We start from the raw sequence: 1,153,433 nt of genomic DNA on the forward strand, positions 1-1,153,433 counted from the left end.
TCGAAGGACAAAGAAAAAATTGAAACTAAGCTTAGATCAAAATCTAAGAGTTTTGGTGGCCACTTCTGGCGTGGGGTGCTAGCACAACTTGCATCAGAGCAACTAGGGAGGAAAGGAAGAAACATAAAAACAATGACGAAGAACAAGGGGTTCTCTTCCTGGGCTAAACCTCCTCTCCTGGATACTCTGCTTAGCATCTGCTTAAACTCCAGTTATTTAATTAGAGATAAGATAAACGGATCCCCAAGGCCTACATCAATTAAATTAAAACCTAGAATTTCAAGGACAAAAATCCCCAAGTCAAAAGATTCAGAATACGGAATATTTACAGAAAAACTAGAAAATCTGTCTTCCAAAGATGAATTTCATAAAATAAAGCCACCTCACATGTGCCAGATTTAATTGATGATCATAAATAAAGCTATAAAGTATGTTATTATTAAATCTCTTCTCCCTTTAAAGAGGCTGGACAGAAACAATAAAAAAATAATAACTAACAAGTCATTTTCAAAGCTAAGATGTAAATATCATAATTAGTTTTGCTCTGGGCCATTTTATTTTCCATGAAATCTTTTCTAGTGATAGAGAAATAATTTATGAAAACAAAAGGAATATTTATTGCACTCTGCCTCATGATCATTATTGATCATTTAATTTATAGCCTGAATAGTTTATTTCCACCTTTAAGGGCATTTTAAGATCTGTTTTTAAATCTCATTACTACATCTTAGTTCATATTATCTAAATATATAATCCAAAAAAAGGCTTAACTTATTCTCATCACTTTAGGGGGAAAAAGTAATATGTTTCTTGATCAGACCTTAATGCTAGAGATTAACATATTTTTCCTCCGATTATTGTTTCACTGATTTAAAAATAAATGTGTGGCCAGGTGCCATGGCTAGCACCTGTAATCCCAGCACTTTAGGACGCTGAGACAGGTGGATCACTTGAGGTCAGCCTGGCCAACGTAGTGAAGCCCCATCTCTAATAAAAATACAAAAATTAGCCGGGGTGGTGGCACGTGCCTGTAGTCCCAGCTACTCAGGAGGCTGAGGCAGGAGAATCACTTGAACCCAGGAGACAGAGGTTATAGTGAGTCGAGATCATGCCACTGCACTCCAGCCTGGGCAACAGAGCAAGACTTTGTCTTAAAATAGATAAATAAATATAAATGAATAAATAAATAAATAAATAAATAAATAAATAAATAAATAAATAAAATATGTGTTTCCAAGTACTGCAACAAAGAATAAGGTATGTATCTCCTCCTTTCCCATTACTGCTATCTCAACTCAAGAAAACCTCTGTTTACACAATATAGGAAATTATTTCAGCTCTTTTAATGATTAAAAATAACAATCAAATAATAAAAACTAAACATGCAAAATGTGCTATTTTGTAATTATAGATAGTTAATGCTTAAAAATATGTAACAGAACATAAAACCAAATTTACATTTATAAAGAAAAAATTCTTTTAAAGTTTCAAAAACAGTATTTCTGTCTTTTATTTGTATGCTATAAACCCACAAAAGACAATAGCTAACCATGTCTTTTACCCCATTTTCCCTCCCAACACTGTTGTCTAGTACAATTTTTAGAAGATAAAATTTTCAAAGCCAATATTCACTGTTATTTTATAATGAAAAACTGCAAACTGGAAGGGAAATGAATTGCCCGGGTTAATTCTGTTGTAGTGGTCAATCCTCAGCTAGAGTTCAAGACTCTACCAGGACTGCTATACAGGTTGCGGATGGTACAACTCCAGGGTATACCATTTGTGTGGAATACAATGCTAAATGGCAGTCCTTGGCATTGGGCAGTGCACCACATAACCAACTGTATGTGGTGGCCCTGTTTTAGTGCTGTATTTTAAATCTTTTCAAGTCTATTCTGCCCAAGGGGTTCACAGTTAGCAAATAAATGGCCTCAGTGTTTGCTTTTCCCTTATGCTACATAAATAAGCTCTTTTTCTGGATGAGCAGTAATTTCCCTGGGTGGAATAACATATTCAACCTTACTTCTGAGGCATGCAAAATCTCTGCCTCACCTACAGGAAGAGAGTTGTGAATGATGAAGAAGGTGAGGGATCAGGCAGTTTCATACACATGTGTTTTTCCTATAAAGCAGCATATGTTTTTCAGATTGATGTTGGCCAGATTAAATTGATCAGGTCTTTGCTGACTTGGAGTAAAAGAAATTTCTGGACTATCTCAAGTGGAGTGGCAATCAGACAGGCAATAGCCCTGCACTGGAAGAATACCAACCGTGTTGATATTTCTAGATGGATGAGGGGGTGTGGGTTATTTTTTCTCCTAGGAATATGACAAAGAAGATTGCTGGATATGCATGATCATTTTGTATCCAGAAATGAGATACTAGCACTATTCAAATAGGGATGGGAAATCTATCACCTCTGAGACAACCCCTTGAATGATTGCAGCCCTTTATTCTGAAATGAAGTATCAGGTACAATCATCCAGGCCTCCTCTCTCTGATTCCTGATGATCAGAAAGAAAGTTAACTCTGGAGCTAAAGGCCATGCAGGTGAGGTCAAATTTGGTGCTTCAATGCAGTTGCCTCAACTAAACATTGTGCGCTTTTCCTATGGGAGGCCTCACCTCAAACAAACTGAGCCACTCCCCTCAAACACTGATTACATTTCCTCACCTGCTTACCATCTCCCCATCTCTGCCTCAGTACCCTGGTAAAACCCTACCACCTCTCAAGGCTCAGCTTAAATGCTACTGTCTCCATGAAATCTCCATGCCTCCCTTGCCAAAAGCAGTGTTTTCTTACCCTGAACTTCCAGAGTACATTGTTTCTCAATACTACACTAGGCAGAATATGCTTCCACACATTCTGGTTTCTAGATATATTTTATCCCTTCCCTAACCTGAAAGGACTTGAGGTTAGGCACTGTCTTACTTATCCCTTGTCTTTACTTATCCCATGTAAGAGTGAATGAAATGTTTTCTCTTAATTTTCTCTCTCAAATGATCAAAACTACGATCAATTCAAACCATATAGGATTTGGGGATGGCTACATTGTGCAACCCCAGGGGACCTCATTCTCATTGCTAACTGTGAATGGTGCCCTGAAGTCATGTAATGCAGTTGCCTCAGAGCATTAGTCCTTCCACATGCACAATGCTTCAAAAATTTAGAATTCAGGTTGGGCACAATGGCTCAATCCTGCAATCCCAGAACTTTAGGAAGCTAAGACTGAGAATCTCTTGAGCCCAGGAGTTTGAGACCAGCCTGGGCAACATAAAGAGACCTTGTCTCTAAAAAATAAACGGTTGCTAGGCACTTTCTGACTCTTCATTTGCAAGTAGAAGCATTGATATTGCTTTATATTTTTTCATGTTGCTATTAAATGTGCTAGTATTAAGGTTGTTTTGGGGGAGTGATACTTAGGAGCTAACAGATGATAGAACAAAACAAGGCAAGAAACAAACAAAAAGGGCACATTTTTGGCAGGCCCATCAGAGAGTTGTACCAGAAGGTGTCAACCTCCTTTTCTGTGGAGCGCAGGCCTTTAGGCTACACTGAGGGGAGCGGCTTTCACTCTGAAAAAGAATCTTTATTGGCCGTAGTTGTACCTCATCCATAATATATGAGCCTGAAGAGGAAGCAATCACCTCCCAGCTCCAACACTTGGGGATTACAATTCGAAATGAGATTTGGGTGAGGACACAGATCCAAACCATATCATTCTGTCCATGGACCCTCCAAAATTTCATGTCCTTCTCACATTGCAAAATATAATTATGCCTTCTCAACAGTTCCCCAAAGTTTTAACTCATTCCAGCATTAACTCAAAAGTCCAAAGTCTCATCTGAGACAAGCCTAGTCTCTTGCATCTATGAGCCTGTAAAATCAAAAACAAGCTAGTTATTTCCAAGATACAATGAAGGTACAAGCATTGGGTAAATATATCCATTCCAAAATGGAGAAATTAGCCAAAAGAAAGGGGCTACAGGCCCCATGAAATTCTGAAACCCAGCAGGGCAGTCATTATATCTTGAAGCTCCAAAATAATATATTTTGATCCCATGTCTCGCATTCAGGGCACATTTTTGCAAGAGTTGGTCTCCCAAGGCCTTGGGGACCTCTACCCTTGAGGCTTTGCAGGGTACAGCCCTCACAGCTGCTTTTATAGGCTGGCATTTAGTGCCTGTGGCTTTTCCAAGTGCATGGTGCAAGCTGTCAGTGAATCTACCATTCTGGGGTCTGGAGCATGGTGCCCCTCTTCTCACAGCTCCACTGGGCAGTGCCCCAGTGGGGACTCTGTATGGGGGCTCTAACCCCACATTTCCCCTCTGAACTGCCCTAGTAGAGGTTCCAGATAAGGGCTCTGCCACTATAGCAGGCTTCTGCCTGGACATCTAGGTGTTTCCATACTTCCTCTGAATTCTAGGTAGAGGCTTCTAAGCCTCAACCCTTGCACTCTGTGCACCTGCAGGCTTAACACCACATGGAAGCCACCAAGGGTTACAGTTTGCATCTTCTAAAGCAGCCACCTGAGCTGTACTTTGGCCCATTTTAGCCCCAGCTGGAGCTGGAGTGGCCAGGATTCAGGGAACAGTGTCTTGGAGTTGTGAAGGACAGTGGATCCCTGGGCTTGGCCCACAAAACCATTCAGTCCTCCTAGAACTTCAGGCCTGTGACAGGATCTTTGAGATCTTTTCCCCCATTGTCTTGATTATCAGCATTTGGCTCCTCTTTACTTATGCCAATTTCTGTAGTCAGCTTGAATTCCTCCCCTGAAAACGGCCTTTTCTTTTCTACCACATGGCCAGGCAAATTTTCTAAACTTTTACATTCTGCTTCCTTTTTAAATATAAGTTCCACTTTTAGGTCATTTCTTTGCTCACACATATGAGCATATGCTGTTAGAAGCAGCCAGGCCAAATTCTTGAATGCTTTGCTGCTAAGAAATTTCTCCCACCAGATAACCTGAATCATCACTCTCAAGCTCAAAGTTCCACAAACCCCTAGAGCAGGGGCACAATGCCACCAGTCTCTTTGCTAAAGTATAGCAAAAGTGACCTTTATTCCAGTTCCCAATAAGTTCCTCATTTCCATCTGAGACCTCTTCAGCCTGGACTTCACTGTTTATATCACTATCAACATTTTGGTCACAACTATTTAACAAGTCTCTAGGAAGTTCCAAACTTTCCCTCATCTTCCTGTCTTCTTCTGGGCCCCCCAAAACTATTCCAACCTCTTCTCATTACCCATTTCCAAAGTCACTTCCACATTTTCAGGTAACTTTATAGCAGTACCACATTTTTGGTGCCAATTTTCTGTATTAGTCCATTCTCACACTGCTATAAAGAAATACCTGAGACTAGGTAATTTATAAAGAAAAGAGGTTTAATTGGCATGCAGGTCTACAGGCTTTACAAGAAGCATGGCTGAGGAGGCCTCAAAAAATCTACAATCATGGCAGAAGTCTAAGGGAAAGCAGGCATATCTTACATGGCCAGAGCAGAAGAAAGACAGCAGGGAAGGTGCTACACACTTTTAAACAACCAGATCTCATGAGAACTCTATCACAAGAACAGCACCAAAGCAGGAAATCTGCCCCCATGGTCCAATCACCTTTGAATTATAATTGGAGATTATAATTCAACATGAGATTTGGGTGGAGACACAGATTCGAACCATATCAACCACTTTGTTAATCACTGTCCCTTCACCCCGAGGGCCCAGCACAGTAACTGACACTGCTTAGTCACTGTCTGTTGAATAAATGAATTAATATAAAAGACTCCATAGAGGAGGTAGCATTTGAACTAAGACCCTGAAGGATGGGTTTGAACTTGTCAAGAAAAGAAGAGTGTGGGAGTGAGAAACAGGACCTATGTCCAAGGAATGCAAAGCTCTTGCATGCTACTAACAGCATAAGAAGTTTGTGTACATATACACCCAGGATGGGCTAAGGAAAGGTGAAAGGCGATCACACAGAGATGTAGGTTGGAATAAGCATGTAAAAAAATCTTGCATGCCAGAACTTTACCCTAGAGGCAACAGAGAATCACTGATTTCTGTAAATAAGACATAACAAAGTTAGCCGGTTTCATTTTTTTCCAAATGGTAACCAACAGCAGGGTGGAAAGTGAATTGAAGGCTTCCTGGGCCTGGGCCAAGCACTCCCAAGGCCTTCTCCCCCGGCCTTCTCCCCCTGCTTTAAATCCAACCCTTTCTCTCTCTTTAATGCCCCTCAGGGACCATCTTACATTTTCTGGCAAATTTGCTATTATTTTAGTTACTATGAAATGAGTTTTCATGTCATGATCTCCCTCTGACATCTGAGGGTGTATTACTCTGCTTCCTATATTCTTTCTATCTCCCATAATGAATATTCTAAGCAAGGAATGTGACTTGGGCACAGCCTCTTGGTTGGCAGGGGTTTTATCATCCTTCACACAGCAAGACCTTGTGAAGATGCCGTCATATCAATTAGCACAGCAGAATCGAGGCAGGCACGTTTCTACTGGCATGAGCACAACTACCTGGACAAACACCAACACTCCATGCACACCACAATGCCAGGCCTGCGCATTTCCCACAGAACTGCAGACAGCCCCTTCCACAGAAGTCATTCCAGCTCCAACAGTATCTCCATGGGTGAGCTGGTCTCCTGCCATCCTTCAGGGCTCCTCAGTGTTTGGGAGGTCGTTGTTATTGGGGCCCCTGCTCCAGCATATTTGGTATAAACAGCCAATCCATTTACATCGACACCTTCTTCAAATCCTTCCTGCAAGGAGCCTGCAGCCTCTGCCTGCTGTTCTGTTTGAATGCATGCTTTGGAGAAGAATAGTGACAACATCCCCCTGAAAGAGAAACCAGAAAGAGAGTCCAGAACAGCAAGCAAAAAGAGAAAGGTGAGCTGGCCAAGATTTTAAAGGAGTCGCAGCTCTGAGAATAACCCTATAGGCTTCAAGATAAAAACCATTTTTGTCTAATAAAGGGATTATTATGTAGTATTTATGTGTGGATTTATGGTTAAAAGGCAGGAAACCTCCTTTCACTCAGTAGGAACTAAAAATACAGTCGTCTTTGCAAACAAACAGGAGCAACGCTGATTCTAAAGAAGTCAGAGTGGAATTCAGGGCTCTGCATCCAAATATAAGCCCTCAGCCGTGGAGTTGGCACTGTGCAACCCAGATCCTGGACCCCAGCACAAACCCCCACCATTCCTCTGCTCCTTTCCAGCCCACCTTCCTCTTGTCCTGAATGCTGCCCTTAACCTCCTTGAGCTTTACCTGCTTTTACACTTGGCAAATGCCCTCTGTGCCCCAGGCATCCCACCTGTCCTCTCATTTTTTAAAAAATTGTCTTTCTCCTTTTTGCTTTGTTGAGAAAACTCTTAGCCTTAGTACCTCAAAAATAAGAGAACAGGAGTCCAGAAATAATTTACAGGCCACTGGAACTAAAAGGATTTTGTGGCAGCCTTAATCCAAATCAAACCAGTGGCAGGCAACGTAAATATCTTTTCAGTTCTTTGCAAATAAAAAAATCAGCAACACTTCACATACTCACAGGGTACACAATAAAGAGAACTCATTTTTTTCTACAGCTTTATTTGGCTTTTTTTGTACTAATGAAAATCAGACATTGGAAGTAATGCTGCTTTATGTTTATAATAAAACCTCATTAACTCAGATGCAACTAATTTATAACTTGTGATAATTTTACCACGACAGGGCTGAATTTGCCTATGTGCAATATATGATTTTTACTAAGCAAATTAATAGTCTAAATCAAATTTTAAAAAGATTATTTAACTTATCCAAACAAAGTACCTTTTAGGACATTATTAGTAGGTATTTGCATGCAGAAAAAATAAAATTAAGACTCATTTCTGGCTACAGCTCCACAGTCCCTTTCCTAAAACCCTTGAATACAAATGGGTTTTAGAATTCAGAATTTTTCAAGGTTTAGGAAGTTAATAAATTTCACATATGCATTATATTATATTGTGAGTTGTGTCTGAGGCAGTACCCAGCATTCACACTGTGCGAATATTTACACTAAATGAGATAAAAGCTATACATAGTCTTATATCACTTTAGGTCAGATTGTTCTATTAAATAAGTTTAGGTAGGGTCATGTTTTGCCAACAAGTAAATCATGGAAATAACTTCTACTTTCCAGAGCTCTGGGGTGTCAGATGTGGATATGGGTTGAGGACCTGTGCTGAATTATCCCTTCATGAAATAAGAAGTCCTTCAGTTAATGAATATGGGGTAGTTGTTCAAAGGACAAGTTTGATATTGATAAAATTGTATGATTCCAGTAACTGAAATTTTCTTTCTCTCAAACCAGTCTTCCATCAGATGTACATCCTCAGTGGTCATTTACACTGCACGTAACAACTTGGATCAAAAGAAACATCCTTTGTGATCTTTCAAAGTAGATGAGGAATTAAGAATTGCGTTCAGACATTTAATTGCTTCCAGAGATGACCAAAACTATGCTGAAAAAGCAAGGTCCCAGTGCCCAAAATAGGTCTTACATTCCACAAACATTTGTCACAAGTGGATAACCCCAAGCCATCTTCATTCGTCTAACCATGGGCTACATGTGCCTGAAGAACTGCTGCAGATTTCAGTCTCTCCACATGCCTGACCAAATCTCACATCATTAATTGTAATGAATATTCAAACAAAAATCAAATTAAATCATCCCACACCTCCCCTAAAATGCCTATTTTAATAATGATAGCCATCAGAATTAAGTCAGGAGAGAAGCTACTCTTGGTCCAACCAGAAAATTTTGCTGGGAATTCACACTGCTCACTGTGGAGAATGAACCGAGGGCCTCCTAAAATTTTGGTGTCTTTTCATTTACACTATATTTCCTATTGATCAATCTATTCAGTGAACTTCCCAGAGCAGAAAATAATTAAGCTAAATATAAAGTTATGACAAATAGCTAATATTTCTCCTGAACAGTTTCCTACTGATTCTCTGAAAAAGAGGCATGTAGAAATTAGTGTATATTATCTTTTTATCCATTCCTTTATGTTTACCCAGAACATAAAATTAGGTTTCCAGTAAGACAACCCAAGTTATGTCATTTCATGTCAGTTTTTGATCTGGTTTTTCTTTAAAACATTGTGCAGAGATTTTTCAATAACCTGTTCTTGCTAAGTGAGTTTCCCCCTTTCAAGTATGTCCTCGTCAAAGACCATTCTTTTAAAAACCTTTGGAAAATATTTACTATTTTACTTTTTTCTTACTTACAATACAGTTGTAACCTTAAAATAGTTTGTTTGATGTCAGTTTTTAAAGGATCACAGATTATACTAGAGATTTTCATAAATGCAGGAATTTGGAGAGTATTTCTCCATTATTGTCCATGTGTATATATCAACCCTAATTCACCAGTGGAACTGGAGGTCATTATTTCTGAATTTGCACATTAAAAATAACATCCACCCATAAGGGAATATCTTTAAACCACAAATGCCAGAAATAACAATTGTATTAAACTGCATTTCATGAATACATAATAAAGTTCAATTTACCACTATTTATCATGTTACTTAAATTAAATCTATAATGGAAAAGAGATTTAGTTATGTTTTTAAAACAACAAAGTCCTTTATGCCAATTGCACAGGATCTATACTAGCTCCAATGCATCCATGTCAATTTATTTATTTTTTGCTTAATTACTATCGCTTTCTATTGTTGAGATCCTAGGAGACAATTAACATCCTTTCATGTATTTTTGAAAGCTTAAAGAGACATATACACATATAATTATATTTAAAATTACTATAATTTTAGTTATATTGATTTATAAAATCTGAGACTTTTAAAAAGTGGTATTTTAACTCATACATATATTCTCACCCCCTCATAAATCCTCCAATTTATATTTGTATACTTCACTGGAGTTTTGACAGTTACCTGAAGTTGCTAGAAAAAGTCACTGTGGAGGCAGACAGAGGTATTTTCAGAAGTAATATTTGTGTTGTACCCACACACATTCATACGTAGAGAATTAAGGAAATCAGCCAAAAATCCCAGATTAACAGATACCCATTTTCAACAACCTGCACATCTTGGCAGAAGGAGAAGGCAAAAGAATGCTGGACGGCCTTGAATAATCAAGATATTAGATATTGCTGAAGAAAAAAAGAATTCACTGCTAATCCTACATTGAATTCATTAATACCCTTTATGTGGGTTTGTCCAATAGTTTTAACATGGGCAAACCTGTCTCATTATGTCTCCAACTTAGTAAATGGCTCCATTATCTAACCACCAGGACCAGAAATCTGGGAATGTTCTAGATGACTTCCAGTTTCTCTCCTCCTACAATCAGTCACCAGGACAAGACCCCTGCATTCTATTCCACAGCATTTCTTCAATCCATCCTCTCCCTGGCTAAGCTCACTCTGCAACTGCCTAAATTCCAGCTCTCTTGGTATCTCTCCTGGGCTACCTCATTGGTTTCCTAGCTTATTTTCCAAGTGCCAAGCTGGCTCCTTTCTAACTCTTTCTCCATTTTGCTGCCTGAATGCTCATTCTTAAATATATCTGATATTGCTACTCTCTAGCTTAAAACTCATCACTGACTAGAAAAAGGACAAACATTTTATTATAGCTTACAAGGTCCTCTATGATCTTGCTCTTGCCTTGTCACCAGCTTTATCTCCAACCAAATTTTCCTCCAAACAACCCCAGGCCTTGACAAAGATTGGTCACATCTACCAAACTCTAGACGGCCTCTTCTGAATCCTCTTCCCAACCAGGCCCTGACTTTTGGGCTCTGTGTTTTTCTCTGCCTTGTCCAATTATAGCAAGAACCCTGCTAAGTCAGTAAGCAGAGGCCCCCATCCTCAATAGCTGATCACCCCATCCCCCAGGTGATGTCTGATTACCATGGCCATCTTCAGCAAGAATCTTGTTAGGTTGATTTAGCCAGAATCCTTCTTACCCCTGATGTTTCTTGTTAGTCATTTTCCATCCACTGATCTCTCTCCCCTGCTCCTTTGCTATAAATTCCCACTCTTCCTTGTTGTATTCAGAGTTGAGCCCAATATCTCTCCCCTGCTGCCATATCACACTACAGTGGTCCCTACACCTATCACAACTGTCCTAAATAAAATCTGCCTTACCATCTTTAACAAGTGTCATGAATTTTTTCATTAACAGCCTCACCAACCTATGAGCCACTGGCCCTAGTGCAGTCCTTCCCAAATGTTCTCCCTCTATGTGCCCACACTTTGCATTTATGAGGACTCAGCTTAAGTCTGACACCGCCCAAAATCTTTCCTAGTTCCCCTCTTGCCCAAAGTAAAACAGAACCCTCTTCATTCCACTGACTTTCCATGCATATTTCTAACCTAATATCTGGTAAAATATAATGTGCTCATTTGCTTTACATGTCTTTTCCTTCTTGTGTGGAATTCTTTGCGGATTGGGGTTGTATTTTATTTATCATTCTATCCTCTACACCTGGCATATTTCATGGCATACAGTAAAGGTTTAATCAACAATTGTTTTACAAATTCAAGGGAACCTAGGATATATGTTTATTCATGACTTCAAGGACCCCTCATGCTAAGGCAGAAATCTTTTCTGGTAGTAACAGGCTAACTTTTGTGGAATACCCTCCAGCACCCCTAAAGTACATTTTCTAATGAAGATCATATCTAAAACCCCAACGCAAATGCATTTCCTTTGGTGGCATTTAATGACCACCTTTTTGCTGTTGCATATCTTGAAAATGTACAGTTACTACTCAGTACTTATCAGGTGGTAGGTTTATCACCAGAGCTGTGCTCAAAAAATTCTTGAAGAAATAGCTTCCCAGCAGCTAACTTCTCCAAAGTCTCCTTTAAATATCAAATGAAGCTGGCTGACGGCGGCACTTCCACTGACACTCGCTGCTTCAAATGGACGCTGCAGCTGACAGTCATCGCTACTGACAGGAGTCTGGAACTGTCCATAGAAGACACCGATGGTTTACATAAGGCCAGAGAGAACTTTCCCTTTCACAACAGCTGTGTGACACATCAGAAGTCCCCTTAACAGATTAGAAAGCTTAGGCACAGTGCACAGAGAAAACTCACTCACCGAAGCTCTGCCATGATCAGATTAAGACAGGGAAGGCAAGCTTAGAATACAGCACCCATAGTTTTTAAATCCACAAACAAAATATCTGTTATATGAATAGAAGTGTACATTGGAAGATAATCAAGCCAAATATTTCAATCTGGAAATATGAACATCATAACCATGGTGGTACAAAGCTTAGAAATAAATAAAATTAAAATTGCCCTTGGAAAGAATGGTTCTCATCACATGCCCAAGAGAAAGAAGAATAAGCAAAGATAATAGTAGAGAAACTATATTTGGATTACACTGTACTCCGAGCCAAACAGAGAAGGAAAATCCTAAACTAAGTATTTCTCATCTCAGAGTCCACATTTTACCAAAATATAAAGCAAGAAATTACTACATAATGTATGCTTGGTCAGACTAGTTTTTAAATCAGCATAACTTAGACTTTTCTTCTAAATGGAACAAGCAGAAAGCCAGACTTTCTTGAGAACAGGAAAATGTATTCAAATCTAAAAAATATAATCTAAAAGAGAAAACACTGAGATAAACTATCCTCTTACAGTTCAGAATATGCACATGAATTTGGTATAGAGTTGAACACATTAGCTGTAAACGCTACCCAGTTTATATTAAGCAGTGTATCTTCTTCCTCAAAATAAGTACTCAGCAGGCTACTTTCTCACCTCAAAGGTGAAACTCAATGGCAGGCTTCCAGATAGCTTTGACATGAACGTGTATATCAGAAAAGTAGAGAAATACCACTATAATCATGTTTAATCTTTTAAAGCTGTGATTGAGAAGTGGCATTTGGGCAGGATTTAAACTTGGCTTTGTCTGTGGCAAATATTAAGCCCACTCCAGTTCTCTCCTAGCCTTATTTTTTTCTCATTAGTTAGATGTCACATAGGAAATGAAATTATTATAAACATATTTAACTTGTTTAAATAACTTTAAAAACATAACTTATAATCGGTGGGTTTCAAAATTCAATAAATCCTCTCACTTATTAGTTACAGAATATAGTTGCATTTAACCTAATAAACTTAAAGACATGGCTTTAAGGAATATTCTTTCTTGGCAAGAATTAAATTGGCTTGGCTAATTTACATTGTTTTAAATTTAGAGAGAATTGTGTACTGACTCATGATTACAATACATAAAACATTTCCATGAAATGGTCTGAATTAACCTCCTCGCTATTTATATAAACAGCACATAACATTGCATGCACTGCAGTCTACTAGATGGGAATTTTTTAAATCAGTAAATTATACTTGTAATATAATCTCTAGCAAAATATGAGAATAAGAAAAGCTTAGTATTGCATTATGTTTTAAGTGATAGAAACTCATTGTCTCTGTGTGTTTAAATATACCAAAAGTAGTTGTGTCTAAAGTTAATGCAAAATGATATGGTATTTGAGTGTATATTTATAAAGCTTATATAATAAAATCAAAGGCTGCCAAAGTATAGATAAAGTGATGACTGCCAAATCAGTTCATAGATAATTAATGTATGAGTTGGGCCCCAAATCTTCCTGAGCTTATTGCTTAAAAGGGTATCTAATGATAACATTCATGCTAAAGACCATTATGAAGACTTAGGACAAGTATATAATTTTCACCTGTCAATTAGGAACTACATTCTAACACTGTTGCTAGTCATTTTCTATGTAATCATGAAGAAACTACATCAACTCAAAATAAGACAAAAACATTGAAGATTAAATTTGTCAAAATCACAACAAAAAAGTTTTGAAGAAAACAGGTATATAAAAGTGGCCAAGGAAAAACACTAAAAGGATCAATTACTATGATTCTTTAAGCAAACTATTGGTAGTAAAATGACAATTTGACTTTAAAATCTATTTATAGCCACAGGAAAAGCATCAAAGGGAGCTTTTAAGCTAACTATGTGTTTTGTTTTACAAATCTATATTGTATCTTAAAGTGGAATTTTTAATACCTAGGTTATTTGATGATTTATGTACTCTACACCCCAAATCCCCTTTTCTACTGCAGATAGCTTCAACAAAAACATTATTTTCAGTCACTGAAATGTTTGGCTCATAGCGTTCCAAAAATAACTGGATCAAAACAAAGCATTTAGTTTTACTTTCAAATTTATTTCTCCTTAATCTTCCCCCATCTAAGGAAATGGTATCACCACCCACCCATCTTATAAGCCAAACATTTAGGAATCACACTTGGGTCAGTTTTCCCTCACTTCCCAAATTCCAATCCATTGCCAAGCCCCACCTCCAAGATGTACCCTGGATATCACTGCGCGGGCCTCTAGCCCCAGCCCCCATCGCCGCTGCCTGGAGCACTGCAGTGGTGTCCTCTTTGTTCTCCTTTCTTGCTCCATTGCCCCATTGCTGTCCATTCTCCAAACGGCAAAGTGAACTTGGCTAAAAGTACGTTGAACATGGTTCCTCTGCTTAAAATCTTCCAGTGACAGCCAGGCACAGTGGCTCACGCCTGTAATCCCAGCACTTTGGGAGGCCAGGCAGGCAGATCACGAGGTCAAGAAGTAGAGATGATCCTAGCCAACATGATGAAACCCTGTCTCTACTAAAAATACAAAAATTAGGCTGGGCGCGGTGGCTCTCGCCTGTAATCCCAGCACTTTGGGAGGCCAAGGCGGGTGGATCAAGAGGTGAGGAGATCGAGACTATCCTGGCTAACATGGTGAAACCCTGTCTCTACTAAAAACATACAAAAAAAAAAATTAGCCAGACCTGGTGGTGGGCGCCTGTAGTCCCAGCTACTTGGGAGGCTGAGGCAGGAGAATGGCGTGAACCCGGGAGGCGGAGCTTGCAGTGAGCCGAGATCACGCCACTGCACTCCAGCCTGGGCGACAGAGCGAGACTCTGTCTCAAAAAAAAAAGAAAAAAAAAAATTCAAAAATTATCTGGGAGTGGTGGCAGGCGCCTGTAGTCCCAGCTACTCTGGAGGCAGAGGCAGGAGAATCACTTGAACCTGGGAGGTGGAGGTTGCAGTTGCCAAGATCGCGCCACTGCACTCCAACCTTGGTGACAGAGCGAGACTCCATCACAAAAAAAAAAAAAAAAAAAAAAATTGATGAGTTCATGTCCTTTGTAGGGACATGGATGAAATTGGAAATCATCATTCTCAGTAAACTATCGCAAGAACAAAAAACCAAACACCGCATATTCTCGCTCATAGGTGGGAATTGAACAATGAGAACACATGGACACAGGAAGGGGAACATCACACACCGGGGACTGTTGTGGGGCGGGGGCAGGGGGGAGGGATAGCTTTAGGAGATATACCTAATGCTAAATGACGAGTTAATGGGTGCAGCACACCAGCATGGCACATGTATACATGTGTAACTAACCTGCACATTGTGCACATGTACCCTAAAACTTAAAGTATAATAATAATAAAAAAAAGAGAAAAAAAATCACAAATAATTGGGAAAAAAATCCTCCAGTGACTTTATATTTCACTAAAAATCTAAACTCTTACCGTGGTCCACCTATCCTGACATTCCAGCCACACTGGCTTCTTTCATTTCCTCCAATAGTCCATGTTCATTCCCACTTCATGGCACGTTCTTGAATGTGATCTGTTCTCAGCTTGTCCCCTCAGCCCCAGGTCTTCAATGGCTGGCTCCTTTCTAACATCTCCTCTACTGCCCTACCCTAAGGAATGCCCAACCACCTGCCCCATCACTCGCCATCACATCACCATCTTTGACATTCTTCCTTGCACATTTCCCCCCTTTAGAATGCCAGAGACAAGGCTGGGTGCAGTGGCTCACGCCTATAATCCCAGCACTTTGGGAGGCCGAGGCCGACAGATCACAAGGTCAGGAGTTTGAGACCAGCCTGGCCAACATGGTGAAACCCCATCTTTACTAAAAATACAAAAATTAGCCAGGCATGGTGGCGCACGACTGTAATCCCAGCTACTTGGGAGGCTGAGGCAGAAGAATTGCTTGAGCCCAGGAGGTGGAGGTTGCAGTGAGCTGAGATCACACACTGCACTCCAGCCTGGGCAACAGAACAAGACTCTGTTTAAAAAAAAAAAAAAACAGAATGTCAAAGGCAAGAGGGGACTGTCCTTGCTTGCCCTGTTCATGTCTGAACCCCCAGAGCTAGACAGTGCCTAGGACAGGGTAGGTACTTAAAAAAATACTTGTCAAATGAACAATTGCTATGGAGTTTTATAATTCACCATTTTAGGTGATATTAGTCCGGACCAGATCCAGTTACTTTAGAAGCAGAAATATCAGTAGAACAAGAACAAGATGCCTGATACCATTAAACACATCTCAAGTTTTGCCTAATTATGGACATCCACAGGGTCGAATTTGCTGTAGGTTTAAGTGATGTGTCAGCTTTTTCTGGTTTGTTCTCCTATTTTCTAATTCTTTTCTCACTAAAACAAAAACAATACTTCTTTGGCAGTATTCTTCCATAGGAAGTAAAAAAAATGTAAAATAACAATATGTTCCAGATATCTCCATGGTTTCACTTTTCATTGCAAACAAAAATAAAAATAATTGTACCATAACTACTTAGAAGATAAAATAATCTAAAATTTCTTTAATTAAGTAATTAAAAAGAAACCTAAACAAACTAACTTTAACAATGATATTTTAATGTGCTCACACTTCCAAAGAATATTGACTGAAAATAGTAATAACTGTAATAGCTAACATTTATTAAGCTTTTCTCTGTGCCAGGTACTATCGTAAGCATATTTCTTGTTTTAAATCATTTAGTTATCACAAAAACTCTCTATGATTAATACTATTTTCATTTTATATATAAGAAAACTGAAGCACATAGAGTTTTAAGTAACTTGCTCAAAGCCACACGGTTAATAAATGTGACAAGAATCCAAATCCAGGGATCCAGATGCCAGAGTTTACGCTCTTACACTGCACACTATACAGCTTCATTAGGTTAGAGATACCACATTATATTAGAGATAACATGTATAAAATTTCTATTACAAAGTCTAGAACCTAACAGATACTTGATGCCTGGTAGATGGTATTCTTAGCAATAATTTCCATAGCATCTGAGATGAAATTCAGGGGACACTAGCTCCTATCAGGGTACAGCCTCAGGTCTTTGATGCTAAGCTTGTTAAGAAAAACTTATCAGAGCTGAAGTCAGGCTGTTGGCCTGGGCTCAAGAACTCAGAGGTCAAGATTTAGGAAGAAATCGAGGCAGCAAACAAGAATGTAAATGAGAAAGGTAATTGATGAGAATCACATTGTCAAATCAACATCAGGTACACTATGGAATGAGGCTTGATAGAAAAAGTCAAGCTCAGGCACAATATAAATCAGAGTGTAGGTGACAAAGAAAACAGCAGGCTGAAACCAATGATATCAGAGATGCAGAATAAGACCAGAGAAAGTAGAACCATGGGCCGTTATGCCTATTGGCCACTGAGGGAATCCTTCCACACCTCACTCTGGTTCACACACTAACCTCATCTTCTCAGAACTCTCTACCTCCCGCCAGGTTCTGACAACTCTATTTTATAAGTAGAAGAAACTCATTTATGTACGTAGATAATGTCCTAACTTTCCAGAGGCCTCACTTATAATCAGTGATAGAAATCGAATGTATTCTTTGCTGCTTTTCTAAAATCAAAGATGAAACTATCCCAATACTAAGAGAAATCATATCTTCTGTTCTTGCTTCCTTATCTTCCTTTCTTATTGGAAGATAAGCTTTAGGAAAAGAATGGAAGGGGAAAAGCCAGGAACAGGATGGATATTTTTCAGTGTTGTCTCAATCTTGATGATTGGTTGCTGAGGGGACTTTTTCCTCTCATCAGCCATGTCTCCACTATGTCTGGATAGTCCCAAGCAGAGAAAGTGACTTTTACTAATGCTTTGGAAGAGCCAGGAACATTCCATGAGCTTCCAGGTATATTTTTAGTCAGGAGTCAGAAGTACGACCCAGAAAATAAGTCTTTACTAAGTACAATCTGACTTTATGTCAAAAGCATAAAATATATATGTAATTTTAGTATAAAAAATGAAAAACAGTTTTCACCTAAATAGTGCCATTTTAAACATTGTCCAAAAGCCATTCCCTGGGTGAAGAATTGTAAAAAGATTTACTGGAAGCAACAAATGTCTTCTAGCCTTTAAAAAAAAATTTATTGCTATATCATGGTTTTACATATTTTGGGAGTATGTGTGATATTTTAATACATATATACAATGCATAATGATCAAATCAGAGTAATTGGGATATCCACTACCTCAAATATTTATGTTTTCTTTGTGTTGGGAACATTACAATTCTCTCTTGATTTACTTCTTATATTCCATTATTTACAAAGTCTCTGTGAAACTAAGAACATGAAATCATTTCTAGGTTAGATCTGAAGAGAAGAAGACATAGAAAGCTCTTCCTTTTAAACTGGGGTGGGGGCAAGAAGGGAGTCAAAGATGTTACTGAAGTAATAATGCATCTGAGCAATATAGGGATTTTCTGAGTGATGAGTCTAATGTTGTATTTTTTCTTAACTTCTTCTGGAATAAGTTTCCAATTTATTAGAGTCCCATCTGTAAAGTAATAGAAATTATCTACTTATAGGCACCAAGAGAAGGAACTTTCCTGGTATGGCAATCTGGTACCTCATTATTTGGTGAAAAATGTCTACACATTCAGAATTATGAATGTCACCAATACGTCTAGAATAAGCATTTGTCACTCATTAATATTCATATTGCTGAAACAAAACAGTTCATACCGTAGCTGCTCATAAATCTGGCAGAAATAGGGGAAAAGAAAAGGGAATGGGAAGAGATAAAGAAAGAAAGAGCTCAGGGATAGATTGAACACAAGAGGGGACTCCATTCATTCAGTCTAACATCTGCTCAGCCTGAAGTGGAACCACCTGTTAGTTTATTAAATTGTAGGATTAATTTATGTGGAAATAAGAGAGGAGGGAGAAAGGAGTCTTTAATTCATACTCCCTCCAAAAAAAATCTTCTATTTATTCCCATCTTTTAAAAGAGCCTTTTATGAACAGTAATTGGTGCCATGAATACCTAGCCCCATTATATAATTAATTTAAGAAATGAAATGTGTTTCATAACTGTTATGTAGGCACATTGCCTATAATGTTTTTGTTGGCCATTTCTTCTGTCATCCTTAAAGAAAAGACCACTGGTACCTCCCTTAGCAATTCCACAACAATAGTAGCAGCAGCAGCAAAATGAGCAAGGCTAAAAATCTATACGGATGTGAGCAACACCAAGGAAGATCTTACCTTCCATGTATTCCCGTTTGTGGGGGATATTTTAATGTCTCCTCAGCAGAACAGATGAGAATAATACAGCTGTAGCTACAGGGTCATAAGAAACCCAGCTCTGAGTAATGCAGAAGTCCCCATTAACCTCTCTGCCTCCTTTAATGAAAGACATGCTGCATTGCTTCCTCCAATATTCTCAAATCTCAGGATCTCAAATTTGCTGAATTAAAGTGGTGGATATTATATCTACGGTTGATTTCCCCCTAAGTTTGCCAAGAATGTCAGATGATCATCAAGAAGCATAAATATGAAAGGAGATTAGAAAAACTATACAAACTTTTATATGAATGTAGATAGATATTTCCTGGTATCTCTCATATGTCAACGTGTCATCTTTTTATAACTTGTGGACTGGTTGTCTAAGTTGATCACAATTACCTAGGGCACTGTATATGACAGCCTCTCCCAAGATTTGATTACCAGCCACAATCATCTAAAATTTTCTCTTAAGAGGTGGGGGCAGGAAGGATTTCTTAAGGAGCTGTATTTTACTGTTTATTCAAACAACTAATGCTGTCCTTTTCTAAAGATTATTTCTTTCATGTAGCCTAGACCTTATGAGATAACTTCTTTAAGCAGTTCTTTTTGTATGATTAAGGTTCATAAACTTCCTTGGGTAAAAATGAGAAGAGATTATTTTAAGTCTCATCCTTTTTGTCTCTTGAAAAAGTCACCTAAAAAATTGAGGCCAACTTTCCATAAAGCTGTTATAAAAGGCAGTGGAGAAGCCAGCTTTCTCTAGGGACTTATCCAATTACACGAACTGCGTGGTCTTACCCTAAGAGACAGGAGAATTCAAAATTGTGTTTCTCTGATTGTGGCAGAGAGTGTAAAGGGAGAAATCTAAGAAATTCAATTATCTCCCTAGGTGTCACTCAGCTTTGGGACTAATATAATTGGCTATAAATAATATGAGCACATATCAGGCAGAACCTCTGCGGGTTTCATTACAAATACCCTTGTCACTGAGTTGCTAACAACTGGGCTTGCCATGTGGGTGAGTGGGGGTTGCAACTGCAAAGAGATTACTTTGCCAACCACTGGTTTTCCTCATTTTCATGGTCTTCTTTACATATTTTAATTAATGTCCCAAATGTAACATTTTAAGTATGTATTGCCTTTTCAGCACACACCAAAATGACCTTTTAAAGTAACTGTTTAAAATCCAAGGCAATGTTTGATTACCAACTCAGTACTCCATAGCATAACGTTTCTCTTTTTCATGCTCCTGAAATTTAATGGAGTTGTGCAATAGCAGGGGATATGAGTATGAATGGTTAATGTAACAGAATTCTCATTTTCAAAGCATTGTGCTAGAGGCCCATTCTGACTGTCTGTGTGGGGATTTCCCTTGACCACATTCCAGTAAAGACTTCCTAGCTGTGAAAAGGGGAAAACTTTGGCTCTCTACTTTATTGATAGCACACAGTAGGCAATTAATACAATTTGCTATTTTTATCCTAATTAAGCCTGTGAAAACCAAAACATGTTGATAGAATGTTTGAACAGTGCCACGAAGGATGAGGGTTTTGTAACCATGCCCACATGGATGGGCAAGCCCATATGTATTTTGAAGTCACCAGTGTTCCAAAGGGTTTTTCAAATGTTTTGAGTTTAACCAAACCCTAAACACATTGTGCCAAGTACTATTTTCCTTTAAATTTCAAACCCATGTGAATTTTAAGGGAAATTAAATCCACATGTTTCTGATTCGTTTTTACTTAAATCATTAAAATGCTGTTTTGGACGAGCCATTTGATTTCCAAGAAGCTTTCCTTCACAAACTCCTTTATGCCTTTTTGGTGTGGGGTCAAAAACAGGAAGTCATACTTTGACAATGATAAATTAATTGTGACATCAAACAGTGCAAATCCAAACCCTAGCACTCTAACAATATTCAGCAGTTGACAGATTCATTTTCCTAATTTTATGTCAGGAAATGCTTGCATTTTTCCTTATTTTCCCAGCATAATTTAAGAAGCAAACTATCTCACCTACAACCACTAGGCTACAGAGAATCCATATCTGGAGTTTTACTGATTTTGCAAAATGAGGCAGCAGCATTATTTTGCAGCTCCATTCAATGTAGACAGTCTTATCCAAGGAAAAGTTAGAAAATACACACAAATTCATCTTCCTTCATCCAGGTTTAACTATCCTGAGTAAGCTGTCTTATAAACGTCATGCAAAACCTTAGAGGAAGTTACCTAGGATATGGCAAGGAAAATAGTCATCATATCGTGAGTCTCATCTCAATCTGACTCTTGATTTCATATTTCCCATTAAGCCCCCTCTCCCCGAGTATTCCCTCTTAAATACCTTTTATTCCTTCCCATCACCTCTAACTATTTATTTATTTATTTATTTATTTATTTATTTATTTTGAGATGGAGTTTCGCTCTTGTTGTCCAGGCTGGAGTGCAATAGCGTGATCTCGGCTCACTGCAAACTCTGCCTCCCAGGTTCAAGTGATTCTCCTGCCTCACCCTCCCAAGTAGCTAGGATTACAGGTGCCCGCCACAACCAGCTAATTTTTTTGTATTTAGTAGAGATGAGGTTTCACCATGTTGGTCAGGCTAGTCTCGAACTCCTGACCTCAGATGATCCACCCGCCTCAGCCTCCCAAAGTGCTGGGATTACAAGCATGAGCCACTGCGTCCGGCACCCTCACCTCTAACTTTAAACTTCACATGCCTTCCCCATCCTTTGGAAAAAAAGAAAAAGAAGAGAAACACTTGGCCTAGTAGCCTCCTCTAGCCATCTTCATGCATCATTCTTTTCTTCTACTCCCAAACTTATAAAACTTAATCTCACTGATCAGCTCTCCTTTCCACCACTGTCTTCTTAACATCTTACTGATAATGTCCAAATCTATGTTTTTAGTGTCAATCTTGAATAGTTACCAAACAATCCCACTTGAATATTTTGCCAAACTTTACTTGATGAAAATTTATACAAAACTTATCCCCTACTGATGAATTCCCCATTTCTATGAGTGTTACTGAGCTTGAAGCTACTTTGTCACATGTCTAGCCAGTAACCATTTGTTGGTAATTTGGTGCAATAATGCAACTTCATTCTCCCCATCCTTTTCATCTCCACCACTCAGCCCTTCACCACCTCTTAATTGTGCCTACTGAATGATCTGTTTGTCTCTAGTTTCCCTTCTGATTCCAGGCTATACTGGCCAACAGATTAATCTTTCTGAAATGCTTGTTGCTGATTTAACTCCCCTATTTGAGAAGGTCATGGTTCCCTGCTGCCAACAGAACAAAGTTTAAATGTCTTAACCTTGCATACTTAAAGTGGTTAAACACTCTGTATAATCTGATTATAACCTAAAGGTTTATGAATTCTCTCTTTAGGGTTAACTGATCAACTAATTGTTCCCTGAACATAATTTGTCCTGTCTGCCACCTTCTGCCTTCCCTCCATTCTGCCCCTAAATCTTACCTATTCAATAAGATCCATTCATCCTCATCCATGAGGCTTTCCCAGATTAGGCTTTCCCAGGAAAAATATTCTCCCCTCCTTTATATTCATAGTCCTATTTTCTCTATTATAATAATTTACCTGCCCATACTTTTCATAGTATTCTGAATTTGTTGTTCTTTTCACACAGTTATGTCTTATGTTCATAACTACACTTTAAATTTCTTGAAGACAGGGTCCATGTATTCCTGAGATGTTTCAATAACTGCTTTATTGAGTAGTCAGACTATTGACAGCAAAAAAATAGGCATCATCTTTAAAATTAAATAGTTACTTAGTTTCCAGTCTTTTAAGTATGCTAAGATGCTTTAGTGTTTGCCTTATATATACCTAAGTACCATAAACCTTTAACATCATATTTTAATACCATGATGTAATAAACTGATGAGAAAGAAAACTACTTCAATCACACCATAATGTGAAATGTTAATTACTAACAGGTGATTTCACTACATCTGAGAAGCACAGGCACACAGAAACATCTAAAGATGGAGGGAATTTATGTGATAAAACGGGACTATACAGGTCAGTGGCAGTCGTCCATATCTAACAATTTAATAGTTATCAATAACAGGGAATGGGAATGTATTCCAGGTTCTGTGCTAAGCTTTTTATATGTATTATCTGATTTGATCTTCACAATAACCCTGTAATGTAGGTATTATCCCATTTTACCAGTGAAGAATGTCAAAGTCTCATAGAAGGTATAGAACTTGCTCAAATACACAGAATCTGTGGAATAGTTAGGCTGAAAGCCCAGCATTAGTGAGATCCAAAGCCAATGATTGTAACTCTCACATGATCCATATCACTCAACTGCATTTGTTTGGAGTATACACTATGCATGGCTAGCCACCAAAAGTTAAGCTTTTCACTTTAAATTTTATTTCATAATACCCTCCTGCCTCGGAAAAATAGATCTGTATATAAAATAACATAAATTTTTATACTTTGGGAGGCCAAAGTGGGAGGATTGCCTGAGACCAGAAGTTCAAGACCAGCCTGGGCAATACAGCGAGACACCCCTCACATCTCTACAAAAAAATGAAAACATTAGCCAGTTGTGGTGGTACATACCTGTAGTTCCAGCTACTCTGGAGGCTGAAGTGGGAGGATCCAAGGGTGCAGTGAGCTATGATCATGTCAATGTGCTCCAGTCTAGGTAACAGAGCAAAACTTGCCTCTATAAAAAATAAAAATATTGGGAGGCCGAGGCAGGTGGATCACTTGAGGTCAGGAGTTCAAGACCAGCCTGGGCAACATGGTGAAACCCCCTCTCTACTAAAAATACAAAAACTAGCTGGGATTACAGGGGGCGATTGTAATCCAAGCTACTCGGGAGGCTGAGGCAGGAGAATCGCTTAAACCCAGGAGGCAGCCTGGGTGAGAGAGTGAGACTCCATCTAAAATAAATAGGCCGGGTGCAGTGTCTTACGCCTGTAATCCCAGCACTTTGGGAAGCTGAGGTGGGTGGATGACCTGAGGTGAGTAGTTTGAGACCCGCCTGGCCAACACGGTGAAACCCCGTCTCTACTAAAAATACAAAAATTATCTGGGCATGGTGGGATAATTATCTGGGCATGGGATTATAGGCCTCTGTAATCCCAGCTACTTGGGAGGCTGAGGCAGGAGAATTGCTTGAAGCCAGGAGGCGGAGGTTGCAGTGAGCCAAGATGGCGCCACTGCACTCCAGCCTGGGGGACAAGAATGAACCTTCGTCTTAAAAATAAATAAATAAATAAATAATAATAATAATACATTTTTATACAATGACTTAAAATTAAGCTTAATTTTAGAAATCCTGAAAATCCAACAACATTTTATAATATCCTAAAACTGAGGTCAAAAGAATTACTGATCTGAATAAAATATAGCACTGCTTTGAATATCATTTGAGGGAGAGTAAATTATATGTGGTCTCATGAAAAATGTCCTAGATGAAGGGTATGGAGAGATTTAATTTCACATCATGGCATTTACACAGATTACTCACTTGGCCAAAGCAGATGGCCTCTGTGGGCCTCTCTTTCCTCATCTTTAGAATAAACTAGGTGATCCTTTTCAGATTTAAAATTCTGTGATCCAACCAACATTCACAAGTCTGAAGTGATGAAGGATATTAAACATTTTCTGGATCTATTCCAAACCCTCAATATAGCATTATATCTAAAATTCAAGCCCTGAGTTGAATTCCCATTTCCAGTGTAATCATGTATTATTAGTCTGTTCTCACGTTGCTGTAAAGAACTACCTGAGACTGGGTAATTTAGAAGAAAAGAGGTTTAATCGACTCACAGTTCTGCATGGCTGGGGAGGCCTCAGGAAATTTACTATCATGGTGGAAGTCAAAGGGGAAGCAAGGCAGGCCTTCTCATGGCCAGAAAATTGGGAAAAGAGGGAGAGCAAAGTGGGAAGTGCTACACACTTTTAAACAACCAGATCTCATGAGAAGTCACTCACTATCATGATAACAGCAAGGAGGAAATCCACCCCCATGATCCAAAGACCTCCCAGCAGGTCCTCCCCCCAACATTAGGAATTACAATTTGACATAAGATTGGGTGGGGACACAGAGCCAAACCATATCATCATGCTTTTAATCATGGTTCACACACAGGAAATCTAGGCCGTAATCATCCATGTATTTGTGGAACTTCCTAATAAACCATAAGCTTTTTGAAGAAAGGGACTGAGTGTTGTTTCACTACAGATCCTCTGTGCCTGATGTACAACACAAGCCTCATACATAACTGGCTGAATGAATAAGTAGGATTTGGGAATCTATAGGTAATTCAGGTAACTACAATAACCTGTGCTAATTCAGGAAAGGAAGAGCTTCAATAAATAATGCCAAAAGGAAATATTTTACCAGAGCAAATAGTAATTGCAAACTGACACAGATTATGCCTCTTCTTATTTAGTAATTCTCAAATGTAGGTTGCAGATGATTAGTAATATGTGGGGGTGCTCCACATCCAATCAAGAATTCCAGACACAGGCAGCATCTACTACAAATGTAGCACTCCTCTTTGACAAACCAGCAGTTAGGGGAGCAACTGTTGCTCTTAATTAAGATCTATTTTTCTTTAAAAAAAAATTTTTTTTTGAGACAGGGTTTCGCTCTGTCACCCAGGCTAGAGTGCAGTGGCGCGATCTCGGCTCACTGCAAGCTCCGCTTCCCGGGTTCACGCCATTCTCCTGCCTCAGCCTCCCAGTGGCTGGGACTACAGGCGCCCACCACCACGCACGGCTAATTTTTTATATTTTTTAGTAGAGACGGGGCTTCACCGTTTTAGCCAGGATGGTCTCTATCTCCTGACCTCGTGATCCACCCGCCTCGGCCTCGCAAAGTGCTGGGATTACAGGTGTGAGCCACCGCGCCTGGCCTTTCAAAATATTTTAATCAAATGTTCATGTATTAGACTTATCAAAAATATGGAATTGGTTGGTCCTACAAAAGATAACAGAAAGTATATATTTCAGAGAATCAACTATAAGTTATTATTATTAGCAAGAAAGGTAATTAAGGTGACCAGACACAAGATCAACATATAGAAATAATTACATGGCAGTTAAATATACTTAGAAAATTTAGTGAAGATAGGATACCTTTATCAATAGAGAGCAGTTGTATGCCATAAAGTACCCTGGCATAAAATGTCCATGCAATGAATAAGAACTATATGGAGAAAATTTTAAAACTTTATGAAGAAACATAAGAGAATATTTTATTAATTGAAGAAGTATACCTAGTTTCTAAATAAAATGACCCAGTATCTTAAAAGTATAAATCCCTTCCCCAAATAAATCTATACACTTAATGCAATCCCAATCAAAATCCTAACAGTAAAATTTTATGAAACTTGACAAGCTGATTCTAAATTTATGTAAAAGAGAAAATGCCAAGAATGTTTGAAAATGAACAATGTGATAGCACTTGCTTTACCAGATATCAAAATATATTTAGAGGTTATCATAACTAAAATAGTATTATATTGATGCAGAAATAGACAAATAGTTCAGTGGAATAGAATAAGGAGTTTTAAAACAGATCTATGTGTTCATAAGAATGTGTTTTATTATATAGAGAGTGTTACAAATGCAAAAGGGAGTGTGGAGACCAAGGTATATACTATGTAATAGTTACTACTTTCTATCGATAAGGGTATCCTATTTTCTACTTTCTATTAATAAAGGTATCCTATCTTCACTAAATTTTCTAAGTATATTTAAATTTTCTAAGTATATTTAAATTTTCTAAGTATATTTAACTGCCATGTAGTTATTTCTGTATGTTGATCTTGTGTCTGGTCACCTTAATTAACTTTCTTGCTAATAATAATAACTTATAGTTGATTCTCTGAAATACATATTTTTTGATATCTTTTGTAGCACCAACCAATTTCATATTTTTGATAAGTCTAATACAAGAATTAAAAGGCGAGGCATGGTGGCTCACGCCTGTAATCTCAGCACTTTGGGAGGCCGAGGTGGGTGGATCATGAGGTCAGGAGATCGAGACCATCCTGGCTAACACGGTGAAACCCCGTCTCTACTAAAAATACAAAAAATTAGCCGGGCCTGGTGGTGGGCGCCTGTAGTCCCAACTACTTGGGAGGCTGAGGCAGGAGCATGGGGGTTAACCCAGGAGGCGGAGCTTGCAGTGAGCCGAGATTGCACCACTGCACTCCAAGCCTGGGCGACAGAGCAAGACACTGTCTCAAAAAAAAAGAGAATTAAAAGTATGAAAAATGAGGTTTTAAATCTTGAGGCAGAAAAAGGCCATTCTAAGCAATATACAAAATTTACAAACCACAAAAAAAATCAGTTTTGAGTACCTCGAAAATTTAAATTTCTATACAAAGAAAGATGCCATAGACAGAATTAGAAGATAATCAACATTCATCAAAAGACACCATTAGGCAAGAGGCAAGCCACAAAGTAAAAGACTATGTAAATAATCCCTACAGATCAATTTTTAAAGCAGATAATCAAACAAAAAATGGTTAAGGTATTTAGATCATATGCCTCATGTGAGACATTTCACATGAGTAAATATTCAAATAATCAATAAACATATAAAAGTATTCAATCTCATTGGTCATCAGGGTAAGGTAACCTCAGTAAGAATACCCATCAGAATGTCTGAAATGAAAAAGACCAACAGTTTTATGTATTGGTAAAGAAGGGTATGGAGCAAGTGAAAGTCTTGAACACTCCTGGTGAAAATGTAAATTAGTACAATCTCTTTGACAAACTGTTATCTACTAAAATCAAACATACATACTGTCCCTGGTGTATTCCCAACAAAAATGCAATTCACCAGAAACTACGCATAAGCAAAGCATTTATCATATTATCTCAAAACTGGAAATAATCCAAAAGTCCATCAACAGTAGAATGAATAAATTGTTTCATATTCACACAATGGAATATTATACAGCAATAAGAATTTTTAATTAATTCATTTATTTTTGGTATATAAGTTCCTCTACTCACTTGTTCACTTTTAAAATCAGCCCCAAGCCATACTCTGGCATCTAACCCGTTATCTAATTATGTGACTAGAGACAATGTATGGAGAAGGGAATGATGAGTACCTGCATTCTTTTACAAGGTACTTCTCTCAGGTGGAAATGTGATAATAGCCTCATCTGACATGGAGGAGAAGCTGCTCAATCTGGAGAACAAGGGAACTTTACATGGAATTCGGGCTCAGCATAATCCAGTCATCTGAAATCTCTTGTATATCTCTATTCCAGTTCTCTTTCATTCTTTTACTGAATAATTACTTTCACGTAAAGGATCCAACTAAGCTATGAATTCAACTGATGGCACACGTTTGGCATCTCAAAGGATTAAATCTTTATTTGATATTGAGTAACATTAGTCCTTGGGTTTCAAGAAATAAAAGACACTTTTAGCTTCATCTAAAAGTCTTCTAGTCTTGGAAAGTCTTCATGAAATTATTGGAAGTCGTCATGAAAATCTTCTAGTTTCACCCCAATGCCTTGAGTCAAAACTTAAGAGACTTGACTTATTTATTTTATTTAAGATGCCCAGGGCCCTGGAGCACCTATCCTACTCATAGTCTTGAATTTCTCATGTCTCCTCATACTACCTTGTGACAATAACAAAATTTTTATCCACAGTCTTATCCTCAATAGACACTTCATTCTAGATCACCACAAGCAATAATTCAAATAATTTTACATCATAATAGTTGTTTCACCACCCCTTGCCACGGTCTGCCAAATTCAAATCTTTGAATACCAGTAGGATTCCCATTGCCTTCATCCCCCTTCAGGCTATGTAACCAATTCCAGCTCTTCCTCAGTTCCTTGAGGGTCTTTTGACTATGATCTACTCTCTTGTTAATTACTATAACTTTTGGAGTTTTTATTGCAATCAATAGAAATGATCTCTGGCTAACATAAGCAAAAAGAATTTTTAGAAGGCCATCAGGTAGCTCACCACATCAATGGAAAGCTTGGAACTTGAGCAAGAACAAAGGGAGATTAGACAGCCAGAAACAGTCTAGTAAAGACACAGCCTATGGCACTATCAGAGCCACTACAGAATATTAATCAACTATCCCTGTGGCTTTGCATCATTTCCTCAAGCTTCAGTGACTTAGGCAAGAGTAGCAAATTAACCAGGCCAGGATGCTAGGATGTTTCAATAAAAAACAAAACAAAAAAGACAAATGTCTATTAAGTAACTCAATGGAAAAATAAGCAAGTATTTTAATGGTTGCTATGTAAGAAGATAGATTAATAAATGACCAATAAACATATAAAAATATTTTACCTCACTATAAAAATGCAACTTGTAAGAAAAGTTATAATTTCTCATCCAAAAAACTGACTGAAAAATTAGAAGACTAATAATATCCTATGTTTGTGAATATGGAAGAAAAAATGCATATTTTACAATATACACATTCTATGGTAACATAGATTGGTACCGTCTTTTGGAGAGGCAAATTTTTATTATCTATCAAAATCTACATGTACATCTTTTGCCCCAGAAATTTGACTTCTAGTAATACAACCTAGAGAAATATTCACATGTTCATAAAGATAGATCTACACAGATGTTCACTGTAGCATTGACTGTTACTGTACAATTGGAAACAACCTAAATGCCCCAAAATAAGAGTCAGTTTAAATAAATTATTACACATTCCTACACTGGAAGTCTATAAATAAACAGACAGATCTCTATATACTGCTTGGAAATCTCTCTTAGGTATACTCTTAAGGAAATGAGACAAGTTGCAGAATAAAACTTATAATCCCATTATATGTAAAATAAAAAATAATGTGTTTGCATCTATGTAAACAAAAAGAAGGCTGTAAAAAAGGCACACCAGACTCTTAACAGTTGCTACATCTAAAGACCTAAAGGCCTTCCACATTCTATTCTATGAACTTAGGTATTTTGTGAATGTTTTTATTTTTTATTTTATTTATTTTTTAAATTATTTTATTTTATTTTATTTTTGAGACAGAGTCTGCTCTGTCACCCAGGCTGGAGTGCGGTGGCATGATCTTGGCTCATTGCAACCTCTGCCTCCTGGGTTCAAGTGATTCTCGTGCCTCAGCCTCCCAAGTAGGTGGGATTGCAGGTGAGCACCACCATGCCCAGCTAATTCTTGTATTTTTAGTAGAGACGGGGTTTTGCCATGTTGGCCAGGCTGGTCTCGAAATCCTGACCTCAAGTGATCCACCCGCCTCAGCCTCCCAAAGTGCTAGGAATACAGGTGTGAGCCACTGCACCAGGCAGAATTTTTACAAGAAGAATGTACTCATCTTTCATTTCTATAGTAAGAAATGTAGAATGCATGAGGCTAGTAGATAAAGCTGAAAAAGGGGACTAGGTTCAAGCAGCAGAGATGCAGGCCTGGAATTATAGTCTTTCCTGGAACTATATGGATCAAAAAGAAGCAGAGTTCATAGTTAGCTGTGGCACATGTTTGAATCTTTACTCCACAACTTCTCAGTTGTGTGTTAGCAGGAAAATTACTTAACCTCTCTGAGCTTCAGCTTCTCCCATCTGTTTATAAAATAAGAATAATCATAGTATCTATCACAGAGTGGTTGTGAGGACTAAATGAAATAATTAAAATGCTCAGTACTGTGCCTAACCCATTGTAAGAAAGTCATGAATGGTGGCATGCTCTCACTCACTCTCTCCCTTGCCTCCCTTTAACAAAGTAAGGGGAGTATAAAGCATTACCCTTTATTTTGACAACATCTTCTATTCAAGTACTCCCACTATATAAGAAATCATTTCTATAGAAGATTTTTGTTGTTGTTATTGTTATCTCCTCAGTTTTCAACTCATTTTGACTTAGGCAGGATCATATTAATGATCCCCACTTTCTCAGATGAAGGAACTAAGTTCCCGAAAGGCCCGATGCCTGGCATAGGTCATAGGCTTCACCACTGAAGAGTAGACTCACCACTCCTGCAGAAGCTCCCAGGCACCCAAGGCCACCCTTTTTCTAATCAAACCTTAATAGGTGCTGCTTCAGGGCATGTAGCAGAAGACCTTTAGTGGAAGAAAAACATAAGCAATTTGTTAAAAATATTTTTGCACAGCAAACCATGCATAGCTTTGGGTTTTACCCTTAAAAGCCTCTTGTTTTAAAAAAGAAAAAAATAATCCAAAATCTGATCAATAGCAGAGAAGCTGTAATACTGATCTCTTTCACCAGAGATATTTACAACCGAATAGGGCTTTGGAGCCAAGATTCTAACAGCAATGAAAATGATGTGGCCAGAGAAAGGGGTAAAGAAAGATGTCGGCGATAACATCCTTGGGATAACTCTAAGCTCCATTACACTATCCAAAAGAAATATAATAGGATTTGAGGCCCAATTATTACTTCCTCCATCTAACCCCCTTCATTTAACATATCATTAGTATTTTTAGACGAGTCCCTCAGGGCTCTCACACTTTCGTAGGTGAGTCAGACAGCAAGAGCAGTGGCAGCTATCCAAGGAAACTGATCCTTCCTTTAATGCTCCCTTCTGGTTACCTGCTATAATGCAATTATCATGTACTGAAGCAATTTTCGGGAAAATGACTTGACAAGAAGAACTCTGTCATTTTATAAACAAGAACAAACGTTGTAATTGGATCTTAATTACACAATGTTCTGAGAGGTTATTTTTATTTCTTTGTTTGTAATGCAATTATTTAGCTTCCCTATTTTAGCCTTGACCTTGCAGGGAGAGGGTATTTTCCAGTCAGCATAATGCTTTATCTTTGAAAGCTGCAATCAATAAGGATAATTAATGATGCCGGCTGCAATGATAGCCTCAGCAATCATTATCCCACATTAATCCCTGCAGTCAGGCTGGGGTCAAGGCCATCTAAATCATTCACCCAGGGGTGGAGAAATTCAAATAATTTACCAATTTAAATCCTTGCAAACAAATCCCACTTTATTTTCAAAGCAGTTTGAATGCTGGCTGGGTTTGTTTTGTGTATTTTCACTGGGTGCTTTTTTTTTTAAATGACAGAGTATATACTTTATATTAGCATTGCGGTTTTGCTATGTTTGTGTTTTGATAAATTAATGTAAAAACATGCAGCACATGAATGCTACTGAGCCTGGAGGTACATGGCACATCTAGCATTTCAAACATTGTCCCTAGCTTTAAAAGAAGAAGGGGGAGAAAGAGAAATGTGAGAAATAGGGGAGGGGAAAGAAAGGAAAGGGAATGGAGGGCAGAATGAGATCCAGTGGCTCAGGCTAGCAGAGACCCTGGGAAGAAGGTTGAAAAATTACAAGTTGGAAAATCTTTGAGGTGAAACTGCAGGCTTATTCAGTATTGTGGAGAAAGAGGACTGTTGGATGTGAAACTTCATGGTGGATCTTGCAGAACAACCTCTGTTAAGGTCTATTTCTTCCTAATTTTTGCCTTTTGTACCCTGCCTTTCCCAAACAGGCAAATTGGATGACTTGATGTATGCTTCTAATTGTCTGCAATAGATCACACCCTGTTATGAAGAATTCCACTGTGCTCCCTGATATTTTTCAATGATTTAATTTTAATTAATGTTTTGCTATAAATCATACGCCTAGTCGGAATACACTGAAGATGATACCAAATTGATGCCTCATCTATGTGTGTGCCTGTGTGTGTGTGTGTGTGTGTGTGTGTGTGTGTTTCCAGAACTGAAGTAGCAAGTGAAGAGTTATTTTATTCCATTGGGTCTCAATAAATATTTGATGATATGATTTGGCCTAGTTTACCTCAGTCCCCTTTTATAAAGTCATGTAACATATAGGAAGAAATCGTAGCAGCTGAAGTGAACTTTCCTGGCACAGTAATTAGGGACTGGATGTTTGTGGGGGTTGGAGATGGAGGACAGCCGAGAGATAACTGCTGCAAGCAGAGTAAAAGATCTGGAAAGCACTCAGCCAGAGTCCCTCTCTCCCCTCACCCGTGGGAAGTTCTCTGCAAAGACTGTGTTGAAAGCTGCTGAGAATTTATCACCCGTTGCTTTTTCATTATGAACAATGCCTGCTAAAGAGAAAGCACTTAACATGTCTGAGCACCATTATTATATTCACGATAAGGAATTCTTTCTAATGAGATTTTATCACTTTATTGCCCATCTTCCAAATGCAGATCCTTGTTTCATCCTGGCAAAGGAAAAAACAGAAGATATTTTAGGGGTCTTGGGATAATGTGAGTGGAAGGAAGAAGTGAGTAAAACTGAACTAAGAAGAGGAAAGTGAATATGTATTTGAACATGGAAAAGCACATGTCATTCTAGATTGGACTATAAAATAGCATGTTCCCTTCCAGCTCTCCAGCAGTCTACTCACTTGCCATCTGCCTTTCTAGGCTTGTGATTTTTGAAAAAGAACCCAATCCTCTTCTATCTTCACTCTACCTTCTCTGGCCTCTTCACCTTGCATTTCTTCAATAAGCATTTGTTGTTGTTGTTGTTGAGCACCTACAAGCAGAGCTGGCTATGTAATTTGCAGACCCACTGCAAAATGAAAATTAGAGGCCTCACCCAGGACAGTGAAGTCAATCTCCATTGCCCATGAGCCAGCCACCCCAATCCATAACAGACAGGCATCCCCATCAAGGGACTGCAACCTTTGCACTAGAGGCACTGGCACCTGAATCTAGTAGTGGAAGAGAGGCCCCTACAGAGTCATACACCAAATTCACCATGGAGCTTCCAGCCTGGGAAAGGTACAGCCACTGCCTTGCCCTATCTAAGACACCATGAGGCACACATTCAACTGTAAACCTTCTCTACCCATGCCCAGGCCCTGCTGAGGGCTCAGAGTAACAGTAGAATGTGAGTGTCTTCCTACCTCAGCAGTGTGACCTGGTTAGTACCTCAAGCAGAAGGCAGCAGCAGTATTAGGACAAGTAGGGAAGTGGAGGATAGGCAGGGCCAGAGCACCAAGAGGCATGAAGCAGGCAGTCTAGAGCCCATCCTGGAGAAGTGGCAAGGCAGTGTGAGCCCAGGCATTGAGCCCCCTGACACACACCTCACTGTCCCATTGGACTTCACTTACACTAACCCAGACAAATACAAATGTAAAGATAAAATTATTAAGAACTTCAAGACAGCAACTGTAGTGCAGTTAACCCCAAACACAGGACCTTTCTGAGAACAGAGCCCTTGTCAATTGCACTGACCACTCACCCATGTGGCTGTTCTTCCTACTATGTACCAGGGGGAAGACCCATAGAAGGAAAAGACTCAAATGCCTGATCTCTAGAAGCTTATAATCTAGTAGGAGACACAGGCATTTAAAAAAAAAAAAAAGCTACATCACAATGAGGGTGTAAGTCATTGACCACCAACTGTGTCCCCAGGCACTGTACCGAGCACCTTACATGGATCATCAACATAATTCTCACAATGACCTCATGAGGCAGCATTATTATTATTACCCCTATTTTCTAAATTAAAAAAAAAACAAGGTTTAAGAAGTTAAGTAACTTCCTCAAGGTCATATAACTGGAAAGAGGCAGCCCCAGGATTTGAATGCAAAATAGATGCTCCTAAGCCTACTACCCTGCTGCTTCCCTTATCAGAGAGATTTGTGCAAAGTACTCTACAGAGAACCCAGATGTCACTAGCACTGCCCTGCAGGAGTTGAGAGAGGCACTAGAAAAGTGACACATTTGAGCTAGATTCTGAAAAATGAGCTGGAATTTACCCATCAGAGAAGAAGGAATGATGGGCATATAGACATAGGAGGGCATAGAAAAATCAGGAAATTCTTATGGATGAAGCAAGGGATACATGGCAGAAAGCATAGGGGAATAAACCTGGGGAGCAGAGTGAGCCCATACAAGAAGCACGTCCTGTTAAGGCCTTGGGCAGTGGGGAACAGTGACAGTAAGATGGGTGGTAGGTAACATGATCAGATTGCTAATCTCTCAAGCAGCCCGGCCAAATTTATATGGAACACAAAGAAGAAAACACAAAAATGATTATCTTTTTTTTTTGGAAATCATTCTCAACTTATGCCAAGGATTTTGCAGAGGCCCTGCAAGAGCAAAGTCATTCTTCCAGAACAGCTGCCAACTCAGAGAAGAAAAGGCTGAAGAATGAGTGAAGACATACAAGTCATTGGGAAAAACCCCTAAAGAGAAGGAAAACCTAGGGTGGTCAGAAATGTGAGCTCATTCCCATGACAGCAGAAGAGAGGGGCCGTGGAATAAGGCCTCTTCTGGTAGCTATTGTACTGAGATATTGTTACTGGCCAGACCAGTGTTTGAAATGAACTAATATAATGGAGCCAACTATGGCATCCCAAAGAGTTACTTACAGCCAATCAGTGACCCCAAACTGGATTGGAGTCAAATAATGTCAAGTTTAATGCTGGCTTTGCCTCTAATAAGCTCTGCAATCTTGGGCCTGGACAGCTACTTATCCCAAAACATTTTCCCAGGAGACAGGTGGCTGAGACAAGGTGAAGATACACATTAGAATCAGACAGATCTGATTTCAAATCCCAGCTCTGTCACTGGCCAGTTGCATGACTTTGGGCAAGTTATTTACCCTCTAGAAGACCTGGTCTCCTGATCTGTAATGAGGATAAAAATTTTAACCATAAAAACATATTAGAAGTATGAAATTATATAACAAAGTAATGCGTGCCTGGAATACTACACAGCATGGTGCCAAAAACTCTCAGTTGCCCTTATCTTTTCTAGTCTTCGTTGTTCTCATCTGTGGTGAGAGGGAGCACTAGACAAACTCCAAGTAGCCCCCTAGCTCTACCATTCCTTGACTCTAAAACCTTCCTCCGTTTCCATCTTTGAGCACACTTTTCACACCACGCTGTGTCCTAGAGACAGAATGACTAGTACTGTCTCTGCCCCTGTGGAGTTTAATATTCTGGCAAAGAAGCATTTTTTAAACCAATTATTTGTGAGTGATAGCAAGGAGAATGAGTTGCCCAACAGTAGTTTTTATAAGCTGGGCGGGGGGGGGGGGGGCGGGGCTCCCTCTCTCAAAATGTCTTTCCTCATACCTGAAAAGTTTCCTTTTGAGAGTCAATCCTTGGAAGTTTGAATTATTGAATGGGAGATAAAACACCTTAAGCTATTCTTGGCTAATGGTTTAGAGTGATTGGTTAACAGTGAGGTAAGAGCTGGAAGGGAATAGGGATAGCAGGATAGAGGCCTAGAGCAAGGGCAGGGGTAGGAAGGCATCAGAGAGAAGATGAGTGCCCCACGCAGAAGACTGAGCATCTGTGGCGTTTGTGCTAAGTGGCTGAACTCCCCTCTCCCCGGCTCACCTAAGGACCAACCTCTGTGGCCAAGTTTGAGAATCCAGCTATGAATTCCAATTTTTTTACTGAACAAGCTCCACAACCTAAGCATTTTAGTTCCCAGCTTTATCTGGGCTTATATTAACTCCATTCAATACAAAATAAAACCGAGAGGCTGAGCACGTACTTAATTTTCTTCACTCTTTTATGTTTTAAGATCTTAATTTGTCTAAAGGCTTTAGATTTTTTTCCTTAAAATTTTACCCTCTCTTCATACTTAGATTCATTAGTTTGGAATGTGATAATAGTTGTGGTGAAAGCTGGAAACTGTTGGGATTTTCTTGTCTTTAAAAGTTCAAAGGAGATGCTCAGAAATGAGTCTCCTGTATCAAAAAGTGAACAGTGATAACCAAATTAAATTAGTCCAGGAGCTACATCTAAATCCACATGTCCATTCCTTTGCAATGTTTGCTACTTGAGGAATACAATGTCTTCACATTTCTCTGTGAGAAATAAAAAGACCCCCCTCACACTGTTCAGTCCTAAACATAAGATCTGGGATTTTGCCAGCCTCTCAATCACTTCCTGATGGCTCTCAATGCTGAATTGGCATTTCTTTGGCCTTGGGAAGAAATCAGAGGGTGTACTGGCTGCTTTCCAAACGAGACATAGAAGCAGAAGAAGGGTGGAAGGGGAAATGCTTCCCATAGCATTGAATTTTTAAAACAGTGAATCTTGCCGCTAAAACATTTTAGGCTCCTCCTCCTAATTCTTTCAGAAGCATGGTCTGGTCAATAAATGGTAGCTGTGCCCCTAATATTACACACATGGTCACTTAACTTGAGCAAATTCAGCCACACACCAGAGACAGAAAAGAACATTCTGTTGTGAAGGCCACACCAATTGCCATTCCACTCAATGCACATGGGCCCAAAGGACGACATATGAGGGTTGCATCTGCTGCCATTCCCTTCGCTGGTCTCAGGTCTTATAACCTTTCTCATTATGTGTCTTCTCCTGCTGAATGGATCTCTGGTGCTTTAAGTTTTATTTTGTTTGTTTTTTATGTCTCCTAAATGTGAGCCAATCTCAGTTCTTCACCTGATGTACAAGCAAAGGAAAAGTCTACGTAAGACACTTTTGCAGGGCAATTTTGACCATACTCAATCCTCGCCTTATCTATTGCCTTTGAAACAAAAATCCTCCATGAGTGGTGCCTCTATTTTCCTTCCCAACTCAGGTTCTGGGCATCCACAGTGCACCAAGGAACAGAATGTAGCACCAATTCTTAAAATATCCTAGTCGGAAAGAAATTTAGAAGGCATGAAGTCTAAAAGACGCCAGCATCATGGAAGTGTCTTGCACAAGGTCCCACCTGCAGAGAACAGAGATAGAATTCTGGCCTCTGGTGCTTATGCTGCATTTGAGAGAAGCACTTTGTGTTTTATTTATACAAGGCTGTTATTCAACTCAGCCTGTGGTGTCTGTAGTAGATTACAAACAATTATCAAATTTGGAGTGATCATCATCAATTGCAAACAACAAATAGAAAATCAATCAAGCTTCTATTAGAGGTGCCATGTGATGCATTCTTTTCCTGCTAATGATAAGTCTCTGAAAATGCAGTGCTATACTCTAGAGAGTACACTCAAAATCAATCAATCAATCAATCAATATGTAATGCAGATCTTTTATATCTTTTACTATACACAAAACATGACGCTGACTGATGTGGTAAAAACATAACAATATAAAACAAAGTTTCTGTTTTTGTAGGGCAAAAACTGGGTAAAATACATATACATCTATGTATGTGTATATACTTATATATGAAGTAGCAATGAATTATAAAAAGCTGCCTGTAATAAGTGCCACAGGAGATTGAGGGACAAAGATGTCATTGTAAGTTGTGACAGGCTTTTCTGGAGGAAGGAGAATTTTGGATCTGTGGATAGAATGGGATGGGATGGGATAGGATAGAATAGGATAGGATAGGATCAGGTGGTAAGAGATGAGAGAGTGGCATGAGCAAAGGTGAAGAAATGTGAATGTATATGACAGGTTCAAGAATAGTGTACTATGTGGCTGAAGTGGAGGGTCTTGTGAGAATTCGAAATACTTGCTGAAGGAATTGAGACATACCCTATAAATAATGGTGATTCATCTAGGGTTTATCTAACCAGGTGAATGAATTTTTGCAACTGTGTTTTAAGAAGATACACATGGCTTTGGAATATGCAGTGGGCTGCAGGTAGACGAGAAAAGAGAAAGAATTATTAGGAAGCTATTGCGATAGTGTAGCATGAAAGGATGGGGGGCTGAAGGAGGGTGTAGAGTGTTGAATAAAAAGAATAGGATGGATATGAGTGCCATCAAATGTGAAAAACTGAAAAATCTAGGTTCTGGTTGGTATATGAGTGACAAGGGAAAGCCAAAAATGTAACCTCCCTGATGATAGAAATGGAGCCATCCAGTGAGGGAGCTGGTTTGGGAGAAAGAGAGAAAAGTCTGTTTTAAGTATATTAAAGCATTTAATTTAGGTGATGCTGGGACATTCTAATGAAAATGGTCTACAGAAAGTGAGATAGCTGAGATTGGAGTTCAGACATTGGGTTAGGACTAAAAGATACTGATGTTGTGGGTTACCTACAGAGAGTGGGTCTAAAGTGGGATGGTTTGCTAAGGGTAAGAATGAACAGAGAGAGAGGAGCAGATGTGACTCTCACCCTAATAGAGGTGTCTGCTGTAGTTGTTCCCTACTTATGACCATCCTCCATAGGAGTCTTAGCCCTGACCACTTAATTTCTGCCCCTAAACTAAGTATGATAATAACATTAGAATCATCTGGGGACTTTATGAAAATACAAGTATATAGCTTCCCACTCCCAGATATTCTGACTTAATTGGTCTGGGGTCCAGGCATTTGAGATACTTCTAAAGCTCCCTGTGTGGTGATAGTATGATGGTTTTGTTTAAAAATGAAGTCATCATTTTTAGAGATACAAAATGAAATATTTGGAGATGAAATGATATTATGTCTGGGATATACTTCAAAATAATGAGGCAGGTGTGGGAAATGGATAAAGTATAGAAAAAAGATTGGCCATGAGTTGACAACAGTTGAAGCTGAGTGATGAATATGTAAGGATTCATTATATTTTCTTGCTACTTTCACATACATTTGAAATTTTGCCTGACAAAAAGTTTAAAAATAAATCAATAAAAGCTTCCCAAGCAACTCCAAGGTGGACCCAGTGTTGAGGACCCCCCCGGGATATAAGTGGAGTTTTTTTCCTGGATCCTTTAACTCCATCAGCTATCACTGTCAAACTTCCATGAAAATCCCCTACCAGACTGAGAGCAAAGCTTTCTTGCTTCTTCTATTTTTTTTCTTATCTAGAGCTGAGGACAATATAGCAATCTGAACTCCCATTTCAAATTCCCTACAACAAAACTGACAGTACTGGGAGAATTGCTTGTGGAGATGGAAGAATTACCCCCAGCTGCATTTTAAAATCCCTGATTACAGATAGCAGAGACAACATACCTGATACATTTGTTCTAAATCCTGTGATTGAAAAATAAGCACTTCTTAAAATTGTTCTACTGTACACACATGCTTCCAAAAGAGATGAATTATAATTCTCCTTCCCAATTCATCCATACATACTAGGTAAAGAAAAGGAGACAACTCACAAACAACTAAAATTCAGATAAAACCCTGCTTACTGTTATAAATAAGGCCCCACTCAGTTTAGTTCCACTTTTCCCGTGTATATTTCCTTAGAACAGCATTTTAAAACAGCAAATTGAGCTCCTTCAATCAATTGGGACCAGTTGGTGAATCAGGAGCACTGACTTTTTAAAAAACACGAAATAAAAGAGAATAGAAAAACATCACATGTGCTAGCGTATAAGTAATTATATGTATATGTGTGTGTGTGTGTGTGTGTGTGTGTGTGTGTTCACTTGGCCTTAATGTAAAATAGTCAAAATAGTTTTAAATCCACTGCTTTGAATTTCATTTCTTATGTTCAATTTCACAGTAAACCCTCTTTCTTTTCATTTGAGGAGGAAGCAGGGAGGTCTGGAGTTGGGACAGACCAGGGTAATGGAAGACATCAAGAATCTGAAAGATGAATGAGATCAAGACTTAGAAACAGGCAGTCAAGGGAGGAAAAACAAGTAGCAAAGCTGGATCTGGCAAGTACAGTAGGTCAAATACGACACTGAAGATGCCAGGCAAGTCCAGTTGAAGGACTAGGTTCCATGTCTCTGGAATTTCTATATTAGAGGGAGCTCAGAAGTGGCAATCTCATTGGAAGGGGTGTTGGTGGCTTAAAGCTGTATGTGCATAGTAAACTTGGATTGTATCTTCTCAGGGTGGGTCTATTAAGTTGTGATGAAAATTATGAGGAAACTAAAGCACCCCCAACCCACGCCACCAAGTCATCCCCTTGGTACCACCTCTAGACCAAAGGAAACAGATGTCAAAGTCTAAATGAATTCTGAGGCCCAGGCCCCAGATGAAATTCTTACCCTGGCCCTGCTGCTTCTCCAGCTGCCTTCAGGAATGCCCTCCCCCACCAGCAGGGGGCGTGGCAGCCTCGGAGGAGGCCCACTCACTGGCCACCCCACAGGGAGTTCTGCGTGAGACCTAACAACTACCTGAAATAGGCCACTAACAAAGCCGACAGGGAGTAGAAATTGATGTAAGAGATATTACCGAGGTGGAACTGACAGCTCTTAAATTTGCTGGAAGTAGGGGGTTGGGTAGTAAGATAGACAGAGCACTCTGAGATGGCTAAGCAATGTGGAGTCTGAGTTACTGGGTGGTCTTCCCTTTGGACAGGCTGCGTCCCAAGGTCACAGGGCTACAGTGAGTTACTCACCGGGGACAGCCTGAGTGAGTCTATTAGAAACAACTCAGGAAGACATAATGGGATTGAAGATCTCCACTGTGAGGGTCAAAGAACTGGAGCAGAAAATTTGCTTTACAATAATCAAAGACTATTAGGACCGTCATGCTGCATCATAATAATATATCCAAATCCTGCATGTGGCCACATGAGACAAGGTCTGTAAATCCACTCAGCCCAGTACACGGCTCCTAATAGAGGGTCAGTCTATGCTAGTTTCATTCCAGTGTATCATGTCCAGTCACCAAAACATGGACATCATACCATTTGAGTCTCAAAACAACCATGTAAGAGAAATAAAAGAATAACGTTAACTCCATTTTAGAGTATAAAACTAAGGCCTCCCTCATTTAAGTGATGTTTCACAAACCCAATAAGGAGGGTTTTGACTTTTAACTTAAGTTTTCTACTGCCTCACTTTGTGGAAAACCAGCATAGGGAGTTTACTCCAACATTCAGGACCAAGGAAACATGGATCAGTTCCTGAGAAATAAGAAATCATTGGTATCAGACAAATTCAAGTAAGCAGCTCCATGTATGTGGCTAAGTAAGTAGTGGATTATTTAAACTCTTGCAGAGATATTGCTTATCAGCTGACAACAAACCTGAGGGTGCAAAACAAAGCCTCAGAAGCAAACAATCGAAGAGGAAAACAATCTGGCAAATATCATTAAACTATTTTTAAAATAGTGTATCTTTTAAACTAAGGGATGTTGTACAAATACTTTTATATTTTATTCACATATTTGTTATTGCATTTTTCCTATTCTATATTTGATTTGTTCATTATAAATTGAAGTTAAATATGCAAATACAGAAGCCCCTGCCTCCTGGTACCTGAAAAGGTTTTAAGTCCCCTTAAAATATCGACGTATCGACATTATAAGTAGTGAAGGATAAAAGTTTCTTTTTTTTTTTTTTTTTGGAGATGGAGTCTCACTCTATTCCACCACGCCCAGCTAATTTTTGTATTTTTAGTAGAGACAAGGTTTCACCATGTTGGCCAGGCTGGTCTGGAACTCCTGACCTCAGGTGATCTGCCCACCTCGGCCCTCCAAATTACTGGGATTACAGGCGTGAGCCACTGCTCTTGGCCTGATAAAAGTTTCTATTATCACTTCAACACCAAAAAGAAATGAAACTAAAATGAGAAAAAGAAAACAAGTCTGATCCTATATATAACAAAGTATAGATGACAATTGCAACTAGTTGCCAATTCTTGGAAGGAACAAAAAAATGTATCAGGTGTTGATTGGTTTCTCTGGATTTAATACAGCTTTCATTCAAACCAATAGCAAAATAACAGCATTCTTCACTTTATCCATGCCCAGAAGATCCCAGGAAAGGTCAGAAATTTTCACAAATATACCCAAGAACTTCAGCAATTTTTCCAGGAAAATAAAATGAGGCTTCAATGATTTTCTTTTGAATGTCCATGGTGAAGTCATCCCTGTTGACTTTCTCATTGCTAACCCTGACAGATCCTCATTTGTCAATGATTTTACATGTGATTCAAATAGTCTTCAAACATCACTTTTCTCAACTTCATGAAATCTTGCACATTTTGCAAAATTTCCCATTTCCCTCTGCCGTCAATTTCCCTTGTGTTTTCACATTATTGTCAAGGGTTTGTCACATCAGGAAACCAGCAGGAGCCAACAGACAAGGATGCTGATGCCATGAGCAGAGATAGACACTAATGTTGAATGGGAGCTAATAGGAGGTCATTTATTAATGTTTTATGTTACAATAACTTTTACTCAAGACTAAAGAAGCTTAGATATTGGATACTCAGATGATGTTCTCTCGTAATTACTTTGTCTTGCATCCATGTGGTAAGTGTGGAATGAGATAGCCCATGCCTGCAGAATCTGAGGAACTCATGTCCAAAGCCTGTCCCTTTCCACCGCCACACACCGTCTCCATCACAAGTCATACTCATCACCTGGCACCACAGAGAAAGGTGTGAGGGTATATTCAATAGCCCCAGTAGGAAATCATTGTACTCACACCCCAAATCATATGAGAAACATCTAGTCATAACGCTGACCTGACCTGCTCACAAGGGCTCCATCCTATGGACACCAGCACTGTTGCCCAGGCCTGCTCTGGGTCCCAGTCTTCCTAGTGCTGTCCTTTGGAGACACATAACTTGGCTTCTCTCTTACCAGCTGGGCAAAGAGTGAAGATGGTAGCTCATAGGAATTAGTAGATGTGAGGAAAAGGAATCACTAGTCCTATCTGCTATGATCCATGAATAGGGACAGTTTTACATGTGTGTCTAAGGAAGGCAGTTTAGAAGAAAGGAAGATAAGGCCAATCACATGAGCATTTCAGCTCATATTCTTGAGAACCAGAGACATCAATAGAATTAGAACTCTAGGCCTGGGAGTCAGGAAGCAATTACTTGAATAACAGTCTTTCTTTTGGCTACCACATCAGCAACAGTCTCTCTTGTGACTTTTTAACTTAAGAACAGATTCTGGTTGAATGAGTCATCTTCTTTTTAGGCCAAGAAATAGAATTGCTGAAATCCTTAGGGTAACACTTTGGAGAAGTGGTCCAAAACTAAAAACTTGTAATTCTAGCCAATCACATTCTCTGCAAAGCTCACTGAGACAAAGTTTCCCAGTTGACAAATATGGTGAGGGCTTAAAATAGACAGTGCTCTGGAGGTAATGAAATCTCTCACTTTCGTATTTAGCATTTCTAGTTGATTCCAAGGATGGCAAAGCCATAAAACAAAGAAGCCTGTTTCAAGGATGGGTAGATTTGGGGAGAAGCGTGTCCAGTGTTGAATATATGTTAACTAAATTTTGGTCCCTAAGTGCTTGATAACATTATCACAAGAAAAACAACATAGCATCTATTGGTAGTGAATAGGAGTGATATAAGTTCCAAGCAGGACATTTATTGGAAGGCAGAGACAGAAAATGTAGTCTGAAATAAATGTACTGCAAATAAATGAAAATTATGTGAAAAGACTGAAGATGGCTACCTGCATAATGGGCCACTTCCACTAATTAATCACATACCTGCCTAGTCTAATTGCAGTGAGACTGGGAAATTTGAGTGAGTACATGGAATATTTGATCATCATTTACTATATCTGCCATGGCCCACCCTTTTCATCACCAAATATTTCTTTGTTTCTTTCTTCCAACACAGAATAGCCCTAATTCCTCCACAGGGGAGACCGGCCAAAGTTCCATCCATCCACCATTGCATCCAGTTCAAAGTTTAATCCTTCTGGATGATGTCCAATTTGTTTCTCCATCAGAGCCAGATGATGTAACTTTTCTTGGTTCTGAGGTCCTGATCCAAAAAAGACAAGTTATCTACTTCCTGTCCACATATATGCATGTGCATACATAACCACCCAGTAAGGTATATGTAAACATTTCCATTTGAAAAGAAACTAATGGAAGACACACAGCAGCCTCTGACCCGCAGCAATTCAGGAATCCAGCTGGGCAGACCTCCTACCCTCAGGATGGAGGCCCCTTGGTTAAGCCACGATTCTGCTCTCTGAGGAGACTTTCCTTTTTCATCGTTTTCCTTGGCTCTTTGACTCATCCTGGAGGAGATTCTTCTTTTTCTTTATTCTGTTTAGCCACATTTAAAGTGAGCTTTAGGGAATTTGAACTCCTTAGGGGCATCCCAGGTTTCTCAAATTGCTTCCGATTAGGGACCCCAGGGTTGTTTTAAGTTCTGAATATTCAGATACCTTTACATGGTTGCTTTAGTTATGTAGTTCCCTAAAAACTCTCTTTGCTTTTCACTTCACTGGACAATAAGCACATCCATGGCTGGGTGCGGTGGCTGATGCCTGTAATCCCAGCACATTGGGAGGCCGAGGCAGGTGGATTGCCTGAGGTCAGGAGTTTGAGACCAGCCTGGTCAACATGGTGAAACCCCATCTCTACTAAAAATAGAAAAAAAAATTAGCTGGGCATGGTGGCTGGCACCTGTAATCCCAGCTACTCTGGAGGCTGAGGCAGGAGAACTTCTTGAACCTAGGAAGCAGAGGTTGCAGTGAGCCGATGAGGTCGTGCCATTGCACTCCAGCCTGGGCAACAAAAGTGAAACTCTGTCTCAAAAAATAAATAAATAAATAAATAATAAGCACACCCAAAGAACTTTACAGCTTGTAGGTTCTTAGATCTGTTTTATTTCTTTGCTTCTTCACCTTCATGCCTCTTTTTCTGAACTCCATTGTGAATACCGATATTAGGCTATTAGGTTTGAATGAGAGGGTCACAGCTTGAGCAATATTTGCCTTGAGGCTTATTAACTAAGTGAGAAACCTTTTCCCCTTCAAAGTCTTTTTAAATACGACCTCTTATTGTTTGGGTTCTAGAAGCAGTCAACTCTTCCAAATTTTAAGGCCCTGAATTTCAAACTCTCTCTGTACCTTTTCTTTTCTGCTTTATAAACTGACCACTTCTCTTCTGAGCTCATCTTTCTTGTAATATCTTGTCAAGCATAGCCAATAATATCACACACTACTAAAGTCCTGTTTTTCATTATCTTCTCATAGCACTGCAAATTAATTAGGTAAGTAGTTGTCCTGCCTAGTTATTAGAAGCAATAGTTTACCTGAACATTTTGCCACAAAACCATAGGGATCATCATCTTTTCGCTTCCAATATTAGTTTCCTCACAACCCACCCCGATGGCTAGGGCAATGTTATGTATTTTAGGTTCTTCTAATGATAGTACCTCACCTCAAGACAAATTTTATATTGACACAAGTTGTCACAACAAACCAGCTCTGAAATCTTAGTGGCTAAGCTCAACAAGAACCCATCACTCACTCACACAAAGTCTCATACACATCAGCAGGAGCTTCCTTGCTTTTGCTGACTAAGGAGCCCATTTTCATCTGTGACCTAGAGCCTGATCAACAATGGATCAGCTTCTAAAATCTCAGTAATGCACTTGCAAAGCTGAGGGCCAGCCCCCAGCACATGCTGACAATCAAGGGGCAGAGGCCCACCCTCGATGGACATCAGTACCTTCTGCCTCTTCATGCCACCTTTATGATGGCAGCATGTGCTTTTGTGCACACATCTTTTAAAAATGCTGGTTTGTAAGCTTTTATGGGTCATACTTAGAATGATCAACTATCCTGGTTCACTCAAGTCTGAGAGGGTTTCCAGGATGCAGGACTTTCAGTGCTAAAACTAGGAGAGTCCCAGACAAACTGGGACAAGTTGGTCACCCTAGTCATTGTCCTCATAGGAAAAACAGATAAAAACAAAAAGATGCCCACCTTTTTGGAAGTCATACAGAGCATCATCTTCATCTTCCTTCCACTGTGAACTGACATGGCCTACTTTCCAAAAGAAGATACAAGCTTCTGGATGAACAGCCTGGCCTACATTTGTGTGTGACTCTGATTAAGTAAGAAAGCTTTGTCGCGCTCCTTTAAAATTTAAAATATGTGTAGACCCCGTCCCCCAATACAAAGCATGTAGATGAAGTAATAACCGGATTCAAAGGGGGAAATATGAAATAGGACATACATTGTCAAGAATTCTCTCCCCCTGCAAGAGAGCAGGGTCATGATCTCTGCATTGCGCAAGAGTTTATTGTGAGCCTAAAGAAAGACCTCCTTAGGGCCCTGGAGTTATGATGGAGGAGGTCAATTTTCAAAATAAACGTTCATTATATTTTTTGCTTTGAAGAAGAATGCTGCTTGGCCTGAAACAAATTAAGAGTGCTCAGGCTTTTTATTTGGGGCATTTTTTAGTTGAATATTATTAAAAATAATTACCGGCTGTGGATTTAATCTAAAACACAATCAGCACCCCCAAAGTCCCCTACAGTGAGTTAAAGCATCCTCCTTCTCAAAATTCAAAATTAAGTGGAAATTCAGATTAGTTTTGATTTATAACCACATTATGAACTATTTAATATTTTCAAGAAGTCATTCCCTGTGCCCATATTAAATTAATTTACAACAGAATATTATATAATTTATATATGCACACATATAATAAATTATAGCCCAACTATATAATTCTACATGTATAATTAATTACATTAACCATCTACATTTTAAGCCTACAATTAGATAACCCTAAAAGACAACCCCTTTAGCATTTTTTAATAAATACTTGTGTTTGGAGCTGTTTAACAGAGCACCTGATAGCTGATAGAGCAGTGTTAACATCTGTTCCATTATTTCCAGAGGACGTTGGTTGAACGCAATACTATTCACATAAAATATGCATTTGTTCTTGACTGTCAAGTACCTCTATTATTTTATTAAAAAGTCAAAAAAGAATATAATCAGACTTCATAATTTATGGGTGACATTTTCATTACAGAAAACTTTATGCAAAATTGAATTCTAAAATTTAATTTCCTGTGATGTTTAAATTACTTACTATCTGGCTCCTCTCCAAACATCGTGATCATTGAGGGCCCCATATGAATTCTATTAAGGATACATTTTGCTGCTGCCAGAATATACAGGGTATTTTTCTAAGTAACTCTAAGAATATGCTTCTTAAATATATTTTGTGCCAGTTTAAATAGTTTTTCTCACACAGGAAAGAAAAGCAGGAACTTTTCTTTCTTCCCTTTTTTTAAAAAACCACAGACAGATTTTCTCTGCTTCTCTCCTTGCCACCTTGCCTGTGACCTCTTATTCCTGACACTTTAACCCAAAAGAAGCCAGGCAGGTCCAGCCTTGTCAGTTAGAGCTCACAACATCACAGGACGATAACCAGGTTCCTTTTGGCTTTCTTTTTCTTCCAGGAAGAGCCAAAAAAGAAGCTGTAGCCAGGGTAGAGCCCATACACATGGGGAAGTGTGACCCTCTCTCTCTCTGCCACCCACTTCATGCAATGTCAGTAGACTCCTTCCACTATTCCCTGTGGCCGCCGCGTCAAGGGGAGAAACCTGACTTAGCCTGATCATTCCCAGGGTGCTTTGAGAAACCTGGAAATGTCATCTCACCTCACAGCTGCCAGGGAAAATAGGGCTGCTAATAATGAGCAATAATTTAAATAACGAGCCTTTGAGGGAACGAGGGTACCACAAGCAGAGTCACCTTAATGCATTCTCTGGGGCAGAACCATTTCCCAAAATGCCATTTTAAATGGGGAAAGCATGGAACCATCAGCTGTGAGGGGGAAGGAAAAGTACAAGCAGTTGTCAGTCAGCCAAGATGTGGCAGGATTCCCTGCCCAAGGCTGCCCCACACAGCCAGCCAGCAATGCTGGGATTCATCCAGCAGTCCACACCACCAAAGGGAGCTTCCATGGCCACGTGCCATAGGATGGGCTTGGATTACAAAGAGGAACAACATAAGATTCCTGCCTTAAAGTGTTTGTAGTCCAGTAGAAGGGTGACTCCTGGCATTCATGTAAAACTCCACATTTTATGAAGTTATTTGACATGTTTCATTTCATGGTCATTTCCCTGTAAGGCAAGTGATCCAGCATATCTCCAGCTAACAAATAAACGAGAAAACTAAGCCCCACTCAAGTGATTTTCCAGAGATCACACCACGAGTAATTGGCCAGGCCTCCTAGAGCCCAGGCAATTGTCTTACTCAGATTCTAAGCTGGACTCCAACGGAGAAAGCCAGGAAGCCATGATCTGCTTACATCCTGAGGATGTAAGCACAGAGGAGGCCCAACTCACATTATCACTCCAGCACTTTTCCACGGCCTTCTGTGATGTGACAGCAATAACCCCAACCAAGATATTCATCCTTACAGCTTTCCTCATCCATCTGCTACTGCAAAGTGGATATTTATCTGGTCTGACTTGGGGATTCTTCAGGAGGTGACCCTGCCGATCGTATTCCATTGGGGTATTACCCCTCTGCCTGAAATCCCACCACTATGAGTTCTTCTTTTTTGTCTCCCTCCTGGAGGAGAGCTAAAACAGTTAAGCCATAACGAGTTAGTGAGGATCTACTGGGGATGGATTCATCAGATGCTTTTCTCTCAACCTACCCAACTCACCCTTGCAACCATAAGTTGGGAGATGCAAACACCAGGATTTGCACAGTGCTTCCAGGATAGTTGCTGCTTCCCCACAGGCTTCCTTTTCCCACTTGCAGTCCTGCTTCCTGCCTTGTAGACTTCACTTTCTCCCCAGTCTCTCCCAATCATTGCCTTCAACTTCCCAGCGTAAGTTCTGCTCAGACCTGCATTTGCCACAACCAATCCACCTGGTTGCAAGTATATCTGGTAAACCACTGCTCTTCAGGCCCCAACCTACCACCCAGCTCCTTGAGGCACCAAGGGAGGGAGACTTGGTGTCAGTCAGGTGAAAGAGAGACTTTGGGATTAAGTGATGTGGTGCCTAATGAAGACTGAACTTGGGGGACCTCTGCAAATGGTCCATGCTTCAAGTGGGAAAGGAAGAGTAGAAGGAGTAGAAGGAAGAGAGTAAAGGGATGTTTCCAGACTTAGCCTCCCTGCAAGGTCAACTCACCCATTCTCCTCTCTTAGCAACATAGGAATGAAGAAAGGCCCTTAAAAAAGGCAGTGAAGGAAAATGTGCCTGGAAGATAACTGATACTTATGGAAGCTCAATAAATATAATCTATAGTATAAATAGTATCAATAGTATAACTGGTAATAACATGTGAATATCTTCAGGTCAATTTCTAGAGAGTTTGACAAGAACTTCCATTTGTGTTCACCAGGTAAATGAATGAGGATGGGAAGGTAAGGAGGAGGTGAGTAGTCCAGAGAGAGAGCCCCACTGGGTAAAGACATGAGGCCTCACTTGGAATAGTGATGGTAGGCAGGGAACCACAAATAGCTCCCGTTTGCCATATCGCAAGTGTAAAGTAATAGTGTCAAGGGGAGAGTCTGGGGAGGCTTGCAGGGGCTGCTTTTTTGGTTGAGGGTAAACTTCAGCTTTTAGCAGCATGGAGAAAAAGGGAGATAACACTATGAACAATGAACAATGCTTTACCAACTGCTAGTGGCCAAAACCCCCCAAAAGGCAAAATTAAGTGGATGTGGTCACTCAACAGGACTTGTGCCCTTCTTAAACACTAGTCATTCCTCTTCGCTTAGCGTAGGCATCACCTCCTCTGGGATGCTTTCCCTGGCTCATTTGGATGGATTCAGTTAGTGGCCCCAACTGTGGCTGGCTGTGCTGGACTCTTTGTCCTGCTCTTTTCATAGCACATACTCTCTGACTCATCATTGCTGATGGTGTTTGGCCACTCTCCTACCCCACCCCACCAACTGTGGGTACCATGAGAGTAGAACTTGTGATTGGCCTGCAGTAGTTCCTCAACATTTGTTGGAAAAAACTTTTCTTTGGCCTCATAAACCTTTCACCTATTACCCAATGTGTCTCCTTTGTTTTACAGCAAAACTTCTTGAAGGAGTTGTCCATACTCACTGCCTCCACTTCTCATCCACTTTCCTCTCATTCTGTCTTGAAACCACTTCAGTAAGCTTCCTCCTCTCCTCTCCAGTGAAACTACATTTGTTAGGGTCATCTATGACCTCCACATTATCAGATTCAATGGGGATTTATCACTGTTCCTATTACCCCCCAGAAACACTTGGCACTTTGGACCACTTTCTCCTCCTTGAACACTCTTCTTTTAGCTTCTGGGATGCCTTTCCCTATTGGTTCTCCTACCATGCTCAGCAGCTCTTATCTGGTGCCTATACTGATTCCTTCTCATCTCCTCAACCTATAAATTTCAGAGGGCCCCACAGCAAAAGCCTTGGACTTCTTTATCCTCATTCCTGGGTGATCTTTTCTAGTCTTATGACTTTAAATATCCGCCTTTATGCTGATATGCCCCCAAATGGATAACTCTAGCCCCAAACTCACCCTTGAATTCAAGACTCCTTTTCCAACTTCTTTTTCAACATCTTTACTTGGAAGTCTGTTAGGCATCTCAAATTTAACATGTCTAAAACCAGACAACACACACACACAAATGTTTCTCTTCTTCATCTTCCCCATCTGAAAAAAATTGCACTTACATTTGGCCAGGTGCTCAGGCTAAATACATAGTAACATCCTTGCCTTTTTTCTTTCTCACACACCCATATCTAATCATCAAGAAACCCTGTCAGCTCTGCTTTTGAAATACATCCAGAATCCAACCGTTCATTACCACCTCTGCCAAATCACAGAATCCAAGCCATTATCATCTCTCACCTAGATTATTGCAATAGCCTCCTATTTAGTTCCACTTGCAATCCCACACAACAGCCAGACGGAAGTTTTAAAACATAAGATCATGTCACTCGCATGCTCAAAATCTCCCAAAGGTGCATTCTAACCATACCTTCTACTACTCTTCCTCCTCTGCCCACTCCAGTCCAGCTACTCTGGCCTCCTCGCTGTTCCTCAGTAGACCTCAGATCCTTTTACCTTACTATTTCTGCTGCCCAGAAAGCCTTTTCTTGAAACATCTACAGGATTCACTCCCTTACTTCCTTCAGGCCTCTGCTTAAGTGTACCTCTTCAGAGATGCCTTCCCTGTCCTTTAAAAAATAGCTTCCCCATTGTTTCTATCTCCCTTACTTTGCACTGTTCTTTATAATGCTTATAACAATGTATTTGTTTCTTTTTAAAAAATTGTCTTTCTCTCTCCGTGACAGCAACAATTTTGCTGTTTTGTTCACTACTGAATGCCCAGCATCTGAAAAAATAGGCACTCAATAAATGAATCAATGAAAGAATGAGTGTGGGAAAAAGTTGGTATCTTCAAACAAAGTAGAAAGACATTAACACAAGCGCTTCATCTCCTGAAATATGAAAGGCAGTCCCTTAATCAACCTGAGTGAGTTTTTGTTGTGGTGGTGGCAGTGGTTTCTTTTTGTTTTTAATCTGTGTATTAAATTCAGAACTACTCACTATTTAACCTTGCCAGCAAATGTGAGTTTTCCCCTGCTGGTGCTGTGATCATTGTGGTAGCATCAGCCAGGAAATGAAATCTTAATCATAGCATCTGCCATACACCCTTCACTTACAAGCCCACAAATGAAACTCCAGCAAGGCAATCTTATTTCACTAAAATGTGATTGGACCCAATAACTGGAGGCCGGTGCTCACAGCACATCTTTCTGCCCAATGCTGCTTAATCTTGACAAGCTTCGAGGTTTATAGCACCCTAACCTTTAACTTAAACAGAAAAGTATGTGCTGGGCTACTTACTTAACAAACCACAAGTAAGACTTGTGTTATATGTCTACCTGGGGGCTTTTCAGTGTTACTACCTCAGCTTCTTGCCAGGCTAAAGGAGAGAAAGTTTTAAAATCTTTTGGAACCTATGGTTACCACTGTCATTACCAGTTTACAACCTAATGGCACTTGATGTTGATAGAGTGGAGAAAAACCCAAACAAACATGTCATGTTGCATCCAGCTTGATCTACACAGGAACACGAGGACAGAGGTATCAGAGAAAAGCAGGGCAATCTTCTTCATTTCCCAGAGGACTAGGAAGGCGGGACCACAGAACCTTGGGGACTTGGAGGAAACAGGACTAAATCAGATTGCCATATGTCAACAATAGCCCAAAAGCATCTCAGAGCTCCTGGCTTGCTTCCTGTTCCAATCTGAGGGGGCTGCAGTGTGATTTCCAGGTATCTGACTGGGGCCAGGCGATCCAAATATTGAGCCCTGTGAAAAGAGATTAACATTCCAGGGCAAATGTGTTACCCACAAGACTGGCCACTTCCAGGAGCACCTGGCCTCTGAGCCAGGTGCAGGTTGGTCCCCGTGACCTCAGGGAGTCACTTGCAGATCAGATGTCATCAGGTGAGAGCAGCAGTCACTGGGGCAGACAATTTTATTGATGGAATTGGGTTTACAAATTACCCTCAAGACATGCTAAAGTGAAATATTGAATTCCCCATTCCCCAGCACCTGGATTTGAAGGAAGGAGAGGCAAAACACCATCTTTCCTAATAGCCTACTACAATATAACCCTACTACAGTTATGCCTATTCAGAAGTAGACCAAGGGTTCTCAGGATTGACTATTGTATAGATTTGCTGGATAGATGAAATCCAGGAATTACATGGTGCTGTAGTTTGATCAAATAAAACCAAGAACAGTGATGACTACAAGCAGGAAGACTCCACAAGGCATATATAGGCTGGTTCCTAGTGTGCTGGAAACTTCAAGACTCTCCAGAAGCCCTAGATCTCTGAATGCTGAGCTCTGAGCTATTGGTGAGAAACTGAGGGGCACTCCAATGGGATATCCAGGTTCCTGCATTTTCCTACTAGAGCAAGACTCAGAAGAGGGGAAGGGGGTGGTGCCCCTGCTTGCTACTTGTGCACAGATGTGCCCAGCTAGGAGAGGAGGGGACATCATGGGAAATGGTGGTCCGTGAGCTGAAGACTACATGAAAGAGATGAACTGTAGAAAGAATCAGAATGATCAAGGCAATTTAAAGTACTCTGATTAATCTTTTTATTCTTAAAATAATCTTTCAACATATATATGCTAAATCTACATATACTGTAAACTAAGTTATGGAAAAAATTCATATTATGAGTTTATTGGGTAAGAACCTGAGACCAAGACTCTGTCCTAAATATCCACTATTTCAGACTGACCATCTTCTGAAGCAGCTAAAAAGTGTTTTTGTTTTTTCCAGATCCATTTATTCTATTTTTGATGGGGGAAAAAAGTTACCAAGCATAATAATAACCAGGACATATTAAATCTATAGATTGCCCGTGAAGCTTAGAATATTGTCACAAAGCCCCTGAGAAGTCCATGAAAAGCTGACACTTTTAAAAGGAAGTCCAGATACTTCCCATCCACCATATGAAGGCAGACACAGATGCTGACCTGGCTCCTAAGAGTGATGAGAGGAGCATAATGTCAGTGCAGGGCAGACTCTGATGAGCTGAAAAAGCCCAGACAGTACAAAGCCATCCTACCAGCACTTCATGGGATTGCTCTGGGTAAGAGCTAGTATCATGCTAAGTTTGTTTTTTCCCTGAATGGTCCCATGTTATCTTTAGGGATATTAATATGTGAAACTCACAAAGAATGTAGCACCTGGAGGTTTGTTTTTTTTTAATTATGCCCACGTGGCCAGGTGCAGTGGCTCACGCCTGTAATCCCAACACTTTGGGAGGCCAAGGCAAGTGGATCACGAGGTCAGGAGATCTGGCTAACACAGTGAAACCCCATCTCTACTAAAAATACAAAAAATTAGCTGGGCGTGGTGGCACGTACCTGTAGTCCCAGCTACTCAGGAAGATGAGGCAGGAGAATCCCTTGAACCTGGGAGGCGGAGGTTGAGCTGAGATCACACCACTGCACTCCAGTCTGGGCGACAGAGTGAGACTCCATCTCAAAAAAAAAATTATGCCCATTTGCAAAATGCATGAAGTAATAATTGTGCTAAGACACTAGGAAGACTTCACTTCACTGTTGTAATTCTGTTCTTTCCTTAGCTTCCATCTTGCACATAGGTTGCGGTGTTCAAGAGGGGACAAGATGGAGCCAAGATGGCCAAATAGGAACAGCTCCGGTCTACAGCTCCCAGCCTGAGTGACGAAGAAGACGGGTGATTTCTGCATTTCCATCTGAGGTACCAGGTTCATCTCACTAGGGAGTGCCAGACAGTGGGCGCAGGACAGTGGGTGCAGTGCACTGTGCGCTAGCCAAAGCAGGGTGAGGCATTGCCTCACTCGGGAAGTGCAAGGGGTCAGGGAGTTCCCTTTCCTAGTCAAAGAAAGGGGTGACAGACGGTACCTGGAAAATCGGGTCACTCCCACCCTAATACTGTGCTTTTCCAATGGGCTTAAAAAACGGCACACCAGGAGATTATATCCCGCGCATGGCTCAGACGGTCCTGCACCCATGTAGTCTCACTGATTGCTAGCACAGCAGTCTGAGATCAAACTGCAAGGCGGCAGCAAGGCTAGGGGAGGGGCGCCTGCCATTGCCCAGGCTTGCTTAGGTAAACAAAGCAGCCGGGAAGCTCAAACTGGGTGGAGCCCACCACAGGCCATCAAGGAGGCCTGCCTGCCTCTGTAGGCTCCACCTCTGGGGGCAGGGCACAGACAAACAAAAAGGCAGCAGTAACCTCTGCAGACTTAAATGTCCCTGTCTGACAGCTTTGAAGAGAGTAGTGGTTCTCCCAGCATGCAGCTGGAGATCTGAGAACGGGCAGACTGCCTCCTCAAGTGGGTCCCTGACCCCCGAGCAGCCTAACTGGGAGGCATCCCCGAGTAGGGGCAGACTGACACCTCATACGGCCGCAGACTGACACCTCATACTGACACCTCATACTCCTCTGAGACAAAACTTCCAGAGGAACGATCACACAGCAGCACTTGTGGTTCATGAAAATCCGCTGTTCTACAGCCACTGCTGCTGATACCTAGGCAAACAGTGTCTGGAGTGGACCTCTAGCAAACTCTAACAGACCTGCAGCTGAGGGTCCTGTCTGTCAGAAGGAAAACTAACAAACAGAAAGGACATCCCCACCAAAACCCCATCTGTACGTCACCATCATCAAAGACCAAAAGTAGATAAAACCACAAAGATGGGGAAAAACAGAGCAGAAAAACCAGAAACTCTAAAGATCAGAGTGCCTCTCCTCCTCCAAAGGAACGCAGCTCCTCACCAGCAATGGAACAAAGCTGAACAGAGAATGACTTTGACGAGTTGAGAGAAGAAGGCTTCAGATGATCAAACTCCTCCGAGCTACAGGAGGAAATTCAAATCAATGGCAAAGAAGTTAAAAACTATGAAAAAAAATTAGACGAATGTATAACTAGAATAACCAATGCAGAGAAGTGCTTAAAGGAGCTGATGGAGCTGAAAGCCAAGGCTCGAGAACTACCTGAAGAATGCAGAAGCCTCAGGAGCTGATGCGATCAACTGGGAGAAAGGGTATCAGTGATGGAAGATGAAATGAATGAAATGAAGCAAGAAGGGAAGGTTAGAGAAAAAAGAATAAAAAGAAATGAACAAAGTTCCAAGAAATATGGGACTACGTGAAAAGACCAAATTTACATCTGATTGGTGTACCTGAAAGTGACAGGGAGAATGGAACCAAGCTGGAAAACACTCTGCAAGATATTATCCAGGAGAACTTCCCCAATCTAGCAAGGCAGGCCAACATTCAGATTCAGGAAATACAGAGAATGCCACAAAGATACTCCTTGAGAAGAGCAACTCCAAGAGGAATAATTGGCAGATTCACCAAAGTTGAAATGAAGGAAAAAATGTTAAGGGCAGCCAGAGAGAAAGGTCGGGTTACCCACAAAGGGAAGCCCATCAGACTAACAGCTGATCTCTTGGCAGAAACTCTACAAGCCAGAAGAGAGTGGGGGCCAATATTCAACATTCTTAAAGAACAGGATTTTCAACCCAGAATTTCATATCCAGCCAAACTAAGCTTCATCAGTGAAGGAGAAATAAAATCCTTTACAGACAAGCAAATGCTGAGAGATTTTGTCACCACCAGACCCGCCCTAAAAGAGCTCCTGAAGGAAGCACTAAACATGGAAAGGAACAGCCAGTACGAGCTACTACAAAAACATGACAAATTGTAAAGACCATGAAGGCTAGGAAGAAACTGCATCAACTAATGAGCAAAATAACCAGCTAACATCATAATGACAGGATCAAATTCACACATAACAATATTAACTTTAAATGTAAATGGGCTAAATGCTCCAATTAAAAGACACAGACTGGCAAATTGGATAAAGAGTCAAGACCCATCAGTGTGCTGTGTTCAGGAAACCCATCTCAAGTGCAGAGACACACATAGGCTCAAAATAAAGGGATGGAGGAAGATCTACCAAGCAAATGGAAAACAAAAAAAGGTAGGGGTTGCAATCCTAGTCTCTGATAAAACAGACTTTAAAACAACAAAGATCAAAAGAGACAAGGAAGGCCATTACATAATGGTAAAGGGATCAATTCAACAAGAAGAGCTAACTATCCTAAATATATATGCACCCAATACAGGAGCACCCAGATTCATAAAGCAAGTCCTGAGTGACCTACAAAGAGACTTAGACTCCCACACAATAATAGTGGGAGACTTTAACACCTCACTGTCAACATTAGACAGATCAACGAGACAGAAAGTTAACAAGGATACCCAGGAATTGAACTCAGCTGTGCACCAAGTGGACCTAATAGACATCTACAGAACTCTCCACCCCAAATCAACAGAATATACATTTCTTTCAGCACCACACCACACATATTCCAAAACTGACCACATAGTTGGAAGTAAAGCACTCCTCAGCAAATGTAAAGGAACAGAAATTATAACAAACTGTCTCTCAGACCACAATGCAATCAAACTAGAACTCAGGATTAAGAAACTCACTCAAAACCGCTCAAATACATGGAAACTGAACAACCTGCTCCTGAATGACTACTGGGTACATAACGAAATGAAGGCAGAAATAAAGATGTTCTTTGAAACCAACGAGAACAAAGACACAACATACCAGAATCTCTGGGATGCATTCAAAGCAGTGTGTAGAGGGAAATTCATAGCACTAAATGCCCACAAGAGAAATCAGGAAAGATCCAAAATTGACACCCTAACATCACAATTAAAAGAACTAGAAAAGCAAGAGCAAACACATTCAAAAGCTAGCAGAAGGCAAGAAATAACTAAAATCAGAGCAGAACTGAAGGAAATAGAGACACAAAAAACCCTTCAAAAAATTAATGAATCCAGGAGCTGTTTTTTTGAAAAGATCAACAAAATTGATAGACCACTAGCAAGACTAATAAAGAAGAAAAGAGAGAAGAATCAAATAGATGCAGTAAAAAATAATAAAGGGGTATCACCACTGATCCCACAGAAATACAAACTACCATCAGAGAACACTATAAACACCTCTATGCAAATAAACTAGAAAATCTAGAAGAAATGGATAAATTCCTCGACACATACACCCTCCCAAGACTAAACCAGGAAGAAGTTGAATCTGTGAATAGACCAATAACAGGCTCTGAAATTGAGGCAATAATCAATAGCTAGCCAAAAAAAGAGTCCAGGACCAGATGGATTCACAGCCGAATTCTACCAGAGGTACAAGGAGGAGCTGGTACCATTCCTTCTGAAACTATTCCAATCAATAGAAAAAGAAGGAATCCTCCCTAACTCATTTTATGAGGCCAGCATCATCCTGATACCAAAGCCTGGCAGAGACACAACAAAAAAAGAATTTTAGATGAATATCCTTGATGAACATTGATGCAAAAATCCTCAATAAAATACTGGCAAACCGAATCCAGCAACACATCAAAAAGCTTATCCACCATGATCAAGTGGGCTTCATCCCTGGGATGCAAGGCTGGTTCAATATACGCAAATCAATAAACGTAATTCAGCATATAAACAGAACCAAAGACAAAAAACACATGATTATCTCAATAGATGCAGAAAAGGCCTTTGACAAAATTCAACAACCCTTCACGCTAAAAACTCTCAATAAATTAGGTATTGATGGGATGTATCTCAAAATAATAAGAGCTATCTATGACAAACCCACAGCCAATATCATACTGAATGGGCAAAAACTGGAAGCATTCCCTTTGAAAACTGGCACAAGACAGGGATGCCCTCTCTCACCGCTCCTATTCAACATAGTGTTGGAAGTTCTGGCCAGGGCAATCAGGCAGGAGAAGGAAATAAAGGGTATTCAATTAGGAAAAGAGGAAGTCAAATTGTCCCTGTTTGCAGATGACATGATTGTTTATCTAGAAAACCCCATCGTCTCAGCCCAAAATCTCCTTAAGCTGATAAGCAACTTCAGCAAAGTCTCAGAATACAAAATCAATGTACAAAAATCACAAGCATTCTTATACACCAACAACAGACAAACAGAGAGCCAAATCATGAGTGAACTCCCATTCACAATTGCTTCAAAGAGAATAAAATACCTAGGAATCCAACTTACAAGGGACATGAAGGACCTCTTCAAGGAGAACTACAAACCACTGCTCAATGAAATAAAAGAGGATACAAACAAATGGAAGAACATTCCATGCTCATGGGTTGGAAGAATCAATATCATGAAAATGGCCATACTGCCCAAAGTAATTTACAGATTCAATGCCATCCCCAACAAGCTACCAATGACTTTCTTCACAGAATTGGAAAAAACTACTTTAAAGTTCATATGGAACCAAAAAAGAGCCCGCATCTCCAAGTCAATCCTAAGCCAAAAGAACAAAGCTGGAGGCATCAGGCTACCTGACTTCAAACTATACTACAAGGCTACAGTAACCAAAACAGCATGGTACTGGTACCAAAACAGAGATACAGATCAATGGAACAGAACAGAGCCCTCAGAAATAATGCCACATATCTACAACTATCTGATCTTTGACAAACCTGACAGAAACAAGCAATGGGGAAAGGATTCCCTATTTAATAAATGGTTCTGGGAAAACTGGCTAGCCATATGTAGAAAGCTGAAACTGGATCCCTTCCTTACACCTTATACAAAAATTAATTCAAGATGGATTAAAGACTTACATGTTAGACCTAAAGCCATAAAAACCCTAGAAGAAAACCTAGGCAATACCATTCAGGACATAGGCATGGGCAAGGACTTCATGTCTAAAACACCAAAAGCAATGGCAACAAAAGCCAAAATTGACAAATGGGATCTAATTAAACTGAAGAGCTTCTGCACAGCAAAAGAAACTACCATCAGAGTGAACAGGTAACCTACAAAATGGGAGAAAATTTTCACAACCTACTCATCTGACAAAGGGCTAATATCCAGAATCTACAATGAACTCCAACAAATTTACAAGAAAAAAAAACAACCCCATCAAAAAGTGGGCAAAGGACACGAACAGACACTTCTCAAAAGAAGACATTTATGCAGCCAAAAAACACATGAAAAAATGCTCATCATCACTGGCCATCAGAGAAATGCAAATCAATACCTCAATGAGATACCATCTCACACCAGTTAGAATGGCAATCATTAAAAAGTCAGGAAACAACAGGTGCTGGAGAGGATGTGGAGAAATAGGAACACTTTTACACTGTTGGTGGGACTGTAAACTAGTTCAACCATTGTGGAAGTCAGTGTGGCGATTCCTCAAGGATCTAGAACTGGAAATACCATTTGACCCAGCCATCCCATTACTGGGTATATACCCAAAGGACTATAAATCATGCTGCTATAAAGACACATGCACAGGTATGTTTATTGCGGCACTATTCACAATATCAAAGACTTGGAACCAACCCAAATGTCCAACAATGATAGACTGGATTAAGAAAATGTGGCACATATACACCATGGAATACTATGCAGCCATAAAAAATGATGAGTTCATGTCCTTTGTAGGGACATGGATGAAGCTGGAAATCATCATTCTCAGCAAACTATTGCAAGGACAAAAAACCAAACACCGCATGTTCTCACTCATAGGTGGGAATTAAACAATGAGAACACATGGACACAGGAAGGGGAACATCACACTCCGGGGACTGTTGTTGGGTGGGGGCAGGGGGGAGGGATAGCATTAGGTGATATACCTAAAGCTAAATGACAAGTTAATGGGTGCAGCACACCAACATGGGACATGTATATATATGTAACAAACCTGCACATTGTGCACATGTACCCTAAAACTTAAAGTATAATAATAATAAAATTTAAAAAAAAGAACAGAGAGCAATTGATAAGAAAAATTGATAAGAAAGTTTGGCAAATTCAGGTGATTGCAGCACATATGTGTTAAACATTCACTCTTAGCTCATTACTATAAGCAGCAGAAGCAGGAAGAAACAGCAAAGAAATGAAATTAAGAGAAGCATAGACTAAAAAACAAACAAAAAAAAGCTTTATATAAAAGATTGGGTGACCACCTACTTTGATTTAATAAATTCTGTACAAGTTCTCCCTTAACCAAAAATTCTCTTCACAGTAATGCCTTAATTATCAGTTTGCTTAGTACCTTGGATTAAAGCTGAAAAAAAACAAAAAACAAAAAAAAACCCTCTAGTTAAATATAAACGTCATCCTCACCTCGGCTTTTTCAGCCATCAAATAAGTTAAGCAGCTCAGATAAGTTTATCAGACTGACTTTTAACAGAATAAATTGTTTGTTCTTGGAATTAAAAAATAAAGAGGGGACAAAAGAGTAGGAGTAGAGCAAAGTAGCCTTCCATCACTGGGAAGGTAACAGGGCTCATGCCCAGCCAATGGCAATTCAGGCCACTGGTTTTGTAGCTGCAGTCTGGAATCTCTAATTCATGATCCAGATACTACCCTTGGTTTTATTTCATTTGGTTGTTAGGTAAAATAGCAACTTAAAATACATGGTCATATTATTTTCTTGCTCATTAATCCCATTGCCTAAGGGAGAGCTTCAGCTCTTCCGCCTGGAATGCAAGGCCCTGGCTTCATACCTCATGTTCTCTCTGCTTCAGTTAGCTTTCCCATCTTTTTTTCCCTTGGTGACCTCTTACTCTTCCTTCAAGATCCATTGAATGCCATTTTCAATGTGGCCCCTTCTTCCCACTTAAATGGGTTTCTTTCTATGGGACTCATGAGAGGCAACGTGACAGGGAAGATAGAGAAAAGAATCACAATGTTTAGAGACACAGATATTAGCTCTGCAATTTACCTTGAGCAGATTATTAACCTTTTTAAGAATTAGTTCACTGTAATTTAGTGATGTTAAAAAAAAAAGTATAATATAATCTATGAAAAGGTATAATGATTTTTACCTGGGAAGATCATTGTGATGGTTAAATGAGATGAACTAGCATAATCTCTGGTAGATATTAAGGTATTAATAAATGTTTAGTTTATTATGCCTGGCATAAAACAAATATTCAATAAGTTTTTAGAATGAAGACATTCCATTTGTGTCCAAACACAACTCTGAAGTTTTTAAGTCATATTTCAAATGGATGTGAAAGATCAATATACTCCTGATTATCTACCAGTCTCCCTCTTCCTCTACATTTCTATCTCTCTCTCTTTATCCTTATTCTCCCTCAGGACTATGTCATCACAGGAACTAAAGTAGAATATGAATGGCACATGTATTCTCTATCTGGCTTAGACCAGAAGGTGGTTCTCAATAGGTCAGAACACAGTAGGTCAGAATCTACTTTGCAAATTCATGCAGGTCTTAGTGAGCACTTCCTGTTCTCTAAGTGTTAGCAAACTATGCATTTAGTAATCTACCTTGACTAACATCAGATTTGATAGTCCAGAGATTATAGACTCCTCCCCTTCTCCTTGATTTCCCAAAATTTCAGGGCCACTTGAGACAAAGAATGCAACTTAAATCCTACCTTTAACCCATATGAATCAGATGGTTAGACTATAGAAAATCTTGTATATATGAAAGATCTTATAGAAGCCCAAACATATATCATATAAATCATTGGTTATGCATCCAAATCTATTTGCAGTTTAAAGCCCTAGAAAAACACATGTTGTCTAAGAAGATTAATGTACTTTTCTCTCTGAGACTCCACATATCCAAGGATGCCCAGAGAGGAGGCCTGCAGAATTCTGACAAACTTAATATTTGTACTGAAATATGAGTCTCACCTTTGAAACCAGGGTTTGCTTTATACTAATGAAGAAGAGTTATAGAGCAGTAAAAGCAGCACCGCATGGCTGCGTGGATCTTCTAATGTGGTGGAAATTTGACATGCATTTGCGTTGTCCAGCACCCTTTCCAGCTGGGGAATTTCCAACCTCGGGAGGCCCACCTTGCCAAGGCAGAAGACATAAACCTATTTTCTTGGCCCCCTTGGTGCTAGGTCTAGGCCCACAGCCTAGGCTTGGGCCATTAGATCCGTTTGTCCAATGACATATATTTCAAGTGAGAAGACAGAGATAAGCAGAAGGAAGTCGCCATGTGGAATCCATCCTGACAGGGGATGGAAGCATGGCAGAAAGTCTTCTAGCTCCCAGAGATAGCAATAGGACAGGCCCAGCACTAGCATCCTGTGTGCTGATCTGGAATGCCTGTGGCCAATGGCAGCAGCAGCTGGCTCTTCAGTAGAGCTCTCCACAACTGTTACTTGGGAATGGCTTCTGATTGTGCAGACTCCAACCCTGAGTCTCCAGTCCTTCTGGAGGTGCTCTCTGCTGCTTAATGCTATTTAGAAAATTCCTTTTCTACTTACACTACATAATGATGATTCTGCTATCTGCAGCTAGGTAATCTAACTGATTTACAGATATAACCAACTAGTGATTTGGCCTTGGTCAAGTCATCCACTTCCATGACCCTGAATTTCCTCAGCTGAAAATGAGGGCTTTCAGCTAAACCACCTCTGAAGTGCTTCCTTGTCCCAAAAAATATGTACTTACTTAATACTGCAAGCTAATTTTTCACAGTGACTTTCAGGGCAATTCACAGACTAGCCTGCAGAGGTCCTGCAATTTGGAAAAGAAAAAAAGCACACGCCATGTTTCCAAGTTCAATTTCACCTCCCAGAAATAATCATGTTTCTGTGACATCACCATTATCCCTCTTACTCAACAGGCAGCATGAACAATGCATTGGGCCAACATTGTCCCTATCAAGGAGGGGTACCATATCACTATGGCAGACAAATGAGGTGGGAGAAATTAATATATCTGAATGTCCCTTAAATAAGCATTGTGTTAGGCACTGCCATGTATATAAATTATCTCATTTTAATCTTCAGAATAACCCAGAGGTAAAAATTATTATTTTCATTGTACAGATGAGAAAACTGAGACGCAAAGCCATTCTGGTATCTGTTTAAGTTCATGCAGCAAGTGAATGATAGAGCAAAGATTCAATCTGGGTCTTCTCTCTGCAAGGTCAGGGTCCTGCCTAACACACAGGGTAAAATTTATCATACGAAGAGTCTGTCTCCACCCTCATTATCAAGTTTGCTCTGTCTAAGTGGGCTTGAGAGTTGGAATAATTGTCTGATTTAAAATTAAGCACAAATTGGCTTTGCCCAAATAACTTAGTAAATTCCTAATCAGGCCCATGATAAGTTTCCCAAGAGAATGTAATCTTAGGATTTCAAAGATGGGAAGAAAGACAATCAGATGCATATCAAGAATGAAAAGACTCAATGAGAAAAATATACATTCTTGTTTCCTTATACCCTTCCTCCTTTTTAATAATCTTTCCTATTAACCCAATTCACTTACTAAAAACAGCAAACAGAATGAAAGCTCAGTATACTGATGTGTGTGATGCTCTTGCAGGAAACTACTAAAGTTTATTAAGGCCATACCATACATGAAAGTGTAGAGGAAAAGCATGAAGCCTGTTTCACATATTGTTACAAATATGTAATGTTAGAATAAAGGGAAAACTGATTCCTACCAATTATGAAAATGTACAGGATTAAATCAATTGCTCTGCCAGATCTGACCCGCATCTGGTCTGCAGCAAGGGCCAAATAGATCTCATTTGGGATATTTATGAAAAGTAACTTCTAAAACATAAATCAGGACTATAAAATCATCATCTGATTATCAAAAACTTTTAAAGCAGAGAAGAAAGTGTATTCAAGTGTAAAATATAGTTTTGAAGAAGGGAGGTGGCAGGCGGCTTTAGCACAGAACAAGAAGCAAAAATCAAACGGCAAGAAGAGGGAGGGATGAACATCTAAGACAGAAAATGTAGGTGACATTTTCTTGGACACAGAGTGTGATAAGGAGTCAAAACAAGCAGCCATATCATTCCAGCCCTTCTTCAACCCAACACTTTCATTTCAACTGATGGTTTACGTCAGCCAAAAAGAGAGTTGGAGTCTTGCTTATCCAAATGATCATTTTCATTTGTTTTTGTTTTTGTTTTCTATCTAGATATGGCTTTAAACCCAAGAAAGGCTAAAGGAGGATTTATGAACCCAAGTATTAGAGGAGGAAAATGTTGGTATATTTAGAAGTAAATAAGAAAGACAGAAATAGGGTTTGATTTACACATAGCTGTAATTTGTAACACAAAGATCAACTAAAAGCTCTGGACTACTGAAACCATCCTGGGGACCCACATCAGAGTGGTAACATAAGTTCATTGAGCCTTCATGCTCCTCATCCTCTGTCCCATAATAGACAAGTGCAAGTTGTAACAAGATTCCATTTTCTCAGTCTCAAGGAATGCTTTTTTTTTTTTTTTTCCGGAGTCTCACTCTGTTACCCAGGCTAGAGTGCAATGGCGTGGTCTTGGCTCACTGCAACCTCCGCCTCCTGGGTTCAAGTGATTCTCCCACCTAGCCTCCCGAGTAGCTGGGACTACAGGAGCATGGCACCACACCCGGCTAATTTTTGTATTTTTAGTAGAGACAGGGTTCCACTATGTTGGCCAGGCTGGTATCAAAATCCTGACCTCATGATCCACCCACCAAAGTGCTGGGATTACAGGCATGAGCCACCGCGTCTGGCCGGAATGCCCAATTTTAAACTCAACTAGATCAATTTCTATGGTTGTATGATTTTTTTTTAATCAGATAATTTCAAAGGTCTGTACTTCCATGTCTCCCAACTCATGAAGAGGCTTATAACAGTCTTTTCTTTAGCAGAACAGTGAGAAGAGGAAGGACTCTTCTGAAGAGGAAAAAAAAATCATCAAAAACAACTGCCTTTGCACAAATCTTTTCTCTAGCTGAGCATATGAGGACCTCATAACCAGCATTCAAAAACAGAGATTTTTCTAATTTCAATATATAAAATTAAATGAAAAAATCAATTAATTTGAGAAACATTTTTAATACTTACTGTATGTGGTGTACTATATTAGAAATGAAGGGCATAGGTTGAGTAGATAATGTTACTCCCTTGAGGGAATACATAGTATAGACAGGAGGATAAAGAAGGTAAAGAGATCATTTCAATGTATGGTGGTAATGCATATAGGAGGCATGCTCAAAGAGATGTGGGGGCACAGAGAAGTGGGAAATCAAGAGCAACTTCTTGGGAGAAGTGAAGCCTAGTCCAAATTCTGAAGAGTAACCTGGAGCAAGCTGGGGAAGAAGGGGCATATGGTGGGAAAATGGCCCTCCAGGCAGGGGAAACAGCCTGAGCAAAGGCATGGAGGTGACCAACCCTGTGGTAGATGCAGAGAGAAAACCAGGTTGGTTCAGTATTTCTGGAGTGTAAACTGAGCAGTGAGAAAGGGCGGACAATGAGTCCAGAAGGCCCAAATCAGAGAGGGCCATGTTAAGGAGGAAACAGGGCTTCCCTGAGAGAGAAGTTTATTGACCACGTAAAGGGCCAAAGGCCACTATGATTTGGGAAGTCTGTAAGATGCTGGAAGATTCCATTTCCACCAGCAAAAATAGCAAAGGAGGGACAATACTGGTCATATTTACCCACTTAGATGCAGCTACAGCCCCAAGTGCTTACAAAGCAACCAGAGTCTAAAAGTGCCTAAGACACCAGATGAAGCCAAAAGGGAAGATGGAAACGGGGCAATTAAATTTGGTCTAGGTAGTGAAAAATGGTGATGTAGACTAGCCGGAGTCAGAAGAGGCAACCCCTTAAGATCAGCTTCTTTCCTCTGTAGGGAGTTACTAATAATTGTTGGCTTGTTTTTTGTTTGTTTTGAATTAACATAAGAAAAAGGATCATTCTGAAATTTCTAATTAGCCAGTGCTTACCTACCTTAACAAATCAATATTTGTAACTTAATCCCTTCCAATTATGTAGCAATTTGTTCTTCTCGAACTTTCATGGACTCTCTCATCTGTTCTGGCAATGGAGATAGACAGGATTGTTTGCCCCATTATCATGTAACAACACATCCCTTCCTTGCTGTAGGTCATCCAGCCAATCAGTAGTAGACTCCTACCTTTCAACCCCAGATCTAGGGGCTTCTCAGCAACAGTGCCTGAAATAATAAATGACTTATGAAAAGAAAGACTGTACAGTGTTGGCTCAATTATTCTATCTGGCTTCAGGAACATAGAGTCCACACATAAAACAGTGTTTTGGAGATTCCAGAGCAACATGAGGGGAATAGAGGAAAGTCACAAAGACCAGAACTTAAAAATCAGTTACTTACTAGCTGCATGACTTTGGGCAAGTCACCTAGTGCTTTTAAGTCTCAGTTTTCTCATGGGCAAATTGGGAGTAACAAAATATTCTCCACAAAGAATTAAAAGTAATAGAAGGAAAGCATTTCAGCAGAGTATCTGGTAGTCAGTATGTAGAAAACCAATAGTTGCTATCACCAATATGACCATTATTCTGTACCAATTTACACCCTTTGTTCCAAAGGATAAGACTGAAACTCTTTCAGCAAATCTATGGAAAGATTTGCCCTATATACACTTTAAAAGGTTTCAAAATATCAGAAGCTCACTTTGGGCTGCACAGTGATGCATCTGTGCCCTACGAGCACCCAGTAACTAGTTGGAATAATGTCCTATGGCCTCCATGAACTATTTTATTAATTTCCTTCTGTTTATCAAGACAGAAAGGATACAAATCATTGATCACCAGCAATTGTTTTCCCATGCTTGGGATATGATTCAATGGTCTGCAATGTTGAAAAAGGGATAATAAAAGGGAGAAAAGTGATAAAACAGATGTTGAATAAAAAATACAATTTCCCATTGAATAAAGTAGAGGTTGTGCCCAAGAGAATTAACTATACAATACATTCTTCCCTCAAGGGCTAGAGAGGCATTCTGTTCCTGCTCATTTGCCCTCTGGAAAAAAAAATCCCCTTAGGGAGTCATGAATTATTCTGTTTATTACCCTAGTCTGTAATGTACTCTATATCTTTTCTCAAGTATGTAGACTTTAAGGTTAAAATCCAGTGCATTTCTTAATGCATACTTCCATGAAAGCATCTAACAAGCAGCACCATGCCTTTCATGAACTTTGACGACAACTTTAGCAAGCTGCCTTGCCTTTGCATTCAAAGAACCAAGAGTGAACTGTAATATCATCATGCAAATCTTTCTGTTGCTGTTGTTTCAAAGAAAGGTACCAAGTGCTCTTTTCATGTGACTTTTTGCTAGAGACCTTCTAATCTAGAAACCAGAAGAGCAACACAGGATTTGTCAATATTTTCCTCCCTGGAGGTAAAAAATAAATAAAATTAAAGAGGAGTGGAGGGATGAGTGGGTAAACCAAAGACCCAAAACAGCACTGTGTTGTTCAAATGATCTGAAACATTCTAAATTAAAAACGAAGAAGTGTAAATGCCACCCATGTGACCCAGAACCTAAAGAAGGAACAGAACAATTTATTAGGTTGGTGCAGTATCTGTCATTACTTTTACTTTTTTTTTACTTTTGCACCAACCTAATATTTACCATTGGATTTCTGCTTAATATTTATAAGAAGATTTTAAACAGTTCCCTCATTACTCATCTATCCCCCAAAATACAAAGATGCTCCACCACCTAAGGTTATTGGGTTTTATTTTTAGGATTCTGCAGCAAAGGGTGTTAGGATATTGTTGGTAGAAAAGAGAAGTATAAATGATTATTAGGAGAGAGAAGAAGAACCTTCACAAAACATTTTGTAAGAAGAACACAGTGCTATTTTGGGACTTTGATTTTATTTTTACCCACTCATCCTTCCATTCCCCTATCTACCTAGTACAATTCTAAGTTAAGCTCCTTGCTGCCAGGCGTTAACATTCTAAACTGCTTAGATTTCAATCAGGAATTTTAAAAGTAATTTAAATTAAGCTATAGTTATCATCTATTTGTCAAATATTTTGAGCTAACATCTGAGCACATGGTAGGATTTTACTTCCTGGCCCCCTTGTGTTGGTTGGAGCTAGTGACTAGTTCTGACCAACAACTTCTAAGCAGAAGTGACGTATATCACTTCTGAGTTGTACATTTAATTAATGGAGTCAGGTGGTCCAGAGATTTTATTTTCCTTCTGCTATGATAACTGGCAATACCCCAGATGATTGCTCTGTCATCCTGGATCCAGAAATGAGGACAACAATGACAAGGAGCATCTTGCTAACTAGTGATGAGCATGTGGCATATGAGAGAAATAAACCTTTGTTGGTTTAGGCCACTGAGGTTTGGAGTTTTTGTTACAGCAGCATAGCCTAACCCAACCTGGTTAATACACTGCTTTTTGTAACTATACAAGCTCTAACTCACTAAGGTAACTTTCCTCGTTCATGAGCTGTTCACTCTTACACTCTCTCTCTTCCCTACTATTAATTCAGCCCTGGTATTAATTCAATTTAAAAGTTTTCCCTCCTGTACTGTGGTTAACAAATTTGTTGTTGACAGAACACAATAATTTATGGCTAGTATCTTAATTTATTTATTGAGCATTTACTAACCTATACTCTTTGCAGCCTGTGCATTTTTAATGGGTTTAGAGTAGGATTATTCATTTATCCATGTGTGTGAAATGGGGCCTTCATAATTCACCTGTGGCATTACCAGACATTAATTAACAGGATCAAGGTCTCACTAATTGTGAGACCACTAATTGTGAAAATAAAATACATTCTCTTGTACCTCTCAAAATCCCTTGCCATTTCTAATAGCAGTGGTAGCACATTTTATGAAATTTAGATTACTGAGTTTGAATCTAATTTAGATCACTAATTCGGCTAATATTTTACTGGTATTATAAGCACGGTATAGGAAAGAGAAATGTGATTATGGATAAAGAAATATTTTATTCCTCCCATCAATGAAATAATTTAGAGATGTATTTTTCTAGAATACTCAATGTTCTAGAAAATTCTTTTAATGCCTATTTAAAGCTATTCCCAGATTATGTATGTATCAGAGTTCCTTGATTAGAAACAACAGAGTCCAGGTCTGGATAACAAGCAAAAATGGATGCTATTGTAATGACATGAAAAACTCACAGGATCTAAAAGAACGCTGAGTAACACAGCTAAAAACATACAGAAATCAAGCAGTTCTAGAGGGTCTTGGCAAAAAAAAAAAAAAAAGGCTAGGCAGCCTTAGGAGGCACTTCTGCTGAAATGAAGGCATTTCCAGGATGAATTGGGCATTTAGTTATTCTCTTTAAGTTTTAAAGTCCAAAGAGAAAATCTGGTTGCTAAGCTTAAGTCACATGTTCATACCAAGTTCATACCAGGTAGTAGAAGGAAGGATCTGAGGGAAGGAAACTCCAGAGTTTCCTTCAGCCTGCTGAGTGAAAGAGCAGGACCATCAATTTAGTAGCCTAACAAAACCATGCTCAACAGAAGAAAATTTATTCCCCAAAAGAAAATTAAACACTTTTAACAGGGAAAGTGACCACTGTGTAGCTAGCTAATAAAGAAACACCGAATATCTACTATAATCTACATAAAAACTAAAGGCGTCCATTAATTAACATTTGCTCCAAGGATTTTGTAGTCTATTTCATTTTGTAATGTATCATTCTAAATCCAGTCAGTAAAAAGTCATTCTGGGTGTTTCAAGCAGAAACGAATTTAATTCTGAGAAATAAAGGCTTTGATGAAATTGGAAATCATCATTCTCAGTAAACTATCGCAAGAACAAAAAACCAAACACTGCATATTCTCACTCACAGGTGGGAATTGAACAATGAGATCACATGGACACAGGAAGGGGAATATCACACTCTGGGGACTGTTGTGGGGTGGGGGGAGGGGGGAGGGATAGCATCGGGAGATATACCTAATGCTAGATGACGAGTTAGTGGGTGCAGCGCACCAGCATGGCACATGTATACATATGTAACTAACCTGCACAATGTGCACATGTACCCTAAAACTTTAAGTATAATTAAAAAAAAAGAAAAGAAAATCAGGACTGAAGATGCAGGAAACTGCCAGTACAAATATCAGCAGCTTACAACACCAAAGTGGATAATTTACAGGAGGACATCTGGAAGCCAGTGGCAAAACCTCATGTCTGTCATCCCCCAAGGCCTGAAACCTACCTACTTCTGTCACAGGTGCAGTGGTGGTTTCTGCATTTCTTCTGCCTTCCAAATTTCATACCTCCATTGATGAACTCTAACGATGATTCTGAGGAAAGTAGTTTCCAGGCTCTCATCCCCTGCAATTTAAAAAAGTGCACTAAATCAGGAAGGCAAAGCTGAGTTTCCACAGACAATCCAGCAAACTTAACAAATAATTATTTGATTTTTTTTTTCTTTCAGGAGCTGTCACATGCTGCAAAATAAACGTGAAATTAGGGATGTATCATTATTAATCTCACTCTTACTCTTCTAAGTAAGGCTACATAACTCAAGATTATTTTCTTCCATCTGTTTTTTTCTCTCATTCATTTAATAAATATTAGATATCTACCATGTGCCAGTCATTGAATTAATATAGGCATTGGTGATATAAGTCAAAAGGCATGGCTCCTTTTTTCACTATCCTTACAGCATAGACAAATGACAGAAGCAAATACAAATGTGTGTACAAGGTGCAATGAAAATATAGAAAAAGAAGGGAGACTTTTCAGGGAAAATAAACTTTGAGCCAAAACTCAAAGGATGATTAGCCTATCTTTAGGCAGATAGCAGTGGAAAAGGAATTCCAGGCATTTCTCTTCTATACAGGAGTTCTGACATCAGTATCTCACTGTTTTGACTATTGTTATTTATATTTTAATATCTAATAGACAAGTTTTCCTTGGTACTCTTCTTTTTCAAATGTTTCCTTATTTTTCCACATTCATTTTTGTAATACAAACACTGTAATTATTTCTATGACTTCCAAGAGGAATTTGATTAGGATTTGCTAATGTATTTCATTAGACAGCAATTTACTCTCCAGGAACTCAAAAATTAAGCTATGAATTTAGCAGAACTATTAGATATCATCTAGCCAGCACTTATTAAATGTATTTTGTATATTTCATTTTTGTTTCTTAAGCTTCACTCTTCATATGATTCTTTATTCCTAAATTGTGGTAAATTCACTATAATTTATTGGTTTGAAATATTCTGTATTGATTGTTTCTGGTACATACTGTGCTCTTTGATATACTGACTTAAGTCTTCCTTTAGTTAAAGAAAGTTTTCCATCAGAGGAGCCAAGATGGCCGAATAGGAACAGCTCCGGTCTACAGCTCCCAGCGTGACCGACGCAGAAGACGGGTGATTTCTGCATTTCCATCTGAGGTACCGGGTTCATCTCACTAGGGAGTGCCAGACAGTGGGCGCAGGTCAGTGGGTGCGCGCACCGTGCGTGAGCCGAAGCAGGGTGAGGCATTACCTCACTCGGGAAGCACAAGGGGTCAGGGATTTCCCTTTCCTAGTCAAAGAAAGGGGTGATGGATGGCACCTGGAAAATCGGGTCACTCCCACCCTAATACTGTGCTTTTCCGACGGGCTAAAAAAACGGCGCACCACGAGATTATATCCTGCACATGGCTCGGAGGGTCCTATGCCCACAGAGTCTCGCTGATTGCTAGCACAGTAGTCTGAGATCAAACTGCAAGGCGGCAGCGAGGCTGGGGGAGGGATGCCCACCATTGCCCAGGCTTGCTTAGGTAAACAAAGCAGCCAGGAAGCTCGAACTGGGTGGAGCCCACCACAGCTCAAGGAGGCCTGCCTGCCTCTGTAGGCTCCACCTCTGGGGGCAGGGCACAGACAAAAAGACAGCAGTAACCTCTGCAGACTTAAATGTCCCTGTCTGACAGCTTTGAGGAGAGCAGTGGTTCTCCCAGTACGCAGCTGGAGATCTGAGAACGGGCAGACTGCCTCCTCAAGTGGGTCCCTGACCCCTGACCCCTGAGCAGCCTAACTGGGAGGCACCCCCCAGCAGGGGCACACTGACACCTCACACGGCAGGGTATTCCAACAGACCTGCAGCTGAGGGTCCTGTCTGTTAGAAGGAAAACTAACAAACAGAAAGGACATCCACACCAAAAACCCATCTGTACATCACCATCATCAAAGGCCAAAAGTAGATAAAACCACAAAGATGGGAAAAAACAGAACAGAAAAAGGGGAAACTCTAAAAAGCAGAGCACCTCTCCTCCTCCAAAGGAACGCAGTTCCTCACCAGCAACGGAACAAAGCTGGATGGAGAATGACTTTGACGAGCTGAGAGAAGAAGGCTTCAGACGATCAAATTACTCTGAGCTACGGGAGGACATCCAAACCAAAGGCAAAGAAGTTGAAAACTTTGAAAAAAATTTAGAAGAATGTATAACTAGAATAACCAATACAGAGAAGTGCTTAAAGGAGCTGATGCAGCTGAAAACCAAGGCTCAAGAACTACGTGAAGAATGCAGAAGCCTCAGGAGCCGATGCAATCAACTGCAAGAAAGGGTATCAGCAATGGAAGATGAAATGAATCAAATGAAACAAGAAGGGAAGTTTAGAGAAAAAAGAATAAAAAGAAATGAGCAAAGCGTCCAAGAAATATGGGACTATGTGAAAAGACCAAATCTACGTCTGATTGGTGCACCTGAAAGTGACGGGGAGAATGGAACCAAGTTGGAAAACATTCTGCAAGATATTATCCAGGAGAACTTCCCCAATCTAGAAACGCAGGCCGATGTTCAGATTCAGGAAATACAGAGAACGCCACAAAGATACTCCTCGAGAAGAGCAACTCCAAGACATATAATTGTCAGATTCACCAAAGTTGAAATGAAGGAAAAAATGTTAAGGGCAGCCAGAGAGAAAGGTCAGGTTACCCTCAAAGGGAAGCCCATCAGACTAACAGTGGATCTCTCGGCAGAAACCCTAGAAGCCAGAAGAGAGTGGGGGCCAATATTCAACATTCTTAAAGACAAGAATTTTCAACCCAGAATTTCATATCCAGCCAAACTAAGCTTCATCAGTGAAGGAGAAATAAAATCCTTTACAGACAAGCAAATGCTGAGAGATTTTGTCACCACCAGGCCTGCCCTAAAAGAGCTCCTGAAGGAAGCACTAAACATGGAAAGGAACAACCGATACCAGCCACTGCAAAATCATGCCAAAATGTAAAGACCATCAAGACTAGGAAGAAACTGCATCAACTAACGAGCAAAATAACCAGCTAACATCATAATGACAGGATCAAATTCACACATAACAATATTAACTTTAAATGTAAATAGACTAAATGCTCCAATTAAAAGACACAGACTGGCAAATGGGATAAAGAGTCAAGACCCATCAGTGTGCTGTATTCAGGAAACCCATCTCACGTGCAGAGACACACATAGGCTCAAAATAAAAGGATGGAGGAAGATCTACCAAGCAAATGGAAAACAAAAAAAGGTAGGGGTTGCAATCCTAGTCTCTGATAAAACAGACTTTAAACGAACAAAGATCAAAAGAGACAAGGAAGGCCATTACATAATGGTAAAGGGATCAATTCAACAAGAAGAGCTAACTATCCTAAATATATATGCACCCAATACAGGAGCACCCAGATTCATAAAGCAAGTCCTGAGTGACCTACAAAGAGACTTGGACTCCCACACAATAATAGTGGGAGACTTTAACACCCCACTGTCAACATTAGACAGATCAATGAGACAGAAAGTTAACAAGGATACCCAGGAATTGAACTCAGCTGTGCACCAAGTGGACCTAATAGACATCTACAGAACTCTCCACCCCAAATCAACAGAATATACATTTTTTTCAGCACCACACCACACCTATTCCAAAATTGACCACATACTTGGAAGTAAAGCTCTCCTCAGCAAATGTAAAAGAACAGAAATTATAACAAACTATCTCTCAGACCACAGTGCAAGCAAACTAGAACTCAGGATTAAGAATCTCACTCAAAACCGCTCAAATACATGGAAACTGAACAACCTGCTCCTGAATGACTACTGGGTACATAACGAAATGAAGGCAGAAATAAAGATGTTCTTTTAAACCAACGAGAACAAAGACACAACATACCAGAATCTCTGGGACATATTCAAAGCAGTGTGTAGAGGGAAATTTATAGCACTAAATGCCCACAAGAGAAAGCAGGAAAGATCCAAAATTGACACCCTAATATCACCATTAAAAGAACTAGAAAAGCAAGAGCAAACACATTCAAAAGCTAGCAGAAGGCAAGAAATAACTAAAATCAGAGCAGAACTGAAGGAAATAGAGACACAAAAAACCCTTCAAAAAATTAATGAATCCAGGAGATGGTTTTTTGAAAGGATCAACAAAATAGATAGACTGCTAGCAAGACTAATAAAGAAGAAAAGAGAGAAGAATCAAATAGACACAATAAAAAATGATAGAGGGGATATCACCACTGATCCCACAGAAATACAAACTACCATCAGAGAATACTACAAACACCTCTATGCAAATAAACTAGAAAATCTAGAAGAAATGGATAAATTCCTCAACACATACACTCTCCCAAGACTAAACCAGGAAGAAGTTGAATCTCTGAATAGACCAATAACAGGATCTGAAACTGTGGCAATAATCAATAGCTTACCAACCAAAAAGAGTCCAGGACCAGATGGATTCACAGCCGAATTCTACCAGAGGTACAAGGAGGAGCTGGTACCATTCCTTTTGAAACTATTCCAATCAATAGAAAAAGAGGGAATCCTCCCTAACTCATTTTATGAGGCCAGCATCATTCTGATACCAAAGCCTGGCAGAGACAAAACCAAAAAAGAGAATTTTAGACCAATATCCTTGATGAACATTGATGCAAAAATCCTCAGTAAAATACTGGCAAAACGAATCCAGCAGCACATCAAAAAGCTTATCCACCATGATCAAGTGGGCTTGATCCCTGGGATGCAAGGCTGGTTCAATATATGCAAATCAATAAATGTAATCCAGCATATAAACACAGCCAAAGACAAAAACCACTTGATTATCTCAATACATGCAGAAAAGGCCTTTGACAAAATTCAACAACCCTTCATGCTAAAAAAAACTCTCAATAAATTAGGTATTGATGGGACGTATTTCAAAATAATAAGAGCTTTCTATGACAAACCCACAGCCAATAACATACTGAATGGACAAAAACTGGAAGCATCCCCTTTGAAAACTGGCACTAGACAGGGATGCCCTCTCTCACCACTCCTATTCTACATAGTGTTGGAAGTGCTGGCCAGGGCAATTAGGCAGGAGAAGGAAATAAAGGGTATTCAATTAGGAAAAGAGGAAGTCAAATTGTCCCTGTTTGCAGATGACATGATTGTATATCTAGAAAAACCCCATTGTCTCAGCCCAAAATCTCCTTAAGCTGATAAGCAACTTCAGCAAAGTCTCAGAATACAAAATCAATGTACAAAAATCACAAGCATTCTTGTACACCAATAACAGACAAACAGAGAGCCAAATCATGAGTGAACTCCCATTCACAATTGCTTCAAAGAGAATAAAATACCTAGGAATCCAACTTACAAGGGATGTGAAGGACCTCTTCATGGAGAACTACAAACCACTGCTCAATGAAATAAAAGAGGATACAAACAAATGGAAGAACATTCCATGCTCACGGGTAGGAAGAATCAATATCGTGAAAATGGCCATACTGCCCAAGGTAATTTACAGATTCAATGCCATCCCCATCAAGCTACCAATGCCTTTCTTCACAGAATTGGAAAAAACTACTTTAAAGTTCATATGGAACCAAAAAAGAGCCCGCATTGCCAAGTAAATCCTAAGCCAAAAGAACAAAGCTGGAGGCATCCCACTACCTGACTTCAAACTATACTACAAGGCTACAGTAACCAAAACAGCATGGTACTGGTACCAAAACAGAGATATAGATCAATGGAACAGAACAGAGCCCTCAGAAATAACGCCACCTATCTACAACTATCTGCTCTTTGACAAACCTGAGAAAAACAAGCAATGGGGAAAGGATTCCCTATTTAATAAATGGTGCTGGGAAAACTGGCTAGCCATATGTAGAAAGCTGAAACTGGATCCCTTCCTTACACCTTATACAAAAATCAATTCAAGATGGATTAAAGACTTAAACGTTAGACCTAAAACCATAAAAACCCTAGAAGAAAACCTAGGCAATACCATTCAGGACATAGGCATGGGCAAGGACTTCATGTCTAAAACACCAAAAGCAATGGCAACAAAAGCCAAAATTGACAAATGGGATCTAATTAAACTAAAGAGCTTCTGCACAGCAAAAGAAACTACCATCAGAGTGAACAGGCAACCTACAAAATGGGAGAAAATTTTCGCAACCTACTCATCTGACAAAGGGCTAATATCCAGAATCTACAATGAACTCAAACAAATTTACAAGAAAAAAACAACCCCTTCAAAAAGTGGGCAAAGGACATGAACAGACACTTCTCAAAAGAAGACATTTATGCAGCCAAAAAACACATGAAAAAATGCTCACCATCACTGGCCATCAGAGAAATGCAAATCAAAACCACAATGAGATACCATCTCACACCAGTTAGAATGGCAATCATTAAAAAGTCAGGAAACAACAGGTGCTGGAGAGGATGTGGAGAAATAGGAACACTTTTACACTGTTGGTGGGACTGTAAACTAGTTCAACCATTGTGGAAGTCAGTGTGGCGATTCCTCGGGGATCTAGAACTAGAGATACCATTTGACCCAGCCATCCCATTACTGGGTATATACCTAAAGGACTATAAATCATGCTGCTATAAAGACACATGCACAGGTATGTTTATTGCGGCACTATTCACAATAGCAAAGACTTGGAACCAACCCAAATGTCCAACAATGATAGACTGGATTAAGAAAATGTGGCACATATACACCATGGAATACTATGGAGCCATAAAAAATGATGAGTTCATGTCCTTTGTAGGGACATGGATGAAATTGGAAATCATCATTCTCAGTAAACTATCGCAAGAACAAAAAACCAAACACCGTATGTTCTCACTCATAGGTGGGAATTGAACAATGAGATCACATGGACACAGGAAGGGGAACATCACACTCTGGGGACTGTTGTGGGGTAGGGGGAGGGGGGAGGGATAGCTTTGGGAGATATACCTAATGCTAGATGACGAGTTGGTGGGTGCAGCGCACCAGCATGGCACATATATACATATGTAACTAACCTGCACAATGTGCACATGTACCCTAAAACTTAAGGTATAATAATAAAAGAAAAAGAAAAAGAAAGTTTTCTTCTACAATATCTTTAAATGTGTTTTCTGTACCATTTTTTCTGTCTCTTTAGGAATATCGAATATGTATATATTGACTTTCCATTTATCATTTTCTCTGTAATTAATTTTCTACTTATTTCCTTTATCATTAATTTTCTCAAGCCTATACATATTTTTACTCAGTTTTTGGTCAGTTTTGTTCTACTTTATGTGGCATGTATTGTGATTTTCATCTCGTAATTTTTTTTATTTTTCTTTATGTTCTAGTTTTCTTATTTAGTTGTTTTTCTTTTTATCTCCTGTTGAAATGGCCCATGATCTTTTCTTGTAATCATTGTATCACTTCTCACAATTTACTTTTATAAATAGATTATATTGTATATAGTTTCTTTGAAATATGGAGACCTATTTCAAATCTTTCTTTATTTTCTGTGAATGAATACTTATGTTGATATACACTCTTCATCTTCCTTTTGTGTTCCTTTTCTCATTTGCTTTTGCAAATTTTCATACATAGTTTCTATCTTTCTGCTTATTTTTGAAGAGTCATTACCTGCTTGAGAGTATCACAGGATTGAATTGTTGGAAGACAGAGGACAAAACTAGAGAGTTCAGAATCCTCACTTAATGTTATGGTTGTATTACTGAGCTGTTGCAGCATTAAAGCTGCTAAACAAGCTAACCCAAAACTCGATAAGTTCAGTAAGCGTCTTGCCAAACACTTCTTCATTAGTTTGTGGGTTGGCTAGGATAGCTCTGCTTTTACTAGACTTGGATTCATGGTTCCCATAAGGCTAATGTCTTCTCCATCTCACTCTGGGGTCAGTTGAAAAGGAAGGAGATACCTGGGGCGTGCTCTTCTCATGCCAATCACAGGAACACAAAAGGGCTAGCCAAACTATGCAAGCATATCTCAAGATTGTCTGCATACCTGCTAACATCCCATTGGCCAAAGCAAGTCACAAAACCAAACCCAAAGTCAAGGAATGGGAAGTAAACTCTGTCACCATTGATATGGTTCAGATGTTTTGTCTTCTCCAAATCTCATGTGAAATGTGATCTCCAATGTTGAAGGTGGGGCTTGTGGGAGGTATTTGGGTCATGGGGGCAGATCCTTCTTGAACAGCTTGGCACCATACCCATGGAAATGAGTGAGTTCTCACTCTGTGAGTTCATGTGAGATCTGGTTTAAAAGGGCCTGGCACCTCCCTTCCCTCTGTCTTGCTCCCTCTCTTGCCATGTGATATGCCTGCTTCCTCTTCACCTTCCACCATGATTGTAAGCTTCCTAAGGACTCACTAGAAGGAGATACCAGCACCATGCTTCCTGTACAGCCTGCAGAACCCTGAGCCAAAATAAACCTCTTTTCTTTATAAATTACCAGCCACTGATATTTCTTTATAGCAATGCAAACGGACTAACACAACCATTAAGCATGAGTGTATAATTCCATTAAAGGTGAAAGTACAAGCCAGGTGTAGTGGCTCATGCCTGTAATCCCAGCACTTTGGGAGGCCAAGGCAGGCAGATTGCCTGAGGTCAGGAGTTGACCAGCCTGGCCAACATGATGAAACCCCATCTCTAGTAAAAATACAAAAATTATCTGGGTGTGGTGGCACATGCCTGTAGTCCCAACTACTTGAGAGGCTGAGGTAGGAGAATCACATGAACCTGGGAGGTGGAGGGTACAGTGAGCCAAGATCACACCACTGCACTCCAGCCTGAGTGACAGAACGAGACTCCATCTCAAAAATTTAAAAAATGAAAATAAAACAATGAAGGTGAAAGTACAAAATACCCATAGTTGCCTTTAACTAACCTGTTGCAAACTCTGTTGAAGAAATGTGTTATTTCTGCTATCTTGGGGCCATTTCATTTCACTGTTTTGAGCTTCATAGTAAAACCATTAGATGACAATGTCCCTCGGTGCTGACCTGGCAATTACTGTTTTCTTCTCTTATCTTCTCTTTTTACCCTTCACCATTCACATCTAACATTCTCTCTCTCTCAATAAACTGCATCATGGTAGACGGTAGAAAGAGCCTGGTTTCCACTTCAAATCTACTTTCTGCACCTTTTAGTGATGTGAAATGAAGTCTTCCTAGGGACCTTTTCAACCTTTCCTTTGACCTTCAACCTTTCCTTTGGCACCTCCAGCAGTGCCATTCTTTCTATCCATCAGGCTTATGGGAATGAATCCTAACTATAGATCTATATTTCCATGACCAGCAGGCTCCCATGTCTCACATTTACCATGTGTACTTCTTGATTTTTCACTTGGACTGTATCATTTTTCTGGTTTCATTGAATAAAGAGGTTTTTGCTGTATCTTTTCTCTTTTTACAAAAAAAGTTTTGTGGATTTTGAGGGTTAAAATGTTTTATGTTGCCATTTTAAATGAAAACCACAAGATTATATACTGAATGTACAATCAAATTAGAAACCCCGGGTTTTTCTTTTTTCCTATGTCATGTCATCCGATACTATAGTTATACAGTTTTACTTCTAGACTTAAGAGCGTAAGTCTAAATTTATCCCTGTTAAATAACGTCTTGTTAAATTCAGCCCTGTCTGAGATTTTGAAAGATGTTTTCCTGGCATCCAGTATATTTATCCAGCCCTTTCATCTTCACATCATTCATAAATTCAATCAGCTTACTGTTAATGTGCTCACCCAATCACTGCTAAAATTGTTGAATGGGGTGGTGCTAAAGGCAGTCATTCCTTCCTCCCTCACAGTCTGTCACTCATTATGGTCCACTTAACCTACATTTATCTATCTGTTTCCAATGGAATTATACACTCATATACAAAAATACACATATTGTGTCCAAGATGGATAAATGTGGTAAATTTTGTCAAATGGTTACTGAAATTCAGATGCTTTATGTCTGCAGCATTCTTTGATCATCTAGGGTAGGGAGCTAATAGTTTTAGAAGATAATGAAGATGAAGATAAGGAAGAAGAAGAGGAAGAGAAGAAGAAGGACAAGGGGAGCAGGAAGAAGAAAGGAGGATAACATAGAAATTTGAATAAAGACTAAATAAGAAAAATAGAGAATGGAGAAACTGATAAAATAATACAGCCATAGAACTAAAGAGAACTGCAAAATATGTGTTAATCCCATTTCCTACAATCAGAAAAGTAAATATCTAAACCAGAGTTACCAAAACTATGTTCTATAGATCAGAATGTTTAGAAGTGTCACACTATAGAATAGGTGCTTTAACTGCAGGACTTCTCAGAGCCTTTAACATGCTAATGTATATTGTTAATTCCCAAAATGGATATGGTATTCTGAATTGAACAGATGTATTTGATAAGTAACCCTTTTTACACAACCATCTCTCAGGATCAGGGTTAAGGGCACTTCTGTGAAATGCTGGCATAAGCCATCCATTTTATTGTTTGACCCACTATAGAGCACATGGAAATGATTGCCGAATTTAACTTGACTTTACAAACAGGAATTGCTTTCGTTTGACTTTTGTCGTTGGAAAAGAGGAAGGTAAAGTGCTCCTTTGTAATATTTAGCTCCAGAGACCAGAGTCAAAATGAAATTCAAATAAGAAACCAGACCTGAGTTAGAGAAAGTCAGTAGGGGAAAGAGGAAAAAGAATTAAAGGCATGTCAATGCTCTGCTACTTACTGACCATAGAACATTGTTCAAAGAATCTACCTCTTTGTGTTTCAATTTTCTCTCCTGTAAAATGGGGATAATACTTATCCTTTCTAGAACACAGGGATGTTGTAGGTATCGAATGAGATAATGTCTATAAAAATATCTTGTAAATGTAAAGCACTTTACAGTTATAAATATGGATTAGTCATGAATGCTAACAACTATAAGAAAATCTCAGTGGCCCAATTTATCAAACATCTACTTCATGCTTAAGTCACAGTGCATTGCAGCAGGTCACTGAGGTGTGTGGTTGTATTGGTGTGCTGCACTTAGTCATTCAGTGTGCTTCTTCCATCCAGTGTGCTACTGTCTCCATCTGGTGACCTTCAATAGACTGTGAAACTGGAGAAGAGAATGGAGGAGTGCACAGACATTTTTTCATGAATCATCTCATTAGCCAGAACCCAATACCTGGGCCCAAAATACCCACTGGGGCTAGCAAAGTAGGCAAGTTCCCAGGAAGAGAAGAGAAGCACATATATTGGCATTCTCTGACACAAGATATTGTTGGCAGTTGACTAAAAGTAGAAAGAAGGTTCTGCAGTATGCCTTGAACCCTGGCAGCCCAAGGACTATTCTCTCTGAACCCATCTATGTCTATGATTCAACTTAACTAAGACCAACTCAGAAGGAGGATTTTACATTTCAAATTGACAAAGTGTAATTTAAATCTATTCCCTCTAAATAAAAAGAATAAAAAGAATTTAAATACTGGAAACTAGGCAAATGAAATGATCCTCATTAGAACTTTCTAATAATTAAGTAAAAGCTAATGCTCTCAGGAAAAAATCCCCCACCTTCCTCACAGCATGAGGTGAAGCATCCCTTAAGGTACTATTCCGTTTATAGAGAAGCTAAATAAGAAGCCTATTAACTGTTTTAGTAATATTTTATCTTGTTATAGCATTAATAAATGTTCATTGTAGAAATGTTTAATATAGGTAAGCAGCCATTACTCAACATTTTCCCTTAACTATTTCATATTACATGAAAGTTAAATCAAGACTGCTTCTCCATTAAGAAAAACATGAATACAAGGCACCTTTTCCTATCATTTACCTCTGCATAGCTTAAATGTTTTCTCACTCTCTGGCAATTGTGAAGAAAGCCTATACTCTACACGGCTCACTTCTACAGCAGTAATTCCACCTGGTCTATTGGTAATATGTCACTGCATAAAAAACCATCTTAAAGATGAGTATCTTCAAGCAACAACAACAATTTCTTATTACTCACAATTGTGTGGATTGGGCAATTCTTCTGTTCCAGGTGATGTGGGCTGTGGCTACAGTTTTACAGATTCAGGTGATTTGGATGGAGCATCCAGGTCCAAATAGGTCCAAATAGGTGCCAGCTGAACTCATCCAGGTCCAAATAGGTGCCAGCTGAACTCACATGCTGGCACCTATTGTTGGACATCAGCTAGAAGCTCAGTTTGGGCTGTTAATGGAGCCTCTTGATTTTCTTCCACAGAGGCCTCTCCACATGGTTTGAGCCTCTCACAGCTCAGAGGCTGAGCTCCAAGAGGGAGCGCTTTAAAGAGGTGCAGGTGTGAGCTGTAGATTTCTTAAGACCCACACTCAGAAGTTAGTATCACTTTTGCCACATTCTTCTGATCAAAATAGATCATGGGTCAGCCTAGACTCAAGGGAAGGAAAAATAGACAATGGACAATGTCACATCACCAAAGAACACAGATGGGAAGATATTGCTGTAGTCATCTTTGTAAATGCACTTCACCATCTCTGCTTAGCAGGTGTATCCTATAGCCAGTGCTTTTAAGGACTCCCTCCCCACTTAGGCCTATGGCTATAAGCAGCTATCAAAAATTACAGCTACCATAGCTTGTGCCAGAGACTTTCTGCAAGCCCTACATCCTACCTCCTATTTCAAGTCATCTCTCTCTTCAGCAAGACTTTCCAGGCTCATACCTAGATACTTTTTCTCTTCCAAGTCCCTGTAATTAATTACTCATTACAGGAGCAGAGGCCACTCTAGCATATCTCCTCAAGAGGAGCTTGGAGACTGTAAACAGAGTTGCAAGGGAAAGCCAAAGGTGTGTTGTTTGTACATGGGCTGTAAGCTTCTCTGGGTAATGGTAGGAATGATACAGGTCATGAAGGAGTTAAAGTCACCCATGGTGCTGCCACTGTAGAACAATGTGTCAGGAAAAATTGGAGGTGGAGGGAGGAAGCTTTTTCTCAAGATACTGTATCTCCAAAATGTGCAGACCTATACATATTCATATATATATACTCACAGAACCACACATTCACACTCATATGCACGTAACACTCACACTAACATAAATAAACATTCACACATTCACATAAACACACTCATTCACACACATTCACATAAACACACACTCATTCACACACAAACACAGACCCACACATCCACACACTCACACTAACTCATACCAGAAGCCCAATCTCCTAGTCCCTCTGCAAATCTAGAAGGGAGAAAGGAGGTCAGTGATTTTGCTTGCACCCATTCTCCAAAAGTGGTATCTTTTCAACAATTTTCAGGCAATATGTGGCCATGGTGCTTACTGACTGTGATCCCGAGATGAAACAGTATGAAAGAAACACGGTGAAGAGAATGTAGTCAGAGAAGGGCACTTTCTTTGTGCTTACTTCCACACCACCAAATAGGCACCCCCACCACATCACCCCAGTCCCACCTTCCTGCCGTCAGAATCTGGCTATGCTGCTGCTCAAAGCCCCACTTGTCTGGGGATGGGTAGAGGCAGACCAGGGTTCCTGGAGACCATAAACGGTGGCAGCTTTCCCCATAGAGACGTTGATCAATGATTACATCAAGCCCCACATGAGCTCCTGGGGACTGGATTCCAAGAAAAGATGCTGTAGCAGAGGGTTTTCCATTGTGTAGATGTCTATTGTGGGCTTCAGAAAATGGAAGGAAGCCAATTCTGGGAAGTGTTTGCAGAGGTGAGAGGAAGAGGAGGTCAAGGTTACACCAGGGCAACAGGATGGAAAGGGAATGGGAACTGATACCTTTTCTAAAAATTCGCCAGCCCCTACCATTTTTAATATTTCTTTAGTATTGTGAAAAATAAAAGGGTCAAAGGGAGATAAAGGTGAGCTTTTATCCAATTGAGGATACATACTGTTTTTGTGCCTTTGCACATTCATTTCATTTTAGTGTCAAAGAGAAACCAGCAAGTCGAAATCCCATGAACACAGTTCATTTGTTTTATTGGGAAGGTTGAAGCAAAATCATTTGAAAAGACTACTACTTTATATCATGATGCATACGTCAACCTTTCAACTTCAAAAGTAGCCTCCAAAAAAAAATCAAAGTTGATTTTTTTTTCTTTTTTGGCTAAGTGTACAATGACAAATGTACCAATTTTAGGCTCCAAAAGAAAACCTCAACCTCACACTGACATCTCATCATTGAAAGCTGGTAAATCAGAGACAAGGAAACTATGGGCAAAGAAAAGAAAGACAAGGAAACTGCACTGTCAAAAGTCTGTTCAACCCAACAAATATTTACTGAGTGTCTGTTATGCATCAGGCACTATGCTGGATGCTGCAGATAATAAGGTGAATAGAAAAAGATCCCTGTCGTGACATGGTTTACAGCCTGGTAAGGCTGGCAGACAGGGAAAGATGATATTATTTTTAAATTGTCCAGGCATGCACAAGGTGCTATGAAACCTAGAGAAGGAACACTGAGCCCCACCCAGAGGAGATGGCATGACAGCTGAGAGCTGCAGAATAAATAAAAAATACTCAGGCAAATAAAGCAGCTGACAAGGGGACAATCCAGTGTCAGAATAGGCCAAGAGGCATGAAATAAGCAAAGTATGCACAGAACACAAACTCTAAATGATTCAAACACTCCAGGACATTAAGTGTTAGTCAAGGAGCAGCAGGAGATGAAACTGGGGAGGTAGACAGGGCAGGAAAGACCTTGTATGCTTGTAAGGAGCTTACACTTACCCGGAGGTGACAGAGAGAGGGGACTCATGAGGCAAGATTTGCATTTTAAATAGGGTCCCTTGGTAGCAGCACAGAGGACAGAGAGGAGGAGGGTAAGACCTGAGGCAGGGGACCAGGTGGTAGGCTAGTGTGATGGTACCAGCAAGAGATGACAAGGCCCAAGCAAGGGCATGTTTGCAGGGGTAGAGAAGAGGAAATGGATTCACAAAATATTTAGGGTGAAAAATTGGCAGGATGTTTTTAATTAGGTGTGGGATGGGAAAAGAAAGAAAATAGTATCTCAGGAGGTTGTTGGAATTAATTTAGACAGGGCCATAGAAGGAGGAGCAAGACTTGGGGAAATTTGAAGAAGTTGGTTTGGGAAATATTGATGATAAGAAATCTGGGAGTTGCCAAGCAGACAAGCCCAAAGCTCAAAGCTCAAAGCTGTGGAGTGAGGTCAGGAGGAAATAAAGGGTCTTAGGAATTAGAATTCAGGATGAACAAAAATCTCCCATGGTATAGGGTGAGAAAATCAGTGGGTGAGGCAGAAAACAATATTTAAACCAGGAGCTTTGTTCAAGTAACACGGGTTACAATTGTGTGGTTGTTTTAGGATGTTGTCTGTATTTAAAAGCCTGGTACTGAACAGCTTGTGCTATTTATCGGGTAAAAGGAGAAAATTACATTCTAACCAGAGAGATTTTGGTGTCTCAGGTCACGTGGCAAATTCAATCTTACCACACCTTTTCCTCCCAGTTGCCCTTCTCCTAATCTCTGATCACCCTACAGATGATACAACAATGGCAGCTGAATTTTTTCATTCTTTATGAAGCAATTACCATTGCCAGGCACTGGGGTGGTCTCTAAAGTTATCATATGAACAAAGGAAGATCCCTGTCTAGGAGAACGCTATGGTGTGGCCAAGCTTTCTCTGGCTGACTGTTGCTGTTCTGTCCCCTTGCTTACATATTCCCTACAGCCGGGCTAGACCTAAGTCCTTTATTTTCTTAACCCCTACAAACAAGTCATAATTTTGCCCAGCCTGCAGAATCAAGATGCCCTCTCATTTGGCTTCTTTATCCCAAATGTCTTGTGCTTTATATCTGTGGCCTGGAAGTTTCTATAGGATGTACAGAAGGGCCCTTTGAGAAGACTGTGGGGAGGTGAGACAGTGAGCTACAAGGCATTTTCTACTTAATGGCAGACCAAAGAGATATTCTTAGCCTTCTCTTTAGCCTCTCTGTCTCCCTGACTCAAAGCTGAGTTTTTATGGCTTCTTCTTCTCCTTTCTGCTCCCTCACCCTGCAAGTTACCCCTACCACCCCTTAAATGCAAAGGAGCTATAAGATGTCTATTTACATCCTATCTTGGACATCATTAGAGAGCATGGTAGCCCCCAAACTAGAAAGCTCTGTTCACCTTTATTCAGTCATTCAGCTAACACATATTGAAAGTCCACTAGGCACCAGCATCTAGTTATAGTGCAGGGGATATGGCAGTGAACAAGGCAAATGGAAATTCCTGCCTTCATGGAGTTTATATTGTGGCAAACTCTAGGGCCAGCGTAGTAGAGTGGCACTAATATAGGCACATACACTGGGACCCGATAGGACTCCAAGATCCACCTGCAACATTCACTTACTATCTACTCTGAGTGTGGTGACCTGCTGGCCATCATCCTGGCCCTCCCCGTTCTTTCGAACACAAAACCTGACCTACAACCAGAGATAAGATCAGCCAAATGACCCACTGACCCATGAACAAAAAAGAAAAATATTTGTTGTTTAAACCACTGCGATTTCACGGTTGTTTTTAATACAGCATCACTGTAGCACGAGAAAACTGATAAACAGTGTGAAAACACTTCATCACCAAAGGATTCTGGGGAGTATCCCATGAATATCAGTTTCCAGCATACGTTCAAAGACAAAAGGCATCCACATTCTTGTTGACTTGTGTGAGGCCCCCATGAGGGACATGCCAGAGCCTAGGGTCCTCCAGCTCTCTCACCCCATCACAGCTTTCATTCAGGTTTAATGAACTGCTCTTCTATTTGTCTAATGTCACTGTTTTCTCCAACTCGGCTGTACAGTACCAGGACTGTCTAGAAAAACCCATTACCTCTATTATTCTGCCAATAGCAAATCAGTAGAATTGCTTGTTCCTTAATTGATAGAATATACTCTCCTCCTCCTGATAGATTACCCTGGTCTAACAGCTCCAAGACCGATTCCCCAGTGTCTGACTACCATCCAATCCAGAGCTATTGGTTTATACTTTCAGTAATAAATCCTAACCTATCAATATATAATAGCTCTTCATAATCAACATCCACAGATTCTGTCTGGGCTCAGAAGCAACCACCAGCCATTTTTCACATGCCTATAATTAGCAGTGGCCAGATGATGTTTGTATATCTTAGCACAATACTCCTTCCCCATCCAGTAATGATAACACATTTTATATAAATTCAAGCTGATTTAATTCTCTTGTCAGAGTATGGGGATATAAATATATTTAGGCATGTGTAATAGTCTGTAAATCAAAATAGTTCAGCTGACCTGAGTACTGTGGTAAGAGAATCCTGTTCTACCTCTCCAGGAGGCTGACTATGGGCTGGTGCAAAAGAACTGTCTCAAACAGATCAGCAAAGAGAGTTAGCTAGAAGAGGTAATGCACATAATTTATTAGAAGTTCGTCGATCTAAGTACATTTCGCAAGGTTATGATGATCTCATCTTGATCTAAGAGCAACCAGTCTTAGGCCAAAATGTACAGTCTCAATGTTATCATTAGTTAGGAAGAATAAGTTCTGGTGTTCTATTGCACCAGGGTGACTATAGTTAACAATAACAGACTGCATATTTCAAATAGCTGGAAGAGAGGATTTTAAGTTCTCAACACAAAGAAATGATAAATAGTTAAGGTGGTGGGTGTGCTAGTTACCCTGATTTGATCATTACATGATATATGCATGTATGGAAATACTACGTTTTACCCCATAAATACATAAACTATTTGTCAATCAAAGATAAAATAAAACTTTTAAAAAGGTACAGACTACTGGTGTTTAACACCAAAGGGTACTCATGTACAGATAAACTTTGGAAGAGAGAATTTACATTAAGGGTGAATGGTGGGGAGGAGGAATGAGCACAACCAAGTTCACATTGCTTAAATGCCTCTAGCAGGCAAGTTCACCAGCCATGAGGAAAAGAGGACAAGAATGTCCCCTTGCTTCTTATAAATTAAACATCACAAAAGAAAGCCGGTGAGAAGAAGGGAAGAAAAAGTGCCCTAAACAAGGTAATAAAACTATAAACTTAATGAGGGCCAGTTTACAGCTTTGCAGTCTCTCTACTTTATAACATGCCCTTATGAGCCAGCCTGTCAGGATAATGTAATTGAGAACTTGCTATAAAACATATGTTTAATGGAGCCAGGGGCCAAAGAAAACACTGTGTCATTATAATAAGCAGGCTGGTAAGTAAAATGATATCTTTTAAAGGTTAAAATAGAGTTGCTTTCAGAACTGGGCCAGTCTTCTTCTTCAAATATTGCTTCACTAATGATTTCTTCACTTCACTTACAAAATGCATCTCTGAGGAGATTTGTTACAAATGTGATCCCTGCCTGGGAAGTAAACTGCTCACCATACAGAAGGCTCTGGCATTTATTCTCCAGTTTTATATAACTTGGAGAATGATGTTAAAATTGGCAAATGCATCTGAGGCACACCAGGCAACAGGATTTTTTTTTTAATCCACTCATTGTCCGATGCAGTTCAACTTGAAAGAGATACAACAGAGAAAAGATTGATCCTTTGTGGCCTATTCTCTTTCCAGAAGGTAAAAGCAATTCTCATCAACAGAGCCCAGTGCTCCGTGGGGTCATCTCCATTCTGCTCTGGGGAATTCGTTGCTCATAAGGGCATGAATATTTTTTAAAAATAAGAAAGAAAAGGAGAAAAATGAAAACTGATTCTGGGATCTGGAAGGCCCCACCTGTTCAAGGCCCGTCCCTGGTCTAAACCTAATACTTGCTGACTGACCTCTAAGATCCTTCTTTGGGGGAACTAATAGATGAGCTTCCTCAATAATAACCTTTGAGACTGGTGCTTCTTAGGCTTTGAGGTTGGCATTTTAAACAATGCTCAAATCCACCCATTCTGCCCAATTCTACTTGCTCTTGTTTGTTGTCGTATGTGGAGGTGGGGGTCTGGTAAACTGCACAACTGGTTAAAGGAGCAGCCCAACCCCTCCTGAGAAGACTCTGGGAGGCAAAATGGCTCCCCTTAGAGCAGCTGGTGCTCTCTGCGTGATGCTGGGTGTCTCACATCACCTCTCTGGACCTCAGTTAAAGCACCTGTGAGAAACGGGGCTTGTAAAAATGGTACCACAGGAGGGGGTTGACCCTCCAGATCTCTGAGTCACTTCCAGTTTTAATAAACTATGGCTAAATAGAATGACAAGATTATATGCCAACTAAACCACTAAATGGCAGTATCTGCCCTCCCTTTTCTTTCATACTAGTAAAAACTCCTGAGTTTTGGCTGAACACATAGCTGACCAGAACAAAGACTACATTTCCCAGTCTTTCTTGCAGTTAAGTGAGGACATGTGACCAAGTGCTGACCAATGAGATAGATGCAGATGTATCATATGTCAAATTCCCCAGGAACCTTCCTTAAAAGGCAATTCACACATAATCTTTCCCACTTGATCTATCATGCTGCCTGAAAGATAGATGCAATAGCTAGAGCTCTTGCTACTGTTTTGGACCATAAGGATGAGAGCTACACCTAGGGATAGTGGACCAAGGAGCTGAAAGAATTCCTGTACCCTGAGTTCTTCATCTAGCTGAACCTCTGTATCAGTCCTGGATTGCCCACCTACACTACTTTGAATAAGATAGTTTAGAAGTGAACTATCTTATTTAAGTCATGTTATTTGGCCCTCTGTTACTTGGAGATTATCTATGCATTATATGCAACATATAAATATAACTAAATTATTCATTCCACAAATATTGACAATGCATAGGTATAGTTGTCATTCAATGAAGTGATCTTTTGAAAACACAAAGCACATTATATCACTTCATGCTTAAAGGCCTTCAGCAGCTCCCATTACCTATTAGGGATAAAATCCAAATACCTTCTATGCCCTCAAGGCTCTCCTTCACCAGCCCTCTGACCACATCTCACACCTTTCTTCATCATGACCAGTGTTGCCCAAAGCAGACATGTCTTCTTTCCACTTCTGTAAACTGTCAAGCTCATTCTGGCTTTGGGGCTTTTGTAGTTGCTATTTGCTCTTCCTGAAAGACTCTTGTCCACTTCTTTGCATGGCTGATTTGTTCTAATCATTACTGCCTAAAGTCACCCCTCAAAGAAGTCTTTCTTAACCAGCTTGTCTAAAGTAACTACAAAACAGACAGACAGACAGACACACACACACACACACACACACACACACACACACACACCATACAAACTAATTTCCCATCAGTTTATCTTCTTCAAAACACTGAGATGATCTTATTCCTTTACCTAGTGTCTTCTCCCAGTATAGTATGAAGCCCATGAAAACAAAGACCACACTTTTCTTCACTGTTTCTGAGAGGCTAGAATGGTATCTGACCAACAAGTGAGCATTCAGTAAATATTGATTAAATGAATGAGTGGTTCAAAGCACTGTGCTTCAAATTGGGGAGGCAAGGATGGATAAGAAAGAAGTAAAATTGTCCTTCTGGTCCAAACAAGAACACAGATATGGTTATACAGGTCCACAAACTCTTGGACACAGATTGCTTTGGAATTTAGAATTTTTCAAATTTTAGAAAGATAAATTAGTGCCTATACCATATATCATATAGTACCTTAAGTAGGGTTTGAGACAGTACCCTACAAGAAAACATGTTAATATTTTTCCATAAAACATGAAATATTCACACTAAAGACTGAAAATAGCCTTTTGCTAGTTCATGACAGGTTTAGCTGTCAAATGCAGGTCATAGCTTGCAGCCAACGAGTATAGAGAAAAAAATTAATTTTCAGAGCTTTTTGAATTTCAGAATTGCAAATAAGGAACTTTGGACCTGTACTTAAAACATCACCGGAGAGGTCATCTAGAAAACCTTGATACATCACCAGCGATGCCTGAATAACTCATTGAACATAAATATTATAAATGCATAGCAATCTTTCATTTCTCTTACTTAATCCAACCTAATGATTACTTTCTCTGCAAATAATACATTTTAATATTCCTCCAATCCAAACATATTTAGAAAAGAAAACATTTGTGTAACTGGTGACTTGGTGGTCATGGAACCACCCAAAGTGCTTTGGGGATGAGGATAAACAAGTGACTAAGATAGTAGTACCTCACATTTATTGAATATTTACGATATGCCAGCCCTGTTCTAAGCATTGCTCGTGTGTTTACTCACTCAATCTGCATATCAATGCTATGAGTAGGCACTATTATTATTTTCGCTTTACAAATGAGGACACTGAGGCCAGGTAGATTAAATAGATCATCCAAGGTTACAGAGATAATAAGAGGCAGGGTTAGAACACAAACCAGAGAAATCTGGCACCAGAAACCTGTGGCCTGATTACCTCCCCAAACAGTTTTATTGGCAAGTGAGTTTGTTCAGGAAACATGAATTAAACACAAAAGTGAGTGCACAATTAGTTACTTGTCCTTCTGCAGCCCTGCTGTATCTATCCCTTTGCACCTTAAATCCTACCCAAACATGCAACAGAAATGGACAACACTGGGCATCATCCGTTTGGAGATGGCTACATAGAAAATGAAGGGACGAGTAATCAGACCCTGGGGAGATGCAAACAAAGAAACAGGGCAGGGTAAAAAGCGAATCATAATCCAAAAGGAAAACAGAAGGATCCCAGAGGCAAAAGAAGTAGAGCCAAGAAAAATGAGACCAAAATTTGGAGGGGCAGCCAGGAAGAGCAAAGGTAGGGCTTCCAGAAGCCATTTTCTGGCAGTCTGGGAGGCCGGCAGCCCTTCTGGCATACTGGCCTGGGCTGCCATGATCTTGCTGGTTTTTTATTGTTACCAGCTTAGCTGACAGACCCACTGTCTTCTGTCACCTAATTGTATGATTCTTTCCCTATATGAGGGGAGCAACTGCTCAGCCTCACAATCTGTGTGCAACATTGAACCATTGTTTATTAACTATCTGCTGAGTTGTGCTGGCACTAAAGATACAAAAATGAAGCAAGACAGTTCTCACCCTACAAGATCTAACAGTCTCCCATGGAGAACAGACCTGTACATACATAAAACAATAATTTAACAACAAAAATATTTATTGAGTGAATGTTATCTTCCATACACTCAACAAATATTTGTTGACCATCTACTCTCTGTCAGACATTAGGCACAGAGCAGAACCAGGAGTAGAAAAGTCACATGAGGACAGAAGCCAAGCAGAAATGAGCTCACCTGCCCAAAGGACCAGGTATGTTCATTGAAGGAATTGGGTTGGAGAGAGTGGCACTGTGACAACCTGGAAAGGCATAGTCTTGTAAAGGGGCCGATGCTACTCAGGTCCTTCCAATGGCTTTATCTGGAAATGCAGGCCCAACCCCACCAGATCATCTGAGTTTGCAGAGGTATCCAAATACCAGAAATTTTCTGTGAAATCTTCCAATGTTTAAATGTTGGCACAAATTCAAAACACTTTTAACATCATACAGCCTAATGAAGCAGGTCTACTGGCCACCTTGTTGTAACCTTCTGAAAATATTCATAACACAGAACCCCACTAAGGGCAGCTGACGCTCTCACTCATTGCAACATCCCCTCAACCCATAGGAAAATCCACCTCTTCCTTCACTTTCCACTCTCAGCCCTTTCTCCCTCCCCTGCCCCTCCCCAGCAGTTTTTCCCAGTCCAGTGATCTCTTTCTCCCGACCACCTACACACTCCTCCCTCTTTCACTCCTCATCCTTTACTCCTAGCCAGCCTGTCTGTTTCCTTCCAAAGAGCATGGTCCAAAGGCCTTAACCATGGCCCCTTGTAAATCCTTCCTGCATTTCATCATGCCAGCCATTTTCATAACTGTTTTTTCACTCAGATGAGGGAAGTAAAAAACTAATTTTGCACAACTCACACCAGCTGGTTAGGAAGAAACAAAACCACGTAATCCATAGACTAGTCCTTCGTAAGATGGGGTCTGTGGCTTTTGGTATGTGTTCATCTCTTCCCCTAGCAACTCTATTGCCCCATGGAGTCAGATCTATTCTTCTCACAAAAATGTATAGATATTTTGAGTTTTTAACTGTTTTCTTCCATACATCTAATCCCTTATTCCTTTGAAGTTAGGAGACTGAACCAGACTTCTTTCTAAGACTGGGATACATTACAAGCTAAAAGGTTAGTGATCACTTGTAAGCAATAAGAAAATGTATATTATAAATTCTATATACATATATATATGTATATATTTTCTAAGTGTTACTTCTAAAAAAGATCTGTTGGGAAGAATAACTTCCATAGGTTTGTGATCAAAATCTCAAAAGATGTTTTCATTTTTAAAAAAATCTTAAGCTTTTGTTGCAAAGATATGAAACATCATAAAAATGATTGCAGGTGACTAGCCAGTCTTTTGTTATATCTCTAAACATAAGACAAACAATAAAGTGGGGTTTTTTCTTAAAAGAAAAAAAAACCTCAATATTAGTCACAGTAAGCCTCAACATATGGGAATAGGTGCAGGGCGGGTAAGGGGGAGGGGAACCCACTCAGTTTTTCAAACCTTTAAAACTGAAAAAATATGTATCCCTGCTTTCTGTATATGCACATAATGTAAAATTTCATCAACCACAATATTTTAAAAGACAGAAATCATGAGATATATCACATCTAAATGGAAATATCATCTAAGGAAGCACCATTTATCAACATCACTTTGAAATGCAGTGGAGGATGTGATGGCATTATGTAGATCTCAAATATCTATGGGTGAATGAAATTGGGTAACCTTAGCAACCCCAGGTACATCCATGCAGCTATAAATCAAATGTCAGCACTCTGAGCTATGCACAAAATAAAGAAATAATTCTTTGAAATATTCATAACACTATGCAGTGTATTATTTTGTAAGTCTGTCCCCATTATGCATTTTTGAATCTAGCTAAAAAAAATACACATAACATTTGCATAATGCATCACTCCCATTCACCCACCCACCCACCAACCAACATCCTTACGAGCTTCTGGAAACAGGCAGACCTGCACTATATCCACTGCAGAACTCTGGTTCTTATGTTTGAGAAGGAGAGGGAATTTTATAAACAGGCAGCTAGTCTGACAGCCACCGAAATGGTTTCATATTGACTACTCCATTAAAAAAATAACAACTAAATAAGATATGAGAATTTTGGAAAAAGTGTCATGATATAGGTACATTTTTGTATTTGTGAAAGTAATATATTCAATATTCCAATCTCTGAAACTGGAAGAGATTTTTTTAAAAAATAAATTCTTGCTGGCAAGAAAATATACTAGTCTTCTAATCGGGAGTATCTTGTCAATATAGAGTTGTAGCATGTAACTCAAAATAAAGACTTTTATTTCATTTATACTTCAGATTTTTTTCTTTGATAATTTAGCTTATTTGGAGGGTATTTTATAAAAATACATTTATTAGCACATTTTAAAAATTCTGTCCCTACACCCATTCCTGGAACTGACAGTGCAGGTGTCTGAATATCCTAATGCCTGTGATGGATTCCAAATTCCGTGAAATGATAAGAGCTCTGAGATAGGGCTCAGTACAATTCTAAATCACACACACACACACACACACACACACACACACACACACACAGAGGTATATATGCTGAGACTACATAAAGAAGACCAAAATACCCATAGGTTGATAATTGCTTTGCTGTTAAAGTTTTATAAGCACGTTCAGGTTAAAATATCCAACACAGCTAACCAATTGAGTCATCTTGATACATTTAAGTGGCTGCTGTAGGAAATAGTGCTGCTTTTCGTGTACAATTAGTATAAGTGTCACTTTAAACACTTGGAAAGTGGTACCAAACAGACAAGGGGTTTAAGCCAGGAATTAAACAAGCCTTTCTAAGGGAAATCATCCCGTTTATCCTCAATCTATTTTTTTTTTCTGAGTTACCATCCTCTTCAAACTGTATTAATTGTTCTGGACCTATAGCACATGCTTCAATGAAAATAAATTACTTTATTTCTATTACACCACTAATGGCTGTGTGACTTAATTTCATTAGCTCGAACCTGTTGAGAGTATTCAGATTTCCATAGCAGGACGCACTTAAAATGAAAAGATTCTTTCGATTCTCAATTAACGGAATCGTTCTCTTTCAACTGAAATGAATGTTATTGAAACCAATTAGCATAGACTGGAAAATCTCTCACTAATGAGGGGAGTGTGGGTGAGTAAACAGCAATGAAAAGATGAAATTAGAGGAGAGCCTCTTCTCGTTGGCCTGAATAATTACATGCTTAGTTGCCTAATTGTCTGGTGAAAAGCGCCGCGGTGATAGTAACAGATTGCCATGTTCATTAGGCGGCAAAAGGCCACCTGCTGCTAAGCTTCATTTTCCTGCAGTCGATATACACGTGTTTATCCCTGGGGATTGATATTTGGACACAACAGTAGCTGGGAAAAGCAAATGAGCTTGCCAATATGCTGCAATATTGTGTCCTTTATGCCAAGATACAGAAGCTTAATATGTCAAATAGAATGAATAAAACCAAGAGTGATAACGAAGTTTATGAGGAACCTGACCTTAGAACAGGCTTGGTGTAGAACTCTAAACTGTGCCGAGTTCAACCTTTCAGTACAGATGTTCCTTTCTGGCCTGAACCGCTCCAAATTATACAGTACAAAAGATAAATTACAACGGTTAGGGCCTCAGCGATATTTTAGACAATGGTGTAATGAAAGCATGTAATGTAACTGTTAAAATTGAAAACAAATGTTCAGTCCTAAAGGCAGAAATGCGTATGAGAGAAACAGCATTGTTCTGATTGCCTGGCTTCAGACAGAAGATCAAAGAGAAGCCCTTTTGTTCACCAGTGAGCCTCCTTCGAATCCCCTTCATTTCTTCAGATTGCACGTCTCCAGTTGTTTTCATGTGTCCTCCAGCCAGCCGATATTATCTATTACACACTTCCCACTTTCCCTTAACTGTCATACCAGCTCAGATAGGCTATGTGTCTAAGAACATAAGAGAGCACAGACTGGTTTTCTAATGTCAAGCTGCTTTTGTAGGCATTATCATTTTCATCCTTGAAAGAAGCTTCGATGTCCTAAATCTTGCTTTTGCTAAAATTCGCATTTTCCTAAAAATGAATTCAGGGAAATTGATCAGGAGCCTCTCCATGCTCACATAGCAGCAACCCCTGTCCAATGAGTAGAATAATTGAGCACTAAGACACCTGGACTGCCTGAAGTCCGGAAATGCAAACCTCCAGCCCTCACACTGGATGGGGCTTGCAGACATGTTTACTTTCTACTGTTTTGAACATCTGTTTATGCTACTTGCCAACATTTAAAAATCAGGAGACTTAAACAGCTACGTATCTGGCTTTTCTTAACCTTCTTGAGGACATGAAAACACTGACCTCCATTCCAATGTGGTAATAATCAACAGGACAGAACTGGTAATGAGCTTTCAATTTGCCACAGTCCCCACCATGCCCTATGTACCCAATACTGAGGCAGACTGCTAGTTGCCATTTACTATTTTTCCTGCATTATTTTTTTCTTATAAAAATACTCATTCTTAATACTCATATCTTCCTAAAATGAGGGGAAAATTGGTCAGGAAGACCATAAATCTTCTGAGAAAAATTCATCGTATAGCTGGCCTGCTTTACTCATTGATATTACCTACCTTGCTTCTGCAGCCTTTCAGTTTGTGATTCTGAATTCATCCTACTCATTTTTCAAAAAAAAAAAAAAAAAAAGAATGAATGACATTGAGGCCCAGAGAGGGAAGGTGAGCGAGGACTAGAATTCAGGGCATCCAACAATGATTGTCCCTCTATACAGGGTTACCTCTGTCATACAAGAATACAGAATCCTGAGAAGTAAAAGATGTGACTCCTACCCTCTAACAGGGTCACATATTGAAAAATACAAAAGAAACACAAGACAACCCAAGGTATGCATATACCTTTGATAGATAGGTTGTTGTAATTATATATACACTATAGGCATCAAGAGAGGTGTGAAAGCCAGCAAGAGAGAGAAGGGAGACAGAGAGCTAAGAGAGTTCAGAGTGAAACTGGGGGTTTTCCCTTACCCTTTTGATTTGAGAGCGAAAGGAAAATTAAAACTTTGGTATTGGCTGAAATGCCAATCATTTTGACAGAAGTAAGAGCTTCTCAGTGGCCACTTGCAGAGACCAAACACACCATGCATCTCAGGAAAAGATAACACTAGGGACCCAGGCCTAAAGAGATATTCTTGTGATAAAAGCATCATGGCCCAAGTCCTGGATGAAGCTCAGCTTCTCCATGGAAAGACACAGAAACCCTTGCAAAGACAAAATCCTGTGCTATATAGTCCCCAGGAACCTAGATTTTTAAAACCCATCAGATGCATCAATCGACACTTGCTTTGCAATTCCAAATGTTGATACATGTGAGCCTGTGTTGGCGAAAGCAAACCAAGGTAATGAGCTACAAACAAAATTCACATTTTCATCAGCAACAGGAATGCCCAGGCTCAGTAACTTCTTCACTCTGTGTTGTCACAACTTATGTCAAGGAGTACTGAGAAATCTTCATGATTAATTTTCCCTTCTAAAAACCATTTAAGACAACATTTTGCATTTTTGTTCCAGATTTTTATTTATATGTAGGGCTTGCTTGTGGGTTTTTCTTTCTGACAAAGGTAAATCAAATTATACAAAATTTTAAAAGTTGCCTGACTGATCCTGCCAGTAGCATAAAATTTTTTAAGCTTTATTTAATAATTTTATTATTCATTACACAAGTAATACATGTATACTTTTGAAAATTAGTACAGATAAACAAAGGAAAAACTTATAAGTCATTTGTTATCACTATCCAAAAGTAAACGCTATTAAGATTTTGATGTATAATGTTCCAGACTTTTCATCTGTGTGTGTGCGTGTATTCAAACATAGATTTTACTTACTTCCTTTTCAATATTATTTCTTAATATAAGATGTAATGATTTTTGAGTACATGGGTTGTATAAAATAGAGAAAGAATTTTAAAATCATTTGTAATCCTACTACCTTACTATAACGACTTTTATTATTTTGGAATGTTTCTTCTTTTTATAACTTTTACTTTAAATTCAGGTCTACTTATGCAGGTTTGTTATATAGGTAAACTTGTGTCACGGGGGTTTGTTGTACAGATTATTTTGTTGCCCAGTTATTAAGTCCACTACTCATTAATTATCTAATCTTCTCCCTCCTTCTACTGTCTACCCTCTGGTAGGCCCCAGTTTGTGTTGTTCCCTTCTATGTGTCCATGTGCTCTCATTATTTAGTTCCCAATTATAAGTGAGAACATGTGATATTTGGTTTTCTGTTCCTGCATTAGTTTACTAAGGATAATGAACTCCAGCTCCATCCATGTTCCTGCAAAGGACATGATCTCATTCTTTTTTATAACTACATAGTATTCCATGGTGTAGATGTATTGATAGCATATTTTCTTCATATAGTCCACCATTGATGGGCATTTAAGCTAATTCCATGTCTTTGCTATTGTGAATAATGCTGCAATGAACATATGCATGCATGTATCTTTATGATAGAATGATTTATCTTCCTTTGAGTATATACCCAGTAAAGGGATTGCTGGGTTTGAATGGTAGTTCTGTTTTTAGGTCTTTTAGAAATTACCACATTGCTTTCTACAATGGTTGTACTAATTTGCACTCCCATCAACAGTATATAAGCATTCCTTTTTCTCTGCAATGTCTCCAGCAACCATTATTTTTTGACTTTTTCATAATAGCCATTCAGACTGGTGTGAGATGATATCTCATTTTGGTTTTGATTTGCATTTCTGTAATGATTAGTCATGTTCAGTTTTTTCATATGCTTGTTTGCTGCATGTACGTCTTCTCTAGAAAAATGTCTGTTCATGTCCTTTGCGCACTTTTTAATGAGGTTGCTTTTGTCTTATAAATTTGTTCAAGTTCCTTATGGATGCTGGATATTAGACCTTTCTCAGATGCATAGTTTCTATACATTCTCTCTCATTCTGTAGGTTGTCTGTTTATTCTGTTGATAGATTCTTTTGCTATGCAGAAGCTCTTTAGTTTGATTAGATCCCATTTGTCAATTTTTGCTTTTGTTGCAGTTGCTTTTGGCATCTTCGTCATGAAATCTTATCCTGTTTCTATGTCCAGAATGGTATTGCCTAGGTTGTGTCCCAGGGTTTTTACAGTTTTGGGTCTTACATTTAAGTCTTTGATCCATCATGAGTTGATTTTTGTATAAGGTGTAAAGAAAGGGTCCAATTTCAATCTTTCAATAGATTGCATATGGCTAGCCAGTTATCCCAAGACTCTTTACTAAATAGAAAGTCCTTTTCCCAATGCTTGTTTTTGTCAGCTTTGTTGAAGATCAGATGGTCATACGTGTGTGACCTTATTCCTAGGCTCTCTATCCTGTTCCATTGATCTATCTGTCTGTTTCTGTACCAGTACCATGCTGTTTTGGTTCCTGTAGCCCCGTAGTGTAGCCTGAAGTGTGGTAACGTGATGTCTCTGGCTTTGTTCTTTGTGCTTAGGATTGCCTTGGCTATTTGGGCTCTTTTTTGGTTCCATGTAAATTTTAAAACAGTTTTTCTCTAGTTCTGTGAAGACTATCTTTGGTAGTTTGATAAGAATAGCATTGAAATTGTACATTGCTTTGGGCAGTATGGCCATTTAATGATATTGATTCTTCCTATCCATGAGCATGGAATGTTTTTCCATTTGTTTGTGTCATCTCTGATTTCTTTGAGCAGTGTTTTGTAGTTCTCATTGTAGAGACCTTTCACCTTCCTGGTTAGCTGTATTCCTGGGTATTTTATTCATTTTGTCAGAACTGTGAATGGGAGTGCATTCCTGACTTGGCCTCAGCTTGATGGTTGTTGGGTATAAGAATGCTAGTGATGACTGTGAGTCATCCAGGTTCTTGGTGTGTTGAACAAAAAATTGGACAAAATGTATGAACAAAGCAATTGAAGATGAAAGCATAGATGTATTGAAGCAAAAATACACTACACAGGGTGGGAGTGGCCTTGAGGAAGTAGCTCAAGAGCCCTGGTTGCAAATCTTCTGGGGTTTAAGTACTGTTTAGAGGTTTCCCATTGGTTATACCCTGCGTAAATGAAGACTTGGCTCACGACAAATCGGAAGTTGAAATGAAGGCTTAGCCTGTGACCAATAAGAGGCTGAAGCTGCACCCTATGCAAATGAAGACTTGGCTCATGACCGATCAGAAGCTGAAGTCTCCCTATCTCCAGATCCTATTCTCCTGCCTCAATTTTTGTATGGTGATTTTGTATCCTGAGACTTCACTGAAGTTGTTTATCAGCTTATGGAGATTTTGGGCTGCAACTATGGGATTTTCTAGGTATAGGATCATGTCATCTGCAAACAGGGATAGTTTGACTTCCTGTCTTCCTATTTGGATGCCCTTTTTTGTCTCTGGCCTGATTGCTCCAGCCAGGACTTCCAATACTATGTTGAAAAGGAGTGATGTGAGAGCATCTTTGTCTTGTACCAGCTTTCAAGGGGAATGCTTCTAGGTTTTGCCTGTTCAGCATGATGTTGGCTGTAGGTTTGTCACAGACTGTTACTTCCAACTTACTAAGTTTACTATTATAATTTTTTAATTTTTTAAAATAAATTTCATTGTCTATATTTGTGTTACGGAGTTCATACAAATAGTAAAATGGTTACAATAGTGAAGCAAATTAACAAAGCCATTATCTCATATAGTTACCCCTTTTGTGAGTGTGTGGCAAAAGCAGCTAAAATCTACTCATTTAGCAGGAATCCCAAATACAGTACAACTCTATTAACTATATTCCTCAAGTTCTACATTGGATCTCTAGACTTGTTCATCCTATAAAACTGCTGCTTTGTATCCTCTGACCCACATCTTCCCATTTTCTACCACAATGATATCCACCCACCATATCACCCCTGGTAACCACTGTTTTATTCTCTATATATTTGACCCTTTTTTAAGATTTTACATACAGATGAAATTATGCAATATTTTTCCTTTGGTGTCTAGCTTATTTCACTTAGCATAATGTCCTCCACGATCATATATGGTATAGAAAATGGAACAATCTCTTTTTTTAAGGTGAAATAATATTCTGTCGTATACACACAAACACCATTTATCCACTTACCCCTGAACAGATACTGAAGTTATTATCATGTCTTGGCTATCGGAACATGGACGTACAGATACCTTTACGAGGTGGTGATTTCATTTCCTTTGGGTATATGCAGAGCAAAGGGATTGCTGAGTCATATAGTAATTCTAATTTTAATTTCCTTAGAAACCTCCAGACTGTTTTCCATAATTGCTGCACCAATCTGCATTCCCACTAACTGTAAACAAGAGTTCCCTTTGTGTACAGAATTGGTTCGTCCGGTGGGTTCTTGGTATTGCTGACTTCAAGAACGAAACCGTGGACCCTCACAGTGAGTGTTACAGCTCTTAAAGATGGTGTGTCTGGACTTCGTTCCTTCAGAGGTTCAGATGTGTCCAGAGTTTCTTCTTTCCCATGGGTTCGTGGTCTCACTGACTTCAGGAGTGAAGCCACAGACCTTCGCAGTGAGTGTTACAGCTCTTAAAGCTGGCACATCCGGAGTTGCTTGTTCCTCCCCGTGGGTTAGTGGGCTTGCTGACTTCAGGAATAAAGCCGCAGACCCCCGCAGTGAGTGTTACAGCTCACAAATGTAGTGTGGACCCAAAGAGTGAGCAGCAACAAGATTTATTGTGAAGAGCGAAAGAACAAAGCCTCCAGAGCACGGAAGGGGACCGACTGGGTTGCACTGCTGGCTTAGGTGGCCAGCTTTTATTCCCTTACTTGGCCCTGCCCATGTCCTGCTGATTGGTCCATTTTACGGAGTGCTGATTGGTCCATTTTACAGAGTGCTGATTGGTCCATTTTTACAGAGTGCTGATTGGTGCATTTACAAAGCTTTGGCTAGACCCAGAGCGCAGATTGGTGTGTTTACAATCCTTTAGCTAGAAGGAAAAGTTCTCCAAGTCCCTACCAGACCCAGAAGCCCAGCCAGCTTCACTTCTCACCTTTTTTCCATACCCTTACCAACATTTGTTATCTTTTGACTTTTTGGTAATAGCAAGACTTTTATTTTTATTTTAAAATGCTGAAAACTCAGAAAAGTCAAAATTATCCCTAATCTAATTTCACCCCCAGGAGTAATCCCTATTCATAATTAGATTCTTATTCTTCCCAACTTCTTTCCAAGTTTATAAAAATATATTTTTACAAAAAATCATGGGATCATACTTTATATGTTATGTAACATTTGCTTATATTTTGCTCAATAATAATATCTCGATTCAATAAATATATAGCCACATTAACATTCTTAAATGTTTGCAGAGTATTCCATTGTAAGACTGCAGCAATCCCCTAACCCCTTGTATTGCCAAGCATTTAAGCTGTTTTCAATTGATCACTACGATTTTTTTTAAATCCAAAATAAACATGTCTATACATACACTGCACACATATCCAATTGTTTTCTTTAGGGTACATTTCTAAAAAATAGATCTACCAAACAAAAGGTATGGCCTCCAATAATTTGGGTCTGATAATGCCTTTTTCCCTATTCCTTTGTTATACTGGCCATTGTCAATTCCACAGTAGAATATGGTTTGTTTTGTTTTTAATTTGTATTACTTTCTTTAGAAGTAATAATGAAGCATTTTAAAATTATTTATTGGCCATTTTATTGCTTTATTGTATTTCCTGCCCTAGCAAATTTTTCTGTAGGACAGATACTCATTCTATTATTTACTTGAAAGAGCTTTTCTCTTTACATTTTGTCATATGTAGCAACACTTGTCCCAGCTTATTGTGTTTTACCTTGGTTTATACTCTATTTTTCCATGCCTCAGTTTTAAATGTACCAATATCCATCTTTCCCTTCATGGTTTCTGCTTTCAGTCATGCTTCAAAAGTTCTTCTTCACCCTGAGATTTCATGATTTTCACCTATAATTTCCTCTAAATGTTTCGATCATTTTATCTTTTATTTTTAAGTCTTTAATGCACATGGAATTTATTTCTATATAAAATATGAGTTAGAAATATAACTTTATGTTTTCCAAAAAGAATAAGTCGATTTTCCCAACAGATTTATTTAGTAATATATTCTCCCACTGACTTCAGACAATATCCATTATGTCATATTATTAGACATATTTGAGTCTGTTTTTAAACTTTCTAATCTATCCCATTGTCTGTTTACTATTATGCCAAGACCCTTAAGTTTTGTTTTTTTGTTGTTGTTTTGTTTTTGTTTTTGTTTTTGTTTTGAGACGGAGTCTCGCTCTGTCGCCCAGGCTGGAGTGCAGTGGCGTGGTGTCGGCTCACTGCAAGCTCCACCTCCCGGGTTCACGCCATTCTCCTGCCTCAGCCTCTGGAGTACCTGGTACTACAGGTGCCCGCCACCACGCCCGGCTGATTTTTTGTATTTTTAGTAGAGACTAGACACGGGGTTTCACCGTGTTAGCCAGGATGGTCGCGACCTCCTAACCTTGTGATCCACCCTCATCGGCCTCCCAAAGTGCTGGGTTTACAGGCGTGAACCACTGCGCCCAGCCGACCCTTCAGTTTTAATTTACTGAGATATTATAATTCATAGTGATTCCAGATTAGTACCCTGTTCTTTTCTTAAACAATTTTTCCTGGCTGTTTTGGGTTTTTTTTTTTTCTCAGAAGAAACTCAGAATGATTTTTCAATACCGTGCTTTTTTAAAAAGCCCCATTTAGGTTTTGACATAAATTACAGTAAATGGATAAATTAATTTAGGAATACAAACTCATTTTTAAAATTAAAATGCATCCCAGCAAAACTTCTAGAAGAAATTGAGATGTTAAAGGAAAAACAAAAGAACTGTGCATTTTATCAGAGATTTCAAGAATTTGAAGGCTTGTGTTATTAGTTTAGTCAAGTATGATATGGTTGAGAAAACTTAAGACACAATGGTATTGTTATGATTCTACTATTACAGGTGAGGAAACTGACTCCAAATAAAGCAGCAACCACCACCACCACAAGAGCAACTAACAGCTGAGGAGCATTCATCATATTGCAGGCCCTGAGTGTTTTACACACGTTGTCTCGTTTTTTCCTTTTATTTGAAGAGAGGAAGACTTGATTCCCTTTACCTTCAGAATTGCTGAAAGTAATTTATGGGACAGCAGATAGGTACCAGCTTTATTGAGGGGTTCTTGCCAGATCAAAACCAATAGCAATTTAGGCCCATTTCAAATTTTAAATCAAACTTTTTTTTTTAAGAGGAAATGCATTCTTTATCTCTGTTGGCTTAAGATTATGTAAACAGAATTTATGTGCTCAGTGACCCCACTTCATTGATTTGACAGGGGTAATTCCTATGTAAGAATGAGCTATTTCTCTAATGTATTGAGTAAATGCTTCCATGACAGCATATTTTCTCCATTCCTTTAATTAAATGGGCAATGAATTGAAATGCAAAGGACTTTCTTTGAAATAGATGATCCATCCTCAACTCTCCATGTATTTTATTTGAAAAAAAAAAAAAAAAGAAAGAGAGAGACCAACAGTGGAGGAGCAAGCTAAAAGTATCAATCCCAAAACTCCCCTAAAAGTTTGCCTGAGTGATATTGGAGGAGAGATAGGTGACCCGCAGAGAGAGACCCAGTAAGCACCTTCCCACAGTGTTCATGTCAACACTTTGGGAGGCATTGCAGGGTCACAGAAAAGCCCCATCTTGAAGCCTCACTGAGCAGTGTTCACATTGCCTGGACCTACAGAGGATGAATGCTCCTTTAACGGGGTTATGTCATTCCTGTTGTCTGAGCCTGAGACTTGAAGGCTGACGTGGACAGAGGTGAGGGAGAAAGAAGACACCGGGCCACCACATCAGTCTAATGGGCTCTGGCAATCAATGGGGTGGCAGGGTCATAGCCAGGTCACCCTCACATTCAACTCCCTAGGCAAGTCCCTCCTTGACTCAAAGGTTAGCCCCATGCTTACTTAATTGATGAGAAGCCAGAGAAGGCAGTGGAAGTACAGGGAATCAGCCAGCCAACCTGAGGCCTAGCTACCCTACTTAACTTCTCCAAGCTTCTATTTATTCATCAGTGCAGCAAAAATAATAACCTTCCCTCACAGGGCTATTGAAAGATTCAGTGAAAAACAACATTTATGCTAAATGCCTGGCACATAATAAGTACTCAATAAATGGTAGCTATTATTGTGTTTCTCAAGTAAGATTTGTCTTAATCATTTTCATGAAAAAGTAAATCTCTATTGCTCTTAAGTCTGTTTCTAAAGGAATGATAGGATCTCAGAATTGAAAGGGCCTTGAGAATTATTTAGTCTTTCTTTTATGCTATGTCCTCAAAACTTTAAGGTAGAACTATAGTTTTCACAGACAACAAGCAAACAGCCCTGATACAGGGAGCTCAAGAGAGCCCTCATTTTATGTTGCACAAAAATCACAAGCTTAATCACTTTGTGTTTAAGCTCTATGTCAACTCTAACCAGTTCTAACAAAATGTTCAGGTTTAATACCAGTTAACTTTTTGTGAATTTTTTTATCTTTATATTACTGCCTTCAGTATGTAAGCCCCACCACATACAATATTGGAAAAAAAGGAAGTCCACTTTCAGAAGACACATCTGCCAAAGAAAAAGAGAGAAAGAAAATCTCACACCACACCCAAACAGTGGTTAAATTGTTTATGTAAAGGTACATGTGAGCGGAGGCACTGTGGATGCACTCAAGAGCAGCTATATAATTTTGAGGGTACAGTGCAAAATGAAAATGCAGGGCTCCTTGTTCAAAAATTATTACAAATTTCAAAACAACAAAAGACCATTACGCCAAACTCAGAGGCTTGTGCAACTGTATAGGCCACACGTCCTTGAAACCAGCCCTGGATGCACATTCACACGTAGCCCTGAGCCTCAGGGTGGGCCTGCACATCGAAAGACCGACCGTTCATGCTGCAGACCAGTAGGAAGATGCAGCAAGTGGAACACTTCCTCCTATTGTCAACTGCTAAGGCACTAACAATAAACTAGAAACATTGCCTTTGGCCAAATTGAAACTGGCTTTAGTTCAGAATTAAATCAAGCTAAGATTAACTGAAGTTGTCTCATCCTAATTTCTACCTAGACACGAATTCTAATGCTTTCAGTCTCAGAATAAAATGATATACGAATATAGTAAATATCATTCTACCTATTTAGGAAAACACTATAAAACTGACAAAAAAAAGTCACTAACCTCCGAAGGAATTTTATGACTTTAGCCAAAATGAATAACCAAAATACCTGTAAGATTGAAGCTAAGGCCTAAGTGATTTAAGGCCCAATTAGTAAAGTGACTACATCAGTTATCAAGATTTTATTATAATTAGTGAGTAGGTGATTAGGTATACAGTATTCCTAATAGTCTAATCTAACTTATGGGAGATGTGACTATTAATGTTTGCTTTGAGAAGAGATATGCAAAATTCACATTCAGTGAAATTCCCCAGTCAACATACAGGAAGATGCTGAAAAATTCAGTAAAAGTGAGCTGAATTTAAATCTTAAATAAAGTTATTCTGAGTCATGAAAACAAGTGATATATACAAATGACAAAAACATGCATTATATTAAATCTAAACTGATTCAAGGGCAAATATCTTTACCTGATTTGTTTGAAGAAGTTTTATTTCCAATATGGTTATTCTGAAAATGGAGATGTTCTACTAAATTAAGGAGAGGTAAATTACATAAGTTCAGTATAATAAAGTAAAGGAATAGGAAATAATACTTTCTATGTAAGTTCAATTTGATGTTTGTACAACAAGCCAAGAATAATAATTTATCATGTGTTTAACTCCTAATGCCTTCAGACTAGGAAATGCTGATACCCTTGGCCAAGGCTGCTTCATGAAGTCCTTGTATAAGGGTACTTAAAACCAATCTCAAAGAGTTTTCTCTCTCCGGCTGCAATTCCTCAAAGTTTAGACTTTAAATGCAGAACCTACCACTTGTTTTATCCTAAGACCATGGCACCTGGTCTTTTTCTGAAAGTTCTGAGATCTAAACTGAGTCCCTGAATTTTGAGATGAAGTTTTAAACCACGCTTGATTTTGGCAGGTGATGGGAAGCCCAAGATTAAATCCAAACCTAGAGACACTCCCCAGTTGGACGGACATTATGAGCCCTAAAAAGACACTTGTGCATCTCCTTTAAATACCCCCTGTCTGGAGCAAACAGCTTGCTTGTGTAGCCAGGGTGTGCCTATCATTCAATGGACAAGACCATGAGGGCAGGGTCTTTGTCTTGTTCAGCTGTGAAAGAAAATAGTTGAATGAAAGCATTAACAAAGACAAAGCATTTGTTGGGTCCCTGCTCTAGGTCAAATCTATTCTATGCACTTTTCAGATACCTGCTTACATTTAATGCTTACTACCCTCCTGCAGAATAGATTTGAGATATTTTGGATGATTAAGGGAAGCATGGCTAAGGAATTTGTCCAAGGACACAATTGGTGATCAAGCTGGGACTGGAGCCAAAGTCTTCTGTCCCCAAGACCATGCTCTTTTGATGATGCCACAGAAGAAAATTCTGAACTGGTTTTGTCTTTCGACGTATTAGAACATCTCATCCAACTTCTGAGTTTTTGAAGTGCAATCTCTCCAATAATACTGGTAATATAAAACATATACTATCAATTATGAAATCTGTTGGGATGGGTTTCCAACCCTTATTTTCCTACCGTATTTAGCAAATAACAGTCAAAGATCAAGGTGAAAAAAAAAAATGAGACCAAAGTTTTTTGACAGCTTCCTTCTACTGAGGAGTATAACTAGTTGAATGATCAATAAACAATTAAAATAAGGCAAGCTAAGTGAGATTCCTCCCACTGCCCCACCAAAAAAAGATTGAGGACTTCAAATTTGGAAGTCTAATTTTATAGTTTTAATAACAAACTATAAAACCACACGTGTAACACCTGTCCAAAGCCAAGTGTTCAAGAAACACTTATGTGAAAAGAAGTTACATTCTGATTTTCCAGAAAGGGAAAAATTGTCACCCCTTAAACAGCTATCCAATCATTTAGCCGAAGATAGTCCCAAAACCAATGGCAAGGTGAGTGCCTACCTATGCCTACATTTTCACACAAGTACACTCAGCCAATAAGAATCAGAGAAAAGATAATTACAATCTTTCTTCACATTCTTCTTGTTTCTTACATAATATTTTCCTTTTAAGAGTGATAAATCACTCTCTTCTGATAAATGGGCTGTTAATTTGAGTAGGCTGCATTTCCTTCTCCCTGCTTCACTGTGTGTGTGTGTGTGTGTGTGTGTGTGTGTATACACATACGTACATAAAGATATATACACATATTCTTTCTAAATCATTTGAGAGTAAGTTGTATACATAATTGTTCTTTACTTGTTAAAATTTCAGTGTGTATTTTACACAAACAAGAATGTTATCATACATAACCACAGTAAAATTTTCAAAATTGGAAAATTGAACACTGATACAATACTATTGTCGTCATGCCATATTCCAGTTTCACCAATTGTCTGAAAAATGTCTTTTATAGTAATTTTCCCCTTTTGTTCAGGATCCAAACCAGGATCACACATTGCATTTAGTTGTCATGTATCTTTTGTCTCATTTAATCCAAATCGGTTACTCGGCCTTTCTTTGTCTTTCCCTGATCTTTACAGTTTTACAAAATAACAGGCCAGTTATGTTGTAGGATACCCCTCAACTTGGATTTGTCTGATGTTTTATAGTAAGTAGATTAAATTCAGGTTATGCATGTTCTTAGCAGGAATGGCATAAAAATGATACTGTGTCCTTCCCATGAGATCATATCAGGAGGCTCATAATGTTGGTTTATCCCATGAATGGTGATGCTCACTTTGATCATTTGGTGAAGGTGGCATCTTGCCAGGTGTTTCAGTGTAATATTATCATTTTTCTTTAAGTAATTGATGAATAATTTGGGGAGATATTTTGAAACTATCCTTTGAAATTTTGAAACTCTTCCTTATCAAATTTTTACCCACACTTTTAGCATCTATTAATGATCCTTTCCTGGTGCTTACAAAATGGTGGGTTTTTTTTAACTTCATCAATCTTCATTTTGTCTACATTTATTAGTTTGAGTTCTGCTGTAAGAAAGAGCTTTCTCCTCCCACTCCCTCATTTATTTATTTATTATTAGTATAGACTGATGAATTTTTGTTTTGTTCAATGTGTTATTATCCATTCATGTCTTATTTTTTGATGATCAAATCCACAAATACTTTAAATATGATGGTAGAAACAAGGACCATTTCTCAAATGTGAAAAAACTTTGACAGCTTTGAATGCAAAATAAATTGCCAAGAAATCAAACAAATTTGTTTTTTATTTCCTGCTTTTCCAAAAGAGTCAGATGTTAAAAAATAAAGTTTAGTGGAAATGTTAAAAAATAAGAAAATAAAAATTCATCAAAATTGAATATTGATATGAAAGAGGCAAGCCTTGAAATTATAGTCAAGTGGCCATTATTGCCTTCATAAAAACTTTCACATCTTTTGCCTTTCGTCTTTCTGGACCTTGTTTCATGGAGGCTTAGGGTGTAAATACAGACTTTTTATCAGATCAATCACTTTCCCACAGACCAGGTGCTATATACATTTACTGAATTGCTGTTTGAGATCATGATCACGTAGTTATAATCACTGTTGGTTAGTTTAATTTAATACAGAAAGACATTTTAGATGATCAGAAGCCTTCCCTTCATGAACAAAAACCATCAAATGTAGTCTTTTTTAAATTACTTCCTTTTAATGAACACAGTATAGCTTAGGGTTCTATCCCTTACTTCTAGATCAGATATTCTTTATTTTATGAATTTGCAGCCCTCTGATTTCATTTCATTGTTATTGTATGTTAAGTGCTTGAACTTAACATGGGGATATTGCTATTGTTATTTCTCAAAAGTAGCACCAAAATGCTTACCACTATGAACAAAAGAGCTAGCATTTACTGAGCACTTACTATTTCCCAGCCACACTGCAAAGCATTTGCATTCATTATTTCACTTAGTTCTTAAAACTGCACAAGGAAATAAATTCAGATGAGGATGCTGAGGCTGTAAAGGGCTGAGGCACCTGTCCAGTGTCTGACAGCTTATTATATGTTTTGGACAGGTAATTGTGAGAAAGCTCCAGCCAGTCTCTCCAGAGTCTCGAATGTGCTGTAATGCCCCTGCCAGAGGTGAAGGAGGAGGGGTTCTTCTTCTGATAACAAAACCAGAATCCTTAATCCCAGCCCGCCACATGATGTTATACCTCTTGAGCCATACTAAAGAAAACTCACTCCCCAGGATGGGAATCTAAGCTGGACTGCCTGAACTGCTCAGGCTCCCAACCTCAATTTTATCTTGGACTCCTCTTTCTCCCTCTCTTTCCCTTCCTCCTCACCATATCCAATTAGGCGTCAAATCCTAGCAAGTCTGCCTCCAAACTGTCAGATCCATTCTCTCCTTTCCACTGACTCTCTGCTAGTTACCCCACTTACTATTCACCTCCCTGCTGGGTTGTCTATTTCCTCTTTGGTCCTCCCTTTCAATCTTCATACCTGCAACAGCAAAGTTGTCTCAAACAGCCTGGATCATGACATTCACCTGTTCAGAAACACTCAAAGACTTCCCATTGCTTGCAACATGAATTCTTGTCAGTTTGGCGTTCAGAGATGCCTGCCATTTGGTCCTTACCTGCCTCACCAGTTTACTAATCCCCACTCCAGTCTCTCCACCTTCACTCCACATGCACTGCCATATCTGCAATTTCCTAAGCCATCCCTCCACATTCCAGCTGTCCCTCTACCTAGAACATCCTTCCTCTTCCACTCTTCCCTCAGTCCCCAATCCTCACTCCTGCTGTTGGTCTCATTTCTTCCTGTCAAAGACCTACATGTATAGTGAGGGCAAGGCCAGGCTTAAAAGAGTCAAAACCAGGCTATAAATTATCTATTAGGTAAGAAATACTTCAAAACTCTTTGTTCAAAAAGGGACTGCCTTAGTCAGGTTTAATCTCTCCTTCCTAGATAAGCCTGTTTCATTCTCTTTATGATTCTGTTGCTGTACTTATCAAATTCTGCTGCACGTGAAAGCTAATTGTGCACACCTCCAGCTCTCCCACCAGATTGTGAATGCCTGAGAAGTGAAAGCCATCTTAAACATCTTTGTTTCCTTACAGGCAGATGTTGAACCAAATCTCCAGTTATTGGTAGGAAAATTTGTGGTTATAGGGAGATGATTTTTTATTTGTCTGTAATAGGTAACAGTTATGAGATAGACAGATATACATCTCAATTACATATATTTGCTGTAAATACATATATACACACAGTTATACATAGTTACATATGTATATATAACTATGACTAATAGTAAAAACAAATAAATATTTATCAATTAAAATAAACTAAAGTTGTTGAGCGTAAATAGCTAATTATAAAATTTTATAAACCACATTTTCATTACTTGAGATTTGGCATCCACGCATCATTGTGTAATGAGATAGATATAGAACTTACATGGTTCTCTTCAATTACAAAATGAATAGATTTAAAGTGCAAAATGAAGTGGATATCTTTTAATATATAAAAAGCTCTTACAAATAGGAAGGAAAGCGCTAATTGCACAAAACAATAAAACAGGCAAACGGCACTAACAGCCACTTTTCAAAAAATAAATAAAATGGCTAATAAACATTGAAATTGCTTACTAGTAATCAGAAACTGCAAGTTAATATAATGGTGCATCTTTTTTAAATCCATCAACTTGGCTAAATTTTTCAAAGCTCATGACCATTCTCTCTGTTGGTAGGCTTCTAAATTGTTATAAACTCTCTGGAATGTATTTTGGTGATATGTATCAAGAGATTTAAAATATTCTTACTATTTGGCCCAATAACTGCCCTCCTGGAAATCTATCAAGAGAAAATAATCAGAAATGTAGGTAAAGATTTCTGTTAAAGAATTATCATCACAGAGTTACTCATAACAATAAAAAATTGGAAAAATCTAAATTATTAAATAATAAGAAATTCTATAACATCTATACAGTGGAATATTTTGCAATCATTAAAAATAACATTTTCAAAACCTATTTAATAATGTGCAAAATGACCAAAAGTAACAGGATAAAATAACTACACATTATGATCCTATTTTTGTTAAAATGTATTGGTGAGATAACAGGTAATTTTTTTATTTATACACATCTACTTTTCCCAAGTTTTTACACAGACAACATAGTTTTTATTCTTTAAAACCCAAAATGAAAATAAAAAGCGATACTTAATTGTCTTATTCCCAGTAGGAACCAAAACTCGAAGACCAAACAAGTCCGTTTTTTATTTCCTCAGCGAGTGAAAACGACCGACTTCAAGAAACTGCCAGAATGCTGCTCTAAGCTCCCATTTCAAAGAAATGGTGTGGTGTTTGTAATGGATAAATTTGAAGAGACAGCCAGTATTATTCTCATCTGTGATATATCATTTCTGCCTCTGATATAATCTTTAAAAAGAAAAAAAATCCACTTCCACTTCCCTTTAAGTCCCTACAACTGTACAGACACCACTTGGTAATAAAAACAGCCTTAAAACCATGTGCCTCATTATTTCACAGCTACTAACCATAAATAACAGTCTCATACTTTGGGGATTATAAATTATTCACATGAAAGTAACGCCAAATTATTAAAAGCCATTTGGATGAATCTGTGACCTCCTTTGGCAGCCACTGGTTTGAGTGACAGCCTGCAAGTCAGTGTGGTCAAAGCTTATATGGACTAGCCAAGACAAGCTCTTCCTCTTACTCACCAAGTTGCTTTGGTTTGAAGCCAGATGAACTACAATTCTGAGAAGAGAAAAAGTATTTTTCCATTCTGGAGCTCTGTTTGGGGTGATAAGTGTACCTTGGGAAATAGGAATACTCTTAATCCTTAATAGTTAACAAATCACTTTCACATGTATTAAACCTAATCACTTGCCATTTTTTTAAGAATTGCTGAGATATCTGGATTTTCTTGGAGATACAAAATAACTTCTGGTATAAATGCAAGAATGAAGAACATTTATTTACAATGTAGTATGAGAAAGATCTATTCATTTTGTCATACTTTTGTAGTGAATAACATTTTGCTAAATGATACATATAGCAGAGCATAAAACCAAAAACACATACTTTTTTTTTTTTCTTGAGATAGAGTCTCGCTCTGTCCCCCAGGCTGGAGTCCAGTAGTGCAATCTCGGCTCACTGCAACCTCGGTTCACTGCAACCTCTGCCTCCTGGATTCAAGTGATTCTCCTGCCTCAGCCTCCCAAGTAGCTGGGACTACAGGCACATGCCACCACGCCCGGCTAATTTTTTGTATTTTTAGTGGAGATGGGATTTCACTGTGTTAGCCAGGATGGTCTCAATCTCCTGACCTCTTGATCTGCCCACCTTGGCCTCCCAAATGCTGAGATTACAGGCATGAGCCACAGCGCCTGGCCATAATCAAAACTTGACTATCACAAGATCACTTCCGTGTAGTAACAGGTGACTGAGCTCAGAATTCTGTAAGTACACCCTACCTGCATTGCCTTCCCTTTGGAAAGCCATATCTCTGCTCAGCTTGTAGTAAAAGATGCTAATTTGATCACACTGATTCCTTTCAGTGCAAAGACTGAATTGTTTTTAGACCACTGGTGATTAATGTGGGTATTGATTAGCTGATCAATAAGGCCACAGTGTCTAATTATTGATAATCCCTCTCCAAATGAAAGATCGAGTGTAAGGAGTCCCAGTTACAGAGTTCAAAATACAAAGTGATTCAGTGTGATGCTTGGTAATTGAAAGTCAAACTAATCCCATAAATTAAATCACAACAATCCATAACATTTACCTGATAAATCCTCTGGAAGCTGTATTTAATTTTTACTATCCTGGACTTGTTTCCCCCTCTGAATGTCTTAAAGCACACAACTTGTGGAGGGAGGTAAAAATCATTCTAAAGCGATTTGTCTTTATGAAGTAAGAGATCTAATGGCACCATCACTGATAGTTACATATTTTAAATAATGGTTTCAACTCCATATCACATTATAGGATGAAGAATAAAGAAAACTTACCATGAATGCTCAAGAGAATGAAGACTGTCCCTAATACTTGGACTCACAGAGCTGAAGATTATGAGATTATGAACTCTCCCTCTTGCTCTCCTATGGTTTAAAAGACTTATGATTGTCATACAGCTAGCCAGAGGGCAAGACAGGCTTGGGGATCTAGGTCTGTTACAACTGCTGCCCTTTCTTGTCATATAAAGAGTAGGTAAGCATTATTTTGAACTAGGGTCAAAAACGTACTCATATAGTCAATGGCCATGACATGCAATAAAAATAAAATTTCTTTTATATTCTTAGACAGATCTCAATTTGCTCCAACACCCCTGCAATTTCCACTGGCAATGTGGGGGCAAGGTGAGGAGACCCTGCCGATGAAAGATCAATCTCCATTTGAGGTTACCTCAGTCTCTTTTAGATACAGGCTTGATTTGGAAAATCATTTCTTCCTCCTCCCTTGCTCCTCCTCAAGATTGCATCCAAGTCTATGAGGGCTTATGTGATCCCATGGGAGTGAGAGAGGAGAGATTTGGATCTGTATGGGCTTTTGCCTGTCTACTGGAATTCACTAAAATCTGCCAGGGGGTGGCGGATCTGATTCCTTGGAGCTCTGTACTGGTCACTACTAAGGCACAGCTCCTCCTGCCTAGTATTTTTTCTTCTGTTTTTTCTTTTGCAATTTTACTTTGACACATTTGATATCTGCAAAATAATCAGCATAATATATATATGAGTTAGAGAGTATAATAATAAACACTCATGAATCCACCACCAACATAAGAAATAATCAATGCCACTGAAATCTCCTATCAGTCTCTTCCCAGTACCCCCAACCCAGGTGTAACCACTCTTCTTAAGTTTTCTGTTTATCATTCCTTTCCCTTATCTCTAAGAATTTACAATATGGACTTATGTGCTCAAAAAGTATAGCTTTTTGTTTTGCTTGTCTTTGAATATCATATCATGGTTCATAGTGTATGCATGCTTTATGGCTTACTTTCTTTTACTCAAGATTCTAAGATTCATCTATTCTTATCTCTGTGAATTCTTAAGCCAAAGTCCAAGTTGGTGAGAACAGAGTCTCCGAGGAACCCAGACTGCATTTTCATCTTGCCTTTGCTCCTCAAAAACATTCCCCTTCCTCCCACTGTGCTGAGGTTTCTACATCCTCCCCCTATCTGGTGAGAACATCTCTTTCATCATATTGTCCTCTCTGAACAATTATTTGGAGTAAAACTCTATTATACATACATTAATCAAACCAGGCTGTTTATATGTAAATGGAAGCTTTATAAAATTTAGGAAATCTCACTCTTTTCCAAGAAAGCCTAGCTTTTGGACTTCTGTTTCCAGATAAGGCAATGTACCTTGCATCAATCCAACCCTCACATAAAAACATCTTAAAAACTTTATATAGTGCTTTGTTTTTGTTGTTAAGCAGGTACTTGAAGCCATCAAAGAGCAACCAAAGCATCCCAGACTTCAGGAGCCCAGATCTCAGAGAAAAGCAAAAGATATTGAAAGTGAGCTTGACTTTCTCTACCTTCTCTCCTCATAAAGCATTTGCCAATTTGTAAGAGGTTCAGATAAGAGGCTTTAAAGAAAGTGGCAGCTCAGCACTCGTGTCAATAAATATAGAGGGGTGAATTAAGTATCTATATGTAGAAAAAATTAATCTTGACCTTCTACCTTGTACAAATACACAGAAATTATCTCCAGGTAGATTTTAGACATGTATGGGAAAAGTAAAACATCAAAGCTTTTAGGGGATGACATAGGAGAATGTCCTCATGACCTATAGGTGGGCAAGGATTTCTCAGACAAAATACAAAAGCTTTAAAAATCAATCATAAAGGAAAATATTGATAAATAAGACCACTTTAAAATTAAGATGCTTTTTAGGAAAAGACACTTTTAAAAGCATAAAAAGGTAAGCCAATAGGAAGAAGGTATATTTCTGACAAAAATTTTATTTACAAAGGTATAGAGATCTATAAATCAACAAGAAAACCTGCCAAAACAATTTTAATGAGAAAAATAAACAAACAAAAAAGACAACTTGAATAAGCATGTTACAAAAGAAGATAAATAAATGGCCAGTAAAATATGAGAAGGTGGTCAACATCATTAGCCACTAGGGAAATGCAGTTTAAAACTACATGGGATCCTACCATATACACACAAAATAGCTAAAATAGGACAGACGAGTCACAGTAGGAAGTATTGGCACCTGGAATTTCCACTTACTGTACTGAAAAATAAATTGTAGTACGGTCATAACATGAAATGCTATACATCTGTGAAATTGAAGAAACTAATCTGCACACAACAGCATGGCTAAATCTCACAAACCTAATTTTGAGAGAAAGAATTCAGATAAAAATTACCAAATACTGGATGATTCATTTTACATACAGTTCAAATATAGGCAAAACAAATCTATGGTGATAGAAGTTAGACCAGTGGTTACTTCGCTGGGGTATAATGAGAGGGAGGGAGCAGAGAAACTTCTGGGCCACTGGTAAAACTCTTTATCTTGATGTGGATAGTGGCTACCCAAGTGCATACACTTTGCAGAAATTCATCAAGCTGGACACTCATGATTTGTGCACTTTTTGTCAGTATGTTCTAGTCAATTGAAAAGTTTACTTTAAAAAAACAACAGCCTATCTTTTGAGACAATTATCTTAGTGCAGATCAGAAGTCCTATTTCATCATTGAATCTTTCTCTCTTTTTATTCTGCCTCTGGCTGGATAGAAGAATCATGTAAAAGGAAGTACAAAAAGGAAAAGAATGTTAATATAATTCAAAAATATTATCCCTGTTACACTTTTGATAAAACCTAGAATCAAAAGAACAGAAATAGGTGTCAATTAAAACTGTAATGTATTTCTTCAGATAATGGCAAAAATATCTTTGAGAGGATATGCTTTGTGGTAATGAGGATGTTTGAATATAGACATTCTATATAGTATTGGTGCATGCATTCTGGAGGAAAATTTGGAAAAAAAAAACTTTAAAATGCATACCATTTGACCTAACAATGGCCTTCCCAGGAATCTGACTTAAAGGAAAGAAGATCTGTGCACGGATTTACCCACAAAGCTTTCTTTGCAATATTCTTTAAAATATAAAGAAATGTAGAAAAAAAATCTGTTCAAGAGTAGAAAAATTATTCCGCATTTATATATAAAATTGTAGAAAATATCTATTGAGAAAGCGTGATGCTCATATGTATTTTTCATTATTTTTACTTGACAAATAGTTTTTTATATTAATGGAGTATTATGTGATATCTCGATATATGTAGACATTGTGGAATGGTTATATTAAGCCAATTAACATATCTATCACCTCACATGCCATTTTTTAGTAAGAACATTTAAAATCTATTTTAAAAACAATTTTGAAGTGTACCATATATTATTATTAACTATGGTCACCTTGCTGTGCAATAAATCTTCAAAATATATTCCTCCTGTGTAACTGGAACTTTGTACTCTTTGGTCAACTTCTTCTCACTGCCCATCTCCCCACTCCCAGCCTCTGGTAACCATCATTCTACTCTCTACTTTTCTAAATTCAACTTTTTATAGATTCCATATATAAGTGAAATCACATGGTATTTTTCTTTCTGTGCCTAGCTTATTTCACTTAGCATAATGCCCTCCAAGTTTGTTCATGTTGTCACAAATGGAAATTTCCTCCTTTTTTAACACTGAGTGGTATTCCATTGTGTATATATACCACATATTCTTTATCCATTCATTCACTGATGGACACTTTAGGTTGATTCTATATCTTGGATACGGTGAATAAAGCTACAATATTCACACTTTGTTATACATGAGAGAAAGCAAGTCATTAAATATAAGCAGACAAGACAGGATTTCACTTTGCTGATATGCATTGAAGAAAAGTCCAGAAGAGCACACTTTAAAGAGGAAGAATTGCCTGTGAATGGTGGAGTCATTTGCTCATTAATTAACTCAACATTTACTCTATACACCAGGCCCAATGTTTGAAAACACATGTATTAAGATAGACACATACTCTGCCAATACGGAGGTTAAAGCCTGGAAGAAGTCAGAAAACACCACCCATCAGCTGGGCATGGTGGCTCAACCTGTAATCCCAGCACTTTGGGAGGCCAAGGTGGGAGGATCACTTGAAGCCAGGAGTTCAATACCAGCTTGGGCAACATAGTGAGACCACCCCCCTGATCCCCCACCCTGATCCCTACACAATTTTTTTTTAATTAGCCAGGCATGGTGGTGCACACATGTAATCTTAGCCACCTGGGAGGCTAAGGCAGGAGGATCTCTTGAGTCCAAGAATTCAAGGCTGCAACGAGCTATGATCAGGCCACTGCACTCCAGCCTGGGCAACAAGACTAGACCTTGTATCTTTAAAAAAAAAACAAAAAAAAAACAAAAAAACCCCACCCATCTGACCCCATTAGAAACCTCCTGAACAAAGGCACCTAAACCATTGCAGGCATTAGAGTTGTTCAAAGCATTCATAGGCAAGAAATGAAGGCTTTTTAACCTGAAGTTTCCCAGCTACAATTTAAGGACATTTCCTCTGGCTGTTTACTCAGCAAAGGGGAGAAAGAGCTGGTCACCTCCTGTCTCCAGTTGCTCCACACTAGAAATGGAAATCAATTTAAAATTATTAAATCATTTCTAAGAGCCAAGAGGGTCATGGTGTCATTTTTGTTTGAGTTCGAGTTTGTCTTAAATGCTAAGGCCAGCCTCAAAATATAAAAAGAGCAGAGCAGAGGCATAATTAAAATGAGTGAGATTCATATTTTCTCATTTTATTTATTCTTGATCTGGGCACCCATGGAATAATAGTTCTATACCTTTAGTCACACAATAATTGTAACCTAGTGGTTGAAAGCAGAGATATTGGAGCCAGGCTTCCTGGATTCAAATCCTATGTCTGACATTTCTGAGTTTTGTGAACAAGGACAAGTTACTTAAGGTCTCTGAGGCTTAGTTTCCTTATCCGTAAATGCAGGTAACAATAGTAAATACAGTATGCTGTTGTGAGGATTAAATGTGATGATATAAAGTTCTTGTGACAGAGCCTGCCTGGTGAAAAGTAAGTTCTCAAAATTAGTTTATTATTATTGCATTCTCAATATAAAGTGACTCCCCTCTTTAATGGAAACATAAAGGATTTCTGCACATACTTGAGTTGCAACATACCCAAATCAAGAATTCACACAGAAGAGGCCGGGTGCACTGGCTTACACCTGTAATCACAGCACTTTGGGAGGCTGAGGCGGGTGGATCACTTGAGGTCAGGAGTTTGAAACCAGCCTGCTCAACATGGCAAAACCCCGTCCCTACTAAAAATGCAAAAATTAGCCGGGTGTGATGGCACACGCCTATAGTCCCAGTAACTTGGGAAGCTGAGGCAGGATAATTACTTGAACCAGGGAGTTGGAGGTTGCAGTGAGCCAAGATCATGCCACTGCACTCCAGCCTGGGCAACAGAGAAAGATTCTGTCAAAAAAAAAAAAGAAAGAAAAAAAAGAAAAAAAAGAAAAAGAAAGAAAGGAAGGAAGGAAGGAAGGAAGAGTTCACATGGAAGAAAAAGAGCCACCTCTCAGCACAATCTATCAGATTATATTTGAAATTTGAAAATTGAGTAATTAATTATCTGGCTAATTTGTTCAATTTAGATAACCAATAAGAATTGTTAAATCATTTTTTTACAAACAAATCTTTGTTTTTATTTTAAAATTTGTCCTCTGTTCTTCACTTCGTATTTGCCACTAGAATGTCAATTTCCTGTATTCCATGCTGCTCAGCACCCACCTAAGCCCATACTCTCCTGGAACCTCCTTGTCTCATTGTGGCTTCAGAGGAGCAGGATGGTGCAAAGCCTGCTTGGAAGTGATGTAGACACCGAAGAGGTCATGTTTGACAATTATTTTTGCCCTGCCAGTCCCCAAGCTCATGGATTATTTACATAGTGCTTTACAATTGCTGGATCAGATCATATAATTCTCTCTCTAGGTGTCATGGTTGGTTAGATAACTCTAGTTATAGCCTCATTCACTTAAGTCATAATAATTTCATATGTACAACAAGCATGGAGCCATGTGAGGCTGGGGAGATTTAGGGATTGCTCTGCCTGAAATCCATAATCATTGCATTCAGCGTAATCAAGATCCCATCCTCTCTTTCTTACAGTATCAGAAGAGGGGGAGGGAGGGAGGCAAAAAGGGGAGAAGAGAGGGAGAGAGGAAGGAATCTCATGATCCCATATCCCCCTCTCTAGTTCTTCATTTCATTGTTTTCCTTTTATAGGAAACTAAGAAATGGAGGAAATTCCTCCATATGGGTTACTCCATGGCGTTTCTTCCCATTCCCTCTTAAACTGTCTCCAGAGTTTCACATCTACCACACTACCAAAGCTTCTCCCTCCATACTGTTAAAAGCTATAATCAATTCCCATCTACTCTAACCTCTCTGTTACACCACCACCTCTTTCTCTTGTCCTTCCTCAAGATTTCTGTCCCTCTCCCTCTAGTTGCCTAACATTATTGGCTCAATATTGGTAAAATTTCCACTCACCTGGAACAGTGGATGACTTCTGGACCTTCTGCTCCTCCTGAACCACAAAAAAAGTGAATCTGAAACCTTGAGAAAAAGAATCATCCTATATATAAACCCATTTTTCAATCAGTGGTAAATCAGCACCTCCTTGATCCTTTATCTTCCACAAACATAAAAAGTCTGGTTTGAAAGCAATCAAGAAGTAAAAAATTTCTAAGAAATCAGTGCTGAGAAAGTTCACCTTCTATTGCCTCAATCACCAGTTGTGGGTAACTCTAGGTGATCTTTACTAAATTGAGGTGAGAATCTGAATGATTAGCAAAGATTGTTGAGAGTGATGAGAGACAGAAGTCTGCTGTTCACATAGTTCCTCCTCTCTTCCCTCCTCCTCTCACCAATGATTATGGGATAAATATGTCAGGAGGAAAAGCTAGATTGAAAAAAGAAGGAAATTATTTATTGCAATTCCTCTGAATATGTTCCATTTTCTCTTTCTTCCTCATTTCAACATAGCATGCACTAGTAAAATTGTTAAATTTCCAGATGAAAAGAAGGATGTAACATCTTATAAAAATAACTAACTTTCCCAACAAATCCCCCCACTTGTGATCATGTACATTAATGATTTTATGTAAATGTGTATGTATTCGTTTGTACTCAGTAGATGTTCAATAAATATATAAATGGGTGCATAAAAATTAGTGAGGTTGACAGAAGCTCTTCTGTCAAAGTGGAATAACAAAATCAGATCTTAGAGAACATCTTTGCAATGTGAAGAATTTTTAATAAACTCACTGAACCAATCGAAAGCCAGCAGTCATTGACCAGCGTCTCTTTTAAATGGTTAATTTGATTCAACAACATTTTATTGTAGTCTACTGTGCAATAACTGTATTAGTCACATTTTAAGCACTAGAACCAGATACTTTTATTTTTATTTTATGTATGTATGTATTTATTTATTTATTTTAGAAGCAGAGTTTCACCATATTGCCCATGCTGGCCTCAAACTCCTAGGCTCAAGAGATCCTCCTACCTTGGTCTCCCACAGTTCTGGGGTTACAGGCATGAGCTACCATGCCTGGCCATGAAAAACTTTTAAAGACAAAAAAATGAGAGACACGAAGATGTAGCTTCTACTAAGGCCCAACAGTTGTAAAACCCCAAAGCTGCATCTGAAGCAGTCAACATCAATCTAAGCCATAAGCTATATATGAGCTTAAATTCCAAACTTGTACCTTCATTACCATATTTCAACTCATTTTACTTTAGAACGGAAACCCTTCTTCTGGTGGTTACTCACTGACAAATTATTAGAAATAACTGAAGTCAGAAGTTTCAGGACAGGCCATGCATGGCGGCTTATGCCTGTAATCCCAGCACTTTTGGAGACAAAGACAGGAGAATCATTAAGCCCAGGAGTTTGAGACCAGCCTGGGCAACAAAGCGAGACCCTGTCTCTACAAAAATTTTGAAAATAAAAATAAAATGAAAAAAAGAAGTTTCAGGACAAATTTTAAAGAGGGTTGCTTTATATTCTTATAGAAAAACTCATAGAACTTGCCATACCTGCAGAAAGTATCATATGAAAATATTAGGTTGAACAGGGATTTTGATTTTAGATTGGGAGATAAATCCCTAAACTTTTGAAGCTAATGTCATAGAGGTTTCTATTAAACAACTCTTCATGTCATAAAGTCCTAAACTAAGTTTGAATCCAGGAAAAAAATTTTTTTTAATTATATTTCATGAAAAAAATTGCATCTTTAATAAGGATCCCAAAACATCTCCTCTAATGGAACTGAGTAAATTTAAAGTTGCTACATAACATTTTCTTCCTTCATTTCACAAACATTTATTATATTCTTCTTCTGTGTCAGGTAGCATGCTCAGCTTTGTATAAGGTTTCATAATGCATACAAATGCATCATCTCCCTTGATCCTCCTAACAGCCCTTTGGGACTACTGTTATTATTTCCACTTTACAGTCAAATAAATGGAGGTTTACAGAATTTAAGTGCCTGAGATCAGTAAATAAAAAATGGAGCTCATTCTTATCCCACAATTTTCCCATGGAATTGGATATCTTGCTTAAAACTATGTTAACTACTATGTCCCAAAATAAAATCTTCACCAGATTTTAAGTCACAATAATTTAGATTTTCCATGTTTCTTTCAACCAATCAAAGCCTGAAAGGTTCCATAACAAAACCACAACCCTTTACAGCATGGTTTTGTAAGTTGTCCCTCTCTAAGTGAGACATGTTATTTTGGGCAGTCTCATGTGATGAAAGAGATAATGGGCTCTTTGGGCAGTAATAAAAACAAAATTACTGCTCTAACAGTAAGTAAAACAGAAATCGAAACTTAAAAAAATAGGATTTTCTGATTTCACAGATAAGCCATCAAGAAGCTTTGGGTTTTACATCTCAGTGTTATTTTTCCTGTCACTTAAAATAGTAACATGCCAGTATATGTTTTCTGGGCTCATTTTAACATGTAAACGAACAATTCATATTTTTTCTTGAAAACATAGGCTTTCACATACAGGATGAACAATAGGGAAATATGGGAAGGAGGTGCACCTGAGGGCTATGCTGTCCAGGCCTCCCTGCAGCCCTCCCTGCTCTGCAGCACAAGGAAGCACAGGACAGCAGGTCAGGGAGGGACGAAGGGAGATCTAGCCAGCATTGCCCTCAGGATCCCCCAGGGGAGCTGGGGCTTCATGGTCACATACAGTCAGGAAAGCCTGGGTGTTTGAGGCAGAACGTCCCTGAGATAGTACATTTTTGTTCTTTTGTGTTTTTTGTTTTTTTATTTTGAGGGCGAAGACCCAGGTGGCATTTAACCAACCAACAAAGCCCAAAAGTGAAAATATGAGGAAGACGAGGTCACACCCAGTAGTTCATTCAGTCAGAAAAGTCTGTTTTGGCAAATGTAGCAAACGAATGAGGAGTAAAATGAAACAGACAGCACAGGGAAACCACTAGCAATTCTTGAGCAGAAGGAATTTAAAACTGTGAAAGAGTGCAGATTTTATCCTATTTTCAAGCTAGGAAATTAGTCTGCCGCAGCTTTATGGATGCTGGCAGAAGACACAAGACTCCTAGGTCAGAAACAGAAGACTTTATATCCAGAGTACAGCAAGCAGCATTCACATCAGAATATTTACATCAATTTCCCTTGCTCCCAAGTTCCCAGGGGCAATGTAGATAGACCCTCAGAGGTGTCTGCACATGCATGGGTTACATTATGGGAAGGGAAATCTGAGCTTAGGGAACATGAATCTCTTATAATGGGCAGTAAGCTTGCTGGCTTTTTGCTCTGGAGGAAGGCACTATCCCTGTCTTCCAAGGATGTTCACCATACAAATATATTGAAAAGATAGGAACAAAAGGCAATCAGTGTCTTTCTTGCAAGATATATACAAATGCAAGAGACTCAGGAAGAATTGTGTCTGCCAACAAAGGGCTGCCTCCTGTGTGGTTCTACAACCAGTTCTTCAGCTGTGGTCACTTAAAAGAACAACTGTGACCCAATCATACTGTACTTTCTGAAAAGCTAGGCAAGAAGGAAAGACTCTGTCTTACATTGGGCTCCCTAAAAACAGACATTAAAATGAAGATTCACATGCAAATAATAACTTATTAATGAAATTATCTCAGGACAATCCTGAAAGAAACTGCTATAAGTGAGTCCCTAAAGCTGAGCTATAAACTCATAGACACTTCCAGTCTTTTGAGCTGGCAAACAAAATGACTCCAGTAGTTGAGGGGCAGACTTTCAATGAGCCACAGGTTCAAGTCATCAGATGCAAAAGCATATTGAAGTCAGGGAGAAATACAAGGAAATAATAAAAGAGAGCTAAGGGGGTCTGGGCCAGAGGCCAACAGTGTTTGCTATGAAACAAGAAAGCTCCAGGCAAGTTATTGCTTCAAAAAGCTTACAATTTTCTATATTTTGTTCATTCAGTAATGAGTCCCTACTATGTGCCAACCACAGCACTAGGTGTTAATGGCACAGAGATAAATAACACACAGTCCATTTGCCTAAAGCATTCACAATTCAGTGCGAGAGACAGACAAGTAAACCAACACGTGATATTTTGTTGAGAAAGACAAAAGGGAAGCAAAGAGTGACTGAGAGTCAAAGAAGGCATCACAGAGGGGTTGGCTTCTTAACTAGGTCTGAAAGATGAGTAATAGAACAATGGAACAGAACAAAGCTCTCAGAAATAATACCACACATCTACAACCATCTGATCTTTGACAAACCTGACAAAAACAAGAAATGGGGAAAGGATTCCCTATTTAATAAATGGTGCTGGGAAAACTGGCTAGCCATATGTAGAAAGCTGAAACTGGATCCCTTCCTTACACCTTATACAAAAATTAATTCAAGATGGATAAAAGACTTAAATGTTAGACCTAAACCCATAAAAACCCTAGAAGAAAACCTAGGCAGTACCATTCAGGACATAGGCATGGGCAAGGACTTCATGTCTAAAACACCAAAAGCAATGACAACAAAAGCCAAAATTGACAAATGGGATCTAATAAAACTCAAGAGCATCTGCACAGCAAAAGAAACTACCATCAGAGTGAACTGGCAGCCCACAGAATGGAAGACAATTTTTGCAACCTATTCATCTGACAAAGGGTTAATATCCAGAATCTACAAAGAACTCAAACAAATTTACAAGAAAAAAAAACAACCCCATCAAAAAGTGGGCAAAGGATATGAACAGACACTTCCAAAAAGAAGACATTTATGCAGCCAACAGACAAATGAAAAAATGCTCATCATCGCTGGCCATCAGAGAAATGCAAATCAAAACCACAATGAGATACCATCTCACACCAGTTACAATGGCGATCATTAAAAAGTCAGGAAACAACAGGTGCCAGAGAGGATGTGGAGAAATAGGAACACTTTTACACTGTTGGTGGGATTGTAAACTAGTTCAACCATGGTGGAAGAGTGTGATGATTCCTCAAGGATCTAGAACTAGAAATACCATTTGACCCAGCAATCCCATTACTGGGTATATGCCCAAAGGATTATAAATCATACTGCTATAAAAACACATGCACACGTACGTTTATTGTGGCACTATTCACAATAGCAAAGACTTGGAACCAACCCAAACGTCCATCAATGATAGATTGGATTAAGAAAATGTGGCACATATACACCATGGAATACTATGCAGCCATAAAAAATGATGAGTTCATGTCCTTTGTAGGGACATGGATGAAGCTGGAAACCACCATTCTCAGCAAACTACCGCAAGGACAAAAAACCAAACACCTCATGTTCTCACTCGTAGGTGGGAATTGAACAATGAGAACACTTGGACACAGGAAGGGGAACATCACACACTGGGGCCTGTCATGGGGTGGAGGGAGTGGGGAGGGATAGCATTAGGAGATATACCTAATGTAAATGATGAGTTAATGGGTGCAGCACACCAGCATGGCACATGTATACATATGTAACAAACCTGTACATTGTGCACATGTACTCTAAAACTTAAAGTATAATAATAAAAATAAAAGAGTCCAAGAGCCAGATTATTCTCTCCAGGAGCAGATAAGAGAGGGAATGAAATGCCATCCAAATCCATCTAAAATCCAAAGCACACACATGGCCCCTTTTGGAAGCATGGACAGATAGGTGTGCAGTATAATAGTTAATACTGTGACATACCCTCAACTTCTAATGGGAACACAGGTCTCAGTTCATCCTCAGTTCTGCCATGCAAAAGAGAAAGGCGGCATGAGTTAAGGTCAAGGGTACTTTGGGGCCCTGATAGTAGGGGACAAAGCACTCAATGGAATGTGTGAAGAGGTTAAAAGCTGTTATTGCATTTAATTCTGTTTAAAATGGTAATAATAATGCCATTGTGGGAATCTGTGTCTTGGACATTTCCTTTCCTAAAGTTCTTCCCTGTATTATATTGTTTTTCTCTCCTTCCTTCTTTCTCTTCTTCCTTGAGCTCTGATGGTAACATAGAGACCTCCAAACCTTAAGGTAAAGTGGGAATCAGGAGAACCACGAAAAGGAAACCCCAATACTTCTCTATTGCCCTCAAAGAGGAAAGCTAGACTGGACCATATGGAAATTGCAAAGATTCTTTCTCCTGCTCTGGTTCATGGTTTAAACTAAAATCAGTCTCCTTTGAGTTCTTTCTTTAACTATAAGCTTGAACTCACACTAATCTTAGTTTATTAGTTCACATCCTATGTCAGCCAGGATTCCAGCTGAAAGCAGACAGCACACAGATATGGTAAGTCTTCAGAGATTTGGGGGCAAACAAGGCCACTGTGCCTTTACCCATAATAGATACCAAATTCCAAACAACGCATTATTCAGGCTGTCCCTCAACAAGTATAAAAGTCACAAAGAAAAAATGTCAGAGCCAAAAACCACACACTGCCTAGACCCCAAAGGCCCCACCACATGGCAAATTTTCAGAAGTGCAGAGAAAACACCTTCTCTGACCACAAACTGTACCCTGAATTTCACAATTCCTCCATCCACTGATGTACAACGTGAAGTGTACACCTCAACACAAAGGGTCTTATTAAATATGAATGAACAGATGTTTACAGTCAACATTTTCAACAAACATTTATTGATAACCTAGTATTTTCTCTGTGCTAATTATTTAATATTTAGTGGTCAACAAAAGAGGCATATTACCTGCCCTCAAAGACTTTAGACAAGAGACAAAAAAAGACAAATATATAAATAAAGATATGATAAATTATGATTCGTGTTATGTAGAAAAAGTACAGAATGTTATGAGTGATATTAATCATGGTTGAAAGAAAGTAGTCTACTTCAGATTTAGTGGTCAGGGAAGGCCTTCCTAGCCAAGTCCTGACAGGTCAGTAGGAGCCTACCAGACATTAAGCTAGGAGAAGAACTTGATGCAGAATGAATAGCGTATGCAAAGCATAAAGAAGAAAGAGCTTAGGGTGTAATAGGAATGAATAAAGACCAAGGCATTGTGACAAAAAAAAAAAAAAAAAGACAGCCTAGGTCATATCAGCTGTGATAAAGAGTCAGGGTTCATTCTGATGCAATGTTTTAAGAGAATGGTGATAATTTAATTTGGGTGTGTTTTTTAAAATATATTTCTGGTTTTGGGGCAGAGAATATATTTGAAAGGTGGGAAGAGTAGTATCTTAGTCCATTTTGTATTGCTATAAAGGGATACCTGAGGCTGGGTAATTTATAAAGAAAAGAGGTTTATTTGGCTCGTGGTTCTGCAGGCTGTAGAAGCAGCATGGCATCAGCATTTTTTTCTAGTAAGGGTGTCAGACTCATGGTGAAGTGAGAGGGAGCAGGCACATACAGAGATCACATAGAGAGAGAAGCAAGAAACAGGGAAGAGGTGCCAGACTTTTTAACCACCAGCTCTTGAGGAAACTAATCGAGTAAGAACTCATGCACTCCCCACCAGGGAAAGTATTAATCTGTTCACGAGGGGAACCACCCCCATGACCCAAACATCTCCCATTAGGCCCCACCTCCAACACTGGGAATCAAATTTCAACATCAGATTTTGGAGGGACAAACATCCAAACTGTAGCAAGTAGGCATGAGAGAAGTGGGCTTGAGGGGAAGATAGCTCCACCGTACCCACCGCCCCCCCCCGCCCCCCCCCTCCACACACACACACTGCACTACCATCCAAGTCTAGAGCCATCGAAGACAATTTATCCCTGCTTCATTCACTTGCCTGAGGTTGGTCACACTTGAAGGACTGTAAGACCAGAGGTAGCCCCTTTATTTGTTGTCATTTTCAAGGGTACACTTGGAATCAAACTTGGAGTTAAACACAGAATGCAATGCCAAAGCCACCCATTTAGAAACGAATGAATGAGAGCTGACCAAACAGACACTCCTTTATTATCCGCAAATTAATCTCTGAATATATTTGTGTTGGCTGTTGGTGGGAGGGGAAGTGCTATAAATGCAGACAGAATTAGGGAATGGTTTTGACTTTAGCAATTGCCCCATACTTGGTACAACATAAATCATCAATAAAGTGTTTTTCTACTGGGAGATTGTGTTTTACATATACAAAACTCATAATTTGTGTTTATTGAAAACATTTAGACACTGGAATGTTATTTATGTTTTTAATTTGTCTACATCAGTAAATAACATCCCACTTAGCAAGCAGTAACTGGGCAGAGCATTTACTTCTGAAATACAGGGTCCCCACCTGTTCTGGCCACCTCCATGCTTGGTGCTGCTGATCCATAAGACCATAATCAATGGGTTCAATAAATATTTGTAGACTCCACGGGTGAATGAGTAAATCCTTATAATCTTTCTATTTACCAGAAGAATCAACCCAATACAGAACTTGTTTCGCTGTCTGTTATGCTATTTAATTAACAACATTGGTACCCCTTTGTATTTCATGACTTTTATTTCATGGTAACTATGCAGCAATTTGTCATCTTTACTATCATTGTACATTCAATATGGCATTTTTCATATTACAATTTTTAATTTATAAATTGTACTTTATTATACATCAGCATTCACTTAGGAAGCCCCTTGGAAAACCAGCTTACACCAATCTCATTTCAAAACCTTTACTTGTGCAGAGGCTGAAAGTGTGCAAAACACATTCAAAGTCCTGAGGATAGCTCTAAGAATGAACAAGATTGGAGACCTATTTTCAAAGGCCTTCAAACTGGGAGACAACCCAGTTGGTAACTAAAGCCTATTGAATCTATCCATTAGTATTTCTCCAAACAACCTCCATAGCTACTGACCCAGTTCAGACCCTCACCATTACTTAACTGGACTATTGCAATAGTCTCCTAACTGTCACTTTAAAAAGAAAGCTCTCTTTTCTTTCCTCTTGCCTTCACTTAAGACTAAAATATATTTTGAGAAAAGACAATATCATCAATCCAGGGCATAGAGATTTTAATAAATGGGCTTTTGACATGTTACATCATAAATGAACCTTCCAACTTTGTAAGTGGTCCTTTGACAGGATGCATCATGTCAATCTATAGCTCAGAACCTTTACTGATTTAATCCATAATTCATATAGTAATGGATCCTGAAAATTCCATTGCTTCCTCTCCTCTATCAAGGGCAGCTCTGCTAGTACAATTTGAGATTGATCAGTTGGTGCTATGTGGCTCAAACTGCGTGGTATCCTCTGAATGGACAGATCAGTGGGTCCTCACCCAGTGTTTCTCTAACTTAGGTCATTATTGGACCACTTTACTACCTTGGCTATATCCACTTACCTTTTGTACTATTTTCTTCTTAATTTAAAAAAAAACAGAAAATTTCTTAGCTTACTTGTAAAGGTAATTTTATACTACGAGCGCAAACAGAAAACCAATTTCAATTGTCCTTTAAAGAAGCTTCCACAATACCATAAAGAACAGAGCTGATTCATGTATCAACAGCAGAAAGTCTTTCTCACAATTTGAGAAAGACTGAACTAGAAACTCCAACACCTACACCAATCAGGAAAGGAGCTGGGGAATAATAATACGACATTATAGTTAATTCAACATTGGTTTGACTTAGCATAAATAAAATTAAAATGGGCATGTGACCCGTATATCATGAGGGTCTTCCATGAGTCCCGTGGTAGCTATGCCAGCCAGATCTCCCAGCCGAAGATAGGCTTGGAAGCATTTGTTTCATTGTCTGCTTTTTAATAGAATCAGATGGCTTTCTTGAAAAATTGAAATCCTAAGAGGATCAGGGGATGAATAAGAAGAGAAAAAATGATTTTTGGTGAATAATATTAAAGACACGGAAAAAGAAGGAAAACACGAAGACATGGCAAGGAATCACATAAGCAGAGCATACACAGCCCGAAGACAACTTGGTAGCTCTCCCAGAACAATTTTGGCTTATTGCACATACATTAACCTGAAAATATTAATACTGTTTGTACAGAATAAAGAATATAAAAATCTTCTGAAATGTTAAGTGTTCTTTAACTACGTACATCTAAATAAGAACAGAAAAGCACTTTTTTAAACAGATAGATATTCTTTTGCTTGGAATGTCTGGGCAGAATCAGATTAAATTTCAGATGCTATGAATTTTGTTTACTTTTGGTGCTACTGAATTATGTTAAAAGAGGATGTCAATGGTGATAGTAACAAAGATAGTAACAATTTCTGGCAGTATATAACTTTGCATAACTCCAATTCCTTTTATTGATATACATTAGACCACTCAACAGAATCTCTAATTTAACCCGTATCTCCTCAGCTAGAATAATTTCATTCATGTTTCCTTGTTTTTTTCATTCATTCTTCCACCCATTATATGTTTGTCCCCTCAACTCTATTTCCTGTTGGGAATATAGCAGACAAATGCATTCACACACTTCACCTACCACTCTTCCTGCCAAATGACCTGGAACACTAATGCCTGAAGCCAGGGTCTTCCTCCAGACACCCACGCTTCCTTCAGACAAATCCAAGCTCAACTCAAATATTCCCTTCACTGTGAAGTCTTCTTTGCTGCTTGAGCGCCACCTACTAACACACTATCTGCTGTGACCTCACATTCAGTCACACAAATACACTCCATGGCCTCTTCCTTAGGGCTCAGTATAGTATTTTACACATTTTACACCGCAACACTTACCATACCGTATTACCCAGTTAGCTGCTTACTTTCTTCTTCCCTCACTTAACTGTGAGTTCCTTACAGATTAAGACAATTTATCCTTGATCCTGCCTTAATATAAACAAGACATATAGTATGTACGCAACACATACAGGAAGAACGGAAGATGCAATGGGAAGAAAAGAAGGAGAAAATGAAAATGAAGGAAGAATAACTTTCCTATTGAATTTAACATATTATTAAAAATTCCAAAATTATTATTGAAGCACAACTTTTAAAGAACATATCTGTTGTTCAAAGGAATGTACAAGTGTATGAATATTCTTTGTTAATATGCAAGAAATGTATTGTCAATGATTATGCACAAGTCAGGGATTCTCCACTGAGAAATGAGTCTAAATCAGGAGCTCTGCTGTAGATAGAATGTGGAAGGAAAGAGGAAAGTTTCTCTTCCACATGAATTTGGGGAACACATGCACATCCCAACACACGAAAGAATTGATAAGTCTCTTGAACAAATTCAAATAAAATTTATATTTATTTGTTTAGCAAAATAATTATAACAAATTGTTAAAATTCAGAAACTTTATTTTAAATCATTAGATAGCTGCTTCTGTGATCAACACTGTTTTTAACCTATTTCTGATTTTGTTTTTCCCAGCTAGCTATGATCTACTATTATCAAGACAAGGACATAAAAGAAAAGTAGGTCAGACACGGTGGCTCATGTCTATAATTCCAACACTTTGGGAGGCTGAGGTGGGCAGATTGCTTCCAGCCACGAGTTCAAGACCAGCCTGGGCAACAAAGCGAGACTCGGTCTCTACAAAAAAAAATTAAAATTAGCCAAGCACAGTGGTATGTGCCCACAGTCCCAGCTACTCAGGAGGCTGAGGTGGGAGGATCACTTGATAGCCCAGGAGTTCAAGGCTGCAGTGAGCTATGATACTCCACTGCACACCAATCTGGGCAACAGAGCAGGACCCTATCTCTAAACAAATTAAAATTTTAGAAAAAGAAAGAAAACCACAGAAAATGCAGTATAAAATAACTGGCAAAATTTAATTTTTTTTACCAACTAAATCTTGGGCAGTGTTATAGAAGATAACATAGGGTACACTTCATGAATATAACTACAAAAATAATAATTTCATTTTTTATGTGGAACAATCAGAAGATGTAAATGATAAGGTAAAAAACGAAGTTACCTAGTGAGGGTGGAGTTCAGGGGGTCTTATTAATGGCTCCGTATTACAATCTAGAAACGTCTTTTTGTAGACTAATCATATTGCAGGTCCACGGGAGATTTACAATCTGATTTGCCACAGAGAAGTCCATGTAATCTTCGTTGAGGACTGACACCATTTTATCTTTGCACAATTCCCTGTTTCTCACACAAGTAATTCCGTCCTTTCTACACTGTCAGCTCTGACAGGCTGATTTAATCTGCAGGATTCTGAATGCCTCTGACCACTGCAGCGAGTCATTAACCTTGACTCGCATAATTGAATTCAAGGTTGATTGCCTGTGACCCTCTGCGCTGAGGTCTTCTAAATGTACATATTCATTACTGGCAGCCTCGCTAAACGGATTGCACAAGGAAAGCTGTAGCAGTCGGCCTGTTTGGTATGCAGGGGGCGAAGAGGGCACTAATTGCATGTTAGAGCTGAGGATTAGATTATGAAACGAGTGAGAAAATGAAGATAGATCCTCTGACACTGTCAGATTAGGGGCAGCAACGTGAGGGAATATGACATTGAAATTTACAGTGACATTAACAGAAGGAAAATTAGAAACAAATAGACATTGGACATTTTTTGAAAATCTTCATATTTTCTACCATCACCTAATATGAGATATGGGAGCTAATGCTTGTATCTGTTTTCATTTGCATAATCACAGCAGAACAATGGAAATTTTTAAGTAGCTTTTTTGAAGACTAGGAAATCACATTATGGTCACCATAACACCACACATTATGCAATATCTAGGCCATGTTTAAATAATTGGCTTTACACCCCAGATGCCATTTTCAGTTGCCAAGAAAAGATATTCATACAACTTCAGTAAGCCCTAAGAATATACAAATATTTGTGTTCAAAATTATTGCAAACAATTCTGCCAACCAATACTACAGGATGCAATTTTGGTGAACCAGCTTATAAAATTATCAGCTTTTCTACTTTTTGATTGATTTTCGTGTCAGTTCATTGTTAAAACAAGTGCTTACTTGTTCACATCAAACAAGTATTCCAGCACAAGCAGATGCTCAAGTTAATAGCAAACAGTTCTACTACAAATCACTTCCATTTTCTAAAAGGAAATGTCCACACTATTACAAATGCAACAACAAATAACTTGACCAGAGGTGAGGCTGTGTATAAATTTCAGAGACCTCTTTCTTTCCCATTTAGGAGTGGGATACTACTTGAGAAACCTTTTCTTGTACTTTTGCCAATTGTGTTATGATTTATTTTAAAGGAAAATGACAGCCTGTCTTTCTGACAACAAAAAACATACAAAACTTAATGGCATAGGATGTTTAAAAACTAAACACAAAAGCCCCTGGTGTTCAGTGACAGCTAGAAATGAGTGTTACATTGGTTAAAAGTTACACTGTATCTCTAGAGAACGCAAGTTCAGTTTTACTTTGTTTTGCTTTTGCTTGGTTTTTAAAACAAGCCCATGGAATGGTTCCTATGGTACCACAAGATAACACTCCAGAAATGTTCCACGGCATTTTTATAATAAATGGTTAACTTGGTTTGCATTGATCTTTAAGAATGAAATTTATTTTTGCTACTTTAAAAACCTCTAAATGGAAGAAGTAACTTCCTAATAATTATGCCTTGCTGAGAAATCTCCTACTCTGTTTAAGAAATAAGCTCATGAATCAAGATTTACAGCAAAAAGAATTGCGGATGACTTCAGTGCCTGGGGACATTCATGCTTTTGAGAGATTGCATAGATGGTCTCCAATTCACCTTCCTGAGACATTTAAATGATTACCGATAGTTGTATTTATACCTGTCATCCAAATCTATTATGTACATAATTAAGTTAACTTTTAAATGAACCAACATTATCTTTTCCTTTAATCAGAGGAAATAAGGAGCACTGGAGTTCATGCTAGACAAGTGTCAAGATCTAAGTTCCAATACCAACTCTGTTATTTTTTGGCTGTGTAGCACTGGGCCAATCACTTGCCATTTCAGACTGGCTTCCCTACAAGTTTTTTGTGAAAATAGCTGCAAAATATTACATAATTTGGTACTACTGGGATTACCAAAACTGCTTCAGGTATCTCTTGTTGCCTAACAAGCAACCCCAAAATGCAGTGGCTTAACACCACAATGATTTGTCAGTGTTCAGGATTCTGCGAGGTGACAGTTTGAGCATTTCTCCTGCTGATCTTGCCTGGGATCATTCCTGAGCCTGCTATCATCTCTCTGATGGCTTGACTGAGGTAGAGGGTCCAAGATGGCCCTATTTACATGTCTGGCAGTTGGTGCCAGCTGTTAACAAGGACTCCAGTCTATTCCTCAGTTTTTCTGACAACAAAAAACATACAAAACTTAATGGCATCAGATGATTAAAAACAAAAACACAAAGGCCCTTGGTGTTCAATGATATCTATTCTACAGTCTCTCATCCTCTAATAAGCCAAAATGGACTTCTTTGCAGCGTGATGGTCTCAGGGTTTCAAGATGGTAAGAGCAGATACCAAAACTCTCCTCATGGCCTGGACTCTGGAGCACACAACATACATCACTTACACCATACTCTATTGGTCAAAGAAAAGCCCAAAGCCAGCCCAGATTCAAAGGAGTAGAGAAATAGATTCCATGTCATGGTGAAAGAAGTGACAAAGTTCCATAGGAAAGGGACAAAGACCCAGGAAGGCTTGATTCATTGAGAATTATCATTATAACAATCTATCCACTAAAACATGTATAGCAAGAATTAATGTAAAAGAAAACACACTAATTCATTGATATTTAATTTGTGCTTTCTGGTACTGCCAAAATGGAAATTCCTTGCCATCTTCCTCTTCCTCTGATGGCTCATTTAGTGTGTGAATGGTTGGCCTGAAGTTGTGACCCACAGGGTTTGATCCTAGTTCTGATTCTGACAGGTGTCTATGGAAGCAAATATAAATGCTCCTCCACCAGATTTGCCACCGGCATTTGGCACTACACAGTGGCACAATAATTGAGCATGCTAAGCTCTATTTAAGTCTCAAAGCATGGATTTAAATCCCAACTCTATCAATTACTAGCTAGATAGCTTTGAGTAAGTTACTTACTCTCTCTAACCTCAGTATCCCCATTTGTAAAAGGGAGCCAATGATAATAACTACTTCATAGAGTTGTGGTACAGATTAAATTAAGATAATTCTTGTGAAGCACTTAGTGCCATGCCCAACACACTACATGCTAAGCATGATAGCTGTTATTTGCAGTATTTATCTGTATCTGGACTCAGGATGGAGCATCATGCTGGAGAACCAGTCTTGTCAGTTCATTATCCAAGGATCTGAGATACAACCTGAGTTGTTTATGTCATAATTAAAAATATTTTTTACCTGCCTCTTAATACTAATCAGTTAATAACAATGATATAAAAAATAGAGCTCTCTCATCTCTGAGTCTGCCCTAAAGCCAAAGGTGTTGAAAAACGGCTGACCCCCCATTTTTGTTTCTAACCACATCAGACATCTGTTTCTGACCACATCAGACGCAGTGGGCAGCTTTTGTTCTCCTTTCTTTCAATTAGGAAATGTGCATGTGTCCTAATGGAAAAATAATATTAGCTCTGTACTTGTCCAACTAACAGTTTAGATCATCCACATTCTCTTCTGTCCTGCTTGGAGAGTTGGATCTTCACCATATTGATCACCCATCATGATTGTTTGCTATTCAACTTCCTGCCAAGGCAGAATAAAAAATGAGAAAGTGTTTTACTAACTCTAAAGCACTGTATACACATAAGGCATATTACTATTATTATTATTACTATCTATTATTTAAGACAGCCTCATCTTCTTAAACAGGGCAAAGCCCTGGGTTACCATTTTACCTGCATGGCCACAATATCCACCACACTATGTTTCGAAAAATAAGTCATCCTTAATGCCAGTGTCAACAAGTCTCATGAAAACAAAGGAACCAGAAAAATACTTATGAAAAGCAATTTGGAAGATTTTTAAGTTCTAAAGTTAATTGAAGTGACAATATATGGTCCATATGTTAGTTTTCCCTTAACAGCCATAGTACAGCTACTGAGATTCAATAAATGTTAATGGCATTTAAGACAGCAAACAAAGAAGCTCTGATGTCTATCTGGATTAAATAATGCCAAATAATGACTTATCCAGCACCTACTCTGAACTCAAAGAAGCCCAGAGCACCTTATAATATGTGTTCAGGACCGGGTCGCCCACCACTAGCCTCAACCACTAGCCTGGGATGCATTGGAGAGTAAAATGTTTATGTGCACTCTCTCTCCAAAGACATCCTCTCTTTTCTTCTGTAGGCTACCCACAACCGTACCTCCACACCAATCCTTGTTGCCTGAAAAAAAGTCAACTTGAGGCAGCTCCCTCTACAGCACTGACAAATATTCTGGCTGTTACAGTTGTTGTTGTTCCTATGTGATTTTTCTTTATTTATTTACATTGCTTAGGGGACAAGAAGGGTGAGACAGAAGCCAGAAGTTAAATAAGTAATGGCCAAGTATATGGAGGGTTAAATTCAACAAAAAAGAAAAACAACTAGTTTTTATGCCTTTGATCATAAATGACTTCTCCCCTCTGTATCTCTTCCAAGGAAGTTTGCATTTGGGAAAATTAAGGGAAAACAGGATTTTTCTCAGAATCATTGCATTACCATGTCAGCCAGTGAGTGATAAGTTATGAGCTAGAGTACAAGGTCCCTGCCCCTCAGTAATTTACATTCTTTCAGAAAAGCAGGACATCAAGGATTAAACAGCCCCTAGGGTGGCATGTGATGAGGGCCAGTGGGTGGGACAGACAGCAAATGCTACAGGCAATCGATGGAAGGATAGCAGCATTATCTAGGAAGTGGTGGGAAAACTAAGTAGATGGGTCTTGAACCAGGCTTTGAAACAAGGGCAGGACATGGGTGACCCCAGAGGAGAAGTGGGCCTCCCACATACACAAACATAAACTGCATATGTTTATATTTGCGTAACTGTGAGGTTAGTTGCCCTAGAACAGAATTTTTAGGGAATAATAATAGGATGTGAAATATTTGTTAGTTGTATTGAGGTATAATTGATACATTTTTAAATTTCAAACATTTGGTGTATACATCTTGATGAGTTAGAGCATACTCATATGCCTGTGATACCACCACAACAACCAAGGTACTAAACATGAGATGTCATTTTTAAAAAGCATCTTACATTTGTGCTTTACTAAGGTGTTTAAATCATATTATCTTATTTGATCCTCATGACCCTTTGCAGCAGATAAAAGATACACTAAGAGAACAGATGAAGTGTGCAGTTACCAGCTCGCAAAAAGCAGAGACAGAACAAGAATCCAGGTTTTTGGCTCCCTTGGTCATAAGGATGATGTGAGGACTAAATGGGATAATATTTAAGGTGCTAAGAACAGTTCCTGGCACATAGTAAAACCTCAATGAATGTTAGCTATTATTACTACTTTTATCATCATCATCATTATTATTACAGTGAAGAGTTTAGACTCTGCCCTCTAAGCCCATGTTTCCTAAACTTCATTGTGTCTTGCCTTCACTTCGTCATTCTGCCCTGTTAGGATGCTTTCAGCTGCAAGTAGCAGAAAAAAAAAAAGGGGGGCGGGTATTTGTTGGCTCAAGTATCTGAAAATTCCAAAGCTATGGTTTGAGCTGGCCTCTGACTCCCTTTGTCTGCTGTTCTCCAGGTTCTGACCTCCTTTGTATGTCTACTTCATCCTGAGGACAGCTTTTCTGTTTTGTGGGGGGGTTGGGGGGGAAGAGCTCCCTCTCTCCAAAGACCTCCTATCCACACACAAGACTGTCCAGAAGGAATGAGAGGGTTGCTTCCTTCTATCATTGAGTAAAGTCCAGAGTTTTACTCTGATTGGACCACCTTAAGTTCTGTGCCCATACCTGGACCAATCATTGTGGGAAGGGGTTGGCATCCCACTAATGGGCTTGGGTCATTCAGGGTCCTTTTCTGGCCTGCCTCATCAGCATGGCTGCTGCAGGGTGAGAGAGGTGGAAGAGTGCTAGGGATACACAGCAAAGTCCTCCAGACCATGGAACCACCTATGATATCACTTAATTAATTTTTTTCTTTAAAAGAACTCCCTTTTTAAAATTATTCCCTCATTCTAAGCCTCAATATCTGTCAAATCACAGGTGTGTGTAACAGCTGTTTTTTATTTAAAATAAATGCATAAGTATAAAAATTTAAAAATTGTTGATCCACTGCAAATATCATCCCACTTTTATCACTGCTGAAGGCTTCTATTCTGAGTTCAGTATTTTTATTTCCATTCCAGAACTCTCTAATCTTTAGGCCATATTAATATCCATAGCCAGTTTTTTTTCCATTCTTTTCAAGTAACATTTTCTATGCTCTGTCTGACTGCAATGGAAAAAATTAAAACCCCATCACACGGCAAAGCCAGCATAACTGTTGCCTGGTTGACTTTGCAAAACAAAGGGGAACAAAACAAAACAAAACACCCATTACATCATGAAGCCAACGTAACTGTTGCCTGGTTGACTTTGCATCCAGAGAGGCCTATGGCTGTAAAGGGCTGGAGTCACTGGCAGAACCTCAAACCTCAGCCTGCAAACACCATGTCCTGTAAAAAGGCAGTCTTGGCTGGTGTTGGCTTATGGTTCCAGTCTTCTAATGCAGGCATTTCATTGGAAATGACTGCTGGTGAAGATGACTTCAGGAAAGACAGGGAGAAAAATTGAGATATCTGGGCCTGAGGAAATTCTAAATCCAGTACACCCATGTCATAAACTCTCCTAGCAAAAAGCGTAACTTCATAAATAAGCATAGGAGCCCAAGATAAGAATAAGGAGAAAGAGCCCAGGAATTAAATTTACATCATTCATCTGGGTAATGGAATCTCCAGTTAGCCCCTTCTTTCTCTTCGTAGCTGTCAGTTGCAATTGGCATGAGTTTTCTAGACCAAGCAGGCAGCCACAGCCCCAAACAGAGAGTCCTAAGAAAATGCTTTCTTGCTAAGGATACAAGCTGTTAAATCTATATCAAAGGGATAAGATTGTCAAACCCAGCCCTTACACCCCAGGAAAGGGCAGATATGCCAGCCTTACCTTAGAGGAAAAGCTTGCTTGGTTTTCTTGGTAAACCAAACTCTAGACTTAGAATCAGGAAAGAGTATCCTGGCTCTGCTGCTTAAGGGTCATTGGTATTTCAGCTTGCCTATGGGAGGTTCACAGGTTCTGTTTGTCAAACAGGATTTGGTATCTTCTCAGTGAATACAGTTTAAATTGAGCTAAGCTATCAATGAAAAATCTTAAATATATGATGAGGCAGGTTCATTTTATTGTTGAAGACTAAAACCAAAAGTTTTTGCAGAAATGTGTGAAAAGAGTTCTTAAACAAAACATTCCAAAAGTTGGCAATTTGAAAAGATGGCAATATATCAAACCACCTCCCTGTTGTGTGCACATACATGTGCCAGTTGCCAATTCCTCTCTCATAACCACCCACATATCCCGGTCAGGAATGAACCTCACCAACATCCCCCTGGGATAGCAGTAAGAGCATCTTCCTTGTCTCCCAACCTCTGGTTCCACTCCACCCCATGCCAGCCTCCCTATTTCTTTCAATGGAATCTTTCTAAAGTGTAAATATGATATAGTCCCTACCCTGCTTAAAACCCTAAGTGAGTCCAATAGCTTCCAGAGAATGTCCAAATTTCTTTGCCTGACACCAACCCTTTTGTGATGTCACTTGCTGGTCACTACTTATCTCCCACCACTTACCTGCCCCTGACTCAAGCATGCTTCCTTTTTGCCATAAGAACTGCATAAAGGTATATCATATTTTTAGGTGTACATCCTCTGCACCTGCTATCCTCTGCCAACTAATTCCTACTTGTGTTTTAAAACTTAACTTCAAGAAACCATCACATGCACACACACACAAGTCTGGTTTGGATTCCTCTTCTTAGTGACCCCTCACACCTTCTGCACATTTGATCTTGGTGCCTACCATAATGTCCCATAATTGTTGACATATTCTCCTTCTGTTTTGTTAAACTGCAAGCTTTTTGAAGGAAGAGATTTTGTTCCATTTGACTTAGAAGCTTAGTTTCTGGCCTACCTCACCAGTATCTCACATCTAGGTATTCAATAGATGTGATTCCTGATTTAACTGGTATTTTATAGAGTGCTGGTTCAAGGAACTTGATTGTTGCTTTAAATACATTATTTGGTAAGAGTTTGCTACCGCTTCCTAAATATGAGGTGCCATTTTTATCAACCATTCTTCACTTTTTAAAAAGTGGAAACATTTATTCCATGTTGAAAGACAAAAATCTGATTGTAACATTCACATATAGCGGAGTCTTACCCTTAATAGAAACCTAAAACATGCCTAAGAAGGGCATAAATATTTACCTCTAAACCTGAAGACTTATAAAGTGATAGTTAATGTCACATAAATTAGAAGAAGACATTTTAGTGACTTCTTAGAGCTCACAACTAGGACAAAATCTGGATCATAAAATATAACTCGCAGTCCTTGAAACTGCTCAGATTAGTCTCTTCAGACCCAAAGCTTTTTGTTTAAAAAAATGCTAGGACAAAGCACTTTGAGCTCTTAGGATGTAAAGAACTTTAGAACTGCAAAGCATTGTTTGGAGTCTCCTGCAGCCTTGTTATGCTATTGCTGCCATATGATTCCACTTTGGACTAGTATCTGTCCCATCTTTCATGAATCTCGCATTGCTCCTTTTCTAGCCTCCAGTCCTTCTAGAGGCTCTGAGGTCTCCCCAGCGGGCCTCCTTCTGGAGCCACCTGATGCTCCAAGCCAAGATGGTTCCAGTATCAGCCTTGATGTGCAGCCCTACATCTGTAAGACATCTGTAGCATCTGTAGACAATGTTCTTTACTCTTCATCATCATTTTATTTTGTCTACAGAAAAGAGTAAGTGCAATGAGTGGTTTTGGGTTTTTTTTTAATTTAAAAAAATTTTAAATCTTTTCTGTGGTAGAAATTACTGTTCACATTTTTTATCTCTTTGTGATTCTCCCAAATCTAAGCCATCAAGTCTCCTTTGGAAAACAGCTGCTCTTAATACCTACAGGATTTTCTTTAGTGGGAGTTAAGGTCAAAATCTGAATTCTAAATGCAGAAAATCACCAGGTCAATGAATTCTCAATGATATGTGGCATTTTCAGTCTCTGTTTCATCTGATCCCATTCACACAACTTATTCACATATTCATTCACTTAACAAAGATTTATTGGGCAGAAGTGTTGAGGAATAGTGTGTTGTGAGTTGTTGATACCCAGAGGAATGGCACCCTTCCTGACCTGAATCAGCTTAAGGCTTATTGTATAAACAGACATGCACACAATTACAACATAACATTCTCCTTGATAACAGAGGGGGCAGTTGGTATCATTGGAGCCGAAATAGAGGCCTGAACTTTTGAGACAGGCAATAGATTTCTAGAGGAAAGGAATCAGCTCAATGTTTTGGGGGGGAAATAATGATGATTAAAGGGCAAACAAGAAGCTGGGCATGAGAAGAAGGGTAGAAAGGGCAAACTAAATGGAAAAAAAGAGCACATTGCAAAGGTTCAGGGGTGGAAGGTTTCAAGTAGTTCTGCATTGTTAAGACAGCATGGCAGTAACGATGCTGGCAGTTATGGGTCAGGGCAAAAAGTGTTTGATAGGCCATACTAAGGAGCTCCAATTCTTTCTGGGAGGCAATAGAAAACACTGGAGAATTTTGAGCTTGAAAAGTACCCGAGGAGATCTTTATGATAGAAACATCACTCCGATGGCTAAGTGGTAGGTGAATCAGAAGTAGGTAAATTAAAGGCACAAAGTCAGGGAGGGAGCTATAGCAATAGCCCATGAAACAGGAGACAAGAGCTGGAACCAAGGCAGCCACCATGGGATTAGAAAAGAGAGGCAGGAATAGAGAGAGATCTGGGATGTAAAAAGGGCAGGATCTGGCTGGGCACGGTGGCTCATGCCTATAATCCCAGCACTTTGGGAGGCCGAGGCAAGTGGATCACCTGAGGTCAGGAGTTTGAGACCAGCATGGCCAATATGGTGAAACCCCATCTTTACTAAAAACACCAAACTTAGCCAGGCATGGTGGCGGGCACCTGTAATCTCAGCTACTTGGGAGGCTGAGGCAAGAGAATTGCTGGAACCCGGCAGGCAGAGGTTGCCGAGATCACACCATTGCATTCTAGCCTGGGTGACAACAGCGAGACTCTGTCTCAAAAAAAAAAAAAAAAAAAAAGTGCAGGGGCTCTATCTTGTGGTGGAATAGGTGTGGGAACTCAGAAGAGAATGAATAAGAAGACTGCAAAGTGGAAACATTGCAGTTTTTACATGACTGCAAAGACAAAAAGCAGCCATGCAAGGGTGTTGGCTAACATCACCTATTCCTGGCAAACTCTGGGAGAAGAAATTTGGGAGGAGAAACTGGGTCTCAGCCTTCCTCTTCTTTGCAGGAGATGTCATTTGTTGAATCCTTTCCCAGTTTCACAAATATCAGGATTCAGCACCTGCACTTACCACAACCCAGATCAACACATTATCTATGAATCCATCATCTATTATTTTACTAACAAATGATGAAGAATTTTTTTGTCAGTAGTTTCATGCTCTGCAATGTCAACTCAGTTTGATTGAATTTCTTTTACCTCCCAGTTCTCCTCTTTATTACAAGATACTGTTAATAATTAGGTACCCATAGAAATGTTTTCAATTGTCTAAAGATGGCCATCTTGTCATTGTTTTTAAAAATACACATCAGGCCAGGCACGGTGGTTCACGCCTGTAATCCCAGCACTTTGGGAGGCCGAGGCGGGCAGATCACCAGGTCGGAAGATCGAGACCATCCTGGCTAACATGGTGAAACCTCGTCTCTACTAAAACACAAAAATTTAGCTGGGCGCGGTGGCGGGCACCTGTAGTCCCAGCTACTCTGGAGGCTGAGGCAGGAGAATGGTGTGAACCCGGGAGGCGGAGCTTGCAGTGAGCCGAGATCGCGCCACTGCACTCCAGCCTGGGCGACAGAGCGAGACTCCGTCTCAAAAAAAAAAAAAAAAAAAAATACACATCATTTTTTTGTCCTCATTAATCAGCATAAGTTAACTTCGTTTTACACCAACCTATATACAGAGATGGGCAAATCTTACAAAGTTTTTGTGCTGTTAAATCCTTGACATACTTTCGAAAAATTGTTTTTTTCCAGTGTAATGACTTTTAAAATTGTGATAGCATAGTTAGGAATGTTATTTGTCCTTTGCACTCTTTTGTAACACTTTTTATACAGAGAAATCAAAGCTATTTGATGCCAGGATTTCTCTGTTTCCTTGATCTCCCTAAAAGAGATCATCGTGCTAATAAAGATTTTTTCTTTTTTAGTATAATTTAAAAATTTTTTATTCATAAATGATGGCAAACTATATGCATTAAATAAAGCTGATGACACACTAATTTTAAACCTACTGAGAGTAGAAACAAGGTACAAATATTGTAAGTAATGTGTTTATGGACAAGCCTAGAATCATGGCAGCATATTGAATTAGGTATAGAAACCCTAGAGCTTAAAGCATTGTACCAATTCAGCTAGCACCCATCAAAATTCCTTTTTATCCTCTAGTAGAGTGGTAATTGCAAGGAAAATGCATAAATTTAGGAAGAGATGCCCAATTTTAATCCAGATGAAAAATATTTTTATTGAAATTGGGCCTATAAGAATATTTTAAAATTTTACTTTGCTTTAAGCCAACTAAAACACATGCTAACTTTAATTTGTGTTTTTATACAAATAGTTTTGGGCACATAAATAGCATAATTTTACATTGGCAAATCTTCTCTGTATTCTTTAATAATTTATTATCTTGAAGGTATTTTTCAGCTCTTACAGTTTAAAATTTTTTTAAGGGTAATTCTACCTTCCATGCAAAAGAGAGGCTTTCCATTTATAAGCCTGTTACCTAGAGGCACAATTAAAATGGAAACATTAAATAGAAATAAAACATAATTCTTCAGTTATTTTCATCCACCAGCTGGCTCATTTCATAGACTCCCTCTTCGGTGAGTTCCAAATACATTAGTAGTTAGTTGATTACCTATTTGCATATCCTTCAAATTATAAAATTTAACTGTCTAAGTTCTAATTCAGGTAATCCTAAATGTTTGCATATTACAGACAAAGCTTTTTTGTGTCAACGAGCTGGAACTTTGGACCAAGTTCCTTCATCAATGTTTTCTTCAGATACATCTTTACATTCCTCAAGCTTTAAGAATTTCTTCACCAAGCCCTCCTGTTCTCTCTCTGGAGTGAGCCTACATTAAAAATACACCAGTCACTAAAAGTTTCCTTGTTAGGATCTCAAAGTTGCCTTTGAATTGTTAGGAGCAAACTTAAAATTAAAATTTCCCTTTTTTTGAGTAAGGAAGACTAATACTGATTACTTTCATTTATTTTTATTCTTAAGCACCTTGAGGTACCTCTGAGTGAAGCTGCACTGAATTGATTCAAATATGTAGTGTTGTGATAGCTGGTTATGATTTTCTGGTGTTTTTCTGCAACTCTAACCATATGTAATTTTGAATTAAATGAAAGTTAAGTACTAAAACGTTTTGCCCAAAGGGAATTCGGATTCTCAATGTGCTTTTAATAACTGTTTGTAAAACATTTAAGAAAATCTATGACAACATATTTAGGAAAAAAATCAAATTACTATTGCCTTAAGATGTTATTCCAGTTTCTCAACTTTATGAAACATCCTGTGTGGCCCAATTGTTGAACTAATCCAGTCAGTAATACTTTAGAACGTATTGTACATGTAGGATCTGAATTTAATTTGTATATTTTTAATAATAAATCTTTAAAATACTTTAAAACTCAATGAAATTATTGTGGACAGTGCAAAAGAAGTCTCGTCAAATGTTTCTGAAAAATTGCAAATACAGTCTAATTAGAAAGCATTAAAATTAATTCATGGAATCAGACTTAAAACTATTATACCACTGCTTCTTTTAAAAACAAAAGTATTAGAAGTCCTCAAGAGTTCTGCAAAATCTAAAATAAAAGGTCATGGTGTACCCAAGACATAAGATAAACAAATACAACCTTCAGTGGAAATGGAAACAGTGGGAGAGGGATTTCCAGAAGGCTAGTTGGTTGTGTAGACTTTTCTTCTTATGGTACAATTTGAAAAATGAACTCAAGTTGGAATGTGACCTGAATTTCCATTTTCTCTGACACACAGAAATGGCTATGTACCTAATTTGAGAAAAATTCAAACCATAACCTTCAATGTACATCTCAGAATCTGTGCTAAATGCGAATACTGGAATCACCTTTCATCCAGAAAGATGGTGTCCTTGAATCTAACCAGGCGATAATGAGCTTTCTTTTTCTCACATTTGTAATCCCTCACCCAAAGCATCATTAGAATACAACCATCCCATAGTACAGTCGAAGTCATTTCTTTTACTGTTTGTTCATGTTTTTATTTCCCTCTGTGGCCATGAAAACAATTACAGAAACTTGTAAAATTTGTAATCCATTTCCATCAAGAAACAAGTGAATTACAATGATCTAAAACAGAATGGCAGATAAAGGCTTTACTCTGAAAAGATCAGATTTTCTAAGTAACTGGTATGTCAGAAGCATCTCCAGCGAAAATATGACCAGAATTTTTATCCATCACTCATTAAATTACAGCATTGTGTGACTTTATAAGCCCTGACTTCACTGCATCCTTATTTAAGGTATTATTAATAAATGATTGAAAATATGGGTATTCTCTTTGCACTTCACACATTTCTGTATTATTTGGATTTTTTTAACAACAAGAATAGATTAAATCAATTTGATTGGAGTTTCTTTACCTGCTGGTTACATAACACTTTCAAGGGTTGTTGTGACTAAGCATCAATGATTGTTGTTGAAGATGGGTTGATGGATACATGCAGGTTCACTGTACTATTCCCTCTGATTTTATGGATTATGGATTATTTGACAATACCCAAAACAAAAAGTTTTTCAAAGAATGTATCATTTTAGTAATTTACAATATGAAGTTCTGGGGAAATAGGTTTTCTGTGATCTGCACAAGCTTGTAATTTGGTAGTATAGAAGTTGTCAATCTCAATTCCTTGCTTTATTTTAGAACTTGAAACTTGTATAAAAAGCTTCCTTCACATACTCTGCATAGAAGAAAAAATCAATAATGCAATAATAAAAAAACAAACTCCAAATAAAGTTATTTACAAATATGGACTTTTAATTGACCTGAAGCAGGAGTCCAGATGATATATGCTGAGGTTGAATTAAACTACTACCCAAGATTTTTTAAAAACTACTATTTCTTAAAATGGGCCACTTGGGGTGCAACGGTCCTTTCAACCATAAAATGCCGGATGTCCTTGGATTTTTTAAGTATTTACCACATTTAATAATAAAAAAGAAAAACTAACATTTCCTGAGTGCCCAATATCTAAGGGGTGTGCTACGTGCTTTACAAGCATTATCTCTTTTTAATTGTCATAAAACCTTGGGGTAGGTACTTGTGCTCATTTTACAGAGAAGAAAACTAAAGTTAAAGGAGGATTACAACAGAAGATCCCCCAGTGGACTCGTGACAGGGTTGGGATTTGCTGCTAAGCAGTCTGGCACCAGAACCTATGCTCTTGGCCCAATCTCTGATCAACAGAGGAAATATGAGATTAAAATATACCCAAATTGTGTGTGGTAAAGTAAGGCCACACAACTTTAAAAAAATTGCTGAAAACAAATAATTAATAGATATGAAAGGGCTCTGAAATGTATCATTTTAAAGTACTTCTCGGTGAATTATCCCACCGATCCTGATAACATAAGTTTGAGCCTCCATATTAAAGCCAAAGAGGCCCAAGCTGAGAGCAGACTGGTTTATGAATATTCATTAAGAACAGAGCCTGAGCCAGGCACAGTGGCTTACGCCTGTAATCCCAGCACTTTGGGAGGCCGAGGTAGTTGGATCACTTGAGGCCAGGAGTTCGAGACCAGCCTGGCCAACATGATGAAACCCCATCTCTACTAAAAATACAAATAGCCGGGCGTGGTGGCGGGCACCTGTAATCCCAGTTACTCAGGAGGCTGAGGCAGGAGAATCACTTGAACCCAGGAGGTGGAGGTTGCAGTGAGGTGAGAGGCAAGATCACGCCACTGCCTCCAGCCTGGGCGACAGAGAGAGACTCTGTCTCAAAAACACAAAACAAAACAAAAAAAAGAACAGAGCCTGAATCTTCACCCCAATCTGAGTTCAAATCAATGTCTAATTCTACAACTTCCCAGCTACCTCTACAGCATGACCTTCAGGGTGCACTTTTTAAAATTTTGTATTATAATTATTTGGGCCTGCTTTTCCCATATTTTTATAACCCCAAATGCTGAAATTTGAAAAATCTATTTTGGGGACAGGAAAGAAAGCCTTTAACCATTTATGCAATTCCAAGGTCATTTGACGTTCTGGTTTAAATGACCTCCAGGGAACTGGGACTAGGGTATCACTTTAAAGCTCAGTAAGTGCTTCTAATGGGCATCAGGGGTGGAGAACCCCTTTCCCTAGAGGATTGCTGGAACATAGCCTGCAAAGCTGAATCAAGTTAAGTTCAGCCACCATGTAGAACACTGAGAAAGTCAGCTTTACAGGCACATGCCTCAGGCTGAGAGGAAAAAGCAGTCAGGGAAGAAAAACAAAGGAGCATGACACTAGCAAAGGTAAATCTGCCCTTACAACTAAGAGAATGCAGAAAATCCTCCAATTCCTTCACTCTGTGGAGGATGTGAAGGAGAGGGTGAATATTTCTAGGTGCTTGGGGGAAAATGCTTACAGGTGTGACTGTAATTTTATTTAACCCTCACTATTGAGCCATTTCTGAACAGGTATACTTCCTGGCCCTAAAAGCTGCTTGTTCTACTCTGCTATTAGTGCAACTAGAGCATCTGTAAGAAAAAATAAGAGCATTTTTAGGAAAATCCAATTGAATGGATTGCCAAAGGGGATTACTGTTTGAATCCATACCAGCATCATCTCTTGATTTGTCTACTAAGAATTTGTCAACAATGAGATTTTATATAAATGAATATAACTATAGTACTAGCCATCAGCTAAAGGTACAAGTTGGGAAGAAAAGAATAAGGTAAAAAGGAAAAAGAGGGGCCTTGAAAAGGAGAGGAAAGTGTACCTCACACCCACTAAGATGACAAATAATCAAAAAGATGGACACACCAAGTGCTGATGAGGATATGAAGAAACTGGAACCTTCATACATTGCTGGTGGGAATAGAAAAAGGTACAGCCATTTTAGAAAACAGTTGACGGTTTTTTTTAAGTTAAAAATATACTTGCCATGTGATCCAACAATTCCACTCCTCAGAATATACCCAAAAGACATGACACACACAGCCTCATAAGTGAATTTTCATAGCAGAATTATTTATAAATGCAAAAAAGTGGAAATGACTCAATGTCTATCACCTGGTAAACGATAAAGTGTGCTGCATTGATACAATGGGTTACTACTAAGTAATATAAAGGAGTGAACAAGCATGGATGAAGCTCAAAAACATTATATCAAGAAGTGAGACATAAAAGGTGACTTACTGCTTGATTTCATTCACCTGAAATTCCTAGAAAAGGCAAAACTGTAAAGACAGAAGGCAGATCAACAGTTGCCTGTGCAGAAATGTTGGAGCAAAAATTGACTACAGATGAACTATGGAATTTTTGGAGTGATAGACAATGTTCTACACTTGGATTGTGGTGATGGTTGTGCAAATGTATAAATTTACTAAAAATTATTGAACTGTATATTTACAATAAGTGAATTATACAGTATGTAAGTTAAACCTCAATAGAGCTGTTAAAATATTGTTTTAAAATACGTGAAGACAATAGCAAAGACTTGGAACGAACCCAGATGTCCAACAATGATAGACTGGATTAAGAAAATGTGGCACATATACACCATGGAATACTATGCAGCCATAAAAAATGATGAGTTCATGTCCTTTGTAGGGACATGGATGAAATTGGAAATTATCATTCTCAGTAAACTATCACAAGAACAAAAAACCAAACACCGCATATTCTCACTCATAGATGGGAATTGAACAATGAGAACACATGGACACAGGAAGGGGAACATCACACTCTGGGGACTGTTGTGGGGTGGGGGGAGGGGGGAGGGATAGCTTTAGGAAATATACCTAATGCTAAATGACGAGTTAATGGGTGCAGCACACCAGCATGGCACACGTATACATATGTAACTAACCTGCACATTGTGCACATGTACCCTAAAACTTAAAGTATAATAATAATAAAATAAAAAAGAGCAAAGAACATGAAATAAATAAATAAATAAATAAAAATAAAATACATGAAGAATAAGAGATATGGAAACGATAAGAACATTCATGGAATAGGGGAAAAGAAAGACAGGTACAAACTCACTAACAAGCCATATCCACTTGGATTGTGGAAGCAGGCACAGTGCTTTCTTGTTACCTGTGTTTTGATTTTTCTTTTTTGAGACAGAGTCTCTCTGCAATGCCCAGACTGGAGTGCAATGGTGTGATCTCAGCTCACTGCAACCTCCATCTCCCGGTTTCAAGCGATTCTGCAGCCTCAGAGGCCTCCTAAGTAGCTGGGATTACAGGCACCTGCCATCATGCATGGTTAATTTTTGTATTTTTGTAGAGATAGGGTTTCACCATGTTGGCCAGGCTGGTCTTGAACTCCTGACCTCAGGTGATCCACCTGCCTCGACCTCCCAAAGTGCTGGGATTACAATCGTGAGCCAGTGCGCCTGGGCTTTTTTCTTTCTTTTTGAGATGGAGGCTCACTCTGTCTCCCAGGCTGGAGTGCAGTGGTGTGATCTCAGCTCACTGCAACCTCCACCTCCCGGGTTCAAGCAGTTCTCCTGCCTCAGCCTCCTGAGTAGCTGGGACTACAGGCACATGCCACCACACCCGGCTAATTTTTGTATTTTTAGTAGAGATGGGGTTTCAACACGTTGGCCAGGCTGGTCTCAAACTCAGGTGATCTGCCCACCTCAGCCTCCCAAAGTGCTGGGATTACAGGTGTGAGCCACTACATCTAGCCTGTGTTTTGTTCTTTAAGTGTTTATGTGGTAGAGTCAAATTGTGCACTTAAAGAGTTTACATAATTTTAAGAATATTTAGTGTGAACAGAATAATTTCAAATGCTCTAGCAGCTAAGAAAAATTGATGAAGTAGAACAACACATATATATTTGCCATTGCTTCTTTGTACGTTGCATTTCCCTGAGCATTTGGTTTCTTGATTTAAGTTGCATATACTATTGCCTTCGCACCAAGTAGATTATACCAGTTTATACCAGTTCCACACCATTTTCAGTAGCTTGCAGTACCGTGAAGTTAAGTGGAATTGCTGCTTCTTGACATTGCCAGGCACCATTTCTTATGACTTGAAGAAAATATTTCCATTTCCTGCCACTCTCTGTGTTCATTTTTCCTGGTGTCCAAATCATCTTACTCTCCTTTCCTATGTCAATGCAGAGTTTTTTTTAGAAAAGTGAGAGGAATGTATATAATATTTATACCCTGTGTTCACAAACAAATCTTTTCCTTCATTAAATAAAAGGTCTTCCTCCCACAAGAAGGACTCTTTCTCTCCCTCACTTGACTCCTTTCCCCATCTCTTCCCTCTTCCTTTGGCACTGGAGCTTACCCTCCATACTCCTGCCTGGCAGGCCAGCCCATAATTTCTCTCCCCCCAGTATTCTATGCTTGTATTTCTTGCAATGTACACATGGTGTTGTTGCACAGAAAACATGATGTTTTAGATTTTTTTATTCAAAGCCTCACATGATTCTCCCTCTACTTAAAAAAATACATCTAAGCTAGACTGAAAAGTATTTTGGTGACTGATCTTCGAGACCAGTCATATTGGAAAATATATTAGTCAATTGCTGAAAGTGTAACACAATTTTCTACATGCCACTGACCCAAGGACTTCCAGAGAGAAATAAACTGGAAATGTATGTTTTTTTAAAAAGGAGAGTAAGGAAATAAACAGTTGTCACAGAAGTCTTTTCAATGACAGGGTTAGGAGGTCTTTGCAATGTTTGGCTCCATTCCAGTGCATACCCCATTTTACATTCTGCAGGGATTCAGGCAGCTGAAAGTTGTACCATCCGTTATGTGTGTGTCTGCTCATTCGGCAAGCACTTGATGACAGTAGGACAGTTTCTCAATCTCAGCACTACTGACATTTGGGGTCAGATTATTCTTCGTTGTGTAGGGTACTTAGCAGCATCCCTGGTCATCACCCAGTAAATGTCAGCAGTCACTCCCACCCTCCCAGCTGTGAGTTGTGACCATCAAAATTGTCCACACACATTGCCAAATGTTCCGTGGGGAACAAAGTCACCTCCAGTTGAGAAACTGCTGTTGGCTATCCCCAGTCTTAACCTGCAGACCCCAAAACACTGGGATCATAGCTAAACTGTGGGTGAACAGGACTCTACCATTTTAGGGCTCTACAGAAAGGTGTGAGCCCAGGTCCTAAACTTCTACTATAATCTAAAAAAGCATTTAAACACCCCAGGGGATGGGGTTATCATATCCTGCAGTAATTGCCCAATGATCATACCTTGCTTATGAGCACTTCTGAACTACCGGAATTCAGGCTCTTGGGTCTCTAAATTTCCCATGAACTCTCAAGTGACAAAGATACAGATATCCATGGTAGTAACATGAAAAATGAAATGTGTCACATTTTAGCAACTGACAGATAAATGTCCCAACCTACATTAAATATCTTTCACTAGAATATTATTCAATCTAGATGAGATTTTTTTTTGTTACAGAAATCTAATAAAGAGGCACAAATGGTTAAAAAAAAAAAAAGTAAAGGATTTGACAAAAGAAACGTGAAACTGAGCAGTGTAGCAGACAAATGAAAGCCTCTCCCTCACAGGAGAATAGATTTTGTTTTACTTACCCAAGCTTAACATCCAGGCATTTAAGAAAACCTGTCCCCAAATGGCCATTTCTTTTTTTATGACAAAAGGATCCTAAATATTTCTTGTTTGTGGGGAAGGAAAAAATAACTCTACTAATAAAAAACAGTTGTAGACATTTTGTAATTCTTTTTAGAAAAAAATAACTGAAGACGCATAGTCTAATTCACTGCAGCTGAAATTTCATTCACTAACTAACCACACTAATGAGCTGCTGCCCAGGGACTTCTAATTAGATTCACTGTATTTCTGTCACTGACATTAATTTCTTTACTTCAACTTCTAGAACAAGTTTAATATTTTCCGGATTTTTAAACAGGAAAAATTTAAAGATTTCAACAGTTTTTAACCAATTCTAATTTTCATAACTGCTACAGTTTTATGGCATAACATAGTATTGAATTGGAAAAACACAATGTTGGCATTCACATACATGTCAATACTCATTTTATCAAGATGCCTGGTAAGTCCATATTTGAAACTGTTGTTAATTATACTCTTTTGTTCTTTATATGTACTCTGGGCCAACAAGTCATATCCTCCAAATAAACTTACATTTAAAAAATTTGCAAAAGATTGGCTTCCAATTAGTCTTTACTTGCTAATTCCATGATTTAAAGCAAAATATTGTTTTGCTACTATTTTATTATAACTGCATTACACTGAACTTCCTGCATTATTCTCAGCATGAAAATGGAAGGCATACTTTTCAAAATAATCTTATGTGCATCTTCTATTACATGATTGAATAAATAAACACAATACAAGCATCACCCATTTTACAAATGCCAGACTTGCAAAGAACCATACATATAAATGGCCGCACCTGCTCTACCCACACCCAGGCCATGTGCTTTCCCTACCATGGAAGCCCATGGAAAAGCTCAGAACTTTTAGAAAGAATGTGGAATCCTAAATATCTGGGAGTTTTGCAGAGAGGTGACCCAGCAGAGAGCCTACAGAATGTCAGCTTCTTACTCAAAAGTATCTTCCACTATACATTGCCAGAAGTTTTGTATATCTCTTTATCACAGTCCAATATTCTTCAAATTACAAATCTCTTTTAATTAACAAGCTTCTTTAAAATGCAAATCTCTCCCAGAGAGGTAATTATTTTCTTTAATTAAGTCAGATGGCATTGCTCTTAATACCTAACTAATGTCGTCCGGAATGAAAGATTACCAAGTAGTAGAAGCAGCTGAACAGCCATAGTAGTCATGATAGTTGTGGTAGTAGTAGAAGCAAATATTTACTACATACCAGGTGCTGTGATAGGAACTCTATGTCAATTGCCTCCTTTAACCCTCTCAAACACTATGGAAAAGAAGTTCAGGGAGACAAAGTAGTGGCTCTCAAAGTGTGCTCTCTGGACCAGCAGCATCAGTATAACCTAGTAATACAAATGCAAGTTCTCAGGCCCCACCACAGATCTACTGGAATGGAAATTCTGAGCGCAGAGCTGAGAAACCTGTTTTAACAAGCTCTTCAGATGATTCTGATGCTTGCTAAAGTTGAGAACCACTGGGCTACAGATTTGCAGAAAAAGACCACATGCAGCATACATACATACACACGCTAAGTTAGGAAAAGTTCCCAACCTACTTATAAAAGAATAATGAATGTGAGCATTAGATTCTCCCACAGAGCAGATGTGGCAGAGGTGGATTGCACATGCTGGAGTCATTTGCAAGGCCCCAGAACCCCCAATAGCAGCTACTAATGCCTGTGTAAGTCATATCCAAAGAGTTAACTTTATGCTGCACCACAGTCCATTCTTTCAAAGAAACTCAATCTCTTCATTAAACATTCTCATTTAAGGGAAATGGGGGCTTATATTTGACTTTTCCTAGTTCTTGGAATAAACTGAAGACCACATTCTCAGACCCAAGAGGAAAAGCTAAGTTAGCTCTCAAGCTTCTCAAGTGGTTTCTCTGCATTCAGCTAGCTGGAGTCCCAAAAGCCTATTACCCGACAGGTAATGCTAACAGTATCCTTATTTCACAAGTTCATACACTGAAGCTCAGAGAAGTTAACTAAGTACCCAACAGCACAGGTAAGAAATCGCAAAGCCTAAACTAGAGAAACTCAAGACCAACTCCAAAATCCTATCAGCAACCCACTTATGATAAAGGAGAAAAGATAACTGGGTAATTTGTGAGCATTGTGTATTTCATAGGGAGAGCAGTTTGTTGTCATGGCAGCTGTTTTTTGGTGAGTTACCACCAAACAACCAAAAAACAAAGCTTTGGACACAGCCCATTCCTAGAGTAAGGTCTGCATATTTCATTGTTTGTCTATTTCATTCTACATTTATGTATTATTTATATTGGCATTTCTCATAATCCCGCACTATTTTTTTTTTCTATATTGACCTTCCAGAAAGACTCTCCACACAGCTCTGGGCTCCAGGTGACTGACCTCCCTGCTTTAGCTGGGCTCCCTGGCCCTCTAGTTTCTGATTGGGCTCAGCAAATGGAAAGCAGCTCCAGATCACAGAATGGGACAGGTCTGAGTGTTTATTCCCTCTATCCCTCTCTGCTATGTCAGTTTGGTAATAGCTGTGTTACCTACAGCCACAGCTCCTGGAAGACAACCCCTCTCCCAAGGGTATTGTGCTCATGGAAGCCTGGTAATAGCTTCCTTCCCTTTTACCTTCTAGCTGTTAACAGCTTTCCCTTGTCCCAGTCCCTGGGCACTTCACCATATCCTGGTGACCCCCTACATTCTGCCTACACCTTTGTAAACATTCTCATCATTGAACTGTCCTTAGAGTGGGTCATCTGCTTCCTGCTGAGATCTGGAGTGTTGCAGATCACAACTATGGACTTACAGGCACAATGCTTTTTCTATCAGATCACTATTAGCTTTATTTTTTTAATGAATCTTTCAATGTGCCAGTTTGCATCATATTGCCAGTTTCAAAAGTCATGTTACTCCATAAAGACTCTGTATTTCACAAAAAAAGCATGACTTTGTATAGTAAGTGCTCAAAATTGTATAGTAAGTGCTCAAAATGGCAAATGATATTATCACTATCATTGTTGTTATTGGTAAATTAGGAGAACTAAAAGCAATGGACATAATTTAGAGAAGGGCGGATTTGGAATTAACATAGATAAACTTTTTAACAACTATAGATTAATAAAATAGTCTTATAAATAAAATTTATAAAGCACTTTTTTGTTGGTGGTCTCATATTATTTTCACAACAATCATATGAGGTAAGTATGTCATTAGTCTCTTGTGGAGGTGTGGAAATGAAGACTTAGAGGGCGTGTAAGGGTTTACCCAAAAGCAGAGCTATTGAATGTTGGAGCTAGCAATGAAATCTTACTCTAGGGCCAGGTTCTGCCCTCACCACCCATCTGTAAGTCACAACAGGCAGCTAATAAAGGTGTGGGGAGAGAAATAGGTTGTCCAGTCCACCATGCTTGAATGGCACTCCCTTTTTTGCCTACCCTGACCTGCCCACATGAGTCACAGTTATCTGTGACTCTGGTTTGTTGTATCGTAAGATCTTGCTCTGACAAGAAAAGATAAAATAAAATGGAGGTAAGTTAGTGCTACATTACATAATCAAGCATGTGATGACTCGGGCTGGGAAGGAGTGAAGCACTGAAGGGGAAGTATATGTTGGAGTCATGATGATATAAATGCTTCTTAAATATTTGACCACTACTGAAAGCCACCTGGGAGAGAGTGAGTAATCCATAACAAACAACCGAGCACAGTGGATAGTGAGGGAGTGCATAAAACAACAGTAAGCTATGGCCTCTTTTCATCTTGAATCTTTCTAAACAACAGTGGAAAAGAGCTTCATGGGTAATGATGCAAAATTGATTGAGTGGGTTTTTCTTTATATTGGTTGATTCTCTGTGTCTACATTTCCAAACTGTAACAAGAGTCTCAGAAATTGTGGTACGTACTATGAAATTTGTGTTTGACAAATAATGATTGGAAAGGGTAATAGCCTTAGTAAACACATGGTATTAGGAGGAAAAAAACTTGGTGCTCAGCCTAACATTTGATTTTGTTAATATCAATAATGTATTAACAAGTGAATAACCTGGATTTTATCCAAACCACTCTACTATAAGTGCTTTGCTAAAACTCACCAATGGTATTTGCTTCTATAAATAACAGCCATAATTGGAATAGTTTTCTAGATACATCAGTTTATATCTTATGACAAATATTCTTTTAAAGATCTTTATCATTGCAAGCCTTTTAGAGGAACCTTTAAATTAGACGGTGAAAGTGGTGTCTGACCACCCCTGCTGTGGTACAAAAGAAAGCTCTATAGAGCTCAGAGTTCAGACCTGATCTGAGTCTCAAAGAACATATAGGTTTGGAGCTAATCAAATAAAGGGGAAGAAGACCCTCAAGATTAGGTGTGGTGAAATGCTGGTGATGGAAACTGAGGAAGACTGGAATCTATAAGAGGCTGCTGAACCTCTTAATCTACCTATAACTGCCATACTCCATCCAATCATGAGAAGGCTGGATAAAGATTTAAATTGAGGCAATGTGGAGTACCAGAAAGAGCACAGCATCCAAAGTAAAAAACACCTAGTTTCAAGTTCTGGCACCTCCAACTAGTAGTTAAATGCCGTTGCGAGTTTCTTAATCTTTGTAGGTCTGTTTCCTCATCTGCAAATAGCAGTAAAAATATCTTCCTCATGAGACTCTTGATGATTAAATGAGGGAATGCGTGTGAAGAGCCCAATATAGTGTGGGACAAGAAGTATGTCTTTAGCATATTGTGGGTGTGGTTATTGCTGTTATGTTCTAAGTACGGATTGTCCCCAGATTTGGCCAGTGACAAAATGCAAGTTTCCTGGGAGACTTGTTTCTTCTGTGGATTGTCCATCTGATGCACTGTTTTCTGCACTATTGAACATTATATGGATTTGGAAAGTCAAATGAATACAGTCTTTGCCTTTGTAGGTCTTCTAGTTGAAATGACACCAACACACATATTTGCTGATAGATGCTCACAAACATAGCCAACAACTCCAGTTAGATGGAGATGAAAGCCACCTGGGAGAGTCTCCACCTAGTAGTTAAATGCCCTGGAGTAAGTTTCCTAGCCTTATAGGTCTGTTTTCTCATCTGCAAAGTGGCAGTACAAACGTTTTCCTCGTGAGACTCCTGAGGATTAAGATGAGGGAATATGTGTGGCAACCAATAAATGCCAGATTCTTAGAATTCTTCCTGTCCATGTCCCAGTTGATGTTTTCTACAATATTGAACTTTATATTGAGTTAAAAGGATGTGATCAATTCGAGTCAGTCATCCTTGGGCTCAAATCGTAGCTCAAAACTTTATATGTATGTCTTTGGGAAAATCAGATGACTGCTCTGAGTTTGTTTCTTCTGGAAAATGGGAATAGAAAGTACATTTGTAGTGCTGTAATAAAAATTTGGAAAATTGTATATAGGGTGAATAGCATATACTAAGGACTTAATAAATAATAGTGATTACCATTGTTATTTGCCCTGCAGAGCTCTTGGCTACAATAATCAATAATCATTCTTTTCTCTTGTTCATCTCAACTTCAAGATACTCCCTGAGTGATTTTCTCAGTATTAAAAGAAACTTTCCCAATGAATAGAATGCCCCTTTTCACCCCCCTGGAATAAAAACTAAGATTCACATAATGTTTTAACCTTCACAAAGCGTACTCGAATATATTACTGCATGTAACCCTCACAACAACCCTGTGAGGCAGAAGTAGTGCCATTTTACAGGTGTGGGTGTCCATTTGGAACAAGGCTAAGTAGATTGTCCGTGATAACTCAGTCAGAAAGTGGCAGGAAGCTGAAACACCAGCCCAGTGCTTCTGTCAACAAAGCTCACATCCTTTCAGCTCTCCAGAGTCTCTCTCCTCTGTATTTTGCTGCCTTCACCAATCAGAGGAAGTGAAAATATTCTTTGGCATATGCGCGATCACTAGAAATGAATTCACCATGGGAAGAAGAAAAGGTTAGAATTTCTCACCTTGTAAGTCCATTGACCAGTGAGGAGCCCGGCTTTCTCTCTAGATAGATAGATAGATAGATAGATAGATAGATAGATAGATAGATAGATGGATGGATGGATGGATGGATGGATGGATGGATGGATAGATAGATAGATAGATAGATAGATAGATAGATAGATAGATAGATAGACACGTGTGTGTATATATATAGATATGTGTGTACATATGTATACATGTGTATACATTACACACATGTATACATATGTGCGTATATATGTGTATATAATGTATATATGTGCAATAGTGCATGTCGTGCATATATGTGTATATATGTATATAAAAATGTGTATTTTTATATATATATACACACATACACAGCATTTTGTTTATTCATTCATGTATAATTGACACTTGGGTTGTTCCCACCTTTGGCTATTATGAATAATACTGCAACATACGTTGGAATGCAGGTATATGTTTGAGCCCCTGTTTTCAATTCTTTGGAGTGAAAATATATACATGGGGTGGAATTTTATGTTCAAATATTGAGAAACTTCCAAACTGTTTTCTAAAACAGCTATACCCTTTTATATTCTCCCCACATTACAAAAGGTTTCCAGTTTCTTTACATCCTCATCAACACTTATTTTTCATTTTTAAAATTAAAACCCATCTAGAAGGTGTGACGTAGTATCTCACTGTGATTTTGCTTTCTCTTTTTCTAAAGACTAATAAATGATCATTTATTGTATTTATTGCCCATATGTACATGTTCTTTGGAGAAATCTCTATTCAATCCTTTGACCATTTTTAATTGAATTTTTGTCTCATTGTTGAATTGTAGTTCTTTACATATTTTGTAGATATTAAATCCTTATTGGATATATAACTTACAAATATTTTTCTTCCATCCTGTGAGTTTTGTATTCATTCTCTTGATACTGTCCTTTGATGTAGACAAATGTTTTTAATTTTGATGAAGTGTGATCTGCTCATTTTATTTCATTGCATATGCTTTTGGTGTGATATTTATGAACTGAGTGCCAAATACAAGGTCATGAAAATTTTTCACTGTTTTTTTTCTAAGAGTTTTACTGCTTTAGCTCTTATAGCTAGGTTAATTTTTATATATGGCATGAGACTGGGGAGAATACCAGCTTTCGACCACCATTTCTACATCAAATAAGAATACTCAAGTAAAGACAACAGTTTCCTAAAATGTAGGCATTTATGGGTTTCTTAGTATCTACTCTTAAGTCATCCATCTAGCTGGAGTTGTTGGCTACATTTGTGAGCATCTATCAGCAAATATATGTGTTGGTGTCACTTGAACTAGAAGACCTACAAAGGCAAAGACTGTATCCACTTGATGTAACAAATCCATACAATGTTCAATAGTGAGGAAAGCAGTGCATCAGATGGACAATCCACAGAAGAAACAAGTCTCCCAGGAAACTTGCATTTTGTCACTGACCAAATCTGGGGACAATCCGTACTTAGAACATAACAGCAATAACCACACCCACAATATACTAAGGACATACTTCTTGTCCCACACTATATTGGGCTCTTCACACACATTCCCTCATTTAATCATCAAGAGTCTCATGAGGAAGATGTTTTTACTGCTATTTGCAGATGTGGAAAAAACCTGCAAAGGTTAAGAAACTTGCAAGGGCATTTAACTACTAAGCAGAGGTGCCAGAACTTGAAGCCAGGTGTTTCTAATTCTGGACGCTGTGCTCTTTTTACTATCCCACATTGCCTCCATTTAACCCTTTACCTGTCTTTTTATGTTTGCATAGATGAGTGAAAGTTATAGGTGTATTAAGAGGTCCAGCAGATTCGTCCAGAATTCAGACTGCCCTAGCCCCATCAGTATTTCTCCTTCTGCAATTACCAGCATTTCTAACCTGGAAAGGTTTCTCCCTCTCCATTCCACCTATCCAACTCCTACATATCCTTCAAGAACTAGTACAGATCTTGCCTCCCCAGAATGCCTACTTTACTCACTTTCAGCCAAATTAATATCCTTTATCCTTGACCTACTAAACCACTCTTAGCTGGATTCATGTATTTTAACACTTAACCACATCCTGTGATATAGTCCTTTTATTTATTTATTTATTTATTTATTTATTTTCAAATACTTTGCAGATATTATTGCTAATTCTAACAATGACCCTTTGGCACCTCTCCCACTTTGTAGACAAAAAACCAATTCAAAATAGTTCTGTGACTTTCTGAAAGCCACAAAATGAATAACAAAGCTGGGATTTGAACCCAACTCAATATGGTCTCCTTCCACTACATCACACTGTCTTTCTAGGGCCAATGTATAGATGGCCTTGAATGCCAAACAGCTTTCTATCTCTGGAAACATAACTTTTGTGAGACTCTCATATTATTTTTTAAAGAGTTAGGTAAGCTAGCTCAGCTGTTTTAAAATTAGGCTGGCATAAATCTTACCTGTGGACTTCATTAAAAACAAAGATTTCCAAATGCAGTATGCCTACAACCTTTTTCACCTATTACATGATGAAGTAACATGGTATAGTTGGATTCTGGCCTTGATTGGCCACTAACTAGCATTGTGACTTTGAGTAAGTCACTTGACCTCTCTGAGCCTCATTTTTCTCATCTTCAAATAGATATTCTCCAAAGTTATCTCTAGTTTTAAAAATATTGTTTCCATGGCTATAAGTCTTGACTCCTTGAGAAGAATGCAAGTTTTTCAAAAGCTTATATTTTGTTTTTCTCTGTAACATCAGACCAAGAGAAAGCACTGAATAAATACTTGTCAGTAGTTTGACTGATGGACTAAGATATGGGTTGAAAATGATAAGCAAAAAAAAATAACATGAAGAATGGGATGTGAAAGAGACCTAATGTAACTATTAAAGTTCTAGGTGAGTAATCAGCAACATAGACTAAAAGTGGGTTCATCTGCAATAAAAAATAAACTGGAAATAATTCGTTCATTTTAAATAAAGCCCTAAAAATCAACCATTTTCAATGGATAAGGCAAAAATGTGCCACTGCCATAGACTTTACAGCAAACAGATAAGCATATATTTGGGTCATAACTCATACAGATGAGAACCCACCTTTGTTGTTTGTAAAGGAAGAAAACAAAATTGTTCAAAATATGCCAGTGGTTTGCCACATTTTAACAAATACTGAAGCAATACACTGACATATAAAGTGTCCTTTTCTAGCTAGCTTCTATGTCAATGTGTTCAGAGTAAAAGGCAATTAAAATTGTGTGAAAAAGAGTGACAATGTATAGGGGATCATCAAAATAATAAGAACCATATATGACAAATCCACAGCCAACATCATCCTGAATGGGCAAAAGCTGGAAGCATTCCCCTTGAAAACCAGTACAAGACAAGGATGCGCTCTCTCTCCATTCCTATTCCACATAGTATTGGAAGTTCTGGCCAGAGCAATCAGGCAAGAGAAAGAAACAAAGGGCGTCCAAATAGGAAGAGAGGAAGTCAAACAATCCCTGTTTCAAGATGACATGATCCTATATTTAAAAAAAAAAAAAATCCCATAGTGTTAGTCCAAAAGCTCCATAAGCTGATAAAAAGAATTCAGCTACTTGGAACCAACCCAAATGTCCATCAATGATAGACTGGATTAAGAAAATGTGGCACATACACACCATGGAATACTATGCAGCCATAAAAAAGGATGAGTTCATGTCCTTTGTAGGGACATGGATGAAGCTGGAAACCATCATTCTCAGCAAACTATCGCAAAGACAAAAAACCAAACACCGCATGTTCTCACTCATAGGTGGGAATTGAACAATGAGAACACATGGACACAGGAAGGTGAACATCACACACTGGGGCCTGTCATGGGGTGGGTGGAGGGGGGAGGGATAGCGTTAGGAGATACATCTAATGTAAATGACGAGTTAATGAGTGCAGCACACCAACATGGCACATGTATACATATGTAACAAACCTGCACGTTGTGCACATGTAACCTAAAACTTAAAGTATAATAATAAAAAAAAAGAAATGCATGATGGGGCTCAACTGTACAGATGCCAGTGTGAGGTGTCCTAAAGACTCACTCCCTAGTAAATCTGGTGAAAATTATTATTGTAAAAAAAAAATCAACAAAGTCTCAGGGTAAAAAATCAATGTGCAAAAATCACTAGCATTTTTACACACCAATCACAGGCAAGCCAAGAGCAAAATTAGGAATGCAATCCCTTTCACAATTGCCACAAAAGAAAAAAATACCTAGGAATACAGCTAACTAGGGAGGTGAAAGATCTCTGCAAGGAGACCACAAACCACTGCTCAAAAGAATCAGAGATAACACAAATGAAAAAAATATTTCATGCTCATGGAAAGGAAGAATCAATATCATGAAAATGGCCATACTGCCCAAAGCGTTTTATAGATTCAATGCCATTTCTATTAAACTACCATTGACATTCTTCACAGAACTAGAAAAAACTACTGTAAAATTCATATGTAACCAAAGAAGACCCTGAATAGCCAAGGAAATCCTAAGCAAAAAAGAACAAAGCTGGAGGCATGAGGCTACCTGACTTCAAACTATGCTACAGGGCTACAGTAACCAAAACAGCATGGAACTGGTACAAAAACAGACACATAGACCAATGAAACAGAATAGAGAATCCAGAAGTAAGATTGCACACCTGTAACTACCTTATCTTCAACAAACCTGACAAAAACAAGCAACAGGGAAATGATTCCTATTCAATAAATGGTTCTGGGATAACTGGATTGCCATGTACAGAAGATTAAAATTGGACTTTTTCCTTATACCATGTATTAATCCATTTTCTTATTGCTATGAAGAAATATCCAAGACTGGGTAATCTATAAAGAAAAATAGGTTTAATGGACTCACACTTCCACATGGCTTGGGAGGCCTCACAATCATAGCAGAAGGTAAAGGAGGAGCAAAAGCACATCTTACATGGCAGCACGCAAGACAGCGTGTGCAGAACTGCCATTTATAAAACCAACAGATCTCATGAGACTTATTATCACAGAACAGCACAAGAAAAGCCCACCCCCATGATTCAATTACCTCCCACCTGGTCCCTCCCATGGAACATGGGGATTATAGGAGCTACAATTCAAGATGAGATATGGGTGGGGACTTAGCCAAACCATATCATACCATATACAAAAATTAACTCAGGATGGATTAAAAACTTAAATATAAAACCCAAACTATGAAAACCCTGGAAGACAACATAGACAATAACATTCAGCACATAGTCACGGGCAAAGGTTTCATGACAAAGACACCAAAAGCAGTTGCAACAAAAGCAAAACTTTACAAATGGGACCTAATTAAACTAAAGAGCTTCTACACAGTAAAAGAAACTGTCAACAGAGTAAACAGACAACCTACAGAACAGGAGAAAATTTTTGCAAACTACACAAGTGACAAATGTCTAATATGCAGCATATGTAAGAAACTTAAACAAATTCACAAGAAAAAAACTAACAACCTCAAAAAAGTGGTCAAAGAACACGAATATACACCTGTCAAAAGAAGACGTACATGCAGCCAAAAAGTATATGAAAAAAAGCTCAACATCACTGATCATTAGAGAAATGCAAATCAAAACCACAAAGAGATACCATCTCACACCAGTCAGAATGGCTATTATTAAAAAGTCAAAAAGTAACAGATGCTGGTGAGGTTGTAAAGAAAATGAAATGCATATACACCATTGTTTGGAGTGTAAATTAGTTTAACCATTGTAGAAGACAGTGTGGTGATTCCTCAAAGACCTAAAAACAGAAATACCATTCAAAACAGCAATCCCATTCGACGCAAGAATCCCTTTATATGGTGATATGGTTTGGCTGTGTTCCCACCCAAATCTTCTCTTGAATTGTAGCATTCATAATTCCCACATGTTATGGGAGGGGTCTGGTGGGAGGTAATTGAATCATGGGATTGGGTCTTTCCCATGCTGTTCTCGTGATAGTGAATAAGTCTCATAAAATCTGATCGTTTTATAAAGGGGAGTTTCCCTGAACATACTTTCTCTTGCCTGCCACCATGTAAGACATGACTTTTCTCCTCCTTTGCCTTCTGCCATGATTGTGAGGCCTCCTCAGCCATATGGAACTATGATCTCCTATTTTGTTCTTTTGGGTCAGTTACTTCCAATCTAAATCACACATGATAAGTGCCATCAAATAATAAGTGATGGCAGACACAATTATACTAAGAAGGAGGTTGAGAAATTAAAATTCTGGGGTACTCAGGTGAAACCGGTACATTATAGCTACCTGAAAATTATGTTTTTTTAATTTGCCTTTGTAATATAGAATGTATGCAGAAAAGTAGGAAATGAAGGATAGGAGCAGTAACTGCTTAGAAATGCATCTACTTTTATTTATATCTCAAAAATTTTTTCAAAGCAAATATGGCTAAGTTTGGTAGTGAAAAGAATAAAATATTTCCTAAAGTATTCTTTGCAGAGTTTAATATCTTTATTTGTAAACTTTGGTAAATTAAAAATTAATAATAATAATTCTTAAATATTTTAAGTCTGCCTCAACAGATCTTTAATCATTACCCTTTATAAAGATATATTTATAAAAATATTGTGAAAGCATTCTTTGAATTATCTCTTTTTATTGAAATATAACTTGCAAATCATGAAATTCATGGTTTTGAAGTGTACAATTCAGTGGCTTTAGTACATTCACAAAGTTGTTCAACTCTGTAGTGGGTTGAATGGTGGCCTCTCAAAAGATACATTTACCCAGATCCTGTGAATATGACTTTATTTTTTAAAAGATGTAATTAAGTTAAGCTTCACAAAATGAATTCAGCTAGGATTATTCAATGGGTCTTCAATCCAATGGAAAGTATTCGGATCAAAAGAAGAAAAGACACAAAGGAGGAGAAACACAGAGGAGAAGATGATGTGGAGATGGAGGCAAAGATTGGACCAATGTGTCTGCAAACCAAGGAATGCCAAGAATTGCCAGCAGCCCACCAGAAGGTAGGAGAAAAGCAGTTAATGACTTCTTTCTCAGAGCCTCCACAAATGAACTAACCCTGCCAACATATTGGTTTTGGACTTCTGGCCTCTAGAATAATGAGATAATAAATTTCTGTTGTTTTAAGCAACCAAGTTTGTAGTAATCTGTTACGGCAGCCCTAAGAAACTAATACAAATCCTTATCACTATCTAATTTCAGAAAATTTTCATTATTGCCAAAAATAAACCCATTAGCAGTCCTCCCCATCTATCACCCCCAGCAATAACTACTCTACTTTCTGTCTCTATGAATTTGCCAATTCTGGGCATGTTATATAAATAGAATCAGACAACATGTGGCCTTTTGTGTCTGGCTTCTTTTACTTAGCATAATGATTTCAAGGTTCATTCATGTGGTTGCATATAGTATTATTCCATTCCTTTTTTTGGCTGAGTAATATTTTATTGTGTGGATATACTATATTTTGTGTATCCTTTCATTAACTGATGCACGTTCGTATTCTTATTATGGTTCTCATTTTTTTTGGCTACTATGAACAATACTACAATGATCATACATGTACATGGTTTTGTGAGGGTATGTTTTCAATTCTCTTGAGCATATAAATATACCCAGTTCTCTTGGTTATATAGATATCCATTTGATTTTGGTTACCTTATTTGTTGGTATATAATTATTCATATTATTCACTTATAATCCTTTTATTTCTGTAAGGTATCCCTTTTTTCATCCTTGATTTTAGTCATCAGAGCCTTCTTTTTTTTTTTTTCAGTCAGCCTAGCTTAATGTTTGTCAATTTTGTTGCTCTTTTTAAAGAACCAACTTCTGGCCTTGTTGATTTCCTCTATTATTTATCTATTCTGTATCTCATTTATTTCCAGTCTAATCTTTAGTATTTCCTTTCTTAAGTTTGCATTGGATTTTGTTTGCTTTTATTTTTCGGGTTTCTTAAAACTGTAAGTTACACCGGGCACAGTGGCTCATGACTGTAATCCCAGCACTTAGGGAGGCTGAGGCAGTCAGATTACGAGGTAAGGATATCGAGACCATCCAGGCCAACAAGGTGAAACCCCGTCTCTACTAAAAATACAAAAAGTAGCTGGGCATGGCGGTGCGTGTCTGCAATCCATCTACTCAGGAGGCTGAGGGAGGAGAATCACTTGAACCAGGGAGTGGGAGGTTGCAGTGAGCCGAGATCATGCCACTGCACTCCAGCCTGGTGACACAGCAAGACTCCAAAAAAAAAAAAAAAAAAAAGCTGCAAGCTAAGCTACTGATTTAAGATCTTTCTTCTTGAAGAGACAGAAGAATCAAATAGATGCAATAAAAAATGATAAAGGGGATATCACCACTGAGCCCACAAAAATACAAACTACCATCAGAGAATAATATAAACACATCTACACAAATAAACTAAAAAATCTAGAAGAAATGGATAAATTCCTGGACACATACACCTCCCCAAGACTAAACCAGGAAGTTGAATCTCTGAATAGACCAATAACAGATTCTGAAATTGAGGCAGTAATTAATAGTCTACCAACCAAAAAAGTCCAGGACCAGATGGATTCACAGCCGAATTCTACCCGAGGTACAAAGAGGAGCTGGTAACATTCCTTCTGAAACTATTCCAATCAATGGAAAAAGAGGGCATTCTCCCTACCTCATTTTATGAGGCAACCATCATCTTGATACCAGTCTGGCAGAGACACAACAAAAAAAAGAGATTGTTAGACCCCTGATGAACATTGATGCAAAAATCCTCAATAAAATACTGGCAAACTGAATCCAGCAGCACATCAAAAAGCTTATCCACCATGATCAAGTCGGCTTCATCAATGGGATGCAAGGCTGGTTCAACATACATACAGCAATACATGTAATCCATCACATAAACAGAACCAATGACAAAAACCACATGATTATCTCAATAGATGCAGAAAAGGCCTTAGACAAAATTCAACAGCCCTTCATGTTAAAAACACTCAATAAACTAGGTATTGATGGAACGTATTTCAAAATAAGAAGAGCTATTTATGTCAAACCCACAACCGATATCATACTGAATGGGCAAAAACTGGAAGCATTCCCTTTGAAAACCAGCACAAGCACAAGACAAGCCTGCCCTCTCTCACCGCTCCTATTCAACATAGTGTGGGAAGTTCTGGCAAGGACAATCAGGCAAGAGAAAAAAAATAAAGGGTATTCAATTAGGAAAAGAGGAAGTCAAATTGTCCCTGTTTGCAGATGACATGATTGTATATTTAGAAAACCCCATCATCTCAGCCCAAAATCTCCTTAAGCTGATGAGCAAATTCAACAAAGTCTCAGGATACAAAATCAATGCATTCCTATGCACAAACAACAGACAGAGAGCCAAATCATGAGTGAACTCCCATTCACAATAGCTATAAAGAGAATAAAATACCTAGGAATCCAACTTGTAAGGGATGTGAAGGACCTCTTCGAGGAGAACCACAAACCACTGCTCAATGAAATAAAAGAGGACACAAACAAATGGAAGAACATTCCATGCTCATGGATAGGAAGAATCAATATTGTGAAAATGGCCATACTGCCCAAAGTAATTTATAGATTCAATGCCATCTCCATCAAGCTACCAATGACTTTCTTCACAGAATTAGAAAAAACTACTTTAAAGTTCATATGGAACCACAAAAAAGCCTGCATAGCCAAGACAATCCTAAGCAAAAAGAACAAAGCTGGAAGCATCACGCTACCTGACTTCAAACTATACTACAAGGCTACAGTAACCAAAGCAGAAGGATACTCATACCAGAACAGATATATACACAAATGGAACAGAACAGAGGCCTCAGAAATAATACCACACATCTACAACCATCTGATCTTTGACAAACCTGACAAATACAAGCAATGAGGAAAGGATTCCCTATTTAATAAATGGTGCTGGGAAAACTGGCTAGCCATATGTAGAAAGCTAAAACTGGATCCCTTCCTTACACCTTATAAAAAAATTAACTCAAGATGGATTTAAAGACTTAAATGTAAGACCTAAAACCATAAAAACCCTAGAAGAAAACCTAAGCAATACCAGTCAGTACATAGGCATGGGCAAAGACTTCATGACTAAAACACCAAAAGCAATGGCAACAAAAGCCAAAATAGACAAATGGGATCTAATTAAACTAAAGAGCTTCTGCACAGCAAAAGAAATTATCATCAGAGTGAACAGGAAACCTACAGAATGGGAAAAAATTTTTGCAATCTACCCATCTGACAAAGGGCTAATATCCAGAATCTACAAAGAACTCAAACAAATGTACAAGAAAAAAACAACCCCATCAAAAAGTGGGCAAAGAATATGAGCAGACACTTCTCAAAAGAAGACATTTATGTAGCCAACAGACACATGAAAAAAGCTTATCATCACTGGTCATCAGAGAAATGCGAATCAAAACCACAGTGAGATACCATCTCACACCAGTTAGAATGGTGATCATTAAAAAGTCAGGAAACAACAGGTGCTGGAGAGGATGTGGAGAAATAGGAATGCTTTTACACTGTTGGTGGGAGTGTAAATTAGTTCAACCATTGTGGAAGACAGTGTAGTGTTTCCTCGATGATGAAGAACTAGAAATACCATTTGACCCAGCAATCCCATTACTGAGTATAAACCCAAAGGATTATAAATCATGCTACTATAAAGACACATGTATGTTTATTGCAGCACTATTCACAATAGCAAAGACTTGGTTGGCATCAACCCAAATGTCCATCAGTGATAGACTGGATTAAGAAAATGTGGCACATATACACCATGGAATACTATGCAGCCATAAAAAATGATGAGTTCATGTCCTTTGAAGGGACATGGATGAAGCTGGAAACCATCATTTTCAGCAAACTGTCACAAGGACAGAAAACCAAACACTGCACGTTCTCACTCTTAGGTGGGAGCTGAACAATGAGAACACGTGGACATAGGGCGGGGAACATCACACAACGGGGCCTGTCAGGGGGTAGGGGGCTGGGGGAGGGATAACATTAGGAGAAATACCTAATGTAAATGACAAGTTGATGAGTGCAACAAACCAACAGGGCACATGTATACCTATGTAACAAACCTGCATGTTGTGCACATGTACCCTAGAACTTAAAGTATAGTTTAAAAAAAAGAAAAAAGATATTTCTTCTTTGTTAATATGTGCATTTACAGTTACAAATTTCCTTCTAAGCACTGATTTATCTGAATCCCATCAGTCTTATTATGTTGTGCTTTATTTCATTCATCTCAAAGTATTTTCTAATTTCCCTTGTAATTTCTTTTTTCATCCATTGATTATTTAAGAGTCTGTTGTTTGATTTCCACATATTTGTAAATTTCTCAAACTTCCTTTTGTTATTTATTCTTCAGTTCATTGCATTGTAGTCAGAGAACATACCTTATATTATTTCAGTCCTTTTAAATGTATTGATACTTGATTTATGGCCTAACATATGGCCTATCCTAAATAATACTCCATATGCATTCTAGAAGAATGTATATTCTGCTGTTGTTAAATTGTTTATTTCTCTTTTCAAGTCTACCACTTTTTTCTTCATGTAATTTGGAGCTCTACTGTTATATGCATATACATCTATATTTTTATGTTTGTTTTCTTGACATGTTGATCCTTTTACCATTATAAAGAGTTTTTTCTTTGTCTCTAGTAACAATTTTTTAAAAATCTAGTAACAATTTTTATAGCCACTCCAGCTCTCTTTTGGTTACTGTTTGCATGGTATGTCTTTTTCTGTCTTTTATTTTCAACTTGTGTTTTTGAATCTAAAGAGTATCTCTTTTAGACAATATGTAGTTGGATTATGTCTTTTTATTCATTTTGCCACTCTCTGCCTTTTGATTGAAATGTTTACTCATTTACATTTAATGTAATTACTGATAAAAGTAGGATTTATGTCTACCATTTTGCTTTTTGTTTTCTATGTGTTTTGTGTCTTCTTTGTTTCTCTATTCATTTATTTGCAACTTCTTTGTCTAGTTTGAAGTTGCAATTATGCTACAAACTTTAAAATAGGGACATTATCCTAGATAGAGCAGCTCTAAAAAGTGGAAGCAGAAGGCAGAAGGGTAAATCAGTGACATCTGAGGAGGAAGAAGCAGCAGAAGGGATTTGAAGTACTGACAAACCAGGAACTTGGTAGCTCACAACAACACAAAGTTATGCCCTTACAGTTGTGTCAGAAGTCTGACATGGGCCTCACCAGACTAATATAAAGGTGTTTGCAGAGCTGCATTCCTTTCTGGAGTCTTGAAAATGGTTTGGATGTCGACCCCTCTAAGTCCCATATTGAAATGTAATCCCCAGTGTTGGAGGTGGAGCCTGGTGTGAGGAGTTGGGGTCATGGGGGCAGATCCCAACAGTGAGTGAGTTCTCACGAGTTCTGGTTGTTTAAGGATGTGTGGCACTTCCCTCTACACACACACACACACACACACACACTCTCTCTCTCTCTCTCTTGCTCTTGTTCTCACCATGTGAGATGCCTGCTTCCCCTTTGCCTTCACTATGATTGAAAGTTTCCTGAGGGCTCTCCAGAAGCCAAGTGTATGCCAGTGCCCTGCTTGTATAGCCTGCAGAACCATGAGCCAATCAAACCTCTTTTCTTTACAAACTACTTTAATTACCCCATCTTAAGTATTTCTTTATAGCAATGCAAAAAGCTAATACAAGTCTCTAGGAAAAAAATATATTTCCTTGCCCATTCAGGTTGGTCACAGAATTCAGTGCCATGTAGTGGTAGAACTGAGTTCCCTGTTTTCTTGCTGGCTGTCAACTAAGAACCATTCCCAGCTTCTCTATGTTGCCTACTTTTTTTTTTTTTTTTTTTTTTTTTTGGCTTGTAGCCTCCTTCCTCCATCTTCAAAGCCAGCAATGGTGGGTCAAGTTCCTCTCACACTTCAAATCCCTTCTGCCTCTTCTTCCTCCTCAGATGTCACTGATCTACCCTTCTGCCTTCTGCTTCTACTTTTAAGAGCTGCTTAATCCAGACTAATGTCTCTATTTTAAAATTTGTAACATAATTGCAACTTCAAATTTCCTTTTCCCACATAACATACTATATCACATATTCCAGGGATTACGGCACGAATATCTTGGATGGGACGTGGAAGAGGGACATGATTCTGCTTACCCCACTAGAGATCAGATAACTTATGTGACAAAGCTAGCAAGAGGAAGAACTGGAAGTACAATGCAGTCCTTGTTCAGTACTCATTTCACTACATTTGATGCACAGTAGTGTAATAATGTAAACACCAAACTGCCTATATGATCCCTTCAGAGACATTTTGGCCAATCTGCTACTTTTGAGACTAGAATCATAGGCTGTTACAGCTGAAGGCACATCAGTCCAGCCCCATTATTTCACAGGGGAGGAAAACAAGGCCCAGGGAAGTTAAGATCCCAACCTCAGTTCCCAGAAAACTCAGAACCACAACTCAGCCTCTCCAGACTTCCAGTTCATGTGATTTTTTTATAATTTTTTTAGTTAAACATGAATTCTCACAAGATACATCATCCACTTAAATTAACCTTATACTACTTAACTATTATCAGCCATGCAAAACTTGGCCAGTTGGCCGGGCACGGTGGCTCACGCCTATAATCCCAGCACTTTGGGAGGCCGAGGCTGGCAGATCACGAGGTCAGGAGATCAAGACCATCCTGGCTAACACAGTGAAACCCCGTCTCTACTAAAAATACAAAAAATTAGCTGGGCGTGGTAGCGGGCTCCTGTAGTCCCAGCTACTTGGGAGGCTGAGGCAGTAGAATGGCGTGAACCCGGGAGGCGGAGCTTGCAGTGAGCCGAGATCGCGACACTGCACCCCAGCCTGGGCGACAGAGGAAGACTCCGTCTCAAAAAAATAAAAAAAACAAACTTGGCAGGTAAACTTACATTATTCCTGTACTGTTAACCACTTCCATCTACCCATGACTTTCTAACTTCATCCCAATTATATTTTATGACATATTTTTCTCACAACTGCTTGAGCCTCTATATAAACACAGATTTTTATATAGATTCCACTTCACAAAATGATCAAAGCAGAAAGACTATATGTATTTCATTTCTTTTCTGTGTGCTGATTATTATTAAGTCCCACCCAGAAAAACATTCTCTTATGATTTCTCTAAACTGTACTTCAGGTTACTTATAACAAGCCAGAGAAATAGAAAGAGAAAGAGGCTGCTCACATCATTACTCCACACTCCACCCTGAGTCAATCCTATAAATTCTATTGGCTCTGAGATTGAAAATAGTAGGAGGGCCACTTTATTGAAGCTACTACATTTAGACCTTTCCTGACTAGATCATGTTAGACGTATATTACAGTCCATTTTCAGTCACTTGCACTTACAGAACACAGGCATATGGAACTCAAATGCCATTTCTATTGGACTTTACGTTTTATGATTTTTTATACCATACTAACATTTATGTGTTTTTCTCTCGGCTAGAAATAAAATCAATATTTATGGAGCAGGAGACACTGGTGGCAACCTAGTTTCCCATCCCTAACCTGCTAAGTCCCAGCCCCACCCATGACACACCTGTCTGTCCCTCTAAAATCAGCTAAGGCTCATTTATGATTAGTTGTCCTCCTCAGCACTTGTTGATCCCCTTGCTTATTATACACCATAAAAATTAGTTAAATCTTGGACAATCCCCTCACATTCCAGTAGATTTCTCTAAAACCAGGATCAACAAACTTGAGACCCAATATCTTTCCTGCAGGACACTTTAAAATGTCTCTGTACCTTTACTCGGTCTCATTTTCTTCTCTTCCTCCTCAAAAGAATGGACATCTCTCTTCCTGTTCAATGCTAACACTTTGACTAGTATATTCACTTCATTCTCATCCATTTCCTTTTTATTGTGAGACAGAATCTGGCTCTGTGCCCAGGCTCAAGTGCAGTAGCGTGATCTCGACTCACTGCAACCTCCACCTCCCAGGTTCTAGTGATTCTCGTGCCTCTAGCCATTCTCATGCTATACTCTATAATTATGATACTTTAATTGTCATGTAACCCTGTAAAGCACCGTTATTAGAAGACGTCATCATAATACTCATCTTGTAATCATATCTATCTTTAAAAAATGTTTGCAAACCTGCTTAATAAAAATCTATGGAATTTAAACAAATAAAAATTATTCCCTAAAAGCCACAATTTGGAGGCATCATGCTACCCAACTTCAAACTATACAACAGGGCTACAGGCTACAGTAACCAAAACATCATGGTACTGAAACAAAAAAAATAGACACATAGACCAATGGAATAGAATAGAGAGCTTAGAAATAAGGCTGCACACCTAAAACCATCTGATCTTTGACAAAGCTGACAAAAACAAGCAATGGGGAAAGTCCTCCCTATTCATTAAATGGTGCTGGGATAACTGGATAGCCATATGCAGAAGATTGCAACTGGACCCCTTCTTTATACCATAAACAAAAATGAACTCAAGATGGATCAAAGACAAAGATAAAACCCAACACTATAAAAACCCTGAAAGACAACCTAGGCTATACCATTTGCAAACTATACATGTGGCAAAGGCCTAATATCCAGCATCTATAAGGAACTTAAACAAACTTTCAAGAAAAAAAACTAACAACCTCATTAAAAAGTCGGCAAAGGACATGAACAGACACTTTTCAAAAGAAGACGTACATTCAACTAACAAACATATGAAAAAAAGGCCAACATCACTGATCACTAGAGAAATGCAAATCAAAACCACAATGAGATACCATCCCACACCAGTCAGAATGGCTATTACTAAAAAGTCAAAAAATAACAGGTGCTGTCAAGATTGTAAGGAAAAAGGAACGCTTATACACTGTTGGGGGCGGTGGGGGTTGTAAATTGGTTCAATCATTGTGGAAAACAGTGTGACAATTCCTCAAAGACCTAAAAACATAACTGCTATTTGAACTCAACACCCCCATTACTGGGTATATACACAAAGGGATATAAACCATTCTACCATAAAGACATTATGCACAGGTAGGTTCATCGCAGCTCTATTCACAACAGCAAAGACCTGGAATCAACCTAAATGCCCATCAGTGATAGACTGAATAAAGAAAAGATGGTGCATTTACACCATGGAACACTATGCAGCCATAAAAAAAGAATGAGATCATGTCTTTTGCAGGAACAGGAATGGAGCTGTAGTCCATTGTCCTTAGCAAAATAATGCAGGAAGAGAAAACCAAATACTGCATGTGCTCACTTGTAAGTGGGAGATAAATGATGGGAACACATGGACACATAGAGGGGGAAAAACACACATTGGGGCCTACCGGAGGGTGTAAGGTGGGAGGAGGGAAAGGGTCAGGAAAATAACTAAGGTACTAGGCTTGATACCTGGGTGATGAAATAAATGTGTACAACAAACCCTCATGACACAGGTGTACCTGTATAACAAACGTGCGCATGCACACCTGAACTTAAAATAAAAGTTAAAGTCACAATTAGAGTTACTCACTTTTTAACACCAAAACCCTTAGACTTAAGAAAAATCAGAGGAGACTTAGAAAAATTAATATTATGGAGTGGAACTAAAGGAAAGTAAATGTATGGTGCTCCTCCCCGTCCCTGTTTCTAAGGATATTTGGGCAATCAGCTTACAATACTAATTATATCTGAGTTTTGTCAATTCGGATCATGGAACAAAAAGGAAAAAAACCTTTTTCTAGAAAATGAAAGAGAATTGAAAAATGGCATAAGTATTGATAACTTCTAAAAATGGAGTATGTTTGAACAGGATAGCATTGAATCTATAAATTACTTTGGGCACTATGGCCATTTTCACAGCATTGATTCTTCCTATCCATGAGCATGGAACGTTTTTCCATTTGTTTGTGTCCTCTCTTATTTTGCTAAGCAGTGGCTTGTAGTTCTCCTTGAAGAGGTCCTTCACATCCCTTGTAAGTTGGATTCTTAGGTATTTTATTCTCTTTGTAGCAATTGTGAATGGGAGTTCACTCATGATTTGGCTCTCTGTTTGCCTGTTATTGGTGTATAGGAATGCTTGTGATTTTTGCACATTGATTTTGTATCCTGAGACTTTGCTGAAGTTGCTTGTCACCTTAAGGAGATTTTGGGCTGAGACAATAGGGTTTTCTAAATATGCAATCATATCATCTGCAAACAGAGACAATTTGACTTCCTCTCTTCCTATTTGAATACTCTTTATTTCTTTCTCTTTCCTGATTGCCCTGGCCAGAACTTCCAACGCTATGTTGAATAGGAGTGGTGAGAGAGGGCATCCTTGTCTTGTGCCAGTTTTCAAAGGAAATGCTTCCAGCTTTTGCCCATTCAGTATGATATTGGCTATGAGTTTGACATAAATAGCTCTTATTATTTTGAAATACGTTCCATCAATACCTAGTTTATTGAGTGTTTTTAGCATGAAGGGGTGTTGAATTTTATCAAAGGCCTTTTCTGCATCTATTGAGATAATCATGTGGTTTTTGTCACTGGTTCTGTTTATGTGATGGATTACATTTATTGATTTACGTATGTTGAACCAGCCTTGCATCCCATTGATGAAGCCGACTTGATCGTGGTGGATAAGCTTTTTGACGTGCTGCTGGATTCAGTTTGCCAGTATTTTATTGAGGATTTTTGCATTGATGTTCATCAGGGATATTGGCCTATAATTTTCTTTTTTTATTGTATCCCTGCCAGATTTTGGTATTAGGATGATGCTGGCCTCATAAAATGAGTTAGGGAGGAGTCTCTCTTTTTCTATTGTTTGGAATAGTTTCAGAAGGAATGTTACCAGCTCCTCTTTGTGCCTCGGGTAGAATTCAGCTGTGAATCCATCTGGTCCTGGGCTTTTATTTGTTGGTGGGCTATTAATTACTGCCTCAGTTTCAGAACCTGTTATTGGTCTATTCAGGGATTAGACTTCTTCCTGGTTTAGTCTTGGGAGAGTGTATGTGTTCAGGAATTTACCAATTTCTTCTAGATTTTCTGTTTATTTGCATAGAGGTGTTTATAGTATTCTCTGATGGTAGTTTGCATTTCTGTGGGATCAGTAGTGATATCCCTTTTTCATTTTGTATTATGTCTATTTGATTCTTCTCTCTTTTCCTCTTTATTACTCTGGCTATCAGTCTATCTATTTTGTTAATCTTTTCAAAAAAAACCAGCTCCTGGATTCTTTGATTTTTTTTGAAGTGCTTTTCGTGTCTCTATCTCCTTCAGTTCTGCTCTGATCTTAGTTATTTCTTGTCTTCTGCTAGCTTTTGAATTTGTTTGCTCTTGCTTCTCTACTTCCTTTCATTGTAATGTTAGGGTGTCGATTTTAATCTTTCCCACTTTCTCCTATGGGCATTTAGTGTTATAAATTTCCCTCTAAACACTGCTTGAGCTGTGTCCCAGAGATTCTGGTACGTTGTGTCTTTGTTCTCATTGGTTTCAAAGAATTTATTTATTTCTGCCTTAATTTCGTTATTTACCCATAGTCATTCAGGAGCAGGTTGCTCAGTTTCCATGCAGTTGTGCAGTTTTGAGTGAGTTTCTTAATCCTGAGTTCTAATTTGATTGCACTATGGTCTGAGAGACTGTTTATTATGATGTCTGTTCTTTTGCATTTGCTGAGGAGTGTTTTACTTCCAATTATGTGGTCGATTTTAGAATAAGTGCTATGTGGTGCTGAGAAGAATGTGTATTCTGTTGATTTGTGGTGGAGAATTCTGTAGATGTCTATTAGGTCCACTTGTTCCAGAGCTGAGTTCAAGTCCTGAATATCCTTGTTAATTTTCTGTCTCATTGATCTATCTAATATTGACAGGTGGATGTTAAAGTCTCCCACTATTATTGTGGGGGGGGTCTAAGTCTCTTTGTATGTCTCTAATAACTTGCTTTATGACTCTTGGTACTCCTATATTGGGTGGATATATATAGAGAATAGTTAGCTCTTCTTGATGCATTGTTCCCTTTACCATTATGTAATGCCCTTCTTTGCATTTCTTCACAGAATTAGATAAAAACTACTTTAAATTTCACGTGGAACCAAAAAAGAGTCCATATAGCCAAGACAATCCTAAGCAAAAAGAACAAACCTGGAGGCACCACACTACCTGACTCAAACTATACTACAAGTCTATAGTAACCAAAACTGCGTGCTACTGGTACAAAAACAGATATATAGCCCAATGGAACAGAACAGAGGCCTTAGAAATAGCACCACACGTCAACAACCATCTGATCTTTGACAAACCTGACAAAAACAAGCAATGGAGAAAGGATTCCCTATTTAATAAGTGGTGTTGGGAAAATTGGCTAGCCATATGCAGAAAACTGAAACTGGATCCCTTCCTTACACCTTATACAAAAATCAATTCAAGATGGATTAAAGACTTAAATGTTAGACCTAAAACCATAAAAACCCTAGAAGAAAACCTAGGCAATACCATTCAGGGTACAGGCATGGGCAACGACTTCATGACTGAAACACTAAAAGCAATGGCAACCAAAGCCAAAATTGACAAATGTTATCTAATTAAACTAAACTTCTGCACAGCAAAAGAAACTATCATCAGAGTAAACAGGCAACCTACAGAATGGGAAAAAATTTTTGCAATCTATCTGTCTGACAAAGGACTAATATCCAGAATCTACAAAGAACTTCAACAAATATACAAGGAAAAAAAACATCAAAAAGTAGGCGAAGGATATGAACAGACACTTCTCAAAAAAAAGGCATCTATGTAGCCAGCAGACACATGAAAAAAAGCTCATCATCACTGATCATTAGAGAAATGCAAATCAAAAGCACAATGAGATATCATCTCATGCCAGTTAGAATGGCAATCATTAAAAAGTTAGGAAACAACAGATGCTGGAGGGGATGTGGAGAAATAGGAACACTTTTACAATGTTGGTGGCAGTGTAAATTAATTCACCCATTGTGGAAGACAGTGTGGCAACTCCTCAAGAATCTAGAACCAGAAATATTTGACCCAGCAATCCCATTATTGGGTATGTACCCAAAGGATTATAAATCATTCTACTATAAAGACACATGCACACATATGTTTATTGCAGCACTGTTCACAATAGCAAAGACTTGGTTGGATCCAACCCAAATGCCCATCAATGAAGGACTAGATAAAGAAAATGTGGCACATATACACCATGGAATACTATGCAGTGATAAAAAAGGATGAGTGCATGTCCTTTGCAGGGACATGGATGAAGCTGGAAACCATCATTCTCAGCAAACTAACACAGGAACAGAAAACCAAACTCCATATGTTCCCACTCATAAGTGGGAGTTGAACAATGAGAACACATGGACACAGGGAGGGGAACATCACACACCGGGGCCTGTTAGTGGGTAGGCGGGTAGGGGAGGGATAGCATTAGGAGAAATACCTAATGTAGATGACAGGTTGATGGGTGCAACAAACCACCATGGCATGTGTATACCTATTTAGCAAACCTGCACGTTCTGCACATGTATCCCAGAACTTAAAGTATAATAAAATAAATAAATAAATAAATAAATAAAATTTCTTAATTAAGAAAAAAATGGAGTATGTACAGACAAATGTGGGTAATTCAAGTTGACAAAAATGTATAAGTTTCAGGGCTGAGCGCCAGGTCTCAAGTCATTAGTGTCACCCTCTATGAAGGTCATTCATGAGCTATAGTATTCCAATGCCTCCTCAACCACATATACACAGTATTACGGAGTCAGCTGGTATATGAAAGGAATATAGGCTTTAGAGTCAGACAGTATGGGTTCAAGTCTTGGCTCTGTAACTTACTTGGCACCTGATATGTGACCTTGAGCAGAGCTCAGGCTCTTCACCTGCATAAAGGAGTTAATATCAACTTCAGAATATGGTTGTTAGAATTAAATGAGATAATGTATGAGGCACCTAACATGATTTCCTTCTCCTCTTTAAAAGGACAGCCTGGGAAATGACAGTTCCTCGCATTAGAGGGTTAATAAGGAGAAGTTATTCTAAGCTACTAGTTTGGGTACAGGCATCCTGTCCCAGACAGCCCATCAGCCCCACTAATGGGATTTAAAACAGTTACTGCCTTTTCCTCAGTCATGTAATGATTTCTGGACAGCCTGAGAGGTCCATTATCTGCAGTCCATACTTCTGCTCTGTCTGGCGATAATGACTTCTTAGCACAACAGCAGGGTCGCGGTCTTCCACTTCCTGCTGTGCAAAGGACCCTTGTTGAAGTCAAAGACAAATTGTCCATCCCACCACAGAGACCAGTGGTCTGTGAAATGCTGCCCACGGACTGCCACAATAGCTCGTGGAAAGTCATCCTCTAAGGCAAGGGTGCCCTCTAAAGTGTTTCCGGGGGGAATATGAATATGATAGATGAGTGCTTTCCGTGAGAAAGTGAGATCCCAGCATCCCTAGAGGGCATCTGAGGTTGATATCGGGGTGCCAGGAACCTCCCCAGCCTCTGAGGTGCTGTCTCATCCCACTCGGTTCTTACAAGCTGCCTGCAGAGCCCAAGGGCAAGAAAAACTAATGCATTTTAAAAGACCTCACAAAACTCTGATTTAAAAATCAATGCTCAGATGTGATAATTAACTTAGGTTGCCATTAAGATTTTTTCTTTCTGTATTCTCTGTATTCTTATCTTACTGTTTTTATCATATTATATACAAGTTGCCTCAAATCCTGTTTAGAAGTAGACAAGATATAAATCCTAAATAAGCAAAACAAATGTGATAATAAATTAAAGGACTTATACCAGGCTTGAGCAGATCCCAAAAGAATTGTTGGCATTAACAAGGAGGGAACCTCTTACTTAAATTAAGAAAGATATAACGTTCATTCTGCATTGTGATTTGTCAAATGAATGCTAATGTAAGACTCAGGATGAAAGGAAAAGAATGCACTTGGTTGTAGAAATAAAATGGATGTAAGTAAATTTTTAAACTTATTTGAAGATACAAGAAAAGCTTTCTACTATGATTAGACAGCTACGTAGAAAATATTCTCAACTGACTGTTTAATTCAAGGTAAATATCAAATTTATTAAATATTATCTTATTTTGATTTAGCAAACAAACTGTAAAGTTTTAAAACATTTACCTGCTGAAGTTGTATCAAATGCTGATTCAGTTTAAATATACATCGTTACAACCATTTTGGACAGCAATCTGGCCTTATGTTGTAAGTGCCTGAAAATGTTCATTCCATTTCTGGGAATCTATCCTAAAAAATAAATCCCAAATTCAGGAAGAAATTATGCAGAATGACACAATAGCAAAAAAATGGAAACACGCTAAAAATGTCCTATTATAGGTAAATAGTTACATAATTATGTCATGCCTATATGATGAAATAGCATTAATCCTTAAAAGTTTTTAGTGATACAGGAAAAAACTGAAAATAGAATTTAAAATGTATGTACACTATAAGATAAACTATGTAAAACAGAGAGAAGTACAAAAAAATTAGTAGTAGCTGGAGGTATGGGAAGCTTAAGTTAATGTATTTCTAACATTTTCAAGTTGTCTCTATGAGGACATAGTATATTTATAATCTGGAAAAATAATATTTTATTTATGAAAAATAAATAAATGGGATTAGTTTGCCAAAGGAAAAAAAAATTACTTTTCACTGATGGACATAACCAGTGCAGCCTTGGTCACCAGGCAACCTGGATTCAGAAAAGGAGTCACCAAGCCGAGGAAAAGGAAACAAGCCAGGATTGTGAGGGACCTGGTTGGAAGGACCACCTAGCTGCAGGGCTTGCCCCAAAACAGATGATCAGTTCCAAATCACTGAGTCCCACGGGGCAGGGTGAACTGACATCCGAGCCAGAGTCTGATCTGGTCAGTAGAGCAGTAGCATTGCTCAGAGAACAACTATGACCAGAAAAAAAGAATCAAACAATTGAAACTGACCAGAAATGACACAGATGATACAATTAGTAGGCAAATATATTAAAAGTTGTTATCACTATAGTACCTCCGTTCAAGAAGCTAGAAGAAAGACTGAACATACTAAAGTGAAATGTGGAAGATTTTTAAAGGCCCAAGTCAAAATTCTAGAGATCAACACTACAAGGTCTGAAAAGAAAAATGCTGGAATGGATTAATAGTATATTAGACATTGCAGAAAAAAAGATTAGTGAACTTGAAGGCACAGTAGTAGAAACTTTGCAATATAAAATTCAGACAGAAAATCAAGGCTGCAAAACATAAAAATAAAAAAGAACAGAACCTCACTGAGCTGCAGTGCAACTTTAAGTGGCCAATACACATGCAGTTGAAGTCACCAAAAACAAGAAAGAGAGTGAGACAGAAAAATATCTAAAAAAGTAATGACCAAAATTTTTTCAAATCTCATGAAATCCATAAACCTTCCAAATACAGATGCTCCTCAATTTACAATGGGATTATGTCATGGTAAACCCATCATAAGCCAAAAATATTCTAAGTTGAAAATCCACTTAATACCTGGACAAACCCATTGTAAAGTAAAAAAATTACAAGTCAAACCATTGTTAAGTCAGGAACCATCTGTAATTCGAAAGCAGCTCAACAAACCATAAGCACAAGAAAATTGAAAGTGATTATACTAAGGCACATTATAATTAAATTACTTTAAATCACTGTTAAAGAATAAACATTATAAAGCAGTCAGAAAAAGAAAAAACATGTACACACGAACAAAGATAAGGAAGACAGCAAATTTCGTGTTGGAAGCAACACAAGCCAAAGACAATGAAAGTAATAATATCTTCAATGTACTTTTTAAATATCGGTCTAGAATTCTATACACAGTAAAAATAACTCTTAAAAAACAAATAAAGATTTTTTCAGACATACAAAACTTATACCAGGATAATTGTACCAGATGGAAATATAGATCTACACAAAGGAAAGAGAGCACCAGACATATAGAGGTTAACATAAAAGAACTTTTTCTTATTTCTAAGCTTCTTTAAAGATAATTGACTGCTTAAAGCAAAAAATGAAACTGATGTATTATTAGGTTTATAATGTATGTAGAAATAAAATGTAAGACATAAATAGCACAAAGTCTAGGAATGAAGAAGTGGAAGTATACTGTTATAAGGTTTTTATACTATAAGTAAGGTCTGACATTCATTATGAGAGGTGTGGCATCTCTAATTTATCTCTATAAACCCTAAATCAATCACTAAATTAACAAAGAGTTATAGCTAAAAGAATAACAAAGGAAATAAAATGGAGTTATAATATTCAATCCAAATGGAGGTAAATAAAGACAATAAAGGAGAAGAAAGAAAAGATGAGGAAATAGAAAAAAGACAAGGTGGTAAGTTTAAAGCCAGCTAGAGTAATAATCACACTAAACATAAACGGCCTAAATGCTCCAATTAAGAGGCAGCAATTGTCAGACTGGTTTAAAAATCAGGAGTCAAATATAAAGTCACAAACAGGTTAAAACTAAAAGAATTGGGGATATAGTGTGCTAACATTGATTAAAAGAAAATTGAAGTGGCTATATTAATACCAGGCATAGTAAATATTCTTGCTTTTTAGGGCAAATACTAACAGTAATAAGCAGGGTCATTTTCTACTGATAAGAGGGTCAATTCAGTAAGTGGACATAACACTTATAAATGTGTATGCACCTAATGACAAACTCCAAAATGTATGAAACAAAAACTGATAAAACCACAAGGAGAACTAGACAAATCACAATCCACATAGGCAGAGATTTCAACCTTCTCGCTCAATAACTGATAGAATACATGGACAGAAAATTAGTAAGGACATTAAAGGCTTGACACAGACTATCAACCAATTGACATAATTGAAAATTACAGACTATCCACTAATTGACATAATTGAAAATTACAGACCAACACCAACAGAATTACTTTCAAGTTCACACAAATCATTTACAAAATGAGCCCATAATCTCTGGGACATAAATCAAGTCTCAATAAAATTAAAAAGTTGTATTAGTTTGTTCTCATGCTGCTAATAAAGGCATACCCAAGGCTGAGTAATTTATAAAGGAAAGAGGTTTAATTACACACAGTTCAGCATGACTAAGGAAGCCTCAGGAAATTTATAATCATGGCAGAAGGTGAAGGGGAAGCAAAGCACCTTCTTCACAAGATAGCAGGAAGGAGAAGTACTCAGCGAAGGGGGGAAGAGCCCCTTATAAAAGCATCCGATCTTGTGAGAACTCACTCACTTTCATGAGAACAGCATGGAATAAACTGCCTCTATGATTCAATTACCTCACCTTGTCTCTCCCTTGACATGTGGGGATTATATTTCAAGATGAGATTTGGGTGGGGACACAAAGCCTAACCATATCATTCTGCCCTGGCCCTTCCCAAATCTCATGTCCCTTTCACATTTCAAAACAAATCATGCCTTCCCAACACTCCCCCAAAGTCTTAATTCAAATTAATTCTAGCACTAACCCAGAAGTCCAAATCCAAAGTCTCATCTGAGACAAGGCAAGTCTCTTCCACCTATGAGCCTACAAAATCAAAAGCAAGTTAGTTACTTCCTAGATACAATAGGGGCACAGGTATTGGGTAAATACACCCATTACAAATGGAAGATACTGGCCAAAATAAATGAGCTACAGGCCCCATGCAAGTCTGAAATCCAGCCAGGCAGTCGAATCTTAAAGCTCCAAAATGATCTCCTTTGACTCCATGTCTCACATCCAGATTACACTGATGCAAAAGGTGGGTTCCCATGGCCTTGGGCAGCTCTGCCTCTGTGGCTTTGTAGGGTACAGTACAGCCCTCCTCCTGGCTGCTTTCACGAGCTGGATTTGAGTGTCTGTGGCTTTTCCAGGTGCACAGCTCAAGCTGTCAGTGGATGTACCACTCTGCGGTCTGGAGCATGGTGGTCCTCTTCTCACAGCTCCACTAGGCAGTGTCCCAGTGGGGACTCTGTGTGGGGGCTCCCACCCCACATTTCCCTTCTCCACTGCTTTAGCAGAGGTTCTCCATGATGGCTCCACCACTGCAGCAAACTTCTGCCTGGACATCTGGGCATTTCCATACATCCTCTGAAATCTAGACAGGGGTTCCTAAAGCTCTCTTCTTGATGTCTGTGTACCCCACAAGCCCAATACCACATGTAAGCTGCCAAGGCTTGGGGTTTGCACCCTCCGAAGCAATGGCCCTAGCTGTACCATGGCTCCTTTTTGGAATGGCTAGGATGCAGGGCACCAAGTCCTGAGACTGCTCTTGAATGGAGCAGTTGGACTCTGGGCCCAGCCCAAAAAACCGTTTTTTTCTCCTAGGCCTCTGAGAGGGACTGCTGTGAAGATCTCTGACACACCCTGGAAACATTTTCCTCATTGTCTTGGTGATTAACATTTGGCTCCTTGTTACTTATGCAAATTTCTGCAGCAGGCTTGAATTTCTCAGAAAATGGGTTTTTCTTTTCTGTCACATTGTCAGGCTGCAAATATTCTAAGTTTTTCTGTTCTGCTTCCCTTTTAAACATAAGTTCCAATTCCAGATCAACTGTTTGTGAATACATAAAACTGAATGCTTTTAAGAGCACCCAAGTTACATCTTGAACACTATGCTGCTTAGAAATTTCTCCCACTGGATACCCTAAATCATCTCTCTCAAGTTCAAAGTTCCACAGATCTCTAAGGCAGGGGCAAAATGCCACCAGTCTCTTTGTTAAAGCATAGCAAGAGTCACCTTTGCTCCACTTCCCAACAAGTTCCTCATCTCCATCTGAGACCACCTCAGCCTGGATTTCATTGTCCATATCGCTATCAGCATTTTGGTCAAAACCATTCAGCAAGTCTCTAGGATGCTCCAAACTTTCCCACATCTTCCTGTTTTCTTCTGACCCCTCCAAACTGTTCCAACCTCTGCCTGTTACCCAGTTCCAAAGTCACTTCCACATTTTCGGGTATCTTTATAGCAGCACCCCACTCTTTGTGGTACCATTTTACTATATTAGTCTTTTTCATGCTGCTATAAAGACCTGCCTGAAACTAGGTGATTCATAGAGGAAAGAGGTTTAATTGACTCACAGTTCAGCATTGCTGGAGAGGCCTCAGGAAACTGACAATCATGGCAGAAGACAAAGAGGACACAAGGCACCTTCTTGACAAGGCAGGAAGAAGGAGAAGTGCTGAGCAAAGTGGTCGAGAGCCCCTTATAAAACTGTCAGATCTCGTGAGAACTCACTATCACAAGAACAGCATGGGGGAAACCGTCGACATGATTCAATTACATCCACCTGGTCTCTCCCTTGACACATGGGGATTCTGGGGATTACAATTCAAGATGAGATTTGGGTGGGGACACAAAGCTAACCATATGAAAACCTAAAAATGTCATAAAACGAGTAGAAAAATCATAGAGAATGCCTATGAAGCAGAATCCCTGCAGACAGATTTTACCTACTTAATTTTGTCTGGGCAGCAGAGTATACCATCAGCAGATGAATGACAATGCCAAGTTCAATTAAATGTTATACTTAGATATAGGCATTTTTTTAGGACTGGTTGAATTTCTTTCAGCCTCTAAAGCCATGCTGATTTACCTGACTGTTAAATCACATAGAAACCCCAGAATAATGACACTGACCAACAGGAAGAACTTACAACTGCACCATATGAAAACTTGGTTATATGTTTGCCTACTTAGGTTCCAAAAGAGCAAGTGGCAACTGGATTTTCCCAATAGTTTTTCAAAAGTATAAAATTTTTATACTCATATAAATATGGAAGAAAGAAGACACAAGAGCACATGATGAAAACAACTGGAAAGTTGATTTTATTTTATAACAGGAGGAATAGAAATCATGTGCTATCTAAAACATAAACATAACATTTAAACTTTCAACTATGTCTGAATTCTATAAAGCTGCAATCAGATCTACCATTGGCAAGCCACAAGTACTTTATGTGACACAGGGACAGAGGCACAACAATCCTTCAAATTTGGAATAGTAGGCCTGGCTGCTGATGTAATGGGGAACAATGATTAAACTATCAATCAAACAGATTTTTTAAATATGTTGCATGTCATAGCCAGAGATTTCAAACCCAGGACAAAAATCTGGTGTTAGTTACAACAGAGATAAATTGGGTGGTCTCTTGGTACACAGATGATCACAAAATCAGCATAATGTGGAAATCAATTCAAGGACTATTTTCTTCATCTCTGCTCATGAAGATTCCAAATTAATCAAAGTGTTGTTACAGATTTATAACCCATGGTTCTGCAAAGTGTTTAATGCTATTCTCTAGGTTATTTACCATGTTACCATGTTTCAAAGCAAAATCATTTAAGTGAGCCCCATTCTTTATCTGTACCTAAGTATCTTTACTTTTTAAACAATTGAATTCCTGGTTATTTTTTCCAGATGTACAGCACTTCCAAAATTTAAGAACAACAACAACAACAACAATGAGGTAAATTTCATCCCTGAACCATCTGGAAAGCCAGAAGAAATGGGGTTGGTCTCAGTGCCAAATTCTCTCTAGAGCCTATTTTATGCTCACTCACATCTAATTGAACATCCTTCCCTATATATGAAAGTTCAATTGAAATATTGCAAGGTCCCAGGTGATCACTTCCTCCTCAAGTTTGTTTCCAGAGAAAACTCTTTCTCTGTACTTAAATGTTGTAGACTGCATATCAAAAAAGGAAAGCACATATGATTCTCTTTATGTTACAGCTGCCAGAAACCAAATCCAAATTGTCTTCCCTGAATATTATAATCTGTTTGGCCTTGGTGCCTAAAAGGAGGGGAATTTTATCTTTCTGAAATATGACCTGTTTCTTAAAGCAGGTATTCTATTTCAATGTGCAAGCCACTATAAGAACTTTTAGAAGTGGATAAAATGTAAAACTAAAGTAAATGTAATAAAACACAAATATTAAATGCTATTTTGGCCAGGCACAGTGGCTCACGCCTGTAATCCCAACCGTTTGGGAGGCTGAGGCAGGCAGATTGTTTGAGGTCAGGAGTTCGAGACCAACCTGGCCAACATGGTGAAATCCCATCTCTACTAAAAATACAAAAAATAAGCCGGGCATGGTGGCATGCACCTGTAGTCCCAGCTACTTGGGAGGCTGAGGCAGGAGAATTGCTTAAACCCCAGAGGCAGAGGTTGCAGTGAGCCAACATTTTGCCAGTGCACTCCAGCCTCTGCGACAGAGCACAAGAAAATAAAACGTTATTTCATGTTTATAACTATACAGAAACTTTCATTCATGCCACAAATATTTCACATTTGTTATTATGTGACAGGTACTGTGTTAAGTGCTCATATATGGAAATAAACAAAACCTGGTTCCTACCTTAAGAGACTCATAGACTAGTGGAGGACTCAGACAAGAAAAGTGAAATTTCTATGGATGGTCGTAGAGCTCCCACAAAAAGAAAACTGCTTTAGGGATTCAAATATCTCATTTCATCTAAAGCCACAACACCCATAGAAAGGCAGTTATTGCAAGTAATAGCAGCTTTCTGCTTTGTTCTCCAGTTATTTATCCAACTTTAACACTCCCTTCTAGTCAACATCTATTAACCTCTCTTCATATGTGGACCAATAGCCCAATTTCAAATATTCTGATGCAATCCTCATATCTTATACCAGATCACATGCCCCATGTTTCAGAGATGTAATCACTAGATGCATTCATTTCTACTTCCACACCAGCTTAGGCTGGTTTCCCACCCAAAAACCATTCCAGCCTCTTCATCATCATCTCCTCATCCGTACAAATCTTAAATAATCCTCAAGGCACAGAGTAAACTCCACTTTGTCCTTGCCATACCTTCTGTTACTACAATGCCCTACCCTCTCTGCTCTCTGAACTCCTGGAGTACTTGTGGTAAATTAGACCCACTTTTATCTCCAGTTGTTTCCTATATATTAGTTTTACCTCTCCAAGTAAACTCAAATTCCTTCAGGAACCACGTGCTCCAATAATGCTCAGAATACAAAAATGCTGCCAAAAAAATAGGTTAATCCTAATGTAGGTGGAAAATGAGGTCAAATGAGACTATAATTTTTCTAAGGTAACAGGGCTAAATAATAAATACCATTAATAGCTACCATTTATCAAGTACCAATCTCACAAGTTCTATGTCATTCAAAATTAAAACAAAAATAGATTCTGGATTCTCTAGCTTTTGAGCAAGCATTTATATCACATGTTATACTTAACTCTACCATATTATTATGATAATAAGTTTTATTTATTATCTACTTTGTGCCAAGAACTGTATATCTACGATTTCACTTTATCTTCATACAACTATATGTAGTAAATATAATTACCATCCCTCAAAAAGGTTAAAGCATTTGCCCATGTGCTCATTGCATGAGTTTGAGGCAAGATTCTAAACTAGGTCTGTCTGACTAAAAATCTTTTGTTCTTTACCACTCTGTACTACCTCTGAATTACAAAAAAAAGAACTCCATTCTTGCATCAATTCATCCATGTTTAAAAAGTGTAGGACACATGTTTATCCAATTCAGACTATATACCCAGCTCATACCTAGGTCCACATTATGTAGCACAAACTGGAAAGTTTACAATTTTCCATAAAACTTTAGTTCTGAGAGATGTAAATCTCCCAGTTACGTGGCACTTTTAAAAATTGTAAAATCAGTCTTTTGGGTGGTCCAGGCTCACTGGACAACTAAGAAAGATACTTTGCATTGTACAGTTCCTAATCCCACACCTGGCAATTCCAGACTAAATTATTTTACTATAGCATTGTTTGCTGTGTGTGTTTTGTTAGTTAATTTGTTTAGATAAGCTGATAGCAGATTATTTTAATTTCAGCCTGAAAAGCTCATACCTTGGTCTTTTTCCTCTGGCCAAATCATTGCATCTATTTAATTGTGCATGTTTGGAGGTGGGTTATTTTTCCCCCACTCATTGGCTAATTAAACAAGTAGTACAATAATTACCATCAAAACGTGGAAATTTCTATAGAATGCATTTCTTCCACATATGCACACATTTTGTTAATGCAAGTGGTAATTATTTACTTATTTATCATCAATAGTGCCTGAAAGTCGGTTGGTCCTTAATTACTTCCTAATTATCCAGACCCCTATTTCTTTATAAAGACTGACTTGAAAACAGCAGTTCAATAGCTCAGACATTTTACAACTAACATTGATTTCTCCTCCCTCCTCATTTATTGACGGGCCATTCTCCCACTTGTATTTATTTTTCCATGATAAAATTATAAATGAGCATGCTTATTCATTTTAATTCCTTCAGTTAGCATTAGCTCAGCTAGCCTCTTCATTTTCTTTGCCTCTTTTGGCTGTAATAGTTCTATTGAGATTCTCTTGTTTGAATCCTTCCCTGTGATCCATTTCAAGAATATGCTCCTTTCAGTTTTGAGCTTCGTCTTGCAAGTCCTATATACGTCATGCCCCCTTTCACAAAATTATGCTGCCAAATAATCATTTTAGCACATAAACTTCCTCAGCCCATGCCAACTTACACACTATCATCTTTTTAAGTTGTCCCTTTGTTCTCTTTGTAGCTTTAATATATGCAAAATTTGCAGATACTCTATCACATATATTTTGACAGAAAAATAAAACATATTCGTCAATGAATAGCATATGTATTTACCTCCAGTAGCCTGGGGAAAACAGAAACAATCAGAATAGTTCTATAAATAGAAGCTTCATCAGTTTAATCTCTTCAAACTTTCCACAAACACAACCATTCTGCCCAAGGTAAGATTCTCTTCCATGATTTGCTTTGTCCATAGCACAAGACCCTTATTTATCCTTCATTCTTCTTCCAAGCTCCAACATGTGCTTCAAAATGTATAATAATCTCTGCCTGATGAAATGGAAAGAAGTGGAAGAATTCTCACTTAAATAGCAGAGAATATTCCTTTAGTGACATTGACACCTTGGATGGGAATTTTTTTGATGTACTCCTTTCTGAAAGTGATCTTTATCCCACTTCCACGTATCCTAAAATAATAAAACACAAATAAAAAAACTATACTTTTAAACTTAACCCATGGTATGAAACATGACAAAGTAAGACATTGTATTAGTTTCCTGTTGCTGCTATAACAAATTACCAAAAACGTGGTGGCTTAAAACAACACAGATTCATTATTTAACAGTTCTAGAAATCAGAAGTCTGAAATGGATCTCATTGAGCTAAAGTCAAGGTGGCAGCAGGGCTGTGTTCTTTCTAGAGGCTCTAGAGGTTCTTTCTAGAGGAAAATCTGTTTCCTTACCTTTCTAGCTTCTGGAGGCTGCCCACAAATTTAGCTCCCGGCCCCCTCTCATCTTTAAAGCCAGCAATGGGTGGATAAACTTCACACACTGCACCACTCTGACACTGACTCTCCTTCCATCTTTAACCTATAAGGAGCCTACGATTACGTTAAGCCCACCTAGATAATCCAGGATAATCTACCCGTCTCAAAGTCAGCTGATTAGCAACTTTAATTCCTCCTTGCCATGTAATTTAACAGTTCACGGGTTCTGGGAATTAAGATGTGAACATCTTTGGGGAGCCATTTTTCTATTACAGTATTATGAATGAATTTGTTATGAACAAACAAACAAACAGAACCTACCTTTTCAAATGAATGTTATCTCCTTCACAGTAGTCCCGCTTGGGTAGACTGCATTCTTTCTAATCATGCTGAAATTATTAAAGAGGTTCTATTTTTTGGTGGTGTCTGCAAGTTCAATGGAACATTCTTGGCATATCCATACTTGTATCAAATGTTTATGCTTTTAAATATGAATTTGCATTTGAACAGAGCCAAAAATCATATGAAAGCAAATGTATTGACTATCATAAATAATCAAATAAAAAAGTGTCACTGAGTCAAAAACAAGACAAAACCAATGAAATAATGAGATTGATTTTTTTCAGTAGACTGATTTTTCTTGTAAATGATAATGTTATAATAATCATAATAATAATAAATAGCTAACCAAGCACTCATTAGGTATCCAGGACTATTCTAGGACTTTTACTTGAATTATCTTATACCTATGAGGTAGGAACTATTATGAACTCCATTTTACATGAGTTTAATAAGTAGGGAGTTTAACTTATTTAAGGTTACCAGCTAGAAAGTGGAAGAGCAGGGATTCCAGCCCAAGGGATCTCTCCTAATCCTGTTACCAGCAACATTTCTACACAATTCTCCCCATTTTCTTTTCACCTAACTTCCCACCCACAACCCTCATTTCGCTTTCACAAATATTTGTTCTATAATTTCATTATTTAGTTTAAAGGCAAAAAAGCTCCCTGTTGCCAAACAGATTTTTTATGTAAGCTAACATACATCTGGTCATTTATCTAATCAATTCCATCCTTTCTCATTTCATTTCAAGACAAAATATTCTGCTATAAAGCAGGAAAAAATATTTAAGTATAATAATAATAGCAAAAAAGTCAGGTGACATATTTATTTGGCTTGTGCTTTGTGACATTTAAGAATTGCATTATAACCAAAAACAAACCAAAAAAAAGAATAAACATGAGATAAAGACCAAGAGATGACTCCAAGTGGATAGCAATTATTCAGCTTTATCGTGGTGTGGAACAGGTATATTTTCAGTATGCTCCTCAATGTACAGGTATATGGAGCTATGTCATACAATGGTGCTGTGTCCAAATAAACCCATCATAAGTTGAAAATACTGTAAGTCAAAAACACACATTCAACTTACAATATTTTCTCTTTTTAAAAAAACAACAGAAATTTATTTTCTCAGTTCTGGAGGCTGGAATTCTAAAATTCTAAAATTAGGGCGTTGGCAGCTTTGGATCCTCTTAAGACCTCTCTCCTTCGCTTGCAGATGGCCACCTTCTCCCTGTGTCTTCACGTCCTTTTTTTTTCTGTGTGTGGAAGTCTCTGGTATCTTTCTGTCTGCCCATATTTCCTTTTCTTATGAGGACACCAGTCACATTGGATTAGAGCTTAAGCATATGAATTTTGGAAGACACAATTCAGTCCATAACAGTATGGTGCTCCACCTGAACCAGTGCACCACCCAGGTGAATCTGGAAGCTGCCACCACTGTCTCAGTGTCAGGGCCCACATCCCTCCCCTATTGCTGAGCATCAAGCCCTGTATGATGAGGGCTTTGCCTTCGTTCTCCCTTTTAAAACTTATAATGACCTTATGAGGTGGACTTGGCTATCCATGTCTTTCAGCTGAATGTTAGAAGCTTTAAGAGGTGAAATAACTTGCCCAAGTTTGCCAACCAGAGTATAGCCTTGTCTAGTGTGTCTCAATTTTCAGTATTTTCCACTTAGGATGGGTTTATCAGAAAGTGACCCCACCATAAGTAAAGGAGCATCTGCAGAAAATATCTAGTGGCTCAGATTTTCTTCCCAGCAATTCTGGGTGCAGACGTTAAGTATGTAACATTTCTAAATGTTACTCTGCCGTAAAAAGATCATCTCTAACTACCATCTTTACTGACAAATCAGTGGGAGAAGGAGACTTTCCGTCCTGAGGATAAGTCAGAAGGACACAGGCACACACAGTGTGATAATTCAGAGTCTGTGAAAAGGCTGAGAAAAGCCAAACCAGCCTGGCTGGCAAATTAACTCCTCTGAGGCTCCTTTCTGGGCAGCAGCATCAGGAAGCCATTGAGAGCAGCTTAGCCGTAGAGAGGACTGGAAGGGGCTCTTTGGGCATATAATACAAAAAGCAGCAGACATACTTAGGCAACTCTTATCCCTACAAAAGTAAGAATGTAAAGACGACTCTATCCCTATAAAAATTCAGCCTGTCACTTCGGCCCTGAAAATCACAGTAAGAAGCTGAAGTCCACATCAAGTGACTTGCAGGAAGTTCATGCCATCCCCTGGATTTCTGCAGATTCCCAGAATTATATTATCATGAACACCTCTCCCTCCCAGCTCCAGTCTCTGCTCAGTTAGTTCAGTCTAAGGATCATTTTTCCTTCCTAAGCCTAAGTTATCCTCCACACTACATCAACCTCCATAATTTACAAACACACAAATTAAAACACTCACCCCTGGTGGCATGACATTGGTGTCTGAGTGTCTGGGAATACTGAATATGTATATGTTGTAAATTGAGACAGACTATATATATATATATGTGTGTATATATATATATACACATATATATATATAACAGCATTACACAAAAACTCACATGTAATATATGACATCTCCATTCATTAAAGTTTTTGGGGGGGGAGGAGCCAAGATGGCCGAATAGGAACAGCTCCGGTCTACAGCTCCCAGCCTGAGCGACGCAGAAGACGGGTGATTTCTGCATTTCCATCTGAGGTACCGGGTTCATCTCACTTGGGAGTGCCAGACAGTGGGCGCAGGCCAGTGTGTGTGCGCACCGTGCGCGAGCCGAAGCAGGGCGAGGCATTGCCTCACCTGGGAAGCGCAAGGGGTCAGGGAGTTCCCTTTCCGAGTCAAAGAAAGGGGTGACGGACGCACCTGGAAAATCGGGTCACTCCCACCCGAATATTGCGCTTTTCAGACCGGCTTAAGAAACGGCGCACCACGAGACTATATCCCACACCTGGCTCAGAGGGTCGTACGCCCACGGAATCTCGCTGATCACTAGCACAGCAGTCTGAGATCAAACTGCAAGGCGGCAACCAGGATGGGGGAGGGGCGCCCGCCATTGCCCAGGCTTGCTCAGGTAAACAAAGCAGCCAGGAAGCTCGAACTGGGTGGAGCCCACCACAGCTCAAGGAGGCCTGCCTGCCTCTGTAGGCTCCACCTCTGGGGGCAGGGCACAGACAAACAAAAAGACAGCAGTAACCTCTGCAGACTTAAGTGTCCCTGTCTGACAGCTTTGAAGAGAGCAGTGGTTCTCCCAGCACGCAGCTGGAGATGTGAGAACCGGCAGACTGCCTCCTCAAGTGGGTCCCTGACCCCTGACCCCCGAGCAGCCTAACTGGGAGGCACCCCCCAGCAGGGGCACACTGACACCTCACACGGCAGGGTATTCCAACAGACCTGCAGCTGAGGGTTCTGTCTGTTAGAAGGAAAACTAACAACCAGAAAGGACATCTACACCGAAAACCCATCTGTACATCACCATCATCAAAGACCAAAAGTAGATAAAAGCACAAAGATGGGGAAAAAACAGAACAGAAAAACTGGAAACTCTAAAACGCAGAGCGCCTCTCCTCCTCCAAAGGAACGCAGTTCCTCACCAGCAACAGAACAAAGCTGGATGGAGAATGATTTTGACGAGCTGAGAGAAGAAGGCTTCAGACGATCAAATTACTCTGAGCTACGGGAGGACATTCAAACCAAAGGCAAAGAAGTTGAAAACTTTGAAAAAAATTTAGAAGAATGTATAACTAGAATAACCAATACAGAGAAGTGCTTAAAGGAGCTGATGGAGCTGAAAACCAAGGCTCGAGAACTACGTGAAGAATGCAGAAGCCTCAGGAGCCAATGCGATCAACTGGAAGAAAGGGTATCAGCAATGGAAGATGAAATGAATGAAATGAAGCGAGAAGGGAAGATTAGAGAAAAAAGAATAAAAAGAAATGAGCAAAGCCTACAAGAAATATGGGACTATGTGAAAAGACCAAATCTACGTCTGATTGGTGTACCTGAAAGTGATGTGGAGAATGGAACCAAGTTGGAAAACACTCTGCAGGATATTATCCAGGAGAACTTCCCCAATCTAGCAAGGCAGGCCAACGTTCAGATTCAGGAAATACAGAGAACACCACAAAGATACTCCTCGAGAAGAGCAACTCCAAGACACATAATTGTCAGATTCACCAAAGTTGAAATGAAGGAAAAAATGTTAAGGGCAGCCAGAGAGAAAGGTCGGGTTACCCTCAAAGGAAAGCCCATCAGACTAACAGCGGATCTCTCGGCAGAAACCCTACAAGCCAGAAGAGAGTGGGGGCCAATATTCAACATTCTTAAAGAAAAGAATTTTCAACCCAGAATTTCATATCCAGCCAAATTAAGCTTCATAAGTGAAGGAGAAATAAAATACTTTATAGACAAGCAAATGCTGAGAGATTTTGTCACCACCAGGCCTGCCCTAAAAGAGCTCCTGAAGGAAGCGCTAAACATGGAAAGGAACAACCGGTACCAGCCGCTGCAAAATCATGCCAAAATGTAAAGACCATCGAGACTAGGAAGAAACTGCATCAACTAATGAGCAAAATCACCAGCTAACATCATAATGACAGGATCAAATTCACACATAACAATATTAACTTTAAATATAAATGGACTAAATTCTGCAATTAAAAGACACAGACTGGCAAGTTGGATAAACAGTCAAGACCCATCAGTGTGCTGTATTCAGGAAACCCATCTCACGTGCAGAGACACACATAGGCTCAAAATAAAAGGATGGAGGAAGATCTACCAAGCCAATGGAAAACAAAAAAAGGCAGGGGTTGCAATCCTAGTCTCTGATAAAACAGACTTTAAAACAACAAAGATCAAAAGAGACAAAGAAGGCCATTACATAATGGTAAAGGGATCAATTCAACAAGAGGAGCTAACTATCCTAAATATTTATGCACCCAATACAGGAGCACCCAGATTCATAAAGCAAGTCCTGAGTGACCTACAAAGAGACTTAGACTCCCACACATTAATAATGGGAGACTTTAACACCCCACTGTCAACATTAGACAGATCAACGAGACAGAAAGTCAACAAGGATACCCAGGAATTGAACTCAGCTCTGCACCAAGCAGACCTAATAGACATCTACAGAACTCTCCACCCCAAATCAACAGAATATACATTTTTTTCAGCACCACACCACACCTATTCCAAAATTGACCACATAGTTGGAAGTAAAGCTCTCCTCAGCAAATGTAAAAGAACAGAAATTATAACAAACTATCTCTCAGACCGCAGTGCAATCAAACTAGAACTCAGGATTAAGAATCTCACTCAAAGCCGCTCAACTACATGGAAACTGAACAACCTGCTCCTGAATGACTACTGGGTACATAACGAAATGAAGGCAGAAATAAAGATGTTCTTTGAAACCAACGAGAACAAAGACACCACATACCAGAATCTCTGGGACGCATTCAAAGCAGTGTGTAGAGGGAAATTTATAGTACTAAATGCCTACAAGAGAAAGCAGGAAAGATCCAAAATTGACACCCTAACATCACAATTAAAAGAACTAGAAAAGCAAGAGCAAACACATTCAAAAGCTAGCAGAAGGCAAGAAATAACTAAAATCAGAGCAGAACTGAAGGAAATAGAGACACAAAAAACCCTTCAAAAAATCAATGAATCCAGGAGCTGGTTTTTTGAAAGGATCGACAAAATTGATAGACCGCTAGCAAGACTAATAAAGAAAAAAAGAGAGAAGAATCAAATAGACACAATAAAAAATGATAAAGGGGATATCACCACTGATCCCACAGAAATACAAACTACCATCAGAGAATACTACAAACACCTCTACGCAAATAAACTAGAAAATCTAGAAGAAATGGATACATTCCTCGACACATACACTCTCCCAAGACTAAACCAGGAAGAAGTTGAATCTCTGAATAGACCAATAACAGGCTCTGAAATTGTGGCAATAATCAATAGTTTACCAACCAAAAAGAGTCCAGGACCAGATGGATTCACAGCTGAATTCTATCAGAGGTACAAGGAGGAACTGGTACCATTCCTTCTGAAACTATTCCAATCAATAGAAAAAAAGGGAATCCTCCCTAACTCATTTTATGAGGCCAGCATCATTCTGATACCAAAGCCGGGCAGAGACACAACCAAAAAAGAGAATTTTAGACCAATATCCTTGATGAACATTGATGCAAAAATCCTCAATAAAATACTGGCAAACTGAATCCAGCAGCACATCAAAAAGCTTATCCACCATGATCAAGTGGGCTTCATCCCTGGGATGCAAGGCTGGTTCAATATACGCAAATCAATAAATGTAATCCAGCATATAAACAGAGCCAAAGACAAAAACCACATGATTATCTCAATAGATGCAGAAAAAGCCTTTGACAAAATTCAACAACCCTTCATGCTAAAAACTCTCAATACATTAGGTATTGATGGGACGTATTTCAAAATAATAAGAGCTATCTATGACAAACCCACAGCCAATATCATACTGAATGGGCAAAAACTGGAAGCATTCCCTTTGAAAACTGGCACAAGACAGGGATGCCCTCTCTCACCGCTCCTATTCAACATAGTGTTGGAAGTTCTGGCCAGGGCAATCAGGCAGGAGAAGGAAATAAAGGGTATTCAATTAGGAAAAGAGGAAGTCAAATTGTCCCTGTTTGCAGATGACATGATTGTTTATCTAGAAAACCCCATTGTCTCAGCCCAAAATCTCCTTAAGCTGATAAGCAACTTCAGCAAAGTCTCAGGATACAAAATCAATGTACAAAAATCACAAGCATTCTTATACACCAACAACAGACAAACAGAGAGCCAAATCATGAGTGAACTCCCATTCACAATTGCTTCAAAGAGAATAAAATACCTAGGAATCCAACTTACAAGGGATGTGAAGGACCTCTTCAAGGAGAACTACAAACCACTGCTCAAGGAAATAAAAGAGGACACAAACAAATGGAAGAACATTCCATGCTCATGGGTAGGAAGAATCAATATCGTGAAAATGGCCATACTGCCCAAGGTAATTTACAGATTCAATGCCATCCCCATCAAGCTACCAATGACTTTCTTCACAGAATTGGAAAAAACTACTTTAAAGTTCATATGGAACCAAAAAAGAGCCCGCATCTCCAAGTCAATCCTAAGCCAAAAGAACAAAGCTGGAGGCATCACACTACCTGACTTCAAACTATACTACAAGGCTACAGTAACCAAAACAGCATGGTACTGGTACCAAAACAGAGATATAGATCAATGGAACAGAACAGAGCCCTCAGAAATAATGCCGCATATCTACAACTATCTGATCTTTGACAAACCTGAGAAAAACAAGCAATGGGGAAAGGATTCCCTATTTAATAAATGGTGCTGGGAAAACTGGCTAGCCATATGTAGAAAGCTGAAACTGGATCCCTTCCTTACACCTTATACAAAAATCAATTCAAGATGGATTAAAGATTTAAACGTTAGACCTAAAACCAAAAAAAACCTAGAAGAAAACCTAGGCATTACCATTCAGGACATAGGCGTGGGCAAGGACTTCATGTCCAAAACACCAAAAGCAATGGCAACCAAAGCCAAAATTGACAAATGGGATCTAATTAAACTAAAGAGCTTCTGCACAGCAAAAGAAACTACCATCAGAGTGAACAGGCAACCTACAACATGGGAGAAAATTTTCGCAACCTACTCATCTGACGAAGGGCTAATATCCAGAATCTACAATGAACTCAAACAAATTTACAAGAAAAAAACAAACAACCCCATCAAAAAGTGGGCGAAGGACATGAACAGACACTTCTCAAAAGAAGACATTTATGCAGCCAAAAAACACATGAAGAAATGCTCATCATCACTGGCCATCAGAGAAATGCAAATCAAAACCACTATGAGATATCATCTCACACCAGTTAGAATGGCAATCATTAAAAAGTCAGGACACAACAGGTTCTGGAGAGGATGTGGAGAAATAGGAACACTTTTACACTCTTGGTGGGACTGTAAACTAGTTCAACCATTGTGGAAGTCAGTGTGGCGATTCCTCAGGGATCTAGAACTAGAAATACCATTTGACCCAGCCATCCCATTGCTGGGTATATACCCAAAGGACTATAAATCATGCTGCTATAAAGACACATGCACACGTATGTTTATTGCGGCACTATTCACAATAGCAAAGACTTGGAACCAACCCAAATGTCCAACAATGACAGACTGGATTAAGAAAATGTGGCACATATACACCATGGAATACTATGCAGCCATAAAAAATGATGAGTTCATGTCCTTTGTAGGGACATGGATGAAATTGGAAACCATCATTCTCAGTAAACTATCGCAAGAACAAAAAACCAAACACCGCATATTCTCACTCATAGGTGGGAATTGAACAATGACATCACATGGACACAGGAAGGGGAATATCACACTCTGGGGACTGTGGTGGGGTGGGGGGAGGGGGGAGGGATAGCATTGGGAGATATACCTAATGCTAGATGACACGTTAGTGGGTGCAGCGCACCAGCATGGCACATGTATACATATGTAACTAACTTGCACAATGTGCACATGTACCCTAAAACTTAGAGTATAATAAAAAAAAATAATAATTAAAAAAAAAAAAAAAAGCTTTTGGCTATTCTCTGTCTCCTCTGCCCTTCTCACACCCCCCTCCTAAAACAACTTAATCAGGAGCAAAATATATATTTTAATAAATACATACACATATATGTAATTTGCTCATGCAGAGTAATTTGTCTCCCTCCAGTCCCTCAATAACAAAGTTCCTTTGGAGCAACCAAAATCTGGAACTTTGATATCATCATTGTAGAATCCCTGATGAAGTTGTTAAACAAAGTGTGTCTCTTCCTCCATTTCTGGCATGAATGTTGTGTGGTGAAATGGGAGGTTCTATTTATATAATAGGTACCCAGATAAGGTAATAACTTAAGGTATTATTATCAACTACTCTATTTGAGTTCTCACCTTGAGTCTATTACCAAACTGTATCATTCCTGCATACAAACTACCTCTCAGAATTACACTCTTGCTTTCCAATTCCCTGGACATTTCCTGGAACTATGTCGGCAGTACCTGGATTATCAACACCCTTCATAGATGCCATTGTCTCCCTACCCAAACCAGAAACTGCTGCTGAAATAACTTTGACAAATATTTGTTTTATAATCTCATTCTTTAGTTTAAAGATACAAAAGCTCCCTATTGCCAAAGAGATTTTTTAAATGTAAGCTAACATACATCTGGCCATTTATGTAATCAACTCCATCCTTTCTTGCTTTCCTGTACAAATCTACCTCTGGCCAAGTAAATCTATTTCCAAACTCCAATCAGCATGATTTATGTAGCCTCACAAGCATTTCTGTTTTTAGCTGCATGCCAGCTCCACTGCCTGAAATATTCCTTCTCCTTTCTTCATCAATGAATATTCACTGGCACTTCAAAAACAAGGTCAAATTTTCTCTTCTCTTCTACAGGATGTGCTCCTTGACCTATGCCTCCTGACTGACACCACTGCTCTACCCTCAGCCGCTTTATCAATTAAGGGCTCTGTTATCCATGAGCTTACATCTAGCCAAAATAACTTACATTAGCTGAGCACTTACTGTGTACTAAGCACTTTGCATGAGCGTTAGCTCATTTAATCCTCACCAAAAAAAAAAAAATTAACATGTGTACTCTTTTCCCCATTAAACAGATGAGAAAATTGATGCTTAAAGAGCTTAAACACTTGTCCAGAACCACATAGCTACAGCATGGCAGAACAAGATTTTGAACCTGGACTGTCTGGGTTCATCACTTGTACTCTAACGACTATAACATAAAACTGGTACAACAATTGTGTTATTCAATACATAGAGTCATTTATGTTTTTCTAGTCTGTTAATCCATCCAGACCAGGAACTTCTGAAAGTAATGGATGGCTCCTTCTACCATAATTATTTATAATCCTTGTCTCTTTTTCTTTGGATATTTTAATTTAAAATGGGGGAGGGCAATCATAATGGAATGACATAATGATATCTGTTCCTCTCATAAGTGAAACTTGTTTGCCTCCACAGTCCCTCAATCAGTACCAGTTATCCTCTAGGTAAGCTGATTTTAAGAGTTATCAGTTATCACTTAAGAGTAATAGATGTAGGCCTAAAATTGCTACAAGGGGGATCATTATACTCCTGAAGCCCTCATCTGGCAGAATTGTTTAAAATTCTGGAAAATCAAATTCTTTCCAGACCACATAGGAATATGATCTGCTCTTTTTTCTTACTCTCAAGGAATCTAAAAAAAATAAGAAATGTAGCATTTCTGTGAAATCTGTTTTTCTTCCAGAAAAACAAACCAAAGAAAATATATATTTCTAAACTAGACTATGTAAAAATCCGTGTTTGTTTGCAGAAGTCCCAAGAGGAAATAATTTATCCTTTTGCAGACTAACTTAAGTGTACCTAATAACCTTCTTTTAAAAAAAAATAATTTTATTGTGTATATTTTAGATTTACAACATGATGTTATGGGATACATATAGATAGTAAAATGGTTATTATGGTGAGGCAGTTTAACATATCTATCATTTCACACAGTTACTTTTTTGTGACAAGAGCACTTAAAATATACTTATTTAACAAAAATCCTTAATACACTACAATTTGTTAACTTTATTCATGTTGTGCATTAGATCTCTAACCATGTTCATCCTACATGTCTGTTATTTTGTGTCCTTGACCTACATCTCACCATTTCCTCCCCCTACCCTCAGCTCATGTTAACCACTATTTCATTCTCTATCTCTATGTACTGGAGATCTTTTTGTTCCCACATATAAGTGAGATCATGCAATATTTCTCTTTCTGTTTCTGGTTTATTTCACCTAATATAATGTCCTCCAGACCCATCCATGTTGTAGCAAAAGGCAAGTTAGCAATACCTCTTCTGGGTCTATACCCAAAGGAGATGAAATCACCTTATTAAGATACCTGCATTCCCATGTTCATTGCAACATTATTCACAATGGCCAAGATATAGAAACAAACTAAATGTCCATTGACAGACAAATGGATAAAGAAAATGCATTGTATATGCAGTGGAATATTATTCAGCCTTAAAAAAAGAAGTGATCATAATAATCTTCCTGATGACATATCTGAGTAAGCATTACCAGTATTTACTATGTAGTCAAATATTCCATTTCTTGCAACCGTTAGTCTTAGTATGCTTTTACATGATGAATAGCCTCCCAATAAGAAAATTAATCAAAGAAAACAAAATCATATTTCTTCCTCAAAATTGTAATAGAATAAAATGTATAAAAGGGATGGAATAAGCAAGTAATACGTGATTTATTTTATAATCTCTTATGCACCAAGAGCCTATTTCCACTAAAGCAAATCTTAAAGCTCTCTCTATAAATAGGTATTTGATAGATGTTGACTTTTATTCTACCGGTTCTCATTAGTTTCATAATGGTAACTCTATGTAATTTTCAACTACCAGCTAGCAGACCTGGGTTTGGGAATTTGCAATGGTGAATTTATAATGCCCCCATCTTGCAGCTAGTCTACTTACGAAACGCAAAATAATTTTTACATCGCTCTTTTTAAAACAACATGAAGAAATAAACAAATCCACTGGCAGGAAAAACAATTATGTAATTCATTCTAAGTCATTCTGTGTATAATTTTCAAAATATGTATTACTTCAAGTTATCAAGTTTTCAGCTCCTTATGAGCAAAAACCTGGGAATTGGTGGATCTGGAGATGCATTTCTTTAAAAAAATTGGGCATAATAAAATGAACTGAAATACTTTCATAAGAATTACACATTTATTTTAAATTAATTCATAGATGCTGACTTATTCATTTAAAATTGTAAAAACGTTTTTACTATTAGACCATCTTGACTAATTTAATTAGTTAAAGACTTCATGCCAGTTTAATGTGCCTGGAGGTTTTTGCATACTTCATTATAAAAATAGAGTTTAAAGATAAAGACCATTCCTTGATAATGTTAATAAAAATCATGTAAATGGATAGAACAGTCAATAGGGCTTTGTGATTACATTACACCTATATCAGAAAAAAGAATGCTATTAATCCTCAAAATATTCATACCTTAAAAGCTATTTAACATTATGTAAATGTGATAAGGACTCTCCAATTTATTTCACAGTGATTTGGGCAGGAGGCAGCCAGCAGGCAAGAAAGAACAAGACCATATTGATGCGAACAGTCATTTGATAATATAGAAAAAGGAGTGGAAGGAGAGAAGAAAAAGTACAAGGAGAAGCTGGGAAGGAAGAGGGAGGGAGGAGAAGGAAAACTAATGCTTCTCGAGCACATCTAATTTGGCAGACATTCTTTTAAATATCTTGATATGAATTACTATATTGAAGCTTCATGAGCTCCATGAAGCAGGTGCTGGCATTATCTCCATTGCACAGAGGAGGAAGCAAAATAGAGGCCAAAATTCTTTTAAGCAAGTAGTTTGATTAGGGGAAGAAGAAGAAGAAGAAGAAGGAGAAGGAGAAGGAGAAGGAGAAGGAGAAGGAGGAATAGCCAGATGGGCAAAATGATAGATAGTTCCCTTCTGGGAGGGAAAAAATGTATTTACTATACATGTTATCTACTTGGGTTCTCTACTTGTTTTCTATTCAGGGACTCTTACACTGAGATCAGTGAGAAAAATTTTCCTTTTCTAGAGAACAGGAATTTTTGACCACCACCAGGCAGGTAGCAGTCTACCAAACTGAGCCTCTGTGTGAAGTAGGAATAAGTGTCTCCTCCTGGAGAAAGAATCACAAAAAATGGCAACTCAGTGGATGAATTAGGAAAAGCACCTGCTCCAGTTGAATGACACAAACAAGTTTATACTTCCTCTGGGCTAAAGTCACCCAAGGCCAGGGCCTACCACCTAGCAAGTGGGAGTTTAGCCTCCACTGGCCCGGTGCTGCTGTGCAGAAAATAGCCTGCTCAAGTGGTCACATACTGAATCCTAGGACGAGATGGGCATATTGATTTTGTTAAAAGGCTTCAAACCTAACTCTAACACCTTGGGAGACTCACTTTCCATCTTTCTCAGCACTTCCTTGAACCTGAGATTCAGAAACACCTTTCAGGTCTCAACATATTCTGTTACTTGGCGCAGAATATCTTCCCTCACCTTGTAGGCCCTTGCCTACCTGGATAATCACTATTCAACTCAATTCAAATGCCACTTCTTCTGGGAAGCTGTCCCTAAAGTCAAAGTTAAGAAATAAAACAGACCAGACAGGAGACTACCATTGCCTAAAGGAAAAATCCAATAGCCAAAAATAGACAAATTTTAGTCTGAGAGTCAGACTGAAAACAAGAAATATTTTGGGTTTAATTCCTATTCTTTCCTCAATTGACTACAATTAAATGGTGAGGAAACCAGTGCTCATGTGCTCACACCGCAAATGTTCTTGCAATCCCTACTATTTCCAAATTAAAAGAGCTTTAAAGCCCAATCTAAGTGACCCTCAGTAAACTCCTTGAAGCCTCTGTTTCCTCAGTTTTAAAATGGGCATAATAATACCTACCTTAGCAAAGTGTTATGTAGCAAATGCTCTCTAAATGTTAGCCCCTTCCCTTCCCTTAGACTGTGAAAGATATGCTTACGTTTCCCCAACCCCACTAATCTATAAACTTCTAAAGCCAAAACCATGTCTTATTTACATAGATTCTCTTTGTATCTTTCTTCTCACTCCACCTCTACCTCATCACAATATCTAACACATAAACATTTGCTCAATAAATATTTGATAAATGCACACAAAGATGGCTTACAGTACCTGCCTGTAAGGACTTTAATAATTTATAGGAGAGATGCCAAAATTTCCCAAAGAAGCTGTGGTATGCAACAAAGGAAGAACTGATGCTTATCAGTTTTCTTTTCCTCATCTCTGATGTTTACTAATTTATTCATGTAACAAACGTTTTTAAAGTGTCTGTTTTTTTAAAGTGCATATGTCATGTGGAAAGCACTGTAGTTGGAGTTATGGGGAGAGGAGGGAAAAGTGCAGGGGACCCTTTCCCTTGAAGTCTAAATGAAGAAAAAAGAAATTTATCTGAATAATTAGAAGAGACCATTGACTATGATGATCACAATATAGAGAATCAACCCAAAATGCCAGAGCCATTCAAAAAGGAGAGTGATGATCTGTAAGGCAGCAGTGTGAGAGAACAAGCCTGTGGTTTTCCATGTCCTCATGGAAACCTGATAAGGCAAAAGAAAGCTCTAAATACTTTGTCAAGCATAAAGACAGGGAAGTAGGTGCCAAAGATGTTGGCTTTATTACTTTTATGGTTAGTACATATTGTACCATGATGCAAAGAAGATTAGAAGACATACACCACAATGCCAATAGGTATTAACTCAATGTGATCAGATTATAATTTTTTTCTAGCCGTGTATCTTTTTTTTGTCTTTTTAACATTTGTTCATTTACCATAGGTTAACCATTGGTTCTATAATTACAAGATAAAACCATTAGCCCTTCTTATTTATCTAATGTTCTTACATGCTACCAAATAATAATATAAATGAATATGGCATCTTTAATGCACTTTCCCTGTGCTTTTAAACATAAAGTTTCCCATAATTAAGTGGCATCCATTTCTTATTTCTCTTTGAATCATTTAAATTATGTATTTTTCATGAGAAAAGCATCCCTTATTCAATAAAGAGTGCTGAGAACACTGGCTAACCATATGCAGAAGACCGAAATTATCCCTACCTATCATACAGGTCTTTCTGCTGTTGGGAAGTTTCTTTCAGCAGAGGCACAGTTGCAGTGCTGGACTCAGCAGGAAAAGTCTGCAGCTCTACCCCAACAATCAGACAATTCTGGTGCTTGTGAAAGATCTTGGAAAATAGCACTTCTTTTGCCTTCGTCTACCACTGCAGACACAACTGGGGCTTCTCCCACAGGAGCTTGGCATGGGTACACCTATAGACAGCATTTCTGGAACACTTCAGGGTGACTGCATCCTCACAGAAAGAGCACCCTCCAGGTTCAGGCTTACATGAGAGATAGAGTTACAGTTCCTTTCTACTTGGAACATCAACATTCCTGCAGAGGAAAAGAGGTGGCTTTCTGATCTGAATAGCCAGCACACTGGGTCAGGATTATGTCTGGGAGGTGGATCACTTTCCTGCTTGCCTGGCAGGGGAGCTGAGGTGACTTCCACTCTTCCCCTGATAAGATCTCAGTGTGTTTTACTGAGAGGTCTCCCAGTCACCTCTGTCAAGGCTGGAACTTCTGCCTACCATCAGGTATTGCATTTATCTACCTGCTTCAGCCACAACTGGTTTCCACACAGCTACACCCCTATTGACCCAGAGTCAGAAATATTCAACTTAGTAAATAAAATACTGAGGGGGAAATAAATAAATAAGTGCATACCACAGGGGAATTAGATAAGTTTCAAGACACCTCTACCATACCAACCTTATAGGAGAAAGTGGACTTGCTCACATACCAAGCACATTGCTATTACAGCCAGCATCTGAGAAAGCCTCATAAAAAGACTGCCTATAACCAAGAACTCATACAGAGTCTTCACCCATGAAAGCACCAAGAACTGAATTAGGCTACAATAAACCATAAACATGAAAGTAATATCTTTAAAGGGGAAAAAAAGAAATTAAAAAAACAGTCAAATCAAAAATGAATTCAAGAATAATTATAAGAAATAGTCTACACAAATAAAAAGAAACCAGAAAAATAATTCTGATAATATGACAAAACAGGATTCTATAGTACCCCTAAAAAAACACAGTAGGTTTCCAGCAATGGATCCTAACCAAGATGAAATCTTTCAAATACCAGATAAATAATTCAAAAGTTTGACCAGGTGCAGTGGCTCACTCCTGTAATCTTAGCACTTTGGGAGGCTGAGATGGGAGGATCACTTGAGCTCAGGAGTTTAAGATTATCCTGGGCAACATAGTGAGAACTCATCTCTACATGAAGAAGAAGAAGAAAAAGAAGGGTGGGGGAGGAGGATGAAGGGGAGGGGGAGGTAGAGTAGGAAGTAGGAGGGGCAGGAGAAGAAGGAGGATGAGGAGAAAAGAAGGAGAAGGAGGAGGAGGGAAAGGAAGGAAGGAAAGAAAGAAAGAAAGAAAGAAAGAAAGAAAGAAAGAAAGAAAGAAAAGACATTGATTATTAAGCTCCACAAGGAGATACCAGAGAAAGGTGAAAACCAACAGAGAAATTTTAAAAACAATTCAGGATATGAATGAAAATTTTTCTAAAGAAATAGACATCTTAAAGGAAAATCAATCAAAACCTCTGGAAATAAAAAATACATTTAGGAAATTACAAAATGCCGTGGAAAATGTTAACAAAAAACTAGAACAGGTAGAAGAAAGAATCTCGGAGCTCAAAGACAACACAAGAAAAATTAACCCAATCAGACAAAAATAAAGAAAAAAGAATCAAAAAGAAATGAACAACATCTCTAAGAAATATGGGAATTCATAAAATGGCCAAACCTAAGAATAACTGGTGTTCCTGAGAGAGAAGAGAAAGCAAAAACTTTGGAAAACTCATTTGAGGGAATAATTGAGGAAAACTTCCCTGGCCTTGCTAGAGATCTAGATATCCAAATACAAAAAGTTCAAAGGAATCGTGGAAGAGTCATGGCAAAGAGGACGTCACCAAGGCATTTAGTCATCAGGCTATTCCTTTCTACTTGGAACATCAACATTCCTGCAGATGAAAAGAGGTGACTTTTCAGAAAAAAATTCTAAAAGCAGTGAGACAAAAGTATCAGGTAACCTATAAAGGAAAACCTAACATCAGACCTCTCAGCAGAAACCTTACAAGCTAGAAAGGATTGGGCTTCTATCTTTAGCCTCATTAAACAGAATAACTGTCATCCAATAATTTTGTTTCCAGCAAAACTAATTTCATAAATGAAGGAGTAATAAAGTCATTTTCAGGCAAATAAATGCTAAGGAAATTTGTCACTGCCACTCCAGCCCTACAAGAAATGCTAAAATGGGGGTTTTCTCCAAGATGGCCGAAAAGGAACAGCTACAGTCTACAGCTCCCAGTGTGAGCAATGCAGAAGACAGGTGATTTCTGCATTTCCAACTGAGGTACCAGGTTCATCTCACTGGGGCTTGTCAGACAGTGGGTGCAGAACTGTGGGTGCAGTGCACCGAGCATGAGCCAAAGCAGTGCGAGGCATCACCTCACCCAGGAAGTGCAAGGGATCAGGGAATTCTCTTTCATAGCCAAGTAAAGCTGTGACAGACGGCACCTGGAAAATCGAGTCACTCCCACCCTAATACTGCACTTTTCCAATGGTCTAAGCAAACGGCACACCAGGAGATTATATCCCGCGCATGGCTCAGAGGGTCCAACGCCCACGGAGCCTCGCTCATTGCTAGCACAACACTCTGAGATTGAACTGCAAGGCGGCATCAAGGCTAGGGGATGGGCCCCTGCCATTGCTGAGGCTTGAGTAGGTAAACAAAGCAGCCAGGAAGCTCAAACTGGGTGGAGCCCACTGCAGCTCAAGGAGGCCTGCCTGCCTCTATAGACTCCATATCTGCGGGAAGGGCATAGCCAAACAAAAGGCAGCAGAAACCTCTGCAGACTTAAATGTCCCTGTCTGACAGCTTTGAAGAGAGTAGTGGATCTCCCAGCATGGAGTCTGAGATCTGAGAATGGTCAGACTGCCTCCTCAAGTGGGTCCCTGACCCCCGAGTAGCCTATCTGGGAGGCATCGCCCAATAGGGGCAGACTGATACCTCACACAGGCAGGTACCCCTCTGAGATGAAACCTCCAGAGGAACAATCAGACAGCAACATTTGCTGTTCAGCAATATTCACTGTTCTGCAGTCTCTGCTGCTGATACCGAGGCAAACAGGGTCTGGAGTGGACTTCCAGCAAACTCCAACAGATCTGCAGCTGAGGGTCCTGACTGTTAAAAGGAAAACTAGCAAACAGAAAGGACATCCACACCAAAACCCCATCTGTATGTCACCATCATCAAAGACCAAAGGTAGATAAAACCACAAAGATGGGGAAAAAACAGAACAGAAAAAACTGAAAATTCTAAAAATCAGAGCTCCTCTCCTCCTCCAAAGGAACACAGCTCCTCACCAGCAATGGAACAAAGCTGGACAGAGAATGACTTTGACGAGTTGAGAGAAGAAGGCTTCAGACAATCAAACTTCTCTGAGCTAAAGGAGGAAGTTTGAACCCATGGCAAAGAAGTTAAAAACCTTGAAAAAAGATTAGATGAATGGCTAACTAGAATAAGCAATGCCAAGAAGTCCTTAAAGGACCTAATGGAGCTGAAAACCACAGAACGAGAACTACATGACGAATGCACAAGCTTCAGTAGCCGATTCGATCAACTGGAAGAAAGGGTGTCAGTGATTGAAGATCAAATGAATGAAATGAAGTGAGAAGTTTAGAGAAAAAAGAGTAAAAAGAAACAAAACAAAGCCTCCACGAAATATGGGACTATGTGAAAAGACCAAATCTACGTCTGATTGGTGTACCTGAAAGTGACGGGGAGAATGGAACCAAGTTGGAAAATACTCTGCAGGATATTTTCCAGGAGAACTTCCCCAACCTAGCAAGTCAGGCCAACATTTAAATTCAGGAAATACAAAGAACACCACAAAGATACTCCTCGAGAAGAGCAACTCCAAGACACATAATTGTCAGATTCAGCAAAGTTGAAATGAAGGAAAAAATGTTAGGGGCAGCCAGAGAGAAGGGTCCGGTTACCCACAAAGGGAAGCCCATCAGACTAACAGCTGATCTCTTGGCAGAAACTCTACAAGCCAGAAGAGAGTGGGGGCCAATATTCAACATTCTTAAAGAAAAGAATTTTCAACCCAGAATTTCATATCCAGCCAAATTAAGCTTCATAAGTGAAGGAGAAATAAAATACTTTAAAGACAAGCAAATGCTGAGAGATTTTGTCACCAACAGGCCTGCCCTACAAGAGCTCCCAAAGGAAGCACTAAACATGGAAAGGAACAATCAGTACCAGCCACTGCAAAAACATGCCAAATTGTAAAGACCATCGAGGCTAGGAAGAAACTGCATCAACTAAAGAGCAAAATAACCAGCTAACATCATAATGACAGGATCAAATTCACACATAACAATATTAACCTTAAATGTAAATGGGCTAAATGCTCCAATTAAAAGACACAGACTGGCAAATTGGATAAAGAGTCAAAACCCATCAGTGTGCTGTATTCAGGAAACCCATCTCACGTGCAGAGACACACATAGGCTCAAAATAAAGGGATGTAGGAAGATCTATCAAGCAAATGGAAAACAGAAAAAGGCAGGGATTGCAATCCTTGTCTCTGATAAAACCAGACTTTAAATAAACAAAGATCAAAAGAGACAAAGAAGGCCATTACATAATAGTAAAGGGATTAATTCAACAAGAAGAGCTAACTATCCTAAATATGTATGCACCCAATACAGGAGCACCCAGATTCATAAAACAAGTCCTTACAGACCTACAAAGAGACTTAGACTCCCACACAATAATAATGGGAGACTTCAACACCCCACTGTCAACAATAGCCAGATCAACGAGACAGAAAGTTAACAAGGATATCTAGGAATTGAATTCAGCTCTGCACCAAGCCGACCTAATAGACATCTACAGAACTCTCCACCCCAAATCAACAGAATATACATTCTTCTCAGTACCACATCACACTTATTCCAAAATTGACCACATAGTTGGAAGTAAAGCACTCCTCAGCAAATGTAAAAGAACAGAAATTATAACAAACTGTCTCTCAGACCACATTGCAATCAAACTAGAACTCAGGATTAAGAAACTCACTCAAAACTGCTCAACTACATGGAAACTGAACAACCTGCTCCTGAATGACTACTGGGTCCATAACGAAATGAAGGCAGAAATAAAGATGTTCTTTGAAACCAATGAGAACAAAGACACAACATACCAGAATCTCTGGGGCACATTTGAAGCAGTGTGTAGAGGGAAATTTATAGCACTAAATGCCCACAAGAGAAAGCAGGAAAGAACTAAAATTGACACCCTAACATCACAATTAAAAGAACTAGAGAAGCAAGAGCAAACACATTCAAAAGATAGCAGAAGGCAAGAAATAACTAAGATCAGAGCAGAACTGAAGGAGACAGAGACACAAAAAACCCTTCAAAAAAATCAATGAATCCAGGAGCTGGTTTTTGAAATGATCAATGAAATTGATAGACCACTAGCAAGACTAATAGAGAAGAAAAGAGAGAAGAATCAAATAGACGCAACAAAAAATGATAAAGGGGATATCACCACCAATCCCACAGAAATACAAACTACCAACAGAGAATACTATAAACACCTCTATGCAAATAAACTAGAAAATCTAGAAGAAATGAATAAATTCCTGGACACATACACCATCCCAAGACTAAACCAGGAAGAAGTTGAATCTCTGAATAGACCAGTAACAGGCTCTGAAATTGAGGCAATAATTAATAGCCTACCAACCAAAAAAAGTATAGGACCAGATAGATTCACAGCCGAATTCTACCAGAGGTTCAAGGAGGAGCTGGTACCATTCCTTCTGAAACTATTCCAATAAATAGAAAAAGAGGGAATCCTCCCTAACTCATCTTATGAGGCCAGTATCATCCTGATACCAAAGCCTGGCAGAGACATAACAAAAAAAGAGAATTTTAGACCAATATCCCTGATGAACATTGATGCAAAAATCCTCAATAAAATACTGGCAAACTGAATCCAGCGGCACATCAAAAAGCTTATCCACCATGATCAAGTGAGCTTAATCCCTGGGATGCAAGTCTGGTTCAACATATGCAAATCAATAAACGTAATCCAGCATATAAACAGAACCAATGACAAAAACCACATGATTATCTCAATAGATGCAGAAAAGGCCTTTGACAAAATTCAACAACGCTTCATGCTAAAAACTCTCAATAAATTAGATATTGATAGGACGTATCTCAAAATAATAAGAGCTATTTATGACAAACCCACAGCCAATATCATACTGAATGGGCAAAAACTGGAAGCATTCCCTTTGAAAACCTGCACAAGACAGGGATGCCCTCTCTCACCATTCCTATTCAACATAGTGTTGGAAGTTCTGGCCAGGGCAATCAGGCAGGAGAAAGAAATAAAGGGTATTCAGTTAGGAAAAGAGGAAGTCAAATTCTCCCTGTTTGCAGATTACATGATTGTATATCTAGAAAACCCCATCATCTCAGCCCAAAATCTCCTTAGGCTGATAAGCAACTTCAGCAAAGTCTCAGGATATAAAATCAATGTACAAAAGTCACAAGCATTCTTATACACCAATAACAGACAAACAGAGAGCCAAATCAGGAGTGAACTCCCATTCACAATTGCTATAAAGAGAATAAAATACCTAGGAATCCAACTTACAAGGGATGTGAAGGACCTCTTCAAGGACAGCTACAAACCACTGCTCAATGAAATGAAAGTGGACACAAACAAATGGAAGAACATTCCATGCTCATGGATAGGAAGAATCAATTTCATGAAAATGGCCATACTGCTCAAGGTAATTTATAGATTCAATGCCATCTCCATTAAGCTACCAATGACTTTCTTCACAGAATTGGAAAAAACTACTTTAAAGTTCATATGGAACCAAAAAAGAGCCCGCATCGCCAAGTCAATCCTAAGCCAAAAGAACAAAGCTGGAGGCATCCGGCTACCTGACTTCAAACTATTCTACAAGGCTACAGTAACCAACACAGCATGGTACTGGTACCAAAACAGAGATATAGACCGATGGAACAGAACAGAGCCCTCAGAAATAATACCACACATCTACAACTATCTGATCTTTGACAAATCTGATAAATACAAGAAATGGGAAAAGGATTCCCCATTTAATAAATGGCGCTGGAAAAACTGGCTAGCCATATGTAGAAAGCTGAAACTGGATCCCTTCCTTACACCTTATACAAAAATTAATTCAAGATTGATAAAAGACTTAAATGTTAGACCTAAAGCCAGAAAAACACTAGAAGAAAACCTAGGCAATACCATACAGGACATAGGCATGGGCAAGGACTTCATGTCTAAAATACCAAGAGCAATGGCAACAAAAGACAAAATTGCCAAATGGGATCTAATTAAACTCAAGAGCTTCTGCACAGCAAAAGAAACTACCATCAGAGTGAACAGGCAATCTACAGAATGGGAGAAAATTTTTGCAATCTACTCCTTTGACAAAGGGCTAATATCCAAAATCTACAAAGAACTCAACCAAATTTACAAGAAAAAACAAACAACCCCATCAACAAGTGGGCAAAGGATATGAACAGACACTTCTCAAAAGAAGACATTTATGCAGCCAACAGACACATGAAAAAATGCTCATCATCACTGGCCATCAGAGAAATGCAAATCAAAACCACAATGAGATATCATCTCACACCAGTTAGAATGGCGATCATTAAAAAGTCAGGAAACGGCCGGGCGCGGTGGCTCACGCCTGTAATCCCAGCACTTTGGGAGGCCGAGGCGGGTGGATCATGATGTCAGGAGATCGAGACCATCCTGGCTAACAAGGTGAAACCCCGTCTCTACTAAAAATACAAAAAATTAGCCGGGCGCGGTGGCGGGCGCCTGTAGTCCCAGCTACTCGGGAGGCTGAGGCAGGAGAATGGCGTGAACCCGGGGAAGCGGAGCTTGCAGTGAGCCGAGATTGCGCCACTGCAGTCCGCAGTCTGGCCTGGGCAACAGAGCGAGACTCCGTCTCAAAAAAAAAAAAAAAAAGTCAGGAAACAACAGGTGCTGGAGAGGATGTGGAGAAATGGGAACACTTTTACACTGTTGGTGGGACTGTAAACTAGTTCAACCATTGTGGAAGACTGTGTGACTATTCCTCAGGGATCTAGAACTAGAAATACCATTTGACCCAGCCATCCCATTACTGGGTGTATACCCAAAGGAATATAAATCATGCTGCTATAAAGACACATGCACACATATGTTTATTATGGCACTATTCACAATAACAAAGACTTGGAACCAACCCAAATGTCCAACAATGATAGACTGGATTAAGAAAATGAGGCACATATACACCATGGAATACTATGCAGCCATAAAAAATGATGAGTTCATGTCCTTTGTAGGGACATGGATGAAGCTGGAAACCATCATTCTCAGCAAACTATCGCAAGGACAAAAAAACCAAACACCACATGTTCTCACTCATAAGTGGGAATTGAACAATGAGAACACTTGAACACAGGAAGGGGAACATCACACACTGGGGCCTGTTGTGGGGTGGGGGGAGTGGGGAGGGATAGCATTAGGAGATATACCTAATGTAAATGATGAGTTAATGGGTGCAGCACACTAACATGGCACATGTATATATATGTAACAAACCTGCATGTTGTGCACATGTACCCTAGAACTTAAAGTATAATAAAAAATATATATATATAATAGAAATGCTAAAATGAGTTCTAAATCTTAAAATGAAATCTCAGTGTACACGAGAATACAACTACTTGAAAGCGTAAAATTCACAGGGCCTATGAAACAATAACACAATGAAGAAAAAAAGTATCTAGTTAACAATTAGCATGATGAATTGAACAATACCTCACATCTCAATATTAACATTGAACATAAATAGCTTAAATGCTCCTCTTAAAAAATACAGATTGGCAGAATGTATTTTAAAAAATCACAAACTAAATATCTGCTGTCTTCAAGAGACCTACCTAACATGTGAGAATTCATATACATTCAAGGCAAAAGGCTGTAAAAAAGATATTCCATGCAAACGTAAATTGAAAGCAAGCAAGAGTAGCTATTCTTATATCAGATAAAACAGACTTTAAAGCAACGACAGTGAAAAAAGAAAAAGAAATTCCCTATATAATGATAAAAGGATCAACCCAACAAGAAGATATTACAATCCTAAATTTATATGCACCTATCACTGGAGATCCCAGATTTATAAAACAATTCCTTAAACCTGGGAAACGAGATACACAGCAACACAATATTAATGGGCTACTTGAACATTCTGCTGACTGCACTAGACAAATCATTGAGACATAAAGTCAACAAAAAAAATGGACTTAAACTATAATCTAGAACAAGTGGCTCTAACACATATTTACAGTATATTCTACCCAAGAACTATAGAACATACATTCTTTTCGTCAGCACATGGAACATTCTCGAAGACAGACCGTGTGATAGGCCACAAAACAAGTCTAAATAAATTTTTAAAAATCAAAATTATATCAGGTATCTTCTCAGACCACTGCAGAATAAAACTAAAAATCAACTGCCAAAGGAACCCTCAAAACTATACAAATACATGGAAATTAAACAATCTGCTCCTGAATGATTTTTGGGATTAACAATGAAATCAAGAAGGAAATTTAAAAATTCTTTGAAATGAATTATAATAGTGACACAAGTTATTAAAACCTCTGGGATAAAACAAAAGCAGTGCTAAGAGGAAAGTTTATAGCAGTAAATGTCTACATCAAAAAGTCTCAAAGATCATAAATTGGCAACCTAATGTTACATCTCAAGGAACTAGAGAAACAGGAACAAACTAAACCCAAAGCTAGCAGCAGAAAAAAAAAATAACAACGATCAGAGCAGAACTAAATAAAATTGAAACAAAAAATCAAAAGATCAATGAAACTAATATCTGACTCTTTAAAACGATAAACAAAGTTGATAACCATTAGATAGATTAACCAACTAAAGAAAAGAGAAGATTCGAATAAGCTCAATTTGAAATTAAACTGGAGACGTTACAACCAATACCACAGAAATACAAAAGATCATTCAAGATTACTATGAACAACTTTATGCACGCAAACTAGATAATCTAGAGGAAAATGATAAATTCCTGGAAATATACAATCCTCCTAGATTAAATCAGGAAGAAATAAGAACCCTGAACAGATCAATAACAAGCATCGAGATTAAATCAATAATAATAATAATAATAAAAAGCCCAGGGCCAGATAGATTCACAACTGAATTCTCTTTTTGTTTTGTTTTGTTTTGTTTTGTTTGTTTGTTTGTCTTCAGACAGAGTCTAACTCTGTCGCCCAGGCTGGAGTGCAGTGGCATAATCTCGGCTCACTGCAACCTCTGCCTTCCTGGTTCAAGCAATTCGTCTGCCTCAGCCTCTCAAGAATCTGGGACTACAGGCATGTGCCACCACACTCAGCTAATTTTTGTATTTTTAGTACAGATGAGGTTTCACCATGTTGGCCAGGACAGTCTTGAACTCCTGGCCTTAAGCAATTCACCTGCCTTGGCCTCCCAAAGTGCTGGAATTACAGGCAAGAGCACCTGGCCAGATTCACAGCTGAATGCTACCAGACATTCAAAGAAGAATTAATACCAATCCTACTGAAACTATTCCAAAAGATCAAGAAGAAAGAATCCTCCATAACTCGTTCTATGAAGCCAGTATCATCCTCATAACAAAACCAGGAAATGACATAACAACAACAACAACAAAAAAACTAACAATCAATATCCTTGATGAACATAGATGCAAAAATCTTCAACAAAATACTAGCTAACTGAATCCAACACCACATCAAAAAGATAATACACTATGATCAAGTGGGCTTCATCCAAAGGATGTACAGATGGTTTAGCATACTCAAGTCAATAAATGTGACACATCACATAAACAGAATTAAAGACAAAAGTCATATAATAATTTCAGTAGATGCAGAAAAAGCATTTGATAAAATACAGCATTGCTTTATCATAAAACCTCTCAACAAACTATCCATAGAGGGAACTCACCTCAAAATAATAAAAGTCATATATTAAAAAAACTCACAGCAAACATCATACTGAATGGGGAAAATTTGAAAGCATTAGCCCTGGGACCTGGAACAAGACATGGAGGCCCACTTTCACCACTTCAATTTGACATAGTACTGGAAGTCCTAGCCAGAGCAATCAGGCAAGAGAAAGAAATAGAGGGCATCAAATTGGAAAAGAGAAAATCAAACTATCACTGTTGGCTGATAATACGATGATATACCTAGAAAACCCTAAAGATTCATCCAAAAGACTCCTAGATTTGATAAATGAATTCAGTAGTCTCAGGTTACAAAATGAGTGTATACAAATCAGTAGCACCACTATATATCAACAACAGCCAAGCTGAGAATCAAGTCAAGAGCTCAATCCCTTCTACAAGAGCTGCAGAAAATAAAATAAAATACCTAGGAATATACTTAACCAAGGAGGTGAAAAATCTCTGCAAGGAGAACTACAAAACACTGCTGAAAGATATCATAGATGAAACAAACAAATGAAAGCATATCCAATGCTCATAAATTGGAAGAAACAATATCTTTAAAATGACCATACTGCCCAAACCAATCTACAGGTCCAATGTAATTCCTATTCAAAGTTCCAATATCATTTTTCACAAAATTAGAAAAAAAAATCCTAAAATTCATATGGAACCAAAAAGGAGCCCAAATAGTCAAAGCAATCCTAAGGGAAAAAACAAATCTGGAGGCATCACATTAACCAGCCTTCAAATTATACTACAAGTCTATAGTTACCAAAACAGTATGGTACTGGCTTAAAAGTAGGCACATAGACTAATGGAACAGAATAGAGAACCCAGAAATAAAGCCAAATACTTACAACCAACTGATCTTTGACAAAGCATACAAAAACATAAATTGGGGGAAAGGACACTGTGTTTAATAAATGGTGCTGAGAAAACTGGCTAGCCACAGATAGAAGAGTAAAACTGGATCCATATCTTTCACCTTATACAAAAATCATCTCAAGATGGATCAAAGACTTAAATCTAAGACGTGAAACCATAAAACATCTAGAAGATAACATTGGAAAAACTCTTCTGGACATTAGCCTAGGCAAAGGATTCATGAGTAAGACCCCCAAAGCAAGTGCAACAAAACAAAAATATATAAATGGAACCTAATCAAACTAAAAATCTTTTGTACAGCAAAAGAAATAATCATCAGAGTAAACAGACAACCCATATAATGGGAGCAAATATTTGCAAACTATGCATCTGACAATGGACTAATATCCAGAATCTACAAGGAACTCAAACAAATCATCTAGAAAAAAACAAATGAGCCCATCAAAAGAAAAGTGGACACATGACATGAATAGACATTTCTCAAAAGAAAATATACAAATGGCCAGTAAACATATGAAAAAATGCTCAACATCACTAATCATCAGGGAAATGAAAATTTAAACCACAAGCAAGATACCGCCTTACTCCTGCAAGAGTAGCCATAATTAAAAAGTCAGAAAACAATAGATGTTGGTGTGGACATGGTGAAAAGGGAGCACTTTTACACTGCTGGTGAGAATGTAAATTAGTACAACCACTATGGAAAACAGTATGGAGATTCCTTAAAGAACCAAAAGTAGAACTACCATTTGATCCAATCTATCAAGATTGAATCATGAGGAAATAGAAAATCTGAAGATATCAATAATGCATAAGAAGATTGAATAAGTAATCAAAAACCTCCCAACAAAGAAAAGCCTAAGACCTGATGGCTTCACTGGTGAATTCTACCAAACCTTTAAAGAGAACTTACACCAACCTTTCTCAAATTCTTTCAGAAAATGGAAAAGGTAAGTGGCTTAGTCTGTTTTGAATTGCTATAAAGGAACAACTGAGGCTGGATAATTTATGAAGAAAAGAGGTTTATTTTGCTCATGGTTCATCAGACAGTACATGAAGCATGGCAGCAGCATCTGCTTCTGGTGAGAACTTCAGGCTTCTTCCACTCATGGCAGAAGGTAAAGGAGAGCCACATGTGCAAATCGCATGGCAAGAGGAAGAAAGACAGAGGGAGTGGAGGAAGTGCCATGTTCTTTTCAACAACTAGTTCTCACAGGAACTAAGACTGGGAACTCACTCACTCCCACAAGAAGGGCACAAAGTCACTCAGAAGGGATCTGTCCCTCATGACCTAAACACTTCCCACCAGTTCCCACCTCCAATAATGGAGATCATATTTCAACAAGCGACATGGTGGGACCAAACACACCATATCTAAACCATAGCACAGGACAAATATCCCAATGAACACAGATGCAAAAATCCTCAACAAAATACTAGTGAACAAAATTAAACTACAATGTAAGAGGATCATATACCATGACCAAGCAAGATTTATTACTGGGATACAAGAATGGTTCAACATATGCAAATCAATACATGTTATACACCACGTTAACAGAATATAAAGTAAAAATCATATGATCCTCTCAATAAATGCAGAAAAAGCATTTGACAACATTCAGCATCCTTTCATGAAAAAAAAACCTCTCAAAATATCAGATATAGAAGGAATGTGCCTCAATATAATAGAAGCCATAGATAACAAGCCCAAAGCTAACGTCATACCCAACAGTGGAAAGCTGAATACTTTTTCTCTAAGATTAGGGACAATACAAGGATGCCCAATTTCACCATTTCTTTTCAACGTAGTACTGAAAGTTCTAGCCAGAGCAATTAGGCAATAAAAAAGAAACAAAAGGCATTCAAAGAAGAAAGAAAGAAGTTATACTGTCTCTGTTTGCAGATTACATACATGATCTCATATGCAGAAAATCCTAAAGACACCACCAAAACCTGTTAAAATGACTAAATGAATTCAGTAAAGCTTCAGGATAAAAAAAATCAGCATACAAAAACGAGTTGTGTTTCTATACATTAACAACAAGCTATCAGAAAAGAAATGAAGAAATAGTTTCATTTGTCATAGCATCAAAAATAAAATACTTAGGAATAAATTTAATTAAGAAGATGAAAAATCTATACACCGAAAACCATAAAACATTGATAAAAGGAATTGAAGAAGACACAGATAAATGCAAAGATATCTATATCTCATATTCATGAATGAGGAGAATTAATACTGTTAAAATGTTCATACCACTCAAAGCAATCTATAGATGCAATGCGATCCCTATCAAAATTCCCATGTCATTTTTCAGAGAAATAGAAAAAAAATCCTAAAATTTATATGGAATCACAAAAGACTCTGAATACCCAAAGCAATATTGAGCAAGAAGAACAAAGCTGGCATCACACTACTTGATTTCAAAATATACTACAAAGGTATAGGAATCAAAACAGTATGGTACTGGCATAAAAGCAGACATATAGATCAATGAAACAGAATAGAGAGCCCAGAAATAAATCCGCATGTTTATAGCCAATTGGTTTTTGACAAGGTTCCAAAAACAAACAATGAGGAAAAAACAGTCTCTTCAATAAATGATATTGGAAGAACTGTATATTCACATGCAGAAGAGTGAAATTGGACCCTTAACTCACACCTTATCAAAAAAAATTAACTCAGGCCAGGCACACTGGCTCATGCCTATAATACCAGCACTTTGGGAGGCCAAGGAGAAAGGATTGCTTGAGCTCAAGAGTTTGAGACCAGCCTGGTCAACATAGACCCAATATCTACAATCAATCAGTCAATCAATCAATCAATAAGCTAGGCATGTTATCATGTGCCTATAGTCCCAGCTACTCAAGAGGCCAAGATGGGAGGATCCCGTCAGCCCAAGAAGTTGAGGCTGCGGTGAGCCATGATCACACTACTGTACTCTAGCCTCAGTGACACAGTAAAAGCCCACCTCCAAAAAATAAAAAGTAAATCAACAGAGAATTGATTAAAGATTTAAATGTAAGACCTGAGACTATAAAACTACTAGAAGAAAACATAGGGGAAAAGCTTCTTGATATTGATCTGAGCAATGAATTTTTAGATATGACCCCAGAAGCACAGGCAACAATGCAAAAATAGACAAATGGAATGCATGCTTCTGCACAGCAAAGGAAACAATCAACAAAGTGAAGAGACAATACAGAATGGGAGAAAATACTGCAAACCCTACATCTGATAAGCAGTTAATATCCAAAAGATACAAGGAAATTAAATAACTCAATAGTAAGAAAACAAACAATCTAATTTTTTAATGGGCAAATTACCTAAATGGATATTTCTCAAAAGACGTGGCCAACAACAGGTATATGAAAAAATGTTCAAATAATTAATTACCAGGGAAATTCAAATCAAAACTACAATGAGATATTACCTCACACATCTTAGAAGAGCTATCATCAAAAGACAAAAAATAATAAGAATATAGAGAAAAAGGGATAAAAGTAGTAGAACTTTCTCAAAAAATTAAATATAGAACTACTATATGATCCAACAATCCCACTTCTTTGTGTATACCAATAGGAAATGAAATCAGTATTCTGAAGAAATACATCTACTCCCATGTTCATGGCAGCATTATAACAATAGCAAAGATGTGGAATCAGTGTAGGTGTCCATCAACACACAAATAGATAAAGAAAATGTGATGTATAGATATGCAATGGAATATTATTCAGCCTTAAAAAAAGAAGAAAGTATTGTCACTTGTGACAACATGGATGGACCTGAAGGACATTATGTTAAGTGAAATAAGCCAGATGCAGAGAGACAAAAACTGCATGCTCTCACTTATATGTGGGATCTAAAAATGATGAATTAGAAACAGATTAGTAGGGCAGTGGTTGCCAGGAACTAGAGAGTGGGGGAAATGGGGAGATCTTGGTTAAAGGGTACAAAGTTGCTAGGCAGGATGAATAAGTTCTGGAGATCTAATGATAGCAAGGTGACTATAGTTAGTATACTGCAATATATACTGGAAATTTGCTAAAAGAGTAGATCTTAAATGTTCTCACCACATACTCACACACAAAATGGTAACTAGGTGAGTTGATGGATATGTTTGTTAGCTTGATTATGGTAATTATTCCATAATGTAAACATATATAAAAATTATGTTGTATACCTTAAATATATACAAGTTTTGTCAGTTATACCTAAATAAGGTTGGAAAATAAATAAATAATAAAGTTTGGGTAACATTCTTATTAAAAAATGGAGCTTAAATATAAAAGTTAAAACAATAAAACTTCTAGGAGATAACATAATAAAATATCATAATTACTCTGCAGTGGGCAATGGTTTCTTAAACAGGACCCACAAGCGCTAATCATAAGACTATAAATTGGACTTTATTATAATAATGACTTCTGTTCATCAAAAGACATGATTAAGAGAGTAAAAGCGTAAATCACAGACTGGGAAAATATATTCCCAGTATATATGTCTGACAGAGAATAAGTATCTCAAAAATATATTTTTAAATACTACAAGCCAATAAGAAAAAGACAACTCAATTTTTTAGATGTGGAAAGGTTTGAATAAGCACTTCATAAAAGGGAATATCGTAATTGTTAATGAGCATATTAGAGCTGTTCAACATTATCAGTCATTGTTAATCATTAGGGAAATGCAGATTAAAATCATAATGAGATATGATTACAACTTCACTAGAACGACTGAAACTAAAAAGGACTGATAATTTCAAGTAAAATCTTATGAGGTGAGGATGTGGAGCAACTGTATACACTCTCACACACTAGTGTGACTGTAAATTGGTAGAACTATTTTAGAAAACCGTATACACTATGACTCAGCAGTTCCATTTATGGATATATACCTGAAAGAAATGAGTGCTTATAAAGCATATCTACAAGAATATTCATAGCTGCTTTTGGGCTAGGAGCAGTGACTCATGCCTATAACCCCAACATTTTGGGAGGCCGAGGTGAGTAGATCACTTGAGGTCAGGAGTTCAAGACCAGCCTGGCCAACATGGCAAAACCCCATCTTTACCAAAAATGCAAAAATTAGCCAGGCTGTGGTGGCACGTGCCTGTAATCCCAGCTACTTGGGAGGCTGAGGTGGGAGAATCGCTTGAAGCCAGGAGGCGGAGGTAGCAGTGAGCTGAGATCGTGGCACTGCACTCCAGCCTGGGCAACAGAGTAAAACCCTGTCTAAAAAATAAATAAATAAATAAATAAATAAATAAATAATAAATAAAATTAAAAACAGAAAAAAGAAAAAAAGGAAAAAAAGAAGAACACAAATACTCATAGCTGCTTTGTTCATAAGAGCCAAAAACTGAAAATACCCAAATGCTTATCAGAGTCAATAAATAGTTGTATCATTATATAACACAGTACTACACAGCAATGAAAAAAATGACAGCTATATGCAACAACATGCATAATCTCACAGACATGTTGAGCAAACGAAGCCAGATACAAAAGAATTCTGTATGGCTCCATTTGTATTAACTGGGAGATGGTAAAGGGAACCTGCTGGGTGTTGAAACTGTTCTATATATCGATATATACATATGTAAAAGTTCATCAAGCTGTACACTCAAGGTTGGGCACTTCACTGCATGTTCTACTTCAATAAGAAAGTAAAAAATAAAATAAAACCCTTATTTAGGATTTTCACATCTATGCTTATAAGTGAAAGTGGCTATAATTTTCTTTTCCTGTATTATCTTGCCTTGTTTTGGCATCAAGATTATACAAATCTCAGCAAGCTTGACAGCTTTTACACTTTTAAGAATTTTTTGAATGGTGGAAGAGGCTCACAGAGTCACTGTAAAGAGCAATTACATAATATGTGAGTGTGTGTTGAATAACACAATGCTCTGAAACATATAAGCAATTATTCTGTTATCATCACCATTGCATTTCAGTTCTGCTCTTACGTATGTCCATAACCATCTGAACTGTTCACATTGGAAATAATTTCAGTTTGGCTTCAACAAAGACAACTCTGAAGATTCTGAATCAGTTTGGTTTGGAAAAAAGTGAGAGAGAGAAAGCTTTATGGATGTAAATATCAAGTACAGATAACAGAAACTTAAAAAGAGATATAGTTCAAGTTCCAAATGTGATTTGGACAAAATTAAGTAAAAGGTCACTTGTACTTGACTCTTAACCTAAAAAGGAATATTAAATAAGTTATGTTCCATTGCAATTCTCTTTGTGGCATATTTGCTGCTCTCCAAATCACCTTTAATATAAAAGATAAAATAATCTCAAAACACTGGTATTAAATACTGAAATGGTAATATAGATGCCTTGCTTTAATAATTCTGGTATAGTTTTCTAAGTCCTTAAAAAAATCTGTTGTTTACATATAATTAGAATGAATGAACAAATAACCATGTTTTTATCAATTTCAACTACTCTCAGCCATGAGACTTGAAAGTGGCGAACTTCCAGGGAAAGGGTTAGAAGAACTGGCAAGGCGAGCTAGGGTAGTGCCAGGGGCTTTCACGTTACATTTAATCACAAGAACACTGCAATGAGGAAAATATTATCCCCATTTAATTACAAAGAAACTTGAGTCAAAGGTTAAGTAACATGTACACAATCATATGGCCAGGAGACTCTCATACCAGAACTTGAATCAAAGTCTCTCCTCCTCCAAGGCCCACCCTCTTTCTACTTATACCAGTGAAAGTCGGCAGAGGTTCCCACTCTATTTGAAAATGAACTGGGGTAAAAACTGAGAAATGACTCAGAGTAATCACAGACGTAGAACATTTGCTGCAAGAGACACATTTGAATGTTATCTGAACATCCTGTGGTTTTGAAGAATTATCCCTTTTCCCAGGACAAGCAAAGTCCAGGCCCATCACAAGCCATACATCTTTTCAGAAGACATAAACATTTTCCCTTGTTTCTTCATCTCTCTGACTTGACAGACATAATGAAAACAGAACAGTCTACCAATAAGCATAGATTTATCTTTTTCAATACAATCTATTAAAGCTTAATTGACAACCATAACTATTAAAAATTGAAGAATGATAAAAGTTAAAAGTTTTCAATACATTCAGAAAAACCACAGGTAAATCAGAAAGATAGGCAGGAAAAGGGCCAGATGCTTAATGGAAACTCCCACCCAACAGTAAATCATCAAATGAAGTTGCAGAGACTCAGACTCCCTAACAAGGTAGCTCCATCAGGTCACTTCAGGTGTGTTCACACCAACAGCATTGCATGGAAGTGGTCGGTCCAGAGCAAGCAGAGCTCACAGCTGGAGAATCATGTAAGTGTGGTCATGATATGGCCCTAGGAAAATCACAGAGGGGGAACTGAGGAGGGCAACATGGGAACTCAGCCCTGGGAACTCCTAGCCTGATGGGCACACTCATCATTTAGCAATCATTATCATAATTACCACGAAATTATTGTTGTCCTTGGGGGTGGGGAGAAGGCCTATTTTTGCACTCTGGTTTCACCAAAGGTTCCAAGATGACTACTTCAATTTTCAGAATAAATAATTTCTTTTCCCAAGATTGTCTCAGAGAAGCCAAGCCTTACCTCATGACTTTTAATTCTAGTTCTCTAATATGAATTTTTCAGTGGCCTTGGGCAAGGTGTTGGAGTGCTCAATGCCTTAATTCCTCTAGTTGCTAAATAGCAATAATGATACCTGCTGTCTTCAGGCTGTAAGACTAATTGCTTAAAAATTGCTAAGTGTTTTGAAAAAAAATAGCTTGTGGGGGAAGAACATCATTTTTGGGAGACAGTGCAACGTAAATAGCATCTTTGAGTCTTTGATTTGCGTCTTTCAGCATACTCCAAATTTCGCTCACATCTTCAAACTCACTTAATTCCTTCCCACCTCAGCACCTGCCCACATTCAGATCCCTGTGTAAGATGTTCTCATCCTGTCCCTGCTCTGCCATCACCTGATCAATGCCTACATATCCTCATTTCTCAGCTTAAGTGTCCCTTCCTCAGAGAAGCTTCATGAGGGCAGGAAGGGCAAGGACAGTGCCTGTCTTGGTCACCACTGAATCCCCAGTGCCTAGCACAGCATCTGACATATGGAAAAGGCTCAATAAATATCTATTTCATTTATTTATTTAATGAACATACGTGGAATCTTGGGCAATTCATTTAATAACCGTGAGCCTTTGTTATCTCATCTGCAAAATAGATAGCTAAAATAAATCATCTCCAGTGTCCCTTCAGCACTAACATTCTGGGACTGTGACTTGGGGATCAGCATCCTCCTGTTGACCTTAAGCCACTTTTTCATTTTATTCTACCTAACGGTTTCTACGTAACTACCAAGATTACCATGATGGTTAATTTTATGTGTCAACTTGGCTGGGCCACAGGGTATCCAGATATTTGGTCAAACATTATTCTGGGTGTCTCCATGAGAGTGTTTTGGATGAGATTAACATGTAAATTAACATGCTGTTGATTCTGAGTAAAGCAGATTGCCCTTCGTAATGTAGGCTGGCCTCATTCAGTCAGTTGGCAGCCTGGATAGAACAAAAAGACCAGCCTCCCACAATCAAGAAAGAATTCTCCAGCAGACTGCCTTCAAACTTTATCTGCACATCAGCTCTTCTTGGTTTTACAGCAGACTGCCATTAAACTCTACCTGAAACATTGGCTATCTTGGTTTTCCAGGGAGTTGGCCCACTCTGCAGATTCTGGATTTGCCAGCCTCCATAATCACATCAGCCAATTCCTTAATATATATTTTTTTAAAATTAATGAATATGTATATATTCATTGCTTGCATCACATGTTGGTTTTCCTTTGTGGTATAACATAGTTGTATTCAATATTAATGCATATTTTTTCTGTTCGGGATATTTTTATGCAAACTTTACCTAACATGGGAGGCACCACCATTTTGCCTGAAGACCCTAATTCTCAAATTAGAATAGAGCCATAACAGTTTCTGCTTATTCAGTAGCTTGTCAATTGGTATATACATTTAAGGATGGCCTTGCTAGAAAGTTGGGTATTTCATGAAGGGAGTTGTAGTGAAATTTCCACTCCATTCTGGCTCATCCCCCAAAATTTTGGAGTCATAGGCCAGAAGTAGTCCCATAGGAAAGTCTAACATTTTCTCTGACTGAAAGAAAATCACGTTTCCCATGTGTGAAAAATATCCTAAATAAACACAATCAACTCAAACTCCAGGTAACCAGTTGAGTGTTGTTTTATAAATACACTATCAAATAAGTTTAGTCTATATGGCTTCTCACTATAATGAGCAAGAATTTTTCTGTTTCCTTCTTGTCTCTTTCTTCTTCTTTTCAGCCTGCAAGTACTGTCAAAATAACAGCCAGACAGTAAGAGAGAAGTCAGAGCAGCCCATCAAAAATAAGAGTCACATGACAATTATTTCATGATGGAAACTTTCAGCAAAGTGCGACTAGGATAAAAGTAGGATCACTTGTGACTTTGTTATGTCACACCATTTGAAAGGGGAGGACCTAATTTTATGTTACACTTAAATCTATTAAATTAAAATCCAAAGAAAAAATAATTTTTACTCAAAAGTTATTCAATGATTTCAATAATATGAAAATATATATGGATAAGGTTATTCACCTATGTCCACTGTTTGTAATTGTAAAATATTAGAAACAACCTAAACATTCATACATAGGAAAATGATTGAATAAACTATGGTACATCCATACAATGGAGTACTACACAGCTTGAAAAAAAAGAGCACAGCTAAAGAACAAAGAAAATCTCTATAAACTGGTGTGGTGGAATTTTTAGGACATTTAGTGAAAAAAGCAAAATGCAATACAGTACCTTTATATGCTACCTTTTCATAAAAAAAGAAGAGAAAGAGAAGAAAATGTACATGTATCTGTACATTCATTCAAAAAGAAACACAAGAAGGATAAACCAAAGGCTGTAGAGATTGCTGAGACTGGTTAACCACAGCGGGAGGAGATAATAAGGGGATATAATAGAAGGATTTGGCAAAGGGAGGTGAAAATGTTACTTCCTAAGAATGTCTTTTTGCACAGTTCTGACTTTTGGAACCACATTAATGGTTCACATGCTGAAAAAAAGTGAGTAAAATTAACAAATAGAAGGAGAAACTACATAATTTATTCCATGATTTCTTTTTAATTTTGGCCATGAATAAGGTTCAGGACACAGCTTTACTTGGTGGTTTTGGAAATGTTTTATTTAGGCTTTATACTCTTTTATTTATCTCTACCACCATGGAAACACAAATTAGTAATAGTTCAGCTTCCAAAATCTTATTGGAATAAAAATTTTCAAAAAATATTACTTTTGTTCTTTTTATTGTATTCAGTAAGGTGATACTTACATCGCACAGGATCTAATTTCTTAAAGGTGCATATAAATGTGTACTCCATTAAGCAACATTTGAAAACACATTGTATTTTTCATCCTTGGGCAGACCTAAATTTGCAGATTCAAGCAATAGCATGCTTTCGCCCACTTATTGCACTCCTTCCCTCATGCTTTATCTGGTGTGGAGTCCTTGACAGCCCTCATGATTGTCTCTCAGCTTACCCCGGGGAAATGAGAAAGAGTCAGAAGGTACCTTTTCAACATCACAGGTAACATTTAGGGTAAACTTCTTACATGAGATGACACTGGCCTGTTTTTCTGCTAATAAATCACTGCTCATTTTTCCTCCTGTCACTCTGTTGCCTATGTACATAATAATAATCCCTTTTTAATTTCTTATTTTACAAGAGGCTTCATTCAGCTTAAATTTCAAAGACCCAATTTTTAGCCTAGATGATGAATTTTCCCATTTAAATCACATTTTTCCTAAATAGACACACACAGTACATAGGCTTAAATTACAAAATTATATAGAGCACAAACTAGAATTGAACACTGACATATAAAGGGTCACTTTGAGACAATTTGATCCTTAGTGGATGATTCTCTTTTCCTAGCAATACATTATCACTGATATTGCTATAGCCATGGCAAAACAAAATCACATCATCCTTAAATGTAACTGTCTGTGGTAAAATAAGAAGATGATCATCTATTATGATATCAAAAATTGGCTTCCAGATTTGTGGAACAGTTTGGACAAGATAAACCTCTAAAATCCATTTTAACTCTAAAATGTGCAGTTTATGAGCTATATCGATCATAAATCAGGAACAAAAGCAACTTATTGATTCCTTTTTTTGAAATCATGAACTAAGCTAAGAATTTACACAGAACAAACATGCAAGCAATTTTTGCAGTGTACAAGCCCTCTATATATACAGGCAGTCAAGTCTATTTCAAAGGATAAAGTAATAATCATGACTCATTGGAAAGCAAGTAGTAAAATGGGCCTGGGAGCTTGACCTGAGAGGGAACCATTCATGGTGCACAGCTCAGGGCCTTCTCACTGGAACCATGTCTTTCTCAATGTCACTCCCATTAGTAAAAGGGAAATGACCAACTCTGCTTCAAAAAGAAGAGCCATTGTCTGGGCACAGTGACTCACACCTGTAATCCCAGCACTTTGGGAGGCCAAGGTGAGCGGATCACTGGAGGCCAGGAGTTTGAGACCTGCCTGGCCAACATGGCGAAACCCTGTCTCTACTAAAAATACAAAAATTAGCTGGGTATGGTGGCAGTGCGCCTGTAATCCCAGCATCTTGGAAGACTGAGGCAGGAGAATGGCTTGAGCCTGGAGGCGGAGGTGGCAGTGAGCCAAGATCGGGCCACTGCACTCCAGCCTGGGTGACAGAGTGAGACTCTGTCTCAAAAAAAAACCAAAAAAAAAAAAAAGGGCCATAGATTTTCCTGCTGGCATTATAGCAATGGGTAACACAGCCTCATCTCTTCACTCCCTTGAATTTTATCTTTGCAGTGGGTATATTGTTCATGCATTCTTTGTCAGAATCTCACATTCTGTACATATTTGTGCTTGGAAAAACACTGTGTATATATCTTCATTGCTACAAATGAGTAGTCTTTTCTTCTCTTCCTGCTTTTACTGATTCTGAGGTTGAGAGTATTAACGTGAATGAGACCATTTTAAACAAGAGTGTCATTTTGAAATTTAAACCAGGAAACAAAAATCACTAGCATGAAAACTGAATCACTAGCAGGAAAACTTATAATCTAAAATATACTACCCTTATCAACAAAGTTATAATTATTATCCAACCCAAGACCTAACTCTGTTACTGATCAAGATACATATGCACACACATATATACACACAGCTTGCATTTAGTGCAATACATGCTGCTTAGCATTTATAAATCTACAGCAAAACTAACTTCATCAAACGAATCGTATTTCCTTGATGATTTACTTAAAGATAAAAACTTGTCAGTGAATGTCAGGAAATCATAACTGGAGATTTAGTAAATTATTTTTATCACACTAATGGAAAACAATGCTTTTAGAAAGTAATAACAGTAAAATATTCTAACTGTATAAATATTATTATGTTAGAATGATTCCTTTAAAAATGATTGAGAATGAAATAATTGTATCAAAAGCTTAAATGGCATGACTGGCATTCTTACCCATTTGCTTTTGCTATTTAGTTGCAGAAATTTCTAAACTTTTTAGTACTTTAGGGAAACGTGCCACTAACTCTAACTTTACATCCCATCAAACAAAATTTCAGTATTTTTTAACTTTGTACCTGCACCAATCAATCCATTTCCAAAGTTAATATGATTTTGTAACTGAGGGTAGCATCATCACTGGTGGAGGCTGTTAATACATCAACATGATGTTTTTGTGTTTGGCAAAATGACAATTGTCAGGCCTTAGGATAAGCAGGAACTCCAGCTAGCAATGGCAGAGGATGTACTATGTGAAATGTAATATGCTGCAGGATGGGAAACAATCATCTCACAGAAACTCAGTTAACTGAATTCCAAAATTTAGAAAACTGAGCTTTTTCATGGCTTTACTATAGGAAATGGAACCCCCAGATTTAGACACTCACAGGTTAAAGGGAGAGTTACGATAGTTCCACTGAACTAATAAGATGGAGGCCAACTTAACCTTCAATTCGGAGAAGACTAATTTGATTTTTAGGTGGTTTATTTGGAAGCTGTCTTTACTGCATTAGTATTACATGTTAGAAATGTTGACTCTTTCATCAAAGAAAAGAAACTCAAGGTGGTAGACTTTTAAGGAGAGGATAAGTATATGTATGAAGCAGTTACTTCATCATTAAGCTTGGTGTGCTAGGATCCTTCATAATGAATATCACCTAAAAAATTCTTTCATCTTAGTCTAGATATCTAAAAGTCTAAGAAAAGTAATTTGGATTGTTCTATGCTAAAAATTCCATTTCTGGCTCCCTAGTCACAAAAGATACACATTAGACTCAAACATTCAACCACAAGAACGGGAACTAAAAATGATACTTGTACCAGTAAAAATATCAGAGGCAGTAAAAATAACAGACATCATTCTCCTTCCCAGTATATTATTTAGGTCTGGTAGAGAGACACAGTATTTTACCATCATACCAACCAATTATTTGTACTATTGACAGCAAAAAAAAAAAAAAAAAAACAACTCAAAGCTCAAAATTTCCTCATGAAAAGACAATGAAAATGAATTTTTAAAAAACATACAAAGAAGCAATTTACAAAATCATATTTATAGCTCCAAAGTTAAGAATAAATGAAGAAAACATAAGCCAAGCAATATGTGTGTCTGCCATTCCACTCAGCAGAAAATGCGCTGCCCTGCATCAATTCCCCATGGTGGAAGACTGTACTTTTTTATTGATCAGGATGAACAGAATAGTTCTCTGATCGTATTAGCTACTAATATTAACAAAGATGTTAGACTCAAAGAGCAGACTTACAATTAGATGCAGAAAAGGAGCTGGACATGCTCTTTTGTTCTGCAAACCAAATAGCTTTAAATTTCTGTTGTGCCAATGACTGTTCCATCAAAGTATATTTTGGCTAAAAAAAATGCCTGCCCAAACCACACATTACTCATTGCTCATGCAATCTGACACTCAAACACAGCTTTTTTTTTAAATCCTACAATTGAAAGACTACAGAAATTGTACATCCCTTCTACCATGAAATATGTCATTCAAGTAACATGAAATAGTACAATAATACTCTCAAACTGTGAATAACTCCTCCCTAATACAATAAGTGCTTGAATGCTGATGGAGATTTAATTTGCACAGTAGAAAACATAAACCCATCCAGACACCCAAATAATTACATCATTACCTAGTCAGGTGTGGGGAGAAGTAGGTAGAAAAACAACCAATACACTTCATGACCTGTTAGCTTCTTTAAAAAAAAAAATCATAACAACAAACTTGTACATGTGCCTACAAATATTCATGCAGACTTTCTGAAACGAAAGCTTATAGCATTATGGCATTCACACAATAATTCAATCTAATTGTGTAGGCAGGCTGTAAAACGGCTGTTTCTCAGATGGTTTCCTGACAAAAAAATAATGTTAAACCTTCTTCTCTGACATCTAATGTTTCAGGTTTTTAAAAATACTATATAAAGACTGAGATTTATTTCCTAAGATGTTTCATTAATGGTTGTGGCAGGCAGCTGGCCTGAGGTTTGACACACAATAAAATCCATGTCAAGAATATTAAAGATAGTGCAAAAGATAACTATGAATTTACATTCAAACAGGCTTTTGACAAAGCCATTGCAACAGGCTCCTAATCAGGTCTTGAGACCTAGCCTGCCCTCTCTTTAAACCCGTGATCCTGAAAAGGAGCTTTAAATTGGAAATTATTACACATTAAAACCTCAACATGGGCCAGATCGAAGTGGATCGATATCTTGCCGAGCACAATAAATCAGCCTTCTGCTCTGCGGTTACTGTTTGCTGAACATATTTAAATTTTCTTGTAACAAATTAATTCCAACATTTTCTCTTGATTGAATTAGAGCAAGTGTTGGAGCTGTCACAAGTATTTCGCTGCTTCAGGGAGACAAATTGCTCGTCTGGACATGGGTAACAAGCCAAAGTGTTGAGTCCCTGATAATCTTTCCACTAATTCTCCATTACAGCAAAATGAAGCCATAAATCACCATGACAGCTGATCGATGTAAACATTGTTTCCGCCATGATTGCCGGAGCTCCCTGTGGAGTTACTGTCCGCTTACAATTCGCTGAAATTACTCCCCGTGCAGCCTCCCTGGAAACTACGGGAGCCTTGGAACCAAAGTCACTCCTGCCTGAAAAGTAACCATCTCATTTCAGACCTCAACCCACTTTCAAAATAGCAAATATTAATCAAAATGCCCTATTTAGCTACAGGCTAGGTAATCTTTTAAAGCTAAGAAGTATTCCTTAGGCAATCACTCTTTCTGCAAAAAAATGAAATTTTAAACTGCTATTTTATAAAATATATTTGTGGAAATGTAACAATGTCAGCCTCAAGTACTGTCATTTTCTCTTAACTAACTAGTGGCAAGTTGGATGAAATTACTTGACCCTTTATCGAGTTCTACTAATGTGTTCTAAAAAAGAAATTAAACCACCTTGTGGCTTGCCCTATGGCAGACTTCCATGCACATTTAATTCCAGAAAAGATGCATTAAGTAGTTCTGGTAGAACTAATTCACAGACTGAGCCTCCCGTGTTGGTAATCTGTCTGCATAATGCTCTACTACTATTCAAGGTTCTTACAAAACATTGCAGTTAGTTACAGGACAAAGCAAGAGTGGTGGTTACATTCACCTTTGAATCGGGGCAGTAATTTTTCATTCCGGTAGTATTCCAAGTTTTCATTCTTGTATAATAGGATTAGGAATTGCCAGTAAAAATGCATAGCCCTATCAATATTCTGAAAATAATTGAATAATTTTAATGATACATTTTTAATGCAACAGGTTACTTACATGATGGATGGATTTAAGTAATAACTGAGTTCTAAAAAGATATGCCAAATTTTTAAAATTCAGGTATTTCCAAGCTAAAAATAAGACAAAGCAAGAAACGTGTTGATACAACAGGATACACACACACACACATTATGTATATACATATATACACATACATTATATATACACACATACATTTTATATAGATATACACATATATATATACACAATTTTTTTAAAGAGATGGAATTTTGCTATGTTGCCCAAGCAATACTCTCACCTCTCCCTCCTGAGTAGCTGACTAGCACCAACACACCCATTTTATAGCTTATATTTTTATGTGAAAAGACACAATCTCAAATAATTGCATGCACAGGTAGATTCATACTGTCTATCTACTACCAAAACGTTTTTTCTTTTATAATTTAATAACAGTCAATTTGAAGCACACATTTATCATTAATAAATATTCAGAATATATGTTAATATAATGTTGATTACCTTATTTTCTTCTAGAAGAGAATATAAATGGTAAAACTTTAAGATCTTGGTCTATTATAATTTGTCCTCACTATAAAAAGCATACTGCTTTGTGATATTTTCTTTTAAGTATGAAAAGCTTAATAGTGAAACACAATTATAATGTAAAGATAATTAAAATGAAAATAAAGTAAACTAAAATGTAACCTATAAAAAGTCAATAAGGGCCAGGCGCGGTGGCTCATGTGTGTAATCTCAGCACTTTGGGAGGCCAAGGCGGGTGGATCACCTGAGGTCAGGAGTTCAAGACCAGCCTGGCCAAAATGGCAAAACCCCATCTCTACTAAAAATACAAATATTAGCTGGGCATGGTAGTCCATGTCTGTGGTCCCAGCTACTCAGGAGGCTGAGGCAGGAGACTCGCTTGAACCCGGGAGCCAGAGGTTTCAGTGAGCCGAGATCGTACCACTGCACTCCGGCCTGGGTGACAGAGCGAGACTCTGTCTCAAAATATAAATAAATAAATAAATAAACGTTTTTCTCCAACTTGCCAAACCCTAAAGTTTTGGAGAAATAAAATAATTATGTACAATTTCCTTGCATATCATGCCTAGCACTCTTGTCTATTAAAATTAAATAACCTTAGATCTCTGAGTATTTTTTTTCATCTACATAAAAGTGTATGCACTTACACAAACAAAATTCATTAGAAGACTCATAATTTAGTATTTGGCCCACACGTTACCAAAGATGTAGAAGCGTGATTCCATAGGGCATATAAATATCACACTGTCTCCAGAATTATAGTTTATATAATGCTAAGGGTTCTCAAAATTCCTTCAAAGAAGAGCTTTTCTCTCATAAACTGAACCTCACTGGGAAATGGAGAGGCACTTTCCTAATCCTTTTTGTTAGTTCCATGGTTTTAGGAAAAACCTAGATTCACAACACATGTCCCTGAGTTCATCACTTTACTGGATGTGTAAAGTAAGATGGGTAAGATTCATTCATCAGTGTCTACCTCAAATCATTGTCCAACCAATCACAAGTTTAGATCAATGAGTAGTAATTAGAGAGAAGTGGAAGATGATGTTATAGTGACCACAGAAAGGCAAAGAAGTCAGAAACCAGTATGTAATGACAGGCCAGATTTTTTTAATCATTATTTGAATTACTCTATAAATTACTAACTCTGTTGAGTATTCACTCAAATCACTAACTCCATTGAGTGAGACATAGGTATAAATTGTCATTATTTTTTAAAAACAACAAACGTAGATTTTATTTTTTTTGTTTAGTTATACAATAAATGTTAAATTTGAACACCATATTTAGGAGAAAATCAATTCCACTAAATTAATTTTTCATCTTCAATGCAATCTATTTTTGGATTGAAAAGAGGGATAAATCTTTGTGTGTATTTCCAAGTAAATGTGCTTTAAATGTTTTGATGCTGAATTCACTGTATTTACTCTGATATTCAACTCACAGTTCTGATTAATGGGATTTAAACAGGCAAGAAAACCCCCAAAACATCGCTGATTATTTTAACAACTAGTTAATGGCTTAAAATAACTGATGTGTGGCTGAAGTTTATGTAATTTATAATCAAAACAAAATTTCACTTCAAAATGTCTTAGAGTTGTTCAATTGTATGTTAAAATTGAAACAACTATAAAAACTTCAATAAATATATTTTCTTCCAAGAAATGACACACTGTGACTTTTTTGTTATTGTTGAGTTTGATGTTTTTGCCTCTAAGGAGGTCAGCAATATGGAAACATAAAGGCCAATTTAATTTGTGCATCTGCGGCTGCCAAGTATTTTAATTCAGACAGCTGTGACTGAAGAGTTAATATTTTACTTGTCAAAATCCAAAAGAAGGCCAGTGAATCACTCTAATTCTCATTAAGAGGCTTTCCCCCAGTAGCACCCTAATTCAAAATAATGAAAGTAGAGACTGAGTGCGATTCTAATACCAGTTGAGACCTATCTTTTAATATTTCTCCAGTGATGGATTAGGGATCGGGGAAATTCATCTCACATCATAGAGCCTAATTTAATAAGGGATCATTCCAAGAGTATTGCATTTTATAATAATGTCATTTAATGTGTCGTCTTCCATTTTTACTGTCCCATATGTATGCTTACACGATGGTGCCATAGGAATAAACTTTTAAAGAACCAGAATCATTTTTAGTTTTCATTTTCCTTAAGTAGGGGCCCATCAATGAAAGCATCCATTAGTACGTTTATTATCACAAAATAAGGAAGTGAGGGAAATATCCGATTTGGAGGAAAAGTTAATAGAACTGTAAGTAAATATTCAACTTTTTACAGATTCTTGAGCATTGGAGAACGTGAAAATGTTTAAGAGAAGGTTTAAATAAATCAAATTTTATTATCTGATATATTACAATAATACAAAAACCTGGTGACCTAGTACCTTAAAACGCACAATAAAATAGCATTCTAAAAATCTAATCTTGCTTTCTCCTATTGCTCCTCATTTTCAACTGATTTACAATGCGAGTGAAGATTTAATAACTGCTTAGTAAAGACTAATTATTCATGGTGACTAACTTTAGGGAAATAATATGAAGGGCTATTTTTCCATAAATTGCATTCACTTACTCAATGAGGAAAACAAATTGTCAGGAACAACATTATATGAAGTACTTAACTTTATTATTTTATATTAACATCTAACTGTATTTAATCAACTTTGCTATTTTTATCTTGGCATTACAGTGAATGTGAAACACTTGGCAATTACTAGGGCACTAGTTACGCAAGTTCAGGTCAGAGCATCACAACCATATAAATGTCAATACATTATTATTGGCTATAACTCCTACACCAGCAGCAGGAGTGCTGCTTAATCACAATTATGTTCTATAAAGCCTTTAGGACAGCTGGTGTTGTAGCGTAATAAGAGAGTTTCCCTTCAAATATATTCTCTAGATTGGGTCTTTACCTTTAGATAATATCTTTAATAATGTCCTTTTTCATTCTGATGGCATTAGTTTAAACACATAAACTCTATGACTGCAAATTATACTATAGAAACATTACTTTGTGGTAATTGTTAATCTGAATGTAGCCATTTTTCAAAAATAGAAATAATCTGAGTGGAAATGTAATACACTTTAAAATTCTTTTTAATGTTTTTGCCTCTGTGAATATTTTCCTATATGTTTTGTAGTTCAGTTATTCTCAATGTATTACAAATGTTTCAACTCTTTACTTGGATTTTAAAATAAATCTTGTTTTCTCATAGCCTTTGACTTTTTATTCCTGCCTTGCCTAAATATACATTCTTGCTATTTTTTCCCACCTATCTTCAGGACTTTCATCCCTGTTTTTCTTTTTTTACTGTATTACATTGTCTATTGTACCCTAAAATAATCCCCTAGGACCTGTTTCTTTTTCCTTTACCACATTTTTTCTTTAACTGTCTTTATTTCTGCCCATTCAGTTTATGTTCTGTTATCCATTTCAGGTTATCTTTTCATCTTTTACTATTTCTTTTAAAAAATCATGAGTTCTCCTGTTGATAAGAATAATATAACATATATACAGATTGATTCCTAGAATCTCTTTAAGGAAGTAATTTACAGGAAAAATACCATGATATTCAAAACCATGTCAATAAATTAAAAAAAGGAAAAAAAGCACTGAATGTTATCAAGAATAATTAGAAGTGATTATTTGAGTCATACACGGAATGGTAGGAGTAAGGGTAAAAACATAGAAATAAAACCTAAAACAAACGTATAAAACTAAGTACATATTATTAAAAATCACTAAAAGTGATTTGGGGGCAATAATCAAAGACAATTCTGCCACTTGCTTTTTGAAAATCTGATCATCCCATTTTATTTTAAAAACCAAATGTGACATAAAAATTATAATTAAAATATTCTTGTTTTACCTGTTTTATTGTGAAATTATGGTTACATAAGCATTTCATGAAACCCGCTGGTTATTATGTGAAAATATTAATAATACAACATTCCCAGTATTTACTATGGACAGATTAACATACTAAATCCACTTGGAAACTAGAAAACCTTTCTATGTGAACACAAAAAGATCTTTCCATATACCATGATTAGGACTTTAGAAAATTAATGGTTTTTTTCTTTACACCCAAAACACATGTGTTAAATAAATAAAGAAGATAATTAAAAAGACAGTTTACATCTGAATCTGCTTCAAAAGTGAGGAGGGGGGCCAGGATTTTCACATGAAATTGAACAAATTGATATTTATATACAAACGTTCACAACAAAATTCATATAGGATTAATCAAGGTGGCATGAGAAGGTAGCAACTTGTCACAATAGGAAAGACAGGACCAAAAGTGTAAAATACAGATATTTTAAACAAAGACATTCAGCACAGAACCAGACTGAATTCAAAGAACTGTGCTCTTCATTCCAACTGAAAGAACCATATATATTCTATTCAATGCTTTTGTAAAAATCCACTATATGTCATCATAGCCATTTTTGGCAGCTGTCTTATTAGCTCAATTAAATTGAAAAAAAAAGTTTTATTTTCTTTTTTTCACTTAATTTACCAGGTTTTTCTTTTGATTCAATAAAACATACTATAAATGCCAAATTTTTCTTTTCAGCACCTTTGAAGCCAAGATCTGAAAAGTTTTTCTTACGAGAAAGTAAGGTCAAGTGGCAATGACACTGAAATCTACAAAAGAAAGGTCTAGTGAACAGAGCAACTGATGGTTATTGTTCTCAGAGACTAACGTCACCAAGCAAAAAATTATTCTAGAGAATTAATAGAATGCATTTAATGCAAAATTGCCTCCAGAAAGTTAATTGAGTTTTTAAAATATGATGGTAAATTACAAATTAGCATCTCCATTAAACCAAACTACTGATAAGCAATAGTCTCTCATGACTATTAAGTTTCCCCCATACTCTATTCCATGGTGAAATAACTTTCCAATGCTAAGCCTACTTGGAAACTGTTAAATTTCAGAAGACTGTGAAATAAGTTACTGATTTACAGGATTTTAGTTTGGCTCAGCTAAAGGAGAGAATTAAACTATTTTAGCATTACAGGATTTTACTAAGTATTTGTATAGTATATTCACATTTGTTAACTCCTTCGAGCCTCACAATAACCCAGTAAGGTAGATACTATTATACCTACTCATAAACGCAGTTTTATAAATTCGCCAAAGATCACACATTTAGTAAGTGGCAGTGTGAGTACTTCATAAGTCATCTTTTGACACTACTTGGTGCACTATTCTACTTCACATGATACAAAACTGAACTAAAAATTGGAGATATATAGTTTGTTCCCCCAAAAGAAATGTTTGTCTATTACAGTGTTACCTTCAAGAATGGACCCACCAAAGAAGCTAAGAACCTTGGTTAAAGGTTAGAGGAATTGCTAACTAGAATAACCAGTTTAGAGAAGAACATAAATGACCTGATGGAGCTGAAAAACACAGCACGAGAACTTCGTGAAACATACACAAGTATCAACAGGTGAATCTATCAAGTGGAAGAAAGGATATCAGAGATTGAAGAGCAACTTAATGAAATAAAGTGTGAAGACAAGATTAGAGAAAAAAGAATGAAAAGGAACAAACAAAGCCTCCAAGAAATATGGGACTATGTGAAAAGACCAAACCTACATTTGATTGGTGTACCTGAAAGTGATGGGGAAAATGGAACCAAGTTGGAAAACACTCTTCAGGATATTATCTAGGAGAACTTCTCCAACCTAGCAAGGACAGGCCAACATTCAAATTCAGGAAATAAAGAGAACACCACAAAGATACTCCTCGAGAAGAACAACCCCAAGACACATAATCGCCAGATACACCAAGGTTGAAATGAAGGAAAAAATGTTAAGGGCAGCCACTGCAAAACAAACCAAAATGTAAAGACCATCAACACTATGAAGAAACTGCATCAACTAAGGGGCAAAATAACCAGCTAGCATCATAATGACAGGATCAAATTCACACATAACAATATTAACCTTAAATGTAAATAGGCTAAATGCCCCAATTAAAGGGCACAGACTGGCAAATTGGATAAACAGTCAAAATCCATTGGTGTGCTATATTCAGGAGACCTCTCTCATGTGCAAAGAAACACATAGGCTCAAAATAAAGGGATGGAGGAAGATTTGCCAAGCAAACGGAAAGGAAAAAAAAGCAGGGGTTGCAATCCTAGTCTCTGATAAAACAGACTTTAAACCAACAAAGATCAAAAAAGACAAAGAAGGGCATTACATAATGGTAAAGGGATCAATGCAACAAGAAGAGCTAACTATCCTAAATATATATGCACCTAATACAGGAGCACCCAGATTCATAAAGCAAGCCCTGAGTGACCGACAAAGAGACTTAGACTCCCACACAATAATAGTGGGAGACTTTAACACCCCACTGTCAATATTAGATAGATCAACGAGACAAAATTAACAAGGATATTCAGGACTTGAACTCAGCTCTGGATCAAGTGGACCTAATAGACATCTACGAACTCTCTACCCAAAATCAGAAGAATATGCATTCTTCTCAGCACCACATAGCACTTATTATAAAATCAACCACATAATTGGAAGTAAAACACTCCTCAGCAAATGCAAAAGAAAGGAAATCATAACAGTCTCTCAGACAACAGGTAATCAAATTAGAACTCAGGATTAAGAAACTCACTCAAAACCACACAACTACATGGAAACTAAATAACCTGCTCCTGAATGACTACTGAGTAAATAATGAAATTAAGGCAGAAATAACGAAGTTCTTTAAAACCAATGAGAACAAAGACACAATGTACCAGAATCTCTGGGACACAGCTAAAGCAGTGCTTACAGGGAAATTTATAGCACTAAATGCCCACAGGAGAAAGCGGGAAAGATCTAAAATTGACACGCTAACATCACAATTAAAAGAACTAGAGAAGCAAAAGCAAACAAATTCAAAAGCTAGCAGTAGGCAAGAAACAACTAAGATCAGAGCAGAACTGAAGGAGACAGACACATGAAAAACCCTTCAAAAAAATCAATGAATCCAGCAGCTGGTTTTTTGAAAACACTGACAAAATAGATAGGCAACTAGCCAGACTAATAAAGAAGAAAAGAGAGAAGAATCAAACAGACACAATAAAAATAATAAAGGGGAGATCACCACTGATCCCACGGAAATACAAACTACCATCAGAGAATACTATAAACACCTCTACACAAATAAACTAGAAAATCTAGAAGAAATGGATAAATTCCTGGACACATACACCCTCCCAAGATTAAACCAGGAAGAAGTCAAATCCCTGAATAGACCAATAACAAGTTCTGAAATTGAGGCAGTAATTAACAGCCTACCAACCAATAAAAGCCCAGGACCAGATGGATTCACAGCCGAATTCTACCAGAGGTACAAAGAGGAGCTGGTACCATTCCTTCTGAAACTATTCCAAACAATAGAAAAAGAGAGACTCCTCCCTAACTCATTTTATGAGGTCAGCATCACCCTGATACCAAAACCTGTCAGAGACACAACAAGAAAAGAAAATTTCAGGCCAATATCCCTGATGAACATAAATGCGAAAATCCTGAATAAAATACTGGCAAACTGAATCCAGCAGCACATTAAAAAGCTTATCCACCAGCCTGGCCAATATGGTGAAACCCCATGTCTACTTAAAATACAAAAAATTAGCCGGGCGTGGTGGTACACACCTGTAATCCCAGCTACTCGGGAGGCTGAGGCAGGAGAATCACTTGAACCTGGGAGAGGGAGGTTGCAGTGAGCCGAGATCGTGCCATTGCACTCCACCCTGGGGGACAAGAGCGAGACTTTTTCTCAAAAAAATAAAAATAAAAATAAATAAAAATAAAAAAGCTTATCCACCATAATCAAGTCCCCTTCATCCCTAGGATGCAAGGCTGGTTCAACATATGCAAATCAATAAACATAATCCATCACACAAAGAGAACCAATGACAAAAACCATATGATTATCTCAATAGATGCAGAAAAGCCCTTCAATAAAATTTACACCCTTCTTGCTAAAAACACTCAATAAACTAGGTATTGATGGAACATATCTCAAAATAATAAGAGCTATTAATGACAAACCCATAGCCAATATCATACTGAATGGGCAAAAGTTGGAAGCATTCCCTTTGAAAACTGGCACAAGACAAGGATGCCCTCTCTCACCAGTCCTATTCAACACAGTATTGGAAGTTCTGGCCAGGGCAATCAGGCAAGAGAAAGAAATAAAGGGTGTTCAAACAGGAAGAGAGGAAGTCAAATTATCTCTGTTTGAACATGACATGATTGTATATTTAGAAAACCCCATTGTCTCAGCCCAAAATCCCCTTAAGCTGACAAGCAACTTCAGCAAAGTCTCAGGAGACATAATCAATGTGCAAACATCACAAGCATGCTATACACCAATAATAGACAAACAGAGAGCCAAAATACGAGCAAACTCCCATTCACAATTGCTACAAAGAAAATAAAATACCTAGGAATACAACTTACAAAGGATGTGAAGGACCTCTTCAAGGAGAACTACAAACCACTGCTCAAGGAAATAAAAGAGGACACAAACAAATGGAAAAACATTCCGTGCTCATCAATGGGAAGAATCAATATTGTAAAAATGGCCATACTGCCCAAAGTAATTTATAGATTCAATGCTATTCCCATCAAGCTGCCATTGACTTTCTTCACAGAATTGTTCTCACTCATAGGTGGGAATTGAACGATGAGAACACACGGACACAGGAAGGGGAACATCACACTCTGGGGACTGTTGTGGGGTCGGGGGATAGCATTAGGAAATATACCTAATGCTAAATGACGAGTCAATGGGTGCAGCACACCAGCATGGCACATGTATACATATGTAACTAACCTGCACATTGTGCACATATACCCTAAAACTTAAAGTATAATAATAATAAAAAAAGAAAAAGAAATATTCCCAAGGGGCATAAAAAAAAACTACTTTAAATTTCATATGGAACCAAAAAAGAGTCCGCATAGCCAAGACAATCCTAAGCAAAAAGAACAAAGCTGGAGGCATCATGTTACCTGACTTCAAACTATACTACAAGGCTACAGTAACCAAATAGCATGGAACTGGTATCATTCAACCTAAATCATTTCATCACATTTCACTGATCCAACAGTATCCTCTTTTGGGCCCTCATGGTGTTGTAACTTTGAAATATATTCCATTTAGAACCTTTTGTATGTGTATATAATTTCTTTTCCTCTTTTTTCTGGTTAGGTTATGTATGATTGGTTATTTTCATCAAATTTTCAGGCTATTTATATACAATAAGCTTTGTTTTTCTATAAATCTCCCCATTTTCCAAGCCAGCTCTCTCTAACTTCCAAATGATGACAGAATAAATGGTTACTGACACTGCTACGCAGGTTTTACAGAGAGAACCACATTGACTGCAAGCCCATTTTCTGAAGTCTGCTATGGAAACAGTTACCAAATACTTCTAAATAACGTCTTGATTTTTTTCAAGGGCATCTAAAGCATTTTGGCCTTGATTCATTTTTATTTGTTTCAGCAATATTGTTTTCTAGGCTACTTCTTATCAGTTATCTGTGAGAGAAAGTTCCATTTTATTTTCTTGGGTAAATTTTTCCCATAATTAGATTCTTATCAAACCATATGGAGAATTCCCTCAGAATTATATGCATAATGATTGCAAATTATTTTTACTGCATTTCATTTTAAATGTCATTTTCACATTTTCCTGGTATTTCTAAGTATATTACCATAGACACACTTTAAGGGCTTTTTAAGCTTACATAATGTTTTGGGGTTTGTTTTGTTTTGTTTTGTTTTTTGAGACAGAGTCTCACTCTGTTGCCCAGGGTGGATGGAGTGCAGTGGCGTGATCTCGGCTCACTGCAACCTCTGCTGCTTGGTTCAAGCAATTCTCCTGTCTCAGCCTCCCGAGTAGCTGGGATTACAGGCACCTGCCACTGCGTCTGGCTAATTTGTGAAGTTTTAGTAGAGACGGGGTTTCACCACCTTGGCCTGGTTGGTCTTGAACTCCTGACCTCGTGATCCACCTGCCTCGGCCTCCCAAAGTGCTGGGATTACAGGTGTGAGCCACCCTGCTGGGCCTAAGCTTACACAATCTCACAAGGAAAATATTTTCTAAATCTTCTCTGGACGTCTCTTTATTCTCCGCTATAACTCACTGGGCACCAGTTCCTTGTTTATTCCATAATGTCTCATTTCAGATCCAGAATTCATTTCACTAGAAGGCAACGTAGAAAACAGTCTATTTTTAAAGACACTGGGATAGTGCTCCTTATTTAAAAAGAACAAAACAAACAAAAAAACAAGTGATGTTCAAAATTAAGCAGGAACAAAAATCCAATTTTCCAATGAGAGAGAAAGTAAATATACATGTAAATATTCCAAGAAGAAGCCATACATGGAATTATGATATATTCCTATCAAAATGTCCCGTGGAGAGTGGAGAAGGAAAGATGGAGAATTCCAGGGAGCAAAAGTAGGCTGGAAACACAAAAGCAAAAGGCAAGAAGAGAGTAAAAGATGTAGAACTAAGGTAGGACTGGCTCTCTGCTTAGGGCAACCACTATTTGTTACTGTCCCCTGTGGAAACTTCCTCAGCTATTCATAGATTGGAGCAAACTCTAATCTACATGTTGCAACAACCTGGCTTTGTATATTTACACTGAATTTTGTTAGTCTAGTTGTTAATGATAATTTGTAAGAACCAAATCATAATGATATCAAAGTGTGCTCTCTTTCAATTCTTTTTGTTTTCTAATGAAATGTTTTTTCTGTCCATTGTAACTTCCTTTTGATCATCTAATGCCAGACAGGCTAACCAGCAATTTCCTTAGCAATTATGATTAGCATATTATTAAGAATAAATATCATGCTCCTGCAATAAATAAGCAATCATGAAGATAAACTTGGGAGCAGAGAGGTTGTTGACAGTTCGTCAAACCTTCAACTGATTATAAATTCTGCTGTAACCAGCATTGCAGATTAAAGAGTGAGTATGGTCAGACGCTTCTTTCTTGCTGTGTTGTGCCTGGCTGTCATAAGAAATCTTGGAGCTAAATTTGTCCTTCTCTACGGCTGCACCTAAATATAATAGAAAAGTTAGTGCACCTAAATATAATAGAAAAGTTAGCAGTGCCATTTACTTTTAATTTCTTTCCTCTTTAAAATGTTATCATCGTTTATGGATTCTTGCAGTTAAACAAAACCCTCAAATTTTAAATATGAAGGTTAAATTCTTAAATTATAGTCCCAATTTAACAATGCTGCAATTATAGCTGAGATCATATTCTTTTTTTTTTTTTTTTTTTTTGAGATGGAGTCTCGCTCTGTAGCCCAGACTGGAGGGCAGTGGCGCGATCTCGGCTCACTGCAAGCTCCGCCTCCCGGGTTCACGCCATTCTCCTGCCTCAGCTTCCCGAGTAGCTGGGACTACAGGCGCCCGCCACCGCGCCCGGCTAATTTTTTGTATTTTTAGTAGAGACGGGGTTTCACCGTGTTAGCCAGGATGGTCTCGATCTCCCGACCTTGTGATCCGCCCGCCTCGGCCTCCCAAAGTGCTGGGATTACAGGCATGAGCCACCGCACCCGGCCGCTGAGATCATATTCTATCTTCTGTCACTCAAAACTTTAGCAAACTTTGTATCTTTTTACCTTCAATTGTATCCAATTCATAAGATGAAAAATGTTAAATTAAGAATAAGAACAGAACAGTTTGTTTTCATTATTTCTCCAGAGAGTTGGCTGATTTGATTACTTGATTGTAGGAGGCATCAGTGGAGTTAAAATTATTCCACGTGAGGCCACTAAAGAAAAGGAAAAAAAAGTCAGTTGAGACTAAGTCAAGTCTTTAAGAATAACTTGAGGTGGAAAGATAGAATAATTATAATTATAGCAGTTACCACTCTAGTCCTAAGTTCATTACATGCACTGTTACAGTCCTCATTTTCTAGATGATACAGAAGCCTAGTGACATGAGGGCAGTAGTCCCAGATCTATTAGGCTCTGGCAAAATCAGGAGAGATGAGAGTTACTTATAATCTGGAAAACAGTTTAATTTCGAATGAAAGTGTCCAGATTCCAGTTTCCCAAGAAGGTTATGCACTGGGTTTTCAAAAAAACTACTTTAAAGTCAAAATTTTAGACCCAAGATTGGAAACCACTGGCAATGTTTTTTTAAAACAACTTTATGGAGGTGTAATTGATGCACAATATACTGCACATATCAAGCTATAAAAAAAAAGAATAACTCAAAGCATCATTTTAACCTAATCTTTATAAGGATAAAAGAATTGTTTAAGAAGTAACCAATGCTATGAAATGAAACACATTCAACTTTCTCAAAGTTAATTTCTAAACAATTAATTACATATATAAGTATGTATATTATATCATACTATATATTATATGTAAATATATTTAATATATAATTTAATTATGATATAATTTTATATATTACATCATATATTTAATTACATGTAATTAAATTATATACATATGCAAAAGTGGAAAATAATTCTTTCTTAACTACAGTGTAGTTCTGGTCTTAACCCTAATTCACTAGGGCATTGATGGAACCTAATTCAGGAGAGACTACAGAAAAAGATTCTGCCCCATCCTACCATGTTTTCTTCTTCTATTTCCTCTCATCTGTACAAGTTTATGCCATATCATCACTTCTTGAGTCAAGGCTGAGGCAGTAATTTCAGAGAATTTTCACCCTTTCAAGGTTTATACCATAGTTACTTATTCAGCAAACATTTTTTGAGAATCCAGTGCATGCCTGGCAGTAATGAAGCCAAATATGGCCTCTGTTCCCAGGGAGCATACAGTCTCACTAGGAAGACAGATACTAACCAAGTACAAGTATGATGCATATTACACAGGAAAAGTCCAGAGTACAGTCTGTGGAGTCATGGAAGGCATTTCTAAGAAAAAGATATGTAAGGTGAAGCCTAAATGATATAAGATGAAAGGTGGAAAGAAAGAGCATTCCCGCCAGGAGAATTGCTTGTGCAAAGGCCTGAGAGAGGAACTGACAGAAAATCAGCATGGCTGAATTAAGGGAGTAAATGAGACATAAAGAGGCTGGAAAGACAGGCAGAGCCCTGTAGGCAATGTGAGAGATCATGAGTTTGACTCATAGGTATGGACAAGGGGAAGTCACTGACAGATTTTAAGCTGTGCATTGTGAAAAGATTACTCTGAGTGCAGCGTGGAGACTATGGGAAGAGAGAGCAAAGGCCGGGCACAGTAGCTGGGAGAGGCCAGTTTAGGAGGCTATAGCAATAGTCTTGGTCAATTTGATATCTTAGAATAGGGCGACGGTAATAATGTTACAGAGAAGTGGATGGGTGCCACGGTATATTTAGAAAAATTGGTAAAACTTGTGGACTGAACAGATGTGAGCAGTAAAGACTCCAGGAGAACAGACACTTGAGAGTTGGGGATACCAGGTAATTAAGGAGTAAAGATCTGAATTCCTGCAGAAGTTACAGAGGAGAGACAGCCCAGGGTTGGTGAAATGTGCCTCCCTCCCCCACACACAGTAGGTGTACCTGGTGTTCTTTCAATAGGTTTACTTGGTGCTCTTTACTGTCACCATCTCTTGTTCCTGACCTGAAAAAATGAGGATTATATACCTATGAGGAGATGGGTAATAAATACAGCAATAAATAAATATATGTCAGATCATGATTGCTAAAAAGAAAAAGAGGGGTGAGGTGAAAGATAACTGAAAGATTTTGGTTCTGGCCTGAGAAGCTAGAATTGCTATGAACTGAAATGGAGAAGAATGTGGGAGGATCAGGTATGGAGGGAACACCCAGAGGTTCAGCTTTGGATATCAAGAGGAGTTTGGTTTTATCCATGATACAGGATTCTATGCGGCTGTTAATAAGAATGAGGTAGTTCCAAATAGCTCCAATATTTCTTAAGAAAGAAAAGCCAATCATAGAAGAATTTGTATCCTAAAATCTCAGTTTTGTTAAAATATATACATATATGCATCTTTCATATAGACATTCATATGCATGAAAATACATAGAATAATATCTGCGAAAAAGTGTTAATGGTGTTATTTATAGGAAGTGGAAGGGATGAAGAGAAAAAAATGAGGTGTTTTACATCTTATGCTCTGATCTTATGTATTTTAATTTTCTCCAATAAAAAATGCACTCACATAATTTTTTTAATTTCATAAAACAAACTAAAAAGATAGAATTCACTAAGAAAATGAATAGCATAAGAACTACTAAAGTTACAGCATCAGACTGAAAGGCAGTGACCCATTACAGACTCAGAGAATTCGGTTCCCCTTACTGAGCTAGAAGAAAGATTAGACATCAAATTCTAAATTTTAGTAAGAAGAAAAACTGTTTCAAGGAACCTTGAGAAATCTAAATCAGATATGAGTGTCAGAAATTCAGCCCTCAGAAATGAAAAGGATATCCCTGAGGCAAAACCACAGGAAACACAGACAGGGTCACAAAAGGATGTGGAACTTTTAGACCATGTCAGGGATTCTATTTAGGGCAAAACAGGCAACCAATCTTGGAAGTCCATGCCCAAAGGTCAGCTTTCCTAAGATGGTTATGCTGTCAATGGTTCCTTTCCATACCTATCATATGCTACTTGTAATTCTGAATCATACATCAGATTTCCTTACATCAATTGGTTATAAAACTGCTATTGCCTATATTTTACTTTGGGGGAAAAGGATAAGAAAAATAAGATACAGTAGGTGCCTCTGATATATTAGCCACTGGGCTAGAATATTACGTAGTCAATTTAGTTAAGCAACTAGCAGACTCAGGAAATGTGTTTGTAAAACTCTTACATGAAAACATATTTTAAGTGCAGAACAAAGAGCTCCAGGGCAAAGACTATGGCTCATTTTTCTTTGTTTCCTTGGTTCCTAGCAAAGGACTAAGCACCAGATGACTAGTGTTAGATAAATGTTTATGGGTTGATTGGACAAGCAAGAAGAGATCATTCAGGGGAGCCCTGTAAATAAATCTTGTAGATCCTATAAATCAAGAATAAGTAAAAGGATTCCTCTGAGCACACAATATATGCCATGCACGAATCTAGATCTTTTATATATATCACTTTACTTAATCCTCACAGCAACACAATTCAGGTAGATTTTATTAGCTTAAAGATGAGAAAACTGAAGCCCAGTGATGTAGTTTGGATGGGTGTCCCTGCTCAAGTCTCATGTTGAAGTATAATCCCCAGTGTTGGAGGTGGGGCCTGGTGGGAGGTGATTTGATTATGGGCGCAGATTTCTAATGAATGATTTAGCACCCTCTGCTTTGGTACTGTTCTGGTGATAGTATGTTCTTGTGAGGTCTCATAGTTTAAAAGTGTACAGCACCTCCCCCCTTGCTCTCTTGCTCTTGCTTCTGCCATGTAAAGTGCCTGCTCCGGCTTTGCCTTCTGCCATAAGTAAAAGTTCCCTGAGGCCTCCCCGAAGCAGGTGCCAGCATACTTCCTCTGTAGCCTGTAGAACCATGAGCCAATTAAACCTCTTTTCTTATAAATTGTCCAGTCTCAGGTATTTATTTACAGAAATGCAAGATTGGCCTAATACACCCAGTGATAGTGACTTTCCAGTGACCATTTTGGTCATCAGTAATGCTAGATTAAGCCAAAACTCCCTGACTCCAAACTCCATGGTCTTTTCCCTCTAGCCCAGCACCTGTCCCAAAAAATCATTTGGTAATAGTATAGAGGAAAAAACTCTAATATATTTGCTTTGTATATTTGAATTGTATATGTCTCATATGCTTAAGGAGTATATGGTTATATCCATATTTTTCTTTTAGTGGACATTGACTTTCAGTTTACACCATGGTACAGGAGAACCAGTCTACCCTTCAAAAGTTTTGTTTTGTGTTGTTTTTCATGTGACTATTCAAAGTTTACACTAGAGGTGGTCTATAAACTGTTTATAGATAGCTCTACCCGGATTTTACCTAAAATAATTCAAAGTACGCTACCCAAACCTCAGGATTTTGCCTCTCATATAAGGAAGTGCAAGGCTCTCTAGTGACTGCTGAGTTTCCAGTCAGCTCTCTCTCCAGCACCCCACAACTATGCAAGCCTTCTTCTGCTTCTCAGATGGCTCACCCAGCACCATTAGCTCTTAGCAGCTCACCTCACCCCAACTTCCAGCAGGTGGAAGTTACCTGAACATCTTGTCATCACATCCACAAGCCCACTTGTATCTGCACCCACCCCTCTCCTGTTTCATACCTCTTACTAGTGGCCAAGCATCCCTCTCTCTGTGCTTCAGGTCTCACCCCCACCCTCCCTAGCCTTCTCAGGAATCTTGACAAAAATGGTTAATGGCTAAACCCCTCTCCTATATCTCCAACCTAGCTAGGTATCGGGAGCCCTATTAACTAAGACAGAAAACCTAGAAGCTATAAAATTAAGATAGACCTTGTACATATATTTGTTTTTAATTAAACATTTGTATATAGTAAAAGATATCATAAATAAAAAATAATAATGTTGATGCCAGGCATGGTGGCTCATGCCTGTAATCCCAGCACTTTGGGAGGCCAAGGCGGGCAGATCACTTGAGCTCAGGAGTTCAAGACCAGCCTGGGCAATGTGGCAAAACCCCATCCCTACTAAAAAATAGAAAAATTAGCCAGGCATGGTGGTGCACATCTGCAGTCCCAGCTACTCAGCAGGCTGAGGCAGGAGAATCGCTTGAACCTGGGAGGTGAAAGTTGTAGTGAGCTGAGATCACACCACTGCAGTCCAGTCTGGGCCACAGAGTGAGACTCTGTCTCAAAAAAAAAAAAAAAAAAAAAAAAAATGCCGGGCGCGGTGGTTCAAGCCTGTAATCCCAACATTTTGGGAGGCCAAGGCGGGCAAATCACTTGAAGCCAGGAGTTCGAGACTAGCCTGGCCAACATGGTGAAACCCTGTCTCTACTAAAAGTACAAAAATCAGCTGGGTGTGGTGGCGTGTGCCTGTAATCCCAGCTACTCAGGAGGCTGAGGCAGGGGAATTGCTTGAAACCGGGAGGTGGAGTTCGCAGTCAGCCAAGATCGCGCCATTGCACTCCAGTCTGAGCAACAGAGTGAGACTCCATCTAAAAAAAAAAAAAAGAAAGAAAGAAAGAAAAGAAAAAAAGAGAAATAATAGAGTTGCAAAACTATCTGCAAAGCAGCTGACAGATAAAGGGTGTAGGAAATTCACAGGAAAGTAAATCCGAATGTTCAACAAGCATTAAAAGCTGCTCCAAATCATTACTAGACAAAGAAATGGAAATTAAAGAATAATGTAGTTCCAACTTATGTCCAAAAACTGAAAACTATATGAAAGCTATAAGATTGTAAGTGAATTATAAAGCTACCACAATGTTTAAAGCATGGAACTAGTAGAAGAATAAACAGAAAGATAAATAGAACAGAACATCTAGAAATATGTTCAGATAGCTGAAAGAGTATGAAATAAAGTTAACATTTAAATTTAAAATTAGTGGTGCTTCCTTTAGAAGTCCAGGAGAGTCAGGGGGAAAGGGGCAGAATTTTGGAGGATTACACAATTAAGATTATCACATGAGACCAATAATGTCCATGAGCAAAGTAAACTTTCTCTGTATGCCACCAACAGAATATAGCTCAGGTCCTCTTGGCTAAAGATGGGTCATGTCCTCGCCAATGCCAGTCAGCCAGAGAGGAGAGACTAAAGACCCCCAATGAATTCAGGTGTCTCATGAGTCTCTCCTGCGGCTGGAGAGTACAAAGTCCTGCCTTCCCTGAGAATGTTGGGGTGACTAAGCTGGTAGACTTAAGATGGCTTCAGCCACAGGCATTGACAGTAACATAACTCTGACAAAGAACCTGAGCAGGTCAGAAAGTGCAACATAGTCCCTGGAAGCTTCCTCTATACCTGACACTAAAAGGTATCTCTCCCTTGTGCAGGCTCAGATATATGAGGTTCAACAACTGGTTGGTGAGTCTCAATGTATTAAAAGCACTACTAAAAATACAAAATAAAAAGTCAGTTGCAAAATATGAATTATTTGATAAATTATATTGGTATAAGAACATTTAGGGAAAAATGGTGTTAGATCTTTATTTCACATAATACATCAAAATTATTTTTAGATAAACTCATGATTTCAATATTAAAAATGGAAACATAAATATACCATAAAATATATAGACGTGTGTGTGTGTGTGTGTGTGTGCGTATGTGTGTAGTCTTAAACATATACTCTTGGGGTAGAAAGCCTTTATAATCTATAGCACTAATGATGAAAACCATTTGGCCAGGCATGGTGGCTCACATCTGTAATTCCAGAAGTTTGAGAGGCTGATGTGGGTGGATCACTTGAGGTCAGAATTTCAAGATCAGCCTGGCCAACATGGTGAAATGCTGTCTGTACTTAAAAAAAAAAAAAAAATACAAAAATTAGCCAGGCATGTTGCCGCACACCTGTAATCCCAGCTATTCAGGAGGCGGAGGTACAAGAATCGCTTGAATCCTGGGGCAGAGGTTGTAGTGAGCTAAGATCACCACCCTGCACTCCAGCCTGAGCAACAGAGCGAGACTCCATTTCAAAAAACAAAACAAAACAAAACAAAAAAACCACACACACATACACAAAGAAAAAAATCATAATTTTAACTACACAAAAACAAAAATCAAAAGTTTTATGTATGAAAGGTATCTATGACAAGTCAATATAGTAAGAGTTGTTGAAAAAAACTAAGTTGAATTTTAGCTCACTTTTTACAGGAAAATGAAATCTAGATATATTAAATAAATGAGAAAAGCACTAGGAGAAAATATAAATGAATACATGGTATTTCTGTAAGAAAGGATTTTCTAAGAATGATTTTTAAAACAATAATTATAAAGTAAAATATTGATATAATTGACTACTTACAACTTCAAAACTTCTCTATTCACACGAAAAGAATGTGTACAAAACAATGTGTGCTAAATGTGTACAAAACTTAAAAGTAAAATGAAAATTACTAAAGAAGATGCCACATATAGGACAAAAATGTATTAATACATTTAATACATAATAGTGAATATCTGAATTTTAAAATCAGCAATGACACTAACAGGCAATTCACAACAGAAAAATAAGAAATGGTCAATACATAGTTGGAACGTGTTTGCTCTTGCTAGAAAGTAAATGCAAAATAAAACAGTAATGGTGCATATATTACTTTATAACATTCAAATGTTGGTAAGATTTATAGGGAAATAGACTCTTATGCAGTAGAAGTGTAAACACATACAGCTTTTCACCCAGCAACGCTATTTCTAGGGATCTGATATAAGAAACTAATCAAGGATATAAACAAAAAGTTAGCTATAAAAAGCTTATTATAGCACTAAATATAGGAGAAAATTTGGTAATAATATAAATATTAACAATACAAATTTTTAATCTATCAAGGTATATCTGTATAATAAAATATGATATAGTCAGCAAAATTGTCACATTGACCTGTTTATTGACATGGAAGTTAATCTACATGTTACTGAGTAAAAAAGCATATTACCAAACATCAATATATATGTAAATCTTTATGAGTATATATACATTGATGAATATCTAGAACTGTGTTATTAATATTATTAACTAGTCATTTTTTAGCATACCTCATGACTGTCTTAATATTTTGGCCAGTGATTATCTCTGGACAGTGAGAATTAAAGTGATAGTTTTACTTTCTTCTTTTTACTTTTCTGTACTGTTGGAATATTTTACAACGCCCCTGTTTCATCTTTAGAAAACTACTAACTGTATTGAAAAACAGTAAAGACTACATGGTTCCAATATCATAAAAATGCATGCATATAGGTATAGAAAAAAGAGACAAGAAAAATATATATTAAAATGTTAAAAGTGGTTTCTCCAGATAATAGGATTCTAACGGGGGAGTTTTTAAAATCAGTACTTCCTAAATTTTTTACAATGAACATGTATTGCTTTTATAATGAAAAAATTATTCTTATTATTATTATTAGAAACAAAAATCATTCTTGAACGCATTCAGCTTCTCTTGATTTAGGAAAATCTGCCTGGACAAGCTTCATTCCTTGCACAATGGAAGATATTGGACTAGATGACTGCTAAGTTTCCTTCCAGTTCTTACATTTAAGTATTCTGAATAAAGTCATGCTGTACACTTTTAGATTGGAGTCTTATTGGAAAATTAAAAATAATCTTTACCAAGTTTCAAAAGAAGAACATTGGGCCAGGTGTGGCGGCTCACATCTATAATCCCAGCACTTTGGGAGGCCAAGGCAGGAGGACTACTTGAGGCCAGGAGTTTGAGACCAGCCTGGGCGACATAGTGAGACTCCATCTCTATGAAAAATTTTTTTCAAAAAGTAGCTGAGTGTGGTGGTACAGGCCTGTAGTCTTGGCTACTCAGGAGACTGAGGCAGAAAGATTGAACCTGGGAGGTCGAGGTTGCAGTGAGCCATGATTGTGCCACTTGCTGCATTCTAGCTTGGGTGACAGAGCAAGATCCTGTCTCAAAAAAAGAAAGAAGAAGAGGAAGAAGAAGAAGGAGGAGGAGGAGGAGGGGGAGGGGGAGGAGAGGAAGAAGAAGAAAATGTTGGTACTCTTCACCTATTATTTTATCCAAAATTATGCCACAGAAATAAAAATTCTTTTAAAATAGCTATGAATAAAATATATAAGGGGGTAAAGATGAAGTGAGGATGAGGAGAAGGGAAGGAGGGAAAGGGAAAGAAAGGAAGAGAAAGAAAGAGAAAAGTAATGACCGGGTTTCAGAGAAGCCTAAGCAATGTTCCCTTCTCTCAGGAGTTTTATAAGTGGTCACCAAAATCTAAATAGCTGGTATTCAGAACACCTCAGAAAAGGATGTCACATAGCACTACCTGTAGAAGTGAGAGTGCTTCAGACATGCCATGCACAGTACTGTTAGTTATGTCTCACTGCACGCTTGTGGATAAATGAATATTCTAAGCTCAAGTTTCAAGACAAGAATAAGAGCAAAGTGATTTGGTTAAAACACCGGATAGCAGTCTGAGCTCGAGGTGGGGTCATTCCCACCAAGCTGCAGAATCTTCCAAAATGACTGGAAGGCCTCCTCTCTCTGCATAAAACTACAACTCTGTGGCATTCCCTATTTCGGCAGATTAATAATAGAGCTTGCTCTGCACTTTGTTGTGGAAACCTTACTAATTCTGCTGGTAAATGCCTGAGCATGACATAGTGAGGAGCAGGGTCAATAACTGAACTGTCTACTTTTGATTGATTTGAATTTCATCTTTTCTTTTATGCTTGATATGCACCTGTACAGATACATGCACATATATAACGCTCTGTATCATTGCATATGTTTTGAATGTTGATGATTTAGTGAATGAAATGTAATTTAATTATAAATGGAAATAGGTTTAACGTTGCTGACTAGAGAGATCCTTACAACTTTACAACTAAAAAAGTGTATTATTATGAACTACACATTTCAAAAAACTACTTTTAAAATAACCCCAAGCCTAGTTATCTTATTTGCATTTAAATAAAGACAATATCTATAAAATATCTTAGGAAAACTAATTTAATTTATATACATATATTTTGAGACAGAGTCTCACTCTGTAGCATAGGCTGGAGTGCAATGGCACTATCTTGGCTCACTGCAACCTCTGCCTCCTGGGTTCAAGTGATTCTCCTGCCTCAGCCTCCCACATAGCTGGCATTATAGGCATGAGCCACCATGCCCAGCTAATTTTTGTATTTTTAGTAGAGACAGGGTTTTGTCATGTTGGCCAGGCTGGTCTCGAACTCCTGACCTAAGGTGATCCACCTGCCTCGGCCTCCCAAAGTGCTAGGATTACAGGCATGAATCACTGTGCCTGGCCAATTTCAATATTTGTAAAATTTTTAATCTGAATATTGATTAGATTGTTTTGTTTTTTTGTGTTGTTGTTGTTGTTTTCCAGATGGAGTCTCACTCTGTCACCCAGGCTGGAGTGCAGTGGTGCGATCTCAGCTCACTGCAACCTCTGCCTCCCGGGTTCAAGCAATTCTCCTGCTTCAGTGTCCCAAGTAGCTGGGACTACAGATGCATGCCACCACGCCCAGCTAATTTTTGTATTTTTAGTAGAGACACGGTTTCACCATGTTGGCCACGATGGTCTTGATCTCTTGACCTTGTGATCCACCTGCCTTGGCCTCCTAAAGTGCTGGGATTACAGGTGTGAGCCACTGCGCCTGGCCTGATCAGATTGTTTTTTAAATCTATGAAAGAATTTCGTGCCTTTTTCATAGTCTTACATTGTAACAAAACTTTAAAAATTAAAAAAAATTAATATAATTATAAACATAACAAAGGAAATTAAAACTATAGGAAAAGAACTGAAATTTTGTTTCCCTTTATTTCAACCAGTTCAATTCAGATACTGTCTTTACCTAGAACAGAAAGAATAATTATTCTCAAAGTGACCAGCTTAAAACCAAATAATTAGGAATTTTGCAATATGTAAAAACAATACATTAAAAAATCAATTATATGAAGATTGGTATGACAATCTGTAAACAATACCCACATAATGTGGGTCCATTTTAAAAGGGTACAAGGTAGCCTAAAATTTACTGTCATTTTTATTTTGCATATTCTATTTGAAAATATTTTTCTTAGATTTGATCAACACTTGGGTCTTCTAACATACAGATATCACCTAACCTTTTGTAGCAACATACAGCTTACAAAACGTCTAGAAAAAATAAAGTTTTAATAATTTACAAACTGCTTTCTTCAGTGTTGTGATTGGAGCTGGCATTTTGACAAAACTTATATTTTGAAAAGCATGAAGGCAAAAAGTCCCAAATTACTCAGCTCAAAACACAAAAATGCCATCCCCGTTTCACACCATGGTCCCACCCCAACCCTACCTCCTGCCACCACCATAGATAAATAAAAGCAATAAAAACAGAAGTTAACAAATCTCTCACATTGTATGAGGATATTAAAATAAACAGCAATCGGCTAACATCAAATAGAGGATATAATTTGTCTGGATCCTAGACAAACATTCTGATGAAGAATAATCCAGCAGTGGGTGAATTTGCCTGTTGAAGTCATTAGAACAGAGTCCTTGCTCATCCAGGGTTTAGAAAGAATCCTCCAATGTTTTAAAAATGCATGAAGGATGGAGGGAAAAAATGCATGAAATTAGATATTATTTTATCTTGAGATTGTCCTTTTTTATTATAAAGATGCAAATTTTTTGTGACACCGATTTTCACTTATTTTTTTACTTAAAAACCTGAAAGCTCTTACTCCATATTCAACCTTCTCATTTGACCACATCTGTTCACAATGCTTCTACAATGCATCTTTTAATGTACTTTACCTCATAATTAATGAGGAAAAAATTCTGAAGTCTCAGAAATACAAAAGTCACATGTTAGAAGGGAATATATTATTTTAATATTTGCATGTTTATATGAATGATTCATGAATTTAGCAGAAAGAAAATTTTAAACAACACATATGATATCTGTAAATGACAACATAGCAACCAAAATGTATCGATATAAATTGAGAAACTTGGAACTACAGAGAATATTGACCTTTTAAAAAAACTTTCATGTGTATGATTGGCATGTTGAGAAACAGAATTGCCATATTTTTATAAAAAGAAAACTGCAGACTTCTGATTTTCCTCATGCAAAAAGAATAATGCACTCTTCTTCATTTAATATATATTGATGCATCATTTTAAATATTTATACAAAGCAAGCAAAACCTAAACATGTTTACTCCGTGAGTATCTCTGTTTCACCTCTGACAGAATACCATTTCTTGACTTAGAATCATTGATTCCAAAGACACATACATTCATTTATAAGGTATATTCTACTAAGTTTGAATCATTTATCCTTAGGAACAGCTTTCTAGATTCAGACTTACCTTTTAAGTGAAATTAAAATTTAAGCTTAAAAATGCATATGCCATATATAAATGTGAATTTCTTCCATTCACATTTAAAATGCTGGAAGTTTCTTTTATATATAGAAATAGAAGTGCTATTGTAATTCGTGAGTAGTTATAATTAAAGAACAGAACATTTATAATATTTACAAACATAACATTGATAACAGAAAAAAAAAAACCTAATCTTGATTTTAGAAAAAACACTACTTTGAACATATCTCCAAAATTTATATTCTAAATTATGGATCTAATAGAAAGAATGTAAAGTTGCCATTTAGCAGTTAAAAACAAAACATCATAGCTTTTATTCAGCTGATAAATCCCCAACTCTAAAATTTCAGATTATAAATAGGCAGTATTGGGAATACGGCATATTACACTGAGCCACAAAAGAGTGGCAAATATTCAAAATTAAATGTTTTTCATCCTTTGGAAACAATATGCATATTACTGATGCCTGACATAAATGGCCTTTGCTCCATTTGACATTTAATCAAGTAGTTGGTATTAAAACTGGAGACAGAAAAGATGTGTTGAAAGCAGTTACTTGTATAGTGAGATTTGCAGAAAAACTACATGTGGTTTCCATTGTCCCATAGCCAACATTTTGGAATTCTTACAGAATGATATATTTACATTTCTCAAAACTGAAAATGTCTGCCTTCTTATTGAAGTTTACCATATGTCAAAACACATCAAAAGCTAAATATTTTATATAAAGAGGGAGAAACTGACTAATCTATAATATATATAAGATTAACCAAAGGAAATTTAAGAATGTCAAAAGCAGTGTTCTAGCTGTCGGGTAATTAATACTTGGGTAATCCTTGATAAATCATAACCAATGTTTTAATTTACATGACTCTACCAAATATGTCAATTATATTCTTAGACAGCTTGTTAACTGAGTAACTGATGTGTAAAAATTAATAAAATATCACTACATTTAATCAATGCAAAGGTACTCAATGTAAGATCTTCATATTTATTCAATTAAGTAAACTCCATTAGTAAACACAATGACCTCAGGGCCTAAATCATTTTTTAAAAATGCATCGTTTTCATGGAAGCTTTTTGAATTTGCCTCAAAAATTAATTATGAAGAAAACTTTTCTCAGTTTCTGTGCACAGAAATTACCTCCCCAAACCCTTGAAAGCAAATATTAGTAAGCACAGCTCATCTATATCAGTGAGATGACAGAAGCATCAAAAGCTTAAGCTGTATCCAAAGATTACATGAGTCAACTTACTGTACATGCACAGACATTTTACTGTTCTGTAGGCATGCTGTTGCAAGCATAATATCCATTTAACATATGGTAAAGATAGGGAACTGTGAAATGCACCTAGAGAAAAAAACAGCTAATGACAAAGAGCAGGTAAGTGAACACTTCAAACCTCAAAACATATACCAATCAGCAAGTCAGAATAACATCTCTCCCAGGATATGAACAAAAATGACTAACACAGATTTTATTGCTTACATCTTTTAAATCATAATAACTGAAAAGGTTATATATAGATCTAATCCAAGTGAACCTAGAGTCACAAAGTGTTACCACTAGAAGAATAATTGTATCAGATGCCTAACTAATAAGTATTTTATCAAGACCTGGCAAATAAAGTTGAGAGGGGAAATTCTAAAAGGTGACAGAATCATGGGCAATAATAATGGAGGCTTATAAAACACATTCCATGGTTGATAAAGTGGTTGACTTCTTGAGAGAGCTGTAAAATTATCAGGGAAAGGAGAGCAGATGTTACACATTTGGACTTGGTAAAGCATTCGATGCACTGCCTCATGAAAAGTGACTTGAAAAATTAGTCCAAATTGGCTTGGATCTGATCAGTGTCACACAGATTGAAAACTGCCTGAAAATCAGTAAACAAAAGATCTTAACAAATGGCTATATATCCACTTGGGGTAGAGATCAGCCACTGGAATTGGTGTTAAATCTGGTTTTAGTTAATGGTCTTATGAATAGCTTCTTAAAATAAACAATTTTAATAGAATTTTGAAATGCTGCTGCATTGGGAGACAATGCTTACAAAGGAGAGAATTGAAAATGATAGTGTTAGAGAGAAGAGTTAAATGCACAGGAAATAAAGTGAAATTTAGCTTGTAAAAATTCACTACAGAAAATAAGATGTGACAATAAAATAATGATTCTTATTTTTTTTAACATAGATACCAGAACTTACAGATACAAATAAACCTTGTTTTTCAAAGTAGTCACCCTGAGAAACCAAACACAGTCCAGCAATACTGTCACAGTTTAAAATGTTTCTGGGGAATTCATCTTTGAAATTGCCTCAAGCAAGTAAGTGCCAGTAAACTTTAGAAACCTTTATGAGCCATATAAGAAAATGTGTCTTATCACAAAACAACCATGCTTAATTTTTGTCCCACACTTCGTTTGTAATAATAATAATAATAATAAAATTATACTCCCTAGCTTCTTCATCAGACTTAAGGCCAACAGCCTTTGGCTAGTTCCAACACTAAATCCACCCTCAGAGAGCTAAGATTTCTCTCTACTAAAATTATCTTTAAAAAATACTAGACATATCCATTTCAGTCTTATTCATTCCACTAACATTTATGACAACCTATTATATATCTATCCCTACTACAGGCATAGTTAAAGATATTGTGTGTTCAGTTCCAGATGACCACAATAAAGTATCATGATACATGAGTCATATGAATTGCTTTATTTCCTAGTGCATATAAAGTTATGTTTACACTATACTGTAATCTAAGACTACAATTGCATTATGTCTAAAACAAGGATGTACATACCTTAATCAAAAAATACCTTTTTTGCTAAAAATGCTAATGATCATCTGAGCCTTTAGTGAGTCATAACCATTTTGCCGACGAAGGGCCTTGCCTGTATATTGATGGCTGCTGACTGATAAAGGTGGTGGTTACTGAAGGTGGTTGAGGTTGCTGTGGCAATTTCTTAAAATAAGACAACAATGAAGTTTTCCACATCAGGTGACCCTTCCTTTCACAAAAAATTTCTCTGTAGCACATGATGCTGTTGGATAGCATTCTAAATCCCTTATTGTCACTTCAAGAATGTTCATAGTATCTTCAACAGGAATAAATTCCATCTCAAGAAATTATTTCTTTTGGTCATCCATAAGAAACAACTCCTTATCCATCAAATTAATTATGAGATTGCATACATTCAGTCATATCTTGAGGCTCCACTTCTAATTCTAGTTATCTTACTATTTCTAGCACATCTGCAGTGACTTCCTCCACTGAAGTCTTCAGCCCCTCACAGTCATCCATGAGGGTTAGAATCAACTTCTTCCAAACTCCTGTTAGTGTTGATATTTTGACCTGTCATGAATCAGGAATGTTCTTAATGGCATCTAGAATGGTAAATCCTTTCCACAAGGTTTTCAGTTAACTTTGCCCAGATCCATCAGAGGAATCATTGTCTATCATAGCTATAGCCTTACAAAATGTATTTCTTAAATAATAAAACTTAAAAGCAAAAAATATTCCTTAATCCATGGACTGCAGAATAAATGTGGTGTTAACAGGCATGAAAACAACATTAATCTCTTTGTACATCTCCATCAGAGCTCTTGGGTGACCAAGTGCTTTGTCAATGATCAGTACTCTTTTGAAAGATACCTTGTACTCGGCCATGAGAAATTAATATCTTCTGTGAAGAAGGCAGAAGCATTCCAAATCATTCTGAGGATTATTCTTTACTAATGTAGCTTTTGCAGCTTTTAATATTTAGATAACACAGGGTCTGGTGAGTAGGAGTCTCCAAAGTTTAGCCTACCTGATTGTCTTCTTTTCTTTATTCTTTCTACACTTCCAACTTCCTCTGCCTTCCAACCCCATCCCATGCCAACCATGTCCTTCCCTGCCTTTCAGCTACCACTGCCTCCAACAATGACAGACCTCAAGGGAAGTCAGAAAAGGATAGTCTGACAGTTAAAGCAGAAGAAGGAAAAGAGTCTAAGCACCCAGTAGGTATTTAATAAATATCTGTTTCATAAATAAATAAATGAGTTATGTGCAGCTAGGCATCTAGAATGAGTAACTTGGGAGAGAGAAGGAAGACAGAAGGATGATCTGGGAGAAATGGGAAGTGGCTCAAGACAAAAATACAAAAAATTAGCCAGGCGAGGTGGCTGGCGCCCATAGTCCCAGCTACGCGGGAGGCTGAGGCAGGAGAATGGCGTGAACCCCAGGAGGAGGAGCCTGCAGTGAGCCGAGATCACGCCACTGCACTCCAGCCTGGGCGACAGCGAGATTCTGTCTCAAAAAAAAAAAAAAAAAGAGAGCTTTCCATGGGGTGGGTAGAAAAAGAAAACTTCTCCTTTAAGTAGTGAAGAGCTATGAAGGAGAGGGTCATAGAAATTGACACTATTTGGGAGACTTTCCTTCCCTCTCTGGTTGGACCATATTTCAGTCAAAGAGCATAGTCATGCCTTTTTATATATTCAGTCCACAAACCTACTTACTGTTTTTCTCATTCTGTACCCAATTAGGTAGGAAGAGAAGCATGGGATGATGGGATGGCTGGGGTAGTGTGGGGCTAGAGGATGGGATTAGGGAGTGAGACAAGGCTAAACCCATCTCACTGTGCCACTAATCTCAGGAGTTATCATGTTATCCAGAAATTCCTAACCCCACTTGATTCTATGAGCAGCTCTCTGGTGAACAGAGTTCATGGTATGAAAGAGATAATCAACTCAGTGTGCAGATCCATTGTTTTGTCACTGATACAATGGCAGACATTCCAAAAATGAATCTTCACCTTGCCTGTCAAAGCCTATCTATTCTAATTCCCCACCCTGATCTTGGAAAACTACAAAAAGGACCAATTACCCTCTGAGTTAGTCAGAGCCTTATTTGTACTCAATGAGGAATCACATACAGGTACACAACCCTTCCAACAGCATAACTGGTACTGACTATTAACCTAGATCAATAGTCTCAACAGAAAAGGTCAAAGGTCCAATGGGCTCTGGGAACCCCAGACCACATTACTCTCCACCTTGACCAACTTGACAGACAAGCTCAATTGCCCAGGCTGTTCCCTTTCAGTCAGTGCATTAGCAAAGAACTTCAGAGCTTGAAACTAACAGTCCTTTTCTTTATATTAAATACCAAAAAAGGTAAATAATAATAAGCAGAAGATGACAAAGAAGGAATAAGAACAAAGAGAATAAAACAAGACAAAGATTTCCATTGCCGACTCACTTTTTATAAAAGAATATACATAATTTTGCAGATTTCCTCTATAGGAGGCTTCATTTTATAATGAGAGATTTGTGGGAATTCTGCTATATGGCATGTAGAAATCTGTATGGCTGAGTAACAGCGTACTCGAGGGTATGGCTAAATATCTTGGCCCTGAGTTTTGAGGGGACTCTTGCTACTGAACACTTAGAAGGTCCCCTGGCATTAAAAAATGACAAGAAGCTCTTACACATATAAACAATTCAGAAACTGCCTACATTTGTTTTCTATTGCTGCTACCACACATTATCATAAATTTAGTGTCTTAAAACAATACAACTTGATTATTTTGCAGTTCTGTAGCCTAGAATTCCTACACAAGTTTCACTGTACTAAAATCACGGTATAGAAAGGGCTGCATTCCTTCTGCACACTCTGGGTGAATTTCTTGCCTTACCTTTTTCATCTTCTAGAGGCCACTTGCACTCCCTGCCTCCTCCAGCTTCAAAGCCAGAAACTTTGCATCTCTCTGAACATTCTTCCTTAGTCACATCTCTCTGAGACTTTCCTCTTTGGCCTCCCTCTTTTAAGTACCCACGTAATTACAGGGGATGCACCCAAATAATCCAGGATACATTCCCTATTTTAAGGTCAACTGACTTGCAAACTTAATCCCCCTTTGTCATGTAAGCCAACATATTTACAGGTTACAGGGATCAGGATGTGGATATCTTTGGAGGGGGCATTATTTTGTCTAACACACTTCTCTGTTACTACCAAGGCAAATCAGAGGACCTGCCTTTTTCTTTCCAAAGCTTCCTTTGATGGCTATTCTTACCTAATCTCACCTGTCTAAAAAGTTTTTAAAGGAAGTCTAGAACTGAAACTCACCCAGGGAGAATCCTGGGCCCTTTTAGGCAAGCACTGGGCAAGACTAATTTTAATGGAAATTATGTAAGCCTTAAAAGAAACACAACTGCTGACAAGTGAGAATTTCAGTAAATAAATATATTGCACACAAGACAGATAATTACATTTTAAGCCAGTAATGCCAGTAAACATAATACAAAACAATGTAGCACAAGTACTGAAAATTTGGATAGACTAATAGACTTTTTTGAAGTCATTTTTAAGGGTAGTTTATTTTATTCTTCCTTTCCACGGAAGCATAGAAATGTATTCAATAAATATGCAACAGAAGGACAATCAATCTAATATCAAAGTGACTAGAGAGTTAATGCCAGGGCTCCATGGGTATGCTGACATTCCAGAATAGAGAGGACTGAAGGTCAGAGACTCTGGGTAACCTGCACATTAAGAACGTCCTCAAGTTATCGGGGGGAAAGATAGAGTCCTTTCTGTTCTACACAAAGGGGCAGATCTAAAATCACAGTCCCTCAAAATCTCTAAAAATTTTTGCAAGATTTGAAGAGAGCTTTGTTCCAAACTCCAGTGCACACAATATAAACACACATTATCAATACTTACAATAAGAGATTGGAATTAAAGTGCACACCACCTCCCAAAGTTTTTCAAAACTGCTTCTAATCACAAAAAGGTAAATTAAAAATCCTCTCTATGTTACAGTAGTTTAAAAGGTAAATAATGGAAGTAGAAAGGAGATGTACATTTGTTGAAACCTGTTATGTACCAGGCACCTTACATAACTTATTTTTATTTGATCCTCACAATAATTGGCAAGGTGTGTGCTGCAGGACACTAAGAGGTCATAGATTTTAGGAGGCTAAGAAATGACCTAAAACTTTACATCTAATAGTTGGTATAGCAAAGATTTGAAGTCAAGAATATCTGCCTCTAAAAATTAGCCGTATACTATGACAACACATCCCAAATAAAGATGTATAAAAAGTACTTGGCTCTTCATAGATATTATATAAAATATGGGACAATATTAGTGATATACCTAAATTTAGACATTAGAAAGAAGTCCTTCTTAATTTACTCTGTAATTGTAACTCAGTTGTTCATCTTACAGGTCCCTATAGTAATAATTAAACATTCCTTTCTTTGTTTTATATGTGTTTTCAAACTGCTATTAAAGATCCTTGGTCAGCAGCCTTTATATCTTTTGGCGTTTTGCTGCTAATGCTCGGTAAACATGGGCAGCCAAGGAAAATGCAGATGGTGCTATGGAACACAAACCACGACAACATATGGTATACATTTAGTCCTAACAAAGTGCGCTTCTTAACCTCTGGGTGTCGCTTCACCATTCCTTTATAAGACTACTCATTTCCAGGGAAGGTTTAGTTTCCAAAACCAGGGCAACAGGCCCACATGTGTTATATGGCCATTCAGATGCACAGATTATGTGTCCTAATACCTTTAAGCAAGTGCATTTAGCACATGCTTCCTAGCACTATCATGTGTATTTATGAACTGTTTTGCCCAGATGGTAAGCTCCTCGAGGACAAGTGCCATGCCTGAAATCTCACCTTATTAACTGTGCATGGCAGAGTAACAATGTTATCTATCTTGCATATAGAGACACACAACCTATAAATTGCTCTTCTAGGTAAACCTCCTAACTACACTGCTACATTGTGACAATTGTCACATCTTCTAGATGAGGCTCACACAGGCTAAGCAATTAGCCAGAATCACAAACTAACAGGCAATGTTTTCTTCTTGCCCACAAGAGAAAGCTTTTCTTGTCTTGCAACACTTTATTGTTTTTTTCTTTTAAGGTTTTTATTACAAAGGTCAATGTCTATTGGCCTTTTAATAAAAGTAATTATTATTTAGTACTTAGTATACATATGCAAGGCATTGTTCTAAGGGTTTTACAAATATTAACTCATTTAATCCTCCTAACCATTCCATGAGATAGACACTATTTTTATCCACATTTTACAGATAAGGAAACTGAGGGACAGAGAGATTAACTTGTCCAAAATCAGAGGACTGGTAAACAGTAGCAGTGAAATTTGAATCCAGCAGTGAAGCATAGCTCCACAGTGTGTGCTCTTAAACATACACTATTCTGCTTGAATAAGAGTCTACAAAGATCCTTACTCAGGACATATGAGGAGTTGTTCAGCAAGAAAAGAAGCATGTTTACTCCTCCCTATTTGATGTATTTGATTATATTCTAAAACCTTTCCTCATGCCAATAGAACTCCGCGTATTATACTAAACTTTCCTGCACCGAAGGCATATGTAATGGTTACCTTGACTGACATGTAAAATACCCAAAACAAAATACCCCGAGACTCGAGGATTTTTTGTTTCATGAATTAGACACCAAAAAAAAAATTGTCTAGGCATCAGAAGTGTTATACACTCACATCTGTAAGTCTTTCTTGGGATTTTCAGATTTCTTATACAAGATTTTTTTTTGTCTGAAATATTTCAGTGCTCACTCAATGCCTGAGCTTGAAAATTATCTAATCCTTTTTAATTTTTTCATTTTCAGCTACTTTGCCTTCAGGCATAGGGCAGGGCAAGCACTTGCTTTCAATATGATGTTTAACACTTTTTATGTTTTTATTTTCGTCATCTTGAAAACATGCTAGTAAACATCCAAACATACTGTAAAGATTTAAAATTTGGGGTGTGTATACGTATATCAACAGGAGTTATGAATTATGTATATTGCAGGCCTATATAAATTAGATTTTGAAGAACAAGCATCACAGTAATCAAGCGGGTCATAATAAGACATTCCATGTGAAATGTAAAAACTACCTTGAATAAATTATCTGTAAGTTAACATTCTCATTAGAATGACATATTTATTATTTCTGGGTTTGTGATATTGCTTTAATGTATTTTGGCTAACTGTTTTAATGGCATATTAAGAAACCATTTCAGGCCTTTTTTCCCCGTTGGAATTTGCAGACTTTTATTTCCGTTTGAACTAAAATAATATAATATTAAAAACAATCCCCCACTTCCCAATGTACAATACCATTTTCTTCTGCCCAGAAATATTTAATTAAAGCAGGATATAACCTCAGTAATTATTTTTACACAGAATGACTCTTAAATTAATAGTCAGTTGTATGACTAAAAATTGGGAGACTGACAATCAAAACAATCTTAAATGCTTTGTTTATGTGATGAAAATGAGTGATCCTTTAATTCCCTCACACACATTAAACTGATTTCACAGATTTTCTGTACTGGTGTTTAACATAGTCAAGTGCTTGAGGTTATGTAAAATAAACAATCTTGAGATCTTATTGCAAATGTTTGCAATTTATGATGTAAACTGATTTGTGAAGAAAAAACAGGATCCTATGTCGCTGAAGCCAAAGAGGCATTTTTCAGAAATCAAAATAGTTCCGAAATTTGAGCATTGCATTATACTAAAGTATTACCATCTGAGGACCCAAAAAAGTTATAAATCTGGGGAAAAACTCAAAATAGATGTACATCAGTTCAGCTCCAAGCAAAGGCACCGATCTTACTATCTTACTGTGTCTCTTGTATCATAGGGTCCTTAACACTAATGATGTCTTAAACAATCTCTTTTAACTCAGTTTTTCCCAGTCATTGATTTTGCAACTCGGGAAGGTTTTGCATGCCCAAAAGATTTGGGGAGCAGAGGATGGGGGTGTCCTTTATTAATTATATTAGGATTATTGAGTTTCGACCCAAACTACAAGCATGTTGGGCCTTATTTAAATTTAAAGTGAATTCCTCAGACCCCTTCTTGGGATGGTTCGGGGAACTACGAGTTTGGAACTCTTGTTCACACACCGAGGCGCCTGCCCCAGAGTTTGGACACTGGCATTCCGGGAGAGCAGGCCTTGCGGGAGTCTGGACCCGAAGGGCGAGACTCCACAGGGCCAAGGAAAGCGGCCTCTGTCCTCCGTTAGTCTTGGGGGAGCAGACGCAAGAGGAGGCAAGGGCGCCGCGAGCTCCCCGGATGCACTGGTCCCACAGGCCGTGCCCGAGTGGAGCACTGCGAATGGGGCCAAGAAATTTTGGCCTTTCTCGCCGGACCTGGCTGCCTCCGCGGGCCTCTCCGCCTACCGCGCTCCCGCCGCGGCCCGACTCCCGCGGGTCTCCGCGCCGAACCCACCTGGCTCCTATCGCACGGGACATTCCCGACCCACCCACGCCGCGTCACTGAGCCTCTGTACCGATACCCGGCGCCTCCGCCAGCAGGGCCTGGACGCACCGCCTCCTTTGACCTCGGGCTTCCCCCGCGCTCCGCTGCTTGGGGCAGACTGGCCCCGAGAGGGAGCCACCATCTCCCCTGCTCCAGGGTCTCCAGGGTCCGAACCCGTGTTGGGATCTGGGTTAGGATTAGGGTTTGGAGCTTGGAGCCTGCCTGTTAGGACCCCCGGCCCCGGCGCCGACTGGAGCTCGCTGGAGGCCACAGGACCACGGCGGATGGCCTGGCTGCTTCAGGGCGTACCATGCCCGCAGGCAGATGTTTATTATTAAAAACTACCGACGTTCATCAACCAGGAGACCCGCAAGGCCTGCGCACTGAATACGGCCCAAATCCTGTTCAGTGGTCTTTGAAAGTTAAAAGAAAGAAACCTATCGCCCACGTCTATGCTGAGGAACAGCTTTGAATACGAGCTAAGACCTGGGAGAGGGCCAAGTGGGGGTGGTGGGGAACACTGCTGGAGGATGTGGGGCTTTGGCAGGGGTTTTACGCACCCTCCAGCACGAGGGTGGGGGGTCCCAGGGGACGCTCAGGACTCTTTCAGTCTTTGCGGAAGGTCCCGTCATCACAAGAGCCCGCGCGGGAAGGAAAGTTCCTGCCTTGGACATGGTCAGGGCCGAGTCTTCAAAGTCTCCAACTATCCCCACACAGGCAGCACCTTTGGGCTTTACTAGTGGGATTTCTTCCAGAAGGGGGCCACGACATGGGGAGAGAGAGCTCCTCATTATTTTCAAGGCCAGGCTTTTCCTAAACCCGATTCTGGCTTCCACCTTCTAAATTTAACCAATGAAGAAGCTGCTTCAGCCAACCCTAAACAGGAGTGTCAGATGGGGAATCCTCCCTCCACAGTGCCCTGGCCTGCCCGCCTTTGCGGCTCTTTTCCCGCTCCGAAGTCAGCACCTGCCCCGCTCCAGAGAGGGTCAACGAACTGGGACTGATTGTCGATTATGCCATACCAAACCCAGGTTGATTTCGCTCCGCAGGATCCCTCCTTCCTTCCTCCCAAAAGTGTCCCCAGATAAAGACTGGAATTATAGCAAAACGAATAACGAGAGTCCATCTTGGGGAAGGAAGTTACTCTATCCTATGTTATTTTACTTCTTATCTGTTCTTTCATTAATTTGGTATAACCCTGTTTCTATGCTGGGTGGATAAAATGGAGGGGGCCGGCGGAAATGCGCTCAGCGCTAACGACAGCCACAGAGCCACCCTTCTTACTGCCCCTTGACTGCGGCACGTAAGAGCAGAGGCAAGCGCTTTTCCAAGTTGGTATATTCGAGAGAGTGATACGCATTAATCAAAAGGGAAAGACTATCCCGGATATTTTAATAGTAACAGGAACAAAGATGACTCGAACCCCATCAAATGAAACGATATTTTCATTCAATTGATCGCAAAGTGTCTTCAATTAATAACTTGGCACTTATTTAAAAGGTTTAACAGAATTGGAGGCGACACATTTTGTACTGACAACACGTCATGAGATAACATCTTTTGTTTAAAATAACTTAATACACTAGAAAAAAATATGTCAAATATAAATAATTTTGTTTTCATGGAGAACAAATAGTTACAAAGCTCAACCGCATACCAAAGTTCAGTTAGAAGAGCTTTTCCTCTTTCTTGTAAATTAGAAGGTAAAACAAAAACAAAAACAAAACCCCACAAACTTAGGCTTGCTAGCGAATTGGGATACAGACTGGCTTAGTCCAAGGTATCCCAGTTTAAATAGCTACATGAATTGAAACAAACAACCAAAAGAAAAAAAAAAACAAAAAAGAAACAAACAAACAAAAAAAAAAGGTTACTTGAATAGATACACCTTTGTGAGATAAAATGCAAATGTTGAAAGTCAGTCCACACATTATAGTCAAAATAAACTTTGTTCGTGTGTATCAACATATCTTACACAAACCTAGTGCCTGTATCTAGCTGGGTGTTATTTAAGGTGAATTTGACGGGATAGAGAGGGGGAAATAAACCACTGTCTTCAAATAGGACTTCAGGAAACCAACAAGAAGGAACACAAGAAAAGGGGAATGGTGGGAACTAATACTGATTGAGCGCCTACTGTGTCTGGCACAGCGAGGCGCTGTACCTTCATTATTTCATTTGGTGGTCTTGTTTTCTTTTTCCTTTCCCCACATATTCTGCCCACCTCTGTCTTCTTAGGACAATGAGTGTAATTTTTTCCCTTTCTGACTTTTTTCTTTTGTTCCCCAGGATCAAAGACAGGGCAAATATATATATATATATATATATATATATATATATATATATATGGCAAATATATGATATATATATATGGATATATATATATCAATTTCCAGATACTTTTGGTATTGTTTTTCATAGTGAAGATGAAAATGGAGTGAGTGCATGGGAGATAAGGGGGTGGGAGGAGACACACCATCAATGGAATACAAGTAACATGCAAACCGGAATTTACTGTCAGCAGTCCAGACAGTTTTGCCATAATAATTTCTCAGAGAAATCATTGTCTGTGGCATTTTTTTGTGTTAATATTATTTTTCTCTCTCCTCGTTTTAATATTTTCTCTTTTCTTGCTCTTCCATACATGGTGGGTTTAAACTCAAAGCATCTGATTCAACGTAAAAGGAGGCCCGCCTCTCTCATCAAATTTCTCGTGTTAACGTGAACTTCGCAGAAAAAGGTCAGTTTCAAAACCTGTGAACTTCCCAGCTGCGCACTTTTTTCATCTTAGTTTTTTAAATAAGTATACCTCTTCTTTCTGCTTTGCCTTCTTAGCGCATTTTTAAAAACACACATTTAAGTTGGTAACTCCCCCCAGTCTCTCGAGAATCGTCTGGGTTGTTTTTCCATATTTTTAAATGTATAAAATACTTTAATTTTAAAATTTGTTTTTGCTCCTTGGTTCTCCAATTTCAGCTTCTGCCAAATAGCAGTTAAGAAATAAGTTCCCTTCCTCTTTTTCTCTCCCGTTTGTCTTTCGATTTTTTTGTTTGCTCATTTTTTCATTGTTAACAAGATTTTTTTTTCTATGCAAGAGTCCATCGTTGCAGCTTTGCGGTGAGCCAAACTCCGCGGTTCCAGCACTCCCCTGTCCAGTCTCTCTCCAGACTCCCCCAAACCCGCTCCTACAAAACCCAATTCTAGGCCCTCGAGTAGGAAAACGGGCAGGAGCCACGGAGCCTGCGTGCCTCGTGAGATCCCTGGTCCTGCGTGGAGTCTGGCTTTCCGAGTCCAAGATGCGATAGGGGACGAGGGATGGTCAGTGAGGCGGGAAGAGGGCCGGCTCCCGAGGTCTCAAAGGGGTAACGGAGAAGCAGCGGGGCGCGGAGGGCGTGCAGGCTGAGTGCCGCGGGACAGGCGCGACATTGGTGCTGGCGTTGGCGTCACAGACCCAGGGCTGCGGCGTGCTTTTTGGCTTTCAGTCTGAGATCGGCGATGCTGGAGTTCTTGCTGGTGGTCTTGGCGGCTGCTGCGGCCGCCACTACCGAGGCGGCGGAAGCCGAATCCGCGGCCAGCGTGGCGAGCGGCAGTCCGAAGGGCGGTGCTGGGAACATCATGTAGGGCGCGTGCGCGGCCAGGTGCGGATGCAGGTGGTGGTGCGCGTGCGCCACAGCGCTGTCCAGCTGCAGCTGCGCCTGAACCTGAAAGGACAAGGGCGTCACGTTGCAATGACTATCCTAGGGTGACAACAGAATAGAAACAGAGCATTAACGGCGTCCAGCTTGGCCAGAGAGAGAGTTGGGTTGTGTTTGGGCACGGGGAGAGGGCATTTGGCTGTGCATCTTGTTCCGACAGTGACCTTCTCAGCCTGTTGCTGAATCTGGGGTTCCACATGGATACTCCAGTGTCCCCTGGGTCTCCGAAACTCGCTTAGGGTAGGCTTATTTCCCCGGACCCCGGGAACCCCCTTCTGCAGGAATGTGGCCGTCTCCCCTGGGAACTGGGCTGAAATGGTATATTGGAAAGACTGCGGGTGAGGACCCTTACCCTCTTCTCTTGATGCTGCCATGCATCTCTTACCCCACTACCAAAACAACGGAGTATCAACAAGCAAACTACGCAACTTTTTAATGTCATTCAGGGAAGTTACTCCATCTTCACCACAATAGGCACAATTGTGAGTCGGTACTTCTAACCTTTATTGCCATAACAATTACCCAGGGATCTCGTTAAAATTCAGATTCTGATTCGCAAGGTCTAGGTTGGGGCCTGAGATTCTGAATTTCTAACAATCTCCCAGACGGTGTTGTTGCTGCTGGCCCAAAGATTACCTTTTGAGTAGTAAAGGTCTCCTTTTAAAGTCACCCCTCCCTCTTTCTTCAGTCATTCTCTCTTGTTTCCAAAGCCAAGCATCAGGATGCCAGAGTCCTGTGGCACCAAGAGAGCTAAGATCTCCCTAACACCGACTCTCAATTCATGGTCACACCTATCTGTCTCCCCGGTCCAAGTCACTGGAGACTGAGAGCTAATTCATGACATCACAGGCATGCCAAGCAGGGGTCCTGGCTGAGGATAGGGAAGGTCAGACACTGGTTGGGAAAGGATTTCGCCCTCAGGCTTGGAAAGTGGGGAGTTCAGAGCACTGGGATTTCCCAGGATTAAATCATTGCTGCAGGCTGTCCTTTTAAAATGTACTCTTAAAGGTTTCTTTATGGCTAAGGGATTGCAAAGGCAGGGCAGCCCTGGGAAGACCAAGACTTCTCTCTTTACCAGAGATGAAGCTTTGTTTGCAGAAACAGATTTAAAAACAAAAGAACGAAAAAACAAAAGTATGAGCTGGGAGTACTTGTGTTTATTTTTCTTCTGTCAGAGTTATTTAATGTGACTAAGAGGTAGAAAATACCTAGAAAAGTATCTAGAGGGTTGCCTTAGAAATACCTTAGGACTAACCTCTGTATTGGATTTGACAAAATCTTAATCAAAAGGCTTTTCCTTCCTCTCTCTCTAAGGGCAATCTTTAGTGTATTTTTAAAGGACCAGTTACTGCCCCCAGGCCCCTTCAGGGATTCCCATGAGGACAGAAGGGACTAGGCATTCAGGCCTTTAATACCGTATAGGTTTTTAAAGGGTAGTGGGTCCACTATATCATCTCAAAATGATTCTCCAACTATGCAGACATTGACATCTGGGCTCAGAGACAGGTGATGTTCAACAGTTCAAGCAAACATTCAGGTATTTTCATATTTAAAAACAGCTTGAAACTAGGCTGTACTTGCCTGCTGAAATGGCATCCTTAAAGCACCTACGTTGACATAAGGTGCGACTCTACAAGCTTCAAACTGGCTGGCGGCCCCTATGAGAACACCTGTAAAAAGTACAAGAGAAAAATAATGTGAGGTTAACGTTTGTAGCATTTTTCAGGGTTCCAAAGGGTACAAGACAGAACGAATTCCTTTGAAAATGGACTATTATCTTTCTAAACTGCATCCAAAATTTAAATAAATGTAACTTACTCCCAAACTTTAGGACTCCATTAACAGCCTTTGAAGATTATTAAGTCAAGAACTATTGTCATTTTTGAGGTTCCTTTTTTTCTGTCATTGTAATAGTAATATTCACTACTTCTCTCTTTGCTCAGACTATCAAATGTTCCTTGTATAAGAAGCATACCTTTATGGAGTTGATTTTCTTGTTTTCTACATTTAGCTCTTCGATTTTGAAACCAAACCTATAGGTTGGAGGGGGAAAAAAAATAAAACCTAGATGTTATGACTAAAAATTTTTTTAAATTACAAAAGTACAAAGAGAAAAGAGTCGTGGTTTAGACAAGAATTGGGAGATACAGCAAGCAATCTTTGAATTGTATAAAACAGCCTCAAATTCCAAAGTTAAACATGTAAATTAACTACAGAAATAGAAAGATAGATTTTATAGACTTTCACAAGATAGATTACTATTAGTCCTGATTTCATCTTTTCACATAACAGAGTCCCCATGGCCTAAAACTCTGCTTGGTACCTGATACCAACATGATAATGGTTTAGATATTTGCCCAGTTAAGACCTGAGAAGAATGTGTTCATTAATAGCCTGTAATGTTAATTAGCTTCATCTTAAAGAAAAACCAAACACCAGAGCAAATAATGACTCCTTTGCGGAGAAGGAGTTGTAAGGGTTGGGGAGAGGTAATTAGTGTCATAAAAGCCTCACTACAAAGAAGTTTAGAATTTCTCTGTTCTGCTGTGCAGCAGAGTGAAACACAGTAGCAGAATAATTGTGCACCATTATCATGATAATCTAATTTGCTTCTTTAGAAAAAGCCACTGTTTGCAGTTAGGATAGTAGGAAAACATCTAGAAAATAACTAAAATGTAAATAAAAGTATGAAACAACAATAAAGTTCACTTCTTAAGAGAAAAAAAGAAGAGCACTCAGCGAAAGGAGAATGAAGTATATATAAAGCAAGTAACTCTTAGGTACTTTGTTCTCCTGGATGTTACCTGCTTAAACTTGACAACTTTTACAGGCAGTATGACAGATTTTTTAAAATTCAAATAAAGCTTGCTTTTGTATTCCACTTTCAATAATAAAGCATATTGATTGACTCACAAATTAAAGTTTTTAAAACCCCATTAAAGTAAAAATACTGCTTCAGAGCTTTCATTGGTATGTTTTTGAAAGCAAGTGTCATAGTCAATGTAAATCTTCAAAAATTTCTCTGCTATTTAGTACAACAGAGGGTGGATTTTGTGCCAGGGTGGCATCCTTTGTGTAATTCACATGGCCTGAGGCTTCTTGCCTTTTTTTCCCCTAGAAGAGTTGGAATTAAGATACTAATAATCATAACTGTAATAATTATCATCATGTTTTTAAGGGGTTGCTGAGCCTCTGGAGATCTCAGTGCACAGAGCGAAGCAGGAGAGGCTTAAAAAGGAAGGCTCTGCTGCTGATGCTGTGATGACCAAGGCAGCCTATTATTACTTTTCCTCTTCAACGTGACTGCTCTGTTTTTTTTTTTCCTGATCCTGTTACAAGATGTGGGGAAGCCCCTTAAGAATTGTGCATAGTTCGCTACAGATGGTGGTCTCTGTGCCCAGAGACCGAAAGAGTATCTGTTACAGCGATACTTTGTAACAGCTGCAGATGTGCGGGCCTAAAACTGCTCCATGTGTTCAAACCAATAATAACTATCATTTTATTCTATTTTATTATCTGAGCGGAAATACAATCTGAAACATTTAAATTTGTTCCCCCTAAAGCTAGAAGGATATGTGTATGTGAATGTACACAATTTGCTCCTTTAAATGCCCCCAAAGCCTATTTTTGCTATTACATTTGCCTCCACAACCAATAAAGAAAATCTGTTTCAGTCCTAACTTCATTGGGTATGGCACGTGCTGGAGGGCAGGCTTTGGAAATATAAATACTAATATATGTGGTTTGTTTTAAAATCTAATGTATTTAGGGTCAGTTTCGTTGCCTTGGTTAAATGAATGAACAAAGAGTGACCAAAATGCGTTTATTTCTCCGCTATTTCACACACAGTTTGAGATCGACCGCTAACAGCAGACTGTAAATTTCTGCACTTAACAGTTACTAATTTTCTTTATAGTCTGCACATCTATAAACCTAATTGGGATATCCGCTTGACAAACCTAGACCCTGCAGAGCAGACTTTCAAGGAAATCCAACTCCAGAGAACAAAATACTCTTTGGAACTTTTAAGGCATCCAGAGATAAAACGTTTTCTGTGGGATTTTTTTTTAAGCCTTATAAAAGTAGGCCCATTAGGATTAAACCACATTAAAGCCAGTGCGAGGCAAGGGGGGTGTGGTTTATAGAAACTCTGGGAGAAAGCCCAGCACAGCTTTCTTCTTCTGGGAACATATGTTAGGATGGAAAAAAAAAAAAGGAGGGGAGTGCTATAGGACTAAGATCTACTTTGGAAAATAAGACCTCTAGTAAAGATATCTCTTTCCTTCTCATCTTACACCAGACACTAGAAGCACCACCTCCCGAGTGTGTCCCCCAAGCCTCTTTCCAACCCCAGGCTCTCTCTGCTCCCTGGGCCCTCGACCTCCTGGCAGCTGGGTACCTGCACTCGGGCCTCCGACAGGCCCAGTCGCTGGCTCAGTTCCTCTCGCATGAAGGCGTCGGGATAGTGGGTCTCGTCAAAAAGCCTCTCCAGCTCATTGAGTTGTTCCAGGGTGAAATTGGTCCGACTTCGCCTCTGCTTGATTTTGGTCTGGCCTTCGTCCTCCATCCCTTTCGCATCCTCTTTGCGATCTTTCAGCTCCGGGGACACTGGAGGGGGCACCCCAGCGGGGCCACACGTGCATCCACACGAACACACACACACACGCACACACACACGGACGAAAACAGCACAGCAAATCCTGTTACCAGATTTGTCGCAAAAAAGAATAGAGAATCCTTCCCCCTCGTGGAATCCTGGTCCGGCTTCTCAACCCACCCGGAGGAAGAATATCCCGGAGAAGCGCAAAGGTCAAGTCTGAGCGGCCGCCTGGGGCAAGGTGGGCAGTCATCCACCACCTCCTTCACAAACGTACCTCGACTCACCGCCTCACTATTCACCCCCCAGTCACCGGCCTTCCCCAGCAAACACCAAATGGTTTCCACTCACTTTCGCACTCACTTGCTCCGCAGCACTCACAGAAATCAAAGGCGCAGCGCCAGGCCTCTCACAGAGCAAAGTCTGGACATAAGGGCGCGGCAAGGCCACCCACTGGCCTCTCACACCGGCCATTCCCAGAAGGCTGGCTCGTTCTCAGGCCAGCTCTCACCACCGCTGGCTCTCTGCCTACCGCAAACTTGCTGGTCTAATTTAGGAACAATTGGGCCGAAAGGTATCAGCGAGAGCAACAGACCCCGGTGTTGTGCCGCACAGGGAGCCGCATCCGCAGACGCCCCTCGCTGCCCCTGGGCTCGGGCCAAACCCTGCATAAGGTCCCCTGGACAGCCAGGTAATCTCCGTCCCGCCTGCCCGACCGGGGTCGCACGAGCACAGGCGCCCACGCCATGTTGGCTGCCCAAAGGGCTCGCCGCCCAAGCCGGGCCAGAAGGCAGGAGGCGGAAAACCAGCCTCCGGTGGCGGGCGAAAGCAACCGCTCTTTCTGTTCTCTCTTCGCCCTCCCTCGTGGAAACGCAGACTCGACCCTAAACGCTTAACCCACAGAGATCAACAGGTTCAAGCGGAATATTCGCGATCCTCGGTTTCTATTGGTTGCTCAAAGCCTTTTCATGCAACCAGCAGCTCGGATGTTTAATAAAATATGAATTTTTCTGCTCTGGGTTTGCACACATCCGTTGCCACTTTCCTGTCCTTCTCCTCCCTTTAAAAACAGGAGCTCTTCTAGTGTGAGCATATACAGCCACCATATATATATCCCCCTGGAACCTTTATCCTCTGCGCCCGAATCAGAGACTCCGGGTTTTAAGAAGTCAAAGCTGAGTTTAGATAGTCGAGGCTGTTTGCAGTTCTTCCCAGCGCAGGATCCAGGCCAGCATGGGTGTTAAAAATCATTTCCGGAAGAGCCGGTCTGCAGAGAAATTAATACTTGCCCTGAGCTTGGAAATCAACAATCCCAGGAACTGCGCCCGCCGGGGGTTCAGACCTGAACCTCGCCGTCAGGCGCGCTGGCGAACCTGTAGTTCGGGCCTGTAGTTGTGGACTCATGGCCGGGAGGCTGCACTGGGCACCTTGACGGTAACTCCACCACTTTACAAATTTAGGAAGACCTGGTGCTGGTTTGGAGGAAGAAGAGTCGCTAGATCTCGGCCCTGCCGGGCATTCTAGCTACGGTGATCTTAAATATTGCCGTATTTTCTAGTTCTCAGAGTTAGTTTTGTGGACATTTGTCCTTTCTTTAGGAAGGAACATTATAGTAAACATTATGGGCCAATTTAATAGCAAAGTATTTTTACTGATATTGTATTGAAATTTAAATATGAAAACACACCCTTCAAATTCTGCCAATGAGGTGGGAAGGCTTTGTCTATTACATGTCATCTACACAGTGGATGCCACTCAAAGTTTTGGGGCTTCGAGGAGATGTCCAAATTTCAAGTTGATCCATAGACTTAATAAAATCTCTATTTTTGTCCCCAAATTTCCAATTACTGATCTAAACAGGAACAGACCGTGTCATAAACAACTTAATTGCTTGCTTAAATATGTGATTCCACGCATGCCACATATTTTCTTAATTGGAAAAATATGGCAGTACACCAGTTACTGCAGGCACCAAGTGCCAAATCAATTTTATTGTTGAACTCCTTTGAATTGGTATAGAACGCTCTGCCATTGAGATAAAGACGTTTCCTAACACTGAGCTAGCACCAAAGGATTTTTGCTCTAAGAGAACCGAGTACTGGGTGATTGAAAACACTAAAGGAATTGTGTAAATATAGATCCCCACCTCCCCCGCCGCCCCCCCCCCCCGCCCCCAACACACCAAGAAACCGAAACGCCTCGCCCGGGAGAAGCAGCGTAGCCTGGACCTCAGCTTTCGTTGGCTTCCTTCTACCTTGAAAGAGAATGGGAAGTTTTGGCCCCTAAGATCCAAAGATTCAGGGGCTCTGCGGAGTTCGAGGGGTCTTGGCGGCCCCAAACACCTAGGCGACCGGAGGGTTAAGCTTTCCACCTCTGCCCCTTCTCCCTCCCGGCAAACTCTGCGCTAGAGGCTAGCTTTAGTCCCGCCGTCTGGTTCAGCACCCCCTCCTGCAGCCCGGCCCCGCGAACTTCCACGTCCGCCTGCGGGCCATCCGGGCTGCGGGCCCATCCTCCCGCTGGTGAAAAATGCATTTCGGTGGAATGGGAACATCTGGGAAGGGCGCGCACAAACCCCACACGCTTCCCCCCACGCCACCCCCACAACACACTAGGACCCCACCCATGACCGAGCATACCACCGGACCCCCACCCTTCCACTATCACTCTAGCTGACAAAGCTGGGGTCCAGGGCCCTCTCCGTGTCCCTCTCCCCTCCCCGCTGGGCCTCGGAGTCCTCTCCCGCCCGAGAGGAGTCCGGAAGGCGGGAAGGGGAACCGCTGCCGGGGGTCAGTCAGGTCGTTACCCTCCGTCAGTCGCGGGCTGCCCGGCTCCCTGCTTCTCTCGGCGGCGCCCATGTCCAGCTCCCGGACGGGAGAGCGCCCTCCTCCAGCTCCTCCGCCTGCTCCTCCTCCTCCTACACCTCCTCCGCCTCCTCCGCCGCCGCCTCCGCCTCCTCCGCCGCCGCCTCCGCCGGCCGCCCGGACTGCCGGGCTGCTGCGGTCGTCGCGGCCCGCCTCGGTGCAGCCGGTCGGCTCCTTGGCCCCGCGCAGCGGCCCGCTCTCCAGCACCTCCCGGTACGTGATCGCCTCCTTCTTCTCCTTCACTTTCTGGTCAAAAGACTTGGAGACGAACGCCGTAAGTTCTTCCATCGCCGCCGCACGTCAGCCCGGCGCTCAACCTCTGCCAGCAGAGCCCCGCTCTTTTTTTCCTTCTTCTTTTTTTACTGCTCCAGCCCCCCCAATAATAACACATCAATGGGACAGGAGGTGGGGGAGGAGAGGGAGGAGGAGAAAGAAGAAGAAAAAGAGGAGAAGAAAGAAGAAAGAGGAGGAGAAGTAGAAGGAGAAAAAGAAGTAAGAAGAGGAGGAGGAGGAAGAAGAGGAAGAGGGGGAGAAGGGTGAAGAGGAGAGGGAGGAGGAGGAGGAGAAGAGAAGGGGCGGGGGCTGCCGGAGGGAAATGGGAACTGATGCTTCCCTGCCGGAGCGCGCTTGTTCAATGTTAAGATCTTTGACAATTCTTCCTGCGGAGAGTTCAGATCTGATAGCGACGCTGCGCTTGAAGTCCCACTATTTATACTTCCTAACGGCGGCCTCTTGTTTTGAGTAAATTACCTCCCCTCGCAACTCGGAGTGAGCCCCCTTCCCGGGTAGCAGTCGCGCCTCTACCGGGGGTTGGGGAGGGGAAAAGGAGAGAAACAGAGAGAGAGAGAGAGAGAGAGAGAGAGAGAGAGAGAGAGAGAGAGAGAAGAGGAGAGAGAGAGATTGGAGTTCGGGCGGGCTGGGGCTGGAGTGGTAGGGCAGCACAGGGGGACCGGAGGGGGCGGGGAGAGAAGGCCGGTCCCCGGCCGCTCAGGTTTTCAGATAGCCCCTGCCGCCTGTGCTCTTGGCCATTAATCCAGGATTGACAAGAATCCCTAATTAATTTAATTAGGCGTGGATTTTGCGTTGGTGTCACGACTTAGTTAAACACTGGGGAGCTGGATAGACCCCGCGGGGTGGGGCCAAGAGGAAACTGACAAGTGCGCAGCTCTTAGAGTCAGTCAGGTATCCCGACACTGCATCCTTCCCTACAGCCTTGCTTCGAGTCAGGGTGCCTCGCAATGCTCAGCTTCGCATTGCTTTTCCTCGTCCCTGCCCTGCATCAACCGCCCAGCAGTTTACAGGCCCCGCATCCCATTCCCGCATCCTGACCCCGCATCCCAATTCTGCATCCCCGCCTCTCCCTCACAATCCCACCCCTGCCGGCCGTAGCTCCACCGCCCAGCATCATCCTGCCCAGAGACAGGGTTGCCTGCACCTTCTCCGACCCGCGCAGCTTCTCTTAGGAGCTTCCCGGCTCGCAGGCAGGCTGAGTCCGGGTCTTCTCCAAGCTCCTCGCCCCTCGGTCCGTGTTATTCGCTCTATTATTCGTGTCCTGGAGCCCAGCTGACTCCTCTATGGACAGACCCCGCTAAAAGGGACCAGTCGATTTAACAAGTTTCCCCAGCAGCTGTTAGCTGACAGATCTCATTTTAAAGTGTTTCCTTAGCGCCCGGTCAAGGACAGCTCGACTTCGTTCGTTTCCTCTCTGAGGTCTCAGAACTCCCACCCTTCTCCCTTACTCTCTGCACTCGGACCCCTCTATGGTGAATTACAGGACTTCTTCTTTAGCATCTTGGGAAACATCCGAGTTTATTTACTAATTTGAAAAACAAGAGATTATCCCTCTTCGAGTCTGAAAAAAAAATCGACGTTAAGTTTGTACCCCCTCTAATTTCATTTATTACGGAGAGCTAAAAAAGAGACGCTCGCCAGGAGTAAAGGTCTCTCTGCCTACCCCCCCCACCACCCCGCTTACGATTTAAAATTCTATTTCTGGGCTATTTTCATCGGAACGGTTTGTTACGTTAGAGGAACATCTATATTCCTGAGTCATTTGTCTGTATTGTGCCGGACAGGGCTTGCTGTGAGAAGTGTGGCTATGCAAATACATACTCACAAAAGAATATTTACATATGATGTTATATTTAAGTGTGTAAACAAATATACCTCTAAGTGTGGCTTAGGGGACATTTTCAAGTACTCTGAATATTAATGCAGACTTTCTGGAAGTTAAAGGTAACTTGATCATTATTTTGGATCTAATACTCTTAGTAAAAATAAGAGGAATTACAGAACATTAATATGTATATCTTCCGTATATTGGTTAAGGCATCAAAACAAATTAGCAGATAATTTAAGAAGTTCCGTCAAAACAACCTGAAACACTTGCAAAAAGAGAACACAATTATAACTTAATATATTAGTGTTTCTCAAATAGATGTAGATAGAAGCTGGATATAACCTTATGTTATACTACAATACTCACATTAAAATGTTCATGTTTGGTGAGTTTAAGGATTATGTATATCATGCTTTTTAGAAACGTTGTTTTCCCTTTTTAAAACATTTCATTTTTTGCCACTTTTAGGAGAGCTAATGTCTATAATTTTTCCGCAGCTATAGCTTTTAGGTATGAATACATTGTTATCAGTACTTGCTTTTGTTTTGTTACACCACAAAAGGGACAAAGTTTCAAAGTTATACGAATTTAGAAACAATTTCACATTGAGTCTTGGGTTACTCTTTGTAACTACTTTCTGATATTATCAGAGGAAAATAATCATACAACTTTAGTCCTTTATGAAAATCTGTTTTTAAGATTATTTAGCAGAAGGGCCAGTAATAGGGAGAGCTAAGAGGATACGGTGCTCAAGGTGCTCTCAAACTGAGGTGTTAAATACATATTCACAAATAACTCAAAAATAACCACTGTTAGAAGTCGGTTAAGGAATCAGGAGACCCACCAGCTACTTGTTTGCCTTTTTAAGTACATGACTTTTAGGTTTGAAGTCATATTTCATCTACTGAGCTTGAGGGAAAGATGACCACTTTGAAGGTAATCAGGGAAGTCACAGACACAACTATTGTGTAATTCAAACCAATAAATTTTCCCATGATCTCAGCTTTTTGGCTCATTGCATATTTAGGAATAGTAGTGTTGATAACAGATGGAGCCATGAGAAATCTTTAGTGTCTGACCACAGATTTCCACTGGCCTAAGGGAAGTTACTTTAAAAAATATTTCAAGGTTTTAAATTCATACATTAATAAATGCTCACAAAGTTCCAATGATGTTGTTTCATTAAACAGCAAATATCTTCCAGAAACAGGGCATTTCAAAATACAGTTTTTGTTTAAAAAAAAAAAAAAGCATTTATGGTAAAGCTCAGCTGACAGTCTGTGGACAGATGCACAGGTTCCAATAAAATTCAGGACCCCAAGGGTTTCCCCAGCTCTTGAATTATTTAAAATATACACGTAGTGTTGTAGTAGTTAAGTTTTAAAACGGTGCCTCAAAACTGGCTAGTTAAGGTACATTATTTACGAAAAATATATTGTGGAGGTGATTTTTCACCATCTCAAATGTCTGCGGAAAACTGTAGCTTGGTTATCTAGCAGTGGTGAATGAGTTGATTCTCATAGTCGACCAAAACCCAGGCCAACAATTTATTTATCTTTTTAGCTTTGCTTAAGAGTAAATGAGGAAAAAATTTCCATGTAAGGAAAAATAAGTAATGTAGTATGAATTACAGAAAATGCTGAGTCTCTTTAATTTCTATTGGTTTAAATAAAAAAACTCCACACACCTATAAATTTGAGTTCTCTTTCAGAAGAAACCGCTCCCCGCCTCGCCTCAGGCAGCTCTCTCCTATTCCTCTACTAACCAGTTACTTTAATCTGAGAAACTAATTTGCACTCAACTTGTGAGTGCCTTCACCTTCAGGGCAGAAGAAACACCGACTTTTAATGCATTTTTGCAAATAAATCATTACAATTTAATCACACACGACTCTATACAGACACACTCCCATGATTTATTATCGTTGGGCGAGTTTCCCCCTCCCCCAGCGTGAGATAACCAATTTTGTTTCGGGTAGGTGTCATAAACAAAACTTCCTACGATGCAGATTTGTTTACTGATTACCCATGACGATAACGACGACTACTAAGACAATAACACTCTCCAGTCCCACCTTTATTGCTTTTGGTAACAATAAAATCAAAATAAACAGGCACGCAAAACAAACGCCAAACAAAAAATCGGCCGCGTTACAATCTACTCCCTCGGCATTCCCAGCGCCTGGCAGCGTCCATCGATGCACTCGATATCTCGGCTGAAGCTGCCTGGCGCTAGAACCAGGAAGGCGCTGAGCTTAAACTGAAGCAAGTTCGGTGGACGCCGGCGGCGCCCTGATCTAAAGAAACGACTCAGGGACTGCGGCGCTTGCACGTCAACGGGAGGTGTGAGCCCAAAGGTCTGGACCCAGGTGATGCCCACGACCAGGGCCTGGGGAGCGGCAGCCGTGGCTGCGGAGCTCCGAGGCCCTGATCCGGCGAGAGGCGACGCGGGGCCTGGCGCAGTTTGCGGCTCAGTGTCTGTGGAGGGTGGGCTGCGGCCTCGGGGCGTGCGCAGTGTCACCGTGCGCATGCGTCCCGCACCTGGGAGGCTCCGGACTCCTTGGGTCAAGGCTGGTGGCTGTAGGGTGGGTGGGTGGCCGCAGGCCTCAAGCTTGGCCTTCTGTCTTGAGGACATGTCGGAGAGTTCGCCGACTCCTCCCCTCGCCCCACGTTCCTGGTTCTTCATAGCTGCTTTTGGGTTTCCTGGCTCATCTTGCAATATAAGCCTGGCGCTTCCTCACTAGCTCTAGGTAGGGTGGAGCAAGAGGGAGGCTGGATTCTGGTGCCCTCTATCCCATCCACTCCACTGTCCCTGCCTTAGATCCAGCTCTCTTTCTGATTCCGCCCTACCCTTTCTGGCTCACACTGGCTTGCTGAGAGAAGTGGTGCAGGGTGAAATAGATGTTCCTCTCTTGAAATATAAATATGCTCGCCTTAAACACACTATATATTCCTTTGACTTCTGTACTGGTGGCATGTGACCAAGAGCATATGGCTCTGTTTACTTTTGCAAGATGTTACAATGCACCGTAAGGCATGTTGCCTGCTCTTGATTTTAGGTTAACCTTGACGTAATTTCTCTCTCAGAGGTTGTGTATCTTTAAATGCACACTGGAAACCTAAACAAAAAAATATTTTTTTACACTTTCAGAATTAGCAGTAACCCAATTGTGTTCCAGCTAACTAGGTAGTAGATAAATAAATTCAAATGTCTTATGTTGTCACAAGAAAGCATTCGAGTTGTCATCTTTGAACTTAGATGTATTATAAAAGTTCTAAGTGAAGGAGGTAAGCAGAGTTCCCAGGTTTAAGATTTGGAGCAGGTGTGACAGTTGCAACCTTGGGGGAAACTAGGTATCCTTTAAGAGCCTCTCTAGTCTTAGAGTTTATAAATATTCACTTTCTTTGCAGGCAAAGATTTCATGCTAAGTGATATAACACTTTATGTTTTTCAATAAGAGGGCTAAAAATGTCAGAATCTGAAACGACAAAAACAGCTGGCACCTTCTGTTAATTGGCCTTGCCAACTCAACCAGTCTCACAAAGAGGGGTGTTATGAATTGGAAAAGTTCTGAAAGCGGGTTGTTTATAGTAGATCTATAGTTGTATTTCCTGCTTTCATGTTCAAACCATTGGGGATAAATTCCTATGATTGATCATGCTTTTTTAAAAAGAGAGATGCTTGCAAGTTTTTAATTGTGATGGGAGAAGTGTTTTGACAGAATTCTTTATCTCTTTTGAGATAAAGAGTTGTGTACTTGTTTATGGATTTCTTAATATGTTAGTTTTCACCCCAGTTTTACTTTTCTTCTTTGAGGTGGATTTCCCATTGAAATAACCATTGTTTTCACTTTTTCTGGCCATGTGTCCAGAATCAAGAAAATTATAGTTTGATATACTGAGTGAGTAGTGGAGAAGTAATTATAAGCTATCATGTCCTTTGGAAATCTTTGTTCTTCAAACTGATTGCCTGTTTTCTGAAAGAGATAACTGCTTCTTGTACCCTTATCAATAACTGGACAAAGGAACTACTTGTGTAGTCCTTTGAGTTCTCTTTTCTTGAATGACCACATGTTGGCTTTACCTCTTCAATCAGGCACGTGAACTTTACATTAAGATATTTCTGTAAATTGATCTCCTCCTGTAGTCATTACATGCCATGGCTTCAGTTCTGTAGTGGGAGTTGTTGGGTGAGTTTTGCAACCACGAGGCTACAACCAGGAAGAACTAGAGTGAGAACAGGAAACCAAGAGCTATAGGAGCTCTGTCCCATGTTGTCTCTTTCACCTACAGATAGATTGAAAATTGTCAGCTTGTAGGACTCTAAAAGCCTGTGCTCCATTCATCATTCATTGCCCTTATCAGAAAGAACTATCAATGTGTCTTTCCATTCATTGCACCTTACTGGTGGAGTTAAGTATAAAGAATTCTTCCTTACTAGGACTATGTAATATAAATTGATTACCATGTCTTGAATTGGCAAGTATATTTAATTACATGCTGATGATATTATGGAAATCCAGGGGTAAGTTTATGTCTGTGGTGGTGAGTAGGACTTCAGTACCTGTCATTTATAGAGAAGACAATTTTGGGATCTACTTTGTGATTTGCTGTTAGTATTCACTCCCTTTTGTGAATAAATGTTTGAAGTTAACTATAACAAAGAAATATGGTGACCTTTTGCTTTCTTTTATTGGGATTAATTATATTTCAGTGTAATTTTTCTGAAATGTAAATGTGTCACTTGAAATATTTATAGTTTTGTCACACTGGTTTTTCAAACTTTTCTTGGTTTCTCTAAGGAAGGATTTATTTTAAGTTCTGGGGTACATGTGCAGGATGTGGAGGTTTATTACATAAGTAAACATGTGCCATGGTGGTTTACTGCACCTAAATATTAAGCCCAGCATGCGTTATCTATTTTTCCTGATGCTCTCCCTTCCCCCATGCCCCCACCTCAGGCCCCATTGTGTGTTGTTCCCCTCCCAGGTCCATGTGTTCTCAATATTCAGCTCCCACTTATGAGTGAGAATATGCGGTGTTTGGTTTTCTCTTCCTGCGTTAGTTTGATGAGTATAATGGCTTCCAGCTCCATCCATGTCCGTGCAAATGATGATCTCATTCTTTTTTTGTGGCTCCATAATATTCTGTGATGTATATGTACCACATTTTCTTTATTCAGTCTATCATTGATGGGCATTTAGTTTGATTTTGTGTCTTTGCTATTGTGAATAATGCTGCAGTGAACATAAACGTGCATGTGTCTTTATAACAGAATGATTTCTATTCCTTTGGATATATACCCAGTAATGGGATTGCTGGGTCAAATGGTATTTCTGGTTCTAGGTCTTTGGGGAATCACCACACTGCTGATTCCTCAAAGTATCACCCGTTCTGGACAATGCCTGTGACATCATCTTCCACAATGGTTGAACTAATTTACATTCTCACCAACAGTTTATTAATAAAAGTGTTCCTGTCTCTCCACAGCCTTGCCAGCATCTGTTGTTTTTTGACTTTTTTTTTTTTTTTGAGACGGGAGTCTCACTCTGTCACCAGGCTGGAGTGCAGTGGTGCGATCTCGGCTTACTGCAACCTCTGACTCCCTGGTTCAAGCAACTCTCCTGCCTCAGCCTCCTGAGTAGCTGGGATTACAGGCACGCTTCACCACGCCCAGCTAATTTTTGTATTTTTAATAGAAACAGGGTTTCACCATGCTGGCCAGGATGGTCTCCATCTCCTGACCTCGTGATCCACCCCCCTCAGCCTCCCAAAGTACTAGGATTACAGGTGTGAGCCACTGTGCCAGGCCATTTCTTGACTTCTTAATAATTGCATTCTGACTGGCATGAGATGATATCTCATTGTAGTTTTGATTTGCATTTCTCTAATGATCAGTGATGTTGAGTTTTTTCTCATATGTTTGTTGGCTGCATAAATGACTTCTTTTGAGAAGTGTCTGTTCATGTTCTTTGCCCATTTTTTAATGGGATTCCTTTTTTTTTCTTGCAAATTTGTTTAACTTCCTTATAGACTCTGGATATTAGACCTTTGTCAGTTGTATAGGTTGCAAAAATTTTCCTCTATAGATTGTCTGTTCGTTCTGATGATAATTTCTTTTGCTGTGCAGAAACTCTTTAGTTTAATTAGATCCCATTTGTAATTTTTGTTTTTGTTGCAATTGCTTTTGACGTTTTTGCCATGAAATCTTTGCCCGTGCCTTTGTCCTGTATGGTATTGCCTAGATTTTCTTCTAAGGTTTTTATAGTTTTGGGTTTTACATTTAAGTCTTTAATCTATCTTGAGTTAATTTTTTGTGTAAGATATAAGGAAGGGGTCCACTTTCAATTTTCTACATATGGCTAGCCAGTTCTCCCAGTACCATTTATTAAATAGGGAGTCCTTTCCTCATTGCTTGTTTTTGTCAGGTTTGTCAAAGAACAGATGGTTGTAGATGTGCGGTCTTATTTCTGAGTTGTCTATTCTGTTCCATTGGTCTATGTGTCTGTCTTTATACTAGTACCATGCTGTTTTGGCTACTGTAGCCTGGTAGTATAGTTTGAAGTCAGGTAGCATGATGCCTCCAGCTTTGTTCTTTTTGCTAAGGATTGTCTTGGCTATATGGGCTCTTTTTTGGTTCCATATGAATTTTGAAATAGTTTTTTTTTCTGATTCTGTGAAGAATGTTAATGGTAGTTTGATGGGAATAGCATTGAATCTTTAGGTCACTTTGGGTGGTATTGCCATTTTCACGATATTGATTCTTCCTATCTGTGAGCATGGAACGTTTTTCCACTTGTTTGTGTCCTCTCTGATTTCCTTGAGCAGTGGTTTGTAGTTCTCCTTGAAGAGGTCCTTCACTTCCCTTGTTAGCTGTATTCCTAGGTATTTTATTCTTTTTATAGCAGTTGTAAATGGGAGTTCATTCATGATTTGGCTCTCTGCTTGTCTGTTGTTAGTGTATAGGAATGCTAGTGATTTTTGCACATTGATTTTGTATCCTGAAACATTACTGAAGTTGCTTGTCAGCTTAATAAGCTTTTGAGCTGAGATGATTAGGTTTTCTAGATATAGGATTATGTCATCTGCAAAGACGATTTGACTTCCTGTCTTCCTATTCGAATACCCTTTGTTTTTTTTCTCTTGCCTGATTGCTGTGGCCAGAGTTTTCAATACTATGTTGAATAGGAGTGGTGAGAGAGGACATCCTTGTCTTGTGCTGGTTTTCAAGAGGAATTCTTCCAGCTTTTTCTCATTCCGTATGATATTGGCTGTGGGTTTGTTGTAAATGGCTCTTGTTATTTTGAGGTATGTTCCAAGGAAGGACTTTTGTTATCTTTCATTAACCTGTGTTAAATGTAATCAACCAGCCTTCTATTATGGATAAATTATGTTGTTTGTAATTAGAACAAATAAAAAATTTATACTCGCCTTCTCCTGTTCTCTCTTTTTGGTCACCCCCAAGACAGATAGATCTGTGTCCCTTCCTTTTTTTCTGCTTGTTTGTGCCTTACTCAGAGATGTAGTATAAAGGACAGAAATAGAGAATGGGAATGACTGTAGGTATCTTAGAGCAGAGGTTCTCAAACATTTTAGTCTTAGGGTCTCTTTACACTCTGAAACATTGTTGAGGACTCCAATAACATTTATTTGGATTATATCTATGAATATTTACCTTATTAATTAAAACGAAATTTTGAAATCTTCATGAATTCATTTAATAACAATAAACCCAAAATATGGTAACATAAATAGTATCTTTGATATGAAAAATAACTGTGTTTTCCAAAACAAACTTAGTGAGAAAAGTGGCCTATTTTCCTTTTTTGCAAATCTCTAATGTCTGGTTTAATAGAAGATGGCTGGATTCTCATATCTGCTTCTTCATTCAATCCACTGAGATAAATTGTTTTGATTGAAGTTTGTGAAGCAAATCTGGCTTTACTCAGATAAGTGTTTTAGTAACCCTTTTCAGGTAATTATGTCTTTCGTATTACACCAAAAATTGATTGTGTTAATTTCTTGAAGTTCTGTTTTAATATGGTTTTTGAAACCATATGGATAACCTTTGGTACTCCATTATGTTAAAATCTATTGGTCTGACTTACACTCTGAGTGGATCTTTACCCACGCATGGTTTTGTGACATTTTGCATTGGCCATTTGGAAAATATTGGCTCACTGAGTTAGGCATATCTTTCTAATGTTAACACCCTTCATTATATATCAAAAATTCATGTTTGTTAATGTCACCGATGATCTCGGAAGTTTTTAAGTATTCAGAAGCTATCATTCTCATGGTGGCAATACAAATTATCTAAAATTCAAATTTTTGCTTGCAAGCTTGAATTTTATCATCAGCAATGAATACTCTTTTCCTTGAAATGGAAGGATCCCTTCATTTTCAAGAAAAGGTTTTCCAGATACTCAAGTCTGCATAATTATAGTGAGTTTTTAAAATAAAATAATGTTTCATAATAAAAGCAGCTAATTCAAGTTGCAATTCAGTTACACAAATGCTTGTTCTTGAAATAACCAGCGTTCTTCAATATATGGCAGAAGTTATGTGTATCTCTCATTTCATAAGAATATTAAAAAGATGTGTATGTACTCGAGTGGAAATTTAGTAAAATTTATGATTTTTACTGCTTTATTGAGGACATTCTTAATTGAAATTGCTTTTTTTTTTAAACTGTGACTGTATGGCAGTGAGGGATACAGTGACTACTAAGTATAATTTGGTGCCTCTGCCTTGATTTGTGCTAAGGTGCCAGCAGTTTTGTCCACTATTACTTTTGCACCATCAGTGCAAAAGTCAGCACAATGAAAAAGGTAAATAATGTTTTAGTGTTACAGTGAATATAGTTTTGACTTCTTGAGTCCCCTGAAAAGTGTTGTAGAGATCCCCAAGGGTCTACAGGCCTCATTTTGAAAATCGCTGGTACTAGAATGTAAGCTTCTATAGGGAAAGGATTTTTTTTTTCTTGTTTATTGATGTATTGCTTATATGCTATCAGTCTGGGATGTCTTTCGTATCTTCAGTATAAGATTACTTATATTTTGAATCTGGGTTGTCTGTTGTGATACTCTTCTTTTCATGGAGCACACTGTCGAGTAACTTCATGAAAAGGGGAGAGTGTGGGGTATAATTTTGAGACCTTACATGTCTGAAAATGTCTTTATTCTAATCTCGTAGCAGAACAGTGATTTGGCTGGATAGAGATTCTAGGTTGAGATTCATTTTCTCAGCATTTTAAAGGCTAGTCTCCGTTGTTTTCTGTGTTGTGAAAACCCATATGCCTTTTATTGTGCTACCCATATTTTTTTATCTTTAGAAATTTCTAGGCTCTTCTGTATATTCCTGGTGTCTAAAGTTTTTATGAGATATACTGGGTATGTCTTTTTAGAAAAATCATTGTCCCAGGGACTTAGGGCAATTCATCTTTCAATTCTGGAACTTTGAAACAAGGACTTATTCTGTCACCCAGACTAGAGTGCAGTAGGGTGATTGCAGCTCACTGCAGCCTGGACCTTCTGGGCTCAGGTGATCCTGCTGCCTCAGCCCCCTCAAGTAGCTGGGACTACAGGTGTGCACCACCATGCTCAGCTGATTTTTTGTAGAGACAGGGGTTTCACCATGTTGCCCAGGCTGGTCTCAAACTCCCTGGGTTCAAGCAATCCACCCACTTCGGCCTGCCAAAGTGCTGATATTACAAATGTGAGCCACCATGCCTGGCCTGGAAATTTAATTTTTGGGTAATTTTTTTTTGTCCCTTTTCTCCTGTTTTTAAAGACAGGATCTCACCCTATCACCCAGGCTGGGGGTGCAGTGGTGGGATTATACCTCACTAGAGCTTTGAACTCCTGGGGTCAAGGTGTCCTCCCATTTCAGCGTTCAGAGTAACTGGGACTACCGGCTTATGCCATTATGCTGAGCTTTTCTATTCTTTTTTTTTTATAGAATGCGTATCTGGTGCATTTTGGACTTCCAGATTGATCCTCTTCTGTTTGTAAAATGTCTGTCTCTTTTTCTTTCTTTCTTTCTTTCTTTCTTTCTTTTTTTGAGTCCTTTAACCTCTTTTCCAACCTTATTGTTTTTGTTGTCTGTTTTTTTGAGGCTGGGTCTCGCTCTGTCTCCCAGGCTGGAATGCAGTGGCACAATGTTGGCTCACTGTAGCCTCGCCCACTTGGGCTCCGGTGATCCTCCTGCCTCAGTCTCCTGAGTAGCTGGTACTACAAGTATGCATCACCACGTCCAGCTAATTTTTGTATTTTTTGTGGAGACCAGTTTTCACCATGTTGGCGGGGCTGGTCTCAAACTCCTGGACTCAAGTGATCTGTTTGCCTTGGCTGCCCAAAGTGCTGGGATTACAGGCGTGAGCCACCGTGCCTGGCCTTAATTTTAAATTTTTTTAGAGACAACATCTTGCTCTGTCACTCAGGCGGGAGTGCAGCGGTGCAGTCATATCTTTTGGACTCAAGGGATCCTCCCACCTCAGCTTCCTGAATAGCTAGTACTAGAGGCATGTGCCACCATGCCTAGCTAAGTACCTGGCCTTCTGTGTGTGTGTGTGTGTGTGTGTGTGTGTGTGTGTGTGTGTGTGTGTGTGCGCGTGCGCGTGGTTTTTTTAAATTGTCCTTTGTTAAAATTTTAAGCTATCTGTCCTATTCTCCAAATGTTCCTCCTAGTCTTGTTTGCTGGATCATCCTGTCATATGCATCTGAGGATATTAGCTGTTATTTTTGTTCTTGAAGTTTTCTTCTGTATGTTCTGGTTTACTATCATTTGCTTTTTTTCTTTCTGTTTTAGTTTCTGTCTTTTATGGTGAAGGCTTTCATCATGTTTGCTTATATTTTGTTGTATATTCAGCAAAAAGTTAACAGAAAAAATGTTTACAGAAAAATGTTATAAATACAGTTGTAACCTGTATTTAAGGTTTGGACTTGTCAACTAGTAGGCTTCATTATAGGGTGATTGGGTGGGGGCCTGCCCTTTTTGGGGGGAACCCTCAAATGCTTATATATCTTTTCTTAGGTGTTGTTCAGTTTTTGCAGATATTCAAGAATCCTCTTGAGGATAGCACACAGAGGGCTATGACTTTTCTATTTGATTATAGACTTTAACTTAACTTAATCTCTTTAACTTTTAGTTTGGCATCTCTGTCTTTTTTTACTGTGTCCTTGGACCTGGTGCTTCTTTGATTCATTTTTCTCCCCAAAATAAACGTTCTCTCCTCTGAGGATTGGGGAAGAGTATCACCTGGCTGGGTAGAATGGAGGGACTCAGGGACACTATTACATAAATTCAATCAATTTTTTTTTTGTTTTTAGCCTCATGGCCTCATTGTGCCTGCTCTGGTATCTGGTGTCTTAAATTCCTGATCCTTTCTGATTTTTGCTATGTGAATTTGCTTTTCTCTTGTTGGAATTCTCTACAGTTGCCTGATAATAAGTTTTCTTAGCTCTAAATTCTCCATGTGTTTTTCACTTGCCAAAAGTTTGTTGACATATCTCATGTTCCTGTTGTTTTCTAGTCTCTATCCTTTCAAATTTATACTTTTTAATTTCTTTAATCTTATTTTGGTATTTTTTAAAACAAGATAGCAAGATAGTAAAAGCTCATCTTAATTTAAATGGTTATTTGTTTGTGAGGAACATTCTTAAATGATTAAAGGTAAAAACAAGAAAGGAATTAAAAGCCAAGAAATGAAATTATTATCATTCAATTGTGTACATATTTCTTAACATGGATATAAGTATATGTGTGTGTGTATAATATACACACATACATATGTGGGTATCTATTTGATATATATAATGGATATATGTATATATTTTATGTATAAATGGATATGGACACATGTGAATTTATATGTATGTACAGATATACCTTATATACATCTGAATTATGTTTGTATTTAAATGTATGTTTGTATTTACATATATATACATGTTGTATATATTTATAATTTCATAGTCTTTTTTTTTTTTTTTTGAGATAGAGTCTCGCTCTGTCACCCAGGCTGGAGTGCAATGGCACTATCTCGGCTCACTGCAACCTCCGCCTCCCAGGTTCAAGCGATTCTCCTGTCTCAGACTACTGAGTAGCTGAGACTACAGGCGCATGCCACCACGCCCAGCTACTTTTTGTGTTTTTAGTAGAGATGGGGTTTCACCATGTTGATCAGGCTGGTCTCGAACTCCTGACCTCAGGATCCGCCCGCCTCGGCCTCCCAAAGTGCTGGGATTACAGGCGTGAGCCACTGCACCTGGCCACTTTCATAGTCATTTTAAAGCTGGAAAGTGTCGTGGTAATCTTTTACCTATTGTAGTTTCATTTTTTAAATGAGGAAACTGGCTTAGATATGTAAGTGATTTACTGAAATCTTCAAAACCAAGTCTTCCCAGTGTTTTGTTAAACTAAAATCTTAGACATGTGAGCAACTTGGACGTTCAGAGCTACATTTAAAATCCTTAATTCTGGCTCTAGGTAAATAGCTTAAAGTTTTGATTTGAGTCCTAAGAGATTTTTTCAACTGGTATTGTATTGGAATCAGGGAGGGGCTGGCTCACCTGATGCTTCTGAAAGCAAAGCAGTAATTTAACATATTATAAGTTGGCACAAAAGTAATTGTGGTTTTTGCCATTACTTTTAATGGAATGTATTAATTATTAAATATATAAATAATATAGAATTAATATATTAATATTAATATATTAAATATACAGTTAATATTAAGTATTATATAGTTAATATTTAATATATAATATATTTAATGTTAAACATACTATACATAATATATATTTAATATATTAAATAGATAATATATATTTTATATATATATAAATATATTCCATTAAAAGTCATGGTAAAAACTGCAATTACTTTTGCACCAACATAATACTTTGTTTATAGTGACGGTATTTAACTTATTTTGAATAAATATTAAAGATGATGTGAGCTTTTATTTATCCTAAGTGATTACAACGAATGGATCTTGTTTTTATATGACTTTGAAAGATAACTAATAACTATTTTAATAAAAAATAGTATTGCATATGAGAATCTAAATTAAAGTAAGACAACTAAGCTTCTTGTCAGCAAAGTTAATTCCTAAATATGAAAGCCTTAGGTTCTATTTGTTTTTTCTGTTGTATACTAAATGTCCGTGTTACCATAACTATATAGAAATAGTTTGAAAAACTATATTTTATATTATGAAAATTATATTGCATCATTTAAATACTAATTTTCATATGTACATATTTTCTTAAATTATCTCAATGGATACCACTATAATAATGCTGTGATGAATATTTTCATGAATATATCCTTTAGAAAAATTTTTTCAGATGTATTTGTAGAAGTAGGATTTCTCTGTCAAAAAAGCATCAACATTTTTAGATTATTATTACTCAATTGTGTACATATTTCTTAATGTGGATATAAATATATATGTTTGTGTGTAATATACACATACAAATGTGGATGTCTGTTATAGATATAATATCTATTATATCTGCTTAATTTATTGTTTTATTGCTTTCTAAAAAGATTATTCTACCACCTTATAGAGATACTAGCAGTGTGTGAAGAGCTGACTGATTTCTCAATAACCTCATCAACTTTAGTACTTTAGTTAATATTGTCTCCCCTGAGTTTCACAAGTGAAATGATGATTATAGTTCATTGTTTCAGTTTGTACTTTGTTGATGACTAATGAGGTTTTAGCTATTTAAAGATGTAGAATTTTCTGTTAGAAAAAAAATTCAACTCTAAGATAGTAAAATATATTTTGTCATTAGGGAATGTGAGAATAAAGGAATAGTTGGTTGATTACTAAAGAAAATGTCATATAATTAATGAGAAATATAACTTAAAATATCAGATAATTGATATAAAGAACTGCTCTCAGTCTTGTCAAGAAGCCAGGCACATAAACAATTTTACTTTGAATAAGACTTTTAAAAATTTTACAAAGTTTTATAAAAAGTAGTACATTGAGGCCAGAAATGGTGGCTCATGCCTGTAGTCCCAGCACTTTGGAAGGCTTGGGGGAAGGATCGCTGGAGCCCAGGACTTCCAGGTTGCAGTGAGCAATGATTGTACCACTACACTCCAGCCTGGGATACAGAGGGAGACCCCATCTCTAAAATAAATAAATAAATGAAATAAAAAATTAATATATTGCATTTCATCCATTGTGCCACCATGTTAGAAATAATATTCTTCAAATTTATGCTTATAGAAATGGGACGTCGGTCATCAGATACTGAAGAAGAAAGCAGAAGCAAGAGAAAAAAGAAACACCGTAGACGGTCCTCCTCGAGCAGTTCTTCAGATAGTAGAACATACAGCCGAAAGAAAGGAGGAAGGAAATCAAGATCAAAGTCAAGATCTTGGTCCAGAGATCTTCAGCCTCGTTCACATTCTTATGATAGAAGGTGATTTTTGTAATTTTTATTTATATAGTAATGAGGATAACATTCTTTAAAATTCATGTTTTTGTATTTTTAATTTTGCTAGATAAAACATTTTTCTTTTACTAGCTATATATTTATGAAAGTCCCAACCCAGAGTTTTTTTGTTCCACCAGGTCCAGTCCGTGGGTCTAGTGTCCTCAACCTTTGTCTGTTCTTAGTAGGCAAATAGATAGAAAGTGGTGTAGTTTCCTTTTTTAATTTAATTTAATTTTTTTTCTAGTGCATTTATTTATTTATTTTTCTAATGAATTATTTTTTATTTTATTATACTTTAAGTTCTAGTACACAACATGCAGGTTTGTTACATATGTATACATGTGCCATGTTGGTGTGCTGCATCTGTTAACTCGTCATTTACATTAGGTGTATCTCCTAATGCTATCCCTCCCCTAGCCCCCCACCCCATGACAGGCCCCAGTGTGTGATGTTCCCCTTCCTGTGTCCAAGAGTTCTCATTGTTCAATTCCCACCTATGAATGAGAACATGCGGTGTTTGGTTTTTTGTCCTTGCGATAGTTTGCTGAGAATGATGGTTTCCAGCTTCATCTATGTGCCTACAAAGGATGTGAACTCATCCTTTTTTATGGCTGCGTAGTATTCCATGGTGTATATGTGCCACATTTTCTTAATCCAGTCTGTCATTGATGGACATTTGAGTTGGTTCCAAGCCTTTGCTATTGTGAACAGTGCTGCAACGGAGTTTTGCTCTTGTTGTCCAGGCTGGAGTACAATGGCGTGATCTCAGCTCACTGCAGCCTCTGCCTCCCAGGTTCAAGCAGTTCTTCTCAGCCTTCCAAGTAGCCGGGATTCCAGGCATGCACCACTATGCCCAGCTAGTTTTGTATTTTTAGTAGAGACAGGGTTTCACCATGTTGGTCAGGCTGGTCTTGAACTCCTGACCTCAGGTGATCTGCCCTCCTCAGCCTCCCAAAATGTTGGGATTACAGGCGTGAGCCACCGTGCCTGGCCTTAATTTTAAATTTTTTTAGAGACAAGATCTTGCTCTGTCACTCAGGCGGGAGTGCAGCGGTGCAGTCATATCTTTTGGACTCAAGGGATCCTCCCACCTCAGCTTCCTGAATAGCTAGTACTAGAGGCATGTGCCACCATGCCTAGCTAAGTTTTTTTATTTTTATTTTTTGTGGAGACTTGGCCTTGCTGTGTTGCCCAAGCTGGTATCGAATTCTTGGCCTCAAGCGATCCTCCTGCCTCGGCCTCCCAACATGTTGGGATTACAGGCATGAGCTACTGAGCCTGGCCTTGGTTTAGTTTTCATACCATATAATCTGATGATATTTGGAAAGATTCTAAGACCCTTAATACCTTAATTAGTACTGATCCAATCACTAAGTTATGAACCAGTCATATGACTGTTCAAGAGAAATAACATTTTAATTTATCTCTGTTTGCTTCCAGGAAACAGTGAGACAGTAAAAATCAGATGATTCTTTAGAATCTAGAAGGTTTTTCCTTAATGCTCATAATAAAAATTTTTATAGCAGTGATCTTTGATTATATTTTATTTCAGACGCAGGCATCGATCAAGCAGTAGCTCTTCTTATGGCTCCAGAAGGAAACGAAGTCGAAGTCGTTCAAGGGGTCGAGGGAAATCCTATAGAGTTCAGAGGTCTAGGTCAAAAAGCAGAACAAGAAGGTATGCCTTATTAAGTATTTATTGCTTTGTAACAAATTATTCCCAAATTCAGCGATGTAAAGCAACAATCATTTATTTTCTTATAATTATATAATTTTGATTGAGCTTAGCTGGCACTTATTTTTTTCTCACCTGGGGTCATTCATGCAGTTAGTCATCTGATAGCTTGATTGGAACTGGATGGTCTAATGTGGCCTCACTCATATATCTTGCATTTGGTTCTGGCTATTGGCCGGGGTGTACGTGGCTTCTCATTGTCCAGTAGGCTAGATTGGGTTTCTTTTTTTCAGCCCGGTGGTGGTAGCACGTGCGTTCCCCAGACATGAGTTTACTAGTATTTTGTTAAGGATTTTTGCGTCAGTATTCATCAGGGACTTATGGCTTGCAGTTTTCTTGTAATATATTTGTCTGGCATTGGTATCAGAGTAATGCTGGCCTGATAAAATGAGTTTGGAAGTACTCCCTCCTTTTCAGTTTTTTTGGAAGATTTTGAAAAGGATTGACATTAATTTCTTTTTAAATGTTTGGTGGAATTCTGCAGTGAAGCTATCTGCTCCTGGGCTTTTCTTTGTTAGAAGGTTTTTGCTTACTGATTCAATCTCCTTGTTAGTTATACGTCTGTTAAGATTTTCTCTTCCTTCATGATTCAGTCTTGGTAGGTGGTATGTTTCTAGGAATTTATCCACTTTTTCTAGGTTATCCAGTTTATTAGCATTCTTAGTAGTCTTTTATAATCCTTTCAATGTTTGTGGCATCAACTGTAATGTCTGCTGTTTCATTTCTGATTTTAGTTATTACGCTTCTGGTATTTTTTCTTTTTCTTTCTTTCTTTTTTTTTTTTTTTGGAGGTGAGGTGTTGCTCTGTCACCTAGGCTTGGGTGTATTGGTGCAGTCAGCTCACTGCAGCCTCAAACTCCTGGGCTCAATGATCTTCTCACCTCAGTCTCCTAAGTGGCTAGAAATACAAGCATACACCACCAGGCCTGGCTGACTTTTTAAAATATGTTTTGTAGAAATCAGTCTTACCATATTGCCCAGGCTAGTCTCCAACTCCTGGTGTCAACTGGTCCTCCCACCTTATCCTTCCAAAGTGCTGGCATTATAGGTATGATCTACCTTGCCCGGCCTCATTTTTTCTTAATCTAACTAAGTACTTGTTAATTTTGTTGTTGTTTTTCAAAAAACTCTTAGTTTTGTTGATTTTTTTCTAAAGTCTTTCTGTTCTCTATTTTATTTATTTTTTTCTCTAATCATTTTTATTTTCTTTCTTTGGATAATTTTTGGTTTAATTTGTTCTTTATTTAGTTCCTTGAAGTATTAAGTATGATATGAGACTTTTCTTTTTTTCTTAAATGTAGGTGTTCATGCTAAAACTTTCCTTTCAGTATTGCTTTTGCTGTTTCTCTTAAGTTTTACTATGTGTGTTTGTGTTTTCATTTGTTTAAAGGTATTTTCTAATTTCTCTTATGATTTCTTCTTTGGTGTATTTGGTTGTTCAAGAGTGTGTAGTTTAATTTCTACATATTTGTGGATTTTCTGATTTTTCTACTGCTATTGATGTCTAGTTTCATTTCTTTGTGTTTCGAAAAGATACTTGCTATGATTTCGGTCTTATTAAATTTGTTAAGACTTGTTTTGTGGCCTAACATGAAATCTGTCGTGGAGAATGTTCCATGTACACTTGAGAAGAATGCATATTTTGCTGCTGTTGTGTGGAGTGTTCTGTGTATTTATGTTAGGTCTAATTCATCTGTAGTGTTGTTCAGGTCCTCTTATGTCTTATTTTTCTGTCCATTATTGAAAGTGGATTATTGAAATACCCTACTATTACTATGTTACTAAATACTTCTCCCTTCCATTCTGGCAATGTTTACTTTATATATTTGAGTGCTCTGGTGTTAGGTGCATATATATATAATTGTTATATATTCCAGAATAATGACCCATTTATCATTATATAATTTTCTTTTTTTCTTGTGACAGTCTTTGACTTAAAGTCTATTTTGTCTTGTGTAAGTATGGCCACTTCTGCTCTTTTTTTGTACCATTTGTATGGATTATCTTTTTCATCTTTTTCAGTATATGTGTGTCTTTACATCTAAGGCACATCTTTTGTAAACAGCATATACTGTAATTGTATTTTGTGTGTATGAGTGTGTGTTTTGAAAAATTCATTCAGCTACTTTTGTGTGTTTTGTTTGGGGAGTTTAATCCAGTTACATTTACAATAATTACTGATGGGGAAGGACTTACTGTTGCCATTTTGTTGATTGTTTTCTGCCTTATAGCTATTTTGTCTCTCATGTCTCCTGCTGCCTTCCTTTTTGTTTTGTTGATTTTTGTATTGACATGCTATGATTTTTTTTCTGATTTTATTTTGTATATGTTCTATAGGTATTTTCTTTGTGGTTGCCATGAGGCTTACACAAAACATTGTCTTTTAAGTTGGTAATAACCTTTGACTTTATACAAAAATACTGCTCTTGTATGTTTCTCCACTTCTATTTTATGTTATTGATATCACAGTTTACATCTTATTGTATCCATTAATATAGCTTATAGTTAGTTATTTTTTATACTGTCATCTTTTCAATTCTATATCTGAATTAAAAATGTTTTACATACCACCATTACAGTGTTAGTGTACTCTGTACTTGTGTATATATTTACCTTTACCAGTGAGCTTTATGTTTTCATGTACTTTTGTGTTGCTGTCTAGTGTCATTTCATTTCCACTTGCAGGACTCCTCTTAGTATTTCTTGTAAGGCAGGTCTGGTAGTGAAGAACTCCCTTAGCTTTTGTTTATCTGGGAAAGATTTGATTTGTCTTTTGTTCTTGTAGAACAATTTTGCTTGATATAGTGTTCTTGATTGACAGGGTTTTTTTTGTTTTTGTTTTTGTTTTTGTTTTTGTTTTTGTTTTTGTTTTTTGCTTTCAGCACTTTGAATATATCACCTGATTCCTTTCTGGCTTGTAATGTTTCCTCTGCAAAATTGCTGAAATCTTATGAAAGCTCCCTTGTGTATGACGATTTACTTTTCTCTTGCTGCTTTCAAGATTCTCTCTTTGCCTTTAACTTTTGTTAATTAGATTATAATGTGTCTATGTGGGCCTCTTTTACTTCACTCTTGAAGTGAAAGGATGAAGTCTTTTGAACTTCTTAAATTTGGGTGCCTATTTGTTTTCTCAGATTTGGGAATTTTTTAGCCATTATGTCTTCAAATAAGCTCTCTGTTCATTTCTGTTTCTTCTTCTTAACTCCACAGTAAACTCTCTGTTTCTTTCTCTATCTTCTTCTATAACTCCATAATACGTATATTGGTCTGTTTAATGATGTCTTATAGTCCCTTAGGCTTCCTTCACTTTTCTTTATTCTTTTTCTTGTTTGCTTCCCTGACTCAATAATTTTGAATTGACCTTTCTTTGTGTTTTCTGATTTTATTCTTCTGCTTGACTGCGTTTGCTACTGAACCTCTCTAGTGAATTTTTCAATTCAGCTATTGTATTCTTTGGCATTAGCATTTTTGCTTTTTTTTTATGTAATTTCTCTTTGTTGATAGTCTTGATTTTGTTTATACTTTGTTCTCTTGACTTCATTTAGTTGTGCATCTGTGTTCTTTTTTGGATCATTGAGCTTTAAGACAACTGTTTTTATTTCTTTGTCAGGTAATTTACAGATCTCAGTTTCTTTGAGGTGGTTTCTGGCAATTTATTTGGTTCCTTTGATTGGGCTAGGTTTCCTTCTTTCTTTGACTGCTTTGTGGTTTTTTTTTTTTTTTTTTTTGGCTGAGTTTTTATGCAATTTTAAAAAACAGCTGCCTTTCCTAGTCTTTATGGACTGGCTTCTTATGGGGAAAGTCCTTCACCAACCAGCTTTTTTCAATATATGCCAGCTTCCTCATCAGCACCATTTAGCAGGTGAGAGATATCATTCCCTCTGGCACCTCTCCAAAATGCTGGAATATTTGAAGCATGTACTTCACTCTTCTCTCTCACTTCTGACGAAGAAACAAGTTGGATGTCTTTTCTCAATGGTGCTGAGTCATCCCAGTCTCTGTCTTTGGTACTGCTGGCCCTCTGGTGCCATAGCAATCTGTTTCTGTTCTCTTTTGCTTTTGTTGGCACCCAGAAATCTAACCTGTGCTGTTTCCATTAGTGCTCCAGGCAAGACAGAAACCCATCCCTTGGGTGGCCCTCAGAAAAGTCAGAATGTTGGACTTACATTCCATGCTTCTCTTTTCCCCAGTCCGTTACCCTAAAAGCCATGAGCTGAATGGAGATTTGCTGGCCTTAGGGACAGGTAAAGTAAAATGGTTCTTAATTATTTCAGTGAGGTTGTACTTGGCTTTGCGCTTGCCCGGAGTACTGCAACTTCTTAACTGTTTTTTGAAGTTCCATATAGGTATTTTGGTTTGTATATTGTTTTATCAGTGTCTTTCTTGGGGGAATGAGGGCTGGGATTTCCTATACTGCCATCTTGCCATCATCATTCTCAAGTTAACTTTTTTTGTTTCTTACAGGCTCTTTCTAACCTTTATTTTAAACTAATTTTAGACTAACAGAAAAGCTGTAAAAAATAATACAGAATTTCCTTATACCCCTCATATCACCTCACCTGGTACAGTAATCGAAAGCAGGACATTAACATTGATACAGTTCTAGTAACTAGATTATAAATCTTATCAGTTTTCTCATAACGTTCTTTTTCTGCTCCAGGATCCAATCCAGGATTCTATATTGCATTTAGTTGTTAATCTCTTCTTAGTCTCCTCCAGTCTACGAGAGTTCCTCATCCAAAGATGAGTCTGTGCTTGTCTTTCATGACTTTGGCACTTTTGAGGAATAATGGTGTTTATTTTGTAGATTGCCCCTCAGCCTGAGTTTGTGTGATGTTTTCTCGTGATTAGAGTGAGCTATGCATTTTTGGCAAGAATACGAGAGAAATGACATTGTGTACTTTTTATTGCATCATATCAAGGGGTCTGTGATACTGCTATGTCATAGTGGTGTTAACCTTGATCGTGTAGTTAAGGTGCCAGGTTTCGCCTGTGAAGTTACTATCTTTCCTTTTGTAGTTGATAGATATCTTGGGAGAGATATTTTCTAACTATAAGTATTCTGCGCATCTCCTCAACCTTTCACTTACTAACTTTAGCATCTCTCAGTGGTTTTTTTCTGTAGCAGTTACTTTGGGGTTTGCCTGATGATTCAAATTAATTTTTGTGTATCATATGAGATAGGGGGTTAGGTTCAATTATTTTCTTCATACGGAGATCTAGGAACATTTCTTTCTTTCTTTTTTTTTTTTTTTTTTTTTTTGAGACTGAGTCTCTATTGCCGAGACTAGAGTATAGTGACGCAATTCTCATCTCACTGCAACCTCTGCCTCCTGGGTTCAAGTGATTCTCGTGCCTCAGCCTCCCGGGTAGCTGGGATTACAGGTGCCCACCACCACGTCCAGCTAATTTTTGTAATTTTTGGAGAGATGGGGTTTCACCATGTTGGCCAGGCTGGTCTTGAACTCCTGACCTCAAGTGATCCGCCCGCCTTGGCCTCCCAGAGTGCTGGGATTACAAGCATAAGCCACCGCGCCTGGCCAGTCTAGCCCTATTTTCTTACTGAGTAGTCTTGGTACCTCTGTCGAAAACCAGCTAACTATACGAATGTGACTCTATTTCTGGATTGTTTATTTGGTTCCATTCCTTTGTCTGTTTTTATACTAGTCTTAGACAATTTTGATTACTTTGGTTCTATAGTAAGTCTTAAAGTTAGGTGTTATTGTTTACATTTTCATATAAATTTTAGAATCAACTTGACAATTTTGTCAAAAGCTTGCTGGGACTTTGATTGGATGTTTATTGAATCAGTAGAATAGGAGTATTGACATCATAGAATGTTTTATTTTATGAACATGTTGTATCTCTCCATTTATTTTGCTTTTCTTTAGTTTCTCCAAACAATGTTATGTAGTTTTCATTATAGTGGTTTTACACAGTTAGGGCAGCTGTGACAAGATACTGTGTGACTTAAACAACATAAATACATTTCTTACAGTTCTGGTGCCTGGGAGGTTAGAGATCAGGGTGACAGCATGGTCTAGTTCTGGTGAGGGCCCTCTTTTAGGTTGACAGATGGCTGTCTTCTTCTTGTGTCCCATGTTACATTTTGGAGATCATAGAGAGGAAGCAAATTCTCTCTTGTCTCTTCTTAGAAGGCCATGAATCCTGTCATGAGGGCTCCACTCTCATGACCTAATTACCTCCCACCAGACCCATCTTCAGATACTATCACATTGGTCATTAGGGTTTCAGCATATGAATTTTTGAGGACACAAACATTCAGTCTATAGCATACATATTTTGTTAAATTTATTTCCACACTTTTTGACACTATTGAAAATGGAATTATTTTAACATTTTATTTTCCATTTATTTGTTGAGTACAGGTTGAATATTCCTTATCTGAAATACTTGGGACCTAAAGTGTTTTGGATTTTGGATTTTTTCAGATTTTGTAATATTTACATATACATAATGAGATATCTTGGGGATAACACCCAAGTCTAAACACAAAATTTATGTTTCATGTATACCTTATACATGTAGCCTGAATAATTTTAAGTAGTATTTTAAATTATTTTGTGTATGAAACAAAGTTTGTGTATATTAAACCATCAGAAAGCAAAGGTCTCAGATATGGGATTTTCCACTTGTGGCATCATTCTGGCACTCAGAAAGTTTCAGAGTTTGGAGTATTTTGGATTTTTGGATTAGTGTATGTAGAAATATAAGTAATTTTGTACATGTTGTATATGTTTTGTACCTTTTATATTTTACATATTTTTGTATGTTTAGTTTGTATCCTGTAACCTTTCCACTCTTATTAGCTCTAGCAGATATTCTGAAGATAGCTTAAGATTTTCCATGAAAACAATTAATTACCTGAAAACTGAGTTTTACATCTTTTTAGAATTGTTTGCTATTTCTGTAGTTTTCTCGGCTCATTGCAGTGTCTAGGATCTACTTCTATGCTGAAGAAAAGTGATGAACGTGGGCAAACTTGCCTTTTTTCCTATCTTAGGAGGAAAGTATTCAGTCTTTGGCGTTAATTTTTTAAATTTTTTTATTTTTGTCTTTAATAATTTTTTGTTTATATATATATTTTTATTATACTTTAAGTTCTAGGGTACATGTGCTTTTAAATATATATTAACTAAGTTTCTTGTGGTTGCCTTTTATAAGACTGAAGAAGAACACCACCATATTTCTTATTTGCTGGGAATTTGTTAGTACCAATCACTGCTGGTTTTTGTTAAAAGCTTTTTCTTTATCTAGTGGGATGATTATGGTTTATTTTTGAATACATTTTCGTCTTTTTTTGGTTGTCACTTATCTCTTGATTTTTTTGTCTGACTTTGTTAGTCATTTCTATGTACTGAAGACCCCATGGTCAGCGTGATTTTTGTTTTATTGCCTAATGTGGAATTGAAATAATGTGGATATGTTCATTTTGTACCATACCCAAAACACCCATTGTGTGTGGGTAGCATTGAGGGATTTGAAGTGACAGATGTACTCATGAACTTGGTACTCCCAAAATATTTCCTGTTGCTGTTCACTCTCCGGGTTCTTTTGCATGAATATTTTTTCTTTCATAGTGGTATACTTTGCTTTTGATTCAAGATGTCAAATTGAAGACATTTTGTGAATGTGACATGAGGTAATTGTTGCCTCATGATTTCTTGAAACTGTACACCTGTAGACTACAAGTGTAAAGGGTGTTAGGGAAGAGATCAATTATTGTATATTAGAGAAAATTAGGAAAATTTTTGTTAATAATGTATTAGAACAAGTAACAAATATTTATTAATTTGAAAAAGTAATATAATTTTAGAAAATGCATTTATCTAGTAAAATAATATACTGAACGTACGTTGCACACTGTAAAGGCCAGCATAAATGCTATTGTTTTCTTTAGAAGTCATTTTATTATATTTTATTTATTCATTTGAGACAGAGTGTTGCTCTGTCACCTGGGCTGGAGTGCAGTGGTGCAATCTTGGCTCACTGTAGCCTTTACCTCCTTCACTCAAGGTATCCTCCTACCTCAACCTCCTGGGTAGCTGGGACTACAGGTACACACCGCCACACCCAACTATGATTTTTGTATTTTTGGCGGAGATGGGGTTTCACCATGTTGCCCAGGCTGGTCTCAAATTCCTGAGCTCAAGCGATCCCCCTGCCTTGGCCTCACTAAGTGCAGGGATTACAGGTATGTGCCACCCTACCCAGATCATTTAAATTATTATTTCTTTGTATTACATACTAGAACATACTTGTGAATTTACTTCTAATTTATCATATTTTAGTAGTTTAACAGACTTTTAAAAAAGGCTTAATTATCATTTCTCCATGCTTTTATCTGAGGAACAAAGGACAGCGTGTCTGATGATATTTTTCTGGTACCCTTTTCTCGATTATTGGGTAGAAAGATTGGACTACATTTTAACATTGTAGTACTCTTTATGTTATTTCTTCAACTTGAAAAATGCTGAGTTTTTTGAACTTAAAAATTAGGTTAGTCTCTTTAAAATTGCAAGATTGCTATTCCATTCATGTGACAGTGACCACATGATCCCTATTCACATAACATCTAAGTAGTAAATGTCTGAGAATCACAATTAATTTTATACTGGATGAGCTATCCTTTCCTTGTTTTTGTAGTTTTTCCTTTTCTCAAATATTACCCTCATTGTATTGCACTATTAAATTTTACAGCTGTTTTCTAATCAATGAACAAAGTCAGATCCCCTTCAGAATTCATTTATTTGTAATCCTTCAATTTGTCCATGAACAGGAATAAATCTTTGGCAACTCTATTAGAAAATGATTAAGTATGCCCAGTACGTTGGGATCAGCCTAGAAATAGACTTAAATGTAGTTTTGTTCTTGGAAATCCTCTAGTTTTGAGATGAGTGTAGAGTTCGACTTCTGGAATAAACGGATATCTGGAAACTAGAAGATGAAGTAAGAAGAGAATTTCTTTAAGGAAAATATGAATGTTACATTTATTCTAACTCATTTTATTTTTATTGTGAATGTATTGAATGTCCCTTTCATATCCAAATGTAATATGAAAAACTAATTTATTGTTTAAAGTTTAAACTATGCATGAAACAGTTATTGAATTTTAAATTGGGGATCACTTTAATGAAAACATTTTAATATCTAATTATGAAAATTATAGAAATGATCCAGTTGATTTTCTATTTTTATTTTATTCTTTTATTAACCTATTGATCTTTATTTTGTCTTGTATCTGAAAATGAGAACAAAATATGTGCTTAGAGAGCAATTATTTATTTTATTGAGGACATATCTTAAAAGTCAAGAAGTGAAGCTGCTTGGTAATGCTATAAATTTAAAACTGTCCTACAGCAAGACAGTACGATGCAAATATGACTAAATAAGATCACAAACTGAATTTCAGTGAAACAACCAAGATTTACATTAAATTAGGAATTTTAAAACCAATTTAGTTTGTTTTACTGAGCATTTGCTTAATAACATTTTGCCTTCTTGCAATCTTTTTAAAGACAATAATTCGTCTGTGAAATGCAGGCATATCTTCAGTAGAAAAATTGAAAGCAACAGCTCACTTTCTGAAACCACACATATGGCGATATAAAGAAATATTTCAGCTCTACAAAATTTAATAAATCATCCCATTTCCTAATTTGATCATATTAGATGCTGATGTGGAAGAAGCATTTCAAATACCATCTTCTCATTAATATACATCAGTCTGGGGAATAGAATGGAATACTTATGCAGAGATGTCACAGTTACTGTTTCTTAGTTTACTAAGTGGAACAGGTTGAAGTGATTCTGGGTGCTATTTGTCAATGTCTTGTTAAAATGGTTTGGGTCGAGTTATGGAGTCCAGAAAGACGGCGGCTGATAAATCAAAAGTGGATTGAGTGGACAGGAGGCAGTGATTGATACTGTGACAGGATATGAAGAAAGGAACCTTGATACAAGCATGCATGATATTGAATATGAGAAAGAAAATGGCCCTGGAGTATGGATATTATTCAAGGAAATGAGAATAATAATATCAGCCTGAAAATATTGCTGAGTGAAGATTAGGATAGTTCTTATTAGAGCATAATACTTTACTAGGATGGTAGGGATGAAATTATGTAAATATTTGTGTGAGAAGAATATTTTAACCTATGACTGAAGACTCTTTAATGATTATTTATTCTTTACAGTAGTTTTAGCTTCATTTTTTCCTAGCTAATTATTATACCGTGTATTTATAAGCATCCTAACTAGTAAATTAAAAATTTTTTTCTTTTAGATTATTTCAAAGATCATCTACCTTTACAACATGCTTTTATAGAATAATAGTATTCAGAGATTAAACTTGTTGTGTAAATAGTATTTTACTATCAGTTGGTTTTGACTTAGAAAATTGCATTGTTAACTTGAAGTGAAAATCTGCATTGCATAGTTTGCAGCATCCTTTAGATTAGTCATTTTGAATAGCAAATGAAAGATGCCTGACAGATGAGCCATTTCACAAAGATCAAGGCTGTTATATACTGAATATTCTTTTGCGGAATTATCAGTGAAATGTTAGTTGATGTCACGGAGTTCTTGGTGGGAATCTTTTGATTAGTCTGACTTTTGTCCTTGGCAATGTGTAACTAGGAAGAACTTTCTTTTGCTTTCACTCTAAGAGTTCTATATCTAACACTGGCAGAAAAAGAGGTTCTTTGGAAAGGTATTCAATTAACTTTTAATTATATAGTCTATGAGAGACAAAGAGATGTGGAGTTGTCACGTTAATTGTAACCATAATATTTGATTTTTATGTACTGTCTTGTCATCTTAAGTACTTAACACTATAGCACAATTTTTGTTAAGTGTGTAAAACATTTGAAATGAGGCACTGTGAAATATTTACCCAGGTGACTTACATCAGTGGTGATTAATTTATTGATAATTTTTTTCTAGCTTTTTATAAAGATTCTGGTAAATGTGCATAATACCCCTAAATTCCTTAAAACTAATTTAATTACATAAAAGTTGTTATTTTTGGCTTATCATCTCAATATTTGATGAACCAAAATACCGTACCAGCTAATAACATAATATTTGAACTTAGTGTAAGTTCTTAACTGTGCTGTTTACTGCCACATGTTGTTTTGTGAGGCTCAGAATGTGTTTTGGATATTAGCAGAAGAGAAGTAGTCATTTCCAAATTATAGTGTAATTTTTTTTTTTTTTTGAGACAGAATCTCGCTCTGTCACCTAGGCTAGAGTGCAGTGGCGCAACCTCGGCTCACTACAACCTTCATCTCCTGGGTTCAAGTGATTCTCCTGCCTCAGCCTCCCGAGTAGCTGGGATTACAGGCATGCACCACCACACCCAGCTATTTTTTTTTTTTTTTTGAATTTTTAGTAGAGACAGGGTTTTACCATGTTGGCCAGGCTGGTCTCAAACTCCTGACCTCAAGTGATCTACACGCCTAGGCCTCCCAAAGTGCTGGGATTATAGGCATGAGCCACTGCGCCCGGCCTATAGTGTAAATTTTTAATGTTTTTTTTTTCTGGAGTTTTCCCTCCAATTTTTTTCTTCACATGGTAGCCAAAATGCAATGCAAAATGCAAATCTGATAGGACCTCCTTTATTTCAGTGGTTTAGAATAAAACCCAAAATGTTGACAAGGCTTTAAGTCCCTTTGTGATCTGACTCCTTCCTGCCTTTTCAATCACATCTTTCCAATGCTAGTCATACTTGTAGTGTTTAAACAGTTTTCTTTTCCTGTCTAAGGACCCTTGAACATGTGGTGGTTGCCTCTGCTCAAAATGTACTTTTCTCCCACCCATGATCTGTAATTAATCTTTTAGGTCTTTACTTAAAGACATTTCCTTAGGCTGGGATTTCCTTAGGCAGAATTTTAGCAAGCATGGTAAAGCAGAGCCCACTTTGTCAAGGAAACATGGATATGCATGCAGTCTTACTCATTTTCAACGTATAGATTGAGCTGTAAGCTTGATCATAATCACTCCTTACTTAATTTGCATTTCTACCATGTAGAAACTAATTTGAAATTATAGAAGGTGGCATTACAGACAAGAGATAGCATGGAAAGAGCTCTGAATCAGCCTGAGTCTCAGTATCTTCATGTATAAAGTATTATGCTCATTCTAGTTCTAATTTGATTCGAAATTACATGAAAATAAGTTTCATAATGTATATTATTTAAATTATTTTAAAATATCATTTTTAAGTTTTTTAAAAAACTAATTAGATGTACCTATTATTTTGCCATGTTACCATGCTCTAAAATAGTTATAATTAAATCCGCTAAAAGGAACTGAACAATTACATTGATGCTATTGCTTGCTTGGTAAACTTCTACTTGCTCCCCTACAGAGCTCTAGTTTGCACTGAGCTAAATTCTTATTCTGTTGTATATTTGTAATGAAAATGCTTTTTGTATGTGAGTTTTTGTTTATCTGATTAATAGCTTTCAGAGGTGGCTGTGAGGTCTTATAGAGGTACAGAATTTTTAGGGCTAAAAGGTTATTTTATACTATTTCTTTTAGGTGAGGGAGCTAAGACTAGGGAAGATAAGGTAAGCAAGTAATGGTGGCAGAAATGGTTCTGTTCAGTGTGTGGTGACTTTATGGTTTTCTTTTTGCAGAGTGTTTTTTCTTTTTTTTCCTTTCCCCCTCCAGTTTTTCAATGGGTGTGGAGATCATGCAGGAGCAATAGAGAAAACGAGAAAATTGTGGACGAGCAAAACTGGGCAACATTGTTCTTGGACAGATAGTCTGAAAGTGAGCCGTTTGCTTGAGGATAATAAGTTGAGTGTAAGATGGGTCACACATATAAGTACAAGAGGTTATCAATTCAAGTTCTAAAAATCTGCTCTGTTCTTGTAAGGACACTGTTAAATAAATGTGTGTTTCTATCGTTCTTTCATTTACCTGAGGTAGTCCATTTTAATAAAATTTATCCAAAATAAAGAAGCCCAGACCATGAGTCTAACCATGTATGCAGTTAATTTTTATTCAGGTCACTATTTATTTTCATTATTTCCTCAACTGGAATGAGCAGCACTTTTACACTGACATGCAAAACAGATGGATTTTTGATTATTAAACCTATTGAATTAATAAGCTCATTTAAAAAATTGGGTATTCTCCCCTCACCTCACTTTCTATTTCTCAGTCAAGTTGCTTTAATTAGGATTTTAATGTAATGTGTAATCTGAATATGGCAAAAAGTGAACTGTTAAGTATTATTTAGAAATCACTAAATTTTTGAATAAAAGATTCAGTGATTAATATTGAATAAAAGGTTTTATGGAGATATATAATACTGACCCAATTAAATATATATATATATATAATAACACTATTATTTTGCTATTTTGCTTTAAGATGATGCCCTTGCAGTTTTTAGGTATTTTAAATCAGTTTTAAGGCTTTAAAGTCAAAATTCATTGTTTAGATCTAAAAGGAATATTGTAAAAATTAATTAGTTGACCTTATTTCCAAAAATTAGTAGATTCAGAATACTGAAGTTCTTAGTTGGCAGAAGAACTCTATTGTCTAGTGACAAAATAGGTGACTTTTTCTTTTTCTTTTTTTTTTTTTTTGAGATGGAGTCTTGCACCTGTCGCCCAGGCTGGAGTGCAGTGGCACCATCTCAGCTCACTGCGACCTCCGCCTCCTGGGTTGAAGCGATTCTCCTGCCTCAGCCTCCCGAGTAGCTGGGATTACAGGCGCCCACCACCATGCCTGGCTAATTTTCGTATTTTTAGTAGAGACAGGGTTTCGCCATGTTGGCCAGACTGGTCTCGAATTCCTGACCTCCTGATCTGACCTCGTGATCTGCCCGCCTCAGCCTCCCAAAATGCTGATTACAGGCTTGAGCCACTGTGCCCAGCCCTAGATGATTTTTTCATAGACGTTTTTTCTCAGGTTTTTAACTGCAGTGCCATTTTAGTGTTTCACATCTTGACTCACATTGGAGCCCTTTGTTGCCCAGATACAATTAGGGACCAGATTTCCACCTGGGATGGCAACCACATTGTGGGGACCTCTAGTTGGGGGCTCCTGAATTGACTGAATGTACCCTTTGTTGCTTAGCTAAGTTAGAGCTACTTTTCTGTTTTTCAGCTAAGTTTCCATGTTGTGCAGAGAGGGGCTATGACCTCAAATCAGCTGAGTGGATGATCTGTCCATGTTCAATTTCCATGGCTCCTCTTCACTGGTATAGATAACCAGACAGTGACTGCACTTCTTTATGCAATATTTAGCACAGTATCAAGTTGGAGACTTTCATATGTGCTTTTGGTTGAGGTGATTTTGTTTTGGCAGTACCAAATTTCTTGCTATTTCTTGTGCCTCATTTATGCAGCGTGACGGAAAGATTGAGAGAATTCTATGTGGGGTGTGCTTTGTTTCCTGGGCAGGGCCCAGCCCAGAGTTTACCAAGGTGGCTTGACATAAGCACTACTATTAGATTTAACTAACTACTAAGCAGTTTTATTGGGTGGCTCCTTGAATGTGGCAAACACTTAAATGCAGTCCCTGCTTTAAATGAACTTATTGTCATAAGATTTCCTTTTTATTTTTTCTCTATATCTTTGTTTACTTATTCTTTTCCATCATTGTGTTATAACAAACTATAGAAAATAATGTTTCCTATATTCCATGATGTATTCAGGAGGAAAAGGATAATTCATTAAGTTAAAATTATTTTCCCCAAGTCATTCCTGTGAAATTGCAGAATTGTAGAATCTTGCCAAAAAATTAATAATGATTACTTAAAATATTTAAGTAGTTTAAAAGTAGGTAAACTGTTGTGTGTTTTATGGTGGGGTTGATTTTAAGTAAATAATTCCTTAATTATTCTCTTTACTTTCATTTTGTTTAGTCTATGTTTCACTCATTGTTTGGTGAGGAAGGGTCTAGAGTATTTATAAATCTGTTTCTTAAAAGATCATCATATTTGTTCTGTTTTCTAAAAACACTGCTTAATATTTGATGACATTTTCTTCTAGTACTTACTATAATTTTTTGAGAATGAATATTTTATTTTGGCCGGACACGGTAGCTCACACCTGTAATCCCAGCACTTTGGGAGGCTCAGGCAGGTGGATCATCTGATGTCAGGAGTTCGAGACCAGCCTGGCCAACATGGTGAAACCCTGTCTCTACTAAAAATACAAAAATTAGCTGGGCCTGGTGACGGGTGCCTGTAATCCCAGCTACTCAGGAGGCTAAGGCAGGGCAGGAGAATCACTTGAACCTGGGCGGTGGAGGTTGCAGTGAGCTGAGATCGCGCCACTGCACTCCAGTCCGGGCAACAGAGCAAGACTTAGTCTGGAAAAAAAAAAATTTTATTTTAATAAGCATGTTTATCTTGTGGGTGCTGCAAGCCTACAACTACATCAGGAAGTGCAGATAGTACCATACGAAACTGCATATTAAATTGTATGTTCCTGATGGTGGTGAACTTCAGTAACTTCTTGTGTGTGTTTAATACTTAGAATAAACTGCATTCACAGAGACGTGAAATTAATAGCTAATGATGCTTTTTACTGAATCCCATTAGTCTTTTTTTTTTTTTTTGAGATGGAGCCTCGCTCTTTCGCCCAGGCTGGAGTGCAGTAGCATGATCTCGGCTTACTGCAACCTCCGCCTCCCAGGCTCAAGTGATTCTCTTTCCTCAGCCTCCCGAGTAGCTGAGATGACAGGCGTGTGCCACCACGCCCAGCTAATTTCTGTATTTTTAGTAGAGATGATGGTTTCCCCATGTTGGCCAGGCTGGTCTTGAACTGGTCTCAAGTAATCTGCCCGCCTTGGCCTCCCAAAGTGCTTGGATTTACAGGCTTGAGCCACCATGCTGGGCCTGAATATCCAATTAGTATTTTTTTTCTTTTTAAAATAAATATGGGAAGGACATTTTGCATTCTAATCTTTCTTCCAAAGATTTGTGTTGAAATACATGGTAAATTTTTTCCTCACAGGATTATTGTGAGAAGAAGTTACGAAATAACCTATTAGCATCCTCTACTCTATAAATTAATTTCTTCTCCAAACTTGAGATTTTGGGGTTTTCACTGGTTCTGTTATTTGTGAAATAATTTGTGTTCACCCTCTGTCACTACCTCTTGCCTTTGGAATCTGTGCATTTTGAGTCAGTTACCTTTCAGCATTATTTTCAGGCTGTAGATTTAAAAGTTTTATAGTTCACTTTCATACGGGAGGCCCCCAGCCCTTACCTTCCTAAAAATTTTATTTTCCTTACATGGATTGTCAGGCTCTTGTTAAGAAATGGTTTTATATAAAATAGACTTAGGTAGTATTTTGTTTTCTGTTTCCGATATGCACTCTGCTAATGGCCACTATTACCATTGGCCTTTCTGACTGTAACAGCACATTGGACATGTTACTGTTCAGGAAACAGTATATAATGACTCCCAGATCTCTTTCCAGAGCTCTCTTATTTTATGAGTGTAATAATCCCTTCTCATTTATGAGTTTGCCTTATTTGGAATTCAGATCTAATGTAAATTTACTTCTGTACTGTATATGTTTTTCAGAACCTCTGCTGGACATCTGAGTCACTTGTTTCTACTTTTGTTCTTCTGCCAATTTCCTCTTAGGTGATTGGTCACATATATACTAAGTATCATGAAAATGTATTATATTTTATCATTGTGCTACGTGTACTACCATGTGGTATTTGTAGCCTTTGTGATATTGGGCAAGAAAAGATTAAAAAGAAACATTGTTTATGCTGTTAGAGATATTACTGCCCAGGTAAATGTCTAGTAGTGTTATATAAAGGAAAAGACTCTTCCTGCTAGAGAGGATTTAAAATGACTCTCCTGTAATCAAGCTTGAGGAATATTGACTATGGAAGCAAAGCTCTCAGGCACCAGAGAGCTGTAGTATCACGGAGCATTTTTATTAATTTATAAAACTGGTAACTAACATTTTGCCTCAAATGCTTTTTAAAAATCAAAGCTTTTTATAGGAATTAATAGGTATGGATGTTTTTAAAGTCCCTATTTTGAGAAAATGTCTAAGCAAAGTCTAAGAATGGACCTTCAGATGAGGTGTGAATGAATTATAGCCAATAATGAAGTGTAAAGAGACTTTCAAAAGAAGTCCACAGCTTCTATTCCATGCTTTATCCAAAGGATGGAGAAAATTCCAGTTTTTTTGGATCATGGCAGGAAAATCTGGTTGCTGGTTGATTCTTAACCTTTCTTGGGTCACATCAGGTATAGTGTGATGTCAAAGGGTGAATCTGATGAGAAGTATGGATCATCTTTACGTAAAATTTCATATATTTACATGCATAATTTTGCATGTTCTTTAACAGGATTCACAGAAGTCCTAAAACTCCATGGACCTCCTGGTTAAGGACACATTTATGCTAATGTCAGAAATATTCAAGCAGCTTTTAGAATTAAACTTAAATGACTATGCAAGTGTAAATATCTATGAGCTAAGGTAGGAGGCAGGTCCTTCCCAGTAACTAACTACATCCTTTCCTTCTTATTTTAGCCCCATGTATTTACCTATTTCATCTTAAGTTCTAATACTACTTAAGAGTGTAGCTTATTACCAGTTTAGGGTAGAGAAATACCATTGGTAGCTATTCAGTGTCTTCTTTGTTCCCCGCATTTCATTTTAGGGAATATAAAGCATTTGTGAACCATTATAGATTGTTTTGCAATCTCATTAAAAGATTAGGTTATGAGTTCTTTATCTAAGATTTCTCGGCCAGGCGTGGTGGCTCATGCCTGTAATCCCAGCACTTTGGGAGGCCGATATGGGCGGATCACTTGAGCTCAGGAGTTCGAGACCAGCCTGGCCAATATGGTGAAACCCCGTCTCTACTAAAAATACAATAATTAGCCGGGCGTGGTGGTGCACGCCTGTAGTCCCAGCTACTCTGGAGGCTGAGGCAGGAGAATCGCTTGAACCGAGGAGGCAGAGGTTGCAGTGAGCCAAGAGTGTGCCACTGCACTCCAGCCTGGGCAACAGAGCGAGACTCCGTCTCAAAAAAGAAAGAAAGAAAGAAAGAAAGATTTCTCCTACCATGAGGATTTTTAAGAACTTAATCATCATGATTTGAAAGTTTTATTATCCATTAAATCTATTATATTATGCTTACCTTCATTGTAGATTTTTGTTTCTTTATATATATCTCCCTAGTTTTTCTAATTGTTGATCTTTGTTAGTATTGACATTTCTCATCATCTTCATATTAGAAGATTTCAGTATTGTTTCTTGTTCTAGATAACTTATAAAAATATTAAGTGGGTTGATCCTGTAGCCATCTTGGAATGGTTCATTGTGGAGTACTTTTGGAGTAGTTTATTTTTCGTACCAACGGTTAGTCCATTCTTGCATCACTTAAAAAGGAATACCTGAGACTGAGTAGTATAGAGAAAAGAGGTTTAGTTTAGTTGGCTCACAGTTCTGCAGGGTAGATATGATGCATAGTGCCAACACCTGCTTCTAGTGAGGGCCTCAGGAAGTTTATAAACGTGGTGAAAGGTGAAGGGGGAGCCAGCACATCACATGGTGAGAGTGGGAGCAAGAGAGAGTAGGAAAAGTGTCACACCCTTTTAAACAAACCAGATCTCCGTAGAACTCACTATCTTGAGGACAGCACCATGCCGTTCATGCCGTTCATGAGAGATCCACCCTGATGACCCATACACCTCCCACCAGGGTCCACCTCCAACACTGGGGATTATATTTCAACATGAGATTTGGAGGGATGAAGAAAATGCCAGTTTTTTCAAGTGCCTCTCTCTCCCTCACTTGTGTCGTAGGCTTCCCTTAAGACAGCGATCAAGTCTTACTAATTTTGTATCATCAGTTCCTAGCATGGTGGTACCTAACATTGTATTTCAGCATCCTAATAGTAGATTCAGTAGATTGAATGAATGATTGACTTCTACATTTCCAATACAGGTATTTAAAAAAGTAATCTACTTGAGGCCTTTGTTAAGGAGGCTTTTTGAAAGTCTAACCTTTGTTTGATTATCTCTACCTCCAGAAGAAGAGTTGTGTGCATCGTCAGGTATATGCTAGACCAGTTCAAGTCTAACACTTATTCCCAGGATGTTAGTTTCTAAAATCCTGGTTGATTGTTTGAAATCTTGGAGGGAACCTTCAGAAAAATATTAATAATATACTTTTAGGTTTTGAGATAAAATCTTTGAAAGGGATTCAGGCAGGCTTTAAAATTACTGATCAGAGATGGCCTTTCCACTTTTAAAGAAAAGATTGAAGGGAATGGTACTATCTGAAAGAGTAATGCATTGAATATCTGACCTTAAGTATTTGTTTTCCCCTAGGAGATAGCATGATGTGGTTCTTTTAATGCCACTTCAAGAATATGTATATCAAAGTTAAATAGTAGGGACATTACTTATTTTTTTAAATGAAAAGTATTTTGGAATTCACTTTTTACTCAATTGTTTAAATTCTTAGAAATCAAGGATTGTATATGACTAGGTTCATGTCTATCAATAAAACAATAGCTTATAAAATTTTTTTAGGCAATAGTGATTGTTATGTTACTAACATAGTATTCTCCAAATTTTTTAGCAGTCATGATTTCTGAACTTTGAGTGGAAATGAAAAACAAAAACAAAAAACAAACCTTGAATTAGGGGTAATAAAGCAGGAAGGAAGCTGGTAGAAAAGCCTTCTGTATCTTCAAGCAATATCCCACCAAGAGGATATTACCAAGCTATAATTGACAACTTTGGGGAATTAAACTTCATATGGCAATGCCAAAGGCTCTAGTAATCATTAATGGTAAATGTCTGCTACTATGTTGGCTTTTATTATTACTAGCTGTAGAAAAAGCTAAAAATATGACTGAATTGGTGTTGTTACACTTTGAACATCCTCTATATTATTTCCTGGTATTGTTTTTAAAAGTACTTTTTAGTGTTTCCCTTTACTGATGCTTTGTAAAGTCCATCAAAGGACATTAAATACATAGATTTTATTTTTAAATTGTAAGGGATTGTAAGTAGAATAAACACCTTCATTTCTTTCAGAAATAGAAATTTTTTTTAAATTATTTTATTATACTTTAAGTTTTAGGGTACATGTGCACAACGTGCAGGTTTGTTACATATGTATACTTGTGCCATGTTGGTGTGCTGCACCCATTAACTCGTCATTTACATTAGCTGTATCTCCTAATGCTATCCCTCCCCCCTCCTCCCACCCCTCAACAGTCCCCGGTGTGTGATGTTCCCCTTCCTGTGTCCAAGTGTTCTCATTGTTCAATTCCCACCTGTGAGTGAGAACATGCAGTGTTTGGTTTTTTGTCCTTGCGATAGTTTGCTGAGAATGATGGTTTCCAGCTTCATCCATGTCCCTACAAAGGACATGAACTCATCATTTTTTACGGCTGCATAGTATTCCATGGTGTATATGTGCCACGTTTTCTTAATCCAGTCTATCACTGATGGACATTTGGGTTGGTTCCAAGTCTTTGCTATTGTGAATAGTGCCGCAGTAAACATACATGTGCATGTGTCTTTATAGCAGCATGATTTATAATCCTTTGGATATATACCCAGTAATGGGATTGCTGGGTCAAATGGTATTTCTAGTTCTAGATCCCTGAAGAATCGCCACACTGACTTCCACAATGGTTGAACTAGTTTACAGTCCCCCCAACAGTGTAAAAGTGTTCCTATTTCTCCACATCCTCTCCGGCACCTGTTGTTTCCTGACTTTCTAATGATCGCCATTCTTACTGGTGTGAGATGGTATCTCATTGAGGTTTTGATTTGCCTTTCTCTGATGGCCAGTGATGATGAGCATTTTTTCTTGTGTCTGTTGGCTGAATAAATGTCTTCTTTTGAGAAGTGTCTGTTCATATCCTTTGCCCACTTGTTGATGGGGTTGTTTTTTTCTTGTAAATTTGTTTGAGTTCTTTGTAGATTCTGGATATTAGCCCTTTGTCAGATGAGTAGATTGCAAACATTTTCTCCCATTCTGTAGGTTGCCTGTTCACTCTGATGGTAGTTTCTTTTGCTGTGCAGAAGCTCTTGAGTTTAATTAGATCCCATTTGTCAATTTTGGCTTTTGTTGCCATTGCTTTTGGTGTTTTAGACATGAAGTCCTTGCCCATGCCTAAGTCCTGAATGGTATTGCCTAGGTTTTCTTCTAGGGTTTTTCTGGTTTTAGATCTAAGGTTTAAGTCTTTAATCCATCTTGAATTAATTTTTGTATAAGGTGTAAGGAAGGGATCCAGTTTCAGCTTTCTACATATGGCTAGCCAGTTTTCCCAGCACCATTTGTTATATAGGGAATCCTTTCCCCATTTCTTGTTTTTGTCAGGTTTGTCAAAGATCAGATAGTTGTAGATATGTGGTATTATTTCTGAGGGCTCTGTTCTGTTCCATTGGGCTATATCTCTGTTTTGGTAGCAGTACCATGCTGTTTTGGTTACTGTAACCTTGTAGTATAGTTTGAAGTCAGGTAGCATGATGCCTCCAGCTTTATTCTTTTGGCTTAGGATTGACTTGGCAATGCGGGCTCTTTTTTGGTTCCATATGAACTTTAAAGTAGTTTTTTTCAATTCTGTGAAGAAAGTCATTGGCAGCTTGATGGGGATGGCATTGAATCTATAAATTACCTTGGGCAGTATGGCCATTTTCACGATATTGCTTCTTCCTATCCATGAACATGGAATGTTCTTCCATTTGTTTGTATCCTCTTTTATTTCGTTGAGCAGTGATTTGTAGCTCTCCTTGAAGAGGTCCTTCACATCCCTTGTAAGTTGGATTCCTAGGTATTTTATTCTCTTTGAAGCAATTGTGAATGGGAGTTCACTCATGTGGCTCTCTGTTTGTCTGTTATTGGTGTATAAGAATGCTTGTGATGTTTGCACATTGATTTTGTATCCTGAGACTTTGCTGAAGTTGCTTATCAGCTTAAGGAGATTTTGGGCTGAGATGATGGGGTTTTCTGGATATACAATCATGTCATCTGCAAACAGGGAGAATTTGACTTCTCTTTTCCTAATTGAATACCCTTTATTCCTTTCTCCTGCCTGATTGCCCTGGTCAGAACTTCCAACACTATGTTGAATAGGAGTGGTGAGAGAGGGCCTCCCTGTCTTGTGCCAGTTTTCAAAGGGAATGCTTCCAGTTCTTGCCCATTCAGTATGATATTGGCTGTGGGTTTGTCATTAATAGCTCTTATTATTTTGAGATACGTCCCATCAATATCTAATTTATTGAGAGTTTTTAGCATGAAGGGCTGTTGAATTTTGTCGAAGGCCTTTTCTGCATCTATTGAGATAATCATGTGGTTTTTGTCATTGGTTCTGTTTATATGCTGGATTACGTTTATTGATTTGCGTATGTTGAACCAGCCTTGCATCCCAGGGATGAAGCCTACTTGATCATGGTGGATAAGCTTTTTGATGTGCTGCTGGGTTCGGTTTGCCAGTATTTTATTGAGGATTTTTGTGTCAATGTACATCAGGGATATAGGTCTAAAATTCTCTTTTTTTGTTGTGTCTCTGCCAGGCTTTGGTATCAGGATGATGCTGGCCTCATAAAATGAGTTAGGCAGGATTCCCTCTTTTTCTATTGATTGGAATAGTTTCAGAAGGAATGGTACCAGCTCCTCCTTGTACCTCTGGTAGAATTCAGCTGTGAATCCATCTGGTCCTGGACTGTTTTTGGTTGGTAAGCTATTAATTATTGCCTCAATTTCAGAGCCTGTTATTGGTCTATTCAGAGATTTAGCTTCTTCCTGGTTTAGTCTTGGGAGGGTGTATGTGTCGAGGAATTTATCCACAGAAATAGAAATATTTCTAGCTAAGATTGGCTTTTTTATTAAGAAAATTTCAAACATACTCAAGAGAAGAAATACAATATATACACAGTACCTAGATTGAACAGTTACCAAGATTTTCCCCATGGCTGCTTGTGCTGCTGCTGTTGCTGGTGGTAGTGCTGCTGCCTCCCCCTCCCTCTCCATCTTCTTCCTTTTCTTTCTTCTGCTTTTCTGCCTTTTTTTTTTTTTTTTTTTTTTTTTTTGCTGATGTATTTCAAAGCAAAATGGGACACTGTGTTATTTTACAAATGTGTACTTCACTTTAAATCTCTACCCGCTAAAAGGAAATTTTCTTATATCACATAATGCCATTATTATTTTTTTCCATGTGTGAGACAGCATCTTGCTCTGTCACCCAGGTTTGAATGCAGTGGTGCAGTCACAGCTCACTGCAACCTTGACCACCTGGGCTCAATTGATCCTCTCATCTCAACCTCCTGAGTAGCTGGGACTACAATTCCATCATTATTTTGATGTTTTGGTACTCATCTTCTGGCCATCAACTCATGTTTTTGTATTTACCTATCTCCACATTTAAGCCATTGTCATACTTCAGGAAATCTATGTTCCATATCTTTAATAAATTTTCTTTTTTTTTTATTTTTCAAAAAACCTAACTTTAAATTTATCTTTGACCTCAAAGTAGCAGTTTTCATTTTTTTGTAACCTAGAAGAAAACAGAAAATAGATTATTTTTTCATGTGGTTAAGTCATGTACAATAATCAGCCTCCAAAAACAAATTTAAAAAGTATTTCCTGAATGGTATCCCAGTTTCCTACTACATTATTGGTTTGTTCAAATTTTTTTCCAAATTCAAAAGTGTACGTTTTAGAAGTATACATTTAGTTGAACAATAGGAGAAATTCTCATATTATAATCTGGCTGTGTAGGGAATCATACTAATTCTGTTTATGTAGTCTAGCAGTGCTTCTCAAATTATCTGTGGTAAAGGACTTTTTTTAAACTCTATATTTTCAATCCATTGCAGACTAATATTTTTAAAAATGCAATAAAAATGTTATAGTTGTGTCCAATAACTATAAAATTTTCTAAACTCTTATTCTTAATTTCTTTATCCCATCGTGAACTGTACTAGTTTGTGGACTAGCACTGGTCCGTGGAACAACTTGAATAGCTTTGAGATATTGTTACTATTAAACGTGGTACAGGTAATTGATGTATACTTACCTATTATCTGGGATTATAAACCCCAGGAACTTTTTTAAAAAGAGTAAATGATATGCTTCCTATGTATTTCCCTTTATCTGTCCCCTTTGTAGCTCTTCTTGTTTGGTGCATGTAAGACTATTGGTAAACATGTATCAATAATTGTATGGGGTCATTGGAATGTTCAGTTGGGTTGGAGAAGCAATTTGATCATTCTCCTCATAAAATGTGCAAGATCCAAATTTGTTCTTAAAAGGTGTGTGTGTGTGTGCGTGTGTGTGTGTGTGTGTATGCGGCACATGAGGTGTAACTGGAAGCCTTAGACATGACTCAGAGAAACAGTACAGTAAGATATCAATAGTGTTAGATTAGGAGTCACAGGACCTGGATTTCAATCCCTTTTTCATGACTTAGAACCATGTATTTTGACTTCTCTCTGGGCTTGTTTATTCATCTGTAAATTGGGGTTACTAACTACTTTGCCAAGTTTTGAATGTCATAAACTCATCTTTTAATCAGTTGTTTATTCTCTAGGAGCCCTTAGCAACAAGGTGTTTGTGAGTTGATTCTGCTGAGGGAAGAGTTAAGAAAGAAAAGCAAAAAATAAAAAATAAAAAAAGACGGTATTTCATTCTAGTTCTGCAGAACTGGATTGCCTCAGCTACTTTATACATTTGTATACGAATATATACTTTTTTTTTTTTTTGAGATGGAGTTTCACTCTTATTGCCCAGGCTAGAGTGCAATGGCGCGATCTCGGCTCACTGCAGCCTCCACCTCCCAGGTTCAAGTGAGTCTCCTACCTCAGCCTCCCGAGTAGCTGAGATTACAGGCACATGCCGCCACGCCTGGCTAATTTTTGTACTTTTAATAGAGACGGGGTTTCACCATGTTGGTCAGGCTGGTCTCGAACTCCTGACCTCAGGTGATCCACCCACCTCAGCCTTCCAAAGTGCTGGGATTACAGGCGTGAGCCACTGCGCCCAGTCACAAATGTATGCTTTTATGTATTTGCTGTACTTTCGGTTTACTACTTTATAGCTTCTTTACCTACTACTGAGTACAGTTTATCTTTTCTTTATAGTTTCTTTTTACTCTTAAGTGTTTATAGTTGAGCATACTGAATGATCATCAAAGCTCCTTTGATATTTCTATTTTAGCTTTAGTTCTTTCTTCTAACTGCATCATTTTCTCAGTATATCCCACTTTACATTCCTGAGTGAGGGAATCTGATTGACTCAACTAATAATTCTTATATGGGATGAGCTATATCAAGGGTTGCTGGCCAGCTGTGGACTGCCTGCCTTAAGATCAGGTATTCCCATCTGGTTTGGTCACGCGTGACTAGGCTATATCTTGGTTGTAGAGCTTGATAGGGGATGTGGGAATGGCATGCTTGTTGCAGATGCGATGGTCTAAGTGAACAGACTATAAAAGGAAATGAAATTCTTAAAGGTGAATACATGCACATTCACTTATTCGTATTTGAGGGTAAAATATATTTGGAGGGAAGAGGGTAAATTATTTGAGAAAATTAGGTATAGGTTCAACATAGTGAACATGATGCTATAGGTATTCAGATTTCCTTAAACATTATACCTATTCCAACTCTGGTTGAAACCAACCTTTCTTAGATTGTAAAACCCATCAGGATCAAAGACCAAGGGGGCATGGCTATCAAGTAACTACCATGTCTATTTATTCCTAATACAGCACTTTGAAAAATCATGTTCCTATTGTTCTGGCAACCTCAAGGGAACTCTGAAAGCACTCAACTGAGTGACAGCATAACCCTGTAACACAATTTTGTTTTTCAAGTTCAGTAACTTTTAGGAAATGTTTTATTCTCATTAAAATGCACTGAAGATAAAGAGGATTTCTGTGGTGTTTATCTTTAATATTCTACATCTCTGTTAACATTTTATTTTCAAATTAAAAGCCTGTTTTAAGGGTCTTCTCTTATGTAAACTTTTTTGTTCCAAAAGGTTTTTGGTTAATTTTATCATTCATTGTAGAAAAAGCAGGGAAAAGTTGTAAAGGACCAAGTTGTAATGCTGAATTGCTCTTGCCAACTGCTAGTGCTGTTTAAAGGATATGATAGATTAAAGGCTGAAAGTTTTTAATTGAATCATAACTGTTAGACTTGCCAGTTATTTTAGACATCCTTTTAATTAAGGTGGGTCCATTTATTGCACCAGTATAAGATTATGTTTGTTATTTGCCTTTGTCCCCATAGCATAAAACCAAAGAAAAGGGTTGGATTTACTTTGTATTTGGGGGAAATCACAAAGCTGAGTATTTCTGACTTGAACACAGTTTCTAAAAATGGTGAACATTATTTGGAACAGCAAAGACTATAAGAAATTGAAATGTTCTAAATATAGTAATATTATTTGCTAATTGAAATGAAGATCTTCATTTAATAAGCTGTCTGGTTGTGTTTTTTTCCATTTCACACAATATTTATTGAGCTTATATTAATATTATGTGTTAGGGACAGTAGTAGGTCTTGATATCAATTAGGATGATATGTAAGAGACTATAAGAGAGGGTTGTTCCTTGGCTTAGCTTGGTAGTTGGAGTGGGAAAGCATTTTGGGAAGTATTTTGGAGCTAGAATTGATCTTTAATCTGTGGAGTTTTGGAAATCTGTGGAGGTGCTTCCGGGACTGCCATGAGTTTTTCTTTTGTTTGGGAGCGAGGGGTGCTTTAACTGGAACAGATCTATATCTAATTTTCTTGTATGTTAGGGTTCTGTGTAAGATATTATTTGGGCATAGGATTCTTTGTAAGGAATTCATCTTCTTTCTCTTTTAAATTCCTGGTAACTTCATAACCTATACCAGTCAGATTTGCCATTACTTCAGTGAGGTTATTTATGTACATCTCTAACTAAATTATATATTCCCTATGAGTATTTTACTTGATATTGCCCATATACCTTATATTTATCCTTTGAATGTGTAGGGGAGAAAAAATATCTTTTTCTCACGCATTGCCAGGTGCATGGCGGAGGCCCCTGCAACAAAAGACAGATTAACAAGAGAGAAGCATACAGATTTATTTACTATAATAAATAAAGTGACACAGGAGCCTTCATAAGGAAATGAAGACATGAAGAAAGGGGTAAATCTGTGTATATTTTATGCTGGGCTTGATGAGGAAGTGGATAATCGTGAAGCATGATTGGATAAAAAAGTGTGATCTAATGTTAGTCAGCTGGGGGGAATTTAGCAAGGCCTGTTTGTTCAGATTCTACTCTGTGACTTTGTGTCTTCAAAGATTAGGATGTTTCTTTCTTTTGGGGATATGGAGGGCACCTCTTCAGTGAGGATCTTGCGACTTGCTTCCTGACTAGGTCAGAAAGCTTTTGTAGTGTTCATGACCTACTTCAGGGGAGAAGGGGAAGAGGGAGAACAGAGGCTGCCTTTCCAGCTTCTTTGTTTTTCCCAGATATGTTCAGCTTAAAATGTTTTGGGGGAGTGTGTCCTGCCCAAGTACATATGTCCTGAATGCCATCAAATAAATGCCAACTAGGTGGTAGGTCCTGTGCTGCGCGGTGTGAATGCAGAACCAGTATTCTTAAAATCTAGTGAGAAAACATATATGAACATGATTATGCTTCTGATATGTAAATGCTACCCTTTTAGGCATGCAAAAAGTTCTGGGAGGACACAGTGTCATTATATGTAGTCAGTAAATACTGTACAGTAAATACTGTACAAGTATTGCTCAATGAATGAATGTTAATTAAAATATACTAGGGTAGTATAAGAAACCTCACAAAAGTCCTTGGCATTATGATTTAACTATGTAACATATATTTAATATTGTAGAGTAAAATGAAACTTGTTAGGTTCTTTTTAAGTGTGATAGATAAGTTAGAGCCTTTGATTATGGCTTGAGGTATTAAATCTCTGTCTAGTGTATTTGTATATTTAATTTTCTGTACTTATAAAAATTAAAAATCATATCTTATGGGCAAAATGTTTTTTTTTTTCAGATATTGAATAATATAGGAGACGAGTATAAAGTAGGAGTTGGAAGACCTGGTTTCTCTGGACTCTGTTTCTCTTATTAGCTGTTTGACCTTAGGCAAATAATTGAACTTAGCTGAACTTCAGTTTTAGGGAATCATAATATTAAATAGTGAGCTCCTTGAGGACAGTGTCTGTGCCGTATTGATTTTTGCTAGGGTGACCAACCATCTTGGCTTGCCGGGGACTTTGTTTTAGCACTGAAAGTTCCATGTCCCAAGAAACTCTTCAGTCCTGGGCCAAGCAGGATGTTAGTCATTCCAGTAGTATCACTAGTGGCTAGCTCTTGGCTGGCACTTAGTAACTGTTCAGTAAGTGACTGGAATTAAATGTCTCCTCTGTCTTTTTCACAGAATTGATGTAAAGATCATATTATATTTTGTGAAAGTATTTTGAAAATAATAAAAGCTGTACCAATAAAGTTGATATTGTTCTTCCCATCAGTATTCTCTTGGAATGAATTCATCTCAGAATTTGTGTAGGAGTTAATTTGGTATATAAATGTTTGATTACTCAATGTTTCCAGTTCGTGTCTGTTGCCTAAAGTGAGATACATGTGAGTACATATTATCTTCTAAATTTATTTCTTCTTCCCAGAAGTAAATGAGATGTGAATTAAAAATTGATCCTGTAGTCTTGTAGTTTCACGTTTAATAATATGACTTTTAGTTTTAACTGAGGAGCTGATTTCACATTTGAATGAGTATTTGGCTTCTGTTGTATTTGATTATTGTACATGTTTTATCTTAGGCTTAAAAGCCATTTTATAGGACATCTTTTAATTATGATCTTAGTAGATCTAATAACCCTAACACTTGGAAAGTTTAGAATAATAAATGTAAAGATGCCTAAGTGGGCACTATATGTATCTAGGAACTAAATGCTCTGTAAATTTCTCAGGTATAGTAAAGTCCTGAGGAAAGCAGGTGGAGTTTTCCAGACAACCTACCTCTGGGCAACCCTTTCTGTCCTTTTTAAAGCAACTTTCTCCCTATACCTTCTGTATTTGTATTGACTGAGCAAATTCTCAGTCACATTTGCTTATTTGCTACTAACTATGTAGCTTAAATCTTGTGTCAGTTACTTAAGTGCCTCTTCTAGAGATTCTCTTAACCATCAAAGTGATCTGCAACTCTTTCTCTTTGGAGACACTTGAGGATGGGTATGGAACTCTCTTCTTGTAGAGTTGCCAGTAGAGGCAATTCCCACCCCCCTATTTATTGGTTATTTTCTGCTTCTTTTCTTGAACTATTTTAAAATTTTTCATTCTTAAATAAAACATCAGGGAAACTCCACAGTCTCTTGCTAGCCACAATGTTTCTGCTGTAACTAAAGAATGACAATGTGGCATGGTATTGTGTTGCAGGGTAATGCTGTAACTTAATAAGTGATTTTAAGAGTTTCCTTGAGGTTGCCATAAAGCTAGAAGACATGATTTCAGAAAGCACTGTATTAAGGATAAATAGATGGTGGAGTTACTTGGTAGTCATGCCCCGTTGGTCTTTGATCTTGTTGGATCTTACAATCTAAGAAAGGTTGAGTTTGACCAGCATCTGAATAGGTGTGATGTTTAAGGAAAGCCGAATACCTCTAGCATAATTATGTTCACTGTGTCGAACCTATACTGTAAAGTTTGTGAACCAAGATTGTCTTTTTGGATTGAGGAGCTTGTTTTTGAGAGTCTTGATTGTTATTGGTATATAAAACTTCTCTTTGTCTGTTGCTCATGTGGTATGTGATCTTAGGTAGAGTAAATTTATATGATGAGAAATCCCAGGATAATTATGAGACTGGGATACATGTATGCAAAATGTGAAAATATAGCTTTCCATTCTTCTTTAGATATTTCCCCAATAAAACTCCAAATTTAAAACAACCTGAATCCTTGACTGGACAGCTATACCTCAGAGATATTGCAGGTTTGTATCCACACCACCACAAGAAGGTGAATATTGCAATAAAGCAAGTCATATGAATTTTTTTGTTTCCCAGTGCATATAGAAGTTATGTTTACTCTATACCATAGTCTGTTAAGTATGTAATAGCATTGTGTTTAAAAAACAATGTACATACCTTAATTTAAAAATACCTTATTGCTTAAAAATGCTAATGATCATTTGAGCCTTCGGTGAGTCATAATCTTTTTGCTGGTGAGGGTCTTGCCTTGATGTTGATGGCTGCCCACTGATCATGGTGGCGGTTGCTGAAGGTTGGGGTGGCGGTGGCAATTTAAAATAAGACAACAATAAAGTTTGCTACATTGATTGACCCTTTTTTAAATGAAAGATTTCTCTGTAGCAATTGATGCTGTTGTCTAGTATTTTACCGATCATAGAACTTTTTTTTTTTTTTGAGAGGGAGTCTCACTCTGTCACCTAGTCTGGAGTGCAGTGGTGTGATCTCGGCTCACTGCAACCTCTGCCTCCCGGGTTCAAGCAATTCTCCTGTCTCAGCCTCCTGAGTAGCTGGGACTACAGGCTCATGCCACCATGCCCAGCTAATTTTTGTATTTTTAGTAGAGACAGGTTTTCACCATGTTGGCCAGGATGGTCTCGATCTCTTGACCTCATGATCCGCCCACCTCTGCCTTCCAAAGTGCTCGATTACAGGCGTGAGCCACTGCGCCCGGCCAGAACTTCTTTCAAAATTAGAGTCAGTCTTCTCAAACCCTGCTGCTGCTTTATCAACTAAGTTTATGTAACATTTAAATCCTTTGCCGTGATTTCAGCAGTATTTACAGCATCTTCACCAGCAGTGGATTCTATCTCAAGAAACCACTTTTTTGCTCATCCATAAGAAGCAACTCTTCATTTGTTCACATTTGATCATGAAATTGAATCCATTCAGTCACATCTTCAGGCTCCACTTCTAATTCTGTTTTTTGTTTTGTTTTGTTTTGTTATTGCCACCACACCTGCAATGACTTCCTCCACTGAAGTCTTCTTCCTCACAGTCACACATAAGGGTCTTGGAGTCAACTTCTTCCATACTCCTGTTAATTTTGCTATTTTGACTTCCTCCTGTGAATCAGAAATGTTCTTAATGGCATCTAGAATGGTGAATTTTTTCCAGAAGGTTTTCGATTTACTTTGCCCAGATTCATCAGAGAAGTCACTATCTATGGCAGCTATAGCCTTACAAAATGTATTTCTTAAATAGTAACACTTGAAAGTCAAAATTACTCCTTGATTCAGGGACTACAGAATGAATGTGGTGTTAGCAGACATGGAAACAATATTAATCTCCTTGTACATCTCCATCAGAGCTCTTGGGTGACTAGATACATTGTCAGTGAACTATATTTTATTTTATTTTATATTTTTAGACAGGGTCTCACTTTGTCACCCAGGCTCTAGGGCAGTGGCATGATCTCGGCTCCCTGCAGCCTCTACCTCTCAGGCTGAAGTGATCCCACCTCACCCTCTCAAGTAGGTGGGACTACAGGAATGCACCACCAAGCCTAGCTACTTTTTTTTTTTTTTTTGTATTTTTTGTAGAGATTGGGTTTCACCATGTTGCCCAAGCTGATCTCAAACTACTGAGCTCAAGCAGTCTGCCCACCTTGACCTCCCAAAGTGCTAGGATTACAGGCATGAGCCACCACACCCAGCCATTATTTTTAAAGGAATTATTTTTTCTGAGCAGTAGGTCTCAACAGTGAGCTTAAAACATTCAGCAAACCATGTTGTAAACTTACATGCTATCATCCAGGCTTTGTTGTTTTATTTATAGAGCACAGGCAGAGTAGATTTAGCATAATTCTTAAGAGCCCTAGGATTTTCAAAATGGGAAATGAGCATTGGCTTCCTTTTAAAGTCGCCAGGTGGGTTAACTCCTAATAAAAGAGTCTGCCTGTCCTTTGAAGCTTTGTAGCCAGGCATTGACTTCTCCTCTCTACCTATAAGACCCAGATGACACCTTCTTCCTATGGAGGCTGTTTTGTCTGCATTGAAAATCTGTTGTTTAGCATAGCCACCTTCATCAGTTATCTTAGCTGTATCTTCTGGATTACTTGCTGCAGGTCCTCTATCAGCACGTACTGCTTCACCTTGTACTTTAATGTTATGGAGATGAGTTCTTTTCTTAAACCTCATGAACTAACCTCTGCTAGCTTCAAACTTTTCTTTTGTAGCTTTCTCACCTCTTTTAGCTTTTATAGAATTGAAGAGAATTAGGGTCTTGCTCTGGATTAGGCTTTCGCTCAAGGGAATGTTATGGCTGGTTTGATCTTCTATTCAGCCCACTCAGATTTTCTTGCTGTCAGTAATAAGGCTATTTCATTTTCTTATCATTTATGTGTTCACTGGAATAGTACTTTTAATATTTTTTGAGAACTTTTCCTTCGCATTAACAAGTTAGCTAACTTTTCAGTGCAAGAGGCCTAGCTCTTGGTCTTTTTTGGCTTTTGATATGCCTTCCTTGCAAAGCTTAATCATTTCTAGCTTTTGATTTAAAGTGAGAGATGTATGACTGTTCTTTTCACTTGAATACTTAGAGGCCATTGAAGGGTTATTAACTGGCCTAAATTTCAATATCGTTGTATTCCAGAGAATAGGGAGGCCCATAGGAGAGAAACAGAGATGGGAACAGTTGGTTGGGGGAGCACTCAGAACACACACATCTATTTAAGTTCACTGTCTTATATGGATGCAGTTCTTGGCAGCTGAAAATAATTAGAGTAGTAACACTGGGAATCACTGATCACAGATCACTATAACAGATACAATAATAATGAAAAAGTTTGAAGTATTGTGAGACTAACCAAAATGTAACACAGAGACACTAAGTGAGCACATGCTGTTGGAAAAGTGGCACTAATACACTTGTTTGACTCAGAGTTGCCACAAACCTTCAATTTGTAAAAGTCACAATATCTGCAAAGGGCAATAAAGCAGAGTAAAGTAAAAAGAGATATGCCTGTACGTTATTTAGCAAACAGCACTTTTAAAAAGGGTTAGATGTCTCTAGCTTTTCTCTGTTATTGTTGCAGCTTTATGAGGGATCCAGCAGAGTTGTAAAAGTGAAGAAATACTGGATAAACTGAAACTTTGTTAACATTGAATTAAAATAATAATAGTAACAATACATGCCAATGATTAATCTAGTACATACTAAGGGCCAGACATTAATAGAGAATGTTTAACATGTATTCTTTTTATTTAATCCTTACAGCAATTCAGTGGGATAGGTTTAGAATCATTATTTCCTGATGAGGAAACTGAGTCTTACAACTGTATCGAGGACTCACAGCAAACAGAGTGGAACTAGGATTTTTGAAGAGAAACGTAGGAATATCTGGCTCGAGCCCTCTTCTGAGATCATGATTCAGAGTTTGGGATTATGACAGTTAAATGTCTTTGGTGTTGGTAGAGTAATCCCTGCCTTTTCTGATCAGTCTTATCAGAGGGAGAACTGGATTGGATCAGAATAGATCTTTCTATTCAGAGACCCCGAGGTTCTGGCAAGGTCATAACTGCTCTGTAGATTGTCTTTCCCACTACTTGAGGAACAATGAAGAGCAAGTGCTGTAATCCCAGCACTTTGGGAGGCCAAGGCAGGCGGATCACCTGAGGTCGGGAGTTTGAGACCAGCCTGACCAACATGGAGAAACCCCATGTCTACTAAAAATACAAAATTAGCCGGGCATGGTGGCACATGCCTGTAATCCCAGCTACTCGGGAGGCTGAGGCAGGAGAATAGCTTGAACCCCGGAGGTGGAGGTTGTGATGATCTGAGATCACACCATTGCACCCCACCCTGGGCAACAATAGCAAAACTCTGTCTAAAAAAAAAAGAGCAAGTGACAGTCCCTTTTGGATTACTGTCGCTTTGGTTTTACTGATTTTTTTTAACTGTTACTATTTACACAAAAATAAGGCAAAAGCTTATCTTCTGACAGGCTCAAGCAAGCTTCCAGAAATATTAATTTGTAGAATATTTATGAATAGTATGTTCAATTAATGAGTTTTGAAATATGTACAAACCTTGATAAAGTGCTATATGTAATCTTACTTTTGCTTTCCATGTAGCAGTTAACTAATACTTGGTGCATAAATCTACAGCTGTGCCTTCAAACACAGTTGACTCTTGAACAACATGGGTTTGAGCTATGTGAGTTCACTTACAACAGTTTTTTTTCAAACATGGATGGAAAACACAGTATATGGAGGGCTGACTTCGTATATGTAGATGTGTCAGGGCTGACTGTGGGACTTGAGTATGTGCGGATTTGGTCATGCACTGGCGGTTGTGGAACTATTACTGTGTGTATACTGAGGGATATTATAATTATATATTTTTAAAAATCATATTCTATTTTAAACATTTCTAACAAGTTTATCTAAGACAGCGAACTATCTGCATTTCTTCTGCCACAATTTTTTTCTCTCTTGGAGTAGTCCACATGAAATTGTCTTTTCCCCCACCTTCACTATGGGGTAGCAAAACTCTGGAAATGAGAAACAAACATGGATGAGAATTTCTCAGAGCCTTAGAGTGTTTTTTGTCTCTTTAGAAATAGGAGTGTTGGCTGGGCATAGTGGCTCATGCCTGTAATCCCAGCACTTTGGGAGGCTGAGGCAGGTGGATCACTTGAGGTCAGGAGTTTGAGACTAGCCTGGCCAACATGGTGAAACCCCATCTCCACTAAAAATACAAAAATTGCCAGGCCTGGTGGCCTGTGCCTGTAATCTCAGCTACTCGGGAGGCTGAGGCAAGAGAATTACTTGAACCTGGGAGGTAGAGGTTGCAGTAAGCCGTGATCGTACCACTGCACTCCAGCCTTGGCAACAGAGTGAGACTCTGTCTCAAAAAAAAAAAAAAAAAGAAATAGTGTTTTTCCTCACAAAAAATAGCCTCAAAAGCCTTTCAAGTGATGCTGTCTTTTCTACTTTTTGTTCTTATTTCCCAACCAAGAATGTTGAGTATAGAGGAGTAACTGCCCAGAGACCCTCTCTTGTCCAGTAAGGAACAGTGTAGTTTGGCTGGCCTGGCCTGAGATTCTAGGATGTGAAGCTAGTGTTCAGAGACTGACTGTCTTAAGTTAGAGTGATACAAAGGAAGGATTCATGTGGGGTAAAAGTTCACAACCAGTCACCAGTTCTAGATTAGTGGTTGAGATGTGCTGCAAAACTATGAAAGTAAGGAGTAGCCACTGAGGCAAATTGGAAGTGTCCTAGAGAATTCCAGAACAGAATGTGATGGCCATTCACCAAAGGGACTTTTGAAATAAGAGTCATCAGAAGAATATGAAAACCAAAAAGATGATTATAGGAATATTATTAGTATAGCCCTTTATACTTTACAAAATATGCTTTCACATGCATTTTTTGTTTGCTCCTTTGTTTGCATAACTTTGTGGGAGTTATGATTTATCCCCATTTCATAGATAAAGAAGACAAATGACAGTATCACATTCAAGCCCTGAAAACCCAATTAGGTTGCATTTTGGGTGTTTTGCAGGGAGATGAGTAGTAGAACTCAAATGAAAATAACATTTTGTAGATAGAAGGGAGTAGAAATAGAGCCACTGCATTTGAGAGTGTTTTGAATAGAAAAGCTTACATAGAGCTCACTAAATGATTATTTCATCACTCCATAGTTCTTTAACTTTTTTTGATGAGGGCTTTAAAAATTTTGAGCCTCACCTCAGTCTATTAAAAAAAATTACTGATGAGATCATTATTTGACTTACGAGCTACTAGTCATTTTTCAGTCATGATTTTGTTTGTGCCCAAGCATTTAAAAGTAATATCACATAGCTTCAGTTATCTTTGCTTAATGCCATGTATGTGGGTGTGTGCGTGTGTGTGAGTGTTTGATCGCTTCAGTCCTATGAAGCTTTTATCTCTCTATTGCAAACTGTGGTAATGAATGCACTGATAAAAACAACTGGTGTTTAAATGTATCTACTCACACTACATTTGATGGGGTCTCCATTTTGTTTATTTGTGAGTATGAATGAGAAGGCAAAATCTGCCTTGGGAATTTTATAATGAATATGAGAGAGATCCTGCCACAGGTAGTTATTAAAACATCCCCTGAAGTCTTTTAAGATGAATGATTGTGTCTGTGTCTCTGACCTTTCCTGAAGGCGCTGTTTTTTAAAGAAATCTTCAATGCCCCAAGCCATTCACTTATTAAAAATTTTAAAATAAATTTCTACTACTAAGTTTTAATTTGTATAGTACATCTTCTGAATAACTCAAATGATTTTATAAGTATTATTTGATGAATCTACCCCTTTCTTCCAAAATGGAGAAAATGTATATTGATGTCTTAGCTATTTGCTACCTTTTTTGAGGAAGGGGTGGAATACATATAGAGAAATGTGGGAAGGAAAAGATAGGGGAATTGTGCCTATTAAACAAGCAGAATTCTGTTTTTCCTGTAGAAAAATAAATTGTCATGAAAATTCAAGATTTATACCAGGAAGGAGAAAAGTGATTAGTAAGATCCGAGAGAAAGGGAAGGGCTCTTTTCTGATATAAAAATAACTACTCTAAAACTACTTTAATGGGTGTTTACTTTGAAGTTTAGTTTAAAAAAGTGGGATTACTTATTTGCATGTAGTAAACATTTTGTGATGGTGTGTTGGAAATTTTCTTAAATAGCTTGACTTCAAGAAGAAAAATAAAATTGAAGTTAAAGTTTTTTTTAGCATCTACTCTATGCTAGGAATTGTGGAATTATGTTATCATCCTAGGTTACTTTATTTGATTGTCAGCATCACCTTAACTTTCTAAGTCTGTATATTACCTTCATTTAACAGATGAAGAAACAGACTTACAGAGGTCAAATAATTTGCTCTTACTTATATGGCTAGAGCTGGGAATTCACACTACTTCTGCTTTCAAACAGTTGTTCTTGTGCTTATTCACTGTTGTTCACTAGGTTTACTCTTTTTTTCCCCCTTGGCAGAGCAGGAAGACTAACTAGTTCCAGAGCCTGAATACCCTCTAGTGCTAATGTCTTTATATTAGTCAGCTATTGACACAATAATGCTGCATAGTAAACCATTTCAAAACTCAGTGGCACACACAAAAAGTATTTATTGCTCACAGAGACATCTGTGAGTCAGCTGGGCCTCTTCTGATCTATGCTGGGCTCCTTGGGTTTGTCTCCAAGTTGGGTGTTGAGATCAGCTCTGTTCCTGTCTCTTTCATCCTCCTTGGATCAGCCCCTACTCAAAACAGGTTTTTCTTAGACAAAAGGAAAACAAGCCCAACTTCCTAAGCAAATGTAAGTCCTCTGCTAAATGTCACTTCTGCCAACATTTCATTGGCCAAAGCAAATCATGGGTCTAAGCTCAAAGTCAAGGGCAAGGAAGAATACTAATTTTAAATGTGTGGGGCAGGTGCTGTGGCTCACGCCTGTAATCCCAGCACTTTGGGAGGCTGAGGCAGGTGGATCGTTTGAGGTCAGGAGTTTGAGACCAGCCTGGCCAACATGGTGAAACTCCATCTCTACTAAAAATGAAAAAATTAGCTGGCAGTAACGGCACAAGCCTGTAATCCCAGGTACTTGGGAGGCTGAGGCAGGAGAATCGCTTGAACCTGGGAGGCAGAGGTTATGGTGAACTGAGATCACGCCACTGCACTCCAGTCTGGGTGACAAAGTGAGACCATGTCTCAAAAATACATACATACATACATAAAATAAAATGTGTGGCTACAAACAGAAACATGCCTGAAAGATGATTAATTCATGAATCAAAGATCTCATCAATTAAAAGGCAAGGGGGGGCTCAAAATTTTTAAAAGCTCTTATCAAAAGTGGTTTAAGAAAACAGAAGTGAAGCAAATCGTATCACTGCACTCCAGCTTGGGTGACGGAGTGAGACCCCATCTCAACAAAGAAAAGAAAAATATAATGTAATGTATTTGTGTGTTTAGCTACGTGGTAGGGAGTAATGAAATAACCATTTACTGAGCTCTGCCTATGGTGGGAGTGGGAGAAATGACTTTATCTGAATAATAGAAACTGCCAAAATCTTGATGGATCTTATAAAGAAAATACAACTGATAAACAGCTTTCTTTTTTGTTTAATGTTTTGGGTGGCTTCTCAAAATACTCTAAGTAAATCATGTCTGTGAAAGATACTGTTTAGATTTTTATATCTTAAATACCTGGAGACTAAATGACATCAACTGACGCTGTACTGAGCTCTGGAAGTCTTTTCAAAGAATATACTTTTTTAGTCGGGCCTACTGGTATATACTTTCCATCTTTTTCAATAACTGGGGGAGGAAAGAGCATGTTAATGGTATCTAATGGTTTCCTTTTTTTTGGTCATTAGTATCTGTAATGATAAAGAATTAATATAACATTCAATGGAGTAGTTAGGATAATCACCATTTTTACTTAGACCTCAATTTAAATCCTAATCAAATTGGGAGGGGTGTTAACTCTGTAAATTCATTAACTTGGTTTATTAAAATCTAAGCCTTTGCATTGCTTACTTTTTTCAGATATTATTACCTGTAAGGAACCATTGCTTCTAGCTCATTTATATGGATAAGAATATTGATACAGGGCCTGGAGGAAATTTGTTTTGACCAAAAAGAGAACATATTCTGAGGGGCTGATATCAGCGTTATTGTTTTGCTATTAGTCAGGTAATTATAGAAAGCTTTGTTGTATTACTGAAGATGTTCATTGACTTTGTTTCTTTAGATTGGATTGTGGGGAGGAGTAGGGCAGTAAAAAGGAAGAGAGTGGAAAAGTTAAGTATTCTAAAATTTGAACTCTTCAGGAGAAACAGAAATGATATTCGTTAACTCTTCCAGGTAAAAAGGAAGAATAATTTCTAATCTTTTGGATATTGTGTTATTTTGTTATCACTTGCTCTCCTTTCCCTTTCCTCTTGAAATAATTTTTTGTTTCTTTTTTGAGATGGAATCTCATCCTGCACCCCTAGGCTGGAGTACAGTGGCGTGATCTCAGGTCACTGTAACCTTCATCTCATGGGTTCGAGTGATTCTCATGCCTCAGCCTCCCTAGTAGCTGGGATTACAGGCACCGCCAGCATAGCTGGCTAATTTTTATATTTTTAGTAGAGATGGGGTTTCACCATGTTGGCCAGGCTGGTCTCAAACTCCTGGCTTCAAGTGATCCTCCTGCCTCCTCTGCCTCCCAAAATGCTGGCATTACTGGGGTGAGCCACCTCATGTGGCCTGAAATAATATTTTTAAAGACTGATAGTGAGTTAATGTTTTGTGGTGAGAATTTAATGATTCCCATTTTGAAGTTGCTGTAGACATTTTAGGGTGTTACAAAGCCAAGACTTGAAGATTACTGCTCTGGGCTACTAAGTCAGGTGTCATTGAAGAGGTTGAAATTTAGAAGATAGGTACAGCAAAACTACTGTTCTCATAGATCTATTTATATTCATGTCTCTCTGAATTACGTACTTTTTTTGTTATAACAGTACAGCTTGGTACCTGTGTTGTGTTTGGTTCAGCATTCCAAAGATGGATGGGTGAAGATGTTTTCTTTCAAGGATCTTTTGGATATAGTAGGACATTTACACTCTGAGTGTCAAGGAGTACATCATACACATCCATATTATAATAATTGATAATTATGGCCAAAATCAATCTGTTTCTACCTTTGCTACCCTTTATAGCAATTTTTTTTTTTTTAATGTTAGCAAGAGTGTTGTACTTTAAAAGGATTAGACTCAACTTCATTATGTCAGAGCTGGTGCTTGTCTTACTCAGCACTGTATTCCCAGCACCGTGAAAAGTAAATAGAACGTAGAAGAATAAATGAATGAATGAATGAATGTTGCTATAAAAGATATGAGATCTTCCCTTACTATAAGTCTTCATCTGTACTTCTAACAAATTTTATTGAATCTGTCTCTATAATCAGAAATTTAAATGTGGGAACACAAGCCACAGTGTTTTCTGTAAAGTATATTTTAAAAGTCTAGTCTAGAAAAATTTATCCTCAAAATTTTACTTATAAATTCTCTGTGAAGAAACTTTCTTCTCTGAATTTTGCCTGTTGAATGCACATATATTTGTTTTAATTCATAAATGAAACTTCTATAGGCTTATCTTACATGGAAAAAGACAAGGAGGGAAGATTAATGAGCAAACGCAAATTACAGAGAAGCAGGAGACATCTATCATATGTCGAACTATAGCTTTATTATTAACTGCCAGGATTATTACACTGATAACTGTTCTTTTTTTTTTAAAACAAGATTTTACTTGATTTTCCAAATAAATTGTTTTTGTTATTCATATAAAATTAAATTTGATTTTTTAAATATTAAGAATACTTTTTGTGCTTCCAAACTATGTATACACTTATTTAAACATCTACAAAATTATAAAAATATTTATGATTACAAAAAGAATGATTTTATATTGTATTTTAGCTTTTAAATTATAGCCAGTGTTTTTTTTCTTTGTTTAAGTGCTGTATACTTTGTGGCGCAGAATTATATTTCTGTTTTTAAAAAGCATGTAGGTAGCTATGCTTATAAAATGATGTGAAATATTGGTGATCCCAGGATATGTGTAAGTTTTCTCTTTGATGGCTGACAATTTACATTGAGAAATTGTTTTATAGTGGCAGTTTAGCTAGGTAACTGAATATAAATTTAAATGCATTTGTTTTAATAGCATATTTTATCTTGTCTTGTTTTCTAATTGAAGAGAAGGGGCCAAAGCTAAGTTTGTATAGAATTTAAATTCACTTGGATATAGTACTTAAGCATATTAGTCAATATTTATAAAAAAAGATAGATGCACTAAAGTTCTCCTATTAAGGTTTTAAGATTATTGATTGGAAAAGAGTTGGAAAATATCTTTTTGTCCCTGTTTCTCCCTATATAGCCTTCTTGAAGTTTCTCCAAATTAGATTTTAAATGCCAATTAGGAGGTTGAGTATACTAAAATAAAAGCAAATGCAACCAAAATGGCCTCACCTTATGGCTAGTTAGGGTTTTGAGAGAATAAGCGGAACCTTTGCTCTGAGCATGGCTTTGAGAAAGATATTCATCTTAATGAACACATTAATTAGAACCATAACTATTTATAAGATAATTAGAAATGAAGCTTGGTAAACTGAGCTTTTCCTGCAATTAATGGAGGATTAATTACTGGAGGTAATGAAGTGGATTTTTAAATGCATTAAGGTGAAGTACAGAGATGAGCAAGGCTTTGTGATAGTTGCATAATTATTTCAGGCTGTTTGAGCATAGCTCATATGAGATCGTTAATAAGCATCATTGCATCGTTATGTATGCACTTAAAAAGACTTACCACCAAAATGACTGCCTAATTATTTCTAATTGGCAGGACTCTGTGTAGTCATTGAGCTGTTTGTAGCCATTTTAAGGTTCATTTAACTATCCTTGGGGCCATGTGATAGATGGAAAAAGCTTCAACTACATGCTGGCCTTGGCTGGCGCCGTTAATCAATTTTGGTGGGCTTCAGCTTAAATGCATTTTCTTGTGCAGAGGTCAAAACCTGAAGTAGTCCAAGCGAAGTTTTGCTTTTTGAAGCCACTTGACTGTATTCATTAGCAATTAGTAAAATAATTGTGTCTGTCACTATATTTGGATTTCCATATGACTTGGTATTCTTTTATCACTGTCTCTTCTTATTCCATATTTGCTCCACTGGAAACAAAATATTCTTCCAACAAACCCTTTTAGCAACTTCAGTGTAGTGGCATATGTTTCCATATACTACCTTTCTTCATTCATTTATTAGCTTAAACAGTGTAGTACATTTCAACACAATCATCTAATTTGCTCCTGATTGATTGCTGGTGAAAGTTTCTACTCAAGGACAACATTTTAGGGCTTTTAAGGACATCTCTAAGGAATTAGTCATTAAGCATTAAGAGAGGAAGTAAGAAGTAGTCAAATCCAATTCTGACATTTACCAGAGTTTTGTAGTTAGAAGCATCTATATCTAAGATGTTGAAAGCTATACATATTTTTTGCACCTATCCCCACAAGGACACATGATAACAGGCAAATTGTGTGACGGGGATAAGCTGGGTAATGTCTACATTTACTTTTAAAAGTTTCTTAAATAAGTATATTAGTAATGTAGTGCTTTTATCGAAATAATTTAGAAATCTTTGAATGTCAATTTTAAATAGTGTGTCATTCTTTATAATATAATTGATATAAAGTTTTTTAATCATATGATATCAGATTTAATGTGACATCCCATTAGCTAAGCATCTGTAAAGGTTTTCAATGAGCTTGTTGTCTTGTTACACGTAATCATAACCATGTGTGGGAGGTTGTCAAGATATATATGCCATTAGAAAGGTTTAAGAAAACAGAGGTGAAGCAAATTGTAGGCTAATAAAATAACGGTCAATTATGCCCTTTTGTTATGAAAAATGTGGTTCTAATCATTTCCTTAATGTTAATGCTTAAGGTTAAAATTATTTATGCAGAATATTTTAAGGTATTGCCAACTTTATTGAAACTAGATGTGTGTATTTAGTTCCCTTAACAAGTTCATTATTCAAGAATTTGGAGGCTTAAATGTGAATCAGGCAATGCATATTTCTTAGGAACTGACTTAATTACTGTGGACTTTAGTCTATTGTTTCAGTATTTAGAAACAAATGGATTGAACTGTTTAATCTCTCAAATCAATCAACTTGTTCTCTGCTAGAATTATGAACTTCCTTTTGCTTTTTGTTAATACCTTTTGAATATTTTGAACACATATTTTAAGAGAAAGAGGAAACGTGAAACTAATACATAGATTGCTTGTTTACAATAAGTACCCGAACTTCTACAAACTTAGATTGTATCTTAATAGAATTTTTTTTGTCTTTGGCTATTGGGAAATGCTCATCTTGTTTTTATAGCTTAGAATAAAAGAAAAATAACAACTTAGTGGTTAGGATAGAATTCCCTTTTTTTTGTAGTCAGAATTATACATTCTGTACATCTATCAAGTTGTCACAATTGTTTTATCCTTTGAGGCTGTAAATTGGATTTTAAATTTTAGATTTTGGATTAGGGTCTGTTTTATTTTTGTGGTGGTATATTTTCTTCTCTCTCTCTTTTTTTCTTTTCTTTTTTGAAGTGGGGTCTCACTCTGTCACCCAAGGTGCAGTGCAGTAGTACGATCTCGGCTCACTGCAACCTCTGCCTCTCAGGCTCTAGGGATTCTCCCACCTCAGCTTCCTGAGTAGCTGGGACCACAGGCACATGCACACCACCACACAGAGCTAATTTTTGTGTATTTTGTAGAAACAGAGTTTCACCATGTTGCCTAGGCTGGTCTCAAACTCCTGGGCTCAAGTGATCCACCCGCCTTGGCCTTCCAAAGGGCTGGGATTACAGGCGTGAACCACTGTGCCCAGGTATGTTTTCTAAATCTAGCTTTAGGTGGTTATTTTAGGGAATTGCAGTTGTGAGGCACTTATTGCTAAACTTAAATGGGCAAAATGTTAATATTTCACTCAAGTAAATCCTTTTTATGTTTCATAAGTTTGTGCAGAAAGTATGAAAATGTTGTTAGAAAATGGGACAGTGTTCTAGAAAAATGGGGCAGTATTTTAATGTTATTTTGTTGGCTTTCATCTGTATATTTAACTACACTGGTAAATAATTAGATATATTAATATGTGCTAGTTATAACTAGAAGGAAAATGTTACTCTAGGATTCCTGTGTACTTCAGTTTCTTCAAGCATATGGACATAACCAAGACAGCCATGCACATTGGGGCTTGGCTTCACTTGCTGTTTTTTGGATCTGTGGTACAACTACGTCAGGAACCTCTGGTTAGCCTCTTTGAAGGTAAGAAACTAGGGAGCAAAGGCGAGACATTCTAGCCAAGTTCCCTAAAAGCTGTCAGTCTACCTACCATCAGACTTGTGAGTGAGGGAGGGTATCGTAGACCTGGGTTTAGCAAAGTCAGATTAACTGTTTTATGCCTGTTTTTGTAAATAAAATTTTATTGAAACACAGCTACACTAATTTGTTTATTGTCTGTGGCTTCCCTCTACAATAGCAGCGTTGGATAGTTGCTACAGAGACCTCATCCCCCGCTCTCCACTGCAAGCCTAACATTTTTATTATCTAGCCCTTTAAGGAAGAATTTGTGGACTATTATTGCCCTTGATCATTTAGCTTCTACCACCATCAAATGACTCAGCTGATCCAGCTAACCACAAGAATTAGTCATACCCACTGAGCCTGGATGAACCTCCAGTTGATCTAGAGAATTGTGTGAAATAATAAATGTTTGTTGTTTTAAGCTTTAAAGTTTTGAGACAGTTTATTATGCAATAAAAAATTAACTGATGTCACATTGAAGCATACGTACCAATAGGAGAACAAGAGTGGTTTTTCCATGTGATTTGTTTAGTCACTCTCATTTTGACATATTAAAACATCTCAGTGATTTTCATTCTTTTTATTTATAGATTTTTTAAAAAACACTTTGGTAAAGTTTTTGTTATAAATTCTATTTTATTAAGATGGTGGACATAGTTGAGAAGGGTTTATTTTGTTACTATTCGTTAAGATTATAATTGTTGCAATTTTGGTTATAATTTTTGGTACAAGTGCCTCAGGGATTATCTAGATAATAATGATACTTGGTTTCTTGGCTGTAGAACTAGTAACTAGTTTATTAGTTAATGTTGGAGGATATAACAAATAGTTAACATTGCTTAAAACCATTTTGGGGTACTGTATTGGATTTCTTGTATAGCTAAGGTTGCTTTTGGTTTGAGAAATTAAAATGAAATTTTAAGCTCCCCAAACAACTGAACAGACCCCCTTTTGGCCAAGGGGACCCCAGAGAAGCTTTGAAAAGTGAGTCGCCAGCCTTCACAAGATCGGATGGGAGGTTGAACCCACCTCGTTGTTCCCGCTCCCTATAATAACAGCCATTAGACTTCCTTCCCTAAGAGTTAAATAGAAACCAGCCCTTTGGAAAGACTCCCTTCACCCCTAATATCAGCGTGATGCTGCCTTTCCCTTTTGTGGTTTTCACAAAACAACCAACTAGTATTTCTTTCAGTAAGAGACCACCAACCACAAAGTATGTACAGTGAGAGTTTTTGTGTCCTCTGCTTCACCTTTTGACATCAGAGGGATGAAAACTCAAAGGATTATGCTAACCCTTCCGTTTTTGAGCATGAGTCCCAGGGATGGGCATGAAACTGAATTGTGCATATGCATGTTTCTCCTTTCACAAATATTAATGACTCCTGCTATAGTTTACTGATTATGTGTATTTGGCCACCTCATTCAGCATAAATCCCTATCTTATTCTTCCCACCCTGGAAGTGTTTGCTTCTGGCTTCTGGCCAGAAGCTATATCTCCTAGCCTGTTGGAATGCTGCAAACCCTTTATGAGAAATAAAGCTCTTTCTACTTTCCAAATTTATGAACCTCATTCTTCAGTTGACAGATTATATTCTCTTTAAACTTCTCCTAGAGTACAATTATTGCTGCCTTATTTTTTGTTTTGATTGCCTGTTTTTCTCTGTGAGAAGATTCAGAATTGCATTCTGAAAGAAATCTTGGCCCTAACCCCATCTGCTTCTCTTGGCTCACCTAATGAATGGGATAGGTTACTCATTCTGTTCAGACTGTGGTCTTTTTTATTAAGATCCTCAGTTTCTATAAGAGGGTACTTCTAACCCTCTCTGGGTTGACTGTTACGATATATGTCTCTGTACTACAGTGGCTACATAAAATAGTTGCTCACCAGGTACTTGTCAGAGAATATAATCTTACTATTATGTAGAACCTTTCAAAACTTTGCCAAGAAGAATATTTATGCTGTAATGCTTAAGGATATATAGTATACGTATTTCTTTTTTAGTTTAAAATCAACCCCTTATTTAAGCCCAAGTCTTATATCTGGGCTTACTATATTGATCTTCTTTAGAATTGATTTTATGGAATTGTCTCTTGGCATTTAGGGAAATTATTGGAAATTACCCTGTGAAATTTATTGGAGAGTTTAATAATAAAATAAAATCTCAAGATTAGGCTTAGTTGTACCTAATTTGTTCACCTGGCTTATTTTTATTCTATGAACATTATGACCTTGCTTCTTTTGAGGCAGCTGTTGCAAAACTTGAAGCCAGATTTTTTGTTTAATTCTAGCAAATATAAGGGCCTTATGTCTTCTTTTATATGTTAACCTCTTTCTGGTCTGCCTTTTTTTTTTTTCTGTTTGCTTTTGCTCTTCCTTGTTCTCCCTTTTACCATTTTTATTGTATAGTATATATGTTTCTGGAATAATGTGAGGGTTTAAACAAGAAAGCATACCTGTGAAGTCCTTTAGACTTTTGGTGCTTGAAAAGATCGAATAAATCCACTCAGCCCATTTTCCCCACTAATTACAACTAAAAATGCTGGACCGAATACTAGCAGCAACTACTTTACAGTTTGGAAACAATAGCAAGTAGACTGGGGAGGATACTCAAAACTTAAAGAAGTGTCTCATATGCACTGAGTTGCTCATTTTTATTTCCTCTTTGCTGTCCTGGATTTGACTCAGAGTAGTCCCAGTTGTAGAATTGCACAGTGGGCAAGGGAAGCAAAGACCCTCAGAGAAAACCCTCATATTTCTAACTAGACTATGGGGAAAGGAGATCCTGTAAGCCAGAGTGTTTAGGGGCAATTATTGTTTTTTTAAATTTTTTCTTCATTTTTCCCATCTTTTCTCCCCAGCCCTCCTTTGAAGGCAGCCCCAAATATGGAATGTAGAGCTCTTATTCATTTTTCCTCTCTCTTTTCTTTCTCTGCTTTGCCCCAAGAACCACCCCAGTCATGTGGAACTGCATGATGGCAGCACAGGTAGCTCAGACTCCAAGAAAAAACCATCCTTTTTTGCCAGTGATCTGGGAAAAGTTGCTCCTGGGAGCCAGAATTTAGGAGTAACCCCAGAAAAGAGAGAACCAGAGAAAGAGATCCTCTTATTCTGTGTATGACTGGCACAAGACCTGGACTCACCCTTACACTGCATGTGAGTGGAGAGATTCAAAGGAGCATAACAAAAGCTTTGGAAACTGAACTGACATTGGAACTACAACCCACAGAATGTGAGGTAGAACTTTTGATCTAAACCAAACTGGACTGATTGCTTGCTAAAATAAACAACAAAATCAACATTCTACAGAGCATTTTGCTAGTATACACAGTCTTACAACATGATAAACAAAAGGTCCACTATATAATCCAAAGGTACTTAGCATACAAATAAGCAGGAAAATGTGACTAATATTTAAGGGAAAAGACAATCAACAGATGGCAACTCCAAGATGAACTGGATATTGGAACTATTAGATGATGACTTTAAAGTAGCTATTACAAGTGTGTCCTCCAGAGTAAAGGTAAGCCCTTCTGAAATGAATAGAAAGATAGAACTTTTTAGTAGAGAAATATAACCTGTAAAAAAGAACCAAGTAGAAATTTTGGCACTGAAAAATACAATATCTAAACAAAAATACAAAGAATGGGCTCAGTATCACACTGGAGATGACAAAGGAAGGAGTAAACCTGAAGATAGATAAATGGCCTGGTGTGGTGGCTCACATCTGTAATCCTAGCACTTTGGGAGGCTCAGGCAGGAGGATTGCTTGAGGCCAGCAGTTCAAGACAAGGCTGAACCAAATAGACAGATCCTGTATCTACCAAAAATAAAAAAATTCAGCCAGGCGTCATTGTGCATGCCTGTAGTCCTAGCTACCCAAGAGGCTGAGGTGGGAGGATGACATGAATCCTGGAAGGTCAAGGCATGAGCAAACCATGATCATCCCACTGCACTCCAGCCTGGGTAACAGAGCAAGGCTGTGTCGCTTCAACAACAACAACAACAACAACAACAAAAACCATACATAAATGAAATAATTCAATCTGAAGAACAATGAAAAAAAGAATTTAAAAACAGTGAAGGAAAACTCGGTAACATGTGAGACAATAATAAAATATCTTCTTATATGTGTGTAATTAGAGTTTCAGAACAAGAAAAGAGAGAGAATTTTGTAGAAAACATTTGAAGAAGTAATGGCTAAAAATTTTCTAAATTTGATAAAGTTATACATTTTTAGATTTAAGAAACTCAGTGAATCCCAAACAGGATAAACTGAAAGGAAACCATGCCCAGACATATTATAATCAAACTGCTAAAAAACGTAAAGGAGAATTATTTTAACTGTTCACAATTTTACCATTAAATGAAATATTTATCTTTTTGGCATTTATGTATTCTGCTTTGCTACTCAGATATGCATTAATATACTTCCTCTTGTGCATAACTGGGAACAGTTAGGAATAAGGAAAACAGTGTTTCATTTTTGTGCAATTATGAAGATACTTTTTTAAAGAACAACTTTAACATACTGTGTTGAAACATTAAAAGGAAGAAATATGTTAGTAGCACATCTCTCCTCCAAACTTATGCAGTTATCCTGACAATTGATTTAGTTGACCCTTCTAGGTTAAAAAGGTTAGCTAGCGTGTGTTTCTTCACATTTTCACCAGGGAATGTGAACCCATTTTTGGCCCTTTGAAAATTTCCTAAAATTAAACATGGCTATTCACATGTCATCATCTTTTAGGATGTTTACTTAATCTATTTTTTAATATTAGAAGCGGCTAGTAGTCTTTATTTAAAAATTCATTGTTAATTGTTTTAACTCTGTGAGGTTAAAACAATTTAAATAAGTTTAGGCTCTGCCTAATTTAGTAATGAAATAAATGTTGCATAAGTAATTGGTTGTGAAAACTTTTCATCTGAATTTGTGCTAATCATTTGCTTAGCATAGAAACTAGACTTCTTTTTTATCCCCTTTGTAAGAAACTTGATGTTGACTTAGGATATGTGGTTTTTTAAAAGATAACCTTGTTTCAGTTTTTACAGTCGATATGTATCTATCTAATTTATCTATGATAGTTACTGATTTGTATAATTAAATTTTTGCCCACTGATTTATATCTGTGATTATTTACATATACACATATCAAATATAAATCATAGGCTTTATAGAGAATATAAGACGAGTTTAACCTTGTTTATAATTATATAAATATACTTTATATGCATTTAAACATAGACTGGATTATTTATATATTTATAAAACAATCATCTATTGGTGGGGCTGGAGCAGGCAGACCATTTGCTCATAACTCAATTTTTCAGTGTCTATTGACTTTTCGTAACTCTATAGAATCTGATATTTTTAACTAAGTCAGTAGGTGCATGCTTTGCATTTAACACTAATTTGAAATATATTTATTTTTAATAAAAGCACAGTTCGTTGTTATTAAGATCTAAATCTTACTGTTATGTTAACTTCAAGTCTTCTATTGTCTATAAAACCTTCCCCAATTTTTTGCTTTCTACTCAGATTTTACATATTTATGTATGTATATATCACTAAATATACATTAAGAATTGACCAAGAAAGTCAAACAAAAATTTACTGTATGAACTAGCAATTCCACTCTTAGCCATCTACCCAAGAGAAATGTATGAAAACATTTATCCACACAAAGACTTGCACATGAATGTTCTCAGCAGCATTATTTATAATAGCCTAAAGGTGGAAACAAATGCTCATCAACTGATGAACGAATAAACAAAATGTGGTATATCTCTACCATGTAATATTATTCAACATTAAAAGGAACCAACCACTGATGAATGCTATGACATGAATGGACTTGAAAAATTATGAGAAGTGAAAGAAGCCAAGTTCAAGAAATCACATACTGTACCATTCTATTTATATAAAATATTCAGGAAAAAACAGTCTATAAAGACAAAATAGATTAGTGATTGCCTAGGGTTGGGGTGGGGGGTGGAATTAATAGTATATGAATATGAGAGATTTTCTCTGGGTGAAGAAAATGCTCGCAAGTTGATTTATTGTGGTCGTACAACTTGGTAAATTTACTAAAAAGTCATTGAGTTTTACATATAAAATGGATGAATTTTATGGTATGTAAAATATATCTCAACAAAGTTATTTTTAAAAAAAGATTCAAGATAATATATTTTCTCTCAACGTTGGGGTTGTAGCCACTCGAAGCCCTGCCTTAATGCTTGGCATTTGATAAGTGTGCTTAATGAATGGTTGATTTATTTTTTTAATGAGTTGAGCTTTCAAAATTAAATGGAGTCTAATACCTAGGAAAGTTTTCTAGAGAGACAAATCCCAAACCAATAAGTAAGCTAAATGAAGTTTATTTGTTTATTTAAAACTTTTTATTCAAGTAACCAATAATGGATAAAAATGTAGAAGTGATAAATGTTCAGCTCAATGAATTACTGTATTATAGAATTAACACTGTTGTGTAAATACTACTGAGGTCAAGAATTAGAATGTTAAGAATACCCTTGAACCCCTGCTCATACCCCTCACAATCATTATTATTTCCCAGTTCACCAAAGATAACATTATACTGACTTCTAAATCCATTTAGAAGTTTTGGCGTTTTTGAACTTTACATAAATGCACTCATTACATTAGTGTGTAATCCTTTATGTCTGGCTTATTTTGCTCAACTTTCTTCATGAGATTTATTAATGTTGTTTCATGTAGCTCTCATTCATCATTGTACAATATTCCATAATATAAACATGCCACAATTTATCTTTTAACAATGGATATCTAGATTGTATCCATTTTGGTATTACAAAGAATGGTACTAAAACCTTTTTGCTACATGTCTCCTTTGCCTGTGCATTCATTTCTTTTGTGTATATACTTTGGAATGAAATTGCTAGATTATAGAATATGTGTATGTCCAACTTGTTTATACTCATTTAAATCCCTACCATTGGTATATGAGAGTTCTCTGTGCTCTACATCCCTGCCAACATTTGCTATTGTCAATTAATTAGGCTTTAGCTATTCTGGTGGGCATATAGTACTATCCCTTTGGGTTTTAATTTTATTCCCCTGGTGATTAATGAAGTTGAGCACATTTTCATGTTTTAGTTGGCCATGTGGATAATCTCTTTTATGAAATGCTTGTTTAGTCTCATCTATTTTTATATTAGGCAATTGGTTACTTAATGATTTGTGGCAGTTTTTAAGGGTTTTTTTTCATATATTCTGGTTATAAACCCTTTGTTGATATTATTTCAAATATCTTCTTCCATTCTGTGGCTTACCTTTTTACTCTAATGATGGTGTCATTTAATGCATAAGACTTCTTAATTTTAATGTAGCAGCCTTTCCTTTGTGGTTAGTACTTTTTGTGTTTGTTAAAATCAATTGCAGTCTCTTCCAAGATCTTGAAGAAAATCTCTTAGAAACTCTATCATTGTATCTTTAATACTTAAATCTGGTATTTATTTTCATGTGTGGTGTGTATGGTATGATTTTTTTTTGATGTTCATCCAGTTGACCCATTACTACTTATTGAAAAGACCTTCCTTTTTTTCACTGTTCTCTAGGGCTATCATTGTCCTAAATCAAGTGCCCATATATGGTTGGTTCATATGGATTCTCTATTGTCTTTCATTGATGTGTTTATCCTTACACCAATTCCACGTTGCCCTACTTAATTAGTGTTGCTTAAATTAAGTCTCATATAAGGGAAATTCTTCTATCCAGTTCTTTTTTGTAAGAATATGTTGGCAAACCAATCAAACGTAGATTTGGTCTTTTTACATAGTGCCATATTTTTTTGGAGGCTTTGTTCATTTCTTTTCACTCTTTTTTCTCTAAACTTGTCTTCTCGCCTTATTTCATTAATTTGATCTTCAGTCACTGATACCCTTCACTGATACCCTTTCTTCCACTTTATTGAATCAGCTATTGAAGCTTGTGCATGCATCATGAGGTTCTCGTGCCATGGTTCTGAGCTTGATCAGGTCATTTAAGCTCTTCTCTACACCGATAACAGACAAACAGAGAGCCAAATCATGAGTGAACGTCCATTCACTATTGCTACAAAGAGAATAAAATACCTAGGAATCCAACTTACAAGGGATGTGAAGGACCTCTTCAAGGAGAACTACAAACCACTGCTCAATGAAATAAAAGAGGACACAAATAAATGGAAGAACATTCCATGCTAATGGATAGGAGGAATCAATATCGTGAAAATGGCCATACTGCCCAAGGTAATTTATAGATTCAGTGCCATCCCCATCAAGTTACCAATGATTTTCTTCACAGAATTGGAAAAAACTACTTTAAAGTCCATATGGAACTACAGAAGAATCCACATTGCCAAGACTATCATAAGCAAAAAGAATAAAGCTGGAGGCATCACGCTACCTGACTTCAAACTATACTACAAGGCTACAGTAACCAAAAAGCATGGTACTGGTACCAAAACAGAGATATAGATCAATGGAACAGAACAGAGGCCTCAGAAATAACACCACACATCTACAACCATCTGATCGTTGACAAGCCTGACAAATACAAGGGGAAAGGATTCCCTATTTAATAAATGGTGCTGGGAAAACTGGCTAGCCATATGTAGAAAGCTGAAACTGGATCCCTTCCTTACACCTTATACAAAAATTAATTCAAGATGGATTAAAGACTTAAATCTTAGACCTAAAACCATAAAAACCCTAGAAGAAAACCTAGGCAATACCATTCAGGATATAGGCATGGGCAAAGACTTCATGACTAAAACACCAAACGCAATGGCAACAAAACCAAAATTGACAAACGGGATCTAATTAAACTCAAGAGCTTCTGCACGGCAAAAGAAACTACCATTAGAGTGAACAGGCAACCTACAGAATGGGAGAAAATTTTTGCAATCTACCCATCTGACAAAGGGCTAATATCCAGAATCTACAAAGAACTTAAACAAATTTACAAGAAAAAAACAACCCCATCCAAAAGTGGGCAAATGATATGAACAGACACTTCTCAAAAGAAGACATTTATGCAGCCAACAGACACATGAAAAAATGCTCATCATTACTGGTCATCAGAGAAATACAAAGCAAAACCACAATGAGATGCCATCTCACACCAGTTAGAATGTCCATCATTAAAAAGTCAGGAAACAACAAATGCTGGAGAGGATGTGGAGAAATAGGAACACTTTTACATTGTTGGTGGGAGTGCAAATTAGTTCAACCATTGTGGAAGACGGTGTGGTGATTCATCGAGGATCTAGAACTAGAAATACCATTTGACCCAGCAATCCCATTTCTGCATATATACCCAAAGGATTATAAATCATGCTGCTATAAAAACACATGCACACATATGTTTATTCTGGCACTATTCACAATAGCAAAGACTTGGAACCAACCCAAATGCCCATCAGTGATAGACTGGATTAAGAAAATGTGGCACATATACACCATTGAATACTATGCAGCCGTAAAAAATGGTGAGTTCATGTCCTTTGCAGGGACATGGATGAAGCTGGAAACCATCATTCTTAGCAAACTATCACAAGGACAGAAAACCAAACACCGTATATTCTCACTCATAGTTGGAATTGAACAATGAGAACACTTGGACACGGGGGCGGGGGAACATCACACACCAGGGCCTGTCAGAGTGTGGGGGGCTGGGAGAGGGATAGCATTAGGAGAAATACGTAATGTAAATGACGAGTTGATGGGTGCAGAAAACCAACATGGCACATGTATGCCTGTGTAACAAACCTGCACTCTGCACATGTACCCTAGAACTTAAAGTTTAAAAACAAATATGTTGGCAAACATTGGCCATTTGCAATATAACTTTATATCAATATTTAATATCAATATACTTTTTAGAATCATCTTGACTGTTTCTAAAAGCAAAAAATGTGATTTCGTTGGGATTTCATTGACTCTACAGATTAGTATGGAGAGAATTGACACAAAATTTTCTATTTTTATGTGTGTCCGATAGGAGTTTGTCAATTCACTTTTTCAAATTTATTAGCAGGATATTGTTTTTAGCACCTTCTTTTTGTTATCTGTAGACTGTTGTCTTTTAATAATTATTTGAATCTTCTGTTTTCATTCCTGTTGTTGTTTTGTTTTTTTGTTTGTTTGTTTTTTGTTTTAAGACAAGCTCTCACTCTGTTGCCCAGACTGGAGTGCTGTGGCAGGATATCATGATCTCATGATCTCAGCTCACTGCAACTTGCACCTCCCAGGTTCAAGCTATTGTCCCACCTCCACCTCCCGAGTAGCTGGGACTACAGGTGCATGCCACCACGCCCAGCAAATTTTTGTATTTTTTGGTACAGATGGGGTTTCACCATGTTGGCCAGACTGGTCTCAATCTCTGGCCTCAAGTGATCTGCCATCTTCAGCCTCCCAGAGTGCTGGGATTACAGGCATGAGCCACTGCTCCTGGCCCCAGTTAAAGCTATTTTAGTCTCCTATTTTTCCTGATTAATCTCATCAGGGATTTATCAATTTTTAAATTCTTTTCGATATACCAACTTTTGGGCTTATTGACCAAAAAACTGTTTATTTTCTCTTGTTAATTTTCTAATCATTAATTTTTGCTCTTGAGAATTCTTTGCTTTCCACTGTTTTTCTGGCTATTCTTGGATGTTTATTTTTCTATATGAATTCTAAGTTGAACTTTTCTAGCTCTGTAGACATGATCATTGGAATTTTTTGGGGATTACATTAAATTTGTGAATTGAAACCTGGTACCTTGATGAAGTTGAGAACGGCTAGCCAATGAGAAGGAGTGTCTTTCTGTTTGTTCCAGTTTGCTTCTGTTTGTTTCAGGGATGTTTTACAGTATTTCTATAAAATTAGGTTTTGACCTTTTTTTTGTTTATTCCTAAATGTTTTATTTTTAAATTGTCGTTGCAAATGGGATTTTGTCATTTGTTATATTTACTTACTGGTTATTTGTGCAGATAGATGCTATTGATTTTTATATATTAATTTTATATTTTGCTAAGCTTGCTGAATTCTTTTATGGTTTGGGTCAATGTTATCAATTTTTCCCCCTCTGGGATTTTCTAAGTGTACTATCTGCAAATAAAAATTGTTTTATTTCCATTTCTTATGCATCTTATTGTTTTATCTTGTCTAGTTGAATTGGCTAGTACCTTGAGAATAATGTATTTGGATATTTTTAACTTTATTTTGAGATAGTTGTGGATTCACATGCAGGTAGATGAAATAATACGGAGAGATCCTATACACTCTTTGTCCTGTTTCCCTGATGATAATATTTTGCAAAACTGTAGTATGGTATCACAACCAGAATGTAGACATTGATACAGCTAAGATAGAGAGTATTACCCCAGGAATCCCTCATAGTGCCCTCTTTTGGCAAACTCACTTTTCTTTTGCTTTTAGACCCCCTTTGAAAGAAAAGATTAGGCAACCAGTAATCTGTTCTTTTTCATAATTTTTGTCATTTAAGAACGTTTTTTAAATGGAATTGTATAGTATGTAACCTTTGAGATTGGCTTTTTTCACTCACCATAACCCCCTGGAGATTTATCTATGTTGTTGTGTATATCAGTAACTTGTTCTTCTTATTGCTAAGTAGTATCTCACGGTATGGTTGTACCTCAGTTTGTTTAACTATTATCCATTGAAAGTTTTTTTTCAGTTTTGGCTGTTATAAGAAAAGTTACTATGATAATGCATGTATAGGTTTTTGTGTGAACATATTATTTTCATTTCTCTGGAATAAATACCCAAGTGTACTCTTGCTAAGTCATAGTAGTTACATGTTTCATTTTGTAATAAAGTGCCAAACTATTTTCCAGATTTGCTGTATTGTTTTAAATTCCCAGTAGCACTATATGAGCTATCCAGTTTCTCTGTGTCCACCAATATTTGACATTGCTGTTTTAATGTTATCTGATCTGATAGTTGAATAATGATATCTCATTGTAATTTTAATTTGCATTTCTCTAATGGTTAATGATGCTGAACAACTTTTCATGTACTTATTTGCTATCTGTATATCCTCTTTGGTGAAATATGTTAACTTGTTTTGTCCTTTTTTTCTAATTGAATAGTTTTTTTGTTGTTGTTGTTTTTTACTATTGAGTTTTGAGAGTTCTTTACTTAAAACATATTTTCTCCTAGTCTTTAGCTTGTCTTTTCATCCTCTTCACAGAGTCTTACAGAGCAAAAGTTTTAAATTTTGGTGAAGTCTAGTTTTATCAGTTCTTCCTTTTATGGTATCAGATCTATGCTTTTGGTGTCAAATCCAAGAATTGTTTCTCATATGTTTTCTTTCTAGAACTTTTATGGTTTTTTATTTTATCTTGAAGTGTGTGATTCATTTTTATTTAATTATCGTATAAAGTATGAGGTTTAGGTCGAGGTTCTTTTTTTTTTTTTTTTTTTTTTTGCCGTGTGTGTGTGTGTGTGTGTGTGTGTGTGTTTATGTGTCTGTGTGTGTGTAATTTTTTGTTTCTTTGAGGCACGGTCTCATTCTGTCACCCAGGCTAAGAGTCACAATCATGGCTCACTGTAGCCTCTTTCTCCCCAGGCTCAGGTGATCCTCCAGCCTCACTCTCCCGAGTAGCTGGGGCTACAGATGTGCCTCTAGACCACGTCCAGCTAATTTTTGCATTTTTCAAAAGAGGTGGGGTTTCGCCATGTCGTCCAGGCTGGTCTCTCAACTCCTGGACTCAAGTGATTCGCCTGCCTCGGCCTCCCAAAGTGCTGGGATTACAGGTGTGAGCCACTGTGCTTAAAGAGTCCACAAAGAGTCATAATTTGAAGGGATTATATGCTTTTTTTTTTTTTTTTTTGAGATGGAGTCTCGCGCTGTCACCCGGGCTGGAGTGCAATGGCGCAATCTCGGCTTACTGCAACCTCCGCCTCCCAGGTTCAAGCAATTCTCCTGCTTTAGTCTCCCGAGTAGCTGGGATTTCAGGCGCCCACCACCACGCCCGGCTAATTTTTTGTATTTTTAGTAGAGACGGAGTTTCACTGTGTTGGCCAGGCTGATCTCAAACTACTGACCTTGTGATCCGCCCACCTTGGCCTCCCAAAGTGCTGGGATTACAGGCGTGAGCCACCGCCCCTGGCCCTATGTACGTTTTTAAAAGCTCCCCAGGTAACTGATACATGGCTAGGGATGAGAATCATTGAACTAGATGATCAGCAAAACTATTTCTGTTCCTGAAAATTTATGAAATCCTTTTCTTGAACTGTGCTAGCAACTAGATGTTAATTAGGGCTCTGAGGACAAGGGAACAGAATGAATTAGGCAAATGTGGCATGCTAAGGATCCTTTTTGGATGTTCATAATATAGACTTGGCTTAGATGTGGAGTTCTGGACACATAAGAGAAATATCTGTCACCTGGGAAAGTGTCTGTATTTGGGAGGGTGTGATGGCATTTATCCCAGAGTTAAGAAAATCCTTCAAATTATGACCCTTTGTGGACTAGATTACTTTCTCATTCCCTTTGCATAAAATTCAGAATATGTGTATGCTTTTTGTTGGAAAATTAGTGATAAAAATAGTTCATTTTATACAAATTTCCTTTATGAGATTTCTTAGATGTTATCATCATAGTTTGAGAAATACAAAGCAATGTAAATTTTAACAAAAATACCTTATAGTGTTATTGTAACTTATCTGTTAGTTGTAGGTATTCTATTTTGTTGGGAAGAGGAGAAAATGACATTAGTTTCTAATATTGGGATAATTTAGGTACATGTAAAACAAATCAGATAAATATTTAAGTGAGTTTATTAAGAAAAATATTAAATAATTATGTAGATTTTAGAAGACAGGACACAAATTGAGAAAGTAGTACATGAATTTGTTTGTTTATTCATTCTTAACAAATATTTGAGTGCATTTTTTTGTGAAGGCACTATTCTAGGCACCTGGAATATTATTAGTAAAAGAAACTGCCCTTGCAGAGCTTACATTCTAACAAGGAGGATAGTCAATGAACAACAAATATAATAAATAAATTTTATAGTATGTTGGGTCTAGTACAATGGGAAAAAGAAATATAGAACAAGTTATGGAGCATTGGGAGTTCGGGAGGTTGGGAGAGAGGGCAGGTTTCAGTGTTTAACAGGATAGAACAGTTCATTAAGTTCATAATGAAAAGAAGACATTTAGCAAAGATATGAAGGAGGTGAGGGAATCTTAGATGTCTGGGGAAGTGTGTTAAGATGATAGGAAGAGCCCATGCAAAGGCCAAACGTCAGGAAGATGTCTGATGTGTTTCTGTCTTCTAAATTTTTCAAGTTAATTACAAATCATTTATTAAATTCATAATGTGAAACATGTAAGTGACATTTAATGAACAAGCTGATTTTACAAATACTTTTTCTTAGGTGATAGAGAAACTCCCTAATTGGCTTATGAGTGGGCCCCAGATTATAAATTTTACTTTAAATCCCTTCGTAATTCACTGGACTGGTAGAACTTTCAAGGATTTCAAGATATCCTACGTCTTAGGAATTTTTTTAGTTCTTGGTGTTCTGGGCTCTTTGTCTTACTCAGGCCCAAACATAGTACTTATTGCAGCCTTAGGTTTCCTTAAACTCTCAGAGTTAATGCTGTAGGCCAAATGTTACTGGAAAATACTTTGAGAGTTTGTGTTGAAATCTTTTTTCTTTTAAGCCTTTTTTGCCCAGACTGAGTGCTCTGTGTTTACGGAAAGAAGGAAAGAATGGTTCAAATAAAATAATTAGTATTCCTTTGTTCTGATACGTTTTAAATACTATTCTTCTCTCAAGGGTAGATTCCAACTTTTATTTCTCATGTGTAGCAGTTTTTTTAAAAGGAAGTTTAATTCCAGTTGTATTGTTTTTGCTAATTACTTGGGACCTTTATGAATATAATTATGATATGGTACTGAGCTGTATAGTAATGCTGTAAAGCACTATCTGGCCCCAAACTATTCTGATTTGATAATTTCTAAGGTCTAATTTTATTTTATTTTTTCCAATAGATAATTTTAAATTTTATTCTGTATTTTCCTTCTGTATGAATTTGCCAATTGTCACTCCTTCCAATATTTCCCTTCCCCTTTCTAATTCTTTACACAAATCTGTAAGTAATGCAGATAAAGATAAATAAGTTATTAATGTTATTGGTCCAGATAAAGGTAAGAAAATAAACTTACCTTCTATTTAAATTATCCATAAGGAAAACTCCAGGTGATAGTTTGAGGATTTTAAAATACTTTTCAATAAAATAAAATGGTTTTTATTATTTTTAAGATAATAGATTGAATTTTAATTTAATTATTTTTTCAATGCTAAGTTCAACTAAAATGACACTTTAAAGTTTTTTTAAAATAACCTCTTTTTCCTTTAGTCAGTAGTAAAAATGGAAATGAGTGATTGTTTAAAAAAAGAAATGCCTTTGTATTGTTTGTGTAGATTGATCTTCTAGTGAATTTATAGGTTATTCATTGTAAAATTGATTTAGTTAAGATTTTTTGCTTAAAAAGTAAAATATCAGGTGGAAATAGACATGATTATATATTGAAACCATTTTTTAGAAAGGACCACTAAAAAAAGGAGTTATAAAAATAAAAAGTAAAACAATAATTTGTAAGTTTGAATATGAGCCTAAAGATTCCTTTTCAGCTGGGTTCGGTGGCTCATGCCTGTAATCCCAGCACTTTGGGAGGCTGAGGAAGGAGAAATGCTTGAGACCAGGAGTTCAAGACTAACATAGGCAGCATAGTGAGACCCCATCTCTCCAAAAATAAAAAAATTAGTTGGGCATGGTGGCATGCACCTGTAGTCCTAGCTACTCGGGGGGCTGATGGGGGAGGATTGCTTGAGCCCTGTAGTTTGAAGCTGCAGTGATCATGGCACTGCATTTCAGATTGGGTGTCAAAGTGATACCATCTCTAAAAAGATAAAAAAGATTGCTGTTTGGTCTTATTGTTGATAAAAATCCATACATGCTAGGTGCTACTGGGGTGGGGTTTCGCTTTTAAGTTTACTTTCTTCTTTGTGTTGTTTCCAATAGTATAAAATCAATTATTTATACTGAATCTTGAACTTGAATTTAGGAATATGTTTATTAAATCATGCTGGAAACATGCAGGATAAAGATCCATGGAGAAAACTAAGAAAAAGTATAATTTTTGATTTTTCAGTTAACTAAGATGCTCTTATTCATTACTAGGTTGCCTTTGTTTCTTCTTGCCTCATGGAACAAAACCTTAAAGACATAGACTCTGTCTCTTTAAAATCTCTTCTGCTTCCTATTATATGGTTTATGAAAAAAAAAAAACAAAACCTAGAATTATTTTTAAAGCACTCACACCAAATCAAGAAATATACTAACATATGCTTCGATTTCAAGTTTTCTTTCCTCTTGTCCCTGAGCATATAACACAGTGCAGTACAATACACAATAATACAGGGTGTACCTGAGTTCTGTTTCTCATTTATAAAATATGGTGACCATTGAGATGTTTCATGCCTGAGGCATCTTGCTTTTTCAAATTCTTTCATTACCATTAAAGCCTTTTTTGGCAATTAAAATAATGACATAAACAATTTAGAACTTGTTCACAGATTCGGAAGAAAAGTATAAAACAAGAGAGTTGGAAGTCTTATTTAAAGGCAAGTGGATAGCAATCTTAACTGGTAAACTATTAGGTCTGTCCATTTAAGTTATGTTTTACATAGTTGTATGAAATCATTCAGCAAGTTCCCTGGAGCTTTATAATGTTTAAGGATACTTCTTAGTAAATAAAGCTGTCAAGTATCTTAAGTTTTTCTTTTAGCTTTAGAATAATAAAATTTGCTATAATTAAGAGATATTAATATTTTGTCCCAATAAGTTTCTATTTCATATGAATAAACTGTAAAGGCAAATTTTATATGAAAAACTTTTAATTATTTTGAGGGAGAGTGGTCTATATTTTTGTTTTATTTTTTAATGTGAAGTATTTATTAATGTTGATTACAAAGCACATAGTTTTCGGAGTTTGATTTTACAATCATATTTGTTGTTTTAAATCTTTTTTTTGATGCGTGGATTCCATAAATACTTAAAAATGTTCATGTACAGATTTAGATTTTGCACATTAGAAAACATGTTGATACTTTTTAAATTCCAAAAATAAGCTACCAGAATCAAAATTAATGTTTAATAATTTAAATTTGTGCATATGGATTTTACTATTTAAGGAAATTTTGAAATGCAGTGTCTTTGATACCTAAGTGGGAGGCTTCACACTATTTATTTGGCTAGGTGAGAAAACAGTTAACTTTTAAGATACTGGTTTACTTACTTGATAAGGACTTCTCTCTAACTCTCCACTGCAGAGATGGGCGATGCAGGAATTTGCTTCATTATCCAGTTTTATTTTGGAAAATTGTCATTTTCTTTTACAAAAAATATTATTGCTCTTTTACTTAGAGTCCTTAAAGCATTTTGCCCTCAAAAAGTCCTATTGTTTTTTACGCATTTAAAAACTAATAATAATAAATATAGCCAACTAATGAAATTATTGGTGCTGTAAACATCATTTTGCTTTTAAAAATTATTCATTCTACTCCTATATTTAAAGTAATGATTTCAGTGTTAATAAGAACTAACAAATGTGTACTCAGACTTATGAGTGTCCATGAAAAACCTCATCCAAAGCCATAAAGTTTTAAATATAATATTAGTAGCTACCAGCTGCTAAAAAAATTTCATTTGCTGATTTTATTCTTTTACCCCTTTGTAATTTAAATGCCTTTATTTAAAAGTTTAACTTAAGGATAATGTAAAGTATATAGCATTTTAAGATTAGATGGTGTCCAGAACATACAATCCAGTGAGTTAGCCCAATGTAATTGGAGGAATTATTAAATGACACTGACCTCATTTCCTTTAGAACAATGAAAATTAATAGTTTCACATTTTATTAGGCTGATATTCCAGATGTAGTGTACATTTAATTAAGTGTAGTTCCTTTTAGTTATGGTATGTGTATCTGTTTTTTGTCGAGAATTCTTTCTAGTTTTACAGTTTTCCACATGTTTTCTTTCACCATTTATGATTTTTTTCAAAGCAGAGCTATAAGGACTTAAATCACTTTAGCATGCAGCAAAACAGTTCCCATTCAAACAATAAACGCCGTTTTAAAAAGCCTTTAGATCTTCTGTCACTTCATAAATATAAATGTATAAAAATGTTATGCAGTTGTAGTGCCCACCTGCTAATTAAATGCAGATTTTCTCAAACTTGTTTAAAATCTGTCTATTTGTTTCAACTCTGTCTCTGTTCAGAATACATATGGCCCTTGTGAAACTAATTATGCTTATGGAGCAGCTGTTAAATTTAGTGCAACTACTTTTATCCAATATTTTACATTTTAATTGATTACCTGTGAAGAAATTAGCAAATTAACACTTATTGTACAGTAACTGAATGGTCTTTTATGGTTACTTTCAGATTTAACAAGGGAACCAGGCACTGATGGAATAAAGACATTTCTAGGATTTTTAGATAGGAAAGTTATTGGTGGACCTTGATTATCTGGTGTGAAAATTTAGGAAGACTGATGAGTGATGCCAAGCATCTGTGTGTTCTGTATCTTAAACATGAGAAACAGATTGGAAAGTAATAGCTTTTTCACAGAATTTTGGTAACATATGGGCTTATCTGGATCTAAGAAGTCTTTGAAGATCTTTGAACTTGACTAAATGACTTAACCTTTGGCATAGTGGGTGGGTTATATGCTTTTTTAGAGGGGAGGCACTGACTTTCTGCATTTCTCTTTTGCTTTTTTTCCCCTTCTTCCCAATTCTACCTTTAATATCTTTTCTTAAAAATGGGGAGACCAGAGATGATGATTGGGAATTTGTAAGGTTGATATGATGAGAATTCCAAAATATTTAGTTAAATGGATCTACTTGTAACAAGATAGGGTTAAATCTTTTGATAATATTTTAGAAATGAGTCTGTGTAAATCTTTATTTTCTGTTTTATAGATTTTATTTGAAAATGATACGGCCATCAGATCTCATTGGCAGTATGTCGTAGTTGAAAGGATGTGGACAAACCTGAGATTAGATTTCAGTTTTATCACTCATTGGCTCTGCGACCTCTGAACTTTTAAGAATCCAGTTTTCTCAAAGTAAAAACAAAACAAAACAGCTGTCCCCCAACAGGAGAAAAATATCCAAAACACCAAAGGAGATGATTACAACAGCTATTTGTTTGAAACTGGAGAATTGAGTGAGATAAAGTACATGAATATAGCTTGCATGCTTCTTAGCACATAGAAGATCCTTGGTAATAATAGGGGAAAGTGTTATGCCCTATCACATTGCTAAATGAGACATATACTAAACAAGCATATTATTATACATATTTTAGAGCATTAACTATTATAGTAAAGGGGAGATTGGTTTTGATTTTTATTTACTAGCTTTGCATTCTCATAGCTCAATAGTAAAACTTGATATGAGTTATAGGTCCAAATAAATGTTTCTGGCATTTTGATAAGATATATTATTCAATTGAGCAATATAACTAGAATTACATATTAGGAATATACAAGCAACCCCTCTTTACAAACACTTGATCTGCAGCAAGTAGAGGCTTGAGCCTCTGCCTCTGGTAAGGACAGTCGATCCTGGTTTTACAGTTTAGAGCATTTGACACCTATGCTGATCTGAACAGATTTCTCTAAGACAGATGAGGGTCAGTAAATAATAAAAGATGAAAAATATTTGTTTGCTTAACTTGTCTTAGTTAAAATTCAGAATGTTTATATTTTCCCCCCAAAAATAGTGTTGTTGCTGGTGGATATATTTGTATAAGGTTTCAGGTAATTTCGTGTAGGCTTATATGGATTAGACTGAAAAACTGGCCACTATGATTTTTATGGTGAGTTTCAAATAACAGATATATAAATGAAGGTTCAAATAATTTTTTTAACCTTTGAATGGAAAAATTTAAGCATTAATTGAAGTAGAGAATAGTATAATAAACTCTCATGCAGCCGTGAGATAACCTCATCACGTAGCTATACTTTACCAATATCAAGGCTTATTTTTAGGCTTTGTTAGGATGGGTCTAGGATACATTTTTTCTGGCTAATTTTGTTCCAGTGCTAATACTTGACTCTATGCAATGCCTTTGGTGTGAGGTGTCTCCACTCTGGCTAGTGGGAACTCTTTCTCCCCCTGTGTGATATTTAGGAATTTTTCTGTTTTCCAGTATATATTTCCCTGGTTCCATGGAATTTCACCTTACATTTATAGATTAGAACCTCTATTTTTCACCTCTGATTTGTAGATTAGAACTCATCAGAACATCAAGGGGATCCTACTTCAGATTTCTGTATTCCTCTTTCCATCCAACTTCCTTCTCTTTGATACAGTGCTTTGCAAATCCTAGCCACCTTGATCTACCTGAAGGTCTGTCTCTGTCTCCTTAGCTCAACACATCCACCAGGCTTTTGTTTACATTCCCTCTTCCTGCTCTATCATCTGGAAAGTTTCTAAAGGCAGTAAACTGAGGCACACCTAAGGTTCCTTTATTTCCTTTTTTGGGAATCATAATCCTAGGCTGCCTATTGCATAGTATCTGAATCAGTTGTTTCATACATTTTATCTGCTTTTCTGGTTGTTTATGGTAGAAAGATTATTTTCATAGCTTTTAACCCATATGAGCAAAAGGTGATTTAACTCTAATACTGATTATTTTATTTGTGATTTCTCTTTTAAAAAAATCATTTCCATGAAGAGTTTATCAACCTTATTAATCTTTCAAAGAATCAACTTTGGTCTTTCTTGATCTTTTGTTTCATTATTTTTTGCTTCTTTTCTCTTTATTTCTTTCCTTTAACCTTTTGAGTTTACTCTTCTGCTCTTTTTCTCTTTGAGATGGATGCTTAGATCATTTATTTTTAGCTTTTATTCTTTTCTTATATGTACACTTATGGCCCTATAAATTTTCCTCTGAGCTGTGCTTTAGCTATATTCTACAAATTTTTGATGTGTCATATTTTAGCTTTCATTTGATTCACATATTTTAAAGATTCTCATTGTGATTTCTTCTTTCCCATGGGATATATAAACATATATTACTTAATTTCCAAACATTTAGGGATTCTTCTAGTTGTCTTCTGTTTATTATTTTCTTCCTTAATTGCACTATAGTTAGAAAACATAATCTGAATGCTTTCTAACTTTGAAATGTGTTGAGGCTACCTTCGTGGCCCGCCATATACTTTATTTTAGAAAATATTATAGGTACATTTGATAAGAATGAGTATTAAGAAATTTTGAGGTATAGTTAATAGGTAAATTTAACCATGTGTTCAAATCTTCTGTGTCTTTACTTTCTAAATTTACGTTACAAATCCACAATCAAGATTCTGCCTTTAAGTTTTGTCAACTTCTGCTTTACATATTTTGAGGCTCTTTTATTACATATTTATAAATTCAGGATTGTTAGATTAATACACACGTTTGGGATTACCCTTGTCATCATGAACTGTCTCCAATAGTAGTCTTTATTTTGAAGTCTACTTTATCTGACATTGGTATGGTTTCACCATGTTTCTTTTTGTTAGTGCATGCATGATCTTTTTTTCTCTGCCTTTACTTTGAACACTTCTTTAGTTTAATACTTAAGATGTTCATTTTGAAAGCTGCTTGTAGATTGTTGCCTTCAGTTGGACAATCTTTCAATTGTATTATTTAGTCCATTTATATTTATTAATTACTGATATATTTGGATTTAATTCTACCATCTTATTCTTTGTTTTCTATTTGTCCAATCCATTTTTTCGTTTTTTCTGCTTTCTTACCTTCTTTGGACTAATTTTATTTCATTTTCTTCTCTATTAGGTGACTAGTTTATATTATTTTAATTACACCTTCAGTGACTTACCTAGAATTTGTTGCATGGTCTTGACTTACATATAAGTCTAACATAAATTACTACTTTTATTACATTTTTTTTTTCCCGTAGCTTTGATTCTTGAAGGATAGCTTGGCTGGAGTACATGGCCAATGGGATGTAACATGGCCAACACACTTTTTTCCCTCTTGAACTTCTCAAAAAAAATTAAAGCCATTGTTTTGCTGTGTATCATGCAGTTGAGAAGACTGATATCAACTTGTCTTTCTTTGTTAGTGACTTAATCAGAATATTCTTTTTCCTTTATTTTTAATGAGCAGTAACTTAATCAGGATATATCTCAGGGTTAATTATGGGTAGTTTATTTCCCCATGGTGGACCCTTTCTACATGTGGATGGCTTTAGTTACAGGACTGTTCTTGCATTATGATTGTAATAATCTGTTACCTTGTGTTTTCTTTTGGAACCTCAACTAGTTGGATGTTCATTGTGTGCCTCTTCTTTCTATAACTTTTTTCTGAAATTTTCTACTACTTTTGTTTTCTTTCTTTTGGCCCTTTTCATCATTAACATCTATGTCTCTTATTATATGAGCACCTTATAATTTAATATTCATTTCTGAGATGACTTATTTTATTTTAATTTATTTACTTATTTTATTTTTAATTTAAATAAATTGGTTTTTTTTCCCAAAATCAGATAATAGTCATTTCATATCTCCCTGTTATTTGTCCATTTTTTTCCTGGAATTTTTTTTTTTTGCTTGTTTCTTTATATTTGATTCATTTTCAAGTGTTATGTTACAGTCTTCTCTATTTCATGGTTTTTAGTGAGATATATTTACATTTTTTGAAAAATTTTGATTATTTCTGTTGCTTATAGTTGCTTTGTATGGATGTTGGATTCTCTTTTTATGTCGTTCTTGATAATTTTCTTGGATCAGCAGTAATAGACAATACTGTGGATGGACTGAAGATTTCGTATGGCTTTAACCCTTCTTGAATGACACTGTATTGTTTAGCATCGTGAGGTGGAGTTTCTTTCTTTTATTTTATTAGAAATAGGGTCTTGCTCTGTCATGCAGGCTGGAGTACAGTGGCTCACTCCAATCTTAGCTTACTGCAGCCTTCTAACTCCTGGAGTCAAGTGATTCTCCTGCCTCAGACTCTCAAGTAGCTGAGACTACAGGCATCATTTATGATCTTGTTTTTGTAGATCCCTGAACTTCAGCACCTTGTTTCCAGTTTTCCTTTATCACCAAGCCACCGGTGGACACCTCCCTTTCCAAAGCGCATCACTCCTAGAGTGTAGGTCATTAAAAAAAATTCCTTTTATTGTTATCGTTTTAGTTGGAATTTAGTAGGGAGTGAAATTAGGTGTCCATGTTCAAAATGTCATCCTGACATGGAATCCATGTTATTTTTGTTCAATGTGTAATTATTTAATTTTAATTACAGTTTTATTTTATGGTAAATGTAATCTTTATTTATAGATAGGACTTAACTGAATAGACTACTTGAAGTATTGTAGTTTTCTTTTGAACGACAAAATATTAGGGTATTTGTTTTGATTACATGTGTTTAGAACTTATTAGCCAATTAAGAAACTTGACAAATTGTTTTTTTAAGTCAGTAATTCATTTTATGTAGAGATGTTGCAGGGACTTTTCTTATTCTGTAGATATTGAAAGCATTTATCTGGTATAATAGGACATCTTGCTATCCATTTATTGCTTATATATTGGGTGTTCTAGAGTGCCACATTTTTTATCAAATGTTTCTTTGCTTATAATAGATCTCCATATTGGCTTTGGTACTCTAGAGACTTCTAGAGTGATTTATCAGAAATATACTTATTTAAGGAATGAGGGACAAATAACATCTTAAATTTTAATATAGTTTCTTTGGCTTTTTGTTTGTTTGGTCTGGGTAGGAAATCTCTTTACTCTGAACTTGTACTTTCTTCTTGAGGACCATTCAAATTTGTAAGTAAAGTTAGTTAATAAAGTAAATGGAGTTGTTCATATGTCCAGGATGTGAGTTTTATTCAAAATTGTGTAAAATCAATTCTTATGACAACTAAGAAGTTAGCAGCTTAGTTTATTTCAATCTGTGCTTGGTTTCATGGTTGTTTTTAACAGCCTTTAATAATTTTTTTCCTCTCTTTGTTTTTGCATTTACTATTTTTTTCACACGTATTTTCTTCAGAGTCACTTTTTGCTACTTGCAATCTATAAGCATGATTAAGAGGCATACAGTGTGAGGATTAAAACAATGAACATTAAGACATAGAGGGCAGGGGGAAGGTCCAATAGCTTATTCTGTGCATACTGTGCATACTGTGATGTTTTAAAACTTACTGCTTTCTTTGAATTTGACATCATGTGACTTGACTTATAGATCTGTTATTGCTATCATAGTTTATTGAACCACACCAGCAACATTTATAGAATATACCAGAATTTTCAAGAGATGAATTGCTCGTATGAAGATGTAGGGTGAATAATGAGCACAATTAGTTTGGAAAATGGCAGGCATATGTTTTCTATAGTAGAGTCCTTGTGTTAGGGAAAACTGTGAGATGGGTTTGGAGATAACTGAGCTTGCTTAATTAATTGGTAAGGTGGGAGAAGTAGAAGATTGGGAAATAAGGTGCTAGGGAGGATTGGGTAGATAGTACTTGATAGAAGACCTCACTGCTAATTGCAGTATCCCGTTTTTCTATAATGGTGATAAAAATGTGATCAGACTCTGCTTCCTCTGGGACAGTGCCAATTAAGCCCTGCTATCTTCATGTTATAGTACCTCCTTCAAGACCTGCATATGTCCCCCAAATATTTCCTTTTATCCTCCAAAGGCTTCAGGACTTGGATGATAGGTGATATGGTCTTCCTGTTAATAGCAAACCACTGAAGATCGTGTATTTGGCTGCCGAGGGTTATCTGTGAAGACAAGGATATTAGTACTTCAGATTATTATTATTCACCTTCCTATATAAAAGATATACATTGAACCTTGAGCGATTGTTATGCCAGCCTTGAGATTTTAAAGGTCTGTCAAAATCAGAATGCTGCTTTTTCATTAGCTATGGTATGAGGGAAACATATTTCATATGCTTCTGATTCAGATTTTACAAATTCACTCAAATTAGTACTTCCCTCAGTTAACTTCTTTCCTAGTGCCTGCTTCCTTCTCCCAAATAACTTGTGTTGTTTCACAACTCAGTTAGGTAATATTATTTCATTCTCATGGTAAGGTAAATATTATTGTCATTTTGCAGATAAGGAAAGAGATGCTCAGAGAGGAAATAGCTTGTTCAGGGGCACTATTATTTGAGGATTTCTTTATCTTCTAAATCTGAATACGTATGTAACTTTGAGCATATTAGTAACAGATACATTTAGTTTTAAGGGTACAATAAAAACATGATTTTACCAAAATCCACCTCATCTGGAACCACAAATGGTAGTATATTTTGTCCAACAGTATATTTTTTTAATAAAAAGGGGCAAATGAGTAAGAAATGAGCTTTTATTAGAGATTTAGTTTAAAAATAAGCTCTTAGAATTTTATTAATGTTTAAACTAACTCACCTGTCTTTTGTTACTCTGTATTTTCACAGCTAATTGCCAGAATCATATTTTGGTCCTAAATAATGTGGAACCAAATAATGAAAATAACCCGTATGTCTATATGCATATAACGTATTTATATTGGCTGAGGTTATCACAAAAAAGGCTGCCTTCCATTTATATTGTTATTGCTTTTTTATCAGAAAACTTTAGAATTTAACTGATTATTGCTCAAAGATTTTAGTAATCTGTTAAAATTTCCACGTATTTACACGTAATAGAAAATTTAATCAGAAAAGAATCAGGTAACATCTGTGGGGACAGTAAGTTGTGATGATAAAATTTTGATATAGAAAGATGCTCATGTCAAAATTAAGGAATAGTCAAGGAAGCTTATAAAGCAAATGGTAGAAATTTCGTATGTGTAAATTAGGACAATAAAATAATTAAACCTATGTTAACATTAGCAGTAATAAATATTGTGAGTTCAGGTCGACATACTAGTTCATGACTATAATCCCAGAACTTGGGGAGTCTGACACAGGAGGATCACTTGAAGCTAGGAGTTTAAGACCAGTCTGGGCAAAATAGTGAGACCCCGTCTATACACACACACACACACACACACACACACACACACACACACACACACACAGAAAAGAAATTAGCTGAGCATGGTGGCACAGCTGTAGTCCCACATCTGTAGTCCCAGCTACTTGGGAAGCTGATGCGGGAGGATCACTTGAGTCAAGGAATTTGAGGTTGCAGTAAGATACGATCATCCTGCTGCACTCCAGCCTGGCTGACAGAGTTAGACCCTATCTCAAATAAATAAATAAAGGAATGAAGAAATGTAGGAAGGAAAGGAAAGAAGAAAAGAAAAGAAAAAGGAAAGGAAAGGAGGAAGGAAGGAAGAAATTTCTTTTTTTTAAATATACACTGAATAATTATTTGCTTTTATTATATTTATAAACAGTGTTGTCATGAACACCCATGACATTCTTCTTTTGTGCTGGACGAGGAGCTTCAGCACTTTGAGATTCTTTTTTTTTTTTTTTTTAATTATACATTAAGTTTTAGGGTATATGTGCACAACGTGCAGGTTTGTTACATATGTATACATGTGCCATGTTGGTGTGCTGCACCCATTAACTCGTCGTTTAACATTTGGTATATATCCTAATGCTATCCCTCCCCCTCCCCCCACCCCACAACAGGCCCCGGTGTGTGATGTTCCCCTTCCTGTGTCCGTGTGTTCTCATTGTTCAATTCCCACCTATGAGTAAGAACATGTGCTGTTTGGTTTTTTGTCCTTGCGATAATTTGCTGAGAATGATGGTTTCCAGCTTCATCCATGTCCCTACAAAGGACATGAACTCATCATTTTTTATGGCTGCATAGCATTCCATGGTGTATATGTGCCACATTTTCTTAATCCAGTCTATCATTGTTGGACATTTAGGATAGGTTCCAAGTCTTTGCTATTGTGCATAGTGCCACAATAAACATACATGTGCATGTGTCTTTATAGCAGCATGATTTATAATCCTTTGGGTATATACCCAGTAATGGGATGGCTGGGTCATATGGTATTTCTAGTTCTAGATCCCTGAGGAATAGCCACACTGTCTTCCACCATGGTTGAACTAGTTTACAGTCCCACCAACAGTGTAAAAGTGTTGCTGTTTCTCCACATCCTCTCCAGCATCTGTTGTTTCCTGACTTTTTAATGATCGCCATTCTAATGGGTGTGAGATGATATCTCATTGTGGTTTTGATTTGCATTTCTCTGATGGCCAGTGATGATGAGCATTTTTTCATGTGTCTGTTGGCTGCATAAATGTCTTCTTTTGAGAAGTGTCTGTTCATATCCTTTGCCCACTTGTTGATGGGGTTGTTTTTTTTTTTCTTGTAAATTTGTTTGAGTTCATTGTAGATTCTGGATATTAGCCCTTTGTCAGATGGGTAGATTGCAAACATTTTCTCCCATTCTGTAGGTTGCCTGTTCACTCTGATGGTAGTTTCTTTTGCTGTGCAGAAGCTCTTTAGTTTAATTAGATCCTGTTTGTCAGTTTTGGCTTTTGTTGCCATTGCTTTTGGTGTTTTAGACATGAAGTCCTTGCCCATGCCTATGTCCTGAATGGTATTGCCTAGGTTTTTTCTAGGGTTTTTATGGTTTTAGGTCTAAGATTTAAGTCTATAATCCATGTTGAATTAATTTTTGTATAAGGTGTAAGGAAGGGATCCAGTTTCAGCTTTCTACATATGGCTAGCCAGTTTTTCCAGCACCATTTATTAAATAGGGAATCCTTTCCCCATTTCTTGTTTTTGTCAGTTTGGTCAAACATCAGATAGTTGTAGATATGTGGCATTATTTCTGAGGGCTCTGTTCTGTTCCATTGATCTATATCTCTGTTTTGGTAGCAGTACCATGCTGTTCTGGTTACTGTAGCCTTGTAGTATAGTTTGAAGTCAGGTAGCGTGATGCCTCCAGCTTTGTTCTTTTGGCTTAGGATTGACTTGGCGATGCGGGCTCTTTTTTGGTTCCATATGAGCTTTAAAGTAGTTTTTTTCAATTCTGTGAAGAAAGTCATTGGTAACTTGATGGGGATGGCATTGAATCTATAAATTACCTTGGTCAGTATGGCCATTTTCACGATATTGATTCTTCCTACTCACGAGCATGGAATGTTCTTCCATTTGTTTGTATTCTCTTTTATTTCGTTGAGCAGTGTGGTTTGTAGTTCTCCTTGAAGAGGTCCTTCACATCCCTTGTAAGTTGGATTCCTAGGTATTTTATTCTCTTTGAAGCAATTGTGAATGGGAGTTCACTCATGATTTGGCTCTCTGTTTGTCTGTTATTGGTGTATAAGAATGCTTGTGATGTTTGCACACTGATTTTGTATCCTGAGACTTTGCTGAAGTTGCTTATCAGCTTAAGGAGATTTGGGGCTGAGACAGTGGGATTTTCTAGATATACAATCACGTCATCTGCAAACAGGGACAGTTTGACTTCCTCTTTTCCTAATTGAATACCCTTTATTTCCTTCTCCTGCCTGATTGCCCTGGCCAGAACTTCTAACACTATGTTGAATAGGAGTGGTGAGAGAGGGCATCCCTGTCTTGTGCCAGTTTTCAAAGGGAATGCTTCCAGTTTTTGCCCATTCAGTATGATATTGGCTGTGGGTTTGTGATAGATAGCTCTTATTATTTTGAGATATGTCTCATCAATACCTAATTTATTGAGAGTTTCTAGCATGAAGCGTTGTTGAATTTTGTCGAAGGCCTTTTCTGTGTGTATTGAGATAATCATGTGGTTTTTGTCATTGGTTCTGTTAATATGCTGGATTATGCTTATTGATTTGTGTATGTTGAACCAGACTTGCATCCCAGGGATGAAGCCCACTTGATCATGGTGAATAAGCTTTTTGATGCACTGCTGGATTCGGTTTGCCAGTATTTTATTGAGGATTTTTGCATCGATGTTCATCAGGGATATTGGTCTAAAATTCTCTTTTTTTGTTGTGTCTCTGCCAGGCTTTGGTATCAGAATGATGCCGGCCTCATAAAACGAGTTAGGGATGATTCCCTCTTTTTCTATTGATTGGAATAGTTTCAGAAGGAATGGTATCAGCTCCTCCTTGTACCTCTGGTAGAATTTGGCTGTGAATCCATCTGGTCCTGGACTGTTTTTGGTTGGTAAGCTATTAATTGTTGCCTCAATTTCAGAGCCTGTTATTGGTCTATTCAGGGATTCAACTTCTTCCTGGTTTAGTCTTGGGAGGGTGTATGTGTCGAGGAATTTATCCATTTCTTCTAGATTTTCTAGTTTATTTGCATAGAGGTGTTTATAGTATTCTCTGATGGTAGTTTGTATTTCTGTGGGATTGGTGGTGATATCCCCTTTTTCATTTTTTATTGCGTCTATTGGATTCTTCTCTCTTTTCTTCTTTATTAGTCTTGGTAGCGGCCTATCAATTTTGTTGATCTTTTCACAAAAGCAGCTCCTGATTTCATTGATTTTTTGAAGGGATTTTTTGTCTCTATCTCCTTCAGTTCTGCTCTGATGTTAGTTATTTCTTGCCTTCTGCTAGCTTTTGAATGTGTTTGCTCTTGTTTCTCTAGTTGTGATGTTAGGATGTCAATTTTAGATCTTTCCTGCTTTCTCTTGTGGGCATTTAGTACTATAAATTTCCCTCTACACACTGCTTTGAATGTGTCCCAGAGATTCTGGTATATTATGTCTTTGTTCTCGTTGGTTTCAAAGAACATCTTTATTTCTGTCTTCATTTCGTTATGTACCCAGTAGTCATTCAGGAGCAGGTTGTTCAGTTTCCATGTAGTTGAGCGGTTTTGAGTGAGTTTCTTAATCGTCAGTTCTCGTTTGATTGCACTGTGGTCTGAGAGACAGTTTGTTATAATTTCTGTTCCTTTACATTTGCTGAGGAGAGCTTTATTCCCACTATGTGGTCAGTTTTGGAGTAGGAGTGGTGTGGTGCTAAAAAGAATGTATATTCTGTTGATTTGGGGTGGAGAGTTCTGTAGATGTCTATTAGGTCGGCTTGGTGCAGAGCTGAGTTCAATTCCTGGATATGCTTGTTAACTTTCTGTCTCGTTGATCTATCTAATGTTGACAGTGGGGTGTTAAAGTCTCCCATTATTAATGTGTGGGAGTCTAAGTCTCTTTGTAAGTCTCTGAGGACTTGCTTTATGAATCTGGGTGCTCCTGTATTGGGTGCATATATATTTAGGATAGTTAGCTCTTCTTGTTGAATTGATCCCTTTACCATTATGTAATGGCCTTCTTGGTCTCTTTTGATTTGTGTTGGTTTAAAGTCTGTTTTATCAGAGACTAGGATTGCAACCCCTGCCTTTTTTTGTTTCCCATTTGCTTGGTAGATCTTCCTCCATCCCTTTATTTTGAGCTTATGTGTATCTCTGCATGTGAGATGGATTTCCTGAATACAGCACCCTGATGGGTCTGGACTCTACCCACCTTGCCAGTCTGTGTCTTTTAATTGGAGCATTTAGCCCATTTATATTTAAGGTTAATATTGTTATGTGTGAATTTGATCCTGTCATTATGATGTTAGCTGGTTATTTTGCTCGTTAGTTGATGCATTTTCTTCCTAGCCTCGACGGTCTTTACAATTTGGCATGTTGTTGCAGTGGCTGGTACCGGTTGTTCCTTTCCATGTTTAGTGCTTCCTTCACCCACTGTCGTGCACCCACTGTCCGACACTCCCCAGTGAGATGAACTTGGTACCTCAGTTGGAAATGCAGAAATCACCCATCTTCTGCGTCACTCATGCTGGGAGATGTAGACTGGAGCTGTTCGTATTCGGCCATCTTGGCTCCACCCCCCGCAAGAAATTTCTTAATATCACATTGAGAAAGTTTGTGGGTTTATGATCCAATATTCTTCTTTATTAAGTGAACCCATTAGAGATGGACAAGGACAAATATTACTGCTGCTGAAAGCCATGTAATTCTCTTAAAGACTTACATATATCCTGATGTGGTTTGGCTCTGTGTCCCCACCCAAATCTCATCTTGTAGCTCCCATAATTTCCACGTGTGGTGGGAGGGACCCCATGGGAGATGATTGAATCATCAGGGAGGGTCTTTCTCACGCTATTCTCATGATAGTGATTGGGTCTCATGAGATCTGAAGGTAAAAACGGGAGTTTCTCTGCACAAGCTCTTTCTTTGCCTGCTGCTATCCGCGTAAGATGTGACTTGCTACTCCTTGCCTTCCACCATGATTGTGAGGCCTCCCCAGCCATGTGGAAATGTAGGTCTAATAAACCTCTTTCTTTTGTAAATTTCCCAGTCTCAGGTATGTCTTTATCAGCAGCGTGAAAATGGACTAATATATATCCTGAGTATCTAGGATGAGTTCATGTGATGTCTCCATCATCCACATTCTTTATTCTTTGGTAATTTGTATTGGTTATTTGTATTTGCTCTTTTTCTTTCATTTGATGAGTTTCGCTGAGACATTAATTTTATTGATATTCTCAGGGTACTAGATTTTGACTTTGTTAGTTTTCTCTTCCATTGATTTTTCTCTTTAATGTTTCCTTTCTTCCAACTACTTTGGATTTATAGTGCTTTGCTCTTCATTTTGTAGCTTCTTCAAGTGAAACCTTAGGTAATTGATTTTAGATATTTCTTCTTTTCTAGTATAAACATTTAAAACTATAAATTTCTCCCTAAACGTTGCTTTATCTGCATCCCACAAATTCTCATATGTTGTATTTTTCATTTTCATTCAGTTCAAAATATTTTTAAATTTCCTTTGTGCTTTCTTACTTTACTCATGGATTATTTAAAAGTGGATTATTTGGTTTCCATATATCTGGAGGTTTTCTGTATGTCTTATTGTTAAATTCTAATTTAATTCTGTTTTGGTCAGAGAAACATGTTCTGCATGATTTCTGCCTATGAATTGACCCTTTTGATCATCATGAAGTATCCATTTTTATTTTGGGTGACACTCTTAGTTTCTGAAGTATAGTTTATGTGACATTAATATATTAACTTTAGCTTTCCTGTACTTGCTGTTTATATGATGTATATATTTTTATCCATTTACTTTTTTTTTGAGACGGAGTCTTGTTCTGTCACCCAGGCTGGAGTGCAGTGGCGCTATCTTGGCTCACTGCAAGCTCCGTCTCCCAGGTTCACTCCATTCTTCTGCCTCAGCCTCCCAAGTAGCTGGGACTACAGGCATCCGCCACCATGCCCAGCTAATTTTTTGTATTTTTTAGTAGAGACAGGGTTTCACCATGTTAGCCCGGATGGTCTCGATCTCCTGACCTCGTGATCCCCTCACCTCAGCCTCCCAAAGTGCTGGGATTAGAGGCGTGAGCTACCACGCCCGGCCTGGCCATTTACTTTTAACCTATCTGTGTCTGCTTATTTAAAGTACATATTTTGTAGATAGCATGTAGTTGTTGTTTTAGATGGCATACAGTATTGCTTTTTATTAATTTGACAAACTGCCTTTTTACAATATTTTGTTTATTAATATCTAATGTACTTATTGATATAATTAGATTTAAGTCTATCATTTTATGATTATTTTATGTCTTTCCCTTCTTTTTTCTTTTTGCTTCCTTTCCAGCTTCCTTTTGGATTAATGAGTATTTTTAATAATTCCTTTAAAAGCAATCTATTGACTTTTTAGCTATACTTATTTTCTTCTTTTTTTAGTAGTTGCTCTAAGGATTACAGTATATGCTCTTAACATTTCAGTGTACTTAAAGTTATTATTTCACCATTTAATGTGAAATATAGGAACCTTTTAACAGTATAGGTTCATTTACCTGCCCCATGCTTTATTCTATAGAGGTTATTTGTATTATGTCTACTTTCAGTATAAACCTTAGAGTAAAATGCTATTATTTTTACTTTGAGCACTTATATGTGTTTTAAATAAATTAAGGGAAATAAGCAGTTTTTGATACTTACCCATTTATTTACTTTCTATTAGTCTTCATTTCCTCCTAAAGAGCCATGCTTTCATCTGTTGTCATTCCTTTTCAGCCTGAAGAACTTTCTTTAGTATTTATTGTAATGCAAGTCTTCTGTTGATATTTGTTTACTTTTCCTTTGTCTCAAAAATGTCCTTATTTTACTTTCATTTTTGAGGGATGTTTTTGCTGGGTATAAAATTCTAGGTTGACCTTTTGTTTTCTTTCACCATGTTAAGAATTTCATTCCACTGTCTTCTGATTTCCATTATTTTTGATAAGAGGTCAGTAGCAATAATTTGTATCATTGTTCCCCTGTATGTAATGTGTTGTTTTTTCCTCTGAATACTTTCAAGATTTCTCTTTACCTTTAGTTTTTATCAATTTGACTGTAGTATTTCTAATCATGGTCTTCTTAATATTTATCTTACTTGGTTTGTTGAACTTCTAATATAGAATCTGTAAATTTGTCTTTTATTAAATTTGGAAAATTTTCACTCACCACTGAAAAAATGTTTTCTGCTTCATCCTCTGTTTTCTCTATTTCTGGGTTTAAATAAACATGTTAGGCATTTGAATCTTGTCACACAGATCCCTGAGGGGCTTTCTTATTACAGTCTTTTTTCCTCTTAATTCTTCATATTGGGTAATTTTGATTGATTTATTTGCATGTATACAGATTCTTTCCTCTGTTATTACCAGTGTGCTTTTAATCTCATCCAGCATAATTTTAATTTCAGAGATTGTGTTTTTCAATTACAGAATTTTTTTTCGTATTCTGGTATTTCTATTGAGATTGCTTAACTTTATCTTCATTATAAGCCTAGTTACACTTAATGCTTTAAAATCCTTATCTGCTAATTTTAACATCTAGTTTAGTCTCAGGGTTGCTCTTCATATGCTGTCTTTTCTTTTAAGAATAGAACACATTTTTTGTGTTTCTTCATATATCTAGGAATTTTGAGTTTTTATCCTGGACAAAGTGAATATCATATTATGAATACTCTGTTATTTTCCTCGAAAAATGTACCTTTGTTTATTTTTTTGTTTAGGAGGGAAATCACATGGTTGGATTAAAATGGCAACAATTCTGTTTTGTTTGTTTTGAGATGGAGTCTTTCTCTGTCACCCAGGCTGGAGTGCAGTGGTGCAATCTGGGCTCACTGCAACCTCCACCTCCGAGGTTCAAGTGATTCTCCTGTTTCAGCTTCTTGAGTAGCTGGGATTACAGGCATGTGCCACCACGCCCAGCTAATTTTTATATTTTTAGTAGAGATGGAGTTTCACCATGTTGGCCAGGCTGGTCTCGGACCCCTGACCTCAAGTGATCTGCCCGCCTTGGCCTCCCAAAGTGCTGGGATTACAGGCGTCAGCTGCTGCACCCAGCATGAATATAAAATATATTTAATATTCACTAAGTGGAAGTGGGTCATCATAAAGGTTGTCATCCTCATCTTCATGTTGAATAGGCTCAGAAGGAAGAGGCAGAGGTGGGGTTTGCCTTGCTGTCTCAGTGGTGGCAGAGATGGAAGAAAATCCACATGTAAGTGGATCCATGCGGTTGAAACCCATGTTGTTCAAGGGTCAACCTGAGTTGTTTTTAAAAATTATCTGTAGGGTTGTCAGTCTGGTAGATTATATATATATATATATATGTTTTATCAATATTGTAACCAGAACCTGAAATAATTACTTCTTAGTATTTTACTGTAATGCATTTAATACAAAGAATAGCTGGATTGGAGTGGATCAGTATTTATATTGGAACAATTAGAAATAAGAAATAAGGTTGAATAGATAATGGAAGCAAAGATTGTAGAGAAAAGGAAAGCCTTATTCTTGTAGATTAAATTAGATACATTATTTGAGGAGATGTGAATAATTAAGACTAGATTTGAACCTTTAAGGCAAACACTTTTTAACTGCATCATAATTTCCTATAAAGTTAGCATATATATTTCCCTCATATTAAGTGAGAGCATTTACTTATAAAGAATCATATTCAGGTGCTTGCTTCACGTGGTTATTTATTTCTGAGTCCACAACTAAAACTAAGTAGTTTTTTTCAGATAATTTAAAAGAGTATTTACTTTTCACGATACAAATTATACACTAAGTTTATTTAACAAAATCTGCTTACTGTAGGTCCAGGTCAAGACCTCGTCTCCGTTCTCATAGTCGTAGCAGTGAAAGGTCCAGTCACAGAAGAACGCGTAGTCGGTCTCGGGATAGAGAACGACGTAAGGGCAGAGATAAAGAGAAAAGAGAAAAGGAGAAGGATAAAGGGAAGGACAAGGAATTACATAACATCAAACGTGGGTAAGTTGGAGCAAATCTTATCTGGTAAGGACTTGGTGATTCCATGGCGATGTTCAAACTAAATTTTTGTTCTCTGAGGTTTTTCTTGTGGCTTATTTGCTATAAGAGTAGAAGAAAATGGAATAAAAAGAGAGAATACAGTAGAGAAGGAAGAAAGGATAAATCAAAATAGTTACCTCAGATTTTTACTGTGGTACATTTTCATTTCTATTTTTATTTAATAATAATATAACAATATTGGAATCAATATAAACAGCAATATCAAAGTTTAGTATGTAAGTAGAGGAAAATTTGCCTAATTCTGTAGGAAAGTTTCATACTCTGTTTCCTTTGTTATGAGTATGAACTTAAAATTTGTAGACTACTTAGTGATTAAAAATGTCTATTACCATATTGTAAAGCTGTTAGCGGAAAAGTATAAAGTTGAAACAGAAGGAGGGGACCATGTGATTTACTATTGTTTAAGCCTTTTTTAGTATAGAATGGGAGCTTGGGCAATATTAGGGTATGTGTGTGTTTGTAAGAGTGAGTGTATCTGCTTATGAGGTCCAGATTTTATTTTTCATAGAATTGATATTATTAAAACAATGAGATTCTAGTTTTGTCCATTTAGAGACAGAACTTGAAATCCACTCATAAGTGTTTGTCAAATTAGAAAACATTAAAATGAAACAATCTTTTTTAACAGAGTAAATTTACAGCATCTTGTTTGTTTTATTCAAAATTGTAATTGGGGTCTTTTATTCTAGGAAGTAGAATCTAATCTTGGAATTTATCCTCTTTTGTCAGTCTTTCAGTGTCTTGTGTGAATATATTTATTGTAATACTTCAATATAAATGTGTTTATATTTAATGTATTAGTTTTCCATGTTGAAGAGTTTACTAGGATTGCACATATAGTATCCTGAGATCTTGATTCTATAAAGAATTATTAAGTTTATTAAAAGATACAGAACTCTTTCCTCATTCCTTTCTTTTTCACAGTTGTTTGTGTGTTTATTTTTTATTTCCAAATTTATAGTGATGTTATATAAATCTGCCTAGATTGTTGGCTTTTAAGTATTCTTTAAATGTTAAATTTGTGGTGGAGTTTGGAAGAGGATAACATATTATTATGTGACTTTTGTTCACCTGATCATCCCACAACCATTAATGTACAGTAATCAGTTATGTTCCTGTAAAATTCTGAGTTCTATCCTCTTCTAGTTTTAAGGATTGTGAAATGTTACAGGAGAGGAGTTAGAAGTTAGATACCTGTCTGTAAAGGTGGGGAGGCTGAGTTAGCCAGCACTGGTAAAATGGAATGAAGGCAGAAAGCATATTGGGAAAATCTCTTGGTAACGGGAGAAAGTCAGTAGGATGATAAATTCGAAGGGAGGATTTACATACAGTAGAGTTCTGAGTCTGGAAAATATGCTTAATGAATAAAACTTGTCAATCAAGGAACTGCCTTGCTTCTGGTTCCTTTTAAAATTTTTTCTTCTTTTGGTTTTGTTTTTAAAAATTACATGGCTGTGGAAGAAAGCTATGATTTTTACTGGTCATTAAATTTTTGCCTTCCACCTCACCAAAGTTTACTTTTTTAGAATAATACTTGTGTAATTGCATAAAATTTATATTATATAAAACATTATATGGGGAATTTTAAAGGTAAGAAATATGAGAGAGTGAATAAAACAGAAAGGTTAGATTGTGTTAAAAAGGGTTCTCATATGGTAACATTAATCTTGAATGTCTCAGCCAGCTTTACAGGTTAGACTCATCTCTCACTCATAGTTGATTGTGTTCAAGTGGACCAATTTCTGGATGGCAAGTTTACAAGATAATAGTGTTGTATTTGTCGTTATTTCTTAACATTAATTTCAACAAAGGCAATGAACAAAGTCAAAATAAGAGGTGCAAAATAAAAGGGCACTGGGGACTGATGCCAAAAAACTGTGGGTAGTCTGCATTATGGTTTTAGTGGGCCGTAGTAGAGGATAGTGTTGTGTTAGGGTGCCCTTTCCCTTGCTTAGTGCTGAGGTGCACACAGATTCTTATATTTCCTAAGCCTGATTTTCAAGCCATTCTGGACTTAGAATCTTTTGTATCACTCAGAGCACCTAATGTACATGTTAATTTTTGTTAAATATTTAATATTTAAATATTGATTATCAAATATGCACATTCATTCATCTGTTTAATTGTTCAGTCAACAGTATTTAAATGCCTTCTACTTGTCAGGTACTGTGTTAAGTAATAAGGATATAAATGTTAGTGCCAGTACTGCTTGGAGCTTTCACACAGGTGGGAATATAAACATGTGTAGAAGGGAAGATATGCAAGTGATTATAGTAAAGTCGGATGAATTTTTCCAGTAGGAAAAGTAAAAAGAGCTGTGGAAACACTGTACCAGTTAGGATGCTTTGGCTGTAACGAAACCTAACTAAGAGTAGCTTAAATTAAACCAAGGGTCAGCAAACTTTTGTAAAGGGCTAGATTAGGGGTATCCAATCTTCTGGCTTCCCTGGGCCACACTGGAAGAAGAAGAATTGTTTTGGGCCACATATGAAATACTCTAACGATAGCTGATGAGCTAAAAAAAAATCACAAAAATCTCATAATGTTTTAAGAAAGTTTACGAATTTGTGTTGGGCCACATTCGAAGCTGTCCTGGGCTGCATGTGGCCCACGGGCTGCAAGTTGGAGAAGATTGGGCTAGATAGTAAATAATTTAGGCTTTCTGGATCATTTGGTCTCTGTTGCAGCTACTGAACTTTACAACTATAGGTAATAGTAAACTAACAGGAAGGCCGTATTTCAGTAAAACTATTTATAAAAATGGGTGTCTGGCTGGATTTGGCTCAAGAGTTGTTATTTGTCATTTCTGGCTTAAACTATGAGTGCACTTACCGCTAATAATGAGCAGTTAAAAGATAAGCAGTCTGAGGCTGTTTTTATACTTCTCACAGGCTAGTCTAAGCATGTTGGCTTTCATTTTCAGTCTTGACACCTTCTGGTTGAGAGATATTTCCCTCCATAAACTTCAAGCTGGTTGATCTTAACTAGTCTCTGTGTCAGGGAAGGGCTCTCAGATGAAGTGATTTTACATATTGAAGTAAGAGATGGGGAGGAATGATCATGCAAAATGAATTTCATATGGAAAGGCTTGGAGGCATCAGGATGTGTGTGGTACAATTTGAGGGACTGAAGTCTAGTGGGGCTTGGTTTAGAGTAGAAGATAAATAATGATGAGAGATGATTATGAGAGGGCTTTGAGTATGCAGTTAATTCTGGAGGCAGTGGGATGCCAATGTAGAGTTTCAAGTAGAGAAATGATGTGATTGGGTCTACATGGGGTATGAACAAAATGCTTTACTCACAGTGGACGTAAAAAGATAAGCATCGGCCAGGCATGGTGGCTCACGCCTGTAATCTCAGCACTTTGGGAGGCCGAGGCGGGTGGATCACCTGAGGTCAGGAGTTTGAGTCCAGCCTGACCAACATGGTGAAACCCTGTCTCTACTAAAAATACAAAAATTAGCTGGGCATAGTGGTGCGTGCCTGTAATCCCAGCTACTTGGGAGGCTGAGGCAAGAGAATTGCTTGAACCCAGGAGGTGGAGGTTGCAGTGAGCTGAGATCGTGCCATTGCACTCTAGCCTGGGCGACAAAGTGAGACTCCGTTTAAAAAAACAAAAGATAAGCATCTAACATTTTAAATGTATTTTTTCAGTATCAGGAATTTTGCTAAGCATTTGACATATATTATCTCATTTAATAACCTGATGAAATAGGTGCTTTTATTATCCTATTAATATAGATGAAGGTGCTTAGGCTTGTGGTCATAGAGCTAATAAACGGCAGAGTTAGGCTTCTAATTCAAATGGACTGACTGTCACCTGCCTCTTAACGACACACTATCCTCATTTCTTTAGTAATCCATAATTATTAATGATGAACAAGAGAGTTTGAGATCAAGTGATATACTGTTGTTTAAACGTTCCTAGAAAATAGAACTGAAAGAATTTTCTGTACACTGTTTTTCCCTGATCAGCCCAGAAATCTCATTAGTAAAAGATTGATCCCTTCTTTTCTCCCTCTCTCTTCGTTCTTACTTTCCCACCTCAGCATTTCATCTATTTAGAATTATATTTAATTATCTTCACAGACAATTCCTAGGCCTTAATTAAGTTTATTTTAGTGATGGTTTCATTAGCTGTCTTTTTTCCAGGTGGCTTTAAAAAATTTGTGGAGAGAGAGAGAGGAAAAAGGATTCACAAACATTTAAATTAGGACTTATGTATTAGTTCATTGTGATTGTGCAGTGCATGACAAGTGTTTTAGCTTGTGCTAAGTAACCTAAGTGCTTCTTCACATGGGAAAACAACCTATGTGCAAAAGTAACAGTATTTAGATAGATAGATAGATAGATAGATAGACAGAGAGACAGACAGACAGACAGGACACAAAGTATATATTTATAAAGCACAAAAAGCAAGGACAGTAAGTACAGTAATGGTAAAGCAAGGTAAAGGTTGTTTATAAATTGGGAAAAACAAAACAGGAAAGAAAGGAATGCTCAAGCAGGAATTAATGAGCTTAATAATGAGGGAGAGCTTTTTTATACTTTTGAGAAAAAAATGCGAGATCAGATAATTCTGAAAAACCCTTTTTAAATAACAGCTAATTATAGTTCTGGAAATACCTAGAACATTAAAATTGTAGAATTCGTCTTATAATGTCATAAATTGGCCTGCTAATTTTATTTATCTACAGATTTAGGAAGACCTAATATAAACTGGAAAGGTCTCAGGAGTTTCTAGGGACTAAAAGATGCCTTTCCTTATAACACTGTGTGAATGATTAATATAAGAAAGACATCGAGTCCTGTCTGAAATTTTATCAAGAATGTTTAATGACTTTTAATGTTTTATATTTATAAAATTTAGTTTCTAAGAATATTTTCTCCTTTAAACACTGATACAGATTTTTCTTTTTTGTTTTCCCCCCAAATTTTAAAAATAAATATTTCTTATCTTTAGAAAATTTCATTTTTTAAAAGTGAAAGCAATTTATTAAGAAAGTAAAGGAGTAAAGAATGGCTACTCCGTAGTCAGAGCAACTGTATTTCTTTTTTTCTAATTTGTAATTTTTAGAGACAGGGTCTCATTTTGTTGCTCAGGCTGGAGTGCAGGGATGTGATCATAGCTCACTGCAACCTTGAACTCCTGGACTCCAGTGATCCTCCCACCTTAGCCTCTTAAGTAGCTAGTACTGCAAGTGTTCACCACGAAACTTGGCTAATTTTTTTATTCTTTATTTTTTCTTGAGATAAAGTCTCACTATGTTGACCAGGCTGGCCTCAAACTCCTGGTCTCAAGCAATCCTCTGGCTTTGGCCTTCCAAAGCACTAGGATTACAGGAGTGAGCCACTGTGCCAGGCCCTAGATCATTACAATTTTTATAAGGGATAATGTCTTTGCATTATGAAAACAGATTTTTCTTAATAGCAGAGTTGTTAAGTTGAAATTGGATACAACATTATTTTGTTAAACTGTTATTGAGAGTCAACAATCAGAAATAGGAAACTTGTCATGGCATCTCATAATTGCAATTTGATTTGATGATGGTGAATGTTATACATCCTATCTAAGTCTTCTGTGGATTAACATATTATTGGACCTTCTTTACCTACATCTTGATCCAAACTGCCTAACATATAGTTGACTGGTATAAAACCTCTTTAAATATGTCTTTGAAAAATTAGTTGTGAACAAATATGTAAGTAGCCACTAGTGATGTTCTACTACTCATTCTTAAATCACAGTGCCATCCTTAAAAGGGGAATTTGGATGGGATTGATTTAAATCACCAGCTAGGAAAATTTGGTTTCAGGCAGTTGTTGCCTACTGCTGTGGTTTGAATATGTCTCCCAAAGTTTTTGTGTTGGAAACTTGATCCAAATTGCGGCAGTGTTGGGAGGTGGGACCTTTATGGAAGGTGGGTCTTCCCTCATGAATGGATTAATGCAGTTATCAAGGGAGTGGGTATGCTATCATGGGAGTAGGTTTCTTATAAGGCTTCCCCCTCCTACGTGCTCTTTGCCTTTCTTCTTTGGAATGATGCAGCAAGAAGTTCATCATCAGATGCTGGCCTCTCAATCTTGGACTTCCCAGCATCCAGAACTGTGAGGCAATAAATTTTTATTCATTATAAACTAATGACCCAAACCATTGCATTCTGTTATAGCAGCACAGAATGCACCAAGACACCTACTAAAATGCTTTCTTCGTAATTTGAATAACTTTAGAATTCATTAGGAACCTAATTTTGTATTTCTAAGTGTGCCTTTCTTCATGACCTGCTACCATGAAAAGTTTTCACCGTTATTATTTCCTCATTGGATTTTCAGTAGATGGATGCTGTTCTGAGAAATGTACCCAACAAGACTTTTGGGATATTTTACTGAAATACTTGTATTTATACATTCTTCCATTTTTCTTTGTATAATTTTCAGAAGCTTTATACTTTTTGAGAGAGGTAAGAATTTGCCTCTGGATATATAATTTATTTTTCTATAATATGGGGATGGTGGTACTTAAAAAGCTGTAAGTATTATAAGCAGTGTGAATAAGAAAACTAGTACCATGTAGTAATCATACTTTATAGATATATGTTAGTTATGGCTTTAACCTTGGCAAAATTCCAGTGTCTTCAGTTTTAGAGTTTCATGTAATAAATTCCTGTCAATAAGGGGTTTTGTTTTTTATTCCCTCTACCTAGTGATTGGTAGAAGATGTTGGGAGTGATTTGGGAAAGCTGGACTCTGAGTTTTGACAGCAGTTACATACTTATAGAGTCTGTCATATTTTTCCTAACCTGTTATTTATACAGCAGGAAGTAATTTATGCTAATTTACCCCTATTTGCATATAGGTTATAGAGTTCTGTGGTGCAGAGCATGCTTAGAACTCCTTTTAAGTGTCTGTTTGGATCAAAGCAGGGCTGTGTGATAGCTGTTGTCTGACACCAAGCTGTGTGGTGTTGTTTTCATTAAACATTTATCACACTTCCAATGTGACAGCAGGCAACTTTGTGCCAGGATAACATGTCTTCATGCAAAATTTATTGAAAAAGACGAAGACTTTGTAAAGAGATCTTGTTGCCTTTCACCAGTGGCGAAGGGTAAATGTTTGGTTCGAAAGCAGTATATCGAAAGTATACCTTTAACACATGTCATTATAGCATGCAAAAAAAAAAAAAAAAGCTTCATACCGTCAATTTTGTTAAGCAGGTAAACAAATACATCTTTATATACATGTGTGCACTGGAATCTTTTTAAATTAAAGTTTTTACAGTTTCCTCATAAACCAAATGAATATTATAACATAGTGGCCCATTGTGTTGTTGGCCATTTTATATTACAGCAAAATTTACCACCCAATTTCTATTCTGTGGGTTTGAATATTTGGTATTAGTTCTGATTTAACCAAAATAATCTAATTTTTTAGAAAAGATGAGGTCAAGAAAGGGAACATAATATAACAAAAAACATTCAGCAAAAGCAGGAGACAAGGATTTCCTCAGTACTCCAAGGTAACCACCTTTCTTTTATACATTATATCAGTACATTTAAATTATCACACAGTGTGCCCAATGGGATTTGACTTGAATTATGCCTGATAACGTCTTAAATGGCATGAATTGTAGGTTCATTCTCTTTTTTGGTGATTGCTCGACTGTGAAAGCTTTAGAATGAGAGAAGGTACTTTAAATTTCCTTTTTCATTCCACAGGAGGCTGAGGAATTAGGGATATGTGAAGAAGTTAGAGGATGGGAGTAGCCTCATGCTGGACTTTTTAGTAAGTTTCATTACATGGTCTATAAAAAATTTAGTGGACCCTTTGCAAGAGGTATTACAAAAATTATGTTAGCATTAACATTCAGGAATAAAAGGGAAAGAGTACTGAGTTGTAGTGTAATGGAAGACCCTTGTCTTTGGACCGGTATGGAATGCACAGAAACCTTCAAATTCTGACTCATTATGCTTTGGAGCTACTGAGGGATGATTGTTTTTAAAACGGCAAAACCATGCCTCATACAAATATACATGAACACTTGCCAAAGATATTACTTACCTAATTAATGAGAAAATAAGTGAGACGTTACAAGTAGCTCAAAGGATCAGGAGTAGACACAAACGTAGGCTACCAAAAATCTAGCCATGAATAACGTAATAGATTCAAAACTAGCTTCTTCCACATAGGGGAAGGAAATCAATTACACCTCCACTGGACAAAATTCATTTGCCTGTTTATAGAAAAGAATTATTTGCATTGCTATCAATTATCTATAATCTATGGAGTCTAAAAATACCTCAGATAAGGAAAGGTGCCCTAGACAATATACCCGGTAGTCTTTTTTGATCATCTCAAGTCATTTACAGTTTTTTTCCTGTGAGAAGGCAAGTAACTTTTTTGAACTTTAAATTTATTATTCCATAAGATGGAGATAATGGTAATAGAGAAGATGTTAACTATTAGAAGCAGTGTGTGTCAGAAGACTAGTACTATGTAGTAGCAGCTCAATAAATGGTCATCATTTTATTTTTTATTGATAAAACAGTTTTAACTATTGGTTTTGTGATTACCAGTTTCTCAACTATCATTCTTTTTTCTCACTTTTGTGTCTTTTTAAAGGTTGTTCCTTCAGTCTGAAATACTTTCTTCTCTACTTTTCTTGCCAGTTGCTATTCATCTTTTTGGGTTCATTTTAAATTTCATTTATTTTGTAAAGTATTCCTAACTCCTCAAGAGTGTGCTGAGTACCCTTGCAGTTAATTCCCATTGTATTTGTACCTAATCTGAACAGAGTTTTGTAATGTTACGATTACAAATTACCTTGTCTGTCTTAGTTAACATTGTATTTACTTGGATTATAGTAAGTACTCAAATATTTGTAGAATGAATAATACATGTTTATTTTGAAGTTGATTTTAGGTAATTAAATCCAGCTTAGAAACATGTAAAAGTGATAACATTGCATTTTTTTTAAGCAACTTTTTTGTACTACCCCATTTCTGGTTCAAGTGTGCGTGTGCATTCACATACATACACTACTTCCATCCAAGTCTCCAGACTGCATTAAAAAAAAATCCTATGTAACTTTCACTTTTTTCTGTATTTTAAATGTTATCAATCATGCTACAGTTAGTATCATTTAGCATCAGTTGTTTAAAAAATTGAATGTCACTGCTAGGATTCATATTTTAAATACCAATTAAAATTCCAGTCCTGATTGATCACTTTTCATGCCTAGTCTAATTTATTTCAGGAACTTAATTGATATCACCTATTCTGTTGATTTTGTATATGGTTACAGGGCAGACTACCAGACTTAAACACACTATTTCATTGAGATCTTTAACTGAAGGCCTTAGTGTTTGCCTTTAGTAAGGTTATGAATGGCTTTGTAAGCTAGAGAGTCTGCACTACTGTTAGAGGAACGTAAAGGGAATAAACTTGGAGTGCCAGTCAAGTCTTTTCTTCCTAAGTAAACAAGTAGGTCCCCTAAATGCTAAGCTGTTGCTTATAATCACTCATTACAGTTCTAATTTATATCTCATTGTAAAGCATCTTGAGTATCCCTGATATGAATGATGCTAAACCAAATAGAAGCAGTCTGCTGTGTATTTTTTTAAAATTCGAGTTTATTCTGTTCTCACAGGCTTTCTCCCCAGTCTAGTGATCATTGGAGTGGCATCTCCAAAATGGAACAGATTGGAATAAACCATAATGCTTGATTGACATGTTAGATAAATCTTGGTCAGCACAAGTATAGAATCAGAAATTTATCCTCCTTTGATTAAATGGCAAAGATTGAAGAAACAGATATCTCTATGTTGGTTTATTTTTATATCCTAATGTGATATTATAGGACAGTTTTAAAGTGCCTGGTTTAAATATTCTTAATATCCTAGTATAAAATGAGTATAGCCAGATGATAGGAATAACATATGTCTCTTTGGATAGATGTAGTTATGGGGTGTACTTTTCTACTAAAGCAGAGTAAGTTGTAATGCATTCCATTTGTGTAAATGTCGTCAACATATCTTAGATTTCAAGGCAATGAAAGTATATAATAAAAGAAAATCTCCAAATGGTATCATTGGGGTTAATGCTTTTCATTTAGTGATAAAGATATGATCCTTGGGTTCCGAGATTGCATATAACTACAGGAAGATAAGGATAAATCTCAGAGAATGAACCTTGTGGGTATAAACCCAAAGCACTTTTTAATGCTATTACATATGTGATGATCACTAACATAGCAAGTGCAGTTAGGGAAATACAACAATGAGTACTGCTGTTTTAATTCTCTCTGAACTCCTGCAGGAGGTTTTGAAATTGCAGTCTTTGGCCCCTGTGGATATGCCAGCCTGTGACAGGCCACCTGGAAATAGATCATGAAAATCAATTTGGTTGTCATGTTGCAGCCTTAGCTTCTTTTTCTTGAGAAAGATAAAGGAGGGCATTCTACATTAGAAAAAGAAATGGGTAGATATCAGATTTTGAAAAATAATGTGTATTTGGAATAAGCCAGATGTGAAATTCATAACTACTTAGAAATTAAGTACACTTAAAAATTGTAAAAGGCAGTAGTAGAAGAAAAATGTTTTCATTATTCAAAGCTCTCTAGGCAAAGACAGCTTTAGTGTAGTCAGCCTTCCATACCCGCAGGTTCCACATCCATGGATTCAACCAACCACAGATCAGAAATGTTTGTGGGAAAAAACAATAAAAATAACAATACAACAATAAAAAATTATACAAAAAGTACAGTATAACTATTTACATAGCATTTACATTATATTAGGTATAATTAATCTAGAGATGATCTAAAGTATACAGGAGGATGTGTTACTGTGCTATTTTGTGTAAGGGACTTGAGCATCCTTGGATTTTGGTATTCATATTGGGTGAGTTTTAGTAGTTTTCGGTTATCAAAGAATTGGCTTATTCCATCTTAGTTGTTGAGTTTATATTCATAGAGTTGTTCATAGTATTCCCTTAGTATCTTTTTAAAATTTTTGTGTGACCTGTAGTGATAACTTCCTTTCATATCCTGATTTTTTGAGTAAGTATTGCTAGAGGATTTTTTGGGGTTCATTGATATCTTTTGTCAATGTTTTTCTTTGTTCAATTTTATTGATTTCTGTTCTTTATTATTTTTTTTCTCCTTCTTTGAGTTTATTTGTACATGTTTTTCTAGTTCCTTAAGGTAGGACCTTAGATTATTGATTTGTGATCTTTTTTCTTTTCTAATACAAGTGTTTAGTGATATAAATGTCTTTCTAAGCACTGCTTGAGCTACATCCCACAAATTCTCATATGTTGTGTTTTTATATCTTCTCAGTTCTCAATATTTTCTAATTTTCCTTGTGATTTCCTCTTTGATTCATGGATTATTTAGATATGAAATATATGATTTCAAGTGTTTGGAGATTTCCCTATATCTTTCTTTTACTGATTCTAGCTTCATTTCATTATGACCAAAAAACATACTTTGTATGATTGTAGCTCTTATAAATTAGTTAAGGTTATTTTTATGAATTAGGATATGGTCTGTCTTGGTGAATGTTCCATGTGTATTTTGCTGTTGTTAGGTCATCTGTTGTATAAATAGCAATTAAATCCAGTTGGTTGATGGGAATTTTCTATCTCTTGGCTTATTTCCATCTACTAGTTGTTGATTACTAAAGAGAAGTGTTGAAGTCTCTAACTATAATTCTGTATTTTGTTACGTCAGATTTTGCTTTGTGTATTTTTTAGCGCTTTTGTTTGGTTTTATTTGGTGTATGTTTAAGATTGTTGTCTTCTTGGTGATTTGGTGCTTTCATCTTTGTTCTTCATAGTTTTATTGCTACAAAATACACATTGTATGATATTAATATAGCTATTCTTGATGTCTTTTGATTGGTGTTGGCCTGGTATATCTTTTTCCATCTTCCATCATTTACTTTTTAACATGCTTACATCATTATATTTGAGATGAGTTTCTTGCATATAGATAGTTTTTTTTTTTTTTTTTGGGTAAATGTAGAGACAGGTTTTGCTGTGTTGCCCAGGCTGGTCTCAAAATCCTGGCCTCTAGAAGTCCTCCTGCCTTGGCCTCCCAAAGCATCTGGCCTTGTATTCATTTTAAAAATCCATTCTGAGAGTTAGTCTTTTAATTGGTGTGTTTACATGACTCACTTTAATATAATTATGGATATGTTTGGATTTAGGTCTTCCCTTCTGTCATTAATTTTCTGTTTATTTCCTCTGTTTTATTTCTGATTTCCCTTTCCTATATTTTTATGGGTTGTTTGGACATTTTTTATTACCTCATTTTAATTTCTCTGTTGTATTTTTGAGTACATTTCTGTATATAGATTTTTTTAGTGGTTGCCCTAGGAATTATAATACACGTACTTAATTCTTCACAGTCTACTTAGAATCTGTGTTTTATTGCTTCAGTTGGAATGTGGAAATGTAACTAGCCTTTAATCCTTAATTCTGAAAACCTCATGAGGCAAAGTTTATAGTTTTTGCTTTAAACTGGCAAAGATATTTTAGGATGAGGAGATTATGTTTTACTTTTACTCAGATATTTTACCATTCTCTTGTGTTGTAGGGTTAATTTTAAGTTTTGCAAATGCTTACCATTTTTGTTACTTTTAATTATTTTTCATCTTTGAGCTTCTGCTTGAGATAATTTTTCTTTATCCTGAAGAGCATCCCTTATTATTTTTGTAAATTCTCAGGTTTTAAAATTTTGTGTGAAAATATCTGTATTTCTCCTTTATTAGAAATTCAGTGAGCAATGAATTATAAGTAGACATATATTTTATTAGGTTGGTGCAGAAGTAATTGCGATTTTGCCATCACTTTTAATAGTTCCATAATATAAAGGCATAATTTTATTTTCCCCTGACTTTCTCAATTTTGTTTTAGAAGTTCTGGGTTTCTGGTTTTTAGCAGTTTTACTATGATGTGGCAGTTTTTGTTTTTTTATGATTAGCTTAAGTTCACTTTCTCTTTTTTTAAAAAAAATCTATTATGTCTAATCTGCTAAGTGTATCTGTTGAGTTCTTAATTTTCTGTAATATATTTTATATTTTCCTTATTATATTTTTGAAGTTCTAATTTTTTGTATTCTTTTTATGGTTTCCTCTTCACCAGTTCTCAATTTTATGTTTATCTTCTTTCAGCTACTAGGTTTAGTTATTTTGTAGTCTATGACTTTGATGTGTAGTCTCAATGGATTCATTTCTGTTGCCTCTGAGAGTAATCCGGGATAATATTAATCTAGTTTCAGCAGTTAAATTGCTAACTCTTACAGGCCATCAAACAAACAAAAAATTGTTTAAAAAAATTTCCAGCCATTGTAATAGTTCTTTAGAAAAAGGGTTGATTCAAATTATCGAATCTACCATTACTAGAATGGGAATTTCCATCCTATTTTATTATCTCCCACATACCTGAGCGTCCAGAGGTGAATTTGTTATCCTTCTTACTTTCCCTTCTTCCTTCCAAACCGTTGTTCGTCTGCTCTTTATTTTGAACTAAGTAAATTAAAACCTGTTCCTCTGATGCTCATGCTATTCACCATGAAACTATCTTTCCCTTCATTTTGCTGTCATAATATGTGTTAGGCAGTGCTCCTTTTTCACTAAAGACTAGCATCTGGCTTACAGTCTTCCTGTCCTTGAATCCATTTTCCAAGTCTTAAGTAGGCCAGAACTATTCTTAGAACTTCAGCTATATCTATACAGTTGCCTGTTGGACATGTCTAGAATCTGAAGTTCAATATATTCAAAACTAATCTCATGAGTGCTCCCCACCAAGAGGAGAATTAAAAGATGTGATCAAAGTTGTATGTACCTTCAGGGTTGCTAGAATATAAATTAGTAACGAGTACTGCTCTTCTCCAAAGAGTCCATGATATGACTCTTTGAGAATATGAGAATCCTCTTCTCCAAAGAGTCCGTGATATGTTACTGTAGTAGATGTAGTAGAAACAACATTAGACTGGTATGTGTGGGTTCTAGCGTTGGCTCTTCTGCTCACTTGCATGTGACTGGGCTGGTCACTTAACATCTCTGAGTTTTATATTCTTTATAAAATGTGAGGCATGGAGTAAACGGTCTCTCAAGTCCTTTTTTGTGGTAGAAAATTTGCTCACCAGTCTTCATTGAGGAGGAGTACAATATTCTGGGATTGAAGAGGAAAGCATTTTAGTATAATTCTAAATTATGATGTTAGGTTCCTCACATTAAATTAATTATCCTGAGGATTCTCTACCTTTCCCACATGCAGGAACAGTGATAACTGATGATAGCCTAGGTATTACCACCTAGCTGATGCCCTCCCTCCATTTTGTCATTTATTCATCAAATGCCAGGCACTGGGTTGTGTCTTGGAGATTCATTCCATGGTGATGGATAATAGTTATAGTGCCTAACATTATGGAAATTATGGTCCAGTGTGTGTGTGTGTGGGGGGGGAATTGTAAATATGAAATCACATAAATATCATTTTTAGTAGTAATAAAAAGCCAAGCATAAGACATGTGTAGTGCTTTGAGCAGAATATAATGGTGGGGACGGAGATGTATTTGACCTAGAATAGTTGGGGCAAACTTTCCTGAAGAAATAGGATGAGTAGGAGTTAGTGAGGGAAGGAGCAGGGAGAAGAAAATTACAGAGAGAGGAAACATCATCAACAAAGGCCTCTAGAATGGAGGGACACTGATACGAACAGGGACTGAAAGATGATCACAGAAGCTAGAATGGAGAGGAGGGGAAGCACTGTCTGAGATGGGGCCGGAGAAACAGATAGGGGCTAGACTATGCAGGGCCTTGTAAACCTGGTTAAGGATTTTGGTCTCTATCTTAAGGGTAGCAGGATGCCTTTGAAGTGGTTTAATCTGATGGGTGACATGATCAGATTAGTGTTTTGAAAAGATCACTCCAGCTGCAGTGTGGAAAACAGATTGCAGAGGGATAAGTAAGAGTGGATGCGGAGAAACCAGATAAGTAGCACAGTAATCTAGGAGAGATGTAATAGTAGCTTGGGCCAGGGATTTGGCATTGGAGATGGAAAGAAGTTGCTGAATTTGAGACATATTTATGTATTTAATGATAGGTTTGATTTGGTAAATGAGATGCAGATGTTAAGGATAACCATTAGTTTTCTGATTTATATCATTGGAACAATGGTGAGACTTTTTACTGAGCAAGGATTACATTGGAAGATGGCAGGGTATCATACATTTGCTTTGGACATACTGAGTTTGAGGATCTTTTGGGACTTTCAAGAGGAGAATGAAAGTAGTCAGGAGGATATATTGTAGGTGCAGAACTCAGGAGAGTTTTAACATGGTCTCAGGTTTTCAATTCCGTTTTATTCTTAACTCTTTAGGTATTTTACTTGGACCTTGATGACTACAGAAACCTATAAAGGGGAGGCTGCAGTAACCCAAGCAATATCTTCCATATGGCAAGATTAAATCACAGTGACTGCTGGATGTGACCCATGGGCCACAACAAAGATAAATGCATTGTGCCATGGATTACTTTGGATGCTGTTAAAATGTGTCTGGCACTATTGTAGTTACTGGAGATTGCAAAGATGAATAAGACACGGTCTTTGATCTCAAGAAACTTCCATGTAGTTTGGAAGCCAGACACACAAATAATGATAACAATGTAGTAAGAGTGCTGTGACAGAAGATGCCCACTATACTAGGGGAGCATATTGAAAGGACACTTAATCCAAAATTAGCCAGTCAAGGAAGATTTTCTGGAGGTGTTGACACTTAAACCATCTGGAAGAATATGGAAGAGGAAGTGAGAAGGAAAGGGAAAAACAGAAGGATTAAAAGGAGAGGGATTATTATATGTTTAGGAAACCATTTTTATTCCTCTTTTTTGGGGAGTAATTACCTTTTTATTGTTAGACACAGAAAATACCTTCTGGAAACAAGGTGACATCAAGCATTGTTGGTTCTTCCTTTTTTTCTTTTGTTTTCTTTCTTTCATTCTCCTCCTCTTTTTCCTTCCTCCTTTTCTGAATAGATGATATATTTCAGAATGGAACATTATATAAGGGCTTACATACAGTACAGAGTCTTATTTACATCTTTTCCCCCATCCACTCAATTCCTATTCTTTCCCTAAAAATCCATGTAATTACATTTATTAGTTTTTTAGTTATCCTTCTAGGGTTTCTTTATATAAAATTATAGGCAAATACAAATATACATTTGAAAAATTCCCTTTCCTTTTGGGATCTTTAGTTCATTCTGGCTAAAAGAAATATAAATAAATAAGAAAGGGATATAAGAGGAGGTGCCACAGGATTTTTGACTTGAAGGATTTTAACTTAGAGAAGCAACACTAAGGAGAATGGATTGAAGGCTGAGAGAGACCATTTAGGAGTCTTATGGTAAGTAATGTGCGGGAGTAATGATGAAGCCTTAATAAAGGTAGTGGCAGCTGAGAAGGAAGGAATGTTACCTAAGTGGATCTTGATCTGACTTGAGTTCAGAAACTTACCAGTTATTTAATACTGAATGATAATGTGGAGACACTAAGGATAGAATTTGGATGAATTGTTTGAATAGTCAATGGAAGAGAATGAAAATCAATGGGGTTTCCTCATGAAATGAGGAAAAGAAGCTAATGGAGAAATGGGTATAGCACAGTGGTTAATAACTTATACACTAAAGTCTTGTAGACCTGCCTTTAAGTCCAACTCTTTCATTTACTAGCTGTGTGATCCTAGTCAAGTCACTTAATCTCTCCAAGTCTTGGTTTATCTCTAAAATGGCCATGATAAACATTACTACTTCATATGTTTGCATGAAGATTAAAACAGATAATGTATTAAGGAAGGGTTTGTATCCGTGGCTCACTGGAAGGGCTAATCGTAGATAGGGAAGTCATATGATCCTTTGAAGTCAGTGAAGGTGGGAATGAGAAGGTAGTTAAGTGAAAGTAGAAAGGAACTTGAAATACTCATACATAGTTACTTTGATAGTCTGCCAATAGTTGACTTGGGAATGCCACTTGAGTCCTTTGGGCCTCAGTCCATCTGTCTGTACTCTGAAGGTTAGATGAAATGATGGCCAACGTCTTTCCAAATTTGTTCTTCTGACGCCGTACCGAAAGCCAACTTGAAAGCCTAAAACCATATATTCTATGAAGTAGGTTTCAGAATAAAAACTGTAATTCTTTCGGGTGCTATTAGTTTATTGAGTTAGATTGATTATATGCCAACACCCAGGGTATTACCTCTATCATATGTTTAAGTTTATTTTTATGTGATTGCTTCCTTGAATAATTTTGTTGCTGTTTTGACTATGAAGGATACTTTTTCTTCCTTCCTTTCTTTCTTTCTTTTAATAACCACCTTGTATTTTAAAAAGACTATTGTTTGCCTTGGTCCTTTTAATCTGCCCATGAGGAATTCAAGCTGAATGATAGGGAGCTGTGAAAATCCAGTTAGTGTGAGCTGTAATCTTTTTACTGGCTTTAAATAGTTAGAATACCATGCAGACACCCTGCAGATAACTGAATCAAAACATACAGTAATCACCTAAACATGGATTCTGCCTTTGCTGTTAGGGAACCATAGTAAAAATCACTAATAACCATTTACTTTGCAGAAAAGATATTTGGTCATGATATCAAATAAAATCAGGGTTTGATATTAAAAGCCATATTTCACAGGTAGGCAACCCAGTATTGGTGAAAAGTATTGATTTCTGAAAATTTGATATTATTCAGTATTTGTAATATCCTCTGACTATAATAGAGTCAGGAAAACATCTTTATAAAAAGAGAATATTTATAATTCTTTAATCTTTAGTCGGTTTCTACTTCAGATCTTGCTAAAGGAAAACAAAACACTAGTAAGATAATCAGGCTTTGGAACTATAATAAATAGCAAGAAGAAAGTGTGCTGCTCTTTTCTTATAAAAGAAACTGGTTCCACTAATGCAGTTTATTGAATTTAGATAGCAAAATATTCCCTAATAACTTTGTCAAATGGTGGTCTATTTTTCTAGCTTTATAGGCTGCTTTTTTTTTAAGTTGAAAGATGGATTTCTCATCCATTAGATTCTGCATTAGAGTGATGAGAAACATGGTATGCAGTATGCCGATGCTGCTTCCTAATTTCATTAGCTTTCCATTTTCTAATACTGCTGTTGATAATATTCTAGTGAAGTTTATAAAATAAAATAGTCTACTTGTTGAAACCAATATTCTAGTGTTGCTGGTATGATTCATGCTACATTAGGAGTTCGTAAGTCATTAATAATCTTTTATGTTTAGTGTATTCTTCTGAACAGTAAACTTGAACTCCTTTGTTTTGCAAGATTTGTAGGGCCTACTCCAGGACAAAGATTTCATAAAGTAGATGCCTTTCCTATGCTTATTGCTTTGCCTCAAGCAGTTTTACAGAGCTCAACCTGCCAGTTCTTCAAAATAGGGAAGCCTACTTTTCATCAAAAATATAGATTCTGAGGACTGTGTTTGCCAGTCCAGAGTCTTCATACTTAATTTTTTTAAAAGAGGTATTTATTATAGAAATATTGAAACATAAAAATGTGGAGAGATTCGTATAATGAAGCTGATTTATCTATACTTCCAACATTTTCAGTATTTGGCTGTTATAGATATGCTTGTGTACAAATGTTTTGGAAAACTGATGACAGTATTATTATATTACCTAATGTATCCATGAAAGTTCTAAAAGCCATTGCCATTTTTAGGGGATTGATAAGTTTTGGTGTGCATTTAGATTAATTGTAAATAATAGTAAGAGGGGCAGTTTACGATCAGTTATAATGTTATTTACATATAGAGCACTATGGACATTGTGCAAAACATTCTGAGGAGCACATAATTGTGGGGGACTATGCTGATACTTGCTAGTAATATTACTTATCAGTCACATAGCCTCCATTTTTTTCACATGTAACCATCTTTGCCTGTATCCTTTCTAAGGATCTGCTCCTATAGTCACATCTTAAAAAGGTAACAAGCCAAGCAACATATTGTATAACATGGTGACTATAGTTAATAGCAATGTATTATACACTTGAGAATTGCTGAGAGTAGATATTAGGTGTTTTTACCACAAAAATAAGTATATGAGGTAGTGTGTATATTAGCCCAGTTTAGTCATTCCCCCAGTATTTACATATTTCACAACATCTTGTTTGTACACTATAAATATATATAATTTTTGTCAATTAAACAAGTTAACAAGCTTGTCATTATTATTAGCTTTATGCCCCAATCAAATCTTGATGGCATATATTCATTCTCCGTCCCCCACCCCTTATATTTCCAAACCAGTAACTCTAGTATCACTTCTTAAATTGTTTGACCATTAAATATACCACTTTTTATTATCCATCACCACTTTGCTGTATTTACTTCTTTTCTGACCCAAATTAGCATCATTCTTTTCTGTGTCAATGGAAGAAATGTCTTTGTTTTTATCATTTTGCTCTGAATCCCGTTACCTTTTCTAACTGTGCTCTGTTCAACATCAGTTCCTTCCTCTCCTGGATAATTCCTACCAGCATCTTAAAAACAAAGCAAAACACAACCCTTAACTTTCACTTGACCTCTCATCTCCTCCAGCACTATTCCATTTCTCTGCTCCTCATTTCAGTAGTAATTTCGTTTATTTTCTTTATTCCACTTCTTACCTATTCACTCTTCAGCACATTTGAGTTTCTGTTCTTACCACTCCGCTGAAACCTCCATTGTCAAGTGACTTCTATTCTGCCACATCCAGTAGACACTTCTCTCTTATCTTGTAGGTTTTCTGAACAATGTTCAGCACAGTCCATTACTCATCTTTGATCTTCCTCGTATGCCCTTCGTCTTCCTCTTTCTTGAAATACCTTCCTCTCTTGATCATCTGCAATACCATCTCAGTGGCCACTCCTCTGATGTCTTTTGCCTCTGCAAATGTTGAAGCATCTCTAGACTTGGTAAGGGGGTTCCATCATTTTTCAGACTCTGTAGGTTAGGTTCAGGAAACTTTTTCTGTAAAGGGCCAGATTGTAAATATTTTAGGCTTTTCAGGCTGAGAGGCAAAATCAAAGATATTATGTAGGTACTTACAGAAGAAAAGAAAACAAATTTCCATACGTGTCAAACAAATGATTAAATTCAAACTCTAATAATTATTATTTATCTTCTTTGTCTCCACTGGTATCTTGAGTGGAGTGATATCTCCACTGATACAGACCAAGCCCGTCATCATTTTGCCACCTGATCTATAGTTTAGCTTCCTGATTTTTTTTTTTGCTTTCAATCTTGTCCTCCCCATAATCCATTATCCACACAATGTGCAGAAGGATTTCTTAAAAATGTAAGTCATGTTATGTCACTCCTCTGCTTAAATCCTTTAGTGACTTCTTTTTGAAGTTTTTATTTTGGACATTAAAGTACCACAGGCTCATGCACTCCAGTTTATCTCACGCCACTCAAGATGCTGTAGCCACACTGTTCTTTCCATTCTCTAGACCTTTGCAATTGTTGTTGCCTCTGTTTGGAATGCCTCCTCCAGGGTCTTTGTATATGGTTCTCATTCTCATTATTTAGTTTTTACTTCAAGTGTAATCTTTTTAAAGAGACCTTTCCTGAACACTGATTGTAAATTAGCTGTCCCTACCCCATTACTCTATATTCTGTTTCTGTCCTTCAGAGTACTTATCACAGTGTGTAATCATCTTGTTAGTACTCCCACCAGAATATAAACTTCAGAAGGGAAGGGTCCTTGTTCACTGCTATATCTGCAGAACATATAAATAATGCTTGATGCATAAATGGTACTGAAGTAAGATTTATACATAAATGAATTTAATGACTAAATATGTCACTTGGATTTAAATCTCAGGTTTCTTCATCACCTTTATCTGTAACTTTCATTTCTTAAGATAAAATTTTGATTTTTAAAAATTATCGTCAGCATACGCTTTAAAATTTAATGTAGAATATTTTAAGTTAAATTTTTTTCCACTCTGCTCCACATTTCCCCCATCCTGTTCCTCAGAATTAGGAATTAGAATTTACATGCATGATTTTGTGCTTCTCTGCTTTCATCTGTATGTTTATAATAGTGTTCAATATATTATATAAATGGGATTATGCTATGTAGATTTCTGCAACTTGATTTTTGTACTAACGGTAGCACTTGAGTACTAAGGCTTATTTTTAATTTTGAAATCACAGAATTTCTTTTGTGAAAAGAGTGGATGGTTAAATCCATATTCCAGGAATTAAAGGCTTTCTCATTTCCTCTGTATAAATGTCAAGGTTAAGTAGCAGTGCAGGTGGGGTATAAAGCAAAGAATCAGAATTGGAGTCTTTTCCTCCCCTCCCCTCCACTTTACATTGGATTAACTCTAATTGTTCACAACATTTGAAAGATATTTTCAATGGTAAATGATCTCATCTATTGTATTAACCTTCAACTAGTATTTTAGATATAATTATTTTTATGAACAAGCTATGAAATGTATGGTCTACTGTATAGCAGGTGATAAATTTATTTTGAGAGAAGAATATTAAAACTGTTTTAACAACTGAAAAAGAACAAAGGATATTTTCTATTTTGAAGAGAATTTAAGAAGTATCCTTTCTGGCTAAGTAAATGCCTATAAATATTGTGATAGTAGAAATACGGTATATTCAAATCTCTTTCAAATGAGGTTTTTGAAGTACCAATCTTGATAATTTTCATCTTCCTTTTAGAAAACTAGTCTTTTTGTCTGTCTTGACAATGATACTGAGTTTCCTCTGCCTCAGTACAAAAAATATTTTTTACAGATCATCATGGTAGATGTATAGCAAGAGAGACCTAGTCTAGCCTGTTTCCCTGCAGATGAGTAGAGTGTGACCACCAGAGGTTAAGTGATACATTTTTCCAAGATAGCTAGCAGGGTGAGATTTTGATATTTTAAGTTACGTAGTTGTCTAAGTAACTCTTATCTTATTGAAGACAGGTATGGGTTTTGTATTTAGAGATTTTGTATCTCCCTACTATGATTAACACCAGTATATATTAAATACATATGTATTAATCAGTAAATACAAGGAATTTTCCCAGGATTTTAAGTTTCAACCAATTGCTCTATGCCCTGTTGAACTTGCTCCCCCTTAATGACTGATTAAAGTACTCTCCCACTTTTCATTGCCTCCTGTTCAGTTACTGCTGCCCAGAGCCAGAGAGTTTGTTTGTCTTGTTAAAAAGTAAGATTTACACCCCTTTTGGTTTGGAGGCAATTAAAAGTTATAAAGACGGATTAAAGTAGAAGCATCATAGGTATATTAATGAGTTATTTGGGACTTTCTCACAGATTTCACCAAAAGAATTGTGAGAGGAAAAAGAAACTTACATCTAACAGGAAGAGAAAAGTTTTAGGAAGACCAAATTGTGAGTAAACCTATACAAGCCCTTAGAAACATTTTTACATTCAGTAGAACATTAATTACCTTTAAAATAAGGACTACTTGATAGCATTATATCAGTCAGAGTCCAACCTGGAAGGTGGAAAACACACTAGAGAATGGTACAAAAGAAAACATTGAGATAACAGATATTAAGTAATAGAAATTAGGTACCCATTCTAGGGAAATGAGAAGAGGTTAGTATTATCAGCACATAGTAACTTAGGGAATGGCAGAACTGAGACCCAGGCCTCTAATGAAGCAAAGGTGTTACTTCACTAGTGTTGGTACCTCAAGGGCTTGTGGGAGGGTCCCCATTGCGCTAGGCCCTAGACTTTTTTGAGGAATGGATACTGTTTGGCTGCTGCTGGTTCCTCTGAGGGAATGGAATGGGTCTGGATCTGAAAGGACAGGTGAAAAAAACTCTTAGAAATTAGAACTAATATTAAAGAGTTATTTCCTTCAAAGAGTTGTTGGTGGGGCAACTCTGACAGGATCAGCAAGTAAAACAGGGAAGCCCTTTTCACTTTCTCCTACTATTCATTCTTCCTCTAACAACCTCTATTAGCAGAACCTAATAGGGAGCTAGCTAGCTGGCAGAAGGGAAACATCATTTGAAAGTCCCGGCCACAGTAGGTGTATGGCTAAGGCAATAGCTTAGTAATCAGCATAATAAATTGCCATTTTTATCCCTTTACATTAGAGTCTTTCCATCTTTCTTTTCTGAATATGTAACTGTTGCTTATATCCATTGGTTCCCACCTTGGTTCAAGAGATAACAGGTGGATGTTTGACATTGCTGAGTAGGTCTTTCTCAATCTGTGTGCCCTGTGTCTAGTGTAATATAATGTTATTTGCACTTTTGTCCACAGTGACTCCATGGTAAAGTACATGACTCAGCATCCCCTTTCTTACAAATGTTAGGGGTGTGCAGTTCTGAGTCCCAGGCTTATTTTCCTCTACAAGTTTTTATTGCAAAAACCTCTACTCCTTCTTGCCCTTTTACCTTCCCTCCCTTTTCTGTATCCACCCAGAGTTTCATCTTTTTAGACTGTCCATAACAGGATTGATTTGTAGTTTGTGCATACTGGAACCCAAAATGATGTTGAAATGTATATGTTAGTAAATAAAAGACTTGTAGAATTTTGTGTAAAGGGAACTTAAGGTTGAGAAATATTTTCATGTATTAGCGTTTTTGGCCTTTTTTCTGTACTGCCCCACAAGGAGAAAAAATTAAGTTAAATGTAAATTAATTTAATATTATTTATAATTAAATGAAAGAGAAAGTAAGAAAATTAAATACTAAGATATAAGATTTTGTTGGGTTGGTTTAGCTTTGGAGGACAAAAACCATGGTAATATCTAAGGTTTCCTTTATCCCTCCTCCTTTAACCAATTTTCAACTGCTTGGGGATGTTATTGCCCCTATTCAGAATACATGCTGTATACTATATAAACACACTGTGTGTTAAGAGACTTGTGTCCTAGTCCAAGCTCCAGTGCTGAATACAAACTCAGTTACTAAATATGGACCTCCTTGTCCTGCCCTCTTCCCTCTGCCCCCAAGATTAGACGAGTGGTTTTCAAGCTTTTAAAAATTGCTTCTTTCCGCCGATTTTCTTCCTTTGCTTTCTACCGTTCCTTCCCTTTCTCTCTTCCCTACTCCTTTTCTCTTCCCTCCCTTCATCTCTCTTTTCCTCCATCTTTGTCTTCCTCCCTTGATTTTTGTTATTGACTATATAAACCTTTGTGCAAAGGAAATCTTATTGAGGATCACATGATATAAAATGAATAAAAGAAGAGCCTTGGTGGTGGTAGGTAGATACACTGATACTCTTTTACTGTCCTGCCAAACAGGCAAAGGTAGTTTGAAAACCACTAGTCTAGAAGAATCATATGTTACGATTCAGTAAGTTGAAAGGCTATTTGGAAAGCATTGGAGAGAAATGTGAATTAATTTTCTAGACCAGGGATCAGAAACTTTGTTCTGTAAAAGTCCAGATAGTAAATATTTTCAGCTTTGTGGGCATACAATCTCTGTTACCACTACTTAACTCTGTTCCTGTGGTTTGAAAGAAACCATAGACAATAGATGAATAGGCATGTCTGTGTTGCTGGAAACATTATTTACAAAAATAGGCAGTGGGACCACTTTGGCCTGAGGGCTATAGTTTGTCACCTCCTGGTCTAGACTGCCAAACCCTGTTGTATAGAATAGTGCTCTCCAAAATGAGGTGCAAACCATTGCTGATTGCACCCACCTAAGTTAAATAGATTTTTTTATCATACTTCCCCAACATATGTGTTGGGGAACTAGTTTATTCAAAAATTAAATTCATCGATTTGAATCAAGGAAGTAATTAGAATTATAAAAATTACAGTAAGATGCTTCTTATTTTAGTGGATAAGAAAATTTACTTTGTCATATCTGAACATAATAAAATCTCCATAGGGAACTTTAATGATGGTATTCTTTAACTATTAGGAAAGGGATGGATGCTGACAGACCTGGTAAAAGAATGACAGAATACTCAGGGAATAAGTAATCTGGTGCTTCAGTGAAGCAATTTCAGGCCCTCTTTTTCTTGCATTTTAACAAAGAATAGGCAGGTCCTTAGATATTTGTTAATTGAGCAGTTATCCCAAGAGGGTAGTATTACCTTTATAATTTTGTTTATATAAGGTAGTAAACCATTGAGAACTACATAGAGTTTGAATCTGGATAACTTTAGATTCTTATATTCTGAAACTAATGGGGGGAAACCCTCTTTTTAGATCCCATATCATAACTTTTCCATTATAATACCTGAATTCGACTATCATTATTGATAAAATTCCTTAAAAAAAATTGAGGCTATTGTGATTTATCAAACTATCATTAGATGAAAGCAGTTTAAGACTGAAAATACATCTACCAGGCTTTAAACTTATTTTTGTGCTGATAACGATTTTATAAATTCCAGGTTTCTAAATGAAGTAGATAGTGTTCTAGGGCTGTTGTTTATATATGTGTGTGTGTATATATATATGTGTGTGTGTATATATATGTGTGTATATATGTCTATGATCATAGACACACGTGTGTATATATGTATATAAACACACATACGTGTATATATGTATATAAACACATACGTGTAATGTGTATATAAACACACATACGTGTATATGTGTGTATAAACACACATACGTGTATATGTGTGTATAAACACACATACGTGTATATGTGTGTATAAACACACATACGTGTATATGTGTGTATAAACACACATACGTGTATATGTGTGTATAAACACACATACGTGTATATGTGTGTATAAACACGTGTATATGTGTGTATAAACACACATACGTGTATATGTGTATATAAACATACGTGTATATGTGTATATAAACATACATACGTGTATATATGTATATAAACATATGTGTATGTGTAAACATACATATATGTGTATATATGTATACACACATACACGTATATGTGTATGTATGTATATAAACATACATGTATATGTGTATGTATGTATATAAACATACACACACGTATATGTGTATGTATGTATATAAACATACACAGGTATATGTGTATGTATGTATATATATACACATATACACACGTATATGTGTATGTATGTGTATATATATACACATACACACGTATATGTGTATGTATGTATGTATATACACATATACACACGTATATGTGTATGTATATACATAATTATATTCACAAACACACATTTTTTAGAGTAACCTTTCCTTGCCTTTTAATTGTGTGTGTGTGTGTTTTTTGTTTTTTTTTTTTAGAGCTGTCAAATTTTAAGGAGGTAAGTTTCTGGTTGTGATTGAAAGCACTGTGTGGGAGTTAATATGCCTAGTCAAAATATTTTTGAAACTCTTTATTTGATACAATTTCACATTAACAAAGAAGTTGCAAGAAGAGCATAAAGAACTTGTATATGCCCTTTATCCAGACTCATCAATTGTTTACATTTTGCCCCATTTGCTTTATCAAATTCTCTTTGTTTCTCTTGACTACACACATGTATATTTGTCTGAACCAGTGAAGAGTAAGTTGCAGGCACCAGTCTCTTTAGCCCTAATATTTCTGTGTAAGAATTTTTTACATAGCTAAAGTACAATAATCAAAATTAAGAAATTTAACATTTGTACAATATGATTTTCTAAGCCGGAGTTCATAGTCCAGCAGTCCATGGTCCCAGTTAATGTCATATTCCTATTGATGCATCAATCACAGCTCCCCTTCACCTAGGATGCGATCTAGGATCATATACTGCAGTTAGTTGTCATGTCTTTTTAAGTTTCCTTTAATATAGAGCAGTATCTCAGTTTTTATTTGTCTTTCATTACCTTGATATTTTTTAAGGTATAGCCTGGTTGTTTTATACTGTGTGCCTCAATTTGGGTTTGTCTAATGTTTCTTCATGATTGGAATCAGGTTGTGTATTTCTTTCTTTCTTTTTTGCCAGGAATACCAAAAAAGTGGTATCATGTCCTGTTTAGTACATCATATCAGAAATCACAGGATGTTGGTTTGCCCCATTAATGGCAATGTTAACTTTGATCATTTCATGAAGGTCCAATTAAAATCTGATTTGGCAGTCTAAGCAAAGATAATTTTTATAGTGGTAATATTTCTAAAGCCCACGTTTCTTCCTCAATAAATTACGTGCTTTATTTTCTCCATATATGTTCCTTCTTCCTCATTTGGGAAACAAAACAAAACAACAGGGTCTTGTTTAATATGGTGAAGCAACAGAGTGAAGTTAAGTGAATAAATGAAATAAAACATATCATTCTGCTACAGCAATTTTAGGAAGTTTATTATTCATAGTCTGTATACATACTGTCTTATTAGAAGATGCTATATTTTAAAACTTACCTAAAGAGTTGTTATGATACAGAATTATAATATTTTTGTTTTCTTAAGAGTTTTCATATTTTATTCCTTTTCTCTTGCAGTACTGCACCCTATTCATATGATTACTCTCATTGTTTTTATTACCGCTCTTCCATATCAAATCTGGAATACTTCATTATTTGTATACTCCTCTTAGATAAATTGTAAATTATGAAACATAAATACAAAAAGCATGACATGATATTAGATAAATACATGGATTCAAGGTGAGTTGTATTTTAAGATGAGAAGGACTGTCACACGTCCTTTCTCCTGCCTTCAAAGAAAGTTTTCCTGAAGGATTAGAATGTATACTTTTAAAGTCCTTGACACAAGAAAATTCCAGTCTCCTTTAGAAGCCTATTCTCGTGTTTAGCACACTATAGAAATGCTTTCCTGTAGTTAGCCTAAATCTGTTGTCCTATTTCTTGGCTGTAGTAGAGATGAAGAATAACTAGTCGTTAGCTTTTTTTTTTTTTTTTTTTTTTTTTGAGACAGTCTTCACTCTGTCACCCAGTCTGGAATGCAGTCGTGCAATCTCAGCTCACTACAGCCCCAACTTCAAGCCATCCTTCCGCCTCAGCCTCCTAGGTAGCTGGGATTACAGGTGCGTGCCACCACACCCGTCTAATTTTTGTATTTTTAATAGAGATGGGGTTTCACCATGTTGCCAAGGCTGGTCTCAAACTCCTGCACTCAAGCGATCATCCCACCTCTGCCTCCCATATCGCTGGGACTACAGGTGTGAGCTACCATGCCCGACCAAGTTATTTTATGTAGTTATTTCTACATAAAATGGCTTCAAAATTACTAAGGCCCACATCCTGAATAAATGACTTTTATTTGAAGTTAGCATTTTCTAATTCTCTGGTCACGTGTGTAACTCGCTTGTGGCCATGATGCTGCTCTTTAGAAATCCAGGATTGGACAAGGTCTAATATGGTCCTTTTATTTTTGGGTCTCAACTTTTATGTTTTTAAAATTATAGTATGCTGCATTGCCTTTGATCAAAGCAACAAGCAGTAATATATTATTTCTTTTGAGTCAGAGTATTATTGAGACATGCTGACTATATTGAAGTTTTTTAGAAAATTGGGCTGGAGGGAAAGTGAAAATCTGTAGTTTTACATGTCTATTTAATTTTCACTTTGTTATTTCCCAAATCATTCAAGAGTCTATTACTTTACCGTACTTTTAATACAGAATTACTACTAACTCTTCAAGCACAATATAAAATTCTGAATGAAAGAACAAAGAAAAGTGAAAAATAGTAAAACAGCATGAAAAATAGAGACTTATTAAAATAAGACAGTAGGAGTGAGATTATTCTTTTACCCATAGGCTAAAATGTCACTTGTTGTTACTTTTTTTCTGTTTTAATGTTTTGAATTTCAGCACTGATGATTTATCTCTATATTAATAGAAAGCTAATTGAAAACAGCTTGCTATATGTTTTTGTTTAGTACTTTGGCTTTATGTAATTTTACCAGCATATGTTTTGCTAAATTCTTAAAATAGTAGTCTAAAATCTACAGTGCATTTTTGTGATTTATATTTACTTTAAAAAGATATATATTTAAAACCATAAATGGCTTAGAGAAATAAAATTATAACTGATCAAATCTTAACATTTAGTTTAAGTAAACTTAATACATTTTATCGTATCTAACAAAAAGTAGTCCCATATTTTTGACAATTCTTTTTTCTTATCAGTTCCTTTTCACAAAAGTAAATATATGGGAAATTATAAGAAAAGCATGTTACTTGACAGGTGGGGATAGTCACCACCATACTCACAAGAACATCTGTGAACACGTTGCTTGAAATTAGATGTTTACATTGAAATTGTTGACTATACGCTTTCTATAAACAAGTATATAGAACCTTGGGTTTCAGTGTCCAAGGACAGTGCTCTAGAGATACGTAGAAGTGAACTATGGCTTGTATTATAACACCTGCTCAATATCTTAAGTTAGTATTGAACTTTAAGAATGAAGTCATGTTTTAGCCTATGTCTGGGGAGCACGGCATAATTTTAGATAATCTTGCCCTCCTCAGAGAGAATGGTAGTCACTGAATCTAACCAGATAATGCTTGGCAAAATGATCTACTCATAACCAAGTAATCACAGCACTTCAGGTGAGAAGCTGGGCTCAGTAACTCATGCCTCTTTACAAAAATCAGATTTATACTTATATGACATGTTTTTACTACCCATGAAGATATTTTAAATGTTTTGGTTGTCCTTGGAGTGGTGTTGCATGAAGCTTTGAGCTTCGTCCTCAGTGTTAGAAAAAGAATGTTTCTAATTGACTAAAGGAAACAATGTTGATTGAGTTACTGAATGAATAATTAAAAAACAGAAATGGAATCCAGTAAATTGTGACCCTCTCATTCTTTTCCTTTCAGCAATGTGATTGTGACCTTAAAAAAAGACACAAACTGACTGTTGCAAGTGAGAAGGGAAAGACATAAATTCCTTTCCAACATTTTCCTATTACTTCTTTGACACTATCATCTTCAGAGTAGACTCAGATATTCCCACCACCAGTGGTTTTTTATTTGTTTATTTGTTTTTATATCAGTGGGCCAAAGCCGTCTATATTTTCCTGAAATTATTATAGCATAGTTAAACTTAGTAGGAAGCTATCAGTTTGGTGTCTTTGTGGTTACTCTTAGATATTTTCTAGTGATTGCAATTGTCTTGTTAACAGCAGGTCTGAAGTGATGATCAAAACTGGAGAAACTGATTGTTATGAGAGTTAAGAAAAACATTAGGAATCTGAGTTAATGAAATAACTCATGATTATCTAAGTTTAATACAAGCACTTGTGTAGTATCAAAGTGAAAAGAAGTTTCCTGTTTTGTATTTAGAGTGTTTTAATTCGATCTTAAAGCATTTAAGCTTCTGCAAAGCATTAATTTTGGCATTCTTTTCATGATAAATGCTATGTGTTTTAGAGAAATCAATATTCAAATTTGCTTCAAAGAATTCATGAAGAGAAACATAATGAAATCTTGATATATTATATACAAAAGACAACCCCTGATCATTTCTTTTTATGCAAATGAGTTTGATTTAGACATAATTCCCCAACATCACCATGAATTTCCATCTGTGTAACCCTGATGTTCTTAAGCAGTCTGCAGTTACCTCATGCTCTGGGCTATATTCATTCTCCATGTATGGAAACTGTGACTATCTTAACACTTTAGATGATGATATGAATAACAATTGTTTGTTGATCTTATTCTCTATCTCCCTGGATAACCTGCTGTCTGCAAAGGCTGAATAAGTGGCAGATAGCTTTTGTCATCCCTTATCCAAGCTGTACACTTGTAAGGAAGAGCAGGGATAATCGCCTCAATCTAATTAGGGGTTAAAAGAGGCCATGACTGTGATGTGACAGTGAGACACCTTACTGTAGCAATCCTGTTTGCATTAGAAAAATAAGGTTGTCATATTGATTATTCAAATTGGTTTGTATCAGCCAAGTCTCAATGGCTTGTATTGCAGCTGAAGCAGTTGAAGATCCCAGCTATTCACAAGAAGACCTGTGCTATAGCATATATTATATTGTGGCTTGTTTGATAATTTGGGGTTTTAGTAATGAAGACAGAGTTTAATCGGGAGATTTAAAGGTTAAACTGATAATCAGAAACTGAAGTTTAGCTTCCACCTTGTGATAGCAATGATTATGTAAATTTTGTAGTGATATTTTAGGTCTCTAACTGAAGATATATAAAAAACATTATTTAGAACTTCTTTAGTCATTTGATGATTCATGTTTTGATGGTTAGATGTTACAAAAAAGGTAATTGATATTAGTGATGGTTTAATGATATCATTGAAATGAATGAGACTTTATTGGAACTTATATAGGAAATTATTGGTCTTAGTATAGTTTTTGTTGTTCTTCCTCATATTTTTTTTAAAAAGGATATATAACTTATAGGCAGAGGCTGACATTTGTCTCTTCTGTCTTTCTGTTGCCCTCCCCAATCCTCTTCTCCCTGTTCCTCTTTTCTTCACTTAAATATTTTGGTCTTTGTATATATTCTTCGAACTGAAATAATCATGGTGACAAATAGAAACAAACGAAGATTTTTTATTGTACAAATCTTTAATCACTCTTTCTTAAATGTCCTAGTTAGTCGTGAGTCCATTTAACTGTAAGTTCCTATGCATGGATGGCCTATATTTTGATATGTATATTCAGTCTCTGTAGACATTGAATACTTTTTAATGAAACCTCTGTTATAGAACCAATATAGCCAATCACAGTTTCCATACATGCAAGGTGAATATAGCCCAGAGCATGAGGTAACTGCCGACTGCTTAAGAACAGCAGGGTTACACAGATGGAAATTCATGGTGATGTTGGGGGAATTATGTTTAAATCAAACATAATATAATAGCCACCACCCAGTAGTAGTGAGCGATTTTTCTTTTGAGTTTTGTTTTTTCCATTCTGAGTGTCACTATGATGCATAGAGTTGTTTTTATTTAGTTTTTAAACTAATGAACTCATTAGTTTAAAAATGATTTTTTACATTCTGTCCCAGTCTCAGGTTGAACATTGTTTGTCCTAGAGTCTGGAATCAGCCACTTATGCAAATAACCCTGATTACTTTTGGTCAGAAATGATATTTAGAGATCAGAATATGATGCCAGTAGTACAAGGGATGCCGTTGCTTTAGTTCAGTGGACATTAGTAGAAAAATATTATTTCACTGAATCTAAGATGTGGTCAATTATAGTTATATGTGTTACTAGGAAAGAAAAAAACAGTGCCAATTAATTTTAAGACCCCAGCTAATGCAAGATGCATCTTTATTTCAGATATGTTAGGATACAAATAGAATACAAAATGTGCATATGCTATGGCATATGTCATACAAAATGATGAGTTCATATATATTTTAAACTGAAACTTAACACTACAGAATTTTTACTTAAGATTAAATGTTTACATATAATTTTTCTCCTTCAGTGAATGTCTGTATTTCTTCTAATAACAAACATTAACATAGTTATATATTTGCTTTGTTGCATGGTATGTATAAAATGGTTTTTAAAATAATGTTTTTCAGTTTATAAACAAGATGCAAAAAGTATAAATAGAACTTTAGCAAATAATCCAGCAATTAGAAAAATAAACCAGGCCAGGGGCGGTGGCTCATGCCTATCATCCCAGCACTTTGGGAGGCCAAGGTAGGTGGATCTTGAGGTCAGGAGTTTGAGACCAGCCTGGCCAACATGGTGAAACCCTGCATCTACTAAAAATATAAAAATTAGCCGGGTATGGTGGTGTATGTCTATAATCCCAGCTACTCAGGAGGCTGAGGCATGAGAACTCCATGAACTCAGGAGGCGGAGGTTGCAGTGAGCTGAGATTGTGCCCTTGCACTCCAGCCTGGGTGACAGAGTGACAGTCTTGTCTCAAAAAAAAAAAAGGAAGAAGAAAAATAAACCCAGAGTTATCTGTGATGTATTGGAGGAATACAAAGGTAATTCAATATTGTGAAATTTGTTAATATAATTAATTGTAGTAATAGTTCAAGAGAGTTTGTCTACCCTTCTCATTTGTTATTTTTGATTATATAATTTAGAGTTAAAATCCAGTTTAGTGCTATTATGTGATTTTTAAAATAAAGGTACGTCTTTATTGAGGTGTAATTTACTTGTGGTGAAATGCACAGATCTTACATATAGAATTCAGTCAGTTTTAACATTCATTCGTGTAACCCACACCTTATCTCTTTTAAAAGTTTGTTTGTGCTTTTCTTTGCAGTCAGTCCTGGCCCCCAGCATCCAGAAGCAACAACTGCTCTGATTTCACTTACAATAGATTAGTTCTAGAACTTCATATAAATGGAATCATAGAGTATATATGCTTTTCCATCTGGCTTTTTTTGCTCAGCATAATGTTTGAGATTTATCCATGTTGCATGCTGTTGCATGTATTGGTAGTTTATTCCTTTTATTGATGAGTAGTATTCCATTGAATGAATGAACCACAATTTATTCTCCTATTGAAGATGGGAAAAGTCAAATAAAATATGTAGAGATGTTGTATTTGGGAAAGAAAGAATTGCTATCCCTGCAGACTGGGTGGTCTTGCATATGTCCAAACAACAAAGAGGAGGTTGGGGGTTTTATAAAAAGAAGAGATGTTATGTATTGTTTCTCCAGAAAGTTCATTGGCAGTAGTAAAGTTACGGGGAGCTGCCAGTCTCTGATTGGTGAATGATGGTAGTGGATAAAACTAGTCTTAGAATTGCAGCAGGTTTCAGAAGCCATTAGATAAAACTGGTTTTAGGTTACAGGAGGCAGTTTCAACACTCAGGCTTACCAAGAATTATATTCTTGAAACAACATTATGTGTCAAGCGCTTTATCCCTCTGGCTTCTTGACTCTCTTTCAGTTATGTATGACAAGAATGACCTAAATCTTATGATCAGCTTTGACAAAGGATATTTCAATTATTTTTACTTTGAGGCTATTATGACAAATGCTACCATGGACTGTCTTATACAAGTCTTTGCGGAGAGATGTGTTTAATATCTCATGAGTAAACACCTAACAGTCAGTTTTTGGCTAATGAGAATAAAGCAGCTTTGAACACTTACATACATGTCTCTGGAAGGACATATGTTTTCATTATTTTTGAGTAAATACCTAGCAGTGGAATGGGTGGGTTTGATAGTAAAGGTATGTTTCATTGCTAAATGTTTTTCTACAGTTGTTGTAGTTTATATTCCCATAAGCAATGCATGTTCCAGCAAAAAGTTTCAGGTGTTGCACATCTTCACCAACATTTGGTGTTGTCAGTCCTTTGAATTCCAACTATTCTAATGGATTTGAAGTGGTATTTTGATGTTTAGTTTGCACTTTTCTGACAACTAATGATGTTAAATAGTTTTCAATGTGCTCATTGGCCATTTATATATTTTCCCTTGTATAATAATTGTTCAAGCCTTTTGTCCACTTAAAAAAATGGTTCACCATATCAGCTTAAGGAGATTTTGGGCTGAGTCAATGGGGTTTTCTAAATATACAGTCATGTCATCTGCAGACAGGGACAATTTGACTTCCCCTTTTCCTAATTGAATACCCTTTATTTCTTTCTCTTGCCTGATTGCCCTGGCCAGAACTTCCAACACTATGTTGAATAGGAGTCGTGAGAGAGGGCATTGCTGTCTTGTGCCAGTTTTCAAAGGCTTCCAGTTTTTGCTCATTCAGTATGATATTGGCTGTGGGTTTGTCATAAATAGCTCCTATTATTTTGAGATACGTTTCATCAGCCTAAAATCTCCTTAAGCTGATAAGTAACTTCAGCAAAGTCTCAGGATACAAAATCAATGTGCAAAAATCACAAGCATTCCTATACACCAATAACAGACAAACAGAGAGCAAAATCATGAGTGAACTCCCATTCACAATTGCTGCAAAGAGAGTAAAATACCCAGGAATCCAACTTACAAGGGATGTGAAGGACCTCTTCAAGGAGAACTACAAACCACTGCTCAACGAAATAAAAGAGGACACAAACAAATGAAAGAACATTCCATGCTCATGGATAGAAGAATCAATATCGTGAAAATGGCCACACTGCCCAAGGTAATTTATAGATTCTGTGCCATCCCCATCAAGCTACCAATGACTTTCTTCACAGAATTGGAAAAAACTACTTTAAAGTTCATATGGAACCAAAAAAGAACCCGCATCTCCAAGTCAATCCTAAGCCAAAAGAACAAAGCTGGAGGCATCATGCTACCTGACTTCAAACTATACTACAAGGCTACAGTAACCAAAACAGCATGGTACTGGTACCAAAACAGAGATATAGACCAATGGAGCAGAACAGAGGCCACAGAAATAACACCACATATTTACAACGATCTGATCTTTGACAAACCTGACAAAAACAAGAAATGGGGAAAGGATTCCCTGTTTAATAAATGGTGCTTGGAAAACTGGCTAGCCATATGTAGAAAGCTGAAACTGGTTCCCTTCCTTACACCTTATACAAAAATTAATTCAAGATGGATTGAAGCCTTAAATGTTAGACCTGAAACTATGAAAACCCTAGAAAAAAACAGAGGGAATACCATCCAGGACATAGGCATGGGCAAGGACTTCATGACTAAAACACCAAAAGCAGTGGCAACAAAAGCGGAAATAGACAAATGGGGTCTAATTAAACTAAAGAACTTCTGCACAGCAAAAGAAACTACCATCAGAGTCTACAGGCAACCTACAGAATGGGAGAAATTTTTTGCAATCTACTCGTCTGACAAAAGGCTAATATCCAGAATCTACAAAGCACATAAACAAATTTACAAGAAAAAAAAACCATCAAAAAGTGGGCAAAGGATATGAACAGACACTTCTCAAAATAAGACATTTATACAGCCAACAGACACATGAAAAAATGCTCATCATCACTGGTCATCAGAGAAATGCAAATCAAAACCGCAATGAGATACCATCTTACCCCAGTTAGAATGGCAATCATTAAAAAGTCAGGAAACAACAGGTGCTAGAGAGGATGTGGAGAAATAGAATGCTTTTACACTGTAGGTGGGAGTGTAAATTAGTTCAACCATTGTGTAAGACAGTGTGTCAATTACTCAAGGATCTAGAACTAGAAATGCCATTTGACACCGCAATTCCATTACTGGGTGTATACCCAAAGGATTATAAATCATGCTACTATAAAGACCCATGCACACGTTTATTGCAGCACTATTCACAATAGCAAAGACTTGGAACCAACCCAAATGTCCATCAGAAATAGACTGGATTAAGAAAATGTGGCACATATACACCATGGAATACTGTGCAATGAGAACACTTGGACACAGAGTGGGGAACATCACACACCGGGGCCTGTCATGGGGTGGGGGGCTGGGGGAGGGATAGCATTAGGAGAAATACCCATTGTAAATGATGAGTTAATGGGTACAGCAAACCAACATGGCACATGTATGCCTGTGTAACAAACCTGCATATTGTGCACATGTACCCTAGAACTTAAAGTATTAAAAAAAAATGGTTCACCTTTTCATTATAGGGTACTGGAATTTCTTCTATATTCTGGGTTTAATTCTTTGGTCAGATATGTGTTGTGAATGTTTTCTCCCAGTTTGTGGCTTGCCTATTTATTTTCTTAACAATAAAAGAAAGAATAATAGAAATTTTTAGATGAATAGAAGTTTTACCATTTGAATGTTTAGTGCTTGTGCTTTTTTCTAAAAAGCTTGAATTAGCTTTTCAAGTTCCAAAAAAACAACTTGTTTGTACTTTGATTGGAATTACATCGTATCTGTAGATTTGTTTGGTGGGAACTGATTCCTGTAATATATTTGTCTTTACCATCCATAGGCATACTATAGTCTTCATTTATTTATGAGTTTTAAAATATCTTTATAAAAACCAACTTTTTTCTATAAATATCTTGAATGTATTTTGTTGAATTGTTGCCTGTCTGCCTATTACAGTTATTATTTTTTATCACTCATATCTTTGTCATGTTTTGGATTTGAATGGGAATTCTGCTAATATTTTATCATTGAATATAATTTTGTTCTTGGTTTTTGGTAGTTAACCTTTCCTACTAATAAAGTTTTCTTCAATTCTTAGTTGGGGAAGGATTTTTTAGAAAATTTACATATTTCATATTTATCAAAGATTTTTTTCTATATCAATTGAAATTTTTGTAGTTTTTAAACCCAGGAATGGGGTAAATAATATTAATAGATTTTCTGTTATTAATCTGTCCTGACATTATTGAGATAAACCTGGCTTATTCATGATGTATAATCTTTTTGAATACATTGCTGGATTTGGTTTATTTACTTAATGATTTTTAACAATCTTCCTGGGTGAGATTTACGCGTAATTTTTCTTTCCTGTTCTCTCTTTCCCCAGATTTAGTATAGTAGTCTTCTCCTTATCTGTGGTTTTGCTTTCCAGGATTTCAGTTACCCATGGTCAACAGTGGTCTGAAAATATTAAGTGAAAATTTTCAGTAAATAACAAGTTATAAATTTTAAGTGGCATGCTGTTCTGAGAATTTTGATGAAAATCTTCACTGTCTCACTTTCATTCTCTGTGAATCAACATATTCATGCTGTATGTGCTACCAGCCTGTTAGTTAGTAGCAATCTTACTTATCAGATTGACAGATCACAAGAAGGGTGAATACAATATACAATACAATAAAATAAAATATTTTGAGAGTGAGAAAAATCACATTTTTATAACTTTTATTACAGCATATTATTATAATTGTTCTATTTTCTTATTAGTTATTGTCATTAATCTCTTATGCTACCTAATGTATAAACTAAACTTTATCATAAAGTATGTATATGTATGTATGTATAGGAAAAGACATAGTAATATGTAGGGTTTGATACTATCCATGGTATAGAACACCCTATTTATTACAACAAAGAAATTCTGCCATTAAAAATGCCAGCAGTGGCTGGGCACGGTGGCTCACGCCGGTAATCCCAGCACTTTGGGAAGCCAAGGTGGGTGGATCACTTGAGACCAGGAGTTCGCGACCAGCCTGGCCAATGTGGCAAAACCCCAGCTCTACTAAAAATACAAAAAAAAAGCTGGACATGGTAGCGCGCACCTGTAGTTCCAGCTACTCAGGAGGCTGAGGGATGAGAATTGCTTGAACCCAGGAGGCAGAAGCTGCAGTGAGCTGAGATTATGCTACTGCACTCCAGTAGCACTCTGGCTGGGGACAGAGCAAGACTGTCTCAAAAATATATATATATATTATAAAAATATTTTTTTTAAAAAAGTGTCCATAGTGCCTTATTGAGAAACACCAAGTGTAGACTATTTTTTTTTTCTAAAATCCTGCAGAGCTTAAAATGCTAGTGGACTAATAAAAAATCAGCCGGGTTAAGTGAAAACCCAGAGAATAAGCAAAGCAGTTATGTAAACTAATGTTAAACATGCTGTATCATTTGCAATAAAAGATTTAGTAGTTTATGATGAATGAAAAGGCTGCAGTAGTATCGACTCTTCTAGGTAAATCACTGAAGATGGCTCATAGTTTAGTTTAATCCCTCTTTTTAAAAAGTATCTTGAAAGTCTGTATCTTAAAACCATGATTCAAAAATTTCCCCTTGAATTTAAGCATATCATGCTAATTTTACCTATATAAAAACATTTCTGATGTGTAGTTTATATGTAATAAAATACACCCATTTAAAATATACAATTTAGTGAATTTTTATGGAAGTATATACTCTTAAAATTACCATCACATGATATGAATGTTTCTATCATTCACAGACATTTTCATTCTTTGTTTTTCTTAATTTCCAACCTTTTTTTTTTTTTTTTTTTTTTTTTTAGTTTAGGGGTACATATGCGGAATGTGCAGCTTCATTACATAGTTAAGTGTGTGCCATGGTGATTAGCTGCACAGATCATCTCATCACTTAGGTATTAGGCCCAGCATCCATTGGCTGTTCTTCCTGATGCTGTTTCTCCTGCCACCTCCCATCCTCTACCAGGCCCCAGTTTGTGTTGTTTCCCACCATGTGTCCATGTATTCTCATCATTCAGCTCCCACTTATAAGTGAGAACATGCGATATTTGGTTTTTTGTTCCTGTGTTAGTTTGCTGAGGACAATGACTTCCAGCTCCATCCATGTCCCTGCAAAGGACATGATCTTGTTCCTTTTTATGGCTCTGTAGTATTCCACGGTGTATATCAACCACATTTTCTTTATCCAATCTATCATTGTTGGACATTTAGTTGGATTTCATGTCTTTGCTATTGTGAATAATGCTGTAATGAACACACGTGTGCATGTATCTTTATAATAATGATTTATATTCCTTTGGGTATATACCTAGTAATGTGATTGCTGAGTCAAATGTATTTCTGGTTCTAGGTCTTTCAGGAGTTGCCACACTGTCTTCCACAATGGTTATACTAATTTACACTCCCACCAACACTGTAAAAGTGTTCCTTTTTCTACACAACCTCGCCAGCTTCTGTTTTTGTTTTTTTTTCCCCCCTTTTAATAAGCTATTCTAACTGGTATGAGATGATATCTCATTGTGGTTTTGGTTTGCATTTCTCTAATAATCTGTGATGTTGAGCTTTTTTTCATGTTTGTTGGTCACATATATATCTTCTTTTGAGAAGTGTCTGTTCATGTCCTTTGCCCACTTTTAATGGAGTTGTTTGTTTTTGTGTTGTAAATTTAAGTTCTTTGTAGATGCCGGATATTAGACCCTTGTCAGATGGGTAGATTGCAAAAATTTTCTCCCATTCTGTAGGTTGTCTGTTTACTCTGATGACAATTTCTTTTGCGTGGAGAAGCTCTTTAGTTTTATCAGATTCCCTATGTCAATTTTTGCTTTTGTTGCAATTGTTTTTGGTGTCTTTGTCATGAAATCTTTGCCCATGCCTATGTCCTGAATGGTATCACCTAGGTTTTCTTCTGAAGTTTTTATAGTTTCGGGTTTTACATTTAAGTCTTTAATCTACCTTGGGATGATTTTTGTATATGGTGTAAAGAAGGGGTCCCATTTCAGTTTTTTGCATATGGCTAGCCAGTTCTCCCAGCACCATTTATTAAATAGGGAATCCTTTCCCCATTGCTTGTTTTTGTCAGGTTTGTCAGAGATCAGATGGTGGTAGGTGTGTGGTCTTTCTGGGTTTTCTCTTCTCTTCCATTGGTCTGTGTGTCTGTTTTTGTAACAGTACCATGCTATTTTGGTTACTGTAGCCTTGTAGTATAATTTGAAGACAGGTAGCATGATGCCTCCAGCTTTGTTCTTTTTGCTTAGGATTGCCTTGGCTATTGCAGCTTTTTTTGCTTCCATATTAGTTTTAAAATAGTTTTTTCTAATTCTGTGATGAATGTCAGTGGTAGTTTGATAGCAATAGCACTGAATCTATAAATTGCTTTGGGCAGTATGGCCATTTTAACAATATTGATTCTATCCATGAGCATGGAGTGTTTTTCCATTTGTTTGTGTCATGTCTGATTTCTTTGAGCACTGGTTCTTAGTTCTCTTTCAAGAGGTACTTCACCTCCCTTGTTAGCTGTATTCCTAGGTATTTTATTCCTTTTGTGACAATTGTGAATGGGAATTCATTCATGATTTGGCTCTTGGCTTGCCTGTTATTGACGTAGAGGAATGCTAGTGATTTTTGCACATTGATTTTGTATCCTGAGACTTTGCTGAAGTTTCTTATCAGCTTAAGCTTTTGGGCTGAGACTATGGTTTTTTTTTTTTTTTTTAATATACAGGATTATGTCATCTGCAAGCAAAGATAGTTTGAGTTCCTTTCTAGCTATTTGAAGTGGGGTTTTTTTTTATATATAGGATTACACCATCTGCAAGCAAAGATAGCTTGAGTTCCTCTCTATCTATTTGAATGTCCTGTATTTCTTTCCCTTGTCGGATAATCCTGGCCAGAACTTCCAATACTATGTTGAATAGGAGTGGTGAGAGAGGGCATCGTCTTGTGCCAGTTTTCAAAGGAAATGCTTCCAGCTTTTGCCCATTCAGTTGATATTGGCAATAGGTTTGTCACATATGGCTTTTATTATTTTGAAGTATGTTTCTTCAATACTTAATTTACTGAGACTTTTCAACATGAAGGGATGTTGAATTTTATTAGAGGCCTTCTCTGCATCTATTGAGATAATCATGTGGTTTTTGTCTTTAGTTCTGCATATGTGATTAATTTCATTTACTGCTTTGCATATGTTGAACCAGCCTTGCATGCCAGGGATGAAGCCTGCTTGATCGTGGTGGATAAGCTTTTTGATGTGCTGCTAGATTCAGTTTTCCAGCATGTTGTTGAGCATTTTTGCATCAATGTTCATCAAGGATATTGGCCTGAAGTTTTCTTTTTGTTTTGTTATATCTCTGCCAGGTTTCAGTAACAGGATGATGCTGGCCTCATAGAATGAGTTAACAGAGGAGTTCCTTCTTTTCTGTTTTTCATAATAGTTTAAGTAGGAATGGTACCAGCTCTTCTTTCTACCTGTGGTAGAATTCAGCTGTGAATCCATCTGATCCTGGGCTTTTTTGGAGTGGTAGGCTTTTTATTAGTGCTGCAGTTTCAGAACTCATTATTGGTCTGTTCAGAGATTCAAACTCTTACTGGTTCCATCTTTGGACGATATACGTGTTCAAGAATGTATCCATTCTTCCAGATTTTCTCATTTGTATGCATAAAGGTCTTTATAGTATTCTCTGATGGTTGGTTGTATCTATTTTATTAATTTTTTCAAAAAACCAGCTCCTGGATTTGTAGATTTTTCAAAGGTTTTTTTTTTTTTTTCTGTCTCTGTCTCCTTCAGTTCCATTCTGATCTTGGTTATTTCTTGTGTTCTGCTAGCTTTGGGGTTTGTTTTCTCTTGGTCCTCTAGTTCTTTTAGTTATTAATTTGAGATGTTTCTGGCTTTTTGATGTGGGCATTTAGTGCTATAAATTTCCCTCTTAACATTGCTTTAGTTGTGACCCAGAGATTCTGGTATGTTGTATCTTTGGTCTCATTAGTTTCAAAGACATTCTAGATTTCTGCCTTAATTTCGTTATGTACTCAAGAGTCATTTAGGAGCAGGTTGTCCAGCTTCCATGTACTTGTATGGCTTTTAGTGAATTTCTTAATCTTGAATTCTAATTTGATTTTGCTGCGGTCTGAGAGACTGTTATGATTTCAGTTATTTTGCGTTTGCTGAGAAGTGTTTTACTTCCGAATATGTGGTTAATTTTAGAGTAAATGCTGTGTGGTGATGAGAAGAATGTATATTCTGTTGTTTCAGGGTGAAGGAGTTCTATGGATACCTATCAGGTCCACTTATTCCAAAGCTAAGTTAATGTCCTGAATATCTTAGTTAATTTTCTGTCTCTGTGATCTGTCTAATATTGTCAGTGGCTTGTTAAAGTCTCCCATTATTGTTGTGTGGGAGTCTAAATCTCTTTGAAGATCTCTGACCCCTTACTTTATGAATCTGGGTGCTCCTGCATTGGGTGCATATGTATGTAGGATAGTTAGCTCTTTTTGTTAATTGAACCCTTTACCATTATGTAATCTAGAAGGTCTTTGAAATGTAAGAGCATTGTGTAATGCTCTTCTTTGTCTTTTATGATCTTTGTTGGTTTAAAGTTTGTTTTGTCAGAAACTAGGATTCCAACTCCTGCCTTTTGCTGTTTTCCATTTGCTTGGTAAATTTTCCTCCATGCCTTTATTTTGAGCCTGTAATGAGTCTTTTAAATACAGTGTACCAATGGGTCTTGATTCTGTATCCATCTTGCCATTGTGTGTCTTTCATTGGGGCATTTATACCATTTACATTTAAGGATAGCATTGTTCGCCCACTTGCCATAAAAAATGATGAGTTCATGTCCTTTGTAGGGACATGGATGAAGCTGGAAACCATCATTCTCAGCAAACTATCGTTAAGAACAAAAAACCAAACACCGCATGCTCTCACTCATAGGTGGGAATTGAACAATGAGAACACAGGGACACAGGAAGGGGAACATCACACACCAGGGCCTGTTGTGGGGTGCGGGGAGGGGGGAGGGATGGCATTAGGAGATATACCTAATGTTAAATGACGAGTTAATGGGTGCAGCCCACCAACATGGCACATGTATACATATGTAACAAACCTGCACGTTGTGCACATGTACCTTAAAACTTAAAGTATAATAAAAAAAAAAAGGATAGCATTGTTATGTGTAGATTTAATCCTGTCATCATGATGCTAACTGGTTTTTTTGCAGACTTGTTTTTATGGTTACTTAAGTGTGTTTTTGTTGTTGCTGGTAATAGTTTGTCCTTTCCATATGTAGTGTGCTTCCTTCAAGAGCCCTTACAAGGCAGGTCTGGTGGTAATGAATTCTCTCAGCATTTGCTTGTCTGAAGAGGATTTTATATCTTCCTCATTTATGAAGTTTAGTTTGGTCGGATATGAAATTCTGGGTTGGCAATTCTTTTCTTTAAGAATGTTGAATGTTGCCCCCCTATCTTTTCTGGCTTGTAGGGTTTCTGCTGAGAGGTCCACCGATAGTCTCATGGGCTTCCCTTTGTAGATGAACTGGCCTTTCTCTCTGGCTGCCCTTAACATTTTTTCTTCATTTTGAACTTGGATAATCTGATAATTATGTCTTGGGGATGATCTTCTCATGGAGAAGTTCTGTGGGGTTCTCTGCATTTTCTGAATTTGAATGTTGGCCTGTCTTGCTAGGTTGGGGAGTGTCTCCTGGATGATATCCTGAAGTATGTTTTCCAACTTGTTCCATTCTCTCCCTCACTTTCAGGTACCCCAATCATTCATAGATTCAGTCTCTTTACATAATCTTGTATTTCTCGGAGGATTGTTCATTCCTTTTCATTCTTTTTTCTCTATTCTTGTTTGCCTGTCCTTATTCAGAAAGCCAGTCTTCTAGCTCTGAGATTTCTTTCCTCCACTTGGTCCATTCTGCCATTAATACTGTGATTGAATTGTGAGGTTATACTGTGTTTTTCAATTCTAACTGGTCAGTTATGTTCCTCTTTAAACTGGCTGTCAGCTCCTGTATTGTTTTATTCTGATTCTTAGCTTTTTTGCGTTCATTACAACATGCTCCTTTAGCTCAGCAAAGTTTGTTATTATCCATCTTTTGAATCCTACTTCTGTTATTTCAGGCATCTTAGCCTCAGCCCAGTTCTGAGCCCCTGCTGGAGAAATGCTGTGGTCATTTGGAGAAAACGGCAATCTGGCTTTTTGAGTTTTCAGGGTTTTGCACTGATTTCAGGGTTTTGCACTGATTTGCAGGGTTTTGCTCTTCTTTGTGGGCTTATCTACCTTCGATTTTTGAGGTTGCTGACCTTTGGATGGGGTTTTGTGGTTTTTCTTCATTGTTGTTGTGTTTTCTGTTTGTTTATTTTTCTTTTAACAGTCTAGCCTCTCTTCTGTAGGGCTGCTGTGGTCTGCAGGGGATCTGTTTCAGAACCTAGTTGGCTTTGGTTCTTCCTGTACCTGGAGGTATCACCAGTGAAGGCTGCAAAAAACAAAGATGGCAGCCTGCCCCTTCCTCTAGACCCTCCATCCTAGGGCGGCACTGACCTATTGCCATCCTGAATGCACCACTTCCCTTGGCTGTGAGTAGATGTTCCCTTAGCTCTATGTCACTCTCAGGTTGGCCATCGCCCCACCCTGCTTTTCTTCAGTTTTCATGGGTTGTTTCCTAATCAGTACTGTTACACAAACAGACACATAGACCAATGGAAGAGAATAGAGAACCCAGAAATAAGACCACACACCTACCACCCAATGCGACTATCTGGATATTTCAGTTGAAGGTGCTATATCCACTGGCCCCTTTCATTCCTCTTCGAGAGTGCTTAGGAGCACAGTTGCTTCTAATCAGCCATCTTGGCACCCTCCTTCACAGGCATTTTCTCTTGCTCCCTCTGTAGTCCATCTTGCCCTATACCCCAGCTTCAGGCAACCACTAATGTGCCTGCCTAGCCTAGGTTAACTTTTTAAGAAACTGCAAAATAGTTTTCTAAAGGCCTAGTACCACTGTACATAGACAGGAGTCACTGTAAATTACTTTTGTGTGTTTTTTATTTGTGTCTAGCTTTTTTCATTCAGCATTATGATTTTGTGATTCATTCACAATGTTGCATATATCAGCAGTTCCTTTGAATGATAAGTAATATTCTATTCCATAAATGTATCACATTTTGTTTTTTCACTCACCTGTTAATAAACAGTTGAGTTGTTTTCTGTTTTTGACTGTTACTGTTTCCTGTTTTTGACTATTACTGGTAAAACTATTATGAGCATTTATATATAGTTCTTTAAGTAGACATGTTTTTGTTATCTGGAAATTGGATGGCTGACTTGTTTTGTAGGTTTGGATTAACTTTTTTTTTTTTTTGAGACAGAGTCTCACTCTGTCTCCCAGGCTGGAGTGCAGTAATGTGATCTTGGCTCACTGCAACCTCCGCCTCCTGGGTTCAAGCAATTCTCCTGCCTCAGCCTCCTGAGTAGCTGGGATTACAGGCATGTGCCACCACGCCTGGCTAATTTTTGTATTTTTAGTAGAGACAGGGTTTCTCCATGTTGCCAGGGCTGGTCTCAAGCTGTTTGCCTCAAGTGATCCGCCTGCCCAGCTTAGGTTAACTTTTTAAGAAACTGCAAAATAGTTTTCTATAGGCCTAGTACCACTGTACATTGACAGGTGTCAGGTTGCTCCATATACTTACCAATAGTTGGTATTGTTGTTCTTTCTGATTTTAGTCGTTCTGATGGATTTGTAGATGTATTCTACTGTGAGTATAAGTTCCATTTTTCTGATACCTAATAATATTGAGTATCAATTATTTGCTTTTTGGCCACGTGTGTATCTTCTTTTGTGTAGTGTGTCTAGTCAATATTTCTCCTATTTTAAAAAATCATTTTATTGAGGTATAATTAACATTCAGTAAGCTGCATATATTTAAAAGCATGCAATTTTATATGTTTTGATTTACCTGTGAAACCATCACAATTAAGATAGTGAACTTATCCTCCATCACTCCTTTGTAATCACCCCCTACCTCGCATCCACTCTCCCTCCCTCAGGCACCCACTTATTGTCACTGCAGACTAGTTTGCATTCCTAGAGCTTTCTATAAATAAAATCGCTTACAGGATATGTACTTTCTGTCTGGCTTCTTTCACTCTGCATAAGTGTTCTGACACTCATGTTGTTGCAAGTATCACTTCTCTTTGTTGCTGAATAGTATTCTATTAAATATTATGGTTTCTATGAAACAATTTGACTTTTCATTCACCTAGTGAGGGATATTTTGGTTGTTACCAATTTTTGACTATTACAAAACCAGCTGCTGTGAAAATTCATGTATAAGTCTTTGTATGGACGTATTCTTTCATTTCTTTTGACAGTAGAATGTGTAGATCTATGGTACATTTATGCTTCACTTTTTTAAATTAAAAATTTATTTTTATTTTTTTGGGGCACGTAGTAGGTTTATATATTAATGGAGTACATGAGATATTTTGATATAGTATATAAAGCGTAATAATCACATCAGAATAAATGGGGTATCCATCACCTCAAGCATTTACCCTTTTTGTTACAAACAATTCAATTATACTTTTTGTTATTTTTGAATGTGTAATAAATTATTAATTACTGTAGCGATCCTCTTGTGCTATCAAATACTCTTTTTCATTCTATCTATATTTCTGTACCCACTAACCATCCTGACTTCCCCCACCACACCCCACTACCGTTCTCAGCCTCTAGTAAGCATCATTGTACTCTCTCCATGAATTCAATTGTTTTAATTTTTGTCTCCCACAAATAAGTGAGAACATGTGAAGTTTGTCTTTCTGTGCTTGGCTTATTTCACTTAACATAATGACCGCCAGTTCCAGCTGTGTTATTGTAAATTACAGGATCTCATTCATTTTTATGATTATATAGTACTCTATTGTGTATATGTTAGCACGTTTTCTTTATCCATTTCTGTGTTGATGGACACTTAGGTTGTTTCCTAATCTTGGCTATTGTGAATAGTGCTGCAATAAACGTGGGAGTGCAGATGATCTTGATACAAAAATTTCCTTTCTTTTGGTTATATACCTAGCAGTGGGATTACTGGATTATATGGTAGTTCTATTTTTAGTTTTATGAGGAACCTCCACACTGTTCTCCATAGTGGTTGTACTAATTTACACTTTCACCAACAGTGTACAAGGCTACCCTTTTCTTCACATACTCACCAGCATTTGTTATTGTCTGTCTTTTGGATAAAAGCCATTTTAACTGGGGTGAGATAATGTTTTGTTGTAGTTTGGATTTGCTTCTCTCTGATGATCAGTGATGTTGAATGGCTTTTCAAATACCTGTTTGTCACTTGTATGTCTTCCTTTGAGAAACATCCATTCAAGTCTTTTGCCCACTTTTTAAATCAGATCATAATATTTTTTTCATATTGAGGTTATTGAGTTCCTTATATATTCTGGTTATTAATCCCTTGTCACATGGATAGTTTGCAGATATTTTCTTTGGGATGCAGATATTTTCCCAATCTTTGGGATGTCTCTTTACTTTGTTGATTGTTTCCTTTGCTGTGCAGAAGCTTTTTAACTTGATGTAATAACATTTGTCCATGTTTGCTTTGGTTGGCTGTGCTTGTGGGGTATTAGTCAGGAAATCTTTGCCCAGAACAATGTCCTGGAGAGTTTCTCCAATGTTTTCTTGTAGTACTTTCGTAGTTTGAGGTCTTAAATTTAAGTCTTTCATTGATTTTGATTTGGTTTTTGTATATGGTGAGAAATAGGAGCCTAGTTTCATTCTTCTGCATATGGATATCCAGTTTTCCCAGCACTGTCCTTTCTCCAGTCTATGTTCATGACACCTTTGTTGAAAATGAGTTCGCTGTAGGTGTGTGGATTTGTTTCTGGGCTCTCTATTCTGTTCCATTGGTCTGTGTCTGTTTGTCTGCAAGTACCATGCTGTTTTGGTTACTATAGCTCTGTAGTTTTATTAAAGTAAGGTTATATGATTCCTCCAGTTTTGTTCTTTTTATTCAGGATGGCTTTGGGTGTTCTGGATCTTTTGTGGTTTTATATAAATTTTAGGATTTTTTTTCTATTTCTTCAAAAAATTTCATTGGTATTTTAAGAGAGATTGCATTAAATCTGTAGATTGCTTTGGGTAGTATGGACATTTTAACAATATTGATTTTTCCAATCCATAAACATGAAATATCTTTCCATTTTGTTATGTCCTCTTCAATTTCTTTCACCAATATTTTATAGTGTTCATTATAGAGATCTTTGTTTTTTGGTTAAATTAATTCTTAAGAATTTAATTTTATTTGTGGCTATTGTAAATTGGATTACTTTCTTGATTTCTTTTTCAGAATGTTCACTTTTGGCATGTAGAAATGCTACTGGTTTTTGTATGTTGGTTTTGTATCTTGCAGCTTTACTGAATTTGTTCATCAGTTATTATAGTTTTTTGGTGGAGTCTTTAGGTTATTCCAAATACAAGATCATATCATCTGCAAACAAGGATAATTTGACTTTTCTCATTCCAGTTTAGATGCCCTTCATTTTCTTTTCTTGTTTGATTGCTCTAGCTAAGACTTCTATAATTCTGTTGAGTAACAGTGGTGAATGTGTGCATCCTTGTCTTCTTCCAGATGTTAGAGGAAAGGCTTTCAGTTTGTCCCCATTCAGTATGATGCTAGCTGTGGGTCTGTCATATATGGCTTTTATTACATTGAGATATTTTCCTTCTGTACCCAGCTTTTTGAGGGTTTTTGTTATGAAGGGATGTTAAATTTTATCAAATGTTTTTTCAGCATTAATTGATTCTGTTGGTATGATGTATCCTATTGATTGATTTGCATATGTTGAACCATTCTTGCCTCTCTGGGATAAATCTCACTTGGTCATGATGAATGATTTTTTTTTTTTTTTCTTAGAGAAGGAGTCTCGCTCTGTTGCCTAGACTGGAGTGCAGTGGCATGATCTCGGCTCACCGCAAGCTCCACCTCCCGGGTTCACGCCATTCTCCTGCCTCAGCCTCCCAAGTAGCTGGGACTACAGGCACCCGCCACCACGCCCGGCTAATTTTTTGTATTTTTTTTAAGTAGAGATGGGGTTTCACTGTGTTAGCCAGGATGGTCTCGATCTCCTGACCTTGTGATCTGCCCACCTCAGCCTCCCAAAGTGCTGGGATTACAGGCGTAAGCCACCACGCCCGGCCGATGAATGTGTTCTTGAATTCAGTTTGCTAGTATTTTGTTGAGGATTTTTGCATCAATGTTCATCAGGGATATTGGTCTGTAGTCTTCTTTTGATGTGTCTTTGTCTGGTTTTGGTATCAGGGTAATACTGGCCTCATAAAATGGGTTTGGAAGTATTCCTTCTTTCTCTAGTTTTTGGAAAAATTTGAGTAGGATTGGAATAAGTTCTTTACATGTTTGGTAAATTCAGCATTGAAGCCATTGAGTCATGGGCTTTTCTTTACCGGGAGACTTTTTATTATGATTTTGATCTCGTTACTTGATACTGGTCTATTCACGTTTTGTATTTTTTCATGGTTCAATCTTAGTAGACTGTATGTGTCTAGGAATATTTCTGTTTCTTCTAGGTTTTCCAATTTCTTGGCATATAGTTTCTCATAGTAGCCTTTATTGATCCTTTAAATGTCTGTGGTATCAGTTGTAGTGTCTCCTTTTTCATCTCTGATTTTATTGATTTGGTTCTTCTCTCTTTTTCTCTTAGACTGACTAAAGGTTTTCTTAATTTTCTTTCTTTTCAGAAAATGAACTTTTTCTTTCATTGATTTTTTTTGGCACTTATTGGCTTCAAATTCATTTATTTCTTCTCTAATCTTATTTCTTCTACTAATTTGGGGTTTGGTTTGGTCTTCTATTTTCTTTTGCTTTATGATGTATCGCTGGCTTGTTAAAGCTTTTCTGCTTTTTTTGATGTAGATTCTTATTCCTGTAAACTTTCCTCTTCATACTACTTTTGCTGTATCCCATAGATTTTTGGTGTGTTGTGTTTCCATTTTTATTTGTTTCTTGAAATTTTTTTATTTTTCTCCTTAATTTCTTCATCGAGCCACTCATCATTCAGAAGCATATCATCTAATTTCCATGGTTTGTATAGTTTACAAAATTCCTCTTCTTTTTGATTTTTAATTTTATTCCACTGTAGTAAGAGAAGATACTTGATATCATTCTAATGTCTTTGAAGTTTTTACAACTTGTTTTATGGCTTCATATATGGTGTGTCCTTGAGATAATCCATGAGCTGAGGAGAAGAGTGTTCTGCAGCCATTAGATTAAATTTTCTGTGAATATCAATTAGGTCCGTTTCCTGGATAGTGCACATAAGTTCAAATTTTCTTTGTTGATTTTCTCTCTACATAATCTGTCCAGTGCTGAAATTGGGGTGTTAAAATCTCCGGCTATTGTACTGAAATCTGTTTCTCTCTTTAGGTCTAATAAAACTTGCTTTATATATGTGGGTGTTCCATTGGTTGGTATATATTTATATATTTATTTATTTAATTATACTTTAAGTTCCAGGGTACTTGTGCAGAATATGCAAGTTTGATACATAGGTATACGTGTGTCATGTTGGTTTACTGCACCCATCAACTCATCATTTACATTAGGTATTTCTCCTAATGCTATCCCTCCCCACTCTCTCCACCCCACAACAGGCCCTGGTGTGTGATGTTCCCCGCCCTGTGTCCAAGTGTTCTCATTGTTCAATTCCCAACTGTAAGTGAGAACGTGCAGTGTTTGGTTTTCTGTCCTTGTGTTAGTTTGCTGAAAATGATGGTTTCCAGCTTCATCCATGTCCCTGCAAAGGACATGAACTCATCCTTTTTTATGGCTGCATAGTATTCCATGGTGTATATGTGCCACATTTTCTTAATCCAGTCTATCATTGATGGACATTTGGGTTGGTTCCACGTCTTTGCTATTGTGAATAGTGCCAGAATAAACATACGTGTGCCTGTGTTTTTATAGTAGCATGATTTATAATCCTTTGGGTATATACCCAGTAATGGGATTGCTGGGTCAAATGGCATTTCTGGTTCTAGATCCTTGAGGAAATGACACACTGTCTTCCACAATGGTTGAACTAATTTACACTCCTACCAACAGTGTAAAAGCGTTTCTATTTCTCCACATCCTCTCCAGCATCCATTGTTTCCTGACTTTTTTTTTTGAGACGGAGTCTCGCTCTGTCGCTCAGGCTGGAGTGCAGTGGTGCGATCTCGGTGCACTGCAAGCCCTGCCTCCTGGGTTCACGCCATTCTCCTGCCTCACCCTCCCGAGTAGCTGGGACTACAGGCGGCCGCCAGCACGCCTGGCTAATTTTTTGTATTTTTTAGTAGAGATGGGGTTTCACCATGTTACCCAGGGTGTTCTTGATCTTCTGATCTCATGATCCACCCACCTCGGCCTCTCAAAGTGCTGGGATTACAGGTGTGAGTGACCGCACCTGGCCGTTTCCTGACTTTTTAATGATCGCCATTCTAACTGGTGTGAAATGGTATCTCATGGTGGTTTTGATTTGCATTTCTCTGATGACCAGTGATGGTGAGCATTTTTTCATGTGTCTGTTGGCTGCATAAATGTCTTCTTTTGAGAAGTGTCTATTCATATCCTCTACCCACTTTTTGATGGGGTTGTTTGTTTTTTTCTTGTAAATTTGTTTATGTGCTTTGTAGATTCTGGATATTAGCCCTTTGTCAGATGGGTAGATTGCAAAAATTTTCTCCCATTCTGTAGGTTGCCTGTTCACTCTGATGGTAGTTTTCTTTTGCTGTGCAGAAGCTCTTTGATTAGATCTCATTTGTCTATTTTGGCTTTTGTTGCCATTGCTTTTGGTGTTTTAGTCATGAAGTCCTTGCCCATGCCTGTGTCCTTAATGGTATTCCCTCTGTTTTTTTCTAGGGTTTTTATGGTTTTAGGTCTACCATTTAAGTCTTCAATCCATCTTGAATTAATTTTTGTATAAGGTGTAAGGAAGGGAACCAGTTTCAGCTTTCTACATATGGCTAGCCAGTTTTCCCAGCACCATTTATTAAATAGGGAATCCTTTCCCCATTGCTTGTTTTTCTCAGGTTTGTCAAAGATCAGATCATTGTAGATGTGTTGTGTTATTTCTGAGGCCTCTGTTCTGTTCCATTGGTCTATATCTCTGTTTTGGTACCAGTACCATGCTGTTTTGTTTACTGTAGCCTTGTAGTATAGTTTGAAGTCAGGTAGCATGATGCCTCCAGCTTTGTTCTTTTGGCTTAGGATTGACTTGGAGATGCGGGCTCTTTTTTGGTTCCATATGGACTTAAAGGTAGTTTTTTCCAATTCTGTGAAGAAAGTCATTGGTAGCTTGATGGGGATGGCATTGAATCTATAAATTACCTTGGGCAGTATGGCCATTTTGATTCTTCCTGTCCATGAGCATGGAATATTCTTCCATTTGTTTGTGTCCTCTTTTATTTCGTTGAGCAGTGGTTTATAGTTCTCCTTGAAGAGGTCCTTCACATCCCTTGTAAATTGGATTCCTAGGTATTTTACTCTCTTTGTAGCAATTGTGAATGGGAGTTCACTTGTGATTTGGCTGTCTGTTATTGGTGTCTGTTATTGGTGTATAGGAATGCTTGTGATTTTTGCAAATTGATTTTGTATCCTGAGGCCTTGCTGAAGTTGCTTATCAGCTTGAGGAGATTTTGGGCTGAGACAATGGGGATTTCTAAGTGTACAATCATGTCATCTACGAACAGGGACAGTTTGACTTCCTCTTTTCCTATTTGAATACCCTTTATTTCTTTGTCTTGTTTGATTGCCCTGGCCAGAACCTCCAACACTGTGTTGAATCCGAGTGGTGAGAGAGGGCATCCTTGTCTTGTGCCGGTTTTCAGAGGGAATGCTTCCAGTTTTTGCCCATTCAGTATGATATTGGCTGTGGGTTTATCATAAATAGCTCTTATTGTTTTGAGATACGTTCCTCAATACCTAGTTTATTGAGAGTTTTTAGCATGAAGGGCTGTTGAATTTTGTCGATGGCCTTTTCAGCACCTCTCGAGATAATAATGTGGTTTTTGTCGTTGGTTCTGTTCATGTGATGGATTACATTTATGATTTGCGTATGTTGAACTAGCCTTGCATCCCAGAGATGAAGCCTACTTGATCGTGGTGGAAAAGCTTTTTGATGTGCTGCTGGATTTGGTTTGCCAGTATTTTATTGAGGATTTTTGCATGGATGTTCATCAGGGGTATTGGTCTAAAATTCTCTCTTTGTTGTTGTTGTTGTTGTGTCTCTGCTAGGTTTTGGTATCAGGATGATGCTGGCCTCATAAAATGAGTTAGGGAGGATTCCCTCTTTTTCTATTGATTGGAATGGTTTCATAAGGAATGGTACCAGCTACTCTTTGTACCTCTAGTAGAATTCGGCTGTGAATCCATCTGTTCCTGGACTTTTTTTGGTTGGTAGGCTATTAATTATTACCTCAATTTCAGAGCCTGTTACTTGTCTATTCAGAGATTCAAGTTCGTCCTGGTTTAGTCTTGGGAGGGTGTATGTGTCCAGGAATTTATCCATTTCTTCTAGATTTTATAGTTTATTTGTGTAGAGGTGTTTATAGTATTCTCTGATGGTAGTTTGTACTTCTGTGGGATCCATGGTGGTATCTCCTTTATCATTTTTTATTGCACCTATTTAATTCTTCTCTCTTTTCTTCTTTAATAGTCTTGCTAGTGGTCTGTCAATTTTGTTGATCTTCTCAAAAAACCAGCTCCTGGTTTCATTGATTTTTTTTGAAGGGTTTTTTGTGTCTCTATCTCCTTTGGTTCTGCTCTGATCTTAGTTATTTCTTGCCTTCTGCTAGCTTTTGAATGTGTTTGCTCTTGCTTCTCTAGTTCTTTTAATTGTGATGTTAGGGTGTCGATTTTAGACCTTTCCTGCTTTCTCTTGTGGGCATTTAGTACTATAAATTTCCCTCTACACACTGCTTTCAATGTGTCCCAGAGGTTCTGGTACACTGGTGTCTTTGTTCTTATTTGTTTCAAAGATCATCTTTATTTCTGCCTTCATTTTATTATTTACTGGTATATGTTTATTTATAATTGCTTTATCCTTTTGCGGTATTGACCTCTTCATTATATAATGACTTTGCCTCTTGTTTTAGGTTTTGTTTAGAAATCGATTTTGTCTGATATACATATGGTTATTCCTGCTCTTTTTTGTTTTTTATTAGCATAGAATATCTTTTTTCCTCCCTTTATTTTCAGTCTGGCTGTCTTTTTAAGTGATGTATGTTTCTTGTAGGCAGCAGATCATTGTGTGTTGTTTTTCTATCCATTCAGGCACTTTATGCCTTTTGATTGGAGAGTTTGGTTAATTTACATTCAGGGTTTTTATTGATAAATAGATACTTACTCTGGCCATTTTGTTATTTGTGTTCTAGGTGTTTTGTGTCCTCTCTTCCATCTTTTCTTCTTTCCTGTCTTTCTTTTAGCAAAGATGATTTTCTTTGGTGGTTTATTTTCTTGCTTTTATTTTTGGTGTGTTTCTTATATGTTTTTTGATTTGAGGTTACCATGAGGCTTGAAAATAATATAACTCATTATTTTAAACTGATGTCAACTTAACATCGATTGCATAAACAAAGAAACAAGCAAAGTGAAAACTAATACAAACTCTATGCCTTAACTTCGTCCCCTTTCTTGCTTTTTAACCTTGTCCTGTCTCTATTGATAGCTTATTTTACTGTCTGTGAGTTGGAAGGTTGTTAGTATTTTTGATAGGTTCATCTTTTAGTGTTTGTACTCAAGATATGAGTAGTTTACACACCACAGTTACATGTTATAATATTCTGTGTTTTTCTGTTTACTTACTATTACCAGTGAGTTTTAAACCTTCAGATGATTTCTTATGCTCATTAATGCCCTTTTCTTTCAAATTGAAGAACTCCTTTTAACCTTTTTTTTTTTTTTTTTTTTTTTTTTTGGTGTTGATGAAGTCCCTTAGCATTTGTTTGTCTGGGAAAGTCTTTATTTCTCCATCATATTTATACAATATTTTTGCTGGATATACTAATCTAGGATAAAAGTTTTTTTTTTGTTGTTGTTGTTTTTCAGAACTTCATATATGTGATGCCACTCTCTTCTGGCCTGTAAGGTTTCCACCAGATGTATTGGAGCTCCTTTTCCTGTTATTTGTTTCTTTTCTCTTGCTGCCTTTAGGATCCTTTTCTTTCTTTACTTTGGGAGTTTGATTATTAAATGTCTTGAGGTAGTCTATGGGTTAAATCTGCTTGGTGTTCTATAACCTTCTTGTTCTTGAATACTGGTGTCTTTCTCTAGGTTTGGGAAATTCTCTGTTTTTATCCCTTTGAACAAACTTTCTACCTCTGTCTCTTTCTCTACCTCCTCTTTAAGGCCAATAACGCTTAGATTTGCCCTTTTGGGGCTATTTTCTGGATCTTGTAGGTGTGCTTCATGTTTTTTTATTCTTTTTTCTTTTGTCTCCTCTGACCGTGTATTTTCAAATAGCCTGTCTCCAAGCTCAGTAGTTCTTTCTTCTGCTTGATCGGTTCTGCTAAGAGACTCTGGTGCATTTCTCAGTATGTCAGTTTCATTTTTCAATTCTAGATTTTCTGCTGGATTCTTTTAAATTATTGCAGTCTTTTTATTAAATTTAGCTGATAGGATTCTGAATTTCTTCTTGGTATTTGTTATCTTGGATTTTGTTCACCTTCCTTACAACAGCTATTTTGAATTCTGTCTGAAAGGTTATGTATGTCTATCTTTCCAGGATTGGCTGGTGGTACCTTGTTGAGTTTCTTTGGTGAGGCCATCTTTTTCTGGAATGTTTTGATTCTTCTGCGTGTTCATCGGTGTCTGGGCATTGAAATGTTTATAGGTGTCTGGGCATTATTATTGTAGCCTTCACAGTCTGGACTTGTTTGTATTCATCCTTCTTGGGGAGGCTTTCCGAGTATTCATAGGGACTTGGGTGTTGCACTCTATGTCTTTGGTCATGGCATCTATATCTGCATTAGGGAGCACTCCAAGCCCAGTAATGCTGTGGCTCTTGTAGCCTCGTAGAGATACTACTTTGGTGGTCTTTGGTAAGATGCAGGAGAATTTTTTGGATTACCACACAGAGACTCTTGTTCCCTTCCCTTTCTTTTCCCCAAACAGAGTGTCTCACTCTGTGCTGAACTGCCTGGAACTGGGGTAAGGGTGACAAACACCCTTCTGGCCACCATTACAGGGACTGTGCTTGATCAGACCCGTACTCAGCACAGCACTGGGTCTTGTGCATGGCCTGCGGTGATCACTGTCTGGCTACTGCGTATGTTCACTCAAAGTCCAGTGGCTCTACAATCCACAGGTGGTGAGTCTAGCCTGGCTTGTGTCCTTCTTTTCAGGGCAGCGAGTTCCCCCCAGCCCCAGGCAGGTCCAGAGATGCTGTCCATGAGCCAGGGCCTGGAGCGAGGAACCTTAGTAATCTACTTAGTTCTCTGTTCTAGTGCAGCTGAGCTATCACCTAAGCTGCAAGGCAAAGTCCTTTCTGCTCTTCCTTCCCCTTTTCTCAAGCTAAGGAGTCTCTCCCTATGGCCTCACTGCCGCAGGGCTGTGGTGAGTATTGCCTGGCTATCATCAATGCTCACCCAAGGTTAAGGGGTTCTTTCAATAGCTTGTGGTTAATGTTGCCATGTCTGGGTGTCTCTCTTCAGGTAAGTTGGGTCCCCTGTGGCCCAAGGCAGGTCCAGAAATGCCATCCAGGATTCAAGGCCTGGAATTGAGGACCCCAGGTGTCCACTTGGTGCTCTACCCCAGTGTGTCTGAGTTGGTAGCCAAGCTGCAAGACAAAGTCCTCTTTACTCCTTTTCTTCTCCTTTTCTGAAGGAGGAGTCTCTTCCAATAGCCACCACAGCTTGGAATGTGCGGGGTTACACCGCAAGCCAGCTTGGCTCTGAGTCTCACCCAAGACCTGTAGTACATACTATTCAGGGCTCAAAGGCTCTTTAGTTAACAGTTGATGAATCTTGCCAGGACTAGGTCTTCCCCTTCAAGGCAGCACATTCTCTTCTTCCCCAGGGTATGTCTAGAAATGTCATCTGTGAGCTATGGCCTGGAATGGGGGCCTCAGGATTCTGCCTGGTGGCCTATTCTGCTGTGGCCGAGTTGGTATCCCAGTTGCAAGACAAGGAACTCTTTACTTTCCCATCTCCTCTCCTCAAGCAGAAAGAAGGAATCTCTTCCAGAGCTGCACCTGTTCTGCCTGGGATTAGGGGAGGAGTGACACAAGCACTTCCTTGGGCATCCTGGCTTGTGTCTCACCAGGTTGCGCGCATTTCAAGTACTCTGGCTCTGAGCCAAGCATAGCATTGAGGCTTGCCCAGGAATTACAGTTCTTGTGGCCTAGACTGCTTTTCAAGTTTATTTAGGACCCCAGGCTACTTTAGCCCATATTGACAGAGCTTGCCAGCACTCTAATTCCAACGACTGGGATGGACAGTTCACCTCTCACTATGGCTGGTCCAAATGTTCTCTGTCTGGGCCCTGGCTGAATTCTATCCCATTTTGCTTTTTGCTGCTACAGGGCAGCTCTGAGTTCCAACATAAAGTCCCACAATCACTGTACTTTCCCTCCCCCAAGTGCACAGATTCTGTCTCTGCACCACATGGCTGCTGCTGGGGGTTCAGGGAAAGGTGGTGTAGGTGATTCAAGATGATTTTCCTATTCTCTTCAGTGTCTCTTTCCTTAATGTGGTGTTAAAACTGGGTACTGTTATATTGCTTACCTGATTTGGGCTTTTCAAAGATGCATTTTTGTGTGGATAGTTGTTTAATTTGCTGTTCCTGCCAGGGGGATGATCACTGCAGGCTCCTATTTGGCCATCTTGCTCCGCCTTCCCTCTATGCTTTACTTTTTAACAGATTGCCAAATTATTTTCCAAAGTGGTTGTGCCATATTACAATTCTGCTAGCTGTGTATGTGTGTTCTAATTATTCCACATCCTCAGCAAAACTGTGCGTGGTCAGTCTTTTTAATTTTAGACATTCTAATAGGTATATAGTGGTGCATCATTGTGGCTTTAATTTACATTTCTCTGATAGCTAATGATGTTTCACATGTTTCCATCTTCTTATTTTTCACCTATATATATATTCCTTGGTGAAGTGTGTGTTTAAATCTTTTGGTTGTTTTGTATTGGGTTATTTTTCCCTTATGACTAAGTTTTTAGAGTTCTTTATATATTCTGGATTCAAGTACTTTAACACAGAGGTCCCCAGCTGGCTCATGGCCTGTTAGTAATTGGGATGCACAGCAGGAGGTGAGTTGTGGAGTAGCAAGCGAAGCTTCATCTGTATTTACAGCCACTCACCATCGCTTGCATTACTGCCTGAGCTCTGCCTTGTGTCAGATCAGCAGCAGTATTAGATTCTCATAGGAGCATGAACCCTATTGTGAACTATGCATGTGAAGGATCTAGGTTGCATGCTCCTATGAGAATCTAATGCCTGATGATCTGTCATTGTCTCCCATCACCACCAGATGGAACTGTCTAGTTTCAGGAAAACAAACTCAGGGCTCCCATTAATTCTACATTATGGTGAGTTGTGTAATTATTTCATTATATATGACAATGTAATAGTAATAGAAATATAGTGCACGGTAATTGTAATGCACTTGAATCATCTTGAAACCGTATCTTCTGCCACTCTGCAACACCTGCCCTCTGCACCACCCCTACCCAGCCCCATCCATGGAAAAATCGTCTTTCATGAAACCTGGTTCTTGGTGCCAAAAAGGTTGGGAACTGTTGCTTTAACAAATATATGCCATAGCTTTTCTTTCATTTATTAGTAGTTTTTGAGTTTTTTTATTTTGAGGAAGTCTAGTTTATTTCTTTGTTCTTTTATAGGTCATGTGTTTCGTGTTGATCTAAGATTTCTTTGCCTAATTTAAGGTCCAAAGATTTTCTTCTGTTTACTTCTACCAGTTTTATCATTTTAAGTTTGACATTTAGGTCTATGGTTTATTTGAGGTAGTTTTGAGTATGGTATAAGATATGGTTAATGTTCATTTTTTGTTTTTTGCATATTTAAAATTTAGTATTTTATGCATCATTTGTTGACAAGAGTATATTGAATTGCCTTTGTATCTTCGTAAAAAAAATCAGTTGTTCACAAATGTGTGGGTTCATTTCTAGACATTTTGTTGTTTTACACTGAAGTACTTGGAATCATGTGGTCTTAGCTCTCCAACTTAATTCTCTTCAAAGTTGTTTTGACTGTCTTAAGTTCTTTGTTATTACTACACAAATTTTATAATCATCTTGTCAGTTCTATAAAATATCCTGCTTTGATTTTTATTAGGATTGAATTGAGTCTGTAGATCAGTTTGGGGAGAATTGACATGTTAATAATATTGACTCTTTTAGCGCAGTAACAAGGTATATGTCTTTATTTATTGAGGTCTTTAAAATTTTTTTCACCAATATTTTGTAGCATATACTTTAGAAGGTCTCTGACATTAAAAAAATTTCCTGAAGTATTTCTTTTTGAAATTATTTATATATATTTAATATCAATTTCAGATTACTTATTGCTGATATACATAAATGCTGTTGAATTTTGTGTGTTCACCTTGTATCCTGCAGTCTCATTAAATTCACTTATACTTTTAGTAGCTTTTTTGTAAATTGAGGTTTTTACATATATGCTCATGTTGCCTGTAATAAAGACAGTTTTAATTCTTTCCAGTCTTGATGCCTTTTGTTTTTTCCTTGCCTGATTGCTCAGGCTAAGATCTCCAGCACAGCATTGAATAGAAGCAGTAAGCATGCCTATCTATGTCTTACTTATGATCTTAGGTAATATTCAGTCTTTTTCCATTATTTTGATGTTATCAAGATAATTTTAGTAGATTCCTTTTGACAGGTTGGGGAAGTGCCCTTTTAGTCCTAGTGTGCTGAGAATTTTTTAAGAAATGGTTGTTTTATTTTGTCAAATGCTTTCTCTGTGACTACTGAAACGATTATACTGCTTTTCTTTTTAAATTATTAATATGGGGAACTACATTGATTGAGTTTTGAATGTGAAACAACATTACATTTCTAGTATAAAACTCTACTTGGTCATGATATATTATTCTCTTTATATATTGTTGCATTTGCTTTGCTAATATTATGTTTAGAATTTTTGCTTCTGTTTTTATTTAGAACGTTGTTTTGCAGTCTTATTTTCTTATAATTCCTTTGTCTGTGTTTGGTGACAGGGTAATGCTGGCCCAAAGAATGAGTTGGGAAATATTTCCTTTTCAGTTTTTTGGAAGAGTGTGTAGAGAATTTGTATTATTTGATTATTAAATGTTTGGTAAAACTTAGGCATGAAGCCATTTGGGCCTGGATTTTTCTTTGTGGAAAGGTTTTTAGCTACAAATCCACTTTCTTCAGTAGATTAGTTGCTACTCAGTTTCTTATCAAATTGCTTACAAAAGTTCTTCTTGAGTGAGTTTTGATAGTTTGTGTCTTTCCAGGAGTTGGTTCATGTTACCTAAGGTGTTGAATTTATAAACATAAAGCTGTTTAGGATGTTCTCTTTTTATCCTTTTAGCGTCTGTAGAGTCTACACCGATGTCACTTCGTTTATTTCTTATATTAGTAATTTGTTGTTACTGCTTTTTTCTCATTAGTTTGGCTAGAAATTTGTCAGTTTTATTGATGTGCTTAAAGAACCAGCTTTTGTTTTCATCGATTTTTCTCTGTAATGTTTCTGCATTCTATTTCATTTCTTTCCACTTTGAACTGTTTTATTTTTCTTTTTACTGCTTACTTTGGGTTTAATTCTCCTCTTCTTCTAGTTTCTTAAGGTATAAGCTGAAACCTTGATTTCCAGCCTTTCAGCTTTTCTCATGTAGGCGTTTAGTATTATACATGTATTTCTTTAGCAGCATCCCACAAATTCTGATATTATGTTTTTGTTTCATTGAATTTAAATAATGTCTAATTTTCCTTTGATTTGTTCTTTCTCCATGGGTTATTTAGAAGCATGGCATATAGTTTCCAAATTTTGGAAGAGTTTCTAGATATCTTTTTGTAACCTATTTCTAATTTGATTTCATTGTGCCAAAAAGCATACTTTGTATAACTCGAATCCTTTTAAATGTATTTAGACTTCTTTTATGGCTCAGAATAGCTCTATTTTGATGAATGGTTTGAATAAGTTTTGTATTCTGCTGTTCTTATGTGGACTGTTCTCTAAGTGTCAATTGGGTCACGCAGGTTGATGGTGAAGTTCACATCTACTATGTCCTTTCTGATTATCCACTTGTTCTATCAAATATTGAGAGAATATTGGAAATCTCCAACCATTATACTGGATTTGTCTGGATAGTTTTTCAATCCTATGAACATTCTTAAGCTTTGTTCTGAGATGCAGCTAAGTTCCTTGGAAACAGTTTTGTGCCCTTAAGTCTTGCTTTTATGATTTGTTTGGTGGGTGTCGAGTAGTGCTCAGTGTAGTGCTAACCATTCCCCACAACTGAGGAATGAACGTCCTGGGTATTTTAACCTATGCCTTATGAGTTATGAGTTTTTCCTGTCTGGCTTGTTGGAATGGGCACTATTTCTCACTTTGTATGACCACCAGGCAGTAATCTCCAATTCTTTGAAATTGTGTTTTCTTTTGCCTTTACAGGCATGTGCTAATTAGTACTTTGCTGACTATTTGAAGATTGCCCTGATCTGTCTCTGTGCTGCTCTCTGGTCTGCCATACACACTCTGTCTTGTGAACTCTTAACTGCCTTGGTCTGCCTGGACTGCCAGCTCTGACTCTGCAAATCCAGGAGTTTGCCAAGCTCTACTTGAGTTCTCCTCTGTTGCACTGGGACCTGTAATTACAGGCCTTCATACTTTGTTTCTTAACTCTCAGTAGTTACTATTTTTTGTTGCCTAATTTCCAGGGTTTTGCACAACATTAAAAAATACATTTTGGAATTTTTTTCTTGTTGTTGCTGGTTTTGGTTGTTCCAGGCAGAAGTATAAATGTGTTCTGTTTACTTATCTTGAACCAAATCTTTTGCCCATTTAAAATTTTACTCCAGGCTGGGTACAGTGGCTCATGCCTGTAATCCCAGCACTTTTGGAGGCCGAGGTGGGTGGATCACCTGAGGTCAGGAGTTTGAGACCAGCCTGGCCAAGATGGTGAACCTCTGTCTCTACTAAAAATACAAAAATTAGCCGGGCGTGGTAACGGACACCTGTAATCCCAGCTACTCAGGAAGCTGAGACAGGAGAATTGCTTGAAACCGGGAGGCAGAGGTTACAGTGAGCTGAGATCATGCCATTGCTCTCTAGCCTGGGTGACAACAGTGAAACTCAGTCTCAAAAAAAAAAAATTTTACTCCAATCTTAAATATGCTTTTTGAGGAACAAAAGCTATGACTTTTTTTCCGCCACTTGTAAGCTAACAATTTAAAAAGCTATTACTTTTGATAAATTGCAATTTATCAGCTTTTTTCATTCTTAATGTTTGCTAAAACCTGTCTACCTCAAGGTCACGAAGATTTTCTTCTAGTAGTTTCATAGGATTAGTTTCTATATTTATGTCTGTGATCATTTTGACTTATGATGTGAGGTAGGGATGATTTTTTTTGTCATATACAGATGCCATTTATTTCAGTGCCACCTTTAAAACACTTTGCCATGTTGATTGAATTCCCACTGAAGCCTTGATAATTTAGCAAAAATAAATTTCCTATATATATGGGTCCTTTTCTGGTCTTTGCATTCTGTTTTATTTATCTATATATCTCTTATTTCATCCATACCAACAGTATAGTACAGTATGATTATTATGCTATGAAGCAGTTGATTTTTAAAGGTGGTTTATCAAAATTAATAGTGTTTGTTCTTGGAAAAACACAGAATCTTATTGTTTCTCTGTAGTCCATTTGTTTTCTTTTTCATCATTTTTTCTCTTTAATTTTTTCCCTTACTCTCTACTCATTTTAGGTTTACTTTGATCTTTTTGTAGCTACTTAAGGAGGAAACTTGATTATTAATGTAGATCTCTTTTTCTAGTAAAGACATTTAAGGCTATAAATTTTCTGTAAGCACTACTTTTAATTGTTATATATTTTGAGCTTATGTAGATGTTTTATTGTTGATGAATTATAATTTCATTCTGTTGTATTCAGAAAGTATGCTTTGTAAGACAGTCTTTTGAAATATATTTATTTATTTTAGTGTTCTACACTTGGTTTACTTGAAAAGAGTGAGCTTCTTGGCGGTTGTTGGGTGTAGTTTATACTTTTTATCATTACATTTTAATTTTTTTATTGGTTTTAAAGCTGTATCACCTTGTTTTATTTTTAGTTGTTCCTCTACAAATTACACCTTAAACTTAACTTGTTAAAATGCATCTTTAGTTTATTCCATTCTACTTTAACTTATCCCATTATATTTATCCTAAGCAAAAGTGTCTTCATTTCACCTTCTTTTTTTTCCCCCTCTTTTTGATACAGGGTTTCACTCCTGTTGCCCAGGCTGGAGTGCAATGGTATGATCTCGGCTCCTCCAAGATCATATGATCTGCAGCCTCCGCCTCCTGGGCTCAAATGATTCTCCTGCCTCAGCGTCCTGAGTATCTGAGACTACAGGAACACACCATTGTACCCAGCTAATTTTTGTATTTTTTGTAGAGACACTGTTTCGCTGTGTTGCGCAGGCTGGTCTCAAACCCCTGAGCTCAAGTGATCCATCTGCCTTGGCCTCCCAAAGTACTGGGATTACAGACATGAGACAGCATGCCTGGCCTATTTCACCTTCAGTTTTGAATGATAGATTTTACTGTCATTCAAATATGGATGTATTATTGATTGACAATTTTTTTCTTTCCTCATCACTTTGTATTGGTTGTTCCAATGCCTTCTGGCTTTCATAGTTTCTGAGGAAAAGTTAGCTGTAATCTTATAATTGTTCCAGTATATACTGCATCTTTGTTCTCTGGCCTCTTTCCAGGTTTTCTTTTTATCTTTGGCTTTCAGAAGTTTGACTATCATGCGTGAGAGTGATTTTTGTTCATGTTTAGCCAAACTGAAAAGCTCACTTTTCAGTGAGCTTTTTGTCTGTGTAAATAAATGTTTTCCCCCAAATTTGAGAACTTTTATGCTATTATTTCTTCAGATATTCTGTTTGTTCATTTGTTCTTTTTCTCTTGGTGGACCTTACACATATGTTGGACCACTTGCTATTGTCCTACAGATCTCTTGAGGTCCTCTTCATTTAAAAAAATTTTTTTTTCTTGTACTCCAAATTGAGTAACTTATGGTGGTCTTTCTTTAAGTTCACTGATTTTATTTTTCTGTTTTCTTTCTTGAGCCCATTTCATGAATTTTTTTAAATTTTGCTTTTACCTTTAGAATTTTCTTTTTGAAAAAATATAGTTTCCATATCTCTGATGAGATTTCCCATCCATTCATTGACACTATTTTTCCTTCAATATTTAAACAATTTATAATAGCTGCCAATAAATATTTATGTGATAAAACTAATATCTGGTTCACTAATAGTTTTGATTTACTCTTTTCTTATGCTGTTTGTTTCCATATCTATTTTTTTTTTTTTTTTTTGGCTTAAAAAACATTATAGCCACTCTGGATTCAGCTGTATTCTCCTGGGGATTATTGTTTTGTTTTATTTTTGTACTTTTCTCACCTGAAACTATAAAGATCCTCTTCCTTCCTATAGGTACTGTCTAATATTTCTGTACTGTTAGGACTTCCCATTGTTACATTTTTAGACTGGCTCTGTGGCATAGTCTTTTCTGTTTCTATGTAATTTTATTGTCAGCTAAGAATTTAAGTAGAGATAGAGCTCACTCTGTCTGTTTTGCTTCTGTGGTTGATTGCTTCATTTTCAGCTGCTCTGCCAGCTTTACAATGTGTCCTCAGATACTTCAAGTTCATTCTTCTTCACCTTTCTACCACCAGAGATGCACATATTTGGTTAATACACTTAATTTAAAAACGCATCAAAGGTATATTTCTCTCTAATCTCTGGCTACTTTTTGCTGGATTCCCTGAAAATTTCCCCTGAGTATGTGTAATTTAGCTGTTAGTCAAGGGTTTTGACTTAATTTATATTCAGATTTGGATCATACTGTTGCTGTGGTTCTCTTCCTGCCTGCATTTCCGTTTTACATTTTTTCTGTTCTTTTAGCCCTGAACTCTGATTCTGGAACCTTGAACCCAAAGGCTGGGGTCTTCTACTATTGTGTTTCTGCAGCCATAGCCATAGGAGTGTCCCAACACCAGAAAATAATAAAACAATAAATATAACAGTAACTCTTCACTTCTAAGTGAGATTTTTGTGATTAGACTATTTGTGGCGGCTTTTTGGATTCTGTTTGGTGTCCATAAATACATTTTTTACCATGTTACTTAGTTATTATAATTGTTTTCTGTCAGCAGTTTTGTTCTGCCACTCCTTCACTATTAGTCTTAATTTTAATTTTAAGTTACATTAAAACAAAACCTTTAAAGATACTGTGACTTGAGATAATTTTTATACTAAAGTTTAAATTTATATCTCTATTGCAGATCATTTATAAATGCATAGAATTCTTGAACACTTTTGTTAATCATAGTAGACTTTCTCTGTTATCTTAAACATTGAAAATATATTATTTGAGGTATTTACCTTTCATTGAAAATACATAATTATATGAGACTGTCATCTCCCCATAACCAGATTGAAAAAGGTTATAACCTTAAAGTTTTGCTACTTAAGTAGGCAGCAAATAAAGGATATTGTTTTGATTTTTATTTCTTAAATATCATTAAGGTTGAGAATCTTTTTATAGAATAATAGATCATTTATTTTTTTTCTTGCTGAATTGCCAGTTAATTTCCAGTTTTAATTATTCTGTTGTTCACCTTTTTAAATACTACTTTGGTTTTTAGGACCTCTTCATGAATATGGGCATTCGTTTCAGATATGTTTAAAATATCCAAGTATGTGCCTAAATGATATTTACAAAATTATTTCATTCGTTTACTTCATTTAAATTTTTGTGGTAAGCCTAATGTTAGTTTATGGTGTATGATATATGAGAATCTTCTTGAAGTTTTATCATATTCTCAAATTTTGAAGGCATTTTAAATATTTCATTCCTACATGCTAATTAAGTTTATCTCCCTTCTACCTTACTCATTTGACGATGAAGTTTATTTTCCCCACTACCATGCTTTTAGTATTTTCAGAAAACAGATTTTTTTTTTTTGGAGTCAGAGTCTTGCTCTATCACCAGGCTGAAGTGCAGTGGCACAATCTCGGCTTACTGCAACCTCTGCCTCCCGGGTTGAAGTGACTCTCCTGCCTCAGCCTCCCGAGTAGCTGGGACTACAGGCATGTGCCACCATGCCCAGCTAATTTTTGTATTTTTAGTAGAGACAGGGTTTCACCATGTTGGCCAGGATGGTCTTGATCTCTTGACCTCGTGATCTGCCTGCCTTGGCCTCCCAAAGTGCTGGGATTATAGGTGCCTGGCCCAGAAAACAGATTTCTTATTTTACCTGTTCTTAAGGAGTTATTCCCTTATTTTTTTTCTTTTGATATCTTGAAGATATCAGAACAAGAACAACAAGAAAACATTTCTTGGCTTCTAATGTAATTTATGAAGAACTTCTTTTAACTGAAGAAATTGAAAGCAAATATTTACTATGTTAGTAGATATCCCTGTAAGTTAGAAGCTGTATTTCTGTAGACAGAAGATTTTGTTTCCTGGTATCAGTGTGAGTAATGGATAGGAGCAACTGCATACATGATTCAAGACACCAGGTTGCTTGTTGGAACCCGCTTGTGACTCTCGGTAAAGCTTTTGTCCAAGGCTTGTGCTATTCCTCAAACACTCTTCATTGCTGTTCCAATGGTTGACGTGTAGGAGATCCATCATACTCCCTGCTGCCTTTGCTGCTGTGTTTGCTTAAAGCTAACCCCAGGGATCTAATAAGGGAAGGAGGCTGCAGCAGGGCAGCTTGAAGTTGAAAGATCAAACATTTCTACCTCCCGAGTTAACCATGATCTTGGAACCCGACAAAAGGATAGGGTACCCCAATGATAGGGTGACTTTAGTGTCCTCACCCTGTATGGGGACTGATTCACAATACTAAGCTCTAATGGAATTGCGCTGTGCCAGTAGCTTTGTGTTTGTAGGGTTCTTTAGGAATTTGTAATGTCACAGATTGGTTTTACATATTGTAGTCATGTATTTCAATTGTAATTTATTGAGCATACCATAATATGCTCACTGTTTACTTGCTGTGTTAACATGTTTGGTACTAAGGGTTTAAAATTTGGAATAATAAGGTTTCCTTAACATTATTGTCATTTTATAATATCATGCAAGCTTTTTAGAAATTTAATAGATTTAAGCATGGCATTTATGTTTTAAGTTTCCTGGTTTTCTGCTATAGCTTAAATTTTATAAGGACTTTAAAATATACAGATTCATTATAATTTATTTGCAATGACAAAGTTTAGACTACTAATCTAAAATTTAAATATTAGTGATCAAGTCTATCTGATAATGTAAAACTTTCTGAACTATTTTCCTATACATTTTTTCCTCCATCTTTTTACAATTTATTTTAAGAATAGGGATAATTTTTACCTTTTAGAGGATAAATGATTAGTCATACTGGAACTTGAAAGAATTGGGTGAACTTAGGCTGCTCCAGAAAGACTTCTCCCTTTTATAAAAGGATTATCCCCGTGTCATATTGAATTCATGAAATCATCTGAATTTTAAAATTTAAGTATGTAGCCTTTGTAGTCATAAACATGAATGTTCTAACTTCTTAAAGCTTTTGGATACAAAATACACTAATTTTTTTGAAGTAATGATTTTAGAAGGACTTTAAGTCCTTCATAGACATTTGTACTATGAGTTTTACAAATCCACATTTTCCTCTAATAAGGGATTATAAAAGGATTAAAAGTCTTGGCTGGAGATTATGATTTACATAGGCAATATATAGCAATATTGTTTCCTGAATTGAGGGAGTAGGTGGGGAAAGATTAATTGTTGTTATTGTTAAATAGACTTGAATAATAAGTTGTGATTCATACACAGATGGTTCTTATAAATTTACACTGATGTTGGATGGATTTGATGGATACAGGCCTGCATGAGCAGTCAGAGTAGAGATTTTAATATTCTTTTACTCTCATAGACTATAGTTTAAAGATGGCCTAATTGTCTATTACTAGTAGATGCATGTAAGTCTTTGCACCATATATTTTTTTGTATGAAGCAAAAATATATTTGCTTTTTTAAATATATAGTTTCAATATTTTTGCAAAAATAATTATATAGCTATCTTACCTACATTTGTTTGTAAAATTAAGTTACATCATGAAATAGTAAAAACTTTTATAATGCTTTTTGATAAATGCATTATAAAGATAACATCTAGCTAAAATTCATTTTCATTGAACTAGGAATAATTTGGAAAGGTATTTTAACCTTTTTAGGTGTACAAGTCATTATGAACACAACAAGAATTAAATATGAAATTTTAAGCACCTGCATTTCACCCAGAATATAGGTGAGTAATCTAAGAAAGTGACATGAGTTACCATGAGATAAGGAGGAGATTGGTTAATATTAGTCTTTTGAGTATAATAGCATTGTATTTGCATATAATCATTTTAATAATTTTTGTTTAATGTGCATTGATAATTTAAAACATGAAACTGCTTTTGCACTTTTCTCATATGCCAATTTGTTGTTTTTTTTTCCAAAGGATTAAGGGCCTAAAGGAATAGAGGAAGTGAATGGACACTGATGTTTCAAAATATCTCATTTTGCCTAAAAGCAAGTACCGGCAGATAAATGCCCATAAAGGGATTTCTTTCTTAAGCCCCGTGGATTTTTTCCCTGCACAACTTTTTGTGTGAGTTAGAAATGAAAACCATTCATCTAGTGCCCCAAAGAACGGCCTTATTGAATGGAATAACAGTGTAATGTACCATTGAAGGCAGGATTGAAAGTGATTATCTTGTTAACTCTTGACAGTTACCGCCAGCTTGAAATGGAACCGGCAGGCTTGATTTGCAAATGAATTAGAGCTTTTTCATTTTGTGCCAGGATCATCTTTTTATATTCTGATATGACAGATGCTATGTTCCAGGCTTTTGTTTTTCTTCCGATTTATACTTGCAAATAAAAAACAAAAGATTATTATAGTCATTTTATTTGCATCTTTTCTTTTGGAGTTTATTCTTTGTGTAGAAGTTTTTAATCTTATGTTTTTCAAAAAAATTTTTAATACTAGTATTGTTTTTTCCAGAATTAAATTTGATTAATTTAAGTACAGTAGTAACTGGGGGAAAAGGAAGATTATATGGGCTTTCAAGAAATAGAAAATAGTTGCAAAACAGAATATTATAGTTAGTAAAAACTGAAACTTTTGGCTAAATTTAATAGCTTTTATTTCCCTTGATAACTATTGATGTAAATTCAAACTCTGGAGATGTTTGAAGAACAGTACAAGAAACTCCCATATACCCTTTACATAGATTTATCAGTTATTTACATTTTCTACCCATTTATTTTATTATCCTTTCCTCCCTCTCCTCATCCAACTGTTATAAATGTGTTTTTTCTGAACTAAAGGAGAATATATTGGAAACATTGTTCCCCTTTACTAAAAAATGGTATATATAAGAATAAAAGCATTGTCTTATATAACTATGAGTACTAGCTTTTGAGAGGTTAAAAAAAAGAACCTGTTTTTGTGTTTTTATCTTCTGATATTAGTGGAAATTAATTTGCAGGTTTTAATCCCCTCTGTCATTATGCTTCTATTTATATTCAGGAATCATCTCAATGACGTATAGCAATTTCAATGCATTGTTAATGTATAACTTATAAACCTGGAACTTCGTTTTATTAGTTCAGATAGTTTTTATTATTGGAGGGTTAATATAGTTAAAACTTGCATATTCCATTTAGTATTAAATGTTCAAGGTAGTAAACATACCTGGCCCTAGTCTAAGTCATACACATTTTCCATTCATAAAGGTCTTTACACATACATATACACACACAGATTCATCTTCTTGTGGAAATAAGCTAAATATCTTTTATTTGTTATTTATGGATTCAAAATGTAAGGTCCTGTAAGTCTATTTTCTTTTTTCTTGTAAACAGTCATATTTTCTTCTGTTGTATAAATCTTAATAAAATATGGAACTCACGGATAAATTATCCCCCATTCTATCGCAATGGCTTTTCAGTATGAATGTTAGCACTGAGGCCTATTTCCTGTAATACGAAGTCTAGCCATTCAGAACATGTATTATATTGATATGATATATTGAGAACCTTTATGAAAATGTCAGTGTGTTTATAAGGTCTGATTAATTGGATTGGTAAGCATCCCCATACTGAATAAGTATTACCCTAAGTCTACTTTCTTTGAGTTAAAACATGATAATAATCTTGGAGGGAAAATATGTAGAACCAGTTGAGAAGTAAGCAGGGACATTTCTTAATATTCAATCTTTGGATTCCATTCATTCTCTCTCCCTCTGTCTTTCTCTCACTCTTACTCTCTCAGGCTCTCTTTCTCATCGTAGTTGCTTGAGTCATGTTTGCTAACTGTATCTTTGTGAAATGTATAGTTGTTTTTACAGTGTAACACTACACAGATTTAAGTGTTAAAAATTTTATCATAAACATGGTAATGACCCTATAAAATAACTTAAAACTGAAACATTCAGAGTGCTTCCTCAGTGTTGCCCATTTGGAAACCGAAGCCATTTGGCATTGTTTATGTATTTTAAGAATTCTGTTTATGTATTCTTTAATAGATAAAGAGTATCCATATAATGAATGAGATTTAAACAGTGTTTTTAATGTTTAGAAATATGAATTTTAGGGGTATGCTGAAGTGCTGAGAACATGTTTGGGATTTCATATAACCTGTTCTATAAAAATTCAATGCCTGTAAAACTGATTATTCAACATTATGTTAAATTATCTTTAATTAATGAAGAAAAAGCCATTTTTCTCCAGTGTACTGGAATGTTTCTTTCTGATTTTGCCAAGGTTAGTCTTTTTTTTTTTCTTTTTAGTTTAATAGACATTTATTCCTTTAGTTGAACAACCTCTACACAATCAAAATGTATGACTTAGGATCTTTTCTTTTTTTTAAGAAGAAATTTAGGTCTCAAGAACTTTTATGAACTTGCTATGAGTACTTTCTGGAAATCAATTAACTAAGCCTTTTGAAACCCCTAGAGAAGATAGGAGAAAATCGGTTCAGAGAAGCAAGCATTTAAATTAAGTCAGCAAAGTCAGAATTGAGAATTGGACAATTCCTTGTCTACATTTCCTTTACACTCAAACTCAACCTGGAAAACAGTAGCCTAGTCTCCTGGAAGCCGTGATGGAAACAGAAATGCAATGTGGTGGTATACTTTCACTGAAAGTGGACACACAAGTGATGGCCCAACTTTGTGGAATGGTAAGGATTTTTAGGGTAGTTTGGCCAGGAACAAGAGAAATAACTGCAGAAAACACATATGGTTGGAAACCATGCACTTGTATGACTTTTTCTGTAGCCTATGGGAATACACACAGTGGGTAACCCAAGATGTTTTTAAAACTGAATAGACTAAGAATGATGTACTTACAGTCAACTACTCCCCACCCCCCAGCAATGTGACTGAAGGGTTTCATAATGATCACAAATTAGTGTTATTGTTACATATTTTAAGATTGACTTCTAAGCTCACACTTGAAAGGTATTTATCTAATGGCCACTGGCTCACCAGCTTCCCACCCTAGCATATTGATTGCTAGCTTACCAACCTTAAGGCTAATAATTTTATCTAACATTCAATTTCAAAACATACCAGTGTTAATACCACTACCATTAACCATTGAATGCCATGAAGCCATGGCACTGAACCAGGAGCTTTCACCTTTTATGTGAACTTAAAATGGTACTGTGGAGACAGAGGCAGTTTTCCTCAGGCTAACCCAGATTTGTCCCCATAATTTTCTAAATATAATCATGACATAGTTAAGATGTCCTCCTCCCACCCTACAATTTTTAAAGCGAAGCCCAATTTAAAAAGTCTGTACCTGCCAAAATGAAAAACCCAGCTACTTGAAAGTAAACCAGCAGAGCATTGCCATCATCCCAGTAAAGCTGCAGGTTTCATCACATGCACCAGACAAATCTACAGAGCTAGTTTCAGTACTCCTCTTTTAAAGAATTTATTTTAAACCTATTATACTACACAGTATGTCTTATATACTGACATATAATTCCCTAATAAGATAAAGCAAAGACAAAAAAGTTTATCCTATTAGAAACAAGACACACCATCACTTATTGTCTTCAAACATTATTGCACTTTAACTTTCTTAATTTGATATTCATGAAATAATCTGCAGACTAGTTTTAACAGACAAATAACACCTGTAAGCAGACATGACTGCCCTAAATAGTTTATTAGGTATGAATTTTACAAACTTTACCTATATTAGTGATAACAGTGGAGCTGGAGAGTATTGCGCCTTCTCCAAGCTGCCTGGCTAGAACCACTAATTGTGTGGTGGAACTTATGGCCCTTTCAAAGGCCACGGCTCTTTTGGCCTGCAGATGTGAGCCCACACATTTCCCTGTGCTTGTGGACTGGTTCGGTGATCCATGGGTGTCAGGATTTCTTCTGATAGTATTATGGAATGGATTAATGAGGATAGCCTCAAAAAATTTCTATGTGGGATCTTCACCAACCCAGTAAGAATTCAGGACTCTTAGAGCCCCACAGTGGCGTCCAGCTCACTCCTCTGCAACGGACTGAAGCTGTGAGCAAACTTTAGCTGGTTAACACCATGATGGACAGGCTTGCCATATGTTGCACCCTTAGGAACTGGGCATTTTCGGCCACCATGGCGAATACGAATCCTATATATAATGTAACCTTTCTTGGCCTTGCAGCCCAGTCTGCACAATTTATCAGGCCAGATGGGGTGGGGAGCCCTGTGGAGAGCAGAGAGCTGGCGGTACTGCCAGCAGCAGACCCTCAGAAGAAAGCGCATGATGACATCAGGCTGCTTTCTCCATAGCTCCTGGATGTGCTTGTATGCACCCATCTTGGCTTACTTGATGGCTGCCGCCAGACAGAAAGGCGCCAAGGTTAGCCTTTAGATAGAATAATTAACATTTGTCTTTTTTTCATGTTACCCCTCTTTTCTCAAACTCTCAGTTTGTAAAGAGTTGAATTGATGTTGTGGAAGACAAAATTTGTCTCCTTCAGTATTTGTCTTATTGGTCCTATACTTTATTTATTTTTTTAAATAATCATTTTCTTTAGTTTTTCGACCAGTATTTTTATTACCTAAAATTAATACAATATTACCTTTTTTGATAGCAGACTAAAAGCAGATGGAAGAAGTTGATGATGTTCTCAACTTTTAGATTTAGCTCTCCTTGTATTTTGTTGCATGTTATTTCTTAACTTATATCTGTCATTTGGATTTTGAAATGCTATCAATATTTATCTTAGTGATTGTCATGCAAATATCAAAATGAGAAGAATACAACACATCTCTTTTTGCCTCTGGCTTCCTATCCCCCCATTTCCTAAAGTCAAAATAACCTCATATGGATATATAGTTTGAACACAATTAGAATTTAAATGATTTAGACCAGAGATCAGTAAACTTTTTCAGCAAAGGGCTAAACAGTATATATATATTTAGGTTTTGTGGGCTAAGAGGCAAAATTGAAGGTATCCTGTAAACATAAATCTATAACAAGAGAGAAAATATATGTCCACAGTTTTTGGACAAAATTCAAAGTATAATAATAATTATTGAGCACAACTTTGTGTAATTAAAATGCATGAATTTAAAAAATGGAATTCCTTTTGGGGAGCTAGCACTTTACTTGATTAGGGTTCTAAATTAATGTTCATTGTTATCAGAATTGATTACAAACATTTATCTTTTAATGCTGATCTGTAATGAGATTTTAAACATTTCACCTTTGAAAATGTCTTCACACAGATAGGTATTGCCAAATTTGATTGCAATCTATGATCATATTCATTGCTTGAAAGGCATTTATAAAATTCTGTTAGATTCTTTTCTTGATTTTTGTCTTTTAGTTATTATACTGCAGATTAATCACTTCCAATTGAAGTAGAAGCTCCTCAATTGTGCAGTTAAGTGGACTTGTGAATATGGAAATTTTCTTTACACTTGCATTAAAGGCAGAAAAATACTGCTGGAAGTGTAATTTGAGGTCAAAAAACATACTCCTTGAAATGTGTGTTGGAATGAATATCTTCTTTAACTTTGACAGCATGGGAAGTATATAAAGCAGTTTGACATTACTTTGTGATTCAAGCAACATCAGTTGTTACTGAAATGGCTTTACTGTTGGATGAATTTTGCATATAAGCACCATTTTGCCTTGTAATTTTAGGTTGAGCTCATTAAAATTTATTTTTATTTATTTATTTTTTGTTTTAGAGACAGCATCTCACTCTGTGGCCAGGCTTATATACTGTGGCAGGATCATGGCTCACTGCAGCCTTTGGAACTCTTGGACTGAAGCAATCCTCTCACTCAGCCCCCACCTAGTAGTTGGGATTATAGGCATGAGCCCCTGTGCCCACCTAAGGAGCATTTTTATGTCTACTGCTGAAGCTAAAAGTGGTTTAGGATAAAAGTGGTTGAGGGGGTTCTTCTCAGTCAGAAAAATTTCAGTATTGATCCCTAATGTGAAACATCACAACTAGACTTTACCACTGTTAAGCCATCAAACTGCTGCCATGTGTTGGAATAATCAGGATATTCAGCATCTGTATCTGTCAAAAAAATCATACAACCAACAACGGACAAGTCCACAAGAGCAAGTGAGGTTCACTGTTGACACTTCTGATTAAATACCACATTTTACATTCAGATGTTTTTACAAAGTTTTTGCTGATGAATAATGCAGGGAATAACTGTAGGCTTTAAATTTTCGTAGACTTACATTTTCACAAGCTTTGTAGATTTGTCCAACTAAGCCTCTTTCCGCTCTCTGTTGTTAACTACCATGATATATAACACATCTTAGCAGATTCCACATCAGGTTGTACTGAATGAGTGTTTTCTCAATTTTGTTGAAAATATTCTCATGTTCTATGCATAATTTTCATGGAGGCTAATTCTTAAGTCATTCCACACTCAGCACTGACTCCTCAAATAAACAACTGAGCAGTATCTCTGACATCTGTGGACTCATGAAAAACCAAGCAAAACCGCTTGGACTCATTTGCCTTATCTCTTCACTGGACATGTTGATGATATTCCCTGTGTCTTCAACAGTTTGAACAACTGTTCTTGCTAAAAGTCTAATAGTTTTTAAGCAAGTTTATTTTCTCTGGACACATTTCTTTGACTGCATTCAAACACTAATTAAGTCATCTTTGGTAAATGGCTTTCATTGATTGGTTGACAAATACAACACTCAGAAACTCATTTTTATTTTTTTATTTTTGTGAAGAAATTCTGCTGTGATGAGATACTCCATTTTAAATGTTCTATTTTTTTGGACTATTGCTTTCCTGTGAGTTGGAAATACTATAAAGAGTGTTCAGTCAAGTATATATTATTTTTAAAAATCAACATATATGCTATTTTTCCAGCACAGCTGTAATGCCATTGTATAATAAGCACAATGAATTGCCATTTAATTTGATAAAATAGTCCACACTTCACTGCGCCTTAAAAATGACAGTTGAAGGCTCCTTTTCTATTCTTTTCTCATTTTGATATGATTCTTATACACTGGTATTAAAAATTAAATGTCACATTACAGCAATTCATAAGGCCCTTGAAACTGCGTTTAGTTATGCTATGTTACTGTGATTTTTTGTGTGCCTTGAGCAGCAATGCAACCTAATGAGAGTGCCATCCGTGATTTCTGTTGCAACGCCTCAGCTATTGTTAATCGCATTAAAGCAGCCATAGAAATACACAAAAGAATGAGTGTGGCTGTTTCCCAACAAACCTTTATATAGTGACACTAAAATATCAATTTCAGTAATTTTCATGTGTCAGGAAATGTTATTCTTTTGATTTTTTCCCAGACATTTAAGAATGTAAAAACTGTTTTAACTCATGTTCTGTACAAAAACAGGAAATAGGCTGGATTTGGCCTATGGGCCGTAGTTTACTGATCCCTGATTTGTACTTTCGGCTCAATAGAATAAGCTAGCGCACTTTTAAATTCTCCATTGGCCTTTAAATATTACTAATAAAAATTAGGTGAAAACTACCATAAATTGAATATAGGTTATTTTTTATTTTATGCAAGCAGATATAAAACCATTTATTGTGAGAAAGTAATTCCTAGAAGAATCTTCATTTGTACTGTCACTTTATGTGAACTAGAATAAAACAAAAGTCTTTCTTATATGCAGTGGTATTTCAAGCCTCTAGGACTTCCCCCATGCCACTTCCTCTTTCCTAGATGTAAGTTGTGCTTATTGAGCTTAGATTCTATTAGGAAGGATTGCAAGTAAATAAATAAATGTAGATTATGTGGAACTATTGGGTAGCTTATGTAATCAGTGGGACTCTGGGAAACCAGGTTGTGAAAACTGACAGGAAAAGAAGACTGGTCAGCTGGTGTTACTGCCTGTGTATACCATGGTATCAGTAGAGGTAGTATGCAGGCACTGACCACCAGCGCCTCTGACATTGCTGCCACTGGACTTAAGCTCTGTTGCCACTATCACAGAGAATAATCTTTTTATTCTTGTCTTTCATTAACTCTTTATTCAAATTTCCTAGTATAATTCATGTCATCCTATATTTGGAATACTTTGGATTCAAAGCTCACCGAATTTGGAATGGTATTCAGATTCTGGGTAGCTTAAGAAGTATAACAAATACACCCAAGAAGAAGGCTGTAGCGAGCGAGCATGACAGTGGAATAAAATGAGAGAAGAATTCCTTGAGCAATTCTTGTTTTCCTTTGATTCTGTCTTATAGGTCCCTGTATTAACTTCTGAAATATTTTTCATATCACATATTTACTAATTAATTAAACTATTAGTAACTAATGATTAGGTACTAATTATATATTTGTGCGTTGGTTTTTATACCTGTCTTTAAGCTCCACATGACCTGGTATATGTTGTTCATAATTGTATCCATAATTCCTATCACAGAATCTGGCCCAGAGATAGTACTCAGTAATAGTTGTTGAATGAATAAATAATGTTTATGTGTGTGTGTGGTGGGGGGCAAATCATGATGGCTATGGTGAAAAGGAATTGAAGGGTTTTGAGCTCAAGAATGAAGTGATTCCTTTTTTTTTTTTTTTTTTTTTTTTTTTGAGACGGAGTCTTGCTCTTTTTCCCAGGCTGGAGTGCAGTGGCGTGATCTCGGCTCACTGCAACCTCTGCCTCCTGGATTCAAACAATTCTCCTGCCTCAGCCTCCTGAGTAGCTGGGACTACAGGTGCATGCCACCACGCCCTGCCAATTTTTTGTATTTTAGTAGAGACGGGGTTTCACCCTTTTGCCCAGTCTGGTTGCGAACTCCTGAGCTCAGGCAATCCACCCACCTTAGCCTCCCAAAGTGCTGGGATTACAGGCATGAGCCACCGCGCCTGGCCCAAAGTGATTCATTTTTATAAGATTAGACTGGCTGTTTTGCAACAGGTGGATGAGAGTGAAACAACGGCAGAAGTGGTTAAAATAGCTATGACAGAATTAAGAAAGACTAGGATGGAGGTCATGGCAATTGAATTAGGATGGTGGCAGTTGATATAAATATAGATAGTTTTTGTGATTACTTAAGAGGTAGAATCAATAGGACTAACTGATAGATTGTATTTGTAGGGGGAAAAAGAAGAAAGTGAAGTGGTTGATTCCCAGGTTTTTGGCTTGAGCAGAAGGATGAATGATAAGATCCTTTTCTGAAATAGGAAATACTGAAAAGGATCAGTTTTGAAGGAGGAACTCAAGAATTTAGTTTTGGATCTATTGAGCATAAGCTTTTTTTTTTTTTTAGATATCCAAATAGAGATGTCAAATAGACAACAGGGTAAATGAATCTGGAGCTTATGAATGATATACATTTTTTGCACATGTACGTATAGGTTGCTATTAATGCTGTGTGTGAGGGTGAGATGGATTAAGAAGAAATTATAGCACAAGACTAGGGCCCAGGACTGATCCTTGGGGAGCTCTTACCTTTGGTGGCTAGAGAGAAGAGCATGGAACTACAAGAGACTTGAAGAGCCATTTTTTTGAGAAAATGTAGAAAACCTGAACGATATAATATTATAGAAGACAAGTGAGGAAAGGCTATGAAGTATTGAACATTAATTCAGCATGGGCTTATCAACATGAATATGAATGTTAGACAGTATCAAATGGTTCTAAGAATTGTATAAAGAGAAAGATGATAAAGTAGACTTTGGATTTGGTAACATGGGGGAACCACTGATGACTTTAGCCAAGAGTAATTTTTGGATGTAGTGGGAGGTAGGAGAGGGGAGATAGGGTATGTGTATAGTTCTCTCTTTCAAAAAGTCGAACTGAAAGGAAGCCTATGAGTAACATGGTAGCTGAGGAAACTGGTTCCAGGCCAAAATTCTATGTGTGACCAATCAGACATACCCATTGGCAATTACAGAGTTTTGCCTGGCAGGCCTCATGGAAGAAAGCTGCCCTCCTCATACTGGTACACATACTTGGTACACAGCCAGTGCTTTGCAGTTTTCTGGAGGGAGATGCAGCCATATCCACCTCCCCACCCCCAGCCCTGTCTGTGCTTATCAAAGAGCTTCATGTGGTAACAAAGCAGGTTTACCTAAGCAAATAATTAAGTTGGGAAATGGATATATACATAGAAGCCACATAAAATAATTACTGACAATCAAGTGCCAGACTATTGGGAGTTTTCTATAAGGGCAATGCATTTGACCTTGGTATCCACAGATTTAATATTCTGTCTATTCAAAGTGATGTGGCCTGTTTTATGTGACAATTTGTAACTTTTGTGTGGCATGACTTAAAGCCTATGTTCTGAGAGGATGCTGTGAAGGAGTCATGTAACTTAGCCAATGAATAAAGCCTACTAACTGCTCAGCACTGTATCTCACAGTGGCTTTGTTTTTTCTGATGTTAATGTATTGAACAATCCTCATCAAAGGTCTGTGTAGTAATGGTGATGTTGACAATAATTAGTAATATTTGCTAAATGCAGTATGCTGAGCACTTTACATGCATTATTGCATTTTCAACTTGGGACATTTGCAAAGATCTTAGCGCTTACCCATTAAATGTCAGGAAGGACTGTAAGTTTAGAGATTAAGAAATTGTTATGAACATAGTCATGGTGGGAGTTTAATTGGTTCTTGTACAATAAATATAAGAATTTGCAGATTTTGAGAAGAAGAGAATCTTGTTTTAGGTAGATGAATGGATGAGCAAAATTATGGAGGTGATAATGAACTGGTTTGAGAAGAGTTACATATTGGCAGAAAATTGTTAGCCAGGTAAGGTAGATTATAAAGCAGGCAATGACAAGAACTTGGGATATGAAGACATTGATGTTAGGGAGAAGGTATTGGAGGACTTTTGGTGGTTAGTGATAGGAGCCAAAACTAACATAGACAAAGTGGGGATACATTATTGAAGAGTTCACCATTTCTGTTTGCCTCGTGCATTGCAAACATAACTGTGTTCATTATCTCTATTTCACATTCTCCATCTCTAAATTGAATTCATCTGTAGCTTGGATAATCACATACCAAAATTAGGAAGATTCTATTTGTATTAAATTACGTAGATGGTATAAGGGTGAAAAAAAATGTAGACAAGGTTTTTAAAGTGAACACTAGAGGTAAAATCATGTACATAAATAATTTATGATTATAGACAACAGGAAAAATGTGAGCTGAATGTAGACCCAGAATAATATACTACTCAATAAAGCTGCTGTGAGGATTTTTTTAAAAATACTTTTTAAATTGGACTAATAATTTTTTTTCATGGAAGACACTTTAGAAAACATATAAACAATTAGAATGAACAAAAAAAGTACTCATAATCCCACTGTCAAATACTGTTTACTTTTCAGTTTATAACTTTTTAGATAAATGCACATGTACCACACTGTACACATGGATGTATAAAACTTACCCTCTTACATTTTGTAACATGATTTAAAAAAAAAACTTACTATAGCACAAGACCATTTCGTGAAAATACATAACTATGTCACAATTTTTAATGGTGATATCGTTTTCTGTTGTATGGTTATTATATTTTATTTGACAGTTTGCCATTATTGGGCATTTAGTTCTCAGTTTTTTGTATTAAATACAATGGAGTGATTAATATTTTGTGAATGTGTCATTGGGATAAACTTAGAGAAGTAGACTGTGAGGCAAGGCTTTACGTGTATTGTTGAGAATGTTGATACATTCTCCCAATTGCCCTCCAGAAAACCTGTGTTATTTTCTGCTTCCACTGGCAGTGCATGAGGATACCTGATTCTCAGCACCTTTGCCAACAATGGAAACGTTATCATTTGTTTTCTTTTTTTTTTTTTACTATTATTATTATACTCTAAGTTCTAGGGTACATGTGCACAATGTGCAGGTTAGTTACATATGTATACATGTGCCATGCTGGTGTGCTGCACCCATTAACTCCTCATTTAGCATTAGGTATATCTCCTAATGCTATCCCTCCCCCCTTCCCCCCACCCCACAACAGTCCCCAGAGTGTGATGTTCCCCTTCCTGTGTTCATGTGTTCTCATTGTTCAATTCCCACCTATGAGTGAGAATATGTGGTGTTTGGTTTTTTATTCTTGCGATAGTTTACTGAGAATGATGATTTCCAATTTCATCCATGTCCCTACAAAGGACATGAACTCATCATTTTTTATGGCTGCATAGTATTCCATGGTGTATATGTGCCACATTTTCTTAATCCAGTCTATCATTGTTGGACAGTTGGACTGGTTCCAAGTCTTTGCTATTGTGAATAGTGCCACAATAAACATATGTGTGCATGTGTCTTTATAGCGGCATGATTTATAGTCCTTTGGGTATATACCCAGTAATGGGATGGCTGGGTCAAATGGTATTTCTAGTTCTAGATCCCTGAGGAATCGCCACACTGACTTCCACCATGGTTGAACTAGTTTACAGTCCCACCAACAGTGTAAAAGTGTTCCTATTTCTCCACATCCTCTCCAGCACCTGTTGTTTCCTGACTTTTTAATGATTGCCATTCTAACTGGTGTGAGATGGTATCTCATTGTGGTTTTGATTTGCATTTCTCTGATGGCCAGTGATGGTGAGCATTTTTTCATGTGGTTTTTGGCTGCATAAATGCCTTCTTTTGAGAAGTGTCTGTTCACGTCCTTTGCCCACTTTTTGATGGGGTTGTTTGTTTTTTTCTTGTGAATTTGTTTGAGTTCATTGTAGATTCTGGATATTAGCCCTTTGTCAGATGAGTAGGTTGCGAAAATTTTCTCCCATTTTGTAGGTTGCCTCTTCACTCTGATGGTAGTTTCTTTTGCTGTGCAGAAGCTCTTTAGTTTAATTAAATCCCATTTGTCAATTTTGGCTTTTGTTGCCATTGCTTTTGGTGTTTTAGACATGAAGTCCTTACTCATGCCTATGTCCTGAATGGTATTGCCTAGGTTTTCTTCTAGGGTTTTTATGGTTTTAGGTCTGACGTTTAAGTCTTTAATCCATCTTGAATTAATTTTCGTATAAGGTGTAAGGAAGGGATCCAGTTTCAGCTTTCTACATATGGCTAGCCAGTTTTCCCAGCACCATTTATTAAATAGGGAATCCTTTCCCCATTGCTTGTTTTTGTCAGGTTTGTCAAAGATCAGATAGTTGTAGTTATTCGGCGTTATTTCTGAGGGCTCTGTTCTGTTCCATTGATCTATATCTCTGTTTTGGTAGCAGTACCATGCTGTTTTGGTTACTGTAGCCTTGTCGTATAGTTTGAAGTCAGGTAGCGTGATGCCTCCAGCTTTGTTCTTTTGGCCTAGGATTGACTTGGCAATGCGGGCTCTTTTTTGGTTCCATATGAACTTTAAAGTAGTTTTTGCCAATTCTGTGAAGAAAGTCATTGGTAGCTTGATAGGGATGGCATTGAATCTATAAATTTCCTTGGGCTATGGCCATTTTCACGATATTGATTCTTCCTACCCATGAGCATGGAATGTTCTTCCATTTCTTTGTATCCTCTTTTATTTCATTGAGCAGTGGTTTGTAGTTCTCTTTGAAGAGGTCCTTCACATCCCTTGTAAGTTGGATTCCTAGGTATTTTATTCTCTTTGAAGCAATTGTGAATGGGAGTTCACTCATGATTTGGCTCTCTGTTTGTCTGTTATTGGTGTATAAGAATGCTTGTGATTTTTGTACATTGATTTTGTATCCTGAGACTTTGCTGAAGTTGCTTATCAGCTTAAGGATATTTTGGGCTGAGACAGTGGGGTTTTCTAGATATACAATCATGTCATCTGCAAACAGGGACAATTTGACTTCCTCTTTTCCTAATTGAATACTCTTTATTTCCCTCTCCTGCCTAATTGCCCTGGCCAGAACTTCCAACACTATGTTGAATAGGAGTGGTGTTTTCACCTTTGCTTGTTTGCTGGGTGAAAAATGGCATTTCCTTTTATTTTATAGATCTTTACTGTGCACTATAAAATTTTCCTAACTGTTTAAATGTGTTAGCTATTTGTACAGTATTTGTTTTGTGAATATTGTAAGAATTGAATGAGAATGCAAGTATAAATGACCAGGTTCAGCTAGTGTTTATTTTTACTTAAATCCTCATCGCTTTGCTGCCTCCTCCCTAATCATGTTTCCAATTAAGGAGTAAAGGAATGTTGTAAAATCTTGTTTTATTCTTGAGGTTATTGTTTTTTAGAGTTGAAAGTAATAAATTCTCCCTTGACTAAAGTTTGGGAATTTAATTCAAGTTTCTAGCTGAGCGGTATAGTGTGATCTACTGAATCTCTCTGATCCTCATTTATCTCATCTATAAAATAGGTATAATAATTACATGTCTTTATGATAAAATCATAAGTGTTAAATGAGCAGATTATGTAAAGCACTTGTTACCGTGCCTGGCAAACTCTGTTCAGTATTTCCTCACAGGTGGAATCTCTGAGAAGGTCAGTTCACTTAGACAAATACTATGAAAATTTAAGTGCTGGGAAGTGCAAAGAGGTCTTTAGGAAATGGCAAATCTTTTGACTTGAGCAAGAATCTTGAATTCTAGGCTGAGGAATTTGATTCATTAAACAAGGAAAGACTTCATTATTATTTCCTAGCACTATTAGATGCTTACCTGATTAAAATTACACCTTAGTTTTCAGTTTCCTGTTGAGTTAAATAGGAGAACAGAAGTTAAACAGAACAACAACGGAAGGAAGAGAAAATAATAAAAAGACTTTAATAATTGAAAACTTGGATAATCAATTTCTGAGTTATTCAAACTTTGCTGTTTTCAGGAAAGATATACACATGTTGCACTTTTCGCTCTGTCACCCAGGCTGGAGTGCAGTGGCACGATCTCAGCTCACTGCAACCTCTGCCTCCTGGGTTCAAGTGATTCTCCTGCCTCAGCCTTCCGAGTATCTGGGACTACAGCTGCGTGCCACCACACCCGGCCAATTTTTTGTATTTTTAGTAGAGACAGGGTTTCACTGTGTTAGCCAGGATGGTCTCCATCTCCTGACCTCGTGATCCACCTGTCTCAGCCTCCCAAAGTGCTGGGATTACAGGCGTGAGTCACTGCGCCTAGCCTTTTCCCTCAGTTTTAACAGCTAAAGACTTAATAGGATATATTTATGACCTTCTATTTGGGATTGTTGACTGTGTTACATATGGGAATATATTGCTTTTATGAAATTATTGGGACATAATTTTATAGTAGAATTTTTGGAAGTAGAAATTGTATTTTAAAATTACATTTAGATTATTTATAATTGTAATGTGAATTTAATTGACATTTAAATATTTGTATTTATATAGAAGTAATAGAATGCATGAATTTATTTATGATTAAATAGTGGAGATGAAATATACTAGGTTTATTTCTGCTTATAAAAATTATTTAACCTCAGTTCTCCAAGTGAAATAAACATTACATAAAATCATCAATGATTTTTAAATCTAATGATTATTCTTTTCTTATACCCCAGTTTTATTTATAAGGATAAATCAGAAAGAACCTAAATGTCCAAAAATAAGGGATAAGTTAGCTTATTGTTCATCTGTATGCAGGATAGTATGCAAACATTAAAATATTATATGCAAGTATATTATTGACAACCGGAAGCTATTTACAATATATAGTAGTGAAAAAATTTAAGCTATATAACAAGTCAACCATGGTCCCATTTTTATAAGAAAAATAATTGTATTTGTGTGTATTCATAAGAATTTCTGGAGGAAAAAACAAGGACATATTGAAGCTATTATCTTTGGCTAGTGGAATTTCAGGTGACTTTTATTTTTTCTTCATTAGAACCAGATGTGATTTTGAATTTTTCTACAATAAGCATTTATTATTTGAAGGGTCACTTGTAGCCCATATGGCAACTTTGTGCATATTATGCAAGATGTCCCTTTTTCCTGTGGATGCATACCAGGATATACTGTTTGGCCGGGGCATATGGCTTTTAGCTTCCACTTGCCCCCTTGATTTTTTTGTTTTTTCGTAATGAACAACATGCACAACTGTATGTGATGGACCTAAAAACTTACATTATAAAAATTATTTTAAATTAATTAAAGTTGTATGACCTTTTAATACATCTTCTCTGGGCAGGGTACTCTCCATACTTGAACACTGCCAGGTCATGCTGGACCTTTGAGCTCACTCTTCGCGCCTCCTCTTTTCTATGTACTCAGTCTACCCAAATACAATGAATCCTTCAGGATCTAGCTATACCCTTCTCTTTGAAATCTTTTCCAACCACTCTAACACATCTGATCATTTTTCCTTTTTATGAACTTTCCTTGAACAAGGTCAAGAGCATGGGTTGAAGTGGGGGGTGACGGTGAATAGCTTGCATCTCACCTGCTAACTCCAAACAACTGGCCATGACTCCTTACTAAAATGTGTTGAGTTGCACCTGGCCTCAGTTGGAAAGAGAGTTGTCATTGATTATGAATGTTTGTCCTGCGTGTGGGAAGTACCAGATAGGTAGCATGTATCACATGCCCTTTCCCTGCCTGGATTGGACAGTTACTATTTTATATACCATCTTCCCCCGGTATCTGTGGGATATTGATTCCAGGACCTACTGCACATACCAAAGTCTATGGATTCTTAAGTCCCTCATATAAAATGGCATAGTATTTGTCTATAATTTATGTATTATATCTAGATTGCTTATAATACCTATTACAACTTAAATGTTATGTGAGTGGTTGTTTTACAGTATTGTTTAGGGAATAATGTCAAGAATAAAAAATCTGCACATGTTCAATACAGATGCACGTTCCCCGCCCCCCCCCCCCCCAAATATTTTTGATCTGTGGTTGGTTGACTTCATTGTTGTGGATTCACAGATGGGGAGGACTGACTGTACTAGCCTTGGTTTGACAACACAGTTTTTAACATCTAAGGCATAGATACCATATTTTTTCTTGCTTTTTTTCTGTTGATGATGTTTATGTTGTTATTGTTTTTATTATCCCCTCAGAATTTATCATGGAGCTAAGGGAGCTCAGCAAATAACATTTCTGTTGTACTTCTTTCACCTTGACATTTCAAGTCTGTTTCTGCTATAATTTCTCTTATGTCTAAAAGACCTCTTTTATTGGTTCTTTTACATCAGATCTACTGATGACAAAATTTTAGTTTTCCTCTGTTTGCAACTGTTATCTAGAGCATGACTTCAGAAATATTGAACTCTCTTCTCTTTCCCCTGTAGACCCTTTCTGTGAACTCTGTTTACTTGACTGGTTTTAAGTGGCATAACTGATCCATACCAGCTTAAGTGTTCAGCTTCCCATTGGAATAAGCCAAGTGTGTATCATAAGTCCTTGGCTGTTTAATATATTTAATTTGAACTTGTCCTGACATAGTGGATGCTCACTAATATTTGTCTATAAAACTAAAGGATCTTAAAAAGATAACAAAACACTTAAATTTTGTTACTATGGTAGACTTACCTGTGCAAATGATTTATAAGTTCTAGAGCTTTATTTATTACCGATAATAATCAGTCAGATCAAAACTACTTGTAAAATGCAAACATCTGAAAACCATCATTCTGAACTATAGTAACATAAGAATATTCATTTAGAGCCACTAATTTGCAAGGTGTTCGCCAATCAAGAGAAAAGTGCTAAGAATTCTAACCAAACCTGAGAAGCAGAAACTGAGAATTTCAGGAAGATCTTTGTAGATCAGAGTACTGACATTAAGCATTTTTAAAAATTGAGTTAAAATGCAAAAATAGAAATTATTTTTGCTTGCTTTTCCCAACACTGTACCTTCTTGCAAATAGAACATAAGAATGTCCTTATATCAGGATATCTGTAGTGTTCTATTGGATACTAGCCAAAATTTATCTGTCTTTCTATCTTTCTATCCATCCATCCATCCATCCATCCATCCATCCATCCAAGATTTGATGTTTGAAAATGAGACTGACTTTCATTTATAGGTATTACAGTTGAAATGGATTTCAAGGCAATTAAGAAAGCTGAAAATTATATGAAGATTTTTTTTTTTATTTTGAAAGTGAAGTGCAGTCAATTGGTCCATTATTAGGCTGTTGTATTGAACCAGTATTTACTGAGTGACTTCTATATTGTATGCTGATTATCTTGTTAATCTGATTTTGAATGTAAGGCGAGAAAAATTTGAGAAATATATAACTGAACAAAGACCATTAGTAAATAGTAGAGCTGAAATTAGAACTCAGCTTTTTTTGTTGTGTTTTGTTTTGTTTTGAGATGGAGTCTTGCTCTGTCTCCCAGGCTGGAGTGCAGTGGCGCGATTTCGGCTCACTGCAAGCTCCGCCTCCCAGGTTCACGCCATTCTCCTGCCTCAGCCTCCCAAGTAGCTGGGACTACAGGCGCCCGCCACCACGCCCAGCTAATTTTTTGTATTTTTTTTAGTAGAGATGGGGTTTCATCGTGTTAGCCAGGATGGTCTCGATTTCCTGACCTCGTGATCCGCCCACCTTGGCCTCCCAAAGTGTTGGGATTACAGGCGTCAGCCACCACGCCTGGCAGAACTCAGCTTTTTCTTAAATTTATATTTTGCCAAACTTTTATTCATCAATAACATTTGATATATAACAAAATCTAATACATGTAAAAATGTTTTCATTATTGTTTGAGATGGAAAATGTAGATATGTAATAATGTATGTAGTCAGGCTTTTATAAGCGTTCAGTGACATCATGTAAAAATCCAACTCCTGTAGATTTTGCTTTATGAAAGAAAAAAATACAAAATTAACTATGATCTTAGCTCTTATATCCATAGAAAACTGCAGCATACTAGTCTTTTAAAAGTAAATAATATGTTTAGTTCATGACAAAAAAATCTACTGTACATTTTTATTTTGGCCAGGTGCGGTGGCTCACACCTGTAATTCCAGTTCTTTGGGTGGCTGAGATGGGAGGACCACTTGAGTCTAGAAGTTCAAGACCAACTTGGACAACATAGTGAGGCCCTACCTATCTCTACAAAAAATAAGAAAAAAATTAGCTGAGTGTGGTGGCACATGCCTGTGGTCATAGCTACTTGGGAGCCTGAGGATGGAGGGCCACTTGGGCCCAGGAGTTAGAGTCTAACTAGATGTTGCTACTGCATTCCAGCCTGGGTGACAGAATGTCTCTTAAAAAAATTATTTTTAATAGTTAACTCAATTTTTCATAATTACTATATATGTACATATTTTTACATAGGATAATACATTAGTGATTATAATTATATTTAATCTTTTATTTACCAAGGACTTGTTCAGTGGAATGACACTTTCATGCTACTCCAATTAGTTATGTGATTTATGGTTTATGAGTATTTTATAATTAAACCCTCACTGGAATTTTGGCTTGCTCTTTGAAATGGTTTTGGTTATATTTATTTTGTTAAGTTTCTGCTCATCCCACCAAAAAAGTCACTTTTCTTTTAGATCTCTTTTGTTTCTTAAATTTGTTTTTAAGTAATCACTTTTATAAGTAAATCCATAATAGATTTTGGATTGAGGTGATAGGGAATGATGAGAAAAATTGTCATTACTTTACTGGGAGAATCAAGTAATTTAAGTTATTTTCCTAAGCTAATATTTTGACAAATGTAGATGCAAAATATTGATAGTAAGGGAAATTGCCATCATCAGAAAGAATAGTATTTTTTCAAAATAAATATCATTATTAAGTGTGGCTCCTTAACCCGATTCCTCTAGACTACTAAAAAACCTGAATATTCATTGGTATGATTGATACTGTTCTTCTGTTTTAAGAAAAGGTAAGAAAAGTCAATGACTTTCTGGTAAGACGAGATCTAAAAAATCTTAGTGTTTTTGTTTACAAATTTCTTAAGAGGACATAAGCTTTATTATAGCAATAGTTTTTAGACGTAGAGTATATTTCTTTTGGAAAAATAATGAAATTTGTTTGTAACAAAGGGAAAGTAATACCTACTTTTAATTTTTTTCTTGCCTACCATGGCATAATTGATACATGGCATCTTCTCACGCCTAAGATTAAAACTATCAGGTGCTACCTGGTTTATTTTGGACAACCTCAGTCTTGTCCCAGTTAGTTTTAAAATGTCTGCTTCATACGTGTTGAGCCACTGCATTTCCTGCTTTAGAGCCTTGTGTTATGCCAACATCACTATCTGTGCTGCCTCAACTACAAATTGGATGAACAGCCTGTGACACTTTTTCAATATTATTACATTAAACCAAGTGGATTTTGATTGATAACCTAATATTCAACTAATGCAGAACATCAATCATGGCAAGTATATTAATTATTTAATATTGCAGTCTAATTCAGAAATCGATGTGCTGCATGAGGGGAAGGGAAACTCATGGTTCCCAGAAGATTTAAGACAGGGAATGATTAAAAAAAGACCTGCTGTACTCCTGTGTGTTAGTTCGATACAAATCTTTATTCATTTGCCAATAATCTCTTCCCATTTTCCACTTCAGGACCATTTTATCAGTTTTGAGACCTATAATTGAATTAAGTCTGCTTTCAGCACAGGGCAAAAGGAGTTGCACAAATATTGATGAAGTCATGACAGGGACAACCCAAGAGACAGACCACTAAAGAGGACAGGTTTTATACCATTTGTTGTAAGATCCTTCTGTCAATGTCTTGGATGTTGCCTCTCTATTTTTTCAAATTCATTAAAACTCTTAGAATCACTTTTAAGACTTTTGTGTTTAAATATCCTCCATCATAATAACATTTCTATAGTTTATTTTTTATCTTCATGTACATTATCCTTCTTACTCTTTCACAGCAACCTTGTGTGTTAGGTAAGGCAAGTAAGCCTCACATCATAGGTGGACAATCTGAGATTGAGAAAAGTTGGATTATTACTCAAGCTCACAGGACTATTTTGTAGTAGTGTTTAAATTTGAGTGTAGGCACTCTGCTTCTAAAACGAGTATTATATGTCATACTGTTTTGTGTTGTATTTATGTACTCATGATACTTTACCTGTGTTGTTTTGAGGTGGTCATTCTTCCTTATCTTTCTGACCAAAGTAAAAGTAAAGAAAACTGATTTTCATGGAGAACTTGCTTAAACTTAGGTGTCCCAATGTGATATGTGTTAAGCTTTATGTATATGCAAACCTTCCAGATATAAATGAAAACTTCTTGGTTTATCTTTCCCTAGACTAGAATATACTTAAGTCCCTGACTCTCATATATGTATATATTACCTAAAATTACCTTCTTTTCATAATATATACATACATACATATGTGTACGTACGTACATATGTATGTATGTATGGGAGTAGGGGACTTAAATGTATTTTGTCATTAAAGCATTAAACTTGCTGCCCCAGCTTTCTTTTGGTCCATATTTGCCTGGTTTTATGGGAAACCTTTTTTTGGGAAACCCTTCTGAATCATTTTGTATTATGTGTCTTTTGTAAATAATACATTGCTGGATTTTGGTTTTTTATCCAATCTGAAAATCTTTTCTGGGATTTCAATTCCAGATGATTATGGGTGAACTTTCTCTAGTTTTCTTTTTAGTTACTGATTACTTAGATTACAATAATTGCTCAATTCTAGGCCATCCTTTACTTGCCTTACCTTGTTGATTCTTCCTGAATTTATTTATCTTCTTACCTGCATTATATTCTTCAAGACTTCTTTTAAATGATGTCTTTGTGTGGTGAATTTTCTGAAACCTTGTATGCTGAGAATTTCTTTATATTTCTTTGTATTTAAATAATAGTTTATTAGCTATGTGTTAATTCTTGGTTCACAGTTCTTTTCCTGTAACACTTTATCTTGAGAGTTGTTATTACTCCATTGTCTTCTTGTCTTCACTTTAGTGTCGGGAAATCTAATATCAGTGATATTCTTCCTTTGTGTAGGGGTCTCCTTTTTCATTCCGGAAGCTTTTTGACTTTTCTCTTAATCCATTATAGTCTTAAATGTCCGTATAATATGCTTTGCTGCAGATTTTTAAACATCCTTTCAGCACTCTATGTGCCCTTTGAACCTGAGATTTGAATATTTTTATATCTGGGAAATCTCTGTCATTATTTCTTCAAATATTTCTTCTCTTCCATTTTTTTTAACCCTCCTTCTAGGATTCTTATTATATAGATGTTAACACTTCTACTCCTGTTCTTAATTCTATCAGTTGTTTGTCTTGTCTTTTTGCCCCCTCCCTATGCCTTCTGCAATAGTTCTTCTACCCAGTTTTCCAGCTTATTAATTCATCCTCTGTCTGTATCTATTGTATTTTCAATCCATCCTCTGAATTCTTTATTTCAAATGATTATGTTTGTAATACCCACTATCATATATTGGTTCTTTTTCATAACTTCATTTTCATACTTATATTTCTAAAAATCATCTCTTTGAAGATGTTATTATGTTTACATTCTTGTTTAGTTTATTCTCTTTTCTCTGGATAAGATTATTATTTTTTAAAATTCTGGTTTATACATCTTACAGTTTTCCTTGTGGGTTCATCTTTTTTTTTCCTAACAGCATTTAGCTGCCTTGGATAGCAATTTTAATCTAAAAGGAGGGGTAAAAACCTAAGATCTGACTTGTGCTTCTCCAGGCTAATTTAAAAACTAGAGTGGACAATCTCTAGTGTTCTAGTTTAGCCTCAACTACTTTCCCCGTGGCTCCCACACCCTCAAAAACAGTAAAAAAAATAAATAAATAACCACCCACACCCTACACATGTTCATGCACATACAGGCACCTGTGCCTTCCTCCTAATACTACTGTTTTATCTCAGGCAGCCACTCAGTGTTGCAAATTGCCTTGCTCTTTACATGGGTTGGAGATAGAGTGGGGCTGAATAGTACTGCTCAGAGACCTGAGCTGGTTGCTACTGACTCTGTACCCAAGCTTGTCTTGTGATTCAGATGTCATATCCTTAAATATATTGATTCAGTCATTGTATTGGGTGCTGGAATATAAAAATTAAAAAGACGTAATGCATATCGCCAAGGAGTTTTCACTTCACTGGTGTAAGTAGGAAAGTAAATAGGCATTTATAAAATACTGTGATCAGTTCTGTGATGGGACATGCCCCGAGTGTTAATGGAAATATATAGGAAGAATTCATCACATAATTTGTGGGACAAGGAGAAGGTTTCCCCAATTGAAGAATGGTTTAGGATGAGTCCTGAAGGATGGATTTTTGTTAGATAGGGAAGATTAGAGGAGGCTGGGAGAAAAGGAGCATTTTAGGTAGGGGTGAAAGTGGTTCATTGGTGAGTGAAACCAGGTTAGTAGTTTGTTGTGGCTGCTGTTGTTACTTTTCATGTAATGTAGCTTTGACAAGATAACAGAGGGAATAGGTAAACTGCAGTATGGTAGGATACTGTAGATTTTAAGAAGAGAATTGACATGATTAAGTTTACATTTTATAAAGATTTTGTTGTGTTAATGGAAAATGAATTGACATGAGACAAGGCAGCAACTACTGGCATTCAATAAGAGACTATTGCAGCAATTTAGGGAGAAAAGATGATGGACTGAAATAACATAAAAGCTGTGGAGATAGAAAGAAATAGTTAGATCTAATGATAATGAAGGTTGTTGGATAGCCAGGGCCCTATGGTTGATTACATTTGGTTACATTTGATAGTGAAGGAAAGGGAATGTGCCAAGAATGATGACTAGTTTTCTCTCAGCCATGCCATTCAAAACATTTTATAAATATCTTTTAATTTAAAGAATTACTTAGAAACATGGCAAAGCAATAGCCTACATTGTCTTTTTGTTTTAAAGAGCAGTTTCTTGTCCTCATTCTCAAATACAGGTATCTCAGAAAATTAAGTGATTTTCCCTAAGATTGTGGCAGACACAGTTGACAGCAAACCTACCCTGAAATGAAGCTATTTACAGTCTTTGTTTATCCCATTTTGTGTGAACATTAATATCTTTCTTTCAGAATTACTAACGTGTATGATGATGAGATGCTGCATCAGACCCTGCTGGCACCATTGTATGACATACCTTAACCTTTCTAAAATCTGAAATATTCTGATAAAGCATGTCTAGCCCCAGCTATTTCAGATAATAAAGTATGGACTTATACTTTGAATCTGATCATTTTCGTTCTTTATATATTGCAATATTATTTTCTAATAAGAACCATTTTGTGACAATGTAGCTGTGCGAGAAAGCGAAGTAGATGTGTATTATATAGCACAGACTCTAAGATAGATTGCCAAGTGAAGGTACAAAACAGAGTGTATAATATGCTTCTATTGTGGATTTCAACAAACATAGAAGGGAGAAAGACACACACACACACATACACACATACACACACACGAGTGCATATCTTCAGAAGGATTAACCAAGATTGAGAACTGGGAGTCAGTGATGGGAGGAAGACTTAATTTTATTTTGTGTGTGTGTGTGTGTGTGCATGCATGTGCACACATACATATATGTTGCCCTGTTCAGATGTTTCACTATATGTTAATACTTTTTGGTTTAAATTTTAAGTTATACAAATAACTATATTTGAATGTTCTTGTGAAAATGTAAAGATTCATTTGACTTCCAGCTCCGATAAATGCATTAATTTTGTAATGATAAAGTATAAAATAATTATTTATATAGATAGTAGCCTTCTCTCACACCTTGCAGTAATTTATTCTTATCATTTGTCAGTAGGACTGCAGACATTAGAGATTAAATAATGAGTTTCAGAAACCATTAAATATCTAAACATTGAATATATAGTTTTGCTAAGATTGCCAGAAGCAGGAAATACAGAAGAGAATGGCTGAAAATTAGTACTAATCAGTAGAAGTGGGAATTTACTCTAATATGTCAGACTGGGCAGTGAGAGCAAAGGTTGGAAGCCATGAGTACAGTTTTCCAGCAGCAAATCTGAAGGGAATAAAAATGGAGAAATTTGGAAGCAAGACAAAGGAAACAGGTAAGTATATCTTTGGCAAAGAAAAAATAGAAGACAGAAATAGAAAAGAAAGTTGAGACCCCTCAGAGAAGTGAGATGTGGGGAGAAGATTAAACATCATGAATATAATAATGTTGTTTATTGTTGGAGGATTTATATTAATAATTACTTTCTGCAATGTGGTAGGATTATAATTTCTTGTTTAAAAAGGTAATGCTTGGTACTTACAATGGAACTAAAATATTGCTTGATCAGAATGAGAAAAGCCAAAGTTCATTTGTCACAAATAAATTAGTACAGATTGAAATCAGAAAAAATTTAACTATTTGCCACATTTCAACAAATCTGTATTTAAATTATGTTTGCTAGATGTACAGATACTTGTATTTTCAGTTCCATAAGCAGTCTCTTCTACAGTAAAAAGCAGGAAATTTAATACTTAAAATATATCATGATATTTGATGTTTATGTTTTCTTTGGTGATATTTTCTTTTTTGATATTAAAATGATCATAGGTCCTGATTTGTAGTGTGCATTAAATTCATAAAATTAATGACAGGAGAAAATAGGATAAGATTTAGTTATTTAGCTGTGTACTCACTAATGTATTCTTTATGTGTACATTCTTTTTATAAAAACGCAACCATTGGTGGATGGATATTTGAGAAACCAAATATAATAAGATGTGAGTTATAGAATCTGGGTGGTGGATAGAATCTGTAAATTTGAACATTTTCATAATAAATGTTGGAAATAAACAATAATATAATAAAATTTCTAATAGAAAAGCTAGTGTGAAAGGAATAGATATTGTGTGAAGAATAAAATGATGTTTGTGAGTTCTTTACATTTTTCATTGACTTTGAAAAATCTGAAACTTTTTTTAGTGAAATACCAATTTAGTGGTAAATCTGATATAAATTATCTGTTCACTTTTGATAAAAATTGTTTTGTCCTTAAAAACAGTGTTATGAACATAAGTAAATACATATGAAAAAATTACAAGGGTTTATAAAACATTTTTGAGGTAAACAAATTAGAGCAGACAAGGATTTAGCAACTATTTAGAACTTTTACTCTTCTATTTTAGGGAATCTGGAAACATCAAAGCTGGATTAGAACATCTGGTAAGTTCTCATTTTCTCTTGAACATTTGCATCATCTTTGATATCTGCATTCTAAATGAACACTTTTGAATGAGCTTTGAATACTTTGTATTGAGAAAGTCAACCATTTCCCAAAGGGTCAGCTTACTGTTATTATGTGAAGGCACTTACATTTTCATTTCTCTTATCATTTCAAGGGAATTTAAAAATTTTTTAAATTACTTTTTTTTGATGTAGAGATGAAATAAAATGGATGACAATCCTTGGATTGATGCTTGCTTTAATTATAAACAAAAATTGTTTGGTGTAGAATTTTTGGCATATCTTGATCTGATGAAAACAAGCTTGTGTTTTAAGAAAAACACAATCAAATATTGCATGCATAAATATGGTATGTTTTAGCAATTTAGCAGCTTTGAAAGAAGTGCACAGCTTTGTCTTTCCTGATGTCTTTGCTTTATGAATAATGCATTGGTTTAAACTACATTCAGATTTAGAATATAAAATAATTGAGATGCAAAATTTTTGGTTTAAGTAAACATTTTAGAGAAAAGTGAAATTCAAACTGATTTAGCATTAAAATCTGTTATTGATCAAAAAATTGGAAAACCCTTACAATTGTAATATGTTTGAAATTCATTGAGCCCACTGTATTGAGTGTTTATTACAACATTAAGTAGTTCATTTAAACTGAGCGTTACAGAGTCATCCTCTGGTTTCTGGTCAGATCCAAATGTTGAATAATTAATGGTACATATTCTTTTGTAAATACAGTCTAAGTAGTTTTTTAATGCAAGACTTCATTCGTATATCATACTGTAGCTTTGTTAACTATTAATGTACTTTTGTTCTGCTTCCACAAAAGCAAACAGTAGCAAGAGACAGCTTCATTTTGACTTATAGCAGTTTTATAGTTGGAAGGAATTTTTGGTTTTTCTTTTATAGCTAATGGAAACTGAGGAAACCTAGACTTTTAAAAGTGATCCTAAAAATTAGAGATTAATTATTAAAAAGGAGGATATAATAGAAAATTTGAGCTATGTATTTGGGGATCAGAAGTTAGTAAATAACATGGTTATTTTCATCATTAAAAAATATTTCCTGAACCACTGTTTATAACTTCATAATAGCACATAGATTTAGGACATATGGATATCAGAATAAACATGTTAGTTTGTAACATCACATTCCAGTATCAGTTAGGGGCTTACAACAAGGAAGAACAGCTATCATAGTGCCAATATGAGGTGTCTTTTATTTTTTATTTTTATTTATTTATTTATTTATTTGTTTTTTTGAGATGGAGCCTCGCTCTTTCTCCCAGATTAGTGTGCAGTGGTGCGATCTCAGCTCATTGCAACCTCTGCCTCCCAGGTTCAAGTGATTCTTCTGCCTCAGCCTCCCAGTATTTGGACTTACAGGTGCCCGTCACCACACTCAGCTATTTTTTTGTGTGTTTTTAGTAGAGATGGGGTTTCACCATATTAGCCAGGCTGGTCTCAAACACCTGACCTCAGGTGATCCACCCGCCTCAGCCTCCCAAAATGCTGGAATTACAGGCGTGAGCCACCTGGCCTGAGGTGTCTTTTATACTTTTGTTGTAAATTATTATTTATTAAAAATACTTTATATTTACTTTGTTTGTGTTCTTCAGTAAATAAAAATGGCTTTGATGTTTTACTAGTTTAAATTTCGTATGTTTTATACTTACTAGTAGCATCTCATTTTCAGTGACTATTTCACACATTTATATTGTACTTATAATTTTATCCAGCAGTGGTTTTCTAGCTGTGCCTTCGGCTGCCCAGAAAGCTCTCCACAGCAGGTGGTACTCCAGACTTCCACTACTCACTTTAACCAAAATAGTTCCACTTTTACTTATTTTGTAAACTTTTGAACTTTTAAATAACATTTCATCTGAAGAAAGAGTACTCTGGCTAAAAATATTTTAAAACTTTTTATAAAACATAGCTACTCATTGAAGAATAATTGTATATTAATTATTCTTCCCTATTTTTGACACTAAGTTATATTTCATTTTTACTTATGTCATATACCTCAAATGTATTTCAAAGATAAGCATTTTGGGAATGAGAGAGCCAGGTCATATACCTCAAATATATTTCAAAGATAAGCATTTTGGGAATAAAGAGCCAGGACTAGCATACAGTTAGGTAGTAAGAAGCAGATGATTTGAATGCATTTTATCTTAGTTGTTTGAAAGACTGTAACTTTATGTTGTAATCGACCCACTAACTGTGAACTATTAACAATATATTCATCTATCCATCTGTCTGTTTATCCATCCATTCATCCATCTTGCATTGTACATTAATAATACTCATTAAAGTCAGTGATATTATGAAGAATATCTTTATAAACCTTTCTAAAAAGGTTCATGCCTAAAATGGAGCTAAACTCACAATTTATGGGTTGAGCATTAATGAAACCTGTTCTGTCTAGCATCTGTGGGCACCTGAGGTTTGTGTCTCTCCCTTTCACTGCTGAGCATATTGTTTAGAGCCTTCTAGCATAGATGTAGCTCTTCTTTGAATTGGCTGTATATCCAAATACAATTAGAAGTATATTTTTAAATAGATCAGTGTTAAAAAATATATGATAATATTAAAATAAGAAAAGCATCCTGTACATTTGGAATTAATCTCTTCTTTGTGTAGCTTTCTTCAGTCTTTGTTTTTAAAAAATTATTTACTTAGATTATCATAGAGAGCATTGTTCTAAGGGGGTAAAAGCCAATATACATTTTAATAAGTTAAGAAAAATTATATTTGTCGCTTGTTATACTTGCTACCAGGTAACATAGTTGCCCTGTTTTTGTGCTATATGTTTATATACTTTTCTTGGTATATAGTTATATGTAACCCTGAAAAGGGGAAAGCAAGTGTGGATCTGTGGAGAAAAGAGTGGGATAGGTGGACTCTTCCCCTGGAACCTCTTCAAGGACTGATTTCCTTTACTTAAGTTTTTTACAGTCTCTTAGACCACTGATTCAGCCTCTCTGTTTTTTTCTTTTTTAATCATTTCTTTCTCTCAATGTTGCCAAGTGATCCTGAGAACTGTCCTAGTATCTCATTCTCCTCAGCTTAATTTTTTAATAATGTACTGTCTAATACCATCTTATTTTTCTTTTCACAAACTTGTTCACTACCCATAAAGCCTATGCCTTTTTAAAGTTCTAGACTCAGACTTTGAAGGCTGTTGCTCTGTTATCCATTGATGATTCTTGTCTGATGATTGCAAAATATAGATTTTCCAATTCTACTGCTCCCTCCATGTTACAGCCAGCATTCTACAGTAAGGAAGAGCCCACCTTCCTTATTTTATTTATCTATTTATCAGGAGTAAGGACTCATGATTTTAATTTTATTAAATAGGTTATTGTTAGTTACTTCCCTTATTTATTTTGATGCTCAGATTGTCCCAGATTTATCAAGGGAGAATCTTTTCAAGATGGCTTCTGGGTTCTTATAACAAGTGAGAACTCTGACTCCTAATAACACCAATACTGTTACTCATTTGTTCAGTCATGTAATACACATAAAATAGTTTTAGAATTGCTACAAGCATACTTTGAGTAAAACAACCCTATTAAAAAGAGTTCAAGATTTATTTGCAGTTCCCTTTCTCCAATGAATATAGTTATGTTATTCATTTGAAATATAGTTGCATTTATTTGTTTCTGTTTGCATTCAATTTAGGTGTCTTTGTCCCCATTCCTATTGATTTAATTATCTTTGGACATGTATGATGTTAACATACTTCCAGAGGTCAAAATTATACACAGTGGTATTCTCAGAGAGATGTGTCACTCTCTTGCTTTCTAGCCTGTTCTCCTCCACCCCTTGTAAACAGCCAATTTTATTGACTTCTGGTTTATTATCAATCCTTTGTTTTTTTGTTTTTTGGGGTTTTTTTGTTTTTTTTTTTTGTTGTTGTTAAACTGTGTGTGTGTATGTGTGGTGTGTGTATTCTTTTGTTTTCCTTTTTTTTTGCTTAACATTATATCCTGGAAAAATTACTGTGTGTATCATTATATTTATTGTGTTTCTTTATTAAGGGTCTGAGATTTTAGCCTGCTTGCATGCCTTCCACAGTTGTATAGATGCTGGCAGAAGATATGAGATTCCTGGGTCAGAGGCAAAGTGGTTTATAGCTAACAGCACAACAGGTAGCACATGCTTCACGTGTGCATAGGTTTCTCTTGACCCTCAGGTTCCAAGAAGTGATGCTGCATACTCAGTGGATTTGTGTTATAGCTCAGTGCCTATAACATTTTTTAAGGCTTAAAGGAAATGAGTGAAAACACTGCTTATAATGTTGTGCTTAATTAGATTTTGTAATGAACTTAAGAAAATAATTTTTTTAATTTGATGAATAATCGCTTATAGATGAAAGGCCTTCTGATAATGACCCCGGGGTTATGTCTGTTATCACAGAAGGGTTGAAGGAGTGGAGGTGGGTGGTTATTAGATGTTGCTCCTGACTTTTTTTTTTTTTTTTTTAATGCTGCTCTAAAGTTGTAGAAAGTTGACTCTAAGTTCTTCTTGTTCTATCAAAGGGTGCTGACTCCATGTTTTTTTCTTTTTTCTTCCTTTTTTTTTTTGAGATGGGAGTCTTGCTCAGTCTCCCAGGCAGGAGAGCAGTGGTGCAATCTTGGCTCACTGCAGCCTCCACCTCGCAGGTTCAAGTGATTCTCCTGTCTCAGCCTCCTGAGTAGCTGGGACTGCAGGCACCGGCCACCATGCCTGGCTAATTTTTATATGTTTAGTAGAGACCAACATGATTTTACCATGTTGGCCAGGCTGGCCTCAAACTCCTGACCTCAGATGATCCGCCCTCCTCGGCCTCCAGAATGCTGGGATTACAGGCATGAGCAACCACGCCCAGTGACTCCATGTTTTTTCTTCCATTATGTTTTAAAGTTCTGGATAATGTAGTGAGTAGTGACACTTATTGGACTACTGAATGGGGATTAAAATGTTTACTTTCAGCTGGGGGGCTTAATGAAGTCAACATGTTTTTATTTTTCCAATTAAGGAAAAAATACAGGAGATAGAACCTTGCCATTTGATGACAATACAGCTATTATTATTTTATAAGCAAACTATAAAAATGATGCTATCCTTTTCTCTTGGGAGAAGGATTTAGATCAGAAAATATTAAGTCGAGCTGTATGAAAAATTACTTTTTTAGGTCAAAATAGTTTTGTGGGTTGTTTCTGGCTTGAAAGAAGGACAGCTGTGCTATGCCCCCTTTGGCAAGGAATGAAATGAATTATCCTGATCAGTATGATGTTTCTAAAGCTTCCTTTGTTCTCTTTTCTGAAAAGTCAAATAAATAGAAGTGGCTTGTAGTAACTGTACAGGGTGATCTGGGGCAGTGCTTCACCATCTTTAATGTACATATGAGTCACCTGGGATTCTTGCTTAAAGCACATTCTGATTCTTTGGGTCTGGGGCACGATTTGAAATTATGCATTTCAACAAGCTCCTAAGCAAGGTTAATGCTGCTGGTTCAGTGACCACCAGCAAGAAAAATACATTAAAAGGCCTTAAATTGAAAGACATGTGTCCAATGAAGAAGGCCTTCTGAATCTGGTGAAGAATCTAGATGTTTTCATTGTATTCATTGAGTATTATTCTGCAACCTATGAATGATTGGTTGGGTGTTCATAAACCCAGGGGAAGAGATACTCCAAAAAGTTTACAGAGGGGCAAAAAATTCATCTTATCTTGCAAGAGTAACAGACATTTGTTTTAAAATTTTTGGTTCAGATGTTAAGTTGTATTTTTCAGGACTGGAGTTGGACACTAGGACTAATAATACCTTGTTAAGCTTTAAGTGGGAAATTAAATGAATGATAATACATCTTTTAGTGAAAAGAATTACAAGTGTTTACAGCTTTAAGTGGGATTTGTTTTCTATTAATAGTTGAATAGCAAAAGAACTCTGGAGCCATACCTGTGGGTTTTGTCTCTCCACAGAAGTCTCATTTATGTTTCTTATATTGTATAACATTTGAGAGTGATGTCCTACTTGTCCTTGTGGTCAAGTAACACAGTCTGACCATTTTAAGTGTTGAAAAGCAACTGTCATTAATAGTTTGTTTAGCCCATCAGTGGTTTATAAGAATATAGTTCTGCTTGCCAGAAATGTAGGCAGGCCCATTGCTATTAGGTATTCATCAATAACTATCAGGTTCCAATAAAAGCCCTTTCCTTTCTGTTTTAGACTATTTTACATAGGACTTGAAAATCAAACTGCTGTATTTCGGTTTTCAGACTAATAGTTCTATTTAACACAAGCATAAACACAGTTAATGGATCATTATCATACTTTTGGGGATTCAGTTAATATACAACATGAGCTAGAAAATGCAAAAATAGATTGTAAACTCTAAACTTTCGTCTGTAGCATTTTAAATATTTCAGTTGTAGCTTCATATTTTCTTACTGTGTTCTGAAAATATGTTTTTGACATTTGTCTAAATGAGTTTAAGAATATATTATCTCAAAATGCACTGATGTTACCTATATACTCAATAAATTTATTAAACACTGATTAAAAATATTTATTAGCTCATGTCACCCTTTAAGGATGTCAGCATAATAGATACCTTTCTCCCAACATTTTAATATATTTTTCTCACCTAAGACAATATACATTTGAGGTTTAGGGTGAAACTGCGTATTAAAACAGACACTTTCCTCAAACTGTGATCATGAGATGAAACAGCATGAAGTTTTTCTTCTTTCTACAAGACCAATTCCATAAATCTTTCTCTTTCCTTTTAACACACAGTGCATCCTATGAATGTGTGCAAATTAAAATATCTTTAATGTGGATAAAATGTTAATGTCATGTTAATGTCATATTACTGTCATAATTTCTTAGGCAGTTTACAGATCTTAAATCTGAGGACTGGCATATAATCTAGTCATAAACAGTGCCATGTCAAGTGATCCGTTTCTCTGATACATTTTGATGAGTTACAAGTTTATTGAAAATTGCTTCTGTAATAAATGATTAATATTGTCCAGTCATTCAAATAGCATGAACTTGGGCCCTTCTCTGCCCTTCCCCAATCCCTCCTTTCACCCTCTAGAGAAAGATTTGTGTGTTTTATTATAAGGCACAATGGTTTTTAAAATGGAGGGGAAATGGTGGCAGGCTAACGTTTAAAAAAAAGGACAAGATGTCATGCAATTTTCATGATATTGTTGATAGTCTCAGAATTATGTTTAATATAGATAACTTTTTTGACTTTTATGCACCTGAGGTTATTAAAGCTTTTTAAAGTAAAACTAAATATTCTAAATGCATTAAAGTAACTCCCACTTCTCATTACTTAAGGGTCTGAAAATCAGACCTTCTTGAAACTACTGCAATAACTGAATATTGTATTCTTATTTTTGTTTTTTGTATTAGGGTTCAAAACACTGTAGGCTTACCTTCATTGCAGGGCATCCCATGTGGTACCTAGCAGTTATTTCAGGGGCTTTCTTGGGATCTAACTTAAGTAACTGTAGAGAGAGAACTAGCAACAGGGACAACAACGTTGCTTTCTGTTTCTCCAATCAAGGTATTAGGAGTTAAGATGGAGAACGCCTTTGCCACAGTGCTATCTTTAATCACGCTTATTACCATTTGCCACTGAATAATAGCATCGGTATTTAATTTTAACATACACAGCCTGTTTATTTTAGGAAGAGCACAGCACAAGGAGTCAGAATATTGTGATTTTACTGTGTGACCTCTAGAAAGGCACACAACTGCTCTGTTTCACTTTTTTAATTTTCCCCTTACTCATAGCGTTGTTAAAATAGTGTGTGAAATTTATCAAAGCATAAGACTTTTTAAAGTATATCATTATTTTTGTAGAGAAAGAAAAAATTGTAACAGTTCCAGTTAATTTAAGAAACTTTAGATAAAAACAATATCTTAATTCCAGTATACTCAGAGCTAACTATGAGAACATTTTGTCCTTTATCTTTTTATATCCTTACCCTTTTAAAAACTTCGTTATATGCTTTTAAATATTATAAAGTACCTTAATACGTGTTCATTGTAATATGTCAAAAAACTGATGTGTAAAAAAAATGATTATATCTTTTCCTACCTGCCATCAATCTTGTCTTAATAGTTACCACTCATCTCCTGTATCCTTCTCTGTTTTCAGGCATATATATGCATATATTACTTAGCTTTTTTTTAACATGTAAAAATACAGTCATACTATGTATGGTATTTTACAACTTGGACTTTTTATTTGTTCAGTGCTAGATGCAATATGTATACACACACGTGAAGCTGGTTTTTGCTGGAATTCTGTCAAAATCTGGAAGTTAATACTATTACTATATCATTTAAAGCATTTCTAGGGAAAATTTGAGGAGCACGTAATTTGTCTTTTATGGAGTCAGCACAGATTCAACTTTATTTTTACTTTGGTTACCTTGATTACAGTATGTGTAAGAATAGGCTTATGATAAATTTATTATAATCAATACAGGAAAGAATGGGTTACTTTATATAAGAAAATCCTATCTCATAATTGCAAAAAACAAATAAGCGAAGATGATTAGATTAGAAAAGGGGCTTGTGACATCTTTAAAATATTATTTAGATTTATTACAGACTAGTATTTTTAAATTTGAAATTTTGACCCAACTCTTTCTGTAACATTTTATTATAATCTTCAATTTTGGTAGTGACTATATCATATCATCGTATTATAGTATAATTTCTTTCCTTGTTGACTCTACCTTTTAAGTAAATATTCAGCTTTTTATTTATTTTTTGACTAAATTATTCAGCATCTGCTCTTGCAAATGTTGTGCGTTTATTGACTTGTTTGGGAATTGAAAGACAAGTAAATTGATACCATATTGTTTAGTAAGTTATCAAAGTTATTTTTTTTTTAATGGGGAGGGACTTCACTTATTTTTAAAATCTTTTGTGGCCAAGTGGAGTGAGTGGTAAAAGCAAGATGCGAAAGCTTGAGCTTCCAGTGGAATCATTGGTGACTTCTCTTCTATGATCTGGATAGGTAACAGGTTTGTTTGTTTTTTTTACTGAGCACATATGAATATTATTTTTAAGGAAAAATTACTTTTGTTTACTGCTTTTACTTGGAAAATAAGCAGAGTGCTGGAAGCACTGGGTTAGTGTTAAGTGAACTGATTCTGTGCACTGGCACTTAACCTTTGGAGGATTCAGTTTGTTCCTATATAAAGTAAAGGGTATAAACTGGATGATTTCTAAGGTTCTTGAATATGTGATTCTATGAAAGAAAAATCTTCGAATGCTTAGCATATAAAGGCTTATATTCTTAAGTCACTGCTTACCTAACTTAAATGAGATGTTTTAGAATATGCTTAGCTATATATTGCTATACTAGAGCATCATAAACAATGTGTATAAATAGATTTAATTCCAAACCACTTTTGGGTGTGGGACCGTATTAATATTACATTTACTCTAAATATTTTAGCAATATTTATACCAAGAATAATATTATGATATCAGCTCAGAAAATTAAAATTTAAAGGGCACTGCTAGTATAAAAACATTTAAGGGGATAGTTCTAGACAAACTTTCAAGCAATGTAATTTCATTTTTGCCCTTCCAATTTTAATCTTGAAGGAGGGGAGAACTAAAATATGTAGACTTTCTATATATTTTTCTTATGAATGTATTTTAATTTCTGAATTTTTAATTGTGAAATTTTATGTATATGAAACTAATATAACAGATCTCCACATACTCACCTACCAGATTTAACAGATGTGCTATTTTTTGTTTTAGTAGAATCTTTTAATTTAATAATAGTAAATAAGGGTTTTGATTAAAACATAGCTTTATATTTCCAAATGCCTAAATATTTCGGCTAAAATTTCTGAGAACCACAGACATTTTTATGTTTTAGCTAAAATGCTTTACATTTTACTCTGTAGTTAATGATGGTAATATTTGTTCCATAATTTGGATTGACTGTTGTTTGGTTGATATGTAAAAGAAGCTGGTATGAACATAAATTTGTAACTGTTATACACAGATTACCTAAATGATCAGATGCCGAACAGTAAATAAAATTGTAAAAAATAAAGTCTGTTATTTTCTTTGGCATCATCATAAAGAAATTGTGCTTGTAGATGTTGTTTCCAATTGCACCAGTGGTTTGTACGCAATTTCAGTAATTTGATCGTAGCTGATGAAAAGCTGACAAGATTTCCACAGTGCCCCATTAGATGAAAGCAGCATGAAACTACAGGTTAATCTGCAAACAGATTTTCATGCTTATTACTCTAATGATTCCATCATATTTGATGTAGCAGGCTGCAAGGCGTCTCTCGGCAGCAACAGTGTGCTACATTTTGATCTCTCTACTCATTAAATGATGTAGTAATTTGACTGACCTCTGACCAGGTGCATATCTGTTCATAATTGCATGTCATTCTGATGGGGAAATTACTTGAGAGAAACCAAAGTATTCATCCTGCTTTCTGAGTCAAAAAACTAACAAAAGAAATATTGCATTAATTTTCAAATGATGATATTACATTTAGTGCCTAGGACCCATATATCAAAATCTGAAAACTGCTCAGTTACTGTATGCGCTTAATCTTAATGGTATCTGTGGATGTCAAGGGCATGGAGGAAATTAAATCGGAAAGTGCAGATAGACCTAAGAAGACATTATCTCTTGATGATTGCAGTTTTGATAGGTATTTCAGTGAATTTCATTTTCGCAGAATGGTGGAAGATGAGTTAGCCACCAGATTTTCTCATTTTTCTTCTACATGATTTATGTGAGTTGAGTATAAAACTTTTTATGGGAGTGCAGTTACCGAAGATGAGAGGTAAATTAATGCACTGGGTTTCCATCTCAGCTTCATGCACAATTGTCAGAGCTGTACATATGTAATGGTCCCCATCATTATTCAGGGTTGTTTACATTCAAAATATGTAATGAAATCTGTTCAGAATAATGAGGGAAATAAAAGTTTAGAAAATTGTAAAGGTCATGAAGTTTGAGAAATGATGCACTGCTCCCAAAATAACATTTAGGCAATATAAATTACATTATTATGCACCAACTCTGCCTTATAGAGACATGAAGATAAAGTGCTTTCGACTAGTAAAATGCTGTTAGCGCTCTCTGAAGTATGAGAATGTGTAAAATGTTTCTGATTTCATATTCTGTTTTGTGCATATTGTGAAAAAATATATTTAAGGGATCTTGATGTGGTATCTGCTTTTATAAACCTCTAAGTTTTAAACATATTTTCAAGTCCTCAAATTAATTCATTCTGAAACTAATTTTTATAATTATTGGTCTGATTTTCTATTTTTTGAACTATGATAAAAATAATTCTAGCATTTAATAAACGTTTAATAAATGTTTTTAAGTGGAATCTTAGTGATGGAAATGACAGAAGGCCAACTAGAATTCAGCATAAATTTGTTTAAATATGTGAAATATTTAATGTATTCTATTTGTGCTCTCATACATGGATTAGAAGTACATTGCTAGATCTTATACTGGTACACTCTTATAAAAAACTACATGATTTAACTTCTTCCTAGTAAAATTTTGGTAATGCATAATTTTATTTATATATTGTCAAAACAGTTTTATCAAAATAGCTACCCGAATATGTGATACACAAAGAAAGCTTTAATCTAAAACATTAATATAATCTTTCTCCTACCAGTTTCTGGAAATGACCTCCTAGGTTTTATTTATCCACCAATACCATCATGTCAGTTGTAGTCAGGTTACTATTAAGTTCATGTAGATTATATCTTTGGTAAATATGTTAAAATATCATTAAAAATAAACTATTCTGTAGCATTTAAGATATTTAGCTACCATGATATTTTAAGGTAACCTTGAGAAAGTGTATTAAACCATAGGAGTAGATTTAAAAAACTTAGCATGTACTGCATACAAGTTAGATGGTAAGATACTATAATGGATGTATAATGGATTTATCTTTAAGGAATTTATAGTCTAATATAGTAGGTAAGATATGCTTATAAATACCTTACTTCACTTAAAAAGCACTTTATTTATATAAGATATTATATAAATACCTTACTTAATTTGAAAAGCACCTTACTTTTTTCTTAGAAAAATTTAGCATATTTTTCATAATTGACTAAATATTTAATCTTTCTCCCCTTGTAATCGTTGTCTTTGCTTTGCTATCTTATTGAGGTGAAGAGAGAGTCAATTGTAAATGGATTGCTTTCAACTTTTGGGGAAGGCTCTTTTAGAATTTAGCAAAATAAATGCTTTAAATGTAATCATCAAACTTTAATCACAATATTTCCTACATAACAATAAACCTAAGTTCAATTTTTTAAATTGGTTTATTCAAAAATTAATTATGTTATTTGGTTTTTCGCAGGAACGAATACAAATCTTGATTACATAGCTTTTGTGTGTTACCTTTAAGGGAGTTGTAATCAAGTACTAACTGTAAATAACAAATGTAACATGGTTAGCTGTATCCAGGTTTATTCTAAAGTTAAGTGTAGCATATTCTGAGAGTTTGATAAATTTAGAGAAGCAACTTTTAAAAATATGTTTTAAAATAACACAAATCAATACTAGTTGAGGAACACCTGATTTCCATTTAAAGAATGTTATATAAACATTAAATATAAAGTAATGTAGTTTAGAAAATTTTGAAGTATCTTAAAAGGTAATTGCTAAAATGTCTCATAAATTGTTATTCCCAGATACATGGTACTCATATGTCAAAATTTACAATGAAATTTCTGTAACATCACTTTTAATGCAATGCCAATATTACTTCTTTCTTCCCTCCTTCATTCACTCAATCACCTTTGTTACAATTTATAAAATGTTTATACTAATCTACTCTCCTCGTTTGTCAGTTTCTAAATAAATGTGTATTTCAAGAAGAAATTTTACAGTGACAAAAGTGGCACTTATTAAAATACACGTGCTTGCTTTTGTCAGTCATTGATATGTCATTGATATGTCTTTCTTATATCTCCAATCAAAATTAATCATTCCCTATACTGAACTACCATACCAACTTACAGTACCTCTCTAACAGTGTTAAGAATTAGAATACTTTATGCTCATTATTATATCTATATCTTACCTACCATATTAAACTATGAATTCCTTACGGTTAAACTCATGTTTGTACTGCTTATATAGTCCCTTAGCACCTGGTATATCGGTTGTAAAAAGTATATGCTAATTTTTTTCATTTATTGGATGAATATTTTAAATGCTCCAGAACAGCGTATTCTTCAAATAAATATTTATTATGAATAGATGTATAATCTAATTTTTAAATCCAGCCTTTAATATTTAGATTTAAAAATTAATATTTTTATTTCCTTTCATCTATTTCATTTTTTCCTTGAAATTCCAAAGAAACTGACACAGAGAAAATTGCTGGAAACCTTGGGTGTTTTTTAAAAAATACAGCCCTCCCTACTCCCCTTTTCCTCTACACACATACTGTAAGAGTACAAAGTTTCAGTTACCCAGGATGAACAAATTCTGGAAATCTAATGTACAGCATGGTGACTAGAGTTAATGATACTGTGTTTTATACTTGAAAATTGCTAAGAGAGTAGATCTTAAATACTCTTACCACAAAAAAGGTAAATATATAAGGTAATAGATATGTTAATTAGTTTGATTATGGCAATTATTTCACAGTGTATACATATATCAAAACATCACATTGTATACTTTAAATGTATATAATTTTTATGTGTCAGTTAGACCTCAGTAAACCAAAAAAAATAAAAATATGAGAGTGGGGAAATTTTTTTCTTTAAAAGATAGTTAAGCTTCAGAGAATTGACCAACCACTGTGATATTTTAAGGTAGCATTGAGAAAGAGTATTAATCCATAAGAGTAAATTAATATCCATGAGAGAAGGAAAAGCAAGTGGACATGGTAGAAACCCTGGCAAGACTCAGAAGGTGAAGGAGCACATTTCTTGGTTTTATAGAGTGTTATTTTGGTTGTTGTCCCTGAGAAAGCTGACACGAGCAGAGAGCACCTATTATACTCTAAAATAGCTTCTAACTTGACATGTGCAAAAGACTCATTCCTACTCTGGTGAGAAAAGCTGTCACTGAAAAAAGCTAAAGTACTTAATGAATAGGCAGCATCTCTTGTGGGTATTACCAAATGTGGCCTTAAGTAGTGTTTGATCCTTATAGAAAGTTATCAGCCAAGCAGAGCATGAGTAGATCTTGGAACTTCAGAAATATGTGTTTCTTCAACAAATATTTGTTGAGTGTCAGTTATTTATCAGGCTAGGTGATAGATATGGAATGATGAACCAGATCAGGAGAGATGACTCTGTCCTTATGAAGTGTAATTTAATAAATAGAAGAAGCAGGTGCCAAATAAATATATAACAAGCATATTGTGCTGTAATTCTTGTAAATTATAAGTTTTTAGAAGGAAAAGTGCAGAGTGCTATGAAAGAATAAAGATTGGATGGATAACAGCAGGACAGCAACTTACTTTATGTAATAGCAATTAAAAGAATAATCAGTAAGAAATTATCAGTGGCATTTCAAAAGGACCTTAGAAATATCTTATCTTGAGTGTCAGCCTTGGTTCTCATCCCTAATCTCCCACATACACTGAAATACCATATCTTGCTAACACTTATCCCCTAAATATTTCTCAAAACCATGTCTTCCTCTCCACCCTTTATTGCCACTGCTCTGGTTAAAGCTTTAGTGCTTGCTGCCTGGACTACCCACAACAGCCACTGTGTTTGATTCCTACCTCCAGTCTTCATGAAGGATGAAGTCCAAATTTCTTAAAAGATAGCATACCTTCTGAGTGATTTAGAGCTCTCCTAACAGAGATATAAACCTAACAGGTTTATATCTTGACATGTTCTGAGTCATACTTTCCACATTATGCTTTTATGCTATTTCTTATATTCTAGTCCTTGCTGTTGCTTTTCCCTTTGTTCAAAATATGGTATACCAACAACCTCCCCCCTCCCCTCACCCCTTGGTTACTAGCTCATGCATCATCTCCTTTGTAAAAAGCTTTCACTGATCCATCCCATCCCCAGGATGAGCCCCCGTACTTCTCTGTGACCATCTCCATTACTAATATTACTTAACCATATTATTGTGTAATTACTTGAGACCAGGAAATATCTTATTCATTTTTATATCTGTAGTGCCTAGTGATAGTAGGCACTCAATAAATGTTTTTAGGTAAATAAGTAAATTGGTTGCCTTAAATTGGCCTCTCTTATTCAGTAACTATTAAGCATAGATTTTTAAATATTTATTATGTTTTAATATGTGTCTCTCATCATGAAAAATTCAGATTTGAGCAGATATTTAGTCTTAATAATTTGTGCCTGTAATGAGACCTTTATGTGGTCTTTGCTACCTAGTGAGAGCAGTGCCATCTATTGGCTGTAATCCAAAGTGTATCCACTGTTATATCCAGAATTGAGCATAGAGCATTAATGAAACATTTTAAGGAAGGCACACGTATGAAAATTTTTTCATAAATTTACACAAAAACTATCTCATGCATGGCAAAAATAAATGAAGTAATTTAATCAAATATGCCAACAAAGGAGAACGATGTTGTGTCTTGACACAGTAACAGAAAATGTGTATCATCAGCATTTGCTTTTATTATTTATTTATATCCCAGCTCATTTCTAAAGAAATTATTATGGCTGTATTATTCGATAGAAAAAGACTAAGCCAAAATGCAAATGAATATTCACTCCTATCCTTCTTTAAAAACTAATTAGTACTTTGTGATTTAGATAGCATTTTATTTCCAAAAACATTTAAAGTTTTTACAGAACCATAAAGGTGAGACAAAAAAGATCTCTAAACACAAAATATCTCTAAACCATGAAAATTGTCTTTTAATAGGAATCCACACCTGGATAAGAAAGGTAGCAGTCCTGTTTGTTACGAGTAACTTGTGCCACATTATTGAAAATTGTTGTTGTTGTTGTTGTTGTTGTTAGACGGAATCTCACTCTTGTTACCCAGGCTGGAGTGCAGTGGCACGATCTCAGCTCACCGCAATCTCTGCCTCCCTGATTCAAGCTATTCTCCTGCCTCAACCTCCTGAGTAGCTGAGATTACAGGTGCCTGCCACCACGCCTGGCTAATTTCTGTACTTTTTTAGTAGAGACAGGGTTTCGCCATGTTGGCCAGGCTGGTCTCGAACTCCTGACCTCAGGTGATCCACCCACCTCGGCCTCCCAGAGTGCTGGGATTACAGGTGTGAGTCACTGTGCCCAACCGAAAAAAAATTCTTTTTTTTTTTTTTACTTCATTCACTGATACTGTTTCTTCTGCAACAGTATTTTCACATGTTAAATGAAAATATGCTAAACAGTTAAATTTAATAAGCAGAAATAAAGCTATGCTGGATTTAGCAGGTGTCAAGTAGTCCTCTGACTAGCAATTGTTATCCTGTCAGCATGTATAGTTTAGTGCTACAGTGCTTTCTAGATAGACAAAGAAAATGTGTCATGAGGGTAGGCCACCAAAATATTAGGAAACCTTGCTGTATTGTCAAACTGCCACTGCTCTAAGGAGTTTCAGAAATAGTGTGTTTTCCGGTATGGTTAAAATAAACATAGTTTAAGATATACAGGATGGTAACAATATAATTTAAAAAATGTAGTGTCTTATATTTTAGTCATATATGAGTAAAGTTCGAGACCAGCCTGGTGAAACCAATGGTGAAACCAAAATGGTGAAACCCCGTCTCTACTAAAAATACAAAAATCAGCCGAGCGTGGTGGCAAATGCTTGTAATCCCAGCTATAGAGGAGGCTGAGGCAGGAGAATTGTTTGAACCTGGGAGGCAGAGGTTGCCGTGAGCCAAGATTGTGCCACTGCAATCCAGCCTGGGCAACAGAGTGAGACTTTGTCTCAAAAAAAAAAAAAATTATGTTTGCTCCTCATTGCCTTTTAGACTCTGATACTGTGTCAAAATGTTACTTAATGTGCATATATGAAACCAAATGTAAACTCTTTACTGTTGTGCTTACAACTGTAAACCCATAATACTAATAATGAAGGCACTTTGAATGGATGGTTACATGGATGGATGGTTGGAGTACATGCACATATATGCACACACAGACACTCATCTAGTCTTTATAGCAACAACATTATGAGATAGGCTTAATAAAACCTTGTAGTAACACACAGGAGGAGAAGGGAAATTCAGGTAAAAAATCCAAGAAGTATGGCTCCAAAGCTCATACTCCTAATTTTTTGGATCTCACTTAAAAAATTATGGTGGAATTTTTGGTGCTACTCTTATCTCCATTTTACAGATAAGGAAACTAAGAAAGAGATAGGCTATATGATTTGTTCAAGATCCCACAGCTTATAGATGTCAGCTGTGCAACTCAAACCTAGACCAAGCAGGCTCCAGAGCCCATGATTTTAGTATACTAAATTATTTTTCAAACAAATCTAGCTAGATTTACAAATTAAAATTTCAAAATAAATGAAAATAGGCCTTAAGAAATATAATTTAAACAATCTTAATTAAATGAAGGAGTTGTTTTATTTATATTGAATTTCCAAAATTTTGATTTATTACTAGACAGATTTACTTGCTTGTTTTATGTTTTATATGTTGCCTAAATGATTTGGAGATTTATGTCATGGTAATTATCACTTTAATTTTGAAAATATTGATAATAAGCTTATTTTAGTTACTGAGCCATTATTTTGATGATTTAGTTACATTAATAATGCAACCGAAAATGCTGAAAATAGGCCAGGCATGGTGGCTCACGCCTGCAATCCCAGTGCTTTGGGAGGCTGAGGTGGGTGGATCTCTTGAGCCCAGGGGTTTGAGACCAGCCTGGCCAACATGGTGAAACCCCGTCTCCACTAAAAATAAAAAAATTAGCTGGGCGTGGTGGCATGCACCTGTAATCCCAGCTACTGGGGAGGCTGAGGCACGAGAATCACTTGAACCCAGGAGGTGGAGGTTGCAGTGAGCCAAGATGGTGCCACAGCACGCCAGCCTGGACAACAGAGCGAGACTCGGTCTCAAAAAAAAAAAAAAGCTGATAATAAAAAGAAAGTATTTAACAAACAATTCTTAGACAGTTTACCTTTATGCTCACGGCTGTTGCAGTCATTGCAAGTTGGCGTATGCAAAGACCAGCAGAATGTCAGCTTAAAATACCAATATGGAAAGAGTTAGTGTAGCTCTGCTTTTTTGAGTCTGTCTTATGTGTACTTCCCTACTCTGTTTGCTGTGATATGCCTCATTTTTCCACCTGCTTTTTCTAATCAGTCCACTGCAGAATCTCTCATTTTTTTTTTTTTTTTTTTTTTTTTTGAGACGGAGTCTCGCTGTCGCCCAGGCTGGAGTGCAGTGGCGCGATCTCGGCTCACTGCAGGCTCCGCCCCCGGGGTTCACGCCATTCTCCTGCCTCAGCCTCCCGAGTAGCTGGGACTACAGGCGCCCGCCACCTCGCCCAGCTAATTTTTTGTATTTTTAGTAGAGACGGGGTTTCACTGTGTTAGCCAGGATGGTCTCGATCTCCTGACCTTGTGATCCGCCCGCCTCGGCCTCCCAAAGTGCTGGGATTACAGGCGTGAGCCAACGCGCCCGGCAGAATCTCTCATTTTTGTACAAATGTGCTATGACATTGTTTGGCCTGCTCTTGGTGCAAACAAAGCATTGACATATAAGCCCAGTTTTTTCCTTAATTCTGGCCCTAAATCAAATAGTGCTTAATTTACCTTAGCAAAAATAACAGAGTTTCAATTTACTATGTAACTTGAGAAATTAAAGATTTATTATTTAGTGCAAATACCTTAGTCACAAATTTTGGCTACAGTAAAAATCACTTTCTGCCAGAATATTGAACATGAGTACAGCAGCAGTAGATGCAAGGCTATTGCCATGACATTTGGACAGGCCTCCTCAGCAGCAGTTAGGCATTGCTTATGAATACATTAAAAGCAAACCCTAGCATTTGAGGAGAGCACATGACACCAAGCCTAACTATGAACACAATTATGGCACTGAAATTGCACTGAATTGCTTGATAATGAGTGGGGTGCTCATATGCTTATGTTAGTACTTAGGTATTTTGTTTGTTTGTTTTTTATTTTGAGACAGGGTCTTACTCTGTCCTCCAGGCTGGAGTATAGTGGCGTGATCTCGGCTCACTGCAAACTCTGCCTTGTGGGCTCAAGCGATCCTCCTACCTCAGCCTCCTGAGTAGCTGGGACCACAAGTGCATGTCACCACGCCCAGCTAATTTTTGTATTTTTTTGTAGATTCAGGGTTTCACCATGTTGCCCAGCATGATCTCGAACTCCTGAGCTCAAGTGATCCACCCGCCTTGGCCTCCCAAAGTGCTGGTATTACAGGCATGAGCCACTGTGCCTGGCCAGTATTTAATTTTCAGAGTATGATGAGAAACATTTTATTTTATTTGTGAGACAGAGTCTCACTCTGTCACCCATGCAGGAGTTCAGTGGTGTGATGTTGGCTCACTGCAACCTCCAGCCCCTGGGCTCAAGCAGTCCTCCCACCTCAGCCTCCCAAGTAGGTGAGACCAGAGGCATATGCCACCATGGCTGGCTAATTTTTTGTATTTTAAGTAGAGACAGGGTCTCACCATGTTGCCCAGGCTGGTCTTAAATTCCTGAGCTCAAGCAGTCCACCCATCTTGGGCTCCCAAAGTGCTGGGATTACAGGCATGAGCCACCGTGCCTGGCCTAAAAAACATATTTTAAAAATTCACACAGAACACACGAATTGGATCCCCCTAGAGCAAACTTGTCCAGCTCACAGCCTGTGGCCCACATGCAGCCCAGAACAGCTTTAAATGTGGCCCAACACTAACTCATAAACTTTCTTAAAACATTATGAAGTTTTGTGTGTGCGTGTGTGTGTGTGTGTGTGTGTTTGTTTTTGGCGATTTTTAAAATAGCTCATCAGCTATTGTTAGTGTTAGTTTATTTTATGTGTGGCCCAAGGCAATTCTTCTTCCAGTGTGGCCCAGGGAAGCCAAAAAATTGACAACCCCTGCCCTGGAGCATATCCAGGGGCTCCCAGGCTTCATGGACTCCAGGTAGAAAGATGTTCTCCATTAAAAGTTGTGATAGAGCCATTAATTCACCCACATGTTACCATATGACAGTCTCCTAGCAATACACAGGAACACAGGCAACATTAGGGTATTATGGCGTTCAGGACCATCCTGGGCAATATGGTGAAACCCTGTCTCTACCAAAATATCTTTTTATTCTAGCCTTTTCCCTACTGTTTAGTTTGAACCATTCTAAAAGACAGTTAAAATAGAACTAAACTTCTTTGTTGGAAAAAGTGCTTTACTGGTTTTTGCCCTTATAGTTAAGGTGGATGTCAGTGTCCCCCAAGTTCTGTAGCAGTTTTCAAGAGGATTGCCTCATATGTGTTCACAAACACAGGCCTTAGTAGTTGGGGGGAAAAAGAAAAAAGGACCACATCACCCCCTCTGCTTTTACCATCCTCTGTCCCATAACACTGTTGATCCCACTAGATGCTGCTGTATGTGTAAAGTATTTCCCTATTTGTTAGGCCACATAGACTGATCTTCCTGCATGGACTTATGTCAGAACTTGGGAAGGGCACCTCTCTCCCTGTTTACATTACACATTCTGTTAAGGAGAGAGGAGCTACCTAAACATGAATACTTCATACTACTGAGTATCTTTTTAAGAAGATTATAGTGAAAGTAACTTTTGAGTTTTTATTTCAACCCTTCTCTTTTCCTAGGACACATAAATAAGATTTGAAGTGGAGGAGGGCCTGGGGCGGGAGCCTGGATCAGAGAGAAATTGGAGTGACAGATATGTAGTCTAACCTTGGAAATAAAAAAAAATTGACAACTGAAACATTGTCATGAGGTTCGACATATCTACTTTAACTTAGTCTTTCCTGAAGAATGACTTCTCTTCCAGGACACTTCTCATTCCAACACTAGATGTCTGATATGGTTTGGCTCCACATCCCCACCCAAATCTCATCTCGAATTGTAATCCCCGTGTGTCAAGGGAGGGACCTGGTGAGAGGTGATTGGATCATGGGGGTGGTTTCCCCCATGCTGTTCTGGTGATAATCGTGAGTGAGTTATCATGAAATCGGATAGTTTAAGAGTGGCACTTCCCCACTCTCACTCTCTCCCCTGCCACCACGTAAGATGTGCCTTGCTTTCCTTTCACCTTTTGCTATGATTGTAAGTTTCCTGAGGCCTCCCCAGCCATGCGGAACTGTGAGTCAATTAAACCTCTTTTCTTTATAAATTACCCAGTCTTGGGTAATTCTTTATAGCAGTGTGAAAATGGACTAATACAATGTCTAGTGGACTTGTTCCAAGGTTGACCAAGCAAGCCCTCAAATATGTGAATCTAACACAATTTAAGCTCAGTGTAGGCTGTTTAGCTACATTTATGTGTTGGTGAGTAGAATATTGAGTGGACTAAATGTGGACTAAACCATCGCATTTCATGTTATTCTGTCTCAGGATTTTTTCCCTCTACAATTAGATCTTATATTGTTGCATAATTATTATCAACAGTTCTAAATTTTGAGTGAATTTTATATTTAAAATGGCTTTATTAATAAGGTACACTACTAGAATGCATATATGTACAGCTTTAAATTTCTCTTCCCGTATGATTGGAACAGGAAGTGAATTCCTGGTTTTTTAAGGAAAAGTATCTCTATTCTATGAATTACCTGATCAGACAACCTTATCTGAATATCATGTTAAAGTACCTTTTATACTTTTAACCCATGATCCTCATATGTTACAAGTTTATAGTTTCAAAAGACTACTGGTATAGCAGGAATTTTAACACTTGTTAATCAACTATAGGAGGAGATTTACTTTTGATTGGAATTGATGTAAAATAGCATTGTTGTTAGAAATAATTATTTCTTTCCTCTTGTTTGGAAAGGAAACCAACACTAAGATTGTTGAAGTTTACATAATGTCCCTTGATTACAATCACTCAGGAGCCTAAGAGGTATTGCTCACTCAAGGAATAAGACTTATCTTAGGAAATAATGTGAATGAGAAGTTACTCTTACTTTGACCAGTGAGGAGAAAAAGGATATCAGGGACGGAGATCTGGAATACTTACACACTAGTGATCCATACACAAATTTTCTAATATAACCAGTAACTTATTGTCTAAGTGATGTAGGCACTTTCTTATCTGAATACTTGTTACATGTAATATGTGTTTGTTCTGTTATATGTAATATGTGTTTGTTATATGTAATTTGACATTGCCTATTTTATTTTATCTACACATTGTAGGAAAAATGTAATATTGTTAAAAATTATTAATAAACTATTCAACTAACCATTTAGAATCTTCTGTGTTTCAAGTACAACTTTGGATGCTAGTGATACCGAGAGATTATAAATTATCTTGGCCTCAGGACTTTACTGCTATTCACAACAATAATTCCCAACCTGGCTGATCATCAGGACCACATGAGAAATCTTGTGAAAATTATAAATTCATAGATCCTAAAATAAAAGCAACAATTACATTGCTTAGTACCTAACTTCAAGAGTAGGGGACTTCCAGCTCATACAATCATCTTGCTGTTTTCTGCCTTCATAGCCCAGAGAATGTTCTCCTTATTCTAGCCCTTCCCGTCACCCAGATCTATCCCTCTGAATAAGAATAAAGGACAATTAAAGAGTTATGAACTAACTTAAATTAGTTAATTATCATATCAAAAGACAATAATGAGGTAAGGATGCATCAGAATCCATAGTTCAAATGAATGGGATTTGGCAAGCTACTTTAGAACACTGGTTCTTAATTTTTTTGGGCCACACATACCTTTGAGAATCTGATAAAAACCGGGATTCTCTGTACAGGAAAATATAAGTACTTTTTTTTAAAGAATTTCTTATACTTCCTGACTCCCATGCATGATACCCATATTAAAAACATCTTTAGTATCTCCCAAGCCCTGTATTCACCTTCCTCTTCATCACTTCTCCTTCTTCTGTGTCCATGCCTCACCCTCAACCTCTCTTTCCTTCTTTATGTTTAGGTAACCTCTTATTTCTCTATGCATGTTTTTGTTATTCTCTCTCTTCCTTCTTCTTCTTTTTCTTCTTCCTCTTCCTCTTCCTCCTCCTCCTCCTCTTCTTCCTCTTCTTCCTCTTCTTCTTCTTTGCCAGAATCTCTTCTCTCTCTTATCTTTTTTCTCTTCTTAACTAACTAGAATATGGATTTGATGTATATTCTAAAACAGTTATGGTATATTTTGCGTGGTTTTAATTTTATTGGAATATTTTATTTAAAACATTGTAATCACATATGCAATCTACAAAGAACAAAAAAAGGAAAAAGTTAATTTTAATGCTACCATTTTGATATGCTTTACCATGTTGGTATATTTTTGTGTTTTTTTTTTTTTTTAAACACACTATGTATTTATATGTATTATATATGAGTGATAGTCTGACTGTATTAAGTTGGTGCAAAAGTAATTGTGGTATTTGCCTTTAAAAGTAATGCCAAAAACTGCAATTACTTTTGCACCAACCTAACAGAAGTTATCAAGGACATTGTAGCAAATTTTGTTTTTTAGGAGTTGCTCTAGGAATTATACTATGCATCTTTAATGTATCATAATGTACTTATTTCTAATAAAATGTAGGAGCTTTGTACCAGTTTACCTCTGTGCTCCTCTCCTTTGTACTATTGCAATCACGAATATCACATTTATATATATTATAAACTTAATGCAATATTAGTTTTTGCTTTTATCAAACATATGTCTTTTAAAGAAATTAAGAGAAGAAACTTTTAACACCTACACACACACACACACACACACACACACACACAGTCTTTTATATGTATTCACATATTTACTAATCACAGTGCTCTTCATGCCTTCCTGTGGTTCCAAGTTACCATGTGGTATCATTTCCTTTTGGCCTGAAGTACTTACTTCAGTATTTCTTGCTAGGGCAGGTCCACGAGCAATGAACTGATTTCTTGATTTTTTGTTTCTATGTGAATGTTTTTATTTCGTGTTTATTTTTGTTGGATATAGAATTGTTGCTTGAAGGATATTCATCCCCCACCTTCCACCCCTCCCAGCACATTAAATTTTGGTAGAGATGGGATCTTACTATCATCCTGGCTGATCTTGAACTCCTGGCCTCAAGCAATCCTCCTGCCTTGGCCTCCCAAAGGGCTGGGATTACAGGTGTGAGCCACTGCCTGTCCCCCCAGCCCACCGCAAACTAAATGTACCATTCCAGTTGCCATCTGGTCTGCATTATTTCTGTTGAGAATTCAACCATTTATCTTTTACTTGTATGTGTCATGATGTTTTTCCCTTGCTGCTCTTAAGATTTTCTCTTTGCCTTTGGCTACTAGGAATTTGACTACAATGCATGTAAGTGTGAGTCCTTTTGCACCTGTCCTCTTGGAGTTCATTGGTCTTCAGTTATTTGTAAATTAAACTTTTTTGCCAGATTTGATATTTTTGGCCATTACTTCCTCAAGTATTTTTTTCTGCCCCTTCTCACTTCCTCTCTCTTTTCTCCTTCTAGGACTTCAATTACATGTATGTTAGGATATTTGATGTTGTCCCACAGATAGCTAAGGCTCTGTTCATTTTCCTTCAATGTTTTTTTTCTCTTTGTTTTCTGCTTTGGATAATTGTTTTATCAATCTGTTTTTATACTCACTAATTCTTTCTTCTGCCATCTCAGATCTGTTAATGAGCTCATCTAGTGAGTTTTGTTTTGTTTAATTCTTTGATCATATTTATAATAGCTTCTTTGAAGTCTTTGTCTGCTAAAACAGACATCTGGGTTAATTTGGAGTTTCTATTGACTACCCTTCTTCCTTGAGCAGTGAGATCACATTTCCACACTTCCTTTTTTTTTCTAATGTCTAGTAATTTTTGGTTGAAAATTGGAACTTGTAGGTAATATGTTATTGTGACTCTGGGCTTAATTTACCAATTTTGTTCTTCTGAGTATTTTAGGGTTTTTGCAGTTATCTTTTCTAGACTCAAACTGTGAAATTTGGTACCTCTGCAGTGTTTATCTGCTGATGTTTCAGCTTGGATTTTGAGTGTTTATTGATATTGTCTGCTTTTTTAGCATGGCTCCTTAGGGGTTTCCTCTGTGTCTGTGTAGTTTAATGGTTAGTAAATGATTTGGGCAGAGGTCACGGTCGAATACGTCAGGGCAGGATCTTTGTGAATTAGGAATACATTCAAAGGTGGAGCAAATTCACAATTCTCCCGGACTTCCAATCTTCATCTGGTTCTTCAAGATCTTCCGCACACATGTGTAATTTAGTAGAAGAAAGTCACAAGTGTGTGAAGAGTTTTTAATCTGCTATGGCTCTCTCACTTCTAAAATCTTACCATTAAATGTCTACTTGTTCTGCCACTACCCTGAACCAAGTCTACCACCTCTGGTGCTGAAGCAGTAGGTTTTTGCCATTCAAGCTGTACAGGAAGTAACATCCCCAAGCAAGAAGATCAAAACTTGCTGTTCTTACTAGATAAAGTATTAAATAGCACTTTGCCTCAGGAATATATTTCTTAGGTTTTTGTCTGCCTTTGGTTATTTCCTAATGCTCTGAAGTGATTGTTTTTAGTCATTTTTGCCCATATGTATAGTTGTTTTTTATAGAGAATGGGTCTCCTTATCTCCTCTTGTTACCTCTTACTGGAAATAAGATGCATCATTGCTAACATTCAGAACAGTTCCTTCACATCTTTATTCTGTGCATCCGTACTATAGTACACATTATATATACACAGAGAGAGACAGAGAATCAACAGTATGATCTAAATTTGTATCCTGCATTTCACTTAGCAGTATAGTATTGATATTTTCTTTTGGTAAAAATTTTCATATAATTTTTGCTAAAATATTTTATTTTTTTGGAAAAGATTTTGATACAGCTACATTATACTTCAGTATATCAATATAGCAAAATTCAATTATTTCTCTATTGTTAGGAACTTACTGGTATATGGCTTTCTATCATTCTTCAATCATTTGCTCTTTTAGATATCAACATGGTGAGCATCATTGTGCAAATTTTTTTTTTATTATACTTTAAGTTCTAGGGTACATGTGCACAACGTGCAGGTTTGTTACATATGTATACATGTGCCATGTTGGTGTGCTGCACCCATTAACTCGTCATTTACATTAGCTATATCTCCTAATGCTTTCCCTCTGCCCTCCCCTCACCCCACGACAGGCCCCGGTGTGTGATGTTCCCCTTCCTGTGTCCAAGTGTTCTCATTGTTCAATTCCCACCTATGAGTGAGAACATGAGGTGTTTGGTTTTTTGTTCTTGAGATAGTTTGCTGAGAATGATGGTCTCCAGCTTCATCCATGTCCCTACAAAGGACATGAACTCTTCCTTTCTTATGGCTGCATAGTATTCCATGGTGTATATGTGCCACATTTTCTTAATCCAGTCTATCATTGATGGACATTTGGGTTGGTTCCAAGTCTTTGCTACTGTGAATAGTGCCGCAATAAACATACGTGTGCATGTGTCTTTATAGCAGCATGATTTATAATCCTTTGGGTATATACCCAGTAATGAGATGGCTAGGTCAAATGGTATTTCTAGTTCTAGATCCTTGAGGAATCGCCACACTGTCTTCCACAATGTTGAAGTAGTTTACAGTCCCATCAACAGTGTAAAAGTGTTCCTATTTCTCCACATCCTCTCCAGCACCTGCTGTTTCCTGACTTTTTAATGATCGCCATTGTAACTGGCCTGAGATGGTATCTCATTGTGGTTTTGATTTGCATTTCTCTGATGGCCAGTGATGATGAGCATTGTTTCATGTGTCTGTTGGCTGCATAAATGTCTTCTTTTGAGAAGTGTCTGTTCATATCCTTTGCCCACTTGTTGATGGGGTTGTTTTTTTCTTGTAACTTTGTTTGAGTTCTTTGTAGATTCTGGATATTAGCCCTTTGTCAGATGAGTAGATTGGAAAAATTTTCTCCCATTCTGTAGGTTGCCTGTTCACTTCGATGGTAGTTTCTTTTGCTGTGTAGAAGCTCTTTAGTTTAATTAGATCCCATTTGTCAATTTTGGCTTCTGTTGCCATTGCTTTTGGTGTTTCAGACATGAAGTACTTGCCCATGCCTAAGTCCTGAATAGTATTGCCTAGGTTTTCTTCTAGGGTTTTTATGGTTTTAGGTCTAAGATTTAAGTCTTTAATCCATCTTGAATTAATTTTTGTATATGGTGTAAGGAAGTGATCCAGTTTCAGCTTTCTACATATGGCTAGCCAGTTTTCCCAGAACCATTTATTAAATAGGGAATCCTTTCCTCATTGCTTGTTTTTGTCAGGTTTGTCAAAGATCAGATGGTTGTAGATGTATGGTATTATTTCTGAGGGCTCTATTCTGTTCCATTGATCTATATCTCTGTTTTGGTACCACTACCATGCTGTTTTGGTTACTGTAGCCTTGTAGTATTGTTTGAAGTCAGGTAGCATGATGCCTCCAGCTTTATTCTTTTGGCTTAGGATTGTCTTGGCAATGCGGGCTCTTTTTTGGTTCCATATGAACTTTAAAGTAGTGTTCTCCAATTCTGTGAAGAAAGTCATTGGTAGCTTGATGGGGATAGCACTGAATCTATAAATTACCTTGGGCAGTATGGCCATTTTCACAATATTGATTCTTCCTATCCATGAGCATGGAATGTTCTTCCATTTGTTTGTATCCTCTTTTATTTCCTTGAGCAGTGGATTGTAGTTCTCCTTGAAGAGATCCTTCACATCCCTTGTAAGTTGGATTCCTAGGTATTTTATTCTCTTTGAAGCAATAGTGAATAGCAGTTCACTCATGATTTGGCTCTCTGTTTGTCTGTTATTGGTGTATAAGAATGCTTGTGATTTTTGTACATTGATTTTGTATCCTGAGACTTTGCTGAAGTTGCTTATCAGCTTAAGGAGATTTTGGGCTGAGACGATGGGGTTTTCTAGATATACAATCATGTCATCTGCAAACAGGGACAATTTGACTTCCTCTTTTCCTAACTGAATACCCTTTATTCCTTTCTCCTGCCTGATTGCCCTGGCCAGAACTTCCAACACTATGTTGAATAGGAGTGGTGAGAGAGGACATCCATGTCTTGTGCCGGTTTTCAAAGGGAATGCTTCCAGTTTTTGCCCATTCAGTATGATATTGGCTGTGGGTTTGTCATAAATAGCTCTTATTATTTTGAGATATGTTCCATCAATACCTGACTTATTGAGAGTTTTTAGCATGAGGCATTGTTGAATTTTGTTGAAGGCCTTTTCTGCATCTATTGAGATAATCATGTGGTTTTTGTCTTTGGTTCTGTGTATATGCTGGATTACATTTATTGATTTGTGTATGTTGAACCAGCCTTGCATCGTAGGGATGAAGCCAACTAGATCATGGTGGATAAGCTCTTTGATGTGCTGCTGGATTTGGTTTGCCAGTATTTTATTGAGGATTGTTGCATCAGTGTTCATCAGGGATAATGGTTTAAATTCTCTTTTTTTGTTGTGTCTCTGCCAGGCTTTGGTATCAGGATGATGCTGGCCTCATAAAATGAGTTAGGGAGGATTCCCTCTTTTTCTATTGATTGGAATAGTTTCAGAAGGAATGGTACCAGCTCCTCCTTGTACCTCTGGTACAATTCGGCTGTGAATCCCTCTGGTCCTATACTTTTTTTGGTTGGTAGGCTATTAATTATTGCCTCAATTTCAGAGCCTGTTATTGGTCTATTCAGGGATTCAAGTTCTTACTGGTTTAGTCTTGGGAGGGTGTATGTGTCCAGAAATTTATCCATTTGTTCTAGATTTTCTAGTTTATTTGCATAGAGGTGTTTATAGTATTCTCTGATGGTAGTTTGTATTTCTGTGGGATCGGTGGTATATACCCAGTAATGGGATATATCATTTTTTATTGCCTCTATTTGATTCTTCTCTCTTCTTTATTAGTCTTGCTAGCGGTCTATCAATTTTGTTGATCGTTTCAAAAAACCAGCTCCTGGATTCATTGATTTTTTGAAGGGTTTTTTGTGTCTCTATCTCCTTCAGTTCTTCTCTGATCTTGGTTATTTCTTGCTTTCTGCTAGGTTTTGAATGTTTGCTCTTGCTTCTCTAGTTCTTTTAATTGTGATGTTAGGGTGTCAATTTTAGATCTTTCCTGCTGTCTCTTGTGGGCATTTAGTGCTATAAATTCCCCTCTACACACTGCTTTGAATGCATCCCAGAGATTCTGGTATGTTGTGTCTTTGTTCTCATTGGTTTCAAAGAACATCTTTATTTCTGCCTTCATTTCATTATGTATCGAGTAGTCATTCAGGAGCAGGTTGTTCAGTTTCCATGTAGTTGAGCAGTTTTGAGTGAGTTTCTTAATCCTGAGTTCTAGTTTGATTGCACTGTGGTCTGAGAGACAGTTTGTTATAATTTCTGTTCTTTTACATTTGCTGAGGAGTGCTTTACTTCCAACTATGTGGTCAATTTTGGAATAGGTGTGGTGTGGTGCTGAAAAGAATGTATATTCTGTTGATTTGGGGTGGAGAGTTCTGTAGATGTCTATTAGGTCTGCTTGGTGAAGAGCTGAGTTCAATTCCTGGATATCCTTGTTAACTTTCTGTCTTGTTGATCTGTCTAATGTTGACAGTGGGGTGTTAAAGTCTCCCATTATTATTGTGTGGGAGTCTAAGTCTCTTTGTAGGTCTCTAAGGACTTGCTTTATGAATGTGGGTGCTCCTGTATTGGGTGCATACATATTTAGGATAGTTAGCTCTTCTTGTTGAATTGATCCCTTTACCATTATGTAATGGCCTTCTTTGTCTCGTTTGATGTTTTTTGGTTTAAAGTCTGTTTTATCAGAGACTAGGATTGCAACCCCTGCCTTTTTTTGTTTTCCATTTGCTTGGTAGATCTTCCTTCATCCCTTTATTTTGAGCCTATGTGTGTCTCTGCACATGAGATGGGTTTCCTGAATACAGCACACTGATGGGTCTTGACTCTTTATCCAATTTGCCAGTCTGTGTCTTTTAATTGGAGCATTTAGCCCATTTATATTTAAGGTTAATATTGTTATGTGTGAATTTGATCCTGTCATTATGATGTTAGCTGCTTATTTTGCTGATTAGTTGATGCAGTTTCTTCCTAGCATCGATGGTCTTTACAATTTGGCATGTTTTTGCAGTGGCTGGTACCGGTAGTTTCTTTCCATGTTTAGTGCTTCCTTCAGGAGCTCTTGTAGGGCAGGCCTGGTGGTGACAAAAATCTCTCAGCATTTGCTTGTCTGTAGAGGATTGTATTTCTCCTTCACTTATGAAGCTTATTTTGGCTGGATATGAAATCCTGGGTTGAAAATTCTTTTCTTAAGAATGTTGTATATTGGCCCCCACTCTCTTCTGGCTTGTAGAGTTTCTGCCGAGAGATCAGCTGTTAGTCTGATGGGCTTCCCTTTGTGGGTAACCCAACCTTTCTCTCTGGCTGCCCTTAACATTTTTTCCTTCATTTCAACTTTGGTGAATCTGACAATTATGCACCTTGGAGGAGTATGCTCTTCTCGAGGAGTATCTTTGTGGCGCTCTCTGTATTTCCTGAATTTGAATGTTGGCCTGCCTTGCTAGGGTGGGAAAGTTCTCCTGGATAATATCCTGAAGAGTGTTTTCCAGCTTGGTTCCATTCTCCCCATCACTTTCAGGTACACCAATCAGACGTAGATTTTGTCTTTTCACATAGTCCCATATTTCTTGGAGGCTTTGTTCATTTCTTTTTGCTCTTTTTTCTCTAAGCTTCTCTTCTCACTTCATTTCATTCATTTGATTTTCCATCCCTGATACCCTTTCTTCCAGTTGATCAAATCAGCTACTGAAGGTTGTGCATTTGTCACATAGTTCTTGTGCCATGGTTTTCAGCTCCATCAGGTCATTTAAGGACTTCTCTACTCTGGTTATTCTGGTTAGCCATTCATCTAATCTTTTTTCATGGTTTTTATCTTCTTTGCATTGGGATCGAACTTCCTCCTTTAGCTCTGAGAAGTTTGATCGTCTGAAACTTTCTTCTCTCAACTCGTCAAAGTCATTCTGCATCCAGCTTTGTTCCATTACTTGCGAGGAGCTACGTTCCTTTGGAGGGGGAGAGGTGCTCTGATTTTTAGAATTTTCTGCTTTTCTGCTCTGTTTTTTCTCCATCTTTGTGGTTTTATCTACCTTTGGTTTTTCATGATGGTGACATACAGTTGGGGTCTTGGTGTGGATGTCCTTTCTGTTTGTTAGTTTTTCTTCTAACAGTCAGGACCCTCAGCTGCACGTCTGTTGGCGTTTGCTGGAGGTCCACTCCAGCCCCTGTTTGCCTGGGTATCAGCAGCAGAGGCTGCAGAACAGCGAATATTGCTGAACAGCAAATGTTGCTGCTTGATCGTTCCTCTGGAAGCTTCATCTCAGAGGGGTACCCGGCTGTGTGAGCTGTCAGTGTGCCCCTACTGGGGGGTGCCTCCCAGTTAGGCTACTCGGGGATCAGGGACCCACTTGAGACAGTCTGAACATTCTCAGATCTCAAACTCCGTGCTGAGAGAACCACTACTCTCTTCAAAGCTGTCAGACAGGGACGTTTAACTCTGCAGAGATTTCTGCTGCCTTTTGTTTGTCTATGCCCTGCCCCCAGAGGTGGAGTCTACAGAGGCAGGCAGGCCTCCTTGAGCTGAGGTGGGCTCCACCCAGTTCGAGCTTCTGGGCTGCTTTGTTCACCTACTCAAGCCTCAGCAGCGGTGGGCACCCCTCCACCAGCCTCGCTGCCGCCTTGCAGTTCGATCTCAGAGTGTTGTGCTAGCAATGAGCGAGGCTCCGTGGGCGTTGGACCCTCCGAGCCAGGCGCAGGATATTATCTCCTGGTGTGCCGTTTGCTAAGACCCTTGGAAAAGTGCAGTATTAGGGTGGGAGTGACCCGATTTTCCAGGTGCCATCTGTCACCCCTTCCCTTGGCTAGTAAAGGGAATTCCCTGACCCCTTGCACTTCCTGGATGAGGCGATGCCTCGCCCTGCTTCAGCTCACACTAGGTGGACTGCACCCACTGTCCTGCCCCCACTGTCTGACGAGCCCCAGTGAGATTTCCTCAGTTGGAAATGCAGAAATCACCCGTCTTCTGCGTCGCTCACTCTGGGAGCTGTAGACTGGAGCTGTTCCTATTCAGCCATCTTGCTAATGTTCTATGAACAGATTTTTGTACGTATCTTAAATAATTGCATTAGGCTAGATTCTTAAAATGAAAATCCTATGTCAAAGGGTATGAGTATTTTAAATGTTCTTAATATATAGTACCCTACCATTTTCTGGATGGTAGGCAATTTTGGACACCTTTTCGTGTTAACATTGTCATTGTTTTCAATAGGTACACTATATCTCATTAAGTAGAGTGACCTAACTAGTTCTTTATTGTTGGATATTTAGGTTATTTTTTGATCTTTGCTCTTCTAAGGAATTTTCTGAATATCTGAATGTTCTTAGCTTTTCCATGTTTTAAATATTTTCTCTAGGTCCCCAAATTGGAAACATTTTCTCAAGGAGTATGAGTACTTGAAGGGCTCCATTCACATAATTTTAAATTGCTTTCTATAAATATTATATCAATTTATAATACCGCTAATGAGGCATGAGAGTTTTACATCTGTATTAGTCTGTTCTCATGCTGCTAATAAAGACCTACCTGAGACTGGGTAACTTATTAAAAAAAAAAAAAAAGGTTTAATGGACTCACAGCTCCATGTGGCTGGGGAGGCCTCACAATCATAGCACAAGACAAAGTAGGAGCAAAGTCATGTCTCACATGGCAGCAGACGATACAGAGAGCATGTGCAGGGGAATTCCCCTTTGTAAAACCAATTAGATTTCTTGAGACTTAATCATTATCACAAGCCCTGCTCCCATGATTCAGTTACCTCCCACTGGGTCCCTCCCACAACACTTGGGAATTATGAGAGCTACAATTTGAGATTTGGTGTTGGGCTCAGAGGGTGAGGGGAACACACACAGCCAAACCATATCAACATCATTGGCTAGAATTAGCTGTCATTTATATTTTTCACATTTACATATTTTAATAATGGCATAGTGAATTCTACAAGAGAAATTTGAGGAGAGAGCTTGACTAGTAGTCTTTTGTGCGTGTGAGTTTCTTATGCTTTTTTGTTCTCTTTTAAGAATTAGTGATTTTGTTATAAACTTACAAGAACTTTTTTTGAATGAAGCTATTAACTTGGTTAAATTTGTTTCTAATAAATTTATTGTCACTGTTTTGCCATTTTATTTTAGTTCTGTGTTGCTGGATACTTTTTATATAAAATTGAATATTTTTATGTAGTCAAATCTGTTGGGTTTTTTTCTTTATGATTTCTTCTGTTACTTCTAAGCCTAAAAATTCAGCCCTTCTCCCATGTGAATTCTTATTCTGTTAGTTTGAACCAAATGAACTTGCCACTTTTATAGTTAACAAATGATTAAGTATCAGTATTTCATATAGTTTAATCTTGAAGTTTTTTTGAAGTGTATTCATTTTCCTTATTGGAATATTTTTTTCCTCATGGCCTAACAAATAAAAAACAAAATATATGCAAAAAACCTGAATAAGATTACATATTTTTTTTCATTTTGGTATAGTGGTCTTTTTTTTTTTTTAAGTATAAGTGGGTGTTAATCATGTGGTAAAGAGTTGGATTATCATTCCTACACTACCATACTAATATATTATTTAGTTGCTCTTTCATAATATATATCTTTTAAAGTATACAAAGCAGTACTTTTGATTATATATTGTTATTAATGTAGCAAATTTCATAAATAAAAGTAGAACTTAATTTATGTCATTTTTTAGGTCAGAAAAGAGGAGTCACAAAGAGACTAGCAAGAAAGAGAGAGGGATCTCTGATTGTTTTAGAATGAAAGCCCAAGGAATAATGTATTCATTATATATATTTATCTTACTTTGGCTCTACATTAGAATTTTAAAAGAAATATACCATCATAAATTAGCAATCAAGTTTCTGCCAATACTTTTTAATCATAACTAACAACACCCATAGTTTTGGACTTTCCTGAAGTAGAGATCATTAGTTATGATGAATTGTGAAGTGGTTTTGTGATTATACTAATGTTGACTAAAACATCCGTGTTTGATCATCTATATCATTTTCACTTATTACTTGAGCCAGTTATTGATTCTAGGTCTCCTGGGGCAAAAAACTGGTATGTTTATTCATTATAAGTTTCACCTCTTAAAATAAATCCGTAACCTCATGGTAGGAGCAGGAGTAGGTGTCAAAAGTTAGATTACAGGCAAAACTTAAATATTTCTTGCAAAACTTAAACATTTCTTAAATAGGGAGACTGTTTTTATGAAAACGTGTGATATAAACATACTTTGTACTTAATTATAAACTTCAAAATTTTTAATTTACTATTTTCCTTATCTTTTAAAGATTTTTTCCTTTTGTCATAATATCCATTTTTCCCTGATCCATCCAGTCAAATTTTACTTAGAAAACAGATAGGATTAAGGATAAAAAAGAAAAAGAAAAATTATTACCATTTTGCTATGTATTTTTCTATGATAGCATATTATTTTGAATTTTTTTTTCCAAATCTGGATCATTTTACATAGTTTTGTAGTTTTTAAAAAATGTAATGTTAGCATTTCTGCATGTTACTAAATGTCTTTACATTTGAAAAATTGACTGTTATGCTACTTCCATCATGGATTTGGACCATAATTTATTTAATCATTTTTCTCTTAGGGATGCTTTTCTGTTTTTTGTTTTTTTTTTTTTTTGAGACAGAGTCTCGCTCTTTCGCCCAGGCCGGACTGCAGTGGCGCTATCTTGGCTCACTGCAAGCTCCGCCTCCCGGGTTCACGCCATTCGCCTGCCTCAGCCTCCCAAGTAGCTGGGACTACAGGTGTCTGCCACCATGCCCAGCTAATTTTTTGTATTTTTAGTAGAGACAGGGTTTCACCATGGTAGCCAGGATGGTCTCGATTTCCTGACCTCATGATCTGCCCACCTTGGCCTCCCAAACGCTTTTTTGTTTTTAGAAACATTGTGATGAGCAGACTTGCATAGGTAAGGAAACCAAAGCCCTCAGTCAATTCTAGAATGCAGTTCTTCTGACATCCAATTAATCTTTTGTGTTTTGCCTTTTTTCCTACCATATAAAACTAGTGATTACTATGAAACATGCCCTCTATGCAAATATTCCATCTAGAAAAATCTCTCAGTACAGTATTTAAATAAAATTATTTTTTGTAACACATTTATAGTAGCATGAAATAAAGTATGTGTTTGATCTTTTTTAGTTGGTTAATCTGTATTAGTGTGTATTTTGAACACATTGGTTCAGACAGCTCGATATTTAATATATTTTTTAGGACAAAACATATTGTAAAAAGCATTCTAGTACTTTCAGCACTTTTCATTGAGTGAGGACAAAGCTTCAAAAAAGTAAATTTGAAAGCTCTATCAGAGGCAAAGTAAAGTAACTGCATTCAAAGATAGAAATTATAACTTGGAATAAAAACACAGAAGGTTTTGTCAAGGGAATTAAAAATCTATGTGAAGTCTCTAAAGCAAAGAGAGAAATAGGTAGACTGTTCCAGGTAATTGGTGCTGCAGGAGAACACCATTCCCTTTCCAGCAGTCATACAAAGGGAGACAAAATAAAGAAGTTGAAAGAAAAGTAGAAGTTGAAAGAAAAGTAGCACAGAGAATGGGTGTCTTACAAATAACCATTGCAACACTACAGAAGGATTTAAAAAGTGGGAAGTATTATTTTAAACTGAATCCTAAAAGGGTCAGGAAAGACATTTATATAATTGTTTAAAATAACGTGTTTTCTAGAACATCCTGAAATGTTAATGTTTATGGACTAAAAAATGTGCTGATACTTAAAATTATGGCAGCAAAAAAAGAAGGCTATAAAGATGCTAAATAAAAGAAGATACTAAAGCAGGGTTTAAAACTATATAAAGTTTATTTTTATTATGCCACCACATACCTTTTCATTTTAGAAAAAATTTAGGAACCTTTGAAATTATTTGAACTTTACCTTTTAAAGTATAAACAACTGTTATTGAGTCTAATTTTATTTTAACCTCTGTGTCATGTCTAAAAGTATTAGTAAAAATAACTAGTTTTGTGTGAAATTATTTTAAAATTTTATAGAGGTCTAATGTCATAAGTAACTGATACATATTAAAAGCTGTAATTTCTTGCTTTTATGGGAGAATCTCTTGGTTTAGCTATTTTAAAAAGGTCTCAATTTCTAACAGGAGAATTTTTTTTTTTTTTTTAAGATGGAGTCACTGTGTCGCCAGGCTGGAGTGCAGTGGTGCGATCTCAGCTCACTGCAACCTCCGACTCCCTGGTTCAAGGGATTCTCCTGCCTCAGCTTCCCAAGTAGCTGGGATTATAGGCACATGACACCACACCCAGCTAATTTGTGTGTGTGTGTGTGTGTGTGTGTGTGTGTGTGTGTATGTGTTGTGTTTTAGTAGAGACAGGGTTTCACCATGTTGTCCAGGATGGTCTCGATCTCCTGACCTCGTGATCTGCCCACCTCAGCCCCCACAAAGTGCTGGGATTACAATCATGAGCCACTGCACCCAGCCACTCAAAGGGGAATTTTAAACATTTCTGCTTAGTGGCATAATGTGTAGCCATTACAAATACATTGTGATTTGGTCTGTTGTTTCTTCCATTTCCTGTTTGTTTCTAAACTTGCATTAAAATAGCCAAAGTTTTTTTCCTATCTCTTTGCCTACCTTGGCTCCACAGAGTGGAGAGAATTTTCTATTTCATCTACTTAACTTTCACATAATGCTGTTTCCTTTCCAAATCTAAGCCTTAACTTCTGTTAAAAGTTGGTTTCAGTATTGAGGCTCCAAAGCTAGGACTAGGAATAAAGGAAACTAAGAAATGAAGAGGGTACTCATTTTGCAAGAATAGAGAGGTGGCAGTCTGTAGCATTTTTAATAAAGATTTTGAATATTCTGTAGATTGTGAAGCAGACCATACTGTATCCAACCAACCAAGGTGGAGGTAGAGAAAGATGGTGGAATTTCAGCATTTTTATAACTAAGAATGACCGGACACAAAGGAAATTCCAAGTAGAGGGTTTGGCATGAGTGAAAGCAGAGGGAGGAAAATGCAGGGCCTAGTTGAGAAGTAGTGAAAGACCATGTATTGCTGAAAAGTTGGCTATGAGTATGAAAATGGTTAAAAAATGACAGTGAAAGAATAAGCTTGGGATATTATTGATAGCATTGAAAATTAAAGTGATAAGTTTATGCTTAATTCTGGAAGCAGCGGAGGGTCATTGAGGTATTTTTTAAGGTACAAACTAAATTGGAGCCTTGCTTTGTGAAGATAACTTTAGCAGCTGTATATGCAATGGAAAGGATAAGTAGAAAGGATATAGCTGCAAAAGTCTAGATTTGGAGTCAATAGTAGTCTAGATCATGGGTCAGCCTGTTTTTTATAAATGGCCAGATTTAGGATTTATGGGCCCTGTAGTCTCTATTGCAACTACTCAATTCTGCCACTTGGAGCCATAGGTAATTTGTAAATAATAAATACAGCTGTGTATTTGGTGTTTTGTTTTTTTTCCAAAGTAATTTGTTTAATTGATGAACAGTTAGAATCTATGAAAAATTGCCATATTGTTCTTTTGATACCTTTGGAAGGGTCTTGGGAGTTATTGGGCAATGATAGTAGAGATTCTGAAACTTTATTCTTGAGGCCTCTAGATTAAGTGCACAGTAGCATCCTCTCAGTCAGGCTGACTGCCAGAGATTTAGAAGCAGTAATTCCAGAGGAGGACTCATTTAATCCGCAACTGTAAGCTCTACTGCCCAAATGATATGCTCTGCACTGACACATCACTTATCTTTGGGCACATTTTGCCTACTCACTTGTCTATGCCTGCCTAGGCAATGAGGAAGATGCTGCGGTTGTCCTCTGGGTAAGGGCACTGCAAGTCAGCTGGGAACAGGTAACATCCTATGGTCCTACGCTTCAGAGGCCTCTCCATTCATTGGTCCGGCCCCTGGCTGCCTTTCTTTCTTGGCAGCATTGTTTTTGGTTTTGCAGTGGTGGAGGATAAAGATGAGGGTGAGGTGGGGATGCCAATCATAATGTTCTGGGGTTCCTCTGGGAGGCTTTGGTTGTGAGGTAGGGCAATTGAATAGCTGGGCTTTGTGGGATTGCCAGGAAATTCTTTGACCCCCAGCTCCAGAGGGTCACTGGGGTGAGACCACACATTGGGGTCATTGCTGATGACACTGAAGCATCTGTAGGTCCCTGCCCATGTGGAGGTGACACGGTTCATGAGGAAGACAGCCTTGTGTTCATTACCCTGGGATGTTCATTGCCTTTGGTTCTTGGTGGTGTGAAATCCATCTTATTTGGTGAGAATAAATAAACCAAGTTCAAATTTTGAGAAACATTGCAACTTCATATTCTCTCGTGATGCCACCTCAGTGCCTGGCATGATTGAGAGAAAGGGTTTGTCATAAGCTGTGGTCATTACCAGCTTCAGAGGTTCACTCAGACTAGTGGTCTCTGCTTCAGTAGTAACAGTGGTACAGCCCTGACCTGTTTGGCAGCATCTCTGTGATATTCCTTATGTTCGTCTTCCCACACTCATTTATTTCTGTTGGAGGGCTCAGGACTTTCCACGTTACATATCCTATGTGTTTCAGTTTCTGATGGCCCTTGACCAGGATGCTTACAGACTTGTTAGATGAAATCAGGGAGCCCGGCATAGCCGTGATAAGAGGTGGGAGATTTCCCGTCTGTGCCTGAGTTAACTGGCATGGATAGGACCCAAGACAAAGTAGGGTAAGAAGAACCACATTTATGATCCTGTGTCTAAACAGTCTCCCTGGCCTCACCAATGCTGCTCTTATGAAGAACAGGTCCTCTGCCATGTGAGAAAGACCTGCAGGAAGTTGTAGGAGTGTCCCGCTTCCCACGCGGAGAGCGAAGACATTCCACATCCTCATTCCACATCCTCATTCCACCTCCTTCTGAGTGGGGCTGCAGAAGTCCTTGCTATCATGAAGACATTCATCATCTGCACTTCCAACTAAAATCAGTCTCATGTGATCCGTTTTTTCTGTCCCCAGTCCCACATCAGCATTTTAATCTTTGTACAAAGCATGGGGTAAGAGAGTCTCAGACTAAGTAACAGGACAGGGAGAACTGCCAATCCGAGAGCTGCTCTGAAATGCTGTGTGGGCGCATGGCCCTTGCTTCTTAATGCTGAGCTTCCATCTCTTTACATACATAATAGGGAAATGATGATGAGTTCCTGCAAATCTATGATCATAGTGGGTACAAACTGTCCAGAATAGGCATTGCTGGAGAGGTGGTTAGAATAATTATTAGTTTCCCTTTCTTCCCTTTCTATATTCCTAACATATTGTTAGCACTGAATCTGTCCATGGGGGTCAATTTTGACCTAAACAAGATACCTCCATTATGTTAAGTCCTTCCTGTGTTCTAAAACCTATCTCATCCTGGCTGCACCTTACTTAGTAGCTATGCTATCGATTCTCCTAGCTAAACAGGTAGCCTCGATGTAAAATCTTACCTTCCTTATACCCTCATGAACCACTTCTCTCCAAAAATCTGAAATAATTTAATAGCTAACGCTTTACTGAGTTTTCATTTTATGATGATTACATGGAGAAGGATTACATTTAATCTGTACAAAATCTGTGGTAGATTGAATTATTATTCTACATTTTTAAGTCAGCTCTTAATTCATTAGATGCTGAGGCTTTTGTATGGCTATGTATTTGTATAGTATACAAGCAGCATCACTGAGGAGGTAATAGTATTGGATCATGAATATGGGCTCTCAAGCAAGTCCTCAAGGATGTTGTAACCTTTGCTTCAGTTTCACCTTTATAGTTTAACATCCTCATCTATGAAATATGTATATAAAATGGCATCTTTCTCTGGTTTTTAATAAAGACAGCTATTATATAACTTTGCTTTTTTTTTTTGCAAACCCCTTAAACTGTTTAGAGAAAATGTTTGATAAAACTCTTCAGATGAATTTGCTATCAAGAATGGAAAACATGTTCTTGGGTTTTTTTCTTTTCTTCTTTTGGTTTTTATTTAAACCAACTTGGTACTAAGTTCTAGAGGCAAGATAAATCTACTTTTGAGCTATTTGTAATATCTCTAGCTTAGACCTTGATCCTAAGAGATAGAATTATAGTAACTGTTAAAATGAAATGTAGCTAGAAATATGATAAGCTGTTGATATGTGTCTCTGTCATAGTGAGATTACATTTAAAGGAAACTGCACAGTACCTACACTGCAAATATGTTTAGTAGTTTTTTAAAGTTGTGCATCTGAGAAAGCATGATTAAAATTAGCTTTTTAGATGGTGCTCACAACCTTTAAGGCCATTAATGGTAGCATCCAAAGACTAAAGGAAATTTAGTTTTAACTCTGCATAGTCTTTTCTGGCAATTAAAAATGATTAGATTTATCTTTTTTCCCTATGAAAGTTAATGAGCAAATGGATCTCAAGCTGTTGTAAGCAGTGTAGTATTGTTAAGGCTTAGATGTTGTGAGCTGAATTAAAATTCAAGCTCTGCCACCTTGTCAGCTTTGCCATTTAAGGTAACTTATTCTTCTCTAAAAGCATTAAGAATGCCTGCCTTGTTAGGAATGTTGTGAGAATTTTGTTAAATGAGGTATGTAAAATGTTTAGCATGGGATCTCGAACATTATAAGCATATGATAAATAATAGATATTATATTTTTTCAAAAATGATACTAGGGCCGGGCGCGGTGGCTCACGCCTGTAATCCCAGCACTTTGGGAGGCCGAGGAGGATGGATCATGAGGTCAGGAGATTGAGACCATCCTGGCTAACAAGGTGAAACCCCGTCTCTACTAAAAATACAAAAAATTAGCCGGGCGCGGTGGCGGGCGCCTGTAGTCCCAGCTATTCTGGAGGCTGAGGCAGGAGAATGGCGTGAACCCGGGAAGCGGAGCTTGCAGTGAGCAGAGATTGCGCCACTGCAGTCCGCAGTCCGGCCTGGGCGACAGAGCGAGACTCCGTCTCAAAAAAAAAAAAAAAAAAAAAAAAAATGATACTAATATTTTTCAGGCAGCTAATGTTCTATTTCAGGAATGTCTGTCATGTTGTCTGGGAAAGATATGGCACATAGAAGTTATCACTTATGTGCATTTGGAGCTCATAAGATCACTTTAAGAATTGCCATTGTATTACCAAATAGTTTGGTTAATTATTATTTATAATGTAGATTACGTGGTTTATTATTACCATGTGTTGTAATTTCTCTTACACCATTATCATTCCCTTAAACATCCAGCTCTTTGAGTTGGATGAATCCTTCCTAAGAGATAGATTTCAGTGAAATTGATAATTCAAAAGTAAATTATGTATGACACTAAGGAGGATTTTAAAGTTTACAAGGAAGTTTATCTCAAATATATACTTACTGATCACCAACTGTATTTCAGGCACTCTCCTAGGTGCTAATGATACAGAGATATAAGACAATGGTTGCTTTCAAAAAGCTGATAGCCTGGTAGAAAAGACAGACAACAGAACAATTAATTAAACTGAAAATGATAAGTGTGCTGATACATGTTTCCCCAGGGCATTACAGGAAGACAGAGCAGGAAATTGTAATCATCAGGAAGAGAGTTAGGGAGAAAATAAGCTAAAACTGATGAGATTTTCTGAAAGTGATGTTACTTGAGCTGAGCTTTGAAAGAACACTCATTAGTTAGGAACAGGAAGTTATGGAGACAAAGGCAACATATAGATTTATATGTAGAGTGATATGCTTTGGCTGTGTCCCCACTAAATCTCAACTTGAATTGTATCTCCCATAATTCCCATGTGTTGTGGGAGGGATCCAGGGGGAGGTAATTGAATCATGGGGGCTGGTCTTTCCTGTGCTATTCTCGTGATAGTGAATAAGTCTCACGAGATCTGATGACTTTATCAGGGGTTTCTGCTTTTGCTTCCTCCTCATTTTTCTCTTGCCGCTCCCTGGCCAGGCATGGTGGCTTACACCTGTAATCCCAGCACTTTGGGAGGCCGAGGTGGGTGAATCACAAGGTCAGGAGTTCAAGACCAGCCTGCCCAATATGGTGAAACCCTGGCTCTACTAAAAATACAAAAATTAGCTGGGCATGATGGCATGCACCTGTAGTCCTAGCTACTCAGGAGGCTGAGGCAGGAGAATCGCTTGAACCCGGGAGGCGGAGGTTGCAGTGAGCTGAGATCACACCACTGCACTCCAGCCTGGGCGACAGAGCAAGAGTCCGTCTCAAAAAAAGAAAAAGAAAAGAAAGACAAAAAAAAGAAGTGCCTTTTGCCTCCCACCATGATTTTGAGGCCTCCCCAGCCATGTGGAACTGTAAGACCAATTAAACCTCTTTCTGTTCCCAGTGTCGGGTATGTCTTTATTAGCAGTTTGAAAACGGACTAATACAGTAAATTGGTACCAATAGAATGGGGTGTTGCTGAAAAGATACCTGAAAATGTGGAAACGACTTTGGAACTGGGTAACAGGCAGAGGCTGGAACAGTACCTCCTGTGGAGGAAAATGTGGGAAAGTTTGGAACTCCCTAGAGACTTGTTGAATGGCTTTGCCCAAAATGCTGATAGCGATACGGACAATACAATCCAGGCTGAGGTGGTCACAGATGGAGATGAGGAACTTGTTGGGAACTGGAGCAAAGGTGACTCTTGTTATGTTTTAGCAGAGAGACTGGTGGCATTTTGCCCCCACCCTAGAGATTTGTGGATGATTTAGGGTATCTGGTGGAAGAAATTTCTAAGCAGCAAAGCATTCAAGAGGTGACTTGGGTATTGTTAAAGGCATTCAGTCTTAAAAGAGAAACAGAGCATAAAAGTTCAGAAAATTTGCAGCCTGACTACGCAATAGAAAAAAAAACATTCTCTGGGGAGAAATTCAAGCTGGCTGCAGAAATTTACATAAGTAGTAAGGAGCCTCATGTTAATCCCCAAGACCATGGGGAAAATGTCTCCAGGCCATGTCAGAGACCTTCATGGCAGCCCCTCCCATCACAGGCCCAGAGACCCAGCAGGAAAAAGTGGTTTCGTGGGCCAGGTCCAGGTCCCTATGCTGTGTGCAGCCTAGGGACTTCGTGCCCTGTGTCCCAGCCACTCCAGCCATGGCTGAAAAGAGCCAATGTACAGCTCGGGCTGTAGCTTCAGAGGGTGGAAGCCCCAAGCCCTGGAAGCTTCCAGGTGTTATTAAGCCTGCAGGTGCACAGAAGTCATGAATTGAGGGTTGGGAACCTGTGCCTAGATTTCAGGAGATGTTTGGAAACGCCTGGTTGCCCAGGCAAAAGTTTGCTGCAGGAGCAGGGCCCTAATGGAGAACCTCTGCCAGGACAGTGCAGAATGGAAATATGGGGTCAGAGCCCCCACACAGAGTCCCTAGTGGGGTGCTGCCTAGTAGATCTGTGAGAAGAGGGCCACCATCCTTCAGGCCCCAGAATCACAGATCTATTGACAGCTTGAACCGTGTGCCTGGAAAAGCCACAGACACTCAATGCTAGCCCATGAAAGCAGCCGGGAGGGAGGCTGTACCAGGCAAAGTCACGGGGTGGAGCTGCCCAAGACCATGGGAACCCACCTCTTGCATCAGCGTAATCTGAATTTGAGACCTGGAGTCAAAGGAGATAATTTTGGAACTTTAAAGTTTGACTGCCCCACTGGATTTCGGACTTGCATGGGCCCTGTAACCCCTTTCTTTTGGCCAGTTGTCTCCCATTTGGAATGGCTATATTTACCCAATACCTGTACCCACATTGTATCTGGGAAGTAACTAGCTTGCTTTCGATTTTACAGGCTTATAGGCGGAAGGAATTTGCTTTGTCTCAGATGATACTTTGGACTGTGGACTTTTGGGTTAATGCTGAAACGAGTTAAGCCTTTGGGGTACTGTTGGGAAGGCATGGTTGGCTTTGAAATGTGAGGACATGACATTTGGAAGGGCCAGGGCAGAATGATATGGTTTGGCTGTGTCCCCACCAAATCTCAACTTGAATTGTATCTTCCAGAATTCCCACATGTTGTTGGAGAGAGCCTGGCGGAGGTAATTGAATCATGGGGGCCAGTCTTTCCCGTGCTATTCTCGTGATAGTGAATAAGTCTCACGAGATCTGATGAGTTTATCAGGGGTTTCTGCTTTTGCTTCCTCCTCATTTTTCTCTTGCCACCACCATGTAAGAAGTGCCTTTCACTTCCTGCCATGATTCTGAGGCCTCCCCAGCCATGTGGAACCATAAATCCAATTAAACCTCTTTCTGTTCCCAGTTTCAGGTTTGTCCTTATCAGCTGCATGAAAACAGACTAATGCATAGAGATAATAAATTATTATTAACATGCATGGCTATATGACTTTCAGCAAGTTATTTTCCTTCACAAGATTCTTGTTAGTATTAAAAGAAATAATAGACTGCAGCTTCCAGTCACGATGGAATAACAAGAATCAGATTTACTCTCCTTGAAACAACTAAAAACGCGGACAAAATATTTGAAAAAACAGCTCTCGAGACAGTGAACATCAAATATGAAGTATGATGATTCCTGAGAGATGGGGAAAAAAATGAGGTGATTCCTATGATTGCCTCAACTTACTGCCTAGAGAAAGATTCTAGATCATGCTACAAAGAGGAGAAACCCAGGCAGAGCCTAGTGGTCTCCTTGAGTTGAGAAGATGGAGCTGTGAGACCAGGAAGGCCAAAGCATCTGGGATTCACAGAACAAGTTACCTGAGAGGAGTGAGCTGCAGGAGATCCTCACAGGGTGCCCCTTGAGTATTTAGCAGACTACTAATCAGTACATGCATAAGAGGAAACTGAAGCTTGGGAAATAGCCACCTAAAATGATTAGTGGGAACAATAACTGGTACTCACACACAGTTCCTGTTCTCAACAACCTTCATGGTATTTAAATAGAGTATAAAAACCATCTTCCCTTAATAGTGGGGGGAAATTACAGATGTAAAGCTGTTGTGGTCCTGCCTAACAAAGCAGGATGCGAAGGGATCAAACTACTTTCCAAGTACTTTAACTGTGTCCTAGAACAAAATTCCAAGTCTACTTATAGGAATACAAAAATATCTGGCACTGACACACAAAAAAAATGTCTGACATCCTATCAAAAATGACCAAAGGCAAGAAAATATAACATATATTAAAGAGAAAGCAAGAAAATACACCGTATGTTAAAGAGAAAAATCAGGTGAAACTGACCCAGAATTGACACAGTGATAGATTTAGTAGACAAGGACATTATTAATAGAGTTATTATAACTGTATTGCACCTGATCAGAGAGCTATACCAGAAAGAGTGAACATATTAAGTAGAGACATGGAAACTATTTTAAAAAACACACAAAATTCTAGACACGAAGGCTATACAGCTGAAATGAAAAATACACTGGATGAGATTAGGGGATATGATACATTGTAGAAAATGGATTAGTGAGCTCGAAGACATAGCAAAAGAACTATCCAAAATGAAACTAGAGAGAAAAAGAAGGCTTAGAAGAGCATTTGTGAGTTGTGGTACAACTTTAGGTAGCCAACCATACAATATACATGGAGTTGCCAAAGGAAAGGAAAGGAAGCAGCAGAAAAAGAGAATAATGAATAATGACTGAAAATTTTCCAAATTTGATAAAAACTATAAACCAACAGACCCAAGAAGCTCAGTGAACCCCAAACACACAAAAAAAGATGAATGAGGCTGGGTACGATGGCTTACGTCTGTAATCCCAGCCGTTTGGGAGGCTGAGATGGGTAGATCACTTGAGGTCAGGCCAACATGGTAAAACCCCGTCTCTACAAAATATAAAAAAATTAGCCGGGCATGGTGCCATGCGCCTGTAATCCTAGCTACTTGGAAGGCTGAGGCAGGAGAATTGCTTGAACCCAGGAGGCTGAGGTTGTGGTGAGCTGAGATAGTGCCATTGCACTTCAGCCTAGCCGACAGAGCAAGACTGCATCTCAAAAAAATAAAAATAAAAAGATGAATGAAATTACATCAAGTCACATCATAATCAAAATGCTTTTTAAAACCAGTTATGGAAAGGAAAGTCTTAAAAACAGAGAAAAATATATACTCATTATTATGCATAGAGGAATGCAAATAGGTATGAAAGCAGATTTTTCATTGGAAACAATGCAAACCACAGACAGTAAAGTAACATCATTAAAATACCAAAAGAAAAGTTTTATAAAATTTGAATTCTATACCTTGAGATAATTTCTTTCAAAAATGTAGGCCAAATGAATATTTTTAAAAAGACATACAAAAACTGAAATAACTCATCACCAAATAATCTGTACCACAAGAAATGTCACAGGGTGCCCTTTTAGCATTAGGGAAAATGACACCAGATGAAAACCTGGGTTGACATAAGAGAATAGAGAGTGAAGGAAATGCTAACCACATGGATAAATATGTCTCTTTATAAGATAACTTCTTAAAGCATCAACAACAACAATGTTTTGTGGAGTTTATTGCAATATATGACAACAATGACATTAATACTAAGGAAGCTTGGAGGGGAGAAATGAAAGGAGTATTGTAAGTTTTTGGTAGTATAGAAGAAATGGTATAATGAAGAGTTAAAGCCAATAAGCCAACAAGGAATATAAAATAGCATTATAAAATACCCAATCTAGGCCAGGCACGGTGGCTTACGCCTGTAATCCCAGCACTTTGGGAGGCCGAGGCTGGCGGATCGCCTGAGGTCGGGAGTTTGAGACCAGTCTGGCCAACATGGTGAAACCCCATCTCTACTAAAAAATAAAAAAAAAAAAAATGTAGCTGGGCATGGTGTCGGGCACCTGTAGTCCCAGCTACTCAGGAGGCTGAGGCAGAGAATCACTTGAACCCAGGAGGCAGAAGTTGCAGTGAGCCGAGATTGTGCCGCTGCACTCCAGTGTGGGCGACAGAGCAAGATTCTGTCTCAAAAAAAAAAAAAATCCAATCTAAGAGAAGGCAGAAAAGTAAATTGCAATGTGGTAGATTAATAATTACGGTAAGTGTATGTTGGTCTAAAAATTCCAATTATAAAGCACAGTTTTTCAGATTGTATAATAAAGCAAGATCCAACTACATGCTGCTTACTTAAAAAAGTACACTTTAAGTATATAAAGACATTAGCAGGTAAAAATGGTGGAAAAAGATATACCAGGCTAAAACTTAGTAATGTTAAGATGTCAGTTCTCCTCAAATTGATATGTAGAGTTGGTTCAATCCCATGCATCCTCCCAGCAGGCCTTTAAACAAAAGAAGAAAAAAGGACAACTTTATTCTAAAAATTGGGAATGCAAAGGAATTAGAAGAGCCAAAACTGCATTGAAAAAGAAGGGTAGAGGTGTTACTCTATCTGATTTCAAGAACTAATACCAAGCAATAATAATCAAGACAGTGGGGTGCTGGCATCACTATTGACAAATAGATCAATGGATCATAATTAGAGTCTAGAAAGAGACTCATCATATATATGTGTGTGTGTATATATATATATACACATATATATGTATTACACACATATATATGCATTATATATAATAATAAACAATAATATATATATTTATCATATATATATGGTAAATTGATTTTTGAGAAAAATGCAAAGTCAGTTAAGTGGAAAAAAGATAGTCTTTTCCACAGATGGTGCTGGAACAATTGGATAGCCATATATAGTACCCAAATAAAAAAGGTTTTCAGTGCACACCTTGTACTGTATTAAAAAATTAATTGAAAGTCTTCATAGAATTAAATGTAAAACAAAACTATAAAACTTCTAGGTATAAATACAGGACAAATCTTTGTGACTTCAGATTAGGTAAAGATTTCTTAAATACACCACCATAAAAGCCTGATTCCTAAAAGAGGAAATTGGCAGAGTATGGTGGCTCATGTCTGTAATCCCAGCACCTTGGGAGACCAAGGCAGGCAGATCCCTAGAGCCCAGGAGTTTGAAGCTGCAATGAGCTACAGTCCTGCCACTGCACTACAGCCTGGATGACAGAGCAAGAACCTGCCTCTTAAAAAGAAAAAGAAGGAGAAGAAGAAATTGATGGATGGGATTTCATCAAAAGTCCAGTTGGATTTTGCATATCAAATTTGCAAACTATATGAAATAAATTACTTTTGTTAAAAAACTCTGGAAACTCAATTTTGAGAAAACAATCTAATAAAAATTGGCAAAAGATTTGAACATCCATTTTACCAAGGAAGATATATGGATAATCAGTACATGAAAAGATGCTCAACACCGTTATTCATTAGGGAAATATAGACCACAATGAGACACCACCACATACCTACTAGAATTTTGAAATTAAGAAGACTCACTCTACCAAGTGATGGTTGGGATGTAGAGCAACTGTAACTCTCATACCCTACTGGTGGGATACTAAAAACACTTTGGAAATAGCTTGGTAGTTTCTTAAAAAGTTAAACATATATTTACCATATGACTTAGCCATTTCAATTATAGATATTTACCCAAGAGATATGAAAGCACATATTTATACAAAGATGTGTACCTGAATCTTAGCACCTTTTATAATAGCAAAAATTGGAAATACTTTGAACATTTATTGATAGTTGAATGCATAAAGAAATTAGGGTATATCCTTACAGTGGAATACTACCCAGCAATAAAACAGAATGAATTGTTGATAGACATAACAACATGGATAAGTTTCAAACTAATTGTGTGCTGAATTTAAAGACCAGATATGTTAAATATATACACTTTATTGTAGTTCAATTATACCTCAATAAAGCTATCTGAAAATGTTTTAGGAAAAATAGGAGTAACACATGTGCTTGGCACAATGTAGACATTTTAGTAAATAGTAAATAGTATTTCTTTTTTTACATTGTTATTTTGACTCTCTCTCTCTGATTATACTGTAAGATCCTTGAAGTCAGGAACTATATCTTTTCATCTTTTTATTCTCAACTTGTAACACAGTACCTTATATAGAAGACATAGTTTATAAAATTTTTTGAACAAATGAAAGTAATAAATTTCGGTTGATTGAATGTAGTGACAAGACTCTGTAAAGGGCCCAGTAGTACTCTAGCACCATTTCCCTATGAGATGTGAAGTTATTTCAACTATACATTCTCTTCAAACAGGAAGTTCCAATTACTCTCTTACAAGTAGGTTAAAGGTTATTTTATATTCTTTTTGTATAAAGAGAACATATGATAATATGGAATTGAGGGCAATATCAAAAAATCTGAATCTAATCTTAAATCTGATCTTAATTTTTTTTTGTTTTCTTGAGATGGAGTCTTACTCTGTCTGGAGGCAGGAGTGCAGTACACAATCATAGCCCACTGCAACCTCAAACTCCTGGGCTCAAATAATCCTCCCGCCTCTGCCTCCCAAATACTTGGGACTACAGGCTTGTATGTGTAGTGCAACTAATGGCTGACTAATTGTTTTGTTGTGTAGAGACAGGATCTTGCTTTATTGCCCAGGCTGGTCTTGAACTCATGGCTTCAAACAATCCTCCTGCCTCAGCCTCCCAAAATGCTGGGATTACAGGCATGAGTCACCACGCCCACCCCAAATGTTGTTTCTCTTTTTATTTTTTTTAAAAAAATTGAATTTTTGTGATTACGTAGTAGGTGTATATATTTATGAGATACATGAAATATTTTAATATAGGCATGCAGTGCTTAATAATCACATCAGAGTAAATGGGGTATCCATCCCCTCAAGCATTTATCCTCTGTGTTACAAACAATTTTAATTTTCTTTGTTACCCTATCTTAATTTCGATTTTTTGAAACATTGCACATCTAATTTTGTTTCCAAGTTTGAGTTCTTTTTAGGTGAGTCACAGTCTTTTGTTTCAGACTTTCTACTTTTCTCTCTTTAACAACCTCAAAAGTGTTGTTGGCAGATGGAATGGCTTTAACTTCATCAACTTTCAGAATTTCCATAGTGGTGGCCAGGGGTTTAGGGAGTTGAATATGAATGGAAGTGAGAAAGGTAAACAAATAGTTTCAATAGTTTAGTATGTAAACTAGTTTATATAAGGATAGGCTTCTCTCTTATCATTAATATACACTCATGGGTGGCTCAAAGGATTATGCTGGTTTTGAATGTATGCTTTGGCAGTATTTTGAGAATCTAGATATGCAGTAATTTATAAGGAACTGAAGAGGTAAGAATAAATCCAGAGTCAGGAAAAACTCTAGACATTGAGAATGGTCATCTCCACAGGCCATTATGAGACTGACCTATCATTTGGTTAATCTTAGAAGTTTTTGTGTGTTTTTTTAAATTATTTTATTTTTTTTTATTTTAGAGTTTGGGGATACATGTGCTTTTTTGTTACATGTTTATTACAAGTGTAATGGTGGGATCGGGCTTCTAGTGTGTCATGATCCACATATTGGACATTGTACTCAGTAGGTAACTTTTCACCCCTCACTCCCCTCCCAACCTCCTCTCTTTTGGAATCTCTAGAGCCTGTTTTCTCCATCTTTATGTCCATGTATACCATTTGTGTAGCTTGGCTTTCACTTATAACTGAGAACATGTGATATTTGACTTTCTGCTTCTTAAGTGTTAGTTCACTTAAGATAATGGCCTACAGCTTCATCTAGGTTGCTGCAAAGGACATGATTTGGTTCTTTTTTTGTGGCTGCATAGTAGTCCATAGTGTACATATACCACGTTTTCTTTATCCAATCAACTATAAGTGGACACTTAGGTTTGTTTCATGACTTTGATATTGTAAATAACACTGCAATCAAGTGTCTTTTTTATAGAATGATCTCTTTTTTTTTGGGTAATGAGATTACAGGATTGAATGGTGGTTCTATTTTTATTTCTTTGAGATATCTCCTACTGTTTTCCACAGAGGTTGAACTAATTTAAATCCCCATCAACAGTGTGTGAGCATTCCCTTTTCTGTGCATCCATGTTAACTAACGTCTGTTGTTTTTTTAACTTTTTAATAATAGCTGTTCTGAGTGGTGTAAGATGGTATCTCAGTGTAGTTTTAAATTTGCATTTCTCTGATGATTAGCAATGTTGAGCATTTTTTTCATGTGTTTGTTGGCCACTTGTATTTCTTCTTTTGAGAAATTTCTGTTCATGTTCTTTGCCCAGTTTTTAATGGGACCGTTTGTGATTCTCTTCTGTAAACCCAAGGCTTACAAATGGAGTTAAGTAGTCCAGCCGCCTTTGCTCCCACCAAATAATTATTACTAGTTTTAGCAATTTTAAGCCCTATGTGATACAAATTTCTAACAGCATTACAGTTTTCTTTTATACAGTCAAAATTATGGTACAGTATCTGTACTGACTTTTTTATTATTCATAATAGTCAGTTTTAACTTTAATATGGCCTTTAAAGACTTACACTAAAAGTTTACATTATTCTTACTGCCCTTTTTTTTTTTTTTTTTTTTTTTTGAGACAGGGTCTCCCTTTGTCACCCAGGCTGGAGTGCAGTGGCACAATCTCGGCTCATTGCAATGTCTGCCTCGCGGGTTCAGGCGATTCTCCTGCCTCAACCTCCTGAGTAACTGGGATTACAGGCGTGTGCCACCAGGCCCAGCTAATTTTTGTATTTTTAGTAAAGACAGAGTTTCACCATATTTGTCAGGCTGGTTTGGAACTCCCGACCTTGGGTGATCTGCCTGCCTTGGCCTCCCAAAGTGCTAGGATTACAGGCTTGAGCCACGTGCCCAGGCTGTCACTGATCTATTAATTCTATTAATGTCAACACTACCATTTATGTTTTAAGGGAGTCATATTTATATTCTCTATAATTCTATTTTTGTGATATTCTTTAATTATGTACTGTTGATATTGGGTGTTGGTTTTTGTTTGTCTGTTTTTTTACTTAAACAACAGAAATATATATATATATATAATTTTTTTTTTTTTTTTGAGAAAAGGTCTGGCTCTATCACCCAGGCTGGAGTACAGTCGTGTGATCTCAGCTCACTGCAGTCTTCACCTCCCAGGCTCAAGCTATCTTCCCACCTCAGTCTCTCAAGTAGCTGGGACCACAGGTGGATGACACCATGTCTAATTTTTGTGTTTTTGGTAGAGATGGAGTTTTGCCATGTTGCCCAGGCTGGTCTCGAACTTGTGAGCTCAAGCGATCTGCCCGCCTTGGCCTCCCAAAGTGCTAGATTACGGGCATGAGCCACCATGCCCAGCGTAGAACTGTATTTTCTCTTTGTCCTGGAGACTAGAGGTTCAAGATCAAAGTGTTAGTAGGGTTGGTTCCTTCTAAGGCCTCTCTTCTTGGCCTGCAGATGGCTGTCTTCTTTCTGTGTCTTCCCATGGTCTTCTATCTGTAGAAATAGTGTTTTTTAATGGAATACATTTTTTTCTCATTAAGTTTCTATCATATAAAGTACTTGTGACATTATGCTCTTAAACATGTCCCCATTTAAAATTTTTTTTGAGAAATTGCTATATTCTTTGCGTCTGTATTTGGTAATACTGTTTATTCATTAAGGTATAATTTCTGGTTCTGAATAAGATTAATACCATTTACGAATTTTAGATGAAATTTATACTGATCCTGGAGTCTAATACATGCTAAAATAACTAAAGCATTAGAAATTTTAGCACGCAGGCCCCAAAGGTATTTTCATTCTAAGCCAGCTAGTGTGATGATAGGTAACTAAAAATGGGTTGGTATGAAATTTTTTTTTAATTCTATATTCTGTTCTTTCTTCCTCCTTAATCCTTTCTTTAAAAAAAATAACTATAGATAGCAGTCACAATGAAGGCAACATAAATCAGACTGCCTTCTCTTCATTTTCATTTTCATCTCCAACTGAGCTACTTTTTCTGAGCCAGGCAGCTACTGATGCAGATAGACAGGTGGGACGCAGAGGGTTTCAGCCAAGAGGCCTGTGGTGATGCTTTCCTTCTTCTGAGACAAACTCAAGCCTAGAAACAATGGAAGGGAGCCCTTACGAAAGATTTGAGGAGCAGGTCACTGAGAGGAAAAAGACGACAGCCCAAGAATCCTATATTCATTCAACTTATTCACCAGTCACGCTAAGAAAAGGCTATTTGCAGATGGGCAAAAAGTGAGTGAACATTTGCATCTGTACAACCTATTGAAGAAAAAGGCTTGAGCAATAAATATAAGCAAAGTAAAACTATAAAATACAGATTACTTTTAAAAGTTTGATCAATGTAACAGTATATCCCCATAGTTGGAGTTCGTCCCTGTATTTCATAAATAAAATTTAGCAAGTTATATCTGCATAGGCAAATATTTTTAGAATCAAATTTCATTTACTGGGTCAAGTGTATTATTTTGGACAATTTTTTTAAACGGAATCAAAACTCTATATGCATTTATATCTATGTGAATTAATTGATTTTATTTCCTGAGTATCCTAGTGATTTAGTTAGAATGATCCTGAGATTTGGAGTCAGAGTCTTAGTTTTAGTTCATCATTTACAAGTAGAGGCAAGTTACTAAACTGCTGTTATTTCCTGGTTTTCTTTGTCTTTGAAATATGAATCCTGTATTATAAATTGTTGGAGTTATTAGTGAAAAATAAATATATCTTAACAGGTATATTTATATAAATATTATGATATATAACTATTATATAATATATAATTATATAAATATTATATATATATAAATATATATAATAGATAATTATAATATATAAATATTATAATTAGCCATCAAGACTTTCCTAGCTGGGCATAGTGGCTCACATCTGTAGTCCTAGCTCTTTGGGAGGCCTAGGTGGGAGGATTGCTTGAGGCCAGGAGTTTGAGACCAACCTGGGCAACATGGTGAGACACCAACTCTATGAAACAACAGAAAAAAGGAGCTGGGTGTGGTGGTGCACACCTGTAGTCCTAGCTACTCAGGGAGCTGAGGCAGGAAGATTACTTAAGCCCAGGAGTTCAACACTGCAGTGAGCCATGATCACACTGCTGCACGTTAGCCTAGGCAACAGAGTGAGACCCTATCTCTTACAAAAAAGAAAAAAGAATCTTCCCTTAGGAATGGTAGTGACTATATCTTCAAGATAATGGTTATAGATGTGGAGAGGAAGAGATCTTCTATAGAGGGAGACTTCATGGAGTAGAAAACTGACAATATTGCTATTAATATTTTATTGAATGTTGGGTATACATTATTATGTATTTATTTTCTATGTCTTAAATATTTCTTAATTGTTAAAAAAATCTTTCCTTATGAAATACAAAAAAAAATTAGTCATGAAATATCTTAACCAGTAAAATGTCTAGGATTTTTCTATTAAAGGACACTACTTACAAGGATGCTCTGACATGTATGCTTCCTAATTCTTCGCTTGCTTAGGATCTGCTTGAATCTGGCCCGTAAAAGTACTGTATTTATCCACATTCTGTACTGGTTTTCATGGTGACTTAAATGCTTGTGAAAAAGTAACAAATTTCGTAACCCTGGGCTTGCGTTTCTGCATGACCACAATCAGTTGGTGCTGGGTGTCAGCTGCTTCCTTTAGTTGGGGCATGTGCTTCACAGTTCTCCACACTTCCCTGTGCTTTCTGATACTAATGTCAAATGTCATTTGCCATTTATCATCATAAATGTTTGCATTAATGGCTTGATACCTGTAGACAGTTTATGACTTTTATATTCAGTAGATATCACAGTTTTCTATTGATATTTTGCTTTGATATTTTAATTTGATGTCACATATTTCCAATACTTTATAAAGCGTGCTTACATACATTTTCCCTTAAACATATGACATAAAGTAGTCTTTATTGGTTGTCATCTCCTCCTTCTCTAATAACCAATCAGTCCTTTTGTTTTACCAATTAAATATTTCTCAAATCTGTGTTGTCCTGTTTGACCTTTCTGCTATTGTTTCAGCTCAGGCCCTCCTCTCACCTGGAATTCATTAATTGCCACCTAACTGAGCTCCTTGCCTCTAGACACATTCCTTTCAATTCATCCTCAAAAATATTGCTAGAGTGATGTATCAAAGTGCAGATCTGATCACATCTCCCCTTTGTTTAAAATTTTTCTAAGTCTCTTCATCTTCCATGGCAGGGGTTGGCACACTTTAAGGTCCAGATAAATATTTTAGGCTTTGCTGATCCTAAGATTCCTGCTACAAATAATGAACTCTTATTGTTGAGTTGATCACAAAAGCCAGTAGGCACTATGTAAACAAATGGCATAGCCTATATCCCAGTAAAACTTATTTATGAAACCAGGCCACTGGTCCAGGTCTATAGTCTCTTAATCCCTGTTCTGTGATATAATACGTTCTCCCAGTCTCCTCACTTGTCTCATCTACCACTCTTCCATCTTGTTTCCTATAGGTTTTCCAGAAGGACCATTCAAATTCTTAAACTTTTCTGAGCACAACATCTTCTTTCTGTATCCAGTTATTTAATTCTTTTATTCAAGCTGGGTTTCTTTTTACAAATAGCAAAATATTCTAATATATCACATAAATTATTAGTTTTGAAGTGATTATTTTCATATATAAAACTGGGGTTATTTTGTTTATTGCTGACAACTTTATAAATATATTAATTGAAGTCTCAAGTATGGACAACAGTTTTTTTAACAGGTCTTTAGTAAAAAGTCATAGTCTTGACATAATTCATGATATAATTTGTTGTTGTTGTTTAATATGTTATCCAAAAATCTCAGAGTGTGGTCACTGGTAGGAAATTAGTTTAGTTTCTTTTTCTTTTTTTTTTTTTTTTTTTTTGAGACGGAGTCTTGCTCTATTGCCAGGCTGGATACAGTGGCACGATCTTGGCTCACTGCAACCTCCCAGGTTCAAGCAATTCTCCTGCCTCAGCCTCCCAAGTAGCTGGGACTATAGGTGCATGCCACCATGCCCAGCTACTTTTTGTATTTTTAGTAGAGATGGGGTTTCACCATGTTGGCCAGGATGGTCTCGATCTCTTGACCTTGTGATCCACCCGCCTCGGCCTCCCAAAGTGCTGGGATTACGGGCGTCAGCCACTGCGTCCGGCTGGAAATTAGTTTAGTTTCATTGTTATCAACTATATTGAATCAAGGTTCACTGAAAAAGCAATTTTAGGACAGTTCATAGGAGCCGGAAGCATATAAGCCAAATTGTGTCCTATCTTCATCACAATTGTTCCTTTAAATTCCAGTTAGGAAAGCAGAAAAGTGGTTTTAGAGTCTGACTTACCTCAAATATTGAACTTAAAGGTTGCTATTTAAATTCTCATAGATTGCTTGCCTGTTTCTATGTGCAAAGAAATAACACAACTTAAGAATATGTTGTTAAATGTGTGTGCCTTGCCTTGTTATTAAATTTCAGTTAATTATGTTATTGCTGATTGATACAATGTTGGATAGTAAGCAAAACTTTTTCTAGGAAAAAAAAATGAAAGAAGCTTATCATTCTTGCATCATATATGCAAGTGCAAGATGTGATGGATTTTAATATAAATTATGTTAAAGCTCTTTAAATTTCCTAATATTTGCAAACAAATGCATTAATTTAAAACTCCATCAATTAAAACTGACCTGTAAAAGTCTTGTATGGTTGAATTTTTTTTTTTTTCTTTTTTAGCCACCAGCTGAACAGGCCAAAGCCAGACTACAGCTGGTTCTTGAAGCTGCTGGTAAGTGTTGATAATTAACTTTTATTAAATGAAGAAGTGACGAGTAAACCCTAGGCTGGTAGCATGCTTAGAAATGAGTAAAAAAAAAAACACTATTTTTATATATCCTCACAAATTTATCAGATCTAGATTATATGTATGGCCATATATTATCTGAAATATTTATTGCCGCAGTATAATGCTAAGTGTATTGCTAACAGGTCATTCTTTACCTTTTCATTTATAAAATTGGCTTCAGTTTTAGTTTTTTATTTTGATGAAGCCCAATTGATTAATTTGTCTTTTATGTACTATGGTTTTGGTGATGTGTTTAAGAATTCTTTGACTAATCCCAGATTATGATTTTTTTCTTACATTTTCTTTCTTTTGAAAGAAAAATTAAAATGGAGGAGTTAGTCTTAAATGTAACATGTAAAACCATAAAACTTTATATTTTATGGCTTTTATTTATATAAAATATAACTTTATATTTTATGGTTTTACACTTTACATTTAAGACTAACTCCTCCATTTTAATTTTTTAAATAAGGTGTAATGTTTAGGTTGAGATTTTCATTGTTCTAAAGAAAATGAGATCAGTGTCATTTAGTAATTTCCCTAATTACATTGGACTAACTCACTGGACTGTATGTTCTGGATACCATGTACTCTTCAAGTGCTGTATGTTTTATTTCTCAAGGTACTATAATGCTGTGACTTAGATTTTAGATACCATGTTCACTTGCATATAGACATTAAATACTTTACTTTTTTAAAAATATATAAGATCTATATTTTCTGAGTGCTGATATTTTACTTTGAATCTTAATGTGCTCTTCAAAAATGTATATAACTTATTCAAACAATAAGTTTTAATGAGTAGTACAATAGTCCTCTCTTATACATGGTGGATGTCTTCCAAGCGTCCAGTTGGTGTCTCAAACCATGGGTAGTACAAAACCCTGTATCTATATCTATATTTATCTATCTATATATCTAATTTATATCTGTATCTAGATACACACACACATATACACACGCTATATTTTTTCCTATACATACATACCTATGATAAAGTTTAATTTATAGATTAGGTAAGAGATTAATAATGATAATAAAATGGAACAATTATAATAATATACTTTAATAAATATAAATGTGGTTTCTTTCTCTCACTCTCAAAATATCTTGTACTGTAATCACCTATTTTTGGACCACAGTTGACCGCAGGTAACTGAAACCACAGAAAATGAAACTGCAGCTGCAGATGATGGGGGACTACTGTATATATTTCTTAAAATTTTTTACTATAAAGAGCTCATAATTTCAAGCTGGAAAAATGAGAATTCTATTTTAACATCAAAAGTAATTTCAGACCACCAAATGATAATAGTTATATTTTTAGGATTCATTGATCAAGAAAATACATATGTGCATATTGATTAAAGGATCTCTTGCATTAGTTCTTTGTATTCTCATTTAAAGTGTCCACAGTCTAAAGATTGGGAACTCCAGTATGATCGGTATACTAGCTTCCTGAATTACTAATAGAAGTAACTTACCATGTAGGTAAAAAGATTGGCAATGTTTTAGTTTTGATGAAGTGTCTCTATACTCCTCCTTATTACTCTAAAAATAATTCATAGTTTATGTTTTTATCTTATTTATCTTTATGTAGAAAACATTACTTACTAAAATTTTGTTAATTTTTTTAATATTTTCACTCAAATAAAATATACTGTAGGATAAATCTAATTAATTTGATTCTATATCATTTACATAATATGCATGGCATTTTGCTTTGAAAAAATATTTGCAGCTCCTAATTGAGTATTCCAGCTCATAATTGAGTAAACCCTTGCTTTGAAGGAAAATATTTATGTTGCTTAGCACAGAAAACATTTGTTTCCACAAATGCAATTTTAAATAATTTTATTTCATAGTTTTATTCAGTTTTTTAAAAATATTTAGTATGATTTTGAAGCACATTAGAAAATAGATGTGATACTCCAGACCTCACAGTGTATAACTTGCTTATATCCATCTGAGTTGTCATCCCTAACATTTAACTTCAATGTTCTAAATTGTATCTAAGGATAAAGAGCTAGATTCTGTGAATTTGAGAAGCATCCAAAATTATGACAATTTTCAAGTTAAAAAATTTATTTTGGCCTAGGCCCGATAAGCAAAAGACAGACCTTAGCTAAATACTCAAGTTTTTAAGTCACTCTTTTTTATTGAATATTTATGTTGTTCAACTTTTCCCTCTTACCAATAACACTGTAATGAACACCCTCTTATACATTGTGTTAGTCATATTCTATTTTATTTTGGGGGGATTTGTTACTATAGAAATGAGTTTATGAGGTCAGAGGGTATTAACATTTCAGGTTGGTCCAAAAGTAATTGCAGTTTTGGCAAAACCTCAGTTACTTTTGCACCAATTTAATAGAATGGCTTTTTGTACATTTTTGCTGTATTGTTTTATAAAGCTTTGTGCTACTTTTCATTGCCACTGGTTAAGTAATCGTTTTACTAGAATTGCTTTTTGATACCAGTTCCGTGAATATGTTGCTGTATAATATGATATAACATATTACACCTTTTTGAAAAATATCCAGTATTGTTTTTAATGAGAACTTGTGGCATAGTAGAGGGCAAGTAGATGGATAGGTAGGGGAAGAGTACATAGCTAACTTACTGTCAAGATTCTAGTTGTCTTTTTGGTGATGAATTTTAAGGTGTTCATTATATTATTAAAAATAAGCAAATAAATAAGAAGAACTTGAGACCTGTCTGGTAAGTTTTGCAGTCCAGCCTAGTCTCAAGGTTGAGATAAATGGATAGGGAAGTCTAGTAGTACCCATTGTCACATTGGAGTTCACTTAGGTTCCTAGGAAAAACACCTTGATTTGGGGGCCTTAAAAGTGGCCATGGGCAAAGACTTCAGGCCTTATGCTAGATTCTTGACGCAGGATTAATTTTAGCCTTACAAGCAGCATAACTTGATAGATAAGGTTAATATGTAGAAATCCTACGATTAGACTTAGTTGTTTACTCTAGCTCTGAGTCCCAGAAGAAAGTTTTATATTTAACTATTGCATCGTAATTGATATTAGTAAATGTTAATAATGTTATTGGTTTGGAATTAAAATCTGTTTCGAATATTTAGCCACGATTTTTAGTGGTATGATTCTGAAAGGCATATGAAGGACTAAAATAAGATTTAAAAAAATGTACCTATAGGGTGTTATGATTATTATATCAAACATAAATTTGAGTCTGAGATTTTATTGTATTTGGGTTAGGAACATACTTTATATGTGCTAAACTATTACATATTTGTACTTTGGTTCAAAACTTTGAACATTTTCTTTGACTCTTTTATAGGCGATAATTCACCTGGACTTAATTATTCTGATTTTGTGTAATTTTTTTGTATTTATCCCTTTATTGTCTCTCCCACTGCCATCTCCTTAGTCTAGATGCCAAACATTTCACTCATGGCTTATTCCATTACCTCCTAATTGGCTTCCTGCTTCAATTCTATTACTTCTGTAGCGAGACACTAATGAATAGTGGAAAGATCCTAAGCCTGCCATCACCACTTGTTCTGTAACTTTGAGCAGTTTAATGTTTATTGTTTAGCCAGAACAGAGGGTTTTTTTAATCAAATATGACAGATGTGTGTTTTTTTCTAGTTCATTGAGGTGAAATTTACATAACATAAAATTAATCATAATTGCTTAAAATGAACAATTCAGTGGCATTCAGTACATTCACAGTTTTGTACAACCATCAATTCTATCTAGTTCTAAACATTGCAATCACTCCAGAGTGAAACCGCTTACCTACTAGCAGTTTCTCCCCAGTTTCCTTTCCCCCAAGCCCTTGACAACCACCATTCTCCCTCTGTCTCCGTTTGTCTATTCTGGATATTTCATATAAATGGAATCCTATAATCTGTGACCTTGTGTGTCTGGCTTCCTTCATTTAGTATGTGTGTGTATGTGTGTATATATATATATACACACAAACATACACACACACACACACACACACACAACTTATTAATCCATTGATAAAATTTGGGTTGTTTCTACCTTTATTCTATTGTGAGTACATTTGAATATGTGTGTATATGTACTTGTTTGAGTACCTGTTTGGAGGTTTTTTAGGTGTATACCTAGGAGGGTGATAGTGGGGTCATTTGGTAATTCTATGTTTAATTTTCTGAGAAACCACAAAACATTTTCCATAGCAGCTGAACCATTTTACTTTCGCACCAATAGCAGTGTATAAAACAGTTCTCTATTGCCTCAACTATACCATATCACACATTTAAGTTACCTATTTGAAAGTATTTGTATTTGGGGGCTTCTCTTTACCATAATTTCTTTATCTGTAAGAGCGAAAGATAATAACTGCCATGTTGGACTGTTATGAAAATAATAACACATGAAATACCTAGCCCAGAGCCTGAAAAGTGGTAGCCACCAGAAAATTTGTATTTCATCTTGATTTTTGTAGACACCACTGCTAGATGATTCTTTGGTGTTATCGGATCTTTGGGGTGTTGCTTTTCTGGCTGGAAAACTCTGTGCGGCTGCTGCAGCAGAGCAGGTGGCAGCATGGGCACCAGCTCTCTGAGAGGCTGCAGCTGGTCCGGGCACACTACAAGCAGCTTCCACAGCTGGCACCGGGAACACGGTGGCACCCGGAAGCTTGAAGATCCCAGGAACTGCAGGGTCCCAAGGAGGGAGCCACAGTCCTGGTTCTAGGAGCTTCCAGGTCTGAGCTCCCCCAAAGCACCACAGCTCTTCTCTCCTTCTCTTTGCCTGCAACATGGTGAGCAAGGAGCATGTCTCAGTCCTGTTTGTGTTATAGCTCTTTTAGCTTCCCTATTCATTGGATCCTGAGTTCTTGTCCTGCAACCAGGAAGAATAAGGTACACAGACAAGTGGAGGGTGAACAAGATGAAGAGGGGCTTATTGAGCAATAGAACAGCTCAGAGGGGACTGGCAGAGGGCAGCTCTTTCCACAGCCAGAGTATCCTAATGAGTGTTCAGCTCTTAACAGAGAGTAGCTCCTCTCTGCTAGGCAGGTGGTACCAACAAGTGTTCAGTTCTCAGCAGAGAGGGTAGCTCCTCTCTGCTATTGGTCATCCCATGGTCTGCAGCTCTCTGCAGAGAGAAGGCCCTGGAGTGGATGTCTTCCCTCTGCAGGCAGGTTGTCCCATCATGTCTGCAGCTCTCAGCAGAGAGGAAGCCCTAGAGTTGGTGGCTCCTCTCTGTAGGCAGGTCCTCCCCTTGTCTCTGCAGCTCTCAGCAGAGAAGGTAGCCTCTCTCTGCAGCTGGTCCTCCCATCTTCTCTTCATCCTCTGTTCTGCTTTGGCTGAGCCTGGGGCTTTTATGGGCCTTAGAGGGGGAGGAAATACACACTGATTGGTCCATGGGCAGGCCCAGAAAAGGCACCACAAGTCCCCACTCCGGTCCATAGGACTGGCAGCCCAGCTGCCAGCCTTCAGGCCCTCTCTGGATTGAAGGTAGGGCCTCACCTGTCCCCCTCTGCCCAGGAGACCTTCTGCCTCCTGCCGCCATCCATGACACACAGGCTGCTTGCAGTAAGGGGCACCTGCAGGCCAGTGCCCAGCCACCCTCAACCCTCCACCTTCAGCTTCAGCCGTAACTTGTGTTTGTTAGTGCCCAAAGTCTGGAGGGGGCTAAGGCAGCAAAGGGCTGGTGTGTCCATGCTGCCCCATGCATGCAGTGTGCACATACCTGGCGGGGCTGTGACAGCACCTAGGCTTGGTCCCAACCCTGCTCTGAGATTGGAGCAGGTGCCAGGAGTGGAGAGAGGCCAGGCAGCAGGAGCAGGCACCCTCAAGCCTGCAAGGGCAAGGCGGAGGTCTTCCTGAGCTAAGAGTGCAGAGAGACCTGGGTCCACAGCCCCAACTTGGGGGCTGCAGCCATGCTCAGGAGGGCAGGGCTGCTGCCTGCTCCTGGCCTCTGTCAGCTCCATGGAGCATGCAGCCCCAGCTGCGCCCCCTCACAGCCTGGGGTGGGGGTTCCAGGTTCTCACTGGGCCCAGGCTGGCAACCAGGGCAGGAGAGATGTCTCCGCAAGCTCCCCCTGTGGCCCTGGCTCTCAGGGGTGGCCCGGAGCTCCTCCTCACCCATGTGGCAGCTTTTCTTGATTAAAGTGGCAGTTGGGGGTGCCTAGGGCACCTCTCGGAGTGTGCCTGGCCATTGGGAATGTCAGGCCTGGCGGTCACCCAAATGTGGGGCAGACAGACCCTGGGGACATGGCCCCAGGCAGCCCTTGGCAGAGCATCCTCCCAAGGTGCAGGAACCCAGTGTCCTCAGCAGGACGGCTGTGTTGCTGGCCAGGTCCTCGAATTGGGCACCGCTGGCCCCCAAAGCATGGCCTCAGCTCCTGCACCCTCCTTCCCTGCAGTAGCAGTGGGCAAGAGCAGCGACATGGTGCCAGGTCCAGAGCCACAGAGGCTCTGGGCCTTGGGGCGGGTCTCAACCAGCCATAGGAGGGTGGAGGCAGCACAGCCGGCTGCCTTGGGGACACGGGACACAGGGGACCCACTACCGTTATTGCTGGTCCCGTAGCCACTTCTGCCACCACCACCCATGCCTCCCCCACTGTGGACAGCCCATTGCTGCCATCATTGGGTATCATATGTTAATGCCACTCCTTTGCTCAAAATTACTCAGCGGTTCTCAGTTGCTTACAAAATCAGTGTTATGTTTCTATGCTTAAGGTTCTAAAGTTCTATATGGTAGATCCACAGACTTTTCTAACTTTATCTTCTAGAATTCATTACTGTGCTTTTTCCATTGGTCTTCAAGTTTCCCGTATTCTTTTCTACCTGGGAAGCTTTGCACATTGTTTTTCTCTTCTATAAATGCCTTCTTTCTTCCTTTTCCCCCTCTCCAAACACTCCAAGGCTCTTCTAAAACAAGATTTCCACATCTTTTCCCTGACCATTCCAGTACCTAATGTTTCTCTCCTCATTTGAATTCTTTTAGTCCTGTCTTTGCACACCATTTATATTGATGTTGATTCATACACTGCTGATATTAATATTTAGTTGTTTCATGAATGTTATACTTATTTTTCCAATGAAATAAACTTCCAAAGGTCAGGAACTGTATATTTATCCAGACATGGTGGCTCACTCCTATAATCCCAGCACTGTAGGAGGCCAAGATGGGAGGATCATTTGAGCCCAGGAGTTCGAGACCAGCCTAGGCAACATGGTAAAACCCTGTCTCTACAAAAAAATACAAAAATTAGCCAGGCATGGTGGCACATGCTTCTGGTCCTAGCCTCTTGGGAGGCTGAGGTGGGACATTGCTTGTGCCCGAGTGAAGTCAAGGGTTCCGTGAGCTGTGATTGCGCCACTGCACTCCAGTGTGGGTGACAGAGTAAGACCCTGTCTCAAAAAAAATAGAAATTACATTTAAAACTTCTACATCTTTCCCAGCAGTTTTAACAATACCTATAGTAGTACTACATCAGAGAACATTTTAGCTGTTAATCTTTTGTAAGTAAGTCATTGTAGAGAAACAGAGGATCTAGCTGTCTGAAAAACATTTAGATGCTGATGTGCTCATTTTAACTGCTGTTTGATGGATTTTATAATAAATATACTAAGATGTTACCTAGCTTCAAAAGCAGAAGATATATGACATAACCTGACTTTTTACACTTAAACTTTAAGACAGCGCTTGACAGAAAAGACAGTAAAACATGATTATTTCACAGGGGATGGAGGGAAAACAGGAAGTTTAGGTAAGGACTCCTTTGTCTCCATCACTTTTGCTGTTGCCTTTGTTTGTCTTGATAGCCCCATTCCAAACATTATCTAGATTTTCTGCAAAAACGTATTATCATCTTATCCCAAATGTGTCCATGGGTCTAAAGAATTTAGAAGAGAGATTTTTCCAAAAGATATTTTTTATCAGTATGAGAAGACAATACCTGTAACACAATTTTCTTTGAAGCCTTCTCAATATTTTACTTTTAATAGAATTGACACATGCACCTTTAAAATTATATTTCTAATGTTATAAGAAAAGATAGAAATTTCTTTTTGTACATATGTGGTAAAACAACTTATAAAATCTCTGCATAACAGTATTTCATTTTCTGCATAGTATCTACAACCTTTGGATTGTACCTTATAGTTTTCAAAGCACTTTAATAAATCTTTATCTTTTGACTCATATCACTGCATGGAGAGTTAATTAGGTCCAGTTTACAAGTATTCTGAAAGCTTAAATGACTTGTAAAAAGTTACAGAGCTAATAAGTGATAGAATCAGGACTTAACTCCAGTGATTTCTGACTCTCCAGCTACTTTTTTTTTCTTTTTTTTTTTTTTGACATAGTCTTGCTCTGTCACCCAGGCTGGAGTACAGTGGCACAAGCTCGGCTCACCACGTCCTCTGTCTTCTAGGTTCAAGAGATTCTCCTGCCTTAGCCTCCCAAGTAGCTGGGATCACAGGTGCGCACCACCACACCCAGCTAATTTTTTGTATTTTTGGTGGAGACGGGGTTTTACCATGTTGGCCAGGCTGGTCTTGAACACCTGACCTCAAGTGATCTGACCGCCTCGGCCTCCCAAAGTGGTGGGATTACAGGCGTGAGCCACCATGCCCAGCCCTCGAGCTACTTCTAATTCATAAGTTAAATACCTGAGTTATGTTAGGCAGAAAGGCAATAGATAATATTACAAAATGCATAACCTTATTCTATAAGACTTCCTTCTACAATTATCTTAAAATAAAATAATTTCTATCCTCAAGTAAGCCTCTGATTCTGAAGTAAGTTTTCTTATTGATACCACAAAGGGATTAAAGCATCATTTAGGAACAATAAGTTATTTTCCTTGACTATGTAGAGTGTTTATAGTAGCTAAATTTATAACTTTGAAAAATCTAAAGTAATGTTTTATGATTTTTTTCTAACACCTAGCTATGGAAGTGAATTTTAGGGACCCTTCCTAGGAGAGAAACTGGTTAAGTGTTATCAAAACACAGATCAGTTATACATACTGTATCCAAGTAATAAGCTTTGCTGAGTAGTACGCCATAAGTGCCTCACCCCATCCCAATTTTTCTGCAGCCTGTTAAACTGAGATTTTATTCTCTTAGTTGCCTATTAAGTACCTGGAAGCCAAGTCCTGACCCTTTCTCTTCATAGCCATGTGATCCTTAGGACTCCCAACACTTCTCTAAAGTCCGTTGTAGTGTTAAATATGTGTAATTCAAAGAATTACAAATCAGATTGCTTTGATAATGTTGTACTGTTTCCGGGGAGCATAGAAAGCTGCTCTGCTTTACCCTGATCTAAAGCTGAAAGAGGTTTTGTCTGTAGGTTTCTGACCACTCACTATCTATGGCTCCGAGAAATAGTACTGATTTATTGTGAGAGAGCCTTTCATGTTAGGGCAAACCCCCCAAAAAGAGCAGGAGATTGAAACGTTTATTTTTATTTCATATAAATAGTTTACAGACTTCTTTTTTCCCCTATATAGGCTTATGCTTGATTGTGTTTTGGTAGTCCAGATTTATATTGTTTCACTAACAAACTGTGAGCTTGAGCAGATCACTTTTTATTTACTGTCCTGTAGTTTCCTCATCTGTAAAACAGAGATACTAATAGTACATAACTAATGGGTTGTTGTTATGGATTTCAATGAGTTAGTATTTATAAAACACTTAGAGCAGTACCTGATACATAGTAAGTATTCAGTTAATGTTAGCAGTAAGTATGAAAGACAATATTGTATGGTGGTGAAGTCCTCAAGTCAGGGGGCTTGGGTGCCATTCCTAGCTCTCATCTTTACTGATGAAACCATAGGAAAATTGTTAAAACCTGCTGAGCTTCAGTTTTTTATTTACAGAATGGGAAAAATAATAATAATAATAATAATAATAATAATAATATGTACCTTGTAGAGATTTATAAATAAATTAATTTAATAAAGTCTATAGAGAGATTGGGAATGGGAATTATAATAATGTGTACCTTATAGAGATTTATAAATAATTTAATAAAGTCTTTAGCAGCTAGCATATAACTGAGCATTCTATAAATGTTAGCTAGTAGGAGTAGTTTTTTATGTCATTACCAAAGTGGCTTTATGAGGTAATTAAAGAAGTTGAGCCACATGTCCTCCTCATACCAGTATGCTTATGCAGTTAAAAGACATTATCAGGAATTAAGAATAGTGCTTTTATTTATTTCATTTTTTTAAAATTATACTTTAAGTTCTGGGATACATGTGCCGAACATGCAGATTTGTTACATAGGTATACACGTGCCATGGTGGTTTGCTGTACCCATCAACCTGTCATCTACATTAGGTATTTCTCCTAATGCTATCCCTCCCCTAGTACCCACCCCCCGACAGGCCCCGGTGTGTCATGTTCCCCTCCCTGTGTCCATGAGTTCTCATTGTTCAACTCCCACTTATGAGTGAGAACATGCGGTGTTTGGTTTTCTGTTCCTGTGTTAGTTTGCTGAGAATGATGGTTTCCAGCTTCATCCATGTCCCTGCAAAGGACATGAACTCATCCTTTTTATGGCTACATAGTATTCCATGTTGTATATGTGCCACATTTTCTTTATCCAGTCTATCATTGATGGACATTTGGGTTGGTTCCAAGTTTTTGCTATTGTAAACAGTGCTGCAGTAAACATACATGTGCATGTGTCTTTATAGGAGAATGATTTTTAATCCTTTGTGTATATACCCAGTAATGGGATTGCTGGGTCAAATGGGATTTCTGGTTCTAGCTCCTTGAGGAATCACCACACTATCATCCACAATGGTTGGATTAATTTACACTCCCACCAACATTGTAAAAGCATTTCTATTTCTCCACATCCTCTCCAGCATCTGTAGTTTCCTTACTTTTTAATGATGGCCATTCTAACTGGCATGAGATGATATCTCATTGTGGTTTTGATTTGCATTTCTCTAATGACCATAGTGATGATGAGCTTTTTTTTGTATGTTTGTTGGCCACATAAATGTCTTCTTTTGAGAAGTGTCTGTTCATATCCTTTGCCTACTTTTTAATGGGGTTGTTTTTTTCTTGTAAATTTGTTTAAGTTCCTTATAGATTCTGGATATTAGCCCTTTGCCAGATGGGTAGATTGCAAAAATTTTCTCCCATTCTGTAGGTTGTCTGTTCACTCTGATGATAGTTTCTTTTGCTGTGCAGAAGCTCTTTAGTTTAATTAGATCTCATTTGTCTATTTTGGCCTTTGTTGCCATTGCTTTTGGTGTTTTAGTCATGAATTCTTTGCCCATGCCTATGTCCTGAATGGTATTGCCTAGGTTTTCTTCTAGGGTTTTTATGGTTGTAGGTCTTACGTTTAAGTCTTTAATCCATCTTGAGTTACTTTTTGCATAAGATGTAAGGAAGGGGTCCAGTTTCAGTTTTCTGCATATGGCTAGCCAGTTTTCCCAACACCATTTATTAAATAGGGAGTCCTTTCCCCATTTCTTGTTTTTGTCAGGTTTGTCAAATATCAGATGGTTGTAGATGTGTGGCATTATTTCTGAGGCCTCTGTTCTGTTCCATTGGTTTATATATCTGTTTTGGTACCAGTGCCATGCTGTTTTGGTTACCGTAGCCTTGTATTATAGTTTGAAGTCAGGTAGCATGATACCTCCAGCTTTGTTCTTTTTGCTTAGGATTGTCTTGGCTATATGGGCTCTTTTTTTTGTTTCCATATGAACTTTAAAGTAGTTTTTTCCAATTCTGTGAAGAAAGTCAATAGTAGCTTGATGGGGATAGCATTGAATCTATAAATTACTTTGGGCAGTATGGCCATGTTCATGATATTGATTCTTCCTATCCATGAGCATGGAATTTTTTTCCCATTGGTTTGTGTCCTCTCTTATTTCCTCGAGCAGTGGTTTGTAGTTCTTGAAGAGGTCCTTCATATCCCTTGTAAGTTGGATTCCTAGGTATTTTATTCTCTTTGTAGCATTTGTGAATGGGAGTTCACTCATGATTTGACTCTCTGTCTGTTACTCATGTATAGGAATGCTTGTTATTTTTGCATATTGATTTTATATCCTGAGACTTTGCTGAAGTTGTTTATCAGCTTAAGGAGATTTTGGGCTGAGATGATGGGGTTTTCTATATATACAATCATGTCATCTGCAAACAGCAACAATTTGACTTCCTCTCTTCCTATTTGAATACCCTTTCTTTCTTTCTCTTGCCCTGGCCAGACCTTCCAATACTTTGTTGAATAGGAGTGGTGAGAGAGGGCATCCTTGTCTCGTGCCGGTTTTCAAAGGGCATGCTTCCAGCTTTTGCCCATTCAGTATGATATTGGCTGTGGGTTTGTCATAAATAGCTCTTATTATTTTGAGATACATTCCATCAACACCTAGTTTATTGAGAGTTTTTTGCATGAAGGGGTGTTGAATTGTATCCAAGACCTTTTCTGCATCTATTCAAATAATCATGTGGTTTTTGTCGCTGGTTCTGTTTATGTGATGGATTACATTTATTGATTTGAGTATGTTGAACCAGCCTTGCATCCCAGGGATGAAGCTGACTTGATCATGGTGGATACGCTTTTTGATGTGTTGCTGGATTCAGTTTGCCAGTATTTTATTGAGGATTTTTGCATCAATGTTCATCAGGGAATATCCACTATGGCCTAAAATTTTCTTTTTTGTTGTGTCTCTGCCAGGTTTTGGTATCAGGATGATGCTGGCCTCATAAAATGAGTTGGGGAGGAGTCCCTCTTTTTCAAGAATAGTGCTTTTAAAACAAAACAAATGAATAAAGCCTTAAATAGTTTAGTTGACTTGGACATTAGTTAAAGCTTTTTTTTTCAATCAAGTATGGTTTATGGAAACTTAAAAATTTGATGTCAAATTGAATAGGTTTGATACAAATCAAATTCCTAATGTTAATTTAACTTCCAATTTCCAACAATGAATGTGGTTTTTAGCTTTTTGTTAATCCAAAAAGATAAAATTGGTGTGTCCTAAAGAGAATCTCTAAGTAAATTGCTTTACTTAAAAAGTGTAAGTTGTTTGTTTTAACATCAGTTACACGTTTATATTTGAGTGGCTATTATTTACCCTAATGACGTTTAGTAGGAAAAAAAAAGGTACCAGCTAGATTCTGACAATATCACAGCAACTTGCCTTGTTTGAGCAGATGTTAAGCAGACAGTAGTTGAATGTTAATTTTGAGAGGGTGATATGTTTAAGCCTAGCTGAAGTATGTTGCTTGTGGGCTTTCTAGACTCGAGTACAATGCTGGATCTCTGGGGAGAATTTTAAAGCTAAACCTCTTTCTTTTGGGTCCTCTATATGGACTCTCTCAAGTCAGTATAAAGCAGATCATCCCTAGGCTAAAGCCCTTCAGCTTTTGTTATTGGGCTCTGTAGACCTGTAATTAGGCCTCCTGGCAGGCCTTGCAGGCCAGTTAATGGTCATATGGAGTTTCTGTGAGGCAGACTGGCTTTGTATAAATCCTGGGTAGGAATACGTTTATGGGTCACTTCCTACCAGGACCATGCTTTGTCCTTATGCCCTGCGGGCTGACAGGGAGCAGGTTCCCTTGACCATGGACTGTTCAATGTGCAACTCAAAATCTACTCCACTAATCCCCAGTGTAAACAGAGGATTTAGAAGGGCTTCTGTCACTTACAGTTGCCAATTCACTTGGGTGTCTGTGAATTTGTTTTCCCTGACTTCATTATTGAAAGACTGACAAGTGTATAAGATTTGGATGCTTGCTTATATATTAGATATATGGGTCTTTTTCAGTGGTTTTAAAATCATTGTAACTTATCTATTGTAAAATTATGTAATGAGTTGTTTAGAATTAATTACCCTTTAATATCTTTAAATTTAAGCCATTAAAATATCTGTACTGATAGTCAACCTTTTCTTATAGGAGAAATTATAGGTCTGTTTTTTTGGATAAGAGTAAAATAACATTATGTAAATAAATTTACCGAAAAGTGATTAATTTGGATATCAGATAAGTGAAAGAAATAATTAATGTAATGAAATGAAAAATATAGCCTTTATGCATTTTATATTAAGTAAAAATTCTAGTTTAGTGTAACAGAGCTTTTGAAAGGAGTATCAGATCATTTTATAAAATGCTTAACAAAAATATGATTCATGAAGTATTTAAAATAATGAGTGCCATTTATTGAGCATCTACTATGTGGTAAGTAATTTATATACATTTTCACATATTTTAAATAATTGATCCATGTTTCCTAGCCAAGCAAAATATTTGGAGTTTAAGAAAATTATAATTGAGTTTTCATTTTCTCATTTTATTTAATCTTTTTTTATTATAATTTTCTCTTTGTTGCTAAGATTATATTAGGATTCAATTCTAAAATATGTGCACATTGCCAAGAAGGAACTGTCACCTGTCTTCCTATGAGCCATTTTTCCTTTTAGGGGAAAATGATGAATACTTTCCCAGGTCTGATCTAGTAAATCATTGCTCAGTATTTTGCATTTTGTGATGTAAAAATGGTTCATGACAGATGTGGCTGAAAAGACCACATACGTAGACTGTATGATTTTAGTCTGGTGGAACTAATAGGATCACTCATTACATTTTAGGCCCTGGGGTTTCTTTTTTCTTTCATAATAACATTTTTTTAAAAACTGTTTAAATAGACTGGACCTTCACATGTGTGAGTACAGCATCTTCTCCTAAATTTAGAAAGAGTGGATGGCAACAAATAATCTTTTCTCTTTCAGAAAATTTTTGTAATGTTTATTCAGTATTAACTGTTATTTTTAAATTGTCTTGTCATCCCAAAAAAGCCAAGACTTTGTTCTATATTTGTAAAGGATTTCTTTGAATTTTGTTTAGCAAAACTAGAATATATATTTTTAGAGATTCCAAGACCTGTGAATTCAATTGAGTTATACATTAATAAAAACAAGTTTTGCAAGTGTTCAAATAATTTCTGGCAACAAAAAGACATACAATAGAAAGTTCTGGTGTTCACTTACAACTAGGAGAATCATAGTGTAACTTGTCTTTTTTCCTTTTTTAAAATAATATACATGGTGAATTTGTTGAATGGAAGTAGTATTTGTGATATAATTTAGAATTTTTTAAAAGCTCCTGAATGGTGTGAAGACTTTTGTCCTATTTTGGTTTTACCAAAAGTTAATATTTATATTGAAAAATAACTAGATGATGTACATTATATCATTTGTATTGGTATTGTCTCTGGATAGTGGGATTTAGGGTTATGAAAAAATTGTTTTTGCTTATCTTTATTTTCTGATTTTTCTGTGGTTATGAAGAGAAACTGAAGAGGTCTAGCAAAGGTTTAATTTAAACATGATAAAATTCCCCAGTATTTAGTATAAAATTTAAAATTTTGACAAATGTATTCAGCTGTGTCACTTTGACCAAAGATTTTGGTAAAGAACCTTTACATTACTCCAGAAGGTTTCTTTGTTCTCATTTGAAGTCAATTCTCTCTCCCTATTCCTGGACCTTAGCAACCACTAATCTGCTTTATGTCACTAGAGTTTTGCTATTTTTAGAATGTGTTGTAAATGGAATCATATAGTATGTAGTGTTTTGTGTCTGTAGTCTTTCACTTGGTGTAATGCTTTTTGGATTTGTTCGTGTCGTTGTGAGCATTCATTTTTTTTTTACTGCTGAATAGTATTTCATTGTCTGGCTATACCAGTTTGTTTATTCATTCAGCAGTTGGTGGACACAAATAAATTGTTTCAGTTTATGGTTTTTATGAGTAAAGCTTATATGGATGTTTGTGTACAAGTCTGTTGGAATACATGTTTTCGTTTATTTTGAGTTATTGCTTAGGATTGGGATGCTAAGGAAGAAGAATGGAGTTGGAATTACTAAGGTTATATAGTAAGTGGAGCTATAACTTTATAAGTCACTGCCAAAATTTTTCCAAATTGGTTGTATCAGTTTGTATTTTCACAAGCATTGTATGAAAGTTTGCTTCATTTGTTCCATATCCTTGACATTACTTGGTGGTGTTGGCTTTTTTCTGTTTAATTTTTGCCATTTTATTGAGTGCGTTTTACTTCATTTAATTTAATGTGCCTTCCTGTGGTGACTAATGATGTTCAGCATCTTTTCATGCAGTCATTTACCATCTGTATACTTTCTGAAGTATCTGCTCATATCTTTTGCCTGTTTTTAAAAGAAATTATTTATATTGTTGAGTTATAGTTATTTATATATTCTAAATACAAATCAGTTATATACTTCATAAATATTTTCTCCCAGTCCTTGTCTTGCTTATTTTCTTAACAATGTTTTTTAAAAATTAATGATTTGTATACAGCAAAATGCACCTTTTTTAGTGACAGTTCTTTAATTTTCGACAAATGCAAATGGTTAAGTAACAGCTCTGAGAATCTAATTGTAGAATAATCCTATCATTCCCCCAAATTCCCCCATACCCCTTTTTTGTGAACCCACTACTCCTGACTCCTAGAAACCACTGATCTTTTTTTTTGTCCTTACACTTGAATTTTTCTGAAATGTCATATAAATGGACTCATAATATGTAGACTTTGAGTCTAGCGTTTTTGACTTAGCATCATGCATTTGAGATTTATCCACGTTGTTGCATGTATCAGTAGCTTATTTACTTTTTATTGCTGAGTAGTATTCCATTGTGTGAATTAGTTAATTGAAGGATGCTGTTGTTTCTAATTTGAGGCAATTATGAAATAAACCATTATAACTTTCTCAAGTTAGATATTGTGTGAACATGGGGTTTTGTTCTACTTGGGTAAATACCTAAGACTAGGATTGCTGGCATAATAACTTTGTTTAACATTATGAGAAACTGCAAACTGTTTTCCAAAGTGGCTGAACCATATTTTGCTCCCAACAGCAGTCTATAAGAAATCCAGTTGTTCCACATGCTTGACAATACTTTGTATGGTTAGTTTTAGTTTTCCTTTGGTCATTTCAGTGGGTGTGTAGATGTCTCTCATTGTGGTTTCAATCTGCATTTGCCTCATGGTGAATGATGTTAAGCACTCTTAATGTGATTATTTACCATAATAGGTCTTCTTTGCCCATTAAAAAAATTGTTCATTTTTCAGTTGCTGAGTTTTAAGAGTTTGTATATTCTGAGTAAAAGTTCATGATCAAATATGTTATTTGCAAGTATTTTTCACAGTTTGTGGCATGTTTTCATTCTCTTAATGGTGTCTTTTGAAGAGCAGCTCTTAATCATGATGAAGTCTAATTTCTCAGTTTTTCTTGTATGTATTGTGTTTTTAGTGACATATTTAAGAAATCTTTGCCCAACCAGAGAACTCAATGGCTTGCTTCTATGTTTTCTTCTAGAGTTTTTATAGTTTACTTTCTATGACCCATTTAAAATTAATGTTTATATATGATGAAGTATGGATTCTGGTTCTTTGCTTTGCACATGGATATCTTATTATTCCAGTGCCATTTGTTGAAAAGATGTTTTTCATCCACCAAATTGCCTTTGTACCTTTGCAAAGTATCAGTTCACTACATATAAGTAGCTCTATTCTGAATTCTCTATTCTGTTCCATTGATCTATCTGTCTATCCTTTTACTCAATACCAGCCTTGATCACTGTAGTGCTGTATGGAGTCTGGAAATTAGTTAGTGATTTCTCTAACTTTGTTTTTCTTTTTCAGAATGCTTTAGCTCTTCTAATTCTTTTCCATTTCGATATACATTTCAGAACCAGCTTATTGATTACTATTTTTAAAAATCCAGCAAATTAAATGAAAACTGACTCAGATTAAAATTTTTTTAATTTTAAATTCAACTGGAATTTTGATTAGAGTTGTATCAACTTCGTAGATCAATCTGGGGAGAATTGGCATCTTAACATATTAAGTCTTTGAATCCACGGACATGGTATAGCTTTCCATTTATTCTGTTTTTTTATTTCTTTTATCAGAGATTTGTCGTTTCCAGCACATACATCTTGCATGTATTTGTTAAATTTATTCCTAAATATTTCATGTTCTGGGCATCATTGTAAATAGTAAGTTTTTGTTTAAGTTTTTATTTCCAATTCATTGTTGGTATATAGAAATACAGTCCTATTTTGAATAATTTACTTGTATTCTGCAATTTTGTCAAACTCACTTAGAGATTACTAGTTTTTAAAAGATTCATTAGGATTTTTCTTTTTTGGCTTTTTAAAAATTTTACTTTAAGTTCTGGGATGGAGTTTTTCTACATAAACAATGATGTCATATGCAAATAGAGAAAATTTTATTTTCAAAACTGGATACCTTTCATTTCTTATTTTTACCTTATTACTGTAGCTAGAATCTCCAGCTTTTGAGTAAAAGTGTAAGAGTGGATATCCTTCATTTATTTCTGATCCTAATGAGAAAACATTCAGTCTTTCACCATTAAGCAAGATGTAAACTGTAGGTTTTTCATAGATGACTTTTTTTACGTTGAGGACGTTTTCTTCTATTCTTATTTTGCTTCAAATTCTTGTAAAGAATGAATGTTTTATTTTGTCAAATGCCTTTTCAGTATCTATATAGATGATTATATGTATTTTCTTCTTTATACTATTGATACGTTGCATTTCATTGGTTGATACTCAAATGTTAAAACAATCTTACATTCCTGGGAGAAACATCACTTGGGCATGATATACTTTTTTTTGTATATTTTTGGATTCAATTTTCTAAAACTTTTGTTTTGTATATATTATAGCTTATATTCATAGCAATTATAAATACTTCATTAGAACCATTTCTATACATAATTCCTTACAGGTAAGGTCTGTCTGTCAACCTTGTATTCCCCTGTAACTAACATGGTACCCTGGTATTAGAAGCTTTTGGTTTTTTGTCATTGGTTGAATAAATGAATGAATATCACCAGTAGACTATGTAAATGTGTATTTAAACACCACTGGAGTTAACATTCTAAAGTAGGAGTTAAAAGTAAGTGTGGCTTTTGCTCACAGAAAATGGAGAATGTGTTGTTCCATAATAATTTCTCTAGTTTTTCAATAAGCAGCACTTTGCTTTATTGTTGGTAATTGTTCTGAGAGTAATAATGGGCGATATGTCCCTAATACTTTATGTTTACCATTTTCATGTTCCTATAATTGAAAACACTGAACCAACTTTATTATATGCACATAGATAATTACTGTTTTATGTTTTTTGAATACAAGGGGGAAAGCTGATTATTACAATACTCTAACGGATTGGATATTTTTTTCTTTGGTTCCAAATGAGTGGGGACTTTATTGCCTGTACCCACAATTGCAGCTCATTTCATTTGCTCCTATTTATATGTAATGCAATTCACAAAGTATTCTAAGCCAGTGAAGTTGACTTTTCATATAGGACTATGACATAATTTAGAATTTGAGCTAGATAAATTAATACAGGAACAGAGGTATAGAGTGAGACAAAAAGAAGATGAGAGGACGGGAGAGGAAGTCTAGGTTGCTCTTTTGTATGGTTCTTTCTCACCTCCCATTCATAAATTGGAAAGGAAAATTCATCCCCAGGCATTTAGATCTGTAATTTTAACCAAGTAAAATACGCTTATTTTTCCTTTAGAGCAAACCCTGAGATAGAAAAGATTTATCAGACTGTGTGATGGGAAATTTATACATACAAAAACTTCCAGAATAGCTTTCCAATATCTGTACAGTACATTTAATATATTCAATTCATCTAAATGACCTGTCATCAAATGCTATCTGATTTAAGAACCTTATACATGTCTAATGTTTTCAGAAAGTTTTTAAAATAAGTATGCCAATGATGTATTATATATGCTCATAAAAGGTCATTTTGAATTTTGAATTAAAATAAGGAATTTTGAATTTAATACTTTTTAATTTTTTTAAATACTTTGTATGTAGTCATTCCTATGGTCTTCCTCCTGGAAGGAATATGTTAAAACCTATAAATTCCTTACAGTTCTTCATGTGACAGTAGTAGATTCCATTTAAGTGTACTTTTTATTGGCTCTAAGTTATTTGATATGAGTTAATTAATTCCTTCTGTTTTAACTCTCTTAAGCAATACTTGAAATGGTCGTTATTTCGCAGTTTTGCATAGTAATTTGGAAAGGTTACTAAGGCCTTGGAATTTTAAAAATTGTTTTAAAAAGAGGACTTTTAAATTATTGTCATTCTAACGACATTATGAAACTGTTAATCAAAGACCTTGAAAAGTAAATTGGACTTAGCAAGTTATTATTATTATTATTATTATTATTATTATTATTATTATTAACTTATTTTTTTGAGACAGGGTCTCACTCTATTGTCTAGGCTGGAGTGCAGGTGGCATGATCATAGCTCACTGCAGCCTCGACCTCCTGGACTCAGGTGAGCCTCCCACCTCAACCCTCCTGGGTAGCTGGGACCACAGGCACACCCTGTTAACATTTCATATCCTTTTTTTTTTTTTCTTAATGAGATATGGTTTTGCCATGTTCCCCAGGCTGGTCTCAAACTCCTGGACTCCAGTAATCCACTCACTTCAGCCTCCCAAATTACAGGCTCAAATTATTATTAATTAGATGAAAGAATTTTTGTATATCTGGATACAGTTGATTATTTCTGCTTTTAAAATTCAGGAAATTCAATTGGATAATATTCATTTAGTGAGGCAAACACATTTATATTCAAACCTTATAGTAAATAATTATAAATAAATTGTATGTAATATGAATTAGAACCATTTATTAGGAAGATATCTAGAAACATAGTGATGTAAATTTTTTTATAATGTGGATTTGAACATTGCATATTTTGCCTAAGCCTGTGTTCATTCTTTTAAATTTTACTTCCTATCACCTCTTCACTTTGGAAAATAATTTTATGGCATTTAAATTTACTGTGTAATTTATTTAAAAAACAATTAGAATGTTTAGTTCATTCAACATTCAACAATTTTTAATGAGCGTCTTTCATATGCCAGGTATTCTTTTAGGCACCAGGGACCAGGTGGTTCTTTCTTTAGCCATGGATGGTTTCTCAATTGCGTTTGCCAATCAATATTTTAAGGGTGACTCTCCACTGATTTCTGAATTCTCTTTTTAAGGGTGAGTCTCCACTGATTTCTGAACTCTCTTTCTGTACAGTTCCCTCCCTCCCTCCCTCTCGACCCCCCTTCCTTCCTTCCTTTGTAGTCGTTCCTATGGTCTACCTCCTGGAAAGAATATATCCCTCCCTCCCTCCCTCCCTCCCTCCCTCCCTTCCTTCTTCCCTTCCTTTCGTTTTTTTTTTTTTTTTTTAAAGACAGAGTCTCACTCTGTCACCCAGGCTGGAGTGCAGTGGTGCAATATTGGCTCACTGCAGCCTCTGCCTCCTGAGTAGCTGGGATTATAGACATGTGCCACCACTCCTGGCTAATTTTTGTAAATTTTTTGTAGAGACGGGGTTTCACCATGTTGGTCAGGCTGGTCTTGAACTCCAGACCTCAGGTTATCTGCCTGCCTCGGCCTCCCAAAGTGCTGGGATTACAGGTGTGAGCTACCATGCCCAGCCCCTGTGTAGTTCTTTCTCTTGTATATTGTTCTGCAAACTGTGGGCATCTTGGTCTCCTAGGTGCCTGTAGCTCCATCTCCTCAACTAACTTGGTCCACTAAGCTCTTCTTGGGTTCCCTTTCCCAGCATTATGGCTGGAAACTCAAAGCAGTAACTACAGTAGTCATAGGGCTCATCTCCGTTGTCTCCTGACCTTGAAAATCAATGTTCTACTTTGTGTGGTGTCAAGTGTTTTGAAAGTTATTTCTTCCATTTATTTTTTCCTGTTTTTCTTTTTCTTTCTTTTTTCCCCTTGGTTGTTTCAGACAGGAGTTTAAATACAATCAGCACCTATTATTCCATATTGGTTGGACGGGGAAGTTGGCATAGTCACTCTATATGATTTCAATTCTTTTACATTTTTTTAGACTTATTTTTGGCCTCAGATACAGTGTTTGTTGGCAAATGTACCAAGTGCATTTGAAGGGAATGTATATTCTACAGTTGGGGGTGTTGTGTTATATAAAATATCAGTTAGGTCAAAGTTGGTATCCTTCAAGATTCTTATCCTTCATCACTTTAAAGATAGTGTTCACTACCTGTTGGCTTTCTTTTTTCTGATGAAAAGTTTAGTCATTGAAGTCATTGTTGTTAATGTATGTAATGTGTTGGTTTTCTGTGGCAGTTTTCAATATTTTCTCTTTATGGTTCTCATTAGTTTGAATATGATGTGTTTCAGTCTGCAAATTTATGCCCTTAAATTTGGGAAATTATTTTGCTGTAATTTCTTCAAATGTACACTGTTTTCTGTTTTATACATTAGATGCCTTTTCCACTTCTTCGTCTTCTTTATAATTGATATTGTTTGGATGTGTGTCCCCTCCAAATTTCTTGTTGAAATATGATCCCCAATGTTGGAGTTTGGGCCTAGCAGGAGGTATTTGGATCATGGGAGTGGATACCTTATGAATGGCTAGATGACCTCCTTGTGGTAACGAGTGAATTCTTGCTCTGAGTTCGCATGAGATTTGGTTGTTTAAAAGAGTGTAGTGTCTTCTCATTCTCCCGCTCTTGCTCCTTCTCTTGCTATGTGATATACTGACTCCCCCTTTCCTGAGGCCTTATTAGGGGCAGATGCTGGCCCATGCTTCTTGTACAGCCTGTAGGACCAGGAGCCAAAATAAACTTCTTTACAAATTACCCAGTCTCCGATATTCCTTTTTTTTTTTTTTCTTCTGAGACAGAGTTTCAGTCAGTCACCCAGGCTGGAGTGCAGTGGTGCTATCTTGGCTCACTGCAACCTCCGCCCCCTGGGTTCAAGTGATTCTCCTGCCTCAGCCTCCCGAGTAGCTGAGATTGCAGGTGCCTGCCACCACACCCTGCTAATTTTTTGTATTTTTAGTAGAGGCAGGATTTCACCATGTTGGCCAGGTTGGTCTTGAACTCCTGACCTCAAATGATCTGCCCCCCTCAGCCTTTCAAAGTGCCGGGATTACAGGCATAAGCCACCGCGCCCTGCCCCAGTATTCCTTTATAGCAAGGCAAAATGGACTGATACAGTCATCCTGCTCTTTTTTCCCTCCCAATTTTTTTCTCTGAGTTTTCAGGTTGGATCATCTCTATCGCTCTGTTTTATCATTTTTCATGGTCACTGATCCTGCCATTTCTATTTAGTGAAGTTTAAAATTTCTAACATGTTTCAGTTCTAAAATTATTGTTTTGTTTTTTATATTTTATTTTTCTCTGCTGAGATTTTCAATTTTTAATTCATTATAGTGTATTTTTATGTACCTCATTGAGCATAGTTATAATGGCTGTTTTATTCTCATGTTGGGTGGGACCTTAAAAATAGCCATTTACAAATCTTTACTGTTAATTTCAACATCTGAGTTCTCTCAAGGTTGGTTGCTGTTGATTTTCTTTTCCTTTGACACTGGGTCCAGTTTTCCTTGTTCTTTAGATGTTGAATGATTATTTGATTGTATCTTAGACATTGTGAATATTTGGTTGTGAATACTCTGCATTCTATTCTGTTCCTCTGAAGAGCATTATTGTCTTTTGTTTTAGCAGGCAGTTTACTTGGATAGACCCAAATTGTAACTTACTTTCACCTATAGTGGGCAACAGCTGAAATATCAACTTAATTAATTTAACCTCATCTTCAAACTGCAAGTATGTCCTGAACGGGAGTGCTTCAGCTGTCAAGAGACTTAGGCAGAATTTACAAATAATCAGGTCTGCCTTTCTCTGATTCTCTCTTTTCTAGGATTCCTCCTTACTTCCAGTGGCTGGATTTGCCTGGGGCTGTTCCCTCTGGTTCTCAGGCCAAAAGACCACAGGGTTTTCTCAGCAATTCAGCCATGTCTTACTACAACCATGACCTACCCTTAGGTCAAAACCTCAAAAGCAGTGAGGTACCACCATGCCTGCCCTTTCTTCCAAGTTTCAGCTTCCCTCCAAAATCTGTTTATTCACTCTTCAGAGATTTTAAATGGTTACTGACTACACTGTTTCCCCACACCTCACAGTTGATCTATCAGCGACTTCTGGGGTCTGTGCCATTAAAACATATGTACAATCTTTGTTCTCACTGCCTTTCCTACCACTTACCTAGACCAAGTCACCACCATCTCTCACCTGAATTTGTGCAATAGCTTCTTTACTGGTTGCATGATTCCCACTAGTTCCATTGTATTTTTAACATGGCAACTGGAATGAGTGGTCCTTTTAAAACCTTGATCAGAAATACCACTTTTTTTTTTTTTTTTTTTTTTTTTTGAGACCGAGTCTCGCTCTGTCGCCCAGGCTGGAGTGCAGTGGCGCGATCTCAGCTCACTGCAAGCTCCGCCTCCCGGGTTCATGCCATTCTTCTGCCTCAGCCTCCTGAGTAGCTGGGACTATAGGCACCCGCCACCACGCCCGGCTAATTTTTTGTATTTTTAGTAGAGACGGGGTTTCACCATGTTAGCCAGGATGGTCTCGATCTCCTGACCTCGTGATCCGCCTGCCTTGGCCTCCCAAAGTGCTGGGATTACAGGCATGAGCCACCACACCTGGCCAGAAATACCATTAGGCCAGAACCTAATGCCTACTCCAGAGAAAATAAGGCCCTTAAGAATCCGATGAGCTATCTTTTTTTCATTTCATCTCCTGTTCTCCTCACTCAATCACATTCACCTTCTTAGTATGCCTTAGTCTCAGCAGGCAGCTTCCCCTTCAAGGCCTTAATGCTGCCTATTCCTTCTGCCTGGACACGCTTCCCCAAATAGCTATAGTACCTAGCTTACTCTCTTGCCTCCTTCAGGTCATTACTCAGATGTCATCTGACTGAACTGCACCTCCCCCCTACACATACATACAAACACACGCGCATGCACACACACACACACACACACACCCTCCCTCCCTCTTGTCCCATTTGCTTGCTTCATTTTTCTGTTTTACCACTGTTTCCATCTCTAGTTAATTTTTTTTTTCAATATCTGTCTCTACCCACTAGAATGTAAGCTATATCAGGGTAAGGATTGTTATCTGCTTTGTTCACTTTTGGATCTCCAGCACCAAGAACCTACACATCATTTGTGCTTAATAAACGTTTTCTGGTCAGATATATGAAGGAATAATTGGCTTTACTTTAATGTTTCTCATTTTTCTCTAGCTACTAAAAGCTAATATTTTAAAATATACATATTACTGATTCAGAACTGGAATGAACTAACAGAAGAAGCAATTATATGTCATTTTTAAGAAAAATAATTTCACTTTTTGCATCAAATATCATGAATTTCAAAAATGTAAAATAGCTGCTTTTATAAATGATATCACAGATATCTGTGCTGCTTTGTGACTTTTGCTGATTTAATAATGTCTTGCCCCAAGCATGGTGGCATGAGCCTGTAGTCCCAGCTACTCAGGAAGCTGAGGCTGGAGGATTACTTGAGCCCAGGAGTTCAAGGCTGTAGTGTTCTATGACTGTGAATAGCCTGTAAATAGCCACTGCACTCCAGCCTGGGCAACATAGCAGGACCTCATCTTTAAACAATTAAAAAATAAAGATAATAATGTTTTATGTTTGTATAACAGTTCCCGGTTTACAAAGCACTTTTGCATATTATCACATTTTATTTTATTAATCTCTAGTTTGCAAGTTGTCAGGTATTTTATATTTTTATTTTTAGATATATAGTTTGGTATATATTTTATATGAGTTTGGTATTTTATAAAAATCAACATGATGGGTATTTTTTGGGCAAGTTGTGGGAAAATACCACTCTGATGACTTAAAAAAAATTAAGATACCTGTGGAATATTTAGTGCTTATATTTGGTGAGGGAATATAAAGATTGCTTATTTTTGAATTATTACATGTGTATTTTGAAATTATATTTTTTTCTATACTTAATGTAGTATCATTTCATTCTAGATTTGAGACTAAATATTACTGTGTTCTGTTAACCCTTAAACAACATGTGTTTAAACTGTATGGGTCTACTTATACAAGGATTTTTTTTTACATAAATATTTTGTAAATTTTGTCTGTAGATTTGTGACAATTTTAAAAACTCACAGATGACCACTGTAACCTAGAGGTATTGTGAAAATTAAGAAAAAGTCACGTATGTCGTGAATGTATAAAATATATGTAGATACTAGTCTATGTTATTTACCACTATAAAATATATGAACTATTATAGAAAGTTAAAATTTATCAAAACTTAAACACATGAACACTTACAAACCATGCATTGTGCCATTTGCATATGAGAGAAAGGGAAACAGATGTAAAGATGCATTGTTCAATCATAACTGCACAATTAACTGTTATACATACTGTACTACTGTAATAATTTCTTAGCCACCTCCTGTTGCTATTGTGATGAGCTCAAGTGTTACATGTATCTGCTTCAAATGCCATGTGACACTAATTATTTCCATATGAGCAGTCCCCCTCTCCAGAAAATTGTATTACAGTAAGAAGTGATCTCTCGCAGTTCTTGCATATTTTTCATTGTGTTTATTGCAATACCACAAGGCCATTTATCATTGTGTGAACATCATAGAGTGTACAGTCATATATCACTTGATGAGGATACATTCTGAGAAATGCATCATTAGGTGATTTTGTCATTGTGCAAACATCATAGAGTGTAGTTATACAAACCTAGGTGGTATAACCTACTACACACCTAGGCTATATGGTATAGTCTGTTGCTCCTAGGCTATAAACCTGAACAGCATGTTGCTGTGCTGAATATTGTAAACAATGTTGACACAATGGTATTTGTATATCTAAACATATCTAAACATAGAAAAGGTACAGTAAAGATATGCTATAAAAGATAAAAAATAATGCACTTGATAGGGCACTTACCGTAAATAGACTTTGTAGGTGAGTCAGGGAGTGAGTGGTGAGTGAATGTGAGGGCCTAGGACATTACCATACAGTTCTGTTTACTTTATAAACACTACAGTTATACTACACTAAATTCATTTAAATTTTTTTTGTTCAATAGTAAATTAAACTTAGCTACTGTAACTTTTTACTTTATAAATTTTAATTTTTTTTAACTTATTGACCATTTTAAATAACACTCAGCTTACAACACAAACACATTGAACAGCCGTTAAAAACTTTAAAAAAAATTTTTTTAACTTTTTTGTTAGAAACTGAGATACAAACATGCACATTAGCCTAAACCTACACAGGGTCAGGATTATTATCAATATCATTGTCTCCCATCTCCATATCTTGTCCCATTGGAAGATCTTCAGGGGCAATAACATCCATGGAGCTGTCACCTCCTATGATAATAGTGCCTTCTGTAATATCTCCTGGAGGACCTGCCTGAGGCTGTTTTACAGTTAACTTTTTTTTATAAGTAGAAGGAATACACTCTAAAATAATGATAAAAAGTATAGTACTGTGAATACATAAGCCAGTAACACAGTCATTTATTATGCTATGCTTTTATATGCTGGGCAGCACAGTTGGTTTGTTTACACCAATATCACCACAAACACAGGACAGCCCTGACATCATTAGGCCATAGGAATCTTTCAGCTTTATTATAATCTTATGTCTTTTCTTGACCAAAACATTATTATCTGGTGCATGATTGTAGGTCTCTTTAGCCTGGCCAGCTACCCCCTACCCCCAGTCTAATACTGTTAGGTGTGGCTGGCCCTACTTTAAGTTGCTTTCTCAGCAAAAATACCCGGCGTGGTCTGAGAGAGCCAGTTTGAATAACAAATTTGAATGTCACTCTGACCTCTGAGGAGCTGAAGACTAAGGCCAGGCCAAATTTCTTACTACACAAAGGTCTTTCTCTTTCACCTCTTAGATGAATATGCAGTATTTTCATTTGGTCATTGTTTTTATATTTTTATGAGTATTGTATCTTTAACTCTTGAATTTTTTTGGAGTTTAATGCTGAAACTAAAGACAGATTTATTTTCACCCCTACAAAGAGCTAATCATTTCTGATACCATTTGTTAAATAATTCTTCCTTCTCTTCACTGATTTTGATGCCTTATTTACATTTGATGCCTAGTTTTTAAACCTCTGTCAGATTAATTAGAGTAAATTATTCAGAAATAGTAGAAAGTGCTTAAATTTGACCTACTAATTTCTGACAAGGAAGACATGGACAAATTATAAATAATGGACAAAAGAGCTAAAAAAACTGCAGGAGTCTAGTGACTGGCATATCTTTCTATAACCCCTTAAGGACATCGCTGTTTTATAATCCCAAACTCTGCTTAATGCTTTAATGTTCATAATTATACTCTGGGTCATCAAGAAAGGATGAATGAAGTTCAGCAGTAATTACTTTAAGAAGACATATAGTTGGCCCTCCATATCCACTGGTATGGAACCCATGGATATGAAGGGGTGACTGTCCTGTGCCATTTTATATAAGGGACTTGAGTATTCGAGAATACTGGTATCTGCAGGGAGTCTTGGAATCAATCCTCTGTGGATGTGGGAGGCTGACTGTGCAGCAAAATGCTGTGCAGATCTTAAAGAAAAGGAGGCAGGGCTGTATGTGCTGACTAACAAGGGAAAATATCTATCAAATCATTATGGAGGGAAAATCATGAAGTTGCAAAAGTACAGGTGGTGCCATGCATATACTTTTACTAATAACTCTGTGTATCTTTAACATGCATACAAAAAGCCTTGGGGGAATACTCACCAACTATGATGGGGAGGGGTGTAATAAGTAGTGGTGGTGTGTCTTTATTTTCTGCTTTCTCACAGTATTTTGATTTATTTTAAAATAAGCTTGTATTTGTTTTGTAATTGAAAATTTGAAAGACAGTATACAAGTTTATAATGCATTATAGAAAGATATCAGTCACAAACAAGTGATTTACATGTTGGAAGTTCAGTAGATTAGCTCTGAGAGTCAAATCATGACAATTCATTCCTCAAAGATTCACATACATGGGATATGCCTTTCTTACACTATTTTTGGTATTAAAAAAAGAAAAACTTTATGGGAAAATATTTTATAATTGAGAAGCATTAATTGTTTTTAAGCAAAACAGGTCATAAATTATATTTTATATATTTTAGAAAAGATTTATGACTAGTTTCTTTATGAAGTAGCCTACTCTTTGTAGACTTCTATGTATTAGTAATTTTATATTAGTGAAGATAGTTTTCGAAATATGTCATACTCTCAAAACTTGGGACTCAAGGTCAGAAGTAAGAGTTGAAATGGGGGAATGACATAATGAATCAGGAACAGGTAAGACATCAAGAAACTCTTCTGCACTCCATCAGTAGGGTACGATCTAAGATTGCAAGTACACAGTCAAAAACAGAAACAGTTACCATGGAGATACCTAAAACAGAGTCTATATGTCATGAGATATAGTGGTAAGGATCAGCATGCTGAAGTAATATAGGCAAGCCAGTATTAAGCTAACTAACTATAGATTATAGATTGTGCCTCAGAACTTGGGAGGCTAGGGAGGGAATGTGGGAACCAAAGATGAGCAAGTATACAGCTAATGATGGCAGCAGGAATAGCATGGCACACTCAATGGCATAATCAGATAGATTAATGAATGGGCTATTAATAAAGGTTTGGGCAGGTTTAAGATGACCCATCAAAATTCCTGGCCCAGCAATTGCTGTGAGTCTTTACCACTTCTAGACCTGAAAAAGGAAAGGGAAGAGATCAGCTATAGAGCATTTTGAGAACATTGTAAGAGGTCTGCCTCAACAGAAACTTGGCCTTCAATAAAGAAATGTAGCCACTGTCAAACTACAGATCAGCAGGAAATAAACCCTAGCCCCTCCTTCTTCTTGCCCTCTAATTATTGTCCCTTCAGTGTCTTCTGTTAGCCAAACTCGAACACTAAATAGCTCAAGGGCAAGGCAACCTATGTGATGTAGTCCATGAAGTTTATCAAGCAGGTCAGGGTGGAGGAGGGCAAAGAGTGGGCCAGAAAGAGCAAATAAAGCTTATTCTAAGCATAGAACCTGATGGCAGCTGGATCAGTCAGCAGTTCCAGATAGCCCAATGAGTCCCCCAAAGTGCCATTTAGTGATTGTGGAAGAAGGAAGGAGAAGGAAAAGGAAAAATAAATTTATTTTAGTAAATACAATGAAATTTGCTTTTTCTTTAGGTACTTTCAAAATAACATAGAACACTCCGCTATCACTGAAATCATTTAGTCAGAATTTTACATGACAGAGTACTTTCCCTTAGAATTTATTTATACAAAAATAAATTGTGCCAGGCCCTATGCTAGGCAATGGGAATATAACAGTTCCTGACACTATTCCTGCCACCTTGTAGCTCACCGTCCTAGTGTAGGTAGGAGAGAGCTGTGCAGGCAATATGGATACAGTATAGCATTGTACTATAAACCATTCATCTATTATATTTAAAATATTTGAGACCCTACTGCTATGTGTCAGGAAAACTACAAAGTGTTAAAAAGTGCACTGGAAACACAGGAGTGACTACCTCTGCCTGAGGAATCAGAGAGAACTCATAAAATGAGTGTAACTTTGGTAGCAGTGAAGTGCACTATTTTGTTTTTAGTTTTTCCCTACCTGGTTTCATTATAAATCATATGCATTAACAACTCAGTTATAAAAAGGAATGGTATCAACCCTGAGTAATAAAGTCCTTTTGATACAGTTATTGAGAGAGTATTTATCATTGCCTTATTAAATATGGAGAAATAACTGTGCTATTTTTTTAAATGTTTTCATTTGCTCATGTTTTCTTTGTTGACCCAAATGAATGAAATTAGAATAAACAATCTCTAAGTCATTTGTAATCATGAGCTGATTAATGGAGTTTGGTTTCATAGCCATTATTCATTCACGAACACCTGATATCTTTCCCATAAACAAATTGTGTTTGTCCAAATTAAGAAATTAAATGAAGCATTTGATGAGTTTATGATTGACCCTTCTAACTCAGAGCCCATTAGTCATTGTCGTTATCATAGAAAACTCTTTGACTAATGTGCTGTCTAAAGAAGCATGTGGATTTATTATGACTTCTGATTAATGCTTGCTGCAAGCCAAACTACTAGATTATAATAATTTTTTGATTCTCATTTTAGCAGTCATTGAAGAATTTCATCTCTGATGAAATGCGTTTATGTCCCATTAGATTTAGGGATGATTACAAGTTATTGAGTGGATAAATTTTTAAGGTATTATATGTTTTAGAAAACATACAGTATATGCTTTAAAAAAAGGCATTTTTTAAAAAAGCTGTTTTTTGTCTTTTAACTTTGTGGACATCATCTTTCCCTTTTAAGGTAATGAGCCTATTATTTAGATTTTATGAACTAGTACTTATTAATTTATTAAGAAATTTAAATAGGAGAAGTACATGTATGAATTTATAACACTTGAAGTTCAACTTATCAATTTAAAATATTTATTTTAAAATTGTATGTAATCTTGTTTAATACATTTTAGTTTTGACAACAAAGTAAATCCCTCTTTGCCCAATTTATTCTCATTATAAAGTAAGAACAAGATTTCCACCTTAAAAAAAGCTCTTTAATAGACGAATATAGCTAAACCACTGTTAACGTAGGTCTTGTAGTGAGATACCTGCTAGAGGCTATATTATATGACCAACACACTATTATTATGAAACTAAGGACCTCAATATGGCCAAGCTGTTGTTTAATTTGTATTGGGGGGAAAAGGCAGTTTAAAAGATGGAAACATTGATTGACTTTCATCAGAATCCATGTTATTAACAGAGTTTACAAGGCAGAAATGTAGGGTTTATAGTCTTTGTTGTTAAGTAAATTGACTTATATGCCTCTTAAAATGGGGAAGAGGTGAGCAGCATGCATGTTCACAGGACCATAATGTGAGTCGTATTCACTAGACCAAAAAAAAAAAAAAGATAATTTTATTACGTATTATTGCAAAATCATCGAAAAGAATGGCTTTATTGCCCATGGTAGTACATGGAAATAAAATGAATATTTTGAGCAGACAACAATGAAATAAGAAACATTTTATTTTAAAAGAAATTCCATGAAGTACATACCATTTCTTGTTTTATATAACAAAATACTGTGTAATATAACCCGAAGTCACATGTGAAATTACATTTCTTTGTGACATTTTCATTAAAAAAAAAGTGGTTGGTTTAGTTACAGTTTTCCAGATATGACCTCTGAGTAATTAGGGAAATATCTGCCTCTATATATGTCTCAAATACAAATATAAGGATTATCTTTGATAAACCTGTCTCATTTCTCTGAGTACTACAGGCAATTAAGAGCCATTCAGTCACGTTTAATTATAAAACCTTCTGGTCAGAGAAGTTTCCTATCTCCCTTTGGGATTTATCTATGGCATTAGGTTCTGGACTACTCCAACTTTTGGCCTGGAATACTGATCAAGCAATTTGGGAACTTTAAAAAGGACCAGTATAATCAAGTGAATACTGGTTGCTTAGTAAGAGACAGAAACAGCCTATCAGTCAAATAATAGTGGTAACATTTAGCCTTAGAGTAGTTCCTTTAGCTTATTAAATAAAAAAATTAAGTCAACTAGAATGCATAACATAAGTATGAACCATCCACACCAAATTCATTGGTCATCTACAGTATTTGCACTTAAAATTCCATAGTTTTTCACTGGACTCAGTGCCTTAATATCTTTGTTAATAATTTAAACTACTGTGAAATAAAGGGGAAAAACTGTAAATCCTTACAAGTATTGGTATGGTTTACATTCCAGATCCAGACAAAATATCATGAAAACCTTTTAGTGTGTGACCAAGGATAAGATTTAGTTGGAGAAGAAAGGGTCATTTTTCCTTCTTGTATCATTATTTTTAAAACGTTTGCTTTAAAAAGAAATCATAGTTTGATGCATAGAATGTTTTGTGAAATGAGTCTTCTCAATATAGCTGGCTTTTTATCCTCACTAGAGGTTCTTAAGGCATCTCAGTGACAAACGCACACATGCACATATACTGAAAATAGACATGGTGATAACAAAAGGAATGCACAGAAGCATAATCTATCATTTTTGGCAGGCTAAGAAAGTTGGTTTAATGTACTGGAAGTGTCAAATAAGTATCAAGAAGTAATAAATGAAATTAATAACTAGATTAGAAAAACTTATTTACCTAGTGCAATATTCCAGTTGTTGATCTTTGTAAGACATTGGCTGACTGCTATGGAAGCTTTCTTTATTCATTTGAATATATATATATTTTATCAAACATTAATATTATATAAAATTTTATAAATGGATTTATTTTCTTGTTTCCATTATAAAATGGGAGCTAAATTATTTTTAAAAATTGATTCTTAGACATAATGAGATTATTTTTAAATAACTTTTTAAACATATTTATGGAAAAATAATCCTTGATATATTAACAGTAATATTACTTTATGTTGTGTGTACTGTAACCATTTTCAAGATATCACCCTTTACATTATTTCATGATTCCCATATACTCTTATGAAATGAGCAGTGCATGTACTAATATTCCCATTTTAAACATGAGGAAATGAGGCTTAGAGAAGTTAGGAAACTTGTCAAAAATTTCATTGTTTACAAACAGCAATATAACTAGGACCCTAGGTAATAAAAGTAGGTCTGTTTTGACAATTTACCAGGCATTTGGGGAGCCAAATTAGCCGTGTTTTTTGTTTTTTTTTTTTTTTTGAGACTGAGTCTCGCTCTGTAGCTCAGGCTGAACGCAGTGGCGAGATCTCAGCTCACTGCAAACTCCGCCTCCCGGGTTGACGCCATTCTCCTGCCGCAGCCTCCAGGGTAGCTTGCACTACAGGCACACGCCACCATGCCCAGCTAATTTTTTGTATTTTTAGTAGAGATGGGGTTTCACCGTGTTGGCCAGGATGGTCTCGATCTCCTGACCTCATGATCCGCCCGCCTCGGCCTCCCAAAGTGTTGGGATTACAGGCATGAGCCACTGCACCTAACCCAAATTAGTCTTTAATATGACCCTTACCCCTTGAAATATACTATCAAGTTGGAGGAATAGATATAGATACAATTATTATGTAAGTCAGAGTTAAATGATTGTAAAAATGTTGAGCAAACACAAAAGTTTATAGAAAAAAAACAGATTATTCTAACTGGGGAAGTCAGGGAAAAGTAAATGAAAGTACTGAGAATAAAGTTGCCATCAAAGGATGATGTTGCCCCCTTCCCTCTTATAATTAACCCAGACGTTTTATTCTTCCAATACAGATTTCTCTACTGATCAGAAATAAACATCACTCTTTCATCAGTTGCTTATTTTTCTGTAGTTTTACCATAAAGAAAAGCAGAGTGTTCAGGTGAATATTAGAGTAAAACATTATTATTTCTTTGTAAAATAACTTAACTGTTAGCTATCTTAATAGTTTGATTGCTTCATAAGAAAAAATTTTGAGCATAGTATATTCAATTGTGGACAAAGCTGTAAAACCTAATTTCAAAATATTCAGCTAGATATTGTCAACTTTTTCTATATATTTAACATTTTGAAATATCTATACATATGTACCCACATGAATAAATGTAATAGAGATCAGTGCAGATTAATACAGTTGTGTTGTATCATGGCAACTGATATACCATGTAGGATATTGCCCTAAGTAAATTATCTTCTGAAGTGGTAAACAACTCAAAAAGTTTTGAACAAAGAAAAATATAATACTCTTTCAATTTACTTAGTAGGCGAGTTCTGGAAAATTTAGCATGAGTTAAGGCATGTGAAACAGTTTTTTTTGTGTTTATGTATAATTAGGTTCCAAGCTCAAATAATTACTCAAAGAATTTCACTTACATGTGTATCTGGTAGGGCATTCACAAGTCATGTGAGACATGGAATAATTCTTTCCAGAGCAGTGCAGGATATCTAGAATTCTTGCTATACCAACTTAATGCTACTTGCCTTTTTCAGTCTCCTCAACTAAAAACATCATTATACATTTCCAGAGTGCCCTAAGGACAATAACTGCACCCATTGAGAACTATTGTTTTAGGGCTTTCTTTGTTTCTTCCTGGAAAAATATCTTGATCTCATTTGACAAATATCCTTAGACAAAATTTATTCAGGTAACAGATTTGAGTAGCAATCTTACTGTGCCTTAAGTCAGAGGAACAATTAAGGGATGTTAATTTCAGGAACTATGACCAGAAACAGAGAGAATTCCCTCTTCTTTGAACTCCTTTCATGAGGTGACTGTTGAGTGTTTGTATAGACCAAATTAAGTGCTTCATGGTTAAAGGTCAGGGCCAAAAGGAAAATACTATCAAAAGTCCTTCCATGAAGGAGTAGTGAATTCACATGTATAAAAATGACTCCAGGAAAGTGGAGCCTGGCCCAGTCTAGGTTTACCTTGCAACTATAGTTAGTGGTCTTAGACCTGGCCAGGGCCCAATCTGAATGGAGAAGTTGGACAATCAAGAAAGTAGGACTGAGGGGCCGCATGTATCTATGTCCTGGCAGTTATATATAACATTTTATGTAACAGTAATAAATATCTTAAAATAAAACATGATTTGGAATTGAAACTAAGTAACATAAGTGTAATGATAGTATTAATAAGTACATATTCCTTTTTGTAGTAACTATTTTATGGAGCATTTATTATTTACTAGGGATTATACTAACTACATAGAATTTCTCTTATTTTATAATAATCGTAATATAAATACAATAATATTATTGTCCCTGGAGTACAGATAAGGAAACTAGGAAGTAGGGAGGTTAATTAAACATCAGGCATGGGTAGCATTCTTAGTGATTCATCAAAGAAAATGGTTATTTCTGATTTTAATATATTACAGTATTTATGCTGTGTACAAGTGAAATTTGTCAATGAGTGGATTTGTGCGCATTGTAATTTTGGTATCCACACATTGATGTTATTTGAAAGGATAAATGCAGACCACTGAACTTTTAAGAATACTTAATGTAAACAACCTCTGCTTTTTCTTTTGTATGCAATATTAAATATATTACAATGACTCTCCAAAATTACTTATTATTTTTTCTGTGTAATGGAAGACATTTTATCTTTGAATTGCAAATAACAGTTGCGTATCTGCTTCATGATAGAGCTACAATAAAAGTTAAAGAGTAATCATTATGAGGTATGAGACAAAATTGTAAATTAGTAATATTATAATTTTATAATGATAATGTCATTGTTGCATTTATCTTCTAGAACTATTCTTTATTCTCCACACCCCCACCCTGGGGTTCTATCTTCCATAATTTTTGGTTATTTTTTTCTTTGTATTTTTTAAGCAGTTTAACCTTTTAACCTTTCCTCATCTATCTTTTTGGTAGTTTGGTACTGCAATGAATCATAATTGATATTCAAAAAACTGGCATAGTAGAGCCACATTTCTTACCACAATCTGGCCTTGTGTATTTTCTCATCTCAGAGCTTATAGCAAGAGAGCATTCTCCATATGAGGGGTTGAAAGTTTCCATATTGAAAATGCCTACCACTTGCCAGGAGGAAGAGCTGTCCTAGGCTGCCCATATTCAAACAGCTTGCTAGTAATGGTATACCAAATGTGTAAAAACATTAAAAGGTAGAATTAAGTCCAATTTCCCTTAAAGCCCTTGGCTCCCTTTTATTCTTTGCTAGTTGGAAATAAGCATTCATTTGCCAGAAGCTGATTCTTGGATCTCAGGGATTTTATTGTTGACAAACAAAAACTTACTTGTTTATCTCAGGGACTGGGAGGGTGGTAGATGTCAGGGAATGGAATCTGCATGTGCCCAGAACCTAATCCAAACCCATAAAGAAGCAAGAAAAATAATAGAGTGGTACGTTGACTCAGTAAAAATATATTTTGTGGGTCAAATTGGGGTCAAATGAAGCTTCGACATTTCAAAAATAGCTAGTTTGAGATATTTTTCACAAAAGGTCACTGGAGGCAAAGGCATTGAATTATAAATATAATGTAAAGTAGGGATCACTTTATAATGTAAAGCACAGCTAGAGTGAAATAAGCCTTATTAAGCCAGAATTCTGAAAGAGGTGCTGCTGTCCTATTTTTGCCAGTCTAAGGACCCTTGATTATAATAATAAGATAATATCTACTAATTCTGTTAATGAAAGCAAACAAGTTTGTGAAACGTTCTTTAAGATGTCAGAAAGCTGTGTGGGGAATGACTGAGCTCATCCTCTAGAATAAAAACTGATTATAATGTACTCTGCATACCTACATACTATATTCTGCAATTTTACATGTAATAGATTCAGATATCAATTGCTGCTTCTCCTCACTAAAGAACAAGTGAAAGCCTTTTACTACTGTGGCTATGAGAATAATTTTGGTCCAGTTGGATCCTATTCTGTATGTGCTAAAGAGTTATTAGAGTTAACCTTTGTGTTTTAACATGAGTCCTTTAACACTTTTTTGTGAAATACTATTAAACTTATTAAGAGAATCAGGAGCTAGGAACACTATTGCTTGGCTACTTCACACCTAACATTATATGAGCTCCATATTCATAGAAAGATACGATACTTCATTTTAGCTATGATACAGTTGAAATATTTAATATTTTTTCCAAGACTGACACAGAATGCCAAGTGTAATCAATAGAAATACCAATTATAAACCAACTATGATCCAAAAATATAAAGAAGGGCATTACATAATGCTAAAGGGTTCAATTCAACAAGAAGACCTATCCTAAATATATATGCACCAAACACAGGAGGACCCAGATTCATAAAACAAGTTTTTAGAGATCTACAAAGAGACTTAGATAATCACACACTAATAGTGGAAGACTTCAACACCTTGCTTGACGTTACTGGACAAATCATTGATGTGGAAAACTAACAAAGATATTCAGGACCTGAACTCAACACTTGACCAAATGGACATAATAGACACCTGCAGAACTCTCCACCTAAAAACAACCAAATATACATTCTTCTCATCTGCATATGGCACATACTCTAAAATTGACCAGTCAGCCATAAGACAACTCAGCAAATTCAAAAATACCAAAATCATGCTAGCCACATTCTTGGACCACAGTGCAGTGAAAATAGAAATCAATACTAAGAAGATTGCTCAAAACCATATAATTACATGGAAATTAAACAACCTGCTTCTTTTTGTATAAACAATGAAATTAAGGTGGAAATAAAAAAATTCTTTGAAACTAATGAAAACAAAAGTACAACATAACAGAATCTCTGGGACATAGCTAAATCAGTGTTAAGAGGAAAGTTTATAGTACTAAATGTCCCTATCAAAAAGTTAGAAAGATCCCAAATTATCAACCTAGCATCACATGTAGAAGAATGAGAAAAACAAGAGCGAATCAATCCGAAAGCTAGTAGAAGACAAGAAATAACCAAAATCAAAGCTGAATTAACTGAAATTGAAACACACACACACACAAAAAATCATACAAGAGATCTATGAATCTAGGACTTGTTTCTTTGAAAGAATAAGATTGATAGGCTGCTAGCTAGACTAATAAAGAGAAGATCCAAATAAACACAATCAGAAATGACAAAGGGGACATTACTACCAACCCCACAGAAATACAAAAATCCCTCCGAGACTACTACAAACACCTCTCTGCACACAAACTAGAAAATCTACAAGAAACTGATAAATTCCTGGAAACATAAAACCTCCAAAGATTGAATCAGGAAGAAATAGAATCTCTGAGCAGACAAGTAATGAGTTTTGAAATTGAATCAGTAATAAAAAGGCTACCAACCAGAAAAGGCCCAGGAGCAGACAGATTCACAGCCAGATTCTACCAGATGTATAAAGAAGAGCTGATACTATGCCTACTGAAACTATTCCAAAGTTAGGAGCTCCTCACTAACTTTTTCTATGAGGCCAGCATCATCCTGGTAGCAAAACCTGCTAGAGACACAGCAAAAAAACAAAACTTCAGGCCAAAGTCATTGATGAATGTAGAATCAAAAATCCTCAACAAAATACTAGCAAATGGAATCCAATAGCACATTAAAAAGCTAATCCACTAAAATCAAGTAGGCTTTATCCCTGGGATGCAAGGTTGATTCAGCACATGCAAATCAATAAATATGATCCATCAAATAAACAGAACTAAAACAGAAACCACATGATCATCTCAGTAGATGCAGAAAAGGCTTTTGATAAATTCAACATCCCTGCATGTTAAAAACTCTCAACAAACTAGGCATTCACGGGATATACCTCAAAAAAATAAGAACCATTAATGACAAACCCACAGCCAACATCATACTGAATGGGCAAAAGCTGGAAGTATTCCTCTTGAGAACCAGCACAAGACAAGGATGCCCTCTCTCACTACTCCTTTTCAACATCGTATTGGAAGTCCTGACCCAAGCAATTAAGCAAAAGAAAGAAAAAAAAGGCATTCAAATAGGAAAAGAGGAAGTCAAACTATCTGTTTGCAGATGACATGATTCTGTACCTAGAAAATCCCATAGTCTTAGCTCCAAAACTCCTATATTTTGTATCCTGAAACTTTGCTGAAGTCATTTGAATTTCCAGAATCTGGAGTTTCAGCAAACTTCCAGGATACAAAATCAATGTACAAAAATCAGCATTTCTATACACTAACAACATTCCAGCTGAGAGCCAAATCAAGAACACAATTCCATTCACAATAGACACAAAAAGAATAAAATACCTATGAATGCAGCTAACCAGGGAAGTGAAAGATCTTTATAATGAGAAGTACAAAATACAGCTAAAAGAAATCAGAGATGACACAAACAAATGGAAGAACATTCCATGCTCATGGATAGGAGGAATCAATATAATTCAAATGGCCATACTGCACAAAAGGATTTACAGATTCAGTGCCATTTCTATCAAACTACCAATGATATTTTTCACAAAATTGAAAAAACTATTTTAAAATTCATATGGAACCGAAAAAGAGCCCAAATAGCCAAAGCAATCCTAAGCAAAAAGAACAAAGCTGGAGTCTTCACATTACCCAACTTCAGACTATACTTCAGGGGCACAGTAACTGAAACAGTGTGGTACTGGTACAAAAACAGATACTTAGGAACAGAATAGAGAGCCCAGAAATAAAGCTGCACACCTACAACCACTCAATCTTTAACGAAGTCAACAAAAGCAAGCAATGGGGAAAGGACTCCCTGTTCAATAAATGGTGCTGAAATAACTGGCTAGATATAGGCAGAAAATTGAAACTAGACCCCTTCCTTAGAACATATACAAAGATCAACTCAAGATGGATTAAAGACTTAAATATAAAACCTCAAACTACAAAAACTCTGGAAGATAACCTAGGAAATGTCATCCTTGACATAGGAATGGGCAAAGATTTCACGACGAAGATACCAAAAGCAATTGCAACAAAAACAAAAATGGATAAATGGGACCTAATTAAATGAAAGAGCTTCTGCATAGCAAAAGAAACTATCAAGAGGGTAAACAGACAACCTACAGAATGCTAGAAAATATTTGCAAACTACGCATCTGACAAAGGTCAATATCCAGAATCTATAAGGTACTTAAACAAATTAACAAGCAAAAAACAACCCTATAAAAAAGTGGGAGAAGGACATGAACAGGCACTTTTTAAAAGAAGACATACATGCACCCAACAAGTACACAAAAATGTGCTCAACTTCACTGGTTGCTAGAGATATGCAAACCAAAACCACAATGAGATACCATCTCATACCACTCAGAATGGCTATTATTACGAATTTAAAAAATAACAGGTCCTGGCAAGGTTGTGGAGAAAAGGAATGCTTATACACTGCTCATGGGAATGTAAATTAGTTCAGCCATTGTGAAAAGCAGTTTGGTGATTTCTCAAGGAACTTAACACAGAACTACCATTTGACCTTATAAGATCAAATAAGCAATCTTATTACCCATACCCAAAGATATATAAATTGTACTACCATAAGACAGATTCATGTGTATGTTCATTGCAGCAGTATTCACACACTCAAAGACATGGAATCAACCTAAGTTCCCATCAATGGTAGACTGAGTTAAGAAGATGTGGTACATATACATCATGGGATACTATGCAGCCATAAAAAAGAATAAGATCATGGCCTTTAGAGCAACACAGTTGGAGCTGGGTGCCATTATCCTAAGCAAACAAATACAAGAACAGAAAACCAAATGCTGCGTGTCCTCACTTATAAGTTGGAGCTAAACATTGCGAACACATGGACACAAAGAAAAGAATGGAACAGCAGACACCAGGGCCTACTTACGGCAGAGGTTGGGAGGAAGGGAGGATTGAAAAACTACCTATCAGGTACTATGCTTATCATCTGGGTGATGAGATAATCTGTTCACCAAACCCCCATGACATGCAATTTACCTATATAGCAAATCTAGACACGTACCCCTGAACCTAAAATAAAAGTTTTTTTAAAATCCCAATTATAAGCTGCTTTTTGGTGATGGGCAATGTTTTTTTTTTTTTTAATGAAGGAAGATCTTTTCTGAAGATTTCTTTTTAAATTTCTATTTGTAAGGAAAATAAGCATCTGTGATAATTTGTTCATAGTGAGGGAAAGGACATTCATCTGAATAAATGGACCCAGATAAATAAACTGAGCCACTGTAATTTGCTAGTAGTCTGAAACAAGTTCACATCACAATATTTTTAAGTCAGTGTATTAAGCTGCACCCATACTATAATGGCAAGACATACAAGAATTCTCTATGGCAAACTGTAGTGCCGTGGTATGAGTAGGATAGTAAAATTGAGTTTAGGATATCTGAAGGACACAAGAATGTGACAGTAGGTATATGGAAGCCACTTTCACCTGTAGTTTACATGAACATTATTTCTGCAAACTCAATACAAATCTCAAAGGAAATAACAGCAATAATGGCTAAGATTTACTGAGTGCTTTTTATCTGCCAAGCATTACATTAAGTATTTTACTGGGATCAGTGTATTTAATTTGCACATTCACTCCATGAAGAGATACCTTTATTAACCCCATTTTACATATGAGAAAACAACAGTTTAGAAAGGTCAAACATCTATAGTTAGTGATAGTGGTGGATCAGTGATGCTCATTATTTTACCCACAACAGTGTACCACCTTCATACTCATATTCTTTTGTCTATTTAAAAAAATCTAATCTTTATATTAGACTTCTAATACATCTAAATTCTCTTTGAATTGATTTGCTAGTTTATATTAAATAACGAGAGATGTACAGCTGAATCAATTCTTAGGGAAGCATCTGGCAAAGTTGCACTAGAACACTGTTGTCCTTTGTTTACAATTGGTTGTTTAGACTAACCAATACAAATAACTCAATGTAGAAAATAATGGAATTGGAAAGAGATAGTCATGGAATTTGTGTCTTGGCTTCTAGCCATAACATAGAGTATATATTAGTCTTTGTGAAATAGTGACATGGTAAGTTTGGTTCAGTTAATTTCATGTTTATATTATACTGTTTTACATGCTATATGTGTGTACACATACATAGGGAGACGGAAATACCATTTGACCTACTTAGCCGGTGAGTATTTTGCCAGTGACTTAGCAGTACCCACCAAAATTTAAATGACCCAGCATTTCATTTCTAGAAAACACTCTAGAGAATTATTACATATCTCAAAAGATGTGTAGAAAAATATTTATCACAGCATTGTCTGTTAGTGTATTATAGTGGAGAATTGGAGACAACTTTAATATCTAGTAATAATGGAAATAGTAAAATATATTACTAATATGACCCAGTCACACAAGTTTTCTTTCAAGCCCTCAAATTCAATAAGCTTTTTTCTGCTTCAGAACCTTTGAACATGCTCTTCTCTTTCCCTTCTCCCTATCATACCCCTCTCTCTGCTCTTTCCATGGCTGACTTACATAAAGGATCTCATCTTTAATGTCACCTCCTTGTAATTTAGAATTGGTCTAAAAGAGATAGAAAAGTTAGGTTAATATTTAGAAATTGGTGAAGATTTTTAGAGAGGGTGGGAAGCTCAGAAATAATATGAGGTTCAGAGATGGAATGAGGCTTGTGATACCGTGAGGTTGGGATGGGATGCGTACTGCGACTGGGTGACCCTTGGGAATGGGGTATAAGACAGAAGGCTTGGTAGGGAGTGTTAGACATACATTGAGACTTTCTGATGGGAGAGAGAAAGGGTAGAGGAGGTAAAAGATGGTATTATGGAGGGGTATGTCAGGCTCAGGGCAGCATGAATCTGTGGGATACATTAAAACTCAGGGATAATATGAGACTCTTCAGTGAGGAGTGTTAGTGCTGCTATTAAAAAATACCTGAGACTGGGTAATTTCTAAAGAACAGAAACTTATTTCTCACAGTTCCTGGAGGTCCACGATATAGGCACCAGTAGGTTCAGTATCTGGTGAGGGCCAGGAGGCTAGAAGTCCAAGATTAAGGCACCAGAAGGTTTGGTATCTGGTGAGGGCCAGGTGTCTGCTTCCAAGATGGCACCTTGAACTTTGCACACTGCAGCTTCACCGTAGAAGGGGTTGAAGGGGTCTAGCTAGTTCACTGTAGCTCTTTTATGAGGCACGAATCTGATCCATAAAGGTGGATCCCTCATGTCCTAGTCACCACCTAAAGGCCTCACTTCTTATTACTTTTGCATTGGGGATTAAGTTTCAAAATGAATTTTGAAGGGGATAGGACACAGACATTCAAACCATAGCAGGGAGCAAAGGATGGATTATAAAATGATAAATTTGCACCATCTCAGAAAAGCTTTCCCTGTCTGCTATAATCTATAGTAGCTATCCCTTCTTCCATTGTTACTACGACCTAATTATTTTATTTATTGTCATGAAGTTTGAGATCATATGTAACTTATTCAACACTGTATCCTAATCACCTAAGACAGTACTGGGAAACATAGCAAGTATTCAGTACATTTGTGAATGTCTTGACAGAGAAGGAGTCTGTGGTATATTGTTGGTTGAAAATTCTAATTTTCAGGTTAGTGCCAATAGTATGATGCTATTTTTTAAAATTGCTACATATATTTATCAATGTGTGTTTGTATTTGTGTGTGTGTGTGTATTTGAATTATATATTTCACTGAACCCAGAAGAGGGTCTGAATATTTATCATGTTTGAGATATTTCTAAAATCTTTACATGGATTCTACAATTCTTACTACAGTCTTATAAGAAATACTATTATTTCCTTTTTTTTTTTTTTTTTTTTTTTTTTTTTTTTTTTTTTTTTTTTTTTTTGAGACGGAGTCTCGCTCTGTCGCCCAGGCTGGAGTGCAGTGGCGGGATCTCGGCTCACTGCAAGCTCCGCCTCCCGGGTTCACGCCATTCTCCTGCCTCAGCCTCCCAAGTAGCTGGGACTACAGGCGCCCGCCACTACGCCCGGCTAATTTTTTTTGTATTTTTAGTAGAGACGGGGTTTCACCGTTTTAGCCGGGATGGTCTCGATCTCCTGACCTCGTGATCCGCCCGCCTCGGCCTCCCAAAGTGCTGGGATTACAGGCGTGAGCCACCGCGCCCGGCCCTATTATTTCCTTTTTAAAGAAAGGAGAACTGAGGCATACAGGTTAGTTACTTGCCTGAGGTCACACAGCTTGTAAGGGCCAGAGCTGGTGTTAGCAACATGTGGCTATTTACATTTAAATTTAAATTGATTACAGTAATATGAAATTAGAAATCCAGTTCCTTGTTCATACTAGCCACATTTCAAGTGTTCAGTAACTACATTTGGCTAGTAGCTATCTTATTTGGACAGCAGAGATAATTTAGCACATTTTCATCATTGCAGAAAGCCCTAGTATACATCTAGCTCTAGAGACTGTTCTTACCCATTGTGTAACATTGCCTTCTCTCATTCCAAGCTGTGGACTAGCTCCCCCTGCAAAATGGAAGTAAAGGTAGACACTTTCAGATTTTACTCTATACATTTCTTTTCTATGTTACTTATTTTCCTCCAATAAACAAGTGCTGTTTTTGAAATTTTAAAAAAATTAGTCTTTCCTCAAAAATAGAGTAAGAAAGAACAGTGAAAACATTGATAAAGGATAGCTGCAATTAATTTACTAATTGTAACCTAACTGATAGAAACTCAAAAAGATGTTTCAGTCTATTTGCCAGAAAATAGTAGAATTTTCTTCTTGTAGAGGTATACTGTAGAGTTACATACAGTCATACCACATAACGATGTTTTTTGGTCAGTGATGGACCATGTATACCATGGTGGTCCTATTCAGTTATAATGGAGCTGAAAAATTCCTATGGCCTTTTCATCATAGGTCATAGGTGTCCTAAAATGTCATAATTCAGTACATTATGTGTTTGTGGTGATGCTGGTATAAACAAACTTCCTGCAGTGCCAGTTGTATATAAATATAGCACATATAATTATAGACAGTACATAATACTTGATACTGATAATAAATGTTACTGGTTTATGTATTTACTGTATCATATTTTTATTATTCTGGAGTGTTCACTTTCTGTGTATAAAAAAATAGTTAACTGTAAAGTAGCCTCAGGCAGGTTCTTCAGGAGGTATTCCAGAAGAAGGCATTGTTGTCATAGGAGATGACAGCTCCATGCATGTTATTACCCTGAAGACCTTCCAGTGGGACAAGATACAGAGGTGGAAGCTAGTGATATTGATGATCTTGACACTGTGTAGGCCTAACCTAATATGTGTGTTTGTGTCATAGTTTTTAATAAAAAAGGTTAACACATAAAGAAAAAAGAAATTTTTAAATAGGAAAAAGCTTATAGAATAAGGATATGAAGAAAGAAAATATTTTTGTACAGCCATACAGTGCATCATTTTAAGCTGAGTCAAAAAGTTAAAAGTTTATAAAGTAAAAAAGTTACAGTAGATAGATTGCCTAAGTATATAGTGTTTATAAAGTCTACAGTAGTGTATTGTAATGCCCTAGGCCTTCACATTCAATTAACCGCTCATTGACTCAACCAGAGCAGCTTCCATTCCTGCAAGCTCCATTTATGTTAAGTGTCCTATGCAGCTGTCCATTTTTTAATCATTTATACAATATTTTAATGGTATCTTTTCTGTGTTGAGATATATTTAGATACACAAATACTAAACATTTTGTTACAACTACCCATAGTATTCAGGTACAGTAACATGCTATACAGCTTTGTAGCCTAGAAACAGTAGGCTATACTGTATAGCCTAGATGTGTAGTAGGCTATACCATCTAGATTTGTGGACGTACACCCTATGATGGTCACACGATGAAATTCTAGCAACATATTTCTCAGAACATATCCCCATCATTAAGAGACACATGACTGTAACGGGCAGAGATGTCTGATGATTCTTTCTGTGGCTGAGTTTTCAGGGAAGGAGAATATCATCAGAAGAGAACCCTTTGCTTATTTCTACCCACAGACTTTCCTTAGTCCCACTGCTAGTGTAATCTGTTTTTCCAGGCTAGCATCAGAAAACTGCTCTTTAAACCATTTATTTCTTTGTTTATTTATTTATTTACTTATAGATTGCGATAGGACGGAGAAACGTCTGGGTAAAAAACAGATTGCATGAGAACGAGAAGAAATTGACCAAGAAATTGCATGTTTTGAGTATTCTCTTTTATTTCCCAAACTTAAGTGGCAGTAATTTATATAGCCACTTCAAGATCAGCATCCAGAACTCCTTTTCCTATTAGCAAATACTGGCTTTTAGTAATTCAACTAAGTGTATAGATTGCAGAAGCATTTCTGAATCACTTTAGATTTCCATTCAGGTAAAGAAACCGTGATATGTAAGATGTTTATGTTTTAAAATTGTATATAATAAATAGAGATACAGAGATTTATTGAAACCTATGTGATAAGGTCTTTGGCCAGTTCACAGAAACAAATTACCTTGAATTTCAGTTCAAATAAAATCATGGTTTAATTTTAATTTAATTTAAATTTATGAACTTAATGAAAACTTACTGAACCTTTCTGTGTGTAGATAACATGGCAGTGTGAAATATGTGGAAATGAACAGTTCACACTTCCCATTTGAAGACACTCAGTATACTAAGTGTTATAGTACAATTTTATGCAGGTGTAGAGGAAAGGGATTTAAGGTGGGGTAGGGGAAATTTAGGAAAAGTTAATGGAGAAGATGATGCAAGAGCTGGACTTTGAAAACAAAAAGGAATTCCCAAGGCAGGTTTGTTTGGGTTAGCAGAATCTACCTTGAGTAATTATAGCTAGAGTTTAATTATTTCAGTGCTTCCATCATTCATTTGACATATGCCGCCCTCAGAGTTTGACCATTCAATTTCTTCTGTAGTCAGAAAATATCTTACTAGCACTGAGAGGGTTTTTTCCCCCTTTCTACTACTTTTTATATTTGGCCTATTAAAAGCTGGACGTTTTAGGCAAATCAGACCCTCATCAGTCTACTTTTTATAAACTTCGTATGTCCATATTTATACTGGCAATGATCTGAAGAGAGGAAGTATAGGCACAGTATCATCAATATTCAAAAAGTTAAGGCAAGTATATCTTTAAAATTTTTCTTTAAATGGTTATTATTTATATAACTGTTGGAGCTGACAGATGAATGACTTTAAGAGTTGTATTATAGATCTACTAAACCTAAAAATAAACTAGTAGAATATTTTCTATGTAATTAGTCCAAAAGCTCCAAAATCAGAAAATTAATAGAGGCAGAATTATTTTATGTCCCTCATTATCTGTTGCTTAGTGTAGTCATTCACCATTTTGTATATTAATAAACATTAATATAAGCTATTTTGTAACAGTTTCTCTTTAAGTTAGAATATAAGAATTAAAGAACATTTGTCATTTGCTGACTCATACTTCTATCAAAGGTACATGCTGTCAGGACCAATTAGTTATCATTTATACTTTTCTCTGTTGTCCTCATTGGTTGGATCTAGATTTGCCTTTAAGCTGTATGTATGTTATTGATATTTTCTTTAAAGACTTCAGCTAGAGCCAGATGATAAAATGAGTTGTGCTGTCCAGCAGATACATTTACAATATTCAGCTGTTTGTAGGTGATTTTTCTAGGCTATAACAAAATAAAACCTAAAGTATCATATTCACTCTGCTGTTTTTATGGGTGCTAATACACTTTGAATAAAACCCTCAGTTACTAAGCATTTTTGAGTCCCAATAAGACAGTCCCATGACATTAGTGGTATCTTTATAACCTTTTTAACTTCTAGTTTCTCTGACAGAGCTCTACAATAACAGCAATGGGTTTGCCCTTGGCAAGCAAAAACTCATTCTGAGAGGATAATAGGTATTTACTATTTAGATAGCTGGCAATAAAATTTCTCTCAATGAGATTTTCCTGAGAAACTATAAACTGATTAAATTACTTTCTTTTAATGGACTGGAAAAGCGTGTAATAATAGTTTGTTGAAGCTTTGCATTCAGTGTCTTACTTTCTTTTTTAGAGACACTGAAGCAGTCTGGTTTTGGTGAATTATGGGGGTTGGTAGAAATTACTCTCCATAGTATAGCTTATTCTTGGTTTTTCTCCAAATAAAAAAAAATTTAGAAGTGAATTCTGTAAGGATAAAAAGGATGTGCTCATTAATATGTCCACTTCAAACTTTATTTTAATCAGAAGTAAAATTTAGCAGTTTTATGCCTCAGGAGTTCTGTTTTTAGGAAATATACCTCAACTGAGACATAAATGTGGAAAATCACTCTGCTTTTCAGATTGACACCTTTTAAAACTTATTTTAAATAAATGAAAATTAAGAAACAATTTTCTTTGTTGCTTAAAAACTAAAATGGAAGTTATTTTTACTAGCATTGATTATTAATAATGTGTTCCTATTTTATGAGTTATTTAACAAGAGACTTGTTTAGTGATCACTAAATTTGGACCTTATAAAATTCAGCATAGCAATTCGTTATATAAACTATAAGAAAGAAATTTCACACTAGTCTTGATAGAAAAGAAATACTTAAAATGTAACTCATTATTATAAAACTTGATTAAGGAGCTTCTCAAAATTCCACTTAATGTGAATTTTGTCAATAAATGTCAACCAAGATAAATAATTTATATTTCTTTAAAATGTGTAAACGTACAGAAAATATATTTGATAATTCATACTGTAAACATTTTTCTTTAAAGACAAATCCATTATAGTCCTTGGGGGTGACAGCTTGCAGAATATCTTTCAAGGCCATGAATTTTTCAGGGAAGTGCATCAAATTTAGTATTTTTATTGGTAGTCAGAATTTCATATTTGTTGCTATAATAAAATTGTGATTGAAATGGGACCTTGAGTATCTTGTCCTTATGTGAAGTACTTTGAATTTGAATATCACACTGATCCTAACTTAGAGCACATTCATTTTCTCTTAAGCCTTTGGCACTGACACATCCATTGCTGACATTGTTTTTCATTCCAGCAAATCTGTGCTGTTGGCACCAATAGGTACAAGGGACACTAGTCATGACAGTAAAGAAATGAAGAGAGAAACAATAATATTTATCTTCCCCTCTGAATGATCTAATTCAGTCACTGCTACAAACTATAAAATACTTGATATTTAGCTTTTATTGGGTCAATTGTTTTGTCGTCATGCTTTTTTCTCCCTCACTTCTCAGGGTTATAATAAATAAACATCAGTGAAATATTGTGAAATAATGGCTTGTCTAGTAAATTTACTGTAATTAGTTTTCAGCTTACCTGGGAAAAATTTAAATAGAAAATTGAGATTGAAGTAGAAACTCATTTCTTTAATATACAGTTCTACTTTAAATGTGATAATCCTGAAGTTATGTTGAAAGAAAAATTTACTGAAGTATAGCAAGGATATAAAGAATATACACTTGCATTTTAGTTCCTTATTCTTCAATAACACATGAATACGGGTTGATTACATTTTTCAATTTGTTCCATTTGTCCTCCCTCAAACTGGGTAATGAATACTTACCTTAAAAAGTTTTCTTTTTCTTTAGTGTTTTAATGGCCACTTAGCAAAAATTTGGTGCTACTGTAATGGTTTTCAAGGAGTAAAGTCATTAAAGGAAAAAAATCACTGTGATTATTGTTATACTCTGACTAAACTTCAACAGAAAGGAAAAAATGTAAATGTTTTCTGCATAAAATGTCTGAACTTAAAGCTTATTCTGGTAGAGAAAAATCAAGCTAGCAGATTTTTTGCATGAAAAATTAATTGCTGTATATACCTGTCCATCTTTTTAAGAATTATGACTCTTTAAGTCTCTATTATTATTAAATCAGAAACTGAAAGTTGCTTGTTTGTTGGGACCTCCATTTTCCAGTGTAAATTAATGCAGTTATCATGTTTTGTCATTCAACAAAATGCACACAAATGTGAATTTTAATTAAATGTTATACTGCAATGATAAACTATATCTACATACAGTTTTACATTAATCTTCATGCACCCTTCTCCCCCAACATTGGTGCCTGTGTGAATTCTGTTAATTTTATGAACTGGTAAACATTTAATACATGAAATTCTTTGTAGTATATAATGCAGTACTTCAGAACTAACAGAATGTTATTTTATAGCACTGTTCAAGGGTGCAGAATATTATTTTTGGCATGCAGTTTCTCTGTTAAACAGTTTTTACTTTGGATTTTTCTTTCTTTTAAAGAGATTTTCAATTTTAACATGAGGGAACTGGTGTCATGGGTAAGGCTTTTACATGGAAACAAAGTAGCAGATTGAAGTGGTTTCAGGGCTTTAATCCCTTGGTAAATTAGCCAGCAGGCTAGCCTTTTCATAGATGAGCTAAACAACAGGTTGATGCCATTTGGGCATTAGCAATGAGAACCACCTGAGGGAATAGGGACTGAATAGGAAGAAATGTAGAATGGGAAGAAGGCATGGCTGTTAGCATTTGCTAGATCGAGTAGCTAAAGTAATGCCCGTAAATGAATCATTGTATCTGGTATTTTAGGTTTCCCCTTGTACACTCTTAAATTTACATTATTCTTAAAATTCTCAAAATTTACTTTAAAGATAATATTACATTTTCTAATTAACATGATTCTGGAATTTTACATGAAAATTTATGTCAATAAGCTTATAAATATTTCATTTTATAAATTTGTACGGTCTCCTTTTTGAAGAGAGATTTGAGGTTTTCAACTTTGTTTGCAAATTGTTATCCCTAACCAAACAGAAGAAGACATTTTGAAATCTGCAAGTATAGAATTAATAGGATTTCAAGCATTGAAATATTATTGCCTATTTGAAAACTATGAATATTGCTATTATTGTTCATAAGCTTATTATAAAATTATTTTCTTAAAATGTTCTCACAATTTTTTAACTACTTGAGAAAAAAGAATTCATTGCCATATTGTATTATATGTATTGGGCAATGTATTTAAATAAACTATCAATAATGAGTAGTAACCAGCACAGTTAGCCACATTTAGTAGAAAAATTGGGAGTGTAACTTTATATAAATTGAAAAGAATTTATCTAATCTCTGCAAGAGCAAGTTTTAAAATTGTTCATTTTGCATGTTATTTAAAATTCTTAAGGTAATTGGTACCTTGATGTTGATAAATATTAAAATAATACATTAAGAAAATTGATACAGTACTAAAGTCATTAAAATAACCTGGTACCCTATGAAGCCCTCTCTCTAGGCTTTTAATTTTTTGTTTAGAAGGGGAGATTTTAAGGATCAATACGAAGATCTGTTGATAATATTATATTTAATTAGAGTAATCAGAAACCATGCTCAGAGCGTGACACCTGCCAGGGAGAGCTTCAAAAAGATAGTAAGCAGCATGCATTAGAATCATCTCTTTTGCTTGTCCATGAGCACTAATCTAGTGGAAGTCCCAAATGGGGCAGCTAGTCAGCTATTTTATTGACTTTGATCTGGTTTGGGGGGCAGTTTATTTTCCCATAATGCCATTGATCAATGATTTCCTTTCAGCAGTGATGTAATTAAAGGGCTTTAGTCGGCTTCTGCTGTGTTGCCTTGAAATTTATTATTCTGGAGATTTAAAGAAGATCGATAGGGTGCAGTGGCCCAGTGTTTAGACCCGAGTAGGAGGACCCTACTGAGAGTATAAGGCATGCAGAAAACAAGGCTTCAGGACACAAACAAGATGTTTACCTGGGACCTTGAGCTGACCTATTCACAACAGATCCTGTATAACCAGTAGCATTTTAGTACCTATTTTTATCACAGACTCAAAACTACTTTGTCCTCTTTGTTATTGATCCTTACAGTTTGTTTTAAAGCAATTGAAATCAAATAGTCCTGTTGTCAAAATAAGAATTAAAATTTAAACATATTTGCCAGAAACACAGGCTCCAAATGCCTTCGTCTTAAAATGGGACTAAAAAATGACTAATCTGAGGAATGTGGATGTCTTTAAAGACTCAGTAGGATCTATTAAAAACATCATGAATATGCCTTTTAAAAAATTAATCTTAGTAATCAGATTAGCTTTATTTTATAACTAATTTAAACACAAATTGCTTATTTTTATATGCATAGAAATCTACATCCAATGACAAGTATTCCTAAGTGATCAAAAGACCACATTTGGCTAATAGACTCATAGAACCTACCACTAAATAAAAATTAAGATTTGCCTCACAACTTACTTTATTTGGTAGATTAGTAAAAGAAATTCAGTGATTCTTTGTAATATGTAAACTGTGTATCCTGGGATTCTTATTAATCTGTTTTAATGAAGTAAAAATAAATTGAAAATAAAGGAGACAGATTTAAGTTCCAAACCACCATTTTCTGTGTTGCTTCATTAATAATAGTTCTTTTTAAAAAAAATAGCAAACATAAAAACACCTCATCAAGAAGTTCATTTGAAAATCCTGAGTACTTCTTTTATAGAATCTAAACTTATATTTGCATATTTTAGATTTTAAGAAATCCTAAAGTAATTCTTTTCTACTTTAACACAGCATCTTCCAGTCTTACTTACAGATCATAGAATTCTTGGGGGCCCAGTCTGAGAAATGCAAGGATTAATGAAAAGAACCCAGACAGACAAGAGACAGCTGTTCTGAATTCTAATCCTGGCTTTGCCTTTCATGGCTTATATGATTTTTACAAGTTAGATAATCTCTCTGGGTCGTAGCTTTCTTATCTGTAAAATGAGGAGATTGTGTAAGAGAGGTTGGGGTTGGTCAGGGAATGATATACAGTGTCCCAAGGAGCTTTTTCAAAATAGGCATTCCACCAGACACTTTTCCCCATACTGAGATTGGCTCTAGATACACCTTCCTCAGCTCGTTCACTGAGCCATTATTAAAACTTATTTTCTCAACCTTCTAACTGATGTATTTAGCTGTCGTTTTTAGAGAGTTTTAGTCACCAGAGACATATGGAAAATATAGCAGTTGTACTTAGAAGTCAAAGAGTAAACATAAGCATGATTTATTACTGCTAAATTTAGTCAACACTGGCATATTGAGCCTCCTGATAAAGGTAACAGGCCATCTAGCCATATAACAGAAATGGTAATGCAGACATAGTCTGATAATTTGCTATCTTGAAAAACACTAACTTATGAACTTATTACTAAAACCTCACGTTATAGCTAAGGAATAAGGAAAGGCAAATAGGCATCGCAGAAAAAAAATGAGCAAATTTAGAGATTTTGTTTACGTTTTATCTCCAGTAATCATTTAGAGTGAATTAAGATCTCTTAGCTTCTTTTAAAAACACTGATGACCTAGGAAAAAATATGTCCTATGCAGGGACATGGCTGCAGCTGGAGACCATTATCCTTAGCAAACTAACACAGGAACAGAAAACCAAATACCACATGTTTTCACTTATAAGTGGGAGCCAGGCCAGGCGTGGTGGCTCGTGCCTGTAATCCCAGCACTTTAGGAGACCAAGGTAGGGGGATCACTTGAGGCCAGGAGTTTGAGACCAGCCTGGCCAACATGGTGAGACCCCCGTCTCTACTAAAAATATAAAAATTAGCTGGACATGGTGGCTCAGGCTTGTAATCCCAGCTACTTGGGAGGCTGAGGCAGGAGAATTGCTTGAACCCAGGAGGCAGAGGTTGCAGTGAGCCGAGATCACGCTACTGCACTCCAGCCTGGGCAACAAGACAAGATTCCGTCTGAATAATAATAATAATAATAATTAATAAAATAAGTGGGAGCTAAATGATGAGAACACACAGACACGTAGAGGGGAACAACAGCACACACTGGGGCCTATTGGAAGGTGGAGGGTGAGAGGAGGGATAGGATCAGGAACAATAACTAATGGATACTAGGCTTAATAGGTGGATGGTGAAATAATCTATACAGTAAACCCCCAGGACACAAGTTTGCCTGTGTAACAAACCTACACACATACCCTGAACTTAAAAGTTTAAAAAATGCTGCATTTGAATTCACAAAATGCAAAGTGAGAGCAACTAGAGGGATATAAAGAGTCCAGCAAGTCACAAATATAGGTATACACAAAACTTGTTAGAGGAGCAGTTGAACAGAGAGGGACATAATGTTTTGTTATATTTGTTGTTTCTTGATTTTATTAAATCTATTTATTTTCTTTATTTGCTTTATTTTTCTTTATCACATTCACCACTCCCTAACATTGTATTTTATGTCTGATTAGTGGGTTAGCCTCAGGCTTTCTTACTAGAAAGTGAGCTCCCTAAAAGCAGGAATTTTGCCTATTTGTTCAATAACATGTCCCCCATCCTAGAAGACTGACTGGCACATGGTAGGTGCTCATTAAACTTACAGTCTCCTGAGAGCTATTGCCTATTATCACCAAAGAGAGTTTTGTGATATGAACTGTGCTTTAGGATGATAACTTTGTTGGGGTCAGAAGGTTAATGATGAGTTGTGCTGTGAATGAGATGATGAAAGCAAAAATTAGAAAAAACCATTAGAATAATAAAAGAGGGCATATGAAAATCTGTAAATCGGATCCTATTAATCTCCTGCACTGAACCCTTCAATGGCTTCCATCTGCCCATAGGATACAATTTCAGAATTCTTTTTTTTTTAGTAAAAGAGAATGATTTATCTGTTCAATTGTCATTTGATATAAGTGATAGCATTTAGAACACAATTCTAGGAAACATTTGTGAAAGGATATAGGAAAGTTTTACAGTCATAGTCTCATACATTCAAACAAAATCACAGTAAAATGGTTTCTTAACAGAATTGTAATGAAGTTACTATTTTTTAAAAAAAGCGGGCAATTTTCTTTGTTCATTTGTTTATTAATTCAGCTATTTGTTGTTACCTACTGGAATTCTTAATATAGCTACAAGCTTCCATGGTTTGCTCATGTCTACTTCTCCAGTCTCATCCTGGACCACTCTAACCCATTGGCTTGCTTTTTTAGTTCCTTGGTTTGTACCTGTTTTTCCATCTACCTGAAATACTTACCTCTTCCCTCTCTCCCAGATGAATTTAGGCTTATTATTAAAGTTTCAGCTTAAACTTTATATCTCAGTGAAACATTCCTGACACCTAACACTAGGTTATAACAGCTTCTCTCAAAGCATCACAAACTTCTTTCATAGTAATCAACAAACTTTTTGATTTAAAATGATTTTCATGATTGTCTGATGTTTCTCTCTCACGACTTTTATGGTAAAAAAATAAATAAGACTTTTATGGTCAGACCGTATCTGTTTTGTATACCATGTCTTCAACACCTAGCATAGTTCCTAGCATATAGAAGGTGCTCAAAAAGTATCTAGCTATCTAGCTGTCTATCTCTATCATCTATCTTTGTAAAAATCTTTCAACTCTTGTAATTTCAGCTATTCAGCATTTATAATTGCCCTTAGGATTTTTTTCTGATGCTTTGTAATATGAACTATAACTCAGAGAAAAATAGATAAATGTATAGTTCACCAAATTATTATAAAGCAGTATTATAATAGAATATATAATATTATAAAGCAATTATTGTAAATCAGTACTTGTGTTACACCATCCAGATCAACAAACACTTTGCCAGCACCTCAGAAGCCCCCATCTTCTGATAGTTCCTGTCAGAACTATCACCTTCTCTTTTATTATGTTGAGCACTTTCTTGCTTTTCTTTGTAGTTTCACTATGTATTGCTAAGTACTACAGTTAAGTTTTGCTTCTTTTGAATGGGAATCATACAGTATGCATTCTCTGGGTGTTCTGTTTCTCAGTGTTGTTCTTAAGATTCATCTATGTGCATGTAGCTGCAGCATGTTCATTTTGTGCTATATAATATTTCATTTTATGAACATATTACAAACTTTTTTTAACCGAAATTTCTGCTGTTGATGGACTTTTGAGTTGTTGTCAGTTTGATGCTAATATGAATAAGGCTGCTTTGAACATTCTTGAAAATGTCTGTGTCCTGGCACAGGTTGATCTTCTGTATACTCTATACCTAAAAGTGGAATTGCTGTGTTGTAGAGTATGTATAATTTTAAATTTACTAGGCAATGTCAAATTTTTCCAAAGTGGATATACGAATTAATTTTTTTCACCAGTAGTATGTAAGAATTCCCATTGCTCTGCCTTCTCACCAATACTTAATATTTCTAGACTTTTTTATGTTAGCCAAACTTATATCATTCTACTTTCTCTTTTTTTTTTGTTTGTTTATTTTTTAAGGCAAAGTCTCACAATGTCACTCAGGCTGGAGTGCAGTGGTGCCATCATAGTTCATTGCAGCCTTGAACTGCTAAGCTCAAGCAATCCTCCTACCTCAGCCTCCAGAGACACTGGGATTACAGGCACACACTACCACACCTGGCAGCATTTTAATTTATATTTCTCCAGTTACCAAAATGGTTTACCAGCTTTTCATGTTTATTAGGCATTTGGATTTTTTATTTTATGAAGTATCTACTTGAGTGTTTAGGCCATTTTAGTGTTTGTTTGTTTCTTTTTCCTTATTGACTTGAAGGAGCTATTGGTATATCCTGGATATGAGTCATTTAATTACAACTAATAAATATTTATGAATAACTGAACATAGCTCTTCCTAACCTACTTACCTTTTTCTCATTCACCAGAGTTTCAGGATATATATTTAAGATATAGAAAATTATCACTGTTCTTTCTGCTTTCAGTTGTAAGCCATTGATATCTTTGTTATCTGCCATTTTTATCCTAAAGATAGTTAAAGATGATACCTATAGAAAATTTCTTTCGTGTTTACAAGAAAAAATACTTAATTTCCAATTCGCCTAAAGACATTAGAAAGGGATTTGTTTTTTTCTTTTTTTATTTTTCTATCTTCAGTGCTTAAGAGTACTAGCTCATAAAACACTTTAGATGTTTGGTGAAAAGAAATGAGAGAGAAGGAGAAAACTAGAGGAAGAAGGATAAGAACCATAATATATGTGATTCGAATGTATTTGATTCTTATGTGATAATTCTTGGTATTGTTTGGTGTAACTGTGATGGACTCCACTACAATCATAAAAATAGTTTAAATGATTATTTAAGAGAAAAGTTTGATTCCTTTTCTTGGCTAAAATTTTGCCTATTCTTTAAGACTCACTTCAAGTGTCACCTTCTTTTGGGAGTCATTATCTTCCATCAGACTGTGTTAGACTTATATATTTTCTATACATATTAAGTGTTCTTTTTATATTTGTTTATGTTATGGTTTATGTTAATGTTAATGAGTGTAGAGGGGCATTCACCTCTCTCATTAACATTAAATAAGTCAGTACATGGTAAGCACCTCACTACCATAAATCATTTTCTTAAAGGGTTAAGATAAAAATTTAATAATCAGCCTGAGAGCAGTGGCTCATGCTTTTAACCCTGTCATGGAGAGGCAGAGGCAGGAGGATTGCTTGAAGCCAGGAGTTCAAGACCAGTCTGGACAACAAAGGAAAACCCCATCTCTACAAAAACTTTAAAAAGTTTCGCTCTGATTTTGGTTATTTCTTGTCTTCTGCTAGCTTTGGGGTTTGTTTGCTCTATATCATGCTCACAGATAGGAAGAATCAATATTGTGAAAATGGCCATACTGCCCAAGGTAATTTATAGATTCAATTCTATTCCCATTAAACTACCATTGACATTCTTCACAGAATTAGAAAAAACTACTTTAAAATTCATATGGAACCAAAAAAGAGTCTGCATTACCAAGACTATCCTAAGCAAAAAGAACAAAGCTGAAGGAATCATGCTGCCTGACTTCAAACTATACTACAAGGCTACAGTAGCCAAAACAGTGTGGTACTGGTACAAATACAGACACATAGACCAATGGAACAGAATAGAGATCTCAGAAATAAGATCACATCTGCAACCATCTGATCTTCAACATACCTGACAAAAACAAGCAATGGGGAAAGGACTTCTTATTTAATAAATGATCCTGGGAAAACTGGCTAGCCATGTGCAGAAAATTGAAACTGAACCCCTTCCTTACACCTTATACAAAAATTAACTCAAGATGGATTGAAGACTTAAATGTAAAACCCAAAACTATAAAAACCCTAGAAGAAAATCTAGGCAATACCATTCAGGACATAGGCATGGGCAAAGATTTTATGACAAAAATGTCAAAAGCAATTGCAACAAAAGCAAAAATTGACAAATGGGATCTAATTAAACTAAAGAGCTTCTGCACAGCAAAAGAAACTATCATCAGAGTCAGCAGACAACCTATAGAATGGGAGAAAATTTTTGCAATCTATCCATCTGACAGAGGTCTAATATCCAGAATGTACAAGAAACGTAAACAAAATTACAAGAGAAAAAAAAAGCCCATTAAAAAGTGGGCAAAGGACATGAACAGATACTTCTCAAAAGAAGACATTTATGTGGCCAAAAAACATGAAAAAAACCTCAACATCACTGGTCATTAGAGAAATGCAAATCAAAACCACAATGAGATACCATCTCATGCCAATCAAAATGGCAATTATTAAAATGTCAAGAAACAACAGGTGTTAGTGAGATTGTGGAGAAATAGGAACGCTTTCACACTGTTGGTGGGAATGTAAATTAGTTCAACCATTGTGGAAGTCAGTGTGGAGATTCCTCAAAGACCTAGATCCAGAAATAACATTTGAACCAGCAATTCCATTACTGGAATTATACTCAAAGGAATTACTGGGTATACACTGGGTATATACCCAAAAGAATATAAATTACTGGGTATATACCCAAAGGAATATAAATTATTCTCTTATAAAGATACATGCACATGTATGTTCATGGCAGCACTATTCACTGTAGCAAAGACATGGAATCAACCCAAATGCCCATCAGTGATAGACTGGATAAAGAAAATGTGGTACATATACACCATGGAATACTATGCAGTCATAAAAAGGAATGAGATCATGCCCTTTGCAGGGACATGGATGGAGCTGGAAGCCATTATCCTCAGCAGACTAACACAGGAACAGAAAACCAAACACCACATGTTCTCACTAATAAGTGAGAGCTGAACAATGAGAACACACAGACACAGAGAAGGGAACAACACACACTGGGGCCTGTCGGGGGTCAGGGAGAAGGAGAACATCAAGATAATAACTAATGCATGTGAGGCTTAATACCTAGGTGATGGGTTGATAGGTGCAGCAAACCCACTGTGGCACATGTTTACCTGTGTAACAAACCTGCACATCCAGCACGTGTATTCCAGAACTTAGAATTAAATTATTATTTTTTTAAAGCCAGGCCTGGTGGCACGCACCTGTAGTCCCAGCCATTCAGGAGGCTTAGGAGAGATGATTACGTGAGCCCAGGAGCTGGAGATTGCAATGAGCTATGATCATGCCACTGCACTCCAACCTGGGTGACAAAGTAAGACTCTGTTTCTTAGAAAAAAAAATAAGTTTGGTAATTATCCATTATTGAACTGGAAGGTTAATTATATAGAAACACTCTTACAATTAATTCTTACATTTAATTTCTTTCCAATTTTCAAGAAAAAAAATCTTTTTAATTTAGGCTTTCTCGAATTTGATTGTGTTCACAAAAAAAGTTGTAGATTTGAAGTGTTCGTCATTTTCTTGTAAGCAAATCCCTTCTCTAAGTGTTATTAACTTTGATCTTTATTAGATGAAATTAAATGAGAATTTGTTCAGGTTTAACTCTTCGAGGACTAGAAATGGATCTTCTAAAACTCCCACAATCTGTTGGATGTCCTTCATGATTTCATTGTTAGTTAAAAGTATCCTCCATAGTTCCTGTATATGTGCCAGGGCAAATGGTGAATGTTTCTCATCATTTTTGCTTGAAAATGGTGTGAGATAGGAAAGCAGGAAATATGACTTTCTCCTTTTTCTTTGATTTATACCTGTATGATCTACTTGTACCCAGAAGGATGGGGTTTGAGAAGTTGTCAAGCACTAATTTTGTTTCCTTCTGTTATATAGCTTTTTTTGTGTGTGTGAGGAAATGATCCAGCTTTAAAGATTCTACTCTGCATTTGAAAACTATTGTTTTTTATAGAATGTGAAGCATACTTTTCCAGTCATTTGTACTGTTACTGTTTGCCTTTTACAGAATGTAATAGGTTTTGTTTAGGGCTCTGGAGTCAGACTGCCTGAATTAGCTTTGGCTCCATTATTTACTACTGAGTGACTTAATTACTCAAATTCTCGGTGCTTCATTTTCCTCAGTGGTAAAAATAGGGTGTTAATATTGAACATTAAATAAGTCAATATATGGTAAGCACCTAGAATAATATAGAATAATTCAGTAAATATTGACTTTCAGTTTTTAAATAATTCTTATTAATTAATAGTGCTATGTGAGTCAATTGAAGCAGAATTTACTGTAGAACAAAAACTATTGGTTGTTATTTCAGACAGATATAATAATTTTACATTTCCTTCTGGGACAAGATGATGAGCCTGGCAAGACTAATACTTTATGTTATATTAAAATAAATTATTGTTATAATTGGTTCATGGAAGTACTCATTAATAGCAATATTTCCCTTTAAGATATGTAATTTGAACAGATTTGCATTGATTATTCCTAGGTTGTTTTTGCTTTATTTTATTAGCCCTTTATTTTGAAGTTTCATGGAATTTCAGCTGTGATAATATCTAGACTTATCTTTTTGTGTGTCATATTCTAAGTGTTCAGAATATGTGGCTACATTTTTTATTCTGAAGATCAGAGGGTATAACACATACTTGATACCTATTTTATTTGTGCTCTCAAATGTAATGCTTTCTTTATTTTGTCATTTTATATCTTGAATTACCACCCTATTGATATTTTATATAAATCGATTTCCTTCATTTACTTTTTAGAGTCTTCTATTTTTTTTTATCTTTCTCTTTTGCTATCTTTCTTTGTGCCTTTCTCAACCATTTTGGTAATTTCAATTTGTGTCAGTTTGAAACTATGTCCCCAAAATTCTTTGACACTTCTCCCACTGAGGACTGGGCCTGTGTCCCCTTCCTTTGAATCTGGCTTTGTGACTACTTGACCATTAGAATACAGTAAAATGATCTGTACCAGTTTCTAGGTCCAGGCCTTAAGAAACTGGCAGCTTCCACTTCTTGTCTCTTGGGCCACTTGCTCCTGGAATCTAGCCTCTACACTATGAGAAGCCAAACAGCCTCATGGAGAGACCACATATAAGTGTTTTAGCTGACAGCTCCACTGAATCCCCAACTGACAGCCAACAGCAACCATCAGGCACATCAATGAGCAAGGCTTCAGAGGAATCCAGTCCCTAGCCTTCAAGTAAGCCTCAGCCTTTGTGTTGCCCCAGTTGATGCTAGATGGCACAGAGGCAAGCTTCCCTGGCCAGCCCCTGTCCAAATGCAAATTTATAAGCAAACTTAATAATTGTGGTTATTTCAAGCATAAGTTTGGGTTGGTATATTCCAAAGCAAAGATAACCGATAATGTTGTACTTCTTTTTTTTCTTCATAGTAACAGTTTTAAGGAAGTAAATATTGTTAGAAGTAATTCTCAGAACTTACCTTTAAAGCCAATTAGTATTTTCTGCATAGGAATAACACTTTAGAACGTATCTGAAGATTTTTTTTAAGGTGAATAATAATGCATATTAGTAAAACAGAAGAATTTCATCACTTCTCTTTGAATTCATATATATTTCTTATAATTTTCACTGACTATAATAACTGCAGCTTAATATTATCATCATTGTTACTATTGTCTTATTTTATATAGAGCAGAAATGGTAAATATGAAGCATTGGTCCCCACTCTTTTAGGTAGGCTGCATCTATAACATATCACTAGTTGAACAGTGTACTTTTTCCTGCCGAGCAGATGTAACTTCAGAATTCTCAACACAGAACTTTATGCTGTTATTACCAGTGCAGTTGGAATAGACATCTGAGACCTCTAGTTTATCAAAACTTTTACATATAATATCAACGTAGGTATAATCCTTTTCCAACTCCTAAAGCTACCTTAATGCTATCATCAATCTGCTTTTCTGACAGCATTTTATTTATGTTAGAGAAATCTCTGCTTCACATGCAAATTGTTTTCCTTTTTTCTTCCTTTCCTCTCCTGTAGCTTTTATGTAGAAATCAGAAGTTTCCTACCTCTGTGGAAAAAATCACACTGAGATTTCTCTAAGGAGGCAATATAGTAAAGTAGGAAAAGCCATTATAATTTTCTGAAAAACGGTTTTCACTATGGAAAAAAAGATGAGACATACGAGTGATTAGGTCATTTGCAAATTTTATAGTGCATCTGAATGATTGGGTAGAGGAACTTAAATTAGCTGATTACACACTGTATGCCAGGGTGCTGTATGTTTAACACTTTAATTCATTTGATCTTCAGAACATACCTATAGGGAGAATATTAATATCAAAATTTTTATACAGATTTATTAATCAGTTCTTATTTATTAATATATATCCTATATATTATTTTATCCTATATATTATTTGAAGGATTCTATAGCAAAGTAATAAAATGGTGATATGTGACTTATTAAAAAAAATCAGAAAAAAGGAAAAATATACATTAATTAGTCAAGAAAGGAGAAAAATAAAACAAAATTCACATATCAGAAGAGCCTATCAAATTGCTTTTACTTGTTTCGGGTTTCCTGACAATCTAAGCCCAAAGTTGATTGTCAAAGAGAACTATAAGTTTTGCAGAATAGCTTTTCCTAGAAGGGAATCACATGAGACTTCATATATGTGATTTTCTTAATAAGTAAAAAGTGGTAAACACACAAGTGTTATCTTTTGTGGTTATTACTATCTTTTTATCATCATGATCATTATCATCACTATGTGATGTAGTATATAACATCCTCAAGATCATAATTGCAAGAAATGCAATCACATGTGTCACACACCTCTTAACTTTTATTGTCCATCAATAAAAGCCAAGGATATGACCATTAAAAGCAACATAGTAAAGTAAAGTCTGTTCAGAAAATATGCTCCAAAGAGATAGCACTCTCATGGGTCTGCTTGAATCTAGTTAAAACCTGTTCTATCTGGAGAAACAGGGAGAATACTTGTTTTTACAATAATACTTATTTATATGGACATTCTCCCAGCCAGGCTGTTTTAGTCATTGAGTCATTTCAGTCTTATATACTCTTAGAAGCCTGAAGTGCAGATTGATACTCTACATGATTGATTCAGGGGTGGGTTTTTAAACTTTAGAGATCACATAACAGATAATAGGTTGACATTCTTTTGTGGACGTTGAGGAGCCTAATGAGGTTCGCTCCTAGATAGCTAGCCCTTTACCTCCACAGAAAGGTAGGCCAAGAAGGGATATACCGGAATTTTTCTCAAGAATCATTGCTGCACCTGCCTCAGGACAAGAATACTTAAGTAAAACAAGTCCTAAAATTTTACAGCCTTGAGTAGAGCAGAATTTTTCACATCATTTTATACTTCATCTTACTAATTACTCGCTGTAGTGCTAGAAAATTCTTGGTAGTGTTGCTGTCAAGGTCAAGTTTGGGAAAAGTAGCTTCCCAGAGAAGTGACCGAGATTAATCTGTTCATTTGGTTAAAAAATTGAGATTAAATAAAGCATTGAGTGATACTTTTCTGTCATGAAAACTATTCAACGCTTCTGTTCACTTTTAAGTTCTGATCTCACCAACCAGTTTATTGTAATTAATTCCATTCACATGGTTTTACCTGGATGGATTCAAAATATGGTTTACTATAAGTACCTCCCGATGGAATTAGCTTTAGTCACATTGAGTGTTATTTAGTCACATGAGTGTTATTACAAGTATATTTAAATTATGTCAATTATGTTTCTGCCAAATTTTAGCAATTGTTAGAGTGTAAGTATAATCAATATAAATATAGGAATGTGTGAAATACTTCACATGTAGACTTCCACAAAGATTTCTCATGAAGTTAGTGTGAGATACCAGGGTCTTCCTGATTAGTACTTATGGCTGTGACCTCAGGCATCTTTTTTTCTCCATCAGATGGAAAAACTGATGCTCTAACTCTCAGATATGGTCATAGCATCCACAAATAGAGAGTGGCCATTTGTGGGGATAACTGAAGCAAATAATTGTCTTCATTGTCATAGGTGACAGTTTATTTGCAACCAGAAACTTGAGTTCTGTTTTTGTTCATTGAGAGAGTGCCCTGAGTTGTAATGTTGATCCAAGTTGAATAATCTAAGCAGAACACTTAACCTAATGACAATAAGGTTTGTAGAAGTCATTTTCAAACTCTAAAATCATGTGATTGATGATTTTTATTTTATTGAAGATTTGAAGCAATTACCTTGCTGTTTGGATGTGTACATGCCTCATACATAGGTAGAACAGGTAATTATGTGCCCTACTTTTGTGCCACCTTTATAGATTTGCACACATAACACTTTATTGTAGTACCTGTCCCCTCACAGGATAGACTTTTTTTATTCTAAAAACTCAGAGATATACAGCATACATGTAATAGACACTTTAAATCTAGCAAAAAAAAAAAAAAAGAGGCTAATGCAACACACTCAAAGTACAGCACTTGATATTAACACTCAGTCTTACTGTAACTTTTCCTACATTAACAGTCCTTTGAAATAGGTCAGAGTTATTCACTAACTCAAACACATACATTTGTTCATTCTCTTCCTCTGCCTCCCTCCACTCCTCCCTCTCTCCCTCACTGCTCTCTCCCCCCACTTCCTCCTTTTACCCTCCTCATAGGCAGGCTCACAAAAGCCTCATCCTACAAAAAAGTTTGAAGACTACCTGCGTTGCTTCACCTGTGTGGTATCACATTTTGGCAGGTGTGCTCACAGGGTAGCACACTTAGTCACAAATTACCTCAACAAATGTTATCTCCCATTTACCAAGCATTGTACTGGTAAGTAAAGATAGGTAAGCAAAATAAACCCGAACTCTGCCCTCCAGTTAGAGGGTTAAGTGTGGCACTCTTAATGAATAAGGAAACAAATTTGGTTGAAAGTAGTAAAGCTCATGAAAAGATTTACAGTGGCTTGCCTTGAGACACAGTAAATTAGCTAAACAGACAAGAATCTAAGTCAGAACCCTACAACAGTTTGGTAGCCTAAGGAACTATGATCTCTGATTAGCAATGTGAGAAGATTACTATTCTGAGAGAAATAGGTCTTGGTTCCTGGACCGGTTCTGCCACTAATTAGCTGTGTCACTTTGAAGAAGTCACTTAACCTGTCTGAGTTTCAGATTTTCTCATCTGTAAAAATGAGAGAAATCAACTAGATGGTCTCTAAGATCCTTTTTATATCGTGAGAGTTTATGACTCTCTAAATGCACGAAACCAATATAAATGAAATTCCTAATTTTCTTAAAAATACAAAATATACAAATTAATAGGTTTTTATATCTCTAAATTATCTATTATAAAGTACAATGGAAATGTCATTCAGAATAACAACAAAAATATAAAATAGCTAAAACAAACTTTATTGGTAATTTAAAATATTTATTGAGCACTTTCTATATGCAGACAACTCTGTTAGATGCTAGGAGACAGTCAAGGGTGCCTGCCCTCATGGAATGTACATTCTGGTGGAGAAAGTAAACAGAAGATGGTTATTTGTTCAACTAAGAATGTAATAATAATTCTGATATGTGCAGTGAAGCAAAAGGATCAAGTAATGAGAGCATATAACAGACAAGGCCAAATATTCATTCGTTTTTTTTCTTCTGTTCAACAATTTAAGTCCATTTTGCCTGGGAGTAAAGGGGTTTTCCCAAGATGTTAGACTTTCAGTGTTGAAATCAGGGAAGTCCCAGGCAAGCTGAGACAAGTTAGTCATATTAGAACCTTGGTACATTTTCAGAACAAAGAAGATCAGTATGGATTGACTCATAAGGAGTAAGATGATCGAGAATGGTCTGGATGGAGCTGTTAAGAAGATAGGCAAAGAATAGGTGATTCGTGGCCTTATAAGCCATGATAATTTTGAGGTTTTGCTTTTTATCCTAAGTCAAAAACTATTGTAGGTTGTGGCATGATTAGAAGTCATTCTTTGAGATCCACCTGCCTAAGAAGAATAGATTTGATGGTGATGGTAAATGTTATGGTAGTGGTAGTGGGAATGAGGTTATCACAAAACTAATTTTAGGAAGGCTAGTAAGATCATTGCAGTAATTAAAGTGAAAGATTCTGATGGACTAGGGTAGTGGCAGTAAAGATGGAAATAAGTGGACTGATGAAAATATTTTATATGTTAGATGTAGAATGGATAAAATTCAGGATTAATGGTTGTGAGAAGGTGAAATGATACAAACAGAAAAAATGGGCACCCAGAGAATTTGAGATAATAGAATATTCTTAATGAAACTATAAAATAAATATGTTAAAATGATTCAAGGCATAAAAGAAGAAATAGAAACCATCATGTACAAACACAATAGGATGAAAAATGCTTAGGCATGCAATTGGACCCGAATTTTAAAACTTCCTTGCCTGCCCACAGACCTTACCATCATAAACAACAAATGGCAGAGTTTATAGGTCATTTTGCAAATTTTTCTTAGAAAAATTCATAGCTAAGTAACTTTGAAAACAACTGAGCTTTTGCTGTGTGGTTCAGACATTATTAAATGTTATTCATCCCTATCCATTCCTACCCTCATAATAGAAGCTTTTTTGATGATACATATGTTTGGTTTTCATCAGAAATTGATTTTATTTGATGTATATAAACTAAGTCGGGAGAAGTTTCAGTTTTTCTTTTTTATTATTATTATTATTATTATACTTTAAGTTTTAGGGTACATGTGCACAATGTGCAGGTTAGTTACATATGTATACATGTGCCATGCTGGTGCGCTGCACCCACTAACTCATCATCTAGCATTAGGTATATCTCCCAATGCTATCCCTCCCCCCTCCCCCCACCCCACAACAGTCACCAGAGTGTGATGTTCCCCTTCCTGTGTCCATGTGTTCTCATTGTTCAATTCCCACCTATGAGTGAGAATATGCGGTGTTTGGTTTTTTGTTCTTGTGATAGTTTACTGAGAATGATGATTTCCAATTTCATCCATGTCCCTACAAAGGACGTGAACTCATCATTTTTTATGGCTGCATCGTATTCCATGGTGTATATGTGCCACATTTTCTTAATCCAGTCTATCATTGTTGGACATTTGGGTTGGTTCCAAGTCTTTGCTATTGTGAATAATGCTGCAATAAACATACGTGTGCATGTGTCTTTATAGCAGCATGATTTATCGTCCTTTGGGTATATACCCAGTAATGGGATGGCTGGGTCAAATGGTATTTCTAGTTCTAGATCCCTGAGGAATCGCCACACTGACTTCCACAATGGTTGAACTAGTTTACAGTCCCACCAACAGTGTAAAAGTGTTCCTATTTCTCCACATGCTCTCCAGCACCTGTTGTTTCCTGACTTTTTAATGATTGCCATTCTAACTGGTGTGAGATGGTATCTCATTGTGGTTTTGATTTGCGTTTCTCTGATGGCCAGTGATGGTGAGCATTTTTTCATGTGTTTTTTGGCTGCATAAATGTCTTCTTTTGAGAAGTGTCTGTTCATGTCCTTCGCCCACTTTTTGATGGGGTTGTTTGGTTTTTTCTTGTAAATTTGTTGGAGGTCATTGTAGATTCTGGATATTAGCCCTTTGTCAGATGAGTAGGTTGCAAAAATTTTCTCCCATTCTGTAAGTTGCCTGTTCACTCTGATGGTAGTTTCCTTTGCTGTGCAGAAGCTCTTTAGTTTAATGAGATCCCATTTGTCAATTTTGGCTTTTGTTGCCATTGCTTTTGGTGTTTTAGACATGAAGTCCTTGCCCATGCCTATGTCCTGAATGGTAATGCCTAGGTTTTCTTCGAGGGTTTTTATGGTTTTAGGTCTAACGTTTAAGTCTTTAATCTATCTTGAATTGATTTTTGTATAAGGTGTAAGGAAGGGATCCAGTTTCAGCTTTCTACATATGGCTAGCCAGTTTTCCCAGCACCATTTATTAAATAGGGAATCCTTTCCCCATTGCTTATTTTTCTCAGGTTTGTCAAAGATCAGATAGTTGTAGATATGCGGTGTTATTTCTGAGGGCTCTGTTCTGTTCCATTGATCTATATCTCTGTTTTGGTACCAGTACCATGCTGTTTTGGTTACTGTAGCCTTGTAGTATAGTTTGAAGTCAGGTAGTGTGGATGCCTCCAGCTTTGTTCTTTGGCTCAGGATTGACTTGGCGATGCGGGCTCTTTTTTGGTTCCAAATGAACTTTAAAGTAGTTTTTTCCAATTCTGTGAAGAAAGGCATTGGTAGCTTGATGGGGATGGCATTGAATCTGTAAATTACCTTGGGCAGTATGGCCATTTTCACGATATTGATTCTTCCTACCAATGAGCATGGAATGTTCTTTCATTTGTTGTATCCTCTTTTATTTCGTTGAGCAGTGGTTTGTAGTTCTCCTTGAAGAGGTCCTTCACATCCCTTGTAAGTTGGATTCCTAGGTATTTTATTCTCTTTGAAGCAATTGTGAATGGGAGTTCACTCATGATTTGGCTCTCTGTCTGTTATTGGTGTATAAGAATGCTTGTGATTTTTGTACATTGATTTTGTATCCTGAGACTTTGCTGAAGTTGCTTATCAGCTTAAGGATATTTTGGGCTGAGACAATGGGGTTTTCTAGATATACAATCATGTCGTCTGCAAACAGGGACAATTTGACTTCCTCTTTTCCTAATTGAATACCCTTTATTTCCTTCTCCTGCCTAATTGCCCTGGCCAGAACTTCCAACACTATGTTGAATAGGAGTAGGAGTGGTGAGAGAGGGCATCCCTGTCTTGTGCCAGTTTTCAAAGGGAATGCTTCCAGTTTTTGCCCATTCAGTATGATACTGGCTGTGGGTTTGTCATAGGTAGCTCTTATTATTTTGAGATACGTCCCATCAATACCTAATTTATTGAGAGTTTTTAGCATGAAGGGTTGTTGAATTTTGTCAAAGGCCTTTTCTGCATCTATTGAGATAAACATGTGGTTTTTGTCTTTGGTTCTGTTTATATGCTGGATTACATTTATTGATTTGCATATGTTGAACCAGCCTTGCATCCCAGGGATGAAGCCCACTTGATCATGGTGGATAAGCTTTTTGATGTGCTGCTGGATTCGGTTTGCCAGTATTTTATTGAGGATTTTTGCATCAATGTTCATCAAGGATATTGGTCTAAAATTCTCTTTTTTGGTTGTGTCTCTGCCCGGCTTTGGTATCAGGATGATGCTGGCCTCATAAAATGAGTTAGGGAGGATTCCCTCTTTTTCTATTGATTGGAATAGTTTCAGAAGGAATGGTACCAGTTCCTCCTTGTACCTCTGGTAGAATTCGGCTGTGAATCCATCTGGTCCTGGACCCTTTTTGGTGGGTAAGCTATTGATTATTGCCACAATTTCAGCTCCTGTTATTGGTCTATTCAGAGATTCAACTTCTTCCTGGCTTAGTCTTGGGAGAGTGTATGTGTCAAGGAATTTATCCATTTCTTCTAGATTTTCTAGTTTATTTGCGTAGACGTGTTTGTAGTATTCTCTGATGGTAGTTTGTATTTCTGTGGGATCGGTGGTGATATCCCCTTTATCATTTTTTATTGCGTCTATTTGATTCTTCTCTCTTTTTTTCTTTATTAGTCTTGCTAGCGGTCTATCAATTTTGTTGATCCTTTCAAAAAACCAGCTCCTGGATTCGTTAATTTTTTGAAGGGTTTTTTGTGTCTCTATTTCCTTCAGTTCTGCTCTGATTTTAGTTATTTCTTGCCTTCTGCTAGCTTTTGAATGTGTTTGCTCTTGCTTTTCTAGTTCTTTTAATTGTGATGTTAGGGTGTCAATTTTGGATTTTTCCTGCTTTGTCTTGTGGGCATTTAGTGCTATAAATTTCCCTCTACACACTGCTTTGAATGTGTCCCAGAGATTGTGGTATATTGTGTCTTTGTTCTCGTTGATTTCAAAGAACATCTTTATTTCTGCCTTCATTTCGTTATGTACCCAGTAGTCATTCAGGAGCAGGTTGTTCAGTTTCCATGTAGTTGAACAGTTTTGAGTGAGTTTCGTAATCCTGAGTTCTAGTTTGATTGCACTGTGGTCTGAGAGATAGTTTGTTATAATTTCTGTTCTTTTACATTTGCTGAGGAGAGCTTTAATTCCAAGTATGTGTTCAATTTTGGAATAGTAGATGTGGTGTGGTGCTGAAAAAAATGTATATTCTGTTGATTTGGGATGGAGAGTTCTGTAGATGTCTATTAGGTCCGCTTGGTGCAGAGCTGAGTTCAATTCCTGGGTATCCTTGTTGACTTTCTGTCTCGTTGATCTGTCTAATGTTGACAGTGGGGTGTTAAAGTCTCCCATTATTAATGTGTGGGAGTCTAAGTCTCTTTGTAGGTCACTCAGGACTTGCTTTATGAATCTGGGTGCTCCTTTATTGGGTGCATATATTTAGGATAGTTAAATAATTTAGAAGTTTAATTTTAAAAATTCATATTGAATAGCAAATTGCCAAGTTTAATCAAGACAACTTCGAATGAGAAGAAAGAGGAGCGGTGGAGATTTATCCTACCAGATAATAAGATTCTATGAAAAAACTATAGTAATTAAAATGGTGTCATCAATAGGAAGCAATAGAACATCCAAAAACAGCACCACACATGTATGAGGACTTGTTATTACATATAAGTGAGGGAAGATGGATTTTTCTAAATGATAGTGTTAAAAGAATTTATTGTTCATATGGAAATTTCAAAAGGCTTAGATATTAAAAAGTGAAATTTTCAAACTTTTAGAAGAAAATGTAGGAGAATAGATTTGTGATCTAGGGATAGGGAAGGATTTCTTAAACAAGACAAAGTATTTAAAAATACCCATTTAAAATATTATAAAATTAGACATCTTGATGAAAGGCAAAATAAACAAAGTCAAAAGATATAACACATACTGGGAGAACATAGTTTCAATGTATATAACTGACAAAATATTAATATCTGGAATATATAAAGTAGTCTTTTAAACCCTGCAAATCAGTAAGAAAAAAAAAATCTTAGAGGAAAATGGGCTAAGGATCATAGAAATTCTGGGGAGAGTAACTCTAGTGGTCAGTTTTTAAGGAGATACACAGCCTCTTTGGGAACCGCATGTATTTTAAAAAGATGCCATTTGAGATCAACCAGACTGCCAAAAATCAAAAAGTCCAACACTACCAGATGATAATAAGAATATGAAACAGAAGTATGATGAAATTTTAACAGCTATTAATTTGCGTGGTATTATAGTATTCTTTATGTTTTTAGTATGTTTGAAATATCCTTTTTAAAAAAAATTGAAAAGATCCAATGAATATAGTGAGATAGAAGTCGTGGAAAAGCAGTTTTGGTTCAGTGATCAAGTTAGAAGCCATACCGAAATGAACTGAAGAATGAATGAGTGCTGGAGAAGTGAGACAGTGTTTAGATAATGTTCTAAAAAAATTGTGTTTAAAGAAGGGAGCCAAAAAGGAATGGGGGTTAGCCTAGCCGGCTTTAAGCTTTTTTGATGAACTCTTTGAAAATCTAATTTATCAAAGGTTGAGACTAGTCAGTTGGTTCTGTTCCCCAATAAGCAGATTCATTAGACTTGTCCTTAGCCCCTAGGGAAGTTATGAATAAAAGAGATACTTTATTAGCATGGTTGGTTTGCTTTTCTTAGGATAGTGGTTCACTCCCTCTGCAATCAGACTTTTTCCTGAGACAGGCTCAGTAGGGCACGTATGACTTAGAGATACTTCTTGCCTGTGTAGAACAGGCTATTCCTACACAATGCAGCCCTTATTAAGCTGGAATCATAGAAATAATAAATGATAGCCAACCAACCAAAAAAAAAGGAAAGGAGGCTAGACTGAAGTATCACCACCTAGATGAAAGCAACTACCAAACTTTACTGAAAGATACAAATTATTTGAATTAATGAAAACATGTAGTGTGTTTTTAGATGGGAAGATTCAATATTGTGAAGATTTCTATTTTCTCCAAATGTATGCATTACTTTAACGCAGTTATTCAAAATCCCAACAGGATTATATTGCTTATTTGTAGGTGTGGCTTTATTTGTGTTTGTGTAGGGAAATACATAAAAATAATCCTAAAGTTTATGTAGAAGGATAATTATATAAGTATAGCCAAAAAACCTTAAGTATAATAATCAGATTGATTTCGCTTGACCAAATTTTTTAATGTATTTGTTAATTGGTACAGAAATCACCAGTTAGATCAGTAATATGTACTAGAGAGTTCAGAAAGAGACCAAATTATATATGGAAATTTAGTGTATATGAATTTTTTACTGGCATTTCTTAGTGTATTTCTTTTTCCTTATTCATATGTTTATATCACATAAATTTATTTTTATTCTGCTTTTTTGCATCTAGTTTTCTATCAGAATCACCTTTCCAATTTGTTACAGAATTTTAGATAACATAATTCTATTGACTACATAATATTTGTCCAGGCAGTATAACATCAACCACTTGCCTATTGTTGAGTATTTATATTATTGCTTTTTTCTATTAAAATAATGTTCAATGACTATCTTCATGCATACTTTTTTCATTTTAAATTTGTTTCTTTGATTTACATTATTTGAAACTGTTGTATCAAAGAGTAGCAACTATTTTTGGTTCTTGAGATATACTGCTATATTTCTGTCTATGAAACCACAGATAGGAAAGCATGTAACATCATCTCCCATTTGGAACATTATATTTTAAGTCTTACTTCCACCCCCACCTCCAACCAGAATGGTAATATTGTTTGTTCTCCTTCCCTCTAGGAAAGGAGTCAAGCCTCTACTCTCAGTATTGCATATAGATAAGTCTAATACACCTCCAGCCAGATTGTTTTAGCCATAGTTAGCCTACTGATTTCTTTGAAACACCACCATTATACAGATTTTAAGGGATAATGCATATCAGTTTGTTCAATACGGTAAGAAAAACTGAATAGAAAATAATTTTATCCTCATTGTTAATCTATTAAAGGGATGAGGGCACTACTCTTAGGAAACAGAATGCTGGTGAAGAGCAGAACCGTTCTGGAGCTGAACAACCTGACTCTGCATCCTGGCCCTAAGGTCACTTAATAATTTTGTGACCCTGAGCAATTGTTAAACCCCTCTGTGCCTCAGTTTTCTTAACTGTAAAATGAGTATGAAAAACCATAGAGAACCATATTAAATCATTCATTGAATCAGTTAATACATGTAAAATGTTTAGAAAGATGTCTGGCACATATAAAGGGTATATAATAAAGGCTGATTATTTTAGTGGACTGCGAATTGGCACATAACGTGTATTATAACCTAGTCTGCCTCCCTGTGTGGCAAAGGCTAGAAAGCAAAAATCTACATGTTTGATAATCTTTTGTATCTAAAATTCTGGATATGAGTTAGGTCCCACCAGTTATGTGTATTCACATGCAGTTTTTTTCCACATGGAATTTTGAAAATGGAAGTGGTGTGGTAGGCTATCTACTTGCTGCTTCAGCTGTTGCTACTAGCGAGCACAGCTATGGAGACCTGAGGTATTTCTCTAGCAGTGTGCCAAACATCTAGCCACTAGCTTTATGCAGGTCGAAAGGCAGGTGCACTAGTAGCTTCTTGATTTGCAGCTGTAGCAGGTTATTCTTGAACTTCTCAGTTCAAATGGCAGCCTCCTGATTTCTCACCGCCCTGAGAGGTAGAGGGAGCAGCGCCCTAGCAAGCTAGTTCTGCAGTGTTGATTTAGGCATCATTATTAGAGGCACAGCCCAGAGCTGGTACTTTCAGCCCTTCTAATAATTTTATTATTCATCCAATTTCTGGTGTTTAATCCACTTTTGTTTAAAAAAATGTTTGAATTAAAGAGAAAGCCTGACCAATAGGAAAATGATATACACATTAGGGCATTTACACTATGAAATATTATGCTGCTGTTAACAAATAATAAATTAACTCTCCGTCAGTTAACCTGGAGAGATTTCCATGATACGTTTTGGAGTGTGAAAAACAAAGTACATAAAATCTATGGATATGATTTCAGTTATAGTAAAAGCAATAGCAAAATTTATGTATGCGTGTGTATACATGTCTTGTATTTTATACCTCTTTTATATAGTCTATGAAAAGTAATTTGAAATATTTCTCATATAAACATTTGTGTCTCTTCAATGGATCAAAATATAATGCTGTCTTTTCATGGGGAATCAAAATTCAGCTATTTTATCTAAAAATATATAGTAACTTTTAATGTGTCTGGAATCTATATATGTGTGTGCATATATGTATATGCTTAAGTGATCTTAAAAAAAAACAACAAAAATAAATACAATAGAATAGTATCCAACCTGAAAATGAAGGAAATTGTGCCAATCTGCCAATAACATGGATGAAACTTGAGGACATTATGCCAACTGAAATGTCTGTCACAGAAAGACGAACACTGCATGATTCCACTTATATGAGATGGGTAAAATAGTCAAATTCGTAGAATCGAGGAGTGAAATGGTGGTTACCGGGTTCTGTGGGGAGTGGGAAATAGGAAATTGGTAATCAAAGGGCATATATTAATAGCTTTAGTCAAACAAGATGAATAAACTCTAGAGATCTGCTGTAAGGCATGGTACCTATAGTAAACAATAATGACTTGTAGCTTTAAAATTTTAAGAAGGTAGATCTCATGCTAAGTATTTTTAACACAATAATCATAAAAACCACACACACAAAAAAAATAAAATAAAATAAAATAAAATAAAATAACCAGGAAATTTCTGTTTCTTGCACTTGTGATAGTAGTGGTAATGGTGATGGTGGTGGCAGTAGCTGTAGTAGCAATAGCAGTGACAGTGGTAGTGGCTATTGTTATTTAAACTTTTTTGCATCATTTATCTTTCCAAAATGGAAAAACTTTCAAAGCAGCGATGGCAGTCATCTTTAACTTGTGATACAGTTTCCCCAGAGCTCAGAAGGACAGCAGAATCTTTGTCAACGAAGAGCTCCAGGCAGCCACTAGCATTCGACTGGAGCTGATCTGCCAGTTTTGCCTTATATTTGTGTTTTTCTTTAAAAGTTAGCTGCTCTCTGGCTACCTATTACATAATGTACCTAATATAAATTATTGGTTAAGGTGGGTACTAACCTCAGAAAAAGGAAAGAAAGGGGAAACTGGTGTCCAGACTAATGTGAAGTCATTGGAACCATCTAAGAGAAAGAAAATTCTGCGTATGTTTAACAAGTATTTCTTGAAATTCTACTGCTTACCTGTTGCTAGGCAATAGGGAAATACAGATATGAATAAGATACCCTCTTCATTCTCAAAGGACTCACAGTGGGAAGACAAACTACAAATAAACTCTTTTCTGTACCACACTATGAGCATATTGAGATCATGTTTCATTCACTATTATAACTGTATTACCTACCACAGTACCTGGTACAGTATATAGTATGTGCTTAACCAATATTTTTTGAATTAACAAGATGTAAAATATCACATCCAGTGTGGACTGAAGAGGAATTGTTAACCTGAAAAGGTTAGGAAAACTCTTTGTTGCTATTTTGGTGGTATCAAAAAATGGTTCTATAGTCAAGTAAGTTTGAGAGTCACCATATTTTATTTCCCTTTTAAAGAGTCACAAGACACATTAGCATATTGTAGATTCTGATGAGTTGTACAGTAAAGAAATAGCTTAATTTTGTCCAACTAAGTATTTTCCAAATATATTTGACCACAAAACCCTTTTAGCACCTCATTGTGTGGAACAGTTTGGGAAATACTGGTACAGCTATTTCCTGAAGCTAATCTTTAATAATTGTTTTACATTGCTAGAACACTGTGGTTTTGATAATAGCATTTAAAATCTTGATGTCATCAGCTTGGTATTCTGAGTAAATGTTTAAATAACTTAAAGATAAATCTCCACAAAATTAGATCTAACAAGGAACCTCTGTAATCTCCATCTTAACAGCTAACATAAATTTTCTATTCCAAATAATAAAAGGCAGCACACTCAAAGAACAAAGCATTTGAAACAACCCAGATTTTCTTTTTTTGAAAAAATTAATGGTAGATTTTAAAATGAAAATAAGTTATTTAGAAAGTTTTCTTTTCATTTATTCTGCCTATTTTTAAAATTAGACTAAGTTTCTCTATTAACTTTACCACAATACACTGCTTATAATGAAGACGTGTAGTACTAAAAAAAGTGGTGGCAATGAAAATTTCAAATAGAATATTTTTTATTTAATTGGTCCTATATTAAATCCTTTTGAGTTATTTCATTTTGTGGTATGTTGCTTAACAAGATTTCACATTAAATAAATATTTAAATATTGTGAATTTTAAATACCTCTTTGGGGAGAAATTCTGGTCATTCCTAATGTAGGTAAAATAGGATTTTCTAAATTGTTTAATACTGAGAATGTTGATTTTTAGGCATTAATTTCCCCTTATACATTTGTGTTATAACTTAAGTAAATTGTTTTGCCTCTGAAATATATCTTAGATGACCAAAAATAACATCACAAAACATGTTTGTTATATACTTAATTGTTTTGACCATAGAATTAATTTTAAAGTCAAAAGGGGCATTGCTTTTTCATCATTTCCAGTTCAGAATATTCAGCATGTCACAGATGTTCATGAATAATGTCCATTTAAAACTGTTGGCAAAGAGTGCTGGTGAGTTGGCTAGATGAATTAAATGTTGGGGGGATCTGACAGGCAGCACGCTGCTTTGTGATCATTCCAAAGTTCTAATAATCTCCCTCACCTTCTCTGCCTGCCACTAATGAAAGAGAATAGGTGATTGCACCTCCGGCTATGTTCTGCGCCTAATGACTCCTCCAAAGGCAGATTTATGAAGAAAAAATTAACTTTGAATGAGGATTGAATTGGCCCTGACAGTCTGATAGACTGTGACACAGATTCTGTGGCAAAACAGACGTAGCTCTAATTGATTATCAATATTTTAAGCAAAGTGATGAAAATAAGCATTAAGTGATGAGAAAGGCAGTCTTAATACAGTAGGCAGTAACCAGGACATAAGAGAGTCTATGGGGAGTTTTGCACTGATTGCTATTACTGAATTTTATCTGTCGATTTTTACCTTTGCTTCCTGGCAGCCATTGTCCCTCCTTGGTGTACTATTTTTTTTCCTCAAAAATCTATGACTAGAATGTTAATCTCACTGATAACACTGACAAAGCTATCTGCAGTCTCTTCCTCTGGAGAAGTTTGTTTAATATTTAACTCATTTTGAATTGAGGTTAGCTTTCGTAGTTTTGAAAGAACTGAGACTTTTTATGAAGATTTTAGATTAACAAATTTCATTCACATACTGTTTCTAAATTTAGTACTATCCATGAAATATAAACTAGCCTAAAATATTGCATATTGCATGTCACATATTTCTCATAATATCAGGCATTATATCCTTTACATAATTTGTAGCATTGACATCATTTGTAGCCTTCATCTTATGAATAAAATGAAGACATTTATCTAGAAATACTATATATATATACACACACAGAGTGAGTCTATGTATATATACTATAGTTACTTACAAAATATATTTTCAAACTAACAACAGAAATTCAACTTAGATAATTATATGTTCATGTGATGCTTCGTAAGTTAATTTAATAACACTTGAAATTGTTATATACCTTTTTCCTTATAAGTTATATTTAGTCCTCTATATTAAAACAGAGAAAAAAGATCACTTAAAAAATCAGTAGCAATTTCATTCAGTGTTAAAATTGATGAGCCAAGAACATACTATATAACATCACGTAATGCTGTGCTTGCTTACTATTAAATAGGTTTTAGATAAATTAGCTTATTTAACACAGAAACTATACGTATTTTTTCTTGTGGCAAAATACTCTGAATTATTAGTCATCAGTATTTATATTGTTTTGTGAAATTAATTTCAGCCAGAAATTGTGCAATTATTGAAAACTTGAAATTCTCCAGGTTACTTTGGAGAAAGTGAGTCATTTTTATTTTTCCAAAGGTCTCCCCAAGTAAGTTATTAGAGGCAAAAATAAGGTAATACAGAGATGCTACAGTACAATGCTTCTCAATCTTTCTCATGTCATGAAATGCAAAAGGATATATTTCGTTGGTACACCAGGTTAAACTGGTGAGGCTGCTCTTGGCCAAAGGCTACTGCTCTCAAACTCCAGCCACCTCAGACCCTGCCTGGTTGTCTGGAGGGCTGAGAGGATGATATTTTAGCACACATATTACTTAGTAGTAGCTAAATAGTTGGGAAGCTCTGAGTGTATTGCAGATAGAGAACTACATTTATAAAGCCCAGATTGAATAATAATGGTTTGAAAGTTAAATCTATCTAAAATCTGTCCAAATATCTAAAAACAATTCTAAAAATCATCCTATCTAGAAAGAGAAGAACAAATATATCTCTAGACATAATTTTTGTTAGATGGATTGCTGATCTTAATTGTATTTTCCACTTAATGTTGGTTGTAATATCTGCTAAGATTATTCAAATTTTAATCTTTGTTTTGACCCCTATTAAAGCAGAATATATATTTAAACTTTATTCTCTGAAAAATGTTAAATAAAATAAAGTTATCTCTTGGCAGAATAATATTGTCACTCATTCTTAGAGAGTCTAGAATGATTTTTTGAAACTCCAAAGACGTTAAAACTAATCAAATCCAGCTCTTAGTTGACTATTTAAGAAATAGCAGCTCAGATCACAATTAGATCACTGCTATGCTAAAACTAAAATCCAGTTTTCCCGATTCCGAGGCCATTCCCTTTCAGCTCTACTCTGTGATGTTTAAAAATCTTCATATGAGAACTTCCAAAATGTTATAAATTATAAAATTCACATATTCTTTTATAGCTGTAAGAAGTAATTTGCTAGCAATTTTCACTTATACATTAGGTGATGCTTTTAGGTAGGGTTTCAGTAAGGTAATGTCAATTTTTCTAATTCTTTATTTACAGTGTCTTCCCAAAAAAGCCTGACATTTTCTGTTTTAGTGTTCAAAATATCCAGTGAAAAAAAATGGAAAGCTATTCATCGTGCTGAAGTTTACTTTGTGCTAAAAATTATTTTATTATAAAGGAATTATATTCTAGTAAAAATAGATTAAGAAACATTCTAGTTTGGATAAGAATTCTACAAACACCGATATTGGGTACTTTGTCCTCTGTCATTCCATTTGTTAACATTCCAACAGACAGAAGAAGCAGACAGATACATTATTCTTTTTGCGCCACCTAGCGAAACTCGGGTGCTGTATATTTACCACACTATACCCAACTTGCAATGTGTGTTACACTTAGCTCCTGCTCATTACACCTGTAAGAAATTCACAAAAGAAAAAAAGAAAGCTCTAACCCCACTAACATTGACTTTTCATCATATTTTGGTAAATTTTTGAAGACTGAAATATTATTAGTAAAAATATGAATACTTATGCTCAATTCTGAAGGCATTGCCTTGAACAAAAGACATCACATGGGGGTAAAGTTTTTAATTATGCTCTTCCAGTTGTAAATACAAGATTTTACCAAATGAAAGTACATTCTGGAGTAACATTCAAAGTACTGAAAAGAGATGGGATGAAATTAGATTGAAGACTGTACAAAATATTTTAAGGATCTCAAACTCATTAAGTGTTTTTTATTTAATGAGGTTTTCTTTTATCATAAATCAAAAATATTGGTAAAATAACTTGTGCCACACTTATGCTTTGAAATGAAAATAGTAATGTTGTGTAATGCTAGACTGACTGATTTGTAGTTTGAAAGAACACTGTGTTAAAGCTTCTATTTATCTATTTTTTTAAAATTTGTGTTTCAAGTGTTTGAAGTGAAATCTCTTGCATTTTTTTTAATTAATACTACACAAGCATTCTGCTGCTTAACTTGTAGGTCTTAATTTTTAATAATATTAAATTTCAAGGTCATGCTTTCAGAATGCTGACACAAGATAAAATAATACTATTGTCAGTGTCATTGTTTTATGTTGATGTAATAAAAAGTACCTAATGTAAAAAAATAGAAAAAATAATTTATCCAGTAGGAGAAAATTGTTCCTTATGTATCTAAATTTGTTGTGTATGAGGAAATATAGGACTTGTGGTGGCTGTAACTATAGTTCTGAAGATTTTTATTTGATTTGACATATGATTACTCTGAAAATTCATAAGATTTACTGCTCTTAAATATGTGCTATAAAGATATAGATATAAATATATGTGCTATAAAGATAAAGATATATAATTTAAAGGTATATATTTACTTTCACTTTGAAAGTATATATTTCTAATTTTTAATATTGAATTATACCCTAAATGAATTTTTTAGTAAGGGAAGACTTTACGCTTAGAAAATTGTAGATAAGCATGTTTATACATGAGTGCAGATATATAAAACGTACATCTTCTAGTTAAAACATACATCTTTTAACTAGAAGATGAGGTTTTAACTTCTTTTAACTAGAAGATGTGTGTTTTATATATCCACACATATATCTTAAAAAGAGAAGTTTTGAGGAGTTATGCCAGATTTTATATCTGAATATTAATATTCATATGGCTAGAATGGAATGTACTAATTAATGTAATTTTTTGAGACACTGATAAATCTCAGAATGTCCTTTCTTGTCTTAAATGTTTCTAAAACATTTAAGTAACATGAACAGAATTAAATCTTTAATGTATTAACATTCCTCAGAGTCATCATTTTGTGAGTTAATTTTTACTTTAGTTCAATAAACATTTATCGAGGAGCTAATGAGCCATGTCTGATATGACACTATGCTAAAATCAGTAAGATATCGGACCTCAAGTAGTTGGCAGTCTAGTGGGGAAGAAAGACACTTGTTCAATTGGCTATAGTAGAAAAATACAGTTTTCTCAGACCTAAGAGGAGGAATTAATGTGGACTGAGATAATAGGGCAATGCATCATGGAGCAACAATTAGTGTTGTTGAATATTATGAGTGTAGATAAAGCAAGTATGAACTACAGAGCTAAATTTGTAGTTGTGACACAGCATCTCCAGAAACTTTAAAAATATATATATATATCTTCTCAAATTATAAAGTGAAAAAGATTCAGCAGTAGTCTGCTTAAAAGTACATGTGCCCACACGTGCATGCATGCACACATACATATATACACACCAGATTCTATACAATTTCTCGGAAATATTGGAGAAACCACTTTACATATACTTAGTACATATTTCCCTAAATGAAATTTTGTTGTAAGAAAAGGATTCATTACTAGAAATTTGTACATTGATTTTTTAAGTGTACAAATTATATCATAAATAGAACAGACACATGCATTTTAAACAATAATTACTATATTTAAAAGCTAATATCTATAAAGGTATATAGATAATATTGTATATTTTATATAAATACAATATGCTACCCTGGGCTATAATACTATTGTGAGTGGTTGGCATATATGAACTCATTCAACTTTTACAATAACCCTGTGGCTTATGATGGAAGTATTATTATCAATACAATTTCAGATGAGTTAACTAAGACACAGAGAGATTAAGATACTTGTTGCAGATCTCATAGCTAGTAATGGATAGAGCCAGGATTCAAACCGAGACAGTCTGGCTTCAGAATCCATTCTTTAAATATCTCTGCTATAATACCTCATAGTAATTCATTTTATGGCTAGATTAATAGATAATTCTATAGAAGAGGCCATATTGAAGAAACGTCTTCCAATTCTTTTTATAGATGTACACACACACAAAAAAAAAAACCTTTGGATGGGGATCTGAAGAATATACTATCCTACCAAATTCCCGGGGTAGTGTGTTATATGTAACCAGAAATCAGTATAAATAAGTAATATTTTGCTATTTGCTATTTTGATGGAATAAGTGTTTTCACCTATTATAGCTTATTTTCTCACAAGTATTTTATTTCCTTTTCTAAAATTGAAAATGGTTTAATAATGGTTAATTTAGTAAGCACACATTGGCACTGGGCTGAGTTTTGAGGAGGCAAATGTGAATAAGAAACAAATATGTTAAATAAATGGTTACAGTATAACTGGCAAACCGAATCCAGCAGCACCTCAAAAAGCTTATTGACCATGATCAAGTCAGCTTCATCCCTGGGATGCAAGGCTGGTTCAACATATGCAAATCAATAAACGGAATCCATCACATAAACAGAACCAGTGACAAAAACCACATAATTATCTCCATAGTGCAGAAAAGGCCTTCAATAAAATTCAACAGCTCTTCATGCTAAACACTCTCAGTACACTAGGTATTGATGGAACATATCTCAAAATAAAATAATAAGAGCTATTTATGACAAACTCACAGCCAATATCATACTGAACGGGCAAAAACTGGAAGCATTCCCTTTGAAAGCCAGCACAAGACAAGGATGCCCTCTCTCACCACTCCTACTCAACATAGTGTTGGAAGTGCTGGCCAGGGCAATCAGGCAAAAGAAAGAAATAAAGGGTATTCAATTAGAAAAAGAGGAAGTCAAATTGTCCCTGTTTACAGATGACATGACTGTATATTTAGAAAACTCCATCATCTCAGCCCAAAATCTCCTTCAGCTGATAAACAACTTCAGCAAAGTCTCAGGATACAAAATCAATGTGCGAAAATCACAAGCATTCCTATACACCAGTAACAGACAAACAGAGAGCCAAATCATGAGTGAACTCCCATTCACAATTGCTACAAAGAGAATAAAATACCTAGGAATCCAACTTACAAGGGATGTGAAGGACCTCTTCAAGGAGAACTACAAACCACTGCTCAAGGAAATAAGAGAGGACACAAACCAGTGGAAGAATATTTCATGCTCATGGATAGAAAGAATCAATGTCATGAAAATGGCCACACTGTCCAAGGTAATTTATAGATACAATGCCATCCCCATCAAGCTGCCAATGACTTTCTTCACAGAATTGGAAAAAACTACTTTAGAGTTCATATGGAACCAAAAAGGAAACCACATAGCCAAGACAATCCTAAGCAAAAAGAACAAAGCTGGAGGTATCATGCTACCTGACTTCAAACTATAATACAAGGCTACAGTAACCAAAACAGCGTGATACTGGTACCAAAACAGATATATAGACCAATAGAACAGAACAGAGGCCACAGAAATAACACCACACATCTACAACCATCTGATCTTTGACAAACCTGACAAAAACAAGCAATGGGGAAAGGATTCCCTATTTAATAAATGGTGCTGGGAAAACTGGCTAGCCATATGTAGAAAGCTGAAACTGGATCACTTCCTTACACCATATACAAAAATTAATTCAAGATGGATTAAAGACCTAAATGTTAGACCTAAAACCATAAAAACCCTAGAAGAAAACCTAGGCATTACCATTCAGGACATAGGCATGGGCAAGGACTTCATGTCTAAAACAGCAAAAGCAATGGCAACAAAAGCCAGAATTGACAAATGGGATCTAATTAAACTAAAGAGCTTCTGCACAGCAAAAGAAACTACTATCGGAGTGACAGGCAACCTACAGAATAGGAAAATTTTTTGCAATCTACTCATCTGACAAAGGGCTAATATCCAGAATCTACAATGAACTCCAACAAATTTATAAGAAAAAAACAACCCCATCAAAAAGTGGGCGAAGGATATGAAGAGGCACTTCTCAAAAGAAGACATTTATGCAGCCAAAAGACACATGAAAAAATGCTCATCATCACTGGCCATCAGAGAAATGCAAATCAAAACCACAATGAGATACCATCTCACACCAGTTAGAATGGCGATCATTAAAAAGTCAGGAAACAACAGGTGCTGGAGAGGATGTGGAGAAATAGGAACACTTTTACACTGTTGGTGGGAGTGTAAATTAGTTCAACCATTGTGGAAGACAGTGTGGCAATTCCTCAAGGATCTAGAACTAGAAATACCATTTGACCCAGCAATCCCATTACTAGGTATCTACCCAAAGGACTATAAATCATGCTGCTATAAAGACACATGCACACATGTGTTTATTGCGGCACTATTCACAATAGCAAAGACTTGGAACCAACCCAAATGTCCATCAATGATAGACTGGATAAAGAAAATATGGCACATATACACCATGGAATACTATGCAGCCATAAAAAAGGAGGAGTTCATGTCCTTTGTAGGGACATGGATGAAGCTGGAAACCATCATTCTCAGGAAACTATCGCAAGGACAGAAAACCAAACACCTGATGTTCTCACTTATAGGTGGGAGTTGAACAATGAGAACACATGGACACAGGACGGGGAACATCACACACTGGGGCCTGTTGTGGGGTGGGGGGCTAGGAGAGGGATAGCATTAGGAGAAATACCTGATGTAAATGTTGAGTTGATGGGTGCAGCAAACCAACATGGCACATGTATACCTATGTAACAAACCTGCACGTTGTGCACATGTACCCTAGAACTTGAAGTACAATAAAAATTTAAAAATAATAAAAAAAGGTTACAGTGTGATAGGACTACTGCCAAAGTGCATGTACGACAAGAGCAACTAGCTCTGTCTAGAGTTAAGAAGAGAGACTCAAAAATTGTAGTATTTCAAGAGTAAGTAATGCCTTCCAAACCTAGAGCACAAAAAAGGCAAGGGGAGGGAGAGCACTGGGACAAATACCTAATGCATGCGGTGCTTAAAATCTGGATGATGGGTTGATAGGTGCAGCAAACTACCATGGCACGTGTATACCTATGTAACAAACCTGCACGTTCTACTCATGTGTCCCAGAACTTAAAATAAAATTTTTTAAAAAGGCACATAATTGTGAAAGAGTGTGGTATATGTAGCAAGTTGGAAAAAGTTCTTCGTGTTTGAAGTGTAAAGGATATGAGATGAAGTGGCAGACTGGGAAAAATGAGTGAGAACCACTTGGTGAAGGATCTCGTAGGTCATGCTAAGGAAAATGAGATTTTCTGATTGTTCTTAGAGAGCCCTTTCTTGGAAAGATGATTGCTTCTAATGAACCTGCATTGCACAGATGATGCTGTTCCAAGTCAATACCTCTGAGAAAAGTAGTCTAAATTTCTTTGCTTAGTTTTCAGTCTCCAGGGGATCTTTGGACAAGATAAAGAAGTAGTTCAGGCATACCTTTCCCAAACGAACCAAAATTATTGAAAATTTAAATTATTGAAATTTACATTTTAATTAAGCTGTTATCTATAAATCTCCCAATTTCTGCTTAAAAGTACATTTGCCCACACATGCACGTGTGCACACACACACAAATCCACACCAGATTCTATAGCATGTTTCAGAAATATTAGAGAAACCAGTTGGGCGCAGTGGCTCATGCCTGTAATTCCAGCACTTTGGGAGGCTGAGGTGGGTGGATCACCTGAGGTCAGGAGTTTGAAACCAACCTGACGAACATGGTGAAACCCCATCTCTAATAAATATACAAAATTAGCTGGGTGTGGTGGCGCTGCCTGTAATCCCAGCTACTTGGGAGGCCGAGGTAGGAGAATTGCTTGAACCCAGGAGGCAGAGCTTGCAGAGACCCGAGATCACCCCATTGCATTCCAGCCTGGGCAACATGAGCAAAACTCCATCTCATAAGAAAAAAAATGAAAGAAAATAAATATTAGAGAAATCACTTTCAGGTGTTTGAAGTGAAATCTCTTGCATGGTTTTATGTTTTTATTAATCGTACATAAGCATTCAGCTGCTTAACTTATAGGTCTTAATTTTTAATAATGTTATTAAATGGCCCAAAAAGAATAATGTATCTGTCTGCTTCTCCTACAGTCTGTTGGAATGTTAACAAATGGAATGATAGGACAATTTCTATGATTCTCTAAATCTGGGTTATGAAGTGTATCTTTACTTTCTGACTTCTTGGCAGTATTCATTGAGTCATATATTAAGCATCTGTTGTTTAGCAATATATTGAGTACTAGGGTTAAACAGATGAGCTGAAGAGACAAAGTCTACTAAAACGTTTTGAAGATCTACGATCTTATCTTGGCAAAATACAAACAAAGACTTTTTTAAATATATTGGCAACAAGATATTAACAAAAGAAAGAACCAAACACCCAAGGTATTGTGCTATCAGTAGGGTTTTTTTTTTATTTTTGGAGCAAGAATATTCCTGCATCCTGGATCATGAGGCCCATAATAACATGATTAAGATTTGGGGTCACAAGATGTGTTATTTAACAGATAATCTCTCCAATTCCTAATAAACTTGTGTATTCTCTTCTGTTATTCTCAAGTAATACTTCTCAAAGTGTAGAACCTAGAACTGCAACATTAGCATCACATGGAACTTGTTAAAAATGCAAAATCTCAGAATACAGCAATACAGTAGAAGAATTATAACTTGTGTGCATCTGATAACACAACTTCAGGATACATAAAGCAAAATTGACACGATTGTGAGGATAAACTGTGAATCTTGTCACCATGGTGAGAGAAGTATTAAACTAAACAACAAACTTACAGTATGCTCTAGTGAATACAAAGGACCCTGAACTCAAGATTTAGGGAATATACAGGCATACTTCAGAGATACTGTGGGTTTGATTCCAGACCACCACAACAAAGCAAATGCCACAGTAATGCAAATCACAAATTTTTTGATTTCCCTACCAGTGCATATAAAAGTTATGTTTATACTGTACTGTAGTCTATTAAGTGTATAATAGCATTGTCTAAAAAACAATGTACATGACTTAATTAAAAAATATTTTATTACTAAAACATGCTGACAAGTCATCTGAGCCTTTAGTGAGGAGGGTCTCACCTTGATGTTTATGGCTGCCCATTGATGAGGGTGGCGGTTGCTGAAGGTTGGGATGGCTGTGGCAGTTTCTTAAAATAAGACAGTGAAGTTTGCAATGATTGACTCTTTCATAAAATATTTCTCTGTAACATGCAATGCTATTAGATAGCATTTTACCCACGGTAGAATTTCTTTCAACATTGGAGTCAATCCTCTCAAACTGTGTTGCTGCTTTATCAACTAAGTTTTTGTATAATACTCTAAATCATTTGTTGTCATTTTTAACAATGTCCCCAACATCTTTAACAGGAGTATATTCCATCTAAGGAACAATTTTTTTTGTTAATACTTAAGAAGCAATTTCTCATCCCTTCAGGTTCAGTCACATCTTCATGCTCCACTTCTAATTCTAGTTCTCTTGCTATTTTTACCACAAACTGCAGTTACATCCTCCACTGAAGTCTTGAGCCCTTCAAAATCATCCATGAGGGGTTTGAAGCTACTTCTTCCAAACCCCTGTTAATGTTGCTATTTTGACCTCCTCCCAGGAATCACAAATGTTCTTAATGGCATTTAGAATGGCAAAATCCTTTCCAGAAGGTTTTCATTTACTTTGGAAGTCCATCAGAGGACTTTCAAGTCTTATTGTTTAAGAAATACATTTTATAGGGCTATAGCTGCCATAGCCCTAGAAAATGTATTTCTTAAACAGTAAGACTTGGAAGTCAATTTTTCTGTGATCTGTGGGCTGCAAAATGAATGTTCTGTTAGCAGGCGTGAAAACAGCATTAATCCTCTTGTATGTCTCCATCAAAGCTCTTGGGTGACCAGGTATACTGTCAATAAGCAATAATATTTTAAAAGAAATCTTTTTTTTCTGAGCAACAGATCTCAACAGTGGGCTTCAAATAATCATAAACCATGCTATAAACAGCTGTGCTGTTATCCAAGCTTTGTTGTTCCATTTATAGAGCACAGGCAGAGTAGATTTAGCATCATTCTTAAGGACCCTTAGATTGTTAGAATGAGAAATGAGCCCTGGCTTCAAGCTTAAAGTCACCAGCTGCGTTAGCCCCTGACACGAGAGTCAGCTTGTCCTTTGAAGCTTTGACACCAGGCATTGACTTCCTCTCTCTACCTATGACAATCCTAGATGGCATCTTCTTTCCTAGAAAGCGGTTTTGTCTGCATTGAAAATCTGTCATTTAGCGTAGCCGCCTTCATCAATGATCTTAGCTAGATCTTCTGGATCACTTGCAGCAGCCTTTCCATCAGCATTGCTGCTTCACCTTGCACTTTTATGTTATGAAGATTACTTCTTTCCTTAAACCTCACAAGCCAACTTCTGATAGCTTTAGACTTTTCTTCAGCAGCTTCCTCACCTCTGTCAGCCTTCACAGAATTTAAGAAAGTTAGGACTTTGCTCTGGATTAGGCTTTTGGCTAAGCTTAATGGTATGGCTGGTTTAATTTTCTACCTAGACCACTCAAACTTTGTCCCTATCAGCAATAAGGATGTTTCACTTTCTTACCATTTATGTGTTCACTTGAGTAGCACTTTTAATTTCTATCAAGAACTTTTCCTTTGCATTCACAATGTGTTGCACTATTTGGCACAAGAGGCCTATCTTTTCCCTCATCTCAGCTTTTGACATGCGTTCTCACTAAGCTTAGTCATTTCTGGCTTTTCATATGAAGTGAGAGATGTGTGGCTCTTCCTTTCACTTGAACACTCAAAGGCTATTGTAGGGTTGCTGATGGGCCTTATTTCAGTATTGTTGTGTCTCAGGGAACAGAGAGGTACAGGGAGAGGGCAAGAGACAGAGGAACAGCCAGTTGGTGGCACAGTCAGAAAACACACATACACTTATCAATTAAGTTAATTGCCCTATATGGGCCTGGTTTGTGGCATCCCAAAACACAGCAGTAGCATCAAAAATCACTGATCACAGGTGACAGATATCAACAGATGTAATAATAGCTAAAAAGCTTAAAGTATTGTCAGAATTACCAAAATGTGTCTTCACAGAATTGGAAAAAACTACTTTAAACTTCATATGGAGCCAAAAATGAGCCCACATTGCCAAGACAATCCTAAGCCAAAAGAACAAAGCTGGAGGCATCACACTACCTGACTTCAAACTATACTACAACGCTACAGTAACCAAAACAGCAAGGTACTGGCACCAAAACAGAGATATAGACCAATGGAACAGAACAGAACCCTCAGAAATAATACCACACATCTACAACCATCTGATCTTTGGCAAACCTGACAAAAACAAGCAATGGGGAAAGGATTCCCTATTTAATAAATGGTGCTGGGAAAACTGGCTAGCCATATATAGAAGGCTGAAACTGGATCGCTTCCTTACACCATATACAAAAAGTAAGTCAAGATGGATTAAAGACTTAAATATTAGACCTAAAACCATAAAAACCCTAGAAGAAAACCTAGGCAATACCATTCAGGACGTAGGCATGGGCAAGGACTTCATGTCTAAAACAGCAAAAGCAATGGCAACAAAAGCCAAAATTGACAAATGGGATCTAATTAAACTAAAGAGCTTCTACACAGCAAAAGAAACTACCATCAGAGTGAACAGGCAACCTGCAGAGTAGGAAAATTTTTTGCAATCTACTCATCTGACAAAGGGCTAATATCCAGAATCTACAAAGAACTCAAACAAATTTACAAGAAAAAAACAACCCCATCAACAAATGGGCGAAGGATATGAACAGACACTTCTCAAAAGAAGACATTTATGCAGCCAAAAGACACATGAAAAAATGCTCATCATCACTGGCCATCAGAAAAATGCAAATCAAAACCACAATGAGATACCATCTCACACCAGTTAGAATGGCAATCATTAAAAAGTCAGGAAACAACAGGTGCTGGAGAGGATGTGGAGAAATAGGAACACTTTTACACTGTTGGTGGGACTGTAAACTAGTTCAACCATTGTGAAAGACAGTGTGGCGATTCCTCAAGGATCTAGAACTAGAAATACCATTTGACCCAGCCATCCCATTACTGGGTGTATACCCAAAGGAATATAAATCATGCTACTATAAAGACATATGCACGGGTATGTTTATTGCGGCACTATTCACAATAGCAAAGACTTGGAACAAACCCAGATGTCCATCAGTGATAGACTGGATTAAGACAATGTGGCACATACACCCCATGAAATACTATGCAGCCATAAAAAAGGGTGAGTTCATGTCCTTTGTAGGGACATGGATGAAGCTGGAAACCATCATTCTCAGCAAACTATCGCAAGGACAAAAAACCAAACACCACATGTTCTCACTCATAGGTGGGAATTGAACAATGAGAACACTTGTTCACAGGAAGGGGAACCTCACACACCGGGGCATGTCGTGGGGTGGGGGTAGCGGGGAGGGACAGCATTAGGAGATACACCTAACATAAATGACGAGTTAATGGGTGCGGCACACCAACATGGCACATGTATATATATGTAACAAACCTGCATGTTGTGCACATGTACCCTCGAACTTATAACAACAACAACAACAACGAAAAAAACGAAGTATGCCTACACAGTTTTTCCAAGTACCAATTAAACATTTCCAAAATGGACCATTTTTTAATAAAGCAAATCTAAACAGGCCAATGATTATTAATAGACTATATTCTTTGATCCTTATGAAATTAAATCAGAACATCAATGTAAACAATATAAATAAAGTTTAAAGCATTCTTCTGAGTAACTCATGGGTTCACCAAAAAAATCACATTGGGATAAATATATTTAAAATTCTGTGTTTCTAAATAAACAGTTTGAGATTTTTTTAAAAAACAAAATCTTGACCATATTCAGCCGTCAGTCTGTTTTGCAAACTTTCCATTTGATGCTGACACATGCTGAAGTTTGAGATCTACCGCCCTAAAGTACCATAATTAATGCCTACTTGAAAATATCTATTAATAGCAACAAAATAGATGATAAAATATTGATAATGATTAATACTAAGCCAGGAAAATTACAAGTAGTATCTGTTTTTAAATGCAGAGTTGATAAATACCATATTCAGTTTTAGAGGGCAGATTTTCACTCTCATAGCCTAATAAAATAACTAAGATCTTCATTTTATTATTTAATTTGATTCTGCTTTTATTTTCTGATGTTGTTGCAAGGTTTTTTTTGTTTAAACTCTGCCATATAGAATTGAAATGAGAGAAATTTCAAGAGTACTATACTGTGTTACTTTTTTTGGATATATGATTTTTTTCTGTTTGATATATTTTTATTGCCTATAAAATATGTGGATTTAAAGGTCTTGTTATCATCAAAACCATTTCAAGTATGCTGAAAACCTATATATTTTTATATATAGTGTTTTATTAATGAAATACATTGACTTACTAGTAAAAATTTGCCTGTAATAGAAAGAAATGCATTTGAAATTTCTTATATATTGTGTTTCTTATTTATTTTTAATCCAGGAAAATTTTATAATAATTATTTTCATGATCTTCAACTTGTTTGTATTCAGTTGTTTGTATGTGGGACTGAATTTAGTTACTTGAGTGCCGACATAGATTTTGATTATGATTTTTAAATACCAGTTTTTCTTATCTCTTCTACCTTAAGCTGCCATTACTATTGCTTAATTCATCCTTCATGTGAAAGAACAGAACGTGCCTCTTCATTAACAGGCTAGTAAAGGTCATATGTTGGTTCCCTTTACAGTTTACCCTGGAGAGTAAATGCAACAGTTTCATTATGTGCCTAGTTTTTACAGATCTAGGGGAAAACAAAACTCAAAGATTGCTCCAAAACCAGGTCACACATGCAGGGTGCTACAATGTGTCATCCAACGAAACTTGCATTATTAATTTTGAATTATATTTGCTGTATTCTTTAACTAGTAGGGGTATCCCAACTAGTAGGGCCATGATACAACTCTTCAGTCTGAATGTGGTATATTAAAAGTGCATTTAAAACATGCTTTTAACAGGATTAAATCGAGGCATGGCATAAAGCTCCTTTGGGGAAAATTTGTGGATTCAGCAGTGGAAGTCTGCATTTTATCAGAAGTGTTAGCCTTTTTAGTATAGAGGGTGTATATATTATAACACTGATAGCAAGCCATTGGTCTTAGACTTAAATGATGAGTCTCTCAAATCAGGCAACCAAAATTATGATGTACTTAAATATTGAGCATTTCATATTCCTGAAAGAAAAGTCAACTTCAGAATATTAATTTATTAATAACATAATTATTTGCTTTCATCCTTATTTTACAATGGGATTTTATTCCTAATCTTTCTGACTTCATAATTAAACTTTAACAAAAATAAATTAACTATAATTAGAAACACTAGTAGAATTAGATTTGTTTTATATGTTATTTCCACACAGTTTTTAAAAAGCCATGATAGTAATGAAAAGAAGAGCAGACAGAACTGTTATAACTCTTGACTCACTCACTTCTTTGGTATGTAATCTTAAGCAAATTATTAAGCCTCTCTGAAACTTTTTGATGATTATATGAAAGTATCTTAAAGTACTTAGCACAGTGTCTGACACATAGATGTAGGCCAGCATAAGTTGTTTCCTTTCATGAATTGAAGCTAAGAAAACACATGATATAAATAAAAATATGTAATTCTGTTTTTAAGAAAAGAAACACCCTTTTTAATGCAATAATAATGTAAAAATTAGGAAAAGAAATGACTTTTTCGATATCAGAAACTATCACATCCCATCCTTGATTTCTGAGGTATATAATTAATTATTTCTGGATTTTCGTTCTTATTTTTAAAAAGATTGCTTACCAATAGTTACTCTTTAAAAAATATATATACATTGATAGAATGTTTGGAGTTACTGAAGAAAATAAGCATTATAAATCATTTAGTGGAGTCTAAGATATGATTTTTTTTCACAAGGAATAATTCTGTAGCTCCAAACCCCAGAGTTTTTCTAAAATGCTGAAACATCTGTCTTGGAATGGGAGTTATCATAGTGGCCAAACCGACTTCAAATTGACATCAAGTTGATGTATATGCTGTAAGTCGAAGGAACACAGAATGATGAAATTATTTTTATTTTCCATATCAGCATTCTGTAAAAAAGAAAAAACAATCCAGTAGTGCCTTTCTTTGAGAGAATAAATATCACAGCACTATCCTGTGTTGTTATTGGATGTTTTCAATTTTTTTTACTTTTATTCTTGTATTGTAGTACATGGCATCTTAATTACTGTAGCCAAGCAGTTTATTCAGGTTATAAAAAAATGTTGGGTAAGCATCAGACAGCAGCAGGACTGGAGAAGATACATATAAGCATGTACAAAGATACATATAAGCAAAAGGCTTATACAAAAGGCTGTAAGACCTTACGCATTTAAAAAAACTATCAGCTATTCACTTTTTATCTCAAATTTTAATTGAATTTGTTGATTTCTTCCTTGTCATTAGAATGCTTATGGTTCTAGCAGAAAAGTTGGGAAGAAAAATGCCTATTCAGGTGAAGAACATTAGGATATACTGCATACAGCTGAATTAGACCAGCACATCTGTTGGACATACTTAGTGTGTCACTCAGCAGTGAAATAGATTATCAAAGCTTTTCTAATAAGTGACATAGAAAATTCCCCAACAATAAAAAGAAAGAGCACATGAAGTAAATCTTTGCTAGTTTGGGTAATGTTTAAAGCCTATGTGGGCCATAAGATTTAAGAAAATCTAGAAGACGTGACACAGAATAAAATAGTAAAGGAAAAAGCTTTTACTTTTGGAACTGTTATAAAGTTTACAAAAGGGGATTTGATGTAAAAGCAAATGAAACTCATTCAATATGCTCCAACTATTTATATTCTCACATTAGTGCTTTAAAAAGTAGAAGATAATATAAAGATACCATATCATTTTGTAGTTTAGATTTGTCATGCTCATTCAGCCCACATTTTTCATTTTTCAATATCATCATTTATTACTAGTATTATTTCTAACAATTTGCAGAAATAAACATAATCGATCTTTTGAGTAATATATAACTTAAAGCACGAGATGCAACAAATCATTTCTAGACTTGAGAAAAATTATTCTTATAGTTTCAGTGTCTCTAAACATCCAAAGGAGAACTTAAAAAAAAATTTAATAATGAAATATCTTTATCCCTCTTAGAATCTGAGTTAGGGAAGAAATGAAAATACGGTTGCTGAAACCATTGTACTAGATTAGCATTTCCTGAAATGTATTCTTTGTTTATTTATGTTACAGGAGAAGAATAGTTTTTTGGAAAATAAAGTTGGGAAACATAGACTAAGTTAAATAATTCTCTTTACTGCAGAATGTCTGAGAGCTTTAAATTTGCAGATAAGCATAGTGGCTCTCCATGAGGGAGGATTCTGTATTGTGTTGCCCAATCTTATTCCACTGTGGAACCTTGTTTAAATGGAGAATCGTGAGAAATTTGTGTTCTGTGCAATATGCTGTGAGTAATACTGGGCCAGAGGATCTTTATATATATATATTTTTATTATTATACTTTAAGTTCTAGGGTACATGTGCACAACGTGCAAGTTTGTTACATATGTATACATGTTTCCTTCTAACTACAGACATTTACATTTTTCTGAGACTTGACTGCACTGAATATGATTTGTGCCGTAATTTCTTTCTTGAGTTCTAGTCATTTTGAATTGGTAAATTCTCCCTGGCAGTAGATGGCACCCTCTGGGGACATATAGCTGTCCTCGGTTAAGTGTCCCTTGGATTATATGGAAACATACCTCCTGGTTTCCTACTACTGCTTATTCTAAGGCCCTTCTAAACTGGTTCATTGCAACTATAATTGACGTGTCCTCCTGGCTAAGTTTTCCTACAAAAGGTGCTTAAGTATCATCCCCTCCTAGATGTCTTCCCTGACCATATTCCTTTCCTTAATTGCTTTCAGAATACCTGTATACAGGGGTTTGTTTTTCCATTTCCCCTTGTAGTTCATGCCTTCTTCATCTTTCCATCCTCAGCATTTAGCTCAGTGATTAGGAACAATGATAAGGAGCACAGTATTCTGCTGAGGAATTTTCTAGGTTATCTGTTTTATGCTTTGTAAATCTGTTTTGAGTGGACAAATGAAGAAACTAACAAAAAATAACTTACTTGTAAGGTTATCCGATGAAAGTTTTTATTTTTGGAGCATTTGCTGATAATAAACCATGGCTTTCTTTTTTGCTTTTTTTTTTTTTTTGCTTTTACACAGCCAGTCTTTGCACTGGCTGTGTAATAATTGCAATTTCATATTTGTAAAATAATTTTTCAGTTGTAGTTACTATGGACGCATATGGTGTTTGAGGCAGATACAGAATAATCATTTCCAATATTGGACATGACTAAACATTTTTACCTGTACATTTGTATTGCTGGCATTTAATGGTATAAATTGGTGAGGAATAAGAACTTAACGGATTTCACTTCTGTGCTGTGCATGTAAAGAATGAGGCAGAGGTACCTGAGGAGAGCTGATATTATGACCATAGTTTTATAGTCTTTATATATGCAGAAGTAGCAGCTATGTCCATATGTAAATTTTTAATGAATTTGATAATTATTACTAATGAGTTTTTAGGTTATCTGTTGTTCTGAGGTCTAGATAAAACTCAGTAAAAACTATATGAGAAAACCTTAAACACCGTGGCCTATTATGCTTTTTTAACATTATATATTTTATGTTAATTATATTTTTTCTCCAAAAATCATTCTTTACAGTTTCTTTTTATTTACAGTAGCTTACTATTGTGTTCTAAATGTTGTTGTTTTCTATTGTTATTTGAAAGTTCACATCCAGAAAGTCTTGGGTATACTCTTTTTAAATATATAAGAACTAATTAGGCTTTTGCAATTGTGATGTTCTTAGTAATTATATTTCCTTGAGTTCAAAATTTTTCTGCTTTTCTCAGTCAAGTTGTAAATTTATAATTATTTACTGTGAGGTATGTATGCCACTCCTTAGTCCAGAATAATATTATTTGTCACATGTTTCTATATATTTCTTCTTATATAACTAAGTTCATCTCCTTTTTCCTTTTAGTTGCTGATAACTAAAAGTTGTTTTCTCCATACTAACAGCATGACACTTTTTTCCTGCTGAGACATTAAAAATAACAAAAAGTACTGATGTTTGCTACCAGATGGCCTGATAGATTTGGAAAATTGATTCAGCATTTACTGCTTTGTACTTGGGAGGAGCTGATATTATAACTATTATTATATAGTCTTTAAATATACACAAACAGCAGCTATGTTAATATGTAAAATTTTTAATGAATTTGACATAGTTATAACTAGTGAGTTTGGGGGGTATCTGCAGACACTTATTATTGCTCTTTTCTTTCCGGTGTGACCTAGAAAGAGACCCTGGCACTTCAGTCACCTGGTTTTTGCTCTCTATGTTAAATTACAACTGCCTTAGTACTTAACATGAAACTTCAAAGGAAATGAAATCCTAAATGTAAATATCCCCTTTCTATCTTTGTTTATTATCTCAAAACACATAGCATACAAACTCATAATGCCTTTATTCAGACACTTTCTTAACTGGAGGAACTGTTCACTCCAGTGGTGCTTTTTAGAGACATGGGAATTATTGAAGCATGGTAATATAACATATGGGAATTAGAATTACATTAAATAGAACCACTAATCACTATACCACTTTAGGTGAGCTACTGTATTTTAGAAAATGAGGAAGAAACTTTAGAAAATGAGGAAGAAACATTATTGAATGTTTCCCCAGTCCCAAAGGCTCATGGGATTTAATAGTGTTTTCAAGAGAAACTCACTAGATACATTTTCTAATGCCATCTTAAATATATGAGACAAATAGGCATATCTTGATGATTGTTACAAAGCAAGAGACTTTTTGGATTTTCTGTGATTTTGAATAAAGTATATTCAGATAAAAGTTTCCCCATAAATAGTGACATGTGCATGGAAGCAATAAATTATTCCCTTATTTTGATTACTGTTTGCTTCCAGGTGAATAAATATGTAAGAAACAAGATAAAAAGAGCATTAAATTAATATTAAACTGTGATTCACAGGCTCTGTGTATTGGTCATTCTGACCATTGACAAATTATTTAATTTTCGTGGGCCTTTCATTTGTTCACTAATACTATACACATAGTAATGACTTATGTAGATAAAATATTCATACTTAGAAATTATTGGAAAATAGTACTTGTCAGCTTATACTGTATCTTTTTTACTCACACTGATTTTTAAAACATGACAATATTTAAACTGAATGAACATGAGAAAGAATAAGATGTCAGAAAATGTTCTTACATGTATTTTGATGACTAATCCAATAAAGTTTACACATATGTGAAATGATAGGATGAGCAGTGCTGGATATATTACTGGTGTTGTGATTACAAATCTTGCCAGTTTGCAATCATTGCTTAAAATATTTTGACACAGCAGTGTTTGTGAAATGCCATAGTGTCTTGGTCATTGTCTTAGTGTTAATGTGGAAAGTACTAAGAATTATAACAAATTGAAATAAGCAAAAATACATTTTGCTAGATGTTTTTATTTACAGTTAATTAGAACATTTCTTGCTTGGCCCCCAGATTTATATTAGAGCATCACGAAACTTCTTCAAAACTTGAGAGTATAATTTTCTTAACTTTGTAGATGGAATATTGGAGTTCATGTGTATTTTTAAATACAGGTAATAAAGTGGAAAAAGTGTGACCACTGCAGTTGGGTAGAAGCCCTGCTGTGCCACATTCTAGTTAGGCAAGTAAACTAGTAGTTCTCCATGCATGCTTTCTGCCCTCTTTCTATGCATTTATATACATACACTTACGTACTTTGGTTTTTTTAGTAAATGAGATATGCTACATATGGTTATTTAACTTGCTTTTTTATTTAATATTTGTCTTGAAAATCTTTCCATATTAATATATATCAGGCCATCTTATTCTTTTTAGTGGCTTTTGTATTTCATAATATTGCACTGTGTTTAGCCTCTTCCATATTTAGGTTGTTTGCTTTTTTGTCATTACAAATAGTGCTGTGCCTTGTGTATATATTTTCAAACTCCTGTGCACACATTTTCAAACTCTTGTGCACACATTTTCAAACTCTTGTGCACACATTTTCAAACTCTTGTGCACACATATCTATAGAATAGGCTCCTACAAGTGGGATTGCTTGATGCAGGGTATATGTATTTTCAATTTTGTCAGATAGGCCAAAAGTCTGTGTAGCCCGGAACCTTTTTTTTTTTTTTTCGAGTCGGAGTATTGCTCTGTCACCCAGGCTGGAGTGCAGTTTTGGGATTCTAGCTCACTGCAGCCTCAAACTCCTGGGCTCAAGCAATTCTCCTGCTTCAGCCTCCCAAGTAGCTGTGACTTCAGGCACATGCCACCAAGCCTGGCTAATTTTAAAATATTTTTCATAGAAACAGGGTCTCACCATGTTGTCCAGGCTGGTCTCAAACTCCTGGCCTCAATTGATCCTCCCAAAGTGCTGAAATACAGGTGTGAGCCACCACACCTCACCAGCGTTTTGAATAAAAGCTTATCTTTTTAACCTTTTCGGGTTCTCTTCTTCTTCTTAATTCCCCGCAGAAAATTACTGATTTCCTCTAGATTTTCTAATGTATGGCCCTGTGGCTTTTAAATGTTTATGTTTGTGTGTATGTGTATTTACTTTTTAAAATTTCTTCTGCATCTCTAATTGTGTCACTTTACTAATTTCTTATGAATTTTATTACAGTCTTTTTTTCCTTGATTAGACTTTCTAAAGGCTTGTCTATTTTTGAGCAATTTGATGAGTTTGATTAAATATAAACTATTCTTTTCTTTCTTTGTGAGTAACCTATTTTTTTCTCCAGGTGTTCTTGAATGCTTTTTGGTATTTCTTGGTATTTCACAGTTTCACCACAATTTGCTTATGTGTATCTACTTTGCATTTTCTCAGGTTCTCTTTGCAACCTGAGAAACTGTGCCTTTCTAAAGTTCTGAGGAAATCTATTTATATTATGTCTTTGATTATATCTTCCCTCCATTCTTTCTTTTAATTAAGAACTTCTCTTTGATAGATGTTAGAACATATAGATCTTTCTTCTGTCCTAACTCTATGACCTTGAAAATTTTTTTTAACTTCTCTGTTTTTCAGTTTCCTCATCTGTAAAATGGGGGTAATAATTGTAACTATGTCATAGAATCATTTTGAGAATTCAGTGAAATATATACACATGTACAAACACTAAGGTACATAGTAAACATTCAATAAATGTTAACTTCAATAATGATAATATTGTCACTTAACTTTTTTTGTAAGCCTCTTTACATTCAGGGAAAATTCGTTGGTAAGATCTTCTAACACATTCATTTAGTCTTCAACTGTATTCATTCTGTTCATTTCATGTATGGAGTTCTCTTTTGATGGTCAAAATTTAGTTACCAAGATGCAATCAGTATCTTCCCACATCGCATTAAGGATGTTATTTACAGTGATAGTGATTCCAAAAACTTCTGTTTACCTTATTAACCAATTCCTCTACTTAATTGTTTTATGGTGTTATTGTTGTTTGTGTTGTTCTTGTTTGTTGTATCTCTTTCGTAAGATTGGTTTACCTCAACTGCCTGGTAATTCTAGGTTGGTTGTTCATCTTTATATTTGACAATCCCTGTAATCCTGTCATTTCAATTCATTGTGCCCTGTCTCCATTGATTGTGTCAGTAGCAAAATGTGTTGTTGGTACTGACATACTGGTAGGTTGTCATGACTTTTAGGGGTCAGTAATTACCTGCCCTTGCCTCACTGGCTCCAGCACCTCTTATACTCACCACATTTACCTGTTGTCAAACACTGCCTGCACCCCTACTTATCACATACAAGGGAGGTACCATTGTTTTGCTGCTTTAATAATAATTCAGTTTGATATTTGCCCCAAGGCTATCTCCTGTGCTTGGTATCCATTGACTCTAAAATTAGAACATTCCTAGAACTTTTTCCATGTTTGTATAGTCATCTGAACGTGATTGGGCTTTGATTTCCTCTAATCATTTTTCTATGCTTTTGTTCTCATCTGCTTTCTGTTTAAGAATTTCTCAACATTTGCAGTATATTCATGGTGATGCAGTATCAAAGACTGGGCTACATATAGAAAACAACTTTGGGATGAGGGTTGTTAAAGCCCTGTAAAGAGATTTTTCCCTGAAAATATTAATACAGCCTTTTCTGAAACGGCATGAGTCGGACACCCTGTCAGTATTTTCCAATTCTTGATTTGATGATTCACAGCCATAGGGTATATAAAATACTTCCCCAAATCATTTAAAATCTAACTTTAGCAAACAGCTACAATAATTGAAAAAGCCAATCCCCTATGGAATTTTAAAAATAAAATTGGTAAAGATGTGAATAAATTCTGGTGATATACTACCAGTGACACATCCTGAATCATGCCCTGATTAGCCCCTTGTCACCTCTGCAGCTGTTCTTCTGATCTCCATCATCCAAGTGAAACAGCCATGGAGGGATTCTTTTCTGAAAGGAGACTTCACTTTGGAAGGGGCAACATGGCCTGGTGCGGTGGCTTACGCCTGTAATCCCAGCACTTTGGGAGGCCGAGACAAGCGGATCACCTGAGGTCAGGAGTTCACGACCAGCCTGGCCAACATGGGGAAACCCCATCTCTACTGAAAATACAAAAATTAGCTGGGCATGGTGGTGCATGCCTGTAATCCCAGCTACTCGAGAGGCTGAGGCAGGAGAATCGCTTGAACCCAGGAAGCAGAGGTTGCAGTGAGCCAAGATCTTGACATTGCACTCCAGCCTGGGGGACAGAGCAAGACTCCATCTCAAAAAAAAAAAAAAAAAAAAAAAAAAAAAAAAAAAGGAGCAACACAATTTTTGTATTAATTTTCTAAATCCTTTTCGTTCATTCGTTTAGGAAACATTCCTTGAACACCTGCTGTATTAGGCAAAGTGGACATAACAAACAACCCCAAAACTTCATTGCCTTAAAATAATATACATGTGTTTTTTGCTCATGTCACAGTATAATGCAAGTCATGAGGAACGCACTTCTTGCAGAATTTAGAGACCAGATTCCTTTAACCTTGTGGTTTGCCCTTTTTGAGTCCTTGATTGAACCAGTAGATGGGGAAAGAGGGTGAGGATTACGTGAGGGTTTTTTTTTTTTTTTAATAGGCCAGCTGTGGAAACAGTATACACATCACTTAGGCTCACATTCCATTAGCCCAAACTCAGGTAAACAGCCACACTTAAGTGCCTGGGAGACTAGAAAATGTAGTCTGGCTAAAGATACATGAAGTAAACACTGACAATTTCTGTCACAACTACTATGCGCCCAGCTCTCAAGGAGACAAGTATATGTTCTTCAGTGAAGAGAATAAAGTGCTGTACATCCCATAAAGAGGGTATTAAAGTACCTATGGAAAAAAGAAGCAACAGTTTTATCCACTTGGGGACAAAGGTTGTTGATTGGGGAAGGCTTCACAGAAGAGAGTGATATTTGAAGTAAAACTTTCTGGTAGGATTTTTTCAGCAAGAAAGTGAGAATGGGCACCCCAGCAGTAACAAAGGTATAGCAATTCAAACAAAAGGTACTGTGGCCCAGCAAGGCTAGATTATATAGATCCTTGGAGTGAGAAAGGAGAAGTAGTAAGTGATGACATTGAAAGGTTACATTGAGATCAGGCTGTGAAGCACTTTTTTAAAATTTTTTTAAATTCATACATAATAGTTGTATGAAGGGTTTTAAATGGTATGTGAAGGATTTTAGGGGTGTGCGTGTGTGTGTACATGTGTGTATGCAGCAAGGCACCCTCAAGTATTTTTAGCAGACAGTGACATCATATTTGGATTTTAGAAAGGTACATTTATTTATTTAACAATTATTGAACATATCTGTGTCCTAAATACTGTGCTTACTGCTAAGGATACACAACACTAAACATGTTCCTCATTCTGGTGGTAATATGGAGGGTTCATTGGAAGTACTCGTATTAGAAGTACAGAGATCAAATAGGAGCTCCTTTCTTGTTCAAAGTAAAAAGAAATGAGGTCCCGAATGTGAGTATTGGCAATGAAATGGAAAGGAATGAATGGATTCTAGATATAATTTGTGGAGTTGGATCCAAAAGAACTGCTGGTTCCGGTACAATCAGCTGGTACTGCATAAGGATAAGAGTTGAAGGAAAATGTTGCAGAGGTTTTCAATCTGAGAGATTAGTTGGCTGGTGAAAATAGGACATACTAAGGGAAGAGCATCAGGTTTGAGAGATAGATTGTGAGTTCAACTGTGGATGTGATTTTGAAATATCTGTTTGGCAGTGTCCAGGAAGTAATTGGAAAAAAACAGTTCTGGTGATCAGGAGAGGGACCATAGATAGGTATGGCTATGATAGACATATGTGTTACAATTTAGACCTATATACAGCCCAAGAATAGAACGCCAAGAAGGCACAGGTGAGCAAAAGAAACAGCAGCCCAAAAAGGCTGACAAATAATTATCAGAATTAGGAGAGCATTTCCAGAAAGATGTGGTTGGTTCACTGTTTTTTTGTTTTTCGTTTTTTGTGTTTTGTGTTTTTTTTTGTTTTTTTTTTTTGTTTGTTTTTTAATATATATATGGGATAAAACTGAGTAACCTAAATTTGGCTCTTACAGACTTTGGGAGGACCACTGAAAATGCTATGGGGGCAAAAGCTGGTGGGAACAAGAAAAGGCAGTAGCTTGGTTAAAAGAAGAGTAAATGTTTTACAGGATTTGTGAGACTTTAATATATTTATAGTCTGAGGGTAGGGAAGAGAGTTTGAACCTTAAGCAAACAGAATCCTGAAGGGTATGAAAAGGAATATGTTCTAAAGTGCAAATGGGTGGGTTTACTTTCCAAAACAAGCCAAAGAAGGATTGATGAACGTAAAAGTTTGGAGTCACATGGCAGTGAGTCTGAGAAAATATAAGGGAGTGTGGGGAGTTGGTATGGGGTTATTGCCATTTGTAGTAAAGACAGCATAGTAAGTTGTAGGAAATGAAAATGGACACTAACTATGGATGCTGACTAAGGAGGAGCAATATAAAAACATCCATGTTAATTTCTAAAATATTGGTTTTTGGTAGAGTCAATAAATAGCATGTATACACTGTTTCATAGGGAGCCTCTGCAGCAAAAATAGAAAAAAATGGTCAAATGTGTTATAGGTTGTTACAAAATTAATTACAGTTTTTGCTATTTTAATGGCAAAAACCATTAAAATAGCAAAAACTGCAATTACTAAAAATGGCAAAAACCGCAATTACTTTTGCACTAACTTAATAGCAACAGCTTAGCAAAACAACAGAGGAAGTAGGATGTCTATAAGCATGGAATAGAAATGACTTTCTTGGCGTCCAGGGTGGGTAGTGAAGGAAGCGAAGCCTAGAGGGGACAGTTAGCCGGGGAGAGTGGAAGAACCAAGGGACTGGAACTTGTGTACAAGATTAGTAAAAGATGTAATTACTTTGGTAAATGAAGTGCTTAATAGTAGATCTGGTATCCGAACAGGATCATGAATCATTAGAGCAGGTCTGACCACTTGTTCGTTATGCTCTTTGGTGTCAAATTTCATGGCACATCTAGTAAGATTCAGTATCCCTGTTTGTAAAATGGGATTGCCACCTTTTTGAGAATACAAAAATTTGCAGAATAAATTAAATCACATATGAATGCCATGAGTTCTTCCTTTATTCACACTTAAATCATAATATTATAAAGCAGTCAGAAAGACAAAAAGAACATTTTTTCCAGATTTCCTTAATAGTCAATGAGGAGTTTATCCTAAGGACTCAATTTAAGTAATTGTTCCCTTCAAGTGAACTCAGATTCTTTATGGAGGACATACTGATTGTTGGTAAAATTTTCAAGTGTGTGCTTTTAAGATTAATTATTATCTATACTATTTCAACATAATTCAAAAGATTTTCTATTTATGCACATGTACACACAGACATATATTTGGAGCTCTTGATTGACAGTTTGAAGCTCAATTACATAAAATATTTAACCACAGCACCAGAGCCATTTGCAGTTTAAAAAAAACATATAAAATAATATTCCTATGAATTGTCCATGTATAGCAACAAATCAGTAAGAAAGGATAAACTAGCATAGTGAAATAGATAAATCAGATTTAGGCAGGCTAGTTTATTGAATTTAAATTGTGCCCAGTTGGCCCAAGAGCTATATATAAGCAATCCATCTTACGTTGTTAATGGAGGTTCTTGAAATCCACCTGATGTTTGCATTATTAAATTTCAGTCTAATGAGCCCTGCTAATACATATTGAAGATGGTTGTAAGGAGTAGAATGTGAATCTGAGCGGGATAATTTGAAAGAAACATAAGCTGAGCATTTTACATGACTCAAGGGGTATATCTACAATTACACATATAACCAAAATTGAATTTAAATGGAATTTCTATTATCCTTGTCCTTCTACCAGGGAGAATAAAGTGTAAATGAAGTAAAAGTCTTTAGAGTTACTGGTGGTTTGTTTTTATTATCTAATTTAATAGATTCTTGCAATGATATGGAGTGGCATAAAAGTTTTAATATTTCATGACTTTAAATGCAGTCTAAGTATATATAAAAGCTTGTAAATGGAAACAGATGTCTGTGTAATTGGATATAGTACTTCATAACACCATTATATAAGTTTTATACTTTAAGAAAGTGTCAATATTAATGGTAAAGAAAAATCAAACTTTGAAGAAAAATAGTTTTGTGTGTGACATATATTTTATATAAATTTCCCCTTTAAGCCAGTCATTATACTTCTAAAGGATGTGTTGATTTTGCATAGGAAAAATATATGCAGCAAAAAATTGAAGAGTAAGAAGGTTTATTTTTTAAATCACAGTTTACATTGCTATTATTATTATAATAAAGGCTCATCCAAAGTTTAATGCTGGCACAGTTTGATTCTTTTTCTTTTGACAAGGCAATACTTTTTTAACTTAATATTTCATCAACTATAATGCTATTAGAGACTTATTTTCACTTAGTTCACTCATCAGGCAGTGAGACGGCAATAAAGGAGAATCGCTCCTTTGAGACATTAATGCTTTGGAATAAATGATGTGCTAGAACAGAAATTTAATTAATTTACAGAGTATATTGATAGTCCCTTGTTACTGTGCTGTATATTTTTAATCTTCCTCAACATCTGTAGTAAAGTGTTTGAAAACCCCTGCAGTTGAGCAACTAGTAGATAATTAAGTAATAAGGGAAGAGGTTTCTAGAGGGAAAGAGATTCTTTTAACCAAATGCTGTCATAACATGAATAAAGAACCACTACTATGATGTGCAATGAACAAAAAAGTATGCTACCTAATTTGATACTGTTCCATAGGTATTGCAAGCTTCTTACATTTAAAGTGCGAACTGTACCTTAAGAACTTTCCTCCAAAATTTAAAACAAATGCATTACACTGATACATCAGATGACTTTTAATGACAAACAACTTTTCCCAATTCATATGTCATCATTTAAATGTGTCTTGCTTAAATTCATTTTCCCTTTAGTACAGAGATTGTCTTGAATGAAGCTTCAAAAATTATAAATAAATATTCTGAATATTTATTCTGAATAAAGAATATAAAATATGTATTTCAGATGTTCAACTGCCTTGTTTCTTTCTTGTGATTACTTCGTGGAAAATAAGTAATGAATTTCTAGTCCCTTTAACCAATATTTTCACTTTGAATATAGGCATAAAATAAGTACAAAAATTGTATTGTTTTTGTTTCAGCAAAAGCTGATGAAGCATTGAAAGCCAAAGAAAGAAATGAGGAAGAAGCAAAGAGAAGAAAGGAGGAAGGTAAAGGCATGTGTTCATTTTTCTCTGAGAAATCACTATTTGGCTGTATTTCCTGAATAGACCGTAGAATATAATCTAATGCCTTAAGGGTTACTTCATGCTGTTTCATGAACCAAAACTATGACACAATAGCACACTATATTCATTGTCTTGGACACTAATGTTTGCTCTCATAAGATTAGTTTATAAGCATGCTATTATATATTCTGGGAAATTGGGAGGAGATAAGATTATATAGTAGTGCTGATGTTGGTTTGTTCCTTCTGACTTTTATAGTTAAAAAATTATCAAAATCAGTCACAGAAATAGATTGAACCTTATCCATAGATTTTGAAATATTTCAGTAGTGATGAAGAAAAGTCCTCTTGCCAATAAAACTTTTTTAAAGTTGAGAGAACATTGAAATTCAAAATGTCATAAATAGTCATATGAAATCCATGTCTTCATTTTTAAAGATATTCTTTTTAAAAAACAACATTTAGGCCATTCCCCCAAAATATTATCTAAACAAATCTAACACATTTTTATCTCCTCTAACAAATTTTTATTTTCCCCTTAATTTGCTATCTGTGATTTATGTGAGTGAAAATTTTGCCTTTTTTTCTTCACGGGGGATTATATACATATACTGTTCTAAATTACAGTGCTTAAAGCAAGATTCAGGCAAATCTTTCTCAGTGAGTTAAGTTGATGATCTGCTTAGAATGGCAATCATGTCACTTTATTGGCTAATTTCACAGGGTAGCTATTTCCTCTTGTGAGCTTTTGAGAAGTTGAAGTCTGATAATATGTGCCAGAATTTGGACTTTTGAGTGCTGTAGTCAAAATCTGAAAGTTGAAATTTTTGCCTTAGTAGGTACCTGTGTTTTATTGTAACAACCAGAAGATAATCTGAACTTCCCAGCAACTACATGGAAGCTGAGATTCAGTAAAACCCAAAGTATAATGGTTTAGAATGCTTAAAACCCATCAGAGCCATCCTCAAAACCAAGCGAAAAAAAAAAAAAAAACTGTAGATTTAAGTGGCAGATCCCTACAAATAAGTAGATTCAAACTAAATGTGGATGAATTTGTACACATATAGTATAGTGTTCTTACCTTACTTGACCCCCAAATATCCTGGCTTTATGCTCTTTTCCGGGATCAACTAATTTTATGGTATACTGAGAAAAAAATGAATTTCAGTAGCAAGATTCCTCAGTAGAATTACCTTCTTTTGGATCTCTTGGCATTGTTAATGAAAGCAAGCTATCTGATTTCAGTTATCCTTATAATGTGCCCATAGTACAAACAGACATAAGACTAAATGCAAATGTGTCTAAGCAAATTATAATTTTTAAGTACTGCTATGTTGTGTGGCATTCTGATCAATGTAACTAATTAATAACATAATGGCCCTTATAAAACTCTGTGGTACCGTAAATCACGTGTATAGTACTTATGACCAAGCAATACAGTGAAAATATGTTGTAGTGGTTATTAGCCTAATCCTATTAATTCAGATCTTAATTGGAATCTTAATCAGTTGAAAATGAATGGCAGTGAGAGTAATCACAGATATTGAAATTTCAAGGTGATTTGTTTTTATGAAAAAAATAATATGAATGCTTATCTTAGCAAAAGAAACTTTTTTAATACTTCAGAACTCCTCATTTACATGTTGACAGTTGATATTTCTACAGCTCTCTTGTTTTCATTAAATTAGCTCTAAGCATCTTTTAAGACATTTGCTTAAGAATTTCTTAAGTAACTATAGATACTTGAACATTATAATTCTTTGTAATTTTTAATTTAGACTTTTCACTAAATCACACTGACCTTATACGTAGTCTGCAATATACAGTACCTTTTTTCTTTCAGTTCCTGAGAATTGTTGAAAAAGCATATTCCTCCAATCATAGCTGTTTTAATTAGCATCTTTAAAAATCTAGCATTCTAACTAGAGTATAAACTACAGGATTACAGAGGACTTAATATCCACAATGCCTAACACATAGTAGAAACTCAGTTTCTTGAATTGTTGCATGATGAATGAATAAATCAATGACCAATTTCCCTTTATTCTTTTAAATTCATGCTAAGTAGCTTATTTTGAGCTTGCAACGGGATTCCAAATAATCTCATTGAAAGTATAACCCAACTTTGTTAAGGGCTTTTCTAAGACAGGCCGTAACTATTAAGCTATTGCTGTAATAATTTAGAGCATGCAAAATTAAACCAAAGAATGTCAAAATACTGTCAAAATTTGCTAAACTATTTGCTAGATTCTTTGTTGTTGTTTGCTTCCAAATTTTTTTTCTCTTGAGTTGTCTAGATACTTGAATGCTATCAAATTAACAGTTCCCTGAGAGTGATTAATGTATAAGCTACATTTATTTTATTTCATATAATTAGTCTAACTGCAAATTGAAACCTTAGATCAGTATGCATGTGTGTATATAGTTCTGTATCTGAAAGAATAAAAATCCTTTATTTTCAGTCTGTAAGCCACTAGTAATTCACTCTGTCACATCATTTATACAATTCATCTCTTAATTTCTCATCATGCTGATGTGCAATACAGAGTTGAAAGCATTGCGAAAATGTAGATAAATGTTGTCTACCCAGCTCCCTTTATCCACTCTCTGTTATCTCAGAAAAGCTATTGTATTAGCATAGCAAGATCTGTGCCATGCAAATTCATTCTATTATGCAGTCTTCCTTTGAGTGTTCTTAAATCAATAACATAATTATGTTTGCAAGTATTGCATCCAAAATAAAAGTCAGGCTGCACACCAAAACTGGTCCAGGATGACTACTTTGCCTTCCAGCCTTTAACCAATGGGGGCCCATTTAGAGTGCACTTCATGTCCTTATATAGTTCAGTTGATTTTTCCACTTAGTGAATATCGCTAGTACATTGGTGATAGGCGCTCACTCTTGAGCCACTAATTCTTTCCACTTTAGTTGTTATAGGAATGTTATATCTTTCAGTAAAGGTCAACTAAATATTTAAAGTTTAAGTTTACAGTGTCCCTTTTTTTCTAATTCTAGATTATAATTTAGGAAAACTGAATAGTATTAAATCTTTCAGTTCTGGTTTCTTTCTTATTCTTTGACTTAATAAATAATTGACTTACTCTTTTTCTCTGTATGTGTTTGAAAATGTTCTAACTATACTTTTAAAGTATATAATTAAAAAGCATTTAACTTCTATTTCTCTCTATTATTGAATGCATTAGCATAACTGCTTAGATTTTCTGTGTATTTTTATATTTAATTTGGTATGCATTTAAGGGTGCTAATTATGTTTTAAATCCATTGTAAGCATAGTAGTCTTTCTTTGCATTTGACTTCTCTCTAATATGAATTTCCTATTTGTGGTATAAGTATAGTAGCTTTTGAATTCTTTTTCCCCTTGTGTTTATTCAAAACAGCTCTACCCATCTGTTAGTTTTTTTACTTCAAATATTTTTTGTTTCCAAAAGTGTTAGGCAGCCCTTTCTAAATTATTCATGGGAATGGTGGACAGTGAAAATATGAACATAATAAAAGGCAGTTTAAGTAAAGACAGAGCAGTCCTCAAGTCTCATTTGTTTAAGTTTAAATTCATCAAATCTTGCCAGAGCTGATTGACAAGAAGTAAAATATATTAGCCTTAATTTTATTTTTCTTTTTTCTTTCTTAATAATCATTCAGTGAAGGTGAGGTAAAGAGTACTAGTAACTGAAAGGCAAGGTGGTTGCCAGACAATGTTCTAAGTATTCTACTTATTAACTGTCTTAATCATCATGAACTCTATACGGTTTGTGCTATTATCCCTGTACAACAGGGAGGATAGGAAACAAAGGCACAGTGCTTAATAGCTTGCTCTGTAGCTGATAAGTGGTGAAGCCAGGATACAAACCCGGGCAGTCAGACTCCAGTACACATTTCCCTCTTTAAATAGCCTGCATAAATCACAACCCTTAGAATCAGTGCTCAAAAATAATATAATTCTCTCTCTTATCCTTTGCCTTCCTCTCTGGAGCCTGCCCTCCAGCTCCTAGGAAGTTGCTTACTGTAAAGTTTTCCTGTCCTAACTTAGATCTAGATCCATACTAGGTTGCCTCACTTGAGTTTCTGGGACACCGAATAGGTGAGGTACTCCATTTAGAGGCACATTTTGTCAGGGTGTCTATGTCCTTTTTGCATAATCTCTATCTGCTTTTCCCCTACGGACTGCCTGGTCAATGTAAGATACTCATAGTGTGTCCTCCACACCTAGCCTTCAGAATCTGGACCAGAGCCAAACCTAAGCATCTAGTTTCTCAGGTTCCTTTCTCTGAGGTTTTGCCTGGCCCCGTGCTTTGTAGTTTCTAGCATAAAACACACTTAGCACCAAGTCTGAGCACACCCAGAGAGAGAACTGTTATAATCCCTTCTTTCCCTCCACTGTGGTTCATCACCTAAGACCCATAGACCCTAAGACCCTTTGTTCCTTCTGGATACCCTTTATAAGAAAGTAGGAGTGAAGTTGAAAGGAGAAGTTAGCAGGTACAAGGGCATCATTTAGGAATCACTATTTATTCAGTTTGCATGTAGATCCAAGTAGGTTAGGCAGAAGTAACGTGATTGTCCTTTCTAGCCCTCGTCCTGAATTGGCTACTCATTGTAATATGCAATATTATTTCTTTCTTACATTTACACATTTGAAAATCCCCCCTTCTTTATCTTACTTTATTAGGTGGTTCCATTGTAAGATTTAAAATGTCCCTTTAAGAAATTTGTGTTTCCTGTGTATCAGATTTAATAGTTCTATTAATATATCTGTCATAATTTTAAAATATTTCTATAGTTTTTTAACATATTAGCTCTAATGTTAGAGTACTGTTTTCTTTAAAAAGAAAATCTGCTTAGCCTGAATACATTGCTTCATTGCATATTTTTCCTCAAGTTCTTATTTAGTAAAGAAAAAAGAAAATTCACTCAAGAGAACTCAGTCATTTATCCTAGCCATCTGTCTTATTTCCCTCAGCAGTGATTTGTCCTTTGTAATACTCTTGATTATATGTCTGCAAGAACTTGATTGATAAATATTTTTAACCTTTCCCTTAGATTCAGTTTTTTCTATTCCATATTACATAGCATCAACCTGTTTCTCAGTTTCAGCGATTCCAGTAAATGTGTGTTAATTCATTTTTAACTTTTTAACCAAGCAAGGAATCCTTCCTTATTTTCGTAATAGCTAAGTCATACTATTTTTGCTTCATACACATTCAGCTATACTCTTTATGGAATTGGAAGCCAATTTAGATCGCATTTTACTTATTTTCAGTAAGATGTTTATGTACATGAAATGCAGATATACTGATATCTATTTAATCATCATTAGGCCTCCAGTGACTGGCTATCGTGTGTTTCCTTACTGATTTAAATATATTCTGTTTACTACAAACACAAATTTCAAGACCAACTCAAAGCTACAGGCTTTCTATTCAGTCAGATACTTGCAATATAAATTAAACATTAGGAAGCTGACATACATATTGAATGCCCACAGGTGTACAATCCTGAGAGTAACTTAGAGAAGCTAGTACAATCTAAGGAATCAATTGTGCTCTACTTGAAATAGCCCTAGCTAGCTTCCTTTGGCTGAAGTAACAGAATGAGGTTCAGAATCTCAGCTCTGCCATTTCCTAGCTCTGTGACCGAATAAATCACTTAACCTCTCTGCGACTCTAAAGTGGGGAACATGATAAAAGCTGCCTGGAATCATTATAATATGAAATGGCGATAGTATTTTAAAAGCACTTCAGGCCGGGCATGATGGCTCACATCTGTAATCCCAGCACTTTGGAAGGCCAAGGAAGGAGGGTTGCTTGAGCCCGGGAGTTCGAGACTAGCCTGGGCAATATAGTGAGACCCTGTCTCAAAAAGAAAAAAGATTAGTCAGGCATGGTAGTGGCCATCTGTAATCCCACCTACTCAGGAGGCTGAGGCAGGAGGATCACTTGAGCCCAGAAGTTCGAGGTTCCATTGAGCTGGATTAAGTCTCTTAAGAAAAGTCTCTCAAGTCCAGAGCTGCTCTCTAGTCTCTTAAGAAAAAAATACTTCATAACTAAATATAAACTATTGTTGTTACTCAGAATTGCAACACAAAAGAGTATGACGATTATTCTTTTATCTTTCATCCCTTTAGTGACTTTTATCAACTCAAAAAATATTTCCTGAATATTCACTACATCCAGGATACTGCTCTAAGCTGTATGAAAAATCAGTCAAAGAGAAAATCAAAGCCCATATACTCAAAGAGCTTACATTCTAGAGGATAAGGGGGAGACAGAAAATAAAATGAAAACAAATCATAAAATACACTAAATTCAAATAAGGGTTATTGTTTTCACATCCTGTGTGACCTTAGGTAGTCCCTTTGAACCAAGTTTCCCCATCTGTTAATAAGTATGATAATAATCTATCTACTATCTAAATATGTAGTTACATAGTGCGTATGAAACCATTTTATAGACTTTATAAAATATTAGTTACTGCTTTTGTTTGTCTGGTTTTTAGCACAATTTGGCATACTCACCATAGTATGCACCTTTAGGGATGCCGAAATGAAAGATATGGTTCTCTGTTGCTCTCAAAGAACTTACAGTCAATTTAGGAAAACATGGCAAATGAACCTGAAATGGTAGCAGAGTACATGATATAGTAATGTATAGTTATGGGCTAAATTGTTTAAGGTTACTAAATGAGACAGAGATTTACATTAAAGCAAGATGTATATTTTTTCTGTTTTCACTAGATTGACGTTATTGAAACTTCAGAAACTGTATTTTGTGTGTTTCTATCCAAGATGAGTATAAAATTTATTTTACTTGGCTAAGTTTTCTGTGTTCTTGTAGTAACAATTAAATACCAGCACAGAAGCAACTCCATTTGATCATATTATTACTATTACCTGTGAGGAAAAATTATTTTTTTGAGACGGAGTCTCGCTCTGTCGCCCAGGCTGGAGTGCAGTAGCACAATCTTGGCTCACTGCAAGCTCTGCCTCCTGGGTTCATGCCATTCTCCTGCCTCAGCCTCCCGAGTCGCTGGTACTACAGGTGCCTGCCACCATGCCCGGCTAATTTTTTGTATTTTTAGTACAGATGGGGTTTCACCTTGTTAGCCAGGTTGGTCTCGATCTCCTGACCTCATGATCCGCCTGCCTCGGCCTCCCAAAGTGCTGGGATTACAGGCGTGAGCCACCGCGCCCGGCCAGAAAAATTATTTTCTACAAATACATTTCATGATCTTTTTCAAGCTAGCTCTAAATAACTCAAGTATTAAAGCCTATACCACTTACCATAGGAGACACTTTTATTGAAAAATTTCTGTCATTAAACACAAGTTTTTATTTTCTCAATTTTAGCAGCATTATCTTGATTCTGTTATCCTGAGATGAAAACACTCCTTGGTGACTACACTCCTGCTTTCTCTCAAAATCGTTCGATTCAGATGTTATTTTTAAAGAAGTTTGGCACAGTGATTAAGAGTAATTATCTGCAGCCAAATTTCCCAGATTCAGTGCCATTTACTAGCTTTATATCCTTAACTCATGCCTCTGTTGCCTCCTCTATAAAATGAGGCTAATGAAAATATTTGCTCACTGGAGTGAATGTAAAGCACTTAGAATAATGCCTGACAGGTATTAGGTAATATTATTATATAAGTGTTTGTTCTAGTATACTTCAACTCTCTATAAAATTGTACCTGTTTTTACCTTCACAGCATCTTAATTTTAGTATAAAAGTATGAGATTCTCTTTCTTTCTTAGCATAAAAAAATGAATTGCCTACTGAAAAAATTTAACACCTTTACAAAATTAATTAAAAAGTTAATAAAATTAAATCACAAGGCTAAACAGTGGATAAAATTTTCACTAAGATTTATTCTGATAAGTTTGTATCCAAATAACAAGGAAAATATATAGACGAAGAATATAGTCGCAATCATTATTTGGTATATTACAACTTTCTTTTTTATTTTAAAAGTTTCTGTGACTCACTTCTTGTGTGTCCATTTCATTATATGAAGGAGAGAATATATCACACAAAAAACTTTGATTTTGTCCATCTGTTTACTCTGACAGGTATCACCCAACAGGTCTAGCTTCTTCTTAAGGCCAGTTCTTGATAATGATAGTAACATATCATCTATATGAGGGAAAATACTTGTCTCTTTACTAAGCCAGGAAGACCTACATCTAGTTGATCTAAAAACTACATTATGTTTTATAGTTAACTAGTTTAAAAGATGGCCAAGAATTATAATTTTATAATAGTTATTTAATTCAATCATCCTAAAGTCTACTACATCTTCTAATTTTAGAAATGCTACTAAAAGAGTGCCTTTAAAGGAAACTGTGCTGCAAAAATGATTCCCATGATGCATATATGATTCCTGTCTGTGGAATCAGAAGCTGAAGATGGATTAGTTAATACCATGCAAAGTCTTATACTATACTTCACCATAGTCTTTGCAAAATGAAACAGTATAGCAGAGATCAAATAGAATGGTTATAGCTAAAGCCTGTATAATATGTTTGAATGATCTACACTTATTGAGAAGAAAACTGATGTTGAGTTAAATAAGCTGGCAACACTGTCTACCTGTCAAGTTATCTTACATTTAATTTTTAGCAGAAATAGGAGATATATCTATTTACTAAAGATAAAAAACATACCAGTGTTCACATCAAGAGAACAAGTTGGTAAGTGCCTGAATCAGGCTCTGTTGATATAAAATGATGATGATGACTTAGCCGAAGTAAAACTATTCTGCCTTAATTACAGGACTAGCATTTGGAAATTCTAATTACCTATTAACGGAAAACAGGTGAAATTCAAGTATTCTTTGAAACTTATGTTAGCATTAGTAAGACTCAAGTCTTATTAATAACTTTAATGATGTCAGAATGTGTTCACTATAACAAATTATTAGCTCTATTAAAAGAAATTTGACCAAAACCCAGTTTGAGCGTGTGAATATTTATCACATTATCATACCTCATAATCTCTTTGCCCCTAAGATACATGGCTGTAACATATTCAGAGATCATTACTCTAAGGATACTAAATTACTGATTACATGCTAATATGTATTTTAAATAATGAAGCCAGGTGTGTAGTTTCTAAATAGAAGATTTTATCCCCAAAAAAGTTGTCTTTCCCAATACATATTGTTAGCATCACTGGCGGACTTATGAACTTTGATATTACTCTTAGAGGTTTAGAGTGGGTATCCAAGAAGAATTGTATTATTGAAAATTTTATGGAAAATTAGCCTTGTTTTTCTCTGCTCTTAGAAACACACACACACACACACACACACACACACACACACACACATATATATATATATATATAAAACCATCTTCAGTGTAATTGACCTTTTCTTGAAAGTGTATATAAGTTTATTTTAGTTTTCTGGGATTAAGTGGTATGCTATGTCCTTTATTTTCTAAAACCATGTTACAAGATGATGGTGGGGGGTGGGAATGGAGGATTAATACAACATATGTGATCAAAATGTTTTCTAAACTACAGTTGTTCCAGTATAATTTAGTTGGTGTAAAATTAAGAAATTGAATGGAGAATATAGTTCAAAGAAAATGGTTTATGTAAACCTTGATTGTTTGTGCAAATTTAATATGATTTGATAACTTACCACTGTTTTAAAATAGAGAAAGCTGAATTTATGTATATAAAACCATAATCTAATCAATTCTTAACATTTCCACCCTATTGTAAACTATTATAATTCAAGATGAACAGCAGGACCCAATCGAAATCATCTCCAACGCCAAGAAAAAAAAATTATTCTCTGTCATTCCCTATTAGACTGGGTACAGTGCATTAGACAATACATAGGGCAAGAGAGGTTGAGGTAGAACCAAAAGTTAGACTGTACTAGAAGAGATCCAAAGTTCAAGAAACTCACGCAACAAGAATCAGCATCCTAGGCTGGAAAACCAAGCACAGGCTAAGGTAGAGGATTTGGACAATGTTGGACTAGAGCCCAGGCTTTAAAAGTATGAGGCCATAGAGCAAGATTATACATCTGAAGAAGATGCATGAAATGCTGGCCCTAGCCCCAAGAGGCAATGTGTTACTGAGTCTTTTGCCTTCTGAGTCAAGGGCTCTTTTTGTACTTTCTCCTTAAGGCAGAACTAGTCCCAGGGTGTTGCCAGTGAAGACAAGTCTGCAGTATGATAAGTAGATTAGGATATAAACTGCAGGCAGAAACAGAGTGATTTGGATATCAACAACACTTCAGTAACATGGTGACTTTGGGTGAATCATTCAACTTCTAAGTCTTTATTTTTCCATCCGTGGAAGAATTTAAACATTAAATTAATATACATGAAGCCCTTATCACAGAGCCTAGTATATACTGAGCATTCAGTAGAAGTTAGCTATTGTTATTATAGCAAAAGCAACAGTAATGATGGTATACCACTGGCTAGAGAAGGAGAGATCAGGGTAATGGGATTCAGGCAGTTCCTTGCTCCCTCTTCAAAGTAACAGTATCTCACTGTGATTTCAGAGAAAATAATTCTGCTTGTGATAAAGAACATTAATTGATAAAAATACCTTTATAATTTTAAGTAACATACAACTCAGATGCCTACCATGTATTTCTGTATACTGATGGTGAATTCACAGAATTTGCTGTGAATATACAAGTTGGGATGACTCAGACTTTCCTAAGCTATAAACGACTTCTGCAGACTTATTGGGAATGGTAAGAAATTGTTGGAATGAGAGGAAAGGAAAGAATTTAGTCATCTTATTGAATCCTATCCAACCAACGTAGACATTATTGCTTGTGATTTGGATTAAGCCCAGCTGTAGTGCTTCTGATGCTGGCAGAGTAAACACCAAAGTCCTAAGTACACTAAGACATTTTAGGAAAATACCACATTATGGTTGTTTTTTGTGAAACGACAAAAAATACTTTATGTAAACAGAGAATAAGTCACTCTGCAAACAATTATTTAAAAAGCACTAAAATATAGATCACTAAAAAATAAAAACTTTATGTAACAGCAACATTCTAGGTACCTTAGTCATTTTTATTATATTTAATTATACCCAGCCCTTGTTCCTACCTACCATATATCAAGTTGGTTTTTAAATCCAAGTTGTTTTATAATTCCAAGATAAGGTTGTTTTTTATTCATTATCATTTTTGAGAACTTTGCAGGTCAGAAGTGCTACTGAACAACACCTACTTTGGGAATTGAAAATAATATCTTCTGTCTGTAAAATAACTTGAAATTGTGTTTTGTTAGAAAAAAGAAAATATTCTCACAGACTTTCAACTTCTAAAGCATCATGTTTTTTAAATACAAAACATACAAGAGGTATATTGTACTTTGCAGTCGAGTACACATATGCATATGTATACAAACCTGAAAAAAATACAAAATAATACTTGTCCATTTCCAAATTTTTTTCTGATCCTATTGCATCTTCAACAAAACAAAACAAAAGCAACCCACTAATGAGTCATAATGCTCAGTTGGAAAAACACTGCTCTGAAGTAGTTTTCTACTATGTTTTTTCCTTACCCAAATCACTCTCATACTGTAAATATAAAAGGATGACTGCATAAATGTCTTCTTTTGAGAAGTGTCTGTTCATATCCTTTGCCCACTTTTTGATGGGGTTGTTTGGTTTTTTTCTTGTAAATTTGTTTGAGTTCTTTGTAGATTCTGGGTATTAGTCCTTTGTCAGATGAGTAGATTGCAAAAATTTTCTCCCATTCTGTAGGTTGCCTGTTCACTCTGATGGTAGTTTCTTTTGCTGTGCAGAAGCTCTTTAGTTTAATTAGATCCCATTTGTCAATTTTGGTTTTTGTTACCATTGCTTTTGGTGTTTTAGACATGAAGTCCTTGCCCATGCATCACTGGCCATCAGAGAAATGCAAATCAAAACCACAATGAGATATCATCTCACACCAGTTAGAATGGCGATCATTAAAAAGTCAGGAAACAACAGGTGCTGGAGAGGATGTGGAGAAATGGGAACACTTTTACACTGTCGGTGGGACTGTAAACTAGTTCAACCATTGTGAAAGACAGTGTGGCGATTCCTCGTGGATCTAGAACTAGAAATACCATATGACCCAGCTATCCCATTACTGGGTATATACCCAAAGCATATAAATCATGCTGCTATAAAGACACATGCACACGTATGTTTATCGCGGCACTACTCACAATAGCAAAGACTTGGAACCAACCCAAATGTCCAACAATGATAGACTGGATAAAGAAAATGTGGCACATATACACCATGGAATACTATGCAGCCATAAAAAATGATGAGTTCATGTCCTTTGTAGGGACATGGATGAAGCTGGAAACCATCATTCTCAGCAAACTATCGCAAGGACAAAAAACCAAACACTGCATGTTCTTACTCATAGGTGGGAATTGAACAATGAGAACACTTGGACACAGGAAGGGGAACATCACACACCGGGGCCTGTTGTGGGGTGAGGGCAGGGGGGAGGGATAGCATTAGGAGATATACCTAATGTAAATGACGAGTTAATGGGTGCAGCACACCAACATGGCACATGTATACATATGTAACAAACCTGTACGTTGTGCACATGTACCCTAGAACTTAAAGTATAATTTAAAAAAAAAGGATGAGAAATGTCCTTTTTTCACCTATGATTATATTTAAACTGAAGATAGTAAATTACTTCACATGCCACTGGAGTTGTTTTAGGCAAGTTTTTAATGTCAATAAATATAGTAATATAAAATGAAGTTAAGCAATTCAAAATTAGAAGCAACTAGATTTCTTTAAATTGGCATTCTATGTGAACTCAATAAATACTTCTTAACTGATTATAGATCATTTCCTTACAAGTGACCGTGAGCTTCTAGAGGACATTAAGTATTCTTACTTAGGATATTATTATCTATTAAGTCTATAGTTAATGTAAATTTACAGGTTTTGTATGATATGTTGTATGTGTAGGTGATATATTTCTTCACAGCTTTGGTTGGAGTTTATTAAGCTAGGTCAGAAGTACCTTCCCTTGTAGCACTATTTTTCAACACAAATCACTAACCACTAATGGAATTCATGTTAATGTGAATTTGATAATGAAGCCAAATCTGGCTTCATGATGATTTAAAATACAGATACTTTGGAGACACTGGGTTTGATTCCAGACCATTCCGATAAAGCAAATATCTCAATAAGGCCAGTCACACTAATTTTTTTGTTTCCCGTAAAAGTTATGTTTACACTATACCATAATCTATTAAAAGTGTGCAATAGCATTATGTCTAAAAACCAATGTACATACCTTAGTTGAATACATACTTCATTGCTAAAAAATGCAAACGATCATCTGAGCCTTCAGCAAGTTGCAGTATTTTTGTTGGTGGAAGGTCTTTCCTCAGTGTTGATGGGTGCTCACTGATCAAGGTGGTGGTTGCTGAAGGCTAGAGTGGCTGTGGCCATTTTAAATAAGACAACAATGAAGTTTGCTGCATTGATTGACTCTTCCTATCATGAAAGACTTCTCTACAGCACATGATGCTGTTGGATAGCATTTTATTTATCGTAGAACTTCTTCTTTCAAAAGTTGGAGTCAATCCTTTCAGCCACTTTCTCTGCTCATCTGTAGGAAGCATTCATTCTAGTTTCAGGAAATTGTAGCCATTCAGTCATATCTTCAGGCTCCACTTCTAATTCTAGCCCTTCTCCTTTGCCTAGCTGATACCTACCAATCCTTCAGGTCTCACCTTAAATACTGTACCTACAGAGGAACTGAATTCTTATGTCATAGTTTGACCAAATCTCCCTGTGATGCTCTATTCTAGTACCTTATGCTGTCCTTTCATAGCACTTATCACAGTCGTTGTTTTGGAGGGGAGACGGGGGTGGTTGAGATAGGGTCTTGCTTAGTTGCCCAGCTGAAATATGGTGGTATGATCTCGGCTCATTGCAGCCTCAACCTCCCAGGCTCAAGACATCCTCCTGCTTCAGCCTCTAGAGTAGCTGGGACGACAGGCGAGCATCATCACACCTGGCTAATTTTTTTTATTTTTTATTTTTTTGTAGACATGAGGTCTCACTATGTTGCCCAGGCTGGTCTTGAACTTTTGGGCTCAAGCAATCCTCCCACCTCGAACTCCCAAAGTGCTGGGATTACAGGCATGAGCCACCATGCCCAGTACAATTGTTAATCATTCATTTTCTTCAACAAGTATTTATTGAGCCACCTCCTATATGCCAGGCATTGTTGTCATCCTGGGCCACAGTAGGAAACAAAACATGGAGTGCACATTCTAGTGGAAAGAGACAGATAATGAATAAACAAACAAGTAAATGCATACAGACATACCTTGTTTTATTGCACTTGGCAATAATGATTGCACTTTGACAATGTTTTTTTACAGATTGAAGGTTTGTAGCAACCCTGCATTGAACAAGTCTGTTGGTGCCATTTTCCCCAAAAGTATATGCTCATTTCATATCTCTTTGTCACATTTTGGTAATTCTCACAATATTTTAAACATGCTCATTATATCTGTCATTGTGATGACTGATCAGTGGTCTTGGATGTTACTGTAGTAGTTGATTTGGGGCATGATGAACTGCAACCATATAAGACAATGAACTTAATAAATAGGTAAGCGTTGTGTGTGTTCTGACTGCTCCACTGACTGGCTATTCCTCTCTCTCTCTCTCTCTCTCTCCCTGGCCTGGAGGCTCCCTATTCTCTGAAACACAATGTTGAAATTAGGCCAATTAATAACCTTACAGTGGCCTCTAAGTGTTCAAGTGAAAGGAAGAGTTGCATGTCCCTCACTTACATCAAAAGCCAGAAGTGACTAAGCTTAGTGAGGAAGGCATGTCAAAAGTCCAGAGAGGATGAAAGCTAGGCATCTTGTGCCAAACATTTAGACAAGTTGTGAATGCAAAGGAAAAGTTCTTGATTGAAAGTAAAGGGCTACTCCAGTGAACATATGAATGATAAGAAAACAAAACAGCCTTATTGCTGACAGGGAGAAAGTTGGAGTGGATAGAAGATCTAGATAGAAGATCAAACCAGCTACAACATTCCCTTACGTCAAAGCCAAATCCAGAGGAAGGTCCTAACTCCCTTCAATTCTATGAAGCTGAGAGAGGTGAGGAAGCTGCTGAAGAAAAATTTGAAGCTAGCAGAGCTTGATTTGTGAGGTTTAAGGAAAGTAGTAGTCTTCGTAACGTAAAAGTGCAAGATGAAGCAGCAAGTTATGTAAAAGATCTAGCTAAGATCACTGATGAAGGCAGCTATGCTAAACAACAGATTTTCAATGCGGAGCAAACAGCCTTCTATAGGAAGAAAATGCCATCTAGGATTGTCATAGGTAGAGAGGTGAAGTCAGTGTCTGATGTCAAAGCTTCGAAGAACAGGCTGACTCTTGTCAGGGGCTAATGCAGCTGGTGACTTTAAGTTTGAAGCCAGTGCTCATTTCCCATTCCAAAAATCCTAGGGTCCTTGTGAATTATGCTAAACCACCTGTGCCTGTCCTCTATAAATGGAACAACAAAGCCTGGATGACAACACATCTGTTTATAGCATGGTTTACAGAATATTTAAAGCCCACTGTTGAGGCATACTGCTCAGAAAAAAAGACTTCTTTCAAAATATTAATGCACATTGACATGTACAAGGAGAATAATGCCTGCTAACCCAGCATTTGTTCTCCAGCCCCTGGATAAAAGAACTAATTTCAACTTTTCAAGTCTTAATATTTAAGAAATATATTTTGTGGGGCTAGAGCTGCCATAAGCGGTGATTCCTCTGATGGATCTGGCCAAAGTAAATTGAAAACCTTCTGGAAAGGATTCATTGTTTTAGACGCCATTAAGAACATTTGTGATTTATAGGAGATCAGAATAGCAATATTAACAGGAATTTGGAAGAAGTTGCCTCCAACCCTCATGGATAACTTCGAGGGGCTCAAGACTTCAGTGGAGGAAGTAACAGCCTTTGTGTTGGAAATAGGAGAAAAACTAGAAGAGGAACCTGAAGATGTGACTGAGTGACTGCAGTTTCATGATTAAACATGAACAAATGAGTAGTTGCTTCTTATGGATGAGCAAAGAAAGTGGTTCCTTGAGATGGAATCTACTCCTGGTGAAGACAGTGTGAACACTGGAAATTACAACAAAGGCTGTGGAGCATTACATAAACTTAGTTGATAAAGCAGTGGCAGGGTTTAAGATTGACTCCAATTTTTGAAAGCAGAAGTTCTACAATAAATAAAATGCTATCCAACAGCATCACATGCTATAGAGAACTCTTTCATGACAGAAAAATCAGTTGATGCAGCAAGCTTCATTGTTGTCTTATTTAAAATGGCCATAGCCACACTAGCCTTCAGTGACCACCACCTTGATCAGTGAGCAGCCATCACCACTGAGGCAAGACCCTCCACCAGCAAAAAGATTATGACTTGTTAAAGGCTCAGATGATCATTTGCATTTTTAGCAATAAAGTATGTTTTAAATTAAGGCATGTACAGTGTTTTTTAGATGTAACACTATTGCACACTTAATAGACTATAGTGTAGTGTAAACATAACTTTTATATGCACTAGGGAAGAGTAAATGTTACTGGGTCTATTGCAGTACTTGCTTTAGTGTGATGTTCTGGAACCAAACCAAGAATATCTCCAAAGCATGCCTGTAATGTATGAAATGATGACAGGTCACAAGGAGAACCGTGGAGCATGGTGATGGGATAGGTTGCGGGAGGGATTTATATATATATATATATATATATATATATGAAAGCCCTATGATAATATAACCTTTGAGCAAAGTCGAAGTAAGAATATGAACACCTTTCAAAGTTAATACTTTCCTGTTTTCTTTTTTTTAACAAGTTGCATTCTTGCACATCTATATTCTTAAAATTCAAATTGTTTGATGTTGTATCTGCTTGATAATTCTTCAAAATAATAGAGCTATGATCTCAGCACTGTACTTCAGCCTAGACGACAGAGTGAAACCCCCATCTCTAAATATTAAAAATAATAAAAAATAAAATGCAAATATTATAATATCTTGCAAACCAGCATTAGTGAATTTGGATTATATAGGATCTTATCACTCCTACCACTTTGATATTTTTTAAGTTAGTATTTTCACTAGACTATCACAATCATTTTACACTGTTAGACCTAGGTTTTGGGGTTTTTTTTTCTTTTTGTTTGTTTTTTAATTCTTAAAGGATGTTGGACTTTTTGAAATATTTTTTTCTATGTCTTGTTGAGATGATCATGTGGGTTTTGTCTTTATCTAACCTACATCTATAAACATTTAAAATAATGGTGATTTATTTGTAGAGATAGTAGAGAGTAAAACAAGCCTAATTTATTATACTAAAACTAGATAAATTAAACTCTCAGACATAATGAATTGAGACTGTCTTAAATAAACATCAAGCAAAAATGGAATTCTGACTATTATTCCTCTCCCCCCAAATTAAGTTATAGTTTTGTTTCAACATCCATCTTTAGTATCAGTGTAGAGCCATGTCATGAGTTATTGTTTATTTGTAACACCAGCCTTGTCTATCCACAATAGGATATCACTTTTATAACCTCCCCCTCCCTTCACTCCAATTATTTCTTTTTCAGCAGTAACTTAAACTAATAAGGTCAAACTTGGAACATTTTCTAAAGAGGCCAGGAAAACCTAGTTAGTAGAAATGATTGTGAATCAGAAGTCTGGTCAGTTTCATCCCAGAAATTCTATATTTTCTTTTCAATATATTTGAAGTCCTCAGTAATAGTTTATCAGTCAGGTGTTTACTAAAAGAAATATATCTAGGGAAAAGAGTTGAGAGTACTATTGTATTCATTAATATATAGAAGGTTATTAACTAAAGATACAAGGAGAAAAAGCAAAAAAAAAAAAAAAAACCTTACTGACAAAAATAAAATAGAGATGTAGGGAAGATGTCAACATCATATGGCATTTTATTGTTGTGGATTAATTTTTGTATGTGTATTTTTGGAATTTACCAGTGATGATAGATTTTTTAAATCAATTGGAATAATGAGAGCATACCAAATAAATAAAATATGTTACTGCCTTGTGGACACAGTGATCAGAATATCTTTGAGGATTCTGATATCTTGAGTATGCTTTTAATATCTTGATTATGCTTTTAAATATAGTATTATTTTTAAAATGTTTTTAAAATAATTAAATATAATATAAAATATAAATTAATAAAATAATACAAAATAATATATGGATATATGGATTCCCAGAACAAAAGAATCAGGATAAGCCCAATGATTGTTATTCAGCCTGCCAACACCAACCCATAGATTGGAATTTGCGAACCACTGCCCTATTCCATTCATTTTGTAGCTAATAACGTGAGATAGTATATTTTTTCCAAATGAGTTTGGTTTAACATATCCAAGTTATTGTTGTCTCTTTCAGTGGAGTCAGTTTTCAAGACATCCAATAAACTATAGCACCACCCAATTTTGGTTTTGGTTTTACTTTACTAAAAACCATTTAACCAAGCTTGATACCCCTCCTTGTTCACCAGATATGACTCCAAATGCCTACAGAAATACTGACCTTACTCGGAATAGTTACTTTCAATATTTGATGATAATATTTTTCCACTAATGATGTCACTACACTAAACTAACAAGGCATTTTTGTAATAAATAGCACAGATTTGTTTGAGCAGTCATGTTTGTGATATTGCCTGTAGGTATTAAATGGCTAATTTAACTGATCCATCATACCCTTAACATTGGCCTAATTACTAACAGATTTTGAGGCAATAGATATCAAATACTATTCCAGAAATCTTGATTACACTTCATTTTCTCTTTATTTTAAAAAGTACAGATTTTGCTCTCAAGCTTTCAGTATTTTTATTGAGAAAATGTTTTCCTTAGCAAAAGTCAAGAGTAACCATTTAGCACACCCTCAAGTCTGTCTTTCACATGCATTTGTTGGAGGGTTCACCTTTGGAACCAGGCAGACTTCCCACAGCATAGAAAACTACATGGGGATGAAAGGAATCAAGGTCATACAAATAGGAAATGAGGTTTTATTCCCCTTAAAAATTAAAGTTTTCCATCTGTTAGTATATTTGGATATAGTAAAATTCTAGCTGTAGTTTAAAGAAATCTGTGCTATTTTAGAAGTTTTAGAAGCAATTATTATGGAAGAATAGTGATATATCAAATTAATACAAATTATTTTGGATTTTTTTAAAAAGAATAAGAAGCCCTAAAGTTCAGAAGCTCAACTAAGTGTATGTTTTTAAAGTTTTATTCTTTTTTCAGTTATTTAGTCTTTAATCATTTAATTAATCTATAATTTATTTAAAGTCAAAAAGACATTTCACAGATCTTTCATATATTGAAAAGCCGTATTTGAAGGAAAACTTTTTACTTTTGGTTAGAAAGTGCTCTGAATGCGAAATTTGGTTTTTTCTAATTTTTATATTATAGTCTCTTAGATGGAAATTAGGTAAATTATAAACATCATGGCCCGCATATCAGTAACTGACATTTGGACATACCTGCAGTGTACTGAAACCATATTCAGTTGTGCATGTTATATGAACTTGTCTATAATTTATTTTACCTTGAAAGTGACTATCACACATGAAGAATACTACCATAATTTCTCTTCCCCTGCAAAATAAACAAAAACTTTGTGCATTTTTCTAAACTCTCTTAGGTTATATTTATATTTGTGACTGATTACAGAGCATCACTGGCATGTCTTTAAATGTATTGTTTAATTCATTATCATAAAGTACTATCCAGAATATTCACTATTCTTATGTGAATATGCAATCACAGGTATATTCACGTAAGAACCACATGAATTTCTCTGGGGAAAGGGAATAGTGACTCTTGATACTGCTCATCTGAATCTAATTCAACAGAATTAAGATTTTCAAACAAGAACATGAAAGGAAGGACAAGCCTGAGCTTTCAGAAATGACCTGCAGAAGAAGCAGAAAACCACCTTGCTATGTGAGGAAGGAGGGGCTTGAGCTTTATTCTGGTGGGCTGATTTGTGGGCCGCTAGGAAGTAGTGTCGTTTATATTGTCATGTGACTCAGCCCCAGAAACCAATTTCCTTAATTGGCATAGATTGTTCTTTATTCAACTTACACCTAAGTCATGTTACGTATTAAATAAAGCCTTATTATTGGTGCCCATCACTTCCTAATCCCCATCAAGCTAGAGTCAGTGATCCTGCTCTGTGCATCCAGGTTACCCTGTACTGTTCTGTTCGCATAGCTAAACCCTAACCACAGATCATAGGCAATCACTGAATAAACTTTGTGATTTTTTTAGTGTTCTCTTATCTGAAAAATTGGGAAATTGAGTCACAAATTGGTTATTTACACAAATCACACAAGAGAACAGAAACTATATCACATAACTGGGAAATTACTGTGAGTTTGGAATTCAGTTTGGTCAACAGCATTGAAACTTTTTGGAATTCAGTTTGGTCAACAGCATTGAAATTTTATTTTTTAATCATATCAGCTGAATTAAGTTACTAGTTCCTGAAAGAGGTAGAGCACAGCAGCTCACAGACTGGCTGTGTCACAAACTGAAAGAGGACAGGAATCAAGCAAAAGAAAGTAATTTAAAAACCTAATTGAGGTTATTTTAAATGTGAATTTGTATACAAACAAATGTTGAAAGCTTCTTGAAGATACTTACAGTGTACTGCTTTTCTTTCTATACTCTTATTCCATTTTCTATTTGGATGAACTCCTCTGCTTTTTGTCATTTAAATGATAATAATGTGGGCTCTACTAGAATGTGAGCTGCTAAAGAGCAGAAACCATTTCTGTATGTAGACTTTGGTTTGCCCAGCACCTAGCACAGAGTGATTTGTGTAATAATTAGAAAATGAAAGATTATGATTCCGTAAGGAATCCTAAAAACTCAGAGTAAAGAGTTCATTTTGAAAATGCAGAATTTGATTCTTTTAATCTAGAAAGGCAGTTTAATAAAGTCATTAAACTGATTTATTGTTTGAATGTACTTGTCTTTGTTTTTCCCTCAATAAAAATAGTTTTATTGAAATTATTAAATTCTTTTTAATAGTGAATTAACAAATTAGTTTGATAAAATTCACATTTACAAAGAGAAAGCTACCACTCAGCAGAAGAAAAAACAGATAAATTAATAGCATTGCTGAGGGTCTTATCCAAAAAATAAATTAATACCAAATTGAAAATTATAAAATCAAAATGTATTTGCATTTATGCATATTTTAATATGATTATGTTCAGTAATCTCTTTTGCCTGCGTAACATAAATCTTAATCCAGCAAATATTCTTCAACTTTTAGTTTTCACTTTAATTATTATTACTTCACTTTAAGAAGCAATCAGTTCCCCTAAAACAGCCCTTGGATTTTTCAACAGATGGAAGTTTATCTTAGATCAAAACAAAGCTTCTGTTTCATTGTAGTCCTGCCTAAAGGCAGGAGAATGGACAAGAAGACTTCTTAAAGTCCCCTCCATCCCTTTGTTTTATTTGTAATCTCACTGCTCTTTAGTGAGATAAAATAGATGGAACCTCCAGTGCCATAAAAGAAAATAGAAATCACGTCATCCTCAACTATCATACTCTGTAAGTTATTTTTACCTTTGTTATTGAAAAGGTAGGCCTTAGAAGTATAGTAAACAATCTAATACTTAAAGTTATTATTTCCCAACCCATGAAAAAATGTTTTTATTTCTCTACTTTATAGTTATGGTGTCCCTACATTATTTTTATTGTAATTGTATTGCCAAATCAGATATGAGATTAGATGTTGGATGTTACATGTAATCTGCACAGAAATCAAATTATTTAACCTCTAAGCCCACAATACCCCCTCCTGCTGGTTTGCTGTTAAATATTCAGTATTTTCTTGTCATGAATACAAATGGAGGACAAATTAGAATCTACAGACAGCTGACCTGAGCTTCAGATTAGAGACTGGGGGGCTTGTGCTATTTTAAATGTTTTAATTATCATACTCCCAGTAGCCATTTGAAGGACACACATAAAATCATTTTCAACAAAAGAAAAAGAAAAAGCTCATCCTCCTTCTTCCTCTTAATATGAATGTTTGACTGTGATTACATTTGCACTTCCATTGGACCTATGCTAATTTACTGCATTAAATTAGGTCTATTAGTGGTAGTAATTTTTTAAACACTAAACATTCTCAGTAATATTTTCAGTTGGTGTGTTTGCCTTGTTGCAAGGATGATTTGTATTTCTCATCTTATTTCATAGACAGTAGATCTTCGGTGTTTAAGTATAAAGCAGATACTTTATTTAAACAACAGATCTGGTAATTCCCATTGAATATGGTAAAAATATATGGGAATAATGGACTAATTTAGATGTGATAACATGTATTTGCATTAGCAAAGAATAGAGAACCCATGTGAAATGAGCTGAAAAGATCATTCTGGGAATGAAAAATATTTAATGTGTGACAGTCTGAGATTTGTCTTTAAATATTGATGCTTACTTGAAAACTTTCACAATTTAAAGGGGTTACAGATTACAGTGTTGTATTCATTGATTAAATAAAAATGTTTATAGGTATTTATAGAGCAAGGAAATAAATGTAATCTTTAAAAAGACAAATTTAAGTTTGTTCATTTAAAAAGTAAGTTTATATTAATTTTATTCTCAAGAATATATTATTCTGGTGCCTACAGTCTTGAATTTGCATTTTTTTGTTTCTTTTATATATTGGTATAATGTTGATTTGATTAGTTACGCCTGACTAGTAAGCAGTGAAACATTTTTATATACTCTTGGGAAATAAATTTGGCAGAAAAGCAGCATGAGTAGATTTAATTATCACTCTGAGACCTTTTCCTTTTCTAGCTTAGTGATCCTGAAACTCCATGTGTCTCACTGAAATCTGTGCGGACGCTAAGCTTCGCTTCCCAATTTGTTCCTCCATGCAGTGATAAGCCAAGCAATTACTGGTTTATTGATTTTTCATCATGGCAAATTTAAAGTTGATTTTTTCCTGAAAAGGCAGGGGTGATTAAGTGTTTCCCCTCGGTTTAGTACAAGAGAGCTATGTGGCAGAATCTAATATCCTGAGGTCAACCTCTGCAGGCAGATAATACGGTGTCTTGGCCACGTGTTAAAGAGAGAAATCAGGGCTACAAATGTGATAGGATATATGTGGAGACAGTTTAATTTGCTCCATTTATATGAACAAGTCATGTGGCACATGCTTGGAAAACATCATTTTGAATGGACTTAGAAGTGAAGCCCATGTGGGCAGAAAGAATAAATGAGTACAAACAAGAAAGATGTTATGGGTTATTAAGGGAATTTCACTATCATTTTTAAATGAAAATAAGTAAACCGTTGGCATATAGGATGTTCAAAACATGGAGTGAAATCCCCATATTACCATTGTGAGGATTTGCTGGTCTGTAAAGTGCAAAAATAACCTGTCTTGTAAGAAAATTATGATTAAGTTAGGCATACTAGTTTTAAATATATGTATACATTCTAATATTTGCATGCAGTTCTCTGGCAGCAGTATATTTTTGTGCTTTTGAAAGGTAGAAATTTGTAAATCAAATATTCAATGCATGATTCCAAAGTAGTTTATGACTCAAACAATTTTTGGAAATGATATTTCCTAGAAGTTACTAATTATAAATAAGAGTATACATAAAGAGAGACCTAATTGTGGTGAACTTTAAACCTAAAAATGGTGAGAAAGCTCATCTATAACTCAACTGAATACTTACTGTAATTCTTCAGTAAAATGAAATGGTTCTAGTTTTAGCTTTTCCAGTTATAGCAGGAAAATATGTTTGCTAGAACATAAAATATAAGATGCAGATTCTCTACATGCTAGTTTTTGTTTGTCTATTATATGAAAGCTAAATATTTAACAAAATGTTTAACAAATCTAACCTGGTCCTAAATCTATAGAGCCCATTTTCCAACTAGTTTTGTCATTTTTCATTATGGTTCCTCAATATTTACTCATTAGCAGTTTACATTATTCTTCCTTTATCATTATGATTCCAGAAAGATTCTAATTATTTTCTCCTGGTAACCTAAGAATGAAGATTGTAGGCTGTTTTATGTATCTTGTTTACTAAAAAGTCCACTTGGATGTGTCATAATTACCTGAAGTTAATTGTATGTTGTATTTTTGGTGAATCACTGAAATTATTCCATTGTTTTAATATTAAAATATTTTTATTTCTAAAATAAGATAAACATTGGAATCCCTTGGAAACCATGGTGCTAAAAGCAAATATTTTATTATATACACAAAACCAAGCTTACTTTAATATATCTTTTAAAATCTAACACAAAGGATATAAAATGAATATATTAAGATAATTCATAGCATCTATTATCTCACTAGCACCAAGGCAATGTATAACACCACGGTTCTGCCTCTGATTAAGTCTTTTCCTGTGAATTAAAACCCATGTGGCTAGATTGCACTTGACATTCAGGAATCTCTCTCCCACTTAGTTTATCAGTATTTGAGCTCGAAGTTTTGTGGTTTTTATTTTTTCCTACATATGACACTGACTGTCTTACTACTTTTTTAACATTGGTGAATCTGCTATCTCAAAGTTACATTTAGAAAGATATGTGAATTATTTTTAGTTGTGTAATAACTTTACATGAGTATATTATTTTCCAATACAGGTTGACTTCAATAAATTAGATAACTGTGATTTTCACTGACTTCCAGTTTTCGTTTAGACATTTTCCTCTAAAACAATAAAAATTACAGAAAATTTTCTAACTTTAATTAAAAAGAATTTTCTACCTGGCTTGATGTGAAGTCATATGCGTATAAAAGATTCATATAGTATTTAAAATAATTTAGTTCGGCATGATTTTTAAAGGCTTACCTGTAAATATGAAAGAAAAAATCATAACGTTCATTCAAAAGTGCTTGCTTGACTATTTAACAGCCATACAGATTATCATTTCTCTAAGTATTTAGCAATACTCTACCACATCCTCATCCCTTTTTTAGAACCATTACAGATATTTTCAGACTAAGAAAATGCAAATATATTGTATTACTCTTTTAAATGTTCATTCCTCTCCCAGTCTACAAGTGTTAGTTGATCTAATGACTAATTGATAAATCACATTCTAATGTCCCTTACCTGACTTCTAGTGTTGACTGAGCAGCATTGACCTCTTACAGTTAATGGTTGTTCAAAGGGAGAGGTCATTATGGAAACTGGATCACTGCCTTGCTATTTCATTCACATCCTTCTGTTGGCAAAATCCCCTATCTCTTCCAGGCACCATGTTAAATGCTAGGGCTGTGAAGATAAATTAGGCAAGCTTCTTGTTCTAAAAAAGTTTGCAGCCTATTGAGGGGGAGGGGGAGGAATATGTCATGTGCATAAACATGTATAAAACAAAGTAGAAATAAGCTCCAGTAAAGAAATGCTGGTAGACTGCTTGTGAGAAGGGAGAGATTACTTGCAGCTGAGAGAATTGGGGAATGCCTTGAGGAAATTGCTTACATTTTTCAAATCTGTCAGTATGAACAAGCTTGGAGTAAACATATAGGTGGTGGGGGAGGTGGGAGAACATTTTTTAAGTTTATATTAAATGCCTTTACCAGTGCTAGAACCAAAACTTAGGTTACCTAATTTTAGCTCCACAACAACCCTGTGAATTATGTATTATTCTTATTTTATAAATAAAGAAACTGGACAAGTTAAGTGACTTCCTCAAGGTCCTACAGCTAATAAATAGTAGAGATTGCACTGGAAAATTATTTTCCTAGCATTATACTCAGAGCTCTTTTTACTGTGTTACAACCAACTAGTGTAGCCCACACAGCAACTGGATCTGGATCTTCCACCGCAGCATGTAACTATACCAGTTACATGTTTCCCAAACCTGGCAAACATCAGAATCACTTGAGAGTTGTTTTTAAAATATCTCGATTGCAAACACCTTATATTTTTCCTAATTTTGAGGAGTCAGCCCAAGAACCTGTGTATGTTCTTAAAGTTTCTCAGCTGATTCTTATTTTCATTCAATACTGTTGCACAGATAAGCACTTGGAAACAACTGCTTTAAGCAGTAGAGCTAACCAATTACAAACATGATTTACCACATACTACAAGAATGAATATGTAGTCATGTACCTATATTGAATCACATTCTTTTTTAACCAGTAACTGATTTAAATATTCAATTTATAATTTGGAAGTGCCATGATTTCCGATCAGAATATTTCTGGATCTCTGAAAAATAGCAAACTATACTTCTTTGATACCATGACACACTTTTTATTTTTCACGTGTTTTAACATCTCTGAAATCAAGATGCATCTTACAATTAACGTCATCTTAAAATCACTGTTCGCCGGATAGCAGCTGTGACTCTTGATGTTATTGTCTATTTGATGAACTTGGTTGTTATTCCTGGCCACATGAAAGGTCAACTAAGTCCTCAACTGGCTATCAGGAAAACATTTAAAGATCACTTGAGGAAGGAATATTATCCCTGAGTTGTGATCCGAAAACCTTCACTGGCACCTTCTGATGAAGTCAAAAAAGTGCCTGAATAAAAAACTGGCCAGGCAGTGGCTCATACCTGTCATCCCAGCACTTTGGGAGGCTGAGGTGGGCGGATCACCTGAGGTCAGGAGTTCAAGACCAGCCTGGCCAACATGGTGAAACCCCATCTCTACTAAAAATACAAAAATTAGCCGGACATGGTGGTGGGTCCCTGTAATCCCAGCTACTCAGGAGGCTGAGGTGGGAGAATTGCTTGAACCCGGGAGGTGGAGATGGCAGTGAGCTGAGACCACGCCATTGCACTCCAGCCTAGGAGACAAGAGACTCCATCTCAAGAAAAAAAAAAAAAAAAAAAAAAAAACTGGCTGAATGGGTTTCAGTAACTTGGAAGAAAACCCAAGAGACAATAATGGAACACTCTGTTAAGAAAGACTGCCACACAAATATTCTTGATGGCAAAGAGATTATTGTGCACAAAAACGTGGACACTGACAACCTTAAGTGGCAGTCACAAGAGTGATCTTCCAAAAGTGAAGGTTTACAACTATCCTAGAAAATATGTTTCTCTCATCTTGTCTTTTTATATATGTGCAAGGGTGATATGTAATTTTTAAAAATCTGTTATGTCTGAAGGAACTCTTTTAATAAGTATAAAAAATTCTAAATAATAGGAAAGTATTGTGCCACAATTTAATTGACAGCTTTGTTTTTCTTACTGTTATGTAAAAGAATTGTGTATTACAATTAATAGCATCTTAGATTTGATGAAATATGATATTAATACCTGTATCACATTATTTTATTGTACTGTTTTATCATTTAATTTCTCTGTTGTGACCTGCCATCCATGTTCAGCTCAGACAAGAAATTCTTTGTGACTGACTGACAAGAGGATGTTTTTTCTCAACCATTGCTGACCATATTGGAAATTTTAGACATTAAAGAAGAGCTGCTTAGAAATTAGAGTATATAAAGATGTTGTTAGAAACTTTAGAAACTCTAGCAAAGGGTCCATTAAAGAAATAAAATTCCCTGATAATTTTTTTAATAAAGTTAATTTTCTTTTTGACAGGTGAAAGAGGCCATTCCCGTATTAAACTCTGCTGTTAAATGAGTAGCTTATTTCTAACTAAGTTAAGCCAGGAGATGAGTCCCTTTGTTTAACACTTCTTAAAGTAAAAGTTAACATCCTGCCTTTATCTAATTGCTATCAAAGACATTAGTCTATTTGGCTCTAGCATGATTCAATTGCATGAGGTCATGCAGCCTAGCTGTAATAACTTAAAGTGCTTCACTTGGTGATAAGGAAATATATTAAAATGCTCTCAGGTTTATTACTGCCTAAGGTCATGCTTTATGGTCAGTCCATTTACTGAAGTTGTGTTGTAATAGCACTAACCTGAACTCACATTTTTAAGTCTTTCAATACAAGAAACACGCTAAGTTTTAAGAAATTATGCTTGTATTTTAATCCACTTAAAGTTTATTATTTTCATTTTACCACTTGGTAGTGGAGTTGGAAATAGTTTTGTTATCTCGTCACTAAAAGCATACATAAAAGGTTTTTTCCTTCAGCCTTAATTTTTGAAAACAAATTTTAAAACTTTAGAAAAACTCTGCTATGTGAATGGGAAGGCTTTGATTTAATTTCATTTTCACTTTGATTTCAAATCTTTCTTTATACTTTCATAAATAACCAAATGCAAGCAGGTTCTTCCAAGTCCACCCTTTGTATCCCACATGAGCATGTGCTGCTTCATTAGGCTGGCTCAACCACCTGGTGTGGAATCTTCAGCCTCAAGAGACTATCTTAACATCTGGCATTAGCTATGATCTTTGTGCATGTATGCTTAATCTTTTTATTGACATTTTATAAAGAAAAAATGTGGGACAAATTATGAATGGATATAGAACAATACAAAATAAAGTTGTAGTTTATTTTTATATAATTTATATATTTAGTTTATTTTATGTAAAACAAACCAGTAAAAAACATGGGTAGTATTTCAAATTAATTTATCTTCAAATTTAGTGTGATGTATGTTATATAAAAGATATTTATGTAAAATATTGTTGGTTGAGTTATTAACCTAGGGTCAAATGCAGTCATCCTTAAAAAAAATTATATACTTTGTTCTGTAATTGAATACATTGTTGTAGCTTTTTTAGTATCATTTCTAATAGAGTAAAATTTAGGATGATTTGATAGTAAAACAGGAAAAGGGATTAGTATCTTACTAACCTTCTGAAAGATAATATAGTTGAGTTTCTGAACTAGGAAATATTGAGATAATGTATGAAAGGAAATGTTTTCTTATCACAGAACAACTAAAGAATATTATCCATTATGTGGTGAAAAAACATAAAGGGAGTTATTGAATAAGTATAACTGAACTGGTTACAATGTAAACAAAAGTGCTGTAGCTTGTTTTTCTATGAAAACCTCTTTCTTTACTACCTTCAATTGTTTTTGGTTTTGTTTTGTTTTTGAGACAGAGTCTCACTCTGTCACCCAGGCTGGAGTGCAGTGGTGCCATCTCAGCTCACTGCAAGCTCCTCCTCCAGGGTTCACACCATTCTCCTGCCTCAGCCTCCCGAGTAGTTGGTACTACAGGCATCCGCCACCACACCCAGCTAATTTTTTGTGTTTTTAGTAGAGATGGGGTTTCACCACGTTAGCCAGGATGGTCTCAATCTCCTGACCTCATGATCCACCCACCTCACCCTTCCAAAGTGCTGGGATTACAGGCGTGAGCCACCACGCCGGGCCCCTTCAATTTTTTTAAAGGATTAAAAGAAGCTAAATTATTCTTAGTGCAATTCTTTAAATTATCCTGTGTATTTAAAATGGAGCAAAACTGGCACCGTGTGCAGAAAATAAAAGTAGTATGTAGTGATGTAAAGTATCATTATTTTATTTGTATATTTATAGATATAGTTATTCCATTTAGTAGTAGTTAAATTTTTAAAAGCAAATTAAGAATGAATTATCAAATAAGGTAGAGCTGTCATTTTTATCTATTTAATTTAGATAAAGTAGACATTACACTTCATAATGTATTTACTTGGATATGGGACTATGTTGAGAACATATGTGATAGATCTGTAGGTGAATGGAGAGAAATTTGTGCTTTGGAGCCCAAGAGATGGAAACTGATGCTAATCTTAATCTGCTGACCTGCTGAATGATCTTGATTAGTGTTCATATTATACACGTACTGCTGAGATTGGGAAGATTGTGCAGCTACTAAATGCATTGCTATGATAACTTAAAAGGACAAAGATTAACAGTGGTGTTGAACACTAATGTGATAGAACAGATTCACCAAGTGTAATTTTAGCAGTTGAAGACAAACTTCTCTAATAATTTGTGGAGGGAGTAGAGATGTCATTTATTATTCTGATATTTATGAGGTCAGTACATTAAACTCTATAAAACTTTTGCTTTTCAATAATTGTCTTTTGCTGCCCTATTTTGATATTAACTGAAACTGATAATTTTATCATAGTTTTCCCAGTTAATGTGGCTTATATGATAGCTATCTCATTTCCTCTTGTCTACTAGGAAATAGCCCAGAAGAAAGAGGTGTAAAATAAATAAAATCATAATTAAAGCAGTACATTCACTGAAAACCTCTTTGCCCATTTAAGATTTTTAATTTCACAAATGTAAAAATGAGAAGTGTTCTTCATGTGGATCCCTAGTGATCAGAAATGGTTTATGGTACCTTATGTATGGAATGATGTAAACTTGAACTGACTTTCACAGCCAGATCACTCAATCTATTACAAGATTATCCAGGAGTATTGGAGAGGCAGGATTTTGCTTTGTTTTGTTTTGGTTTGGTTTGGTTTTTTTGGTGTTTATTGCCTGAGTTAGGTATGGCTCTTTGGATCCCAAACGAAGAATGTTAAGGCTTTCGGTATAATTGGCTTTGTTATAATAAAATTGTATGTTTTAACTGATTGACAACTGGTAAAAGGGGACTTTAACTGAAAATTTTAGTTAAATTAAGTTAGCCATTTTGAATGTTTAACAATTTAATATTTATGGACATGTGTTTGATTATCTTTGATTATCAAATTATATGCTGAAGTAATGAAAATAAAGATAACTCAGTATAATTTTCATGTATGATTATAGAACATATCAACAGTGAAAAACTTTTACTTTTGACACCTCGTGCTATGGGTTGGAACATTCTGAGTGGAATGTCATTTATCCAGAGGTTTTGCCTTTTTATATAAAATATGAAAAGGAAGGTGATGTTTCAAGGAAAATATTTTAGATCTCAGTAGCATTTTTTATGAGTTTTTTAAACCTGTGTGTATTAGTCCATTTTCACACTGCTATAAAGAACTACCTGAGACTAGGTAATTAATAAAGAAAAAAGGTTTAATTGACTTACAGTTCCACATGGCTGGGGGAGGCCTCAGGAAACAATCATAGCAGAAGGCAAAGGCGAAGCAAGGCATGTTTTACATGGCAGCAAGAGAGAGAGAGTGGGCGAGCAAGGGGGAACTGTCAGACACTTTTAAACCATCAGATCTCATGAGAACTCACTCACTATTACAAGAACAGCATGGGGGAATCCACCCCTATGATTCAGTTACCTCCCACCAGGTCCCTCCCTTGAGATGTGAGGATTACAATTCAAAATGAGATTCAGGTGGGGACACAGAGCCAAACCATATCACTCTAAGTTGTATATATTTAATCTGAGCTTTTCCTAAGTGTTAAGTAATAACCTGACAGTTTTTAAAGCCATAATATATTTTCAAACAGTACTCCCATTATAAGATTAGACAATTTTGAACAAATCTGGTCAAAGCTACTATTTGACTGTTTTAGTTACAGAATGTTCTCTGGATAGCTGCAGATGATATAGGAAATTGTTCTAAACATCTTCTTCCCCCCAATATAGTCCAGAAATGGGCTGGGAGGTGGAGAAATTCTCTTTATTTTTCTCCCTCTGCCACTTCCCCAGAAGGAAAGTGCCAGTTGCTTCTGGTTAATTGAGCTTTATCCTGACTTCTGTTCTCACTCTTCAAGTTTACATTTTATTTATCTTCTCAGTGCCATTTTATTTCCTCTTTTTCCTATTTAAATTAAGTCATAAAATGTTAGAACTGTAAGGAATCGTCAAGATCATAATCTAGTTTAGCTTTCTCATTGCTGTCTTTACAACTAAGAATTTATTTTCTTTTATCTCCTTTCTATCCCCACCCTGCTCCCACTCCTCCCCCGCAACACACACAGACAACCTTTGCCAGAAGAAATGTAGTGAAGAGGAAAAAGCAAAACCAGATTAAGGGGAGAAATGTGTTTCTAAGACTGTGATGCAGAGAAAGAAGCTCTAAATGTCATCTTGCTTGGGAAAGTGGCCATTTCTGTCAGAGAAAAGTGCTCTATAACGACAGGCAATAAACCAAAAGAGGCAGTCATAGTATTTTAATTAACTCTACTGGAGGGGGAGTGGGAATCTTAAGTAGGGTCACAGAATTGGAGGAAGTAGATTGAAGTAAAGTGAGATTTGTTAAATCTCTTTTAACAAATGCTGTAAGAAGCCCTAATCATCATCTACTGAGTTGAAGCAGTAGGTCATTGTTCACAACTAAGCAGTTATTGAGTAGCTTGCATTGGAGGCACCAATAAACTTTTATTCTCCCCAGTAGAAGTCTTTGAAGCAGTTTTAATCAGGTCCTGTACTCATGTTTTAAAATTTAGACTTTTAGTTTGTTTTCTGTTATGGGGTGAGAAGGGAAAGGGGAGACTGGGTAGAGAATATTTAGGAAGCAGGAAAATAGGAAATATTTTGTGCCTCATACCTCTCATTTAGAGTTATTTCTAAAACAACTTTTTGTTTTTTAAAGAAATGCTCTATACCCGAGTCAAATTAGAGAAAATAGATTTTTTGATGTACTGTTAAAAAACAAAATTAGTCAAATTTAGCATACTTCAATTGAGCTAAGAATAATTCACATATCAAGCACCCCTCAAAACCAGAAGGGGGTCAGAGAGCTTCATTCCACAATATGGGCAGGCAGCATTTATGGACAGAAAATGGAAGTGAGGTACAGAAACAGCCTGATTGTTTGCAGCTCAGCATTTGACTCATTTGGACATGGAATGATCAGTTGGCCATCTGTGATTGACTGAAGCTCAGCTACTGTGATAGGCTGAGACTCAGCTGGTTGTCACATAAGTATATCCTTATATTAGGCTTTCAGTTACTTTACCTACTAAATTAGGTTCCAGTTAGTTACATAAGGACTCGAGTATGGAGGCATCCTTTAGGCCAAATTTAGTTTAATTTATAAATATCCAAGGAAGTAAAAACAAGAAAGATTTAAGACTAGAATAAACATACCTGAGATAGATTACAAAAATAAAAGTGGAGGAGGGGGTAGTTTAAAAGACTAAAGCAATGAAATTATTGAAATTATTTTATCACTTCAATATTAGTCACATGCTGCTTATTGACAGGGATACATTCTGAGAAATGTCATTAGGTGTCATTTTGCAAACATTGTAGAGTATACTCTCACAAACCTAGGTGGTATAGCCTACTACACACCTCAACTATATGGTATAGCCCGCTGCTCCTAGGCTACAGACCTTTACAGCAAGTTACTCTGTAGGCATTCATAATGCACTGGTAAATATTTGTGTCTCAAAACATAGAAAAGTTTGGTAAAAATATGATATAAAAGATTTTTTAAATGGTACATCTATATAGGGCACTTAACCATAAATGGAGTTGTAGAACTGGAAGTTGCTCTAGGCAAGTCAGTGAGTGGTGAGTGAATTTGAAGGCCGAGGACATTACTGTCCACTACTGTGGACTTTATAAACACTGTACGTTAGGCTATACTAAGTGTATAGAAAGCATTTTTTTCTTCAATAATAAATTAACCTTAGCTTACTGTAACTTTTTTACTTTATAAACTTTAAATTAAATTTAAATTTTAAAACTTTTTAGCTCTTCTGCAATAACACTTAAAACACAAATATTATACACTGTACAAAAATATTTTTCTTATACCTTTATTCTTTAAGCATTTCCTCTATTTGCAGTTTTTTTTAACTGTTTTAACTTTAAAACTTTTTCGTTAAAACTAGGACTCAAACACATACGTTAGCCTAAGCTTTCACAGGGTCAGAATTGTCAATATCAACGTCTTCCACCTCTATATCTTGTACCACCAGAAGGTGTTTAGGGGCAATAACATGCATGGAGCTGTCGTCTCTTATGGTAATGATATCTTCTTCTAGAATACCTCCAAAAGGCCCTGCCTGAGGCTGTTATGATAAAAAATATAGTATAGTAAACACATAAACCAGTAACATAGTCATTTATCAGCAAGTATTATGTGCTCTACATAATTGTATGTGCTATAGTTTTATAAGACTGGCAGCGCTGCTTTGTTTCCACCAGCATCACCACAGATGCATGAGTTATGTGTTGTGCCACAATGTTAGGGTAGCTATGACATCACTGGGCAATAGGAATTTTCAACCCCAGTATTATAATCTTGTGGAACCACCGTTGTGTATTTTATATGCAGCCTGTTATTGACCAACACATTTTTGCACATTACATAATTTTCTTCATATAAAGCAAGATCTCCAATATGAATTGTTTTTTGTTTTTGTTTTTTGGGTTTTTTGTTTGTTTGTTTGTTTGTTTTGACAGTGTCTGACTCTGTCACCCAGGCTGGAGTAGAGTGGCACGATCTTGGCTCACTGCAACTCCACCTCCTGGGTTCAAGCAATTCTCCCACCTCAGCCTCCTGAGTAGCTAGGACTACAGGCATGTGCCATCATGCCTGGCTAATTTTTGTACTTTTTGGTAGAGACAGGGTTTCACCATGTTGTCCAGGCTGGTCTCGAACTCCTGACCTCAAGTGATCCACCCACCTCAGCCTCCCAAAGTGCTGGGATTACAGGCATGAGCAACCATGCCCGGCCTCCACTGTGAATTGTTTATGCAACATTTAGTTTCTGATTATGCACACACTGCCCACAGTCACTCAGAAAACTTAAGTAATTGAAATGTGTTTTAGTGACAGCTTAAGTCAGAGGTCAGCAAACTAAGACCAATCAGCCAAATCCAGCCCACCACCAAGTTTTATAAAGTACTGTTGAAATAAAAGCCACTCTCATTTGTTTACATATTGTCAATGGCTGCGTTTGTGCTGCAACAGCAGAATTGAATAGTTGTGACAGAGACTTATGGCCTACAAAGCCTAAAATACTGTCTTGCCCTTTACGGCAAAAGTTTGCTGACGCCTGGCTTAAATAAGAAAGTAATTCTAATACCAAAATACAATTACAAATATAATGTGAAATATAATTATATATCTATATATACATACACACATATGTTATATAGGTACAAGTGTACATAAAAGAGAAATTATTGGGGAATGATCTCTTCTTTTGTGGTATTTGTGCCCCTCTACTACTCTTGCCTAGCTTTTTTTGCCCTGCATATTAAAAATTAGTATTACATTCTTTATAAAATATATCTAGCGGTGCAATTGGGGCACAAAATTTACTCTATGAATAGTTACTCTTCCTCTGAATAACTGAATTTTGATTTTATGTATTTGTCATATTTTTGCATACTTGGGAGATCGGATTTCTGTTTAAACAGGATAGACTAGTGGTTTTCAAGCTTTAGTGTGCCTCAAAATCACCTGGAGACTGATTGTTCCACTCCCAGAGTTTCTGATTCAGGGGGTCTGAGATAGGGACTAAGGATTGCAGTGCTAAGAAGTACACCCAGGTGATGCCGATACAATTGGTCTGGAGAGCACACTTCGAGAACCACTGGAATAGACCTTCATTATAGTAAAAGAGTAATAGGGACCCATGGAAAGACAGCATTCACTGAGATAGCCTGAGTCTTCTGAAAATTTACCACCCTTTCCCAGAGTTGGCCTTGTGGCATTATGGACATGAACACTGTTTTACAAAACATGCTGAAGACTGCCCTCATCCATGATGGCTTAACATGTGGAATTTGCAAAGCTGCCAAAGCCTTAGACAAGTTCCAAGCCCACCTTTACATGTTTGCATCCAGCTTTGGTCTGTGATGAGCCTGTGTATGTCATGTTGGTGGTGGCCCTTTGTGCTGAACACCAAATCTACCTAAGTAAGGTTGATGACCGTAAGAAACTAGGGGAAGAGATAGGCCTCAGAGAGGGAAAACCCTATAAAGTCATTGGTTGCAATTGTGTAGTAGTTAAGGACTATGGCAAAGAATCTCAGGCCAAGGATGTCATTGACGAGTACTTCAGATACAAAAAAAATAAGCAAATAAAAATTTTGGCTTATGGAAAAAAAGAGAGAGGGTTTAAGTAGAGATGAAAAGCAGAATATAAAATAGAATATATACTATGAAAAAATTTTTAATTTAAAATTTTTTAATTGTGGTAAAATAATACATAAGAAATCTTACCGTCTTAACCATTTTAAGTATACAGTTCAGTAGTGTTATGTATATTCACACTGTTGTACAACAGATCTCCAGAACTTTTTCATCTTGCAAAACTGAAACTCTATACCCATTAAACTATAACTCCCCCTTCCCCCTCCCCCCTAGCCCCTGGCAACCACCATTAGGAGTGTACCTACTTTTTTTTCCATAAGTTATTGGGGTACAGGTGGTATTTCGTTACATGAGTAAGTTCTTCAGTGGTGATTTGTGAGATTTTGGTGCACCCATCACCTGAGCAGTATACACTGCACCACATTTGTAGTCTTCTATCCCTTGCCCCCCTCCCACTCTTCCCCCCAAGTCCTCACAGTCCATTGTATCATTTTTTTTTTTTTGAGATGGAGTCTCATTCAGCCGCCCAGGTTGGAGTGCAGTGGCTCAATCTCGGCTCACTGCAACCTCTGCCCCCCGGGTTCAAGCAATTCTCCTGCCTCAGCCTCCCGAGTAGCTGGGACTACAGGCGCGTGCCACCATGCCTAACTAATTTTTGTATTTTTAGTAGAGATGTGGTTTCACCATGTTGGCCAGGATGACCTCGATCTCTTGACCTCGTGATCCGCCTGCCTCAGCCTCCCAAAGTGCTGGGATTACAGGTGTGAGCCACCACGCCCAGCCCATTGTATCATTCTTACGTCTTTGTGTCTTCACAGCTTAGCTCCCACATATCAGTGAGAAGATACAATGTTTGGTTTTCCATTCCTGAGTTGCTTCACTTAGAATAATAGTCTCCAGTATCATCCAGGTTGCTGCAAATGCTGTTAATTAATTCCTTTTTATGGCTGAGTAGTATTCCATCGTGTGTGTATATATATACACACATATCTCACAGTTTATTTATCCACTTGTTGATTGATGGGCATTTGAGTTGGTTTCACGATTTGCACTTATGAATTGTGCTGCTATAAACATGAGTGTGCAAGTATCTTTTTCATATAATGACTTCTTTTCCTTTGGGTAGATAGATACCCAGTAGTGGGATTGCTGGATCAAATGGTAGTTCTACCTTTAGTTCTTTAAGGAATCTCCATGCTGTTTTCCATAGCAGCTGTATTAGTTTACATTCCCACTAGCAGTGTAGAAGTGTTCCCTGATCATCGCATCCATGCCAACATCTTTTTTTTTTTTTTTATGGCCGTTCTTGCAGGAGTAAAGTAGTGTTGCACTGTGGTTTGGATTTGCATTTCCCTGATCATTGGTGATGTTGAGCATTTTTTCATTTATCTGTTGGCCATTTGTATATCTTCTTTTGAGAATTGTCTATTCATGTCCTTAGTCCACTTTTTGATGGCATTGTTTTGTTTTGTTTTGTTTTCTTACTGATTTGAGTTCTTTGTAGATTCTGGATATTAGTCCTTTGTCAGATGTGTAGATCGTGAATATTTTCTCCCACCCTGTGGGTTGTCTGTTTACTCTTCTGACTGTTCCTTTTGCCATGGAAAAGCTCTTTAGTTTAATTAAGTCCCAACTATTTATCTTTGTTTTTATTGCATTTGCTTTTGGGTTCTTGGTTGTGACATCCTTGCCTAAACCAACGTCTAGAAGGGTTTTTACAATGTTATCTTCTAGAATTTTTATAGTTTCAGGTCTTAGATTTAAGACCTTAATCCATCTTGAGTTGATTTTTGTACAAGGTAAGAGATGAGGATTCAGTTTCATTCTCCTACATGTGGCTAGCCAATTATCCCATCACCATTTATTGAAAAGGGTGTCCTTTCCCTACTTTATGTTTTTGTTTGCTTTGTCGAAGATCAGTTGGCTGGAAGTATTTGGGTTTATTTCCGTGTTCTCTATTCTGTTCCATTAGTCTATGTGCCTATTTTTATACCAGTACCACACTGTTTTGGTGACTATGGCCTTATAGTATAGTTTGAAATCAGGCCGTGTGATGCTTCCAGATTTGTTCTTTTTGCTTAATCTTGCATTGGCTATGCAGGCTCATTTTTGGTTCCATATGAATTTTAGAATTGTTTTTTTCTGGCTGGGCGCGGTGGCTCACACCTGTAATCCCAGCACTTTGGGAAGCCGAGGCGGACTGGTCATGAGGTCAGGAGATTGAGACCATCTTGGCTAGCATAGTGAAATCCTGTCTCTACTAAAAATACAAAAAATTAGCCAGGCGTGGTGGCACGCGCCTGTAATCCCAGCTACTCGGGAGGCTGAGGCAGGAGAATGGTGTGAACCCGGGAGGTGGAGCTTGCAGTGAGCCGAGATTGTGCCACTGCACTCCAGCCTGGGTGACAGAGCGAGACTGTCTCAAAAACAAAAAAACAGAGTTTTTTTTTTTCTAATTCTGTGAAGAATGATGGTGGTATTTTGATGGGGATTGCACTGAATTTGTAGATTGCTTTTGGCAGTATGGTCATTTTCACAATATTGATTCCACCCATCCATGGTATGGGATGTGTTTCCATTTGTTTGTGTCATCTATGATTTCTTTCAGCAGTGTTTTGTAGTTTTCCTTGTAGAGGTCTTTCAGCTCCTTCATTAGGTATATTCCTAAGTATTTTATTTATTTTTCAGCTATTGTAAAAGGGGCTGAGTTCTTGATTTGATTCTCCAGTTGGTCGCTGTTAGTGTATAGAAAAGCTACTGATTTGTATACGTTAATTTGCTGAATTATTTTATCGGTTCTAGGAGCTTTCTGGAGGAGCCTTTAGGGTTTTCAAGGTAATTGATCATATCGTCAGCAAACGGTGACAGTTTGACTCCCTCTTTACCTATTTGGATGCCCTTTATTTCCTTTTCTTGTCTGATTGCTCTGGCTATGACTTCGAGTACTATGTTGAAGAGGAGTGGTGAGAGTGGGCATCCTTGTCTTGTTCCAGCTCTCAGAGGGAATGCTTTCAACTCTTCCCCATTCAGTATTATGTTGGCTGTGAGTTTGTCATAAATGGCTTTTATTACATTGAGGTATGTCCCTTGTATGCCGATTTTGCTGAGAGTTTTAATCATAAAGTGATGCTGGATTTTGTTGAATGCTTTTTCTGCATCTATTGAGATGATCATGTGATTTTTGTTTTTAATTATGCTTATGTGGTGTATGACATTTATTGACTTGCATATGTTAAACTATCCCTGCATCCCTCATATGAAACCTACTTCATCATGGTGGGTTATCTTTTCAAAATGTTGTTGGATTCAGTGAGCTGGTATTTTGTTAAGCATTTTAGCATCTATGTTCATCAAGGATATCGGTCTGTAGTGTTCTTTTTTTGGTTATGTCCTTTCCTGGTTTTGGTATTAGGGTGATGCTGGCTTCATAGAATGAATTGGGGAGGGTTCCTACTTTCTCTGTCTTGAGGAATAGTGTCAAAAGGATTGGTACCAATTCTTTGAATATCGGTAGAATTCTGCTGAGTCCTTCTGGTCCTGGGCTTTTTTTTGTTGATAATTTTTTTAATTACCATTTCAATCTCACTGCTCATTATTGGTCTGTTCAGGATATCTAATTCTTGCTGATTTAAGCTAGGAGGGTTGTATTTTTCCAGGAATTTATCCATCTCTTCTAGGTTTTCTAGTTTATGTACATAAAGGTGTTCATAGTAGCCTTGAATGATCTACAAAAGATCATTCACTGGTGTGAGTTTAATATCTCCTGTTTCATTTCTTAATGAGGTTATTTGGATTTCCTCTCTTTTCTGGGTTAATCTTGTTAATTATCTATCAATTTTATTTATCTTTCAAAGAACCAGCTTTTTGTTTTGTTTATCTTTTGTATTTTTTTTGTTTCAATTTCATTTAGTTCTGCTCTGATCTTGGTTATGTCCTTTCTTCTGCTGAGTTTGGGTTTGTTTTTTTCTTGTTTCTCTAGTTCCTTGAGGTGTGACCTTAGAATGTCAGTTTGTGCTCTGTCAGTCTTTTTGATGTAGGTGTTTAGGGCTATGAACTTTCCTCTTAGCACTGCCTTTGCTGTAGCCCAGAGGTTTTGATTGATTGTGTCATTACTGTCATTCAGTTCGAAGAATTTTTAAATTCCTATCTTGATTTCATTTTAGATCCAATGCTCATTCAGGAGCAGGTTATTTAATTTCCATGTATTTTCATGGTTTTGAAGCTTCCTTTTGGAATTAATTTCCAGTTTTATTCCAGTGTGATCTGAGAGAATGCTTGATAAAATTTCAGTTTTCTTAAATGTATCAAGCCTCATTTTATGGCCTATCTTATGGTCTATCTTGGAGAAAGTTCCATGAGCTGTTGAATAGAATGTGTATTCTGGGGTTGTTGGTTGAAATGTTCCGTATATATCTGCTAAGTCCATTTGTTCCAAGGTATAGTTTAAATCCAGTTTCTTTGTTGACTTTCTGTCTTGATGACCTGTCTAATGCTGTCAGTGGAGTATTGAAGTCCCCTACTATTATTGTGTTGCTGTCTATCTCATTTCTTAGATCTATTAGTAATTGTTTTATAAATTTGGGAGCTCCAGTTTTAGGTGCATATATGTGATATTTTCCTGTTGGACAAGGCCTTTTGTCGTTATATAATGTCCCTCTTCGTCTTTTTTTAACTGCTGTTGCTTTAAAGTTTCTTTTGTCTGATATAAGAATAGCTACCCCTGCTCACTGTTGGTGTCCATTTGCATGAAATGCCTTTTCTGCCCCTTTACTTTAAATTTGTGTGAGTCCTTATGTGTTAGGTAAGTCTCCTGAAGGCAGCAAATAGTTGATTGGTAAGTTCTTATCCATTCTGCGGTTCTGTATCTTCTAAGTGGAGCATTTAGGCCATTTACATTCAATGTTAGTATTGAGATGTGAGGTACAGTTGCATTCATTGTGCTATTTGCTGCCTGTGTATTTTGTTTTTTGTTTTGTTTTTGCTTTTTAACTTGTATTTTTGTGTTATAGATCCTGTGTGATTTATGCTTTAGAGAGGTTTTGTTTTGATGTATTTCCAGGATTCATTTCAAGATTTAGAGTTCCTTTTAGCAGGTCTTGCAGTGGTGGCTAATGGCAAATTCTTCCAGCATTTTTGACTGAAAAAGACTGTATCTTTCCTTCATATATGAGGCTTAGTTTTGCTAGATACAAAATTCTTGGCTAATAATTGTTTTGTTTGAGAAGGCTGAAGATACGGCCCCAATCTCTGCTAGTTTGTAGGGTTTCTGCTGATAAATCTGCTGTTAATCTGATAGGTTTTCCTTTATAGGTTACCTGGTACTTCTGTCTCACAGCTCTTAAGATTCTTTCCTTCATCTTAACTTTGGATAACCTGATGACAATGTGCCTAGGTGATGATCTTTTTGCAGTGAATTTCCTGGGTGTTCTTTGTGCTTCTTGTATTTGCATGTCTAGTTCTCTAGCAAGGCTGGGGAAGTTTTCCTCAATTATTCCCCCAAATATGTTTTCCAAGCTTTTAGAATTCTCTTCTTCCTCAGAAACACCAATTATTCTTAGGTTTGGTCATTTAAAATAATCCTAGACTTCTTGGAGGCTTTGTTCTTTTTTCTTATTCTTTTTTCATTGTCTTTGTTGTATTGGGTTAATTTAAAGACCTTGTCTTTGAGCTCTGAATTTCTTTCTTCTCCTTGTTCAATTCTACTGCTGAGAATTTCCAGAGCATTTTGCATTTCTATAAGTGTGTCCCAAGTTTCCTGAATTTTTTATTGTTTTCTCTTTAAGCTATTTCCTTTAATATTTCTCCCTTCGTTTCTTGTATTGTTCTTTGGATTTCCTTGCATTGGGTTTGCCTTTCTCTGGTACCTCCCTGATTAGCTTAATAACTAACCTCCTGAATTCTTGTTAAGGTAAAAATGATTTCAGGGATTTCTTTTTGGTTTGGATCCATTGCTGGTAAAGTAGTGTGATTTTTGGGGGTTGTCAAAGAGCCTTGTTTTGTCATATTACCTGAGTTGGTTTTCTGGTTCCTTCTCATTTGGTTAGAGAGGGAACCAGAAAACCAGCTCTGTCAGAGGGAAGGTCTAGGGCTGAAGGCTGTTGTTGAGATTCTTTTATTCCATGGGGTGTTCCTAGATGTAGTACTCTCCCCCTTTTTCTATGGACGTGGCTTCCTGTGAGCCAAGCTGCAGTGATTGTTGTCTCTCTTCTGGGTCTAGCCCCTCAGCAAGTCTACCCAGCTCCGGGGTGGTACTGGGGGCTGTCTGCACAGAGTCCTATGATGTAAATCATCTATGGGTCCCTCAGCTGTGGATACCAGCATCTGTTCCAGTGGAGGTATTGGGGGAGTGCAATGGACTCCGTGAGGGTTCTTAGCTTTGGTGGTTTCATGTTCCATTTTTGTGAGGGTTGGCCTCCTGCTGGGAGGTGGCACTTTCCAGAGAGCATCAGCTGTGGTAGTATGGAGAGGAACCAGTGGTGGGCGGGGCCCTAGAACTCCCAAGATTATATGCCCTTTGTCTTCAGCTACCAAAGTGGGTAGGGAAGGACCATCAGGTAGGGGCAGGGCTAGGCATGTCTGAGCTCAGACTCTCTTTGGGTGGGTCTTGCTGCACCTGCTGTTGGAGATGGGGGTGAAGTTCCCAGGTCAATGAAGTTGAGTACCTAGGAGGATTATAGCTGCCTCTGCTGAGTCATGCAGGTTGTTACGGAAGTAGGGGAGGGCGGCAGTCACAGGCCTCATCCAGCTACCATGCAAACCGAAGGGCTGGTCTGACTCCCACCGTGCCCCCCCAACAGCCCTGAGTCTGTTTCCAGGTGTTGGGCGAGCCAGGCTTGAGAACTTGCCCCAGACTACCCGTCTCCCAGAAAAGGGCTTGGTTCTTCCCCCACCTGTGGAGTCTGCACACGGGATTTGTGCCCTCCGCTGAGTTCTGGCCAGGAGGCTTCCCATCCCATTCAAATTGTTACACAGTTCAGCTGGAAATTTCCTTCTCCCTGTGGTGTTTTTCCCCCCAGCTCCTCTAGACACCGTCCTGGTGGATTCCTGTGGTGTCAGGCAGGAATGTCCTTGGGCACCCAGTGAACTCCCAGGGCCTTTCTGCTGCTTCTTCTACCCCTGTATTTCACTCAGCTCTCTAAATTGACTCAGCTCCAGGTGAGGTCAGAAACTTCTCCCACAAACAGACCTTCAGTTTCTCCAGTGGGGGTGTGTGTTCGGGAGAGGAGGCTGTCCCATTCTCACTTCCACAGTTGGGGCACTCACAGTATTTGGGATGTCTCCCAGGTCCTGCAGGAGCAGTCAGCTTCCTTCATTAGCTCTGTGGGTCCTCTCCGGATTGCTGGTTTGTTCTTGCAGTCATTCTGGAGCTAAAATTCACAATGCAAGCCTCTGTGATGCTGTCTGTCCATCCAGGTCGGAGCTGCAGTCTAGTCCTGCTTCCCATCTGCCATGATCAGATCAGGCTACTATGAAAATATTTTAATGGTATAGCCAATGAATTTAAGGTAATATGCAGTGAAAATTTGTTAAGAGTAGGATAAAATGTTGCTTTGCTGTTTCATATTACTTTTTAAATTGTATGACCTAGATTTACACACTGGTCTTTCTACTCACTGGGTACTGAGTGGTCTACTTACTACTTACTGAGTGGCCTTTGGTCATATCATTTAACCTCACTGAACTTCAGTTCTTGAAATAAAAATGAAGAAAACAATGCTTATCTCACAGGGATTTTATAAGAATTAACTATATGAAAGCACTTTGGCAAGTGTATCCAAATGTTAGCTGGAGGCTATATAAATACAAAATCTTGATTATTGAAGGATATAGAAAGCATGCCTATTATGAAATAATCTCAACGGTAGGATAAAGGAAACCTTTTAAAGTCTATGAGAGGAAAGAGATGATCAAGACTGTCTTCACTAGTTATTAAGTGTATTAGATTCATTTGTTAGGTATTTCCTTTAGATCTGACGTTTGGCCTTCAAATTTTTATTAACTTGGACTGTTTAGGCTTTTGAGGTTTCATTTGTCAAAGTTGTTAGTTCTTGTGTATTACTAACACAAATATTTATGGGTAGCTTTGGCCTTTTATCAGTGGAAATCAGAAAATCAATAAACTTAACAGTTGTTCATTACACAGTTGATGCATTTGCAGGACTATGTTGAGTACTGTAAGTGAATAATCAATTCAGTCAAAATCTATTACCAGGTCACTGCCAGTTTTTTTATAGTGTACTCTTTTATTTATGACTTTCATAGGTACTGCAGCACTTTTTTATGAAGTAGTCTTCTGTGGGATTCATACTGCTTATAATTGTGATCCTTTCACCTAGTTGGAAGCACCTGTCACCCTGGAGGTGTTCCTAGATTAGCCCTCTCTTGGTATAAGCAGGGCTCTAACTCTTAGGCCAGCTTTCTTTCACCCTAGGATTAATTTCATCAAGTTCATTCACTGAGCCAGTTTATATTTACTGATTCCCCACTGTGGGCTGAATACTGTGGGAGTACATGTAAGAGCTCTTCTGTATTATATCATCTAGTGGGTGAAAAACTCTGTAAAACTATAATGTAAGGAGAATAAATGCTCAGTAGAGCTTTGGGAAGGTTTCACAAGGAGTGGCATTTGAGCTGAATTTTGCAGAAGTAAAATTCATTTTGAAAAACTAGATAATAGGTATTCCAAGCTGAAGGAAGAACCTGAAAGGAAGTTTTGCATGCTATAGAAGTTCATAGAAGGTTTCTAGTCAGACTTACATAGGTTCAAGGAAGAAAGTAGATTGTAAACTGAGGGTTAAGAATAAGTAAGAATTAGATAGATGAAAGGGAGAAAGGATAGGAATGTTCCAAGTAAAGGGAACAGCATTTGTGAAACCTGTAATCAAGAGAATATGGTTCTTCAAATAATTGAAAACTGAATGAAATTTAACATGGCTGAAACCAAGTGATTCATGTAGGAAAATGATGTGCACCAAGCATAGAGGTTTTATCATGCAGAGATTTACAAACATTTCTTTAAAAAGCAAATAAAAATCCCAAAGAAATTTGTTAGCACTACTGGGGAAATACTACAGGACAATGATGTGGGCAAGGATTTTTTGGGTAAGGCCTCAAAAACACAGACAACAGAAGCAAAAATAGACAAATGGGATTGCATCAACCTATAAAGCTTGTGCTCAGCAAAGGAAACAATCAACCAAGTGAAAGACAAGCTTACAGAATGGCAGAAAATATTTGTAAACTATCCATCTGAGAAGGGATTAATAACCAAAATATGTAAGGAACTCAAATCTTTAACTCAATAGCACATAATAATAATAATAATTCCATTAAAAATCAGCTAAAAGGCCAGGCTTATGCCTGTAATCTCAGTGTTTTGAGAGGCCGAGATGGGAGTATGTGTCACATGGAGCCAGGAATTTGAGGCCAGCATGGTCAATGTAGCGAAAAAATAATAATAATTATAATAAATTTAAAAAGGAGGGAGGTGGGTATTTAGAGACTCTTATTGTACAGCCTTTTTCAAAGCATGTAACTTAAAAAGGAAAAACAAGCAAAACACCAGAATAGACGTTCCTGAAAAGAAGACGACATATAAACGGCCAACAGTATATGAAAAAATGCTCACCATCACTAATTATCAGGGAAGTGCAAATTAAAACCACAGTGAGATATCATCTCACCTCGGTTAAAATGGCCGTTACTGAAAAGACAAAAATTAGTGGTTGCTGGCAAGGATGTAGACAAAAGGAAACCCACATACACTGTTGGTGGGAATGTAAAGTATATAGCCACTATGGAAACCAGTATGGAGGTTCCTTAAAAAACTAAAAGTAGAACTACCATATGATCCAGGAATCCCACTGGTGTGTGTGTGTATATATTTTATATATGTATATATTTATATATATTTTATATATGTATATGTTTATTTTATGTATATATCCCAAATAAAGGAAACAGTTTATGGAAAAATATCTGCACCCTTGTGTTTATTGCAGCACTAGTCCTAGTGGCAAAGATATGGAGTCAACCAAAGTGCCATTAATGGATGAATGGATTTTTAAAATGTGTTGTATATATACACAATGGAATATTATTCAGCCACAAATAAAAGAGTGAAATCCTGTTATTTGCAGCAACATGGATGGAACTGGAGGTCATTAAGTTAAATAAAATAAGCCAAACACAGAAAGACAAATATCATATGTTGTCAATCACATGTGGGAGCTAAAAGGGTAGATCTCATGGAGGTAGAAAGTAGAATCATGGTTACCAGAGGCTGAGAACAGTGGAGGATGAAGAGAAGTTGGTTAAAGAGTACAAAAATAACAGATGGAAGAAATAAGTTTTAGTATTTGATAGTACAGTAGGGAAACTATAATTAACTATAATATTTATTATATATTTCAGAATAGCTAGAAGAGAAGAATTCTAATGTTCCCAACACAAAGAAAAATGTTTGAGGTGATAAATATTGCAGTTACCCTAATTTGATAATTATACATTGTATACATGTATCAAAATAGCACAGGTACCCCAAAATATGTACAACTATTATATATCAGTATTTTAAAAAATTGTTCAGGGCTCACAGGGCAGGTTTTTATAGGTGATATTATAAATGTTGTTCTGAAAAAAAGCCTGAGTAGCAGCATCTTGAAAGTTGATGGCCTGTCTTATGTATGAAATAAAATGTGACAATTCTTGTTTTATATAACAGGATTAGGATTATTCTCTATTGTTTAAAAAAATACAAGAATGCTTGAGTGTCCAAATTTTCACCAAAACCTTTTAATAAGAATTCGAATAATGTACCAGTTTTTAATCCAGGGCATTGGCCAGGTATGATGGCTCACTCTTATAATCCCAGCACTTTGGGAGGCTGAGGCAGGAGGAATGCTTGAACTCAGGAGTTTGAGACCAGCCTAGGTAACATAGTGAGACCCCATTTCAACTAAAAAAATTAAAAGTAGCCCAGCATGGGGGCACACGCCTGCAATCCTAGCTACTCAGGAGGCTCAGATGGGAGTACCCCTAGAGCCCAGGAGATCAAGGCTGCAGTGAGCTATGATCATGCCACTGCACTCTAGCCTAGATAATAGAATGAGAGAGAGAGTCTGTCTACAAAAAAAAATTAAATTTTATAAATAATAATAATCTAGGGATTTTTGTGGGTTTTGGTTTTGCTTTAAAAAAATTTAGTCTTTCAATGAGGATAGTTTAAATGGTTTGGAATTTGCTTCTAAGAACTGTAGGCAATTTGAAGGCTATGATGATCAGTTGTCTGGCACCCAGTCACAAGACCAAAGATCTTCCTATTTCTGTTATTCGTTTTCCTTTTCCTCTGTTTCTCTTTTTTTCTTCTTATTTCTCCCTCCTGTTGTTTCATCCCTTTTGTGTGTGTGTCTCTGTATGTCACATTTGTGTCTCTACCCTCTCTCTATATCTATTTCCTAGCCCCCATTTTTCTTTCTTAACTATCCACAATATATAACTAAAGTCTGTGTCATACATGTCGTACCTAATGAGTGTCACCTTGTTTTTCTCTCTTTTTTTTTTTAAATGCATATGTAGTCGCCCCCCGCCCTTATCTGTTGTTTCTCTTTCTGTGGTTTCAGTTACAGTGAACTGTAGTCCAAAACTATGAAGTGAAAAATTCCAGAAATAAACAATTCATAAGTTTTAAATTGTGCTGAGTAGCGTGATGAAATCTCACACCATCACACATGAACCATCTCTTTGTCCAGTGTATTCACATTGTATACACTACCGCTCATTAGTCACTTCGTTGCCATCTCAATTATCAGATCAACTTTTGTAGTATCTCATCACGTAGGCATTTTATCATCTCACGTCATCACAAGAAGGATGTACAATAATATCTCTTGAGAGATGAGGTCTTGCTCTGTTGCCCAGGCTGACCTTGAACCCCTGGGCTCAAGCAATCCTCCCACCTCTGCTCCCTGATTTGCAGATATTTTCTCCTGTTGGTTGTCTTTTTTACTTTCTTGGTTGTATTCTTTGAGACACGAATGTTTTTAACTTTGATGAAGTTCAGTTTATCTGCTTATTTTTTGTTACATCAGCTTATGGCGTGATATTTAAGAGGGCTTTGCCTAACCTAAGATCACAAAGATTTACTACTGTCATTTCTTCTCAGAGTTGTATAGTTTTAGGTTTTATATTTAGATCCGTGATCCATTTTGAGTTCATTTTTGTGTAGGATGTGAAAGATCCAACCCTATTATTTTTGCATGTGGATTATTCCAGTAGTCTTAGACCCACTTGTTGACCTCATTCAGTTTTTAACTGTTTTTATTAAGTATGACATACATTCAAAAGCCTCTTTAGAAGATATGTAAAGGGCATAAAGAATAACAGTAATATAGACACCTGCACACAACTTCCAATTTGAGATACAGAAAAATGAAAACTCTTCTGCTGAATTCTTCAATCTTTTCTATTCTGAATTTTATGCGTATTCTTCTCTTGCAGAATTCTCTCTATGCTTTCACCACATCTGTATATATTACCAATAATATAACATTTACTTTTAGAAATGTTATATTTCTAATTTTACAAATTTAAGTAAGCTGAGGTGGGAGGATCGCTTGAGCCCAGAGGTTCAAGGCCAGCCTGGGCAACATAGCAAGGCCCCATCTCTTACAAGATATTATATTAATATTTTACAAATTAAAAAATTACAAGATGTTGTATTTTACAAAGTAAAAAATAGTATATAAATTTTTATGACTTGCTTTCTTTTTCTGTTCAACATTATGGTATACCATAGTGATAGTACTGTCTATAGTTGTAGTTTATTCATTTTCACTGTTGTATAATATTCTATTTTTAGACTGTACCAAAACTTACTGATTCTCTTGTTGATGCACGTTTGGTTATTTCAGATTTTTTGCTATTAAAACATAAACATTCTTATACCTCTCTCCTGGTACACATGTGCAAGTATTTCTCCAGGTTGCATATATGCCTAGGAGTAGAATTGCTGAGGTATAAAGTACACACATCTTCAGTTCAACCACATAGTGCCACATTGTTTCCAAAGTGATTGATGCCAGTCTTCACTCCCCTAACTATTGCATAACATTTCTGATTGCCCCACATCCTTGCCATGCTTGATCTTTCCAGACATTTTGATTGTTGCCAGTGTATGATTTCATTGCCATAGTGTGATGACTATAAAATGTTATCTGATTTTGATTTGCAAGGTCATTTCCAAGATTACTAATGGGCTTGAGCGTCTTCTCATGTATGTATTGGTCATTGGTATTCCTTTATCTGTGACATGTTTATTCAGGTTTTTAATTACATGTTTCTATTGGTTTATCTTTTACTAGTTCTTTGTAAATTAATATGTATTACAGATATCTTCTCTTAGTATGTCTTAATTTTTATGTATTCAAATTTATTAGTCCTTTTATGTTTTATATTTTTTATGTCCTGTATCAGAAAATTCTTCCCTAAGTCAAGGTCATAATCATATTCTCCAAAGAATTTCCCACTTAAACTCTTAATCCACCTGGAATTTTTTTTTAATGTTTAATTTTCGTGGTATATAGTAGGTGTATAAATTTATGGGGTACATGAAATGTTCTGATACAGGCATGCAATGCATAATAATCACATCACAGAAAATGGGGTACTCATCCCCTCAAGCATTTATCCTATGTGTTATAAACAATCCAATTATACTTTTTAAGCTATTTTTAAATGTACAATTAAGTTATTGACTATAGTTAGCCTGTTGTGCTATCAGATAGTAGGTTTTATTCATCCTTTCTAACTGTATTGGAATTGATTATTAAGTCTTCATATCTAGTAAGACAAATCCCACACTTGATTTTTCTTCTATGAATAATTGGTTATTTTTAATCTTTGTTCTTCCATATGAATCAGTTTTTCAGGTTTCATTAAATAGATTAAGTAAATAAATTGACCAACTACAATGGTGAGAGTTTTATTGAAATTACATTGACTCCATAGATTTATTTGGTGAGAATAATGTCTTTATGATATTGAGTATTTTTATCCTAGAGCATGGTATAGCTCTGCATATTTATTTAGGTTTTCTTTAGTATCTGTTAATAAACTTTCACAATTTACTCCCTAAAGAATTGGCACCTCATTTGTTGGTTTTTTTTTTATTATACCTTAAGTTCTAGGGTACATGTGCACAATGTGCAGGTTAGTTACATATGTATACATGTGCCATGCTGGTGCACTGCACCCACTAACTCGTCATCTAGCATTAGGTATATCTCCCAATGCTATCCCTTCCCCCTCCCCCTACCCCACAGCAGTCCCCAGAGTGTGATGTTCCCCTTCCTGTGTCCATGTGTTCTCTGTGTCCATGTGTTCTCATTGTTCAATTCCCACCTACGAGTGAGAATATGTGGTGTTTGCTTTTTGTTCTTGCGATAGTTTACTGAGAATGATGATTTCCAATTTCATCCATGTCCCTACAAAGGACATGAACTCATCATTTTTTATGGTTGCATAGTATTCCATGGTGTATATGTGCCACATTTTCTTACTCCAGTCTATCATTGTTGGACATTTGGGTTGGTTCCAAGTCTTTGCTATTGTGAATAGTGCCGCAATAAACATACATGTGCATGTGTCTTTATAGCAGCATGATTTATAGTCCTTTGGCTATATACCCAGTAATAGGATGGCTGGGTCAAATGGTATTTCTAGTTCTAGATCCCTGAGGAATCACCACACTGACTTCCACCATGGTTGAACTAGTTTACAGTCCCACCAACAGTGTAAAAGTGTTCCTATTTCTCCACATCCTCTCCAGCACCTGTTGTTTCCTAACTTTTTAATGATTGCCATTCTAAGTGGTGTGAGATGGTATCTCATTGTGGTTTTGATTTGCATTTCTCTGATGGCCAGTGATGGTGAGCATTTTTTCATGTGTCTTTTGGCTGCATAAATGTCCTCTTTTGAGAAGTGTCTGTTCATGTCCTTCGCCCACTTTTTGATGGGGTTGTTTTTTTCTTGTAAATTTGTTGGAGTTCATTGTAGATTCTGGATATTAGCCCTTTGTCAGATGAGTAGGTTGCGAAAATTTTCTCCCATTTTGTAGGTTGCCTGTTCACTCTGATGGTAGTTTCTTTTGCTGTGCAGAAGCTCTTTAATTAGATCCCATTTGTCAATTTTGGCTTTTGTTGCCATTGCTTTTGGTGTTTTAGACATGAAGTCCTTGCCCATGCCTATGTCCTGAATGGTAATGCCTAGGTTTTCTTCGAGGGTTTTTATGGTTTTAGGTCTAACGTTTAAGTCTTTAATCCATCTTGAATTGATTTTTGTATAAGGTGTAAGGAAGGGATCCAGTTTCAGCTTTCTACATATGGCTAGCCAGTTTTCCCAGCACCATTTATTAAATAGGGAATCCTTTCCCCATTGCTTGTTTTTCTCAGGTTTGTCAAAGATCAGATAGTTGTAGATATGCGGCGTTATTTCTGAGGGCTCTGTTCTGTTCCATTGATCTATATCTGTGTTTTGGTACCAGTACCATGCTGTTTTGTTTACTGTAGCCTTATAGTATAGTTTGAAGTCAGGTAGTGTGATGCCTCTGGCTTTGTTCTTTTGGCTTAGGATTGACTTGGCGATGCGGGCTCTTTTTTGGTTCCATATAAACTTTAAAGTAGTTTTTTCCAATTCTGTGAAGAAACTCATTGGTAGCTTGATGGGGATGGCATTGAATCTGTAAATTACCTTGGGCAGTATGGCCATTTTCACGATATTGATTCTTCCTACCCATGAGCATGGAATATTCTTCCATTTGTTTGTATCCTCTTTTATTTCATTGAGCAGTGGTTTGTAGTTCTCCTTGAAGAGGTCCTTCACATCCCTTGTAAGTTGGATTCCTAAGTATTTTATTCTCTTTGAAGCAATTGTGAATGGGAGTTCACTCATGATTTGGCTCTCTGTTTGTCTGTTGTTGGTGTATAAGAATGCTTGTGATTTTTGTACATTGATTTTGTATCCTGAGACTTTGCTGAAGTTGCTTATCAGCTTAAGGAGATTTTGGGCTGAGACAATGGGGTTTTCTAGATATACAATCATGTCGTCTGCAAACAGGGACAATTTGACTTCCTCTTTTCCTAATTGAATACCCTTTATTTCCTTCTCCTGCCTAATTGCCCTGGGCAGCACTTCCAACACTGTGTTGAATAGGAGTGGTGAGAGAGGGCATCCCTGTCTTGTGCCAGTTTTCAAAGGGAATGCTTCCAGTTTTTGCCCATTCAGTATGATATTGGCTGTGGGTTTGTCATAGATAGCTCTTATTATTTTGAAATACGTCCCATCAATACCCAATTTATTGAGAGTTTTTAGCATGAAGGGTTGTTGAATTTTGTCAAAGGCCTTTTCTGCATCTATTGAGATAATCATGTGGTTTTTGCCTTTGGTTCTGTTTATATGCTGGATTATATTTATTGATTTGTATATATTGAACCAGCCTTGCATTCCAGGGATGAAGCCCACTTGATCATGGTGGATAAGCTTTTTGATGTGCTGCTGGATTCAGTTTGCCAGTATTTTATTGAGGATTTTTGCATCAATGTTCATCAAGGATATTGGCCTAAAATTCTCTTTTTTGGTTGTGTCTCTGCCCAGCTTTGGTATCAGGATGATGCTGGCCTCATAAAATGAGTTAGGGAGGATTCCCTCTTTTTCTATTGATTGGAATAGTTTCAGAAGGAATGGTACCTGTTCCTCGTTGTACCTCTGGTAGAATTCATCTGGCTGTGAATCCATCTGGTCCTGGACTCTTTGGTTGGTAAGCTATTGATTATTGCCACAATTTCAGATCCTGTTATTGGTCTATTCAGAGATTCAACTTCTTCCTGGTTTACTCTTGGGAGAGTGTATGTGTCAAGGAATTTATCCATTTCTTCTAGATTTTCTAGTTTATTTGCGTAGAGGTGTTGGCAGTATTCTCTGATGGTAGTTTGTATTTCTGTGGGATCGGTGGTGATATCCCCTTTATCATTTTTTATTGCGTCTATTTGATTCTTCTCTTTTTTTCTTTATTAGTCTTGCTAGCGGTCTATCAATTTTGTTGATCCTTTCAGAAAACCAGCTCCTGGATTCATTAATTTTTTGAAGGGTTTTCTGTGTCTCTATTTCCTTCAGTTCTGCTCTGATTTTAGTTATTTCTTGCCTTCTGCTAGCTTTTGAATGTGTTTCCTCTTGCTTTTCTTGTTCTTTTAATTGTGATGTTAGGGTGTCAATTTTGGATCTTTCCTGCTTTCTCTTGTGGGCATTTAGTGCTGTAAATTTCCCTCTACACACTGCTTTGAATGTGTCCCAAAGATTGTGGTATGTTGTGTCTTTCTTCTCGTTGATTTCAAAGAACATCTTTATTTCTGCCTTCATTTCGTTATGTACCCAGCAGTCATTCAGGAGCAGTTTGTTCAGTTTCCATGTAGTTGAGCGGTTTTGAGTGAGATTCCTAATCCTGAGTTCTAGTTTGATTGCACTGTGGTCTGAGAGATAGTTTGTTATAATTTCTGGTCTTTTACATTTGCTGAGGAGAGCTTTACTTCCACGTATGTGGTCAATTTTGGAATAGGTGTGGTGTGGTGCTGAAAAAAATGTATATTCTGTTGATTTGGGATGGAGAGTTCTGTAGATGTCTATTATGTCCGCTTGGTGCAGAGCTGAGTTCAATTCCTCGGTATCCTTGTTGACTCTCTGTCTCGTTGATCTGTCTAATGTTGACAGTGGGGTGTTAAAGTCTCCCATTATTAATGTGTGGGAGTCTAAGTCTCTTTGTAGGTCACTCAGGACTTGCTTTATGAATCTGGGTGCTCCAGTATTGGGTGCATATATAATTAAGATAGTTATCTCTTCTTGTTGAATTGATCCCTTTACCATTATGTAATGGCCTTCTTTGTCTCTTTTGATCTTTGTTGGTTTAAAGTCTGTTTTATCAGAGAGTAGGATTGCAACCCCTACCTTTTTTTGTTTTCCATTTGCTTGGTAGATCTTCCTCCATCCTTTTATTTTGAGCCTATGTGTGTCTCTGCACTTGAGATGGGTTTCCTGAATACAGCACACTGATGGGTCTTGACTCTTTATCCAACTTGCCAGTCTGTGTCTTTTAATTGGAGCATTTAGTCCATTTACATTTAAAGTTAATATTGTTATGTGTGAATTTGATCCTGTCATTATGATGTTAGCTGGTTATTTTGCTCGTTAGTTGATGCAGTTTCTTCCTAGTTGGCATGATTTTGCAGCGGCTGATATTGGTTGTTCCTTTCCATGTTTAGCGCTTCCTTCAGGAGCTCTTTTAGGGCAGGCCTGGTGGTGACAAAATCTCTCAGCATTTGCTTGTCTGTAAAGTATTTTATTTCTCCTTCACCTATGAAGCTTAGTTTGGCTGGATATGAAATTCTGGGTTGAAAATTCTTTTCTTTAAGAATGTTGAATATTGGCCCCGACTCTCTTCTGGCTTGTAGCGTTTCTGCCGAGAGATCCGCTGTTAGTCTGATGGGCTTCCCTTTGAGGGTAACCCGACCTTTCTCTCTGGCTGCCCTTAACATTTTTTCCTTCATTTCAACTTTGGTGAATCTGACAATTATGTGTCTTGGAGTTGCTCTTCTCGAGGATTATCTTTGTGGCGTTCTCTGTATTTCCTGAATCTGAACGTTGGCCTGCCTTGCTAGATTGGGGAAGTTCTCCTGGATAATATCCTGCAGAGTGTTTTCCAACTTGGTTCCATTCTCCCCGTCACTTTCAGGTACACCAATCAGACGTAGATTTGGTCTTTTCACATAGTCCCATATTTCTTGGAGGCTTTGCTCGTTTCTTTTTATTCTTTTTTCTGTAAACTTCCCTTCTTACTTCATTTCATTCATTTCATCTTCCATCGCTGATACCCTTTCTTCCAGTTGATCACATCGGCTCCTGAGGCTTCTGCATTCTTCACGTAGTTCTCGAGCCTTGGTTTTCAGCTCCATCAGCTCCTTTAAGCACTTCTCTGTATTGGTTATTCTAGTTATACATTCTTCTAAATTTTTTTCAAAGTTTTCAACTTCTTTGCCTTTGGTTTGAATGTCCTCCGTAGCTTGGAGTAATTTGATCATCTGAAGCCTTCTTCTCTCAGCTCGTCAAAGTCATTCTCCGTCCAGCTTTGTTCCATTGCTGGTGAGGAACTGCGTTCCTTTGGAGGAGGAGAGGTGCTCGCTTTTTAGAGTTTCCAGTTTTTCTGCTCTGTTTTTTCCCCATCTTTGTGGTTTTATCTACTTTTGGTCTTTGATGATGGTGATGTACAGATGGGTTTTTGGTGTGGATGTCCTTTCTGTTTGTTAGTTTTCCTTCTAACAGACAGGACCCTCAGCTGCAGGTCTGTTGGAGTACCCGGCCGTGTGAGGTGTCAGTGTGCCCCTGCTGGGGGGTGCCTCCCAGTTAGGCTGCTCGGGGGTCAGGGGTCAGGGACCCACTTGAGGAGGCAGTCTGCCTGTTCTCAGATCTCCAGCTGGGTGCTGGGAGAACCACTGCTCTCTTCAAAGCTGTCAGACAGGGACATTTAAGTCTGCAGAGGTTACTGCTGTCTTTTTGTTGTCTGTGCCCTGCCCCCAGAGGTGGAGCCTACAGAGGCAGGCAGGCCTCCTTGAGCTGTGGTGGGCTCCACCCGGTTGGAGCTTCCCGGCTGCTTTGTTTACCTAAGCAAGCCTGGGCAATGGTGGGCGCCCCTTCCCCAGCCTCGTTGCCGCCTTGCAGTTTGATCTCAGACTGCTGTGCTAGCAATCAGCGAGACTCCGTGGGCGTAGGGCCCTCCGAGCCAGGTGCGGGATATAATCTCCTGGTGCGCTATTTTTTAAGCCCGTCGGAAAAGTGCGGTATTCAGGTGGGAGTGACCCGATTTTCCAGGTGCCGTCTGTCACCCCTTTCTTTGACTAGGAAACGGAACTCCCTGACCCCTTGTGCTTCCCAAGTGAGGCAGTGCCTCGCCCTGCTTTGGCTCGTGCACGGTGCACGCACCCACTGACCTATGCCCACTGTCTGGCACTCCCTAGTGAGATGAACCCGGTACCTCAGATGGAAATGCAGAAATCACCCGTCTTCTGCGTCGCTCACGCTGGGAGCCATAGACCAGAGCTGTTCCTATTCGGCCATCTTGGCTCCTCCCTCCATTTGTTGGATTTATTCCTAGTTGCCTTATATTTTTTGCTATTAATATTATTATCATTTTACAATTAATTTTCTGTTCAGGGCTGCTATATAGAAATGAAGTTGATTCTTGAGTATTGATTTTGTACCTAACAAATTATCTGTAAATACTTTTGGGTTTTCTATAAATACAATCATCTTATCTTTTTGTCTCTTTCCACTTGTTATATCATTTCTTTCTTTTTCTTTTCTCACTGCACTGACTGCAACCCCCACTAACCAGTACCTAATAGAAATGGTGATAGCTAGTATCGTCATCCTGTTTGTGATCATTAAGGTATTGCTTTTTAATATTTAACAAGTATGATACTTGCTTTATCTTTTTTATAGGGGGTGATGTTTGTTTTGGTGGATTCCCTTTGCTTCAGATCAGAGATGTTTCCTTCCTTTTTTATTTTGTTTCAACTTCAAGTAAATAGTAAGTTTTGTTAGACTTTTTTTTTTTTTAGAGACAGGGTCTTGCTGTGTTGCCCCAGGTAGAGTGCAGTGGCATGATCATGGCTCACTGAAGTTTTGAACTGCTGGACACAAGTGATCCACCTCAACTTCCCAAAGTGCTGAAACTATAGGTGTATACCACAACACCCAGCTAATTTTTTTTTTTTTTTTTTTTTTTTTTTTTTTTTTTTTTGTTGAGACAGGGTCTGACCAGGTTGGTCTTGAAATCGTGGACTCAGGCAGTCCTCCTGCCTCTGCTTCGCAAAGTGAGGATTATAGGCATGGGCCATCACACCCAGCTGACTTTAGTTTTTTTAGTTTAATTTTTCTCTTTTAATCCCAAAATGTTATTAATTATATTAATATATCTTCTGTGTTAAACTAAATTTGAGGTCCTAGAATAAACCAAACATGGTTATGGTGTATTATCTATTTTTATACAATTTGATTTCATTTATTTTTATATAAATTATGCATATGTACGTAAGTGCGTGCGTGTGTGTGTGTGTGTGTGTGTGTGTGTGTGTATATATATATATATATATATATTTTTTTTTTTTTTTTTTTTACTCCCATACCCTTTTTGCATCTGCATTCATGATTTGCTTCTGTGACCTTTTTTGGTACTGTTCTTGACTGGGTTTTAAAAAGCAAGATTGTGCTAGCCTAGTAAAATGAATTAGGAAGTCAGTTTGTGTAACATCAAAATTATTTTTTCCTTGAACGTTTGATAGAACTTTTCTGTAAATCTTCTGAGTATAGTGTTTATAAAAGATTTTTTTTTTTGTCAAATGATTCAATTTCTTTATGGGTTAAAGGACTACTATAACTCTTCATTTTGGGTCATAGATTTTCTTTTAACTTCCTGTGATCTCAACAATACATTTAATTTGATTTTTAAAAATATTTAATATTCTTGTTATGGAAGTATCATTTAGAAGTACCGGTAGAAGTATCATTTAATTTATCATATATCCATATCCTCCATAATCTGGGAAACAGAAGTCTTCATTTAACCACCATCCCTCTCCAATTTTACTTAACGTCATTCCATTAAAACTGCTTTTGTCAAAATCACCAATACTCTCTAATTTTCCAAATCTAGTATAATTTTTCTAATCACATGCAAACTCTGAGCAGCATTTAACTCAACCGACCACACTATTCTTCTGGAAACACCCTCTTTTTCAGTTTATATAACATAGTACTGAATCTGGTTTTTCTACCAGCGTGACCATTCTGTCTCCTTTTCTTCTTCTTGATTTCCAAGTGTTGTTTACAGGAACTCAGTCTTTTTCTTTTCTATCTCAGGTGAATTTATCATTTTTCACTAGTGTGAATATGTATACTTATTACTTCCAAATTTTTATCTGAAGTACAGGCTCTCTCTTCCGAACTCCAGACTTGAAGACTTTTTTTTTGTTTTAACATATAGTCATCTCAAAGTTATCATCTTCAAAACTGAACTCAACTACACCCATTCAGGTCTTTCTCGTTGTAATGAATGAACCATCATTTATCTGGTTGCTTGATCCAGAAAGTTGGAAATCAGCCTTTATTTTCATAATTCTTTTACCTTCCACAAATTTTTGTTAATTCTACATCCCAAATATCTTTATCTCCTGTGCTAACCCTGGTCTGGGTGTTCACCATTTCTTGCCCGGACTTCTGTAATAGCCTCACAAGTAACTGGTTTCTTTACTCTCTTACATTAGAGTGACCAGCGGTTTCTCTACTCTCTCGTATTAGAGAGTGACCAGTGTTTTCTTTACTATCTCTTGTGCTAGAAAGGGACCAGTGGCTAGTTCAGACTGAGTGCTCTGGGAAGGTCTCCCTAAGGAGCTGACATTTAAGCTAAAATCTGAATAACAAGGAGGGACTTGCCACCCAAAGAGCATTCTAGATGGAGGAAACACCTTCTGTAAAGATTATAAGCTAAAAAATAAATTTCAAATGCTTAAGAACCCTGAAGAAGGCCAGTTTGGCAAGGGGTAGAGATTTGGTTAAAGAGTTTAGCAGGAGCCAGATTATACCAGCCTTCGTAAGTAAGAGCATAAAATGTAAACTTTATTCTAAATGAGTTAAGAGGCCAATTAAAAGTGATGCTTTGAATTTAAGGGGTGAGAGAGAAGAATTGAAGATGTGGCATATGAGTCTAAAGTTTGGGAAAGATGTTAAGGCTAGAGCTAAAGATTTGAGGGTCACCAGCCTACAAATGGTGTTTATAACTATATGTTACCTAGAGAGAGAATATAGATAAAGAAGAGAAAGGAGCCTACATTGAGCCTTGGAGTACTCTAATGTTAGAGGTGCCAGTAGAGAAAAATGAGGAATTGTGACCAGTGAGGAAAAGGAAAACCAGAAGTGTATGATGTCATGGAAGCCAAATGAAAAAAAAGTTTCAGGAATGAAGAAGTGGTCACTTCTGTTGAATGACGGACTGGAGAAGAAATAGAAATAGAATCCTTCTATTAAGGTCAGCCTTGAGTAGTTTCAAGGACAGTCAAAGGTAGTTTTTAAATACTCTCTAGAAATTCTTATGAGAGGTAAACAAGTATCTTCCACTTTTCCAAATTTAATTTGGAAAATTAAATTGGCCCATTCTATTTTGTAGCAGAATTTCAGAGTGGTTGATAACCTTTTGGACAAGATCAGGTTTTCTTAAAGCTTACAGCTTCACAGTGTCTCTGACTAGACAGACACAAAGAAATAAATATGTTCTCCTAGCAATCAGCACATGGAGGAACAATTAAACTTGTCTTATTTAGAAGAATCCTTCTTGTAGTCATCACTTTTGAACAGACTATTTGCAGTCAGAGATTATTTAAGGTAGTACTTGGCTTTTTGAATGTGTTTACTATAGAAGACTTTGAGAAATGGGCAGCAAAGAGACACTGAAAATTATCTTTTAAATCCATTTCCTGAGTATTTGGGTCAAATGACTTTCTGATGTGTTGGACAGTAATTGATTCCAGGGAATTGTTTTTACTGTCTGCCTAATCACTGTCTTATTGCTTCTGGAATATTGACCTCCTATGTCCATCTGGCTGACAGGATCAAGCCCTGAGTCAGCCTGTAAAAACTCTTCTTGAAATGTTTCAAATTAATTGTGGATTTGCAGTGGTTTCATTTTCAAAGGTTTATGTTTATTGCTAACATTGTTATGTGATAGTTTTGTGATTATTAAATGAGTTTAAGTAGACCTAGAAGTGTGTTATGCATGTCTATGTATGTGGGTATATATAAAATTTTTATTTATAATCAGTCTTAGTCTTCATGGGTTGGAATTTTATTCCCATATTTTTTGCTTGGATTGAAATGGCATGCTTATCTAACATAACTAGAATTCCCTGGTTATTCCCTGGTTATGTAGTTACAGATACTACAAACTGGTAAACATACCTAAGAGGTTTGCAGATTTCTCCATCTGTATGGATTAATACATTTTCTGCCCAAATTTTGAGACATAACAGAATGATTGCCACTACCATCTCTCCATTCCCGAAGATCACATATTTTTAGAAGACTAGTCACCTATTGGTGGTAGTTAATGTTATGACTCCATAAGAATTAAAATAAGTGAAATATTAATAGATTGCTTAGAAATTATGTTGTTATGGTTAGAGATTATGCCCTAGAGCCACTGTCATCCCACGCTAGTCACCAGCAGATCTCCATGTGAAGTTCAAGACTGTTGTACATGTTCTATTTGTTGTCTCTTTACTCTCCTTCCTTCTACTGCCCACATCTTCGGAACCCCTTGTCCTGCCTTATCCCCAGGGTTTAGCACCCACACAATCCTGATCTTTCCATTAGTTCCTCATCCTCTGGATTTTTCATTTGTCCAAGTTTTTCAATGTTGCAGGGCCCTGTTTTCTTCTATGAAATAACAAACTCACCTCTGCTGAAATGCCACCTCTGCCCAGAGATCATATTTGCACTTTAGTATACACCATATCTTTACTCAAAAAAAGGATGTAAATTTAATGGGAAGACTTGCCTAAGATTATATCATTAGTTGTGAAGCTAGAACTTAGAGCACTAATATTCACAGTCACTTACTTCACTTGTAAATAGAGCTGGAGTTGCCTTATTATATTGCAATTTTATGACTTAAAGCATTGTATTTGTCATGAAAAAACACTTAGTAAAAACAAATTAATGGTTAATAATAATATTGTTCCTATAGCTGATTTCCTTCAAAGGTGCTGAGGAATGGGCTAAAATATATAATCTCACTTCCCATTTGTTAATTCCTTTATTTATTTGTTTATGCTATGCTTCCTATATCTGAATGGCTCTATATATGTCTCAGTTTAATCTAGCAAATGTGGGGACTAGAATGATTTGCTTTATTGATATGATAATGTATTAGAATTACATTAAAATATAGAAACTTTTCTCTGTTTTTATAAAGGGTAGGATCGTTATTGATTGAGATTTCCAGCTGAAAAGTTTGCTACTCTTTTTTTTCTTGAAGTAGAATTTTTTAAATGAAATAATTAAGCTGTCTCACCAGAATATTTTAATTGAAAAAATTAGCTTTGCATAGAATTCATAGGTCTTATTATCATATAATTTTCATAACATTGTGAAGATTTCAGTCTTCTCCAAAATAAGCAGCAATAAATAATAATCATATATATTCCTTGATACAGCTTGGCCAACTGTATTTCAACATACAAAAACACACAAGGCCTACTTTACTTTTTTTTTCTCCCCTTTGAGACAGGTTTCACTCTGTCATCCTGGCTAGAATGCAGTGGCACAATCACGGCTCACTGCAGCCTTGAATTCCTGGGCTCAAGTGATTCTTCCACCACAGCCTTCCAAACACTAAGATTACAGGCATGAGCCGCTGCATCCAGCTGTACCCTACTTTCATGATAAAGATAATATGGCATTTAGGGCTTGTCTTGATTAAAAGCCAAGAATATTATTTGCATTTCTTTGAAAGAAAAAGCTGAATTGAGGATAAAGTAGCGTCAAAATGACGACCAAATGGAAAGGAGATTATAATTGCAGATTTCAGAACACAGTTTAGTATACTTATGTATATTACTTCTTAAATAATGGTTTGAGGAGTGCAGATTATTCATCCATTTGATTTGAGATCTCTCCATGCTTCATTTTTTTTCCCTGGACAGTTAGAATTTTCCCTCATGGTTCAGACTCTTAAATATATATGCTCACCCTAAGTTCTTTAAAGTCCCTGAAAAGTTGCCTTCTCTATTAGTCATTCATTCTTTATTCTCCTTTTTGATTTTTCTGTCATCAGTGACACCTGAATACATTTTCCAGCCTACACTCATTGACCAAAAAAGAAAAAACTTGGCATCAACATTGTTTTTAGTCATTTAGACCATTATGTCCTTATGTGGCAACTACTTTATAAAGTAACATGAACATGACTCAACTTTTGGCTCTAAAATCAGAAGAAATAAAGATTTGCAATAGCAGTATCTATTTGTGAGCAATAACATTTTTATAAATTGATCCATTTCCAGACACTATTTTTAAAGTTGGTTTAAGTGATAGGCATTTTTTAAGTGTTGTACCTAGCAAACTATGAAAAGTCTCTTATTAATCATTTGTATTTCAACTTATTTCTGAACTTAAATCTTATTATATATAATACTTTGCATCCTAATGCTAAATCTCAACATAAAGTAGTAGGAGCAGAGTTTCTACTCAGAATCAGTTTTACATGAAATGAAAACAACCTTGAATAATTAAAGCAATTTTTAAAAAGAAAAGTTAGATGTCTATACTCCCTGTTTTAAGACTTACTGTATAAAATTACAGTAATCAAGACTATATATTACTATAGGGATAGACATATGAGGGAACTTTTAAAAGTTCATGGAAATTGAATTAAAAGATAAAAAATATAAACCTTATCTCTCAATGGAAGCTCCATCAAGGTCTAGACACTTTTGTAAGCAATGATACCAGCCATTTAGTTCAACCCTAAAACACTGAGGGTCCTAGGAATTTAACTATGTTAATGAAGTCTTTTTTACATTATTAACTGAAGACGAATGGGTGCCTTTTAAGATTTTTTATGATTAGGAAACAAAAAGAAGTCAGAAGGAGCCAAATCAGGGCAGTAATGTGGATGCCTAATGATTTCCCATCAAAACTCTCACAAAATTGCCCATGTTTGATGAGAGGAATGAGCAGGAGCATGGTCATAGTGGGGAAGGACTCTCTGGTGAAGCTTTCCCAGACATTTTCCTGCTAAAGCTTTGGCCAATTTTCTTAAAGTATTCTCAATAAGTATTGTTCTTTGGCCCTCCAGAAAGCTAACAAGAAAATGCCTTGAGCATCCCAAAAACGTGTTGCCATGACCTTTGCTCTTCACCAGTCTGCTTTTGATTAGACTGGACCACTTCCTCCTGGTTGCCATTGCTTTGATTGTGCTTTGTCTTCAGCATCATACTGGCAAAGCCATGTTTCACCTCTGTTACAATTCTTTGAAGAATTTCATCTCACCTGTTAGTAATTTTCATTGAAATCTCTGCTCTTGTCTGCAGCTCATCTGGGCACAACATTTTTGGCACCCATCAATTGGAAAGTTTGCTTAACTTTAATTTTTCAGTCAGAATTACATAAGCTAAACCAATTGAATTGTGGTTTAGGCTGTGGTGTTGGCTATTTGTGTTGTTAATTATCAGTCCTCTTCAATTAGGGCACAATTAAGATGAATTTTTTCCTTGCGAATTTATGTGCCTGGTCTGCTGCTGCAGGCTTCACCTTCAATATCATCTCATCCCTTCTTAAAACGATTTGTAAGCTGCTGATTTCTTTGGGGCATTGTCCACATAAACTTATCATAAGGCATCAATGATTTCACCATTCTTTCACCCAAGCTTCATTATAAATTTAATGTTTGTTCTTGCTTCAATCTTTGCAGAATTCATATTCTGATAAGGATTCTTTTCAAACTGATGTCTTACCCTTCTTAGTCCCTCAAACTAGATCCTGTTCAGACATGTTATGACGAGTTAATTCAAGTTTATTTTGGTGCAGACAAAATTGAAATCCATACCGTTTTTCTATAATGTACATTTTCCATGAACTTTTTAAGACCCCTTATATAGAACAATGGAGCAGGGTAGAGAGACCTTGCTCAACCCTCATGTATATGATCAATTAATTTTCAACAAAACTACCAAGGCAATTCAATTGGGAAAGGAAAGTCTTTCAACAAATGCGACTGAAAAAACTGGATATTCTTACTGAGGAAAAGAAACATTGACCCTTACCTCACATCATACATAAGAATTAGCTTTAGTTTCACAGCAGAAAAATGCGGGACCCATAAGAATTAGCTTGAAATGTATTATAAACCTAATTATAAAAGCTAAAACTATAGAACTTCTAGAAGAAAATTTTTGCAGCCTTGAGTATGCAAAGATTTTTTGGATAAGACACAAAAAGCACAAACCATTTTTTAAAATGATAGATTATACTTCCTTAAACTTAAAAAGTTTTATTCTTTGAAAGATACCATTAAGAAACAAAAAGGCAAGTCATAGAATGGAAGCAAATATTAGCAATATGTATTAACAAAGGACTTCAATTCCGTATATATAAAGAACTCATAACTCAATAAGACAAACAACCAATTAAACAATGAAGAAAAGATTTCAACAGATCATTCAGAAAAGAAAGGATGGCCAATAATCTTATGAAGAAAATGCTGAATATCATTAGTCATCAGAGAAATGCAAATTAAAACAGCAGTGAAATACATTACACCAATTAGAATGGCTGTGAGTTAAAAATCTGATAACGCCAACTGTTGATGAAGATGTAGAGCACCAGTACTCTTCTACACTGCTGTTGGGAACATAAAATGGTATAACCACTTTGGAAATCAGTTTGGCAGTGTCTTACAAAGTTAAACATATGTCTACCATACAACCCAACTATTTCAGTACTAGGGCAGTATTTACTATCCAAGAGAAATAAAAACATGTTCACACAAAGAGTTGTACATGAATGTTATAGCAACCTTATTCTCAAAAGCCAGAACCTGGAAACAACCCAAATGTTCATCTGCAGGTGAATAGATTTTAAAAATTGCAGATATTCATATAATAGAATTCTACTAGCATTACCACAGATGTACCCAACAACATGGATTTATCTCAGAAACGTTATGCTGAGTGAAAGACATCAGATATAAAAGAGTATGCAATTTATATGGAAGTCTAGAAAATGCAGACTAATCTAAAGTGGCAGGAAGCAGATCTGTGGTTGTCTGGGGGTCAGGGTAGAGATAGAAATTGACTACAGAGAGACACAAGAAAATTCTTGGTAACAATGGACATGTTCTATATATTGATTGTTGTAGTGGTAACACAGAATTAACATGTACCAAAACTCACCAAATTGTATGCTTTGATAGGCACAGTTATAGATAAATTATACTTCAGTAAAGCTAATATTGTAAGTGCAATTTGAAGTATTTGGTGGTTTCTTTAAACCTTATGATTTTATATGATGCACTTCATTATTGATATAGCAAAATACTCTGCTTTTAGAAAAGAGAAATTAACATCATCTCACATCTTCTACCATCCTCCCTACCCCACCTCTGTTTAAAGGATCAAAGTTGTACATAAAATTGATAAAATAAGCACGTAAAATCATAACTATTAATCATGTAAGGTTATCAAAGATTGAAAGGCTACAGAGCAGCCTAGTGCAATGGGAAGCGTAGAGGATGTTTGAAGTACTAAGACTTGGTTTCATATCCAAAATCTAGCTCTAATAGTATATCTTAAACTTAGAAATGAGTATATTACGTATTACCAAAAATTAGGATCAAGTGAAACATGCTAAGGCACTTGCAAACACAACAAATCCCTGTTCCTACCCACTGTATAGTCAGATCTTAACTGCTTGCAGATAAAAGTTCTAAATAAGAATTAGTTTGATTTGCCAATGAACTCTGAGAGAGCAACTGGAAATCTCAACCAGAAATCTCCAACACCTAGCCTAGCACCTGGCATAAATACATGTTAACTAAATTAATTTCCTATTTCTGAACCCCAGTGTTTTTATTGGCTCTGTTCAGAGAAATTAAGGCACATGGGGCCATAGACTATTTTCTCTAAGCTTATGAGCCGAAACATAATATGCTTACAAGAAGAGACATTAGAACTCATAACTTTATACTGACTAATGTTCAAATACAATTATGTTAGGTATCCATTTGCTTCTGACATCACAAAAGAACAGATCACAAAAGACTTGGACTTAAGCTGTCTGCTTTTCCTTGCATAATAAGTCCCCTGGTTCAGGGAATCCAGTCATTATAGAATTTAGCCTAACTGCTTCTAATCCATGTAGGACTTTTTATTAAAGATGAAAACTAGTAAAGAATTAACCATGAGAGGAAATAAAAGATTAATTCAAGTCAGTCATCACCGTATCTATATCTTAAGAAGTTAATAGTTCAAAATCTTTTTTTTTTTTTTTTTTTTTTTACTGGTAGAAGACTTCTGAATATACTCGCCGCTTCTGAATATACTCCCAGCCCCATGGTGTTAGGGGTAGGTTGCAACTATGTAACTCCAAGCTGACTGGGCTGGCACCAACATCATCAGCACTGCTAACATCTTCCAGCAAGTTTTAGTTCATTAATCTTAATGCCATACATGTACCCTTTCTCTAGCTAGTGGGTGGCCAGACATAAAAACTTGCAAACAGAGGCAAAGACATTAATGGGATGATGCAAGAAGAGAGTTGGAGATTTTTTTTTAAATCTCCTTTGCACATAGGAGTGACCCTAATCAATGCTTTTTGGTGAATATAAGCAGAATACATCTTGTTGCCTTCTCTAGAATAGAGAACTAAGTAGATATGTTGCCTCTGGGTTCAATATTTATTTCTGGAAACTCTTTTCATTTTACTACCATCCTCTAATAAACCAATACATCCACTTTGTAAAATATAAGACTCTGGAGTTATTATATGTGCTTATAAAAACACACCTTTAGATAAGTGGTTTTTCCAATCTTCTGATACTCCTCATTTCCTTCTCATTGATTTTCAAGTTTCAACACAATTTTTTAAAAATAAGGATTTAAACATGAGACAGTAAACCTGGGTAAAGAACTAAGGGGTTTTGAAATTCAAAGTTATTATTTCTGTTTTTAGTAGCTGTTCCACCCTTGCAAATATGTATAATAATTAGCCACAATTAATATTCCTCTTTTCCCTAATTCATTATAAAAAGTATAACTTCTATACAATAATGCATTACATTTTTATCATGAGAAATCATAACAATATCTTTATATTTGAACCTGAACTTCAATATGAATTTGTGAGATTTTTTATATTAATGTGTGTATTTTGTAATGTATGTGGTATGTGTATATATATGTTTATTTTAGACACATTTGACTACATTTATATATTCATAGAGATTTACATAGAGGCATTAAAAAAACAGGCATAGTCAGTCATGGATGTTCATTATATATAAAGGTTATTGGGGATGCAAAGATATAAAAGATAGAAGAACCTAGTAATTGCCTTTAAGATCAGAGCACAAAGCATTAGTTTGGATTTTACAAGGCCAGCCAGCAACAAAAGAGCAGTAATTTATGAGCTCAGCGTAAAAGAATAGCATAATTGCATTAAAAATTAATGCTAATGAACACTAAAATGGGGAAGGTGGTTATGATGAAAGTTTGTATTCATCTTTCCTGGTTTGAATGATGGCTAGTGGCTTGATTAATGGCTTAATTTCTATCAATTAGCGGGGAAAAATCTCCTGCGAGACAAGGGTAAATTGAGCATTGAATTACATATCTTGCTTTTGTGTGCTAAGAAAAAAGAGCTGCGTATCTCTGATATTAGCCACAGTGACAAATGTGGTGTGCCCTGCGATGTCTGCATTAGCTCTCCTGACAGGCGAGTTGTGTGTGGTTATGGGGTGTTTAGAGATGGCTGGCAGACAGCATTCACTGCAAGTTCCTTAGAAACATACAACTCTTCCATCTACAGAATTTTAATTAGAGTCGATAAGGATTCTAGAATTAAAATGGACAGCAAACAGCAACTGCAGAATCTGTATTCTGACCTATTAATCTGGTATACATCAAATTATATTCCTTTTTCCTACCCTATTAAAATAAGAAAACTTCCAGTAGCTTTAGTTTTGTTGGGATTATGAATTCTTACCACTCTATTAAAGTGGATTTGACTATCAATGTTGATTACATTTGCAATAAGCATAAGGCAGTAGTCTATATTTTGGGACTATGTAGTGGTTGTTGGTTTAACCAAATTCATGGAAACCATTCTTGTTTTTTGTAACAATTGCTGAACAGTAAATAAAGAGCAGCTTAAAGTGACAATTTCCTACTTAGGTTGTTTGCAGGCTTAAGGGAAAAAAATGCTAGGTTTTTAGAAACTTTTTAAATTCATTTACAAAGGTTTTCTAGATGTGATATATATATATATCCCTTTAAAAATTTCAAATGTGAAAGATTCTGAAAATGCACATCTGTAATCTAGTTCAAGATAATGCCAGAAGAGTAAGATATTATATAAAATATATATATTTTATGTATATATGTATGTGTGTGTGTATATATATATATATATATATCCTACAAATAAAGCTACACTGTATTTTACTGAATGAGTAAGCATTAAAATGCAGAATAAGGACAATATCAAGAATATTTATTACTTATTATAAATGGATGGAGTGGGGAAAAAATAAATTGTTGCTTGGCAGGAGTGGGTAAAGAATTCATTTGACTGGAAGATGACTAGTCACAATTCAGGGGTTGAATCCCAGTTGTACCACCAACTAGCCATGTGGCTGTCACCAAGTTATTTATTAGCCTCAGTTTCTCATCTTTACAATGAGGGTAACAGTATTATTCCTCATGGTCATGATATTTAAATGAGGTAATCCATGTGAAGTGCTCAGCGCAGAGTGCCTTAAATTTCTATTGCTGTTACTATTACTTACTTCTGCTACCAGAACAGCTCATCTGGCCTTCTAAACAATGACTTAAATGAAAAATTCATTTCTATGACTTTCCCCACTGGAAAGGTATTACATATATCGATGATGAAAACAAAAATTTCCGTGGACATATATACACCAGAACAAAATATGTTTGCTTTAAAACATGGTTTCTACCGCCTAACTGTCATTTTGGGTAGTTTGTGTTATAAGACATCCATTAGGAAGTGACAAGATCTCCCATCTCTTTAGTCACTGAAGCCTGGGTAACCATATGTCAGCAAAATACCACTTTCCTATTCAACCCAGAGCATTCAGTGAATCATGGTAGACTCCAGTGCCTTGGTGGGTGGTAAAATTCAGCTGGGCCTTTTGTGCCTTCTCATAGATGTGCACAGGCCTGTCCTCCACTGCTTCCACTCCTTCTCTCCTCCTCCTATCATTTCCACATCCTGGCACACCACAGGTTTACCAGAAGATGTATGAGCTAAAGCCATTTTCTACTTGCCTGAACTCAAGAATATTGCCAGCTTATTATAAACCATACTGTCAGAAATATACAGATTTATATAAGAATTGTTTAGCCAACTTCCGTGTCTTTAGTACTGTTACTAAATTAGCACTTTTGTTTATGCTGTGCTTCCTGTATCTGCTACCATTTCTTAAGTGCTTTTAATGCTTCCCTATCGCTGTGTGGAGCACAGGTTATCATCTCCCAGATTTTTGTGGCTTGCTTTTTCACATCATTTTTGCCTTCTGAAATACCACCATGTCAGAGAGTTCTTCTCTGGTTACCCCATCTGAAATAGTTTCCTTTCCTCCTTTCTAGCCCTCTAGCCTGCTCTATTTTCCTTGATATTATATTATTTACTTGTTTATTATTTGTCTCCCTCATTAAAACATAAGCTCATGAAGGAAGAAACTCTCATTCATTTCCAAGTCCTACTATGTGGAACAATGCCTGGTACATTGAATGTGCTCACTTATTTGAAAAGAGAGGGATGGAGGGAGGGAGGGAAGATGTGGGGGGGAAATCTCTCAACCACCCTATGATGTTTAGGCTATTACTATCTCCATGCCATAGATGAGAAAATGGAGACCAACACTCTTGAACCACTTGCCCAAAGCCACACAGCTGGTACATAGCAGAGACAGGGTTTAACCCAGATAGCCCAAACCCAGAGCCCTTAAAACTCACCACTGAGGGTGCAGCGCACCAGCATGGCACGTGTATACATATGTAACTAACCTGCACAATGTGCACATGTACCCTAAAACTTAGAGTATAATAAAAAAAAAAATAATAAATAAAAAAAAAAAGAAACTTAAAAAAAAAAAAAAAACTCACCACTGAAAGACATTTAATTTTTTAAGTTACAAAAACTTTTTATAATTTGACATTTTCTTCCATGAAGTTTTATTTTTTAATGGTAACTTTACTGCCCTTTAAATTTCAGTTATTCAACAAATGTTTATTGACTGCTTACTAGATAATAAAGCACACTCCACTAAGTTCTGGAGGTGACACAAAGAGGTATGTCCCCTCTAGCTGGGGAGAAGAAGCTTTCACTCAAGAAGAGATTTGCAAGGCAGCATATGCTAAAAGCCAAATGAATTATGCAAGAGGCCCTTTTACTCACAGGTGGCAAGGTGTGGCATCATCACAAAGTGGACATCAGGCATGGCCTTAAATGACAGGGAGGATTAAGAGAAGGTGAGAGCATTCCAGGTGAGAAGAGTTGAATGAGACATTTAGTGTGGATTTTGTTTTTAATAAAGCTTAGCCTGATGCCCAGTTCACTTTCACTTATTGAAATATTTAACAAATTCTTCTTCATTGATACAGTCACATTAACATTATTCCTATTACTTAATCTGATATAGTAAGCAGTTTAAGGTGAGTTTGTCTTGGATCCCGTCCAAAGTGGAGTTCCTTTCAGACACTTCAGGAGCCTCGTCCGCATATGTAACATGGTCCTGTAGCATAAGCTTCCCAGAAGACTAATAGAAAAGCCCTATTCCACTTAAGGAGTTTTCTCATCTTTTAAATTATTTGTGTATATCAGTTCTGGAAATTTGTTCTCGGTGATATTGGTCTCGAACAACCTCAAAATGTTGGAGTTGGATAGATTTATAATGCTTGCCTTGTATGTGTTTTAAAAGAAACATTTAAAATGTACTGTTTTGAAAGGGAAAACAATTGGATGTGCTCACTTATTTGAAACCTGTGTTCATGAGAAATTTAAAACTTTAGAATTCCAATTAAGCTTTATGAGATGTTTTGTCCACAAATTTTATTGAATAGCCAGCTTTACCATACAAACATATTGTTGTTTGCTTTTTTGTTGTTCTTGTAAAGCACTTAAAAATACTTTACATTTCAAAGTTTTTTATTATCTGTCTTGTAACATAAGAAGGAATTTTTTTAATGTTTTTATTGTTGACTATAATTTGAGCTAATTTAATATGAAAATAAGATAATCTTTTGTATTATTTATGTATTTGTAGCAATATTATTAGTATATATTTTTTTCCTGGAATAGTAACATAAGTAACTCAGTAACTGTGGGGCCAACTGACCCAAATTTTTTGTAACATAAAATGCATCTTTGGGAAAATTCATAAAATATTAGTATTTAAAAGGAGTCAGTTGAAGTTGCTGGTTGTTACTTGTCATGATCACATCTGGGGCAATAGTGCCATCTTCAGTTCTCAGCCTGGCATTGTTATTAGAGGAGATTGGTTTATGTTTGTAATCTACAAATGCAGTATGAAAAGACTAAAATTTTCTTTTCAAATGAAAGATTGATATGGACCTTGTCATCTTTATTTACTAGTTTTAAAATTTGTATAACATTTGGTATTTTAAAAGAAAACTCTGTGTTATAAAATGTGAAATTGTCAAATATAACTTGAAGAAGCAGGAGAGCCTAATTTTTATACTATAAACATCAACAGTAACTAATACAATTTTTTAAAAATTTTTCATCACAAAAGGAAAGTGATTTTCTATACTTTGAGTTAAGTATTGATTATTGTGGTCTGTAATGACTTGGCTTTCTGAGTCTATTATTTTTTATTTTACTATGAAGTATATATCCCTTCCATTAACATCTAGCAGAAAACATTTTATTTACAAATAATATGTTTATTAAAAAATCATCAAGTACTAATGGTGTGTTTCCTTCATGTTTACCATGTAAATGTTTTAAAACATCCCATATTAATTCTCCCAGTAACTTTGTTACTTGTCTTTAATTTTACTTCATGGCTAATGAATACAAGATACTGTGTGTGTTGGGCATTTATGCAGCACATATAAACCATAACTCATTTTAAATCACATTTTCCCAATCTTAAAATTGGCACAAAATTGTTAAATGACAAATTGACATGAAAAACTTAAGAAACTGAATTTAAAACAACGTAATATATATTATTGATATGTTTTATTCTGCTTCCCAAAGTGACAGGGTTATACTCAAGACATACATTTGTGGTCACTGACATGAGAATTTTGAGTAAGAAGCAATTTAAAACATTTTTATGTCTATTTTCATACAATAGAGCTGAGGTACTGTAAAGCTGAAAATGTAAATCTCCTGTGAATCTTTCAAATTTTAATTTAACATGCGTTTACAACCAGTAAAATGATTCCCACATTGAAACAAAAAAGCTATGTTGGTGTATTTTCATATTGTGAGTAAGGCAAACTGGCTTTCTCCTATCTGCTCTGTCACTTTGTTAGTTCTGAAGTGATCTTTAAAGAAACACAAAGATAATGATGTTTTTCTGTAATCTTTCTCCTTCTTTCCTTTATAATTTTTCCAATGCTATTTTGTTAAGCATTGGTTTTGGCAAGCCTCTATGATAACACTTTTATTTGTATTAGGAGCTGGTTGTATGTCCAAATTTAAAGCTACAAACACTGCAAGCTTTAGACATCAAGTACTGTTTGTGAGGTCACCTCTGACATTTAATACTAATGATTTCCTTTACAACTCCAAATAGAGAATATGTTTAGAGAAAAAATTCAAGTGGTCCAACATTTCATTCATATGAGACATCATCCTGAAGTCAGAAATAATGTCTTTTGGTTGGGAATTAGTGACTGTGAAATAATTCTAGTGAAATTAACTAAGACCTATACAGACAAATGTAGTTTTCATATTGACATTGAAGTTGGATTACACAGACTAGTACCCATTATGACTTTCCTTTGCCATATTAACATTATTATATATGTAATTAATAAAAAATTTATCTACTTGTATGGGATGTGTTAATATTAATAAATTAGCTGGGCAAAGAATCTTCTCTCATTTCACATGCTCAATTAGTACATTGCATAATTAAAATCTAGAGGAGCTTTCATTGTATAAAGCATGTGGGACTATTTACTCTTACATGGCACTCTGACAGTGCTTGGTTTTATTATGTGGGAAGATATATTCTTCCAAAGGTGGGAGTATTGGCTGTGGTGGCTGCTACTTGCAAGCATTTCATTCTCATCTGATTATTTCTCACAAGAGAAAAGACTGGTTTCAGCTGTCAGGGACACATCTTCATAAGAGCCATCTTTCCCACAAATAGACTAGAACTTGCACAAGACTATAATCATTATAAATTGTGATTGGTCAAAAATTGAGACAAAGATTTTTTCAGATAACATTTTTGTTGAATGTATGAAACCAAATTTCCTTTAATACTCTTTATATTTATCTCTGTAACAACATTAAACCTTTCAAGGATAAAGCTGCTATAAAAATTAGTTTGCTGCAAAAAACTCCACCTTCGTGTCAAACCACTTATTACTATTGTTAAGTAAATGTGACTATTATCCATGAACCCTAAATCCCAAAATTTTTAAGTGCCTTAGCTGAGTATACAATCAATCCTAATTCAACTATGTCTTCATATCAGCTTAAAATGAATTTAAACAGCAAGGGTGTAAGTCATTATGTTACATTTTTTCTGCCCAGCTAGCATGTGAAAAAACTGAAATATAAAAATATGAAAATACAAAAATACGAAATTACACATGCACGTGGCTATTTATTAAAGCTGTAACTGTGAAAGCAGAAGACTAGAAACAACTAACCATCCATAGGCCATTCGTGGAAAAACCTATCATCAAACTATAAAATAGAATGCTATGCAATTATAAAATAGAATGCAGAACTCTCTTAGCTGCTATGGAGTGAGAGTGAAGAAATATTAAGTGAAAAAGGTAAGATACATAGTAGTATGTAGTATGCTAATTTTATGTAAGCAAGAAAAGAATATACTTATATTCTCAAAAATAAACAATGGAGGGGTAAACACAAACTTAGTAAAAATGGTTACCTCTAGATTGGAGTAAGAACTAGGGACATTCTAGACTTGTGAATGATGTTTTAAATTTTGACCTTAGAATCATGTAAATATTTTTTGCAACTAAAAAATGAATATTAATCACAAAGTAAGACCTAAAATATTTTTTCAATTAACTGAAACAAATAAACCTAATTGTATATCAAATTGATAGCATAATTATGCAGAGAATTATTTCATGACTTTAGAGCGTAGTATTTTAGCATTTCAGCAGTAGAATAAATCTTAAGGTCAAAGACCATAACAAAATTTTAAACTGTGTTAATACATCTTGTTATTAATAGTAATGTTTGTCCTGTTATTTTGAAAGTAATACATATACATATTAAGAAAAACAAATACACTTGGTCATATCATTAGAGCCTAAGATTTTTAGAGTAAGAAAAAAGATGTACAAATATAAAATAAAAGACTTTCAAAATCCTAAAATCTTTAATTTGATTGGTAGTATCAGCATGAACTCATATTAACTGTTTCCTTCTAAAAGTATGTACTTCATATCTCACGTACTGAAGAGGTTCAGAAGCATTGACAATTCAGTAACAATACCCCTAGTACCCAGATTGTTGTCTATAAATATTATTCTCCATTATAAAGAGCCTGGATTCTTTGGAGAAATGGCTAATTTCAGGTCTGGGACAGAAACTGTTCAAGATGATCCTACAACTATTATTAAGCCATAACTACTGGGGATTATATTGAAAGGATATAGGAATCAACTTCAAGAGGATCCTACTACCCAAAAATGAAGCAATTGAAGCATCAAAATAAGAAAATGACTACCATGGACTAAAGTACATTAAATAAACAAATATTCATGAACTCATAATGATCATCTTTGGTCACCTTTGGACCAAAATTGATAAATAAAGAGAAAGAATCAAACATTTATTGGGACTTTTCTATATAGGCTGTATTTCACAGTCACTGAATAGTTAATGAGGAAATGTTCATTATAGAAAAATCACAGCTGATAAATGTGGGAAGAATGATAGAGTATCACCATTTTACAACCTCTGATGAAATAATGGCTCAAAGCAACAAACAATGTTGCTAATTTGCTAAGTGAGAGATTAATGGAGAACTTTCTAAGGGGTCAGACTGACTCACCTTGTCCCCAATGATCAATCTTAACCACTAAAAGTAGGAAACGTGCATCCTGATATGATGTAGTAGGAATGACACAGCGTCACCTATGACATACTCTTCACCAAAAGAAATTGAACCTTAATGTAATTAAACCTATAGGTTTCACTAGTGGTTTACACAAAACATGGGAAATAGAGGAACATGTTAAAGAATATCATTAGAATAAAATCAGCCAGATCCAGAATCTAGAAACTTTATAAGATACATGATTCAGATTCTTCAGTAAATAAATGGCAATGAAAGGGAAAGGCAGTGGACTGTAAGTGATAGAAAGAGACTTAAGGTACTTACCAACCCAGTGCAATGTGTGGACCTTGTTTGGTTCCTATTTCAAACCAACTATAAAAAGACTTTTTTACAATTAGTGAAAATTAAATATGGAATATTTATATATGTAATCAAATTAAGGAATTATTGATAATATTTTTAGTTGTGAAAATGATATTGTCAAGTTACTGTTTGTCTTATTTAAGTTCTTATCTGTTGGAGATGCCTACTAAAATATTTAGGGATAAAATGGTGTGATGCCTGGGATTTATTTTTAAATATATCAGATCCACCCAAAAAAATTGAGGTGGATTTAGATAGATAGATTAAATAAGAATAACAGAAAGTTAATGGTTATAGAAGCTGAGCATTGAGTACAGGTGGATTCACTGTGCCCTTATTCCTTTTATATGTATTTCCATGATAAAATGCTAAAGTTTAAGAAAAAGTCCTCCCACCAGATTAGCTGAGATCATTAAGGCAGTGCCTTCTTAGCAGTGTTTTAGGTTTTGAGTATAAGTCTTAGTTCATAGGAATGTTATATTTGTGGATCTCAGAACAAAAGAGTTTCTTGTTATAGCTTAATTTATAATGTCTTTTTATCCAATTAAATTTCTTCATAGAAAGAACATTGCTTAGGTGTAGTGTTATTAACATGCTTACACCAAAATACGCTGACATTATACCCTCTTTTTCAGACCAAGCCACCCTGGTAGAACAAGTAAAAAGAGTAAAAGAAATTGAAGCTATTGAAAGTGATTCTTTTGTTCAGCAGACATTCAGATCAAGTAAAGAAGTCAAAAAGGTAAGTTTTTATCCACCCATTATGAGTAAACCTTTGGATTCTACCTGAAGAGATGCTTTATTAATGGATTTTACTTAAATGTGTTTCTTCTAATAGATGAAGTGAAGCAAGAGAGTGTCAGCCATGTTGCTGAGAGAGAGAAAACAAATCAGGGAGACTCAGTCACTTTAATACAAGTTTAATTTGTATAAAAAATGCTATAAAATGTGTCAGATGTCATTTTTATTTTTAAATTCACCAAGAATACTAAGTAATATGTCAACAAGATAGTTCTATAACAGTAATGCACATTTCTTAACATACATGGTTTTCTTTTCAAATGTGTACATCTACTTTTTGAATTGACATTGCTAGAGAAAAGTTAGAAAAGGGCTTTAATAATAAAAACTAATACCCATATTGTCACATATATCTTCATTCTTTGCCCAGATGATTATCACTTATTTGGCTGTGGTAAAGGAGCTTTGATTGACATTTTACTTCCATTGAATATTTTATTCTTTCATTCATTAGTAGGACTGCTTTTAGGAATTAGGTTTCTATAGTAGGAAAAGGCATTCTAGGAAATACATGTATTCTTTAATAACATTCATATAATGAAAATATGGTTATAATTAACACTCTAAAATATTCTACATCCATAAATTGTATTAATGGCTGTATAATATCCTGTTGATGTCTCCTGATGGTTATTTTTCCTCTGTTATCAAATAAGTAGTTTTAACTTCAGAGATTTTAAGTACATGTTTATTATCTTTTTAAAATAAAATTTTAAGATGGAATTACTTGTTAAAGGCTAACATTGTTTTAATACATGTTTCCAAGTCACCCTCTGAAAATATTCTACCAATTCAAATTCCACCCAAAAGTTCAAAGAGATATCTGCCTCCCACAGATATCTTGGTTAACACCAAATCCTATCGGGTTTCTCATGTTTACTGACCTAATAGGTAAAAATTGGCCTGTTTCCATTAGCACTTCTTTTGTTATTAGTGAGATTAAAGTCTTTTCAATTACCATATACTTTTTAAAATAATTTATTCAGGAGAGATATATTGAGCATATACTACATGTTAGGCATAGGACCAGATAGCCCTGGATAATCTGTGGTCCTTGCGTTGCCATTTTGTTGATTTCCTTTGAACTTTTGATAGTTTGCCACCACAACTCCTAAAAAAATGGGGCTGTGAAATAGACATTCATAAATGTAGTTGCCCATTTTATTTAATCTTATTCTTACATATTATCAGGCCATTCATATATCCTAATGGAATTACTATGATTTATTTTAAAACTTGCTTTCCTAATATTTGTTTGTGAAGTTTACCCTGACATCCCAGTTTTTATTGGACTCTCTTATGATAAACTAGCATTTTCATTCTGTAGAAATGCTTATTCTTCCACAGTCAATACACTGGGTTTTCTACTAAACAACTCTTTCTCACTTGGTACTAATTGTTAATTTTTCCCTTTAAACTTATTTTCAAGTCAACGCCTCCAAGAAAGCATGCATTGAAAGGTAGGAAGTGGTGCTAACAGGAGAATATGCTATAAAGCTTCATAAGGTGGCATTTATCTTGGTGAATATACAGTAGTCTGAAGTCTTACTGGACTTTTATTAGTCACTACACTTCAAAATGATCAGAAGATCAGTGATAGTCTAACAATGAATAAATTCACACTTGACTGAAATATAGAACAAAGGGACAGTTTATTACTTTAGAAAGTGATATCCCTTCCTAGATTCTAAAATATCTATATCTGCAATATAAGGCAAGGATTCAGGATGCCCAAGAAGCTGAATTATTAATGAGGAGATTACTTAGCAAAAGGAGGTAAATTATCTTGTGGACCCTTTTATCCAGATCATGGAAGGATATGATGGACTATCCCTAATGCATAGCAAGGATTTAACTCTCTTGAGGACTGAGTTACCCATGATCCTAGTTTCAACATATTTTTCTCCTGGACAGTTTTATACACTTTGATATAAAGTTTGTATCCCTAAAAAAAGGCTTTTGTATGCTGGCCACCCCTTCAGTTGGTACCGTATTTGTTTAGCTGTGTTAATTCCACTAATTAAGCTAGGGAGCTTTTACCAGAAAAGTGGCTATTACCAGTGACATGCTAGACATTGTGTCTCCTGCAACACATATTGATTTAACTAGTTTTACTCTCTGAAATCGTATTTCTTTTGTCTGAGTAAATAGAGAATCTGATAGTCCCTGATATATCATTGAGGAACCAAGATGCAGCTTGTTTTCAAACTTAGTATGAGTTATTCAACCCTAATGTTGTTGTATCTGGCAGATACCCACCTGTGTTCAAAAGAAGGGTAAATACCCCTATGCAGCATGGTCTTTTGGCCTACTTGGAAGTAGATTTTAGTACTAATTTTTACAAACTAAACCACCAGGTGGCAGCGCTACTCAAAGCCATATATTTCATAGTAGCCATTTTGAGGTTTTGTTTTATAGTCAAGGGAAAATTTTATCTTACAGTTTTTCTCACTTAAATAAAGAAGCAATTAGTGGTTCTCTCTACAAATTTTTAATTGCCCGTTATTAAACAATAACTTCCATGCTCTGATCTAACCTCTGAGAGCTTCACCTTCTATTATGTGTAAGTACTTCTCAAAGAAATCTTAATGTACTGTGTACGTAAAAACAAGATGAGATTGCTTGGTTTATATGGTAGAATCTTATCTCTGCTACCTGAAGAGGTGGTATCCACATCTTTGATAACTAGAATAATAGCACTGCACATATTTTTAAGGCAGTTTAACATGAAAAGTGTCTCCTAGCTAAGCCCTATCATGCCATGGCTAAGATACGCAGAATGATATGCTCTTACAGTCCCCGTAAGGCAGTATAGACTACCAAAAATCAATGTCTTGAACCTCTTGGATTAGCGTATTTCCCACTTGCACTTGTGCAGAATATTGGGCTTTTTAAATGTTCTCAGTTGTGTAAAGGGTCAGTATAATATCACTTAGGGCCACAAACCATCTAGGCACAGTGTGTTGGAGACATACAAATGTTTGAGACTTGGCAAAAAAAATTGCTGACACCAAAATATGAGAATAAAGCTGCCAAAACAAATTGAATAAATATTTATTTAAATGTCTATAAAAGTTAATATTATCATTAACACTGGCATCATTGTTAGATTTAGTAGTCATAAGCATCTTAACATTTGAAAATAATTTATAGATTTCTCTTACTTTGTAAGAATTCCTAAACATACATGACTGCCCAGATATCTATCCCTCAGATATCTACCCCTTTTGTCCATGAGGGAATAAATCTGTCCTATGAATGCTGATCAGCTTCCATTAGAATAAAAATTAGAGTATTTTAATTGAATAAAACACATGCCTTAAAAAAAAAAAGTGGATCTTGATATCATCATCCCCAAAATAGCTCATAACTTGTCTCCTCTTCACAATCCACAGCCACCATTTAAATCCACATCATCATCTCATTCTTTAACTTTTATAGTAGCCCTCTGGTTGTTCTTCCTGATTTTCCTTTTGCATTTATCTAGTCCAGGACCCATTCAGCAGCCAAAACAATATTTTTCAAGAATAATTAGACTTTACTGACCATCTGACCATTACAGAATAACTGGTACCAAATTTGCCCTCCCACCATAAACAGCTATAGAACTTGACAAGATGTGTAAGACATTGTTTTCAGGAATGTAACAATAGGCAGCTCAGGAGGGTGATCCTTTGGAGAAGGGAAATAAAAGGTGAGCCCCACAGTTACCCAGCTTTCTGTATGAGGGCACTTTCCTGCTGTGGTGCTGGGAAGTGATACCCATGCAGAGTGGTGATGTGGCTGTGTTAAGGAAGAAATACCCCAAGTTCTGGCCTGCAGTGTCTCACTGTCTTTTTGCTCACTATACACCAGCCCCTCTGGCCTTTTTTCTGATCTTCAAAGACACCAAGCCCTTCTCTCTCAGGATCTTTGTCTTTTCCCTCTGGCCAGAGAACCATTCTTCCTTTTCACCTGCCTGGCTCCTTCTAAGTCTTCAGGGCTTAAATTTCACCTCCTAGAGAAGCCATCTCTAGCCACCCAATCTAAAGTAGATGTTTTTCCCTTCCTGATCCCCATCATTCTTTGTCAGCACCTTGTATAGTCCTTTATAGCACATACTACAATTTGTGATTATGCATTATTTTGGAATTTATTTGTTTATAATCTGTCAACTCCATTAGCAACATATAATTGCCACTTGGGACAGGAACCATATCTATTTGATTCTGCCTGTGTACCCAGTGCTTAGCAATTAGTAGTGCTCAATAAATACTGGTTAAATAAATGGATCTCCAACTCTAAAACAAATTAACCTAAGAACAGTTTAATTCATGCATATTTTATCCTCTGTATATTTTTCTTAGTGACATCTGTTTTTGGCTTTGTTCAGAGAAGTGAAATGTTCAGAATTATAGATAAGTTAAAATAAATGGAAATTGAAAAACAATAGGTGTGGAACAAATGGGTATAAAAAAGGCTACATAACAATCTCCTATTCATCTTGTTTTTTTTTAATTTTACTTTTTAATTTCAGCTTCTGATCTAATCCATTTCATATTATCCCTGTAACCTTACTGCTAATCAGTCACTCCTTGGCCTTCTTTCTTAGGGAAGAAGCTACTGAAATGTAACTAAGTAAGCACTACTCTGCTGGCTCCTTCAAGGCAGAAACAATGATTTATTAGTTGTATCCCCAGCACTTGGTACAGTGTATCGCACCTGGTGAATACTCAGTAAAGGTGGAATAAATTGGGAGTCTATGGTTTGCATGATGGTATAAGAAATCCTAGAGTTTTATTTTTTGCCAAAGATACATCGTACCTTTTTTTCAAACTTTTATATATATATTTTAATATTTTAAGTAGCTCCGAGACAACCTTTGAGTTCATCAACTGATGAATGGATAAATAAAATGTGGTAGATCCATACAATGGGACATTATTTAGCAATAAAGAATAATGAAGTACTGATACATGCTGCAACATGGATGAACCTTAAAAACATTATGTGGCTGGGCACGGTGGCTCACGCCTGTAATCCTAGCACTTTGGGAGGCCAAGGCGGGCTGATCACTTGAGGACAGGAGTTCGAGATCACCCTGGCCAACATGGCAAGACACCGTCTCTACTGAAAATACAAAAATTAGCCGAGTGTGCATGGTGGTGTGCACCTGTAATCCCAGATACTCGGGAGGCTGAAGCAGGAGAATCACTTGAACCTAGGAGGTAGAGGTTGCAGTGAGCCAAGATTGTGCCACTGCACTCCCACCTGGGTGACAGAGTAAGACTCTGTCTCAAAAGAAAAAATTATGCTAAATGAAAGAACCAGTCATGAAAGACCACATATTGTATGATTCCTTTTATCTGAAATGTCTAGAATAGGCAAATCCATAGAGAAAGAAGATTAATTGTTACCTAGGATGGAAAGGTTGGAAGGAATGGGGAATGATTGCTAATGGTATGAGGTTTTGTGGGGGATGATGAAAATGTTCTAAAGTTGATTCTGGTAATAATTGCACAACTCCATGGATATGTGAAAAGCCATTGAATTATGTACTTTAAAAGGGTAAATTGTATGGTATATGAATTCTATAACTCAATAAGGCTATTTTTCTAAAGATAACCTTTGAATTTACTTTTCATACCTAAATTGGCCAACTAAATGTTGGATATTTGTTGTAAGCTTGTTTTGATTAATAGAATTTAGATATATGAAATATATGTATATTTCAATAGTATAGGCACGTAAGTACCAATTTCTTAAGAAAAATGTGCTTATCATAAGAAATGATTGACATTTTCTCAGCATTTTTCTATTTGTTATTCCTAAAACAAATACAATATAGTTATTCCTATATTCTATTTCTATATATCTATAACTATATTCCTAAATATAGTTATTCCTAAACAAACAAATATAAAAATAAAATAACTGTATTTCTAAAACAAACAAATACAAAAAGTAGGGCCTTTTTGGAGATGGGTATCATCTCAAAGGAGACTAATTGAACAGTTGTTATTCAAAATCAGAAATATTTTTGAAGTAAAACTCTAATTGTGTATTGTGTTGAAATTAATATGTGTTGTTTCTTTCAGTCAGTGGAACCTAGTGAAGTGAAACAAGCAACTTCAACATCAGGACCAGCATCAGCAGTTGCTGATCCACCCAGTACTGAAAAAGAAATAGATCCTACCAGCATCCCTACTGCTATCAAGTACCAAGATGACAATTCCCTGGCCCATCCAAATGTAATATCCTTAAACTTTACGAATGTCAGTTGAAGTCTAATTTACTGAAATTATTTCAATCTGTTATCCTTTTGTGCTAACACCAAGGAGACCATTGGAGGAAACAGGTTCATATTCCCTTGCTAAAAATAGGCATCTGGCCCCCAGGCCTTTAGAACTGTTATCTATATTTGAATACAGTAGGGTCCAACTCATGTTGCCTAACCTGTAGAAGTATTCTGTCTATGGTTAAGAAAAATAGACAAAGAGAAGCATTTTTTCCTTTTTTTTTTTTTTAGCTGAATTGATCAGCACCATGAGAAGTGTTTGTTTAAAAATCTAGCACTAAAAGTTCCATTTCTGAGCTCTACTTTGTTCATTATCAGTGAGCACATCACTAACATCATACTTTGCTGTCTTCCATGAAATGTTGTAATTCTGCTGTTTTGGAAAAGTTATAGGAAATAAACTTCACAAATATAAGGTACAAAATTGTTAAGCAATGATGTTGATACTAGTAGTTCTTTTACTCCAAGAATTTCTGAGCATTACTAATTCCAAATAGATAGTCATCAATTAAGAGGTCATCAAGAGTTAAACAGTATCCAAATCTTGTGTTGAGAGATATATTCTACAAAGGTGAGTTCTGTCATTTTAGGTCAAATTCAAGTTATTGGGAGACAGTAACATTTTTTCTTTTTCTTTTCTTATTTCAGTTATTTATCGAGAAAGCTGATGCTGAGGAAAAATGGTTCAAGAGATTAATTGCTCTCCGACAAGAAAGACTAATGGGCAGTCCTGTGGCCTAAGTAATATACATATAGTTGGATTGGATTGTCAGCAGTAACATTGGAAATTTAGGTTTTTAAATCCCAATATTAACTTTTTACTCTTAAAAAGAATTTTGCTGATTATATATAAAGGTAGTCTCATTTCATTTGTCTCTCATGTAGGCTTGAATATTTGTTAATTTGAATTAAATCAAACATTGTAAAAATTAAAACAAAATTTAAGATTGCATGAAAATGTTATACTGTTAATAAAGCTAAACATAAATAAGTCTGTTAAAATGAATGGTAGACACTAGTGTTTCTTAGTGCAATTCAAAAAATGTCAAGATGTCATTTAAAGACACAATTTTGATTAATTATGCATACATGAGAATTGAATTACATGCTATAAATATGAGATTTCATCTTCCGTATGGTATTCAACCATTTTTAAATATTTTATTTCACCATATTGCAAATTTTTAGGCACAATAAAAAGCACCCTAAACAATGTAAGCAGAATGTGCATGTTAAAGAACATATTTATGGAAAAAAAATTTTTGAAACTTAAATAAATTGGTGATTTTGCTTAGAGATCAGCTTCTACTAGATGCTCCTTTACAACATGTTAGCAGATCTCAGCTCATTGTTTTAGAAATCACATGTTCATGCTAGACCTAACCAGTTGGCCAAATACCTATGATGGAGAAATCATTTCTGAGAAAACTGATAAGAGCTCTCACTTCAGTCTTACTTACCCCACTGCTATTCCCTGTGGAGAAAGCCGGCTAATTGTTTTGATAAGGCTATCTGCCATTGTAGAATACCTTTCTCTAGTAGCTGAATGACAATCAACTATACGTTCCATACTAAACATGCCAGAGATAGGACTTTTAGGCCTTGCTTTACAAAACTGGTTTTTAACAGCTGACATGAATATTTCCCGTTTCTATTTTCTTTTTTTTTTTTTTTTTTTTTTTTTTGAGACGGAGTCTCGCTCTATCCCCCATGCTGGAGTGCAGTGGCGCGATCTCAGCTCACTGCAAGCTCCGCCTCCCAGGTTCACGCCATTTTCTTGCCTCAGCCTCCCGAGTAGCTGGGACTACAGGCACCCGCTAACATGCCCAGCTAATTTTTTGTGTTTTTAGTAGAGATGGGGTTTCACCATTTTAGCCAGGATGGTCTATTTTCTTCTGTTGTCCAGTCACTAATTTAGTCTCTGCGAAGACTGTAGCTCAGAACAAAAGATAAGCAAAAAAAGTCTTCAGGGTAGGACTGCCAACATATAGGACATTTTAATGCCATCTTCTTTATATTTCTGGGACATTAAAATTCAAATCTCTGTTGAAAATGAAAAATGTAAAACTTAGTTGCAAACAGTATAGAAAATAAGTGATGATGAAATATTTGTTTTCATACAAACATGCTTTCCCATTCTAAATAGATGCTAGTTTTCTTTTTTCCTTGGCTGTAAATAAAAGTGCCCCAAATGAACCGAGATTTGTGTGGTTTTTAACATAGATGTATACAATTTTAGTGACTTAAAAAGGGGTTACAGTTTATGAAATATTTTTATTTCATACTTTGTATAACTTATAAACTATAGAAGTACTATCACCCTATTGGAAAGTATATGTTAGTGGTCTGGGCAAGAATATGGGTTATCATTTGGGCCACTAATGATTCTCCAGAGGACCTGGGCTAGGCAGTTTTCTCAATATCCCTGATCTTCCTTATCTATAAAACAGTGAAAATCTGGTCTACTTCAATTATATTTAATACCAGTGTTCCTCTGTGGCAAGTACCCCAAATACAGAAGCTTGAACTGTGACAGAATTGTTTTTTGGGGTTTTTTTTGGGGGGGAGGGCGGTGGTTTGAGACAGAGTCTTACTCTGTCATCCAGGCTGGAGTGCATTGGTGCGATCTCGGCTCACTGCAAGCTCCGCCTCCCAGGTTCATGCCATTCTCCTGCCTCAGCCTCCTGAGTAGCTGGGACTACAGGCGCCTGCCACCATGCCCAGCTAATTTTTTGTGTGTGTATTTTTAGTAGAGACGGGGTTTCACCGTGTTAGCCCGGATGGTCTCGATCTCTTGACCTCATGATCCACCCACCTCGGCCTCCCAAAGTGCTGGGATTACAGGCATGAGCCACCATGCCTGGCCGAAAATCAAATTTTTTTAATGAACTAAACTATGGTCCCTACAGGAATTCGGTAACTACTTCCTTCCTCCCTAGTTTTCAACATGATTCATTTTTATATATTATTAACTTCGTTTACCTGCATTCCTATCAAAGACCACAATATTACCACACAAGCCAAATCAAATTTAATAAAAAGGACTGCATAGAACATGATCAAACATATTGCCTAATTCAAGCTAGCCTTCTTTAATATCCTTATATGGTGAGTCTATAAAACAGAATAATTCCTTTCATGTCACTTGATTAATGATAATAATTTGGACATACATGAGACCTTAAGTGTTTTACGAAACATTGATTTCTTACAAAATGATGGGTACTGATAATACAGGTTGAGTTTTCATTTCTGACAAGTAAGTATATTCTCAAGGAAAATGAAATAAGAGCATTTTTCCTGGCACTCTCTAGTTATGAGGAGTCAAAGAGCTAAAGATATGAGCACAGAATACTTTGAATCATTCACCTCCTTTGCTTCAGCATCCTAACATGTGAAATGAGGATACTAATTGCAGACCTGCCTACTTTGATTTTTCAGTAAAATGACATAAAAGAAAGCCCTTCATAGAAACTTCTGCTATTTATGCCAAGGGAACATTTGACATGATAGACATCTTAGTGAAATGTGGAACAAATAGTTGCTACACTCCAACTTGAATGTGTTTATGTGTGTGCTTGAGCTGCCATGGTCAATAGTTGCCGTTCCAGCGATTTCCTCAGCCTTCCCTGCTCTTCTTCCCTGCCAAGGTCGTAAGAAACCTTACTTACTCTGCAATTAGTGACCTACCATCTACTTATTTGAGAAATCTCAGTTCTTCTTTACAGTCAGATTTACCCATTTATTCATGAATATCATTTTGAGTACCTAGTTCATGCTGGGCACAGTAAGATGTGCTTGGGGGATGCATACCTGAATCCAGTAGAGATCCTGCCCTCAAGAGGCTTAGTTGTGAAGCCCAGACATGTAAATGATGTCAGAGATATAGTACTTAGTGGCAGAGGAGAGGACTTGGTTGCAAAGAAGAGAGAAATTACTGTAAGTTAGAAAATTAAGGAAGTCTTCATGGAAGAAATCAATCAAACTGAGTCTTGAAGGACAAGAAAGCTGGAGCCATAGGAACTCTCAGTCACCCACTTATATCTTCCTGATAGCTATTCTAGAAGGCTGGGAACTACTGCAGTTTTAACCTAGGACAGAGTACCTCTCATGAAATACCCAAGTGGCCCTGCTCAGTCAATCTTATCAAAAATCTAGGCAAAATTTCAGGTTCCTAGTACCCCTCTGACTCTCTATTTCTTTCTTTTTGTGGAGAATAAGCTGAATAAGATAAGTCTTCATTTGGCCACAAGCATCAACAATCTTGCCTACTGCCATTTGTCAGCCAAGACGACAGATTCTGCAATGGAGCTGAAAAGAGACTTTCAATGCCGCTAAAAAAGAACTGCATCTGCCAGTAAGGGTTTGCACAACCATGTAGACCACTGTGTGTTCCATTACTCTCTGTTTTTCTACTCTGTACTGTTATAGAAAGCATCATTTGGGAACTAAAAGACACAATTCATTTGCCTGTGGTTAGGTCCCTCCCCAGATTTTCCTTTGATTTGTGCATCAAGTGAAAATCTTTAAGCAAATAAGATAGTAAAAAAAAAACTAGAAATGAAATAAGACATAGGACATTTTCAGCCACTAAACTCTAGATGAGTTTATATCAAAGGCTTGCACCCATGTTACTCTTTGCTTTCCTCCTTTCCCTACCCCAAAATTCCTTGTGAGTATTACAAGAGATTTTAAATAAACTCTTGGCCATTACTCAACTGATAAAATGCTTGGATTATTTGCACAATTTTTTAATGTCCTCCTGTAAGCCTTACTCTTTGGAACTCCTTTATAGAATAATGGAAAAGTAAGTACTCTTCATAAGAAAACATTTGAGTCAGTAGAGCACAGCAGGAATACAAATGGATATAAGAAAGAACACTGTAAATTCTGTAATTATCTTAACCTTTTATCATAGGGATGGACATTGATTAATATATTCAACTCTATTTGGTGAGTTTTTTCTAAAAGAAAATGCTGTCATGATATATTTCCAAGTTATTTTGGCTATCATTGTTTCTCCAGAATCTGGCCTAATGCCTGACATACAGAAGGTCTCAATAAATATGTTTTAATGAAGAATTAATTAGCCCATCTTAAATAAGAAATCTATTTAGCAGCCTGTTTATTTACATTGCTCAAGCTATTTGGAGCCAGTGCAAAAATAAATGTTATAACCAAATTATTTTGGTTTCTCTGATCTATATCTCCAAATGGCCCTGAGCTGACAGAGGCTTTCGGATGTCAGGGAAGTACACTGTACGTGGTGCCTTCTCTGTTGCATTAGGAACTAAATGGTGGGACTAGAATTTAAGTAGGGATCTTATTAGTCCTACTCTTGCCCAGAATTTTCTAGTCTGACTCTTTCTTTGTATAAATATTTCAAAATGTATTGATGTAATCATTCTGGGTCCACCAGCTGGCACCTATCATCTCTCCTTCCAAAGCTATAGGTCAGCTTTCAAGAAATAAAGACTACGAATAGAGTAAGACAACACTTTAAAATCAACAATGTAATCGTTTTATTTTTAGGTCTTGAGAAGGAATGGCAAAATGATCCCAGTGCAGTTCTGAAAGAGTGATGAACTGAACTGACCCTCTCTCCTTAGATCTTGTATTGTTGTTCAGGCTTGTTATCTCACAGTGTAAAAAACATAGCATAGTTCAGGCTCCCTTTTTATCTTTTAAAATATTAGCTAGGTGCCGGGCACGGTAGCTCACGCCTGTAATCCCAACACTTTGGGAGGCCAAGGCAGGCGGATCACCTGAGGTCAGGAGTTCGAGACCAGCCTGACCAATATGGTGAAACCCCGTCTCTACTAAAATTACAAAAATTAGCTGGGCATGGTGGCAGGTGCCTGTAATCCCAGCTACTTGGGAGGCTGAGACAGGAGAATTGCTTGAACCCGAGAGGCGGAGGTTGCAGTGAGCCAAGATCATGCCACTTCAGCCTGGGCAACAGAGCAAGACTCTGTCTCAAAAAAAAAAAAAAAATTATATATATATATATATATATATATATATATATGAACTAGGCCTAGCATGGTAACTCACACCTGTAATCCCAGCACTTTGAAAGGCTGAGGCAGGAGGTTTGCTTGAGGCCAGGAGTTCCAGACCAGTCTGGGCAACATAGCAATGTGTCCGGAATTTATTCCTTCTGGTGGGTTCTTGGTCTCGCTGACTTCAATAACGAAGCCGCAGACCCTCGCGGTGAGTGTTACAGCTCTTAAAGATGGTGTGTCCAGAGTTTGTCCTTCAGATGTTCTGATGTGTCCGGAGTTTCTTCCTTCCAGTGGGTTCATGGTCTCGCTGACTTCAGGAGTGAAACCACAGACCTTCACAGCAAGTGTTACAGCTCTTAAAGGTAGTGCGGACCCAAAGAATGAGCAGCAGCAAGATTTATTGTGAAGAGCAAAAGAACAAAGCTTCCACAGCATGGAAGGGGACCCGAGAGGGTTGCCGCTGCTGGCTCGGATGGCCAGCTTTTATTCCCTTATTTGGCCTCACCCACATCCTGCTGATTGGTCCATTTTACAGAGCGCTGGTTGGTCCATTTTACAGAGGGCTGATTGGTGCATTTACAATCCTTTAGCTAGACACAGAGCACTGATTGGTGCGTTTTTACAGAGTGCTGATTGGTGCATTTATGATCTTTTAGCTAGACACAGAGCACTGATTGGTGCGTTTACAATCCTCTAGCTAGACACAGAAAAGTTCTCCAAGTCCCCGCTCGACCCAAGAAGTCCAGCTGGCTTCACCTCTCAGCGAGACCTCATCTCCAAAAAATAAAAAGAAAATGAACAAGGTGCAATGGTGCATGGCTGTAGTACCACCTACTTTGGAGGCTGAGGCAGGAGGATTGTTTCAGCCTAGGAATTCAAGGCTGCAATGAACTGTGATTACACCACTGCCCTCCAGCCTGGGTGACAGAGCAAGACCCTCTCTCTAAACAATAAATAAATGAAAATGAACTGCTAAAATCCCACGTCTTGAGTAAAATCCATAGCTGCAGTCTGTGATTCTGTAAATGTTCTATGAAAATTGTGTTATAAACTTGAATTGAAAATCATAAGTAATTGAAAAATCTTTTTTAAAATAGCACAATGGATTGAATGACTATATTAAAGATTGGGTAGATTTTTTAAACAAATTCTATAACTAGATTGTTTATGTAGCCATATTATAGCTTTTCTCTTCGCTTTTTCTGCTATAGTAAGTCTAATTGATCTGGAGAAGATAAGGCAGATGACTGATTTATTAGCAACTTGAAAAAAATGCTTTTTCTCAAAATGCTGTAAACTTGAATCATCTGCAGTCTAATTACATGAGGTGAAAATGGAAGATCATCCAAAATTATAATGTCTGATATTTCATTTCATACTTGAAATGTTTTTTTAAAAAACAAATTTTTGTTTGTTTTTTTTTTTTTTTTTGAGATGGAGTCTCGCTCTGTTGCCCAGGCTGGAGTGCAGTGGCCTGATCTCAGCTCACTGCAAGCTCCACCTCCTGGGCTGACACCATTCTCCTGCCTCAGCCTCCCGAGTAGCTGGGACTACAGGTGCCTGCCACCACGCCCGGCTAATTTTTTTTTTTTTTTGTATTTTTAATAGAAACGGGGTTTCACCGTGTTAGCCAGGATGGTCTCGATCTCCTGACCTCGCGATCTGCCCGCCTCAGCCTCCCAAAGTGCTGGGATTACAGGCATGAGCCACTACGCCTGGCCAAAAAACAAAAATTTGTATATGCCTATCATAGAGCATAAGTAGTAGCTCAAGCCCTGTATTACGTAATAGCTACTCCATCAAAAACACTTGAACCTTTAAAAAAAATTTTATTTTCACATTAATACTTGTTATCCCATAATCATACTTGTGTTTCAAAGGTCATGTGACCCATTTTCAGCAACGTGCTCAGAATTTTAATGTATCTTATTTATAATTAACAATATGAGAAGGTGACAAGTGATTGATAACAGGTTATGGTTCACCATAGCCTAGAGAATGCCAGAGACTCTGTTTCTTTTGGAGGTCTTTAACTTGAAGTTCCAATTTTTAAGTATTTTTACCTTACTATAATAACTGCAATGTAATTATCCAGAGAATTGTTCAATTAATTTCTTACTTCCTTGGAAAGATATTTACACAGAACTTGGAGATCTTTGAAAGTAAGGATTATAAAAATATATGCTGCTTCTCTTATTTTTTGAAATAACTATTTTGGAATTACCATGATCTGTGGCAAAAATTTCTGTTCTTTTACTAACAAAGGCAACATAGATTTGAAATGTATTTTTACTTTGGGAATTTTTTTTAAATCTAATGTTTAAATGTCTTCAATTGGGATTTAAATATTGGATTCCAGTTTTAATATGGAATTTGTAAATTAAATATGATTGACCAACATTTTACTAAAGTAATTATCTTTCTGCTAAGTACTAAAAAATTTTCTCAATATTTATATTTTTTCTGTAAATTATATAATGTAAGTATCCAAGCTACTAAATGGCCACATATGATTTAGTAAATCTGCGGATTTGCTAAACTCATATAGAGGAAACAGCCTGATAAAAGGATACACAAAATGAAAATTATATCCCGATTTAAGCTTTTTCTTAAGTGAGATATTCCATATTTTTATGATTGGGTTTTTTTATTGGAAAATGCTAAAAAACATAAAAGGAAAGGAAAGTCATCCATAGGCAACGAACTGTGGAATGTAAAGAAAGTCTGCCCCTCCTATTCTGCTGCTGCTTTTTTTTCTCCTGACCAGGTGACCATTCTGAACAGTTCATCTCAACTTTGCCCTGTGCCTAAACAAATACATCTGTATAGAGATATTTACACATGGGCTTGCTTTTCAGACCATAACAACATACTGAGGACCATGAGAAACATACTGGTCCCCAGTTAACTTTTTTCCCTGGTTATATACATTGGATAACTTTCCAAAGCAGTATAGCTATATGCCTCATTTTTTTTAGTGGCTGCATAGATTCCTAAAAGTGGAATTGCTGAGCCATAGGGTATGTACCTTTCACATCTAAACTAGTAAACAATCAATGAACAGCAGCAATAAACTTCCAAATTATATGATTTCATGCAAATTAAGATTATATTAGTCTCCTTCAAGCCACTTAAAAACTAAAAAGTCAGCTGGGTGTGGTGGCTCACGCCTGTAATCCTAGTGCTTTGGGAGGCCAAGGCAGGCAGATCACCTGAGGTCAGGAGTTCGAGACCAGCCTGGTCAACATGGCGAAAACCTGTCTCTACTAAAAATACAAAAATTAGCCTCTAATCCCAGCTACTCGGGAGGCTGAGGCAGGAGGATCGTTTCAACCCAGGAGGTGGAGGTTGCAGTGAGCCAAGATCACGCCATTGCACTCCAGCCTGGGCAACAAGAGTGAAACTCCGTCTCCAAAAAAAAAATAAAAAAAAAAAAAGAACTAAAAAGTCAATTTGTAATTAGGATAAATTGCATGTATGCTAGTACTCTCCATCATCCCTTCACAATCATTCTGGACTCCTCTTTCCCTGCAGTGCCTCAAGAGGCTGACTTTCACAGACTGCATCACCCAGTTTCCCTTGCCCTCTGGCTTCTGGTTGCATTTGGCCAACGGGAGGGACTGTCAGGAAATTAAAAAGAAGGAGAAAGAATTGGGTATCTGTACCCCTGGAGGCCATGTTTCAGTGTGGCTGCCCTTTTTTTTTTTTTTCTTTGAGATGGAGTCTCATTCTGTCCCCCAGGCTGGAGTACAGTGGCACAATCTCAGCTCACTGCAACCTCTGCCTCCTGGGTTCAAGTGATTCTCCTGCTTCAGCCTCCCGGAGTAGCTGGGACTACAGGTGTGCACCACCATGCCCAGCTAATATTTGTATTTTTAGTAGAGATGGGGTTTCACCATATTGGCCAGGCTGGTCTCAATCTTCTGACCTCAAATGATCCGCCTGCCTCAGCCTCCCAAAGTGCTGGGATTATAGGCATGAGCCACCGTGCTGGGCCGGTGTGGCTGCTCTTCTGACCTTTGTAGGCTAGTCTCTCTCTCAAGGATACAGCTCTCACCATGTTAAATCAACAGCTCCCTCCTTATACCTCTTCAGACCTAGGTGCTGAAATTGTTTCTTGTAGCTACTACTCCCAAATTGGTTCCTTTAACCCTGCCCACATCTCTGTATATAATGACTTCATTAAGGTTTTGAGTATGTCATCTTTTCCTGCTGGGACCAAAGCTGATAAGATTATCTTCAAAGGCATTGTATCATTTAGGATTAATTAAGTATATCGATTCGTTCTGATAACACAACAGAAACGATGAACAGTGGCTTACCTAAGAAAGATGTATTTTTCCCTCAAGTGAAAGACACTTTAAGGTAGGTATGGTGGCTTCATATGTCAGGGACCCAGGCTCTTGTTTCACAGTTCTCAGTAAGTGGCTTCCACCATATGGTTCTAGATAGCTGCTGAAGCTCTAGCCATGAAGAATGCACTGCCTCCCTTTAAGGAGATTCTGAAATTAAAAGAGTATATATATATTAAAATTTATACCTCATTGGCTACAACTGAGTCAACTGACTGCTCTCCTGTTGCAAGAGATATTTGGAAAGGTAGTATTTCAGTTCATCCATAGCAGAAAATACCTTGATAATTATGAAGCTTTAGAAAATATTTAAATCCTGAAAAAGAACCTGGCCACATAGCACATCTACCAATCCAAATTTCCATTAACTCATGGAATACTGCTAGATGGCATAATTCCTTTCCTACCTCTCCTAAGGCTAGTAGACAAGCACTCTTTTCACAAAGTTATATTGTAATAGCAAGAATAGCTTTATGTAGAAACATTTCAAACATGAAGTGAATGAGTACATACAGTCCCTGAGAATTCCTAATTATCATTGCTCCTCAGCTCTCTATTCCAAGCCAATGCTAGTCAGTTAAGAGTACCTCTCTGAAACTGAATGTATCCCTTTTAGAGGGATCTGGCATGAATGTTTCAGCTTGACTTTATGTCATAATGGTATGATCTCTTAAGGAGTGGGCTCAAGGGAAAGGAGACACCAAATCATCAATTTAATTCTGGTGCCTAATCACCTCCTTGCCAATTTAATTAGTTTCTGTGTCTTTACTCAACTAAACATTTCCTTCTTTAAAGAAAAAAAAAAAGCCTTTCATTCATCTTATATTCTAAGCACATGGAAATGGCTAATTCTACTCTAATTCTATATTTACCAACCATTCTTTGATCCATGATTTCAGTCTCCATCAGCAGACGCTTCCTATCAACAAATCTTTTAATTTACAAAGGATCGGATACCAGGTGCATGAACTCCTATGAGTGAAGCAATAAATATGAATTTTTTCAGCCTGCACTTGGTCCTGAAGAGCCAAGAGAAATGGTCTATGGGAAACAAAAGGTATAGTCTGGCTCCCTCTGTCCTCCGGAGAAAAGGTTGAAAAGGGTCTGCCGATGCTTCTATTCTTCTCTGGCCAACTTATCAAGGCAGAAGACCAGCTAGAAATTAGTGGCAGAAGCTCCAGCTGGTAATAGAGGTGCATTTGCCTGGAGCTTCTCCTTGCTTCTTATTTTCCTGGGAATCAAATAGGTCATCAGGAAGCAGCTGGACAGAAAGTGGATCCAAAAAAAAGGGAACTAGATAAGAACCCTGCACCAAGAAGTGACAATATATAATAGAGTTGATACTCTCTGTAATGGTGTTATAAAACATGTCTGCAAACTTTTTGATGCTTCTCCCATTGAGAGGTGAAGATCTACGTCCCTTACATGACTCTGTGTCAATCTTAGTAACTTGGTCATAGCCAACAGAATACATCCGAAGGGACACAGCATAATTTCCAAAGCTAGTTCAGTAAAGGTTTGTGCCTAATTTTCTTGGGATGCTGACATGGTTTGGCTGTGTGAAAACAGAGGCATATAGTAAATTGGTACCAGTAGAGTGGGGCAGTGCTGTAAAGATACCCGAAAATGTGGAAGTGACTTTGGAACTGGGTAACAGGCAGAGGTTGGAACAGTTCGGAGGGCTCAGAAGACAGGAAGATATGGGAAAGTTTGGAACTTCCTGAGACTTGTTGAATGCTTTTGACCAAAATGCTGATAATGATATGGACAATGAAATCCAGGCTGAGGTGGTCTCAGATGGAGATGAGGAACTTGTTAGGAACTGAAGTAAAGGTGACTCCTGTTATGTTTTACCAAAGAGACTGGCGGCATTTTGCCCCTGCCCTAGAGATTTGTGGAACTTTGAACTTGAGGGAGATGATTTAGGGCATCTGGCAGAAGAAATTTCTAACAGCAAAGCATTCAAGATGTGATTTGGGTGCTGTTAAAAGCATTCAGTTTTAAAAGGGGAACAGCAAAAAAAATTCAGAAAATGTGCAGCCTGATAATGTGATAGAAAAGAAAACCCCGTTTTCTGAGGGGAAATTCAAGCCAGCTGCAGAAATCTGCATAAGTAACAAGAAGCCAAATGTTAATCACCAAGACAATGGGGGAGATGTCTCCAGGGCATGTCAGAGACCTTTGCAGCAGCCCCTCCCATTACAGGCCCAGAGGCCTAGGAGGAAAAAAATGCTTTCGTGGGTGGGGCCCAGGGCCCCCCCTGCTCTGTGCAGCCTAGGGACTTGATACCCTGCATCAAGCCACTCCAGTTGTAGCTAAAACGGGCCAAGGTACAGTTCGACCTGTGGCTTCAGTGGGTGCAAGCCCCAAGCCTTGGCAGCTTCCATGTGGTGTTGGACCTGTGGGTGCACAGAAGTCAAGAATTAAGGTTTGGGAACCTCCACCTAGATTTCAGAAAATGTATAGAAATGCCTGGATGCCCAGGCAAAAGTTTGCTGCAGGAGTGGGGCCCTCATGGAGAACCACTGCTAGGGCAATGCAGAAGGGAAATGTGGGGTGTGAGCCCCCACACAGAGTCCCCATTGGGGCACTGCCTAGTGGAGCTTTGAGAAGAGGGCCACCATCCTCCATTCCCCAGAATGGTAGATCCAATGACAGCTTGCACTGTGCACCTGGAAAAGCAAACACTCAGCCCATGAAAGCAGCCAGGAGGGAGCTGTATCCTGCAAAGTCACAGGGGTGAAGCTGCCCCAGGCCATGGAAACCCATCTCTGGCATCAGTGTAACCTAGATGCAAGACATGGAGTCAAAGGAGATTATTTTGGAGCTTTAAGATTGGACTGCCCTGCTAGATTTTGGACGTGCATGGGACCTTTAGCCCCTTTGTTTTGGCCAATTTCTCCCATTTGGAATGGCTGTATTTACCCAATGCCTGTACCCCATTGTATCTAGGAAGTAACTAACTTGTTTTTTACTTTACAGGCTCATAGGTGGAAGGGACTTCCCTTGTCTCAGATGAGACTTTGGACTGTGGACTTTGGAGTTAATGCTAGACTGTGGACTTTTGAGTTAATGCTGAAATGAGTTAAGACTTTGGGAGACTGTTGGGAAGGCATGATTGGGTTTGAAATGTAAGGACATGAGATTTGGGAGGGTCAGAGCAGAATGATATGGTTTGGCTGTGTCCCCACCCAAATCTCATCTTCAATTGTAGCTCCCACAATTCCCATATGTCATGGAAGGGACCCAGTGGGAGTAATTGAATCATGAGGGCGGGTCTTTCCTGTGCTGTTCTTGTGAAAGTGAATAAGTCTCACAAGATCTGATGGTTTTAAAAAGGGGAGTTTCCCTGCGCACGCTCTCTGTCTTCCCTGCTACCACGTAAGTTGTGAGTTGTTCCTTCTTGCCTTCTGTCATGATTGTGAGACCTCCCCAGCCATGGAGAGAACTGTGAGTCAATTAACTCTCTTTTATTATAAATTACCCAGTCTTGGGTATGTTTTTACCAGCAGTGTGAAAATGGACTAATATAGATGCTCACTCCTGGAGCCCTGAGCTTTCATGTAAGATCACCAACTACTCTGACGCTGCTACATTCTGAGAAAACCCATGCACTATAGACAGTGTGGATTTTAGTGTTCTAGCTAACAGTCCCAACTGAATTTCCAACCAATAACCAGAATCAACCACCAGACATGTGAGTGAAAACCCCTCTAGCCATAGAGTCTTCCCAGCTGAGGCTCTAGAGATAAGCCGTCTTCATTTCCCTGGCTAGATTTCTAACCCATAGAATCTGTGAGCATAATAAAATGGCTCTTTTATACCACAAAGTTGTGGGGGTAGTTTGTTACACACAACAGTAACAAAAACACCAACTCTGTTGAGTCCTTGAAAATCTGGTTGAACCACATACTGATAAATACTGATGTTCATATAAATGCTATGTACATGCTATGTAGCCTCTCTACGAATGGTAGTGATCACCCAGCTTCTTAAAGCTTCTTAAAGCTGGGTGATCACTACCATTAGTAGAGAGGCTACATAGCATGATGCTATGAACATGAGGTATAGAGCTAAATTTTGGCAAGCTACCTCCTGAACTTCCATGTCATGATCTAGTAAACAGGAATAGCAATTTCTGTCATGCAGAGTTCTCATGTGGATTAGAGTTGATGTGCATAAAACACTTAGCACAATGCCTAGCAAAGAAGCAGAACCAATTTTTTAAATAGTTAAAAATGACAATACTATAATTTTCTGATTTTATGTTCCCTTTATTTTATGAAGCTTTATTTTGTGAGTGATTTCCTTATTTTATGAATCATAGTCACTATATATTGCTATGGATGGACATACCTATAAAAGTGTTCGGGTTCAATGACAAATATAATTAGAAAATGAGAGTGCCATGAAAAACAAATACAGGGTTATTCATGCCTTTAGCTGGAAATTGGCATGTCCTACCAAGCTGACTGCCATGAGTAATATTGAATGAGCTGTGATCATCAGAATGACTGAAAATTAATAAAGAACATTAATTCCCAAAGGAAATCATTGTAGATCTCATTATTTCAGGAATAACCTACCTTAGGACTTTAATTAAAAATAATATTTATTCAAAATAAATGACTGCTGACAGGTTTCTGCAGAATCTTTAATCTTGGTTATGCTAAATTTTCTTATATTAAGGCAAACATCATTAATCTCATTTGAGATGCCCTCCTGTCTGACAGTCCTTACAGCACTGGGGCAATTTGCAGAAGCCTTTTTATCTTCACAGAAGAGTTATAACTCATGCAGATACCTAATGTGAAAAGGTCTGGGCAATTACAGCCTTCACTTTGAGATCTACACTGGCACTTTATCATGTTAGCAAGCATCTCATAGTAAATTTGCTCTCAAAAGGAGGCCAATATCTCAACATTACCATAAAATTAACAGCGGTTATTTAATTATTTTATTTATTTATTCCTACCAATCTTTGTTTCAGAAAAGCTCCAGGTATTTTATCGAAATTCATAGAATATCACCAGATAAAACAGAAATTTCAGCAAGCCAATGGAGAAAATGGGACAAAAGAAAGAATGAAAGTAGAATAGTGATAGGGTTTGGCTGTGTCCCCACCCAAATCTCACCTCCAGTTGTAATCCGAGTTGTAATCCTCACATGTCGAGGGAGGGACCTGATGGAAGGTGATTGGATCGTGGGGGGAGATTCCCCCATGCTGTTCTCATGAGTGAGTTCTCACAAGATCTGGTTGTTTGATAAGTGTCTGGTGCTTCCCCCTTCTCTCTCTCTCTCACCCACCACCATGTAAGACATACCCTGCTTCCCCTTGGCCTTCCACCATGATTGTAAGTTTCCTGAGACCTCAGGTAGTATCTTTATAGCAGTGTGAAAACAGACTAATACAGAACATTGGTACCGAGGTAGTGGGGCATTCTTATGAGATATCCAAGAATGTGGAAACAACTTTGGAACTGGTAACTGGCAGAGGTTGGAGCAGTTTAGAGGGCTCAGAAGAAGACAGGAAGATGAGGGAAAGTTTGGAGCTTCCTAGAGACTTGTTGAATGGCTTTGACCAAAATGCTGATTGTGATATGGACAATGAAGTCTAGGCTGAAGTGGTCTCAGATGGACATGAGGAACTTATTGGGAACTGGAGTAAAAGTCATTCTTGCTATGCTTTAGCAAAGAAAGTGGTGGCATTTTGCCCCTGCCCTAAAGATCTGTGGAACTGATGACTGGATCATGAGGGTGGTTTCCCCCATGCTGTTCTCGTGATAATGAGTGAGTTCTCTCAAGATCTGGTTGTTTGATAAGTCTCTGGCACTTTCCCCTCCTCTCTCTCTCGCCTGCCACCATGTAATACATGCCTCGCTTCCCCTTTGCCTTCCACCATGATTATAAGTTTCCCGAGATCTCCCCAGTCATGCAGAACTGAGTCAATTAAGCCTCTTTCCTTTCTAAATTACCCAGTCTCAGGTAGGATCTTTATAGCAGTGTGAAAACAGACTAATACAAATAGGTAAGAAGTTAGAAGGAATGAGGTTAATCTCCACAATGCATACTGTAAAATTTTGTAAAGTCATATGCTTTCAAGTTTGCCAGCTGATTGTTGGGTCATATTTCAAGTCTTACATAACAATTAACACTGATAATTTTGTTCTGTAGCTATTCTGATTATTTTTGTACAAGTTACTAATAGATACTCATACTGGGTTAAATAGTACCCTCCCTTAAAATGCACATCCACATGAAAAATGTGAATGTGACCTTATTTGGGAATAATGTCTTTGCAGATATAATCAACTTAAGATGAGGTCATAGTGTATCAGAGTGGGTCCTAAATCCAGTGACTGGTGTCTTTATAAGGAGAAGGAGAACTGGACTCAGAGACACACAGGGGAGAAGGCCACGTAATGACTGAGGAAGAGATTGGAGTAATACAAGGCAAGCCAAGTATCAGCAACCATGAGAAGCTAGGAAGAGGCAAGGAAGGATTCCTCCCTAGAGCTTCCAGAGGAAGCATAGCCCTGCAACAGCTTGATTTCAGACTTTTAACCTTCAGAACTGTGAAAGAATAAATTTGTGTTGTTTTAAGCCACCAGGTTGTGGTACTCTATTAAGGCAGCCCTAAGAGACTAATAAAATGCTTAAACATTTTTTTTCCTGAGAACCTAGAGTACATATTCAATATAAATATAAAGGTTTGAAGAGGAGAAAATAAGGTAAAAGAAAGACTCTCCTAAAAATATTACCAAGTTTTTTGTTTAACACCTATGACTCTACAATAGGTGACAAAACAAGTGACAAGTAAACAAATGACTAATATTATGAGAAAAAGTTTTGGAAGCAGTCAGTCACCTTTAGTTTAATAGATTGTTTTTATATGGAAATATGGGCTTTTGATATTTTATTATATACATTATTAGAGTCTAATTTTGCAAAGCTATACAGGGAGGGATGTCTTCATAAATAAGAAATTGAAAGGCAGGCACTTTAAAGCAGAGACCAAAATGATGTCAATCTATTTTAAGACTGACTAAAGAGAATTAAAACAGTAATATAATACACAGAACCTGATAAAGCTGTGCTAACCTTTTGTGGTCCAAATGAAAAAATTAATCTGTAATCTAAATATCCTGCAGAAATAAAACAACTGTCTCATGGCCCTGGAATTTTAAAATATGACCCTTCACTGATATGGTTGGTAACTGGTGTCCACTCACAAAGGCCTACTGCTAGGAGTCAGGGCACTTTGCTTCTCAGCTCTCACAACACAAGACCTGCCATCAACATAGTTTTGAGTTACACTCAAAAGGCAGTATGTGAATGTTACCAGGATCATGTGTCTCTTTCATGCCATGAAAACTCACTCTAACTAGATCATAGGCTTGCAGCCTATGGGCCAGGTTCACCGAAAGATTTGTTTGGCCTGCTATTTTCTTTTTAATTAGTTGTTAACTTTAAAAAATTAGATTTCATATACAATTCCATATTACCAGTGGGCATGAATTTCTTCAGGGCAATCATCTAGAGCTGAGTAGCAGTATTCCTTCTGCTGGAGGCAAGCCGCCTGCAGTGCCCGACTGTGCCCACCATGCCAGGTTCCTGTGAATATACAGCACAGTGATAAGAGCTAGGGTCCTCTGGCTGTGTGACCTTGAGCAAGCAGTTTTTCTTCTCTGACCTGTATCATCCTCTTATACACAATGGGCATACTTATAGTGTTTATCTCATTAGATCACCTGGGGGATTAAGGGAGTTAAAATTTGTAAAGCACTTAGAGCAGTGCTTGGCACACAGTAGAAACTCAACAAATGTTAGTTATTATTATTATTATTATTAACTCTTTTTTTGTTTGTTTGTTTGTTTGTCTGTTTGTTTGAGATGGAGTTTCGCTCTTGTTGCCCAGGCTGGAGTGCAATGGTATGATCTCGGCTCACTGCAACCTCCACCTCCCGGGTTCAAGCAATTCTCCTGCCTCAGTCTCCCAAGTAGCTGGGATTACAGGCATGCACCACCATGTCCAGCTAGTTGTTTTTTTTTTTGTTTGTTTTTTTTGTTTGTTTGTTTGTTTTTTAATCTTCAGTAGAGACGGGGTTTCTCCATTTTGGTCACGCTGGTCTCAAACTCCCAACCTCAGGTGATCTGCCCACCTCGGCCTCCCAAAGTGCTGGGATTATAGGTGTGATCCACTGTGCCTGGCATTATTATTATTATTAATTCTTATTCTCCTTATCATCTTACCTAGTTCACTTGCCTCACATTTTTACTTGTCTGATCCCTATTGGTGTTCGTGTTTTTGACTCCAACTCTAGGTAAAGCCCTACCCTCAACTGGAGGTAAAGAAGACAGCTAGTCTCCTGTGTGTTAGGCAGTGAGTGGGGCCAGCTGAGGTTATACTCAGTGATTAAGAGCCCAGATTCTACAGTCAGACAGCGTGAGTTCCAATCCCAGTTCTTCCACTTTCCAGCAATACTGCCTTTTGCAAATTAGTTAATTCTCTAAAACCTGTGTTCGCTTATGTAAAATAGTAATAAAACTGTTGTGAATTGCAGGAACAGGAAAACAGACAACACATGTTCTCACTTATAAGTGGGAGCTGAACGATAAGAACACATGGACACGTTGGGGGCAACAACACACACTGGGAGGAGGGGAGGGAGAGCATCAGGAAGAATAGCTAGTGGATGCTGGGCTTAATACCTAGGTGGTGGGTTGATTTGTGCAGCAGACCACCATGGCACACGTTTACCTATTTAACAAACCTGCACATCCTGCACATGTACCCTGGAACTTAAAGTAGGAGTTGAAGAAAAAAAAAACATGTGAATTAATGTGCCTAGTACATAGGTTTTAGCTTTTATTATTAACAACCTACAGCAGACCCCAACATTCTCCACCCCGCCCCGCCCCCACCCCGACCCCGCCCGACAACCTCTGGCCTTGGCTGTCTTATTTCTCCCAACAGGCTGCCAGTGCCATTCAGCAGTGTGAGCCTTCCTGGAGGCTGTTTCCCAGGGGAATTTCTAGGTCTTTGGGAGATATGAATTGGGAGGAAATCAGGTATAGGTTGGAGCCACTCATTCTCAATTCCCTAGCTCCCCTTTACCTTGTTACCCCAGAATATATATCACAAATGGCATTAAAACTTACATGGCCTTATAATGACTATTGTGTCCTTTCTAGCTTCTTGAAATTAAAAACAATTCTTCTGTGATTATTCCTACCATTTCAAATAGTAAAGACATCTAAGCATATGACAAAGAGATGAAGGTATTCCAGGTCCTTAATGTTTTCCAAAATAATTTACTTGTCCTCTGGACAGACTTCAATTGATTGCCTTGGCAGTGGGGCCTCCAAACTACAGTGTGAACTCTCTTCAAATCTTATCAAGGATTTAAAAATAACACTCTAGATAGCCACATTAAAGTGTTCCTGAGAACAGATGACCTCAACAGTATTTTCTGAAGAGTGCTTTCTACTATTCAACTTGTTTTAGGCTCTGTAATTCTAAGATTTTTTATTTTTTAAAAGAAGTGTTTCTAAGACAGTAGCAACTATCAAGGTGTTGACTCAATAGAAAAATCTTTCTTATAAAATTATTGTCTGTAGAAAAAAAGTTTCAGAATTTCAATGACAATAAAGATTCAAGAATAGCTGAATGTAAGTTGATTTTTAAAACTTAATCAGGAAAAACACAAGCATGATCATAGTGCCTTATTTTTTAAGCCAAAAAAAAGAACAATCAAAAAATCCATCAACAGTAGATGGGTAAATTACTTGTGGCAAATTCATATGCTAGAATACAACAAAGAAAAAGAATAAACTGCTGCTACATGCAATGACAGCAATGACAAGGATGAATTTTGCAGACATAATGTTAAGTGAAAGAAACAAATCTCAGAATAGTGGTTACCCTAGAGGGACATGGATGGGAAAGGGACACAAGGGAATTTTCTTGAGTATTGGAAATGCTTTATATCTTCAACTGGGTGTTGTTTACATAGGTTTGCACATATGTAAAAAGCTATTGAGCTATACATTGAAGTTTAGTAGACTTTACCATGTTTAAGTTATACCTCAATTTAAAACGTAAATTGTAAAGACTAAGCAAGCTTTGGATGTGGACTTTCATTCATCAACTGCACATGAATCCATTACGGGCTGTGTGGAAAGTTGGAGTTTTGTCACCAAAAAAAATTGGTATATTTGTATTTGACATTGCCATTCAAATTATTTGTCTTTAGAGTAAGAGCCTTTATTTTATTCATTGAATGATAGTTTCAGTGTTGTTTGTTTTGTTTTTCAGGAAAATTGAAAAACTTCTTTATGTACTTAAACCAAACAACCTAAGTTTGGATACTCCCAGAAGCTTTACATTTATGTAATTCCACACCATCAAGTCCTTTTTCGTTATCATGAGAGTTGGCTATGGGTGCAGTGAGAAGGGAACGGCCTTCAAAACGGTCAGGTCTGGATCAGAATTCACATTAAACCACTCACCAGCTAGAAGACCATTTATAGTTGAACCTTGCAAGCTAAAAATCATTTCCCCTACCTGAACCTCTGTGTTCGCACACACAAAATGTAAATAATGCCTCCCTCATAGCATTATTGAGAGAATTAGTTGGGATAAAAGTTTACAAAACTCTTGGTAGATACTTTGTTTCTCTTGGTTTTTTTTTTTTTTTTTTTTTTTTTTGCGATGGAGTCTTGCTCTGTCGCCCAGGCTGGAGGGCAGTGTCATGATCTCGGCTCACTGCAACCTCCGCCACCCGGGTTCAAGCGATTCTTCTCCCTCAGCCTCCCAAGTAGCTGGGACTACAGGCATGCGCCACCATACTCGGCTAATTTTTGTATTTTTAGTAGAGACGGGGTTTCACCCTATTGTTGGCCAGGCTAGTCTCGAACTCCTGACCTTGTGATCCGCCCAACTCGGCCTCCCAAAGTGCTGGGACTATAGGCATGAGCCACCGCGCTCAGCCCAGTAGATACTTTTTAAACAGGAACTATTACTGAATAGAAATTAGCACTTATCTAAATCATTATTTTATTTCATTTATTCTTTTCAACTTTTATGTTCGTGGGGTACATGTTTGTTACATGGATAAATTGTGTGTCACAGGGGTTTGTTGTACAAATTATTTTATCTCCCAGGTAATAAGCATAGTATCCAGTAGGTACTCACCCTCCTTCCACCTTCCCACCTCAAGTGGGCCCCAGTGTCTATTGTTCTCTTGTGTCCACGTTTATTTCATGTTTAGCTCCCACTTATAAGTGAGAACATGCAGTATTTGATTTTCTCTTCCTACATTAATCACCTTAGGATAATGACCTCCAGCTGGATTCATGTTGCTGCAAAGGACGTCACCTCATTCTTTTTTATGGCTGTGTAGTATTCCATTGTGTATATGTACCAAATTTTCTTTATCTAGTCCATCATTTATGGGTATTTAGGCTGAGTCCATGTTTTTGCTACTGTAAATAGTGCTGCAATGAACATACATGTGTATGTGTCTTTATGGTAGAAAGTAAAGGATTAGGCCGGGCGCGGTGGCTCACGCCTGTAATCCCAGCACTTTGGGAGGCCAAGGCGGGCGGATCACGAGGTCAGGAGATCGAGACCATCCTGGCTAACACGATGAAACCCCGTCTCTACCAAAAAATACAAAAAAAGTTAGGCGGGCACGGTGGCGGGCGCCTGTAGTCCCAGCTACTCGGGAGGCTGAGGCAGGGAACCCGGGAGGCGGAGCTTGCAGTGAGCCGAGATCGCGCCACTGCACTCCAGCCTAGGTGACACAGTGAGACTCCACCCCAAAAAAAACAAAACAAAAAAAGAAAGTAAAGGATTATTTTTAAAAGATTATGAAATACATCCCTAAGTAACCAAGCCTCAAAGATGTACATCAAAGAAATGAGGGAAAGGCCAAAACTTTTGCTTATGCTTATTAAACACTATAATCTTTGGCTCAGCCCTGACCCAATAGCGGATCTTGATTTCCTCTCCAGATTTTTCTGTCATCCTCACCCACTCTGCCCATCCATCACTGAAACAGAACATTCCTCTGCTTACATACACCCTCACTACCACCTGAATTCTTACATACTCCCTCACTACCACCTGAATTCTAGGACCCAAGTCCAGGGCCCAGAGCCCCAGCTTCTTGCCTCTAGTATCTTTTCACTAAAGCCAATCTCTTGTTACCAACCCCCCAAAAGTGGTATTTACTCAACAGTTTTCAAAATAAAATATGCCTCAATTATAATTTGTGCAAAATAAACCACTAGTCATAGGCATACACATCTACAGATAAAAGCTGTAAAAGTAAATATAACTTTAAAAGTCTGCCACTTTTTTCCTTTGTTAACTCAATTCTTCGTTAAATTTTTACTTCGCTGGAGGAAATATTTGCTCTAGAGAGTGTATTTCTTAAAAGGAGAGGACTGCTATTGGTATTTAGGGAAGGACGATTCATTGTGCCAGACCGTGCCACACATAGTGAGATGTTTAGTACCCTTGGCCCTACCCAGTGAGGGCAATAAAGATGACTTCAGGAATGCAGCATGGCTAGCAACCAACTACACCTTGGCATTGTCTCCGTGGAAGAGGAAATGGGAGTGACTCCCAGTGGAATGTAAGCCCAGAAGATAAATTAAGGTTGATTGCAGGAAAATAAAATTACATTTCTTGCACATGAGTTTGGGAGTTTGGGGATGAAGCTTGGCACTCAATTAACTCCTATGTAGCGGAAAGAATTCAAGATTAGGAACAGCGCTGCCATGGACATGTATACAACACCTAAGCGAGCACCAGTCAAATCATATACATTACAGCCTTGTCTATTTATTAAGACAAATTTCTCATTAATGGAAGTATCATGAGAGGGAGGCACTTTTTCTAATTTGAGCAAAGATGCCATTATGGACTAGAGGCAGCCCTACTGGGAGTTTGAAGACCTTGGGATCTATGCTCTTACAGGTCACTTAATCGGTATGCACCATTTTCCCATCTTTCAAAAAGATATAAAGCAAAACTGTTAGAGGACTGGTAAGTCAGCTGACTGTAAAGAAGATAAACATGAAAAATAAAATGAAACATATTTTTTAGAAAAGGAATGCATGATATTTTACATTTCTTTTTAATTTGAAGAAAGATTGTGGGATTAGACAGAGGTCCCCAAACTATCTTAGTTCATGAGCCCTTAGTTCCTCAGTAATTTTTTCATTGTGCCCCCTAGGTTTAAAGAAATACTGAATAGGTCCGTTATTGTATAATTTAGATACAAACAGCGTATTTCTGACCTAAAAACTCAGTACCTTTAAAAAATAATGCACATAAATTGAAAGAAACATATTTTTGTATAATTCTTAAATAATCATACTAACAGATGGGTGCCCGCCTAGCACAGCACAATTTTTCAAACTTTAGAAACAGACTGAATGTTGCCACCAATCTTTCCTGTTCCACATTGACAGGTACTTCATTTTCATCATAGTAACTTTCAGAAACCTACCTTTCCAATGATATGACATCATCTAAAACAATGTAGTGCAATCTAATATTGAAATATGTGAACTGCCCTAAACTAGTACATTGAACAATGTCTAACACATGCCAAGTTTCTCTCAAAATTTGTCCCATAGCCCCTTGTGAGTTTGCTATGGCATCTCATTCTCAGAGGACCTCTGTGCACTGTTTAAGACAAAGGGATTAGGACAACGAAACCCTAGACACATTGAGCTTAATTGTGGTAAAGGTGTTTGTAATGGCCTAATATTCACGGCTCTGGAAAGCTATAATTAAGTTAAAAGTTCAGCACTCAAGAGCCTGTTTATTTTCTTTTGGGCACTTGAGATAATGTCTTCAGAAACATTATGAAAATTCTGAGGTGCTGTAACAGTATTTGTAAAATTAGCTGGGGAAAGAGTTGTCCACTAGGATGTAAGTTCCGAAAGGCCAGGGAGTTTTGTAACCTCAGTGTCTAGAATAATGTCTGGGATATTACTAGTCCTTAATAAGTATTTGATAAATTAATGAAAGAAACACGAAATCACTTACATATTGAAGTCTTGGTGTTTTTAATAGAGTTGCAGAGTTGGCTTGGGTTTCATCCTTTTCTCTGTTTTTCCTTAGTCAGTGTCCTTCCAAATGAAACCTAAGCAACAGTGTAGTTACAGATTATAGATGTAAAAGTGTTTACTGCAAATATTTGCTCCATAAATAGTTAATTTTTAAAATAGGGAGGCAAAGTACGGATGGTGGTGAGGATACAGGCTTTGGGGTAAGACAAATCTGGGTTTGAATTGAGTGACATCAAATTTCAATCATCAAAATTTAATCAAATTATCAACTTTCAAATCAATTATCAAAATTCAATTATCAAATTTATCTGGGTCCCAGCTTTTTTTAATGCAATTTAGGGATAAACATAATATTAGACATGGTTGCTGTAAAGGTTAAACGAGAAAACATATGTGAAGCACTTAGTGCAATCCTTGGAATATATGAAGTGTAAATGAGAGCTATTACCCTATTAGGCAATTTTCAGTTTACTTGGCTCATCTCATTCCTCACTCAGAAGGTGAGTTTTAAGGCATATGAGTAGGACTGTACATTATATACACCAGGCAAATGCTACTTTAGCACTGCCCTGGAATGCTTTTCCACTAGACATCCACTTCCTTCCTGTGGGTCTTTGCTCAAATTCCCCTTAGTGAGGCGTACACAAAACTTGCTATTTATAATTGCACCTCTCCATACTCCTTACCCTGATCAGCTTTTCTCCCTAACACTTATCACCTTACAATATACTATTTTCTATTTTGTTTATTTTGAGTCTGTCCTTACAAGAACATAAACTCCGGGAAGGCAGAGATTTTTGTCCGTTTTGTTCAATGATGCCTAAGGTCGTAGATCAGTCCCCAACACTGGGTAGTCACTCAATAAATATTTGTAGAATTGAATTTATGTGATGTGAATATATTCCCACTGAATTTTGTACTTTTTAGTTTGGGTCCATTTAGCTTGTCAGCATGATTTTGAAAAATGATTACCCGCTTTCATCCTGCATCTTTAAGTATGACTCATCACTCACATACCATATAACCAGCACTCACAGAGGAAAGCTCCAGGTACCCAGCTCAGTTCAATTACTAGCTGTGTGAACCTTGGCAATTTATTCAGCTTCTCTGTGTCTTGAATGCATCATCTATACATGGGGATAAAAGCCATCTCTACTCCATAAAACTGCTAATGAGGATTCAATGAGGTAATGCATATGGAGTGCCTACAACAGTGCCTGGCACACATTCAATAAATATTAGCTATTATGATTATATTTACAGCCAAGTCCAGGACCCTCTCCTCTCAGTCCTGTTCTGCATCTCTATTCCTCCCATGCTGGAGTATTCATTCTCTCCTGACCCACGCTTTCTTTCATTTCCACCTCTTACCCATCAGTTCTGAAAATGATGTCAAGGTCTCTTCAGTGCCAACTCTGCTCTGCCCTCCTTTTTTTTTTTTTTTGCATTTGTCATTAGATCCAAACTGCTTTCACAAGGTTCAGCTAATTCCCTGACTAACCTGTGCCTGGACTAAAGCTTTTATAACAATGTGATTCTAAAAAAGTTCCCACAGAAACTAGAGGGTAACATTACAAATTTACTTGGCCTTAATCCAGAACTATTTTAACACCATCTTTTATCACATAACTTACTCCATTTCAAGTTTTTTTTTAAGTGTGGCCTCCTTCACATCTTGTGCTTATACTATTTTAAAGAGAAAAACAATTTAAGGTCTTATAAAACAATTTTGTTTGCCTTGAAATTTATTTAGAAATTTTCGAAATTTTGTGTATATGTTCTCTGAGCTTTATTCTGAGTCCAGAGGAAAAGAAAATATCCTCTTTCCTGGATGGGCTGTGCCATCTCATCTTGGGCTGTGAAGTCTGCCCTACCCCATGCCACCAGTCTCAGGGGAAGGAAGCTGCCAGAGAACTTGGCTAAAAAAGGGGGATGGGGAGTAAAAGATCCAAACGATTAAATTTCCAGCTCTCAAAATAACCCCTGACTACTCCTGTCACCTCCAAATCAGGGCTTGCACACTTCTTCATGCTGGCAAAGTGCCACCCCTCTGGCCTGATCCCAGGGGGCCCTGATGAGCTATGGACGCCCCTTTATCTCTGCAAGACAGCCACGTAGAGAAGCTGGGGAGCTCACTGAATTAAGGGTGGACATGCAAGATGTATTTTCTCTTTTCTTATACTCTTACCATTCTTCTCCTTAATCTCTCTTCTGTCTTCCCCTCCATCTGTCTCCAGGCTCCTGAAAGGCCCCGTGATAGTGTTTTCTAAAACTTAGTAATTTGAGTACCACTATCACGATGTTCCTCTCCCCTGCTCTGCCTACCCCTCCGCCCCACCATATCCAAATTCCACCTGTTCTATTTGATAGCTTACTTTTTCACTTAAAAATGCAAAATCTAGCTCTTGATGTATATCACTGATTTAAATTTAAAATCAGTTTCCTTGCCATAAATAGAAAGCTCCCTGATAAATGTAATGCAAATAAAAACATATAGTAGTGGAATTTTAGTTGGATATGGCTGCTTGCTGCAGGCCTGTGCCTGAAACCTGCTGTTAGGTTAAGAAATGCTGGAGAAGTGTTAAAAACATATCAGCATCGCAGTGAGACTTGATCTTTGAAAGAGAGACACAGAAGGACAACCGAAAAGAGAGCAGCTTTCTCAAGAGGTAAATAAGTTTGTTGAAATCTGATAGGCTTCATCCCATTTCCTTCAACAACTGAGTACACTATTTGCTAACTGTACTAAAAAACGTTTTGCACATTTTTTCTTATTATTTGCTCACAGCTTTTGACTACCAGAGAATGTTTCGGATACAGGACTAATTCCTGTGGATGACAGAATGCGACCGTTGAATGGGACATTGGGTGTCATCTGGTCCAAATCTTGACCCCTTTTCATTTTCCCCGAAAGAAAGACTTGCGGCTCGGAACCGAGGGCGGCATGCCCAAGGTCACAGAAAGGGTGGTCTAATGTTTTGGTTCCTGCAGCCCAGAGAACAAGCTATCCCATCCCACAGGAGCCTTGGCGAAAAGCTCCCCGGCCGGCGCAAGGCCAGACTTCTCGCCTCCACTGTGTTGATTGCGGTTGCCAGGGCAGCGGCGCATTGCTCCCCGCCTCGTCCTGGTGACGTCACAGAGCAATGTCCAATGGGAAAGCAGCTCGGTGTCACGCACCTCCTATCCCGGCGGGCACCGCCTGCGCCGCGGCGAGTGAGGCGTCGTCCGTACTGGAGGCTAGCTCTTGTCGCGGCCGCGGCGAGTTAACATCGTTTTTCCAATCTGTCCGCGGCTGCCGCCACCCAAGACAGAGCCAGAATGTTCAGGATGCTGAACAGCAGTTTTGAGGATGACCCCTTCTTCTCGTGAGTTACGGGAGCCAGGAGTCCGGGGTCGCGCGGGAATTAAGGTATCGAGGGGAGCTATTTTAAGGGAAAAGAGCGAGTTTTAGAGGGCGAGAGAGAATTCGGAGTAACTCTGGAGGCGGTTTGAAGGAGACGAGGATTTGGAGGCCTGGGAGGGAAGAGAGAGGAGGATTTAGGGGTGTGTGAGACAGGGAAGAGACGGATTTGGGCGCATGAGGTGGAGAGAGGAGGGTTTGGACGCGTGAGGTAGGCGGAGGGAAGTTTGGGGGCGTGAGGTGTGGGGAGGAGAGTTAAGGCTGGGAGTGGGGGGAGAAGAGTTGAGGCCGGGAGGTGGGGGGAGGAGAATTGAGGGCATGAGGTGGGGAGAAGAGGTTGAGGGCGTGAGGTGAGGGAAGGGTTTGGGAGCATGAGGTGGGAGGGAGGAGGGTTGAGGGCGTGAGGTGAGGGGAAGGGTTGAGGGTGTGAGGTGAGGGGAAGGGTTGAGGGCGTGAGGTGAGGGGAAGGGTTGAGGGCGTGAGGTGAGGGGAAGGGTTGAGGGCGTGAGGTGGGGGAAGGGTTTGAAAGCGTGAGGTGGGGGGAGGAGGGTTGAGGCTGTGAGGTGGGGGGAGGGTTTGGGAGCGTGGGGTGGGAGGAGGAGGGTTTGGGGGAGTAAGGTGGAGGGGGGAGGGTTGAGGGTGTGAGATGGACGAAGGAGGATTTGGGGGTGTGAGGCGTTTGGAGGAGGGTTGAGGGCGTGAGGTGGGGGGAGGGTTTGGGAGCATGAGGTGTGGGGGAGAGTTGAAGGTGTGAGGTGTAGGAGGAGGGTTGAGGACGTGAGGTGGGAGGAGGATTTGGGAGCATGAGGTGTGGGGGAGGGTTGAGGGTGTGAGGTGAGGGGAAGGAGGGTTTTGGACCGCGAGGTGGGGGGAGGAGGGTTGAGGGCGTGAGGTGGGGGGACGGTTTGGGAGCATGAGGTGCAGGGGAGAGTTAAGAGCTTGAAGTGCAGGGACGAGGGTTGAGGGCGTGAGTTGGTGGGGAGGGTTTGGGAGTATGAAGTGCAGGGGAGGATTGAGGGCATGAGTTGGTGGGGATGGTTTGGGAGCGTGAGGTGGCGGTAAGAGGGTTGAGGGTGTGAGGTGGATGGAGGAGGATTTAGGGGCTGAGGAGGATTTGGGGGCATGAGGTGTGGGAGGAGGGTTGGGGAGAAGGGTTGAGGGCGTGAGTTGGTGGGAAGGGCTTGAGAGCATGATGTGGGAGGAGGGTTGAGGGCGTGAGGTAGGGGGAAGAGGTTTGAGGGTGAGAGGTAGTGGGACGAGGGAGGGTTGGGGCGTGAGGTGGAGGGAGGAGGGTTTGGGGGCATGAGGTGTGGGGAAGAGGGTTTAGGGGCATGAGGTGTGGGGGTAGGAGGGTTGAGGGTGTGAGGTGGACAGAGGAGAGTTGATGGCGTGCAGTGGGGGGAGGAGGGTTTGGGGGCGTGAGGTCGCAGGAGGATGGTTGAGGACGTGAGGTAGAGAGTTGAGGGCCCCAGGTAGGGGGAGGAGGATTTGGCTGCATGAGATGGAAAGAAGGCCCTTCCTCACACTCCCGGGGTGCCTGCTGCTTTCCATTTGGCCGGACTTTGGGTGCCCGTCATGGCTTCCTGTGTGCAGAGTTGGCCTTTGCAGCTTCAAGGGCTTTGCAGGTGACATAACTACCATCTCGGTGAAACTTATGGTGAGAATTATGTTCACATAATTGCAAATGGGAGCAGGGAATATTTTATAGCTCCTCTTTAAATTCCAAATAGGAACAGGTAATATTTTATAGCATGACAGTTCATTGAAAAGGGGAAGTTTTTAAAACAGCATTTTCCATGTGAGTGGGGAATGTGTCAATGAGAGCACGACAAAGTTGGAGAGTTGTGCTTTCTCTTCGAAGTTGTTGGAAGTTGCCATGCCAATTGCGCTGTTTTCTTTGCTCGCTTTGTTACAGAGCTAACCTTGTTTGTGAAGGGACTCCGCTTTCTGTCAAAACTAGAAATAGGACAGGGAAGCTGATGGGGCGGGGCGGGGGGAGGGGGGCGGGAGGAGGGCGGCGGGGGGGGGGGGGTGTGTATTTAACACCTCAGGTAAGCAAGTGCCATTCGTTGCCTTTGAAGGTTCCCAGTGAAGTAATGTGATGCCCTAGAAAGAAGGCATCCAGAAATTGGTTTCACTATTATTTATTTTTGAGTTGTGGGATTTTTTTTCCTTAATTCTAACTTTGGCCATTGTTACAAACACATTGACATAGTCTAGTTGTATCCCTAAGAGGGGAAATTTGTAATACTTTTTAGCCTAAGTGTTTTTTGCCAGTTTGAATTTTGATTTCAAGTCTAGTTTATTTTGATCCCTTAAATTTTCTAGGTTTGCAATTTGGAGAGCATTTTTTAAAAAGGTCTTAAAATAAGAGTTTATTGCACATATTTTTCAAACAATATCTGTGGGGGGTGTGTTGTGCGTCTGTGTTTGTTTGTTTGAGACAGGGTCTCACTGTGTTGCCCAGGCTAGAGTGCAGTGGGTTGCTCTCGGCTCACTGCAGCCTCTGCCTCCCAGGCTCAAGCGATCCTCCTGCCTCAGCTTCACAAGTAGCTGGGTCCACAGGAGGGAGCCACCACACCCTGCTAATTTTTTTTGTAGAGAGGAGGTTTCGCCGTGTTACCCAGACTGGTCTCAAACTCTTGAGCTTAAGTGATCTGCCTCCCTCGGCCTCCCAAAATGCTGGGATTACAGGCATGCGCCACTGCACCTAGCCAATGTTGTTGTTTAAATAAATGATTGACTTAAATATGTTAGTACTAATTTAAAGCAAAATAACATTAATAAAAAGATAATGAACAGTGGGAAATGAAATGGTTAATATAGAAAAATAAAATGATTAAAATTTTTTTCTGAAGATTATTTATTAAGGCATACATGAACTCAGGCAAATTTATTATGCCATTTTAGTTAACGTGTTTAGGAGCTGTTGGGATATGGACAGTGTTATTTTAACAGGTTTAAATTTTTGTATTATTGTGATTCTCTCTTTTGAAAGCCAGAGGCGAGGCTTGGTGGCTCACGCTTGTAATTCCAGCACTTTGGGAGGCCGAGGTGGGTGGATCACCAGAGGTCAGGAGTTGGAGACCAGCCTGACCAACATGGTGAAACCCCATCTGTACTAAAAAAAAAAAAAAAAAAAAAATACAAAATTAGCCAGGCATGGTGACACACACCTATACTCCCAACTACTTGGGAGGCTGAGACAGGAGAATCACTTGAACCCAGGAGGTGGAGGTTGCAGTGAGCCGAGATTGCGCCATTGCACTCCAACCTGGGCAACAAGAGTGAAACACTGTCTCAAAAAAAAAAAAAAAAAAGAATATTTAGCCAGAGAATATTATTTTGTAAAATCCATAATTTTATTATTTTGTATTACATAAGCTCTGGCTTTCAAGAGAATCACAGTACTACAAATCCATAGATTATTGAGGTGTTGAAGTCATTCATATGTAAATATGACATCATACAATTGGTAACAGCTAAGAAGATTATGATAGACAATTTTCGAGTTGTATTATATCCTTGATTATACCAAAAGTTGTTTTATATCCTTCATTGTTAAGGATTCCATCCTTAACTGTGAATGTGTAATGAGTATAATATGTTCTTTAAAATGTCTAGCAGAAGTGTAATTTAAACTCTTGAGTGATTCTGAGCAGAGGCAATGAATTCAAGAGTCAGGGTCAGAAATAGTAACAGACTACAAATAGTAAGCATACAGAAGAACTCTTCCTCTGTGCTTAGGGTGAAAAGGACCATCAGTTACTCTTTCAGTTATCACTATCTATAGCCTTTTTCAAATGCAAGGAGCCATATCATAAAAATTGAAGGTAAAATTGTTGCAGTTAACTTTTTTTAAGCCTAATCTCCTTTATTCATCACAAAGCTTTTGCATAGACCTTTTAAATATACAAAATAGTGGCCAGAACTCTGCTTACAGACTACCATCTTTCATTACCACCATATTACAGTTAATTTTATAAAATTGATTCACACTTAACAATTTCTTTTCTCCACAATGAATTATATTTAACACACTTTTGGGGATAAGGGAGAAAAAGAATATGAGTTTATGTTTATTTCGGGTAATCTATTTGACCCACCCGTTTTACCTCAACCCCCAAACAAAATGAGTATCCATTTCTTAAGTTAAACATAAAGAATTCATAAAGGTGACAAACTCCTTAATGAATCATCCACTGACCTTAGGAACATAGAGATGTGAAACACATAGCTCATGCCCACTCTCTTTTATATAAATATTATCCCTGTTGCTAACATTGTGGTGGGTGGGTCATAGAGTCAGTAAATGTTGTTTAATGGTGAGTTGGTGTCCTTTATTCTCTTTCTTGTAGTCAATCTGGTATTTAGTTGATTGCTGAAAGTAATTATCATTTGCATTCAACAAATAACATTGTTGATACTGGTATTTTCTAATTAGAACATTACGATTTTCTAAATAGTCCATTAGAGTTGCTTATATTGTTCACAATCAAGGTTATTCAATATAAGCAAACGCTACTGATTTACTAATTATTCAAAAATGGACAAAAATGTATACTTCTTTGATATAAAAATAGAATTACTAGATACTACGATGCTGATAAGGTGCTGTGGTTAAATTGTTAATTGCTTAAAATATTTAAGTAAAAAGTAATTAAAATCTGTAGTTTTGAATTCAAATATATTCAGTTTCAATGTTTACCTTATTATAACAGTGCATCTTAAATGTTTCTTCAGAAAAGTAAAAGGAAATGTTAAAAGTTATATTTTAAAATTTGGTGTTTTATTACATACTTGGGATTTTTAAACTTTGGTATCTCATTATGTCTCAGGGCTGAAGTTATTTCATTGAAAATTTACATTACAGTATATTCAGATATACCTTCTTAAACAATATCTGTTACTTGATTAAAAACACAAAGGTTAAAAGCTAGCACTTCCTGGCATGCAGTTCTCTCAAGAATACTATCTTTCTCTCACATCTGTATTTGCTAACAATATGCATATTGTTAAGTACATATGTATAGACAAGAGGATTTTGAGGTTAAATGGTTTTGGCATCCTGTACCCTAAAAAACATCGATTATGTAGTATGAAAGTTTATAAATATTTAGTACGACCCAGAATTTTCTATTTGATACGAAACAGGAACTGTGAATCTTCTGAGCTACAAAAATGTAATTCTGATCGAGCAAGTCTACAAAGAATAATAACTATGTTACCACTTACCAGCTATTGGAGATAGAAAGCTCAGAAGCAGGCTGGCAAACCTGTCAACCTTAATTTTTTTTTTTTTTTTTTTGAGACGGAGTCTGGCACTGTTGCCCAGGCTGGAGTGCAGTGGTGTGATCTCGCCTCACTGCAACCTCTGCCTCCCAGGTTCAAGTGATTCTCCTGCCTCAGCCTCCTGAGTAGCTGGGATTACAGGCGCACACCACCACACCCGGCTGATTTTTTGTATTTTTAGTAGATACCGGGTTTCACTATGTTGGCCAAACTGGTCTCGAACTCCTGATCTCGTGATATGCTGGCCTCAGCCTCCTAAAGTGCTGGGATACAGGCATGAGCCACCGCACCCAGCCAACCTTAATTTTTAATCATAAATTATTGTTGTCTCTTCTTTAAGCCTCTCAGCTCTCCATATGAGCATCATATATCTGATGACCAGTATTTGGTTAAAGTACTGCATATATTCACAGGATGTTACTTCTTCTATCTCCTTATATGTATAATCTCTATTTTAAAAATTTTTACAAATTTGTATTTATTTTATACTTGGAAGTAGTTGGATTTATTAAAGGACATTGCTTTGTCCTATCCACTGATGGAGTTCAAAGTGAATGTATTCTATGTACAAGATGTGGGTTAACTTTTTTATTGATGGAAAACATTCTCATTGAAGGAAATAAAACCACCTTGTTAAGCTTTTGGAAACAGTATTCAAGGTTACTACTTAAATACTTGTTTAGACGTACAGTCTGAGGTAGAGTCTCTGCCAAATTGTCATAGCTTGGCTCTAGTTAATATTCTGCCACATATACCTCTCATTCTAAACAGTTGATAAAAGTAGCTTGAGAATACTCAGCTAAAATTTAAGTTACTTATTTTCAAGGTCCCACTTTATTCTAAGACCCTGAATACCTACTGTGAAATTACCTAGTATAATTGTTCTTAGGAATATTTTAATATATAAATTTCTTATAAATGAACTTTGCAAATTATAAGATCATATTTGAAAGAATGAGACACTGTAAGCCTTGTGCTGAAAGGATTTCTAAGGTATACTATTCATTTGGGGCATTCTTTGGTTCATGAGGTAAACACCACTGAATTAGGAGCCCAGGAACACAGCATGACTAGGACATGGTTGCTGGGTCAAAAATGCCATACAGTAGCATGTACCCACAAGATAATTCCTACTTCTGCCAATTAATATTGTAAATATCCATGAAAAAGGAGTGAACTATTTATAGAATATCAGGGGAGCATAATCATTTCCACAATTTTTTTGATATCAAAGGCTTTTGCCACACCAACACTTTGTACTTCAAGACAATGGAAAAATAGAATTGCTTAATAAAAATGTAATTCATTCTTTAAATATTTCTTCAGTTTCTACTATAGGCCGAACCCTGTGGGTTCTCTTTTAAATTTTTAGATGTCTTGGTTCCTGCCCTCAAGATCCTTCTTTGAATGTTACATGCATTATTTCTAGTATCAAAACATGGATCTTCTGGTCTATTTTCCTTATAGACCAGTCTACCTCATTGAAACTAGGGAACATTTCTTTATGATCAAGAGAACCATAACCATCTGCTGGCTAAGCTTTTGCCACTACCATGTATAATGGAAGGGAGGAATTTCCCTTAATGAGTGAGCCTGCCATGTCAGTTATCTGAGAACCTTATGTAATAGGTAATGCTCTTTGCTTAGAAGCACAAGTATCTATATTCTTATATAGATGAAAAAGAAGTGTAACTTAGGCAAAATAAGTGTGTGTGTGTGTGTGTGTGTACATATGTATTTGAGAGAGTTTTAAAAACAATAAATTATTCTAAAGGGAGACATTACCAGCCCTTAAACACATGTATGTACGTATGTACATACATACATACAAACACACACACACACACACACACACGTACACACTATGTTGAAATCATTCCCAAGTGACCTGGAATCAATCTAAGAGTTAAGACATAAACACTTTTGAAGGGGAAGTAGGCAACAATTTATTTTTCCTGCCTTGTGATATATGCTGAAGGTAAATAATATAGAATAGAAAAAGTACGTTTGAGACCAAAGTTTATTCAGTTTGGTTGTGGTTTGTGTGAGCAATTCTAAGAGAGGAGGTATATAGTCATCAGTGAGTAAAAGTACATTTTTCTTGACCTAAATGAAAATACATCCTCATGGAAAATCTGAAAAGTATAGAAAGTTTGGTAGCAGAAATAATACAACCCATTATTTTGATGTATTTTGTTTCAGATGTCCACATGTGGATTTTTATTTTCCAAAATTCGGACCACACTTTATGGTTAATTATTCAATGCTTTTCTGCAACATATACCATGAACGTTTTCCTGGTCTTTAGATATTCACTAAAGCATGACTTTAGAGTCTGCAAAATATTGCACCCTATGAACATACAAAGCATATTTCTCACATAAATCTTTAACAACATTTTCAAATTATTACCTTAGACTCTTTGTGTACATGAAATGACTAGTTTGTATAGCATGACCTTTTTAAAACCTCCTATTTCCAATTTGTTTTCCTAGAAGAATGAAATTTTATTTTCAAAAGAGAACATTATGAATGGGCTAAAATTTTTCATTTGAGAAAAAAAGCCTAGGTTAATTTTAAAAATATTAAAACAACTGTGTGCTACCATAGAATTTTTTTAGTTTTGATAAAAGTGAATTCAAACTTGGACAAGAGAAACATTAAAGCCTTATCTCCAAGCAGCTGCCTTTCTGGGTAGACATGAATTAAACTCACTAGAAGTTTCAGCCAGATTTCTTCCTGAATGGTTCAGACAGTTGCAAACACCAGACTATAGGCTCGCTTTTGTTTAGTGCATCTTCCAACAGGCAGTCATTTGTTCATGTCACTCAGAAAGATAAAATTTTTAGCATTTGCTGAACATACACATATTCAAATAAACATTTAAATATTCCCCTACTTCTATATAAAGAAAGAAAAACCCAGGCAAATTTTAAATGAGCCATATTTTGTTGATTAATTTTTAGCCCAATTATAATGCAATGAGAAAAATTAATTTTACTAAATTTTGATTCTGTAGAAAAGTAATAGCTGTTTAGCACTCCCTTATTCAAAGAACAAATTTAGTATTTCTTGAAATACTTTTCTTCATTGTAGTCAAATCACATCTACATATCTAAAGGAAAAGTTGACTGGTTTTCCTAAGTAAGTATATATTAATAGGAACAAGCATTTTAGTCTCCATACTTTAACCATACTCTAAGCTGTAAATGTCCAGTGAGTTTGGAGCTGTAAGCAAAAGGACCTCCTTTTGAAATGCCTGTTTTAAAACATCAAATGGTATGAAATCCTTTAACCTCATGCAGTTACATTTATTATGAAATATTTCAAACATACTGCAAAGGTATAACGAATACTTTGGAATAATCTGGTTTTTGAGGTAGGAGTTAGAAAATGTTCCATGGGTAACTCATTTGTGCATTTTAGAACTACTTGAAACTCTGTACCTTCAAATAAAAAGTAGAGTGGGGTGGAAGTAGGGAGAGCATTAGGAAAAATGGCTAATGCATACTGGACTTAATACCTAGGTGATGGGTTGATACGTGTAGCAAACCACCATGGCACATGTTCACCTATGTAACAAACCTGCACATCCTGCACATGTACCCCGGAACTTAAAAAAAAAAAAGAAAGATTTTGTGAGGTGGAAAAAAAAAGTAGAGTGATACGTATGCCAAATTTTGAATTACTAATTTTAAAGTAATTTTGTTCTTCATAATCTGATTTTGGAAAACAAAAAACGACTCCCTTTCTGCCTTCTAGTGTGCTAAAACATGAGCTGCTCCGTGTGTACTATTGATCTGTACACACTGAGATTTTAAATTAAAATTAATTTATAAATTGTCACAACTTCTTTATAGTGCTTGTTGCATATAATTTTGCTAGAATAGTGATTCTCAAACTTTTAACAGGTAGGAAATCTAGGAATGGTAGTCTTAAATTTCCTTTGCCCCTCAAGACAAAAACTCATACTAAAAATCCTACAAGAATCTGGTATGTGGCTGGGCATGGTTGCTCACACCTGTAATCCCAGCACTTTGGGATGCTGAAACGGGCAGAGCCCAGGAGCTCGAGACCAGCCTGAGCAACATGGCAAAATCCTGTCTCTACCAGAAAAAAAAAAAAAAAAATTATCCAGGCATGGTAGTGCACGCCTATAGTCCCAGCTAAGGAGGCTGAGGTGGGAGGATCAATTGAGCTTAGGAGGTCAAAGCTGCAGTGAGCCATGAACATGCCACATTGCACTCCAGCTGACAGAATGAAACTCTGTCTCAAAATAATAATATGCCATGTAAGAAGCTTAAGGTTACCACTTCACGCTAATAACAAATTAAAAACTGAACAACCTGAGAAAACAACTTTTCTTGTATATAGCAGAGAATCGAGGTCACAGGGCAAATCTCTGCCCCCATAATTGGAGATAGGCAGATAGAGAGAATCACAACTTAACTGGTGCAGAAACCTCTTCAGGAACCAGTGCGAGGGTAGTAGGAAAACCTGACCTGTAGTTGACAAATTACTGGAGACTCAGAGTGGACAAGTGTCAGAGTTAAGAACTCCATGGTCCCCCATAATTTTGTGAGTTTTACCTCCAGGAGCTCTACCAGGTTCTCCCAGTGAATATTGGAAAAAATCTTCTCATGCTTCCAGCAGAAGAGAGGGGTGGAAAGTAACCATTAAATATGCCAGAGCATTCTGTTTTTCTTAGCAAGGCCTGCAGTCAAGAGAAACTTTTTTACCAAAGCCCAGTCTGCCTGGGGGAAGGCAAATACCCAACTCCAGCTCCTCCAGCCATGTTATCACACTGGAGGGGAGGACTAAGGCACACTGGTGAAGTTTACAACCCAAGGCTAGGCTAAGCCAAAGACTGTGAGTTAATCTTATGACTACAGAACACTTTGCCTCCCACAACACCTTACCACTACATTACTAAAGGTCTATTTACTGCAGTTCCCTTTACCCAGTAAATATGTACTACTTTCAACAAAATATTACGAGGCATACTAAAAGGCAAAAAAACAGTTTGAAGAAACTGAACAAGTATCCAAACCGTATTTCTAGCAAGGAATATTGGAATTATCAGACCAGGAATTTTTTTAAACTATGATTAATGTGCCAAGGGCTTTAATGGGAAAAGCAGACAACGTGCTAGAACAGATATAAGCAGAGAAATGGAAATTGTAAAAATAAAATGCTAGAGACTAAAAACATTGTAACAGAAGGCCAGGCGTGTGGTGGCTCTCGGCTGTAATCCCAGCACTTTGGGAGGCCAAGGCAGATGGATCACCTGAGGTCAGGAGTTCAAGACCAGCCTGGTCAACATGGCAAAATCCCGTCTCTACTAAAAATACAAAAATTAGCCGGGCGTGGTGGTGCATGCCTGTAATCCCAGCTACTCGGGAGGCTGAGGCAGGAGAATCACTTGAACCCAGGAGGTGGAGGTTGCAGTGAGCTGAGATCGTGCCATTGCACTCCAGCCTGGGCAACAGAGGGAGACTCTGTCAAAAAAAAAAGAGAGAAATGAAGGATTCCTTTTATGGGCTTATCAGTGGACTATGAACAGCTTAGGAGAGAATCTCTGAGCTTGAGGATATGACAGTAGAAACTTCCAAAACTGAAAATCAAAGAGAAAAAAGACTGGAAAAAAAAAACCCATAATATCCAAGAACTGTGGCAAGAACTGTAGGGCAACTACGAAAGATATAACCTGTAATAGGAGTACCATAGTACAAAGGAACAGAAGCAATATTTGAAGAAATGAAGACTAAGAATTACCCCAAATTAATGTCATACACCAAACCACAGATCTCAGAAGTTTAGAGAACACCAAGCAGAATAAATGCAAAAAAAAATTAAACCTAGGTGTGTCGTATTTAAACTGTAGAAAATCAAAGATAAAGAAGAAATCTTGAAAGAAGCTAGAGGGGGAATAAAAACCTGTAGAAGAGCAAAGAAAATAATTATATCTGACTTCTCTTCAGAGACCATGCAAGCAAGAAGAGAATGGCATGAAATATATAAAGTGTTGAGAGGAAAAAAACCCACTGACCTAGAATTCTGTATCCTGCAAAATTATCCTTTAAAAGTCAAGAAGAAATAGACTGTCTCAGACAAACAAAAATTTGGTGAATTTGTTGACAGTAGACCTGCCTTGCAAGAAATGTTAAAAGAAGTTCTTCAGAGAGAAGGAAAATCATACAAGTCAGAAACTCTGATGTACATTAAAAAAGCAAGAGCATCAGAGAATAAGTTAAGGTAAAATAAACACATTTATTTTTCTTATTCTTAATGGATCTGATAGATAACAGTTTGTTCAAATAATAATAGGCACACACACATTTAATGGATTGAATGCCAATCTACCTCTTATATTCTTCTCCTTCCCTTTCCCCCAAGTGTATATCCCGGCCTTAAGTCTGCTCAGTAATTTCCAGCAGCAAAATGTTCTTTTCTCCTTTGTGTTGCTAATTTAAAGCAGTAGTTGAAAATGACTGTATATGACGGGAAGAATTTAATTTGCAGTCACTCCACTCTTCCCCTCACTTTCTTTTTGGATGATAGATTATTGCCCCCAGGTGCTATTTTGCTGTAGGGAATCTCAGAAATAAAGGAACCAACAGAAAGGATAATGTGAGGACACAGGGATCTGCAGGTCAAGGAGAGAAGAGGCCTCAAGAGAAATGAACTTTGCTGACATGTTGATCTCAGACTTCCAGCCTCCAGAACTGTGAGACAGTAAATGTTGTTTAAAAAAGAAATAAAGGGAAAGAAAGAAAGGGAAGAACAAGAAAATCAGCTAGAGAAGCTAATTTAATAGAAAAAAGGTATGTCTATTCGCTCTTATAATTAAAGAGTTTGGGAAGCATGTAAAAACAGGAAAGCTACTTAAAAAACAAATAAAAGGGCAGTGCAAGGTCTGAGAGACAGAGATGGGAAATGGAAGTCTCAGATATTGAACCAAACTGTAGGACCAAGTACACATAAAACTACTCCCCCCTAATTCAATTCCGTGGAAGTAACTTTACTTTTATTCATTTCCTGACATTCATTAATTTATTTTATTCTAAATATATTATTTCAAACATTTGATAAAAACTGACATCATGAAAGAGAGAAGCTATGCTAACCAAACAGAAGAACCAACACTTAAGGAATCAAAAGTTAATGAAACAAAGAAGATTCTAGAAAATAGTGTAACTAAAATCTTGAGGAGACTTTCATTTCTACTGTGACCAACAGAGCTCCAACTGGACCAACTCTCTTGCAGATAACTTTATAAGCCCAGGATGAAATACAAAAACAACTTACTGGAAAAGATGCTAGAGAATGACCAAAAGCAGATATATGCTGGAGAGGTCTCAACAGTTGAACAAAAGGAAAGACAATTCTAGCCTAATTGTCTTACATGTAGAGTGACTAAAACTGTTCGAAGACCTTTAAAGTCTTTTTGACCTAACAACCAAAGACAGAGTTCAGTATAGCCACAGTCACTGGAAAGGGAGGGAGAGAAGTCCCCAAAAGGAGAGAGCCAGAGAAGAGTGAGCACCAAATACTGTGAATAAATTCTGTACAAATCTGTCTAAGGCTTAACCACGTATGCATAAGACAGACTCAGAGCAGTTCAGCTAAGAAGGATAAATGAACTAAATGGAGATTTGAGCTACCACGCAAGAGACAGAATTTGACCTTTAAGGCTAACCAGATTAATTACCTATTTTTAAAAAATCAAAACTCTGGAGGAATATATCAAAATCCAGACCCTATACAACATAATATCCACAATGTACAGATGTAACCCAAAATTACTTAACAGGAAAATGTGACCCATTCTCCAGATAAAAAAATAAGACACTGATCCTGAAAAGACACATATGTTAGAATTAAAAGACAAGAATTTTAAATCAGTTGTTATAAATTTTGCCCAATGAAGTAAAGGAAAATATGCTTGCAAGGAATGAAAGGATATTTAATCTCCATAAAGAAAGTGTGTGTGTGTGTGTGTGTGTGTGTGTGTGTGTGTGTGTGTATACTTTTTTATGTATATACCCCCCCCTACCAATAGAAAGTCTAACAGGGATGTCCAATCTTTTGGCTTCTCTGTACCACATTGCAAGAAGAACTGTCTTGGGCCACACGTAAAATACACTAATACTAGTGATAGCTAATGAGCCTGAGCAACATAGTGGGACCTATCTCTACAAAAAAATACAAAAATTAGCCAGGCACAGTGGTGCACATCTGTAGTTTCAGCTACTAGGGAGGCTGAGGTGGGAGGATCATTTGAGCCTGGGTGTTTAAGGTTGCAGTGAGCCAAGATCATGCCACTGCTCTCCATCCTGGGAGACAGAGCAAGACTCTGTCTGAAAAAAAAAAAAAAAAAAGAAAAAGAAAAAGAAAAATACCTTGCTATAGCTCAGATGTTTGACCCTCAGAATGTCATGTTGAAATCTGATCCCTAACATTGGTAGTGGGAGTTAATGAGAAGTGTTTGGGTCATGGGAGGGTGGATCCTTCATTAATAGATTAATGCCCTCCCTGGAGGTTAGGGTGAGGTGGTAAGTGAGTTCTCACTTTATTGGTTCCCAGAGAGCTGAGAGCTGGTTGTTAAAAAGAGCCTTTCACCTCCCCACCCCTCTCTTGCTTCCACTCTTACCATGTGATCTCTGCACATACTGGTTCCCCTTTACCTTCCTCCATAAGTGGAAGCATCCTGAAGTTCTCATCAGAAGATGATGCTGGCTCCATGATTCTTGTCAGTCTGCAGAACCATGACCCAAATAAACCTCTTTTCTTTGTAAATTACCCAGCCTCAGGTATTCCTCTATAGCAACACAAAAATTGACTAAGACATATCTTCAGAGTTGGGAGAGGATATTTTCTTTAGAGATGTCAGAGGGTAATGCAGCCATTTAACAAAGAACCAGAGATACAGAAATTAAATTTTTTTAGAAAAATGAGTTAAGCAGAATGTTCACAAGCAAAGAGTAAATTAGTAAGCTTGGAAATTGAGTCAAGGAATTTCTTCCAACATTCAACACAGAATCACAGAGGATAAGAAAAATATGCTTTAAAAAAAGTTTGACAAAGAAGGCAAACAGATAGAAATAAGGTAATAGTAAATACCCAAAGAAGTAATTTAAGAACAATTTCTAGAATTAATGAAAAGCTGAAATGTTTTGGAACTCAGATTGAAAAGAGCAATTTAAGCTGGGCGTGGTGGCTCATGCCTGTAATCCCAGCACTTTGGGATGCTGAGGTGGATGGATTGCCTGAGGTCAGGAGTTCGAGACCAGCCAGGCCAACATAGTAAAACCCCATCTCTACTAAAAATACAAAAAAATTTGTATGGCATAGTGGCAGGCACCTGCAATCCCAGCTACTGGGGAGGCTGAGGCAGGAGAATTGCTTGAACCCAGGAGGCGGAGGTTGCAGTGAGCTGAGATTGCGCCATTGCACTCCAGCCTGGGCAGCAAGAGTGAAACTCTGTCTCAAAAAAAAAAAAAAGAAAAGAAAAAGGGCAATTTGGTGGTTGTCGGGATAATTTTTTTTAATCTACACTTGGACCCATGAAAGTGCAATTTTGATACATTAAAAAAATATATATAAAAAAACCATAAAGCATCCAGAGAGTAGATTTCTTAGAAAGAATGAGAACCAGATTGTCATCTGACTTCTGTTCAGCTACACTAGATGTAGGAAGATGATGGAGCAATATTATCAAAATACTGAGAGGAAATAATGGAGATTTATATGCCCAAGCAAGCCATGGTTTAAGTTTGAGTGTGAAATGAATTTAGACGTAAGATACTAAGGGTTTACTGTGTTCAAATTACTAGATGTTAGAATCCAGGAAGGAAATAATAAGATACAAGAAGCAGTGGTAATTCAGAAGTAAACCATCATCAACTTTTCTTGATGGAGAGAGACTGAACTAGAATGCTATCTCTTCCCCTGTTCTTTTAATGGAATTGTTTCTCACCATTTTTCCATTCCTTGGAGCTAGCACAGGACAGATTAAAAACCCCCGACTAGCTCATACCTGAAGTTTTGAACCTGGATGACTTGGAGTATAATGGTTGTGCCTTTAGTAGAAATAGAGACATAAAGAGGAAAAGCTGATTAAGGAAAAAATGTGGAAATAAGGTTTCAAGTTACTAGAATATAAAAAGGCAAATATTTAATCATAGCTTTATCATTATTTGTAATTTATATTTTGAGTACTTTGGAAAGTATGCCAACTTCTTGGCCAATAGGACATTGAAAATTAGCTTTAGACCTTCAAAGTTCAGGGCTCTATCCCCACTACCTGGAACCGTGCCTTTTACATATGTGTTCATTAAATATTTGTTAAATAAATGAGACAGTTTGCATTAAAACAAGAAATTGAATGCAGATTCCTGATAATATTGTTGAATAGACTGAATGCTTGCTAAAATGCAGATTAATGGGCCATGCTTGGGATATACTAAATCAAAATTCTAGGTATATGTCTCAGGAATCTGTAATTTTAATAAGTACCTCTAGTGATTTTTTAAGGATGTTCAAGTTGAAGTAGTCCTTAGAGGACAGGGAAGAGAACAGATAATGGATTAAAATTGGAGAAAGCATGTCTTTAGGGAGCAGTGCTTTTTAACATTTTAATGTCATTCATTTTTAAAAGGTGTTTGCCCATGTACTTGGGGTACGAGAAGGGACAGAGACCAGAGCGTAGGTAACCAGCTCCAGGGCTTAGTCCTCACTGGCTGCCCCAAGGCTGAGAGTATCAACATTTTGAGACACCAGTAACCTATCTGTGACACTCAGAAGCTCTGTAAAGGGCCAGAAGGAAAAGGAACAATTAAGGAGTTTATCAGAGTTCAAAACAATGCATTGCCATCAAAGTTAGAGATACATGCTGCTGATCCCCACTCCCTGGTATTCATGCCTTTATGTAATCTCCCCTTGAACATGGGCTGAGACTTACTAATTTGTTTCTAATAAACAGAATACAAAAGAAGAGATAAGATGTCACTCCCAAAATTACATTTTTAAAAGAGCATGGCTTGGCCTGGTGCGGTGGCCCACGCCCGTAATCCCAGCACTTTGGGAGGCCGAGGCGGGCAGATCACGAGGTCAGGAAATCGAGACCATCCTGGCTAACACAGTGAAACCCCATCTCTACTAAAAATAGAAAAAAATTAGCCGGGCCTGGCGGCGTGCGCCTGTAGTCCCAGCTGCTGGGGAGGCTGAGGCAGGAGAATGGCATGAACCTGGGAGGTAGAGCTTGCAGTGAGCTGAGATCGTGCCACTGCACTCCAGTCTGGGTGACAGAGTAAGACTCCGTCTCAAAAATAAATAAATTAATTAAATTAAAGAGCATGGCTTCTGTCTTAGGTGTTCTCTCACACATGATGGCTTACTTCGGGGAAAGAGCTACCATGATGTAAAGCAGCACTGTGGAGAGGTCCACCTGAATGAGCTTAGAAGCAGATTTTTGAGACTAGCCAATAGCTGTGTGAAGGAACTTGGAAGTGGATTCTCCACCAGTCAAGACTTGAGATGACTAAAGCCTCAACTGATAACTTCATTGCAGCCTACAGAGAGGCCCTGAGTCAGAACTACCCACCTAAACTGCTCCTGATTCCTAATCAACAGAAATTGTGACATAACAAATGTTGTTTTAAGCTGCTAAGTTACAACAGCAATAGATAACTAATACATGTTATGTCAGAATAACACATTGATTGAGACCATCCTGGCTAACACGGTGAAACCCCGTCTCTACTAAGTACAAAAAATTAGCTGGGTGTGGTGGCTGGTGCCTGTAGTCCCAGCTACTCGGGGGGCTGAGGCAGGAGAATGGCGTGAACCCAGGAGGCGGAGCTTGCAGTGAGCCGAGATCGCGCCACTGCACTCCAGCCTGGGCAAGAGAGCGAGACTCCGTCTCAAAAAAAAAAAAAAAAAAAAAAAAGCAGAAAAAAACTGCCCTCATTCTAAGTCATCAGTTTTGTTGCTTTCATCTAAAGACAGGAAAATGAACTACAAATCTACAAAAAGTTTATACGTGTGTTTCTGCATCATAAAAAACAGATATTTATAGATATTCGCAAAATTTTGAGACCACATTCAGGATGGCCTCAATTAAGACATAAGCTTCTATGGCATAAACAAACCTCATTTGAGGATGTTGTTTCTCAGACATACAGGTGGTCTTACTCTGCAGCAGCTGAAACTGAAGCACAAGAAGCCCTTGGAACTATCATCAGGACATGTAAGTCCCATGTACTAAAATACTTGGGCCAGAGAAAACCAAGTATAGTTTAAATAGGAGTTTCCCCTCCCCTAAAATCCAAAGTCACTAAGGAGGAACTTCAAGACTGCAGGCATTGGTTGCAGTGGAGATTTTTCTCTGTGTAGCAAGCACCAAGGTGAGCAGAGCCTTTAATTAAGAATAGTTAGTAATTTTGCCAAGAAATGGTAGGGGGACCATCTGATATATAGGATGGTTCAAATTCCATAAACATTATTTATTTATTTATTTATTTTGAATTTTTGTATTTTTTTTTATTTTATTTTGAGACGGAGTCTCACCCTATTGCCTAGGCTGGAGTGCAATGGCATGATCTTGGCTCATCACAACCTCCACTTCCCGGGTTTAAGTGATTCTCCTGCCTCAGCCTCCAGAGTAGCTGGGATTACAGGCACCTACCACCACACCCAGCTAATTTTTGTACTTTTAGTAGAAACGGGGTTTCACCATGTTGGCCAGGCTCTTCTCAAGCTCTTGACTTCGTGATCCACCCACCTCGGCCTCCCAAAGTGCTGGGATTACAGGCATGAGCCACCGCGCCCAGCCCTCCATAAACATTTATAATGTATACTGTGTGTCAAGCACAGAGGTTGGTAATATGAATGAATAAAGATACAGTTCCTACTCTAGAAGAACTTATACTCTAAAAGAGGAGTGAGACTTTTGTATATTTTAAAATTAAAATTAAAAAACTTGTATTAGTTTCCTATTGCTTCTATAACAAATTACCACATATTTAGAGACTTAAAACAACAAATCATCTTATGGTGGAGATCAGAAGTCCAAAATGGGTTTCCCTGGGCTAAAATCAAGGTGTTGGCAGGGCTACATTCCTTCTGGAGTTTATGGGGGTGAATCTGTTTCCTTGTCTTTTCTAGCGTCTAGATACTGCTGTGTTCCTTGGCTTCTGGCCTCTTCCTCCATTTTTAAAGCCAGCAGTGTAGCATCTTCTGATTATGACACTACTATCTCCTTCTCATAAGGACCCTTGTGATTACATTGGGCCCACTGGGATAATCCAGGATAATCTTCCCATCTCAAAATCCTTATACACATTAGCAAAATGTGGTAAAAACTGAAGACCTAACAAAGATTCATGGTTGTGTGGCTGAATATATTCATGTTAAGAGAATGAAAAAGGCAAGTCCAAGACTGGGAAAAAATTTAAAACCTGTATCTGATAAAAGTCTGTGTCCAGAATATATAAAGAACTCTTATAACCTGATTTTTAAAAATGGGGGAAGTATTTGAAAAGACGGTTCTATCAAAGAACATACATGAATGACAAATAATACAAAATAAAACTACAATGAGATGTTATGACCCTACCACTCAAATGGCTACAGTTAAACATTGACTATCCTATATTTCACCAAGAATGCAGTGCAACTGGAACTCTCAGTTACAGTTTTCATAAAATTTACATACTCTTCTAATACAAGCCATCAGTCCTTGCTCTGAGGTGTTTACTTAAGTCAAATTATGTATACACAAAGACTAGTACATAAATATTCATAGTAGCTTTATTCATAATAGCCAAAAACTAAAAACAGTTTTGTGATTATGATACTGATATATGTATGAACTTAGCAATAAAACTGAATGAACTGAAATAGAGAACAACATGGATGAATCAAAGAAGCATTATGCTAAGGGAAAGAAGCTAGACACAAAAGATGACATACTATGTGATTCCATTATATGAAATCTGGAGAAGACCAAACTATAATGACAGAAAGCCTATTCATGGTAACTAGGGCTAGGAGCAGGTAATTATCTGCAAAGAGACGAGGAAGCTTTTTGGAATGATAGAAATGTTCTACATCTTAATTATGGTGGAGGTTATGACTGCACTTTTTAAAATTCATCAAACTGTACAACAAAATTGGTAAATTTCGTTGAATGTAAATTATGCCTAAACAAGGCTGAATGAAAACATCTGTCTATACATACAAGCACAAATCCAGTTAAGCAGTTTGCTAATCTTAAACTCACACTTGGAACAATTATGCTTTTTTTAACCTCCAAGGTAATGTGTGAATAAATCTGAGCTCTTTTGGAATAGGTTTATGTATACAAATACTATGAAATTCAGAGGAAAAGCTCTTTCTACTTGGACTTATGAGCAGAAGACAGAATTTTTGAGCTTCCTCCTTTGAGCTTCCTCCTTTGAGCTGGAGTTGCAAGGAAAATTTCTTTTTTTTTTTTTTTTTTGAGACAGAGTCTGGCTCTGTCACCCCGTCTGGAGTGCAATGGTGCAATCTTGGCTCACTGCAACTTCTGCCTCCCGGGTTCAAGCAATTCTCCTGCCTCAGCCTCCGGAGTAGCTGGGATTATAGGCGTACGTCACCACACCCGGCTAATTTTTGTATTTTTAGTAGAGATGGGGTTTTACCATGTTGGCCAGGCTGGTCTTGAACTCCCGACCTCAAGCAATCCACCTGACTCAGCCTCCCAAAGTGCGGGGATTACAGGCATGAGGCACCACGCCTGGCCAAGAAAAAATTTTAAAAACTTTCTAGCTTCTTTATGATGACATCAGAGGATTGGAATTAGAAGGGGGAAGGGTGACCTAAGAAGAATAACTGAAGTGGAGAATCTGAAAGGAGGCCAGACTATTGGAGAGGGAGTTCCACTGGGCTGCAGGAAAGCATAAGATTGCCTTGGTAAAGTGAGCTCCAATCATGGTGTACCTTAAGTTCTAGAACGAGGAATAAGGAATTGATTAGTGGGTCAGTAACTGTCCAACTGGAACAAAGTTGGGAAACCACTGTGATAAGGTAAAAAAAAAAAATTTAGGTTCTTTAATGAGACTTGTGATGAAAGGGTAAATATCAGATTATAGTGTTGGTATTTTTATGCAATATGGGATAAATAAAGATGTTTTTTTTATTATGCATTAAATGAATTATATTGGATAACAGTAACAGGTTTTCATTAATTTTATTTATAACTACAGATGCTTCTCAACTTAACGATAAGATTACATTCCAATGAACCCATCGCAAATTGAAAATATTATACATCAAAATGCATTTAATACACTTAACCTACCGAGTATCATCAGAACATACACATTAGTTTACAGTTGGGCAACATCATCTAACATAAAGCCTACTTTATTATAAAGTGTTGAATGTCTCATGTAATTTATTGAATACTATACTGAAAGTGAAAACCAGCATGGCTGTATGGATCATTGAAGTACTGTTTCTCCTGAATGTGGAGTGCTTTCATACCACAGTAAAGTCAAAAAACCTTAACTTAAACCATTGTAAGTAGGGAACCATCTAATAATGGATCTTTATGAGATAATTCTATTCTATTTATGAATAAAATAGAGTTCTCTTCTACTCTTCTTTTATCTAACAAACATATTAGCCCAAAATAATTATTTGTAATATTTACCTGCCTACTTACTATTTAAACTCCAACACTGAATCTTTCATGATTATGTATATTTTCAACAGTGAGTCCATTCTTGCACACCGAGAAAATATGCGACAGATGATAAGAAGTTTTTCTGAACCCTTTGGAAGAGACTTGCTCAGTATCTCTGATGGTAGAGGGAGAGCTCATAATCGTAGAGGACATAATGATGGTGAAGATTCTTTGACTGTAAGTTCTTTTTTTTAAGACAGTTAGTGAGAAGGCCCTGTAGGAATTTGAAGAAAAGTATTACAGAAGTATATATCTATAATGATAGGATATGACTAATATTCTTGTTCTAGAAATCACTATTATATAAAAGGGGGGACCTTTGGAAAGGTGAATCCTGAACAGTGACTTGTCAGCTATATGGAATTTCACTGTGCTACCAAAACTGTTAGGTCCATAGAAGCATATATTAGAAGCAAAACTTAAACCATTATTTTTTATATTTATGTATACATTTCTCACCTTATAACTTCCTCTGATATCTGAAATTAGAACAGGCAAGGAAATATCCTTTCTCTCCCATACTCATTGTTTTAATACTTGAAAATAGTATCAAAAGCTACAAAGGATTGTCTTTATTGGACCAGGAAACACTGATCTTCTATATGGTTACGTATGGACCTTCAAAGCTTAGATTAACCTTTGCTTGTATCTCAAAAGCCTTACAACTGAAATATATTTTCATATGTCTTGCCTTAGAGCAAAGCTAGAGGTTACAAACATACTCAACTAAAAATTAAAAAAAAAACAGGATATTTATATATTGTAACCATTTTCTTTTTTGCCTCTTTTATTTCTTTTGCTTTTTCAGCCTCATGAATGATAGTTCTAAGATAACAAGCCCTCAGGGGTTTCTATAAAGATGAATCTCAGCAATTGAAATGTAGCAATTTGAAATTCAGTAAACATTTAATTGGTAAATTGAGAAACTTCTATATAATAAATGTCATAATCAAATGAATTGGATATTATTTTTCCAGGCAACGAGTTGTTCTCTTGTGCCTTTTGGCGATTTTGGTGGTATGGTTCGTATCTTAAGACACAAATCATTTTAGCAATATTTTCTGACAAATATTTATTTTTCATTAACTCAAGCTGACTGAATTGGCATGCAGCCTCACTTCCATAATGGCTTTTTAATGTTTGTACTGAAAACCTCTGTTTCAAGTATCAGACTTACCTTAGAAAGTTTAGGCACATGTTTCCTGAAGTAAGTCATTTCAACATATATAAAATTCATCTTCAAAAATAAAAAGTAGATTTTATTGAATGAATATTTGCTTGATTTACAAAAGGGATCCTCATAGTTGTGTTTGAAAGTTGGGGACTTCCACATGCTTATGATTACTTTCCAAAAGGTTTTTTAAAAAGTACTAAACTGTAGATAGATAAGCACAACGTTTGGAAAAGCACAGATTAACTGCTTTCTCTAGGATTTTGTTGCCACCTTGCCCAGGCAGCTTTTTCTTGTCTGTTCTTAAGAATGGCCACTCTGCAACCAGCGTTTCTACCACCTGTTTCTTAGGGTTTTTGTGCTGTGTCTGTGATGCTAGCTTCCAACACACTAAAAGCATTCTGGGGAGTAGCAGAAAATAACATGAATTTGGAACATTTGTATCTACAGTCTCATGAAAACGGTTTTTTTTTAATTATTTTGTGCTACAATTGAATCATTTGTTTCCTTGAAGTTTGGCATACAGGTATAACATTTATCCCTCCTGACCAGAGTATTTAGTAAGACAAATAACAAAAAAAAGCAGTTATAACACAGAGTTATGAGTAAAATGATCAGGAAGTTCAGCATGCTATGGGAGCACAGATGGAAAAAAGCACCTTTTGAGGTGGGGTGGGTCAATCCAAGTAGACTTCTTGAACTTTAAGGATTAGTAGAAGTTAGCCAGAAAAGGAGGGAGGGGAAAGGAATACTGTTCAACAGAGAGGAAACAGCATGTGCAAAGACCTGCAGGCTAGGGAGCTAAAACATGTTTAGTATCACTTAGCCCTGGAGTATGAGTTGAACAGTAGATACTGATGAGGAAGAAGAGGTAACCAGAGACTTCTTTAGACCGTAGAAGGAGAGTAAACATCATCTTAAAAGCAGAGGAAGCAGTGATGACTTACGTCAAAGTGGTAATAGAGTCATATTCTTGAAATATTAGAAGAGACCATAGTGGAGGCAGGGAAGCCAGAAGGCTGTTGAAGCATTCTTGGTAAAGTATTAGTGATGGCTTACTTCTACTAGGTAATGTCTGTGGTGATAAAAATGAATTACCTCATTTGAGAGAGAGTTAAAAGGGCGAATGGATGGAACTTGGTGATTGACAGGGTTGAAGGAGCAGTAGAGAGGGAGAAGGGAAGTATCACACCCATTTTTCTGGCATGAAGAATAAGGTAGATGGGAATGCCACTGAGATAAGGCATTGATTCAGTACAGATACAGGAGTGAGGTGGTCAAAACAATCATTTTAGTTTTGGATGTTTGGCATTTGAGGCATCTGTGAGTTTTCCAGGTAGATTTATCTGGTAAACTGTTGGATATATGGATTTGAGCTGAGCTAGAGATAATTTATTCATTCATTCATTCCGCAAATATTTATTAAACCCTCTTAAGTGCCAGGAATTATTATATATGTATTGGGGATATTGTAGTAAATAGACAAAATCGCCCTGCCCTCAGAGATTATTTTTATAAAGTGGGAAGATAGACAATAAACAACAAAATAATTTCAGATAGTCACAGTACCCTGAAGATGAAACAGGGTAATGATACAGAGATGGGGGGAAGTGAAGGAGGGATTAGACAGGTGACCAGCGGTGGCCTTTCTCAGGTGGTGATACTTGAATCATGAGAAGGAACTAACTAGGTTTAAAGTCAGGAGGAAACATTTAAGGAAGAAAGAGGAGAATGTGTACAAAATTTTTGAAGGCCTTAAGGGCCCACTGAAGTCTCAACTACATTTTGTACCCCAACTTTTTGTCACTCCAGTGTGTTGGGTCACCCCAGAGCAAGTGCAGATACATCTTTTGATGGTTGATTTGAACATGAATTGAGAAGAGGGCAGAAATACCCAAATGTCTAATCTTTTCCTCTCTCTCTTTTTATCCTTCTTTGGGTTAACCTTTCCATATCTCATGAAATAAGAACGGATTCTCAATCTAGTGTTAAAGCAAATATTCAGAATATTCCCTGAATTGTGTTTGCCTCTCTGAAATGCAAAATTAATTCTACTTCAGTCCTTTTTTACCCAAATATATATTAGTATTTCCTAAATGTGCCTTTGTTGTTCCCTACAATATTAAGTGCAGGTTCTAAGGAGGAATTTGGTTTTCCCACCTATTTTACATTATTATATCTGTAAAAATCCAATAGCAATAGAACACAGAGACACAAATAGAACTTAGGAGGATTCAGAGCTCCGCTTGGTTGAACAGAGAAGTTCATTAAACCAAGCAACTCATTCTGTTTTATAACAGATGATTTACTGGCTAACACATTGGAATGTGTGCCTGACTTTTATTTTCTGGTGAGTCTTCCAGTGATAAAACCTAAAATCAGTGGTAGATTTTAAAACCTAAAATCAGTGGTAGATTTTCCTAGAGCAAAGTTTCTCAACCTCAGCCCTACTGTCATTTTGGGCAGGGTAATTCTTTTTGTTCTGGGAGACTGTCCTATCCATTGTAGGATGTTAAGCTGCATCCCTGACCTCCACCCACTAGATGCTAGTTATATGCTCTCTTCATCTGTGACAGCCAAAAATGAGTATAGTTATTGCCAGTGTCCACTGAGAGTCAAAATCAATCTTGGTTGAGAAACTACTGTTTAGAGGAATTCTTAACTGTTTTTCTGAAGACACATACCTCATGCTTCAAGGGTATAGCCTACTGACCCTTCAGTAGGCAGCAAATTGAAGGCCTATTAGTAAAGTGAATTGATTTCTGTCACCCAGATCCTACTATGATGAGAGGAAGGCTGGCTACTTACTCGAGGGACAACTTCTGTCAGCCATGTGGTACTGCTGGAGGTGACACTGGCATCTTATACGCAAATTTAGTTATTTGCATGGTGGAGTATTGAGAGATAAGGAAAATTATGAAAACTATCGTATGCTAGAGAATGTATCACTTAGTATTTAACATACACCAAATTATGTTTTGAAAAAGTGAGTAATGAGTGATTAGGTGTGTATGTGTTTTTATATATACATGCACATATATGTATTTATAATGTTACAGTTCCCTAATTATTTGTATGTTGGCTCTTTGGGATTTTGTGTATGCTTCAATTTTCTCCTTAACTAATCACTGTCATTATATCCTCTAAGTTATCTTTGTCTGGTTGATTACTGCATGAGATTTCACTAAATGAATTGGAAAAAAATGTTTTAGCTGTTTTGGAAGATGTATTTGCATCTTTTGTGTTGTTACCTACAGTTAATAACATACTTCCTGATATTCTGTAGCATACAGATGTCAGCTCTTTCCAGACAATGGACCAAATGGTGTCAAATATGAGAAACTATATGCAGAAATTAGAAAGAAACTTCGTAAGTACTAAAAACAAAGCATTGAGAACATTGTGTATACTTTGATATATTCTATTTCATAGTGGCTTTCAAACACTTTTTTAACCATAGTGGTTAAAAAAGATACCTTACATGATTAACCCAATAAGCAATATTTGTATACTTTATAAATATATTTGAAGCAAAAGTTTCATGAAAAAATGACTATACTATTTACAGTATATACAGTTATTTTCTAGTCTATTTCATGTATTAAAAATCCTGGTTACAACCCACTAAATTGAGTTCATAACCTCCAAGTTTGAAAAATAATGTTAACTTTGAAAATTTTTTAAAAATTGGAAAAAAAATAACCTCAAAAACATTGATTCTATTGAAAGTCACTATTGTAAATGAACATTTTATATGAATTTGCATAATTTTATTATTAATAACCTGTCTACTTAAAAGGATTTGTAGCATCTGAAGAGTTTCAGGGTTTTATAAACGACTCTGAAAACAGAAATTTTAGGAATAATGTTTAGGTATAGTTCCCTAATAGTCCAAATAAACTAGTACTATAATAATACTCTCTATATTAACATCAAAACCAGTCACTTGATTTGATCTGAAGAAGACCCATAACATTCTAGTCATCCAGTTTGAATTCTATGGATCATTTCAGAATGCCCAAATAATCTAGGGCATTATTGGTTTTAGTAATGTAGCAATCTGGTACCTACAGGAGGAGGTACGAAACTTGATGTATAACTAATTGATTGGCTTAATGTTGGCAAGATTACACACAAGGGTCAACCACTGACTATAGAAGTATCACAGGTTTGGGGGCATAGCATCTTTATTGAAATCTAAGCCACGAGCACCCAAAGACTTAAGGATCTCTGAGTGAGTCACTTATTAGTCTTTGTAACGAGAGTGGGATAATTGTACCTAAAATGGACGACCGTTAGGACCCTCTAGGGGTGACTTTTTTTGGGCGGAGGTAATTTTTCAAGTCACTTCTCACTTGAGAACCTGGGTGTGCCTTTGACTACACCATATTGGTAGTTTAGTATCCTTAGTAGAACTTACAGCTAGTGTTGTTACTTATTTGAACTCTCTGGCAATAATTATTTATATTTGACTCGACTGAATTTACAATTTGTTTACCTGTAGGGTCAACTTTCAGTGGATCCAAATGGACATTCATTTTGTTCTTCCTCAGTTATGACTTATTCCAAAATAGGAGATGAACCGCCAAAGGTTTTTCAGGCCTCAACTCAAACTCGTCGAGCTCCAGGAGGAGTAAGTTTTCTATAAGCATTCCTAAAGTTTTATAAAGTTAGGGGATGATAGACTGTCTAGATCAAATTTTAACTATTAAAATTTAATCTGGTACAAGATGGTGGGGGGACAGGAGGGAGGTGTGGGGGTTGGGGGTAAGGTAGTCCTCACTGTGGAAACCATTAAAGCTCAACTGTATTTACTTAGTTTGTGGCATTTTTTTTGTAGCCCCCCCACCCCCCCGTGAGGGTGCCTTTTTTCATGTAAATATCTATGGATGTTTATTACCTTTACATGTTGACAAGGTAAACAAAACACGAAAAGAAGCCTTTGTTTCATGAAATTAATGTCTATTTTTAAGTTTACATTTGAAGTGAATTAATTTTTTAACTCATGAAATATTTCAAGTGTACAGAAAGGATATAGAGAATAACATAATAAGTGCCCATATTCCTGCCACCCAGTTTAGTCATATCATAACATTTTTCTCTATTTGCTTCAAGTTGTCTCTTGCTTTGTTTTCTTTTTAAGCGAAAATGTACAGAGGCAGTTAAACCTTCTAATACATTCCTCTGAGGTCTATTTTCCCTTTCTCCCCTTCTCAGAGATTACCATTTTCCTGTATCTGGAGTTTATCATTTTCACGCATGTTTTTACAATTTTATTACTTCACGTTTCTGTCATTAAAAAAATGGATTATTTTCCAGATTTCCCAACATTACATAAAGGGTATCATATTGCATATGTCCTCTGCAACTTGTCTTTGCTGAGTAATATGCTTCTGAGATTTATTCAGCTTGATACATGTGGCCCTGGTTTCTTTAACTTCTATGTAGTATCCAAAATATGAATATATTATGATTAATACGCTTCTGAGATTTATTCAAGTTGATACATGTGGCCCTGGTTTCTTTAACTTCTATGTAATATCCAAAATATGAATGTACCATGATTTTTAAATCATTTTCTGTCAATAGATATGTAGGTGAGTCTAATCTTTCACTAATTCATCTTTATACATGGCTCCTTATACAGAGTCTAGGAGTGGTATTGCTGAGTTGTAGGGTATGTGTACTTTCCTCTTTACCTAGCGTTTCCAAGCTACTATCCCAGTGATTGAAATTGTTGGCTTCCAAAACTGTGGCTTGTGAGTTTCCATTTCTCTACTTCCTTGTTAGTACTTATAGTAAAAATTTAGGTTTACCAATCTAATGAATGTGAAGTAGTACATTTTTTAGTTCTTACATATAAAGATGAACCTTTTAATGATGCTTTTGCCATAGTTCTGCTAATTAATCTCAGACATTTTAATTTTAACTTTCTAAAAGTGACAAACTTAAATGTAAACAGAATATAATTGTAGATGTCCCACAGTAAATCATGTTAGTTGCTATCAGAAATATTCTTATAATACTTCCATAGAGTTGATAGTCGGGAATCATGAGATTCAAGCCAATCAATATGACTGATGAATAATTAGTTGCCCTTATTTGTAGGAATCCCACCATAAACTTCCTTCTATTACATTATCTAAGACAGTCTTGAAGGCATTAAACTATAATTGCTACTTTTGTTTTAATATTTGATTACAATTTGGAAAAAGGTTAAATTGTATGGGTTCTGTTTGTTGTAGACATTTTCATTTTAAGGAGTTCAGGAAATATCAGAGACTTATTACCACAGTTTTACCACAAGTTAATAGTGGAACTGAGCACACATTATTTTTAGAGCAATAGATCTATGGCCATATCTCTGTAGGTAAGCTGGCCCTGAGATATACATTCTATATATATTTAAATAATAATAAAATTTCTTTATTTTTACAGATAAAGGAAACCAGGAAAGCAATGAGAGATTCTGACAGTGGACTAGAAAAAATGGCTATTGGTCATCATATCCATGACCGAGCTCATGTCATTAAAAAGTCAAAGAACAAGAAGACTGGAGATGAAGAGGTCAACCAGGAGTTCATCAATATGAATGAAAGTAAGTTATCACAAAAAAATAATATTCTTTCTTATAAATTTAAAATAACAGCCGTACTTGATGAATTTTTTTTTAGAAACATGTCATAAGATGTAGTTTTTGAATAATGCATGTAGAGAATACCTTGTGAAAGTAATAGGATTGTGTTTTCATCCTTTCATAGGAGAGCTCTTTTTTATAGTGATTTTTGGCAATATGGGATATTACTTATTTTTATTTTATCCTTGGAAAGTGGAATCTTTTGAATTGTTATTTAGTAATATCATTAGGCAAAATGTGTCTTTAAATATTTTTTCTGATTATCAAGAAAGTACATTTGAAAAGTATAAAGACAAAAATAATCCATAATCCAAACTCAAAATACTAGTAATATTTTAATGTATTTCTTCCTAATCATTTTATATATATAAACACTTTTTTCTCAAATTATTATTCTACTTTTATATAGTTTATATTGTGCTTATTTTAATTTACCATTATAATTGTAAAGTTACTTATGATGCTATTTTTCAAAAGCATTTTAAGTGGTTACCTTAAAGTTTTATTGTAAATAAGCCATAATTTTTACTTAAATCATTCTGTACTGTTCAGTAGTACTTAGGCTTTTGTATAGACAAGATTTTAATTTCTGTTATATGTTAGATTACATGTATGTCTCTCTCTCTCAAGTAAATCTTTTCTTTTTCTGGATTTTGTATTTATTCTTCAATGCATTTACATCCTTCTAGTGTCCTAACTCTTCTCCCTGTAGTTTTTAATTATATTACAATTTATTAACAAATTTAATCATTAAATTTAAATTATTTTTATTAATTTTTAAATCAATATTAAGCTTTTATATTTAATTGTATTAATTCAATAATGAAATTATATTAAAATTTAGTTGGATTCATCTCCTAGTTTCAGAAAGTATTTTGAATAATGTTTTTCCATAATAGAGTGTTTAAATTTTAAATTGTTGTATTAAAAAAGAAATTCTGGCCGGGCACGGTGGCTCATGCCTGTAATCCCAGCACTTTGAGAGGCCGAGGCAGGTAGATCATGGGGTCATAAGTTCGAGACCAGCCTGGCCAACATGGTGAAACCCCATCTCTACTAAAAATACAAAAATCAGGGCCCGGCACAGTGACTCACGCCTGTAATCCTGGCACTTTGGGAGGCCAAGGCGGGCAGATCACGAGGTCAGGAGTTCAAGACCAGCCTGACCAACATGGTGAAACCCCGTCTCTACTAAAAATACAAAAATTAGCCGGGCATGGTGGTGCACGTGCCTGTAATCCCAGCTACTCGTGGGGCTGAAGCAGGAGAATCGCTTGAACCCAGGAGGCGGAGGTTGCAGTGAGCCAAGATCGAGCCCTTGCACTCCAGCCTGGGCGACAGAGCGAGACTCTGTCTCAAAAAAATAAATAAATAAAATAAATAAAAATACAAAAATCAGCTGGGCATGGTGGCCCGCGCCTGTAATCCCAGCTACTTGGGAGGCTGAGACAGGAGAATCTCTTGAACCCGGAAGGCAGAGGTTGCAGTGAGCCAAGATCACGCATTGCACTCCAGCCTGGGCAAAAGAGCAAGACTGTGTTGGGTGGAGGGGAGGAAGAAATTCTATTAACATTGGGGTTTGATAAAATTATTCTTTTTTTTTTTTTTTTTTTTGAGACGGAGTCTCGCTCTGTTGTCCAGGCTGGAGTGCAGTGGTGCAGTGGTGTGATCTCGGCTCACTGCAAGCTCCGCCTCCCAGGTTCACGCCATTCTCCTGCCACAGCCTCCTGAGTAGCTGGGACTACAGGTGCCCGCCACCATGCCTGGCTAATTTTTTCTATTTTTAGTAGAGACGTGGTTTCACCATGTTAGCCAGGATGGTCTTGATCTCCTGACCTTGTGATCCGCCCACCTCAGCCTCCCAAAGTGCCGGGATTACAGGCGTGAGCCACCACACCTGGCTGGGGTTTGATAAAATTATTCTTATGCAGTAAGATAGAAGCCATGATATTGTGACCTGTGTTTATTTGTAACCTCTGTAATTTTATCACATTTATATATATACTGAGTATTTCACAATAATCAACATTTTGATGAAAAATTGAGTGAAGGAACATAATATTTTAAAGCAGTCTTAAGAAGTACTATCATGTCTCTATTGTTGCTATTATGGAAGTTAGATTACTTCATAACAACATGAATTGACATTCTAGCTGAGTAACCTGTCTTAGGAAATTGACAACAGAAACTTGTGAGGTCAAGTTACACAGAAAGATGGTTAGGTGAATAGAAGTGCTAGCCACAGAAGTATACACTATACAGGAAGAGTATATTCACTGTGAGATGACCCAGGAAGAAAAACTGTTAGTTAATATAATTAGGTCAGCTGGTCCATTGGGTAGAATAATATGTTATCCAGGCAGTTGAAAAAATAGATCATCAATAACTAGATCATCAGTAGGAATAGGAGAGGAACAGACAGGAAAACAAATACTACTTTTGTCAAAGACCCTTATATTTGAAGCAGCTTCCTGCCTCTGTATTGAGGTTACACTAATGAAAACACCAGACTAGACTGAAATATGTGGGAGCAAGGCAGTTACTGACAGTTGATACCTTAATACTTATTCCCATTATTTTTCTGTTTGACATAGGTGATGCTCATGCTTTTGATGAGGAGTGGCAAAGTGAGGTTTTGAAGTACAAACCAGGACGACACAATCTAGGAAACACTAGAATGAGAAGTGTTGGCCATGAGAATCCTGGCTCCCGAGAACTTAAAAGAAGGTAAAAGTTGTTTCTAAAATAGTTTGGTTTTTTAAGAAGAATTTGAAGTAAAGTTATGTAATTTACTTCTGTTATCAGAAAGTTTTGATGATCATCCAAATTGTATCCACAGTATCTTTTGTGAAAGATGTAATAATTTTATATGAAAGCTGATTATTCCACACAAATTTAAATTTATATCTAAAAATCAATAATAGTTTAGGATTTTATGGTTAGTAATTCACTAGTAAACTATGCCTCAGAAGACAGAGACCAAAATCCTCTTAAGGAAAACTGATATCCTGTAGTGTAGTTATTCTTGTAAAACACATTGTAATATGGATATAGATAGAGTCATACATTTCACACTGGTAAAGATATCTAGAGATATGATAAGGGGAGAGGGGCTCTATTTGGAAGACTTAACAACTTTCTTAACAAATCAAAATTTAGCATTTAATAGTAAATTTCAGACACTTGTATAATATGTAACAGTACATGCAATACCATATTCGATGTGTATTAGATATTTTGGAAGAATTTTGCAAGAACATTAGCTTCTTTTAGAATTCCCTTTTAGAATAGCTGAGAAAAATAAATTTGCTGAAACCACATATTAAAGATTATAGAGATTTCTGTCTGGACATGGTGGCTCATACCTGTAATCCCAGCACTTCCGGAGGCCGAGGCAGGTGGATCAGTTGCGGTCAGGAGTTCGATACCAGCCTGGCCAACATGGTGAAACCCCGTCTCTACTAAAAATACAAAAATTAGCTAGGTGTGGTAGCACACACCCTGTAATCCCAGCTACTTGGGAGGCTAAGGCAGGAGAATTGCTTGAACCTGGGAGGCAGAGGTTGTGGTGAGCCAAAATCACACCACTGCACTACAGCCTGAGTGACAGAGCAAGACTCCATCTCAAAAATAAATAAATAAATATTATAGAGTTTTTAAATACATTTTGTACATACTCTGGAGCTACAGTTTAATGTGGTTCTCAGAGGAATAAATGGATAATAATATCTAATTCCTATGAAGTTACACTCAAAGGCCTCACCAGACCTTAAATAGAAATCTGTTCTAAGCTATAAGAAAGTGGAAAATTGCTACAGAAGGTGGAAGCCTTCACAGAACTAGCAGTGGACAAGTGAGTATCAAGTAAATCAGAAGCCTTATGCAGAATTTCATATGCTAGGATCTTTTCTTCTAAAATACTTGTTTAGGAATTTAGAGCCCTAGTATTTTCTATTGAATTGCTTGAAAACTTGCTCCCATATTCATTATAGATATTTGTCTCATTTGAAAAATGTATTGATTAAAAACCTGGCAGTGCCAAGTTTGAATAGGAAATCCAGGTCGCACTTAGAGAAGGCATGCTCTTTATGGATGACCTATAAATTTCTGGCCCTAACAGTGGCATTTTCTCTTAACCGGCACTGTCCAATGGCATTTTCTGAAATGACTTCGGTAATGACAAAAATGCTATATATCTATTCTGTCCAGTGTAGTAATCACTAGCCACATGTGGCTGTTGATTCACATTTGAAGCATTGCTGGTACAACTGAAGAACTGAATTATTTTATTTTAATTCAAATATAAATGTGGTTAGTGACTACCATACTGTTAACATTAAACAGTGTTTAAACTATAAACAGTTAAATCTAACAGGAAAACAGCTGTTGCTGTCTTAAATTCACTGAAATAGTCTGCCTTATTTTCTGGTTTTTTTTGTTTTTTATTTTTTGTTTTAGGGCAGGGGGTACAGAGTCTGGCTCTGTCGCCAGGCTGGAGTGCAGTGGCGCGATCTCAACTCACTGCAACCTCCACCTCCCAGGTTCAGGCAATCCTCCTGCTTCAGCCTCCTGAGTAGCTGGGACTACAGGCGCGCATCACCACGCCCAGCTAATCTTTGTATTTTTAGTAGAGATGGGGTTTCATCATGTTGGCCAGGATGGTCTCGATCTCTTAACTTGTGATCTGCCTGCCTCAGCCTCCCAAAGTGCCGGGATTACAGGCATGAGCCACCGCACCTGGCCAGCCTTGTTTTTCAAAGCCATTAAGGAATTTTTAAGATAAAACTTTTCTTATATTACAGTGGTTTTTAACATGTTTGTATTGATTTATAAACCATTGGCCATTTTTTAAATGATATTAATATTCACATGTATATTTCTCAGGGAGAAACCTCAACAAAGTCCAGCCATTGAACATGGAAGGAGATCAAATGTTTTGGGGGACAAACTCCACATCAAAGGCTCATCTGTGAAAAGCAACAAAAAATAAATAGCCATGCATTTGATTTGTTTAGTTTTGATTGTTTTAACAGTTAGTAATGGTGCTGGGTAATAAGCATAAGACCAATCTCTTGCTGTTAAATCAGTTCTGTCCTTGGCAACTTTCTTCTGATATCTGAATGTTCATGAAGGTCCTAGCTTTATATTGTCCCTCTTTTAGGAATAAAATTTTGATTTTCAACAATGTGAGTAAATTGAGTCTATTTAATGTAAAACTCTTTAAAACATACTAATTTTTTAAAGCTTATATGCTTATTTCGCTTCCCCAGTTGTTTTTGTGTTGGCTAAATATTCTTTTATATTTATCAAGATTGATTGCAGAGCAGTTCTATCACTTATAATTAGTTATAAGAAATTATAATGTTAAAAAAGTCTCAGTTTTTACTAACACTGTACTAGGGTGATATTAATAAAGGTTTAAATAATTTATCTCTAATTTTATAATGTGTTGTAAAGCCAACTAGCTTAAAACTTTAAAAATAATAAAGCAAAACTACACTAGTACTCTTTTATGAGAAAATAGTTACTATTTTGATAAAGGGCAAGGATAATCAAATAGTTCATTTTCAGAGAAAAATATTTTAAATTGCTAATGTACATGATTGTTTTGGTTATAATTTATTTATAGAATGTATCTTTTCTATATTACATTCTTAATATTCACCAGATATTATATTGACCATTCTCTTTAACTTCTTAATGTGGCATATTTCTACTCTCCTTTCCCACAAACAGCTTCATCTGTCTCCAAGGTTAACATTCTGAAGCTGGAGAGTCCTTGGAGAAACTCTGCTCAGCTTTTTTGTGACATTTAGAAAAATGCATTTGGTATTCTCCAAACCAGAATGATACATTGTCTCAAAATCTGTTAGACAGCTGATGGGTGTTTTTGAGCAACGTCTTAATAATTCAGTTGTTTCTGTTTTAATTATACCATTAAAAATCAGCTTTAGCTTTTTAATTCTAGAATTTAAGCATCAGTCTGTTCTTATAAAAGTTAGGTTTGAAGTTTATAAGAATATAAAATCTTAACTCACATTTGTTGTTTAATATTTCTGTCAAGGAAAAAAGCCCCCAAAAATTGCTATCACTCTATAATCCTAAGTATTTTTCTTTTCAATTTTGTAAGTAAAATTATATGACTATGTTCATACTTCTCTAATTTTTTATATAATATTTTTGTTAATTTTACTAGTTTGTGTTTTATGCCTTTAGTCATTAAAATAAAATGCAAATGTGTTAATTCATTGTTGAAATTGAGCATGTATTAGTTAAAAATTTCCTTTTAGGCATACTTTAGTATACTCCTAACATACCATAACACATTGGGAAATTGTCATAAGGCACACATTTTAAATAACATCTTGATATAAATTAACCTGATAGAGCAAAGTCTTAATAAAGTACATACTTGATTTTCCTTTTGCCTAAATCATTACACTGATGATAACTTGAATCATTGTAGTCAAATCTAAAAACACCCTTTAATAAATAATTGTGTTTAACAGTATAATTCCTGTACATCAGATTGCAGTTAGAGATTGTGGTGAGGCAGAATTTGAGATGGTAGTACCGAGAAAAGTTCTGTTTCTTTCTTAAAAGTCAACTCTATCTTTGCACCATAAAAACATAACTATCGATATCTATACCCCAGAATAATATTTGTTTGCAACAACTTCTTATGATGGGTGTTTAATACTGTTAGTCTGTAAATTGAAACTATTTAAAACTATATACATGCCGGGCGCAGTGGCTCATGCCTGTAATCCCAGCACTTTGGGAGGCTGCGGCAAGTGGATTGCTTGAGGTCACTTCAAGACCAGCCTGACCAACATGGCAAAACCCTGTCTCTACTAAATATACAAAAATTCAGCGGGTGTGGTGGCGGGCACCTATAATCCCAGCTACTCAGGAGGCTGAGGCAGGAGAATTGCTGGAACCTGGGAGGCGGAGGTTGCAGTGAGCCGAGGTCGCATCTCTGCACTCCAGCCTGGGCAACAGAGCAGGAGTCCATCTCAAAAAAAAAAAAAAAAAAAAAAAAACCTATATACACATACTAGGTAGGATGGTTTATTTTTAAGATTAATATTTTATTTCCACTCCTTTTATGAGCCAATGAATTATTTTATGTGAGTTCATGAGGTTTTTTAATAAAATAAATAGAAATTAAAAGCTTGTTTTTCATCTGTATATTCATTATTGTTAATTTCATGAGAATGACATTTGTTTTTATTCTTGGAAGTCTTCAACAGGAAGAACTATATTTTTTCTTTTCACTGTGCTCTGTTACAGGGTGTTTTAAAGTGATGTACCTTGCAGTGAGCGGAGATCGCGCCATTGCACTCCAGCCCATCTCAAAAAAAAAAAACAGAGTCTGAAAAGTCAATGTGTGTAGATCTATGAAATTACTTTCCACGTAATTTGCTAATTGTAAAAAAAAAAATTCCAGACTTATAAAACATTAATGGCTAATCTTTTGGGAAATGTTAATCCTAGAATTAAAATAAGGAACAATAGATATAAATTGGAAGAAGATAATCAGAATTAAAATTTTCTAAGGTCCTTGTATTCTTAAGGTTCAAAGTAAAAATAAATGATTAACTGATGACTGTTAAGAATGCTTGTCAAAATAAGGTAGCCACTAAAAGAATAGACAATAGAGTGTATACCTTTGAAGGAGATAAAATGAATTCAATCTCAAGGCAAGAAATGAGGAAAAGGTAAATACAAAACATAAAAAATTGATGAGAAATAAATGCAAATATGTATATAATTAGTGACAAAAAGATTAAAAAGCAAACATTGTCAGTTCAAATTTTTAAAAAATCTAGCACTATACTGTTTCCAAAAGTCATATTCAAAAGACATTAAAAGGTTGACAGATGATGGAAAAGATACAATGGCAAATATTAGCCATAAGAAAGTTAGTATATCTATATTATAATAAAACATTTAAGGCAAAAAGTGACTACTAGATTATAAAGGGGGACCCTGCTAAAAAAAGATTTGATTGATCAGGAAGATACATCAATTCTAAGCCAATTATACCTAATAACGTAGCATTAAAATATATGAAGCGATATTTGAGAGAAGAGACTTCTGGTTCTAAACAAATGGAGCATACATATTTTTTCTTATTCTTCCCACTAAGTACAGCTAAAAACTCTGGAAATAATTCTTAAACATTAGAGAAGAGAAAAAGACTAGCTAGGGACTTTGGTACTTGAAGAATGTTATGGTGTGAAAGGAGTGGAAATAAAATATTAATCTGAAAAATATACAACATGTTACATTGTGTATATAGTCTTAAAATGGTTTATAGACTATCATAAACTGATACATACAAATATGATTGTGGGATATAGACATTAATAATCCTTTTTCTATGGTGCATAGAGTTAATTTTTAAGAAAAAAACGACTTTTCATAATACTCCAGCCTCAAATTTTGCCTCACCAGAATCAGTGTGTTTTCAAGAACTGGAACTTTCTCAGGTTGTTTTCATTTTTTAAAATGATCGACTTTACTATTTGATTACATTTATTATGGAAAATGTAAATATGCAGAAGAATGCTAAAATAGAAAGTACCCATTATCCCATCATCCCCCAAACAACAAAAGATAATGTGTATTCATTTCTAGTCCTTTTATGTGGATATATAGAATTTTAAAAACAAAATACTGTAAAATTATATCCTGATTTTTCACATTTTGGAGTAACCATTTCTTGAGGACAATATTCTTTGAAAACATGATCTTCAGTTTCATTGTTTACATCAGAGTCTAATTATAGCTGTACCATACTTTACCTCCAAATATTTGGTATTTCAGATTGTTTTAAATTTTTGCTATTGTAAATTTGTATGAATATAATTTTTATACATAACTGTATTGCTGATAATTTGTTTAAGATAAATTATGGGAACAGAGTTACCAATTCAAAGAGTATAGCTATTTTTAAATTTTTGATACATTTTACTAAATTACAGAAAGATTGTACTTATTTATAGTCATACCAATGAATGTCCCGGAAATGTCCATTTTTTTCATATCCCTTGCCCAAAGAGAATGGTGGAGGTTACCTCTCAAACTTTTATTATTACAAATTTTAATAGAGGTAAAATATTACCTCCTTATCTTAATTTTGCACTTTTTCTCTGATAATTAATGAAGTATGATCTTTTTCCATATGTTTACAGCTGATTTGCTTTGCTTTTCTGTATATTTTAAGCAGCGTAGGTCTTGTAGGAGCTTCCAATGTAAGCCATTACTTGTCATATCATTAGTTCTTCCTAAATGAGCAAGACATGAAACTACATGTATTTATCACATTATTTCAAGTTAAGTATCCCAATGTGACTGAAATTATAATCTTTTCTCCTGGGCAGCCATGTTATTTTAATGTCTTGTAATCTAACAAAATTGGCTCTTATTCTTCACGTAATAAAGAGGTTTTGAATATTCCATGAACCCTATATGTGATATGATAAGTGAAGAGTAAGTTTAAGATCTTATTTGCATTTTCTGTCAGGGTCTTCAAAACTCTATTAACTGCATATTCATGCTCCTTGTAGCAATCACTGTCTGTAGCCATGGCAATGCTGGTATAGTAAATTCCAGCTTATTACCTCTAGAATTCCACCTCTGGAATTGTAGTCGTATAATATCCACCCCTTCAGTATAGAACAAGAATATTTCTGCTCAGGAGCTAAAACAGAGGCCTACATTTGTGTCCGTTGTCCCCTTTGAGTGACATCACAGTCCTAGCTTCTTGGCAGTTGCAGAGAACCTCTTTAGTTTGGGGGCAGCTTGGTTTAGGCTTTGGAATATGGCACAGGAATGACTCCTGTCATAGAAGATCTGAGAACTTGTGATTGTCCTGTCAATGAAGTGATCAATAATGATATCACCAGGCTGAAATTTCTTCTTTTACATATGTATAGGAATCTCCTCCTTCAAAGCCCAGATGTTTGCTTGGGTGGTGACCAAGAGACTACACCTGGCTGGCCAACTACAGGGGATTTAGTTGATAGAGGGGTTGGCTGGCTGTGGTCTGATCCATCTGTGCATTTTCTCTGAGAATGGTCTTCCCATGGGCCGCTCCCAGTCAGTGACTAAGTCCTGCAGGGATAGGTCTGTTCCTGAGAGTTGTTGGACTCTGACATCTGACTTTGGCTCAAGAACTCCCCAGTGGCCTTGCCAAAATTTCTGGAGAGTGAAAGGCAGTATAGGATGCTTTCACCAACTCTTCCTTCCCTCTCTCTTTCACTCGGGATCAAACTTGTATGACTGACTGGTGGCCCTCTCAACCTTACCTAGCTACCTCCATTTTCTCTCTCAGGTGTTTCTCCTAATAAAATCTTTGATCATTTAATCCTTTCTTGGCATCTGCTTCTCAGAGAAACCAGACTAATGCAAGTTAGTAGTTGACTTCGAAAAACAAAATGGTTTTCTGCCTCGCATACTTTGCAAGAAGAATGTAATCAACATTTTATATTTTCTCTAAAATTAAGGCACTGGATAGCTTGCCATATGGATGGCCACATATTTTTCAGTTCTTTCTCTAACGTTTCTGGATCATCCAGGCCCATTCTACCAATTATTTTAATCCAGGGTCATGGTAAGTAACATCTAAGTTACATACAAGAGACAGGAGAGGGTCTTTACCATGCATATGGAGGCTGACACTGGGAGAAGGCTGTGGTCAGAGCACAGGGAAAAATGTGCAAAAAAGTAGACAGCAGTTCAAAATGCAGTGTGGAGGTGAGAAAGGCAGAGTCTAAAGGAGCAAGCTTCTTATGCCCTGGAATAGTTGGATTGTTTTATTGTATTCAAATTCATTTTTTAATTTTGACAGTGTGATGTTTTGATACATGTCATGTATACACCGTGTAATGATCAAGACAGGATAATTAGTATACTTATCCCTCAGATACTTATTGATTCTTTGTGGTGAGAACATTCAAAATCCTCTCTTCTAGTTATTTTGAAATATACAATCCATTATTTGTTAACTGTAGTCATCATACTGTGCAATAATTAGAACTTCTAACTGTAACTTTGTACATTAACCAACCTCTCCCCATTTTCCCATCTTCCCTACTGTCCCTAGCTTCTGGTGACCCACTATTCTACTCTTTTTTTTTTTCTTTTTTGAGATGGAGTCTCACACTGTCTCCGTCAGGAGTGCAGTGGCGCGATCCTGGCTCACTGCAACCTCTGCCTCCAGGGTTCAAGTGATTCTCCTGCCTCAGCCTCTCGAGTAGCTGGGATTACAGGTGCCCGCCATCACGCCCAGCTAATTTTGTATTTTTAGCAGAGACGGGGTTTCACCATGTTAGCCAGGCTGGTCTCAAACTCCTGACCTCAGGTATCTGCCTGCCTTGGCCTCTCAAAGTGTTGGGATTACAGGGGTGGGCACCGTGCCCCACCTACTATTCTACTCTTTATGAGATCAACTTTTTTAGATTCCATATATGAATGAGATCATGTAGTATCAAATTCATCATTTTAAATATTCTTCTGTATCATCAATTTTTAAAATATTTTCCCACAATACTTTTGCTCACCATCCACTTTTTGTACCCCAGACCGTCCATCTGAGATCTTTTTTTTTTCCTTCCTGAACTATATTTGTTTTTTGTTTTCTTGAGAGTCCCAGCCTCTGGAGTAGCTGGGACTACAGGGAAGTGCCACCATGCCTGGCTAATTTTTTAGGCATTTTTGTAGAGGCAAGGTCTCACTATGTTGCCCAAGCTGGTTTCGAACTCCTGGACTCAAGCAGTACTCCTACCTCAGCCTCCCATAGTGCTGGGACTACAGGCGTGAGCCACTGTGTCTGGCCTGAACTATATTCTTTGGAAGTTCATTGAGAAAGGGTATATACCTAAAGGATTATAAAACATGCTGCTATAAAGACATATGCACACGTATGTTTATCGCGGCACTATTCACAATAGCAAAGACTTGGAACCAACCCAAATGTCCAACAACGATAGACTGGATTAAGAAAATGTGGCACATATACAGCATGGAATACTATGCAGCCATAAAAAATGATGAGTTCATGTCCTTTGTAGGGACATGAATGAAGCTGGAAACTATCATTCTCAGCAAACTATCGCAAGGACAAAAAACCAAACACAGCATGTTCTTACTCATAGGTGGGAATTGAACAATGAGAACACATGGACACAGGAAGGGGAACATCACACACCGGGGCCTGTTGTGGGGTGGGGGGAGGGGGAGAGGGATAGCATTAGGAGATATACCTAATGTTAAACGACGAGTTAATGGGTGCAGCACACCAACATGGCACATGTATACATATGTAACAAACCTGCATATTGTGCACACGTACCCTAAAACTTAAAGTATAATAAAAAAAAAGACTATTTTCACAGTTAAATTGAACCAGGTTTGAAGTGGAGATTATCTGAAATTGTTGTTATTTAACCCACTAATTGAGCAAAACTGTTGGTAATGGAATTGTAATTTTACAATTGTTTTCTCCCAAATAATACTAAATAGAGTACTTCCTTGGTGTTTAGATTTCACTGTTGCTCATGAAAAAATATGCAACCAGTATGATGGTGTTCCTCCTTAGAGGATTTATCTTTTTATTTCTGGCAGCTTTGCTGATACTTTTTTTTTTTTTTTTTTTGAGATAGAGTCTCGCAATGGTGCAATCTTGGCTCACCACAACCTCTGCCTCCTGGGTTGAAGCAACTCTCCTGCCTCAGCCTCCCGAGTAACTGGGATTACAGACATGTGCCACCACGCCTGGCTAATTTTGTTTTTTAGGAGAGATGGGGTTTCTCCATGTTGGTCAGGCTGGTCTCAAACTCCAGACCTCAGGTGATCTGCCCACCTGGGCCTCCGAAAGTGCTGGGATTACAGGCATGAGCCACCATGCCCAGCCGCTTTGCTGATTTTTTAACTTGTCTTTGATACTCTTCACTTTTTTTAAAATTGGGATATATTTAGGTGTGGATTTATTTATCATACTTAGGAGTCATTAAGGTTACTGGGTTTGAGACTTGATGTCTTACCAATTCTGGAAAATTATCAACCATTATTGCTTTGAATAGGGCTTCTTTCTAATTCTGTTATCTATTTTTGGAACTCCCAAAAGATATCTGTTAGATCTTCCCACATTATCTGCATCTTAGTTCAGGCTGCTATAACAAATTATATAGTCTGGATGGCTTAAATGACAAACATGTATTTGTCATTGTTCTGGCAACTGGAAGTCTGAGATCAGGATGCCATCACGGTTGGGTTCCGGTGAGGGCCCTCTTTCAGGTTGCAGATTGCCGACTTCTTCTATCTTCACATAGTGGAAGGAGCACTAGAGAACTCTCTCTGGCCCCTCTTATAAGGGCATTAATATTCATGAGGGCTCCACCCTTATTAACTAATTAGCTCCCACAGATCCACCTGCTAGTACCATTATATTGGGGGTTAGGATTTCAACATACGAATTTCGGAGGGGAGGTGAGGAGCAAACATTCAGTCCATAACATCCTCCATGTCTTTTAATCTTTTCATATTTCCTACCTCTGTCTTTTCAGGCTGCATTTGGGATAGTTTCTTTAGCTCTACCTATCACTAAAGTGATATTCTCTCTTTAGCTCTGTTTATTCCTATTTTTAACCCTTCTGCTATGTCATTAATGTCAGTTATTTTTCATTTCTACAAGTTCTATTTGGTCCTTTTTCAATTTTGCTTGGTATCTATAGTCTCTTGTTTCCTGCTCAAATTTTCATTTTGCTCTTTTATTACTCTTAACATATGCATAATATTTTCTGTGTCAAATAATTCTAATTATTTGAAGACTATTTCTATGTTTGTTGTTTCTACCGGTTTTACTCATGTTGCTTGTTTCCCTGTGTTTTGTAGTTTTTTATTTATTTATTTATTTATTTATTTTTTTTTTTTTTTGAGACAGAGTTTTTCTCTTGTCACCGAGGCTGGAGTGCAGTGGCACGATCTTGGCTCACTGCAACCTCCACCTCCTGGGTTTAAGCAATTCTCCTGCCTCAGCCTCCTGAGTAGCTGGAATTACAGGCACCCGCCACCACACCCAGCTAATTTTTGTATTTTTGGCAGAGATGGGGTTTCACCATGTTGGTCAAGCTGGTCTGGAACTCCTGACCTCAGGTGATCTGCCCACCCAAACCCCCAAAGTGCTGGGATTACAGGCGTGAGCTACCATGCCCGGCCTGTAATTTTTTTCTATGAACTCATTTTTTTTTTCCCTTGGACTTTTTATCTGTGGGAATCCTTTTTTTTTTTTTTTAATTTTTTGTCACCCAGACTGGAGTGCAATGATGCAATCTCTGCTCACTGCAACCTCTACCTCCTGGATTTAAGTGATTCTCCTGCCTCAGCCTCTGAGTAGCTGAGACTAGAGGTGCCACCATGCCTGGCTATTTTTTTTTTTTTTTGGCATTTTTTTGTAGAGACAGGGTTTTGCCATGTTGCCCAGACTGGTCTCGAACTCCTGGGCTCCAGTGTTCCACCCGCCTCAGCCTCCCAAAGTGTTAGAATTACAGGCATGAGCCACTGCACCCAGCCAAGAATTATTTCGTCCTGTATTGAAGGTTTTTTTTTTTTTCTCTCTCTCTCTCTCAAAAAGGATTCCTATGTTGTTCTTCTAGCTGCAGTTGCTTGGGGATAGCAATTGGTCAATATGGATAATCTTAAATTCAATTATCTGCATCCTCTCCAGCATTTGTTACTGTTTGTCTTTTTTAATAATAGCCATCTTAACAGGGGTGAAATGATACTTTATTGTGGTTTTGATTTGCATTTCCCTCATGATGGGTGATGTTGAACATTTTTTTTTCAAATATTTTTTGGCCATTTGCATGTTGTCTTTTGAGAAATGTTTGTTCAGATTATTTGTCCATTTAAAAATCAGATTGTTTGGGTTTTTTGCTGTTAAAATGTTTGAGTTCCTTATGTATTTGGGATGTTAATCCCTTGTCAGAGAAGCAGTTTGCAAACATTTTCTCCTATTTTGTACATTTTCTTTTCACTCTCTGTTTGATTTGTTGTGCAGAAAATTTTTTAGTTAGATATAATCCCATTTGTTTACTTTTGTTTTTGTTGTCTGTGCTTTTAATGTTTCATTCATAAAATCTTTTCCCATACCAATGTCCTGAAATGTCTCCCCTATGTTTTTTTCTATTAATAATAGTTTTATCATTTAGGTCTTACATTTAAGTCTTTCATCTGTTTTGAGTTGATTTCTAAGGTAAGAGGTGGGGGTCTAGTTTGATTCTTCTGCATATGGATATCCGGTTTTCCCAGTACCATTTGTTGAAGAGACTGTTCTTTTCCCAGTGATTATTCTTGGCAGCTTTGTCAAAAATCAGTTGGCTGTGAGTATGTGGATTAATTTCTGGATTCTCTATTCTATTTCAGTAGTCTATATGTCTATTTTTATGCCAGTGTCATGCTGTTTTTGTTACTACAGCTTGTAGCATAATTTGAGGTCTGGTAGTTTGGCACCTCCAGCTTTATTCTTTTTTCCTCAGAATTGCTTTGGCTGTTCAGGGTCTTTTCTAGTTCCACAAGGAATTTTAGAATTTTTTTTTCTATTTTTGTTAAGAATGTCATTGGTATTTTAATAAGAATTGCATTGAATCTGTAGGTTACTTTGGGTAGTATTGTCATTTGAACAATATTAATACTTCCAATCCATAAGCATGGGATGTTTTTTCATTCGTTTGTACCCTCTAATTTTTTTCATCATTGTTTTATAGCTTTCCCTATAGAGGGCTATTATTCCCTTGGTTAAATTTATTCCTAGGCATTTATCTTATTTTTTATAGCTAAATGGGGTTGCCTTCTTGATTTCTTTTCAGCTAGCGCACCGTTCATGAATAGAAATGCTACTGATTTTTGTATATTAACTTTGTATCCTACAAGTTTACCAAATTCCTCTATTAGTTTTAACAGTTTTTTGGTAGAGTCTTTAGGTTTTCTGTATATATAAGATTATGTCATCTGCTAACAGGACAATTTGATGCCCTCCTTTCCAATTGCATGCCCTTTATTTCTTCCTCTTGCCTAATTACTCCACCTGGGACATCCAGTACTATGTTGAGTAAGAGTGGTAAGGCTGAGAATCCTTGTTTTTGTATCAGTTCTTAGAGGAAAAGATTTGAGCTTTTCCCCATTCAGTAAGATGTTAGCTATGGGTTTTTTTTATGTAGCCATTATTACATTAAAGTTATTTCCTTCTATACCCAATTTATTAAAAGTTTTTATCATGCAGGGATGTTGAAGTTTTCATCAAAAGCTTTTTCTGCATCTATTTTGATGATCATGGTTTTTGTCCTTCATTCTGTTGAAGTGATATATGGCATTTATTAATTTGCAAATGTTGAACCATTCTTGCATTTTTATATAAATCCCACTTCATTATGTTGTATTATCTTTTTGATGTGTTGCCAGATTTGGCTTGCTAATAGTTATGTGGAAGATTTTTGTGTCTATGTTCATGAAGGATATTGGCCTTCACTCTTTTGTGTGCCCTTGTCTGGTTTGGTATCAGAGTTATGCTGGCCTTGTAGAATGAGTTAGAATGAGTTAGAAAACATTGCCTGTGCTTCAATTTTTTTGGAATGGTTTGAGGATAATTTGTATTCATTGTTTTTTAAATGTTCACTAAAATTCAGTGGTGAAGCCATCCAGTCCTGGACTTTTCTTTGTTGGAAGATTTTTTCTTTTCTAACAGATTCAATCTCATTACTTACGATTGGGCTGTAGAAGTTTTCTGTTTCTTCTTGGTTCAATCTTGATAGGTTTTATTTGTCCAGGAATTTAGTCATTTCCTCTACATTTTCAAATTCATTAGTGTATAGTTGTTCACAATAGTCTCTAATGATCCTTTTTATTTATCTGGTATCTGCTTGTGACTTCTTTTTCATTTATGATTTTATTTATTTAGGTCTTCTCTTTTTTTCTAAGTTAGTCTAGCTAATGGTTTATTAATTTTGTTTAACTTTTCCAGGAACAAGCTTTTTGTTTCATTGATCTTCTCTATTATTTTTTAGTCCCAATTTTATTTATTTCTGTTCTAATCTTTATTATTTATTTCCTCCTACGAGTTTTGGGTTTTGTTTGTTATTGCTTCTCTAGTCCCTTAACGTGCATTGTTAGGTGCATTTATTTAAAAATGGTTCATGCTGTTTTTATTAGGGGTTATTGTTTGGAAAATTAAGTCTTCTCTCTCAAAAAATGAAGGTTTTTGCCTTTTTTTTTTTTTTGAAATCCTTGCAAAATGGTTTGGCTGTGTCCCCACCAAAATTTCATCTTACAACAAACAGAACTTGAGGGGAAAAAAGTTGTATGAGCTGAAAATGAATTGAAGGAGAGTGTTACTATTTCATGCCCTTTAAAAAGGGAGAGAAAACTGAAAACAGCAAGACGCAATAAAAGTTGAACTTTGGGTTAAAAAAATTAAAATCTCTTATAATTTATTAAGAGTAAAACAATCCTGGCCGGACGCAGTGGCTCATGTCTGTAATCCCAGCACTTTGGGTGGCCAAGGTGAGTGGATCACGAGGTCAGGAGTTCAAGACCAGCCTGGCCAAGATGGTGAAACCCCGTCTCTACTAAAAATATGAAAATTAGCCAGATGCAGTGGCAGACGCCTGTAATCCCAGCTACTCAGGCAGCTGAGACATGAGAATCACTTCAACCCGGGGGATGGAGGTTGCAATGAGCCAAGATCACACCACTGCACTCCAGCCTGGGCGACAGAGTAAGACTCCATCTCAAAAAAATGAAAATAAGAGTAAAACAATCCTGTAAGAGAATTTCATTGTTCTAATCAATTATTTAGTGTACAAGTGTTTTTTTTTTTTACATCAAGCCCAATCTCTAGAAAGACCATTATAATTTCCCTTTAATTACAGACAACTTGATCATTATATTTGATTGTATACAGCTTGTTTTGTTTTTTTTAATCCTCCTATTGTGACTGACACAGACCATTCATGACATGCTTGGACTTTCTGGTTTGTCCTGAACATCCCTCTTTCTTAAACAATCATTTTATTCAAGGACTAAATTTACCATACAAGATTCTTTCTCATATAAAATTATTTTTCCTTAAGCTTTCTTACCAAAAAAATACCTCTTTATAACTTTCTTTACATCTCTGTTATTTCCTGGTTCCTTTTGCCTTGTTTTATGTATAACAAAGTTATTTAAAAATAAGCTTTGAATTAGGCAAAAATTCTTCACCTTGTTAAAAAGGACACACTTTTTTTGTTTTTAGAAAGTTTTTCTACAGTATGTTTTTATTGGAAAATACCCAAATAATGAAATATCTGTTATTTAACATCACATTAGATTCTAAATTATGATATGTGTGTCTGCAAGTATTTATCCCATTACATTTACCTAATTATTTTAACCATTTTACCTAGATATTTTATGAAAACTGCACTAGTCATCATTTAAAGTTATGGAACCACCATTGCAAAATTATAGCTGAGACAGTGAAAAAGATCTGATCTAACTGACTCCATCTTGTTTCTAACCTCCAAGCTGTCCTTGTTCATTCCTGGGCACAGGCCAAACTAACTTTTGGAATAACTTAATTTATAGTTTAGCTTTGAAACAAAGATGATAACTGTCCTTTGCCAATACAAACCTTACTGCCTGTGGCCAGACTGCCTAAAGCCACAAGATTAGAAGTTATGCTAATCTTACTGAATTCAAGATGTAGCTATTTTCATTAAACCAATATCAATGTCTTATTTATTTAAAATTACACAAGCAAAGATCATTCTATTTTGGACCAAGTTTACAGTTTTGTAACCCCTATCCCAAATTTTGACACCTTATAGTCAAATTTGGCAGGGATAAGTATAAAATTGCTTGATTGATAAATGTAAACAAAAGGGTATACTGGCAAATCTTAAGACATTTCTAATATTACTTTACCAATAATTTTAAAGCTAGTTTATTTATTAAAGATTTTACTTAAGTTACATGAACTTGAAAGAGCATTTAACTTGTCTTCTCTTTTTTCCTGATAAAGTATTTCATTCAAGTGCTTTTATTTTCTTATGCCAATTAATTAGAGCTCTTACATATATTTTCAGTAGTGAAACATTGTGTACACAACACATAAAACATAGATGTATTAGGTATGCCAGTAGAAGTACATCTTATAAATTCATAAAGACCCTTATTTTTCATACCTTAGACTTTCAAATTCTTGATAACCTATTTCACCACCCTAGACAGTTGTCAGCTAAATAGCCCTACATTTGCATATTAAAGGAAACAACTCAGGTGAAAATCAAATAGCAAAATTTATATCATGAGGTACAGACAGAAAAAGTCTGGTGTGCTAGAGGGAAATTAAAATGGGTTTAATTGCCAATTAAACATAAAATTATAGAAATTATGAAGGCCTTTTAAATACACACACACACACACACACACACACACACACACACACACACACACAAAGACCCTAAAGCATTTACTTCTGAACTTTAGCCATGAGATAAATAGAAATTCACCAGTTTGTGAATAAAAAAACTTGTTAGATCCAAACAGTGATTTTAATCTTTGTAGAAAAATAACAGCAGATTTTAAGCATGCGGAAAAGAAAGTAGAAAAAAAGAGAACTTAGGAACTCTACAGTTTGCAGGTCAACCTTAGGGCTCTTTTTCCTTAATGTAAATGTTCACAAATACCATATTACTTCCATTTTATGTAAACTCCGGCAAGTAGAGGTGCCATAAAACCTATGGAATGTTCAAAAGAGGGTCATTCTCCTTGTTTTCTCCTCATTCTTAGATTATTTGTTTGCTCTCCTTGCCCAGGCTGGAGTACAATGGTGCAATCTCGGCTCACTGCAACCTCCACCTCCCGAGTTCAAGCAATTTTCCTGCCTCAGCCCCCCAAATAGCTGGGATTACTGGCATGTGCTACCATGCCTGGCTAATTTTGTATTTTTAGTAGAGACAGGGTTTCTCCATGTTGGTCAGGCTGGTCTCAAACTCCCGACCTCAGGTGATCCTCCCGCCTCAGCCTCCCAAAGTGCTGGGATTATAGGCATGAGCCACCACACCTGGCCCTACTTCTTTTCTTAAAAGGAAGAACTGAGCTGTGGCTTAGGGTTTTTTTGTTGTTGTTGTTGTTGTTTTTGAGATGGAGTTTCATTCTTGTTGTCCAGGCTGGAGTGCAATGGCGCAATCTCAGCTCACCACAACCTCTGCCTCCTGGGTTCAAGTGATTCTCCTGCCTCAGCCTCCTGAGTAGCTGGGATTACAGGCATGCACCATCACGCCTGGTTAATTTTGTATTTTTAGTACAGATGGGGTTTCTCCATGTTTGTCAGGCTGGTCTTGAACTCCTGACCTCAGGTGTTCCACCCGCTTTGGCCTCCCAAAGTGCTGGGATTACAGGTGTGAACCACCATGCCTGGCCCTGGATTAGAGTTTTTGTGCGGTGGATCAATGTATGCTGCTTATGGGCAGGACTCCACAGTGTGTCACCACTGAGTTGTTTCCACCCCTTATATGTCTCAGTTTCTCTCTCCTGAGGTGAGGGCTCAAAATGTTGGGTAATCAGCCCTTATATGCTTTTCCTGGACAAGATTTTTTTTTTGTCTCTGTCACCCAGGCTGGAGTGCAATGGCGTGATCTCAGCTCACTGCAACCTCTGCCTCCCGGGTTCAAGTGATTCCTCTGCCTTACCCTTCCAAATAGCTGGGACTACAGGTGTGCCCCATGACCCCCGACTAATTTTTGGATTTTATTTTATTTTATTTAGTAGAGAAGGAGTTTCACCATATTGGCCAGGCTGGTCTCAAACTCCTGACCTTATGATCCGCCCACCTCAGCCTCCCAAAGTGCTGGGATTACAGGTGTGAGCCACCCTGCCTGGCTGCCTTTTTTTAAATCAATTTTTGTTGGGGATTTCCCTGTAGGGCCACTGCATGTTGTGAGGGGCTGCCGCAGACCCTGGTGGACTAAACAAAGGAGGATGAATGCAGGAATAAAGACAAAGACAAAAGTGTATCTTTGGAAGAAGGGGTCAGGGGGTTCCTTGCTTCTAGTGAACAAGGGCCCTGAGCTTCTAGAGCCCTTCGTATTTATTGAGTAAAAGAGATAGGGAGAAGGGGGTGGTTGTCAGTCAGCTGCTTGACTTAGGGCAGGCCTGCATGACTGCATTCTTTGAACAGTAGGCCCCAGATGTCCCAGTAGATAACCTCAAGGAGCATGGTGCCAGGGAGTGATTGCCCTCAGCATACCTTCTGGCAGCAGGTGCAGATGTGTTTGCCCACATCCTGCATTCATGATAAACAGTTTGCTGTTTGATCATACAGCCTCCAGTGGAATGCTGAGTTGGTCACAACCCTCAGGCTTTCAGCTCCCAACAAGGGGCCAACCCCCTAGATACTCCCAGGAGGCCCCCAGTCACCCAGGGGTGCCTTTTGGCTGGGAGGAGCAAAATGCCCTTTCTCTTCAGAGCTGAGAAAACTCAGCGTCTTGTTTACCTGTGAATTGAACAATAGTTCAGTTCCTCAGGCAAATGTGCACCAAGAAGCCAAATCAAGATTAATGTTCAGAGAAAAAGCAATAGAGAAGACCCTTTAGGATGCATCTCTGGACTAGAATTAGGATTGTTAAACAACTTCCTAGGAGAAAATAAAAAAACAAAAAACAAAAAACAGCCATGACCACTTCCTGTAAACTGTGCTCAACCACCCCAACACTGTAGTTCTTGTCTGCCATTACACATGCCTCTCACAGTACAAGGTAATCTCTGGTACCCCCAGAGCCAAAGAGGTCAGGAAAAAAGAGCTTTAGACCTAAGAAGTGTCTGCCCATGATTCTTGACACTCCACAAAGAAAACAGAACACACCAAAAGGGGTGAGTGGTGGCTTTGTTCTGAATTCTTTAAAGGAGTTCAAGTCATTAGAAGCCTTCTCTAGATTTTTTTTGATACTGCAGATGGCAAAGGGGGAAGGAGGTATTGGGTGAAAGAAAAGTAAATTAAAGAACATTTGGTTTTCAAGACAGGAAGCAAACACGGAAACCAATTGCATCGTATTTTTTGTTTTGTTGTGTTGGGTTTTTTTTCCTCTTGCAGCTGTGAGGAATTTTAGCCAAATTAGAGAGGCTTTGTTACCCATAATCTGGAATTCTCACTCAGATTTAACCAAGTCAGGTAGAGTTGGACAAATCTGATGAGGGGAAGACCAGAACAGACAACAACCAAAAACTCAACAATATGATCACTGAGCACTCTAATGGTAAGGAGAAATTAAGACCGGGTGCTTTTTAAGCTTAGCCAAGTTTAAGTTTAAGTTTTAAGTTTTTAAGTTTAGCCAAGACAAAACCCCAATTCAGCTATTTACCTAGGAACGGGTCTCAGGCTGAAGACTGCTTTACCATCCTACAAGCAGGAAAAAACTCAAACTTGTCTTTCTTGTTAGGAGTAAGCTCAAACTCTGTTAAAGGAGTTACCTGCCTTCCATCATCATGGAAGCAGGAAATCTTGCCTTCCTTGTTGGAAGCAAGTAAAACTCCAAAAATGGGAGTTGCACAGCAAAATAAACTTTAGATTTCGACCAAATTTTGGGAGATTAGGGATTCTCTGGAGGGGGTGTTCCCAGACCTCAGCAAATTGTCCTATTGGTTTGAGCCATAAAATTAGCTCATGCTGGTACCAAGCACTGATCAAAGATTTGTCAAAGATCTGTTGGATATAAAATGCTCCAGGAATAAATGCTTGGTGCAGCAAAGTAAAACCAGCACCCAGGCAAAATTTAGTTCTCTTGGCAAGGCAATTTACTTTTGCAAAAGGGTGCCACTCGCGTCAATCAAGATCGCAAGTGCACAGAGAACAAAGGAGACGAGAGGGTTTTTATCCTTAATGCAGTCCCTATCTCTGTGTCACTCCCCCATGGGCTGAAGTTGGACTGCACAATCTGAGCTGACCCAATTGGCTACTTGTATATATTTTCCTAAATATAGAAGGGGAGGGGGACATGAGGTACAGAGGTGGAGCGGGTGAGACATGCAGTTTCAGGGGAACAGTGGATACAGGTAACCAAAAGAACAGATGTGAGTTATTGATTAGAGCTGATGGGAAGTGGGTAGGCTGTTTACGGTAACTAGGGGCAAGGAAGAACAAGAGAGTTGAGTTTGAGAACAAAGGATAACGAAGTTAACAGGCTAAACCCTTTGAAGAGAAACTCAAAGATTTACTGTATCTTACAATTCCTCCCTTTTAATTTTCTTACGGTTCTTTCTCTTCAAAGTTTTATAACATGTCTTGGCTTTGCTGTTTGATTTTATCTTCTAAAAGGAAAAGCTTACTTGAATAAGGTGGAGGAGAACTAAGGGAGGCTTTAGTAAGTGCTGTTTGTACAATTCTTTGTATTAGCCCATGGATGCATGGTATGACACAACACCTAACGAGAATGAGTATGCCTATTATGACTGCAAGGGAAATAAGGATTGAGACCATGATTCCTTTCTATTTACTGAACTACTTTCCTAGCCATCCTGAAATGGGGTCATTGACTCCAGAATTTTTAGCTAATTCATTGGATAAAGCAGTACGTCTCTCCAAGGCCTTTGTTATGCTCCCATCAGGGGCAGTGTTGTTTGGGATGAAGATACAACATTGGGTTTTAATCATCACACAAACTCCACCTTTTTTTGGCTAATAACATGTCTAGAGCTATTCTGTTTTCCTAAGCCATTTGGCTAGTAGGCCTTAATTGGTCAGCTATTCCTTTGACAGCATCCCTGGTGTAATTAATAAACTGCTGCTGATTATAATAGATGTAATTTATCCAAGCTACATGTTTATTAATAGTTACTCATGGAAATATGGATTCAAATCCTGCAGCTATTTGGTCTCGGGCTTTGAAACTGTCAGACACTCCTGGGGGACTCCAGTGGCATCTGTGTAAACTTGAGAGTCAAAAGACCCATAAGGGGCTTCTCTTATTTTTTGGTGTTGTGGTTTTTCTTTTTCTGGTTGATGAAATGCCAGGGTGAAAGGGATAGCCAATTGGACAAGAGCACAAGTGCTGCTCCAGTTACTTGGCAGAGTATTCAGTAAGGGTCCACTGCAATACCACCATACATATGCTTGAGGATGACTAAGGGGAGACTGATGGGTAAGCTCTTGGAAGGGCTTAAGCTCACTGCATCCTATTAAGCAAATTTTCCCCCTGTTGTGAGAGACATGAGGTGAAATCGATGTTGGGAAACGGAAGCTGGATGGCCCTCAAGGGCTGACCTGCAGGGTGTTGGACTTCAGGATATAGCAGAGAGAGAGCTTGACACGATTTGTTGCCCCAGGCTGTGGAATCCTGGAAAAGAGCTACTATACAGCCTATGCCTGGTTGATTGAAGGACCATCCTAGTGGAAGGGGGACAATCTGTGCCTCTGGGCTGCTGTATGCACAAGCATAACAATTGCTTTTGTTTAATGTGCGGAAGGAATATTGAATCCATTCCAACCAGGCATTTACATCTTGATATCCTGTCTCAATTGTTAGGGTTTGTCTTAAATCTTTTACTTCTAAAATATTTACTTTGACATTGTTAGGTAGGGTAGAAGGTTCGGATGGAGAAGAAGAAGAGGGGTCAATAAAGCATGTTTTAAAGAAGCCTATATGGTCACATCCATTGGCCTCTGCTCCTAAGCCGTACAAGTGTTCTAAAGGGGTCGCAGGGTTGGTGGAGGTAGGGGCATTAATAGAGATCGTTACTGGGTTACAATGGTCAAGTTGACAATTAGAGGGGGTGGTTCCTTTGGTAAGGCAGAGGTAAGATTTTAGGTCAGTACAGCCTTATGGGAAGGTCCTGCCGTGTGCTCTGGTAGTTAGGATGACATCTGCACATTGAGAACATATCTCCTAACTTAGAGTGCCTTGGTACCCCTGCCATGAGCAAGGTGGAGGGTCAATGGCTTCTCTGAAGGAGCAGAGGTATTTTTCTTAAGTAGAGACATATCTTTGCCAGTATTCATCCTTTTGACAAGGCATGCCAAGGCAAGCATCAAAAGTAATGATTTAGGGTGAGTCTGGCCTAGTTACATTGATAACAAGGTCAGCAATATAATGAGGAAAGAAGAAAGGGTAGTAGACTAGATAAAAGAGAGTTAAAGTTTTCTTAACCTTAGTTTGAGGAGGTTTTTCTCTTGGATAATGACCCATGACTTCAGGGATGGTGGTGCTTTCTCGACTTGGGTATGATGGGTCCATCTTTTCTTGCTATTTGGACTATGGTTTCAGTGGTTAGAAGCACTAGGCCGGCTCCTCAGGCTGGTGTCAATGTACTGGAAACTCTAGGGGTGATGCCTGTACTGGAAAATTGTGAGTTCTGAAGGAAGAGAAAGTGGAAGATAAAGCAAGTATTCAGGAATGTTGGATTGCTTTGAGAGGCAGTTTGGATTCTTACTAGGGTAATAGGAAGTCAGAAGACATTTGATTTTTGGCAACAAAGTCTCTAGACTTGTTTGGCTAAGGGTGTAAATTCCTATACAGGTATAAACTTTGACCGTGCTATACATGGCTTGGGGTCTTTAATGGATCCTCTGATGTAGGTGGGATAGGACTGCCTTTATAAAAGGTTTGAATAACATTTCTCTGAGTTCCCTTTAGCACCTACAGGAGAAATGGCAGCTGGTCCAGCTTATCTGATTTGCTAGGTTATTTTCTTGACTCTTGAAAGACAGGCTTTTTGGTGCCTGGGGACATGGACAATAGCTATTTTTTCTTTTCTGGTAACTGAAGGCTATTCAACACTTGGGTGATTAACTCCTCATGAACAAGGCTTTGACTTTTACTATTCATTCAGTCTGAATTTTTCTAAATTTATGAGCCACTGTAAAGGCGTATTTAGAATTAGTATAGATGGTTCTCTCCTGATCTTGCAGATACTTTAAAGCTTGACTAAGTGCAGACAGCTTATAAATTTGGATAGACTACTTATTAAAACACTTTGATTTTATCTCTCTAGGAACTTTTATTAATAACTGAACACTTGTTGTGTTCTTTTTCCCTTAATCACTTTTGAGGGGGGTTTCTTTTAAGTTCTACTGGATGTTTGTATGGTAATCAGTTAAATCTAAACATGTGTGCTTTTAGATTTGGCTCTCTCGTTAAGAAACTTGCTAGGTTAAGCGAATTATCAGTAGTTAATGTTAAACCATCCTTTTTAACAGAATAGCCTCATACTTATACACATATAATTCTTTTCTGGTGGCACATTTTAATATAAAACATAAATATTAATATATAATATATATAAAATAAAACAATATATAATATAAATACATAATATACAACTTAATATAAAACTTAATATATATAATATATAAAATATAAAACTTAATATATAATAGAAAACTTTAAAGGATCAAAGTTCTTTTCTGGTGGATATTTTCACTTTTAACACTGACTTGACCACAATAAATGCTAGTGGATATATCAGCTGAAAGATTATCTACTCAGGAGACTTAGCTGCAGAGATGCCTAGCTGCTTGGAGCCATGGCTGAGGCCTGGTATTACTTGGCCCTGGCAAAAGTAAGGCAGATGTCCCATAATGTAGTCTGCTCAGGGCATAGGCTGGGACCTGGACTGTGTGTCTTGCAGAGCTGCCGTCAATGTGGTGCCGGGACCTTGGACCAGCCAGGGGGCAGGAGCATGGGCTTTGCCTGCCGCTGGGGCGTACTATGGGCTGGATGATGCCGACAACATGTTGCAGCTGATCCTTGATGTTGCTAGCCCGGCAAAAGCCACCGGCGAATTACGAGCTTGGAGTTCTTTTGGGGAGGGGGACTTAGGCTGGGCCTGAGGGAAGGGTTGGGTGTATTAGGTGGGGGACCAGGGGTATTAGGTGGAGGATGGCCTAGGGGATCCCGTGTGCTGTTCTCGTTTGCCAGGATTCCCTGAGCCCCTTCCCTCACTGGTTCTACAGTAGGGGCAGGGGCATAAGGGAAAAGGGAGGACAGGTCTTTGCTTCCAACAAAGAGCATAGACCAGTTTTTCTTGAGAAACTGGGCTTTTATTATTTACATGTTGAATTAAAAGTTGACATAGTATATCCTCAGTCGACCCAAACTTTGGCCAGAAGATTGAGGGATTGAGGTTAGGTCTTTGAGTCCAAATAGAACAGCAATATTTTATCATTTGTTGCTTTTATTTATGTTTAGTTCTTTCATTATCTTCCCAGCCTTTTAGCATGAGACCTAGAGGGTTATCAGGTGGTATATCTTTGAGACCTAAGGGACTATCAAGGGGATATCTTTGTTGCTAACTTCATCTTTTTTGCTTGTAATATTTCCCATACTGGGTCCTGGCTAGGCTCAATCCCTCTTATTAGGAATCTCTTGCCAATTTGGGGAGTTCCTTGTGGCTCAACCCCTCATATTAGCGATCTCTTGCCTATCCTTCAGTGGAAGCTTTGCTAAGGCTTAATTCGCTTATCTCCATCTGCTGGAGGTCCCTTGAACCCTTCTTTTGCTTCGTCTGCTCTGGCCACTTCCCTCTCGGGAATGTTTCAGGTCCCTCTTACCATTGATGGCGGGTCAGTATAAATCCCTGATGGGACCCCCAAAGGGCCGCCCTAAGCCATATGTGGTGACCACGGAATCGTAGATTGGACTCACTCATTCCTCACAGCAGTAGTGCTTGTTACCATTCATGCACTTTCAACCTCCAGAATGCCCCGACCACCCCCTCTGACCACCAAAGAAGTACTTTGTCGCCCCTGTGACGTTTCGTACCTTGGTCTGTGCACAGAGTTTACCTGGTCGCCACGGTATTGCAAGCCTCTCCTCCCCACGTTGCTGAGAGTGTGGGTTTATTCGTCACCAAGGGTGGGTCTCAATCTCACCTCCCTGAGGCCACCGCAGTGGGGCAGTGGGACACGTCTTGCCTGAGTAAGGAAGTTAACAGGCTAAACACTTTGAAGAGAACTCAGAAAGATTTATTGTATCTTACAGATCAGGGTACCTCTGCTCAGATTCCCTTCATGGATACCAAAATGTGAACCCCGAATATCTGAGACAGGTCTCAGTTAATTTACAAGGTTTGTTTTGCCAAGGTTGAGGACATATGCCTGTGACACAGCCTCAGGAGGTCCTAACAACATGTGCCCAAGGTGCTCAGAGCACGGCTTGGTTTTATACGCTCGGAGACATAAGACATCAGTCAACATACGCAAGATGAACATTGGTTCTGTCTGGAAAGGTGGGACAACTCAAAGCAAAAGCAGGACAGCTCAAAGCAGGGAGGGGGCTTCTAGGTCATAGGTTGATAAGAGACAAATGGTTGTATTCTTTTGAGTTTTCGATTAGCCTCTCCAAATGAGGCAATCAGATATGCACTTATCTCAGTGAGCAGAGGGATGACTTTGAGTAGAAGGGGAGGTAGGCTTTGCCCTAAGTAGTTCCTAACTTGACTCTTCCCATTAGCTAAGTGATTTTGGGTCCTCAAGATTTGTTTTCCTTTCACAAAAATGTGTACTCATAAAAATTTAGCTAGACATTTCATAGATTTCTGTGTTCTATTTTTCTCTTTGCAGAAAGCAAAAGTGGACTACTTTGATTAAAAGTGGTGATTAATAACAATAAAAATATACTTGGTACAATAATCATGGAAAAAATGAATATATATACACATAATAATGAATATAAATCTTTACTAAGGAAACAGTTCATTAAAGTGGTAATTTCAATATAGTAGATATACAATCTTATTTAATATAAGATTAGTTATCTGCATACTAAATAAAATATAAAATTAAAAATTAAAAACCTTTATTGTGTATTTACATAATCATGTATTTTAAAATAATACTTATAAAGGTATATAAAGACTAAATTTTTAGAAGTCTAAATAAAAAAGTTTATTTAAAGTATTTGATATGGTTTGGCTGTGTCCCCACCCAAATCTCTTCTTGAATTGTAGCTCCCTTAATTCCCATGTGTTGTGGGAAGGACCTAGTGGGAGGTAATTGAATCATGGGGGTGGGTCTTTCCCATGGTGTTCTCATGATAGTCAATAAGTCTCACCAGATCTGATGATTTTATAAAGAGGAGTTCCCCTGCACAAACTATCTTTTTGCTAGCTGCCATGTAAGACGTCCCTTTGCTCTTCCTTCATCTTCCACCATGATTGTGAGGCTTCCCCAGCCATGTGGAACTGTGAGTCAATTAAAATTCTTTCCTTTCTAAACTACCCAGTCTCGAGTATGTCTTTATTAGCAGCATGAAAACAAACTAATACCGTATTTTTAATGTTAATGGATTCATTCATTAAAGTGACTTAGAAATCCTTTATTGCATATTACTACATGGGATGATATACAAAAAGTAACTTTGAAATTCATCATTGAGCCTCTCATTTTCCTTTTCTTGTCCCTTGTACTTTTTTCAATTTACTTGATCTCATTCATTCATTCATTTAACAAATATTTATTAAACACCTCAAACATGTACGGAGACACAGTAATGAGCAAACAAAACTGTTGTCCTTATGAAACTTATATTCTCACATGGAGAGTCAGACAATACAAAGATATGTATGCAAAATGTCTGAATTTAAGAAGTGCTCTGAAGAAAAATGAATCACAGTGAGAAGATAGAAAGGGAGGGAGGGAGGCCAGGTGTGGTGGCTCACTCCTGTAATCCCAGCACTTTGGAAGGCCAAGGCAGGTGCATCATGAGGTCAGGAGTTCAAGACCAGCCTGGCCAACATGGTGAAACCCTGTCTATACTAAAAATACAAAAATTAGCTGGGAGTGGTGGCAGGCACCTGTAATCCCAGCTACTCAGGAGGCTGAGGCAGAAGAATTACTTGAACCCAGGAGGCAGAGGTTGCAGTGAGCTGAGATCATGCCATTGCACTCCAGCCTGGGTGACAGCGTAGACTCCACCTCCAAAAAAAAAAAAAAAAAAAGTGAGGGAAAAAACCATGCTGATATCTGGGGAAGAGCAAAGGCTCTAGACACATGAGGATCAGCAAGGAGGGTGTATTAGCCAGGGTTCTCTAGAGGGACAGGACTAATAGGATAGATGTAAATATGAAAAGGAGTTTATTAAGGAGTATTGACTCACAAAATCACAAGGTAAAGTCCCACAATAGGCCATCTGCATGCTGAGGAGCAAGGAAGCCAGTCCGAGTCCCAAAACCTCAAAAGTAGGGAAGCCAACAGTGCAGCCTTCAGTCTGTGGTCAAAGGCCCAAGAGCCCTGGCAAACCATTGGTGTAGGTTTGTGAAAGGAAATTAAATTTTGCGACCCCAAACTCATTTAGCCAAAGAGAAAAGTCAAGCTGGGAACTGGGTCATGCAAACCTGCCTCCCCTTTTGGTTCCTAAATAAGATGGCTACTAGATGAAAAGCTACGTGCCTCCCCCATATTTTTCCCACAAGGAAATTCCTAGTGAGCTGTTAAAATTTCTCCATGCAATGCAAGTTGATAGCTTATCTTTACAGGTGCAGTCAACCTGGCCCGCCAGACACAAATGTGTATGTGATTGTCCCCCTACCCCATTTTGGCTGTGTTATCTTAGGTAAAATGCAGATTCCCCACATTTTTCCTCTCCCCCTTTTGTTTATGTAAAAACTGAGTGTTTCTCAATATCCTGGCCTTTCCCCTTTAAATTTGAAACCCTCAAAATCATCTTTGAAGAAAGGCATATATCTGTCTCTCGGGTGCGTTGTTAACTTTGGCAAATAAGTCTCCTAAAATGACTGAGACTAGTCATTTTCCTCGATTGATAGTGTCGAAGAAAAGACTCAAACTCTGTAAAATATTTGGAGAGATTTATTCTCAGCCAAATATGAGTGACCATGGCCCATGACACAGCCCTCAGGAGGTCCTGAGAACATGTTCCCAAGGTGGTCAGGGCACAGCTTGGTTTTATACATTTTAGAGAGACATGAGACATCAATCAAATACATTTAGGAAATACATTGGTGTGGTCCAGAAAGGTGGGACAACTCAAAGCGGGTTGGATGGGGGGCGCTTCCAGGCTGTAGGTGAATTTAAACATTTTCTGGTTGACAATTGGTTGAGTTTGTCTGAAGACCTTGGATTGATAGAAAGGGAATGTTCAGGTTAAGATAAAGATTGTGGAGACCAAAGTTCTTTTGAAGTCTTATAGTGGCTGCCCTTAGAGAAAATAGATGACAAATGTTTCTTATTCAGATCTTAGTTAGTCTCTGAAGGATTGGGAGGGTCTGGAAGAAAAAGATCTAGCTATTTAATACAGATTCTTTACAGATGCAAATTTTTCCCCACAAAGAACAGCTTTGCAGGGCTATTTCAAAATATGGCAAATAAACATGTTGTTGGGTAAAATATTTTTATTTTCTTCCTTGTCTCGTAATGTTATGCCAGGGTCAGGTTAGAAAATAAGTCATGATATACAGAGTTAAATAAAACCCATCTGATGAGAATTTATGGTTTGTAGGGCATAGGGCATTACACCCCAGACCCCTTAGACAGGAATTTGGGCAAGATAAAAAAAATCAGAGTTTAGTCCTCAACAGGTTCAAGAGTCCAAAAGCTGAAGAACTTGGTGTCCTATGTTTGAAGGCAGGAAGAATCCAGGATGGGAGAAAGATGGAGGCCAGAAGACTTAGCCAGTCTAGTCCTCCCACGTTCTTCGGCTTGCTTTTATTCTAGCCACGGTGGCAGCTGATTAGATTGTGCCCACCCAGATTGACGGTGCGTCTGCCTCTCCAAGTCCACTGATTCAAATGTTAATCTCCTTTGGCAGCACCCTCACAGACACACCCAGGAACAATACTTTGCATCCTTCAATCCAATCAAGTTGACACTCAATACTAATCATCACAGAGGCCAATGTGGCTGGAGCAAAAGGGGCAGGGAAGTAGGAATTCCTTGCAATAAGAGCAACAATAAATTCACTGGATGGAGTGTCTTTAGCAGACAAAGGACCTGGTCTGACTTAAAAGGATCCCTTTAGTTACTGTGTTGTGAATTTGAGGCAGGATAAATAAGGTTAGGAGGCCATGCTAAGCAGTTGTACAGGATACCAGCCCACTGCCCAATGGTTACAAGTTCCTGACATCCAATACAGCTGGGAAAGACAACAAAAGCCTTTATTCATATTGTAGCTTCCCCAATTTCCAGCCAATTAGCATCAAAACCCAAGAAGCTATTAGCTACAAATTCCTGCCTTGAGTGAGGGGCAGGGGGAGGGGGACTGGGTGGCTAGAAACTTTTTCAGGTTCCTGCATGTGTAGCTAGGCTCAAGTTTTAGCTTATAATAGTTTTTTCCTTATTTTAATAGTAAAAATCACACTGCTAGGAAGAGATTTTATATGCTAATGATACATGCAATGCCTGTTAGAGCAGTGGTCACCAACCTTTTTGGCACGAAGGACTGGTTTCTTGGAAGACAATTTTTCCAGGGTTAGAGGGTGGGGGGATGGTTTCAAGATGATTCAAGCACATTTGTTGTGTGCTTTATTTCTACAATTTTATCATTTTCATTATATATTACATTGTAATATATAATGAAATAATTATACAACTCACCATAATGTAGAATCAGTGGGAGCCCTGAGTTTGTCTTCCTGCAACTAGACATCCCATCTAGGGGTGATAGGAGACAGTGACACTCAAAGTGTGTTGCTTATGTCCAGTCTACTCCATAATCTCATTTTGGTTGCTGTCACCACAGAAAATGCTACTTCACAAAGATAGGATGTTAGAAATGAAAGCAGGCTTTTCAGTGCTTTTTAGGCAATCTCAGGATATTCTGCCTTGACTTTAATCCAGAATGTATGGAGATTTGAAGTTGTCTCAAACATACTTTTAAGGCCACCGTTATTTGTGATCTCAAACCTTTGATCCTCTTCCAGCATGGACAAAGTTGATTCACAAATAATTTGTTCACAAATGTATCGGGGGAACCAGCCCCCAGTATTTCAATGTAGGTTCTTTCTATTTTCCCTAAGTGTCAGCTGGTCTGAGAAATAAAAAAGAAAGAAAATAAAGAGAGAAATTTTACAGCTGGGCCTCCGGGGGTGTCATCACATATTGGTAGGATCGTGATGGCGACCTCGAGCCGCAAAACCAGCAAGTTTTTATTAGGGATTTTAAAAGGGAAGGGAGTGTATGAACAGGGATTAGGTCACAAGGATCACATGCTTCAAAGGGCCATAAAGATCACAAGGCAAGGCAAAATTAGAATTACTGATGAGGTTCTACGTCCCACTGTGCAGGCATTGTCTTGATGAACATCTTAACAGAAAACAGGGTTCAAGAGCAGACAACCGGTCTGACTAGAATTTACCAGGCTGGAATTTCCCAATCCTAGTAAGCCTGAGGGTGTATTTCAGTCCTTATCTCAACCGCATAAGACAGATACTCCCAGAGCAGCCGTCTATAGGCCTACCCCCAGGAATGCATTCCTTTCCCAGGGTTTCAGTTATTAATGTTCCTTGCTGGGAAAAGAATTCATCGATATTTCTCCTACTCACACATCCGTCTATAGGCTATCTGCAAGAAGAAAAATATGGTTCTATTCTGCCCGACCCCACAAGCAGTCAGACCTTATTGTTATCTTTCCTTGTTCCCTGAAAATCGCTGTTATTCAGTTCTTTTCAGGGTGCACTGATTTCATATTGTTCAAACACACGTTTTACAATTAATTTGTACAGTTAACGCAATCATCACAGGGTCCTGAGGTGACATACATCCTCAGCTTACGAAGATGACAGGATTAAGAGATTAAAGTAAGACAGGCGTTAAGAAATTATAAAAGTATTAATTTTGGGAACTGATACATGTCCATGAAATCTTCACAATTTATGTTCTTCTGCCTCGGCTCCAGCCGGTCCCTCCGTTTGGGGGGACCACAACACAAATGGGTCACAGATACATTCCTTTCCAGTTCAGGGGTCTTTTGTGGTTGGGAAGTAATGCTCAAACTCTTTTGAAAGCTAAGATAGGTGATCATGCACTAGCTGGGAGAGAGAAGGCCCTGGCTTAGTCTCTTTCAAAATCTCTGCTAATATTCGAAACATGTTAAAAATCCCAGTGTTAACTCATCACCCCCATAATTCCAGTTTGATTTTGAATGCAGCCACTTTATCTGCCAACTTGAACACAGTTGTCATTCTCCCTTGAAGTGACAGACTGAGTTCATTGAGCAGGTTAAATATGTCATACGACTGAGCAAATTTTGTGACCCATTCTGTGTCACTGAAATGTGCTGCCACTGGTGACTGTTTTTCTAAAAGAAATCTGTGGAATGGAAGATGGCCGAATAGGAACAGCTCCGGTCTACAGCTCCCAGCGTGAGCGACGCAGAAGACGGGTGATTTCTGCATTTCCATCTGAGGTACCGGGTTCATCTCACTAGGGAGTGCCAGACAGTGGGCGCGGGCCAGTGGGTGTGCGCACCGTGTGCGAGCCGAAGCAGGGCGAGGCATTGCCTCACCTGGGAAGTGCAAGGGGTCAGGGAGTTCCCTTTCCGAGTCAAAGAAAGGGGTGACGGACGCACCTAGAAAATCGGGTCACTCCCACCCGAATACTGCGCTTTTCAGACCGGCTTAAAAAACGGCGCACCACGAGACTATATCCCACACCTGGCTCGGAGGGTCCTACGCCCACGGAATCTCGCTGATTGCTAGCACAGCAGTCTGAGATCAAACTGCAAGGCAGCAGCGAGGCTGGGGGAGGGGAGCCCGCCATTGCCCAGGCTTGCTTAGGTAAACAAAGCAGCGGGGAAGCTCGAACTGGGTGGAGCCCACCACAGCTCAAGGAGGCCTGCCTGCCTCTGTAGGCTCCACCTCTGGGGGCAGGGCACAGACAAACAAAAAGACAGCAGTAACCTCTGCAGACTTAAATGTCCCTGTCTGACAGCTTTGAAGAGAGCAGTGGTTCTCCCAGCACACAGCTGGAGATCTGAGAACGGGCAGACTACCTCCTCAAGTGGGTCCCTGACCCCTGACCCCCGAGCAGCCTAACTGGGAGGCACCCCCCAGCAGGGGCACACTGACACCTCACACGTCAGGGTATTCCAACAGACCTGCAGCTGAGGGTCCTGTCTGTTAGAAGGAAAACTAACAAACAGAAAGGACATCCACACCGAAAACCCATCTGTACATCACCATCATCAAAGACCAAAAGTAGATAAAACCACAAAGATGGGGAAAAAACAGAACAGAAAAACTGGAAACTCTAAAACGCACAGCGCCTCTCCTCCTCCAAAGGAACGCAGTTCCTCACCAGCAACGGAACAAAGCTGGATGGAGAATGACTTTGACGAGCTGAGAGAAGAAGGTTTCAGACGATCAAATTACTCTGAGCTACGGGAGGACATTCAAACCAAAGGCAAAGAAGTTGAAAACTTTGAAAAAAATTTAGAAGAATATATAACTAGAATAACCAATACAGAGAAGTGCTTAAAGGAGCTGATGGAGCTGAAAACCAAGGCTCGAGAACTACGTGAAGAATGCAGAAGCCTCAGGAGCCGATGCGATCAACTGGAAGAAAGGGTATCAGCAATGGAAGATGAAATGAATGAAATGAAGCGAGAAGGGAAGTTTAGAGAAAAAAGAATAAAAAGAAATGAGCAAAGCCTACAAGAAATATGGGACTATGTGAAAAGACCAAATCTACGTCTGATTGGTGTACCTGAAAGTGATGCGGAGAATGGAACCAAGCTGGAAAACACTCTGCAGGATATTATCCAGGAGAACTTCCCCAATCTAGCAAGGCAGGCCAACGTTCAGATTCAGGAAATACAGAGAACGCCACAAAGATACTCCTCGAGAAGAGCAACTCCAAGACACATAATTGTCAGATTCACCAAAGTTGAAATGAAGGAAAAAATGTTAAGGGCAGCCAGAGAGAAAGGTCGGGTTACCCTTAAAGGGAAGCCCATCAGACTAACAGCGGATCTCTCGGCAGAAACCCTACAAGCCAGAAGAGAGTGGGGGCCAATATTCAACATTCTTAAAGAAAAGAATTTTCAACCCAGAATTTCATATCCAGCCAAACTAAGCTTCATAAGTGAAGGAGAAATAAAATACTTTACAGACAAGCAAATGCTGAGAGATTTTGTCACCACCAGGCCTGCCCTAAAAGAGCTCCTGAAGGAAGCGCTAAAGATGGAAAGGAACAACCGGTACCAGCCGCTGCAAAATCATGCCAAAATGTAAAGACCATCGAGACTAGGAAGAAACTGCATCAACTAACGAGCAAAATCACCAGCTAACATCATAATGACAGGATCAAATTCACACATAACAATATTAACTTTAAATGTAAATGGACTAAATTCTCCAATTAAAAGACACAGACTGGCAAGTTGGATAAAGAGTCAAGACCCATCAGTGTGCTGTATTCAGGAAACCCATCTCACATGAGGAGACACACATAGGCTGAAAATAAAAGGATGGAGGAAGATCTACCAAGCAAATGGAAAACAAAAAAAGGCAGGGGTTTCAATCCTAGTCTCTGATAAAACAGACTTTAAACCAACAAAGATCAAAAGAGACAAAGAAGGCCATTACATAATGGTAAAGGGATCAATTCAACAAGAGGAGCTAACTATCCTAAATATATATGCACCCAATACAGGAGCACCCAGATTCATAAAGCAAGTCCTGAGTGACCTACAAAGAGACTCAGACTCCCACACATTAATAATGGGAGACTTTAACACCCCACTGTCAACATTAGACAGATCAACGAGACAGAAAGTCAACAAGGATACCCAGGAATTGAACTCAGCTCTGCACCAAGCAGACCTAATAGACATCTACAGAACTCTCCACCCCAAATCAACAGAATATACGTTTTTTTCAGCACCACACCACACCTATTCCAAAATTGACCACACAGTTGGAAGTAAAGCTCTCCTCAGCAAATGTAAAAGAACAGAAATTATAACAAACTATCTCTCAGACCACAGTGCAATCAAACTAGAACTCAGGATTAAGAATCTCACTCAAAGCCGCTCAACTACATGGAAACTGAACAACCTGCTCCTGAATGACTACTGGGTACATAACGAAATGAAGACAGAAATAAAGATGTTCTTTGAAACCAACGAGAACAAAGACACAACATACCAGAATCTCTGGGACGCATTCAAAGCAGTGTGTAGAGGGAAATTTCTAGCACTAAATGCCCACAAGAGAAAGCAGGAAAGATCCAAAATTGACACCCTAACATCACAATTAAAAGAACTAGAAAAGCAAGAGCAAACACATTCAAAAGCTAGCAGAAGGCAAGAAATAACTAAAATCAGAGCAGAACTGAAGGAAATAGAGACACAAAAAACCCTTCAAAAAATCAATGAATCCAGGAGCTGGTTTTTTGAAAGGATCAACAAAATTGATAGACCGCTAGCAAGACTAATAAAGAAAAAAAGAGAGGAGAATCAAATAGACACAATAAAAAATGATAAAGGGGATATCACCACTGATCCCACAGAAATACAAACTACCATCAGAGAATACTACAAACACCTCTACGCAAATAAACTAGAAAATCTAGAAGAAATGGATACATTCCTTGACACATACACTCTCCCAAGACTAAACCAGGAAGAAGTTGAATCTCTGAATAGACCAATAACAGGAGCTGAAATTGCGGCAATAATCAATAGTTTACCAACCAAAAAGAGTCCAGGACCAGATGGATTCACAGCCGAATTCTACCAGAGGTACAAGGAGGAACTGGTACCATTCCTTCTGAAACTATTCCAATCAATAGAAAAAGAGGGAATCCTCCCTAACTCATTTTATGAGGCCAGCATCATTCTGATACCAAAGCCGGGCAGAGACACAACCAAAAAAGAGAATTTTAGACCAATATCCTTGATGAACATTGATGCAAAAATCCTCAATAAAATACTGGCAAACCAAATCCAGCAGCACATCAAAAAGCTTATCCACCATGATCAAGTGGGCTTCATCCCTGGGATGCAAGGCTGGTTCAATATACGCAAATCAATAAATGTAATCCAGCATATAAACAGAGCCAAAGACAAAAACCACATGATTATCTCAATAGATGCAGAAAAAGCCTTTGACAAAATTCAACAACCCTTCATGCTAAAAACTCTCAATAAATTAGGTATTGATGGGACGTATTTCAAAATAATAAGAGCTATCTATGACAAACCCACAGCCAATATCATACTGAATGGGCAAAAACTGGAAGCATTCCCTTTGAAAACTGGCACAAGACAGGGATGCCCTCTCTCACCGCTCCTATTCAACATAGTGTTGGACGTTCTGGCCAGGGCAATCAGGCAGGAGAAGGAAATAAAGGGTATTCAATTAGGAAAAGAGGAAGTCAAATTGTCCCTGTTTGCAGACGACATGATTGTTTATCTAGAAAACCCCATTGTCTCAGCCCAAAATCTCCTTAAGCTGATAAGCAACTTCAGCAAAGTCTCAGGATACAAAATCAATGTACAAAAATCACAAGCATTCTTATACACCAACAACAGACAAACAGAGAGCCAAATCATGAGTGAACTCCCATTCACAATTGCTTCAAAGAGAATAAAATACCTAGGAATCCAACTTACAAGGGATGTGAAGGACCTCTTCAAGGAGAACTACAAACCACTGCTCAAGGAAATAAAAGAGGATACAAACAAATGGAAGAACATTCCATGCTCATGGGTAGGAAGAATCAATATCATGAAAATGGCCATACTGCCCAAGGTAATTTACAGATTCAGTGCCATCCCCATCAAGCTACCAATGACTTTCTTCACAGAATTGGAAAAAACTACTTTAAAGTTCATATGGAACCAAAAAAGAGCCCGCATCGCCAAGTCAATCCTAAGCCAAAAGAACAAAGCTGGAGGCATCACACTACCTGACTTCAAACTATACTACAAGGCTACAGTAACCAAAACAGCATGGTACTGGTACCAAAACAGAGATATAGATCAATGGAACAGAACAGAGCCCTCAGAAATAACGCCGCATACCTACAACTATCTGATCTTTGACAAACCTGAGAAAAACAAGCAATGGGGAAAGGATTCCCTATTTAATAAATGGTGTTGGGAAAACTGGCTAGCCATATGTAGAAAGCTGAAACTGGATCCCTTCCTTACACCTTATACAAAAATCAATTCAAGATGGATTAAAGATTTAAACGTTAGACCTAAAACCATAAAAACCCTAGAAGAAAACCTAGGCATTACCATTCAGGACATAGGCGTGGGCAAGGACTTCATGTCCAAAACACCAAAAGCAATGGCAACAAAAGCCAAAATTGACAAATGGGACCTAATTAAACTAAAGAGCTTCTGCACAGCAAAAGAAACTACCATCAGAGTGAACAGGCAACCTACAACATGGGAGAAAATTTTCGCAACCTACTCATCTGACAAAGGGCTAATATCCAGAATCTACAATGAACTCAAACAAATTTACAAGAAAAAAACAAACAACCCCATCAAAAAGTGGGCGAAGGACATGAACAGACACTTCTCAAAAGAAGACATTTATGCAGCCAAAAAATACATGAAAAAATGCTCATCATCACTGGCCATCAGAGAAATGCAAATCAAAACCACTATGAGATACCATCTCACACCAGTTAGAATGGCAGTCATTAAAAAGTCAGGAAACAACAGGTGCTGGAAAGGATGTGGAGAAATAGGAACACTTTTACACTGTTGGTGGGACTGTAAACTAGTTCAACCATTGTGGAAGTCAGTGTGGCGATTCCTCAGGTATCTAGAACTAGAAATACCATTTGACCCAGCCATCCCATTACTGGGTATATACCCAAATGACTATAAATCATGCTGCTATAAAGACACATGCACACGTATGTTTATTGCGGCATTATTCACAATAGCAAAGACTTGGAACCAACCCAAATGTCCAACAATGATAGACTGGATTAAGAAAATGTGGCACATATACACCATGGAATACTATGCAACCATAAAAAATGATGAGTTCATGTCCTTTGTAGGGACATGGATGAAATTGGAAACCATCATTCTCAGTAAACTATCGCAAGAACAAAAAACCAAACACCGCATATTCTCACTCATAGGTGGGAATTGAACAATGAGATCACATGGTCACAGGAAGGGGAATATCACACTCTGGGGACTGTGGTGGGGTGGGGGGAGGGGGGAGGGGTAGCATTGGGAGATATACCTAATGCTAGATGACGAGTTAGTGGGTGCAGCGCACCAGCATGGCACATGTATACATATGTAACTAACCTGCACAATGTGCACATGTACCCTAAAACTTAAAGTATAATTAAAAAAAAAAAAAGAAATCTGTGGAATGACTCTCATAACTCAGAAACTCTGGCCAGTGATCCACCTTTAAAAAGCTATCTCATTTCTGTGTATAAGAAGGTGTGTGTGCTCTGTGTGCATCTCCTCACGGAGCTGTGTGAACAGATGTGAGTTAAGGGCACGTACTTTAATGTGGTTGATAATTTTAATCACATCCTGCAAAACGTTAAGTTCATTTGATACTTTCTGGCTAGCTAGCATTTCTCTATGGACGACTCAGTGTGTAGACTCACATTCAGAAGCAACCTCTTTGACCCGAATAGTGAAACCAGAAAGCTGTCCAGTCATGGCAGCTGCTCTGTCGGTCCATAAACTGACACAAAATAACCAATTCAGTTTTGCTATGTAATCATTCAAAGACTTGACTAGTTCTGCCGCTGTGGTGTTGGTTGGCAACAAAAGTGCACATAACATATCCTCATGCACATCCACCTGAAAAATCACACAAAAACAAGCATTGTTGACTTGTTGTCAACCTCAGTAAATTAATCAACCTGGATTTTGTACCAGAGTGACCCATTAATCCTTTCTTTTCTTTTTTTTTTTTGAGATTGAGTCTCGATCTGTCACCCAAGCTGGAGTGCAGTGGCATGATCTTGGCTCACTGCAACCTCCGCCTCACGGGTTCAAGTGATTCTCCTGCCTCAGCCTCCTGAGTAGCTGGGATTACAGGCGCATGCCACCATGCCTGGCAGATTTTTGTATTTTTAGTAGAGATGGGGTTTTACCATGTTGGTCAGGCTGGTCTTGAACTCCTGACCTTGTGATGCGCCCGCCTCGGCCTCCCAAAGTGCTGGGATTATAGGCATGAGCCACTGCACCCAGCCCCATTAATCCTTTCTAGTAATTGTGCCTCGATATCCTCTGCTATTTCATCATTTCCTCTAATTATGGTGCTAGCCCAAAGAGGCACACGTGCCACCTTTTGAACTGCAGCATCTCCTAAAAGTTCATGACAAATGTCCTTAGCAGCAGGCAGGTTCAATTCTCCAGTAGTAAAGAGCTTCTTAGCTTAGCAATGCTGTTAGCCACTAAGAATGACACTGTCAATGCAGACACATTTGATGGAAGTGGCGGCCTTCAATAATTGCTTCTGTTCTTCGTGTCCACATTTTTTCTTTTGAAAAACTCCAAAGGCTTCTCTTTTTATGTAGGGTGCTTGGTCTCCATGTGGCGAAGCAGTTTTGAAGGTTTCATGGGTTTGTTGGATAGCCGCTTGCCACATATTATATAAAGCAGGCTTGGAGAATGTGAATCACCTGTTGCAGTGAACCTGCAATTTAAGTAGGACTCTAGGTATTTTCTTTCACATGCAGCTTTCCTTTTATTAGCAGTCTTAGAGTTTTCCATTTTCTCATCATTGGGTCTTTCCCCATTTTCAAAGAAGCTCTCCAGTGACATTTGTTTTTTACTCGTTTTGGCTAGAGTTAGGTTGTGGGCTTACCAAAACTGTGACTGAGGCAAGTGCTCAGTGTGGGAAGGAAGCGCGGACGGAAGTGGTAAATAAAATAATGGGCGGGCCACGCAAGACTTTAAAGCCTGCCATCAGATGCAACTGTACAACTGAAATACATCAACTCACTTGCCACTATAAAGCTTGCCACCAGTGCAGCTTTTGTCACTTGACACTCACTGACAGGGTTTTGATATGAATCTGCAAGCAATTGATTTATTATGGTCTCTGTGCAGTCAAACCTCTTTGCTAATGTTAATCTGTATTTGCAGCTGTTCCCCAGCCCTAGCGGCCACACCTTAGCTCCACCTCAGGTCATCAGGCATTAGATTCTCATAAGGAGTGCGTAACCCAGATCCCTTGAATGGATAGTTCACAAGGGGGTTCACACTCCCATGAGAATCTAATGCCACTGCTAATCTGACAGGAGGCAGAGCTCAGGTGGTAATACAAGTGATAAGGAGAGGGTGTAAATACAGATGAAACTTCACTCGCTCGCCCACTGCTTACCTCCTACTGTGTGGCCTGGTTCCTAACAGGCCATGGACTGATACTGGTCTCTGGCCCAGAGGTTGGGGACTCCTGTGTTAGAACATGTAGATGCCAAGTACCTGTGCCAACCACAGGTCCACCTTTGCATACTTGACCTTACCAGTATTTTATGAATATATATGTACAGCTCCCATGTTACCAGTGAAGGGTCTTGACTATGAGTCATACAGGTTCTTGGCGTTTGAACAAAGAATTGGACAAAACACATAAGCAAAGCAATGAAAGAATGGAGCAATGAAGGCACAGATGTGTTGAAACAAAAGTACACTCCACAGCTCAAGAGCACCTGTTACAGAATTTTCTGGGATTTAAATACCCTCTAGAGCGTTCCCATTGGTTACACCCTATGTAAATGAAGGAGTGGCCCATAACCAGCCTGCTTGGTTGCAGGAGGTGACCAATCAGAGGCTGAAGTGAAGTTACAAAGTTACACATGAGGACTTGGCCTGCTACCAGTCTGATTATTTGCCAGAGGGGACCAGTCAGAGGTACTTTCCATTTTTTCATCTGCAATGCAGTGCATTGGGAGTAGCCTCCGATCCTTTTGTTACTTGGGCATGGAGAGGTGGGGTTTTCCTTTTGGTTCAGCTCTAGGAAGTCAGCAGGGCCTTCGGTTCCCTGTCTCTAGACCCTGTTCTCCTGCCTCACCCATAAAGGGAATTCCCTAGAGATACTAAAGGCTGTCTGTCTCTCTTCTGAGCAGCCCACTCTGCCTCTCAGAGTGTACTTTTGGTTTACAATAAACTTTTTTGCCTACTCTTACTTTGTACTTGCTTTCAAATTCTTTTGTGTGGTGAAGTCAAGCACCTGAACCGGCCCACTGACAACAGCAAGGATAGAAGCAGTGAGATCGGTTACAAGGCTATTACAATAGTTCCCTCCAGAAACGGCAGTACTGAGAGGTGGGGAGAAGTAAGTTCTGGATTTTCTTTTTTTTTTTTTTTTTTTGAGACTCGCTCTGTCACCCAGGGTGGAGTGCAGTGGCGTGATCTCGGCTCACTGCAAGCTCCGCCTCCTGGGTTCACACCATTCTCCTGCCTCAGCCTCCCGAGTAGCTGGGACTACAGGCGCCCGCCACCGCGCCCGGCTAATTTTTTTTTGTATTTTTAGTAGAGACGGGGTTTCACTGTGTTAGCCAGGATGGTCTCCATCTCATGACCTCGTGATCTGCCCGCCTCGGCCTTCCAAAGTGCTGGGACTACAGGTGTGAGCCACCGCGTCCGGCCCTGGATGTCTTTTTGAAAGTAGAGCTTACAGGATATGCTGACTGATTAGACCGGAGATGTCACAGCATGGTGTCAAAGCGACTAATATTTTTGGCTAGAATCACTAAAGTTTACATTTATGAGATGGATAAGACTGTGGAAGGTTTGGGGAAGAAGATCCGAAGCTCAGTTTTGGACCTGTTAGGTTCAACATGCCTCTTAACACATCCAAGCAGAATGGTCAAGGATGCAGTCTTCCACATGGACAGGACATGAAATGTCTGACATCGAACAATAACAAATAACATTTTGACATGAGGAAAAGTATTTGTAATTGTAATTGATAGTTCATTCACTATAATTTGTCCACGTTCTTTTTCAGGCCATGTCATATATATACCTATTAATATTTGTAATAGACAATTTTGCTCTTTTCTACTTAAATTGTTATATACATTTCTCCACATTGCTTTATAGGCCTAACAACCATGTTTAAATTCTGTATCTTCATACAGAGGTAATATTTAAAAAAGAAGACGAAGACAAAAGGACTCCCTTCCCTCACCCATATACCTATGCCGTCTTACTGGGAGCAAACACTTCTTTAGCTCCGCAAAGCGATTGCACTTTCTCTTCCAAGTCGGCAGACGGCGCGCGAGCAGCGTAGGCACTGCTCCGCCTCCAATCCAGTTGCTCTTCTTTCTTTTCCTCACTCTCTTTTTCCTCGCGTCCTTTGCCCCGGAAGTGCTCTTACAACATTGGCTGCCGGCGTGACTTTGACCGCTTCCCGGTGCGTTACCGGCAGCTGAACCCACCCGGCGCCACGGGACTTTGACGCGTGCTCTGCGCTTGCCATGAGACTCCTGGGAGCTGCAGCCGTCGCGGCTCTGGGGCGCGGAAGGGCCCCCGCCTCCCTAGGCTGGCAGAGGAAGCAGGTACCGGAGCATAGAGAGGCTAAATCGGGACCATTCCCGGAACCTTGTGATCCCTTCTGGGCAATGGAAGGCCGTGACACCCCCTGGGTCCTCATGACTGACAGCTCCGAATACTGGCAGTCGCTCGTCAGTGCTGAAAAGCACCTCGGTGCCTGCACATTAGCTCGTTAGCTCGTTTGTTTCGCTCTCTGGTATCCCTAGGGTTTAATCAACTAAAAGTGTCTGTCACTCAGATACTTTGATATTTTATCCACCTTTTCTAAGGTTTTTTTTTTTTTTTTTTGCCTCTCTTTTCCCGTGAATAATTGTGCATTTTGGATGTGCAGTCCTATAGGGAAAGGTTTATATTGTATCTTCATTCCATCTAATAGGGATCCCCATCCCCTGCCACCAGAGTAAAGTTAAAACAAGCTTCATGAATTGTTTTTGTTTGGAGGGAATTGGAAATCTTTGGGGGCTGTCTTGGAGCTACTAGCATCACTGCATAGAGCATATAAGTTCTCAAACATATTTGTCATCTGTGAACTACAATAAAGGAGAAAGGGAAAAAAATTAAGTTAAATTTAAGCTAAAATTTGTATTTTCTATTAAAGTATTTTTTGGAGCTGTCTTTGTGATTTTATCTGCCCCAGTGTGTATTTTCAAATCTGCAGTAAAAAGTGTCTCCCATTTTAATTAAATTTAACTTATTCATTAATTAATTTTAAAAGAATACGTCTTTACTGTCTTGTTTTGAAGTCTGTCCTCTGATTACAAGAGTTCCAGGCTTAAAGGTTTCCCCTGGTGCCTTTCTCAAGCTATCTCATATCCAGTGAGATTTCTTGGAGGAATAATGTCCACCATACTCCTTTTAATTGTCTGTTGTTCTCTCTTATAAAAGGTGCATAGAATTGAGCTCTCGTATTTTTTTCAGGTTAATTGGAAGGCCTGCCGATGGTCTTCATCAGGGGTGATTCCTAATGAAAAAATACGAAATATTGGAATCTCAGCTCACATTGATTCTGGGAAAACTACATTAACAGAACGAGTCCTTTACTACACTGGCAGAATTGCAAAGATGCATGAGGTATATATTCACGGTTGATTCCGGATTAATTAGAACCAGATTTTAATTGTTTTGTTGCTATTATTTAATAAAGCTTATAAACCTGAAAGATTAAAACAATGGTAACAGCGGACTTTTGACAGTTAGGCTTATCTGAAAGTTGCTTAAGTTAAGTATCTGTGTTCTGGTTTTATTTTTATTTTTTATAGAAGAGGTCTCACTTTGTTGCTCAGGCTGGTCTCAAACTCTTGGGCTCAAATTATCATCCTGCCTCAGTCTCCCACAGTGCTGGGATTATAGGCATGAGCCACTGCACCTGGCAACTGTTTCCATTTCAGTTAAGATTTCTTTCCTTCTTGGAATGCAGGGACAGAGAAAGTCTGAATTGCTGTGCTTGTGTTTAGGTGAAAGGTAAAGATGGAGTTGGTGCTGTCATGGATTCCATGGAACTAGAGAGACAAAGAGGAATCACTATTCAGTCAGCAGCCACTTACACCATGTGGAAAGATGTCAATATTAACATTATAGATACTCCTGGTGAGTTGGATTCTTGGTTTTATTGCAGCTTCTTTGGCAAAAGCACATTTGGTTCTTTCTCTTACTGTGACCCAATTAGTTTTTGATTGTCAAATACTCAAAAGTGTAACACTGAATTCCTATTAAAGAAGACTAACTTAGGACCTAGAGCACTTCATCCTTATGTAGTTTTCTTGAAAATTTGTGCAAGTAAATTGTGAGTAGGCAGATTCTTGCCTTTTACATATTCTAGCTGATTCTAAAGGTGCCTGTGCCCTAGTATTTTCTTGAAGTGATCTTGCCAGGCCCTGCACCTAAGGGTTGGTGAATAGTATTGGTGAGCTCAGGAATCTACATTCTTATTAGAAGACTTATGTGATGAGCAGAGATACAAAAACTTCTAATAGTGCATATATTAAAAATTCAGATTGCTCTTTAAGACCCTCTCATACTTCATCTTATTCAGGGCATGTGGACTTCACAATAGAAGTGGAAAGGGCCCTGAGAGTGTTGGATGGTGCAGTCCTTGTTCTCTGTGCTGTTGGAGGGGTACAGTGCCAGACCATGACTGTCAATCGTCAGATGAAGCGCTACAACGTTCCGTTTCTAACTTTTATTAACAAATTGGACCGAATGGGCTCCAACCCAGCCAGGGCCCTGCAGCAAATGAGGTAATGAGCCTTAGAATAAACAAAGAGGATGTGATGATCTAGACAGCAAACCTTATATCCAAAAGGGTGATTAATTCACTGTCATTAAACTTTATTCTTAAATTTAGTTTTTTAAATATATTTATGTGAGTTAGTAAGTGGAACACTGATTTTAGTAAATTGGCTTGTGGTATGATCTCATCAACTACCTTATCTCTAAAATGGGGACAATATTACTTAAATTCTAGGGAGGTTGAAGATGAATTCAGAAAACAGTCTGACCGTTTATACTGTTTTGCTATTATGAGAGAAGTTATAATCTAGATTCTAAAAATACCTTGTGTTTTATTTAGACAAAAGATCATCTTTGGTTTTAATTTTTCCTTGAAGCATTTTAATTAATGCCCTTAAGTAGTTTGCCATAGAGATGAGATTTTCTTGTTTTCAGACGGAAACATATTTTCTAGGACAACAGTAACACTTCCTTTCTGTACCAGATAGAACCAGTAGTATTTATAGCATTTTAAATTTTACACAATATTATATATTTCACAAAGCCTTTAAAAAGAGTCAGAATTTCACTTTTCACCTTTTGTAGATGTGCACGTGTAGCTGTAGAGCTCATACTTACGTTTCACATGGCATAGTTGATGGATATGTAGGTGTAAAGTTTATGGTAGTGGACAGGCTGAGAATGGTGTATCTGATGACAAAAAATCTGATGGAAGTGATATATTTGATATGAAAGTGAACATTTTCTTAGTTGGGTGTTTATAACTTTTTTTTGGTAAATTGTTTTTAGTTTTTATCCTTATTTTACTTATGCTTGGCAATAGATGGTCTTTTTTCCCCAAATCTTCTTCTGAATTCCAAGGAAACACTGTTTTAGCATTTATTTGATTACTTTGGTTCATTCTTTTCTCCACTCCCATTTATTTGTTTTCCATTTTGTAACTTCTATAAAGCAGATAAAAATCTGGAACTTCTAGATCTGACCTTCATGCCTTGTCTTTTCTATGGTACTTATTCTTTCTGTCTCCTTCTCATTTTGGATTGGGCTTATGAGAGAAATCTTGGGGTTGATCTTCCAGCTCACTAATTTGATATTCATTTGTGTCTCTTCAGTTACTTAGCTTGCCTGAAAACTTTTTTTTTCAGCAATTGTGTACTTAATTTTCATAAACTTTCTCTTTCCTTGCAACATTTTTATCAGTAGAGGTAATTGTTTCTCAAATCTTTACATTTTATTTTCTTTCCTCTAGTAACTCTCTTCTTGGAGGTAAGTGCTATTAAGTTCACATTTCTCTTTCAAGCTTTTGGTTTCCTTCAAATATTTGGTGATTCTTAGATCTTTAACCATAGTTATAGATGGGAGTCTAGAGTCTAGACTAAACAGTGGTAGCTAGAGCATATTCTTTTCCAGTGAGGATTCTTGCCAGTGAATGCAGTTTCTATTCAGTTTTGAGCCTGGGCCGGGCGCGGTGGCTCACACCTGTAATCCCAGCACTTTGGGAGGCCGAGGCGGGTGGATCACCAGGTCAGGAGTTCAAGACCAGCCTGGTCAACATAGTGAAACCCCATCTCTACTAAAAATACAAAAAATTAGCCAGGCGTGGTGGCGGGCACCTGTAGTCCCAGCTACTCGGGAGGCTGAGGCAGGAGAATTGCTTGAAGCCGGGAGGCGGAGGTTGCAGTGAGCGGAAATCACACCATCACACTTCAGCCTTGGCAACAGGGCGAGACTCTTGTCTCAAAAAAAAAAAAAAAAAAAAAAAGAGGTGGGCTCAGCTATCCTACTATTTAATTTCCTGGCTAGCCCTCCATTATCTGTTCTTCCCCCTTCTGCTTTTGATCCAGTGTATCTGGGGATCTGATGGTAAAACAGTTATTCTGGAGTTCTTTTTGTTGCCTAAATGGGTTTGTGGCTTCCTGAGCTCCTTGAGTTACGTTGTCAGTCTGTTCCCAGCTGCTTTATATTTTCTGTTCTGACCTGATGGTAACACCCTTCTCAGTTCTCCAGTGTCTGCCACTGATTTTTTAAAATATTCATTTTGTCATTTCAAAGGGATTAGGGGAGAAGAAAAAAGGTAAACAAGTGTATTTTTATTTTTCAGGTCTAAACTAAATCATAATGCAGCGTTTATGCAGATACCCATGGGTTTGGAGGGTAATTTTAAAGGTATTGTAGATCTTATTGAGGAACGAGCCATCTATTTTGATGGAGACTTTGGGTAAGTGCTAAAAATACATTATTAAAATTTTAAATTTTAAAAAGCATTAAAAAGAAGGAAAGGATAAGTTCATCAAACGCAGAGTAACTATCTTTTTGAAATGCGACTGCAAGAATACTCTGAGATGGTTTTGTTTTAATACCTTTAATCCTAGTCGCTCCCCATTTTATTTAGTATTTATTCTGTGAGAGACTATGTTACTTTTTGGGTAATATACCCATATCACATTATGGCATGCATGGTGTGGTAGAAGGAGGCCTTCAGTTTGGGTTAGTAAATTTGGGTTAGTGAATGTATTGTATCTTTTTGCACTTGTTCATTTATTCATTCATTCTGTGGACTTTTATAGAGCAGCTGCCAGGTCTGGGGTATTGTGATAAAAATTAGGAAGAAAATAGAGATCATAAATATTTGCTCTTCCTGCTTTATAATTACATGGACAGAAAAGATTAATAAATTAAAACAGTTAAAATTGTACAAATGTGGTTTGGGAAATGCAAGAAATAAGTTGGTAACTTTTTGATGTGGTATTTGGTCCATCAGCTCTTGAGTGACCTTTACCTACAAAGTACTGTAATTGCCTGGTAGTTATCAAACCTTAGCGTTGTTCATAACAATCCCCTGGAGACTTTGTTAAAAGACATAGTCCTGGCTCTACCTCCAGAGATTCTGATCAGTAGATTGGGGTGGGGCCCGTAGTTTGCATTTCTGGAAGGTTTCCAGTTGATGCTGCTCTTACAGGTCTGCAGACCACACTTTGAGTGACACTGATCTAGACAATGTGAGGAGTCATAAATGATCCTTTGTTCTGAGGAGTGACCTCTGTAGCCTGGTCGTTTCTCCACAGGCACTTCCTGAGGGATTTCCTTCCTCTGCTATGGAATTGGGATCGCAGGTCTGGCAGGTGGGCGAATGGCATTGTGATCAGTGAACTATAGAATTTATCTTCATCAGCCATCTTGTAAGCAGGAAAAGGATGGAGTCTGTCCAGTGGATAAGGTGTTTCTCTCACTTTTTATGTAACAACTGAGTAATGACAACAAAGTTTACCTACCACTCCTTAGGATATAAGGCCCAGTAAGGCAGAGTTTTTGTTTTTCTTTTTTCCTACTTTATTCACTGCTATGTCCCAGCCCCTAGAACAACTAGTTACAACTAGGCAGTTGTAACTGCCTAGTACATAATAGGGACTCAAAAATATTTGTAAATGAATGAATAAATCCACTTTCCCAGAATTACCAAGGCACATATTTCTGTTGTCAGAAGTAGAGACTCTTAAACTTTGTTGTACATCAGAACCACAGATGCAGCATCTTAATGTACATGTCCCCTTCCCCAGCCCTAGTTTACTGTATGTGTATTTGGAAAGGAATCCACAGATGATTCTGACATGTGAAAGGCTAAGAAGCAGGGAGCTTGCCAGGAAGGTTGAAATTAAAATCTGAAAGTTGTGGGGAGTCTTAGAATATTAAGTGTTACTTTTTGTTGGAAATGGCTTCTTTTGTCTTTATTAAAGTTAGGAATGTGTTTTCTGAAAAGCTTACTTTTTGATATTAATTTCCATTTTTAAAGAAATAACTTGAGGCCAGGCGCAGTGGCTCACGCCTGTAATCCCAGCACTTTGGAAGGCCGAGGTGGGCAGATCACGAGGTCAGGAGATAGAGACCATCCTGGCTAACACGGTGAAACCCGTCTCCATTAAAAATACAAAAAATTAGCCGGGCGTGGTGGCGGGTGCCTGTAGTTCCAGCTACTCGGGAGGCTGAGGCAGGAGAATCTCTTGAACCTGGGAGGCAGAGCTTGCAGTGAGCCGAGATGGCACCACTGCACTCCAGCCTGGGTGACAGAGCGAGACTCCGTCTCAAAAAAAAAAAAAAAAAAAAAAAAAGAAATACCTTGAAAAATTTTCAGACTGCTTTTAAATATCATGTCAAGTATATCCATTTTGGCTTTGAACATTTTATTTGTAATTTTACCTGTTCAACCTCTGGTGTAATGGAGAACTGATGTCACAGATTGAAGAGTCTGTCATATTTAGTCACCGTTTTTTTAAACTACAAATTGGGATATTCTTTGTTAAAAAGTATATGATCAGGTCTGTTATTAATGGAAAGGAATAGAGTAAGGTCTTCCTAGTACTGCTTACTAGAGATTGTTATGTTGTGATTAATAAGAATATGATTAATACAATTTCAAAGAACTCAGATGGGCCCTAGGCAGGTTGGCTTTGAATCTTACCTCTTCTGTTTACTAGTAGGACAGCCTTGGGCAAATTACTTTGCCTGTGTAAGTTAGTTTCCTGATCTGAAAATGCAGATAATAGAAGCTACTTCATATGTGAAGATCAAATAAATAACTTGTCACATATTTAGTTTAGCGCTTACTGCATTATAAGTATTCAGTAAATGGATGCTGTTATTACTTTGCATGCCTGCCAGTTTTAAAATAATTAGAGTACAGTAAAAACTACACTGAAGAGTTTAAACTTTGATTTAGGTGATACTTTGTCAAGTCATTGTTTTGAACTTGTATTTTACTGTATATTGAGTAAGGATAAACCAGGTTGCATTAAATTGGGAAGATTTTGTGTTATATATTTTATCATTTTCTTCTGTAAAACTTGATATGCAGAAAAGTAGAATGTGATGTCTATTATAAAACCAGAGATTTTTTTTTTCTCATTATAGTGGACTGTTTTAGCTCTTCCGGTTACTGGTAGTACAACCTTGACCTTAAACTTGCCTATTTCAGTATATTTATCTACTATTCTGTGTACATTTTAAAGGTATACATTAGTCTTATTTGCCATTTGAATGCAAATGTATCAGAGCTCTTTGTTACCTAAAAAAATATTTTAACCATTAATCATATATTTTTCATTAGTCCTTCATATATTAAGTTGAATATCCTTAAAGCACCAAAATATTTGCTTTCTTAGTCAGATTGTTCGATATGGTGAGATTCCAGCTGAATTAAGGGCGGCGGCCACTGACCACCGGCAGGAGCTAATTGAATGTGTTGCCAATTCAGATGAACAGCTTGGTGAGATGTTTCTGGAAGAAAAAATCCCCTCGATTTCTGATTTAAAGGCAAGTGCTTTCAAAATAAGTCTTATGTTAACAACAAAAAGAAGTCGTTTGTTTTTTGTAGGGAGGGGACATGATGCTTTTATGTATGGGCTTTATTAATGAAATCTCAATACATTTATTTAACATAATTGGCTTCCTCAAAAAATACTTGACATGGTATACTTTTTTTTAAGTGAGTTATGTAATAACTTCAAATGAGAAAAGTTATTGAGGACCCTTAAATTATTGGGGACCTGATTTTAGTCTCTATTAGAGCCAGCACTCCAAAGAGTGTCAGTTCATTTTATTCATTTGTTGGTTGTGGCCACAGCACTATTGTTGGCCTCTTCCAGCTGCTAGAGCTAAAGCTCCACTACGTATTCTCTAAGGCCTGCTCAGCCAGCAGGACACATTGATGGTGTTTGCACTAAGGGCTGGGGCAGGACCTGGAGCTGCTACTGTCATGACCTGTAATTTATGAGAGATTTGTACTGTTTGGCTTCCTGTGTGTATGTTCTTTACAAAAAGAAAAAGATAAGTTAAATGTTTCGTAATAGAGCATACGTTCATATGGTTTAAATATTTAAAAGGTATACAAAGGTAAACAGTAAACACCCTTTTATTTTTTTCTTCCATCTGCCCAGTTCTCTTCCCTGTCCCTGAAACAGGTTACCAGTTAATAGCTTCTGGTGTACCATTCCATAGGCTTTTGGTTTTGCGTATATATTACTTTTTCCTCTATTTTGTACAATTGTAGCGTACTGTTTGCAGTGTTCTATTAGTGTGTCTATTTTCTATGTGTATATGTATTTTTTTTTAGCAAATTGAAAATTAGTGAGAATTAGTGATTCCAAGAGTGTCGAAAGCAGTTGTATAGTAAATCACTTCCCAGCCCTGAAGAAGAAAGTGATTTTTTTCTTTGTATTTTGACCTTAAGTTCATTGGAGACCTGATTTTAGTCTCTATTAGAGTCAGCACTCCAAAGAGTAGAGTATCAGTTCATTTTATTCATTTGTTTGTAGTTGACTTGAAGCACAACATGTAATTTTAACATTAACTACCATTAAATTGTTTTCTTTTGTAGCTAGCAATTCGAAGAGCTACTCTGAAAAGATCATTTACTCCTGTATTTTTGGGAAGCGCCTTGAAGAACAAAGGAGTTCAGCCTCTTTTAGATGCTGTTTTAGAATACCTCCCAAATCCATCTGAAGTCCAGAACTATGCTATTCTCAATAAAGAGGAGTAAGTCTTGAAAATTGAATCTTAGTTTATGCAGAAATACTTTCGTATTTATGCACTGTGAAGGAATTTAAGGATAGTTCTTTTAATTATGTCTGTGATTTTTTTTCATAATTTACAATCATGGTTTTTATTTGGGTAACAATTTTGACGTATAGAAAAATATTTATTATACTAGTTCCTATATCATATTCTGTTTTGAGTTGGAAGTATGATTTGTTTTACTCTCTCTCAAGGTTTACATCATTAGAAAATTTTCTCATTTGGGACTAGCTGTTTTCAGACATACTGTTAAAAAAAAAAAAGTTTTAAGAAACAAACTTCTGCCAGGCGCAGTGGCTCACGCTTGTAATTCCAGCACTTTGGGAGGCCAAGGCGGGCGGATCACCTGAGGTTGGGAGTTTGAGACCAGCCTGACCAACATGGAGAAACCCCGTCTCTACTAAAAATACGGAAATTAGCCGGGTGTGGTGGTGTGCACCTATAATCCCAGCTACCCAGGAGGCTGAGGCAGGAGAATCACTGGAACCTGGCGGGGCAGAGGCTGCAGTGAGCTGAGATTGCACCACTGCACTCCAGCCTGCCTGGGTGACAGAATAAGATTCCAAAAAAAAAAGAAACAAACTGCAAAAGAAACTCATTGGTTATGTTTTCTTTTCTTTCCCTATGAGACCATTTCTGTGTTTTTTAGTGTACTTTTGTCCTATCACTATGTAGTAACTAAGCTAAGCTCTAAAGACCTTTTTTTTTTTTTTTTTTTTTTTTGTTGAGACAAAGTCTTGCTCGGTTTCTAGGCTGGAGTGCAGTGGTGCAGTAATAGCTCACCACAGCCTCGAACTCCTGAGCTCAAGTGATCCTCTCACTTCTGTTTCCCAAAGTGTGGGCATTATAGGCATGAGCCACTATGCCCAGCTGAGAACTTATTTCTATTGATCTCTTTCAGTGAAATTTTACTTATGTGTGACAGCAGTAATATCCCACACACGTGCTTTTTCTCAGATAATACTTCCTGATGAAATAAATTGATATAAAAGAAATATCATATATTACATCTCATAGATTTATATTTCTTTTATTTTAAGTGACTCAAAAGAGAAAACCAAAATCCTAATGAACTCCAGTAGAGACAATTCCCACCCATTTGTAGGCCTGGCTTTTAAACTGGAGGTAAGTTGCTTTCTAATGTATTTAACTGCTATCTGTAGAATGTTTTTACTTCTAGGCTTTATTCCTATTACAGAATGACTCTGACTTTTATGAAAGATTTGGAAAATAGGAAAGTAGAAAGAGCAGGTAGAGAATTTCCAAAGCTCTGACATGATAGTTCTTTTGTTATTAGGTGCATTTCTTTCTAGTCTCTTCTCTTTGCCTGAAGAGTGTAAATTTTTACCTAAATCATACTACCTGTATAGTTTTGTCCTGCTCTTTTTATTTAATGTCACAGTAGATAATGGTCCATGTTTCTATAAATAGTTTAAGCATTTTAAATAGTAGCATAACAGTGCATCAAGTAGATACACCAAAATTTGCTTAAAATTTCCTAATTGTTAGATGTTTATATTGTTTCCAGGTTTCTACTGTTATAAATAACATTGGGTCCATTTCTAGAAATATGTCCTAAGGAACTAATGAAGGGTAGCGAATTAATGTTAGCTTCAGCTCACCTTATAAAACCAAAATCTCGCAAACAATTGAAAATGCCCAGCCAGTCGCAGTGGTTCACACCTGTAATCCCAGCACTTTGGGAGGCTGAGGCGGGCAGATCAGAAGGTCAGGAGTGGGAGGCCAAGGCGGGCGGATCACAAGGTCAGGAGTTCGAGACCAGCCTAGCCAACATGGTGAAACCCTGTCTATACTAAAAGTACAAAAATTAGCTGAGTATGGTGGCGGACACCTGTAATCCCAGCTACTCAGGACGCTGAGGCAGGAGAATTGCTTGAACCTGGGAGGTGGAGGTTGCAGTGAGCCGAGATCGCACCACTGCACTCCAGCCTGGGCGACAGAGCAAGACTTCATCTCGGAAAAAAAAAAAAAGAAAATGCCCAGTAATTACAATTTGATAAATAAACTGAGGTACATTCTTATAGTACAACATTATTCAGACTTTAAAAATTATGTTGAAATGCCTATTTTTGACATGAAAAGATGTTTATGATTTAAAAAGAAACAAACTTACTTATTTTAGAATATTTTAAAGAAAAGTTATGAAGATAGTCCAGAGAATTCCTGTATATCCTGCACCCAGTTTCCTCTATTGTTAATACACACTGTCACAACTAATGGGCCAATACTGATATATTATTATTAACTAAAATCCTTACTTCATTTGAATTTCTTTAGTTTTTGTCTAGGTCCTTTTTCCGTCTCACTAGACAGAAGGACCACAGAAGGCCCATCCAGAGGACCACGTTATATTTGATTGTCATGTCTCCTTATGATCTCCTAGGCTGTAATAGTTTCTTAGACTTTCCTTGTTTCTCACGAGATTGATATTTTTGAGAAGTATTGGTCAGCTCTTTTGTAGAGTGTCCCTCAATTTGGGTTTATTATTTGATGCTTTTCACATGATTAGATTGGAGTCATGTGTTTTTAGGAGGACTGCCATCGAGGTGAAGTGTTATTCTTGTCACATCATATCCAAGGTACAGACTTGCAGCATGATTTATCATTGTTTTTGTTTTTTTTTGTTTTTATTTTTATTTTTTTGAGATGAGATTTCGCTCTTGTTGCCCAGGCTGGAGTGCAATGGCACAATCTCGGCTCGCTGCAGCCTCCACCTCCCAGGTTCAAGCGAGTCTCCTGCCTCAGCCTCCCAAGTAGCTGGGATTACAGGCATGCGCCACCACGCCCAGCTAATTTTGTATTTTTAGTAGAGACATAGTTTCTCCCTGTTGGTCAGGCCGGTCTCGAACTCCTGACCTCAGGTGATCCGAGTGTCTTGGCCTCCCAAAGTGCTGGGATTACAGGCATGAGCCACCGCACCCGGCTGATTTATCATTGTTAATGCTAACCTCAATCACCACACCTGGCTGAGATAGTGTTTGACAGGTTTCTCTGCTGTAAAGTTACTGTACTCTTTTTATTCCCCTTTTCATAGTGTACTTTTTAGAAGGAAGTCACTTGGCTCAGCCAACACTTGAGGGGGGAATTATGTTCCACCCCCTTGAAGGGGGCACTATCTACATAAGTTATTTGGAATTCTTCTGAAAGGGAGATTTGTCTTTCTTCCCTGCTTATTTATCTATTTGGACAATCACTTATTTAATATCAGCGTGGACTCACGTATATGTATTTTGAACTTTGAGTTATAACTATGACTTTGAGTATGTCATTTGTTGTTCAGATTGGCTGGGTTTGGCGATTGGGAACTCTCAGTTGGCTCCTGTGTTCCTTTAACATCTTCCAATGTTTTGCCTTTTTGAATACTTCCTTACTTGCTGGCACTACAAGACGCCTCAGGCTTATCTTGTATATTCCATGCCCTAACCCTAGAATCAGCCGTTCTCCAAGGAGCACTGGTTCCTTTTTAAGTAAAATGGTATTAGAAACCAAGATTTGGGGACTGGATGGGCTTTTTGTTGAAATGCTGTTGCTTCTGTACATAATATTTTAAGTGGGGAAAAATGGTAGATAAGTTGGAAGTGTTAAGAGTGGTTATTTCTGGGATGGGATTATATTTTGGGGGCTTTTTCTTACTTTAAAAATATTTTACAGTATATTTATTACCTCCAAAATGAGGGGAAAATTTTTTTAATTAAAAAGTGGAAATAACATTACAGTAAAAGTATTTACACATAAAGCTTTTAAAAATACATATATAAGAATATTTTCTTAGGATTCCCAGAATAGTGATTATTGAGTTAAAGGCATAGAATGTTTTCATAGTTAATGGTTTATATTGCCAGATTGCGTTCATACTCTCCAAATTAATGTATTGGATTATTTCAATGAATATCATCATTGAGTATTGTTTAAAAATCATTACTGATTTAACAAATGAAGAATTCTATTGTAATCTTTTATCTTGATGAAATAAATTTTGATTTTTAAAAGCAATCAGTGCTTTAAAGTTTGTATAGTCGAATATGTCAGTCTTTCTGTTTAGTCATTCATTAATTTTTAACCTTAGCAACCTTTTATTTGTATATATTTTGTTAATATTTACTTTCGTTCCTTCTACTTCTTTATGTTTTTTTTCTTTCCCCATCATTAATTCAACTGGAATTTGTTTTAGTGGGTAGGATCTAAATGTATCTCCTCTGCCTCCAAATAGAGTATCAGTTGTCCAGTTAGTACTTTATGCACAATCCTTTCTTCCTTTTCCATTGATTTGTCATGTTTCTTTATCATCTATTGACAAATATATTTTATACTTTAGATTTTTATACTGTACTCTGTGGGGTGTTTAGTCTAATTTGTGCTGGTTCTGAATTTTCTGAGTTTCAAGCATTTTAATATGTTTTTATATCTGTCAGGGTTAGTTTTATCTTATTACCATAGTTTTTGAAAAATTTCTGTTTTTACCTATTTATTCCTCTGAATGAATTTTAAAATCACTAATCATGTTTAAAATTTCCTGTTGGGATTTCGATTGCTATTTTGTTAAGCCTATAATTAACATGGTAAGAACTGGGAACTGTTAAATATATGTTAATTGGTCACTGCTAGTATATTCAATCACTTCACAGAACTCTTTTTTTTTTTTTTTTTTTTTTTGAGACAGAGTCTCACCTATTCTGTTGCCCAGGTTGGAGTGCAGTGGTGCGATCTCGGCTCACTGCAACCTCCGCCTCCTGGGTTTAAGCAATTTTCCTGCCTCAGCTTCCCGAGTAGCTGGGATTATAGGTGTGCCACCACGTCTGGCTGATTTTTGTATTTTTAGTAGAGGTGGGGTTTTGCCATGTTGGCCAGGCTGGTCTTGAACTCCTGACCTCAGGTGATCCGCTCGCCTCTGCCTCCCAGAGTGCTGGGATTACAGGCCTGAGCGACCAGCCCAGCCACAGAACTCTTACTCACATAATTTTCCACGTGATTGTCAGAGATTGTGTTTTAGATGTATAGCACACACCTACTGTTTCTAATAGTATCTTTGTTGTTTTTCCAAGTATACCTTTTTTTTGTTTTATATCTTATTGTATTAAACTTATGAAATGTTAGAAGGCAAAAGATACTTCCTTATTATGTAAACAACTTAAAAATTTTGTTCTAATGTAATAGCTTATTTCAAAGGAAACAGAAATGTCTTAGATTGTGATACCAAAAGGATTGATGAATAACAGCCATTTATCTTATCTGTGTTCAAAGCTAGTATTAGTTTATGACAATAAACTGAAATATGTAAGATAGATTACTAAAATTGGTAGAGAATACTTGGAGGGAGTTATGAAGCTTTCCTCAATACTTTGATTATTATGTTTCTTTTTATTCTTCCTGCCCTTACCCAATCTTGACTTCTAGGTAGGTCGATTTGGACAATTAACTTATGTTCGCAGTTATCAGGGAGAGCTAAAGAAGGGTGACACCATCTATAACACAAGGACAAGAAAGAAAGTACGGTTGCAACGGCTGGCTCGCATGCATGCCGACATGATGGAGGCAAGTACAGAGTCATTGTGAGATTAGAAATTCCTCTGATGTGGGTGAAATAGACCCTTCTTGGTATCCTGAGCCCCACTAGAAAATTAATTCTGGTTAAATATATGTTTCTAGTTTCTTTCTACTTAAATGTGTTGTAGCTCTGATCTAGCACTTTGCTATAGGATAAATTAGCAGTTGTTAACTCATTTTTTTTAATACCGCTAGTTGTGAATTAGCTATATTTTCTCAAGGGCCAAGGTTAAGGAAAGAGACAGTTCCCCAACACTCAGAATACAAGATTCAGCACTTTCCTCAAGAACTATTATTACAAAAAATGTAATAGGCATTTAAGACTGTGGAACTGTGATTCTTAAAGATAAGAGAATAATAAATTTACACAGTTTTCCACATTGTTTTATTTACCTTCTGAAATACGGCAGGCACAAAAGCCCTGTTTAACCCTAGAGCTTCTATTCCTGTTGTAGAACCCACTGCAGGACCATATTGGGGCCAGAATCCACCTGAAGATTTAAAAGCTTCAAGGGCTGATCTGGGAGATAAACTTTGACTTACGCCTTGAATTCTTGAGCTGGCTTGGAATCTGCTGTAGCCTTCTGTAGTCCTTATGGTTAGGCCTTGGAAGGAATACTGAGTGCCTGAATTTGTCCCCTACCCCCACCCTCTCCCAATCCATCTATATATTCCTGGAGAAATTTATCAGTTGAAGCAAAATCTTAACGAATTTTTTGGTAGCCATAACTTTTGTTTCTTCTAGAAGAGGAATTGTCAGTCTGAAAACCCGACAGCGTTGCTGTTTTGTGAGATAGGCAGCAGGGGGCAGGCTAAGTGATTGTCATAGCTGTTTCATGGACCAGAAGCTGGAAGATTTGTACAGCTGTGTCACCATTAAAGAAAGACATGCTTACTCACAGCCACAGCTGTTGTGAATGAACTGTCAATGTAAAACGACAAAAACTAGGAAGCTTGGAGGCACCAATGCTTTGTTCTTAGATTTCCTGTGTTTTCTTGACTGCTTGCATCTGTGAGAAATTAAAATTATTTTTAGTACAGTGGGCTCCATTCTCCTACCTTTGTTTTCAAAACTTCCTTTACAGGTTTCCTGTAAAGGAAGAGTATGTATGACAGAGTAGATCTCTGTCATACACAATCTCATTGTCTAACTGCGGCAACATATATAGTACATGCCTTTTTTTTTTTTTTTGAGATGGAGTTTTGCTCTTGTCTCCCAGGCTGGAGTGCAGTGGCGCGATCTCGGCTCACTGCAACCTCCGCCTCCTGGGTTCAAGCGACTCTGCTGCCTCAGCCTCCCTTGTAGCTGGGATTACAGGCACCCACCACCATCCCTGGCTAATTTTTTGTATTTTCAGTAGAGACAGGGTTTCACCATGTTGGACAGGCTGGTCTTGAACTCCTGACCTCAGGTGATCCACTCGCCTCGGCCTCCCAAAGTGCTGTGATTACAGGCATGAGACACCATGCCCCGCCAGTACATGCCTTTTAATTCCATAGAAATAACTTTAGAACCTTGAGGCACTGTGTTGTTAGTACTGCAGCTCCTTCAAGTAATGAGTTTTCTGTTTAAAGTAAAATCTTGTCTATTGATATATGGTTTAAATGAAGGCCTTTTAAAAATACGTCTTAGCATGGTTGATTATTGTATTGGTTCTAGCTAATTCACTATAGAATTCAAGCAGAGAGATTCTGCCACGCTTTTTTATATACAATGTGTGTACTGTACAGTTTACTTTTTAGTTACCACATCTTTATTTGTATTACTTGCAAATATAATTTTGTGTTATTTGTTTTTTTAGGATGTTGAGGAAGTATATGCCGGAGACATCTGTGCATTGTTTGGCATTGACTGTGCTAGTGGAGACACATTCACAGACAAAGCCAACAGCGGCCTTTCTATGGTAAGCCATTTAATTTCAAAGCTACTTATCACTAGAATTTTAAAAGTCTGTGTTTTTATGTAGTGCATTTAATACTTCAGAAAAACAACCACAGAAGTTTTCGTTGAGTACCACAGTCATCAAGTTAGTTGTGGCTCTTTGAATGTTGGTTATAGCTCTTTGAATGTCAATTAGACAAGTGCTCTGTAAGCTAACTTACCTGGTTTTTCATAGTAAAAAGGAAAACTTGGAGGATCCACAATCCTCCCAAGTTTAGCAAGGAGGAAATATCTCCACCAGATGGTACCTGGACAGTGTGGCTCTGATTCCTCCACCCTGAGACCTGCTTCCACACTTGGGGTGCATTTCTAATTGTTACCACTAACATCAAGCTAGTTTCAGTGGAGTGCTACTTCCTTATTAACTCAGTAGCCAGAAAGTATACTGTTCCCTCAATCCCTTTTGAGACCAGACTGTAACATTTAGACTAGACTTGGGATAACAGAACATAACCAGGCTCAGAAGGCAATAGGCAATATGCAACTACAGAGTCTGACTTATATAAATAGCCTGCCCTTTGGAACTCAGAAGTCCCTTTTTATCATTGAGGGATTCTGAGGGAAGAGCATGCACAGGTAGCTCCTGCCTTTGAATTCCCTTCACTCACTCACCTTTTTTGCCTCTGTAGGAGAGCAAACTCTCTTACATTATGACCATCTGTTTATGAGAGTGATCTCTTTTATGAATTCAGTAAAGAAAGAGTATGATGAGTACATAGGGTGACAGGTAATTTGCAGTGGGTCATTTACATAAGTACTGACCCAACTCTAACAGAATAGCACTGTAATACTTCCTGCTATCTAATGATGAATTCATGATTTTATAGTTTAGTTTTTTTATCTGTAGTATCCTCTAATGTGTATATTATTACCTGTTGATTTAAGACACTACAAAAAAAACATAAATCTATACAATTTTTGTTTGAGATCTAGATAAAAGGAATGTTTTCTAAGTATTATTGATAAGGCCTTCTCTAAGTACTGGTCATTAGCAACATGAAGTGATTGGTAGTTGTGGGAAGTGCTTACCAAGGCATTGAAACAAACAGGCCTTGGTTAGAGTCTCACCTTTGCCCTATACTACCTACTGGCCCTTAGCCAATTTGTTTTACCTTATTTCCAAGCCTTTAGTGACTGCATTCGTAAAATGGGGATAATACCTGCTTCTCAGAGTTGTAATTCATTAAATGAGGTGTCATGGGTATGAAGAATTTGGTGCCCTTTCTCTGTTTGCCTTATCAGTAATTGTATTATATTTTGATTAAATAAAATAACTTAGAAGATTGCAACAGCCACCAAGCAATAAGAATTTCACATCTCAGTATTTGGATTAATTGTAGTGATTATGTTAAACAGGGCAATAAATACATTCATTAATTTTATTTTGGGAAGGAGGAACCTATATAAGTAGATAGCTTTATTTATTTATTAATATGTTGTATTAATGTACTTATTTAATGCAAAACAGATCAAGATATATGTTGTCTAGCCTAAAGACATAGGCTACTATTTATCCTTTGTTCTGTTGTAAAGTGGCACATTAAAATTAATCTATCCCTGACCCATATGGGTCTGTTTTTTAATTCTTCTGTTTTCTTTTAAAAAATATTTTAGGAGTCAATTCATGTTCCTGATCCTGTCATTTCAATAGCAATGAAGCCTTCTAACAAGGTAGGAGTTTGATTTAAAGCTCAGTATATCACAATTAAAACTTGAGCTCTTTTTCATCTATCTCTACAATGCACTTGATATCTTGTAATAACCAGCAGTCTTATGGTCTCTATTTCCTCTGTTGGTATTGAGATCTTCTTTTTAAATTTACCAGTCTGTTTCTAATGATAACTCCTCAGTATATTTGAAGAAATGGATGGTATTAAAATATTCACCTGACTGTACTTTATAACTCTTTACTATATTGTTGGCTTCAGAGTGTTAAGTGTAACTTCCCGGATTCAGATCATACACAATTGGAAAAGGGGAATCGGGCACTTCTCCTAAGTTGTAGTAAAACCCCACTATAAAGTACTTTAGAATGTTGAACTGATTAATTGACTCATGGGTTATAAAATAGCTCTAGGTTTTCTGGTAGTTATGAGGTAAATGTCTGAGTATTGCATGGAAAGCCTGTAAATAAGACTTTTTTCCACTTTGAAATATTTTTTAAGATAATTTTATACTTTATAGTTTTATAATTGGGTTTGATGTAATTTAGCTTTTAATAAATCCAAAATTGCATGATTAGGTTTTGCATTTTCATTCTTTGCCATGGGAATTAGTCTGATCTCAAACCATAACTTTTTAGTTCTTAAGTTGCCTTGGCATTCATAACAATCATGTTAATGTGGTATATTGAAATTCACTTATTCATACATTGAGTGAACTTTTTATGATTTGTTATACAGAACTTATTACAAAACATACTCTGATGAATTGTCACGTGTGATAATATCACTAACAGCTGCTACTACTACATCTATTTTGAGGAACCTTGGGATTTTCCAGACCTTTTCTCAATATAGAAAAGAGAAAATTGAGGTGGCAGGAAATATTAAATTTCTCCATTTTCTCAGGAATTTGAGGAAAGGTGAACCTTACATCTTAACCTCAGTAGGATGCCATAGTTTATTCCAAGTACATTGTTAAAATTGCTTGCTTTTCTCTTTGGAAGTATGCAAGGTTAGAACTTATGCTTATGTATTATGCTTCTTCATTCCTAAATTCAGAGTTTATTTAAGGCATTTAACTGTTGATAATTTACAATAAGGAGGGAAATCAATGCTTCAATATCCAGAAGGTTTTTTGTTGTTTTGGGGTTGTGTATGCATTAAAAAGTTTAAAGATGGCTGCTTGCTGGAGTAAGTTAATTTAAATCGAATAATGAAGTCTCCATGAGTCTCAATAGTGGGGGCAGGCATGATGTTTCTAATTTGAGAGTATCTGGCTTGTGCAGAAAAAAGGCAAAAGACCTAGAAAGACTAAACTGGGATTCAGTCCCAGCTTTGCCATGCAATAGCTGTGTGGCCTTGAACAAATCACTTAACCTCTCTGTACCTCATTTCCTCACCTGTAAAATGTGGATAATTCTGCCTTGCAGCATTGTGGTTGGGATTTGAGAAAACATAGGCAAAACACATACCACAGCTCCAGGTATGTGGTAAATGATAGCTGTTAATATTGGTTGTACTGGGCATGTTAGTTTTCTATTGCTGACTTAAGAAGTTACCACAAACGTAGTGGCTTAAAACAACACAAATATATACTTTTATAGTTCTGTGGATCATAGGCTGATAGCTGTTCTCAAAGGGCTAAATTAATCAAGATATTGGTAATGTTGTTTTCCTTTCTGGAGGCTCTATGGGAGAATTTCTCTCCTTCTTACTCAGGTTATTGGCAGTATTCAATTCCTTGTGGTTGTAGGATGGGGGTTCCCCATTTCTTTGAAGACTGTTACCTGAGGGCTGTTCCTAGCTTCTAGAGGCTACCCACCTTCCTTGGCTTGTGGCCCCCTGCCTCCATCTTCAGTGCCGTCAACAGCTGGTTAAGTCCCTTTCTTGCTTCAGATATCTCCTGCCACTTCTTCCTTCATGGAATCCCTCTGACCCCCCCTTCTAGCTTCCTCCTCCATGTTTGAAAGGCACACATGATTATGTTGTATCCACCTAGATAATTGATAACAATCTCCCCATCTCCAGGTCTGTAACCTTAGTTACATTTGCAAAGTCCCCTTTACTATGTAAGGCAGCGTATTGTCAGATTTGGGAGGATTAGGGTATCTTTGGAGGGCCATTAATCTGCTTACCACGCGGGATTACATGGCATCTAAGGAGAAAAAGGGTACATCATACCACATCCAAGCAGATTGTTTTGAAAGGGACAAGTCTCATCGTGGTATTTGCCTATTTGTTGGTCTTAAGTATCCTGCTTGGATCTACAGTAGTGTCTTGGTAAACATGCTGATTCCTTTGATTATGTATAGGATTTCTAAAATGTAACACAGATTCCAATTTCTGCTTTATGGGCAATTTTCACAAAAGGACAGTGTGTCAATGTAAGAGGACAGGGCATAGAGTTAAGTCTTGGACTCTTGTTTTCTATCTTGGTGTGGAAAGAAAATTCTGTTCAGTGAGCTATTCCCTGCTGTCTTGGCTGTGTGGTATCCAAGCTCACATTGTTTTTAAAAATGGTGTGGAGTAGAACTAGATATGTATCATTTTTATTTCTTAACTGCTGATGTATTTTATTTCATTCAGTAAAGTTTTTTCTAAAATCCCATTGCTTATCATGCTCAGTAAAACATATAGTGACTTTCTTCTTCTTTTAAAGAACGATCTGGAAAAATTTTCAAAAGGTATTGGCAGGTTTACAAGAGAAGATCCCACATTTAAAGTATACTTTGACACTGAGAACAAAGAGACAGTTATATCTGGAATGGGAGAATTACACCTGGAAATCTATGCTCAGGTAATGAATAATAAGGAAGTTAAGTTGAAATCAATTTATTACTGTCTGTTTCATTAAAAGTCAATAATTCTCAATCTAATGTCTGTAACTAACTCTGGTTCTTCATGCGTCACTCTGGTTTGTATCCAGATGTGGTCTACTGCTTCCTCTACTATGTGTTACAAAATAATTATTTTCGATCTCTAAATCTTTTTATTTGTAAAACGTTCTGGACTCCTAGAATCAAGGCTCAGGGGATTTGCAACAAGAATATCTGTCCATCCCCAGGTCATGGGTAACTGGGTCAAGTAAATCCTGGTCCAAGCCTTAGGGAGACAACCTGCGGTTGTACCAACTTTTCAGGCCATTTCTTCTCAAGTCATTACTTGAAGATCATTATAATATAGATAAAAGGAAGGGAAGATGGGGCCTATACCTTCCCAGGAAAGGTCTTGTATGTATTGATATATAAGTAAAAACCAAAGATATGTGATTAGAAATTTTGGTGAGATCTTATCTTTGAAGTTGAGATAGAAAATCCTGACAACAGATTTATATATTATTCCAGTGAATATGTAATAATATTCAACAATGGTGACGTTTTAGTGGTTAGATTAATTGGAGGTAAATATAAATTAATCAATGTAACTTAGAATTCATTTATATAAAATCTGTAAAAGCAGTTTGTATTAAGTATCACATACCTAATCCTTATAAGATACTAAAATGATTTAAGATTTGTTTATCTATTATATTTAAGTGAATGCTACTAAGATATATAAGATGCTTAGGAGGTTTTCTTTCGGTTTATTTTTTTAAATTTAAATAATATTTTCCCCACTCTTTTTAGAGGCTGGAAAGAGAGTATGGCTGTCCTTGTATCACAGGAAAGCCAAAAGTTGCCTTTCGAGAGACCATTACTGCCCCTGTCCCGTAAGTATGCAACGTAATTAAACATTATGAGGCTGAAATTGAAGCTTTTTATTTTGGATATACATACCACTATTACTGTTTTAAAGACATTTTTATGTAGTGATACTTTGTATTATGGACTCTATAAAGTTCTATACTGTAATCAAGACATTTATATAAAGTGACACTTTGGGATTATTTGGCCTCATAAGCTAGATGCCAGTGAAATTGGCATACACATCAATAGACATGTTTACACTTCCAGTGTTAGGGTTTTTGTTTATTCCAGTTGTACTTCCTTTGGCAGACGGCTATTATGTTTTACTTTAGTGCCGTATTGTGGATGCCAGAGAACTTGCATTTGCCAGGGAATAATCTCCTGCAAGTGAAGAAAATTAATGCCATGATAAAATTCAGAAAACATTTAGGAAAACGTAGTTGGGTTTATGTTTTGTTAGAGATAAAACAGTCTTCACAAAGAATAGTACTTTTGTTAAATTGCTGCAATTATAATATACTTAAATCTGGTGCCTATCTGGATTTACATGAATTCTGATTTAGAGTCAAAATTAATAAAGCATACTGTGGCTATACAAGGAGTCTCAGTTTTCAGAATGGCATCAAATAAAGGTAAATTATACTTTACCTGAGATGCTATATTATGAAGTAGAATGGTGTAGTCTAATTCAATAAAGTCATCATTTCTTTGCTATGACAAAAAATAAAAACGTGTTGTTTAAAACTTAATATCTTTGGCAAAAATTACATTTAATTTTGAAAATCATCTTTGATTAGATGAATATAATATTTCCATTTAGGTAAAAATAAAAATTGAATGTCATAATTTCAATTTAATGTGACAAAATCTATTCTCTTACACTAAATAAAGTGTTCTTTCAAGATGCATTTTAAAATCATGATCTTATATTTGTTCCCCAAGAAATGTTTACCTGTTTTTAGTTTCCAAGTTGTGGTGGCTACTTAAGAGAATTAGCAAGTGTAGCTTGTTATTTAAGAATGCTCTGTGTTTCCATTGTACAGAAAAGCATAATTTATGGGATAAGCTATAGCAATGGGTGTTTACATTGAAAGAATCCAATTTTATAACAGAAATTCTCTTTTTGAAAACTGAAAATAAGGCCGAGCACAGTGGCTCACACCTATAATCCGAGCACTTTGCGGGGCTGAGGTAGGCAACTTGCCTGAGCCTAGGAGTTCAAGACCAGTCTGGGCAACACAGTGAAACCATGTCTCTATGAGAATAAACAAAAAATTAGCCAGGCATGCCTGTGTGTGCCTGTACTCCCAGCCACCTGGGAGGCTGAGGTGGGAGGACCGCCTGAGCCTGGGAGATTGAGGCTGCAGCGAGCCATGATCACACTAATGCACTCCAGCCTGGGCAACAGAGTGAAACCCTGTCTCAAAAACAGGCAAACAAACAAAAAAACCAGAACACCTGAGAATAGTAAAATGTAGTGAGTGTAGTTGTGTGATTGTGTAATTAAAGCTTTTTTCTGTACTGTACAGTAGAGGGAAAAAACAGATAGTTTCAGTATGGCATGACTATAGTAATTTGAACACAAAACTTAGATTGCTAAGGGAAATAATCTGTATTAAGCTGAGCACAAAAGCTAAATGTTGGATTATAACTCAAGACTTCACTCTTCTGAAAGCACAGCTTTGCTTGTGACTGCCATAAAAAGTGGCCCTGAGGATCTCTATAGAGCAGATTAAAGGTGAGGAGAGTCATTACAATTGTCCCTTAGTATCCATGGAGGATTGGTTCCAAGATTCCCCTCAGATACCAAAATGCACGGATGCCCAAGTCTCTGACATAAAACAGTGTAGTATTTGCGTATAACCTATGCATACCTTCTCATATACTTTAAATCATCTCTAGATTACTTATAATACCAAATACAATCTAAATGTTATATAAATAGTTGTTATATTACTTAGGGAATCATGACGAGAAAAAAATCTGTGCATGTTCAGTACAGATGCTACCATCCATTTTTTTCCCCCAAATATTTTTGATTCTCGGTTGTTTGTATCCATAGATGCAGAACCCATGGAGAGGCCTGACTGTATATTGTACACCTGGGATTCTGTCTTGCTGCTACTAATAAAACTCTCTCAACCTTTTTGTTCTAGAAGAGGGTTTGAGGAAAGTATCATAGTTAAATCTGACTTGACTAACCCGAAAGATTAAGAGCTATGATTACCGTGATGCTTTTTGAAAGTGCAGTCTAGATACTGTGTATTAACAGGAAGTGTTTCACTGAAATCCTTGGCTTTGCCTTGCTTTTGTTATGCTTCCTAGTCTCTATGTTCCCAGAGCATGCAACTAACAAAGCACAGTTATTAGGCAAGTTTGAGGCAAAGGAGGCCTGTGGTTTGCATCTCTCAGCCAAATCAAACAACTTTTTAGACCAGTTACTGTTGCTTTGGACTCTTCCTACAATTCTTCACCTTCTCTAATCTTGATTGTACCTGACCTCCCCTTTGAAATCCCAGGTTTGCTATTAAATACAAAATGACTATAGGAATACTGTTAATCCAATTATGAATTACAATACTTTCGATAAATATTAACCCCATTAATAGTGTATTTTATAGAAACTACTTACCACTTGCTTGACAGTTTGAATTTTTACCATTTTATACCATGTGTCTTCAGTAGAATTTTGCCATATTATATAACCACAGGCAACCCAGGCTAAATGTAGAACGAGCGTCATTTCTGGAGATACATTTCCAAAATTGTCTGGTAGGAGACACATTTATATGATAATCATATATATAGTATTAACCTTTTAAAACAAAATCTAAATTCTAAATCATGTCTTAGTTTCCTTCGAATGTTGTGCAAAAAATAATTTAATTAAGCTATGGATCTATAAAATTTCTGAGGCCTCTTTTTTGTTGGATTGGATTAGAAATGAGTATTTTTGCAAAAGCCTGTAAGTTTCTAACATACTTAGCAACTAACAATTTTAAGCACAGATAATTGAGATTGATTTTAAGTTTGAATCAAACAAATGGTTTTCATGCCATATTTATATACCTGGAATATTTTGTGCTTCTAGCGGTTCCTTCATGGACTTAAGTCTTTGATAAAATGTGTTGTCTTCTTCATCTGGATTCTTTCCAGTTTCTCCTTCAAATGTGAAGTTGACTTCTGGTGCAGTTTCTTGTCCCGTTGAAGGGTAAAGTACTTCAGCTGTGCAGTTCACCTTAACTTGCTGTTTGAAATTTAGCAAAATATCCTTATATACAGAAGGCTATTCATTATTAATTATCATCTTTGAGATATGATTTAAAGCATAGGCTCCTAATGGTGTTGTTTTAGACTAGACTTCAAAGTGCTTGTTTTCAGAGGTATCTAATTGGGCCTGGCCTATTAAATTCTAGACTTATCATGTGAATACCCTAAAATAGATAACTTACTTTATAAATGATATGGTGTCATAATCTTATGAATTCTAGTCTTAAAACTTTCAGTATATTTCAGTATTAATGGGGTGTCCATTTGCAAGGCCAGATTTTAATCTGACTTTATATACCAACTCAAGACTGGTTACTTTTAAAGTTTTTCCATTACTCTTACTCTTTGCTCCTGAAATAACAAAGTTTTTGAAATGCAGATGCAGCAGTCTGTGTCTGGATATAAAATTAGAAGATTATGGCATTGGGTTATGCTTTGTAAAGATGGCTGTCTAGCAGCTCAGATGCCTTTTAATGAATCTCTTTATGAATTATGCTCAACAGAAAGGCAAGCTTTTTAAAATTTCAAGATGGCTGTGGTACAGATTGCAGTTCCTTTCTTTTAAGTTTGTCTCATTAATAATTTGACAGTTGTGTATAATCTTTAAAATTTCCCTTCCCCATTACTGAAAGATCTTCATCTGAATGGTGGTATCAGCTGGCATTCTATTGCTTCTGAATATCTAAGAGCACGTTCTTTCTCTAAAAACCCAGTGAAAAATAGAATGAGAAAAGCAGACGTTAAGAAGATGATTGATTGGGGAATAAATTACTTCACTCATTTATATTAGGCATAAGTTCAGACTGCCCTAAGAGTATGTAACTTCTTAAGAAATTCATTTGAACTGAAGTGTATAGTCTTTTTTTGTGTAGTTTGGTAGAAATAATTCATATACCTAGGAATACCCAAAGATAGTAAAGAACTGATCCTTGTAAACTTTGCCCATATGGTCAGTGTTTTTCAGAGGCAGGTATTTCACAACAACTTTTTAAAAAGAGGTAAAACTAATCAATCTTACAGATTTGATCAGCAAAGATGATCTGGAATATTTAGAATTAAATTTGTTTAATAAGAACATTTTGGCTGGGCTTGGTAGCTCATGCTTGTAATCCTAGCACTTTGGGAGGCAGAGGCAGGAGGATCACAAAAATTAGCCAGGTGTAGTGGCATGCACCTGTGGTCCCAGCTATTTGGGGAGGCTGAGGTGGGAAGATGGCCTGAGCCCGGGAAGTTGAGGCTGCAGTGAGCCATGTTCTGCCACTGCACTTCAGCCTGGGTGATAGAGTGAGACCCTGTCTCAAAGAAAAAAGAAATTTAACTTACTTTTTGTATAATTTCTTCAACAGCAAATTTAAGGTGATACTTATGTCCTCTTCCTGGAATATCCTAAAATTAAGAAAATGTAGTGGAGACAAGAAAATATTATAACAACATTATACTTGCATTGTTAGAAGTATGCATCTCATTTGGTTGGAGGGGCTGGCTGAAGGGGAATGGTGAAAGCCTTAGGTCTTGAAAAAGGCATGTCACCATGAATGTAACATCTAATTTAGCAAGTCCCCTATCAAGTTTATTTTGGATGAAAACAAAAGAGTAGGATAAAAGCATACAAATTGGGCACAATTCACTTTCAATCATCAAAAGACTTTATTTAACCCCTGGATCTGTGATCTTAAAGTCTCTACATAAGAAAGTTTGAAACAGCGTTTAATTCTAAAGATGACAATATCACCTTTGAAAAGATTTTTTCATAAAGCTCAGTGTACCCTCCAAATAATGTTCAATGAATGTGAATTTCATTTTGAGGCAGATTACTGCAAAGCAATTGGAGACTTAATACAATTAAGTATTGTTTTTACTTATACATTAGTGAAACTGCAAAATGATTAACAAATTATATAAGACTAAGAAATGGTATTTCACTTTTAAATCAAGATACAGATTGAAAATTTATACCTAATTCTGTTATCTGGTACAGTTTCAAAATAAGATCTACTGTGTCACCTCTAAAAGACTGTTAGCAGTTAAAATTCTGTCAGATAAATAAGGGATAATCTCAAATCCAGTAGATTTTCGTAAAATGAAAACAAACCTCGTTAGTGATTGCTGAGGCCTTAAACATTTAATTCAAGCCTTTAGCAGAGGGTGCACATCATTTAAGGCAGTCATGTGGTAGCGGTGTTTGGGTGGCTAAAGGCCAGCGTCAGCCCACAGTGCTTTTATTCTTTGACTTTGATTGTCAGTTTCTCTTGCTGTTTGTTTCCCCCTTCATTTTGGTCAAAGGGTCTGATAAGGATTTGTCTTAAAATGTAGGCAATAGAGTCTTGGAAGATGGGAGCTTTTGTTGGTCCAGATCAGAGTAGCAGATGAGAAACGTGGCAGCCTTAGTAGTCTTTTGAATGGTTTCTACAGTTTACACTTAAGGAAAGTGCTGCCCCTTACCTAGAGCGTGTTCCCGTTTTCTTGTAACTGTGTGCGTAAAAACTTTGTCTCTGCCTTAAGGTGAAAACAGTCCCGGGCTGTCTCCAGAGACTGGAGTATAGACATTCCCCCAGAAACCTTAATATCTCAAGACCAGATACCAGCAGTGTGTCCTAAAACAGAAGGTGGGTAGGGGGTGGCACGGAGTGTCTGCACCCAAAGGCTGAGACCGCGGGTGAGTGGAGGGAGCGCAATCCTGAAGCCTCTGCTGTCCACCACCCCCTGCTAAACTCACCTCCATGCTGGCTTGTTTGACCTTCTGCACCTCAAACACCCTGTGCGGGGTCCCCTGCTGGTAGTTGATGTAGTTCTGTGCCACCAAGGCCGCCCTGGAGGCTGGGTAGTTGGTCGGCGGGATTTCCATTCCGGATGAGCAGTGACTTCAGGGCTTGGGCTACTCTGGCTTAACGGGACCAGTAGCAGAGCGCCGCCCGTCCTGCTTGCTGCTGGGTCCGGTTGCCGAGGCGGAAAAGTCGCAAGCTCCTTCAGTCAGTCTTCTTCCTCAGCTCCTTCCGACTCCGGAAGCTGCTGTTTGGGCCCAGGCTCCCTGCATCCGAGAGCCCTGGGCTGACTGCTTCTGAGGCCCCGCCCCACTACTGCCTGCAGCGGGCTTCCTTACTCCGCCTGCTGGTTCCTACTGGAGGAGAGGCCAGCATGCTTGTCAGGCACCAGCAGGTGGAGGTGTGGGGAGGGAGTCAGTGGGCTAGGTTCGCTGGGATTGCATCTTTCGTTTCATTAACCTTTATAGAAGTGCAGGGTGGGGCTTTCGCTGATATAGGACATCTCTGAAGACTCTAGTTTCCTGTCCATGGGAAAAAAGTCTGGTTGCTTCGCTTGCATACTGGAGCACAACTTCCTTATACACCGCATGCAGCGTCCCTGGCAGGGCAAGGTACACAGTACTCCAGGTAGTGATTCGATTCCTTCATTTCCCTTCCCCTTATGAGAGTCCAGGAAGAGGCTTGCTCATCCTCAGCTTTTTGTGGGTTTGGACCAGTTCTGCCCAAATCAAAGTATGAGAATCTGCAAACTATAGTATTAAATTGGGAGATTATGTAATTTGGATCAGGAGAAATAAAAAAATGCACCTGTACCCCTCTCCTTTACTAATCTTAAAATGATAAGTTTTGATGTAACGCCATGCTTCCAACTTGAGTCATTTTGAATATTTTACTTCAAGGATTAAAATAAACTTAAAAACTGAACTTATACAAAGCACTCTCTCTGGTATGTGGTCTACCTCATTGCAATGGGCCTATAAACCTGACTTTGTAGAAGTACAGGTTTATCCTTGGTGGTCTTAGGTTAATTGGGCTAGGATAACTTGGAGATTCTACCAAAGTTTGGCCAAGGTCTTCGCTGCCTGGATTGAGACCTTTTTTTCTTTTCTTTTCTTTTTTTTTTTTTTTTTTTTGAGATGGAATTTCACTCTTGTTGCCTAGGCTGGAGTGCAATGGTGCTATCTCGGCTCACTGCAACGTCCGCCTCCTGGGTTCAAGCAGTTCTCCTGCCTCAGCCTCCAGAGTAGCTGGGATTACAGGTGCCCACCACAATGCCCGGCTAGTTTTTTGTATTTTTAGTAGAGACGGGTTTAGGCTAGGCTGGTCTCAAACTCCTGACCTCAGGTGATCCACCCACCTTAGCCTCCCAAAGTGCTGGGATTACAGGCATAAGCCACCATGCCTGGCCAGGACCTTTAACTTGGTAGTAATGCACACACCCAAGACTCTTGAGGTGTATCTCTTTCTGATTATGTAGATTCTGCAGTAAATCTGGATTCTGGACTTTGGCCTCAGTTTCATGCTTATTATTGTCTCCTGGGATTTGGGGGTTCTGATTGACTTTGCCTTTAAATACCATCTGTCTGCTTGCCCATCATCTTGTATCAAATGTCAATGAAACTTTTCTCAGTCTTGTCCGTGTATGAGAAATTTGCTTTGCGAGACACTGTCTTTCACACATGACCTTTTTTTTTTTTTTTTTGGAGACAGAGTTTCGCTCTGTTGCCTAGGCTGCAGTGCAGTGGCGTGATCTCGGCTCACTGCAACCTCCACCTCCCAGGTTCAAGCATTTCTCCTGCCTCAGCCTCCCTAGTATCTGGGACTACAGGTGCACTTCACCACACCTGGCTAATTTTTTTGTATTTTAGTAGAGATGGGGTTTCACCATGTTGAGTTCAGGCAATCCTCCCTCCTCTGCCTCCCAAAGTGTTAGGATTACAGGCATGAGCCACCGTGCCTGGCCTCTCCACGTTTCTTAGTTCAGCATTTGTTAAACCCTGACCCACCCATGGCAATATTTTTGCAAATACAGAATATCAGCCAATTTTCGATGGGGTTGTCAGATACGAACTTACACTGTCTCCTGGGATAAATTTACCAAAGAATTGGTGAAATTTGGGGAACTTTGACATGAAGAAGACTGTTCATTTGAGAGACACTTTAGAAGAACACCAGAAATAAAAAAATAAGACTTTCGGAGAACAGTATTTGTCTTATTTGTCTAAGAGCATTTTAAGTAGAAGACTGCCCATATTTTATTTCCATACTTCAAGGTTTTTTATTAATAACATGGCTTATATTTAAGCTTTTTCCTCTCTCCTTGAAAAGAAAAGATAATTAGCGTTTTACAGTGATAATTTCATATTTGTCTAAAACTGGCTGTAGCTCACCTTTTCCTGTTTCTCATTTTCTTTCATTAAAAATTTGAAAGATGATTCATGAGACTAAGTCATTCTGTCATTATATGTGCAGTCCAGGAATATCTAGTCCAAATAAACAGCCAAAAATGTCTAAGAAAAAAATCATTGTGCTTTAAAAAATGTGTAAAAATTAATGTGGTCAAATGAACTTAAATAGCCTTTATTATTATGTTTATAAGGAGCAAGTTTACGGCCGGGAGCAGTGGCTCACGCCTGTAATCCCAGCACTTTGGGAGGCCAACGCAGGTGGGTCACGAGGTCAAGAGTTCAAGACCAGCCTGGCCAATATGGTGAAACCCCGTCTCTACTTAAAATACAAAAATTAGCCGGGCGTGGCGGCGGGCGCCTGTAATCCCAGCTACTCGGGAGGCTGAGGCAGGGAACTGCTTGAACCCAGGAGGCGGAGGTTGCAGTGAGTGGAGATCATGCCACTGCACTCCAGCCTGGGTGACAGAGTGAGACTCCATCTCAAAAAAAAAAAAAAAAAAAAAAAAACAAGTTTTCAAGATAAAAGAGGAGCTCTTAAACATGATTTAATGATTTTTGAATATAAAGTTTATAAATTATATTTTTAAAAATGTATAAAATATTTCTGATTAATAGATGAATTTGGGTGAGCTGTAACAAAATAATATTTATTTAAAGTTGATTATATGTCTTCCAGGTTTTATTACATAATGATAAAATATTCCAAGTTCATATAAAACTGAATTTGATCTTTTCATGATCTAAACTTTCTAAATTTTATATATTGATCAAATGGGCCAAACAAGTTACTGATTCAATCAGTTGTATAAGATTACAAAATATAAAATGGTGTTTAAATAAAATTTTAATACAGATGTCTTTTAAAGGAGTTTTAATCTTATAAAATTATGCTTCTATTATAAAGACCAAATGTGTTAACTAAAATTATAATTTTTCAGATCTCCAGTTAACTTTCAGGCCCTTACATAATGTTCAATTAGTCCTGGGATAATTGGACAATTTCTGACTAATACATGATACAGAGCTTTGGTTACTAAAGAGAGTTTCAGTTTACCTTTATTCTTATACATTATAAAATGATTATGAATTAACACAATGTGCAGATACTTTGGTTGTTATATATGTGTTGTTTTGCCACCTTAAAATTATAGAAGTAATCTAAAATTTGTATTTATAAAAATTTAGCTAACCAGGTGCAGTGGCTCACACCTGTAATCCTAGCACTTTGTGAGGCTGAGGTGGGAAGATCGCTTGGGCCCAGGAGGTTGAGACTAGTCTGAGCAACATGGCGAAGCCCTGTCTGTAAACTACACAAATTAGCCAGATGTGATAGCATGTGCCTGTAGTTCCAGCTACTCGGGAGGCTGAGGTGGGTGGCTCACTTGAGCACAGGGAGGAGGTTGCGATGAGCCGAGATTGCACCAGTGCACTCTAGCTTGGATGAAAGAACCAGACCCTGTCTCAAAAAAAAATTTTAGCTTGACATTTCTTGGTTTTCTGTCTTCTGGTTTTCTCTTTGGGAAAGCAAAAGTTGATTACTTTGGTTAAAAGTGGTGATTAATAAGAATAAGAATATACTTGGTATAATAACTACAGAAAAACATGAAAATAAATATATATGTACACACAAGATATGAATTTTATTAGTTTGTTAGAATGGTAATTTCAATGTGATATATATACTGTTTTATTTAATATACTGATAAAGTGAGTTGTCAGAATATTACATTAAATATGAAATTTAAAATTAAAAACCTTAATTATATTTTCCATTTTTAAACAGACATACCTCATTTTATTCAACTTTATTGTGTTTCACAGATAGTATGTTTTTTACAAATTGAGGGTTTGTGATAACCCCATGTGGAACAAGTCTATCAGCTCCATTTTTCTTTTTCTTTTTTTTTTTTTTTGAGACAGAGTCTCACTCTTATCACCCAGGCTGGAGTGCAGTGGTGCAATCTCAGCTAACTGCAACCTCCGCCTCCCAGGTTCAAGCAATTCTCCTGCCTCAGCTTCCCGAGTAGCTAGGATTACAGGTGCCCGCCACCATGCCCGGCTAATTTTTGTATTTTTAGTAGAGACAGGGTTTCACCGTATTGGCCAGGCTGGTCTCGAACTCCTGACCTCAAGTGATCCACCCGCCTCGGCTTCCCAAAGTGCTGGGATTACAGGCATGAGCCGCCACGCCCGGCCTCACCTCCATTTTTCTAATAGCATATTCTAACTTCACATCTCTGTGTCACATTTTGGTAATTCTTGTAATATTTCAAACTTTTTCATTATTATTATATCTGTTATGGTGATCTGTGATTGGTGATTTCTGATGTTATTGTAATTTATTTTGAGGTACCATGAAACCTGCCCATATAAGATAGCAAACTTCATCCATATAATTGTATATGTTTTGACTGCTCTACCTACCAGTTGTGCTTGCACATTCTCTCTCTCTCTGTCAAAGCTTAATCCAGAGGAAGGCTCTAACTCTGTTCAATTTTATGAAGGCTGAGAGAGGTGAGAAAGTTGCAGAAGAAAAGTTTGAAGCTAGCAGATGTTGGTTCATGAGGTTTAAGGAAAGAAGCCATTTCTAACGTAAAAGTGAAAGGTGAAGCAGCAAGTGCTGATGTGGAAGCTGCAGCAATGATCAGTGGTCTCCTAAGATCGTTGATGATGTTGGCTACACAGAACAACAGATTTTCTTTTTTCTTTTTTTTTGAAATGGAGTTTCACTCTGTCGTCCAGGCTGGAGTGCAGTGGCACGATCTCGGCTCACTACAGTGAGCCTCTGCTTCCTGGGTTCAAGCAGTTTTCCTGCCTCAGCCTCCCAGGTAGCTGGGATTACAGGCATCTGCCACCATGCCCGACTAAGTTTTGTATTTTTAGTAGAAACAGAGTTTCACATGTCGGTCAAGCTGGTCTCAAACTCCTGACCTCGTGATCCACCTGCCTCGGCCTCCCAAAGTGCTGGGATTACAGGCATGAGCCACCATGCCTGGCCAAACAACAGAGATTTTCAGTGTAGATGAAACATCCTTCTTTTGGAAGAAGATGCCATCTGTGACTTTCATAGCTGGAGAGAAGTCAGTGCCTGGCTTCAAATCTTCAAAAGACAGGCTGTGACTCTCTTGTTAGGGGCTAATGCAGCTGGTGACTAAGTTTGAAGACAGTGCCCCTTTCTCATTGTCAAAATCCTAGGGCCCATAATAATTATGCTAAATCTACTCTGCTTGTATTCTGCAAATGGAATAACAAAGCCTGGATGACAGCATGTCTGTTTACAGCATGGCTTACTGAATGTTTAAAATCCATTGCTTAGAAAAAAATGATTCTTTCAAAAGATTACTGCTCATTGACAATTAACCTGTCACACAAGAGCTCTGATGGAGATGTACAAAGAGATTAATGTTGTTTCCATGCCCGCCAATACAACATTCATTCTGCAATCCCTGGATCAAAGAGTAATTTTGACTTTCAAGTCTTATTATTTAAGAAATACATTTTGTAAGGCGATCGCTGCCATAGGTTGATTCCTCTGATGGATCTGGACGAAGTAAATTGAAAACCTTCTAGAAAGGCTTCACCATTCTAGATGCCATTAAGAACATTTGTGATTCCTGGGAGGAGGTCAAAATAACATTACCAGGAGTTTGGAAGAAGTTGATTCCAACCCTCATGGATGACTCTGAGGAGTTTAAGACTTCAGTGGGTGAAGTAACAGTGAATGTATTGGCAATAGCAGGAGAATTAGAAGTGGAACCTGAAGATGTGACTGAAGTCCTACAATTTCATGTTCAAACTTGAACAGATGAGGAGATCCTTCTTCTATGGATAAGCAAAGAAAGTAGTTTCTTGAGATGGGATCTACTCCTGTTGAAAACGCTGCAAACATTGTTATTACAACAAAGGGTAAAACCTGGTTGATAAAGCAGTGGCAAGGTTTGAAAGGATTGACTCCAGTTTTGAAAGAAGTTCTACTATGGATATAATGCTATCAAACAGCGTCACATACAACAGAGAAGTCTTGTGAAAGGGAAAGTCAATCGATGTGGCCAACTTCATTGTTGTCTTAAGAAATTGTCATGTGACTGGGTGAAGTGGTTCACACCTTTAATTCCAGCTACTTGGGAGTCTGAGGCAGGAAGATCACTTGAGACCAGGATTTTGAGACCAGCCCTGGGCAACATAGTGAGACCCATCTCTAAAAAACATTTTAAAAGAAATTGCCACAGCCACCTCAACCTGCAGCAGCCATCACCTTGATCAGTCAGTAGCTATCAGCATCAAGCTAAGACCCTCTAGGCTCCTAGACCTTCAGTCTCCACTTCTAGTTCTGATGCTGATGTTTCAGCTGATTGTTAGCATGTTTTAGCAATACAGTATTTTTAAATTAAGGTATGTATGGTGGGATTTTTGTTTAGACATAATGCTATTGCATACTTAATAGACTACAGTATCGTGTAAACATATAGCTTTTATAAGCACTAGGAAAACAATTTGTGTGACTTGCTTTATTGCGATATTAGCTTCATTGCAGTGGTCTGTTACTGAACCCACAATGCCTCCAAGATATGCCTGTATGTTTTGATGCTTTGAAAAAGAAAATGAACAAAAATGTATTTGTAATGTACTATCTTCCTCAAACTGTTTTAATTTATTTATAAATACAGTGTTTCTTTGGACTAAGTAGCTTTTAAAAAAATTAATAGCAATACAGCATTTCTCATCTTTTCTAGTTATATTAGCCAGCAACTATAAAGCAACTAAAGGATGAAATGGTTAGTTCTCCTCTTAAGGCTTTTTCTAAGAAGTTGGAGGAATTTTTTTCTCTAAATTTTTTTTTCCTTTTGATGAGTCATTTATCTGTGAGCCAGCCTCTTAGGTTGTCGTTGTGCATGTGAGTTTTTTTGAATAGGTCCTCTGTTGATAGTGTCCAGGAAAGTGGCTGAGTACATTCTGATAACTCAGAGCTTTTTGCTGATAATGAAATTTTGAGTTTCACAAATTGCTAGTTAATATCTCCTGTGTTACCACCAGTAGTGAGAAATACAATATGTGAGCTTCCTCAAGTCACCATTTTGAAGCCTTATGAATGCAGTCACCATCTCTGTATATCAAAGCTAGTAACATAGGTTATGAGATAATAGGCATTTAAAAGTACACATACCAATTTAGGCTGTCTTAAAAACATAATTAGTAGAAATGCCCATTGCTTGCAACTTTGTTATGACTCTAAAGTCAAAACAAATCTGCAAATTTGAGGTAAACAGCAAAGCCAACACAATTCTTACATATATGTATATATATTTTTCGTTGTTGAAAACAATGTGGCCCTGACATAATTTTTCTTTTTCAATTAAAAAAAATAGATTTAGTGGGTACAGGTGTAGTTTTGTTATATGGATATATTGGGTAGTGGTGAAGTCTGGGCTTTTAGTGTAATCGTCTGCCAAATAGTATTCATTGTACCCAATAGGTGAGTTCTCATCCCTCAACCTCTCCCCACCCAACAATTCTAATGAACGTTCATTTTAATGTGACAGATGTTTTGCCAAAATGAAATTGTCTTTCATAATGTGACATTTCTTTCACCTTCAGCATTTCTATTTAGCTGCCTGTCAAGCAGTCTTAGTTCTTCTACCTGTTCTTTTTCTAAACCACTGCAAAATCTGTCTTCTTGTAGCACCTTCGGTTAGCTTTTGAAGTGAATAAACTAACCCCAGCATTTGTAAGTTAGTTTATATCTTTTTTGTATTAGCCTTCTAGAAGAATGTTTAAGATGCTTGGTTTTAGAGCAAATCCTGACCCTACCACTTAATGCTCTGTCACATTGGGCAAGTTACTTAGTCTCTCTGTCCCTCAGGTTTCTCATGTGTAAAATGGTGATAAAAGTAATACCTATTTCATGGGTTTGTGGTAAAGAACAAGTAAGACAATCCATATAAGGTGCTTAACATAAGCCTGGCACATAAGTATTCTGTTGTTTGGCACGCTCTCGATTATAAATTCAGATATGGTTCCTGAAACTGTGTGGAATTACTTGTTTGCGATTTGGTCCTTTAGAGCAGTGCTGCCCAATAGAACTTGGTGCAGTGATGGAAATCTTTTAATTTAAATGTAAACAGCCATGGTTAGTTATTACCATATAGACATCACAGATCTAGAGTATGTTTGTATAGATGTTATACTGTTGACAAATGGAAAACATGATTTAAAATGTCTCATAGAGAACGTTGTGTATACTTGAGAATATGTCAGCGTTCCACAGTTTTGGAAATTTGCCTGTTGTAAGCTAGCATCTCCTACCAGCTTAGAACAGGCAAATATTGATATTTGCTTCTTCCAAACCACTCTCAGATTTGTATGCAGGAATGTGCAGTCATTAATGTCTATTTTCTTATGTGCTAATAATTTTGAAAGCAGCTGGCCTCTTCCATCTTGTGGTCTTGAGGAAGATTTCAATTTAAAGGAAGAAATGCCTTGCAAACAGTAGATACTCATGAAATGATTTTCCAGTGAAACAGTAGCCTGTGTTTACATATCTTTAGTATATATGTAAAGTGCTTATTCTATCATATTAATGTTGCCATTAGTGGTTTGAAGTAAACAGTGAACTGTGTTTATACATCTTTCTGTGTCTTTTGAATGACTTACTTATGTTAGTCTCTATCGTTTTGCCACCGATCATTTTCAGATATTAATTATTTCACTTGGAAATCCCTTTTCTTGTATTGCCTGAGTCTATAATGCCCAAGGAATAAAATCAAATAGGAACTATCTGAATAAATTAACTGTAGCCATCAAAGGTCCTATTTTCAAGTAGTTGTCTTTGGTTACAGAGATGTAAGGAAAGAACACTGTGTTCCAGGGAAATGGGCAAGGTTTTTGGAATACAGGTTATTAGAACAAGAACCTTAGACTGACCTTTTTCTTTTAATTACTCGACTTTTACTTTTTTATTTGTGAAATTTATCTGTATATTACCTTGGGTAGTATACCCCACCCTCACTTCAAGTAAGAACAGAAAACAGAGGGTTCTTTTTAAAATAAATTCTACAATAAACTTTTATAGCAAGACCATCATATTCAAATGAAAAAGTAAAAATAATCAAATGTGTTCTTTTAAATTAATAGGAGTTATTTTATTTTGTAATTACATAATGCTCCATTTTTTTTTTCCTAAATCACTTTCAGGTTTGACTTTACACATAAAAAACAATCAGGTGGTGCAGGCCAGTATGGAAAAGTAATAGGTGTCCTGGAGCCTCTGGACCCAGAGGACTACACTAAATTGGAATTTTCAGATGAAACATTCGGATCAAATATTCCAAAGCAGTTTGTGCCTGCTGTAGAAAAGGTAAATTTTTAAAAAAGTGTTTTTGCATTTTTACTTACTAAAAACAGTTTATCAGGTATTAAATCATACTTTGTCTTCCATCATGTTGTCTATCACAGTTTGTTTTAGTTACAGTCCTGTTTCTCTGATTGTTAAGCTTTCCATCTGATTTAGAATCTCTAATTCATTAAGCAGAAGAGCTGTAAATCCATGCTGTGACAATGATGGGAAATTATTATGTTTCTGAATCATAGTTATATTTTTCTTAATAAATTGAAACTACTGTATTGATTGTAATCAATTTGTAGTAGTTCTTAGGGATTTATAAGAGTTTTATGTGTACTATTGCAGCAGAATGATCATTCTTTAGATTCCCAACACCTGGGTGCTACTGTCTCATGTCTACTACTGATTAATATGCTTTGTTAAATCAGTATTCAGAACTGTTTCTTCATTTGTAAACTGAGAGAAAATACTTAAACCTGCACCCCTCACAAAATTGAGGATCAGATAAGACTATGTGACATTTCCTTGGAGAAGTGCTTTGCACATATGAGGGGTTAGTGTTTTGTTTGCTTTCCAGTCATTTGCTTTATGACTGTCATAGGCCGGGCATGATGGTTCATGCCTGTAATCCTAACATTTTGGGAGGCCGAGGCGGGCAGATCACTTGAGCCCAGGAGTTTGAGACCAGCGTGGGCAACATGCTGAAACCCTGTCTCTACAGAAAAATAAAAATAGAAAAAAAATTAGCCCGGTGTAGTGGCACACACCTGTAGTCCCAGCTGCTCTGGAGGCTGAGATGGGAGGATTGCTTGAGCCCAGAAGATGGAGACTGTGGTGAGCTGTGCACCACTGCCCTCCAGCCTGGGCGACAGTAAGACCCTGTCTCCAAAATGGAAAAAAAAAAAAAAAAACTGTTGTAAACCCTTAATTAATTCATATAGACTGTGGTTTTTGTTTTTAACCTTTTAACTTAGAAGATCTTATTAACAGGTTATAATTTTGGTTTCAGTGGTGGAGCATTTTTTTGTCATTAATGTATTCTATTTCAAGACAATATTTTGTGATTCACACACTTTAAATTCTTATATCCACTAAGATTAATGTAGATGAAGGAGAACTTAGACATTTTACAGCATATATAACTTACAGTTTTGAAATGTCAAGAAATATTTTGTGCTATCTGCGCAGCCATGTTATTGTGTTGCCAGGAAAAACTAACTTAAGTGGTAGGAGCTCCACAAGTATTTGTTAAGTGACTGAATTAATAAAAATTGCAAGCTCATCAAATGGTACTCTTTAAATATGTGCAGTTTATTGTATATCAATTATACTTCAACAAAGCTATTCTTTTAAAATAATTAGATTTGAAAAAATGGTGAATTACTCTTTAATTCTAGTTCTTACTGACGTTTTGTAACACTAGAGCTATAATGTAGTGATCTGCCAATGAGGCAAAGCAGTTAGAGGTATGCAGTAGGGGCTCAAGACACAGCTAGTGAATAAACACCAATTTTGGTGGGGGTTTTCTTTTAAGGAGTTTCTTAGTTTTGCCTTTCCGCTGCTTCCTCATTGTAAAATTAAGATCATGCTGTCTCTATGATGGGTTATGAGTAATTGAGTTGAGTTGAGTAATTCCTGAAGATGAGGTTATGAGAAAGTGATTGTTAGCATTCTAAGCATTGCTTTCAAACCAGCTTACGCCCTTAACTAATATGCTTTTCCAAGGAATTGTTCATCTAAATGCCACGATAATAAAACTTAAATAGTAAAGTTGTACTATTTACAATAGCAAAGATATGTAATCAACCTAAATGCTCATCAATGATAGACTGGATAAAGAAAATGTGGTACAAACACACCAATACTATGCAGCCATAAAAAAGAACAATATCATGTCCTTTGCAGGGAGGGGCATGGATGGAGCTAGAGGCCATTATCTTTAGCAAACTAACACAGGAATAAAAAACCAAATACCACATGTTCTCGCTTATAAATGAGAGCTAAATTGTGAGAACATATGGACACATAGAGGGGAACAACACACACTGGAGCCTATTAGAGGGTGAAGGATGAGAAGGAGAGGATCAGAAAAAAATAACTAATGGGTACCAGGCTTAATACCTGAGAGATGAAATAATTTATACAACAAACCCCCATGACATAAGTTTACCTATGTAACAAAACTATACATGTACCCCTGAACTTAAAAGTTAAAAAAAAAATAGTAAAGTTGTTAAACATTTTTAAAAAATTATTTTTGAGGGGTGAAATACAGCACACATAAAAACGTACACTTCTGAACACAAATATTTTGGGGTTCTTGATAATGTATCTGCAAGTAAAATCCACTCACTCCAGAAGTTGTGTTCATTCATTAACAGGGGTTTTTAGATGCCTGCGAGAAGGGCCCTCTTTCTGGTCACAAGCTCTCTGGGCTCCGGTTTGTCCTGCAAGATGGAGCACACCACATGGTTGATTCTAATGAAATCTCTTTCATCCGAGCAGGAGAAGGTGCTCTTAAACAAGGTATGCTGGGTCCGGGCACCTTAGCCTGTCTGTTTTCCTGATAGATCATCATAGCCTCAGAAGGCAACACTGTTTTCAGTCTTCTTCACCCAGAGCACTAGGCTCCACAGGGAATATTGTAGGTAGTGGGCAAATCTTTATGGACTTGAGATCAAGGTAGATTATTATGTTCTCTTTCTTGCAAAGCTAAAAGACTACTGTATTCTCCTACATTCTCTGGGGCTTTCTTTCATGTATTTGAATTCATAGATAATTTATAAGTTCTGTTTTTAATAGGGAAGACTGAAATGTTCAGAATTCTAGGAAATTTTTAAAAGGTATCTTAACTACAGTCTTATTTCTAGTGACTTATTGAAATGTCAAGAAATCCATAAATTTGTAAGTAATCTCTTCATTATGACATTGTATGCTTTTAGGCATTTTGAGGATGGCAAAGTATTTTCAAAGAATTTGGTAAACCTTATTCACAATGCAGATTTCTTGCAAAACTGCTAAAATTGTCAACATTTCTCACAGAGTAATATTTGTATTTAAATGCTGATGAACTAGAACCTTATGCAGTTGCAAACATATCTGATTCTTCGCTTTTAAGAGAAAAAAAACTAGTGACAATGTAGCAGTTTCACATCAGGATTATTCAAGAAAGGAACTTCAAAGCCATTTCCTGAAGCCAGAAAATTCCATTCTCTTTGTCATCTTTTCCATGTCCTTTATGTGAAAATACATTAGTAATGTCCACCGGTGTCTTTACACAGTAGAATTATGATTCACAAAACATTTCAGAAATATCTTTATCAAAGAGGATTAAAGTGGACAGTAGAAACTTTAATCATAATATTTCCTAAACATTCTGTAGATCAGGATTTATTGATTCTGTATGAATTTGAACTTTGTGGTGTTTTTGGTCACACTTCGCATCTGTGATCAGGTATGGGGCAGTGGTTGGGGAGGGTTGCTGATTCCTTATTTTACTTATGTTTCAGTTTCTCAGTTATGATAGGGAGATTTCCTTTATATCAGCTCTCTATTAAAAATGCAGTTGAAATTTATGATGTAGAAATCTTGTCACAGTCTGAAGATTGTGTAAATAGGAAACAGGTAAGTAAAATGACAAAGAAAATGAGACTTTATTAGGCATCACTCACATTAAAATACTTGTCTTTTTACCTCTGTGTGTTTACCACTTTAGTATGTCTTAAACTGACAAATTAGTTATAATCACTTTATATACTTTTTAGAAGTACAGTTAAAACAAATTAGAAAGTACTGATTGTTCTATGCTGGTTCTTTACTGGAAATTGGTAGCTTTCCTGGAAATAGAGGTTACATAAAGCCAGATAATTGATATGGTTATCAATTAACAAGGAGCTTCATCCTTTTTAACTGCTCCTACATTTAAATATGAGTAAATACAGATCTATGTGGCCATATATATACATAGATAAATAATGTGGCCATATACATTTTCCCACAGGATATATATAATATGTTATATATTATATGTGTATATATATTTATAGATGTATTTGTATAAAATACATATATAAAGTATATATGCATATATATGTGTATTATATAATATATGATATATAAAGTATAAAATATATATAAACCATATAAAGTATATATATAAATATATAATATGTATAATATACTGTGGGAAAAAGATACATATATAAAATATATAAATATGTTCTGTGGAAAAAATGTATATGGCCATTTTATATATAAAAAAATAAAATGTGTATATATATAATATATCTTTTAGGACTTGGATGCAATGCACCATCCAAAAATGGCAGGGTGAGTCAGGTTTGGAGCTTTGTCTCTTGTTCTAGGGTTAGAGGAAAGCATGTGTAATGGTAAGATTCATTTGGAGCTAATATATTAATATGTATTTCCTGTGGAAAAAATGTATATGAATATTAACTAAACAGTTGAATATGTACCATTTAGTTTTTTATTATTTAGGTATAGTATATATATTATTAAGTATAATTAATTGCCTATTAAATATACAGGGGAAAAACACTAGATTATAATTGAATTGAGGTTTTTTTTTTTTTTTTTTTTTTTGAGACAGAGTCTGACTCTGTTACCCAGGCTGGAGCTGGAGTGCGGTGGTGCAATCTTGGCTCAATGCAACCTCCACCTCATGGTTTCAAGCAATTCTTATGCCTCAGCCTCCCAAGTAGCTGAGATTATAGGCATGCACCACCATGCCCAGCTAATTTTTGTATTTTTAGTAGAGACAAGGGTTCACCATGTTGACCAGGGTGGTCTTGAACTCCCGACATCAAGTAATCCACCCACCTTGGCCTTCCAAAGTGCTGGGATTACTTTTCTATTTTTGAGACAGGTTCTTGCTCTGTCACCCAGGCTGGAGTGCAGTGTTATGATCTTGACTTACTGCAACCTCGAATTCCTGGGCTCAAAGTGATTCTCCATCTCAGCCTCCTGAGTAGCTGGGAGTACAGGGGCATGCCACCATGCCTGGCTAATTTTTTATTATTATTATTTTTTGTAGAGGTGGGGTATTGCTTTGTTGCCCAGGCTGGTCTCAAACTCCTGGGCTCAAGCGATCCTCCTGCCTCAGCTTCCCAAAGTGTTGGGATTATAGGTGTGAGCCACCATGGCTGGTTGAGTAGTTTTATTTTTTACAAAATATACTATGCACACAAGCAGGATGCTAGCATGAGAAATAAGTTACATTGCTGTTTCTTCATCTGATTTTTATTTCTCCATGATTGAAAGAAGTCCTCAAAACATCACACTGTATCCCCCAAATATATACAATTATTATTAGTATTATTATTTGAGATGGAGTCTCACTCTGTTGCCCAGGCTGGAGTGCAGTTGCACGATCTCAGCTCACTGCAACCTCCGCCTCCTGGGTTCAAGCAATTCTCCTGCCTCAGCCTCCCAAGTAGCTGAGATTACAGGTGCGTGCCACCACACCCAGCTAATTTTTGTATTTTTAGTAGAGACAGGGTCTTACCATGTTGGCCAAGCTGGTCTTGAACTCCTGACCTCTAATGATCCACCTGCCTCCGCCTCCCAAAGTGCTGAGATTACAGGCGTGAGCCACCACTGCGCCTGGCCTATATAATTATTATTTGTCAATTAAAAATTAAAACTTTTAGAAAACATTAGATTTGAAGTAAAAATAAAAATTAGCTTTTTCTATCCTGATTAAAAAAAGACAAAAATATAAAAGTCAGGTGAAAGGAAGTTCTTGCCACACTCAGCAAGAAAATCAACTTTTTTTTTACATACACCTCTGTTGAATGCCACATTAGAGTTTTACAGTGAAAATGTTGGTAAATGAGCTTAGTATAAGAATAGCTTATAACTGTAAGATATTATAGTTATTATAATAGTATACTATTATTATATGTTATATCTTGTCAAAATTGGAAGAACAATAGTTCAAATTCTCCCATATTCTTGATTTAAAAAATGAACACTAGAATTCATTTGAGCCTAATTTTAAATGTTTTCATGATACTGATCAGTGAGGTAACCTAAAACTGAAATGTAAAATTGACTACAGATCTGCTGGAGGAAAAATTTCTTTTAGGACTTGGATGCAATGTGGCTATTGAAAAATGGCAGGCGAGTTGGCTTTGGAATCTTATCTTATGGTATAGGATTAGAGGAAGGCATGTGTAAGGGTAAGATTCATTTGGAACTAAATCAGGGAGTAGATTTAGTGAGTTACAAGGAAGAGAGCAGGGTAAGGGGATGTGAAACAGAACCAGAAAGGCTGTCCTCAGTAATTGAGTGATGGACACCATATACTTGCCTCTTTCCTTCCCTTTACCCTTTCACAATCTAGATGTTTTACATTACTATCCTATTGAGAACATTAGATAATGTGTAACTAAATCTAGCTATATCTGCTCACATATCTCCTTCTGGGTGCTTTTTTTCATATTAATTACATTTCTTTAGAGCCAAGGAAGCTCTCCTGTTGTAAAGAAGTTATGCAAGGAATAGAACTTTTTCTATACTCTAAAATTGTTAGTGTGATTTAGATGTCCATGTAGGTTTCTGCAGGGCTTAGCCAGTGAAGCATAGGAGTCTGCAGTATCTCTTTGAGTTCAGTTATTTCTCTTTCAGAACAAAATTCACTCATTAGAACTAATTAGTCGAGGAGGGTAGGTGTGAGCTAGGATATGATTTAAATTTAAAATATTTCTAATTACATTCCTGTTGTCATAATTATTGCACTTAAGCTATACTGTCTCTAGAAGAAGCACTGAGTAAATATATAAGAAAAATTGTTAGTTTTGGTTTATTATAAACAAATTGATGCTTCTGGAAAACCTGTGATTATATTTAAACAAAATATTACCCTTGTCATCATTTCTGTGTTTTGCTGAAAGCCTTTATTTGGAGATAATGTAACAAACCTGAGGCGGAAGTATTTGTCACTATCACAACTTCCAAATTAAATGTAAATGTTTGACGTTTTATTATATTCTCTCCATATTGTTACATTTAAACATTAGCACTTTAGCAGAAAGAAGTGTTTTGGTTATGTATTAAATGGGATAAAAATAAATACAGACACACTGAGTTTTAGTGTTTAAATGGCCCAATCTAGTCCGGAATCCTTATTTTGTAGATGAAAAAATTTGAGACCTGGACAAATTGTGTTTTTCCAGAAGGCATATAGCTTCTTTGAGGTAGAGCAAAAACTAGAAACTTGATCTTCTCATTCTCAATCAGGTGATGAAATTGTTCAGACTAGAAAAGGAAAGACAGATCGTAGGCGTGGCTTGATTCTTGCTTCTGAGTATAGGAAGGGTACCCTCCACGTCCCCTCCTGCCCTGTGACAAAAATTATTTTCTTATAATTAAAAATAACTGCCTGCCAGGGACCACAAGAAAGAATGGGTTTATCCAGCCTGGCCAACATGTCGAAAGCCTGTGTCTACTAAAAATACAAAAATTAGTGGTAGCAGATACCTGTAATCCCAGCTACTCGGAGGCTGAGGCAGGAGAATTGCTTGAACCTGGGAGACAGAGTTGCATTGAGCCGAGATTGCCCCATTGTAATCTAGCTTGGGTGACAAAAAAAAAAAAAAAAGAAAGAATGGGTTTACCTTGGTCAAATTTGTAACAGTTATTATCTTTAACCCTGACGATTTTCAGAGAGAATAAATAACTCAGCTGGATAATTTAGATGGTAAAGGACTTCATCAGATGTTGTTTTAAGACCCTTTTGTATTATTCTCTGCTATTTAATGAGTTTTAAGGATAAAAATATGATAATGGAAATACCAATATTAAAATTAAATGTTGGAATTTCCATTTAGAAGAGTGACTGTTATTACTACAGGAAAAATGAGTCTAGGTCGAATATTTTAACCTTGCCGTTTGTGTTTGTACCTTTGGGAAAGCATCATTTTTCTCCCTTTTTTATATCTGGACAGAAGAGTTGTAGTTTGTATGAAGACTAATGAACTTTTTTTTTTTTTTAACCCAGCCTTGGCAAATGCAACATTATGTATTCTTGAACCTATTATGGCTGTGGAAGTTGTAGCTCCAAATGAATTTCAGGGACAAGTAATTGCAGGAATTAACCGACGCCATGGGGTAATCACTGGGCAAGATGGAGTTGAGGACTATTTTACACTGTATGCAGATGTAAGTAGTCTTGGTCATTGGCAGTCCTGCTTTTATTAACCATAGAAGGAAATCCAGGTTAGCTTTTGTTTTTGCAAATGGACACATTTCCTTGCTGAATTTGTGGCTTTATACATGTGGCATTTTCTGTAATTTGCTATTAAAGCAACTCTTAAGTGCAGAAGTTAAAAATAAGATTTATTTTATCTTGACCTTTTGTGAATGTGTCATTTTCTTAGATGTATATTATCTCTCTTTCTTGAATAAGCACAGATGGACAAATTAAAAAGAAAAGGAAAAATAAAATAAGATGTATATTATCTCTCTCATTTTAGCTTTATTTGCATAATTACTTTATTGTTATCTTTAATTTATCCCTCTTAATTACCTTGCCTGTACCTTTCTTGACTTAAATCTCAAGGGAGAAGGTGTTTATTACATTTCATAAGGCCTCCTGGAAAACACTACTCTCAGCATATCATTAAGGTGTCCAAAGGAAAGTCGTATTCACATTTTCTCAGAAGAAGCACTTCTGAGTGCTTGAGCTGGGGCTACAGAGCGGAGTGGGGATGAGGAGGGAAGGCTGTCAATGGTGTTCACTCCACGAAGTGGAAAGATTTGGTTTCTGGTTGCGACTGTCAAATGAAATAATTTTCAAATAGGATTTCCACTTGGAATAAAACAGAAATGTTTCTCTTTGGCTTTTAATTATTTTAAACTAAGAGTAGTGAGCAGAAATCTTAATCTAAAGGAATTAAATGGCTAAAATGCGTCTGTATTTTTCTCAAATATTTTCCAATAAGCAGTGCTAAAATATCTACTATGTTTGTTTTCAGGTCCCTCTAAATGATATGTTTGGTTATTCCACTGAACTTAGGTCATGCACAGAGGTAGGCAAATTTAAACTTACCCTTCAAAAGACCACCCTACAGAATGATCATATTATAAAATCTTGACCTTGTATGACTTTTACTTGATAGTTTAAAAAACAAACAAACAAACAAAAAACCCTCTCTTTTTTTTAAATCCCTAGGGAAAGGGAGAATACACAATGGAGTATAGCAGGTATCAGCCATGTTTACCATCCACACAAGAAGACGTCATTAATAAGTATTTGGAAGCTACAGGTCAACTTCCTGTTAAAAAAGGAAAAGCCAAGAACTAACTTTGCTTACTGTGAGTTGACTGACTCTAATTGAATCTGCGTGGTTTTGATACTTTGATGGATTCCAGTGGAATAAATTCAGGCTGCTGAAACAAGAAATTCTGAGCCCAGGAAGCGGGCTCTTCTTTCTTCAAAAGAAGCCCTTCTTGTTCATATTCAGGAGCTTCTGTTATATTCAAAGGTAATTCTATGTCTATCTCAACTCTATTGATTGGTTTTATAGTTCATTGAAAATCCTCAAATAAAATATAATTATTACTGAAATATGTTTAATATTTAAGGGGAAAAGAGACTAATTTCAGTTATACTTTTAAGCTTAGAATGTATGTTCATTTCCAAATTTTGTATCATAAGAGTTTTCAACATAGAGAAAAGCTGAAAAAATGCAAAGAATAACCACATACTTTCCATCTACCTTCCTTTGTTAACGGGTTGTTTATCATATAATAATTTGTTTTGTCATATTTGCTTTCACTGTCTATTATCTGTTTAAGTCTCATAACTCTATTTTTAGTTTGCTGAAGACTTGAAAGTGAATCGCATATATCATGACACTTCTTGGAGTGTCATTAATGGGCAGGCTTTTCTGTTGAAGAGTGGATTCCGTATGTTCTTCATAGAGAGTGTTTTTCAGATTCTTCATTGGGATATTAAAATATTAGCCAAATTTCTCTCTGTTTTATATATGTCTGTTTATTTCAGTTTGTGGTTTCTGCAAATTTGTAACTGCCTCTGTTTTAGGAGTATAAGTATTACTTCCTTGTGGTCTATTGTGAAGTAAAAAGTAGACCCTTGCATATACTATTCTTGTTTGTGTTCATCTTAATGTTTTTGTACAGCTAAATCAAATGTAATTTATAGAGTTAGTTTCATCAACCTAATGAATGCTAGTTAAATTTGAATTCCTTGGAATTTATCGTATATTGTATTCACTGAGATTATGAAGGGACAAATGTTAATCTTTTGTTTCCAGAAAAAGTTGGGCTTTCCCAAGCAGTTCTATTACCCGGTTCAGAATTGCTTCATCCAAAAATCATCTGATGGTATAGATGGATCCTAGTCCTTTTCATTACCTGATGGTAGAAATAAAATAATTGATTTTAAATTCCTTTGCTTTTCTTGACTTATAGACGTGGCTTTATACTTTAAGGTTTCTAGGGGAAAAAGATCTTTAAAAAGTATTGAGCACATGTTTTCAAGGCATTTGCTAAATACTTTTTTTTTTTTAATTTTTATTTTTTTGTGGTAGGGTCTCACTCTATCCCCCAGGCTGGAATGCAGAGGGACTATCTCTGCTCACTACAACCTCTGCTTCCTGGGTTCAAGCAATTATCCCATCTCAGCTGCCTAAGTAGGTGGGACTACAGGTGTGCGCCACCACTCCCTGCTAATTTTTTGCATTTTTTGAAGAGATAGGGTTTTGCCATATTGCCCAGGCTGGTCTCAAACTCCTGGGCTCAAGCTCTCTGCCTGCCCCAGCCTCCCAAAGTGCTGGGATTATGGGCATGAACCACCATGCCTGGCTGCTAAATACTTTAAATGCATTGTATAATTTCATTCTCACAACCCCGAGAGTAAGTACTATTATTATGTCCATTTTGTAATAGAAGAAGCACAGATAAGGTAAATAACTTTAATGAGACCACAAAACCTAAGTTTTTTAATTGATACTTTAATTACAATTATTCACCAAGTGCATTTCCCCCATGAATGTCTGTTGCTACAGTAGCATCAGGTCTGAAAAAATGTGGTTGCTTTGGCATTTCCTCAGCATCTTGTGACATTCACAATAACTTTGAATATTGTTCCTAATGAGGAAATACATTCTGTGTACCTTCATGGAATTTAGCATGATTCCTATGGCTATTGAGAATAGTCACAACTACTGGAACTAAACTGGATAAATAAGTAAAAAACTTACTTATTTTTAATTTGTAAAACATCCTGGTTATAATGTTACAGTGTTAGAAAAGGTCCTAGATATTTAATCCAACACCAGCATTTCATAGGTAATGATTCAGGCCTAGCTGGTGGGAGTAATTAGAATAGGTTCACAAATGGACAGATCAGGACTAGAACCCACATCTCTTTCTAAGTCATTAGTTATAGTTGGCAAAGATCACATACCAACCAAAGTCTGTAGCATGGAAAAAAATTAATGAGAATATTCATAGGTGAGGGTTGTTTATACTACTATCAAGAAGGATAATTGTTGGCTAATTCAAATATTACATCCTTGTATTGGACAACAGTAGCAGCACTAGGTAGTATTGTACTGATTCCCAACCCTCACTGTACTTTAAAAATCACTGGGGGAGCCTTAAAAAGAAATACCTAGGCCTACACCCAGATATTTAGATTATTTGGCTGGATCAAGATAAAAACTTTTTTGGGTGATTCTAATATGCAGACAAAGTTAAAGACCGCTGAAATATTGCCTGCACTGCGCTTAAGCCCAAGACATGAAATGAAAAATCTGTGAAATTCAGGAGTGTCATATTGTATTCTTTTGTGTGATATTAGAGTTTGGTTTTTTTGTTTAACAACTGTTTTTTTTTTTAAGAGATGGGGTCTTCTAAGACAAAAACCATCTGACTCAGCAATACCATTACTATATACCCAAAGGAACGTAAATCATTCTATTATAAAGACACATGCATGCACACATTCATTGCAGAACTGTTCATAATGGCAAAGATATGGAATCAACCTAAATGCCTATCACTGATAGACTGGATAAAGAAAATGTGGTACATACACATTGTGGAATACTATGCAGCCATAAAAAAAGAATGAGATCAAGTCCTTTGCAGGGACATAGATGGAGCTGGAAGCCATTATCCTCATCAAACTAACATAGGAAAAGAAAACCAAATACTGCATGTTCTCACTTATAAGTGGGAGCTAAATAATGAGAACACATGGACACACAGAGGGGAACAACACACACTGGGGCCTATTGGAGGATGGAGGGTGGGTGGAGGGAGAGGATCAGGAAAAATAACTAATGGGTACTAGGCTTAATACCTTGATGATGAAATAATCTGTACAACAAACCCCCAGGACACAAGTTTAGCTATGTAACAAGCCTGCACATCAACCCCTGAACTTAAAGAGATGGGGTCTCGCTGTGTTTCCCAGGCTGCTCACAAATTCATGAGCTCAAGCAGTCCTCTGGCCTCAGCCTCTGGAGTAGCTGGGACAAGAGGCACACACCACCATGCCTGGCTTGATAACTTTACCTTAAAAAAAAAAGTGTTCCTATTTATATAAGCTTCCAACTGACTTTCAAAAGAACTTGTTCAACTTCTAAAAATTCGTAATTCAGGTAGGAAGAAAATGAAAGTATGAATAAAATAAAATGGAATGTAGACAAAATCCCTGGTATTATTTTATATGTCTTAAGAAAGTTCTAAAGGTATTAGGAAAATGAATGTCAAGCTGTATGTAATTGTAATTAGCTAAGAGTGATTCAGAATAATTTAGACTGTTAATGAAAAGAGGACATAGGGAATAGTTTTTCATTTTATGCCAAGTGATTTTTCTGTTTTATTAGCTAGTGAAACCAATGTTGGTAAAATTAAGTTAACAATTTTAGAGTTTGTGCTAGAAAAGATATTCTGAGGCCGGATGTGGTGGCTCACGCCTGTAATTCCAGCACTTTGGGAGGCCAAGGTGGGTGGATAACCTGAGGTCAGGAGTTCGAGACCACCCTGGCCAACACGGTGAAACCCCGTCTCTACTATAAATACAAAAATCGTCCGGGCGGGGTGGCTCACGCCTGTAGCCCCAGCTGCTCAGGAGGCTGAGGCAGGAGGGTCGCTTGAACCCGGAAGGCGGAGGCTATAGTGAGCTGAGATGGCACCACTGCACTCCAGCACTCCAGCACTCCAGCCTAGGCAACAGAGTGAGACTCTGTCTCAAAAAAAAAAGAAAAAAAAGAAAAGATGTTCTGATGGTGATACTGATAAATTTTTAGTTGGTTTAACTTTTTGGGTTTTGTAAATTAATAAATTAGGTAATTGTGTTTGTATATTATTTGTATGTATAGAATTCCCCCTCATAATCTATTGTACTGTAATAAATCTGCTAAAAGGTTACCTTAGAAACATTACCTGGTTGGATTATGGATGTGTTTGTGAGCCTAATCTCAGTAATGAAAAATGCCTTTAGTGGCTCATGCCTGTAATTCCAACACTTTGGGAGGCCGAGGTGGGAGGATCCCTTTAGCCTAGGAGTTTGAGACCAGCCTGGGCAACATAATCAGCTGGTGTGGGACATCCTGGGATAGATAACCATTTCCTTCCAAAGTCAAGATAGCTGCCCAGTGAAGATCAAACAAACAAACAAAAAAAGGAAAAAAGAAAAATGCATTTATGGGGATGAGGACTTTGAGAAAGCTCCGACTCTAGAAAGCTGAAACACCAAGTAAATGCCCTTTTCTAGTCCTTAATGTGACGCTAAAAGATTGATTAAATATCATAGGACATTGAATATACTGTTGTAATGCTCTTAGGACTTTTTTTGAAGATCATTTGGGGAACTTCAGTTACAGAAATTTATCACTTGATTTTGGCATAATTTAATCATTGTGGATTATTTCTGATAATTTACAAGGAGTATCTCTTCATTATCACATAGGTGGGAGAGCTGATGTGTCTTTTAAATGATTGTTTGCAATGCTTCCAAATACCTACAACTCTTTATTTTTATATATATATATATGTATTTTTTTAAATTAAGACTGGATTTCACTATGCTGCCCAGGCCGATCTTGAACTCCTGGGCTTAAGTGATCCTCCTGCCTTTGGCCTCCCAAAATGCAGGAATGAGCCACCACACCCAGCCACAAATCTTTAAATCATTAAACTTTTTTAAAGAGATGGAGTCTCACTATGTTGTCCAGGCTAGTCATGAACTCCTGGGCTCAAGTGATCCTCCTACCTCAGCCTCCCAAAGTGCTGAGATTACAGGCGTGAGCCATCACGCCCAGCCGTTTTTTTTTTTTTAATTAAAAAAATTTTTTTTAATTGTAAATCAGCTGGATTTTGGGAAGATAAATGCAAAGCATAGGGTTTTAAGTAGAAAAATATATAAACTAGATCAGCTTATTTTATTTTATATGAGTTCATGCCTTCTTTAGTGTAAACTTTTCTGATTGTCTAACAGTGCACACTTAGAAGTAATGTTTTGGTATGTTTTAAGGCTGATATTTCCTAATCAGTTACTGGCTACAGAACCTGGCTCAAGGTTTTTACACACCGACATAAACATTCCATTAAGTGATACTAATTTTGAGAGGCAAATGATGACAACATTTCCTGGATCAATGCCTCCTGCCTTAAGGAGGTACTCCACTGAATTTGATTATTGTACATACTGTGTTTGCCTTTATAAATTACTTAGGCCAACACTCAGTCCAAGTTGTCCTTGTAAATGAAAATTGTAAATATTTAATATACTTTCAGTTACATCAGTGTTTCTTTTGATGCATGTTTGCAGACAGCTTTATCTGGTGAGACAGACGTTCTATTATTTGTAAAATTTAAGTTAAGCAATATTACCATTTCATTTAATTCCAGTTTAGCACAAATTTTTCCTTTGTATACAAATCTTCACGAGAACATTCAACACATTTCATTATTTAGAAATGTAAACATTTATTTAAAAGTAGGTAGCAAGTTAAAAATGAATACTTGCCTGAAATCATAAAACATAATCAAGTTCTTTTTAAAACAGTTAATTTTTTTCCTATAATTTACTTTCATCGAAAGTATATTATCTTTGTTTAACATGCTAGATAGAAGCAATTTAGCAACATAAAATATATTAGCTATAGTATGTTCAAAAGAATGAGAAATATAAATTCAGAGATGAGACCATCATTTTTTGCAGTTAAAAAAAAAATGCTGATTCTGGTGCAACATACACTGATTATCCAGGTTTTACATTTTAGGGCTGAAACCCTGAGGAACCTGCTGGTGACTGTTTAGCACTGAGCAGAGTTCAGTGTGCATGCGCTTCCAGAGTTAAAAGCTAAAGCAGACTGAGAAACAAAAAACCAACATCTTTGCATTTCTGAGTTTTTACTTGTAATCATAGGTTTTCCCAAATTATTAGAATGTCTATACCTTAGCTGTTTTACTAGAAGAATGATTTATGCTAGTATAGTCACTTGTTTAGAAGTCGGAAAAAGATCATTTTTTCTTTTTAGAAATTACTAAGCTCTGTTGGTACTACAGCTGATCCTTCTTCAGTTCCGGAGGCTTCTTCTGGTGTCTGTAGCTCTTGACAGTGGTACTTCACTTTAAGAGGTTTGCCAGGGTACCAGACCAAGTGAATGCGACAGGGAATTATTTCCTAGGAAATAGAGTTATAAAATATTATAATCTGCAAAAACTTATGGTAAAAACAATTCTACATACAATGTTATGTTTTACCTGTGTTGATAATTCATGAAGTAGAACAGTATAATCAAAATCAATTGTATCATCATTAGTTTTCTAGAGGGAGAAAAAAGAGTTAGTGTAATAAATATGGTGGTATTTAGTGTAATAACTATACAATACATTCTTGTTTTGAATGGGTGCCTTGTGTCTCCTACTGCCTTTTCGATTTCAGCCTCACGGTTTTTGGTGGTATTTTGCTTCAAGATATGGAAGTCATGGATCCTCATTTTTGTCTTGTCACTGAGTTATATGAAAGTCTGGTTGAATGTCTGTCACTTTTTCTGATGGAGACCAAAGTCTGTGGGAATAGGGAGATTCTTTTAACAACCTTAAGGATCTAGATACTGTATATATACCTCAAGCTGATATATTAGCCCTGATATGACAGGCAATAAGACAAGGGGAGGGGCAATCAGTAATTCTAGAAGGTCCACCATGGGCTGGGTTCTGTGCTAGGCACCTTCTACATGTTCTCATCTAATTCTCCTTTACAATCTGTGTATTATGAGCCTGGTTTTACAGGAGAGGTAATTTGAGATTACAGCTAGGAAGGGACAAATGGGAATTCCAACCCAGATCTACTGACTCCAACACCCACATTCTTCATATATACCACATGAAGCTATACACGCTGTTTCTAAAACCAGTGCATTGGATATTTTTCAGTAGGCAGGCAGTTGTCTTCATCTCTTTTATTCACATCGTTTCTGTACATTTTACTAGTGACTAAACCAACTCCATATTTTCTTTCTGACATTTCCTTTTTTTTTTTGCAAGAGTGCTTATCTGTTCACTAGTAAAAATGGAAGAAAGAACATTTTTTAAAAATACCTTAATTTGGATTATAATTTGAGTCTTTTCCTACTATAACTGAGTACTCCATTTTTCTAAGAGAAAGAGAATGAGTTACTTAAAAAACAATTTTTTTCTTTTCTCTTTCAGCCTTTTTCCCTGTTCTCTACTTCCTGCTTAGCTCTTTAGAAATGGAATCATAACTTTTACCTTCCCTTTTACCAGACACTCCCTGCATGGCAAGCTTATGTATGTGCTCACTTCAATGCTTGAGAGCTGGGACTCTCTCCCACCAGGAGAAGGCCTTAAGAGACAACAGTCAATTTACAACCTCAGTTAGGCCCATGAGGGAACTCTGTCCAAGTGTCTTGAAACAATGGCCATTTTACAATCTAGCTCTGCCCACAATGGCGTCAGCTTGACCATCGGGTAGATAAGGCACCCAAGAAGTCACATAGACCGTGCACCTGCTTGCACCCTCTTCTGCATGCCATTTATGCCAAGTCCCCCTGTAAAAGCCCTTGTTTTTTGTCCCAGAAGGGAAACAGTACCTTAAAGGCAGGAGCCTATACTTCTTCCCCTAAGCTAGCTTTGGAATAAAGTCACTTTCTTCGTACCAGACCTCACTCTTGTGAATTGGATTCTGCAAGCAGCAAGTGATTAAACTTGTATTTTCGTTACATTACCAGGTTTCTATTAAGAATACTAAAGAATACAAAAAAGCAACCCCCCCCCCACCAAAAAAGTTTAGACTCCCCTTTGCCTACATTGATGGAGATTTTTACCAGCCGTGAAATGGCCAGTAGGTGAAGTCTGGAGGGAAGATACAGGCTGGAATCCTAGTATTTGTTTTAAGCTCTGCCTCTTCTTTGCCTCGCTGAAGACTGCCATGATTTCCTTCAGAAATGCCTGAAGGAAAGGAGGCATTTCCTTCCCCAGAGGGCCTGGATAAATCAGAAATCAACTGCATTTTCTATGATTCTTCTTGGCAATAGTCAGTAGGTTTCCCTCGTCTCTCACAGTGTACCCACGAATGTTCAAAGCAAACATCTGAGGCACAAGCTGGAAAGTCAGAGAATTCATGAGAGAAAATTCAGTGTCTCTTTCTTAAGGGAACAGTTACTGGAGGTTCCAGTGATCAGTCTGGCATTGTCGCTTTGAGGGTGTGTTTAGCCTTGTTAGACCTTCATTTGGTGGCTGTCTTGACCTTGGAAGGACATGATTATCTATCCCAAGATGTCCCACACCAGCTGGATATTTGTCTCAGACTTTTGTGCTGTCTGCACTATTTTTCAAGTCTTGACTGTTTACCATGTATTTTTATAATTTAAAAATTGGTTTTAGGCTGGACATGGTGGCTCATGCCTGTAATCCCAGCACTTTGGGAGGCCAAAGTGGGAGGATCACTTGAGCCCAGGAGTTCGAGACCAGCATGGGCAATATTATTATTTTTTAATAGAGACCACCTCGTCTTTATTTAAAAAATAATAATAAGTGTGTGTGTGTGTGTGTGTGTATATATATATATATAAATTGGTTTTACTTATACACTTAAAATGTTTTTTTGAGAACAATGCCTTATTCTGCGTTTGAAAATGGCATTTCTGAAGGAAATCATGGCAGTCTCCATTGAGGCAAAAAAGAGGCAGAGCTTAAAACAAATGTTAGGATTCCAGCCCCATTTGACAGACTATTTTGGTAAAAGCACAAAGAGTGTTACCCATTTTTAAATACAAAATGTGAGTCGTGATAATGCTGGTAAAACCCTCTATCATTTGATTGAGAACTTCCTCAATAAAGTTATCGAAACATCCCCTTACATTTTTGTTTTTATAGATTCCTCCTCCTTTAGGAGGAACCACCTTTAAACCAAACCAAAAAGCACAGCTTATTTAAAAAAATGCAGAAGAGGACATTGCACATCCCAGCCTGGCAAAGGATGCCAAGATTGGACTGCCCTCCCCATGTCAAGCTCTGCCAAGAAGTCATTATTTTTAATATTATTCAGAAATTATCTTTTTGGCTTCAATTCAGATCATCACAAGTGCCAAATCTTGTAGCCCAAATGGATGATGATTTGTTGTTACATTTCCTGGTAACTCAGCACTTAATCTTGTTGCAGACAGACTGGAAGTGTTTTGTTTGTTCCCTTTTACTTGGTCATAACCCAACCCACCCCATGCCCCTCCACCCTGCTTCCCCCAAAAGGGAGCAAAGGATCTCTAACAGAACTAGGGTGGTTTTAGTAGAGAAGAATTAGATTTGTTAGTAATAGAAGTTATCAAAAGTAGATTTCAGCATAATAGATAAGGTAGATAGGATGGTTTCTATATGTAGCTTTGGCTAATGGAGACTTCTACTTAATGTGAAGATGAGCTGACTGATAGTGATGTGCTGCAGGTTAGATAGTTTGGGGTGCTTACAAACCTGGTACTGATTGATAAGAGTTAGAACAATACTCAGCTTGACGTTTCTCAATTCATATTAAAGGCTAAAGGTACGGGCTTATCCATTTTTTTCCCTAGCCAGCATATATCCCGTGTTCTTGGCACTGTCCTCATAGTATTGGGAATGACATCTATTCTTCAGTTCTAAGGAAAGAGTTGTGCCAGTAAGATGTGTCTTACTTTATATTTGCATTTCAGTCTTTCTTTTTTTTTTTTGCACACTCTTCCCTCAGGCCTTGTTCATTTGGGGCTGTGAGTTTATAAGCTTGTACTTCTTTACACAATTGCATTAAAAGGTGAAATTAGCCCTGAGTATCAAGATAGTAATTCCCAGAAAGTTTTTGGAAAAATTATAATCTTCATACTTTTTTTGAGCTACCTTGGGCCAAGAGCACCTCCAGTCACTTCCTGCCTCCGTGCCATACTGGCTTTCTCAGCCCTAGTGTCCTGTTGCTAGTCTCTCAGAACAGTATTTAGACCTTCTGCTCATAGTGTCTTTTTAAAAATCATTGCTTGTTGCTTGTGTTGCTTCTTTTGATGAAGGGTCACAGGAGACCTTAGTGGCCACTGAATAGCAGAATTTGAAAATCTTTGTGGATATGTGCATACTTTTCTTTAAAAGAACTCTAAGCTGAAATGCGTGTCAGCCTTGAAACCAAATATCCTAATTGCTCCAGGGATTTAAATTTGTATTAGTTTAACTTCAATCCGTTTGTGAGTCCTCATTTAATAGGCCCTAAGAGATGAAATGATTTGCCTTGGATGACTCAGCTGCATATTCAACTATTATTTATCTAACACCCAGACATCGCAGGGGGAAAAAAAAATCTAAAACTCTTAGTCAATGACCATTCTCCCTCTGCATTTGTTTTTGTTTGTTTTGTTTTGTTTTGTTTTTTTGAGACAGAGTCTTGCTCTGTCGCCCAGGCTGGAGTGCACTAGCACGATCTCACCTCACTGCAACCTCCGCCTCCCGGGTTCAAGCGATTCTCCTACCTCAGCCTCCCGAGTAGCTGGGACTACAGGTGCATGCCACCATGCCTGGCTAATTTTTTTGTATTTTTAGTAGAGACAGGGTTTCACAGTGTTAGCCAGTATGGTCTCCATCTCCTGACCTCATGATCCGCCTGCCTCAGCCTCCCAAAGTGCTGGGATTACAGGCATGAGCCACTGCACCCAGCCTGCATTTCTGCTTTTTAACTTTCTAGTTACTTGTATGTCCTCGCTTTCGTACGTGCAGTTTGGTTGAGAGATGTTAGTGGACAGATGATGGACATGAAAGACGGGTTAGAATGGGAGGGAAATACACCTGCTATTTTTGTACCCTAGTATGTCCTAGTGGTAAAAATGTGTCATATGCAACTGCAAAAGAAAGGGGAACATGTTAAATGTCCTAGTTTTTTCTGTTATCTCAATGTGTTGCTCTATTCCTATTAAGTTTTCCTCTCACATTTACTACAATTAGTTCTATATTATCTTGACACCATTTTCTACGCTTAAAACAACCTCTTCCCCCTAACTTTAAAATCAGGTACAGTAAAAGCCTCTTGTTGAGGATGTGGTTATCTTGGTAGATGAGAGTGTGTCAGAAACAGGTAGAAACTTACCTAGCAAAAGAACTAGTACTGTATCTTGACTTGTTATATGGCAACAATCAATTAGATGATAATTTCTATTTAAAAGCATTCTATATGGGGAAAGACATGTTCATTTTGATAAGTAAAGACAAAATCTAGGTTTTTAGTTGATGTGTGTTGTACATGTGGTCTTTGGAAAGCAAACCAAACTATGTATTATTGACATTAAAAATGATGACTTAATGCTGGGTAAATCCTGTACTCAGAAGATACTCACTGATGATCCATCCCTGGGTAAACCTATGAACAAAACGAATTTTTTAAATTGGTGCTTATGATTAGTTCAGCTTGCCTCTCTAATAATCCCAACACCTTTGCTCTCATCCTGCTCTCAGCTTATTACTTTGCCTCGTTTTTCACTGAGAAGACAGAAGCAGTTAGAATAGAGCTTCCACAAGCTCCTACTTTGATATCTGCCCTCCTAGCACTGGGGCCACTGTTTCCTGCTTTCCCTCTATGTGAACTCTCCGTGTTTCTAATATCATCTGGATTAATCACATCCTCTCTGGCCTACTCAAAGATAGTAACTCTAACAACTTTTCCCTCTCTTTCATGCAATTCCTACTTTGCCTCTCTCTGCTGGACTTTTTCTCATCGACATATAAACATGCTGTTATGTCTCCCAACCAAAAAAAATGCAAAAACCCTTTCAGCCCTATGCTCACCCATCATCCAGCTGTAGTCCTCTTCCTTCCTTTTACTCTCCTTTATTATAGCTAAATTTCTTGAAAGGATGGAATGTCCACTTCCTCTCCTCCCATCCTTTCCTGAACCTACCCCAATCTGCCTTTTGTCCCCACTGTGCCAGTGAGAGGGCTCTTGATAAGCTCTCCCTTCATTGACTTCCAGTTGCTCAATGAAATGGGCAGTTCTCAGTCCTCATCTTACTTGACTTTCCAGCAGCATTTAGTACTACCAGCCAGTCCTCATCCTTGAAATACTTTCTTTTCCCATATCTCTAACTGCTTAAGTCAGAAGTGTTCCATGATCCAGTCCTTACATAACTTACCTTCTTTGTCTACACTCATTATCTGTGATCTCATCCAGTCTTGTGGCTTTAAATACTATATGGTGACAACTACAGCCGAGACCTCTCCCCTGAACTTCAGACTCTTCTGTCCAGAAGATTATACAAATTCTCTGTTTGGTTATAGAATTTAGAATGCCCCAAATCAAGATAATTCTCCCTCAATTCTGTTCCTCCTATAAGCTTCCCCAATCGGTAAATGAAAACTGTGTCCTTCTAGTTAATCATACCAAAATCCTAAAAATCATCCTTAACTCCTCTCATCTCTGATATCCATATCCAACCCATGAGCAAATACTGTCAATCTGCCAGAATCCAAACATCTCTCCAGCCCCATTGCCACCACCCTGGTCCAAGCCACCACCAGGCCTTGCCTAGAATATTGCAATACTTTTTTTTTTTTTTTTTTTTTTTTTTTTTTTTTTGAGACAGAGATGGCATCTCACTCTGTTGCCCAGGATGGAGTACAGTAGCTCAATCATAGCTTATTACAACCTCCAACTCCTGGATCAAGCAATCCTCCCAACTCTGCGTCCCGAGTACCTGGGACTATAGGCATGTGCCACTACATCTGGCTAATTTTTAATTTTTTTGTAGAGATAGGGCCTTGCTATGCTACCCAGGCTGGTCTCAAACTCCTGACCTCAAGTGATCCTTCCACCTTGGCTACTTAATTTTTTTCATAGCATTTACCATCATATGATACATATTTATTTATTAGCTCACTGTCTCTTTTTATCTTCTCTCACTAGAATTAATCTCAATGAGGGCAGCAACATTGTGTCTTTGTTCACGACTGTATCCCCAGCCCCTGAAACAATACTTGGCCCATTGCAGGAACTCACATATTTATTGAAATAAATGTGATTACAACTCTTGATATGAAATTAGAAGTTCGCATGAATTCAGTCTAAGGAGACCACTTTGATTGTAACTCTTGTGGCACAAGTTAATTTTCAGGTTTTTCTTACCCACTGCCTCACACTAGTGAGCTGTGCCAAGTAGTAGTGTGACACCTGTGTTGTCATTTCCCACATCACGTAAGAGCTTCCAAGGAAAGCCAAATCCCAGATGAGTCTCAGAGAGGGATCAATATGTCCATGATTATCTGAGAGAGACAAAAAAAGCACATTTGTATTAATGCATTTTTGAGACAAAATCTCAGAAGTTGCAGAAATGAAATAGGGTTTAAACTTAGTCATACCAGTCATCTCTCTCACAGCAAGACCTTGAGCCATATATGTGATTTGTTTGTATCTGTTTCTATGTTAGTATGTAGATTTATATTCTTCAACTTGCCAAACTGAGTAAATCTATTATAAATCAATGGCCATTTGCTGTACTGTATACACGCAAAGTAAGAGCTATGAAGCCTACGTTGTATCAAGCCTATGTCCACAAAGTATCTTGGACCCATCTTGTCTTCTCCGAACCCACTGCCACCACCCTTCAGGCCTGAGCTGCTTCTCCCTGAGACCACAGCCACAGTCTGCTACCAAATCTCTCAGATTTCAGTCTCCTTCTTCCAACTGTCGCACACCTAGCAGCTAAAGTGACTTTTCCATACTCATTACTGAATACTCAAAGATGACATTCAATTTAACTTAGTCTTGTTAGTTAAGAAGCTTTTTTTTTTTAAGAGACAGGGTCTTGCTTTATTGCCCAGGCTAGAATGCAGTGCCACAATTACTCTTCACAGTAGCCTTGAATTCCTGGGCTCAAGTGATCCTCCTGCCATGGCCTCCCAAAGTGCTGAGATTACAGGTGAAGGCCACTGTGCTGGCCAAGAAGCATTTTTAATTAGGTTCAAAAGTCTGTCACTGATATTCTTCACCTTACCTTCTGGTTTAGGTCTACAGTCAATGTGATGGTGGTCTTTGCTTCCCAGTCTGCCAGAATATCTTTGTGCTTCTCTAATCATTGGCTTTAAAGCTAATCAATGTGTTGGCAGCATCTCTGTCACTCTTGTTTAACACGTGAAGAAATCAGGTAGATTTTTTTCTGTGGCATTGTTTTCGGACCTAAAATCTTTTAAATTTGGCAAACATCTTTCTTAAAACTTAAACAATATTAGACACTGTGAGAGGTTAGGGATACAATGACTAATAAATTATTGTTTGTGACTTTTAGGAGCTCAAATTTTATGAGGTGACTGTTCATGAACCATCATTTTATGCAGTTTTGTAGGGATACTATATTAAGGCCTAATAATAGCACAGTACATGAGGAATACTAACAAACTTATTAGGAAACTAATCCTTCTGGGTAAAGTAATCCTTAGCATAAATTCTATTCTGTATTGGTAGAACTTGGCTAGTTTATACTCAGAGGTAATTCAAACAGCATTCATTGATTTCTTGGGATCTGTGAAGGATACCAAGATGGGTCCCCACCCTCCACATGTTGACATGGTGGGGTTATAGTTGATACATTCCTTAAGAGAGGGAGGATCAGAAAGCTGAGGGACAGCAGGGAAGGGACAGGTTTCTTTGGGCTTTGGGCTGGAGAGGGTTAGGGGAAACTTCACAGAGATGAGATTTTGGCTGCGCCTTGAATTGCTGTCATTTGTGTGGGGGTCTGAGTGAGAAAGTGAGCACGTGAAGGTAGGAAGGCACCAGGCAGGGGCAGCCTCAGTGACTGTTCTTGATAGAATATACAGTATACTGGCAGCAGATTTTGAAAGGCCTTGTTTCCAGCGCTGCCAGAGTGGGTATGAACTGCAGTTGAGTAGTAAGTGTGGAAGATGACTTTGACTGCTGGGTGCGGTGGTCTCAGGGAGAAGAATCCCAGGCATGAAGGATGGTGACAGTGGATTTGGAGATGAAAAGATTAGTCCAAAATACTTTGTGAATGCAGGCTTGATAGGAAATGGCAAGTTATTAAATGTTAGTAGATTAGTTGATAATGACCAAAGTTTCTAGCCAACTCTAGGAGAATAGTAATACCATTAAATGTAGGACAGAAAGTGGGAACGTTTTGGGTGAAAACAAGTTGAGTTTGTTATTAGGTGTATTAAATACAGTGTCAAGAAAGTCATGAAGGTGGATGATGTAAAGTGCTGCAGATAGGCCGGGCATGGTGGCTCACGCCTGTAATCCCAGCACTTTGGGAGGCCAAGGGGGGTGGATCACCGGAGGTCAGGAGTTGAAGACCAGCCTGGACAACATGGTGAAACCCCATCTCTATTAAAAATATAAAAATTAGCTGGGTGTGGTGGCACACGCCTGTAATCTCAGATACTCTGGAGGCTGAAGCAGGAGAATCGCTTGAACCCAGGAGACAGACGTTGCAGTGAACCAAGATTGCACCACCACACACTGGACAGAGGGAGACTCTGTCTCAAAAAAACAAACAAACAAACAAAAAAACTACAGATAAATCAAGAAGGATAAGAAGCAAGATCTGGTTAGGGTTTTTGGTGATCTGGGTGGTCCCTTTATGTACATAGAGTAGAAGCCAAATAGGAAGAGTTGGAGGTTGAGGCAATGTGTATAGAATCTACTTTTGAAAAGTAGACAGAATAAGGAAAAAGAGGGGGTGATGGGTCTATGAAGAAACTGGTCAACAGAACTCTGATCTTGACGATCTTTATAGGACAAGAGAAGGAACTGGTTGACGGAGATTCTCAAGGTGGGAAGGATACTGATGGGGCAAAATTATGAAAGAACCAGATAAACTAGAACCAAGGGTATAAAAGGAGTCTTAGAATTAAAGAGAGGGTTGGGGAAGATGTAGCGACTTTGTGAGGTGGGAAGAAATGACAGAATCAAATGTCTCAGTCTCAGTAAAGCAGGAGGCAAGACCGTCTCCTGAAAGTGCATGAGGCTGGGATGTGGGCCTTGAAAAAATGGAAAAGCTTCAACACAGCTGTCATGTGGAGTGCAGTAAGATGTTAGAAATAAATAGCAGCATTGAAGACTCAGCACTTGGAGAAATCTTTTAGAAGAAAATACCTGTTGAGAATAAAGCAAAAGGTATTTGTTGCCCTTCATTGTCATCATATCACCCTTATGTGACATGTATAAGTTTTTTGGTTCCATAATGCTTTCCTGTTAATATCGAAGTGCCTTCATATTTGGAACTGAGGATTTCCAGTACTCTTCACTGGCTTTTCTGTGTAATTTCTTTAACCTGGTAATGTCATTTTTTCCTGTCATCATATGATAAGTAATCAATAGGGAGCTGTGACTATTTTTACAGATGTTATTGTAGAAAGTATGTTTCGGACTTCTACTTCCTGACAAGAATATCAGCATTTCACGAATGAATTTTTTTTTCCTCATTGCTATGAGCAGCTGAACCATAAGAACTTCAGAACATTATGTAATACAAGACTCTGAATTCAATATCTTGGATATAAACTTTTTTGCTTATTTTGCTTTTAAGAGGTTTCCCATCATTCCTGTCTTCATTGACTGAAAACTTCCTTGATCCAGCTCATCATCACGTGTTCTATCTTATGGTGCTGCTGTGAGTTCAGATTTGTGAGATCAAAACCCATCACCCTAGAAGATAAACCAGTTATACTAAATACCATGAATAGTAAGAACATTTGAAAGGGTAAGTGCTGGCAACAGTGCTATAGAACCACTTGGGCAGACACAACTTTAGCTGGTTATTCCCAGGTCTTCAATCTTTCCCTCTGTATGTAGTGTACTTGGATTCATTGCTAGGAAGTTTGTAAATTCATTAGAAGTGAAACTTTCACTCATAAAAAACAGACAACTTAAGGGGAAAAAACAATGTGGAGCAAGGATATTCCAAAATGGATTAGATCTTCTCACTTACCCATTGTACTACAACAGTCCAATGCCTTGGATCCATTAAATACTGAATAGGAATCTGCTGAGATTTTTTTTTTTTGAGACGGAGTTTCGCTCTGTTGCCCAGGCTGGAGTGCAGTGGCGCAATCTTGGCTCACTGCAACCTCTGACTCCCTGGTTCAAGCGCGATTCTTTTGCCTCAGCCTCCCAAGTAGCTGGGACTACAGGCGCATGCCACCATGCCTGGCTATTTTTCAGTAGAGATGGGGTTTCACCGTGTTAGCCAGGATGGTCTCGATCTCCTGACCTCGTGATCCGCCCGCCTCGGCCTCCCAAAGTGCTGGGATTGCAGGCATGAGCCACCGCGCCTGGCCCCCCTGAGATTTTAACTGGGTAAAATTTACCTTATCTAAAACCAAACCTTTTTGGTTTTAAGTAGATAATTTTACATACACAGACAAGCTATAGATAGCACCATTAAATGTCTCTGCTGAATTTACTATGACAGCAAAACTTACAAGTTTTTCGATGAAAAGTTGCCCTCTATTAAAGAAGTTTTTTGAAGTTTCACAGTAGCTACATTAAGTTAGATTATTATAGAATGGTCCCTATGGATATACAGGACTTATTAACTAAACATACAGTTAGCCTGCACTATTAAAGAGTGTCTAAAGTCTCGTGACCCTGTGGCAAATATTCAAAGAAAAGATCCAATACAATTTCTAAAATTTGTGTTTTAAGGAGTACAGATAAGCCCTATTTTCCCAACTAAAGGAAAACAATTCCTAAATAAGTGTAGATTTATAAGTATCAGTCATCAGGTCATTTATTTCAAGCAATACTCAATATAAACAAATTCTGCTACAACATGAGATTTTAATTGCTCCCCTTGATTGCTTGGCACAGGATTTGATCTGAGTTGTCAGAGAACTATCATGTGAGAATCATTCAGGGTTCAGAATTTTAGAAATGGAAGAAGCAGTATTCCACTTCGAGGTTTTTAAGGACATTTAGTCTCAGTAAATCGATGGGGAGCAGAGACATTCAGGAATGGAGACTACAGAGCCTCCAGTGTTGACATGGGTTTGCCACAGAATCTGGGCAAATGAGTGAACTGTGGGAGAGGGTGGGACCATGAATGCTGTAGCGGTCAGACATCAAGCTTAATACCCAAGAGATGACTTTCGTGGTTTTGAAAATTGGATTTGCCAGTAAATTTGCTGAGTCTCAACTGCTCTCCACACATTCTGGTGAGTGCAGGAACGCATGAGCTCTGCTTCCCTTCAGCTGAGTCACTTCAGAGGGCAGGGCTCCTTTGTTGGAGACAGCACCACTGCCCATTAACCACTGACTTGAAATGAGATAAACATGACTCCCCTGCAGCATCCCAGAGAGGGCTCATCTGGCCTTGGAGTGTAAGGCTGTGATGAGCAGAGTAGTGGCTCTGGAGGCTGTCGCCTAAAGTTTCCAAAGCCACTGCCAAAAATAGAGATGTCACCTCAGCTCCTGGACTCAACCCTGAAAACAGCACCCCTATATGCATATCCTATTTCAAAATCCTGTACCTCTTACCTGGGGGTTCAGTTCTTACTGTGCCCCTCATTCTGGGATGGAAAATGAGGAGTTTTTTTTTTTTTTTTTGGAGATGGAGTTTCATTCTTGTTGTCCAGGCTGGAGTGCAGTGGCACAGTCTCAGCTCACTGCAACCTCCGCCTCCCAGGTTCATGCCATTCTCCTTCCCCAGCCTCCTGAGTAGCTGGGACTACAGGCGCCCACCACCACGCCTGGCTAATTTTTTCTATTTTTTAGTAGAGACGGGGTTTCACCGTGTTAGCCAGGATGGTCTTGATCTCCTGACCTCGTGATCTGCCCACCTCGGCCTCCCAAAGTGCTGGGATTACAGGCATGAGCCACCGCGCCCAGCTGGAAAATGAGATGAAAGGGATACATGCTGTTGGTGGAGTTACTGTGTTGGATTAGAGATGAAGAACAGAAAGATGATACCTCTGAGTTTTGTTTAAATTATGAGGGATACCACAATATTTAGTTGAATGAAAGTGCCACTTTAGGGATAAAAACTTAAATGATCTTTCTTTTAAGGATTTAGTTATTACATACATTCCTGAATATAGAAATTCCAAATGCTGATTCATACCAGGTATGCTGACTATTTCCAAGGGGTTTTTCAGTTGCTTCATTTGCTTGTAAAGCAGGTAATCCTCTTGTTGTCTTTTCTTTTTCTCGATGAGCCGTGTACAAGTTACATTGATGGTTGGTCTGGGTTTCTGATTCTTGAAAAACACTCGAGCAGAACATTTCCCCAAACGTCCCTCACCTTCCTGAAGTAAAGACTGTGGAGTTAAACAGGATACTTTATCACCTCCCACTCACCCCAGTGCACACAAGCACACACAAGATTGAGAAGAGTTCATTGTACAAGGCAGGCAGGCTCTGGCATCAATAGATGTAGTGGGTTTTGGTTTATTGTGGGTTGTGCTCACAGCTGAATACAACAGTCCTTCTCTCTTTGCTATCATTTAAACTCTTGTCTTCTGATTGTGACTTTATAAAATGACATTGGGCATATTTCCAAAGAAATATCATTGACATCCATTGAGCACTGCTTGGCTCAAACCTTTAGAGTAGTGGCCACTTTACTCTTGAATGTGGACCAACATAATACTTAGGTGGACCTCAAAGTTACTAACTTGAACTAAAAGATGGAGCTGGCTCCTATTTACAAAAATAACAACAGCATCTTCATGCTGCCTTATGAATTAGGTCCTCTGATTCCAGTTTGAAAGATTAAGATACTGAGGTTTAAGGAGGTACCTACTCCATGTCGCACAGCTAATAAGCCAGGGCTTGACCTCACTTCTAACACCGAAGCCCAGGCTCTCTGTACTAACTTCATCTCTCTATGCCAAGATCTAATCCAGAAGAAATGGGGGCACTGATCCACTGATCATCCACATGGGATTCATTCAACTACCTGAGTGATGTTTATTTGCATTCATCTTTTTTTTTTTTTTTTTTTTTGAGATGGAGTCCTGCCTGGGTGGGAGTGCAATGGCACGATCTCGGCTTACTGCAACCTCTGCCTCCTGGGTTCACGCGATTCTCCTGCCTCAGCCTCTGAGTAGCTGGGATTACAGGTGCCCACCACCATGCCTGGCTAATTGTGTGTATTTTTAGTAGAGATGGGGTTTCACTATGTTGGCCAGACTGGTCTCGACCTCCTGACCTCGTGATCTGCCTGCCTTGGCTTCCCAAAGTGCTGGGATTACAGGCATGAGCCACCACCCCCAGCATTCATGTTTAAATGTAGATGTTTTGGATATTCTGGGATCTCCCTCACTTATTTTATAATCCAGAAACATCTGGAGCTTCAACTAGACATCAGATGTATGACTCATTTCTAGCATAGTGGTTCTTCCCCCTTTTAAGGAATTCCCCAGATTCCTTAACCAAATAAGAGAAGCCAGGGAACTTATTCCCTGAAAAATGCACAGATCAGCACTGGGCCTAGAATTTGAGGAAGTTCATGGGCCACTAGTCTTGGCCCTGCCCAAATCCAACTCTCGTTGGCTGGTTGCATAGTTGAGGTGATAATCTTCTTTTTACTTTTGTGGTTGTTTAAACTGGGTGAAGTCCCAGTGAAAACAACTACCAAAAATGAAAAAAGTCCATGAGGAAACAAATTGTAATCAAAATTCTCTCTGCGCTTGAGCCCAGGAAGTCAAGGTTGCAGTGAGCCATGATCATCGCACTTCCCTCCAGCCAGGAGAGCAAGACCCTGCCTCAAAAAGAATAAATAAATAAAAATTAAAAATAAAAAAATTGGATCTGCTTAATAAGCCTATTTCTAAAACTACCTCAAAAAACTGAGAAACACTTTCCAGTAGGCAATTTTTCCTCCTGTGAGTGCTGGTTTTGAGTGAGAGGGAATTTCAGTACTGCTTTAAGATGTTAATTATTGGTGCAACATAGAAAAAAGGTGAAGGAAGCATTCAGGAAGAGGCTTATGAAAGGGCAGAAGGAACCTAGTACATGGCCTCCTCTGTTGTCAAAGTCATTTCCAGAGAAGAGAAAAAGAACCAGGTACTGCCCCCTTTCATTTTCCTTTTCATTTCCCCCTCAAAACATCTCCATGGAATCAAAGCCGTTGCCTGAGGATAAAAGAACTGCTCTTCACCCCCTGAAATGGAAGGTTTCAATTAGCTCACTCTGTTCTTAATGCATCTACAGGATCAAATCCAGGGAAGCATATTGTTGGTGAAAATAATCTAGTAATTGTATTCCCTCTAGCTTAACACTTTCAGTTTGCAACACTAACAATCAAAGGCATCTTTCGTACACTTTAAGGAAATTTTAATTCATAGGTTAATAAGCAAAGAGCATACTGCTGTCATGTTGGATACTTGTTGGAACTTGAGTACTGGTGAGCATTCTTCCAGAAGCATGGGGTTGGGGGAGTCATGCCTTCAACTCCCGAAACTCTGCCACCCTGGAACACTTTAATCCTGGATGCTGCCTGCTCCAGGCTGCTTCTCAGCACAAGACAAAGAGCATTTGAGCTGGTCTCCTCTCCGCCCATGCTCTGATTGCCGCCTTTCAGCTTGGCCTAGCACAAGGAAGTTCATCTGGCTCTAATTTCTATACGAGTTTTCTCTTTACTCTCTTCTTGAAAACAGGGAACAGGAAACTTGGCAAAACATGGTCCGCTTGGTCAAAGCTGTAGTGAGGCTGATAACGGCTGGAGCACGTGCTCGTGTTTTACAGAGTGCCTCTGTGTACGTTAGCTCATGGGGTTGGTCTCACGCTGTGCTGGCCTGCTAACCAGAAATGTCACCCTCTGACAGGAAGAGAGTAAGTTGGCATTTGAAAGTGAGTCATTCTGAGGACTCTGAGGAGCTAGGAGGGATACCAGAGGGAGCTGTGAAATTCTCTCCCAGGGGTCCCAAGGAAGAGGGAGGTGATCGCTTATATGGATTGTTTTAAATGCAACCCTGCGTTAAGACCATGAAGTTGAAGTAGTTAAATATTGAGCTCTTGCCTAGTTCTGTTCTTTAGTTCTTGATAACAAATAGGAAACAGATCAGGAAAAAACAAAAGCAAACCTCCAGATCACTATATATTAAGATTCTCACTTTTTTACAAAGCCATATTTATAGCAGTTGCTAATAGGATACTTTGCCAATTGTGGCAGCTTACCTCTGGGTTGTAGCGCTCTGTGCTGAAGACCACGTGAACTTTACATCCCTCTTTTGGATTAATCTGGAACACAGAAACTGAATCTTAGTATAGTAGAAGCTCCCTTAAACATCCTCATATCCAGGAATCACACTCTTAGGATAACATGGCATGCAAATGGTGGCTGTAGCATTTATACCTGAATAAAATTGGTGATGGCTTAGAAGAAAGATCTCAAATTTTGTTCTGATTGTGCCATTCTGCTTGCTAGTTTGACACCTACTCACAAAGAGGGAGACTGAGAAAGGGAAATGGTTGCGTTCTGACTGGAGTGACTTTGTGAGAGCAGCTAAAGGAGAAAAGAACAGGAGTGTGCAGGGAGCTGGAGGGAATTCCTTCATCCCCAACTCCTCAGTGCCTGCTCCACGCCCTGTCCTGGGGCCACATCAGCGAGCAGGACTGACGAGGACTTGCCCTCCTGCCACCCATAGCCCAATGGGGGATGCTGGCAACAAACGCACAACAAGTAATAATTATGCTTTCAGGGGCTGATGAATGAAGAAAGACAGTGGTGGTGTAGGAAGGTGCTTGCTTGGCACGAGGCGATCTCAAAGATGAGACCAGCAGGACAGGAAGGAAGCAGCCATCCCAGATCTAGGTGGGGGACACCCGGTACAGGCAGAGGGGACCCACAAGCACAGGCGTGAGGTGGAACTTCAGTCTGCAACAGGATGAATCACCAACACTGAAGAAGTCTTCCAATGCTATGCTCTTTCTTTCGTTTGCAGTTTTTATAGGCAAGCATACTTTTAAACTTCAGAAATGTTAATGTTTAGCCTTTAAAACTGTTGAATTGATTTCAATGCATATTTTAGAATATACATATCTATGTCATTGCAATTTAAACTGTTTAGAAGAAGTTCTTATTGTTTGCCATCTTTTTTTTAAGAGAGCAAAATGATAAATCAGTAAAAGAAATATTTCCTAGAGAGGAAAGGGAACTTGCTGTTGTATAGAGCTGAAGTTATTTCACATAGCATTGATTAAGGTTGGACTCTGGAAACACCAGTTTCCTTTGCATCTTAGCGTAGCAATTCAATAAACAAACAGCATTATTTTATTTTAAATAGACCAGATAGCATCCATTCCTATTATAGATTCTTAAAAAATGCTGGGAAACTGGAGAAGGGAAGGAAAGGATTCCTTGGTGGTTATTTATGTAGGGAATATTTAAGCTTGTACATGTACAGATGTTGCTGGGGAAGGAGAGAGAATTCCCGAGAGCACTGCACACAGAGCAGTTTGCTGAGGGCTCATCGTCAGTCTTCAAACGAGTTCTGTTGTAAGCTGAGGCACTAATTTTGGTTTACACAACGCACACACACAAGTCTGTCTATTCACTCATTCGCTGTTAATCACCTACTATGCCAGGCCTTGGGGAGATATAAAGAAATATGATGTCCAGCCCGGCCTTTCCAGAAACCTGCTTCTATCTTGGAAACAGTTTTGTAGTGTAGCTGATCAGTGTGGCAGATCGCAGCCTGCGGGAGGCTTTCTAGAGTGGGTGAGGCCTAAACTAACTCTTTGAGGAGCCAGTGTTAGACAAAGGTGTGGGAGTGGGATGTAGGGGTTGGAATTCCAGGGGACAGTGAAGCTGGAGAAAAGGTGTCTGGGGAGGTGGGTGCAAGGGCATGGAAAGCCTCACTTTTTTGAGATGACTTGGAACTTGATCCCAAAGTCTGGAAGAGTAACATTAAACATATCCACAATACACAGGGCGTTGTGAACAGTAGGATAAGGCATAAACAGGGTTTAGGACAGTGCCTGGGTCAGCATAAAATTCAATGTCTGTTTACTATTTTTATTATTACTAAAATCTATAGGCATGAGAAAGCAGAAGAACTGGGCTAAACACAAGAGACTGACCCAAGTTCAAGGATAGGGGATGTTATATAACATGGTCTCCCATCAGGGTTACTCCTGAAACACCCAATGAGTAGTGGAAGGATATAAATGAGACATGCCTGACAGTGGCTGGACAAGGCTCCCATGACCTCTTATCTCAAAGATTCCTGAAGTTCAGCATCCTTAGTACCTGCCAATGTGGGAGGAACACAGGGCTGTGGCTTGCTGCCTCTCACACTCCCAGCCACATGGGCACCCGCAAACAACTAACACTCAGAAGGCGACACTTCAGCTTGCCAGTGGGTTCTAAGCCTTGAATGGGTCGCTGCACCCCGCACCTGCTATGTGCACCGCAGCACCTGGGAGTCTGCCTGTCCTGTTGAGTAGGGGCTTCCTGGGTACAGCCTCCTGCAGAGGAGTCAGCGACACCCTCAGGTTTCTAGCTGTGAGGTGGGCAGGGGTGGGTGCGGAGGCCATTCATGAGATGAGGAAGAAGCTGAGTTGGGAGGGTTCATTCTCTGGCACATGGGGAAATTTGAGATGTCTCGGAAAATGCTGAGGGTTATAGAAGTAGGATCAGCAGAGGTAGTGGTGAAAGCCATAGAATTTGATGTAGTCCCCCAGGGAAGATGTGTAGAATAAGAATCCTGAGGAACATCAGCCTTCACGCCAGTGATACATTCGGGCATGGTTATATGCTATGCAAAAAGATTCACTAAAGTCTTCCTTATTCTTGATATAATTGTGCATATTTTAAATACAGGACTTAAGATATGATTTGACGCAACAGTGCTCTGGAAACACATGGAGGCAAAGTGAGAAGGGCTCTGAGCTGGTGTGGAGTCTGTCCTTTTAAAGAGTTATTTTCTTTGCTGATTTGATTTATTTTGTTTTAAGGAAGCACTCTTTTTTTTTTTTTTGGAGGCAGAGTCTTGTTCTGTCACCCAGGCTGGAGTGCAGTGGCACGATCTCGGCTCACTGCAACCTCCGCCTCCTGGGTTCAAGCAATTCTCCTGCCTCAGCCTGCTGCATAGCTGAGACTACAGGTGCACGCTGCCACACCTGGCTAATTTTTTGTATTTTAGTAGAGACAGGTTTTCACCGTGTTGCCCAGGCTGGTTTCGAACTCCTCAGCTCAGGCAATCCGCCTGCCTCGGCCTCCCAAAGTGCTAGGATTATAGGCGTGACTCACTGCGCCTGGTTAACAAGCACTCTTAAAAGTGTCCACATTTCATCCAAAATAAAATGTTTATATTTTTGGTTGTACTTTATCATGTATCAAGACACAGTGCTTTTATCTCTCACAAAGGCCTCTCCCTTCTCCCTTCCTCTGAGTCACAAGAGCCCCGTGCTGTTTTGCTCTGGTGAGATGAGCCGCACAGCCACAGGCCTGTGTGTGGAGTGGGCGGGAGCCAGGCCACCTTCCTCTGGATGCAGTGTCTGCACTTGCTCTCCAGTGGTTTTAGGACTGTGTTGAACTTTGGCTGTCCTTGATTTAAAATGTTCTGTGATAAAGGGGTCGTTGATGTTCAACAACATCACTCCATGATTTCAGCTCCTACCTTATTCCAAGTACTGTGCTGGGTGCAGGAAAGACAGAGCAAAACAGCAGCAGCCACTCTCCGGGCAGTCTAGCGGGAGAGGGCCTTAAATAGAGCATTGTAGGATTGATTATTTGATTGTGGCTGACTTAAGAGCTATGAGAGGATGGCTAGAGAATTGGTCTAGTCTAGGGATCAGGGAAGCGACATTTGAGCTGAACTCTGAAGATGAAGAAGGAATTGGTCTTGGTGTGGGGAGGAGAGCTGGCAAGGGCCTGAGGAGCAGCCATGGGGCCCCAGGGCAGAAAGACTGGAGCTGGAGCTGGGACCCGGTAAGAGGCTGACTGGGTGGCAAGGGCCACACCTGCAGGCTACAAAGAGGATTTTGTCCTGAGAGAAATGGAAAGCCAGGGACCAGAAGGAGGGATTTTGAAAAGATCCCTCTAGCTGGAGTGTGGAGAATGATGCTGGAGTGAGGAGTTGTGCAGAGTTAATGTAGACAGAGCAGGAGGCTGGCTGAGGGGGCGGGGAGAGGGAGCAGGGCTTGGAGCCAAGGTGAGGACAGTGGAAATGGAGAGAAGCATATGGTGGACCAAGTATGCCAGGTTGCCCCCCAGCCAGGCTGCGGCAGGCCACCCTCCCACCAGCCATGTGAGAGCAGTCATAAACCACCAAACCCCAAGTCCTATCAGAAAGTAAAAAATAAGCAGGTAATTCAAGATCAGAAATCATCACTAGAATACATTTTATATTAAGACAATTTTTTTTTTTTTTTGAGACAGAGTCTTGCTCTGTCGCCCAGGCTGGAGCACAGTTGCATGATCTCAGCTCACTGCAACCTCCGCCTCCTGGGTTCAAGAAATTCTCCTGCCTCAGTCTCCCGAGTAGCTGGGACTACAGGCACATGCCACCAGGCCCAGCTAATTTTTTGTATTTTTAGTAGAGATGGAGTTTCACCATGTTAGCCAGGATGGTCTTGATCTCCTGACCTCATGATCCACCCGCCTCGGCCTCCCAAAGTGCTGGGATTACAGGTGTGAGCCACTGTGCCTGGCCTTAAAACAACATTTTTAACATTGTGTCATTTAAAAGATGCTTGTGTGTACAGAATAATGCAAGTAGCCCAATAATTGGGCCAATTGCCTGGTACTGTTCTAAGCACCCTACATGTATTAAGTATGCTAACAAAGCTCTGAAGGCCTACTCAAACTCATTAGTAATTACAGAAATACAAAAATGCAAATTAAATAAGCAATGAGTTAATACAGTACCACTAGTAGACTGGCAATCAAGAAAGTGGACAGGGCCCATTGCTGGGTGGGGTTTGGGGCTTTACGACTGCAGTCTGGCATATGCAATCTGGCGTATGTGGTCAAATCAAGCTTATGTGTGAATGCCCTATGACCTAGAAATACCACTCTGGGCATGCATCCCAGAGAAATAGTGATGGAGGTCTGTGAAGAAACTGACTCATATAAGGATGTTCCCTGAGGCACCCTGTGGGGAGGTGGGGCTTTAGAGGCACTCACCTTATAAAGACCTCTGGTCTTGCCCAGGGATGCTCCCTCTGGGACTTACACAGCAGGTTGCTACAGCCACATGGTGTAAAGCTAATCCATTAAATTCAAAGCCGTGAAAAAAGTAAGTAGACTTTTTTGAAACAGCCAAATCTGACACGAGGAAAGGTGACCAACAATTCTAGCTTTCCTGAGGAAAGAAGGATTCCTGTAATATAGATTACAGTGATTTCATTCCTTTCCCCAACACACTGCCAGAACTGCCCATCTGTGAAACAGATCAGGAAACTTGACATCCCTTTCTTTAAACACAGTCAAAGGCAGAGCACATTGTTCCAATATTTTTCCGAAAAGGGCTATTTAATAAGAAAAAGCAAGCAAATGACCATATGACTGTATAACCTGAAGGAATAAATTAGTAGCTCTTCACTGTAGATTTTTAAAAAATTATGTATAAAAGACTTGTGTACTACAGCCTGGAACTAAATTCTTCATAATCATGGGCCACTAATAACATGGTTTATGCTCTAATTTTTTTTTTTTTTTTTTTTGAGACAGAGTCTCACTCTGTCACCCAGGCTGGAGTGCAATGGTGCAATCTCAGCTCACTGCACCCTCCACCTCCCGGGTTCAAGCGATTGTCCTGCCTCAGCCTCCCGAGTAGCTGGGATTACAGGCTTTTGCCACCACACCCGGCTAATTTTTGTATTTTTATCAGAGATGGGATTTTACCATGTTGGCCAGGCTGGTCTCAAACTCCTGACCTCAGGTGATCCACCTGTCTTGGCCTCCCAAAGTGTTGGGATTACAGGCTTGAGCCACTGCACCCGGCCCTTACTTTTTGTGTGTTTATTTTATAGATGATTTTTGGCCCCACTGGACAGTGAAAAGAGGCAGTCCCATCCCCTTCCCCATATACCTTCCACCTCCCCTTCCTCATATGCCATACCATCATGTACTCTTTAGTGACTGATCAGCACTTTGATTTTGGTTTGATTTGCAATCAGTTTGGAGGGAAACAGGCCACTTTCAAAGACCTGTTCGAGAGAATGTACAATGGAATGCTTTCAAAGACCTGAACTCATCACACTAGATTTTATTTATTTATGTTTTGGTAAATGATCCTCAAATCCTTAGCAAATCAATATTAAGCATTCATTCAGTGCTTACATATGAAGCATCATTGGAGGGAATCATGATAAAAGTGATTACGTGTTGTACTCTTACTGTGTGCCTCACCCGACCCAACATAGTACCCATGTACTAACCTATTATATCACTAAAGCCCTTTAGTAGGTATGATTGTTATCACCATTTTAAGGATGAAGAAATGGAGGCACTTGACCAAACTTAAGGAATTGGCCAAAGTCACAACACAGGAAGCAGGAAAACTGGCCTGCAGAGCCCCGTTTTTCCCAAATACCGCACAGGACTGCACAGAAAAATAGAGCCCAGCAACCTCTCTAAGAAAAGGAAGAATAAAAGCTGGCTGCTGGTGTGTGTGTGTGTGTGTGTGTGTGTGTGTGTATGTGTGTGAGAGAGAGAGAGAGAGAGAGAGAGCGCTGGGATGCTCTTGGACTGCTTGTAACCAAGGTCCCTGTGGACAAGAACCACTGCAAACCTTCCTCTGGAAGGGAGACTGCCAGGCATGATGTATGTATTAGTGTGCTAGGGCTCCCGTAACAAAGTACCACAAACTAGGTGGCTTACAACAACAGATATTTATTCTCATACAGTTCTGGAGGCCAGAAGGCCAATCTAAAGGTGTCAGCAGGGCCATGCTTCCTCTGAGACTCTGGGTAGAATCCCTCCTTGCCTCTTCCTAGTTTTAGGTGGTGGCTGTCGATCTTGGCATTCTTTAGTTTACAACTGAATCACTCCAATCTGTGCCTCTATTATTGTTTGTTTGTTTTTGAGATGGGTCTTGCTCTTTTCACCCAGGCTGGAGTGCAGTGGTGCAATCATAGCTCACTGCAGCCTCAAACTCCTGGGCTCAAGGGATTCTCCGGGCCGCCTTTATCTTTAAATGGTGGTCTTCCTCTGAGTCTGTTTGCATATCCACATGGCCTTAATATTATATAAGGACACCAGCCATTGGATTTAGGGCCCATTCTAATCCAGTATGACCTCATCTTAACTTGATTACATCTTCAAAGACTCTGTTTACACTTAAGGTCACATTCTTAGTCACTGAGGGTTAGAACTTTTTGGATATAACATTTCTTTTTAGAAGACACACCTCAACCCGTAACAGATGGAAGTAAAGGTGATCCAAGACTTTAGAAGGAGCCCCTGGATGCAGACCCTTTCAGACAAGGTATAAATGAAAGTATAACCCAGTGCAGGTGGGGACATCTCCAGGAAGGACTAGGATTAGACAAGCCGAGAGAGGGAGAGGGTGCTCTGGAAAGGTAGTGTGTGTGCCAGGGCATGGAAGCGAGCAGACCAGCCTGGGGCAGTTAGCAGATTAAGTCAGGGTAGACTTGGGGTTGAGGTTACAATGGTGGGTGGGGGATCTGATTAGAGATGGTCTCTTACAGGGACTTCATTCTAGAGCAGTGAGTCTCAAATCTGAGTGTGCCATGTAATCCCCTACAGGGCTTGCTAAGACCCAGCATGCTGGATCTACACCGACTTTTGATTCAGGAGGTCTGGGGTGGGGCCTGGGAACTTGCATTTTAACAAGTTCCACATGATGCTGATCCTGTTGGTCCAGGGACCACACTTGGAGAACTCTCTAGCTACTGAGTGGAACCACTGAAGGTCTAAGGGTTGCAGGTAGGAAGTGACATGTAGATCAGATGACAATCACTAGGATACAGCTGACCACTAAATAGGAGATTGACGCCGAGACTATTCTCTTCAAATGCCTGAGAGTATCATCAGGACCAAATGAAATGGAGGAGTGTTCTTTCAAAGTGTGGTGACTTCAGGACCCTGGAGTTTCTGGTGAATCAGGTTATGATACCTTAGAAAGTGCATGTGGCAGGTCTACCCTCTGCTTCTGCAGGTGCAACTGATAAACTCCATGGTGACACAGTATGTGCTATTCTTTGAGAAGGAACACTTGGGCTGGGCATGGTGGCTCATGCCTGTAATCCCAGCACTTTGGGAGGCCGAGGTGGGGCAGATCACCTGAGGTCGAGTGTTCGAGACCAGCCTGACCAACATGGAGAAACCCCATCTCTACTAAAAATACGAAATTAGCTGGGCGTGGTGGCGCACACCTGTAATTCCAGCTACTCGGGAGGCTGAGGCAGAAGAATCACTTGAATCCAGGAGGTGGAGTTTGCGGGTGAGCCGAGATGGCATAATTGCACTCCAGCCTGGGCAACAAGAATGAAACTCAAAAAAAAAAAAAAAAAAAAGAGTATCCAGAAGGAACACGAAGAAGGCAGTTTGGACTAAAATAATTTTTAAAGAAAATTCCCTCCTTGCTTCCTGTTAGATGGATAACTACTTTGTTTTATAATGACATTTGTATATGCACCAAGAAGTTAAAACTGTTCATTCTAATAGCACCTCTACAATGTCATGTCCTGTTTTCAGTGAAAGCTGTTTATACTAAACCACAAAGCTTTGTTTTCATGTTAATGGATCAAAGATTTTTCTTCCAGTAGGTGTCTGCACTATCTTTACATTAGGCACTACCCACTTTTTTTGAAATATTGCATAAAATCACCAAAATTGCATAAAGTCAATTTGAAATATTAAAATATTTAAATATTTTCCAATATTTGAAAGATTGGGTAAAGTCATTGAAATATTGGGTGTGTTAGAAATGAACCCAAGGAACTTGATGAGGGACAGAGAATGGGTATTTATGTATTCTAAGAGCACATTTAAAACATCAAACAATCCTGGCCGGGCGCTGTGGCTCATGCCTGTAATCCCAGCACTTTGGGAGGCCGAAGTGGGCGGATCACGAGGTCAGGAGATTGAGATCATCCTGGCTAACATGGTGAAACCCCATCTCTACTAAAAATACAAAAAATTAGCTGGGCGTGGTGGCGGGCGCCTGTAGTCCCAGCTACTTGGGAGGCTGAGGCAGGAGAATGGCCTGAACCCGGGAGGTGGAGCTTGCAGTGAGCCAAGATCGCGCCACTGCACTCCAGCCTGGGCGACAGAGTGAGACTCCATCTCAAAAAAAAAAAAAAAAAATCTAACATCCCCTTTAAACTCTCTCAAAACACCACAAAAACGTGGAGCAAATAAAAGAGCAGGGATGGTGTCCTGGAGAAACCTCGCTGTGCACCACCCCATGGAGGAGTCTCCAAAGACATGATTCTGCCCAAAGCTTCTCTACAGAAAACACTTCCCATTTTTCCCCCTCTCTGCAGTGTCTGTCATTGGTTGCTAAGCGCTGGTCCTTCCTGTTGTGTTAGTGCCGGTTGTGACAACGTTAATTTCCTGTTCTCAGGCTGGCAGTGGGTGGGTGGGGACGAGCTCACAGGTAATTCCAGTCTCCCTCCACGCATCTTGGGACTCACTGGTCTAACAGACTCAGCTCCTAAATGTCGCCTCCAGCATTCACATTTGATAAGAAAACATAAATGTCAGGCTATTCCAGTAAAAGCAAACTTCGTCATTTTATAAGGTTACTTTTATGAGTCAGGCTTGGTTGGAGATAAGTAAACAACTCATTTGTGCATAGAAATTGCTGTGCTATCCTTATGTTCCAGATGGAGACAGCATCAGTATATTATATTATACCCTGGAATCATTTTATTGCATTTTCCTTCTCTCGGGCAAGGCCAGATAAAGCAAATACAGTTTATGGAACAGAAGTCAGTTACCTTCTGATCAGGCCCAGGCAGTGGGGCCCAAGGAGCTCTTTGCGTGCGAATGCTTTGCTTTCTCAGGCTAAGTAGCAATGGAGAGGAAAGCCAGAATACTGTGTGTCCTCTCTCTCAGCCAACCCTGGGTCCCACGTTCTTGATTTGGGGTAGGAAGCGAGTGGAAGTGGCCAGAGGCAGCTGCCCCCTCCAGGTCCCCTCTGGCCTCAGGTGGGGATAATCAGAAAAGGCTGGTTGAGAGCAGGACATGAGGCTTCAGGTCTCCTTTTCTCCTGCTGGGAGCAATGGGAATGGGCTGGGTCCTGGCCTGTCTCCCTGTTCCAGGTGCCTCAGTGATTTCAGCACCCTTCCAGCTACCTTCATTTAATTTAACAAATATCTAATATTTGTCTCTAGCAGGCCATGTGCTAGTGCAATGAAGGAGATAGAGACATGATATAATACCTTGCGCCCTGTAGAAGCTGACCGTCTCGTTTGGGATAGGCAAGCACATGGGCAGAGTGGAAAGAAAATTGGCTGTTCAGGAGCTTTGACAAAGCAGCCTATGGTCGAGTACTGAGCTAGAGAGGAGAGGGCAGGTGGGTTCACATGTGAGGTTAGCAAGGCTGCAGAGGTCAGCAAGACAGGAGGTGGGAGCAAGAGCTGCATTTTCTGGGTACCGGCATATGTCGGGCAGAATGGTAAATATTTGCAGGAGCTCACAGCCAGCCTGGACACGGGGTGTGGTAGGCTGAATAATGCCCCCCCACAGCCCTTGCCCGAAGATGTCCACTGCCTAATCCCTGGCATCTGTGACTATGTTATTTTACATGGCAAAAAGGATTTTGCCAATGTGATTAAGGATCTTGAGATGGGATTATCCTGGATTATTCCTGTGGGCACAATGTAATCACAAGGGTCCTATGAGAAGCAGACAGTAGTGTCATAATCAGAAGATGCTATGCTGTTTGCTTTGATGGAGGATGGAGTCATGAGCCAAGGAGCACAGGTGGTCTCTAGAAGCCGGAAATGGATTCTCCTCTAGAGCCTCCAGAAGGAACAAAGCCCTGCAGACACCTTAATTTTGGCCCAGGGAGACCCATTTCAGGCTTCTACCCTCCAGAACCATAAGTGAGTAAGTTTGTGTTGTTTTAACTCACTAAATCTGAGGTCATTTGTTATAGCAGCAATAGGACACAATACCAATACAGAATTACTGTGATCCTTAATGTCATGTTCTGTGTGGGCATGTGCCCTTGGGATGACCACGGATCACATACATCCTATACACAGCCATGGTACAAGACTCCCTTTCTTTTTTTTTTTTTTCCAGACAGGGTCTCACTATGTTAGCCCAGTCTGGAAGGCAGTGGTGCAATCAGGGCTCACTGCAGCCTCAACTTTCCCAGGGTCAGGTGATCCTCCCACCTCAGCCTTCCAAGTAGCTGGGACTACAAGTACGTGCCACCACATGTGGCTAACTTATTTTTTGTAGAGATGGGGTCTCATCACGTTGCCCAGGCTGGTCTTGAACTCCTGGGCTCAAGCAGTCCTCCAACCTCGGCCTCCCAAAGTGCTGGGATTACAGGTGTGAGCCAACATGCCCGGCGAAGATTTCCTTTTGTAATTTGATTTTTCTGGCTAGGGACATCCTGAACAACCATAGCAAGTCAGCCAGAGTGGATTTGTTATGGCTACTGTCTCCAGCCACTGTGGGACTATCTCTGTGAAACATTCTTCAACTGAGGCACCATCCAAAAAGGCAAATAAATGCCGAGGTCACATAAGTGTCATACATCTCTGGGGCGATACACTGCTTAACAGCAAGTGAGATCAAGTTTCAGGTTGGATTTGGGCGAGTGTGTGTGTATGTATAACCTTCCATGCCTCACAATGTCAGTCGTTGTGGGCTGATTATTTACATGCAGTCTCCAGCAGAACAACCTAGGTCCTTAAAGGATGAGTCTGCAGCCAAGCCAGACTTCTGGCAGTTAACAGTCATGACCCACCACTGCCGGTCTTGATGTGGGACATTACTAATGCTCTGTGATTACATGCATCCTTGGCTATGACTCCACATGTGGAAAGCCAAGTGGAAAATGTCGTGGGCTGGTAAAAAAAAAATTGTGGTTTAAAAACAATTTATTATAAAATGGTAAAAAAAACATTCCTACTGGCTAGCTCATCCGGGTGTAGTTAGCTTAGGAGATTGAGGCAAAGTGCCAAGGAGGTCAAAGTCAAAGCTTTAACCCCGGGACCTAGTGGCCTTTCTCACCCCATGCTAGACCCAGACTCTGCGATCAGAGTCTGCAGACCGGATGGCTGCTGTGGTGGGTGATGGGGTGGAGACCGTAGGCACATCTGTGCTATTTCAGCACAAACATTGCCTGGAAGGAGAGATTCCTGCCTGTCTCTTCTGTGCTTTCAGAATTGTTATGTTTCATCCTTAGGGCAGTGTGAGGGCACTGAAGAGATCCTAGTTTATCTTGCAAATATCCCCCTCCCTGCTGTTCTTTCCTAATGCCTATAAAAGCCCTTAGGAGCTTTCCTTACATGAAAATTAAGACTAGTTCACTTGAGTATTTTATTACTTATCTTCTCCCTTAGTTCACTTGAGTATTTTATTACTTATCTTCTCCCTCTATGTTCATTGCAGCCTTTTTAATTCTCCAGTTTTTGTTTCAATGGACAATTTAATGTTTTGCTTTCCTAGTCTCCTGAATCACCTCAAAATTATTGACATTAATGGAGAGAAGACCTCAAGAGCAGTAATTAAATTATGTTGTATTAATGTGCTTTATAGATTGAGAAATCACAAAGGAATAAAGGTTTTCATAGTAGAGTAAGTGCTCTCCTAACTGCCTTGTGGCCTAGTGGACAGGGCTCCATGCTTGCTGTCAGACCCACGGTGGACTGAACCCCCGAGCACGGGCTCCTGCCTAGTGGCCTATATGGGCCTGGCCTGATGCTTACCCAAAGCCAGCTGCTTTGCTCCCAAACTTGCATATATCAGATGTACTTAGTACCTCATTACATAAGTAAATATTCTGTAAACTGGTGAAGAGCGGGTACAAACAAAGATGTCATGTCCATGAAGTCAAGTTAAATGCTTTAGAAATTTAGCTGTTGAATTGGTGTTAATAAGCTGAGATTAGGCAAGGAAAAGTAAAAGCAGAGGGTTGTTCAGCATATTCTTTGAGAGCTCATTCCACCATAAGTAAACAAAAATGGAAACCACAAACGATTCCCCATGGGTGTGTTTTCTTGCTAGAAAGACTGTGATATGATTTGGATGTTTGTCCTCTTCAAATCTCATGTTGAAATGTGCTTTCCAATTTGGAGATGAGGGGGCCCTGGTGGGAGGTGACTGGATTATGGAGGTGGGTCCTTCATGAATGGTTTGGCACCCTCCCCTTGGTGATACGTGAATTCTTGCTCTGAGATCTGGTTGTTTGAGGGTGTGGCAGCTCCCCACTTGCTCTCTTGCTCCCGTTCTTGCCATGTGACATGCTGGCTCCCTGTTGCCCTCTGCCATGATTGTAAGCTCCTTGAGGCCTCTCCAGAAGCGGATGCCAGCACCACACTTCCTGGGGAGCCTGCAAAACCATGAGCCAATCAAAGCTCTTTTCTTTATAAATTACCCAGTCTCAGATATTCCTTTATAACAATGTAAGAAATGACCAGTGCAGACTGGAAGGAGCTCCAGTTAAATGGCCTTGGCCCTATATCAAAAGATAGATGATAAATGTACACTTACAGATTTTATTTTAAATAGAAGCAATTAAGATATGGGCATAGCTCCCCTCTCCCCATATGCTTTGATCAAGTGTTTAAAGTATGTTTCCAACCACTGGTCTTGGCCTGGTCAGAGGGTGTTTTGTTTAAGTGGCCAATTCCTAAACAATAGTGGATTCCAGAATGGGTTGACTTTCTTACAGAGTGTGTGCACTTGAAGATTTCAGCTAGTCTCTCAAAATGTTAGTAAAAGGCCGGCCTCTCACCAAATGCTCCACGCAGAGCCAGTGGTCCCAGAACTTGCTGAGTGGCAAGAGGAGACTTGTCTTCAAGTAAGGGACAGCCTTGAATAGTCAGGAGCGGGGCAAACATTGTGGGGATGATCCAGGAAACCCTGGGAAGCATAAGATCGCTCAGCACCATCCAAAATCTCCCACCACTCCAACTGTGGGTCCTGAGCCTATGCCATGTAATACTAGAAAAGTAAAAGCCTCATTGGTTATGGAAAGGTAGTGTAAGGCCAGGTAAGAAAGGCATCAGGTGGGGGCAGTGAGGGAACACAAATCGTGGTCTGTGATTTCGCCTACAATTAGCAACAAAACAAAACAACACTTCCTCCACTCCACTCCACCCACCTCCAGCTAGCACTTAGTTCTTCCTTGAATTTACTACCACAGCTATTGCTGCATTTCACCACCAGAGGGCAACAGTATTTTTAAAATGAAAGATAACTTGACGCGCCAACAGCTCACAGAATCAAAGAATTTCAGCGCGAGAAGAGGTCTTAAACATCATTTAGTCTAAAGGCTTTCAAAACTTTTTAAAGCTGCAGCCCACAGCAAGAACTGAATTTCTCATTATGACCTAGGTCATACATATATATCTGAAACACATTTGGAGACACTACTTACCCTTGCTTTCGCAATACACTCTAATCGTTTGTAGTCTATACTATTTCGTTTAAAAAAAAAAAAAACCGGATCCCACACTAAATTGGCTTTATAACCCTAGTGAGCCCTTAGTTTGAAAAACCCTGACTTCATCTCAGCCTCTCATCTTACAAAGGAATGCAGTGACCCCTAGAATTGGGAGGGATACCCATGAACTACACTTCTCTTCCTTACCTGGCTACCTGCTCGCCCCTCAGGGTCAGTTCTGGATGGATGATAGACATTGTGCAGCAGCTGAGCACTCAGTCCAACAATGCACTGGTTGGGTAGAGTGCAAACCTGAGTTTGGAGGGATCAATCGTGGTTTCTTTTTCTTTCTTTTTTTTTTTTTTTTTTGGTTTTTGAGACAGATTCTCGCTCTGTCACCCAGGCTGGAGTGCAGTGGCATGATCTTTGCTCACTGCAACCTCTGCCTCCCGGGTTCAAGTGATTCTCATGCCTCAGCCTCCTGTGTAGCTGGGATTATAGACACGCACCACCATGCCTGGCTAATTTTTGTACTTTTAGTAGAGATGGGGTTTCACCATGTTGGCCAGGCTGGTCTTGAACTCCTGACCTCAAGTGATCTGCTTGCCTCAACCTCCCAAAGTGCTGGGATTACAGGCGAGAGCCACTGCGCCTGGCCCATGTTTTACTTCTCCCCAGTGCTATGACTGCTCTTATAATGGAGGCAGGAATTTCTTATGACTACACTGAAAGCTCCATGTAGGTGTGTCTACACTCTTCACTCAGGCAGTGGAGTGCTTCAAAACTGAGGGAATCTCAAAGAGGCCTTCCCTAATGACCCTATGCTAAATATGAATTAGGCCACACTTCTAGCCCAGTTCCTGGCACAGAGTAAGCATTCAATACATAGCTAATGGATGAACAGACTACCCCTGAACTCACATTTTTATACTTTCTAATTGGCACTCATATCTTATATGACTCCTTAGACCACCTGACATTGTTGGCAGAACATGAATTATTTCCATTCCAAACAGGGAAATAGCCAGAAAAGACTTAAATAACCTTTCCCAAAGCCATTGGACTAAATGATGTTTAAGACCTCTTTAAGATTTATGTAACTTATATAAAATTCCCAGCCCCTGCATCCTCACTGGAGCAATGCAGGGGCTGGGAATTTTTACTTTATTCACTCGGGTTTTGAGAGCTAGTTTGATTATTTTATGAAGGATGTCAAATATCTTATTTTATTTTCAAGGGGGTGACTAAGTGCATGATAATGCAAGTTATTTTATTATTCCTTTATTTATTTATTTATTTATTTGAGACGGAGTCTCGCTCTGTTGCCCAGGCTGGAGTGCAGTGGCACCATCTTGGCTCACTGCAACCTCTGCCTCCCGGGTTCAAGCAATTCTCTATCTCAGCCTCCCGAGTAGCTGGGATTACAGGTGCCTGCCACCATGCCCGGCTAATTTCTTTTTGTATTTTTAGTAGAGAAGGGGTTTCACTATCTTGGCCAGGCTGGTCTTGAACTCCTGACCTTGTAATCTGCCCACCTCGGCCTCCCAAAGTGCTGAGATTACAGGCGTGAGCCACCGCGCCCAGCCTATTATTCCTTTTTAAAATGGTTTGGAAGGGGAAAAAAAATCTCTGGGATTGAAAACTGGTGTACCTTAGAAATCTGAGTGAGCTTGGTTTTCTGCAGGGAATCCTGCCCCTGGTAACCAGGGAGCAAATCCTTAGACGCCCCTTCTTTAGGCTCTGGGCATTGGCTACTACTCTTCTACCTTGATAGAAAGTTCTCAAGGTCCGTTATCTCACTGCTCTGTTGGACTAGGAAAACTGAACTTTTTTGTATCTCAGACAGCAAGGATTGTTAAGACAGGTGACAAGATGGCCCGGCACGGTGGCTCATGCCTGTAATCCCAGCACTTTGGGAGACCCAGGCGGCCAGATCACGAGGTCAGGAGTTCGAGAACAGCCTGCCCAACATGGTGAAACCCTGTCTCTACTAGAAATAGAAAACTTAGCCAGGCGTGGTGGCACGTGCCTGTAATCCCAGCTACTCAGGAGGCTGAGGCAGGAGAATCGCTTGAACCTGGTAGGCGGAGGTTGCAGTAAGCCGAGATCGCAGCGCTGCACTCCAGCCTGGGCAACAGAGCAAGACTCTGTCTCAAAAAAAAAAAAAAAAAAACAAAGACAGGTGACAAGAATAGGTTGCTCCTTCCTTCCTTCCTTCCTTCCTTCCTTCCTTCCTTCCTTCCTTCCTTCCTCTCTCTCTTTCTCTCTCTTTTTTTTCCCCATAGGGTCTCACTCTGTTGCCTAGGCTGGAGGGCAGTGGCACATTCTCTGCTCACTGCAACCTCCAGGTCCTGGGGTCCTGGGCTCAAGCAATCCTCCCATCTCAGCCTCCTGAGTAGCTGGGACCACAGGCCCACGCCACCACATCGGCTAATTTTTTTTTAATTTTTAATTTTTTTTATTTTTGGCAGAGATGGTACTTTGCCATGTTACCCAGACTGGTCTACAACTCCTGAGCTCAAGCGATTTGCCCACCTCGGCCTCCCAAAGTGCTGAGATTACAGGCGTGAGCCACCATGCCCCAGCAGGTTGCCTTTTTCTTTATTATTTTATTTTATTTTATTTATTTTATTTTGAGAGGGAGTTTTGCTCTTGTTACCCAGGCTGGAGTGCAGTGGCGCAATCTCGGCTCACCGCAACCTCCGCCTCCCAAGTTCAAGCGATTCTCCTGCCTCAGCCTCCCAAGTAGCTGGGATTACAGGCATGCGCCACCACACCCAGCTAATTTTGTATTTTTAGTAGAGACAGGGTTTCTCCATGTTGGTCAGGCTGGTCTCGAACTCCCGACCTCAGGTGATCCACCTGTCTCGGCCTCCCAAAGTGCTGGGATTACAGGCGTGAGCCACCGTGCCTGGCCAGGTTGCCTTTTTCTAGGAACAATTTGATTTAATCATTCAATAAATACAGCCGTGCCGGGTACAGGAATAAGTTTTGAAGAACCGAGGCTGAGCTTCTTGAAGGACTTTCCAATGGTGTTTGCTTCCAGGCGTTTGGCACTGTTAAATGAAAATCCTGCTGCTACACTTTAAAACTCGACCTATTTATTAAATACATGCGATACTCAATTCCAGATTCTTTGAGGCCGTGTGTCTGCAGGCTTTGTGGAATATCTGGAGGTTGTAGAAGGAGCAACTTTGCTTTTGGGACAGACTTAGTGTAGTTCTGTAACTTTTGTAATCTATAGGATGAAGAACGCAAAGTAGCTTCACACATACGAGACAATTCCTACAGTCAATGCCTTGAAATCAGCAACCAAACAACGGGTTGCAAAGTTCTCATTCATTCGGTTCATATAGAACACTGGGCTCGGATTCACTCACTTCTAATTAGATCAAATCAGACGCCAGCATTAGCAGGTTTCTGCCCAGGCCTACGTGTAAATTCCAACCACATTACCCCGAAGCCCTAGCGTGGTGGACTGCAATTAACAAGAGACAGTCGTCCGCGGTATGGTATGGCTACTGGCTTAGATTTTGGAAATCCCGCCCAAAACTTTGGCTGCAGCCACTAGTAGGGCGCAGGCACAGTAAGCACCCCCATAGCAACCAACTCTGGGTACCTCCGGACAAAATTAAATGTTGCCCTTTCAGCCTGTTCCTCAATTTCCCAAAGCATCTCTTTCCCAGGTGTGGGAGCAGTCAAGAGCGCTGCCCTGTGAAAAACCTATGACCTCATAAATGCTGGAAGGAACGAGCCAGATTTCTGCAGACGCTGTGCACCGAAGGGGCCCCTTCCACGCCCTGGGATACTTCAGGGGCGCCAGGCCCAGCTGGGATCTCCCCGGGCGTCGTGCGCACTGCACCTTCCCTGGCGGACCATCCGTTGGGCCGGCAGGCGCGCGTACCCAGGTGTCACCTCCCAGCGCCGTGCGCGGACAGGCAGGCGCGTGCCCCGGCGCGTCGCTCCGCACTCACCCACGCGCGGCCCTCCTGCACCTCGGCCAGCACTCGTAGCGCGCTGGGCGAGCCGGACCGGAAGTTGAAGAAGTGAAGCGCCGCGCGCGCCGCCTGCTGCAGGAGCCTGCGCGGGACCCCAGCATCCTGAGGCTGCCCAGGGTCGTCGGGGTCCCCGGACCCCGCGGGCGCCGCCACCGGGGCGAGCAACAGCAGCAGCGCGAGCAGCGGGGCGGTGGGGCGCGGGCCCCTGGGCCCGGACCAGGGAGCAGGCAGCCGTTGCCGGCGGGGCTGCATGGACGCAGGAAAGTTGGCTCGGCACCCGACAGACACGGGCTCGGAGCGGGCAGTGCCGGCGCTCGCGGAAATAAGGCCGTGGTGGGCCCCTCCCCTCCGCCCCCAGGGCGAAGGTCTGTAGCGAGCCCGGGTCCCCATGGGGCCACTCCTTTTCCACGTTTCCCGCAGCCCCTGGGTTCTCTCTGCCCCTCCCCGCTGCCCGGGCTTAGTGCTAGGATGCGGCATCGCCTCCGCAGCGCAGGGCCGGGTGCTTCTGGCCCAGGCCGCGGCGGGAGAGGGTCGGGGTTGGGGGGACAATGGGGACGCCTCCCCGAGGAATCGCGGCCCGCCCGTGCTACCTCGTACCGCGTCCCTAGCCCAGCTCAGGGACTTGGCGTTTCCCCTGCGGTTTCGCAACCCTGGGGTTTTAGAGGGAAACTGCTTGGATTCTCCAAGCATTAGGGCTGTGATTTCCCAGCAGGTGAAAGGGGACGGCGGAGAAAGGGGCAGGCCGCAGCGGGCATTGATGGGGCTCCTCGTGGCACAGCCACTGTGGAGGTGGGAGAAGTCGCCAGAGGGCTGGGGCTGGGGAGGAGGTGAAGGTGGATGCCGGCAGGGAGCCCGGGACGCCGGAGCCAGGGGCTGGGGACGGGCCTGAACACCTGCCGGTCCTGCCCAGAAGAGGCGCCGAGGAGGGAGGAGTGGGCAGCAAGGCAGGGTAAGATAAGGCCTGAGAGTCCCATTTGTCTCAGAAGCAAGTAGGTCATTGATACATTGATAACCACTGTGCGAGGCAGATTTAAAGGCCGGGGATGGAAGTCGGATTCCAGCGGGGTGAGGCATGGATGGGGCTTCAGGGAATGGAGGCAGCAAGTGTTGGCAACTCTTTTTTTTTTTTTTTTTTTTGAGACCATGTCTTGCTCTGTCTCCCAGGCTGGAGTGCAGTGGCACGATCTTGGCTCACTGCAACCTCCGCCTCCCAGGTTCAAGCAATTCTACCTCAGCCTCCCGAGTAGCTGGGACTACAGCCACCATGCCCGGCTAATTTTTGTATTTTTAGTAAAGACGGGGTTTCACCATGTTGGTCAGGCTGGTCTCAAACTCCTGACCTCGTGAGCCGCCCGCCTGGGCCTCCCAAAGTGCTGGGATTACAGGCGTGAGCCACGGTACCCGGCGGCAACTCTTTTTAGACAGGTGGCAGTGAAGGGCTAAGATAGCCATTGTTTTTAAACCGTAGGCAAGAGAAAAAGTCCTGGAGAACCAGGGCTGAGAGAGGAGAACTGGTACTGCTAGGCACTCCCAACATCCATTTCTCCATCCTGCATTTTGTTCAGGGGTCTACCCCTGCACCAAACGTGGACCCCAGTGCCATTGTGGGGCTAAAGGAAATCTCTTTTTGCCAGTGGGTGGTTGAGAGTGGGCATGTGCCAGTTCTGCATGGTGAGCAAAGCCTGTGGGTTGATGGGCGTGGTGCCATCTCTGGAAAGATCCTGTCTTACTGCACTTCTTCCTCTGGCTGTTGTCTGTCCCTTGTCTGTCTTTCCTTCCTTCTGCAGATAATTGTGAAACACCTGTGCCAGGCCCTGGGGGAATGAGGGTGAACAATCTTAAACATCTCTGCCTTCCTGGAGCACACCTTCTAGGCAAGTGGGGCCCGGACACTCAGTGAGGCCAAGGGAATGTGTGCTATATTGGATGAAGTTACATGCCAGGGAGAAAAATTAAGCCAGAAAAAGAAATGGGGAGTTGGGAGGTGGTTAATCTTAAAAGGTGTGGTCAGGGCAGGCCTCTCTCGGGAGGTAATATTTGGGTGAGGACCTGAAGGAGGCAGAGCCAAGTGGACATGTATGCAAAAGCACTGTAGGCAGAGGGAACGCAAGTGCAGAGGCTAGGGCAGGAGCCTATCTGGCATGTTTGAAGAAAAGCAAGAAAATCCAGCTGGAGGGAGAAGCCAAGGGGGAGAGTGCAGGCCCTCGATAGGCCCCAGTTAGGTCTGGCTGTGCTGCCCAGAAGCATGCCTCTGTCTTGCTGGCTGCCTGAGAATGAAGCCCATTTCAAGAGTGGCAGAGCAGAGAGAGGGGAGGGCCCTGGGTTCCTGATGGCATTGTTGAACACAGGAATCAGCGGATCCTGGAGTTTATTTCTTATTATTTCACTTCCCTGAAGCTGGAGTTGCTGTTTCTTGCCCTCAGAGGCAAGCCTAGCACAGGTAATCACCTCCCAGAACCCAGTCATCTCCCCATAGTTTGTTTTGTGCTGCAATAATAGAATACCTGAGACTGGGTAATTTATAAAGAACAGATATCTGTTTCTCACAGTTCTGGAGGTTGGAAGTCCAAGATCCAGGCACCAACAGGCTTGGTGTCTGGTGGGGTCTTAGCTCTGTCTCTGCTTCCAAAATGGGGCTTTGCGTGCTTCATCCTATGAAGGGGAGGAACGCTGTGTCCTCACATGCTGGAAGAGTGAGAGAGTACCCACTCTTATGACCTAAACACCTCACTCTAGGCCCCACCTCCCAACATTCTTGCACTGGGAATTGAGTTTCAACATGAATTTTGGAGGGGACAAAAACACCCAAACTATAGCACCCTCCAAGAGGTTATAGTAGCAGGCTTTTTGAGAATTGATCACTTCCAGGTGATTTTACTTCAGTGCTTTGTTCCCTGTGAGTATGTTAGATTGCTTTCAACTGTATGTAATGGAAAACCCGATTAACAGTGTGGACCATTTATTGGTTTGGAGTGGGAGATCTCAGTGAGTTTCTGAAAGACCCAGGCTCTCTCCATCCTTCTGCACAGCCATCCTCAGCTGGTTGGCTTTTTGTCCATGCACTTGTAGTTTCCTGGTTATAGAATGGCTGCCACAGCTCCAGACAGCACATCTTCACATGCTGCAGCCAAAGGCAGGTAGCAGGGAATAGGTTGCCAGAGTGGAAAGAGAGCTGGACATTGTGCACCTGTTTGTTTTTTGCATCAGGAAGAAATATCTTTTCCAGAACCTCCTGCCTACACCTTTCTTCCCCCCAAGACCTTCCTTTATACCTCCTCAGCCAGATCTGGGTTACACTGGCAAAGCCTAGCTGCAAGGGAGGCTGGCAAACTGAGTGTCTGTCGTTTTTCAGAGTCAATGGTCTGGTCTGTAAACTAGGATTAAATTTAACTGCATGGAATAAACACCCGAATGACATTGGCTTAAACAGGAGAGGAACTTATTTCTCAAAAGAAGTTGTGGGGTAATGGTGGGATGGTAGACAATCTGCGGTTGGTATTGGCAGATCCATGAGGTTGTTAGAGGTCCAGGCCTTTTCCAGATCTCTGCTCCCACATCCTGAGGATGTACCCCTTGCCCTCAGGGTCCACGATGGACACTAGCCATCAGCAGGACTCCCTTTATGGATTTCCTAGAAGTCTCACAGGGCACTTGTGCCCTGTATCTTATTGGCAAGAACTTGGTTGCAAAGGAAGCTGGGAAATGTAGTTTTTATTCACGGTGGCCATATGCCAAAATAAAACTCAGGATTTTGTTACTGAGGAAGAAGATTGTGTCTTACGTTGGGTTTCCTAGAAGCAGGCCCAGAAACAAAGATTGTTCCTAAAAGAAATGCTCCGAGCAGAATTCAGTAAGGAGCTAGAAGAAGGATAGCCATGCAAGGATCTCAGACAGTTATATGACAGGTAGGTTCAGCCTGACCTGAAGGGGAGCTCTCAACTGTAAACAATGCCTCTGAGATGTCCCTGCCCCAGGCAGGGTATCTGGGCTTCCATTCTTCTATGCCTGTCAGCCACTGGCTAAGAGCCACCCTCGTTGATAACCCAGGTACTTCAGTCTTTCTATAGGTGGGCACAAAAGGGCAGTAGCACAAGAACAGCCCTCCCAGAAGAGCTGCAGGAGCCTTAGGTCAGAAGCAAAAGCATGCCAAGTGGAAGGGGCAGACTCAGAGAAAGGGATCTGGGAATCTGCAGAGCCCCAGTGGGGTCCCTGCAGGGATAATGCCTAGTGGGAAGGAAGTAGCCACCTCTGTCACTGAGGCGAGGAGGGGAAGGGTGGGAATGGCTGATAGTGGCCAACAGGCAGCCTGTGCAGCGTGTGTGCAGTTCCTGCCTATGAGATGAGATGGTGAGAATCATGGAAAGTCATAAGCAAGAGGGAAGACAGAAAAGACCAGGAGACCAAGTGCTGCTGTGTGAGCTCAGGGCACTCTTCCGAGGTTAGCTATTTTAAATAGTGATAACAGTTACAATGGGGGCAAATTGATGCTGATCAGCAATGCATGTAGACATTTAATTATAGTATTTATTTTATAAACAGGGATTTTCTGGAACACAGAGTATTTCCTTTGCAAGAACTGTCCATATTCTTTGTCCACTTACCTGTGGGGTGGTTGGATTTCTGGTTGATTTGTAGAAGCTCTTTCAATACGAGGGAAATCAGGCCTTGGTCTGTCATGGGTATCCCTGTGTTTTTTCTCAGTTCATAGACAGATTTTGTGTGTACACAGATTCTTCTTCCTTGCCACATACTGTGTGGGGGAGTGACATTGCTAACTGTCCACCACGTTCTCCAAAAGACCTGTCATCATATCCCACCCCTGGCCCAGGGCTGCTGGAAGACTGTGCCACATAGGAGGTGAGGAAAGTATCAGCCAGCAGGTTCTGCCCCAGCCTCTGCACAGAAGCAGATGTGTCCCCACAAGGGTGTCCTGATATGTCATGTTCCCTAGTTCCTTAGTCATTGCTCAGGTTATCATGAGCATTTTAGAGAACTTACTTTGTGTTTAAGAAACCTAATGGTATATAAAGCTATAATGACTTTTAATCATATGAAAAGATAGTACAGACGGTGAGAGGGGAAACTGACATGACCTGTTTGGTGGACAATTTGCAATATCTATTGAAATTAGAAATGCACATGGCTCTGACCCAGCAATTCCACCTTGAGAGTTTATAATAACAATACATTCACACATGTACATAAAGAAGTATGTGCAAGGATGTTCATTTCCACATATGGATTGTAAACTCCTCCACGGCAGTGACACTGAATGTCTCATTTTCTACTCTCTATTCCCTAGAACAGTGACTGGCACACAATAGACACGAATACAGATTTTTTTTTTTAAACAATGAAGAGTTAAGGGCTGGGAAAACACCTGTGTTTCATGGTTGACTAATTATAGTACCTCCATAGAATGGAATATTGTACAGTCATGAAGAAGAGGTAGATTGAGGTGTGTGTGATACTGAACCATCTCTAAGGTATAATGTTGTTAACAGCAAGGTGTAGAGTAGGGCAAGTAGTATGCTGCTATTTGTTTAAAAAGAAAAAAATAACATACATAAATGTGGAAATATGCAAAAACTGTCTCTGCAAAGGTTTATAAGAATTGCCAATATAGGATGAGAGAGAAACTCTTCACCATTGGCTCTCTTTTGTGGTGGTTGCTTTTTTCATGTGTGTATAATGTATATTGTCTATTCTAAATAAGTAAATAAATGAGGTGCTGTTTCCGAATGCGCTTCAATCAGTTTCTCCTCCGGTAGGGAAGACCGCCACAGGAGCTTTACAGTGCTGTCGTTCTGCGTAGCCAGAGCCTGCCTGCCTTGCTTGCTTGTTGTGTAGTTCCAGCTTGTCTCCCTTTCTCTGAGTCTTGCCTCGCCACACTCTTTCTTGCCTCGGACCTAGTCATGTTTCCTCACACTGAAACTTCCAGGGAAGGAGCTGCTGAGCAGATTCGTACTGTAGTGTCAGTGGCTGCCACGGCTCACTGCATTGCTCATCTTGGAAGTACTGTTATTTAAATAGGGACCAGGTCTTGAGCCAAGAGACCTAAGTTCTGACTGAGCAGATTGCAGCATTGGCTTCTGTGCCCTATGCTAGGTAGACGTATCCAGCAGCCCCTGAACAGCTGTACTTGCCCCCCTCCTATCCTCTTGACTACATAAAGAGGCCAGAGAGCAGAGAGAGAGGGCTCTGAGAGGCATTGGCTGTTTATTTTCCTTGTCTTAACCAACTTGTTCTGCCATAACAAAATACCACAAACTGGGTGGCTTAAACAACAGAAATGTGTTTTCGATGGATTGGAAGCTGGGAAGTCCAAGATCAAGATGCTGGCTGATTCAGTTCCTGCCGAGGCCCCTCTTCCTGACGTGGCCTGAAACTGCATGCTCACACAGCAGAGAGGGAAGCGGCAAGCCTCTGTGTCTCTTCTTATAAGGACACTAATCCCATCATGGGATTAGTAATTATGGTTAGACTTCATCTAACTGTAATCGCCTCCCAAAGGCCCCACCTCCAAATACCATCACATTGGAGGTTAGGGCTTCAACACATGAACTGGGGGGACACAATTCAGTCTATAGCAAACCCGTCCCAGAGGGCCTGGGATGTGTCTTCGCAGCAGATGAGAGGACTGGGCATGAGGAGACCAGGTGGTTGGCTGCGGAGAAAGAAGGTCATAGTGACACTGCCATCCTGGTTACCTTTGGCCACCCCAGCTTGTGGAATGTAAGAAGGCCCAGGAGCCAGTTCCCAAGCATCTCAGGCCCCAGGTTCTCTTAGCCAAGCCCTGAGAATACATCAAGAACAGGTGAGGGCATGTGGACGCAGGTGTGCGGGGGGCCTCCCAGCAGCTGTCCCCTCTTCCTGCTAATGCTGCTCTGATTTTCACCTTTGCTCACCTCTCTCCAGTGCTGCTGAACACACCTCATTCTGGCAATCTGACTGGAGAGAGACAGTGTCACTGTGGTGGGTTCAGGGATAGGCTCAGGACCCTATTTGGGCAAGTAAGTCAGGAGAAGCGGTTGGTGGAGTCTTGGAGGGAAGTTGTCTTGCTCTTCTGAGAGTGTGTGCTCTCCCTTCCTCTACCGTGCATGTGAGAGGAAGTGTGTGCCCCAGAAGCTGGTGGTGCCATCTTGCCTCCCTCAGGAAAGAGGCTCAGGATGGTGTCGACTCAGTGGAAGGCAGAGATGAAGCCTGGAAAGAAACCAGGCCCTTGGGGGTGTTACTAACCCACTGGACCGTGACCCATCTGAAGCCTGCCCTGTCTCTAGACTCAGAACCAGTAAGTCTATTTCATGGTTAAAGCCAGCCTGAGTGTGGTTTTGTAACGTTGGTTGAAAATTCCTAATGGATTTTCATCCAACAGGCAGTTAGTATTGGCAGGAAACACAGAGATCTAAGGCTGCCTCGTACTGGGGGTGGGAGGTGGGAGGCAGTGGGGAGATAGTGCCGGGTGTGGTGGAAGCCAAACAATCTGGGAACACCACAGCTGCTACCTGCACTGGGACTACCATATCTTCAGAGTCCACCAATTTTGGGATGACCCAGCTGGAGAAGGGACATTTCCTTTCACCAGCAACTCCCAGCCATGGCAGTAGTGCCTTGTCAGCCACAGGGGCCAGGCCAAGCCATGACCCCAGGTCAGAAGTGACTGCTTCCACGCTGGACAATTGTCTGTTCCCATTTGAGCATCGTCTCTGAGCTCCACAAGCCCTGCTGCCCTCTCTAAGGCTGTGAGGGAGAGCAGGGTTGTGGGGAGAGAGGAAAAAAGACCCTGGGGAAGGAGAAGGAATCCCTAAGATAGACGCTTTAACCTACATCATGGCTGAGAGTCACATCAGAGAAGACAGCAGAAACACTGGGGTGGATGGAGTATTTTGCAAAGGTACCCTTCGTTGAGACTATTTTCTCCTCTGTCCTTGCCCCTGCACTCACCAGTGTAAGCACCCAAATAGGGACTTGGAAAGCAAAGTTGATATCAGTTATTAGAAAAGATAAAAACATCTCCTATTTGTGCATGAGTGTGACTGCCCAAGGTGATATCAGAAGCTTCTTCTTTCTAGATGTGCATTTAGAAAGATGTGCACACAGACTGTCTCTGGAAGGACAAATCAGAAATGACTAACAATGGTTAGGGGAACAGAGAGAATGCTTGGGGTCAGAGGGGCTTTCTCTAACTGTTAAGTCTTTGGGTTCTTTTCTGTTATCGTTTGTAGGTTGCACAGTGGCTCAGAGAGTAGACTTGGAGCCAGGCTGCCCGGTTTTATAGCCCTGCTTGACCTGTGTGATCCGAGGTGAGTTATTTCACCTCTCTATGCTTTTGTGGTACCTCTTACCTCATTGAGTTGTTAGTAAGGTGCAAACAACTCACTATCTGTGTATATGTGAAGCATTTAGGACAATGCCTGGCACAAAGTAATGGCTATGTAAGTGACTGCTATTATTATTGTTATTGCCATTAACTTAAAAATTAGATACAATCTTGAAAAAAAGGAAGTCACCTGTGGATTTCTTTTCACAAAAGATGAGAAGGGATAGCAGGGACTGAAACCTGCTGGACCACTAAATAAAATTTCAGCTGTTACTTGTAGCCCCTGTAACCTAATCTTTCATTAGAACTATTTGTAGTTAAGAAAATATGAATCTGTAATCATTTTTGGTCTTCCCCCTTGGCAGAGGTGAGGGTGGGTGAGGTTGGCAAGAAGAATATGGATAATCCAGCCTTGACTATTGAAATCTGATTAACCAAATCTAGGGTGTGACCGAGATGATTGTTATCTCAGAGCTTTGGAACCAGAATGCTGGTGGAGAAAAGGCAGCTGTCCTGGTTCCTTGGGGCTGTATCTTGCATGCTCTGGGGGGAACTCAGCTTTTGTTTAGGTAAAGCCCTGTAAACCTACACATGTACCATGCCATGTTCCTGGGCCCATAATGCCTGTCCTGAAGCCCTTGTAGGAAGGCGCTTAGCTGTCCATAGAAAGAACAGAGCCCCTAATCAATGGAGTGAGCTGTGTTCCCAGAGCATTTGGCTTACTGTTCTCTCCTGTGAAGGTGCTTGGGACTCATTGGGGGAATTCACAGTGTCCTAAATATTGTGCCTATAAGCTACCCGAGGTTTATGTGGCTGTGTTGAGTCCCTAGCGATGGTATTTTGCTTTAGGAGCAAGAGCCAGGGCTTGGAGCCTTCAGCATTATGCCCACAGCCCACCAGACTCTCAGCAGGAAGGCAAAGGTCGCAGTGCAGATGACCCTTGAATCTGGATTTGGGCTGCAATGGAACAGTTAACTAGAGTTTTCTGAATCTATGAGGTTAAAGAAGAAGCCTTTCCAGCTTGAATCTAGTGAGACTGAATTCTTTGGGGATGCGGAACTGGAGATGAGGTTCTTTCTAAAAGAGATGCCACAGAAAACGGGGTGATTGCATTTATTCCTGTCACCAAGGAAAGATTTTACATGGCATAGTTTAGGTAGAAAGATTTCACATGACATAGTTTAGGTAGACACTGACATGGATGTGTTTGGAAGTGTCAACACCCAACGGGATAAGGTAATCAGCCCTGTCTAAGAGAGCTTTCTGATGACAATGATCCATATCTGCACCAGCTACATGTGGCTACCAAGTGCTTAAATTATGGCCAGTGCAGTCTAAGAACAGAATTTTTAATTGTATTTAATTTAAATAGATTTAAATATACATAGCCACATATATTTACATGGTGTCTGATGATAACTGTATCATACAGCACAGTTATAGACAATTGACTTTTCTCTATAGTACTTCGTTTGGGAAGAGAAAGAGCAAGTAACATTTTGTGGAGCTGTGTTTCAGACATGATGCTATATGCTTTCTCTTACAGAATAATCTTGTTTAATCTCCACAAGTTTGAGGACTAAACTGGGTGCCACAGAGAATTAAGTAACTGGTCGAGGTTGTATCAGTAAGAAGGGAGCACGGAACAGATTCAAGCTCAGGTATGGCCCACCCAAGTGCTGCTTGTACATTCCACAATTGGGTAGACTCTGATTTACTTAAGGGTTTCGATTACAGTGGCAAAGTGAATTAAGGGCCAGGAAATGTGGCTTTGTGGTTAGGTAAGTTGAGATTATTTCACTTGAAGAGAAGAATACAGAAGAAGTCACTCAATCTTTAGAACTATATTCAAAGATCATTTCCTTTTTTTTCTTTTTTTTTTCTTGAGATGGAGTCTCACACTGTCACCCGGGCTGGAATGCAGTGGTGTGATCTTGGCTCACCTCCCAGGTTCAAGCGATTCTGCTGCCTCTGCCTCCCGAGCAGCTGGGATTCCAGGTACCCACCACCACACCCAGCTAATTTTTTGTATTTTCAGTAGAGATGGGGTTTCACTATGTTGGCCAGGCTGGTCTTGAACTCCTGACCTCAGGTAATCCGCCTGCCTCGGCCTCCCAAAGTGCTGGGATTACAGGCGTGAGCCATCATGCCTGGCCTCAAAGATCATTTCTTAGAGAAGAACAGCTAGCTGTCTCTGTCACCATTAATGAAAGCTTCATTTTTTTCTGGTTTACCTGGGGGCTATGGAAGAAGTGATAAAGCCTTGTTTCTGACATGGGCATTTCTCCACATCTCAGGGAGCCTGGTTGGACTTCAGGCCCCTGTGAGGCTGACTCTGTAGTCCTGGAGAAACTCAACAGCCAGGAACTTAGGACCATTTGTGTGTGGCATTTGGGCTAACCAGACTGGTGGCTTCTAAAGAAGATGGAAAGCATCACGTTTCCTGTATTTAAATTATTTGGTGATCTCAATACTGGTTGTTAGCCAAAGTACACAATGGAGACAGCCTATTTGCTCTACTACTTTTGATGTAGAAATATTACTAAGCTTGAGCTGATTAATAGAACTGTTACACATTTCTGTGCTCCCCTTACTGGTGGCATGAAATAATTCTTTTAAAACCTGCCATGTGTTCACATTTAAAACTAAAAGTAATTTAGATTACATGGATTTGAGAAGCCCATGTTGACACGTAATTGCCAACAGATGGGCTTTCAAATGTAATGAAGTGAAAATGGTCAGTACCCCATGTGTTGGATTTTGCAATTTTCCAAAGTAAGCTGTCATTTTTGGCATGTCATGCTAGTTAAGAACACAATGTATTTATAGCTCAATTATACATTTTCTGATGAATTTGGCATGGCATTTTGTTTTTCCATCAGTCACTTAAGACAGGACATTTGCCATTCCAAGAATGAATTAACACTCTTCTAAGTGATCTATAAACTGAGATGTAAAATAAATTACAAATTGGGACTGTTTTAGTTTTTCAAGCAAAGGGTGTTTAAATAAAGCTTGAAATCATAAACCTTATTTCCTGTTTGAGAAGATGGTGTATTCATTACAGAGTGAAATAAAGGATTTTAATGTTTTTTTTTTTTTCCGGCAATAATAGTTAGAATCTTACGTTCTTCAAAGAAAATTTCAAAGAAAATTCATAACACTTGTTAATATTTGTATGCCATGAACTTTCTGGAGTGATTGATCTATGCAATTCTGTTTATGACACTGGTGTTCATCAGTGAAATTTGCATAGAGTATGTTATCAAGGCAAACCAAAACCAACTCTTCATACCTCAGGGGAAGGCGTTTTCCCACATGTGGCAGCCTAGATAACAGGACAGTGTGTTAGAAAGCCCTCATTCTATTTTCCCCTCTTCACCATTATTTCTACAGGGTGCACACCAGGGCATATATATAATAGTGAGAGCAAACAGAAGTACTGATAAATCACCTGGCTAATAAATAGACAACACAATCACCTAGATGACTTAGAATACGTGAATACATACAGACAGAGGTTGGTTGATTCCTTGGAGTGTTCTTATGACAGTGCTGATTTGTGTGTGTGGTTAGTTGTTAAAATTTGGTGCTCCTGCAGGGAGGATGATTGGTGCAGGCTTCTGTTCAGCCACCCTGCCCCTAGTTCCATGGAATGTAATGTGCGGTGGGTGGATCTTCAAGTCCAGAAGCAGAAAAGCTGGATTTGTGGGCGTTCAGAAGAGTCAGCAAGTTGTGAGAGCAGCAAGGGGCAGACTGGTCTGGGCAGAAGGTGTGGGCCGAGTGAATGAATTGTAGGGAAGACCAAACAGAACAGCAGTGAACCTGGCTGGAATCATGCCAGTGGCTACTTAGCAGTAAAGGAAAAAGGTGGAAAACCTTGAAGCCCAGCAATGGGCATTTGCTCTTAGAGGGTTCTCTAAAGTCCCTGCACACCTAGCCTTGAAAAGAGCCTACTGTGCACAGGGTGAGTTGGGTTGGATTATTTTTTTGAAACAAATGCCACTGTAAACATGTTTTTCTCTTCACTGGTAAATATCAGAATTATGATGAGGCTTTAGGATAAGGAGATATTATTGTTGGCTAAAATGAAATTCTATCTTGATTCTTAAAGAACTAAGAAGGATGGTACAGGGCAAAGAGCTCTGGTCTGAGAGTCAGAAGGCATGGGGTCTAGTCCCAGCTCAACAACTCAAACTGGCTCAGTCTCTTCTGTGTAAAGTGCTGGGTGTGGGATGAATTACATGGCAAACAGAGGGAACTGCCGGTTTGAAACACTGTAGTTTTATTCTCTTTTACCTGTGCCTACCCGGTGCAGAGAACCTTGCTAAGTTGTCCTTTCTTTGGACACATCTCACTAACGTCTTCCCACCTTCTGAAAGAAGACTTGTGCCTTCTTACTATCATGCAGATATCATGCCTGGCCTTATTACCAGATATTTTAAGTTAAAAAAAAATCCAAACCACCAAAGATCAGAGTTTAATTGATATGCTTATTGCTCTGAGCTAAATGAAACAAATGAATGTCTGGAATTTGGTAAATGAGATGACTCCTATTTTGAATTGTAAGTAAACTGATGTGGCAGTCAGGGTAGTCTAGGATATGCTGCAATAACAAACAATGCCTACATCTCAGGACCTAAGATAAAAAAGGTTTATTTGTTGCTCTCATCACAAGTCCGTTATGGTTTGGCTGGGGGTTTTACCATAGCATTGTCAGTGTTCTTATTCCACAGGGCAGGCTGGTGGAGCAGCTGCTTCTGGAACATTTCTTGTTGCTACAACTGAGGAAAAAGAGAACAGGGTGAATTATGCTTAGGTTCTTAGAGTTTCTGTTCAGGAGTGATACATATTACTTCTGCTCACCTTTTATTGACAAAAGCATGTCGTAGGCGATGCTTAACTTCTTCAGGGGGTGGGAAAGTACAATATCATCATGTTCTCCAGGAGGTGGAGAGCTGGAAGTATGTGGAACAGCACAAATGCTTACCACAACAGTGACTGCTGGGCGAGACCTAACCTCATCATGAGCAGAGTCTTTCATATATTGTATTAGTTTGCTGAGCTGCCATAACTGAATACCACAGACTGGGCAGATCAGACAGCATTTATTTTCTCCCAATTCTGGAGGCTAGAAGTCCAGTGTCATGGTGTAGGCAGGGCTGGTTTCTTCTGAGACCTCTTCCCTTGGCTTCCCCTTCTCTGTGTGTCTTCACATGATCTTCCCTCTGTGTGTGCCTGTGTCCTTGTCTCCTTATAAGGACACCAGTCATGTTGGACTACAGCCCATTCCAATGACCTTACTTTAACGAATTACCTCATTAAAGAGTCTGTTTCCAAATGCTGTAATATTCTGAGGTGCTGGGGGTTAGGGCTTCAATATATGTATGAATTTTGGGGGGACACAATTGAGCCCATAACAGATATCATGTTAACATTAGAACTGGGGCTGTAACAATGGTAATTGTTAATAGCAATTAGTAATTAGCAAAAATTTTGATACATATTATCCCTGTCCCTATACTTGGTATGAAAAAGCTCAATAATTTTTTTTTTGTTTTCTTTTATAGGGTCTTGCTCTGTCACCCAGACTGGAGTGCAGTGGTGCAATCTTGGCTCACTGCACCCTTCACCTCCTGGGCTCAGGTGATCCTCCCCATCAGCCTTCTGAGTAGCTGGGACTACAGGCATGTGCCACCATGCCTGGCTAATTTTTGTGTTTTTAGTAGAGATGGGGTTTCGCCATGTTGCCCAGGCTGATCTTGAACTCCTGGCACAAGCAATCCATCTGCCTTAGCCTCCCAAAGTGCTGGGATTCCACACGTGAGCCCGCACGCCAGGCCACAAGATCTATTTGTGCAAATAGATTATTTCTTGCTATAACATTCATGACAGCTCTAAGATGCTGTGATTAGAGTTTAAAAATTGTAGATTTAATTGCAGACCTATAGAAAGTTTTCATAATACACCTCATACCTTAAACTCTCTTTAAACACATTAGATACTACAGAATCCAGAAGACTGACTTGACTTTTTACTGGTTTTAATATTTCTCCTGTGATATGTGTTAGAAAACCATAGACTTGTTATTTTTACTGAGTATTTCCCTGCTATTAGACATGATTGGCTGGGCACGGTGGTTTGTGCCTATAATCACAGCACTTTGGGAGGCTGATGCAGGCGAATCACCTGAGGTCAGGAGTTTGAGACCAGCCTGGCCAACATGGTGAAACCCCGCCTCTACTAAAAATACAAAAGTTAGCCAGGCATGGTGGCACATGCCTGTAATCCCAGCTACTTGGGAGGTTGAGGCAGGAGAATCACTTGAACCCGGGAGGCGGAGGTTGCAGTGAGCCGAGATCATGCCAGTGCACTCTAACCTGGGTGACAGAGTGAGACTCCATTTCAAAGTAAAAAAAAAAAAAAAGATACGATCTAGGCTGGTGGTTCTGAGACTTGAGCATGAATCATCATCCCCAGGAGGGTTTGTTGAAACAGACGACTGAGCCTCTCCCCCAGAGATTCTCACTCCGTAGGTCTGGGATGGACCCAAGATTCTGCATTTCTGACATGTACCCAGGTGGTGCTGTTGCTGCCAGTCAGACCAGACTGCAAGAAGCACTGGTTTAGGAAATTGCAGGTGAGGTGATGGAAAAACCATCTTTCTGTATTTCCTCATCTCTGGGGCTTGAGGTCCTGGAAGGCAGCCAGGCTAATGTGGGTACATCACTGATACCTTCCAGTCACAGGGAGACAGGGAGTCAGAATTATTAGAATAGTGAATGAGGCACTGTGTAACCAGGACCAGCTCTTTTGTATTTCTTAATCCTTACACAAACCATGTAGTATTACCCACTCTGTGTAAGGCCTACTTCCTCTTGAACCATTCTTCAGTCATTTTGTTTCTGTTTTTAGAACAGAGGGGCTGGTACAACATGCTTTTTAACAGTTAGGCCAATTGCACCAAAGTCTTGAGAAAAAAACACTTAAACCCAGTCATTTTCTGTTTCCAACTGTGCTGCTTTTCATACACACAACTTTCTGGAGCCCAGTGCTAACTGTGACCACTTTTGCTTTGGGAGTCCTAGAGCTCCTTGTCAAGGCTCAGCCCCGTGGCCTGCACTCACCTCTCCTCCTGATGGCCTTAGCCTCCTGATTGAGACTGCACACTCAGACCATGCTGTTAGGACTGAGGGATTTTTAGTCCCCCAAGTACCAATGAGAGCTGGAGAAGTGACAAGTGGATGTGTCCAGAGAAGGAGGCCGAGGCAGACCGTGCTCTCTGTTTCCACAGTATCCCTTCTCCATTTCTCCCTTACTGTGATGGTCTGAGTTTTGTGTTCCCCACAAATTAACATATTTCAGTCCTAACACTCAAAGTGATGGATTAGGAGGTAGGGCCTTTGAGGGGTGATTAGTGGCTGTATGAAAGAGGCCCGAGAGTGGCACCTCATCTTTTCCATCACGCGAGGACACAGCAAAAAGGCCCTGTGAACCATGAAGTGGGTCCTCACCAGAACCTGAATCTGCTGGCACTTTGATCTTGGATTTCCAGCCACCAGAACCGTGAGTGATAAATTTCTGTTGTATAAGCCACCCAAGTCTATGGTATTCTGTTACAGCAGCCCAGATGGACTAAGACACTTACTGACCAGACCCAAGGGTCGTGTAGGGTGGTGATGTGCTCACTAAATACTGTGCCAGTGCCATTGTAGCTAGGGGCAGCTGTGTGACCTGCTTCTGGCTCATGCATGCAAGAGTTCTGTGTGGAGTTTCTGAGAAAACCTTTAAAAGGAGGTCTGGCTCAGCTGGGGTGCTCTTATTGTCCTCTGCCCTTCACCCTTCCCCTTATTCCTTCCTGGAATGCAGATGCTAGGCTTGGAGGTGCAGCAGCCAGGGTGCTACAATGCAGGCTCCATACTGAGCAAGTTGGAGCAGGAGGAGAGCAGGAGCCTGCCTCTCCAGTGGCAACCCCAGCAGCTGCTGAACTCCAGACTTCCTCTCATGTGAGAAAAACCCCCTACTAGACTCTGCCTGTTTGTTAGATTTTTCTGTTACTTGCAAGGGCTCTGCCTCCATCAGCACGGAGTCTGAGAAAGAAGAGAAGTGACTGGGAAGTGACATGTGAGTGTCCCACCACTGATGACAGTGATGAGAATCAGCAGACTAGCAGCCACGCGAACAAACATTTCCTGAGCACTGACTCCAGATCAGGCACGATGCCAAGCCCTCGACGTGGCATTTTACAGATGAGGAATCTAAGGTTCAGAGGGTTTTAGTAACATGCCCAAGTCGCACAGCCAGGAAGGGTAGAGCTGGGATTCACACCCAGGCCTGTCCAACCTCCCTGGCCCTCATCAGGACTCTTGACCTCTCTAGCTCTGGTCCCCAGGCCTCTGTCTTTGGTGTCTAGAGTCAGGCCTTAGGCACCTGTCCACTTTCAAGGCCCTGGCTCTCATGGCTTGTATCCCCACCAACCTCCCCGATCCCTTCCCTGCAAACACAGCTGCTTCTCCATGGCTGGGCTGGGGTTGGAGCCCCCTCTTCTCCTGCTGTGCCCACCCTCTCCTGTCTGGTGACTCCTGCAGGATGGGGCTCCTCTGCCTTCTATTCCCTGTGTTCTCCTCCTTTGCCTTCCTTATCAGAATGAGAACAGGCATGACGCCTCTTCTTAGAGTTTTGATTTTTCAGAGTTGCAAATACGTCTGCTCTTCACATTGTATCTTTATCATTTTGATTGATGTCAGTTTCTAGAACACCTCAGCACTGGAAACAAGTACCAGAGGAAAACAACATACATTACAAAGAAAAATATGTATAGTATTGATAAATGATAGAATCTCAGAGTTGAAAGGAATCTTGGGGCACCATTCAGCCTCACCCTTTCCCCTGAAGCTGAAAACTCAAAAGGTGAGCTGGGTGGGTAGCGGGGTCAGAGTGCTTGCATGGGAACTGAGGCCTGAGCATTTTGTACAGAAAGAATAAATCCCACATCTCCCATACCACGTGTTCAAGCACTTTCAAATGTATCAAGACACTGTTGTGATAGATAGAATATGGATTCCTTTAAAAGCATCCCTGAACGTAGAGGTTTTGATCATGATGCATTTTCTGGTGTACATGTGTGTTTAAGGCGTCTTCATACTCAGAGTTACGAGCTCCTTCTCAGGCAGACCTGGTGCGTGCTGCTCACTCATCCATGAAAGCTCCTTGGGAGCCTCAGAACCGGCCTTATCTTGCATCCAGCTCTGCCTCTGGGTCACTTCTACAGTTGCCCTGGTCCTGTGTAGTGTGACTGAGAATAAGCCCCTCCAACCTTTGGAAATCAGAGTCTGTGTCCTGGTCCAAATGTGTCCTGGCACCTCTTTCTCATTCTCATCTTGACCTATGGTGATCAGCTTCTCCTGGTCTGCCAGAGAGTATCCTGGATTTAAAACTAAAAGTTCTGGGTCTGGAAACTCCCTCAGTCCCAGGAAAACTGGAATGGTTGGTCACCACTGTCTACTCTCTTTCAGGCTGAACAATGCTATTTCCTAAAATGTTTATAGTAGACAAGGTGTCTACATCCCACCATCCTGGTACCCCTCTGGGCTCATGCTCCAGTTCGACAGCGTCACTCTGAACATGCTGCATCTTAAGCTGAAGGAGATCCTCCGTATTGAGGTTGTGGGTCTGTCGATCAATGTATTCAACTTTTAACTAACTGCTCCACAACACTGGCTTATAATGCATGTGTGACCAGTTAAAACCACAGGGCGTCTCCATTAACTTCTGTCAGGTCAGGTTTCCCACCTCCACCCTGTACTTGGCAGTTGCTCTTTTGACCTAATGGCAGTTTATTTTAAATTTAGTTTAATTTATTGGCTTGGGCCTAGTCAATGTCCCTTTTCAGGTGATGTGAAATGTGAGCCCCTGGCCCATCTTGGTCGTCTTGCCCAGGTTTGTGGCTTCTGCTCATTTGGTAAACCCACCTTCTGTGCCCCCATCCAAAGTGTCAGTACAAATGTTTGGCACAGATCCCTGGGGCACATCACCTGAGACATCCATTGAGATTCACATCAAGCTGTCAGTTGATAATCTCTATTTTCTTGTTCAGCTACCAGGGAGAATAGATCTAATTGTATTTTGGCCCTTAGGGGTAACCCCAGAGGCTTTGGGCACATGCTGATAAAAAATCAAAATCCCTTAGGAGCTGAAGCATATTCCAGAAAGGCTAGGATGCCACCAGGTCAACACCACTCTGAATAAGCACAGGTAATTGAGGCATTGACCCTATAATTATGTGGGTGGTTTACTCCCAGCAAAGGCCTAATCCTCAGTTGGCTCCTCTTTGCCACTCACAGGTCTCCGAGTCACTTCCTTTCACCAGCCATTTTTAGTAAACTCCAGGGGAGTTCGGATCAATTTGCTTAATATTTCAAGATTTTATTCCATCACATAAAGAAATAGATTAGTGGGATGTACCTTCAAGTATAATCTCTTAGAATTTGTGTATTAACTTTTTTGTCCCTGCACCTGTGACCTTTTTAAAAAATTGAGTTAATACCTACAGAGAAATGCCCAGATCTTAAATATGCACTTCCAAGAGTTTAAGCAATTGTATAATCCACGCCATCAGCACCCTAGTCAAGATACAGGTCCCACCCATCACCCCAGAAATGCTTCAGTGCCTCCTTCCAGTCGGTTTCCCCCTCACTCTTCATGTGGCCTAAGACTGTACCACTCTAACAGGTCTTAGACCCATGCAAATATAACTAAAGGTGATTAGAAAGAAATATCCCATAAAAATAAAATAAGAACAATATACATGTTTTGAAAATAACTGCAGTTTAGCATTTTCCATCTCTGTCTATGGCACAGGTAACCAAGTGTTTACTACATTGTTTTCTCACATTTTCTATTGCATAATTTTCTTTGAATAGTTCAGTGTCATACCAATTAAAATGTTTACTCTGTGTTGCAACTTGTAGTATCTTAAAAAACGTATATGTACAACTGAACTTAAAAGGAGGGACACTCTGCTGGAATGTGAGAGTCATTAGGTATATAACAACCAATGTCATCATTCCTGGCTGGTAGAATTGTCTGATGAGGCCTGCAGCCAGCAGAGGTGCTCACAGGTGCAGGAGTGCATACTGGCTGGCCTTTACCTGGTGGTTTGTGTTGGCTGCTGTTTGTGGAGACCTGCATTTGTAAGAGCATCCCTGACTGCTGTGGCTGACACACCTGCAAGTGTCTGTGGAATGTAATTAGTGCAGCCCAGCCTTGCAAAAAAGAAAGTCTTCTCTTGTTGCAGGAGATGAACTGGACTGACCCATTCATGATTGGTGGATAGAAGATATCCACCTATATTTTTGTACTTTGCAAAGAGTGTTCAACATTCACTAATATGATGGTGACCTTCTGGGAAGGATGAAAAATTCTGAGAAATTCTTTAAGTCTGATAGCAAATTATGTTTTAGCTGTCCTGTCTTAAGTTCAGCTTTGGTGTTTGTGATGGTTAATTTTATGTGTCAACTTGATGGAGCTAAGGGATGCCCAGCTCACTGGTAAAATAGTACTTCTGGGTGTGCCTATGAGGGTGTTTCTGAAGGAGATTAGCATTTGAGTTGGTGGGCTGACTGGAGAAGAGTGCCCTCAACAATGCGAGTGGGCATCATCCAATCTGTTGGGGGCCCAAATAAAACAGAAAGACAGAGGAAGGGCAAATTTGCTGTCTGAGCTGCGACATCCACCTTCTGCCGTCAAACACCAGCTCTCCTGGTTCTTGGGGAACTTGGACTGGAAGAAACCACACTGGGTTTCCTGGATCTCCAGCTTGCAGATGGCAGATCTGGAGACTTCTCAGCCTCTGTAATCCATGAGCCAATCCCTCATAATAAATCTCTTTCTATATATCTCTATATATCCTCTTGGCCTGTTTCTCTGGAGAATCCTAACTAATATGACATTTTGCCTAACTATGGTAAGGTGCTACTCAGAGCCCTGCAAAGCAATGAAGAAATAGTAGTAGTAACAGCAATAATAAAAACCACCATGACAATAATAACAACCATTTGCTATTGCTCACCATGCTGGCAGCTGTGCTGAGGAGCTTGTATAGATCATCACAATTAATTCCCACAGCAGTACCATTTATAGATCAAGTAATTGAAGTAAAACAGGTGAAGTAACTTTCCTAAAGGGGTAAACCACATTAAAAGTAGAATTTGTACCAGGTGTACCTGTCAGTGTCCCAGGAGAAAATGGCTGGTATATTTAAATTGAGCGATTGGAGGCAAGTATGATAAATAAATAATGGAGTTTTCACATGTATGAGGAACTGCACCTAGATGTGTTCCTTGGTCTGTCTTTCTGGATCATTCCGTGCTATGATGTCCTTCTAATATCTCTAGCTTTCATAATAAGTTATATTATCTGGAAGAGTGAGTCTCTGACTCTCCCCGCTCCTCCTCCTCCTCTTTCCTCTTCAATTTTTGTTTCTTAGCTGTTCTTTTCTGTTTATTCCTTGCATTAATTTGAGGATGTACTTGAAAAGTTTCATGAAAAAAAATCTGGGTGGGGTGCATTGGCTCACACCTGTAATCCCAGCACTTTGGGAGGCTGAGGCTGTCAGAGCACTTGAGGCCAGGACTTTGAGAACAGCTTAGGCACCATAAGTGCCATCCTATCTCTACAAAAAAGAAAAAGAAAATTAGCTGGGCATGGTGACTTGTGCCTGTAGTCCCAGCTACTCGGGAGGCTGAGGTGGGAGGATCACTTAAACCCGGGGGGTTGAGTCTGCAGTGAGCTGTGATTGCACCACTGCACACCAGCTTCAGGGTCTACAAGGCTTCACTCTGTCACACAGGCTGGAGTGCAGTGACATGATCACAGCTCACTGTAGCCTTGACCTCCCAGGCTCAAGCAATCCTCCCACCTCAGCCTCCCAAGTAGCTGGGACTATGGGCACGAGCCACCACACCCGGTTAATTTTTTATTTTTTGTAGAGATGGGGGTCTCACTATATTGCTCAGGCTGATCTCAAACTCCTGGGATAAGGCAGTCCTCCCACCTCGGCTTTCCAAAGTGTTGGGGTTACAGGCATGAGCCACCGCACCTGGTCAAACTATCATCTTACTTATAATAGATTATAAAACTCTCTTGGATTTTCTATACTAAGGTAGTCAAAATTTTAAGAAGGCCTCCAAGATTTTCACCTCTTGATGTACATACCCCATATAATTCCCTTCCCTTGAGTGTCAGTAGAACCTGTTAATATGATGGGATAGTCACTCCCATTATTATGCTGTACCATTTAAGACAGTTCTAGGTGACCGAAGGGAGAGATTCTCCTGGTGGCTTTGAACAAGTAAGCTGTGACAGTGTAGGCCAAGTGGCAAGGGACTGCAGGCGGCTTCCGGGGGCCAAGAGCAGGCCCCAGGCAACAACCATCAGAAAACGGAAGCCTCACTCCTATCATCCCAGGGAACTGAATTCTGCCACCACATGAGTTTGGAAGAGGATCATGAGCTCCAGCTGAGAGCAGAAGTAGGGCCTCCGCCTTGATTTCAGCCCCACCTTGATTTCAGCCTACTGACACCCTGTATAGAGATACTGACTTCTGACCTACAAAACTGTGACATAATAAATGTGGGTTTTTTAAACTGCTAAATTTGCGGTTATTTGTTACCCAACAACAGAAAGCATTGTAAACATTCTTGCTGTTTGCAATTAATGGCAAGATTGTTTCTTCCTTTCCAAACCTTATACATTTTATATTTATTCCTGGCCTTATTTTCCTGGCTAAAACCTTGAGTTAAATAGAAGGGACGATATTGAAAATCCTTAAATTTTTCTTGATTGTAAGGTAATTATTTTTTATTTTTATTTTTTTTGAGACAGAGTTTCACTCTTGTTGCCCAGGCTGGAGTGCAATGGCTCGATCTCGGCTCACGGCAACCTCTGCCTCCTGGGTTCAAGCGATTTTCCTGCCTCAGCCTCCTGAATAGCTGGGATTACAGGCATGAGCCACCATGCCTGGCTAATTTTGTATTTTTAGTAGAGACAGGGTTTCTCCATGTTGGTCAGGCTGGTCTCGAACTCCTGACCTCAGGTGATCCGCCCGCCTCGGCCTCCCTAAGTGCTAGGATTACAGGTGTGAGACCACTACAGGTGTCTACCCGGCCGATTGTAAGGTAATTCTTCTAATATGTCATCATTAAATGTTTTTGTAATCTTTTAGAGAACATCTTTGATGAAATCATGAGCTTTAACTTCTCTTCCTACTTTGCTAAGAGTTTATTTTCCAATTACGAATGGGCTTTAAAGTTGTTATGTGTGTTTTCTACAGCTATTGAAATAATTATATGTTTTTTCTTTTTTAACTGTTAAGCTAGTTTCTACGTTGATAGATTTTCTGAAGTTAAGCCATTATTTCATTCTTGGAATAAAACCTAAATTTAAAAATGTAGTACATTGCCAGTTTTAGATTGTTAATGTTTTATTTAAGATCTTTGTTATCTTTCTTCAAAGGATTAGTAAAACAATTGTAAAGCCTTCAAAGATTGTTGATCTTTTCTTTCCCTCTTAAATAGACTTTATTTTTTAAATCAGTTTTAGGTTCATAGCAAAACTGAGCTGAAGGTACAGAAATTCTCATATTTCCTCAGCCTCTCCCACTATCAACATCCTGCATCAGAGTGGAACACTTATTACAACTGATGAGCCCACATTGGCACATCATTATCAATCAAAGTATATAGTTTACATTAGAGTTCACCCTTGGTGTTGTATATACTATGGGTTTGGACAAATGTGTAATGACATATATTCATATATTCACCATTGTAGTATCACACATAATAGTTACCCTGTCCCAAAAAGTCTTTGTGCTGTTGAAAATGATTTCTTCTTTAACATCTTTCATCTCTTCCTACCAATCCCTGGCAGCCACTGATCCTTTTACTGCCTCCATAATTATGCCTTTTCCAGAATGTTGCATAGTTGGAATGATGTCGTATGTAGACTTTTAAGACTGGCTTCTTTCACTGAGTAATATGAATTTGTTTTCTCCATGTCTTTTCATGGCTTGGTAGCTCATTTCTTTTTAGCACTGAAGAACATTTCATCGTCTGGATGTGCCACAATTTCTTTATTCATTGACCTACTGAAGGTCATCTTGGTTGCTTCCAAGTTTTGGCAATTATGATAAATAAAGCTGCTATGAACATTCATCTATGGGTTTTTGTGTGGCCATAAGTTTTCAGCTCCTATGGGTGAATACCAAGAAGCACAATTGCTGAATCATATGGTAAGAATATTTTTAGTTTTGTAAGAAGCTGCCAAACTGTCTTCTAAAGTGGGTATATCATTTTGAAAGATTGTTTTTGTTGTTGATTTTTTTTTGTAACTTTTATTTAGCTGAATAGTCTATTTTCGTTATGGAACCATGCATTTTAGTCATTTATAATAATTATTGTGTGGATTTAATATACTTATAATGTGGGTTAACATTTGGCAGTGCAAACCCATCACTCATCCCAATGTATGCATTATTTTCTTCTTCAAAATTTGTGATGCTGAAGTATTATTCTATAAACCCCTCTCACCCCTTTGCCCCCTAGTTGTTGATTTTTTAAAAATTGATTAAATTTTTAAATTATTGTTTGTCTCTAAATGCTTAACAGATCTTTTCAGGTTTTTTATTCTTCTTGAGTTTTTAAAATATTTCTCTAGAAAATTGTGTACTTCATCTACATTTTTATTATAATATTGTTGTTCATAGTATTCTTTCATGAGGTTCTAAAATTTCCTATACCAGTATTTATATTGAATTTTTATTTTTTATTATTGTTGATATGTGCCTTTTCTTATTTATTATTTGCCAGGTTTGTGAAGTTTTTGTTTTATAAGTCTTTGTCAAGAGCCAGCATTTGGTTTTATTAACTCTATTTAGTTATCTTTGTTTTCTTATTTCATTCATTTCTGTTCCTGCATTTATTAGCTCTTTTCTTCTACTTTGTTTTGTTTATTAGTTATATAGCTTCCTTTTTTTTTTTTTTTTTTTTGTTTTTGGAGACTGTGTCTCACTCTGTCGCTCAGGCTGGAGTACAGTGGCGTGATCATGGCTCACTGCAGCCTTTGACCTCCCAGGCTCAAGCAATCCTCCAACCTCTCAGCCTCCTGACTAGCTGGGGCCACAGGCACATTGCCACCATGCCCAGCTAACTTTTATATTTTTGGTAAAGATGGGGTTTTGCCATGTTGCCCAAGCAGGTCTCAAATGATCCTCCTGCCTTTGCCTCTCAAAGTGCTGGGATTACAGGCATGAACTACTGTGTCTGTCTATTAAATCTATTTAGTTATCTTTGTTTTTTATTTCATTCATTTCAGTTCTTACATTTATTCTTTCCATTTTATTTATTAGTTATATGACTTTTTTTAATTTTATTTTTATTATTATTATACTTTAAGTTTTAGGGTACATGTGCACAATGTGCAGGTTAGTTACATATGTATACCTGTGCCATGTTGGTGTGCTGCACCCATTAACTCGTCATTTAGCATTAGGTATATCTCCTAATGCTATCCCTCCCCCCTCCCCCCACCCCACAACAGTCCCCGGAGTGTGATGTTCCTCTTCCTGTGTCCATGTGTTCTCATTGTTCAATTCCCACCTATGAGTGAGAACATGCGGTGTTTGGTTTTTTGTCCTTGGCGATAGTTTGCTGAGAATGATGGTTTCCAGTTTCATCCATGTCCCTACAAAGGACATGAACTCTTCATTTTTTATGGCTGCATAGTATTCCATGGTGTATATGTGCCACATTTTCTTAATCCAGTCTATTGTTGTTGGACATTTGGGTTGGTTCCAAGTCTTTGCTATTGTGAATAGTGCCGCAATAAACATACGTGTGCATGTGTCTTTATAGCAGCATGATTTATAATCCTTTGGGTATATACCCAGTAATGGGATGGCTGGGTCAAATGGTATTTCTAGTTCTAGATCCCTGAGGAATCGCCACACTGACTTCCACAATGGTTGAACTAGTTTACAGTCCCACCAACAGTGTAAAAGTGTTCCTATTTCCTCACATCCTCTCCAACACCCGTTGTTTCCTGACTTTTTAAAGATCGCCATTCTAACTGGTGTGAGATGGTATCTCATTGTGGTTTTGATTTGCATTTCTCTGATGGCCAGTGATGATGAGCATTTTTTCATGTGTTTTTTGGCTGCATAAATGTCTTCTTTTGAGAAGTGTCTGTTCATATTCTTCGCCCACTTTTTGATGGGGTCGTTTGTTTTTTTCTTGTAAATTTGTTTGAGTTCATTGTAGATTCTGGATATTAGCCCTTTGTCAGATGAGTAGGTTGCAAAAATTTTCTCCCATTTTGTAGGTTGCCTGTTCACTCTGATGGTAGTTTCTTTTGCTGTGCAGAAGCTCTTTAGTTTAATTAGATCCCATTTGTCAATTGTGGCTTTCTCTTGAACTGACTGTGAAATCATTAGTTTTTAAATTTTTCTTCGTTTTTGAATATATCTGAATTTTTCCCTCTAGGTTCTGCATTACCTGCATTCCATATGATATGTAGCATTTTCTTTGGTATCCATTTCTAAATACAGTATTTTGTTATTTTTTAAATGATTTATTCTTTAACTCATGAAATATTTAGACATGTATTTCTTATTTTCCAAATATGTTGGTTCATTTTTTATTTGTTTTGGATTTTTAATTGTATTTTATTATGGTTTGGGAACTTGATCTGAATGATACTGAGTTTTTATTTACTGAGATTCCTTTTGATGTTCATTCAGTGGTCAAGTTTTATGAATGTTCAGTTTTTTCAAAAATACTTCAAATGTGACAAAAATATGTCTGTAATGTCAGGTGCATGATTCCATTATCTCACATTTTTGAGGTCTCTCTTTATGGCGCTCTTACAAGGTTGGTTGTCTTTCATTAGATCACAGGGCTTTCTGATTCCCTGCCTAGCTCTCAGTTTAATTTTCTGAGTAAGGATTCCTATAATCTGGGGAAAATGTAAATATGAATACCATTCCCTTAAGTGGAATAGGTTTGGGGGTTTGATTTTATGTGAAAAACTTACTCTTTTTTATCCGTAGAAGCAGGCAGATTACAAACTCCCTTGACACCCACGGTGTTGAGGGAAAATGTATGTTTATGTGTATAATTTTTCTAGCCTCCTTTTCATAGAGGGGCTTCACAGGGAGTTTCAAAACTTGTATTGCATTTATTAGAAATTTCAGAGGCTAATCCCTACATGAACAAGTGGATGGATGATAGAGATGTACCAATTATAATTACATATACATACAGCTATATGTATATATTATATATGCAAACAGATACATATGCAACACTATAACTTAGATTTTCACTGTAATGTATGAACTAGCACCTATTTCAAACACTGCTTTTGAACTTGATAGAAAGACATTGGTTATATATATTTTTAAATTATATTTTAAAAATTCTATCAAATTGTCTGCAGTCATTAATTAGGTTATTCAGAGCTGCCTCAGCAAACTTATTCTGCAGTTGAGAAAATGGGAACTGAATGGACTTCTTTATCATCAATTTGTGCCATTGTCTACAGAAACTTAGATCAGCTTTGACTAGCTTTTTCCTTCTGCTTTTTTTCAAAGAAGATTTTTATAATATGTGGGACAGGGACTGTTAATTTTCTCTACTACAACATTACATTCTACTGAGCTGATTGCAATTTTATTTAATCTTCCATCTTTACAGATGGAAGGCCTCCAAAGGCTTTAGTAGGCCCCAATTTGGGAATATAATCACTCTGAATGAAGAAACCAAAGTAAGTAAACTGTGTGGTATTGGGGGAAATTGGGATTGGGGTGAGGTAAAGTCTTTTTTTTAAATGTACTAAAAACAAGATCTCCCTTGACTTTTGATAAAGGCAAGTTATCCTAAATGCTTAAACCATTTGACTTAATTCTTGGTAAGGATGCCCATTAAATTTGATTTCATCCACTATAGTTCTGAGCTCAATTGCTTTTTGCCTCATTTATTTTTCTTAGGCCCTGAGAGAGGATGGGTAGGAGCTCTCCACGAAGGAGGCCCAAAGTGGTCCGTTCCTCCACGCTGGCACTCTCCTCACTAGGTCAGCTCATCTTCTTCTAACTCAAAACAACACATTGTTTCTCTCAAGAAAAGTGATTTTTGAAACCATTATTTTTGCTATTTGACAGGCAGGATTGTTTGTTTATACTAACTCCAACTCCAATCATAATACTGTACACATGGTGCTCAAGAAGCTGGGTGGTTCAGAAAGAAGTAATGCTTCCAATGATGGTGGGCATTTTCCAAGTGTTTGATCTGTGCCAGATGCTGGGCTAAGAGCTATTGGGCTCTTATTTGATCCACAGGCCAATTCTGCAAGGAAGGAGCAGGTCATTTATTCTGATAATCAGAGCTTGTCAGGGTTTGGATCCTCATTTACTGTTGCTCTACTGGTATACACTGCCCAGATGATATCCATTGTTATTATCCTCTACTCCTCATCCTGATCTTGACCTTGAAATGTGAGCCAATGTGATTACCTGAGAGAATAATTCATTAATGCATAAAAATAATTTATAAAAGTGCTTTTTCTTGAAAAGATTCCTTGAATGCCATTCTAGGAACATTTTCTTCTCATCATTGGCAGTGTGGGCTGGGCACGGTGGCTCATGCCTATAATCCCAACAATTTGGGAGGCAGAGACAGGAGGATTGCTTGAGTCCAGAAGTTCGAGACCAGCCTGGCCAACATAGTGAGACCCTGTCTCTATTCACATATTTAAAAATTAAAAGAAGTTTGGCAGCGTGTTCAGGAAGGACAGGACCTACTTCGATCATCTTACGACCATGAGACAGGATGGAGAAGGGAAGAAGGTGAGTCGTAAGCTATAAAGAAAGATTGATTTATGGGATAAATAAATGAATGACCAGAACTGTAGCTTCTGTTCCACAAAATGGTTTGTAATAGAGAGGACACAAGCTTTGTGATTAGACCAGGTTTGAAATAGCATCCCACTGCTTGCTGATGGCATCCTGGACATGTCATACAGGCTCTCTCAGCCTCAGTTTCCCTGAGGAAAGAAAGAGCAGAAAAGAAAAAATCTTATGGTCAGTGAAATCTCATCCTATCAGAAAAGTAGGTTACAACAACATGGTCTGTTAAATCAGAGCATTATTGAGAATGCAAGTCCTCAAAGATGTACCTTCACTCTAGCACTGCTAACGATACAGGAGAGTAGTGGGGGTGCTTGGCCGTTGCTCACTCTCTTGTGTGTCCCCCTTTGCTCAGAATTTGGTCTCTATAAGGAGCCAGGGCCCCTTACAGGGAAGCTGATTTCCTGTCTTAATCAGAGAAAACCTCAGGATTGATCTGGAGCAAAATAATGATTTCAAGTGGTTTAGGAACCGTGATGAAAGGACATAGGCATTGACCTAGAGAGCTCCTGCCTGCCTTTGGAAATGTGAACGTGGCCCTGAAAATGATAATTATAGTTCATTGAAAGAGTTGAATTTGTAAAAAGTTCATAATATTTATAACAGAAAAACTAAAAGTTCAATAAAAAAGGAAGTCATAATAAGAGTGTGGATGCACTGCTGTGTTTAATTTTGTGTTGATTGTGGTAAGATGAGATGAGTAATCCATGTGGGGTTTCTCCTTCTGTTGGGCTACGTCTACTTGCCCACTTTGGGTGTGGATGTGCACGTGTTTCTGTCGATGTGGAGAGAAGGAGAGCATGGCTGTGTTTGGCTCTGGCCGCGTCGGGTGGGCTCTGTGTGTTGGTAGGAAGGTAGGCTGTGGGCTTCCTGCAAGGCAGTGGTGGCACTGGCTGGTCCCTTTGCCTTGTTTCACACTCCTGCTTTAGGTCTCAGCTTAACGGTCTGTTTCTCAGTAAGCTTGCCACCCAGACTAGTTTACCTCTCTCAGAACCTTTCCCTTGAGAATTTATCACAATAGGCAGTTGTGCAGTTATGTGTATGATTATTTGATTAACGTCTTCCTCTCCCACTGAGCTGTGATCTCCATATGGGCAAGGCCCATGTCTGTTTTGCTCACTGTGTTATTTCCTAATACCTGGCACAGGTACATCACAGGCTCTCAATAAACGCTTGAAACATGAATCAATGGCATAGTGCTGTACCATCCTTTATAAATGTAACATTTGGCTTCATTCCCCACCAGTACAGCATATAATTAACATGCAAATTTCTACCCCTAACACAGTAAAGGTTTACTCTTGAATTTTATTCTCTATAACTTAACAGTAGTTTGATTACTTTAACTTTTGCATCTCTGTCCTCCAGAAAAAGAGAATAATCATAGACTCATGGCACTAAAGGGGACCCTGTTATCTCAACTGGACAATTTAAACATTAGACTAATATTAAGCAATCCAGTCAAGATAAATGAGCTTCCTAAAGTTTCGGCAAGGCAAGGAGGTGGGGAAGGGAGAGCGCCCTGGGTTGGGGGCAGCATGTGCAGAACTCTGCCGTGGGACGATGCCCATCTGGAATGCTTGAGGAGCTCATAAAAGGACAGAGTGGCAGGAGCAGGATGGGGAAGGTGAAGTGGGAAAGTGGGCAGAAGTCAGATACCCCTCTGATGGGAATGTTCCCTTGCCTCCAGTCATATGTTGAAACCTAATCCAAACGAGTATTAAGAGAAGCTCACATGAATGGAATTAGTGCCTATAAAAGGCACCCAGGGAACTCATTTTTCTCTTCTGCCATGTGAGCTTACAGTAAAAAGACTCCTGTATATGAGGAAATGGCCCTCACCAGACACCAAATCTGCCAGTGCCTTGATCTTGGACTTCTCAGCTTCCAGAACTGTGACCAATAATTTTTTTTTTTTTTTTTGGTAGTTACGCAGTCTAAGATACTTTGTTACTGCAGCTCAAATGGACTAAGACAGATACCAAGTTACAAAGACCATATTAGGTATTCGGCCTTTGTTCTAAGAGTGATGTGGGGCCATTCAAATGTTCAGGTAGAGGTGTGTGTGTTCAGACTGTGTCTTCAGAGGCTCACTGACTGCCCTGCTGTCAATTGTGGACAGGCAGAGTGGACGCACAGTACCCTCAGTGAGGAGGGTATGACTGCAACACTTAGCACTCAGTCAGGATGGAGCTCCTCCTCCCCCATGCTGTCCACCACCTCAGAGCACATCAGGTTACGTGATATTTGTAAAAATGACCTTTCTCAGCAACGCAGTGCACTGGACCCATGGTGGGGCCTTGAGGGGCTTCTAAGGTTTCAAAAGTACCCCAGGAGTGTTCAGTATTATAATTATTACTGACTCAAGGGGGGTGAGGCCTCCTAAATCGCAATGACCACATCCTGCTACACCCCTCATATCCTTTTTGAGTTCTCTCCAACCCTAACTCTACTTTTCCTGAGAACATGATCCTCCAGAGCCCAAGGGAGTATGGCCTTTGGCCGTATCTTGAGAAATCTTAATACTTTATAAAATTCAATTCTGTTTCCTCCTACTGACCTGCAGAACTTTTACTTACATCATTTGAGGATTAATTATGAAATTTAGGAAGATGTCCAGGTAAACAGATACGCAGTCTTTCAAAATCTCAATAGTGAGAAGTGAAGTAATTTTTCGCTGGTGGAATTATTAGTGGAGCTATTTTTTTTGTAGTGTTAATTTTTCATCACAAATAGTAGGACACCAACCTTCTGGAAATTCAAGCTAGTTTTAAGGAATTGGAGTAAGATTTAGGACTACATGTATCACTACGTCTTAGATTCAGCAATTAAAACAGTTTATTTTGGGATACATTGTATAAGATAGTACTTTGTTCTTCTCTAATGAAACAGAGATTCTTATTCTATCAAAAGATATCAAATTCATTCTTTTTGCCCTCTTGGAGCCTGGAGAGGCCCATGGGAACAGGGCTTCTGAAACAGCAAACATGTCTGCAGGGCTGTGCCCTGAGGCCACTTTTGCTAGAAGTGACATTTCTGGAACCAGAGGGAGCACACAACTGTTCTTGAAATTGAAGGTGTTTATGCCCGAGATGAAACTGAATTTTATTTGGGAAACAGATGTACTTATGTGTGCAAAGAACAACACAGTGGCCCTGGCAGCAAATCAAACAAAACCAGAGTCATCTGGGGAAAGGTAACTTGTGCCCAAGGAAAGAACAGCGTGGTTTGTGCCAAGTTCCAAAGCCACCCTCCTGCTAAGGCCATTGGGCACAGAATCCATGTGATGCTGTACCACTGGAGGATTCAAATTCATTGAAAAGTAAATAAATACAATTTTAGGTTTGTTAATTTGAAAAAACATGTGGGTATCTAATTTCTATGTGTTGGCAGGGCCAAACAGTGAAACACGGAGCTTCAAGGCGAAGGCAGCTTGTTAGGGTCCCTCCTTCTGACCTGCCCTTGGCAGCACATAGACAACCTGCCTACGAGGTCCTTCCCCCACTGCTGCACTGTCGCAGGGGGTCATTGATAGGTGTCTTATTTTTTATTTATTTTTCAGACAAGGTCTCACTCTGTAGCCCAGGTTGGAGTGCAGCGGCACCATCAGAGTTAGCATGGGATGAACTGTTGGAGAGAGGGCTGGACAATAGGACTGGACTAAGGGATCTTAGTCCTTACTAAGGAATATAGGCTGCAGTGGGCATCTGTTGTGTACCTCAGCAAGAAGCAAGGACCAACTCTTAGTTCTCTGAGGTGAATTTTCGGGAGTGATGGGGGAGATGTTTTGAGGACATCCTGAAACCACACCATAGGTGCCTCTGTAACCAAGTGGAGAGAGGCCCTTGGTTATAGAGTTAGGAGAACATGGATGCCTCTGGTACACAAAAAACCCTGCAGTGGGGGCTTAACTTCCATGCTTGGGAAGGTCCCCACTTGCCTTCCTGGTCTTGAGGGATTCTCAGATGGTGGCCTGCCTGCAAGTGGCTCCTCCATTGTGTTCTGTTAGGAGGGAGGGATGTATTGATGGAGACTGAGTGGAAGTGTTTTTGAAAACTTGTGTTTGGCTAAAAATAAACGATCAGACTTAAATGCTGCTTGGAAATCATTCTTTGTTTTACCAGTCAACTTTCCCTCCTATTCTTCATGGTGGTTACCTTAATATTTATTCTGTACCAACCTCCCAACCTAATTCCTCCACCATCACTTTAAGCAACCACTCATGCCTTTTACCTTTCAGAAAAAATAAAAGCCTCTTCCTGCCACCAAACTTACAAACTGACTAGCTCCACCCCATTCTCCTCTTTTTGTTGTGATGGAAGGAGAGTCCCTCCTCCTCTCCAGGGTGAATCCCTGCACATGCACTCTGTGCTCTTTCTCCTCTAGCTTCTCCCTTTCTATAATCTTCTCTTTCTCTATTTCTCCTGCCCCTTTCTTTCATTTCATTGTTTTAAGCATGCTTAAGTGTTGCCCATCTTCAACCAGCAAACTAAGCAACCAACCAACCACTTCTTACATGGAAAAACAGGCATTCTTATTCCTGGTTAGTAGCATGTAAATTGGTGCAACTTTTTGGAAAGGAAATTGGCAACACCTAATGAAATTTAAATGTCCATGCCCTTTGATCCAGCAACTCCACTTCTACAATGCATTTTAAAAGTGCATTTGCACACACTGAGACATGACTGAGAATGTTCACTGTGGCACTGTAACAAACAGCGCAAATATCCATCAACATGGATTTGGATTGCCATGTAGCTATTAAATAGAATGTGGTTGAACTGGATATTATCTGTGTATTATTCAATGTTCTTCAGAGAAACAGAACCAGTAGAGAGCCTCTCTCTCTCTCTTTCTCTCTCCCTCGCACACACACACACACGCACTCACGCATGCACACACACATCTATCTAAATTATAAATCCTCCACTGGGGAGGTCACTGGAGGACCATCAGCAGAGGAAGGGTCATCTCTCCCAGCTGTGTCAGGAGAAAACCAGATGACTTCCAATGTCCTGTGAGTCTAACTTTTTATATCATTAATATAACATTGTCAATAAAGGTTTAAAGCTTAATTTAGAAAAGAAGCATAGAATGTGCTTTATCATTGAGAAGGCCCTGGTAGTACTGTCCCCCGAATGACCTGAATCTCTCTGGGTTCCTGGCAACAAGCCACTGGGCACAGGGCTTCTACCCTGCCTAAGGAATTTCCATGGCTCACTTCCTCTAGAACCCTGGAAGGGGGACCCTTGATCAGCTGGCAGGAGATTCATCTCCACTAAGAGGCTTCCTTCCCACAAAAGCCTCCAGTCACATCCTTGGTTAGGTTTTGCCGCCTGCTCTCAGTCTCAAAGTCTATAGCAAAAGGCAGAGCTGCAGGGGCTCCTTCTCCTGGAGCACAAGACAGGCTGCATCTGGGGTGCCTGGTTTAAGTATATTTTTCTTGGGTGATGAGTGGCTTGGAAAGGACATGCATCATCTTGCTGCCCTCCTCTGCTAATTTAAGCTGCACAATGCTTGTGGTGTTTGCGTCAGCTCTTAATTTTGACAATGCAAATAACTAGGGCAACACTGTCCAATGGACCTATCTGTGATGTTGGAAATGTTCCATAATATCTGTGCTGCCAAATATGGTAGTCACTAGTCACATGTGGCTATCAAGCATGGGAAAGGTGGCAGGTATGACTGAGGAAGTGAGTTTTAAATTAAATTTAAATTCATTTAAATTTAAGAAAGCACATGCAGCTAGTGGCTGCTGTGTTGGGCAGTGCGGCTCTAGGCCCTTGAACAGAGTTAGCGTGGTCTTGGTTAAGCTCTAGCCTTGGAATGTTAAACTGATCTTCTTGAAATGTGCTCTGATTCTTCAGCTGGAGAGCTAGTATTAACTGTCTGTATTACCTTTAAACCAACCAATTAATCCATCAACTAACCAGTTTACACCCCCTGCCCACCCCCTGACTTTCATGGCTTTCACAGCCATCTCTATGCTGATGCCTTCCAAATCCCAGATTTTCTGCTGAGCTCCAGACCCAAATGCACAACCATGTGATGGACATCTGTCTACACTTGGATGTCCTACAGGTGACTCAGATTCAACCAGCTCAAACAAAATCATTGTCTTCCCACTTTCTCCAAACCTGTTTTTCTTCTACGTGCTCTAGCTCAGGAATGGCACCTCCATTCTCCCACTTGCTTGTACTAGAAACCTGCAGCTTGATCTTGACTTCCCCCCCTCTCTCATCCATCTCATTCATTCAGTTTCCATGATCTATAAATTCTGCCTCCTAAATGATTCTTAAATTCTGCTACTTCTCATCATCTCCACTACCACTCCCCTGGTTTAAATCACTATTTGATATTTCTAAAATGCAAATCTGATCATGTCCCTTCCTTGCTTAAATTACTTCAGTGACTCCCGATTTCTCCCAGGATAAAGACAAACCTTCTAACACGATCCCTATGTGATCTTCCCCTGGCATCTCTTACCTCCCCTTTGGCTACTTCTTCCCCTTGCATTCTCTGTTCTAGGTTTATTCCAAATAAATCACAGCATCTCTCGCCCACCTGCTTTGGCTTAATGATTGCTACTTATCTTTTAGGTGTCAGCATTTAGAGGTTACTTTCTCTGTGGCGATCTGGGCCACATGTTCCTCTCTGTGCCCCCACAGGACCCTGCAATTTCCAGCTCCTCCATGTGACTATAGGTTCCTTGAAAGCAGAGCTTTGTCTGTCTTATTTACCACTGACACATAGTTGGTGTTAAGCCTCCATAACAGAATCCTTAAATGGAGCATGTTTGGGGCAGGGCTTATGGGGATCTTCCTCCTGTGACTTCTTCAGCTGCTTTCTGCACTCATGGAGATTTTCCTACACGCCAAATCTATGCTAGAGGGCCTGCGTGGTTCAAGGAAAATGGCAGCTGGAGCCCTGTCCTCCTGGTGCTGATCTCAAGAAGTACTTCGTTTGGAAAGAGCAAGAAGAGAGGCCTTTCTCCCTACACCTGAACATAGAGCCACTAGGTTAATCAGCATAAGTTCTCAGGGCAGCCTCAAACAAATTGGTGGAGTCTATGTAAGTTCACAGGATGGACAAATGTATGTGAACAGAACACAAAATAGAAATTGCCAACAGTTTCTCATATTGTGGTATGATAAGCTTACAGCCATCAGGTGCAAGGTTTTAATTTTTTATTCTTATTTATTTATTTTGAGACAGAGCCTTGCCCTGTCACCCAGGCTGGAGTGCAGTGGCACGATCTCTGCTCACTGCAACCTCCGCCTCCTGGGTTCAAACGATTCTTCTGCCTCAGCCTCCCAAGTAGCTGGGACTACAGGTGTGCGTTGGGATTACCGGCATAAGCCACCGCACCTGGCCTAATTTTTTATTGTTTAAAAAATATTTTTTGAGGGTCTCCTGTGTGCGTCTGTTCTAGATGCATGTAGTTAGAGCTGAGCACTCCAAAATGCACACAAGCAGCCAAGTCTCCGGAATTAACTGTCCCACAGAATGCAAGAGCCTTTTAAAGACTGTGCTCCTCTTATAGTCATCTGATTTCCCAAAGTCAGAGAGGTTGAAATGCAAAGAGTATGCATTTTGCTAAAAAGGAATATTTATAAAACTGAAAGTGTATTGCACCTCCTGATATTTTTATGAGTAAATAAAAGCAAAGTAGCCAGAGCTAAAGAAATGCCTTTAGTAAAGACTCTACACTTGGAAGTCTGAGCAATTGCAGAGTGAGACCAAGAGTTCTCCTCCATTAGGATACTCCTCCTACAACTAGGAAGGGGCTGCTCTGATATTGACTAATGGGGCTGACATTGGACCTGGTGGTTTCCTGAGCACACAGGAGAGGAGACACAGAATTCCAGCACTAGAAAACACCAAAAAAAGGGGTCCAGATCAGGGAACAGTTTCTCAGTTACTGATGGACAATGGTTTAATCATTATTCCAATGGGAAGAAGTACCCAAGGTTGGTGGTGGGGGCGGGAGTTGGGAAAGTAGGGAATCAATTGACTTCTGCAGTCACTGTGAGTGAGCAGGACAGGCAGCTGGCCAGTGCCCCTCCCACTTCCCTGCCGGCAGAGAAGGAAAGAGAATGGCTGTTTCTCTGCCTTAGAGTTAAAGCACCAAGGGAAACATGAGAATGCTTGCGGGAAGCCGACCACGTTTGCTCTTTGCTGACTTTTGTTAACAGGTGTCAGTTGGTGTGACACTGTCTTCCCTATTCCCATCCTCGGCACGAACACATATGTGGGAAATACTCTAGGATTTGCAGCCAGTGTTGGGAAAGCCTGTCCACTCCACACCAGGCCCACAGTAGCTCCTTCCTCTGCACCCACAACTCGGCTGTCTGTGGTCACTGGTTTAAATTTTCCTTTATTCACATTTTGCCTCCCCAAATGGATTGTAATACTTTTGAAGATGGGGAGTATCCCTGGCACATCAGTGGTGCCCACTTCATACATAACAATACACACAGAGGTCGTTAAAACTCTGAGTGAATCGGATAGAAGTGCTGGAGCCAAACAGTGTAGTACCTAATGTGTGTTAGGCACTCACAATGCATGAAGAATAATGGGCTTGTCTATTGTTCATTCGTTCACTCTTTCATTCATTTGAATGTGTGGGAAATGCTCAGTCCATTGGGTCAGTAGAGAAGCCACTCGCAGTTCTTCGTGTTGGTAAGAAAGGCTCAAGGGATAGACCCTCTGCACTAATACCCCCGCATATCTGCATCTACTTTGTCTCCTTTCTATTTGTTATGACATTTTTGGCTTAAAAAAGAAAAGATGAAACAGAGTTCAAATGAAGTTCATTGTGTGTTTCCTCACAGCTTACACTTGGCAATCTTCTAGGGAGGACTTTGGCTGAACCCAGTGAACCAGGAGGAAAAGAATCACAAACATCTGGAGTTTGTTGACTAGAAAAATTCCTTGTGGTCTGACAGATTACCATTTCCTACCCAGCCATTCTCATCAGAGAAACCAGTCCCATTTTCAACTGGCGCGGCTAGTTGAAAGTTCCACATGTTTCCCCAGGTATCTAAATTATATGCTTCTGTGTTGATTTTTCAGATTAGGCAGAAACTTTGACTTCTTCCTATGAAAGATGAAGATTGAGCACTTTTGTTCCCCTATTCTTCCAATGTAATTATATTGTATTTTTTAATTAAGTAACTACTCAAAGTTAACTGTTGTGATTATTATAAATGTTTTCCCCGGTAAGGCACACAGTGTACACTGATAATACTTCCGTTGTTATACAACTTCTTTTTCTCCCTGGAGTTCAAAATTATCTTGTTTTGATATTTTTCTGTCCCTAATTCTCCTCCAACGCATTGCCAGCAGTGTTAATCTCCTCTTAATAGTTCAAACACATCAGGTAATCAACTGATTTTTTATTTTTAACACATCCCCTCTGGAGCCCATTGGCTTCCTGCTCTGATGTGTCGTTCAGTTCTCCTTAGTTGGATCCCTCTCTCTTGAATCCTTTGTATGCCTTTTTCCTGGTTTGCTCTTTCATTTTGTGGAATATATCCTCCAGTACCTTCCCAGTAAAGCCTGTTTGGATTCTATTGGATTTTTTTTTCCTGTTTTTATATTTTTTTAGAACTGAGAGCTCATTTTTGTTTTATGAGTAGTTTGTTCTTTTTTGTAGATGCAGTTATATTCTTTCTCCGAAGATATTAATTACAGTTTTCCTTAAAGTTTATTCTGCTTTTTGTGCTGTGTTGGCTTTCTCTGAATATGTATATTTGATTATAATCCCCAGTAGTCATTGTTTATAAGTCTTTTCTTTGAGGAGCTCAGTTTCTCCAGAGAAGAAATTTGTAGCCTGTCGCCCCATGTGTCTAAGCTGAGTCACCAGGATTCTCAGATGCAGTGGCGAAAGGCTGCAGGCTGTTCTCGCCATTCAGCATGCTGACTTGGCCCTTATCCCCTTCTCTGGTATGTCTTCTGTAGGATGAGAGAGGTGCCTTGTCTGATGGGAGTGGAGAAGCGATCAAAGGATCAAGCTGTATTTAGTATAGCCTTTTAACCAACACCCCACAACCAGAGAGGTTCCTGGGGCCTCCAATTCTATGCCTACCAGGTGCTCCGGGGCCAGTCTGTTGTCTTCCTGCCTCCTCTCTGCAACCTGTGCCTGGTCTCTAAGTTACTCATCATTTACCACCTGCTTTCCGGTTTCCGACATCGTGTTTACCTCTCTCTCTCCACACTTGCTCCTTTCTCTTTTAGCCTTGTCCTTGAGATGGTTTGTTTATTTGTTTTTTGCCTTTAACAAAATCTCGATACTGTAGTGAATTTTGGGGGTGGGAATATAGGCAAAAGACAATGTTCAGCCCACCATTGTTATGGTTTAAATGTGTCCCTCAAGTTTCATGTGTTGGAAACTTAATCCTCAATGCAGCAGTGTTGACAGGTGGGACCTTTAAGAGGTGATGAGGTCATCAGGACAGTCTTAATGCCATTATCTTGGGAGTGGGTTAGTTACTGTGGGAGTGGGTTCCTGATAAAAGGATGAGTTTGGCCCTGTTTTCTCTCTCTTTCGCTTCCACCAGAAAATGGCATAGCCAGAAGGCCCTCACCAGATTCCAGCACCAGCCTCCAGAACATGAGCCAAATAAATCATCGTTTATAAATTACCCAGTCTCAGGTATTCTGTTTTAGCAACACAAAACAGACAAAAACAACCATGTTTACTTGGCTGGTTGCCCCATCTTTCTTGAATGGAAAAAAAAAAAGCACTTGAAATAGTCTGTGGAAATTCTACCCAGTTTGGAAATGCTGCTGAATTCTCATGTCTCTAGGCCCAGTTCACAACCCTCACTGAGCTGATGCTACCAGGTAAAAAGCGAGCAATTACGGTGTGCTGACCATTTGAGTGAATAAATTAGTCAGGTGTTCACTGGTAGCACTGTTGACTCCTCTGAAAGCTAATGGACTCCGAAAACTCAGAAGAGGGGAGAGTACAGCAGCCTTAGTAAACTTGGGAGAAGTGGCTTCCATATCTGATTGCAAATTAGAATCACCTAGGAAGTTTTCAGAATTATAGATTCCTAAGGATGATTCCAGAACTAGTTGAATCCTAAGCTCATGAGCTAGGTCCTGGATAAACTGCATTTTTACCAACAAACTACCCACTTACAGCCTTCTTGTTGTGTGAAAGAATACACCTGTAGTGTTTAAGGCACTGTTAATCATATCTTTTGTTGCTTAGAGCTGAAAGTGTTCCTAACAGATCTGCAGGGCTCATGAGAGTCCTTAGACACTGGAATGGGGAGGGTGTGTTCATTCAGGGGAGTGTGGATATGTAATCAGGGCTTGGCAAACATCTCTGGGAATATGCAACCAGCTGAGGGGCTCCTGGGGCTCCCAAGACTTCCAATGTGGACCTGCTCCTCACCATGTGCTCCTCCCCTCCCTCGGCCCAGCACACCTTACTCTGGTCTCCCTGGAGGCACTGGGATAGGGCTGTCTGTATATCCCTGTCCCTGGTCCACATGTCTCTGTGCTTTGTGCCCCAAGCCTTGCTTTTTTGATTCTTGGATGCTGTTTTAGAGTCACAAATATGAACGTTGACATTTTTGGCTCTTTTCAGTCCCTCTTTACCAACTGTACTCTTGCGTGAGGCTGTTTGGTCACTGTACAAGGAAGTGAGCAAAGAAAAACCCACAGATTAATATCTCAAGATAATATCTTGCCATACATATTGATAACAATCAGCCCATTGTTGCATCCACCCCTACCCTACCTTCAGCAAGATAGCTGGGTTCACTCCCAGAAACTGCTGGAGGCAGATTATGCGGATCCCACAGAGATGGCAGAAAACAGAGAAATCTGGGGAGAGGGCAGTGGCTGGAGCCCAGGGACTAAAGAGTGCAGTGGGGGTTTTTTATGGCCTTGGGGTAGGGAGTGAACTCCAGAGCCAAAGTCCCAAGTCAGGGAGGCAATGGTAGACAGTATAGTCCCAGAGGGGTGTGCTCATGGATGCAGGGGAGGTAAGGGCTGTGGGTGGGGGTTCCAAGCAGCTCTTTTTATTGAAGAAGTCACAAAGGCAGCCCAATTTCAAGGGGAAGGGAAATAGATTCTATCTCTTAATGAGGGAGTAGAAAGTTTCTGGATGAGCATGTGGACTCAGAAACATTTTGTGGCCATTTTTGGAAGATACAATCTACTACAGCAAACATCCCACTAAAAGGCTGGTGCCTTGGGAACAGTAGGATAATCAGACTTTCACATGGCAGTGGGAATTTGTTTCAATTCTAATGGCTAGCTGAAGGGAAGGGGTAATTTTTGACTAGGGTTAGAAGATACTGGTTTGAGAGCATTCGGGGGGCAGGCCAGGCCACTGGGGAGATAACCTAGTTTAAGACTTGGAGTCTGGGGTGCAGGAAAGAGTGAAGAGGAGGGGACGGTTGTAGCACCCTGACATGAGCCTGCTCATCCCTTGGGGTCAGCATTTCTCACCTGCCCCTATTGGTTTCTGCACAGCAAGCCTCGCACCCCCTGTGAACACTCTTCAGAGACTCCTGCGGTGCTTCTCTCTCTTCCTGTTACCCGTCACCCCTCGTTCATTCCTATCCTTCTACCTCTGCACAAGGTGCTCCCTTTAGGGGTCCCACAGTGTCCTGTATATCCCTCTCTTGTTGGGCTTATTAGTCTGAACTGTCACATACTGGTTCTTTGTCCATCACTAGTACAGGGCTGTGAGCTAATTGAGAGTAGGAACTGTGATTTTGACCCCTGTCTTCCAAAATGTCTAGCAAAGTGAGAGGCCTCAGTCATGTTCACTGAATGAATGAATGAATTCTCCAGCACTCATTAGGCCCTGAGACCACTTATCTCTCCCATCAGAGGCCAGTGATATTTCTGAGGCTGAAAATGTTCTCCTCTACTCTTTTCCAGCAGTCAGCTCTCTTGGGCTCACCAAGAACCATGTCAACAGCCAGACTTGCTGCACTGCTGATATATGCAGCTCCCTTATCACAGCCTCCCAGTTCTTGTCTTTCCTTTCTTCTGTTACAGGCTTGTTTTTCACCATCAGGGTGACAAGGTCCCTCAGATAGAAAGTGGCAAGACCACAATTTGCACCCAGGTCCAAAAACCCCTGGTCTCTGCCTTTTATTAGCAGTGTGACTCCCGCGGCCGACTCTTCCCAGCCTGTGTTCTAAACATGCACCCTCACCCACATCAGTTCTTCCCTCTCTTCCTTACATTTTCAATTGCTCTCTCTATTGCTTCCTTCCCCTTAGAATATAATTATGTGCAAATGGCTCCTATTTTAACCCATTTCCACCCATTGACCAAAAGTTCCTTTCTAAATATTGCCTGTTTTGCTTTCACACCCAAGTTTCTTAAAAAGCATCCTGTGTCTCTTTCTTATGAACACTGTGCCCTGCTGTCTTCCTTTTCCTCTTTTCCATGTTTCTGCGATGGGCCAATTACCCCCTGGATGACACATTCTTTCTAGGGGGTTTCATACATTCAAGTTTTCTTGGCTTGAAAATCGCTCATCTTTTCAAGGTAGACTTTTCAGCATTCTGTTCCATTCTGGCAGGTGTTATTTTTATGAATTGGCAGTAGGGGGAGATAATTTTGCTTATATAGGTATGGGTTTTTGGCCTCTCATACTATATATTCACATTCTACCTAAGTGGAGTTGACCTGTACAAGGAAAAGATGTGAAGCTGAGTTACCTGGGAGCTCAAGAAACAGAACATTTAGATGAAACACTTGGTTGCTATTGTGCCAATAACTTTTCTCTTTTCCACTCTCCTGAGCAGCAGTGCTGCGGCTTGAACTCTGTGTCATGCTCTTTGCATCAATGCTGGGCAAAGTCAACTTGCTTTCCCGTAAGTAGTAGAATTATGGGAAAGTAAAAAGATTTCTTTCCACCTACCTCATAAGGGAGTGGCTGAAGGCCAGCTTTAATAGAAATGATGCTTTGTTACTCAATATTAACATTTGCAACATTAGGAAATGCAGTTTGAGTGTCTTTGTTTGTACTCTATTATCCGTTCATTATTGTCATGTTCTTCCTTAAAAGAAGGTGGGGCATCTGCTTGTTGGATTCAGGCAGAGCATGATTTTTAATATGTATATTCTTGGTCTTAAGCCACGAAAGTGTTGTAAATCACCAGCAAACAGCACTAAGTATTATCGTCCTCTAGGCACTGAAAATTTGAAATGAGCTGCTGACCCAGATTCTTTGAAGAGAATACTCAGTCATAAAATATTATTTCCTGTATTTAAAAATTACTTTTTTTCACTTCAAAGAAAATGAAGTGAAAAAAAATTCAGTCAAAGAAAATTACCTGGTATTTGTTACCCAGTTATGTGTTTTGGTTGAAAGTTCTTCTAATTAACTGTGAAGGAGTAATGTGATCCTCCTCCACCTTCTTTTTTTTCCAGTGTATTTGCTTCCCCTTTTCATTTTCTAGGTCATGTAAGAAATCTTAAATTAATTGTACAATTTTTTTCCAAGATGCTCAAAATCCTCTAGTTTTTATCATCTGAGTTCAGACATCCATGCATATGCCAGCAAATATTATTGTTTATAATAAAATTTCCTCCCGTAATCATCAAAGAGATAAATCAGATTTCAAATCCCAACATCAATGCGTTCATTTCTCAGAAATACTTCATGCTCATAAACAACTTCCACTTCTGCCCACCCACATGCATCTCTCCTGTGGCTCTGAAACTGCATGGATGAGGAGTAATCAGGGTCCCTCAAACATGGTGCTGGAAATTTTGCATGAAATGAGTTAAGGAGCACAACAGTATGACAAGAACCAGATGGCATACTTTTCCAAGAGGAAGTCTTGACTCTCCCTGATGTACTTACTGCCAGAGAAAAAGTACTATTTAAACTAAAAATTACTGCTTTTGTCTTCTGAGCATCATTTTTCTGGGGTCTTGTAATATAGCCTTAACACTTTTTTCTTAAGTTTTTGGAGTATCTTGAAAGGCCTATATTGACTTTTTTTGTTTTTGTTTTTGGTTCTTTCTTCAAAAGGTGAGGATGAGTGGGAGACAGTAACACTCAGATTGCTGAAACACACAGTACAATAAAAGAAGATGAAACTGAAATGTCAGGGTAGCTCTGGAGAGGGAAGAAGAGCCTGGGAAAGGAGAAGCAGTGGAGATAAGAGCAGAAGGATGGGGAGGACCCAGGGACTGGTGGTGGGATGAGTATGAGATCAGGGCTGCCAGTAGAAAACCCCCAGGGCTTGGATGGCCAAGGACCTTTTAAGAACAATGATTAGCGGTTTTCAATTTCAGGTTGCTGTTGGTGAAGCATGTCCAGGTTCTTGGCATCTTGAACAAAGAATTGGGCAAAACACACAAACAAAGTAAGGGAAGAGTGAGGCAACAAAAGCAGAGATTTATTGAAAATGAAAGTACTGTCCACAGTGTGGGGGTGGGCCCGAGCATAGGGACACAAGGGTCCTGATACACAATCTTCTTGGGTCCAAATACCTCCTAGAGGTTTCCCACTGGCCACCTGGTGTTCACCCATGTAAATGAAGTGGTGGCCTGCAATCAATCTGGTTGCTTTCCACTCAGAGGCTGAAGTGGTTACAAGGGTCACACTCCTATGCAAACTCCTAAGATTCACTTTAGCATGAGAGGCTAAGGTGAAGTTACAAAGTTGCACTTTTATGCAAAGGAAGACTTGGTCCGCAATCAGTCTGATTGGCTGTGGACAGCAACCAGTCAGAGGCTGAAGTGAAGTTATGAAGTTACACTCCTATGCAAACATCTGATTGGTTGCTTGGCACCAATCAGAGATACTTTCAGTTTCCCATCTGCCCTGTAGAAAAGGTGGGGGTTTGCAAAGGGAGTAGCCTCTGGTCCTTTTGTTACTTAGGCATGGAAAGTTAGGGTTTTCCTTTCAATTTAGTTCTATGAAGTCAATGTGAAACAGCCTTAGGTTCCCTGCCTTCAGACCCTATTCTACCTCAAGGTTGTTCTGTTTGGTGGGTACGCTGTGCTCCCTCTGTGTTATCCCAAAACCTTCATGGAGAGCCTGCCATATCTGGCAAATTTGTACAGGTGGATTTGGGGACTGAAGGCAAAAAAGGACCATGTTCACCTGGGAAAGAAGTGACATGAGGGACAAGAAGCAGGGGCATGAGTGGGACCACAGGCCACAACTACCCCCATGCATCCCAGTACCCTGCAGGGTGGCATTGGGAAGGGCTTTGGGATCTTCCCACACAACTCCGGTGAGGTTTGTGTCTGTGCCCGAGAGAAGCTGCACAAGAGGAACGCAGGAGGCCAGGGCTGGGGAGAGCGGCCTGGGGAAGGGTGGGAAGGCTGCAGGGCAGGCCTGGGGGCTGGAGGGGCAGTTGTGGCTGTTAGGAGGGAGTGTGGATCGTGTCACCTCCTGGGTTCCCTTGAGATATTTGGCGGGCTGGACGTGAGGGGGAAGAATCTGATAAAATACTAAGTTCTTTTGACCAACTAAGTTGGAGCATTACAGGCTGGGGCTGTGTTACAGACTGGAAGTGGGGCCTGATTTGGGTCTCTGGAGCTTCTGAGGTCTGGGACATTTGGTTTGCACAAGCCACTGAATCCATTTTTTATGAGAGACAGAAGCTGGATTAAATGATAGCTATATTTCTTTAATTTTTCCTATTCAATAATTGAAAGATATAAATTTCTAGGTCCTCTGTCTCTCCCAATTTGGCCAACACCGGTAGAGAAGCCACTAACTATTTGGTTAGTTTCATTTTACTTTTAGACTTCTAAAGGTACCTGGCTATTTACATTTAAGGGGACCCATCAAGTGCTAAATTTGTTGACTCTTTAATAAAAGAAAATTTTAAGAAAAGAAAAAGGAACTGATATATTTCACAACTGGTAAATTACAGTAAGCTAAAGTCCCATGACATTCCAGAGTGCCTCAACCACCCACAGCACTCTTAGAGATAATAAGGAAATTTCAGACTAACCAAACTTGTCCTGTGTATTTTCTTCCTGTGGTACATATTAGACTACAAAGCTTGCAGTAGAAGAAGAAAAGACAATCACTGTGTACTGCTGGGTTGTGGGTTCTGAAGCAAACTTGAAATTGAAGGTTAAAGCTGGGCAAATGTAGCAGAATGATCTGTTTCTGGAGAAAGTGATTCTAATGCAGAGATTATGGCCTGAGATTTTGAGAGGGGGCAGTGAGTGTTGTGGGGGCAGGCAATGGCCTGCTACGCAGACAGGATGGAGAGAGATAAATGGTCCTCCTGAAATAGTAGCTTTTGGGGTAGATATTACTGGTGACACAGCAGAACTGAGTGATGTACTCCTTGCTGGGGAGGAAACCAGCATTTTAAAATTCGCTACATATTTATGACCCTTTGGACCATAATCCTGGAGACCTTTGCTGTTCTAAGTGTCTGATGAGGACTCCTGAGCTGCCGGGTTCCAAGATGCAGCTGCCAGATTATGTTTATTTTTTGACAAAAACAGGAGCTGGTGGATCTCAAGTCTGGGACAGGGCCCTGGTGTCCTGCTGACCCTGATTGGAATTCATTTAGAAAAATGCAGATGGGCTGCACCGTTTCTTACTTAAGGATATAATATACCCATAATACTTTAAATGAAGTGCTGGAGATGTTTTCTAGAGGTCTCACCTTGCAAGAGATCTAGTGGGCTAGATGAAGCTAACCATCAAACTGCTGCCCCCGTTTGAGTCCCTGAGACAACTTCATGCCAGTCAGGACTCATACAAGTTAGGAGCTTTGTGATAATGAGTTCAGAATTAGTAGTGTTTCACTCTTCAGACTTGTCTTGAATTCTATCAATGACTTCCCTCAGTGGAATTTGTTTATTTATTTTTGAGATGGAGTGTCTCTCTGTTGCCCCGGCTGGAGTGCAGTGGCATGATCTCGGCTCACTGCAACCTCCGCCTCCCAGATTCAAGTGATTCTCCTGCTTCAGCCTCTTGAGAAGCTGGGATTACAGGCATGCACCACCAAGCCCAGTTCATTTTTTGTAATTTTGGTAGAGATGGGGTTTCACCATGTTGGCCAGGCTGGTCTGAAACTCCTGACCTCAAGTGATACGCCTGCTTTGGCCTCCCAATCTCAGTGGAATTTAGATCTGTCAATTTCTTACTTTTTGTATTTTGAAGCTATGTTATTGAGTGTGTTTGGATTTAGGACTGTGATATCTTTCTGTTGGATTCAGTCCTGATCACATAAAGTGCCCCTCTTTATGTTTGGTAACACTTCTTGCATTACAATCTCTTTTGTCTGATATTAGGATAGCTACCTCAGCTCCCTTGTGGTGAATATTTACATGGTGACTCTTTTTCTATCCTCTCACATTCAATCTATTTCTTATACTTAAAATGTGGTTGTTGTAAGCAACATATATTTTTATCCAGTATTACAGTCTTGGCTTTTTACTTGGGTTATTTAGTTAGTTTATACTAAAACTGATACAGTTGAGTTTATTTCTACTGTCTACCATTGGTTTCTATATGTAGACCTGTTTGTTTTATGTTTCCTTTTTTTCTTACCTTTTTTGATTAATAAAATATTTTTTATTATTCTGTTTTACACCTTCACTAACTTGCCATAGACTTCATTACTGTCTGCTTCCATTTCCTCATTGCTAATCTCTGGCTACCTTCAGTTCTGGATTCCATCAGTTGAAGAGGAAAAGTAACATTCTCCAAGTGCTCAGGGTGAGCAATAGATAGTTTAAGCTTAGAAATGAATGGGCTGGAAGGATAAATAGAGATAAATAGAGATGGAAAATCACATTCCATGAGATACATGGTTTTATAATGGAAGGGGCTGCATTTTCAACAACAGAAAAGAGAAATAATGTCAGTTATTCTAAATATTGTATAGTAAAACTTCCTTGGCTCCAAATGTAGCCATGTTTCCCAATTTTCTTACACTTACAGATACGTCTGTCCTTTGAGAAGAAGTCATGCTATTGACATTCTGAAGTCAAAATTAAGCATCACTCATTATTTAATTGCTTAATTTACTGTAATCCTTGGATGAGTTTAGTAAAAGAAACTGGTATTATCTGATACCTGTTCTATCATCTTTCCTCTTCCTGGCTTTCTTTTTGATTTTATTTATTTATTTATTGAGATAGGGTCTCACTCTGTCACCTGGACTGGAGTGTAGTGGCGCCATCTTGGCTTATTGCAACCTCCATCTCCCAGGTTCAAGTGATTCTTGTGCCTCAGCCTCCCGAGTATCTGGGGTTACAGGCAAGCACCACCATGCCCGGCTAATTTTTGTATTTTTAGTACAGACGGGGTTTCACCATGTTGGCCAGGCTGGTCTCAAACTCCTGACCTCAAATGATCCACCCACCTTGGCCTCCCAAAGTGCTGGGATTACAAGTGTGAGCCACCACGCCCGGCCTCTTTTTGATTTTAAAGGAGGAGTTTTTACTTCTGTGTTTCTAAAGCTAATACTCCCAGCTCCTAGCTACCCTTACCCACCTCCTGTGGAATATCACCTTCACATGTTTTGGCATGTTTGCTATCACTCTTTCTGTTTCTCCTCAGAATATATCTTTTGTCTCTCCTGCCATTTCTAGTTACATGCCGTCTCTTGGGTCTCTTTTCCAAGAGGTTTGTATCCTCTACTTTCATTTTCTATTTACTCCTTTCTTTTTTTTTTTTTTTTTTTTGAGATGGGGTCTTGCTGTGTCATCCAGGCTGGAGTGCAGTGGCGTGATCTCAGCTCACCGCAAGCTCTGCCTCCCAGGTTCACGCCATTCTCCTGTCTCAGCCTCCCAAGTAGCTGGTACTACAGGCACCCGCCACCATGCCTGGCTAATTTTTTGTATTTTTAGTAGAGACGGGGCTTCACCATATTAGTCAGGTTGGTCTCGATCTCCTGATCTCATGATCCATCTGCCTCTGCCTCCCAAAGTGCTGGGATTACAGGCGTGAGCCACTGCGCCCGGCCCACTCATTTCTTTTTTTTTTTTAATTTTTCTCAACAGTTTTAATTTCATCAGGTCATTTAAAAAACGGATGCATATAAACACAAAAAGAGTTCAGATTTTGACTTCCTGCTGGCAGAAACATAAAAAGAAAAAAAAAGAGTTCAAATTTGTATGTTTAAAAAATGGATCCATAATAGTTGAACATATTTATAGAGTACAAGTGAGATTTTGATACATGCATACAATATGTATAGAGCTCAATTTTTCTTTTTAATTAAAAATTTTATTATTTACTCATTTATTTGTTGATGTATTAGCTAGGATATTTTCAGCTACATGTGACAAGAAATCCAACTACTAATGTAGCTTAAATAATGAGGACATTAGTAATCTCACATCACAAGAGTTCAGAAATAGGGCTGTTTGAAAACTGGTGAAGTGTTCAGTGATGACATTCAAGACCCAAGCTCTTTTCATCTTTTAACACAACCATTCTTGGTATATTGGTTTTCATCCACAGCCTTATCTTCTCATGGTTGCAAGATGGCTGTCATAACTCCAGGCATCACACTTCATACAACTATGTCCAAGATGGAAAAAAAAAAGTAGTTTTCTTCTCACATAGTTCTTTTCATCGGGAAGGAAAGCATTTCAAAACCTCCTTATCAAACTTCTATGGGGCCATTTCTCAGAATCAGGTCACATGTCCTGGCTGCAAGGACTGAGAAAATGAGTAGATGGTATTTTAATCCTCTATAGTAAGAGATGGTTTTGGTAGCAAGAAAGTGATATTTTGGAATGTTATACTTTGTGGTAAGAAACCAGTGGTGTTTACCACAATTAACTCTTTAAATTTACCTTCTGGTCTTGAGCTCCAGACTCATATAACCAGTTGCTACTGGAAATTTCCACTAGGAAGACCCACTGATGCCTTAAATTCAATGTATCTGCCCTTTCTCCCTGCCCCTGGCTCTTCTCCATACTCCATTTCAGGGAACAGCACCACCATCTATGCAGTGGTCAAGCCAAGAACCTCGGTGTCATCTTTGCCTCCTCTCTTTCTTATCCTTTTTCATCACCTTATATGATTGCCTCCATCACCTAAAGGCCCCTCACATCCGCCCATTTCTCTCCATCTTTATGTCCTCATTGTCTCTATTCTGTATTGTCCATTTCTGAACCACAAAACAGTGCTTAACTCAGAGCAGTAAGTCAGTTTGTGGGATGAATGTTTCCAAATGGGAAACAAACATTTTAAGGTAAACAATGACTACCATCTTGCCTTATCAATTAGCCTCTTTTCACCCATTTTTTGTTGGGTGGGTGGAAGGCCAGATGCAGCAGGATGGGTTATTGACAGAAGAGAATTATAAAGGATATAAAGTATTTTAACTCTCTGTCTGTCCTATACTAGCCTATGCCTCTCTCCTTGTGCTCTCCTCATATTAAGAAACAGAGGATGTTGTCCGGGAGGTCATAATAACCTAAGTGAGTAAAATTCTGAAAGCCAATTTTCGATTCCCAAGTGTATTGGCTGTCTAGAATTTCCAAGGAACTTGATGGATCAGAGTAATGCAAAAAAGCAGGACCTCAAGCCCCAGGGTTTTATAGCACCTATAAAACATGTTTTACAGTTTCTGTTCAATTTTATGCTGTTAAGCTAAATATTTGACATCATATGGCACTTTAAGCACATTGATTTATGGTAAGTCAGCAACTGCATCTGTAATAAAAAGTCCAAAGTATGGGTTTTAAAAGTAATCTGCTGTATTTATTATTGACATAAACAGTTACCTGCAGTCCATTTGAACATCATCTTAGATTTAACTCATGTATTAAAGATATTATGTTTTCCACTCAGCAAGGTCACCTTCAAGGTGAAAACTGTATGTGGTTGAAAATGAAAAAGATCAAGTGTATAAAGATAAATATTTAAAAAATAAATGATATATAGGATTTCATTTTTGTACACTCCTGATTAATAATCATATTCTGTTTATTTTTTACACCCACCTTCTTCTCCCAATCTCCAACTCCAGAAACCACTAATCTGTTTTCCATCTGTATAATTTTGTTATTTCAAGAATGCAATGTAAATGGAATCACATAGTCTGTAACCTTTTGAGAGTGACTCTTTTTTTTTTCACTCAGCATAATTCCCTTGAAGTCTGTTTACTTTTATGTGGATTGTCTGTCTCATGCTTGTTTCACCAGGGTAGTTACAACTAGGGTGGCATAATTTGACTGATTCAAGAACTACTTCAATATAAATCAAAATAAGAGAGTCTAAATTCTAAGTAATTTTTTAACAGGACAAGATTATTTATAATTATGAGTCCATGGTAATGAGTGAGGAATATTTATTTTTAGACAGTGTTAGAGCAAATATGGACAAAAACGCGCCTAGTTCAACTATGACATAGTTGGCAGCATGATTAAAAGAACCACCAAATTTCCCTAATGCCAGTTTGAGTGTTTTAGTAAACATTTGAGAAGAAAATGCCAAAAATGTTGGAAAATACATAATATTTATTTTGCACGTGCCAAATGTGTATTAATTTATGAACATTTATTGTGTTTACCTTGTGTGTGCATGGTAAGCCCAGAAGTCATGGAAAGACAAAATCTGCATGGGCCAAAGGTATAAATTTGTATTGCCTTTCTTTGACTAGCTAATGTGTTTCTTGCTACTGTTCTTAAGATATTGTATGTGGGTTTATATTTGTTTTCAAAAATAAATGGAAAGTTTGACAAGAGCAATTTCTTTTTAAATACCTCAACAGAAGGAGGTCTGCTGTTTGGGGTTGGTTTATTTTAGGGAGCGTGTTACCAGGCTGTGACACAAGGTCTCCAAGGCCACTCCCAGGTTCAGTGATTCTCTAGGAGGACTCACAGGACTCTGCATAAATCATACTCATGATTACAATTTATTACTGAGAAAGGATACACAGCCAAATCAGCAAAGGGAAAAGGCACATGGACTGAAGTCTGGAGGAAACAAGGTACAAGCTTCTAAGGGTCTTTTCCCAGTTGAGTCACACAGGACACCCTTAACTCCCCAAGCAACAAGCTGCGACAACATGTATGAAATGCTACCAACCAGTGAAGCTCATTAGAGACTCGTGCCCAGGGTTTTCATTGGGGGTGATGACATAGTACTTTCTATCTAGCACATACCCAAATTCCTGGCTCCCAGAAGGAAAGCAGGTGGTCAGCATAAACCATATTATTTGTACAAATAGTTCAGGCACAATGAGCCACTCTTATCTACTAATGGAGGGAATCCTCCCCAAATCTAAGTTCCCAGATGCCAGACAAGAGCCAGCCTTGGAAGCTGGTCTTTTCAAGGATAGCAGCTTAGGCCTGCTGTGTAAGTCTTTTCTGTACATAAGCATATTTAGTGTAATGCCTTAGCCTATCAATTTGATCTCCATCTCTCTGACTCCTTTGTCTTTGAACTCAAGTGAATAAGGGAAAAGTGTTATTTATTTATTTATTTTGTTGCCTAGGCTGGAGTGCAATGGTGTGATCTCACCTCACTGTAATCTCCATTCCCCCGGGTTCAAAAGATTTTCCTGCCTCTACTTGCCAAGAAGCTGGGATTCCAGGCATGCACCACGATGCCTAGCTAATTTTTGTACTTTTAGTAGAAATGGGTTCTTGCCATGTTGACCAGGCTGGTCTTGAACTCCTGACCTCCAGTGATCTGCTTGCCTTGGCCTCCCAAAGTGCTGGGATTACAGGTATGAGCCACTGCACCCAACCAAATGTTACTTATTGACCCTCAGCTAAATATTATGGCAGGGACAAATGAACAAGAGAGTGGTTAGGCAAGTAGGCCTCTTTCTCCAAGCATGAGAATAAAAGAAAACAGCAACAACCCAACAACAAACACCAACAAATTAAAACTTTATTATTAAGGATAGTGTCTGAAAAATGGATTTGCTTCACTATCCTTATTGACAAAGTCTATGTTGTGGCTTGAGATATTGATATTGCTGTATGGAATACCTCAATTAAGAAATGTATAATATTGTTTATTTCATTTAAGACTGTCATCTTTTATAATTTTCACATGTGTGTGAATGGGTGTGTATGTCTGCATGCCTGATCATTACTATAAGATACTGGTACTGTGGTAGATGTATACCTTTTGAAACTAAATAAATATACATGTTTTAGAGCTGTGTGCTCAAAACTGCTTTACTAATAGGGGTTTAGCAACCATTGTCTTTGCATCATGTAATTTCAAAACTGGAAGGAATCTAGAGACCTAGTTAAACTCCTTCATTTTACAAATAAAGAAATTGATACCTAGGAAGGTGAAGCTGATTTGTACAAGATGACACAGAAGTTAGTGATAGGGCCAGGCTAGAACTTGGATAATCCTTGAGCCAGGCAGGAATGTTTAACAAAATCTGGTAGGCCTTGGGAGCCACAGTTCTTTTGGGAGAAGAAATGAATGAGTCACCTTTCTCCTTGCCTCTGTTCCTCCTGTGTCATCTTGCTTCTGAAGTCTTCCTCCTCCTTTTCTTCTCTAGGAGGACTGGGCTCCCACAGTTTGCCTCACCTGGAGAGGGATGAGGGAGATTTATGCCCCATTCTGTCTCTGTGGGAGAATTTCACCTTGGAGTGTGCCTGAGACATTGCTAATTGAATATTGGCTGGGACAATGATTGCTCAAAACTGTGCCATGAGTGCATTCATTGTTATACATTTTACTCTTTTTCAAGTATGTAGGCTGAAATTGGAGAGAGCTTAAATTAGTTTGGAGTCTCAGTGTTATAATAATCCCTCATGTTTTCACAGGGCTCACCCAGTTGTACAGTTCTTTTCCTTTACATAGTTTCAATTGGTATTGTTTACAAGCACTCAATTTTGGGATCATTTGTAACCAGAAAACAATGAATAAAATAATGAATTATATTTTACAGCGGCAAAAATCAAGACGCAGGGACATTAAATGATGGCATGTCAGAACAAAGTGCCAAGCAAAGGCTTCAGATTTTTTCCCTCCGCTATACCACAATACTATGATTCTGCATTGTTACTCAGGCCACATACTGTACAGAACCTTATGTAAATTATGGAGGCTTGATTCCAAGTTAATTATTTCAACTACCCCATCTGTAATTTTAGTTTGAATTTACATATGATATTAATATACTATAAACCTCCTCTGTAGAATTTAAAGAGTGTATTCTAAAAAAATTATATGACATGTCAAAGGACATAGAAGAGTCAAAACAGTTTTTGAAGAAGGAGAACCAAGTGGGAGAATTTATATACCTAATTTTAAGATGGACAAAAAAGCTACATTAATCAAAACATGCGGAATTGGCATAAGGATAGACACAAAGACCAATGGAATACAATAGAGAGTCTAGAAGTAGACCCATAAATATATTTTCAATTAATTTTTTACATAAGGTAATTCAGAGGGGGAAAAGATTGTATCTCTAACAAATGATATAGGAGCAACTGGATGTCTAAAAAAGAAATTAAAGGACCTTGACCTTTAGTCACACCATATACAGAAGTTAACTGGATCATATAATTAAATATAGAAGCTAAAATCGTAAAACTTACAAAGCACAAGGGAAAAGTTTTGTGACCTTAAGTTAGGGAAGACTGTCTTAGATAAGACACAAGAACACAGAAATAATAAGAAAAAGGTTAATTGGACTTCATTGAAATTATAAACATAAAATCTTCAAGAATAGAAGATGAGGTTTCTGGAATGGTAGTATGAGTCACTGACAGAAACGAAAGGAGAGATAAATAATTCAACAATGTAATTGGACACTTCAATACCCTACTTGCAATAATGGATAGAAGAGCTAGGCATAAAATCAAGAAGGATAGGAAGACATGAAAACCTCGGAAAACTATAAATCAAAGACACCTAACAGATATCTATTCAGTACTTTACCCAACAACAGCAGAATACCCATTCTTCTCAAGCACACACGGAACATTCTGTAGGACAGACCATATGGTAGGCCACAAGGAAAGCTTCAATGAATTGAAAAGGATTTAAATAATATAAAGTATGTCTTCTGATCAGAAATAACAGAAGAAAATTTAGGAAATTCATAAATATATGGAAATTAAAGAACACATTTCTAAATAACTAATGGGTCAAATAATAAATCACAAGGGAAATTAGGAAATGTTTTGAAATGAATAAACACAAAATACAGAATACTAACATTTATATGATACAACTAAAGTAATGTTTACAGGAAAATTTATAACTAAATGCCTATGTTTAAAAAGAAAAAAATACTATATCAATAACCTAATGTTATACCTCAGGAAATTAGAAAAAAGAAAAAGAAACTAGACACAAAGCAAGCAAGAAGGAGAGAAGTAATAAAAGTTAGCATGAAAATAAATGGAATAGGGAACAGAAAAACCATAGAGAAAATCTACAAAACCAAAAGTTGGTTCTTGAATCAACAAAATTGACAAAGTTTTATCCAGATTGACCACCACCACCAACAACAAAGAGAAGACTCAAATGGCCAAAACTCAAGAATAAAAGAGGGGTTATAACTACCAATATTATTAGTCACTGGAGAAATACAAAGTAAAACTACCATGAGATACTACTATACTTCTATCAGAATGGCTAAAATCAAAATGTAAAAAACCTGACAATACAATGTTGATGAGGCTATAGAGCAACTGGTGGGAATGCAAAAAGCCAAAGCCAGTTTTCATGGCAGTTGGCAGTTTCTTAAAAAGTTAAACATGCACTTACAGAAATTGACAAGTTGATCCTAAAGTTCATATGGAAATGTAAGGGACCTCAAATAGCTAAAACAATCCTGAGAAATAAGCACACAACTCAGTAATCCTACTCACAGGTATTCACTCAAGAAAAATAAAAACATAAGTTCTCAAGAAGACTGTACATGAATGTCCTAGCAGCTGCGATAGTCTGAATGTTTGTATCCCTCCTCAGATTCATATGCTGAAACCTATTCCCCAATGCAATAGTACTAAGAAGTGTAGCTTTTAGGAGGTCATTAGGTCATGAGGGTGGAGCACTCATGAATGGGATTAGTGCCTTTATAAAAGAGGATGGAAGGAGCCTGTTCACCCGTTTGTCATGTGAGGACACAAGAAGGTGCCATCTATGAGGCAGACAAGGAGCCCCCACTAGATGTTGAATCTGCTGGTGCTTTGATTTTGAACTTCACAGTCCCCAGAACTCTGAGCAATAAGTTGCTGTTTATAAATTACACAGTCTAAGGTATTTTATTATAGTAGCCTGAAAGGACTAAGACAGCAGTTTTATTCATAGTAGCCCAAACTGGAAGGGGACTCAAGTGTTCATCAACAGGTGAATGGACAAATTGCTCTATACCCATTGAGTGGAATCCTACTCAACAATAAAAACAAACTACGGATGTACACAAGATTCATTATGAAATTCATTGATAAATTTCAAATGATTTATGCTAAGCGAAAGAAGACAAACACAAAAGACTACATACTCTATGAATCCACTTATATGAAAATCTAGAGAGAGCAAAACTATAATGAAGAAAACCAGATCAGTAGATGACAATAGTGTTCACTACTACTACCTATGTGCAATTAGTATACAATATATATATGAAATATATAAAAATATATGAAATATATATAATAATTGCAATGTGGCAGCAGACTATAATGGCAATGGGCCCTTAGGAAATCTTAACTGATTTTCCATTTCAGCTTTTGAAAAATTATCAAAATTCTACGCAAAATACTATTCCTCTCAAATAACTATGAGTGATTTATCTGGGCAACTCCTACATTCAAGGTTGCTAGGAAGACTCAGTGAAATGGAAGGAAATGGTGTGGTAACTCTTCCAAGCCTCTACTATCCATACAATTTATTCTTCCCTTTAAAAAAATAGTCTAATATTCACAGAGAAAACTTCAAAATCCCTCTCTCTATAACAGAAAAGACAAGGCCAGAAAATTTAAGATGCTCAAGTTAGAAACACACAATAGCCACAGGGCCTCACAAACACAATGCCAAGGCCAGTCCTATGGTTATAAGTGATTAGAAACAAACATTTAGCAATCACAGTGGAAGGAAGAGGGCACTTCCAGGAACTCCCTTGTGAGGACTGCCCTTCAGGTGACCTTGGAAGAAGAGCATAACCAAGAACTCAGGACCATCTTGCAACTGGAATAAGGGCTGTACAACCCAAGCAGGCCTGTGCCAATGGGTGGTAACATGTGGCAGAACTTCCACAGCGCAGAGAGAAAAATATAGAATGGATATAATTTCTTAGCCACCCCTGGCTAAGGGTAACATAAGGATAAATTTAACTGTTGATATAATGACTCTATGTGTATCTTTTGTCATCAGTTTTATTAGTCATACTCATGTTTAATAAATATTGAACTTATTCCAGAATGGGGAGTTTGGTTATTTGCAATTAAACTTTTGTGGTTTTTGTTAAGACTCTTAAAACTTTTTTTTTGATGTATCCTAATGTTTTTCTGCTGAGACTCTACTGTTAAAACATCTATTTAAAAATATAATCTATATGATATTTAATTAATTTTAATAACAAATGAGTGATATTGATGACAAATAACACAGCTGTAATCTGTGAACTTAACCTTTTCTTTCTTTTTTATTTGAAAATTACCTGCTTTTTGAAACAAACTAATGAAAATTAAAGATGTACAGTTTAATACCTTAGATTTTCTGTCCTTTAATCCATGAAGTAATTAATTAAAGGATTCTCTGGCCCTCACATTTTTTCTCTTAATGCATCAGTGCTTTCAGAATTCTTTTAAAGATCATTTTTTGGAAGGTAGTATTAGGAGAAGGACTGCAAGACCTTAGCTAAGACATTTGCATTTTGTGATTGGAGACTGTTCTAAGTGAAAAAGTCATTGCCCTCAGCTAGAGAGGGGTCTGTAGGAGCATAGGTAGAACCTCTCTCTTGTTCTCTGGACCTGTGTAGGGCATTTCATCAAAGCGTAAAAATGACAAGCTGTTAATATTTACATATATCAAAGAGCCACATGGTTATGGCTAGTTCTTATTGCCATGAATTTTGTTCCTAACTTAGATAATTTTAGTTATCAGATCAAAACCACCATACACTTTGTTTAAATCAGAACATGCTGAATTGGTTTTCTTTACCCCTTCAAAAAGCTCCCTCCTGTTAAGCATATTATTGATGGGCTTTCGAAAAATGACTTTTAGCTTTACAAAGTCATTTTTAGCGAAAAAATAAAAAAGGACTCAACCCCAGGAATCTCCTGCCTCATTTATCTAATGAGCACATGGAGTGGATTTTAAAAGAGAGTTATTGTCCTAAAATATAGGAACAGAGATGTACTAGAATTTATCTCTTAAAGTAGCACTTGAGTGACATCCACTGGCCAGACAGCTTTGTTGGCTGTGTGAGAGAGATGTTACCTCTGATAAGTGTCAAATAAGAGAACATTTGAAGACAGATACTCTTAATAGTTGTACATAAATGTCCAAAAAGCAAATGATTTCTACCTTTAAAAATTTATATCCACTACTGTAGACAGATCTTCATGCTATTTCTGGAAATCTATGCCACATGTCTCAGTTTAAATGGCAAAAAAATTCAAAAGCTTAACAATACAATTTCTTGGTCAGACTGGGGAAAATAGTTTTTTTTTTTTTTTTTTTTTGGCAGGGTGTCACTTTGTCATCCAGGCTAGAGTGAAGTGGTGTGATCATGGTTCACTGTAGCTCCAACCTCCCAGGCTCAAGTGATCCTCCTGCTTCAGCCTCCCAAGTAGTTGGGACTACAGGCTTGTACCACTATGCCTGGCTAATTTTAAAATTTTATGTAGAGAAGGGGGTCTCACTATGTTGCTCAGGCTGGTCTCCAACTCCTGGGCTCAAGTGATCCTTCAGCCTTGGCCTCCCAAAGTGCTGGAACTACAGGCATGCGCCACTGTGCCTCGCCAAAAATAGGTATTTTCATAATGTGAAATGCTACAACCCTTTAAAAGGAAATTTGGCAATACCTAACAAAACCATATATGCATTTATCCTTTGGTTCAGCAATTCCACTTTAGCCTGAAGACACACTTCCACCAACATAAAAATATATATTTACAAGATTGCTTATTGCAACATGAATTGGCAATCACAAAATATTGGTAACCTACTAAATACACAAATATAGAAGGGTGGTTGAAGAAACTATAGTATTAATACATACACACAATGCAGTACCATGCAGGTGTAAGAAAGAGAACAAGGAAAACCTGTATGAACTGATATGGTGAAATTCTCAGGACATATTGTTGGGCAGACAGAGAGATAACTTTTAACAGCTGACATCCATATCAGTGCTGTTTTTTGACCTAATCCAGTCATCATTTAAGTTTTTAGTACTAGAAATTTCAGGTGAATCAGGAATGGTAGAGGTGGGTGGGGAAGGTATTTTGAGCCAGGTACAACATCTATCTTTGGCTTCCACATGCCAGCCGTTCCTACATATTAATGTAGTCTATTTGGGGACTCGGGGGTCAGGTCACTTATCTGATGTGTATATACATAGATGGATAGATAAGAGACCCAAAGCAGATAATAAATACATGTGTTTGGGTTTAAGGTATATGAATTGAACCAGACACGGACTCTGCCATCTTGCAATATTCACAGACAAGTCATGCTTGAGTCTGGTAATTTCATTCACTCCAAGATTTCACACTGATCTGTTCACATGGGTGTGTGTTGATTTACATTTCTGCCTTATTTTCAGTAGTCCCTCATTGGCCTGAAAGGCTGAGTTGGTATCGTGTGGGAAAACCCTACTACTTTCCAAATTGTAAAATTTGTCCTGCTTCTGTAGAGTAATGCTCACGTTTCCCTTACCATTGCTTTTATCCCAGTGGGCTTATTTTTATTTTTTATTTTTCTTATCTTGTTCTCTTTCCTCTTCTCACTTTGAATTTCAAAGTTATCTTTGTTGCATTTATTTATTCTATTAAGATGTAGGGGCTCGTAAAAATTTCCATTAAAAAAACAGAAAGCAAAAAACAGTAGACTGGCACAGAAGAAGCCACGTGTGCTGCGTAACTGGAGGAAAAACCGTTTTTTCCTGAGATGTCTCTCTGACGCCATCTACTGACAAAGCTGAACATCATGCCAGCTGGCAAAGGAAAAATATTTTAAACAGTCTGAAAAGAATGAACTCGGACCCGAGACAGTAAATTCATAACCTGCAAGGGAAGTGCTCATATATACTTCACATAGCAATTCCTTCAACAGGTTAGTTAATTTTTTCATAAAATATGTTCTCATCTTTTGTCTTTCTCCTTCTCAATATGTAATTCACAAGTATGTGCACATTATTTTTTATTATTTATTTATTTATTTATTTGAGATGGATTTTCACTCTTGTTGCCCGGGCTGGAGTGCAATGGTGCAATCTCAGCTCACTGCAGCCTCTGCCTCCTGGGTTCAAGAGATTCTCCTGCCTCAGCAACCCAAGTAGCTGGGATTACAGGCATGCACCACCACACCTGGCTAATTTTGTATTTTTTTAGTAGAAATGGAGTTTCACCATGTTGGCCAGGCTAGTCTCAAACTCTTGACTTCAGGTGATCCACCTGCCTCAGCCTCCCAAAGTGCTGGGATTGCAGGTGTGAGGCACAGAGCCCAGCTGCACATTATTTTTTACTGCTTAATTTCTATATATTTTTTCTTGTACCAAGCTAGAGGGATCCTTTAACATTTTTTTCAATTAGAAGAATATACTATCACCTGTTCTTTCCTGACTCCCTTCACTTCTTGTGAGGAAGGAAAAATACAGCGAGTATGTTTTTACAATTGAAGACAAATAAATGTATAGATAGGTAGACGTATGGATGAATACATAGTTGGATACATACACAAAGAGAAAGAAAATAGAAACAGATTAAGAGAAGAATGCATGAACAAACAAAACATAGAGGCATACATTTATCAAAAATTGAATACTGTAGGACATAAATGTATTCATTGGCATTCGAAATTTGGGGCATTTTAGGATCACATTTCATCCAAGGCGTGGTACCTGTCTTTGTTCCCAACCCGCGAGTCCCTCTCCTCTTGATCCTAACATACCAGTTTAGTATCTTTGGGGGTAGATCATTTATCTCTATTTAATTAGTTTTCAAAACAGATGATAAGAATGTGCCTGTCTGGAGGTCTGTATAAAAGGAACTTTTTTTACTGTCTAATCTTTGTTCAGTCGTTAATTTGTATTGAAATTCCAGGGAATTATTTATTCTGCTCCTTCAGAACTCAAGTTTGCTATAAACAAATGAGGAAAACAGCAAATTATTTCCTTGGAACTGAATAAAAATAAATGTAAATGATTCCTACGCGTTTTGATGTACAAAAGTAGTCCTACCTTATCCATGGTTTTGGTTATCTGCAGTCAACCTCAGTTCAGAAGAATGAAATGGAAAATTCCAGAAGCAAATAATTCATACGTTTTAAATTACATGCCATACCGCGTATCATCATGATTTCCCAGTATGAAATCATCCCTTTGCCCAGTGCATCCACTGTTTCCACACTCCCCGCCAGTGAGTCACTTGGTAGCTGTCTCAGTTATCAGATCAACTGTTGCAGCATCGTAGTGCTTGTGTTCAAGTAATCCTTATTTTAATAAAAATGCCTCCAAAGTGCAAGAGTAGAGATGATGGCAATTCGGATATGTGAAAAAGAAGCCATAAAGTGTTTCCTTTAAGTGAAAAGGTGAAAGTCTTCGACTTAATAAGGAAAGAAAAAAAATCGTATGCTGGGGTTGCTAAGATCTATGATAAGAATGAATCTTCTCTTTGTGAAATTGTGAAGAAGAAAAAAGAAATTCATGCTAGTTTTGCTGTTGCATCTCAAACTGCAAAAATTATGGCCATCCATTGTGTGCCAAGTGCTTAGTTAAATGGAAAAGGTATTACATTTATTGGTGGAAGACATGAAGAGAAAATGTGTTCTGATTGATGGCAATGTTAGGCCAAAAAGCATTCAGCTACATGAAGACTTCAGCAAGGGATCCCCTAAAACTAGTGACATCAAGCCATTTACTGCAAGTAAGGGATGGTTAAACGGATTCAGGAGTACAGAAGGTCAATGGTAGCTTATTGCTGTCACAATGACTACATCATTCACCTCACTTCATCTCATCATGTAGGCAGTGTATCATCTTGCATCAACATAAGAAAATATGTACAATACAATATTTGGGAGAGAGGCCACATTCACATAACTCTTTTTACAGTGTATCATTACAGTTGTTCTATGTTATTATTAGTTATTATTGTTAATCTCTTACTATGTTTAATATATAAATTAAACTTTATTATAGGTATGTATGTATAGGAAAAAAAACATAGTTTACATAGGAGTTCGGTACACTCCATGGTTTCAGGCATCTACCTGGGGAGTCTTGGAAAGTGTTCCCCCAGGATAAGGCGGGGGCTAGTGTACAATAAAAAGCAGTATTTATTAAGCACATAAACATTCTTTCAGATCTATTATTCATTTATTTAAATTTGTAAACATTTATAGGGTACAGGTGCAATTCTGTTACATGCATAGATCATGCAGTGGTCAAGTCAGGGCTTTTAAGGGTATTCATCACCCAAATAATGTACATTGTACCCATTAAGTAATTTCTCAGTACAGAATTTCTCACATTCACCCTCCCAACCCTTCACCCTTCTGAGTCTCTACCATCTATCATTCCACTCTCTATGGCCATGTGTTCACATTTTTTAGCAGTCACTTAGGAGTGAGAACATGAACTCCCTAGACCTCTCAGTGGACACTTTCCTGCTATCTTGGCCACTAGTTTTGCCAGTTAGGCTCTAAAATATAAGGACAGCCTTAGACTCCTAGAGTACATATTTTTCTTTTAAAATTGGTACTTCATTTACATAATAATACAAAAACTTTTCATTCCTGTGATTACATAAGTCAGCATAAACTATTTTTCATGAGTCACTATATGGAAGTAAACCAACGTCTAATCCCATGATCCAAATCAACGCAGTTATTTTCACCAGACTTCAAAGGCTGTCTTTGCACATCTTCTATGTAGAGTTGGATGAAGCTAATATAGAAGTTGAGAGAGTCAGAATCTCTTTCTAAGGCCTTTGTATATGATGTTGTTTTTGCCTGAAATGCCCTTACTCTGCCCCTCCAACCCCCACTCCCAGTCTTCTTCATTCTTCAAGATCAAGCTCATTTTTCACTGCTTCTGGGCTCCCAAGCAGAACCAGACACTCCTCTCTTGTCCCATACTAGAAACCTGCACTGCTGGTGGGGAGAGGTGGGGGTGGGGGTAGACCGGGGAGACAAAAGAAGGCATTGAAGGGGTTTACATCTTGGCTTCCAATATGAAGGATGAAGATAAAGAGAATGTTTTGGCTCACACAGCACTCAGGAGTTGTAGGAAGTAAATGCACATGAAGACTGAATCCAGAACTTGGATTTTTAGGAGTTACCCTATTCTCTTTTCTGTCTGTGTGGCTAACTTTGCTCCAGAGGCTGCAACCACCCCCACACCTGTGAAACCAGGCTGGTCAGTCTAGTGACCTTGTGTCCAAGATGATAAAGCCTATACTTACACCCCAAATTGCTTTCACTTTCCCATCACTTGATAATTATAAAATAAGTGCAATTTGTTTGGCTAATAATAGGTCAACACAGTTAGAATGAGCAAGTTCATTGTGGACAGGAACAGGTTTTTCCACAGCAGTAAGCTTCCTTTGTTACACCACTAGGTGGTGTAACGTGCTCCTGATTTAAGGGATTCACTTATTAAGCAGTTTTCAAGCTGGCCCTGTTCTAGATGTTTGAGATACAAAGATGCACAAGACTCTTAGGAGGTCAAAGTGTGGTGTATATAGTTTCAGATTTACAGAAAAGTTGTAAGGCTAGTAAAAAGAGTTCCCACATACCTCTACCCAGACACCTGAAATGGCAACATTTTACCATGTTTGTTTTATTCTCTCTCCATATACATATATATCTAATATATGTACATGTCCTTTGACTTCTAAATATCTCAGTATGTGTTTTCTAAAAACAAGTTCCTCCTCCTCCTCCTCCTCTTCTTCTTCTTCGTCTTCGTCTTCGTCGTCTTCGTCTTCGTCTTTTCTGAATTTTGCTCTTGTTGCCCAGGCTGGGGTGCAATGGCTTGATCTCAGCTCACGGCAACCTCCGCCTCCTGGTTTGAAGCGATTCTCCTGCCTCAGCCTCCCGAGTAGCTGGGATTACAGCTATGCGCCTCCACACCCGGCTAATTTTGTATTTTTGGTAGAGATGGGGTTTCTCCATGTTGGTCAGGCTGGTCTTGAACTGACCTCAGGTGATCCATCCGCCCTCCTTGGCCTCCCAAAGTGCTGGGATTACAGGAGTGAGCCACCACGCCCGGCCACAGGTACCTTCTTTTATAACCACAGTCCAGTAGTCAAAATCAGAAAATAAATGCTGACAGAATACAAATTACTTACAGAACTTAGATTTTGTCAACTGTCCCAATAATGTTCCCTATAGCCAAAGAAATCCTGGATCATGTGTTGCATTCAGCTGTTATGTCTCTGGAGTCTTCTTTAATCAGGGCAGTTCCTTAGTCTTTTATGACACTGAGAAATCAGGCCAGTTATTTTGTATAATATCCTTCAATTTGGGTTTGTTTGATGTTTCCTTATGCTGAGATTTAGGTATGATGAGCTTTTGTTAGGTAAATCACAGAGTTTTGTGTTTTCAGTTTCAGTGCATATCTGGGGGCACATAATGTCACTTTGTTCCAATACTGGTAGTATTAACTATGATCACTTGGTTCACGTATGTGGGCCAGGCTTCTGCACTATTTTTTCCTTTGTCATTAATAAATCTCTGGTGAGGAGCTACTTTGAGATTATGCATATATCCTTTACACTTCAAACTTTTATCCACTAATTTTAGTAACTACTGATTCTTGCCTGGATCAGATATTATGATGATGCCTAGCAAACAGTGGTTTTATATTTCCATCATTCCTTCTACATGTATTGATTGGCTTTCTATTACAAGGAAGAGCATTCCTTTCTCTTCTGTTTGTTTAATATTTATCCCAGGTCTAAGGGAAGAATGTACACTATCTTCACTGCCATTTAACATTGAACTGGAGATACTCACTACTGCAGTTAGTAAAGAGAAATCAATTGAAGGCAGGAGAACTAGAAAAGAGTGAGTAAAACTCTTTGTCTTTGCAGATGGTATGACAGTACACCTGGAATATCACAGAAAATTAACAGCAAAACTAAGTCAAACTAGAGAAGAATTCAATAAGTTGGCAGGACATAAACTTAACATACATAAATCAACAGCCTTCACATACATAATCAGTAACATGACATAAAGGTAGAGAAAACTACATTTACAAAAGCAACAAAGAATAATAAATTTAACAAGAAATTTGTAAAATATATATGAAGAAAACTTTAAAACACTCTCAAAAGACATGAAATAGTTTGAAAAACTGGAACACCACTTTTTTTTTTTGTATGTGATGACTTAACATTAAAAACTAAAGTCTCCTTAAGTTAATTTTCAAAGTTCATTAAAAAAATACCAGTTTTCTTATGGAGCTAGGCAAGCTGATACTAATTTCAGGTGGAAAAATATGGAAGAATATCCAGGAAAACAAAAATAAAAGCTATGAAAGGGGACTACATCTACCAGTCACTAAAACATATTCTAAGGCCTCTAAAATAAAAACAGTGGTCCTTGTGCATGACAAGAAAGAGCAGTACAACCGAAAAGAAAGTCCAGAAGTAAACCCAAATACATATGGGAATTTAGTATGCAATAAAGGTGGCATCTCAAATCACTTGGACAAAGATGGACTTAACAATTGGTTAGCCATTTAGAAAAAGATAAAAAGTTTGATCCATACCTCATACTAGGCAAAAGAATAAACTCCAAATGGGTCAGGAATCTAAATCTAAATAATGAAACCATACAAGTACTAGAAAAAAAAATGGGTGAATTCTTCTTTAACCTGGGTACAAGGAAAGGATTTCTAATTATGTTTCAAAATCCAGATGCAATAAAAGAAAAAATTGATAAATTTGACTATATTCTAAAAAAAACCCTTTTCATGACAAAACAAATAAGCCAAAAACTTCATAAAGACAAAAGACAACTGTGAAACTGGGAGAAAAAGGGTAATACCCCATTAATGTACTGTTAAAATTGAGACGAAAGACTTCTTTTGTGCTTAGGATATGAAAAGCTGCAATGAACATCTTTCCTTTCTCAATAATGAGAAAAACTCAGATGAACTACAAAGTCACAACCTTAACTGAAACCATCAGACACAGCTGGGTTGCAAGGTAACCAGGTAGCCTGAACTCCTGGGAAGGGCAAGCCCCCAAGGAGAAGTTCTCAGGCATGCACAGGGGAGTTGGCACTGACTAAAAAGCTCTTTCCTGTGTCCTTCTCTGGATGCTCAGTTTGGTGGGTACATTACCTTTTTACCTTTTTTTTTTCTGTAGGTTTCACATTTCTATAATAATTTTTTGAAGCCCTGAGAATTAAAGCAAGTTTCCACACTCCTAGAACCAGTTTTAAACCCATTCAATTAATCAACTGCCTCAGTAAAACTTGTTTTGAAAAACCCCTCCTTTCTCAAAGTCAGCCAATGACAGGTTCACTCCAATAAATTCAGTGGAGAATTAATAACAGTCTTACCAGAATATCTACTCTTCTACAGGTGATGGCAAACCCTTTTGCCTCTGAAATGCACCTATTCCTGAACTCTGTATTCCCCAAAGCTCCATAGAGCATCAGCAGCCAGCTCTGCTTGGGGAGACTGTGCCGACCCAGCATAGCTTTTCCTTATTAGAGTACACAGTAAATCCAGTTTCGTTGCTTTTTTTTATTTTTATTTTTTTTGAGGCAGGGTCTTGCTATGTCACACAGGCTGGAGTGCAGTGGTGCAATCACGGCTGACTGCAGCTTCTATTTCCTGGGCTCAAGTGATTCTCCCACCTCAGCTGGGGCTACAGGCGCATGTCACCACACCTGGCTAAGTTTTGTATTTTTGGAGAGATGAGGTTTCGCCATGTTGCCCAGGCTGGTCTCCAATTCCTGAGTATAAGCAATATCCCCACCTCAGCCTCCCAGAGTGTTGGGTTTCCAGGTGTGAACCACGGTGCCTGGCCCAGTTTTGTTTCTTTTAGTTCAAATATTGATGGTTGACTCATAATTCCTTGACAAACCAAAGCTCCAAACTAACTAAAAAGATCATTTTGATTGTTGTGCGGGCAACATATCATAGAAATGCAACAACGGAAGTAGAGAGACCAATTGAGGCTGTTGAAAATCTTGCGTGAGAAGCAAACCCCTGGAGTTATAAAATAAAAAGAGAGTTTGGCATTAGAAACTATATGGAAATATTACCGTAAACAGAGTCAAAATAAATATATGCAGCTCCTATCAGCAACAAAGAGCCTATTTAATCAATAAGAAAAAGCCTCAATAATTCATCTGGAAAAATAAGCAAAGGATATGAAGATTATTCCTAGAACAAATATAAGTGGCTGTTAATCACATAAAAGAGGTTCAATATTCCTCAATATAATAGAAATATAAATTGAGACTGCACTATGATAGCAAATTTTCACTGATCATATTTGCAAAGACCAAAAATCTGGTAACAAGCTTGATTAGGATGGTGTGGCAAACAGACTGTTTCCAAGATCGTCCTCAAGAATAAGAACAATTTCTAGGCCACACTGCTGGGCTGAAAGGAAGAAAAACAACTGTGTGTAGTAACTCTGGAAGGATGCAAAATAATCTGATAATGATGATTACTTCCCAAGAGTACTGGGTATAGGGAGGCAGGAAAGACTCGCTTTGAACTTTATTCTCTTTGGTACTGTTTGAATGATATACACCAGATGTATCTCTCATCAAAATTAAGCAAAATAAAACAATTTAAAGAGTCTGTTGTGATTGTCTGGGAGAGATCATTCTGGTAAGAGGAGTAGTGATGGAGAACATGCACAATGAGGGTATATTTTGGAAGAGAGTTGACAAGACATGCTGAGGGAGTAGATGTAGGAGATGAAGTAAGCCATCAAGGATGACTGCTAGACTTGCGGATAGCAAGTGGTAGAGAGATGTCCCATTTACTTTGCTAAGGAACACTTAGGGAGGAATAGGTATAGCATGGGTGAGAGAACTCAAGGATTCTGTTTTAAATGTGATAAGTTTGAGATGCCTATTAGTCATCCACATCATCCACGTGATATCAAATAAACAGTTGGAATGGTAGTCTTAGGCTGAAGAAAGGAGTCTGGAATGAAGGTATTTTAGAGGCAACAGCATATAAATCCACACTGATAAACAGAAATACAATGTAAGCCACATAGGTAATTTTACATTTTCTAGCAGCCACATAAAAAGTAAAAATGGGTGGAATTAGTTTACACACACACATATATATATATAAACTAAAATAAAATTATATATATATAATTTTTTTTTTGAGATGGAGTCTCCCTCTGTCACCAGGCTGGAGTGCAGTGGCGCGATCTCGGCTCACTGCAACCTCTGCCTCCCGGGTTCAAGTGATTCTCCTGTCTCAGCCTCCTGAGTAGCTGGGACTACAGGCGGGTGCCACTACGCCCAGCTAAATTTTGTATTTTTAGTAGAGATGGGGTTTCACCATGTTGGCCAGGATGGTCTCGATCTCTTGACCTCAGGTGATCCACCCACCTCGGCCTCCCAAAGTGCTGGGATTACAGGCGTGAGTCACTGTGCCCGGCCAGTTTTAATATATATACATTTAACCTAATATCTGCAAAATATTATTTCAACATGTAATCAGTATTCAAATTAGGAGGTTATTCTATTTTTCATACAAGTCTTTGAAATCTGGTGTGTATTTTATACGTATTGCACATCTCCTTTCCAACTATCCACATTACAAATGATCAACAGCCACACATGGCTACCTACTGGACAGCAGAGGGAGGGTATTTAAAGTTATGGGAATGGATGAGTGGAAGAGAGCTCAGGAATGGGTCTTGCATCATTGAACATCTAGATTTTGAATAGAAGAGGAGGAGCTGACAAATGAGACAGCAAATGAGATAGGCCAGCAAAGTGGGAGGAACACAAGGCAAGTATGGTGCCAAGGAGGCTAAAAAGGAGTGGCTGTCAATTCCATCAATTGATAGAAGTTGAGTAAGATGACAGAGAAGTGACTAATGTATTTGGAAAGATGGAGTTATTACTCCTCTCGGCAAGACAGTTTTATTAGATCGGGAGCTCCTCCACTGGAGCTGAAGAGAGAATGGACTGTGAAAGTGGAGATATGTATAGACATCTCAAAGGCAGCACCTGATCCTTGACACTCTCTCCTACCTCCTTCTCTCTCTAAATTTTGATCTCTATTGGCGGCCCAAGCTAGAAATCTGGGAGACACTCTCAAGTCTTTCCTCTCTTTCAGATCGCATAGGCTATTATTTACAGTTATTCCCATTTTACCTCCTAAATAATTACTGATTTTCTTCTGTGCCATTCCTGCTTTTTATTGCTAACAGGCCCTCGTCATCTCTAATCGTTACGACTGCAGCATCTTCCTAATAATCCTCACAGTTTTCAGCCTCTAGCTTTGACGCCCTCAAAATTCTGTTAGTAAAGCCTGAGGGCTCCCAGAAAGCGACGATGGTGCTGTGCTGGCAGACCGAATGTTTTTTAAAACACAAAGCTTGCAGTCCTGCTGCTGTGCTCAAAATCCTTGCATGGCTCTTCTTGAAACAGGTTTAGTGTTTCTACTCGAGTTCCTTCTCTGTCGTTCAACACAAACACATACACACCCAGTTCTGTTTCACGCTTTTGTCTTTATTATCCCTCGTAACTGCCCGCCCTGCAACCAACCCGCTCAAACAAGCACCCTGACTGGCGCATTCTTACTCATTCTAGCCTGGGTTTCAACTTCAAGGAGCTTCAGCGCCCCTCACTCCCTTGCCCTGAAAGCTGGCTAAACTACGCACCTTTTCTCCCCTTTTGAAATGACCTTTCCAGATATTTCTATGGAATTCAGTGCCATTTTCTGCCGCTGTTCTCACCACATTCATTCATCATGTTTAGTTTTAAAAGTACCAGATTCTGTCGATTTCTCCAACTGAACTCTGAAATCTTTGAGGTCAGGGAGCTTGCCTCATTCTATTTTGTATTCCCAGTACGTGACACATGGCTGGACACACCAGAAATTGTCCGATCAAGTTTGTGGGTATTAAGAGTGGTCAAAGACGCTGGGGAGGGCAGTGCTGGGAGAAGGGCAGCGCGCGTCTTGGCGACCCCAGCGCAGTTCGAACTACTCCGGAGTCTGGTGTGGAGCCGAGAGGGAGCCCCGCACTTTTCTCCCCGCGGAGCTGCGCTGAGTCTGAAATAGGTGTACGCGTCAGCGGGGCAGGAAACGGAAAGACAGTGCAGTAATTGGTGGAAAGCTGGAAGTGGGCACCTCGAGGGCCTCAGCCCCACGAACACAGTCACCCAGGAAAAGCGAACCGCGCCAGGCCCTGTCATCGACCGCTGGGTCCGTCCTCCCAGCGCTCGCGGCCGCTCACATGGGCGTGGCCCTGCGTGACCTGCCGGGGCGTCACGTGAGCTCCCGGAGTCATGTGACCGCCGTCTTGACAGTGTTCCACGGGCGCTGCTTCCTGCCTGGGTTTGGAGTTGTCACCACTTTCCCCTCTCCGTCTCCTGCGGGCGCAATGGAGGAGGAGGATGAGGAAGCGCGGGCGCTCCTGGCAGGCGGCCCTGACGAGGCCGACAGAGGTGCCCCGGCCGCCCCTGGAGCCCTGCCGGCCCTCTGCGACCCCAGTCGCCTGGCGCACCGGCTTTTGGTGCTGTTACTGATGTGCTTCCTTGGCTTTGGTGAGCCGGCCGGGTGGGTTGGGGCTGATCTTTAAGGAATTCCCGACTTTCTCTTCGAGGTAGATCGTCATCGTGGTCACTGGTGCCACGGGGCCTCAGCGCAGCTTCTGTCTTAAGCTCCTGGGCCTCCTTATTTTCCCCTTTGCGATCGATTCCAGCCACACCTGTGGATGTTGCTAGTTACTCCGCGTCCGGAACGTGGAGGTCGAGGGACTGAGCTGGGCGAGTTTTGTGGCACTCCTTTGCTCTTCAGTAAGTCCCAGGGGCTAGCGACTCGCCCTAGAGGCGATAGATATGAAGGTAACTCCAGATTTTCAAGGTTCCTCTTTTGGCACACGTGGTCGGAGGAAATTCAGAAAGCTTTAACTGTTCCTAAACAACTTTTGTTTGTTTGGTTTTAGGTGAGACAGGGGCTTGCTCTGTCACCCAGCCCGGAGTGCAGTGTTGTGAAAGTGGCTTACTGCAGCCTCCACCTCCTGGGTTCAAGCAATCCTCCCGCCTCAGCCTCCCGAGTAGCTGGGACCACAGATGGGGCGCCACCACACCCGGCTTTATTATTATTATTATTTTTAGACACAGGGTCTTACAATGTTGTCCAGCTTTTAAAAAACGTGAATGATTTCGTCGGCAGTCTTCTATATATTTTTCACCCTCTTTGAGAAAATGTATGAGTGTGTCTTGCTGATAGCTTCAGTGAATAGATATTGTTCTCTTAATCTTCCACTCTGCCACTGTGAAGCAATCATATTGGACGGGACTTGTGGTAGTCTTGACAGTGGTTGGTTTCTCTTATGAAATCTGATGTCTCCGAAAACAGTTTCTTGATAATTAGAAAAAAATTTTCCTTCCTATGTTACAGTTTTTAATTTATTAAGCAAAATTCTAATATTAATTTGGTATGAATGTGTTTTTCAGGAGGCTAGCTGGAGCCCGTGTAATCAGCAGGTTTAAGAACATTATGGTGGATAACTATTCTAGCGCTGAACATATAAGTAGACATGAAGGATGCTTTGGGCTTTGGTTTCCTTGCAACTCCTTTTTCCCCCCTCCCCTGTTTTTTAAAAGATGATGCCCATCCATTAGCTTTAAAGCAGGACGTTGAATCCTTAAAAGAGATTAAAGCAGGGTTTAGAAACAACCACCACCACAACAAAGAAAGAACAACAATAAAACATTAAAAAAAATGGTCCCCACTCAAGCAGACAGACAGTTTTTGGTAAATTCTGGTTATCTGCCTAGAATTCAGAAGCCAGATTCATTCCTTTCTAATGACAGTTTTTATTGTCATTAGAACCAATAGCCTCGTGCACTTGTAGAGTTAGTAGAGCTATGGAGGCAATATTTTCTTGTAGCCTACGAAGGAATCTCAATTATTTTATCTTTAAAATAAATCCGAGTGCATGGTCAGATCTCTCCCTACTTCTCTCTTTCCAGTTCCCCCAAAGACATGTTTTAATTTAATCCTTTAGAATTCTCAGTTTCATTTTTTTTTCACTCCTGGCCCTGTATTCACTAAATTATTTGATTTTGGGTAGTTTGTAGAATTAGAGAACTTGTTTCAAATATTGGTTTTGTCAGAATGGTTACACTCCATTCCTTTGTCCTTAAGCTAACATTATTAGGAAACTGATGAGGTTGTAAAGTTTTTAGTGTATGTGTGTTTGTAAATAAGGAAATAAATAAAATATAGATGCTTCATGAAGATATTAATAAAATAGTATATGTGTGAAGCATGATGAAAGTAAAATAGAAAAATATTTAATTGTTGGTTGTTGACTTTTTAATTCAGGTTCCCAGTATTTGCTGTGTATGAACACTACCAATTTATGGAAGTTATTTGATATAACTTAGAAAATACTGGTGGATAAGGAAGTGGTTCAGAAATATTTCTGTAGTGTCAACCCGTAGTATCAGCATTTAAAATTGTAATTTCAGTAGCAACTGCAACTTGAAACTTTTATATGGGAAGTATTATTACTTATAAAGTATTTGCTCTTTTCTAGGCAGCTATTTTTGCTATGATAATCCTGCTGCCCTTCAGACTCAAGTTAAACGAGTAAGTTGATTTTTCACTCTTGTTTCTTTTGTTTTCTTTAGAGCAAGTGTAGCGGTGGAGGCATTATCAACCCTCAGGTGCCCTAGTCTCACGTGTCCGCTGAATCTATTTTGACATCTGTAGTCACCAAATCCACAAGTTGCAAGGGGTGTTCTTAAGTTGAAATGAGTTACCACAAATAATTCATTTATAGCACATATGTGACTTGAAATTGTTTCAGACCTTAGATAAATAATTATGTGGTATTTCCACAGTATTGTCAAAAATATGAGCAGGTTTTTGTTTGCATTTCACTCTCCCAGTGCTTAGTCACCCGAATGACAAATGATTTGTTAAGATAGCTTTTTGCCTTCTTAAATAGGTTTTAGTTGTTATTTTGTTTTTTAAATGTGGATACTGATTGCAGAGGATTGTCCATGTCAGGATTTTTAGTCTGGTTTTGTATTGTAAGAACATACTTGATATTTACAGTTTTTTGGGTATTTAGTCTCTTTTCTTTGTAGGTTCTTTTTAACCTTTGGACAGGGAAAATGCATAGGTTGACCCTTTTCATTCTAGAATGAAAGAGAAAGGAAGTAGGAGGAGCATGCTTGAGGGGATGGAGAGGGTAGGGTAGGTAGGGATAGGCTAAGATTATCCTTGTATATGTGGGCAGAGTCCCCAGTGCAGGTAGTATATAGAAGTTATAGTCAGACAGAAGTGGTCCCTGTAGCAGGGTGTCTGATCCTGGAATCCAGGAAGCCCCTGAAATGGCATGTGAACTCAAGAAGTTCCCAGGGTTCCCAGGTGTGACCATTTTCCTGGGCCAGGGGCCATAGCTTTCATGAGATTCTCAAGGAAGTTAGTGAGACTTATAAATGGTTAAAAAAAACTTGCCCTTTACAGAAAGAAGAATGTAACTACTTTCCACTTTAGATTGTCATATTTTGATTTGTTAGTTGCTAAACTTAACTGTTTGGAAAAAAATAGTTTTATTTTCTTTTCATATAGGATATGCAAGTGAATACCACGAAATTCATGCTGCTGTATGCCTGGTATTCTTGGCCCAATGTAGTTTTGTGTTTCTTTGGTGGCTTTTTGATAGACCGAGTATTTGGAATACGGTAAGCTTGAAAAGAAACTATGGGTAAATCTTACCTGATTGTTAGAAAAATACAGAGCTAGATTAAGGTATTTCTAGAAAGAGCTGAATAAACTTCTGTATTAACTAATAATTTGCTTGAGTTTTTTAAAAAAATGATTTTTATATCTCTGGAGTTGGTTTTTGAAACGTGGTATTTCAGTTAAGGTCAGGACTAGTAAATGCTGATGGTATAAGGTAACTCAGTTATCCATAGGAAAATTATACTCACCCTTGGGATCAGGTAAACCAGGTTCTGAATCTTATCGTTGCCACTTTCTCATCTTCCTGGCTGTTCTGAGCTGTTTGCAGCTTCCTGAGCTTCAGTTCTCTCATTGCCAAAATATAGATGATTCCTACCTTGCAAGGTGGTTATGAGGATTAAGTGAGAGATGGATGTACAGTATTTGGCACATAGGTAGTATGTGCTTCCTCCAGCCCCGGTGAGATTTTCTATTTCTGCTTTTCTTGGGGTGTAAAACATTTTGTGACCACTTCTGTTAGAGGCTGAGCAGGGAATAACACTATAAGGTTTGCCACTGTTCATCCTTATTATTGTGTGTATGTTGTTAGTGGAACTGAAGAGGAATATAGACTGGGAATATTTTCAGAAGGCAAAGACCAAGATGATGAAAGGTCTTCAAACCATGTCTGGTGGATAAAGATTAAAGAAACTTTAAGAGTTTACACCTGGGGACTAACCTTTAAAATTTTTGAAGAGTTAAAATATGAAGGAAGAATTAAATTTATTTTTTTTGATCTCAAGAGAGAGAATTAGCTTGAAACTTCTGGGGAACAGATTCCTTTTAATATGAGGAGTTTGCTTGGTCAGATTGGCAGGAGATGACAAGAATTGTCTTGGAACCATAGTAAGTTTTCCAGTGCTAGAGAACATTGCTAGAGAACATTCAGTAGAACATGGCATGGTCATTTCACAAGGATCTTGAGAGAGATTTAAGTTTAAGAAGTATGGTTTACCCTGATGGCCTTTAAGGACTCTTCTAATACTGGCATTTTATTATTCTAGGGCAACATTAATCTGATGTCCAGATTGTAGGATGTTAGATTTGTATAACATGGTTGGTGTTTGTCCTTTTAAAAATTGGTTTTAGTTATCAAGAATTATAACCACTTAAAATTACTTACTGTAAAATTCCTTGGAATCAATCCTAAACTCTTAATAGAAATTTTATGAAGAATTTACATTTTTAAGTAGTTTTGACCCTGGGAACTTCTTGAAGATTAGTTGATTAGTTTTATTTAAGAGATGATAATGATTTAAACTAATATATGCCATTGCTAAAGCCTCCGGAATCCCCTTAGAAGTCTAGACTTCTGTAGATTCATATTTAGCCTGAGAGTTGCTGGCTTCAGAGGGAGATGAGCCCTTTATTTTTCTTTCTTTGGAGGGAATACAGAGGGAGGCAAAGAAAACCAAAGTGAATTATTACTAAAGGACTTTGTGATTACTAATACTAATGTAAACAGAAATTAAGATTTTTTTTTTCTTTTTCTTTTTCTCATTCTCATTCTTTCTTTCCCAAACAGATGGGGCACAATCATTTTTAGCTGCTTTGTTTGCATTGGACAGGTAAGGAAGGCCAAAACATTCATTGATTATTGACAGTGACTTCTAAATTCTTATCTAATTAATTCCATTGGCAAAGCTGTGTTTAATTAATGCCTAGCTTAATTAAGCAGAACCCATAAATGCCCATGTGATATAATCCATAGTCTATTTTAAGCCTTGAAATAAATGAACATTAATATTTTAACTTCACAGATTTATTAAGGAGAAATATTAAAACTATTGTAGAAGTTGAGATTTATCATGTTCCTTTTGCTTCTCTTTAATACTTTGAATTTACTTTTTCATTAATTTGACATGAACTTCTACATTATAGGTTGTTTTTGCCCTGGGTGGAATATTTAATGCTTTTTGGCTGATGGAATTTGGAAGATTTGTATTTGGGTAAGTTATGCATAATTTAATTTATCCTAATGTATTATTGTTTTAGTGTTCATCTATGAAAGATCTTTAAAAAACCTTGTCTCTTCTGGGGAATTACTTCAAATCTTTGAAACCTAGCTTCATATGCATAAGAGTATTTCTTAGTTGTCTTAGTTTTCCTTTAAAATAAGCAACAATTTTGAATGGTCCTAATCAACTCTGTGTGGGGTTTGAGTATTAAATAGTTCTCTGGAAATGATATTTTTCCCAGGCATTTTGCCTGTTCTGTTGTATTAAAGACTATGATTTGAACCACATTTAGAAAAGTATAGACCATCGATTTCTAGGTTGGTGACTGATGGACATTTCACTCTTTCTTAGCAAGTGATGCGAGGGTCCTTTCAACCCTGTCCAAGAGCTTTGCTTGAATGAGCACAATATGTGTAAGCTGACTATTCTGTGTGAATTCTTATAGACCAGTTGTTCTACCTGAATTGCATTGTCTGTTCAGTAAGCCTATTCTGAGACCAGCCTTGGGCTTGCTGCCCTGAGGGACCCAGATGACAGAACTGACTCAGTTTTAAAAGCATAACTTATTCAAGCTTTGCACAGGTGTCAGGAGCATGTAGACATAGGTGACATACCCCAAAAAGTAACCGTCAGTGAGAGAGAAGGAAGAAGAATGTATGTAAAGTTATGACAGGGATTCAGAAACAGAAATGTGGTCAGAAATGGCCTTACAGATGAAGTAGGCCTTGACAGAAGTACAGGATTTGGATTATTAGAAGAGAGGGAAAATATTTTTGGGCTAGGACAGAGTCACAAGAAATAAGACTATTTCTTATTTGTCTTAAGACTGTTTCTTAGTCCTTAATACTGAGGTGGCCTCGGTGTAAGGATATGGAGGAAGGAAGCTCCTAACTGAAGGCCCTTGGAGGAGAATCGTAAATATTGAAACTTACTGAAGGAAAATTAAAACCCAGGAAGTAGGAGAGTGTTGAATATGGAAAGTGAATGTGGGGATTGATTGATGGAGAGCTTTGCATATTGTTCTGAAAAATGTGAGTTTTTATGTTTTCACAAAGCATGGACCACTTTTCCCACATCTGCATTTTATATAATATCGATGGTAATGTAGTAACCAAGACGACTCCTTTTGTTGCCTATCATGGTTATTATTGCAGTATATCATGTGACTCCCACACTTAGCGGTATAAAACTACCATTTCATTATGCTCATGGACTTTATGGGCAGGAATTCGGACAAAGTGTAGCAAGGACAGCTTGTCTTTGCCTCTAGTGTCTGGGGCCTCAGCTGGTAAGATTCATGGAAGGGTGGGGGCTGGGATCATCTGAAAGCTTATTGACTCACATGTTTGGCACCTGGACTGGGATGCCTCAAAGACTGGGACTGCTGACTGGGGCACTTACATGTGGCCTCTCTTTGTGGTTTGCTGTCTCATAGCATGGGGGTAGTGGTTCAGGGCTCCAAGTGCGAGTGTCGGAGTGAAAAGGTGATGTCACCTTTTATAACTGAGCCTTGGGATCACACTGTCTCATTTCCACCATATTCTATTGGTTGAAGTAGTCACAAGCCCACCTGGATTCAAGGGGAGGGGACAGAGGCCCCATCTCTTGATAGGAGAAGTGCCAACATTTTAAACCTGCTGCATTGCTAACTGTAGTATTTCTTTAAAGTTGTGACTTCTGGTTTTTTTTTTTTTTTCTATTTTTAGGATTGGTGGCGAGTCCTTAGCAGTTGCCCAGAATACATATGCTGTGAGCTGGTTTAAAGGCAAAGAATTAAACCTGGTGTTTGGACTTCAACTTAGCATGGCTAGAATTGTAAGTATAATGAAAAGCCTGATGAAGCCAAATGGAAGCAAAAGATTAAATCTTATAGTTCTCTTAAAAATCACAGGATGAAATGTATTTGTGTATGGTAAATTAGATATTAACTTTTATGGATTTCTCTAGAACACAGCATGGCATTTACCTTGAGTAAAGCATTTCTAACCTTATTTCATCTAGTAAACAGTCTAAAATGGTTGTGTACATTCATTAGTTCAAAGAATCTGAGCATAGGGAGAGATCCTGTAAGTTTTGTTGTCTAATTTCTTACCCATTTTTGGCATCCCTGCTAGAACCTCTCCACATACGGCTGTCCAGGTTCAGTTTGCAATATTTCCAGGGATTGCAAGCTTGCTCTGTGATGAAGCAGCCCACCTACCTTAATGAACTTTATGAAGCGTAACCTCACATAGCGATGAAACCTCCATTTACAAGTAGCTTTTACTGATGGCTCTGACTTTTGCTCTCTGTAGATAAAGTTTACTTCCTCTGCTGTGCATCAGCACTTTGCTCCTTTGTAGACAGCTCTTAAGTTCTTGGTTATGTGTGCTCATTTCCTGTGGTTGCCTGAGCCATATGACATGGATCTCAGCTCCCTTACCATGGTGCTTATGCCTCTCTGAACTTATCTCAGTTAGCCAGTACTCCTGTTGGCATTTGGAACTTAGAAATGATCATGGTGTTTCAGGTTTGGTCTTAGAGGCTACCTAGCGGGAACAACATTATGGGTTTCGTTTGTTTGTTTGTTTGAGACAGGGTCTCACTTTGTTGCCCAAGCTGGAGTCCAGCAGTGCAATCTTGGCTCATGGTAGCCTCGACCTCCCAGGTTTAAGTGATTTTCCCACCTCAGCCTATAGAATAGTGAGACTACAGATGTGTACCACCATGTGCAGCTAATTTTGTGTATTTTTTATAGAGACAACACTATGTTTTTATTAATGCAAACTATAAGGTGTGTTGGCATTCCCAAATCCCATTAGGTTTTTTCTCTCAAGAATTCCCATGAATAGAGTATTAAAAAAAAATTTTTTTTGCCACTAAAAATCAAGCTTTCAAGCTTTGATTTTTAGTATATGTGCTGCCAAGGCGAGCAGAAGCTTTGACTTTTAATAAGTGTCGTGAAAATACAACATAGTCTCAGAGAATAAGAAACTCAATATAAAAATATTTTCATATAATACTTCATCATATGAGTATTTCTGTATTTTTATACATGTAAGTTCTTTCTGATTTTTCACTATTATAAATAGTGCTATAGTCTGACACTCTCGCTATGAAAGTTCTGTGCATCTCTTTTAGTCTCCATAGGCTAAGTGGCTAGGAATGGAATTATTAAGTCAGGGTATTTGTTAGGTCATCTGAGGACTATTGAGAGATATTTCCGCATTATCATTCCAGAGACGTTTACATCCCCACCTGTGGGATATGAGAGGATCCCTTTTATTGTAGCATTGATAGTACAGGCTATTATTACTTTTAGAAAATTACTTTATCACTTTGATAGGAAACAGCTAAATATTTGAATTTGTAATTCTTTGGTAAATAGTGTGGTTTTCCATATTTTCTAAATTTTGCCTATAAGGATATTCCCAAAGCCTTCATTACGAGTCTTGTGCAAGTCCAGATATGTCTGTGGCAGTTTGTGAATCTAGTTGTCTAACAACTTTTTAAAGAAGGAAGTGAAATCAGTTGAGCAAGACTCAACTGACTTCATTCTGGTTACCAGGACATCAGGTTCTTTTCTGTGTCATTTTAAGTTAGCTATAATTCATTAAGCTGCATTCTGAGGAGCCCTAAGTTTCTCTCTTTCTCTGTGTATGTATTTTCTTTTGATGACAGAGCTACTAGGATTGCTAACGGAAAATATGTAGAGTGTGGGGGAAAAACAACGGAGGCGCTCAGGATGACAGCACAGTTTTTGCTTAAGCAACTGTGAGCGCTGTAACCTAGCTCTTGATACTCTGCCCACCATCCCCTAAACCAGCTCCTGCTGTACTTTTCACATCCTTAGTTAAAGGCAACTGGGTTTTGGTCGTGTTAGGTTAGACATGCCTGCCATTCATCCAAGTGGAAATGTTGAGTAGGCAGTTGCATATACAGGTGTAGAATTCAGGGGAAAAATCTGGGCAAGTGATGTAAGTTCAGGAGCAAGGAAAATGCTACTTAAAATGGCAAAACTTGGTAAGATCACCAAGACTATGGATGTTGAAAGAAAAGAGATGATGTCAATTGACCAAGCCCTGGGGCACTTCCCACATTTGCAGGTTGAGAAGATCGAGATGGAACCAACAAAAGGGCTCCATTGGGGTGGGCAGAAAGGCAAGGGGGAAACTATAGGCTGTGGTATCCTGAAACCCAAGAAAAGAAATCAAGGTGGAGAGGATGTCAACTGCGTGAAATGCTATTGATAGGTCAGACACTGCTGAAGACTGAGAAGTGTACATGCCTTCAACAATGTTCTCACAGCAAATACAGTAGCAAATTTCACATGGCTGTTTCTTATAAAATACTAGCTAATGGCATTACTCAAATAAGCAACAAGGTAAACAGAGACCTACTGGAAGCTTTCTCTAATACCATCAAAAATATAAATTCCTCAAAGATAGGATGTTGCCTTAATAATCCTTTCATTCCAAAATACCTATTAAATAACTATTTAAAATCTCTTTTAACTATTTAAAATATCTATTAAATAAAATAACATGACCTGGCTTAGCAAGTACTCAATAAATGTTTGTTGAAATAATGAGTTTTCAAGTAACAATAGTGAAGGAAAATTGAAAGGGTGCTGGATCTCCAGTCCCGAGCTAAGACATGAATACTAAGAAAAATGAGAAGTGCACTGAAGGTATATGGTATATGCTAATAGTTCAAGTGTCTAAACACAATCAAACTCAAAAACTCAGGCAATAGAAAAATCATGGAGAGGTAAACCCAGGACCTCTGTGGTCATTCTGGAGGCTGCACAGGGAACAAGAGAAGCGCAAAAAAGACGGAATCTATGTCACCCCCAGCAGCCCTATAATGGAATAGCTCTTGGCCATTTTGATCATAAAATCATCTTACATGGACGCTAAATACATAAATCAGATAAAAGTTGAGCAGCGTTGGCTGAAACTGAGGTGGCTGCCTGCGATCTGGCTCATTTCACCTCCTCAAGATCTCCCTACCACTCTCATAATCCCTAAACTGCCTCTAAGAAGCCCCTGAGATTCCCTTCTAGAAACTCAGGGCAACTTATATGCAAATATATCTATGCTCTGACCACTTCCCACCATGCCCACTGCTAACCACCTAGGGCTAGGCCCAATCATCTCTGTTCTGGATTATTGCTATAGCTCCCTAACTGGTGCCTTTGCTTTTGCCTTGTGGTCTGTTTTGAAGATAGAGTGAGTCTGCCAGTATGAGTCTGTCAAAGTATCATGCCACTTCTATACTCAAACCCCAATGGCTTCCCATCTCACACAGAATAAAAACTGAAAGTCCTCCTGTAGCTTCCCTTCCCACCATTTCCTCACTGGGACCTCATCTCATCCTCTCCGTTCTGTTTGCACTGTTCCAGCCTCTGCTCTCCTTGCCATTCCTTGAACTCTCCAGGCAAGCTCCTCTTGGGGCCTGTGCAGTGGCTGTTCCTTCTGCCTGGAGTGCTCCTCCCTCAGGTATCCCCACAGTTCGTTTCCTGCAAGTTTATACGCCAAAGTTGCTTTCAGTTGGGAGGCCTCCACTCCCAATTTTATATTCTCCTTTCCAGCTTTATTTCTTTCTTATTTTTTAAAAGTACTTGTCAATATTTAATATACTAGATATTTTACTTTTTTTTTTTTAACCAAAGTAAGTTGGATATTTTTATGCTTTCTTCTTTTTTTTTTTTTGAGACGGAGTCTTGCTCTGTCACCCAGGCTAGAGTGCAGTGGCATGATATCAGCTCACCGCAACCTCTACCGCCTGGGTTCAAGCTATTCTCCTGCCTGAGCCTCCTGAGTAGCTGGGATTACAGGTGCCCGTCACCATGCCTGGCTAATTTTTGTATTTTTAGTAGAGACAGGGTTTCACCATGTTGGCTAGGCTGGTCTCAAACTCCTGACCTTGTGATCCACCCATCTCGGCCTCCCAATATGCTGGGATTACAGGCATGAGCCACTGTGCCTGGCCACTTTATTCTTTATTATATTCCCAATACCTGAAACAGTGACTGGCATGTAATAGGGGCTCAGTAATTGCTGAGTGAATGAATAAATGAATGAAGAATCATCTATTATAACTTTTACTGTCCTCTTTATGGACATTCAGAGGAAGATGTTTTTCCCTCAGATTTCAGTGCCAGGAAAAGTTGTGCTTTTTCTGTTACTGGTATATTTTTGTCTTAGATACTCTAGATTTTATAACTCATGTTTCACTTTTGCTTTGGCTGGTAGGAAATTCTACATGTATTATGTTATTTTTTTATACTAGCAGTTTCTAATAAATTGGCTTTTTTTTTTTTTTTCTGCTGTCGTAACTATCTGTGGCTTTATCTTGGTTTGTCAATTTTTTCTTGTAGTGTCTTTTAAGGAAATTACCTCCTGTTCAATTTGGATCCTACTTCTGAGCCACCTCAAATCCCTTTTTTTGAACAAAGCAGAGATATATATGATTTAAAATGCTGTTGTTTTTTTTTCCCTTCTCATTTAGGGAAGTACAGTAAACATGAACCTCATGGGATGGCTGTATTCTAAGATTGAAGCTTTGTTAGGTTCTGCTGGTCACACAACCCTCGGGATCACACTTATGATTGGTGAGTGAATCCCATGTCCCACATCTCTCCTCTTCTGAAGGCTTGTCATAGGAAGTATCATAGCAGGGAGGAAGGCACACTGGAATTTGTATCTACTTTGGTTATAGTGTTGTCTCCATGGTTCTAATGAACTCTTTGACACAACTAGAAATAGGCTATCATTTACGCTGTTTGTATATTAATTTCCACTTTCTGAAAATGGATTTAAAATTTCTTAAAATGGATAGCCTTATTCCTTGTTGTCTACTTTATTTTATTTTTATTTGTTTTTGAGACAGAGTCTTGCTCTGTCGCTCAGGCTGGAGTTCAGTGGCGCGATCTCGGCTCACTGCAACCTCTGCCTCCCAGGGTCAAGCAATTCTCCTGCCTCAGCCTCCCGAGTAGCTGGGATTACAGGCTCCTGCCACCATGCCTGGCTAATTTTTGTATTTTTAGTAGAGATGGAGTTTCACCATGTTGGCCAGGCTGGTCTCGAACTCCTGACCTCAGGGGATCCGCTCACTTCTGCCTCCCAGAGTGCTGGGATTACAGGCGTGAGCCACCGCACCTGGCCTGTTGTCTACTTTAATATTGGCATTTGCATCTCATACATACAAAGAGATCATGTAAATAAAAACTTTTTGAGAACAACCTGAGAATTTATTCATGCATACAAAGAGATTATATGTGTAAAAACTCTTTGAGAACAACCTGAGAATTTATTCAGGTAAGATGTTAATTAAAAGTTTATAGCAGCCGGGCACGGTGGCTCACACCTATAATCCCAGCACTTTGGGAGGCCGAGGTGGGTGGATCACCTGAGGTCGGGAGTTCTAGACAAGCCTGACCAACATGGAGAAACCCGTCTCTACTAAAAATACAAAAATTAGCTGGGCGTGGTGGCACATGCCTGTAATCCCAGCTACCCGGGAGGCTGAGGCAGGAGAATCCCTTGAACCTGGGAGGTGGAGGTTGAGGTGAACTGAGATCACGCCGTTGCACTCCAGCCTGGACGGCAAGAGCAAAACTCTGTCTCAAAACAAACAAACAAAAAAACAACCAACCAACCAACCAAACAAAACGTCCATAGCATAAGGGAGAATTGCTTCCTTTTAATCAAATACTGACTTTTTCCGTCAGTGTGCCTGGAAAGCTTAGATTTTATGGAGGTTTGATGTGATATGATATGGTTGAAAAACCACTAAGTTGGGAGTCAGGAGCCCTGGCTCTAATGCTAGCTCTAACTAGTTCTGTCATCTTGGATAAGAAAGTTAACCTTCTGTGTCTCAGTTTTCTTTTCTTGTAGTGTCTTTTTTTTTTTTTTTTCAAGTTTAAGCCACTATTATATTTCAAGTATCTACAACAAGAGCTCAATACAATTCCTAGCATTTATTACCCTTCCTAAAATAGGCATATAGAATTGTATCTTTCTTTCCCATAATCAGAAAATAGCAATAACATACATATATACACATGCATATAAAAATGTGTATTTAAAAATGTTTGGTAGAAAAGGTACCATAATTACCAAAATACAGATATTATTTATATCATTTTCTGTTTCTATTTCCTTGTACTTTTCAAGTAGACTTTTTTTTTTCTTTTTTTAAATTATTATTATTATACTTTAAGTTTTAGGGTACATGTGCACAATGTGCAGGTTAGTTACATATGTATACATGTGCCATGCTGGTGTGCTGCACCCATTAACTCGTCATTTAGCATTAGGTATATCTCCTAATGCTATCCCTCCCTCCTCCCCCCACCCCACAACAGTCCCCAGAGTGTGATGTTCCCCTTCCTGTGTCCAAGTGTTCTCATTGTTCAATTCCCATCTATGAGTGAGAACATGCGGTGTTTGGTTTTTTGTCCTTGTGATAGTTTACTGAGAATGATGATTTCCAGTTTCATCCATGTCCCTACAAAGGACATGAACTCATCATTTTTTATGGCTGCATCGTATTCCATGGTGTATATGTGCCACATTTTCTTAATCCAGTCTATCATTGTTGGACATTTGGGTTGGTTCCAAGTCTTTGCTATTGTGAATAGTGCCGCAATAAACATACATGTGCATGTGTCTTTATAGCAGCATGATTTATAGTCCTTTGGGTATATACCCAGTAATGGGATGGCTGGGTCAAATGGTATTTCTAGTTCTAGATCCCTGAGGAATCGCCACACCGACTTCCACGATGGTTGAACTAGTTTACAGACCCACCAACAGTGTAAAAGTGTTCCTATTTCTCCACATCCTCTCCAGCATCTGTTGTTTCCTGACTTTTTAATGATCGCCATTGTAACTGGTGTGAGATGGTATCTCATTGTGGTTTTGATTTGCATTTCTCTGATGGCCAGTGATGATGAGCATTTTTTCATGTGTCTTTTGGCTGCATAAATGTCTTCTTTTGAGAAGTGTCTGTTCATGTCCTTCGCTCACTTTTTGATGGGGTTGTTTTTTTCTTGTAAATTTGTTTGAGTTCATTGTAGATTCTGGATATTAGCCCTTTGTCAGATGAGTAGGTTGCGAAAATTTTCTCCCATTTTGTAGGTTGCCTGTTCACTCTGATGGTAGTTTCTTTTGCTGTGCAGAAGCTCTTTAGTTTAATGAGATCCCATTTGTCAATTTTGGCTTTTGTTGCCATTGCTTTTGGTGTTTTAGACATGAAGTCCTTGCCCATGCCTATGTCCTGAATGGTAATGCCTAGGTTTTCTTCGAGGGTTTTTATGGTTTTAGGTCTAACGTTTAAGTCTTTAATCCATCTTGAATTAATTTTTGTATCAGGGGTAAGGAAGGGATCCAGTTTCAGCTTTCTACATATGGCTAGCCAGTTTTCCCAGCACCATTTATTAAATAGGGAATCCTTTCCCCATTGCTTGTTTTTCTCAGGTTTGTCAAAGATCAGATAGTTGTAGATATGCTGCATTATTTCTGAGGGCTCTATTCTGTTCCATTGATCTATATCTCTGTTTTGGTACCAGTACCATGCTGTTTTGGTTACTGTAGCCTTGTAGTATAGTTTGAAGTCAGGTAGCATGATGGGACGTGTCTCAAAATAATAAGAGCTATCTATAGCAAACCCACAGCCAATATCATACTGAATGGGCAAAAACTGGAAGCATTCCCTTTGAAAACTGGCACAAGACAGGGATGCCCTCTCTCACCACTCCTATTCAACATAGTGTTGGAAGTGCTGGCCAGGGCAATTAGGCAGGAGAAGGAAATAAAGGGTATTCAATTAGGAAAAGAGGAAGTCAAATTGTCCCTGTTTGCAGACAACATGATTGTATATCTAGAAAACCCCATTGTCTCAGCCCAAAATCTCCTTAAGCTGATAAGCAACTTCAGCAAAGTCTCAGGATACAAAATCAATGTATAAAAATTTCAAGCATTCTTATACACCAATAACAGACAAACAGAGAGCCAAATCATGAGTGAACTCCCATTCACAATTGCTTCAAAGAGAATAAAATACTTAGGAATCCAACTTACAAGGGATGTGAAGAACCTCTTCAAGGAGAACTACAAACCACTGCTCAATAAAATAAAAGAGGATACAAACAAATGGAAGAACGTTCCATGCTCATGGGTAGGAAGAATCAATATCATGAAAATGGCCATACTGCCCAAGGTAGTTTATAGATTCAATGCCATCCCCATCAAGCTACCAATGACTTTCTTCACAGAATTGGAAAAAACTACTTTAAAGTTCGTATGGAACGAAAAAAGAGCCCGCATCGCCAAGTCAATCCTAAGCCAAAAGAACAAAGCTGGAGGCATCACGCTACCTGACGTCTTGTAGTGTCTTTTAAGGAAATTACCTCCTGTTCAATTTCTTTTTCTTGTAGTGTCTTTTAAGGAAATTATCTCCTGTTCAATTTGGATCCTATTATAATATAATTACAGTTGTTTCAACAAGACTATATAGGTCACTACTGTCCCTAAGTTCTCTTAGCTATGGCTCCATGGTGCTAGTTGCTGGGTGGGTCACTGGGAAGGGCACGAAGCCTTCTGGGTTTACCACTTTTGCTTTTTCTCTGGGCAGGCAGTTTGTCTAACTGAACCCTGTGGTGTGCATTTGGCTGTTTGCAGGGCTGTAGAGAGACCTGTGTGATGATAGGGTGAAAGTTCTGTGCCCAAGATGTGCACATCTTTTATTCCCTTTTTCCCTAATTTTTAAATTGACACATAATTATACATATTTATGGGTACAATTTGATGTTTCCATACACAGATACATTGTGTAACAATCAAATCAGAGTATGTAGCATATCCATCACCTCATGCGTCTATCACTTTTTTGTAGTGACAACACTCAAAACCCTCTCTTCTAGCTATTTTTTAATGTATAATCCCTTACTGTTAACCATAGTCATCCTGCTGTGCAATAGAACACCAGAATTTACTCCTCCTAATTGTAACTTTGTACCCCTTGATTAATGTCTACCTGTCTTCCTTTCTCCAATCTCCTCCCCAGTCTCTAATTAAACCACTGATCTACTCACTACTTCTATAAGATCAGGTTTTTAAAATATATATATATATTTTATTCCACATATGCATAGTATTTGTCTTTCTGTGTTTTATTCCTTATAATTCCTTGGTCGATACAGCCTGGTAAAAGAAGACAGTGGAGTGGTAATCCTAAGCAGGCAAGCATATTTAAAGATTCTTTCAAACTCTCCCTCTCAAATCCTTTGCCTTACTTAAAACCTCCTTTTTACTCTTAAAAGCTTCTTAGTATTCCATCTAATTTCCTCCACAATGGGAAATTTTAGAGTAAGACTTTTAGAGCCAGAAAAGACCTGTGCCATCATCAGGTCAAATCCTCTTATTTAAAACTGGGGAAATTGAATCCAAGAGAGCTTGTGTTCCATGTCCAAGGTGATTCAGCTCGTTAGAGCTCACGTCTACTGATGCTCATTTCAGCGAATTTTCAACCGGGCTGTGGTAGGGCAGTGAATTAAAGATTCATTTATTTTATTAAGCTTCTTTTGGAAATTCTTCCTGAGAAGTGTATCGTTATTCACTCTTTATCCTGATTTTCTGTAGTGATATGAGATTGGTATTAGAGAGAAATGCTGATCTCACAGGAAAGAGCTTGAGAGTACTGCGCTTTGGGAGGATGGGGCACTTGGGCTGCCAGAGGGCAGGAGCGAAGGCCGTGGACTCTGGGAAAACATCGGAAGGAAGAGAGATGAAGAGCCTAACTTGGCTTCATCATTTTTTCCCTGGTGTCCATTGACAATTGGTGCTTAGACTGAATGAAGAAATGAGGACTACATCAGTAGCTGCTCATCAGTTTTCTTCAGTCTGTATTCTGCATTACAGGACTAGACTAGTTTTTTCTAGTCTTTTCCTTTTAATCTTTAACTTTGAACTGTGAAATAATGCAGTAAAAGCTACTACTGTTTGCTGAGTATTTGAATGTACTCTTCCTCTTTTGTCCCGATTTAGTAATTGCAGATTTTTCTCGTGTCTTTATGTGACATCCCTTTCAGTTGCTGTTTTTGCTGTTTATGTAATGTACTTCTCCTTAGGAACCTTCTGTTTGGTTCTCTTTTCAAAGTCTGTTTTTCTTTTTTTTTTTTTTTTATTTAGGGGGTATAACGTGTATTCTTTCACTAATCTGTGCCTTGGCTCTTGCCTACTTGGATCAGAGAGCAGAGAGAATCCTTCATAAAGAACAAGGAAAAACAGGTAAGTCTAAATGAAAGAATGGGACTTAGGGGAATTACGGCCTTTGTGAGATTTTATAATGAGATCTAAGTTCCTAATGAAGTGTTGTAAAACCAGGTGGAGCTTAAGACATGATTTTTATTTTTTATTTCCAAATTGATTTCCACTTTTCTAAATTTTTAGATGTATTTTCTTTTCCCCTTAAATCTTTTGGCAGAATTTACATTCTCGATTGTATATTTGCAAAATGGTTATTCTTGGAAAGGAGCAGGAAAGGTAGATGCCAGTCTTAGTCTTAGGTTTTGCTTTTTCTTATGTCTTTGTAAGTTATCCCAGAAATGATGTTTGTGTAATTTACTAGAAAAGTATTTTTTTAAGTTGAATTGCAAAGATTAATCACAAGATTTTAAAAAATAATCTTGACTATAGATGAAAGCTCCTTAGGTATGCAAAATTATGCTGATAGTGTCTTCCCTTTCTTCTCTAAGGTGAAGTTATTAAATTAACTGATGTAAAGGACTTCTCCTTACCCCTGTGGCTTATATTTATCATCTGTGTCTGCTATTATGTTGCTGTGTTCCCTTTTATTGGACTTGGGAAGTGAGTATTCTCTATGTTTCCATTATTTCTTGTCTAAATTATCATGAGAGTTCAATCACATAAATGTAGTTTTTAAAGCAGTAAATCTTGCTTCTCTGGTTATAGTTTATATTTTCACAGGAATTACTTTAGATCCTGGGATATACATTTTCTTTTAGCTTAAGGTTTAGTATTGGTTTTATACTTTTATTATTCTTTTGAAGAAATACCTGTATTACTCCACTCTCATGCTGCTAATAAAAAACTGCCCCAGATAGGGTAATTTATAAAGGAAAAAGATTTAATTGACTCACAGTTCCATAGGGCTGGGAAGGCCTCAGGAAACTTATAACCATGGCAGAAAGGGAAGCAAACATTCTTCATTCACATGGTGGCAGGAGAGAGAAATGAGTGCCAGCAGGGGAAATGCCAGCTGCTTATAAAATCATCAAATCTCGTGAGAACTCACTCACTATCACGAGAACAGCTTGGGGGAAACCACTCCCATGATTCAATTACCTTCTACAGGGTCACTTCCATGACAGGTGGGGATTACGGGGATTACAATTCAAGATGAGCTTTGGATGGGGACACAGCCAAACCATGTCAATACCTAATAATTTTTGATTCATAATATTGATTTAATAGTTGATTTTAGACTAGTATTCTTTTTCATTCCCTCTTTATTCCTTGGTTAGAAAGGCTCTTACTGAGAATGGAGACTGTTTATTGGTGCACTGTGCCTGGGAACATCTCCATTGATTAGGACTGTAATTCTGCCAGACTTAAATTCTGGGTTCAAAGCAAATTCTTCTTTGCTTTATCTTCTACTTCTCTCTCCTTTTTCATTGGCAGCTGCTTAAGCAGCGCAATGTAAGTGTGTTTGTGTAAGGGTATGGTTTATACCCTTTGAGTTCAGGCTGTCCTTTTAAATAGTTTCAGACAAGAACCCTGTTTATTATTTAGCAAAGAACCCATTCAGTACTGCTTTTAAGGAAAAGAAGCAGCCTTAAGTCCCTGTGGTAGTATATTTGATTTTCTGAAAATTTGTGTGTATTCCTTACTGCATACCAGAAAAGGAAAAAAATATGCATCATATGTCATTTAGTCAGTAAACATTAATATAAATACTGAAGCTTTAGCAGATTGCCTGAAGGTGAATATAAATAAGGTGGGAGAATAATATCAAGAAAGAAGCTGATTAAACTTGAGTTATTTTTATTCAACTTTATTTTTTGAAAACAGAGTAGTTCTCTCTAATGTGCTAATTTCTCTGTCTTTTTAATTTTAGAGTTTTCTTTACAGAGAAATTTGGATTTTCTTCCCAGGCAGCAAGTGCAATTAACAGGTATTTTAAAATTAATTTTGTAAGTGCCTATTGCATGTGAAGTATGGGTCTTTATAATCAAATGTTAAAAGAAGCAAAAAAGATGTATGTGACCTAATATTTTTTAAGTGCGAAACTGGGACTACATTGGGACTTGAATCCTGAGTGGCTGTGTTTAAATTAGTGGAAAACCAAAGAAGTCTTGAACTGCTTTTTATATTTTTTGATGAGCATTTTATAAGAATGTTAAATGAGTTAGGATTTGCTTTGCCTGATATTTTCAAGACTTTCTTGAAACTGATGTTTGACTGTGTTGCATTTCATGAAATGTCTTATGTGTTCTCTGGGCAGTGTTGTATATGTCATATCAGCTCCCATGTCCCCGGTGTTTGGGCTCCTGGTGGATAAAACAGGGAAGAACATCATCTGGGTTCTTTGCGCAGTAGCAGCCACTCTTGTGTCCCACATGATGCTGGCCTTTACGATGTGGAACCCTTGGATTGCTATGGTAACGTCTGTGTTAGCCCATGGTGGGGTCAGGGCTTCAGCAAGGAGTCTGTCATGTTCATCTAAGTAGGCACGCTCAGCAAATTCAGATGACAAGGCCTATGATAGTGGGGAGATGACAACTTGATTCCAATATCTACAAAATAATTATTTTTTAAAGTATAATTATGAATTATTAACATATAAGGTATCTTTTAATTTCATTTGATTTATTTAACCAGTTAACTTCAGTGCTGAAAGAGAATTTGAAATAAAGTAGCCTTATAAAAGCCAGAATGCTTATTAGTCCCATTTGTTTTTCTAAAATAGGTGACTTAAAAGAAGGCATTCCATCATAGATGGCAAAAAACCAAAAATCTGTTGGACCAGTAACTCTTCTTTTTCTTTGACTTGCTTAGTAGGTTAAAAAGTGATAATGAATTCAAGTTTTTGTTATTGTTGTTCAAAACATCATTTTTAAGACCCGAGGCTCTAGTGCTGCATTTCCTACCTGTTAATAAAGGAATATCTGGAACATAAATATTTGTGCAGTGAGTGGGCATTTCTCTAGAAGTGTTTCAACAGATACAGTACAGACTCCTAGAAGTAGAGATGCTACAGCAGTGGGTTTGCGTATTTAACATCTTGGTTGAGATTGTGAAACTTTCTCCGATAACTTTCTACCCATTTATAACTTTAGTAATATACAATGTGACTTTTTTTAGTATCCTTGCTAGTATTGGGCATTGTCATTGTTTTAATCTTTGCCAATCTGATAGTTATAAGTGATACTCATTTAAATTTAAATCACAATATTTCTTTTTTAATTGAAGAAAAAATCAGCATTAGGTGAGGTTTACCAAGCATTGGTGGTGATTACTGGGTATTGGTGGCTCAGACGTAGGATGATGGACTGTTGGCATGATATTGCCTTGATTGCCTAATCTGTAACTCCTAATAAATACTGGAAAATTAGCTTGCCTGAAACATTGGTAAGAACTTTTTAAAAATTACCTTTATTTTCTTACTTGGTCCTTGACTGCATCTTGGGCCCCAGCCAGTTACATATGCATATAATATGATGACAAATGAAAATGGTTAAGACAGCATGTATCTTGTCGCTAAAAGGATACTCTTAGGGCAGAGACTTGTTTTGTATATTTTGAATACGAATTTTAGCCTAATAACAACAAAATTTGCTTGAATATATATATATTAACTACTCTGTCACTTTTGCTAATCTGCATTAAAGGAAAATCACCTTTTGGTTAATGTAAGACTGTGACCTTTTCTGCGTTGCTTTCTGTAGTGTCTTCTGGGACTCTCCTACTCATTGCTTGCCTGTGCATTGTGGCCAATGGTGGCATTTGTAGTTCCTGAACATCAGCTGGGAACTGCATATGGCTTGTAAGTATTTACGCTGTGGATCGTATATGTCTGTCTCTGCTATGTCAATTTAATTATCATATAAAACTCCAGATCTGAATCTAGTCGTCATCCAGCCTCTGGGGTAGCGCTGAACCTGGAGATAACTGGAAAAGTCAGTAAATCTATTTAAGATACTGTTGTGGCCACAAAAGAGCCTCCAGCAAGAGGGCTGGAGTAAGCTAACCCAGAAGAGGTCCTTGCTGACATTATAATCTCCCTGCCTGTTTATGTGAGGCTTCTTAGTGAGAAGCTGAGTCCAGTTCCTGGCACAGAAAGGCAGAGGGGGGAAACCGCACCTGTGGTTGATATTCACATGGCCCTTCTTTCATTCAGCACAAAGGTATTGAATCCACATTGCACTTAATGAGACAAGCTCCCTTACCTTTGAGCAGTCTAGTAGTGGAAATAGTTATGGGATAAAAACCAATCCAAAATCTAATCAAGTCATCCCTGGTGGAAAACATCTCTGAACACAAATAGTATATGGTTCACAGATACTAATATTTATAGTGAAGTGTTAGCCTATGTGTGAAGACTTTTGAAAATGAAATGTGTCTTTATATTTCTTCCATTGTAGCATGCAGTCCATTCAGAATCTTGGGTTGGCCATCATTTCCATCATTGCTGGTATGATACTGGATTCTCGGGGGTATTTGTTTTTGGAAGTGTTCTTCATTGCCTGTGTTTCTTGTGAGTATTCCGTATGACAACATTTTGTTTCTTTTACTACATAACAGAATGTTCTTATTTTTACTTAGGCATAGCTCCCAGATTTGCCTAATTCTCACCTGTGAATTAGAATTTCATAGCTGGTGACTTTCTAGCCCTCTGAAGATTCACAGGCATTTTTTAGGAGATTCCTATCCTTAAAGGCAGTGATTGAGTTGGTTTCATATTCTGTTTTAACTATTTACAGTTTAAAAAAAAAAAGCATTTTCCCACTTAAAGTGGAACAATTTGAAGAGTCCTGAGTATATCCTTAATGTGACTATGTGGAAACGTTGGTGTGATTTAGGTGTGAGTACTCATGGTTATTCATTAGGCAGTTTTAACTGATTTTTATTTTTAGTCCGTAATTTAGTTTTTACCTGTAATTTCATTGGTTTGAAATTGGAAGCATTAGGAAACTTGAAAAATATATAAAAATAATAGCATTTGTCCATAGGTAATCTTTACCCTACATATAAATTGTGTTTATCTGAAAAGAAAATTCTCCTTAACACATCAAGATGTCTTTTATAGTTCAATATTGTGCTTAAAATGACAAACCACAGTGATGATTTTATCAAACTTTGTTTTCATTTATAGGGAATAAAGACCATCCATACCTGAAGTGTGGTATTTGCAGATAATTGCTTATGAGTTGCCTTGAGTGCATTTTATTATCTCATAAATAAACGTGCTTGTTTTAGAAACAAGGACGTCAAGTTTTAAAAATAAATGTTTAAAAAAGTGGGTCATATAAGAATTTCAGACATTAAATCATAAAATGTTTTTTGTCTATTTTTGTTGTTGCAGCATGTGGTTAAATGTCAGTCCACAGTTCAACATGTATTTGGGTCTCAAAGCAAACAGTGTGCCGTTTGAATATGTTTTTCTGTTATTTTATTTTATTATTATTACTTTTTTAGAGACAGGATTTGTCTCTGTCACCCAGACTGGAATGCAGTGGAGCAGTCACAGCTCAATGTAACTTTGAACTGCGGAGTTCAGGTGATCCTCCCACCTCAGCCTCCGTGATAGCTAAGACTACAGGTGTGCACCACCATGCTTGGCTGGTTTTTAAATTTTTTTGTGAAGATGCTGTCTCACTGTGTTGCCCAGGCTGGACTTGAACTCCTGGCCTCAAGCGCTCCTCCTGCCTTTGGGATTACAGGCATGAATCAAAATAATAAGATAATAGGCCTGCCCTATTATTTTAAAGTAAATTAAACAGTGTTCTTCACTTATTAAAGGAAAAAGCCAAGGGAAAACTTGAATTTTGAGGTCTTGATTGATTTGAGTCTAATGATCACATTTTAATGTTTGGTTACTTGAAATTTGTAAAATGGACATGGCATTTTCAGACTTAAAGCCCCCAAAAGACTACTATTTGGCTTCCTCTGAAATGATAAACAATCGGGGGCTGGCAGGAGTTTTTGGTAAGTCCTGCAAAGGACCAGCACTGAGAAAGGGAGAGGAAAGAGGGGCAGGGCTGGGCTGTGGCTGGGTCGGCTCCCTTTTTTCTAGGGGCCTCAACTTCTTTGTTTCTGGCCTGCCACCCCTGGGCTGAGTAGCCCTTGGAGAAAATAGTGTGTAACTTATTTTTAGTGCTTTTGGAAAATAAAATAATGGGAATAATATTTTTATTTAAAATAGCAATTAATAAAGGTTTGATTGTGTCTAAGCTTTGCTTTGTGATTATGATTACATAGGAATCATTGAGAAGAAATACATATTTTAAGGGCCCTATGTTTTTTCACTCCTAGTGTCACTTTTATCTGTGGTCTTACTCTATTTGGTGAATCGTGCCCAGGGTAAGTAGAAGATCTGATATTTGCTTCTTAAACCGCAGTGGATCATCTTGTGGGGTCTCTGGGTCTGCCTCTTTGGGGGCCAGTGCTTTATTCCATGCAGTAATGACTTTCTGTTCATAATGATGGAAACACATTTGATTATGTAATATATAATTATGTTTTCTGGGCCTTCATATTTATTAAGATTGCTGTCATTTTTTAAAATCTAGCCAGATGAGTTTCTTAATAATATAAAATCTTAGATGTTATTTTTATATTAACATAAAGAAATATAGCATTTAAAAAGTAACCTAAAGCCCCTCTGTGTTATTGTCCTACGTTAAAAGAAATCAGAACTAAGCAAATTTATAGCTATAATTTACATTTTAAGGTTCAAGATGTTTGGTTTAGAATTAGAAATTACAGATTTTTTTTCTTTTGCTAATTCGTACTGTATGCATTAGTGGATTTTTGTTGTTGTTCTTGATAAGATTTTGATGTTGTCATTAGTAATTTTTCTAACTGCTTGCTCCTAAAGAGTTTTATATATTTAGTAGAATATAATATATATGCTGTGTAAATAATTTCAGGTCATTTCCTTTTTTTTTTATTTTAATAGTTTTTTTTTTCTTTTCTTTTTTTCTTTGACAGAGTCTCACTCTGTCACCCAGGCTGGAGTGCAGTGGTGCGATCCCAGCTCACTGCAGCCTCAACCTCCCAGGATCAAGTGATCCTCCCACTTTAGCCTCCCAAACAGCTGGGACTATAGGTGTATGCCACCACAGCCAGCTAATTTTAAAATTTTTTCTAGATATGGGGTCCCCCTATGTTGCCCAGGCTGGTTTCAAACTCCTGAGCTCAAGCAATCCTCCCGCCTTAGCCTGGGATTTACAGGCGTGAGCTACCACACCTGTTCATTTCCTTTAATTTCTCTTAATTTTCACTATTATTGAATATTAATACAGTGTCCTAAGTAACAACACTTGAAGCAATACATAAGTCCAAACTTAAAAAAATGCTTAAATTAAGGGGTGATTATTTATATCACACAAGAATTTCATTTTTTCCCTTTGGGAAGGTTCCAGTAGATAAACCATTACTTTTTCATCGTCGATAGCTTTTTCTATTACTTAAAATACAGTGTATCTATGCAAATGGTTGCATGTATGTATGTATGGTTGAAATTTACTTACTGATAATACTTATATGGAAAAGATCTATGTTTATTTGTGTTTTAGGTGGGAACCTAAATTATTCTGCAAGACAAAGGGAAGAAATAAAATTTTCCCATACTGAGTAAGTATTAAAAGGGTAAAAAGTTGTCTTTATTTTTGAAATCTTAAATATGAGCATTTCGTTTCAAGGTTTGGGCTTTGAAGTTTTTTTTTTTTTTTTTGATTCCCATGCTTGTCGTCCAGGCTGGAGTGTAGTGGCATGGTCACAGCTCACTGAAGCCTCAACTTCCTCAGCTCAGGCAATCCTCCCATCTCAGCCTCCCAAGTAGCTGGGACTACAGTTGTGTGTCAACATGTCTGGCTAATTTTTTGTATTTTTAGTAGAGATGGGGTTTTGCCATGTTGCCCAGGCTGGTCTAGAACTCCTGGGCTCAAGTGATCTGCCTGCATCGGCCTCCCAAAGTGCTGGGATTACAGATGTGAGCCACTGCGCCTGGCCTGGGCTTTGAACTTCTAAGAGATTAGTTTTCCTTGAGTTTTGAGAGCTAGCTATTATGTGTGTGGAACTATTATAACAACATTCTTGTTTGCTTCAGAAAATTTAAAAATGGATATTAAGGCTTGAAACGAAGAAAAAAAATAATTCAATTTAAGTTGTTCTCTGTGAGACAGAGAGAGACACAGAGAGAGAGAGAGGGGGAGAGAGAGAGAGAGAGAGAGAGAGAGGGGGAGAGAGAGAGAGAGAGAGAGAGAGAGAGAGAGACAGAGATCGATCTATATTACTTGTAATTTATTGGAGGAAAGGCCTTCGTCCTGAGGTCCTGGACTGGGCTTACCCTTCCATTCTCTCAGATATTTTCTTTTTCTTAAGTAGTTGATAATTTTTCATCTTCTTCTGGTACCAATATGTGGTTCTGTGTTCTCTGATTCATTTGGAAGAGATTTAAGTATATAGCATGGTGATTAAGTTAACATTTCTTTTTCTAAAAGTATGTACTGAAACATAATAGTGATTCTGTTTCCTGTTATTTCTAATATTTTTAGACATTGAAGTTTTTATGATTTTAAACATTTATTTGTAAATATATATACCATGTGATTGTAATTGTTGTGACTTTTGACTAGGTTAAAATCTGGTAGAACAGTCTGTTTTTTTGAGATGGGGGTGGTTTTGGTCATATTAAATTCACTTTTAACAAATACATCTTAAAATAATCAGAAGTATGAGTTTTGAATATCTTTATGATAGTCATATTATGTTAAAAGTTTGGAAACAACATAAATGTCTTAGAGTAGGGAAAATGGTTAAATATATCATGACACATCCATGTGATATGTTGTTAAAACCATGTTTTAGAAGGATTTTTAATGTCATAGATGCTTAACATGCCGTATGCTAAGTAAACAAAAGATAAAAATGCAAATATAATATCCTAATTTTATTCAAGAAAAAGTATGCTGTCACATGCTTGTTTTAAACCCAATTACTTATGTATAATAGAAAATATACTACTAGAAATAACCTCATATTAATTGAAACCTCAGAATATTAATTAAAAACTCAGAATATTTTTCAAATTTTCTACATTGATCTTTTGTGACTTTTAGGATCAAGAAGAGTTAAAAAATTGCTCAGAAAAAAAATGTGTAGCTTAGTATTTGCTATTACATGTCTTGTAATGCTTGGTTTTCATTTTATAAGGCAGGTGAGCTTCATGTTTTTTTCTTCCTCTTTGGTAATTTATTGCGTTATGTTTTGCAGATGAGAAGTTAAAATGAATGTGTCATGAGAATGGGCTTAACACATCGTTGGTTTGAAAACTTCCATTTTTAAAAATTTAGAGTTTAGTCATTAGAAAAAATAATGGACTGGAAAGTTATATTTATATCCAAATATACCTATTTCAAAGTGTATTTGTGAGGCCTGTTTTAGCCTGTGTCTTTTGTATTGTGTGTTGCTAAAGAATTCTACTTTTAGTAGGCTAATCAACAATGAAAGGGTTAGAAAATTGCTGTGGAACATCCAGGTGAACTTCAGGAAAGACAGTGAAAAATGGAAAACGTTGGAGCTTCTGTTGAGATAATCTTCATTAGGTATATATCTTAGGGATACAGCCTTTTCTTTATCTTATAGCAGGAAAAAAAAACTTTTGAGGGAAATAGAAGGGCTGCGTTACACAAAATAAACAATGGCATTGTCATAGGCCTTCCTTTTACTAGTAGGGCATAATGCTAGGGAATATGTGAAGATGTTTTTATGAAGTCTCTTTCTGATCACGAACAATAGCTTGCGCTCTACTCTGTAGTTATGTGGATTGCCGAGCAATGACCCTTTTCAATTTCTTATTTCTGTGTTACTGAGGACCCTAATCACTTAGGGATGTAATTTTATAGTATAAACTTTCTGTACAGTTTTTCTTATAGTCTAATAAGTAAAAAGTGTCCTTCAAATTATGATAATTGCCTATGTACATGGATAAATTAAAACACTGCACACGGAGTACTTGATGTCTTCTTTTGATTTTAAAAAATACAAAAACACTGATTTTAACTTTTATTCATGCAGAAGATTATCTAGAAGAAAACCCAAGTCAGAATAAAGAGAACTTGCCCAATTACAGTCACTGAAAGATTATGGGGGTAGCTTTTTCTCCAGAGTAGAACTTTAAGTAACATATGTGGTTTTTTTTATATTAAGTAAAATATGAGTATGAAGCTTCTCTGACAAACTTTAAATACTTTTTAATATTTTTCAGCCTTAACATATTATTTGTTAAAGTCAAAGAATGCAGATATTTTAGACAAGATATTAAACCAATGTATTTAGCTGATTATATTGTTTAAAGCACATGGCATGATATTGTAAGTGTAAATGTTTGGGAACAGATTGAAAGTACGTTCCTTATGCAAGGTAGCTTGGCAGCTTTATTTACATCTGTTTTTCTGACTTACAGTTTATTGTGTTGATATGACTTGTCTCTGTGTCCCTACCCAAATCTCATCTCGAATTGTAATCCCTATGTGTTTGAGGGAGGGACCTGGTGGGAGGTGACTGGATCATGGGGGCAGTTTCTCCTATGCTGTTCTTGTGATAGTGAGGGAATTCTCATGAGATCTCATGGTTTAAAAGTGTGGCACTTCCCCTTCACACTCTCTCTCTCTCTCCTACCACCATGTAAGATGTGCCTTGCTTCGCCTTTGCCTTCTTCCATGATTTTAAGTTTCCTGAGGCCTCCCAGCCATATGGAAGTGTGAGTCAGTTAAACCCCTGTAATTTACAAATTACCCAGTCTCAGGTAGTATCTTTATGGCAGTGTGAGAACTGACTAATACATGTGTCATTATTGAGTTGTTAGTTCTTTAGGCTCTGACGCCATATGACTGTTTCAGCACATGGGTGTTGAATACCTCACAAGTGGGGGAGAGTGCAGGAAGTCCACACTACTTCTGCTGGAAGGCCCATGTGGCCTGGCCTCTTGCCTTGTCTCTCCACCGCCTCTGTGCCCCAGCCACAGTGAGCTGCTTACATGTTTTCAAATGGGTTGTGTTCCTTTCCCTCCCAGCGGCTTTGTCCACACTGTTCCCTTTGCTTAGAATGTTTTCTCCAAGGCTCTCTAGAACCTGTTTTTACCTGATTTATACCAGAAAACCTTAGCCCCCAGCCCAGAACCATTCTTCCTCATGGAAGCTCTTCCAGATCCTTCAGGGTGTATTGGGTTCTTCTAAGTTGCTGTGATCTTGCAGTTTTCCTTTTTAGCTTACCTCAACTTAAAATAATGAAGAATCTCTGATAATGTGGGTGTGGGTGTCTCTCTCTTCCTTAAATTGGAAGCTCCTTGAGGGCAGGGACTGCGTCCGTTTTGTTATCGATGATTATATTGATAGTGCCTAGCAAAAGTAGGCACAAAATAAATATTTTTTTGAATGATATATAAAAAGAGTAAATTAGAATAACCCTTTTGGAGGATGAATTGGCAATATGAATAAAAAGACCTAAAAGGGGGATGGTGGTGGGCTAAATGCCTTTTGGCTTAGCAATTCCATTTCTAATAACTTGTCCTAAAGAAACCATCAGACAAATATACATGTAAATATATTTTAAGAAAGCGTCTTCACTGCCAGATTTTATAATAGCCTAAAGTATAATAGAAAGCCACTCTAATTTACAATAATAGGGGATTTGTTAAGTACATCATATTACATACCTAAAGTGAAATATTAAGTAGTCATTAAATGGTTTTGTTAGAGAACATATTGACATGGAATAATGTTGATGACATTTTCACACGGAAGATTCATAGTGGTGCCATTTTTATAAAAACAAATATATCTGCATGATATGTACACCAGTGTCTCTGAATGATGAATTTCTATTGGCTTATTTATGTTTTCTGATTTTTTTTCACAATAGCTCTTTATTGTGTAATGAAGGTTTTAAAAACCCCACAAAGAATATAGTTCAATGCAAGTTTGAGTCCTGCTGTTTTAAAGTGATAATGTTCAGAAGGGAGGAAAGGAACAGGTAGTGTTTTTCAAAGAACTCTGGGGGTGAAGATGGGAGTTCAACAGTGCCATGAGTTAGAAATCAAATTTGCATTGCCAGGAATAAAATTGCACGTAAAGGGAATTTTCAGAGACAAAATGGAAAAGAATGGTGTCAAGGATAAACGAAACAATGCCTTTATTTTTTAGTCCTAGTATTCACTGGTAGCAAACAACAGCTCCAACTTGTGTGCATGCTGCTCATGATATCTGGAAGGCCTCAACTGCAGCCTCATATCCTTTGCCCTCTTCCATTTGAGTGTTCCTGAGTGCCCCAGTGGGGATTTGGTTGTAAGCCTTCAGCAGTGATTTGCTGCCAAAAAGTTCATGGAAGAAAGCTTTGAGTTTTTGTAAGAAATACTAAAAAGCCCTGACATCGTGTAGGCCAGACAGCCAAACTTAGTATAACTTATTAACATTTATTTCTCTCAAGTATATTAGTGTATATGGTCATGCATTCCTGTGCACATATCTTTTCTTCAGTGGATCTTTATCAGTTCCAGGTTCTGGCAGCTGCCTGCTACAGTAATCCACTGTATTCCCAAAACTGATCTTCCCCTTGTAGATTTGGCAGATTTATTGTGTAATGCAAATCAGTGGACCTACAGGGCATTTCATTTCAGATTATCATGTACTTGTAGGCATTTGTCATTTTGTCTTTTTGAAGAGGATCACCTTCGGTGTGTGTCTTCCAAGTTTTACCACGTAGTAGCTTTTGTGTTTCCATTTTCTTATTAGCAAAATAGAAGATCACTAGAGTTCCTTCTATAGCACTCTCATTCTTAATTTATGAGACATAAGGATATGGCTAATATATGTTAGATGTGTATTGGTGGATGACCTAAAACATCTACAAATTTATCTCTCCATACCTTGTGTAGTTGATGGGTTGGGCAAGCTGGGCCTTCCTGGATTGCATTCACATTACTGTGGTAAGTAAATGAAGCACCCTGGAGGGGCAACAGAATGCCCTCTGGAATTTCTAAAAGTCAATGAGTTATCCCAAACAGCTGAAAGTGTGGGCTAACTTCTTGCAAGTCTTGCTCCCTCCCGCCAATATTGAGGCTTGTTCAGTTTTCCAAGGAAAATCCGATTATTGTGGGGGTTCTATGTCTTACCATGTTCAGATAGTTTTTAACCTTTGGAAGCCAACCCTGTCTGTCCTGGGGAAGAGGTAACGAAAAATTTCACGACAAATGGGAAACCCCCACCTCCAGCCCAGTAGAGCTCAGATTTCACAGGGTAAAGTGAACAAGAGATGGACAGTGGATAGAGTGGGTGGGAGGAGGATGAGAGAGAGGCTGGGCTGGAGCTGGAAGCAACAGGGTTCAAGAACTGGGAAGAGAAAATGGCTGGAGGTAGTAGGAAGGTGGGCCTGGCAGCAGGTCATCCCAGGATTTTAGAGTCATGCCTATGAGGTAAGTGTTAGAGGGAAGGTAAGAGTCCTCTTCCGGCTCTGGCAGGGTCCATGGAGGTAGAGGCCAGGCTTAGTGGATGGGAAGGTACAGGGAATGGGCCTGAGGACAATCATATTATCTCTTAAAATGTTTTCCGGCCGGGCGCGGTGGCTCACGCCTGTAATCCCAGCACTTTGGGAGGCTGAGGCGGGCGGATCACAAGGTCAGGAGATCGAGACCATCCCGGCTAAAACGGTGAAACCCCGTCTCTACTAAAAATACAAAAAATTAGCCGGGCGTAGTGGCGGGCGCCTGTAGTCCCAGCTACTTGGGAGGCTGAGGCAGGAGAATGGCGTGAACCCGGGAGGTGGAGCTTGCAGTGAGCCGAGATCCCGCCACTGCACTCCAGCCTGGGCGACAGAGCGAGACTCCGTCTCAAAAAAAAAAAAAAAAAAAAAAAAAAAATGTTTTCCATGACTTCTATTTTTTTTTTAGAATTCTGTGAATTTTAATAGAGATTTGTGCTATGACACCACAATTAGGATGCAGAACAAATAGTTCCTTAATGTTTCAAAGGAAAAATATTATAATTGCCTTTTAAGATAATGTATGTATTCTTTTCATGTGGAAATATTTGAATTATCTTAGAAAGTTCTAGTTTATTTGTCAGCACTTAGATTTTTAAAATGCTTTTTGAGTCTAATGACTAAGTACGTAAGGTTTTATGATCATGCTACTTAGTATGTTTCGTAGACAATTTTTCACCTTTTAACATTTCTGAAATTGGGATGTGTCTTATCTTTGTTCGCATTTCATGATTCAAAGAAGTACAGTAGTGGGGAAAACCAAGCATGATGCTTGTGGCAATGTCATGTTGCTTCCTGAGTAAGATGTTCATGGGCTTCTGGGTCTTCGTGTCTGGCATCATTGACTCCGAGGCTCTTTGCTAGACCTGGCAACTCAGAGATGTGGAAAGCGTGGACCACCTTGCTCAAGGGTCTCATGAATGAGTGGGGAAATAGACAGAGGATCAGTGATTCAGTGACTCTGATACAGCGTGATGAGGGCTGTCAGAGCAATGACAAGACTTAATAAGGTTCAGAGAACCTAGGACACCTGCATGATTTGAAGAGGAGGTGATCTTTGAGCTGCATTGTAAAGGGTGAGTAGGATAGCTCATCTAAAGCTGAGAAGGTGCAGGATGGGAGGGAGGAGGAGAAGACGTCCCAGAGCTAATCCTGAGAGAGGCTGCTGGTGAATGGAAATGAAATGAAAGTGACATGTGGGGAATTTAGTTGTGCAAGGCAGATCACTGAAGTCTGTTTCTTCGATGTTCAGGATTGTGATCATAATCTTTTGAGCTTCTGGAAGATATTAATGCTGGTGATTCTCAAGGTAGGATTTGAATTTTAGAAAGGTGACCCTTTAAGCAGTAGGAATGGAATGGATTGGGGGTTGAGGGGAACAAATTTGGAGGCAGGAGAATGGTTAATAGGTTGGAGCATTGAAGCTGGAGACATGATGGGCCTTGAATTAAGGCAGTGGTAGTGAAGATGGAAAGGAGGGACAGGTGCTTATGGTGCTTGGGAGGTTGAACTGACAGGTGGTCATTTGCTGGATGTGAGGTCGGGGAGAGGCCAGAGTTAAGGACGACTCCCAGACTCCTGCCTAGGGTGGACATTGGTGCCATTCAGCCATCAAGACCGCAGGTGAGAAGGTGCAGGGTTGGGAGGAAAATGAGTTTAGTTTTGGCATTGCGGAGCTTGCGGTGCCCGAGATTTGTATGAACAGGAACATGGGTTCAAAATGTGAGAGAGGATTGCTCTGGGGTGTGATTTGGGAGCCATCGGGGAGTCAGTGAGATTGCTCAGAAAGAATGTGGGATAAGATAAGAGGGCCAAGGACAGAGTCCTGGGTCACATCCACTCACCCGGTGTGAGCAGGGAGAGATGCAGTCTATGGAAGCTAAAGAGGTTTTAAGAGGGAGTGAGTGGGCCGGGCGTGGTGGCTCATGCCTGTAAACCCAGCACTTTGGGAGGCCGAGGCGGGTGGATCACCTGAGGTCAGGAGTTTGAGACCAGCCTGGCCAATATGGTGAAACCCCATCTCTACTAAAAATACAAAAATTAGCTGGGCGTGGTAGCGAGCGCCTGTCATCCCAGCTACTCGGGAGGCTGAGGCAGGAGAATTGCTTGAACCCGGGAGGTGGAGGTTGCAGTGAGCCAAGATTGTGCCATTGCACTGCAGCCTGGGTGACAAGAGTGAAACTCCGTCTCAAAAACAAACAAACAAACAAACAAACAAACGGAGTGAGTGACAGTGTCAAATGCCAAGAAAGGTAGAGAGGATAGGGGCTGACAGTGTCTGTTTAACTTGTAACTGGGAAGTCATTAGTTTTTTTTGAGAGGAATTTCAGTGGACTGAGGTGGCGGGGTAGGCAGCAGCCAGGGTATAATGATTTGGAGTATGAATTCAAGGTAGAAATTACAGTAAAAATTGTAGCCTGCCCTTGCAAGAAACTAGGCTATAAAAGAAGAGAGTGTAAGAAGGTCTTCAGAGGCTGCTGCTTTGACTGTCGGGTTAATGCTTTATAAAGTCCTCTTTATTAATGTGTTTTTCTACTTGCAGAGTAGAACATTCTCAGACTCTGCGATTCTTTAATTTTCCTGAAGTGGCACTCTTTGCTTTTTGTTCATGATTTAACCACTATAAAAATGCCCAGCTACAGCTTGCTGCAAGAACATAAGTTTGGCTTCTTATCATGGAATTCTTTTTGAGGCCATTACCTTTGAAGTTGTTTGATACGTTAACAAAAAAAATCCTCAACAAAACAAAAAGTTGGGAAGTACAAATACTAAAGAGATTTAGCTTGTTTATAGGAAAGTAAAAGATAATGAGACTATGTAACTTTATAAGCTCAGGTTATGCTTAATTGCAAGCAATTAAAAACTTTCCCCTTTTTATTGCCTTTGAAATATGGGATAAAAGGAAAAAGTGAGAATGCTTGCAGGTTGTGTATCCTGGGACTGCTTTGAATTGAAGTCGGTGGGTGTTAGAACAAATAAATCCCAAAGAACTTGTGATTTAGTTTTATAGGCACACATTCATAAATTGGATTTTTCAGTAATTCCAGAAAAGCACACACAGGAGAAGCATTTGTTATGTATTCATTTATTCCTCAGTGTTTTAGTGAGCACCCATATGCTCAAGCCTCTGCTAGATCTCGGGGTGAGGGAGATAAAAGGATTTAAATAATGCCCCTCATACTTTGCAGAAGGGGAGATGTGCTAAGAGAGGTGTGGAGGATGTTCAGAGAAGAGAGGGCCTTCTGATGAGTGATCCAGGGAGGCTTCTCGGAAGAGGTGGCATTTGAGCTGTTTGCTGAGAGACAGACAACTGTTACAACTGTTCATTCTCTTTGACTAGTTTGTTTCATGTTAACACCCTTGACTTCTCTGTGTCTTGACCCTGTTTACTTACTTGATTTTCTGATGCTCTGTTATCCGAGAGCAACTCCTGTCCTCCACTCTGTCATGCTTTCTATGATTCCTGTGTATCCTAGGTCCTCTGTTCTTTTTCTTCACTTCTCTCTCAGAGATACCATTTTCTGATTCAGCTCTGTATATTTGCCCACCCAGTTGGCCCCAAACCCAGAGCTTGAGATTCGGTTCTCTCTCAACCTCCACCCTGCATTTCCAACTTGAGGTCTCACTAGCAGCTAACAGTAGCTTGTCTAAATCTGAGCTCTCCCTAACAGCACACAGTCCCCTCCCTCCCTTCCTCCCTTGCCCACCCACTGAGTGCTAGGTGCTAGTTGATCATTCTTCTGATTCCCGTGGCTCAGAGTCTCAGAGTAGTTTTTGTTATGTCTCCCTACCAGCCGTGTTTAATCCTTTTATTTCTGTTTTTTCCAATACGTTTAAAAATTTTAGTTCTCCTTATGCCACCTTAGCCTGCCTGTTAAATGCATTCTTGGATCCCTGCAGTGGTCTTCTAAATATTGATCATCTTTCTTTTCATGATTGACATCACCTGTGCCCACTGTCTACCACACTTGCAATGTTGCTGGGATACCATGTTCTATGGGTTGAAAAATGGAGTTGTGAGGGAGATAAAACAGACCTGAAATGATAAAGGAGCCCATGTCAACTTCAAGGCAATAAGCCCCATGGGAGAGTCAGCAGTGCAGAGGTCTGAGGCAATTGGAGGATGCCAAGCCCATGGCCTGTGGAAGGTGGGAACGTAGGCATTTGGAGAAGGCTTTGTCAGGGATTATAAAGAGGTAGATGACAGGCCCGTGGCAAATGTGAGAGAGGTGGGAAGCCACAGGGTGTGGTGAGAGAGCCATGAGTTGAAGAGTTCAGCTGGGACTAGACTGTGACATGGCTAGCATGTCAGCGTGAGGGAGCTGGGCTTTATTCTGTGGAAGTGAAGATACAGGGGAGAGTGGACAATTGGGGAGGATGGGATGTATGGAAAATACTGTTCTAAAGAAAATCTGGAGATGCTGTGAAGGGAAGGGAGGTCAATATGGAGACTTTGAAGGAGTCTAAGCTGTGACATTTTCTTTAATTCATTCAAAACATGGGGGAGCTGCCAGATTAAGTTTCTAAATCATGACTTTGATCATACTGCACTTCTGCTGAAATGCCGTTGGTGATTCCTCCTGGCATGAGAAGTGGTTCTTTCACTGGCATTAGGGGGGCTTCATCATCACATGTCAGCCTGCCCTTCCAGCATTGTCTCCAACTCCTCACCTTCAGGAACCAACCAATGACTTTCACACAAATTAAATTTGCTCACAGTGATCTCTCTTTCCATTTTCTCCACTGCTTGGGACATTCTCCTGGTTGAAATTTCTCCCAGCCTTCAGTGTACTCATAGGCTCTTCATGGCTCTCTCAGCCTGAGTGCTCTCAGTCCCCTTTGAAACTCCTCTAACGCTTACTGCCTGTATTATTCATTTTGATAATCAACAACTGACATAATTTCTTCTGTAGCTGCTTAAGCTGTTAGTACCCATATTGTTGTTTGTATGTTTTTATATTTTGCTTCTCCAACAGTCTATAACTTCCTTAAGGGTTGGGATTGTGTTTGACACTTTTGTAGCTTGCTATAGCCATCATATTTTCATCCAATATGAAAATACTAGCTCCAGTGACTGTATTTTGAACATCATAGTATTTGCTGACCTTCGGTTCTGTTTTAACCTGTCCAAACAATCAGGAAGATTAGGGAAGATTCTGAGGGCCCCAGGGGGATAACGGATTTGAGGATCCCAACTTTCCCCAGGGTGGAGGGCATTGAATGGGTAAATTCAGGAAGGACATTTTTTTCCCCTGGTTTTCTTATCCCCTTTTATAGGTGAGTTTTCTCTAATCACAAAGGAAGTGATGAATATCGTCTTGCCTCAGGTTCCACAGTGGATTCCTAGTTCTACTTACAATGGGGTCCTTTTCCTGAAGGGAATAGCCTAGTTTGATCCTAGTCTCTTGAGATAATTGTCCCTGAAAACCCAGGATATGATGTCAACTCAGTTAAACTTTTTTGATCCTAACTGTCCAGAAATAAGTTAAAAATGGATGTTTATACTTTGCTGTTAAGTAGGTCAAAAAACTGCAGAGCAATTTAGCCTTATATGGATCAGAGAAATAATTGCAAGCACATAGGTTAACAAGAAATTAAAGGCAGGAAATCTTTGGCTAGGAGTGTAATGTACTTTCTTTTTAGAAAAGACAGTGCATCCTGAGGATTCTGCATTAGTTTTCTTTCCACTTCCAGGGTTGAAAGGCTGATGGGCATAGAGCTAGTGGCTTTATGGCATATGGGCTGGCTCCAAGCCTTTCCTGGGGGAGCCTGGTGCACCGGTTTCTCCAGTAACGTGAAACCTTATTAATTTGTAAGGGGTGATAATCAAAACTGTAACTCAGCTGAAACTTGCCTATGTGTTATGCAAAGAAAGGGCCAGAAATTAATGATATGAGCCAGAGAGCTGAGAGAATGTTCAAAAGAGCAAACATTTTAAGCTCTCTCAGCTCCTATAGAAACATTTATTTATGTGGAAACAGCTGACCTGCTAATTAGAAAACATCCTTGCCTATTCATTAAACCAATTATCCTGAGGAATTCTGCTAAGCAACACTTAGTCCAGTTCTAATTATTGTGTGTCCTTGAAAGCAATAAACTGTACTTTTAGAATAAAATGTTATAATGTAGGCATATACATGGTTTACTCAGACATTTCCCATAATTGGAGTGAGATAGTAATGAGGGGTTATGCTTGTTTCTTATAAAAAGAATTTAACCACCTTCTCTTCATAGGGAGATTAGTGAATTATTAGATAATTTTTTTTTTAAGAGTTTCGCTCTTGTTGCCCAGGCTGGAGTGCAGTGGCGTAGTTTCAGCTCACTGCAACCTCCGCCTCCCGGGTTCAAGCGATTCTCCTTTCTCAGCCTCCCGAGTAGCTGGGATTATAGGCACCCGCCACCACGCCCAGCTAATTTTTGTATTTTTAGTAGAGATGGGGTTTCACCATGTTGGCCAGATTGGTCTCGAACTCCTGACCTCAGGTGATCCGCCCGCCTTGGCCTCCCAAAGTGCTGGGATTACAGGCATGAGCCACTGTGCCCAGCCTAGATAATGTTATGTATAGACCTGAGAAATCCTTGGAAATCATTATTGTTATAAATGAGAGGTTTTTTTTAAGGTTATCTTTTTGGATTACCTTGCATCTTAACTAAAAAAAGTCTTTTTAGGGAATAAACATCATTATGACTTAAGACATTGATGAAGTTTTTTTTCATAATCTCCAACATCATGTTTAAATTTAAATAAAAATGAAGCGAATCAGTTTTCTTGAAGCCACTTTACTCTGTATCTCCCATTTTATCCTGCATAGCTTTTACTAACAAAAACACTGGTTAAGAAATGTAGTAAAAGACCACACAAGGTCTCCTCAGTGTTCTGCAGATAACAGCAACTGTGTCAACAAGCGAGCCGGCCTAAAATGACAAGCCGATATTGTCAAGGAGAACTTGGGCCAGCTCTAGGCTGGTGTTTGGATGGGGGCATAGCTTTCACGCTTAGGAGCATGTGCTTCAGAGGCCACTGCCTGGCTTTGAAAGCTCCATTCAACCCTATGATCTGGGCATTCTCCCACTGGGTAAGCCTGAACAAGTTACTTTGAGCTGTGCGTGTCAGTTTCCTTCTCTGTAAATGGAGGAAACAATGGCCTCCACCACAAGGGATTATTGTGAGGGTTAAATGAGTTCCTCCATGCAAAGGTGCTCTTTCATAGTAAGGGTTTCATTTACAGGTCCATTTGCTCACTCATTCATTCAGCCCCTATCTGTTGTGCCCTTACTATGTGCCAGGCCCTGCTATGGAGGCTGGTATTGAGGGGTCAGCCATCAGAGGAGATCTCTGTCCTATTGGAGCATATAATTCAGTGGAAAGAGATCATAAATAAGTAAATGAATCACCAAGTCCAGATAGTAATAAATGTTGCAAAGACAATATATAAGGGAATACAGTGATTGGGTTATGAGGAGAGAGGTCAACATTAGCTAGGGTGGGCAGGAGTGGTCTCTGAGAAGGTGACATTTGAGCTGAGACCTGAATGACAAGAGACCAATGTCAGCTCTCTTTAAGAAAGTTTTCCTTTGTTTTAGTGGCTCTCTCCATACTCTTATTTTAAACTCACTTAACATCAATATAAAAGTGTCCTTTGCAGCAGGACACTTTTAGGAGGTCTTGAGCCCCTCTCCCACCAGCACTCATCTGTGTACAAACAAGTTGTTGCTAGTGGTGTTGGAGCTCGTTTTTCCCAAGCTTCACCTTGGCATTACCCAGATCTGTTCAACCCTGGGCATCTCTTCCTCCCAGCTGGATGCTCACCCAACTTGTTCTGCCTCAGTTTCTGGAGGAGCCTGACTCTATTTTTGCCCCCCTTGAAAGAAAGTACAGGACTGGGTTGAGGCAGCTGCTCACACTCACCAGAGGCCTCCATATCTTGTAGGCCACACTGGCTGCCATCAAGAGCTGGCAGTCCTGAGAAAGCAGAAAGCAGATGGTGAGGTAGAAGGAGCGAGTGATATGGAAGGGCACAAAACAGAGGGTGAAGAGGCCACACACCAGTAGGATGGTCCGGATGGACCTGGCTCGGGCTGTGTTGCCTGTCCTCATGAGGTTCTCCTCTGGCTTGATCAGGCTCCTGACCATCAGTGAATAGCACACCAAAATGACCAAGGAGGGAAAGAAAGCCAGACAATGTCAGAACTATGCCGTAGGCAAAAAGCCGATCAAAATTCTCTTGGCTGGTCATGTCATACCAGATCATCTGGCCATTGATGTAGTCCGTGTGGGAGAAGGCCAGTGTGGGCAGCAGCTGGAGGACCACCAGGGCCCAGGTGGTGCTGGTGCCCAGCCAGGCATGCCTGCGGGTCCGGTAGGGCAGCGAACACAGTGGGTGGCACACACCTAGGAACTGGTGCACAGAGATGCAGGTCAGCAGCAGGATGCTGCCGTAAAGGTTGATATAGAACAGGAAGTGCACCAGCTTGCAGAGCAGCTCCCCGAAGGGCCACCTGTCATCTAGTGAGTAGGTGATGATGAGGAAGGGCAATAGCACATAAAGCAGGTCGGCCACCATCAGGTTCACCAGATAGGTGGTGGCACAGCTCCAGCGCTTGGTTTGGCCCCAGGAGTGCCACAAGACAGTGCCATTTAGTGGCAGCCCTAGGATAAAGATGATACTGTAGGCCAGGGAGAGGTAGACTTGCTTGTACTTCTCTGAGAACTGGCAGAGACCTTGTTCCTGTGATGTATTCATGTCCACCTTCTCCATGTCCCGGGAGGCTCCCTCCAGGAGCAGAGCTCCACGACGGCTCCCGCTTCTGCTTCCCCTGGAAGGAAGCAAAATGGACAGCATAACATCATGACCTCAGCATGGCATCAGCCTCTGCCCCAACCCGGCATTCAACTTTGTCCCCCAAAGTCTAGTCAGAGGCCTTGTTTAAAAGAGACCAACCCCAGGAAAATAGAGTATTCAACAAGGGCCAAATAATCTTCCAAAGCTGGGCGTCTAGACTTACCAGGTCCAAAGGGTTGGCCTTACATGGACTTGTATGCTGTCTACTCTAGGCTGGGTTGTGATAGAAATGGTGGTGGGATGACACTGTCATTTAAACAGGGTACTCAGAACCTCCAGCTCTGTGTCTCCTCCTGCTAGAATCCATTGCATAGAGTCAGAAAATCTCCAAGGGGAGGTATTCTAGCCAGAAAAGCAGGTATATTCCCAGGGGCCGAAACTGCCCACAATTTGGTCCTAACCACATAGGCCATAGTAGAGTAGCAAGTGACCCTTGGGGATTAGAGAGGATTAGGGAAAGCCCAGGTTTTGCCTACAGGCTCTGCTGGAGGATTTTGATTTGTATCTCTTTCAGGATTTCTTAACTGAGTATTTGAATACTGGGGCTGATTTGCTTATTAACCATCTTAGCATCTGAGCATCCAAGAAAACAAATCTGAGCCATGAAGCCAGGTGCAGCTTCTTCCTTATTCCTTCCTTGCTGACAAAGTAGATGCAATAGGTGGGCCCAAGTAGCTAAGGAAGCCGTGTGCAGAGCCTGAAGGGGTGCCAGTGTGTGGGCCAGCCAATCAGCATGGAGCCCACGGGAACTGAAAGATGTTTAATTCTGGGGCTTCATACTAGAAACTTAATATTTAGAAAGACAGGTTAAAACAAGGGAAGAGAGAAAAGCATAAGTTAGGTAATTTTGGGGATAAGTTGAGTGTTGCCTGCAAACTATGGTATAGACAGAACCAAAGAAACAGAGACTTAATTAACTCTGTCAATCAACATTTATTGAGCATTTGTTGAGTCAGGCACTGGGAACATGAAGATGAATAAGACACAGCTCTTGCTTTCCAGGAACTCACAGTCTGGTGGGGGAAGACATAAATGGATACAGCTGATTGTAAAATGATGTGAAAAATGGTCAACAAAGTGCTGTGAAAATCAGCAGGATACAGCCAATTCTCCCCTGAGGGAATTGAGGGCAGGCTTCTTAGAATAGGCAGCATTTGAACTGCTTGGGAGAAGAAACATGAGCTTGCTAGCAGAGACGGGTGAGAGGCATTGGGTAGGGGGACTGCACACCCAAGGGAATGGAAGCCGAAAGGGCACAGTGTGTCCAGGGAGGGCAGGAGAGTCAGCCGCTGTAAGGAGGATGTCTTAGCAGGACAGTGATGGAATATGGCTACTGTGATGGTTAGTTTCAGGTATCAACTTGACCGGGTTAAGGGATACCCAGGTAGCTGGTAAAGTGTTATTTCTGGGTATGCCTTTGAAGGTGTTTCTGACAGAGATTAGCCTGTGAGTCAGTGGACCGAGTAAGGAAGAGCCACCCTCACCCAGTGTGAGCGGGCACCATCCAATCAGGTTGAGGGCCTGGATAGAAAAAAAAGGCAGAGGAAAAGCATATTCACTGTTTCTGCTGGAGCTGGGACACTCTTCTCCTGCCCTTGGACATCAGAACTCCAGGTTCACTGGCATTTGGACTCTGGGACCTGCACCATCTGCCCTCTGGGTTCTCAGGCCTTCAGCCTCAGACAGTTACACCATTGGATCCCCTGATTCTGAGGCCTTTTGACTCAGAATGTGCCACACCGCCGGCATCCCTGCTTCCCCCGCTGGCAGATGGCATATCGTCGGACTTCTCGGCCCCATAACTGCTCAAGCCAACTCCCATAGCAAATCCCCTCTCCTGTATCTGTATAGGAAGTATAGATGGCAATATGGTCCTGGGCCTGGAACAGAGAGAGTGACTGGTCAGACCAGTGTGGGGCTGTTGAAGTGCACGCAGGTGACAAATGACCAGCATCCCAAGCAAGCCCATGCAGGGTGGATGCAGAGCAGGAGATGCTGCTGAGGCAGGAGTGACGGGCCTCATTGGATGTGAGGCATGAGCCAGATGAGTTGAGGGTGTGTCTGAGCTCTACAATGTTGATGACTGTGTGGGTGGTGAGGGTCTGAGGTGAGCACCAGGCTGAGGACTGGAGTTCTGAGGTTGGTGCGGGGGACAGTGGCTCTCCATGAGGTTGGTGCAGGGGACGGTGGCTTTCCATGCCTCAGCCTGCTGAGGGGCTCACCACCCTGCTCCCTGGCTTTAAAATCTGGAGAGCAAAGTTTTTATGGCTGGGCGAGTAAAAAAGCTGTTTTCATTCATTTTGTACCCTATAATTTGTTCATCTGGGGGGCTGGAAAATGCTTAGTAATTTCTGGTGAAGCTGCCTTCCCATCTCCGTGTTGGCTCTTGGAGGGAAGCCGAGGCGGGAATCCACCATGATTTAGCACTGGCTTGGGTCTGGCAGTCCACCCACATGATCTTACTTAATCCTCAGAACAACCTTGTGAGCAAAACATTATTACCCCTGTTTTATGATGAGGAGATTGAGGGTCAGAGAATCCTCTAGGGCCTATTAGGACCCCTAGTCTAGTAGGCAGTACTCTGATCTGGCCCATGGGCTAATGCCCTTCAAAGGACTGTTTTGGGGTAGTGAGAAGTGCTCAAATCCCACCTGTGCCAGGAACAAGTATGCCTTCTAAAGCGCTCACCATATCTCTGAGCCATGATTTCCTCAGCTGTTGTAAAATGAGACAATCCCTTTCTGGGGAGACTGCTGTGAGAATTACCTAGAAGAGAGGCAAGTGCCCCACAGGGCTGCCACGAGGGAGAGAACCCACACATTTTCTCTTTCCCTCTCTTCCCTCTGCCTCTTTTAGAGACAGTGGTAACCTGGAGACCTGAGCTCTTTGGTTTATGTGGCTGGGTGGGAGGGCAGGTGTGGCTTTGCTACCCCAGGATGGACAGGGTCACTTTATCCCTGTCTGTTACTGTCTGTGGACCCAATTTTATCCACCACTGATTCATATGTTGAAGCCCTAACCCCAACGTGACTGTATTTGGAGTAAGAAAGTAATTGTGGTTAACTGAGGTCATAAGGATGGGGCCTAATCTGATATGATTGGTGTTCTTATTAAAAGGAACACTGGCTGGGCACGGTGGCTCATGCCTGTAATCCCAGCTCTTTGGGAAGTAGAGGTGGGAGGATCATTTCAGGTCTGGAGTTCGAGACCAGCCTGGCCAACATGATGAAACCCCATCATTACTAGAAATACAAAAATTAGCAGGGCGTGTTGGCGAGCGCCTGAAATCCCAGCTACTCGGGAGGTTGAGGCAGGAGAATTGCTTGAACCCGGGAGGCAGAGGTTGCAGTGAGCCAAGATTGTGCCACTGGACTCCAGCCTGGGAGACAGAGTGAGACTCCGTCTCAGGGAAAACAACAACAGCAACAACAACAACAACAAAACAGAAACAAAGGGACACCAGAAAGCTTGCTCTCTCTGCCATGTGAACACATGGATTTAAATCTGTGAGTTGACTTTAGCATTTAATATTTTATCTCCATCTGGAGAATATCTTGAACAAATGAAACCATTTGATGGAGTCTCATAAATGCCTTCAGACAGTAAAAGTTTGTTTTTATAAGTTTTTAAAAATAATAACTTGATTCATATGTACAATTCTTAATTTGCAAAGATGAACTAGGGACTTATTTACATCACAGCATAATTACTTGATTTTTAACAGGTTTATATAAGGGGGGCCCCCTGTGTACAATTAATTAGGTGGTGGATTAAAGTAGCAGGTGGTTTTTTTGGAATTAATTTTCTAACGTGCTTCAAATCCACTGGATAACTTGATGTTATTTGTCCACCTGACCACTAGGTGGCAATAAAGACCAACAGGTTACAATCCCTCCCGCTACCTGCTGCCCCGCCTCAACCCCAGAAATGGAAGCCAGAATTAGGGTCTTGTCCAGGTATAGCAGCTGTGAAAGAGATATGATTCATTGAAGACATGTAAAAAAATCCCACCGATCAAAGAATCTCCTATTGGTCTGTTGTCTGCAGTTACTATGTTAGGTTCACACAAAGGAATAGAGTGTAGCCAGTTGAAAGCTGCCTGTTGGGATGATTCTTCAGACTATCCCGTGAGATAGGCATGGCAGGCACCTTTCCCCCATTTTACAGCTGAGGAAACTGAGGTTCAGAGAGGTTAAGTAGAAGTCATGTCTGTGGTGATTTGGGGAAAGCCTGGACTTTTTACAAAGCAAAGATTCAGCAAGTTCCCAGATTTCCGGGGAATGTTTTCTTACCTACTTGTCCCTCCAGTGCCTGTCACCACCACCTGGAAGAAGAAAGACATGGAAATAAAATAGCAAGTCATCTCTCAAGTCACTAGATATAGCACCTCTGTCATAGATGACAGAACCCTAGCTCAAAAAGCATGATCTGGAGATAATAAAAAGAAAGATAATATATAATATTAAAATAAAAACTGACAAGAGTGAGACCCCTCTCCCATCCAAGTACTAACCAGGCCCAACCCTGCTTGGCTTCTGATATCAGGCGCATTTAAGGTGGCATGGCTGTAGACACATAGCAACCCTATACTCAGTTTAAGATATACCTTGAGTCTGATCATAAACGGCACTGATGTTAGCTTTTTAATGATTTTGTATTATATTTTTACAACGTAGGCTTACATTTTCTCTGTACCTGGGCCCCTCTTCCATGTTTGAATTGTCCTGAAATATGGGAATCCAAGGGCTTTTATTTTTTCACAATCAAAGCAAATTGGGTTCTTTAAATAATTTAGAAGACTTTCTAGAGACAGTGAGTACTTAATTTCAATAATTAATTTGTACAGCAGCTTGCACATTTTTGTGTTCTGTTTACAAGGATCTGACACAAGTTCAACTTTGTGTAAACAGGGAGTGATTGGGAAACTTGTATTGTCACAGCAGAGAAGGTGGCTGCTCTGAAATCAGTGTGACTCTGGAAAAATAATTACTACCTTTCTCTTTTTAATCCGTATGTACATTTGTGTGATACCCCAAATTGACTCTGAAATCAGAATTTTTAAACTCAATTAATGATGTGGTAAAAATAGCTGTAGCTATATTGTCCTGTAGTTGTGAAAGCCCATCACTGCCTCTAGGCTCAGGACTCTGAAAGGGGATTTTGAAAAAATCTTTTTCCTTTTACTTTCATTTAGCATCAAAGATCTTTAAATGCATCATGACTGAGTCTTTCCTGTGTGCTGTGTATGAAGAAATGTAAAAAGCTGGTTTGGTTTGGGGCAAGATAAGATATCAGTTGCAGAGCCGGGGGCTCCAGGAGTCGTGGCAAAGTTGCCTAAGGCATCTGCAGAGTAGGGGCTGTATCCCAGGACCCCTCCTTTGATCTGGTCTTACCCTCAGGCAGCATGTTCCCCTGACAGCCTGCCTGGAAAATGCTACTTACAGTGCTAACACCCTGGTGTGCTGCCCACCATCAGAGCTTTCTTGTTGCTATAGGATTTCTGGGGTGGGAGGGTGGTGCTGGCGGGGGAAGAATCTACAGCAGCTCTGGACACTCAACATGTTGGGGAGGAGGGAGAACCATGCTGTCTTAGCCTGAGTCACCCAGAAAGCAGAGCCAAGGCTGAATGGGCTACCGTTTTATTGGAGAGTGTAATCCGAGGGAGCAGGAGTGAGGGACAGGGGAATGACCTGTTGAAGGCGGGAGAACCAAATGTGAGGATTTGAAGATGCATTATTGAGTTGGCCCACACCCAAGGCAACTGAGTGCTCAATCCCAAGGGACGGTCCTCTGAGAATCTGAAACCTGCATCTCCTGTGTCTCAGGAATCGATTGTGCCTCATATCCTCAGGCACAGGAGAGGGAAGCATTTATCCAGCAGCTCCTGTCTCCTTCTGGCCAGGCCCACACTCCCTGGATGAGCTTCAGGGCTGCTCTTCCTGCAGGGGCTTTGAGAAAGTTCTCCTCCAAAGGGGGCTGTGACAGCGGGTGCATGGCACATCCTGTGAGAACAGAAGAGGATCAGAAAGAGAAGACACACTTAAAGAGAGAGGATTTCCTTTGTCACGGACCCTATTTTACTTTTGCCCTTTGAAGTATTAATCCCTCCCTCCCCACATACTCCTGGGTGCCTCTTCATGGGAGATGAAGGGTTCATGCTGTATCTGGCCCTGGATAGTTTCATGGGAAGTGATTTTTCCAGTTTCTTTTTACTGTTATTTTTTCTATTGACTTGTCTATCTTTTGGTTATTGATTTCTAGGAGTTTTAAAAATATATTTTGGGTAAAAGTCTTTACATTACACATTACAATAATTTTTTTCCTACTCTGTGCCTTACCTTTTCTCTGGCATAATGGTATATATGTATTTTTTTTTGAGGATTGGAAGTTCTTAATTTTAATATAGTCCAAATTATCAATTTTTGTTTTATGGTCCTACTTTTTGTATCTGGTTTAAGAATCTTTCTCTACCTTGGGGTCATAAAGATATTCTGTGTTACCGTAGGGAAGCCTTTCCCCTTTAGATCAAATTGATTTGGACCACTAAAGTGTTTAGTGTTTGTGTGTGTGTCTCACCAGCTCTGTGTGTGTGTGTAAGAAAAACAGAGAAACCTGCTCAAATTTGCATATTGAAAAAATATCACTCTGCTGTTTGGAGAGCAAGGAACACTGGGAGATGAATTAGGAGGCTATTGCTCTAGTCTGGAAGATAGATGAGGAATAGGTGGGTATGTAGGGGGCTAATGAATATGACTTGGTGATGAATGAAATATGTGGGTGAGGGAGGGCTTAAAGACTACCCCTAGCAACTCTTCTGCTGCTATCAACCAATGCCTTCATCTTTCTTCTATTATTTCATTGCTTTCTTCTAAACACTTCCTGTTTCTTCCTTGCCTCTCCTGACTCTGCCTTCTCTCTGAGCATCCTTTGTCTTCTGCTCCTGTTGCAAATTACTAACTGCAGGCAGAGCCAAAGAAATTTTCCCAAGACACTGATTGGCCCAGGTAGTCAGCATTATTTCTGTTTGGGTAGGACAGCACAGCCAGACCTCTCACAGGCAGTAGGTCAGCACACATATTAACTGGCTGGGTGGCCCCTTCACTATGGCCAGAGGCTGGTGTCATGTGGCTCACGGAGTTAATGAGCAGTGCATACTTGATGGAGATGAACATTCAGGGTTGCTCTGTCTTTAGGGTCTTTCAGAAACATAGTTCCCCTCAGAAGGGGGCTGTGAGTAACAGGTGCATGGCATGTATGGAAGAGCAGCAGAAAGAGAAGATACACTCAAGAGGGCAAATTTTCTTTTTCACTTTATGTTTTTAAATAATGTCTAAATTATGAACTTGCTTTCTGAAACACATACTTAGAAATTTCTCATGACTCTAAAACAAATGTGAATAGCAAATATAATATTTGAAGCTGGCCTCCAACACAGAGAGTTTCATTTATTAATAGTATGCCAGTCAGAGCTTTGGCTCTGAGATATTTTGTTCATGCATAAACCATATATTTGAATTGACAGTACTATTAATGATGGAATGCAGTTATGTATATTATGGTAAAAGAGCAAAGTGTGTATTTTTGAATCCGATTATATACAAGACAGATTAAAAACAGTACTTTTAGAAAATGAATATAACCCTTGATTTCCTGTTCAGTAAAACATGTCAATGGGGAGGTCTCTGAAAGCCTTACAGTGAAATATGAGGGGAAGGTGTGGAGTTGCAAGGGGTTTCATTTAAACACAAGGCTCGTGTATTAATATTTTCATTGATTTATTTTCCTGCCAATATGTTCTGACATAAATATGGTGATCTATAATGTATCGACCATAAAAGTCAACATTATTTTTAAAGCTGACTCAGGGAAATAAAACCTCATTGTTAGTGCTGATATATACGGTATGTTATCCTGTTGAAAACTTAACCCCTCTTGTCCTGCTCCCAACTGAACTAAATAAGAGGTAAGCACTTTGACAGCTGCTGACCTTTTGTGCATGTTTTGCCCTATGGCCAGTGCCTGGTTTGCAATGGGATTGGCCCATGATGTGAAGTAAAGGGCAGCACATATTCAACACTCTTCAGAGAAGACTCTGCCAAGAATGAGAAGTGATCAGCAAAAATCTTTGCATTTTAGAGGATCAAAAGGCCCGTGAAACTTTTCTGGACACATACCATGGAGCCCATAACCTGTATCGTTGTTGAACAGTGAGAGCAATGACAAGAGGAGAAGTGGTGCAGAGGCCCCAGCTCAGAGGGGAGATGTGGAAAGCATCAGCCATGGATGCTCACAGAGAAAAGCCTGAGTCTGGGATGCCAGAAGCAAGGGCTGCACACCCTGTCTTCTGCACAAACCAACCACAACAGTGATTTGGGCTTCAATAAAATAATCACTACGAAATGAAAATCGAGCCAAGGAGAATTTAATTTAGTGGCATAGGAAAGAATGCTAATGAGACCTGGGGGGATCTGGATGACCTCTCCTACTTAGTTTCAGGACAGTATAAGTTTGGTAAAAATAGCAAAATACTGAGAATTTTAAAGCAAAAGGGGCCCCCAGGTGCCAGGCAGGTGTAGTCACTTGATAGATGAAGAAACTGTTAAACCCAACAGGTTAAGTAAGTGATTTATCCATGGTCAAATAGCTGGTTAGTGGCTGAGCTGTGTCTGGAATCCAGATTTCTGGTTCTCTGTCTAGGGCTCTTTCTACTCCACGTTATCACTTAGAAGCCATGACTGTACAGCCATGACTGTACACATACGTGGAGGATATCCACAGGACCACTTGAATTTGGTTCTAATCCACCCCTGCACTGCAACTGATCTTGTCAAGGCTCCCCGTGGCCTCCATGTTGTCAAATTCTGCGGAAACTTTCCTGACTCATTTAAACCTCTAATCAGTGTATTCTGCAGTTGAGCACTCCTTGAAGCAGTCTCTTTTCTTGCTTTCTCCATTAGTTAGGACTTTCTTGCTGATGAGAAAAACCCAGGCCAAATGCAGCCAGGCAAAATGATAATCCATTGGCTCATATACTCAAATTTTCCTGGTGAGGGTGGCTTTAGGTATGGTCTCATGCCAGAGCTCAGATGGTGTAGCTAGGACTGCTTTTTGTCTATTTCTTGGCTCCATTTTCTCCAGGTTGGTTCCATTCTCATACGTGCTTTACTCTCCCCTCATGGTGACAAGATGGCTGCTATGGATTCTGCTCTCATTTACTTACGTGCCAACCCAGCAAGAAAAATTACACCTCAGCCAGCAAGTCCTGGGATTAGTACAGACTGGGTCTTTTATCTTGTCTTAAGCTCCGTGTTCATCACTGAAGCAACTGCTGTGGCCAGAGTGATGGAATACATTGATTGGCAAAGTCCTTAGTCAAATTCTTCAACCCTAGACCTATGGGAGAATTAGTCTCACCCAAATCTCGTGTATTTAGAGTGAGAGAAAGGCAGTTCCCCTAAAGAGTATTTGGGTTTCTGTTACCACAAAAAAGGGACTGAATACTGGGAAGCAGAAACAACAAATGCCCATAACTTCTCTTACATCACACTTTCCTGTTATACCTCCTACCTCACTCTCTCAGTCCTGCTCATGGTGTCACCCTCCTCAACTGGCCTCTGATGTTGGAATTCCTCCGGGTTCAATTTCAAGCCTTCTTCCCTCCCATGTCTATACTTGCCCCCAAGGCGATTTCATCCAGTGCATTGTGAGAGGAGAAGTTTATTGTAGCCCAAGGCACTTTGAGTCAACCTTGGCTAAGGTTGTAGTTGAAATTGTAGGCCATATAATTTAATGATAAATAATTTAATGGGAAATCGTGAGAGGAAGAAAGACTGTTGACACAAGTGTCTTTGAGAATGTGAAGCACTGAGCTACTCCTTATCGTTTGCTCAAAAGATAAGGAACGCAGTTGAGGGATATTTACAAATAGTTACCATAAAGGCACAAAGAATAAAGTATATTAGCTAGATGGGCTAAAAGTCCTGTTAAGGTTAGATCTCTATATACTTGCTCTTCTCATTGTAAAATTGAATTTGTGGCTGATTTATTTGCTGGAAAGGTAAAGGGATTTCCTGGGATGTTTCCCTTCTTTCTTACAGAGGTTTATTGTAATCATCTATGGAATATAATCTTTGACCATGAGGCTATGGTTACTGCAAAGTTTCTTTTAAATATTCGTTGTGGGGAATTGCATTTATTCACTTTGTGTGTGTTATAAGACATTGTATATATTAGAGTATGTCTAGGGTAGGAGATTGCATTCATGTACTTAGGCTGCCATGTGCCCACCAACACTGCAAACGACATCACTGACTTTATTCCTTAACTCCTTTTCCACATAAATTCATAAATCCAATTTCTAGTCAGAAACCATCAAGCCACTTTATCTTGGTTTTCTCATTATAGGTTTATTTGAGAAAAATAAGCTTGTGATTCTAGCAAACACAATTTCTAAATAGTATAGGAAACTTCCTTTCTTCACACCATTTATGTCTTGACAAACCCCTAATTCATATCCATAGCTCTGTTCTGTCCTCTGAGCTCCTGACTCTTATATAAAATTGCCTGCTTAGCACCACCTGGATACTTTACAGATTTCACTGACTTAATATGGTCACAAGTGAACTCCTAATTTCCTCTATTTTTCCTCCCACTAAATTTGCCACTCTACTCAACATTGTTTGTCATTTCAGTAAATGGCACTCTTATGTATCTAGTCATTCAAGCAAAAATCCTAGAAATCATTGTCTATTTTTCTCTTTTTCCTGCTCTCACATCAGTCCATCACAAAGTCCTTTCAAATATCTGTTAAACCATCCACTTCTGTTCACTCACTGCATCACCTTGGTCTTTGCCACTGTGACCTCTTGCATGGCCCTCTTCAATGGTACTCCTCACTGGTCACAATGCCCCCTTCTATCGTACTTCAGCACAGCAGCGATGTTCATAGAAATGAAGCACAAGTCAGACCATGTGCCCTTCTAAGCTCCCTATTGTTCTTTGGAATAAAATGCAAATGTCTTCCCGTGGACTGCAAGGTTCTGTGTCATCTTGTTCTTGCCATATTCCAACCTTGTCTTGTCTACTCTACTTTTCAGTTGTGGGGACACACCCACACCGGCTGCCTGCAGTATATGAGGTGAGGTATGATTTGGAAACTGAACACATAGACACACAGACACACAGACACGTACACACACAAACCCCACCCTTATTGGTATAGTCAAGGCCCAGAAACTTCTGAGAAAAAGGATGGCCACAGAGGATGGGAGCAGATGCAGCATATTTTCATAGTGCTTTTTTTCTCATTGCTAATTCCTCATTGAGATGTCTGTGCTGAGCAGAATAGGGTCTTGCTGGTTCTAAGAAACAGCCAGATTTTTGCTGTACCCCAAGTATTTTATATGTAAGACACACATCAAGACTTAGCTTAGTGTTCTATGTACTGTCTCCTTACACTTACCTGATTTGAACCAAATTCAGCATCAGCCAAGCCACATCCTTGTTGGAGGAGAGTCAGTATTCAATTATGTAGGAAAAATATTTCTGCCTCTAGCTATCCAGAATTTATTTTATTTTATTTTTATTAATTTTAAAAATTTTTAGTAGCTTTTGGGGGTACAAGTGGTTGTTGGCTACATGGATGAATTGTATAGTGGTGAAGTCTGAGATTTTAGTGACCCCATCACCTGAGTAGTGTACAATGTACCCAATATGTAGTTTTTTATCCCTCCCCCTCCCACCTTCCTTCTGAGTTTCCAAAGTCCCTTGTCACTCTGTATGCCTTTGTGTACCCATAGCTTAGCTCTCACTTATAAGTGAGAGCGTACAGTACTTAGTTTTCCATTCCTGAGTTATTTAACTTAAAATAATGCCTCCAGCTCCATCCAAGTTGCTGCAAAAGATATTATTTCATTCCTTTTTATGGCTTAGTAGTATTCCATGGTGTATATATATCACATTTTCTTTATCCACTCATTGGTCGATGGGCACTTAGGTTGGTTCCATATCTTTGCTGTTATGAATTGTGCTGCAATAAATACACATGTGCAGGTATCCTTTTGATATATTTGCTGCTTTTCCTTTGGGTAGATACCCAGTAGTGGGATTGCTGGATCGAAAGGTAAACTTACTTTTAGTTCTTTAGGAAATCTCCATACTGTTTTTCATAGAGGTTGTACTAATTTACACTCCCACTAGCAGCGTATAAGTGTTCCTTTTTACCACGTCCATGCCCACATCTACTATTTTTTTACTTTTTAATAATTTTTTGACTTTTTACTCTTCCAGGAGTAAAGTGGTTTTAATTTACATTTCTCTGATGAATAGTGATGTTGAACATTTTTTCATGCATTTGTTGACCATTTGTACATCTATCTTCTTTTGAGAAATGTCTATTCATGCCCGTTGTCCACTTTTTTGGTGGGATTATTTATTTATTTTTTGCTGATTTGTTTGTGTTTCTTGTAGCTTCTGGATATTAGTCCTTTGTCAGATACAGTTTGCAAATATTTTCTCCCATTCTGTGGGTTGTCTGTTTACTCTCATGATTATTTCTTTTGCTGTACTGAGGCTTTTTAGTTTAATCAGTTCCCATTTACATATTTTTGTTTTTGTTGCATTTGCTTTTGGGGTCTTAGTTATGACTTCTTTGCCTAGGCCAATGTCCAGAAGAGTTTCTTCTACATTATTTTCTAGAATTTTTATAGTTTTTGTTCTTAGATTTAAGTCTTTGATCCATCTTGAGTTGATTTTTATATAGGTGAGAAATAGGGATCCAGCTTTATTCTTCTGCATGTGGCTAGCCACTTTTCCAAGCACCATTTATTAAATAAGGTGTCCTTTCCCCAATTTATATTTCTGCATGCTTTGTTGAAGAAGTATTTGGTTTAATTCCAGGTTCTCAGTTATGGTTTATTGGTCTATGTGTCTACTTTTATACCAGTACCATGCTGTTTGGGTGATTATAGCCTTGTAGTATAATTTGAAGTCTGATAATGTGATACATCCAGATTTATTTTTTTTCTTAGGATTGCCTTGGCTACTTGGGCTCCTTTTTGGTTTCATATGAATTTAAGGATTTTTTTTCCTAATTCTGTGAAAAATGATATTGGTAGTTTAATAGGAATTGCATTAAATCTGTAGATTGGTTTGGGCAGTATGGTGATTTTTACAATATTGATTCTTCTAATCCATGAGCACGGAATGTATTTCCATTTGTTTGTGTCATCTCTGATTTCTTTCAGCAGTATTTTGTAGGTTCTCCTTGTAGATATCTTTCACCTCCTTGGTTAAGTATATTCCTAGGTACTTTATTTTATTGTTTGCATATGTTGTAAAAGGGATTGAGTTCTTGATTTGATTCTCAGCTTGGTCATTGTTGGTGTATAGCAGTGATACTGATTTGTGTACATGGATTTTCTAACCTGAGACTTTACTGAATTTGTTTATCAAATCTAGGAGTCTTTTGGAGGAGACTTTAGGGTTTTCTAGGTATACAATCATATTATCAGTGAACAGCGATAGTTTGACTTCCTCTTTTCCAATTTGGATGCCCTTTATTTCCTTCTCTTGCCTAATTGCTCTGGTTAGGTCTTCCAGTACTATGTTGAATACAAACTGTGAAAGTGGGCATCCTTGTCTTGTTCCAGTTCTTAAGGGGAATTCTTTCAACTTTTCCCCATTCCATATGGTGTTGGCTGTGGATTTGTCTTATATGACTTTTATTATTTTGAGGTAAGTCCCTTCTATGCCTAGTTTGTTGAGGGTTTTTATCATAAAGGAATGCTGGAATTTAATGAATGCTTTCTCTGCATCTGTTGAGATGATCACATGGTTTTGGTTTTTAATTCTGTTTATGTGATGTATCACATCACATAATGTATACACATTGACTTGTGTATGTTAAACTATGCCTGCATCCCTGGGATGAAACTCACTGGATCATGGTGTATTATCATTTTGATGTGCTGTTGGATTTGGTTAGCTAGTATTTTGTTGAGGGTTTTTGCATCTATATTCATCAGGGATATTGGTCTGTAGTTTTCTTTTTTATTATGTCCTTTCCTGGTTTTGGTATTGGGATGATACTAGCTTCATATAATGAATTAGGGAGGATTCCCTCTTTCTCAATCTTTTGGAATAGTTTTAGTAGGATTGGTACCAGTTCTTCTTTGAATGTTTGGTAGAATTCAGGTATGAATCTATCTGGTCCTGGACTTTTTTTTTGTTGGCAGTTTTTTATATATTATTATTACCAGTTCAATCCTACAAGTTGTTATTCGTCTGTTCAGTGTTACTATTTCTTCCTGATTTATTCTAGGAGGGTTGTATGTTTTCAGGATTTATCCATTTTCTTTAGATTTTCTAGTTTGTGTGCATAAAACTATACATAGTAGTCTCCAATGATCTTTTGTATTTCTGTGGCATCAGTTGTAATGTCTCCAGTTTTATTTCTGATTGATCTTATTTGAATCATCCCTCTTCTTTTCTTGGTTAATCTAGCTAATGGCCTATCAGTTTTGTTTGTTCTTTCAAATAACGAACTTTTTGTTTCATTGATCTTTTGTATTTTCCTTGTTTCAAGTTCATTTATTTCTGCATTTCTTGTAGGGCTGATCTGGTAGTGACAAATTCCCTCAGCATTTGTTTGTTTGAAAATGCCTTTATTTCTCCTTCATCTATGAAACTTATTTTTGCTGGATGCAAAATTTGTGGCTGACAGTTATTCTGTGTAAGGAGGCTAAAGATGGGATCTCAGTCCCTTCTGGCTTGTAAGATTTCTGCTGAGAAGTTTGCTGTTATTCTAATAGGTTTTTCTTTATAGGTTACCTGATTATTTTTGTCTCAGTGCTCTTAGAACTCTTTTCTTCATGTTACTTTAGATAGCTTGATGATTATATGCCTTTGTGATGTCCTTTTTGCAATTAATCTCCCCGTTCTTTGGGCTTCTTGTATTTGGATATCTGAATTTCTATCTAGCAAGACCAGGAAAGTTTTTTTCAGTTATTCTTTCAAATAAATTTTCCAAACTTTTTGCTTTCTCTTCTCCCTCAGGAACACCAATTATTCTTAGGTCTGGCCTTTTTACAAAGTCCCGTATTTCTTGGAGACTTCATTCATGTCTTTTGTCTTTATTTTCATCTGATTGGGTTAATTTGAAGGCCTTGTCTTTGAGCTCTGACATTCTTTCCTCTACTTGTTCTAGTCTGTTGTTAACACTTTCTGCTGCATTTTGTAATTCCCTAAATATGTTTTTCATTTCCAGAAGTTCTGATTGATTTATCTGTAAAATGTCTGTCCTTTTAGAAAATTTTTCATTCATATCTTGAATTGTTTTAAAAATTTCTTTAGGTTGGTTTTCACATTTCTCTGATAACTCCTTGAGTAGCTTAATAATTAACCTTTTGAATTCTTCATCTGGTATTTCAAAGACTTCATTTTGTTTTGGATCCATTGCTGGAGAGCTGGTGTGATCTTCTGTGGGTGTTATAGAACACTGTTTTGTCATCGTAACAGAATCATTGTTCTAGTTCCTTCTCATTTGGGTAGACTATTTCTTCTAATTATTATAAATTTATTTTTGATTTTACTTTTTTTTAAATTTCCTTTTTTCCCTCTTAAGGATGCGACTTTAATGTTTATAGTTTATTGTAGCCTAATTTGGCTTTTCGTGCTTTCATTGGTGAAGACTTTGTACGCATTCCTTGATTATAGATGTAGGCTGGCTTTCTCAGATGCCGGTTGTAGTAGCAATGTGCTCGGTGTGTGAGCAAGTTCATTGTCTCCTGTGTGGTTGGAATGGCAGAGGTCTCTTGAAGCTTATCTTATCCCTCTGTGGTGGGCACGTATTTATGTTTTTTTCCCAGTATTTTACTTACTGTTTTTATTTACTGGGTTGAATAGTTCAGGCTTCAGACCAGTAGGGGAGGTGTTCCTGGGTAGAAACCTGTTGTGGCTAAAGTAGGTGAGTGAATGCAATACTCAATGGTGGGCAGAGGTCCTAGCCTTGACACAGGTGACTGGGGGAGCTCTTAGTGAAACACACTGAGGTCTTATCATGGGGAAGGGTGGGAAACACCTCAGATCCCCTGCCAGTCCAGTAGGAAAGCAATCTACCTTTCAGACACACTCCTGTCCCAGTGTTTTTGCTATTCAGAGCAAACAGACACCTCTTTTCATTTGTGGTAATGTTGATGTTCCAAGTAGAGAGAAGTTGTGACTCTAACTGTCATGCAAGCTCCACCTGTGGAACACCCTGAAGTGTTCCAGGAAGGCTGTCTATAGCCACACCCACACCAAACTCCCATGGGAGAAGCCCTAGCTATGTCTGCAGTGGTGGATGAGGGGGAAAGAAGTCCCCTTCTCCAAGACCCTTCATGAGCCCCAGGGTTGCCTGACTGTTAGGGTAGAGCTGTAGACTTTCTCCACTGAGCCCAGCACTGCAACTGTGCCTCTGATGAAAGAAACTTCCCAGTAGCAGACAGATCTGAGACTCAAGGCCTGCTGTCCAGATTTTTTTGTCCCATGGGGTGTTCCCTTGTTGTGGCACACTCCCTCTTCCCCTAGGAGTAGGAGTCCCTGAGAGTCACATTACTGTGAATGCTGCTGCTCCTCTGGGTCTAGCCGCCCAGTGGGGCTGCCTCACTCCAGGCTGGTGCTGGGGAATGCAAGGGATCTTGTGGTGTGACCTGCCCTCAAGTCTCCCAGTAGTGGGTACCAGCACCAGGTCTGATGGGGGTGGCAGGGGAGTGACATAGACTCTGTGAGAGTCCTTGGTTATAAATAGCCTCAGTGCATTGGTTTTCTCAAGCGCCAGTTGTAGCAGTAATGAACGGATCATCTGAGCAGTATCAGGACCTCCTGATTATCCAGGGTGTTGCAGGCAGTGGTCATAGCTGAGGTCACACACAAGTTTTCTCCTTCCTGGGTGCAGGGTTATTCTACCTGCAGATACTCTCATGAACTGTGTCTGTTAGCCTCCAGCCAGGAGGTGGCACTTGAAAAAGAGCACCAGCTGTGGTAGCAGCAGTAGGATTTGTGTTTGCCTTATGTTACCCAGGGGAGGTATTCTAGTGTCTCAGGTGATGGATGGGGCTATAATGCTCCCAAATGTTTTTGTCCTTTGTATTAAGCTACTAGGATGGGTGGAAGGGCAAAGCCAGGTGGGGACTGGGTCAGGCAGGTCTGTCCTCTGGTTCCCCATGTGCAGGTCAAGCAGCAGCCCATGGCGGGGTTAGGAGGGTGGTTCTCTGGTCACTAGGGGTAATGTTACAGGAAGGAGCATAGTTGCCTCTGCTGCACAGAAGAGCTTGTGCAGGGAGTGGGGAGTAGCAGCAGCAGTAAGCTCATCCAACTCCACGCACTTGGGAAGGCAGGTCTCTCACTTGTAGTGTTCCACTAGTAGCAGCTAGCTAAGTTCCAAGTAGTCTACACTCAAAACTCGAAAGTGCCCTAGGCCATAAGCCTTCCAGGGGAGATAGCAACTGAAAGTTTCAGGCCATGCCCATGCCCCTCCCAGTCTGTCTGCAAAGCTGGGGCACCCAGCTCCTGCACTCATGGCTGTAGCACACTTCCCACTTGCCCCCTGGTTCTGGCCAAGGGAGTTTGTCCCCACTTGAGATTATATTGTGAATTTTAATTGGGAGCTTCTCTCAACCTGTGACTGCCGCCTGAGTTAGCTAGCAGACTTCTGTGAGGTCCTCTGTGTTTAGAATCAGAAATGGCTTCCCGCAGTCCATGCTGGAGACTGGAGATGCCCACAAGGCTCTTCCCACTGCTGTTCCTACTTTTATATTATCTACTGCTCCCTAAATCAGTACTGGGTAGGCTTAAGGCCTTCTTCCCCTGTGGATTGCATTGCCAGGTTCCTCAGTGGGGGTGTGTATCCTGTAGGCAGTTTTCCCCTTTTTCACACTCTGGGGACTTATAGCTTTGCCTGAAGCCTGCCTTGTGTTTCAAAGGGTCTGTGTTTTTTTTTTCAGTTTTCCTGTGAAGTTCCTTCATTGCTTCTTTGAATAAAGTTCACAATGTGAATCCCTACACACTATTTTGTCTTTCCAAGTGGGAAAGGCATGCTAACACTTAGTTCTAGGTTTGGGCAACTCCTTTGGGGGTTGAGACGTCTCTGAGGCCCTACATGTAGGACACCAATTATTGTTGATGAAAAGAGTCAAACTCTGCCGCTCTCTGTACCATGTGCTGCTCCATGCCCAAGGACTCTGAGGTGGCATTGTCTACAATGACCCCACGGAGCATGAGGGCACAGGCCTGGGCCTTCTTGATGGGGGTGACAACCTTGGCATCTCCAGGCTCCCCATGGGAATGTGACCCCCACATCCAGCTTGGGCACCAGTGGGAGGAAGGCATGCCTCTTGAGTCTGTGGGAGGAGGTGGGCACTTTACTTAGGCTGACAGGCATGCAAGTGGAAGTGGCATGGCTACTGCTCCTCTACTTCTCTGACTCCCAGCTGCCCCCACCTCTCCACCCAGGGCTCTCTGCATGCCTGACACCACCGCCTCCTTCCAACCATGGTCCTGGTCCCCTCTTCCCTCCCTGGCTGCTGTAGAGCCCTCCAGGCAGTGGTGGCAAACTTTACATAGAAGGAAGCTGCTAGCAAGCCTGCTGGGTGCCCAAGCCCCTCCACAGCCTGCCCTGTGTGCCACCTACCCAGTCCTTGCATCCTGATGCCCACGAGTGTACCTGTGCAACCCAGTAGGACTGCACAGTGACAGCTAGCTTTCCAGCATTTTAGACAGTCTGTTTCCCTATAGTTTACTCCCTGGCTCTGATTTGGTCTTGGTTATTCTGATGCTGAGTTTGGTCTTACGACCCCAATCACAAGTTCATTTTCCTAAAAGCCTATCTGTTCCCTAAATATGTAATGCTCTTTCATGCCCAGAGTCTATGCAATTTCTGTCCCCACTGCTTGGAACATACTTTTTCCAGCTCTTTCTCTGCATGGCAGAATTCTTCTTATCCTTCAGATCTTAGCTAAAATGTCATGTTCTGGGAGAGCTTTTTACTATCTAAAAAACAATTTGTGCTATAATTTCTTACTAATGAAACTTCTTCACTTTACATTTTTCACAAAATCTATGTTTATCTATTATTTTGCTTGATTTTTATCTGTCTCACCCACTAAAATATAAATCGAGGTCAGGGACCCTATCTGTCTTATTCTGTATGTCCTTGGGCCTAATGGTACCTTGCACATGTAGGCACTTAGCTGAATGAGAGATTGTCCTGTTTACCATCTAGGAAGGGAGGGAGACAAGTGGCTTGCTCTGCTGAGAGTACTGCTATCTCTCCCACCCAGCAGGATGGACTTTATTGCTGGATTTATGCAGACAATGACCACTGGCCTCTGAGGCAGTGATTGTTGGTGACTACCATCATGGATGGGCATAGAGAGAAATAGCTTGAGCCTTCAGCCCTCAAGGTCTTGGCTTTTGGTGTGTTCGGCTTCTCTATTGCTCCAACTCTCTAGCTTCCTTTCAAGAAGCAAGGTATATCTATGAGCAGATGTTGAGACAGAACATCTCAATTTCATGTTCACAGATCTTGATTCCTTTGAAATGAGATGTGTGTTCTTGAGGAGGATAAGGGAAAAGCATCTATTAGTGATCTTGCAGCCAACTTTTCACACAATGGTTAGAAGGAAAGTTCTGTATGATGTGGAAGTTAAGACATCAAATAAAAAAATGAGTGAATTATGGCTTGTCTTTGTCTTAAAAAACACTGTGTTGGATTGGTCTCTTTACTCACAATTTTATAGGAGTTGTTTTGTGATGACTGATCAAGTATTTTTGTTGTTATTGCAGTTCATTGGGAATTATAGAAGTCAGCTTTTACTAGGTATTGCTGTAATAACAAAGAACCCTAAAATCTTAATGGCTCACAACAGCAAAGGTTTCTTTCTCATTTACAATATGTCACCTGTGAGTCAGTCTCAGCTCTTTTCCATCTTTATCCTGGGATCCAGGCTGAAGGAACAGTCCCTATTTGGGACATACTAATTTTATAGCAGAGGGAGAAAAGAGAGATAAAGGAAACATAAATGACTTTAAAAGCTTTTGCTTATAAGTGACATGCTTCAATTCCACTCACATCATTGGCCAAAGCAAGTCACATCATCAAACCTGACATCAATGGGGCAGTGTAATCTTCTTACACAGAGGCAGAGCACATGATTGAGAATGTTAATATAATCTTCCACAGGACCTTTCTAATGAAGACCCAAGGTACAGCTGCTGAAAAATTTTGGCAACTTTTTTTTTTTTTGAGATGGATTTCACTCTTGTTGCCCAGGCTGGAGTGCAATGGCGTGATCTTGGCTCACCGCAACCTCCGCCTCCTGGGTTCAAGCCATTCTCCTGCCTCAGCCTCCCGGGTAGCTGGGGTTACAGGCATGCGCCACCACACCCGGCTAAGTTTGTATTTTTAGTAGAGATGGGGTTTCTCTATGTTGGTCAGGCTGGTCTTGAACTCCTGACCTCAGGTGATCCATCCACCTCGGCCTCCCAAAGTGCTGGGATTACAAGCATGAGCCATCACGCCCGGCCTGGCAACTTCTAATGCATAAAAATTAAAGAAATAAAGAATGAATATCTTTAATTATGATGTATTGGCTTTATGCATAAACCACATAATGCAGGACAAAGAGCATGAAATGGAGAATTTGGAGTCTTCGTATGCCAAAATAGTTCGCTGTGTGAGCTGGGTCAAGACATTTATTATAGCTAGGCTCCCATTTCTGCAAAACAAGTAGCTTAAATGAGATGATCTCCAAGTTGCTTACAAATCGAAGATGTCTTTGTTCCTCTGATTCTAAGTGCTTGCTGTGCTGGTGAGTCTGAGTGACAGTAGTGACAATGTTGAGGGCTCAATTTGCAGAGCCTCTTAGGGCTGTTAGAAGGTTTGTAGGCAGGGAGTGAGATCTAAGACTTTTACCCTTAGTTGACATTGGATGGGATGGATCCTGTACTTAATTTCTTCCCACTGAAGCCTTGCCACTTGCTCAAGTGGGGCTGCTGTTCAGTTTAGAAGGGTTTTTCATTCTCAGTTCTCTTAGCCAAAGAGCAAGTTCTGACAAGGTAGCTGTTTGAGTATTGTCAATCAGTGATAATTTTAAAAAGCAGCGGTAAGATGTGAATGAAAACCTTGACTTCAGCCTGGCCCTAAATTGTTAGTTTTTGAAAAGATTTTTTTTTTAAATTAGACTTTGAAAATCTCATCCATCTGCAGCTAATTCTGTATAACTCTTGATGCTGGATGAGCCTCAGGGGTTTGGGAAACTTGTTCAGTGAGATGCTAACCTGAACCTGTCAAGATTTTCTTTTCTCAGTACGTCTATTCTCATTTTCCCTTGCTATTTAGGTCTACTTGACATGTATCTTAAATTAGAAACACTCAGCTCTTTCAACCAGATTTTCAGCTTACATCAGACCCTGCAGAACTTCAGCCACTAAATAAAAAACTGGACCAACTTCTGGTAGACTTCTACATGCCCATTTTTCTTCATCGCAACTTAAATGATTTCATATACAATCATGTACTGCATAATGATGTTTTGATTAATGACAGACGGCATCTGTGACAGTGGTGCCATAAGATTACAATGGAGCTGAAAAATCACTGTCTCCTAGTGATGTCTTGATGTTCCTGATCCTGTGTAGGCCTAGGCTAATGTGTGTGTTTTTGCTGTAGCTTTTAACAAAAATGTTTTAAAAATTAAAAAACAAACAAAAAAATGGGCCAGGCATGGTGGCCCATGACTGTAATCCCAGCACTTTGGGAGGCTGAGATGGGTGGATCTCTTGAGTCCAGGAGTTCAAGACCAGCCTGGGCAACATGGCGAAACCCTGTCTCTACAAAAAATAAAAAAATTATCCAGGCATGTTGGTGTGCCTCTGTAGTCCCAGCTACTCGGGAGACTGAGGTGTGAGGATTGCTTGAGCCTGGGAGGCAGAGGTTGCAGTGAGCCGAGATCATGCCACTGTATACCAGCCTGGGCCACAGAGCAAGACTCTGACTCAAAAAAAAAAAAAAAAAAAAAAAAAAAAAGAGACACTTATAGAATGATGACATAAAGGAAGAAAATGGTTTTGCACAGCTGAAGAGTGTTGTTTGTGTTTTAAGCTGTGTTATGAAAGTCACAAAATTTAAAACATTTAAAAGTTTATAAAGTAAAAAGTTACAGTAAAGCTAAGGTTAATTTATCATTACAGAAAAAAAATTTAAAAATGAATATAAAAATAAATAAATAAATACATAGTGTAGCCTAAGTGTATGGTATTTATAAAGTCTACAATAGTGTACAGTTATGTCCTGGGTTTTTATATTCACTCACCACTCACTCACTGACCCACCCAGAGCAACTTCCAGTCCTGCAAGCTCCAGTTGTAGTAACAGCCCTAAACAGGTGTACCATATTTTATCTTTTATTCTGTATTTTTAATAGACCTTTTTAATGTTTAGATATGGTTAGATACACAAACTTACCACTGTGTTACAATTGTCTACAGTATTTGGTACAGTAACATGCTGTACAGGTTTTCAGCTCAGGAGCAATAGGATATTACGTGTAGCCTAGATGTGGAGTAGGCTACATGGAATACCGTTTGAGTTTGTGTAAGTATACTCTATGATGTTTGCACAATGACACAATCGCCTAACGATGTGTTTCTTAGAACGTATTCCTGTCATTAAGTGACATATGTCTGTATTCTCAAATATGTGTCCTGAAAGTGCTGCTATTCTCTGTGACGTGAAAATATCATTGTCATTGTTATCATGATTAGCAATTAGAATATTAATTTAATTTAATAGACTACTTTCCTCCAATGTGTTAAAACATTTTACATAAATATTATCCCTTGGGGAAGCTCTCACACTTGTGCATCAGGAGATAGGTGAACAAAAGGGTATTTATTGCAGTATTGTTTGTAATCAGAGAAAAGGTGGGGGATACCTTAATATTCACCAATAGGAGACTTGATAAATATATTGTGCTATAACCATACAATATTGATACAGCATTTAAATGAAATGAAATAGAACTACATATATTAATATGAATATATCTCAAAAACAGGTTGAGTGAAAAAAGCAAGTTGCAGAATTATACATACAATATGAAACCAATGACATACCACATAAAAACATAAAGACTACGTGTTAACATATAGATACACCCATTTATAATAAAAATAAAAATAAAATATGCAAGAAGGATACACAAGAATTTTGGTATAATGGTTACCTCTAGGGAAGGAGGGGAAAAATGCACAGGAAATCAATTGATGTCTGTAATGTTTTATTTCTCAAAAAAAGAAGAGAAAGGAAAAAGAAATATGGTAAATGTTAATCTCGGCTAAATCTTGGTGGTGGGCATGAGGGTATTTGTTATTGTTGCTTCATGATTTTTGGCATATGGGAAATCTTTAATAATGAAACAGTCAATTTCTCTTCCCCATTACCCCACTTTTTCTCATAACCTCAGAGAGATAAAGTAGTATTGCATGTGAAAAACAACCTGTCAGACTGGTTTTCTTCATGTGGTTTTGAGGTGACCCCTTCTTTCTTTTTAATTAAAAAACATCACCTCAAATTCAGATTTGAGTAGGTTTCAAAAAAGATCTGGACTCTAAGGGCCTTTCATTTATAATGACTTTTTTTCAGAATTTCTGAGTCCCTTTCCCTGCTCCAGCCGCCTCCATTCTTAAAACCCTCTGTGGGCTTCCTGTTGTTGTCAGGATAAAAACCCCAGGCTGCTCTGAGGCCTGCAGCCCTGAAGCATCCAGCCCCAGCCTCCTCCTCTGACTGTTGGACTTTTTCTACCACATTCATAGTTCTTTCCGTGGAGGCAGGAAGGAGGGGAGTTAGGGTCTTCACAGGTTGGTGGCCTCTGCCAGGCTTGCTGTCACCCCTAGTCCCTCTTCAGCTCTAAGCTCTAGGTGACTCTTCCAGGACGTCTGTGTTGGTCCAACTCTCTGCTGGCTCCCAGTGTCAGGCATGGTTCCTAGGACATATGATCAATATGTATTTGTTAACTCTCACTAACTAACCTGAAATTAGAATTATACAGATTAAATAGAACCAGATGACACTTTAACACCCACCATCCCTTTTATGAATGGTGATATGTTTATTTATCCTTGCTCTATTTTTGCTATACATGACAATGATAGGTATAAAGTTAACTACCTTATCCAATTCATAGAAATTTCTACTATGTGTCTTTGGACATATCTAAATTTAATATTACTTCATTTCAGTGGATCCTAATGTAAAGAGCCTATTGCCTCATGAATTAAGTAGTATTAGTTATTTTTAAGTAAGTTATCTGTAAAATAGATGGTCTGTTCTCCAGGTCAGGAGCATGCATTGATAACAGAAATTCCCAAGAATTTTCACTGAGTTTAATGTCAGTATTGGCAAGCACTGCATGGGAAGGAAATCACAGCAACACATTCTGATAAAGTAGAAGCCTGTCTGAAGCAGGCTTGTATTAAACCAAGGAGTTTAAAATTAAGTATAATTTTTTGATAGTTTCATTGTACCAGGCAGCTTCTTGGAATGGATTCATAGGGTGGCATTAGAATCAGAATCTTCTGGCCGGGCATGGTAGCTCATGCCTGTAATCCCAACATTTTGGGAGGCTGAGGCGGGAGAATCAACTGAGGTCAGGAGTTCGAGACCAGCCTGGCCAACATGGTGAAACCCCGTCTCTACCAAAAATACAAAAATTAGCTGGGTATAGTGGTGCATGCCTGTAGTCCCAGCTACTCAGGAGGCTGAGGCATGAGTATCACTTCAACCCAGGAGGTGTAGGTTGCAGTGAGCCAAGATCGCACCACCACACTTTAGCCTGGGTTTAGGAGTGAGGCTCTGTCTCAAAAAAAAAAAAAAAAAAAAGGGAAAAAAGAAAGAAAAGAATCAGAATCTTCTGAGCTTAATAATGCAAGTGAAAATTTATGTAGTGTCTCTCTTGCTTTTTGTATGAGAGGTTGAAAGCCTGCACATCTTAATAAGGTATACCTAATAACATGTTAATAACTCACATATTGTCCGCTTTGGACTACAGACCTTAAATGAAAGGGCCTTCATAAATTATACATGTCTGACAAATAGGTGATACATTTTTCAAATCACATAAGCTCTTCAGAATCAAGTCTGCTTTGTGGAGATAATTAAAGAAAATCAATGTGTTTTGGTTGATAGATATTTGACTAGAAAACACATTCTCCCCTCAACTCAGACAATGGGGCGCCTAAGCTTCAAGACCAGTGTTCTCTGAAGACAGAGTGAGGGATGGGATTGGAAGGCTCAAGTGTTCTGGGTGCAGGACTTATGACTCCAGACACCAGGTTCTCCCTGTGGTACCGGTCCTGACCCTAACTTCCCACTGAGCTGAGGGCAATTGAGTTGAACTCCTGATCTCTGTCTCTTTCCCTGGGTCAAGGAATATGATTCTTTTTGTCTCACTGGGACCACGAGAGGCTTAATTCATCAATGTTGGTAAAGTGCTAGGAAGATGAGAAGTGCTGTGCCCATTCTAAGCAACATTATTGATTCACTTTTTCCTTGTGGTTAATATAAAGTTCTCCACATATCAGATAATGGCTCAGCGTTGCATAAACAGCCAAGAATCGCTAGTGGGAGAGATGTGGCCTGTGTTTTCTCTTAGGAATATTGATGTCTGTAAAATGCCTTCAGTTTCTCTGAAAAAACATTATTACATGATTTAAGCTGATTATATTATTGTTGTATTTTTATCTGCATATCAGAGTCTTTTTTTATTTGTTTGTATTGTTTTGTTTTTCAGTAATGATCTGAAATAATGTTGAGCCCAGTAAATATTTTATGTTAAGGAAGGCCTAGATTGGTAAAAATTTTGCTTATCTATTTTGGGTTGCCCTGTCCACTAAATAATAGGGGGATACACACACACACACACACACACACACACACACACACACACACACAGAAAACTCTGTGTGTATTTAACATATGTATATAGTGTGTATGTATATGTATACATAATGCTAATGTGCATTACCCATAATTCATAATCTTGTTCATTAAATCACAGGATGTGTGTGTATATGCATATATATGTGCACATAGATACATACACGTATAAAAACATATATCATGTTAATATGCTTACTTATGTATTTACCATTATTCTGAAATAACATGATAAGTAACTGTTAATTATGGCATTTAGCTAATTCACCATTCTTGGAAAGATTTTAGGAATTGCATTCCTGAAATTGCTTTCAACAGGAATTTTATAAGCATATATAGAATCTCAACCAGTTACTTTATTGTTATACTTGAAAAAAACTTGAATTGGAATAATACAGCTTGATCATCTACCTTATAGTTCATCAGACTTGGTTCTGGATCACTTCTTCCTGTTTCCAAATTCTAAACATCCTCAGGAAATGGAGAATTCAACACCACTAGTTATCATAAAAATGGATGTTCAGTGGACTGTCGCAATGAAGGTGAAAATTCCCTTTTGAGTATGTAAAGGTCTAGTTTGTTAAAATGAGCAAACAAACCTGTTTCTAACAGTATTATGGTGATGACTTTTTTAAAGTTCTTATCTTCCCATGGTACCTATTGGAAAAATAAGTCAGTTCCATTGTCCTTTGGTTTCCATGTTTCTGCTAGATGGGATTGCTATGCCAACACGCCCCATGTGTGGAACTGTGTCTCAGTTCCCCCTCTCAGCTCTGCTCAGGTGTCCTCCTTGCACTTTCCTCCCTCCAGTCCCTTGGGCCAGTGGCTCTGTCACTCAGGTGTACAGGCAGCTGACATGGGTGGTAGAAGCAGGGATTATTCTGTAGAGTCACACTATTTTTGTGTAGCTTAGCCATGAAAATAGTCCACATATACGTTACCAAGTTTTTAAGAATTTGCTTGTTTCATTTGTTATTCATTCATTCTTTTCCTATATCATCTATTGGATGCTTAGTGTTTACTAGATGACATGAAACACATTAAAGAGAAGAAGATAGCTCTTTAGGAAGTTATAATCTAGTTGAGTCAAAGCAAATGCTCTATAGAGAAATGATTAATTAAATTATTATGGGCAGAGGCTGGTAGTTGTTCCTCAACATCTGTTCTCCTCATTTTCCTCAGTAACAGAATCCCCAGTTTTCAGCTGGTCACATGGCAGCCCAGAATAAAGCCACATCTCTCAGCCTCCCTTGCAGCTTGGTGTGCCAGTGCCGAAGCTTGGATGATGCTGTGGAGGAGTAAGTGTTCTGGGGCAGCTTCTGAGAACTTCCTTTAAGTGTCAGCTGCATCTCCTTTGGCCCTCCTTTTTCGTCTTCTTCTTGATCATGGGATATGTGGATGTAACTGCTGGAGTTCCTGTGACCATGTTGGACCATGCAGATGAGGGCCTTGCTTAGGAGTGGGGAGTGGAGTCTGGCAGGAGCTGGGACCCTGTGTTCACAGGGCTGCGTATTGCCCTGGACTTTTACATGAGAGAGCTGATGAACTGTGATCTGTCTGTTATTTTGGGTGTCGGACACTTCCAGCCAAATGTGATCCTGATAGGAACGTCCTACAAAGTGAGCACTTTAAGTATGGAGGGGACAATATACAGAGCAGTGATGAGAATGGAGAATGGCAATGAGGGAAGGCTTCCTGGAAGAATCTGCTATCCCAGCCCAAGCTCTTCTCTTATCTCTCATTATTTCTTCTGTCTTACTGTTTTGTGAACATGACGCTTTCTCTCTTCCTGACCTTTGCTCATGCTGTTCCTTCTGCAATGCTTTCTCTGGTTATCTTCCTGCTTGTCTAGTTAATTTTATAATTATATTAAATTATACAGTCCGCATAAGTACTTAACACGGCTAGTAAATCTGTGTAAACACCACGTACATTTTGCTGTTATGCTCCTTATCATGATTACTAGCCAGGTCAAATTTTGCCTCTTTTCCGAAACCTCTCTTGAACACTCTTCCTCTTTGGTACTGCAGTAGTACTGCCACTCAGTACCCTAACACCTGACACTTAAAATGTATTTCACTCACATCAGAACCCTGATATCTGGCACCTAGTGGTGCTCGGGAAATGTTTGCTGAATGCAACTGTGTTATACCAGTTCTGTTTAGGGGAAGTAACTCTGTGTTCTGTTTAGGGGAAGTAACTCTGGCTAGTTATTTGTGTAGCTACTACTCAAGAGGAATGGAGGGACAAGATCAGTGTGGCCCCCAAGCTTCCGTCTTCTTTGTCTCCTGGCTTCTTTGCCATTGTGTCACCTCCCCATCCTCAGGCTGTTATTCTTATGGCCACTTCTGTAAAGGAAGGTCATAGCAAAACAGCTTCAGCCTTGCCTTAGCTTGCCTCCTGAATCCTCAGCTTTGCCGACCTGAATTCTAATCACTGCTTTTTAGGGGTCAGAGGAATGGAGGCAAACAAACAGATCAGTATGGGGTTGGGAGGAGTCAAAGCTGTATTTGCAAGGTTACTCCATTTTGACAGCAACAGGACTGGTATTTGAAGGCAATTTTTTTTTTTTGAGACGGAGTCTTGCTCTCTTGCCCAGGCTGGAGTGCAGTGGTGCAATCTTGGCTCACTGCAAGCTCCGCCTCCCAGGTTCATGCCATTCTTCTGCCTCAGCCTCCCGAGTAGCTGGGACTACAGGCGTGTGCCACCAGGCCGGCTAATTTTTGTATTTTTTTTTTTTTTAGTAGAGACGGGGTTTCACCTTGTTAGTCAGGATGGTCTTGATCTCCTGACCTCGTGATCCGCCCACCTCGGCCTTCCAAAGTGCTGGGATTACAGGCGTGAGCCACCACGCCCAGCCTGAAGGCAACTTTTATACAGTATTATGCTATCCTTTGGTTTACATGTTTCTGCTAGATGGGATTGCTATGCCAACACACCCCATGTGTGGAACTGTGTCTCAGTTCCCACCCTCAGCTCTACTAAGGTGTCCCCCTTGCACTTTCCTCCCTCCAGTCCCTTGGGCTATTGGCACTGTCACTCAGGTGTCCAGGCAGCTGACATGGGTGGTAGAAGCAGGCATTATCCCGTTGTCTCAGTTGGGCTTATACAGGGACTCCTGCTTGGTCTTTGGGAGTTCAGATGCTAAAAAGTCCCCTGTCAAGAATAAGGAGGGCCTTGACACTGAAGGGATGAGGCAGATTTTGCTCCAGATGGTCTTTGGAAAAAGGAATTAGTACAGCCAGATTGGAAAGTTTTAGTGATTGAGAAAGAAGTACTGATTTTGATGAATCATTTCCACAGTCCCTGCCCTATTTCTTGGTCTTGTCTCTGTTTGGAGGACTGAGTGAAAGTGTCCATCCAGCTTCCTCCCATCGGTGCTAACAAACTGCACTGGCTGGATTTTGGTACCACATTCCCACGGTGGTATGTCTTAGGTCTCAGGCCAGCGTCCAAAGAGACCATATATTATTGTAATTGACTATTTTATTGAGACCCTTATAATCATACCTACTTTACCCAGTAAAGCAATTCTTGCTTTCTTATTCACAAGCTTTTTCCGGATAGTAGGTGATTACAATATGTCCCTCATCTAAGCCTCCACCTATGATTTCCAAACAGTAAAGTTCCTCAGCTGAATATTAGTTATCCCTCTTGTTTTTTTTAAAAGTGACATTAGGAAATGGCTAAACATTTTATTGCCTTCTTATTGTCATCTGCTTTTCCTCCACCCACCTCCTGGGTAGGTACAACAGAGCTTGCAGGGTGGCAGTGGTAGAATGGCATGTGGGCCATAGACTTGTTTCATTTGGCTTGTAGAGAACTTAACATTTTGAGGAGGGATTATTTCCTAGTTAATAAGTGGGAGATTTCAACTCACATAAAAACCTAGATTCCCAACTTTTAAAAAGTCAGTTTCCACTTGATGACAGTCAGCTACTACTGGGCAATGGTTGCCTCTCTTAACCAAGGCATTTTCTCACCAGTTCACCATCACTGGCCCACATTTGTCTAGCTTCTTCATTATCTGCTTAGCCCAGAGGGCATTTGGTTTGAGACCCTTGACACAGCCCCCTTCTCCAGCTCCCACACTTTTCAGTGTCTGCTTTGCTACTCCTGCTGTCTCAGATATTCCCTCCAATGGGCCTTTTCCTCACCAATCCCGGCTGTAACAAATCCTGTACAGCAGCCCTATGCACTCTTCCTGGGGAAGAGCTCTATGCTTTATTTCCCCACAGATTTAGTTGCAGTTGGGAAGCTGAGTGCTGACCTCCAGGTAAATATTGGAGATCTATGGGCAGATCCCAGCCTGTTGGCTGGAGGTGCTAGTTCTGGTGCCATGGACATATGGGTCTGACCCTGCAGTCTTTTGCCCTGCTCCTGAACTCCCAGTTTTGAGCTTGATTGCAGCCTACAATTAGGGGCAGAGCAGTATGGGGAGTTGTTTTTATCCTTTTGGAGAACTGTGGGCTTTCCCCATAATAAATGCTGTAATATAATGATAACCGCACAGTTGCTTTACAGTTTTTTCGTTAAGTTCCTTCTTATAAATCATTCCTTTACATGTCTCAATGACCTGATGAAGTAGGTGTTATTATGGCCCCTGTTTTGCAGATGAGCCCTAGAGGAGGCTCAGAGCACCTGCCCAAGATTTCATGGTCACAGCCCATCAGGGTCTCAGGCGCCCATGGTTTTTTATTTAAAAAAATTGTTTTAAGCTATCATACTGCTCACTGTGTGGCCTCAATTTTAGGCTTGAATGTTTCTCCAAATCTGTAAATGCCTATAGACACAACTTAGCACACAGGAGCATCAGGGTTACTAGTTACATTCACCCTATCACTGAATAGGCCATCAACAGAACCCAAAGAGAAAAAAATCCCCAGTACTGTTTATATGCCAGTGAATTTCTCAACCTAAACTCTCTGAATCCTGAGCTATAAATGTTAGAAATATATACATTTTTAGTAACAAAAATGGCTTTGGCATTTCTAAATATTCAGAAATTTGCAACCATTACCTTCTTTATTATATCTACACACCTTTATATTCTTAATTGTTTAAAATTCAAAATTGACAGATGTTAAAAAAGTTGGTTACATTTTAACTAATAATAATCATATGGGTTTGATATGCTGGCTATGTTTTTTAAATGTCCATGGAAATAAATATATAAGTACGAATTTTGTTTTAAAGATTTTCCATGTATTATCTAAAATTATGGTACATTTGTCACCCCTTGGGGAAATCCTGCTTCTGATGGAAAAAACCATGCAAATTGCAGCTCTTTATTTTTGTGTCACTGGTGAGCTTCCCTGGCTCAGTGTTGTGAGTGCATGATGTATAATGCGACAGGCATGGAACTGTAAATGAAAATAAAATTTCAGGGCCCTCTAAATTTATTATGCCAAGGGAAGTTACGCCCTGGAGACTGAACCACATAGTATACTTGCAATTCTGCTTCTTAGATTATAGATTAGCTCTCTTCTTTATTGTTCTAGTTCTAAAATGACTAGGAGAGACCAGAGACCAGGCCTTCTACCCCTTCTAATCACTGATCTTTGTTCTAGGTTAATTGCCTCTTTTATTGTCCTGTACCTAACTCAGACCATATGGTGCCCAAGAACCCATGATTGTACCCATCTTCATATGGAATGTTTAATATACCTCTCCTGAAAGAAAAAAAGACCACTTTGACTAATCAGATCATTGAAAGTATGCATTAAGCCTAACATAGAAGGGTGTCGAAATTCTGTTAAGCTTCCCTATACTTTATGTAAGCAATTGCAAACTTCTACACTTCACGACACTGACTTCCATTCTTTGGGATCTGTGCCTCCCAGGAGGCTCATCCTCAAACTTTGCATTTGAGTAAACTCTTTTAAAACTAGATTCTGACAATTTTGATCATTTTAGGTTGACAGAACAGATTCACTGGGGGGACCTGGCAATAGTGTGTTGCTGTCACTATCTATCTGTTGCGCCTTCCTAGGGTTTTGTGTGGTCATGAGCAGAGCTGGTGTTTTGGAAGATACTGAGTGTGCTGAGCACATGTGATGACCCATGTTCTTTGAGAGACAGTCCCTTATGGTGGTTCTTTCTCAAGGCTGGGGACTTGCATTCTTCACCAGGCTTTGTGGAGAATCAAAATTTATCCCTTGTTGAAAACCTCCACCTGTAAGAGCTTACAGTGGGAACTTTGAGACTTTTGAACTCAATTAAGCAAATTTATGCATATCGTAAGCTAGTTATTAATTTGAACAAAAGGTCCTGATCCTTTTTTAAAAACATGGATTTCTACTACTAAAGAAAAAATTAGAAAATTTATATACATTTATTTTTAAAAATCACTACACTGAAAGCAACATTAAGGCCAACAGGAATTCTTTTGGTTTATGTGCTAGGAATTGTTGCCTGGATCCCAGTTTCTTCCCAGGCACTGAGTTTATTGATTGAGTTATCCATGTGGTTCATATTGGTAGAGTAGGGCGTAACCAGCTTATAAGATTCAGATCTGGGGAAATAAGAACTTGGCAGATGCCCATTGGACTAGCTGGAGAGAAAAAGAATCTGATAGCTCAACCTGTTGTATGTATCAACTTGGCCCACTGACCCACAGAACAATCACTGTATAACATTTCTTTATACATTTTTTAAAAGCATATATTGTTGTTTAGAAATGTTTATCCATTCTAATAGCTGTAGTGTTCTTCTGAAAAATAATTTGTAATTTGGAAGGGATTATGCTTTTTAAAATGTATGCATTTGGTCTGGAATAGCCCTCAGAGGATATCCACACATATAAGTAGCAGGCTACAAACAGGACTTGGATTAATAGACCACAGGGGGCTATTTATATGGAGAGTTTAAGTGCATGTTATTGTTATTTCTAAATTGTATTAATAATAATACCCTACACCTGTCCAGCATGTGTATGAGATTTTACTGTTCTACAGAGTGCTGTTGTATACATCATTGCATTTGTTCCCCACAACAACCGTGGGAGGGAAGTTGGGATATTTTTAAGTGTTGACACTGAAGTCCTTTGCTTGAGATAAAAAGTCCCAGTAAGGTGTGGGAAGGAAAAGACGCGAAGGAGACACAAGCATTATTTTCACTGTATTTTTGACTAGTGTCATTGCAAGTGTTCAGATTGGTTTTGGACATTTTAGTCCCCTGGGAGAGACCGTATCTCATTATTTCTTCCACCTGGTAGGTGGAGTACTCTCTCAGAGGAAAAGCTGCAAAATTAAAGGAGAATGCTATCTTCCACTTCACAACGCTTAATAGCAAACTTTTGGATTCCTCACTGAACACTTTTCTATATCCTTTTCGTTTCAATATGCGCCATTTCTGGTAAGATCTGGAAAATCAAATAAGCATGTAGAGATTGTCAGAGGAAACACAAGATTCTGTTATTATAGGCAGTAGAGATCAAATTGTGACTTACATATTATAGGTGGAATATTTTGGGCTTTCCTGAAACATGGGAAACCAGAGACAAGCTGTATAGTATGTTGATAGCCAAGCTGGAATAGTGAAACTAGGACTCTGGAATCCTGGAACCTGTACTGAGAAATATTTAAATAATTTATTATGATTATTTCCACAGAATACAATTCTAGGATGAAATGCTAATTTTATTTGACTTACATAAAGGGAAATTATTACTGCAGTTACTTTTAAAGAGCTCCCTGGGTTTTCTGGGAGTATCTGAATTAACAGTAAATTGAGCTCCATTACATATTAATGGGTCCAGCTGATTTATTGGTGGTATATCTGGCAATTAGCCATTCTGCATAGTGTCTTCTGTTTGGCCATTACTTTTCACTATTGAGTGCAAGCTCAGGGATGAGCACCTTGAAGCAATGGGGAAGTCTGCCTGTCAACCTAATAGGGCCTTGCATCATTTTAATGGTGAGTTATGATCTGTCTTGAAGGATATTTGGACACACTTAATATCTTTTGGATGACAACCATTGGAGGCATAAATGAAAGTACATGTTGTCATTGAACCACTAAAAATCTTCACTCAGTCACCAGATAGCCATTATGTTATATTAATCTCTTTGGATATTTCCTTTATTTTAAAAAATTATACAATTTCTTCTAGCTTCTGTGGCACTTACAGAATGAATTGCTGTGAGTTCAGTGTAGCACAGCAAGTTATGGCCAACAGTGGTTATTTGCAAGAGTTACTTTGGGTTTCCTAATTTGTCCTCAAGAGAAATATTTTTTGCTCAGCCTGCAAAATGTTGTCATAAAAATTGGTGATTGATTTTGATTATAAGATTAAATGGCTAGGCTACAGTGGCCAATGTTGTAAATCAAAGCAGCCCAAAGTTGTGATTGGCCACTAGAGAAGGTTGTAACTGTGTTTTCTTGAGTTGATATATTTCAAGTCTTTATAGTATTGACTCCTAAAGTTTACTGAAACAGTATTTAAAGCATCTTTCTACAGTGTTTTAAATTAGTTTCTAGTACAATTTAGCTTTGCCTATCTAAACATGCAGTAGTAGAAGAACATACATGAAAATTCTCTTCTTAGAGGGAAAGCAGTTTAAGAGTTGGTGAGGGCATGGAATTTGTGAAACCTAAGTTAATTGTCTGAGTTTTTATTGGATATTTTTTGTACTTGGCTATTCAGAATTAATTTCTCCTTCCTAAAAAATTCTTTGCAGGAGGGACCCTTTCCCCATTGTTTATAGTTTGGTGCCATCCCTCTTTTTCCGAGGGGCTAGCCCCTGATCCAACATAGCCAAAGGGATGTCCCTTTCTGAAGTTTGACTGTTGAGTAGAAGAACAAACACCGAAAAAGTTTGGAGTTCCTAATTTCCAGTCTGATCAGATTGTTCCTATCACTGTCATAGTCTGGCCATCTGCGTGACAACTGTTTTTCAAGTCTGTTTCTCCTACATTTGACAATTCCGGGAGCCCCATGGTAACATCCTAATAAATTCTACTTTGCTAACCAAGCCCGAGGTGGTTTCTCTTACTTGAAACAAAAGACCTTAATATATAAATTGGGCATTTGTTAACCCACAAGAAACTGAGGCTTCCTGATTGGACTGTGAATATTTATTCATTAATTTATTCACCAAATGTTTATTGAGCACCTACCGTGTGTTAGGTACTCTTCTCTGTTAGGGAAACAGAAGCGAATAAAACAAACAAAAAGATGCGCCTTCATGAAAGTTGCATTCTAATTAAGGGGGATAGATGATAAGCAAGATAAATATATGTCTTTATTTTATATATAAATATATGATATCCAAGTTAAGGAGTGATAAGTGCTATACATATTCATGTAAAATATTTTTCATATTGGTTCTTTCCTTTTAAAGTCCCACAGATCAGATAAGCCTGTTGGGGGTGGATGATGAGATGGAATGACTGGGACTGAGGCTCTGCCACTCTCTTGTACCTTGCTCCATCTGCATATCTCCCAAAGGGCTCCTAGTCAGGATCTAAGCCAAGGGAGAACTATTCAGATGAGTAAGGATGAGTGTCTGCTGAAAGTAGAGACCTGGAGAATAGAGGACTTGGGTAAGACATGGAAGTGGCAGGAGTTGAGCAAGGGTTATAGTCTTGGAGAGGGGGAGATTTTTCCCTTGGTGGCCCTGCCTTCAACGGGCCCCAAAGGGCTCTGGTAGGTAGAAAGATGACAATAATATTGACTCAGGAAAGTCAGACTGGGACTTGGGCAAGTGATCAAGGATACCAACTGATCTGTGGTAGGGAAGGGGAGTCCAGGTCAGAAAGGGAAGGAAGCATCATGGGATTGTGTGAGACAGAGCTAGGTAGCAGCTCTCAGAATTGGTCAGGGATCGTTGAAGGGAAGAGAGCTTGCCACCACTAACCAAGGGGATCCCATGAGGGATGAAAACTTAGAAAAGGGCTCAGACTCCCTCAAGAAGAATAGAGGTTGAGGGGAGCAAAAGGAGTATTTGTCTTCTTGCTTGCAATGAAATCTAGTATTGAGGACACTCCCTAACCTGATGTGTACTTGAGGTCAAAATGAAGAGGTTTGGTGAGAAGTGCTAGGATGTGGTTATGCTAAGGTGGGAAGGATCCACACCAGCCCCGTCAGTCTGGAAACAGAGGATGTGACAGAGAAGATAACTTTCCACCACTCCTGGAGACTCCTGATTGGTGTGTTGGTCACCCACAGAGAGGGGCTGGGTATATGGAAGAAAAACACATGCCAACAAGGAAGAATCCCAGTCATTTGTCAGCTACCTGCTACTGGCCTGGAATGAAAAGAAAAGTTATGATACTTATTGATTTCCTGGTAATGTGGACAGACAGGAACAGAGTAGGCTGAACAAATACTTGACAGGTTCAGCTGGGAAATGAGCACCAAATTTTCTGGAACATATTCATTCCTGATGATTTTCTATAGGAATAAATGACACTTTCAGAAGAGAACCTTGAAATGAACCTTGAAATGCCTTTAAGGTTTATGGAAACTTGGGCATCTAATTTAAGTACATGAAACATTGCTTTTGTTATATATTGCTGCACAAGGCACCCCAAAAACTTAGTAGCTTAAAACAACAGTTTTTTATGGTATGATACAGTTCTAGATTCAGCTTGTGGTCCTTACTTGCAGTCAGATTGTGGTTGGGGCGGTAGCCATCTGGAGACTCACCAGGGCTAGAAGATCTACCTCCAAGAGGGTTTATTTTCTCATACATCTGGCATATGGGCTGGGGTATCTGGAATAGCTTCAGCCTGGCCAGGTTCCATCTTTTTTCCACGCAGTCTCTCTGCATCATTATCTTGATATTCCTCATAGAATGAGGGTCTCGGTATAATTGGATTTTTTTTACATCGTGACTGATTTTTCTCAGAGCAAGTGTTCTATGAGAGCAAGGCAGAAGCAGTGAGCCTTCTTATGACCTAGCCTCAGAAGGCATCACGAATTATTTCTATCTCATTCTATTGGTTATAAAGACTAGTCCAAAATCATCTTGGGAATGGACTACACAAGAATGTGTATAACTAAAGGCCTGTTCACTGTGTGTGTGTGTGTGTGTGTGTGCACATGCATGCATGCATATATATTGGAGACTTCTACCACGAGCATGGTGTTTTCTTCTCCTTGGCATATATTATGACTTTAGAAGAGAAAGGAGATCTTTGATGAATCATTGGCCTTGAATTTCTACAATAGGATTTAAGATGCCTTAGTGACAGGCTCTTGCAAAACTATCAAGGTCACCACTAAAGGAAGAACCTGTTTTTCCCAGAAGTATTCCAAAGACTTTCTGAAACAGAACTCAATTTTAGGACGTAGGGGAAAAGTGAATCACCTTTATGCTGTTCAGAGGAGAGTTTGAATAATATCAATAAGTTTTATATCTATATAGATATGAATATACTTAAAGTTAGATGATGTTTTTTAAGAAAGTAAATGAATGAGCATAAATTTTTTTTAGACTTCATAACAAAAAACATTTAAGTAGCCACAACCTAACAAGCCCTGCTCACCTGCCTCTTCCCCTTCCTGCCTGGGAGGGGGCTCCTTGGTGTGCAGAGCCACAAAGTGGGGGTCCAAATTAGGGAGCTCCGAGGTCCTCCCCACAGGCCTTGTTGTCAGCCGTGGGTCCAATGATGAAGGTGATGAAGACAATGATGAAGAAGAAGAAGAACTAGAAGTTTGTCTTGGACCTTGATGGAGCATGGAGAATGCACTCTTGAGGGAGCTCAGAGCTGGCTGCCCCGATGCCTAGCACAGTGTCTGACAGGTTTAGTTGAGAAATATGCTATTCTGGAGTGTGCAACAGATTGTTTTATAAAACATGCTCGTGATGTTCACCCACTTCTCATGATTTTTTGTCAGGACTAGTTTAGACATGGATACTTTTACAAGGGGATATTCCTTTAAGGTTATAAAAAAATCTTGGTCATTATCATAGCCCAAGGCATAGTTGTAAGGGGATCATTGACTCTCTGGGTGTCTTCTAAGGCTACTTTTGGCTAAAAGCAGAGCATCTTCAACATTTTTAATGTGATATTTTTTCTCTACTGAAGAGATGAGAAAGTCAAAAGGAAACTGCCACTGGTTCTAATTCTAACCATGAAGGGTGTATTGGTTAATGCTAAAGGAAGAATAGAGAAGAGCAGGAGGAACAGACTTCCACTGGGAAAGAGTTCATGATTGCCAGTGAGGGAAAGCACAATCAGACTGTGCTAAAGGTGTCAAAAAGTTGAGAAATGAAAGATGTGTTATTTCAATGGCATGATATCAAGGGAGGGAAGATGACCCAGGTGGTGGGGGAAGCTTACAAAAATTCAATGTTAACTCTGAAAAGGTGGTGCTAAGGGGTGGCTTGGAAAGCTTTAGCTTTCTCTCCTCACTAATCTTCATTAGCCCTCTACCAAGCCCTAATAATGAGAATAATAAAAATATGTTTTTTTATTGATATGAATAATAGGTATCTTATTAATTTCATTTAAAGTATGAAAGCAAACTTATTCACCTGACTATTTTAATTTGTCTGTAATATACATACAATATAGGCAAAAGATACTTGCTTAACATTATTACCACCTCAAAGCAAGACCTAGCTCTTGTTTCAGTCAGATTTCCACCATCCCTAAGGTCCTTCTATAATTCTGGAGCCAGTACTGTGACTGTCCTATTGCAACCATCTGAATAAGCAAATGGAGAGACCTAAAGAAACAAATAGTTCAGATTCTTTCTTTCTTTCTTTTTTTTTTTTTTGAGATGGAGTCTCGCTCTGTTGCCCAGGCTGGAGTGCAGTGGTGTGATCTCGGCTCACTGCCTCCTGGGTTTAAGCGATTCTGCTGCCTCAGCCTCCCAAGTAGCTGGGACTACAGGTGCGTGCCACCATGCCCAGATAAGTTTTTTTGTATTTTTAGTAGAGACGGAGTTTCACTCTGTTAGCCAGGATGGTCTCGATCTCCTGACCTTGTGATGTGCCCACCTCGGCCTCCCGAGTTCAGATTCTTAAAAATGTATTATGTAATAAAAAAGAAGGAAAGAAAGGTATCTACAAGGATAACGATAAAGACCAGTATGCACCAGTAAAGTGGTATCATGAATGCTAAAATCCCGAGTTGAAGCTTGGAAAAATGGCAAGGATGACAATAGATTTTTTTTTTTTTGAGATGGCATCTTGCTCTGTTGCCCAGGCTGGAGTGCAATGGTGTGATCTCGGCTCACTGTGACCTCCTTTGAGGTCATAGCCACTCCTCAAATCCACTCTTGGTGCAGAGTCACATGTTCTTCTTGGCCATGGTTTTTCAGATCTGTGTGCCTCCAAAATCTCTTGAATTTTATGTTGCAGCACCTATGGCTATTTTAACTTAGTGAATTGTTTCATTAACTGTATTTTTATACAGCCCACTGTATTTTATACAGCCATTGTCTCATAATTCTAACTTAATTCTCTTTAGAGCTTACTTTCTGTTTCCAACAGAAGCCAAATGGAAAGGTGACATGGCAGGAGTGGCTTCCTGGTCCATATCTTTCCTGAGTACCATATTTCCCAATCAGTGGGATAATTTTCTAATCTGTTTTAGCATCTGAGAGAGTGTCTCCTAATCTTTTCCATTTTGCCAATTTGCAGATAATTTAAGTATAATTGTTAAATGTACTCATTAACCACTTCACTGAAGTGCAAACCCATAAACTTGGTTCAGAACACAAACAACTTTCCGTTACAGGGGCCATATCTCTTTGCTGGTAACAAATCCAAACTTACCCAGCATGTATATTTCCAAAATACATCAAAATGGAATTTAAAGGGTCATAAGAACACAGCTATAAAGCAGTTTTATCCCACTATGTTATTTCTCCCAGATTATACTATGGCCTTTTTTTTCTCCCAGGGGCCCCCAGGGATTGAGCCCAAAGCAATAACCAATGAGGTGGTTTTCTGGATCTGGAAAAGAGATCCAGAAAGAGTGGCATTTGTTGGCCTTCAAATGCCACTTTGGGGTTGTTTGCTGTGTCCATGTCTGGGTCTTATTTACAAACTCAAATGTTAACAGGAAAAATCCACTGCACATATTCTTAAATCAAATAAAAGAAAGCCACCAGAAAAATCCTAATGGCACTGTGGCTCTGAGAAAATAGAAGTTATATGAGTTGAGGAAACCTGAAGAACAAAGCTTTCTTCTCTTAGATCTAAACCCCCAGAAAGTCTGACAATAGCATATTCCACCTAGAAATAAAAACATTTATCTTTTTATGGTTGAGAACAAAAAAGAGACGCAGACTGCTGAAAAGAGCTTTTCTCCCCCACCAAATGGTCATGCCACATAGGTTAATCTGCCCGTTGTTTATGAGTACTAGCTTTGTGCAAGGGCTTCCCTGGACAATGTGAGATATGAAGGTGATTCATGGCAATCCAGGTTGGCCCTGAAGCAGTTTTGTTCCTCCAGAACCTGGTCATAGTGAGAAGAAGGTGTTGGCAGTAGACCTTATCTCTGCACAAGAAAAGCAGGACAATGTAATTTGGTGGCTTTGGAATTAATGGAATGGAACTGTCAGGATCATCACAGCATTGGCTCGAGCAACAACTGAACTAGGCTTCCATTCAGCCTCACACATGGTTTCTTCCAACGCACTAATTGTTCACTGTGATTCATACATCGTTCTGACAAGATGGCAAATGGAAAATGCAGAAAGTAATTAAAATAAGTGTGTGGTTTCAATTATCATAAAATTCAGCCCTGAGCTGAATGTCATTATCAGGGAGAACCTGGAGAAGGGCTGCATTTGAGCATGGAGGACAAATAATTTCTTCGTTTGTCTTTTATAACAAAAATTTAGCTCAGAGAAATAGACTGAAGAAAGAGAGGCTTCAGGCTTAAGCTGATAGTTCTTTCCAAAACTTAAAAATGGGAATTCTTTGTCACTGGTTATGATCAAATTTTCTAGGGCCTTATGAATATATATACACTGATCAGGAGGGCTATAAATGAATTTATACATGGGTTGCATATGACCATGTAAGTTTTGTCTCTTATTGAAACAAAATAACATTGGAATTATAGTTGGTCTTATGAATATTTCTTATAATTATAGTTATACATTTCTGAAATCATTTTCCACAGACCAATCATTGGGAAATCAAATATTTGCCCATTTTGAAAGTCTGAAAAGTACTTTATAACTTATGTTTATTATTATTATATAGTGATGCTTATTGCATATATTGTAGAGAACAGATAAAACTATAAAGAGGAAACTTTTTTTTGCATTCTAATGAGGCTGAGCTAATCTCTATACATCTTGTGCTCTTAAAAAATGTGTATATATGTGTCTATATGTTAACGTAACTAGTTTTATACTCTATAATGTTTTCTATCATGATTTTTCTCACTTTCCATTTTATTGAAATATCTATGAAAGTTTGTTTTTAATGACTGCATAATATTTTATTTTGTGTCTGTGCTATAACATTCAACCTATATGTAGACATTTGGGGTTATTGCCCACATCTTTGGTGCATAAAAATTTGTCTGCAACCTTAATGGTTTTCTTTAGATGTTCAATTTCTTTAGAAAAGGTATAACGCCATCTTTAAAGGTTGCTCTGGTACAAACGGACAAATGTTGAACAGTTGAATTCAAGAAGATCTAATTTTTCAAGTCAGGAAATTATTTCTGGACTGATACCTCTACTCTAATTTGGTTTTCATGATGCCAGGGTTATTCAGACTTTAGATCCATGCAGACTTGGATTCAGATCCTAGCTCTGCTGCTTACTAACTACTTGATGTTGGTCAAATAACTCAACTCCCCTATCTAATGTTCTCATCTATAAAATGAAAGCAGTAGGACAGGTGCAGTGACTCACACCTGCAATCCTAGCAATTTGGAAGGCTGAGGCAGGTGGATTCCTTGAGTCCAAGAGTTCAAGACCAGCCTGGCCATCATGGTGAAACCCTATCTCTACCAAAAAACAAAACAAACAAACAAACAAACAAAAAGGTAAAATTAGCTGGGTGTGGTGGCACATGCCTGTAGTCTCAGCTCCTCGGGGGACTGAGGTGGGAGAACTGCTTGAGCCCAGGAATCAGAGGTTGCAGTAAGCTGAGATGGTGCCACTTCAGTCCAGCCTGGGTGACAGAGCAAAACCCTGTCTCAATAAAGTAAAATAAAATGGGATAAATAGTAGGTTTTCTGTGAGGATTCAGTGCCTGACTCTTGCTAGGGGCTCACAGAATATTTGTTTGTTTTTCAAGGAGTATGCAAACTGATGGAGATGTGGAGGTCAGTTGGATGATGAGGGGACAGAAATGCATAATCACACTTGGAGACATCTGCTTCACTCCATTTAAAATTTATTCTAATATAAAAATTCACAATGAACAGGGATTGATATCATTGGATGTCTGTCCTTTCCAAATCTTGTATTGAAATGTGATCCCCAGTGTTGGAGGTGGGGCCTAGTGGGAGGTGTTCGGCTCATGGGGATGAATCCCTCATGAATTTCCTGGTGCTGTCCTCATGTAATGAGTGAGTTTTTATGAGATATCGTTGTTTAAAAAGAGCTTGGCACTTCTGCCTCTCTCTCTTGCTCCTGGCTTGCCATGTGATGTGCCTGATCTTTCTTTGTCTTCCACCATTATTGTAAACTTCCTGAGGCCCTCACCAGGAACAGATGCTGGCACCATGCTTCTTGTACAGCCTGAATAACTATGAGTCAATTAAATCTCTTTTCTGTATAACTAACCCAGTCTTAGGTATTTCTTTGCAATGCAAATGGACTAATATAAAATTGGTAGGAGGAGTGAGATGTTGCTATAAAGACACCTGAAGATGTGGAACAAGCTTTGGAACTGGATATCGGGCGGAGGTTGGAAGAGTTTGGAGGGCTCAGAAGAAGAAAAGAAGAAAAAGGAGAGTTTGGAACTTCATAGAGACTTGTTAAGTGGTTGTGACCAAAATGTTGATAATAAATATTTACAATGAAAGGCCAGGCTGACAAGGCCTCAGAGGGAAATGGGGAAGTTGTTAGGAACTGGAATAAATGTCACTTTTATTATGCCCTAGCAAAGAACTTGACTGCATTTTGTCCACGTCCCAGGAATCTGTGGAAGTTTGAACTTAAGAGTGATGACTTAGGATATCTGGTGGAAGAAATTTCTCAGCAGCAAAACATTCAAGATGTAGTCTGGCTGCTTCTAACAGCCTAGATCAGATACAGGAGGAAAGAAATGACTTAAAGTTGGAACTTACATTTAAAAGGAAAACATTAACATTTCGAAAATTTGCAGCCTAGCACTGTGGTAGAGAAGGAAAGAGAATTTTCAGGAGAGAAATTCAAGTAGGCTACAGAGCAACCACTTGCTAGAGAGATTTGTATGACTAAATAGGAGCCAAGTGCTAATAACATCCAAGATAATAGGAAAAAGACCTTGAAGGCATTTCAGAAATCTTTGAGGCAGCCCCTCCCAACACAGGCCCACAGGAGGAAAGAATGGTTTCAGGGCCCAAGCCCAGGGCCACATTGCCCTGTTCATCCTTGGGATGCTGCTGCCCATACTGGCTGCTCCAGCTCCAGCTGCAGCTCCAAGGGCCACAGGTACAGCTTGGGCTGCCACTCTGGAGGAGGCAAGCTATAAACCTTGACAGCTTCCATGTGGTGGTAAGCCTGCAAACACACAGAATACAAGAATAAAGGAGGCTTGGCAGCTTCTCTCTAGATCTCAGAGGACATAGGGGAAAGCCTGAGTGCCCAGGCAGAAGCCTGCCACAGGGTTGGAGCCCCCACAGAGAGCCTCTACTAGGGACAGTGCCAAGGAAGAAATGTGGAGTTGAAGCCCCCATACAGAATCCCCACTTGGGGTACCACTTAGTGGAGCTGTGGGAAGGGGCCTGCCACTCTCCAGACCCCAGAATGGTAGAACCAGTGGCAGCTAACACTGTGGGCCTGGAAAAGCCACAGGAACTCAACACTTACCTGTGTGAGCAGCCATGGAGGCAGAGCTGCCCAAGGCCCTGGGAGCTGGCCCCTTGCACTGGTGTGCTCAGAATGCAGCATATGAAGTCAGGGATTATGTTGGAGCTTTAAGATTTAATGTCTGCCCTTCTGGGTTTCAGACTGGTGTGGGGCCTGCTGCCCCTTTCTTTTGACTGATTTCTCCCTTTTGGCATGGGAATATTTACCCAATACTTGTACCATTATTGTATCTTGGAAGTAAATAACTTGTTTTTAATTTTACAGGCTCAGAGGTAGAAGGAGCATGCCTTGAGTCTCAAATGAGACTTGGGACTTTTGAATTAATTCTTAACTTTTAGTTAAGATTTTGAGGGACTATTGGGAAGGGATTATGTTATTTTGTAATGTGAGAAGGACATGAGATTTGGGGGGCCAGAGGTTGAATGATATAGTTTGGATGTTTTTCCCCTCCAGATTTTCTGTTGAAATGTGATCGCCAGTGTTGGTGATGGAGTCTGGTGGGAGGTGTTTGGGTCATGTGGGCAGATCCCTCATGAATGGCTTATGCTGTCCTCATGGTAATGAGTGAGTTCTTGCTCTGAGTTCATAGGAGATCTGGTTGTTTAAAAAGATCCTGGCCACTCTTCCCTCTCTTTCTCCAACTCTTGCCATGTGATGCACCTGATTCCCCTTTGCCTTCTGCCATGATTGTAAGCTTCTTGAGGCCCTCACCAGCAGTAGTGGCTGGCACCATGCTTCCTGTAGAGTCTGAAAAACTATGAGCCAATTAAACCACTTTTCTTGATAAATTACCCAGTCTCAGGTGTTCCTTTATAGTGATGCAAACAGACTAACACAGGGATAAAAGCCATATGTTATTCAGTTATTTGCCAAAAGTGGCAAAGAATTAAGGAACAAAAAAGTGTACCTACTGGCAAACTCACCAGTTTACCACACACTGGCTGGTTTCTTTCAGAGGACAATCAGGCCTCTGCAAGCTATGAGAAGCAAATTGTATGAGGAGCTAACCAGAATCCCATCCTTTGAGCTTTGAGGCCACCTTAGTGACAAGGCTTACTTTAATGAATTAAAATATAAAATTATAACAATTGTGCAAATGCATTAACAAAAAGAAAAGTGATAACTCTGACTTCTGAATAATCTCATACTTTCATAAGAGACACTCAATGTTTGGGGGTTAGAAGTTACAAGCTTATTAACTATCTTTAGGATTGATTGAGAAAGTCTTACAAATCTGCTTAAAATGCATAAAAAATAAGCAAAATGCACAATATTGCAAATATTTTTCATGGTAATTCTGTAATAAACTCTAATCTAGGCAATGAAACACTTTTTGTTTTCTTTCCCTGAAACAATTTCTAGTAGACCAAAGAAATGAGATAGACAGCAACATAATAATAGTGGGGGCTTCAATGCTCCACTGACAGCACTAGACAGGTCATCAAGACAGAAAGTCAACAAAGAAACAATGGATTTAGGCAAGGCATGGTGGCTCACACCTGTAATCCCAGCATTTTGGGAGGCTGAGGTGGGCGGATCACCTGAGGTCTGGAGTTTGAGACCAGCCTGGTCAACAAGGTGAAACCCTATCTCTACTACAAACACAAAAATTAGCCAGGCGTGGTGGCAGGCACCTGTAATCTCAGCTACTCGGGAGGCTGAGGCAGGAGAATTGCTTGAACCTGGGAGGTTGAGGTTGCAGTGAGCTGAGATTGTGCTACTGCACTCCAGCCTGGGCAACAGAGCATGACTCCGTCTCAAAAAAAAACAAACAAACAAAAAAAAAAAAGAAAGAAACAATGTATTTAAACTATACCTTGAAACAAGTGGACTTAACAGATATATACAGAACATTTCATCCAACCAGTGCAGAATACACATTCTATTCAACAGCACATGGACCTTTCTCAAAGATAGACCATATGATAGGCCATAAAATGAACCTCAATAAACTTTAGAAAACTGAAATTATATCAAGCACTCTCTCAGACCACAGTGGAAAAAACTGTAAATCAACTCCAAAAGGATCCTTCTGAACCATGCAGATACACGGAAATTAAATAACTTGCTCCGGAATGAGCATTGGGTCAAAAACAAAATTAAGATGGAAAATAAAAATTCTTCGATTTGCATTTCTCTAATGACCAGTGATGATGAGCTTTTTTTTCATGTTTGTTGGCTGCATAAATGTGTTTTTTTTTTTTTTTTTTTGAAACAGAGTCTCACTCTGTCGCCCAGGCCAGAGTGCAGTGGCGCAATCTTGGCTCACTGCAAGCTCTGCCTCCTGGGTTCACGCCATTCTCCTGCCTCAGCCTCCCAAGTAGCTGGGACTACAGGCGCCTGCCACCATGCCTGGCTATTTTTTTTGTATTTTTAGTAGACATGGGGTTTCACCATGTTAGTCAGGATGGTCTTGATCTCCTGACCTTGTGATCCATCCGCCTCAACCTCCCAAAGTGCTGGGATTACAGGTGTGAGCCACTGCACCCAGCCTATAAATGTCTTTTTTTAAGAAGTGTCTATTCATATCCATTGCCCACTTTTTGATGATGGGGTTGTTTGTTTTTTTCTTGTAAATTTGTTTAAGTTCCTTGTAGATTCTGGATATTAGCCCTTTGTCAGATGGATAGATTGCAAGAATTTTCTCCCATTCTGTAGGTTTCCTGTTCACTCTGATAATAATTTATTTTGCTTTGCAGAAGCTCTTTAGTTTAATTGGATGGCATTTATCAATTTTGGCTTTTGTTGCAATTGCTTTTGATGTTTTAGTCATGAAGTCTGCCCATGCCTTTGCCCTGAATGGTATTGCCTAGGTTTTCTTCTAGGGTTTTTATGGTTTTAGGTCTTACGGTTAAGTGTTTAATCCATCTTGAGTTAATTTTTGTGTAAGGTGTAAGGAAGTGGTCCGGTTTCAGTTTTCTGCATATGGCTAGCCAGTTTTCCCAGCACCATTTATTAAATAGGGAATCCTTTGTACATTGCTTGTTTTTGTTAGGTTTGTCAAAGATCAGATGGTTGTAGATATGTGGTGTTATTTCTGAGGCCTCTGTTTTGTTCCATTGGTCTATGTATCTGTTTTGGTACCAGTACCATGCTGTTTTGGTTATTGTAGCCTTGTAGTGTAGTTTGAAGTCAGATAGAGTGATGCCTCCAGCTTTGTTCTTTTTGATTAGGATTGTCTTGGCTATATGGGCTCTTCTTTGGTTCCATATGAAATTTAAAGTAGTTTTTATCTAATTCTGTGAAGAAAGTCAATGGTAGCTTGATGGGAATAGCATTGAATCTATAAATTACTTTGGGCAGTATGGCCATTTTCACAATATTGATTCTCCCTATCCATGAGCATGGAATGTTTTTCCATTTGTTTGTGTCCTCTCTTATTTCCTTGAGCAGTGGTTTGCAGTTCTCCTTGAAGACGTCCTTCACATCCCTTAAAAGTTGGATTCCTAGGTATTTTATTCTTTTTGTAGTAATTGTGAATGGGAGTTCACTCATGATCATGATTTGGCCCTCTGTTTGTCTATTATTGGTATATAGGAATGCTTGTGATTTTTGTACATTGATTTTGTATCCTGAGACTTTGCTGAAGTTGCTTCTCAGCTTAAGGAGATTTTGGGCTGAGACGATGGGTTTTTCTAAATAGACAATCATGTCATCTGCAAACAGAGACAATTTGACTTCCTCTCTTCCTATTTGAATATGCTTTATTTCTTTCTCTTGCTTGATTGCCCTGGCCATAACTTCCAATGCTATGTTGAACAGGAGTGGTAAGAGAGGGCATCCTGTCTTGTGCTGGTTTTCAAAGGGAATGCTTCCAGCTTTTGCCCATTGAGTGTGATATTGGCTGTGGGTTTGTCATAAATAGCTCTTATTATTTTGAGATATGCTCTATCAATACCTACTTTATTGAATGTTTTTAGCATGAAGGGGTGTTGAATTTTATCAAAGGCCTTTTCTGTATTGATTAAGATAATCATGTGGTTTTTGCCATTGGTTCCGTTTATGTGATGGATTACGTTTATTGATTTGAGTATGTTGTACCAGCCTTGCATCCCAGGGATGAGGCTGACTTGATTGTGTTGGATAAGCTTTTTGATATGCTGCTGGATTTGGTTTGCCAGTATTTTATTGAGGATTTTTGCATCGATGTTCATCAGGGAATATCCAATATGGCCTGAAATTTTCTTTTTTTGTTGTGTCTCTGCCAGGCTTTGGTATCAGGATGATGCTGGCCTCATAAAATGAGTTAGGGAGGAGTCCCTCTTTTTCTCAGCCACAATGAGATACCATATCATGCCAGTCAGAATGGCCATCATTAAAAAGTCAGGAAACAACAGATGCTAGAGAGGATGTGGAGAAATAGCGGCACAATTCACAATAGCAAATTCATGGGACCAACCTAAAGAATTGTAGTTAGTATTTCTTTTCTCATTCCTAGTTATTTCTCTTTCTTAAGTGTAAAAATCATACACTTCTTTTAATTTTACTTTTTAAAATATTTTTCCATAAGTTATTGGGGTACAGATAGTATTTGGTTACATGAGTAAGTTCTTTAGTGGTGATTGGTGAGATTTTGGTGCACCCATCACCCGAGCAGTATACACTGCACCATATATATACACACAGATATATATACACACAGATATATATACAGACATATACATACACACACATATATATATACACACACACACACTATATATATATATACACACACACACACTATATATATATATATATGGTGGGCAAAAGCTGGAAGCATTCCCTTTGAAAACCAGCACAAGACAGGGATGCCCTCTCTTACCACTCCTGTTCAACATAGTATTGGAAGTTATGGCCAGGGCAATCAGGCAAGAGAAAGAAATAAAGCATATTCAAATAGGAAGAGAGGAAGTCAAATATATATCTATATATCTATATATCTATATATATATGATGATGGAATACTATGCAGCCATAAAAGGAATGAATTAACAGCATTTGCTGTGACGTGGATTAGACTGGACACTATTATTCTAAGTGAAGTAACTCAGGAATGGAAAACCAAACATCATATGTTCTCACTGATATGTGGGAGCTAAGCTATGAGGACACAAAGGCATAAGAATGACACAAAGAATGACACAATGGACTTTGCGGACTTTGGGGGAAAAGGGAGAGGGGGGTGAGAGATAAAAGATTACAAATATGGTATAGTGTGTACTGCTTGGGTGATGGGTGCACCAAAATCTTACAGATCACCACTAATTTACAGTTCTTTAGTTTTCAATGTGTAGCTTTCCAAATCACTTCATAGTAGATTGTTTTTTAAAAGATAGTTTAAATTAAATGTTATAAATACTAAATTCCAATATGCAGAATAAAGTAGCTTAGAAACATGTAAATAATATGTCTTGTCATTTAGGGCTGCTATAATAAAAAATAATAGAATAGACTGAGTGGCTGAAATGATAGAACTTTATTTCTCATAGTTCTGGAGGCTGGAAAGTCCAAACTCAAGGTGCTGGCTGATTCCTTCCTGGTTTGTAGACCAACATCTTCTTGTATCCTCACATGGCAAAGAGAGGGCTTTGATTCCTTTATCTACTTACAGGACACTAATTCTGTCATGGGGGCTGCATCCTTATGACCTTATTGAAACCTAATTACCTCCCAAAGACCCCACCTCCAAATACTGTCACATTGGGGATTAGGACTCCAACCTGTAAATTTTAGGGGGACACAGTCAGCAGTCTATAGCAGATTAGTGTGTATATATATATGTGTGTGTATATATATATGTGTGTGTGTATATATATATATATGTGTGTGTGTATATATATGTGTGTGTGTGTATGTATATATATATATATATATATATATATATATATATATATATATAGTCTGAAAGTCTGTTTTATTTTTTAAATATACTGAGAAGTATAATGAACACTTTCTCCAAAAGACATGTGTTTTTGCCTGTCTGAATCAATGATGGTCTGACAAGGAGACGGAAGCCACACAGTAATTTGAAGAGGGCAAGTTTAATATCAAGAGTTATTAACTGTAAAAGGGGATTAACTGTAACTCTGGGGCCAGGGGAAGCATCCACAGGAAGTGCCACACCTGGGAACATGCCTTGAAGCTTCCCAACAGGGAACTAGGGCAAGTAGTTCACTAGGACATGCCTTGCCAGTGGCACTCCACTGTGAAGTTGCCTTAGGGATGCTGGGAGAAGCTGCTGACCACTGGGTACTGCTAGATGCTGCACACTGCGGGAGCTGGGTGCTGGAGAAGTTGTTCATACTGCAAGAGCTGGGAGCAGGAGAAACCACCTGCATTGTAGGGACAGGTGCTAGTGAAGCCATATGTGCTGTGGGACTCTCAAGAGAGGAGCACACCAGAACCAGGAAGAGAAATCCCTTTTTTCTCCAGTGCACCTCCTGCCCTATCCCTCCAGTGCACCTCCTGCCACCATGAGTGGCAAAGCCTATCATGCCCACTGGAAATGAAGAAATATTTACAGCTCAGTACCATAGAGAAGGCAATAAAAGGTGGATCTGGAGTTCAGGGATAATTACAATTACATTGGTAATTGCTGCAGTCTCTCTGGCTACTCAGTTTCCATACACACTCTTCCACACACATTTGAACTTCAGTACAACAATGAAACAACTTTATATTTCTCCCAAACAAGATACAGCTGTTCTTTTTACAAGTAAAATTGTTAGCCTTTTCCCAAAATGAAGGGACACACAGTCCCAACAATCATTGTATCCATAACTGGCTATATTTATTATTCATCAAATTCTGTCAAAGGCCCACAGAATATTTTGTTACCTGCAAACTAAGTTGTAAAGTTAACCTCCAACAACTTATATATAAAACCAAAAAATAAAGAGATAGAAGCAAATTGTTAACATATACAAATAAACACATACACATAGCAAGCAAGAAGAAAATATGCAAAGCTACTATAGACATTGTTTCTCTAATTGGTCATGAGGCTGTAATTGATGCCAATGGCTTCCTTCTTCTACCACCTTTATAATATTTCCTCTGCCTTCCACCTGGAATCTCAGTTAGCTGGAGTTTTTTTTACCTGGTAGAGTAAGCCAAACCTTCGGGAACAGTCTGAGTCCTCAATTGTCCTGTCTTTTGTTGGTTGCTATGATTTTCCACTAACCTTCACTACTGTGCTTGGGAGTACTGAGAATCCCAAAGAATCCCCTGTGTTACAGAAATAGTTACTCTTCTCCTCATTTTTGTAACCTAATTTACCCTTGGTAGTTGGATAAATTTCTCCAGCCAAAAGAATAATCATTTTTTTTTCTGTCTTTTATTCAGTGGTATAGGCCTAAAATGGCCAAGTTGCAATATCATCTTCCAATTTAATGGAACCATTTTTGTGCCCCCAGACTGAAGCATTCCTTACATGGGAACAAAGACCTACAAACTAGCACAGCTCAAGGTTGCTGGTAAAGGAAGCATCAACTCTGAGAGTGAGGTATTAGACATAATAATGAGAAGAGGCATTCCCACTTCTACTTCTCAACTCACAAATCTGTGTATTCTGCTGGGAGGGAGATAACACCATGTAATTGCCTGTGACTCAAAGCATATATTGTATCCTGTAAGACACAACCCCTTTTCAGGGTGCAGGGTCTCAAGTAGTATCATAGCTGAGTCACAGAAAGCCATTCCCCTTTTCAATTAGCTAGCCAGTTTATTTCATATGTTTAAGACCATTGCTGTCCTTCCTTCTCTGTGAAATGGAGTTTGTTGATCAGAAGCAATGCTATGGAGCATGCCATGATGATGGTAAAGCATTCTGTGGGTCTATCAATGGCAATACTCAACTACCATCTTCCCTGTTACCAAGGAAGGCAAATACTTATTCAGAATATGTGCTTGTTGCAGTGAGGACAAAATCTATACCCCATCTATTTTGGAAGGAGTATAGTACAATTTAATCAACTTGCTACCAGGTGGTGGTCTGTACCCCTGGGAAATGGTGCCATATCTGGGGATCAGTGTTGGTCTTAGCTGTTGACAGATTAGTCACACTTGGGTCATTTCTAAGGGCAGTCCATGTTGTTGAGCCCATACATAGTATCCTTATTAGTCCATTTTCATGCTGCTGATAAAGACATACCCAAGACTGGGCAATTTACAAAGGAAAGAGGTGTAATGACTTACAGTTCCACATGGCTGGGGAGGCCTCACAATCGTGGCAGAAGGCAAGGAGGAGCAAGTCACTTCTTACGTGGATGGTGGCAGGCAAAAAAAAATGTGCAGCGAAGTCCTGTTTTTTAAAATCATCAGATCTTGTGAGACCCATTCCCTATCAGAAGAACAGCACAGGAAAGACCTACCCCCATGATTCAATCATCTCCCCTCAAGTCCCTCCCACAACACATGGGAATTATGTAGGAGCTACAAGATGAGATTTGGGTGTGGACACACAGCCAAACCATGTCATTCTCCATCCCTGTCTCCTTGGCCACTTGTTAATTACCTATTAAGAAAGCACTGGGGTGACTTGGGAAAGAGACTTACTAACATTCACAGAGTGCATCATTTTGTCCATTTGATTATTAAAAGCCTATTCTGCAGTAGATAAATATGGAAATTCATATGGCGCACAAATATCTTCCTCATTCAAGTGATCATAAGGAAGCCATAGGCATGGATTGAGAGAGACAGGAGGCAATGCAACAGGAATTGCGTGGAAATTTGAGCGACCTGCTTTGCAACTTTCTCATACCTTTCAAACTCATTTGATCTTAGTCTTTCATCCGGTTTATGATAGAATGCAGGTGTGCACTCCCAGCTTATGGCTGGGCAACACTCAGTTCATGACGGGAAGTTCAGGTTTCATGGCCACCTGATGTCCCATGGTTAGGTGTTCAGTCTCTATCAAGGACCAGTAGGTGTTTCCCGAAAAGAAAATAGTTATCTGCAAAAAAGGACGTAAATTGTCTTCACCATTCCAGAGGTTTGCATTATGAGTATTCTTTTGTACCCACCAGAGATTCCAGACAGCATCCTATTTGCCACAGAGATTTCAGATATCACTGAATCTGCTGGATAATAAGGATGAAGTGGTAGAGAAGCTTGTAACTATATTGTTTCCAAAATTCAAAAAGGCCTCCCAAGCATTGTGCCTTTTATTTGGGTGTAGGTGATATGAAGTGCAGCAATTTATATTTAACTTTGCAGGGGATATCTTGACTTGTTCCAGACCTTTAAGCCCTTAGAAACTTCACTGAGGTGGCTGGGGTCCCCTGAAATTTAGTTGGGTTTGTCTTTTATATGTCTTACTAAGATGTTAAGTACTTGCTCCATCCTGCTCATTAGAGCCCATCAGCATAATGTTGTCAATGTAGCATAAAGACAATCAAGGTCTCTGCAGATTATACATGGCAGAGAGCAGGAGAATTGATATAGCCCTGAAGGAAGACTATTTCCCCTGTAAGGTACAAACAAACTACTTCTGGGGGTCTTTGCAAATTAGTATGACGCAAAAGGCATTAGTTACATGTCATGTGCCCATAGCCATGTTTGCTTGCTCTAGCAAAGATACTACATGTAGGTCAGTAGCTGCAGTTGCCACTACCTAAGACTGCGATAATCCACAGTCATTCTCTATAATCCATGAATGTCTGCATAGGTTAAATTGGTGAGTTAAATGAGTGTGTGATAGGTACCATCTTTGCTTCTTTCAAGACTGTTACGGTGGTATTAGTCTCTGAAATTCCCCAGATTTACTACCTTGGTAGAAAAGGGAAGTTCCAGTGGCCCTCATCCCATAGGAATTCTTCCAGTTGCTAAGTGTGTCTATTTCAATTATACATTCAGAACCTGGGGAATAACTGCAAAGCAGGTCCATGGACCAGCTGGGTCCACTGTAATTTGGAATTGATGTATGACTCCATCTATTACCTGACCACTGTGAGCTCTACAGAGCTCCTGGTGGCATTTTCAGTCTCTAGAAATTAGTGTCAATTCATGGCCAGTGTTTAGTAATCTCTGAAAACTTTGGGTGTTTCTTTTGTACAATGTGTAGACACTCTAGTACATGGTTGCAGGTCCTTTGGGGAGATTTGTAGGAGTATTTGCAGTGTGAACTTATGGATCCTTTTGAGGCAAATTCCATCACAAATTAAAATAGCTAGGAAATATACAAGGATTAACATATATTTATCCAAGAATATATTTTATTGGTTAATTTATCAAATGGCATAGTGAATATTTCTTGTAAAAGATAGGGCACAGGGGAAAACATCTTGTTTTTGCCTGATTTTCCAGCTAAAATTAAAGTCTGGGGCATTTCAAGGGCATCATCACTCAAACCCTGGCTCTCTGCAGACTTGCAATAATATTTATAATGATGTGCTGATATTAGAAACAATAAATGAAAGCCGAGAGAATATTTCTCTTATAGACCAGAAAGCAGCTGATTATTATGACAAACGTCTTTGCAGCCAGTAAAGGTCAACTTGTCACCTTTGCTCTAGCTGCAAATCGTTTTCCTCGAGTTGCCTTTGAAAAGTGACTTAGGGCAATAGACCAAACATGTGCTTCTTGACTATCTGAAAATATAAAGTAATAGAGAGCCTAGAAATTTTAAACACAAAAGTAAACCAATTTAATGTGAACAAAATGCTTCAAAATGTTGCCAAGTTAAGGAAAAACTAAAATCCATACTTGGTCCCCAAACCCTGTTGAAAACTGTAGATTCAGTTGTTTACTCCATTGCATATTTTATTAGTCATGCAAATAACAACTAGATAGCTTGGCTTGAGGGTCATTCTTCCCTTCCTGAATGTACACAGTTACTGCTAATGAGCAGGTTGTTCGAAGTGGGCAAGAAGCAAAGTGCTTTGGAGAAACCGCAAACTAGAAAACCTGATGAATAATTGGCAGTTTAATAGTCAAATAAACACAGTCCAGAAGCTTGATTTGGCAAGTACAGAGGGGACAGCGTTACTTTCTGGGAGGAAAAGCAACCTTTGAATTTTGTGCTAGAAGCCGTCATAGTTCAGGTTGCTGGCCACTAGAGAAAATAATTTATTTAAAAGAGCTGATTTGATATCTTTGTTGCCAAGGTTCATTTGCCCAAGGCGTCTCGTAAAAATAATCTTGTTTTTAGTTTCAGATAATTTTAAAGTCATACGTTTTCCTCATTCTCTAATTTAAAGATAGGTATTAATACTTATTAGACATTTTATCTGATTAAATATTAGGTCTGGTTTGCTTTTTAAGGTTGTTTCTATGTATTTTAAAATGGTAAACACATTAATGATGTTCAATTACTGAAATGTTATTTCTCCCACTTTTCACTTCTGACCACTATTAATATACAAATTGCAAAATAACAAATGAACAAAAAACAAAACTGAAAAATTAATTCTATAACATACCATGCACAAGATGTTACACTTTGAAACTCTTTTATATTTGTAAGAACTAGGATTATGTTTGAATATTATGACATATGGCTTTAGTTACTAGCTTTATTGTTTTTGAAAATGATAACCATCCAGAGACAACTTTCTATATATTTTTTCTAATCTCTCCTAGGTAAATGTTTATATAATCTCTGCCTGTAGTGTATAGTATAACTTTTAAATTATTCCATGTGTTGGTGTATTCATTCAAATTCATATATTCAACAGCTCTGAACCTACTTCAGTAATATTTTTCACTGATCCTTTAAAATTCACATTTATTGCCTGAAGGTCACACACATATAAACCTGCCTTATGCAATTTCTTCTTTTTGGTTTACCGTATTATTAGTTGTATGGTCATTTGTCACTTTTGGGGTGGGAGAAGGCCTTGCCATGCCATCTACTTTTTTTTTTTTTTTTTTGAGATGGAATCTCACTGTCTCACCAGGCTGGAGTGCACTGGCGCAATCTCGGCTCACTGCAACCTCTGCCTCCTGGGTTCCAGTGATTCTCCTGCCTCAGCCTCCCGAGTAGCTGGGACTACAGGTGTGCGCCACCATGCCCAGCTAATTTTATTTTTTTGTATTTTTAGTACAGATGAGGTTTCACCGTGTTGGCCAGGATGGTCTCGATCTCTTGATCTTGTGATCTGCCTGCCTTGGCCTCCCAAAGTGCTGGAATTACAGGTGTGAGCCACTGTGCCCAGCAGCCATCTACTTTTTAAAATGCCTAACTTTTACATTTATTGAAGCACTTTAAATGCCAATTACTCAGCTTCAAGAGAAGTAGGGTTTTATTTTGAGAACTCTTATGCATGTATAAAAGTCTTTGTAAGGAGAATAGTCTTCAGGCCATAAATAGTAAGACACAGTTTAGTGGAAGAAGAGTCCAAGATACACATTGGCATTTGCAGGAGACCATCCCTCAGTGACATTGAATGAGTCTTGGTCTCCAGATTCAAGCAAATGGCAGCGTCCTAAATGAAGACGAAATCTATACAGGTGAGCACCGCTAGTTGGAGAAGGGCAAATACCTTGATTTTCAGAGGTGGAAGATGGCAGATGCTAGACATGGCAGAACAGAACCAGTATAGATTCTTTAAGGAAAGTCCAGAAAAATTAACAAACAAAACATTGGCTAACTATTAGTGGGTGCTTTTAATGAGGTTGAACCACATGAAATTGCTGCTATTGAACCTTGACCTAGAAAAAATAATTTCATAAGACTTGACCTACTAAATCTGTGTTTTGACTTCAACAAAGCTTTAGAAAGCCTTGCCAGAGTGAGATGATGAAAGCTAAGGTGGGTTTGCTGCTCAGTCCCACAGTATGACTAATGACTCAATGTCACCTTGACCAAGGTCTCTTGTTGAGTCCTAAAGGGTTCCAACTTTGGCTCCAGCCTCTCCAATGTTTTCATCAATGTCTTAGGGAAGGCCGCACAAGGCAGACTTATTAAATTTAGAGGGAACATGAATTAAGAAATATAACTAATACTGAGTTTAGACGGCAAATTACCTCAACTAACTAAATATCAAGGTTGAAATTCAAAAATTAAGTAAACAGGAGGTTCTTGTATTTACAGTCATTGAGTTAATCAGCCCTCATTGAATCCCTACCATGTGCCAGACACTGTTCTGGGTAGTGGTCGTACCATGATGAACAAACCAGCTGGGATCCTAGCTTGAAGCTTGTGTTAAAAAAACAAACTATCCATTTTCCAAGGTAGGAAAGGAAAAGAGGGACCATCAATGCAGTAGGTTCTTGTAAACAGACTCTGGAGGTTTTGGATCACCTGGAGCTTCAGTGCCACATTCTGGAAGCCTACTATGTGTCAAGAATTGTACTAAAACTATCAATCAACCATGTGGTGTGTTTGCTAAAAGAAAAAGAGCCAATAACATCTTAGGATTTGTCATCACAAATTCAATGTTTAGCCCATTGAAAGTGACCTGCACACAGTCCTCTGGGCTTTTCAGATCACCCCAAAGGTGAGTTCAGGGATGGGGTGGATGGGAGGAATAACATATTTTAAAAGAGATGTTGACAAATCAGAGTATATTTAGACTAAGAGAACTGGGATGTTAAAGGATCTGGAAGTTACATATTTCAAGGAATAGCTGAATGAACTGTAGAAAAATACACACTAAAAGCAGACATACTAATTGTCCTCAAGTATTTGAAGGGCTGACAAGTAGACAATGAAGAAAGCTGACTCTTTGTTGCTCTATTTAACAGAAATAGCATAAAGCAATGGAAATTTCAGAGGGAGTAATTTTTATTTTGGTATAATAATGACACATCTCATATATAGAAGTTGTCCATCAATAGAACAGGATGGCTTCTGAGGTAGTGAGCTTTCTGTCTCTGGAGGCATTTAACCAGAGGATGGATGGTCATAGACAATGAGACAGCATTTCTGCATTGGATATGACGTAGGAGGAGCTGCCCTGGTGGGGTACCTCCAGCTCCACATCTGATTCTAGTGATGTATTTGCATGTATTTATGTGAGGATATTCACGCTGTTCAGTTTTCTTTCTCCTCAAAGGAAAAAAGGCCAGTCTATGTTGAAGTTGGAGAATAGGTTTCTTCCAAGATTTTGGGACCAGTCTAAGTTAGATTTGGAGAGTCACTCCAAATTAAGTTTGGAAATGCTAGAAAGGATGAGGAATGGACCACAAGCCTGCTAGAACTGGCTTAGGGATAGGACCATAACTGGAAGCAGGCAAGGCGGACAGTACAAGGAGGTGAGGCTTTAGTCCAGTTGCCACAGTTAGACCCTGGGGATGATGGTGGGATCTTAGTTAGGACTCTGGGTTGCAAGTGGCAGAAACTAACTCAAAATGTCTTAAACTAAAAGAAGATTTGTTGATTCATGCAGTTAAAAAGTCCAGGGGTTAATCTAACTTGAGGTATAGTTGAATCCAGATGCTCCAATCGTCTATTTCTTTCCCTCCAACTCTTTTGTTTTCCTTTATGTTGCTTCCATCTGCCACCTAGAAGGGTGCCTGACAGGATAGATATTTACAAAAGATTAGTTAAATGCATAAATGAATGAGCCCTTCAGTTTGGCAACCCCAGCTGAAATCCACATAGCCAGAGTCCTAGATGAACTCCAGTTTAGTCCAACTTGATCATGTGCTTAAATTGAAACCAATTACTGGTGATGGAGAGGATGGAACAAACTGATTAGGCTGGACTGGCTGGGCCTAGAAATAAGCAATACTTTGTTCAGTTTTATCTCTCCATCCTTTCTTGTATACTCCTTTAGGGAATGGCCTCTTATCTTTCTTTTGTATCCTCTGCAGAGATTGGCATAGTACTAATGCATAGTTTTTAGCGAACAAACGTTTGTTTTTTTCCTCTGACCAGAATGACTCTTAATAAACAAAGGTGCTAAAATAACTGGTTTTAACATCTCCTTTGAAAACTATGCAGCAGAAGATGTGAGTGAATTCAGAACTTCATATATTGCTTCCAAATCATTTTCATGTGCATAAATATAAGTGGCAAGTAGGAATTTTGAATTCATTCTAGTCACCACAGAAAGTTATCCTTTCCACATCTTTAATGCAATTAAAAGAGTAAAATTTAATGAATATATTATTTAACAGGAATAATTTTCACAGAAAAGCTTATCTTTTTATTGGCATATTAGTGGTGGGGGAAAAAAAAATCTAACTTCTATCCCTGGAGCAGAATTAAGAAATGGTTAATTTTTAATATATTTTCACCCAATTTTTACCTCCTCTATAATCAGCACCTGACTCCAAGTGTTGCACTGCCCTCTTCATCAGGAATAGGACTGTGTTATATGAATACTAGCAAATGGTACTGAAAATGAATTCAAGCAAATCAAAGGAACTTTACAAGTAGGCTTTTCTTTCTAAGTCCATGGGGAGCTGACTTTTCTGAAATGCTGGAATGTTTCAGTGATTTGGGCTAGCAAGAATAGGATAAAAAACAATTACAGACTGCAGAGGACTGTGTTTTTCTAACAGAAAAGGGAAGAGATTCTTTTTCCTTGGAGAATCATTCCATTTTATTAGGTTGGTGCAAAGATAATTTTGGTTTTTTTCTAATTTTAATGGCAAAAACTGGAATTACTTTTGCACTGACCTAATATATTTGAAATGGCCTTGCAATGATATAACAGAACAGCAATCTGTGTGGATCCCCTTTTCCTTCCAACTCTAACTTAACAGAAATGGAGATATACCCATGTTCAATGTAAAATTACATATACTTGCAGTATATTTATCCTACCTGATCACTATTTAGCTCTTTAACCATGTTCTTCCTACATCATTATTATAGCATTATCTCCTGAGAGATACTGTGTGTAAGACATATAATGATTAAAAAAAACCTATGTGACTGAACTGATACCTCAAATAAAAGCAGGCCTTTCATTATTTTATAGGCAGACCTGGTATTAAAGTGTCTGAAAATCAATACAGACTACCTTGATAAAGATAACTCTAGCATTCAGAATGAATAAGACATTAAACATCATTTTACGTGTGTGTATATTTATCTTTTGTTAAATCTTATCTTTCTCGGTCAGCTTCTCAGAATTGAGATTAGATAAACTGTTGGAGGGAGTGAAAATGATGATGATGCTGTACTGAGGTGTAACCAGAACATGTTGGGAGGATTTTGTGAGTGGTGTTTTATTTATATTCTGTATTTACATAATGGCCACAGATGTTATTGTTTTTCTTACCTATTATGGTAGATGACATTTGTGGTGGAGGACATGTATATAATTAACTCCTTGCAAATACTGTATTTTGCAAATAGATGGGAAATCTACTTAACAGGTCTAGATATCTTATAATGTTCTATTCAGAAAGTCTAATCATCCAAAAGACATCAGAACCACTACTACCAAATGCAATGAACAGGTTAAAAGGCATGACTAGTGATATCCTATTGGTTTGACAATTAATCTTACCTTAAGGTGGAGAAAAATCTGTCTAGGAGATGGACTAAAGGGATTACTTGTTCAAACCTTCCACTTTTCTTTTTGTAGCATTTTCTAAGTGCTGTCAAATGACACTACTTGAGGAAATCGTAGCTTAGTGCCTTCAGAATCTCTACAAAAACTACTAGGGTATTCAAATACTTTTGCTAGCTTAGAATTTACGCTATAAATGCAATGGGTGGAAAGGGCAAATGGAAGATTTTCTAAGTGTGAACTTTTTAAAAAACTGGGCTTTCTCTAAGAGTTTTTATTGTTTTTCAAAATATTAGCTGCACCATGGAGAATTTTAGTAAATACAAAACACTATTTTGAATCACAGTTAAATTTTGAATCATTCACGTACTCACTTTTCTCGTGTAGGCAATAACCAACATGTTACCATCTGAAGCTTCAGTGACCTTCTACTTAATTGTGCTAGACAATGAAAATTTAGTTAATATTCTTTAGCGTTCCTTTTGCTTAGTAACTTGTATTCATTTGTACCTTTCTGATGTCAACCTGATTGATTTTGCCTATCTGGGTGCCGGCGCATCTTTTGGAAGGAAGACTTGCTTTCCAGAATGTATTAATATTGATTGTCACCATATTGCAACCAGAGAGATGTCAGTGTGCACTTAGAATTTCATCTAGTTTAGTTAGGGTTCTGGTTGACAGAGTTTAATTCATATATAGATATTCTGAATGGTCCCTTGCAGATATTACATGAGGGCAGTAGAAAAGCCCTGCCCAGAAATCTCTCCCATTTCTAGGGTGCCTGAAATTCCACTTAATAATATTTACTACTTTGAGAAGAGATATATTTGACACATTTATGAAGAATGTAACTCTGGCTTCCAACTAGCCCAGTTTGTGCAAAGGAAACAGCTTCCCCAGCTGGCAGAATTAGGTTCAATGTGATCATCATGTCCAGCTATAAAACTATACTTTGCTAATAAAGAGTTTACTTCATTTATTTGGACCCTACACATTTCCAAAAGGGATTTAAGGAGGTTCAAAAATTATTTTAAATAACTCCATATGGGAGTTGTATTTGAATTATTTAAGCCTCATTCATGGGAAGTAGTGCAAACTGCTGTTCTAAACTTCCAGGCGCATATGCTTGTCATCCAGAGGTGATGAATAATGAAAATAGAAACAGGATCCTGAAAATTCACAAAAGAAAAAAAAAGTCTGTTTTTTGACAATATATCTCCCAGTGACAGATGATATTATATGTCTATAGTGTGAAGACTCTGTATTGTTATAAGATGTATTTTTAAAAATCTACTGTTGAATAGGTAATGTCAATGCATGCCATGTAATTCTAAATATGTAAATGACATACAAAAAAAGTGAGTTTCCTGCTTGCCCCTCTACCCCAGTTACCTAGCTCTTTTTAAGGCAATCACTTTTTTGTTTATTCTTCCTGAGACAATTTACACAATTTGTAAACATGTGGGTGTGTGTGTATTAATTCCTACATTAATAATACCATACCATACATTGCTTTGCTCCTTACTCTTTGTTTGTTTAATATATCTTGGAGACTATTTCTTATCTGTACATGTAATGCTATTTCATTTTTTAACGGCTTCATATTATTTCATTATATGAATAAACTGGAATTTATTTACTAGTTATCTATTTGTGGACATTTAGATTGTTTGTAATCTTTTGCTCCTATAAAATGTTTCAGTAAATATCCATATACAGGCCAGGCACAGTGGCTCACACCTGTAATCCCAGCACTTTGGGAGGTCAAGGTGGGTGGATCACCTGAGGTCAGGAATTTGAGACCAGCCTGGCCAACATGGTGAAACCCCATCTCTACAAAAATACAAAAATTAGCTGGGCCTGGTGGCGGGTGCCTGTAATCCCAGCTACTTGGGAGGCTTAGGCGGGAGAATCGCTTGAACCTGGGAGGCGGAGGTTGCAGTGAGCCGAGACTGTGCCACTGCACTCCAGCCTGGGCAACAGAGTGAGACTCCGCCTTAAAAAAAAAAAAAGATCTTTATACAAATATCTTACATATAAAGTGAAACTGCAGAGTCAAAGTGTATGCACACTTTACATTTTGATAACAATTGTCTTTCATTTATGTTGCATCAATTTATAATCTAACTGGTTATGTATAAAATTCCTTTCTTTTTATACTGTCTTCAAAACTCTGTGTTTTAAAATATTTTGATCTTTGCCTACCTAACAGGTTAAATTGCATCTCATTAGAGTTTTAATTGGTGTTTCTCTGAATGTAAATGAGGTTGCACATCTTTCTGTGTTCAAGAGAAATTCGTTATTTTTTAGTAAGAAACCTGTTCATCTTCTTTGCTCCTTTTCCTATTGGTTTGTTGGCTTTTTTTTCTTATTGTTTGTAGGACTTCTTTATTTATTAGATAAATCAATTATTTGTCTGGAATATGAGTTGCAAATATGATTTTGTAATTTGTTAATTTTTTTACTACTCAGAAATTTTAAATATTGGTGAAATTTATTGCTCTTTTCTTGTTTTTCCTGGATTTTGTGTCATACTTAGACCATTCTGACTCAGATTAAAAACAAGATTAATCTTGTTTTCTTCTATGCTTTTATGGTTTGATATTTCAGACTTTTATCTTTAATCCAGTTGGAAGTATAATAAAAAAAAAGAAAAGCTCAGAAACAACTAAGTAATACAAATTCAGCATTAATTAATAGTACTATTTCTATAGTATAAGTTAATCACTATCAATAAATTAATATGGAAAAGTTAAAAAAAAAGTGTGAAGTAATGACCCTATGTTCTTGTTTTTCCCACTGGCTGGCCAATCGGTAGTCTCACCATGCAGTACTTTTAAAGATGGATTTAGAGTAGTCTGAGAAGTTTTATAGCAGTGAGATCAGGCAGAAAGGAGCTCTCAGGGATCCCAGTGATAAATTCCAACACTTTCGTTTGCCTATACTGCTTTTATCTCTCTCCCTGCTCCCACCTGGGTTGCTCTTGATTTTTGTTGTTTTATCTAATCCCTGGGTGTTATCTAATCCCAGAATGGTCTCCCACCTCCCAGGGGAATTGGATTAGCCTTTCTGCTTCCTGTTGGAAGAAAGGAATAAGCAGGTACATAGCATGCATATGTCTATGTGATAAGACCCTTGACAAGCTGGACTAAGCTGTGAGGTACATATGAGGCCAGGTGGTCTGCATTATCTGACATTCAAGCTCCTTGGGCTTTTGAAGAGTGGTTAACTTGCCAGTGAGGTCACAGAGATTCTCATTAAGATTGCGGACTCCATGTATTTTTAAAATAATTCTGCTGTTTACCTAAACAGCTATTTATTGGAGGATATTGTTTAGAAGTTGGTGTAAAATATACTTAATGAATATGCTTATATCTCTGTGGGTAAGCATGTTATTTGTTGATATAATTTGGCTGTGTCCCAACCCAAATCTCACCTTGAATTGTAATAATCTCCACGTGTCAAGGGAAGGGCCAGGTGGAGATAATTGAATCATGGGGGCAGTTTCCCCCATACTGTTCTCATGGTAGTGAATAAGTCTCACGAGATCTGATGGCTTTATAAATGGGAGATCCCCTGCACAAGCTTTCTTGCCTGCCTGCCGCCAGGTAAGACATGTCTTTGCTCTTCTGTTGTCTTCTGCCATGATTGTGAGGCATCCCCAGCCATGTGGAACGGTGAGTCAATTAAGCATCTTTCGTTTATAAATTACCCTATCTCAGGTATGTCTTTATTAGCAGTGTGAGAATGGACTAATACATTTGTCAATACATATAACTTATTTATGGATTTCCTATTCTTTGCGTAGTCTTTAGTCAATAGGGACTCTGAAGGCTGACCTCATTTCTCCAGTGGCTGCAGCTTTTCCAGGAAGGCAAAAATGATTTATTTGGAAAAAAGCTTGGCAAAAAGCGTGGTATTGAGAAAGCTAATGCCAGCACCAGGCTTAGTTTCCTCTTCTTTTCTCTTGACCACACTCCCTCCCACCTCCTTCAGCATTCCCTCAGTCTCTCATTTCCCTACACCTGGGGCCCTCAAACCTCCTCCCCTTCATAGCTTCTGTCAAGAATTCAGTGTATAAACACACTCAGGTCCCCCATATATACAAAATGAGCCAACACCTCTCAGCCATTTCAATCTCCCTTTGAACTAATATCTAAATCTTTCATCCCTCTTCTTTCTGAAATTCTTGAAAGAATAGTTTATTCTTTCACTTGCTCATTCCTCAACCTTCTGATGTCTGGGCTCACCCCTATCATACCATTAATGTGACTATTGTTTGGGGGCAGCAATGCCACCCTTTAGTTGCCAGAGCCAGTGAAGATTGTCTAGATGCTATATTCACGATAGAGCACTCTCCACTGGACTTGTGCATTAGGTACTGCTCATCACCTTCTTCCTTCCAATTATCACAATATCCTCCTTTCCTCTAGTCTATCTCCCTCTCAAAGGTGAGCTCCTCTTCCCACTGCTTAAGCATCAAGCAGTCCCCAGGATTCTGGCTTCAGGCCTTGTTTTGATTGCTTCACATGATATCCACACATGATATGATGTGGATGACATCATGCACCTGTTGGGTACCAACTGTCGTATCTATCATTATATCCCAGTAGACTTTACCCTGAACCCTAGATTTGAAAATCCAGCCAACTGATGGTGGTCCCAAAGGCCTTCAAACACAGATGAGGACTGGGCTCAGCATCTATATTCTATATTGCCCCCTCTTCTTCTTCCTCTATTCTGCATCTAATTCAACAGCATCACTTTTCACTCAGTTGCCTAGAAAGGACACCAAACGGGTTCTTACTGCCTGTTCTTTCTTTTACCCTTACATTCAATGAAGTACCAGCTTCTGGAAATTTTGCCTCCCATGTCTTTAATTTCTTCTCTCCTCTGCGTTATTCAGGACTTCAGCCATTCTTATCTGGACTACTTTTAATTGGACACTTTGATTCTGGTTAGACCCATTTTTCAAACAGTTAACAAAGGGATCGCTTAAAAATCTGACTACGCCACTTCTTTCCTATTGCTTCGTGTTGCTTGTGGGATAAAGCCAACCTTTTTTGGGTTGCATTACAATACCCTCTTATCTGCTCTGCCTGCTTCTCTGCCCATTTCTTGCTATTCCTTGCCTGGTTCTTCTTTCACATTCCACAATGCAAAACAGCTGTAGTTCTCATCTGACCTCTTTGTTCAGTCTGTGCCCTCAGTCCATCCTCCCTTTATCTTTCATGAAGTGATGATTACTCTCCTGTAATACAGCTCAGGCATCATCCCTGGGGAAAGTCTCCCCTGAGGGCTCCCCATTCTATTTAGGTAGCCTTCTTGAGAGATTCAAGATACTCAGTGCCTATCTCTATCATTTCTCTTATCCTACTCTTTATTTCTTCTAAATAATTAGTATTTAAGCATCTTACCCCCTACTCTGGGCTTAGGGCAAGGATAAATACTGTGTTCTTATATTTCCTATGCTGGACTCAGAGCTTAGCACATGTTCTAACTCAGGGCTTGTTGAATTAATCTTGAATGACTGGTTGAAATTTAATGACTATTTGTACATAGATAAGCATGGCATTGTTGACTCAGAAAACATCCCAGGAAACACTTTTTATTAAACCAGATATAAATACAAATTCACATTTTTTTCTCAGGTTTATCAAGAATCTAGAGCAGAGATCCTAAGAAAACTACACTTCTCTGCCTTTCCAGTTTTCCTGTGGTCAGATTTTTTTTTAACTTGGTGTCTCTTGGGTATTGTTGAACATACTTGTATTCTCTTATTGTGATGCTACTGAAAGATATAGATTGAGGAGGATGGCGATTTTAGTAAATGTAGGAGTAAATATTGAAATGATTTCTTTAAAATCTGCTTTCAAGGCTGTTTGAAGCCATTTTTATAAAAAAGTTAGCCAGTTAAAAAATACTCAGAAGACATAGCTTACTCCAGTACCAGATGGTATTAATTGAAGGGATATTTCAATTGTGGTACCTTGCCATGAATTTCTCTGTGGAGCAATTATTCTACAGACCAGCACAGCTCTTGAATTAGTGTTACTAGTAGAGTCTTTTAAAAAACTGTTTACTGACTGACACCATAATAACAGCACTGCATGCCTGATGTGATATACGGTTTTGATTGTTGTTCCATATTACTGGAAGACTTCATCCACAATCAATCATCAAAGCAGTCAACTGCATTAGGAAATGAGGGCAAGCTTTTGTTCAGTAATGCATTTGATAAGTTTAATCTTCTAAACCTGGAACTAGGTAATGATATGGATAGTCTGTGTTCAAATGGAAAATAATTTATTGAGATTTTTGGCATGCAATTTCACCCCTGCTGGTCTAGAAACTCATTACAAGGTGAAAAGTGATTGCTAATCAAGATTTCCAGGCTATATTCCTTCCCTGGTAAGTCTTATCCCTCTGACTCCTGACATTTTATCCTAATTTTCAGCTGATATCAGCATGTAGCATGTCTTACCGTAAGTAATAAAATATTAGGGAGGTTTATGTGACATTTTGAAATATTAGGGAATAGTCATAAATTATGTAAAATGATTTTCCTTTATTTGGATTTTCTAATCATGATGTGTCTGAAATGGGGAATGTTTGAATCTGAGGAATTACACCATTAAAATGGCCCATTATCTGGAATCTCATCTTCTCATTGGTCTATAAAAGCTTGAAAGGTGCCTTATGCCTATTCCCTAGTTCTCCATTCCTAGATCTCTGCAGGGTTAGAGCTAGTAGGGATGGCATCGTGGTTGGGGCCAATGGGGCATTCGTAACTGGTATGAACTATTTCTAGGGCATTGAGAAATATGGGGGAGTGGAAATGGCCGAAATGGGATTTAGAGTGGAACCATATGGGAAAAATGTTACATGTGTTTTCACTCTTAATTATTTCACAACCACAATTAAACAAAAATTGCAATGTGCTGTTTGGTTTTGATACTTAAGTCCATTAAAATGAAATTAATAATAGTTAATCCATATTCTGAGAAAATAATGGCATTTATACTTCTGTGTAGTTTGCAAAAATACAACTTTTATTAATATCTTAAACATGCAGATTATAGAATGTTCATAGAAGTTAAGATATAGAATATCTTAAACTTTGCAGATTATAGAATGTGAGTATTCATTGTATTTGGAGGTTTTTTTGGTTTTGTTTTTATAACTAGGTATTAGTAAAATCTTAAACAATATTAAACTAAATATTGGGTGGGTGGTGTACTTTCCTAATACATTAACTGTGTACCAAAATGTGTATAAATCATCTTTTTGTGCCATCAGAGATAGTTGCTATTTAAAGGAGTTTTTGGTGAAGGCTTTTGTAAAACAAATTCTCATCCCCTAATCAGAATGTTTATGTGCTGAGTTTGGTTAAAGAAATGCATGCAGTTATATGTAAAGTTTAAATGGAATTTTAGAACTCAACAGAAAGCCTTTCTGGATCGTGGAAACTTTTCCCAGTGAAGTTATTTTGCTTTCTTAATGAGATTTTATAGCACAAGGGGTGTGTGTGTGTGTGTGTGTGTATGTATGTGTGTGTGTGAAGTTGAGCCTATTTAGATGAGAACATGGGAGGAGACTCCTCCGCTGACAGCACTTTTTCCCCTTTAGCCCTCCAGGCCCAAGCTGTGGGTCTTTTGGCACACAGAGGCTGAGACTGCCTGTGTGTTGAGTGGAGCCCAGTCAGACAAAATATGGGCCTGTGACTCACTGGGATTCTCCCTCTACATCCAGGAGCTGAACTTTCAATTTGGGCTGCTGCTTGTTGAAATGTGAAGTCATGAAGTGTTCAGGACGTTTTTATTTTTTAAATTAGTGATGTTTGTTTCATCTCCCACAGAGAGAAGTGTGGGTCAAAAAGTCAAAACTTCGTCCGACTTAAGGTGCTCGTTGCCATGTAACTCTGATCAGCACTTTCCTTGGTCTCATACACTTTCTTAAAACACGTTAATTTCATTTGGATTTCTGGCTCAAAATTGTAACTGAAAAGAAACAAATCCACTTTTAAATGTTTGAGAAACAAGGGAGCTCAAACTACAGCATGAACAAAAATGGCTCTCACAAGGAGCCCGCCAACAATTCTGCGAGGCTTTTATTGCATTAGTAGGTGGCTGATTCTATCTCATTTGACATTTGGTGCAATACCATTGTGATGCAGGACAGGTGGGCCCCAAAGTGGGACCTAGCCTGCCAGGGTTCTTGGCTTCCCCAGAGAAAGAATTCAAAAGCAAGCCAGTGGTAGGGTAGAAGAAAACAGCTTAATTGAAGTGGCAATGTTACAGCTCCAGCAGTGTGGCACTGCTGTGCTTTTCCTGCAGAGCATAGGCAGAGAATACCCCATAGGCAGTAAATTTATACCTACTTTTGATTGTATGAGATTAGCAGCTAGTTTATTGCAGAAATTTCTGGGAAAAGCGTAGTAACTTCTGGGTCATCAGGTTATTGCCATGGAAAGCGGGGATAGCTCCTGAGTGTTGCCATAGCAATGGTAAATTGACATGGCACACTGGTGGGCATGTCTTATGGAAAGCTGCTTCCACAAGGCCCTATTGTAGCTAGTCCGCAATTTGTTCTGGTGTCTGTACCCTACCTCTGGAGTTGAATTCTGCCTCTTACCTCATTCTCCTCTTAGATGAGATACTCCTCCTTAATCTTAAAGGGGCTGCAAAAGGGCAGAGGTCTGTCTTCTGATTACTTCCTGCCGAGTTTATGGGCATGGGCACTGCCTAGCACCAGAGGAGTAAATATCTCCGGGTACCTGACCTAAGGGGCCCAGAGGCAGGACAGTTTTATTCTTTGGGTCAGCAGGTGGGATGGGTTGGAAGCCTTGTGCCAGCATTGTCTTTACCTGGAACTGCTGTAATCCAGAAGATACAAAACTTTAATAAGACGTTAAACAAACTAGGGTCAAAAATTAGTAACAAGAAGATTGCTATCAAAGGTCCTAGGAGAGGTAAAACCCAAGTAAGACTTGGAAAGGCACTTTTGATAGTCAACCAGTTTTAGTTGCGGTCAGTGCCCTTGCTGTATCTACATAACCAGGTAGATTGCTCATAAATCTTTGAGTGTTAATTTCAACTTGTCCAGAGTTGTTAATATATGAGCAGCAGGTTTTATTAATAACTGCACAGACTCCACCTTATTCAGCTAGTAAATTATCCAAAGCTAGTCTCTTGTCAAGGACTACATTTGCTAAAGAGTCCGGGGACTTTTAAATTCCCTTTAATTCCTGGCCTGTTTTAAGGAACATGGATGCGCTGCAGCCAGGCAGGCATAGGCTGAGGTAAATATCCTGTGTGACTTGGTGGGATTGGAGCACAGGTGCACAATTCTGTGTCTTGTATAATCATAGCTATGTCAACATAACAGACTCATCACCTGGCTCTCAGCCACTATTGTTTGTGAGGTGTATAAATGCAGCACTGACACCGTGAAAGAGCTGAATAAAGCCATGTCTCATCTACCTGCTGTCGCGAGTGTTCTTCCAGCTCCCTGCCCCCTTGTTCACCCACTCCTCTCGGACCTCAGCTGGGGTTCAAACCTGACACCAGTGTTGGTGGCTAAGGATTCTAGGGTTTGAGTTAAATTCTTTAGGGTTAACTCATGGTAGGCAAGGTTGCCCCAGGGTGCTGCTAGTCCTTTCGCTGCCCTGATTCCTGCCAGAATTAACCCTATTGCTTGTTTACTTCTGGTATTCCTGTGTCTTAAGGGGTTATAGACAGTGACCCCTGGAGGGGCTAGGGTAACCAATGTAATTCACCTCTATTCCAAGTTTTTTGACATACAAGGGAAAGCTGTTCCTAAAGAAGAGGTGACTCCCTGGGGAGTCAGGAGTTATGAGGTGTGACTTCTTCCCATTCATGGCCACAAACAAAAATGAGCCCAATTGGGGCACAAACAGAGGCCCTCTGGGGTGTGATGTTTATTCTTTCCTGTCAAGTTGGGTCTATAGAGATATTTTCCCCCCGATCCCATGGAGATGGTCAGACAATCTTTGTTTTCCAGAAGGGGGCAGTAGTCCCACCTTCACAGACAAGGCAGTTGTTTTTCTCTTGCGTGATCTAGGAGAAGGCATCACATATGGTCTCCTTGCTTAAAAATGGAATCCCTTTTACCTCGCTGTGGCCTTGGGAGCTTGGCAACTAGAGTTGGATCAGAGCATAGCAGGGAAACTTTTACTTTTTAGATATCCAACTTCCCAGGTCCAGGTAACAGTGGTGGGCAGACTCAGGTGGAATTTGTTAAGTAGGGGAGCGTTCCACTTAACAAGTAGGAGTCTGGGTATTTGGGGATCCCTATGGTTAGTTAAGAGGTCTGGGGAGATGGTCGTGAGATTTTCTGGATAAGTCAGAAGGTAGAACTCTGTCGTGAGAATGTTGATGACAAATCCAGCAACCACAAAGATGATTCCCTGATGTTATAGTTGTTGAAATATTTACTATGGAGTTACGTTCCCACCCATGCTGAATCAGGGTAACAGGGAGAGCAAATGGGATTAACAGTGACAGCGTGGTGTCCGGTTTGGACCTTAGAGTGGCCTCTACACCCAACAAGGACAAAAATGTTTCCTAGGAGGTTGGCTAAAGTAACAGAAAAGAAGTATTATAATCAGCTAGAAGAGAAAAATTAAGCTCGTATTCCCACCCACAACATCACATTACCACTTGTAGCTGAGTGTTGATTCTTTTAAGTAGGTAGCAGAGAGCCTCCAAAGGCTCACAGATGTAGACCATAGTGTCCTCTTGTGCCTGTGATTCATAAAAAACCGCTTTAATCCTGGGCAGGTGTGCCCAGTAGTTATTCCCTGAAGTCTATCAGCTGTGGGGGTACTCAACAACACCGGATAGTGGCCCCTCCATTTTGGTTGTATTGATCTTCAGGGGATCCTTCTTTCCAAGTTTTTAGCAGGACTAAGTCTCCTGGTTGAATGGGGGATTCAATATTTCTCTGGTGGGAGGGGGCGATATTTTATTTCCATAGGCTTGGAGGGCCTTTTGAACCTGGCCTAAGTCGATAATATGGGTGAGCTTTCTATGTGTCCCCTCATCAAGCAGGAGATCTGAATTTAAAAAGGGCCTTCCCTAAGTCATCTCAAATGGACTAAGTTTTAGAGTTCCCTTTGGGGCCATCCTTACATATTGTCTGGGGGATCCCTGAGCTGTTAGGAGTCCCCTTTCTTTCCATATAGCAGCATGAGCATGGGGTACCAGGAACCCCTATTTGGAGTCAGTAAATACATTGACTCTTAAGTCTTTTCCCAATTGGAGGTCCCTAATTAAAGCAGGCCGTTCTGCTTTTTGAGCGGGAGTTTAGGGTGGCAAAGCTTTTGCCTCAATGACCTCTTTTGGATAACTACCACATAACCTGTGTTTCTTACTCCATCATGCACAAAGCTATTCCCATCTGTAAACCATTCAACATGGAGATTAGTCAGGGGCTCATCTTTGAGGACAGGCCTGCTCTTGTAGGTCTGTTCAATGGTTTCCACACAGCAATGAGTAAGTTGGGGATCTGTTTTCTGGGATGTGAAGTCCAGAAACAGGGTAGCAGAGATTAAAACTTGACACACTTTAAGAGTAATATCTGGGGTATGAAACAGAAGGATCTGATATTTAAGTAAGTAACCTCCTGTCACTGCCATTAGTGTCCTTTTGCATCTAGAACCTCCTGTACTTGGTGAAGGGTGATGACATGTAATTGTTGTCCCAAGGTAAACTTCCTGGCTTCTTCTACCAATAGAGCAGTGGTGACCGCAGTTTGCAAGCATCCTGGCCACCCAGCTGCCACCTTGTCTAGCTGTTTAGAAAAGTAAGCCACTGTTCTAGGGCTAGTCCTGACCCTTTGGGTTAGGACACCCCAAGCCATCCCTTGTTTATCAGCCACAGAAAAGATGAAAAGTTTTTCTAAATTAGGGAATCCCAAAGCAGGAACTGTTCCTAGTTTTTCTTTTAGGATTAAGGATGATTGTTGGCAGGTTCTATCCAAATTCAAAAGCTCATGATCACTTCCTTTCAGAGCTTCATAGAGTGGTTTTGCTATAAGCCCAAAGTTGGGAATCCAAATCTGGCAAAATCTGGCCATTCCCAAAATGGCTTTTAACTATCTTGGTCTGAGAGGGCTAGAGTGCCAAGATGGCCTTGGGGTGGAATCCTGCACTAGAGAACTGGTGAGGCCCCTCCCTTAGACTAACGGATTAAAGAGTCTCTGAAGGTCGGGGGCACAGGCCTCCTAGGGGGAGCAGTTAGGAGGGGGCCATCTAGAATACGTGGTGCAGCTTCTGGGTGCCTGGGAGTATCATGAGCCAGACACACTCTACAGTTAGCCCTTAGGTTAGGATCCTGGTGGCAGGCCATAAAAGCCTGCACATAAGAAACTTCCTCCCATTTTGCTTGCTTTTTACAAAGCAAATATAATTGTACAATATTATTGTAATGTAAAAAACCATGCCTAGGCAAAATCTGTTGGCTTGCCAATTTGTAGTGAACCCAAACATTACTGCAATAGTAAATGAGTTTTTTTCTTTTTCAATTTGTCTAACTTAAATTTGTTCCAAATGTCTAAAAGCCTAGTGGTGAGTCCCTCGGGATGCTTGCTGTTGTCCCCATGTCTAGTAAAGATTTCTACACGGGGTTTCGGTTAGCCTAAGTTTAGCAAATGCTTAGTTACTTCTCCCTTTTAATTTCCCACTTCCTACAAAATACAGATAATAAGGTGCTATGAAAGTGGATTGTGCACTACAAATGAGCAGTTGGAGGTTGAGCCTAAATTCCACAGAAAGAGAGGGTTATGCAGAGAGGGGCTAAACAAATGGCGACTGTGGAAGGGAGGAAGGGAGGAAGGTGGGTAAACAGCATCGCCTAAGGGGAAACCTTGGAAGCATTGACTTGTGGGAGAACTTACCCAGCAGCGGAGACACTAAAAAAATGTTTAGGTGGTCATTCATCTACCACTGTAGGTGGCTGTCTATCAGGCCAGGGGCCTGGAAACGCCCGGTTCCTTTGACCAAGAGAGGCTTGAACAAGGCAGTATTAAGTCAGCCACAAGAAAGGGCTTGCAACGGGATTATTATTAGGAAAATAATAACTTCTAACTTCAGGGTAGAAAAAGGGAAGAGCAATATTCCTCTAGGGGGACCACAATCTTAGAGGAAATGTCAGTGCTAAATACCTCAGAGCATCTAGGTGCTGGCTAAAATAACGCTGAAAACCCAGAGTGCCCAAGTTTCAACGAATGAGGGTCCCCCTACTCCAAATGTGAAGACCCCTGGGGCACCCAGGGTGGGGTTGGCCAACAGTGAACCCAAAACGAAGCTGGGGTCACTGAACAATATGACTCTGGCATCTCAGGGTCAACACAGTAGGGGATCTCTCACAACCAAGTGCCCTGCCTTTAACAACTGCCCAAACACAAAGTCCAAAGCAAACAAAAGACTGCAAACAAAACATACATCGTAGAACTAAAATAGCATGACTGGTGGAACAATAAAATGGAGTCAGAGGAGAACTGGGAGAGGGATGATGGGGACGTGCTTCAGGGCACCCAAACTGTGCAGGACTTTCGACTGACCAATTAGCCAAAGGCTTTTATTTTGTTTCCTAGCTCTCCCGATATTATGGGGACCATGGGGGAGAGAGGATACTCACCCATCCGCAGGAACCAAAATGGCACTGACTGATCTTCCACATGGGACCCAGTTGAATGTCTCTCCAGATTTCCTCACCTTGGGTGGGCTTGGCTGTCACACAGGATGTCTGGTGCAAATGCTGGTAACCTATTGAGCTGTTGGTTAGAGCAGCGAGTCTCACATGAGGCAGCAGCACTATGGTCACTTGCCCATCCACTCAGCTCTGTTGCCTGCCAGGGAAAGTGATGGCTCTGAAAAGAGCCTTTGGCTATTAGTACAGCTCTATAGTATTAGCTATTTATTGTTACAGCCTTTGTGTTATAGCTCTTGCAGCCTCTATCACAGACTGCTTTGCTGTCTCTTGCCATCTCTGCTTGTTGTCTCACTGATCGGTCTCTTGCTGTCTCTCACGGTCTCTTGCTGTATTCTTGCTGTCTTTGCTGACTGCCATCTCCTCATCTCTCGCATTCTATGGCTCACTGTCTTCAACCCTTTGTTAATCACCGAATGATGGAGGGCAGCTGAGCCTCAAAACTGGGGCTTAGCCTAGGAGGGTTCTTGTATTTTCCCAGGAAAGAATTCAAAGGCAAGCCAGTAGTGTTATACAGCAACTTTTATTGAACTGGCAGTGTACAGCAGCATCAGAGGTTCTGCTCCTTGTGGAACAGGGTTGCTCTGGGCACACTGCCTGTTGGGTAGCCCTTGAATTCCTTCCTGGGTGAAGCTGAGAACTCTCTCAGGCTAATCTCTAATTTTGGGGCTCACCTGCCTTGCATCAGTTGCATCTATGGCAGGCTGTGCTGACCCCATATGAGGCTCCATTGCTAGAGTTGCTTTCTGGGTAGGGTCATGAATGGCCTTGTCCTGAACTCCCTTACCTGATCTTCTTATGGCCACATTTGAGGATGTTGCTAGAGTTTGGGGAAAAAAACAAAAAACAGTTGTGTATGATTCTTCATCTCATGGAGATGAGAGAGCCACGGATACACAGGTACTAGTGTGTGTGTGTGTGTGTGTGTGTATACATGCATGCATCAGTGTGTGTAAAACTACAAATATTCTGTTGCCTTAGGATAAAACAATATGACTTACTTAATACTAAGTTTCAGTATTATGATTTATAAAACAGTAGAAAGAAAAAAGTGCTGTGACAAAATAGTGCACAATTTAAACAAGAAGAAAATACATTTTAAAGGTAATGTAAACCTCTTTCAATGGACTTTGCCAGGTGGTGTACAGGACAGTGACCTAGGGCCCCAGCTCCTCAGGGCAAGCATAGCAGGCTGTGTGCAGAGTACCTAGGTGTTCTTTCTGAATGATGTCTTTCCTGTATAATTTCAGGTGGAATGAGGAATGACCTCATGTTAATGAATAGCAGTTTGATTATTGGTGAGGAAATTTTCTCTTTAGAATGAGAATTATTGTTCTGGGTTTGGAGTTCATGTATGGAACTCAGGGGTTTCTGACTCTTGAAATTATATTGAAATGTTTGGAGGTACTTGTATGTATGTGTTTTTTTCACAGATAGGTTTGTATATGTGTACATTTTTCTAGGGATAGGTTCTGTAATTTTTCTCAAGTTCTCAAAGGGGCATGTGAACACTCCTACACTGGTTGTACAATCATGTCTTAAATGATTTAGGGTTTTAGGTCTTAGGGGTGGTGGATTGAATTATTGTTCTAAAGTATTCACTGTGCCTCCACATTGGCACTTTCCTGGAGAAAGATTAGAGTCCCACCCCACTGATGTTGAGCTTGGCCATGTCACTTGCTTTGATTGTTAAAATGAGTGGCTATGACACATGACACTCCTGAGCAAAAGCTTTAACAGCCATTGTTTGATTCTACCATCACTCTTTTACTTCTGCCATGTGACTGACATGTCCCAAAGAGGAGCTGCATCTACTTTCTTGACTGAGAATGAAGAACTGGAGCTGAAGTTGACTCTGGAATATCTCACGCTAGTAAGAAATAGACCATATTGTTGCAAGCCACTGAGATTTGGGGGTTCTTTGCTGCTGGCAACATATCTTGGCATGAGCCGACTGCTCCAGTAGGTGGCAGCCTGGGTTACATTCAGAATCTTACAGGACACCACTGGAAGGCCCTGGTGTGATCAGCTTCCTGCGGTTTAGTCCATTAATGAGTGACACATTTTTCCTGTGGATTCTGTGTGTTGCTTCAAGGTTTCCCCATGGAGACAGAAATAAGATATTAGTCCTGTGGGGTTCATCTGTTGAAACTCAGAGGCCATTTTTTCAGGTTCAGAGTGCTTCTCTAGCAGAAGGGAGCCACTCCATGCCTGTTTCTTCCCTCTGCCCTGTGGCTAAGTGTGTGTAGGAAAAAAATCACTGATACGAGGAGGTGTCTGAAGTCAGGAACAACTCTTTGAAGCATGACACAAACCACCTAACGCAATAGTATGAACATATTGAAAAATTATGGGGTGCATATCATTTGTGCTGCAAAGTATACTATAGATTTATTTTCTAAAATGCTCCCTTACTCTAGGAATGACAAGGATGAAGAATAGGTGTTACCACAGTAGGGCACAATGAAAGGCCACCCAAGTGAGAAAACAGATTTCATAGGTGACTCATAAACAAAGTACTACCTTCAGGAAAATAAAGAAGCCATCCATTACCCAAACAAAATGCGTAATAAGGACAAGTGCTTCATCACCTCATGTTTGACGGCTAGAAGTCAGAACTTTCATAAGGGAAACACTGCAAAATCTCATTCTTTAGTCAGAATGGGCTGCTCCTGAATCAAAGAACTATTCTGTCATTGGAGAGATTTGACTTATTCCATACCCCCAGATTCTTAACTACTGCCACCATTAAGTGGTTTTAATTTTTAATAATTTTATTGCTTTTAAAAAAATCTGCACTAAGTTAATTATCCCTATTAACTTAAAATGGGGAAGGTTACTGGCCAGCTCATAAAAGATCTGCCCTGAAACCTTTTACCCAATGGAAAATAATTATAGGAAACCATATTGCTATGTTATTAATACTCCAAGTGGGATAATTTCCTAACCCAGTACGGTACATCTAAGAAAATGTTCAACTTTTCATCATAGCTTGTAAGACTTTATTATTTCATTTATGGCATTTATTCATTTAAGGCTTATTTATTGCCTGTTTTCTATTTGCCAGGTACTGTTCTTGGTGTTGGCTCAGCAAAGACTCCACCCTCGAGGTGGTCACATTCTAATGAGGGAAGGCAGAAATTAAGTACTAACAACAAAGATAAATAAATGTGGAATATGTCAGGTGGTGATAAATACTCTGGAAATGATAAAGCAGAGTAAGGTGAGGTAGAGAATTATGGGCAGAGATATTATTTTATACAGGATCATCAGGGCAGTTCTCATTGATTGAGGGCATTTATGAAAGTCCTGAGTGAAGTGAGGCAATGGCCATGTAAAGATCAGTTGGAAGAGTGAGGAATTGGATTTACGTCTCATTTTACTCATAGTCCTGCAAAGTTGTATGTAAATTGAATTTTAAGCATATTATGAAAGCTTATTATAACTTTTTTGGTAGTGAATCTTTCTCTAAAATGAAGATACCATTGGCAAAATAAACAATTATGCCCTCAAAGTAATCTGCATTGTAAGTGCAAGTTTCTACACATTGAATTCACTTTAAGAAGGCTACACATGTTCAGGGTACGATGTTATCAATGAATAATGGATATGAAGAAGAGTTTTGAGTTAGTGAAAAGTCTTAGGTATAGATTTTTATTTTTAAAAAAGACTTACTATTTAAAAGTATGTCTAATTATAAACAAATTAACAGTGTTGCATAGTTGAGGCTCTTAGAATACCTCTTCGAATAACCAGAATGCTTTATGATTAACATATGCAAATCACATAAATACATGCTTTCAAAATGTCTGAGAGTTCTTAAAAATGATTTCTGTAGTTAGGTTAGCATTATCTTCGTACTCTTATTTACCCTGAGGATATGCTGGAAACACACATTTTTCAAAACTAGGATAGACATAACTCAGGTCTTGGACAGGCTATCATAATTTCTAAGTAAGAGGTGTTTAAATCTCTGAGATTGTGTACTGCTTCTCTAAGTTATCCTCCTTGGATTCACTGATTGTTGAAAAACCCTTTTAACAGAAAAGAGTGAGTTACAAAACTTGTCATCACCCCCATTAAAAAATAACCTTTATGCATAAATTTTGACTATAACAAAAACTGCATGATCTGGTGGTGGCAATCCAAACCTCAGGGAATATGAGCTTTGATTGCCATTGCTATTTTAGAACATTAAGGTTGCTGTTAATTTGTAGAAAAATTTAACTGGTGTGAAGGTAAGCAACCAGTAGAAGAAACAAGGTTCCACATCTCCTTCACCTTCTTGCAACCTTCCCCTTTACCCCTTTCAGTAGGTACAACAGATGATAATGAGGTCCAATCAGATTTATCATTTTAGCATTATGACCTGTTTCAGGATTGGAGATTTCTGGGGAGTGCTTTTGTGACACTCCCTTTCCCTCCTGCTCCCTCACAGAACACTCACTGAGTCATCCAGATTACTGCACTGTTGCTGTCCCATGCTCACCACTTAGACATCTTTCTTAGGGTTACCTGATGTGCTGTTTTTGCATGTATTTTCTCTATTAAGTTAAATAACACAGCAGTTACTTTTAACATGTAAAAACATTTGTCTCTTCATGGCAGCATGGTATTTTGTAAGCAAAACACTTTCATCTTTAATTTACAGGTGTGCCAGACTGAGCTCTTTGAAAAAAGTCCAAACTTGGTTTCTCTTTTCTAAAAAATTTGTTTTCTATTTTTTCCGTGTGGTTTCCTCTAAAGAAGTCTATTTGTTCATATCTGGGCCTTGAAATAGGGCTTGACAGTATTATAAAATCAATAAATTCTATTTAAAGCACCAAACACAATCCCAGTGGGTGAGATTGAGGGGCCAGCTTTCCTCCTGGTTCCAAACAATCTTCTTTCTGTCTCTCCTCTCTCCATCTCTCCACCCTCCCCCTTTTCAAGCTTTTACATGCTTATTTTTAAAGTGGGTTTTCTTCTTGCACTCTTGACTTCTATATCTGCTGTATTAGTTTTCTAGGGCTGCTATAACAAAGTATCACAAACTAGGTAGCTTAAAACAGTAGAAATTTATTATCTCGGTTCTGGAGGTTAGAAATCTGAAATCGAGGTGTCGTTAGGGCCATCTTCTCTCCAAAGTCTCTACAGAAAAATCCTTCCTTGCCTCTTCTGGCTTCTATTGTTTGCCAGCAATCCTTGGTTTCCTAGGGTTGTTGTACATCATTCCAGTCTCTGCTTTTGTCATCATGTGGCATTTTCCCTGTGTATCTGTTTCTCCATGGTGCTTTTTTTTACCCTCTCTGTATCTCTGTCCAAATTTTCTTCTTATAGGGACACCATTCATTGGATTAAGTCCCACTCGAATCCAGTATGACCTCATTTTAACCTGATTACATCTGCTAAGACCCTATTTCCATATAAACCCTCATTCTGAGGTTCCAGGTGGGTATGGCTTTTTGGGGACACTAATCATTCCTGTACACCTGCCCAGAGCTATTCTTACTGAGGGCTTATAAGTGGTCTAATATCAGCAATTCTAGCCTAAGTCTTTTCTTTTGGGAAATATTTCAATTACATGTCATTTTTTTTTCTTTTTTGGGGTAAACTTTCAATCAAAATTTAACATAATACAGAACACATCCACAAATAAGTGAATGTATTTTTAGAGTGAGCAAAGCCACGTAACTACCACTCAGATCAAGAAATAGAACATCACCAACAACCCAGAAGCCTCCATATGTCCCCTCCCCAGTCATTGTCTCCTTTGACTAGTCTCTATTGTGACTTCAATCCCTGTTAAGTTTTGCTTGTTTTTTTAATGTGATACATATATACTCTTTTTTATCTGGCTTTTTTTTTGCTCAACTTTGAGTTTCATCCATACTATAGTGTGTAGCTGTAGTTTGTTCATTCTCTTGGGTGCCTAGTATTCCATTCTATGAATATGCTACAGATATTTTTCCATGCTATTGCTCGTGGACACCTAAATTATTTCCAGTTTTTTGCAATCACGAATAATACTTTGTGAATGTTTTTGTGCATATCTTTGGATGCACCTCTATATGTCTTTGTGTTTGCTACCTGCTTAGAAGTAGAATTGTTAGGCCATAGAGTATGTATTTATTTAGCATTAGCAGATACTCTGTTTTCCAAACTGATTGCACCAGTGTACACTTAGACCAGAAGTGTATGAGAGTTTCAGTTGCTCTGCATCTTTGCCAACATTTGGATTTTTTTTCATTTTAGCCTTTTTGGTGAATACATAATAAAATTTCATTGTAGTTTTCAGTTGCATTTTCCTGATGATTGATGATCTTGAGCATATTTTACTATATTAACTTGCCATTCAGATGTTCTTTTGTGTAGTGCTTTTGAAAATTATTTTGCTCTTCATTTTATTAGATTTCTATCTTTTTATTTGTAATTTATAACAGTATTTTAAGTATCCTGGCTATGAATTCTTGTCAGATATGTGGTTCAAATTTTTTCTACCAAGCTGTGGTTTCTTTTTTCTTTCTTCCTGGTGTTTTTTAATCATGTCAATTTATGTATCTTTTCATCTATAAGATGAAAAGGTGACAGCTTTTTATAACTTATTTAAGAAATCTTTGATTGCCCCAAGTTCATGAAGATATTCTCATGTTATCTTCTAGATGATTTATTTTTATTTTGCATTTAGGCTTATAATCTATTTGGAATTGATTCATACGTCTGTGTGAAATAGAAGTCAAGGTTATTTTTCTTACATGAATATCTAATAGATCCAATGCCATTTATTGAAAAGATAGTACCTTCCCATTTTTATCGAAAATGAATTTTATATGTGCAGGTCAGTTCTTAGACTTTCTACTCTGTTTAACTTGGTACCAATACTATTTTGTTTTTGTTGCTATAGCTTTATAATAAGTCTTGATATCTAGTAGTATAAGACCTCAGAGTTTGTTCTTCATTTTAAAGATTGTCTTAGCTATTCTTGGCTTTTTGTATTTCAATAAAAATTTTAAAATCAGCTTGCAAATTTCCAAAAATAGTACCTGTTAGGAATTTGGAATTATTGAATGTGCAGATTAATTTGAAGAGAACTGACATCTTTACAATATTTAGTATTCTAATCAATGAAAATGATATATTCTATTTCAATGATGGCAAACTTAGTAGAGTCAGACTGTAAATATTTTAGAATTTGAGGATTATATACAGTTGCTGTTGCATATTCTTATTCTTTCTTTTTGTTTTATAGCCCTTTAAAAATGTAAAAACCGTTTTTAGCTCACAGGCAGGAAAAAAAACAGGCTGTAGGCTGCAGTTTGCCAATCCCTGCTTTATTTATTTAGTTTTTATTTACTATATCTAATAATGTTTTATAGTTTTCTGGGGAGAGTTTTTGCATTTAAAATACTACAGTTAAGTAGGAAGTCAATTATATTATTTTTAAAGATACCTTTTACCAGATTAAACAAGAGCCCTTCTATTTCTACTTTGCTAAGAGTTTTTACATAAACACCATGGAATACTATGCAACCATAAAGAGGAATGAGATCATGTCCTTTGCTGGGACATGGAGGAGCTAGAAACCATTATCCTGAGCAAACTAACACAGGAACTTATAAGTGGGATGCTGTTCTCACTTATAAGTGGGAGCTGAACAACACACACTGGGGCGTGTGTGTGTGTGTGCACGCGTGCATGCGTGTGGGCTGGGGAGGGGTCTGGGGAGAGGGAGAACATTAGGATAAACAGGTAATGCATGTGGGCCTTAATACCTGGGTGATGGGTTGATAGGTGCAGCAAACCACAGTGGCACACATTTACCTATGTAACAAACCTGTGCGTCTTGCACATGTACCCTGGAACTTAAAATAACATTAAATTTTTTAAAAAAGTTTTTTAAATTATTAATGACTGTTAACATTTATCAAATGCTTCTTCTGAATCAATTAAGATGATCATGATTTTTTTCTCTTACTAGTTAATGTGGTTAATTATAATTTTCAAATGTTAAACCAACCTCGCAGTCCTAGAGTAAACCCCATTTGGTAATTGTGTAGTATCGTTTAATATCTATATCTATATTGCTGTTTTCTTGTATATATTTTCATGAGAGAGATTGGCCTGTAGTCTTGAAATGTCTTTGTCATGTTTTGATAGAGAGGTTATGCTGACCTCTTTTCTATTGTCTTTTTGTATTGTCTGAAACAATTTGTATTTTGAGTGAGGTCATCTTCGTCTCTCAAGACCAGCCCAGTTGCCAGCTGAATACCACTGAATGAACAAGTAAGTACAGTTGGCCCTCAGTATCTGTTGGCTCCACACCTATGGGTTCAACCAATTTCAGATCAAAAATACTTTTTAAAAATTCTGCAAAATTCCAAAAAGCAAAGCTTTAATTTTCTGTGTGCCTTGTGCTATGTTGAATCCATGTGAAGTGATATGCAAGCATTGTATTAGGTATTATAAATAATATAAATATAGGTTATGTGCAAATACTACACCATTTTATACAAGAGACATATAAAATCAGAGAATTCTCAGATGTTGGTATCTGTGAGGGATCCTAGAGCCAATCCCCCATGGATACCAAGAGATGATCATATATACATAGTGATACTACCATTGGTTAACTGTGGGACTATGAGAAAGTCACTTCTGAGACTCAGCTTCATCATCCATAAAATGCTACAGTTGAATCTTTAGGTAAAGTCTAGCTTTAATGGCCTGTGATTCCCTTTCGTTCTCTATTTCTTGGAATGTGCCGTGAAGATTGTGCTTTGCAAAGTGCTTTGAGCTGTTTTTCCTCACTCCTACAAGATGGCGATTCTAATGCTCTCAAGCATTTGTTTTGAAATTTATATTGAATTATTAATAAAGTATCCTCTGTGGAGAATAAGTTGAATATAGTAGGGAACTCAAGACATATGAAGATCTCAACTAGGAAATATCTGTCCTTTTCACTTGGTAGCCAAACTGTCACTGGAGATGAAGAGAGGGCCTTGGCCACTGTGCCAGGTGTGCCTGCTACAGTTCTTGGAAAACAGAGGCTGCTCAGTAGAGGAGGGTGATATATCTTCCTGACAAAGCTCCTGCCAGGAGACGATGTGCATAACTCAGCCCTGAGCCTTTCTATGAGCTCTGCCAAATCCGACAGACAGGTAACAAAACACTGAAAAAAAAGTAATGTCAGCCCAGCCTGGCGAGTGCCAACACCGCTCCCTTAATTACTCTACCTAGTGACAAAAGCTATTCATCAAACTCGAAATAAAGTGGTTTTAAAGTCAGAAATTTATGTGCCAGCCAGTGAGAGGCTGTAATTTTGGGGGCATTGGTTTAAAGCAACATAAAGCAAGATGAAAACAAATTGGAGAGCCAGGTAACTTTTCATTTACACAATGGCACCATCAGGTTTGTCTTTGGTTCTTTCTGATTTTCTCACCATGTCTTTCTCCCCACATTCTAGCCAAATAAAACTTTTGATCCAGGCCAAGATCCCATCCTGAAGCCAAAAGGAAGATTAATTCATTCTTGATTTACTTATTAAACATTTGTTGTATTAAATAAGTAGAGTGAAAAGAAGGCCGAGTAATCCTGGAGGAATTTATTTATTCAACAAGCATTGACTACCTACAATGTGCCAGACATCAACAAAAGGGCTAGGAAAATGGTGGTAAACAAGACAGCAAAGAAATGTTTTCTTATGGAGCTCACATATGTATACAGAAGAAAACGTAAATACATAAGAAGATGTGGATAGTGATAAATGAGAATGATGGGGGGTGGGCAGGGAAACACAAGAAGAGGCATGTGGAAATGTAAGCACTAGAGCAGCGGTCTACTTAGTGCATCTGGTGAATGGAAAATGGGCCAGTGTGGCTGGTGTGGGAAAGAGTGGAAATAGACAAGGTCGGAGAGGTTGACAGGGCCAGATCAAGAAGGGCCTTTGAGCCAGAATGAGGAGTGAGGATTTCATTCCAAGTACAGCATAAGCCAATGGAGAGTTTTAAGCACAGTGATCATGTGACCAACACTTATTGAAAGTGAAGGATTTGAAAGGGTTTTTGCAAAAGAAGTCATTATCTAATTCAAGATTTATTGAGCTTAAACAATTATTGAACCTTTGTTATGTGCCAGGTGCTGACGACAGAAAGATGAATAAGATGCTGACTCTGTCCTCGAGGTACATACAATCCAGTGGAGACACACAGTCTTGTGCATGAATAAGAACAACATGGCAATAATGAGCAACAGTGCCTTTGTGGGGCAAAGTCATGTGGTGCCACTTCCATCTGTTTTATTAACAAACAGAACATGGTCTCTTAAAAGAGGCTTTTCTGGATGTGCTTTTTGTTTTTTTAAGTGCTGAAAGGTATGTACTACATTCCAGAAGATAAATATGCCCCTAGTTTGGCTCTCCCAGAGGAAGTGTGAGCATTCTAAGAAGAGGCACAATGGAACCAAACGTCTCAAGACTTGTGTTCTCTTCCCTACATGGTTGGGAGACACTGAAATGAGAGCAGGTGTTTTTGGGAATCCAGTCTTCATTTTCTTCATCAGTAAAAGAGGGTTAAAATATTTGCTCTATAAAGTCCCCTCTAGCTGTCTCATTCTGAAACCCAAGGGAAGCTTTGTCTGGATCATTCATTTATAGGCTACATTTTTGCCTTAGTAATAGGGAATACTAACTTTGAACCCCAATAAAGCAAAATGTTATCCCCCAAGGAGAATTATAGTCTTCCCATTAGTAGATGTATATTGCAAAACTTGTACTTAATTATGATTATTTAAAATTTTTGAATATTTGTAAAAATTTTATAGAATTTTAAAAATGCTTTTGAATTTTAACAACTTGTAGAATATTTTTTTCTCTCTTGTCTAGCTAGGTACCTATATTATATCCTTGATTTTGTCTCATGTCCTGAAAAGCCTAAAATGTGGATCTTTATCAAAAAAGAATGCCAAATCTTGTTTTAAAACTGGAATGCTGTGGAACACAATGTTTCCCAGAGAGAAATCCCTGAAATTCTATTCCCACTGATCTTCAATGCAGAAGAGGTACCATGGTCAAATGAAGGCCCTGACAATTCCTGAAGTAATAACAAATTCACGACCACAATCAAATGAACGTGCAAATCCATTTCACTGTGTTTAACTGAATGTTTTTCAATATCTGTGAAGACAGACTGTTCATTGGAAAACAATCCTCAAAATGCACATTGGGCCCTGGCCGTGAGCTGGGTTCTGTCTGGCACACTCCTGTGTTCTCTAGGCATGTACTTTTATTCAAAGCCTCCAGCTGCAATGGTAGGGAAGTCTATGTTTGTTTCAAGTTATAGTCTTTCCCCTTTGCTGGACCATCTTGGCTGCAAACTGGGAGCCACACATGCCGAAACAATACATTTTCCTCCAAATCCTGGAACTGTTCCTTCCTAAAGTCCCATGCCTGGATGCCAGTGGAAGCAGTCTGGCCTCAGATTGAGGAGATCTGAATCTACAGACAATGTAAGACATTGAAGTTGCTTTTCCTTATAGAGGTGAGGGGTTTGAGTCATGTCACTTACATTCTCTTGCTTGGTTTCCCCTGTGACTCTAAGAACATTGTGCAGCACACTGTTTCCCCCTCAGTTTCCTTGTGGGACATCTGAACCCAATGCATGCAGGGGCTGAACTCTGTGAAGCTCTCACTGGGTTCAGATGAGCAGGGCTTGTGCCCTAACTCCTCTCCCTCTCCAAGCACTACCATTCCAATAATAACTGCTATCTCTTTTGAACTTTGTGAACCACCTGAGCAGGCTATGACACTAGCCTTTAGCAGTGGCCAGAGTGATTCACATGGCACCTGCAGGGCCAAACTCATTGAGGGACATTGTTAGACAGTGTTCAACAACTGAGGCATAGATAACAGTTGAATGAGTGAACAAATGCCATTCAGCCCCAGAGAGTTGCCTCCTGGTAGGCAGGGACTTGTGCAGTGTGAGGATTCCAGACTGCTGTCTGTGCAAGGGATACTATGTAGAGAGGAGGCAGGGCAGGAAAATTGAACAAGCATAGGTTTGAGTCCCAGACCCGCCAAGCAGCCAAATATCACCTTAATCAAGTTTTAAAACTATTCCTGGGGATGAGTTTTCTTCTGGAATACCTACCTTGCTAGATTCTTGTGATAATGAAGGCTTCATAAGGGAACTTATGTGACAACTATGAAGGATCTGACACATGGTAAGAACTCAACGGATTACAGTGATGATAAAGCAGTTATTAGGGTTGAAGGCCTCATCAGCCATCACCCCGTCGACTCCCTATATTCAAGATGAGGTGACTTAATCAATATGCCAGTCAGTGGGGGAACCCAGGTTTCCTCAGTCCTAGTTTAGTGCTCTGTTACACATTTCTGCCTTCAATTATACATTAATTTCTGAAAGAAAAATTGCAGTTCTAACCTTGAATATCCCTGTAAATTCTGGCTTTGCATTGAAACCCGAAGGATGGGTACCTGGCCTCCAGTGTTTGTGGGCTGCTCAATGGGACTTTTTAACCACAAAGCTGAGAACATTGCCTTCTAGAAAGAGGGCATCTCTCTTGCTGACACTCACAGGTTGCCAGGCTGGGACTTGGGAACACCAGGCTCACAAATGCCCCATACATGTGAGCAGTTGGCTAGTCTATGTCTCATGCCTTGAGGAAGGTGAAAGATCCTCGAGCCATTGTATTGCTGTCTCACCACACACCTGGCTGGAGCTAGACTTCTGGGGCTTGGCTGAAGTTTTGAAGGAACCACCTGAGGTGACTCAGGTAAGTAGCAACAAGGCAGGGAGGAGAGAAGCAGAGGCAGCAGAAGGGAAGAGAAGGACAAAGGCACTCGTAATAGGCTGGAGCAGGCAATGGTTTTCTTCCTCAAGAAAACAATATACACCATGTCTAGATTCCTTGCCAGACTAGCCTATAAAAATTGCATTAAACACATAAGCCTTATGAGCTATAATACTCGTGAACTGTTAGAGTTACCGAAGTTTCTGTGAACTAGACTGAGTACCTCCTCACTTAGCATTTTCATAGTCTTATTATTAATTACTTTATTATAAAAATATCAAAGTATACTGAAGAGTATAAAATAAGTCTTTTCCCTTACTCTGTCCCCAAACTGATCCAACTTCTAGAGTTTTCTGTTGATAGTTTCTTATATATCTTGCAGATATTTTCTCTATATACGTAACTGTAGTAGGTATAAAGTCCACAAACATCACTCAGAAAGTGACATTTGAAGTGTCACTGGAGGAGGACAGGAAGTGAGCCATGTAGCTATAGGGGCTGGGGAATTCCAAAAAGAGTGAACAGCAAGTGCTGAGCCCCTGGATGAGAGTGGTGGGCTTGAGGAGTGGCAAACAGGCCCTGAGGCTGGAGTGCAGGGAGGAAGGAGGAGATGTGTGGGTTGAGCTGGAGAACCCACAGGGCTCCGTCGGTCAGGGTAGGGGCTTGGGCTTTAACTGAGTAAAATGAACATCTGTGAGCAGAAGCACACCATGATCTGACTTATTTTTAATAGCAGGGAGAATCATTTGGAAGCTATTGTATAATCATCCAGGTGAGGGATGATGGTAGCAAGAATCTTGATGGTAGTGGAGTGTAAAAATAATTGGATGCTGGATATATTTTCACGGTACAGCTAATGTGATTTGTTGTTGGATTGGTTGTGGAGTGTGAGAGGATGAGAGGAATGCAGGGCAACTTCTAGATTTGGTTGCTGAATAGCCAGAATAACATGGTGGCAAATTCATGGTGGGGCCAGTATTCCAAACCAAGCCTACTGGGCGCGGGTTCTCTACTTCCTGCTCTATACAGTCTTGCCTCCTGGGCACCACACAACCTTCCACAACACTGTGCTGTGGTAAAAGTTTGCACTCCAAGGCAAAGAACAAAATGTCAGAATATTGCCTTCCATTGAGTTGGAACCTTTTTAGATCAAATCAGTCATAGTGTCTGAAAGGGTGTTCTTTTGGTCATTTCTGATATTTAAAAGATGCTTACTAGAATCCAGGTGATTCATCTCTAGAATTCTGGACTCACTTGTTGGGAATGATTGAACTGGACCATTACTCCAGAAAGTCTTATATTTCTGTTTTTGGTGACTACACTCTCTGTGTGAGAGTTTTGCTGTGTTTTTTGTTCATCCATCACTTTCTGTGCCTTATAATGAAAACAGTGAAGACAAATGTGCTATTTATAATTTTCTTCCTGGAGTCATTTCAATTAAAAATTAATTAAATGTCTTCACATCATAATTTTAAAGTATTCTATCAGCAATGGTGAGACAACATAAAAGCTGTAAGAATCCCCAAGTCTAAAATAAACTTATGCAAATACCTTTTCAAAATGCCACTGTGTGCATAGACAGCATTACTTAAACATGGTTAGTACTTTTATGTCTTTATTAATTTTATTAAAGTATAGAAAGGAAGACTTGGGATTAAGGGGTATTCAGGGAAGACATTTGCAAAGTGTTAGAGTATAGCATGGTAGGGGCTGTTGAGGTTTCTTTGCTTTAGAACCACTGGTTCTCACATTTTGGTGCCTACCAGGAAACACTTGAACTGGTAAAGTGCATGAAGGCCTGGGTTCACTGAAGTAGGATATGGACTGGGTCTTTCATATTTTTGTTTGGTTCCCTGGGTGATTTTGAATACCCATGAAAATGTGAGAGCTACTGCTTTAGAGGACCACACTTCCTTAGTATTTTGAGTCAGTGATTCTGGATTCTGAACATGACACACCAGGAGGTAAAATCTGTTCTGCTCAATGCTTTGGGTGCCTTAGGTGTGATATCCAACTCCCGCCTTCCAGGAATATGATGTCTGAAAATGGCTGAAGTCAGCAGGGGTCCCAAACATTTCATACCTAGAAACACCTAGGTATGACACTCTTTCCTTAGAAACTGAGCTGTGGAATTCTGGAGTTCCATTGATAAGACCGCAAATGTGTGGATTTGCAGGTGACATATTGGTTTGCACCAAAGCAATTCTCTTATTTCTCTGCCAAATGCATCTTTCCCTATAGGGGCCCCCAAGTCTATTTTTCTGCCAAGAAACCCACGGTGGTTATAAGTGAGGGAAGGGAAGGCTGTGTGGACTAACTCCAACGTTAGAGATGAAGTCCTCCCTAATGAAAGGCAGCAGGAGATACAAATCTAAAGTCAGGGGAGACAGGGTTACTGCAGGATTTAGACTATTTTAATTCCACATTTTATTTCCATTGTGGGAGAGAAAGACATCCTTGAACTTCCCAATAATAGTAACTGTTAAAAAGTGCTAAGTATTGTCCCAAAAGCATTCTGGACAATATTTTAATTATCCTCATAAACTCAACTGAAGATTCAGTATTATGCTCATTTCACAGAAGAGGAAATGGAGGTACAGAGAACCTGCCCAAGGCCATGCCAGCCTGTTACGGGAGCTAAGACCCAAACCCAGGCTGACTGGTTGCAAAGTATATAATTTTAACCATTATGCTCTGCTGTCTTTCAACCTAGCAGGATTTATGCCCCTCTACCCCACTCCATTATGCAGGCCTAGGAATCATAAATGGGAGTGATACAGAGAGACGAATACTCCAAGGCAGCCCTTCAGACAATTGAGGTGTCTGGTGTCAGGCAAGACAACTGGGGGCTCCTGGGAGCCCTCCCTTGTCTGAGAAACAAGGTCCAGGGTGGGATGAGGGTGGGGGTGGGGGCATGCAGGGAGGTGGTCAGCTGGAACACAGTGGCACAGCTGAACTTGTTCCTTATAGGTGGCATCCATTGTGACTGGGCAGTGCCTGCAGCATACCAGTCCTTGAATGTTCTGTATGTCACTCCTGGGTGTATGTTCTTCTCCCTGAGAACCATTGTTGGCTTGAAGATAGGCCCCTGAATTATCATGGACCTTCTTCTAGGACAGAAGAGAGAGGCCAGTTGTTCAGTGGGCCGTCAAGTGCTGCTGACAAGTGGCAAGCTGTGAGCTACTGGGAAGCCTTGAGTTGTGGAGTGGGAATGGTGGAGGGTAGAGGTGGTTCAGTGGATAGGATGAACACCATGATCCCCAGGGCAAGATTTCTAAAACTTGAGTAATATAAGGATCCCTTCTAAGGGAAAAATATTACAGCATATCTCCAGTATAAAATTTATTCTTATTATAGTATTACTACTTAAGGCTCAAACGAAACATTAATTATAAATCTTTATCTTTATGAATTATAAAACTAAATTTAACAAAAACATATGCAAATGACAATAACAATAAAATTCAAGTTAGTAGTACTGATTTAATGTGATAGATGCTGTTGCTTTGCTGAAACAGCCACACCTTGCAATACATCGATGGCGTTGGCACTACAGGCTCTTTGGATGCAGGACCTCCACTTCACATGTGATAGGATGACTCGGTTAACCTTGTACAGTTTTCTACTGCAAGACCTTTGTTTGTCTGTGAAGTCCTTTGGCTCCCATCATATGCAAAAATGTTATTGATGAGTTATGTCGATCTCTGAAGAACTCCTTGGTGCCAATGTGATTGTGATACAAACTTGGGTACAATGTTGTATGATGGTTATAAGTGGGTGATTATATAGATAATAAATAATGGGCCTATTTAGATTTTTTTAGATTGATTTGGGATTATGTTCCACTGGGAATTAAGCTCTTATAAGAGCAGGGGCTTTGTTTTGCTCTCTGCTGTATTCTCAGTGCTGAGCACAGTACCTAGAACAGCTCTGCCCAATAGACATAGAATCCAACCATAGGTAGGAGTCACATATGCAATTTAGAATTTTCTAGTAGCCACATTTCAAACAGTGAAAGAACAGGTGGAATCAACTTTAATATATTTTATTTAGCCCAATATATTCAAAATACTATCATTTTTATGTGTAATCAATATTCAAATTATTGAGATATTTTACATTTTTCTAAGTTTCCAAAATTTGGTATGAATTTTACATTTAAAGCATGCTCAAATAAGGCTAGCCACCTTTCAAGTGCTCAATCATCACATGTGGCTAGTGGCTACTGTATTGAACAATATAGATATAAAAGATAATAGGTGCTAAATAAACTTTAAAAAATATTGCTGTATGAAGGATAAAAAGAACTTTCAGGTCCTCAAACCTTCAATCATTCTGGTTTCAGTGATTCTGATGCTGTCTCTCATATTATAGTGGGGAAGCAGCAAAAGAAGTGATTCTAAACCTCTTCTCACTTGAATAAATGCAGTGGCATCCTCCTACCCAGTCTCCTTGCATGCAGCCTTGCTCCTTTGTAATCATTGCTACCCAGGACAGCTAGACTGCCTTTTCCTAAAATGCAAAGCTTAAGTCCCTCCCTCATTCAAAAACCCTCCAGTGGCTTCTCTTCAACATTAAAATAAAGTCCAGTTTCCTTAGCATGGATTGGAAGGCCTGTGATGATCGGGCCCTTATATTCTCTTCTGCTCTCCTTAAAGTCTCTGCCCCATCCAGACTGGATTTATTCCTGTTTTTTTTTTCACATGCTGCGTCATGTGCCTGCAACATTCCTTTCTGCTCCTCATTCCTTGGCTAACTCCTCCATATCCATCAAGTACAGGTTAAAATGTCACTTCTAGGAAGCCCCCCCTGACCCCATGGACTGTGTAGCTCTCCGATTCTTGCTGCTGTGTACTGCCCTAGTTAAATATTCCTCACTCGCACATCCCACATCAGAACCCTCTTTTCAGGAACTGTGCCTCCTACTTTTTGGGAACTGGGATAACTAAGGAGAAAGACAAAGGCTGACTTGGATTGTAGAGGACTGGTAGATTTTATTATCACAAAGTGTGGCAGAAGTCTTGGGAGAAAGGAAATGGACATTTTCTACCTAGTTAAAAATGTTATGCTGGCCAGGCGTGGTGGCTCACGCTTGTAATCCCAGCACTTTGGGAGGCTGAGGCGGGCGGATCACGAGGTCAGGAGATCGAGACCATCCTGGCCAACACGGTGAAACCCTGTCTCTACTAAAAGTACAAAAAAATTAGTCAGGCGTGGTGGTGGGCGCCTGTAGTCCCAGCTACTCGGGAGGCTGAGGCAGGAGAATGGCGTGAACCCTGGAGGTGGAGCTTGCAGTGAGTCGAGATCATGCCACTGCACTCCAGCCTGGGTGACAGAGCAAGACTGTCTTAAAAAAAAAAAAAAGTTATGCTAAGGCTTAAGTAAATTGCAGAAATCCCATTCTTCCTATCACCATGTGGACCAGGGAATTATTCCAGTTAAGGTCAGCTGGCCCCTGTGTCTTTTTTCAATTGGGAGATGTGAGTTTTGGAAAACTTGTGGCTCCTCTGTCCTTGAGTATTGAGGGTTCCTCCTAGGTCCTCCCCCTCATCAATTAAAATGACTCACATAGCAATGATATTTAGCATACATATCAACTAGAACAGTGGTTCTGAACCAGAGGAACATCTCAAAATCACCAGGGAGTTTTGCTAAAATACAGCTGTTACATATCTGCTCTCCCCTACTCCCCCTCTAGGCCCATGAATCAGAATCTCTCAGGATGGGGGCCAGCAATATGTACTATGTGTGGGCTTCTCAGTCAACTGATATTTCATCTCTGGTTAAGAATTATTGAGCCAGGGTAAGAGAAGAGCAAAGTAGTCTAAAACCAGAGGCTTTGCAGATTATGATGGGTGGTTTCTTAAGGCAATGTAGATGGCTGGGGGTAATATTTCCTATTCTAGGAGCACAGTCTGGAAGAACTATTAGTGTGGGAATGGATAGCTGGTATTGAAAGGCAAGAGAATTCTGAACCCAACTGATCAGGCTTTATTTGTTCCTTGTGCAACTCATAATCTTAAGTTTTTATTATTGCACAGCTGCCAATTTGATTTTTCAATGCAAATAAAAGTCTGATGTGTTATGACACTTTGCATTTGTTCACTGTATCTATTAAAGGATGAAATAGTTTATTAAAAATTGTTCTCAAACCACATTCAAACACCTGTTGATAAGGACAAGTTAGCAGAGTATAATGTGATATTTCATCATCTATTGGCCGTGGGGCTTTAGAGGTGAGGTTTAAAAGTAGCACCAGTATATTTGGGATGTGGGGATTGAGGGAGACATAGTGTTGCCCACCATAATATTTTACATTTTTTCAACACATACTTAGTGAGGGCATGTGATGTGCCAGATCTGGTTTCTAGCCGTGGAAACAAAGACCCAAATCCATGCCTTCACAGAGCTTACATTTTAATGGAAAAAAAATAAATGAATAAATAAGTTATATAGTATTATAGATGTGGTAATTACTATGGAGAAAAAGCCTAAAAGGAGGATAGGCGTTATTGTGTGTGGAGTGGGAATGGACAGGAGAGTGGTGGTGACATTTGAGCACAGACCTAGAGGAGAAAAGGGATGAACCATGCGGGTGTCTGGGAGTAAAGTGTTCCAGATGGAACAGTAAGTGCAAAGGCCCTGAGACAGGAGAATATTTGGAATGTCTGAGCGGGAAGAGCATGGTAGGAGATGAGGTTGGGGAGGTAATAAGGGGCCTGGGTGGCTACAGCAAGGTGGTCAGCTTTTACTCTGAGATGACCAATCATTGCCAACTTTTGATCTAAGATGTAAGAGACATAATTTTAAAAGGATCATTTGGATGATGGATGGAAACTGCACTCTCCAGGGACAGTGGTGAGGCAGGAAGACCCTTTAGGAAGCTGTTGCAATATCCTAGAAGTGGCTGGGACCTAGGTCACAGAGGTGAAGGTAGTGAAGAGGAGGGCAGATTCTCAATACATTTTACAGGTAGAGCTAGGAGGATTTGCTGAATGCAGGGTGTCTGAAAGAAAGTGAAGGATGAGGCAGATTCCTGGCCTGAGCAACTGGAGGGGCGGGGTGGCAGTTCACTGAGGTGGGCAAGATCATCGGGAGGCAGGATGTGGGCAATGCCTGGAAGTTCAGGAATTTGGTTCAGACCAGTTTACAAAAGTGAGTCGTCGTTTGGTTGGTTGCAGCACTCAAATTGCTGCTATGCAGAGTTGCTGATTCTAAAGTCTTAGTGCATCATTAAGCCTTCTAAGAAGAGGCACAATGGAACCACACGTCTCAAGACTTATGTTCTCTTCCCTACATGGCTGGGAGACACTGAAATGAGAGCAGATGTTTTTGGGAATCCAGGCTTCATTTTCTTCATCAGTAAAAGAGGGTTAAAATATTTGCTCTATAAAGTCCCCTCTAGCTGTATCATTCTGAAACCCAAGGGAAGCTTTGTCTGGATCATTCATTTATAGGCTACATTTTTGCCTTAGTAATAGGGAAGACTTTGGACCCCAATAAAGCAAAATGTTATCCTCCAAGAAGAATTCTAATCTTCTCATTAGATATGTATTGCAAAACTTGTACTTAATTATGATTATATTTAAAATTTAGAGAAAACATTATGAAAGACTTTTTAAGAAATTAGATCAGGGCAGAAAATTTTGGAGAATCTTTTTTCCTGCTAGAAAATGACCAACAAAAGTTGTCACTTGATCTGAGTTAGTGAGGTGGCAGGAAGCATTAACACTCGGAGGAGGGCACGAATCCGGTGTGCAGACTCCACAGGCAGGGGACAAACCAAGTCCTTTTCTTTCGCAGCTGGAAGGCGGGTAGCCTAGGCAAGTTCTCAAGCCCGCTCGCCCTCCACCTGGAAACAGACTTGGGGCTTTTGGCGGGGCTCGGTGAGAGTGAGACCGGCCCTTTGGTTTGCATGACAGCTGGGTGAGGCCTGTGACTGCCGGCTTTCCCCCACTTCCCTGAAAACCTGGATGACTCAGCAGAGGCAGCCATAATCCTCCTAGGAACTTAACTCCATTAACCTGGGAACCTCACTCCCATCCCCCACGGCAGCTGCAGCAAGACCTGCTCAAGGAGAGTCTGAGCTCAGACATGCCTAGCCCTGCCCCCACCTAATGGTCCTTCCCTACCCACCCTGGTAGCTGAAGACAAAGGGCATATACTTTTAGAAGTTCTAGGGCCCTGCCCACTGCCTCTTCCTCCCCATACTACCACAGCTGATGCTGTCTTGAAAGAGCCACCTCCCTGGCAGAAGGCCAACCAGCACGAAAATAGTGCATTAATCAACCAAAGCTAAGGACCCTCACAGAGTCCATTTCACACCCCTGCCACCTCCATTGGAGTGGGTGCCAGTATCCAAGACTGAGAGACCCACAGATGGTTCACATCACAGGACTCTGTGCAGACAACCTCCAGTACCAGTCTGGAGCCTGGTAGATTTGCTGGGTGGCTAGATCCAGAAAAGAGATTAACAACCACGACAGCTAGACAGTTCAGCTCTCAGGTAGCCACATCCCTAGGAAAAGGGGGAGAGTACTACATCAAAGAAATACCTCATGGGACAGAAGAACTGAACAACAGCCTTGAGCCCTAGACTGTCCCCCTGATAGCCTACCCAAATGAGAAGGAACCAGAAAACCAACTCTGGTAACATGACAAAACAAGGTTCTTTAACATCCCCAAAAAAATCACACTAGCTCTCCAGCAATGGATCCAAACCAAGAAGAAACCCCTGATCTAACTGAAACAGAATTCAGAAGGTTTGTTATTAAGCCAATCAGGGAGGCACCAGAGAAAGGTGAAACCCAATGTAAGGAAATTAAAAAAAAATGATATAAGAAGTGAAGGGAGGAATATTCAATGAAATAGCATAAATAATGAAAACTTCAGGAAACAATGGATGCACTTATAGAAATGCAAAATGCTCTGGAAAGTCTCAGTAATAGAATCAAACAAGCAGAAGAACTTCAGAGCTCAAAGACAAGGTTTTTGAATTAACCGAATCCAACAAAGACAAAAAAGGATAAGAAAATACGAACAAAGCCTCCAAGAAGTCTGAGATTATGTTAAATGACCAAACCTGAGAATAATCAGCATTCTTAAAGAGAAATCTAACAGTTTGGGAAATATATTTGGGGGAATATTCGAGGAAAACTTCCCTGGCCTTGAAAGAGAACTAGACATCCGAATACAAGACACTAGAGGAACACCTGGAAAATTCATCACAAAAAGGTCATTGCCTAGGCACATGGCCATCAGGTTTTCTAAAGTTAAGAAGAAGGAAAGAATCTTAAGAGTTATGAGGCAAAAACACCAGGAAACCTATAAAGGAAAACCTATCAGGTTAACAGCAGATTTCTCAGCAGAAACCCTACAAGCTAGAAGGGATTGGGGCCCTATTTTCAGCCTCCTTAAACAAAACAATTAGCCAAGAATTTTGTACCCAGTGAAACGAATTTCATAAGTGAAGGAAAGATAGTCTTTTTCAGACAAATGCTGAGAAAGTTTGCCACTACCAATCCATCATGAGAAGAATTGCTAAAGGGAGCTCTAAATCTTGAAACAAATCCTGGAAACACATCAAAACAGAACCTGTTTAAAGCATAAATCTCACAGGACCTACAAAACAAAAATACAATAAAAAAGCCCCCCAAAAACCAAGGTATATAGTCACCAAATAGGATGAATGCAATGGTACCTCACATCTCAATACTAACATTGAATGTAAATTACCTAAATGCTTTACTTAAAAGATACCAGAATTGCAGAATGGATAAGAATTCACCAACCAACTATCTGCTGCCTTCAAGAGGCACACCTAACACATAAGGAGTCACATAAACTTAAGGTAAAGGGATGGAAGGAGACATTCTATGCAAATGGAGACCAAAAGCAACAATAGTAGCTATTCTTATGAGGCAAAACAAACTTTAAAGCAACTGCAGTTAAAAAAAGACAAACAGCATCATTATATAATGATAAAAGGCCTTGTCCAACAGGAAAATATCACAATCCTAAATATATATGCACCTAACTCTGGAGCTCCCAAATTTATAAAACAATTACTAATAGACCTAAGAAATGAGATAGCAATACGTTAATAGTGGGGGACTTCAATACTCCACTGACAGCACTAGACAGGTCATCAAGACAGTCAAAGAAACAATGGGTTTAAACTATACCCTGGAACAAATGGACTTAACAGATATTTACAGAACATTCTACCCAACAACTGCAGAATATACATTCTATTCAACAGCACATAGAACTTTCTCTGAGATAGATCATATGATAGGCCACAAAACCTCAATAAATTCAAGAAAATTGAAATGATATCAAGTACTTTCTCAGGTTACAGTGGAATAAAACTGGAAATCAACTCCAAAAGGAACCTTCAAAACCATGAAAATGATGGAAATTAAATAACCTACTCCAGAATGATCATTGGGTCAAAAATGAAATCAAGATGGAAATTTTAAAAATCTTCAAACTGAATAACAATTGTGACACAACCTATTAAAACCTCTGGGATGCAGCAAAAGTGGTGCTAAGAGGAAAGTTCATAGCCCTGAACACCTACATCAAAAAGTCTGAAAGAGCACAGACAGACAATCTAAGGTCACACCTCAAGGAACTAGAGAAACAAGAACAAACAAAATCCAAACCCAGCAAAAGAAAGGAAATAATCAAGATCAGAGCAGAACTAAATGAAATTGAAATAAAAAAATACAAAAGATAAATAAAACAAAAAGCTGGTTCTTTGAAAACATAAATAAAATTGATAGGCCATTAGCAAGATTAACCAAGAAAAGAAGAGAGAAAATTCAAGCTCAGTTAGAAACAAAATGGGAGATATTACAACTGACACCACAGAAGCACAAAAGATCATTCAAGGCTACTATGAACACCTTTATGCACATAAACTAGAAAACCTAGAGGAGATGGATAAATTCCTGGAAAGATACTACCTTCCTAGCTTAAATCAAGAAAAATTAGATACTCTGAACAGACCAATGACAAGCAGCACAGGTGAAAGAGTAATACAACAATTACCAACAAAAAAGTCCAGGACCAGACAGATTCACAACAGAATTCTACCAGACATTCAAAGAATAATTGGTACCAATCCTATTGAAACTATTCCACAAGATAAAGAGGAAACCCTCCCTAAATCATTCTATGAAACCAGTATCACCGTAATACCAAAACCAGGAAGGGATATAACCAAAAAAGAAAACTACAGACTAACATCCCTGATGAACAAAGATGCTAAAATCCTTAACAAAATACTAGCTAACCAAATTCAAAATATCAAAAGATAATTCACCATGATCAAGTGAGTTTCTTACCAGGGATGCAGGGATGGTTTAAGATAACGCAAGTCAATAAACGTGACACACCACATAAACAGAATTAAAAACAAAAATCACATAGTCATCTCAATAGATGCAGAAAAAGCAGAGAAAAGCCAGCATCCCTTTATGATTAAAACTCTCAGCAAAATTGGCATACAAGGGACATATCTCAATGTAATAAAACCCACCTATGACAAACCCACAGCCAACATACTACTGAATGGGGAAGAGTTGAAAGCATTCGCTCTGAGAACTGGAACAAGATAAGGATACCCACTCTCACCAGTCCTCTTCAACATAGTACTGGGGTCCTAGCCAGAGCAATCAGATGAGAGAAAGAAAGGGCAGCCAAATTCATAAAGAGGAAGTCAAACCATCACTGTTTGCTAATGACATGATCATTTACCTAGAAAACCCTAAACACTCCTCCAGAAAGCTCCTAGACCTGATAAAAGAATTCAGCTATGTTTCCAGATACAAAATCAATGTACACACATCAGTAGCTTTTCTATATACCGACAGTGACCAAGCTGAGAGTCAAATCAAGATCTCAACCCCTTTTATAATAGCTGCAAAAAAAATAAAATACTTAGGAATATATCTAACCAAGGAGGTGAAAGAACTCTGCAAGGAAAACTACAAAACACTGTTGAAAGAAATCATAGATGACACAAACAAATGGAAATACATCCCATGCTCATGGATAGGTAGAATCAATATTGTGAAAATGACCGTATTGCCAAAAACAATCTACAAATTCAACACAATTCCTGTCAAAATAGCACCATCATTTTTCACAGAATTAGAAAAAACAATTCTAAAATTCATAAGGAACCAAAAAGGAGCCCACATAGCCAGAGCAAGACTAAGGAAAAAGAACAAATCTGGAGGCATCACACTACCTGATTTCAAACTATACTATAAGGCCGTAGTCACCAAAACAGCATGGTACTCACATAAAAATGGGCACATAGACAATGGAACAGAAACCCTAATACTTAACAGCCAACTGATCTTTGACAAAGCAAACAAAAACATAAAGTGGGAAAAGGACACCCTTTTCAACAAATAGTGCTGGGATAATTGGCTAGCCACATGTAGGAGAATGAAACTAGATCCACATCTAGGAGAATGAAACTAGATCCTCATCTCTCACCTTATACAAGAATCAACTCTAAGATGGATAAAGGACTTTAAGACCTGAAACTGTTAAAATTCTAGAAGATAACATTGGAAAAACCCTTCTAGACACTGGCTTAGGCAGGGATTTCATGACTAGGAATCCAAAAGCAAATGCAGTGAAAACAAAAGATAAATAGCTGGGACTTAATTAAACTAAAAAGCTTTTGCACAGCAAAAGGAACAGTCAGCAGAGTAAACAGAAAACCCACAGAGGGGGAGAAGATCTTCACAATCTATACATCTGACAAAGCACTAATATCCCAAATCTACAATGAAGTCAAACAAATTAGCAAGAAAAAACAATCCCATCAAAAAGTGGGCTAAGGACGTGAATAGATAATTGCAAATAGAGGATATACAAATGGCCAACAAACATATGAAAAAATGCTCAACATTACTAATGATTAGGGTTTTCATTTGCAAATGAAAACCACAATACCATACCACCTTACTCCTGCAAGAATAACCGTAATCAAAAATTTTAAAAATAGATGTTGGCATGGATGCGGTGAAGAGGGAACACTTCTACACTGCTGGTGGGAAGGTGAACTAGTACAACCACTATGGAAAACAGTGTGGAGTCTCCTTAAAGAACTAAAAGTAGAACTACCATTTGATCCAACAATCCCACAACTGGGTATCTACCCAGAGGAAAAGAAGTCACTATATGAAAAAGATACTTGCACACGCATGTTTACAGCAGCATAATTTGCAACTGCAAAAACATGGAACCAACCCAAATGCCCATCAATCAATGAGTGAATAAAGACTGTGGTGTATATATGCAGTGGAATGCTACTCAGCCATAAAAAGGAATTAAATTAATGGCATTCGTAGCGACCTGGGTGAGATTGGAGACTTATTCTAAGTGAAATAACTCAGGAATGGTAAACCGAACATTGTAGGTTCTCATATGTGGGAGCTAAGCTATGATGATGCAAAAGAATAAGAAAGATACAATGGACTTCGGGAATTCAGGGGGAAAGGGAGCAAAGGGGGCGAGGGATAAAAGACCACAGATTGGGTGCAGTGTGTACTGCTCGGGTGATAGGTGCACCAAAATCTCATAAATTACCACCAAAGAACTTACATAACCAAACACCACCTGTTCCGCAATAACCTGTGGGAAAAAATGAAAATAAAAAAATTAGGCCCAGATAGCCACCTGGGATTTATCTTGAAGTATTGGCTCTTTCAGGTTCATGTTTGTTCATGATTTTAAGAAACAGACCCACCCATGTTAACTCTTAGTGATAAGAAGTTAAGAACTTTATTGTAAGGATTCTACAAAATAACTTGGGGGAGAGGAATTGATGTGGGATTAAAACAAAGTTTATTCATATCTACATATATATGAAAGACATGGTATGTATGTATATTTATAATATACAACCTAAAGAATGACTGTAAGACTGTAATTAATACATAAAATATTTTAAAACTCCATGGGCAATTACACTCAATAAAATTTTAAAAACCCTCATTGGTCACTACTGAAAGTTGCTAGGGTGCCAATTTATTATTCTCAAAACAGTAAAGTGATAAATGTAAAATAATCCATCATTTATTCTGCCTTCCCTGTGTGCACTGTATTTGAAGTTAATGAAATGTTAATGAAGGAAATTTCCTTATAGAACAATTTCAGTTATGAAGAAGGGCTTAGAAAGTCACAAATAAATGGATCCTAGGCCATGTTCATCAATGGGTGCTAACACCATTGAGTGTAGAACTTTATGTGGGATGGATCAGTCTGACAACACCTGAACTCACTGATTAGTCAATCTCAGCATCACTCAAAGTATGAGGGGGTTCAGTATATTATTCTGTCTATTTTGTGATATTTGAAAATTTTCACAAGTTTTTAAAAGAAAAACACACATATACTTTGAAAAAATTTTAACTAAATAGAATTATACTCTATATACTGCTCTGCACTTTGATCTATTGAATTAATTTTTGTGGATTCAATATAGCTTGACTTACTGGCTTCTGGACTTTTATACAGGGCAGATTTGCTGAGTATTTATCAAGACTGGTAGTGAGTATAAGGAGGTGAAAAGATCAGGCAGGGACAGGTAAGCACGATTCTTCCCAGACAGGTTTGCAAAGTCCACTCTGGCAAAAACCTCTTGAATCCTAAGTAGTAAAAAGGAATCTTTATGTGAGCAATGTGAGGGAAAGCAAGAGTAATTGAAGTTGTTTTCCTGAGAGGAGGAAGGGATTCACATGATGCTGTTTGGTGCATGTAACCTTGGGAGCAGCTGGAAGGAGTGGGGAGGGGGCTGCCTCCTGACCTTGGGTCTGAGGTCTCCCCACCTCCAATATCTCCAGCTGTTTCATCAGCCAATTAGGTTAAACCCTTTTTCTTGGGTTCCATATCCAACCTTTGGAGTTGTTTCCAGAGGGTTTAATCTTTAGATCAGGGATCTGATATCCCAGAAAGTATAAATGTGGTCAAACACAAAGGGTGAGGCAGTGGATGGAAACATGCAGAGTCAGCTCTGCTGGAAGTTCTGACAGGTAAATGGGGAGAGCAGCCTGGTATGTGTGGAAAAGAGCAGGAACCTTGGAGTCAGATGTGGGTTTGAATGGTGGTCCTTATATTAGCTGTGTGTCTGTGGGCAAACCATTTAATCACTCTGTGCTCCTGTTTCATTCTGTAAACTGCTGACAATAAAAAATACTCTCCATGGCTGTGACAGGGCTCCATGATGCTGTGTAAGCAAAGCCCATGACACTGTCTGGCCCTCTGTAGATAAGTTACAAATGCCAGTCTCCATTTCCTTCTAAGAGCAGGGCTGTAGCTAATATCAGAAACAGTGCTACAGAGATGGGATCCTGAGTTGAAAGTCAAGAATCATGGTTTGGTCACTGAGAGAGTGGGTTGTATAGACTGAAACCTGGTTTCTGAAGGAGACTGAGTCCAGGGCAAGGGTTCTCAGAGCTGAGGATACTGCTTCAGGGGAGCTTAATATTTCCCACCCTCTTCTGTAATTGCTGGATCAGTGTGTCTGTCTGTCTTAGCCTGGAAGCTCCAGGAAGACCAGGGCCTGTGTTTCTCTTGCTCACCATGATATCCCACAATGGCTTAATATCTGTTACACAAGCAAAGTTGTGTTCCTGGGAGAAATTCTAGCAAATACAAATCAGAAGAAAGAAAAAATCATCCCTAACCTAATCATCTGTGACTAACATTATGGATTTGTATCCTTTCAGTCCTTTCTGTATGTAAAAGTAAAATATACACTTATTATTTACAAATCTGAGGTCATATTGTTTTATAATTTGTTTCTGTGAAAATATATTGTGAGCATTTTTCCAAATTGTGTATACTTTTGTATGACATTTTAATGACTGCATGATTTTTTTTGTATATACATGCCACACTTTATAATGAATTCCTTATCGTTAGACGTTTAGGTAGCTTATGCAATATTTTGCTGATATAAACAGCATTGCAGTAAACATCCATGTAGTTAAATCCTTGACCCAAATAACTGATTAGCTTCTCCTCCTTGAAACCTATTTTTTCTCTCTATTTTGAGATAATTGTAGATTCAAATGCAGTTGTAAGGACGTATACAGAGAGATCTCTCATGCCTTTCATCCAGTTTGCCTCAATGGTAAGATAACAGATCGCATATCTGTAGAACTATATCATAACCAGGAAGTTGATATTGATACAATCCTGCAATACTTAAGTTTTTTAGTTTGCCTTGGCCAGACAGATGTTTTAGATACACTATTGGGAAGCTCTAATTATGCATTTTCAAGCATGTTTCTTTCTTCTTTTATCAATCTTCCTCCTCTTTTCTCTGCTGAGCCCTGTCATAATAGTTATCCTGCCCTGATGGCAGTATTTCAGCTGTCTTTGTACAGGTGCATGAGTTCTAGATTTTCAGAATTCTAAGCACTAATGTTCTCCAGAGCCCCTGTGAAATAGGGTCAGAGACTGTTTCTTCTATCATAAAATTGTGGCCATCTGTTGGTTTATATTCTTTAATACCAATGCAGATAACACCTAGGGTATCAGAGCCTGCAGGCATAATAGATACAGTCTGCTGCTGATCAGATTCACTAATTAAAGGTGTGAGCCACTCTGTAAGGTTACATTTCCTTTGTTCTTATTTCAGATTCTCTCTAGCCACATTTTATGAATATATGAAAGTCAATGAAATAGCAATATTTCACCTTATGAACAAATAAAATACTGCAAACTTTAAATATCAAGAATTGTGTAATTTCAAAGCTAAAATGGCAGTTTGAAATGGCAGCTATGTTCACCTTTTGCTTCATACGGGCCCCACTTCAACACTGTAGATGGACAGACCCACAATGCTTTGTTAGAAGAGGAACTTCTGCAAATAATGTTGGTTACTATTGTGTTTTTATCTGGAATTCATTGCTAGTATAACTGACTCTTCTTGTAATTAGAAAATAATATCATACACGTATTCATTAATTGGTGGCACTGATGCTGGTTGTAGTTCTGAAAATATGCCTGAAAACCAACAACTGAAAAGGGAGGTAGATTGATAAAACACTATTGAGACAAATATGAGTTACAATACACTGTGCTGTTAATTTCAGAGAAAGCACTTTATGAAATATTACACATAACACTGAGGAAATAAAAGACTGCATTAAAGCCAAATATGCTACAATGATTGCAGATTTATGTGCCAGCATCCTCACACTTTATATTTATCCCAATGAAAAAATTAGTCATGAATTATGCAAGTTTTGATTTATGCAAGGTCTTCATTAATTTATCCCTTACATAAAATGTTTCCCTCTATGCTGGATTTACTCCATACTCTGCGCACAATTCAAGTAGTATGTACATTTAAGGTAAGAGTTTGAAACTTCCGAGTCCTAGTGGAATTGAATTTCTTTTTTAATTTTACGATTTATAAATGAGATTTTTAAGTCAATTACTTGAAATTTATGAGTACATTTCTCAAAGTAAGAGTCATTACTTAAGAACTCAAGAACTGAAGAATTGATTATATACTATATATGTGTCAGTGCTTTACATATTCATTCTATTTTAATATGGTCCCTACAGCAGTCTTGGGGCTATCACCTCACTGAATTTGTGAAAGAGGGAGAATTCAGATATCTGTCTGGCTCCAGAGTCCATGATATGTCTGGGAGCTCATAGGCAGCTGGCAAGTCAGTAGATGGGACACAGAAGTTCAACACCCTCCAAATTATAAGCAAACTTTTGTGGCGTGTGTATGCATTTTTCTGGGCTGAAGACCCAGGGCTTTCCATGTCCTTGAGGCTTGTGGACCCTGGCTCCATCCCTTCCAGTGTAACGCACTCCAGAGCCACATCAAATCCCTCCTAAATGACCCACAGAGTCCTCCCTAACTCTAACTGCATTTCAACCATTGCAGTCAGCATTGACGCCTATGGAAAAATATTTCACAGCATGCAGCAACTCTGGAATCGGGGTTTCTCTCTCTGCCTGACATTTTCTCTAGACTAGCTGGAGGGTAGGGTAGAATATATCATCTGCAGGAGGAAAATCTTAATGACCTTCTCAATGCTTTTGTTCCTTTGGTTTCTAAGGGGTCCTAGCCTTGTCCTCAGCATAGTGTTGGACATCTATTCAAATATAGAAGACTACTCAAACAAAAGTCCATCTCATTTTCTATTGCTCTTCATTTGTTTCTTTCTGGTGGCACTTCTCACACACTGTGTTGCCTTAAACTAATTATGTTCCTGCCTCATCTCTCCCTTCGAATTGGTAGCCTGTTGGTTTATCTTGAGATCCCCAGAATGCTCAGGATCATGTGGAACAGGAACAATAACACTTCAGTGTCAGATTCCTGGAGGCCTTTCTCTGGGGGTCCTGAACTCTGAGGAGGCCTCTTTGCCTGCTGCTGTGGCTCCTGAGCCTTTGTGGTGTGGATGTGGTAATGGGTAGGAGGTGCAGAATAGAAAGTGGGGTGGCAGGTCAACTTCAACTACCTATACAGAAAAAGGAAACAGCCAAGAGGCTGGAAGAAAGGGGGATGGGGTGAAGAAATGAGACAGCAAGTTAGTGCAGGCTGGAATTATGAAAGGAGGGCAAGGAGATGGGGGCCTCTCTGACAAGGGGGTTTTGGGGAGAGAGAAGGCAAAGAAGTTCATGTAATATTGTTCTGTGAATCTTGTGCACCCTTCTCACTGAGACCCCAGCTCCTTGCTCCTATCTAGTATTCGGGATCACACTGGTCTTCAAGCCTTTTGGGATCAGGCTTCCTGTTACATGTAAATGTGTAGCCAGGCTCATCCTGGTGGGGCCATGCAGATTGAAGTTAATTAATTACACATCATTTTTAAGCACAGAGGAAATACTATATGATAGAATTATTGAGCAAATTGATCAAGTTGAGTTTTATTAAATACGTTTGCATTTTTTAAATTAAAAAACTTAAACTATAGAATGTAGTCTTTTCATAAAATTTAAACGACAAAGTATATAAAATGAAAAGTAAAACTTCTGCTTCAGCCTCCTTCTTCTTTTCCTATGCCAGGTAACTCATGCTAATAATCTGAGTTTCCTCATCAGACCTTTTGGTACAGCATTTGTCTTTCTGTGGACAAAGCCCCACAGAATTTGGAGAAGGAGAAAAATCCCTTCTTGAGGAATATGAAGTCTGAATAGTGACAGCCATAAATTTCTTCACCCAGTTTGACCAGAAAAAGTAATTGCTGCTTCTATCACACTCTTGAGACCGCTCGAATCTCCCTTGCAGGAAACCATCTTTGTGAGTGGATCCAGAGTTCAGAGATGTGAACTCAGAGTGGCACATAGGAAATCCCTTAAGTCTTTGTCGTCCTCTCCTGACCACACAGTAATTGCCTTTTTCTACTGCCATTCATTTGGTTTAGCTATGGCTGCTCCTGCAGCTATTTTTCCTTTCTTCTCTTTTTTGTTTGACAGTGTCCTCTCAGTCAAAACGTCTTAGCCATGCTTTTCTTTGCTAAGCTCCCCAAGGCCATGTCAAATAGAGCACCAGGAACATCTGAAATAAAAACAGCATCCATCACGGTGTTGATGCTGGCTGTAAATCAGTGCATTGGCCAGGTTTACAAACCATGGCTGATGCTCCTCAGGGGCTGACAATACGCTGGGGTGCAGCATTTCTTACCAAGTGGTGCTCGGTGCATTGCTAGCACAGTCCCCACAGCTTTTCTGTAGGCATGCATTTGGCCTGTTGGGATCTCGTCTGGTTTTGACTTACCACCTACATCCTATGTTCTTGCTGTAGGTTCTTGAACCTCTGTGTCCTCCAGGGATGCTCTTATTCTGCTCTCCCTGTCTCCTACTCTTGTACTCATTTTGCCCATATATATAACTCTTTCTGATCCTTCAGGTCCCAGCTCAATGTAATTTCCTCAGCGCCTCCCACATCATGCTAGGCTGCTTTCCCCACCTTCCTCCCATCATGCCCATTTTGTACTTCATCTAACACTCTTCAAACTTACAATTTCTTGGCCAATGCCTCTTTTCCCTGCTAGGTGGCAAACCTTCATGACAGCTGGGACTGTGTTTCTCACCATCAGTCCTATATCCTCAGCATCTTTTCCAGAACTTGGTACTGAGAACGTGCTCAGTAAACAGGTTGTCAAATAATGGAATGAAGCAAGAGCAGGGTTTCCAGCTTGTTTAATCAAAAGCACTTGATGAAGCTTGGTTGAAATACAAATTCTTGGCCTCCTCTACCCTGGAAATTCTGTGGTAGCAAATCTGAGGTAGCATTTCAGAAATGTGTGTTTTTAACAAGAGTCACTTGTGATTCTTATGCTCCGTTTATCTCTGAGGACTGTGCTGGAGACCCCTGAGGGGCAGCAGAGAGAGGAGAGGGGAAGGAGCATTGGCCTGGAAGTCTGAATATCTGCCACTAGCTAACCTGTGTGCTCTGGGCCATGGAACTTCAACTTCCTCAGTCTTTATCTCCTTATCTGTAAATCCAGAGGTGTGATTGAATAATCTATGAAGTTCTTTCCAGCTCTGATAGTTTCTAAAACTTGTTGGACCCTTCAGAAAAATATCAGTATATGTCTTCTCCCTTCCCTACTTTCTTTTCTTACAGGCCCAAGCAATGGGTGTGTAGAGGGAGGTGTGACTGGTAGAAAAGCAGGCAGATAAGAAGGGTCTAGTAGCTTACATTATTTACTAAACTGTAGTAGAATCATTGACTTGGGAGGAAAGAGGATGATAATGCCTTACTTACTTTGGCCTATTATGGACAAATTTTAAGTTGATTCCCATGATCCCTGCTTCTTGGTGTTCATGTCCTTGTATAAGCCCCTCTTCTTGAATGTGGGTAGGACCTGTGACTTTCTTCTAACCAAGAGAATTTGCAAATATAATGAGATGTCACCCCTAGAATTACATTATGTCTAGTTATCAGACTGGCGCTAGAATCTTTCTTTCTGTTGCTGGTTTTGAAGAAGCAAGATGCAAAAAATACTATAGCCACAAACAATTCTGTGAATAGGCTGAGGAAGCTTGGAAGTGAACTCTTCCCTGGTCAAGCCCCTGATGAGAACCTGACTCTTCCTGATGCCTTGATTACAGCCTTGTGAGACTCTAAGCGGAAAACTCATCTAAGCTACATCTGAATTTCTGACCCAGTGAGACAATAAATATGTGTTGTTTTAAGCACTAAGTTTGTAATTTGTTATGCAGCATAGAAACTAATAGCAACTGATGCAACAATACTGTACAACAAACTATCTTCAGATTCAGTGACATACAATAAGCATTTATTCTCATGTTGATGAGTCTGCAGGTGAACTGTGGTGTGACTAATTTAGGCTGGGCTCAGTGAGTTTAACCCCTGGCCGTAGGTTGTGGTCAGGCCTGCTCCACATATGTTGGTCCTGGGGACCAGGCTGAAGGTCAGCATGTTCTTCTCATAGTGACTCACTGGCACTCCTGAAACAAGCCAAAATGTACATGTACATCAAAGGCCTATGCATGCGTCATATTCACTAACATTTCATTGGCCCAAATCAGTCACATGGCTAAGCCCAACATCAGTGGGAAATGAATATTTTCTGATCAATAATCAAAAATATAAAAATCAGTCTAACGACTTAGTTTTGTTTAAGGTGCCCTCATGTATACCAGGTCATTCTGTTCTCCTTAAAATCTTATGAAGGCGGAAGAATTTTTTTTTCATTTTCAAATGAGGAAAGAAGGGCTCCGAGAGGTTAGGTAAGTTTCGCAATATCTAATGGCTGGTTTTTGTCAGAGCTGGAACAAAAACAAAAGTCTTTTAACTCTGTTCAATGCTCTTCCCATGGCACTAGGATTTCCCAGATGTAGTTGATTTGTGGTAATAGTGAATAATAACACCATTTTAAGTGTTTTTAAAAGTCACGTATTTTAAACCATTCTGAACTGCTTCATTTCCTTGAACGCCCTGCTCCCTCATCTTGGGCCTTTGCAGTGGCCGCTGCTTCTGTCTTTAATGGGTTTCCCTGACCCTTCCCAACCCACAGTGCTCTGCACCCCAACAACCCCTACTTATGTTCAACTTTCAGATTTAGCTTAGACTTCCACTCTTTCAGGAAGCCTTCCTTGACTTGTGCTGTATTCATCTTCCCACATTGTGCTTGCATTTCTCTCAATTGTAGCAGTAAATCCACTGCTCGTAGTTCACTGTCTTCCCACTGGACCCTGAGGTCTCTGGAGGCAGGGGCTAAGCTATGCCCCCCGTCACCATGCCACTCAATATCTAGGACTAGTAGGCACATACCAAGTGTTTGCTTACTGAATGACCAATTCATGTTTTCTTTTTGTGGCCTCATAAGCCACAAATGCTACTACTTATCTGTGGTGACACCCTACTTTAATGCTTTTATACCATTGTTTTACTTACCTCGCATAATCCTTTGTTTGGCTTTGTTCCTCCCAGTTATGACATAAAACCTAGATAATTCTTAGGAGCTAATGAGGCCAACTAGCAATTTTCAAATAACTTGCGAAGTCTCTTGGACAAAGAATAATAGGGTGTTTAGTGCTGGGTGTGGCATGAAAGTTTAACCAAGTCCCATGATTTTTTGGGAAGAACCATGGCTTTAGGCCGTGAAAGCCCTTGAAGGTCATATTCAGAAATTTAGACTCTAATCTGAGGGCCGTGGGGATTCATTATCATTTTATAAGGAGATCAGTATAATCAAATGAGTGTTCTAGATACATCTAAATGGATGAACATGGGCGAATGAGGTGTATCTGTGAGAAGCTGCTGTCCTGCTAAGAAATCTTGGCGGCTTAGACCAGAGTAGCAGTGATGGGAAAGGAAGAGATGATCGATTCAGGAGTTAATAAAACACACTTACTAGAGCTTGGTGACTCTGTGAATATGGCTGTGAAGCCCCTGCTTGCCTGAAGCATCTTGGATTCTATGAAAAAATAAGCTGAGAAGCCCAGTTTAGAAAGCTGTGACCTAAGAACAGCTCTCATGTATAATGCAAATAGAATGAACTTTGCAGTCAGAGACTAAGCTGTGTCTACTTGGACAAGTTATCTAACCTTTCTGAGTTTCAGAATGCACAAAGAGGAAATTGAAGCTTCCATCAAAATCAAATGAAATATATATGTAAATATGATCAATGGATGGTAACCACGTTAAACTTTCAGAAATATCCCCCACTCTGCTCTACACACACACACTCACATTCACTCACTCCCTCAACTCCTTGTTTGTATCTTTTAAAAGTCTACACATTCTTCATGTATCAGCTGCCACCCCTTCCCTGACTTCAGCTCCCACCTGAAGTGGTTCCTACCTCAATGCCTGTAGCTTTATTTTATTTTATTTTATTTTTTTGAGACAGGGTATCGCTCTGTTGGTCAGGCTGGAGTGCAGTGGCACGAGCTTGGCTCACTGCAACCTCCGTCTCCTGGACTCAAGCAATTCTCCTGCCTCAGCCTCCCGAGTAGCTGGGATTACAGGCGCCCGCCACCACGCCCGGCTAATTTTTTATTTTTAGTAGAGACGGAGTTTCACCATGTTAGCCAGGCTGGTCTCAAACTCCTGACTTCAGGTAATCTGCCTGCCCTGGCCTCCCGAAGTGCTGGGATTACAGGTGCCTGTAGCATTATTATCTGTACCTTGCATGTAGTGTCTTTTTTGTTTTGTCTTCAGGAGCATACAGAGTTTATCCTTCTTTTCACATCCGGTATAATTGGTCCAAGTGAGACAACTCTCATGCTATATTCCTTTTTATTCCTCTACCTCCTCATGCTCTTTTCTCCACCCATCTAGGCAGCCATCCCAGTGTGTTTGGTTTTATATCCTTTTGTTCATTCATATGTATTCTTGCAAAATGTCTATTGTTCTGTGAAAATGTGTTGTTAATTTGCATAAATGAAACTGTATTCTATGCCTCACTCTGTTTCTTTCCTTTTTTTCAGAACTGTATTTTAAAGCTCCATTCATGTTGCCATGGTGTGTGTCTAATCTGTTGCATTTGACAGGTGCTTACTATTCCATGCTGGGCGTCCCTCACATTTCACCTATTCATTTTTCTAATGGCAGACACCAGGGTGGCTCTGGTTCCTCCTTTCACAAATGTTGCTGCAATGAACATCCTTAAGCATGTCCCTTTATGGCAATGGTTCTCAGCTGGGGATGATTTTGCACCCCCAGGGACAGTTGGCAATGTCAGGAAACATGTTTGGTTGTCACAACTGGAGGAGGACACTCCTGGCATCTAGTTGGTAGAGTCCAGGGGTGCTGTGGACCATCCTGCCATGCACAGGACAGCCTTTCTACAACAAAGAATTATTTGGTCTAAATGTCAGTAGTGCTGAGGTTGAGAAACTCTGCCTTAAGGCCATGCATGAGGATTTCTTTGGATAGATTCCCAAGAGTAGGCTTGCTGGGTCACAGTACATGTGTATACTTGATGTGAGTAAGTAATAGCAGACTGCTGTATAGCAAAGCTGCACCAGCTCATGCTCCCATCACAGTTCACAAGCCTTTGACAGCCCCGCATTCTACTAAGGCTTGGATTACCCAGCTTTTTAATTTTTGCCATGTAATATGTATAAAATGAGATTCACTGATGTTTTAGTTTACATTTCTCTGATTATTAAAGAGTTGGCTATGGTATGGTAAATTATTGGGAGGCTAAAATAACATACAGATGAAAAGCCTGAAGTCTGCCATTTTGCCTCATAAAAATTTTGACCAATTATTGGTCTTTTCGAGCATCAGTTTGCTCGTCTATAAAATCTGGAAGAAAAATAGTAACTTCCTAAGTTATCCCATTAGTATCTCATCATCATAATAAATGAATGAAATAATAAAGCCGCATCTGATACATAGTAAGCACTAAACTAAAATGCTATTATGATGATAATATGATACTTTTCATACTAATTTATTTACCTCCCCGTACTTGGCACATAAAAGTGCTTAAAACAGTGTTTTGAATAAAGAACTAATGTCTGAAGGGAGAAGGGAGGGAGGGAGGGAGAAGGAAAAAGATACTCTATAACTTGGCCCACCTTAAGAGTTAATAGTTTATTGCTTCGACAAATGCTGTAAATCTCAGGGCAGCCAAATTCAAGGCTGTAAGAGACAACTTCATTCCTCTCTTGATAACAGTCACAAAGACAAAAGAGCTTGCATCTTAAGGGCACTTTCTATTTATTAAATGCCTAACAAGTTCTAGGCATTTCACATACAAATGTGTCATTCAGTCCTCATGACTGCCCTACAAGATAGATATTTTTATCCCCGTTTCACTGGAAACTTATATAACATGCCTAAGCCACCTCGCTTCATAAGTAGTGACAGATTTGAACTTGGTACTTTCTGACTCCACTTGGCTATGTTCCTTCTGGCTCTGAACTCAAGTCTGCTCTCAGAGAACATGTAATTTATATATGCCAGGGATTATACCTCAGAGAACATGGCTGGGGAGTCCAATATCTCAAGTTCTTTCGTTTGCAAATTTATCAGATGTGTCTATGTGCCGGGGGAAGAACTCCTAGGAAACTTGTACCCTGAAGCTGGTGTGTGAAAACCTATGTGTGCTGTGATGTGAACTTCTCTAGTGGCTCCACACAAAACACAAAAACAATGTATATATTAGAGGCAGTGTTGTAATTCGGCCTTGGTTTTTGCAGCTATGCAAATGATCTCTGAGCCTGGTCTTGAATCATCCCAGATTCAATGCAAATGCCATGAGCAGTTCAAAAATAGATATGAATATTGTACATGGTTTGTATTCCCAATCTTCAAGTTCCCTTCTTCATAATTGGGTTAACAAAACACTTTTGTAATTCTGCTAGTCTGATGAAAATACTGTTTGCCTGATGTCCATAAAAATTGACTTCAAGAAAGGTTAATTCTGGGTTATAAAAAGACTAAATCTTTTCCTTAACAAGCTTATTTCCTGCCTAACAAATATAATGAGCTAATTAATAAACATGAGCTCAATTTTGGCCACTCTTCTTGAAGTCAGACAGTCAGTTTTACTTGGAGAGTTACAGTAGGACTAGGAGAGCCTCATTATTGTGTGCTAAGTGGAGTCACCTTCTTTTGTACCTGGTTCTTTGTAACATTCTTCTTATTTAAAGGCCAGAAGCTCAGGTCTAACACCTGGGAAGTTGAGAACTTGGCAACAATACCAAAAGGAAAAAGGGATACTTAATTTACTTTCTTGCACTTATCAGTTCCACAAGGAAGGCAGTCCCCAAGATAATGACACATGCACCCTGAAAATGGTGTCTTTGTGCTTCTCTTTGATGGCTATAAAATGCACTGACATGTTTCACTGCAAATTACTTCTTAAGCCATTAACCATAGCCCAATAAAGAGACATTTTGATAGAATAAAATGACAGAGGTTATTTTTGTATAATGAAAAAAAATTTATGAGTTGATGTAAAAATACAGTTTAAGTGACATAACATGTCTGGTTCAACATATAACATCTATAAGGCAGCCTCCTTCTCAGAACAGACTCAGTATTTTTGAATCTTTTGTGATGTGACCTGTGATGAATTTGGTTTCAGCAAATTTCCATGAACTTGGTTTTAGCACACGATTTTTTTTTGAAAGATTCTAGCAATAGGGTTAGTGAAGATATTGAGAATGACATGATAATAGAAACTTTGACCACTTCAGAGCTGACAAGGACAGTAGGACTTGAAAGTTGGAGCTTTGGGTGAACATTTTAGGGCTTCTTAGTAAGGTTCTCAGCGGTGGATTTGTTTTGGATTGGTCGGGCTGTCTGAGCACCCAGAGCCAACACTTTGGTAACTGTTCTGCAGAGAACATGGCCACTCTAAGGTGTGCAAAACCCCAGGCAAATATATTTTGCTGGACCCTTGATTATAGAAACAATTAGATTTATAATGTATGACAAAATTCATGGGCCCATGTAAGATAAAGTGATTTGTCAATGAAGTTTTAGAATTCTGGATAGAGAGGAAGTACTGGCTTCTGTATTGGTTTATTGTCCAATTGGTGTTGGTGAAGATCCTGTATCCTGGTACCATCTCCTCTTGTTCATTGCCAGAAATGATCTCTTTGTGTTCTTTATCGTGAAATGTGCTCTTCCTGGCTAATTTTATCTCTCTCACAACCAGGAGAAGGTAGTGGTGCTGTAATTGTGCATGCTGCTATGACTTCTTGCAATCTATGTATATTGAAATTACCATCAGCAGAAAGGGTAGAGGAGGGGCCTGAGGGCAGAGGGAAAAGAGGGCAAGGCCATGCCTCATCTGGCATGGAGGCATGGCATAGATTGGTTGTGCTATGTTGATGGGGTCAAGGAAGGACATGGATAGAAAAGGCTCATTAGCTTTGAAGAGCAATTGTATTGAATGTCCTTGAAGGAGATGGACACAGGCATACTTGAAGAATTGTATGGCATGTGATGCAGTCTGCAAGGATGGGGATAGAGGATGGTAGAGACTGGGTGGTCACCACCCTTAGCAGAGGGAGTTATATCGGGTGGTTATACCTGCCACCACCCTCATTGTACTGGGGCGTTTAGACTGGAGGTGGCATCTTGGTCCAAACACAGATGGACAAGAGCTGAAGAACTCTTCTGAAGATGTGGCTCCAGCTCACAGAACTGCAGTGACCCATCATAAGTGATGTGTCCAACATAAATGAGAGACACTCCAAATGTCAGCATTATCCATGGACCAGCACTCCACTGGCCAGATCCCTCTCTTAGAACTGGAGCTTCCCCAAGACAACCCAAATGCCAGAGCCCTTTGAACCATCTGGGGACTCCTTGAGCAGGGACTGGGAATAAATGGCCTGGGATCGCTCTGAAGAGGAGGAATGGGGACTGGGGCCCAGGTGGTCCTGGTTCGAATGCAAAGGATGGCATTGCTGGTCCTGCTATGTCCCAGGCAGCAGTGGGGAGGGCACTTCTACTGACCAGTATCCATGCAGGACCTGGTCTAGACCTGGGTGCTCCTCCAGGACAGCACTCCTCAAAGCATGAAGGAACCCTGAGGTCCAGGTCTAAGTTATTATGGTAGAGGGAGCACATAGCTGCAAGGAGACTGAGCATTGCATCTGTAAGGGAAACCTCGGAAAGATGGGGGCAAGAATGGGCGGCCTTTCAGCCTGAATCCCCTTATACCCACAGGCTGCCCTGCCAAGCCCCAGCCTGCCTTGATACTTGCATTTTTACCCCAGGAACAATGCTTCTACAATTGCATGCTCCAGCTCTGCAATATCTGCTTTTGGCTTTTTGCTTCTAGGTGATAAGTTAAAAAAATTATTTTTGCTTTCCCATATTCATGCATTCTTATTTTCGTAATTGTACCTCCATTTGCCTTTTATTTTTATTTTATTTTATTTTTTTTATTATACTTTAAGTTTTAGGGTACATGTGCACATTGTGCAGGTTAGTTACATATGTATACATGTGCCATGCTGGTGCGCTGCACCCACTAACTCGTCATCTAGCATTAGGTATATCTCCCAATGCTATCCCTCCCCCCTCCCCCCCACCCCACCACAGTCCTCAGAGTGTGATATTCCCCTTCCTGTGTCCATGTGATCTCATTGTTCAATTCCCACCTATGAGTGAGAATATGCGGTGTTTGGTTTTTTGTTCTTGTGATAGTTTACTGAGAATGATGATTTCCAATTTCATCCATGTCCCTACAAAGGACATGAACTCATCATTTTTTATGGCTGCATAGTATTCCATGGTGTATATGTGCCACATTTTCTTAATCCAGTCTATCATTATTGGACATTTGGGTTGGTTCCAAGTCTTTGCTATTGTGAATAATGCCGCAATAAACATACGTGTGCATGTGTCTTTATAGCAGCATGATTTAGAGTTCTTTGGGTATATACCCAGTAATGGGATGGCTGGGTCAAATGGTATTTCTAGTTCTAGATCCCTGAGGAATCGCCACACTGACTTCCACAATGGTTGAACTAGTTTACAGTCCCACCAACAGTGTAAAAGTGTTCCTGTTTCTCCACATCCTCTCCAGCACCTGTTGCTTCCTGACTTTTTAATGATTGCCATTCTAACTGATGTGAGATGGTATCTCATTGTGGTTTTGATTTGCATTTCTCTGATGGCCAGTGATGATGAGCATTTTTTCATGTGTTTTTTGGCTCCATTTGCCTTTTAATAACCAGCTGTCTTCTCAAACTCTCAGTCCACATTGTTAGAGCAGTGTTCAGCAAACTTGTTCTATAAAGGGCTAGATAGTAGTTTCAGCTTTGTAGGTTGTGTGGCTTCTGTTGTAACTGCTCCACACTGCCATTGTAGGGTGGAAGTAGCCATAGATAATACACAAATGATCAGGTACAGCTGTGTTCCAGTAAAACTGTATTTTCAAAAACAGTCCAGATTTGGTACTTTGGTCACAGTTTGCTGACCCCTGGCTTAGAATCTAGAATCCCAATGCAATAACTTTCAAATTTATTGAATATGAGTCATAGGAAATACATATTTTACTCAACAACCTAGTATATACACACATAATTGAAATAAACTTTTCATGAAATTCTACGTATTTTTCTACTTTTGATATACTCTGTTCTACTTCTATTTCTATCTTTATTCCACTCTATATTAGTCCATTCTCACATTGCTATGAAGAACTACCTGAGAACTGGGTAATTTATGAAGAAAAAAGGTTTAATTGCCTCAGTTTGTGCAGGTTGGACAGCAAGCATGGCTGGGAAGCCTCAGAAAACTTACTTACAATCATGGTGGAAGGTGAAGGGAAGCACGCACATATTACATGGCAGGAGCAGGAGGAAGAAACAGTGAAGGGGGAGGTGCTACACACTTTTAAACAATCAGATCTCAGGAGAACTCACTATCATGAGAACAGCAAGGGGGACGTCTGCCCCTGTGATCCAGTCACCTCCTACCAGGCCCCTCCTCCAAAATTGGGGATTACAATTTGACATGAGATTTGGGTGGGAACACAAATCCAAACCATATCATATTCCATTTTCCTCATCTTAATAACATGCTGGTCCTGACTTACTGATTTGATTTTATGACCCACTAAAGGTTGCAACCCACAATTTGAAAGTCAGTGCTGTATTGGAGCTTGGAGCTGACCCCGCTGTATAGGCCAGGAATGGGCACTTGGCAGTCTGCATATTCTATTTCTGTCTACTGTAGGACTCCTCTCGCATTTAGTCAGCTAGGTATTCTGAATTTGCTTCCCTAGGAAAGGGAAAATCACTGAACTGCTAAGAGAACCAATTATTGGCTTTTGACATATACTCTAGTTTAATGTAGATTTTGGAGACAAGACCAGACCAGGTATATGTTTTGTAGGGCCCAGGGCAAAATGAAATTGCAAAGGCCCCTGTTAAAAAGTTAAGAATTTCAAGATGGCAGCAGCAAAATGTTAAACTAAGCACAGGGCCCTTCTAAACTCTAGGTCTTCTGTGACTATACAGGCTGCCCACCCATAAAGGTACCCTTGTTTGGAGATAATGCAATGAGTTAGATAAAAGCTCTTTTCCAAGCATGGAGGAGTGAGTTGAAGGAGAAGGTGTCAAATGAAAGGGGGAGGAAGAGTCTGGGCGTGGAGTGTGATGCATGGATCAGGGTTAATTCAAGTCTCTGGATCCCTCCCAGGCTCTTCTTGAGCCATCCCCTAAGTGGAGCCCAGGTCATTGCTCTAACATGTGGTCTCCTCTTGAGTGAACACTATACTTTGCCTGAATGGCTGAGCTGGGCTAGTTGCTTTACCTGTCAGTATCAGGTCCAGTCACAGTTGGCCATCTAGTGAGAGAGATGCCTGCATGTGCTGGAGGCTTGGCTTTATCACCACTTGTCCGTAACAGCCCCTTCAAAATTCCAGGATGCAGGAGGTGCCCTGGTCACCAGGAGGAGTGGCTCCTGTGTTTGGAAGGGTGGGGCTTGTGTTAGTCTTCTAGGGCTGTCGTAACAAGGTACCACAGTCTGGGCGGCTTAAATGACAGAAGTTTATTGTCTCATAGTTCTAGAGCCTAGAAGTCTGAAATCAAGGTGCTGGCAGGTTGGTTTCTTCTGAGGGCTGTGAGGGAGAATCTGTTCCAGACCTTGTTCCTGGCCTCTGGTGTGTTGCTGGTAATCCTGAGTATTCCTTGGCTTCTGCCTCATCACCCTGATCTCTGCCTTCATCTTCCCATAGTGTTCTCCCTATGTGCATGTCTGTGTCCAAATTTCCCTTTTTTATGAGGGTACCAGTGATATTGGATTAGGGACCCATCCTACTCTGGTATGACCTCATGTTAACCAATTATACCCATGATTACTTTATTTACAAATAATATCACATTCTGAGGTCCTAGAAGTTAGAACTTCAGCATATTATTTTTGGGGGAACACAATTCCACTCATTCAGAGCTGAAAGAAACCAGACGGTCATCTTTCTCCTGAGTAACCACAGTGGTGAAACACCTATGTAACACTTAGAACAGTAACTCCAAGGGGAGCTGTGGCTATTGGTTACCTGCCCAACTGTTATTTGCAATCCCCTCCTCCCTTCCTCACCTCCCATTACAGAGGCTGGGAAAACCAGATATTCTCCAATATCTCAGGCTCCCTTGTAGTTAGGGGTGGCTGTGTGACCTATTTCTGGCTGAGATTTAAGGGGAAGTCAGTTGGTGGTCTCTGGGAAAGATTTTCTCCCAGGTAAAAATCAGAGGCCACTGGGGAGAGAATTTTTTCTGCTCTTGGAATGTTGCTGTATGAGACGGTGATGCTGCTCCAGTTTTTCTGCCACCATGAGAGAAGAAAGGTCAGCAGAATCACAGAGCCTCACACCCAGCACTGTGACCTCCATGAGTCCCTGGACCAAATCAGGAAAGCTGTTCTCTGCACAGCATGGTATCAGAAATGTTTAAATGTCTATATTGTTTAAGACATTGTTGGCTAGGTATTGTCAATCACAGCCAGTGTTCTGCAAAATGTGAACATATGGTTAAATAGATTAGAGAAGTATTGAATGTTATAATTTCCCTAATAGCATTACGGTACATAAAAGAAAATCAAAGGCTTTAGGAAGTTCTTTTAACCTCGGTGTTTCTCAAATATTTTTAACTGTGAAGACTTCTTTTTCTTTCCCTCTCCTCCTTCTTCCCTCCCATCCTCCCTTTCTCTCTCTCTCTGTCTCTCCCCACCCCTTTCTCCTTCTCTCCATGTCTTGATATGACATCTATTGATGTAACTGCTGGTTTTTTTTTTCAGTATAGCATCTCTTGATAGAAGTAATTTTGAAAAATGCTGAAGGTACAGTATCAGACATGTTCAAGTTTTTTCTTGAAGCCAAGAGCTTCTGACTTTTTACTGATGCCTATACTCTCTTTGTAAATTAGCACCTCCAGCACAGCCCTCTTCCAAGAACAGCCACCTCACTACTTCCCTTTCTCTGTGCCAGGGGGGAACAGGGCTGTACATCTTGGCCCATAACTTTAGAAAGATGGCTGACTTCACCAAAGGGCTCCTCATGCTCCAGAGTGACCTCCCTAAATGAAGCAGCAATCTCTCACCAGCTCCTCTACCACCTTTCTGTGTTTCTCTGAGACAAAAGACCATGAAAAATGTGGGAACCAGGACTGTGCTTTAAACTGTCAGCTTCAGAAGAGCCATCATCTTCCTGGAGCTAGCAGAGACTAAATTCGGGGAGAATGTATGTGCTCCCTCTCCGGGAGATGGAGTGGAGCAGATGGCCTATTAGCTAGAAAGGAGTTTCATTAGCATCAGCTAAAAACAACTACAAAGACGCAGCTCTGCTTACAACTACTTGCAGCTTCCAGGGGATACTTACTCATTTGGGTATGAAAAGAACAATTGCGTGTCTCATGCTTTGTTATCCCTGGGTTGGTAAGGTGGAAAACAAAAGGCAGTTTGCACTGCTTTATATTTGTATTATACTCCATGTTTATAAAGTTATTTTCATCTGCTCCGTGGGAGTGTTCTCTTTGCCATCCCCTTATCACAGGAAAGATGGCTTACCTTTTTACATTTCTTAAGCCTAGCAAGATTAGAATTTGCGTCATGTGATTTGCTTAGTGCATTGAGGGGTTAATTTCACAAGGCCAAACATTTGAATAACTGCAAAATGAAATTCACACACCTGGCACAATGAGACTACATTGAGTAATGCATCGTGACTCTAGATTTGGAATTAGACCAACAGGGTATGGATGATGAGCTGCTAACATGTGATGTTTAGGAAGTGGCTAGGCTTTTCTAAACCTGTGTCCTTGCCTGTATACGGGGAATGGCAGTATCTGCCCTGCACAGTCTATAGGATTGTTGTGAAGGTTCCATTGAGAAGGCTGAGCTCCTTGTCTTGTTTATTCCTCTGCATTGAGCTTGTTCCCTGGTATGTAAGAAAAATTCAACAAATGAATGTTGAATGAAAGAATGAATTAATGAGTAATGGTTACTTTTTTCCTCACTGCACTTTTAAGTCTTATTCCTAGCATATACAGAAGTTTGTAATTATAGATTTAGCTGTTTGGTTTGTGAAGTTATTTGTTAATATTTTGATTAATATTTTATGTAATATTTTGATGCCTACTTAACTCTAAAATGGCATATGATAAAGTAACAGTAATGATAATGCTATTTTAACACCAATTATCTAAAATCTAGATAATTAAAATAGATGCTAAAAGATGTAGATCCCCCACCATGTTCCAGTTAGATGTTTGTCATAATATAGACCCAGAACAATTCATGCCTTTTTTCCCATCATATCACACAGTTTTCTGTGCACTATCAAATATGTAAAGAAGCTTTCCTGAGGTTCAGAAGATAATGGTGATAACAGAGTAACTGTGAGGAGATATGACTTAATACTTTTGGGTGATCATGGGGAAGGAAGGAGTGGCATTATTTCTTTTTGACATGAAGGTAGAAGTTCTAGCTTTTTATATATTTAAAAATATTTACTGAGCACATACCATGCCAGGCACCATGCTAGGTGCTGGGGAGAGAATGATGAACAATATAGACATTCTTGCCTCTGTAATGCATGGAGTCTAGTGGGAGGATAAATATTAAGCAAATATCGGCATAAAGAAGTGTATTCACAAATTATGGTAACAAGCTAGGAAGGATATCTAAACAGTACATTATAATTGGGAGAGAGAACAGAAATTATAATTGGGAGAGAGATTTAGATTAGGGGACAGAGAGAGCTTCTGTGAGAGAGTGGAATAAGCCGAGACCTAAGCTGACATCTAAAGGGTGAATAGGCATAGCCAGGTGAAGAGGAGGGAGAAGAGCATTGCAGGCAGGCGGAAACTGCAAAGACCCTGAGGTGGCCCAGGGGCATGCCTGCAGCCCAGAAAGCAGATGACAGTGGTGGAGGTAAGTCTGGAGAGGTGGGCAGGACCAGGCGATGTGGAGCTTTGTAGGCAAAATGAAAGGTCTGACATTTTATCTTAACTGTAATGAAAAGCTATTGAATGATTTACAACAAAGAATAAGATTTACATTTTTCAAAGATCAATGTTGTTCAATGTATGGAGGATAAATTGGAGTCAAGTAAGTGACCAATCAAGAGGCTATTGCTGTAAATTAGACAAGGGATTATGGTGTTTTGGGTGAGAGAAGTGGAGGTGGAGAAAATGAAGGAATTCAAAATGTATTTTGGATGAAGCATTTTCATGACTGTTGAGGAATTGGGCATTTTGGGGTTGAAGGAGATGGTTCATGCTTGAGCAATTGGCTGGTTGGAGGAGCTGTTTGCTGAAATGGGGACCATTGAAGGAGAAGCAAAATTTGATGGGAAGATTTAAAAATATGAACTCAGGATATCCTTTCTTTAATATTTAGAAATATACCAGGATTGTTTTTCTGATTCAACTTTCCATATTTTCTAAGCAGCTGCAGAATATATTGAGAAGGGAAATGAAATTTACATTTGTAATCCTCATGTTTTGATTTTTAAAAACAAACTTGTCATTGGCTATGTTATGTTCCTTAGTAGCTATCATGCAGATCTTGAGACAGATAGAATATATTAACCGCCACACATTCATTTTGCGGAGCTATGTCAAGAGAAGTATGGAGAAACCGGTTGCACTTTATAATAAAAGCAAGTCTACTTGGCATTGTGTGACAGAGATGTTGGTTAGATTTCTCAGATTGTAGGATATAAAGGGCAATTAGAGTGGAAATCTCTATTTACCTCTCCAGAGTGGAAGGGAGATCATTAAGAGTCATTCATATTGGGAGGTGGAGCTTGCAGTGAGCCGAGATCATGCCACTGCACTCTAGCCTGGGGGACAGAGTGAGACTCGGTCTCAAAAAAAAAAAAAAGAGTCGTTCATATTAGAAACTTTTTTCCCAGTGGGAGGAAAGGTGGAAGGCCTATTAAGTGTGCAAACCTGCCAGTTTTTTCAAGTCTCTGTTGAGATTTCACTGATTTTTCCATACTTGGCAGCATTAGGCAAATGCCAATGGGCCCCGTTCACATAAGGTTATGGTGCTTATCTCTTAGTGTTTAAAGAGGCTGTAAGACCCTTTCAAATTCTACTAATGTGTTTATTTTGGCACAGAATGGTTTAATTTCTAGACCTATAGGCCAATGCTTATTTACTTGGTAGAGATAACATATATACTCTTACATTTCATAGATAATTTAAAAAGATTTTATTTGAATAAAAATTATCTAACTCTATAGTTGGAGTGAAGTGATGGATTCAAAGGATATCTTAAACAGAATCATGTAGTTTAACTTATGTACTAGTCAGGGTTCTTTAGAGGGACAGAACTAATAGGATAGATGTATATATAAAGGGGATTTTATTAAGGAGTATTGACTCACACAATACTGAAGTCCCACAACAGGCTATCTGCAAGCTGAGAAGCAAGGACGCCAGTCCAATTCCCAAAGCTGAAGACCTTGGAGGCTGATGTTGAGGGTGGGAAGCATCCAGCATGGGAGAAAGACGTAGGCTGGGAGGCTAAGCCAGTCTAGTCTTTTCACATTCTGCCTGTTTTTATTCTGGCTGTGCTGGCAGCTGATTAGATTGTGCCCACTCAGATTGAGGGTGGGTCTGCCTTTCCCAGTCCACTGACTCAAATGTTAATCTCCTTTGGCAACAACCTTACAGACACACCCAGGAATAATACTTTGCATCCTTCAATCCAATTGAGTTGACACTCAGTATTAACCATCACAACCTATTTGCTCTAATTGGTAATCTGTATCAAATGACATCAAAACACATTGCTAATCATACATTGAAGTGTCAAAATTGGACACCAGTCACCAGCAGCTCCACAATCATCATACTTTGGATGATTTGGCAGGTGTATATCAGGTTGCCTGTTTATGAATTGTACATCAAACACATAGGTAAAAAATATCAAGTTTATGATCTATTCTTCACTTGCTATTTATGAAATGTAAAAGTTAAATCATTGTTCAAAATTTCATTAACTTAATATCTAGTAGGAGGATGTTGAGAATGTCATGCACATTTAAAATTATTTAACATGAAAATCCATCTGTGTTACTGTTTACTTAAAAAAGCTTTGCCTAGTTCCTTGGCTGTTAGAGATTAAGCTTTATTTTCCATGTCAAACTTAATCACAAAATATGGTGTGTATACTCAATACATGTTCTTATGAAGGATACTGAGTGCCCCTTGATCAGTTAATTATCTTTGAAACCCTCCTCCATGGAAATGAGAAATTTCAGATATGTAAAAGCCCACTTAAATAGTAAGGTTGGATAGAGGAGACGAAAGTGTAGTTGTGAGACATAGGCCAAGGTAAAAAATAGTTTTGCAATTAACCAGATTTTTTACTGGGAGTAAGCACAGGTCATTCTATTTGGAAATGACAGACAATATTCGTTTTATTTATTGTTACCTAGATGTATTCATTTTATAGAGATGCTTTTACAAAGTACCACAAACTGGGCTTAAAACAACAGAAATGTATTCTGTCACATTTCTGTAGTCCAAAAGTCATAATCAAGGCAGGTTTGATTCCTTCCTGAAAATTCTGAAATACAAAATTCCTTCCTTAACTTCTTCAGCTTCTGATGGCTCCAGGTGTCCCTTGATTTGTGGCAGCATCACTCCAATTTCTGCCTCCGTCTTCATGTGGTTTCTCCTCTTATGTGTCTTCTTTTTTTTTCTTTTTTACAGAACACTTGTCATTGAGTTTAGAGATCATGTGGTTAATCCAAGATGATCACATATTGAGACCTTCATTTGATTACATCTAGAAAGATTATTTTTCCAAATACGGTCATATTCACAGCTAAGAGGGGGTTCAGACTTGGAGATATTCAACCCACTACAATTAGGAACACTGTATAAATGTTAATTTTCTGTTTTTGATAATTGTACTATGGTTGTCAAAGATGCTGATATTAGAGAAACCATATGTGTTTCACAACTTACTGGAAAGTCTAAAACAACAGTAATAATAGTCTAAAATAGTAGTAATAATATTACCTCAAAATGAAGTTTTTAAAAAAGAAAACAAGTTCCTTAAATAAGGCTTTCTAAACTTACTGAATTCAAATTTCCATGGGAGAGGATGGGCAAATTTAATAAGTTCTCCAGATGATCATTGTATAGAATCAGAAATTATAATTCCCCTCTTAGAGAAAAGGAATGCAAAATGAAATAAGTCTCTTTTCTCACCCAGTATTGGTTAAAGGATAATTATGGGTCACAGTTCAGTATATGGCTATTACACATGAAAGTCTGGGTGCTGCTCCTGCTGGTTTGCATGGTGGCCCTGGGTTCCAAGAGGTTGTCCAAGGCTAGCACTTCAACATTGCAATGCATTTGAGCTTAACAACTCCTTTATAAACTTTCATCATTTTTGCAGTACTGGAATCCACTCCACAATCTCTTGTATAAAGACTTCTGTTTACTTCATTTTATGTCATGGTCATTGATTGTATTTGAGATGGGTTTTCAAACATTACAGAGGGAAGTGTAATTTTACTTCATTTTAGTTGCTAAAGGGTAATTTTCATTTAAATGCTTTACATTGCTGCCTGTCTGATACGTAGTCCTTTAACAATCTGATTCACTAATTATTGTGATGACTGCTTCTGCAAATTTACTAGTTGGAAAGTGAAAAAGTTTAAGACTTAACTAGCTGTTTTGTGGACTTGACATCAACACAATATTGATGTTTTCATTTGGGATAACTAAATTTCTTTATGTCAATTGGCTGGTGGTTGTGTCTATAAGCTAAAGTTCAATCTACTCTAAAGGTGTGTACCATTTAAGTCCCTTGCTGTAACTTGTCACAAAAGCCTATCTGGGCTGGGTGTGGTGGCTCACGCCTGTAATCCCAGCACTTTGGGAAGCCAAGGCAGGTGTATCTCAAGGTCAGGAGTTCAAGACCAGCCTGGCCAATATGGTGAAACCCCGTCTCTACTAAAAATACAAAAGTTTAGCTGGACGTGGTGACGGGTGCCTGTAGTCCTAGCTACTTGGGAGGCTGAGGCAGGATAATTGCTTGAACCCGGGAAGTGGAGGTTGCAGTGAGCTGAGATCGTACCACTGCACTCCAGCCTGGGCAACAGAGCTAGACTCCATCTCAAAAAAAAAAAAAAATCCTATTTGAAGAATAGATAGCACAAGGGGTGCCACAATTGCTCATGTCACTCAGTGAAGCCCTTCCAAAATCCTGGAGGAGGCCACCAAGGGAAAGAACCTCTGCATCTGCATGGACTGATGTGATAGCCAAATTGGCATCATTGTGACAAGGAAAGTAAAATAAATAGTAATAAGCTTCCAGTACCACATCAAGGGATAATGTGAAAGGAAGGAATAAAACAATTTTGCTTTTTGGGGATGTGTGCATGTATTTTCCCCTTGGAGTATAGGTTTAGTTTGGAGCCAGCATCTTGCAAGTGAGGAAATACATGGGGCTAGAATAATAAAGATGAAGGGAGTCTAGGAGACACAAGGAGAGAGAGGGAGAGAAATTAGGGCAAAAGAGAGCAGGAAAGAGGGGAATCTTCCCAAATCTGCCAAGGTATTCTTACTGGGAGTACTGAGATAAACTCAAGACTTTAAACTGTATTAGTATTTGGCCCCTACTCTTAAATTTCAGCCATAAATTCATTGCTTACTTATATATTTAATCTATTTGATTATTCCTAATATCCCAGCTTCACATGTAGTTGTCAGTAACGAAGTTAGATCCCATGTGTGGCGAAAACCAGAAGGCTTCGTAATGCTCCTACGAGTACTCAAGTTCTAATCTTTAATCCTGAACTCTAACACAGATTGTAAGTAACAGAATATTTTACTCACACACAATACACTTATGTTATGCCTTCTTCCCTAAATATCTATGAAGCTCAGAGTTGGCAGCATCAAAGTCCCCCCCGGCCTCCGTAAGACACAGCCTACGATAACTATTAAGGCTTTCTGGGATGTCTGTCCAAAATTTCACTTTTTATGCCTGTTACAAAGTGATGACATGTATTCATTTATGATTGAAGTTGAATTATGTTAACAATTTGGCTATAAATATTGGCTTCTGTAAAAATAATTACTTTCATATTTTGAGTCAATCACCTCAAATAAACTTATTTTTCTATTTATTCCTTCCTATAGTACTTCTCTCCTCTTCGCTTCCTGTCACAGTACCCTGAGTGTGGTAGTTAATAAATAAGTGCTTAGGAAAAAAAAAGTGTTTGGTAACAAAAGTTTTTCAAACTTTCACCTACTACAGAAGGGCATGCTTTTAGGGGGGCAGCAAGTAATTTGCCTTTAGATATAATTCAACAAACACTATGTACGTATTACATTCTATATATTGTCCTAGTAAGGGAGATGAATATTGGTACAGGGCTGTCACCAACCATGGTCCCACTGGTAGGTCTCTAGTCTGTTCAGTTAGTTCCCTCTCTCCACTCCCTAGCAGAGGGATTTCCTGGAGTGTGGGGAAGTTTGATGGAATAAGAACCAAGTAATGTCTGGTGGTAAGGGGAGAAACCTGTGGTTTTAGGCAGTCAGGGTGATCTATACTCGCAGAGATGGGGTGAAGGGAAGAAGGGAGGGGAAAGGAGTATTGTCTCTGGTACTGAAGAGGGATCAGATGGCACAGGCCCAGAGTGCAGGAGATAGGAAGCTCTCCTTGAAGATGAAAGCTGATTGATCAAAGGCAAGGATTCAGTTCTGACATGGCTCCCATCACTTCTCAGGCTTCAGGGGTACCATCTCTTTTTCCTTTCTTCTCCTTACTTGCTCCTTTTTTTCCTAGTCCTCCCTAGAGTCTCACCCTTCCCTCCCTTCTGTATTCTGCCACATACATTATCCTCTGTTCTCTTTGTTCATAATAGAACTTATTGGCAAGACATCTATCCCCCATTTCCCCCCAAAGTTTCTTGATGTCAGGAAGAAAATCTTCAAACACCCCCAAATAGTGAGGGAATATATATTTTCTTTCATTTTTTCACTGCAGTAAAAGAGTGGAAGAAAACAGAGCATTTCCATTTCCATAGGAAAACAGCACATTGATACACACACACACACACACACACACACACACACACACACAAATGATCATGAGATGAAGCCACGTGAGCTTTAGTAGAGGCATATAGAAAAGTCCATGAGAGCAAAGGGAAGAAAGCCAAGGGCAAGCACAGCCTTCCCAGTGGAAGTGATGCTGGAGCTGAGCCTTGGAAGATGTGTGGGATATCTGGAAGGGAATGCCAGTGGGAAGGGTGTCCAGGGAGTTGTAAGAGCTTTGGGCAGCCTGGGGCAGGCTCAGTGGCAGAATGGTGGGCAATGAGGTGGGCAGCTGAGGCAGCCCTGGATTGGAGTCAGCTCTGTAAGATTTGCTAGTGAGTTGGGCCTTGACCTTCCAGGTGATGGAAAACTATTACCTAAAACTCAGAGTCACCTCTTCCTGTCCTCTCTCTAAATGAGTCTAGACATTAATAGCATTCTGCAGCCTCACAGTAAATATGGGATTATCCTGCCAACTTGGGCCCACCCCAGGAAGCCAGTGAGAAGCTATCATTTAGTAAGTGATCCATAGGTTTAGCATTCCTTTTCCTATTCCTCCTCCTCCTATTCCTCCCAGCCTGTCTAGGTAATCAATACTTATATATCAACAGAGAGCTAAAAGAAAGGAAGATAAATTATAGTTGAGTAAGATGGAGTCTTCAGATTCATAGACGCCTTAGAGGAAGAAGCAAGGTCTAATCAGCATTTCTTATCTTGGCTTTGGCTCCAGTGATGAATGAAAATGGATTGATGGACACAGGTGACAGGCCTGCCACTCCCAGAGTGAAGAGCTCTTGGCATCCACTCACAGCCGTCTCATACCCATCCACTCACTTTCCAGGAAAACAGAAACAAGGAGTTGGTTTCACTTTTTTCCTTTGTTTGCTTCTTGCTGTCAAGTAATAAAAGCCTCATTTTAAAAAAGAATTAAATAATTATCACTTGTCATGTTATGCTGGTCAAAATAATAAATTTAAATCCAAAAATAGTTCTTAAGACTTAAGTAATCCATTTAGAAGTAAACGAAAAAGGTTAAAATTTACCAGGAGAGACATATAAACATTCAAGTTTTACCCTTTTCAGATATCACCTGGGGGAATATTTGTCCTTTCAGGTCTCACTTTATCTACACAATTTTCATCTTTAAACCTCCCTGGAGCCTCTCAGGCTGACCTGGTGTATTTACTGTGGTGAAGATTCTGTAAATCTCCTCCACTGATGGGTACAGCCAGCCATGGCCTGGATGAGTTATTATGTATGTGAGAGTTGAAAATCAGCTACTTACTTGAAGGGCAAAGATGCTGGGAGTTACCTGAGGGCATTTTGAGAATGGTAAGTGTCTGTAATTGTGACTTCAAAAAGGACATTACATCTAATTAAAAGCAGTGGGCATTACTTGGGATTTCATTTAGAATTCTGCTTGACATTACATTTAGAAAGTTTACCAGGATGATTGAATCTGGGTGAGGGGAGAGATGCCTCTGGATCCTGTATTTTTAAGGGAAAATCCATCTGCTTCCATTTTAGTAATTCCTATACTTTCCCCAGTAGAATTTTTTCAGAACTTTCCCTCTCCTTCTGTCCATTTCTTCTCTCAGTGGCTGGGGGACCAGGTGTTGTCAGTGACAGGGTGGAGACAGTTGGGTTGTCAGAGTCATTGCTGTAATTGAAGGTGGTAGGATAAGAAGCCTAGAAGTAAACAGAATTGTTGCCATTTCCTTTTCTTTTTCCATTTCCTTTTCCTCTCCTCCCCTCCTCCCTTCCTCCCTTCCTCTCCTTTCCTGTTTCTCAACTTCAAGAAAAACATTCTTCAAACTGACTAACACAGACCTGTCTCATAATTTATGTAGATTTGATAATGGTTTTGTGGTACTGGGAAATCGAAGTTCATAGACTACATTCAGTTTTTTTCCTAAGCGTTGTAGGATATTGCTCAGGGGGTGTCATTACAGGCGTAATCCTCATTCGGAATTCTACCATCTTAGAATCTTATATGCCCAGGCATATAAGAGATTTGGATAAGTTGAGATTTGGATTCATGAGTTTTGAATGGGAAGCCTGGAAATCTGATTTTTAGGCGACATTTCTGGTGATTATTTTTAATGAAATGTTTATTATTATTTGTTAATTGCTTATTCAACTTTATTTTTATACAGAAATTTTCAAGTAGCCACAAAACCAAAATTAAGTAATAAACTTCCATATACCCATCACCCAGTTTCAGCAATTATCAGTATCTTTTTGTTTCATTTATTTTCCAATTAAATTTTTTTCCTTATATATTTTAAAGTGAATCCAGGCACAGGTTATTTCATGAGTAAATATTTAAATATGTTTCTCTAACAGCCCTTCTTGTTTTTACATAATCACTATGGCATGTCACATCGAATGAAATAAATAATTCTGTAATATCAATTAATATTCAGTTATATTCAAATTTCCTTGATTATTTCAAAAACATCTTTCTTTGGCTGGTTTGTTTACATCTACCCACCCAAGGGCCATACGTTGCACTTTAATGCTGTGCCTCTTAAATCTCTGTATTCTATAATTTTCTTTATGGCATTGAAATGTAGAGAGACCAGACCTTTTCCAACTTTAAAGTGCGTATGAGTTGCCTGTGGAAGTTGTTTAAATGTAGATTCTGACTGAGTAGATTTGGGATAGGGCCTGAGATTCTACATTTCTAACAAGCTTTCAGCTGATGCTAAAGCTTCGGGGGTTGGGGAGGCAGAGGACCAAATTTTGAGTAGAAAGTTGCTATGAATGTTTCACATTCTGGATTTGGCTGATTCCATCCTTTGGTGTAGAATTTGTTCTTCTAACCCCTATAGTACCTATAAATGAGAATTAGACAAAGAGACTTGAGAGGATTGTTTCAATTGTAAAAAATTTGACATGGATTTTCTAAATACGTGGAGTTATCTACTTATTGCATCATATAATAAGACATATAATGACCTGTTATTGTTATAGGAGCAAGAGGTTCATATGCGCGCTCTGCAGTAACAGACTTATTACACTGAGACTGCAGGGTTTGTAACAGAGAAAGAGTTTAATGATCGCAGGGCACTGATCGAGGAGATGGGAGGAGACTCTCAAATCTATTTCCCCCATGAGTTCTGGGCTGAGATTTTTTTAGGGAATCATGGAGGCTGAGGGGATGGAAAATTGGGGTTGTTGATTGATAAGGGATAAATCATCGGGATGTGGAAACTGCATTCTTTGAGTCAGCTCCTTGTGGGCCCTTCAGACCAGCTGGCATCAGTAGAGTCCTTCAGATCAGAAGGCAAGTCAGTGGGGTTCTTTCTCCCAGCTGAGTCAGTAGTTTTATTGGTATGCAGGACCTGAAGGAATATTTCCAAGGGAAAACTTAATGTTTCATAATGTTCAACTTGTTATCAATAGAACAATTAAGGAGAACTATAGTAACAGGGTATGCATGATTCTAGAACAATAGGCATCAAACAACTATGAGGGCACAGGCAGGAACCTGACTTAATGATTAATGCTGAATATGCTGCAAGCTTGGTTTATTTTTGTTTCGTCCCCTCGTTTCTTCTCTGATTACTTTTGTAAAGTTTATAGCGGGTGGTTTTATTATTTGATTTTTAGAAATGCCAAAATTGACCAGTGGGTTGAGATGCCAGGTGATTCTGATTCAATAATTCTGTAAATAATATTATGAGAAAACTTAAGAATAACCTTCTGGTTAAAAATGGTAGTAATAGGTAATGTTCATCAAGTACTTAATGTGTCAGGCACTATTTTTAAGTATTTAAAGGTATTAAATTACTTAGTTCTAATAGCAACCCTAGGAGGTAGATACTGCTGTCAGTTCTCTATTTTAAAATTGGGAAACTGAGTCTTAGATAAGTTAACTAATTTGCTCAAGATCACACAGCCAGTAACTGGCAAAGCACAATGCTAACCCATGCAGTTTGAGGCTATTTAATGCAATTAAACCCGAAAAGCCCTGAGGATGAGGTAACCATCATTTATACCACCTGGTCTGACCACTTGACTCATCCATATTCCTCAAGCTAGTATCAATTTGTACACCTTCATATAAACAGATTGTCTTTCAGAGTAGATTTTAGTAGGTGGGGAGGAGAAAGATGGCTGTAAAGTTGGAAGTAAGGAAAAAATATGGAGTAACTAAGAAGGAGGATAGGAGAAGGGAGAGAAAATGGGGACACAGTGTTAGGGAAGGTAGGACTTGGTCGGGTCTACCTAATTCAAATCAATTGATAGCTCTAACCATGCCCTGACCTTCTACGTAAGTTAGCCAACTGCAAAGTTAGATGGAATACAGCCACATAAGAACACCCTCACTTCTGGAAGTAGAGGGAGTTCCAAAACCAGTCTCGTGTTTGATAATTTTCTAGAGGAACTCACAGAACTCACTGAATCCATACTCATGTTTATGGTTATTATAGAGAATGGTTACAGATTAGGATGAACCAAGGGAAGAGATGGATAGGGCAAAGTCCAGGAGTCCCAAACGTGACTTTTGGTGTATCTACTCATCCTTTCCCCATAGAGTCAGTGGGTAATACTCTTCTGGTATCAATGTGTGACTATATACCAGGAGTAGGGAAGCTCACCTGAACCTCAGTGTTTGGGGTTTTTATTGGGTCTCCATGCTATAATGATTGATTCAGTCATCAATACATGGTTGACTGCTCAGAGAGGCTGATCTCAGTCTCCAATCTCCAGCCTTTCTGGAGGTTGACTGATAATAACTAACACCAAGCCCCCATCCTAAATCATATTGTTACTACCTGCTGTGGCCAGCCTCCTCCCCACAACACATTGCTAGGCTATCCAGTGTGAACTAAGGCCAAGGAGAAAAAAGACACTCTCATCAGACATGGTCTTCTAAGGGCTTAGAGACTATATCCCAGAAACTGAGGACAAAGGCCAGACCTCTTTTTGGATAAGGTTAAATTCTTTACTCCACACCTTCCATTGTAGCAGGAGAAGCCAAATTTGTATATCTGGCTCCACTTGGGGTACCTTAGGGGGCAAGTTCATTCCTCCCCAGTGGGTGAGAGACCATTCTGGGGCCTACTCCAGAGCCAACCCAACTCATGGGGTAGAAGATGAGCCCTGTGAGAGAAGGGATTCCTCTTACTTTGCATCTTAATTCTATCAGCACATTGGGCATATGATGTGTAATAAACATGGGGTGAAATTCCGAATTCTGTTTAATAAATTTATTTTCCTCAGAGGCCCCATGGGCTATTAATCCAAGGAAAGCCAATGCTATGCTTGATCTTAGCAAAAGTGATGAAAAGCAGCTATATTATAAGAAATAATTAGGCTTGAGTTGAGGGATTATAAAATAAATGGACATGTGGAATCTTAATTTCCTTCCTGAGCCTTCAGAAAAGTTGAGATGCAGATTCTGCAACTGGAATTTAAAAAGAATTCAAGGTCATTTAACTCTTCCTCTTGCTAGAACTTCATGTAACCATCTCAGGCAGACAGCAACATCTCCTATTAAAGAAACTCTCAGGAGAGTCTGTAGATAGGGTTCCTTGTCACCTCATCAGAGATAACTGCAAAAACATCCATTAACCATAGGCCACTGAGCAAATACTCCATTGCCTGCTGGGGTAGTAGCATTCTGGCACCCAGATGGGAAAGTTAATCCCAAATATCTGCCTTTGGCTAGAGAAGGGAGCTTTGATGACTGATCCTTATCACCAGAAATCTTTTCTTACTCATCTGTATCCCCAATATGCAGCCCAGAGCTTGGCAGACAGCAGGCATTATTTATGAGCCTTCCGAAGGAACCCTGAAGATAATGGCTTCTATGTAAGCACTTTCTGTCCCCAGGTTGGAATCCATTTGGAAAATCATTTTCAACAAACTCATTTTATTAATTACTGTAACAATCCAGGACTATATAGAGAAAACAAAATGGAAAGAAATTAAAACACAGAACCTATCAAGGCATAAAATGTTTGGAAACAATAGTTTGAATTTGTTCTCAAGGTACTTCAGTGCCTCTGAAATCACAGTCAATAATGCAGCTGGTGTGAAGATTGAATAAGATGACTTTATTGTTAGAACAAAATAAAAACACTTATCAAGTGATGTGGCATTGTAGACTTTACTGTTTTACTACTTAAATTTTTTTCTTAACAGCTTCCATGAGATATAATTTACATACCATATAATCTACACATTTAAAGTGTACAATTATCTAGTTTTTCATATAGTTACAGATATGTGCAACCATCACCTTAAGTTTTAGAATGTTTTCATCACTTCAAATGGAAACCCAGTATCATCTCCCTATCTCTTCATCTCTTCCCTAGCCCTAAGCAACTGTGAAACTATTTTCTGTCTCTGTAGTTTCCCTGTTCTGGATATTTTATATGAATGTAATCATATAGTATGTGGTCTTTGCGTTTTGCTCCTTTTACTTTGCACAATGTTTTCAAGGTTTATGCGTGTTGTAGCATGCACCAAATCTTCATTCCTTTTGATAGTGGCATAATATTCCATTGCATGGATATACTGCATTTTGTTTAAACATTTATCAGTTGATGGACATTTGGGTTGTTTCTACCTTTTGGCTATTATGAATAATGTTGCCATAAACATTTATAAACAATTTTTTTTTGTGGAAATATGGTTTTATATCTCTTAGGTGTATACCTAGGTGTAGAATTGATGGGTCACATGGCAGTTCTCTGTTCAATTATTTGAGGAACTGCCAGACTGTTTCCCAGAATAGCTGCACAATTTTACATTTCCATCAGCAATGTGTGAGAATTCTAATTCTCCACATCCTTCCCAACATTTATTATTTTCCATTTTTGTTTTTTAAAATATTTTATTATAGCATTAAAGTGGATAGAAAGTGATCTGTCATTTGTGGTTTTGATTTGAATTTCCCTAATGACTAATGAGATTGGACATCTTTTCATGTGCTTATTGTCCGTTTGTATATCTTCCTTGTAAAAATGTCTATTGTTCTTTTATTTTTAATATTTAATTTTCTTAAGCCTCATCTAAAAAGAGGTTGTAATGACTACTTGCTAATAGGAGTAAATGAAATAGTACATACATTTAGCTTGCATTCAGCTCCCAACTGACAATTCTAATTATTATGATTACACACAACATCTCTGAGCCTCTGTTTTCTTACCTCTATTGTTCTGAAGTCCTTTAATTATTCTCCTATTATATCACAATTATAATATAAAAGTAATCACTGGTATTTAACATTAAAGAATGTTTTGTGCTAAATCTTAATATATAGAATTACTTGATTTCTGCCAATTATGATCTTGGTACTTGATATTGACCCTCCCTTACCTGAAGCATTAATGACAGTGAAATGGACATCCTGGGACTTCACGTGGAGGCACAGTGTGCAAAGCTCAGATTTCATATAGTATGAGGCTGGTATTATAAAAACAATCACTTATATACCACTTACTGTATGCCATGCTGTAAGTGCTCTCTCTCTCTGTCTCTCCCTGTATATGCACACACACGCGCGCACGCACACACACACACACACAATCATCACACAGTGTTCATGGGAATAATGAACACATAATTACTGAGTACCTGCTATGTGCCGGTCCCAGTGCCATATGCTGGTGATTTAATGGTGAGTGAAAAGAACAAGGTTTCTTTCTGCCCTCAGAGCCTGCAATGTAGAGGGGAAGTGACATTGTTCACATACTCCCACCAATGAATGTAAATTACACTGAGATAGAAGCTGTGGGGGAGTGGACATGGTGCCATGCTTATGCATGCTGAAGGGAATTGCTTTTCTGGGGAAATAATAATTAAGCTGAGAGGCAAAAGGAGTGCCTGTTAGGGATTGAGAAGTGAGGTGCCAGAGGGAAGAGCAGGAGACAATGTCCTTAGCTGGAGGACAGTTGCAGCGCAGGGCTGTTGGAGTATAGACACCAAGAGAGAAAGTGCAATGTATGATGTGGGCAACTGCCCTGTAAGCCTCCTGAGGGATCTTGATCTTTATTCTAAGAGCAATAGAAAGTGATTAAAAGATTGTGATTAGAGGGGTTACATGATGAGTTTTCTGTTACGCTGGCTGTAGTGTGGGAAACAAAGAGGAAGGGCCCTGAGGGGCCTGGGGAGACCAGTATAGCAGAGACTCAAGCAAGTTGGAGAGGTCCAAGTTAATAAGGCAGATGACTCTGTGCTGGCATGATTTGCCTTTGTAAGGCCTGGGTATTTGTCTTCCCAGTCGTGCTGTGGGCTGC

General features: G+C 37.9%; 7 protein-coding genes, 5 long non-coding RNA genes and 8 pseudogenes across 67 annotated transcripts, besides 51 other annotated features; 10 read left to right on the forward strand and 10 right to left on the reverse strand.

Moving 5' to 3' along the window:
- Window positions 47,178–48,315: an enhancer, noted in NCBI's record as "VISTA enhancer hs638". NCBI's record gives its function as "enhancer in: limb[5/9]" and the evidence as "EXISTENCE:transgenic organism evidence [ECO:0001131][PMID:17130149]".
- RN7SKP46 (RN7SK pseudogene 46) lies at window positions 106,233–106,466 on the reverse strand (annotated as a pseudogene).
- Window positions 195,704–196,330: an enhancer, noted in NCBI's record as "NANOG-H3K27ac-H3K4me1 hESC enhancer chr3:157737752-157738378 (GRCh37/hg19 assembly coordinates)". NCBI's record gives its function as "activates a minimal SCP1, AML or CMV promoter by ChIP-STARR-seq in primed H9 embryonic stem cells {active_cell/tissue: H9 hESC(primed)}" and the evidence as "EXISTENCE:reporter gene assay evidence [ECO:0000049][PMID:30033119]".
- Window positions 209,051–210,250: an enhancer, noted in NCBI's record as "CDK7 strongly-dependent group 2 enhancer chr3:157751099-157752298 (GRCh37/hg19 assembly coordinates)". NCBI's record gives its function as "activates an origin of replication core promoter dependent on BRD2, BRD4, P300/CBP, MED14 and CDK7 cofactors, with strong dependence on CDK7, by STARR-seq in HCT116 cells {active_cell/tissue: HCT116}" and the evidence as "EXISTENCE:reporter gene assay evidence [ECO:0000049][PMID:35650434]".
- Window positions 233,694–235,952: an enhancer, noted in NCBI's record as "VISTA enhancer hs1251". NCBI's record gives its function as "enhancer in: neural tube[3/6] | hindbrain (rhombencephalon)[3/6] | midbrain (mesencephalon)[3/6]" and the evidence as "EXISTENCE:transgenic organism evidence [ECO:0001131][PMID:17130149]".
- Window positions 233,694–239,172: a biological region, named in NCBI's record as "hs1251 and hs1262 enhancers downstream of SHOX2".
- Window positions 234,652–234,754: a conserved region, noted in NCBI's record as "conserved region; duplicated CNE region of homology to human CNE5; is also ultraconserved in vertebrate orthologs". NCBI's record gives the evidence for it as "EXISTENCE:sequence alignment evidence [ECO:0000200][PMID:23575226]".
- Window positions 237,374–239,172: an enhancer, noted in NCBI's record as "VISTA enhancer hs1262". NCBI's record gives its function as "enhancer in: hindbrain (rhombencephalon)[5/6] | limb[6/6]" and the evidence as "EXISTENCE:transgenic organism evidence [ECO:0001131][PMID:17130149]".
- SHOX2 (SHOX homeobox 2) lies at window positions 271,646–282,161 on the reverse strand. 7 transcript variants are annotated; one of them, XM_006713727.4, is made up of 6 exons: window positions 281,420–282,161; window positions 280,799–280,870; window positions 278,419–278,627; window positions 275,995–276,052; window positions 275,601–275,689; window positions 271,646–274,025 (listed from the first exon to the last, which is right to left on the reverse strand). In XM_006713727.4, the coding sequence occupies exons 1-6, from the start codon at window positions 281,763–281,765 to the stop codon at window positions 273,768–273,770; spliced, it is 1,032 nt and encodes a 343-aa protein (XP_006713790.1). In that variant the 5' UTR covers window positions 281,766–282,161; the 3' UTR covers window positions 271,646–273,767. The 7 variants fall into 7 exon arrangements, with proteins under 7 accessions (XP_006713790.1, XP_006713791.1, XP_016862542.1 ...); XM_006713728.4 differs by lacking the exon at window positions 281,420–282,161 and adding an exon at window positions 279,742–279,883 and having other exon boundaries at window positions 280,799–281,182; XM_017007053.2 differs by lacking the exon at window positions 281,420–282,161 and adding an exon at window positions 278,968–279,883 and having other exon boundaries at window positions 280,799–281,182.
- Window positions 273,739–273,908: an enhancer, noted in NCBI's record as "active region_20743". NCBI's record gives its function as "activates an Ori minimal core promoter by ATAC-STARR-seq in GM12878 lymphoblastoid cells {active_cell/tissue: GM12878}" and the evidence as "EXISTENCE:reporter gene assay evidence [ECO:0000049][PMID:35858748]".
- Window positions 278,667–279,274: an enhancer, noted in NCBI's record as "H3K4me1 hESC enhancer chr3:157820715-157821322 (GRCh37/hg19 assembly coordinates)". NCBI's record gives its function as "activates a minimal SCP1, AML or CMV promoter by ChIP-STARR-seq in naive H9 embryonic stem cells {active_cell/tissue: H9 hESC(naive)}" and the evidence as "EXISTENCE:reporter gene assay evidence [ECO:0000049][PMID:30033119]".
- Window positions 281,551–281,600: a silencer, noted in NCBI's record as "silent region_14847". NCBI's record gives its function as "represses an Ori minimal core promoter by ATAC-STARR-seq in GM12878 lymphoblastoid cells {active_cell/tissue: GM12878}" and the evidence as "EXISTENCE:reporter gene assay evidence [ECO:0000049][PMID:35858748]".
- Window positions 282,349–282,852: an enhancer, noted in NCBI's record as "H3K4me1 hESC enhancer chr3:157824397-157824900 (GRCh37/hg19 assembly coordinates)". NCBI's record gives its function as "activates a minimal SCP1, AML or CMV promoter by ChIP-STARR-seq in naive H9 embryonic stem cells {active_cell/tissue: H9 hESC(naive)}" and the evidence as "EXISTENCE:reporter gene assay evidence [ECO:0000049][PMID:30033119]".
- Window positions 285,491–285,992: an enhancer, noted in NCBI's record as "H3K27ac hESC enhancer chr3:157827539-157828040 (GRCh37/hg19 assembly coordinates)". NCBI's record gives its function as "activates a minimal SCP1, AML or CMV promoter by ChIP-STARR-seq in naive and primed H9 embryonic stem cells {active_cell/tissue: H9 hESC(naive and primed)}" and the evidence as "EXISTENCE:reporter gene assay evidence [ECO:0000049][PMID:30033119]".
- Window positions 285,491–286,492: a biological region, named in NCBI's record as "H3K27ac hESC enhancers GRCh37_chr3:157827539-157828040 and GRCh37_chr3:157828041-157828540".
- Window positions 285,794–286,143: an enhancer, noted in NCBI's record as "active region_20744". NCBI's record gives its function as "activates an Ori minimal core promoter by ATAC-STARR-seq in GM12878 lymphoblastoid cells {active_cell/tissue: GM12878}" and the evidence as "EXISTENCE:reporter gene assay evidence [ECO:0000049][PMID:35858748]".
- On the forward strand, window positions 285,830–721,471 carry RSRC1 (arginine and serine rich coiled-coil 1). 6 transcript variants are annotated; one of them, NM_001271838.2, is made up of 10 exons: window positions 285,830–285,964; window positions 297,844–298,039; window positions 299,607–299,732; window positions 378,813–378,986; window positions 473,780–473,816; window positions 530,598–530,649; window positions 636,676–636,744; window positions 712,833–712,939; window positions 719,076–719,228; window positions 719,924–721,471. In NM_001271838.2, the coding sequence occupies exons 2-10, from the start codon at window positions 297,846–297,848 to the stop codon at window positions 720,014–720,016; spliced, it is 1,005 nt and encodes a 334-aa protein (NP_001258767.1). In that variant the 5' UTR covers window positions 285,830–285,964; window positions 297,844–297,845; the 3' UTR covers window positions 720,017–721,471. The 6 variants fall into 6 exon arrangements, with proteins under 6 accessions (NP_001258767.1, NP_057709.2, NP_001258763.1 ...); NM_016625.4 differs by having other exon boundaries at window positions 285,830–285,952; XM_047448275.1 differs by lacking the exon at window positions 285,830–285,964 and adding an exon at window positions 286,120–286,345.
- Window positions 285,993–286,492: an enhancer, noted in NCBI's record as "H3K27ac hESC enhancer chr3:157828041-157828540 (GRCh37/hg19 assembly coordinates)". NCBI's record gives its function as "activates a minimal SCP1, AML or CMV promoter by ChIP-STARR-seq in primed H9 embryonic stem cells {active_cell/tissue: H9 hESC(primed)}" and the evidence as "EXISTENCE:reporter gene assay evidence [ECO:0000049][PMID:30033119]".
- Window positions 286,354–286,403: an enhancer, noted in NCBI's record as "active region_20745". NCBI's record gives its function as "activates an Ori minimal core promoter by ATAC-STARR-seq in GM12878 lymphoblastoid cells {active_cell/tissue: GM12878}" and the evidence as "EXISTENCE:reporter gene assay evidence [ECO:0000049][PMID:35858748]".
- Window positions 340,255–341,915: an enhancer, noted in NCBI's record as "VISTA enhancer hs636". NCBI's record gives its function as "enhancer in: forebrain[7/11] | limb[4/11]" and the evidence as "EXISTENCE:transgenic organism evidence [ECO:0001131][PMID:17130149]".
- Window positions 341,367–341,567: a silencer, noted in NCBI's record as "peak4878 fragment used in MPRA reporter construct". NCBI's record gives its function as "represses an SCP1 promoter by STARR-seq MPRAs in K562 erythroleukemia cells {active_cell/tissue: K562}" and the evidence as "EXISTENCE:reporter gene assay evidence [ECO:0000049][PMID:32103011]".
- Window positions 361,262–362,594: an enhancer, noted in NCBI's record as "VISTA enhancer hs741". NCBI's record gives its function as "enhancer in: limb[12/12]" and the evidence as "EXISTENCE:transgenic organism evidence [ECO:0001131][PMID:17130149]".
- On the reverse strand, window positions 451,253–452,198 carry RPL15P6 (ribosomal protein L15 pseudogene 6; annotated as a pseudogene).
- Window positions 470,448–470,648: a silencer, noted in NCBI's record as "peak4879 fragment used in MPRA reporter construct". NCBI's record gives its function as "represses an SCP1 promoter by STARR-seq MPRAs in K562 erythroleukemia cells {active_cell/tissue: K562}" and the evidence as "EXISTENCE:reporter gene assay evidence [ECO:0000049][PMID:32103011]".
- Window positions 505,207–505,736: an enhancer, noted in NCBI's record as "H3K4me1 hESC enhancer chr3:158047255-158047784 (GRCh37/hg19 assembly coordinates)". NCBI's record gives its function as "activates a minimal SCP1, AML or CMV promoter by ChIP-STARR-seq in primed H9 embryonic stem cells {active_cell/tissue: H9 hESC(primed)}" and the evidence as "EXISTENCE:reporter gene assay evidence [ECO:0000049][PMID:30033119]".
- LILRA2P1 (LILRA2 pseudogene 1) lies at window positions 511,989–512,801 on the reverse strand (annotated as a pseudogene).
- Window positions 528,356–528,405: an enhancer, noted in NCBI's record as "active region_20746". NCBI's record gives its function as "activates an Ori minimal core promoter by ATAC-STARR-seq in GM12878 lymphoblastoid cells {active_cell/tissue: GM12878}" and the evidence as "EXISTENCE:reporter gene assay evidence [ECO:0000049][PMID:35858748]".
- Window positions 543,602–544,784: an enhancer, noted in NCBI's record as "VISTA enhancer hs1413". NCBI's record gives its function as "enhancer in: forebrain[3/5] | limb[3/5]" and the evidence as "EXISTENCE:transgenic organism evidence [ECO:0001131][PMID:17130149]".
- Window positions 586,430–587,023: an enhancer, noted in NCBI's record as "OCT4-NANOG hESC enhancer chr3:158128478-158129071 (GRCh37/hg19 assembly coordinates)". NCBI's record gives its function as "activates a minimal SCP1, AML or CMV promoter by ChIP-STARR-seq in naive H9 embryonic stem cells {active_cell/tissue: H9 hESC(naive)}" and the evidence as "EXISTENCE:reporter gene assay evidence [ECO:0000049][PMID:30033119]".
- Window positions 596,686–596,935: an enhancer, noted in NCBI's record as "active region_20747". NCBI's record gives its function as "activates an Ori minimal core promoter by ATAC-STARR-seq in GM12878 lymphoblastoid cells {active_cell/tissue: GM12878}" and the evidence as "EXISTENCE:reporter gene assay evidence [ECO:0000049][PMID:35858748]".
- On the forward strand, window positions 672,307–672,670 carry RPS12P7 (ribosomal protein S12 pseudogene 7; annotated as a pseudogene).
- Window positions 679,327–679,826: an enhancer, noted in NCBI's record as "H3K27ac hESC enhancer chr3:158221375-158221874 (GRCh37/hg19 assembly coordinates)". NCBI's record gives its function as "activates a minimal SCP1, AML or CMV promoter by ChIP-STARR-seq in naive H9 embryonic stem cells {active_cell/tissue: H9 hESC(naive)}" and the evidence as "EXISTENCE:reporter gene assay evidence [ECO:0000049][PMID:30033119]".
- UC.134 (long non-coding RNA uc.134) lies at window positions 702,449–704,315 on the forward strand. Its single transcript, NR_148407.1, has one exon. It is a non-coding gene; the product is annotated as a long non-coding RNA uc.134 (long non-coding RNA).
- Window positions 718,101–718,318: a silencer, noted in NCBI's record as "fragment chr3:158260149-158260366 (GRCh37/hg19 assembly coordinates)". NCBI's record gives its function as "represses an EF-1alpha promoter that drives an FKBP-Casp9 reporter gene in an ReSE screen in phorbol 12-myristate 13-acetate-treated (for megakaryocytic differentiation) K562 erythroleukemia cells {active_cell/tissue: K562(+PMA)}" and the evidence as "EXISTENCE:reporter gene assay evidence [ECO:0000049][PMID:32094911]".
- MLF1-DT (MLF1 divergent transcript) lies at window positions 720,961–746,807 on the reverse strand. The gene is made up of 5 exons (NR_104147.1): window positions 745,912–746,807; window positions 743,701–743,797; window positions 737,138–737,246; window positions 729,603–729,782; window positions 720,961–721,318 (listed from the first exon to the last, which is right to left on the reverse strand). It is a non-coding gene; the product is annotated as an MLF1 divergent transcript (long non-coding RNA).
- Window positions 746,935–782,197, forward strand: MLF1 (myeloid leukemia factor 1). 20 transcript variants are annotated; one of them, NM_001378847.1, is made up of 9 exons: window positions 746,935–747,132; window positions 758,397–758,670; window positions 764,593–764,665; window positions 768,175–768,322; window positions 772,603–772,686; window positions 773,821–773,949; window positions 775,755–775,914; window positions 778,548–778,680; window positions 780,838–782,197. In NM_001378847.1, exons 4-9 carry the CDS (start codon window positions 768,203–768,205, stop codon window positions 780,941–780,943), a joined length of 732 nt encoding a protein of 243 aa, NP_001365776.1. In that variant the 5' UTR covers window positions 746,935–747,132; window positions 758,397–758,670; window positions 764,593–764,665; window positions 768,175–768,202; the 3' UTR covers window positions 780,944–782,197. The 20 variants fall into 20 exon arrangements, with proteins under 20 accessions (NP_001365776.1, NP_001182363.1, NP_001182361.2 ...); NM_001195434.2 differs by lacking the exon at window positions 758,397–758,670 and adding an exon at window positions 769,123–769,167; NM_001195432.4 differs by lacking the exon at window positions 764,593–764,665 and adding an exon at window positions 769,123–769,167 and having other exon boundaries at window positions 746,935–747,088.
- Window positions 785,374–785,940, reverse strand: MTAPP1 (methylthioadenosine phosphorylase pseudogene 1; annotated as a pseudogene).
- Window positions 802,183–802,684: an enhancer, noted in NCBI's record as "H3K4me1 hESC enhancer chr3:158344231-158344732 (GRCh37/hg19 assembly coordinates)". NCBI's record gives its function as "activates a minimal SCP1, AML or CMV promoter by ChIP-STARR-seq in naive H9 embryonic stem cells {active_cell/tissue: H9 hESC(naive)}" and the evidence as "EXISTENCE:reporter gene assay evidence [ECO:0000049][PMID:30033119]".
- On the reverse strand, window positions 802,397–802,590 carry RFKP6 (RFK pseudogene 6; annotated as a pseudogene).
- Window positions 802,685–803,184: an enhancer, noted in NCBI's record as "H3K4me1 hESC enhancer chr3:158344733-158345232 (GRCh37/hg19 assembly coordinates)". NCBI's record gives its function as "activates a minimal SCP1, AML or CMV promoter by ChIP-STARR-seq in naive H9 embryonic stem cells {active_cell/tissue: H9 hESC(naive)}" and the evidence as "EXISTENCE:reporter gene assay evidence [ECO:0000049][PMID:30033119]".
- GFM1 (G elongation factor mitochondrial 1) lies at window positions 820,268–871,322 on the forward strand. 14 transcript variants are annotated; one of them, NM_001308164.2, is made up of 19 exons: window positions 820,268–820,456; window positions 821,370–821,522; window positions 821,906–822,038; window positions 822,484–822,688; window positions 824,782–824,898; window positions 825,746–825,802; window positions 827,837–827,987; window positions 829,051–829,208; window positions 830,288–830,372; window positions 834,663–834,800; window positions 836,615–836,716; window positions 838,369–838,425; window positions 841,078–841,215; window positions 842,045–842,127; window positions 857,736–857,898; window positions 860,265–860,409; window positions 865,904–866,064; window positions 866,880–866,933; window positions 867,077–871,322. In NM_001308164.2, exons 1-19 carry the CDS (start codon window positions 820,376–820,378, stop codon window positions 867,206–867,208), a joined length of 2,313 nt encoding a protein of 770 aa, NP_001295093.1. In that variant the 5' UTR covers window positions 820,268–820,375; the 3' UTR covers window positions 867,209–871,322. The 14 variants fall into 14 exon arrangements, 10 of the variants coding, with proteins under 10 accessions (NP_001295093.1, NP_079272.4, NP_001361286.1 ...); NM_024996.7 differs by lacking the exon at window positions 825,746–825,802; NM_001374357.1 differs by lacking the exon at window positions 825,746–825,802 and having other exon boundaries at window positions 820,268–820,622; window positions 867,077–868,313.
- LXN (latexin) lies at window positions 842,155–848,389 on the reverse strand. The gene is made up of 6 exons (NM_020169.4): window positions 848,091–848,389; window positions 846,698–846,760; window positions 845,174–845,351; window positions 844,737–844,873; window positions 842,753–842,815; window positions 842,155–842,485 (listed from the first exon to the last, which is right to left on the reverse strand). Exons 1-6 carry the CDS (start codon window positions 848,217–848,219, stop codon window positions 842,387–842,389), a joined length of 669 nt encoding a protein of 222 aa, NP_064554.3. The 5' UTR covers window positions 848,220–848,389; the 3' UTR covers window positions 842,155–842,386.
- Window positions 847,606–848,198: an enhancer, noted in NCBI's record as "H3K27ac-H3K4me1 hESC enhancer chr3:158389654-158390246 (GRCh37/hg19 assembly coordinates)". NCBI's record gives its function as "activates a minimal SCP1, AML or CMV promoter by ChIP-STARR-seq in naive H9 embryonic stem cells {active_cell/tissue: H9 hESC(naive)}" and the evidence as "EXISTENCE:reporter gene assay evidence [ECO:0000049][PMID:30033119]".
- Window positions 847,713–847,772: an enhancer, noted in NCBI's record as "active region_20748". NCBI's record gives its function as "activates an Ori minimal core promoter by ATAC-STARR-seq in GM12878 lymphoblastoid cells {active_cell/tissue: GM12878}" and the evidence as "EXISTENCE:reporter gene assay evidence [ECO:0000049][PMID:35858748]".
- Window positions 848,199–848,791: an enhancer, noted in NCBI's record as "H3K27ac-H3K4me1 hESC enhancer chr3:158390247-158390839 (GRCh37/hg19 assembly coordinates)". NCBI's record gives its function as "activates a minimal SCP1, AML or CMV promoter by ChIP-STARR-seq in naive H9 embryonic stem cells {active_cell/tissue: H9 hESC(naive)}" and the evidence as "EXISTENCE:reporter gene assay evidence [ECO:0000049][PMID:30033119]".
- Window positions 848,213–848,262: an enhancer, noted in NCBI's record as "active region_20749". NCBI's record gives its function as "activates an Ori minimal core promoter by ATAC-STARR-seq in GM12878 lymphoblastoid cells {active_cell/tissue: GM12878}" and the evidence as "EXISTENCE:reporter gene assay evidence [ECO:0000049][PMID:35858748]".
- Window positions 848,573–848,762: an enhancer, noted in NCBI's record as "active region_20750". NCBI's record gives its function as "activates an Ori minimal core promoter by ATAC-STARR-seq in GM12878 lymphoblastoid cells {active_cell/tissue: GM12878}" and the evidence as "EXISTENCE:reporter gene assay evidence [ECO:0000049][PMID:35858748]".
- On the reverse strand, window positions 872,633–908,198 carry RARRES1 (retinoic acid receptor responder 1). Of its 3 annotated transcripts, none has more exons than XM_005247686.6 (6): window positions 907,881–908,198; window positions 889,538–889,600; window positions 886,479–886,662; window positions 880,532–880,668; window positions 873,649–873,711; window positions 872,633–873,568 (listed from the first exon to the last, which is right to left on the reverse strand). In XM_005247686.6, the coding sequence occupies exons 1-6, from the start codon at window positions 908,154–908,156 to the stop codon at window positions 873,419–873,421; spliced, it is 873 nt and encodes a 290-aa protein (XP_005247743.4). In that variant the 5' UTR covers window positions 908,157–908,198; the 3' UTR covers window positions 872,633–873,418. The 3 variants fall into 3 exon arrangements, with proteins under 3 accessions (XP_005247743.4, NP_996846.1, NP_002879.2); NM_206963.2 differs by having other exon boundaries at window positions 886,479–886,674; NM_002888.4 differs by lacking the exons at window positions 872,633–873,568; window positions 873,649–873,711 and having other exon boundaries at window positions 880,392–880,668; window positions 886,479–886,674.
- Window positions 888,944–890,143: an enhancer, noted in NCBI's record as "CDK7 strongly-dependent group 2 enhancer chr3:158430992-158432191 (GRCh37/hg19 assembly coordinates)". NCBI's record gives its function as "activates an origin of replication core promoter dependent on BRD2, BRD4, P300/CBP, MED14 and CDK7 cofactors, with strong dependence on CDK7, by STARR-seq in HCT116 cells {active_cell/tissue: HCT116}" and the evidence as "EXISTENCE:reporter gene assay evidence [ECO:0000049][PMID:35650434]".
- Window positions 889,531–890,046: an enhancer, noted in NCBI's record as "H3K27ac-H3K4me1 hESC enhancer chr3:158431579-158432094 (GRCh37/hg19 assembly coordinates)". NCBI's record gives its function as "activates a minimal SCP1, AML or CMV promoter by ChIP-STARR-seq in naive H9 embryonic stem cells {active_cell/tissue: H9 hESC(naive)}" and the evidence as "EXISTENCE:reporter gene assay evidence [ECO:0000049][PMID:30033119]".
- Window positions 891,262–891,762: an enhancer, noted in NCBI's record as "H3K4me1 hESC enhancer chr3:158433310-158433810 (GRCh37/hg19 assembly coordinates)". NCBI's record gives its function as "activates a minimal SCP1, AML or CMV promoter by ChIP-STARR-seq in naive H9 embryonic stem cells {active_cell/tissue: H9 hESC(naive)}" and the evidence as "EXISTENCE:reporter gene assay evidence [ECO:0000049][PMID:30033119]".
- Window positions 905,109–905,287: a silencer, noted in NCBI's record as "fragment chr3:158447157-158447335 (GRCh37/hg19 assembly coordinates)". NCBI's record gives its function as "represses an EF-1alpha promoter that drives an FKBP-Casp9 reporter gene in an ReSE screen in K562 erythroleukemia cells {active_cell/tissue: K562}" and the evidence as "EXISTENCE:reporter gene assay evidence [ECO:0000049][PMID:32094911]".
- Window positions 908,013–908,072: a silencer, noted in NCBI's record as "silent region_14848". NCBI's record gives its function as "represses an Ori minimal core promoter by ATAC-STARR-seq in GM12878 lymphoblastoid cells {active_cell/tissue: GM12878}" and the evidence as "EXISTENCE:reporter gene assay evidence [ECO:0000049][PMID:35858748]".
- Window positions 908,102–960,293, forward strand: LOC100287290 (uncharacterized). 3 transcript variants are annotated; one of them, NR_171781.1, is made up of 6 exons: window positions 908,102–908,269; window positions 909,692–909,778; window positions 916,130–916,207; window positions 917,771–917,885; window positions 918,113–918,222; window positions 918,522–919,257. It is a non-coding gene; the product is annotated as an uncharacterized LOC100287290 (long non-coding RNA). The 3 variants fall into 3 exon arrangements; NR_171782.1 differs by lacking the exons at window positions 918,113–918,222; window positions 918,522–919,257 and adding an exon at window positions 959,620–960,293; NR_171780.1 differs by lacking the exon at window positions 918,113–918,222.
- Window positions 908,150–908,650: an enhancer, noted in NCBI's record as "H3K4me1 hESC enhancer chr3:158450198-158450698 (GRCh37/hg19 assembly coordinates)". NCBI's record gives its function as "activates a minimal SCP1, AML or CMV promoter by ChIP-STARR-seq in primed H9 embryonic stem cells {active_cell/tissue: H9 hESC(primed)}" and the evidence as "EXISTENCE:reporter gene assay evidence [ECO:0000049][PMID:30033119]".
- Window positions 936,374–936,569: a silencer, noted in NCBI's record as "fragment chr3:158478422-158478617 (GRCh37/hg19 assembly coordinates)". NCBI's record gives its function as "represses an EF-1alpha promoter that drives an FKBP-Casp9 reporter gene in an ReSE screen in HepG2 liver carcinoma cells {active_cell/tissue: HepG2}" and the evidence as "EXISTENCE:reporter gene assay evidence [ECO:0000049][PMID:32094911]".
- Window positions 939,111–939,546, forward strand: RPL35AP9 (ribosomal protein L35a pseudogene 9; annotated as a pseudogene).
- Window positions 944,208–951,324: an enhancer, noted in NCBI's record as "VISTA enhancer hs1990". NCBI's record gives its function as "enhancer in: pancreas[4/9]" and the evidence as "EXISTENCE:transgenic organism evidence [ECO:0001131][PMID:17130149]".
- Window positions 960,294–977,794: 17,501 nt separating the features above from the next.
- Window positions 977,795–1,005,457, forward strand: MFSD1 (major facilitator superfamily domain containing 1). Of its 8 annotated transcripts, none has more exons than NR_110328.3 (16): window positions 977,795–978,056; window positions 980,060–980,112; window positions 982,781–982,823; window positions 983,137–983,204; window positions 984,920–985,028; window positions 989,706–989,808; window positions 995,390–995,488; window positions 995,956–996,067; window positions 997,338–997,394; window positions 997,725–997,881; window positions 999,169–999,266; window positions 999,865–999,977; window positions 1,000,919–1,001,042; window positions 1,001,756–1,001,803; window positions 1,003,021–1,003,078; window positions 1,004,720–1,005,457. NR_110328.3 is itself a non-coding variant. In NM_022736.4 (16 exons), the coding sequence occupies exons 1-16, from the start codon at window positions 977,894–977,896 to the stop codon at window positions 1,004,721–1,004,723; spliced, it is 1,398 nt and encodes a 465-aa protein (NP_073573.3). In that variant the 5' UTR covers window positions 977,795–977,893; the 3' UTR covers window positions 1,004,724–1,005,457. The 8 variants fall into 8 exon arrangements, 7 of the variants coding, with proteins under 7 accessions (NP_073573.3, NP_001276336.1, NP_001276335.1 ...); NM_022736.4 differs by lacking the exon at window positions 1,000,919–1,001,042 and adding an exon at window positions 981,103–981,215; NM_001289407.3 differs by lacking the exon at window positions 1,000,919–1,001,042 and adding an exon at window positions 981,103–981,215 and having other exon boundaries at window positions 977,795–978,025.
- Window positions 1,015,767–1,015,967: a silencer, noted in NCBI's record as "peak4881 fragment used in MPRA reporter construct". NCBI's record gives its function as "represses an SCP1 promoter by STARR-seq MPRAs in K562 erythroleukemia cells {active_cell/tissue: K562}" and the evidence as "EXISTENCE:reporter gene assay evidence [ECO:0000049][PMID:32103011]".
- GPR79 (G protein-coupled receptor 79 (pseudogene)) lies at window positions 1,016,808–1,017,825 on the reverse strand (annotated as a pseudogene).
- Window positions 1,021,621–1,021,915: an enhancer, noted in NCBI's record as "tiled region #7446; K562 Activating non-DNase unmatched - State 13:Ctcf". NCBI's record gives its function as "activates a minimal TATA promoter and a strong SV40 promoter by Sharpr-MPRA in K562 cells {active_cell/tissue: K562}" and the evidence as "EXISTENCE:reporter gene assay evidence [ECO:0000049][PMID:27701403]".
- Window positions 1,023,070–1,023,119: an enhancer, noted in NCBI's record as "active region_20751". NCBI's record gives its function as "activates an Ori minimal core promoter by ATAC-STARR-seq in GM12878 lymphoblastoid cells {active_cell/tissue: GM12878}" and the evidence as "EXISTENCE:reporter gene assay evidence [ECO:0000049][PMID:35858748]".
- Window positions 1,023,290–1,023,359: an enhancer, noted in NCBI's record as "active region_20752". NCBI's record gives its function as "activates an Ori minimal core promoter by ATAC-STARR-seq in GM12878 lymphoblastoid cells {active_cell/tissue: GM12878}" and the evidence as "EXISTENCE:reporter gene assay evidence [ECO:0000049][PMID:35858748]".
- LOC105374181 (uncharacterized) lies at window positions 1,040,082–1,055,256 on the forward strand. Of its 2 annotated transcripts, XR_924638.3 has the most exons (3): window positions 1,040,082–1,043,711; window positions 1,044,216–1,044,339; window positions 1,044,980–1,055,256. It is a non-coding gene; the product is annotated as an uncharacterized LOC105374181 (long non-coding RNA). The 2 variants fall into 2 exon arrangements; XR_924637.4 differs by having other exon boundaries at window positions 1,040,082–1,044,339.
- Window positions 1,043,032–1,043,232: a silencer, noted in NCBI's record as "peak4882 fragment used in MPRA reporter construct". NCBI's record gives its function as "represses an SCP1 promoter by STARR-seq MPRAs in K562 erythroleukemia cells {active_cell/tissue: K562}" and the evidence as "EXISTENCE:reporter gene assay evidence [ECO:0000049][PMID:32103011]".
- Window positions 1,093,816–1,093,865: a silencer, noted in NCBI's record as "silent region_14849". NCBI's record gives its function as "represses an Ori minimal core promoter by ATAC-STARR-seq in GM12878 lymphoblastoid cells {active_cell/tissue: GM12878}" and the evidence as "EXISTENCE:reporter gene assay evidence [ECO:0000049][PMID:35858748]".
- On the forward strand, window positions 1,099,683–1,111,101 carry LOC124909452 (uncharacterized). The gene is made up of 2 exons (XR_007096143.1): window positions 1,099,683–1,100,130; window positions 1,100,816–1,111,101. It is a non-coding gene; the product is annotated as an uncharacterized LOC124909452 (long non-coding RNA).
- Window positions 1,112,045–1,112,626: an enhancer, noted in NCBI's record as "H3K27ac-H3K4me1 hESC enhancer chr3:158654093-158654674 (GRCh37/hg19 assembly coordinates)". NCBI's record gives its function as "activates a minimal SCP1, AML or CMV promoter by ChIP-STARR-seq in naive H9 embryonic stem cells {active_cell/tissue: H9 hESC(naive)}" and the evidence as "EXISTENCE:reporter gene assay evidence [ECO:0000049][PMID:30033119]".
- Window positions 1,112,045–1,113,385: a biological region, named in NCBI's record as "MED14-independent group 3 enhancer GRCh37_chr3:158654234-158655433".
- Window positions 1,112,186–1,113,385: an enhancer, noted in NCBI's record as "MED14-independent group 3 enhancer chr3:158654234-158655433 (GRCh37/hg19 assembly coordinates)". NCBI's record gives its function as "activates an origin of replication core promoter dependent on BRD2, BRD4, P300/CBP and CDK7 cofactors, and independent of MED14, by STARR-seq in HCT116 cells {active_cell/tissue: HCT116}" and the evidence as "EXISTENCE:reporter gene assay evidence [ECO:0000049][PMID:35650434]".

This window comes from Homo sapiens, chromosome 3 (assembly GCF_000001405.40).
Source record: "Homo sapiens chromosome 3, GRCh38.p14 Primary Assembly".
NCBI lineage: Eukaryota > Metazoa > Chordata > Mammalia > Primates > Hominidae > Homo > Homo sapiens.

Bases quoted from the DNA above. Each gene is read 5' to 3' on its own strand.
- RSRC1 (NM_001271838.2), top strand. From the start codon at position 297,846: ATGGGACGTCGGTCATCAGATACTGAAGAAGAAAGCAGAAGCAAGAGA. The intron at 298,040-299,606 runs GTGATTTTTGTA...ATTTTATTTCAG, and splicing joins TCACATTCTTATGATAGAAG to ACGCAGGCATCGATCAAGCA. The intron at 473,817-530,597 runs GTAAGTTCTCAT...TTTCTTTTTTAG, and splicing joins AAGCTGGATTAGAACATCTG to CCACCAGCTGAACAGGCCAA.
- MFSD1 (NM_022736.4), top strand. From the start codon at position 977,894: ATGGAGGAGGAGGATGAGGAAGCGCGGGCGCTCCTGGCAGGCGGCCCT. The intron at 981,216-982,780 runs GTAAGCTTGAAA...TTTCCCAAACAG, and splicing joins GACCGAGTATTTGGAATACG to ATGGGGCACAATCATTTTTA. The intron at 1,001,804-1,003,020 runs GTAAGTAGAAGA...TTTGTGTTTTAG, and splicing joins TTTGGTGAATCGTGCCCAGG to GTGGGAACCTAAATTATTCT.
- SHOX2 (NM_003030.4), bottom strand. From the start codon at position 281,765: ATGGAAGAACTTACGGCGTTCGTCTCCAAGTCTTTTGACCAGAAAGTG. The intron at 280,871-281,419 runs GTAACGACCTGA...TTCTCTTTCAAG, and splicing joins CAGCCCGCGACTGACGGAGG to GTAGAAGGAAGCCAACGAAA. The intron at 276,053-278,418 runs GTACCCAGCTGC...TCCAACCTATAG, and splicing joins TGTCGGAGGCCCGAGTGCAG to GTTTGGTTTCAAAATCGAAG.
- RARRES1 (NM_206963.2), bottom strand. From the start codon at position 908,156: ATGCAGCCCCGCCGGCAACGGCTGCCTGCTCCCTGGTCCGGGCCCAGG. The intron at 889,601-907,880 runs GTGAGTGCGGAG...TCTGTGTTCCAG, and splicing joins TGCAGGAGGGCCGCGCGTGG to ATTAATCCAAAAGAGGGATG. The intron at 873,569-873,648 runs GTAAAACATAAC...TCTATTTCCTAG, and splicing joins TTCATGAATTATCAACACAG to GAAATAATTCCCTGTCGCAT.
- GFM1 (NM_001308164.2), top strand. From the start codon at position 820,376: ATGAGACTCCTGGGAGCTGCAGCCGTCGCGGCTCTGGGGCGCGGAAGG. The intron at 822,689-824,781 runs GTAATGAGCCTT...TTTATTTTTCAG, and splicing joins AGGGCCCTGCAGCAAATGAG to GTCTAAACTAAATCATAATG. The intron at 866,065-866,879 runs GTAAGTAGTCTT...GTTTGTTTTCAG, and splicing joins ATTTTACACTGTATGCAGAT to GTCCCTCTAAATGATATGTT.
- MLF1 (NM_001369783.1), top strand. From the start codon at position 747,042: ATGTTCAGGATGCTGAACAGCAGTTTTGAGGATGACCCCTTCTTCTC. The intron at 768,323-769,122 runs GTAAGTTCTTTT...TTATTTTTCCAG, and splicing joins ATGGTGAAGATTCTTTGACT to GCAACGAGTTGTTCTCTTGT. The intron at 772,687-773,820 runs GTAAGTACTAAA...GTTTACCTGTAG, and splicing joins AGAAATTAGAAAGAAACTTC to GGTCAACTTTCAGTGGATCC.
- LXN (NM_020169.4), bottom strand. From the start codon at position 848,219: ATGGAAATCCCGCCGACCAACTACCCAGCCTCCAGGGCGGCCTTGGTG. The intron at 845,352-846,697 runs GTAAGTTAAATT...AATTTCAAACAG, and splicing joins TTGAAGAAATTATACAAAAA to CAAGTTAAGGTGAACTGCAC. The intron at 842,816-844,736 runs GTAAGTAGTTTC...TTTTTGTCATAG, and splicing joins TTCAAACTGTCAAGCAAGTG to CAAAGAAATGATGACTTTAT.